Source organism: Mauremys mutica, chromosome 3 (assembly GCF_020497125.1).
Source record: "Mauremys mutica isolate MM-2020 ecotype Southern chromosome 3, ASM2049712v1, whole genome shotgun sequence".
NCBI classification, from domain to species: domain Eukaryota; kingdom Metazoa; phylum Chordata; order Testudines; family Geoemydidae; genus Mauremys; species Mauremys mutica.
Genome location: NC_059074.1, coordinates 157,737,695 through 158,804,933, shown reverse-complemented (window position 1 = coordinate 158,804,933; position 1,067,239 = coordinate 157,737,695). Strand labels below are relative to the sequence as shown.

At 43.7% G+C, this 1,067,239-nt stretch overlaps 6 protein-coding genes and 1 long non-coding RNA gene across 21 annotated transcripts; 3 read left to right on the top strand and 4 right to left on the bottom strand.

Annotated features, from left to right (window-relative positions):
• Nucleotides 1-543: 543 nt before the first annotated feature.
• On the top strand, nt 544-10,091 carry CNIH4 (cornichon family AMPA receptor auxiliary protein 4). The gene is made up of 5 exons (XM_045008843.1): nt 544-666; nt 3,134-3,202; nt 6,673-6,785; nt 8,703-8,843; nt 9,886-10,091. The coding sequence occupies exons 1-5, from the start codon at nt 598-600 to the stop codon at nt 9,911-9,913; spliced, it is 420 nt and encodes a 139-aa protein (XP_044864778.1). The 5' UTR covers nt 544-597; the 3' UTR covers nt 9,914-10,091.
• A 7,142-nt stretch (nt 10,092-17,233) lies between these two features.
• Nucleotides 17,234-60,753, bottom strand: WDR26 (WD repeat domain 26). Of its 2 annotated transcripts, XM_045009746.1 has the most exons (15): nt 59,935-60,753; nt 57,980-58,079; nt 57,811-57,867; nt 48,956-49,092; nt 46,248-46,345; nt 45,120-45,276; nt 43,081-43,137; nt 39,550-39,688; nt 31,295-31,435; nt 30,010-30,129; nt 28,748-28,893; nt 28,340-28,418; nt 27,270-27,399; nt 24,132-24,317; nt 17,234-22,530 (listed from the first exon to the last, which is right to left on the bottom strand). In XM_045009746.1, exons 1-15 carry the CDS (start codon nt 60,297-60,299, stop codon nt 22,505-22,507), a joined length of 1,938 nt encoding a protein of 645 aa, XP_044865681.1. In that variant the 5' UTR covers nt 60,300-60,753; the 3' UTR covers nt 17,234-22,504. The 2 variants fall into 2 exon arrangements, with proteins under 2 accessions (XP_044865681.1, XP_044865682.1); XM_045009747.1 differs by lacking the exon at nt 43,081-43,137.
• A 2,610-nt stretch (nt 60,754-63,363) lies between these two features.
• Nucleotides 63,364-200,225, top strand: CNIH3 (cornichon family AMPA receptor auxiliary protein 3). Of its 3 annotated transcripts, XM_045010944.1 has the most exons (7): nt 63,364-63,508; nt 70,443-70,582; nt 158,968-159,036; nt 163,125-163,172; nt 193,438-193,550; nt 197,328-197,471; nt 199,546-200,225. In XM_045010944.1, the coding sequence occupies exons 2-7, from the start codon at nt 70,502-70,504 to the stop codon at nt 199,571-199,573; spliced, it is 483 nt and encodes a 160-aa protein (XP_044866879.1). In that variant the 5' UTR covers nt 63,364-63,508; nt 70,443-70,501; the 3' UTR covers nt 199,574-200,225. The 3 variants fall into 3 exon arrangements, with proteins under 3 accessions (XP_044866879.1, XP_044866878.1, XP_044866880.1); XM_045010943.1 differs by lacking the exons at nt 63,364-63,508; nt 70,443-70,582 and adding an exon at nt 111,549-111,659; XM_045010945.1 differs by lacking the exons at nt 63,364-63,508; nt 70,443-70,582 and adding an exon at nt 157,556-157,828.
• Nucleotides 200,226-292,963: 92,738 nt separating this feature from the next.
• On the top strand, nt 292,964-764,793 carry DNAH14 (dynein axonemal heavy chain 14). The gene is made up of 88 exons (XM_045010332.1): nt 292,964-293,243; nt 296,068-296,235; nt 299,453-299,565; nt 308,771-308,976; nt 316,386-316,520; nt 329,083-329,216; nt 333,108-333,272; nt 341,278-341,390; nt 360,438-360,500; nt 364,212-364,350; nt 376,463-376,594; nt 380,061-380,372; nt 380,505-380,554; nt 382,143-382,320; nt 387,951-388,269; nt 393,157-393,214; nt 393,376-393,473; nt 408,452-408,624; nt 409,155-409,502; nt 422,329-422,670; nt 426,474-426,873; nt 427,446-427,636; nt 427,924-428,169; nt 430,912-431,033; nt 432,712-432,883; nt 441,609-441,713; nt 441,816-441,934; nt 470,608-470,682; nt 480,164-480,251; nt 481,080-481,330; nt 482,554-482,785; nt 490,944-490,997; nt 491,428-491,573; nt 494,621-494,689; nt 497,543-497,729; nt 499,504-499,583; nt 518,057-518,228; nt 525,933-526,022; nt 526,330-526,464; nt 539,512-539,727; nt 541,831-541,903; nt 547,924-548,141; nt 548,896-549,148; nt 555,530-555,614; nt 556,448-556,677; nt 558,007-558,123; nt 563,118-563,276; nt 565,015-565,147; nt 565,766-565,848; nt 570,821-571,017; nt 574,507-574,635; nt 585,623-585,763; nt 607,322-607,489; nt 608,992-609,162; nt 620,239-620,406; nt 623,854-623,940; nt 633,421-633,618; nt 636,002-636,163; nt 638,105-638,296; nt 646,275-646,456; nt 648,934-649,042; nt 649,372-649,497; nt 649,968-650,062; nt 650,742-650,901; nt 655,171-655,302; nt 662,364-662,459; nt 663,317-663,457; nt 664,079-664,294; nt 664,576-664,806; nt 665,516-665,637; nt 671,568-671,812; nt 672,316-672,761; nt 673,203-673,401; nt 675,893-676,099; nt 678,949-679,052; nt 696,737-696,893; nt 697,994-698,204; nt 701,180-701,282; nt 710,916-711,143; nt 723,623-723,820; nt 728,775-728,974; nt 731,263-731,450; nt 746,931-747,127; nt 753,517-753,629; nt 757,579-757,730; nt 760,130-760,287; nt 763,852-763,998; nt 764,336-764,793. The coding sequence occupies exons 1-88, from the start codon at nt 293,157-293,159 to the stop codon at nt 764,546-764,548; spliced, it is 14,523 nt and encodes a 4,840-aa protein (XP_044866267.1). The 5' UTR covers nt 292,964-293,156; the 3' UTR covers nt 764,549-764,793.
• Nucleotides 764,794-765,922: 1,129 nt separating this feature from the next.
• LBR (lamin B receptor) lies at nt 765,923-811,658 on the bottom strand. Of its 5 annotated transcripts, none has more exons than XM_045010497.1 (14): nt 811,503-811,658; nt 806,498-806,677; nt 801,859-802,047; nt 799,882-799,965; nt 798,270-798,444; nt 794,222-794,415; nt 793,271-793,325; nt 782,191-782,385; nt 774,265-774,368; nt 773,425-773,550; nt 773,134-773,302; nt 769,483-769,563; nt 769,236-769,358; nt 765,923-767,953 (listed from the first exon to the last, which is right to left on the bottom strand). In XM_045010497.1, exons 2-14 carry the CDS (start codon nt 806,660-806,662, stop codon nt 767,793-767,795), a joined length of 1,821 nt encoding a protein of 606 aa, XP_044866432.1. In that variant the 5' UTR covers nt 806,663-806,677; nt 811,503-811,658; the 3' UTR covers nt 765,923-767,792. The 5 variants fall into 5 exon arrangements, with proteins under 5 accessions (XP_044866432.1, XP_044866436.1, XP_044866433.1 ...); XM_045010501.1 differs by having other exon boundaries at nt 798,270-798,441; XM_045010498.1 differs by lacking the exon at nt 811,503-811,658 and adding an exon at nt 810,834-810,962.
• A 73,570-nt stretch (nt 811,659-885,228) lies between these two features.
• On the bottom strand, nt 885,229-1,059,079 carry ENAH (ENAH actin regulator). Of its 8 annotated transcripts, XM_045010077.1 has the most exons (16): nt 1,058,827-1,059,079; nt 988,862-989,027; nt 967,906-968,083; nt 941,552-941,636; nt 913,741-914,051; nt 911,694-912,476; nt 908,995-909,293; nt 908,580-908,704; nt 908,039-908,093; nt 907,645-907,693; nt 905,988-906,054; nt 901,050-901,079; nt 900,780-900,842; nt 894,707-894,785; nt 893,692-893,749; nt 885,229-888,531 (listed from the first exon to the last, which is right to left on the bottom strand). In XM_045010077.1, the coding sequence occupies exons 1-16, from the start codon at nt 1,058,829-1,058,831 to the stop codon at nt 888,494-888,496; spliced, it is 2,391 nt and encodes a 796-aa protein (XP_044866012.1). In that variant the 5' UTR covers nt 1,058,832-1,059,079; the 3' UTR covers nt 885,229-888,493. The 8 variants fall into 8 exon arrangements, with proteins under 8 accessions (XP_044866012.1, XP_044866014.1, XP_044866013.1 ...); XM_045010079.1 differs by lacking the exon at nt 900,780-900,842 and having other exon boundaries at nt 885,231-888,531; XM_045010078.1 differs by lacking the exon at nt 901,050-901,079 and having other exon boundaries at nt 885,231-888,531.
• Nucleotides 1,059,080-1,060,936: 1,857 nt separating this feature from the next.
• LOC123367006 lies at nt 1,060,937-1,065,657 on the bottom strand. The gene is made up of 3 exons (XR_006578263.1): nt 1,064,841-1,065,657; nt 1,064,056-1,064,215; nt 1,060,937-1,063,234 (listed from the first exon to the last, which is right to left on the bottom strand). It is a non-coding gene; the product is annotated as an uncharacterized LOC123367006 (long non-coding RNA).
• Between the last annotated feature and the right edge of the window lie 1,582 nt (nt 1,065,658-1,067,239).

Sequence of the window (1,067,239 nt, the reverse complement as noted above, 5' to 3'; positions counted from 1 at the left end):
GAATAAAGACTGGGAGTGGCTGGGTAATTACAAAAAGTAAGTATCAGAGGTGTAGCCGTGTTAGTCTGACTCTGTTGATTTTCCCTCTGTTGATATTCACCCCTTCTTGTCAACTGTTGGGAATGGGCCACATCCACCCTGACTGAATTTGCCTCATTAGCACTGACCCACCACTTGGTAAGGCAACTCCCATCTTTCCATGTGCTGTATGTTTATCCCTGCCTACTGTATTTTTCACTCCATGCATCTGATGAAGTGGGTTATAGCCCACGAAAGCTTATGCCCCAAATACATTTGTTAGTCTCTAAGGTGCCACAAGGATTCCTCATTGTTTTTAATATATGTAAAGTGAGGGATTTTTCCCAGCTTCATCCCAAAGGATGAGTCCAAGCCTCCCTTCCCAGCGGGGCACCACCTCACTGCCCTCAGCAGCCTTTGCAGACCTAAGGAGGGACGTGAAGACTACACTTCCCAGCATGCCGCGGGGTGAGATCCCGAGGGGGCGGGCACTATAGCTGGAGACGGTGGGCGGGGTAGGAGGAAGGGAGCCGGAAACGGCGGGGTACGGTGGCCCGGAGGCAGGGCGGCGCTGGAGGCATGGAGTCCGTCGTGTTCATCTTTTCGCTTATTGATTGCTGCGCTCTGATCTTCCTCTCCGTGTATTTCGTATCCTCTGGGCGAAGGGGCCGGGGCGTGTCGGGCGGCGTGTCGGGCAGAGCCGGGGGTGCTCGCGGGGTGGGGCGGTAACTCTAGAAGGGGGGGGGGCTTGGTGAGGGATAAGGGGTGTTACCCCCGGGGGGAGCCCGTACAGTGAGGCGGAGGAGTGGGCTGGGGTATCTCGGGGGAGAGGGGGAGGCTGAGGAAGGGGGGTTGGGACACTCCTAGGGGTGGCATGATACTCACCTCCTGCCAGTCACCGTCCCCTAGGTATCTCCTAATTCTGCTGGGACATGTTTAAGCCTAAAGGCCTGAGTTCATTGAAATGTTGCTTTAAAAGTCAGGAAAGCAACATCTGTGGATGTTGGGTTTTGTCAAATCCTGTTTTTGCAAAATCTCATTTGGGGCCTAAATTGTTTCTACAATATAGTTATTCTGTTAATTGAATGAATAATATGATGGAAAGTCACACTTGTGAATTTCTCTGTATTTTTGGGAATGTTTTGCTAGTAATTTACACAGGATCTCTTAAAACTCACATTTGTGTCTCACTGATGGTCCTCTATTTTAACTGGAGGATGAAGAAAAATTAGTTAAGGCTTTAAAAACAAAATCTGTACAATAAACATGGATGTTCCTTTGTTATAACCAGCTTTGGATTCTGTTCCAATTTCATCATGATACAGCACATCTGACATAACTGTCTAATGATAATCCATTAAGGTGCATAAGATTCTGAGTGTTACTATGACTAAATGTACAAATCACCTACCTGGCTGTTGAACTGAATGCTGCTCTTCACAGAATTATCTCCCCAGACACACGAGCATTTAAAATGCTTGTGAATTTTTGTCAGCCATTAGTTTCTTCCGAAACTGCTTTGGTAAAAAGGAAGTTAGAGAATATTGCTAGGACTCAAAAAGGCAGGAGAGGAATAGGCTGTTATGTGAAAACATTTCTATAACACAGAAGAATGTGCAAAAACATGGTTCAGTAATGAAAGCTTGCAGTGTCCAATCCTCTAAATACAGAATTTCAATATGCTGCTTACACTCATAGTCCACATAAGTAAAAACACATTGTGCTGCTTCCATATAGTTCATGTTATACTGATCTGTTTGGTCTTGATATGGGATTTTGGGGAGGGGGGAAGGAGAGGTGCGCTAAATTTAAATCTCAAAAACTTCGAGAGACCTTTGTAATCCAGTGTTCTCTGGATTCTATGGATGTCTTATTCTGTTGGAAATGTATTCTTGGTGTTAGTATGCCACTAGTTCCTGGTTGAACTACCTTTGTAATTCTCCTTACCCAAGGTTTCTCTAATCGCTCATGTTTATTGTTTTATGGCATTATTAGGATGCAAAGGGCACTGGGTGTTTATCAAAATCTCTTTTCTTGTTTCATCATGACACAAAAAAGATGGCCTAAAGAGTTTTGTTTCTAAAGTAAATCAAAACCAGAAACGCTTTAAAAACATCAGGAATATCAAGTGTATTGTTTTTGCTGGAGTGTGAACTTTCATACCTCATTTGGGGAAGAGTGAGGGTAAATCTTTTTTCAAAGAGAATTTTTCTGACTAAAAATCCCTTCTCTTATCTGGAATCAGTTTCTTGTGATAGCAGCCCACTTGTTCTCCAGCCGAACATAGAGAAACCCGATATTGCTAATAATATGTTTTTTAAAAAAGCAGAACTAATGTTTTTAAACCTTTCACATGACTTTGTATGTAATAAAGAACAAAAAAGTGCACATTTTTCTTCCTTCACAGATTACCTTTAAATAATAGTTCTGATATTAAAAGCACCTCTTATTTTTCTTGTGGAGTAATGTCATGATTATACACTTTTGAAGTGTCCATCACCAGAGTATCTGGGCACTAGTTATAAAATAAACATTAGTTTGCATTTCTCTAGCACTTTTCATTGGGGATCTCAAAGCACTCACAAAAGTCAACAAATTATAACTCACAATACCCCTGTCTGATGGTTGTATTCTCAGTGAGTTAAGAAAAACTGTATTTATGTTTTCAGTTATAAGCGTCTAAATCTAGTAAGGGGCTAATTCTATTGAGGTCAGAGGGATTATTTGTATAAATAAGGATTGTAGGACAAGGCCCAGGAACAGAAACTGCATTGAGAAATAAGCAAGCTCTAGAGTTCCCTAATCTGTGTTCAGTGTGTTGAAGCACTTGGGCAACAATCATTGGTAAAAAGCATTGTGAGATTACTTGTGTGCTGATCCCACTGTGTTCCACATCTTTTCCTCACACACATGATGTAGTAAAGAGAATAAAATAGGACAATAAATGTAATTTACCTCAAATGTAACTGACAGTTTTGCTCTAACAGAAAAGAGTGTCCCAATTAAAGCCTTAACTCCTCTGTCCTATAGTAAAGGTGTGCCTGATTCCTGTGAGAGTTAAAATATAGCTTTGAATTACTGTCTGACAAAAAATGTTCCTTATCTTGGACTTCAGATAATAACCCTATCAGATTTGGAATGCGACTATATTAATGCAAGATCTTGCTGTTCAAAACTAAATAAAGTAAGAAATCTTATGTTGCATTTAATTTGATAAAATTCAGTAGATCCCGTGTTCTAGCATTGGAAACAATAGGGAGTGCTGTGAATCTCAGAATGGTGGTGGGTGTTACTTTTTCTTTTCCCACAGCTTTCCTTCACCCCAACTCCTAGAATGAACCTTTCTCATATGTCCAACAGTCTGAACTGTGGGGCATTTCCCCTCTCCCTGGTGCTTTGAGGCAGACCAATAAATTGGCTGTATACCTGCAGCTTAGAATCTCTAGATTCTCTGCCTCTGTCCATGGGTATGAGGCAAACCAAGGAGTTGCTGGTTGTGACATGGTTTTGTGATCTTCCTAACACTTTTTAGTTACTTTATTAGAAATCTGGCTATAATTCCTGGCCTTTTTTGACCAGAGCAGTTATCAGGCCTTGTCTACATGAGAAATTGTACCATTTCAACTAATTCTGCTTAGAAACTGACATAGTTAAATTGGTATGTTCCTCTTGTGTGGACACACTTATTTTGGTTTGAGTGGCATAAGATTAGGCTTGGCAGAATTCAGGGATTTTTGAAATTCAACAGATAATATTGATGTTTATTTTTAGCCTTTATCAGTTTTTATCACTTTAAAATTTTCAGTTTCACAGTGAAGCTCCAGCATACTTTCTACACGGCCATGGGGCTGATGACAGCAGGGGGCTCCCTGCACAGATGTGTGGCCCAGAAAGCCAGATCCCTGTGGATGCTAGGGCAGGGGAAGCTGCATTTGCTGTGCGGAGCAGAGACCCCTGGGAGGGACCAAAATGAGGTGGATGAGTACTTGACTGTAGGGGGGGTGCACACTGCTGCTGAATGGCTCCTGCCTAGGGATGGCCCCACTCTCTCCTGGTTGGTGACAGCAGGACTGCAGGGGGCCTCTGCCTGGTTAAGAGCCCAGGATACAAAATCCCTGTGGTTGCTAGGTGTGGTAAAGGCTGCATGTACTGATCGCTATTGATGGATCCCCTTTCGGTTTGTTAGGTGAAATCAATATTTACAGATCACAAAAGATTTAAATTGAATCTTCCTGATGAAGATTCCCAACTTGAGATAAATCAGTATAAGGCACTCTTACACACAAAGTGTGTCCACTGAAGAGGGTTGCTTCAACTTAACTAAATCAAGTTCTAAGCCATTGGTACCATTTTTCCATGTAGCCCAGGCCTGAAACAGCTCTTGCAGCACTCTGATCTACACTTGCTGGGGTGGGTCACTTTTCTGGCTTTGGTTGGTTTTACGTTGTTGATAGATTTGCTGCCTATTTTCTGAGCCCTTTGTATTGTCGTTCTGAAAAAATCTTGATTTGCGGAGAGACTGGATCAAATTGAATAAACACCAAGGAGTGGCTAATTGCACTGTAGCCAGGGAGGCATGAAGGGGGAAGGGAAAAAAAAGGATTGATTTGTCAGTTTTCTGTGTTTTGAGATGGCTCCCATCTCTGGAGACACACTACATTTTGTTCATGTTGTGTACATTTTACTTGTTCAGATGTCCATTTTCCAAAGTGATAACTAGTGATTGATATTTAATGTGTCGCTGATTTGTGCATGCGTGTGGGTTTGTTTGTTTGTTTGTTTATTTTTACTGGACTCTGAGTAGAGAATCTGGGATAACTTTTTAAAGTTATTTCATAGTAAACATTTTAAAATATCAAATGATGGGGGAATAAAATCAAACAAAGTTACTGATTTAGATAAACCTATTTCAGATCAGTTGAATGTCTCTTCCTCTTTTTTTTTTTGTATAATTGAAGTACAGTCAAACCTCGCAATAACGCGCGCCGCCATAACGCGAAATCGCATATAACGCAATCATAAGTTGGCTCCCCTTTAAGGCCTAATACCAGTAGTCCCCAATGCCATGGACCCGCCGGGACATTGATGTGCCCCCGCCTAGTGCTCAGCAGGGGAGAGAAGCTGCGGCCCCGCACCTGCCGGGGACAGAGAACTCCAGGGCTGCGGGCGCCGGTGCTCTCTGTCCCTGGCAGACGCGGGGCACAGCTTCTCTCCGGCCTTCCGGGGACAGAGAGCACCGATGCCCGCAGCCCTGGAGTTCTCTGTCCCCGGCAGGCGCAGGGCCGCGGCTTCTCTTCCCTGCTGGGCACTAGGCTGTAGGCGGCGCACATCAATGCACCGCGTTGGGACCCACTGACTTAAACTGACCAGTTTGAAACCCCGCTATACCGTGACCCCGCATTTATCGCGAAGGAATTTTTTGGACCCCAAACATTGCGTTATAACGGGGTTTCACTGTACTTGATCGATCTTTGTTTCAAATGGGTGAAGGTTTCACTTTTGGTGAATTGACTTGTATGGATAAATAAGCAAATCCACAAATGTAGGGATCATTTTTCTGAGTAAATAATTCTAATGAAACTGGTAAAATGAAAAACCTGACTATTAAACTTTCTGTGGCACTTTTCCTTTGTGATTCATGTCCTGTCCAGATTTAATTACATTCTACCTGCCTAAATCCCACACTCCCTGCAGTTGATCTAGAATTTAATATTCTTCATTTTCTGCCTTAAATTGTTGTGTAGTGTAGCTGTGTGCAAACAGCTATTGTTTCACCACAGAATTTGATGCATTTCAGTGGAGCTGAAGCGATTCATATAGTTGAGTGCTATATAGGTTCTTTCTCTCTGGCTTATCACCATGGTATCTGGATAAAAGGCAGTATATACATAGATCTCTAATACAGTGGGGAAATGTTTCCAGAACTCTTTCTTTAGACAAACATGGTAGATTTTGATTTAAATAATATTTTAATCATGATTTAAATCTGCCTGCAGGAAATCTTGATTTTTAAATAATTGATTTTAATTATGTTTTGCATTTGTAAGTTTTAGTTCCTTCCCTAAAGACAGGTTTATTTTCATTGATTACTAACCATTCAGACATGTTGATTTCCAACTAAATATAGCCTTTACCCTAAATTGGAACTTTTTTGCTAACCAGGAGGCCACACTATTTATTGTCTATATACAAATATTTAAACAATTATACACCTTAACATATGTATATTATCAGATTCTTAATTTTTACTGTTCATAATAGAAAATGGGGAATGATGCATTTGTTATTTACTAGATTTTTTTATTTGTGATTTATATCAAGTTCTACACAGATGGAAATTGGAATTAAAATAAAACTAATAGTTAACATTTTTTAGTTATCTTAAATGTGCTGGAAATGTAAGAAAAACATTTATCAGAACACGTTTTACATCTTAAACTAACTGATTTACTTTCCAAAGGAAATATCTGTAGTTTGTCATAATAAAAAAACCATTTAATTCTAAAAATTCAGATTTAAATAAAAATTTTAATCTGTTTTTATCCACTCTGTGTACACATGTAGGTTTTGACATAATTACACTAAGGGTTGGTTCCTTTAGGGGGTGCACGCTGTGTAAATATTTAAACTTCTATATTATTTCCTTTTTTGCAGTGGGTGGTCCCAGAATTGATTGGCCATACTATTGTCACAGTATTAATGCTTATTTCATTGCACTGGTTCATCTTCCTCCTTAATTTTCCGGTAGCAACCTGGAACATATATAGGTAAGTGCACAGGATTTTATTTTCTTGTTCTCTTGAAATTTCACTACTTTCAAAATTGAGTGTGAAGATAAACTGTATGTTATGCTGGTACATCGTGACTGGATATTTCATTTATATCTCTAAGTTATTAATTCACTGTAGGTGCTTTTGAAACTGTTAAAAAATCTGACCTTTTTTAAATTTCCCATGTAGCCTAAAAGGTTAGAAAATTGGCCTCTCTAGTGCTTTTAGCTGAAATTGCAACAGAGTTTGAGAACTTGAGATTCTTCAGTCTGCTTGTTGTGAAATTTATAATGACAAAGTACCTTGCTGTTGTGAGTCAGCATCAAGTTTTCAAGGATTTAATGGCTTGAGCCTTTGAAAATAGTAGCATGTTAATGGGGTGAAATACTGAAAGCTCTGGTGCCAAGATGTTTCCTCTCATTGCTCTGGTCATGTGTCCAATGCCCACATGCTTGTTAGATTCCCCTCTTTCAGGCTTCACTCCTCACTTTAAAATCTCACCAAGAGATGGTGTAAAGACAGTTCTTGTACTGCTGTAACTATGTGGGTATATTGTGGATGTTGTTGTACTGGTATAAAATTTACAGGAATAAGCAACACTGATATTGGCATCTTTTAGGGTATATCAGTGTCCATGCAAGGAGGTTGTATTTCTTTAACTATTCATTTCTAAACCAATATTGTTTGTTTATAACAATTCAAAGATTGTGTATTGATGAGGCCCTATATCAGGGATGGGCAAACTTTTTGACCCGAGGGCCACATCTGGGTGAGGAAATCACATGCAGAGCCATGAATGTAGGGCTGGGGCAGGGGATTGGGGTGTGGGGTGTAGGGGGGGTGCGGTGTGCAGGAAGGGCTCAAGGCAAGGGGTTGGGGCAGAGGAGGGGTGCAGCGGAGGCTCAGGGCAGGGGGTTGGGGGCCAGGAGGGGTTTGGAGTGCGGGCTCCGGCCTGGCGCTGCTTACCTGGAGCGGCTCCAGGGTGGCAGCAGTGCGCACTGGGGCCAGGGCAGGCTTCCTTGCCTGCCTAGCCCCGCGCCGCGGCCAGCACCACCTCCCTGTAACCCCTGGGGAAGGGGAGGACAGAGGGCTCCAAGTGCTGCCCTCATCTGTGGGTACTTCCCCGACGGTCCTGCGGTTCACCGTTCACAGCCAATGGGAGTTGCAGGCGGCAGTGCCTGCGGGAGAGGGCAGCACACAGAGCCTTCTGTGCCCCCTCCCCTAGGAGTTTCAGGGATGTGGTGCCGGCCACTTCTGGGAGCGGTGTGGGGCCCGCGACACCACAGGGGTGGCAATCCCGAGGGCCGGATCTGGCCTGCAAGCTGTACTTTGCCTGCCCCTGCCCTAGATGCTACCTTGACTTTGACTCTTCCCCCTTCTCTCTGCCTCTGTCCAAACTTCCTGTTCATTGCTTCCTTCACCTCCATTGTCCACTCTCGATTTTGTGCCATCTGTCCAGCCTGTTGTGCCTTGAACAGCCTGCTATCTTGTGTATCAAGCGCCATCTGTGTTTTTTTTTTTTAAATTTTAAATCACACCTATAGCATAAAGCCCTTTCTCCATTTTGTGTGGCCTGTGCTGGTATTGCTGCATTTTTGAACTGGGAATGCCTTAGGACTGGGACCTGTTTGTCTCACACTTGTTCTGTTGCTGTACAGAGAAAGTATATGCTAATGTCACCATATTAATGAAGTACATGAGCAAGATGTATAGCTTTCTTCCCTCTCTCATTTGTGGATGCAATGATTAGGTGATATGCAATATCTTGAAATTTATGAGAACAGCTGCTTTGTACTGAATTAGAAAATGACTCTTAAAATGGGGAGCAATGTCTTTGTTTTCCTTCTTTGGCTGTTTCAGTAAGATTTGCTTGAATACTGACTAAAATTATTTTTTTGTTTTTAAACCTTTCAGGTTCATTATGGTGCCAAGTGGGAACCTGGGGGTGTTTGATCCCACAGAGATCCATAATCGGGGGCAATTGAAATCACACATGAAGGAAGCCATGATTAAGCTAGGCTTTCACCTGCTATGCTTCTTCATGTACCTTTACAGGTTAGTCTTAAATCTTGTGCAGCATAGGAACAAAGGAACTGTCATACTAGCATTTCATATCCTCTTTATTCTGCCAGTGTAACTGCATATCTGTCATTCTTCTGCAGCCTATTTTAAGCGTATTGCTCAAGTAATACCTTGTGGCAGTCGGTTCCAGGTTAAACATGCACTCTCAAAATATTGCCTTTAATTTTTAATGTTTCCTTTAAATGTAACTGAATATTTCCATGTTCAGAAATTATGAGTGGGCCCGACTAACTTCTAAACTAGGATGATGGTTTAGTTTGGGGGAAATCAGCATTTCATGCACCAGCTAACTGTGATGTCACATTCTAGATTATACAGGGAAGAAGAGATTCAAGACTCCCTACTTCTAATGTAGGGGGTGGGAAAGCTGCACTCTTTTGAAAACAAATGCACACAAACTGTAGCTGACTTAATCCATCATAAGTGAGCAGCAAAGGGTACAAACAATTAATTTGATTTGTAGTTCAAATGTAAAGGAAAGTAAATAATGGCAGAATGAGGGCCAAGGGCATGGTGTTTCACTTAATTTTAGTCATACCCCGCCTGTCTACTCCGGGCCTATCACTTCAGCTTGGCTGCAACTGCACTGGGTAGTTTCATATCTGTCATTAATGTATATTTTGCCCAGATTTCCAAGATACTTAAGGGTTAAGTATCTTAGTGTAAAATCTATTGCAATCAGAGTGCTAAGTGGATTTAACAGACAGACTAAAAAGTGATGGTTAATACCTATCCAATAAGGGAGCTACTTGGGGACCAAATTTGTTTTAATAGACATCTCTCATGCAAACCTTCTCATAGGGTTGGCTAAGTACAACTCAGTGAGTTCTGTGATATGGCCACTTGCTCACTTCAAGATGGATCTTTGCATGCTAAAATTTACAATCTCTGCAAATCTTGCCTTCATAATAAAGGTGAAGGTGGTTGTGATCTCTGTTCTGCTTAAAACTGTAGGTGCTCTGAGATTTGCATATGCTTCAGTAATACATCAGGCTCCTCTTTTGTCTTGCCACAGTATGATCTTGGCTTTGATAAATGACTGAAGTTGAAAAGGAACTGGTTAGTTGCCAAATTTTGAACCATCCGAATCACTCCAGTGAACAGTCGTGGAGCCAGAGACACTTTCGAACATACCTGGACCGGTGTCGTCATGCAGTATATTTTTTCCTCTTTGAGATATTTTTGCTGTATTTTTAACATAAAATATTTTAAAAACCATGACATTGAGTTTTTGTAGCAATTGATTAAGTGTGGTATGAAAAAAACAAAAACCTTCTATTAGATCTTGTTAAATTTAATTTTTATATGGAACTGATCTTGTAGAAAAGATAACAGGAAAAGACAGCCTGGTTTAGCAGGTCTCTGCTCAGGTCTATACCAGTGGAAGGTCAAGATGCAAATTTTAAGTGCAGGTTTAATACATCTGCTCATTCATAAAGGCCTTTTGTAAGTGCCTCTGGCTGTCCGGTTGTTTGAAGATCTATTTTGGAGTCCTGTAGTGGAGTGCGCACTCAACAGGCTGGAGCGCCAGAGAAGCTTGTACCCACATGGATCTTTTATCTGCTCGGAGCTATTCCATGAAACAGCATTATGCTGAAAGTAGCCTAAAAAAAAAGCCACCTAACACTACTTCCATTATCTCATTTTCTTTATGGGGTAAGGCCCCAATAGCAGAAGTGATCCTGGTCTACGCTCTAGTGTAAACTTATCTGTATCAACATAAAAGAGAAACATGAGTTATGATTCTTTCCCCTTACGCTCTTGCTACACAATACATTGATCTACAGATGGACACTCACTCAGGAGTAAACACATTGCAAAGGATGGAGACTGGCAGAAGCTACAGTAAAGCTAAATGACCTCTCAATCTATTTATCCAAGACCTTGCTGTTCCCATTTCAAGACATGTGAATCAAAAATAAACACATCAAAGAATAGTGCTCTGTATCAACAACTTGTCAGTTACCCCTCTGATGCCCAGCTGTAACTTTCTCTTCGACTGCTCTCCCATGCCACATTCACATTAAATAGCTGAGCCTAAATTCATTTTTAGGGATTCTTATTTTCAGGTCAGTGTGTTACTCTTTTTGATACAGACCACTTTTCTAGATCAATCAGTCTGTGTTTTTAAAATACTAAGTCTTAGCAAGACTCAGACAGGAAGGGCTGAGAGATGCTATCCAAAAGAGCAATTGTATCCCTTTGATTTGATATGCAAAATTATAGTTGAAATTAAACAGATGCTAAAATAATTGCAGATTCTTATTCTTTGAGGCCAGCACTGAAGACCTTTAGATAATTGGAGAAATCAAGCTTCAGTATCTTGCCTTTAACTTTCTTGCTGGGATAGCCTTGGCCTTAGATTTGAGGACATTAAACTGGCCATGTTTGGACACCAGTTGTTCCAAAATCAAAACCAATTATGCTTAAACAAAATGGCTTGTATTGCTACCATGTTTACTTAAGTGCCAACAATATGCTCAGCTCTGCACAAGATCCAAAACAGAGATGCTACTGGCCTTAAAGACCTTAAACTGTGAATAGATCCTGCATGGAGGATGTGCTAGGAAGTCCAGAAAACAGGGGAGAGTAAGTTTTGTTTTAAATATGTGAGTCCTAGTGGTAATCCTGGAAGGAATGGGTAGTAGGGCACCAGTAACAACACTGTCTCTACTGCTGCCTAGCTTAGCACCTGTGCCTGCAGCATCATGTACTTTGTACATTCACTAGGAGATAACATTCAATTGTAGTAAGAATGCTGCCATGATCTACAGTAGCAGTGAAGAAGCTAAGCAGAAGGCCCAGTGTACTCTATGCATTGTCAGATCCAGTCTGCAATGCCATCTGCTGTCATGCAAATGTGCACCTAACTAAGGAAAGGGTGGGTTTTCAATGCCTATAGAAAAATAGAATGCAGAAAGCTTAACACTGCTACCAGCTCCTGAATTAGTACAAATAGTTCTAACCTCTCCCAGCACTTGTGCCTTGTGATTATCTGCCTGAAAAGCCATGGCTTCTAATTGGCAGACAAAAGGCCAGCTAACACCCTCCTCTGTAACTTTACACCTTCTTACCCACTGTTCATCAGTACAGTTATTGCTGCTCACTAACTTTAGAAGTCTCATACAGCAGCAGCACTGGTGACCTCTCCTGTTTCACATTAAAGATTCCAGCAGTAGTGTTGTTCATGGCAGAAAAACTAAAATAGTTGTTCAGTGGAATAGAGGTTGGGGGGGGAAAAAGCCATCTCTAAAATGGCATAGTAAAAGCAGCCTCCTGTCCAATGTAACTTTTTATTAAAGAGGCAGGGTCAGATTTTCTATTTGTTTTATTATAGTTGCAAAGGATTACACGCATAGCTGATACAGTGGGGTTCTGGGCTGGTGGAGTGTATTATGACATAGCCTTGCTCCTAGGAATGTGCTGGAGATAGAAGGCTCCCTCCAGGCCTAGACCAGTGAGTGTACATACTAACATTCATACTTCAGCAATCTAGGTAACTAAATCAGGCCCCGAACAGTAGTTTGGGAGCAGAAACAATGCAAAGGGCATCATTTAAGGTATGCTCTTCCCTACCCCCAAGAGCTAAGCTGAAAAGAACAAGTGTTTTGAAATTTAATCTGCAGGTCAACTGAAACCCTGCTTCAAAAGACTGGATAAGTAGAGGAAGATGAGAATACAAAGCAAAGTGAATATGTAGTGTTAATACCAGTATCATCTAATGCTTTTTGTGCACAGGTCTCAAAAGTGCTTTACTAAGCTGTACAAGTACCATCCCCACTTTACAGATGGGAAATGGGAGGTGCAGAGCATAAGTGACAGAGTTGATTACAACTCAGGTTTCTGACTCCATGCTCCCTCTGCCTCCTGGATACAGAGATTTTTGGGGGGAGGGGGGTTAAGTGCTCACTGTGGGTTGCATTCAAGACAGAAGTAACCATCATCTCTTCTCTATGAAGTCCTCTTGGTGCATTCCACTGGTTTCATGGAACCAAGTAGTATCCATTCACACAAGTTTGCATTGCAACTTTTGGTGTTTGAGATGTCATAAAATGATGCATGCTAAGATAACGTAAATACCCAGGCACGAACAAGTGTAACATTTGAAATTCATAGCCTATTGCTGTGCTAAATGGATGCTCCCTACTGTATTGTCCTACATTTACCATATTTCCCTGAAACAATGACATGTGGGAGACTTCAGAAGCTCACCTTCTAACCCTTTCCCTTTAACTACTATAATATCCAAGGTGTTTTCACCATATGAAGGTCAACAGTTCAAAGCCATTGTGTTGGAGCTCTTAAAATAACTGCAAGATGGTGGAGGGTCCAAGTGGTCATAGAAAATCTTGACTGCTAGTCTACAGCAGCATTCTGACCACTGCTCGTACTGACAGGAGATTTGCTTGAAATTGCTAGCAGACAAAGAGTTGTACTTGAGGGCTACAGGGGGAAAGTGTGGTGCTTACAAAGGAAAGCACTAGTTTAACTGTCAAATCTGAGGTGAAATGGACAGCCATGTAACTGAAGATTAGGAGGCTAAGAACTATTCAGTCTATTTATTCATTGCTGTAGCTGGACATGTGCCTCAATTTATAAACATCAGTTAAATGGCCCTTGTAAAGTCATGTAACATAATTCCAGACAGGAAGCAAGGCAAGGAACAGCCAAGGTGAGGACTAATAGTGAGAACCCTAACCCTGTTGCCATCTGGAAAGTTCTGCTATAAGACTAAAGCTGCCTTCTTTTAAAAATAAAATCTTTCTAAATCCCCCATCTTCTTGTCATTATGTACACATTGTCACCACTTATGGAAAATTAGATTTTGAAAAGGAAGATATCCCACCAGCAAGGTGAGCAGGGGCTATGTCTACACTACAGCTGGGAGATGCATGTTCAAGTGGCTTGAGCTAATGCACTACAAATAGTAGCACAGACACTGGGCCTCAGGCTCTCAAGCTGTAGGCTGAAAGTACTCACAGTAGATCATATTCAGGACTGTAGTAACTTTAATATGGCATCCTCTCAGTGAAGTCCTCATGGCATATTCTGCTATTTTCAGGGAACCAAGCGCTCTCCATTACTGTGGGTTTGAGAGCATGAGGTGCAATATCCATGCTATTTTTAGTGCAGTAGGTTGATCTCTGCTAGCATGAGTCTGCAACTAGGAGTGAGCCTCCGGCAGGGAGGGAGGAGACAGAATAGAAACATACCCTTAATTATTTCAGCACCATACTGATTCAGTCCTAGAAACGCCATCTTGAAAAAAGACATACTAATGAGTAGTTTTCCAGATAGCTGCTACACTTCACCCTCTTAGCACAGACTCACTGCTCATAGCAGTGATTGTTGCCCCATACAGTCAAATCAGGCTGAAGAAAGTAAATGGTGACAGAACAACCATGAACATTTCTTCATATTTACAGACTGCTTAAAATTTAGGGTTTTTGCACTTGCTCTTTAGCAATACAGATTTCAGACCTTGCTATAAAACTAAATGGCTCGTTCAATGCCATGACATCCAGTAGGCTCAGGGTGATTAAGAAGGGAAAGCGCAGAAAGAAAGGGGAAGTCTTGCCTTCTGTCACCTGATAGCTACTAAGTTATTAAATGGTATTTCATAATAAAAATGACACTGTCTCAATGTACAATTACACTGTAGAGGCTAAGAAAATTCCAGATAGTGCTACCACATTGAGACAGTAAGAAAAATAATGAGAACTTATATTAATACATACATAACAGACCATTTGAATTGTTTCTATTGACTTTTAGGTGGTGATGGTCAGAATTCACTTTGTGAAAAGTAGGCAGGGCAGACCCAATTCAGCCTAAGCCTTGATGCTGGTACTGTTAAACTAAGAAGATTCCCTTCCTGATGTCTGCAGAGATATTGTTGTTGATAACATCTACCACTGAATGGAAAAAACACTCAAAAGCCATCTGTTCTTCTACAACCACCCCCTACCCCACAGCAGCACCTTAGTATGACCTTCACTCCAATCTCTCCCATGATAAGCAGCTATAGGGAAGCTGGCGAAACAAGCACTTTCAGGAACTATGCTTCATAGTCATTCTAGTAATTTGCTAATTACAGTATCAAACTACTCACATATGAGCATAGCTCTAGCCCCTTTGTGTGTGTGTGTGAGAGAGATTAACTTTACTCTCAGAAAACAATTGAGCCTATATATATATATATATATATATATATATATATATATATAGGCTCAACAGTTGAAACTGTCATACGCGGATGTAATACTAACCAAGATACAGGCTTTCACAATAGCAGCAGTATCTCAGACTTTCAGAATCGGAACAATATGGATTGTCTTATAGGGCCCTTCCCCCCCCACCCCATAGCACAGGGCACTTCCCCTCTTATTTATGAGCTTATAACATACTTGTGGCAGCTGTAGGAAGTGCTAACAATACAATTTATTAGGTGGACATGAGTGCCAATACCCTACAGAACCATAGCACATTCTGAGGATTTAAAGGAAAATATTAACAGAAAACACTGAGCACAAATAGCCTGAGAGGAATGCATAGTACAGTCTTCATACTTCCAGCTGGCAATTAAGTTTGGTAGAATGAAATCCAGACTTACTATACAAGTCAGTAGAATGACTCAGATTTTAGAATTTAGAATCTGACTATCACTAGAATTTACCGGGTGAGAGAAAGATGTATTCTAGATGATCAATAGGACGGAGTGTACTACTTTGTGAACAAAAGTGTTTTAGCATCACTTTACAGAAAGCCCGTAAAAACTTGCTAATAGTATACATCGGCCTTGGGCTTTAACTTGTTCATGCTATTTCACAAAGCTTGCTTCTCCAGCCCAAAACATACAGGCCAGCTAGCTTGCTTGCTCTCCAGAAAACTCCAGTTTGCTAAGGCCTCTGTCAGAAGCTTTCCTGTCATTTAAAAAACACAGCACTGTGATTTTCAGCATGAGTGCTACAGGCATATTAAATATTTGGCAAAACTCCTGTCCAATCCATGGAGGCGGAGGTGTTTGCTAGGGAGAATAAGGCTATGGTATTTTTTTTCCTCTAAGCAAGCTCATCAGAAGGATTAAAGCCTAATATTACTAAGGGCCCCCAATTACACTACTCTTACACCCGGTGACTAGTACTCTACTCCAAAACTAGTTCTATGCTACTACGGTAACACACAGAGGGAATAAGGCTACTAGGATTTGCTCCTAAAATAAGTCCCATACAATAGTGGTAACATCTAATCAACAACAGCTATCAACAGGAGATTATGTCTTTTCAAACTGGTACAGTTTTATACTAATCGTTGTGGTAGTGCCTAGGAGTTATTGCACTAGGCATGGTGCAGACACACACGCACACAAAAGTGTCCCAGCACCCTAAAAAGTTTACAATTAAAGTATATAACAAGGGGCAACAGGTAGAGACAGCCAGGAAGAACACAAGGAAACATTGTGACAATATTAGTCAGTCTGATAGCCAGTGAATTCAGGACAGCAGCTGCCTCTGTTGTCAAGATTGTTGTAGGTGTTATGGAAAAGAAGAGTTAAGAAAGAACTGAAAGGACAAGGAGGTGGCTCTGCAGAGGATTACAAAGCCTTTCCTCCAAATTTGTAAGGAGCCCCATAGCAGAAAGCACGGAAGGTGCTTATTTGAAAATGTAACTTTTAGATGGTGGAGACTGGCATCAATATCATGGTATCAGGTAAGAGAACAAATAGCAGGGGAAGTGAACACATGCAGTTTATGTTTGATGCAATAAAAGGGGAAGCTAGTAGTAGGAATCTCCTTTAAGTCAACACTGTAGTTTCAATGCTAGCCTCAAGCAGGATCTGGCTTAAGGTGGTTGGGAAATACCTGTCCAAAGTAGTAGTTTAATACCGCTGCACAGCATTACCTGGAGGTCCAATGTAGCAGCACCCTACTGTACTAGGTGCTGTATAAAAATAAGAATCCCTACCCTATAGCATTTACTATCTAGATTATTGCCCTCTAATATGAATGGGAAGGATTAGTCAGTCAGTGCTTGTACTGTGTTTTGAAAGCGCACACATTTCATAGAATGTAGATGAGCACAGACTAAGATGCTAGAAAGTAAAGTGCTGTAAGTGTCAAGTACTACAAAAAACAGTAGTGTAGGTTAAACCTGAACAAGCAAAGGCTAGGAGTCAAAATGGATATTTTGAACCAAGTTAGAAAGGTGCAGCTTCATTTAAGTTAGAGTTAAATACATATTTGGGAAAATATTCACTAAAATGCTCAAATATTGAAAGTTCTATTTTAACTGTCAAATCTGAGGTGAAAGACAGCCAATTGACAGCCATGTAACTGAAGGTTAGGAGGCTAAGAACTATTCGGTCCAGTTATTCATTCTGTTTATTGAACTGAAGAAAGGGAATACAAACATTTCTGTTAAGTGCTGTGCACTGACATGGAAAAAGTGTACTTTTCTTTTAAAAAACCCTAATAAAAACAAATCAGAAGTTATGTAGTTCCAATTAAACAATTTTCTTTTTAAAGATATGTTTAAAATACTACACATTTATAAAATAAAAAAAAGTTAACAAAGGGTGTTCTGTAAATAATTAGTAAAACAAGTGAAAATAAATATGAGACCCAACATTCTTATATTTTAATGTAATAATATAGCAAAGAAATTTAAACTACTTAATATAATCCAAGAGGACAGTAACAAAAATCCAGAAAGTTTAAGAACGCAATCCTTTGAAACATTTAATATCAGTCCATAGCAAATAGTCATTACATACCAAAAGCTCTAAGTGTTAACTAGTTCCACCACAACTCCATATAAATCTTGACAATTTAGAAATCTTGAGATCAACAGTAAAGTTCTTTTCTTGATCTCTACAGCTTGGTTTGTAAGTACATACATGCTTTGATGATCCATTTTACCCCATACATTTTCAAGGAGCCAATAACTTTTTTCCATCTGTGCCTAAAAATGTTAAGATTCAAATCTAGTACATTACCCTAACAATGAAAAATGTTTAAGTGAAAGATGGGGCACACTGAATTTCAAATTTATAAAAATATACTGATATTAACTGATGCCTGTAGTCAGAGGACACTTCACATACACACAACATGACTTAAAGTATGCAATAGAACATGACCAGTACCTAGAACACTTGGTTCCATGTCTATGTAATACACACATACACACACACACTCTCTCTCTCATATACCAAATAGGAAAACGTTCACACTTAGCTGTTTTACTGAACCCAGGTAATCTGGCTTAGCAGACAGGAAATGGGTTTATAGTTTGTGTTTCAGCAACAAGAGGCAGCTACTGCAGCAATTCAACACTGCACAATTCAATGAAGTCCACCCTGTTTTAAAAAGAAAAGTGTACAAGAGTTAATGAAGTTTTGCTAATTGTCTTTAAAATTAGCAGTTCTTCCTAAATCAAGTATGGTAGCTGAAAATGGACACGAACCAATGTGTATTTTTTTAAAGCCATATATAGGATTGATGCTCCTCTTTTTAGCAATTGTTTCAAATAAATTAAACTGAGACAACTTACTGTTTTAGGGATATGAACAAGAGTCTACTGAAAGTCTGTCTTCTCTCCTCTCTGGTCGTCCCTCACATTATCAGCCAACAAATCTGTCTGTAAACTAGACTTGTATGTTGATTTCTCCAACCTTTATGTATATAGTCTACTCAACATGGACTGACTGTGTCAGCTCTACTTTCCAGGAATCAATATCCTAATAAAGAAACCTTCAAACTTTTGTTTGGATTGGGAGCATTATTTATTGGTGCTGCGAGATGCCACTAGACACAAATACTGCCAATAGTGAATTGATCACATTAAACATTACCTGCTTGAAACCAGGATGACAAGTTATTGGCAAGAGTTGGCTAGTATTCCAGCTTGCATCTTTTCACAAGTTTTAAAATTATTAGGATTACTTCTTTTACATTTGAAGAACTTGCACTAAAAGAGTGAGGGAATTGGACATAAAGTTACGTTTTTTAGAAGAGAGATTTGTAACAGCAGCTTATTTCCCCCTTTGTGTTCCATCTCCTCTCTCAAAAAAACTACTTACCTGAACAGCGCAGGCACATTCAGATAAATGGTTAAGCATAATTCAGGAAAGATTTACATTGCTGATAATCAGTAGCTATTGTGAATATTTTAATCAACAGCTACAAAAAAAAAAATGCAAAAAACCCACGATAACAGTATGTTCCCTCAGAAGTTTAGCATCAGTTACTAGAAATAACTGATAGTCGGGGATAAATATAACTCTTATTTGCTCCAATCCTTAAATCCCAGCCTAAGAACATTTTTAAGCACATGGAAATTAACACATTGCAGATGAGTCTACTGAATTTGTTTTTTCCATAGCCAAAGTCTTATTTTTGGTCTATGGGCAAAAAGTATTGGTACTTTTCAAACCACACATTATGACTATGTGGTAGCATGTGAAAAAGAGTTTAGGCTGCTCTTTTTGGTCTAGAGCCTAGAACAGTAGCCAGTCATCATTCACTGCCTATAGGCCTACAGGTAATCTTGCTGTCAGACTAAGTACCATAAAGCTTTGCTTTGCCACAGTCTCACCTTTCTATCTGTCTCTGCATATCACATGTAAGATGCAGGCACAATGTATATAGCAAACTTGGTAAGACAGACTTCTAGAAATGAACCACACCACTTAGCTGGTGCAGAAGCCTTCCCATTTATATTGCATAGTTGAGTTACATAACTAAATTTAAGTGGCAATCTCAAAATGTGCTTCTCACTAACCCCATTCTGAAGTGTTCACCATGTATACATTAGGAGTAGACTCTAAAGTCCAGAAGCTCTTGAATTTGGAGGTTGCAGGGAGGCAATACATATTTTGGCAAGAGAGAATTAATCTTCTTTGTCACATATCTCAATGAAAGAGAAGGTACTGACTCAAGTGTGCTCTAATGTAGCTTGCACTAGATATGAAGTCCCTGCTAATAGTTTCAGCTACAGGCACTATGCTTAAAATCCTGTGAAGTGACTAAGCACAAATCAATCTTCTGGATTTATATTAGGGGCTTGATCCCACATTCCTTACACACACAAAATTCCCAGTGATGTCAGTGTTAGTTTTTGGGTGAACAAACAGCGACAAAACGGGCTCCACATCATCTAAAAGTATAAAGGGTTAAAAATAAAAATAAAAAAGCCCTTCAGTTACAGCACTACATGCTCTTAGTGGAGAAGAGATTTTTATTTAGGTTTAAAGGAGAGTGTAATGCTCTAAGAATGCTTAAAATGCCAAATTAATAGAATATATGTGAAACCTTGAAAGTTGTAAATAGCAGCACAGTTGCTGTTAGCAATTGTACGCTACTTTGAAGATGTAAAGCACTGTACAAAATTTAGATAGTCAGCTTTTATTTAAACCAAAATGGTTAGCCTGCCAAGACTTGAGCTCAGTGTTCTTTGCTTCTCCTGCAACCCGTACTATCACTGGCACCACAGAACCAAGACTATCATCTTCATGCTGTGACATGCCATTAATAGTGGCAGAAGAAACAATGTTGATCTCCAGAATTAGCAGGTCAAGAGAACTAATTTTCCATTTTTTGGTTGAAAGTTTGTTTGTAATCCAAGTCTACACAGATATTGATTTCTAATATTAAACAGTATTTTATATTTGTTTAAAAAGCATTTCAGTTGAATTTTAAAGTAATTTTAGGAAGCTGAAGGCAAATAAACTAGATTGAAGGTATTGACATTCAGTTCTTATTTCAGATGGAAAAATATCAAAATATAGAATGAGGTCAAATTAAGGGTTGGTCTCAGCAAAAATTGTGTATACATTTTTAAGTGTTTAAGATAACATGCAAGTGAGTCAAAGAACCTAATGGCCATAATCTGTTAGAATCTCTCTTGTATTATATGCCTTGAGAGCATCTATTTGGGGCCTGTCCCCACCCTTTAAAAAGGGTCCTATTACTGTGTTATTTCCTCCATTCCCATTACCCAACCACGAGTCTGTTTTTTTTTCCCCATGGACAATGGCAAAGTTATCCCTTCACCCAACCAAGGGTGACACTAGAGTACTTAGTCTCTGCAGGAGACTCATCCACCCTTTTGTTCACATCTTTCATGATGGCCTGCCTTTTTTCCTGCTCCCTCTTTACTTCATGGCAGCCCTGATACTACCTTCATCATCCAGTTGAGAAGAGGGAAACCTAACACCATTCCATAATCAACTGCCAAGTAGTGCAGAAGCACACTAGAGATACCAGGCCACCTGTTTATTTTGAGACACATACAGTACTCAAATTGTCTTTTTAATAGGAAATTAGGGAACCATTCCTAAAAATGTCAGGCTATTCACAGCACCAGCACAGAACAAGGTCCAGCAGACACATTTAAACCTGTAAACTTCAAAATATCCCAAAAAAAACAAAAATCTATGCATCTTTGTTAGTCAAATACTAAGGAAAATTCTGCAATTGTATTTAAGTTAGGGGGAAATTATACAAATTGTCAATATGTATTATAATTTGGATGATAAAGGTACTTTTACTAAGTTTTAAAATTACAAAGCAAAACAGCATTATCCTTGTTTCAGATCCTTCCTAAGCTTTTATCAGAACTGTTGCACAAGTTAAGAGAAACTTGTTGTACATATTTATGTAATCTAAAAACTGACCTTTGTCCTGTTTAGTAACTACTAGTCTCATGGTGCATTTTGACAGCTCTCACTTCTAAATAATTCTGTTTCTTCATTAAGATGGGAAATGAGGTTTCTTTTAAAAGAATACTTTACGTAGCCTGTGTAAAACTCTTTCCAGCCACTGCTTTTGACCATGTCTTGCATGACACTCTAAAAGAGCATCAGTTATACTGCATTTCATGACACTGTTTTTAAGCTGGTTTAAATTCCAAATGTATACAAATGAAGTCACTTTAATCCTATAAATAATTTATTTTTTAAAAAAATTGTGCTGTTAACCCCTTTACAGGGCAACGAGCTATGTGAAAAGTACAAAACTTTTTGTCAAGTGTGATATTGAGAGTGCTTTTGACATAGTTCACTGGTTTATCGTCTGGATTTATAGATACTGCGCAACGGGCAAGGCTAGAGTCCATGAACCAAGCTGCAAAGATCTCAAGCTAAATAAGGCGGAGAGAGATTTAGAGAAACAAGAGATGGAAATACTTTCCTATCCAATGTATACTCTTCAGACTAAAGCACTCTTTCTATCAAGCCTTCTAAACTGTTAAATAAAGTTTTCCAAACAAGCATTTAAACTTCATTACACAGAAGAGCAACAAGAACAGTAGCCCGCCAGACAAAAAGGCAGGGGGAAAAAATATATATACTGAGTTCAATGGTTAGCCTGAATGTAGCACAGTTCTTCACAACCGATGGGGGGGGTAATTCGACACGGCGTCCAACAATGTTCTGACGACGTGCTTCATCTCAACTGGTTACTATGAAGCAAGGTGGTAAATGTTTGGCCCCGATCGGGCTTCAGAAATGGTTCTTTTTTCATGACGAGCATGTCTGTCCAGCTATCAATCATGTTGTTTGCACCAAATCCCAAGCCATTTTAAAATACGACTAATTTTAAGTTAAAGAGAAGTCGTCTGCTCCAAATTCGCCATCAACTATCCATGCTACTGCATTCCTCTGAACAAAGACAAGATGAAACGTAAAAGAAAGATTAAACTTGGATGATAAGGAATTTTTCAAGGTGTAACAACCTCCAGTACAAGATATATAAATATAACTTACTTATATACACATGTAACACACACACACAAATTTAACATGCTTCAGAGTAATTGTGTGCTATGGATTTTATCCTCCTCACTGAAGGGGAGCTACTCTTTTCCATTCTATTAATGTATGTATGTATGTATGTAACCAATAATCTTTTCACTTTAACAAAAAAAGTAGCTCTCTCTCTGACTTCCAAATATCCTCTCCCCGCTTTCAGGACATTAATACACAGTATTTGAAGAGGTTTTTTTTGTTACTCAACAGACAATACTTAAAAACTTAGTGACACTGAAAATAAGCAATGGAGTGGACACTGATCTAGAATTAACATGATTTTTTTCCTAGTGGAATCTCTTTCTTACTCTGACAATTTTTAGATATAGATCTATACTGGGAAAGGGTCACTATGGAGACAGCCCTGTTGGACTTCAGAAGTTCACACAGAACATTAAGTGAAAACAATTACAAAAACTGTTTGCTTATTTTAAGATTCCTGAAGTATCAGAACACTAATCTAACTATGCCACCTAGGTTATACACAGAACACTATATAAAAGGAATCCACATTGTTTTTACTTTAAGTTTACCCCTCTGCCCCACTTTTCCTGTTATTCATGTTATACAAGCATGTGTTTTCTTTTGGGAGGCAAATCTTAAATTGTAGATTAGCGTTCAGTGGTGGAAATGGGAAGGGAAAGGAATGAGGAGAACAGGAGCAGGAAAGAATTTTGGGTTTGTTAGGACTGGTAACACAATATATAGTATTTTACATTTAAGTATAGGGCTGATTTAGTTTAAGCCATTACCACCAGACAGCTGTTCAGTTTGTTAGCAATCTCAGTAGAAGGGCTCGGGACTGAATAGCCATGAAAACTGAAATATCCTCATTGTAATACAGGGAATTTCCTCAATAGAGTTGAGACAGCAGTGGGGGAAAAACTTGCAATTCTATTGCCTGGGCTGTACCAGTTCTCTGGGTAAACGTCTAGTCACCAGGGCTATTAGTACCCTTCAGGGGCATTAAATTCACTTAAGGCTAAATACCCTCATTCTGTTTCCAGAGTTAGGTTAGTATTTGTTATTTATTGCATAACAGTTAGTATTTATACAATGTTTTATATATTCAAAGTATTAGGAAAAAAACGTTATTCTACATGCAGTGAACACAAGCAATGTTAAGGCCATCTTGAGGTATCTAGGGACATTATAATCCACTCTAGCTCCATGTTGGGGGTTTAAATGGTTCCTGGATTCCTCCAATAGCATCACTTTCCAGCTGTATATGTTTGGGGGAATAAGTAGACAGATCATTTTGCGGTTTGACAATCGAGGCCTTTTTCAGGAAATGTAGTTTTGTTTGAGGCTTAAGAGTTGTTTACTATATTATTTATATTCTTATTGAATGTTTTAATTAGTGTCAAGAAATCCAAAGCAATTGGATTGATTATTTCAATTACATAAGCTTTCCAATACAGTTTCTTTTTAAATATACATGGAAGTTGCTTTACCTTCAATATCCTGGTTGTCTATGAAAGGTGCTGGTCCCCATATTCTAACAGTGCCATCATCGGAGGCGCTGGCCATCATGGATGGAATCTGCGGGTTCCAGCTCACACAGTTAACTGTACGCGTGTGCCCTGTCAGCTCCGCGATTGGCAGTTCGCTACGTTTGTGCCAAATATACACTTTGTGATCTACATAAAACATCGGATTTGAAGCAGCAGCATGAGAAATATTGAATTAAAATGTCTTAAATACATAACTCTCCTAATTTTTCATATTAAAATTACACTCTTCCAGATACCTAAAAACACAGTATTGCCAATAAAAAAAATAAAAAAATTAAGTTTTGCAAATTCTAAAATTGAACCCCCCTAACATGCAGCAACACTAGCAAGGTTTTGGTTTCACTCTAAAGAGGGGATCTGATCAAGAGGGTTTGGGCAAAACTCATAGGCATGTCTTATTAAGACTTACAACTCTAGCGAGCTCATTATCTGAGGAAAAGCATTTGAGATGGCACTGAATCTTATAATTGTCAGTCAACGCATGGCCAGAATCACAAGTCAACCTCCTCCTAGATTAAGGATATGCTGTTGCAAGCTGATTCAAGGAAAATACTGGTGATCACTGAACGTCTTGATACAATATTTAGAGGACAATACATATGTATTACACAGACCCTGTGTTAAGATCCAATATTTAGGAGTAATAACTAAGGCCGCATTTAGAATAGTTAAAGCGTAAGTCGTGGTACTGAGGCCTCCAAAAATTCTAACCAGCTTTGTCAATGACCTAATGGGGTCATGCACCTTAATAGTTTTGCTGTGCCTGTTTCCCCATGTGTAAAGTGGAAACAATTACTGACCAACCTCACAGGATAAGGATTAATAAAGACCTACATACTACATAGATTTCAAATAGGATTCTAAAGAACCTCCTTTTGTGAACAGTAGCAACTCCTGCTTATCATGCAATATTTAAAAAATAGTAATTAGTCGAATAATCCATTGCAAATCTCTCAAATAAAAAAAACCACACTGCTTCATAATGAACTGCATTTTATTTAAGACTAACTAGTTAAAATGATATTCTCTCCTAATGTAGATTAATAGCTTCTGACAAACCTGTAGACTGACTTGTTACTAAAGGCTGCATCAGGTTCTCTCAAATGGACTACATAGACTGAACTACAAACTATCTATTCACATGTACGTACACTACTAGACTAGCTTTTCAGAATTAAAGCTTTGAGGAACAGACTAAGACAACACTTTACACAATCCAATGCGATTCTGAAGGTTATAAAAACAAAAAAACAAAACAAACCACACACACCCTACCCTGTCCCTTACAAAACAGGCTCAACTCTCTGACCTACCTGCTAGAATAGGACCTGTGAATCATTTGGTAAATAAATTGCTTTCTGCTTAATCAGCTCATTTGAATAAAACTCCACCACATTATGGTATTTGCATGAAATACACCTTTTGTGTTTACATTTTTCAATCCCCTGATTTCAGATGATAGAGATAAGTATCCATTCTGGTGTCAAATAAAACAAAACCAGTGCTGTGTCTATTCTGGGTCATAAGACCAGCATCTGCTGTCTGGAGAATCAAACTGTAAACACAAGCCAGCATTTTGGTGCTTGACAGTGGATGTGTGTGTGTAAAAGGAAAAGGACACATGAGCTAGATTAAGGCAGAAGTCAATTTTACTTTCAAAAGAGATTTCTTATTTATTTTCTTCCTATAAGTGCAGGTGGTAGAAAAAAGCCTAACTAGCTGACAACATACCTTTAAATTTAAGAGGTTATGACATTCTAATCTGCTACTTTTTTTGTACATAGAGACTTTCACAGCAGCCACATTTGCAACAATTCAGTGCAAAGAGGCAACAGCCTCTGGCAGTCCGAATCTAAATAAGGTGCCATCAGCTTCAACTACAGCTGGGTAGTTTTTAGACACTGAAAATAAAAAAAAATAAAAAAGCTGTTCTTAAGATGATGACCTGGATAAATTCATTACCACATTAATGTCACACACATAGGTCATAAGTGAAGTGGCAATTAAAAAAAAGAAAAAAAAAGAAAAAAAGACTGGTGTACTATAGCGTGTACACTCCCCCACACAAAGCATCAGTATTGCTCAAGCACACAAGCCCTGAATTTTCTGGCAGACAAGTACTAAACCCCACACCAGGGCTCTGGCTCAAAGCTGATGAGGATGACACTGCATTAGAGGTGCTATCTTTCAGCTGGTATCTTCCACTAGGTAAGGGCAGAGGAGAAACTTGGTTTAAAATTTAAAGACCTTTCTGCACTCTCCAAAAGAGTATGAAAGTGTGTCCTAGTCAACACTTCCTCTTTCCAAAGAGACTTCACTGTGAGCTACTGAGTACAAAACAGTGGTTACTCATTTTACCTTAGTGCACTACAAATACTTGGCCTGAGCAGGGCTCAGCATCGTACGTTCCATTGATCGCAATGGGAGTTGAAGGAGCTAAGCCCCTCACATGAAAGCAGTTTGGGACAGGCTCAATAACTAAATTATATTCTCACCACAGACTAATTATGGAAAAAACAACTCTTAAGTGACAAAAATAAACCAACCCATGCTAGAGTTGCCATGTCATCAACTGATGGATTTGTGATTTTGTTTTTCCTCCCACTATAATTAATTCCACTTGAGTTGAGATGACTACTCTCCTGGGATTAAAGTCATCTGACCACACCTGCTTTTGAAAAACTACTAATCAAATTAACATAAATTACTCACTACAGAATTATTTTGGCCAAAAGCACAACTGCTAATGTCATGCCTCTCAAAACCCCCCACATATCTACACATAGTTAAAGCTTACTCAGTGCTATAAACCCATTATAGGAGAGAGATGGAAAAGATCTAGAGCATATAGGCTATCCTTTCTACTAGAGCAGGACTGTTCCTTACAATATATAACTTCAGGAGCACTGAGACACACCTTTGTTTACTTCTGTGGACAATAACTTCCTTTTATAGATAATAGTTGCTGGTAATAGCATTAACATTAATTAAAAATACATTGCATCATCCCCTTTTATACACACTGTGTGCTTGAAATGTACATCAACTGACATCTGAAGTCTTTAAAGCCGATGTTACCTTCACTGCCACTAGCGATGAAGTCTTCGTTATGGCCTCCAAAACACGAGTGAATTGTGTAAAACCCTTGTGTAACACCTTGATACTTTCTCACTAAAACTCTGTCTTGCAAGTCCCATAAGTGAACTCCCTGGGGGGGCAAAGAGCATGCCGGAGGTTATTTTTATTGTAAAACAATAGCCAGCACCTACCCTCAAAGTATTCCATTTTTATCATTTGTTTATTTTTGGCATGTCAACCAGCTTAGGCAATAAAACTAGACTATAATGTGAAATTGAATGGATCTCATGCACTAGAACAATGGCTTAAACTCTTGTCCTGTCTCCTATTCTAGCACCCAATTCTCTACTTCGTGGTTTCCAATACACTTAAATTCTGAAGTCCATAAAGAAAAGTTACGTGGAACACCAATATTCCAGGGATGATAACTCTAGAATATTGCTGCAACGTTGGGAAGCCAAACATATAAAATGAAGTGTTTATATCTAACAGCAGATATTTTGTAATTTACAGTCAAAATATTTCTTTTCATACTACTTTTGTGAAGCCTTTTTAAAAAAATGACATCTTCCCTTTTGGAGAATCCTACATTTATTTATTTGTATATCTGTACGTACTGTGAACTATGTTGTGTGGAATACTGCTTTGTCTATTCTTTTATACAGGAGTCGGCAACCTTTCAGAAGTGGTGTGCCGAGTCTTCATTTATTCACTCTAATTTAAGGTTTCATGTGCCAGTAATACATTTTAACGTTTTTAGAAGGTCTCTTTCTGTAAGTCTATACTATATAATTAAACTATTGTTGTATGTAAAGTAAATAAGGTTTGTAAAATGTTTAAGAAGCTTCATTTAAATTTAAATGCAGAGTCCCCCAGACCGGTGGCCAGGACCTGGGCAGTGAGAGTGCCACTGAAAATCAGCTCGCGTGCCGCCTTCAGCACACGTGCCATAGGTTGCCTACCCCTGGTTTAATACCATTACAGATCCCAAATTCCCTTAGATTTTCTAAAAAAATAAAATTAGTAGTGGTAAGAAAAAGTCTTACTTGTATTTTTATCTATCAACTTACCTGAGTTGCTACATTTAACAAAGCTAATCTGCCATTTTTTGAAATAGTAAATGACATAATAGGATGATCTTCTTGTACTCTGAAATCACAGGAAAGACACCATAATGTTAGGAGCACTACTGTTTGGACATTTAAAAAAAAAAAAGTAACACCAAGAAAGCACAAAAATTTTCATTTGCAATACTTCATATTTATAACTAAGTGGGCCATGGGTATTGTATTTGAAAGGGGATTACAATCAGAACTGAGTTTAAGTAATCTGGTTCTATTTCAGTATTTGCTGGGTCCACAGATAAACTATACGATGTAGATAGACAGTCTGTGTAATGTATCAGAACTACAGTTTTCTCAACAGGGGAATCAGACTAGATTTATGAGAATTAAGAATTTGTAAGAAAAGGTAGTTACATGTTCCTGTCTGTAAGGTCCTCAAAGTTATAACCCCGAATTCGCTGGTGCGTGTCCGATGCCAGAACAGTCTTCCCGTCGCTCAAACACCAGAGGCATTGCACTCTCACCCCTTCCCAGGAGTCAAGGAGATTACCATCTAGATCCTGTTTAGGAAGGAAATATAACCAAGGTGTTCTTTTAAGTTAGATTTGTAAGGAATTTTGATGAGAGCTTTTAATTGTAACGACTAAAAGAATGAAGAGAGAAGATTTCTCTTGTCCCGTATCAGATAAAATGTTGGTGATCATGAGAATTAGTGTATTTTTTGGCATCGCCTTCCATCTCCACCCTCAAACCAACACAGAGTCAGGAGAATCCCTTGTTTGACATGGTTGAAATCTAAACTCCTGGCTCAAGTCAGCCAGTTATTCAAAGACCTCAACTCTTCCAGCACCATCGCAGTACTCCCAACACAATGATCCAGACGGCAAGAAACCAGACCCCCAAATGGATGGTTCACAGCATATCCATAGGACTGATTCCTCCCTCCCTTTTTTAATGTAAATAGTTAAATTATAGCTTTGCATGCTAGAAATGTAAATAGTCCAGATGAATTCTATGGAAAGCTAGTTTCCTTGGCCTAAAGTGTTCACTAGTCAATGATTCCTGTGAACCAAACTCAGAGAATGCTAAAGAAGTTGCTCATCAACTAAACTGACCCATCATACTGATGTTTGTTTCAGCAAACATCAACTGCTTTGGTACCAAAGAATGAAAAAGCCTTGTCAGGGCATTAGTATACATGCTACTCTACCTCCAAAAGTAGGAGGGCCAAAAGATTCCACGGGCAACTAAATTTATAACAAGTTACATTATTTTTCATTACATGTACTCTAGTGACTACCTCAACATATGGAAAAAACAGACCCATTAATCATGTTACACCTGTTTTTACTAGAGTGGTCAAGCGTTTAAAATAAAAAAAAATTACGATTAATCATTTTTAATTGCACTAACAAACAGAATACCACTTATTTTAAAATATTTTCTATATATTCAAATACAGGCTCAGGGCTTCAGCCCCCATTCCACAGCACACGGGGCTACCTCCCTGCCCAGAGGTACGCAATGAACATGTATTAATTTTGTCTTCAGTTAATCGCAGGCATTAACTGTGATTAATTGACAGCCCTAGTTTTTACTCTTAAGTGCATTCTACTGTTTTCAGCTGCAATGAAGCAAGTGTTCTGAGGGGACACGAACACACAGGTAGAACTTACACACTGATAGAACTGTCCACGCTGCCCTCCTGTTACAAAGCGTTTCCCATCTGGATTCCAAGCCACACTGGTTAAACTATCTTCATGAGATTGACTCATCTTTGTCCTCAGCTCCCCAGTCTGGGAAGGAAACAAAGAAAATCAACCACTACAAAAATCCAGTGTTCCCCACCCCTACAGACACATAATTAACAGAGGTGTATGAAAACTTAACCTAGTGTTTCTAATTATGGACATTTCACTGCATTAATTGAATAAAAAGGTAAAGAAAGTTGCACACTATGAAAGCCTTCTAGGAAGCAATGAGGAGGTGGAGCTGGGGTCATTCTAATTTTCTTTCAGCATGGGAAACTGTCAGCCATGTTCTCACTCGAGCAGTTGCAATGAGCTCAGCCTCAGAACTTTTTTGCTTCCACTTCAGATCTGAAGCCAGGACAGGCAGTGGGTGTATTTAATGGATTTGGAGGGAAGAAGAAAGGAAAGAAGAGATATCAAGGAAGGAGAAAGTGAAAGATCAATGAAGGAAGGGAAAAGATAAATAACAGGCACAGAAAAAGGAAAAAAAAGGACTGAAGAAAAAAGGAAACCAAAAGAATGCAGAGATAGTAATTTTATATCGGGGTAGATGTATACGCCCTCGACTGTCTCACCCACTGAACAAAGAGACAGGACCAAATGCTCTTAGATCACACCCACAAGCGTCTCAGCACTATGTGGATGGGTCAGACTCCACCACACTGGCCACTTGGATCACAAAATTAAAGAAAACACAGCACTTGGGTTCCCAGCTACTTCCTCACCTCGCCGATAAACCCCTAAATGTCACTTGAACATTATAAAGATAAGTTGTGATGTTCTTAAAAACCACGCACTAAAGGAATTCACCCCTTATAAATCCTCAAAGAAATCCTCTTGAAGTGCATCATCCAGACTTTTCAAAAACCAGTAACTTCTCTCTGGCATGGATGATCACTTGGAATGGAAACATTCCAGCCACCTCTTTATATTCCAGAGTTGAAAGGACAGAAGATCCATGAAGAGTAGACTCACTGACAAGTTAGTTTCAGTTCTGTTCACATTTAATATACAAAACTTTATATTCTACCTAGATTTGGGTTTATTAGCAACCTTTTTAGTAAAAGAAAAAAAACCTGTAATGTTTCCATGTTCACCTATCTAGAAACAAGCTTACTGAAGTGATATCATTACTGAACAGTTCCAATGCATAATAAAGCCAACTGCTAGAGTTAAACATAAAATTTTATATTAATATTGGATTGCTTACTTGTACATTCCAGAGCCACAGCTCAGAGCAGTCATCTGGGCCACAGGCAACAAGATAGTTGTCATCTGGACTCCAAGCAATGTAAGAAACACCATATGCATGCCCTTCTAATGTTTTAAGCAATTTTAGCTGGTGCGTATCCTAAGTAAAACAAATACATATATGCTAAAAAGACTAGTCAATATTTGGCATAATTTGAGCTACTGTCAAGACAACCTGAGCCAAATTTTATAGTCTTGAGTTTTTATAGGATTTCTACCCAATTCAGGCCTGTATGATTTGGCCATTATTTTTTTAAAACAAAACATTCTTTTTAGAGAATCTTAATCTCTATTTGTAAGTGAGCAGTTACTACTCTATAGAGTAGATCCATATATACACAAAAAAGCCTTTCCAAAATTCCCAACATACAGAGAGAAGCACTAGTAGGTATTCTGCGGATATTTTTTTCTTCCTTTGTTTTGTTATGGAACTCACTGACAGAGTTCTGTGCAAAAACAATACGGCCCATACTTTAGATTATGCAGGATACCTAGCAATTATGCAATATTTCATCTTCAAAGCACTGTAGAAACTTTACACAGTGGAACCAGTCTTTACACCCTTGTGAAGTAGACAAGTATTGTTAACCAAGTTTTACAAGATGATTAAATAAGACAGAAGTTAGGTGATGTGCCTTGGGTCAGGCAGTGAACGTGACAGAATTAGGATTAGAATTTCAGAGTTCCTGGCTCCTGGGGCCATAGTCAGCTACTACACTTCCAACTGCTAGTTTCAAAATAAAATATTCAATTGCCCATAATAAGAATATTTTCCTCCAGTTCTTTGTAGTTGTAGGAATGCAAGAGCCTCCCTTATTAAAGTGATATAAAATGTTACAGGACTGTCAGCCAGTTGTGAAGAACTGCCTTTGTTTTAAATTGTATTTAGTCATTAATACTGACAGTTTAGTTAATGCATGAGGCATTCCTTTTGCCTACTGAACCACTTTAAAATGATAGTCGATTGTAAAATTCAAGATCGTGTTTAGCAATTTAATGGCAGGACAGCTCATTAGAGCGAATTCGTAAGTTATTTATCAACTATTTGAAATATTAAGGTGGTGTTTATGCTATTAAACAGCTTGTCAGCTGCTGGCTTGATCCAAACCCTGAAATCTTCTAGTTGAGTATTGGCCCAACTGTAGTCACAAGCCTCATGAATCTGTCCCGAATCATATTAAAGATACAGCGTATAGTGATCAGATTATTAACAACTGTTCAATTAGGGGAGTATTGATTAGGTATTTTTACTCTCCATTATTTGAAAACATTTCCTACTTGCCTACTATCCTTTGTGGCTTCTGTCTTTTCCCATACTGAAAAGTCTCCTCAAGGATTAAAGAAAAAAAAAATTAACTCCACTAAATCATCCCGGCAAGTGAAGAGTGTAAACTTTAACTTCTGAACTTTAACCAATGCAGTACTGAGCCTGCACACAGATCCAGTTCCTTTTGTCACTGTTCATTGCTGCTAGCCAAAGCTGAGGAAATGTGATTAGTTTAGTCATTTTCACTGCTCCAGATCAGAATCTTATGGGCAGAAGAGACCGTTCTGCCATTTTCACATTTTCCCCAAGCACTCAGAATGAAAGCAAGACTATTCTTGTCATTTTCCCTGCTGCCCATAAGGGTCCAAACTGCAGCAGTGAAACTGATTAGCGACTCATTTCCTTGTTTTCCCAAGGGGTGGGTAGGTAAAGTGCAAAGAGAGGCACTGGAAGTATTTATGGAACCTGAAAAAAAGGCTAGAAAATAAGATAAATTAGGATTATTTATTGGTGCTTACCTGAAAATTTCCTCTTATATAGCAAGGTCCATAGATCCTGTATGCAGAAGGCCCAATGCTTACTGCATGAGACAGACAGATCTCAGACACTGGCAGCAGCCTAAACTCCTTCCTCTGAAGTTGCTCTCCAGTTTAGGTTAAGATTTTTAGATTCTTTAATTTAAAACGTATGCCTACTTCAGGAAATGAGTTTACACAGTTTTTAAAATTTAAGTATATAAACTCCTTCACATATCCCTTAGTTTGCACCGTCGGGCTAGGTGTACAGGCCCTGCCACTTGGCACAAAAAAAGAAAAGCAGCAGCGTTCAGACAGATGAGTTTTCCTATTCTTTGGTGAAACAAGGTCCACAAATCCTACAACAGAATTTTTGAGCAGTGTAAGATCTTTTAGAAAGGGAACAAAGATTCTGAAATACACAGATTCTCTCTCACAAAAATTTGTTTGCAGTGAAGTGCGCAGAACTCCCTCCTAAGGCTGTACCCACTGAAGTTTAAGAACTACTTTGTAGAATTTAGTCAATGCATTGGTTAACAGCCATACGGTCACCTGAAAGGCTTTTTTGCGTAAGGGCATTAAAACAAGGTTAATTTCCACAGAAATGCCTGGTCAACAAGGCTGTTCTAAGAAATTGCTGGACGTCCAGGTGCACTGAGGTGTTTTTGTTGTTTGGGCAGTTTCTTAACCAAAGGATGCAAAATAATACAGAAACTTTATCATCATGATTCCCAAAGCTGAGCCTTCTTGGAGGATTTCTACTACTTGTGGAATTGTAATAATCAGTCTCTGTGCCAGTCTCTTTGCCAAATTGAAAGGTATTTGAAGCTGACATTCAGGGAAAGATATCCTCAGAGTAACTATAATAGTCAGAACAACCCACAACCAAAAACTCCCCCCAATTAATTTATTTTAAATGCCAGGCAACCAGGATCAAGACGACTAGATCATGGTGAAGCATTGCTACAATACAGTCCTTTTGTGGTGTAGAAAGGGGACAGGTTTCTATCATGCTGTTATTATAAAATAAGTCTCCCTACCCAGTAAGAATGTGGCCTCATTTTTCATCTCCAGATGGACCCGACTACACTGAGAGCAGTAGGAATGGTTAGAGCCGCATGTGGGTTTTCAATTGGATAGTGTCTCCATGGTAGCAACCTTCAAGTATCTTCTCCTGGACAAGAATATGACTTTGCTGTGGCTCCTGGATGTGAAGAAGCTCATGGTTGGTAGTCCAAAAAGTTATCACACTCAAACGCAGGGGTGAAGGCTCCATTCCTGAAGTCAGGTCTCGGCTTACTTTGCCAGTCCCTTCTCTATTAAGATTTTTCATAGAGAAGAGGAGTCTATTGCCTCATAAGAACAAGAGATTTGCTTCCCTCTGAAGGGCTGATAATGAATTGCCAAGAATCAGGTCCCAGATGCATTAGAAACCACATCTCCATCTACAAACTGCCAAGAGATCTGCACTCCTCTGGGATAACGTAGATAACAAAATAGCTGAGTACCACTATCTAAAGTTAAAGCTGAGGGGATCCAGTTCAAGTGGAACAAACTTTCACTGAAGATTAGACTAATAATAGATTAAACTGAATAGATTCTCTCTTCAAGACCTCTTTTGAGGTTTTCCTGCTATAACCAGATGGACTTCAACAACTGCACCACTACCAAAACAAAACACCCTGCCACACCCTTTGCAATGTCTCAGAAAATTTACACCTAAGATGTCAGGGGTGAGTTACGTGCGTCTTGGTACTTTTCTTTTTAGCCATCAGGGCCTTGAATCTTACCTTCAACTCCTCTGGCTTCATTTCCTCTCCATCACAGAAAGGAGTACAGCTTGTTGCATCCATTTTTTGCACATCCTCTTGGTAAGGGGACAGGCAATGTCTCCCCTTTTGCTTGGGGCCCTTTGGACTCCTTGGGATATATATATATATATATAGGAACTCAGGAATTCATTTTGAGACCTAGTGAGAGTTCTCCAACAATCCCTCCCTCTGTTTTATTTTAGCCTTATTCAAGTCAGCTCTTTTTCACTTGGGATCTTGGAGAGAATTCAACTGTCCCCTGACAGAGAGAGAGAGAGAGAGAGAGAGGCAGTACCCCCAGTGAAAGAAGCTGAGGGGTGCTTGGGCTGGCACAGGCAGGAAGGTTTAATGAGATCACTCATCAGAGAGCCCAGGAGGTACTTCCAGAGTATAGATTGCCCTGTCCTTACCTTCAGGAGATGGAGGAACAACCTAGGTACTCCTTATGTCCATGGCAGAAGACTCTCCAATTTATTATAGCTAAGTTAAGTAAATAATAGAAAAACCTATCAATATTTTTTAATCAACTTAAGTCAACTATTCAGAGTGACAGATACTATCCAACATGAAGATCTGGCTATGGTTCAGGATTTTAAGTTTGCTTTTTGGTCTTCTGTTTTGAAGACTGCCCATGTTTTTGAACCATATTTGAATGAGTTAGCAAAACCTCATTTATGTAAATCAAATACTCAGTTAAGATTCCAAACCATGGAAATTGCTGTCCTTAAAGGCTGCTATGGAAAGTTCCTTCACATCTTCGTTTTTGCCCATATAAATATGGAACATTAGAAGACCTATGTCCTTTTATGGATTGTAGAATTTCCCAGCTTTTGAGTGTGTTAGATTTTGCCTTATGAGATGGTAATAAAGACTTTATACAAAAGAGGTAATGTTTTTAGTATTCTCTCAATCACTAGTAATTAAATCAGTGGCAGTTTTTGCCCTTTACACATTATGTTGAAGAATAGAGATAATATTACGTTCTGATTGACATTTTAATGCATTATATGGATGTTGCTGTTTTACACGGAGTTTGTTTTTCCTTTTCATATTTGCAAAAGACATACGTCATATGTGATTTAATAAAATTGAATTGACTCAATCCGTACCCTGGAGATGAGCAGTCTCCAACCTTGGAGGATCTGCGATAAGACCTGATGAATAGGTGAGCTGGATTCTTGAGTGGAGATGGGCCCAACAGAAAAACCCCTCAAAGTACACAGAAGATGGATAGATGAATGGTTGAGGGCAGGTCCTAAGGGCCCCCCCACTGTTTTCACCTTGCTGTTCCCCATCTGCACCAAACACCACCATCTCTGTGGACACATTGGCCCTCAGTGACTGAGGACAGTTTCTGACAGCATCTTCACCCTGTCTGTCCTTGCCAGCTGCGGAGGGCATGCCAGTTATCTGCCATTTCTCCTGCACCTCCTTTCTGTGTCCACTGAGAGAGGGATGCCTAGATAATCCCTTTGCAAAAGAGGCTACAAGCACCAAATCCTTCTCTTTGTCACAGAAAAGACAGAAATCTGTCCATGCACTCGATGATGGGGGGGGGGGGGTACAAGCAAGAAAAGCAAAGTTCTCCTTTCTTCATATTTCACTGCCCTACTGCTCACTGTCCTGTTGCTGCAAGGGGAAATGTGCTGCTGCAGTACCTCAGGCAGAAAAGATTCCCCCATATATCCAGTTATTTGCTCCTGGTGTCCTCCAAAATCTTAGGTCTTTTAGCTCTGAAATCCACTTGCTCCAGATTTTAGAAGTTTGCAATAGACAATCAGAATTCTCTGTTATTCATATAAACTTTGCAAGAAGAGGTCTGTTTTTCACCTGCCTGTAGTTGTGGAGTCAGAAATTGGTGGACTAGTTAGGAGGTGGAGACTATGTTACTGCCAGAGACTGAAAGGTCTGTTTCTACTAAAATGCTGAAAGTTCAATGGAGGATCGATCTATGGCCCTTGACTTGTTGAAGAACAGCAGTCAGCCTTTCTTCCATGAGACAGAACTCACCCACTCCAACTGCAAGGAAGTTCAGAGGAAAGGGAAAGATCTAATCTTCCTTCCAACAAGGAAATTATATAGTGGAGGTATTACAACAGCTGTATGTTTAACACACACCTCAAGGCCCTGCCCCTGCAGCTCCATTCCCCAAGCTTCTGTATTGGCTTCTGGTAAATATTTTTAAATCTCTTTCTTTGTGCCTGGTGACTAACTGTGGCAGCACAGCTACAAAATTAGTATGCATTTACTTCCATTTCAAAGCCAGAAAGACCACAAAAATAGTGTTGAACAGGGTCAACATAGTTATATTGTTTTTCATAACACTAAGCTGATATATCCCCTTACAAAACAAACAGTTACAACATTTCCTACTATAAGAGCTCACATTCTAAGACAGACAAGACAAGACAAAAGACATGGAATAGTAGTTCAGGAAAAGGACAATGTGGCAGGAAAGACACCCAGAATGAGAAAGTTTAAGGATGGATTTTAAGGAGAGGACACATAGTGGACAAGAAGGTAGTTCTTCCAGATATAGTGGCTAGGCAAAACAGAAAGACCAAAGGCCAGATTCTGTCACCTTAAGTAGAGTGTCTTTCCCCATAAGTGGTCCCATTTAAGTCAAGGTACTAACTGACCGGACAGAACCTAAGTGAGCAGTCTAGTAGGACTGAAAGTAGTGGAAGAAGAGCAAGAAGAAATGAGAGTAAAAATATAGGGGCAGATGAGTTTGTAGAGCCTCTGGGTGAGGAGGCTGAAGCTGATGCAAGAGACCAGATTGAATTCAATGTGCATGGGATAGTCAGAGTGACAAGAATGAAAGGATTTCAGCAGCAGCATTTTCATTACACTGGACTTTTGGGGGTGGGGATAAGTTTATTTTCAGGAGAAATATGAGGGTTTGGATACACTTTGCTGAACTACTGATGGAGCCCAAAAGGATTAAAAATATAGGGGAACATTCTTCAGATTTTCAGGATCAGCACATAGCTAGGGAATAGAATAAGTTTGGAACAAAGTTTGACAGTCTCTCTTGAGCCAATTATTTTGTTAACTTTCAAACAATTACTTGAAATGATGGGAAGAGAAATAAATGGACTCCATATGCCCTGGCAACTATGAAACCAAGTGACTAGTACGGCCTAATGCAATTTAAATCCATATTCAATATGTCCTGTAACAAGAGCGTTTCCTTCAACTTTACTGAGGAATGCATTTCAAATCTACCGATTGTTGTTAGATTTAATACAGTTTCTTGGAATTTCTCCAAATAATAGCCATTAGAAAAGCTGTGTTTCACTAGTTTGTTCTTCTAGTGACCAGTGCTTGCTTAACATTTTGGCATAATTTCAAACACCTAAAGTGCATTTATTTTGGTATGACTAAATAGTATATAATTAATGACTCACTATGAAACTATTTGCTACTACTTGAGGTGCCATTTTGTACCACAGATCTGCCCTTAATCACTTTCCCTAAATAAGCTAGAACTTCCAATCCATGTTAGAAAATAATTCATTTTTTTGTAACTGTCTCCTGACATTTATAAACTATAGAGTGGTCTGGCTCCAATTAAAAATCATCTCCAGCATCAAGCCTTGAGAATCCTTAGCAGCAAGTTTTTCCAAGCTGGATGTATACACAGAACTCATCTGTTAATTATTTTCAAGATCCCCCACCGTTCCCCAACAGTAAAGAGTTCAACTGGTATACCCCTCCTAATTTTTTTTGGGGGGGGGGGGAGAGGAGAAGAGGAGGATTTGCAGGGAAGAGAGAAGAGAGGGCTTTCCTTCAACTCAGATCCTGCTGCAGGAAGAAGGAGCAGCTTGCAAATTTATAACTGGGATTTAAGTAACAATAACCCAGTATAATTTTTAAAATCTTCTCAAAAGGTTTGAGTTACAACTCTAAGAAACCAGAATATTGTGTGCACACATGCACATTGATATGTAATCATATAGTATATTATGCATATGTATTCGTGGCACATTTCCTAACATGTTTTCAATTAGTAACTGAACATAATTACATCTAATTCATAATGCAGTTGAAATACCAACATATCACTAGGACCTGAATAATCTCAGAGTGACTGCTCAAGCATTTTATTTACAAGAAAATACAATACAGACAGGAAAGATACTGATATCCAATAGCTAGGGTAAGGAGATTTGGCCGTTTCCTTGTAGCAGAAGCAAATAAGCAATATATAGTAACAATTTAAAACGTCAGGAGAACTTAGTCTTGAAGAAAAAAAAAAACTGTACATCCTTTCTTAATGACTTTGCCAGGTTTTCACAGAACATGAATCAAGAAAAGTTCCTCAAGTTGTATGTACAATGGCAATTAGCAGATAGTTGATGAAGTTTCTATATGGTCTGTGAACATTTTATCACTCAAAGATCAGGTAGCATGTTTAAATGGTGAACAGGACTTCTATTTAAAATAATTCAAATTATTAAAAGTAAAGAGAGGATTTAAAATAAAGGTCTTCACTGAAATAATACCAAAAGCACAATGAAAATTTAAGAAAAAGTCTGCATGATTTAGAAGAGACGCATATAGCTTAGGTCTTTTTTACCTTTAAAAAACACACACACGTTAAAGTCTGAGCACTTACTGGATCAACCTGCCATATAATAACAGTTGTGTCCTTTGATCCCGTTGCTAGTTTAGTTCCATCATTGGAGAATTTACAGAACCATACTTCATTACAGTGCTCTGTAAGTATCTGCTGTGTGTAACATGGGAACTGTTTCCTGAAACAAAGCAAAAAAACAAACCATAGGATTTGTTAAACACAATCTGATAAGCAATTGGTAAAAACTAATTATAAAAAGTAAAGATTTCTGCAGTTAATATGTATTTCAAAAGACAGGATTGTCTTCAAAGCTCATTATGAACATTAACCAGACAGTATCGGTCTAGTTTGAGGGCCACTAGGTATTGGTGATTTAAAAAAAATCTTTAATTAAAGATACCCTCTTAAATGACTCAAAAACATTAAGATGTGACTTCGTAGATTGGCTATATTCACAAGATCTTACTGTTACCCTCAGACTTCCCTCCCCATTACTTCCTATTGTTTGTTACACTCCCTGGGTTTCAGATTAAAATTACAAGATCTTTGGACACTACCTGGATCTTCCTAAAGTTTTGTAGGATACAGAACAGTCAGGCACCAATCTGATTGGGCCTCTGGACATTAGTGCAATAAAAGTTAAGGTTAATAAATTAACAATTTACAGGACTTTTCACTTTAGCTATTTCTGGCAACTCCCCAGACGTGATTAATTACATGCTAAAAAGGAGTAATGGAAATACTAACTTTTACAAGATCATTTTCAAGAAATGAAACTCTCATTAATTTCCTGTAATTTAGATTTTTATATAGTGTTTATCACTGTGGTATTTTGTTACTTTGCAAACTACATACAAATACCGCCCCACTTATGAGCAAACAAAAACAGAACAATAGCAGCAGCTAATATCCTCCCCCTGCCCCCAAATTATGTGCCAAGGAAGATCCTACCATCAAAACATTAAATTCATGCAGAAAAATGGAGAGAAGCTCAGTTATGTTTGCAGCTCACCAATTGGCACTAAGTAGTTGTACAGTGTTTGAAATCACCTGGCTGATTGTGTGCGTTATTTATGTTACGATAGCTTCTAGAGATGCCAATGTGCAAGACGTGCAGACACAAGACAGTCTCTGCCCCACAGAGCTTACAAGTTAACTGGAGCAGGAGCCATCTTGTGTGTGTGTGTATTTGTACGGTGCTTGGCACAAAAGGGTCCTGATCCATGACTGGGGGAGCTACTGTAATAATTAATACAATTTAGGTAAAACTGGTTATAAAACATTGTTACAAATCTTCTTACACTCAATACTGACAAATTCATGACACAAGTGACTGTCCTAAAATAACTTATCTTTGTTCAGTAATTTTTGTTAGGAAGAGTCAGTGAGGTAATTAAGCCAATCCTGCAAAAAGTACTACACATTTGTTTAGTATGCCAAAGATGTGGAAATCTTTTTAAGATACTCTCTGCGCTTTCTTTAAGTAGAAAGACACTCTTGGTATTGCACTACCAAGCAATAGACCCAAAAAATCAAAAAAACATAAGGCAGGGAAACACCACCCTACTTCCCCCCCTTACAATTAGTTATAACTGAAAAGAGCTGGAGGCATGCCTCCATAATCATGGTTTTGTGGTTTTTAAGAATGGTTAAATAGAAAATCAGCCTAATTCCAATATGTTTTGAGGGGGTTTACACAGTATTTTCAAGTGACATTACTGTAACTAGCAGTACTGTAATTGTTTCTAGACAATCAAGATGTTTGTGATCTTAGGACTGTGTAAACTGAATTTGAGATACGGTGGTTACAGGAAGACTTATTTTAAGCATAATTTGTTATTAATGTTTACTACCGCTCTGCCAGTTCTAATACTGTACTTGTAAATCTGCTGTCCCATTTGCACAAAGCCATTTAGTGTAAGAACATATAAATATCAATTTAATGAATGAAAGTCATAGTACACAAGCATCATTTATAGCAGCAGACCAGCCTGTCACTGACATGAATTTAAGGAGTCCATGCAAGTAACTTACACTGATGCAAGGAAACAAGGAGAGAAAAGATAGACACTTTCCTCTCTCAACTAATGAGGCAAGTTGCTCAGTAAATTGTACTTCACAGATACAGCGAAGTATGTATTAAACAGGTACTCAACCACTGTTCTTTTCAGAATATGTGGAACAGAACAGAACTTGATATTTTTGGGTGGTCACAAGACAAGATGTTGGTTAAGAAGGATAATTGTTTGAACAGGTTTTGTTTAGTTAGCTGAGTACTCATGCTCAACCATACTTCTCTACATTTCTGCTTATGCAAAAGTCCTTCATTAAACTTTAGGCCTGGTCCATACTAAAAAGTTAGGTCAATCCAGCTACATTGATTAGGGGTGTGAAAAATCCACAACCTTGAGTGATGTAGTTAAGCTTGCCTAACATATGGCGTAGACAAAAGAGTTCTTCTGTCAACCTAGCTACTGCCTCTCAGGGAGGTGGACTATCTGTGCCACTGTAGCGTTTCAAGTGTAGACAAACCCTTAATGCAGGGGTACACTATTTTTTGTCAAGATCCAAATTTCTCGGTCAAGATATAATCAAGGTCCGGACTCAAGAGAAAATTATTGTTGTTTTTTTTTTAAAATAAGTAAATAAAAAAATTTTCAGGGTCCATTCAAAAAGCTTCTGGTGATCTGGATTTGGCCCACAGTCTACCTATTGACTACCTCTGCCTTAGTGTTTCCTTATGCTTTATTCCACCATGTCAACAACATGGTTCATCAGTTACTGTGTTTTCACAACTTTAGAATTCTAAATTTAATCCTTTAAAAACAGACCAAAAGAACTAAAATTAAAATTACTGGAATAATAATTTAACTTTAACATGAAAGTAAATTTGTTCCCAGCGTTTACAATGAAAACACTGCTTAATAAACAGACACCATCAAGATTGACAGTGTTGCTAACCCAATATCTGCAAGAGGCAATGTTCACTTTGCTCCCAAAACCTTCAGTGTTTTTTAAATAAATCATCTTCCTATGCATAATCCTACAACCACAAACTGAAGCGGTAGAAGTATGCAGACTCCACTTTCTACTTCTCAAAAAAGGGTTGGGGGGGGTGGTGGTTAAAATTGGATTGATTATAAAATAAAAGGATGCAGTAAAGGGTCCCCCACCTGTCCCCAATTAAGTTCTCCATTATCACAAGGCCAGTAATGTGAAAAAGCTTCACCCTCCACTCTGAGTACCCTCTCCCTCATTCCACCTCCTGAGAAGCAGCAATCCGGTCTGTTTTGCTCAACATTGTATCTGTTCGTGTGATATAAGCATGCCTGATTACAATATTGCCAGAAATCCATACAGATTAACCCCATTAAAAATAAATAAATAAATAAATAAATAAATAAAGTGGAAGTTACCAGTAGACTATCCTATCAATTTTAATATTACTCAAGTTTCATTGTCTTTTTAAACTATTAGATTACTGTTACTTTAATTCTATCAATTTGTTTACACAATTAAAAAGGCCTAAAAACAAAATCCAGAATCTGGCTTCCACTGTCTTTAACTCACCTCATTATGCCCAAGCATTGCAGCATGTACGGCGCACCACATACTGATCTCAGACCCCTGCAATAGGTAGGTACAATAGGTTGAGTTGAGGACAGAGTGGAAGCCTTTGTTTTGAAGTATCTTCTTTTGGGGGGGGGAGGGGAAGAAAGGGGGGTACATGAGACTATGGTTTAATTGATATATACATATACACACACACCCAGTATGCAAGTCTGGGTGTGGAGGATACAAAATTAGAAAGATAAAAGTTTGACCTACATGGGCATATATTTATGATGGGTGGGCTTTAGACAAGCCCAGACTTGTTACATTTGGCCCGCAAATATTATTGTATTATTTTATATAACTACATCTTAAAGGAGGGTGTTCCAATTGCATTGATCTCACTTGTTAGCTGGATGCAAACACAGCATTAACACACTTTTAGACTGGCAGTAAGTATTAAAAATCAATACGGTCCACAATTTATTACTGCCCTAATGTTAAGAATCCTTTCTGAAGTACAAGGACCCCAATTCCTACCCACACTAAAAAAAAAAAAAAAAAGCCTTCAAACCACTTGTTATTCCCTAGAATTGAAATGAAGTGAGATGCCCAAAAATCCACACAAGAAAGGAATTTAAGGTGTTGTGGCAGTTAAAAGCGCAAGACTACAAAAGTCTAAAGCCAGAACAATTACTTGAACATATGGTTATAAGTATTAGGATAGTCATTTAGATTCTAAATAGAAGTATAGAAAAGACTACTGAAATGGAAATCTTCACTTTAAAAATAGATACCAAATAGTCTAAAGCTAAAAATCCCATGTGGTTGGAGATATTGGCAATTTTTAGAGAAAAAAACAGAATTACAAGGGAGTCCTGAGAAGTTGTTAGTAGCTCACTATAGTAAGCATTTAATATGAAGAAAATCTTCATTATGAGCCAAAGAACTGAACTGCTACTCCAAACACCAAAAATATAAAACACCATCCCCCTTTTTCGTGCTACTTCAGTGTTCGGTAACTTGTGGCCTTACCCCTCATTATACTCTAGAAATATCTACAAGCTTTGTCTTTGCATTCATGTCACTTCTGCTAGATCCCTGAGGAGCTTTGGTTGTCTGAAGAAAAACACTCAAAACACAGCAACTGTTTCTCTGTGTGCATGATATACCAGCACTGAGTTACTTCCTCCCTGGTGCCTGCACAAGTTTCACATTTTAAATTTCTAAGCAACACCAATGTTACTTACATATAAGAGTTATGAAATTTGGGTGTTTTCTTACAAAACAAACTTTGCCAAAGTTAAAGACATGTATTTGTGTGTTCTGTCTTACTTAGTTTGCATTACACATTTTTTAGCTATGACCAAGAATTAGAGAGTAGAATGCATTATGTGTTTTTATTTAATTTCAACTTCTAAAATGTAACGGCATTCATTAATTAAAGACTAAATCTGGAATATGACCTTGAACAGTAAACGCAGATTTACCTTACGCATCCAAGAAGTTTGAAGACAAAGAATGGGTAGTAACAATTCGACAGCCATTAGACAATGACAGACTAGCAAGTAGCAGCAAGTTTGTGCACTTAGATTAAGGCTAAATCCTTGATACATACACCCATCTCACTACAGGGCTGCCCAGAGGATTCAGGGGGCCTGGGGCAAAGCAATTTCAGGGGCCCCTTCTATAAAAAAAATTGCAATACTATAGAATACTATATTCTTGTGGGGCCCCCTGCGGGGCCCAGGGCCTGGGGCAAATTGCCCCACTTGCCCCCCCTCTGGGCAGCCCTGTCTCATTAAACAGTAAATTGCATTCCCTCAAGGAGAAGTAGCCAGACATCAAGAAGCATTTTCATACATGTTCTGTAGTTTGTCTGCACAAACAGTTAGTCAACTAAATGGGCCTGGCTTTTCCCAGTCTACTCCAGCATGTTCCAATTTGAAACAACTGTCCTACAGTTCAAAGGAACAATATCGTGTAAGTGGATTGTGTTATATATTTAAAAAAAAAATACCACTGTCAATTTTAAAAGTAGAAAAAGGAATTCTTACCTACTACAAACATGGTCTATAAGCAGTGACACAGAATCTAGACTGTTATCTAGTTTGGTATTATGATATAGGCACCGGTCTCGTTGCAGCTCCACAGCCTGACGTAGTAGATTCTGTAAGCGCCTTGGGGGAAGCATCACCGATGGCGGTAAGTATGCTTAAAGAAAAAAAAACCCCCACAAAAATTACAAACGCACATTTTATCTTTACTGAATAAAAACCCATAAAGAGTTATAAATTAAAGAAATCCAACCTACTGCTCAACTTGTTGGTTTATAACTGTATAACTGAGGACCCAAAGATGAACTCATATTCACTGATGTTTTCAAACAGAATTGTACTTTTTTTAGCTCTGTTGCTTTTGTTCAGCACAAGTTCCACTTATACAAAGTAGACTGCTGCACGCTGATTTTAACAGTAAAATCCTCAATTGTGAGACTCCACTAGACCACCTTTTGTGCTCACTATGAGGAATTCCCAATTAAAAGGCAACACTATGTTAGTACTGCTATTAATGGAGCAGTAGAGTCCACCACATTACAGCATGCTTTCCAACCTCTTTTCATTTGCAGACTCCTCAAAAATTTCAAATGGGAGTGCGGACCCCTTTGGAAATCTTTTGACAGTCTGCGGACCCCCCCAGAGGCCTGAGGACCACAGGCTGAAAACCATTATATTATGGATAGGCCTATAGAATTGAAATGAGATACCACATGCCCTAGGATCAGACAGTCCCTGGGTCAATATCAAGGACAGCTGCAATACATCCAACATGTTGGCCTATCACAAGTGACATGGAAGAAGCAAACTAACAGTCAGAGCAGATGGCAGTGAAAACAATTCATATACTTTCTACATATAGCAGAGGCACTGAGAACTGAAAGCTGTTATTACAAACAGCTAGAGGCAGCATAAGATTGAGAGGCACAAGACCTAAGACCCACAAAAATCACTAAGTCATTCCCAGTAACCAGAATTATCTTCTCCATAAAGCACCAGTCACAGATAGTGATTTTAATTACACTTACTTTCCTCGAAAAAGTTACATCCTATTTAATAGGGTACTAGAAAAATATTTGGGGTGTATTTAGAAAAATCTATTTAAATGCTGAACATTAAATATCTTACTCTGGAGTTTGTCCAAAAGTTTAGACCTGGAAGCTGTTCCTTTTCCTTCCCATTCTGCTTTTGCACGCAAGTCTTCTGCATGACTACACATCAGATACCTGTAAAAACAAAGCGAATGAACACATCCTATTATGGTCTAAACCTTTTGGAATTCATTTTCAATTGTAAGGATGCCCACATGCTCAGGGTTTAACTGATCGCCATATTTGGGGTCGGGAAGGAATTTTCTTCCAGGGCAGATTGCCAGAGGCCCTGGAGGTTTTTCCACCTTCCTCTGCAGCGTGGGGCACAGGTTGCTTGCTGGAGGATTCTCTACACCTTGAGATCTTTAAAACACAATTTGAGGACTTCAATAGCTCAGACATAGGTTAGGGGTTTGCTACAGGAGTGGGTGGGTGAGATTCTGTGGCCTGCGTTGTGCAGGAGATCAGACTAGATCAGGGGGTCTCAAACTCAAATGACCATGAGGGCCACATGAGGACTAGTTCATTGGCCCGAGGACCGCATCACTGACACCCGCCCCTCACTGCCCCCTGCCCTGACCCCACTCCACCCCTTTCATGAGGCCCCGGCCCTGCCCTGACTCCATTCCGACCCCCTACCTGCCTCCATTCCAACCCCTTCCCCGAAGTCCTCACCTCAACTCCGCCCCCTCCCTGCCCGCAGAGGGCACAAGAGGGGTGTGGCGGGGGCTCAGGGCAGGGAGTGCAGGAGTAGTGCAGGGTGCGGCAGGGGGCTCAGGGCAGGGAGTTGGGGTGTGGGGTGCAAGAGGGGTGAGGGGTCCAGGGTGCAGCAGAGGGCTCAGGGCAGGGAGGTGGGGTGCAGGAGGGAGTGCGGGGTGTGGCAGAGGGTTGGGGTTTAGGCAGGGGGCTCAGGGTGCAGAAGGGGTGTGGGATGCAGCAGGGGGCTCAGGGCAGGGGGTTGGTGTGCAGCAGGGGGTTGGGGTTCAGGCAGGGGGCTCGGGGCAAGGAGTTGGGACAAGCAGCTGGAACCATGTCCCTGCGGCCCCTGGGGGAGGAGGGATGCAGGGCTCCGCGCTGCTTGCCACTCCTCCAGGTACCTCCCCCAAAGCTCCCATTGGCTGTGGTTCCCTGTTCCCAGCCAATGGAACCCGGGGGGGGGGGGGTGCCTGGAACCAGAGCAACACACAGAGCCCTCTCCCCCAGCCAGCTGCAGGGACGTGATGTTAGCTGCTTCAGGGAGCGGTGCAGGGCTCAAGGGGGGCAATCCGCTGTAGCTTGCCCATCCCTGGCCTGGAGGTAGGCAGGGGGGTGCAGGCCACAGGAAATAGCCCCCCGGGCCGCATGTTTGAGACCCCTGGACTAGATGATCATAATGGTCCCTTCTGACCTTAAAGTCTGAGTCTACATGGAGATGTTCCTGTTTACAATTCATATTTAAGTGAAGTGGGGGTAGAAGAGGAGACTCTAAGAAGAGAGATCTCTGTTTTAGGACCTCTCTCTCCTCCATCAGCTTATTACAGCAAGAATGTATTGATCTTTAGGAGACACGGTACAGTCACTCCTGACCAACTTGCACTCAAGTAAAAGCTTGGGCAAATGTATGAGGAGTCAAAGACTAGATTGGGGCAAATTAAAGGGGACAATGATGCTTTATTTTGTAAGCAATATATTTCATTTCTCCCCCATGCAGATTTACTCAAACGCTTATGAATTTCAATATAAAAAACCCAACTCAGTGACTCAGAAGTTTACATCAAGTTAGACTAGTCAATGATGGCATAAAAATATACCTAGATGCAAACAAGATTTACTATGCTAACTGATCCCAGTGTGTTTGAGGTATACATATGTGTTTCAAGCTGCATCATACTAAACTTCTAAATTTCTAGCATAATAGCATTGTCAATGATGCCAACACTACCGGGTTCTGCAATTTGTTTCTTGGGATGGTAATGATACAATGCATTAGTAAGATTTATTGTTGGAGTCTGGGTGATGGACAATAGCCATTTGCTCTAGAAGTTCCCTTTTCCTTTGTCACTAACTAGAAAGATTTAAGGAGAGAAGGTACCAATGCAAGGTAATGGATAAGAAACAAAACAGATCTTGTTTAGATTGACCTTCAGGAGAGATGGGGAAAAAAAAAAAGGAGACTGTGCACATGCTACACTCCCCCTTCACCGCAAGAAAAAAAAACAAAAAAACCCAACCCCTACCAACTTGAGAATTACTCAGCTATAGGAAAAGAGACTGAACATGCTTCCTTTAAAGGACTGAAATTATGTCCTTATCAGTTTAGGTTCTGATACCATAAAGGCAGTATATATAAACACTTATTTTGGATGAATGATGATATGATATAAATCATGGTACAACAATACAGTCAGTATAATAAATTTCTTCCCCTTGCCATTTTAAATAGCAGTGATCACCAAGCATAAATAATTCAGATTTTTAAAACAAGTTAGTACTAAAGATTGAAGAAAAAGGGGAGAGATAGAAGACCCTGCTTCTGCAATGGAATTTTCCCCACTGATTTCAATAGGAGTGGGACTGGGTCCAAAAGGGAGAATAGTGCTTCATTTTTACCAAGACATTATTTTACTTATTCCACATGATTCAAGTGCACTTTTAATGTTATGAAGAGAGGGCTCAGGAAATACTGACCAGCACTTGTTTCCACTGAATTACACAATCCCTCAGGATATTCTGTAGAACTAGCTGTCCAAGATTAAACACCCTTACCCACTGAGGACATGAATGCGCTCCGTATTGTATTTCAGTGGTGTCAGTTCACAGCGCAGAACTTGAAGTGCCTCCAGAACCTTGCCATCCTCCAGGTATTCCAGGTACTTCTGCTGTAGCAGCAAGAACTTCATCCTCTGACATGACAGAAAGCAGCAGTCAGGGGAAAAAGGTTGACTGAAGTTTCAGAAAATGTTTGAGCCTAAACAGAACAGTAGAAACCATTCTACTATATACCCTTCAGAAATACAACTACATGCAATGTATCATTACTTCTGGCTGATCTTTCAATACAATTGTGGTAGTTATGTTAAAAGCGACCCAAATAAATAAGTAATCAATCAATCTTTTCCACCTGCCTACTGGAGCCCCAAATATCCTCTTCCGCACGCCTCACACCCCTTCTAATTCTCCCTATTCTGAACCCATATCCCTTTCAGTCACTATACTTCAAACCAGGATTAGATGGGATTCCCTCAATCTCATACTCAAACAAAACAAAAAAACAAAACAAAAAAGTATGCTGCATGCTTGTACAGAGCATGACCAGGAGGTCAGCCAGTCAAACCCCTAACTGGTTTTATACAGATTATGTAGGAGCTCACCAAGGGATTCTCTCTCTCTCTCTCTCTAGTTGTATAACATGCTGTAGCAACATACTAACACTGCAACTAGGCAAAACAAGGCACCATGCAAATTAAACTTGTTTTCCAGAAGTATTAATACTGCCATCTTCTTTTTACAGAAAGCAGAGCGATGTCGCTCCCCACATTTAGGGCTCACTTAGCCTATACTCATTTCTCATAAGCATTCACTTCTATTAGAATTCCAATGTGACCTTCACACATTCTCACATTTCTCATCAATAGTCATGATTCTAACTTTGTTAAAATGTTCATGGACACAAAATGAAGGAAGGCATTCAGTTTCAGATTTAAAATCTGGAGTCCCCAAAATTTCTTAACATGCTGATCCTTAAGATGAAAGTGAGACAGTTTAGTTACTTCTACTGTAACTAAGCATAGCCACTTGGTGTATGCATTTTTTGTCTGTCTTCACTGCTGCTGCCAGGAGTTATCGCCACGAGGCCTTCAACAAGTAGTGGGGGGTAAGAGGAAAACCTGAGACTATATCTAGAGTGAAACAAAATTAAATTAAAGTGATGTGCTATGCTTTCCCCATCTCTATAGAAACTGAATGAAGTGCAAGACAGATCATGAATACACTTCAATATTTGATCACCACCTTTCCCCAGGTGAGTTCAGCAGACCCCAAAGACCAGCAGCTTTTCCAACACTATATGTATTTACTTATATTAGTGCATTAAGGGCATTATACAATTTTGAGCAAGGTGCTAACCTCTTCAAATCAAGACACTTAAATATGAAACATTTGTTATGCCTTACTCCATGTTGTTCATTTTTACTCCATGTTGTTCATTTTTGCACTTCATCTTGGATAGGGTAGCTAGACTGTCCTATTTGATCAATTTCATTTAATTCTGTTTTTTCCATACAATAGCTCAATGTTGAAGTGTTCTGAGCTGCTAACAATAGAATATTTAAATAACTAGAACTTAATTGAAAATGTATAGAGTAATATTTGTAAATTAAGAAAAATCCTAAATTTTAAAGACTAAAGGCTAAATTACTTGAGATTGTCTCTTGATTTGAGGTTTACTCAATTTAACATTTGACTGACTGTGTTAAACACATTTTAAAAGAACATTAATTAGCTCTCATTCATGTTGTTTAAGATATATAGTACTGTCATCACAATGGCATGGAGAAAGATACATTACTACAGTGAGTCTCATAAAAATCTCATTCCTGCTACGCATTTGACTAGATGAGATACACAGATCTTAAATAATTTTATCTAGTAGTGGTTTTGTCTTATGCTTTTTGAGGGAATTTAAAACATTTAGGTAAAATATTTGTTTTCCTTCAAGTGGAATGCATTCCAGATTGATTATGAATACAGCCTACAAGGACTACATTTGATTAAAACACCGAGTGCAACAGACCTTCTGTAACTCTTGAGAACAAATCACACTTATCAAGTTTTCATGTACATGAAAGAAGACTGCTGACATAATGTATAGCTTTCAGAAGTGTATGAAGATATGCATCACCATATAGATATTTGTAGCTAATTTCATACTATAGCATCTTAGTTTTCCAGTACTCTGATGTCCTGTAGGGGAGAGGTCAGAATCCCCTTTATAATTATTCTCCCTCTCATTGCACAGATATTCAGTTTGTTTGCATTCAGCGTGAAGAGGAGGCCCATTAGAGAAGAGAGTATCTGTACAATTTGTACAGGTATAATGTTGCAGATTTTGGGGTGATGAGTCATTAGAAGTAAGCCTTCCCCTTTTAATATTTCCTATCCACTTGTTAGGAAAGTGGAAGGGTTGATTCCTCACGGTAGGTGATCACCACATAACCCCAAACTTCGGTGTTTTAAAAAACTTAGTTCTTATCCAGAACTTCATGTTGAATATTCTCCAATTCTCCCTGCATATCTCATAGACAATATTTTGTTTCTTATGTATCCATCCACTTTTTCTTGGTTTCCCTTATCTGCATGGTGATAACCACTTTATCCAATTACTATCTCTACCTGGCATAATGGTTCTAAAAGAAGGGGTAATGAAAGCCATTTCTGTGGACGAAAAAGGAAAGGAAAGCTTTTTGTTGTTGTTGTGCCAATATCAGCAATTTAATGGAAATCCCTGTAAAAGCAAACCAGAGGCACTGTCTCCATGACTCATTTTATCCACACTAGTACAAGAAGCATGTCAAAATTGACCGACATTCAGCCCTGATATTGTGTATAGCAACCAAGGCAGAGTACTGTTGCCAAGTCAGCTGAATATGTACAGTCTTACAGTTGGTTCAGAGCAAATTTTCCTTTAAAAAAGGTCATTAACTCCATGAGTCCTAGGCATACTACTGAAAAGGACATCTCCCAGAATGATACAGCACCAGAGTTTTCATACATAGAGACACAGTGCATATACTAAATGCTACAAATATTTTATTCATAACATAACAGAGTTGGAACAAAAATGCTGAATGGATTTAATTACAACTAATGTCCCTATCAAAGCCCAGATAACATTTTGCCTACAGTTTAGTCACAACCTTTTTGTTATTAGTTCACGAATGAATTTTTGTCCAAAAAACCCTACTAAGTTATTTGATACAATGTAGAACTAAATTTCAGATTTGAGTTACAGTATCCCAAATAATGAGAAATTAGCTGTAGAGACCCTTTACGCTAATGGTCATGGATCCTATACCCGAGTTATTTTTAAAGATATTTTCTTACCTTATGTCAGACAATTCAGCTTATCTGCAACCAGCGCTTCTTGTGACAAGAGGGGCTTTTTCTGGCAAACTAAGTTCTATCTCTTCCCCCTACTCTTTTCCTAATTTCCCCTTCTGCTGCTACCATCTAATACCAGTAGTGCTGATAACTGCCTCTAGTGTCAGCTGCCATCCTCCTCAACTGGACAGCAGGGAGTTTAAAACATGTAACGTTCGTTCAGTGCCGTGTGCTCATAGTTATATTATAGCTTCAAAGAAACCCTGCTGGAAATATCAGATGATGTATCTCATGCTTATCAGGAGGTCTTCAATATATTTTTCTATTCAATATGAACAAAATAAGAGCATTAAATTGGTTGTGGTTAGACGGTTCCTACGTATCCAGCTCAACACTCAGATTTCCCTTAAAAAATAATTATCGTCTTGCAATGGAAAGTATTAGAAGAGACTTCATCCCAATCCCTTTCCATCTCTATCCTGTATCAATAAAACTGAAGAGCCCTGAAACAGTTAACTGCAAACCTAACATTGACAATATAGTTTGAGATGCAGTTAGCCACTTCACTTCTGAATGATCATTGTAAATCCACCAGCTTCAGCAGAGAGTGTAGCCACTCTATGTTTCAGTAGCAAAGATTCCTCTGTGTATTATCTGGTGGAGAAACCCTGCAGGGAATGATGTTCATCTTCTCAGGTTGCGGACTTTAATTCAGTTAAATGTTACAAAATCCGATGTACAGCACTAAAGATGAATTGAGGTACAAGTGTCGCATTCTGCTGTTTCTAGATACTGTATGACATAATTAACAGTAAAACTGGCTCAATGTTAAAGTGACCCTACATAAAGAATTGCTAGGGTCTAAGTTCGGAATAGGGTTGACCAAAAATCAGGATTGAAAAAAAGTTATGGTTTAAGTGTTTATATTGTCAGTGCTTAAACTATAAATGGGACGAAAGTGGATGTTTTGCACTTGTTTCTTTAGTTTACTAATTATATAAAGATTCTATATAAAATATCAACTTTAGACGTTTCTCCAAAATACTCATCTAAACTGAAAAAGCAAAGTCCAGGGCCTCATCCACATCCTAACTGTGAAAACACCACAGACCCGATAAGCAAATAGCCTATTCTATAACTACAAGCAACACCATATTTTGATATTCTGAATGTTCTCAAACTGAATCAAGAAAATTGAAGGGTTTTGATCTGTATTTGTGGTTTGAAGTCAATGGGACGTGTGTTCCTATTTAGGAACTTTAGTGTTTCAAAAATAAAAGCCTAAAGTGACTTGCATATATAAAAAATGAGTTCATAACAATTTTATTAGTATATTGAAAATCTAAATAGCTTTTCATCATTAACATCAAAACAAAATTGCTTTGAAGTGACAAACACTGTCACTAAGAGAAGTTTAATAAAAATATAATTTTAGCCTCCTAATGCTGCAACATTATGTACATGCTTAGCATAAATAGTCCTGTTGAAGTCAATGAGAATATTTATGAGAGTACAGTTGTGTGTCTGATTTGCAGAATCAGGGCCTTAACAGTCAATATTTTGTTTTTCCACCTATGGCACTTTTGTAAAAATTGAACAAGATACTCTACTAATAGTGGCATTTAACAATAGCACAATTTTTTCAAGCTAGTTTATTTAAATTAGGTTGAGGTTTTGTTAACTTAAAAAAAAAAAAGTCACTTGATTTAGGTCAGCAAAGTAAGTTATTCCAGCCTGGCTTGGCTCTCTGCTCTCCTGTTCACAGGGAGTCTGTGCACGCCATTCTTGGGCCAGAAACTTTTATGCTGTTGTTGAGTAGCCTCCTCTAGGCAATCCAGCACAGACATTGGCTGAAACTAGAGGAAGCTGCATCTAGCCACTCTCTTTTAGGTAACCAGGTACAAGGCCTCTAAGTGAGAGCAAAAGGAAAAATTAGAGGATCCTGGAGTGTATCCCCTTCCAATAAGGAATCATTACATCTTTTAGGGCTTCTCTAAACAGCAAATTACTTCTGATTAACCTCCATGTGTGGACACACTAATTCCAGATGGAGTTAATAAGGAATAGTTAATCTGCTCTTAATTCACACCCTAGTTTATTCCAGATTAATTTTCATGTGTAGACAAGCCTTTGGCTGATACCATAGAGTTAGGAAACCTGAGAGCTCCTACCTGGAATTCAAATGATCATTGAACAAAACTGCAGGTAGAAGTGCTATTTCTCTTAAAAGCGGGATGGTCAAGTTCACCTAGCTAGGTGAACTTATTTGACAGAATAGCCCCAAATCAAGTGTAGACAAGTGAAATTTCACTTGGAAATCACAAGTGCACTGACTGAAATGCTGGCCTGGGCCAAAAACCAAAGAGGATATCCTTACGTTTTTTGAAAAACAACAACACTTAACAGCAGAAGAAAGCTTTGGTTTTCATGTTTGGCCCACTAATCTGGATAAGGCTTTCCTCTGGCACCTCAGCCAATTGCATCCCCCATACAACATTACACGAAGTACATACATGGCTAGCCATATTACTCAACAGTAGTACAGGGCACAATTGCCTTTCAGTGGTGTTTACAAAGGAACTGAGAGGAGAGGCTACTTTTCATTTTCAGCTCAGGCCAGATGCAGCAGCTGTTTAATGAACCCCCAGTTTTAAACTTAGATTAGTAGTTTGTACCTTAATATGCAGCATTTATAGCACTTCGATCTGTAGATCTCAAAGCACTTTGTGGGCAGCTTATGCTCATTTTCACAGACAGAATTTATAATATACGTGCAATACAACTATGTTTGATATTCAGCTCATCCTTGACCAAGTCACATTAAAAGTAAGATTCCCTAGCCTATTAAAGCTTACAGTAAAATGTCAGTAAGATTGACTTTTTACATACACACACCCCCACCCACTCAACTTCAGATACATGTGGTCAAACTGCCAGGTTGAGATTCAGAAACCCAAGCCCATATGATCTTGGTTCATAAAACACAAACAGCATTTCTTCCCCTAAAGAATATGGTCATATACAGCACTTAGTAGAATAAGTGCAGGTTCAACATCAGCTGAATGAACACATTTTTTAATCTAAAATTATGATGAAGTTTGACTTAAAAACAGAAACCAGAAGCATAGTGCCTTCCAGAACATATAAAGTTGCCAAAATAAGTGTACACTGAATTGAGTATGAGCTTTCGTGAGCTATAGCTCACTTCTTCGGATGCATAGAATGCAGACTAACATGGCTGCTACTCTGAAAACTGAATTGAGTAGTTTTACTTTTTTCATCATAGGGTGGAAATAGATGAAGTGCTGGCATTAGTAAGATTACTAGTGATTTAAAAAAAAAACTGAATTATTTAACTTCCCCCCACCACTAGGACCATGAGTGGGAGAAAGATAACCCCACCTCTTAAAATAAACAGAAGTGCCTACATCATCACTGACGGTGCAAAACCCAGAGATATAATCTTTTATTAGATCTGATTATGCTCTATAGATAGTCTGAGCGGTGACAAAAAAATTCTTCTTTATCTAGCGAGCTTTCCTTTTCCAGTTGCTACTTATTGCTCTAAATTGGGCTGAAATCTTGCAATAACCATAAATATCCAGAAAAATATTTTCCAAATCAGCATTAAAAAAACCCCAACAGGTCAACTCTATAAGTTTATTAATAGCTTTTAAAAAAAATTCATGTACTAAAACATCTGACTCTAAAGATATGGATGATAAAACCCGATAAAGTCCTATCCCCTCACCTTACATCTTTAATTTATTTTCTTACTGCTGTACGTGTGGCAGACTTGTTTTTAAATAAAAATCAGTATTCGTTATTTTTTTTTAATTCATCAGACTCAGTTTAGATGAACAAAATACACTTTACAGCATCAATTTAGTTTAGATAAGGTAGAGTCTGAAAACAAAATTCACATTTCTACAAGTTGTACTCAGTTGGAGTACATTTTCCCAAGGTTAGGGTTTACATAGCCATTTATACTTTGGATTCGCTAAAAGCAAATCGTCCCCTTGTTTTCCTCTTTTGTCAAATTAACCTATTGTGACAAGTACAAAAAAAATCCTTATAGTTTGACAATTTTTTCATAAACTAGAATGGACAGCACCATTTTGAATGGAATAGGAAAAAATGCACATCCTCAAAATGCTAGAACCCTAATAAACGTGTGCTTTAATAGATGCTATGCTCTTGTGTATGCAACAGGCTACCGAATTCTCACTCCTCATGAGACACTGAAAATGTACACATTATTTTGGTATGTTCTGTTTGGATAGTCTTTCCTGCTGTCTTTTTAAAAGTTTGCCTTCCAATATTAGCCTGCGAAGCAAAAAATAGGAACTAGAACTATAGCTCAATAGAAAAGACTTTGGAGGGGTTAAACATTCACACAATTACAGAACAAGATGTAACTTCTTTCAGGCAGCCACTGATGTTTTGTTAAACATCTGTTTTTCCTACTTCACTTCCTGTTCTCTCTCTTCCCCTCCCCCGCCGGCAGGAAACTCTCCTCCTGACAACAAAATGAATCAGCTAGAAGTAAAAAGCTAAGCAGCCATCAGCTGATTCCTCATTGTTTACAGCCACAGGCACTTCAAAAAGCAGTGCTACTTTTTTCTCCCCAAATGACTACAAAACAACACTGAATAGCTAATAAACATTTATTGAAATTAATTGGACAACATAGTAAAATAAGATGTTTGAAGAAAGACAAGGCCTGTATGTAACCATTTTGATCCTGGGCCATAGAAACAAACCCAGAAACACTTTGTATGTCAACAAAGTTCACAAAGTTACTGAAACCACATATATTAAAACCAAACAAATTGTAACTCTGTCAAGTCACAGGATCTAAATCCTAGAATAAATCACCAGACTGGTCTGCTTTAAAAATAATTTAAAAAGAGGACAAAGCTCTACAAAAATTCTGAAGAGTAAACACACACATTTGTTCTCTAAAAGCCATCTAGAAAAGCAACAGTATTGTTCATTTTCTATATCAGCCACTGTACTCCCATGACATTCTATTGCAGTATGCAAACCCCCACAGTACCTAGGTATTGTACACTGTACCTAAGCTTGGTTCTTTAAGAAAAGAAAGGAAAAAAAAAAGAAAAAAAAACCAAAAAACACCACACCATCTATTTCAAACTCAGAAGCACTTTTAGAATTTCTTTAAAGTAACTGAATTAAGTATCAACTGAAGTTATCCAATTATGGATTTTAAATTAGATATGCAGATTACACAAGTTGTATTCTGATCCATGAAGGCAGACTTTAATAAATTTACACATTCAATGCACTGAGTATTGGTCTTAATATTTTTAGGCCTCCTCTCTCAAATACAACAAAATGACAGAAGAGCAAATTAGTATTGTGCTTGGGATAGCAAGTTGCTTACTATAATAAACACAGATGCCAACATTAACTCTGAAGTAGGTACCAAAAAAAAAAAAAAGTATATTACTACAATTATTCCCAACTACATCTGAAACAATTCAAAATGTGCCTCTTACCACAATTGCGTGAGGAGAATGCACCAAAGGCTTAAGTTCATTCAAGTCGTTCTCAGCCTGCAAAAATTGGTATAAAAGATAAACATAACCTTGAAGAACCATGAAATGCATTTCACATACTATAAATTTAACAGCAGTTATGCAGTCCTATATGCCCCACATACATTACCTTATCCCATTCTCCTTCCATGACATGATTGCGGAATTTGGTAGCAGAAGGATGTTCTAAACGACATCCTGACTCTTGCATGAGAAGATCAACAGTCTGGCTGCAGGAGAGATACAGTGTAAAAAAACTGACCAATTTTACTCTTAAAATGTACCACCCATTGCAATAAGTCTGTTATAGTTAAAAACTGACTTTTTATGAAGCAAAAAGAGTTATAACCAGATTCAGAAACACGTGAAGAGATAAGTATTCCAATCACTCAAGACACTTGGATAGACAGCTCTCTATAGCCACAAGAGTGGTTGATTGGTTTGAAAACTTGCATGAAGTGCCAAGATGGTCTTCTTTGACTCAGACAGGCATGTCCAGATAGAAATAAACCAGTTTCTAGCAGCAAGTTGTCTACACGGAGGAAAAATATAGGTTATAAACACTAGATGTGCCTCTATAACTACCCCTAGAGAATGGGTATAAAGGGCTGCCACTGTTCTGTATTAAGATGTCTGCAGAGATAGCCTTAGCTTTTGTTCATGTCAGGACTTTAAAAGGCTGGTTCCTTAAAATAAAAAATAAGCAAACTCACTAACTTGTAACCCTCCCCCTTTTATGCTAAAAATAACATTTACTGTGGTGTAGCCTATAAACAGTCACAAGCTGTCTCCTACTGTGAAAATCTGCCTCCTATGTCAGTGGTGTGTTTTATTTCATGTACTAAGTTCATTAGACTCAATCCAGCCCCACAACAGTTTGCCATCTCTCCTTTGGTACTTCCCTTGTAGCTTTATTTTCTGGGGCATCATCTATAGGACCCCTCCCAAAAATCTCAATATTCACCTAGTTGCTGTTATGTTATATTTAGAAAAGGGGGAGGGGAGTGTTTGTAAAATCCAGATGGTTCATCTCTCTGTATTTTATTTCTATTTCCCCTCCCTCCACTGCATACTCACCCAAAAATACTGCAGTGCTCTGAGCCACAGAAGAATCAACATATTTGTAATTTTAATTTTTTCAGTCTATAGATAGGAGTATTTTCAAAAGCTATTAGACATATGGCCAAACCAAACCTACAAAAGCTTTCATCCAATTACATGAACACAGGCTCTGCAATCAGAATCCTAAATGCTAGTTTAATTCTTTGGTTGGCTTGTTTACAATTAACCAATCAGCTCTTAAGACTTAAACAAAACAAAAAACATCCAAGTGTCCAGGCTCCATTATGTTCACCAGATCACTTCCCCCCACCATACCACATTTGTACTGATCTGACTTTAGTGATATGTGACTGGGCTTTCATATTGTCATCTTTGGCAGAGGAAGCCCTACCTGTCCCCCACCACGGTTGAGACACACAGTCTGTCTCGAATGTACAAAGCTGGTTGGAAGAGCCTTAAAGACAGGTCCCTCACATCATTATTTTCAACACATTAGGTCTGCCCCACAGCTCCCCCCTTCATATACACTTACTGATCTCTCTTTATAATGGGATATCAAGCTGTGACAAGGCAGTGTGGGAGAGAAGGCGGCCCCTTTCCTCCCCTCCACCATCCAAATCTTACGTATGTGGGTCATAAACAGATTTGTTGGTCTGTCTCCCATGGGCACAAATGGTGCCCTAAAATAGAACAAGTCTCCCAGCACCATTATTTCCCCCGGCCCACTCCTGCACCAAGCCAACCCCCTCCCCCACTTTTGACTCCTCTCTCCTTATCGATGTGCAATTCAGCTACATCAGTGCGGGTCTACAGAGGGGAGGGGCCCAGGGCCCCCAGCCTCCCTCCTGGTCCCTATGGAGGAGGAAGCGGGGGTCTCATAGCACCGCTAAAGGGAAAAGGGAAAAAAAGGCCCCCCGCCGTGTGGGGCTCTCTTACCCCAGCGCAGGCCTGCCCCGCAGGGGCCCCCTCCGCCCTATGGAGGAGGAGGGGGTCGGTCTCCCCTCCGAGGGCGCGGGCACTTACTTGAGGCCCAGCCCGTGGAGGTGCTGCCCGATGAGCCGGATCACGTCCTCGTCGGACTGCGAGAGCCGCTTCTTCTTCTTCAGGGCGCTGCCGCCGCCTCCCCCCAGCTCCGCGGCGGCCGAGCCGGGCCCCCCGGCGGCCGGGACCCCGTTGTTGACGCTCAGGCCGCCGGGGCTGCTGCCGCCGCCGCTGCTATTGGCCGCGGAGGCGGAGGGCAGTAGCCCGTTGGCGTGAGCCAGCTGCTCCCCGGCGGCCGAGCCCGACGAGGCCTCGCCGTTCTGGGCGCCCAAGCAGCCCAGCTCCGGGCCCGCCGGCCCCTGCGGCGGCGGCTGCTGCTGGCCTCCTCCTGCCCCGTTGGCCTGCATGGCGCTGCTGCTGCTGCTGCTGCCTCTGAGCTGGGCGGCAGGGGGGGCGAGCCCGGCGGAGAGCGAGGGGGACTGGGACGAGGTGAGGCCTGCTCTGCCCGCGGAAGCCCCGGGCTCGCCTGCTCCCTCCGCCGCCGCCGGGGACGCCCGGGCTTTCTTCCGCGGGGGCGGGGAGGCTCCGCCGGTGTCCGAGTCGGAGGAGGAGGAAGCGGAGGCCAGAGTTTCCTCGCCGAGAGCGGCCGTGGTGGGAAGCCGGGGGGGCGAGGAAGGGAGGCGGGGGGGGCGAGGGGAGGAGGAGCGGGGCCCTGTCCCCCCCGGGGTCCCGGAGGCAGCGCCGCCGCCCGCTCTGGGCTCCCTCTTGTTATTGCTGCCGCTGCCCCGAGCCCCCGCCCGGCCGCCCCAGGCGCCCGGCCTGCTCCGTGCTGCTGGGTTTGTCACTTCTCTGCCCAGCTGCAGCCTAATGGAGTCCGGGCCGGGACGTCACAGGAAATTCCTATACTGCCCCCTACACCCACTTCCGCCGCCCGGAGCGGGTATGGAGCCTATGGGGCAAGGGGCAGAGAAGAGCGGGGCTTCACCCTGCTTGGGCAGCGCCAGGGGAAGGGGGGTGGCACAGACCCAGAGGGGGCTCTGCCACACACCTGTCTAGCTGCCTCCCACCCAGCCCTGTGTGCCTACCTAGCATGTCTCTGTATACAGACTATATACGTGTCCTGATCTGTAATACATATCGACAGACTATATATAGGTGTGTGTACATCTGTAGGGGAGTGTGTAAATACACACACACATAGATAGATGATATACATACATACATATATAGATAGATGATATACATACACATACAGATAGATATATAGATGACACACACACACCAACATAAAATATGCTAAAAGAACATTATTAAGGTTGCCAGGTGATCACTCAAAAGTTAAATACCAGAGTTAAAGTGAAACCTTAATTTGGCCCCCTTGTGCCTATGCATTAGGAGATCATATTTAATTACAGGATCCCATAGTATTTTTTCCACAGAAGCCTACTGCCTATACTGCATAGTATAGATGGTGCTCACTTAATGAGCAGCTAATCAATATTTGTTTTTCTCCTCATTGTTTAATAACATACTAGTCAAACCCTGCTCTGAATACAGAATTATTAATTTTTCATGGGCTTTATCATAGTGTCCACAAATCTCTATTAATTTATTTTCACAACATCCTTGTGAGGTGAGAGGATATTATTATCCCCATTTTACAGATGGGCTATTGAGACACAGAGATAAAAGTAAAAAGTTCCCAACAAGTTTGGATGCCAAAAAGATACCTAGGACATAATTTTGCAGAGTACATATCATTACACAGCATTTTATGTGTTCAAAGCACAGTTCCATTAACCCTTATGTTCCACACCGACACCTGCCGCCACTGGAAGAGGGCTAGGCACCCTGCTGGGCTAGTCTGTGCTCCACTCTGGTTCCACATCTGACTGGGGACATTAGTTGGTGGCTCCTCCACAGAGCCATGAGCACAGGCATGTACCTGACGCAGTTCACGCACTCCTCTGATACATATCTTTCCTGTGATGAGAGGGAGACACTAGTGCATATCTATGTAGGGTGTATCAGGTGGCAGCCCTTCTGGCTCCTCCAGAACCTCTTACTAAGGTTATAGCTGCATTTTCCCCTGCACTTCCTGATCTGTGCACACCCCATCAATGGCCCCACAAAGTCATGGGACCTAGTCATCCATCTTCTCCTGGCATTGGCCAAGATGGCCATCCATCACACCAGGAGGAAGTTGGATGGGGGTACTCTGTGACTGTGGAGTCTATTTCCATTCCCTTTTTCAATCATATCTGAGTAGAGTTCCTTTCTGGGTGGTGTCTACAGACTCCTCAGACACCTTTGAGGAGTGGTGGGCACTGTCCGGGGTTCTCTGCTCTTTGTCCCCCTCTGGCTGCCTCATTTTTAACCTTTGACTTAACAACTTTAACCTTTAACCTGTTCCTGTTTTCTCTTTCATTGTCCCAAGTACTCAACTGTGACTGGGGCTTAGTGGTTCCTCCCCCTTAGTTGAGGGGGCGGGACTTAAGTTTTGAGTAGGCCTAGATCTGCCTGTCCAAGTACTAATAAATAGTCCACATCTATCACAGGTACATCTTCATGTGTAGGCGGTGGAGTTCCCCTTGGTGTGCTTGAGGATAGTCCTGGGTGGTACCACCAGAATCAGAAACCCCTGGACTACAATCAGAGGGATTGGGTGGATCCCGTGGTGTCTGGCCAGCGCATGAGATTGACTACGGACACTACCCTGTGCATCCACCATCCTGTGCTCCAGGGGATGAAGGCTTTTGTCACTTATCTTGAATGGTCCTGCTGGAGGGCACTTCCTGCCAACCTCTCAACTTCAGCCCTCCAGCTCTCATAATCAGGCCCCTGCGCTGTGAGTCCGCCCCCTCACCCCTGATACCTCTGATGCACCACCTGAGCTGGCTGAGCACCATCCAGCGGGCCCTTATCCAAACTGTGCCCCAAGAACATCTCTACATGCATATGCTTCATACCATCCACTTCCTTGCCCTCATGTCCCGCCCCAACACTAAGTAGTGGGACTTGCTGTCACTTGCAGAGGGTTGAGAGCCCCAGTGGACCAGCCTGTACGCCATCCAGACCCACGATCCAATGGGGATCTCAGTTGGCAGCTCCTTCATGGACACATGAACGTGGGCATATGGGTGGCACGGTTTACAGAGTCCCCCGACACCTGCCTTTTATGCGGCAAGAGAGAGACTCTGACACACATTTACATAGAATGGGTCAGCTGCTGCCCCTCTTTTGGCTACTCCAGAACCTCCTGATGAGACCCACCCACCTCAGTACCTTCAATAGGTTTAAGAGGGAACTGGGTCCATGTGACGTGGTATACCAGATGCTCTGAGGCCCCCTGGTGGAGATCTTTTGGCCCTGCCATACTCTGCCCCAAAAAAGGGCAGTGGAGAGGGTCCTCCAAGCTGCCTAGAGTGACTGTGTGGGACACAACCAATCAGGCCCAGCAGCCTGATATAACAAAAGCTGCAGGGCCAAAGCTGGGAGGTCAGTCCCTTGCTGCAGCTGTAGGAGTGTGGCTGGCTGATAGAGTGAAAGAGCAGTACTGCCAGAAGCCAGGGAGAGTGAGCTGGTTGCTGGGACTCCATTAGGGCAAGGTGCTGAGGTAAGGGTGAAGATGGTGTGGGGCCATGGGGATGTAGCCCTGGGAATTAGAGAAGCTGTGATATATAGTTAAAGGGATATAGCAGATGGCTGTGATCTACAGGGTCCCTGGGCTGGGGCCTGGAGTAGTGGGCTGACCTGCTGGGCCACCCCTACCCCCCATTAGGCACTGGGGGGAAGTGGCCTGGACATTGAGGCACCCCAAAGGGGGAACTGTGCTATAGTGGTCCAGCTAGGGTGACCAGATGAGAGATGTGAAATATTGGAGCGGGGGGGGAGAGAGGTGCTGGCAGAGCAACAAAAAAACCCAAAAAACCAAGAGCTGCTAGAGCATAGGAAAAATTGGTGGGGGCTGAGCACCCACTGGCAACTCCATGCCCTGCCCCCTCCTACCCTAGCTTGCCTTTGCTCTGCCTCCACCTCCCCTGAGCTGGCTGTAGCATCCTGCTTCTCTCCGCTCCCTCCAGTGCTTGCGCTGCCATACAGCTGATTAGCGCAAGCCTGGGAGGGAGGGGTGAGGAGGAGGAATGCAGCGTGCTTGAGGAAGAGGCAGGGCCGGGGGGGGGATTTGGGGAGGGACCCAATGGGAAGGGAGGGGTGGAGTTGGGGTGGGGGGCACGAGCCCCCTCTGCCTGTGTGCCGGAGGGCAAAATATCGGGACAGTTCGCATCCCGACCGAACATTGGTCGGGACGTGGGACAAACAAGTAAATATCAGGACAGTCCCGATAAAATTGGGACGTCTGGTCACCCTAGGCCTAGCTGGAGAGCTGTAGCCAGGAAGCCCCAAGAGGGTGAAGACATTGTCTCCAGGGAGGGAGCCTGGGACACTGTTCTATCCCAGAGCAGGGACATCTGAGAGGGTGTGTACAAGAAGTGAGTGCACTCTATTAGTCCAAAACATCTAAACTGATTGCCTGCTGCTCAGTTGGTCTTAAGGAAAGGTACCTTGGCCTTATAAAGGGGGAGATAGCAGAATTTGGTTGTTGACAGATGCTGTGTGGAATAAGAAAGTTCCTGCAAGGCTGTAAGTTAGCAGAGAAGGCTGAACTCCAGACAAGAAGTGTTGGGAGAGCAGGAAGACAGACCCTCAGGGAGGAGGGTTTCTGCCCAATTTGAGATTATGTAAAGGTAGTGAATGTTTAGAGGACAGACCTTTACAGAGGAGGGACTGGGCCCAGCTGAAATTTGGATGAAGAGTTTGAAAGTTTGAGTTTTATTTAAAAAATATTTTTGTAGGACTTAATAAATTGGATCCTAGAAGGGAAATGTTTTAAATATCTAGAATGTGGCCTTTTTAAGTGCCCTGGGAGGGATGGGAGGAAAGAGGCAGTTTTCATAGAGCCATGGACACTGCAGGACAGGTATGCCCTTTGACATCTTCCTATTTCTGGAACAAATGATGTAGGGATGCTACAGGTGATGGTCTCCTTTGCTACACAGTGCTGATTCATTTCCAGAGCAGTACCAGACTGTGCACTGAATGAACCAGGTGTTGTGCAGAAAAAATATGTGATCATGTAATTAAAACTGTATCTTAGGCACCAAAGGGCCAAATGAAAGTTGCACGGGCAACCTTAAGTCCTCCATTTAATAACTTTTGAGTGCTTGACTTTGCAATCTTACTAATTTTCTTAACATGGTTATTTTGTCTGTAACTTTCAAAAAAGAAAACTTTAAAAAAATCCATTATGGGTCATCAGCGGGGTTGGGACTTCTAAATCTACTGCAGACATCTACCACTTCAGCTAATGGACCAACTGATAGCAGTGGTAGGTTGTTATCCTCTGTGTCAGTGGTGGGCAACCTGAAGCCCATGGGCCACATGTGGCCCATCAGAGTAATCCGCTGCCGGGCTGCGAGACAGTTTGTTTACATTGACCATCTTCAGGCACGGCTGCCCGCAGCTCCCAGTGGTCGTGGTTCACCATTCCCAGCCAATGGGAGTTGCAAGAAGCAGCGTGGGCCACAGGGATGTGCTGACTGCAGCTCCCATTGGCTGGGAACAGCGAACTGTGGCTACTGGCAGCTGCGGGCAGCTGCGCCTGCGGACAGTCAATGTAAACAAACTGTCTTGTGGCCTGCCAGTGGATTACCCTGATTGGCCCCATGTAGCCCATGGGCTGCAGGTTTCCCACCACTGCTCTACGTGGACCAGAATTAGAAGGGGTTGGAACACTTTGCCAGTGGGTTTCAGAGATATTTGCTGACAACAAAGATGGTGAGACTCAAGAATTTTGGGTTTTATTCTAGGTTCTGGAGGAGAGTGTGGTCTAGTGGCCATAGAGTCTTGCCTATTTTCCCCGAAGCTTGAACCCTTGTGTCCTGTTTCTTCCAACATGTCCCAGTCCTGTCTCTCCCTACCTCCGGCTTCGTCCACATTGCCTGGGCACTACTGGAGAGATGATTTCCCTGCTTTCATTTCCAGTGCTCAGCCCTGGCTCTGCCTGTAGCAGCCCAGAACTGCAATTGCAGGGAAAGTCTTCATCCTTGGGATGGAACACACTCCATGCTGAAAGACTGGGAAGCTCTCACATACTCAGTAGAGACTTGTCAGAAATGCAGTATTTTTTATAACTTGGCCACACACGGGTGGATTTTCACAGAAATACAAAAGACACATCCTTGACACAAAGGCCATCCCCATCCTGCTAAACTTCAAGTTCTGCTCCAAAACATAGGGACACTATAGCATCTCAGAGAAAAGGTTGCTAGTGTTTCTTAAAACTGGCAAACCAGTGTTTTTTTTTTTTCCACTAGCCTTGTTCTCAGAAATGGCAAAAATGTCAGCCTGAGGCAGATACCTGCCATGGTAAACTTCAGCCCAAACAGTTCAGCTTTGGTAAAGTGATAAGCAATTGAAAACAGGGTCTTATAATGGCAAGTATTGGGCAATTTTCATACGCTGTGCAACCAATCCAACCTGTAATGTATGTTTCTGTGCACTGGTATACAAGTAATGCCTATAAATACTAAATACATATTGCATAACTATATTATATATAAGTTGTGTGTGCATGCACACATATATCTTTATATTATACAGATATTACAGGAGTTAGCCATAGTCAGCATAAGCTGTATGGCAGGAATCCTTGCACCCATGCAGAGCTGTATTGACTTTCAGTAGGGCTCTGCATGTATGCAAGATTGAGTCACACTGATCCGATTTCAGGTTTGGAGCCTCTGGGTGTATCTATGTTCATGTATCTCTCTATGTTCTCCACTGTCTTGTATCACTTGTGCGGAGAATAATTCACTGATCAGAATTCTCCACTCACCTACACCAATCAGCATTTTAAACCCACATTACACGGGTGAAAATCACACAAGGCAGTAGAGAATCAGGATTATAGTAGCATGGTTGAATCACAACTTCATTTAAAGATCAACTTTTCTAAGTCTTCTAAAATTGATGTGCTTAGTCAGATTCCTGAGGCACATCAAATTTCAAAGGAGGGTGCAGGGTGGGATAGTGACCCAAATTTTGGGTCATTTGAAATTACATAATTTTTTTTATCTGAGATCGAGATCAAAGGATTGTTGTGATGCTGGTGAAAATGGAGTCAGTCAATCTTTACCAAGGTACCATTCTCTTAATCTTGGGAGACCCAAATTGTGAATGGGTAATTAAGAAAATGTTCACTTCTTCACTTGAATAGACGTGCAGTCTGGATGGAGTACAGTGCACATTGCCAATAAAGAATAAATCTGTAAGGGTTCCTGTGCAGCCACTTCATGCATGCTTGGGTAGTTCAAGGGAATGTGCTGATGCCATTGCCCCCAGTGAACACCCTGCCACTAGTTCAAACCTTTGTACACCTGTGCAATAAAAATTGAATAACTCATGTTGCTTACTACAAGTTGGCTCTGTTATGTTAATGTTTTTTACTCAGAGGTTCACTGAACACAGCAGAACAGTCAGTAGCTGGTCTAAACAAAATGTTTATTATATTAGGTGGGAAGGAGCTGGAGCCAGAGGACTTTGTGTGGTGGAAGGGACAGGGACAGGTAAGAGGGTCAGATAGGGGTTGTGGCTGTGGAGGGGACAGGAAATAAGGGTAGGTGGTAGGCAAGCCTTAGATTGGTTGTTTGAGGGGGAAATCTGTGTATTTTGCTAGACCCTGGGGAACAGAAGGTGATGAGTGGCTATTTCCTGATCTCCGGGCAAATTAATGTGTTGGTTTCAAAGACTTGTATTGTGGAGGCTTGTAACTTACCGCACAGGGACCCCTTTTCACTGAAGGAAAATACACTGGCAACCCTGGAGTGCACGTGTGAGGATTTGGGGAGATTGCTGGATCACTAGGTTGTACAAATTTGCAAGGAATACACCGTGACATGGGGATTGCTGACTACAGGCTCATTTGGGTGGAGAGAGATGGCCTGTCTTGGCATCATGTTTTGCCCACTCTGCAATGTCTAATGAGTGACTCAGGAGTTTGTGATCTACTGCACATTGTGGTGAGTCACTTGGTGAGAAGTGATCTGGGCCTTATTCCTGGTGTTGGGCCATAAGCACAGACTGGTGGGATCAAGTTGTCATGCAGATGTGGGATGAGCAGCAGTGGCTCCAGAACTTTCACAAGAAGAAGCAGATGTTCCTTGAGATTTGTGAGAAGCTTGCCTCAACCCTCTAGCATCAGGATATACACAGAGGGAGGCCAGGCTGCTACAGAAGCAAGCTGCTAGAGCTATCTAGAAGCTGGCTTATGCTAGACTGTCACATGTCCATGGAGAACCAGTTTGGTGTTGGCAAGTCCACTGTTGGGATTGTGGTGGTGGAAGTGTGAGGCAATCAGGACTGACATACCCAAAGGCAGTGGGCATAAACAGTGTCCTGAAATAACATCTGGTTTTGTGAGAATAGGCTTTCCAAACTATCCTGGGGCCATTGATGGACTCCTGTGCCCACAGTTTATCCACCACAAGGAGCATGTGAGTACATAAGGAGTAGTATCCTCTTTGGTTTATGCAGGCCCTAGTTGACCCTCATTATGCAGGCCCATCAACCGTGAGAGGTAGGCTCATGGACACTAATACAGGATGTAGTGGCAAGGTGCATGATGCCAGGGTTTTCTGGAGATTGGAACTTTACCTTCATGGACAAGCTGGGATGTTATTTTCACCCTGTGACATTGTTATAAATGTAGTCACTGTCCCCACTGTTATTCTGGGGACCCTGCTTACCTCCTTTTGCCATGGCTTATGAAACCTTATCCTGATCTCAAAGGACATATCATGGAACAAGATAATACTCACAACAAACTGGTTCAGCTGCAATAGCAGCACAGCATTTAGTGGGTGAAGAGCCAGGCAGGTAGTGCATTGAGCAGACACTGACTGGCACTCCCTGAGTTCTTATAGCTGGTCTGTGTGGCCTCTAGTGGGCAGTGACCAATAGGGGGTAAGCTATACTAATTCAATTACAAGACTTGGACAGACTGCGTGAGTTCCTTACAAGACATGGCAAAAGAAGGTTCAACTACACACTCAGTACCTGTAATGTGATGGTTGAATGTGCATTTGGCAGACTGAAGTCCTGGTGTGGATGATGACATTGGCATCCAAACAGTTCTATAAGCAATGGCAGTCTGCATTATTGTTGCCTGCTTTGTCCTCACAGACATTGTGCAGAGCGCAAGTGAGCTCTTCCCCCTCCAGAAATGGGCTCAATACACTGCTGGACTTCTAGACAGGTGCACTTTCTGGCTGGTCATTACAGGGACAGGATCCACATGTGCAACAGAAATCGGGGATGCTTTGTGCACCTCCAGTGGGTGAGGGGAATGATGTAATAGGGAATTAAATAGTATTTGTAATGCGTGCCACAGTCAGCTTGTGGGTGGAGGCCAGATCCAAAGGGAGGGTTTTATGAACTTACATGATGCATTGTGTATAATCATGTCATGTTCCTCATCACACAGTTTGCTTTACTGTGAGGGTATGTATGAAAAATGTTATCCACTTCATAAAAACTGGCCACATTCTTTAGACACACAGCTCAGCTTTGAAAGTAAAGGGATGGTTTATGCATGTTGTTTAAACATGTACTTCAAAGCCAGCTTATAGATTACTGTGAAGAAGTTCCTCTGAAGTAAATGTAATACACCATGATAATGACACTTTCCATATGGAACACTTTATTTGTAGATAGTCATGTAATAGAAACTCTCAATGTTAAAAACCTGATGGGTAGACCAGCTGCCAGCAAAACTAACAATAGAACAAAGTGCAAAACCCAGTGAACATTAGTTGTGAGGAAATGCAATGCACAACAGTGCAAAACACTCATTCTCTATTCAGTGCCATTCAATAACTATAATTATATCTGGGAGTCCACTGTCTCTCTGTTCTTTGGCCATTCTAGTGTGTCTGATGAATGTGGGCCACTGCAGGAGGTACATTTGGTGAGTCCAACTACTTGTGACACAGACCACCCAGCCCCAATATTGTCCAAAGTGTGCATGAGCTATAGGACATGCTAGCATTGAGGGGATTCAGGGCATGGTGCTGCACCATGAGGTGCAACTGGAGGCTGCAGTCTTGCTGGCAGGGGTGGCTCTATGTATTTTGCTGCCCCAAGCACGGCAGTTAGGCAACTTTTGGTGGCATGCCTGCGGGAGGTCCGCCGGTCCCGGGCCTTCGGCATACCTGCCACCGAAACCGCGGGACCAGCCGACCTCCTGTAGGCATGCTGCCGAAGGTAGCCTGACCGCTGCCCTCACGGCGACCGGCAGGCCGCCCTCCGCAGCTTGCCGCCCAAGGCACGCACTTGGTGCACTAGTGCCTGGAGCCGCCCCTGCTTATTTCCATGAGCACAAGCATTCTCTCAAACTTTTCTGCTGCATTCTATCTTCTTCCCTCAGCCTGCATTCTTGCTCCTGAAACTGTGCTGCCAAACTCCTTTTTGTCTTTCTCTCTCTGGAATTCCAGTTAAGGGCTGGCCTTCCACAGGATCTTCACTGTTACTTCATTTTGGACCTACTTCCTCCATGCCCCACTGCACTGAAGTTGGCATCCAAAGGCTCCTGGCTGCCTGTATGCATCATGCAGAAGTTGAAGAGACAGCCAAGGCAAGTGAAAACACATTATTGTCTGAGCATGGGGGAGGGAAGGGGGATTACATGGCATCTACTGCACAGGGTGGGGCTGCAGCAAGTCGTGGGCAAAAGATGCTACTTTTGTGTAGAACAAGCATAGAACCCAATGAGAAAAATTTTCTTTGCTCAGACAGCCCTCTGAGCTTCAATCAGCAGCAAGACTCCAGACATCATTGGAAGATGCACTTTACAAATTGAATTTCAATTATTTATAAATCTCCACCATTTTATCCTGGGGTTGCACTGGGCATAAGGGTGTGAGTTTCAATATGCTTTACTACCTGTGGTTTTACTATCATTAGCCAGGGCAACAACAAGAGAACATTAGAGTTCTAGAGATTCTTGACTGGTAGCATGACCTTCTGCTCCCAGTTAGCAGAGGCCAGCCATTCATCTATGCATTTGGTGGCTGACCAGCATGCTTCTGAATGGAGAGGGTTCGTGAGCTACAGAGATGGTCCTAATAAGTATGCCCCATCCTGTGAGAAGTACACAACCATAACCAGCCAAGAATGGGTTATAATTCATGGGCCAATGAACAAAATGCTGCTTTAGGTTGGAGACATAAGGGCGTGAGTTTCACCAGTAACAGAAATGTGCTACAATCCCTGGGTTATAATAATAATTTCATTGGGTCATAAGCCAGAAATTCCTCCCATTTGTACATTAATAACCAATATGGAGGCAAAACATACCTGCCTCTGATGCTACTTTTGCCTCCTGTGGTTCTGCTGCTGGTTGCTCTGGGCGGGGGGGGCAACCCAACAGCTCCTCCAAGTATGGTCCCAGGATGTGCTATAGCTGCTCCAATGGCATAGCCTCCTCAGTGACTGGCATGAAAACTAGGCTCACTTCCCAGGTTTCATCCGATGGCTGCTGGCTCTCCAGTGGCTCTGCTAACTCAGTGTTATGAGAGTGCCATCCCAGCTTAGCAGACTGTCATATTCGTTCAGTGCCTGCTGAATCTCCCAGAATCTGGTCAAACTGCTTGTACAAGAGGGAGGCAGAAGACGCATTTCCAGAGGTGCATTTACTGTCCCTCACATTCACTAGTCAGTTTTAAACCACTTTACTCATTCCTCACTCATGGCAGTCTGATTGATCCCCAGCACTACAAGCGTCTTCAAGATTCCTTTGTATGCATGATCTCTTGCACTCCTACTGAAGTTGAAGCTCTTGGTTGCTTTACACCAGAGACTTACCAGAATTTGACTCTGTTGCTCTGGCCAGCAAGCAGTGAACTTGCTGTGGGGCTTCTTCCTGTCAGTGGCCATAGCTAATAAAGGAGACTGTTAAATTAGTTTCCAGATAAGTGGTCAGCATTGAGGAAGAGCAGCTATACTAGAACCAGATGGGGGTTGCTTTCTGTTCCTGGGAATTAAGGGGGATGTTTTAGGTTAGAAGGGATGAGAAACACAGGACTGTAGGAGTAGCACTGGTGGAATCTCCTGACAAGTCTGGGACTCCAAGCTTGAGCTGCATCCACACTGCAAAATGACAGGGCTTGGACCTGAGTCCCTGAATGTCTTAGGCTCAGACCCACTGCCCCAGGTGGGCCCTGAGGGTTAGCTGACAAATCAGAAAGATTTGTGTGTGTGGCTGGTATGGGGATTTAGGCTCAAACCTGAGTCTGTGCCTGGGTTTTACAATGCACAGTAGACATACTCCTAGGAGGCCTTTGCTCCAGGGACTGCATGTGAGTTGGGTTATAGGAATAGGAAGTGGGTGGGGAAGTATCAACAATAGAAATGCTTGCAGTGGGGGTGGGGGGCTGGGTACAGTAGTGGGGAGTGTGCCAGGGTGGAGGGGAATCCAGTGAATGCATCAAGGGCATGCCTGAGGAGGTGTGCCTAAGCAGGGATGGTGTGGCCCACCTAGTGGCAGTGTGGAAAGGACAGGCAGGCTGGCTCAGTAATCAAAGTGCAAGACGTCCCATATACAACTGCTTAAACAACTTAGACTTGTTAAGGTGATCATCACAGTGAATTGGCGGAGGAACCACAGCTTAAATCCCCAGTCTAGGCGGAGAGAGGGGAGAGCAGAACACAGGTTCTCACCCAAGAAAGCTGATGGCTAGAGGCCTAAGCATTGTGTGGTGCCATCGGGCGGGGGGATGGAGGACTCAAAAGTGCAGTTTCCTCAGTAAACTGATGATAAGAACCAGAGAGGGGGAGGCGGTTGTGGGGTTTTGTTTTTGTTTCAGGGGGGTTGCTCAAGTGATCCCAAATTTGGATAACTAATGCTATCCTGCACCCCCAAAGAGACATAGCAAATTTCAAGACAATCCCAGGGAGGATGTAGATTTCTGAGCACTTAGGAGAGTAGACCTTTAAACAGAAAGCACTGCTCAACCTTAACTATAGTGGAGCTGGCACTCATCTATAATATAGATGCATACACTCAGACTTCATCAAAATATTACTACTGGTTAGAGAACACATTCATCAGATTTCTGTCCAAAAGATAATTGACAAAGTTATAAACAATTGAAAATGGAGTTCCAAGGAAAAGTGTTGGGCAACATTAACAGCTGTCACAACATCTCTAGCTGTGATATATGTACAAACAGAATACATGATGGTGTGGAATAAATATTGTCATTGGCATTAGTGGAAACTCAGCCAGTCGACTATTCTATATAGTCGCATTTCTAATATTTGTCTATGAACTACTTAAGATGAAACTAATTCCTATGCTCTTCCATTGTTAATGGTAAGTGAAGAGCATTAAGGCTTTTCAGACTGAGGAGAGGAAAATTAAAACTAAGACACCAGTAAACCCCCCCCCCTAAAATAGAATACTTTGGAGTTGGCATTTTTATGTTTAAAAGAGCTATCTTGAGCACTTGTAGCTAGCCCTGTAATGTCCCTTGTCCAGCTGAAAAACAGAATTTCTCCCTTTTTCAAAAGTATACGGCTCACTTGTAGGTCTGCAAGGCCAAAAAATATCCACTCTTCTTGTCACCTGTGCAGGGCTGAATATTGCCTGTCTGGGCTTGTAAATCCTTTTGCATATTTGTTTTGGTGTGGGATTCTATATTTGAGGTGTGTTTTTTGTTTTGTTTGTTTGTTTGTTTTTAAATATCTGTCTAGGTTTTTTTTGTTTGGTTGGTTTTTTTAAATGGTGACTGACTGAAGCTGCTCAGGGGTTTGGAATGTTAGAATAAGTCCTAGTGAGATGGATTAGTGGGCAGAGTGCAAGTGAAGTGGTCAAATGTGCATGATAATTGGTGTGTGTGTGTGTGTGTGTGTGTGTGTGTGCGTGCTCACTTTTCTTCCCCAGCCATTGCTCATAGGAAGCAAACAAAAACCAAGGTGACTGTGAAAAGAAAAAGGATTATCTTAGAATGATGGCATTTTCCAGATTGCCAAGTAAATGAATGCTTAGATATATTTGTAGTCTCCAAAAGATGAAACATGGACTGAGAACAAACACCACTTTTAAGAGGCTTGTCCTTTTCCAAAAAGCAGTTTTCAAGTAGACTAATGTGTTTTGTGTGATTCCCAGCCATTGTCACAAGCTGACAGTATTTTAGACTCTCAATACATGCCAGGCCTCCATCTGTCATTGATGCAATGCTTCAGGGTAGTCATAGGGGGCATGTCTCATCTTTTGGATGAGACATCAAATTGTGGTCTTGACCACTTCTTTTCAGTAAAGATCCTATGATGCTTCTTACAAAAACAGTGGGGTTTGAATCTAGCCAGGACACTAAAATTAATTTTGGGTAATTACATTCCATCTACACCCTATCTAAATAACATCTGTAATTTCAATGGGATACAGTATTCTCCTCCACTTCCTGCCATTAACCTTGGTGCCCTGTGGTGATAAACAGCCATCGGATTTCTTCCTGCTGATGATTGCACTTGAGTGTGTAGGATGTCATTGAGTGCTATGGTATACCACTCCTATTTAAGATCTATTAGGATGCTATGCGTATTACAAGTGTAGAGGGAAGCAAGGTAGGTGTTCCAAATGGTAGGACAGCATACAGTCGAGCCCCTGGGGGGTTCCCAGCACTCTCACACACAGTAAAAAGCTGTCAGAAAAGAGAAGATGCAGATATCCTCAGTACAAAGAATTGGGTGATTAAAGACAAACACAGTACTTCCTAGCTAGGGGGGGGAAGTCCAATAGAGGGTGCAAAGGTAACTGTTCATTCCTAGCTGGGGGTGGAGGGGAATCGTCTGCTTTGTCCTCTTATTATCCTGCTGTAGCAGAAGCCTCATATTTACTACTTGTAGGCAGTAATCCTGGCCTTCCCTTAGCAGCCATCTCCCAGACTGCTGCTCACAACTACCAGCCTCTTATCTCTCCGTGAGCTTGATTATCACTTTTTTATTTTTCCTGGCTGCTTGGGGTGACTCTGGGCCCTCTGTTGCCCAGATGTTGAATTGAGTCCCTGCCCCTCCAACGATGACATGAACTTCTTTACCTCAATTTATTCTAGGATTACCAAGACCCTCTGTTTCAGTGACTTTGCAAAATCATGGAATGGTTTTCTAAGTAGCTGTTGTTTTACCAATTTTCACCCAAATTTTGGATCACGCAAGTAGATGAAAATACTGATTGTTAAGAAAATCTAATACAGTTAGGCAGCCATTCTTCTGGTTTTAAAATGGACAGTCCTGCTTTTCTATGGTTTGTCTCCTCTAGTCCTGAGACAAAACCAGACATGTTTTTGTCCAGTATTGCATGGGGGATGCCATTTTGAAGAGCACACTGCTCTGCACCTGCAGCTCATGCAGGCAGAGGCGGGCCCACACTGTTCTCAGAAGTACCGGAATGTCTGGTATTTCAGAGATGCATAAGTGGCCACCCTAAACACATTACAGTAGGTAGATGTGTTTATGAGCCACGCTGCTTCCTACATCCTCAGTGTCCCACTAGGCTGAGCTGCTTTGAAAGGAATATTTTCTAAATTCTGCTACATCCAAGATTGCAGGAGAACAAGCTGAAGGAAAGACACTCTAAAAAACAAACAAAAAACAAACAAAAAAAAGACACTATGCAGGACTTCAGAAATTTAGACTGAAGCCCTTTATATCAAAGCATCACAACTGTAAACTCTGTGTTTTTTTAAAAACAAAAACACACACACCACAGCATTAAACTGCTCTTATTTTCACGACTCTTACTTTTCTCTCTCTCCCTCTCCCCCCATATTCCTGCACCCCAGTATTTAACTGGAAAACTGTGAAGTTAATTTTGTACACTGATTTTTTATCCATTTTAAAATTTTGTATTAAACACTGAAATTTTAAACAAAATAAAAAACGTAATGGGAGGGCTTTAAAGGTTACCCAGCTATGAACTGGTGGGGTAGGCACTGGAGATAGGTGACCTTATGAAAACCTAGATCTGTATATTGTAATTAATTTATTAGTTTGATCTTGCAAACACTATTCATAGGGGCGGGGGGCGGAGGGGAAGGTCAGTTGCTTGTTTGTCACCTTATTACATAGTGTCAGAAGTAAATTAAAATCTCTGCAAAAATGGAGCTGCCTTAATCTGGAGAGGAACCCGGCAGACAACTAATGAAGGTGGCTGCAGTGCTTTCAAACTTTCCTGGAAGCAAGCGATATTGGATAAGTTAAAATCCTCCTCACTGCTACATGTGCATGGGTGTGAGCGATCAGAGTACTACAGTGCACTTCAGCAGGAACATGAAGGGGACTATAATTACTGAATAAAGTCATTCAAGAATAGTTTAAATCTCTCAAGAATGTCACTTGTAAAAGGTCCAATTGCCTACACGAAGCCAGCTGCCACGAGAAACCATTGACCATTATATTATAGATAGATCTACAGCATTAAAACAAACTACAGTAGCAAACAAATGGCAAAGAATAGATGTATTTGTAGTAAAGGTGGAGGCAATCAGAGTATGCTGCAACGGTGCCCAGCACAAGGATGCAGTGTCATTCATGCAACCATTGTGTATCCTTATAAGAAATTGAAAAGAAATACAAAAGCAAACTTTATTCAGTAATACGTAGCTAAAGGACAAAGCTCTGACGCAGAAACAGAGTCCTTCAGCGGGGCTCTTGGACCTGGTTTAAATAGTTTTTGTACACTTTTAAATTTCAGTTAGCGGGTGATTTGATACCAAAATAGATAAATTGGTACTGGTGTCGTCATGTGAAGGTGCTGATATCAATTTACCATCTTCCCATACATATATGGCGATAAATTCTGCCAGTACAACAAACACCCACACTAGGGTGTTTTACTGCTTTAACTATAGCCATACAAAAACTGTGTGTAGACCTATACATTAGAAAAGCTAAAGAGCAAGGGTTTACAACAGATTTGGTTGGTAGTGGGGATAAATGAACAGAATGTAAAATTCAAAATAGATTCTAATGATGAGCACAACACAACCATACCAGCAGTATTCAAAAAGATTAGTGATTGCCCAATTTTAAAAATGTAACAACTATTTTCAATTGGCATACACAATATGAGCCTATGAGCACATACTGCCATGTTGGAATAAGGGCAGGCGAGTTTGAAATAGTAGAACAAGAAATCCTCTTCATGTAAAATTGAGAAGTAGTCCTCAAAGGCAGATAATCAAATGGGTATATACCCGATATACTGAACAAAATATATTCTTAAATAATCTGAGCTGTTTAACACAATGGACTGCATTAAGAATATAATACATCACATTAATATAGCTCTACTGTGCCAGCCCAGTACATGTGCCACATCTCATTAGCATTGAGTAATATATTAAAAGATGATGGTAAAATTAGATGTTGCATGAATTCAGACATCAATGTACTGGGTTAACAGTATTGTCACAGTAAACCCCAAACTAGTTAAGAACTTGTATAGGTCCAAAAGATTTGGTTAAGGCTGTCAAAGAAGAGAGTGTCTCATGAGATCAGTTGAAGTAGTCCTGTCTGGATTTCAGTAGTCAAGATTACTTTCAGTTTTGGATGTAAGTCAAGGTTTCTGACAGATCCAAGCTGATAGTGAAAGTGCAAAACTCAGCATATTTGTCTTCTCTTTTAGTAAACATATATGTGACTTTCCTTTCAGAATGCCTTAAGAGTCTGAGGCGTACCAAAGCATCATGTCACAGAACTATAAGGGGATGGATGGTGTGGACGTAATTGTTGATCTGCTAGTGCAGGATGAAAAATTATCAACAACACAACAAGGCTCTATTATCGGCCTGTATCATGCCAGCATGGATACTGATACCTGCCCTGTAACAGGGGTATAACTGTTCATAGCCCTGACCAGAATTTATATTACAGCAGCACTTGGAGGCTCCAATTAAGATCCAGATCCTATTGTATTCGGCCCTGTACAAACACATAGTAAGAGACAAACATTTTACAATATAAACAGAACTACACAGAAAGGAAGCTGTTATCCCCATTTGGGGGAACTGAGACACAGATTAAGAAATAATCCCCACATCATCATATAACTGAAGTACATCAGTAGTCCCATTTGAATTCAGCGATTACGCAAATGCTAAAGTGCTTTCCTGAATTAAGACTTGTGTGATCTGCCCAAGGTCACCCAGGAAGGCTGTGGCAGAACTAGGAACTGCACTCTGATCTCATTTTAGCTACTCATTTTAGTTCAAAATTTACACATAAACTTGATGTCTCGGCTGCTTTCATTACTGAAAATTATTTACATCAGACATAAAAAATCATGAAGTTATAGCAAAAGCTAGTTATACTAAAGAAAGGAATCCCACAGCATTTAAAGTTTCTTACATGTGTAATTTTTGTGTCCTTCCTTCCTTAGGGCTTGTCTACATCACGCAGCTTTTAGCGACAAGGCTGTGTCGACACTTTTGCCAACAAAATACTTCCAGCCCCGTGCGCGGCGTTAGCTTTGTCGGCAGGAGCGCGCTCCTGCCGACAAAGCTACATTCACACTGCCACTTGCATCGACAAAACTTTTGTCTTTGGCAGGGGGGACTTTTTAAAATACCCGTGAAAGACAAAAGTTTTGTTGACAATTTCGCAGTGTAGACATACTCTTAGTCTCCACCCATTGTGCCCCGCGCTGGGGCCTTGGCAGATTGAGAGAGACGCTTCTGTGTCACACATTTGGCTCTTTATCCCCTTTGACAGCATCTTTTTGTAATTCTCCCTTTCTCCTCTCTTCTGTCTCACCATGGTCCCTCTTTCTGTTCCCATCCGCCTGACATTCACCATTTCTCTGACTCTCACTTTGTCTGTCTCTACTTCGGCTATTTGTTACCTTCATCCTCTCTCCTTCCACGTATTCTCTGCTCCATCTCCTGTGATATATTTATCTCCTCCCTGCACCCATGTTTCCTGGCCTCCTCTCTCTGTTTAAAATATCAAGATGGTAAAGGAAGTGTCTGTGTGCTAACATTTGAAAGCAAACAAATAACTAAGAGTTCTAGTGCTGTTTTAAAAAAATAAAACAACTACCTGGCATAAAAATATTTCTTCTCCCATCCCCAAGTTGAAGCCCTCTCCAAATTTACTCTGGCCCAAGGCACAGGATGGGAAATATGGAGTCATGGTGCAATAATTTTAAGGTCTGATCACTCAAGCTGTCGGGGAAATGGCACTTATGCTGCTGGGGATCTGGGATCATCCTTTCCATCATCCATCCAGCAGTTCCCTCTGTAGCCTGGGAGGCCATGAGAAATTGGACCTTACAATCATAACACTCTGACTTACAGAAAAGCTAATTTAGAACCTTTTCAAATGGTCCTACTCTTACATAATTATATTTTTCTTCTTCTTCCACCAATACAGTTGGACTCTTGGCACTAAGACAACCTGATTTTACAAAAAGAAGATTTAGACATATTAGAATTTTTAGATGTGTTTTTACAAGTTCTGAAAAGCCCGTGGCATATGCACAAGGGGTGGTGTGACATGGAGGTTTTATTAGCACTTGTTTGGGATGAGCTGCATAACTCATTTGAGTCTTTGCCTTGCATGAGTAATGTAGTCATCTCAAATACATGCTAATGAAATCTTTATACTATTGTCTCTGAGAAAAGAACACAGGGAGGATACATGACACCATGGTATGGTATGAAGGCTTTATTGACGTGAATTTGGGATGGCCACATTACTCATGCATAATGTGAGTAATCAGAGAGAGAGAGACCATATATTGTCAGTCCTGTTGTTATCTATCAATGTATGTTCACACAATATATGTGCAGATGACAATAGAAATCACTATGCTTCAAGTGTTGTTTCTCTAGAAATACCTAAATTTGGCTATGGTTTTCTTTAAATATTCACACTTTACCTTAGAGTTTTAATAAATAGAAATGCTGTTTCTATGAAAAAGCAGTGTGGCTAGTGGTTAGGGCATGGAATTGGAGGCAGACCCTCATGAGTAGGAAATATTCCAAGGAAAAATACCAGCTTTGTTAAATTGGAATTAAGGCCTTCATCTTACAGATACTTAAGCACATGTATAACTTTGCTCCTGAAAAAAGTACCATTGACTAAACGCAGGATTGGGAACCTAAGATTATAAATATGTATTGCAACAAGTCTGTCACCTGGAATATCATGGTTGTTGCTATGCTGACCATAGCCACTCAAAACTTTTCAGTAGCATCTGGAATAAACTCAAATCTTTTCTAAAAGTACAGGCCCCTGTCACTTGAGCTAAGAGAATCTCCATTAGCTGTTAGAAGTATGGGGCCTATGACACAGTTGAACAGTTCTGATTCCATTTTGCAAGGGGTAATGGTACACATACATGCTAGGCAGTTTGATACGGTGAGCCTGCTTGACTACAGTGGAGTCACAGTGGCATAAATCTGCTCTAATGGAGTGGAGGATCAGGTCCTATATCAACAATGTCAGATGAAAAATCCTTGATACAACATTGTTCTGAAAAATAGGAAATCACTGTGAATCATTAAAACCCCGACAAATATTGGGAAAGAAATACAAAGAATGTCATGATGGGTGTAAGGTGCCAGTCACTCTCTGACTACTAAATCTGAATTCGTAGGGTACGGCCCCCATAAATGCAATACATTCAGGTGAGTCCTGATTGCCACCAGAACTGCTCTCTTGCCCTAGTTTTGAAACAAGTCATCTCTAAACCTACAACCAGGCACTATCCCCCCATTCCATAGATGGATATAGCTCTGTCTATCAGCACAAAGGAAAGACTTAATCTGTTAATGGAACCTCCCATCTGCAGTCAGACCTGTTGAATGGTAGTTCTGGGTCTTTGCAGTCCTTAAGCAACAGCACTACCTAGTGATCCAAAAGGGAGGATATCCAGGGTCCAGTCAGTACAAATATATTGAAGTATCAGAGGGGTAGCCGTGTTAGTCTGGTTCTGTAAAAGCAGCAAAGAATCCTGTGGCACCTTATAGACTAACAGACGTTTTGTAGCATGAGCTTTCGTGGGTGAATACCCACTTCTTCGGATGCAAGAATGCAATATATTTAAGTTTGTGTAAGGCCCACAAACCATTAGTCAGTGGAATTCAGTTTTTATTGATCTTTGCTTTCTTGATCATTGGGTATAACAGATGGATCAAATCTTTCTTTCCATACTTGGCTCTGATCAAAGTTGGGATATTCAGCCCTTACTCTTATTTGTCAGTGAGGTGGACTTTCACTTAGAAAGATCAGATTAGAAATATTTCACTGATTTTCTTAGACCTTTTCAGGGGTAGGAAAGAATGGCTCATCATTTTGAGTGACACTTGCGTGCAGATAAGTAGTGCTGAAACTTGTAGGAGTGTTAATTAGAGCCAAGTATAACCTGACTGACATGTCCTGAACTTGCTTTATTTTCATACATGTGTCTGAGTTGGAAAGTTCATGGAATCATAGGGCCTAATCCTGAAGTCTTTATGGGAATTTTGCCTGTGAAAGACTGAGTAAAAACAGAGTAGGGTTCTCTGGATATGGTCCACAGTGATTGCCCAAAATGATCCTCTTTTTAGCATTAGCACTATAGTAGCTTTAGGTATACCATATATTGGGCATGATTATCCTCTTACCTATACTGGCTTGACATTGATTGAACTCCTGAGTCTGATCTCACACTGATTTTATATCTTTGTAACTCTACTGAATTCAGTGTAGTTACTCCTGACTCCCACTGGTGTGAGATCAGAACTGGGTCCATTGAAACAACTGAACATCTACCTGAAGGCAGGAGTTAAGGGGCAATGTAGTAAAAAGACATATGGAAAAGTGTGCTTGCTTCTAGAGAATTGTCACTGTATCAGGCTTGAGTCTGTAACTCTCTACTGACAGTAAGGGATTTACACAAATGTAAATAAGAGGAGAATCCGTCCCACTGATCTGGCTTGATTGGGATCTTATGTGAAGGAAGCAGATGTTTCTCCACATCCTTAAATTTTATAGCTACTATAAGGATCAGATTACTCCATGGATTTGTGAGAAGAAGAGATACCGTACACTTGGCATATTGCTAAGTCTAATTCCATCAAAAAGGGGTTTATATTCGAAACACTAATAGAGCCTTAAATATAATAATAGGTTTACACGAGCAATAAATCAGCTTGATTAACCAAGTTGTATTCAAAGAGAATATGTAATACAAATGCTGCACATCGATATTGTCTGACATGTATGGATGTAGATAGCGCAGGCCATGTTTGGGGTCCCATACACTATATTTTTGTTCATTTTTTAATTTCCTAGGGACATAATTTCTCATGAATACTTGTGGGAGTTTGGTTCCTTCTTCATTCCCTCACTGATACACCCTGGGGTGGCTTCTGATCTTATACTTGGTTAATACTGTTCTGTTATTATTTGTATTCCAATAGCACCTAAAGGCCCTTTTCACGCCCCTGCCCCACCCTTTCTCAGGCCATGCCCCCTGCTCACTGCATCACCCTTCCCTCTGTCCCTCTCTCTCCCCCACCCTCACTCACTCATTTTCACTGAGCTGGGGCAGGGGGTTGGGGTGCAGGAGGGGGTGAGGGCTCCGACTGGGTGTGTGGGCTTCAGGGTGGGCCAGAAACGAGGGTTTCAGAGTGTGGGAGGGGGCTCCAAGATGTGGCAGGGGGTTGGGGTACGGGAGGTGGTGAGGGCTCTGGCTGGGGGTGCAGAATCTGGGATGAGGCCAGAAATGAGGGGTTGAGGGTGCAGGAGAGGGCTCTGGGCTGGGGCAGGAGTTTGCGGTGTGGGGGTGGGAGTAAGGGCTCCAGCTGGGGATGCGGGTTCTGGACTGGGTCTGGTGATGAGGGGTTTGGGGTACAGGAGGGGGCTTCAGGCTGGGGCTGAGGGGTTCAGAGTGTGGGGCAGGCGGTTGGGGTGTGGGAGGAGGTTTGGGGGGTGGGCTCCAGGAGAGATTTTGGGTGTAGGAGGGGGGCTCAGGGCTGGGGCAAGGGGTTGGGATGTGGGCTCTGGGCTCCGGGAGGGAGTTCAGGGCTGGGGCATGCGGTTGGGGGGCAAGGCGGTTGTGAGCTCCAGGTGGCACTTACCTCAGGTGGCTCCCCAGAAGCGGCGACATGTCCCTCAGCTCCTAGATGGAGGCACGGAGGCTCCATGTGCTCTCCCCACCATCAGGCACTGCCCCTGCAACTCCCATTGGCCGCAGTTCCTGGCCAATGGGAGCTGTGGAGTCGACGCTTGGGCCGAGGTCAGTGCATGGAGCCCCCCTGGCTGCACCTCTGCCTAGGAGCTGGACATGTCGCTGCTTCCAGGGAGCCTCGTGGAGCTGGGTAGAGAGCCTGCCAGCCCCATGCCAACCGGACTTTTAATGGCTCCGTCAGCGGTGCTAACCAGAGCCGCTAGGGTCCCTTTTTGACTGGGTGTTCTGGTTGGAAACCAGATGGTTGGCAACCCTAGTTCCCAGCTTCTCCTGGAGGAGGGGAATCTCTTTGTTCCCAGGGGCTGAATTCATTTGGAGTTTCACCCCCAGCTCATGTGGCTAGGCTAAGGAGGGGATTCCATGAGACCTAGTGTCCTAGATTGAGGGTGTATGATGTCTGTACCCCCATACAGGCCCTGAAAGGGCTAATGTGAGCCTGAGAAGCCAGTTATGTTATCTGGCTGCACCTGGAGGGAGAGTCGGGCTTAACTGATCACAAAGCCCAGCTGGGCAGGAACAGGCTGCTTAGTATACACAGAGGAAGTCTGGGGTGGGGAGGGGGAGCTGCAAGCTCTGCTAGTGGCATGTGGTGCAATGATAACACCAGTATGTGTGCTGCTAATAGCTGCTGCAGCAGCACTGATACATCTAAGGAAGAAACTATTGGAGCTAACCTTTCAGCCAAAGGTAGAAGGGAATAATGAAAATAAAAGTGCACAACAGATTTATGAGGACTCGGGGGGAGCTTAGTAGACAAAATGATATGGATTGCCACAGACTTCCTCATGCTATCAGGTCAAAATAGGTAATGGAGATATGTAAAAAAGAAAAATGGAGAGAAATAAAAATGTTTAGTCATGGGGAATCAAATTACAGCTGGACAGTTATTCCCCCATTTGTGGATTTGGAATTGTGTGAAAAAAATGAGAGAAAGGGGGGAAAACACACATTATGACCAATGAAATTTCTGAATTTACTTATGAAAACTGGGGACAGCTTTGCCAAGTCTATACAGACGGATCAAGAGATGACAGCATGGATTGAGTGGGAACAGCCTTCTGTGTTCCTAGGCATGGAATCCAGAAATCTAAAAGGCTATAGAATTATGTAACCGTTCTGACAGATGAACTAATGGGGATAATGTTGGCGCTAGCCAAGTAAAAGATGGGCAACCAGCTGCAGCTGTAATTTTATCTTATTCCTAGTCAGGCATTATGACAATCAGAACAGGGACTACAGAATACAGACATGACATCATAAGTGAAATAATATTCCTAACAATGGAAATAATGCAAGCAGGTGTCTGTGTAACAATAGCATGGATTCCGGCACATATCAGAATACCTGGAAATGAGATGGCTCACAAAGCACTAAAACAAGCTCTAAAAAAATGAGGCGGCAGATATTAAGATACCCTTAAACAGACAAGAATTTAATAGTGTGGTCATGAAGGAGCTTGTGAAGGAAGAATTATGGACTAAGGAAACAAAAGGACAAAAGTTTCATGATGTATGCTCAAAAATCAAAGACAATACTATACTCCACAGTTATGATAGAAAAAGTCATGGAGTCGTGCTATAAATAAGTTAAACTTATTAAAAAGAAATAAAGATAGACTGTGTAATGTGTGCAAAACCGAAGAAACTGTTGATCACATACTATGGCATTGTGGGCAAAATTCTATGGAAAGAAAGTTTCTTTATAAAACAGTAAGTTCGCTTGGAATCAAAGGATTTCTCCCTAAAGGGACTCATGAGAATGTCATGGAAATGCAACAGTGCAAAAGAAGTCTTGCTGTATTTCTTAAGGATACTAGCCTGAGTGAAAGGAGATATAAAGTGGCTAAAAATGAATTAAGAAAGTGATGGTCACAGCTTTGTATGTTGAGGCTGCTGCACCAATCAACAAAGAGAGAGACAGACAAAGAAGGGGGCTGCAGGGAGAGAGTCGGCAGTCACTATCTGCGCACTAGAATGTGGAGATATCTGGAAGACACAGGATTGGAGTGAGCTCCTGTGACTGACCCAAGGAGCCTCTAGGGCAGTGGTGGCCAACCTGAGCCTGAGAAGGAGCCAGAATTTACCAATATACATTGGTCTGATCTAAACAGGAGCCAAGCACGAGCATCTGAAGGCAGAATTTAGCCGACACACTGTTTTGCATTGGCAGGTGTTGGCCATGTGTGAGGCCAGTGGTCACAATTCTGTTCAGAGGCACATTTCTAGTTGGAATAATTTCTCTCAGCACAGTCATGCAATAAACACCTGGGGTTTTGGGATGGACAAGTAAAGAAATACATATTGGAAAACATCAGGAGGCCCCTAGGTCTGGGAATAAGGCACTTTGGATCCCTAAACATACTACTTGGGATGGAGAGTTTTGTTGCCAAGTGTATGCATCTCTCATGATACTCATGCATTTGGCAGCCCTCTCACACCTGCCTGCAGCTTGGCTTGAATCTTCTGCATCTGGTTGAGCTGTGGTCAGGAGCTGTACTTCCTCTGCCAACCATTAGATGCTTCTGTGGAGCGTGGCCTTAGGAAGCCACAGTGGATGTCTGCCTCCCTTCTGGCTGCTCTCTGCTGGATCAAGAGGTGGGGACTGGGGAGAAAGTGGTGGCAGTGGCAGAAGCCCCAGCTGGTGGGGACAGTAGGTGAGGGGGCTCAGTACTAGATTCAGGCTGCTCTAGCCAGCCCTCAGATCCCTGCCTCCCAGCCAAACCCTCAGAGCCCCTCTTACTCCTCAGAGCCCCCCATCCAGATTCCCAACCCCTACCTCCCATCCCCAAACTCACCAACAGCACTCCAACCCTAGGCAGCACCCAGCCACCTCAGACACCCACCGGAGCGCCCCCACCTATCATATCACAGCAGGACACCAACCCCCTACCTGCCCGAGCCTCAGCTGCCAGGTTTGTGCAGCTCTGTCTCCTATCCCCACGAGGACTTGCTGAAGGGTGTATAGATCCTAAGCTGGAGTCTGTGATTACTTGCAAGTGATTTAATAAGCTATTTTATGCTGCGGCAAATAATTGGCATACAATGTCACACATGGAGTTGCACACAACTTGGCAGCTAGCGTGTGTACAACAGCAAAGAGTTTACAGTGGCAGCTGGATTGCATATGCTTGTGTGGGTGGGCCAGGCCCACTTCACTCTCCTCCTGGTACACAGAGTCCTCTGCTGGGGTGATGCTGGCAGCTTGCACCACTGCAATATGCCTGGGAGCTAATACCCCACTGTGATGCCTGGGGCGTTCACACCTCAGAGATACTGTTTCAGGCTGTCTGCAGACTTGGGCAGCCATTGCTGCACTGGTAACGCTCGTCACATTTTCAATATTTTCTTTGCTACCATGTGGATTAAAAATGTACTTTTAAAGCAACAATTTGAATAAAATCTCAGATTCTGCCAAGCACATGACTTCAGGCACAGGGGCTGTAGCCCTGGGTTTATAGTGCCTATGCCTTAATCCGGCCCCTCGCCCCTCCCCCAACCTTTAAATTCTCTTCTAATTAAACAGTTTTTTTCTTAAAATGGAAAGAAATTAAAGACCCTCCTATCAAAGAATGCTTAAAAAAAGGAGGCCTGTGAGAATTAGTTTCTGAATCCATGAAGCTTAGAATCACCTTATTCCATTCCAGCAATGAAAATGGCTTTCCAAGACACAGTTTGAGAAACTCTTACTTGTATGCAAAATTTTTAACATTTTTTCTGCTGAGCATTGAAGGACCAAAGTCCGCATGCTACTTCAACGGTAACTGATATCCTACCCTTGCAGAGTTAAGGAATTTATGATCTTGTACGATTTTTTCCATCTCTAATTTTTATGTCTTGCTCTAAAATAAAATGTAAACTGATGGGAGCTGGGAAAATCTTGCAAGTGCAGAGTATACTGTTGATAACTCTGACACCTAGTGGTCATTTGCAGAACCGTAATAAGGTAGTACAGCCTTAAAGAAGGCTATTTAAAATACTGAGTTGTAATTATTTTAAATTATATTTTTAAGAGTAGGACTCCCTGTATGAGGAATGATTCTATTCAGTGTAAATGAACTTTGTTTCTAGGAATGTTATTAATTTAGTTCACCCCTATAAAATATTAACACTTAACAGTTATTCAAAAAATCCTATGTGTCTGCTTGTACTTACTTGTATGGAACTTATTAACATCTTGCCATGGTGAGGTCACAAGCCAACTCAAAGATATAATTGAAAAAATACTGAAAATTACCTTACCACTATGATACATGGCAGGTCCTTCCATTCCTAATGGTTAGAGATTAGCTCAGAAGCCTGTACGGCTTGGATTCTGTTCCTGGTACTGCCACTCACTCACTGTGTGACTTTGGGCAAGTCCCTTCACCATCTCCAGCCTTGATTTCTGTATGTTGGGGGATGACACTTATTTCACAGGGGTGTTGAGAATTAGTTAATGTTTGTCAAGTAGCTCTGAGAAATTCAGATGGAATGTTCTATAAAAGTGCACAGAGTGATTATTAGTAGCCCAGGAAGCATTCACATCCAACCATGCAGACATCAAGAATGGTTATGTATACAATGCTTTACTATAGGTGAAATTTGTTAAACAAAGAGAAGAATCCATGACAAGTATCAGAGGGGTAGCCATGTTAGTCTGGATCTGTAAAAGCAGCAAAGAGTCCTGTGGCACCTTATAGACTAACAGACATATTGGACGTAACTACACACCACACCATAGTAACTCTAACTCAGGAACCAACCCATGCAACAAACCTCGATGCCAACTCTGCCCACCAGCGACACCATCACAGGACCTAACCAGATCAGTCACACCATCACCGGTTCATTCACCTGCATGTCCACCAATGTAATATACGCCATCATATGCCAGCAATGCCCCTCTGCTATATACATCGGCCAAACTGGACAGTCTCTAAGGAAAAGGATAAATGGACACAAATCAGATATTAGGAATGGCAATATACAAAAACCTGTAGGAGAACACTTCAATCTCCCTGGACACACAATAGCAGATTTAAAGGTAGCCATCCTGCAGCAAAAAAACTTCAGGACCAGACTTCAAAGAGAAACTGCTGAGCTTCAGTTCATCTGCAAATTTGACACCACCAGCTAAGGATTAAACAAAGACTAATGGCTAGCCAACTACAAAAGCAGTTTCTCATCCCTTGGTATTCACACCGCAACTGCTAGAAGAGGGCCTCATCCTCCCTGATTGAACTAACCTTGTTATCTCTAGCCTGATTCTTGCTTGCATATTTATACCTGCCCCTGGAAATTTCCACTACATGCGTCCGACAAAGTGGGTATTCACCCACGAAAGCTCATGCTCCAATACGTCTGTTAGTCTATAAGGTGCCACAGGACCCTTTGCTGCAATCCATGACAAATATGCTTTAAATGTAATAGCAGTGAACCAAATGGCATGTGTGTATTATAGCTGGAATCTTCATGACAAATGCAGGTTTTCTGGAGTTTCTTAAAAAGAGGAAGATAGGGAGATGAACATTAATTGAAAGGCTGTGCTCAGCGTAAGGGGTGACTCAGAAAAAGCATGCAGATGGAAAACAGCAAATGAGATTAAGAAAATAGTGGAGCATAGACACACAGCCATGATTCTGACATCATTGAAGTCTATAGTAAAAATCCCAGTGGTGCAGGATCAGCCCCAGGGAGAGGGAGCAGAAGGCAGCCTATGTCTTCTTCTGGACTAGTGAATTCAGTTTCATAACAGCAACAAGGTGTTCCAAGCAGGGCACTTTGAGATTATATATTGAATTTCTCAGCAGAGTTAAACTCATGGGTTTTGGATTTCTGCCAATAACCAAGGAGCACAACAATCCTCAAGAAACACACTTCCTGGGGCTTGATGTTCAATGGGGTTGTTGTTGTTTTTTAGAACTCTTTACTAATGTTCAGTGTGAAGGTAAACTGTGCTAGTGAATGTGTGCATGGAACAGGACAGGTCCGTGCAGGATCCATTATTCACTTGACCAGCACAGTCCACTCCTTTAATTATATAATTTGGTTGACCCATCCATCCCATTTATTTAAAAATGAATGTTGAAATTGTGGTCCCATTGAAGTCCATGGCAAAAATCCCATTGGCTTTAATGGGGTTAGGATTTCACCCCAGTATCTTCTTTTACCTAAACTAATGGTGTGGGGGGAGGTGAGGGGAGGAAAAATATTTAATAAAATAACCCTAGACAATTCCAAACCAAACTTTGCTTTAAAAAAAGGGGGTGGAGAGGTTGCTATATGACAACAGTAACATATTTAATCACTTACAAAATCCATTCCCTTATTAGCAAGGAAATTAATAGTTAAAGATATTATAACTCTTACACTGCCAACATAAATACATTACTGTGTTCTCCTCAAGTTCCTTAATGTAATGCCACAGCCTTAACTGTGATCCAGAATAAACGGCATTATTTCATGAGTAACTTCAAAATATAAACAAGACACACAATCCTTTTGAAATTGTAACATGAACATTGCAAATTTATACATTAATGATCCATATTGATCAGCCTGAAATACACATTTCCATATATACATGTTACCATAAACCAATCATGTTTTGCATTTTTTTGGCTGAATCGTATATCCAGCATTATTCTCAATTTCAAGTATTTCCCCCCAAAGTTCTACTGTTAGTTGATAAGTAACTGATATGGTTTAACATTTAACATCACTGAAAAAAATTAGCTGCTACAATCAAGATATTTAGATATAACCAAGATAATAAAAATAAAATAAAATAACTTCCCATGGGTTAGACTTGAAGCTGTTGTGATGGAATATGCATTTCTTTACACTTGATAAGAATGTGTTTGCTTATTGTGTAGGCAGCATAGGGATTTTGGTGATATTAAGTATTCATTTTGTTGCTTTTAAATGCTTGAATTTTGTAAATGTTGTCAGAAGGAAGTACAATATCACTTAGCACACTTAACTCTTTGTTAGACAGTTTTTGTTGTTTTGGGTGTGGGGATTGTTTTGGATTTTTTGGGATACAGACACTTGGTACAACATTGTTCTGCAAAGGTGTATATAGTACATAGTACTGTATTGTTATTCATAGGTACATGGCACAATCTTATTCTATACTGATGGCCCCAGAATTAGATGGTGCAGTGTTTTTTTTGCACAGGTAGAAACATGGGTATTTGGTGTAGAAATATTACTTTCTGCTTAGCAGTCCTGTGTTACCTATTTTATATGTAAATGAGAGACTGAATGTTCTAGTACAGAATAGTTCTGGCTTATGGTCATAATTGTTTTTTTTTTTAATGTTTAAAATAGCTCTATTAAATCTAGACTCACATTTGTTTGGGTTTTTTTTTTAAATATGAGTTTAACATAGTTTATCTTTAAGGTCCACACAAGCTGCACAACTCATGTCAGAAACTGATTTGTCTGCCAATGTGTTTACAACTCATTTGTTAGCCAGCATGAAGAAGGCCTTAGGTGACATGCAGATCCCAGTCCCAGCTTGGGAGGATTGCTACAATAAATTTCATGGTGTTTGAGTTTGTTTTACTTGTGCTGCTCCACTTCCTGCTCTCTAGTCTACGAGCATGTTCCCAGCCTTCCAGTACAAAAGCTAAATTCTTGAAGAAAAGTTATTTTAAAAGACTCTCAGAGTGTGTGAACATTTATATGAGTGTGTGTTTGTTGCCTTTGTTGGTGCATGTGGTGCATACTGGTGAGGTAGGGTGACCTGATGTCCCGATTTTATAGGGACAGTCCTGATTTTTGGGTCTTTTTCTTATATAGGCTCCTATTACCCCCCAACCCATCCTGATTTTTCATATTTGCTGTCTGGTCACCCTACGGTGAGGGTAGGTGTATGCTCTAGAGGGAGTGTGTCTGACTGACTGATTGATTGAATAGGGGTGAGAATGTGCTGGGGGAGGGGAAGGAGTGTGTGTGAGTTCAAGGGATGTGTGTGTCAATATCTATCTGGGAAAAAGTATATAGGAGAGCAAAGGAAGTCTGTGTTTTGGAGGGAGATGAGTGTGAGGTGTGTGGGTATGTGCATGTATACTGTACTGTCTCTCCTGCAAGGTGTCTTGGGCCGTGGGGCCTGGTGTGCAATTACTGAAAATGCATCTGCTTGTAATACTTAATTAGTAATTGCCATACTGGAGAGACCAATGATCCATGCAGCCTTTCTGACAGTGGTCAATGCCAGATGCTTCAGATAAAGACAGATCTCACATAATGCATGTATTTCTGTGATACTGTATTACTGGTGATTAGCTTGTGCCCTGAGCTCTGGTGACTACCTTTTCATTTCCCCCTGGACCCCTCTCCTTCAAAGACATAAACTGGGCCACCTGTGCTCATGTTAATTTCAATAGTGGATTAAAGGGTCTCTTCACTTCCAAAATTACTGTTATCCCATCCACTAGAACGTCACCCTTCTGAGTGTCAGCGGCTGCTCCTGCAATTACTGGACACTCAAGGCACTCATTGGCTGTTAAGTCATTCAGGGGGAAAATAAAGGTGAAAAAGAGAAGCAAATACAAGAAGCAAGGAGAGACTGCCAGCAGCCGCCTCCAGAGCATAGCAACAGGGTGAGCTACGTTGCCCTGCAGGGAGATCCCAACAAATGGCTCCACCCTTTTAATCTTCTCACACAACCCTTGGCATGGCCGTATGTGAAACAGCAGGCAGACTGTTGATGCACACAACTGTTAGAGGAGATAGAAGTGAAAATCCAGACCCAAGGCTGCTGTTGCATCAAGTAAACTAACAAATATAACAGAAACAAAAACTAAGTTGATTTCTTACCTATATGCAGCATTAAGAGAGAACAGGCCAGATTCATGCTTCATGATACTCAGGGCCGGCTCCAGAGCCCAGCGGGGCAAGCAGCCGCGTGGGGCGGCCCTTTCCCGGGGGGGCGGCAGGCTGGGCCGGCGGACCTGCCGCAGTCATGCCTGCGGGAGGTCCACCGGAGCCCCGGGAGCAGCGGACCTGCCGCAGGCATGACTGCGGAGGGGACGCTCGGCCTGCGGCTCCAGTGGACCTCCCGCAGGCATGACTGCGGCAGCTCAACCGGAGCTGCCGGACTAGCGAACCGCCCGCAGCTGCGGGAGGTTCAGCCGAGCCGCGCGACCAGCGGACCCTCCGCAGTCATGCCCGCGGGAGGTCCGCTGCTCCCGCGGCTCGGGGGCGCCTCCCGGGTATGACTGCTTGGGGCGGCCAAATTTGTAGAGCCGCCCCTGATGATACTTGAGTGTTGCGGGATAAAAACTATGTACCTGGAGGTACAAAATATTTCTCCTGGAGAGGATGGGGAAAAACTGCTGTTGTTGCTGTATCTTCTTTAATGCTGTGCCAGTAGTTGAAAGATAAATCATACCAGCTCCATAGGACACTGGGCTTCCAAACTTGTACCTTGAAAATGGTTCTTGAAACCTTAGTATTTAACAAGCACCAGAAACCGTGGCCAGTCTAAAGCTCCACATTCTCCCTTTTGATCAGCCTGATAAGGTCATGGATCTGGGTCTTTTTCTGATTGTGGCAAAAAAACCTCCCAGATCCCAGAAATAATGAAAATTGAACTTATCATGTTCATCAGTCAGGCACCGTCAAACCATCTCAGAACAGTCAGTGGTGTATAGTGAAGGTGAGCCCCACCAGTCCTCTTTCAGACTTGAAATTGGATACTTGAAGGATTTTGCCTGAACAAAACCACCTATTGACAAGTTCACTACAATATTTTAATAGCACCAATATGATCATTTTCATTCTAGCTCCTTTTACGGGGAGATACAAACGTGTCCTGAAAGAGTCTTGCTCACTGGGATATGGATATCAGCACATGCAAAGCTACAGCTGCTAACAAACCAGTTTGCATCAGAATTACACCCAGTAATTCTGGGTGTAATACAGCTTTTATATTTTTATCTGCCTCTCCAGGGTCTGCCCTTTCCATAGACCTGTTGTGGAACAAAACTGTGGTTTAAATGTGTCCTTTTGTACAGGCTTCCCAATCTGTCTTATTGAGGTGTTTTATGCATTTTCACATCTGCAGTGCTTATTCATGCTTTTAGTTGACAGCTCAGATGGCAAAAGAAGGGACAGCAGGGGGCACCAAATCTGCATAATTCTACTAAGATGAGATCTGAAAAGAATTTAGGGCCCCGTTCATAAAATTACAGCTCTTGTGTATATAGTATAACTTTCCACACTCAGTTTGGCTCCTGGAATTTCTTCCAAAAGCTGCTTTTTCTATAAAAATAAACTTTATTTCCCAGCAGGTACCATGACTGGAGTGAGTGGCTATTCTCCACAAAACTTCTTGCACTTCAGTCTTTCTCCCTTCTGTAGGGGAAGAGGTAGGTTCCAGAAACCAAATGGGGGAAGATGGTCTTTCCCAGATACAATTCCAGCAGGCACTTGTGCAGGTGGTATTGGGTTCATTGATGGCCTGATCCTGCAGCCCTTAAGTATGCAGATACCAAGCTGGCAAATGAGGAATAAGTAGATGCAGACTGAAAGATGCAGGCAAGACTCTACTTAAATCAAACTCAGACTTCACTGAGCACTTTGCCATCACAAGGAATGGGCTAGCATATTGTGAGGCACTGTTCTTTTGTACAGATTGAAGATTGTGGGTTTTATATATTTTTGAACAAAAGTACCTGTAAAAAATAAATAAGTTTTTGTTGTTGAATAGCTCCCCCCCCACACACAAAAAAAGTTTCACCTTGTGTATCTATGTGAGGTTTAAATACATAAATATGGGTCTTAACCTGGAACCCTTCTTCACATGAGTAGCCCGTTCTCATATAACACTGGTGTGAAGAAGAGCTATTTGTGTAAGGATGTGCTGCAGGATTGGGTTCTAACTACGGTAGCACATGAGCACAAATTAAGGGGTTGTCTATGTGGTGGGGTAATGCGCATCATGGGGGTATGATTTCTAAAGCACACAACCGTGTTGAGCATTAATTGGCCCATGCAGACCCTGCTGGTCTATGCTAAAGTTTCCCTTGTGTACAGTGCAGCCCTTTTGAATATTTTGAAATGGTTATTTCCTTCCCCCACCACCGTTTCAGCTTGCCAGCTAGAGGTTCACTTAGTTGCCCTCCTTATAGCTGTTTAACACCTGAATGCCTTAGGCCTTGTCTACTCTGGAGAGAGACAGAGTAGCCAAATGGCCCAAATTACAGCTATCAGTGGCCAGCCGCTGATGTAGCTGCATTGGTGCAATCCCCCAAGCATAGACAAGCAAAGCAGCAATTTGCTCTGGTGCAACCACCCTTCTTTTATGCAGGAGCGAGCACCACTGGTGCAAAATGCAGCTTATAAGCAATTTTGTCTGTTTACATAAGGCATATTGTAATACTCGCTTATAGGAATCAAAGGATTTATTAGGACACTGCAAGTAACAACTCCAGCACACACAGGCTGGACTAAAGCTTCCTACAACCACCTCCCTCTGTCAGATACAACATAATATCAAAACAAGACAATAATTTAGCATTATGATAAATATACAGCACCACCTTTAGTGTAAATAGCAGCTCCACCAATCATTACAACCCCTTCCACCCTCCCTGCACTTGAATAAGAATTTAAAAGTAGTAACAAAAGTTCTGTTATTGTTGTGACTCCTAGGAATCCATATAGACTGCAATTCACAGAGATTTTGGTGTTAGTTTAACAGGGTGACTGCCATCCGAGTGCCCCCTTTAGCCCACAAGTCAGTCTGCGCTGCAGCACCCTGCCTCAATTTCCCTTCTTTGGACTGCAATCTGGAGTCCAAGGTAATTAAAATACTCCCCTTCTGGAGTCATGACACACATTGGTTCCAGTTCAATGTCTCTCTTTCCCCAGGGGTAGGGAGTCCTCACCCCTCCTCCCTGGAGCTGGGTCACACTTCCTTTACTCTCTGTAGACCCAAACTCCCCTGGTGGCAGGGTCTTCTCTGCATGAGTCTTTTTTCATGCTGCAGTTTCTTGAGCTTCCCCCTCCTGTTTCCTGCTCTCCTCTGGCTCCTGAGGGTATGTCTACACAGCAAAGAAAAACATGCAGCTGGCCCGTGCCAGCCAACTGGGTCTTGGGCTGTGGGGCTGTTTCATTGGTGTGGCTGGAGCCCAGATTCTGGGACCCTGTGGGGTGTCCATAGAACTAAAACTCTCATCCAGGCCCTCCTCATCTCCCATCTTGATTATCTTTCAATCTCCTTTTCTGTGGTCTCCTCTCAACTTCTTCAGCCATCCAAAACACTGCCTCATTCAATGGCAGCTTCCCTGCCTGTTCTTATGGTGAAACCCTCCACTAGCTTCTCCTTTTCCACATAGTCAAGCTTTTTGTCCTTCACAGATCTTTCCCTCCCTATCAGTCTACTGTGTATCTTATCAGGTCCCTTGGTTTTATGTCACATTACTTCATATCTTCCCATGCTTAACCAAAGATCAGTTTGGTTAGAGTGGGAGTTTGAAGAAATATGATTGGATTCTATCACTTTCCAACCTCTTTCCCCCCACCCCCTTAGGGGGACAGGTCTGACTGTATAACTACTATACTATTTGTTTCACTGCATATCTAGCTGTTAAACCATATGATACATTCCTACTTCTGAACAATTTCCTGGTAAATACATTTAGATGTATTTTTGAATTAGATCCTCCATCTAGTTAGTAAACCTCATGGGGGCAAGAACAACATCTTCTTTAGTATTTTGAACAGAGCTAAGCACACTGTAGGTGTTTCCATGCTATTATTATTTGTTAGAGCTAGGTGAATGGAAAGTAGTGGATCTTAAGTCTTTCAAAATGCTGTATGTACTCTCACCCCCACTACATCCTCCATTTCTGAGTCAGTTCAGTGCAAAGAGGTTGCTAAATTGCATTCTTAATTTGCAATCTGCTAAATTACTGACACATATAACCTAGGTGACTGTCACTTTGATAACAAACTGGGAGTATTTTTAAATCAAGTATGCGTGACTGAAAAGACAACATTTACAAATGAAACCCTGTGGCAGATGAGGCTGCTCCATGGTACCTCCTGTAGGGCAAAGTGTGGTGCTGCAGGCCTCCCCTGCCTTAATCCAGACATTTGGCCGCTTGCTTGGCACTGGGAGGCCTATGACCTAAATTCAGCAACATTTTCTAAACAGTTAAGTAACGCAATAACAAAACACAGAATTTGGTTGTCTTTATCTTTAAATAAAGAGACAAAATTCAAAGGCAAGCACTTAGTTGCAGTACTTGAAGGCCAGGCCCTTGGGTTTGGGCTGGCACAAGGATTTTCTTCTCAATCCCAACCATAAGTAGGATTGCCAACTTTTTACTCACATAAAACCGAACACCCTTGCCCTGCCCCTTCTCCGAGGCCCTGCCCCTGCTTACTTCATCCCCCCTCCCTCTATCACTCACTCTCCCTACACTCACTCACTCGCTCATTTTCGCCAGGCTGGTTCAGGGAGCTGGGGTACGGGAGGGGGTGAGGGCGCCGGCTGGGATTGAGGGTGCTGAGATGGGGCCAGGGATGAGGGGTTTGGAATGTAGGCGGGTGCTCCAGGCTGGGACTGAGGGGTTCAGAGGGCAGGAGGGGGCTCCAGGCGGGGGCTGGGGTGTGGGGGGATATAAGAGCTCTGGCTGGGGGTGCAGACTATGGGGTGGGGCTGGGGATTAAGGGTTTGAGGTGTAGGAGGGTGCTTTGGGCTGGGACCGAGGGTTCGGAGGCTGGGAGGGAGATCAGGGCTGGGGCAGGTGGTTGGAGTGTGGGAGGGTGTGAGGGCTCCTGATGGGGGTATGCGCTATGGGGTGGGGGTGGGCTGAGGATGAGGGGCTTGGGGTGCAGGAGGGTGCTCTGGGCTGGGATGGAGGGGTTTGGAGAGTGGGAGGGGGATCAGGGCTGGGCCTGGGGCAGGGGTAAAGGGCTGGGGCCCGGTCGAGGGTGGAGGCTCCAGGCAGCGCTTACCTAAAGCAGCTCCAAGAAGCAGTGGCATATCTCCTCTCCAGCTCCTATGCAGAAGGGCAGCCAGGCAGCTCTGTGCACTGCCCTGTCTGCAGATGCCACCTCTACAGATCCCATTGGCTGCAGTTCCCAGCCAATAGGAGCTGCGGGGGTGGCGGCACTTGGGATGGGGGCAGCATGTAGAGTCCTCTGGCTGCCCCTACATGTAGGAGCTGGAGAGGGGACATGCTGGCTGCTTCCCGGGAGCCGCATGGTGCAGAGGCTAGCAGGGAGCCTGTGAGCCCCGCTGCGTAGCGCTGCCAACCGGACAGTCAACGGCCCGGTCAGTGGTGCTGACAGTGGATCCGTCAGGATCCCTTTTCAACTGGTGTTCCGGTTGAAAACTGGACACTTGGTCATGCTAGCCATAGCTACTGGAATTAGGGGTGCTGGGGTGCTGCTGCACCCCCTGGCTTGAAGTGGTTTCCATCATATACAGGGTTTACAGTTTGGTTCAATGGCTCTCAGTACCCCCACTATACAAATTGTTCCAGCACCACTGATCCCAGCCTCACTCAGTTCTGCTACTGAGCAGTAGTAGGCAAGCCTTCTTAACTGGCCCGCTGGCTCCTGATTGGTCAGTGTTTGCTTCTGGCCCTTCTAGGCCTCTGGAGGACTGTCTTGTAGGTAGCCCAGTCTGACTGTGTTTTCCTTGAGCAGGAGATGTCGAGGTGCCCATACATCCCAGGGCAGAGAAGGCCTGATAAATGCCATCACAGACCCTTTTAGGTCATGCCTGAGAGGGAAACACATTTTCCTGTCATGTACATAAATAGTGATTTGAGTGATTGAGTGGTACCTTAACATAGAGGTGTGTGACCACAGAAATGCTGATTTCGTGATACCTACTATAAGGCTGAACCAAAGATTTCATAGGAATGCTTAATAAAAAGGAGCAACAGTGGTGATTAGGTGTTTTTGCAAAACGTTGGTTAGATTTTGGCTGGGTAAAGCCTAGAGAAAGGATGCTTTAGATCTAGGCCGCATTTTATCTGATCTCCCAGAGTTCAGGGGAGAAGGTTGCTGAGAAATTGTTCTAGTTTGCGGCTACTTCTATTTAATATTATGCACAGAATTCTCATCTTCAGAATGAATTGTAAATTGCACTTGATTGTGCTGCATCTGAAACAATTTTCATGAAGCTGTTCAGTCATTGACTAGATATGGAGTAAATTAGGGCCTTTTGTATTTGACTTTTTAATGAGCTGATGATTAACAATAATGTAGTTTGAGTAATTCATAACCCCAAACAATCCCAAAAAGGGAAAAGTAAGGATGAGCCTGACCCACAGTGCAGAGCCAGATCCAAAGACCAGGGGTGTCTAGATGCAGGATTTTGGCTCAGACTCATTGCTAGAAAAGGTTTCTATTTAAAAGGCTTTCCCTCAAAATCCTGAGGGGTAGCAGCTTTATCCATTCACCACCCATTCCTTGCCCTGAAGGTTTCCCATACCTATAATTTAGCCTAAATGAGAGGAGTCAGCCAATGGAGCTGCTATTCCCATTAGGTAAGGAATAAGCGCAGTGAATTTTGTAGGGCACACACCAGCAGAGCACAGCTTAATAGTCCCAAAATAGAAAAGCCTAGGGATTCATAAACTCAAAGTTCTCATCTGCTGATTTCTCTCTCTCTCCCCACCGCATACACATTTCTGGAGCTCACAGTGCTATGGCTGGGAAGGGGGGAGTTTAACCCTTTCCTTGCAAAATCCTGTGTGAGGTTCATCAACCCTAGCACACTAACGTACTGTCCAAGTTAGCAATCTGAGCAATGGGGCTTAAACAATTTCCAGGTTTTCATCAGAGGACTCTTCATCTGGAACAGTTTCCCAGTAGGAGTTAGGGAGGCCAATAACCTACTTAGTGTCAAGGTAGAGCTTGACAAATGTATGAGTGGGATTGTATGATGGGGTTGCTTGTAGTGGTAGGGGGCAGGCAGCTCTGAGGGTCCCTTACAGGATAAAAGGTTTAGAAAACCTGACATATGAGGAAAGGTTAAAAAAATGGGCATGTTTAGTCTTAAAAAAAAAGAAAAAAGGAGACTGAATGGGGACCCACCTGATAACAGTCTTCAAATATGTTAAGGGCTGTTACAAAGAGGACAGTATCAATTGTTCTCCATGGCCACTGAAGGGAGGACAAGAAGTAATGGTCTTAATGTGCAGCAAGGGAGATTTCGATTAGAGATTGGGAAAAACTTTTAACTATAAGGGTAGTTAAGCTCTGGAATAGGCTTCTAATGCAGGTTGTGGAATCCCCATCAAAGGCATCTCTCAGGGATAGTCGAGGTATACTTGGTCCTGCCTTGCCATTGCACTAGATGGTCTCGGCGTCCCTTCTAGCCCTACAATTCTATGGTTCTGTTATTCTATGATATAGTTTCATTGGAGCTAATGGGACTATTCAAATGAGTAAATTCTGAGTGGACTGGGACCATGTTTCTCAATCATAGAGATATTCACATGGGTGGATAATGCAGGCTTGTATAGAAGAGGAGACTCACCACAGGCAAATGGCTCGTGGCTGGGTGTGGCATAGCAGGCTGTTCTCCTCTAGTGCTCCCTGGCAATGATTGCTCTGGTCCCTCAGTTGTCTATCTCTTTTCATGACTCAGCCCTCCAGCCAGGTCATGTTTTGTTTCCACCCCTTCCTGGGTAACGGGATGGACTTTTGTTGTGTTGGATGATATGCTTACATCAAGTTTTCCACCCCTGACTGTGGGCCCCATATTCTTTACATCCTCTCATCCCAGGGCTTTCAAAAGTCCTTACCCCTCTTATCTCAGTGTGCAGGGTGAGGTTATTCACACCACAATCCCCAGTGGCAGTTAGGGGAACCCAGGCCCTTCCTTTCCTCTGGATTTCAGTCCTAGGACACAGGCCTAGAATTTTAAAAGGTAGCTAGGTGTTGCTGCACTTAGCATTTGTCAGTGGGATTTAGGTTCTTAAGTGCCTATATCCTTTTAGAAAATGAATTAGGTTCTTAAATCAGTTAGGTGTTGCAACACTCCAAGCAGCAATGCCCAAATAGATCTAAAAATCTGGGCTCCCTGTAATAAGCAGGCAAGGGCTGCCTATATTCAGATCTGCCTCCTGCTACCTCCCTACACTTCTTCCCACCTCAGCCTGTCAGCAGGTCTTTCCCACAGCCTCTTTCTGGCCTCCCTATGTAGCCTTTACTCTTACTATCAGGAGCAGGGGCGGCTGTAGGCACCAGCAAAACAAGCTGGTGCCTAGGGCGGCAAAATGTAGGGGGCGTCCCCTGCTGCCGGGGAGGGCGGGAGGCTGGGCTGGCGGACCTGCCGCAGTCATGCCTGCGGCAGGTCCGCTCGTCCCGGGCTCCGGTTGACCTGCCGCAGTCATGCCTGCGGGAGCTTAACCGGAGCCGCGGGAAGAGGGGACCCGCCGCAGGACCGGGGAAGGGCGGCGCAGCGCACCGCGCTGCTTGGGGCAGCCTGATTTCTAGAGCCGCCCCTGATCAGGAGAGTGACTGCAGAGTTTCTCTTTACAGCCCTCACTTCTGCTCCAAACTTCCTCTGTTTATAACACCACCCAGCACCTCCCCATCTGGATTTCATCATTAATTAGGCCTGGTCTACCCTCCAGGGGCAAGCGGGTGGGCTCTGACTCTCTCTGACTGACTGCCATTAATCTTTGATCTCCTGTCTGGGATAGACACCCTATGCCAGCGCTCATGATAACGAAGTTGAAATTTGCTTTCTTCAAATATCCTGAAATATTTGCTCGATATTTGCAGTATCCATGAATGTTCCTGTCAGTAAACTGGTATGCTAGAATATCTGCAGAAAATAGATATGAAAAGGGAGCAAAGGTACACTGTCTCACTCTGCTGGTGCCTGGGCCACAGCTAGAGGTTGATAAGTCTGCTGCAGCCTTGGCTAGCACAGCTGGATCTTTTTGCTCAGACAATAGAGGTTTGTGCTTTTAAATTGAGAAGTTCAAGGTTCAACCCCCACACTGCCAATGACTCAAGAGCATGGCATTACAAGTTGCCACTGAAATTAATTCTGAAAAAAAAATCTGGCTAGTCACTGAGATACTATTGCAGCATGCAAGTAAAAATCCATTCCAATCACATGCTCCTTCATACTATTTCATAGCTACTTTGTAGCCCAATAATTCATGTGACCAGGCCCATAATAAATATATTGAGATGGATTCTGATCTTACTTACACCTGTCTAAATCAAATAACTCCATTGATGTCATCAGCATTATATCAATGCAAAACTGGTATAAATTAGATAAGAATCTGGCTCAATGTTTCCCTTTAAAAGAACTAAATAATATTGTATTGCAAAATAGTGTTTCTTTGTGTGGTTCTCAGTGGAAAAAATATATTTGACATTCTTGTGAGTCATAGTATTTTGTTATTGACTCTTCAGCTATCTCAGTTTGACACGTGTCATTATTCTCATCCCAGGATATGATTAGTTAAGATCACATTTAGCTCTTCCATTTCTCCAGTAATCTCTTCACATTATATTTCATTGATCTCCCAGTCAACAATTGCTTCAGAGATCTGAGCGACAAGTAGCATGTCTCCAGGAAGTGAAGTAAAGTGGGTGCATTGGGAGAGAACAGGATGAAACAGCAAGAACAGGATGAAACAGCTGACACTTATTGCTGAGCTTCTTGTGTCTCACAAATGAAAGTGGGTACCAGTCTAAAAAGGCAGATAAACCTTGACTCTGCCGTTACTGATGAATACCAGGGATAATAGGGATGAAATGGGAATGACAAAAGAATGAGGGATGAAAACAATATAGAACAAGGAAAGAAAGCAACAGAACATATATGAAATAGCTTTGTATTTCCTTAATAAAAAGCATTATGAAGGGCACATTTTTTTTTGTTTTAGTACATCACAGTCCCTGTTTCTATTAGCCTTTCTTTGTGTTTGTAACAATTAGCGTCCAGATATCCCAGAGGGAGAACCAAGGGGCTGAACCCCAAAGAATAAGCAATTGAATCAACTGATTCTATACAATATTTTGTAGTATAAAAGTGTGTCAAGTAAGGTCTTTTATGAACGCTGGTGACACACTGGTGATTAATACCATTGTGAAATGGATGTATTAACACTATATAAGGAGTTATTGATACCTACTAATATTATGCTTTAAAGTTTGTGACCAAACAAAGGGAGAAACAAGTTTTCTCCCTCCGAGCCTGACTGGGAAGGACCACTGCACTCCCTTGGTGGTAGGAGCCATGCTGGCTTCGCCCCCTGTGCTGGAAGCAGAGGGGCAGGACAAGAACTATAAGAGGTGGGCTCTTCAGATCAGTGAAGTGGGAGCCAGATGTCTCTAGCCTGCTGCAGGACTCTGGACTTGCTACCAAGCAATATAGTGCCCTGCCCATGGAGGAGACCAAGTGTGGAGATAGCTGCTGGGACTGCTCTTTGCCGTTTACCTGGAAGAGACTGAGGATTTGCAAACTATGGAGCCACGCCAATGGAGGGTGGTAGGAGGCTTGCCCCAGACACGAGGCAGTGGGCCTTGGCTGTGTTTGCTGTCTGCTCCAGCCCAAAGGCTGAAGCTGGAGACAGCTCGTTGCTCTGCCCTGCCCAGAGGGTCAGAGCCTGCGAACTGTGTTTGCTGTCTGCCTAAGCCAGGAGACTAGGTTGAGAGCCACTGCCCTAATCTGAAGGGCTAGGGATGCTGGTAACCTGATGTAAGTAGAAAATTGCTTAGGCAAAGATTTTAACTTGCTAAAATTAAGTTTTAGTAACTAGATACCATGTTTTGTTTTATTTGTAACCATACCTGTTTCTTTTAGTCTTGCTTAATATCACTTACATTTCTGTTCTTTGTTAATAAACTTATTCTTGTTGTATTACAAAATCATCTCAGTACTGTATACTAGGTGAAGACTCACACTTCACTTCTTGCTGATGTGTGCTCTGTCTGGAAGCAACAACTTTAATTTCTGTGAGTGTCCAGTGAGAGAGACTGGACGCTGCAGAGGGACGTCTTTGGGAAACTTGGGAAATGGGGTTCACTGATTGTTACCTGCAAAACAAGGTTTAGACTGACAGTCTTGAAGAGTTTGCTGGCAAGGCAGGCAGGCTGAAGTGTCAGGAAGCAAACAACAGTTTAGCAGTAGCAAAGCTGCTAAGGCAGACTGGTAACGCAGTGGCTCATTGTTCTGGGTGTCCTGAGCACGATGTCACAGTGTTATATATATTTTTTTCTGAGTATCTGAATATTTATAAAGATCCAGATCCAAACTTCCCCAACGTTTCCGTGGTGATGGTTTAGATCTTGTATTGTGGTTCAGGCTCATATTTATCTTTTGTGGGGAGAGTCTTTTGAGGCAACAGACAGAAAAAGAAGAAGCACAAAGAAAGAAAAGAATTTCTTTATTTGTATTACAGCAGTGCCTAGAAACTTCAACAAGGAATGTGACCCCATTGTGCTAGATCAGAGGTGGGCAAACAATGGCCCGCGGGCCACATCCTGCCCACGGGACCATCCCCCCAGCTCTTGTCCCAGGATGCTTGCCCCCGGCCCCTTCTCTGCTGTCCCCCTCCCCTGCAGCCTCAGCTCGCTCGCTCTGCCGCCGGCGCAATGCTCTGGGCGGCGGGGCTGTGAGCTCCTGGGGTAGCGTGGTATGGGGGCAGGGAGCGGGAGGGTTAGATAGAGGGCAGGGGAGTTCAGGGTGGTGGTCAGGGGCGGGGGTGTGGATAGGTGTCGGGGGGAACAGGGGGTTGAATGGGGGTAGGGGTTTGGGGGGCAGTCAGGAAGGAGGGGGGGTTGGATGGGAAGGCAGGAGGCAGTCAGGAGACAGGGAGCAGGGAGGGTGGATGGGGCAGGGGTCCCAGAGGGGCCATCAGGGAACAGGGGGATTGGATGGGGCAGGAGTCCCGGGGGGGTGGGGGACAGATAGGAGGTGAGGGCCAGGCCACGACCCCCTCCCCTAACCCGGCCCTCCAAACAATTTACAAAACCCGATGCAGCCCACAGGCCAAAAAGGTTGCCTGCCCCTGTGCTAGATGCTGCACAGAGTAAATCATAGAAATCATTACAGACCTGCTGCACCCAGCTCAGAAATATTTTCTATATTATAAAGAGGGTGGCTAGTGTGTCCAGGATCTACATTTAAAATATGAGTTATGTATAAGCATGGCCATTCTCATATGACTGTATTTTTAAATAAACAGTAATAGGCCAAAATGCTGCATCTTACATAAAAGCAATACTGCAGATATTGCCACTTACTATTATGGTTTTTACAAGGGATTCTGTCTGCATTGATTTAGGGCCAAAACTATAGGTATGGGATTGGCTCTGTAGATTAGAATCCAAGCACCCTAAAATTCAAAGGTGTTCCAATTTGAGATTTTGTCACTTGTTGGTACAAGGAGAATAGTCCATTTAATTAGTTTGTTTGTGTTAATTTGGACAATCTTGAATTAAATGCAGAGTTGCAGGCTTATACAAATCCTGTTTTTGGCAGATGACCATTCCATCTTAAAACAAAGATTAACAAAACTGTGTGCATCAAACTGCAAAACACATTTTCTGAATAAATGTTTTCATAATTTAATGTATTTATATATACATGTTAGTTTGCTCATTCATGTATGCTAAACACTTCTAACAAATCATTAATTCTTTTAGAATACCCAGGCTAGTCTGGTAGTCACTGCTATTGCTTTATACTATCACACCAAAGATCAGGTTTGATTTACTGCACCAATTTGCTGGTCATTGGCCAGCCAGGGACAAGGAGTGCAGCTGTGACTCTCCATCTAGCAGAGAGAGGAAGTGCTATTCACTCAAATAGCCTCCTCTCCATCTGATTAGGAGAACTGCTGAAAGACACCATAATCTGCTTTGTTCAGTCATCTCTGGCTGGAGTGGTGGTGCCTGAGTCATGGTTTAGGACCCAGGCTTTCCAGGGGGAAGTGGTCCTCAAAGCTCTTAGAGTTGGAAGACAACTCAGAGGGGAAAAAAAGACAACACAACACCATTCAAATCTGCTGAATTGTTTCTATATTACTTGGCCCAGAGCCTTCATTTCAAAGTTTAGACAAATGAGTATCTTAAGCAAGTTACCTTATTAGTGTGGACGGCACAGCAGGATCTTTAATGACTGTCTGGGGAAAGATTTCTCTTGTGTTACTTATACAGACAGTCCCCACAGAAGGTTAATTGTTTTATTCTCAGCTCCTTTATGGAATTCAACCACTCATAAGATAAATGCTTATGTTGCTCTGCAAAGATTTTGACTAAAAAATTCCATTTAATGTTAACAGGACTTAATAGATATTAGTAAGAGTTATGTATGTAAAATTACCTTGCATTGATTATAGGCACAGCTCTTAGTTCCAACTAAAGTTAACATTGCCAACACTTCCCCTTATAAGACCCTGTTTTCAGTTCCTTATAATTTTGCCAAACTTTAACTGTTTGGACTGAAATTTTCCATGCTGGGTTTCTGCCTTTGGTTGAATATTTTGGAAAGTTTTAGTAAAGATTGTTCCACTGTTTCCTAAAACAACATTAAGAAATAAGTCGTGTTTTGCACATATTAAAAAAATTCCTTCAGCTGGTTTTTTGAGGTGCTCTAGTGCCTCCAAGCTTTGGAGTAGGTCTTTAAGTTTGACAGAGGGGCTGCCTTGTGCCTTTGCTGTTCCCATGAAAAACTACCCAAAATTGCCCAAGTTGTAAGTCTTTGCAAAATCTTAATTCACACATGCTCGGCAGAGACGTGTTAGAGTTTGACATCTAAATTCTCTGAAGATTCCTGTATTGCTACATGAGCAGGCTATGTGGATCTTTTTCCAAGATTAGAGGGTTTTTTGCTCCAAAGTACAGTGTATTGCAGTAATCGAGCTTGGAGGTCATGAAATTGTAAATTTCTGAGGTTAGTCCAAATGACTGAGGATGGGCCAAGTATCCTTGCCAACAGTCAATGGAATAGGGCATTTTTGCAGCTGGAAGCAGAGATCAAATTATACCACTGACACTAGTGGCTTTATGAGCTGCCACTTTTTTCAGGGCTGCCACCTTGTTCTCCAGACTCTAAGCTTTCATTTAAAACAAAAAGTTTCTGGGCTTTTTGGTTGCAAAGTTAACCTTCCCTAAGTAAACTGAACATAAACTGATGCAGAGATTTCTGCTTGAGTCTGCACACAGTCTAAAACAATAACTCTTAGGTATGAAATGCTTCCATTCATTTGTATGAGTTTTAACACTAATGCCCAATGATGGTGGCAATTTAAATATCAGCTGTAACTATTTCAGTGTTATCAACACTCATAAGAAAAAGGGGAGAATCCTATTATGAAGATCTGCTCAATTTAATATGTGTGGCATTTCACTTTGGAATCATGAGTGGTCTGAGCTTGGTTTGTGGACAGAATTTGGGAGCATACCACTATTTACATTTTTCCAATCTGAATCCAGTAGCATTCAAGGGTTTGTCTACACTTGAAACACTGCAGCTGTCTACACTGTAGCACTTCAGTGTGGACACTACGTATGCTGACAGAAGAACCCATTCTCTCTTTGGCATAGGTAATCCACCTCCCCAAGAGGCACTAGCTAGCTTGACAGAATTCTTCCATCGACCTAGCACTGACTGCACCAGGGGTTAGATTGGCTTCCATATGTCTCTCAGGGGTGTGGATTTTTCACACCCCTGAGAGACATAGCTAAGCTGATGTAACTTGTCAGCGTATTAAAGCACCAAGTATATATATTACTGGTCTGGACTTTATTCTGCTTGCACTTGATAAATGTGATCAAATCATGATCACTTGTACCTAAGCCACCATTAATGTTTTAGAACCAGACTGGGAGCCATTGGAGGGACCAGAGCACAGGCTTGCTGTGTTCACACTGGCCTAAACCATGAAAGAGGTGGGAAGCCACATTTTGTACCATCTGAAGCCTTTACATTGTTTTCACATTCAACTTCAGATATAGGGTATTACAGCAGTGCAGTTTGGAGGTGGCAGATGAATGGCTCTCTGTTGCCGGGTCCCGATCTGTGAGAAAGGTGTGGAGTGCCTAGGGAGATGGAGCTAAGGAAGACATTTTTAATCATTGATTCTCCTGTTTGACTTATTGCTGAGTTTGGATGAACAGGCCTCCAAATCTTAACAACACTTTGATGAATGAGGGCTGTATGCCTTCAGTGAAAGGTGGGAAACTGTGTTCCAGCTGGTTCTTGACAGCATTTCCCCCCCTGGCTGACAAGAATAATTTCGGCCTGGCCTGTCAGAACCCCTTGTGGTTAGCCAATGACTCAGGGCTGGTTCGAAGGGCACTTGAGCAGGGCAGTCACCCCGGCAACTGACTTCTAGCAGGGACCATACTGCTACTATGCCATTCAGCCTCCCCAGCGCCTTTTTTCCACATGGCCAACTTATGTGCAATATATATTTGAGATGACTATCAGGAAAAACTTTATTGCTGGAGGTATTTGACTGTGGAGGAGTCTCCAAAGAGAAGTAGTGGAAACCCTATTGCTTCGGTCATGTGCCCCGAGCACGTAGGTGGCACACAGATGATGGTTGTAATAATAAATTTGACAATATACTACAACATATACTGTGGGGAACAATCCTGCAGTAACAGGGAGATAGCCTGAATGAGATCTAATGTCTTGTATGGTTCTTTATCACAGTAATGTATGTATTTGCAGAATTGCTTCAGAACAAAATGTTTTCCCTAGGCTTTCCGTGAGGCATCAGCTGTTCTTTAATCAGTGCTAAAGTGAATGATAAATATTCAGGTGTTGGAGGAACTGTGACACAATACAAAGACCTATTGTTCTGCAATCTATTTACAGCCTCTATTTCAGAATGTGCTGTTATTAATAAACCCTTTAATTTCTAAAGACTCTGCTACATTTCAGAGGGAAATGGCTTTTAGATACAAAAGAATAAAAAGGTCAAAGGATTGCAATGCAAAATTTTACTGCAGCCCCGCATAATTGTAAAGCCCATTATCATTTGCAGCAACTTGCCCTACTTAATGAAATCATCTAGTCACAAGTACTTTACTGAGACTCTGTATTATAAAATATTGCTTCTAGCTAGCCATCCTAGGCTTGTTTTTTAATTACTGGCCTTGGCACTGGATTCAAGTCAGTACTGTTTCCATGAGTCAAAAGTGTACATTAGTTAAAAATAAAACCAGGGAAATTATATATCTGTAAATACTTGACGAAGAAGGAAGTCTATATTTGGCTTGGTTTTAATGTAGTTATGCCCTCTGTGCACCAGGGATGAATTTGGCTTCTGCTAAGTGACCCTGGGCAAATGACTAAACAGCTCTATTGCTCAGTTTCCTTTTCTAGAAATGGATGGATGCAGTGTTAGGAGCAGTAGTTCTTTCATGTCTTGTAAAGTGCTTTGGATTGATATAGCACCTTCCAGCCATGGATTTCAAAGTACTTTTAAAACAACCCCTTCTCAGAGGATCGTCTCCAGAAAAGGTTTTGAAAATACCTGCCATTTTGTATAAATGGATGCATTCCAAAGTGTGTGTGTGTGGGGGGGGGGAATGCTCTTGAAGCATCTTTGACAGATAAGAAATAATCATGGCAGGGGATGGCTTAGTAGTACCCAAAGAGGGGATAAATGCCATCAGAGGCAGAGACCTCTCCCTCTTCTTGAACATGGTCTTACATTTTTATAAGGTTCAGAGAAGCAAGGATTGGGCCAGATAGATACAGTAGAACCTCAGAGTTAGGAACACCAGAGTTACAAACTGACCAGTCAACCACACACCTCATTTGGAACCGGAAGTATGTAATCAGACAGCAGTGGAGGGAGAAAAAAAAGTACTGTACTGTGTTAAAGGTAAACTACTGAAAAAATAAAGGGAAAGAAGCATTTTTTCTTTTGCATAGTAAAGTTTCAAAGCTGTATTAAGTCAATGTTCAGTTCTAAACTTTTGAAAGAACAACCATAGCATTTTGTTCAGAGTTATGAACATTTCAGAGTTACCAACAACCTCCAGTCCTGAGGTGTTCTTAACTGTGAGGTTCTCCTGTATTTCTCTGACCCCCAAAGGTGTTTAGGCAGTTAGCAGATAAGAAGTACCCTGCCAGATGGTGGAAATTAGGAATTTTGCTGCTTACATTAATAATTTATTAAAGACAATATCCTTTTCAGCTACAGAATGTAGCTAGAGATGGAACTCCTTCCCAATAGCTGTATGCCCAGCTACCACTCTCTCCACATTTAAATAGCTCCTCAAAACTTATCTTCCCTTCAAGAAGTATGTTATTTCTCTCTCTCTCTCTGTCAAAAACCTATTTGCCAAAAGTGAGTAATTCTGTGATCTTCTTAATGTCACCTCATTCCCCCACCTTTCTTGTTTATTACCCTTACTTATTATATTGGGCTAGGTCTCAGACTCCCACTTTGTTCCATCCCTCATAAGCCCACTTTGAGTTAGCCTACTGGCTAATTCAGGCTCACATCCTGGTTCAGATTTTGAAACACTGGAAAGTGTTTGAAGTGTAGCATTAATGACATACAGGGAGAAGGGGGACCCATCTCCACAAGTGGGACACCTCCTCTTAGAACAAAACTTAGACCCAGACCCTGCAAACACTTATGCAGGTGCTTAATCATAAGCATGTGCATTTATGCATGATGGAGACCTTTACTATGATCAACATAAGAACTACCATACTGGATCAGACCAAAGATCCATCTAGCCCATTATTCTGTCTTCCAACACTGGCCAATGCCAGGTGCCCCAGAAGGAATGAACAAAACAGGTAATCATCAAGTGATCCATCCCCTGTTGCCCATCCCCAGCTTCTGGCAAACAGAGGCTAGGGACACCATTCCTGCCCATCCGGGCTAATAGCAATTGATAGACCTACCCTCCATGAACTTATCTAGGTCTTTTTTGAACCATTTATAGTCTTGGCCTTCACAACATCCTCTGGCAAGGAGTTCCACAGGTTGACTGTGCATTGTGTGAAAAAATACTTCCTTTTGTTTGTTTTAAACCTGCTGCCTATTAATAGGGATGTTCTTATTCTATTTGCATCATAAACTATCCACATCAGCAGTACTGGGTCAAGATGCAGTGAGGACAGAAAATATTGCTTTGTTCCGCAGATGAATCCCCAGCCTGTCATCATGGAAAATGTCCCATGCTCTAATTATCATCACTGGATTCCTTATTCTTCCTTATTTCAGGATCGTCTTTGCAAAGCTCCCTCTTATCTGGGAAGGAGGGACCCCTCAGGGGAATCATTTTAAAGTATTATTTAAAAATACCTCCTGCTGGGGATGGTCGATTTTGCTGTGTGTCTTTCAGTGAGACATTTAAAACCTCACTTATGGTTTGGTTTTATTAACATTCCTCATGCAGATTGCCACAGCCTGGAAGCGAAGAGACACACTGGGGGAGGGATGGGGGGAAAAGAAGGGGGATAGAGCAGCAGCAACGAATGTGGAAAAATCAGCAGCCTGCAAGACGCACGTGGTTTCCTGGGGATTTATGAAAACTCCAGAGATCTGCACGCGGTGGAGGGGGGATGCTGGTGGCCATGCCGAGAGCCCAGGACCCCGCTCAGCGCGTGCTGCTGCGGGGTGTGAGGAGAGGGCTGCGGGGGGGGGGGGGGGAGAAGGGGAGGAGATCCCAGGACTCTCGCATCTCCGCCTCCTCGCCCAGCAGCAGGTGCAGGATTTCATTCAAAGCTGCCGCTGCGGACTGATCGGGGGGGCCCCCCTGCGCCCCCAGTCTGGGATTATAACGGGAGAGGCCAGTGGGGGCGCGATTGAGCGTCGGGGGAGCGGGACCGAGGGGAACAGAGAAAAGCTGCGGAGCGGGAGGAGAGGATCTCGCAGTCCGGATCCGGGGGGACCAGAGGGACCCACCCCAGAGCGCCCACCCGGATCGGCGGCTTCTTCTGTGCGCTGGGGTCCCGTCAACTCCGGGTTCGCCCTGTGCCTTGGGGGCTCCCCTGGCCGCTCTGGGGGTCCCCTCCCGTCCTCTTGGTTCCGTGGGGTCGCTGAGCGCCCCCTCGCGTTGGGAAGGCCCCGGGGACTGGGGGGGGGGGGGCGAGGGGAAAACTCCGCTCCTCGCCTCCTCCTGGTTCCCGTCTCCTTTCCCGAGGTCCGATCCCCGCTCTCCCAAGCCGGGCTCTGCCTGCGTTTAGCAGGGCGAAGGGTCTCCCCGCTCTCGTTTCCTTGGCGGCGAGGACCTTTCCCATCTCCATTTTGGGGATCTCGGGTCTCCTGGGCTTGGGGGCGCCCCGGCAGCGAACGGGGGGTCTCCCCTCGGAGGCAGGGAAGAGTCACCCGCTCCTTGAATTTCTGGGGTTGTCTCTACTCTGCGGCGCTGGGGTCCTCTGGGTCCGATTGGGGGGTGGCGGGGGGGGGGGTTCTCCCCTCACCATGGCCTTCACTTTCGCTGCCTTTTGCTACATGCTGTCCCTGGTGCTGTGCGCTGCCCTCATCTTCTTCGCCATCTGGCATGTGAGTATCCGACACGCCCTCCCCTCCCTCCAACAGCGCCCCGCCCCCAGCCCCCCAAAGCCCGGGACAGGGGCAGCCCCCTCCCCACCACATCTCCCCCGGGCTCCAGGGCAGGGAGATCAGACGCTCCCGAGATCCCGGCCCGGCTCAGCTCCCGGGACCGCAGGAGACAGCTCAGATCCACAGCCCCAGTCACCCCCCCCCCCGGTGCTGCGATGAGTCGAGGCGCGATAACGGCGAGACGCTGGGAAATGGGGGGTGGGGGGGTGCGTTTAGAAACGATTCCAGACAAAGGGAAAGAAACAACCGATGAGCGCGGTGCGGGAGCGGGGACGAGAAAGGAAGCGTGTGACAACTGCAGAGGGATAAGTGGGACCCTTGGGCTGAAGGAAATGGGAATTTACAGCACCCTCCGTTTCCCTTCGGGCCTCCGAGACGTGGCCTTTGTTGGCCTGCGCGCCGGTGGAAGTGCTGAGGCTCAGCGCACGTGGCGGGACGGAGCCGTCCGAAGCTGCAGGAATTAGGGATGCGGGGAAAAGCGGCAGGGTGGGTGATAGTGGCGCGTGCTTTGCAGAGTAGGAAAGTTAAATCCCGGGGCTTGTCCACACTCAGCGCTGCACTGCCGAGAGTGAAGACCTGCCCAGTGTACAGGGATAAGTAGGACCCTTTGGCTGAAGATAAGGGAAATTTACAGCGCACAGTCCGGGATGCTACAAAAGCAGGAGATGAGCGGAGACAGAGCCAGCCCTTTGGCTGAGCAGCAAAGCCGAGGGCCCGACCATTTGTTAAAGACCCCCCGGTACTTCTTGCTGGAGCAGGTGTGCGAACCCTTGTTTCATATCCAAAGCCAACTCGCCTAAAGAGGCAACCTCAGGGTAAAGTTGCCCCTAGAGTTGGGTTTGTATAAAACAAGCTTTTAGGAAGCCAAAGACCAGTGAAAATATCCTCAGGATTTTTTAAAAATCACAATAAGGAGACCTTTGAAAGGCATGTTCCCTGAATGCCGGGCCTGATTCTGTAAAATGCTGAGCACGCTCCACACCCACTGACTTTTATGGAAATCAAGGGCGCTCAGTGCCTCCGTGTCCGGTTTGGGCCCATTGATCATGCTAATACATGAGAACTGGGAAGTAAAGTGCTAGTCATTTTCATTGTCCAGGAAAGGAGGAATGGTGGAGCATAAATGCTGAAGAGTAAATTAGATTATTTCACTTTTTCCAGTTTTAATAATCTAATGTGTCACTAATTACATAGATGAGGACATTTGTGTTAAAATGTTGAATTTATTTAACCTGAGATTGCCCCCTTTCCCCACCTTCTTTAATTTTCCCGCAGTTATGGATATGGGGTTCTTCATTTCCTGTCCTAACTGTGTAGCTGAGTGGTGTAAAACAGCTTGGGGGGTGTGTGTGTGGAAGGCAGGGTGCGTTTCAGTGATGGGTTATGGTTATCCCTATATATAATTTGCCAATCAATTTAAAATTGTTACATGTTTTAGAAGCCTTTGGGATGAAGATGTGTTATATTAATAATAATTAATAATTTCCTTAATGTCATAAAAAGACCTACGTTGGGACCAGATAGAATAAAGCAAGATAACCTGGAAAAGGGAGACAGCACCATATAGAGCTTATGGAACAGATGTCTGATGGAGCAGGATAGAGGGATTTAGGATTTATTATTAATGAAACATGGGAAGGATAGACCTGCTAATTTAGGTCTGCTTAAGCATTTCAGGAATATTAAGTGAAAAGATAAACATGTCTATATAGTGAAACAATTTTTGAATTCTAATCATTCTAAGCTAATACAGGTGCAGTAACCAGGTTTCTAAGTGTTAATGCAACTGTAAAAGTTTTGTGATAGGTACTACCTCCATGAAGACATAGAGCACCTGCAGCCACTGAGCCAAATTTTTCTGATGAACTGGTGTAAATCAGTAGAACAACTCAATTTTCTCCAGTGTAATAAAACAGAAAGTGGCCTAGTCTCTTCTTGTAGAATGATAACAAATAATACTACTTAAATAAGCAGTTTATGAAAGTAGTAGAATAACAGAAGATTAAATCCCACACCAACTTTTAAATGTGCCTTCCATATATAAATAAAAAACCTGACAGAGCTTTTATTATTCCCACAGTGAGAACAGTAATACTCCAATTTCTTATGAGATTTAACTGGAAGACGAGGGTATATGATGCAGTATATTTACTTTAGTCTTTTATTCTAAATATTTCAGTGCAGAAACCTTCCCATCCTTTTCCCAGAATCTGACTTTGGTTCTTATATATTTATAAGGGAGAGCTGATGTATTCCAGATGGATTCTCAAATTCACAACAGAGGATCTTTTTAATGATTAAGATGGCTTGATTGTAAATCTCCTTAAACAGTTTGGCTACTATGACTAAACTGACGATTGATCCACACCCAAATACTCAATAACTTTTGAAAGGGATTGGGAGATTAAAAAACTGAACCCGAATCTTAATTTTGGAATTATTTTAAAGAACCAGAACAAAATCCCATATTCAGACTTTGTGGTGTTCAGAGCGAGATCTGAAATTTGAGGCTTCGGCAAGTTTTTAGAATGAATCCATAGTGCTTCAGAATAAAATTAAAGTTCTCATTTTCATCCGTACCTCATGCTAAAAACATCAAACTGTATTAATGGCTTGTATAATGATTTTTAGTATTACTTTAGTGCCTAGGAACTGTGAAACCAAAATAAAAACAAAGACTGACAAAGGCTATTGTTTTATTTTTATTTATTTTTTACTTCCATAGAGCTTTTTATCTGAGATGCTAAAAGTTCTTTAGAAACATTAATACTTGCAGCATCCTAGTGAGGGAGATCTAATAATGGTATAGAGTATTTAAAGTAAATTATTTTAAGTGTGTGTAAATCAAAATCTAGATGAAACTGTTAATTATCTGGAAGGGTCAATACTTTCTTTCCTACTTAAGGGCTGAGTGCACCATCCCTTCAATACTCCCAATGTCTGCTTGCATGGAAAGAACTCTCTAGTTAGATGACCCATTGATTCAAAAAAATCCTGTGCACGGTTTACACTCGTGATACTGTTGTTATCACTATTGAAATTTCACTGATGCTAAATTAGTGGTGGAAAAGTACTAAAAATTCACACTGTCAATGCACTCCATAATACCAAGACTTAAATCCAGGTCTCCGTGGCATGGCAGTCATCACACCTCTCAGAATTATTTTTATTTGGACTAACATAGTACTAAAGTCATTCTGTATTATGGACATTCTGTCCTGCTCTTGTGGAAAAGTACCAGAGAAGGTGGAAGAGAAGATGACTTCTCTATAAGATTCTTTTAATCATTTTATGGAATTTAATAGAAAATTATATTCCTGCTATATGATGGTTAAAAATAGTCTATAGAAAGGTTAGCATTTTCTGTGAAATTCTGTTGATGTTTAGAGTAAGTTTTACAGAGTCCTAGTGGCTTAGTCCTTTTCAAATTCTCTCTGTCTTTTTCATAAGGTTAACCTACCCAGGTCCTAAAGTATTTCCAATAGCTTGTTCAAGATCTCTTATAGGGCCAGATTGTGAGACACTTGCTTATGTTTTGTTGTACCTTACTCCTTGAATAGTTACTTTGAATTCAGTGGGACTTCACATGGAGTAAGGCACTACTCCGTGTAAGGAAGGGTAGGGCAATTTGGCCCATAGATAATAAAGGTCTGATGTAACAAATATTACAAAAATAATTCTAAATGTTAAAATATGACAAGCTGGTATGTCTACACTGACTCTGTATGGGTATGTCCAGTTAGCTCAATTGTGTTAACATGATTGAAAAATCCTATTAAAATGCCGGCTATCATGTATGAAGCCAGGCTAGTTGGCTGTATTGTCTGATGGGAGCCTGGCTTCAAATGTGTTAGCCTGCGTTTTAATGTGGCTTTTCAGTCATGTTAACCTAATTTGATTGAGATAACTCAACTGAAAAACTCACCTTTGCCCATCAAGGTATACTCTATGGGATTATAAAACACTGCAAAAATGTAGCAAGCTAGAATATATCCCTCTATTTTGAATTACTAGCTGAAATAGCCTCTGTATGTAGATATTTGGCCAAATTCTGCTCTCAGCTGCATTCTTGCAACTCAGCTGACTTCAGTAGAGTGGCATGGTGTAACTGATAGCAGAATTTTAGTCCATTTGCTATATAGTTCGGTAGATTTTTCTGATTTAGTTATTAACCCAATAGAACAATATCATCCTCTTCACTAAAGATCAAAGTTAACTCTATCTCCTCCTAAATCTCAGCTCTCATTGCTGCTCCCTTTGAACAACTTTCCAACTATCCAAATCAGGATTACTCTTTGTCCTTACACTACTACCCTCAACTAGGATTCCATTTATCTAAGCTATGTTAAGTCTTTTTGAGTTCCTAGCAGGATTTAAGGTGCCACATTCATCCCTGGTATGACTCTATTGATTTCAGTGAAGTTACACTTGGATTGAATGTGACCCAAGATGTCTTAAATTGATGTTTATTCCCAGCCACTTGAAATGTGACTCCTTTATACAAAGTCCTACAACCTTGACACTCGCTTCAGATTACTATATTTGAACATCCATAAGTGAGGCCATCCTCTTTCAAACGTTTTAAGATGAAAGATGCTTATGCTTTCAGGTTTGTCACATTAAAAGCTACGTTATCAATGGAGAGCATGGCTTTTTTCAAAATCTCTTTTTTTATAGTACAACTTAGTAACAATTCATAAATGAAAAGTACTATACTATTAATATTAATTAATTGTATACAATTTTGAGATCACACCACCATGTTTCTTTGGCGTTAATGGAGTGTGTCCTGTGAATGCATAACAGTATTTAGTGCTCAGTACTATGTAAGAATATATTAAGAATACAGTTTTAATGGACAAAACTCATTTCACAATATTGAATATATATGTATAGAGCTAGTAGGGTTCATTCAGTGCTTGCATAAAGAATAACATAATATCACCTAAACATACGGGGTATTTTGCTACAACCTTAGGTACAAACAAGCCTTGGACTCCATTAGCCCAGTTCTCTGACATGGCAAAAGTAACAATCTTTGAAATCAATGGGAGTTACTTGTATCCTGGGGCAGGAGAATAAGACCCCAGAGCATGGCAATCCACATACCTTTCCATTATATTTAATGTCATATTTTTTTAAGAGAGCGGAGGGAGAGGGGAAAAACATTAATCCTTAAAAAATTACATTCATATAGTTCTGAGCCTGACTTAAAACCACAAATATACATGTGCAGTTATATTTGTGACAGTGGGGCAGGCACAACTTGTATAGTGGGGGTGCTGAGAGCCATTGAACCAAACTGTAAGCCGTGGATATGATGGAACCCCCTTCAAGCCATGTGGTGTGGCAGCACTCTTAGTCCCAGCACCGATTATTTATGATGTATTTTCCCCCCGCCTGTTGTGCCTAGACATTATGGGCCAGTTATTAAACCTACATACCTTGGCACAGTGATATGGATTAAACTTGACATTTCGGTTTTAACTGAAGATAGGGAATGATAACAGCAAGGAGGTATGAGTCAGGAATCCTGTGTTCTGTGCCTAGCTGACTCACTGTGTGATTACTGGGCAAATCATTTATACATTTCTGTGCCTCAATTTCCTATCTGTTAAATGTGGATAATAGTACTAAATTCTCAGGGATGCTGCATGTGGTCTTGGTCAATTTATATCTTCAAAATGCTTTGAGATCTTTGAGTGAAAGGTGCAGTGTGTATACATATAATTTTGTTATTAATCACTCTGTATTTTCTTGCTGGTATAGATTTAATTTTATTGGAATTCAATTTTTAGTAGTTTATGCTGGGATTTTCAAAGGCATCTGAGAGAGTTAGGTACTCAACTCCTTTAATTCAAATACAGCTAACTCCCGGAAGCTCCTTTAAAAGTGCTGGCTTTAATTTTTGTCAATCTGCATAAACTTAATTTTGGAGATTGATGAAAAGAGCATAAGGGGATGTCTTAAAGTTCTGTGCTGATAGGGAAGTCAATAGTTCATTGCAGATAATCAGTGTACTTTAATAACCAGACATATATGAACAAGTCAATATTTTTCATATATAATGCCTCACCAATTTCTTTAGCCATGGCTTGGAGGGTAGGAGCTTACCTGGAAACTGTTAAAGTGATTTGTGAACTAGCTTGAGCCTGGGCCTCTCCTATGTAGAGGTTGTCATTGTCAGTCATCTTGGTTCAAATTATTTGCAATGCATTAGCGTATGCATTGGACTGAAAGTCATTTCCTTAAGGGGTTGAGGTTAGCCTTGAATTTACCTCCAATTATACATGGTTAATACCATCCCTTAATGATTGATTACTGGTAATTTATCTGAGTACACTTTACGATTCTTTGGCGTTAAAGCAAGGGTGGGTCAAGGTTGAGGCACATGGACAGAAAAGTTACACTGCCACTGCCTGTTTTGTACCTGTTTGTTGAAGATTTTTCTTTCCTTCCCCCTCAGTGGTTGAGCCCATTGATCCCTGCAGATTTCCTAACCTCTCCAGTTTAAGGAATGAGACTGAGATTGAAACCTTCTCTCACGGTTCTGTAAACACAGAGCACCACCAGGTTGGGCTGACCATAATGCATTTTAATAGTCAGCTAATAACCACCTTTGGAAAAGTTTGTCATATTAATGCTGACTTTAGCAGCCCCAACAGCATCAATATGATAGACAAATGAATTTTGTATTTTGGAAAACAGAAATAGATTTCAGTTTGTTTACTTTGTCTCATTTAAATAAATCTTTGAAGTATTTATGATTTGTCGCAAAATTAAAAATACAGTAACTCCTCGCTTAACGTTGTAGTTATGTTCCTGAAAAATGGCGACTTTAAGTGAAACAATGTTAAGCGAATCCAATTTCCCCGTAAGAATTAATGTAAATGGGGTGGGGGTTAGGTTCCAGGGCAGCTTCCCCTATTCTGCAAGCACCAGGGGCAGGGGGCTCAACCCTCAGCCCACCCACTCCACCCCTTCCCCCAAGCCCCCACCCGTGACCCGCCTCTTCTCCTCCCCACCTCCTCCCCCTTTACTTTGCATGCTGTGTCCTGGCTCCTCCCCCTCCCTCCCCTCCTTTCTAAACGCTGCAAGCCAGCTGATTGCTGCATTGGGGAGGCAGGGGAGGGAGGGGGAGCCTGCACGCCAAGTCCTCGCTCCTCCTCCCTCCCTCCTGCTGGGGAAATCAGCTGGCTTGTGACGTTTAGGAGGCAGGAGGGAGGGGGGAGGAGTGAGGATTTGGCACAGGCTCCCTCTCCCCCCCCGCCTCCTGCCCAGGGCAATCAGCTGGCTTCCGGTGTTCGGGAGGGAAAGAGGGGGATCCTGCACGCTGAGTCCTCACTCCTCCCCCCTCCCTCCTGCCTCCAAAATGCCGCAAGCCAGCTGATTGCCGTGGGAAGGAGGCAGGGGGAGGAGGGGGAAGGCACTGATCCGCAGGGTCTGCCAGTGGGTGGGAGGCACTGTGGCGAGGGGGGGCGTAGGGAGGCTGCCAGCTGTGGAGAAAGCAGGCAGCCAAACAACGTAACAGTGGAGCATTGCACAACTGTAAATGAGCATGTTCCCTAATTGATCAGCAACGTAACAACGAAACAACGTTAAGCGGAACGACTTTAAGTGCAAAGTTACTGTAGTAAAATCATTTAATGGGTCCAGAAAAAAAAGCCAGTGTGTATGTTTGAACTGTGCACATCGAGATTATTCTGGGGAGAGATTCTAAATTGTAAGTGGGTAACCATCTTGAGCTTACAAGTAGCTCCAGATGCTTTCCAAGTCACAGCCACTTCATCATCAATGAGCCAGGAATTATTCTGTGGAGCCTTGTGTGAATTTTTATTGGAGTCACAGAACTGTTATAATGTAATCTGAACAGTGGCCAACACTGTTTCTGAACTTCTGTTGGCTTTAGAAGGAAAATCTGCTTATTGCTGGGATTTTTCCTCTTAGTTGGTTTAATATTTTTTTAAAAAGCACAAGCAATCTGCCTATTATTACAGTGTTTCCTAATAAGCAAGGAAACACCACTGCCACGTTTTATTGGACCATTAACATACCTCTCAGACGGGTTGGGAGGAGTGAAGTTATAGGCACCTGTTATATAAATTTGCATCTTCAGCCACACAAGATATATGTTAATTCACCCCTATAATGTATTAATTCAATTATAAAATGGATCCCGTGTTTTACAGTTGATTTTTCTTCTAAATACAAACAATCTTTTTATCAAATATCTTTCCAGTAAATTGGGAAGTCTGCACTGCCATTGTTGTGCCTGTTCAATGGGTAAAGAATACTTACCCCTGAAGAAGAGTGAGAGTCAGTGGAGAATCTTGAACCTAGACCTCTAGATATTGGGGTATCCACAAGGATTGTCAACTCCTTGACCTCTCTTCCTTCCCCAGCTTCCTTGACAGCACAGCTCACTTATGAGCAATATTGCCACTGACAACCAGCAGGGTCTCCATCTTTTCCAGACTGTCCTTCAGCCAGGTCATTCTCATTGAAGTCTCTGTCTTGGCCAGTTACTAGGAAAACAAGGAAGCTGTGCTGTCCAGGTTTGCAGGAAAGGGGCTATAGGTTGTACATCATCCAGTTTAGAGCTGGTCTGGACTTTTTTTGACTAAAAGGGGAGAGAGAAAGGAAGGCAGCCACCTGTGATTCACCTGATTTGGAGCAGGGACCTGAAACTGAGTCTCTCACATCCCAAGTGATTTCCCTAACCACCAGCTTATTCTTGGACGGCTCTTTCTCAAACTCTCCTGTAGGAGCTATTCCACTTTGTATTAATAATTACATATTCAGTGGGCCAAAGAGATTGATTCTAGAGCCCAGTGGTTATGGCCCACACCTGGGACATGGGAGAGTCAGCTTCAAGTCCCTCTTTTGAATCAGGCAGGGCAAGGACTTGAGCTTGGGTCTGCCACGTTCCAGATGAGTTCCACCAGGCTATAGAGTCTCTTCCTGTCTCACTTCTTGTGAAAAATTTCATCCCAGTGAGGAATAGGCAAATGTTTGAAATCTTAAAAATGACTGACAGCATGGTAGCCCCAAATATCTTTCAGTCTTTTCTGGTGGCCTACGTATTGCACAGGAAGGGTGACAGAATCCAACCTTAGGGACTTTGTATGAGAAACAACACAGGAAGGAATAGAGCCACCGAACAATAACCTCCTCCAGCCCTGTCAGTTGCTATTTCAGCAATTACGTGACACACATAGTCATAGTGATACTAAAAATGTCTGAGCTTTCTCTCTGGCTTCCTTGTGTCCTGTCTCATGTATTTATTTTACCACAAAGGCAATTGCTAATTCAGCACTTTTACAATATTGTTACCCAGACAGGCTAGTTCCACTCTAATATTTGATAATTTGCAGTGCCCTTTAATAGAACCTTTATCAATTATATCCCTAAAGTACAGTTCTGCTTCATATAGTGCAGTTAAAATGATTTTATACTATTAGAAGTGAAGAACATTATAAACTCTCCTCTGCATTATGCTTTGATGTTTCACATTTGGATTTTCTATACACACACACACACACACACGGCACCAAGGAGGCTCCTTTGTTCTGGTAGAGCAGCATACAGCCCAGGAGATCAGCATTTCCTTCTTTTGCTTTAATCCCTGGTAATTTTGTATTAGCTTCTTTTGATGTGGCAATTGGACATTCCTTAAGGGTTAATTACTAGCTGCAGCAAATACAGAATACAATAGTCATCCCACTGAAAAGAGTTGCATGGCACCCCCTGTTAAAAACATGATTGTTGAAAATTTAATGATTTTAACTGAATAGGAAAATAGTGGACAGTTAGGAGGCAGTGTTGTCTAGTGGTTCCTGGGTTCTGTTCCAAACTCCCCCACTGATTCTATTCTGTCACCTGGGTGAATCACTTAATCTCTGTGTGCCTCAATTTTCCCTTTTTGTATAATGAATATCATACTTACCTACCTCACACGGGGATGTGATGCTTTCTGAATATTTTGCAGCATTGCCAATTCCAAGCATTCAAATATAATGACTCAGGCCACCAAAATCATAACTGGATTTAAAAAAAAATGATTAAAAAAAATAAAGTTAGAGTTATTTGCCTTCTGGTTTTTGAGATTTTAGGTTGCTCTCTGGTCACATTTTCAAGCTTTATTATGCAACTAGAAGGGCCAGAAACTTTTTTTTTTAAAAAAAAAGCAAACTGAGAATATCACCTAATCACTTGAATCCAGGAACTGGAACTTTAAGAAAAATCCCAAATATTGTGACAACTCAGGAAGAAATGGAGACAATTGGCAACACTCTTTGTACAGTCCTTTGTGATTCTTTGATGATAGATACTATATAAATGTCAAGTGTTGTTATATGGGCCAGTTGTTTAGATGCAGTAAAGTTCAATTTCCTATAAATCTAAATGCCAACCATCTTCATGCTGTGAGTCACTCTTTAAGTGTTTGAATGTTTAAAGTCAATGTTCTGTCTTGTTATTATGTTTTCAAGTTAAGAGTGCTGGCTAAGTAGTGTAGGTTCATAGCTAACGTCACTATGCATGATTTTTTCCTCCCCTTAATAACATTTTAAAGAGAACTTATTGCTCACATATTGACAGCCCAGAAGACTAAAGCTCTTTTATACATTCACAGGATGGGTAGAGCTAGACAGAAATGGTGAAAGTTCTACTAAGATCATTTGGCTAAATGCACTTCAACCTTGACCTGCTGTTACTATTACTAACTCAGCAATTACAACAGATCCTCAGAGATGCCATTTCTGTTTGGATACAAGTTCAAGGCTAACCACATTCCTTAACCAGACCATATCCCTTTCGTTACACGAATGTGTTTCATGAGAACATAAGCGACTGGAGGGATAGAACAGGAAGATGCTTTTAAGACCAGCATACTTGCCGCTTCTGTGGTTATCTTAACCTCACCTTCCTGCTTTACCACCTAATCCCTTTCTTCTTATATATGTCTCCACTTTTCTTTGATTGCTCTCCTCCCATAACCACAGGTGCAACCACTACTGGAGCAAACATGTGTTTTCCTTCCCTTGGTGATATCCACACCCAACTCTGCATGCTCTGTGGATGGAGAGGAAAAAATGGAAAGATCTTGGAACCTTTCCCTGAAAAGCCCCTTTGCTGCTGCTCATCTCCACTTAATATCCTTGGAGTAAACCCTGTCTCCCCTACCCTAGCTCCCGCTGGAGTCATTTGGCTCCTGCTGTGCTGCAGATGGCAGAACCTGCAGGGGGAGGAAGAAGCACAGATGCCCCAGCACTTCCTTCTGGGGCCCCACCACAGGCTCTTTTCCTCCACCGTGGGAGGTCTACAAAGCACCAGGAGGTTGAGTAGGGGTGTGGGGAAGAGAGCACCGCGGTAGGAAGGAATCGGGGGATAGAGAGAGCATGGAGGGGAGAAGGAGGTGAGGAGTGTGACAAGGTGACATCTTTCTTTTGCTCTGTCTATACAGACTTGAAGACGTTCATTTGTCAAGCACCCAAGTGCAGTGTATTTTCATTTGCTTTTCCCACCACCTTACTGAGCCATACCCCACAATTATTTACACTTTCAGTTTCTCCTCAGTTCTCTGCCAAGGAGAGGAAAGGGAAAATCCTCAGCAATCCTTCTCAGTTCTGTCTCTGCTAGCCTGCCCCTCTCTCTCTCCCCTGCACTTCCCTCCTGTGCTTCTTACGCTTACTATGTTACTGGGCCAATTTGCTCATTACTCCTCTCCCAGCCCATTCTAATCCACTTATTAGGCCCCATCATGTCCACCCTGCAGGGGAATTAATTGGTGTTTCAGTGACCAGAGTGCTGATTCAACTGTTGGTTCCCAGCACTCAGTCACAAGGAGAAGAGAGACCATGTACGTGCACGTGTGGGTGAGAGGGAAAGAAGGAGGGGATAGTAAGCATAACAATTCTTGGTGTTGGGGATAGGAATGGAAGAGGAGAAAGTTGGAGAAGAGGAAGCTGCATGAGTCTGTAAGTTGAAGCTGAATGTATGAGTATGTGGACTCTCTTGGGATAGCCTGTGTAATGAGTCCTGTGTAGTTAGGGTGGGGGAGCCTGCATGCATGTGTGAATGGATGTGTGGGGGAGGCAGCCCACAGGTGTGAGTGGATTCTGGGGGACCTTCAGGTGTTTGTATTTTTTGCTGGAATTTGGGGGAAGGCAGTAGTGCATGTGTGAGAAAGTGGGAATGGGAGCACAAGACAGAAGAAAAGAGGGAAAGAGCAGGGTCAGCCTCGGGGAAAATGGCACCCTGGGTGAACTTGTATTTTCGCACCCCTGGCCTCCACTGCCTCCCCATCCATCCCCTGGTTCCCCTGCCTCTCCCCCATTCCTCCCCCCAGTTGGCCTGAGCTCCCTTCCACAGCCTCACACCCCAGGCCCACCCTGTTCCTTGCCTCTTGATGACAGCTCCTCCCTGACCATTGTGCCCTGGATGGTCGCCCACGTCGCCCACCTGTAAGGACAGCCCTGGGAGAGAGATGGAAGCATTGGGGAATGGAGGAAGAGAACTCAGCACAAGAAAACGAGAGGAAGGGATGTGTGGGAGGAGAAGGAACAATGTTCACAATATAGAAATAATATTGAGATAATAGACTGGAAAGACAGAGAAGATAATAAGAGAACTAAAAAAGTGAAGGAAGAGAAGAGATGAATCTAGGGGAGACAAAGTCACGTTTAAAGTGTTCACTTAATAGAACATATAAATGCCAAGACAGTATAATCAGTAACAGAATATAGGAAGCTTTTTAAAAAGAAAATGGATGGGATAAAATGGGCTGTGAGGGCGAGACTGGAAACTTGCTAAGGGTCAGCACTGACTAGCTGTCCTGCCTCTTTCCTATGATTTTTGTCTTTCTTACGCTGAACAGAATTCCTTCTTCTGGTCTCTCTCCTCCCTCCCATCTTCACCTGCAAATATTTTCTCTGGTTGCATCTAGACTAGTAACTTATTCCATCTGTTTATTACCCTTTGCTTGACGTGATTCTGGAGAAACTTCCCATTTACTCTTAGCTTTGGGTTATGATGTCCCTAAGCTTTTGAACCCTTATATAGAAAATACTCCATTTCCTTCTAAGAATGTAACTCAAGAAGAAAAGACAGTGTGGATTTTATGCTTTTGTTTTTCCTCTTGATGTTCCATGGGGAATAATTGATATATACTCTGTGTGTGATAGAAAAAAAAGAAACAAAGGAAAGTGGGAGTATTACACAGGAGCATATTGCACAAATAATCTGCAAATGATTTTGAATGGGGAGAGAAAACAAGGGCAGAAGAACATTTCCTTTCATGACCGTAGATGGGCCAGTTACATGGTCCCCGGTCAGAATTAATCTGGGAATCACATGGCTGATGGTGTGAACTCTTGTAATACTCACAGTTTTTGGAAAATTTCTTTCTTGTTAGAGATGGATCTTGCTGGCTGAGAAAACCAGAAAACTGGAAAAGCCTGATTTCCACTGAAATCAGGCCCACAGAGTGCCCATTTGGACTTTGGTGCTGCAGGCAGAGGAAGCCCTCCACTGCTGCTTACACATACCACAGCCATCAGCTTGCTAGAGGATTGCACACCTCATTGCTTATGCAGGCTGAGCTGTTAGCCCAGCTGGGCCCTGGCCCCACTATGGCCTGCCTTCCTAGCCAGGCCCTTTTCCCTTTGCCCCCAGCTCTGGCCAGCCCTGATAACACACAGCTCAGCCTACATAAGCAGCACAGTATGCAGTCCTCTAGTAATAAACCTGTGATGCACACATATGTAGGTAATAAAATTCAGTTGTTTATTTCCTGGCTGCAGCTTCCTGATTTGGGCCTGGGGTGTAAAACAAGGAGTAACAGGGGGCAATGCAGCTCCCCCTCTTATACTAAAGCAAAGGGGAGCCCTCCCTTCTCTGCCTGTCTTGTTGTCTTGGATAAACAGCAATTCCCTGCAGCTCCCGCTACTCCTTCGCTAGGGTGGGGACAGCTCCCACTCCTGGCTCAAGCTAATGGACCCACTGTATGGGTGACTGTCAGAAAGGTTAATGCTGCTGCCACATGACAGTGGTCAGTGTTCTTTGATGCCAGTGGTTTCTATTAGATGCTTGTGCTGCACAATTCAAATCCAAATTTTCCCAGAATTTGGGGTTGTTGGAATCTGGGTTTTCTGGGATGGTACATTATAGAAATTAGGGCAAGCTGCAGAGTTTGGATGTGGATTTGAACTTCCCATAATTCAAGTGTGTTTGGGTATGGGTATTTGGTTCAGACCCATCTTTATTATGGGCTTTCCAGGCAGGAAGAGAGAAGAGAAACTGGTTGGAGGACTCATTGTTGAATAACACAAGAACGAGTTCCCTGCTCACCTAGTGTGAGACAGTCCCTGGGAATTTATCCCAGGGTATTTTATGGCATTCAAACGTCAGAGTAAACTAGTTCATAAACAAGTCGTCATGGCTTTCCTGATGTCAGGGGCGGCTCTAGGTATTTTGCCGCCCCAAGCACGGCAGGCAGGCTGCCTTTGGCGGCTTGCCTGCGGGAGGTCCCCGGTCCTGCGGATTCGGCGGCACGCCTGCGGGAGGTCCCCAGTCCCGCAGATTCGGCGGCACGCCTGCAGGAGGTCCACCGAAGCCGCGGGACCAGCAGACCCTCTGCAGGCATGACACCGAAGGCAACCTGCCTGCCGCCCTCGCGGCGACCGGCAGAATGCCCCCTGTGGCTTGCTGCCCCAGGCACGCACTTGGCGTCCTGGTGCCTGGAGCCGCCCCTGCCTGATGTGTGATATCAATGTGTTGTCACCTGCCCAGTCAATAAAGTATTGCATTGGGTTTTCTGGGTGTAGTTAATGCCTGCCTGTGAACCCTTTAAAAAAAGTTATGTTACAGCAGGGAGGTGTTTCACCCGTTGTGTAATGGAACTTTCTACAACAAACTGTTGGCTTCCCTGTACTGCATGTAGTAATAGGAGGGTTCTAAATCATAATAATAATTAATAATGGAAGAACTGTGACAACAATATGATGAAGTCCCTCCAGTAAAGAAAAGCCTGACAGTCTGGGCTTCAGAAATTCTTCCTCAACTTGAAATTTGTTTGAAATGTATTCTGACTGCAGATATAGTAAGTAAAATCATCAGCCTGTTTAGGAACAGGCTCCGTACAACTACATTTGCAATGTCTCTTCCACATAGCTTGCTTGTTTTCATCTCCATAATGAACACCAGTTTATCAGTGCACAGCTGATTTCCCCAGCTGAATTCACTTGGTGCTGCGTGAAAGTCCATGAGTGAGTTTAAAGCTATGGTGGAGGCATAGAGAATTTCTGAGGGTACGTCTACACTACGGGACTATTCCGAATTTGCATAAACCGGTTTTGTAAAACAGATTTTATAAAATCGAGTGAGCGCGGCCACACTAAACACATTAAATCGGTGGTGTGTGTCCATGGTCCGAGGCTAGCGTCGATTTCTGGAGCGTTGCACTGTGGGTAGCTATCCTGTAGCTATCCCATTGTTCCCGCAGCCTCCCCCGCCCCTTGGCATTTCCGGGTTGAGATCCCAGTGCCTGATGGGGCAAAAATCATTGTCGCGGGTGGTTCTGGGTACAGCCTCACCCCTCCCTCCCTGAGCAGCAGACAACCGTTTCGCGCCTTTTTTACTTGGTGAACTGTGCAGACGCCATAGCACAGCAAGCATGGACCCTGCTCAGCTCAATACTGCAATCGTGAATGTTTTAAACACCTCGCGCACTCTCGTGCAGTCTATGGTGAACCAGGACCTTCAATCCGAGGCGAGGAGGAGGCGGATACGGCAGCGCGGCGATGACAGTGATGAGGACGTAGACACAGAATTCTCTCAAACTGCGGGCCCCTGCGCTTTGGAGATCCTGATGGTAATGGGGCAGATTCTATCCATTGAACGCCGATTTTGGGCCCGGGAAACAAGCACTGACTGGTGGGACCGCATTGTGTTGCAGGTGTGGGACGATTCCCAGTGGCTGCGAAACTTTTGCATGCGTAAGGGCACTTTCATGGAACTTTGTGACTTGCTTGCCCCTGCCCTGAAACGCCATAATACCAAGATGAGAGCAGCCCTCACAGTAGAGAAGCGAGTGGCGATAGCCCTGTGGAAGCTTGCAACGCCAGACAGCTACCGGTCAGTCGGGAATCAATTTGGAGTTGGAAAATCTACTGTGGGGGCTGCTGTGATGCAAGTAGCCAAAGCAATCACTAAGCTGCTGCTACGAAAGGTTGTGACTCTGGGAAACGTGCAGGCCATAGTGGATGGCTTTGCTGCACTGGGATTCCCTAACTGTGGGGGGGCGATAGATGGAACCCATATCCCTATCTTGGCACTGCAGCGCCAGGGCACCCAGTACGTAAACCGGAAGGGGTACTTTTCAATGGTGCTGCAAGCACTGGTAGATCACAAGGGACGTTTCACAAACATCCACATGGGATGGCCAGGGAGGGTTCATGACGCTCGCGTCTTCAGAAGCACTACTCTGTTTAAACGGCTGCAGCAAGGGAATTACTTCCCAGACCAGAAAATAACAGTTGGGGATGTTGAAATGCCTGTCGTTATCCTGGGGGACCCAGCCTACCCCTTGATGCCATGGCTCATGAAGCCATACACAGGCAGCCTGGACAGTGGTCAGGATCTGTTCAATTACAGGCTGAGCAAGTGCAGAATGGTGGTGGAATGTGCATTTGGCCGTTTAAAGGCGCGCTGGCGGACATTACTGACTCGCTCAGACCTCAGCCAAACCAATGTCCCCTATGTTATTACTGCTTGCTGTATTCTCCACAATCTCTGTGAGAGTAAGGGGGAGACCTTTATGGCGGGGTGGGAGGCAGAGGCAAATCACCTGGCCGCTGATTACGCGCAGCCAGACACCAGGGAGATTAGAAGAGCACACCAGGAAGCGGTGCGCATCAGAGAAGCTTTGAAAACGAGCTTCATCAATGGCCAGGGTACAGTGTGACTGCTGTGTTTGTTGATGAACACCCAACCCCCTTGATTGACTCAGTCCCTGTAAGCAACTCCCCCTCCCCCTTCGAGTACAGCTTACTTATGCAAATAAAGTCACTCTCATTTAAAAAGCATGAATTCTTTATTGATTCATTATAAAAAGAGGGAGAGAAGTAAGGGTGTGGTTTGGGAGGAGGATAGGAGGGATGGAGAAGGCCATTAAAAAAAATTCACAGTAACGACATCCTTCTGGTTGGGCTGTCCACGGGGGTGGAGTGGGCGGGTGCACGGAGCCTCCCCCCACGCGTTCTTACACGTCTGGGTGAGGAGGATGTGGAACATGGTGAGGGTTGAGGGTGGTTATACAGGGGCTGCAGCGGCACTCTGTGATCCTGCTGCCGTTCCTGAAGCTCCACCAGACGCCGGAGCATGTCAGTTTGATCACGCAGCAGCCCCAGAGTTGCATCCCGCCACCGCTGATCTTCCTGCCGCCACCGCTGATTTTCCTGCCGGTCTTCCTGCCGCCACCTCTCATCTCGTTTGTCCCTCCTGTCCTCACGTTCATCCCTCCTGTCCTCACGTTCACTGGCCTCTTTCCTGTAATTTGATACCACATCCTTCCACTCATTCAGATGAGCTCTTTCATTGCGTGTAACTTCCATAATATCCGAGAACATCTCATCTCGCGTCTTCTTTTTCCTCCGCCTTATCTGTGCTAGCCTTTGGGATGGAGGAGGGATGGTTGAAAAATTTGCAGCTGCATGTGGGAGATAAATATTTAGAAAGATACATTTTACAGAACAATGGTTATACTCTTTCACAGTGAACAGCACTATTCACCTAGCACATGTGATTTCCCTACAAGGTCGCATTTTTCATCTTAATAGTGAGTGCTTGCAGCTCTGGAGTTACAGATCTCACAGACACAGGTCCAGGCATCAGAATTCTGCTTGCATGCGGCCATGGTAAGCCACTGTCTTTCGGCTTCTGTAGTGATTTACCCCTCCCCCCCAACGCATGGCTAATACCACGCTAGCTCCCTGCTAATCAACAACCTTCCCACCCACCCACCCACTGCGTGTCTGGTAGCTTGGGGAAGATCGCCGGTGACCAAACACAGAAAAGATCATCGGCATTTCACTCCTCCCCTCCCCCCGCTTCGCTACGTGCAGGAACGTTTTTTTTTCAAGCTGCTGCAGTCCACGAACCCAGTAGAAAAATGGCCACCCCCCTTACTTAAATTCCTGATTTTTAACCAGGTTATCCTGAACGATATCACTTTGCTGAGGATAACAGAACAAGATAAAGAGCGGATGCTTCTTGAATGCCAGCAGTCACCGGGACCATACGCTGCTATGCTTTGCCACGCAATGATACCTGATTACTTGCTACATGCATGGCGTGGTAAAGTGTCCTACCATGGTGGGCGGAACAAGGCTGCCTTGCCCAGAAACCTTCTGCAAAGGCTTCTGGAGTACCTACAGGAGCGCTTCATCGAGATGTCCCTGGAGGATTTCCTCTCAATCCCCGGACATGTTAACAAACTTTTCTAAGTAACTATACTGTCTGCGAATGCATCCCAAGTCCTCAGGGCAAATCAATCATTAAAAAAGGCTTGCTTAAAAAACAATGTTTGCTATTTGCAAAGGTACACTCACCAGAGGTCCCTTCCATGGCGTCATTGCCTGGGATAGTGGCTTGTGAGGGCTGGGAGGAGGGTAATTCCGTCAGGGTGATAAAAAGCTCCTGGCTGCTGGGGCTCACGGAGTGCTGTGTGCTCTCTGCTAGGTCTTCCTCCTCTTCTTCATCTTCATCTTCCCCGTCTGCATAATCCTCAGCCATGGCAGAGATTACAACCCCCACCTCGGAATCCACGATCAGGGGTGGGGTACTTGTGGCGCAGCCCCCTAAAATTGCATGCAGCTCAGCATAGAAGCGGCATGTTTTTTGACCTGCCCCGGACCTTCCGTTTGCTTCTTTGGTTTTCTGGTAGGCTTGTCTGAGCTCCTTAACTTTCACTCTGCACTGCACTGAGTCCCTGCTGTGGCCTTTATCCGTCATAGCCTTAGAAATTCTTTCAAATACTTTTTCATTTCGTCTTTTGGAACGCAGTTCTGTTAGCACTGAATCCTCTCCCCAGATAGCGATCAGATCCAGTACCTCCCGTGCAGTCCATGCTGGGGCTCTTTTACGATTCTCAGGAGACTGCATTGTTAACTGTGCTGATGAGCTGTGCGTGGTCACCTGTGCTGATGAGATCTCCACGCTGGGGAAGCAGGAAATGAATTTCAAAAGTTCGCGGGGCTTTTCTTGTCTACCTGGCCAGTGCATCCGAGTTCAGAATGCTGTCCAGAGCGGTCACTGGTGCACTGTGGGATACCGCCCGGAGGCCAATACCGTCGATTAGCGGCCACACTAACCCTAATCCGATATGGTAATACCGATACTAGCGTTACTCCTCTCGTTAGGGAGGAGTACAGAAACCGGTTTAAAGAGCCATTAAAATCGATATAAGGTGCCTCCTAGTGTGGACGGTTGTGGCGTTAAATCGGTTTTACGCTCCTAAAACCGATTTAAACGCCTAGTGTAGACCAGGCCTGTACCTTTGTGTGTGGATTTGGTAAATAGTTGGATCCTCTTTCTCCCCCTCTCTAGAAAAGAAGGTTGAAATCCTCCAGTTTTGGCAGCCATCTGGGTAAACAAGGAACATATTTCAGTGGCTGGGGCTGAGGAGGTGGAATGTATATGTCAGTCCCATATCTGCCAGTGAAACCTCCTCTTTCAGTTGCCATTGGATAAGATGGTTTTAAAAGCAGTTGCAAAAATCTGTCAGTTGTTGCCTGTCAAGTCAGCCATCTGTGAACAACATGTTCTCAACTATCTTCTGATGCTGGAAAGCTCCCAGTGGCTTGGAGACAACCAATAACAAGTGAATACGGATTCCTTTAACTTCCAAAATGTGTTTGCTTTTCCCAGGCATTGCCTGCAGTGTTACAATATAATATTTAATAACTTACATGGAGACAGGGTCCTTCAAGATAAAAATTGCTATCCTTAAAATAAACATCCTTATACACTTCCAAAACTTGGGTTTTCATGACAGAGTTCTTCATTCTCAGACTAACAGATGAATTCTTTTAAGTGACTGCCACATAATGATCCTTAAAAGTTTGCACTGTACTTGTCCACTTGCTTGGAAATCTGACTTGGCTCTAGCTGAGGCTGCTTGCCACACTTGTATGTCCATACAGTCATGTCTATATGGGGAAATTTGCCACCATAACAATACCACTGTAGTCATACCGGTATAAGTTTCTGTGTGGACACTCTTTTTCCAGAATAAAGGATGGTGTATAATTATGCCACCAAATTTTCCTGAGTAGACAAGCTGTTAAAATCATATTTACAGAGTCAAGGCTGAGCCTGTATTGTGAGTATGTCTTTAATTTGTCATACTGTAATGCCATGTAAAAGACATAGTAGGTTAGCTTAAATAACTGAGAAAGTAAAATGAGATTTTCATGCCTGTTGAGTTAGCTAAAATACTACAGTAGTTAGTGCCTAAGAGGCGAAAATCATGTTTGGTAGTTGGACTAAACCTGATACTCTTCTTTCCTTAGCACAACCAAACAACAAACCTAGAATTTAACTTCAAGAAAAAGATTAAGACCAAGTGACTGGGTTTAAATTGGTGCAACTCAGATTGGAGCCAACAGAAATTGTGCCTGCTTACACCAGGGCTGAATTTGGCCTTCAGTTCAGAAAGATGTTTTTAAGTGGTGGCAGATGCATTAGCAAGTTCAAATCAGATGGAGCAAGAAAGTGCTGTATGGTTATTGATGTGAAATCTGACAAAAACAGTTTAAAACCACCCAAGGGTGAGAAATTGCTATTTTCAATCTTAACCCAAAAGGCATTGCCTAAAGCAGACAACTAACAACACGTGTTAGCTATGGGGGTTGCATTTATTACATTTTATAGTAGTCCATTACTATTAACCTCTTCAGCAATGTAGTATTCTGGAGGCACTAATCTGTTTAGGCTTAGACATTCGTATTCTAATATTCCTGCTTTTCTGTGTACTCCCAGGCTCATTCTCTTGCCCCTCTCCTCCAATAATCTATAGGTTACAGCTTTCTCTCCCCCTCCCATTATTATTCTGTGGGACACTTCTACTCAACACCAAATGCATTAACCAAGTTAGACATGCACCCCACAAACACATAAAATGTACACAGCTCCAGATTTTATGTGGTCCAGTCTAGAGTTGGGCCAAAACTGGAACTGTCAGGCTGTACTCCTTTGACGTTCTAGATGTGTAGGTTCAGATTCAAATCCCTGGATCTGAAGCTTCTGTAAAATATTGGCCTTCAGTCAAAGCTGGAAGGAAACCTCGGTTCTGTGTTTGGTTGGGGCACAGACAGAATCTCGAAGTGTTCTGACAAAATTTCAACTCAAGATCACAGAAATTCCACAGGATCAGTTGATCTTTTGAGAAAAGTTTGTGAGATTCCAGTGCCAACACTACCCAGATCTAACTCTGTCTTGACTGCCAAAAAAGGTGTGTTTTTACTGTGGGATAACTAAGCCATGTTAGCTATCCCACTGTAAAATCCTAATGAAAGCAGGCATTTGTAGTTTTTACTGGGAGGTAGCTAGGTGAGGTCAGCACTCCACTCTACCCCCCCCCCCCCAAAACCCCATGCTTGACCGTACCTAGTTTATCTTGTGGTAAAACTATAGTGTCATGTTTCCACTAGGATTTTAATGCGAATTAGCTATTCCACAAAAACGCACCTTTTTTGGCAGTGAAGATAAACCCTGAATCTGAACCTTAAACTACAACTTATGCCTGATTCTGAACACTACCTCCTTGGCCCATGTACAATTCTGACTAGAGCTAGTTGGCTTTGAGTTTCAAAAATAAAGGCATTTTGAAATTTTAGAGTGATTTTTTTCCCTCCTGTTTTTTGACATTCTCTAGAACTCATCATCAAACTTTATCAAATAAAAATGTCAAATGTTGAAATATTTGTATTGCTAATTGTATTACATTCGCGCCTAGTTTTGGATCATGGCCCCCTTGTTCCAGGCACTGTACAAAATGTAATAGAGACGGTCCCTGCCCCAAACAACTTCCAATCTTAAGTATAAGATGAGAGACAACAGCTGGATACAACAAACATAATTGGTCAGTATGACAGGCAGCTATCACTGCATATCTGCTGCCTACCCGGAAAATAAAAATGAAATCTGCTCTAGTTTAGATTAGCATCTTGAACTCTGTGTGCACTGGCTTATTTTAACACTCCCATGCCAGCAAAATCAAAACTGCGGGGGAAATACTTTATGTGCATTCATAGTAACTTATCCTAAGAAGTGGCATGTTAGTTTTAAAGTAAAAAAAAAAAACTCAATTTTTTTATGAAGTCAGATTATAATTAATAATAATTTGTACTTGCATTATATACAGCCTTTCATCTGAGGATCTCAAAGCACTTTACAAGTCACATTAATTAAATCTCACTTTAACCCCCTATGAGCACATTAAGTATTATACCCATTTTACAGGTGAATAAACTGAAGTACAGAGAGATTAAAGACCTGATAATGAGTGGTGCTAAACACCCTTAACTTTCACTAAAGTCAGAGTTGAAGGTGCTCAGGGCTGAACCTCAGGTGACTTGTTCAGATCCCTAAAGAGGGATTGGCAAAGCTGAGATGAGAACAAACAAACTAGAGAAATGCAACCTAGATGGAGCTACTATAAGGTGAGTGCATAACTGGTTGGAAAACCATTCCCAGAGAGTAGTTATCAGTGGTTCACAGTCATGCTGGAAGAGCATAATTAGTGGGGTCCCACAGGGATCAGTTCTGGGTCCGGTTCTGTTCAAAATCATCATCAATGATTTAGATAATGGCATACAGAGCACACTTATAAAGTTTGCGGATGATACGAAGCTGGGAGGAGCTGCAAGTGCTTTGGAGGGTAGGATTATAATTCAAAATGATCTGGACAAACTGGAGAAATGGGCTGAAGTAAATAGGATGAAATTCGATAAGGACAAATGCAAAGTACTCCAGTTAGGAAGGAACAATCCGTTGCACATGTACAAAATGAGAAATGACTGCCTAGGAGGGAGTACTGCGGAAAGGGACCAGGGGGTCAGAGTGGACCACAAGCTAAATATGAGTTAACACTGTAACACTGTTGCAAAAAAAGTTAACATAATTCTGGGATGTATTAGCAGGAGTGTTGTAAGCAAGACACGAGAAGTAATTCTTCCACTTTACTCTATGCTGATTAGGCCTCAACTGGAGTATTGTGTCCAGTTCTGGGTGCCACATTTCAGGAAAGATGTGGACAAATTGGAGAAAGTCCAGAGAAGAACAACAAAAATTATTAAAGGTCTAGAAAACATGACCTATGAGGAAAGATTGAAAAAAAATGGGTTTGTTTAGTCTGGAAAAGAGAAGACTGAGAGGGGATATGATAAGAATTTTCAAGTACATAAAAGGTTGTCACAAGGAGGGAGAAAAATTGTTCTTAACCTCTGAGGATAAGACAGGAAGCAATGGGCTTAAATTGCAGCAAGGGAGGTTTGGGTTGGACATTAGGAAAAGCTTCCTAACTGTCAGGGTGGTTAAGCACTGGAATAAATTGCTTAGGGAAGTTGTGGAATCTCCATCATTGGAGATTTTTAAGAGCAGGTTAGATAAACACCTGTCAGGAATGGTGTAGATCAGGGGTCGGCAACCTTTCAGAAGTGCTGTGCTGAGTCTTCATTTATTCACTCTAATTTAAGGTTTCGCGTGCCGGTAACACATTTTAATGTTTTTAGAAGGTCTCTTTCTATAAGTCTATAGTATATAACTAAACTATTGTTGTATGTAAAGTAAATAAGGTTTTAAAAATGTTTAAGAAGCTTCATTTAAAATTAAATTAAAACGCAGAGCCCCCCAGACTGGGGGCCAGGACCCGGGCAGTGTGAGTGCCACTGAAAATCAGCTCGCGCGCTGCCTTCGGCACCTGTGCCATAGGTTGCCTACCCCTGGTGTAGATAATACTTAGTCCTGCCATGAGTGCAGTGAACTAGACTAGATGTCCTCCTGAGGTCCCTTCCAGTCCTATGATTCTATGAGTCCTGACCCCTAGGGCATTTCTCTAGCTCTAGATTACATAGTGAAGCATGGAGCCATAAAGAGGCAGTGTGATTTAGCTGTTAGAATATGGGGCTATGTGTGAGGAGGCCTGAATTCTGTTCCCTCTTCTGCCACTGATTCAAATTGTTTGGCAAATCATTTGATTTTTCTGTGCCCTGTTTTCCCCTTATGTAATGTGAGACCAATTCTTTCCCCACCTTTGCAAAGTGTTTTAAGAGCCTTGTTGAAAGGTGATTTATAACTGCAACACTTTGTTTTTATTATTATTGCAGCAATACAGATCTCATGGTTTTGACTTCCTACAGGACAGAGACACCTGTAAGACAAGGCTTGGTGTACAGGGCAAGGCCATACTTTGCATCATTTGTTGTGGCAATGAGTTCATAGCCATCCTCATAGTCTGCAGAATAACAACATCAATGTTTTATTCACCTTGAGAACTCTTGAAACCTACTCACACTTAGCATTTGACAGATCTTCTACATTAAGCTGGTATACACATAGAGCTGGTCCTACAGTTTTTTGGTGCTGTCCCAGAAAGGTCTCTTAACAAATTTCACATTGCTGTTCGTACCTGGAGATTGACAAATCAATGTCCAGTAGCCTTTGACAACATTCATTGTGTTAATTAATAACACATAACAGGAGCTCCACTTGAAGGTTGTCATCTTGACTCAGTGTCACCTTTTGTGGTCAACAGATCCAAAGTACTTGGGGATAACATTAGAAAGAAGCTTGACTTTTAAAGATCAGCTGGAAAAGATATGTGAAAAGGTAAAAACGAGGACTAGCCTTGTCTGAAAACTTGTGGGCACAACATGGGGTAACAATGCACACATATTTTGAACAGCAACAATAGTACTGGTATACTTGACCATTCTATATTGTACACCAGTCAGGATGGGCAGCTCCCATACCAAATCTCTGGATGCACAGCTTAATGCCATGATGAGACTCATAATAGGAACATTAAAATCAACATCTGTTCAATGGTTGCCTGCTCTGGCACACATACATCCCTTCCCCAAAATCTGGAAACACACTCAGCTGTGTGTACAGTCAAACCAGGGCCAACATGAACCTACCAATTAATCAGGACTTCCCAAACCTTCTGAAGGCACCTCTGAAATCTTGCAAGTCTTTTTGGGATCATGCTAAAGCTCTTACAGCATCCCCATTCAAGCCTGAGGCACACTGGAAAGCATTCTGGGATAATGCTAAGGTCCCAAACAAACGCCTGATTACCAACCCAGCTAAAGAACTTCCAGGCTTCTGCCTACCCTGGAAACAATGGTTTTTGTTGAACCATTTCAGAACATTGTCACCAGATGCTCTCATCTTTTACACCTCTGAAAGATGAGACATGACACACAATGTGACTATGAACACTAGGTGCAAACTATGGACCATGTAAATCAGTGCCCACTTCAATCATTTGACGGTGGCATCTCAGACTTACACCCAGTCACTTCCAAAGCTATTCAGTGACTCACTAATCTGGACTTGGTTATTTGAACATTGTGGATCACCCCTCTTGCTGTACAAAAGAAGATTTATTATTATTAACCCAACCATGAATTAATTATTTTAAATATATTGCTCAGGAAAGTATTTAAGTAGTGGAGCAAAAGGAATGTCTTTGATCTCCTTTTCCCTTCCCACATTTCAGTTGGCTGTAGTGGGCTATTAACCAAACCAAGTATTTCAGACATGCTTGCTTGGGGAACCTAGGAGTTACACAAGAGGCTATTGCTGAAATCCCAGGTTTTTCTTTTTCTCTTTTTTTTAAACTTGAAATGTTTAAAAGGATTTTGTTAAGTAATAAAGACTAAGAAATATTTAAACATGAGATGCTGTGGCATGTGAGGCAGGTTGCTGAAGATTTTGAATGATCACTCCAGGAAACAGCTGTCTGTCATTTCCTAATGGAAGAGAGAAAAGCTCTTTATAATAACAGGAAGTCAAGAGGGTTTATTTCCAGTGAAATTATACTTGACACTGCAAAGATTACCCCAAATTATTTTGCTTTATGTCCGGTACTTGCTTCAGTGATCATGCAAGTCCAATTTCCAAAGAGGTCTAAGACTCACTTAAATATTATTGAGATGCAAATGTGTCCTGCTACAGTAACTTCAAGCATTAGGCAAATTGTAGCTGAGATTGTAAGGAGAAAAAAGACGAACTAAATTACTTGAGATTATACTGAGAAATTGGTCAATATACCCATCTGGCAAATGGGGAAATGCTGTTACAGAAATAAAGGTACCTTCTGGGTTTTAAAGATTAGCAGTTAAAAAGAACCAAAATAGGGAATATTGTTGAAGATAAAGAGTTGATTCTTTGATGGTCTGATAATATAATAAAGAGTCCTGTGGCACCTTATAGACTAACAGATGTATTGGAGCATAAGCTTTCTGATGCATGCGTCTGACAAAGTGGGTATTCACCCACGAAAGCTCATGCTCCAATACGTCTGTTAGTCTATAAGGTGCCACAGGACTCTTAGTTGCTTTTTATAGATCCAGACTAACCCAGCTACCCCTCTGATACTTGATAATATAATGCAACTGGAGTTGCATACTTCAGTCACCAGAACAAAATACACAGCAAAATCAAATAATTTTTGGCAAGCTTTAAAGTGAATGGTCTAACTTTATCCCTGAAACTTCATCCAATAAAGTTACCCTAGGCAAGAATTTTGCCAGTCTTCATACATGTTTTGTAATGAATCCATGTCCTATAGAAAGACAGTTAATACATGAATCACAAACATCCCTGGGTTGCTGGGAGTAGAACGCTAGGGCTTCAGCACTAAAAGCACAGGTTTCTACTACTTTACCAAAGGAAGTGATAGCCTTGGGGTGCTACTAATCAGCTCCCTATCTGACATACAAACAAATCCGATACATGATTACACCATGCCTGCACAAATACCGCATAGGGCCTGGATTTGGTCTCTTAACTTTTGTACTACCATTCCTTTGAATCTGAACTTTGGGCTTAAAACTAGATTTCAGTTTCTGTTTAACAAGAGAAAAGAAATCATAGGTACCAAAACCCATGCAGTTGTTTCTGTATAATTGTCCATGAATGCAAAGCTTTATGCCGTCTCTATATGGTAAATTGAATTTGGGGAGTGAATAGTCACTCCAAAAATACTTATGATGACACGACAGCCATTCAGAGAATTAAGCCTCACACCTGCCATTTGCAAATACCAGCAGCGTGACGATGTGAGAGAAGAGATTAAAGCTATTTCAAAACTCCCAGCTCATACAGCCTCTAATCAAACTGTAGCCTTCGAGAGTCAGTGAAGTTGGTAGCTTACGAGCAGCTTTCCTTATCTCTCTGGCTCCAGCTTGGTTCACGCAACTGATTTCCCTGCCTTCTGAAGAGTCTGAAGATGAAATTCCTGCTTCGTTTCCTTGCCAGGGACTCTTGTTATTTTTCAGGATTTAGCAGCAAATGTAGAATTGAGCAAACTCCTTTTGGAGCCAGTCACTGAGTAAGTCATCATCAGCACTATGTGTCCCTCCCACCTCAATATGAAGGGAGCCAAGTCTGCTGGATTTTCAAGAGAAGCCGAAGTATGTAGGCCATACTTTCAGGATGGTTACTCTATCCTGGGAAGCAATGACTCTGAGAGGCTAAGCCCAGGTCTACACTAGTGGGGGGTTCGACCTAAGATACATAACTTCAGCTACGCGAATAGCGTATCTTAGGTCGACTTACCTGGCTGTGAGGATGGCGGCGAGTCGACCGCTGCCGCTCCCCCATTGACTCCACTTCTGCCTCTCACAAGCTGGAGTTCCAGAGTCAACGGGGAGCGCGATCGGGGATCGATTTTATCGCATCTACACTGGACGCAATAAATCGACCCCCAATAGATCAATCACCAGGTGGGTAGTGAAGACCTGCCCTTAGGGGTCATCCTGGATGATCTGCTGAACTTGAGCTCCCAAAGTGACTATGTGGTCAAAATGACTAATGTGATCCTTGGATGCATTAACAGGGAAATCTTGAGTAGGAGTAGAGAGGTTATATTATCCCTGTATTTGGCACAGCTGCGACCACTACTGGAGTTTTGCATCTGGTTCTAGTGTCCACCGCTCAAGAAGGATGTTAATAAATTGGAGAGGTTTCAGAGTAGAGCCACAAGAATGATTAGAGGATTAGAAAACATGACTTATTAGTGGGACACTCAAGGAGTTCATTCTATTTAGTCTTAACAAAGAGAAGGTTAAGGGGTGATTTGATCACAGGCTATAAGTACCTCCATGGGGAACAAATATTTGATAATGGCCTCTTCTATCGAGTGGACAAAGGTATGAGAAGATCCACTGGAAGTTGATGCTACACAAATTAAGACTGGAAATAAAGTGTAATTTTTTAACTGTGAGGGTAATTAACCATTGGAATAATTTACCAAGGGTCATGGTGGATTCTCCATCACTGACCATTTGTAAATCCAGTTTGGATGTTTTTCTAAAAGATATGCTGTAGTTTAAAAATGAATTATTTTGGAAAGTTCTATAGCCTGTGTTATGCTGGAGAGCAGATGAGCTAATCACCATGGTCCTTTCTGGCCTTAGAATCTATGAAATGTTTATCTGATTTTACCTCTTTTTACTTAAGTAACATCAATTACCATGATGCCACAGCACTAGTGTCCTTGGTCCTATCATGAGGGCCTTCTCCTCTGTCCCTAAATCCTGGCAGGGTAGGATTAATAATGCTGTGACAGTGCATGGAATTAGTGCAGCAGAATTTGATAGGCAAGTGGGGAGTTTAAGGTTTGGTTGGTTTTGGTTTTTTAAATGAGGCTGGTTGCTTTTGTTTTTTATTGGTAGGTGTGACGCTGGTAGATATGGTGCCAGCTCATGCCATGGCCCGAAGCCTCACTAACCACTGACAAACGCATAGCTGGAGACCAGTCTGGTTCACCTGTGTGTTAGTATTGTTAAAATAGATATAAGAGTTATAAGAATGTATATAATGTTTACATTTTTGAATGCTTGTAGGATGCTGCATGTGTTAATCCTACTGATAGTATCCGTATCCCATGTTATGGGGTAACGTTTAAATGTTTGCTTTGTAACTATAAAAATGTTTTTTAAGACTGTAAATCACCCACAGTCAGGGCAGAAGCATTATCAAGTATGAAATGCTAATTTATCTCAAGTGGTGTTTTCTCCTCCCCAGCAAAAGAAGGTCTACAGATATCAGACAAGCTACTATGGACAAAAGACTTTGTTGATTGCTTTCTGCATACCCCTGAAGAGGGTATGTGCACAGGCTCTTGTCCCATCAGTAGGGCCCTACCAAATTCATGGCCCATTTTGGTCAATTTCACGGTCATAGGATTTAAAAAATAGTAAATTTCATGAGTTCAGCTATGTAAATCTGAAATTTCATGGTGTTGGAATTGTAGGGGTCCTGACCCAAAAAGGAGTTGTGAGGGGGTTACAAGTTTATTGTGGGGGGCGGGGGTTGCGGTACTGCTACCCTTAATTCTGCGCTGCTGCTGGCAGGGTACTGCCTTCAGAGCTGGGTGCTCAGCCAACAGCCGTCGCTTTCCAACCACCCAGCTCTGAAGGCAGCACAGAAGTAAGGGTGGAAATACTGCAACCCCCTGCAACTCCATTTTGGGTCAGGACCCACAATTTGAGAAATGCTGGTTTCCCCTAAGAAATCTGTATAGTATAGGGTAAAAGCACACAAAAGACCAGATTTCATGGCGGGGAAACCAGATTTCATGGTCCATGACATGTTTTTCATGGCCGTGTGTAGCAGGGTGGTCACCCTGCTCCAGCTTGGAAAGGGTTAAAAGCTAGCCCTTGGAGAGGGCTGGCGCTGAAAGCAGTCGAGGGAGGCTGATTGGGTTGGCAGCCGCAGGTGTGGCTGCACCCAATTAGGGTCCAGCTGGCCCTGATAAAAGGGCTGGGAGCTAGGCAGGGGGAGTGTTACTCCAGTGGTGGAGTGGGAAGGACCTGCCTAGAGGAGGGCATCCCAAACAGAGCAGTGCTGGGGAAGGACAGGCGGAGCTGGGGAGCTCTGGCCAGGCAAGTCCCCAGGCTCAGGCCAGGCTAAAAGGTCCTGTGGTGGTACTGAGGCTGCAGTGGTGCAGCCAGGCCAGGAAGGGGCAGCAGGTCCAAACCCCCTTGCCAATGATAAGCAGCCATTGCAGACTACAGTTTGCCCCTGAGAAAAGGGGCTAGATGAAGACTGGCCATCGGTCACTGAGGCAAGGTGGGCTTCAGGGAATTGGGGTTCCCCAGGGAGGGGAAGTCCCCTGAGCAATGGGGCACTGTGGGCTGGGGGGACATGGGGCCTGACCTAAAGTGTGGTGGAAAAAAGGGAGAAGCAGGTGGTAGCAAGGGAGACACTGACCAGCAGGAGGCGCTCTGAATCTGGAAGAGTTAATTCCCAGATCAACCAACAGGAGGTGCCATGTCAATAACTCTCATTTCTTTTTCCTACTTAATAAATCTTTAGTTAGTTAAAGGATTGGCTACAAGTGTTATCTTTAGAGCCCTGTGTAGATACAAAATTTGTATCCACATCAGATCCGTGATCTGCAAAAATGATCTATGGATATAAAATGGATATTTGCAGATTTTTCAGTGCATTAGATATAAAACTTGGATCCGCATCCCTCTGCAAAAATAGTCTGTGGATATCCTCATCCACATCTGCAGATGTGGATATCTGTGGATAAAGTGGATATCCGTGCAGGGCTCTAGTTGTCTTTGGTTTGTGATCTGAGTACAGTTGACGTGGGGTAAGTCACTGATTCTTTGGGACTGGGAGTAACCTGAATATTCTTGTGATTTTTGGTGTAAGGGACCATCTATCACAGAGGCAAGCTTACCTGAGTGGCAAGATGCATTGAAGTACTCAAGGGGACCATCTGTGTCTTCCTATTAGGGTTGTTATAGTGCCTCAGGAATTTACACTTGTTACTTGGTTGGTGAATTCTAAGTATAAAACACCCAACCACTTTGGGGTTCATATTCCGTTTCTTGGCAGTCTGTCCTGAGGTTGGTACCCATGGTCATGAGTAAGGATGAGAGGCTGTCACGGAAGTTGTGGAAGTCACAGATTCTGTGGCCTCCATGACTTCTGCAGCTTCAGTGGCCAGTATGGCTGACCCTAGGGCTGCCCGAGCAGGGAGGGAGGAAGGCGGCCTTGGGGACTGCTGGAGTAGCAGCGGTCCTGGGGGCAGCCTGAGCAGCGGCTCTAGGGGTGGCCAGAGGTAGCCAGCCCCCACCACCAGAGTATGGGCCAGCTGTTGGGTCCCAGGACCTCCCACAGCAGCAGTGTCCCAGGCTCCCCAGAGTAGCAAGACCCTAGGAGCAGATAAGATTTAGTCAGGGGTGTTTATAGTAACAGTCATGGACAGGTCAGGGCAGTGAATTTCTGTTTATTGTCGGTAACATGTCCATGACTTTTACTAAAAATACCTGTGACTAAATCTTAGCCTTAGTCATGAGCTAGTTAGGCAGTGTAACAGTAGGTTTCAGAAGAGAAATCCCATGGAACCTGCCCAGAAACCCAAGAATTAATTCATTTATAAAATAAAGTTTGAAGTGGAGATTTAGTGCAAGCACTGCGTGGGCCTGTTATTAATCCTGACTCTTGTGCAGAGATTTTAATGCACTGGCTTTGCGTGTGTATGAATGTCAATATCTTGTGCCCGGCCCACAAAGAAAATGAAGAAGCTACTGCTAGTGCTAGTTAAGGGAGTGTTGCCAAAGGTGGCGACTTGGTGTTAGGGGGCACTGCTGCTGGATGCTTTTATCTTTTTGTAAGAGTAATACAACTAAAGGCCAGACTACCTGAGGTCATTAAAAAAAAATCTCCTGGGATGTATGGGTGTTGATTTTGTGTTTTGATCAAATTGAAACTCTGGTAATTTTACATTCTGCCAACCTAAATCCTTCACTCCCTGCAGTTTCAATTGGATAAGCTATTCTTCATTTCCCGCTGTAAACTTGCTTACAAAGTGTTTCTATTTACTGCTAAACAGCTGCTGTGTTCTACCCCAAAGATCATGAACATCACTGAGCCATACTGTAAAGCACTTTGGGATCCCTACTGAGGGTAACTGCATGTAGAATTTGGCACACATTGTGCAGATTTAAACCCACCAGTTTACTGCAGTGTGTACTACTCTAATGCCCAGGAAGATAGAAATCTGCGTAAAAAAACCCCCAAAATGTTGTTCTGTTATCCTGGAATGCACCATAACCCAGGGGCTTGAGCACCAGGCTAGAAGTCAGGTGTGCCTGTGTTCTAATCCTGGCTCTGGCATAGATTTCTTGTGTACTGTGGGCAAGTCACTGAATTTCCCTGCCTCAATCTCCCCACCTGTAAAGTGGTTATCTCACAGAGCTGCTGTGAGGATTAACGAATATCTGTAAAACGCTTTAATTTATAAAGTGCAGTAGCATAGGTAGGTAAAATCAACATCCTCTAATACCAGCCTTCCAGTACAATGGAAAGCTTGATTCTAAGTTTCTGTACTTGGGTTTGTAACCTTTGTAAATGGTTTTCTGCTATTCCAGTGGGTCACAGAATTAGATTTGTGAGGCTGAAAATGGAATTGCTCTGTAGCCTGTAACAAAACAATCTTTAGAAGGTGCCACAGGATTCTTTGCTGCTTCTACAGAACCAGACTAACACGGCTACCCCTCTGATACTTAAAACAATCTGTAAACCTTATCAGCTCCAGATCCAAAGCTAGATCCCAATAATAAGTGATAGGTATGGGAGTGACTACAACCATGAATGCCCTCCTAGTGTACAGATAAGATAATGGAACAATTTCATCTTTAGAGAGTGACAACTGCAAAGTTTTACTGGTCTGATTTTTCAGAGATGGGCAAAAGTTCGGATCTAGACTTGGAACCAAACTTTGTTGTTTGGGCCGCCATCTGCATATTTTGTGACCCTCTCCAATATTACTCTCTGTTTTTGGCCTATTTCTTTCTTTTCTTTTTTTTAAAATGTCTCGTAAACAGCCGTAGCTGACTTTGGCCCATGCCCTGGAGAAACCGGATGATTTGAGAATTGATTCTGAGGAGATAGTCTCCTCTGCAGATCTGTCCAGCTCTGGGTATCTGGAGCAGAGAGTCAGCTGATACTCTCCCGCCTTTCTTAGCTCATGTGAGCCTGGCTGCAGTTCAGGATATGAATTTTGTGGTTATGTAATTGTTATGATCTTGTTTTCTCAAAACTTCACTTTTAAATTTCTAAGCAATTTCTAAGCAGCTGGTGGGACAGCTGCTGTTTTGTGAGGTGATATGGGTGGGGGACTGTATTTTGGGGTAGAAGCATCTGAGTTCTATCACCTAGAAACTGAGTGGCTGCAGTGTGTAGCATAGTGACAACAATGGAGTTCTAGAAGGCCTCGGATTTGTTACAATATAGTTAAACCTCTTTGTTTTCAGTTTAAACAGAGAAAAACCTGAGTTTTACAAAAAAAATTTTTTTTAATTTTTACCCTACTTTTATATCTTTCAAATATTTTAAAATCACTTGTTTTATTAGAAAAATGCAATACATCGCAGAAGATATATGTATTACGAAAATACATTGGTCTGTGTGTCTATACAAAGCTGCCTGTTGAAGTAAGGCTATGGATTAGTCTAGAAGATATACACAATAAACAGGCATGCACACAAGCTCTGAAGTGTGTGCGTCTCTGAATGTACTGATGAATCTCATGCCCACTAACTAAACATTTCAAGCTGTTAGCAGATAATGGTTGAAAGATCTGACACTAAAATGGGAAGAAAACAAAAATCTGTGCCAGAATACATTTCAGAACACAAGGAAGTATTCAAAAGTGTTTTTAAAAAAAAAAAAAAAACAGGAGCAAAAGATGCACTTCAAATGGTGTGGCCCAATTATTAAATATGAGTAATATTAGTAAATATTTATAGGCTAATAGTTCTAAGTCCCCAACAGTAACTGTTTATTCAAATGAAAAGTTTTATTTGGGGACTAGAGATACATTGTTTTCGTAACTCAGAGGTAGCATTGTTTTGAGTTCTGTTTAGTTCTGCAGCAAACCACATTGAATTCCATTAATCAAAGCATCAACCTACTGACTATTTCCCCCCATCCTTCTGTCCACCAAAATAAACCCTGATAGGGTACGTCTACACTACGGGACTATTCCGAATTTGCATAAACCGGTTTTGTAAAACAGATTTTATAAAATCGAGTGCGCGCGGCCACACTAAACACATTAAATCGGTGGTGTGCGTCCATGGTCCGAGGCTAGCGTCGATTTCTGGAGCGTTGCACTGTGGGTAGCTATCCCGTAGCTATCCCATAGTTCCCGCAGCCTCCCCCGCCCCTTGGCATTTCCGGGTTGAGATCCCAGTGCCTGATGGGGCAAAAATCATTGTCGCGGGTGGTTCTGGGTACAGCCTCACCCCTCCCTCCCTGAGCAGCAGACAACCGTTTCGCGCCTTTTTTGCTTGGTGAACTGTGCAGACGCCATAGCACAGCAAGCATGGACCCTGCTCAGCTCAATACCGCAATCGTGAATGTTTTAAACACCTTGCGCACTCTCGTGCAGTCTATGGTGAACCAGGACCTTCAATCCGAGGCGAGGAGGAGGCGGATACGGCAGTGCGGCGATGACAGTGATGAGGACGTAGACACAGAATTCTCTCAAACCGCGGGCCCCTGCGCTTTGGAGATCCTGATGGTAATGGGGCAGATTCTATCCATTGAAGGCCGATTTTGGGCCCGGGAAACAAGCACTGACTGGTGGGACCGCATTGTGTTGCAGGTGTGGGACAATTCCCAGTGGCTGTGAAACTTTCGCATGCGTAAGGGCACTTTCATGGAACTTTGTGACTTGCTTGCCCCTGCCCTGAAACGCCATAATACCAAGATGAGATCAGCCCTCACAGTAGAGAAGCGAGTGGCGATAGCCCTGTGGAAGCTTGCAATGCCAGACAGCTACCGGTCAGTCGGGAATCAATTTGGAGTTGGAAAATCTACTGTGGGGGCTGCTGTGATGCAAGTAGCCAAAGCAATCACTAAGCTGCTGCTACGAAAGGTTGTGACTCTGGGAAACGTGCAGGCCATAGTGGATGGCTTTGCTGCACTGGGATTCCCTAACTGTGGGGGGCGATAGATGGAACCCATATCCCTATCTTGGCACCGCAGCGCCAGGGCACCCAGTACGTAAACCGGAAGGGGTACTTTTCAATGGTGCTGCAAGCACTGGTAGATCACAAGGGACGTTTCACAAACATCCACGTGGGATGGCCAGGGAGGGTTCATGACGCTCGCGTCTTCAGAAGCACTACTCTGTTTAAACGGCTGCAGCAAGGGAATTACTTCCCAGACCAGAAAATAACAGTTGGGGATGTTGAAATGCCTGTCGTTATCCTGGGGGACCCAGCCTACCCCTTGATGCCATTGCTCATGAAGCCATACACAGGCAGCCTGGACAGTGGTCAGGATCTGTTCAATTACAGGCTGAGCAAGTGCAGAATGGTGGTGGAATGTGCATTTGGCCGTTTAAAGGCGCGCTGGTGGACATTACTGACTCGCTCAGACCTCAGCCAAACCAATGCCCCCTATGTTATTACTGCTTGCTGTATTCTCCACAATCTCTGTGAGAGTAAGGGGGAGACCTTTATGGCGGGGTGGGAGGCTGAGGCAAATCACCTGGCCACTGATTACGCGCAGCCAGACACCAGGGAGATTAGAAGAGCACACCAGGAAGCGGTGCGCATCAGAGAAGCTTTGAAAACGAGCTTCATCAATGGCCAGGGTACAGTTTGACTGCTGTGTTTGCTGATGAACACCCAACCCCCTTGATTGACTCAGTCCCTGTAAGCAACTCCCCCTCCCCCTTCGAGTACAGCTTACTTATGCAAATAAAGTCACTCTCATTTAAAAAGCATGAATTCTTTATTGATTCATTATAAAAAGAGGGAGAGAAGTAAGGGTGTGGTTTGGGAGGAGGATAGGAGGGATGGAGAAGGCCATTAAAATAAAAAATTCACAGTAACGATATCCTTCTGGTTGGGCTGTCCACGGGGGTGGAGTGGGCGGGTGCACGGAGCCTCCCCCCACGCGTTCTTACACGTCTGGGTGAGGAGGATGTGGAACATGGTGAGGGTTGAGGGTGGTTATACAGGGGCTGCAGCGGCACTCTGTGATCCTGCTGCCGTTCCTGAAGCTCCACCAGACGCCGGAGCATGTCAGTTTGATCACGCAGCAGCCCCAGAGTTGCATCCCGCCACCGCTGATCTTCCTGCCGCCACCGCTGATTTTCCTGCCGGTCTTCCTGCCGCCACCTCTCATCTCGGTTGTCCCTCCTGTCCTCACGTTCATCCCTCCTGTCCTCACGTTCACTGGCCTCTTTCCTGTAATTTGATACCACGTCCTTCCACTCATTCAGATGAGCTCTTTCATTGCGTGTAACTTCCATAATATCCGAGAACATCTCATCTCGCGTCTTCTTTTTCCTCCGCCTTATCTGTGCTAGCCTTTGGGATGGAGGAGGGATGGTTGAAAAATTTGCAGCTGCATGTGGGAGATAAATATTTAGAAAGATACATTTTACAGAACAATGGTTATACTCTTTCACAGTGAACAGCACTATTCACCTAGCACATGTGATTTCCCTACAAGGTCGCATTTTTCATCTTAATAGTGAGTGCTTGCAGCTCTGGAGTTACAGATCTCACAGACACAAGTCCAGGCATCAGAATTCTGCTTGCATGCGGCCATGGTAAGCCACTGTCTTTCGGCTTCTGTAGTGATTTACCCCTCCCCCCAACGCATGGCTAATACCACGCTAGCTCCCTGCTAATCAACAACCTTCCCACCCACCCACCCACTGCGTGTCTGGTAGCTTGGGGAAGATCGCCGGTGACCAAACACAGAAAGGATCATCGGCATTTCACTCCTCCCCTCCCCCCGCTTCGCTACGTGCAGGAAAGTTTTTTTTTTAAGCTGCTGCAGTCCCCGAACCCAGTAGAAAAATGGCCACCCCCCTTACTTAAATTCCTGATTTTTAACCAGGTTATCCTGAACGATATCACTTTGCTGAGGATAACAGAACAAGATAAAGAGCGGATGCTTCTTGAATGCCAGCAGTCACCGGGACCATACGCTGCTATGCTTTGCCACGCAATGATACCTGATTACTTGCTACATGCATGGCGTGGTAAAGTGTCCTACCATGGTGGGCGGAACAAGGCTGCCTTGCCCAGAAACCTTCTGCAAAGGCTTCTGGAGTACCTACAGGAGCGCTTCATCGAGATGTCCCTGGAGGATTTCCTCTCAATCCCCGGACATGTTAACAAACTTTTCTAAGTAACTATACTGTCTGCGAATGCATCCCAAGTCCTCAGGGCAAATCAATCATTAAAAAAGGCTTGCTTAAAAAACAATGTTTGCTATTTGCAAAGGTACACTCACAAGAGGTCCCTTCCATGGCGTCATTGTCTGGGATAGTGGCTTGTGAGGGCTGGGAGGACGGTAATTCCGTCAGGGTGATAAAAAGCTCCTGGCTGCTGGGGCTCACGGAGTGCTGTGTGCTCTCTGCTAGGTCTTCCTCCTCTTCTTCATCTTCATCTTCCCCGTCTGCATAATCCTCAGCCATGGCAGAGATTACAACCCCCACCTCGGAATCCACGATCAGGGGTGGGGTACTTGTGGCGCAGCCCCCTAAAATTGCATGCAGCTCAGCATAGAAGCGGCATGTTTTTCGACCTGCCCCGGACCTTCCGTTTGCTTCTTTGGTTTTCTGGTAGGCTTGTCTGAGCTCCTTAACTTTCACTCTGCACTGCACTGAGTCCCTGCTGTGGCCTTTATCCGTCATAGCCTTAGAAATTCTTTCAAATACTTTTTCATTTCGTCTTTTGGAACGCAGTTCTGTTAGCACTGAATCCTCTCCCCAGATAGCGATCAGATCCAGTACCTCCCGTGCAGTCCATGCTGGGGCTCTTTTACGATTCTCAGGAGACTGCATTGTTAACTGTGCTGATGAGCTGTGCGTGGTCACCTGTGCTAATGAGATCTCCACGCTGGGGAAGCAGGAAATGAATTTCAAAAGTTCGCGGGGCTTTTCCTGTCTACCTGGCCAGTGCATCCGAGTTCAGAATGCTGTCCAGAGCGGTCACTGGTGCACTGTGGGATACCGCCCGGAGGCCAATACCGTCGATCAGCGGCCACACTAACCCTAATCCGATATGGTAATACCGATACTAGCGTTACTCCTCTCGTTAGGGAGGAGTACAGAAACCGGTTTAAAGAGCCATTAAAATCGATATAAGGTGCCTCCTAGTGTGGACGGTTGTGACGTTAAATCGGTTTTATGCTCCTAAAACCGGTTTAAACGCCTAGTGTAGACCAGGCTATATTCACACAGAAAATATTTTTTTTCCACCAATTTTCACTTGTTGTAGTAAACACTGATAAATTTCCAGGAAAAATTAAATAAAATAAAAATATAGTTTTGAAACAAGAGCTGAAAACTAGTTCTTCCTATACTTACCAGCTAACCCTTGACTTCAGGGTCACCAGACACCAAACATTTAGCAACATTGCTTCAGATATTACCAATGTTATCCGGCAGTTGAAGAAGAAACAGTTTTTCAGTTTACATCTCAGCTACACCCCATCTCTTGCCTTCACCTGCATTTAGTTATCAAATGTCAGTGGGTCAAATTACCCTCAGATGTACACATGAAGCTCCCGTTAGAGACTTAACAGAAGTTGATAGCATGCAAGGGAGGACAGAGTTTATCTCTAACTTTTTTGCTGTTCCCATTTCAGGCCAGTATCAGTGTTATGCCATTTTAAAGCCTCAATAAATGGCCAAGGCCAGAGGAGAGGAAGTATTTCAAGGCATTAGTAGTTGGAGGGGTGGAGGAAAAAAACCAGGAGACTGTCCCTTTAAAGGCCTGTAATGTAGCAGGGTGGGGTTAGGGCAGGAATGGGCTTCCTTATCTCTTGGCCAATCAAGAGGAGCTCTCTGAAAGAGAGCAGTATATATGCTGCCTTCTCTTTCAGCACAGGGAAGCTGCTGACAGGAGAAGCAAATCAGAGGTGGAAGGTGGAGCTCCCGCTAGGGAGGGCTAGGAGTGGCAACTTTGTGAAGAGCTTACTGGGATAGAAGAAGACCTCCCTGTGTGGTAGAACTAAGAGCCAGAGCTGAGTATGAGCTTCTGGGATGTGGTGATGGACTTTATTTTGAGGACCTTAAGGACTGTTCTATTATTTAACCAGCCCCGGGGTGGGAAGGGTGTTAGCCATGAGAGAGACTGAAACTAGAGGCAAGCTGCTGCAGAGCCTCTTCTGGTCATGAGGGGATAACCAGGAGACAACGGCCTTGATACAAGGTCCCACACTGAAATTTGACTAGAGCTGGGGTAAAGCCATACATGCAGCTAAAACTCTCATCCAGGCTCTCATCATCTCACATCTTAATTAGTGCAACATGCTTTTCTTTGGCCTTGACAAATTCTATCTTGTCCCACTCATACCCAATGCAGCTGCAAATATTATTTTCCTAGCCCTTCACTTCAACACTTTCACTATTGAGATGTCAACTCCTGCCTATGATTGGCCAATGATACCAGTCTCCATCACCCACTTGTAAAGTTTTCAGATGAGTACCTTTGTTTTCTCCCATCCTGCCCCTCATGCTTGGGAGGTACTCCCCATAAACATCTACAAAGCTATCTCAAAATCCTCCTTCAAATTGCTCCTTAAAACTCTCTTTTTTTACAATGGTGCCTTCAAAAAACTGGATATCAGTTAGCCTGCTGGTGTGCTGAGACCACTGCCTGTTCTGTGTTTGCTGTTCTCAGATTAGTTCAGCATGGACAGATGTTCACCACATTATTCAGCACTAGCTTGGCACCTTTGCTGGCAGTCTGAACAGGCAAGACACCGTGAATGGGCTATGAATGGACGATGAATGTAGTCCCTCCAGGTCAGGGCTGTGGTACATTTTCATCTCAGTATTTTATTTTTAGATTTTTCTAAGATGTGTATAAATTATAATTTTCAAGCCCAAGAGTTATCAATGCAGCGCCTTTTACCAGCCATGAATTCACCTTAAAGAATATTCTCAGCAGATTTCCTACCCATAAATCAGTCATGGTCAGTTTAATAACAAAAAAACAAACACCTGCGTTCAAGTCAAACGCCTGTAAGGGCTCAGTGGTCAAAAATTAGAATGGCCTCCCTAAAACACAGAGATCTGGATTCCTTCCTGCCACTGACAGGTGAAATTTTCAGTTAGATCTCTGTGGGAATAAATAAATGGAGAATGAAAATCAGCCTCAATCTCATGCGAATGCTTCTGTATTCAAAGCTGTCATTGTCCGGAGAAACATGCATGGGCAGGGAATTGAGGCACATCTATAAATATCTTCCTAATTGTTGCTGTTCTGAAACAGGTGATGCCAGCACCGAATCTGTAAACTATGCAGCATAAGAATGTCTAAATTGGGGCAAATTCTGTGCTGATTTACACTTGGAGTTAATGGCCTTGCATGGGGAGAAAGTCACCACAGAGTGTGGCAGTATATTTATAAATCAAGGGAACTTTTATTCTGTTTTATTAGATGCATAGTGTAGTGTGAGATCATAAATACAGAAACATGCTTTAAGCAGCAACTAGAGAACCTCCTAACCAGGAAGTTCGTACCTTTATTAAGCTCCTTGCTGCAACACATTCTAGTCCGCTCTAATAACTGTAGAGAACCAGAAACTTTATAACCACCCCTTAGGTAGCTCCAATACTTACCTTTTTCTTCCATCCACAGAACAAGTACAGCATAGGTAGTGGCAGTACAAGCTTCCTGCCATTCTGTGCCCAACAAATATTCCTCAACTCAAACCTGGAAGATCTCTTCTACGAGTCAGAGGACAGTTCAGTCTCCATAGCCCATTCATTCTCATCATAGTGCAAGCATATTAAATATTGCCAACTATGATGGTGTTGGTGGGGTTTTTTTGTTTTTTTTTGTTTTTTGTGATGTGGACACTAGTCCACCAATAACTAGACCACTTGCTTATGACCTTAGATGAGGTGAGGGAGATAATTCTGTGGGTATCAATGGCTCTGTGTATTATGCTTTTAGAGAGACAAGGTGGGTGAGGTAATATCTTTTATTGGACCAACTTCTGTTGGTGAGAGAGAGACAAGCATTTGAGCTTACACAGGGCTCTTCTTTAGGTCTGGGAAAAGTACTCAGAATGTCATAGCTAAACAAAAGGTGGAACAAATTGTTTAGCATAAGGAGTTAACATCATAAGAGACCATTTTAGGTGAAATGGGCAGGTAACACTTCTGCAGCCACAGAACAAAGGAGGCTTAATGGGTTATAGATTCTTGTAATGATCCATAAATCCAGTTTCTTTATTAAGTCAGTGATGTTTAGTGTGTAATAAAGTTATGAGTTTAAATTCCCAGGCTTGTGTTTTGAAGGTGTTGTGCAGGTTTCCTTTGAGGACAAGAACTGAGGGGTCAAATATGGAGTGATCATTTTGTGAAAAGTGTTTGCCCATGGCTGATATGGTGTTTTTGTCTTATCATTTTTCTGTATGAGTTCATTTGCAGGCATAGTGATTGCCTCATTTCACCCACATAGTTGTTTGTTTGGGGCATTTGATGCATTGCATGAGGTACACCATATGTTGTGATAGGAGTGTGTGTGGGACCCCTTGAAAGGTGTGTTGTGGAGGGTATTGATCATCATAGCAATGGAGATATGTCTGAGGTTTTGCATCAATTATGGCAGGATCTGGTGCCGCGTGCCTATCACAACAGGCGGTATACCTCATTCAGTGCTCAGCTTTTCCTAGACGTGATAGCTGATTAATTCCTTCATCAAGTGGTTGATGAACCGACGAGGGGGGATGCCATTTTAGATCTGATTTTGGTGAGTAACGAGGACCTTGTTGAGGAAATAGTTGTAGGGGACAACCTTGGCTCGAGTGATCATGAGCTAATTCGTTTCAAAATAAATGAGAGGATAATCAATATTGCATCTGAGACTAGGGTTTACGATTTCAAAAGGGCTAACTTTACTAAATTAAGGCGACTAGTTAGGGAAGTGGACTGGACTAACATACTTAGGGATCTAAAGGCAGATGATGCCTGGGGTTACTTCAGGTTGAAGTTGCAGGAGTTGTCAGAGGAATGTATCCCGAGAAAGGGAAAACGGCTCGTAGGTAGCAGTTTTAGACCGAGCTGGATGAGCAAGCGTCTTAGAGGGGTCATTAAGAAAAAACAGAAAGCGTACCAGGAGTGGAAAATGGGAGGGATCAGCAAAGAAACCTACCTTATTGAGGTCAGAGGGTGTAGGGAAGCAGTGAGAAAGGCAAAGCGACGGGTGGAGATGGACCTAGCGAAGGGGATTAAAATCAATAGCAAAAGATTTTTTAGCCATATAAATAGGAAGAAAACCAAGAAAGAAGAAGTGGGACCGCTTAAAACTTTAAACGGAGTGGAGATTAGGGATAATCTTGGAATGGCACAATATCTGAACGAATATTTTGCCTCGGTCTTTAATGAGGCTAATGAAGGGCTAAGGAATAGTGATAGAGGGACTGATGGGAATGAGGATATGGGGGTGGACATTACGGTATCCGAGGTAGAAGCCAAACTGGAACATCTTAACGGTAGTAAATCGGGGGGCCCGGATAATCTTCATCCTAGAATATTAAGGGAATTGGCGAGTGATGTTGCTGGCCCGTTGGCGATGATTTTTAATAAATCTCTAAATTCGGGGATTGTGCCGTTTGACTGGAGATTAGCTAATGTAGTTCCTATATTCAAGAAGGGGAAAAAAAGTGACCCGGATAACTACAGGCCTGTTAGTTTAACATCTGTAGTATGCAAAATCATGGAAAAATTTTTAAAAGAGAGGGTGGTTACGGAGCATGAGGCCGATGGCAACTGGGATAGATTACAGCATGGATTTACGAAAGGTAGATCGTGCCAAACCAACCTGATCTCCTTCTTTGAGAAAGTAACAGATTTTTTAGACAAGGGAAATGCGGTGGATCTAATATATCTGGATTTCAGTAAGGCGTTTGATACGGTACCGCATGAGGAATTACTGGTTAAATTGGAAAAGATGGGGATCGAAATGAAAATCCAGAGGTGGATAAGGAGCTGGTTAAAGGGGAGACTGCAGAGGGTAGTATTGAAGGGGGAACTGTCGGGTTGGAGGGGGGTTACCAGTGGAGTTCCTCAAGGTTCGGTTTTGGGTCCGATTTTATTCAATCTATTTATTGCTGACCTGGGAACCAAGAGTAGGAGTGGGCTGATAAAGTTTGCGGATGACACCAAGTTGGGAGGTATTGCCAATTCGGAAAAGGATCGGGATATCCTCCAGGAGATTTGGATGACCTTGTAAACTGTAGTATTAGTAACAGGATGAAGTTCAATAGTGAAAAGTGTAAGGTTATGCATTTAGGGATGACTAACAAGAATTTTAGTTATAAGCTAGGGACGCACCAGTTGGAAGTAACGGAGGAGGAGAAGGACTTAGGGGTCTTGGTTGATCGTAAGATGACTATGAGTAGGCAATGTGATGTGGCCGTTAAAAAAGCTAATGCGGTCTTGGGATGCATTAGGCGAGGTATTTCTAGTAGGGATAAGGAGGTGATAGTCCCGTTATATAAGGCGTTGGTAAGACCTCATTTGGAGTATTGTGTGCAGTTTTGGTCTCCCATGTTTAAGAAGGATGAATTCAAACTGGAACGGGTACAAAGAAGGGCCACTAGAATGATCCGAGGAATGGAAGGCCTGTCGTATGAAAGGAGACTTGAGGAGCTCGGCTTGTTTTCCTTAACCAAAAGAAGGATAAGAGGAGATATGATTGCACTCTTTAAATATATCAGAGGGATAAATACCAGGGAAGGAGAGGAATTATTTCAGCTCAGTGCTAATGTGGACACGAGGACGAACGGATATAAATTGTCAGTCAGGAAATTTAGGCTTGAAATTAGACGAAGGTTTCTAACCATCAGAGGAGTGCTATACTGGAACAGCCTACCGAGGGAAACAGTGGGGGCGAAGGACCTCCATGACTTTAAAATTAAGCTAGATAAGTTTATGGAGAAGATGGTATGATAGGATAAGGGGCTTAGTCAATAGGTCAATTAAGTGCCACACTGGTAAATAGTACAATGGGTCAATGATATGATATCCTTAAGCTTTTTCCAGAGGGTATGGCTAGAGAGTCTTGCCAGCATGCTCGGGGTTCAGCTGACCGCCATATTTGGGGTCGGGAAGGAATTTTCCTCCAGGGTAGATTGGCAGTGGCCCTGGAGGTTTTTCGCCTTCCTCCGAAGCATGGGGCAGGGGTCGCTTGCTTAAGGAGTGGGTGGATCGGCATATGAGGCCTGCATCTTGCAGGAGGTCAGACTAGATGATCATAATGGTCCCTTCTGATCTTGAATTCTATGATTCTATGATTCTAAATGCCCCAATAACAACTACGTGGGTGACATGAGAATGAACTGACACAAAAAATGATGTAGTCTATTCTGGCATCCTTGCCTGTCATATATCACTTAAACTATATGCTGCTCTGGGCAAGGACTATCCTACATTTCTTTGTGCAGCACCTTCACGTCAATAAGACTATAACAAACATTTAATAATAATGCTGTGACATGAAGAGTTATCAGCTGAATACATTGCAACCTGTAGTTTGCTATTGAAAATGCCACAATTGTTTAATTTTAAATGCTCTATAACTTGGTAGAAACAGTGTTGTTAGAGCAGGAGACTTGGAATCCTTGATTTTATTCTCATTTCTGCCACTAGAGTGGTATATGGGCTCTGGTCTGGCAAGTCTCAACCTTTCTGCACCTCTGTTTCCATATTTGTAAAATGGGGACAATCATAACTACTTAACAGGATTGTTTTGAGGCTTACTTGTTCATAAAGCTAGGCAGTTTCCATGTTGTGACCACTGTTTATTTCAGTTTCAGAACAGCTGTCTCATTGGATACGTTTACGCTGCAAAAAAACAGCAGTGAATCTCAGAGCCTGGTCAACTAACTCAGGCTTTTGGGACTCTCACTATGGACTAAAAATAGCAGTGCAGGTGTTCCTCCTCTGACTGGAGCTTGGGCTCTGACACCCTCTCCCCTCACCAGGTTTCAGAGCTCATGCTCCTGTCCAAGCAACCATCTCCACATTTCTGTTTTTAGCCCTGTACCGCAAGCCCTGGGTTCTGAAATTCACTGCCACAGGTTTGGGGTTTTATTCAGTGTAGAAGACGTACCCACTACCTTTCTGCATTCACCATCTGTTGGTTGTGTCTACCTGTTGTCAACTCTGAGGACACCATACTGGGAATTGTAGGCCCAATTCTTGTCTCATTTAAACCAATTTTACACCAATGTGTCGGTAGTCACTTAAATGGAGTTACTGGAGATTCCCACTACTGTAAGTAGAACAGATTCAGACCCAGTCTGTTCAGGGTACTTAAACACCAGAAGGATACAGACCAAGTAGGTGGAGTTCATAGGAGAACAACAAAAATAATGAATGGACTGAGGTGACTGACTTATGAGGCAAGATTAAAAGAGCTAAATCTATCCAGCTTGGCTAAGCAGTGACTAAGGAGACAGTGGAGTGGGATGTCAGAATGACAGAGGAGTGTAAACAGCAAAAGCCAGACCACCCTCCCCAGAGGGAAAAACCTGAGGGGTTTTCATCAGCAAGTTTTCCTTAGGAAGTTCTGTCAAAGGGACAGAATTTGTTCTCCACCTCCCCAGACCTCTTGCAGAACAAGCAGGGAGTTCAGCCTATATAATCCTCGGACCATCTCTGAGATCTTCATTCTTCTTGGAAGAGCCACTGCAGGCAAAGGGCCATCCACACCAAGACCCTGAGCTTCCAAACTTTGAGGCTCTTTGGTGGTAGTGGGGAGACAATGCAAATCCCCTGCTTGGTTCTGATCCTTTGTGACTGGGTGAGAAGTGAGCCAATCTCTCAGCAAGGTGTGGGCTACACCAGAGCCGTTCTTTTAAAGCATATTTTCCCTGGAAAATTTAGGAAACAAAGTGTGTGTTTCTTTCAAAAACTTTCATGGAATTTTCTGGGTTTGTTTGTTTGTTTGTTTGTTTGTTTTTTCCCAGCAAAGCAAAATGTTTTGTTTCCGTTTTTGCCCTCCACCGCCCACCCCATGACGGTTTTCAATTTTTTGGCTTTCAGGGGGTGTTTCATGTTTGGTTCTTTCCTTTCTTTCTTCCTTCTACTTTTTCAGTGGGAAAGAAAAGGTAGGGGAGAGGAAAAAACGGTGGGAAGGCAACAAAACGGTAAAATAAAAAAAATCTATTTTTGAAAACTAAAAGTTTTTTAATCAAAATGAAAAAATATATATTAAAAACATTGGAAAATTGTGAACAAAAACAATTTTTTCATTAAAATTTTCCTATTACTTGAAAAAGCTGGAAGGAAACAAAACAAAGAAAAAGGCTGAAAAAATGTTGACCTGGTCTCATCTACACTGTATGAAAATTTGAGAATCCTTGCTCTATGGATCAAACTTTTTTTGACTGGGGTGAGATGTGGGGGTGTATGATCTAACTGGCATAACAGGTCTTCTTCATTTCTAATTTGTCTGATTTTATGCTTAGCCCCTTTAATGTTCAAATAGCGAAATAATCCTCCACCTCCAATTAAATCAAGTTGCCTTCTGACTTTTCCTTATTTCAATACAACACCATTTTCCAAAGCTCTCAATGTTAGGACTATGGCTTATTGCATTTATCTGTAGACAAATGAATTCATTTTTAGAGTTTTGATCTCTGAAAAATACTGTAGTAGCACATTTATTGGAGGAGTGATTCAACCTGGCAGTGGGTCAATATGTATGTCCTGTTTATAGCATGACTTATTCCTTTGTACAGTGATCTTGTGGCTGAAGGTAGCTTTGTGAATTTGTATATATGGTTCTGTAAAATGAAATAAAACATTCATTAGTTATATTTGGGATGAATTTTAACCAAAGTTAGTAAAAATAGATCTTAGTAACTACTATAAAGAAAAAGACCTGGATTCACTGGCATTACTGTTGTCATTACAATGTTTGAAATAACTATTTTGCAGATAATCGCATTTGATGAGCTAAGGACAGACTTCAAGAGCCCAATAGACCAGTGCAATCCAGTTCATGCAGTGAGTACAGCCTGAGATTTGCCAAACTTTAGATATTGAATGGAAGAAGATGTGCTGAGCTGTCAATGGAAAATATAGAAATTGATTTAAGAGTCCCTTATGAATATAGTTATAGTCTGTAAGAGCAGCTGCTGTTTACTCTTGATTTAGCAACCCATCTTAGTCTGATGGTCTCAGGGTGGATCTTTACTCAAGTAGTTCCCTTTCTTGCTGGAGATGGCATGGGAGCACTTAGAGATTCAGAAAGAGGAGAAGTTGAAATGTGATTGTAGGGGCTTTGTGCATCTCTTCATTCTGAGGCACACTTTCCCCCTTTTAAAATCCTTTTCCTCCTCTGCACCCAAGCAGTGGGCTGACCATTTTCTTCAGTGTTTGCAGTGGTGTTGTAGCTGTGTCGGTCCCAGGATATTAGACAGACATGGTGAGTGATGTCATATCTTTTATTGGACCAATTGCTGTTGGTGAGAGCTTGAAAGTTTGTTGACTCTCTCATGAATGGAAGTTGGTCCAATAAAAGATATTATCTCATCTTCTTCGAGAGTGACCCATTGTCTGTACTGACTACTCAAGGACTTTGATGAGGGATGCAATCATCACCTTTCTGCCTGGAGGTCGCCCCTGCACTAAAGGGGAATAACCCACTGAAGTCAATGAGGTTCCACCTTCTTACCGTAAAGGATAATTTGACAAAGAGGCTGTAAACTCTGCTATGCTTCAGCAATCTGTCAGTTATGTAGGAGCCTGGGCCAAATTTAACTAAATGTAGACTGGAAGAAAGGGGTGCATCTCCTTTGAAAGTCTGTGGGACAAATTCTATGGGGACAGAAACAGTTGTATAGATTACATATTGGGTAAGTGGCAAAGATTTGGCATCAGCTGTGTGACCGCAAAATGAGTATAACTTAAAAAGTAAGGTTTCAGAGTAGCAGCCGTGTTAGTCTGTATCTGCAAAAAGAACAGGAGTACTTGTGGCACCTTAAAGACTAACAAATTTATTTTAGCATGAGCTTTCGTGAGCTGCAGCTCACTTCTTCAGATGCATAGAATGGAACACACAGACAGGAGATATTTATATATACAGAGAACATGAAAAGGTGGAAGTATGCATACCAACAGGAAGAGTCTAATCAATTGAGATGAGCTATCATCAGCAGGAGGAAAAAAAAACTTTTTGAAGTGATAATTAAGATGGCCCATAGAAGGTGTGAGGAGAACTTAACATAGGGAACATAGGGAAATCTATTTTCTGTATGTATAAATATCTCCCGTCTGTGTGTTCCATTCTATGCATCTGAAGAAGTGAGCTGCAGCTCACGAAAGCTCATGCTAAAATAAATTTGTTAGTCTTTAAGGTGCCACAAGTACTCCTGTTCTTTTTAAAAAGTAAGGGCATGTACCAGGAGGTCCAGCCAATGGCTAAGAGACAGCTTTCCCTCTTCCCTTATTTTAACATATTCTTGACCTCTTCCCAACATTCCTGGTTTAAGCAGGTGCAAATTCTGCTCTCAGGTGAGCCAGTGTTCATCAGAGTGATTCCACTGGCTTCAGTGAAGTTACCCCACATTAATACCAGCAGAACAGAAGGCAGAATTCATTGGGAGTTGCATTTGTTTTCACTACAGGCTGATTTTTGTCCCCACATAACATCAAATTGGTGTAAGTTATACGTATCTTGCACTGCCACCAAATGCTAACCAGATTCGAATTACAATACTTGGCCACTTAAATCCGTTTCATGACTAGTTTATTCCCAAAATGTAACTTATGCCACCTTTTATACCACCATTGAATATGACATCTTAAGAGTAGTCTTGAACTTGAGTCTCCCAAGTAGCTTTGTACTACAGAATCATTGAGCCAGTCTAAAGTTAATATGTATGTTTATGTAAGTAATTGTATCTGTTAATCTACTAAAATAAATCCACCCCTAAAATAGTAACTGAAAATGGAAACTGTAGGGAACAATCTCAACTGAAATATATTGCAGCTTTTTCTATGAAAGTAATATTTAGGCCTATTTATCAGTTTTTCTTAATTCTCCTCATGCATTTTTGTCCTCATCTTGTGATACAGGCACACTTTCTGTGTCTATCTCTGCATCACGTCCCATTAATATATTTTGTTCCTAAACTTGTATAGTGCCCTAGAGAGAGAAATTGCTTTTGTTTTAGAATACTAATGTAATTGGCTTCCAGGATAAGAAAGTCAATGTCTGTGTGTCCCTGTTCAAATCACGTTAGTGATTTAATTCATTAATTCATTAATCCCAGAATGTTCAGGAATTTTCATTTATTCTGAACAAACATTACACAGTGTCCAATAAAATCCTGCAAGTTATTCTGTGTCAGTAGCACCATTTTGACTCTCACCTAGCAAACTTTCTGTTACTTTTTCCTGTTCAGTGTGGATGTTAATGGGTGTTATTCTAGCACACTAGGAGAGATTTTTATGAGAGGAGGCATTTGCTCTGGTGTCATTCACCAAATGTTTTTCGTTCTTCCCCTATTGTGTATCAGTTGGTGCCCACATTTCCATCTAGCTAATTGTGTGGACTCCAGATCATACTATTTTAATGTCTGGTACTAATCAATTTATTCTCACAGCACCCCTGCTAGGTAAGGGAGTATTATTATCCCCATTTTACAGAGAGGAAGCTGAGTCACAGAGAGATCAGTCAGGAAGACTATGGCAGAGTTGAGACTCAAACTCGGGTCACCTGACTCCCACTGTAGAGTCTAAAGCATTTCCTCTTCCAGAAGACCAGGCATATTTAGCCCCAGACCTGCAATGGGGAGCTATGGTGGCAGAATCTTACATCCACATGGACTTCCCATTGAAGCCAACGGTGCTTTGCGCAGGTGTAAGAGTCCAACCACGTGGACCCCTTTGCAGGATAGCATCATAGTCTGAGGAGTTTCTTGACATAAAAGGTGTCATGTAAAGGCAAAATATTACTGTTGTACCTTCCACTGTTTTCCCAAACTTAAACCTTTTTTAGGAGAAATATAATCCTCACAAAATGGAATCAGCTTAAAACAGTTTGAAAAACACAGAAGGCGTAGAGAGAATTGGCTTCACACATTGGTTCATCTCATTATTTGTTTCAGAAAGGTGACTGTACATAGTAGCTTTTGCAATGTCTAGAGAAAAAGCTTAACCTCCCTCAGGAGACTGTATGGTACAAACCAAGGCACTTCTCTAATTTCTTGTAAGAAGAGGTGTAAAACTTCACTTACTTTTGAATTGCTCACTCCTCTTAGGCACAGTGCAACAGAGTCTGTTCTGAGCTAACCGCAGTAAATGCAGAGTCATTCCATTGAGTGTCATGGCATTACTTTGGATGTACCCTGATGTAACCAAGAGCAAAATCTTGTCTGGTGGCTTGAGTGATGTGTCTACGCAGAGCGGAACATTGTTTTGCTAGTGAATTTCTCACCTGTGATCCATTTAACAGAAAGCCTGTTAAAGTTATTTGTTTTGACTTTCCTTGCATCAGCTGAGCCTGCATTGTCTAAACACTGGAATCCTCAAGTCCAGTATCTTTCAGTTCATATAAATATGTCTTCTGTTTTAAAAGGATATTTCTAGCATATTACAAATACACTGTAGTAGCCTGATCAACTATAAAAGTTGCACATTGATAGAATGTCTTGGCAATTATAGAGGTACCTATCTAAACAAATGTTCTCTGTGTGGAACCACTACTGAAGTTAGTGGGAATCTGAATGTTTGTGCCTCAGTCTCTCTGGACCAATTCAGCCTTAGTGTAAGAAGGCACAAATACTGACTTCAAAGTTGTTGCCCTGCTAACTTTAGGTCTCCGTTTTGTCTCTGGTTTGTTTTCTCATATGTTACTGGGAATAATAATAACCTTCCTCACAAGAGTGTTTAGACAACTGAGTGAATCAATTTTAAAGTAATATATGAGAGATAAATATTACTAGGCCAAATTCATCCCTTGTGCAACTTTGTTAATATCTGGATATAAGCCATGGATGGTTTTGGCCCATTATGTTTGTGATATATTTTCTTCAATTAATTACACAATATAACCTCCCACCACCTTTTTTCCCACCTTTCTTTGACAGCGAGAGAGACTAAGAAACATTGAGCGCATCTGCTTTCTTCTGCGAAAGGTGAGCATAAACCAACACAGGATCTACGACATTGATGAGAATTAAGACCATCAGATGGCTGTTCTGGGTATGTCCATTTGCCCATCCCACTGATCCTCCATCATCACTCATGAAATCTGAGATTCCAGTGCAGAAATTGGAATCAGTGTTACCTCTGAAAAACAAAGTGGAGGTAATGAGAAGGGGTTGCTATCAGTCAGGATTTCCTGACAAGAACTGAACATTTCAGAACATTCTCAGGTTCAGATTTAATAACCTGCTTTTTGAAGGTGGTGATTGGTTTCTGGAGGTGTAACTTGTGACAGTTATGGCCACATGCCCTGTGCTGCCATCAAGATCTGAGGTTTATAATTATTCTTTGCTGGACAGTCATTTACTAATTATTTGATAAATGGAGCATTTTATTTGTATGAGTTCAACCTTTTGAGTTTCTTACAGGCTGAATGAGAATGTTGAGATTATAGAAGCTGACCCTATGATGGCGCCGAGTGACCTCAGTTTATATGGGAGTAAAGGGTGCTCTGCTCTTTGCAGGACTCACCCAGTAATGAGTTACACATTCTACTGTAATTTAAGAATGGAATTTTTAAAAGCACTCAGTGTTGGCCTTACTCTGTTCCCATTAAAGTCCCATTGATTTCACTGGATACAAAGTTAGACCAACACTGAACATGTTTGGTTTCCTTAGGGTGGAGTTTTCAATGTAAGCTGTAACATAAGCTCATCAATGGGAGAGTAGCACCAGTGACCATCAGGACCAAAATCACAATGCCCCAACACATGTGCTAACGAAGCAACACTGTTAGCTGGGAGTGAGTACAAGGCTTTTAACTTTGAAGCAGGCCAAACACTAGCTGCAAACATGATCACACGCACTTAGTATATTATGCAAGCTGCTTACATTGTCTTTTTAAGCCATTCTGTCTCTGAACAGATGAAGAAAAAAGACCTGACCTTGCAAAAAAGTTTTAATAAGTGTACCTATGCACTGTATTATAGAATTCAATGCAACATAATGATAATTAGCAAAACATTCCAGCTCTTAGAAGATGTCATTAGAATGTCCAGACTGGAAAGTATTTGTTGCTGCATTGTATCCATCCTTAATAGATTATCAACTGTGTTTAAATACCGTGGGCCAGATTTATCTGTGCTGCAACTCCCATGATGTCAATAGTGTTAGACTGGGGGGAATTTGGCTCAGTGGCCAAATTCTGTCATGAGATACATCCTTGCAACTCCTGTTGACTTCATTGTGAGTTGGACGTGTATTGGAGAGCAGAATCTGGCACAGTTTCCCAGGATATTGTAGGTAGGAGTCTAACTCAGAGGACAGATTAGTAGAAGGGAAAGGTGGTGAGACTCAACTCAAGCTGCAGCCACAATCCCAAGCTATTCTACTGGAATGTACTCAGGTTCCTATATAGTGCTCTCATCACTATTGTATCTGAACTCCTAATTCTGCCTGTAATTGCAGAGTAGGTGGATGGTTCTGCTACCGTGATAAGCAATGAAATAGCTAACACTATTGACTGCACGTGGCTATGTTCAGAACAGCTGGGAAACTCAGTTTCAAAATGTTGTGATCTTGGCAGTGCTAAGTACTGGCTCAGCCTGATCCCAGGGCCTGATTATGTTATAAACAACTGTATTTGCACTAGGGAGGGACCCTACTTTATAAAACACTTTTGTTGAATTTATACCAGTTTAGATTGATTATGGGAACAATTGTGAGCACACTGCTATCAAGAACCTGTGTAATCACTTGCACTAAAGCATCTGACGAGAGAAAATATTAATCCAGACTAGCTAAACAACATAAAAAAGAATCAGTTCTTTTCCAGGAACCATTTTGCTGATTTAGCAGTCACCTAGTTTCCAGCTGTGTCCCAGTTTCTCTGACAGAAAGCAACAGGTGGGTGGCAAATGTATTAATATATGTGAGTCCCCAGGGGAGTCCTTGCCCATAGGAAAGTTTAATTTTTATTGAGCCTGAGCCTCATTGCTGACAGCAAAGATGGTGCCTTTTGGCTAATTACTGATACTGCATACACCAGGGATCAGACTTCTAACTCACTTAAATTGTTTGTTAATGAAGCTTCTCCTCCCAGGTTCTTTGGGGACACATTTGTTTTAATTGGGAGATGTGATACAGGAAGAGGAAGAAGGAATAACTACAGAGACGTGCAGTCTTTTCAAGTCCAATATTTACTAACAATCGCTTTTGTGTACATAGCAGTTCTGGAGCATTCATGGTTAGTGGTAGAGCTTTGGGGAAGCAATTAAAATACTAAGTGTTTTAAGGATATAGGAAAATGTAAGGGAATATGTAGTTTGTAATGAACTCTAAAAGACCTTCTGATTACTATAACACTGCTCTGTGTGGCTGTGGGTAACTAACCTCAGTGTGCCTGTTTCCCTTTCTATAAAATGAGGAAATAGTAACATACCTGTTTCCTAGGATGTTGGGGTTGGCTAACATTTTCAAAGCACTTTACAAACATAAAGCCAGCAGTCTTACTGTTAATGCCACTAGAACTGAGTTCTTGATTTTTGGCTAGAAACCTCTATTTTAAAGGGGTTTATAAGTGGGCTGTAAATATGTGCTTCATTTCACTGTCCCAGGGTTCTACAGGGGAGTCTCTCACAAGTGATCATGAACACAGCGCCATACAAGTCACATATAGTGAGCCCCAGCCGATGAAGAGACTGGATGGTTTGTCAGAATTATCTTGGAAATCCTTAGTTTTTTTTAATGTCGTGGAGATCATTAGCAGAGTTTGACCATAGCTTGTGTGTATGTATTTGATTATACTAGATGTTACATAATTTGACTGAGTTTTCAAGCATGGTGGGATTGACAAAGGAGGGATCCCACTACAGCCAGAACATTCACAAACATCACTATCTGATGTGAATTACTTTTGGAAAATGTTTACATACCATGAAAACAGTATCTCACTCAGGCAGTATGTAAAGCAGGTGGCATGTATGTGATGTTCTGGCTTTTATGTATGTGTATCACTGCCCTCTGCTGGAGAGACCTGCTCAATTTTTCTGCTAGACACTAAAGCAGTGGTCCCCAACCTTTTGGTGACCAGTAGCACATTCATGTTTTCAGAAGAGTGTGGCAGGTGCCAACAATTTTTCAAGGCTTATTTTGTATTTGTACATTAAATAATACAAAAAACATATTTAATATTACATAATCTATGAATCCAGAGAGAAGAGAGAAGCCGGAGAGAAGCTGCGAGGACAGAGAACACTGGCGCCCGCAGCCCCGGAGTACTCTGTCCCCAGCAGGTGCGGGGACCCGGATTCTCTCCCCTGCTGGGCACTAGGCGGGTCCTGCGCCTGCCGGGGACCAAGAACACCGGCGCCCTCAGCCTGCATCCCCGGAGCTCTCTGTCCCTGGCAGGCGCAGGGCCACGGCTTCTCTCCCCTGTGGGGCATTAGGCAGGCCCTGCACCTGCCGGGAACAGAGAACACTGCGCCCGCAGCCTGAGTTCTCTGTCCCTGGCAGGCGCAGGGCTACGGCTTCTCTCCCCTGCGGGGCATTAGGCGGGCACACATAAACGCCCCGGAGGGCACCATGGTGCCTGCGGGCACCACGTTGGGGACCACTGCACTAAAGCTTTGATTACAAAGAGGCTATGAGCTTTGTTCAGACTTGAGTGATCCCTTGGATCACAAGGTAAATGCCTTAAAGATATTATTTCCTGAAGCCAGTTTTAAAACTGGCTTCCCAGCGTGATACTGAAATTCTCCTTTATCTCAGAGGCCTGTTTTTTTGGAGCTCTGTAGTATGATCTTCCAGTCATATGTGGTTTAGCTGGAAATCATACACTTTTTGTGTATGTACATGCCCACAGATTTATTACATAAGCTGATTTACTTAAAGTATATGCTAGTGATGCTGATAGCCATGCAGGCTGGGTCTACACTAGCTTTCCCCCCCCCCCCTAAAATTTGTTACCAATTTTGCAGCTCTGCTGGTGAGAACTCTACTCTAAGCAATGTGCCAATGATGTTTTAATAATCACTGTTTGCAGTGTTTGTAGTCTTTTTTGTCTCAGGATATTACAGAGAATACCTTTCCCAGCTCTGAAGAAGAGCTCAGTGTATCTCAGAAGCTTGTCTCTCTCACCAACAGAAGTGGGTCCAATAAAAGATATTACCTTACACACCATGTCTCTCTTTCAACCACCATGTCATTTAGACCAGCTGTGAGCAGAGAAAGGCATGGTAGTTAAAATGCTAGTGGCCCACTTGCTGTTGGTATTATGGGTGGAGCTGAACTGGTGTTAGCAACACTGGGAAATTGTAGGGAAAAATGGCTAGTGTAGACACAGCCACAGTGCTGGCAAGAGGTAGAAGAGCTGTGGATTTCCCCTCAGCAATCTGGATGCAGAGCAGTACTGTGAAACATGTGTCTGACTTGGAGCAAGCTGTTCTCATTCTACATTACCATGGCAAGTCAAGAGCTTAGTCCTGCATCATCCCTGGGAAGGTGGAGGAAGGAGGAATTGAACTGGCAAGAGACACTGCAGCCCGGTATGCAAAGTAACTGCTATGAAATTTTTAAAAGGTAGTTTATAATACTTAGCATATATCATCTGTAGTCACAAGGCTTTTTCCATAGGTGAGTAGTACTAATGTTCCAATTTTACAGCCATGGGAACAGAGGTACAGTGGGAAAATGAATTTCCCAAATTCACACATCAAATCTATGAAAGAGCTGGAAATAGGGCTCTGTCCTGGTTCACTGGACTCTCCTCATGCAAATGATCTAATGGGAATTTTTCTCATTTATATTACATTTTTCTACTTTGTATCTCATTAAATACCATAGTATTTTTTAATATTTTACAGTTAATTATGATGGCTATATTACATTATTGGTGCACTGCACAACATTCTCTAGAGAAACTTTTTTCTATGACAGATGCCTGTTGGAAACTTTCTTTTTCTTCTGGTTTTTAAGACAGTTAGGATTTTCCTATATTAACACATTTGGCAATGCGATGGTGCATGAACATTGTAATGCTACGACGCTGCCCCAGAGGACAAATTTTAAAAGTGGCAACTTTATAGCAGGTAGCAATTCAGATGTGACTATGGACTGCATGGATTGGGAACAATGACTGTTAACCTCATTCCCCAACAGGGAAGTCCTTCCAGGTTAAAGGAGAACATTGTCTGGAAGGAAAATCTCCCATAACATCCTCTCTCAGAAGATAAATTCCAGACCCCAGTTTGCTCACACCCATCCTTTCATGAGCAATAAAAATGACTTTACGAAAAATGACTGAGGGTTTGTTTTTAAACCTAGTTAACTTCAAGCAAGATAGGGATATGAGAAGCAGAACTGGAATTGGAGTCTGTGTGGAAGGGGACTAAGATTGATAAAAGACAGATCTTTCATCTTTTCTACAGCTGTAAAGAAAGCATTTATGCTAGGCCAAACATGACATCTCTGGAGCTGCAGGATTAGAGACATGCTGAGTCAGATCTTTATCCTTTTATTTATTGTTGGTAAATTCAGAAGAAGCAACAGGGAACAGTGCAAATTTCCAGAGTCAAAGCAACTGTAACCACAAAGTGACTTTGAGAGGGACATTTGCCTCCAGAGATGTTCCAAATAATTGTAAAAAAAGACAAATAGGGTTTTGGGGAGGGGGGTTACAATTGAAAGATAAACATTGTATCTTTCTTTTTATTTCTGGGGTATTTATGTAAGACAATCCTGGAGACTAAAGTCCTCTTTAGTAATTTACTATCACTTTTCCACCGAAAAGATAGATCATGGACAGCAGTAGTGCTAGGTTCACTATACTGCCCTAGCAATGTCCCTCAGCCATAACCTGGATGGAACACTTCTAGAGGTGAAAGGCCCATAATGATAATATGTTGCACTTCTTCCAGTGTGCTCCATTGGAAGATCTCAAGACATTTTGCAAATGTTAATTTCCCACAGCAGCCTTATGAGGTCGGTAATTATCATTAGCCCCATTTTACAGATGGCAAAACTGAGGCACATAAATGTTAAATAACTGGTACAAGGAGGTCACCTAGCAACTTACTGGCAGAGCAGAGATTAGAACCCAGAGGTCTTGACTCCCAGAGGTGAAAGATTAATGCACTAACTCTCTGCCTTGCCTTGCCTGAAGAATAGTTCATGACAGCGAGAAGAGAAAGCTACGCTAGCTTTTTTTACCTCTAACATTTCCCAAAATTGCTACCATAGTTCAGCTCCACCAATAGTAGACATGGTGGCACCCTAGTGTAAACAAGCTGCTGGCGTTTTAACCACCTTGTGATCTCATCCTGCTCAGTGCCAGTCTAGGCAATACCAGTGCTTGCTGATGCTTTATCTGTTATAGAGTTCCCACCATTGATATCATCCGTTGAGCTGCCTCAATGATGGAAGATGTACTGTAGACAGGGCTCGGGTGCTCAGATATGATTTTACCACCGTATAGGGTTTCAGCTCTGTCTATACTAAGGCCTTGTCTACACTACAAGACTATTTCGAATCAACTTAGTTCGAATTTGTGGATTCGACCTTATGAAGTCGAATTTGTGTATCCATACTAAAGACACTAATTCGAATTTCTGAGTCCACATTCACGGGGCCAGCGTCGACTTTGGAAGCGGTGCACTGTGGGAAGCTATCCCACAGTTCCCGCACTCCCCGCTGCCCATTGGAATGCTGGGTAGAGCTCGCAATGCCTGCTGGGGGAAAAATGTGTCGAGGGTGGTTTTGGGTAACTGTCATCATTCAACCGTCACTCACAAACGCCCTCCCTCCCTGAAAGCGCTGGCGGGAAATCTGTTCGCGCACTTTTCTGGTCGGTTACAGCGCGGACGCCACAGCACTGCGAGCATGGAGCCCACTGCGATCATCGCTGCACTTATGGCCGTTGTCAACTCCTCGCACCTTATCGTCCACCTGTGCAACAGTCAGCTACTGAGAAATCGGGCGAGGAGGCTCCGGCAGCGCGGTGAGGAGAGTGGCGCAGACCTCTCAGAAAGCAGGGTACGCCGGGCAGTGGAGATCATGGTGGCAATGGGTCAAGTTCATGCTGTGGAACGGCGATTCTGGGCCCGGGAAACAAGCACGGACTGGTGGGACCGCATAGTGCTGCAGGTCTGGGATGACACAGAGTGGCTGCGAAACTTCAGGATGCGTAAGGGCACTTTCCTTGAACTCTGTGACTTGCTGGCCCCTGCCCTGAAGCGCCAGGACACCCGGATGCGAGCAGCCCTGAGTGTGCAGAAGCGAGTGGCCATAGCCCTCTGGAAACTTGCCACGCCAGACAGCTACCGGTCAGTAGCGAACCACTTTGGCGTGGGCAAATCTACCGTGGGGGTTGCTGTGATGCAAGTAGCCCACGCAATTGTTGAGCAACTGCTCTCAAAGGTAGTGAACCTGGGAAACGTTCAGGTCATCATAGACGGCTTCGCCGCGATGGGATTCCCAAACTGCGGTGGGGCTATAGATGGGACTCACATCCCTATCCTGGCACCGGCCCACCAGGCCAGCGAGTACATTAACCGAAAGGGCTACTTTTCCATGGTGCTGCAAGGACTAGTGGACCATAGGGGACGTTTTACCAACATCAACGTCGGGTGGGCGGGCAAGGTTCATGACGCGCGTGTGTTCAGGAGCTCTGGTCTCTTTAGACTCCTCCAGGCAGGTACTTTCTTCCCGGACCACAAAATAACGGTTGGGGATGTGCAGATGCCTACAGTGATCCTCGGGGACCCAGCCTACCCGCTAATGCCCTGGCTCATGAAGCCCTATACAGGCGCCCTGGACAGTGAGAAGGAACTCTTCAACTACCGGCTAAGCAAGTGCAGAATGGTGGTGGAGTGTGCTTTCGGACGTCTCAAGGGGAGATGGCGGAGCTTACTCACTCGCTCGGACATCAGCGAAAAGAATATCCCCGTAGTTATTGCTGCTTGCTGTGTGCTGCACAATCTGTGTGAGAGCAAGGGCGAGGCCTTTTTGTCCGGATGGGAGGTTGAGGCAAATCGCCTGGCTGCAGTTTACGCTCAGCCAGACACCCGTGCCGTGAGAATATCCCAGCGGGAAGCGCTCTGTATCCGGGAGGCTTTGAAAGCAAGTTTCCTCGGAGATCAGGGTAACCTATGACTCTCCACTTGCTTTCAAGAGAAACTGACCCTGGGCCTGTGTCAGTTTGTGTCGATTTGGATCTGCGGCTACATGCCTTGTTCTCCAAGTTTCCCCCACTTCCAAAGCACGTTTTTAAGCAAAGTAATTGTTACACTCATTATTAATAAATCTTTCTTTTACTTTGCATTTCTGTTCTGGTGTTGAGACATGGACGCATACTGTGCTGGGCACGGTGTGCACTGACGTACAGAGCGCTTCCTCCATAGAGGACTGACATCCTCCTGCTCCTACATAGGTCTCTGGGGTGGGGGACGGATGACAGTGGTTCTGCATGAAGGGGAGGGTTTGCAGGAAGGGGCGAGTGGTGCCTTCTTTGCATAGGGGTTTGGATGACGGCAGTGGGCTGCGGGTTTCTGCGTGGGAAGGGGTGATGGGTGTGGGAGAAGGGTGACTATCTGTCCGTGGATGAGGGCTCTTGTTGGGGCTCAGGGCAGCGGATAGGCTCGTGGATCCGTTGCAAGTGCATCGTAAGGGCAGCCTGCCTTCACAGTAATGGCGTGACAGGCGCTAGGACCCTGGACAATTATACACATTACGAAATGAACAGGGGCAGCATACACAACACAGAATGACCCTGGTGCCTACTGACTGCAGTGTGTGTGTGCCCCGCAGTTGATCCTTTCCCCAAGTCTGTACCCTGGTACTGTAGGCTATACCGTGCAAGTATGAAACCCCTGTCCACCCCATACACCGAAAAATCCTCTGACAGGAAAGACATGACGGAAACAGTGATTAACAGCAAACAGCTTTTATTAATCTAATAAACAGTGGGGGGATGAACCTTGGATTTGGGACTGGCTGAGCCTATAAGGGAAGCACTTCTACAAATTTCTAACGTGAGAAGTGCGGGGTACACGGCCGCTCTGCTCTGGTTCAGTGACAGTTCTCACGTCCTCTACCACCCCTCCGTCTTGTACTTTTGGGTGAGGGGGGGCCAGGACTTCTAGGCTGGTGAGGGCAATTGCAGAGACACTGCAGGGGGGCCCTGTCCTCCAGCCTGCAGTCCTGCAGGACATCAACAAGGCGACGAAGCGTGTCCGTTTGTTCCTTCATGAGACCAAGCAGCGTTTGGGTGGTCTGCTGGTCTTCCTGCCGCCACCTATCCTCACGTTCCATGAGTGTGCGATGCTGCTCACATAGGGTCTCCCTCCAGTGTTTCTGCTCTGCAGCCTCTGCTCGGGAGCAGACCATCAGTTCAGCGAACATGTCGTCCCTAGTCTTCTTCTTTCGCCGTCTAATCATTGCCAGTCTCTGCGAGGGGGATGCCGGGGCAGTCCGGGAAGGACCCGAAGCTGTGTGATGGGGAAAGTTAGTGATTTCCTTGTACAGATACATTTTCGCGAACAGTGAACACCGTCTAGTCAATTTCCATGAAGAAGACCGTACCGGACAACAAGTGTCACGTGGTCTCCAGAGAAGCACAACATTTTGGCCTACGCTCTGATTGGCTGCGCCATTGCACAGGAGAGCGGAGAAGTCGGGAGAGAGAGCAGAATCCCTCTAGCAGAGAGTCCTGGTAAGCCTTACAGTACATTATGCTTATCAGTTAACGGATAGCTGTGCCGTCGTGCTAACGGCAATCTGGAAATCAGATACTATGACCCTTTTGCAGCCACTCCCGACACTGCAGGGGAAAGATCAATGTATGCTTTTCCTGTGTGGCCTACAGCACGTGGCTGCTAAGCGCGGGGCTTTGTTATGCAAAGTATAAGTAAACCATTAAGAACAGTAACTATTCGCTAATTGCCCTAATTAGATGCAGCACTTCAGTAACGAGATTACCCTGAGGCGTGTCTCTCGAGTGCAGAAAGAAAGGATGTTAAGGGAAGCACTTCACCGACCGGGACCCTACGCGGCCATGCTGGTAGAGGCGATGGTTCCCCTGTATCTGAGGATGTCATGGCGTGGAAGAGTGAGCTTCACCGGAGGACCAAATAGGGCACCTCTTCCTCGAAACCTCCTGCGGAGGGTATTTGAGGAACTGTTTGAAGCATTTGTGGAATTGTCCATGGAGGACTATTGTTCCATCCCAATCTGTGTAGACCTACTGTTCGTTTAGTTTCCCTTTAAAAACTTTTAGATATAGTATTTATAGATAGAATTTATATTTTTGGTATACATGTTTTCGAGCAAATAAATATTTTCTTGTTTATACGACTTACCGCCTGATCCTTCCCCTGACTCTGAGTCCGGGTTCACGGCCGGTGAGGGTTGATAGGGGATCTCTGTGAGGGTGAGGAACAGATCCTGGCTGTCAGGGAAAGCGGCATTGTGTTCGCTGTCGCCTGCGCCTTCCTCCACGGACCCTTCGTCGTCTTGCCCATCGGCGAACATCGAGTAGGAACTGTCCTGGCTCACTATGCCATCCACTGAGTCCACGGTCAGTGGTGGGACAGTGGTGGCAGACCCACCGAGAATGGCATGCAGTGCCTCGTAGAAGCGGCATGTCTGGGGCTGTGCTCCGGAGCGTCCGTTTGCCGCTCTGACTTTTTGATAGCCTTGCCTCAGGTCCTTGACTTTCACGCGGCACTGCATCGCATCCCGGCTGTATCCTTTCTGTGTCATGGCTTGGGAGACCTTCTCGAAGGTCTTTGCATTACGCTTGTTGGAGCGCAGCTCCGACAGCACAGACTCCTCGCCCCACACAGCGATCAGATCCTGGACTTCCCGGTCTGTCCATGCTGGGGATCTCTTTCTATTCTTGCATTGGGCTGACTCCTCTGCTGGAGAGCTCTGCATCGTTGCAGGTGCCGCGGAGCTCGCCCCGATGTCAAAGCAAGAAATGAGATTCTAACTGTCCAGACAGGAAAAGGATTTCAAATTTTCCCGGGTCATTTCCTCTGTGGCTGCCAGAACATCCAAGCTCGGACTGCTGTCCAGAGCGTCAACAGAGTGGTGCACTGTGGGATAGCTCCCGGAGCTACTAAGTTCGATTTGCATCCACACCTAGCCTAATTCGAGCTAGCAAGTGCGAATTTAGCGTTACTCCACCTGTCGGGGTGGAGTACCAAATTCGAACTAAGGAGCCCCCTAGTTCGAATTAAATGGCTTCCTGGTGTGGACGGTTGAGCGATTAGTTCGAATTAACGCTGCTAAATTCGATTTAAGATCCTAGTGTAGACCAGGCCTAAATCCATCAGAGTAGCTACCACTTGTGGAACTGCACCAATTGGGGAATTAGGGATCTTAAAAATCCCAGTGTAGACACAGCCTAAAGTCTAGTGTAAACAAGCCCAACAAATCAGGCTATGTCTATGCTACAGTGGCACAGCTGCAGCTACACTGCTATCATGTAGATGCTTCCTACACTGATGGTTTTTCCATTGATGTAGTTAATCCACCTTTCCGAGAGGTAGTTCCTGCCTCTACAGAAGAATCTTCCATCAACCTAGGTGTGTCTCACTGCGGGTTTGGTTGACCTAACCACAGTACCCGGGGTGTGAAATTTTTCACAACCCTGAGCAACATAGCTAGATAGACCTAATTTTTAAGTGTAGAACAGACCTCAGTTGCAAAGCTGGGAATAGAAACTATACCCCTACCTTTAGTAGCACTATAAATCATTTTCAGCACTGATTAAAAATGAACCAGTTCCTAATTTAGACAGGGATTAATAAGGAAAGTAAACGTTACAGCATAGCCATACCGTAAAGATAGGTCTGCTTTAGAGAGAATCTTGTATTGTCTTCGCTGCCAGGTTTGTAACATACCAGGTGCTGTCTCCTGCTCTAACGAATAGTAAAAAAATTCTTCTTGCAGTTTAGGTGCCTCTATCATCAGAGAGGGAGACTGAATTGTTGGCCAGTGAAAATCAGGTAAATTAAGTCTGTGGCAGTAGCAGAACTTGCTGTGATATTTCACAGAACAATGCAGGATGCATTTTGAGTTTTGATAAATTGTTCCTAAGACAAAGACCATAATGAGAATAGAAACTGGCATTACATGAATCCCTTCCATTGATAGAGACTGTAACAAAGATGGAGTATATGCACTTTGTCCACTCTTGTTAGAGTCCAAAGACTGCATCCTTGTTAGAGGCTTCTCAATGCCTGCTATATTTCCTGGCATACCTAATGCTTTTCTCTTTCATACCTGATGAATATCATGACACCGCTGAGTCTGACTCACCAGCTGGGCAGCAGGAAATCCTGCAGGAGGCTCCTCCTGCTGTGTGATTGGTAGCTAAAACTCACATCAAAAGGCAATGTAAATTAGTTATGAAGAATAACCAATGCTTGTACAAACTGTGCTGGAGCTATTTGGGCAATCATTCAGTTCACATTTTAATAGCTTAAGTGTCCTTTTAAGACAATACAGATAGAAGCTTCTGCCCTAGCAGACACTGCTGCACATAAAATGATTTGAATCGGTATTATAATTTTAAAGTTTTTAAATATTTATCATCTCATATTATTTTATTGGGTATTTAAACCATTTGCTTCTAACTCTGAAGCACAATTGCAAACTAGTTCTAGCTAGAGATGGCCCTGAATCACAAAATGTGATCTGAATAGCTGTGGATGTAGGGAAATTTGGGTTCAGATCTGAAGTCCATGCCCAACCCCTTTCTCTAATGATGGAGCATACTGACACTCCAGCTATGAACACCCTGAAACTTCAGGGAAGTTTGAATCCCTCTCTGAACATGACAGCCTGGACCAATCTCTATTTATTGTGCTGAATTGAAATAAATATTGCCATTAAAACCCAAAATCACGATGAATGTGCCTGGTTTCAGTTTTTGTTACAAACTTGAAGCTCAGATCTGTTTGGAGATCTTTCCGTCTAGGGTTTTAGTTCAAGCCATAGTTTGAGGGAGGTGTCAGACATAAAATACAGCTGCAGACCCAAACTTTCCCAAAGTTCAGGTTGTGTTTGGATCTGATTTCAGGCTCATCTCTACTTTTAACGAGGGTTGGGTCCTATAAGGACTGACCAGCTAAATCATTTCCCCCTGAAGTGGGTTTATATAATTTTAAACCTTTTCAGGAATCCTGATTCCTTTACAGGTTTGGATTGGCCTTAAATATGTACTCAGTGACTGGGACCACAAAGGCTTTCTTAAATTATTTGATTACCTGAAAAAATCTTAACGAAATTGATTAACAAGGGTTTTGTGTGTGTGGTCTTATTCACCAAGCTGCTCACTTGAACATTTTGTTACTATCTCTTTTCTGATTCAAGGAATAACCAGAAACCTTTACCTATCTAGCAGCCTACACAAATGTTGGGTAACTATACTGAAGGGAACAATTCTGTTTTGGTCAGGGTGTGGATGAATAGCATATGTAATAACTTTTTCTTTCCAACTTCTCTGTTGCCGTTGTTTACTTTTCCCTTTCATTTTTGCTTCCATTATTTATGTACATATGGTAGTCCTTGGCGGGCTGAGGTACTGAAATGGATCGTTGGCAGAAGTGTGGACTCTTCCACATTTATCACGAGAGCCTGATTCTTATTATTTGTATTACAGGAGTACCTCAAGATCCTAACCAAGATCAAGGCCCCTTTGCACTAGGTGCTATACAAAGACATAGTAAGAAATTGTATGCTTTTCAGGGCAGGAACTATCTAAATAAACAAGACAGAGAAAAGGTGGGAGATGAAACAGAGGTAGGAAGGCCGACAAAAGGACTTAGACACCTAGAAAATCACGGGAACAGCCCTGTGATCCACAAAGCCCGAGTTAAGTGCTAGTCTCCCTATGCAATGCCTGGGGGGAGAGAGGCACTTTAGAATGCAATCCACAAAACCCAGCACACTAGGCAGGGAGCCACCTAAGCTAGCCAATGGGAGATGCTGAGGAGAGTGGTGTATTCAAAGCTCTGCCCCTCTTATGGAGGTAGGCACCTAAGGTCAACTACAGGGAGGTGCTGAGCTCTGCTAGTGACCGGTGAACAGGGAAAGAGATGTGTTCATCTGTCTAATGTGCATGCAGGGCTGATCTGGTAGGCGTGCTCAGAGGCTGCCTATCTCCAAACAAAACAACCAGCCAGGGAAGAGACCCTCCCTTTAGCTTAATAGTTAGGGTACTTGCCCAGGATGTGGGAGATCTCCTGTTCAAGTCTCTTCTGCCTCTCAGGGCAGAGAAGGGATTTTAACAGGGCTCTGCCACCTGTCAGGTGAATGCTCTAACCACTGGACTATGGGATAATCTGATGTGGGGCCCATCAGTCTCTCATATTGAAATTGTTCCATTTGAATTAAATAATGGAGCCAGAGGAAGAGACTGACACTATAGGGCAATGATTAGGGAGCACTCATCCCTATTGAAATTCCTTCTCACTGGGGTAAGGGAAGCTTGAACTGGGGGTCTCCCACAGCCTTAACCACTGGGCTAAGGGTTATAAAAGAGGGCTTCCTCCTTCCCACCTTGTCTTGTGTGGAGTTAGGCGGCCTCTGAGTACAACTACTGGATCAGGCCACACACGCAGGTTAGGCAGAGGAACGGTTTGTGGATTGCTCTGCAGTTCAGGCAGGTGATACCCATCCAGACCCCTAGGGTGAGGCAGCTGTGCACGTGCTCGGGGCAGAAACATAGGCACCTAGGGAGGCTTTTACTGCAAAAACTGACTCACAAAGTGAGTTTAGGTGCCTATAGGGTTAGACAGCAGCTAAGCAGGAGTTTTGTGGATCACAGTGGTGCCTAAAACAGAACTCGGGCACCTAAGTAGAGCCAGGCCAAAGTGGATTGTCCAAGGTTACACAGCAAAGCCAGGCATAGCACCAACATCACTAGTTTACTCCACCACTACCCACTAAACTCCAAGCCAGCATGAGCCTGCAGTGTGTTGAGTGCCTCCCACAACCAGGGGCGGCTCTAGCAATTTCGCCGCCCCAAGCACGGCGGCACACTGCGGGGGGTGCTCTGGCGGTCGCCGGTCCCACGGCTCCGGTGGACCTTCTGCAGACGTGCCTGCGGAGTGTCCGCTGGTCCCGCGGCTCCGGTGGAGCATCCGCAGGCACGCCTGTGGGAGGTCCACCGGAGCCGCCTGCCGCCCTCCCGGCGACAGGCAGAGCGCCCCCTGCGGCATGCCGCCCCAAACACGCGCTTGGCGCGCTGGGGTCTGGAGCCGGCCCTGCCCACAAGGATGCTTCAATAGATATTAAGTGGATTAAGCATTCAGTACCTTTCACAGAATTGGGTGCTGCCTGGTTCAGTCTCAGGTCTGTCTGCATATGCTGTAAAAAGGCTGTCTCTGGAGAATGCTGCATCCAGAGCTGCTTGTAATACTAGCTAATTAGTTCATGTTTTTTCTGGTTTGAAAATCTCATCATTGATCACCAGTGTAATTCTATATGGATTTTTAAAATACTCTTGCTTACCGTGGTAAGTTTCTTAATGATAGCCTGGAATATCTCTCTGATATGCTTTCTTTTTATTTTCTTAGCTGTTTTTGAGCTCTCAATTTACTGATTTGTCCAAAATAGATCCTGGAAGAATTTGGGGCAAGAACTTTCAGTTTCTGTTCTCCGTGATTATGGTATCAACTTTATGTTAGCATGCAGAAAGCTGCATTCCTTTTAGTTTATAAATGATAACTGAAAATGTCTGCTGCTTTTTGGGGAGTTGATGACTTAGGGATTTGATAATGCAGCATGGGATCTTTCATCTTCAGGACACCCATGCAAATCCAGCCCAGCTCTGTACTGACTTAAAATTATTACAGTCTGATTGATGGCTCGTGGGTGTGAAATTACTTGGTGGTTTTCAGTGTTTAGATACTTTGGTGATGTGTGCTGTAAGAAACCCTGAGATTATGTAGCTAGAATGGTCTCAGCCCAGGTTTTTATGGGTAGTCCATAAAACTACCACCTCCACAATTAGTCCTTTTGTAGACCGTATCAGCAGAGACTCCAAGGATTGAATATAGACACAGGGAGGGTAGTATCCTCATGCCCCTAATGGTGCTGGTCAACTCCGCAGTAGATCGGCAAGACCATGTGGAAAAGCTTGCAATTCCACTATAAATGCTATGCATGTTCTGTCAATGCACTTCTGTCTCCAGGGCTGACAATGCAGCCTCTTTTTTTTTTCCCCTCTTGCATTGTAAAACCAAAGTTTATCTTGGCCTTAAGGATAGTTCTAACAACATGTTTAAAACACTTATAATGGGGTATAACTTTGATAGTCTTACACCACTGAAAATAAGATTTCAAGTAGGTTAAAATACATCAGTACAGAAATTTCAGCTAGCTCATGGAAATCATGCCTTATGTGTAATTTATTTTTAGACTGTTTCTGTAGAGAGTCTCTTGTTAGTCAGAGAAGAAATGGAACAATTTGCAGTTTATATAAACAGCAGGACTGTCACCAGTTTGCACAACTTGGGGAAAGAGGTTTCTTAGCTCTGGAGGGAGCATTATCTCCCTGCAGGGGATGTGGGAGGGAATAGGAAAAGCAAATGAGATATTTTGAAAGTGGTTTGGACTCTGCCGGTTTATGCATCTACATGAACTCCATTTCCATGATAGTGCTCCCTCTGCAATCCACATAGCTAGCCAAGTCTTTTTGAGTGGAAGCAGCAATAGTGGTATGCTCCATAGGGTTGATTCAGGGTTGATCCAGGGTATGATGGTCAGACCCAGATCCAAAGGCAGTTAGAGGTTTTCAGGTACAGGCTTTTGCTTTGGGCCAGTTGCAACACTTGGAATTAAGCTTCATCAAAATGGGAGAACTTGGTCCAGAACCTCTTCTCATACAAATGGGCCACATCTAGAACTGGTATAAACTGTTGTAACTCCATTGAAGTCAGTGGAACTGAGCTTGCTTACACAAAGTCTGATTTTTTACTTATATTTATAGTTTGACACTGGCCTATTTATGTCCTCTTTATTCTATTTCAGATGGTAACTATGCCCTTCACTTGTCTCAAGTTTTATCTATATGGTGAGTTTCTGTGCAGCAAGTGAGGGTGTGAATCAACCCTGCACCAGCTTGCCATGCAGTAATTCACTGTGTGGACACTGCTACAGCACAGTGAAAGTCCCAGAATGCAGCTTAGTGTACTACACTTTCAAGCACCAATACGCGAAGCCTGTACTCTGAGGCTTTACCGCGCTGTAGCAGTGTCCACACGGCGAGTTACTGCACAGCAATCTTGTACACTGTAGCTTCACACTTTGGCTTGCTGAGCAGTAATTCACCATGCAGACAAGCCCCCGGTCCCTTAGGTTTAAAGTGCCTAAAGCTGTCACTGACTACTGGAGGCAGGCTGTACGGGATGCAGCAGCCAATGTCTAGAGTAAGTTCATAATCTTTATGGAAGCGGGCATCTGCATTGTTTGGTGTTCAGGAACAAATTATTTAAAGACGCCCTGTCAAATGAAAATGAGCTGAAATTGCAGTCGCTCTAGTCAACTCTTTCTTGGACTGTGTGTTGCATTTGCTTTGTACTGAACAGGATTGGAATGGAAGAAGAGAAGTGAAAAAGACATAAGGATGAGTTGATAAAGAAAGGGATGATTGTAAGGGGAGACCTCTAAGTGCTAAAAAATCAGAGATGAGGTGCATCCTCTCCAGACTCCCATTCGATGTGGGAGGTATGTCTTTACTACCTATCCCCACTGCAGAAAGAAAAAGAGAAAAAGGAGACATGGGAGATGAGGAACAAGGAGGATCTTTTTATTTCTATTAGGTATTTATACGGTCTCATTACCATAGTATCTTTGCAGTTCAATCTTTAATGTATTTTCTCTCACAACATCCTTCTGAGGTAGGGAGGCACTATTGTCCCCATTTTGCAGATGGGGACTTGAGGCAAAGATGAACAAAGGAATTGCAGTTCTCTGATCAATTTACTTCATATCTTGTCACCAATGGTGGCCAGTGCCAGATGTTTTAGAGGAAGGTGCTAGAAACACCACAGTCGACAGATGTGGGATAATTTGCCCTCCATGAAGGTCTCATCCTATTCCCTAGTAAAGTGTTTCAGCTCTGGCTGAGCTCCTCCTCGTGGTCAGACATCAGGCTGCTGTATTGATTACTATGTGCTTTTAAGCCTACTGAATAGCGTCTAGACATTGTTTCTTAGTGTAGCAACTCAGGCACATTCCCAGGGAGCAGACCCCTGTCTAGTATCCCTTTTTGGGGATATGGGACTCTACGTTGCAGCTGTCATAGGCCCCAACACCAGTTCTGACCCCTTCAAGTCTTCCCAACGGCTTAAGCACACACTCTCCAGAGCTCCACCCTTGTGGGTATTCTGGGTTACTGTTTATCCATTTAAGGACTTTGTAACAATTAAAACAAGGGAACATGCAGACTGTAGAAAGGAATTCTAAACTTTGTCTCTGAGTAAATATACACTTTACTCATAGGCAAAGCACAATAGTTGCAGATCTAGGCAAAAATAACACACACCTCCTTCCAGTATTCCCACCACTCCAAGAGCCCTTTGTGTTTTGATTAATGTCCATTCAAAATCCCAGGACTCTCCTGCACCACACTCATCCTTGTCAGTCTTCCTGTTGTCAGCCAGTGAGACAACCTCCAGCTTGAGAAGATCCAGCCCTTAAATAGAATTCTGCCCTCCACTGTCAGGTGACATCTTGAGCAGCTTCAAAACCCCCATCAGGTTTTATCGTGTGTAAAACATTTTTATTAAAAGTTAATTTTTCTTGAATAAAAACAAGGATACAGTCAAATCCAGGGCACTCAAATGTCCCTGAAAACTAGAAATGTCCAAGCTTTCAAGACCTATCCTTGAGACAAATAATTGGAAATTCTGCTCCCCATTGACTTAAACGGGGCCAGGATTTCACTCAGTGTGTTTGTCCACGTTTTTGCAAACTCTCAGAAGACTCTTTCCTTTGAAGGAATCTCTGGCCAGCGGAGCTGGTGAGACTGACAGCAGGTTGGGTGAGTGCATATGCAATCCAACAGTGTCTCCATTCAGGTCTATCTCATGTTGATACCTGGTCGTCCCTCCAGAGCTTCCAAGGAGCTTTCTCCCTTCCCAGCACGTAAAGTCAAATCCAAATGGTGAAAGGGAAGGAGTGGGAAAAAAATGGGTGTAGAGAAGAAGTAGGAATCCTTTTCTCTCACCTGCTTGTGCACATCTCCTTGATGCCCAACATCACTGGAGAGATCTCATGCCACTCCAGAAACATATGTCATGACTTGGAAAATCTGGTCTCCCTAGTCCAAACCCTCTGAGAGAGAATATTTATCATAGCACAACTTTACTCTGATCATAAGTTCATGATGGAGGAAACCACGCCCCTTCTATTGCAAGTCCACAAACACCAAGACCCAGTAAATGTGCCATGGGTGGCAATCTACAGAGAGGCCAGGTAGGGGGAAATCCACAACCTCTGTGAACCAAACTCCAATGCTATGTAGCAGCTTCCTCTGGAGAACAATGGAATCAGGTGCTGTGGGGCTGTAAACTAGGTAGACCGGTCTGCCAGAAACACCATGTAACAGAAGCTTAGTGGTCCATAGCTGCTACTACAACCTGGGTGGTTCTGGAAGGGACCTGGAGGGGAAGCTGCATGGGAACTTCAGGGGCAGAGGAGGATTTCACCTCTCCCATCCCTGTGCACACCCCACACACGAAGCCCATTCACTGAGGGTTGGCACAACATAAGGACAGCCATACTGGGTCAGACTAAGGTCCATCTAGCCCAGTATCCTGTCTGCCAACAGTGGCCAACACTAGGCACTGCAGAAGGAATGAACAGAACAGATAATCATGAAGTGATCCATCCCCTGTTGCCCAGTCCCAGCTTCTGGCAAACGGGCTAAGGACACCATCCCTGTCCATCTTGGCTAATAGCCATTGATGGACCGATCCTCCATGAACTTATCTAATTCTTTTTGAACCTTGTTATAGTCTTGGCCTTCACAACATCCTCTGGCAAGGGAGTTCCACAGGCTGACTGTGCGTTGTGTGAAAAAATACTTCCTTTTGTTTGTTTTAAACCTGCTGCCTATTAAATAACTGATAAGGAAGCTCTTGCCCCATCAGAGAACTAGTAATTTACGTATTGCAGGGCATTGATACCATCCAAGAATTTCTTTCTAGGCTCCTGTAAATGGTATCCCTGTGCCTGAGTTAATTGCAAGCAGTTCATTTTTGTTTTGAAGCATGTTGAATCATGTTTCATAAAGAGAAAGGGAACACGTCTGCCTTATTGTAACATTTATTTCAGGTAAGACAGAAAGAAAGCTAAAGCTAAATGACAAGTCTGTTTGAAGCAGAAATAACAGAGCTTTGAAGGAAGGTGCTTTAGAGCCCAAGTCTAAGGTTTTTACATAATAGATAAGAAAAAATGATCTTTCATATTTGGGGTATTTTTCCTCCCCATTGGAAAGAAGTCACTGACAGACTGATACCAATGAAGAAATAAATACGCCAGTCTCGTAGGTTTGTATTTTGTCATATAGTGTAGGTCAAATCAAATGGATAAGTGGTCTATTATCTGCCGTGAGCTCAGATTAAAATAACTGAATGATAACCTGAGCTTTAAATGAATGGATAGAATGTACCCCTGCTTATCTGGGAAAGTGACCCTCAACCAGTGCAGAAAGACCATATAGCATCTAGAGAAAGTCCAGCCCTTGTTTGTAGACAATTCCTTCATCACTGAAATTGATTTATGTATGCACCTTGCCAGCACAAATCAAACTATTTTCAGTGACATTTTGCACGTTGCTGAGTTCTGCATTTTCCAAAGGTTAAGAAAATGATTTTTATTTTTAGATATTGTTACCTCAGGGTCTCTGAGTGCTTAACAAAATATAATGAAAAACTACATCCTGCATAGGTGAATAAGGAAGAGAGAGATCACAAAGGACTAGGTTGTATGGTTACTGCAAGCCTTAATAAGGAACAACCCATAGCTGTTACCATGAGTAACAATTCTGTTTCAGCTTCCCGCTTGCTCCAGGGAGGAAGCTGTGCCAGCCATATATCTGGTCCTGCTTACTTCCCCCTCCATGCTGGCTCAGTTGTGCTGTCCAGCATGCTGGGGCTGGTGGAATGGAGATGAAGCCAAGTCTCTGCCCGTTCCCTTCCCACTTGTGAAGAAGAGAGAGGGGCAATCCCACAGCTGATGCGCTCACCATGCACACAGATCAGTGCAAGTTGAGGAGTCGGTGGCGAGGGGGGGGCGGACAGATTCGTGTTTTTTCATTCCTCTTCACAGACACATCAGGCAGCTCACAACTGAGCCCAAAGTCACTGTGGAAACAGCAGTGTGCATGTTGCACATAATTAAAAAATGCTAGGTGCTTTGATAACACTTTCCATCTTAGACTCAAAATGCATTTTATAGATACTAATGATTTCTGATTCACAACAGATTGAGGTAGGAGAGCAGTAACTCAATTTTGCAGATGGGAAATTGGGGCATAGAGAAGTTTATTTATTTGCTCATGATCACACAGGAAGCCAGTTGCTGACATAGGAATAGAATCCAAATCTCCTGGTCCTGGGTCTTAACCATAAGGCCACCTTTCCTGCCTGTGAGCTGTGAGAGATGAAATCCTTTCATGCAGTGGCAGGTATGTATGCTAACATGGCAAGATGTCCACCATGGCAATGAGAATATCCTTTGGGGAAAGGGAACCTGCTAATTAATCATATTTATCACGTCGCTATTTAAACATTGTACTGTAGAGATTACTCTCTTCAATGACTCAATATTGCTTTTCTTCAGCCTCCTTTTTTAAAATGTTTGTTGCAAGGATTAAGGTGCTAAACAAAATACAGTCCTTTAATAGAGAGTCTGAGACTGCTAATTCCACCCCCACCCAGGTGGGAGACATCTCCGGTAGAGGGGCAGGGAGGCAGATACCAGGATGGGAAGATAACCAACTAAGATCATAGTGTTTGTCCCTCTTTCCTTATCAGAAGGATTGAGGTTAATGGTTATTTTATTAATAAACACCTATTTTATACCTATGCCTTATAGGCATAGTAGAGTAAAAGTTATACAATACTCAGAGTTAAAGTTGGCAATGTGTTTCAGTGGAGTCCAGATACCACTCCAGAATCAATGTTCTGAAATTTTTACAAAATGTAGACACCCTTACAAAAATCTGGGAAGTCTGGAAATGAAGAGTTAAGGAATACAGCTAATTCCACACTGGCGTATAATCCTTCCTCATTCGCTATCACTCCCATTTGTTTACACTGGGCAGTCCACCTTTGCTTTGCTCTCTTGTTATCTTCTTTAATAGAAATGCAGTTTGGGAGCCTACTTGTGATTTAATATGTTTTTTTTATCAAGAGCCAAATTCTTTCATCTTTATTCACGGACTAGCATCTCATTCCATGAGTAATCCCATTTTCTTCACTGCGACCACTCACAAGGAGTAGGGTCCTACTCAACTTGAGTTTTTATCTACACTGAAAATTGTGCTTTCACACATGATGTGTTTCAACATTTTAACATGGATAAATGACACTCCCTCTCCCAGTTCCTCTTCATACCAACCCCAGCCAACTGCACCCAGGCACGCCCTACCCCAATGCCCTGCTCACCAGTACTTAATTTGTAATGAAACAGATGCTGGGCTCAAGCAATTGTTTTTTTAGTTTCATAACTGACACAGCAAGCTCAGAGGTGCCATGGATCTGCCCTGGCACAAATGAAGCACTGCTACACACCCACTCCATGTCCTCCATCTTCTGGTCTACTATGTCCCCTCGGTGCCTCACCTTGTCATCTGCATCCTTACTCCATGCCTCTGTCATGACTGGAAGGGAGTCCTGGTTTCTGGCACAAATGTGTAATTCATGTAATTTGGATGAGCATCCAGACCTAGGGACACTTGCTATCTCTATTGTCATCTGGCACTGTGAAAAGCTTCACCTCTTGATCCTCTCTTCATGTGTTCAGCTCATATTCTTCATTTCTAACTCAAGACAATGTTAATCACCACACTACTAATTGCTCTTGTGTCTGCTTCCTCCAATACTCTTCACACAGCAGGCCAGAATGGATTCTTTTAAATATGTCTCCTTGCAGTGATAATAGAGCAACATAGGAACAAAGTTGTGCCAAAAATAAGCGTTAGCAACCACGCTGCTTCTAATGGCCTCCTGAGAACAGACTCCTAAGCAGCTCTCAGGAACACAATTATACACCTGATTCTCTGATGAGCTGTGTATAAATTACTGACAAACTTTGAATCACTAACCTGACAGATTTGTTTGATGTGAAGAAAATAAAAGTTTGCATATTATCCAAACAAAAGATTTAGGTTCTCTTCCCATTGAGTTCAATGCAAGTTTAAGTGGAGTCAGGATCAGACTCTTAATCCCTCAAAGTAAGGCTCTATGCAAATGAGTAAAATAAGTACAAAAGGTAAAGTGGATTGAGTTAACATCTCTTCCTGTTAAATGGATTGGAAAGCTGTTACAGCTCCTGCTCAGTTTCCCACTGGGCTTCTGCCTCCTCAGATGGACATTCATTGTACTTGAGACGTGTCAGTGTCTTTCTTGTGAGCATGTTACTCGATGTTCATGAAACTGCCTACCTCAGGCAGGCCCCAGGGATGTGGTCTTAGAGCCCTTCCAGTACTATACAGATGTCTGAACTTCATTTTACTGATCCCTGAGGCCCTTTCATCAATATGAACTTGTCTGTGAAATGAGATGGTGGTTTCCCAGTTCCTAATGAATGGATGTGGTACTAATTGTCAATCTTGCTGCCAGTCTCAGGGAAATGGCCAAGACTGGATGGGTTTGGGGATTGAATCATCCTCTCACCCCATAAGCAGGTCCTGCCTGCCTGAGGCACCTTGCTGAGGCAGTGCAAGGAAGTGTGCACCTCTGTTCCCAGGTATGTACTTATACTGCACATAATTAGAGGACTTCGATCTCCAGGGCTGCCAATCCAGCCTTTGTCACTATTGCTGAATTATTTGAAATTCAAAGCTGGTGTTGATGTCACCTGCACTCTCTTGGGGATTCTGCTGGAGGAGGGAAGCTATAAGTCCTGTCACGGGCTCAGTATGGACTTTGTAAGCATGCAGCCCAGGGGCCTCGGTCAAACCTCTTCTTAGTGCCAACCACTTTTTGCAGCCTCTCAAAGAAAGTGGTGGAAGTCGTGTTGCTTAGGTAGGGTGACCATATTTTCCCAAAGGAAATTTTCCCACTTCACATGGCTTGCCTGAGGCCCCTCCCCATCCCCCACAGGGCCAGCCTGAGTGCGCCCCACCACCCCACTGCCTACTCACACAAGGCCGGCCCAAGGCCGCCCTCTCAACCTCACGCATGGGGCTGGCCCAAGACCCCCTGCTGCCTGCCTGTGCGGTGCCAGCCTGGCCCAAGCTGCTCACCTGAGCCCTTTCTCCTGCGCAGGGCTGGCGTTGCCGCTTGATCCCCCTCACATTCCTCCATGGCCCACGAGGGGTCGCACCCCACTTCTTTGGGCAAAACTGTGCATTTGTCAGTTTGCTTTTACCAACTGATGATCAGTCAGCAAGAGCAAATGGGACAAACGCCCAGTTTTGCCAAAAAAATTGGGATGGTCGGGACAGGGCTTAAAAAAGGGACGGTCCTGGCCAAAACAGGAGATATGGTCACCCCATGCTTGGGTCATTTAAGGTGGGCTGGAGAAGACACCCAGACAGGTGTGGGTGTCGCAAGAGGGGAACTTGCACTTGAATAAAATATTTGAGACTGTTGCAAATGCTAAAATGTAATGTGTATACAATGTGGTGTGTTTATACACAGTTCATCAAGTATCTCGGTGCCTGTGACAAACGGAGCAAACATTTACAGTGTATGCGTTCCAGATGTGTGCCTGTTCCAGAGCAACGCACACGCTTCCAAAAGTGCCACTATTTTTCTGTATAATCCAGTTCATTTTCTTCCAGTAGTTTGCACTGAATTCTTCTGGCTTGGTCTGTAGCTTGCAATTAGCACAATTGAATAGCTATTAAATAGGGTAATCACTTGTTGTTATTTTCACAAAGGCTTTAATCTGGCAACTGATATTTCTCAATAAACCCTGCTCCCACTAGGTGAGCTCTATTAAGATGGACTCTAAAGTGAAATTAAATTAACTCTCTGCTCTGAAAACCATGGATTCCGCTCCCCCTCCCTTCTTCCACTGACATGAAAGCAGAGAAATACCACCCTCAGCTTTAGTAAGTGATCATATGGAAAAAATGGCAAACTTCTCAGCACAGACCTCATCAGGGAGGTGCTTCAGACATTTCCAGACTCCCAAAGGAGATGGATTGGAGGGACCTGGATGTTGTCCATTCACTGACTGTTCCTGCAGTGTGGAGGATAAAAAGAGTTGAAGTTACAGTGGGTGGAAGGGAAAAAAGCCTCAGTATAAACTGATGCAGCATCACTGATGGAGTTGCACCCTATTACATCAGGCCCAGAGTTGGGTCTTTGGCTGATTTTATGCATATGCAACATTTGCAGTTGCTTGTTGCTGCTATCTGGATGGAAAGGGACGGATCTATTCTTAACGTAAACATACTTGTTTCCACTTGGCTAGTGAACAGTTTTTGTGTCACATGAAGGAGACCTAGCTTCCAGTTCCATGTCCTTTCCCCTTTTATTCCTCAAGATGGGAATGATAGGGAGGATGCAGGCTCAGCCTCTAGAGAGATCGGGAGAGTTTGTCACCTAACAGCTGGATAAAGAATGGCATGGATGGGCTTGGAAGGGAATCCCATCTATCCATTCTCTGAAAGAAGGAATGGTGTCTGGTATTTCAGGCTTTTGAAATCGGCAGTGTAAGACAGGTGGTAATGTGGAGAGGGGGAGACTTTCACAGGGATGCAGTGGGTCCTCCTCGAGAAGTGGAAAAATTGTGGGGTTTCCAATTGCGCTGGGATATTCTGGGGCATTAGCTCTGAGCTAAGGGCTTCTAAGTAGTATCAGATTCTTAGCACTTAAGTGAGTGACTTAGCAATAATTGGGTGAACAGGCTGTGATAGGTGACTTCCATAGGTGCAGGCTCCATTAGTAACAAGGAAGGTTTTGTAATATTTATTCCGCCGCCACTACACTTTTACAGTTGTAATTATTATAATCTGTCTTCTGTGTCGTTCAAACATGGCATTATTCAGCAGTGGACCAAGTTAGAATATTAATTTCCCATGAAAATGATGTAATATGCTATAAGTGTGGTCACATACAAGAAAAATCAATTCCTATGCAATAGAATAATGACAAAAGAGCAAATAACTGTATAAAAAGCCAGGGATGTTTTGTAAACAGAGCAACAACAACATATATACAGAAAACAAGAAGCCCAATGGTTTGGGATGGAGCTACCCGAGAGACTGCCTCAGCTCTCAGGTGGCTCACCTGCAGCAGTGGGGGAGTTCTAGTGCTAGAAAAATGAGGGAGCTGCTGGCAGGGTATTGTCTGCAAGGGAGACCGACTCTGAAACTCACCTTCCCATGCCATAGTCCAGCAGAGCCCAGATCTGTAAACTTCTGGAGTTGCTGCAAGTCTCTCTTTTCTCTTAGAATTCTGAGGAGGAGCGAGAGAGAGAGAGAGAGTGTATGTGTACTGTCTGGTGCACTGGGAGATTAGGTATTTATGATGAGATGAGCGATTTTTTTCCTGTCTATATTAAATTGTACGTTGTAATTGTTGTAAGGGCACCTGGTGCAACCGCTTCTCTCAGGGCAGAGTCCCCTGGCTCACCCCACTTTTACACTGCGTCTCCAGGCTATTGCATTCTGTGTACCAAAGATGATTAGTCTGCAGGCCTGACTGTGTTTGGTTGCCTGCATGGATCCTCTTTTGGGGGCTGTGACCAGTAGGTGACACACTGACTCAGATCAGCTTCTTCAAAACAAAATATTATTGATATACATTTAAAGGAATGTAGCATGTGGAGAAAAGGGTTAAAACAATAAGCAGCCTACATGCCTTTGCCTAAATTTATTTAAGACTAATTTATCCAAGACTCCTCAGCCTCAGGGAGTGAAAAATCAGTCTGCTCTCAAGCACTCACTGCCTCCTTCTGTGTCCCTCTCAGCTTCAGGACTGAGGTTTTTTACCCCTCCACAATTCTTTACTTCACTTCCCCCAATTGGATTTCCTTCCTCTTCCCTCCCCCATGCCCAGGGTTACCAGCCAGCCTACTGATCAGAGCAGGGTGGAGGTAAAACTTCAAAGGACTTGATACCTATATTTAAGTACTAGTCAGTGGGTTATCTACAGCCATTGTCTGCCTCCCTGAGGGTGAGCTCCTGCAGTAGTTCACCTTTTGAAACTGGGTAGCAAATAGCATAACGATCATTAAATATACAGCGGTACACATAATATTCATTAAAATAATACAGATGTCTCCCACATTCTTCCCAGACATATTCTCCGAGAAGTGATAGGGGGAGCTTGCATTGCTACTGGCCTTGGCAATCCTGATCCCTGGATAAACAGAGGACTTTGGTCTGCAGTGGCCAAATCCTGCCCTGCCTTATGCCCATGTAGCCTCATTGAAGTCAGTGAGGTCAGTTTCCCTCCAGATTTACCAGTTTTGTACATTTTACCGATAATGGATCACTTAAAAGACTAAAACCCTAAAAAGGCTATTAAGAACAGGTATATGGGAATTGTAACCCACTTTCAGTGCTAGGGTGCTTAGCCAGATGTATGTCCACCATTAAGCACTTTCTATCTACAATTTGTGACTGTGATGAATCCTCCTTGCTAGAAAGGTTACCGCTATACTATAAATCAAATTCTGAAAAGGGGGAAAAAAGCAGCAGTGATAAATTACCTGAGTCTGGAATCAAACTGTATAGTTGAGCCATGATTTGTCATCTGCCTAGGTCAGGGGTTCTCAAACTGGGGGTCATGATCCCTCAGGGAGTCGCAAGGTTATTACATGGGGGGTGGGGGTTGTGAGCTGTCGCCTCCACCTCCAAACCCTTCTTCACCTCCAGCATTTATAATAGTGTTAAATATAAAAAAATGTGTCTTTAATTTATAAGGGGGGAGGTCGCACTCATAGGTTTGCTGCGTGAAAGGAGTTGCCAATACTAAAGTTTGAGAAACACTGGCCTAGGAGATAGAGCTTTGAGGGTACTATAATTGAAGCTACTGGCACAGGATAAGATGTCTCTAAATGTGTTACTTGCTATGGCAAAAGTACCAAAGATAAATAAAAGTTCTGTGACTGAGATGAAAAGATTCCAAAAACAGAAAAAGGTTGGGCTCCATTACAATACAGTGATATAGCTAAAAAGAGGGGTGTCATAACTATAAAGGGAAGGGTAACAACCCTCCTGTGAACAATACTATAAAATCCCTCCTGGCCAGAGACACCAAAATCCTTTTACCTGTAAAGAGTTAAGAAGCTCAGGTAACCTGGCTGACACCTGACTCAAAGGGACAAGATACTTTCAAATCATGGTGGGGGGAAGGCTTTTGTTTGTGTGCTCTTTGTTTTGGGGGTTGTTTGCTCTTGGGACTAAGAGGGACCGGACATCAATCCATGCTCTCCAAATATTTCTGAACAAGTCTCTCATATTTCAAACTTGTAAGTAACAGCCAGGCAAGACGTGTTAGTTTTATCTTTGTTTCCTCAACTTGTAAATGTTCCTTTTGCTAGAGGGTTTACCTCTGTTTGCTGTAACTTTGAACCTAAGGCTAGAGGGGGTTCCTCTGGGCTCTTTGAATCTGATTACCCTGTAAAGTTATTTTCCATCCTGATTTTACAGAGATGATTTTTACTTTTCCTTCTTTAATTAAAAGCCTTCTTTTTAAAAACCTGATTGATTTTTCCTTGTTTTAAGATCCAAGGGAGTTGGATCTGGACTTACCAGGAATTGGTGGGGAGGAAAGAAGGGGGAATGGTTAATTTCTCCTTGTTTTAAGATCCAAGGGTTTGGATCGGTGTTCACCAGGAACTTGGTGGAGAAGTCTCTCAAGGCTACCCGGGGAAGGGTTATAGTACTTGGGAGGGAGATATTCTGGTTGGGGGAAGGTAGACAGAGTTTCCCAATTGACTCATAAATAATTTGTGTGGTGGCAGCAAAACCAGATCTAAGCTGGTAGTTAAGCATAGAGGTTCTCATGCAGGCCGCCACATCTGTACCCTAGAGTTCAGAGTGGGGAAGGAACCTTGATAAGGGGTCACTGTGGTAGTTGACAGGTTCCATTGAACTATTACCAACCAAACTCCAAATGCCTTTTGTGGTGCAGCTTGTCTTTAGCTGAGGTGGCTTCAAGACACTGCAAGAGATGAAGCCAAGATGCCTACAAAGGTTTCTGCCTGGTGAGAAATAATTGCTGTCGGCAAATGAATCTTTATGGTTGTAAAAAAGAGCACCCGAGAAAATGAGAGAAAAAGACCGACTAAGAAAGGAGGAAAGCAGTAGAGATAGTGACAGGACTCTACGGTCTTGTCTGCAGTAGCCTTTCTTCCTTAAAATTAGATTTCCCTGTTGCTACCTATTCAGTTCCACCTGCGTTGATGGTGGGAGCGTTTCTAATATCCACCCAATTTGTCTCTAATGAGAAATTACCCACTTCTTGGGTCCAAAGAGCACTGACACTTGGAGCCATGTTGTTACTAAGGAGAGACTTTTCAAGGTTTCCTTCTCACAAGATTTTGGCTCAAACTGCTCTGTAATATATACATGAGTCTCCCAGTGATTTAATCCTGTTATAGAAGATCAAAATAGTTGAAAACAATCCCAAACAAAAGTGAAACTTCAGTACTAGATCTCCAATTTTCAATGGTTCAGTTATAATACTTAGCACTTGAATAGCTCTTTGTAACCATTCACTCATTTATTCTCAGAATACCCCAGTGAGACAGGCAAGTATTATAATCCCCATTTTACAGACAGGGGAAACTGAAGCAAGAAGAGGATAAGTGACTTATCCAGGGTCTCTCAATAAGTCATTGGAGTAGAGTCAAGATTAGAACTCAGCATTCAATCCTGTGCTCATTTTCTTTAGACCATATTGCCTCTCAGTTAAGATGCACCTCGGGGCAGGCACATACACCCATGAGACTTGCAGATATGCTTAGTCTACTGAAAAGCTGTTTTAAACTATACAAATCACAGAGGGGATTTTCTGATAGATCTGTACTCTTCTGCTTTTTTTTTCTCTTTAGCTGGTGCTGCCTGAGTATTCTATCCATAGCCTTTTCTGCATCATGTTCTTGTGTGCTCAGGAATGGCTAACCCTAGGGCTGAATGTTCCTCTGGTTTTCTATCACTTTTGGAGGTAAGGCTGTCTTCTATGTACTGGACTATTGTCACCCTCATTTGCCCAATCAACATGCATGCATATGGCATAGGGAAAACACAGCAGTAACATGAAGGATGGATTTCTTTCTCTACTCTCCCTTTCTGTACCATTAGTTGCATAGGTAGATGAAACTCAGTTCTGCTGTGGGTTCATACTTTTAAGCTGAAAGGGCCTCAAACTTAACAGTCAATCTGGAGAAAGAGGAAAACATGAAGCATTCAGGTTCCAGTGAAGAGGATGGACCAGCACGTCCGGCTCCCACGCTTGGGGCAGCCAGGTAGCTCTGTGTGCTGCCCCAGCCTGTAGGCACCTCCTCCACAGGTCCCATTGGCCACGGTTTCCCGTTCCCAGCCAATGGGAGCTGCGGAGTTAGCGCTCAGGGTGGGGGCAGCACGTGGAAAAACCCTGGCTGCGTCTCTGCCTAGGAGCCACAGGGACATGCTGGCCACTTCCAGGAGGGCCTGAAGCCAAGGAGCCTGTGTTAGCCCCGCTGCGCCAGCAGACTTTTAGCACCCTAAAATCTCCTGGAGTAGCCTACAGGAGATCGAGCCCGATTCTAGGAGACTCCCAGCCAAACAGGAGGGTTGGCAACCCTACTTGTGGCCAGATTCTCTAATCTTCTCCAGGCACTTTGTGCTGCTCTGGCTTTGCAGAATGGCCGGATTCTGGCTGTAGCTGTCTGCAGGCAAGCTTTCCACTGGCAGAGGCAGCCTCCCCCATCCCATCACAGTGGGAGGGACAGGGCATTGCAGGAGTGGGATGTGGTGGAGTGGAGCTGCTCTATGCCTGATCTTCCACTGGTTAAGGTCACTTGGGGACATTAAGAATTAGTTGCTTAAGGTAAAGTTTCTCTTCAGCAGCTCTGATTTACGGTAGAGCCAGACAATGTAGGATCAGGGAAATTCAGCCAGCTCCCTGGTAGCCAAGCCCCCAGTACACCCTAGTGAAGAATCAGTCCTCCATCTGTCCTTAGGATAACTAAGGGACTTTAATCTCCAGTGCTGTCAGTATAGCACCTTTCAATAGCACTACATTCCCATAAAATTTTAAAAGACATACATGATTTTTATCTTCTCAGGGTCTCTTTATATCAGGAGGGCTAAGAATGTAGCAGAGACCCACTGCTGTGTAGCAGTGCGAAGAGCAGTGTTATAGTGAAGAAGATAATTAGGAGTATCTTGGCTTGGAACTAAAGATTGGGAGCTCTCTCATAGTATTGGCTACAAAAGCTCAGTAGTAATTTCGAGTGGAATGGCAACAGTGTATTAGTCTGAGTTTACAGTGACAATCTAATTCTCAAAAGCTTGATGGAGTTGTGAATGTGCTTTCTCTCTGGTGGGACTGAACACATGAAAGCTAATAGTATTTCCAACACAATTTTCACAGAGGGGAACACCTCAAGTGTCACAAGAACAGGTGTCTGGCGGGTGTGAAAATTATATTTAATGTGCAAGGCAAAAATGTTGTTTGTGGATGGCGAATGTTTATAGTCATGCTTGGGGGGGGAAGTATAGTAGATCTTTATCTGCAGAGATGTCTGCGTATGTATGCTATTACTCTTATTATTATGCCTCCAGTAAGGATCAGGGTCCCTTATGCCAAGTGCTGTACAAAGACACAGGAAGATGTGGGGAGAAATCATAGCCCCAATGAAGTCAATGGAGCCAGAATTTCACCTATGGCCCCTTTTGAAGAATCTGCAGTCTATAGAAAGATGAGTGAGTGTGACAAATGCTAGAAGGGAAGGAGGGAGAGAGGACATGGTTAGCGTTAATGAGAAGTTAAACATCTGGTTCCACAAGTTGGCTATGTGCTGGCTCTTCATCATTTAAAAGAATGGGTGGGTTTTTAAATAAACATGTAAATATAATCAGTTCCTGACCCCACCAATCTCTATATAATAGTTTCTATACTGTATTTTTAACAGTAATAATAATACTTCATCTAAGGATCTCAAAGCATTTAACTAGAATTGATCAGGAAATTATTTTTCCTCACAAAATAATTTAGACAAAAATAATGTCTTTTCCTCAACATTTTTCTTCATTTTTTTGAGCTTTTGTTGAAAACCCAAACATTTTCTACAAATATGGAAATTTCCCTTGTGTAGAAAAGTCATTTTCCATTCAAAGATTATGTTGGTGGCAATTTTTTCAGCCATATAGCAATGCAGCTAAGCCATATAATGCATGCTATATGAGTAGAGCCCTACCAAATTTATGTTCCATTTTGGTCAATTTCACATAGGATTTAAAAAATAGTAAATTTCATGATTACAAGCTATTGACATCTGAAATTTCACGGTGTTGTAATTGTAGGGGTCCTGACCCAAAAAGGTTGTGAGGGGGTCACAAGGTTATTGTAGGGGGAAGGGAGGGTTTGCAGTACTGCTACCCTTGCTTCTGCACTGCTGCTGGCGGCGGCACTGCCTTCAGAGCTGGGCAGCTGGAGAGCAGCAGTTGCTGGCCAGGAGCCCAGTTCTGAAGGCAGAGCCGCTGCCAGCAGCATCATAGAAGTAAAGATGGCATGGTATGGTATTGCCATACTTACTTCTGCACTACTGCCGGCAGAGCTGGGCCCTCAATCAGCAGCCGCCACTTTCCAACCACTCAGCTCTGAAGGCAGCAGTAAGGGTAGCATGGTATGGTATTGTCTGCTTACTTCTACGCTGCTGCTGGCAGGGCGCCACCTTCAGAGCTGGGTGCCTGGCTAACAGCTGCCACTTTCCGACCACCCAGCTCAGAAGGCAGCGCAGAAGTAAGGGTGGCAATACTACGACCCCTTTTGGGTCAGGACCCCCAATTTGAGAAATGCTGGTTTCCCCTGTGAAAACTGTATAGTATAGGGTAAAAGCACACAAAAGACCAGATTTCATGGTCCGTGACATGTTTTTCAGCTGTGAATTTGGTAGGGTCCTACATATGAGATATGCAAGTATTATTATATTCTTTTTACAGATGGATAACTGAAGTGCTTATTGGTTCAGAGAGAATTACCTGTTGTCATGCAGTTAGTCAGTGACATAGCTGCTATTAGAATTCAGGAATCTTGATTACCTGTTCTGACCACTAGACAAGACTGCCACTCATAACATATTCGTATTAGAGAGTAAGTCACAGTCACATAAGGAGGATGGAATGTATTGTTCTAAACAATTAATAGAACATAGGAAGTCCACAAGAAGTAATTGCTACAGGGATATATGAGTAGTCTGTTTAGATTGGTATCAGATTTCAACAATGGCCAATGCCATATGCTTCAGAGGAAGATCTAAAACAGGGGTCGGCAACCTTTGGCATGCGGCTCGCCAGGGTAAGCACCGTGGTGGGCCAGGCCAGTTTGTTTACCTGCTGCATCCGCAGGTTTGTCCAATCGTGGCTCCCACTGGCTGCGCTTCACCGTCCCAGGCCAATGGGGGTGGTGGGAAGCGGTGGCCTGCACAACCCTCAGCCCGCGCTGCTTCCCAGCCCCCCGGCGAACCGCAGCCAGTGGGAGCTGCGATCGGTCGAACCTGTGGACGCAGCAGGTAAACAAACCAGCCCGGCCTGCCAGGGGGCTTACTCTGGCGAGCCGTGTGCCAAAACTGATCTAAAACCTCCAAACTGAACCTAACTGTGGATTGCTATGTCATGGGAGGACACGGGATTTCTTCTTTACTCTGGGCTAGTGATCTGGGGCATGAGGACCTGCAACCTGTAATAAATGGATTTAGAATATTAGTGTCACTCCAGATGTTTTCTCTTGCTCTTTCAGGTATTTCCATTGCCCAGCGGATAGTTCAGAGCTTGCATATGATCCACCTGCAGTCATGAATGCAGACACCTTGAGTTACTGTCAAAAAGAAGCATGGTGTAAACTAGCTTTCTATCTCCTTTCCTTCTTCTACTATCTTTACTGGTAAGCTTGCTCATTCCTATGTGGAAGTGGTACAGACCTGTTTTTCATGTAAAAATTAAGCTTGCACTATGGACCAACAAGAACAGGCAGCCTCATTCCCTTTGTCTGGAGCAACCATTTCAGTCCCTGATTCAGGCAACATCCCTGTTCGGAACAGCACTTAAGCATGCGTTTAAGACCCATTGAGGTCATAGGACTTCCAGTTAAGCATGTACTTACGTTCTTTCCTGAATTGGGGCCCAATACATCCCCAAGGTTTCCAATACAATTTTGTTCAGCCTTCAGTCAAAGAGCTATTTCTGCTAGGAAATTAATTTTTTTTGGTCCTTTGGATAGTCTGTTTAGATGGATGTCACTCTATGTTGATGTCATAGCAAATAAGTTACATCAGCTGCTAATAATATAGAATATTAGGGTGAAATCCTGCCCTGTGCTATGCAAGTTGATTCTTACCTAACACTCAAAAGAGCACTAGAACGGGGGCCCAATAGCTGCAGGTGCACCTGAGCAGCTAGCATGCATGCTTTGGTCTGCAGCAGTAAAGTGCACTTGGCAGTACCTCTCCCGTGGCCTATCCTGAGCCAGCCTCCCTTGCATTATAAAGATAGTTCTAATGCTAGATAGATAAGGCCTCATCCAAAGGTCACTGTAGTGAAGGAAAGACTCCAGGTCCATGGAGAGCTCCACCCCACTCCTCCCCCTTACACTGTCACATTTACTAAGGGCACAGATGCAAATGGCTGATGCAAGGAATATGCAGGGATCATGTCTAGTAAGGAGACACCTGCATGATCCTTGCACTTTTGCTGGTAGGGGCCATGTAATTACACTAAAGCAGCTTGACGACACAAATTCATGCTTTTAATTTTAAATGAAGTTATTTTATTTTAGTTTTCCCTCTACTCCTCTCATAACTGGGATCATGTCCAGTACCCCGTCTCCAACACCCTTATGTTGCATAATGCTTTGTAAGATGGGGCTTGTTCAACCAATACAGTGCTGTGGGAGGCTGAATGTCCCTTCCTGATTAGCAATAGTGATAATGTAATATCTGCTCACTTGTAAATTACAACATTATCCTGAGGTCTAAATGCTGCAGGCTGCATGTTAAAATTTGTGGCTGTTAAATTGAAAAGTAATTACAAAGAGCAAAATTATGTCTGGCCAAATCTGTGTGAAAAGGCACTAGGGTCCTTCCCACTCTTACCCATCTGCTCCCCTTGGCATGAGTCAGATACTGTCTGAGTGGGAAGGACATGGATTATGCTTTGTTAGCTCTCCTGGCTGTGCCAACTTCACCCATCCCTTCCTTGGCCTGTTTGGGGAAGGCAGAGCCATAGTACCTTTACCTTCACCCTTTTGTACTGGCCAGCAGACTAGAATCAGCTAGTTAGTGTTTCAGAATTCCCTCTGGGCCGCTCATTTCTGTCATCCTAAAACATGGCCAGAAACTTACAGTTGCAATCTGCCCCTAAGCGATCTAGTGTAAATTACAGAATCACCTATGCCACCCCTACCTATATTATCAGAGATGGAGATACAGTGAAGCAGGTCTGTGGTAGAGTAGTATGATTTCATAGTTATACAGAGTTACACTTAAGATATATGTATCCTATCCAACTGATCTCTTTATTTTTGATGTTTCCTCCATTGCATGAAGATTTTTTCTCTTAAGAAATGAAACACCACCATTTCAGTGGAAACCCTGCTTTTCCTTCTGGGAATGGCTGGCAGAAATTTCAAAGATCAAACACACTACTAGAGTGGTTTTATTTTCTTCACTTTTCAGACTCAGACATCAGAAGTACATTATTAAGCTCACACGAAACTTGTGGTGTGATGGAAAATGGCTAATGAATTCATAGTATCTTGAGTGATTCCTGATACTAATCTTGAATCCACCATAATTCAGTTGCTATAGAGAGATGGAAGGGATGTGAGCCAGTATAGCAAAGGAAGGCATAGGCCATTAGAGTCAAAAATTAGGAATGGAGGGTAAAGGTTATAAAATTCAAAGTGCTTTGCATACTTCAAAGGGACACTTTCATACTGGCTCTTTCTCTTTTGCATTCAGCATGATCTACACTTTCGTGAGCTCTTAACTCAGAAATCCTCAATGAAGACTGGGAACAACAAAGGATGGAGAGCAAGGACAAGTCAGCCTAAAGTGACGCTTGGTAAAAAGAATAGCAAAGAGAGGAAAGCTTTGAACCCAAGCAGTAATACAGTATATGAAAGACATATGCAGTAAGAATAATGGCCCGCTGCGGATCTGGAGTACCATGGAGACTAGGCTGAGTAAACTATGCTTATCTTTTGTTTCTCTGTGTATCCCAGTCTTTGGCTTTAAAAAAAAAAAGGCAAAAAATTATCACATGTGGAGGCAAAGTCAAAGAACTATCTGCATCTGATGGGAAATGCGGCTTAGTGAAATTGGTTCATCACAAACTGCTATTTCACAAGGAGCAAAGCTTCTCAATTACTATTTTGTACTGAAGAGTGAAGGGGGAGGATCACCATCCATGGGAGTGGTGGCTAAGGATGCTGCTAATACACCTGTTAAATACACAGCATTCTGAGCATGAACACTCATCGGAATCAAGGTGGGATTCATGTCAGTTATCCAAGGATGTTCATCTGACTCCAGGGAAAAAGAGTTATTGTATCTTGACAATTAAGTGATTTTTAATGCTTTTTTTCCCCACCCATGACAAAGAAATTAATAACTTGCACTGGTAGTGCAGTGATTTCCAAAAATATACTGTTCCTGTGATTGAATATCCAGTGGTATATATTTTTATATTCCATCTGTGATGCAACAGTTTATGTATGGTACAATTATGTTTAAAATGCATTCAGTTATGACCTAATTCTGTCAACCATTCAGTAGCACAGTTTTCCTCTTACTGGGGGAAAAAATTGTTACAAATCACAATATTATGGAATAGTGTAACATGAATATTCTACACACCAGAATGGTGTATGCAAAGTATTGTACCTGTAAAGGACCAGATTATTTTTGTCTGTAATTTTCTCATGCTGTTTCATGTGTGTTGTCCAGTTTAATCTGAAATTAATGGGCTGTTTCGTGCTTGTTTTCCCACATATTGGACAAGTATTGTGAAGGATGGTCAATCCTTTTTAAAATTTAATGCAAAGGTTTTTTACTTCATTTTAGAACACAGGTTGATATAGATGGACTGTGTATGCTTATGAATGAATAAATATATATGTACACACACACAATCCAGCTATAAATATATATTAAGGTAACCTGTTTGTTTAAAACCTGTGACTAGGGTGCTGAACTTCTGGAAAGTGTTTTACACACCGGCTATTGTATTAAAACCAAAAGGTAATGTAAACAGTAATTTAATTTCTCATCTCATTGAGAAGTCCAGTCTTATACTTCTTAAATAAAAGCTGCAATGTAATACAGAGATATTCAAACTACACAATTCCAAAGAAGAGTAGGTCACTATAAAGAAAATTAATTGGCATAAATATTATTTGGCCAAAGCCTGTTGGCTTTACTCACACATAACCCTTATTCTCACAAGTAGTCTCCTTGACCTCAGTAGGATTGCAGGATGGGCCATTTGTCTCTACTCCAGGGTCTCCCGGGGGGGGCGGGGGGGGCGCAAGTGGGGCAATTTGCCCCAGGCCCCGCAGGTGCCCCCACGAGAGTTTTTCGAGGCCCCTGGAGTGGGGTCCTTCACTTGCTCCGGGGGCCCCGGAAAACTCTCACAGGGCCCGGGCCCCCGGAGCTTCTTCCGCTCCGGGTCTTCGGCGGCAATTTGGCGGCGGGGGGGTGTCCTTCTGCTCCAGGACCTGCCGCCGAAGTGCCCTGAAGACCCGCGGCGAGGGGTCCTTCCACCCCAGGACCCGCCACCGAAGTGCTGGGTCTTTGGCAGCAATTCGGCGGCAGGGGCCCCCCGCCGCCGAAGACCCCAGGCCCCCTGAATCCTCGGGGCGGCCCTGCTCTACTCAAGGCAAAACTTTCAATCAAGTCAAAGGGTGAATTGTTTGGATATGGGGCCAGATTCTGGCCTTCACTAAATTTGCTTTGAACTCTGCCAGAAATGCAAAACAGACTTAAAGCTGGCCTAAGTAGCTAGCAGAGGATTTCCTTAATGTGAGGGGAAGCCTTTAGTGGCATAGGGCTGGCTACATCAGCTCTACGCCACCCTGCTTGTAGCCTTAAGCATAAGAGCTGTGTCAGGTGCAGGGTCTGAGGTCAATGGAATTTGAGGAAAGATCCCTCACAGCATCTTGCAGGATCAGCCTCCAAAGAAGCAAGGACCACATAGCAAACCAGCCCTGTTTACTAAATGGTGGCAGGTATATCTGAATGCTATATTCTTAGCTCTTCAAACATATATCAGATCTTTGCAGTTTTCTTGTAAAGGTAAGTTTGATTCCATAGAGTTTATCAAATGGTACAGTAAGTAGAACAGATTGTTTGTTTTGTTTTTAAAGTAAAATAGCTTTGTTTTATGATAAAATGTCTTGTTACTTGTAAACAGTCCAGAAACTTAATCTGAATTCCTTTGTATTGTGACTGAATGGCCTAGCATCGTAACCAGTATAAGGAGCTGAGGGATGTGTGTCATAAGGGCAAAGAATAAAAATGTTTGCAAGACTTAAATTATATTTTTTTATGTCTAGATTTGCCAGCCTTACTTTAAGAGGGGCATCATGAGTGGAGCAAGAGACAAGAGATCTGGGTTCTGTCCTTAACTCTCCAATTGATCTGCTATGTGTCCTTGGTCAAGACACTAGCTAGAATCAAACCTGAGTCAGGGGAGTGTGTGGCAGGGCTGAATTGTCCCAGGACCTGGGTAGAAACCGACTGATTGTGAGAGTCAGAATCTGGTTCCTGCTTCTCCTTTGCTTCAGGAGGGAAGTAATTTGGGCCAGCCCTTCGCTGGTGCTGCTTATTTATCTATCTGTGCTGGCTCAGCTGTGCTGCTTGGTGCATCATGGGGGGCACGGCATAAACTCTGACCACTCTCTGACCACCTTTACCTTTGCTCACCCTCAGTGGCAGCAGGTTGTATAATTTTTGGTGGTGCCCAGAATGGATCCAAGTCCTGCCCCTCCCCCTCCAACCCCACCACACCTGCCTTGTAAGCAGATATATATTTTTTAAAATAATGTAAAAATGGACTGGAAACAGTAAGCATTTAACAGTTTCCCTATATTGCACAATATCACTATCATAAGAAAAAAATATTTAACTAAGAATATCAGTTTTATTAATACTCTTTTGAATACAGAAACAGCCAAGCACTCTTGGATCAATAACCCTCAAAAGCAAATACTTTCTAAAATTGAAACAAAATGTAGCCCCTTCTTTTGCAATATTCTTCAGGAGGCAGCAAACAGTCTTTTCAATGGAATTGAAAAGAAGAAGGAGGAACTTTTTTCTGGGGGTCTTAAGGGTTTGTTTTTATAAAACTAATTTAGATAAAGTGGAGTTGTCACCATACTAAGGGCTTGTCCACACTGGGGTTTCACACTGAGATAAACTGTGCCAGCACAAGTCAGGGTTAACTGGGCCTGGATTGTCTACACTAGGGACTTGCACAAATGCAGCTGTGTTGGTGTAAAATAACCCAGTGCAGACAAGGCCTACAAGTCAGACAGTCTAGCACCCACAGCAGTGCACACCTAAGAACCACTTATAAAGAACAAAGGAAAGAAATGCCAACTCCTACGCAAATGTAAGCGGGGGCATGGTCCCGCTATTGTGGGGCACTTCCCTGGCTTCTGCACTACCCTGGTGAAATGGGCTAGCGGAAGGATCTGAGTCCTCGCTCCCACTTCCTTTACCCAGAGGCCTCCCTGCCCTCGAGGACTCCCCTTCCACTCTCCTGTCTGGCAGAGTCCTCGTAACCCCAACAAGGCTGGGCCCAGGATTCCTGGGGGGCTCGATCCCCAACCTTGCTGTGGTCACCTAGGACAGGCTAGGGCAGAAGTGGCCAATCTTTTTGGGCCGAGGGTCACATCTGGGTGGGGAAATTGTATGCAAGGCTGGGGCAGGGGTTTGGGGTGCAGGAGGGAGTACGGGGTGTGAGAGGGGGCTCAGGGCAGGGGGTTGGGGTGCACAGGGGTGCAGGGAGCTCAGGGTGGGGGTTGGGGGGCAGGGTGTATGAAGGGGCTCAGAGCAGGGAGTTGGGGGTGCAGGAGGGATACAAGGGCAGGCAGGGGGCTTAGGGCAGGGCAGGGGCAGTTCTAGCAAATTCGCCACCCCAAGCACGGCGGCACGCCGCGGGGGGCGCTCTGCCGGTCACCGGTCCCGCGGCTCCGGTGGACCTCCTGCAGATGTGCCTGCGGAGGGTCCGCTGGTCCCGTGGTTCCGGTGGACCTCCCGCAGGCACGCCTGCAGATGCTCCACTGAACCCGCGGGACCAGCAGACCCTCCAAAGGGACGCCTGCGGGAGGTCCGCCGGAGCCGCCTGCCGCCCTCCCAGGGACCGGCAGAGCGCCCCCCCGTGGCATGCCGCCCCAAGCACGCGCTTGGCGTGCTGGGGCCTGGAGCCGCCCCTGGGGCAGGGATTTGGGGGGCGGGGTGCAGGAGGGACACGAGCCCCGGCCCGGCGCCGCTTACCTAAAGCAGCTCCGGGGTGGCAGCAACGCGCACCGGGGCCAGGGCAGGCTCCCTGCATGCCAGCCCTGGCCCTGCTCCAGGAAGTGCTGCAGCCCCTGGGGGAGCAGAGGGCTCTGCATGTGCTGCCTTTGCTGTGCCTCCAGGTACCTCCCCCAAAGCTCCCATTGGCCAGAGTTCCCCATTCCTGGACCATGGGAGCCTCGGGGGGTGGTGCCTGGAGGCAAGGGCCATGCACGTGGAGCCCTCTGACCCCCCCGCCCCACACACCCAAGGGCTGCTTCTGAGAGCGGTACGGGGCCCACGGCACCACGGGGGGCAATCCCACGGGCTGGATCCAAAGCCCTGAGGGGCCGGATCCGGCCCGCAGGCCGTAGTTTACCCACCCCTGGGCTAGGGTGTCCCCACTCCGGGGTACTCTCTCTGCACTGGACACTTCCCTGACTCACTGATCATTACATACAATTTAAAGCAAATACAATTTATTTAATCAGCAATTAATTTTAAAAAGAATAAGGAAAAAGGAAAGGTTAAAGGAAAACATCACCCGCTCTGTGGCAGGGGACATTACAAACAGTGTCTCTGGCATGTCAGAGCAGTTCACAGACTGTTCCTTGTAGGTCCCAGGCCTCCTTCTCAGGCCCTGGCTGTGCTGCAGGGATGCTGTGGGTTAGACACTTGCTCTGGTGGTGGCCACACACCTCCGGGCTTTGGGTGGTGGGACTCTTCTTCCCAGCGTCAGCCCCTCATCAGGTTAAGATCGCCCTCCCAGTCTGGCCTACAAGGACCCTTGGCTGGGGGTGTCTTTCTGCGCTGGGCCCTTTGCCCAGGGTTCCCCCTTGACTGGCCCCAGTTGCTCACCACACCCGGCCCCAGACTGCTCCAGCCAGCCCCAGCGCCACTGTTCTAGCTCTGGCTCCACTCTGCCTCAACGCTGCTGCTCTGCCTCCAGCCCCCTGGGCTGCTTCTCTGGCCCCTCCCAGCTCAGGTCTCTGGGCTGCTTCTGTAACTCTGCTCCCAGCTCTGACCTGCTTCCTAGGCTGCTTCTCTGGCCCCTCTGGATCTGGCACAGCTCTGCTCCCCAGCTCAGCTCGGTCCCCTGCTTTCTCCTTAGCTCGGCCCCCACTCTGTCTGACCCAGGGTACGTCTACACTACGGGATTATTCCGAATTTACATAAACCGGTTTAGCAAAACAGATTGTATAAAATCGAGTGCGCGCGGCCACACTAAACACATTAAATCGGTGGTGTGCGTCCATGGTCCGAGGCTAGCGTCGATTTCTGGAGCGTTGCACTGTGGGTAGCTATCCCGTAGCTATCCCATAGTTCCCGCAGCCTCCCCCGCCCCTTGGCATTTCCGGGTTGAGATCCCAGTGCCTGATGGGGCAAAAATCATTGTCGCGGGTGGTTCTGGGTACAGCCTCACCCCTCCCTCCCTGAAAGCAGCAGACAAGCGTTTCGCGCCTTTTTTGCTTGGTGAACTGTGCAGACGCCATAGCACAGCAAGCATGGACCCTGCTCAGCTCAATACCGCAATCGTGGATGTTTTAAACACCTCGCGCACTCTTGTGCAGTCTATGGTGAACCAGGACCTTCACACCGAGGTGAGGAGGAGGCGGATACGGCAGCGCGGCGATGACAGTGATGAGGACGTAGACACAGAATTCTCTCAAACCGCGGGCCCCTGCGCTTTGGAGATCCTGATGGTAATGGGCCAGATTCTATCCATTGAACGCCGATTTTGGGCCCGGGAAACAAGCACTGACTGGTGGGACCGCATTGTGTTGCAGGTGTGGGACGATTCCCAGCGGCTGCGAAACTTTCGCATGCGTAAGGGCACTTTCATGGAACTTTGTGACTTGCTTGCCCCTGCCCTGAAACGCCATAATACCAAGATGAGAGCAGCCCTCACAGTAGAGAAGCGAGTGGCGATAGCCCTGTGGAAGCTTGCAACGCCAGACAGCTACCGGTCAGTCGGGAATCAATTTGGAGTTGGAAAATCTACTGTGGGGGGTGCTGTGATGCAAGTAGCCAAAGCAATCACTAAGCTGCTGCTACGAAAGGTTGTGACTCTGGGAAACGTGCAGGCCATAGTGGATGGCTTTGCTGCACTGGGATTCCCTAACTGTGGGTGGGCGATAGATGGAACCTATATCCCTATCTTGGCACCGCAGCGCCAGGGCACCCAGTACGTAAACCGGAAGGGGTACTTTTCAATGGTGCTGCAAGCACTGGTAGATCACAAGGGAGTTTCACAAACATCCACGTGGGATGGCCAGGGAGGGTTCATGACGCTCGCGTCTTCAGAAGCACTACTCTGTTTAAACGGCTGCAGCAAGGGAATTACTTCCCAGACCAGAAAATAACAGTTGGGGATGTTGAAATGCCTGTCGTTATCCTGGGGGACCCAGCCTATCCCTTGATGCCATGGCTCATGAAGCCATACACAGGCAGCCTGGACAGTGGTCAGGATCTGTTCAATTACAGGCTGAGCAAGTGCAGAATGGTGGTGGAATGTGCATTTGGCCGTTTAAAGGCGCGCTGGCGCACATTACTGACTCGCTCAGACCTCAGCCAAACCAATGTCCCCTATGTTATTGCTGCTTGCTGTATTCTCCACAATCTCTGTGAGAGTAAGGGGGAGACCATTATGGCGGGGTGGGAGGCAGAGGCAAATCACCTGGCCGCTGATTACGCGCAGCCAGACACCAGGGAGATTAGAAGAGCACACCAGGAAGCGGTGCGCATCAGAGAAGCTTTGAAAACGAGCTTCATCAATGGCCAGGGTACAGTGTGACTGCTGTGTTTGTTGATGAACACCGACCCCCACTTGATTGACTCATTCCCTGTAAGCAACTCACCCTCCCCCTTCAAGTACAGCTTACTTATGCAAATAAAGTCACTCTCGTTTAAAAATCATATATTCTTTATTAATTCATTATAAAAAGAGGGAGAGAAGTAAGGGTGTGATTTGGGAGGAGGATAGGAGGGATGGAGAAGGCCATTAAAAAAATTTCACAGTAATGACAGCCTTCTGGTTGGGCTGTCCACGGGGGTGGAGTGGGCAGGTGCACGGAGCCTCCCCCCACGCGTTCTTACACGTCTGGGTGAGGAGGATGTGGAACATGGTGAGGGTTGAGGGTGGTTATACAGGGGCTGCAGCGGCACTCTGTGATCCTGCTGCCGTTCCTGAAGCTCCACCAGACGCCGGAGCATGTCAGTTTGATCACGCAGCAGTCCCAGAGTTGCATCCCGCCACCGCTGATTTTCCTGCCGGTCTTCCTGCCGCCACCTCTCATCTCGGGTGTCCCTCCTGTCCTCACGTTCACTGGCCTCTTTCCAGTAATTTGATACCACGTCCTTCCACTCATTCAGATGAGCTCTTTCATTGCGTGTAACTTCCATAATATCCGAGAACATTTCATCTCGCGTCTTCTTTTTCCTCCACCTTATCTGTGCTAGCCTTTGGGATGGAAGAGGGACACTTGAAAAATTTGCAGCTGCATGAGAGAGAGAAATATTTTAAAAGATACATTTTACAGAACAATGGTTATACTCTTTCACAGTGAACAGCACTATTCACCTTACATAGCACATGTGATTTCCCTACAAGGTCGCATTTTTCATCTTAATACTGAGTGCCTGCAGCTCTGGAGTTACAGATCTCACAGACACAGGTCCGGGCATCAGAATTCAGCTTGCATGCGGCCATGGTAAGCCACTGTCTTTTGGCTTCTGTAGTGATTTACCCCTCCCCCCAACGCATGGCTAATACTAGCTCCCTGCTAATCAACACCCTTCCCACCCCCACACCCACTGCGTGGCTGGTAGCTTGGGGAAGCCCCGCTGACCAAACACGAAAAAGATCATCGGCATTTCACTCCTCCCCTCCCCCCGCTTGGCTACGTGCAGGAAAGGATTTTTTTTTAAGCTGCTGCAGTCCACGAACCCAGTAGGAAAATGACCATCCCTCTTACTTAAATTCCTGATTTTTAACCAGGTTATCCTGAACGATATCACTTTGCTGAGGATAACACAGCGAGATAAAGAACGGATGCTTCTTGAATGCCAGCAATCACCGGGACCATACGCTGCTATGCTTTGCCATGCAATGATACCTGATTACTTGCTACATGCATGGCGTGGTAAAGTGTCCTACCATGGTGGGTGGAACAAGGCTGCCTTGCCCAGAAACTTTCTGCAAAGGCTTCTGGAGTACCTACAGGAGCGCTTCATCGAGATGTCCCTGGAGGATTTCCTCTCAATCCCCGGACATGTTAACAAACTTTTCTAAGTGACTATACTATCTGCGAATGCATCCCAAGTCCTCAGGGCAAATCAATCATTAAAAAACGCTTGCTTAAAAAAAAATGTTTGCTATTTGCAAAGGTACACTCACCAGAGGTCCCTTCCATGGCGTCATTGTCTGGGATAGTTGCTTGGGAGGGCTGGGAGGAGGGTAATTCCGTCAGGGTGATAAAAAGCTCCTGGCTGCTGGGGCTCACGGAGTGCTGTGTGCTCTCTGCTAGGTCGTCCTCCTCTTCTTCATCTTCATCTTCCTCGTCTGCATAATCCTCAGCCATGGCAGAGATTACAACCCCCACCTCGGAATCCACGGTCAGGGGTGGGGCACTTGTGGCGCAGCCCCCTAAAATTGCATGCAGCTCAGCATAGAAGCGGCATGTTTTTCGACCTGCCCCGGACCTTCCGTTTGCTTCTTTGGTTTTCTGGTAGACTTGTCTGAGCTCCTTAACTTTCACTCTGCACTGCACTGAGTCCCTGCTGTGGCCTTTATCCGTCATAGCCTTAGAAATTCTTTCAAATACTTTTTCATTTCGTCTTTTGGAACACAGTTCTGTTAGCACTGAATCCTCTCCCCATATAGCGATCAGATCCTGTACCTCCCGTGCAGTCCATGCTGGGGCTCTTTTTCGATTCTCAGGAGACTGCATTGTTACCTGTGCAGATGAGCTGTGCGTGGTCACCTGTGCTGATGAGCTCTCCACGCTGGGGAAGCAGGAAATGAATTTCAAAAGTTCGCGGGGCTTTTCCTGTCTACCTGGCCAGTGCATCAGAGTTCAGAATGCTGTCCAGAGCGGTCACAGTGGTGCACTGTGGGATACTGCCCGGAGGCCAATACCATCGATTTGTGGCCACACTAACCCTATTCTGATATGTTAATCCCGATATTAGCGCTACTCCTCTCGTCGGGGAGGAGTACAGAAACCGATTTAAAGAGCCATTAAAATCGATATACGGTGCCTCCTAGTGTGGACGGGTGTGGCGTTAAATCGGTTTTACGCTCCTAAAACCGATTTAAACGCCTAGTGTAGACCAGGCCCCAGGCAATTCCAGCTCAGATGGAGGACAGGGCCCCCCTAGCCTCCTGACTCCCTGATTAGCCTGCCCACCCTGTCAATCAGACTGACCTGGAGCACTGGACTCTCCCCATTGTTCCTGGGGACTGTCAGTCTCAGGGTCCTGATTTCCCATCAACCCTTCCCCTTTTTTTAGTACTGGGAGCTAGCCAACCAAAACCACCTCCACTGAATGTTAATAAGGGGACAACAGTCCCCATTACACAAAGAATGGGGCCGGGCATGTGCAGGAGGGGTTTCAGGGGTAGGGCAGAGGGTTGGGGTGTGGGGCAGTGAGGGCTCTGGGTGGGGGTGCGGGCTGTGGGGCTGGGGATGAGGGGTTTGGGGGTGTGGGAGGGGCTCAGGGCTAGGGGAGAGGGTTGGGGTGCAGGGGTGAAGGCTGTGGGTGTGTGGGGTGAAGGGTACACAGTGCAGGAGGGGGCTCAGGGCTGAGGCAGAGGTTTGGGGTTGGGGCAGGTGAGGGCTCTGGCTGGGGGTGCGGGGTTTAGGGTGGGGCTGGGCTGGGGATGAGGAGTTCAAACTTTGGAGTGCAGCAGGCAGGCTGCCCCAGGGCTGGGGCCAGAGAGGAGGACCCCCCCAGCCCTCTCCCCACCAGCAGCAGTGAGCTCCAGGGGAGGGCCCCCCTCCCCTCCCTTCTGCCATGACACACCCAAGCCCCAAGATGCTGCCAGGAGGTCTCGGAGTCACCTGCTGGGGTGGGGTGGGGCTTCCATGCCCTCCCTTCCTGCCGCTGCCACCGCCGCTCCCTTAGTCAGCAGCGGTGCAGATCACAGGTGAGGCAGGGTCCAGGGACGCTTGGGGGAGGCATGCAATGGCAGCAGACAGGGCTGGGGGAGAGATCTGGCCCCGAACATTGGTGGAGCCAGGCCCCCGGGGCCCTGAATTTGCTGGAGCACAGGCACCATAGGCCCATACAACTCACTGCCCCTGCTCACCCTCTCTGCCCATCAGTGTCGGAAGGTAAATAACAGCTGGGCACCAGCTTCCCTCCCATTGCACAGACTCTGGTGAGGCAGGTAGCCCAATCAGGGAAACAAAAAGGTTCCTTATGCCCCCTTATTCCTCTGAATTTGTGTATAGCCCAACACATGACTGAGCCATTCACCTTTCAGTGCCTCTGTGTCCTCACCTGTAACATGGGAACAGTGGTACCTACCTTGTGACAGTGCTTAGAGCTCTTTGGATGAAAGATGCATTAGAGGCAGAAGGTTTTGTTTATGGGAGATGAATATTTCTAAAGGAAGGAGGTAAGAGATGGAAATGAACCAAGTGTGGAGAAAACAAACCTGAAGGAGGTGCCGGTACATGGAATGTACCTAGATAGTTTGAGTTTGTTGAGATCCCCAAAGAGTGGGCTCACTGACATGGCCACACAGTACCCTGGCCTTGTTACTAGATTTTCCCATTACTTTGGGGTACACTCATTTATTAGGGTTACTCTTCTGGGGGGGCGGGTTTCTGTAATTCTATCAATGTACTGCTTGTGTCATGTGTGCTTTCATATGGAGCTCTACTTCTCCCTTCTGCAAGTCCCCTCCCAATGGAGCTATCCTGCAGGACCTAGGTTCCCTAGGGCTGGGTTCCTCCAGAGAGAGAGAGAGACACACACACACACACACACTGAATGGGTGGGCTGGGCCAAGCAGCACTTTCAAGCTGTCATATAAATGCTACAGGTTCAACACGTCCCTATCCCCACTTTCACATTACAATTGTACTGGTGGTAACCCACTTGCTGAGCAAACCCCACAGAATTTTTGGGCGCTACAGGGATCTTTAGCATAAGTAAAAGAAGCGTTGCTGCACAGTAAATGGGGAAGCTAGAAACACAAAAGAGTAAAGTTCAGAGAGAGAAGCAACCAGCTTAACCATAAAAGTTATTTATTGAATAATAGTGATAACTACACAAGGAGGGCTAAACAAACATAACATACATTATTAAAGGTTAATACCTGAGGTATAAAAGAAAACAGAGAAAGAGAGGGAGGGATCTCACCCACTCCATGAGGCTTGAACTAGTAGGGGTTCCCAGGTGATGGTGGTAGCTCAGGGTCCTGAGTGCTGGAGACAGGCAGAGCCCCCAGCATGATCAGTCAGGAGATGGAGTCCCGGTGGAACTGATGCAGCGTTTGGGTGCATGCCTCAGAACACTTACTTGAACATAGGTAGGGGGTTTTGTAGAGAAACAACAATGGTTCAAGGGAGTAAACTGATTTGTTTATGGGTAAACCGATGACTCAAGGGTTTTCTTTAGGCTCTAGACAATAGGAGCTGATCACTCTTGGCAATGGGTGGTGTGTTTTCTTCCAGGGAGTCCACAATGCAATTAAGCTGCTTCAGTATTTTAGATATCAATTGAGGATTCATTACTAGAATTGGTCTGATAACTGCTAAGCTGTGTGTGTGCAGGCATAGGTTCATTAACATCCAGAGCAGAGATCCCCCATGATGCAGTGCTTCCCTGCTTTTCTGGTCCCGGAGTTCAGTGTGGTTCTCTATTCTCCATTCTGTATGCTAATGGAGATGTCTCCCTGTCCCATCTTTCATGCAGATGAGGCTAGGGGAGTTGTCTCTGTTCTCCATTCTGTATGCTAATGGAGATGTCTTAATCTTGTCACCCTTGTCAGGAGGGGTCTAGGTGTGTCTCCCAATGCCCTTCACTGCTCTCTGCAAGCCTTTTCTCTGACTGATTTTGGTTCAAGCAGAGACTGTGGGGGCGGGGGGGGGGGAGGGTCTGTCATAAGTCTATTGGGTTTCCAGGAAATGGAAAAGTCAGACAGGCTGGATACTGCACCCTGGTTCCCCAGGAACACAGAGCTGACTGGTATCGTAGCTGCCTGTTCACGCAGTTGTGCTTAGCTGAAAAGGCAGCCCTTGGAAGGAGATTTCTGTTCTCCAACCTTACGCCATTCTATTTTTAGTCACAATCATTGCAATGACATTGAATAAACTTGTCACTGTTCTGACTGTTTTGGTCTTGAATACAACAAATTAATGCTGATAGCAAAGTGCTTTGACTACAGATAATTAACTGCACTTAGGCTGTCATTACTTATGTCTGATTCACTTATTTCCTTGGGCCTAACCCCTTCGTACAAAGCCTACATAGCTGGAGAAGGAATCCTCCAGGCCCCCAAAGTCACATAGAAATTACACCAACCCCGAGGCTGCTGTAAACTCCCACTGCTATTGGGGAGGGGGATGACTCCTAACAAATCAGCATTGCCACTAACAAATCCATTGCTCCTGCTCCCTTCTCCCTTCTCTACACCTTAATGTGCAGGGATGTGAGGCTGGAATCCAGCATGCAGAGATGTGCACTTCCCTTATGGAGTCCAGAAATCCTGCTTCCACTCTCCAGCAGCAGAACCACTCTGGTTTCTTAACTTCTAGGAACCCTTGACTTTTGCTCAGAAGGTCTAATCCAAAATCCATTGAAGTCAATGGAGGTTTTTCCATTGACTTCAATGGACTTTGGATTCGGCCCATAGATTGCTATAGAAATGTGGGAGTATCCCCACTGCAAAGCCCTTCCTGTGTTACTGTGTCCCATCTGAGCAGACTGAACTTTGCATTGATGATCTGATCCCTATTACTGCTCTGGTGAGTTATTCAGTCACTCGTTACTTGTGAAAATGCTGCTATGTATTGTAATCTGTGTTCCACTGGGATTAACTAAGGCTAAACACTAGGAATATTTAAAAAATCCAAATGTTTAAAGGCATTTTATTTTTCTGCATTGACACTAATATAGACATTTATAGTAACACCATATACATTCTTGAATCAGCTACTTAGACATAGTGGGGGAAACATAGGGCCAAAATCTGTTATCCTGCACAAGGCCAGAGTTAATGGAGTTTTCTGCAGGGGAGGGGATACTGGCCCCATGGGAGGGGGGACAACCCCAGCTGACTATTCATATTCACAGTGGTAGCTTTAATCTGGTTAAGTATAAATTTACAGGCTTTAATCCACTGAGCCTTAAAAGTAACCTCTTGACTTTAATACATGGCTCCAACAAAATCCAATATGGTTTCTGGGAACTATGCTTGAAAAATGTGTCCAGATTATACAGTAGAGAGACAGTGGAGTAGTTCATACACCAGTGCAAAATGAATATAAAATGCTACCAAGCTGACATTTGCCACTCCTACCTGAAATAAAGTTTGACCACCACTTTTCACAGATGTAAAAAATCTACACAAAGTGAAAGGCAGAGGATAATCAGGCTGCCAGTGTTGGCTAAAAACTCTGCAGTGCAGATCAGAGAGGAGCATTTTGACTGTAGTTGTTTATTATTGCACAATATGATTTCTGTTTCTCTTGCAGTGTTAATGACAACTCTGCAGAGGATGGGGTTCGGGCAGAGGTGAAAATAAGCCGGTACGCCCCGGTACAGTGTACCGGCAAGAGCCAGTGCGCCGTACCGAACCGGCTTTCCCAGGTGGCAATTTAAGGGGCCTGGGGCTCCCAGCAGCGGCTGGAGCCCTGGGCCCTTTAAATAGCCGCCAGAGCCCTGCTGCTGGAGCCCCAGGGAAGCAGCAGCGGCTAGGGGCTCCGGCGGTGATTTAAAGGGCCTGGGGCTCCCAGCTGCTGCTACCGCAGTGGAGCCCTGGGCCCTTTAAATTGCTGACGGAGCCCCAGGGGTCCCAGAGCTCTAAAGGCCCCGCCCCTTCCAGTTGAGGCCCCGCCCCCTGGTCAGGACTCCGGCGTACCGGTAAGTCCTTTAAGTTACTTTCACCCCTGGGTGGAGGGGAATATGGAGTTAAAAGTAAATATTCACTTAAAAAAATGAAGTTCACATTTATTGAAATGAGTATTTAAAATCCATGTAGTTACTTTAAAACACATGCCTGATATATTTTCACATAAACCTTAACTGGTTCTTTGATTATGAATTACACAAGCCAGCAAATGGAAGAATGGATACTTTAACAAACAAAGCTCCATGGAGCATTATTATGTGAAGATGTTTTCTAATTGTGATATTTCCATTTGCTGTTCCTGGTCTCCCAGCCTGATAGAGCCCACCATAGTGATGCCCTTGCCCCGCAGACCTATAACAACAGTGACCCAGCGATATGAGAAAAGACAAGTGTGGTTGTGCCTTCCCAGCTGCCAAGTAACATCTTGTCATGTAACCATATTTACTCCTGAACAAATTGCATCTGCTTTGTCACTTTGAATCACTTGCCCTTTCATATGGTGGGGACTTCATATTCAATAACTTGTACTAGCCACATGCAGCAGTGATTTAAAATTATCTTGACTTTATAAGCATTCACTGGTCATCATGATGAAACACACCTTAAGCCAAGGGCAATTTACTCTGACCTATTTGTTCTTGAGTTTCAGCTTTATTGTATTTCTTGAACTGGAAAGGAGATTTAGCTCTTAAACTTTATGATCAACCTCAGTACCTTGGGCTTGGAAGTCTCCCTCCCCCCTGCCTTTCACAGAGTGAATTTTAGTACACATTAAAGTGATTGATAGCACTAAACACACTTCTCTGAAAATGCTCCTCAATTTTGACCTTCAGCTTCCCTGCAATTTCAGTCCTGAACAGTCTTGGAGGCAGTAAGAGGGGTATAAATGAATGATGAAGTTACATAAAATAATCAATGGAAGACAGAAGTTAAACTGGGGGGCTCTTATTTACCCTTTTTCATACTACAAGAACAAGGGACCATTCCATGAAATTGAAAGGCAACAACTATGAAACTGATAAGGAAATAGGCATATAATTAACCCGTGGAGCTCATTGCCACAAGAAATTGTTGAGGCCAAGAGTTCAGTATGAGTTCACTAAAGCCAATACCTTTATATAGATCGGGGTGGGCAACCTTTCAGAAGTGGTGTGCCGAGTCTTAATTTATTCACTCTAATTTAAGGTTTCAGGTGCCATTAATACATTTTAATGTTTTTAGAAGGTCTCTTTCTATAAGTCTATAATATGTAACTAAACTATTGTTGTATGTAAATTAAATAAGATTTTTAAAATGTTTAAAAAGCTTCATTTAAAATTAAATTAAAATGCAGAGCCCCCCCCCACCCCCCAGACCGGTGACCGTGACCCGGACAGTGTGAGTGCTGCTGAAAATCACGCGTGCCATAAGTTGCCTACCCTTGATATAGATAATGAGATCATCTAGTTACATGTGAGGGAATAAAAATGAATGCAAGATATAAACCCACATGTTGCACGATATAAGCTAGCTACTAACTAATGGAGTTTAGCAGACAATTTACCCTCCAAACAGGTTATTCCATTATGAAGTTTTATACACCTTTCTATGATATCTAGAAACAGTCACAGTCAGAGACAGGCTATTAAACTAGATGGGCCATCGGTCTGATCCAGTATGGAAATTCCTACATTCAGATTCTGTTCTCACATGATTGCAAATCCAAAAAGAGTCTGCTGAATTCAAAGTTGCTTTTAAAATTATTTCATTTTCTACACTGAGGGTGAGTTTTTCAAAAGCACATAAGGGACTTAAGAGCCTAAGTCCCATTTTCAAGAGACTTGTGTATTTAGTAGCCTAGGTCTCATGGAAAGTCACTTTTGAAATTTTACCATGAAATTAGTGTACATATTTATTTAACACCATAAATGTACTTGAATCAATTACTTAGAAATTAAATAAAAATAAGGCAAAATCCTGTTTTCCTGTGCAACGTTTCTGTAAAGCAAAGAAGCATGGTCATGTGCTTAAGGCAGTAGACTAGCCCTCACAAAATCTGAGTTCAGTTCCTGTCTGTGCAGAAGCTTCCTGTCTGACTGTGGTCAAGTCACTTAATACCCCATTTTACACATGGTGAATTGAGACATTAATACTTCTTTTCTCCTACCTTTCTTTGCCTTATCAATTTAGATTATAAGGTCTTCTGGGATGAGATTGTCACTTACTATGTGTTTGACTAGTGCCTAGCACAATGGGGCCCAAACTGGGACTGGGTTAGCAGAATGCTACTATGATAAAAATTATTGATAATATTTTTTCCATAGGAGGGAACAATCTGAATTCAATGGAGTTAGGATTTATTCACAGCAATGTAACTGAGATCAGGCTTTGACCTTTTGGGTTGCTGCTCTGTAGAGCCCTAGCAGCAAATTTAAAGGTGACAGAAATGGAGATCCACATATTGAGTGGAGGGAATGTGATGATCTACTGTAGCAGAAAAAAGAAATTAACAAAAAGAATGTTAAAATAGAGAGGGGTTACGGTATCCTATACCCTTTTGCACCCTTCTGTTGCCTTTTTTTCTTAACCCTTTGTCCACCTTCTGATCATATAATTTACACTTACTTACACTGAGCTTCCAACATTAAATGTAAGGCTGGGCTACACATCAACTCACACTGAAATACCTTTTGTAGAGATATGTTTATGAAAGATTGTGATTTGGAGATGCTCCCTCAGAAGGGACAGCATTGTGAGTGTGGGAATTTGGAGATGTGCTCTTTGAGGTAGAGGTTGGGAACACAGCATGGTTATGTGCAGCAGCTTACTTCAGAAGTGCTCCAGTTTGTTTTATTAAAGTTTTATCACTTTCTCATTCTCTGGTTTGTTATTTAATGAACCTCATGATCGTTATATGGTGTCAGAAGTGCTGAATGAGAAGGGAACTGCAATCATTTTGAAGTTAACTCCTCTGTTTGCAATTGAAAGCAGAGACAAAGGGAGGCACCAGAGAAGCACGGTGGAGCACCAGACACAGAGGCTTTTCCATGTATTTGGTGAGCACAATAGTAGCTTGATTTGCTTAAAGGTGTGAGTGTGCCAAAAATGGATGTGTTGCAACCTCCATCAGTCTGCCATTGTCAGGCAATGTTGCAGAGAACTGGAAAAAATTCAGCCAGAGATTTGATTGTATTTAGCAGCCATAGGGGCAGAGGAGAAAAATGATAAAGTGACATCATCCTATTTTTTTTTTTGCATGTTGTTGGGGAGGAAGCATCTGATATTTGTAACAACTTTTAAGTTTGAAGAAGGTGAAAGCATGAATTTAAATAAAATACTGACTAAATGTGAGGAACATTGCATGCCAAAAAGGAATGAGACCTTTGAGAGAGAGACAGTTTTTATATGCATCCAAAAGACTGATGACACCATGCAGCCGTGTGTAACAGAATTAAGGACCCTCCGTAAAACTTGTGATTTGGTGAGTTGACAGAGTCTGTGGCAGGAGCAATGGAAGCTCTCTAAAAGTGGGGAGACCATGGTCACTCGAACCATGGCCCTGTCCCCCCCACTGCTCTTTCTCTCTGAGGTCCTGCCCTCATGCCACCCCTTCTCTCTGAGGCTCCAACCCCATACTGCCTCTTCTCCAAAAGCCCTGTTTCTGTGCTGTCTCTTGCCCCCCAAACCCTCCCCCCCACTTGCTCTTCTGTGCCTCCTCCACAGATCAGGGTTAAGGTCTCTTTTCCCTGGAAAGGGTTAACATGTAGTACCTGGTGACCACCTGACCAGAGGACCAATCAGAGACGAGATAATTTCAAATCTCTGTGGAGGGAAGCTTTTGTCTGTGTTTTCTTTGTTTGTCTCAGGTTCTCTTTTTGGATCTAAAAGAGACCAGTCATGTCTCCAAGTTCTCCTGGAGTAGTTTCTACTAATTAATAGTGAGTATTAATTAGAAAGGTGAATTAGTCTTATGATTTGATTTCTATATTTGCAATTGTGTGTTGCTAAAGGAAATGCTTTATTCCTGTTTGCTGATATTGCTTTTACTGAAAAAGGGGGAGGGGGAATTCTCTCCAGAGATTGATAAGCTTAGACCCTGTATTGTTCTATCTTGAATTACAGAGACAAGTTACTTTCTTTTTATTCTTTAATAAATTCTTTTCTATTAAGGACTTGTTTGGTCTTTCCTTGGGTGGATTCTCAGGGAAAGAGAAGGGGGAGGTATCCCTCTGTAGTTAGATCCCGGTATCTCTCCTAGGAAAAGGGAGGAGGGAGGAAGCAGGGGGAATGGTTTGTTTCTCCTGGGTGTAAGAACTCCATGGATTTGGGGCTCTTGGAATCCCCTAGGATTTTGGGGAAGGACTGTGTCTCAATCCACATTTCCTGATTGAGTGGTGGCAGCTTACTAGATCTAAACTAGGATTTTAGTTTAGAGGGAAACCAAGTCGGGTCCCCATCTTTGAACTCACAAGCTCAAAGTGGGGGTGAGACCCTAGGACATGGTGGCAGAATACATGCGGGTCCCCATCTTTGAACCCACAAGCTCAAAGTGGGGGTGAGACCCCATGACACCCATACTGCCTCTTCTCCAAAAGCCCTGTTTCTGTGCTGTCTCTTGCCCCCCAAACCCTCCCCCCACTTGCTCTTCTGTGCCTCCTCCTCCCGGCTTGCCCTTACAGCCAGTAAAAAAGTGATGGGGCCCTGGCCTCCTGGCCCCTGCTTGTTCTAGCATCCCTGGGCTGTGGTCAGAGACAGAATCATTTGTGGCATTAAAGACAATTCATGAAGAGAGAGGCTGCTCTGTGACGGAGATTTAACTTTAAAAAAGTCTCTCCAAATATGCAGGGAAGCGGAAACTGTGAAAGCACAAGCCAAAGAGCTGAATTCACCAGAAGGAGTTATCCATGTACTAGGTCGTAAAGAATCTAGCCACAGTAGATCAAATCAGAAAGTAGAGCCACTCACTATGAAAACCACTGCTAGGGAGAAGACTGGGTACAGACGTTCATGCTGAAGATGTGGATCACAGCATGCCCCCTTTGGGAAACTCTGTCATAAATTTGGGAAAAATAATCCCAAATGCAGAAAAGTCAAATACATATAGTTAAAGACAATCTGGTTGAGGAGTTTTTCATAGACGTCCTGGGATCTACCAAGCCTGAGGAGAGGGATTGCCTGTGACAGTGAATGGAACAATTATGCCACTGAAACTGGACACGGGAGCTCAGGTTAACATTCTGTCTGAAAAAGATTATGAGAGACTGAAAATAAGACCAAATATAAAAGACAAAAATAAAAGTAACTGGTTATTCTGGAACAAATATACCAGTGAGCAGGAGGTGAATTGCTAGCATCAACCATAAAAACACCATATATAGGCTCACATTCATTGTAGTGCCAAAGGAAATAACACCAATTTTAGGTCTTGCTGCATGTAAGAAACTCAATCTGGTAAAACAGGTACTCTCACTACAAGATCATACTAAACCTGGCTACGAGGCACTCTTTTGGGAATATAAAGACTTGTTTCAAGGGTTGGGTTGTTTGCAGAGTGAACATACAATCTGAATAAACAAGCAGGTCTCTCCAGTTATCCATCCATGTAGAAAGGTGTTATTTGTACTCTGTGATAAGCTCAAGGCTGAACTTGCAAGGATGGAAGCAATGCAAGTAATACAAAAAATTAAGGTGCCAAAAGAATGGGTGAGCTCCCTAGTCATCATGGAGAAAAGTAAAGGCCAGCTTTGCATATGCTTAGATTCCAGAGACCTCATCAAGGCTGTAAAAAGAGAACATTTCAAACTAACTGGAGAAGAGATTATGGCTCAATTTGCAAATGCTCAATATTTCAGTAAATTGGATGTATCCTCGGGGTTTTGGCAGCTAAAATTAACTGAAGAAAGTTTGAAACTATGCATATTTAATACCCCATTTGGAAGATACAGATTTTTACGCTTACCCTTCGGCATACCTTCAGCACCAGAAGTGTACCACAAAACCGTACAAGTGATCTATAAACATATTAATAGTGTTTACACCTCAATGGATGATGATATCATCTGGGGCTCAGTGAAAGAGGAGCATGATCATAGATTTCAGGAAGTCCTGAATGCAACTAGAGCTGCATACCTCAAACTAAATAGGGAGAAATGTGTTTTAGGGATTACAGAACTGACTTTTGTTGGGGACATTATTTCCAATGAAGGTGTAAAACCTGATAAAAGGAAGATTTCAGCCATTGAAATGCCACATCTCCAGTCAAAGAAAGATGTCCAATGGTTCCTGGGAATGGTTAATTGTCTTGGAAAATTCATATCTAATCTCTCTACCAAAGCAGCGGCTTTGAGAAAACTCGAGAATAAAAATGAATGATATTGGGGTGCAAAACAAGAGGAATCATGGGAAGGTTTAAAACAACAACTGATACAAGAGCCAGTGTTGAAGTTCTGTGCACCAGGAAGGCCTATTAACATTTCAGCAGATGATTCACAGTCTAGGTTAGGTGCAGTGATTTTACAGAAGTATGAGGATTGTTGGCAACCAGTGCCATATGCATCCAAATCATTGACTGAGGCAGAAACCAGATACAAACAGATCAAGAAGGAGCTTTTAGGAATATTGTTTGCCTGTGAGAGAGTCAATGAGTATATTTATGGACAGTGGAAGTTGAAACGGACCACAAGCTCCTGATAATGTTATATAGCAAACTACTAAATGACTGTACCTTAAGGACTCTTACCTACATGCCTCCAGCTTCCATCCAGGACACACCACACGATCCATTGTCTACAGCCAAGCTCTAAGATAAAACCGTATTTGCTCCAATCCCTCAGACAGAGATAAACACCTACAAGATCTCTATCAAGCATTCTTAAAACTACAATACCCACCTGCTGAAGTGAAAAAACAGATTGACAGAGCCAGAAGAGTACCCAGAAGCCACCTACTACAGGACAGGCCCAACAAAGAAAATAACAGAACACCACTAGCCATCACCTACAGCCCCCAACTAAAACCTCTCCAGAGCATCATCAAAGATCTACAACCTATCCTTAAAGATGATCCCTCACTCTCACAGATCTTGGGAGACAGGCCAGTCCTCACTTATAGACAGCCTCCCAACCTGAAGCAAATACTCACCAGCAACCGCACACCATACAACATAAACACTAACCCAGGAACCTATCCTTGCAACAAAGCCCGATGCCAGCTCTGTCCACATATCTATTCAAGTGACACCATCATAGGACCTAATCACATCAGCCACGCCATCAGGGGCTCGTTCACCTGCACATCTACCAACGTGATATATGCCATCATGTGCCAGCAATGCCCCTCTGCAATGTACATTGGCCAAACCGGACAGTCTCTACGCAAAAGAATAAATGGACACAAATCTGACATCAGGAATCATAACATTGAAAAACCAGTGGGAGAACACTTCAACCTGTCGAACCACTCAGTGACAGACTTGAAGGTGGCAATTTTGCAACAAAAAAACTTCAAAAACAGACTCCAAAGAGAGACTGCTGAACTCGAATTAATATGCAAATTAGATACAATTAACTCAGGCTTAAACGGAGACTGGGAATGGTTGGGTCATTACACTAATTGAATCTATTTCCCTATGTTCGCCTCACACCTTCTATGGGTCATCTTAATTATCACTTCAAAAGTTTTTTTTCTCCTGCTGATGATAGCTCATCTTAATTGATTAGACTCTTCTGTTGGTATGCATACTTCCACCTTTTCACGTTCTCTGTATGTATAAATATCTCCTGTCTGTGTGTTCCATTCTATGCATCTGAAGAAGTGAGCTGTAGCTCACGAAAGCTCATGCTGAAATAAATTTGTTAGTTTCTAAGGTGCCACAAGTACTCCTGTTCTTTTTATGATTTGGTTGTGACCTACATGTTCACTGCAGATGCACTTTCCAGAGCAGTGGCTTCTATGAAATCAGAGAAGACTTTAGAGACAGAGATGCAAGCCTATATAGATCTGATTGTAAAGTCAATTCCCAAGGCTAACAGGAAACTGCAACAAATAAGAGAGGAAACGGAGAAAGAAGAATCACTGGAAATCCTTAAATAAGTGATAATTAAAGGGTGGCCTGAAGAAATAAGCAGTTGCTGTCCAAGTATAAGAGACTATTGGAACTGCAGATATGAACTTACTATGATAGATGGGGTGATTTTCAAGGGCAGTAAGGTTGTAATCATGAGCGGTGTGTGAACTGCCGGCTGGGGTAGGCTAGCCGCCAGCCCCACCCCTTCCACCCAAAATCCCCTTCTGCACCCTCCCTCCCTGCAGCCACCAACCTCACCCCAGGCTAGTGCCCCCAACTCTCCCCCCACCCCCCAGCCCCGGAGTGACAGGAGGGCTGGCGGCATGACTGCAGCTCCCCACCCCCAGCCCCAGAGCGACAGGAGGGCAGGTGGCATAGGCCAAGCCGGGGCCACCCCACAGGGAGATTGCAGCCATGCTGAGCGGAAAGCAGGAGGTGGGAATCTGGGGGCCGAGCATGGGCAGGGCCACGCCTGGCTGTTCAGGGAGGCACAGCCTCCCCAACCTATGATACCTGCCACCCATGGTTGTAATTCCAATGAGCCTCTGAAAAGAAAAGCTACAGAAGATTTGCGAAGGTCATTTAGAAATTGAGAAGTGCAAACAACAAGCATGAGAGGTGCTGTATTGTCTGCAGATCAATCACAACATTGCTAATATGGTAGGAAACTGCTTTTCCTGCTTGAAATACCAATAGGCAGAGTCACTGAGACCTCATCCAGTTCCACAAAGGTTTATGAGAAGGTCAGCATTGACTTATTTACCTGGCAATCAAAGGATTATTTAATAGTCACAGATTATTCTCTGCATCCAGCAATTTTCATACTTCGCAGTAGTAATAGTAAGTCAGTGACAGCCAGCATGAAAAGAATCTTCTCCAGACATGGAATTCCACATGAAGTCTTTAGTGATAATGGACGTAATTTTCCAGTGAGGATTTTAGGCAATTTGCCCTAGATTGGGATTTTCACCACAAAACATCAAGTCCAAATTACCCCCAGTCAAAGGGATTTGCAGAAAGGTAAATACAGATGGTAAAGAACCCTGTGAAAAAGACTTTTGACAGTGGGAGTGATTTCTATAAAGCGTTACTGGTTTACCGAAGTGCACCTCTGGAGTATGGCTTTTCTCCAGCTCAGCTGTTAATGGGAAGAAGGATCAGATCTAATTTATCAATTACTGGTAACTTGCTGAAATCTCATAACAGTGCAACTGTACAGAAGATGAAAGAAAATCAGAAATGGAAGCAGAAATATTATTTTGACAAAAGGGGTCTGTGATCTCCCATCTCTTCACCCAGGTGATAGAGTGTGCCTGAGGAATCACATCTCCAATACTTAGAGTCAAAGAGGTACCATTAAAGAACAGCTGCATCCAAGGTTTTACGTAGTCCAGACAGACCAGGGGGACACATTTTGACATAGTCTAAGGGATCTGCAAGTAATCCCAGAAAGTTCCAACACATTGACAGCTGATGTGGACTCTGGCATTTCCCATCTGACTGATCCTTTATCATCAACGCACAAAGGAGAAACTGTCAAGGAACAAGAGAACAACTCAGACGCTGATACTGAGAAGATCAGAGTGTGACGGGTTGGATCACAGAAACGCCCTTGGGAGCTGCCACCTGATGTGCCAAGACTATTTCTGCCCCTGCTTTCCCTGCCAGCTTGGGACCCCAGCACCCTGTCTTGCTGAGCCAGACAGGCTTGTCTGCTTCAACACAGACCCAAGGTCGGACTTACTAGCCCCAAAGCTGCAGACTTAACTGAAAGCAGTTTACAGAAGTGTTCTTGTCTTTAACACTCAGATGCCCAACTCCCAATGGGGTCTAAACCCAAATAAATCCATCAATTTTAATTCACACCTAAAGCTTATACAGGGTAAACTGATGAATTGTTCGCCCTCTATAACACTGATAGCAAGGTATGCACAGCTGTTTGCCCCCCCGCTCCCACTCCCCCCATATTAATACATACTCTGGATTAATTAATAAGTAAAAAGTGATTTTATTAAATACGGAAAGTAGGATTTAGGTGGTTCCAAGTAGTAACAGACAGAACAACGTGAATTACCAAGCAAAATAAAATAAAACACGCAACTCTATGTCTAATACAGTAAGAAACTGAATACAGATAAGATCTCACCCTCAGATGTTTCAATAAGTTTCTTTCACAGACTGGATGCCTTCCTAGTCTGGGCACAATCCTTTCCCCGGGTACAGCCCTTGTTCCAGCTCAGGTGGGAGCTAGGGGATCCCTCATGATGGCTTCTCTCCCTTTGTTCTGTTCCACCCATTGATATATATATTTTTGCATAAGGCGGAAATCCTTTGTCCCTCTGGGTTCCCCCCTCCTATTCAATGGAAAAGCACTAGGTTAAAGATGGATTCCAGTTCAGGTGACATGATCACATGTCACTGTAAGACTTCATTACCCACTTGCCAGCACACACACATACAGGAAGACTTACAGGTAAAACAGAGCCATCTGCAGTCAATTGTCCTGGTTAATGGGAGTTATAAAGATACCCAACCACCATTAATGGCCCACACTTTGCATAATTACAATAGGCCCTCAGTTATATTTCATATTTCTAGGTTCAGATACAAGAGTGATACATTTATACAAATAGGATGATCACACTCAGTAGATTATAAGCTTTGTAATGATACCTTACAAGAGACCTTTTACATGAAGCATATTCCAGTTACATTAGCATATTTTAATAAGATCATATAGCGTGCAACGTCACACAGAGCTGGAGATTAAACATCCTCAAAGACTGATGGAGACTTGCTAACCTGCCTGGACAAGGGGTATTTGAGGAAAGTGAGTGGTAAAGACTCACTCAAGAGTGGTATGCTGGTAATTGCCACATTGGGTTTATGGAAATGTACTGCATGGGTTGAGAATTTAATGTATGTGTTATTAGATAGTTGTTAACTGTTTATATATATATATATATGCATATAAAAGTTAATTAGTTTTTCTTTAAGAGGGAAGATGTAGAGATATGTTTATGAAAGATTGTGATTTGGAGATGCTCCCTTATAAGGGGTAGTGTTGTGAATGTGGCAATTTGGAGATGTGTGTTGGAAACACTGCATGGCTTGTTACAGAAGCTCTCCAATTTGTTTTATTCCTTTCTTATTCACTGGTGTGTTATTTAATGAACCCCAAGATCATACAGTTGGAAGGGACTTCAGGAGATCATCTAGTCCAACCCCTTGCTCAAAGCAGGACCAATCCCCAGATTTTTACCCCAGTTCCCTAAATGGCCCCCTCAAGGATTGAATTTACAATGCTGGGTTTAGCAGGCTCAAACCACTGAGCTATTCCTCCCCCATCATTACAGTTGCATCAATTTTAATTCACACCTTTTGTTATTTCAGTGCAAGTCTGTGTGTAGACACTTATTTTGGAATAAAAGTGTTCTATTCTGATTTTTTTTTAATTGTAAAGGTGACGTAAGCTAAAACAAAATAAGTCACTTTTATTCTGAAATAAGTGTGTCCAAACAGACTTGCCCTGATATACCAAAAGCTGTGAATTAAAATCTATTTAGTTATTTTAGGGCAAGTCTGCGTGTAGCCCAGCTCTGAAGCCTTGTCTATGTATAGAAGTTGCACCAGTTTAACTAAAATTGAAATAAAAGCAGATATAAGCCAGTGGTTAAGCAACAGAAGTATGTCCACACAGGAATTTGCACCAGTTTAAATAAATAATTTAAAGATTAATTTTAGTTAAAGCAGGTAGAATGTCTGTGTGTAGACTTGGCCTTATGCTACCATTTACATCAGCCCTGAGATTGGGTCCTGGACATTCTCTTCTGTTACCTCTGGGTTCAAATTCCAAGTAGGCTGTTTCTGGTGGTGGTGGTGGGGTTTTTTCTTTTTGAAATATGCATATTTTCCTTTTCCTTAAGAGATTGTATGATATGCACTGTGAACGGATTTGACTATATCTCTACCTTCTGTTGCCAACCTTATGTATAAAAGTTATATATAGGTAAGACATAGGTATTATAAGGCTGTAATGCAAGGACTGTATAACAATTAGCATAATCAAGAGCAGCTTGGGAATGAGGAACTAACTATTAAAAAGACCCTACGTCATAAAATAAGTATAATAGTAAATAATAGTGTTATGTGCTGGGAAAAGGTGAAGTCTGAACCCTGAAGAATATACTTTTGGAATTCAGGAAAAGCTTAAAAAATGTTGAGCTTAACCAAAACTTACATGTGCTAACCACAGACGTACCATGGCAACTAATTGACATAAATGCTAATGGGTGTAACTTAAATGACTAAGTGATCTGTCGAAGTTAGGGACTCTGATATTAGTATGGAAGTAAATATAATGAAAGGAGGCGGAAGCCATCACTGGATATGTATAAGGTATGGAGGGCATTAATGTAACCCATTTATAAAAGGAATTACCCAGCATGTAGGCCAGTGGTGCCCAAATTTTTCCATTCTCCCCCCCCCACCAGTAATGGAATCTGTCCACACCCCTCCTCCATCACTGCACAGTTGGCTCAGCAGAGGGACTTGTGGTAGAACTGCGGATAGGGTCAGAGAGGGAATGAGGGCAGAGTTGGCCTGGGGTCATAGCAGGGGATGGAGTGGAGCTGTGGCTGGAGCTGGGCTGGAGGCCGGGAGCGGGGCTGGGAGCAGAGCTGAGGGCTGGGAGCAGAGCCAGGACCAAGCCAGGAGCAGAGCCTCAGGCGAGGCCAGGAGCTAAGCCAGGGCTGGGGATGGAGTGGGGCTGGGTGGCGCTCCCTTCTCACCCCCTGTGAGGGCTGGCCCAAGCCCCATCGTGCCCACCAGAACGTTCCTTCATGCCTCCCTACGGGGGCATGCTCAACAGTTTGGGGACCACTGCTGTAGGCAGTGGGATATGTTGGGACCTGTTGACCTGATGACCACCCACTAATTGCCTCACCTACTTCACGGTTCTCTGCAAGGGATGATGTGAGTAATGCAAGTATTGGACATTCTGTATTGGTTCTTTCACCTTTACTATATTACATTTTGTTATTCAGTTTGTTTTGGTAATAAACTTTATAACGGAACTAGTCAGAGAACATGTAGTGGATTGTCTTGTGTGCTCCTCGAGGTCCTCATTCTAATGGCAATGTCACCACTGTAGCTGATTCAGAGGCAGAACCCTTTCAGACCACTCCATGGCTGATAAAATTAAATATCCCCTGACAGATCAGGCTACACTTCACTGTTAATTTCTGTGCTTTTAAATACTTTGGGTTTTTTTAAAGTGCAGTATTCCTTGGTATGCATGTCAGTGCACACACGCACAAACACACATACAATAGTAGCCACCTTGAAGTTATATAAATTTGTTGCCTGATAATATAATGAATAGATGGCAATGACTCTTCTATCATCTCCATGCAGCTGCCACTTATACACAGCAAGCCCCCAGTGGTAGAATTATTTATGAAATTACTGTCAGGGAGAAGAAAAACTGGTGTTCATGCACAGCGGTGGCTTTTCTAACAGGTTCGTTTGAAATCTGCTTTTGGGAAGCATCAGTGAAGGGTCTTTGTAGAGCTGCTGCTCCTACCACCTGCTGCTGTTTGAGTCTTTTTTTCCTGGGAAAGCTGAAGGGTCAGCTCTAAAAGGTGCTCATTTTCTGATTGCTTGGCCTTCAAGAGCTAAACCCAGGATAGTGAAATGAAACATTTCATCTGGCCATGTTTGATCAATCAGATCTTCCATCCAGTGTAATAACCTTAAATCATCCCTAAGAATGCACCCTCTGGGTTTGTGAGGGAGTCTGATGCTCCAGGGTATCTGCTTTAATGTGTTTGCCTTACTAACGAAGCTGAAAGGCCTTTACCTTGGACACTTCCCTTTAATGTAAGCGTTTCATATGCTAATAAAGTGTTTCTGAAAATGCAAAATGATTTTTCCAACACCTGCTGCCCTTAAACAGCAACAAAATCTCCACTTCAAGCATATTCTTAAGTGGTGCAGGATTTTAATGGGCCTTTTCTCGATCCTGGTGGAAAGCCAGTAACAATGATTTTCTAATCTTCAAGGGATTTCTTTCCATTTCAAACTCCCTTCTGGTGTGCATTGACACTTAGTTCAGCCTCAAGAGAACTCAGAATGTCTCCTCAGGAGGTCTTTACTTTTCCTCTTAGAAGTGAGCTACTCTTGTTATGCTCAGCACAGTGCTCTGATACATTACATAATTAGACTTCCCAATCTTTTAAGTGTAAATTGAATATTTATACATATAAAATATGAGCAGACTTTCCAAAGAAACCTCTATGAATCCTGGGAAATGCAGCAAGACATTATCAGACCATACAAGCCCCTATAGTAGAGTGACCAGAGGGCAAGTGTGAAAAATCAGGACGGGGTGGGGGGTAATAGGTGCCTATATAAGAAAAAGCCCCTAAAATCAGGACTGTCCCTATCAAATCGGGACATCTGCTCACCCTACCCTATAGGATCCCATTTTATTGTAGGTCCATGCCTCATAGCCTAGTTAGGGGACTTCACTTTGTATCCCCTTTTCCTCTGTGGTGTGCGTAGCTATGAACCTCTGACGCTTTTTGTTTTCTCTGTGAAACACTTTATCATTTACCATAAGTTCATTTCCCCTGCACAGAGTTTAGCAGCCATTTTGTTCTCAGAGCATAGTACAGATTTTCACAGGACACAGACACTGTGCTCTCTAATAGGGACTTCACTTTAGTTAATTCTTGTTTTGTTATTCTCCAAGGGCCTGACCTGGACAGGTGATGTGTCTCTGTCTGGATATAGACAACCTCAGGAGGCACTGAGGTTTCTGAGATTTCTTTACCATTAGCATAGCTTTCATAGTCAGATTTTATTGTCCATAAAATTATTTATTTCTTTTTAAACTCCAGCCTCAGTACTTTGTGATTTTTCTGAATCCATGGGCCTAGATCTTGGGCCATGTTAAGATAGTTGTGTACCACTCCCTTGATTCAAAGCTGCTCTAAACCCAGCATAACTGGCTCCTGGAATATTCCTAATGCATCAAGGAATCGTCAGGAGGGCAGAACTCCTATGTTACCTCTTTCCCTGTGGCCAGGGGCAAAGGGGTGTGGCTAGAACTTCCTTCAACCCTTGTGAGCCCCAGCTGATGGAATAGCCCCTTGGGGCCACTAACAGCAGGCACAATTAAGAGCAACTTTCTTGATACCCCAGTGATGGGCTGCTCTGTCAGTCCTAGATGTAGCTTATGTTCTCCCCATGAATCTAGTTCAGAAACACAATGGAATGATCTAGTAGCCTTGGAGATGTGCAAAAAAAAAAAGTGATGTTTAATGGGCGTCTGCCAATGTAATAGTAAGAAGGGTGAATGACTGTAGATGCTTTATATCCTATTAAAGGACACTGATATTTTTGTCAACCACTCCAAACTATGAACAATTCCGTTAAGTCTCAGTCAGTGAAGGCTTGACCTGCAGGCTGCATCTGCTAAAGCTTATTTGTCAAGGAAGATGATAGCAACAAGGAAAATATGCTTCTGCAGCAATACCAGATGCAACTTGTTGATATGTAATGGTAGGATTAAAACAGTTTTTAACTCCTTCAGCCTGACAAGTGACTAGGGTATGGTTCACAGATTCCTTTGCTGCATTCAGAAAATTCTCATAATATGGGGCTATGATCAGTGGTCTTCCAGGTCACGCTCCACAGAGGCATCTGACCCACTAGTTAGAGCACTATTCTTGATTCCCTAGCTGACTGTGGAATTTCTGCTTTTTAATTTAACCAAATAACCACCTGTTCTTGTATTATGAAACAGGGAGAACAGATGTTCCTGCTCTTTCTTCGCTACATCATTCATTATTTTATATACTTTTATTATGTCCTCTCTTATTTGTCTCCTTTCTTAGGTGAACAATCCCATTCTTTACAATTTCTTTCTACATGAGTTTTTTCATGCTCTGGATCAATCTCATCGTCCTTCTCTGAACTCCCTATAGTTCTGCAAATCATTTTTTGAGCCAGGTACTTCACACAACATAACAAATAAGGACACATCATTAATTTATATAAAGGCGCTTTAATATTCTCCATTTCATTCACTATCCTGTTATGCAATTTAACATCTTATTTTTGTTTTTGGATCACAGCTGCACATTGAGAAGAGATCTTCATTAGCTGTCTGCAATGACCCCCAGATCCCTCTCTGGAATGGAAATTGAAGTAAGCCACTCTGAAATTGAAATTAGAATCATATACATGTAGGACTGGAAGGGACCTCAACAGGTCATCTAGTCTAGTTCCCCTACACTGAGGCAAGGCTAAGTATTATCTAGACCAGGTGTAGGCAACCTCTGGCACGCGTGCCAAAGGCACCATGCAAGCTGATTTTCAGCGGCACTCACACTGCCCGGGTCCTGGCCACCGGTCCAGGGGGCTCTGCATTTTAATTTAATTTTAAATGAAGCTTCTTAAACAATTTAAAAACCTTATTTACTTTACATACAACAATAGTTTAGTTATATATTATAGACTTATAGAAAGTGACCTAAAAACGTTAAAATATATTACTGGCACGCAAAACCTTAAATTAGAGTGAATAAATGAAGACTCGGCATACCACTTCTGAAAGATTGCCGACCCCTGATCTAGACCATCCCTGACAGATGTTGGTCTAACCTGTTTTTAAAAACCTCCAGTGATGGAGATTCCACAGCCTCTATAGGTAATTTGTTCCAGTGCTTAACTATCCTAATGTCGACCTAATTTTCCCTGTTTGACCTAAAGTTCCCTTGCTGCAATTTAAGCCCATTGCTCCTTGCCCTGTCCTCCCTCAGTGGATAAGGAGAACAATTTATTACCCACCTCTTTATAATAATCTTTTATATATTTAAAGACTGTTATCATGTCCCCCTCCTCATTCTTTTCTTCTCCAGACTAAAAAAACCCAGTTTGTTTAGTCTTTCCTCAGAGGTTATATTTTCTAGACCTTTAATCACTTTGGTTTCTTCTCTGGACTTCTTCAGTTTGTCCACCTCTTTCCCGAAATGTGGTTCCCAGAACTGGACACAGTACTTCAGTTGAGGCCTCCTCAGTGCTGAGTAGAGTGGAGGAATTACCTCTCATGTCTTGCTTATAACACACTTGCTAATACATCCCACAATGATGTTTGCTTTTTTGCAACTGAATTACATTGTTGATTCATATTTAGTTTGTGAGCACCTATAGCCCCCAGCTCCTTTTCTGCAGTACTCCTTCATAGGCAGTCATTTCCCATTTTGCATTTGTGCAATTGATTATTCCTGCCTAAGTGTAGCACTTTGCATTTGTCGTTATGGAATTTCATCCAGTTAATCCTGCTCCAAGGAAGAGAGCATCCACAGGAGAGGTTAATGTTTAATTTATGTGCATTGACTTCACACCTCTAATTGATTTGCTTTAACTTCCTTGAGTGTCACTATGTAGTCTTACTTTTGAATATGCCACCTTCCAAGCCTAGGAGTCACTGCTATTCTCCTTTGAAATCAGACTATATGGAGGTGTCGGTGACCTGGCCTTGGGAGGTCATGCCTCGTGGCTAGAGCAGGAGTCACACCTAGTGGTTGGAGCAGATGTCAGGGGCCAGATGCCAAAGTCTAGGGTCTCAGCTGGAGTCAGAGGCCATATGTCAGAGCCAGAGATCACAACTGGGTTACCTGGAGTGAGGCAGAGTGAGGAGTTGGGGGCGAATGCTTTGAGCACCCACTGAACTGCTGCTGCTGCTGGGCTTAAGACTAACTCTTCCAACCAATCAGGCAGTGTAGCCTGGAAGTGAAAGAGTGAGAAAATTTGTTCTTGTGAGCTAGCAAATCCATTTCTTCAGATCCAGGAAATTTATATCATTTAAATAAGAAACAAAGTGTTTAACTGCTTATCTGAACTGACCCTACAAATCTTCTGAGATTTACCTTCAGTGTCATTACAGTCACTTGATAGATAAGAGTGCCCTAGAGGCACTCTTGTGTTTTAACCCCCCTTCTGACACTGACTCACTCTATGATCTTGGGCAAATCACCTAACTGCTCTTGCCTCAGTTTTCACATCAGTAAAATGGAGATAATGGTATTTCAATGACTTACAGGAGTGTTGTGCAAGGGGATTTGAAGATATCAAGTGCTACACATTATTACCTGCTAAGTGAAACCCTTCTGTATTAAAGGGAGGCAACATTGTCTAATAGTTAAAGCACATAAGATGTGGGTGTTATTTCTGATGCTCCCATTGACTCACTGTGTGACCTTGGACAATTCACTTCACTTCTCTGAGTGTCTCAGTTTTCTCTGTTTGTAAAATTGGGCTGACAACAACAAGATACCCATTTTTGTAAGGCACTATGAAATTGTAAGATGAAAATTATTAATATTACAACTCTCAAATCTGGATAGCTTAAAAATAAGGGATTTTTGAAGGGTTAATGTCATAGTATGAAAGTCCTCTTGGCAGCATAAACAGTAGCATGTAATTACTTTGGTTTTAAGGAATTGTAAATTCTCATTTGCATAGAAGGACTCCCTACAAATTCATTTAAACTCATCTGCTGTTTGAAGGAAATCTAATGTGTTTTGTTAGCAATCAAAGCAGTTCATAGATCTATAGGATCTCACAGACTGTGACATACTGTGTAGGAGTATTTCAGGTCTGACTGGGTGATAATTATCAGGAATGAGCAGAAGTTGACAGGCAGCTATTGGAATTATTTAGTTTTATTTAAATTCACAGTGTTAAGAGAAAAAAAAAAGCTAAGTTGAGTTAGTCTGTAGAATGACAGTATACCCGTAATTCTCTGATTTAGGCCAATCAAGTTAATACTGTTGAGAATCTATTCGAAGATGAAACCTTGCATAACTAATTTAGTATTTGACAAGCTATATCACATCTCAAGTACCATAGAGTAATTTGTGTAGGCAAAGTAACACAGTGGGTTGAGTTCTGGCTTACAGGAACAGTTTGTAACAGTGGATCAGCAATGCATTCATTTCCATTTGTAGATTCATTAGCAATATTTAATATTCCAGGCAAGTTGGTAACACAGTGATATATTAATTCTTTTAAAGATATCCATCCCAAGAGGTGAGAGTAGAAAGCAAAACCACAAACAAGTTCAGATGTTAAAAATTAGCATGAAACCATAGTGATAAAACATTTATTGAGAGTATCATTTTTTTGGCTTTTAAGTATGTCTTATTTTTATTATTTAAACATTAAAAATCTTGACATACAGGACTTTGCAAGGTGAAAAAGTTTATGCAATCCATTTGACTGACAGTGTTTCTGTTTAAAATCACGTATTGTTTTTCTGCTTCTTTACAGACAAACGGTAAAGAGATACTTTCCATCTGAATTAAGAGAACAAGACAAGAAAGAATAAAAGTAAAGTTTTTACGAAAGAGTATATAGTGCATTCCCTCTGTGACAGTCTGCTTTGCATGTGAATACAAAATGGCTGCCTGTTTCTGTAGCCAGCAGAATGCTTAGAGTTAAAAATGTGGTACATAAAAAATAAAGGAAAACCAATTACATAACTAAGTATATCACACAGTGGTGGCCGGTCATTAGCAGTGCTTCTCAAAGTCAGGCCGCCGCTTGTTCAGGGAAAGCCCCTGGCAGGCCGGGCTGGTTTGTTTACCTGCCGAGTCTGCAGGTTCAGCCGATCGCAGTTCCCACTGGCCGCGGTTCGCCACTCCAGGCCAATGGGGGCTGTGGGAAGCAGCGTGGGCCGAGGGATGTGCTGGCCGCCCTTCCCGCAGCCCCCACTGGCCTGGAGCAGCAAACCGCAGCCAGTGGGAGACGCGATTGGCCGAACCTGCAGACACGGCAGGTAAACAAACCGGCCTGGACTGCCAGGGGCTTTCCCTGAACAAGCAGCGGCCTGACTTTGAGAAGCACTGGGCTACAGTACATCTAGCTGCTACCAAGTGAAGAGAAAGAGGCTTCTGGCCCTGCATCACATAGATGACAGGCAGCAGATGGAGGAGAGGCAGAGTAAGGAATACTGTCTTTGGTAAGGCTAGCCCCACAGAAGCAGAGTATAAGCCTGTCAGCAGGACAGGGAGGAGAAACAAAGCAGGAAATTCAGGCGTCTGTAGGGCTGTTTCAGGTCTCATGCACATACTTCATGCTACCTCTGCTTTTCCAGAATCAGCAACAGGTAGGGATATTTTATGAGAAGAGGGTACTGAGAGTGCTGGAGAGTGTCGATTAGAAGTGAGAGCTCTGGAGGTTGGTACTGTGTTCTGAGGAGTGTGAGAGAGCTCAGAGCTGATGTGGGTGGTTCTGAGCTGTGGAGAGACGTAGGAAGGGAATGGGGGGTGTTCAGCCTGGGGAGGGGTTCTGAGCTAATGGAGGGCGGGTTGGATTGAACAGAGGGGATCTGTGGAGATTCGGAGCTGGGAGGTGAATGAGCAGTGGGAATGTAGCCAACTGTGTGTTGTGTTTTTGATGGGGGAGAAGGAGGAGACAGTGTGGTGAGATGGTAGGGTAGATCGGATGAGGGGACAGGCTGGATTAGGAGAGAACAGTGAAGGGTTACAGAGAAATATGGTTTTCACCTTCTTGACCATTTGTTGTAAGGGCATTCTGGTTTCCATTCTGAAAGGCAAGAGGGCTTGGAACAGGGGAGAGGGCATCCCTTTTCATCCTGCTTGGTCATCAAACTCCCTTATCCCCTAGCAAAATATGTCCTTGTGCCCTCCCCACAACCACCATGTCCCAGTTTTTCATTTGAAAATATGATCAACTTGTAGGGAGAAGACAGCTACTTAAAATCCCAACTTTTATTTTGGGCACCAGTTGCCATTGGCTTGCTCGCGTGTGGCCAGATTGTGGGCTAAATGCAACCTATAGAATTCTACTGTGCGGCCAGGACTGCCCTCATCCTTGATACAACAGTCTAGTCCTCAGGCCTAGGTCTTCAGAATATTTAGACACCTAACTCCCATTGGTTGAGATCTGGGCCTTAGTGACAACTGGTCCCAACATGGTATGCTCCAATAGTGAATGAGAGATGATAGGCATGATGGGGATGTATGGTAGATTCTGCTTAATAGCCATCCTGATATTAGCAAATTCTGGTTAATGGCAACATTTCTGGGAACCAATCCCACCCCATTAACATCAGTGTTAATGGGATTCGGATATTGAAAATGGCATGTGGCTTATTAGCAGCTTTCTTTTTTTTTAAGGAAGGCCCCACCTGCAGGCAGGTTTGTGAGGCAGCAGCCAGGGAAGGAAGTAGTAGGATGTAGCAAGCACCTCCCCACACACACTCACACCCTCTGCAGGCAGCTTTGCGAGGCTGCAGCCATGGAACGAAGTTTTGGGACATGTGTGGGGCACCCCTACAAGCAGGTGTAGAAGGCTGCAGCCAGGGAAAGGAAGTGCTGAGACGTGTCTTCGCTGGCTGCAGACCAGCAAACCTGCCTGCATGCTGCAGGCAGGATAGGGGGAATCGGGCAGCGCAATGGCAGAAAGGGGTTGCTGCAGCCCAAATGAAAGAGTGGCACCATACTTCTCCCTCCACTCTCCAGGCTGCACCATGCCAGGGGACAGCCCACAGGGAAGGAAGCGCTGGGATGTGCCTAGCCCTGACCCCTGGAGAGTGCAGGGAGAGGTCTGATGTAGCCTCACGGGGTCCTCAGCATCCCTGTTCCTCATAGTAAGTCCTGGCATTCAGGCTGCAGCCCCCTCCCCACTGCTACCCAGTCTGCAGGCAGGTTTGCAGGGCTACAGCCAGGGAAGGCCATCCCAGCTCTTCCTTCCCTGGATTCTGCTGTGCAAACCTGCCTTCCGCTTATTAGTAAGTGACAGATAATAGCAACTCTTTGCTGGCAACCAAAGGGATGCTGAGAAGCGGAATCTATCAGGGGTGCTGAAATTGGCAGTACTGGGGGTGCCGTAGCACCCCATGGCTTGAAGTAGTAATAACAATCAAATACATGGTTTCCGTAAAAATTGTTCCAGCACCCCTGGAATCTATTGTACTGTGAAGGGCCTTTAAAGAGAAGACAAATAACTTATGTTTGATGCTGTAGAGAAGGGGGAGCCAGTGGAGAGATGAAAAGAGAAGGGTGACATGGTCAAAGTAATGGACTAGGAAAACTATCTTTACAGCAATATTGTGAATGGATATGAGTGGGACAAGATTGCATTTGTGAAGGCCAGAGAGAAGGATTTTACGGTAATCAAGACATGAGATGATAAGAGTTTTAGCTGTGTGGATGGATAAGAAAGGCTGTATTTTAGAGATGCTATGCAGAAGTAATTGGCAAGATTTAGACCTAGCCTAGATGTGAGGACTTAGAGAGAGGTCTAAGCTGAAGATGACAAACATGTTATGGACCTGAGTGACAAGCAGGATTGTGGTGTTGTCCATAGTGAAAGGAGGTAGTAGGGATGACTTGAGGGGTGTGGACTGTAAGGTGGATAGAAAGCTGGCTAGATTGTCAGGCTCCGCGGGTAGTGTTCAATGGCTTGATGTCTAGTTGGCAGCCAGTATCAAGCGGAGTGCCCCAGGGGTTGGTCCTGGGGCCGGGTTTGTTCAACATCTTTATTGATGATGGGATTAATTGCACCCTCAGCAAGTTCGCAGATGACACTAAGCTGGGGAGAGAGGTAGATATGCTGGAAGGTAGTGATAGGGTCCAGAGTGACCTAGACAAATTGGAAGATTGGGCCAAAAGAAATCTGATGAGGTTCAACAAGGACAAGAGCAGAGTTCTGCACTTAGGAAGGAAGAATCCCATGCATCACTATAGGCTGGGGACGGACTGGCTAAGCAGCAGTTCTGCAGAAAAGGACCTGGGAATTACAGTGGACGAGAAGCTGAATATGAGTCAGCAGCGTTGTTGCCAAGAAGGCCAACGGCATATTGGGCTGTATTAGTAGGAGTATTGCCAGCAGATCGAGGGAAGCGATTATTCCTCTCTGTTCGGCACTGGTGTGCCACACCTGGAGTATTGCATCCAGTTTTGGTCCCCCCACTACAGAAGGGTTGTGGACAAATTGGAGAGAGTCCAGCGGAGGGCAACGGAAATGATTATGGGGCTGGGGCACATGATTTAGAAGGAGAGGCTGAGGGAACTGGGGTTATTTAGTCTGCAGAAAAGAGTGAGGGGGGATTTGATAGCAGCCTTCAACTATGTGAAGGGGGGTTCCAAAGAGGATGGAGCTAGGCTGTTCTCAGTGGTGGCAGATGACAGAACAAGAAGCAATGATCTCAAGTTGCAGTGTGGGAGGTCTAGGTTGGATATTAGGAAACACTATTTCACTACGAGGGTGGTGAAGCACTGGAATGAGTTACCTAGGGAGGTGGTGGAATCTCCTTTATTAGAGGTTTTTAAGGTCAGGCTTGACAAAGCCCTGGATGGGATGATTTAGTTGTGGATTTGAGCAGGGGGTTGGACTAGATGACCTACTGAGGTCTCTTCCAAACCTAATATTCTATAATTCTACAATATTGTTTTAGCTAAGTTGAGTCTGAGATGATAGATAGACATCCATGAGGAGATGTCAGAAAGAAAGGCTAAGATTTTAGTTTGGACAGAAGGAGACAGGTGTGAAGTAGAGAGATAGATTTGTGAGTTGTCATTGTAGAGATGGTAGCTGAATTTGTGTTTGCAGCTGACATTTCCAAGAGATATGGTGTAGAGTGAGAAGAGAAGGGGACCAAGGACAGAGCCCTTAGGAATCCCCACAGAAAGTTGGAGGGGGGATGAGGAGGAGCCTGGAAGGGACACTCTCTGTGAAAGAGTGATAATAGAGGTAGGAGAAGAACCAGGAGAGGACAGAGTCACCAAAGTCAAGGGAGGACAAGATTTTAAGAGGAGGAGGATGGTTGACAGTGTTAAAGTGGCTGACAGGTCAAGGAAGATGATGATGGAGGACTGATTCTGAGACTTGGCTAGGAAAAGGTTGAGACTTTGGCAAGAGCAGTTTCAGTGGAGTGCAAGGGAGGGAAACGAGATTAAAGAGGGTCAAGGATGGAATTGGAGGAGAGGAATTTCAGACAGTGATTGTAGCCTAGGTGTTCAATGAGCTTAGAGATGAAAGGAGAGGGGAGATGGGGTAGTAGTTGGAAAGGCATGTGGAGTACATTTGGGGGGGAGGGTTTAAGATGGGAAATACTAGAGCATTCTTGAATTTTGAGGGGAAAGAGAGGAGAGTGAAAGGTTAAAGAGAAGAGTAAGGGAGGAGATAAGTGGGAGTGAGGGACATCAGGAGATGGGATGGAATGGATCAAGTGGAGGTATTAGAGGAGGAGCATTAATTGATGTATTGGAGGGGTGAAAGGCAGACTGACCAGCATTAATTTATTGTGGGAGAATCTTAGTGTTAATGGATTTATTAGGGGAGGCTGCCCAGCATTCATTTGGTGGAGTGGGGATGATCCAGCTTTAATTGATTTGGTGGATGTGTTGGGGGTGAGTGTAACATTAATTAGCAGCTCATAGTGGGAGGTCAGATTCTTTAGGTCCAAGCAGAGGGGGTTACCTGTCCCAACGAGAGACCAAGCAAGAAGGGGCTTGTCTTGGATGGTGTACCAGTGTAGTTTGACCTGGTGAGTGGGATTAGTCATTGGGCTAGTAGATGTGTGAGTAAACTTTTTGGCTAGCTGTGAGTTGAGTTTTGTGATTACTGCTGTTGATTGACTACAAATTGTGCACACAGCTAGTCAGTGCTAGAACATCCTATTATTTCTCCATCTATTTGTTAGCTTTATCCATCTGTTATCTCTTGCCTCTTGGATGATAAGCCCTTTGATCAGGGACTGCCATTTATTATATTTGTAAATCACGCTTGGCAACCGACAAACACTCCGCATTAAGTTGTAACGTGCATAGAGCTGGATCAATGACATAAAAGTCACCGGGCTGCACGTTGGGGTTGTCAGTGACGACAGCGGCGGGATTCATTGAGCTGGTGCTCATGGAATTCAGTTCACTGGTTGGACTATTAGCTTCCCTGACTCCCATCAGGTACTGGCGGTTGGCGCGACGAGGATGCTGATCCATTGTCAATGAATGCCTGCTGACTAGGTTCAGCGGTGGCCTAGAAGAACTGCATCACAACACTGAAGATGCCATCGCTTGGCTAGACAACTAAGCACACGCTAAATAAATAATTATATTTGTTCAAGGTTTTCACAATGGGAGCCTACTGCAGTGTAAATGATAATGTACAAGTCCTTGCCTATCATATTCAGGTGAGAGTGCAGTGGGAGTGTATCTCTCTGTTGCAGCTGGAATAGAATTGCAGGATGAGGGAGGTTAGCCATTTTGTCAATATCAACAGAATTACATTATAGAAATTGACTTGTGAAATGTTCATGACTTGCACTCTATATAACCCTGAGATACGTAAAAAATGCTGCAACTCACTTCATTGAAAAGCAGGACTTTGAAGGAAATAGTGCTGGTGTTTTTCTTCTTTAATTGCAACTGATTTTCTTAATTACTTTTTTAATTCTCTAATTTCTATAAACTTTGGATCATTGTGGCACCAATGCTTCTATTCGCCTTATATTCCTTTTGGCCAACTTGCCCATTATCTATAATTGGAGGCAAATTCTGTTCAGTTGTCCTTTTTCTTTACTAGCTGCTGTACAACAAAAGAAGATCCTGTTTTTATGTATTTTTTTCTCCCCAATCTCTCACAGAGAACCCTCCGGCAGTGTTCGAAGTCCTTAGAAAAGTTTATTAGGCAGGAAGTTAAGTTGTGCTACACATTTCATACAGAGCTGAGTGTGATCTATGGTGACAGTAATAGTCATAGACTGCTGTAATGTGGATTAGTGCTCAGATGCTAATGGCAGATATTTTGAGGAAAGGTTGTTGACAGTCACAGTTAAGTTCTTCTGACTACTGTGGTAGCCTCAGCTTCAGATTTAATACTGACAGTATGGCATTTCCTTTGATTTTACTCTAATATGATACAAAAATCCATTTTTAAGGCTTAGGCAAGATCTAATAATGTTTTGGGAAAGCAATCATTTTTTTTTAAATTCTCTCACAGTAAAGTTTGAGAAATGAACTGTCTAAAATGACAATTTTTTAGGAAGTGAAAATTGTTTAGTCTTGTCTCAGAAACTCAAAAAAATGGAAATGCTAGAAAAATTTGCTAATAACAAAAATGTTGATTTGTGTGTTTGCTAATATTTCCAAAGGAAGGCATAGTTATATTATACAGGACACAAATAATCATGTAATAACTCAGTGATTATACAGTGGAAAATGACCATGCATTAATCCACAGGGTCATATTGTGTTATTGTAAGCAAAGCTTTCTGTTGATTTCAATGTGTTTCATTGATTTCAGTGGAGAGGTCTGCTTGAAATCTGATAGCACAGTACAGCCTAAACTCATGATCCGATCACATTTTTTCTGTAGCTGCTATAGTATTTGAGTATGGGGCATGGAAAAAGTAATGTCAGGTGAGTATTAAGGAGATATGAAGGTAAATTCACTTGAATAGGATGGATATTGCAGCTTGGCTACATTCTCCCCACTCATTTTGAATGTACCTAACTAGTCTGAAGATCCCAATAAGCAATTATAAAATTAACTCGGCCAAGTAGATTTAACAAAACAGTTACCCATCCACTAGGCCCTTCATATGTATTCAAAGTCACTGAAAGAGTGAATTGGCATATGTCAGAATTGCATTGTGATGGTAGATAGCCCTGACCTTTGTGTTTCTCTTGATGTTTGTTAACAGGAAGTTAGTAAAGAAGACTTGGGTGCAAAATGTTTAAGGAAATTTGAGTCAAATCTTTTATCTCAAATAATATATGCACATATCGACACGTTGGTACAAAAATTATCTCACAGGAAAGATCATGAGATGAGAGAGTTCAAACTTCCAGGGAGATAATGGTCTGATAATGGTCCATAAATAACAAAGGGACAGAGAGAAAGACAGTGTGTTACTGTGAATGACAGACTCCTTGCCTGCTTTCTTTTAGGCTTGGGAAATGGAAGAAACAATGAGCTTATAGTTTAATAAAAATTTTATGTAGGTGGAAGTCAAAATATTCCCCTTCTCACTAGAATTTGGTAGAATTGTGCTCTTTGAAAGGAAACCTCTCTAGCTGGAAAGTGCAAGAAGTGGAAAGAGAAATGTAACTGGTGAATCTTTCCAGAGAACAATCAAAGAAGTTTCCAAAACCCAGATGGATGTCTCCTTTGGCATTGGGAAGAAGCCTCATTCATCAAAAGAGTGAAACAAGAAAAGGGTCTTTGTGCACATTTCTCTGAAATGGGATGTTTGATGGGACTGCAATATGATAATTTGCGGCATTCAGTGGCTCTCAAACTCCTTCTCTATTGTGTGGTGAGGTGACCTCTTGCTAATATATTGTGCTGTAACTTAGAAATTAGGGTGGAGCAAAACTGCAGAACATTTTTTGCAAAATTATAGATTTCTGAAAATTGCTGAGAAAATGTTCATCTCTGTTCACACCTCTTCCCTAATCTTGTTTTTCTGAAAAAGTGCTGTTCAGTTATAATGCTGTAGGTTCCATCAGCAAGAACAAACTTACTTTGAAAGTCAGCCCATTTTAGCTTGAAAGTATCATGAAAAGGGGGCTGATTTTGAATTCTCAGTGTGGTGGAGAGGGGCATCATCTGAGCATAAGATTGGGAGCCAGAATATCCTGAACTGTAATCTCTTACAGTCTTTTTGTGGATCGAGTAGTCACGTGACCTCCTGGCCTCAGTTTCCCTATCTCTGAATGAGCACTGTAGTTATTTGTATTTCAGTAATGCTTAGAGGTCTAAATCTGTCCCACCGCACTCCCCTTATGTTAGGTGCCTTACACCTATATAACAAATAAGAAAGTCTCTACCCAAAAGAGCTTACAATCAAATTGTTTATAACACTAGAACTCAAACCTGACTTCTGATGTTGGGGTCATTTTGGAACCTGTAGCAGCCATCTTAAAGACCACTCATTCTGAGACACTACGCTGCGCATGCAACCCAGGTTATTCGAGACAATCTACAAACTGCAAGGACATTTATATAGGGCCAAATTGGCCTTACTATTCGCATTAGTGGAGGTGGAAGGACACAAAAGACCTCTCTCTTCTTCCACCTCTCTACTCTCTACTCTCTACTCTCTACTCACCTCTCCAGCACCCGAGTTAGTGCGGAGTTGGTATAAGGCTCAGAGATCTGTCAGAGACCAGACAACAATTCGTTGATCAACGGGCTCACACCATCCTTAGCTTAAGAGCCAAGCTTTGGAGTAAGTGTGGCAAGTTTATTAGGGGTAAGCATCAATGTTTATACACAGAAGTAAACAAAGTGATTAACAGATCATAATGGTCATGCATAATCAATCAAGATTCTACAGGACAAAACAGGTTAAAATGTAAATTGGAGAAGACAAAAGAGGGGATGGCTACTTATGGCTACTTATTGGGAGGGGAGGGGTCATGAGTAGTTCGCAGGTCAGAGTTTTTTGATTAAAAGTTTCAGACAGAGACATGAAGTCTGAGTTAAGTTTCAGTTCATAAAAAGTTCAGACTCAACATTCCTCCATTTGTAGCTTTGGGATAACTATTTACCAAATGCTACACCCTATTTTAAGGAGCCAAGGGCCGCTTGGCAATTTCAGCCTGGGCCAACTCGAAGAGAGTAAGGCCTTTGGCTGAAGTAGAAAAAGAATAAACTGACCCACATGAGTTTATGAGGGAGGGAACACAGTGAATACAGCAACACAGTATTATAAGGATTACTATGGCCCCAACAACACCCACCAAGAGTTTTTTAACCCACCCAAATCCAGGCAACCAATTCCATAAGGCTCCCCACCAATCATAAGGTGGCTGGCCAGAGGAGTAGTTCTTAGCCATTTCCCTTAGATGTTTGGTACGTTGAAAAGTGTCAGGGTAGGTGTCGTTTACAAAAACACAGCATTCTTCATTTATGAGGGCGCAAGTCCCTCCTTGGGCTGCTAACATTATGTCTAAAGCCATTCGGTTTTGCAAAGCTAACTGGCGCAGCTGGGACATTTCCCCGGCCTGATTCTCAAATAGGGTCGCAGTCTCATTGGTTAAAGATTCTAGTAGTCCCTGTAGACGGATGACACCACCCCTCAAGCTAATAAGACCAGCCCACCGCTGCCACGACAAACCATCACGGATATTAATATCTCTGAAGGTTTCACGGATGTTACGAACGTGGGGAAAATGGGGGGGGGGTGAGGGAGATGCGAGAAGGTGGTGTGAGCCACGCTAAATAACATGACCCTGCCCAATCAGGGGAGAGAAAGTAATAAGCTTTGGGCCCGCACACCCAGTATGTTCCATACATTGCGTTTCGGGTATTCCATTTCTCAAAGTAGGAGGTAACCCACCACCCGTTGGACCACTGTTCCCCTGGTAATGCAGAGGGGTCGTTGTGCGAACCGCAGAGGCACAATTTGGTAGTGGTGTTTTCAAAGTGCAGTGTAGTACTGCTTGAGCAGTTGTAGAAGGCAATCGTATATCCCTTAGCAATTAGTTGGACACCCTCGTGATCTGAGCAGGGTTTCTTAAAAGCTGACTCTGAAGGCTTGTGAGGGATCCACATATGGGATAAGTGGGATGCGCAAGGCTTGAAGCCAAGGATTTTACTAAAGGCGGTGCCATTAAAATACATGTTGCATTTACTGGTTCCCACAAAAGTTGACCCTTTTTCTTTAACAAAACACAGTGATCCTGTCTGATTTGTTACCCTGAGATATCTGTTAATTGGCACTCCTGTTTTGTCCCATGTAAGATTGTGTTGGACTGGATCTTTTATTCTAGCCGGTGGCATCCAAGTCATATTAGCAGTGGTCAGGGGAATGGGTGTGAAGGGGAGTCCCTGTTCTGCATTTACTGGAAATTGAGTACATACCCAGCAATTACTTCTATTTCCTAAAATACGAGTTTTAACCTCGTGGGAATATCTAATAAAAGCATTATCTTCATAAGCAGAAAATAAACTAAAAAGGCATAATAAAAAACATAAAGTTGTCAGAATAAAAGGTCCTCTCATTTTTTCCGAGTCAATTTAAGTCTGATGTCTGAAAGAGGTAAGCTGGTCCACTGGTCAGAGGCAGTGTCCTCAGTGGTGGCAAGAGCTGCTGGTCCGTCACTGTGGTCCACTACGGCTGGCTTGACGTGGGAGTGGTGGATCCAGGATTTGCGTCCTTCCAGGAATACTGCAGTCTGGGTTGTTAAAAGAACCTGGTGGGGTCCAGTAAACCTCGGCTGGAGGGCGTCGCCACGAACGAACTTTTTGGCCCAGACGAAGTCCCCTGGTTGGAACGGGTGGATCTGTTCTTCCAGCGGCACGGTCTGGGAAAACTGTGAGGCTTTCCAAAGGGTACGGAGGCGAGCCTGTAGGGAGAGAAACTGGCACGCGGTCATATGATCCCCTCCCAATAGTGAAACATCAGCACGTGGTAGCGCCCCGCCTTTGAAAGGGGGGTGTCCATAGAGCAGTTCAAAGGGGGATAATCCCAATACACGGGTTGGGCGAGTGCGAAGGTGAAACAGGACCAAGGGAAGTACCTGAGGCCACTTTAACCCTGTTTCCTGACAGTATTTAGCCAATGTAAGCTTAAGCTCCCTATTCATACGCTCAACTTTCCCGCTAGACTGGGGGTGGTAGGGTGTATGAAAGGAGTGTGAAATGCCCAGTCCTTGTTCTAAATGGCCAAGGACATTACCAGTAAAGTGGGGTCCGCGATCTGAATCAAGTATGAGAGGGATGCCAAAACGGGGTACAATGTCTCTAAGGAGGATCTTCGCCACTGTGGCAGCAGTACAATTAGCAGTAGGAAAAGCTTCGACCCATGAAGTCAGAGGGCAAACCAAAACAAGGAGGTGCTTTTTCCCAAAAGCCTTTGGCATATGTGCAAAGTCAATTTGAAGATGTTGAAATGGAACAGCAGGTGGCGGTCTTCCACCCTTAATTTTGTTAAGAGGCGGAGCAGGTCCATTTCGCTGACATGTGCTGCATGCTTTCACTATTGACAGGCAGTAGGGTTGAATGCCTGGAGCATACCAAAAGCGAGCGATGGTGTCCACAAGGGCGTGCGTGCCGTAGTGACCCCCCTTATCATGGTGCCAGCGAACTGCCACGGGGTATGTGGAGCGAGGGAGGCAGGCTCGGCCATCCGGCATAAGCCAGGTCCCTTTGACCAGAGTGGCTCCGAGGCTCTCCCACGACTGTAGTTCAGCAGCGGGTACCGGTACGGGGTGCGGTGGAGTAAAGGAGGAGGTCACAATAGCCAACGTGGGCATGGCTAAGGGTAAGACGGCAGCCGCCTTGGCGGAGGCGTCAGCCAGGGCATTCCCACGGGTGACGGGGCTATCATCTTTAGTATGGGCCCGGCAATGAACTACAGCCAGGACCGAGGGTTCTTGGAGGGCATCCAAAAGCTTGTGGATGAGGGGGAGGTGCTGAATGGGTTTACCGGCAGCTGTCTGGAAACCTCGAAACTTCCAGAGGTGGATGTGACAATGCACAACTCCAAAAGCATACTTGCTATCAGTAAAAATGGTAACGGTTTTACCAGCGGCCAACTGGCAAGCTCGGGCCAGGGCATAGAGTTCGGCGGCTTGGGCTCCCCAGTTGCCTGGCAGTGAGGCGGCCTCTTGAATGTCCCATTCAGAGGTGACTGCATAACCGGTGAAACGCTTGCCATCAACATAGAAGGAGCTTCCGTCCGAGAAGAGGATGCAATCAGGGTTGTCCAGTGGCACGTCAAACAGGTTGTTCCTTATCTGTAAGATGCTATGAACTACTTCCACACAGTCGTGCTGATCCTGGAGGACTGGCAGGTCAGGAAGCAAGGTAGCTGGATTAAGGGGCCCACACCGTTCAAAAATTAGGTTAGTGTCTTCTAGGAGTTCGGCCTCTAGCTGCTGCTGACGATGGGCCGAAAAGACTTGGGTCGTGCCCTTACGCAGAAGGGCTGACAAGGCATGAGAGGTCCAGACCGTGGTAAAATGACCCAGGGTCAGGCTCTTTGCCTTTGTGATCAGCAGGGCAGCTGCTGCCAGAGTCCGGGTGCAGGATGGGGTTCCCTGAGCGACAGGGTCGATCTGCTGGGAGTAAAAAGCAAGCGGGAAATGGTGGGGCCCGCTCAGCTGGGTAAGGACGCCACTAGCAATGCCGCCCTTCTCGTGGACAAAAAGGTGAAAGGGTTTGCTGTAATTGGGGGGGCGGAGAGACATGGAGGAGGCCACACTGTCCTTGAGTAACTGAAAGGCTTGGATCGTGTCTGGGGACCACTGCAAAGGGTCAGGAGCAAGGTTAGCAGTGAGTCGGTGGAGTGGTTTGCTCAACTCCCCGCAGGACGGCAACCAAGGTCGACAGAAGCCAATTAATCCTAAGAAACCTCGAAGTTGTTTCTTGGTGTTTGGCAGAGGGCAGTTTTGGATAGTCTTTATGCGGGCTGGGTCCATTTGTCTCCCCTCTGGGGTTAACAGGAAGCCCAGATATCGGACCTTCTGTGAGACCCACTGAATCTTGTTAGGGTCTACCTTGTGGCCTCTGGTGTGTAGGTATAATAAAAGTGCCTTACCATCGATGCGGAGGGCGGCTTCTTTGCGGTTACCTAGTAGGATGTCATCTACGTATAGGACTAACGTGGATCCCTGCGGACTGGTGAAGCCTTCCAAGTCGTGGCGTAGGCATTGGCTGAAAATCGTGGGGCTGTCTCTGTAGCCTTGAGGAAGTCGTTGCCAGACATAACTTTGTCCCTCCCAGGTGAAACCAAAGAGATATTGAGAGTCTGGGTGCACAGGAATGCTGAAAAAGGCTGATTTTAAGTCAATAACAGTGAACCACTCAGCATCCCAGGGGATTTGGCTGATGATAGTAGCTGGATCAGGAACTACTGCATGAAGAGGGACCACATAGTTATTAATAACCCGTAGATCCTGTACAAAGCGCCAACGAATAGGGTCTCCGTCCTTTTTAGGAGGCTTTTTGACAGGCAGTATAGGGGTATTACAGGGAGTGCGCTGAGGGCGGACTAGCTTTTGTGCAATGAATCCCTCGACAATGGGGCGGATGCCTTCCCGGGCTTCCAGCGACAGGGGGTATTGGGGGACTGACGGGGGGGCTAAGGAGGGCTTCACTTGAATCCTTACTGGCTCTGCCGAAAGGAGCAGGCCAACGTCAGTGTCAGAAATTCCCCAGAGGGTTGAAGGCAAGTCAGTGAGGTCAGGGGAGAGAGAGGGGGGGGTTTCCCAATTACCCTGAGCTGGGGCCGAATCTCCTAACACTGTCATCAATAATCCTACCCCTTCAGGAGTGCAGGTTAAAGTAGCCTCAAGCTTACAGAGTAAATCCCGGCCCATCAAAGGGATCGGACAAGCTGGGGAAAAAAGAAAACGGTGAGAAAAACATTTATCAGCATAAATAACATTTAGAGGCAAAGTGAGTCCCAGAGACTGTGGATTGCCTTCCACCCCAGTTGCAGTTTTAACCTCAGAGGATAGCCAGGGAGAGGGGGCATGATTTAAAAGAGAGAAAGTAGCTCCAGTATCAATGAGGAAACAGACAGGCAGTCCCTGGACTGAAAGGGTTAGATGAGGCTCTTTGCTGGGAGGGAGAAAGTGAGGAAAGAGCCGGCTAAAGACATTAAGGAAATAAGACCATCACATTGTTTGCCTTCGCCCCCGGGGTACCGTCATTGAGAAGGCTGAGTTCGCTGCAGCTGTTGTTGTTGCCCGTAGTTGATCCAGGCCTGAGGAACGGGCTGGGCTGGTGGTGCAGGAGTGTATTCGTCCCTGGTGTAAGTATCTGCGGATGCGACCGGACCCTCTGGGCGTCCCCAGGGGCATTCACGTTTAAAGTGACCGGGTTGTCCGCACTGAAAACAATTTCCTGGTGGCTGGGGTTGCCAGGACCCTCTCCCCCGAGCACCCTGAGATCCCCTGCCACGGCCACGGCTTCTGCCTCGAATACCACCGCGAAAAGCTAAAGCCATCAACTTATATTCTTCCTTTTTCTCTTTCTTTCTGCTGCTTTTCCTTCCTTTTTCCCATGCAAAATTAGCTACATCCAACACTGAAGTGACTGACTCACCTCCCCAACCAGGGCGAAACTGTAAGAAATAATCCCTTACAGGGGTTACTGACTGATTCACAAAAAACGAAATAAGAGTAGGGTGGTCTGCTTTTCTCTCAGGATCCATCTGAGTGAACATTCGGGCCCCCTCCAATAGCCTCGACCAGAACTTTCTGGGTGGCTCATCAGATTCCTGCCGAATCTGCATGAACTTAGCCTGATTAGGCGAGCGGCGAGCCATTTCTTTGAGTCTCTCTAACAATCGCTCTCGATCTATCCGCAGCTGATTCAGCCTTGGCTGATTCCAGTCTAGGGGATTCCAGCCAGCGGCTTGATCCCGCCTATCCATCCAAGTGGTATTAACCACATTGCTATCCCCCCATGTCCTTTCTGCCATCCACAATCTACTACGTTCCTCTCCGGTCAAAACTCTGCTTAACAACTGATCTACATCCGTATAAGTAGGATTATGACTTAAAAACAATCTTTCTAAAAGTTCAATGATCTTTCGGGGATTTTCCCCAAAGGACCCTGACAACCGTCCCCATTCTTTCAAGTCCCATTCTAGCCATCCTTTATATTCCACAATATTGGTATGTTGTATCTCACCATTATTGTTCACAAAAGGTTGGTCGTGCACCTGTAAAGGCATTTCTCTACTCACAAAAGTTTTGGCAGGGGCAGCCTCTTGACTATCCTCAGGAGAGGGGTGTGCACCCTGCTGCATCTGCTTGATCTTTTGCCTAGTAACTACTCCTCCCGGGGTGTGCTCCTCCATTTCCTCCTTATCACCCTGCAGAGATTCCAATTTGGAGTCCTGCAGATTCCCCTCTGCGCCCTGGAGAGAGTCCCCTTGCTGAGGAATAGGGGCAGGTGCAGTGGGGACCAACTGACGAGTTAAAACACGCCGTGGTTTACACCCTTCATCGAAATAACATGGAGGGGGTTCACTCTCGGAAGAATACCTGACTGCCATAATCTTTAAAGATTTCCACAGCTCTGCTGCTGTGTCCCAACAAAACCAGTAACATAACTGTCCCGGATGGTCTTTTTCGATCTGGCTCCTTACTCCTCTTAAGGCAGCCTGTTCGAAAGAGCCATACGAAGGCCACCTCATCCTCGGGTCGGCCAATACCGCGGTATACCCAGTCCAATTCCTTACACACAGTGTGTACAACTTCCTCCTAGACATTCCTGTCTGTACTGGGAGTTTCCCTTCATTCCATAACTTATTTACAATCCCCAGCGGACTCTCAAGAGGCACGCTAGTCCCTTGACCCATGGTGTCTGACAGGAGCCCTCCAACTGGCGTTTATCCTGCTGTCCAGTACACAACCCCTCAATATTGAATTGGCTGGGAGAAATCTCCCGTGGCGCCGGCCAATTCGTATATGAGTGGTCTGACCACTGGACAGAGGCACCGCACCAGAAGGAATCCCGGACGAGCCCCCAAATTGTTAGGTAAAAAGCAAGTCCTACTCACCTCTCCAGCACCCGAGTTAGTGCGGAGTTGGTATAAGGCTCAGAGATCTGTCAGAGACCAGACAACAATTCGTTGATCAACGGGCTCACACCATCCTTAGCTTAAGAGCCAAGCTTTGGAGTAAGTGTGGCAAGTTTATTAGGGGTAAGCATCAATGTTTATACACAGAAGTAAACAAAGTGATTAACAGATCATAATGGTCATGCATAATCAATCAAGATTCTACAGGACAAAACAGGTTAAAATGTAAATTGGAGAAGACAAAAGAGGGGATGGCTACTTATGGCTACTTATTGGGAGGGGAGGGGTCATGAGTAGTTCGCAGGTCAGAGTTTTTTGATTAAAAGTTTCAGACAGAGACATGAAGTCTGAGTTAAGTTTCAGTTCATAAAAAGTTCAGACTCAACACAAGTGCTAGAGCCAATTGTAGTCCTAAACCTGGTGAAACAGAGGGACTGCTGCCTCCATGCATCCTTGATGTGCAAACTGTTTACAAAGTGGTGAGGAAAGAGACCGAGACAATATTCCACCAGAAACCTGGCTGGGTGTGGCGAGGAGAGTATACTGCATTGTCTTGAATATTCCCCCTTGCCACTGAGGAGTGGGGTTATACCTGTACTTTAACTGTACAGTCTGACCCACAACAACATGAGAAAAATATAGTATTGCATACTTTTAGTGAAACAAAGATATACACACACACACACACACACACACACACACACAAATGGGGAATCCACAACTTGTACTCAAACCGAATGCATGTTGCTCTAAAACAAAGTGTATGATCTTAAAATCAGTGTGTTTCACAGGCATTGGGTGGTGCGTTTTAAAATGTAATAATGAGGTGAACTTGGTGCCCACAAAAGTGAGAGAGACTGATAGATGGTGGTCATATTGCAGGAATGTGCTGTGTGGGAAAGCTTGTACAACAGCCTACACACCCACCATAATAGTTCAGTTCTGAGCCTTTTCTGAGGTGAGGCTGTCATTCATGTTAAATTATGTTTTTCATCTAGACAAGCAGCCACTGAAATGATCAACTTCACATTCACTTGTAACCTACCCTGAAGCCCAACTGAACATATCTTCAGAAGTAAAAGGCTAGTGCTTTATTCCATTGTGCTAACAGGGATGGGTGTAAATGAAACCCGTAGGGATAAGGTACTGTTTCAGGTCAGTGATATAATGGTTCTCAAACTGTTGTTCATGGCCCAATTCATGGAGCTGCTTTTCTCACAATGATGAAGCCTCAATAAGTCTACAAGTGATGATTAGCTGCCAACTCTGCTCATTCTCACACTATTTAGTTTCCAGATGCTTTTTTTAATGATTAAAATAAATAATACAGGCTCTCCTTAGCACTGTGTATAGCAGCTTTATGTCTTTCTTTGTCAAGAGTTTCCTTAGTGTATATTCAACTGGAATCAAACTTGTGCACTCACACAAACTGAAGGGCTAGTAAATATACAGGATGACAGAAACAAGCTGCAAAATGACCCAGAGAGATGGGAGGAGGGATTTACAAAGACATAAATATCAGTTAGACACCCAACTGCCATTTGTGCCTTCAAAAATAGAGCAGCAGGGGTTGAAAAGACAAAAAGGAAAGGTTTAGTATTAATAAAATATGAATTCCTACACCGAAAGACAGTATAGCACAAATAAATAGCACAGATTGAAAATGGGAGGACATAACCAAGCAGTCAATCCATCATATTGTGTCCTCATTTAAATTATTGCTATTTCATGTAACCAAGCATGATCATTACTGCCATAAAGTAGTGGGATCAAGAGATTGGGGGTGAGGAAAAAGTCTACCAAAGAATCTCTGCATCCAACGAAGTGGGTATTCACCCACGAAAGCTCATGCTCCTATACGTCTGTTAGTCTATAAGGTGCCAAAGGACTCTTTTCTGCTTTTACAGATCCAGACTAACACGGCTACCCCTCTGATACTTGCCTTAAGGAGTGAGTCTCAATATGAAAGTGTTTATTTGAGTGGCACTGATAAAAAAGCAAGCTGTATTCTATCCACAAACAAGGAATTTCAGTAACCTAGTCAAACATCACAAAAATAAGAACCAGTCCTTTTTGATCACTTGTATGACGTAGGTTTTAGTTTTTCAAAATTGTATGAGTTATAGACTCAGGTAATCATTGTCATGAAGTAAATGCCAGGCTATCGCTATAAATAAGAACCACAAATGCAGTTTTGATTTCACATTGTCATCTTTCCTGTGCTTGGCTGCTTCCAAGTAGCTGTCACTAACTTTTGGCTCTATGGAACTGGAGGGAAAGGAGTGTGTAATATGCTATAATTCTTTGTTGTTTTGTCAAAATCAAGTTTATAATCTCCTTTGGTGTCTCCAGCTACTGTCAGCTTGCAATGTAGAATTAAATAAATTTAGGTGGAGAAACAAATAGCTGGCATATTGTTTCCCTTTTGTGAAATGTGGGGCTATTTTTAAAACATATTTTAAACTCCACTGCTGATTAAGGGTGGAGGATTGATTGCCTGAATCTTCTGTCTATTCATAGAAAAGATTGTGTCCGCTTAAGCATTCTTGTTTGGCAGGGTTTCTCAAACAGGGGTCACCGCTTCTGTAGGGAAAGCCCCTGGCGGGCCGGGCCAAAGTGTTTACCTGTCCCGTCAGCAGGTCCGGCCGATCGCGACTCCCACTGGCTGCGGATCGCTGCTCTGGGCCAATGGGAGTTGCTGGAAGCGGCAGCCAGTACATCCCTCAGCCTGCACCGCTTCCAGCAGCTCCCATTGGCCCGGAGCAGCGATCCGCAGCCACTGGGAGTCGCGATCGGCCGGACCTGCGGACGGGACAGGTAAACACACCGGCCTGGCCCGCCAGGGGCTTTCCCTACAGAAGCGGCAACCCCTGTTTGAGAAACCCTGTTGTATGGGTCTTACCATCATACACCACCCCTGAACTGGATAGACCATCTTCACTCCAATTCAGTCTCTGCTGAAACTGCCAATAAGATAACAGGTAGAGGAGAGAGAACAATTTGTAGCCAATTATTTATTCATTTTTGCTTTTTTCCCCCCAACTGTAGTTGCTAGTAAAATTTAATCACAGAATAAACTCAGCCAGTTATTCTTGATTTGCAGATTATTCACAAGCACTGTATTGTATGTAAACAGTTTCCATTTGAAATCTAAATGGCATTGCTTAGCTTTGCCTGTATGTAGAGGTCATGTAGCATTCTGTTCTCTGATTCTATGAATCATAGACTATCAGGGTTGCAAGGGACCTCAGGAGGTCATCTAGTCCAACCCACTGCTCAAAGCAGGACCTATCAACTAAATCATCCTAGCCAGGGCTTTGTCAAGTCTGACCTTAAAAACCTCTAAGGAAGGAGATTCCACTACCTCCCTAGGTAACCCATTCCAGTGCTTCGCCACCCTCCTAGTGAAAAAGTTTTTCCTAATATCCAACCTAAACCTCCCTCACTGCAACTTGAGACCATTACTCCTTGTTCTGTCATCAGGTACCACTGAGAACAGTCTAGATCCATCCTCTTTAGAACCCCCTTTCAGGTAATTGAAAGCAGCTATCAAATCCCCCCTCATTCTTCTCTTTTGCAGACTATATAACCCCAGTTCCCTCAGCCTCTCCTCATAAGTCATGTGCTCCAGCCCCCTAATCACTTTTGTTGCCTTCCGCTGGACTCTTTCCAATTTTTCCACATCCTTCTTGTAGTGTGGGGCCCAAAACTGGACACAGTACTCCAAATGAGGCCTCACCAATGACGAATAGAGGGGAATGATCACGTCCTTCGATCTCCTGGCAATGCTCCTACTTATACAGCCCCAAATGCCGTTAGCCTTCTTGGCAACAAGGGCACACTGACTCATATCCAGCTTCTCGTCCACTGTAACCCCTAGGTCCTTTTCTGCATAACTGCTGCCTAACCACTCCGGTACCTAGTCTGTAGCACTGCATGGGGTTCTTCCTTCCTAAGTGCAGGATTCTGCACTTGTCCTTGTTGAACCTCATCAGATTTCTTTTGGCCCAATCCTCTAATTTGTCTAAGTCCCTCTGTATTGTATCCCTACCCTCCAGCATATCTACCACTCTTCCCAGTTTAGTGTCATCTGCTAACTTGCTGAGGGTGCAGTCCACGCCATCCTCCAGATCATTAATGAAGATATTGAACAAAACCAGCCCCAGGAATGACCCTTGGGGCACTCTGCTTGATACCGCCTGCCAACTAGACATGGAGCCATTGATCACGACCCGTCGAGCCCGATGATCTAGCCAGCGCTCTATCCACCTTATAGTTCATTCATCCAGCCCATACTTCTTTAACTTGCTGGCAAGAATACTGTGGGAGACTGTATCAAAAGCTTTGCTAAAGTCAAAGAATAACACGTCCACTGCTTTCCCCTCATCCACAGAGCCAGTTATCTCCTCATAGAAGGCAATTAGTCAGGCACGACTTACCCTTGGTGAATCCATGCTGACTGTTCCTGATCGCTTTCCTCTCCTCTAAATGCTTCAGAATTGATTCCTTAAGGACCTGCTCCATGATTTTTCCAGAGACTGAGGTGAGGCTGACTGGCCTGTAGTTTCCTGGATCCTCCTTCTTCCCTTTTTTAAAGATGGGCACTACATTAGCCTTTTTCCAGTCACCTGGGACCTCCTCCCATTGCCAGGGCTTTTCAAAGATAATGGCCAATGGCTCTGCAATCACATCCGCCAACTCCTTCAGCACCTTTGGATGTGGTGCATCCGGCCCCATGGACTTATGCTTGTCCAGCTTTTCTAAACAGTCCTGAACCACTTCTTTCTCCACAGAGGGCTTGTCACCTCCTCCCCATACTGTGCTGCCCAGTGCAGTAGTCTGGGAGCTGACGTTGTTCATGAAGACCGAGGCAAAAAAAGCATTGAGTACATTAGCTTTTTCTACATCCTCTGTCAGTAGTTTGCCTCCCTCATTCAGTAAGAGACCCACACTTTTCCTGACCTTCTTGTTGTTGCTAACACACCTGTAGAAACCCTTCTTGTTACTCCTAACATCCCTTGCTAGCTGCAATTCCAAGTATGATTTGGCCTTCCTGATTTCACTCCTGCATGCCTGAGCAATATTTTTATACTCTTCCCTGGTCATTTGTCCAATCTTCCACTTCTTGTAAGCTTCTTTTTTTTGTGTTTAAGATCTGCAAGGATTTCACTGTTAAGCCAAGCTGGTCGCCTGCCATGTTAACTATTCTTTCTACACATTGGGATGGTTTGTTCCTGCAACCTCAATAAGGATTCTTTAAAATACAGCCAGCTCTCCTGGACTCCTTTCCCCCTCATGTTGTTCTCTCAGAGGATCCTGCCCATCAGTTCCCTGAGGGAGTCAAAGTCTGCTTTTCTGAAGTCCAGGGTACATATTCTGCTGCTCTCCTTTCTTCCTTGTGTCAGAATCCTGAACTCGACCATCTCATGGTCACTGCCTCCCAGGTTCCCATCCACTTTTGCGTCCGCTACTAATTCTTCCCTGTTTGCAACCAGCAGGTCAAGAAGACCTCTGCCCCTAGTTGGTTTATGACTGTTGTCATAAACAAGTGTTCAGTACAAATGCTACTATTTTGAACTTCATGTTCCAAACTTGCTTTACATGTATGTTCTCTCAGGGCTTGTCTACACTTGGAAATGTACTGAAATAGCTATTCTGGAATAATTATTTGGTATATCTCCTCATGTGGAAGCTCTTATTTTGGAATAAGAGTTTCCATGTGGGATTTTACACCAAAATAACTATTCTGGTATAGCTGTTTTGGTAAATTTCTAAGTGTAGGCAAGCCTTTAGAGAACATTCATGGAAGGGGTAAAAGTGTCATAGGAAGTAGATCCATTAGCAACAATGTCTTAGGTGAAATGTAAAAGTAAAATATAGGCAAAATTCTTCCATATGCAGGGTTTTTTTAAATCCTGGATAGAAGGACCTTTTTTTAAGATTAGTGCCTTTTGAAAATAAACTTATCACAGGGCTCTGAAGTTTATTGCTTCTAATGTATCTAAATAAATATTACATGGAAACAACAGCTGTATGCTTTCACACAGAGGTGGGCAAACTACGGCCTGCGGGCCACATCCGGTCTGCAGGACCGACCTGCCCGGCCCTTGAGCTCCCGGCTGGGGAAGCTAGCCCCCAGCTCCTTCCCTGGTATCCTCCTTCCCCTGCAGCCTCAGCTTGCCATGCTGCCAGCGCTCTGGGTGGTGGGGCTGCAAGCTCCTGCTGGGCAGCCTGGCTGCGAGAGCCACCGGCCTGCCCGGTGCGCTAGACTGTGTGGTGGCATGTCTGGCTCTGGCTGGGCAGCGCGGCTGCCAGTCCTGGTGCTCTGAGAGGCATGGTAAGGGGGCAGGGAGTAGGGGAGGTTGAATAAGGGGCAGGGGGTCCTGGGGCAGACAGGGAGCAGGGGGCAGTTGGATAGGCGTGGGAGTCCTGGAGGGCCTGTCAGGGGGTAGGGGTGTGGAAAGGGGTCCAAGCAGTCAGGAGACAGGGAGCAGGGGAGGTTGGATAGGGGGTGGAGTCCCAGGGGGGCGGTTAGGGGCAGAGGGTCTCGGGAGGGGGCGGTCAGGGGACAAGGAGCAGGGGGTGTTGAATGGGTCGGGGGTTTTGAGGGAGGCAGTCGGGGGTGGGAAGTGGGAGGGGGCGGATAGGGGGCCAGGCTGCTTGGGGAGGCACAGCCTTCCCTACCTGGCCCTCCATACAATTTCGGAACCCCGATGTGGCCCTCAGGCCAAAACGTTTTCCCACCCCTGCTTTAACAAGTGTCAGCTCTGCATTACCACTTTATGATCGGGCACTAAAGTGAGCTTATAATCATCTTTAATTTAATATGTAATATTAATGACTTAGTCCAAGCTATGATACAGATGAGACAGTTCAAGTTTATATTTATGTTCCTATCAAATTATGTTGGGTTTTGAATGATAATATAACTTGCTCTCTAGGCTATTATAATTTGACAAGTTTCTACCTAAACTCTTGTTTGATATTATCATTTCCAAGTGCATTTTTAACCCTTTGAAAAGATAAAGGTTTATAAATATTTTTCTTCATAGAAAAACTGTGAATGATTTTTTTTATAAGAAAACAATATTTGAAAATACTTCACCACACCTATAACTCCTCAGTTTCCATTTTCTCTATGCAATATCTTGGGGGGAATGACTCCACTAATTTGTTAATTGATGATTAGGCTGATGTAGCAGAGGGACAGATTGGCTTCCCTGCTGCTTTTAGTGCTGCTCAGGAACACCCTGCAGTTTATTTCATACTGAGTCTCCAGCACAGTGTTATTGTATCTGACCTAATTATTGAATTGAAGTGTCCAAATCTTTACACCCTCCCATTGTTCAAAAACAAAACTGTCTGAAGAAAGAGCCATTAAAATGCTATTAGAAATATAGCACCTATTGCGTAATTGACACTTAGGCAATAGGTGCTGAGATTTGTAAAACTGCTCTCAGACTGAGACAGGAAGGTGATATTATACATTATTTACTTGAGTTTTCTATTTGATTTTATTAAGAAACTCATGTGTCTACCAACCAAAGTAACAGTGATTTTTTTTCTAAACTTAGCAAAGATACCAGACCTCAATGAGGTCTATGGACTATCCAGCCCATGTTTCAAACTTCAGTTCTATCAAAAAGTATATGTTTTTAAATTTTGTTGAAAATGTATGGTTTGGGGGGAATTTGGTTAAGGAGTCACCTTGGGGTGGTTACCAAGTATGGAGAGTTGGGAAAAGATCTAATTTTTGAAGCTAAGTACAGTATGTGAAAACAGGGTTATAATTTAAACACTTTTCAACTTAAACTATAAAGATGTATCTGGGAACTGTTATAATTAAAAAAATAGGTATCAGCAAATGCCCTGAAATGTTTCTACTTCCACCTTTATCACACTTTGCCTAAGTCACTTCAGCCCACCCTTTATAGAGTTTAGGAAGGTACATGATGTGATTCCTTCCATGTAGCTATTGCCTATGTGAACCATACATACAATTCGTCGGCACTAGCCTTGCCTTTGGTCTGTAATAGATCACTGAGTGGCTCTTAGTCATCAGCAGCTGGATATCTTGTGATATATGCAGCATTCTTCTCTCTCTCCACGCCCCTTTTTTAAAAAAGAAAGCCGGTACTGTTAAAAGACACCAGATTGATTTTCATAGTTGCCAATCACAATTTCAGATGCTTATCTGAACTGAACTAAGCTTCAAACCTTTTTCAAGGCTGATCCTTTGAGAATGGCTTCTCATCTACTAGGGCAGTGCTCTTCATTATTTTTGAAGTGGGGGACACTTTGGCAAAAAGCCTTCAATGTGAGAGCCACAGCAACCCGATACAGATGGTTGAACACTCCGAGTTCTTTGTTGGTTAATATGGAGGGGGTATGGGGTGCTGGCTCTGGGAGGGGCCACAGGGATGGGGCAGGGGCTTGGGGTGCAGGAGGGGGTATGCAGGGGCTGGCTCCGGGAGGCTGCAGGTTGGGTGGTGGAAGAGCTATTCAGAACCTGTCCATTGAAGGGAACGGCACTTTCTTCGGGCAGCCCCGGCTCCACGCCAGTCCTGGAAGGGGCCAACGCACTTCCTGGCCAGTGGCAGCTGTGGGGAAAGTGCTTGCAGGCAGGAGCAGCGTGCAGAGACCTCTGCTCCCCTCTTACCCTGCGGGGGCATGCTGGCCACTTCTGGGAGTGGCATGGGGCTGGGGCAGAAAGGGAGCCTGCCTTAGCTGCAGCCCCACTGCCACCGGAGAGTGCGATCAACAGGGAGTCGCACTTAGGGTCCATGGGAGCCGCCACTGGCTCACAGACCTTGCAATAAAGAATACTGCACTAGGGAGTCATCTGAGACAAGGGCCTGGTGACCTCACAACTTTCATATGTGACCTTATCAGGATTTGAACAAAGGTCTGCAGCAATGACAAGCTGGAAAATAATCTCTTTCATATTGGCCCTGATTAACTTTTAAAAGTTTTAAATAAAGTGTTCTTAGTTGAAATTATCCTGAGAGGTTACTGCGTTTGTGTGTGGGAGAAGTAGGAATTTTTCCAGTGCCTCTAGGAAGGAACTGGAAATAGGCCTGGCAATTCTTATTAATTTCTTGAAAGTAACCCTTTCATGTTAATAAGATTTTTCTAAATTTTAAAACACCCTCACAGTATTATTATTCCAGATCATGCTCCCTATATATTGTACGTAAGGGATCCTCCATATGGATTTTTCTGCTTCTGTGCAGAAGTAGTGGCTCAGCTGCTTTTGCAGCATTGTATCTCCCTTCTCTGGATCCTGTGTACGGATTTTAGGGAAGTTTTGTTACCGTTCTGGGTCAGGATCTGAACTTTGTAAGTCAGACTCACCTCTTGGAGGCCTCTTCAGTATAGCCACCACTGAATGCTCAAAAGTCATGAGCCAGATCCCCAAAATTATGACATTGACTTAAAAATTAAAAAATCTTAAGTTCTTTTTATCTAACTTGTGGTGTTTGAGCCTTCAGGGTGTGCTTGGATCACATTTTCAACAGTTTCTCTGCAACCAAGAGAGCTATACACTTTTTTTTAAAATGAAAACTGAGATTCTTACATATTAATTTTTCTCTTGGAGCTGAGGCTCTAAATAATCCATCAGCTAAGAAGGAGCTACCCTGGCACAGTGAGGTCCAAATAACTGTTTATACTTACTATACACCACATGCAAAGCCTAGCTACATATACATACTACTTCTCTGGCAGGATTTTGCTGGCTTCTGAAACATAAACAGGGAGGCTGCTAGAAGGCTCACAAAATATTTAAGGAAACAAACGCATTTCCTATAAGCTATAGTCACACTGCCTCTTTTATAATGTATATGATCTTTAATAATAATGCTTTGCATTTATTTTGTATATCGTTTCAAAAAATCCAAAGTACTTTAAACTTGAGTGAATAATAGTAATAAATGTGACATCCAGGAGCTTTGCTAAGAGATTTATCTTTATTTCCTTGTCTGGGTCACACAACATGCATCTGTTGCAAATGTCTGTGCTTCTTGTCACATGGCAGAGGTCACTATCAACTGACTCAGTGGTTACCGTTACAACTTTATATTATCTTTCTTTTAATGATAACATTGGATACTTTGGCTCCAAACTCTCTGTGCTATAAACTTTAAACTAGCCTCCTGAAATAATATTTAAGCATCTAAATTAATGACTGGACTTCCATTTACTTCAATTGCAGATTGTAGATGCTCAAAATCTGAGAGAATCTGGCCATTTAAGTGGCTAAATGTGATATGTCCTGCGTCAAACACCCAGTTGGTGTCAGAATAGAGCAGAGTTCTCCTGATTCCCCAGTCCTGTCACAGGTCTAGCCATTAGACCTATCTCTGAAATGACTGATATCATAAAAAATTAAGAGCTAGATTAAAAATCTGATTACAGCCTTTAAAAAAATCTAATATCCTTTAAAAATCTGATATTCTTTATAATGGGTTTCTTTTAACATTTTATCCTTTAATAATCACTAAACTTTCTGAATAATTGTTGCTTGTTATATGGTAAACTATTGATTGTTACAGTGAGACTTTTTTAATATGGGTCAGTGGTAAAATATGATGTGAACTTCTTTTAATTATTTTTAATCTGTCCTCTTCCTCTCATCATTTATCACTCTATCAATTTAAGCTCTGTGTTGCCATGGAGTTTAATCCACATCTCCCTAGGATAGTAAAACCACTTGAGACAGTAGTAAAGTGTGGCAAAGCACACGGTGAATACTAATGCAGATATAGTACTTCATATTCCAGATTGAGTGACTAAACTTCCAGCAGGAGGACTGGAAGAAAACATTTAAATATTGCATGAGCTTGACAGCTTTTATAAACTGCAAATCAAATCAAAAGAAACATGTTCACAAAATGTGAGATTTTTTTTGAGTAATTAGGAAATGATCAACAGAAGGGAAAGTTAATTTTAGTTTAGTCTCTGTTTCTGAGTGCAGCTGTGCATTTTTCACAAATGCAATATGTACAGAAAAAGTGAGCTTCATTCACTTGACTAGGGGCTAGATTGGCACTGCTGAATGCAGTGGTTTCTATGTACTTGTAATAAGGATGTGACATGCAGGAATGCTGGTACAATCTTTATTTCCTGGTTCATTGCATGACATAGGTCAGTTAGAAAAGGCTAGACTGCTGTCACATGGCAGAGATCAATATCCATTGACTCCAGTGACTACTGGTATACTTCTATGGATCCTATTACTGTAGTATCTGGGCACTTCGCAGAGGCTGAGTTTATATTCACAGTACCTCTTTGAGCTAGCTGGAGAACTGAGCTACTGAGAGATAAGGGACTTGTTCAAGATCATACAAGAAGCTTCTAGCAGAGCTGGGAATTGGACCCAGTCTTCTTAGTCCTAGTCTATTGCCTTAAATACAAGGCTATGCTGCCTTGGAACAGGACAAGGTTGTCTTGCACTGCCTCACTAGGAAGCAGCATGGGAGGCTATTTTACATCTGGAAATGGGCTCAAGCTATGCACTTTAGACGCAGAATTAGAAATTAATTTTGACTTTTCCCAAAATGCAGAGGATTTCAGTTTGTGGCTTCAGAATCAGTATGGATTAAATATAATTTTGCACTGTTTGCAGTTTAAACTTCTCTTGACTTGTGTATGACAAGCAAGTATTAGAATAATACTTTTTTTTTTACGGACTATGTACCACATAACTTTTCCCTCATTTCATTATGACAACTACATCATAGATAAATGTATCACAGAAAAAGGGTTGTAGACAGCGCTGGTTAAGACAACTTACTGACTTGACATGTACAGGCACTACTCACTGTTGTCCTGTAAAACACTGGCTTTTGTTTTCAAGTGCAACACTATCCTATACTTGGACATTATGGAGCCTTGTGGTGGCACTTCTGTATCGTACATAGATCAAGGGGACAATTCCCAAAGATCTCAATGGGAATGCTGCTAGTAGAAAGCATTACTGTATATAGCTGTCAGGCTTTTAAAAAACAAAGCTCCTCTACTGAACTGAACCAATTTGTTGACTGACTTTCTGTGGGCTTCATGGTAGGAGAGGCTTGAAGGTGGTGGAATTAGGAATAAATTCAGAGATTGTGTTTCCTGACTAGGAAGTGGCATGGAAGGAAAAGTGAAATCAGCAGTGGGAGAAGCAAACATCAGTGGTCAAGGTTGGTGTCATTGGTGGAGTGGATGAGGCAACAATCATCTGCTCTTGTCTCTTAAGTTAAGTAGGGAGTGGCATTTAAATGATAAATGGAAATTTTTATTTCTTAAACTATGTGTGTGTTTTTGATGGTGTCTTGTGTTACCAGAAATGCATTTCTAACTATACAGGCTAGGATATAACAGGAAATACAGCCTGAGGAGCACGCAATTATTCAGTGCATGGAAGTGAAATAATCGTGTCAGTTACACTTCAGATTGCTGGGCCTGCTCGTGTCAACTTCTAATTAGACCTGTTCTGTGGCACAGAATAAATTATGATTACAAGCACGGCAGTAGGTTGTTGCTGTCACGACTGAAGTCAGATCATGATGCATCCACTATTTCATTAAACACGTCCTTACAACCCAGATTAAAATAACATTATGGCTGAGGAGCTAACCTGCAAGAATAAGGTTGTTTTCCAGTTGGTTCTCCTGCACCTTTTTCTCAATCCAGTTTTATTAGGGCAGTGCAGCAGGGTTGGCCCTATCTCATCTGAGAAGTTGGGCAGTATTAGAGTATTTTTAGCTTATTATCTTTAGAGATAGACTGTTACATTGTAGTAGAACAGGTAGCGCTACTCACAAACTTGCCCTGGAAAAAGGGGTAAACCAGGAGGTGGCAAAATTTGCAGAGGATACAAAATTACTCAAGATAAGTACAAAATAGACTGCAAGAGTTACAAAGGGATCTCACAAAATGAGGTGACTGGGCAACAAAGTGCATTTATCAACATTGAATTTCATCTGCCAAAGTAATGCATATTGGAAAACATCATCCCAACTATCCACACACAATGATGGGGGTCTAAACTAGCTGTTACCACTCAAAGATCTTGGAGTCATCATGGATAGTTCTCTGGAAACATCTGCTCAGTGTGCAGCAGCTGTCCTAACAGTTTACAGAATGTTAGGAACCATTAGGAATGGGATATATAGTGTCATTATATTTACTGTCTTATTATCTAAACCCATGGTACGCCCACACCTTGAATATTGCTAGGGTTGCCAGGAGTCTGGTTTTCAACCGGAACACCAAGTTGAAAAGGGACCCTGGTGGCTCTGGTCAGCACTGATGACCAGGCTGTTAAAAGTCCAGTTGGCGTTGCTGCGGGGCTAAGGCAGGCTCCCTGCCTGCCCTGGGTTTGTGCAGCTCCCTGGAGGCAGCTGGCATGTCTGGCCCCTAGGCGGAGAGGTGATCAGGGAAGCTTCATGTGCTGCCCCCAGCTCCAGCTGTGTAGCTCCCATTGGCACCAGGCAGAGCCGCCTGGCCCCTCCACCTAGGGGCCAGGCATGCTGCCTTTGCCCTACTGTGCTGCTGACCAGGGGCAACCTAAGGTATGCGCCGCCCGGCCAGAGCCCGCACCCCGAACTCCCAACCTGGGACAGGGTTCTGGTACAGGAGGAACACCCTCCCACACCTTAACTCCCTCCCAGACCCCACACTCTGAACCGCTCGGCCCCAGCCAGAGCCCCCTCCTGCACGCCAAACCCCTCGGCCCCAGCCGGAGCCTGCACCTCCTCCCGCACCTGCACTCTCTCCACTAGCCCTGAGCCCACTCCTGCACTTCAAAACTCTCATCCACAGCCCCACCCTATAGCCCGCACCCCCCAGCTGGAGCCCTCAGCCCAGAGCCCCCTCCTGCATACAGAACCCCTCATTTCTGGCCCCACCATGGAGCCCTCACCCCCTCCTGCACTCCAACCCCCTGCCCTAGCCCAAAAAAGAACTAGATAAGTTCATGGAGAATAGAGCCATTGATGGACCTATTCTCCATTAGCCAGGATAGTCAGGGATGCAACCCCATGCTCTGGGTGTCCCTAAGCCACTGGCTGCAAGATGCTGGGACTGGATGACAGGGGATGCCTTTACCTGATGGTTGCCCTGTTCTGTTCATTTCCTTTGAAGCATCTGGCATTGACTGCTATCAGAAGACAGGATGCTGGGCTAGATATACCATTGATCTGACCCAGTATGGCCATTCTTATGTTCTTTTCTATTGATGGCCATTGGTATGTGGACTGTATTGTGTTTTATAATGCCCCCCATCACCATAGCAATCTTAACTCAGAATGTATGTTTTTGTGGATTGTGTTGTTTTAATTTCAATTTTAAGGGCCCAGTGACTTCAGTGGAAAACTTGCATACATGAGGATTTCAGAAATTGCCCTACTTCCATGGAAATACCTACAGAGCGGGCTCTGGGGAGGGAGAGTGCTATGAGGATCCCCTTGTGGAATTTCCCCCCCCAAAATCACTTTGTTATATGAGGGACAGTTTTCTCCCTGGGTTTGTTTTCACCACCAAGAAGTGGGTGAGCTTTGGCTCTGCTCCAATAACTCATGGGATGAAATTTTGGCCCTAATGAAGTCAATAGGAGTTTTGCTGTTGACTTCAGTGGAGCTGGGATTTCATCCAGAGTTTCTAAGGGATTCTTCAGAAGAAATAGACCTCATAAATTTAGAATAATCCACGTGTGATCTCCATACATCTGAACTGAACTTACCTTGCCCTTTTACCAGAAAAATAACTCCGTATCCATCAACATCAGAATTGGAATCTACCTCTAAATGTAGGTCAACCTTTGTAGACAGATTTTTACTAATTTTGGGCCCAGTCCTGCAGCCTCTTACTCATGCAGCTTGCCCCGTTGCAGCCAATGGAAAACAGATAATGTGCCCACATTTCATTTATTTCAAAGAGACTTTGCTCTGAGAACCCAATGGTTCCCTCTTACAAAAGTGGCCTTTAACCTTGGCACTTGTTGGTGCAATACACAGTAATGGCTCTGAAGAATTGTACACTTGTGCTAGTGTTCACCGTAGCTCACTGCCAAGCAACACATGAAGTGACTTCTGAGGCAAAGCCATTTTCTAGCTCTCAAACACAATTTGTGCAGCAGAAATTTAAGAGAAGTGCACAAAATCCTCTAGTCAATGATTTTAGGAAGTCATGGTATGCAATTCTCTACCATGCGTGTGCTTGATTTTAGAGGTAATGCTACTGGGCCATCAGTTTTAACTTGTTTGCAGTTGGTGTCTGGTTGAGATCATAGTGCATAGTAATATCAATTTACTATCTGCTGTGTCCTCTGCATAGGGGTATATGTCCTCCTGGCAAAGATGATTTAGGCAACAATATAGCTGGTCTTCATAATCTCTTAATTATTGTGATCAAACAGGTTGTAATTTCAGGTGTCATTCTGTATCTTTTTCTAGCACCATGTTTTGTGTCCCCAGAGTTCCTTTAATAAACTTGCAGAAGATGCAATGGTGAGTGCACTAGCTTTTCATCCCTGTAGAGTCAACTTCAAATTCTAGTCTGAGTCACAAGTGGAATTGCAAGTCCACTATTTTCTTTTCCTCCAGCTAATCGGTAGCTTTTGTTCAAGATAGTTCTAGCTATGAAATATTGTATATGTCCTCCTGGCAAAGATGATTTAGGCAACAATATAGCTGGTCTTCATAATCTCTTAATTATTGTGATCAAACAGGTTGTAATTTCAGGTGTCATTCTGTATCTTTTTCTAGCACCATGTTTTGTGTCCCCAGAGTTCCTTTAATAAACTTGCAGAAGATGCAATGGTGAGTGCACTAGCTTTTCATCCCTGTAGAGTCAACTTCAAATTCTAGTCTGAGTCACAAGTGGAATTGCAAGTCCACTATTTTCTTTTCCTTCAGCTAATCGGTAGCTTTTGTTCAAGATAGTTCTAGCTATGAAATATTGGGAGTGTTTGTTGTAGGTCAGGTCTGAAGTGGACATACAGAAGTGGGGACGAGGGGATGCAAAGCTTGCAAGGTGATTTCCTGCACTAAGGCAGGAATGAGTTAGTGCTATTTGTTCTTCTTGAGTGCTAAAAGTGCCAGGGTCCACTAGGAGTTACTATAATACAATTAATAATAATTGTGAGTTTCTTATCCATACACGTTGACATGCACACTCCCCTTCAGATTACTGTTAGCAGAGCTAAATGACATAAATGGGCAAAATGCTTTTTCTCATCTTAACTGAAACTCCCAGTTAACTGAAGTTTGTTTGTAGCTGTACTGAGCTAGCAATCTCTTTCCATATAATCCAGTGCTCCTATATCCCCAATCCCTGAAACCCACCTCTTCCATCTCCAGTGTTAGAAAGCAAGTCAGCATTTTCTGTTCAGCTTAGCATGCAGCTAGTTCCACCAGACCCAGTTAGCCTGGGTCTGTGCCTAAACAATGCAGGTAATGAAAGATATGACAAATACTGTGATGCTGAGCCTTTCTGGCTTGTAGGGAGGAAAGAGATGTTGGAAAAAGGGGGATGAGAGGAAGGCTGTGATCAGAGTACGAGTGTGAGATGGTGGTCCAGCAAAGGTATTCACTCTTCCAGCTCCCTTTGCGGTTGCCTTTCTTTAGTGGAGAAATGTGTCTTTCTGCCTGGGGTATCTCCAGGCTGAACAATTCTCTGCCTTCACTGTGTTTTCCCCCAGCAGACCTGCTTGCTTTCTCTTCAGAGATTAATAGCAGTGTCACTGCCCACAGTTAAGGTACCCCATGGCTCTTTCTAAGCTTATTTATTCTTAGGGTAAAAATATTACAGAAAATATCGTAAAACAATAAAATAGCCTCAGCTCAGAACTAGCACTCATGAAAAATGTCATCCCTCCTTTATATAGTTCAGGGGTCCTCCATCTAGAGTTTCCAGGAGCAGGTAATCTGTAGACAATGGGTTTTTCTCTCCAAGGCATAGCTTCAAAGGGCTTTTTGAAGTACTCCTGGAAAACCCTCTTCACTTATTGTCTCAGTTGTTGGATGTTCCTAACATTTTTCCGAGGTTTATGTTAGTCAGTCTCCCAGAAAAGTCACATACCATCCTACAATAACACACAATTACATTATTTTAATAACATAGATCCCAAAGGTATTAAACTTAATTCTATAAGGTTTGTCCAGGATCTTGCAGGAAATTTCCCTCTGTCACCGCAATGTCACTGGGTACCTCTCTCTGGCTTGGTCTGGTCAGGACAACTTTCAGGATCAGTATAATGAAATCACAATGGTGTCATAGTTGATCCTGTGGTCCCAGGATGGTGTGACAGTGATGATGGTGAAGTTTGCTCCTTCTCCTCCTTTCATCTTTCAGTCAGTGTCCCTCTGTCCATATGCTAATCCTTCCCCCCAAAGTGTTTTCCTTTTAAGAACCCCAAAAGGAAGTGATGGGTGGAATAGCTCATTCCCCCTCATTATTTTGTTTCATTGATTACTAGTCCCACACTTTATCAGATATAATTCAAGGACTATGTTAAGATCATAGCTGTAGGCCTCTTTGTTTGTACTAAATCAGTCATTGTTTCCTTTTTTTGCCCCATTTCCCATCAACATTTATTACTCTAGGTTATTGTGACACTCTATGAACTTTGACTCACTTTTCACAGTTGAGCTTACAATCTGGAGAGGACAGAACTAATGGGCTAACACGGTGGAGATTGGGATACAGAAGTGAATGTTTGGAGATGGGGTGGGGGGCTGAAATGGTGGGGGGGAGGGTCAGAATTAATTGCTGGGCAAGGGATGGGTAGATGTAGAGGTAAGACTGGGAGTCAAAATCACCTTTCCCAATAAATTTGGGAGAGTGGGCAACTCTGATTGTCTCTTGGGAAGGGGGAGTTCAAAAATCAAGACAGAAAACCCCAATTTAGTAGTGGTTTTTTTAAAAATCACTTTTTGAGGGGGCAGTTTCATGGTGTGTGTGGCTGTGGTGTGATTTTTTGTTTTTTATTGTATTTTTATGGGCTGACTCATGATTTTTTTGATCTCTTGAGGTTGGCAAGACTGAGTCCAGTAATGATCAAGGGTTGTTATGATCATTACATATTTGGTTGCCTCCATGAAATAAATTGATAGTCTTAGTAACTTTCTCAGTGGATAATTCTTAAAATACTCAGCTTTTATATAGAGCTTTTCATCAGTAGATCTCAAAGTGCTGTACAAAGGAGTTATCATTATCCCTATTTTACAGTTAGGGAAACTGAGTGGGGAAGTCTCTTGCCCAAGGTCAAGCAGCAGGCCAGTAACACGGTCAGGAATAGAATCCAGGTCTCCTGAGTCCCAGTTCAGTGCTCTATTGAATAGGCAACACTGACTCATCACAAAAATAGGACCCAAACTAGCATCTATTAGCTCTCTTATTGGTATCTTCAGCAGAGACTAAGGATGGAATGACCATGGAGACTGAAGCTTGCTTTAATCTTGATTCAGGGGGTTCAGACTGGCAGGCAGTGGGTATGTGGTGGTAGTAAGGAGTGGGCATAGGAGAGCCTATGTTACCATTACTCACACTATACCTGTTCTCTGTGTATCACCTTTCGGGGTTAGAGAGCATGGCCCCTTTAAATCTTTGTCCTGAGAGCAAGGAAGTGCTGATTGTTCCAAGAAGAGGAAGTGCTGTTGGAGGGTGGGAAGAACATGGAGAGAGTGAGACCGACAGGGTGTGTGTGTCTGGAGCTCCAGACAGAAGGATACAGCAAGCAGGCCTTCATGTAGCAAGGTGGCCGAGAACCTGCCGGAAGCCTGCAAGGGACAGAGTCGCCGACTGGGGATGTCCCAGGACAGGAGCCAGGAGGAGTACTGTGGGAAGGAGGAACCACCCGAGAAGAACAAACCAGAACTGGACCCAGTATCATTGCTGCCCAGAGCTGCCTGGGGCCATGTGTATTGGGGCTTGTGATTTTGCATTGGGAATAAGGAGGGAGGTTGTAGCTAGTAAATTGGGGAGGTTGCCACTCTGTGTGGGTTTGCAGAGCAGCAGAAGAGGGCACTGGAGGGGTTTGCTGGGTAAAGTTGACTGATTCTGAAGACAACCAGGAACACCCAGATTCCCCACCAGATTGGAACTTTGCCCAGGACTCCTGGACTCTTAATGCAGATGCATTGGTAGGAGTCTGCCCTTTCAGACTGTGGTATCACTGGGACTGTGGGCCCTTGTGTTGAATGTAACCCTGTTTTACCACTCTCCTTATCTTTCCTCTGTTTCTCCATTTATCCCTCTGAATAAATATTTCCATTTCCTATATTCATTCTACTATTCCGGTGTGTGTTCACTAGGGTGACCAGACAGCAAGTGTGAAAAATCGGGACGGAGGTGGGGGGTAATAGGAGCCTATAGAAGAAAAAGACCCAAAAATCGGGACTGTCCCTATAAAATCGGGACATCTGGTCACCCTAGTGTTCACTCTGGAGGGTATGGAACAGGTGCCCCTAGGATGGAAGAGACTTTCCCTACTGCTTTCCTGTGCATACCTTTTCTTGGCCAGAGCTGCCTGCAGAGCAGACTCTATTTTGGCCACAAGGGTGCTAAAGTTACATCTGAATAAATGGAGGATTTTAGTCTCTAGGGATAATAGTTCATGAGATCTGAATTCACATTAACAACTTTAAGACTAAAATACTACTACTATTATTACAATTCATGGCATTAGATTACATGAGAGAGGGGACTGTTTCTACACAATAAGAAAGATGCAGTTCATGAGAGCTTGAAAGGTTGATCAACCACCACTTGCCTCATTGATATATGGAACTAAAAGTGTCTGAGTGCAAGTGTGTGCATGCGAAAGAGAATAAGACTTATTTCAAAATCTTGTCAGAAAGCATGTTTATAGAAAAGACGTCTATAGCATTTCTTATAGTGGTAAGACCACTCTCCATCCAGCTGTTTAAGATAGGGAGTGGGAGAGATGAATATTTTCACTGACTGAGTAACTGCAGGATTCATACTGTTTCTGTATTCAAAGCTTTACTGTGGGTTTACACTGGGAATGCCAGGTGTCCAAATACTAAGGTGATGGAATATGATAAGCTATGAATAGATCATATTTTTTAAGGCAAACAGGGACACTATGATCATCTCAACTAAAATTTTCAAATAGCACTGAAATCCCATTCTCAAAAGTCACCTGGTGCTGTATTAGTTAGGATATCAGACTGCTTCAAGCTATGACAGACATGCAGTGCATGTGTATTTCATAGATTCTAAGGTAAAAAAAGGACCATTGTGATCATCTAATCTCACCTCTTGTATAACATAGGCCATACAACTTCCCCAAAATAATTCCAAAAGTACATATGCACCGACTTCCCCTCTTTCCCGTGGGTGCTCGACCCCTGCATCCCCGTCTCCCGGCCCTGCCCCCACTGCACCCCTTCCATGAGGCCCTGCCCCACACCTATTCCAACTCCTTCTCCAAATCTCTGCCTCTTTTCCACCCCATCCCCTGAGCGCGCCACATTCCCGCACCTTCTCTCCCCCTCTTCCCCTCAGAGTATGCTAATGTGGCCAAACAGCTGTTTGTCAGCAGCCAGGCGGGAAGTGCTGGGAGGTAGGAGGAGGAGCGGGGACATGGCGTGCTCAAGGTGGGAGGAGGAGGTGGGGCGAGGGGTGAGGGGAGCTTGGCTGCCGGTGGGTGCAGAGCACCCACTAACTTTTCCCCATGGGTGCTCCATCCCCGGAGCACCCACGGAGTCGGCGCCATTGTGAAAGCAGAGCTTTTAGAAAAACATCCAATCTTGATTTAAAAATCGTTAGTGGTGGAGAATCCACCACAACGCTTGATAAATTGTTCCAGTGAGTAATTACTCACTGTTTAAAATGTACACCTTATTTCCAGTCTGAATTTTCCAGTTTCAACTTCCTGTCACTGATTGATATTAGACCTTTCTCTGTTAGGTTTGAACAGCCCATTATCAAATATTTGTACCTCATGTAGGTGGTGGTGATTTTATGTTCTGTACCAGGTCACTAATAAAAATTATTAAATAGCATCAGGCCAAGGACTGATCCCACTAGAAACTTCTGTTTGTCTGCTAGACACGCTCAGGCACACCCTTGTATCCTTCCTCCTGGGTTCCATGGGCGTGGTGACTTGACCCTCTTCTTCAATTCTCTCCCTTTTGTGCATGTACGGCATCTTCAGAGCAACATTTTGTAGATGCAGTTGTGGGTCCATAAGTCATTTCAAGGCCTCTTCTGTGACATTGTGCGTGTTATCCAATTCACCTGTGAATCCATATTTGGGGCACGATGTTATGTGTTTGTTGGTTTAGATGTTCTCACTAGAGTCACACAAAGGGGAATCTTTGTTTTTTCCACTTGTGCATCAAGTAGCTGCATCTCCCATGGTTTGTTCAGTTGCAGTTCAGTGTGATCAGAAGTCTGCAGGTCAAAACCAGGAGGGTGGCTTGTTGGGTTAGTAGTAGTGTGCTTTTTGGAGCAGTAAATGAGGTCCAGACACTTTGCCATTCCCAGGCTGGATCCAGAGACATGCAGTCCATAGTGGTTTTTGTGATTTCAGGTATTGTTGGGTTATGTCATCCATAACCTGCTGGATAGGAATTTCTGTGTAGTCTTCAGCACATTTAAATTCTCTTCTGGTGGCTCTATCTTGATGGATAGCTGGAGGTTTGATGTTTGCTAATACAGCAAGCCAATAGAGGTGTTGATTTTAATGTTCCTGTGATGATTCTTATGGACTGATTCAGCTGCCTGTCCACAAATTGGATATAGCTGCTTCTTGTCCATACCAGTGCACAGTACTCTGAAACTGAGTACACTAGGGCCAAGGCCAATGCTCATAGCCCTAGGTCAGTTGATCCCTCCCCAGCTTGTTCCCACTAAACTTGACAGTTACTGTTTTGTGCAATTCTGGTGGAAAGTAGAGACTACAGATTTGCTCGGATTTGGGTTTGCTCTTCAGTGACAGCCTATGCTCGATAGGGACCACATTCTGAAAGAAACCTTTCCTAAACTCCCTCTTCGGCCCTGAGCTTGGGAAGACCAGGACCTACCAGCGTAAAGTGGCACCAGACCCTGCCATAACAGATGCAAAACATGCAGATGTATTTCCATTGATACGATGATTAATACCCTCCAAACACACTTTTGAAGATCCTACACTTGCCTATCATAACATGTGATGTAGCTCATCCGGGGCATTAAATGCCCTAATAACTATGTAAGTGAAATGAGACTATCATTATACTCTTATTTTTCTATGAGAGTTCATTCAAGACAAAAACACCATATCATCCGTGTGTGAACACTTTTCACAGAACAGTCACTCCATATCCGACCTCTCAGTCCTCATCCTCAAAGGAAACCTGTCCAACAATTTCAAAAGATGAGCCTAGGAGATTAAATTCATAACTTTTCTAGACACTAAAAATCATGGACTTAAACTCTAAATCCAGTGTCTTTATTGTTACAATACTCTATAACCTGCTAATCCCCCTTTTTGGTCCTATGACTGCAGAGGTGTTAACTGGCCACTTCATTTTGAATAGTCCCTTGAAATAGTTTAGTATAAGCAGTTAACACATATCTGTTCCACCTTTTTATTTAGCTGTGACACAGCCGCTTTGAGTAAATTTCCCAGACCTGAAGAAGAGCTCTGTGTAGCTTGAAAGCTTACCTCTTTCACCAACAGAAGTTGGTCTAATAAAGATATTACCTCACCCCTCTGGTCTCTTTACTATAAACACAAAGCATTATTTTTTAATATTCATCATCATCCCCTTTAGGTATGAGTCTTCCAGCCCAAATAGTTTCAACCACTGGTAGGCATGAATAATCAACGCCACATGCCTTTGTCAGCTCATCATTCTTATAATGAAAAAGGAAAACAACCGTAGGCATATATATATACATTTTTTTTATGTGTGGTGTAGTTTTAATTGGCATTTATAAGATCATTCTAGAAAATGAATGCCTGTACATTAGCTTGAATCCTTTCTCAGCATTACATGTAATTTATAATTAAGTAATGATGACAGATGTGGAGGGCATTTCCTGGCAATTAATGACTGACTAGAGGAGCCAAAGGCTATAGACAAAAATGTATACAATAACTAACAGGAAAACAGCAATACTTCATTATCAATTAAAAGAAAAAAATCTTTTACTAATCATATATATAGGGTCACATTCCATTACAAGTTCCTTTTTACCAAACACATTTTTCTTTCACCAGTCACATTTCTCCAGCTTCTTTATTGGTTTGTTCTTTTCTGATGATCCAAACACCAACTCCTGCAGTATTCTGAAATGAAAGCTGTATGCTTTATTCAGGTCTCTTAGTCAAGCTTTCTGTTTTATTGTTAAATCAACAAAGGGGAAAAACAGAAGCCACCACTGATCCTGGAGTGTAGTCAAGCCATATTAGCAAAGTGCTTTGAGATCCTTAGATGAAACCTACTGTATACGTATAACATATTTATTCTTGGTTGCTTTTGTACTCCAAAAGGATTACTGACGTGAAACCAAAGATTATTGCCTGTACTGTGTTTTTCTTTTTATCAAATATATGAATTGTAAATATAGTTGTAGAGCTCTATGAAAAGCAACTTTAATGAAGTTAGTGTGATGCTGTGCAAGCTGCACTTCTAAAAACATAGACTTAATCTTTCTTCTTGATTAATTGAATGTCCAATGGGGCTGCTTCTTCTTTTCCTTTACTTTTAGCATTCCAAATAAATACTGCAGGAATCTAGAAATGCAGCCATTGGTTAAATCTGCAAAGCTGGGGCATATTGGTTTGCTGCTAAATCTTTAATGAAAATCTAAAGCTAAAATGATTCCTGCAGATGGCAACATCAGCAATAGCCTTGTCAGTTTATTTTAGCAGAATCTGATTTTTTTTTTCATTTGGAACTTGGGGCAAAATGTCATCTTAAATAAGGTGGAAACTTTTAATATAGGAATAAGTGATGTTTGAAAAGCATAGGGGTCCAGTGTTCATGGCTGTTTTACTGACAGTTGCCATATTTAGTGATAATTTTTGCTGTACAGGCTGTTACATTTAAGCTGTCTTCCAAATTCCAATAGGAAATGGCTTCTCTGCTGAGCTGCTAACATGGTTGACAATTAGTGTCTATTCTATTGTTACTTTTAGTGATGTGAACACATGGGAACTGGCCCAAGAGCCAAAAAATCAATTTCACACTTGTGAGAACACACTTAGATCAATGAAGTATCACTAAAGCATAATTAAAAGAAATATAATTTCACTTCATTGCCATGGAAAGCTGTGCAAAACAGAACCATTGATATTTATTCAATCACAGATTTCACACTGTGAAAATGAGTAGAGTTTTAAAAATGCAGTGGTGATTTTTCACTTATGAGTTCTCAGTTTTTATATCTGTCATATAAAAGTGTTTGGTGAATTGTTAAGAGACCTGAAATTCTGAGTTGCATTTTATTAGTACTTTGTTTTGTGTCTCATAAGCTGTTTCAGTATGTCAGCCTATTTTTTTAACTGTTCCTTTTAAAATTACAAGCTTTTTCATACGAAGGAGGCTGTGGAATTTTTATATGTGAGATTTGTTTATTGTAAGAGATCCTTAATATTTAATGTTGCTCTGGTAACATGGCAACTAAACTGGCAGTTGTTATGAAGAAAGTAAATATTCTTCCTAGATAATTCTGGAATATTAGGGTGAAATTCACGTCGGGGGCTTATGTGGAATGTAAGTGTATTTAGGCCTTCTGCTGGCCCCTCCTGTGCGGGGATGAATTTCACCCTATGCAATTTGGAATATTGAGAAATGACCTGCTGACTATTTATTCACTCTGTCCCTCCTGTTGTGTGTGGGCAGGGGCGGCTCCAGGCCCCAGCATGCCAAGCACATGCTTGGGGTCGGCAAGCTGCGGGGGGTGCTCTGCCGGCGCCTCGAGGGCGGCAGGCAGGCTGCCTCCGGCGGTTTGCCTGCAGAGGGTCCACTGGTCCCGCGGCTTCGGTGGACCTCCCGCAGGCTTCAGTGGAGCTTTGGACCCTCCATAGGCAAACCGCCAGAGGCAGCCTGCTTGGGGCAGCAAAATCCCTAGAGCCGCCCCTGTGTGTGGGTAGGATGTGGGGGAATCCCCAGTGGTTGGGAAGGAAAAATAACGTGCAGCAAAGCTGAACAGTCTCCATCCAATTTATAGTTACTGTTCAGAATCAAATATTTTCTACACTGAAAATGCATTGTTTTCTTTTTCTCCAAGGAAACACAATTCACACAGTTTTCATTTTTATTTTTTGTCTTGCAAAAGAAGTTTAGATAAACCATAAAAACTTTCTGAAGTGCATGCATAGTGCTCTTGACTGCCAGGGTGGATTTGTCAGTGGTATGCTCTGTTTCCCTCCTAAATCCCTTTCTCTAGTTGTTGTAATGCCATTTCTGCATCATGTTTTACAAACATAGGATGATAGGGTCCCTGGATTGAGGAATTTATAATCTAAGGGCCTGATCCTGCAAACCTTTATTCACAAAAATAGCCTCATCGACTTGCTTCTGCCAGTAAGAAATACTTTTATGAGTCAGGGTTCAGGGCTGGGTTCTGTGCAGTTTTAAGGAGCTGCAGTCTACGGCTTTGAACCTTTCTGGAAGTCACCCTGGCCCTGATTGCTCTAGGGTAGTGGTTCTCAAACTTTTGTACTGGAAAAAGAACAGGAGTACTTGTGGCAACTTAAAGACTAACAAATTTATTTTAGCATGAGCTTTCGTGAGCTGCAGCTACTGGAGACTCTTTTCACACAGTATGCCTCTGAGTGCGACCTTCCCCCACCCCCTTAAAATTAAAAACACTTTTAAAAATATATTTAACACCATTATAAATGCTGGAGGCAAAGCAGAGTTTCGGGTGGAGGCTGACAGCTCACAACCCCCATGTAATAGCCTCACGACCCCCTAAGGGGTCCCGAACCCCCGTTTGAGAACCCCTGCTCTAGGGTCATCCCACCCCACACCTACTGTGATCACATAGCTTTTTCTGAAGGTGGCATTCATTGCTCTAAAATGCTGCACCCAAAAATCATGTTGTAAAATTGTATTTGTTTTCTAAATTCTTTCTTTTAAAAATATATGACCAATCAAAAATCTCTAGAGGTTTTTTTGTGAACTACATTGCAGCAGTTAATGTCCTAAGGTGCTGCTGTATGTTGTACAATAGTAGCTGTGATAAACTCAGGACAGACAGCTGGGAGGGGAGGGGGAGGGGAGATAGAAAACAGTCCCAGAAGGTTAAAAGGCCCTCCTCCCTATCAGCTGCGGAGGGGCTACCAGAGAATCAATTAGGATCAGCTGAGAGGGAGTTACCTGAGGTCAATTAGGATCAGCTGATTCCAACTAAGGGCTGCCTGAGACCTTTTTAAACCCTCCCCTATGGGGGTGGGGGTGAGAAGGAGTCATGCTGCCAGTAGGTTAGGAGCAGTGAGACAGTAAGCCTCATTCAGAGGGTAGGTTGCATTCCATCCCATAAGGGAGAAAACCAAGCCCAAAAGACTGATGGAGAGAAGGAACAGACTTCCCCTGTGCAACCAAGGGGGACTGTTTTACCCATGCCTGTCTCACCAAGGCTAAAAGCAGCAGAGGCTGGTGAGACCGAGAAGGTGCCTTTCCACATAGCACACTATTGACAATATACATATAATAATACAGCATTGTATACTACATATGTTGTACAAAACTCTGACCCTGACACTTGAATAAGTTTCCATAATTGACATTGAGTAATCATTTTCAACAGCTGATTCAACAACCTCATTCCATGTACAGCAAGTATCTAAAGAGGAATCAGTACAGAGATAAGAACATAAAAGGATGGTGGAGAGACAGTTAACAGGAAGATATACAGGCATCCATCAAGTTGAAAATCAGAAAAATGTGACTAATAATAATACGGCGCCTTCTTGGCTTACTGTTGGAGTGGGTATATGGATAAGTCTCTGAAGTCTTTGAGGTCTATAGGTGAATGAACATCATTCATTTTACTGGCATAGTGAAACTCCTGTGAAGTGGAGGGAAACCCATCAGATCATGGAGATATTAAGCTAATGCAGGATGATCACTGTCACTACAATTAACATGAAAGCCAATCAGAATGACTTGATGCATGGCACAATGACACACTAACAATGATACAAGAACCATTTGGAAAAAATCCAGAGAATGACAGTCAAATTGGGGGCATATCATGGCTTTTAAGTCCAGCTTGTATTTGGGGAATGGATATGTGGGGTGGCCATGCAGCAAAAGGAGGACCCAGGGATATTTTACATGACTCAAATAGAATAGCATCAGGGGTTCCAGGGGAATGCATACCAGAGTTGGAGCTCCCCCATCCTTTCATGGGATGCAGTGTGCACTCTCCTTGTCCCTGCTCCATATGCTGGCTTAGTTCCATCAGCTTGTGAGGAGCAGGTGCTGGGCCATGAGCCCTTCCTGCCAATAGGGAATCTAAAACCAGAGTTGGCACCGAGTCTCTGAGCCATTGAGCACCAGGAATACAGGGTCCCAGATTGTGCCAGCCCTGATGATGTTTGTGCCTTCCTCTCCACTTCATGCAGCTGTACAGGGCTTGGTACAATGTTGCTGTAAGTAATTTCCATTTCCATATTTTATTTTTCATATTTGTTAATATGGTAGTTCTGTCATGTCCACTAGGAACTAGAGTGAAGGTGCCGAGGGAAGATGGTCATGTGGCTAATGCACAGGACTAGGTGTCAGAAGATCTAGTTTCTATTCCCAATTCTATTTCAGATATTCTAGGTAACCTTGGCCAAACCACATAACCTCAATGCCCCATCAGTAAAAAAAGGATGATAATCCTTGCATGCCTCATACCAATAATATGAGGATTAACTCAACAATGTTTATACAGTGCTGTGATATCCGCAGAAGGAAAAAGCAACTCCCTTGGGACAGGAGACAGACTTGCATAGAAACACTTGGATTATTGCCATTTGCTGACGCAAACCATGAGTGAGGATAGGTGGATGGGTGAGCAGATATGGTCAAGGGATTATTACTTGTGGGACAGTCTCACTGGCAGGTATGAAGGGAGTTAAGTGGACTGTGGCCAAAGTTACGTGAAGGGGGTGATTTTTTTACTCTTCATTTGCATATATTCTGTTGCTGTGTTTTCCCAAATCTATGACTGTTTCTGTTCTCCTAATAATTTCCTTATTTGTATAAATTCTGAGTGCTTGCAAGTAAGGAAGCTCAGCCTACTGAGGGCACCCACAGAGGGTACATTTAGTTTACCCAGGTTTCTGGGTGGGGGCTTGAGGCAGATTAGCTATTTATCAAGAGGACCCTATATATATTGAACCCGGACCTTTTTGTTAGCATTAACCACCTGGCAGAAGGTGACACATTAAAAGTATGTTAGTAAGGTTGCAAAAGAAAAAGTACTCAAAAGATAGGAAATGGTAGAATTCAAGTTGCCTGTGCATCCTTCATTTATCCTTCATGTGAGTATGCAGTATGGTAGTCTTTAAAAACACGATATCCTCCGCTCTCTCCCCCCCCCCCCCCCCCGAATTCCTGCCTGGGTGAGCCTGCTCTGGGGATGAAGCAGGGTTATGTAGTATTGTCTGTAGGACCCCCGTTTCTTTTGTTATGTAAGTTGGAAGGTGTGTACTATTTGTAGTACTGGGGCAGAAGGGTCTAGGCCCACCCATAACTAAAGGCCTTCCCCCTCAATTAAGATGGAGGAACCACTAAGCCCAGGCTACAGTTGAATAGTTGGGACAACAAATGGGGAAAAAAACAGGAATGGGAGTGAGGTCAAAGGTTGAAAATCAGGGATCCGGAGAGGACACTTAGCAGAGAACCCCTGATAGCACCCACTGATCCTCAAAGGCATTTAGGGAATCAGTGGACTCTGCCCAAAGGGGCCCTGCCCGGAGACCTGATTGGATAAGGGGTTGGAAATAGGCCCCACCATCACAGAGCACTCATTTACCCCTCCCCCCAATCCAGCTTCTGGTGTGATGGGTGGCTGTCTTGGCCAGTACCTGGAGGAGGTTGTTGAGGAGGTCCCATGACTTTATGGGGCCATGGAAGGAGTGTGCATAGATCAAGAGGTTCAGAGAAAAGCTACCCTCACCTCCTAGAGTTGGAAGGTGTATATTGAATGAAGCATAGGACTGCAGGAAGAGAGAGGATGGTGAAGGCAGTTCAGTACAATACTGCCCTGGAGAACTGGATTCTATCCCTGTCTCTGCCAAAGAGTTACTATCCAGTGGTCACTAATTGTGTATTCCTCAGTTTCTTTCTGCCCTTGAGACACTGGGGTCTGATTTGCAGCATTGCTGAGTGCTCAGAGGTGCAACTGAAGTCAATGGGAGCTGTTTTCTTAACATATAAAGGGTTTTATAATGCTAAGTACTCTGAAAAATCATGTCCTAGGTGTCTCAAAACTGCCACCCAAAATTAGTGGATACTTCTGACCTTAATCTCTGTGCCTCTGTTCATCATCTGTATAAAAGGGTCAATACGACCACCTCATCTTAATTTGTGAGTGCTTGACTTTTCAACTTAATGTTCTTTAAACATAGTTTCTTTTTTGTGTGTAATAGAGAAACAAATTACAGCAAGCTCTGCTTTGGATGGATATGGTTACAGTAGATAATCAGTTGTGAAGGGCCTAGGGTGACCAGATGTCCTGATTTTATAGGGACAGTCCCAATATTTGGGGCTTTTTAAAATATGGGATCCTATTACCTCCCACCCCATCCTGATTTTTCACACTTGCTATCTGGTCACCCTAGAAGGGCCAAAAGAGACTTCCTAAACAAATGATAAATTCAATATATTTGTATAAGTGACAAAGAGACTAGTTAATTGAATAAGAGAGGAGAGCTAGTGGAAAGAGACAATGTGCATAAATAAGCTATGGCTGGATCCTACTTCTACTGAAACCAATGGGAGCTTTGCTAGTGACTTGAATGGGAACAGAATTGGGCCCAGAGGGAGATAGAGGAGTGTGTCGATTTTTCTTTTTCTTTGCAAAATAATTGTCTTTAATGGATCTTGGAAAATAAATATATGAATGCACCTATTGTGGTAAATAAATACTTCCTTTAAACAAAGCAAATATCCATTTCCCAGAAATACAATAACTATATTTTGATTAAAAGCAGCAAAGAGTCTTGTGGCACCTTACAGACTAACAGACGTATTGGAGCATGAGCTTTCATGGGTGAATGAATACCAACTTCAACTTCAGCAAACACCCACCAAAACTATGCTTTAAAGAAAAATTTCCTGTTACTGTCAATAGTGGAGGCAGGAGGAGAACAAACCAAAAACTTCTCCTGTCTTCTCTCTCAAACACACACACAAACAAACATTCATGCTGCCACTATCCCCATGTTCCCCATCCATAGGAGTTGGATTTTTTTCCCTTCTGTGTACAGCATTGCACAACGGTGTGGAAAATAATTATAATTAACCAATGTGTGTTTTATACTATTTCTACCCTAATAATCATCCCAGGTTTCTCTCTCATGTGTTGAATTCTGGGTTGTTTAATCTTTAGAACAGATGTGAGCCTTCTTATAAATGTCTGATTTATTAATTTTAATAGTCTGCTCTGGGGTTTTTAGACTGCAGTATAGCTATCTGCTGCATCATAGTAAACTGTGATTTAAACTGAATCAGTTTATCCCATACTTCTCTGATTTTTTTTTAAACGTATTAAATCACTTGAGTCATCTGTTTATCACACTGAGTGGCTGTTCTTTCTCTACTCTGAGGTTGGATAATTTTGTCTGTCTATTTCTAATCAAGCAGCTAACTAGCCTTGTGGCTCTTCAGTTCTTTATGATGCATTTGGATTGAGTTTTCCTTGAAGATTTTCGCATCACATTGGCACTTTAACTTATAAATGTTTCACTGATCTTTGATATACCTTTGATACCTTTTATCATTCTTTTTAAGTACATTATCTTTTCAGTCTTCTTTTCAATTTATTTTTAAAATTCTATTTTCAAAAGTGGAAATGGACATTTTCTTGATGCTTTGTGATTATGGTTTCCTAGCAACATAAAGCTGACCTTTTCTTCTCCAGGAAGGAGGTCTGTTTTAAATCTTACCACCTTTCTATGGTGTATAAGGACAGGTCGACACAGATGTGTGGTTTTTTTTTTTTTTTACCATTTTAACTATATCATTGTAAGGCCATGTCTACACTACAGAGTTAAACTGACTTAAATTATGTCAACAATCATAAGCTGCTGTAATTATATCACTTGGGCATGTTCACACAATACTACTTGTGTCAGTGGTGCATGTCCAAAGTTATTGCTATAGCACTGACAGAGAGAGCAGTGCACTATGGGTAGCTATCCCACTGTGCAAATTGCCACCTTCTCCTGCTAGGAGTTCTGGGAATGGATTGCAGTGCATTATGGTGGTGGGATCACTACCCCATGATGCAATACAGTTTTCTCCATCCCATAATTCTAAAGATTTCTGACTGTGTTCTGTGCTGTTTTTCAGCAGCCCCTATAAACTTTGTGCCTGCCATCTCTTCCTGAAAGCATGGCTCCTGCACTTCTCGTTAGTCTTGTGATAAGTGTTATGAACACAACACAACTGATCCTGCTGTATTTCATGAACTGCAAATCTGAACAGGAAGCCATGGTGTCTGCCCTGCTGTATGCCATGGGAAGACACAATTCAAGATTTGATATTGGCATTCATGGAGCAGCTACACACAGCGGACCGTTGCTATTGGGCTTGGGAAACAAGCACTGAGTGGAGGGATCGGATTATGATTCAGGTATGAGAGGATGAGCCTTGGCTGCAGAACTTTTGTGTGCATAAAGCCACCTTCCTTGAACTATGTACAGAATTCACCCCAACTCTGTGGCACAAGGATACCAAAATGAGAGCTGCCCTAATGGTGGAGCACTGTGTGGAAGGTGGCAACTCCAGACTGCTACCAGTCAGTCGTGAATCCGTTTGGAGTTGGGAAGTCGACTGTGGCGGTTGTGGCGATACAAGTGTACAGGGCCATTAATCACCTGCTATGAAGGATTGTGACTCTGGTCACTGTGCAGGAAATAGTGGGTGGCTTTGCAGCAATGGGATTCCCTAACTGCGGTGAGGTGATAGATGGCATGCATATCCCAATTTTTGGCCCCAGACCTTCTTGAGATGGAGTATATCAATAAAAAGGTCTACTTCTCTATATGGTAGTACAGGCGCTGGTGGATCACCGGGGTCATTTCACTGACAATGTGGGTGGTCAGGAAAGGGATATGACACACACATCTTTAGGAACATTGGCCTATATAGAAAGTTGCATGAAGTTGTGGTATCTATTGTGAATTTGGCACATGGGTATGTTTGGGTTTGTTAAAGGCTAAGTGGCCTTGGGTTGGTTCTCAGCTGCCAAGTAGGCAGTAAACAGGATAATAAATCAGAAAGTCGGACAGGATGATAATTACCCTATGAAGTTATAGCTGTGCCTGTGTGTATTCTATTAACCAATTAGCTACTGCTTGATTGCTTGCCATAATTGTATATAAGAGCATGCTGGAGAGAAATAAATGACCTTTTACTACCAATCACGTTGATTGCTGGGTTCTGTCCAGTGCCCGCCTGAGAGGCACTGCAACGCAACAAATGGTGACCCCGATGTGATTCGAATCGAATGATGATAGTGTCGGAGGCCTAGAGTCGGTGGCCTGTTCCAGGCGGAGGAGCTGCGGCGGGGAGTGCTGGAGAAGCCCCCGGGCGTCCGAAAAGAGAGGCGCACCTGAGCCCTGAGGAGAGCGGCTATAAGCCGCGGCGGAGAAGGGCGGCTATAAGTCGCGGAGGAAAGCGGCGGCTATAAGTCGCGGAGGAGAAAGGCGGCTATAAGTTGCGGAGAAAAGCGGCGGCTATAAGTCGCGGAGGAAAGCGGCGGCTATAAGCCGCGGAGGAGAAGGGCGGCTATAAGCCGCGGCGGAGAAGGGCAGAGCAGCTAACATGGGAACCGCTGTATCAGCGGAAGAAAAGATAACACAGAAGCCTTTATTGCACATTATGAAGCGGCAGGGAGAAAAGCTCCCCTCTGATACGTTATCCTGCCTGCTGCGGTGGGGACAGAGAAGGGAACTTTTTGTTAAGCCGAGTACAATTTTTAATAAAACTGTGTGGGAGCGGCTAGGCTCCAAGCTTTGGAAGTCGGTGGCTCAGGGCAATGAGGAAGCCTTTTCCCTGAGTCCAGTATGGAATAAGACAAAGAAGATAGTAAAAACTCTCGCGGCCGAGGCAGGAGTGCAGGTGGCCCTTTCTAAGCTTTTCCGCCCAACGCCCGAAATGCCTTCTGTGTTGCCGGTTGGAGCCAGGGAGTTTTTCGGTGGCGAGGACACGGTGATACCTTTGGCTTCCGACCTGGATAATGTTGCCCCTGTTATGGTTCCATTACCCTCCAATGTGGCCCTCGGCCCCGATATAACTACTCCTGCTACGGTCCCGCTACCCCCCGATATGCCCGAGCCTATGAAAACAGCTTTGCCGTATGCACCCCCTCCCAAGCCATGCCGTGTCCACGGGACCTGGGGGTGTCACGAATGCGGGGAAACAAAGAAGGCTCGGGTAAGACACGTGCCATCACAGGTCTATCCCAATTTGACTACGCCTATTCAGTTTACCCAGATTAATGCCTTTTATAAGAAAATGGAGCGCCGGGGTCAACAGCTGCAGGCCATTAATAATAAGTTAGATCAAATGCAAGGTCTTCCAGCATCATCGTGGAAAGAGAGGGAGCTGGAGAGGCTCCGGACCGCCCTTCGGGCACACGACGAGGAGGTGCTCCGCTGGAAGCGAGCCCTGGACGGGAAAACTTTGGAGTGCATGGCGCAGGCAGAGGCTCGTGAGCAGGCAGAGGCTCGTGAGGAGGTGCTCCGCTGGAAGCGAGCCCTGGACGGGAAAACTTTGGAGTGCACGGCGCAGGCAGAGGCTCGTGCCGTGGCCCCGGAGGTCGTTCGGGCCTACAAGCAAGTAAGTTGTTTTGGCAGGAGCCCGGAGAAGGCGTTCTACGCTGGCTGGTCTGAGCCTGGGACAGTGCCGGGAAAACCGTTATGCTTCTCCGGTATGAGCAGCAACAGCTGGGTGTTCTGACACAGGATTTACAGTTTAAAAGAAGCCAAGCAGGGAAAGAAAAGGAACAGGATGAGCTAACCGGAGACAGCTCATTCTTTTCTGGCCCCGGTCAAGGACATATTGCGCACAGCTAAGACTAATGAGAGCTGAAAAACCGCCCAAAAAGCTAATGAGAGCTGAAAAAACCCTGCCAGGCACTAACGGAATGTGTTGGCTGTCTCTTCTCACAGGTATGGAAGAGCTGCCCAAAGATCCTAGCAGCCCCCCCCCACTTCTTGGAACCAGGAGACTGACTGCCTGGACCCATGCTTCTTACTGCAAAGAGACCCCTTCACATTAGGAGAATTCTGCTACTGATGATTGGCCTATATATATATATATATATATATTTTGCTCCATTGTGCTTTTAAACAGCAGGAAAAAAGGACAAGGTGACGTACTGGCAAACCTCTCCCTTGTCCGCTGCAGCCCCCATTGTGTTATTGGATTTTTTTTTTGAAAGAGGCAAAACCAATTTTGAGAAGCAAAACCATTATAGAATAATGTTTTGGTAATTTTCCCCGTAGAAGCTGAACCACGATGGTGGTGGAAAAGAAGAAAAAACGCTCACATTATTGACATTGCCAAAGTCCAGAAATTTCTGACTAAAAGGACATTGAGAACTGACCCTGGTGAAGAAACGAAGAATTGTACACTGGCAGGAAGAAATTTGGGACTCCTGCTGAAAAATGTGATATTGATTGGATTTTGGGGTTTATTCTACAGGCTGCGCCCTGTGTTTTGGATAAAATTTTTAGCCTGTGTTGCCCTCCCTAATTGGATTGTATATGATATTACCCCCCCCATTACTAATCCCAGTTTTCTAGAGCCTAATTGTTTTTTGTTTTTAGAGTTTGAGAAAACTCAGCCAAAGGGTTTGTTGAGTATTCTCAAAGGGGGGAGTTGTAGGTTAGTAGGCATAAATTTAGGTAACTTGGGAGAATGGCTTTGAATTTATGTGACCCAAAGTACCTTTATGTAAGTGTTTTTGTTAGCCTTATTAGATTTTTGTAAATTTTGTGTTATGCGCTGATTAGTGGTAGTTGCAAGGCTGTTTGATATTTGATGTAGCCTATATTAAAATAGATAGGTTGTAAGCAGATATTGTATGCTTGAGAATGTAGCCCCCACGGTGGGAAAGTACAGATAATTGTTCACAGAAGATACCAGAAGGGTAGGGGCTAGTTAAGAAGTACACCCTTCTAGCTAAATTGATAGTGGGATAAGTTAGTGTCCATGAAAGGAACGGTTTAGTAAGAGGAAATACGGATCGGGCCCAGGCAGGCAGGCAATAGACAGAGAATTTGGAAAGGAAAAAAGGATCGGGCCCAGGCGGCCAGGCAATAGACAAAGAACTTGGAAAGGAAAAAAGGATCGGGCCCAGACGGGCAGGCAATAAATAAAGAGATTAGATAACTGGTTGGAAACTTTTGAGGGTGCAGGGGACAGAACAGGTAATTAAGCATAAGCTTAGGAATTTCAAATATTCAGGGGGATACTTGGAAGGGTGATTTAGTTGAGAAAGGTGGCTGTTGGAAGACAAGCTAGTAATTTTTAAGGAGAGTACAAAGTTAATTCTGTGGTTGCTAGAGGGAATAGTAGTTGAATTTTGTAAAAATGCTAAAGAGAAAAGCTTTTGGTGTTTTGAAATATTTGTAAATACTTAGGTGAAGAAATTAGTTTGTAATTGTTTGGCTATGAATAATTTGTTGTATTAGCTGAAGAATGCATATAGTGCTATGTAATTGAGATTGTATTAGGTTCTTAGGGTATATAGTGGTGATGTTGTTTTTTAGTGTTTAAAAATAGAAGTTAAAAGTAAGAAATTTTAAGCTGTGAATAGCTTTGAATTCAGAAGCAAGCCAGAAGCAATTGTATTAATGTAAATGATTTAATTGATGATGTAATTTTTTTTTGCCTGATAGTAATAAGGGTATTTGTATATTGTATGTAATGATTGCTTGCCCAGTAGGGGTAGATTTGTTTTTGCTTTTTAGATATTATAGATAATTGATGCTAGCTGCACAGCATTTAATGTACCATGCATTTATTTTATAATGTAATTTATGTTTTGTGTTCTATGTTTTGTTTTGTGGTGTTTGTTCTGGCCAGAATTGTGGTTGTGTTATTTTATTTGAAGATTTAAAATGTGCTTATGGTGTGTTCTTTTTAGGACCCCCCCCCCTCAGTGTCAGTTTGATCACCTGACATATGAGGGATGAATTGGTAACAGAAATTTGTCACAATTTGGTGTGCAATAGAGAATGGGGGAACCCTGCAGAATTTACACCATTTTTTTTTGTTTTACCCTTGTTAATTTATGTTTGTTTTGTCTGATGTTGTTGGTGTTGTATGTTATGAATTCCATGGTTATAGATGAGCCCTATAGCTTAAGGAAGCATTATTTGGTTTTGGTTTTGTTTTGTTTAATTGGTTATTGTTATTATTTTTTTTGCTTTATTTTGCATGCCCTTTTTTGTGTGTTTCGGAATAGAGGGGGAGATGTGGATGTGGGGTTGCATTTTTCTTATGCTGCTTTGGTGGAAAGTTACAGTTGCGTGGTTACGAGAACAGAGGGATGAGATAAAGTTGTTATGAGAAAGTAGGGAACTGCCAGAGCGAGGCAAATGCCAGGTGGCCTAACTGGGATCAGATGAGTTGCATGGGAAATGGGAAATCAGTAAGCAAAGGGCCATGCGTGTGAAAAGCGTGTGTATCGGACAAAAAACCAATCAGCAGCATTCTGATGTTGGTTAAGGAAATACTATTTGGTTCTGGTTCTGTTCTAATGCTAGGGATGCTGTGTATTTTTGCTGCTTGCTTTTTGTATTTTTGCTATTTGTGTGGCCGCCGTTGCTGTTGTGTGGCACGCACATTGGCAGAACCCTCCTGGCCCCTTGGGCCACTTGCATTACCTGGAGGAGGGATGTAATAGGTAAAAGTAGGGCATTGCGGAAGATATTGTTACGGCTTAGTTAGGCAGCTGATGTTTTTATTTGCCTTTTTGTTTTGGCTTGTGTAGATTGTAGTATTGATTTTATAAGCTGGGAATGTACTGCTAATGCCTTCTCTCCTTTTCTTTTGATTTTGAGAAAAGGGGGGAGATGTGGTATCTATTGTGAATTTGGCACATGGGTATGTTTGGGTTTGTTAAAGGCTAAGTGGCCTTGGGTTGGTTCTCAGCTGCCAAGTAGGCAGTAAACAGGATAATAAATCAGAAAGTCGGACAGGATGATAATTACCCTATGAAGTTATAGCTGTGCCTGTGTGTATTCTATTAACCAATTAGCTACTGCTTGATTGCTTGCCATAATTGTATATAAGAGCATGCTGGAGAGAAATAAATGACCTTTTACTACCAATCACATTGATTGCTGGGTTCTGTCCAGTGCCCGCCTGAGAGGCACTGCAACGCAACATGAAGTGACTTTCTTTCCAGACCAGAAGATTCCAGTGGTGGGTGTTGAAATGCCCTTAGTGATCCTGGGAGACAGACAGTCTACCGCTGACTTCCATGGCTCAGTCTGTATAAATTCTTCCATAAGAAATAGCAAGGGAATCCAGACCAGAGCTGGAGACCTTGATTTTGCAACACAAAACCTCCCCTGGTACTGCTCAAGCAGACTTGAGATTAAAAAAGGATCAGGCCCAAAACTTCCTTTATAGTTGAAGCTCATCTGATAAACCTCTTGACAGCAGTTAACAGAACAGGTATTCCTTGGGTGAAGAATAGGCAATATACATTGTGGCTTTGAAGTCAATTCCTATTTCCTGTGTATACACAGGTAATTAGTTGCATTCATCAGCATAAGGTAATTATCCATTCATACAAAGTTTACTACAAATTTCAAAGAGAAAAAGACAATGATATTACACCACATTTCATCTAATTGCTAATATTCCCTTTGGATCTCTGAATCAATAGAATTCAGGAAGAGAAGTTTATCTTCTACTAGTTAATCTGGTTACATTGTTAACATCTAACAAGATATAGGTAAACAGTCAAATACAATCAGTATCTTCTAATTCTCTAACAATATAAATTTAGAGTTCAAAGCTCTAGGCTAGCTGACATAGCTTTGTTAGCTATGTATACGGAATTACCCTAATTACCATTTATATACTTTTCTAATATGTCTTTAAAGGTTGAATCCAGTCATTTAGCCTGCTAGTTGCTTAACTCTGCCTGACTCAGTGTCACATACCATGTAACTGGTGCTGCCTCCTGGCCATTCTGGGGATTAGCTTTGCCAGGCCAAGGCCTCTTCCAGCAGCTACACTCTGCCACTCTCTCAGCCTGTGGGCCACTCACTCCAGTAACTGCAGCATCCTATTCTTGACTCAGCCCTCTAGCTAGATCACTGTGTGCTTGTCCCTTTCAGGGATGTGTATCAAAGTCTCTGCTCCCCAGCATTCTCAGGCAGTCCTCTAACTGCTCCAGGTGTCACTCCTTCAGTAGAGAGGGGAAAGAAGGGCCCATCCTCTACTCCAGATTCTGGCTCAGGGATGCTCTAAACAGCAACTAAGGTGTGGTTCCCTCCTGTACCTTGCTGTCTTTCTGTGAGCCTCTTCCTTACCTCCTGGCCCTCCCCATTTCCTTCGTGCAAGGCACGATCATGGGCTAGTTGCCTCTATAGCTCCCTCCCAGGGAGTGACTGCAGACTACTGTGACGGTGTACCCCATAAGTCTAAATGATATAACTGGAATATGTTTTATGCTACATATGCCATGTAACATATCTATGTAAAGATTATGATCTACTGAATAAATTCCTCCTATTTGTATGCATGTATTATTTTTGTACTTGAAGTTAGGAATATTATAACATATATCTGAAGTAATATTTAACTAACAGTATGCAAACTTATAATGAAATCCAAAACTACATTTAAATTAATTTAGTTTCAAATTCAAATACAAACAAAACCAAATTTTGTGCAAAATTTATTTTGGGTCTTGCAAACCTTTACATAGAATTGCATATTAAAAATTTTTGTTGCATCCAGATAAGTAGGAATTTTTTAAACTGATTTTTATGTTGGATTAATAGTGATTTGTGTGTGTGTGTGTGTGTGTGTTTGGAATCCACATGGACTGTCATGTTATGGATAATTTGTGTTACATACTAACTCACCCTATCTCAGCACAACCAGGAGGGTCTGCCATTGCTCTCTGGGAGTATCTTTCACATTAACTTTACTTAAACCAAATATTAAAACATCCCAAAATACAAATTTAAAGCAGTGGAAAAATAACTATTTCCATGTAACTTTAAAAAATTCTAATGGGGCTATTCTCTCTCAATTGTTTGATGATAACTCCCAGTAGCTTTAATTGTAGTCTTGTGCACCAATGGGAAAATAGATGTGCATAAAATGATGGGATCTAAATTATTAGTGACCACTCAAGAAAGAGATCTTGGACTCATTGTGGATAGTTCTCTGAAAACATCCACTCAATGTGCAGCAGCAGTCAAAAAAGTGAACAGAATGTTGGGAATCATTAAAAAAGGGTAGAGATAAGTCAGAAAATATCATATTGCTTGTATATAAATCCATGCTATGCCCACATCTCGAATACTAATAAGACTGCAACTTTTCACCTTGGAAAACAGACGACTAAGGGGAATATGATAGCTATCTATAAAATCATGACTGGTGTGGAGAAAGTAAATAAGAAAGTGCTATTTATTCCTCCTCATAACACAAGAACTAGGGGCCACCAAATGAAATTAACAGGCAGCAGATTTAAAACAAACAAAATAAAGTATTTTTTCACACAATGCGTAGTCAACCTGTGAAGCTCCTTGCCAGAGGATGTTGTGAAGGCCAAGATTATAACAGGGTTCAAAAAAGAACTAGAAATTCATGGAGGATAGGTCTATCAATGGCTGTTAGCCAGGATGGGCAGGGACGGTGTCCCTAGCCTCTGTTTGCCAGAAGCTGGGAATGGGCGACAGGGGAGGGATCACTTGATGATTACCTGTTCTGTTCATTCCTTCTGGGACACGTGGCATTGGCCACTGTCGGAAGACAAGATACTGGGCTAGCTGGACCTTTGGTTTGACCCAGTATGGCCATTCTTATGTTCTAGTTAACTGAGGTTTTAGGTGGCATATCAAATGAGATCCCACATCCTTAATGTGACATTTGTTCTCAATTTCATCCAGTCAGACCTGTTTTTAATATGAATGTCTCTGCAAACTTCATATTTTATTTGGATTTAAGCATTTCAGATTAACAAATCAAAGATTAGTCACTATTTAAATCTTTGGGATACCCGCATGAGGATAAACCAAGTATGGATTAACCAGATCTGAGCAGACTTATTTTCTTTCAGGTTTTCAGCAGAGTCTGGAAATTTAGATAAGATACTCTTAAAATATACAGTTTTAGTTCTTTTTTTAATTATGAAAGAAGGCTACAGTTTATGAGTAACTAGTCAGAGGACATAAACTATATACTGAGGTGACCAAGATAACTTTTAACCAGTCTGATTTGAACATATTGGTTAGGAAACCAGTTTTTGAAATATTAAATAGCATTGACCTTTTAAAAATTCTCTGGTTGAAGTGCAATAAATATGTAACTACATTATCTTGTAAGCAATTTGCTTTCATCATGTCTTTTGAAACTTCCAATGAAATCGTGAAAGCCTCACTTACAGTGTGTCTTACAATCTCTACGTCTGACTCATTTGCTGAAACTGTGAAGAACTTTTAAAATATTGTCCTGTGGCAACTAGGTAGAAAGTAATAACAAAAAGTTGGTTCAAGATGTAGCTATAGTTGTTCCACTAAGTAAAAAGTGACTATACTATAATTAAATTCAACATTATTGTGGGAGGGATTTTACCAAAAGTCAGCATTGTGTCACTAACCTTTTTAAAAAATTATTTTAAAGAGGTAGTGAGTCAAAAAGCCCCTTGTATCTAAAGTGAGAAGATCATGCTCTGTATGCAGGCTGCTTAAGGCACTGATATATACAGCAAATATAGGTGCCTGCAAAATAAAATGTAAGCAGGAAGGCAAGAGAAAACAGCATAAATAGGAAGTATCAGAGGGGTAGCCATGTTAGTCTGGATCTGTAAAAGCAGCAAAGAGTCTTGTGGCACCTTATAGACTAACAGACGTTTTGGAGCATGAGCTTTCGTGGGTGAATACCCACTTCATCAGATGCATGTAGTGGATATTTCCAGGGGCAGGTATATATAAGCAAGCAAGAAGCAGGCTAGAGATAAGGAGGTTAGTTCAATCAGGGAGGATGAGGCCTTCTTCTAGCAGCTGAGGTGTGAAAACCAAGAGAGGAGAAACTGGTTTTGTAGTTGGCAAGCCATTCACAGTCTTTGTTTAATCCTGAGCTGATGGTGTCAAATTTGCAGATGAACTGAAGCTCAGCAGTTTCTCTTTGAAGTCTGGTCCTGAAGTTTTTTTGCTTTTACATAAATAGGAAGGTTCTAGAGATTATTTAAACTAAACAGATACCTTTGAAAAATGGGAAAATTGTCCAATTTAATTCATTAGATAGGAACATACAAATAATAACTATAATAATAAATATTATGTGAAATGGAAATTAGAAGGGCTAAGAGAGAATTCGAAGTGCAAAAAGCCAAAGCTATAAAAACAAATAAATTATTTAAGAATATCAGAAGTAGAAAGTCTATGAGACAAGTGGTGGATCTGTTAGACTATCCTGTAGTAAAGAGCGCAATTAAGGAGGGTCAGGACAATGCAAAAAAAGCTACATGCTCTCCTTTACACCTCTCTTCAACACAGAGAGGATGTTGGGGAAGGGGGGGAGAAATTCTTTAGATGAGCTGATAATAAAAATAAAGTGCTGTCAGAGCTTAAGATGTCAGAAGAATTGGTGCTGGAACAAACCGATAAATGAAATAACAATAAGGATCACGTTTTCATTCAGGAGTTCCAGAGAAACTTAAGAACAAAGTGCTGAGCTGCTAACAAAAATAGGTGGCCTTTTAAAAGGCACTATTAAATTAAAGGGTACCAAATGTAGCTATCGGTTTAAAAAAGGTGCTAGGAGTGATTCTTGGAATTCTACACTAATGAGCCTCAGCAGAGAAACTGGTAGAAATGATCATGAAAAATCACATATGTTAACATGATAGGGACAAACCACCACAGCTTCTGTCAAGGAAAGTCACCTCTCTCTAGTCTGAGTATTTCATTGTCAGTACAATAGCAGATGAAGGAATACAGGTTTACATGATTTGACTTATAAAAATCCTTTGAGAAAGTTTCTCACTTCACAGTGTTGTCCAAGATTTTCGAAAGTGATTATTGATTTTCCAGTGCCCAATTTGATGTGTCTTAAAGAGGTCTGATTTTTAATAAAATCCTGAGAGCACTAAACTTCTGAACATTGTTCCCTTACCATGTCTCAAAGTGCACCCCAGAAATCATGAGACTTTTGAAAAGCTTAGTAATTATTTGTTATTTGTATTTCAGATGTGCCGAAGTCCTCATTGAGGGCCCTGTGGTGCCAGGTGCTGTGTACACTTAGGAGAAAACTGTCTGCTACAAGGAGTTTACAGTCTAATCTGGAGCTCTCAGGGAAAGGAAGTAGTCAAAGAGTGGGAGTTAAGCACTATGATGGATTGGAAACTGGTTTATAGGCAGAAAACGTGGCATCAGGTTCCCTGAGTGGGGTGGTGGAAGGCCTAGGAGGCAGTGCGCCCAGCGCCTGGAAGACGGGATAGTAGGAGTGGGAAGAGCCGGTATGGTGGGGGCAGTGAACGCCTCCGGCCCCAGCGCTTTTTAGGCTTAGCCTATGCGCCGCCACACTGGCCCCTGGCGGCCGGAGTGCGACTCTGCAACGGGGACTCATTCGCACGCGCCTGACTGAGGAGATTGCGCGTGGGCCGGGCGTTCGTTGGGATAACGGACCCACCTGCCACCCTGAGGGGAACATGGTGAGCTCGTCAGGCCGGGGCAGGGAGGAGCCTCTCCAGTTGGGGGGGGGAGGGAGATCCTCCCGTGGGGTTAGGGGAGGCGCAGGGAACGGAGACCCTCCATCGGGGGTGGGGACCAAGGGGAGGTGTTTGCGGGGAGAAAGTTTCGTAGTCAGGGGTGCGGGGAGCTGGGCGAGCTCCTCTCTCCCGGCGTGGGGCGCAGCGGGAATACCAGGCAGGGAGCAGGTCTCGGGACAGGTCACACAAGAGAGCGGGGAAACGCCGCAGAAATGGCGGGGCCGGGGCGAGCCTCCGTGTGGCTGGGACTGCCGAAGACGGTCTGCGCTGCTTGTCCTGGCGGGGTCTCCCCGTCGCGGGTACGCGGGGCCCGGCAGGGAGGCAGTTGCAGAAGAGCGCGAGCCCGCTGAAGCTTGGGGGACACGGACTGTCGCCGCTCGTGTGTGAGCCTGGCTAGATCGCTGGCGTCAATTGTCAGGGGCAGGGTAAACGTGGCGTCGCTCTGCGCAGTCCCGGAAACCCGCCGGGAAAGCGCTGGCATATTAGAATTGTAATTTGTTAGTCTAGAGGAGACTTTCCTCCAAGACAGTCAGTGAGTCAACTTGGGTCAACTCTTGACTTTGTTCAGTTAACCTGGAAGTCCACAGTAGCTTACTTAGGGCCTGTAAAAGGGGGATGGGTGGGGGAGATGGAGACTGGGCTCCTTTAAAACAGTGGTGGCCAAGCCTTTTTCAAAGTAGTGATTATTTATTGTGGCTATAAAGCACCTTTTGCAAGTTAATGGTCCTTTACAATTCATCAAAAACTGTAGATGCCTTGTAATTGCTCAAACAGAATTTTAGCCACCCATCATCCAGATGTACCCTAGGCACTGGCCTGATCTTCATACAGTAATAATTCTTAAAGGAACTTTGTGAAATTGTTGTAAGTTTGTGAACACTCCTATAGCTATTTAAAGTTGGTTGAAGTTGATATAAGTCTGAGTTTGGAGAGTTAGGGCCTAAGCATGTCAACATAAAATTTGTGTTGGTTTATCTAAAATGGTGCAAGTCTCTGTGTTGACAAATCCATGCATTCACAAAAGTCTTTTTTCTTTGAGTGGAAACAATTCACAGACTAATCCCTTCAGAATGTTAGGAAGTAGGTTGAATTTTGCTCTCCTGAAGGAGCATTTTCTCCAGATGAGTACTTGACCCTCATCTGTTCACTTAGTATAGACCTGATGCTTACCTACTGGTGAATAATTTTACTATCATTTTAAGGAGATACTCACATTACCGAATGCTCATAGGCTAGAACTTTGTGAAAGAAAATATTTAGCAAAGACTTAAGCATGTTCTGAAGTGCTCTGCTAAATTGCGACCATATATTCTGTCTTTATATTATTATAGGTGATTGGTGTTCTGTACATTCCCACAGAAAGAATTGGAACTGGGAACTGTTTTTTTGAGATGGTTCTAAACTTAAAGGTTATACCTAAAATGACCACGCTGTCTGAATGTAGCTCACTCCTGTTGATTAGCAGGAGGATCCCTTGCACTTCTTATGTGCCTGCCTCCTAGCCTTTCAAATATAGAATGTATAGAGGTCATTATTTTTTCATGCACAATATAGTTGTTTGGTTGTGTTACAGGAAATGCAGTGTATAAAATCCCCAAATTAGAGAAATGCCTCTTATGTGTAAAATGAAACAAGTGGCTCTGGATGGTTCATAGGACTGGTAATAGAGCCATCTAAACATAGCTTAACAATAAACAAACAATAACTTATGGATTTATTGAAGCTGGAGCCCTAGTGCTGCAGGGATGAAGTTGTGGAGATCACATAAAATCACTGAATCTGTGACCAACTGCGTAGCCTTACCTATCACCAATGCATAGCATTTTAATCCTTTAAAGAGGCACTGTAAATCACTGACATCTGAGGACTTGTCTACACTTAAAATGCTGCAGTGGCGTAGGTGCACTGCTGTAGTGCTTCCATAAATACACTGCCTGCCTTGAGAGGCAGTAGCTATGTTGATGGGAGAAGCCCTTCTACTGACATAGTGCTGTGTACGCCGGCTGATGTAAGTTTGTAGTGTAGACCAATGCTGAAGATGAAGGAACTGCACATAGTATGAGACGTTTTTCCTCTGATTATGTATCTTTCTCTGGTGTAAAAAAATGTCAGATTGGTTGAGGAAGAAACATCTGCTTTTCACTGACCTTTTGGTATGTAGGTCTTGACACTGCATGATGCATAGAATTTGCAGCCTGGATCTATGCAGTGTGCTAGCCATATTGGGCCAAATTCTAATCTCAGTTTTCTAGGTGTTAATCCCACAACTCCCTGTGAAATTAGTGGGAGGTGAGACCCTGAACAGCCTCCCCAGATCATATATTGTCATTGTTCCTGCAGAGACTGTATTTATGGGGCTGTAGTTTTGAGGTATTTGAGGGGGGGAGAAGTAGAGGAGAGGCTTGTCTGTGAAATGTAGAGAAGTGGCTGTACTCTAGTATGAAGTTGGACAACTTAAGTGAGACTTGCTGTTACTCCAAAATGAAAGGGATTTGTGCTATTGTGTACCTGAGTTTAATGGCTTAATTTACAGTATTTGTTTTTATGGTTTAAAAAGGAGAATGGTTGATTTGTTTGTCTGAAGAAATTGAGGCTTGTTATTTAGGGCTGGATTTAGTAAAAAATGTTTTCAGACTCAACCTTGAAGCAATGCATATGATGCTCATGATGTATACAAAATGTGGCTATTATTTATACATTTTATCATAGAACGATATTTTTCCCTTACATATTTCTGCAATAATTTTTATTCTAATCTTACTGCTACCAAATGATTATTAGTGAATTAAATGTGTGCTCATTTGTCTTAGAGAAATGACTAACATAGTAGAAAACAGTTTAATTGCTTCATATTTCTTACAGGCAAAGTATATACATCTTTCAGTAAAAGGCCTGAAAACCACTCAAAACTGTTTTTATGTTGCCATTTTGAAAGTGCACTATCAGTTCCAACTCCTTAATAAATAAATGCAAAACCTTATGATTGACTTCTAATTTTAAGCCCTGGACTCAGATAATATATGCATTCCTTGTATATGTAATAGGACAACTCATTATGGTACCATAATAGAGGCATAATCACAGTTTGGTGATTCATATCTGGTAACTGTTTTTCATCATTAAGACCAAAGATACCTAACCCAGATGGATGAGCAGAGCACCTTGCCCAAAACAAAACTGGTGTCTCGTCTCCAGTTGGGACCAGAGAATACAGAAATTCCACATATGGTTGAAGGAAGGTATATTATGCATGAACAAGCTGTCAACATTGAAGAAAACAGCAGCTCACTGGTGAGAGATCAGTGTTTTCCTTTTTAAAATGGGATAAATGCTTATGATGTTAATATCGTATTAACTATAATCACATTACATTAAAGGACTGACTTAAGGATATTTACACTTAATTTTAAGTAGACTGTTAAGTAGAATTAGCTGTTAGCTAAGACAGCATATAAGCGGTAGTTACACACTATCATACAGGGCTAAATTCAACCCTGCTGAGTGGGTGTGTGTGCAGCGGGATAGTGGTGTTTTTTTTATTTTTTTTTTTTAAGTGAAAGGGAAAAGAAGTCTTGGCTTCTCCATTGCAAAGAGAAACATCATATGTTCTGGGTTATGGTTAACAACAAAGTCTCTTTCCTTCCTGGAATGCTATATTTATTTGGCCTGTAAGAGAACAAGACCAACAAAAATCTCGTTACCTAGGCTCTGAAGCACAATTGTCACATTCCAGAAAGCAAAAGATTTTTTTTTCTCTTAAAAATCCAGAACAGATGAATACTCATTTCAGCTGTTTGGGCAAGAAACTTTTCTTTGTTGGATTAATTGGCATGGTGAAAAGGGCACCTCTGCCAAGAAACCTGACTTCTTAACTGTTGCTAGGCCTAACCGTAGCACTGCAGTAGAGATGAGAACTAGCTGTGTGTAGGCTGGTTTGACTTTGTTCTTCCCCTGAACCCCAGAGGCCTTGCAACAGATGTATAGGTTTTTACTAGCCCACTTCTGTCCCAGGGGTTCTCAACCAGGGTTCCATGTACCTTTGGGGGTATTCAGAGGCCTTCCAGGGAGTACATCAGTTTATCTAGATAGTTGCTTAGTTTTACAACAGGATATATAAAAAACACTAGCGAAAACAGTACAAACTAAAATTACATATACAATGATTTGTTTACACTGCTCTAAGTACAATCTTTATATTCCAATTGATTTATTTTAAAATTATATGGTAAAAATTAGAAAGTAAGCAATTTTTGAATAATAGTGTGCTGTGACACTTCTGTATTTTTCTTTGATTTTATAAGCAAGTAGTTGTTAAGTAAGATGAAACTTAGGGTATGCAAGACAAGTCAGACTCTTGAAAGGGGCACAGTAGTCTGGAAAGTTTGAGAACCACTGCCATAAATAGTCCTTACCTTAATCCAGACACATGGTAACCCTAAATATTACAGACATGTCCAGATTTTTGAGTTTTAAATAGCCATCTGGGAGAACTTTGTAAAAATCTAAAAAGGTCCGGGATTTCCCTCTCAATGCAGAGTGCAGCGCAGCTGACAGAGAGGCCGGTCCGGATTGAGTCACTCGCATCGGGGCCTCCAGCAGCCCAGAGCCCCTCCCCCACAGCCTCAGCACACCACGCTGGCAGCGCTGGGGGAGGGGGGCGGCGCTGTGCGCTCCACGGAGTGGGATGTGGTAGCATGTCTGTCTCTATGTTGAGCCAGACACACTGGTCTGAGCGGCATGGTAAGGGGGTTGGAGAAGGGGTCCTGGGTCCTGGGGGGGCAGTCAGAGGACAGGGAGCAGGGGGGGTTGGATGGGTCGGGGGTTCTGGGGGGGCCTGTCAGGGGTGGGGGTGTGGAGAGGGGTCGAGACAGTCAGGGACAGGGAGACAGAGGCTTAGATAGGGGATGGGGCAGTTAGGGGCAGGGGTCCCAGAGGGGGCAATCAGGGGACAAGGAGCACGGGAGGTTGGATGGGTTGGAGGTTCTGTGGGGGGCAGTCAGGGGGTGGGAAGTGGGAGGGAGTGGATAGGGGGTGTGGCTACCCCCCCCCCAATAGAGTGTCCCTTTTTTAAAAGTTCAAATATGGTAACCCTACCTTACTATATGTTCAAGAATGTCATAAACCATAAGCGATTAAAACAAACGGGATGAGGGAAAATATATTAGCATTTTTTGTGCAAATCATTTGTATTTATTTGTATATGTAATTCATCCAAGTAGAATTACCTAGGGAGGTGGTGGAATCTCCATCCTTTAGAGGTTTTTAAGGCCTGGTTTGGCAAAGCCCTGGCTAGGAAGATATAGGTGGGGTTGGTCCTGTTTTGAGCAGGGAGTTGGACCAGATGACCTCCTGAGGTCTCTTCCACCCCTTATCTTCTATGATTCTGTTTTTTCTAATATCAAAACCCTTTTGGCTGTGTGGTCTAGTGGCTAGGGCACTGGACTGGGACTCAGGGGAGCTGGTTTGCGGGGAGGGATAGCTCAATGGTTTGAGCATTGGACTGCTAAACCCAGGGTTGTGAGTTCAGTCCTTGAGGGAGCCACTTAGGGAGCTCTGCTGCTGACCCCCCGCAGGGGATTCCCACTGCTGCTGTGTTCATGGTGCTGCTGCTGCTGGGGTCCCAGTGGCTGTCCCCACACCCAGGGGTCCCAGCAGCTGGGGGTCCCCACTGCTGCCACACCCTGGACTCTGCTGTTACCAGTGTCCCAACAGCTGGCCCTGTGCCTGGGGTCCCACCAGCAGAACTGAAACTGAACAGAATGCTTTGGAGATATTTACATTGTTTGTTTAATAATTAGTTTTGCACAATATTCTACAATATGTTTTAATGCTGTGCTCTGAAAAATGATGAGAAATAATGAAAACAACTGCATTTGTCAAACAAATTACATTTTATTTTGAATTATTCTGTCCCGTTTTGTCTTTGTTCACTTACACAGTAATTTATAAATGCCACTCATTCACATTGGATCCCCTAGCCATTAGTGTGAGCCAGCGAGGTTCTACTATATGATAATATTTGAATCATAGGGCCATATTTTGTCCTGACTTTACTCTCTGTGCAACTCTTTGATTTTAATGATTTCACTGGGTTGCCTGTTAGCCAGATTTCTTTGCAAAATATTTTGTTCTCAGTGGTAAGTTCAAAGTCATTTATTCCTGTCTTTGGAGGATGGAAAAGAGGAGGAAAAGAAAACCTTTATGTTCTGTATGAAAATAAGAGAACATAAGTGTTATTAATAAACGTATTTGAATGTTTTGTATAAATCTATTTATGATTTAATTCAATCATTCACTGGAATATTCTTTACAAAAGTTTTCATACACTTAAACGCCTTTTAATCTTACCTTCGAAAAAGTTTTCAGTGGAAGCAGAGTTAGGCCATCAATTAGTACTTTTGAAAATCAGCTCTTCAGTTGTTTCCTCAGTTGACTTAAGAAATATTATTTGAGCATCAATTCAATATGTATTAAAATTAATGTATTTCTACTTTCTTTTCTTCCTCAGCCCTCTTCAGTAGAGAAGTATCCTACTGCACTCCGTACAGCAGTTTACAGAACAGGAACAGAAAGGAAACACAAAACAACAGTAAAGGAAGGAAAGATGGGCTTTGAATATGTGTATGTAAAATTTATATTTTTTTCATTCTGTACTTCCTGTTTTGAATTTAAAGCAGAGATGACCCCCAGTAGAACTCCAGAATCTGAGAGAGAGGCTTTAGATTTGGTAAGTGTGTACTTCTATCCAGATATAAGCTTCACAGCTCAGGCCCAACTCTACTATAAAGGACCAGTATATGTCATTTACAGTGATGTAAATCCAAAGAAACTCCACTGAAGTCAGCAAAGTTATTCTGGATATACACTAGTGTAAAAGATCGCAATCTGACCCAAAGAATATCTGGGGAGGCAGAGAAAGAAGAATGCCTGTGGACATGTCTACGCTGCAAAAAAAACCTGTGCCAGAGAGTCTCAGAGCCTGGGTCAGATGGCTCGGGCTGTGGGGCTAAAATTAGCAGTATAGATGTTCAGGTTCGGGCTGGAGCCCAGGCTTTGAGACTCACCCCTTGTCCAAAAGCTTACACTGCAATTTCTTCAGCTCCACGAGCCAAAGTCAGCTGACCCAGGCCAGCCACACCCGTGCCGCAGATCTCTTATTGCAGGTCTCTTAGACATACCTTGTGAGAAGGCAGTCCTTCACACCCAATTCTGAGGACTGTTTAAAGCCTGGGCTGAGATTTATTTTTGTTATGTTTGTTTTTGCATATGATGACTTGCTTATGTTTATGGTTTAAATGATTTGCTCCTGATACAATGAGCTTGCTGTTTACTGCTGTATTATTTCCAATTTCACAAAAAGGGTAGGAAAACATTTTTCACACCGCTCTTAAAAACGTCTTTACATTTATGCTGGTGTGCAGAAGAATATTTATATCAGTAGTGACAATTATTTAGTACTTGTGTTTCTGGGGGGTTTGGGGATCCACATGTAGATATATTGAAATTTCCCAGATTCTGCGCTTCATTAGGGTAGGGTGTTTTTTTTTTTTCCCTTCCTGTAATGTTGGTGCAAATTGACATAGCCAGGCTTTGTCGGATCATTTGAAGTATAGGCTGATCTGATGATATAGAGCAGGTCCTACAGCATCCCTTTTTGTGGGACAGTGCAAGGACCATGGGTTGGGAAAAAGGAGCTGTAGTCAGAGCTTCCATGAACCCTGGCAATCTTCAGCTGCTATAACAGGAACTTGAATTCATTGGCAGCTAGTAATTTTAGAGTAGCTGTCAAGATATTGTGATTTATGCTGAGATGTGTCTATTGTTAGCTTTTGACTGAAGTGGTTGGCCAGAGTGTGGGACTCTGCAGGTTGTTTCCGCTAGGAGGAGAAACTGATGATCAGTTACATCTTTGATGTGACCCCGTTTGTTTATGAAGAATATATAAAGTCCTGTTTCCAAGAACACAGGAGGAATCAAACAGGAGACAGGTGTTTTTGCTCATAGCTCAAAGCCCCTTTCAGTCAGACATAAAGTACACAGAAGCACACTCTAGGCTTTTTCTAAGGATCACGATCACAGTGCTTGTTTACACTCTGTCTGGAGCTTCCTTGTTGCCTTTTCTGTTTCTCTGGTGTTTCTTCTCCCCTTGCGCCCCGCCCCCCATCTCCACCAAACAATACCCAGCAAAAACCCTCTGACCACATAGTTTTAAATCTTGAGCCACTTCATGTGTGCCTTTGTTTTGGGTTGTGAGGTCTGTTATATTAAGTGAGATGCAATATGTGGGATATGTTAGCACCTTCGGCCTAGTCACTTTCCAACATTAAACAGTTTTAAACAAGGTTTGGGGTTTAGTATACAAAGACCTCATCTTACTTAGCACCATGGCAAACATGCTGTTAAAAATCCTTTTAACCTTTTATTAAAGATACAGAAAAGAAGAAAAAACAGTCAAAGCATTTGAAATGTAAAGTATTAAATAAGTCTTTCATTTTAATAACATCCTTTCTTCTCATTCCCTTTAGCTCGAGAGTCTTTAAAGGAAAAACCTCCTTGTTTGATAATCTCTTAGATGGGATTAAAGATGGCAATAACTGTTCTTTTGTGGAAAAGAGAAGATGTTAGCTGGGATGGGCTGAAGGTGGTGTTGCTAAATTCAGTCTTATAAGAAAAAGTCCCCATGTTTGACAATCTGTTAGATGGTATTAAAAAGGTAGTAACTGTTTTCCCAAGTTGCTTGGGATTCAGCTGGAGCTGGTATGGGTGTCATTGTCATCTGGCTTCCTCTCTCTGGCCCTGTCTCGTCAGGCATTTCTCAGGATCAGGATGATGAAGGTGATCCAGGTGATGGTGATACCGAAGCTCACGCCACTAGTCATCATCTGTTGTTTCAAGTGCTCTTCCTTATTTGCTCCCCAAAGTCTTTTTTTAAGGACCCAAAAAGGGAGTGATGAGAGCAGTAGCCCATTCCCTCATTATTTTGTTTACCAGTTAGGCCTAACATCTGACACACCAATTTTGGCTCATTAACTTCCAGCTCCACATCATCTATTTTTAACCAGTGTGATTTTTAACATAGTCCTTGAATTATATCAACAAGTCCTTTTTTGTTTAGACTAATTCAATTTCATACCTTTTCCCATCAGCATTTTGTTATAGGTTTTTGTGACATGTTACAAACTTTCACTCATGTCTTACAATAAACTCATGATACTTACATATTTATGTCTGCTGGGTTAGATTTTATACTCTAATTGACTGTTGTATAAGCTATCAAATTAAATGGGATATGCAGGTTTCAGTCCCTTGGGTGCTGTTCTACAAAGGTAGCCAGCTGAACCACAAAAGTCCTATTGAACCGTTCTGTCATCCCACTAGATTGTGGGTGTGCGGGGTGTGCCCCTCCTAGAAGACTGTTTTCTTTTGCATCCCTCACTGCTAGAGGATGATGCCCCCCACCCAGGGGCATTCCCGACTCCAAGATGTGCCTCACCTGTGTGGAGCTGATTCCTGTAATGGTGAGACACTCTCACTGTGTCTGGTGCCTGGGAGAGTCCCACAGAAGTGCTTCCGTTGCCACAGCTAAAACTGCAGTCTGGGAGTAAAGGCACTTCAGTCTCCAGGGGACTCTGATGCTGACCCTGGATTGTCCCCAGAGCCTTTAACTTCAAAGACGGTAGAATTGTGAAACCCCCCCCGGCAGATTCCCCCTGTAAAGGCGTGTAAAAAGAGTTCTGAGTCATTGGCCATCCAGAGGGGTTCCCCAGTGCGGTCACCTCAGTCTGACGGCACTGGAAGAACATGGGCTCCGAGTTGTTGGCCAGCCAGAGGGTTTCCCCAGTGCAGCCACTTCGGTACTGATGGCACCAGCAGTTCTGAAGCATGGTACTCAGAAGGGGTGGCCTCTGCTATGGGCTCAGGCAGTCTGGCTCTGAGGCAATGGTACTGCCCCCTAAGTAGAGAGACAAGTACCATACTATCTGTAAAAGAGTGGAACAGAGAGAACTTTTGACAAAACTCCCATCTAGGGAGTGCTCTGCACCTTCTCAACCATCGGTACGGACAACTTACCATAGATACTCCTCTGCGGTACTAAGTGAGTCCACAGTATCACATGAGCTCTGGTACCCTGGAGACCTGTGGTCCTGGTACCCAGGGAAAGACAATTACCGTACCATCTCTAAAAGAATGTCACAGACAAAACTTTAGATACCGGACATGACAAAATTCCCACCTAGGGAGTGCTCTGCACCTTCTCAACCATCAGTACTGACAAAGTACCATGCACACTCCTTCGCAGTACCGAGTGAGCGCAGGGTACCACATGAGCTCTGGTATCCTGGAGAATTGATGGTTGGGGAAGAACTGCAATTCCCATTACTTGGTACTGGGGCCCTGGTACTTGGTACTGGAGCACCCAGAATCTTTCTTGGCACCAAGCTGTGTACCACCAATACCCCAGTCAGAGCCACCCTTACCCAGTGACAAATTTGACAGTGGCCAGCAGGAGGGCATTGTGGCCCACTGTCAGTACAAAGATCCTCCTCAATTCCATCGAGCCAACCCATGATTGTGGTACAGGCCCCTTGGTGTAACCCCATTGCCCATGCCCACCCCATGGCTGTATTGTGATCCTTGGGCAATGTACACATCCCACATGTCACAGCCATTCAGTGTCTCTCTGAGAGAGTCCACCAGATGCTCTCCTACAGCCTGGCTGTCCAGAATCCATTAGCTAGGGGAGGAGGAAGCTTTTTCAGAACAGGAAAGGCTCAAAGGGGAACCTACCTCTCCAGCAAATATCCCCTCATCTACACTAGATGAGACTGCAATCCCTCCCCCTGCCACATCACTAGGTGGTGATTTTAAAAACTTTCTGGATCTTACTAAGAGGGTGGCAGATAAGCTGCAGATTCCCCTACAGAAAGTGGCAGATACACATCACAAGTTGGTGGATATTCTGCACACCACCTCCTCATCAAGAATTGCCCTCCCAATTAATGAGCGATTCTAGATTTTACCAAAGTAATCAGGCAGACACCAGCCTCCATCGCGTCAACCAGCAAGAGAGCAAAAAAAAACCCTTCATCCCTCCCAAAGAGGCAGACTTCCTGTTTCAACATCTGCAACTTCATAGTGGGTGTGGTTAATGCACAAAGCAAGCAACATCATGTAAAGTTGACCCCATACGATCAGGCTTGGCAGGAGTGCATATTTGTCGGTGACATTACAGTTTAGAATCGTGAATTACCACACGCTCATAGCCAAATATGATTTTATTAATTATGGGAATTATGTTTCTGGAACATTTACTGGAGACACAAAAGGAGCAGTTTCAGGCCATTTTTAGAGAGGGTCAGTTAATTGCCAGACTGATGCTAGAGACAGCACTGGATGTAGCCGATACAGTGGCCCGTCTGCTCTCCATAATAGTGGTACTGAGGCGGGCTTCTTGGCTACACCTTTCTGGGTTGCCCAACGTGCTGCAGAAGGCTTCCAGTTTGAAGGGCCCAAACTCTTTGTGTAGAAGACGGATTCTTCTCTCCACATCCTGAAGGATTCCCGGGGCACATTACACTCCCTAGGAATCTGCACTGTGAGACAGAAGAGAAGATATACCTCTCAGCCACTGCACAGGTCACAACCTCCTCAATATTCACCATCTCAGCGCTGTTAGGAGCTGCAGCGTAAAAGGACTAGGGCTTAAAAACAGAATCAGTTCGCACCCCAATCTGTGACCTCTCAAACTGCATCCTTAAGCACTTTTGATGGGCTGGTCAAGGGCCCGAACAATTATACCTTGCAACATCAGCTGTCATCTACACACCTATCACGCCCCCTTCAGAAATTGCTTGGCCCTTTTTCACAGCAGTTGGGACAACATCACCTCTGACAGATGTAGCCTGGAGATTATTTTGAAGAGTTACACCATTCAATTCATATGTCCCCCCTGCCTTCCAGCCCTTCCTCCCCATCCCTCTTCAGGGACCCCTGTCATGAGAACCTACTTCATCAGGAAATATATCATTTGTTATGCCTAGGGGCCACAGAACCAGTCTTGGTGCAACTCAGGAGCAAGGTGTTTTACTCCCATTATTTCCTGATTTCCCCAAGGCAAAGGGAGGTTGGAGGTCCATTCTAGTTCTAAGGGCATTAAACAAATATGGGAAGGCAAAGATGTTCAAGATGGTCACGCTAGCAGCCATTACTCCAGCTCTAGAGCAAGGAGGTTGATTTCCGGCCCTTGACCTACAAGATGTCTACTTCCGTATCTCAATACAGCCATCGTACAGGAGATTCCTGTGGTACAGACTGTTCCACCCAGGGTATTCTCCAAGGTTCTCTCCATTGTAGCAGTGCACTAACCTCGGTACAGTGAATGGAATTTATCAGGACCAATCTCAATGCAGTACAAGCGAGAGCATTCCTCTTGTTACACAGACTCACCATCTTGGAATGGATGCCTCCCTAATAGGCCGGGGAGGTCACCTACAGAACCAAAAGGTTCAGGGCAAATGGCCGCCTACAGAAGTGACCCTCCATATCTCTCTTTGGGAGCTAAGGGCTGTCAGGAATGTCTGTGCACACTTTCTGCCTTTTGTCAAGAACACCCAGACGAAGGCCATGATGGACTTAATATGACCTGTATGTTTTACATAAATTGCCTGGGAGGGTGCCAGATCTCCCTCCCTCCCTCTGCACAGAAGCACTCAAACTTTGGAATTGGTGCATCCATCACAATGTGCTCATCTCAGCTGTCTATTTACAAGGGATGCAGAATGTGACAGCGGACAGTCTCAGTTGGAATTTTTCTCACGACCACGAATGAGAACTGAACTCTGAGATGCTTAGATTTGGTCCCTGACTACGGAGCTCTTCGCTACTTACCAGAACAAGAAATGTTCTCGTTACTGCCCCAGGGCTGTCCTGGGGAAACATTCACTGGGAGACACCCTCCTCCTCCCATGGGACGGGGACCTCTTGTCTGCCTTTTACCAGTTTCCTTTTTTATCCAAGGTCCTGTTGAAAATTCACCGAGACAAAGTGAGAGTTATTCTGATTGCCCCTCCTGGCCAAGACAAGTCTGGTTCCCTTACCTGACACAGATGACAGTATGCCTTCTGGTTCTTCTTTGGCCCATTCCTCACCTGCTCTCAAAACAACGGGCTGATCCTTCACCCCAACTTGCGGGTCCTCCACCTCCAGGCTTGGCTCCTTCTTAGTTCTAAGGCTTAGAGGCAGAATTCCCCGATGAGCTGAAAGATGTATTGCTACACAGCCAAAAGTTTCCATTTTGTAGGCATGTCGAGTGGTAAATGATTCCAAGTTTGTTGTCATTCTAAACACAGAGACCCAACCTCATCTTCCCTCCCTCTGATTTTACACTACATTTTAGACCTCAAGAGGTCAAAACTTTCTCTCAACTCCCTGAAGGTACATCTTGTGGCAAAAACAGCTTTCCACTGCCAAGTAGACAGATACTCAGTGTTTGCTTACCCACTGAAGCGTAGATTCCTTAAGGGCATTGGGAATCTCTACCTGCATGTGAGATCACCCACTCCAGCCTCGGATTTTAACCTAGTTTTCAGGGCTTGGACTTAAAGGGAGGTCTAGTCAATGGCAACTTGCTCTCTCGTACAGCTCTCCATGAAGACAGCATTTCTAATTGACATCACTTCAGCTAGGCACATAAGAGAAATAGCAGCCCTGATGGCATGCTCACCATTTACGGTATTTTTTTTTTTTTAAAGACCAAGTAACTCTGAGGCCATATCCGAAGTTTCTCCCTACTTTCTCTGCGCTTTGCATATGAGTCAATAGATCCATCTCCTTATGTTCCCCCGCCCCCCAACCACATTGTGACAACAGGGACATGATTCTGCATATGCTGGATGTTAGAAGTACACTAGCATTCTACTTGGACAGGAGTAAGAACTTCAGGAAATCCCTATGCTCTTCCTTTCATTCACAGAAAGAGCCAAAGGCTCTGTGATAACGGCTCAAAGACTACCCAAATGGGTCTCTTGTTGCATTAATCACTGTTATCAAGGGGGCAACCTACAGCCTCCATCCAGAGTCCATATGCACACCATGAGGTCAATTTCTATCTTGTTCACATTTTGTAAAGATATCCCTATCTCAGTAATCTGTAGAGCATCAACTTGGGCCTCTGCCCACGCTTTCGCAGAACATTACGCAATCACTGGAAATTTGGCCTCCAACCCCACCTTCGACTCCACAGTATTCTCTATAGTAACAGACTCCACTCCGAAGTCCCAGCCTACAGTGGTGGGTACTTCTTGGGAGTCACCTACAGTGGCGCGCACACATACGGACGCTACTCGAAGAAGAGGATGTTACCTTGTGCAGTAGCAATAGTTCTCTGAGATGTGTCCCCCTGTGGGTGCTCCACAACCCGCCCTCCTCCCCTCTACTTCAGAGTTCTCCATAGGGCTCTGGGGTAGAGAACAAGCTTGGAGAGGAGGGGGTTCGTCCACATAGTGCTAGATAGCCTCAAGGCAGACCACGAAGGAGGGAGAGCGCATATGTGGGCTTAACAGACACTGCTACCAAAAACCTCTGATTAGAGGTGCAGGGGCGCATATACACCTACAGTGGAGCACCTGTAGGAGGACACATCTCCAAGAACCGTTGTTACTGTTCAAGGTGAGTAACTTCCTCTTTCTTGCTCTTGCAAGCATTTTATTCAATAACAATTCTGTCTTAGATTGGCTAAGGTTTTTATACTCATCACCGCTGATTTTCCCCATCTCCGATACAATATTTATCCTTAAACTCCAAGCTTTCTCACTGATACCACAGTGCTTTTGTTGTTTGTATTGTGAGGGGATATTCTGTTCTGGGGTAGCTGTGTTTGTCACACATTATTCTGATATCAGGGTCCCCTCTTTGGGAAGCTTTTCGTTGCTGTAGAAACCATTCTTGCAACCCCACATTGACTGACTATCTCAGTGGATGAACCAGGAACATTTTCACTTTTGCAAATTATGGAATGAGAGGCGACTGCCATCTTTTCTTGAATGTACTCATTCCCTTGAGCAACTAATTCCTTGCTCTCCTGCTTAGGGCAGTGTTTGCAATAAGCTCTTCCAACAAGGTGATTTGTACAAGGCATTGGCATTATTATGCCTATTCCCAGGCCTGTATGTAACTGTGAAATCACAGCATTGCAGTTTTTCCAGCTATGTGGCAAGTTACCCCTCAAGATTGCTGAATCTAAAGAACCATTGCAGGGAAGTATGGTCTTTCCGAATCATAAACTTCCTCCCATACAAGTAGTGATGAGAATGTTCTGTAGATTTAATCACTGCTAGAAGTTCCTTTCGGGAGGGGCAGTAATTTCTTTCAGGAGATCTAAGGGTATGTCTGTACTACAAGTGCTACATTGGCACACATGTAGTGATGCTGTTGTAGTGTAGACACTACAGCAATGGAAGGGTTTTTTCCATTGCTATAGTAAATCCACTTCCTCGAGAGGCAGTAGTTAGGTCAACAAAATAATGTGTTTACATTGGGGCTTATTTTGTCTTAAATGTGTGTCTTGGCAGTGAATTTTTCACACCCCTGAGTGATGCAGCTATATCTAAGTTATAGGCGTAGACCAGGCTTGATTGTTTTTTTTTTTCCCGAATTGCATATTCCCTTCATAGAGAATTACCTTTTCACTTCATGCTAGGAAGAGTTGTGCCTTAACTGTAAATGTGAACTATTGCATATATGTTTTCTCCTAGTCAATTATTCTTTTCTCTTATTTGTTTGAATATTCAAATTATTCATACAGGATAATTTTCTTGTTCAATTCTAGACTCTCAAGAAAACTGAGAGAGAGTCCTGAAGTGGCTCAGTGTGAGACGATGATATCCTTAGAGCTGAAGAGTGACATTGGAAAAAAACATTCCATGATACCTGTTCATGAAGAAGTTCAGCATGTTGTTGGCACATCAGCGTCTTCTTCCATAGATAGTGAAGGAAAGTATAATAAACATAAGCTTAAAATGACAGAAAAAGAAGGTGAGAGAAAATCAAATTTGTTTTTTGTATTGGTATAGGTGTACTTCGGATAATTTTTATGATGATCAGAAAAAATTGCTTTCTGTGCATTCGTGACAAGAAGGCCACAAATCATGAATACTTCTGTTTCAATTACCATCACATTCTAACTCATGCTCTTAAATTTAAACTATTTATTTCTGACTGTGCTGTTAGTATTTGGCATAATACAGTGATTATAAATCACTTGTCCCCTGTAAAAATAGTGTAGTATTAATGTTTGTTCATTCTGCCTCTGCACAAGATGTTATAATGGAATTGGATTAAGTTTTGCTTGCTTACTGGGAGTGTGACACATTTTGGAATCATTAACAAATGGTGCTATTTCATTGAGTGCTTGTGCATCTGTGTTCCACTTTAGGGGTGTGTGCACCCAGTGTACTCAAGCCAGAGAATTCTGCGGATCACATGTCCTGTACCTCCTGGCAAGCTCCAACCCCTCTGTGGTTCCTTCTCACTGTGACTATAAGCTAGAGCTCCCTGTGTTCTGTCATGGTCTCTTTCTCTCATCTTAAGAGATTTTTTCCTTTGTAAATAGGTAATAGTATCATTTTTAGCACTTCAGTGTGTGTTTCTTTTTATTTTTTTTTCCACCCTGCCAAAATTGCTCTCTTTTAGTCTGAGAGGTGAAACACTGGCTTTATGCTGTCTCTGGGATTTAAACACTGCCCCTCTTGCAGGGTGTCTATCCCTGACAATGACAGCTGCACCTCTTGCTTATTGTGGTTGGGGGAAGTTCACTTTGTCAGAAAGATGTGGCATCTATTGTGCCTTTTAAAAAGAGGACTCAGAAGTCAAGAGAGCTTCATCTGAGGAAGTACGTAATAGAGCAGGCAATGAGACCATCCTCTTCCTCAGTACTGCCTGATATAGTAAGATCTCAAACTACTACTCCTAAAAGTGCCTTCTTCATTCAAGCTCTCAAAAACATGAGAGAGTGGGATCTGTCTATTATGAGAAAATGGAAGCTCTCCCCATCTCTGTGCTCTTCTCAGAAACAACCAACACCTGAAACTCAACCTAAACCAATAAAGAGCTCTTTGGGTCTTAAAAAGGATTCTGAACACAGACATTCTTCTAAAAACCTTCCCCAGGCTCTTATCCATACCAAGGTTAGAGCATCATTTTTGGCCTGACACTCCCTAGTACCATCTCAGTTCTGGCACTGTCTGGCCTCTTACAGACTTATGATCCAGCAACTCTCTGTGGCTCCTGGATTATTGGCACTGACTACACCTGAGGCTTATGCTGCAGGTGTAGATGTATGCCTGTCAGTACCATAGTCTGCTGTGATTCAGCCACATTGACTATGATAGTGGCATATCTGTTCTGAGGTCAGCACCAGAATTGGTACTGGTTTCACTCTCTGTATTGGCACTGACTGTAGTCTCGGCACTAACGTTGACTCACTTTGTGACTGGCACCACTGCAGCTTTTGGTCTTGGTACCAACTGTTTCAAACACCTGATTGGTGCACCTCTAGTGGTTGATACTGAAGCAAATACAACCATTGGCACCAAAGTCACACCATGCACAGTTCTCTGTACATGTCACCATAGCACTGATGTTTGGTTCTGTGCTGACTTTGAGGCAGCCCCCTATGCTGTTGTCAGCTAAGCCTTATTTGTTTAAGCGGCAAGCAGAACAGCATGGTGCATAATCTACCCATTGTGCCGTGACTTCTCCAGTGACATAAGACTATTGTATGTCCTTCTCTGAGTCAGATTACAGTAGCAGTGGTTCCCAAACTACTTCTTGCTGTGACCCCCTTTGGTGTCACCTCTGTTATGGTGACCTCCAAGGGTCTGAGAGGTGAGGGGTGTGATGCTGGAAAACCAGGTGCTGGCTCTTGCCAAGGTTTTAGGCCTCAGATAGGCACTGACAAATTCATTGCTGGCAGCCAGTCTGTTTTACCTGTGTGTTAATGTGATTAAGATGGGTATTAACATAAAACAATATGTTTAGTATTTAGACTTTATGAAATGCATGCAAGTTGCTGAATGCATTAATCTCACTTGTAATATCTTTATCACATGCTGTAAAGCAAAAACCTAAATATTACCTTATAAGTGTAAAAATGTTTGCCCTGAAACTGTCAGCCTATCAGAAGGGAAAGTCTCTTGCCCATCAGGCAGGACTACCAAAACTGAATGGGCCATTGTGGGACATCATAATACAAAGACTTTGCTAATTGCCCCTCCACAGGCTGAGAGCAAAAGGGCTCGTTCCATTAGCTTGTATTCTGGAAGAAGGACATAAAGATAGTGAACAGAACATTTTTTATCTCTTTTGGTGTTTGGACTCTGACAGCTGGAGCTGTGAAACAGAAGCAGATTCCCCAGGGTCAAGCTGGGATAGCCCTAAAAGACATTCAGTGCTGACAGATTACTATAACCCTCACCTTTTGGAACCATAGACTGTAACTCATTTGTGTTTATATGTTTGCCTGCTTTAACCTGTAAATAACTTTCTCATTTCTTTTTCCTAGTTAATAAATCCTTAGCTTGGTATAGGATTGGCAATAAGCATTGTCTTTAGTGTGAGATCAAAGGTACCAATTGACCTGGGGTAAGTGACTGGTCTCTTGGGCCTGGAAGCAACTTGAATCTTTTATGATCTCTGGTATATAGCAATCAACTATTGCTAAGACCAGCTTGCCTGGGAGACAAAACAGACTGGAATGCCCAAGAGAACTGTCTGTGATTTCATGGTAAAACTGTTAAGAATGCTTCAGGAGTTCACATTTGTTACTGTGTTGTTGAAATGCTTATTAACATTGGTCTTGTGGGAGATCTTCTTTGAGTTTCTTACTGGCCACCCATGCTATGCCCACACTGGCCTTGTTGGGCTCCCTGGGGAGGCCCTTGGTCCTTGAGTATGGTTTTGCTTATCCAGACATAGATTTCCTTCACTTTGGCTGACTTCGCAGGCTCCTCAGCCATCTCATGTACTGTTCTTTTGCACCTTGCCAGGACCTATTGAGGAAAAGAGAGTTATAGGCAGAGACGGACTCCTCCTGATCCATCTAAGTGCCCTGTGGGTACTAAGCAGCTGTTTTGATGGTTTGATTGAGGATGCCAGACCAGTTTTCATGATTCCAGTGTCTTCTCCCTCTTTGTTCACAAACAATCCTATTTCTTCAGTGCTTGGTCCCAAATTACTTTGGACCAATGGGTCTTATGCACAGTGGAAGTTGGATGCATCCTTCAGTTTGTTTTTTCCCTCTCCTTCCCCATCACTTTCAGGGACCATTCTCACAAGGCCCTCCTCCTACATGAGGTTCAATTTCTCATCCTGGTGGGAGTCATAGACGAGATGCCTCAGTGTCAAAGAGGAACGGGATTCTATTAATCCCAAAAGCACAGGAAGGTTTCAGGCCAATTTTAGACCTATGTCAACTCAACCGATATCTAAAAAGATAAAGTTTTGCAGGATCATGTTGGCTTTCGTTATCCCCTCCCTGGAGACTGATATGCCGCCCTCAACTTAAAGGATACCTATGTCCATGTGGTGATTTATCAAGGCCACAGAAAATATTTCAGATTCCTGTCATCTCATTACCTGTTCACGGTGCTGCCCTTCGGCCTGTCAACAGTGCCTTGGATTTTTATAGAATGTATGATGGTGGTAGGTTAGGAATCAAGTCTATCTCTGCCTGGATGACTGACTTTTGTGTGAAGCCATTCCAGGATTCAGTTATTGTCCAGTGTAACTCTCATTCAGTCAACTTTCAAGGCACTGGGTCTGTTGATCAATTCAGAAAACATCTATCCTTTCGCCAGTTAAGAGGATAGAATTTATAGGGACAGTGTTGGACTCTACCCCAGCTAGAGCTTTCCTTCCAGAGTCAAGGTTTCAGACAATTTGATCCATTGTTTTAGATCTCAAGACTTATCCAATCACAGCTGCATGGAATTTAGAGGTTTCTGGGATGCATGGTCTCTTGAACATCTGCAATCCAGTATGTCATGTTGCATCTCAGGATTCTACAAAATTGGCTGACTTCAATATTTTTTCTGAGCCATTCCCATTGGAAAACATGTATCTCTCACATTTTAGACTCTTTAGACTGGTAGATAAACCTTGCCAATACTTGTGTAGGCGTTCATTTAGTCCCTCAATTATTGGGAATAATATTCAAGGATGCAGCTACCCTGTTTTGGGGGGCTCATTTGGGTTCTCTTCAGTCTCAGGGGTTATGGTATACAAAGGACCTAATTCTTTACTTAAATGTCAGGGAGTTGACAGCTATCCAGCTGGAAGTTCAGGTTTTCCTACCCCATGTCCAGAGAAAAAGACTCACTCTCACAGACAACATAGCAGCAGTGTTCTGTCTTGACAAGGAAGGACGCACTCATCCTTGCTCTGCCAAGTGGCAACTTGTCTATGGGATTTTTGGATTGCCAACTTGATCTGTATGAAAGCTACTTACCTTGCAGGAATGCAGAATGAACTGGAAGATCACCTAGACAGGTCATTTGCAAGTTGCCATGAGTGGTCCTTTTGTTGCGATGTAGCCAGATCCATTTTCCAAATCTGGAGAACTCCCCAGGTAGATCTGTGTGTTATGAGATACAACAGGAAATGCTACCAGTTTTATTCCTTACAAGGTCACAGTCTGGGTTCCCTAATGGATGCTTTCCTATTGCTCAGGATATGTATGCTAGTAGGTTAAATGGCTGTACTGTACTGCAAAGAACTGGGGTGGTTTTTTTTGTTTTTTGTTTTTTTTGTTTAGCTGTTCAGAAGATTCTTTTGAACAGCAGGAAACTGTTTACTAGGAATACTTACCAGTGTAAATGGAAACATTTCTTGGGTTGAGTAGAGGTTCATAACTTCCTCCCCTCAGCAGAAAAGATACAGGATATTTTATCTGCTTCATTGTAAGGAATTTGAACTGTCTATTAACGCTCTAAAAGTACATTTATCTAGTATCTCAGCTATACATCCTCCTGTCCCATGAAGACTAATGTTCTCTCACCCTATAGTGGTTATATTTTTAAAAGGGATAGCAGAATCTATTTCCTCATCAAACAGACCATTCCTCCTTGGAACCTGAATCTGGTATTACTAGTTCTAATGGGACCTCCATTTGAGGCTCTTTCGTCCACCTTTTCAGCAAAAGTTTCTTTCTTGGTGGCTATTACTTCTGCAAGGAGAGTCAGTGAACTGCAGGCTCTGATGGTGAGGCCCCTGTACACTATATTCTTTAAAGACTAAGTGTTCATGCGGTTCTATCCAAAATGTATTCCAAAGGTGATGTCCAGTATCCACGTTAACCAGACTGTCCATTTATCTATCTTATCCCCTAAGCTGCATACATGTAAGGATGTCTTCATACACAGGATGGCCTCATACACAAGATGTCTGTCATGCCCACTCTTTCTGTATAGACAGAGCAAAATCCTTTTAGATCATCTCCATGTCTATTTATATTCTGTACAGACAGTATGAAAGGACAGGAGGGTTCAGCTCAAAGATGGTCTCATTGGATAACTTCATGTATAACCACAGATTATGAGATAGCAAACTCACTACCTCCTTCATAAGTGTCAGCTTATTTCACAAGGGTACCAGCAACTTTCTTGACCTTCTTGAGAGATTTTCCTGCAGAAGACATCCGTAGAGCAGTGACCTGCTCATCGGTGCATACTTTCTCCAAGCACTGTGCTATTACCATAGCCTCCAGAGCTGACTCAAACTTTGGGAAAGCAGTCCTAAGGTCTTTATTCAAATAGAATCCCAATCCCACCACCATTCCGTATTGCTTGGGAGTCACTGAGGTGGAATAGACATTTGCAGACACTCGAAAAAGAAGAAAATGGTTACTTGAGATGCTGCACATGTTTGTCTCATGATCCAATCTTCTCCTCCTCTGCTTCAGAATCTATTCTATCATGATTCCATTGTGAAGGTACTGAAGGAGGGTTGGGATGGCTCTGCCCTTTATAGGCTGGCCTGGGGCACAAGGGTGCATGTTCCACCCCAACAGGTCTGGCTACACAGAACTCTCCGGCTCCAGGTGCACTGGGCATGCACACAGCTGAGTGGAATAGACATATGCAACACACTTTTTTTTTTTAACCTTTATTTGATGAAAAGACACTGAGAGGTATGATCCCTATGTTTTTTACAGTTCAAAGTATCAACTACAAAGTGTGTACAAAATATATTTATCCAGGTGAAAAATTTACCTCCACATATCAAAATTACATGCACGTGTAATTCTAATCTATGTAAAATAAATCTTCTCTAAGTCTGTGTATTCAAGTTGACAAGATATTTTATGGTGAACTTCCTGAGAGGAGAGTGATAAAAATAGTTTATAACCCTCACCTAAAGGCTGAAAAATACTACCTTCTTCCCTCCAAATGTATTTTAAATAAATACAAAATAAAATCACGTCTGGAAAGAATAAAAGCTTTATAAAAATGTGTAGAAGTTTTGCAGTTAACTTTGGTGGGTGAAAAATCAGGCACTTAAGCCCTAAGCCAAAGCTCATTTGGAGTCGGGGGAGGGGGAAGACCATTCTCAGGGAGTTCAATTGGCTTTGGACCAGTCCTTAAATGAGGCTGAAAGGAAGGGCCGATGAGCCAAGGGACTATAGCAGACATTTTTTTATAAGCAAAATAAATGGAAATTGAGGATTCTAAGTGACTTGCAGAATTGGGCCCATGGTGATGGCATGCCATGATTCAATGATTGAACAAAGCACAGAAGCACATGTTTTATTTTAAATGTGTGTAAGTCTGATTGATTAAACATGTTTAAGGCCTTTGTTTATTAGGGATACACTTAAGCATATGCTTAAGTGCTTTGCTGCATTGGGCCCATAAAGAAGTAGGTACTGGGTTCTTTTTCTCTGTGAAAGTGAAAAAGTTTAATCCTTAATGGCCCATTCATGTTCTATTAATATCACAGCTCTCATTGACTGCAAGTAGAATCAAATGTGATGGAAGTTTAAATGCAAGAGCAAAATATAAAGAGACAAGTAACACTCTTACTTTTTTCAAAACTGTTGAAGGTAAAATACATGTTCAGACTATTCGCTTTAATACTGATTGGTCCATTGTAACAGCAAAAGAAGTTTAATGTGGATTTCCAGTGCGTTCATTGGGGTGAAGGAGGGGAGTACTTATGATTTTTTTTTAAACTTTTTTTTTTACTATGAACATGTTATAGTCTTTACATACAGTGATATTTTAAAAATTCATTTAAATTAGAATGTTCTTTGAAAAAATATAAATTGCATAAATGTAAATGAGAATGTATATTAACTGTAAAATTGTAACTTTTTTTTCAGAAAACAAGTGAGGCCTCACGATCTACTGTCAGTAGCATAATACTTGTATTTAAACTGTTTGTTACAGATGATGATAAAGAGACTGAACTTCAAACAGTTGTTTCAGAACCAAGTTGCCATACAAAGATCTGTAAACAACAGAAAGCTGGAACATCTCATAACAAACCTATTAGGGAAAAAGTTTACTCTTACGATAGAACAGGTACGTAAATCTTAGTAGCACAGAGACAAATTATTTTCTCAGTTATGCCATCGAAAACAATGGAGTTACTCCAGATGCAAACTGATGTAACCAAAAAATATTTGTCTCCATGTCTTTTTGGGAACAGTTGTGTACTTGGTTAAAAATTCTGTGGGATAGTTCTAGTTAAGATGGCACTTTAATTCTGAAAGACATGTCAGCGGTTTATAACTTTCCCTGCAAATTACCTTTAGGGTTGATATTTTTCACACTTTGTCTCAGTCCAGAAATGATTTTGCTTGTAGGGTTAAAAATGTGTTTGTTTATGAGTTCTCAGATGTTAAAAACATTATTCAGATGACTGTCTAGGTTCTTACGTTGGCTTTTAGCATTCTGACAATTCAGGTTTAAAACTTCAGTTATGGCATGTACTGGAGTCTACATTGCAATGATCTACTCTGGTACTATCTAGATGGATTGAGACTGGATTTGGACATCCAGTGTATGGTATGGCACCTTTGTTTGAGGTGCCACCATTCAGCCCAAGGGATGAGCCTTTTTCAGATTCTGATGTCTCAGAGCAGGGCTCCTTTTCTGCCCTCCACTCACTGAGCCAGCATTTGGATGAAGCCTCCTGGGATGCTACCAGGCATTCTAGGATCAGGGGTTCTGAATATCCATGGGGAACCTTTCCTTGTCTGCCCATTTTTCGTGGGCCTTCTGGAATCGTTAGGGGCACTTCGGAGAGCAGTTTTGCAGGTCTCCAACTACCAAGAAAACCCAACACCCACTGGTACCGCACCATTCTCAGACACCATCTGACCAGCCCTTGGTACTTCAGAATTGCCATCTGGTACCTCATGCTCTTCCTTTGGTACCGTATACACCCTCACCACAGGGAAACAGTCAAGATCAGCAGGATCCCCAGGTGGAGGGAACCTTGCCTCATCAGCTAAGTTATTTTAATCTCCTGATGAAGCAGTGATGTCCCTCTTCCCTCCTCCCCCTATATTAACAACGTTCGTGGCTTTCAAGACCACATGGAATGCCTGGCAGAATCCTTCCAGATTCCATTAGAGGAAGTGTAGGAGACTTAAGTCTTTGGGACATTTTGAATATTGCCCTCTCAGACAGTGAGGCCCGGGTATCATCTGATCGTAAAGTCTGCAAACACCTGGCACTATTCAGCCCACCTGTAGGTGAGCAGATAAAGAAGTACTATGTCCCCTTTAAGGATATGGAGAATTTTTTTTGTTGCACCGCGCTCCCAATTCTTTGGTTGTGGATGTGGCAAATGAAAGGAATAGACATTAGCATTTCATTCTTTCACCTTATGAGAAGGAGTCCAAATGGTTAGATCTCCTGGGAAGGAAAAGCTACACCATGTTGTCCCTCCCGTTCTTATTGGCAAAGTATGACTACAACACTTTTAAGTTCACTCTTTATTTAACATCTGTTACCGAATCAGCAGGAACAATTTCAGGCTCTCATTTCAGAGTCAGCTGATAGCCAACACCCTTCCTCCAAGTTGCCCTAGATACCATGGATACAGCTTCTAGATCCCTAGCCATGACCCTGGTCAAGCAGAGAGCTTCTGGTCTCCCAAGACAGGTGCAGAATATGTTGAAGACCTTACCTTTAAAGGAACCCAAACTATTCATTTCTGACACAGATTCCTCCTTTCACTCCCTGAGGGACTTGACAGCTATCTAGCAGTCACTGGGAATTTATGTCCCTGAAACAAAGGTGATTTAGTGGGTCTCATACCTCATTGTGGTCTAGGCTGTTCCAATACAACCTCCCACAGACTTTTCCCAGACCCTTTGACTTTCAAAGAAGGAGATCTAGGCCTCAAAAGAAGGGACCTCAGTCTTTCACAGTAACATCAACTGCACCTCCCTCCAAGAAACAATGCCTCGGTTGAGTGCTTTAAGCTTCCTACCCTTTCAGAACCTGTGCTGAATGATTCCATCCAATCCCCCCTTTGGGGATTGACTGTCCAGCTTCCTTCTTGTCTGGGAACAGATTACCTCACAGATGGATTTCTGAGGTCATCAGTGTGTGGTATTCCATAAACTTTCACTCTATCCCCCTTCCCTGTCCCTCTTCAGGGACTTCTTACACAAGAACCTCTTGAAACAGGAGGGCCAGTCTATCCTACTCTTGAGGGGTGATCAAGCAGGTTTCCCCTGAGTTTGTTGGAAGAGGCTTTTGTTCCAGCTATTTCCTAGTTTCCAAGAGGCTTAGATAATTGCAATTGATCCTTGATCTGAGAAAGTTGAGCACCTGCATTTCAGGATGGGAACGTTAGCCACTATAATAAATCTCTAGATCCGGAAGATAGGTATCCTAGAGGTCAGGGGTGACAAACCAACTTTCATGTAGTCATCCATCCATCGCACAGATGTTTTCTACGATTCAAAATTGGTCAAACTCTACTAGTACTGAGACCTTCCCTTTGGGCTCTCTTCAGAGCACAGGGTCTTTATAAAGCTTCTCTCAGCAGTGATAGCCCTTTTATGTTAATGGGCTATAGTAGTAGTCCCATACCTAGATGATTGGCTCCTCAAGCGTCAATCAGCTGTAGAAGTCTAGTTTGCAGCATCCAAGGCTATAGCCCTATTTTTGTCTCTGGGCCTTCACATCAATCAAAAGAAGTCTACATTGACACCAATCCAGAGAAATAGACTTCGTTGAGCCTCTCTAGACTCACTAGCCACCAGAGCCTAACTCCCCAAATTGGATTCTCCAATGTTCAGTCTAATCTCAATGATACTACACTGCCCACAAACAACTGTAAGGTCCTGCCTACAACCTTTGGGGCACGTGTTGGCCTCCATGTTTACCATGCCTTACATGAGACTGCACTTCAGGTACCTTCAGACATGACTACAAATCTATGTATACCTCAAACATACATGGTCTCTCCAAACTTATTATGGTACCTCAAAGTTCTGGACTCTCTCAGATGGTAGAAGTATCCATTGAAATATTATTTGTGAACCCCATTCTCTGGACCCCATCCTCCATCAAAGATTCTTCAATAGATGCTTCTATTTTGGGATGGGGAGCCCGCCTCTAAGGGGGTACAATCCAGGGCAGTAGTCCACACAAGAGGTTTTGCTCTATATCAACATTCTGAAGCTGCGAGCAGTGAGATACACTTCCTTCACACCATACAGTGCCACTCCGCCAGGGTAATGCTGTACAGCAGGCCAGCAATGTGTTGTATCCCCTGACTAGGTGAAGTAAGATCCCAGTCCTTATACACAGAGTTGCTAAGGCTTTGGAACTTTGCATGTTCCATGAGAGAGAAATTTCAGCAGTCTTCCAGGTCTCGAGAATACAGATGCAAACTCTCTGAGCAGACACTTCCTCAGGATCACAGCATCTTCCAGACCTGGAGTTCCCCAGAAGTAGACCTCTTTCCCACCTTGAGGAACGTGAAATGCTGCCTTTTCTTCTCTAAGAGAGAATATGGCTGTAGTAAGAGGAGGGCCTAAGATATAAGCCTTGGTATCAGAGGCCCGGTATGAGGCCTGAGGCCTAAACTAAAGTAATGGTCAAGACTTTGCTAACATAAATCAAAGTTAAGCTGTGAGCCAGAGGCAGGCCCTGCTCACAGAAGCTGGCAAGGAAAGGGCTGATGCTGCAAGAAGATACGTACCTAAAAGGTACTGAACACTAGATATCAGAACATTCACATACTTGCACATTCCACACAGATAACAAAGAACAGGCTGGCCCATCCCAATGACAGGGGCAAAAGGGTAAAATGATGGATAGAGTTGTTTTGATCGAACCAACATGTACAAGGTGAGAGGCGGCACCTTAATACGTAGAGAGGTTGTACCTTGCTACGTAGAGGGGTTGCACCTCAATACGTCAGGTGTGATGTGTAACTTGTTTGTATCTTTGTATAAGAATGCATCCCGGGGGCGGTGTCTTTGTCCGGCCGAGGGGGCAGTGGAAAGTCCCGCCACTGACTGAGCCGGGTCCATTGCCAAGAGGCACTTTCTCGTAGTATGCCCTGAATTAGGCTAAGAAACCTACAGGGAACTGCAATTGTGTCCGAGGTCGCAATAAACCTAGCCAACGTGGCTTTGCATCTTACTGGACTCTGTGATTATTGGGGGTTCTCGTCGGGTCTGCTGTGCCAGCTATCTGCGCAGAGCTGGGGCAGCACACAGAGGGAACACACGCACGCAGCCAAGTGATATCAACATTGGAGAAAGCAGAGCACCATACCATTCCCCCTGTACAGAAGCTCATCCCGCAGTGGGACCTCAGTTTGGTTCTTAATGCTCTAAGGAAACCTCCCTTTGAACCAATGGCTATCTGCTCACTCTTCCACCTCTCCCTCAAGATGACATTCCTCATAGCTATCACCTCAGCTAGATGAACGGAAAAGCTCAGTCCCTTATGGCTGACCCACTATATACCACCTTCTATAAAGACAAAATTTATACTGCGTCGTCCTTCTGAATTCTTCTTGAAGGTCCCTTTGGAATACAGTAGAGCCTCAGTTACGAACATCTCAGGAAAGGAGGTTGTTCATAACACTGTGTTGGACAATATCATAGTTCGGTGGCCCATGAAAACAGGCCTGAATGCTAGTTGGACAGGGCAAATGTACTTTCTGCGGTCCTGCACTCCCTGCTGTCCTTCATTCCTGTGTAACAGCTCCAAGTTGCATGGTGAATGAGGGGGAGGAGTAAAGGGAACCCAGAAGTTGTTTGCACTGTTCAATGTTTGTTATGCATTATATTATTACTGGTTTAGGCATTTTAATAGCAACTGGGCTGCCTGATAGGTCTTTAATATTGGTGTTTTTGTAATACAGCATGTTAAAAATAAAGGTTTTTATTTTATTAAGAAAGTTTATTACCGTGACTGCATCACATCATATATAGTAATATATATATTTCAAGGAATAAAGACATAAGGCACAACTGGGAAATTCTTTCCATGCTCAATTTCTTAATACATCTTTTCAAGTCAGTCCATAATGAAAATCCAGTATTCATGTCACACAAACGACTGTTCCGCTCCATTGTATAAGTAGTCATTTCATCCATAATTTAAAAATTGTGACAATCACATCCAACCCATTTGTAATGTACAGCAACTAGTTCATTTACTGTTAACTTTGCTGTACAAATACATTCAGAAATGTACTAATCTCCCTTCTCTTTTGATCCATGCAAATCCATAATGTGAGCACACAGAGCATCGCTGATTTCTGTTGCATGTGAGCATCCTGCTCCAGCTATGACAGGTGCATTTTCTGGCTGAGTGTACCGGTTCAGCAATCCATTACTATCAGAGGTCCGCTCAGTGACAAATGGCTCACCTTTGGATTCACAAACTTTGTGAAGAGCACAGCAAGCCACAATAACGTGGACAGCATTGATGTAATTGGAATCCAAATGGTTCTGTAAACAGCACCAGCAGGATTTCAAGCACAGAATCACAGAAATGTAGTGTGAAAGGGACCTCAAAAAGGCATTAAGCCTTGCGATTTGAGGCAGGCCCAAGTAAACAGAGACCATCCCTGACTGGTGTTAGTCCAACCTGTTCTTCAAAATCTCCAGTGATGGGGATTCTTAACCATATCCCCCCTTAGTCATCTCTTTTCCAAGCTGAAAAGTCCCAGTTTTACTAATCTCTCCTCATATGGGAGCTGTTCCATACCCCTAATCATTTTTTGTTGGCCTTTTCTGTACCTTTTCCAATTCCAATAAATCTTTTTTTTTTTTTTTTTTTTTTGAGACGGGGCGACCAGATTTGCATGCAGTATTCAAGATGTGGGCGTACCATAGGTTTATATGGAGGCAATATGATATTAACTGTCCCTTTCCTAATGATTCCCAACATTAGCTTTTTTGACTGCTACTGTACATTGAGTGGATATTTTCAGAGAACTATCCACAGTGACTCCAAGATCTTTCCTGAGAGGTAACAGCTAATTTAGAGCCCATCATTTTGTATGTATATTTGGGATTATGTTTTCCAATATGCATTACTTTGCATTTGTCAACATTGAATTTCATCTGCCATTTTGTTGCCCAGTCACTCAGTTTTGTGAGATCCCTTTGTAACTCTTTGCAAACAATCTTTGCCCTTCAGTCCTCTGGACCCTCACCCATTCTCCATGAGTTCTCAAATATAATTGCTAATGGTTGCAAGATTGCTTTAGCTAGTTTCTTAAGTACTCTAGCATGAATTTCATCAGGTCCTGACCACCTAAATATACCTAACTTCTCTAGATAGTCTTTAACTGGCTCTTTCCTTATTTTGGCTTTTGTTTTTGCACTTTGTTGCTAATATTAATTGTGTTGAGTATCTGGCCACCATTAACCTTTTTAGTGATGGCTGAAGGAAAATAAACATTAAACACTTCAGCCTTCTTGAGGTGATCAGTTATTAGCTTTCCTTCCCCGTTAAGTAGAGGACCGTCAGGAGCCCTTTAATTAACCTCTTCTTGTGTCTACATGCATATGCTGTTTTGTACTCCTCCTTAGCAATTTGCCTGTTTCCACTTTTTGTAAGATTCCTTTTTGATTTTCAAGTCAATTAAAGGGCTCCTGACGGAGCCATACTGGCATCTTCCTATTTTTCCTTGGCATTGGGATAGCTTGGAGTTGTGCTTTTAATATTGACTCCTTGATAAATTGCCAGCTGTCCTGAATTCCTTTGTTCCCTAGATTTTCTTCTTATGGGACCTCACCTACCAGTTCTCCAAGTTTTTGTTAGTCTGTTTTGAAGTCCGTTATCCTTATTCTGTTTCTCTCACTCCTTCCTTTCCCTAGAGTCATGAAATCTATCACTTTCACACAAAATTGTCTTCCACCTTCATATTCACTACCAATTCCTCCCTTTTGGTCAGAATCAAGTCTAAAATCGCTGTCTCCCAGGTTACTTCCTCCACTTTCTGAAACAAAAAGTTGTCCCCACTGCATTCCAAATATTTAGTGGAAATGGTCTATTTTCTCATATTGCTTTTCAAGCAGATTTCTGGGTAAAGTCCCCCATTTCTACCAGGTTTTGGATATTTATTTATTCTAGAAATGCCTCATCTAGTTCCTCTTTCTGATTTATTGGTCTATAGTAGACCCTTACCATGAAGTCACCTGTGGTTTTTTGTTGTTTTTTAAACTCCTTTTACTTCTGCCAAACACACATTCAACTCAGCAGATGTAGAATGGTAAAGTGTAACTCAATCTTCTTTTGTCAGGGCCTCCAAGATCAGGATATGGTTTCATAAACCAGGCAAAAGGGGTCCCTGAGGTCCCTTATAAAAACAGTGGTGAAAGTTACTCCATTTATGACAATATAATTTAGTTGGAATAGCTTTCCCGCCTGTCCAGGAAGGTAGAATCTCAATCAGCTGAAAATCTTGGTGTCATGAACTTTTCCAGTGAAACTCATATTGGCATCCATAATTTGGCCTCAGTGGTTGACAAGAGCCCGTATAACATGGAGTAGTGCCCTTGGTGATTTATGTACTCTTGTGCTCCTTGAAGAGGGCAAACTATGGGCATATGAGTCCCATGGCACAATTAGGAAACCCCATTATCTCAAAGTCAGCAGCTACTTAGGGACATTGTTCATGCTCACCACCTTTGGGTAGATTACATACCTGATTGCCTTGGAAACCTCTGCACCACAGCCCCAGCAGTCGACTTGCCAACACCAAGTTGGTAATCAAAGGAGATGTCAGGAGTGGCTAGCTACCAGATGGTTATAGCAACCCACTTCTGGAGCAGCCTGGCTGCCTTCCTGTGTGTGTCATGATGCTGGAGGACGGCTTCACAAAGCTCTAGAAATGTTGCTTTCTTCATGGGGAAAGTTCTGGAGCCACTGCTTTGGTCATCCCAGGTGAGCATGACAATGTGATCCTAACAGTCTGTGTTTGTGGCCCTGCTCCAGAAGCACCAGTCTACCTAGGGGGCAATAGTATATATACCGCGAGCTGTGACCAGGATCAATTGGAGTCTGCTGCATCTGTATTGTCATTGTCGTCCTCCTCTTAAAGTCCTTTTAAAGACTTCCTTTAAAAAGTGGAAGTCAAATCCTAGTGAGGCAAATAGAAAGGAGCATAAACACTGCCAAATTAAGAGCAAGAGTATAATAAGAAAAGCCAAAGAGGAGTTTGAAGAACGGCTAGCCAAAAACTCCGAAGGTAATAACAAAATGTTTTTTAAGTACATCAGAAGCAGGAAGCCTGCTAAACAACCAGTGGGGCCCCTTGACGATCGAAATACAAAAGGAGCGCTTAAAGACGATAAAGTCATTGCGGAGAAACTAAATGGATTCTTTGCTTCAATCTTCACGGCTGAGGATGTTAGGGAGATTCCCAAACCTGAGCTGGCTTTTGTAGGTGACAAATCTGAGGAACTGTCACAGACTGAAGTGTCACTAGAGGAGGTTTTGGAATTAATTGATTAAACTCAACATTAACAAGTCACCGGGACCCGATGGCATTCACCCAAAGTTCTGAAAGATGGCATTCACCCAAAGTTCTGGTGCAGAATTATTAACTAAGGTTTGTAACCTGTCCTTTAAATCGGCTTCGGTACCCAATGACTGGAAGTTAGCTAATGTAATGCCAATATTTAAAAAGGGCTCTAGAAGTGATCCCGGCAATTACAGACTGGTAAGTCTAACATTGGTACCGGGCAAATTAGTCGAAACAATAGTTAAGAATAAAATTGTCAGACACATAGAAAAACATAAACTGTTGAGCAATAGTCAATGTGGTTTCTGTAAAGGGAAATCGTGTCTTACTAATCTATTAGAGTTCTTTGAAGGGGTCAACAAACATGTGGACAAGGGGGATCCAGTGGACATAGTGTACTTAGATTTCCAGAAAGCCTTTGACAAGGTCCCTCACCAAAGGCGCTTACGTAAATTAAGCTGTCAAGGGATAAAAGGGAAGGTCCTTTCATAGATTGAGAACTGGTTAAAAGACAGGGAACAAAGGGTAGGAATTAATGGTAAATTCTCAAAATGGAGAGGGGTAACTAGTGGTGTTCCCCAAACAGGGCCGCCCAGAGGGGGGGGCAAAGGGGGCAATTTGCCCCGGGCCCCGGGCTCCGCAGGGGCCCCCAAGAGAAGAGCGGAGGCTCCCGCCTCCGCCCCCCTCCTGGAGCCTCAGCGCATCAAGCGCCGAGTCTCCGGCTGAGCCCCTGAGCCCCGCCCCGCTCAGAGCGACGTGGGGAGGGGGCGGGGCAGCTGCCTCCGCTCGGCGTGGAGCTCACAGCCCCGCCCCTTCACCACGCGGCTCTGAGCGGGACGGAGCTCAGGCCCTGCCGGAGACGCGCTCGGGTAAGAGGCTGGGGCTGGGGCCGGGAAGTGGGACCCGCCGCCGCCGAAGCGCAGCCTGGTCTTCGGCGGCGGGGGGCCCCTTCTGTTCCGGGACCCGCCGCTGAAGTGCCCTGAAGGCCCGCGGCGGGGACCCCCCCCCGCCACCGAATTACCGCCGAAGACCGGGCTGCGCTTCGGCGGCGGGTCCCGCTTCGGCGGTAATTTGGCGGCGGGGGGCTCCCGCCGCGGGTCTTCGGGGCACTTTGGCGGCGGGTCCCGGAACGGAAGGGCCCCCCGCCGCCGAAGACCCCGGGCCCCCGGAATCCTCTGGGCGGCCCTGTCCCCAAAGGTCAGTCCTAGGACCAATCCTATTCAACTTATTCATAAATATCTGGAGAAAGGGGTAAACAGTGAGGTGGCAAAGTTTGCAGATGATACTAAACTGCTCAAGATAGTTAAGACCAAAGCAGATTGTGAAGAACTTCAAAAAGATCTCACAAAACTAAGTGATTGGGCAACAAAATGGCAAATGAAATTTAATGTGGATAAATGTAAAGTAATGCACGTTGGAAAAAATAACCCCAACTAAACATACAATATGATGGGGGCTAATTTAGCTACAACGAGTCAAGAAAAAGATCTTGGAGTCATTGTGGATAGTTCTCTGAAGATGTCCACGCAGTGTGCAGAGGCGGTCAAAAAAGCAAACAGGATGCTAGGAATCATTAAAAAGGGATAGAGAATAAGACTGAGAATATATTATTGCCTTTATATAAATCCATGGTACGCCCACATCTTGAATACTGTGTACAGATGTGGTCTCCTCACCTCAAAAAAGATATACTGGCACTAGAAAAGGTTCAGAAAAGGGCAACTAAAATGATTAGGGGTTTGGAGAGGGTCCCATATGAGAAAAGATTAAAGAGGCTAGGACTCTTCAGCTTGGAAAAGAGGAGACTAAGGGGGGATATGATAGAGGTATATAAAATAATGAGTGATGTTGAGAAGGTGTATAAGGAAAAGTTATTTACTTATTCCCATAATACAAGAACTAGGGGTCACCAAATGAAATTAATAGGCAGCAGGTTTAAAACAAATAAAAGGAAGTTCTTCTTCACACAGCGCACAGTCAACTTGTGGAACTCCTTTCCTGAGGAGGTTATGAAGGCTAGGACTATAACAGTGTTTAAAAGAAAACTGGATAAATTCATGGTGGTTAAGTCCATAAATGGCTATTAGCCAGGATGGGTAAAGAATGGTGTCCCTAGCCTCTGTTTGTCAGAGGATGGAGATGGATGGCAGGAGAGTGATCACTTGATCATTGCCTGGTAGGTTCACTCCCTCTGGGGCACCTGGCACTGGCCACTGTCGGTAGACAGATACTGGGCTAGATGGACCTTTGGTCTGACCTGGTACGGCTGTTCTTATGTTCTCCAAAAGATGCCTTTGGTAGATCAGAAGACACTGCTGTTATGTCCACCAGCATCTCTTGGATGCTCTGCCTGTTTCCTGACACAGGAGTAAAAATGCAAGTAGGGTAAGTTCTTCAAATGGTGACTTCTCTGTGGCTGGCTCTGGTTGCTGGGAGAATGCAGACTCAAAAGTCATCTCAGCTGGATGTGTTTGTGGGCTATGACAAATTCCTCTCAAGTGCTGTGGGATGGATAGTCAAGCTTTCCCACAGTGCACCACGAACAATGGACTAGAGTGACTACAGCTGACAAGGTCACTTAGCAGCATAATGCTGTTGGTTTGACTCAGGTCTGCATAGTGCACTGTGGACACACAAGTGAGACCCACGTTCAGAAATTCTACAAATACCAAGCCTGTGGCTTGAGTCCCCCACAGACCTGGCTCTATGTTCCAGTGTGGACCTAGCCTAAGAAACCTCTGTTCACACTTCTCTCCCCACTATTGGATCCTCACCCTGCTGCTGAAGCACCTCCTGCTGGGGGGCCTGGCAGGGATAATCTTACTGATTTTGGGGCAGCTCTGGTGTTTTCACCATGGAAATTAAGAAAACGTGGTATAGTCTGGATAGGACTGTGTGTACTTCAGTAATCCTCCTATGTTCCTACTCCTCTCTTCCCACCATTGTTTTGCTTACATAGGCATTGAACTCTACCACATGGAGTTAAGAATGGCAATTGTCTTGTAGATGGACATAGGTGAGCCTTAGCTCTGACCCATGTGCCCTTCTAATGATGCCTAGACTGGGGAGGAGCTGAGGCTGGCTTCTCCCAGTGAACAGGAAGGCAGACTAGCTTCCCCCAAAGTGGGCTCATATCCATGGAGAGAAGAGGAATGAGGAGACAGGTTAGTCTTTCTGAAAGTCTCCCTACTCTGCTCAAGTCTTAACTGCCAATTTCCTTTCACTACTCCTGGTAATCTCAGTTGAGCACCATGGTGATAGTAAGCTTCGTGTTTCCCAACCCTACCTTCCAGCAACTACCTCATCAGGAGAAGGTGCACAGAAATGCCTTATCCTCATTTCAGGAGCTTACTCAGTTCTCATGAAGGAGTAAGAGAGAGACATGGTGATCCCCTATTGGCTCCAGGGAACATACTTTTAATAGTCCTAGCACTCCATAAACCACAAAGCTCACTAACCTGCCCTGGTGCGTCTCACATTAATATGGAGTAGTGTGTATGGTATTATTAGGGGATATCCTTTAACTAAATAAGAGATATCCTTTAACTTTTGTTATACATTATCATTTTGTTAGTGGTGCCTTCAAGATACTGTGAATTTGTGCTTTAATTAGTTCAGTGGTGTACGTTTCTAATGATAGGTTTTATTGCAGTGGTTCTCAAACTTTTGTACTGGTGACCCCTTTCACATAGCAAGCCTCTGAGTGCGACCACCCTTATAAATTTAAAAACATTTTTTAATACATTTAACTCTATTATAAATGCTGGAGGCAAAGTGGGGTTTGGGGTGGAGGCTGACAGCTTGTGACACCCAATGTAATAACCTCGCAGCCCCCTGAGGGGTTCTGACTCCTAGTTTGAGAACCCCTGGTTTATTGTATATAACAGTCCAGAAATGTAGTAGAGAGATAGATCTGTAAGGTAGGAATAACAGTACTTCCATCTGATATATACTACCATCAGTTGTTCTCATAATTCAAATTAATTTGTGGGTATTCATCCCCCTGGTGAATTTGTTCCTTGATCTTTATTTTACTCAACTATGTACCTTGTTTGGGTATGTATTACAAATGTAAAAAGATTCCTTTAAAAATTGATTTCCCCCCCCCACTCTATACACCAGAACCAACTGACGATGATGTGATAAAGCATATTTTGAGGCTGAGAGGCAAACTTGGCTGGCAAACGATATTACCACCACGTGGATACATAGCTGAAGAGACGAAGGCGACTATAATTCAGAAGATTGCACTTCGGGTAATTTTCTTTATTTTTCTGTTGAATTTTGCCTTGTGAAAATGAGGATTGAATGTAAATTTAGTTAAAATAGTTCTCCCTTGCCTATTTCCTCCCCCTGAACATAATTTTTTCCTTAAATCAGGAGAACAGAATGCTCAGCATGAGTAAAACATTAGTAGGATTGGGGCCTAAACCTTTAAAATCACAAGTGATATAGCCTATGCCTTGTAAGAGGCAGAGACATTCTGGGGAGTGGAAGAAGTGAGACACCTTGAATAGTGATGCCTGGCAGTGCTGTATTTGTCTCCAGATGTCCTGGGAGGGCATAGTAAGAAGTGGCCTTTAATAAAGCCTGTACTGTGAGCAGCATTAGCAGATATTTCTTCACATTCACTGGAGTGCTAATAGCCAAAATATGTCTGTCCCTTTGTAAGTGCAGTAGTGATGGTAAGAGGTCTCCTTGTGTTCTCTCTTCAATAAAGTGCACTCTTACAGAGCCAGACATAGTTTGGGCCTATTTATGCAGAACTGCAAGTTATGCAAGTCCTAGTGGGGCAAGTATTCTTTGTCATCATCTCATCAACAACAACAGAAAAACAGTCTCTTTTCATTAGAAATTCTTCCCTATTTAGAACTGTTACTGATGCCAATGCAGCTGCATTGGTGGTAGTTCAGTGGTAGAAAATGGTTGTTTTTTAAAGTTTAGTGTAGACAAGTAATCTGATGTGCAGGAACAAGGGGCACCTTTTCATCCATCTGGATCTTTGTATGCTGACATTTATATAATTGTGATCAGCTTCGAAAGGTCAACTACTGTTGCAGGAAATCAGAAAAATCTGCTTCATAGTACAGTACTAGTTATTCATTTATTCTTTCACATTTGTTACCATTGACCCTTCATTTGTTAGTATTTTGCATTTTTCTTTAAAGTTCTCAGCATTACATCTTCACTGGTAGAAGCCAGGATGGCAGTGCTAGTGTAGACAGGCAGCTGGTATCTGTTAGCATTATAATCACCAACCGTAATGATGGTAGTAAAATAAGAATATCGAAGAAAAGAAAAAAAAGCCTTAGTTGCTAAGTGGCTGCTCCTTATTCATACACAGATAGTAACAAAATGGAGGCCATTTGGTAAATAAAATTTTGATGTGGAATGTAGGAGGAGATACAGGAAACTTATTGTAGGCCTCCTGTATAAACCACAAGTCTTGAAAGGATTTGATTTTAATCAGTAAAGGCTGATTTCAGTGTGTCAGCTGAAATTATCATTATCAGTCAGCGTGATTGCAGTCCTCCCCCTGGCAGCACCTTACAGCTGCATGGATCAGATGTCAACAGCACAGCAGCAACTCAGAGAACCCTCTGCAGCCATGTTGCCATGGGCCTGCTCTCTCACTCCCCGGTAGGAGACCTGCCAGGACCCAGCCACCCACTCACTCACTCCTGTGACATCAGAACTGTAGAGGGTTCCCTGCAGGGCTGAGTGGCTGCTGACATGTGGTCCCTGCAGGCACAAGGTTGCGGGTGGAAGGCTGCAATCCTGGCAGAGCAGAGTGGAGACTCCTGTCTAGGACAGCAAAGAGGAGGAGGAGAATGAGGCGCCGACAGGAGCTATTAAGCAGTGGGATGGCCTCCCCTGTATTGCGGGGGTCATCTGGGACACTGACTCCCTGCTGAAACTTAAATTAGATTGATTTAAAATTGATAGAAATAAGAAAAAAAAAGGTTAAAAATAATTTCCATCAAAATTAAAAACAATATAAAATTCTGCCAAAACTAATAACTTTGTGGTAGAAGAAGCCTTCCAAATGGTTTGATTATTATTTCTTCCCATCATAAGTCATCAGTGTCAATTATGTGGTTCAAGGTATGAAAGACATTATATATAAAATAAATAGAACACTGGTTTTCAACTTTTTTTTCATTTGCAGACCCATAAAAAATTTCAAATGGACATGCAGACCCCTTTGGAAATCTTGGACATAGTCTGCAGACCCCCAAGGGTCTGTGGACCACAGGTTGAAAACCACTGTCATAGAACATCCAACTTGCGGGATATCTATTAAATTGCCATGTGTGGATAGCTTTTCTAGAGTGCCTGGCATTTGGGATGGCATGAGCTTTATACTTCTATTACCTGTTTCCCTGTAGGAGTGAAAGTAATTGCATTTCTCTTGTATTGCACAGTTGGTTTTTCAGCGCTAATTCTTTCAAAAGTGGTGATTATGCTTCTATATTTTGATCAAAACTGATTGAAGTGATATTGCCTTACTGCAAATTATTTAAGAACTGAACAACACAATACTTGGTTTCTCGAGGAAAGAAAATAATACATAAATATCATGGTAACAGCAATTCAAAATGCATGGAAGGTGTTTAGAAATCTGGTTTCAAATAATATAGTACTTATAACATTGGCAAAGTTTGTTGCATCATAGTAACTGGTTGAGAAGTATAAGGGCTTCCTCCAGTTTTAACACCCTCTGTGCATCTTGATATAGGTAGTAGGAAGCCAGATTTTGAAACATTGACTCCATGAATGACTAGCTAGCTACCTTGTTTACTTGTGCAAATGAAAATTTTGCACAGGAACCTGCTTCTGCATGCAAAATGTTCCTGCCCATTGTTAGAGGCAGGATCAAAAATATACTCTGCAGCTTTGCAACTTTTGATTCAAAAGCTTATTCCTCTATGTCCCTACAAGAAGCATAATAATTTGATAAAATGTAGTTCATTCAACCTGTATTTATGTCATATTTTCAAAACTACTAGATAGTAACAGTATTTAGAACATTAAATAGCACCTTTTTTCTAACATTCACAAAGTGCTTCACAATATTAATTGATTAAACCTAACAATGCTCCTATAACAAGGGTGGGCAAACTTTTTTTGGCCTGAAGGCCACATTGGGTTTCGGAAATTGTATGGAGGGCCGGTTAGGGGAGGCTATGCCTCCCCAAACAGCCAGGCGTGGCCCGGCTCCTGCCCTTATTCTCCCCCCCTCCCCCTGCTTCTCACCCCTGGGACCCCTGCCCCATCTGCCCTCCCCCCCCCGCCGCCCCATCCAACCCCTCCTTTCATTCCTGGCTGCCCCGCCCCAGGACCCCTGCCCCATCCAACCACCCCTTCTCTCTGACCACCCCCAGAACCACTGCCCCCCTGCTACCCCATCCAACCCTCCCCTCCTTCCTGACTGCCCTCCAGGACCTCTGCACCCATTCAACCCCCCTGTTCCCTGCCCTCTGACTGCCCTGACCCCTATCCACACCCCTGTCCCTCACCCTGAACTCCCTTGTCCTCTATCCCAACCCCCCCGGCTCCCTGCCCCCTTACTGCGCTGCCTGGGCTGTTCAGCATAGCAGAGAAAGATCTAACATGATCCAATGGCTGGAAGTTGAAGCTAGACAAATGCAGCCAGGAAATAAGGTGTACATTTTTAACAGTATGAGTAATTATCCATTGGTACAATTTACCAAGGGTTGTGGTGGATTCTCCATCACTGATAATTTTTAAATCAAGATTGGATGCTTTTCTAAAAGGTGTATTCTGAGGATCATTTTGAGAAAATTCTGTGGCTTGTGTTATACAGAAGGTTAGGCTAGATGATCACAGTGGTCCCTTCTGGCCTTGGAATCTGTGAACATTTAAAAAACTCTCCTGTCATGGAACAGAAGAATAATTGGATTGATGCTACTTGAAGAGCTATATGATGTAATAATAGGTAATTTTCCAGCTAATTCTGATGCCATTATTCACCATTCTGTTTTTAGTCAGTCTGTTTGAATTTATTATTTACTTATGGTAAAGTACATAATCAATTTGTAATTATGAAAAATAAGTGGTGCAGTAACTTAAGTTAACAGTTAACAGTTAAGTTAACAGTAACACCTTGTATTCTTTGCTAACAGAGACCTTTATTACTGAAAGATAGTGGAGAATATATATATTGTCTCAGAAGAAGCAGGAACAACCCTAAGGCTCCCTATAATCCATACGATCTTCAAGTTGTGTCTGCAAATTCAGCCAGACATAATAAAGAATACTGGACCATTACTGCTTCATTTGTGTCCAAGGTATCTATATAATAATTTCAGAATTTACATTCACAGCAGTAATTGTAACTCAGGAGTTTTGAAATTTTTTTGTAGAATGTATCCACCCCACCTCCCATTTATGATCGTACAACGTCTCAGTGGAAATTACAGTACTTGCATATTTAAATCATACATTGTGGCACTCGAACCCCTCTAATGTGTGTGCCACACATACAGATGGATGAGTTTGCTACTACTGGCTGCAAGTTAACAGACCTGGGCCATTTTTCTCAGGCAGAAGAGGCTTCTGCTTTTAGACCCAGAGTTCTGGGTTTGATCCCTGCTGTCAACGAGCCATTGAGAGGCATCACATTACACTTATATAAAAAAGTAGTATTGGGAAAGTATTTAAGGTGTTTTTTTCAAAATTGATCAGCATTGGCCTATATTTGCTCCCTTTGAAGTCTCTGGTAAAACTCCCATTGATTTCAGTGGAAGCAGAATTAAGTCAACACTGAGCGTTTTTGAAAATCTCACTCAGTGTATTTTTATCTGCCTTTTAGTGATTTACAGCTGGAAATAAAGAGGGGGAGTCACTGCTGTATGACCAGTCAGCTGTCCATGGACCACAGTTTGGCTAAGGCCTATTAGAAAAAGAGCACTGCAATAATCTGTACAGTCTATTTCGGTGGTGCTGAACTTGATGGGGAAACCTGGGTTATTTTCCATTAGCTTAAAAGGTCTCCTTTAGCACAAGTACTAGTAACTTGTAGTTTGGAAAGATAGACTGAATGACTTAATAGGTTATGAGTCACTGTCCCTATGGATGCTCCACTTCAGGTGTGTGCATGTCCATGCGCTTTCAATCAGAGATTCTTGTCAGCAATATCTATTGGCCTGTGCCCTACACATTCTCATACTCCGGTACAAGAATATACAGGGAGGGAAGGATATGCCACCGCCCCCCTCCTACCTTCACCCCTGGTAATGACACCTATAGCTCCTCCACTGGAGATAGATGATATTGCCTCAGACATTTCCATCCAAGTTTCCACCACTTTCCCATTCAGCCTTCCTCCTTTAAGGTATATCCCAAGGACGAGACCCCAGGAACTAGTCGATGACTGACTTGTCAACCTTAGCAGGAACATCCTTGGGGCCCCACTCCTTTTCCTTATGCCCCCACAGCATTTTTCTTTTTGGACACCTTGTGCTCCTTATGGTGGCCAATTCTATAAGGTGCCCTCATGCAAGAGGACCTACGAAATCAACAGCCACTGGCACCTCAGGATTCTCTTCCCAGGAAAAGACACTTTCATCTAACAAATCCTCTTCCTCGCCAGGAAAGATGGTTAAGCTCCCACCCCCATTCTCCATGGGTGACTTCAAGATCTTACAAAAGTTTAGGAAAAAGAATCATAGAGTCCTTGTGGATCCCCTTGGAGGAAATACAAGTATTGTGCTCCCGGGTGGATATTTTGCATATCTCCTCTCAGGCAAGGCAATCGTGCTCTGTCAGTGATGCTTTACTTACTATCACGAGCCTGATATAGGAAACACAGGTAACCATTCCAACCACATGCTGACAAAAAGTACTATGTATTGTCCATGGATTCGGAGTATTTTTCTCCCATCCCGCCCCTAACTATTTGGTAGTTGATACTGTTAATGAAAGGAATAGGTGGTATTGGTCCAGACATCTCCCTCCAGTAAAGAACTTAAGTGCCTGGACCATCTCAGTTGCAAAAGCTATTCTTCAATTGCTCTATAATTTAAGATTGCCAGTTATTATGCCTTGATGGTGAAATATTACTTTATAAGTTACAGCAAATTCTCACATTTTATTGATTTGCCCCAAGACCAGAAGGAATAGTTTCAAACTCTCATTACTGAAGGCCAGATGATTGCCAGATGTTCCCTGTAGACTTTTCTTAATGTGGCAGACATAGCCTTGTGTTTTATGGGAACTCTGTGACAACTCTCTTATGTCAAAAGACCTACTGATCTCTTTGGTATTGGACTACATACTATTTTCCTGTCATCATTAAATTGGTGGGAAGAACCTTTGAAAATCTGGAAGGAAGCATCCTCTTTCCAACATTGCCACCAATACACTGGCTCACTAGTCTGGGATACAGTGTAAATTAAACTAACTAGAGACTGAAAGATTGAGTGCTTGTGAAACCAGATAACAGGGAAAATAAAGAATCTTGGGGGTTCTGGCTGGAAAAGAGACACTGACCTTATTCCATTAGCTTTAAGATTTCTTCCAGACCTGTAATGTATAAACATTATGGATGTCCCTTTTTATACAGTATGCCTATAATCAGGACTCACCATGAAGAATTCTGTTGTCCACCCAGTCCTGAAGAGGCCATCACTAGATTCAGTCAACCTTGCCAACTACTACTTCTTGTAGTACTCCCTTTTTGAGGAAGCTAATATGAAAGATAGCGAATAGCAGTCCCAAAGTTCACCTGTCCACTGGCTGTGACCTTAATCTTTACCCAATCAGATATCAGTCCAGGACATGGAACTGAAATGATGCTGATGGATGATCTTCACATTCTCATAGACAAGGAACAATCATCTGCTCTCTTAGATTTCTTGTGTTTTGATTCAGTTGATTATAGGATGCTGCTATCTCATCTGAAAGATGGGGTAGAAGTCAAAGGAAACCGACTCAATAGTTTAAAGCCTTTGGGGCGTCACTGGTCATGGTGAACAACTGTCACTTTGCTTATCAGAATCCTTACATGTGAAGTGTACTGTAAGGCTCACTTCTCTCCCCTCTCCTATTCAATATTTACATGCAGTCACTAGAAGAAATTGACACTCCACGTGCTCAATTACCAACAAATATGCAAATAACAGCTCTGTTTATCCTTTACTGAGGCCCTGATTTAGATAACCATCCCTAAAACTCACTGAAGTAAATTGGGATTAAGGATATGCTTTCCAATATAGAGATGGTCTTAAGCACAGAAGTAATTTCTTGATTTGTGGCCACAGCATGCACATTGTTATCACACAGCTATCCCAGGCTTTGAATAAGATAAAAACATGGATGAGGATGAATTGGTTGAAGTTAAACACAAGCAAAGTGAAGGTTATGATATATTGGTTGGCAGAGGATAATGAAATGAAAAGCTTGCTGAAGAACTGGCTTGCCCCATTTATGTTGCCACTAGTCAATATATATCCCCAAATAATCAACAGCATCTGCATTCTAGACATCTTTATGGACTCCCTACTGATGCTGAACTCGTGTAACACCAGTATTTCAAGACAGTTCTGCAACTCAGCACCTGATATACAACAAGTGTGAGTGCACAGAGGTAACTCTCAAAGAGCAACGATTATTGATGTCACCTCTTTCTTAGCAGAAGTCCTCACTGAGATGCTGCTGCTTAGGTCCCTCTTCTGAGTTGATACAGTTAATTTAAAACCCTGTATGAGTAGCTGAAATTGTTCCTTCCACTGTTCATTACTTTGCATGTATCACTATTGAACTCGGTCTGCACTCATGTTGTCCTTTCATCTAATTTGGTTAAATCCTTTTGAAGTTCCTCACAGTCTTCTATGTATTTGACTAACCTAAATAACTTTATCATCTGCAATTTTTGCTGTGCCACTGCTTGCTCCCCTTTACAGATCATTAGTAAATGTATTACACAACACCAGACCTCGTACACAGCCTTTTGTTGAGGGACTTTGTCAAAGACTTTTTGAAGAGCTAAATAAATTATGTCAATACAGTTCTGCTCTATTAGGATGTTAAAACAATTGTATAGATTAGTGGCACAATTTTCCTTTGCAGAAACAGTGCTGGTTAGACCTTTTCATATCAGGCTCTTCCAGGTGTTTTATTCTATTTTTTATTATTGAGAGTGCATCATTCTCTCTCTCTTTCTCCCCCCCCCCACTTCGACATTGAGTCAAGTTTAAGCTGTTGGTCCTTCAGTCAGGGGCGGCTCTACAAATTTGGCCGCCCCAAGCAGTCATGCCTGGGAGGCGCCCCCGAGCCGCGGGAGCAGCGGACCTCCCGTTGGCATGACTGCGGAGGGTCCGCTGGTCGCGCGGCTTGGCTGGACCTCCCGCAGCTGCGGGCGGTTCGCTGGTCCGGCGGCTCCGGTTGAGCTGCCGCAGGCATGCCTGCGGGAGGTCCAGCCGAGCCGCGGGACCAGCGAACCGTCCGCAGTCATGCCTGCGGGAGGTCCACTGGAGCCGCCGGCCGAGCGTCCCCTCCGCAGTCATGCCTGCGGCAGGTCCGCTGCTCCCGGGGCTCCGGTGGCGCCTCCCAGGCATGACTCCCGCAGGCATGACTCCGGCAGGTCCGCTGGCCCAGCCTGCCACCCCCCCCGGGAAAGGGCCGCCCCAGGCGGGTGCTTGCCCCGCTGGGCTCTGGAGCCGGCCCTGCCTTCAGTATTCTGGGTTAGAATACCTAAAAGATCTCCTTCAAGGATTCTGAGCTTCAGGAAGCTCTGTCCTTACATGAAGCCTTCAAACTACAAGAAACTCTGTACTTTTACTTTTTGAATAAACTGTAATGACCAATGTCCCTATAGTGTGACTGTCTAATCTAGTTGCATTTCTAAAGCACCTATCATAGTAATGTCTAACTACTGTTTCCTGGTGCAGCTAGCAGAGATTGTTAACCGTTATGAATTGTGTGGTGGTTATGGCTAGAAAGTGAAATGAGACCATCATACTCACTTTTAACTGTAATTTAATCAGAATTTTGACTGAAGATCTCTTAATTAAAAAGTTTTATTGTGCACTAATCCTCTCTGAAATGCAGCCTCACAATCACATAGGCACTATGAAGCAAGATATTTGACATTACAGAGAAGATTGATTTCCCCCCCCCCCCCCGAAATCCTCTTCCAGTAAATATGATGGCAAGCCTTTAAAGCCTTATCACCAGGCACACCTCTACTCCAATATAATGTGATCCTCTGGACCCAAAAAAATCTCACTGTGTTATAGGTGAGATCGCGTTATATCTGGATAGGGAGAGGAACCGCTTCCTGCCCCAGCTTACCTCCGCTCTGCCTCTGCCTCTTCCCTGAGTTGCGCCGCTGCCGCATCGCTTCTCCCTGCCTTCCAGGCTTGCTGCGCCAATCAGCAAGCCTGGAGGGGGGGAGAAGCGGAATGGTGGCGGAGCACTCAGAGGTGGAGGCGGAGATGAGCTGGAGTGGGGAGCAGTTCCTCTGTGCCCTCAGCGCCTTGCTGTGCCCTCTCCAGGGCCCCCCCACCCCAGCTCACCTCCATTCCACTTCCCACGAGCATGCCGCAGCTCCACTTCTCTGTCCTACCTCCCAGGCTTGCCGCACCAATCAGCTGTTTGGCACGGCAAGCCTGGGAGGGAGGAGAAGCGCAGCTGAGCGCGCTGGGAGGAGGAGGAGGAGGAAGTGGCGGAGCAGAGGTGAGCTGGTGCAGGAAGCAGTTCCTCTGCGCCCCTCCCCCCTTATTCGCTGCGGCCCCCCGTCCCAGTTCACCTCCGCTCTGCCTCCACCTCCTCCCACGAGTGTGCCACAGCTCTGCTTCTCCTCCCTCCCAGGCTTGCCGCGCCAAACAGCTGATTGACGCAGCAAGCCTGGGAGGGAGGAGAAGCGGAGCTGCAGCGCGCTGGTGGGGGGAGGCAGAGGCGGAGCGGAGGTGAGCTGGGGTGGGGGGCCCTGGGGAGGGCCGCAGCGAGTAACGGGTGGGCGTGGAAGAACCGCTTGCGATAACACTAATTCAGATATAACAAGGTAAAGCAGCCCCGTCCCCTGGAGCGCTGCTTTACCGCGTTATATCCAAATTCACGTTATATAGAACCACATTATATCGGGGTAGAGGTGTATGTCATGAGGTATAAGATGGGTCAGACAGACAGATCCTCTTTCAAGTGTTGAAGTATCAGTTCAGTAAAAACTGATAGCATTTCACACAAAGACCGATCCTTCTTATAGGATGAGACTTGATTGTCTTATCACTTTTTGCTGTGTAGATCACATTCTGTCCTTAACTAAAGCCCTGTATCTGTGACTTGATTCAAATTGCAGATAAAGGTATTGCTATGTTTTAAAAAGAATATAAGGAAGCAATCCAGGAACAGTTATGTTGCCTGATGTCAAGACCTATTGGCTTTGTCTGACTCTGCATTAATTCTTGAACTGTTTCCTGTGCATGCAGAATGCAAACATAACAAAGTCAGGCTTGATTAGTCTTGGTTTTTATTATTGTTTTTTAATATTCACAAGAACAGTTATGTCTTAGATTCCTGTCTTATTTTGGACTGTAAAGGGGAACTTAAGAACCATTCAGATTGTAGTAATTTAAACAAAATGATAGTTTTATGTGCTCGTCTGCCAAAAAGCATCCTTTGGATCAATTGTATACTGCGTGCTTGGAAAAAAAATATTCTGCATTAAACAGTATTGACGCTTTATATAAAAAAAGAGCTTGGTTCAAAAATGCTTGTTTGCTACTAATAGCATAATTTAGCAGTAATAAATACTGATTTGTGTTATCCCTACTGTGATAGACCCAGGCCAGTTGGGTACAGCAGAATAGCAGAAGGCAGATATACTGGCCACTGGATTAACAGTTTTCTGTTCCCTGACTGACCAGAGCAGGGGCTGCTCCAGGCTAATGAGAACACCTGACTCTAATTAACCTGTAACGAGTCAGGTGAGGCCATTCAGTTAATGTGACCACCTGACTCTAATTAAGGCCCTGCTGATACTATAAAAAGGGCTCACTCCAGTCAGGCAAGGGAGAGCCAGGGAGCCAGAGGAGAGGAAGTGCGGCTGAAGGGCTGGTTACTGAAGACACCCTCAAACCATCATTAAAGGAGCCCTAAGGTAAGGGTGAAGAAGGGAGAAGCAGGAGAGTTGTGGGGAAGTGGCCCAGGGAAATATAGCAACTCTGGCAGTGAAAGGTTGGCTGCCAACAACTGCTACCATTAGGGTCCCTGGGCTGGAACCCAGAGTAGAGGGCTGGCCCGGGTTCCCCCCAACCCACCACTACAGGAACAGCTTCTGGAAGGGGAAGTCAGGTCCTTGTCAGGACAGGAGGCTGAACAGAGACTGTGGGAGTTCTCTCACCAACCTCCTTGCAGCCTATGATGAAAAGGGCTCAGTAGACTGTAACCCTGGCCCTAGAGAGAGAAGGGCTACGTGGAGGGTCATAGTGAGCCACTGAGGCTAGCATAAACTGCCTAGAAGCGCAGGACCCACGTGAGCAAGGTCAGAGCTCTGCCACACTACATATAACTGATTGCAACAGAAAATATATTTTATATAAATGTACTTTATTGCTGAAGCTTTTAATTATCTGTTTTTTCATACCTACTTAATTTGTAATTTGAAATTAAATATGAGGAAAGAAATAGAACAGTTAATTTGCTACCTATAAACATTCTGTACCTTTTACTCTTTTTGAGTAGCATAGAAATCATGTGAATCGAGAGTCACAGTGCTAGAAACAGATGGTTTTATATGTATTCCAGTCAGCAAACAATGAAACACGCTGTGTCCATTTGTATGGGAATACAGAGAGAGGAGGGATATATTTGTGGAGTTGTAGAAAAAACAAAAATGCAAAATTTTGGCTATCTGCAGTTAGCTCTGCTGGTAACATAGTATGTTGCCATGTAGGACTCCTTGATTAATATCCAGCCTAATTTATTCTCTCACCTCAAACATGAAGGGTCTCAAAACATTCAGAAGTACGGTACTACTCTTAGGCACTGAGAAGGGCACATACTATATAATTTGTGAGCATCCTCTAGAGCCTGGAAGAAAGGATCTTCATGATCCTACACAAGCATAGCAGCTCTTTGAGCTGCTGTTTTTCTGTTTGCCTTCTATTGCCATGCAACTGCTATTACTAACCGGATTTTGTTTATTAGAGCAGTTAATAAAATGTCAGATTTACTGTGTAGCTAATAAATTATGTATTGCAATAGTGGAAACTCCATAATGTCTCAAACAAATGCTTCTTGAACTCCTGTTTAAGATGAAGTAATGACTATTTTTTATTTCATTTTTTCTAGTTTTCTGTAGTACACAAAGCAGAAGAAATGGAAATAATTCCTGTAATGGAATGGCTATGTGAAAGACAACTTTATTACATGATATGTAATTTTAATGTGTTTTCCAATGTCAGGTAAGAGAGAGAGAATTAATATATAAAAATATTAGAATGTATTGTAATCTAACTTAACAATGCCTTTTTAAAAAAACCTACTAATATCATGCCTGCAATAATTTGTCAGTTTCATAAATTGATATTTTTCCATAGTTACGTTATTTAAGGATGACCAACAAAGAAAAAAAAATGTGTGCCTTTTTTAGGTTCCCTTGTGATGTAGGGTGTGTGTGTGTGTGTGTGTGTATATATATATATATATATATATATATATATATACACAGAGAGAGAGAGAGATATTCCTTTTTCTTTTTTTGTGTGTGTGTGAAAATTTTTTGCTTCTTTATTTTAACCTTAGACTATCAGGTATGCCAAGCCATCTTTTTCATTTTTGTCAGAAGACTTCTCAAAATCAGGTGTATGGTATGCAAAGTGGTTTTAATCTTTCTTTCATGATAAAGAATGCATGAAATGACTAGCACTACTCAACCCACATGTAGAATGCTGCTGAGCAGTCTGTTATGTATTAAAGATAAAGCAAAATCTTTGATACTAAAATTGTCTTGTTCTTCTGATTCGGTATTGTGGATGCATCCATAACAATGCCATAGTTAAAGGTTGAGTTGAACATTTCACTTAAAGCAAGATTTAAAATCCCTCTATTGTACATTTTGATTATGTGGGCTTCCATTATCAATGTTTTACGGTTCCTGGCTTCTGATTTATATTCATTACTGTCAATTTCCTGTGTCTTCCATTTGTCCATAAATATATAGTTTTAATAGCTGTCTTTACTTCCCCTCTAAATCAGGTCAGTTTTTTTAGCCAATACAGCCTTCTTCCTTGGTTGTGGCATTTAGGCTTCTAGTAAAGAGTTCTTAAACAATTCCCAATAATCATTTTGCATTTTTCTGGTTAAATTATTCTTCACAGTTGATTTGGCTCATAATTGTTTTACTGGTCTGGACTTTATTCTGTTTTCACATTATAAATGTGATCAAGTCATGATCACTTGTACCTTAAGCTATCATTATTTTTTAGTTCTGTGATGAGTTCCTCTGTATCTCTCAAGGCCAAGTCTTATACAGAATCCCCCCTCATGTTGGCTACAATACTTCTTGAGTTGGGAAATTATCTATAATATTAAGAAATTCCAAGGATGTTTTAGTACTGGCAGCATGAAAGCTCCAGCATATGTCACACAAATTGAAGTACACAATGATTAAGCAGCTTTTTTCTCTACACATTGTAGATAGGTGCATAAGGAATCAATCAGCGTGTTCCCTAATGTGATATGGTAGTCTGTAGCAGGCACCAACTAAAATGCCATCTTGTGCTTTATCTGTTAGAACATTGATCCATAAGCATTCAGGATCATTTTCTTCTGAGATATTGGTGATTCAAACAGGCAATGTCAGTTTTAACATGGGGTGCCTTCCCTTTTGCTTACTCAGTCCTTCCTAAATAGGTAATAGCTCTTGATTTTAACATTCCAATCATGAATTATTCCACCAGGTCTCAGTAATACCAACTATATCTAATTTATGCTCATAAATGAACAATTCCAATTCCTCTTGTTTGTTACCCAGCCTCCTAGCACTGGTCTATAGTTAAACAATTTCTTCTCTTCCTGTCCTTTGGTTCCTTGACTAATTTTGTTCTTGATATCTTTATTCTGTTCTGAGAGCTTATATCACCCCTCTTTTTACCCTCTTGTTTTATTAGTTTAACCCCCTCCTGGCTACTCTGTCCAGCCTGTTCCTGAGGCAGTTGGTTCCCCTTCTTCTGTGGTGGAGGCAATCCAGTCTATACAGCCCTCTCTCCCCACAGAATGTGAACCAATGTTCTACAGAACCAAAGTCCTCCACCATTTATCTAGCCAGTGGTTCACTTTCAGAATCTTCTGCCTTCCTTCACTTGCAGGACAGGCAGGATCTCAGAAAAAACATTATTCTTCAGCCCACTTCCAAGTTCCCTGCAGTCATCTATTATCTGTGAGATATTCTATGACTCTGTGTCATTAGTGCTGATATGGACCATCACCAGTGGATGCTTGTCCAATGACTTCAAAAGCCTATCTAATCTTAAAGTTCTTCTTCGAGTGATTGCTCCTATGCATTCCATTGTAGGTGTGCGCGCCGCGCGTGCACGGTTCTTCGGAATATTTTTACCCTAGCAACTCCGGCGGGCCGGCTGGCGCCCCCTGGAGTGGCGCCGCCATGGCGGCTGATATATACCCCAGCCGGCCCGTCCGCTCCTCAGTTCCTTCTTTCCGCCCGTGACGGCTAGTAGGAACAGTGGAGTGCTCCCTTACCTCCACAGCCCTAGCGTTTTTCTCCATAGTTTAGTGTATATAGTTGTAGTATTTCGTTAAAGTTTCTTGTTATAGTTGTTCAGTTAGCTGTATAGTGTAATACTTAGGGAATTAGAGGGGTTAGCCCTCTTCTTCCGCCCCGGTGCGGGCTTATGCCCGGAGCACCGGGATTCAAGCCCTGCGTGGCTTGCCAGCGGCCGATGCCAGTGAGTGACCTGCACGACTCCTGCCTACGCTGCCTCGGAGAGTCGCACAGGACAGATAAGTGCCCCATTTGTGTGGCTTTTAAGCCTCGTACGAGAAAGGAGCGGGACTCTCGTTTAAAACAGCTCCTTATGGAGTCGGCTCTCCAACCGCCGGCACCAGCTCCTCCGGCACCGAAACCGGCCTCCGTGAGCAGCACACCGGCAGCACCGAGCCGCTCTGGTACCGACACGTCTCGGCACCCTGCTCCAAAGACCCGGCACCGCTCGCTCTCCCCGAAGAAGAAGCAAAAGGTGCCGAAGACGGCCACTGCGAAACAGCAGCAGAAGCCGTTAGTCCAGCCGCCACCGACCAAAAAGGTACAGGCTGAGACAGTGCACAAGAAGTGCACCGGGCCGTCGACTCCGGTGCCGCAAGGGCCGTCGAGTCCGGCACCGCCCAGCTCCCCGGTACCGACCGAGGAAGAGCTGAGGCTCCCGTCCACGCCGGAGGCGTTCGCGACGGCGAGGGAGCTGATAGACCTCACTGCTGATACGGGCCATCAGCTTCCGGCACCGCCGGTGCGGACAGTGAAGTCCATCGGAAAGCCATTGATGATGCGCCCTCCTTCTCCTGGCGGCCGAGGTGATCGGAGCACCATGATCCGCTCTCGCTCCCGTTCTCCCTCTAGACGACGGTCGCCAACGCACCGGGGCCGAGCCGCACGACGATCAACGTCGAGACGCCGCTCCCCATCTCGTCACCGGTCGCAGTCCCGGTACCGCTCGCAATCGCGGTACCGGTCGCACTCCCTGCGGCGCTCTAGGTCCCGGTCACCAAGTCGCCGGCACCGCACCAGGTCCGGCTCCAGGCGTCGCGGGCGATATCGAGACTCTCGCAGCCACTCACGGCGACGTCGCTCACGATCCAGGTCTGACTCCCGGCACCGCCAGTCGAGTTCCCGGCGCCGCAGGTCAAGCTCCCGGCACCGTCGGTCGAGCTCCCGGCACCGCGTTTCGCGCAGGTCCCGTTCGCCCATCAGACCGCAGGACGACCGGCACCGTCCGTCGGCACCGGAGCGGCAGTTTACTCCGGCACCGGACGTCCGCCCGGGAACCGCAACGGCTCCTCCCTGGCCTTCGAGGGAGCCCTCAGTTGCTTCTCCTGAGGGCAGCGCGGTAGACTTCAGAGTGGGGTCTCTGCCGCAGGACCATGGACCCCAGCAGTGGGGATTTTGGGTGCCCTGGGCCCAACATGAACAGGGAGCTCCCCTTCCTCCGAGACAGCCGGGCTCGACGCGCTCGGTGCCGGTGGCCACGGTCAGCAGGCCACCCCCGTCTCCAACGCCACAGACCGCCACTCACGGCACGCCGTTGGGGCATGAGACGCTGGCACCTGACCGCCCAGAGGCAGAGCAGGCACCTGAAGAGGTGCTTCCAGGTCAATCCTCGTCCTCTTCTCCCGACGAGGCGGTGGCAGGGGCGTCACCATCAGAGCCCCCGCCTATTGACCTGAAGGGGCACCAGGACCTTCTGCGGAGGGTGGCGAAAGCCATCAACTTACCCGTCGAAGAAGTCCAGGAGCTGGATGACCCCATCACGGATGTCGTGGGAGCAGACGCCCCCGTGAGAGTGGCGCTACCGTTCATCCACACGATCCAGCGGAACAATGCCGCCATTTGGCAGTCGCCGTCCTCCGTCCCTCCCACGGCACGCGGCGTGGAGAGAAAGTATTCCGTACCACCTAAAGGGTACGAGTACCTTTACGTGCACCCCACACCGGACTCCTTAGTAGTTCAATCCGTGAACGACCGGGAGCGTAATGGACAGCCAGCAGCTGCGCCCAAGTCTAAGGAGTCCAAACGCATGGACTTGCTGGGACGCAAGATTTACTCAGCGGGCGGCCTACAACTCCGCATCGCGAATCAAATGGCCTTGCTATCCCGGTACACGTTTAATATCTTGGGATGCCTGGGGAAGTTCGCGGAGCTGACCCCGCAGGACTCCCGCCGAGAATTCTCTGCCCTCCTAGAGGAGGGCAAGCTGGCCTCCAGAACCCTGATTAAAGCTGCGGTCGACTCAGCGGACTCGGGGGCCAGGACGGTGGCGTCCGGTGTAACCATGCGACGCATTGCTTGGCTGCAGTCGTCCACTTTGCCACCGGAGGTACAATATACCCTCCAGGACCTTCCCTTCGAAATGCAGGGCCTGTTCTCCGAGAAAATGGACACAAGAATTCAGACCCTGAAGGACGGACGAGTGGCAATCCGCACTTTGGGGATGCATACCCCGGCCACTCAGAGGCGTCCCTTCCGGCAGCAGCCCTATCGGCCCGGGCAGCAGGCCAGGTCTCGGCCATTTAATAACCGCAGGGCTCCATTCCGCCGCAGACCATCAGGCGGACGGCGTAACCAGTCCCAAGGCTCGTCCAAGGCCCCTCAAGGCCCCAAGCCGACCTTTTGATGGGACGCCCGAGGACGGCGCACCACTCTCACCCCAGGATCCATCCCCTTTGTTTTCAAGTCGTCTTTCCCGCTTCCTTCAGGCGTGGTGTTCTGTAACATCGGACAACTGGGTGCTCAATACCATTCAGCACGGCTACCGCCTACAGTTTGTTTCGCCCCCTCCCTCCCACCCACCTTCCCCGTCCCTCTTCAGGGACCCCTCTCATGAGCAAGTCCTCTTACAGGAGGTCCAGACTCTGTTGAGCGTGGGTGCCATCGAGGAGGTGCCCCCCGGCAGGCGGGGCAGGGGATTCTACTCCAGGTATTTTCTCATCCCCAAGGCGAAAGGAGGTCTTCGTCCCATCTTAGACCTCAGGGAGCTAAACAAATACCTCTGCAAACTCAAGTTTCGGATGGTAACCTTGGGGACCATTATCCCTTCCTTGGATCCGGGAGACTGGTTTGCCGCCCTCGACATGAAGGACGCTTACTTTCATGTGGCAATTTACCCCCCCCCACAGACGCTTCCTGCGCTTTCTGGTCAACGAGACCCACTACCAGTTTGCGGTGTTACCCTTCGGCCTCTCCACCGCACCGAGGGTATTCACCAAATGCATGGCGGTCGTAGCCGCAGCCCTCCGTCGTCGCCAAATCCATATGTACCCGTATCTCGACGACTGGCTGATTCGTGGTCGTACCCAAGACCTGGTAGCGGCTCAGGTGTCCGAGATACTGCATCTGTTTCGGTCCCTCGGCCTGCTTGTCAACGCCGACAAGTCCCACTTGGTTCCGACTCAAAGAGTGGAATTCATAGGAGCCGTCCTCGACTCCACTCTGGCCAGAGCCTGCCTCCCTCGGGCTCGACACGAGACGTTGGCCTCCCTGATACGGTCGCTGCAGGCCTTTCCAACGACAACAGTGCGGTGCTGCCTGCGTCTCCTAGGTCACATGGCAGCATGTACGTTTGTGACCACCCACGCAAGGCTGCGACTTCGCCAGTTCCAAATGTGGCTGGCATCGGTGTACCGCCCTCAGCGCGACCCTCTGGATATGGTGGTGGTGGTGCCGAGTTCCGCTCTCCAGTCGCTCGTCTGGTGGCTGGATCCAGAGACGGTCTGCGCAGGGGTTCCCTTCCGCCCTCCTCGGCCGTCGATCACCCTGACCACGGACGCATCGGCGCTTGGATGGGGGGCTCACGTGGGAGACCTGCACACCCAGGGCCTCTGGTCAGCCCAGGAGCTCTCCCTCCATATCAACGTTCGGGAGTTGAGAGCGATCCGTCTGGCGTGTCTCGCCTTTCTGACTCACCTTCAGGACCGCTGTGTAGCGGTGTACACGGACAACACCACGGCCATGTTCTATGTCAACAAACAGGGCGGAGCTCGATCCTCCCCGCTCTGCAAGGAGGCGCTGCTCCTCTGGGACCTTTGCGTGACCCACTCGATTCGCCTCAAAGCGTTTTTTCTGCCAGGAGTACAGAACACGCTGGCCGACCGTCTGAGCAGGTCCTTCGCCTCCCACGAGTGGTCCCTTCGCCCAGATGTGGCTTACGCAATCTTCCAGAGGTGGGGATTTCCCCAGGTAGACCTCTTCGCCTCCCGGGCCAACAGGAAGTGCCACAGGTTCTGCTCCTTCCAAGGTCAAGCTCCAGGCTCCCTCTCGGATGCGTTTCTCCGGCCGTGGACAGAGTCCCTCCTTTACGCGTTCCCTCCGTTCCCGCTCGTCCACCGAGTGCTGCTCAAGCTTCGGAGAGACAGGGCTCGCGTAATACTCGTCGCTCCGGCCTGGCCGAGACAACATTGGTACACCATGCTGCTCGAGCTGTCGGTTCGGGATCCCATTCCCCTCCCGCTATGGCCGGACCTCATCACTCAGGACCTCGGCAGGCTTTGTCACCCGAACCTGCAGTCCCTGCATCTTACAGCTTGGTTCCTGAGTGGTTGACCGAAGCAGAGAGAGGATGTTCGGCGGCGGTGCAGCAAGTTCTGCTGGAAAGCAGAAAGCCTTCCACGCGCTCTACTTACCTCGCGAAGTGGAAACGCTTTGCGCTATGGTGTGACCAGCGAAGTCTTAACCCCTTCTCGGCCCCCATCCAGACCGTCCTCGATTACCTCTGGTACCTGAAGGGTCAAGGTCTCGCGATCTCGTCCCTCAGGGTGCACCTGGCAGCTCTGTCGGCCTTTCGACCCGCTGTAGGAGGCCGCTCCGTCTTCTCCAACCCAATGGTAGCCCGCTTTCTCAAAGGGTTAGACCGTCTCTACCCTCAGGTGCGTCCTCCTGCTCCGACTTGGGATCTGAACCTGGTTCTCGCCCAGATGATGGGCCCGCCCTTCGAGCCCTTAGCCACGTGCTCTCTGCTCTATCTCACCTGGAAGACGGCCTTTCTCGTGGCAATCACATCCGCCAGGCGAGTCTCAGAACTCCGCGCCCTGACGGTCGGTCCCCCGTATACCGTCTTTCACAGGGACAAGGTGCAGCTTCGACCACACCCGGCCTTCCTCCCCAAAGTGGTCTCGGCCTTTCACCTCAACCAGGAGATCTTCCTCCCGGTCTTCTTCCCAAAGCCGCACGCCTCACCTCGTGAGCAGCAGCTCCACACCCTGGACGTCCGCAGGGCCCTCGCTTTCTACATTGACCGAACGAAGCCCTTCCGGCGTTCGACACAGCTGTTCGTAGCGATCGCAGACCGCATGAAAGGCGAACCGGTTTCTTCACAGCGAATTTCCTCCTGGGTGACGGCCTGCATACGAACGTGCTACGAGCTTGCTCGCGTCCCCCCGTGCCGACTCACTGCACACTCGACCAGGGCGCACGCCTCGTCGGCTGCCTTCCTGGCCCATGTTCCTATCCAGGACATCTGCAGAGCGGCCACCTGGTCTTCAGTCCACACCTTCGCTTCCCACTACGCGTTGGTGCAGCAGTCTCGAGATGACGCAGCCTTCGGCTCTGCGGTATTACACTCCGCCACGTCTCATTCCGACCCCACCGCCTAGGTAAGGCTTGGGAATCACCTACAATGGAATGCATAGGAGCAATCACTCGAAGAAGAAAAGACGGTTACTCACCTGTAGTAACTGGTGTTCTTCGAGATGTGTTGCTCCTATCCATTCCAGACCCGCCCTCCTTCCCCACTGTCGGAATAGCCGGCAAGAAGGAACTGAGGAGCGGACGGGCCGGCTGGGGTATATATCAGCCGCCATGGCGGCGCCACTCCAGGGGGCGCCAGCCGGCCCGCCGGAGTTGCTAGGGTAAAAATGTTCCGAAGAACCGTGCACGCGCGGCGCGCACACCTACAATGGAATGGATAGGAGCAACACATCTCGAAGAACACCAGTTACTACAGGTGAGTAACCGTCTTTTACGTCTCGTGTCTTGAGTCTGGGAAGACAGCATGCCATCCTCTTGTCTGCTTTCTCATGACCCTATGGAAGAGGAGAACTACAAGTTGGATCTGCCATTTCCACTGGTACCAGCACAAATATCTTCCCCATCTCCTATTACCCCAGCTTCGCCATCCGCTCTGGATGGCCACAAGCAGTTCTTCTTCGAGTGATTGCTCCTATGCATTCCATGTAGGTGTGCGCGCCGCGCGTGCACGGCTCTTCGGAACATTTTTAGCCTAACAACACCGGCGGGCCGGCTGGGCGCCCCCTGGAGTGGCGCCGCTATAGCGCTAGTTATATACCCCAGCCGGCCCGTCCGCTCCTCAGTTCCTTCTTCCCGCCCGTGACGGCAGTTGGAACTGTGGAGTGCTTGTAGTCCTCCACGTACCTAGCTCACCTTGGTTCTAGTTTGTATTTAGTGTAGATAGTTAGTTGTTAAATTGAGTTAATTGAGTAGTTAGTAGTTAGATTAAGGGGAATTAGGGGGGCTTAGCCCCTCTTTTCCCGTCCGGTGCGGGCGTATGCCCAAGACACCGGGATTCAAGCCCTGTGCGGCTTGCCAGCGGCATATGCCCGTTGGGGACCCCCACGACGCCTGCCTTCGTTGTCTCGGCGAGGGACATCGACCTGACAAGTGCCTCATTTGCAGGTCCTTCAAGCCGCGAACTAAAAAGGAGCGGGACATTAGGTTGCGGCAGCTCCTTATGGAGTCGGCGCTTACCCCTGCGGTGCCGACTCCTCCGGCTCCGGCGTCGTCATCGGTGCGAAGTGCTCCAGCGGTCCCCGGCCGGTCCGGTACCGAGACTGTTAAGAAACAGCCAGCACCGAAGCCCCGGCACCGTTCCCATTCACCATCGGGGAAACGGAAGCCTAAGCCCAAGGCTGTAGAGACTACTTCAGCGAGACCAGTGGTCCAGCAGCCAGCAGCGGCGCCTTCAGCACCGTCCAAGACAGCGCACGGACCGTGCGCGGTACCGTCGACTCCGGCACCGGCTGGGCCGTCGAGTCCGGTACCTCCGCGCTCCCCGGTGCAAGCCGTGGTAGAGCTGCCTCTCCCGTCCACGCCCGAGACGTTCTCGACGGCGAGGGAGCTCATAGAGCTCGCAGAGGCACCGAGCCTCCGGCCCCCGGCACCGCCGGTGCGGACCGTTCTGTCAGTGGGCAAACCGGCCATGGTACGACCTGCCACCCCTGACTCACGGGATAGAAGGCGATCCAGGTCCCGCTCCCGGTCCCGATCCCGGAGACGGTCACCTTCCCGCCGTTCAAGGTCACGGCACCGGTCTCCATCCCGGTACCGCTCTCCTTCTCGGCGCCAGTCGCAGTCCCGGTACCGCTCTCCATCGCGGTACCGGTCGTACTCCCGGAGGCGTTCCGGGTCCCGGTCCCGCTCTCCGGACCGTCGGCACCGAGGGAGGTCTGGCTCCCGGCACCACTCCCGACGCCGGTCTCGAAGCCGCTCCCATCGACGACGATCGAGATCGCGGTCGACCTCCCGCTACTCTCGCGGTTGCAGGTCCCGCTCCCGCTCCCGGCACCGAGACGATTGGCACCGGTACCCGGCACCGTCCACGGATAGACTAGTGGCATCGACGGCGCAGTCTCTGAGCGCCTCTGCCCCCCCGTGGCCTTCCCGTCAGCCGTCGGTCGCTTCCCACGACGACGCCGGCACAGATTACCGCGCGGACCCGCAAGGGCAAGACCCGGGTCCCCAGCAATGGGGTTTCTGGACCCCCTGGGCCGCCCACGAGACTCAGGGTGCCCCCTTCCTCCCGCGACGGGGGACTTCAGTCCAAGGGGTGCCAGAAGCCACTGTCAGCAGGCCCCCTCCATCGCCTCCGGTTGAGGTTCCACCACCGCCGGTGCAGACGGAACATCCCGGGGAGGCGGCGGCTGCGCACCCCATGGACGAGCCTCAGCCACTTCCTCTTGGTCAGGCCCATTCCTCGTCTTCCTCGCCAGACGAGGCGGTGGCAGGATCCTCGTCATCCGATCCACCACCGATTGACTTGCGTGCCCATCAGGACCTCCTGCGTAGGGTGGCACAAGCTGTTAACCTCCCGGTAGCGGAGGTCATTGAGGACGAGGACCCGATCACGAATGTGGTCGGAACGGAGGCCCCCATGCGAGTGGCCCTACCATTTGTTCGGACCATCCAGAAGAATGCCACCACGCTCTGGCAGTCCCCAGCGTCCATCCCTCCCACTGCCCGTGGGGTGGAGCGGAAGTACTCGGTACCCCCGACTGGGTACGAGTATCTATACACCCACCCGGCCCCGGACTCCCTAGTGGTGCAGTCTGTGAATGACAGGGAGCGGAATGGACAACCTGCGCCTGCTCCTAAATCTAAAGACGCACGCAGAATGGACCTGTTGGGCCGGAAGATATATTCGGCGGGCGGCCTCCAATTACGCATAGCGAACCAGTTGGTTCTTCTGGCCCGCTATGCTTACGATAACTTCGTAGCCCTCTCTAAATTTACAGAGTTGGTTCCAACATCCTCCAGGCAGGAGTTCTCAGCTTTGCTGGAAGAGGGCAAGAAAGCTACCAGGTCCTCTATTCAGGGCTCACTGGACTCGGCAGACTCCGGAGCCAGGACCTTAGCATCGGGGGTGACAATGAGAAGGATCTCCTGGCTGCAATCGTCCACCTTGCCGCCAGAGGTCCAGTATACTCTACAAGACTTGCCTTTTGATACGAAGGGCTTATTCTCGGAGAAAACGGACTCCAGGATACAGACCCTTAAGGATGGGCGCATTGCCATCCATACGCTAGGCATGCATACGCCTGCGACACAACGGAGGCCTTTCAGACAGCAGCCCTTTCGGCCGTTCAACCAGGCCAGGTCTCGGCAGGACAATACACGCAAGGGCAGACTGAATCGACGTCGCCCATCGGGCAATCGCCGTAACCAATCCCAGGCGCCTTCCAAGGGCCCTCAAGGCCTGAAGCAGGCGTTTTGATGGGACGCCCGAGGACGGCCCATCAGTCTCTCCTCCGGATCCTTCCCCGTTCTTTTTCAATCGCCTTTCCCACTTCCTCCCGGCGTGGTCCCAGATTACATCGGACAACTGGGTCCTACGCACGGTAGAGTCTGGTTACCAGCTCCAGTTTGTTTCGCCCCCTCCCTCCCACCCACCCACCCCGTCCCTCTTCAGGGACCCCTCTCACGAGCAAGTCCTCCTACAAGAGGTCGAGTCTCTACTGAGATTGGGTGCTATAGAGGAGGTGCCGAGCGCCATGCGAGGCAAGGGGTTTTACTCCCGATATTTCTTAATCCCCAAGGCGAAGGGAGGCCTACGACCCATACTAGACCTCCGAGAGCTCAACAAATACCTGGTCAAGCTCAAGTTTCGCATGGTGACCCTGGGGACTATCATTCCCTCCCTGGATCTGGGAGACTGGTTTGCCGCCCTCGACATGAAGGACGCGTATTTTCATGTCTCCATTTACCCTCCTCATCGGCGCTACCTGCGCTTCGTTGTCAACAATACACACTACCAGTTCGCAGTGCTGCCCTTCGGCCTCTCTACAGCGCCGAGGGTATTCACCAAGTGCATGGCAGTGGTGGCCGCGGCCATCCGCCGTCGTCGGATACATGTCTACCCCTATCTCGACGACTGGCTAATCCGAGGACCATCCCGCCAACTGGTGGCGTCCCACATGGCCACGGTCCTAGCCCTGTTTCAGCGTCTGGGGCTCATGATCAATGCCGAGAAGTCGATGTTGACCCCCTCGCAAAGAGTGGAATTCATCGGAGCGGTCCTGGATTCCAATTTGGCCAGGGCCTGCCTGCCACAACATCGGCATCAGTCTCTGGTCTCTCTAGTTCGAGACCTACAAGCTTTCCCACGGACAACAGTACGTTCCTGCCTCCGCCTTCTAGGCCACATGGCGTCGTGTACGTTCGTCACCCAGTACGCGAGGTTGCACCTTCGCCCATTTCAAATTTGGCTCGCGTCAGTGTACCGGCCCCACCGTGACACCATAGATATGGTGGTCACGCCCACGAAGCCAGCACTCGCTTCGCTCACTTGGTGGCTGGACCCAGCAGTCGTGTGTGCCGGAGTCTCTTTCTGCCCCCTTCAACCATCCGCCACTCTGACCACGGATGCGTGGGGTGGGGAGCGCACCTAGCCGACCTGCACACCCAAGGCCTCTGGTCGCCCCGAGAGCTCTCCCTCCATATCAATGTCAGAGAGCTCCGAGCCATTCGACTCGCCTGTCAAGCCTTTTGCCCCAGTCTCCAGGGGCGTTGCATCGCGGTGTTGACGGACAACACAACGGCGATGTTTTATGTCAACAAGCAGGGTGGAGCCCGGTCTTCTCCACTGTGCACGGAGGCGATGCTACTGTGGGACTTCTGTATAGCCCACTCCATTCACCTGGTGGCGTCCTATCTTCCAGGGGTGCAGAACATGCTGGCTGACCGTCTGAGCAGGTCGTTCCTGTCCCACGAGTGGTCCCTCCGCCCAGATGTGGTACACACGCTTTTCCGGAGGTGGGGGTTTCCCCGGATAGACCTGTTCGCCTCCAGGGAGAACAGGAAATGCCACCAGTTCTGCTCGTTCCAGGGTCGCGCCACGGGCTCCCTGTCGGACGCTTTCCTCTACCCCTGGGCGGATCACCTAATGTATGCCTTCCCTCCGTTCCCGCTCGTACATCGGGTGCTTCTCAAGCTTCGGAGGGACAGAGCCCGCCTCATACTCGTCGCTCCGGCCTGGCCGAGACAGCACTGGTACACTCTGCTGCTCGAGCTATCGGTACGAGATCCCATCCCTCTGCCCTTATGGCCGGACCTGATAACACAGGACTTCGGCAGGCTCCGCCATCCGGACCTGCAGTCCCTCCATCTGACAGCCTGGTACCTGAGTGGTTAACCCACGCGGAGCGGACCTGTTCGGCGGCGGTCCAGCGGGTCCTGCTGGAGAGCCGAAAGCCCTCCACTCGCTCGACCTACCTCTCCAAATGGAAGCGATTCGCCATATGGTGCGATCAGAGAGATCTGATTCCATTCGTCGTCCCTATCCCAACGATACTGGACTACCTCTGGTCGCTTAAAGAGCAGGGTCTTGTGCTCTCATCGTTAAGGGTGCACCTGGCAGCGATATCGGCCTTCAGGCCACCCGTCGGTCACCGATCCATCTTCTCTGATCCTACGGTCTCCCGCTTCCTCAAGGGTCTTGAGCGTTTGTTCCCGCCAGTGCGGGCCCCGACTCCGCCCTGGGACCTGAATCTGGTCTTGGGCAGGCTCATGGGGCCCCCCTTCGAGCCCATGGCTGCGTGTTCCCTGCTCCACCTGTCGTGGAAAACGGCCTTTCTCGTCGCAATAACCTCAGCAAGGCGAGTTTCCGAGCTCCAGGCCCTAACGGCCGGTCCTCCGTACACCATCTTTCATGCGGACAAGGTCCAGCTTCGGCCTCACCCGGCCTTCCTCCCTAAGGTGGTGTCAGCCTTCCATGTAAATCAGGACATTTTCCTTCCCATTTTTTTCCCGAAACCTCATGCCTCGGGTCGGGATCAACAGCTGCACACCCTAGATGTCCGACGGGCCCTTGCGTTCTACATACATCGGACAAAATCCTTCCGGCAATCGCCACAACTGTTCATAGCTGTTGCGGAACGTATGAAAGGCAAGCCGGTCTCCTCTCAGAGGATATCCTCATGGATCACCGCATGCATCAAAACTTGCTATGAGCTGGCTGGGGTGCCAGCTGACCGTCTTACCGCTCACTCTACGAGAGCGCACGCCTCATCTGCAGCCTTCCTGGCCCACATCCCCATTCAGGACATCTGTAGAGCGGCCACCTGGTCTTCTGTCCACACCTTCGCTTCCCACTGCGCGTTGGTGCAGCAATCCAGAGACGATGCAGCCTTCGGCTCCGCAGTCTTGCACTCTGCCACGTCTCACTCCGACCCCACCGCCTAGGTAAGGCTTGGGAGTCACCTACATGGAATGCATAGGAGCAATCACTCGAAGAAGAAAAGACGGTTACTCACCGTTGTAACTGTTGTTCTTCGAGATGTGTTGCTCCTATCCATTCCAGACCCGCCCTCCTTCCCCACTGTCGGAGTAGCCGGCAAGAAGGAACTGAGGAGCGGACGGGCCGGCTGGGGTATATAACTAGCGCTATAGCGGCGCCACTCCAGGGGGCGCCCAGCCGGCCCGCCGGTGTTGCTAGGCTAAAAATGTTCCGAAGAGCCGTGCACGCGCGGCGCGCACACCTACATGGAATGGATAGGAGCAACACATCTCGAAGAACAACAGTTACAACGGTGAGTAACCGTCTTTTTCAAGAGCTGCTGTGCAGGGTGGTGAAGGAAATTCAGATCTGTCTAGAGGAGGTCCAGGATACACAACACAAGATCCAAGACATCCTATAACCCACAGGATCCAGCTGTGTAGTGCTCCCAGTAAAGGAAGTGATACTGAAACCAGCAAGAGCTGTATGACATGCATCAACAACATGCGCCCCTATCCCCAAGAGGACTGAGAAGGGTTACTTTGTCCTGGCAAAGGGAGTGGAGTTTCTGTTTACACACCCCACACCAAACTCTCTAGTTCAGGCTGCAACAGAAAGATCTAGGCAGCAACATCCAAGAGCCACTCCCTGTGATAAGGAGGCCAAGAATCTGGACCTGCTCGGTAGGAAGATATTTACATCTATTAGACTGCAGTTGAGAATATTGAACTATCAAGTGCTGTTGGCCAGGTCTGATCTTTTGACTTATTCAGAGTTCTTAGATTTTTAAGGACAAATTACTTTAGCAAGATAGGAATCAGTTTCAGCTCTTTATTGATGAAGGCAAGCTGGTGGTCAGAACTGCATTACAATCTGTGATTGATGCACTGGACACCACATTAAGGTCAATGGCAACTGCCATTGTGATGTGCCAAAAATCATGACTATACTCTTCAGGGCTTCCCAGGGAGATCCAGAACACTGTGGATGACTTGCCCTTCGAGGAGACCAACCTTTTTCAATTAAAAGACTGATAAGTTTTTACACTTGCTAAAGGACTCAAGGGCAGCCCCCTCTACTCCCTGGGTGAATATATACAGCAGCTCCAAAGAGGAAATAATTCAAATAAACTAACGTCTATGCCTCAACTGTTTATCACTAGCGATTCTATGAACCGCCTTGTAAAAGACAGAGGGCAAAAGCCATGATATCCCGTATCTTCCAAATCAACCACATCAACCCAAACTCACCTCCTGGTGAAAAAGATACTTTGACTGGAGGCTCTGGAGTTGTGAACCACTGTTGTTGCGGTCTCCACAGAATCCTCGTGTATCCTTTTGTGGGTGTGGCCATCTAGCACTCTTTTCCCCACAACCGGAGTGCAATAACAATGAACATGTGGGTGCTAGATATCATCCATTACATTTACAGTATCCAGTTTCTCTCTGTACCCTCTCAAAAAAACACACCTTCCCTGTCTCCTCGTCAGGGACCATTTTCATAAGGAGCTCCTCTGTCAAGAGGTAGAATCTCTCCCCTCCAATGGGGAGCAATAGAGTGGGGTACTTCTTTAACATCAAAGATAAGGGTTCTATTTGAAATATTTCCTAGTTCCCAAAGAGAAGGAAGGGTGGAGGCCAATTTCTTGATTTTTCTTTTTTTTTCCCCCGCCCACAAATTATAATTCTTTTTGGTTACACTGGCATTGATAATACCTTCCCTGCAAAAGAATACATGGTTCACAGCTCTCAATATGAAAGATGTGTACTTTCATGTGCCATAATCACCCCATCCACAAAAGATTCCTTTTTTGTCAGCTCCCAGAGTCTTTAACAAGATGCTTGTGACAATAATAGCCAGACTGAGGTTCCAGGGCACTCACCTGTATCTTTTCCTAGATGACATCTTCATCAGAACTCCAACCCAAGCAACAGAACACAGTGCCACAGTCCAGTCTCTGGATTTGCTTCAAGCATGTGGATTTGTAAACACCAAGTGTAGCTGCTTGGCTCCCTTCACCTGGGAATAGAAATAGACTTCTGTGGCAAAGGTCTATTCATCGCCAGACAGATTTCACAAGATACAGAACCTGATATCCAGTTGGTAAAATGTTCAAATCTGACCATAGCTCAATGTCAACAACTAATGGGCTGCCTGATTTCATGTATTGGAGTCACCCCATGGGCCATATCAGGTGCCTCCAGGCCTTTTCTCCTGAAAATATGGAATGTTTCAGCAGAATGCATGTAAGGTTCTGAACCAGGTGCTAATTTCGCTAAAATGGTGGACAGTCTCACAGAACATTGCAAAGGTCTTCCCTTTGTCTTAAAGATGCACAGGTACTCACAACTGAAGCTAGCCTGAAAGGATGGAGAATGAATCTGGGGCACAGAAAAATGCAAAGTACCTGGAACCCCAGGTGAAATTAATCAAATGGCAGACTGGCTCAGGAGATGCACAGTCAACAACTCAGGATGGTTCTTGAATTAGTAAGTCTTCACTATGATTTTTCAAGAGCTCAGACTTCTGGCAGTCAACCTGTTAGCCAATCATAAGAACACAAAGTGGCCAAAGTATCTCACAGGGATGCAGATGCCAAATCTCTGGTGACGGATGCTCTTTTGCACAGATGGCTACAAGGCCTGCCATATACTTTCCTGCTCTTTCCATTTCTAGGAAAGGTGATCCAGTAGATAAGATGAGGCAAAGGCAATAGTGTGTTAACTCCATGTTAGCTAAGGAGATCATGGTTCTTCAACCTGATTGAATTGAAATTGGAGCCACCAGTGTAGCTACCGGTGAGATTAGACATCATTGACCATGGCCCATTCTTCCATACAGACCCAGACAGGCGCTTGCTGTCATCCTGGCTGTTGAGAGGGAAGCTTATCTATGATAGGATTATCCTACAAAGTGATTGGAACTCTGTCTAGATGAGCCTCAACACTAAAAGCTCAATCTTCCGTTTTATTAGGTTTAATTCATGGTGTCAAGAACACAGCAAAAATCCCAGTGATCCTGATATCCCAGGTATCCTGTGTTGATCGGTTCTTTCCTGCTACCCAGAATGCATAGGTTCACAGACAGACTCTTGAGATGAAGTAGTATGTCATTTATTTGGTGCTTCAGTGAGTGATCAGTCCACTGAAACAGGGCACAGCATAGGTTTAAATGCAAGTGTGCTCCCTCATTCATGAGCTCGCCTTAAATACATGGTTAAAAAGTCATTCATTTATATATTGTATAAACACTTTTTCTGCCTTAGCACTAAGATTAGTTTGCTAACTCAGTTGTTTAACTGATCATGTTGCTGACCTAGTTGTTTATGTGATCAGATTGCCGGCTCAGCATTTTACCTGGCTGTTCTCTTTCCTTGCCAGAGAAGCAGGCATCTTTCCACATGTCCCTATACATGCATCTAAAGTATACATTTTACATATTACATCATTGACTTTCTTTAGGAAAGAATAGACAAGGGATTTCAGCCTAGATCCATAGTCTGCCAGGTATGAGCTATAGGTAATATCCTATTTGTGGGATTGTTTGGTTCCTTAGCCGAGACCCCTTTGGTATCCATATTTCTCAGAGTAGTCAGACTGGCTAAACCTGCAGTTAGACCAGTTTTTCCCAGTTGGGAGATACCAATCGCACACCATTTTGAGCCACTGACATCAATAGCTCCATTTTACCTATCCACTATAACCTGTTTTCTGGTTGCCGTCATATCTGCTAGATGAGTTTCTGAACCAAAAGCTTTATCCATGCAGGACCCTGAGTGTGTATCATGATGACAAGTTGGTGCTAAGATTCCCAGAATCACTCTTGCCTAAGGTGAATTCATCTTTCCATGTTTCACAGAAGACTGTCATCCTTTCATTCTGTCCAAAGCCACAGCGCCCAATAGAAAAGCTGTTAGCACACTTTGGATGTTAGAGCACTAAAGAGCTATATCAAGCCTACTGAATCAACAAGAAGATTGGGCTTCTTATTTGTATTTGATGTGAAATGCCAAGTATCCAAGCTATTGCTAGCTAGGTGGATCAAGCTATGCATCGTTCAGGTATATAAGGCAACAGGTATTCTTTTCCAGACATTGTCCAGGCACGCTTTAGTCTAAAGGACCTATGGCGACTTTGTGGGTGGAAAGAGCTTGTGTTTCCACTGCAGAGATCTGCAGGGCAGCAACATGGTTCTATATTAACACCTTTATTAGACTACTGTGCAGGTTGCAGGATTGTGCAGGTGTGAGTCTAATAATAGCATTACTATTTTGAGTGAGCAAGTTTGGGAGAGGGGGTTTCCCAATCTCATTCTGTTTTGTGTTTTATCCCTCCCTACTTTGGTTCACTGCTTGCTACTTCCCATATATATTAGAACTGTGGGAAATGCTGAGATGAAGAATGGTAAATTTCTTACCTGATAATTTCCTTTCTGCTAGCAACATTCTCTCACAATTTTATCCTCCCTAGTTGGCTTCCTAGCCAAAGGACAGTATTTAATTTCAATATTCATGTTTGAAAACCACAGCCTATTGTACATAGTTTATTAGCTAGTATTTACTAACCATATTCTGTACATTTTTATACAGTTTTGGGATTAATCATCTGGCAGCAGGCCAGAGATTAGGGGCCTGACTATCTCAGGCTCTGCTACAGCTTTGAAATGCTTCCAGAAACTGCACACAGGAGGGGAATACCCTCTACATATCATAACTATGGGAGATGCTGCTATCAGTAAGAAAATTATTAGGTAAGGAATTTACCATTTGTTTGTTTCTAGAATGAAGAAATATTTTTTCACCTGGAAAATCAATGTTCGAAGAGCTAAGACAACCAAGAGCAAGTAAGTTGGAATACAAAGTATTGTGAAAAAAATTAAAAGGAATCTGAATGTTCTGAAATGTATCTGTTGAATAAAGTGCAAATTAATATTTCAGTGCTTTGTGAATCAGCAACAAACAATTACAAAAAATCGCTAGGGCATCTTTATTGTATTGATACCTGCATGGCAAAAATTATTGCAATGAAAGTTCAATGGTACATCTATATTACTGTAAAGCATATCACAGAGGACTGTCTTTTTGTTGTATGTTTGTACAGAGCCTAGCACAATGAGGTCATGGTCCATGACTAGGGACCCGATATGCTATTCATAGATTCTAAGGACATTACTGTGGTAATACAAATAATAATAGAGTATGGGTGAGGTCTGTTCCACCCATATAGTGTAAGAATGATCAGGTTCTGTGCAGATGGAACATGGAGGGGCTGAGAGGAATTCAGTCCCTATGCTGGGACCAAAAGAAACAGGACCTCATAGCCACTTTCTCTATCCCATTCCCATTATGGTCTTCCTCATTAGTACATAGACACAATCTATGGCATGTAGAGGTGCACAGGCCTATGAGTGATGCAGAGGATCTTGCACTGGTTCTCTTCACAATGAATGAATTTCTTTCTCTATGGAATATACAACAGAAGATTGTGAGTTCAGGCCAATGCCTGCATAGGGGAGTGGGCATAATGAGTTCTGCTTGTTACCCTGTCAAAGAAAGCTATCAGGTTGGTTTGACACAATTTTTTTTGACAAATCCATGCTGACTGTTATTTATCATCTTATTATCTTCTAGGTGTTTGCAAATTGATTGTTTAATTATTTTCTCCATTATCTTCCTGAGTACAAAAGTTAAGCTGACGGAACTGTAATTCCCCGCGTTCTCCTTATTTCCCTTTTTATAGATGGACACTAATTTGCCCTTTTTCAGTCTTCTGGAATGTTTCCTGTCTTCCATGACTTTTCAAAGATAATTGCTAATGGCTCAGATATCTTCTCAGTCAGCTCCTTGAGTATTATAGGATGCATTTCATAAGGCTCTAATGATTTGAAGACATCTAACTTGTCTAAGTAATTTTTGACATGTTCTTTCCCTATTTTAGACTCTGATCGTACCTCATTTTCACTGGCATTCACTATGTCAGATGTCCAGTTGCCACCAACCTTCTTGGTGAAAACTGAAACAAAGAAGTCATTAAGCACATCTGTCATTTCCACATTTTCTGTTATTGTCTTTCCCCCCCTCATTGAGCAATGGGCCTACTCTGTCCTTGGTTTTCCTCTTACGTCTAATGTATTTGTAGAATGTTTTCTTGTTTCCTTTTATCATGTGGACTGATCACATGTACTTGTACAGTCATAGCAGCCATTAGTTGGAGACTGTCTGTAGTTTTCTCAGGAAGACTCCTCAGGTGGGAGATAAGCATCTCCTAAGGCCTATTGTTTTTCCTAATGGCCCATTGCTCTGAATCGGTCCTTCCCCACCCATTATCTAGACTGAAAGCATCTTGTCTGGTGGGTGTTCCCCAGGTGTAACTACATTTGAAATACAGATACATAGTCAATATTCATAACTTCAGATACAAAAATGATACATGCATACAAATAGATAATCATATTCAGCAAATCATAACTTTTCCAATGACACCTTATATGATTTATCCTGCATACATTACATTATAATTGTCATAATGATATCGTAATAATATCACTGCAAAGAATATGGAGTGCAGTGTCAAAGGTATATTTAAGCTAATGAGGTAGTCTGAGGAATCAGCACTGGTTCCAGAGGCTGGGCGGTAGGTTGCATGGTCACATCTCTGCACCATGAGCATTTGCATAGAGGACTGAAAATAGGGACAGTGCATGGGCTCTGTTCAGACTCTGGAGACTTAAAACACCTGGAGATTCAGCAACTGGATCCCTGCTCAGTAGTTTGGCGAGGGAGAGTCTCCTCTTTGCTATCTATGTGAGTGTCAGGGTGCAAGTGGGAGAAGGCTACATATGATCTGTCCCTTCCTTTGCACATTCATGTGTGACCTAAGCACAATCTAACTATAGTTAACGTAGTCTGTCTTTACCTTATTTTCAGATACTTAAATGGGAAAGGCATTGGGAGTCATTACTCAATTTTTAATCTGTATTTAAATTCAGCCATTTTCATTTCTGTAAATAGGAGTTATGAATGATTAAAAACTGCATAAGAATTCCAAAATTTTGCTGATTGATTATAGAAGCGAGAACATAATGGTGTCCTTTATAATCTGTTAACTTCTGTAAAAGAGAGATAGCGGTAACATTTTTACAGTAATTATGTTAATTAGATACAGTGAAGGAGGCACTGTCATTATAAGGCCCTATTTTCAAATGCTAATAGCTAGCTGAAAATTTTACCAGTTGTGGTTTTCTATTTTACTGTCAGCAGTTTGCCCAAATGCAGTTTTCTTTTGTGTGTGGAAAGTTTGTCATAATTATTTTGGGGCACTGTCAGACTATCCAACTATATGAAAATTGTATCTTTAAAAAAAAATCAAATTTACTTTTGAATAACTAAAAAATGGATTATTTTCAAAATGTATCCTGCAACCATAGTACCTTGTACTTATTAATTATTTGTATTACCATGGCATCTAGTACTGCAATCTCATCGCATCCCACAAGCTAACCCCTATTCCTCTACAAACTTAGGCATCTGAGTAACTTTTTTTTGGTGGTTAGTTCCACTAAACTCAACAGATGAAAGAAATGGAGACCGCATTGAAGTCCATAGAAGCCATAGGTACTGACTCCATGGAGAAAAATTAGCGGGTACTTAGCACCCACTGCCAGCCAAGCTCCCCCTCTCCCACCCACCCTCCAGCAACTCTCCGTCACTGACAGCCCTGCTGATCACTCCTCCCCCTCCATCCCAGAGCCTCCCACCCGTCACGAACAGCTGTTCGCACGGCAGGTTGGCTCCGGGCGGGAGGGGGAGGAGTGGGGATGGGGTACACTTGGGAGGGGGTGGAAAGAGGCAAGGCAGAGCAGAGGCAGGGGCTTCAGGGAAGAGGTGGAGTGGGGGTGGGGTCTGGGGGGCGGGGCGGTGTTGAGCTCCCCCCGGGTAGAGGGGAAGTCTGCGCCTATGGTAGGAGTTTTGATTATTCACCAGCATAAAGTTACTCACAGGTATAAGTATTTGCAGGCCTTTGGCCTACGATGACTTAGACCATGTTACTTCTTGGATAGGAAACCTCCAAAGAACATCAGGATGCTACATTTGGTGGCATTCTTCCTTCATAGTTGGGGTTTGAGATCCTCATATAATATGGAAGATACTGTAGAAGTTCAAATTGTTCCAGTCATTATTGATTATAAACATTGTTTCCTACAGCTTTAGGACCTGATCCAAAGCCCTTTGGAGTCAACAGGTGTCTTTCCACTGATTTTAAACGGCTTTGAATCAGTCTTTTATGAGGATAACTGCCTTTAACATGCTAAGATACTAGGTTTAAAATAACATTTAATTTAATCAATAATAGGAAAAGAATTATATGTATCATAAAGAGAAATTACATTTTTGAGTTGGGTAATATCTTCAGGCTGAGAATACTAAAGAATTAAAAGGGGGAAAACAACATGGAGTTCCAGTTACAGTATATTCCTATAGTGTCTACTTAACTGTTACAAAAAGAGAAGCACTTGTATACGTTTTACACCTTGAGATGCTTTTCTTGTTTCCAGAACTATGATGTACAACCAGCTTTTTTTGGCTGATGAATTATTTCTGAGCTGCTTGCTTTATATCCAAGGACTGTGTGAAGATGCATGTAACATTAATTGCTGCAAAGGATCAGAAGATAATGCAGTTTATTTGATAAAGGTGAGCAAAGCAGCAATATTTTTAAGTGTAACTACACCAAAAATTGATGGCTCCATATCTCACACATCAGTAAATATTAGTGATGAAAAAATATATGATAAGATATTCTTGGATAATTCTGGAAAAGAGCAACAAAGGCATTTGAGGTATGGGGAATGTGAGCACATGACTGGTTATAGAGTTTTCATTTCCAACAAAACAAGTGAATGGAGAATTGGGTGTCAGCTTGCCAACTGATAATGGGAACTGATTTGAAGTATCTGTTTAAGAATTGATGAGCATCATTTAAAGTGTGTGAATTGTACAGTGTGTCACCAATACAATGCAGTATATTATTGTGACTTGAAATCATTTGTACTAAGATAGATTTTAAGATTTTAAGCTTTTTGGGACTATCTCACTGGTGACTTTGGGCATGTCACTTCCCTTATCTGTACTTCCATTATCTCATCTGTAAAATGGGGATAATGACACTAACCTCTTTTGTAAAGCACTTTTGAGATTTATGGATGAAAAGTACAATATAAGAGGTAGGTTTTATCTCACTGTTGTTGTGATTATTTCATTATATGTTGTGACAGACCCAAACCAGTGGGGTACAGGAGTCTGGTAGAGGGCAAATATACTGGTCACTGGATGAGTAGTTTTCTGTTCCCTGAGTGACCAGAGCAGGGGCTGCACTAGAGTAATCAGGAACCTGCTAGAACCAATTAAGGCAGACAGGCTGATTAGAACACTTGCAGCCAATCAAGGCAGGCTAATCAGGGCACCTGGGTTTAAAAAGGAGCTAACTCCAGTCAGGCGGGGGGAGCCAGAGGAGAGGAAGTGCATGTGAGGAGCTGGGAGCAAGAGCCACAAGGAGCTGAGAATGAAAGGGTGTGCTGCTGGAGGACTAAGGAGTACAAGCATTATCAGACACCAGGAGGAAGGTCCTGTGGTGAGGATAAAGAAGGTGTTTGGAGGAGGTCATGGGCAGGGCCGGCTCCAGACCCCAGCGCGGCAAGCACGCGCATGGGGCGGCCCTTTCCCGGGGGGGCGGCAGGCTGGGCCGGCGGACCTGCCGCAGTCATGCCTGCGGGAGGTCCACTGGAGCCCTGGGACGACCGGACCTGCCGCAGGCATGACTGCGGAGGGGGCGCTCTTCCCGCGGCTCCAGTGGACCTCCCGCAGGCATGACTGCGGACGGTTCGCTGGTCCCGCGGCTCGGCTGGACCTCCCGCAGGCATGCCTGCGGCAGCTCAAGCAGAGCCACCGGACCTGCGAACCGTCCGCAGCTGCGGGAGGTCCAGCCGAGCCCCGCGACCAGCGGACCCTCCGCAGTCATGCCCGTGGGAGGTCCGCTGCTCCCGCGGCTCCGGGGCGCCTCCCGCGCATGACTGCTTGGGGCGGCCAAAAAGGTAGAGCCGCCCCTGGTCATGGGGAAGTAGCCCAAGGAGTTGTAGCTGTCATGCAGCTGTTACAGGAGGCACTATAGACAGCTGCAATCCACAGTGCCCTGGGCTGGAACCCGGAGTAGAGGGCGGGCCTGGGTTCCCCCCAAACCTCCCAACTCCTGATCAGACACAGGAGGAGTTGACCCAGACCGTGGGGAAGATCTCTGAGGTGAGCAAATCTGCCAATAAGCGCAGGACCCACCAAGGTAGAGGAGGAACTTTGTCACAATGTGTATTGTGGGGCCTTGATTGGGGCTCCAGGTGCCATCTACCACACTACAGAAAATAAACTGTGTAAATACTGATGGAATCTGCCATAAAGCAACAAGATGATCTGAAAAAAAATTAAGTACCATATTATTTTCATTGCAATAGGAATCTAGTATTATTTTAGACAGTTTTTTCTATATTTGACCATTGTAAACCAGCTGCATTTTATGCATTTTAAGTACAATTTTCACATTTTATTTGTTCACTGGAATCATCTTAGCTTACTTTTCCTTTTGCTGTGTACCCCTCAATTCTATACAAAATATCACTGGCAGAGGGATAGCTCAGTGGTTTGAGCATTGGCCTGCTAAACCCAGGGTTGTGAGCTCAATCCTTGAGGGGGCCATTTAGGGATCTGGGGCAAAAATCTGTCTGGTAATTGGTCCTGCTCTGAGCAGGGGGTTGGACTAGATGACCTCTAGTCCCTTCCAACCCTGATATTCTGTGATTTCTAAACTAATATTTCTTCATTGAGTGGTTTTCTAGATGTCTTCCATTCATGATATTGCACATCCCTTAATGCTAGAGATTGGAACTTTTTTGTTGCTAGCAGGCGCCCTGTTGGTCCACGGATGCTCCTGGAATGCCCCTCCTGTTCCACCTCCGAAGGCATAAAGAGACAGGGTTGACTGACTGCCACTTAGTTCTTTCAACAGTGGCCTTAGGTTAGAGACAGAACACTTTAGCAGTCCCTTATCTGTTTTAAACTTGGGCAGTTAGGTGTTGTAAATAGTTTTTGTTTTAGTCAGATAGCTTTAGATAAGTTCTTTGTTAGTATTTTAGTGTTAGGTGCTATCTTAAAATACTATCTAACTAAACATTTAAACTAGGTGATAGGCAGCTATGTGGGCTTCTACATCTCTTGGTTTTAAAACATGCCTTTCATGTAACGTTGCCTGGTCAGAGATGCTTGTAAGTATTTTCGTATCTAGGTTAGGGGCATATTCCTAATAAATATGCTATCTGCTGTTCTTTTGGCTAGCAGTCTTGGAAGAACAGGGAGATTAAACTGAGAATGTATTTCCTGGACAGATGTGAGACCTGACTCAGATCCTGGTGAGTCAGATTAGTCGGTCTCCAGTATTCCCTCTACAAGTAGTGTTTCCGTGGCAGTTAAAAATCTTTGGCTGAAAAGGGACACATTTCTTTCTCCAGATCCTTTGAAGAAAAAGAAAACAAGATTCAAACTGCTGTTTTGGAAGGCATAGATAGGTGTTTTCTGAAGCCCTGAAGCATGTCTCTGAGAGATTGGTACGGTTAAAGAGAATGCCTTCAGATCATTCTGAGGCTTCAGTGCCACCTCTGCAGGTAACAGTAGCATATTCTGTATGTACTTCATTGGTACTCAAGGATTTAATAACAGGTGCACAGATACCATCACAGTTCAAGGATGCTGCTTCCATGACTACTTTCTTGTTGGTATTGTGTACAACTATACTGATTGGTTATATAGCTCCAGCATCGGTACTGATTACTTCAGCTCTCACATACATTGGATTTAGTGGTATGCAACCATTCAGAATCATCAATACTGGCTCATGCTGACAATCTATTATTGGTACCATATATGGGTGAATCATTGGTACTGGCTATTGAACATCTGCCTGCAGGATCTGGCACTCACTTAATGAAGACTCCTCCTTGCTAGTCATCTTTGTTTGAGAGAATGTTCATTGGCTTCTGAGGCAAGTTTGGAGGGATCTCTTTCTTACCCACCTGCCTATGGTTCCCAAGATTTGTCCTAAAATCAGACTTCAGAAGTCTTCCCAGAAGGATTATATGTTAGATTCCAAGGCCAGAAGGGACATTCTGTATAACGCAGGCCATGGGACTGCCCCAAAATAATTTCTAGAGCATATTTTTTAGAAAAATATTCAATCCTGATTTTAAAATTGCCAGTTACTTATCCTCACTGTTAAAAAATTATGCCTTATTTCCAGCATGGATTAGTCTAGCTTTGAATTCCAGCCACTGGATCATGTCATACCTTTCCCTGCTAGATTGAAAAGACCCATTTTCAAACATTTGTTACTCATACAGACTGTATTCAAGTCACCCCTTAAACTTCTGTTTGTTAAGCTATATAGAACGAACTCCTTGAATTTGTCGCTGTAAGGCATATTTTCTAATACTATAATCATTCTTGTGGCTCTTCTCTGAATCCACTCCAATTTTTCAATATCTTTCTTGAATTGTGGGAACCAGAACTGGATACAGTATTCCAGAAGCTGTCACACCAGTGTCAAATAGAAAGGCAAAATAAATTATATACTCCTACTTGAGATTCCCCTCTTTATGCATCCAAAGACTGCATTAGCCCTTTTGACCACTGCGTCACATTGGGAGTATATGTTCAGCTGACTTTTCACCACGAGCCGTAAATGTTTGTCAGAGTCACTGCTTATGAGGATAGACTTTTGTCTTGTATATATGGCCTACATTCTTTGTTCCTAGACACATGCATTTACATTTAGCAGTATTAAAACACACATTGGTTGTGTCCAGCTTACCAAGTGGATCAGATAGCTCTGTACCAGTGACCGGTCTTCATTACCACTCCCACAACTCCGTGTAATCTGCTAATGTTATCAGTAATTGTTTTATTTTATTCCAGGTCATTGATAAAAATATAAAATATAGTTGGGCCAGGAACACCCCGCTGTAGGACCCCACCTTTATCTGGAAACAAAAGTTCAAAATGCTGGCTCTTGCTGTTATATTCTCATGACTGAATCTGCTGGATTAGTTTACAGCTCTGGATATGCTTGATGGGTATCTTCACATCTCCGTCTATCCAGTTTGTAAACAATATTTAAGATTTTTGGTAGGAATGACACATACCAGTACTGAATGTTGGCTTTGGCTCCAAGGATTTTCATAATTGTCTGGACACAGTGGCAGATGTCACAAATGCAGAGTATATCAGTCGTTGCACAATTGGCTTCTTTGGGGCTTTTCATAAAAGGAAGTAATGGATCACATCATCTTCATTCTTGGTTGTTTCTCAAATATAGGTCTAAGGGCTAGTCTACACTGACAATGTTGAAGTGCTGCCGTGGCAGCTCTTTAATGTGGTTTGTGTAGTTGCTGCAGAATGCTGGTGCCCTGTCTTCATTGGTGCTTTACAGCACTGAATCTTGCTGTGCTCATGGGGGTGTTTTTTCACTCCTGAGTGAGAAAGTTTCAGTGCTGTAAAGTGCCAGTGTAGACAAGCCCTAAGAGTTCACATGAAGAAATCAAACAATTACTTCTCAAAAAGTGGAAATTACAGGGTTTGTGATAGATTCAAAGACAATATGAGTAGATCTTCCTCAGAACTGATTAGAAAACTGATTTGGGGGGAGGGATAGCTCAGTGATTTGAGCATTGGCCTGCTAAACCCAGGGTTGTGAGTTCAATCCTTGAGGGGGCCACTTAGGGATTTGGGGCAAAAAAATTGGTCCTGCTAGTGAAGGCAGGGGGCTGGACTCAATGACCTTTCAAGGTCCCTTCTAGTTCTAGGAGATTGGTATATCTCTTATTATTATAAAACCTGGTGAATGTCATACTACTCATGCAAAGAAATTCTGTAATGACTGTCAGAATGTGTCAGAGACTATTTAGGGTACATAGTATTGTGCTGGTTTCTTTCCTCAGTCCAGGCTATAACTTCATCTTCTCTCACGGTGGTTGAAGAGAATCCTAGAGTTTAATTCCAGAAGGGGCCATCAGACCATCTAGTCTGACTTGTTTATATATCACAGACCACCCAGCACCCCACACTACACCCAGCAACTGAAAGGAGATCAAAGTATTACGGCACACAGGAGACAAGACTATTATGAGCCACAGTCAGAGAATAGGAGAGCCCAACGAGCATCAGTACCTGGGACCCCAGCATTGGCCAGGAAATAAGTTAGTGAGAAACACCCAAATAATCTTGGCAAATGATCCGTACCCACATGCTACAAAAGAAGGCGAACCCCCCCGTCCCCGCAAGGTCAATCTGACTGGGAATATTCCTTCCCCACAACACATAAGGCTATCAGTTAGCCCAGTGGTTCTCAAACTTTTGTACTGATGACCCTTTTCACGTAGCAAGCCTCTGAGTGCAACTCTCCCCTTACAAATTAAAAACACTTTTAATATATTTAACATCATTATAAATACTGGAGGCAAAGTGAGGTTTTGGGTGGAGGCTGACAGCTCGCGACACCCCCACCCCCCGGGATTAAACTTGTGATCCCCTGAGGGGTCCCGAACCCCAGTTTGAGAACCCCTGAGTTAGCCCCTGAGTATGTGAGCAAAAACCAGCCAGCAAAGCATCTGAGAGGGAGAATGTTGTATGCCACCTCGGAGCTCTGGCCCATCCTGTCCAATGTCCCGTCTTCAGCTATAGCAACCTCTGATGCTTCAGAGGAAGGAGATAAACAACAAAAGTCCCAAAATATGCTGGGGAGAAAAAAAATCCCTTCCTGACCCCTGCAGAGGGCTGGCTGAAACCCTGAACCATAAGCTTTTAGAAAATAACCAGAAGTGAGCTCCAGAGCTGCTGAGCCCTGCCCCCTACCATCACAAGCAACCCTGTCATGCAGTTTCCTCCTGAGGGAATTCTGCGCCAAAAAAAAATTCTGCTCACAAGATTTTAAAATTCTGCTTATTTTATTTGTCAGTAATTAAATGTGAGGGCTCCAGCATGACAGTGGGGAGCATAGGCTACTACTTGCAGAGAGGTGAGAGATCACCCTTCAGCCTCGTCTCCCCCCGTGCATGGACTGAGCAGTAAGGATGCACCCAACACTGACACAATGCAAGGGCCAGGCCTGCCCCAGAAACACCCCAGGGCCCTGACCTTCCATGTCAGGTGAACCAGGGTAGCAAGCAAGAGGGACAGAGTCTCTCACACCCAGCCCTGTCTCCCAATCCAGGTATGGGTCAAGGAGGCTCAACCTGGCAGGATCCAAGTGTGGAGAGGCTTGGTGTGGGTGGCTCTGTGGGGGGTCCCGGTGCAGGGAGGGATCTGAATGCATAGGAGCTCGGTAGCTTCCAGGGGCAGAGGGAATGGAACTCTGAAAGGGGTGGGGTGAAGGTGGTTGGGGTTCAGCAGGAGTGGTTTGGGTGCTGGGAGAGTGAAGATTGGTGTGGTCGAGGTCCAGGTGCAGCTAGTTGGGGCTCAGTGAGGTGGGAGTTCGGGTGCAAGGGGCTCGGTGCAGTGGTCCAGGTGCGGAGGGAGTGTGGGACTCATCATGGTGGGGGTTCAAATGCAGGGGAACTTAGCAGGGAGTGGTCTGGGTGCAGGGATGGGGGTCCAGATGCAGGGGTGGAGCTTGATAGGGATCTGGGTGCAGGGGGATGGAGCTCAGCGGTGCAGCTCTTCCAGTCTTTCTCTTCATAAAATAAGCCTTCCGTTCCCCTGACCATCCTAGTAGTGCTTGTATGTGTCTGTTCCAGTTTAAATTAATCGTTCTTGAACATGAGTGACCAGAATTGTACACAATATTCAAATGAGGTCTTACCAGTGGTTTATTAATGGGATTAATAGTTCTCTGTCTCTACTGGACATGCCTCACCAAATACATCCTAGGATCACATTTTGCCTTTTTTTAGAGCTGCAACACATTGATGCTCATAGTTATCCTGTGATTGACTCTCAACCAGGTTTCTCTCCTCTGTCGCTTCCAACTGATGAGCCCCCAGCAGGTAGCAGAAATTCTGATTATTAGACTGCAAGTGTGTGACCTTGCACTTCGTACTATTGAATTTCATCAAATTTGTGTCACTCCAGTGTTCAAGGCTGTCGAGATCTTCATGTATAATGTTCTGATCCTCCCCTAAGTTGATGATGACTCCCAACTTAGTAGTATCAGCATATTTCATTAGGGCACTCATACTTTTTGTGCCAATGTCATTAATAAAAATATTGAATGATACTGGTCCCAAGACTGATCCTTGGGGAACTCCACTAATAACCTCCCTTTAGTCCAATAATTCATCTTTCCATACAATTCGTTGCCTTCTTCCTGTTAGCTGATTCCACATCCACCTTACAATGCTTGTACTGATCCCCATCTTCCCTAATTTAACTAATGGTTTTCCATATGAAACCATGTCAAAAGCTTTACTGAAGTCCAGTTCTTGTCTAAAAAATCAGTTATTTTAGCAAAGAAGGAAATCAGGTTAGTCTGGCATGATCTATCATTGGTAAACCCATGTTGCATTACATCACCTTTAGCATGAACTTCTATTAATTTAATTTCTCTTTCCTTCATAGTTCACTCTAAAACCTTGCATACTACTGAGGTCAGATTAAAAGGACTATAATTGCCCAGACCACGTTTTCCCCCTTTCTTAAATATTAGTATGATGTTAGCTATTCTCCAGTCATATGGTACTACCCCCACATAGATTTATTAATAACCCTTGCTACTGGACTAGCAGTCGCATGTGCCATTTCTTTCAGTATTCTGTCATGGAATTTATCAGGTGCCCCTGATTTGAATGCATTAAGCTCCTTAGGCGTTTCTTCCACCTCAGAGGTGGTACTTTCTAGACACTCCATCATCAGTACTGCCTTCATTCATATGCTCCTTATTATCATTCTTATTGAAAATTGAGGCAAAGTATTCATTTAGTTTTTGGCCATAGCTAGATTTATCATTAATCTTCCCCTCTGCATTACATAGCGGTTCATTCTCAATCTTCCTTATTCTCATTTTATTTATGTAACTAAAAATCCTTTTAGTATTTATTATAATTTCCCTGGCAAAAGCTAATCATCTTGACTTTTAGCAATTTTCACTTTATTTCTACGTTTTCTAACCTCCATGATGTAGCTTTCTTTGTTCATCAGTCCCTTTTTTCCATTCCTTCTGGCACTCTGCTTACTCCCAATAATGTGTTTGACGTAGTTGTTCATCCATCTGGATCCAGAGCCTTTCCCTATAAAATTTCCCCCCCTATGTTTGGGATGCAAATTTCAGATCGATTTTGTATAGTTGCTTTGCAGAATTTCTAAGCCTCTGTATTTAAGCCTTTAAGCTGTTTTGTCCAGTTGACCTCTTCAACTAACTCCCTTAATTTCCCAGAGTCTGCCCTTTTGAAAGAAAAAATCGTAGTTGATGACTTGGTGTTGATTATCTTTCCATTTAGTTTAAACCGAATCAGCTTTTGATCACTTGATCCAAGGTTATTTCCTTTAACCAGCTTGTCTCAGTAACGATAGGATAAAGAAGCAGACCTATCTTATCCAGGAATAAGTTGTACCTACCAATACTAACAGCATTTATTTTCCAGTCTATATCCAAGAACTTAGTCTCCCATTATGTAATGAATCTCAAAGTATTTCTCTCTAATAATATTAGAGATTATTACCCATATCCAAGATTGACCCAGAGGGTCAATATTAGCAGATCCCTAATATTATCCCAACAGACCCTCTTTTACAATTCTTTCCCAAGACAATTTTCACTCAGACAGATTGTTTTATTCATACTGTCATTTCATATTTCATTACAGTTACTGCTTCATTGATGTACAGTGCTATTTCATTACCTTATTCCTCTCTCTCCTAAACACACATTTCTTTCAAAACCAGTATGGCAGTCATGAATGCTATTCCACCATGTTTCTGTAATCCCTAGAATATCTGGCTTGACCTTCTGCACCAATAGTTCCATTTCCTCCATTTTACTGCCCAGACTTCTTGCATTCATGTAGAAGCATTGCAGTTGTTTCCTTTGGACTTCACCCAGTTTTCTAGCTGGACTGGATATAGTCCTTTTACTAAGTGTAATACCTGCCTGAATACTACTCTAAACAACATTTCCATTTTTTCTCCTTCCTTTTCATACTCTTACCTTGTGGTGTTCCATTATCCCTTATTGCATCTTCATTTAGTTGATTTTCTTCCTACTGTGGATTGAAGCCAGGCGTAGAGATTGCACAAGTTTCTCCTAACCTTCTCCCCATATCTTTTAGCATAAAGCCCTTCTTATCATTCATTCTAGCATTGATCCCAGAAGGTTAATACCCCAGGTACTCAGGTGGAGTCCATCAATTGAAGAGTCTTTTTTCTGTGAATTCTTGTCCATGGTCAATCATCCCAAAACCGTCCTCATAGCACTAATCCTTAACATTGTACATTCTGTCTTTACAGTTCCCCAGTGAGTTCTGATGTCCCTTCATTAGTGGTTAGATCCTTCTCAGGCTTGCAAAGGCCTCCCATTTGTGCTTCCTCAGCCAACTCTAATGGATACTTCCAAACTGGGTTGGGATGCTTACATCCAAACATCATCAGACTCGAGCATTGTGGCCTCAGAAAGAGACTCTTCTACATACATATGGTGTTGGAACTTTGAACAGTTCATCTGGTCTGTATAATCTTTCACCCGATTCAGGCCAGAAAGTGTTGGAGATGTTGCTTACCCTCCAATTCCGCTGATTCCAAGAACTTTAGTGAAGCTCAAGCAAGACTCATCTTCCATGAGGCTCATCGCACCAGCATCTCCCAGACTGACTTCTGGATGGTTGATACCATCACAGATTGCCCCTCTTCTGGTTCCCAAATTGATATCAGAGAATAATTGGACAATTCTTTACCTGAAAGTGTCATCCCTACATCTGACAGCCTGGAAGCTAGCTTCTTGAATGAGACTTAGAAATTCTGTTCTCAAGCAGTTCAGGACATTTTAATAAATAGTAGAAGCTTTCCACTTGAGCAACTTGGAAAAGATTGGATGATTGGCCCCAGAGTCTTAATATTTCACCTTTTTCAGTTTGATATATCTTCCATTTTAGATTACCTTCTGTCCTTAAAATCATCTGCATTATTGATTAGTTCCATTAAAGTGCACGTAGCTTCAGTATTTGTCTGTCATCCTAAGAATGATGGTTTTAATATATTTTCTTATCCTACTTCTCAAAGATTTCTTAAGCATTTCCAGCTATAAAGGATCTGTATGCTCCATGAATTCTGAACATTGTGTTGTCTAGTTTAATGAAAACCCTGTTTGAACCTTTAGCTACTTGTCCATTAAATCTTCTGTCCATGAAAACAGTATTTTTAGTAGCGATTACTTCTGCATGACGAGTGGATGAAAATATAGGGGTCTGGTCATGCCTATATGATTTTCAGAGGGATAAGGTTTTATTAAGGGCTTATCCAAGTTTCTTGCCTAAGATTGTGAATGAGTTTCATGTTAACCAGTCAACTAACTTACCAGTATTTTGTCCAAAACCTCACACTAATAGAGTAGAAAGGACTCTAGTTAGAGTCCCAAATTTAGCCTTTTATCTGAACAGAAGTAAATCTTCTAGGCTTTCTTTAATTATTTGTGGCACCAAAAGAGTTAAAGATAAACAGATTGTTTGTTTGTTTTTTTCTCAGATATTTTCAAATTGGATTTCAAGATGTATTAAATTGTGCTATCAATTTGCAAGTCGGGATGCCCCATTGGCAGTTAGGACCCATTTTACAAGAGCCCAAGCTGCTTCCGTAGCTGCTTAATAATGTCTCAGTTTTAGACATTTGTAAGGCACATGGGCATCTGTCCATACTTTCATGAACATGCAGTTGAACAGGCAACTAGAAAAGATACAGCCTTTGGTAAAGAAGTGCTTAGATTTATCTTTATGTAAAACTTTGATATGCACCTCCATTTGTTAACTGCTTTTCAATCTCCATAAGTGGGAGACATATAGACAAATGAGGTTACTCATTTATAGTAACTGATGAGTTGTCTATATGTATTCCATGACCTGCCCTCCTTCCCCACATTTCAAAGTCCTTACAAGATTTTGGCTGATGAAGGATCTGAGTGGCATTTAGTCTGCCCTGTCCCTTTATGCCCTCTGGGAAGGTGGAAGCTGGAGGGGTACATTCTGTGAGCATGTGTGGACCGCAGGAGACTGCTAGCAGGAAAAAAATCTGACCTCTGGCGCTAGAGGGTGTGCAATACTATAAGTGCAATACATATAGACAGCACATCTTGAACAACATCAATTACTATAAGGTAAGTAACCTCTCTTTTTCTCTTCCACTGCTCTAGCCACCATATGTTTTTCTGTCTCTCTCACACACACGTACTCCCTATTTAAGTTTCTTCACTGGTTCTGCATGACCTGCATTAAAATTAAACTCATTTGTCCTCCTCTTCCTGCACTGAAATTAAATTAATTGTCCTCACCTTCCAGGCTTTATGTAGCTCTTCCCCTGCCTATATTGCACTTTTCTATCATCTCAAACTATTCTTCCACTTGAAGGCCTGCACTCTGACAGTTGTCCTTCCTCTTATGTTCACTTTGCATTTTGGGGCCTAGTGCCTGTATGCGGCTACTGTCCAGGAGGATGGGTTGGGGAGACATATGAGCTGATGTCTAACTGCTAGGTTTTCTTTCACTACTCATGGTATTTTTTCCATTCATTCATTTAGGTGGACAGATTTCGCACATATTCTTTGGATGAGTTTTGTGAGGAGCAATATCAACAGAATAAAGAAGCACTTCATCAGCTACAGACTTTCAGGGAGAAAGTAATTAAAGCCATTCAGAGTACTTTTTTAAGGGTAATTATTTAAGATCCTTTGCTATTTTTATTTGTATGGTTTTATTCTACATGTGTTGTTCCTCTTCAAGTTCTATTAAAAAAACTATTAGGCGTTTGCAATATGAGAAGAGAAGGTACCTGTTCATGCAAACTACAAGAACATTTATTGTATTCTGTGTTTCCATATAATAAAATTTTCCTTTTTGTTCTTTTCTCTACTTAATAGAAATATTATATCATATATAATTTTCTTTTAAGAGCCATGAAGTTTCAGTGAGGTCTACAGTTTAATGATTTTGAAATTCAATCAAATATTTATTTAATATAATACCATGCTTTGAAGGCCACTTTTAGAAGTGGAAACTGACTGTACATAGAAAATAATTAATTGTACACTAGGTGCTGTCAGATGGATTAAATAAATGGAAAAAAGAGAAATCATCATGTTTTTTCTAAGTTTTCAGTTATAATGATCTTGGGTGTTACTTGTTACAATAGCACATTAAGCATTTCCAGACAGAAGTATGATTTTTTTTTTAAATTGAAGGTGTCAATATACATATAGAAAAATTGTATCACCCAAATGCCATTTTACAAAGATTTCTTAAAAGAAGCTTTAACTTCTATGTATACAATGATACTGAAGACTGCATAAGAGCCGTCTTACTTTGCCTAATAATGGTTCTGGTCCTGCAGCCCTTGCTCAGGGCTGCCCAGAGGATTCAGGGGGCCTGGGGCAAAGCACTTTAGGGGGCCCCTTCCATTTAAAAAAAAAAGGTGCAAAATTATAGAATACTATATTCTCATGGGGGCCCCTGCAGGGCCTGGGGCAAATTGCCCTACTTGCTCCCCCCTCTGGGCGGCCCTGCCCTTGCTCACATTAGTAGTCCTGTTCATTTCAATGAAACTGTGTAGGAGAGTAAGGGTTGCATGATTGTGCTCTTTGTTAGGGCCATAGAAACCTTTCCACTCAAATGTATAGGTCTTTAAATTGTGTGGTCTGTTTGGGTGAGATTGGTTTTTTCCAGTGATCCATTACTGTAGAATGATTTGGAAGAGAGGGATTCTGATGAAGATTTTGCCTCAGTCTCCTAAATATATGTGCAAAGCTCTCCTCTGCATTCATGTAGAGGCTCTTTTCCAGAGGTCTCGGAGGAGATTGGTATCACTTGTGAGAAACGGCCACAACCACCATCTAGTTGGTATGAACACCCAGGGATGCCTCTACCCATGCCATATGCACCACCAACTTGGCCATACTGGGACCCTTGAGTGTCCGATCACCAACAGTTCTCTAGGGCTTTGAGCACCATCTATCACAGAGATAAATAGCCTTCATCGCCCTCCCTGTCTAGGAAACCTGAACCTCAGGAAAAAATCTTTGAGGAATGGGAAGCTAGTGCTGATGAAGATGTCTCTCCACTGGCCAATATCTCTTCATTCCTGGATGAAGTGGTTATGCCACCTCCTCCATCCCTGGCGAACGATTTCAAGTTGTTTCAAGAGCTTGTAATGGGAATTGTGGATTATTTGTAAATGCCTCTTGAACAGGTTAAAGAATCATATCATATAAGCTGCTTGACATCCTTCATACAGCTTCATCTGCTCGCATTGCCTTGCCTGTTAACCTTTGCAGGGTCCAGTAGGGCCTCATTATCTGACACATCCCGGTCACAATTCCACCTATATGCAAAAGAGTGGATAAGAAATATTATGTTCTGTGTAAGGAGAATTTTTATTTTCTCATCCCTCTCCTTACTCTTGGTGGTTGACATGAAGAAGAAGATGTGGTTACTCTCTCTCTCTCTGCAGTAACTGTGATTCTTTGAGATATGTATTCCTATGGGTGATCCACTACCCTCTCTCCTTCCCATCTGCTTCAGAGTTCTTTGCTATGGAGCTTCCCGGTAGAGAAGAAACTGAAGGTGGTTTGCCCGCCAATGCTTTATAACATGAGGCTGGAGTAATATAAGCATGGAGCATGAGGCTGAGTAATGTGCATGCATGAGTCGAATAGATGCTACTATTAGAAATCTCCAATCAAAGGCGAAGGGGTTCAAGCATATCTAGAATGGAGCACCTGTATGGGCACACATCTTGAAGAACCACAGTTACTGCACAGGTTGAGCGACCATTTCTTCCTTGGTATAACTGCTGATCCTCAATCCTCATCTACAACGTTTGCTTTCAAGACTGTATTTATACGTTCAGTACATGCCTAGAATATTGGTTGTGTCTTCAATTGATTTGTGAAATGTTGATTTTATACTGAAGTGTTTCTGGGTGAATTAATAAATTGTTGATTGGTTAAGAATAATCAAGAGTCCTGATTCAAGAAAAAATGTTCATGATGAAAATTGATTTGACAAGAACCTAGCATTAAATTAATAACCTAATGCTTCCTAGACTCACTAAAAAGGGGCTATCCTAATTAGAGTCCATTTTGATGTTGACTATAACACTTAGCATATTGACAAATCTAGCTCGTTAGATACCAGTTTTACAATTTAGCTGGCACAATGGCAAATTCATAAAATTGACCCCCCTTTCATGCCTATATGACCTCCTTAAAGAACTGGTGTTTAATCCAGCTAAGCTGCTGGTAGATATGTCCTCATATATGTATTTATTGTTATTTTAATGTTTGTTCACACCACATGGAAGAATCCTGTATGAAAGCCTTATTTTGCCCCAACCAATCCGACAGGACTCTGAGGCAGCCAAATGCAGCTTCAATCCCCTAGAGGTATTATATGTGCTGTGTGGTCATATCTAGATCTGTACTGAAACTACCGTCAACAGGACCCCAAGTCTCCTCTCCCAGTAGACCCCATGTATTGGCCAGTCATGGCCTGCATCCCAGAATTATTTCATTGGCTGATTACATCCAAACTGACACCAAAAATCACCTCTGCTCTTTCCTGAATTGCACTTCAGTTCTGTGACCCAACAAAATACTTCTGCCAAACCCTGTTTTGGTGACTGAAAACACCTTGGATTAGTGTGCATGCAGCATGTTTGTGCAAATGCATTGACATTGAGGACTTAATTTTAGAAGTTTTTGTGTGTGTGTGTGTAATATATATATATATATATAGAGAGAGAGAGAGAGAGAAAAAAAGCTTAAATAAAGGTATGGTAGGCATTGAGGTCACTCCAGATATGGCCTTAGTTTTCTTTTAGTGTTTATTACTAATGTATATTTTTGGTTGTTTTGTAATATTTATCTTATTGATACTCTACTAACAACATATTAAAAAGATAAAGAACTATTTCTTTCAGAAGTATTAAGTCTTATTTAACCTAGAAAAACTGAATTTCCATGGTGTATGTGTCTCTCTCTCTCTGGAACTTTAAATAAAAGCATTTCTGAACAATACAGAAAAGTCTGTAATAAAAAGTTGACTGTTGCAAAATGTGCTGTATGTTTTTTTTAATGGGATTTAAAGCGTACTTTTCTAAATTTATTTTTACTAACACTGTAGGTGGCAGAAATGAAGGGAGCTCAAAAGCTTTTTCAATCTGTGCCAAGTGACAGCAAGGAAAATCCAAAATATGCTGAGATAAGTGAATGGCGTCAGATGATGAAACGCTTTTCAAGGTTTCTTCTGCTAGTTGACAAGATCTTCCAAGAACTGCTCCGTAAACTGGTGCACAATGCTGTCCAGCTGCTATTGGAGTTATTTAAGGGTTCCAGCAATGTGATCAATCCAGATGAAAAGAAGAATGAAAACCTTATAAGGTTATTTCTGGCACTCTTGGTTGCGAGCACTGGTTTAAAACATTTTAATTTTATTATATTATTTTCTTAAAGTAATCTGATTATTTTTTTTATTTTGCTCTGCGTTTATATTTTGTGGACCATCAGTTTCTTCCACATTGTTTTCAAGCCCTGTATATGCATGATTTCCTTATGTGTAAATACTTAGAGATATGAGATTTGTCTCTTAATATTACTGTTAATGGAGACATCAGTACAGTAAGCGGCAGATCCGTGGCTCTTAGACCCAGAGCTGGGAAGGGGCTCAAGGGCAACATTCATCTGCTTTTTTCACTGCTCCAGGTGAAAGGAGGATAGGCTGCTAGATTTTGGGTTTGGGCAGTGTGCCTCTCTTGGATCTAAAGCTCCGTACTTTACCGATCCCTGGGTTCCTTCCCCATTTAGGGCCCAGATCTATAGATCCATTCTTATGGCGTGATGCAAAGCCCACTGAAGTTAAAAGGAGTCTTTCCAATGATTTCAGTGGACTTTGGATTGTACTGTTAGTCTGCAATATAAAGTTGGATTTGTATAAATTGGCTATAGTAACTGTGCATTTATGATGGAAATACATGACCTATTTTAGACTAATAATTCCTTATTTGGTCAGTGAACTTTCTTTAAGTGTAATTGAGGCTGGGGAAGTTACACATAATGAATGAATGAGTAGACCCAGGAGTAAGGAAACTACGGGATTTTCTTGACATTACTTAAAATGTAACCTAGAAACTATGAATACTCACATCAAATGTACTTTTTTCCTCATTGAAGTTCTCTCTTCATTGAAGTATTTCAATTTTTTTTAAAGTGAATTTTAATGCCGTGAAAAAGTGCTGAATTAACATCCTGGCGTCTGAATTTTTCTCTTTATCCATAAAACAGGTGTAATACCACTAGCAACTCTCCATTTATGTGTACACCACCTAAACAATGTGTCCTCCACCCAGATTTCCAGAGATGACCTCTAGAGGTGGCAGAGTAATTTAGTTTGTTTCCATATAGTTCTTCATATTTCTGATGAGATTAACAGGCTGCCACATGATATTGGTTTATAAAATATTGGGGATCTGGATTGGGATCACAACTCCTTTCACAAAGACAAATATATAGCTGTCAGTGTACGACAATATTCCATCACTACTTGTCTGAACCATGTAGGAACTCAGCCTAAAACTGAAGATCTTCATATTCCTCTACCAATTCCCTGAGTCATCCAGTTTCCCTCACTCTATACATTTTTATATTCCTTCTAGATTACATTACAAATACATGTTTGTGTTTTCATTTGAAAAAATGTTAAAGTTCATTCCTGATATATAAAGCCATGATGTGAAATCGTGATGTAGTGAAGTGTATAGTCTGTCTCTCTATCTCAGTGATACTCAGACTGAGGCTCGCAAGCTCTTTAAAGTGGCTCTTTAATGTGACTCCTGCAGCTCCTTGCAGCACATAATTAAATCTCAGAGTGTTTTAATATCAACCAATCTAAGTTATTAACCAATCAGGATATAGATGATAAAATAATAATACTTGGTCAGTTGCTTTGCTGTGAGAATATATATATATAAATATAAAAATAGTAAATGAAATAATGAATTCACACTACTGTGACTCTTTTTGGTGAGGTCTGAGTATCACTGATCTAACTAATAAGTTTACCTGAAAAATAGATCATCTGAAAAAATGTTACAAACATTTTTAATGAAGCTGCTTTAGTTTTGAAAGATGCAGGTAATTGTAATTCTTTTCTGTTTAATTAGTAAGAAACATATAATTTAGTTTTCTTTGGTTCATTTTGTTAATCCAGTATTTATAAGAACACTCTTGTGAAACTATCTGGCCTGTTGGATGCAGAATACTGTTCAGTAGGAGTATCTAAAGAATTCATTCGAGATTTTGAGAGAGCACCTCAAGAATCATCTTTCCATTCAAGGGAGGACAAAGTTTTAAAACCTGAAATAATTACTGTAGCTGATATTGACAAGGTAAAGCAGCCGCCAAAATATAGGATTTTTCTTTGAGTGCTTGACATATATATTCCACTGTAAGTGTGTGTGCTTCCCGGTGCACTTGAGCTGGAGGATTCTGGTGATCAATACCTATTGGGGTGGTGCATGCTCCCTGAGTGTCCTGATTCCTCCAACTGAGGGCATAAAGAGCAGGATTACCGTGTCCACCTCTCAGTTCCTTCTGACCACCTGTTGCTAAAAGTTTGAGATCTCAGTGACACCGTGTACTCACTGTTTTCCTGTGCTCATCAATAACTTTTCTTGTGTAAATACTTAATGTAGTCATTAGTATATAATATTTCCTTTGTCTTCTATTAGAAGACTTGTTTTTGTTCCTGAGGTGGTACTGCAGTACTGACTTTTAGTCATGCATAAGTCCCCAGGTTTTAAAAACTGCTTGTCTTGCAAGGTAGTCATGCCTGTTAATGATGGGCATATTAGATGCCTCATCTGTTTAGGTGAAGGTCACGTTAGGGACATGTGCTATTTGCAAGTGCTTTTCTAGAGAATGCAAAATCCAGGGAAGCCTGTCTGAGAGAATAGCTTATAGAGAGTTGTATACTCCCAGTCTGTGATCCTGGCCAGCCTAAAACTGATCAAATGAAGCACACCACCTCTAGATGTGCTCCAGCAGCTACAACTTCATATGTTCCATCACTGAGGTCGTTGTCCTCTGATAGATGGAGAAAAACCCTTAAGATGACCAGAGAAAAGAGTTACTGTTCCCATACCTGGGAACTTCATCAAAAACTCCTAGGACTTTAAGCTCTGTATATATCAGTGGTAGCTCAGGACCCAAAAAGGGCTCCTGGAGCACCTGCGGAGACTCTGACCCTCATACTCTCAGTGAAAAGGTACTTCATAAGTTGACTGGTACTGAGCTGGTACCATCTACATTAAATTACTTGGTACTGGTACTAACGTTGCCAGTACCGATCATTTGGGTACCAATGAAGCTGCTACCCTCCACTGCTCCTTTGGTAGCAGTAACCCTGACATCAGTACCATTGATGTCTTCAGAGATGGCACTGATGACTGCAGCACCAATACTCTGAGTACCATGAAATCCCCAAGTATCTATGGCAGCCAGAGACTTGCTCTGCATATCAGTTCCAGGCTCTCTTATATGTCAAATCAGGGTCCTGGGACTGGCTTCAGTATCATTAAAGCCAGTCTGAAGCCTTCAAATATAAGGGCTCCAAGTTACACCTACTGTCACTCCACTATTCTTACCAAAGGAATATTCTTTTTCCTTACCAGATTTACAGAGCGGCAGAGAGTCTTCCCCTGCTAAATCCCATGCATTCAAATTTCCCCCACCATCCACAACCAGGCAGCATTCTATAAAGTGTTCTTACAATCATACCTACAGGTCCCTGGCTAAGAAGATAATTCCTTGACATCCTCCTTGTTAGCCACCAGCTCCTTACACTTACCCCCGGCACTCAATAATATCAAAGAGAGTATCCTGCAAGCAATGAGATCTGTCTCAACCTCTCAATCCAGACCAAGCATCTATAAAAGAGATTGTGTTCCCTCAAATGACTCATCCTGTTGCTAGCTTGGCTCCTTTGGATGAGGACACGCAGGAGGAACAGCAGATTCCAATGTAGCTGTCCATCTTCCTCAGCTGAAGAGACCATTGCACCTGAATCCTCTTCATGGGTCCTGGATGACTACAGATCCTTCCAGGATCTCATGCAGAGGGTTGTCTTGTCTTGCGCTATCCCTCGGATAGTGGTCCAAGAAAACCTTCACAAATCGTTGAATATATTATTCTGAGCTGTACCCAGGCAGGTAGCTTTACATATCAACACTATCAAATCTTTGGACACTGCTAAATTCCTCTGGCAAACACCAGCTTCTCTGGTGTTGTGACAGTCAGGATCCAGACACCCCAGGAGGAGAGCAGGGGGTCTGAACCCTGAAGAATAAGCAATTAACTCAACTTATTGTACTATAAACAGTGTCTTGGAAGGTATAATTTGAAAACTGGTGATACACTAGTCATGAATATCATTGCATGAAGCACATATAAATGATGTGTAATGAGGTGTGTGTGTGTGCTGGAAATATGTTTGTTTTGGGGGTGGACTTGATGAACACATTTTTCCTGGGCAATATTGTTTAGCCTGTTTACCTGTGCGTCCAGTGTAAATTGAGCAAGGTGATGCCAGATACAGTGGAATTACATTTGAATTTAAGGTAAACAAAGTAATCAATAGAGCTAATTATCAAGAGGATAAGGAAGACAGCATCTGTTCATTGGCAGAGGAGAATAACTTTATCTGGGAATACACTTCAAAAGAATACATTTCAGAAGTTTACTGAACTATAAGAAGAAGGTGAGAGGAAAGTGCTTAGTATCCATCACTTTAAAGGACAGAAGAGGCCCGCACTCTTGGACTCTGTGAAAACTTGATCCTTCAGCCATGGAGGATGAAGATGCTGAGAACTGATTAGATGAGAAATTGCCTAAGGCCAGGATTGTAAAGAAAGACAAAAGAAAGTATGTTGTTACTATTGTTTTATTTGTAACCCTGCCATTCTCTTTTTCTCTTGCTTATTAACACTTAAAACTATGTTCTTTATTTAATAAACTGTATGCTTATTTTTACTACAAACCCCATCTCAATGCTATGTATTAAGTTAGGGTATGTTTGTTTACTGCCTCTTTGGAGACTTCAGACTTAATAATTTCTGTAAGTGTCCAGTGAGAGGGGCTCCCCATCTCTGGGGAGGTTGGGAATTGGGGTGTACTGAATGTTACCTATGAAGCAAGATCTAGATTGGCAGAATCTTGAATAGTTTACTGGTAATGCAGACAGACTGGTGTGTCAGGGAGCTGTCACACAGTTTAAGCTCCAGCAAAGCTTTTTCTTGCTAAGGCAGAGAGGTAACACAGTGGCTTAAGGCTCTAGGTTCCCTGAGGAGAGCATCACTAACCTCAAAAAGAGCTGACTTCTGTTAGCTGCTATTGCAGGGGTTTGAGAAGCTCTTTATTCACCCTCTGCTGGATCCCTTGGTGATAACAGTGAAGGGAGAAGATCAGGTGGGCATTTCAAATCTACTCCAAAGGTCAAGGAGCCAGAGAGGCTTGATTTGTTTGGAAGGAAAGAAGGCTTATTCTAGTTGTAGCCTCCAAATAACAATTACAAACTACCAGGCACTATTATTGAAATATTATTTTAATAACTATGAGTCACTAAACAGATTTACTGACAAATTGCCTCAAAAAGTGAAGGACCAGTTTAAATCTGTTGTGACTGAGGGCCAGCAAATAGCCATGACATTGTTGCAAATGACTCTGGACACAGCAGATACAGCCTTCAGTTTCATAGTGACTGCTATCACCATTGGGAGGTGTTCCTGTCTTCCCACATCAGGCATATGTAGGGAATTTCCAAACTTTGTGGTGCAACCTCTTCATTGGAAAGACTGACAAGGCTTTATACTCTCTTAAAGACTCCAGAGTGACACTGATGTCTTTAGAAATATATACCCTAGGCCCCAAGAAGATGTATACCCCATACCCCACCTTAATTTAGTGGGCCTCAGCAGTGCCACTGCCAGTGCTCCTTTCAACATTGGCAGGCTGATTTCTCCAGAGAATGACATAGGTTTCCATGAAGAAAATCATCCACATCTGCATCAATGAACTCTACCCATCAACCTCCATCAGCCTCAAGGCAGCCAATTTGACTACTTCACTGAGAGCAGAGATTTTGGATCTTCCCAACCAGTTCCCTTCCTCTGGGAACCAGTTGTTCCATTTCTGCAAGTATCTGCGACTTCATAACCACCAATCGTTCTGGATTATAGGCACTGTGAAATTCCATGTTTTGTTGTACACTACCAACCTCTACCCCATCCTTATTCAGTGATTTATCACAAGATTGGACTGTTCAAGATGTACAGTCTCTTCTAGTTCTTGGAGCAATAGAGGGAGGATAATAAAAATGATTGAGATTTTAAATCTGTTACATATCACACAACAAATGATTTTTAGCTAACAGCGGCATACAAATAAATATCAATAGGTTTTATTTAAACCCACCCACGTATTAAAATTTGTAATATTATTTGACACTATTAAAGTAGTCAAGATAAAATAAAACTAAGGAGGTGTGGAAATATGAAGTATTCTACAAGTTTACTATTAAATCTACTAAAAATAGGCAGCTGAAATTAAAAGGCTTGTTATTCATAAAGAATGCATCTGCATCCATCTGAGGTTCAAAAACAGACTCATAAAAGTGGATAAGTCAGAGGTGGGCATACTACAGCCCGCAGGCCACATCTGGCCCGCGGCACTCTCCTGCCTGGCCCTTGAGCTGGCCTCTGGGCGCTACCCTCCTGTTCCCCCTTTCCCGCAGCCACAACTCACTGCGCTGACGGCACAATGCTTTGGGTGGTGGGGCTGCGAGCTCCTGGAGCAGCGCAGCTGCAGAGCCGGGGCCTGACCCGGTGCTCTGTTCTGCGCGGTGGCATGGCTGGCTCCAGCCAGGCAGCACGGCTACCTGTCCGGGTGCTCAGGGTGGTGTGGCTGTAGCCCCACAAGGCACCGGTGATCCAGGCAGTGCAGTAAGGGGGCAGGGAACGGGGGTGGGAGGGGGTTGGATAAAGGACAGGGGAGTTCTGAGTGGTGGTCGGGGGGTGGGTGTGTGGATAGGGGTTGGGGCGGTCAGAGGGTGGGGAACGGGGGTTGAATAAGGGCAATCAGGAAGGAGGGGCGGCCGGATGGGGTGGCAGGGGCAGTCAGGGGACAGGGAGTGGGGGTGGTGGATGGGGCAGGGTCCTGGGGGGGCCGTCAGGGAATGGGGGGTTGGATGGGGTAGGAGTCCCAGGGAGGCCATCAGGGAGCAAGAAGCAGGGGGGGTCAGATAGGGGTCAGGGGCCAGTCCACGCCTGGCTGTTTGGGGAGGCACAGCCTCCCCTAACCAGCCCTCCATACAATTTCGGAAACTCATGCGGCCCTCAGGCCAAAAAGTTTGCCCACCCCTGGGATAAGTGCTACTCCCATTTTAGAATTAGGGAAAAATGAAGCACAGAGAATTTTGTGACTTGTTGAAATAGGGTGACCAGATGTCCCTATTTTATAGGGACAGTCCTGAGATTTGGGGCTTTTTTTTCTATAGGCACCTATTACCCCCACCACCACCACCCCCGTCCCGATTTTTCACACTTGCTATCTGGTCACCCTATGTTGAAACCAAGGATAGAATTGGTAATAAAATTCACATCTGACTAGTCCCTATCTGTAATGGTCTAAACATTTCACCCTGTCATCTCCAGATCAGAAGTTCTGGCTCTGTTTTGTATCTGGAATAATTATTTCTAACATTCATACATCTACTTTTTAATTAACACTTTTACACTGGTGATGATCAATAATCTCCCTCGGCTTTTGGTCTTAGGATCAGATGTTTTCTTTTCTTTTTCCACTGTATAGTGTCTTCACACAACTGATACTTGTAATTTATCTGTTGTGTAGTGTGATGTTCTGGACTTTTATTTCTGTTTTGAGATACAGTTTGTAAGAAAAATGCTATATTAAATATTTTATTGTATCCTTGCAATTTAATAATATCTGTGTATCAATTTAGGTGCTAGAAGATGTAAAAAAGCAACTGGAAGGAGAGCAAGAATATGCACCAGTATTTGAAGTAAATATAGGTCTAAGAATTCCTTTTGAGAAGATTAATGATAGGGGCAGCCATCAGGAGGATGATCCTGAGTCCTGTGAGATGCAAGATGATGATTCTTTTTCACTGACCTCAGTAGAGTTTCTGAAGCAAAGGTTAAAAGATGATGACAATTTGAAAAGTTGGACCCAGAGTAAGAGTAAAAGGGCATATGAGGAGCTGTCGGAAAATACAAAGAAACAGACATTTAAATTAAGTCAAGGAAAAACTGACCTTTCTGGTAAGATAAACAGAGTCCTTTAGGAATAAAGAAAAGTATCATATATGAAACTGACATGTAAACTATTACTGAAATAGGATTTAGAGTATATCCAGTAGTACAGTAGAGATTGAATATTATGTAAATGCTAGTATTTTTGCAAGTAGCAATAACATTTTTATTTAAAGTTTACTGTATTTTCTGGCCTTACTAGTGGCTAATGAAGTGCATTTAATTTCTAAGTATTTTTATATTTAAAAATAACATTTACATCTGTTAAGGTGTTTGTGTGTGTGTGTGTGTGTGTGTGTGAGAGAGAGAGAGAGAGAGACTATCATTTTTCATGTTTTCTAGTTACTGCTGTAAGCTAGCCCAAATACTTGGTTGTGACTCCACATACCAGTGATTGAAACATAGGGAATAAAAAATAATGTTTTTGAGAAGGAGACCAGCAGTCCATTGATTAAGCTTAATCTTTATAGTGGCATAGCATCTTCTGGAGATGTTTGTTTCTCTCTGCAGGAAACTTTCTGGAAGCTAAAACTATGTCTTTTTCACAAGCTTCCTACCACATTGCTTATGGAAAATATCTGTGACTAGTCAATAAAATGTGCAGACTGCTTCCAGATATTCCTCGTGTGCATCTTCCTCTGGAGAGTACTTGCTGTCTTTTTCTGGGTGTCAGGTTTGGCAAGAACTAAGTACTGTAATTAGATAACTTCACAAAGACAGGTACACGCTAATGGTTTTCAAGATTTCCTCATATACTTCAAACAGCATCTGAAGATGTGGCATTTGAGAATCTCTACCGACAGCTGGAATGGCGACTAGATGTGTTAGTCAGATTCATCTCAAAGTGCTTCATCAGTCAGTATTCATTTTGGTTTGATGCAAAGGGGGAAACTCCCCAAGTAAGCCTAATAGCATCCAAACTTCCTAGACTGTGGCAGGAGTCCCTGTCCTGAACCAAGTCATTGGGAGCTTTGTGCTCTGGAGCAGAACCACCTAGTACCAGGAAGGACTGGACTGAGATTTTGGAGGGCAAAATTGTGGCACTTTTCAATACTGGGACTGCTTCTCTGGCACCAAACCCTTCATTGGTACCGCTCTATCCAACATCTACTTCAATGATCTGAGTTATAGAAATGACTCTAGCTCTCTGCTTAGCTCTAGAATACCTTCTACTGCTTCCAGAACCAGAGTTACCTCCCTCTCCAGACCTCAACGCCTGGCACCAGGACTTCAGTTGCTTCTGATATCACTATGGTACCCATCTCTGTCCCCATCCTCAAGTAAGGGTTGAGCCAGATTGGCTCTGGTACTGTCAGTGAGTAGAGAGGCAGGTCACCCCACCACCTGTGATACTAATGGCTCCCACTCTGGATCTGGGATCAGAATCCTCAGGATTGGAAGAAGATTTTGAGAGGGACGGCTTTGGCCTGGGCAGAACATCAGAAGTTTCCAGGGCTTCTCGCCACTTCCATATAAGAGAATATCCCCCCTATACTCATTGGTGCCCTGCCCCTGGGGACCAGCATAGAGGAATATTAGATCCTATAGTGGCAATACTGGATCCCAGAAGATCTGTGGGATTTACCACCCTTATATCCATATCATGGCACAAGGACCTGAGGAGACCTAGGGTTCTCAGAGGGTGGAGGAGGAGCTTCCTCAGCCTTCTCAAGAATCACAACTCCAGCAGTATGAGGAAGAATAGAAACAAGAGCAGAACTTTTCTATGCCTGTGACATTTTCTTCTTCCCTGGATGATGTGGTCATTCTAGTTTCCCCACCATGCCCTGATGACTAAGGCCCTCCAGGACTTACTGAAGAGAGTGGCAGAATCACTTCATATTCCCCTGAAAGAGGTATAGGAAGATCCATACAAACTGCTGGTCATTTTGTATAGGTCAGTCCCAAGCAGAGTGGTGCTTTCTATTAACGAGGCCGTCCTCAAACCTTCCAAGCCTCTGGCAGACACACGCCATGATACCGCCAGTCTACAGTTGGGCTGAGAAAGAGGTACTTCATACCTGTGAAAGGGTCAGAGTACGTAGGTTCTCATCTACTTCCCGACTCATTGATGGTGTCTGTAGCTATTGAGCATAGCTGACAAAAAAGACCCAGTTCTATGCAGCATGAGAATAAAGTGAAGAGGGTTGACCTCTGTGGTAGGAAGGCATATTTCTCAGCCTCCCTTCAGTTCTGAGTTTCAAACTGCAAGCTCTATGACAAGCTGGGTGGCTTCATTGTTAAGGTGCCTCTCAGGACTTTAGAGACCAGTTCCGGGCTCTGACTGATGAAAGAAACTGGAAACAAAGTTTGACGCTTCAGACTGCTTTAGACATGGAGGGCCTGGTGGTGAAATCTCTCCTCTGTGGGAATCCCAAAGGAGGTACAAACAATGGTGGAGGACCTTCCATTTGAGTACAATGATCTATTATGCAACCCTCTGTATCCCACAGTCCTGGATCTCTGGAATGCTCTCCTTTCTCTGCAGCTCACAGAGGCGGATCAGTGTTTTGGTGCTGGATGGTCTGGCCATGCCCCCTCTGCTCCTGCTTGCTGCCAGATTTCTGCCTCTACAGCAGCAGATAGTGACAGTTCCTTTTGCTTTTGCCCTTACTCTTTCTATTTTAAAGTTTCTACCCAGTTTTCTGGGCAGTGGGGAGCAGTGTTCTCCCTCCTTGGCATTCTTCCTCCTCCTTGGGTCTGTTAACCCCTCAAGAGTTTAACCTTCCCTGAGCCTCTGGTCCAATATTTCCCTGCTGGCTTCTCTGCCCCTGACATGCATGGCAGAGCAGCCAAGAAAGCAATAGGTAAAATCAAAGTAGTGCTCTATGTGTGAGACAGCAATCCCAGGCTTGGTTGACAGTGTGTTGTGGCCAGCCTGCACCTAGCCTTCCGTCTCTAACTCTGATAGGTCCTGGGGCTACTAGTCTGACAGGCCAAAGGGTTCCCCTGCCCCCTGAGACAGCCATGACTCCAATGGGGAAAAATAGACCAGGAACCCCCAGAGGGTTGTATCCCTAAGCACAATCCGTTGCCTTCTTCCTGTTAGCCAGTTTCTTGTCCAGCTTACAATGCTTGTACTGATCCCTATCTTCCCTAATTTTAGTAATGATTTTCCATATGGTTGTAACTCCATTCCATGGCTGGGGCTGGGAGCGTAGCTGCAGCCAGGCTGCGGTGGGGGCCAGCAGCCAAGCTGTGGTCAGGTGCAGCTCCACTCCCACCCCAGGATTGGCCCCTGACTGCAGCCCTGCTCCTGGACCTGGACCCAGACCCAAACCCACCCCCAGTTGTGGTCCCAGCCTCGGCCCTCTTACCCCTGTCCATGCCCCACAGCCCCGCTCCCGGCTCTGGCTGGGGTGTGTGTGTGTGCAGACAGGGGGAAGGGGGGGGTGCAACCCTAAAAAGTTTTGGGACCGCTGCCTTAGGGCTATGTCTTAGCTCCTTCAGCTTATACCTTATGGTATCTCATCCATTGTTTGAGCCCCTGGCATCCTGCTGTCTTCTATATCTTTCTCAGAAGATAACATTTTGGGTCTCTGTCCAGTCAGCCAGAAGAGTCAGGGAACTAGGGGTGCTTATGGCTGACCCTCCCTGTACAGTTTTTCAGAGGGACAAGGTATTCATTAGACTACATCTGTAGTTTATCTCTTAGGTAGTGTTGGAATTTCACATCAACCAGATTATGTACCTCTATTTTACGTAAGGCTTGTTCTATCAGAGAGGAGGTCTCATGGCTTTCAGTGGACATGCTGAGGGCTCTTACCTTTTATCTGCAAAGAATAAAATCATTTTGAAAATCCCATAAACTCTTTGTCTCATTCATGGAATTTATGAAAGGAGAGGCTCTTTCCTCCCAGATGCTGCTGAAATGGATCTCAAAGTGCATCTGGCTGCTACAAGATGAATGATATTTCCTTTGAGGGCAGCGTGAGAACTCACTTGACTAGTGCTCAGGCAGGATTGGTTGCTTCCCTTAGAGAAGTTCCTATTATTGACTTCTGCAGAGCAGCACCTTGGAGTTCTGTACACACCTTCATTAGACAATAGGCGCTGTTGCAAGGAGCTGCTTTTGATGCTTCCCTAGGCAGGGGAGTTCTGCAATTTACTGTGCCATAGGACACAAGGAACCCACTTCCTTAAAGAGGCATTGCATGTGAATCACCTGAAGTTCACTATATATAGGGACAATCAGTCAAAGAAGGATGAGTTACTCACCTTGTAGTAACTTGAGTTCTTTGAGATGTGTTGTCCCTGTGGGTAGTACACTACATGCTCTCCTTCTGCACTACCTGATTCCCCCTGCTGGGGACTAGCGATAGAAAAGGAACCAAAATGGTAGTGGTCCAGCAGCCCCCTTTATTTCTTTAGGGTGGACCATGAGGTTGGTAGGGGTGCACGATCAGACCATCCTGACACTGCTAAAAACAAGATCTTTGGTTCTGGGCACATGGAGCACATTCACAATTTGAATGTTCACTATACATAGGGTCAACACATCTTGAAGAACTCAAGTTACTACAAGGTGTGTAACCCATATGTTCTCTACGCTTCTTAATATGCCATTCCACTCAATTTGGACAGCAATGTTGTTGGACCAGGACACTCTTTTTCTCTGAATTACTTGTCTTTTAGGAATTTTAATTGAATTTTTCTTAGATTTTGTTTTTATTGCTCAGGAAGTCTGAAGCTGAGAGCATTCAGCCTGCCAGCACCCATATCTCCATAAAAAGAGAGTAATGTCACACACATTTGACTTTTTTCCTGTTTCCCTCTGTTGGTAGAAGAAGTTACAACCACTGTTTGGATTGATTAGCATGTTAAGGGATATAAGACACCAAATTAGGAGGTAAGACATTAGAATTTTGTTCAATACTTGTGCTTTCTTTTCTGTAGCATGCAAAGGAGAAGTCAAGCCTGAATCAGATAATAAAGCGGAATTAAAACATGAATGGTAAGTGTAGTCTTAGAAACATATTTAACAACACACTATTCAGAGTGTAACAGCTGATAATAATGGGGTAAAAGTGGGCATTTTAGTTGAAACCTTTATAATAGTATGCACATTTTAAGAAAATATATTACCCATATTCAGAATGTTGTTTTCTTTCCTAGTTCTTCATCATTCTGTACAGATATCTTTTTAATTCCCAATAGAAGACAGTTTTCTAAAAAATTACAAGGAATTGTGGATGGTCTAGAAAATACTACTGGTATGTATGATTGTTGGTATCACTTCATAAAGCAAATACTAGTGAATATGTAATAGAACAAAGCACCAAGCAAGAAAAGAGGAGAGGTTAGCAAATGCTATGGAGTGGGAGGAAGAGAGAGATTTAGGAAAATGAAGAAAGGGTGACAGAAGAGAAGAAAAAAATAGAAGACAAAAAGAAAGGGAGGCAAATACAAAGAATAGAGAGAGAGAAAAAGGATGTGGGGAGAATAGCATTGGTGGTGGTGGTGGTCCAACTCCTTTTTTTTTTTTAAACATTGATTCCATGCATAAATTTTGTATTGAGACTTGTATACACTACTGAAGTTTGGAGTAGGCTGTCAAATGTGCCCTTTGGCAGCCCATTGGATTTCTATATCATAAATCAGCTTATTTCTTATATTGGGTGGTTTCAGGACATTGCTTATTTATAGTACGGTATATAGAACTGATCAGGATGACAGATAAAAATAATACAAATTTTCTTCTTCTAGAGAGTTCCTATGGGTTGTCTACTTCAGGTGCGTGTACAGCCCATGTGCCTTTGATTATATTTCTTGCTATCAATGTCTGGTTGATCCATAAGTACACCCTAGTATCCTCATGCCCTATACCAGGGGTCGGCAACCTTTCGGAAGTGGTGTGCTGAGTCTTCATTTATTCACTCTAATATAAGGTTTCGCTTGCCAGTAATACATTTTAATGTTTTTAGAAGGTCTCTTTCTATAAGTCTATAATATATAACTAAACTATTGTTGTATGTAAAGTAAATAAGGTTTTTAAAATGTTTAAGAAGTTTCATTTGAAATTAAATTAAAATGCAGAGCCCCCCGGACTGGTGGCCAGGACCCGGGCAGTGTGAGTGCCACTGAAAATCAGCTCATGTGCTGCCTTCGGCACACATGCCATAAGTTGCCTACCCCTGCCCTATACTTAAGATACATAGGGCAGTACAGGACCAACCACAGCTGCAATTCCTTCTCAACCATGTGTGGCATGTAATGGAATGCTGTGGTGTCTGCATAGCTAGCTTCTCAGTTAGTTGTAGTGTTTATATATACATATATTAGTTTGTGTAGTTAGGATAGACTTTTGGAGAAGAAAAAATCTCTTTTTAAGGAGCCATTGATTAAGAAGATTTTGTCTAAGATTCTCACCAGTGTGTGCCCAGTTCACCCACTTATTCTTATGGGTTTCCTTCTACAGGGATTGTCTCTGAAAGGGTTTATTCAATACCTAATTGGGATGAAAATCCACATTATCACTCTCATATGCCCTGGTACCATCCTCCCTGGAGCCCTCCCTCTCTCGCATACGGGGCATCACAATGGCCTTTTTGGAACATGTGGGAACCTTTTGGGGATAGATATGTGACGGTGCAAAAGCATTCCAATGAGAAGATTCATGGAAGACAACCAGTGTTGTCACAGCCTCTTCCTATTCACTCTATTCAGAATGAAGACACATAATGTCAGGAAGTGCAACAGCTAGGGGATGAATCACCTCTCTCTCAAAACATCACATCGGCCTTACAGGATGAGGCTGTCATGCGTTCACCTCCATTTTGTGTGGATGATTTTAAACTGTTTCAAGAACCAATGAAAAGAATTGCTGAAGCTTTACAAATTTCTTTAAAGGCAATTCAAGAATCTCAACTCAAATTATTGGGTATACTTCAGTCATCTTCCAGTGGGAGGTGCTTCCAATCAACAAAGCTTTATCTGAGCCAGCGAAAAGTGTTTGGATGTGTCAGCCACCATTCCAGCTACACATGAGAGAATTGACGACAAATATTATTTATCTCCCAAAGACTCAGAGTTCCTGTTTTCCCTTCCAGTTCATAACTCTTTTTGTAGTAGACATTGTCAATTAAAGGTCAAAGCATGGTTGTAGATCAACCCTGCCTGACAAGGACCAAAAATATTTGAATTTATTTGGAAGAAAAAATATTAGCCTGCCACACTTCAGTTTAGAGTAATGAATTTCCAAGCATTGATGGCAAAGTACAGTTATATTAAATATAACAACTTTCATATTTTATTAAGTTTCTGCCACAAGATCAGAAGATTCAGGCCTGGTCCACACTAAAAAGGGGGTTCGAATTAGGGTACGCAAATTCAGCTACGGGAATAGCATAGCTGAATTCGAAGTATCCTAATTCGAACTACTCACCCGTCCAGACGCGGCGGGGTCGAACTCCGCGGCTCCCCCGTCGACTCCACCACCGCCGTTTGCAGTGGTGGAATACCGGAGTCGACCGCGGCGCTTCCGGAGTTCGAACTATCGCGTCTAGATCAGACGCGATAGTTCGAACTCCGAGAAGTCGAACTCACCGCATCGACCCGCGTGGTGAGTATGGACCTGCCCTCAGTTTCAGTCCTTGAAAGCTGAAGGTCAGACAGTAGCCAGATATTCACTTCAGGCTGCTTTGATGTCACTGGCAACACACACTGTGGCTGCAGCTATAGTAATACATAGAGCATCATGGCTACAAGGGTCTGGAATTCCTAAAAAGGCCCAGAGCACAGTGGATGAGCTTTATTCAGTGATAAAACAGATGCTTCATTCCATTCACTGAAGGACTCCAGGGCAACCTTACATTCCCTAGGAATTTACACACCTGTCAATAAGAGAAAATATAGGCGCAGTTTTCACAAAGACAGTGTTCTGTGCAAATGTCTTACCAGTAAAAACTGTCTGAACCTCCCAGAAAGAAGGGAAGGTTTCAGAAGAGGCCTTCCTTTAGCAGCAATAGGAACATGCAACCATCTGCATCTCGGAAACAGCAGTGTTGCTCAGAAGGCTGAGAGCTGCTAACCACTCATCATTTTAGATCTAATGAGTCATCCTTCTTTGCCTACCCCTCTATTCAGAAGTCACCTTTCTCTTTTCTGGAAAGCTTGGGACTGCATAACATCCAAAAAGTGGATTTTAGAAGTGGTAACCTCTGGATACACAATCCACTTGAAAGTTATCCCTGTCCCATTCTTTTTCAGGGACCTTCCCATGAGTGTCTTTTGAGAAAAGAAGTGGATTTTCATGGAAGCAAGACCTCTCAGTTACATTGGCAGAGAGGTCTACTCAAGGTACTTCCTAATCTCCCAGAAGAAGGGGGGATAGAGACGCATTCTAGACCTAAGCAGATTAAACACCTTCATCCAGCATTCAAAGTTCAAGATGGTCATATGATCCAGGAGACTGGTTTGCACTTTGCAGCCCCTGCCTCAAGGATGTGCATTTTCATACAGCCATACATATAGCTCACACACATCTGCTATGATTCACAATAGATTAAGATCATTACCAGTACATAGTGTTCCCATTTGGACTTTCATCAGCACCCAGGTTGTTCACAGGTACTCTGAGGGCTTGTCTACACTTCCAGCACTGCAGTGGGACCGCTGTAGTGCTTAGTGAAGATGCTATCTATAACAAAGGGAGAACTTCTTTCATTGGTGTAGGTACTCCACCTCCCTGAGAGGCAGTAGCTATGTTGACCTGAGAAACCCTCCTGTTGATTTAGCACTGTTTACAGTGGGAGTTAGGCCAGTATAACTACGTTGCTCAGGGGTGTGGATTTTCCACACTCCTGAGTGACGTAGTTATAAAGTAACTCCTCGCTTAACGTTGTAGTTATGTTCCTGAAAAATGCGACTTCAGGCGAAACGATGCTAAGCGACTCCAATTTCCCCATAAGAATTAATGTAAATAGGGGGGTTAGGTTCCTGGGAAATTGTTTTTTATAAATATATATACACAGTATAAGTTTTAAACAAATAATTTAATACTGTACACAGCAATGATGATTGTGAAGCTTGGTTGAAAGTGGTGAAGTCAGGGAGTGGGATATTTCCCAGGGAATGCCTTACTGCTAAATGACGAACTAGAACAGCTGAGCCCTCAGGAGTTAACACGTTGTTAATGTAGCCTCACACTCTACAAGACAGCACAAATGGAGGGAGGGGAGACAGCATGGCTGACAGAGACTCTCGTGTGTGTGTGTGTGTGTGTGTGTGTGTGTGTGTGTGTGAGAGATGTGTGTTGCCCCTTTAAGTACGCTGACCCCAGTCTAAGTACATGCCTTTTTAAGTAGATCAGCAAGTTGAGACTGCTCCTGCTGCCAGCAAGCTCCCTCCTGAGCCCTGTCATGTCTCCCCTGTTCTCTATGGAGATGAGGTGAACGGGGGACATGAGCCGGGGGGAAACTACATGCCAAACTTCATCTCCACTGTTTTCAGGCCTGGCTCCGGAAAGTTCATATCCCCAACAAACATTGATTGCATATACCACTTTCAATTCCACAAACAGTACTATTATCACTTGGTGGAAGGACCTCACCACAGGTTGTATGGGGATGTATGGGGATTACCCCATCTATTCTGTCAAAGAAGATAATGTCTTACCCATCACTAATTGCATGGGGGATACATCTGGCTGAATGTGGTGGTGCAGGGCAGCTGGAGTGCTCAAAAATCTACCCAACATATTAATATATTGCAACTGAGAAGAGTAAGAAATGCATGCTTACACCTCCTACCATTAAGTGCTACATAAATTTAACAAGAGGGTGCATGATCATTTTGCTTATGCAAAGAAGTGATGCTTTTGTGGCGCTGGTGCATGAAATATCACCAGCATAACAGAGGTGCACTTACCAGGACTACAGAATACAGTGATGAAGAAATTAAGCAGACATTTCTCAGTAGATAGCAAATGGAAAATTAATGGAAAAGTGCTTCAATCAATATTCCATGAGTGAAGTTTCCCAGAGATAGACCTCTTCACCACCCAGGTCAACAAAAGTGCAAGGAATTTTGTTCCGGGGAAGTCTAGGTCACTGATCACCAGAGGACATGTTTCAGATTCTGTGTTTTGAAAATACTGTTTTATGCCTTTCTGCTATTCCCTTAATTCAGAGGGTGCTAAAAAATATAAAGCAAGTTAAGTCATAGTTCCAGAATTGTCCTAACAAAGCTGGTTCCCAGATTTAGTCCATCTTTCAACCACTCCAATGATTAGCTCCCCCTGAGGTCCAACCTGCTACACCAGAACTAAGAACAGATTTTCCCCTCCCAGTCTGGTGTTCTTGCACCTGATGGTGTGGTTGTTAGATGAGTCTCACACTTTGAGGAGAAATATTTAAAGAATCTTCATAATATTTTGTTGAACAGCAGGAAGTGGTCAACTTGAAAAACGCATATTGGTAAATGGACTAAATGCCAAGTTTGAGGTAAGGAAAGAGATCAGTCTCCCCAGAGTTTCTCCGTTACCTCAGATGTTAGTTATTGACTGATATTAGAAGGATGTGGGATTTTGTTGAGTTAAATAATAGTTCAGTTAGAGGCCATCAGTGCCTTTCATTTCACGGTGGAGCGTTATGATTTCGCTCACCCTAAGATAATTAGATTTCTCAAAAAGCTAGTAAACCATTACCTCCCTGTTAGATGACTGCCACAGATTGAAGACCTTAATTTGGTTCTGTCAGCTTTAATGAGACTTCCATTCAAATGTTTAGTCAATTGGTCCTTCTTACACTTATCAATTAAAGTGTCTTTCCCAGTGGTTATAATTTCAGCCCGTAGGGTTGGGGAGTTGGGACCTCTTGTAGCAGACTCCCCACCAACTCCTTCCCAGACTTATGTTGTGTTTCATGGGGACAAGGTAACATTTCATCTTTGCTCTTGTTTATTCCCACAGTGTTCACAAATGTGCATATTAATCAGGAAATTCATTTACTGGAGTTCTATCCTAAACCTTCTGGGAATTCTGTGGAGGCCCAGATTGAATGCATTATGTGTGGACAGCTCTCACTTTTTACCAACAAAGAACTAAACTTTTCTGAGCCTCTCTAAAACTTCGTCTTGTTTGGAGAAGGACTGAAAGGCTGCCCAATTACATGTCAAAGTTTCTTATCTGATTGTGACATGTATACAAAGCTGTTACGAAACCTTGAAAATAAAGCCACCTACAAATATTAAGTTCATTCTACAAGGGTGGTTAGCGAATGTCCTTGATATTTGTAAAACAGCTACGTTGGGCTCTATGTAGTGTTTACTAGACATTATGCCCTTGTTCAAACTTCTTGAGTTGATGCCTCTCTTGTTTTGGCTGTGCTTCAATTTCCTGTAAGTAAAAAAAAAAAAAAAAAAAAAAAAAAAAAGACTCTGAAGCCCCCATCCTCATAAGAGAATTGCTACTTGGGAATCACCTGAAGTGGAACACCCTTTTGGGACTATTCACTCAACAAAGCAAGGAAGGTTTCTTGCCATGTATGGTAATTGGAATTCTTTGAGATGTGTCCGTGTGGGTGCTCCACTACCCACCATCTTTCCCCTCTGCTTCAGAGTCCTTAATATTTGAAGAATTCCACAGTTGCAAATGAAGTGGAGTGGCAGTTGATCCCACACTGCCCTGTATACCCTTAGTACAGGGCACGAGGACAGCTAGAGCATGTGTGTACCATGTCTACACTGCTAGCAAAAAATTTTCTATTAAAGGTGTCTCTGCACCTGATGTGCAGCACCCATAGAACACACATCTCAAAGTACAGTTACTTTTACATACATTGGATCCAGCATCACAATCTACCAAGGAGTCCATGGCAGTGAGGTCTTCCTATTGGTTTCATCCTTATTCTGTTGTTGTTCTTGTATATTGGCTGGCTTGTACCAGTAGCAGTTTTTGCTTGCCTGGTAGGCAGGGTCTGTTGTCAGTTTGCAGAAACCAAGAGGCCCAATCACAGGTGAGGTCAGAATGGGATGTGTCCTATGCCTACAAAATCTGGGGATAATCCTGGACTAGTTAATTTCAGTATTGTTCTTTAGGGCACTGAGGTAGCATGCTATAATGAAAGCTATGAACTCCTGAGTTCTAATCTTGTCTTTGTCACTAACCAGCTGTGTGGCTTTGGCTAATCACTTAACCTCTCTGTGTCTCAATTTCCCATTATATAAAATCTGTATGGGGCAGCTTCTTATCTTAACAGATCATAGAATCACAAGGTTGGAAGGGACCTCAGGAGGTCATCTAGTCCAACCCCCGGCTCAAAGCAGGACCAATCCCCAGACAGATTTTTTTGCCCCAGATCCCTAACTGGCCCTCTCAAGGATTGAACTCACAACCCTGGGTGGTTCTTCGAGTGCTTGCTCATATCGATTCCAATTAGATGTGTGCGCACCACGTGCATGATTGTTGGAAGATTTTTACCCTAGCATCACTCGGTGGGTTGGCTGAGGCGCCCTCTGGAGTGACGCCCTTATGGCGCCAGATATATGCCCCTGCCGACCCAATGCCCCCTCAGTTCCTTCTTACTGCCCGTGATGGTTGTTGGAATTGTGGAGCTGATCTCCACTTCCCTAGCTCTTTGCTCATTTATACCTGTAGTTAGTTGTTATAGTGTAGTTGTTAGTAGTTTCTAGTTGTAGTCAATAGTTTTTGTAGTTGGTGTATATAGTAATTGGAGGTAAGGGGCTTCTCCCTCCTCCTTCCCGGTACCGGGCCCATGCCTAGGTCTCTGGGTTTCAAGCCCTGCTTGGCCTGTCTTAAGCCGATGCCTATGGGAGACCCCCACGACTCCTGTCTGAAGTGCCTGGGGGAATCCCATCAGTAAGATAAGTGCTGCATTTGTAAGGCATTCACGCCTCGGACAAAAAAGGAGCGGGACTTTCATTTGAAGCAGCTCCTCATGGAAGTGGCACTTTAGCCCAATGTCCTCTGCCCCGTGCCAAGACCCGGCGCCTTCGGTCCGAAGTGCACCTCTTGCACCGAATCAACCCGGCACCGGCAAAGACTCCCAGCACCGGACATCTCTGGCACCATTACCAGCGTGGCACCATTTGCTGTCTCCGGGAGCCAAGAAGCAGCACAAGCAACCTGCTGCTCCTGTACAGTTGCCGGCACTGCCTGTGCCTCCCTTGGAGCAGTGTCCCATGCTGGACCGCCCTGCGAAGGCTCCAACTCCGGCACCGCTGATTCCGGCGCCGCAAGAGCCGTTGAGTCCAGTGCACATAAGCTTCCCGGTGCGCACCGTGGTTGAGCTCGGCCTGCCTTCCACCCCGGAGACTTTCTCTACTGCTCGCGACCTGAGTGCGCTCACCAAGCTGGGACCGTCACAATCGTCACAATCTTCGGGTCCTGTTCCATCGATAGGGAAGCCCTCCATGATGCGCCCTCCATCGCAGAGCGAGAAGGGTCGGCACCGATCTTGGTCCCAGTCCAGGTCCCAGTCCCAATCCAGGCACTGGTCTCCTCCACGGCACCACTTGCAGTCCCAGCACCAATCACCATCTTGGCGCAGGTCGTACTTGGGCGCCGCTCCACCTCAAGAAGATCTCCTTTCTGGTACGGTCCATACCGGTCCAGCTCCCGGCGCCGGTCTCCTTGGAGTCGTTCCCGGCGCCGCTCCACCTGTAGATCTTCAGCGAGGTCCAGATCTACCTCCTGGAACCAAAATGACCATTGGTCCTGGTCCAGATCGCAGTTCAATTTGAGACCACGGCACTGATCTCCTTCCCCGCGCTGCGGGCCAACAATGCATGACAGTGCAACCTAGCATGAGCAATTGGCTCCACCTTGGCCTTCCCACCCCAACTCAAGGTCCCAAGTGGAGAGTGGCTACCGCGTCCATGACCAAGACGGGGACGGAGCTAGCCAATGGCACGACAAGGGGCAGGATCCTGCTCAGGGTCCCCCACAATGGCCCTTTTGGACCCCTTGGACATACCATCAGGCCCAAGGTGTCCCATTGGGAGCTTCTCGTTCTGCCCACTCAGAATCTTGGGTCCTGGAGGCCACTGTCAGTCCCCCCCACCCCGCAGGGGGCTTGGAGGTGACTGCCCTACCCTCAACTCAGGCCCATGCCCCTAGCATGGATGACCTAAGGCAGCTGGACCCCCCCCCAGCAGGACTTGCCCCAGGACCCATTAGTCCCGGGTGTATCCTCTTCATCCTCCCCTGAAAAGGTAGTGGCGGGCACATCCTCCTCTGGCCCACCACTTATAGACCACCATGCACACCAAGACTTGCTTCGTAGAGTGGCACAAAACATGAACCTCCAGGTGGAGGAGGTGGTGGAGGTCGAGCATGCGGTGGTAGGCATTTTATCTGCCAATGCCCCCACATGTATAGCCTTGCCGTTTATTAGGACCATTCAGGCTAATGCCAATACAATCTGGCAGTCTCCGGCGTCTATTCCTTCCATTGCCAAGGGGGTGGAGAGGAAGTACATGGTCTCCTCCAAAGACTGAGTACGTGTACATTCACCCCTAACCCTGCTCCCTTGTTGTACAGTCCGTTAATGAGAGGGAAAGACATGGACCTTGCTAGAGGAGGGCAAGAAAGTAGCCAGGACATCCTTGCAGGCTTCGATAGATGCAGCAGACTCGAAGGCTAGGACTCTAGCCTCGGGCATGGCTATGCGCCGCATCTCATGGCTGCAGGTGTCTGGTCTTCCATAGGAGCTGCAACAAACAATTCAGGACCTATCGTTTGATGGCCAGGGGCTATTTTCAGACAAAACAGACTCCAGAGTCTGAAGGATAACCAGGCCATCATGTGCTCATTGGGCATGCATACCCCGGTGATGCAATGTAGGCCCTTCCGACCCCAACTGCAGCACACCTACCCTAACCCCTGGTTGAGACAGGACTTTTCTAGAAGACGCGGCTGTGGTGGTAGGAGGAGGCAATCTGGTCCTCAGACAGGCCAGAACGAGCCACCCCCGCAAACCATCGGTGGGGCCCAAACAAAACTTTTGAAGGTGCGCCCAAGGGCGGAGCACCAGTCTCCTTACAGGATCCTTCCCCACCTTTCACCAGTCGCGTCTCCTATTTCCTCCCTGCCTGGTCCCATCGTCAGACTGCTGGGTCCTATGCACGGTGGAAAGTGGATACTGACTTCAATTTGTTTTGTCCCTCCCTGTCCCTCTTCAGGGACCCCTCTCACGAGCAACTCCTTCTACAGGAGATGCAGATGCTCCTGGCTGTCGGAGCTATAGAGAAGGTTCCAAGGAATCTGAGGGGCAGAGGGTTTTACTCCTGCTACTTCCTAATCCCCAAGGCAAAGGGGGGGCTATGGCCCATTCTGGACCTGCGTGGACTCAACAAATTTATGGTAAAGTTGAAGTTCCACATGGTTTCCCTGGGGACTATTATCCCTTCCCTGGATCCTGGAGTCTGGTATGCTGCTCTCGACATGAGGGACGCGTATTTCCACATAGCGATCTACCCACCGCACAGATGCTTCCTTCGCTTTGTGATCAGTCAATGACACTTTCAGTTTACCGTTCTCCCCTTTGGCCTATCCGTGGCACCAAGGGTATTTACAAAGTGTATGGCTGTCGTAGCTGCCTTGCTCCGTTGACATCGGATCCAAGTGTTTTCATACCTCGATGACTGGCTCATTTGGGGTCGCTCTGAGCTCCAGGTGCAATATCATGTTAGGTTCACCGTGAGCTTTTTCAGACAGCTGGGCCTGCTGCTCAATGTCGAAAAGTCCACTTTGCAGCTGACCCAGAGAATAGACTTCATCGGAGCAGTCCTGGATTCAAATCTTGCCCAGGCGTGTATACCGCATGCCTGCTTCCAGTCCATGATGAGCATTATCCATGGTCGCTGAAGCTTCCCGACCTCGACAGCATGCACGTACCTGGGTCTACTGGGACACATGGCATCTTGCACCTTCGTGACCAGACATGCCAGACTACGCCTCCGTCCACTTCAGGCCTGGCTCTCATCAGTCTACCATCCAGGCTGAGACTATCTGGACACGGTGCTCATGGTACAGACGGAAGTCTTAACCTCCCTGGGTTGGTGGCTGAACCCCAACTTCGTATGCGGGGGGATGCCATTCCATGCCCCACAGCCCTCCCTAGTCCTAACCACGGACGCATCATCTCTAGGCTGGAGCACTCACCTTGTGGACCTTCGCACACAGGGCCTTTGGTCCACAGAAGAGAGAGCCCTGCACATCAACGTGCGGGAACTGAGAGCAGTTCGCCTGGCATGCCAGGCGTTCCGCGAACACCTTCAGGGCCATTGTGTTGCAGTCTTCACAGACAACGCAAGGGCCATGTTTTACATCAACATGCAAGGGGGAGCGCGATCATCCTCCCTCTGTCAGGAAGCCATTCGCCTGTGGGAATTCTGCATAGCTCACTTGATCGACCTAATGACATCGTTTCTCCTGGGAGTCCAAAGCACTTTGGCAGATTGCCTCAGCCGGTCCTTCCTGGCTCATGAGTGGTCAGTTCACCCGGACGTTATCCATGCTGTTTTCTGGAAGTGGGGGTTTCCCCACATAGACCTTTTCACCTCTTGCAAGACTCTAAAGTGCCAAATGTTTTGCTCTCTCCAGGGATGCTCCCCGGGCTCCCTATTGGACGCCTTCCTGATGCCGTGGAAAGACCATATGTTCTATGCCTTTCCTTCATTCCCATTAGTCCACAAGATCCTTCTCAAATTGCGAAGAGACAAGGCCCACTTAATCTTGATCACCCCGGCATGGCCCAGGCAACATTGGTACACCACTGTCCTCCATCTGTCGGTGACCACACCAATTCCACTCCCGTTGTGGCTGGACCTAATCACTTAGGAGCACAGCCGACAGACCTGCAATCCCTCCATCTCACAGCATGGATGCTGCATGGCTAACTCAATCTGAGCTGTGTTGCTCCCACTCGGTGCAGCATGAACTCTTGGGTAGCAGAAAGCCCTTTATTAGGTCCACGTACCTGGCCAAGTGGAAACGTTTCTCCTGCTGGTGTGCCCTGAGCAATACTGCCCCTCTAGAGGTGCCAGTACCTATCATCCTAGATTATCTCTTGTCCTTGAAACAGCAAGGCCTAGCAGTTTCATCCATCAGAGTACACCTAGCAACAATTTCGGCCTTCCACCTGGGTGAAAACGAGCGCTCGGTTTTCTCCAATCCCATGGTCTGCAGATTCCTCAAGGGATTGGAACATCTGTACCTGCAAATTCAGCATCCGGCCCCTACGTGGGACCTCAACCTGGTCCTATACAGGCTCATAGGTGCCTCATTTGAGCCAATGGCCACTTGCTCGCTTCTGTGTCTTTCCTGGAAAACAGCTTTCCTTGTTGCTATCACCTCGGCGAGACGTGTGTCGGAGCTTCGAGCCCTAACTTTGGACCCACCGTATACAGTGTTTCATAAGGACAAGGTACAGCTGTGACCACACCCCAACTTCCTTCCTAAGGTGGTGTCTCCCTTCCATGACAACCAAGACCTCTTCCTTCCGGTCTTCTTTCTGAAGCTGCACGCCTCTTGACGAGAGCAACAGCTGCATTCCCTAGATGTTCGCAGAGCCCTCGCCTTTTACATCGAATGAACGAAATCCTTTAGGACGACAACCCAGCTGTTCATAGCGGTGGCAGACCGGATGAAGGGCCTCCCGGTCTCCACACAGCGCATCTCATCCTGGATTACATCATGCATCCGTGCGTGCTATGACTTGGCTGGTATCCCAACTACGCACCTTACTGCCCACTCTGCTAGGTCTCAAGCTTCGTCCTCCACCTCCTGGCTCATGTGCTCATATAGAAGATCTGTAGGGCAGCAACTTGGTCATCAGTACATACCTTTGCTTCCCACTATGCGATAGTGCAGCAGTCCAGGGGTGATGCTGCATTTGGTTCTGCGGTCCTTCAGTCCGTGAGATCTCACTCCGACCCCACCGCCTAGGTAAGTCTTGGGAGTCACCTAATTGGAATGGATATGAGCAAGCACCCAAAGAAGAAAAGACGGTTACTCACCTTTGTAACTGTTCTTCAAGATGTGTTGCTCATATCCATTCTAAACCAGCCCTCCTTCCCCTCTGTTGGAGTAGCCAGCAAGAAGGAACTCGGGGGCGCTGGGTCGGTAGGGGCATATATCTGACGCCACTCCCGGGGGCACCTCAGCCAACCCACCAAGTGTTGCTAGGGTAAAAATCTTCCGATGATCATGCACGCAGCGCGCACACACCTAATTGGAATAGATATGAACAACATATCTCGAAGAACAACAGTTACAAAGGTGAGTAACTGTCTTTTTAGCAGGTCAATGCTCAAACCACTGAGCTATCCCTCTCCCCCAACCTCAGTGTTCCTATTAGGCTTGGTTCACCCTATAAATACAATGGGATAGGGATGCAGTTTGCATCTATCTGCTCCTGTAGGAGCAGTTGCACCAAGACAGTGATCTACAGGAACGTGGCAATGTTTACACTATCTTCCCATAGTAGTTCTTCAAGGGAAGAGCAGATTTAATTTCTTACTAGGTTTGCCCTCTTTGGTCATTCCTGCTCACTTCCCAGGTTCTACCAACTTGCTTCAGCTGCCCCATTGGAGTGGGACTTCTGGGCAAATTATGTTTTTGTGATTTTTCCACTGGACAGACTTCCTGCTAATGAGGCCCAGCTGAATAGGTTCTGATGACAGTATGGATTAGATGATCATAATGGTCCCTTCTGACCTTAAAGTCTATGAGTCTATGAATCTAAATATCTTGAGTGTACAATTTTGTGAAATTCTTTTCGGCTTTCATTAGAAAACTATTTCTGTTAACCAATTTTTGGTGGTCATTTGAGTGTTCACCTAAACCAAGTTTCACTACCTACCTGAAAGGGTGTTGGTTTGTATATGGTTGTACAGCACTATGAAGATGAAAAGTGCTGAATTTAGCTATAGCAAGTAGCAGCTGATTTGCAAATTTAGTTACATATATATTAACAATCTTGCATTCTTCATGCTTAACATAGATGGATGTATATGTTCCTGTATGCCTGTTGTTCAAAAAAGGTGGGGAACCCTTACCTCTATGTATGTTGAAATAATTATTACATTTATACTTTAATATATATTTAATATTATAGCATATTTAGATACCAAAGGCCAAATTCATCCGTGCAATAGTGGGGGCACTTCTATTAACTTCACAAGCGTTGCTGCTACTCATACCAGTGGTGAATTTGGCCCTGTTGCATATCTTCTTTTTATTTATCATGACACCAAAAATTAGTAAATATATATGTGCATTTATACTTGCCATGTTAATAGCACTTGTCCCTACCACTGGCACAAGCTAGCTTTCAGTGACAGTGTCACAGGAAAAACAATGAGGAGTCCTTGTGGCACGTTAGAGACTAACAAATGTATTTGGGATAAGCTTTTATGGGCTAAAACCCACTTCATCAAATGCATCTTCATCTGATGGTTTTAGCCCATGAAAGCTTATGCCCAAATAAATTTGTTAGTCTCTAAGGTGCCTCAAGGACGCCTCGTTGTTTTTGGTGATACAGACTAACATGGCTACTACTCTGAAAAGTGTCACAGGAGGCACTTATGTGTATGCACATTAATCTTAACTCCAGAGGTTAAAACTGGGGTCATAGTAAATACATCCTGGCCTCAGTTACACTGGCACAACTGCAATGGCCTCAGGATTTGGCCCCTTGAGTTTAGACAGAAATATTTTCCATCACTAGAATAGCTTAACAGCTTTTAAAATACTTTGCATTCTGCAATATATTTTCCTTATGCTCTGTTGTTTCATCTCCTGTGCATAATATGTGGTGCACCAAATCAATATTGTTCTCTTTTGTAAGTAACAAATTTATCTTTGAAGGCTTGGAATTATTCAAACTTAAGTATGATTTGTTAATAGAAAAAAAATGGATTTTAGAGCTCCAAGATTTTGTATGTGAAATGTGACAAAAATTGCCGTGAAATAATGGTAAATTATAAAATACATAGACAATAAGCAAACTATAGAAATCTTATTTTTTAATTCAATATATACAGTTCACTGTGGTGATTTCTTCATTATGTATCATATTGTGGTAGATTATATGGGGAAGTACAATATTAGTGTAATATTTGGAGAGTGGAGAATATGCATACTGTTTATGATCTTTGTTTATGTATTATTGTAAATTTAAGTTCTGAGATTAGTCTCAGAAAATTAACTTGCTTTATCTCTTTTTAGCTCAGGTTATTCCATTTTCTCGTGATACTCATCTGTCAGTCTTCATCACTCAGTCTTTACATAAAATAATGCAGTCACCTGAAAGTTGTACAGAATTGTGGGAAAAAGAGTATCCAGCACCATGGCCAAATTGGGAGCTACTTCTAGGAACAGATCCATGCTACCAAAACAAAGTATGTGCTGCAAAGTTAAAAAATGTATCTAAGTAACATAACATTTGATTGTAAAATTATATTTTAAAATAATCTGTTATATGTTGAATGCTAACCCTGAGTTTGGCACTGTACAGAACAGAAAATAACACTCTCCCTGCCCTGAAGAGTTAACATTCTAATAGAGACACACACAGGATGCGCAGGGAAACCCGTCGGTGGCAATATTTGAAAAAAATGTTATCAACTTGCTTTCTGTTGTCATCCTGTTAGAAGTGAGTCTTTAGGAAGGATTCTTGGGAGGTAGTTGTAAACTAAATATGAATATACCAATCTGAATTTATGTAAGAAAGTATGGTCCTGCGTGTTTTTTTGTTGTTTTTTAACAGAAGTTCAACTTATCTATTTTGACGATCTCTGTTTTGAAAAATTGTTAATTTACAAAACTGGTCAGTAGATATCTAAATTGCTGGTAACAGAGAAAATTTAATTAGACCAACCTTTTGTCAAAATTAAATTTGTAACTATTTCTTACAATATTAAATCTACAGATTTTGACTCTTCTGTCTATTCTTAGTAGTTCAATGGAACAAGTTGAATCTTATAGCAGAAACTTTATGCGATACTGTGCCATGGTGAATGAAGCTAAAACTATGACTATGGAAATCTTAGCACTACAAAGGGAATTATCATCACATGATTTCAGAGACATCTTAAATAAGTATACAGATGATGTAAACAAGATTATATGTATGACTATTGAAAGACGCATTCATATGATTAAGGTCAGAAGTGTTAACTATCAAACAGACTGCCTGCCATATTTTGAAGCCCTGATTAATATAATACGTTCATCACTGTATGCAATAGTTGAAGCAAGGAACTCGCATCTCTCAGAAGTAAGTGACTTGATCATTTTTATTGCACACACATTTAGGGTTAATAAATGAAAATATATTATATAGCATATTGGATGTATGGCAGTGGCCCCCAACCTTTTTGTCTGGCGGGTGCCAGATGAAGGACCGGGGCGGCGGTGGAGCACCTGCCGAAATGCTGCCAAATTTCTGCAGCATTTCAGCGGTGACGCCGCTCGATCACGTCATTTGTCGGCAGCAAGTGGCGTCATCGAGAGGCGTCGCCGCCGAATTTCTGCGGCGTTTCGGCGGCGATGCCTCTCTATGACGTCACTTGCCACTGACAAGTGATGTCATCGAGAGGCGTTGCCGCCGAAACGCTGCAGAAATTCGGCGGCATTTCGGCGGATGCTCCACCACTGGCCAGGACACGGGCGCATTTAGATGCCCTCGCGGGCGCCATGGCACCCGCGGGCACCACATTGGGGACCCCTGATGTATGGTATTATTCCACACGTATATTAATCAGCAATATCATGAAAACAAGTACCGCTTAGTTGCTATGATCTCATTAAAAGATTATATAATTAAAATGATATTTTTTACATTTATGAAGGAAAACCTTAAACTATTGTTCTTTTTAAAAGCTACTCTAAAAATGTCTCATAAAGTTCTACATTTTTTTATTTCTCTCTGTTTACCACAGCAAATTTCCTCAGTTTCCAAGAAGATGATTTATTTTCTAGTTGTCAGATCCATCCATCCATCCATCTGATCCGTTGCCTTTCATTAGAACCGTTCCACATAGTCTAAGACATGCCCTGGAAAATGAGTTTTGCATAGCAAGATCCATATTGGACTTGATAATGTATTGTGCTCTTTACACTTTGCAGATTCTAGGAAGCTATGCTTGGAGGATACCTGTCATCTTCAAAATTATTTTTGTAAAAAACACTTCCAATTCTTCAAGTGGTTGTTCACATGTACTGCATTTATGGTGCACAGCATGAGGCCAACATTTTTGAACATCAGTGTCCTCAGGTGCCCCATAGCTTAGGCATAAAGGATGGGGTGGGCAAAATTGCTCTCCAGTTTCTTCTTTCCATTTGTGGTTGTGAGACTGAACATCTGCAGTATCTTTGCCCAATGCACTACTTAATTCTCATAGTTAGTTAGCTGTAGTTTATGTAGTTAGTTTCTTTCTTTCTAGTTCATTGGCTATATATATACATATTAGGGCCCGCCCTCTACTCCGGGTTCCAGCCCAGGGATCCTAATATATATATAAAAACCCAAATATATATATATATATAAAAACCCAAAACCTTTTAGCTTTATATTCAAGTCCAGATGCTCTTGGCACCAGACCCTTAGACACAGTGAAGTCCAAGACCCTGGGATTCAAGACCTGTCCCTCTTGTGAGGAAGCCATTTCTATCAACAATAGACAGCGTAAGATCCTCTTTTGTTTGGAGGATGTGCATATACCACACAAGTACTCTATATGCTGTTCCTTTTCTAAAAAGGACCCAAAAATCCAGGGTCATCTGAAAACATTCCTCGTTGAGAGCTTCACAATGGCTTTGTTGACGCCTGAGCATGAGAAGTCTATCTGATCAGACCGTACAGTCTCTGAGAGGACTCCAGTAAGTCAACGGTTCACTTTGAGCTCCAGAAATCATTTCGTTTTGAGGAAGTCCCTCTCTTTTCCAATGGGGATGGCCAGTATCTCTTCAGTGTCCTCAGGTCAATCTTCTGAAGAGAGAGGCCTCAAAGAGCACCAATCCCATGGTCACTGGAGACACAGATGTGCATCTCTGGCACTGAGCAAGTCCAGTTCAGCAGGCAGTTCAAAGCCCGTAATGGGTCCCATTGATGCCTTGACATCAAGCAGTCATCACATTTCTGCTCAGTCTCCAGGTGCCACTGACGAGTCTGGTACTAGTAATCGTGGACAGAAGCACTCAGCACTGAAAGAGTCAGCTCCAAAGATCTCAGCATCAGAGCTCCGTGCGCACAAATGTATTGTTTCTGACTGTGAAAATCCCAGTTACAAAGGACCACACCCAGAAGAATCTACTGTGGCAGAGTTCTGACCTTGCTCCCGTGGGTCCTGCACTTCTAGGCGGTTTATGCTAGCCTCAGTGGCTCACTGTGACCCTCCACGTAGCCCTTCTCTCTCTAGGGCCAGGGTTACAGTCTACTGAGCCCTTTTCATCATAGGCTGCAAGGAGGTTGGTGAGAGAACTCCCACAGTCTCTGTTCAGCCCCTGTCCTGACAGGGACCTGACTTCCCCTTCCAGAAGCTGTTCCTGTAGTGGTGGGTTGAGGGGGAACCCAGGCCCGTCCTCTACTCCAGGTTCCAGCCCAGGGACCCTAGTGGTAGCAGTTGTTGGCAGCCAACCTTTCACTGCCAGAGTTGCTACATTTCCCTGGGCCACTTCCCCACAGCTCTCCTGCTTCTCCCTTCTTCACCCTTACCTTAGGGCTCCTTTAGCGATGGTTTGAGGGTGTCTTCAGTAACCAGCCCTTCAGCCTCACCTCCTCTCCTCTGGCTCCCTGGCTCTCCCTTGCCTGACTGGAGTGAGCCCTTTTTATAGTATCAGCAGGGCCTTAATTAGAGTCAGGTGGTCACATTAACTGAATGGCCTCACCTGACTCGTTACAGGTTAATTAGAGTCAGGTGTTCTCATTAGCCTGGAGCAGCCCCTGCTCTGGTCAGTCAGGGAACAGAAAACTGTTAATCCAGTGGCCAGTATATCTGCTATTCTGCTGTACCCAACTGGCCTGGGTCTATCACACTACCCATGGCACTGGTGCAGAGTGTGAGCAGTTATTACTCTCTCGTACTGACTGTACTTCCTCCTGAGACCTTGCTGCCTGAGACTTTAATTGTGGTACATCTCCTCCTTCCCCCCCCCCCCCCCCCCCCCCCGCAGCTCAAGGTACTGAGACACCTAATGGTAACTGACGAAGATGTCATTCTGCTACTTTTTTCTGCCAAGAGGTTATGTACTCTGGCACAGACCTCAGCACCGTTACTGGTTCATGATCTCCCTCCTGGACACCTGAGAGATCTGCTTCATGGATGGAAGTAGCTTATTCCTTCTTTGAGTGCTTGTCCCTATTTGCATTCTGCTTTAGGGTGTGCATGTGCTGCATATGCCTGTGAATGGAAGTTTTTGCTAGCAGTGTTCATTGGGCTGTGCATGGGTCCTACCTATCACCATACCAAGGCTAAAAAGGGCTATGCAGGACCAACTGCCACTACAGTTCCTTCTCACCACCCTTGATCTGAGACAGAGCATTAGTATCCATAGCTTGTCTGAGTTTAGCTTCTCTTTGTAGTTGTATATAGTTAGTTATCCAACTAGTAGTGTATATATTGTTAGTTGGTTGATTAGATAGTTATAATTGGCAACAATTTTAAGGGGGTTATCTCCCCCCCCTCCATTTTTCTTAATTCTCCATATATGTTCTGGGGCCAGCATGTGAAAATCCCCAGGATTTAAATAGTGTGTGATCAGTCTGTCTGTACCCAGTTAGCACATGACCATGACACTTATCTATAAGGAGACTCACCCACCATCAAAGTGCTGTATTTGTAGATCATTTTGCCCTTGGGCCAGACATCCCAGAGAAGTCCAGCTTAGGGTGTTTCCTTATGGATAGGTCCATGAGGATAGAGTCACATCCTGTCCTGCTGAATCCTCCAGTATGTTGGCCAGTGGAGTCCAGGTTTGTCCCATTAAGCTTGGCTTTGTTTTGCTCTTGGCATCCTTCCCTAAAACACTCAGGAATCATCGGGGAAAATGAGGAGGAAAAGAGCAAACATTACTAGAAAGAGAGTAGGGACAAATCTCCTATCAAGTCCTCTTCTCCAAGCGTTCTGAGACTCCACGTGCTGGTATAGGTATGGCTGGAGCTCATAAGGAGAGTGATAATGGCTCTTCATACTCCTGCACCAAAAATTTTAAAATTCTGCAAATTTTATTTGTTGAATAAATGTGGAAGCTCCAGCATGTCATTGGGGAGAAGAAGTGGGAGATCACTGTGCAGCTCCCCCTGGGACACAGACTCAGCTGTGAGGCTGCACCCAACCCTGACACAGCACAAGGACCTGGGTTGCCCCAGAAACACCCCAGGGCTCTGTCCCTCTGTGTGGGCAGACAGGCTCAGCAAGGCAGGATCAAAGTGTGGAGGGGCTTAAGTGGGGGGATCCAGGTGTGGGTTAAGAGGGTTCTGTATGGGGCAGTCTGGGTGCAAGTGGATCAATGGGGGAGCCAGAGGTGGGGGGGATCTGGATGACCAGGGGCTTGTTGGGGAGTTCAGGTGAAGGTGGTTGGGGGTCTGTGTGTGGGGGGATAGAGCTCAGCAGGCAGAGTCTGGGTGTGGGGGGCTCAGTGAGTGGTCCAGATGCTCAGGGAGTGGGGCTCAGTGGGGTGGGAATCCAGGTTCAGATGGTTGGGGCTCAGTGGGATGTGGATCCAGGTGTGGGTGGCTCATCAGGGTGATGCAGGTGGAGTGGGGCTCATCATGGGGGTCTGAGTGCGGGGAGGTGAGGCTCGTCTGGAGGGTCTGGGTATGAAGGGGTCTGAATTCATGGGGGTTGGGTGGATGAAGGGGTGGCTCCCTGTACAGGAATCCCTCCCCCTGCAGCTGAGGCGCAATGGGTGTGGGGAGAGGGATTTTACAGAGCTTTCTGCAGCCAGGGGAGAAATCTGAGGGTGGGTCTGACACAGCCTCGGATGCTGTGCAGGGGAAGAGGAAGTCTCATCCTCCCCAGCCTAGCTGGGCCTAGCAGCTGAGCACAATGCAGGGTAGGAGCCACCAGCTAGGTCTTCCCCAGTCCCATCTCCTGCACCACAGTGATTTACTTTTCTGCTGGCTGCCCTGAGCACCCAAAACATACTGCTGGAGAGGGTCGCGTTGTACAGTACCAGGTGACTTAATGGTCTATACATAATTGTAATTCCTGCTTTTCTTGTGGAATTTACAATAATATCAAGTAGCAAAATAGTTCCATTAGTGGTACAGTAATCCTTCCCAGTACCATTCACAAATCAAGGTAGAACCCATTCCTCTCTGGAACCAACGGCATCGCCATTGAGAGGTCTCATATTCCTTTTCTGAATCCATAGCCAATAGAAATACATCACCCTCAGTTCAAGGGACATTATCCAGATAGGGCATCTAGGAATGTCTCAGCCTGTGTTTCCTCTAAGCTGCGCACACTTGATTAGCAGAGCCACACACATCTGGCAATGTGTGTTTAGGTGCCTGTAGCGGGGCGGTCACTGCACTCTGGCCCTGAAGGGGTTAAAACAGCTCTGGGAAAGGGCTGCTCTGGGGAGCCAATATGGTAGGCCGATTGGGAAGGCAGCCACAGCTGGGGCCACACCCCAATCAGACCACAGCTGGCCCTATAAAAGGGCTGTGAGCCAGTCTCTCTCCAGCCTTGGAGGGAGAAGGACCTGGCTGCCTGGAAGCACAGGGTACAGGGAATGGAGCAGGGCTGGGGAAAGGCAAGAGGAGCTGGGGAGCTCCAGACTGGTAAATTGCCAGGCTGTGGCCTTGCTAAAAGGCCAAAACAGGTACTGGGGTTGGAGAGGCGCAGCCCAGAAATAGGCAGAGGCAGCTGGTCCAACCTCCTTGCCAATGATGAGTGGCCATGACAGACTGCAGTCTGCCCCAGTGAGCGAGGGCTAGATGATGACTGGCCGTAGCCACTGAGGCAAGGTGGGGATAGAGGGTTGGGGGGTTCCCTTGGGAGGGGAGACCCAGACTTTGGGTTACTGCTGGGGACAGAACCCCAAGGTAAAGGGGCACCGGGGTCCAGGACGAACATGGGAGGCCTGAGGCAAGTGAACCACCGGCCAGGAGAGGGTGCTCCAAGCTGGAATTGAGCTAATTCCCAAGACCAGCAGGAGGCGCCATACCAGTGAATTTCACTTCACTACAGTGCCCCTCCCCCCTGCTGCTTTGCAGCCATATTGCTCCTGCAGCTGCTCCCAGGACCATCCTGCTGGCTGTGCAGAGTGGGGAGGGGAAGGGGGTGCTGATATCAAGGGTGTCCTCCTTCCCCCACCCCTGTACCTTATCTCCACACAGTAGGGGAGAGGAGACAGGGCTCAGGACTTAGAGCAGGAGAGCCGCTGAGGTCTGAACAAGCCTTCTGGGTTGTGAGTGAGTGCCTTAAAGAGACAGTGTGCAGTGTCTCAGAGACTTCCCTAGCAGTGAGCGCACACACACACACTCACTCTGACTCTCCACCTCCCCCCGCTCGTGTACCCCATCTTTGCAGAGCAGGGGAAGAGGGGGGACAGGGCTCAGGAGCAGGAGAGCTTTCTATGATTGCCTTAAAGAGACAGCACATGGTGTCTCTCAGAAACTTTCCCAGCATCCAGTTCACACACTGTCTGTGTCTTACACACACACACTCACCTCCTAACACACTTGTATTATTGTTACTTTTTGCAGTGCACATACATTGTGTAATTTTATTTTTTCAAAGTGTTATTTTAGTTTTTTGACCGGTCTATGTGTTTCATAATTTTTATTTCTCTTACATGTAAATTTAATTCTTTGAGTAGTGAGTTCTAAAATGCCTAATCTGACCTGTCTGGAGTAATTATTCCTATGGTAACTTTTAAAAAATAACATATCTAGGTTTTTTATTTCTACTGGTGATGCACATCCGCACATTACCTCAGTGCATATAACAGAATTTATTCCACAGATGGATGGAAAAAATTAGAGGGGACATTGGTTTCAGCACTCCCTCGTTAGTGACTGTCACCCTCATATGATACAGTATGCTCCCTCAGGGGCTCCTGCTCCCTTCCCCTCTGAAACACCTCAGTGTCCCTATTGAAATCTCTGGGGCCTGTATACAAGACATCCCTCTCTGGGACCACGTAGTGAGCATGACACAAGGTGACAGAAGGCCATTTTATCCCAAGGAGGATCCTTCTCAGCTTCCTAGACAGGACCAACAGTCAGATGAAGTCAGTCAGCTGGAACAAGGGGACACCAGCTCCACTGGTCCTGTCATCTTCACCCAACGAGGCAGTGGTTTGAGCTTCAGTTTCAGTTCCTGAAAACTGTCAAAAAGGACTGCTGAAGCACTTCCAGATATCACTAGAAGTGCAGGAGGCTCCTCAGAGATTATTGGACATCCATCATAGCTCGATTCCAAATAAGGTTGCTCTTTTTATCAGTGAGGCAGTCTGAGAACCAGCAAAGACTGTCACAGATTCTGGCCACCGTTGCCCCTACATCTGGAAGAGCAGAAAAAATATGTACCAGCTAAAGAGGCAGATTATCTCTTCTCAGACCCTGTTCCAAACACTCTCAAGCAGCAAGTAAGAAGAGTAAGCAACAGAAAAGGTCAGCATCATTTTACAAGGATACTAAACATCTAGACCTCTTTGGGAGAAAAAACTATTCATCATTGAGTTTTCAGTTTATCCGTTGTGATAAAAAGACAGAAAAGACCTTTAATTTATATTTCCTGCCCTGTTTAGGGGGATTCCCTCCCTTCCTGCTAGGGGCGTTTAGAAGACTCTCTCTAAATTCTTTCAGTTTAAAAAAAAAGGGGGGGGGAAGGAGGGAGAAATAACTTTCTTCTGCATTCCTCACTGCTAGAGGGTGATAGCCCTTCCTCCAGGGGCATGCTCAGCTGAGCTTCAAGAGGTGCCTCTCCTGCAAAGAGTCAGTTCCTGTAATGGACAGACACTCTCACTGTGTCCAGTGCAGAAGTGTTCCCTCTGCAACCAGATAAAGCCAAGGTCTTGCAAGAACTGGGAGCTGAAGTCAAAATGCCTTCTTATGGAGAAGACACTTCAGCCTCCAGGGGACTCTGGTGTAGACCCCGGATCATACCCAGAGTTTTCAGTGTCAAAGGAGTAGAGTCGCAGAAAAGACCAGCAGATTCTCCCTATAAAGGCTTGAGAAAAAGGGCTCCAAGCCCCCAAACTGAGTTGTTGGCCAGCCAGAGGGGTTCCCCATTGCAGCCACATCGATACTAATAGTAACCAGAAGTATCAGAGTGCCTCTGCTGTGAGCTCAGCTGCACTGCCTAGAGACACCAGGAGTCAGGTTCTGAGGCAGCGGTACTACCCCTTAAGGACAAAGACAGTTACTGTACCATCTCTAAAAGAGAGGCACCAAGTAAACCTTCAGTACCGGGTGTGACAAAGCTCCCATCTAGGGAACGCTCTGCACCATCTCAGCCATCGGTACCGATAACATTCCACAAACACTGAGATAACGAGCCCACAGTACCGCAAGAGTTCTGGTACCCTACAGACCTGACGGTTGGGAAAGAACCACAGTCCCCATTAGTCGGTACTGGGGCCCTGGTACTGAGCACATCCTGGCACCTGGAATTGTCCTCTGCATCAGGCCATGTACCACTAATAGCCTGGTCAGCGCCACCCTTACCCAGTGACAAGGAGGATGTCATTTTCCTGGTCTCTCATTGTGGCCTGCTGTCACAATACAAGGGCTCTCCTCAATTCCATTGAGCCAACACATGATCATGGTATGGGCCCACTGGGGCAACCCCATCACCTAATACCCTTCCCCCACAATGGCGGTATTGGGATCTTGGGTGACTTACACATCACGGCCATCCAGTATCTCTGAGAGAGAGAGTACACCAGATAGTTTCTTACAGCCTCGCTGTCCAGAGCCCCTGAGCCGGGGAGGAAGAAGCTTTGCACAAGAGGAAGAAGGGCTTAAAGGGGAAGCTACTCCTCCCAGCTAACTTCTCCCCATTTCCACCAGATGAGGCTGTAAAGCCTTCCCCCAATCACTAGGTGATGATTTTAAGAGAACTGAAAAATACTACATCCCTCCCAAAGAGGTAGACTTCCTATTTCAACATCTGCAACCCAACTCCATCATAGTAGATGCGGTTAATACATGAGGCAAGCAACATCATGGCAAGTTGACCTCATACAATCAGGATTGGAAAATGCTAGGTCACTTTGGCAGGAAGGCATATTGGTCTGCAACATTGTAGTTTAGAATCATGAAATACCAAGCTGTGATGCCCAAATATAATTTTATTAATTATGGGAAACTCAGTACATTTCTGGAACATTTACCAGAGACACAAAAGGAGCTGTTTCAGGCCATTGTCAGACAGGGTCAGTTAGTAGACAGCATTGGATGCTGCTGATACAGCGGTCCGCTCAATTTCCACTGCAGTGGTAATGAAGCAGGCTTCTTGGCAACACATTTCTGGGTTGCCCAAAGAGCTGCAGATGATGATGATGATGGAAGATCCCCTGTTTGAAGGGCCTGAGTTCTTTGCAGAGAAGACAGACTCTTCTCTCCACACCTTGAAGGATTCCTAGGCCACATTACCCTCCCTAAGAATCTAGTACACGGAAATGGAAGGTACAGAAGGGAAGATGTAGCGCTCAGCCACAGGACAGGTCACGACTTCCTCAGTACCCACAGTCCCAGCGCTATTATGAGCTGCAATGTAAAAGGCTCGGGGTTCAGAAGCAGTCAACACCTCAACCAGTGACCTCTCAGACCACCTCTTCTAAACACTTTTGACAGGTTGGTTGAGGGTCTGAACAACTATAACTCAAAACATGAGCTGCCATCTACTCGGTCACACCCCTTCAGAAGTCGCCTGGCTCTCTTTCACAGCAGTTGGGAGAAGATCACATCTGACGGGTGGGTCTTGGAGATTATTTCAAAGGGTTACACCATTCAGTTTATATCCCTCCTCCAGTCCCACTCTCCTTCCCCGCCCCTCTTCAGGCACACTTCTGATGAGAACCTGCTTCACCAGGAAACAGATCATCTCTTATGCCTAGGGGCCGTTGAACCAGTCCCAGTGCATCTCATGGTAAAGGGATTTTACTCTCATTATTTCCTGATTCCCAAGGCAAAGGGAGGGTGGAAGCCCGTTGTAGATCTAAGGGCATTAAACAAATATGTGAAGGTGCAAAAGTTCTAGATGGTCATTCTAGCAGCCATTATTCCAGCTCTAGAGCAAGGAGATTGGTTTTTAGTCCACGATCTACAAGATGCCTACTTCCACATCCTGATATGACCGCCACAGAGGAGATTCTTATGGTTTATCTTCGGGCAGGACCATTATCAGTACAGGATGCTCCCATTCTGCTTCTCATCTGCACACAGGGTATCTTTCAAGGTTCTCTCCATCGTAGTGGTGCACCTGTGAACATTCAGCATTGTGATCCATAGCTTAGCAAATGCCGCCTCAGGGCTTCCTCATTTCAGAATGCTGTACAAGCCACCCAGATGACCAGGGACACACATTTGTTTAACTGGGTCTACAGCTCAGTTTACAGAAATCAACACTGACCTCAGTACAGCGACTGGAGTTTATCAGTGCCGGCCTCAATGCAGTACAAACAGGAGCGTTCCTCCCACTGCACAGACTCACCACCCTTACGAGTCTCAAAGAGATAGTCCAGTCCGGTCCGGTCCAGTCCAGTTCTCAAACATTGACCTGGAAATGCCTGCAACTGCTAGGTCATATGGCAGCATGCACTTTCAACACCCCAAACACCTGAATGTTCATGAGATGTCTTTAGATGTGGATCACTTCTGTCTATTCCCCAAACAAGAACAGACTAAACAAACTATCACTAACCTCCACAGTAAAGCACTCCTTAGACTGTTGGACAGACCCATCCAATGTCCAAGCAAGTGTTCCATTCATGCAACTGACACTGACTCTAATAATAGATGCCTCCCTAATAGACTGGGGAGCTCACCTACACAACTGCAAAGTTAAAGGCAAGTGGTCTTCCACAGAAGCAACCCTCCATAGCAATATTTTGGAGCTAAGGGCCATCTGGAACATGTGTGCACACTTTCTTCCTTTCATCAAGAACGCCTATATGAAGGTCATGATGGACAATATGACCTGTATGTTTTACATAAATCACTAGTGAGCACCAGATCTCCCTCCCTCTGCACGGAAGCACTCAAACTTGGGAATTGGTGCGTCTGTCACAATGTGCTCATCTCCGCTATCTGTCTAATGGGGATACAGAACATGACAACCAACAGTCTTAATCAGAACTCTTCTCACGACCATTAATGGGAACTGAACTCAAAGGTGCTACAAGACATATTAGCCTTTGTGGAACCCCGACTACAGAGCTCTCCACTACTTACCAGAACAAGAAATGTCCTCGTTACTGCTCCAGGCCTGACCTGGGGAAACATTCACTTGGAGATGCCCTCATCCTTCCATGAGACAGGGACCTCTTGTATGCCTTTCTCTCATTTCCTCATCTGTTGAAGGTTCTGTTGAAAATTCAGCAAGACAAAATGAGTTATTCTGATTGCCCCTCCTGGCCAAGGCAAGTCTGGTTCCCTTACCTGACACAGACGGCAATATGTCTTCAGGTTTGTCTTAGGCCCATTCCCCTCCTGCTCTCTCAAAGCGAGATGCTGATCCTTCACCCCAACCTTCAGGTCTTCCGCCTTCAGGGTTGGCTCCTTATTGGTTCCAAGTTTTAGAAGTGGAATACCCTGTTGAGGTGAAAGATATGTTGCTGCACAGCCAAAAGCTGACCACTTGACGTACTTACCTACAAAAAATGGAAATGATTCCAAATTTGGTGTCATTCTAAGCACACAGACCCAACCTTGTTTTCTCTCCCTCTGATTTTAGACTACATTTTAGACCTCAGGATGTAAAAACTCTCACTCAGCTCCCTTAAGGTACATTTTGCTGTCATAACAGCTTTTCACTGTTAGATGGATACTTGGTGTTCGCTCACCCACTGATGTGTATGTTCCTTAAGGGCATTGGGAATCTCTTCCCAAATGTGAGACTACCCATTCCAACCTGGGACCTTAACTTAGTTTCCAGAGCTTTGACTAGACTTCCCTTTGAGCCCATGGCAACTTGCTCTCTCTTTTACACATGTCCATGAAGACACCATTTCTAATGGCCATCACCTCAGCAGGGTGCATAGAAGAAATAATGGCCCTAGTGGCATACCCACCATACATGGTTTCTTTTAAAGACAAAGTAACTCTGAGGCTGCATCCCAAGTTTCTCGCTAATTTGGAGACTGTGTTAGTGAAGGAACTGGGAAGTGGTTATGGATGCCCTGCACTTTAAGCCATTGGCTATGGCGCATTGGAGAATGCATAGAGCATAGCCACAGCCCCCAAAAGACACTACTGCTCAGAAAACTCTAGCCTTACATACATGGGGCCTGTGCATATCACAAGTGGAATACATGGATACAACACATCTCAAATAACTAATTACCTGTAGTGTAAATAAATGTTCTTTTTTAGTGGCAGCATTTTATAAAAAGGTATGAAGCTTTAGAGTATGTCACTTTACACTGTTGAAAAGGTGTGAAAGAGTCTGACTACACTACGAGCTAGGGCCAGGATTCCCAGCTTGTGTACACATGCTTGCGTTAATTCTCATCGGCACTGGCACACTCAAAATAGTGTATCTGCAATAGTATGGGCTGTGGTAGCAGTGGCCTGAGCTTGCTGCCCCAAGTACATACCCACCAGGGTTCAGACAGGCAGCTAGCCTATGCTAGCTTTCTGTGCTACCGTCTGTACACTACCATTTTGAGTGTGTTAGCTCAGATGAGAGCTAATGGGAGTATGTGTATACAAGTTGGGCATCACACCCTTAGACATAGCCTTAGTGTAAATGAAAATCCAGCCCTTTATCTCCAGCTCTTATACTTCATTTTGTTTTTTTTTAACTGTATTGTTCCTGGCTTCTCTCTGAGTATTTTGATGATAAAACAGAGAAAAATATAACAATATAAATAATTTAAAAGTGTGTGTTTGAACAATATAATGATTGATGTTTCATTTATTTTAGGTTATCCATTCAGCACTTAGAAAGCTGGACAAAGATCTCACAACAGTGGAAGAATTTATTGAGCACTTGACTTTTTTGAGCCAAATTTCCTCAGAGTTGCCAATGCTAGAAACTCAGTATAGCACTCTTTCCCAATTGTATTCTATTGCGAGAGCCTATGACTTCTTTATTCCAGCTGAACAATTTGCTTTATATCAGACCCTTACTCGCAGTCTGCATGATCTTAAATCAAGTATCCTTATTTGTGAAAAAGTAAAAAATGACAATATTATAAAATTCAGTGCAGATTTGGATGGCTATTTTGGCAACCTACAGTTTGAACTTAGGAACTTTAAGAACAAAGTAAGTTACTGCTCTGTTAAGAAAGCATATTTTCATCTTTAGAGTCAGTCTGGTCTAATGGATTAAAAATGAGTTTAAGAACCAGGAACTCAAGCATTCTTATCCTAACTGTTACTCTGGCTCATATTGTGGCCTTGGGCAAATTGCTTAATAATATATCTATATCTCATTTTCCCCATATGTAATGTGTGGGTAATAATACTTATGTAGCAGACAGAGGTATTATGAGGATAATTATGTAATATTCATAAATGCCCCAATTCAATAAAGCACTTAGGCATATCCTTAAGTCCCATTTACTATGCTTATTTATTTGTATTGCAGTACCACCCAGAGCCCAGGTCCCCGTTTTGCTAAGTGCTGTACAAACAAAAAGACTGTTCTTGGCCAAAAGAGCATATACAATCTGTACATATACAGTCTTTAAGACAGACTAGGTGGACAGCTAATGGAAGTCCAAGTTGACAATGAGATACAATCATAGAACTGGAAGAGACCTCGAGAGGTCATCTTGTCCAGTCCCCTGCACTCAAGGCATGACTAAATATTATATAAACCATCCCTAACAGGGGTTTGTCCAACCTGCTCTTTAAAATCCCCAATGATGGAGATTCCACAACCTCCCTAGGCAAATTATTCCAGTGCTTAACCACTCTGACAATTAGAAAGTTTTTCCTAATGTCCAACCTAATCCGTCCTTGCTGCAATTTAAGCCCATTGCTTCTTTCCTAGTCTCAGAGGTTAAGAAGAACAATTTTTCTCCTTCCTCCTTGTAACAGCCTTTTATGTATTTGAAAACTGCTATCATGTCCCCTCTCAGTCTTCGCTTCTTCAAACTAAAAAAACCCAATTTTTTCAATCTTCCCTCATAGGTCATGTTTTCTAGACCTTTAATAATTTTTGTTGCTCTTCTCTGGACTTTCTCCAGTTTGTCCACATCTTTTCTGAAATGTGGTGCCCAGAAATGGACACAATACTCTGGTTGAGGCCTAATCTGCATGGAGTAGAACAGAAGAATTACATCTGGTGTCTTGCTTACAATACTCCTGCTAATACATCCTAGAATTATGTGTGTGTGAGGGGGTTGTTTGGGTTTTTTTTGCAACAGTGTTTCACTGTTAACTCATATTAGGTTGTGATCCACTATGACCCCCATATCTTTTTCTGCAGTACTCCTTCCTAGGCAGTCATTTCCCATTTTGTATGTGTGCAACTGATTGTTCCTTCCTAAGTGGAGTATTTTGCATTTGTCCTTATTGAATTTCATCCTGTTTACTTCAGACCATTTTTCCAGTTTGTCCAGATCATTTTTAATTTTAATCCTATCTTATCCTATTATTAGCATGTTAAACATTGGTCACAGCACAGCAGCTTCCTAAGAATAGTCAAGTGTTTTATAGGCATCAAGGCATAAGTGGATGTTAATAGACGTTTAATGGAGCTTTAACATGTGCTTAAGTACTTTGCTGAATCAGGTTGGACTTAAAACATGCTTAAAGTTAAGCACATGCTTAAGTGTTTTGCTGAATTGGGGTCAAAACATTATGGAAATATAGAGATACAACTAACGTTTTCAATTATTGTCACCGACTTCATTTTTGGAAAATGGAAACATCTGAAAAATAAACTAGTTAATAATGCACACCATGCATGCACTTAAAGTGATATGGATGTGTACACAAGAAATGTTAGTTCAAAATTTGAACCAAATTTCTTAAAATGTTTTCTCTCTGAGCATAACATACTGGTTGAGTTGCCCATGGGCTAAACACAGCTAGTGCAATACTAATGCATAAAAAAGTCATTAATAATTGTGACTGGGATGCCAGGGGGATCATGCTGAGGTTGCTGAATTAGGGCAAACTCCAAAAAATGGAGCAGACGATCTCCCAAACTGGTGGGTATTCTGATACTTAAAATCACCAAACCAGCAACAAAAATGCTATAATACCTTACTGGTTACCCAGAAACCAAAACTCAGCTCCCTTAAAGCAACACAGCTTTGGACTCCCAGCCAGACAGCAAAGTCAAATATGATGAAGATCACTGAAAATCTTGTTCATCATGTAAAAAGTTATACCAATCCCAAAGGATCGGACACATTACCCACCAGATTAATGAATATCTTAGCTCTTACCCAAATACATTTTTACAGCCAATTCTTATTAACTAAACTAAAATTTATTTAAAAAGTAGAGAGAGTATTGGTTAAAAGATCATTATGCATACAGATATGAGTAGAGTTCTTCGGCCAGTTTCATAGTAGAGATAGTGACCTTTAAAGATGGCAAAGAGTTCTTTCAGAATTAGTCCATAGGTTACAGTCCAATGTTCAATATCAGGGTGATCTAGAAGGGACTGGAGACCTCAATCTTGCGACTCAAACTTCCCCTGATGGAGCTTAAGCATATCTGAGATGACAGGATCAGGGCTCTAGAGTTCTTTTTATAGTTGTCTAGTAGCTTCTTGACAGAGTGTTGTCCTTTGGTGAACAATAGGCAATTATCATAGCTTAGAAGTAGCCTTCCTATTTCCTAAGCAGCACCGGTAATTAGCTACATGGATTAACATAAAGCAACTGCCCATCTGCCATTTACAGGTAGTTTACTACATAGTTCAAAGAGAAATTAAGACAGTGATATTACTACATTCACAGTTCATCTAAATGTTAACATCTTTTCATCTCTGGATTAACAAAATACCGCCTATAGAGGGGAAAGGTTTGGTTATATTTTCAGCCTCTAACAATATATTGTGATAGATTCATGCCAGTTGGGAACAGCAGAGTAGTAGAAGGGAGATATACTGGCCACTGGATAAGCAGTTTTCTCTCCCCTGAGTGACCAGAGCAGGAGCTGCTCCAGGCTAATGAGAACACCTGACTCAAATTAACCTGCTAAGAGTCAGTTAAGCACCTGACTCTAATTAAGGCCCCTCTGATGCTATAAAAGGGCTCACTCCAGTCAGGCCAGAGGGAGCCAGAGGAGAGGAAGTGTGTGCGAGGAACTGGGAGCAAGAGGCGTGCAAGAAGCTGAGAGTGAGTAGGCATACTGCTGGAGGACTGAGAAGTACAAGCATTATCAGACATCAGGAGGAAGGTCCGGCAGTGAGGACAAAGAAGGTGTTGGGAGGAGGCCATGGGAAAGTAGCCCAGGGAGTTGTAGCTGTCGTACAACTGTACCAGGAGGCACTCTAGACAGCTGCAGCTGGAACCCGGAGTAGAGGGCGGGCCTGGGTTCCCCCCAAACCTCCCAACTCCTGATCAAACACAGGAGGAATTGACCTGGACTGTGGCTTCTACCAGAGGGGAAGGTCTCTGGGCTGTTTCCTGACCCTCAGGGTAAATCTGTGAGGCGAGTAAATCTGCCAATAAGTGCAGGACCCACCAAGGTAGAGGAGGAACTTTGTGGTTTTGTGTGTTTACATATATTGTGACAATCATTATCTTCTAATATGTCTCTAAATGTTGAATTTGGGTCAATTAGCCTGCTAGTTGCTTAACCCTTTCTGGCATAATGTCACAATAATAAAAATAAATAAATAAATTTAAGACTTACATATACCGCTTTCTTCCTCTAGTAAGTGTAGATTTTTGATAGGTTGCATGTGCATGCTGCAGAACAAACAATAACTAAATGATGTGGTAAAAGGTAGAAATTAATAAAGAATTGAATGCTTTTTCAGATATTTGATTTTGCAAATATTAAATAAGTTTTATACGAGTACTGTAATTGGTTACTAATAGTAGGCTCTGTACTTTGACATTTTTAGAACACATTTTAACACGTTTTTATGTCACATAGGTGAGAAATCCAGTTCTTCTCCTTAGCAAAACATCACCTAAGACAGCTAAAGAGATGATCCAAAGTCTTGTGGAAGAAGCTGCAGTTATTTCTAACAAATCCAGAAGTTATGCAAATTACCAGGATCTCTTTGACAGTTCCATTGCTGACATGCGATCATTGTCATTGGAAAGGATGTCACAGAAGAGTCAAGTTGGAGACTCAAGTTCTCAGAGAGTGAATAAAGAGCTCTCTGAAATTGAAAGTGAATTATCTTTGCGAAAACTCTTGTGGGACTTACTAGAGGAATGGGGGAAGCTTTCTTTTAGGTGGAAACATACACTTTTTGAGAACATTGATGTAGATTTAATACAAAAGGACGTTAACAGATTTATGCAGACAATACAGATTCTAGAAAAAGGTAAAAATACTAAAATCGCTAGTTGTTTGAGGCTTATAGCCATTCATCAATGTATTGAGGGAAACAAAATATTTAGAAATTATGGGCTAGATCCTTAACTGGTATAAATTAGAATAATTCCAGCTATTTTAATAGGTCTGCAATGATTTTCACCACTGTTTCCTTATTCTACAAAATCAAATTATGAGACGCAAAGACATTGAATTGGTGGTGCACTTATAGTAGCTTAAAGAATATTCCTGGTTCTTCTCCTTTTGTGAGGGATAAAGAGGGGTTTGGACTTCTTCAAATCGTAGAACATGAGGCTATTGATGTCCAAATTATTCAAAAAGCGATGACCATTTGAATAAAATAAAATTAAAAAACTATAGATATGTTTCATTATTGTATTTTAATATGTTCTTATAAGTGATGCCAATGGAAAAAATAATATGATAATGGAGCACAGTAAGATGCTAAAGAAAAATAATTACAGAAATATCTTGTGTTATATATACTTAATAGTAATGTTGTATCTGCTTACGCAGATTGAAATAAGTCTGATATATTGCAAACATTTTATATTTTCCAAGGTTTACCAGAAAATAATATTATAATAGGTCTGAAGCAGTCACTAATGGATTTTAAAGAAGGCCTATCTGTGATTGTGTTTTTAAGAAGTCCATATCTTCAACCAAGGCATTGGGAGGCTATACAGTATATTATTGGGCAATCCATTTCTTGGGATAAAAAGTTTACGCTGGAGGATGTTCTGCAACTCAATGTAAATATATGTTGCATTATTTATACCTGACTCAGGAACTGATTTTAACATTTTTGTTGTAAAATGTGGTTATAATTGGTTTATTACAGCTGTACTTCTGATTGAAGGTTTACATTAGCTTTTAAATATATAGTCCAGTCTACGGCTACTACTACTCCACTTCTGCAGCTTTAATAGGGATATTGTATATTTTGCAGAAATTTATACTCCAGTTATTTAGTATAATATCTGTATTATCACTTGTTTATCTATTGTTCAACCCTGCGTAATACAGTTTTCTACTTTAGTTGTTTCAGTACGAGAAAGAAATCACTGATGTATCAGTAACAGCAACCAATGAAGCCACCCTTGAAATAATGCTGAATAAGATAATTAACCTTTGGAATAAAACTAATTTCCATTTGTCTCTTCACCGCTCTGAAACTTCAACTTTCATGATTATTTCATCTGCTGAAGATATAATGGCTCAGTTAGAAGAATCTCAAGTAACAATTTCAACAATTAAGGGTTCTTGCTATGTTGGGCCAATTAAGGTAAAGATTACTTGTGACATTTGTGTATGTTTGGAGAATAAAGTTTGCGGAAAACCTGTGCAAGTGGTGTACAACTAAAATAAATAGTATCTTTGATGTTTACTTTCTTTTTACTTTCAAAGCTTGGCAGTAAACCTTTTCTAAAGGTATGTATTACTGTATGCGTGTTGCTGTAAATAGTTGCAGAGCTTCTAGTTAGGAGGGTCTTCATAGAACTTCTCAGAAGTTCTGTCTCCACAAGACCATTAGCAGCATTTGCACTGCAGTTACTGTATACTGTATGTGATTTATTTGATTAACTTTTTGGCAGTTTTTCTACTCAGCAGTGATTAGTCCTGGTTAGATTTATTTTTGTTATTAAACAGCTGCTTTTTGGTAGCACTACTGAATATGTGGTCACTTTTCAACCCTGTCCAAGGTAGAAGAGAAGCTAGATCTTTCCACAGCATAGATCCACAGGAAAAAGAGTGGGAGCAGAGCATTTAGCTTCTAAAGCATCCAATTCCTCCTTAGCTTTCTGTCCAGACTTCCATGACTTATGTGAATTTGTCTAATCACAATGATTTGAAAAGGCAGGCACTATATTTGGATGCATCTAACTTTGTGTGCAACTATAGTTAAACCATACAAATGATATGATCTCTTTTCAAAGATCATTTAGTGCTGTACTTTAGTAACACTTTTTCAGCATTATTGAGCTATACTTAAATGTAAGTTTTCTGCAATGACCATTTTCTAATTATATGAGAATTGAAGAGGGGATTGAAATGAGGAAAGGTGAGCTAGATTGGGGGCAGGGCATTTCATACATGGAAAAATGTACAGATGGAAGTAGTAGGAGAAGATGAACAAGACATGGAATCACTGGGACAAGGAGGAATGTGGTAAAAGTGGTCAGAGACATAGGCCAGAGTGGAGTTGTGCACTTGAAGATGAGAATAAGAAATTTTGGTGGTCAAGGGTGAATCAGTGGAATGATTCAAGAGTGAAGTATGGTAACATGGCTAGATTGATGTGGGAGGAAGATTGCCACTAACATATGTTTTGGATGGACTGAAGGGAGTCAATATATATGTTGCAGAGGCTTAAGAAGGTGATTATAATAATCAATATGCACAATGAGGGCATAAATGAGTGTTGTAGCTGTCAGGCAGAGAGAAAGGGATTGATTTGTGGTGTGCTGTGAAAAAAGAAAAAAAAAAGATTTAGACATGGCCTGAATGCATGGGAAGGAGAAAGGAGTTAAAATGGCCCCAGGGTTTGAGCCTGGGTGATTGGGAGGATGGTGGTGTTGATAACACAACCAAAAAGGTGGATGGGGGTGGGAAATTATGACTTAGGAGGATAGATTTTAGCCGTGGTAAGCTTATGTTGTACCAAGATCTTCAGGAGGATACGCTGGAGAAATCAGTTGGGATGTGGGACTGGAGAGAAAAGGGACATAGGTGTGGAAAAGGAGACTTGTTCATTAGGATAAAGATGCTGAAGCTGTAAGAGTGGATGAGGTTACCCAGGTATAGTGAAAGAAGAAAAAAGGACAAAGAAAAAGCCCCATATGACTTCCATAAAGAGGGGAAGAAAGGAAAGAAGAGCAATCATCAAAGGAGTCTCAAATGCTAAAATGGTGCAGTAATGGACACAGAATAGCAGACTACATAAGACTAGCGTCCTGAAGTTTTTAACGTAGTCCTGTCTTCAAGTCCATGAGAGTTTGAGTAAGGATTTTGTCCCATAGTATTTTGCAGTATGCATGAATTATAGAGCTAAAATCTGAATTGTGTGCAGAGTGCTTATCAAATCATGCCCTTTGTAAAGTAATTAATCATATGTATGAAACAAATTAAGATGAATATATGCAAATTCAGTTGACATTATGTTTTGTAGTCTATTTTTTCACTTTTTCTGCCTTCAAATAGGTCCTCAGCAATATAGATTATTTTGGTTTCTTTTAATTATATGAATCTTGCTCTTACATCTCAAATGTGACATTTTGAATCACAGTTTTAGTTATTTTTAAGGAGTCCAATTATTTATATAGCTGGGTGTGATTTATAGTTTTGAGTCTCAGCCCAGATTGCAACTGTAAATGGCTTTAATTTATAGCTCCTAGAACTGATTGATTATTATTAAAAACATACGCAGCTGGGTATTGCAGCTGTATCAGTATATCAAAAAGAAACCAGATATAGTAACTAGGTCTTCTTCGGATCATCTTGCAAAATTCTGTTTGCCCTTTGTTTAAAGCAAATATGAACGTGTATATTTGTTAAGTTTGTAGAAATAGGTTTACAGAATTTCCCTTACTGTTCTATTGGCTTCAGTGAACGCTAACTAACAGTGAGGTTAATTTATGAGCAAGGAAAGCAGGATTCAGCTCCATAATTTATACCACTACAAATACAGTTAAATTTTAATTCATGCCAGTGCCCAGAAATGAAAAGATTTCCAGCTGAGTGATAGCTATTTTCTTCATACTCTTATGTATTATTATTATTGAAACATAATATAAAACAAACTTATGACATATCTTAGTAAGCCTTTTTCAGATACAAATAATTAACTCCTAAGTAGGTTTTTTGTCACATTATATAAAAGTGTGGAAATGTTGTATTTAGTACTATGCTATAGTCTGCTTAAAACTCCATCAAAATTTTGTTTTGGAGTCCTTAGGTAACATCTTGCAGAAGTAAGAATTTCCACCAAGCTTAGATTTTACTTTATATTATTCTATTTTTTTGGTAGAACCTTGTAGATGCATGGGATCATAAGTTAAATCTCTTCTCTCGCACCCTGGAGGAATGGTTGACTTGCCAAAGGAATTGGATTTACCTGGAACCAATCTTTCATGCTCCAGAAATACAAAGGTATATATGAATGCATATCACATTATCTCAGGGCAAAGTGATCTTAGCAGATCTGAGAACTGAACCTCAAGTATGTTCAAGCATTTAAAAAACAGTGACTAATTTTTAAGGGAGGATACCATGGTGATGCATGAGACAAAAAACACAGATGAATGGATAGCTAGATTGTGAAATGATGAAGTTTAACATTCTAGGATGGGGCACAATGCTAGGGAGATTCAGTAGTACTGGCACACTAAATGTCAGGGAGCTCTATTTTATAAAATCAACCAAGATATAAATAGCTTGAAAAGAAAGTTAAAAGATTTTGCCCTTTTCTCTATTCAGAATTGTACCAATTTAAAAAAAATGTGATTTTTGAACTGATTCAATTAATCTACTGCAAACCCTGTGTACACGTTCTTTTAATTAGCTTAATTGGATATCAAGGTATACTAAATTCACATAAACCAGGTTTAAATTGAAATAAGAGTGTTCACACATGGTTTTGCACCAGTTTAACTCAGATGTCTATAAAATGCAGTTTTAAAAGCTAAGGCTTAAGAGGCTAGATTACATGCCCACTTCAGTAAAACAATACTGCAGTCTATTTTTAATTACAGTAACCTTTATCTTGTCTTTGTATGATTATTTTTTATTTTTGGCTAGCTTCCAGGTATGGTGATGAGTGAAGCAATTTGTGATACAGCATGGCCAGAGGGCAGCAGGAGAGGGTTAGAAGGGAGCCTTATCCCCTGTAAGGGGAAGAAAGTTTGCTATAGATTAACTAGAGCACCTGACGCCAATTAGAGCACCTGAAGCCAATTAGACAAAATTAGACCACCTGCAGTCAGTCACATGATAAAAACCCTTGCTTCAATCAGACAGTGTGGGAGTAGGAGCAGAAAGAATTGGTGTTGGAGCAGAGTTTGGAGAAGTGCGGTGGGCTAAGAAGTCCTAGACCCTAGGTAAGGGGCACCTGGCTTGTGCAGAGGGAGGGCAGGAAGCCCCCCACAAGCTGAAGGGCAGGAGAGGGAAGTAGCCCAGGGGAAGGAACTGTCAGTTCAAGTAGTTCACCACTATCCTCAGGGCCCCTGGGCTGGGACCTGGAGTAGATGGTGGGCCCAGGTCCCTCCCTCTCCACTCCCCTCCTCTAGAACACTAGTGGGGCAATTAATATTCCAATTTAGGGGCAAGAAATGGTGCCCTGAACCCCCCTCCCCAAAGAAGAGAGAGCGCGAGACCCATCATAATAGTGCTGGCAATTTGCCACAAATTACATGAAGAGAAAAAACTAGGTTACTTCCTGTTTACTACAATTTTCTGAATATTTTTTTTCACCCAAATCCACATTCATCTTTCTCACCATAGTATCTTCTCTTATCTTGGTCAGGAATTCAGGGGATATGTTGCCTGTACATCTTATTATAGAGGTTTTGGCAGTGATTAGTGCACATTCAGGCACTCAGATACTAATTGTAAGAGAGAGATATGTGCCTAAATAGATAGATTGACTGACTAACCTGTGATGAGGCATGCTACCCTGACTCTGTGTGGCTCAACATGTGATTCCAAAATGTGAGTCTGTGGAAGCTGTATAAAGGCTGTAGGGAAAATAAATTGACAAAATTCAGAATTAGGTATATTTGAATGCTGCATTCTATAAATTGATCTCTAATATGATCTGTGATTTAAATAGGCAGCTTCCAGCAGAAGCAAGTATTTTCTCTCAGGTCAATAACAAATGGAAAGAGATAATGGCGTGTACAGAGGATAACCCAAATGCTCTTAGGGCAGCCACAACTGCAGGAGTCCTTGAGATGCTGCAGACCAACAATGCACATCTTGAAAAAATACAGAAGTCTCTTGAGGTAAAACCGCACCTGATCTCCCTACTTCCAGCCCTGTTCCCTATCCACTAAACCATGCTGCGAACCAGTGCTTTTTCCTTAGTAAAACTTTGTGATAAAAAAACTAAACAAATAGTATAAGAATCTGTAATTAATTGTGGGTTTGAGTGAGATATTTGGAAATAACAACCTAAACATACCATGTTCAAAGAACAAACATCCTGAACATATCTTTGGACATGACTCTCTACAGATACATTTGTATCCCTTCAAAATAAAAGTCTAATGAAGTCATAAATCACTTATGAGAGTTAACTAAGCTTCAGTTTATATCTATATAGTAGTAAAAGGTAAAATCCCTTTAAAAGTCTCACTAATGAAGTAAACCCAGATTTTACTGTACACAGACGTGCTAGATAATGTGTAGTGCTTACAACTTCATATGTAAGACTAGGCTGTATTTTGCAATTACAGTAAGAGTTCAACCTCTGTTTTTTGTATGAAAAAGTTTGTCTGCTTCAAATTTTCAGCACGTAAGTTTTGAGTAAGTTTTGTCTGCATTTTCAGAGGATTTTCAAACAAATCCATGTATTTGTTTCTGAGTTCTAACTTAAAGTTGGCATTAAAAAGTTGACATTTTAAGTCTTACAATTTTCTGGGCTTCTGTAGCTTAAAAACTAAGTACAGTAGAAACTCAAAAATTGATACATAATTGGCATTTGGGCGGTCTCTCTATAGTTGCATAATTATTAATAAAGAAAAAAAATTAGTGTTACTTGTCGTAACTGAAACCTTTTGTGCAACAGTTAGCTGGCAGAGAAAATGTCTTATGTTGGCTTCTCCTATTGTCTGATGTGTTATGCAGAAGCCCTTTTGAATGGCTCAGGAAAGGAATACAACACTGGCTCTTGTCCCCAGGTCTGCCGTCCCTACTGGGGCAGAACAGAAGTTGTAGTGCATTGTCTCTGTTGTATGGTGGTTGTTCTGTAGTGAGGCATGTGACTCTTTTTGGAAGGGTGAGGGTATGTAATTTTAGGTGCCCTAACTTTGCATTTCCTCACTTATGTGATCTTGTGTTAAGGTTGGTGTGTACATAAAATTCGTAATTGTATTTTGTGCATCAGTGATGAGGCAAATCTGTGCCTTGGCAGTAAAACTTATACAAGTCTGCTCCTTGAGGAAGGGTTGGGTTTGACTGTCTGCATGATGAGAAGGCTGGGAGAGGGTAACAGACAGAGGATCCATCTCTGCATGGATCTCTAACCTGTTGCAGGGACAAAAAGGTAGTCTTCAGCCCAGCACTCTGCCAGGCTAGTTGGCTTGGGTGCTGGCATGAGGCTATGGCCTGATTTACACAATAGCTACATGTTTTATGTTGACTCTGAGTAGGATGAATGATGTAAAGCCATGACATTTTGCCAAGAATGACAGCCATCAAGATTATATAACATCTGAAGGAGCTGGATCTGCAGTTCATAAAAAATAAGTTGCAGTTAAGTAGTAAATTATGATCCAAGTGCATGTTTTTTCATTTATATGCAGTTTTTTTTACTCAATGACTAATAATAGAATCATAGGGTTAGAAAGGACCACAAAGGTCATCTAGTCTAACCCCCTGCCAAGATGCAGGATTTGTTGTGTCTAAACTATCCAAGACAGATGGCTATGCAGTCTCCTCTTGAAAATCTCCAATGAAAAATCTTCAACAACCTCCTGAGGCAGTCTGTTCCATTATCCTACTGTTCTTACAGTTAGGAAGTTTTTTCTGAGATTTAATCTAAATCTGCTATGCTGTAGTTTGAACCCATTGCCTCTTGTTCTGCCTCTGTGGCAAAAGAGAACAACTATTCTTCATCTTTTTTATGTCAGCCTTTCAAGTATCTGAAGACAACTATCCTATCCCCCCTTAATCTGCTCTTTTCCAAACTAAGCATACCCAGTTCATTCAGACTTTGCTCAAATAGCTTGCATTCCGTCCCTTTAATCATCTTTGTTGTTCACCTCTGGATCCTTTCCAGTGTCTCTACATCCTTTCTATACATTTGTGACCAAAATTAGACACAGTGCACCAGCTCAGGCTGAACCAGCACCAAGTAGAGCGGTACTATCAGCTCCTGTGATTTGCATGCTGTGCCGCTTTTAATGCAACCTAAAATTGCATTTGCTCTTTTTTTTCCTTTTTTTTCCCAGCAGCATCACATGGCTGACTCATGTTGAGGTTGTGTTCTACCACAATTCCGAGTTCTTCTTCGAGTAGTGTGCCTGTGGGCACTCCACATTAGGTGGTGGTGCGTCCCAGTGCTGTCAGTTGGAGATTTATGGTAGCAGTGTTTGCATGGGTTGCATGTGCAAAGTAGGCGTCTTGTGGTGCCGTTGGTGCCGCATGTAGCACATGCGCGACCCAAGCCCTCCAGTTCCTTCTCAACTGTCCTTGGCTGAAGACAGAGCGAAGAGGCAGTGTTAGCGGTTTTCCCTAAAACCGTTAAGAAATAACTTTTAGATAAATATTTAGATAAGTTGTTACAGAGAGAGTTAGAATTAGTGTCAGGGTTAGAAAAAAAAATTCTTGTTAGTTCATTAGACAACCTCCCCATGAGGGACGGTTACTAGTTAAAATGCTGGGGTCTCCATGCTTCAAACAATGCGGCTCCTGCCACGATACCATGCTCGTTTCAGACAGACGTTCTTTATGCATACACTGCCTGGGTGAGGGGCATATTCCCCAGAAATGTCCCCACTGCAGCAGCCTGAAAGCCAGAGCCCGACGGGACAGGGATCCCCAGCTTAAAATGATCTTGATGGGGAAGTCCCTCCAGCCTGAGGTGGACAAGCAAACAGCCTCTCTGGGCACTCCTCAAGATGGATAAGGAGACCTACCCTCTGAAAAACCAAAAAAGAGGGCTCAAAGGTCTCCGCAGAGAGGTGATTTCCTGCCAGGTCGATATCCCTGATGCCATCTTACTCTTGGGTGAGCACCTATGACACTCTAGGACCTCCAGCACTGCTGAAGTCAGAGCAAAAGAAACGGAGTCGAAGCACTGACAAAAACATGTCTCCTCCACAGCACCAAGCTCACCGGTACAGAGCTCGGCACTGAGTGTCTCAGGCACCATGCCTCCACCCCTAGCACCAACAACTCAGTCGGCACTGGTAGACACCAGAAAATCTGCACTGACGGTACCAGCCAAACAACACCATTGGTTGGCACTTACTCCATCAATGAAAGGGAAAGCACCCACGGCACTGACTACTCAGAAATCAGCACCAACAGTGTCTCTGCTGCACCAGAGAGACTTAGAAATCTCATTGGCACCACATTCACCGATACTCGTTGCCGAGGGCTCCCCCAAAGGCTCCAGAGGAGATCACAGCCCAGAATTCATGGCACTGTTCTCCATTGAGGAGGAGGAGATGCAGGGACAATATCTCCATGTCACTCCTCACCTAAGGCCCACTGACCGGGTGGAACCACATGGGTCCAAGACACCAGATGAACCAACCATGGTGTGGACCCCCATGGATGTACCCTCTTATGGCTTTCCCAATGCAATGGGCGCATTGGGAACCATGGAGCTCATATAGGGTCAGCATTCTAGACCATCCATAACTCAGAAATGTAAACTGCGCTCTAACCCAGCATCTCCCACACCACAATCCTTGGATACACAGAGAGGGGGAGAGGACTCAGAGATGGGCACAGACCATGACACATCTCCTGTACACAATTCACCTTCCTCCCCAGATGAGACAATTATGCCCCCACCGCCAACCTTGGCAGATGACTTTAAACAGCTCAGGAGCTGTTCAAAACATCCCACTAGAGGAGGTAAAGATAAACCAGCACAAGCTAGTACAAATACTGCAACCTGCATCTACCTCCAAGATTGCTCTTTCCATCAACAAGACCATCTTGGATCCTGCGGCGATAGTGTGGCAGACACCTGCTTCTATTCCACCCACCTGCAAAAAAGTGGATAGAAAATATTACATACCATTCAAGGGGACAGACCTTCTATTTGTGCACCCACCTCCCAACTCCCTAGTTGTTGAGGCAGTAAGTCACCCTAGCAAACAGCCACAATTCAAGGTTACACCCAATAACAAAGAACACAAAAGACTCGACTTGTTCGAATGCAAAGTATATTCCTCCAGCACCCTTCAGTTTTGAGTGGCCAATTATTCAGCACTGCTGGCCAGATACGACTATGACAACTATGGGAAACTTGCCCAGTTCACATATGAGCTCCCAGATAAAAAACAGACAAAATTCTAAGCCATTGTCATTGAGGGCCAACTCTTATCCAAAACAGCCCATCGGGGCATTGTACACAGCAGACACGGCAGCCAGAATGAGGGCCACAGCTGTAGCAATGCGCCAAGCCTCATGGCTTCAGGTCTCAGGGATACCAAAAGAACTCCAGACAGAATTAGAGGACTTACCTTTTGACTGGGAGCAACTATTCTTATAGAAGACAGACAAGGTGCTTCATTCAATGAAGGACTCTCGGGCCATGCTCTGCACTTTGGGGATTTACAACCCCCCTGCAGAGAGAAAGAGATACCAACCATGTCAGAGACCTAGAGACTCCTCAAACAGGCAACAACAACAGCGACCATACGATAACCAATGCCAGCATCATTGATCACAACACCAGCGAACACCTCAATCTTGGGTGCCATCTTCTCAGTTAGCACCTCCAAAACCGCAATTTTGAAAAGTTGGTTGATGGTTTGAACAACCTCCCTCATGAAACAGCACTCACACCTGACCCATCCCCAATTTTTGGCCATCGACTCTGGCCCTTTTACCACATCTGGGCCATAACATCAAACAAATGGCTGTTAGAAGTTATCAAGTTGGGATACGCTATCCCCTTAACCTCCTTCCCACCTACCCTACCTCCTTCCCCATCCCTCTTCAGGGACCCTTCTCAGGAGCACCGACTACAACAAGAAGTCGATAATCTTCTACAGGTAGGTGCCATGGAACAAGCACTGCTACAATGCGACAGCAGACATGCTCAGCAGGTACTTCTCTCAGGAGCATGAATGGGAGATGAATGAAGAGGTCCTGAGTTCAATCTTCAAATGGTGGGGCACTCCCACCATCAGTCTGTTCGCATCCCTGACGAATCGCAAAAGCGTGATGTTCTACTCAAGAGCGGGACTGGGCCTACAGTCATCAGGGGACGCCTTCCTCATCAAATGGGAGGCACAGCTCATGTATGCATTTCCACCAATACCAGTGATATCATGTGTGATACACAAGATACAAGGTCCAAAGTTATCCTTATAGTCCTGACATGGCCCAGACAGGCATGGTATCCTTACCTGTAACATATGGCGATATGCACCAGCGAGCTCTCCCTCGCCAGCTGGATCTGCTGTCTCAACAGAATGGATGCACTCTCCACCCAAACCTGGAGATACTCCACTTACAGGCGAGGCTCCTGAATGGTTCCACCATGACAAAATAACCTGCTCAGAACAAGTTAAACACATGTTATTAAATAGCAGGAAACTGACTACGAGAAATACCTACCTTCAAAAACTGAAGAGGTTCTCCGCCAGGTATCAAGGAAGTCACTTGACGAGCGATTCAGCACCACTACCATTCATCTTAGAATAACTATTGGAGCTGAAAAGCACTGGCTTAACTATGAGCTCAGTCAGAGTCCATCTTGCAGCCATTTCAGCATTCCATCGAGAGAGTGATGGAATTTTGATGTTAGCACACCCAACTACAAAACGCTTCCAACATGGGACCTCAACCTGGTACTGAAATGCCTCACTAGACCACCATTCGAACCATTAGCCACCTGGTCACCATTACCATTAACCATTAGCCACCTTATTAATGAAAGTAGCCTTCCTGGTCACCATTACCTCAGCGAGAAGGGTGAGCTAGATAGGAGTGCTCATGGCAGATCCTCCATACACAACATTCTTCAAGAACAAGGTCACGCTATGTCCACACCCTAAATTCTTACCGAAAGTAACCTCAGCATTTCACATGAACCAATCTATTCACCTACCGACATTCTACCCTAAGCCTCATGGTACTCCAACAGAAGCTGCCCTACACACTCTAGACATTAAAAGGGTGCTAGCTTTCTACTTTGAAAGAACCAAACCTTTCAGGAAATCCCCTAGAATTTTCATCTCTACTACTGAGTGCTCGAAAGGAGGTGCTATATCCACTCAGAGATTATCTAAATAGATTTTTACATGCATTCAAACGTGTTACCATATCTGGAATACAGAACCACTGGAGCACATTAGAGCACATTCTACTAGGTCCATTTCAACTTTAGTAGCATTCCCCAATAACATTCCAATACTAGATATCTGTAAGGCGGCCACCTGGGCCTCCATCCACGCATTCACAATGCACTATGTAGTCACACAGGACTCCAGGGCTGATGCCATAGGGGGCCTCACGGTACTTACCTCAATGACTCAAACGAACCCGAAGTCCCCAGCGCCCTCATAGGGGCACTGCTCTACAGTCATCTAAAGTGGAGCACCCACAGGGACACTACTCAAAGGAAAAGGGAAGGTTATTCACCTTGTGCAGTCACTGGAGTTCTTCGAGATGTGTGCCCTTGTGGGTGCTCCACTACCTGCCCTCCTCCCCTCTACTTCGGAGTTCACAGTGAGGACTCTGTGGTAGAGAAGGAATGCACTACACGCGGCACCAACGGTACCGTGAGATGTCTACTGCATATGTGCGACCTGCACGGATGCTGCTACCATAAATCTCTGATAGATGGTGTTGGACTCACCGCCACCTAAAGTGGAGCACTCACAGGGACACACATCTCGAAGAACACCAGTGACTGCACAAGGTGAGTAAGCTTTCCTTCCTTCTCAGCAGTGCTACTGCGAAGCCAGTTTTCCCCCATTCTGTATCTGTGCATTTCGTTTTACTTACCTAAGTGTAGCTCATTACATTTGTCTTTGTTGAATTTCATTTTGTTGTCTATAGCCCAGTTCTCTCATTTATCAAGATCTGAATTTTAGCTTTATTCTCTGAAGTATTGGCACCCTCCGCCCCGCTTTGTGTCATCTGCAAACTTGATCACTATGTTTTCTATACCTACATCCAGGTCATTAATAAAGATGTTAAACAACACCAGACCCAGAACGGATCCTTGTGGAACCCCACTTGAGACCTCCCTCCAATCTGAGATAATTTCTTTAATAGTTACTTTTTGCAGTTGTGTAACCAACTATGTATCAACTTAATGGTAGTTTTGCCGAGCCCACATTTCTCCAGTTTACTTATCAGAATGTCACATGGGATTGTGTCAAAAGCCTTGCTGAAATCCAGGTATATTATGACCACCGCATTCCCTCTATCCACCAAGTCAGTTACCTTGTCAAAGAAGGAGATCAAGCTGGTTTGACATGATTTGTTCTTGGTAAATCCATACTGGCTGCTAGTGATTACCCCATCATCCTCCAGGTATTCGCCAATTGAATGTTTTATACATAGCTCTTGTAGCTTCTGAGGTATCAAAGTCAGGCTGGCTGGTCTGTAGTTTCCCGGTTCTTCCTTCTTCCCCCTCTTTAAATATGGACACTGTTAGCCCTTCTCCAGTCTTCTGGGACCTTTCCTGTCATCCATGACTTTGTAAATATAATGCCAATGGCTCTGAGATTTCTTCATCTAATTCCTTCAGTACCCTTGGGTGAATAGCAACCGGCCCCACTGATTAGAATTCATTCAATTTGGTCAGAAGATCTCTTATGTGTTCTTTTCTTATTCCATTCTGCATTATCCCTTCCCCTATATTGACTACGGTGACTTCGCTAGTCATCCGTTCACTTATTATTTTTTGAGAGAATACAAGCAAAGTAGACATTGAGCTGCCTTGCCTTCCTATCATACTAGTCATCATTAGTATAAATCCTTGTCAAACAGTTAGTGTAATTTAACATTTGATTATTGATAGGATTTATGTACAGCAATTTGACTGCAATAATTTCCTCTAAAAGAGGCTGCCAGCAAAGCAACTTTGTTGCATGCAACTACTATATGATATGGCAGCGAGTGGTTCATTGAAGTGAGCATTTAGGCATGTATTGCACTGACTTTGCATTGTTTGTATCAGCTGCCTATTGACCAATCAGTGGGCTAGAATATATTTGCAGTGGTGGACTGAAGATGTGTTTTTTTTATATATATAAATTTAGAGAGAGCGGAGTGTTATCCTGTGGAGTTTTAAATGGTCTTTGTGCCCTACGGGCTTCAACCAGAGTAAGCCTGATAGAATGATTATTTTATAAATATGCATAGTGCACTACAAAATAAGTAAGATCACACATCACTGCCACAAAGAGTTTCTACTTTAAAACAGACGAAAGCAAACCACAGGACAAGAATTCAGTCACAGGAAGAAGCGGGGACAGTATTGGATTGATTAGATTAATGCAAAAGTGGACTTTCAGGAGAGGTTTAACGGTAAGAGAGGTGAGGAAGGATACTTAGCTGACTTGAAAGGAGGCTGATCCAACTATAGTGGATAGCATAAAAAAGAGCAGAAAACCAACCATCGGAAAAGGTAATGAATAAAGAGAGAGGAGTAGGTGTGCAGGAAAAGGATGAAGTTAAGAGGGATGTACATGACTGTAATGCAGGGCCGTGAAAGTGAGGATGAGGAGCTTGGGATCATATTTCTGTATTATAGCTTCAATGTATCTTTAACATTATTTTTTAATTAATGTATTTATTTTGGAACAGGACTATCTTGAAATTAAACGAATGATTTTCCCAAGGTTTTACTTTCTCAGCAATGCTGAACTTCTTGACATTTTAGCTGAAAGCAAAAATCCTGAGGCTGTGCAGGTAACATTTCAATACTGCATGCTAGGAACATTCTTCTTGTTACATGTAATGACAGACTGTTCATATTTTATTCTGTAATTTTCTTTTATGTCTGTACCATAGCCTCATCTTGTGAAATGTTTTGCGAATATCAGGAAGTTATATATACGCAGACATGACCAGAAGTCTCCGGTGGTGGTGATGATCGGTTCTGCTGAAGAAGAGACTATCTTAGTGCCAAAGTATGGTATACATACATTGCATGATAATTAATACAATGGAAATTTAAGAAATTTCTGCTGATTTTCCGACAGTTCTTTACAATGTAACTTTGGTGTACAGATAGTGTTGGTGTGAGGTCTCTGAAACTTGTAACCAGCAGCTTCAAAGCTTCCTTATGCCTCATCATAAACATGCAGATACCATCTAATGATGGATCAGTTTTGAATATTTTGAATGACTTTAAATCTTGTGATGTGGAGCTCTTCTCGCACTGTATTATAAAACCTTAAGGACCCATTTCAGCCCTGGAGTCAGCACATACAGTTTCCACTGATTGCAGTGGGAACTACACCTATTTCAGAGTTGAATTTGCGTGCGGCGACTACTATAAATACTAACTCTAGAGAATACGCTGTCTCAGCATTTCTGTTTGTAACATGCACAGTGCCTTACAAATCTAGAAGCTGGTCAGATTTGTCGCATAACAGCTGGTAAACATTTTGCATTAGAACAAATGCATTCTGCAGCCCAGCATTTCTCACACTTCTAAGACATATGGGATGTTCTTCTTCAAGTGATTGCACACGTCTATTCCACTGTAGATGTTTGTGAGCTCCAGTGCACAGTTGTCAAAGAGTTTTTCCCTTAGCGATAGCCGTTGAGGCAGCATGCACACCAGCAAGCGCACAGGCATAAAGAACCAAGCCATCTGACCTCCCTCAGTTCCTTCTTACTGTTTGTAACAATTTTTGGAGCTCCCTTTCCTTGCATCTGCAAGTTGTTAGTCAAATCATTGTTGTTAGTCAAACTCATTCTAGTTCTGTGTAGTTACTGTACTTAATACAAATTGTTGTTGTTTGTGTGGATCCAGCACCCAGTCTGGGTACTGGCTCTGGTACCGGAGATATGCCATGGGTTTCAAGCCCTGCCACTCTTGAGGTAAGGCAGTGCCTAACAGTGACCCTCAGCCCTGCTGCCTTAAGTGCTTAGGGTAGGCTCACGTGAATAACAAATGTAGTATTTGTAAGGGATTAAAGCCTGCTCAAAAAAATACAGGGCGGCCAGATTGAAAAATCTGCTGCTGAAATCAGTTCAGATGGAGGACATAGCACCATCTACCTTGGTTTGGGTATGGAGCACCTCTGCTTTAGTCAGTAGTGCATATTCTGCATTACTGGTACCAACAGGCAGATTGTTGTTGCTAGTAACAAAGAGGCACTGTAAATTGTACTTGGTACAAGGATCATTGAAGGAAGCGAAGAGGTCAAAATCAACTAAAGACTCAAGAGGGTGCTCAAAGCATGCACTCCCCAGAGCAAACCTCTAAGCAGGGTTGGTTGTTGACACCAGGGTCCAGTACAGGGCTGTTCTGACCAGCTTCCGAAGCACAATCATTGGGATCACCTCATGCCACCACCTTCTGAGGCATTTGAGGCTATGAGAGAGCTTTTGAACCTCTCAGTGCCACCATCACTAGCAGTTCAGGAGTCTCACCTGGCACTGGTGCCCAAGCTACCAGCGTAAGTGGTTTCACCACCACACTGGGCAGGTCTAGCTGAATTAGCCATCAGGGTTCTGATTAAGACAATGCTGCCTAAGGGAAAGGCACAGATCTCCCTGGCTCCCCTTTCTTCGGAGTCTGAATCTTCCTCACTGGTACTGTTCAGTACAGCCCCACCATGGTAGCAACAAGAGGCTTCTTCTTCATCAGACTCTGAAGTGGAATCCTATGTGTCCTAGCCTAGCTAGTCCCACCATCAAGAATATGCTACTTGCCCACCCTGGTTTCATTCTCAGTATCAACCCTTACTTACTGAAAGGACCCTGGGGCATTTTAGAACTCATGGGGGTTTTCCCCCTAATCAAGAGCTTCCCCACATCTACCTCAGCTGGCTCCATCTAGTGGCTGTCAGGAGCATTGATGCTGCAAACACCCTAGTTTTGGCACTGAGCCTGACCAAGTGGACACAGGACCTCTCTCATTAACATCCACAAGAGGAGTGGGAAGTGGACAAGCTTCCAAGACTGCAGGCATCCTCTTTCTCTGTGGTAATTGTGGCAGAACCTATTTCTCTGCCTCCTGTTGATTTTAAGACACATCAAGAGTTGTTGAGGATGGCTGTGGTCTTGGACATCTACTGTCAAGGAGTCCAGGAAAAATCCCACACGTTGATGGACTTCTTGGTATCTCCAGCCCAAGCTAGAATAGCTCTTCCTATTAATGATGCTATTTTAAGGCCTACCAAGGTTCTTTGGCAGGCCCCAGCTTCCCTGCCACTGACTGCAAAAAAAGACTGGAGAGGAGTTACTATGTCCCCTCTCAGGGGTTCAAGCACCTCTGTAATCATGTCCCTCTGAGCTCACTTATAGTGTTAGCAGCCAATGAGAGAGAGACATGGTCATGGGACATCAACCCCCTAAAAATAAGATGGCCAAGAAGCAGGACTTATTTGGAAGAAAGCTTTATTCCACATGTAGGTTATAGCTTCCTATTGCAAACCAGCAAACTTTACTGGGGTGCTACGATTTCACCCTGTGGGATATAGATTCAGAGTTCAAAGACAAGCTCCCAGATGATATGAAACAAGAGTTCCAGATATTAATTGAGGAGGGTAAGTTGGTTGCCAGAATGGCTCTGCATGTGGGTCTAGGTGCAGCAAATTTTGCAGTTTGGGGCATGGCCTCTGCCATCACAATGAAATGCTTGTCTTGGTTACAGTCTTCTGGCTGCCTTCCAGGGGTTCAACAAACAGTCTGGTTCATCAAGGCAGGCAGCATCCTCCACAAGCTAATTTTGATGGACGGGTTGAGAGCAATGTATCAGTTCTAAGAGTGCCATCTTTTTCTTCCCAAGTTTTTGCAAACTGTGTGGTGTTCTTCGAGTGATTGCTCATATCCATTCCAGTTAGGTGTGTGCGCGCCGCGTGCATGTTCGTCGGAAGACTTTTACCCTAGCAACCCCAGTGGGTCGGTTGAGCGCCCCCTGGAGTGGCGCCATAACGGCTTCGCATATATACCTCAGCCGACCCACCCGACCCTCAGTTCCTTCTTACCGCCCGTGTCGGTCATTGGAACAGTGGAGTGCAGCTTGTTTGACCTCCGCTTCCCTAGCTTCCTCATAGTTCTTCTCTGTAAAATTTGTACATAGTTGATATCTTAGCTTAGGTTTTCTTGTTTTTTGATAGTTTAATCAGTTTAAAGTTAGATAGTTAGCAGGTTCAGGGATTAGCCCCACCCGCACCCGGGACCGGAGCGTATGCCCGGCTCCCCGGGTTTCAAGCCGTGCTCAGCCTGCCGCAGGCCTATGCCTACAGGAGATCCTCATAGCTCCTGTTTAAAGTGCTTAGCAGACAAGTGTGACTCTCCTAAGTGCCCAATTTGCAAGGCTTTCAAGCCTCGCACAAAGAGGGAAAGAGACATTAGGCTGAAACAACTCCTAATGGAGGCAGCCTTAACCCCTCCAGCCGCGGCACCGCCCACTGTCCCTCTGGACTCTCGCAGCGCCGCCACGGTGCCGGGCCACTCTGCCGTGCAACCGAAAGTGCCATCGGCACCGAAACCTGCCCAGAGACGCTCTCTCTCGCCAAAGGCGAAGAAGGGGAAGGCCACTGCCTCTTCGGCACCGCCTGCTCCGAAGCACCACAGTGTGCCCCGTCCGGACCGCCCGGCACCGAAACCTGCCGCGGCACCGGTTCCTCCGCCGCAGACGCTTCTGCCGGCACCGGCGACTCCGGCCCCTCAGAGGCTGTCGAGCCCGGCACCTGTGACCTCCCCGGCTCCGGCCGCGGTCGAGGTGGCGTGGGACCTCATCGCATTGACAGACCCAGCTGTGCCACTGCCCCCGGCGCCGCCAGTGCGGGCGCCCCGTTCTATGGGCAAGCCGTCAATGTTTAAGCCACCTGCTGGCACCGACTCCGACCGGCACCGATCCCGTTCCCGCTCTCGCCACTGCTCACGCTCTCGACGCCAATCTCGATCTGGGCGCTGATCGCAACGCCGCTCGCAGTCCCGGCACCGCTCAACTACGCGGCACCGGTCAGACTCGCGGCACCGGTCATTCTCCCGCTCTCCGACTCGTCATTCCCGGCACCGTTCCGGATCTCGGTACCACTATGGCCGCCGCTACTCGCGAAGCCACTCCCGGCACCGAACATGGGAGATCCCGATCGACCTCCCGGCACCGCGCCGCTCGGAGGTCCCATTCTCGCTCCCGCTCTTGCTATCGGGATGCCTCCCGGCACCGGTCACCACAGAGGCGAGAAATGCGTTCCGTGGGCACTTCGGCACAAGGGTTATCTGCTCCACCCTGGCCCTCTCGGCACGCCTCGGCCTCTTCGCACGCCGACAGCTACTACGTCGACGACCATGACCCTCAGGTCCCTTCAGGAGTTTTTCAGCAGTCCCATTACGCGGACCAGGACCCTCATCACTGGGGTTATTGGACCCCTTGGGCCTACCTCCAAGCCCAAGGTGCTCCTGTGCCTACCACGCATACCGTACCACACGAGTCATGCATCCCGGAGGCTACTATAAGCCGCCCCCCAGTTGACACTGAGGTACCATCGTACACGGAGGAAGGTAATCAGCCTGCCCAGGAACCTCTGGAGCAGGAAGCTTCACAGGTCCCAGATGCTGACCGGGACACCATCATGCCCGGAATTTCTTCTTCCTCCTCTTCCCCAGATGAGGCGGTGGCGGCGTCATCATCGGCAGGTCCCCCGCCAATTGACTTACGGGCGCACCAAGAGCTCCTTCGCAGGGTGGCACTGCGAATGGATCTACAGGCTGAGGAGGTATTGGAAGTGGACGATCCGATAGTGACCATATTGTCAGCGGACGCCCCAACCCGCATAGCCCTCCCCTTCATTAAGACTATCCAGGCGAATGCTGATACCATATGGCAGACTCCATCCTCTATTGCGCCCACAGCCCGAGGGGTGGAATGCAAGTACATGGTCCCTTCCAAGGGATATGAGCATTTGTATGTGCACCCTATCCCTTCATCATTGGTAGTCCAGTCTGTCAACGATAAAGAGCGACACGGCCAGCAAGGCCCGGCTCCTAAATCAAAGGAAGCCAGACGAATGGACTTGCTTGGTCGCAAGGTCTACCCTGCTGGTGCCCTGCAGATCCGAGTGGCTAACCAGCAGGCCTTGCTGAGCCGTTACGGACATGACACTTGGGCTGAGGTAGAGAAGTACAAAGAACTCCTTCCTCAGGACTCACGACAGGAGTTCACAGCCTTCATAGAGGAAGGTAAAAAGGTAGCATGCACTTCGCTACAAGCCTCCTTGGATGCAGCTGACTCGGGGGCACGTACTATAGCCTCGGGCGTTACCATGCGCCGGATCTCTTGGCTCCAGAGTTCGACGCTTCCCCCTGAAGTACAGTACACCATTCAGGACCTTCCTTTTGACTCCAAGGCTCTGTTCTCCGAAAAGACGGACTCTAGGCTCCAGAACTTAAAGGACAATAGAGTCATTATCCGTACTTTGGGGATGCATACCCCTGCTACCCAGAGGCGTCCTGTCCGCCCCCAGTTTAACCGGCCTTACTATATGCCTCACTACAGGCAAGACTCTGGTCGGCGATGGGGTCGCGGGGGACGTAGACGACAGCCTGGCAACCAACCGTCCCAGGGGCGAACCCCCTCTAAACCGCCAGGGCCTAAACCATCCTTTTGAAGATGCGCCCGGGGATGGCATACCAGATCTTTCTCCAGATCCCTCCCTGCCTTTTTCCAACCGCCTTTCCTATTTCCTCCCAGCGTGGGCCCGGCTGACCACCGATGCCTGGGTCCTCCGCACCGTGGAACGTGGTTACCAACTACAATTCGTTACACCCCCACCTTCCCACCCTCCTTCCCGTTCCCTCTTCAGGGACCCCTCTCACGAGCAACTCCTCTTACAAGAGGTGCATTCGCTCCTAGCCATCGGAGCGGTAGAGAAGGTTCCGGAGAGGGAAAGGGGCAAGGGGTTTTATTCCCGTTATTTTTTGATCCCCAAGTCCAAAAGGGGGCTCCGGCCCATCCTCGACCTGCGAGACCTCAACACATACATGCTGAAGTTGAAGTTCCACATGGTATCCCTCGGGACGATTATCCCTACTTTGGATCCGGGAGACTGATATGCCCCCCTCGATATGAAGGACGCTTATTTTCATATCGCCATCTTTCCACCGCACAGACGCTTCCTCCGCTTCACGATCGCTCACCTTCACTTCCAGTTTGCGGTCCTCCCCTTCGGCCTATCCACGGCCCCAAGGGTGTTCACGAAGTGCATGGCCGTTGTTGCCGCCCACCTCCGTCGGCGCGGCATCTGCGTTTTTCCCTACCTGGACGACTGGCTTATCAGGGGGGAATTGCAGGCCACGGTCCAGCAACATGTCACAGTGATCAAAGACTTATTCAAGCGCCTGGGCCTAGTTCTCAACATAGAGAAGTCCACCTTCGTACCAACTCAGAGGTTGGACTTTATTGGCGCGACCCTGGACTCATCTCTAGCCAGAGCCTACCTTCCTCAGCTACGGTTCCAGGCCCTTATGCAGCTAATCCGCGCCCTTCAGGCCTCTCGTATGACCTCGGCCCGTGCTTGTCTCCGCCTCCTCGGTCATATGGCGGCTTGCACACACGTCACTCGGTTTGCCAGGCTCCGCCTCCGCCCACTTCAGCTGTGGCTCCACTCCAGATACCGCCCGCACAGGGACCCTCTGGATACCCTACTCACCATTCCAGCGGGTGTCCTTCAATCCCTGGATTGGTGGCTGACCCCTTCCCACGTATGCGCGGGGGTCCCATTCCAGGCTCCTCAGCCTTCCCTTTCCCTGACAACAGACGCCTCGTCCCTCGGATGGGGAGCCCATCTCGGCACTCTTCGTACTCAAGGCCTTTGGTCGGTGCAGGAATTGAATATGCACATCAATGTCAGGGAGCTCCGGGCAGTGCGCCTGGCATGCCAGGCGTTCCAAAATCGCCTCCACGGCCGTTGTGTCTCAGTCTTTACGGACAACACAACGGCCATGTACTATATCAACAAGCAAGGCGGGACCCGCTCTTCCCCCCTCTGCCACGGGGCGATACTACTCTGGGAATTCTGCATAGCCCACTCGATACATCTGGTGGCGTCTTTCCTTCTCGGCGTCAAGAACACCATCGCGGATCACCTGAGCAGGTCCTTTCTCTGTCACGAGTGGTCGCTGAGAGCAGACATCGCTCATGCCATTTTCCACCAGTGGGGATTTCCCCATGTAGACCTGTTTGCATCCCGATTGAACCGCAAATGCCAGGAGTTTTGCTCCTTTCAAGGCCTGTCACCGGGCTCTCTGTCAGACGCGTTTCTCCTTCCATGGACTCGTCATCTGTTCTATGCCTTTCCTCCGTTCCCCCTCATACACAAGGTCCTGCTGAAGATCCGACGGGACAGGGCACGTCTCATCTTAATTGCGCCAGCGTGGCCCAGGCAACACTGGTTCACCACGCTGCTCCGTCTGTTGGTAGCCAGCCCAATTCCTCTGCCGCTTCACCCGGATCTTATAACACAAGATCACGGCACTCTCCGTCACCCAGACCTGACGGCCCTCCACCTCACGGCGTGGCTCCTGAGTGGCTAGACCAGTCGGAATTGCGCTGCTCTGCTCCCGTACAGCATGTTTTATTGAGCAGCAGAAAGCCTTCCACTCGATCTACCTACGTGGCCAAGTGGAAGCACTTCGCTTGCTGGGCTCAAGCGCGCAACGCTATTCCTTCAGAGCTTCCGCTTCCAATGGTCCTTGACTATCTCTGGTCGCTGAAACAGCAAGGCCTTGCACTGTCCTCTATCAAGGTGCAATTAGCGGCTATCTCCGCTTTTCACCCCGGTGAGGGAGGGTACACGCTGTTCTCTCACCCGCTGACTACTCGGTTCAGAAAGGGCTTTGATCGTCTCTACCCCCAGGTGCGCCACCCGATTCCCACCTGGGACCTTAATCTCGTCTTCAGCAGGCTCATGTCCCCATCATTTGAGCCGCTGGCCACCTGTTCCTTGCTGTACCTGTCATGGAAAACGGTTTTTCTAGTGGCTATCACATCATCCAGATGGGTCTCTGAGCTCAAAGCGCTCATGGTGGACCCACCGTATACCGTTTTTCATAAGGACAAGGTGCAGCTACGTCCACATCCGGCATTTCTCCCGAAGGTTGTGTCTGCGTTCCACAATAACCAGGACATCTTCCTTCCAGTTTTCTTTCCAAAGCCTCACGCATCCTCGCGAGAGCAACGACTTCACTCCCTTGATGTTCGTAGGGCGTTGGCTTTCTATGTTGATCGGACAAGACCGTTCCGCAAATCCCCGCAACTGTTTGTGGCAATTGCTGACCGGATGCGAGGTCTTCCTGTCTCGTCGCAGCGAATCTCCTCCTGGGTCACAGAGTGCATACGCAACTGTTATACCTTGGCTAATGTCCCTTTGGGCCATCTCACCGCCCACTCTACCAGGGCCCAGGTGTCCTCCACTGCCTTTCTGGCGCAAGTACCGATACAAGAGATATGCCGAGCGGTGACCTGGTCGTCCGTTCATACTTTCGCCTCGCACTACGCCCTGGTCCAACAGTCGAGAGATGACACAGCCTTTGGCTCTGCGGTCCTGCATTCCGCCACGTCTCACTCCGACCCCACCGCCTAGGTAAGGCTTGGGAATCACCTAACTGGAATGGATATGAGCAATCACTCGAAGAAGAAAAAACGGTTACTTACCTTTGTAACTGTTGTTCTTCAAGATGTGTTGCTCATATCCATTCCACACCCACCCTCCTTCCCCACTGTCGGAGTAGCCGGCAAGAAGGAACTGAGGGTCGGGTGGGTCGGCTGAGGTATATATGCGGTGCCGTTATGACGCCACTCCAGGGGGCGCTCAGCCGACCCACTGGGGTTGCTAGGGTAAAAGTCTTCCGACGAACGTGCACGCGGCGCGCACACATCTAACTGGAATGGATATGAGCAACACATCTCGAAGAACATCAGTTACAAAGGTAAGTAACCGTTTTTTCTACCTCCACTGTGATTGGGGCCACATCACAACAGATAGGTGGGTTCTAAGCCTGGTGGAAATGGGATATACACTCCATTTTATTTCTGCTCCCTCCCACCTACCCTTCCTGTCCTCCTTCAGAGACGTCTGTCATGAGGCAGTGTTACTGCAAGAAATGCAATTGCTTTTCCTTGTAGGAGCTATAGAAGAGATCTATCCTGATACTGAAGTCAAAAGGGGATCTCCGGCCTATTTTAGATATAAAGGAGTTAAACAAGTGCCTAAAAAAGAAGAAATTCTGGATCATCACTCTAGCTTCCATTATTTCTTCCCAGGAGCCAGGGGACTGGTGTGGTGCTCTTGACTTAAAGGATATTTGCTTTCATGTGGCAGTTCATCAAAGGCATAGAAAATTTCTGAGATTCACTGTCAGCTGATGCCCTTATCAGTTCACAGTGCTCCTCTTTGGTCTGTCAGCTGCCCCGCATGTATTTACAAAGTGTATGGTCACAGTAGCAGCATTCCTCCAGAGAGCAGGGGTCCACATTTTCCCTTACCTGGATGGATGGCTGGTAAGAGGTCAATCCAGGTTGCAGGTGTTGTCCAGCATAAGCAAAATCCAATCCATCTTCGATGCATTTGGTTTAGTGATTAACACAACCAAATCATCCCCCTCTCTGGTACAGAAGATAGAATTTATTGGCGCAGTCCTGGACTTGACAATGGTCATGACCTTACTGCTGCAGGCAACGTTTTATGCAATGCAAAATCTCATTCTAGACTTAAAGGATTATCCCATCACCAGGTGAGAAACTATGTTAGGCTACTGGGACACATGGCAGCATACACTTACATAGTCCAATATGACAGGTTCCATTTCATGCTCTTTCAAGACTGGTTGGCTGAGGTATATTCACCAAGGTATATTCATACCAAATTAGATGTTATTCTCCCTTAATTGGTGAACATACCCAGCCAATATCTGCAAAGGTGTTCCCTTTGTCCCTCCCTAACAATGTCTTTCCTTAGTCATGGATGCCTCAAACCTGGGTTGGGATCAACTGGTACCCCCACAGATGCAAAGTCTCTGATCTACTCAAGATCTCAGTCTCCATGTAAACAACATGTGAACAACCCAGTTAGCTTGTTCACATCAGGGGAAGGGGTGTATTGGTGCTGACCAACAATATGCCAGACATGGTTTATGTAAACAAATGGAGAGGACAGTCCTCACTACTTTATCAGGAAGCAATCCTGCTCTGGGACTTCTGCATTGCCAACTCTGTGGTTCTGAAAGTAGCCCAAGTGCTCAGAATATGCTGAGCAGGTTATTTCTCAGTCACCATAAGTGGTCCCTTCACCCAGACATAGCAAGGTCTATTTTCCAGCACTGAGGAACATCCCGACTGGATCTATTTGTAACAAAAGACCACAGGAAATGTCAGTTTTGCTCCCAAGTGGGCCACAGTCGAGGTTCATTAATGGATGCTTTTCTACTGCTTTGGTCAGAGGGTCTGCTGTATAATTTCCTCTAACCCTCTTCTGCCTGTAGTTCTATGAAAGGTCAAGCAGGATAAGGCCTGTCTTATACTGATTGGTCCTGCATGGCCCCATCAGCACTGGTTTTCAAACTAGTTAGACCAGTGGTAGGCAACCCGTGGCTGCACGTGGCCCATCTGTTCGCCATTCCTGGACAAAGGGAACTGCAGGAAGCAGCAGCCAGCATGTCCCTGCAGCCCGTGCTGCTTCCCGTAGCACCCATTGGCCAGGAATGGTGAACCATGGCCACTGGGAGCTGCAGGCAGCCATGCAAATGTAAACAAACTGTCTGGTGGCCTGCCAGCAGATTATCCTGATGGGTCATGTGCGGCCCACGGGCTGCAGGTTGCCCACCACTGAGTTAGACCTATTAATCAGTCTGCCACTGTCAGTCTCACTACATACAGACTTGATTTTTTTCCAGAGTCATTGTTGCCTCCTCCACTCCAGTCTACAGGCTCTTTGCCTGAGAAGCCTGAAGGCTTTGTAGTTAACATCAGTGGAGGAGTTCTGTTTTAGAGAAGTTCAGGACATGCTGCTAAATAGAACAAAAACAACTAGAACTACTTACCTGGCTAACTGGAAGAGGATTTCCCTCTGGTCCAGACTGAAAGAGGTTTTCCCCTTTCTTGCTTCTATTCAGCATGTGCTGGCTCTCTTCTGTCCCTTAAACATCAGAGATTGATGATTATCTCGATCAGAGTACATTAAGCGGCTATATCAGCATTTCACCTAGCTGTGGATAACCACACTCTTTTCCAACCCAATGACCGTAAGATTTTTAAAGGGTTTAGACAGACTATTTCATCAGGTACACTATTCCACCATGGACCCTAAATCTAGTCTTAACAAAGCTGACAGGTCCCTTCTCTGAGCCTCTAGCAACTTACTTTCTCTTGTACCTTTTGATGAAGGTGGTGCTGTGCAGAGAGGGTGGAAATTGAGGGCGCTAGTATCAGATCCTCCATATACAAGTTTCTGCGTGGACAAAATCTATCTTCATCCTCGCCCAAGTTTTCTTATAAAAGAGGCTTCCACTTTTCATACTAACCAAGAAATTTTCTTACTGACCTTCTTCCCAAAGCCAGAGTAATAAGGTGCTGGAGATGCTCAGGATGTTAGAAGAACGGTAGCATTTTATCTGAAAGGACTAAACCTCAATTGTTCATTGCATTTGCAGACAGAATCAAGGGCAGTCCTGTTTCCACACAAAAGATTTCATCATGGATATCCAATTGTATTTGCCTTTGTTACGATTAGGCTAACATCAAGCCACTGCATAGAGCGTAGGGTCATATGACTAGGTCCCAAGCAACCTCTGGGCTTTTCTGGCTAATATGCCCATATTGGACATTTGCAAAGTGGCAACTTGGTGATTGTCACACATTTACCTCTCATTACATTATCTCTCAGCTATGTAGACACTATGCTGAATTTGGATGAGTGGTCCTCCAATCCCTGTTCAAAGAAACTCCCAACCCACCTCCAGTTGAGATTGCTTGTGAGTCACCTACAATGGAATGGACATGTGCTATCATGTGTAGAAGAAGAAATGGTTACTAATCTTTCTGTAACTGTTGTTCTTAGAGATGGGTTGCACATGTCCATTCCATAATCTGTCCTCCTTCCCCTCTCTATTGGAGTATTTCCGGTAGAAAGGAACTGAGGAGGGTCAGAGGAGACTTGGCCCTTTATGCCTGTGTGCAGCAGCAGAGGGCTCTCATGCCACCCCAGTGGGTACTAGTAAGGGAAAAACTATCCTACAGCTGTGCACTGGAGCACAACAACACTTACAATGGAATGGACATGTGCAACAGATCTGTAAGAACACCAGTTAAGGTTAGAAACCATTTCCTCCTCCTCTCTGCTTTCTAGAGGTGGTTCAGTGTCCTATCACAGAGTGTGCTGACCATGCCCTGTTCTTTGGCTTGCTGCCAGAATTTCTGCAATTAGTGACAGTTTACAGTGCTCCTTCCCTAGAGGACTCGTGACTCAAGCCCAGTCAGGATCTCCTGAACTTCTTGGGTAGAGAGCCTAAGGACAAGGAGGAGACCATTTGACCAGCTCAGAGGGTAAGCCCTGTGACTAATCTGGGCCACACACCATTTCCCCCCAAATACTGAAATGAGTTTCATCTCATTGGGGAAAGAAGGAAGGCTCCAACACAGCTCCCCTTCTTCCAAACAAAAATCTGCGACCCCATCCTACAGGAAGAGGAACTGTGACCCTAAGGGTGAGGACACAGAGAAACATATCTAGTGCACTCAAGACTCATGATGAAAAGAGCCACAAGAAACACTGGGCTGACCACAGCTGGGCAGCAACTTCTGAAAAACAGGCAAAAAGAGCCAGAAAACAAAAAGAGAAAGGAAAAAATATAAAAAATGTATATCTGATTCAGGGTCTTTCTTCTTTACTGAGGAAGATGAGCTCTCCAGTTCAAGTTTCTGAGCAGGAATGGAAAAATACATCAAAGGACTTTCCACCCTGACAGATTTAATACTAGTCACAGAAAGTCTGCATCTGCTATTCAGATCCACCTAGAACTACCCAATAAGGTGGTCAAGGGCAAATACCCATCAGCCAAATCAGTGACCAAGATGCCAATCCTGCTGCACCCTTCCTATGAGGATGTGATCAGGGATCAGTAGAATACCCTAACAAGAGTAAGTGCATTAGCAGGCGTGCACTTAGATACCATAAGATACAAGAGCCAAAAAATGCCAACACATTTGATCCTGTAGGTGACATCTTTAGCTAAAGATAGCATAATCCTATCAGAAAGGGATTCCTTGATAGCAAGATGGAAGTCAAAGAAGGTATTTTGTGACTTTCTTGGCTGCCTTCAGAGTTCCCTGACCACTACCTGTTTTGCAAGAACCACAGTATTCTGGCTGAATGACCAACCCTGGATAATAAGGACCAACCTGACTTCAGGTCTAACTTAAAGAAAGTATTCTAGCAAAGACTTCGTGGCACATGTGTCTCATTAAATGCAATATGATTCTCAGCCAGGCTCATGTTATCAGCTCAGCAGCTGGGCACCACATTGACTATATCTTTGGATGGCAGAGATGCACACGAAACAAGTGTTGTGCTCATCCAGATTCACAAGATCTCCACTGTTTGGAGATAAATTTAATAAGACAGTGGTATACAGTGCATGCAAACTGCAGCAATCCCTCCCTTTCCCATGCGGTGCCTCAAGAAGCGATGACAAGTGCAGAAATGTTCCTTTCATCCATCCTTTTCATAAAAATACCAAAGTAAAGATAGCAGGTATGTCAGGGGAAAATCCTTTAGCCATGGATCAAGTGGCAAAACCAGAGGTGGTAGCAACACCTCTAAGGACTCACCTATGAGTCTGTGCCTCTGACCACATCTGGATCTAGGAGGCAGAGTGTCCTACTTCTCTAATGGATGGTGTCTGTCCATCACTGACAAGTAGATGAAAGCAGTAGTAAGTTTTGGTTACTCCCTTGAACTAAGGGCCCCACTGCATCACTTATTCATCCAGTCGCCTATCTCAAGCACTGTTATCAAATGCAAGCTAGTACTGAATGAAATCTGTAGCCTTCTGCACAGAAGAGCAATAGAATTGCTACCCTTGTAAGAAAGGTTCTTGTGGCTATATTCCATATTCTGTATTATCCAGAAATGTATAGTGTGAGTTAGTCATCCTGGACCTCAAACTGCTCTACAAATGAAGAAAATGAAATTGTGGATGCAAAGTTAGCCTCAGTGGTAGAATCCCTGTAAAAAAGGGATTTCCTTGTCTCAGTGGACCTAGCAGATGCGTAACCGCATGTACATGTCACTGCTGTGTATTAAAATTTATGTATGGCACAGCTGACTACCAGTACAAAATACTGCTATCCTTGTTTTTGTCAGCACCCAGAGTCTCTATCAAGATGCTGGTGGAGGTCATAGCCCAACTTTGGTCCCAGGCTTTCATCTGTATCCTTTCCTGGAGGACATTTCTATCAGTGCTCCAACCAAAGAACGAGTACACAGCACCACAAGTTGGACACTTCAAGCATGCTGTTTTGTGATAAACATGAAAGGAAATATCCGATTCCTTTCACAAAGATAGATCACCTAGAAGTGGATATAGACACTTCTGTGGCTGTAGTCTGGCCTTTATTGGACAGGTTTGAGAAAATCCAAAAGCTTATACCTGTATTTGTAAGGAACACAAGGCCATCCATATCTCAGTGTCTCTGGTTTTGTGTATAGGAACCACCTCCTGGGGAAGATCCCATATCAGGTTCTCTAGAAGTTTCTTTTCAAGGTTTGAAATAACTTACCGGAATGCATGCAGTATCAGGTGCTGGTCCCAAACCAGGTTCTGGACTCCCTCAGATGGTGGACAATCCTAGAAAATGTCTGTAAGGGTCTTTCCGTATGCCGTACAGACTCACAGGTACTCACAACAGATACCAGCCTAATCGGGTGCAGAGCATATCACAGACACAGAATAATGCATGGCACATAGAACTCCATAGAAAGGAGCCAGAGCATCAAGCTTGTGAAGTTTAGAGTGGTTGAAGTTAGCCCTAAAAAAGTTCTAGCGCCACTTCAGTTTTAATTTATATATATATGTGGATAGGTCCATCAATGGTTATTAGCCAAGATGGTCTGGATGACAGGGAATAGATCACTTGATAAATTCGCTCTTTCTGAAGCATCTGACACCAGCCACTGTTGAAGACCCGATTCTGGGCTAGATGGACCATTGGTCTGACTCAGTATGGCCATTCTTATGTTCTTATGTACTGTTTGCGGGCCAGCTAGTCTACCATACATAGTTTACTGGTTGATATTGAATTTTTTGTTACTAATCATATTCTGGGAGTTTCTACATAGATTTAGAATGATCTTTTGTCAGCAAGCAAGAGAAGAGGGTGTGGCCAGTATGGGCTGTGCTACAACACTTAACTGCCTGTGGAACTGCAAAGAGGAGGGGGAATAGCTCGTACAATCTCTGGAAGATATTGCTAGCAGAAAGGAAGTTATGGGGTAATAAATTCCTCATTCTTTGGTGAATGTGTAGTTAAGACACAACTGTTGTAAAAAGCATGATTGCTTACTCAAAATTTTAAAGCTAAATAATCTACAAACTAAGGCCCCAACTCTGCAAACATTCGTATGTGTGTAACTTTATTTTGGTGATTAGTCCCATTGACTTCAGTAGGATTGTACATGCAAGTAAATTTACATATGTATGTGAGTATTTATAGTGTTGGGCCCTAAATAATGAAATATTCAAGAAAAATTATGTATACCTAGTTTTAGTTACCATTATTTTGTATTGTAGTGTGGTATACAGATGTCACCCTTTGCTACTTTAAAAATCAGTTCAACAGTCAGCTAAAGAAAGTCTGAAATCAGTGGGTAAAATATTTTTTTTTCATAAATGTAAAGTATCTTTGACTGTGAGAAGTTTTTAAAAGAATCTAATTAATATTTTATCTGAATCTCTAGTATTACTTACAACAGATCATTTTTTTCTATTAGGTGTCTATAAAATAGGGATAATAATCCCTTTAGTCTTTGTAAGTGCTAGATATTATATTTTCAGTTTTGAAGGCTTTCTTAGTTATTTCTCTAATTGTACTTACCCAAAATAGAGATACACACTAATTCTCTCTTCCACTTGTATTATTCTCTAGAACAGTTTCTCTTATATTTAACATGTTTAGCATGTTGTTTATGGAGCTATAAAGTATAAATATGGTATTAATCATTTATGAAATGCATACATTGCTACTTCCATTTTTGAATCTTAAAGAAAAAAGTGATAATGAAGCCAGATAACAAAATTGGACAAATTATTGAGAATGTTAATGACAGAGCAGGGGCTTAAAAAAAAGAACACAGTGTACTGGTTAACAATATAAAAAGGTGCACAGTATGGAAGGGAGCAGCAAAATTGCATTACACAGCCTGAAAATTGGATTATGGCTGTTAAGGATTTTCAAACAATATGTTAGAGCTATATTGGAACATTAAAAACAACAGATATTAAGATTATTATTATTATTATTAAGCTACAATCTACTGATTTGTCACAAAATAAATAAATTATAACTTAGATAGATGCACATGTAATGAAGAGAGGTCAGATCCTTGGCCCAAGATATTTAGGGAGTGACTACTGCTATGGGGAAATAGACTATGAGTGAAAGGAGAAGATCTGCCATATAAATGTCAATAATTGGTAAGTTATCTTTCATTGGAAAATGAATGTGTTTCATTGGATTCAGAAATGTACATAAAACCTAAAGATTTTTTTTTCCAAGTGATTGTTCACATGGATTTCACTCTTGGTGCACATATACCCCATGTGTGCAAGATTGGATTGGCCAGCAGTATCTGTTGGAGAGGGACATATTTTTGAACAATGTACCATACATTGCTTCTCCAAGTAGATTAAAAAAGCTACAGATGCTCTCCTGAAATTGTCCCTCCTTGAGTGCGCTATGCAATCCTCTTCTGACACCAAAGGAAAGATGCAGCTAGACCTCAGTCCTACAATCATTCTTGCTCTACAAGTGGCCTGTGAGCTGAGATTCTACCCTGTGTTCCCAGGGCACATTGACCAAGAGACCCAGTCCTCTTCCATTATGGCTTTGATGACCTCTTATGGGTGGGAACGAGCACCAGTCCAGAATTGACCTGAGATTACCCTCTCCAGTGTGTATTGAGTCTAGGCACAAGATTTGTAATTCACAGCTCAGTGGCTGAAGGGCATCTAATGGCCTGAGAAGAGTCCAGAGAGCACCAGATGTATCCATTAAACCAGAGTACCATGTATCTTTCAGTACTGATCCTTCAGCACTTGACGTCTCATTACCCAACATTCAGTATCCTGTGCTTCTATACAGGCAACCTTGAAACTGTTCCCCAGTGCCCAGCGCATCAGAACCTAGAGTGGTGGAACCAAGTGGTTTATCTGTGGCAGTGGTATCAGAGTTTCTCTCCCTAAGAGCCTGAGGTTGGTGATAGGTAATACACCATCTTCCAAGGTATGGCAGGTGAAGGATTTATATCTGGCACTGACTTCACTTCCTACCCATTTAGGCAGGGCACAGCAGAGCCAGAGTACTCCTAACAGGACAGCCCCTCACTTGGAAGAAGTGTACTCCTTTTTCTTCATTCCATTTGAGGTATCATAGGGATTCCTTTCTTGCACACCCTCCTTCCCCCTCATTGATTAGTTCAGTGTAAATTAGGAAGAGAGTCTGGGGAAGGATCTGTAAGTGAGCCCTCTGTGTGTCTTCCACCTTAGTACCCATTTTGGTATCAGTCTTGGCTGTGGCTGATGTCTTGGGAGGTGCAGCCATATTCATACAAACCTATATCATTGGCCTCCTCTAGGGTTAGATCTCGCTTCTCAAATAGTCATTATAAAGCAACACAACCAGGTCAGGTAGTGCAGGCTCAGATCCTGGAAAGGCAGAAGGAAAAAAGTAGTGAATAATAAAATTTGCAAAGGGAAGCACCAGCTTGTCTCTAGTGTCACCAATGCGATCTCATCCTCTACTGACAAGACAGTAAATCCCTGGATTTATTCATTCAACAATTTAAAGGTGTTCCACCAGAGTCTAATCAAGTTCATGGCAGACACTCTGGATATATCTCTGCAAGTGGTTCAGGACAAACTTCACAAACTCCTGTACACTTTGCACCTTTCCATGCCTGGCAGGCTCAGCAGTCCCCTAAATGAGGAACTGTTGTAACCTGTGAAAGATCTGTGGCACCCTCCAGATTCCATTCTAATCACATCCAGGTGAGCTGACAGAAGGTACCAAGTGCCTCCCATGGGATCTGAGTACTTTTATTCCAACCCAGTACCACAGTTGCTTGTGGTAGCTGCCATCCAAGATAGGTTGAAGCAGTAGGGACCTCCCAAATGTATGCTTAGGGAGAGAGACCCAGAGATATTGGACCTATTCACCCACAGAGTGTATTCATCTGCCAGCCTCCAGATATGTGTAGCTAAATGTCAATTTCTTCTGTCCAAATAAAAATTATTTGAATTGGGGCAAACTGCTACAAAAACACTAACTGGAACTAAAGACCCAGCATGTCTGAAGAAGAGATGATAACCTATACTTCCTTACAAGCTACACACAGTGTGTCCAACCCAGTGATGCATGCTATGGCTACATCAGTGGCCACGATGGGAAGACCTTCCTGGCTCCAATCAGAGAGGTCCAAGCATCAAAGAACCACCTTCCCTTTAACTTTTTAATTAAAATATGGGTGAGGATCTCCATTTCTTAAAGGGCTGTAGGACAACTCTGTGTTCTCATGGCTTCTGTGTTCCAGTCCCAAGGAGAAAACAAGTAAGACCACAGACCTCCTTCCTGCAGTGTTCCTCTTCTTACTATTATTATTAGTCTCAAAGGACCTTGGAGCCATCAAGAAAGAAGTAGAGGTTCCACTGACAACCCTCTGGCTCTTCCTCTTCTACTGCACATTCTGCCTTTTCCTCCAGCCAGCAGGTTTGACACCAGTATTGAGAATCTGATGAATACTTCTGAGGATCCTCTTCCTTTTACTCTGTTTTATCCATCACCAATTACATGAAACCTGAACTTGGATCATGGTGTACCAGTGGACCCTGAAAATTGTAAATAAAGGGGTATTCTATCCAATTCCACTTCCTTCCTAATGCTTCCCCTCACCCTCCCCATCTCAAGAAATAGACTCTTCTTCTTCGAGTGATTGCTCCTATGCATTCCAGTTAGGTGTGCGCGCCGTGCGTGCACGGCTCTCCGGAACATTTTTACCCTAGCAACTCCGGCGGGTCGGCTGGGCGCCCCCTGGAGTGGCGCCGCTATGGCACCCGTTATATACCCCAGCCGGCCCGTCCGCTCCTCAGTTCCTTCTTACCGCCCGTGACGGCCAGTTGGAACTGTGGAGTGCTCTCTGTCCTCCACAACCCTAGCTCTCGCTACTTTTTCTGTACATAGTTCTTTCATTACTTAGTGTAGATAGTTCGTTCAGTTAGTTAGATAGTTTTAGGATAAGGATAAGGGGTTTTTTCCCCCCTTTTCCTCTACCGGTGCGGGCTCATGCCCAAGGCACCGGGCTTTAAGCCCTGCGCATCTTGCCAGCGGCATATGCCGGTCGGGGACCCGCACGACTCCTGTCTCCGTTGCCTCGGAGAGAGTCACAGGACAGATAAGTGCCCTATCTGTTCGGCATTTAAGCACCGGACGCGTAAGGAGTGGGACATTCAACTGAAGCAGCTCCTGATGGAGGCATCGCTCCAGCCCCCGGCACCGACCGCTCTGGCACCGAGGGCGTCATCGGCGCATAGCGCACCGGCGACCCCGAGCTGCTCCGGCACCGAGGCTCCTCGACCTCAGCCAGCGGCACCGGTGACCCGACACCGCTCCCTATCGCCATCCAGGAAGCGTAAGCCGGCAAAGGCAGCTGCAAAGACCCACACTCAGGGTCAAGCAGCCCAGCCAATACCACCAGCTACGGTACCGGCTGTGGCCATGCACAGGACGTGCACCGTGCCGTTGCCTCCGGCACTGCAAGGGCCGTCGAGTCCGGCACCGCCATGCTCCCCGGCGCCGACCGCGGTTGAGCTGCAGCTGCCATCCACGCCTGAGACTTTCTCAATGGCGCGGGAGCTCATAGAGCTCACAGAGGCACCGAGCCTCCAGCCCCCGGCACCGCCGGTGCGGGCTGTTGTATCGGCGGGAAAGCCGGCGATGATTCGACCCCCTTCTCCGGACGGACGGCACAGACGGCGCTCCCGGTCCCGATCTCGTCCCCGGTCCCGACGAAGGTCACCGTCTCGCCGCTCAAGATCCCGGCACCGCTCACCATCGCGGTACCGGTCGCCGTCTCGACGCCGGTCACAGTCCCGGTACCGTTCAACATCGCGGTACCGGTCGCACTCCCGGCGTCGCTCCAGGTCCCGATCGCCTTCGCGTCGGCACCGACGGAGGTCCGCTTCCCGGTACCGATCCCGGCACCGTGACTCTCGCAGCCGCTCCCGGCACCGCCGGTCCAGATCCCGGTCGAGCTCCCGGCACCGGTCGAGCTCCCGGCACCGCGGCGGACGTTGGTCTCGGTCACCATCCCGGTACCGTGATGACCGGCACTGATCCTCGGCACCGTCCGGGGACAGGCTGCTGCTTTCGACGGCGCAGTCCATCAGCGCCTCTGCACCCCCATGGCCATCTCGCCCCGCGTCGGTTGCTTCTGGGGCAGGCAGCAATGGGCACCTTCCCCCTGCTCCACATGGTCAACCTCAAGGTGCACAGCAGTGGGGCTTCTGGGTCCCCTGGGCCCAATACGAGACTCAGGGGGTGCCTTTCCCTCCAAGGGCCCCTGCCTCCGAGCGCAGGGTACCAGAGACCACCATAAGTCGACCGCCCCCTTCGCCACCGGCTTCGGTTTCGATACCGCCTGACCCCCAGAGGCATCCTCAGCCCGAGCCAGCCGACCAACCGTTGGAAGATCCATCTACGGAGGCTGTGGTCCAGGGCTTATCCTCGTCGTCGTCACCGGACGAGGCGGTGGCCGGAGCATCTGCCACAGATCCTCCACCAATAGACTTGAGGGCCCACCAAGACCTGCTCCGCCGCGTGGCAAAGGCCATCGATCTCCCCGTGGCAGAGGTCCAGGAGGATGAGGACCCAGTGACGAACGTCATTGGAGCGGAGGCTCCAGTATGGGTGGCCTTACCGTTCATCCGTACAATCCAAAAGAACGCCACGACAATCTGGCAGTCACCGGCGTCCGTCCCTCCTACTGCCCGCGGGGTCGAGCGAAAGTACTCCGTCCCCCCCACGGGATATGAGTATCTGTATACTCACCCGGCCCCAGACTCGTTGGTCGTACAGTCGGTCAACGACAGGGAGAGACATAGTCAGCCCGCCCCAGCGCCGAAGTCTAAGGAGGCGAGGCGGATGGATCTGTTGGGCCGCAAGGTCTACTCTGCTGGCGGTCTGCAACTTCGGATCGCCAATCAGATGGCTCTCCTCGCCAGGTACGCCTATGACATCATGGTGTCCCTGGCGAAGTTTACAGAACTACTCCCAACAACCTCCCGCCAGGAGTTTTCGGCGCTGTTGGACGAGGGGAAAAAATCTTCCAGGTCCTCCATCCAGGCCGCTCTTGACTCCGCGGACTCGGGAGCAAGGACCCTGGCCTCGGGAGTGACTATGAGGCACATCTCCTGGCTGCAGTCCTCCACCCTACCACCGGAGGTGCAGTACACGCTGCAGGACCTGCCTTTTGATACTCAGGGTCTGTTCTCGGAAAAAACTGATTCCTGGATCCAGACCCTGAAGGACGGTCGCATAGCCATCCGCACTCTCGGGATGCATACACCGGCAACACAGCGCAGGTCCTTCAGGCAGCAACCTTCCCGGCCTTTCACTCAGCCACGGTACCGTCCCTACAACAGTAGGCGGCCTGGCCAAAATCGCCGTCGACCATCCGGCAACAGACGCAACCAGGCCCAGGCCCCTTCCAAGGCCCCTCCAGGGTCCAAACAGGCCTTTTGATGGGACGCCCGAGGACGGCCCATCACTCTCCCTACCGGATCCTGCCCTTTTGTTTTACAACCGCCTTTCCCATTTCTTTTCGGCGTGGTCCCAAATAACAACGGACAACTGGGTGCTTCAAACAGTCCAGTCGGGATACCGCCTTCAGTTTGTTTCACCCCCCCCTTCCCACCCACCCTCCCTGTCCCTCTTCAGGGACCCCTCTCACGAGCAACTCCTCTTACAAGAGGTCCAGACTCTGTTGAGCGTGGGTGCCATAGAGGCAGTGCCTCAAGACAGGCGGGGCAGGGGATTCTATTCCCGTTATTTTCTCATCCCCAAAGCAAAAGGAGGGCTACGTCCTATCCTGGACCTTTGAGAGCTGAACAAATATCTGCTCAAGCCCAAGTTTCGCATGGTCACCCTGGGGACCATCATTCCCTCTCTGGATCCGGGAGACTGGTTTGCCGCCCTCGACATGAAGGACGCGTACTTCCATGTCGCGATCTACCCTCCCCATCGACGCTACCTACGTTTCGTGGTGAACAACGCACACTACCAGTTCGCAGTGTTGCCATTCGGCCTATCCACCGCACCGAGGGTGTTTACCAAATGCATGGCAGTGGTTGCCGCAGCCCTCCGCCGTCGTCAGATACACGTCTACCCGTATCTCGACGACTGGCTGGTTCGCGGAACGTCTCGGCGGCTGGTAACGGACCAGATGACAGAAATCCTGTCTCTATTTCAACGGCTCGGTCTTCTCATCAATGCCGAGAAGTCCTCCTTAATTCCGGCGCAGCGGGTGGAGTTCATTGGAGCGGTTCTCGACTCCAAGTTGGCCAGGGCCTGCCTACCGCGCTCTCGGCACCAGACACTGGTCTCCATCATTCGAGACCTCGTCACCTTTCCTACCACGACGGTGCGATCCTGCCTCCGCCTCCTGGGCCACATGGCATCCTGTACGTATGTCACCGCATATGCGCGGCTCCACCTTCGCCCGTTCCAGTCCTGGCTAGCGTCGGTGTACCGCCCGCATCGAGACCCGATCGACATGGTGGTCACGGTCACCAAGCCAACCCTCGAGTCTCTCAACTGGTGGCTAGACCCAGACGTCGTGTGTGCGGGAGTCCCGTTTCACCCTCCTCGCCCATCCGCCACTCTGACCACGGATGCCTCAGCGCTCGGCTGGGGGGCTCACCTGGGCGACCTTCACACCCAAGGTCTTTGGTCACCCCAAGAGCTCGCTCTGCACATCAACATCCGCGAGCTGCGAGCGATCCGTTTGGCGTGTCACACCTTCCGCACCCGCCTGCAGGGCCGCTGCGTGACAGTGTTCACGGACAACACGACAGCGATGTTCTACGTGAACAAGCAGGGCGGAGCCCGCTCCTCCCTCCTCTGCAGGGAAGCGCTGCTCCTGTGGGACTTCTGCGTGACCCACTCAATTCACCTGGAAGCGTCCTTTCTTCCGGGAGTGCAGAACACGCTGGCCGACCATCTCAGCAGGTCGTTCCTCTCCCACGAGTGGTCCCTCCGTCCAGATGTCATGCACACAATCTTCCGGAGGTGGGGGTTTCCCCAAATAGACCTATTTGCCTCCAAGGAGAACAGGAAGTCCACCTGTTTTGCTCGTTCCGGGGCCACTCGCCAGGCTCCCTGTCGGACGCCTTCCTTTACTCCTGGAAGGATCACCTCCTCTATGCCTTCCCTCCGTTCCCACTCGTACACCGAGTGCTACAGAAACTTTGGAGGGACAGAGCCCACGTCATACTCGTCGCTCCGGCCTGGCCGAGACAGCACTGGTACTCCCTGCTGCTCGAGCTCTCCGTTCGGGATCCCATCCCCCTTCCGTTGTGGCCGGACCTCATCACGCAGGACTTCAGCAGATTCCACCATCCGAACCTGCAGTCCCTCCATCTTACAGCTTGGTACCTGCGTGGTTGACCCCCGCGGAGAGGGACTGTTTGGCGGCGGTACAGCAAGTCCTGCTAGAGAGTAGAAAGCCTTCCACTCGCTCCACCTACCTTGCGAAATGGAAGCGGTTCGCGCTCTGGTGTGACCAACGAGGCCTCAATCCCTTCGTAGTCCCTGTCCCTACCATCCTGGACTACCTCTGGTACCTTAAGGAGCAAGGTCTGGCGGTCGCCTCCTTGAGGGTACACCTGGCAGCAGTGTCCGCCTTTCGTCCACCTACGGGAGGTTGGTCCGTCTTCTCCAACCAGATGGTTTCCCGCTTCCTTAAAGGCCTGGACCACTTGTACCCGCCCGTGCGGCGTCCTGCCCCGACCTGGGATTTGAACCTTGTTCTGGCCAAACTTATGGGACCGCCCTTCGAGCCTCTAGCCACGTGCTCTCTGCTCTACCTCTCCTGGAAGACAGCCTTCCTTGTCGCAATTACATCAGCGAGACGAGTCTCTGAGCTCCGTGCTCTAACGGTTGGTCCACCATACACCGTCTTCCACGGAGGCAAGGTGCAGCTTCGACCACACCCGGCCTTCCTCCCTAAGGTGGTGTCGGCCTTCCACCTCAACCAGGAGATCTTCCTCCCGGTCTTCTTCCCGAAGCCGCACGCCTCCCTTCAGGAGCAACAGCTTCACACCCTGGACATCCGCAGGGCCCTTGCCTTTTACATCGAGCGGACGAAGCCCTTCCGGCGTTCGACCCAGCTGTTTATAGTAGTCGCCGACCGCATGAAGGGCGAGCCGGTCTCCTCCCAGCGGATTTCCTCCTGGGTAACGGCATGTATTCGGACATGCTACGAGCTTGCTCGCGTGCCACCATGCCGCCTCACTGCTCACTCGACGAGAGCGCACGCCTCGTCGGCCGCCTTCCTGGCCCATGTCCCCATCCAGGACATCTGTAGAGCGGCCACCTGGTCTTCTGTCCACACCTTTGCCTCCCATTACGCGTTGGTGCAGCAATCAAGAGACGATGCAGCCTTCGGCTACGCAGTCTTACACTCTGCCACGTCTCACTCCGACCCCACCGCCTAGGTAAGGCTTGGGAATCACCTAACTGGAATGCATAGGAGCAATCACTCGAAGAAGAAAAGACGGTTACTCACCGTAGTAACTGTTGTTCTTCGAGATGTGTTGCTCCTATTCATTCCAGACCCGCCCTCCTTCCCCACTGTCGGAGTAGCCGGCAAGAAGGAACTGAGGAGCGGACGGGCCGGCTGGGGTATATAACGGGCGCCATAGCGGTGCCACTCCAGGGGGCGCCCAGCCGGCCCGCCGGAGTTGCTAGGGTAAAAATGTTCCAGAGAGCCGTGCACGCGTGGCGCGCACACCTAACTGGAATGGATAGGAGCAACACATCTCGAAGAACAACAGTTACTACGGTGAGTAACCGTCTTTTTCTACAGCTGGGAGCTGTGGAAGAAGTGCCCTTACAGTTCAGGGGCATTGGGTTTTATTCACATTATTTTCTTATCCCAAAGAAGAAAGGAGAGAGGTTGGTGTTCCATTCTGGACTTTGAATTACAATAAATTAATCTCTCATTTCAACTTCAGGATGATGATTCTGACCTCCTTAATTTCCTCATTAGATCCTCAAGGCTGATTTGTGGTTCTCAACCTGCAAGACTTCTACTTTCACATATCCATTCATCTGTCCCACAGGAAATACCTCAGATTCTTAGTAGGAGTATCTCACTACAATACAGGGTCCTGCCCTTTCATCTTTCCATGGCACTGAGGGTGTTCACTAAGGGCTTCGCTGTCATGACAAGTTATCTAAGGAGACAAAAGATCCAGATCAGCCCATACCTCACCTAACAGGCTGATCCAGATCCCAAATGGTAACCAACTTAGGGCTAGTCTACACTTACGAGCCGGGTCGACGCGGTGAGTTCGACTTCTCGGAGTTTGAACTATCGCGTCTAATCTGGACGCGATAGTTCGAACTCCGGAAGCGCCGCAGTCGACTCCGGTACTCCACCACTGCAAAAGGCGGTGGCGGAGTCGACCTTGGAGCCGCGGACTTTGATTCCGCGGCGTCTGGACGGGTGAGTAGTTCGAACTAGGGTACTTCGAATTCAGCTACGCTATTCACGTAGCTGAATTTGCGTACCCTAGTTCGACCCCGCTTCTTAGTGTGGACCAGCCCTTAGACTCTTGGGATATATGCCCTCATGCCCTATGTGATGCAGTTATCCAGACTTCACCTACACTGTATACAAGAGTGTTTGAAATCAGTGTATATATGAGGAAGATAGCCAATGGGCATAATGGTCCCAGAAGTTCTCTCCTAGTTAAACTGGTGGGGAAAAGTGTGCAGTGGGGTACCCTTCTCTGCACCTCTGCTTTTCAAGTCTCTGGTGCCAGACCCCTCCATTCACGGATGGGGAGTTCAGCTAGATCACCTTTAAATCCAGGTCCTATGTTCCCCTCTGGAAGCTTGTCTCCACCTAATTATTGTAGTGCTTGGAGCCATTCACTTGGCATGCCAGGCATTCCTAGCACTACTCTAGGGATGCACAATCCAAGTTCTGACTACTATACCACAGCTATGTGTTATATCAACAGACGAGGGGAAGCAAGAGGCCATTCAGCTATGGAGCTGGCACTTTGAGTCAAGTCACACCAGCAGCTCTGCACCTTCCCAGCCTTCAGAACACTTTGACCAGGACAAGCAGGCTAATGATCGACAGACATGTGAGATGGGTTTAAAATGATTTGCTGCAACATTATTAATTAAACCTTGGGGAGGGACACTACATTGCCCGCCATAGCTCTCACATACCAAACATTTAATTGGTTCCAGTGCAGGTTACAAGGCTTCTACCACGAGCCATACAAGTCAAGGTAGACCTTCCCTGGGCTACCCCACAGACTCAGTTCAGTTGTGAACCATCTCCCCACCATGTAATGAGGGGTGGAGTGACAGAGGCCATAAGGCTGGGTTGGCGGAACCTCAATCAGTAAAGACTTCTCCCCCTTCCGTCCCCCCACGAGTGCAACGTGTATCATTCAGCTGTGCAATCCCGAACCTCATTGACCTTTGGGAGCTTGCCCCTTTAGCCTTTACTTGCACTGGACACTGGTCACTGGACATGCAGCATGCCTGGTATCTTTCTCCTGAATGACCCAATCCCTAAAGTCACCGAGCCAAATGATGGTCCCAATATCTGACAGATGCTCTCCGTCCTCCCTAAAGAGCTCAGGACCATTTCATCAGCTATCCCTATGTGCCCCCACTCCAAGTCACAAAATTATCCTGGCTGCCTCTGATTCACATTTTTGTGCCCTGTTGATGTGTGCTGGCTTATGACCCCCCGCCCCCGCCAACTCGTCTTGCAAGCATCTCCAACCAAACCAATTGAACATGAGGCCTAGAGATAATGCATAACTCTTGAGCGGGGGGGGGGGGGATTTAAAGGTTCTGGAGGGCACATGACCTCTGATGTGAGATTACTTGCTCCAGACATAGTCCATAGCCTTTCAGCCATGAGGGAAGCCAGAGAGTCAGCTACCTCTGCTAACCCAAACTGGAGCTGTATATCCTGTCCCTTTGGCTTGTATATTGCTGGTGCTACTCCTGCCATGATTCCATGAGCCACCCTTACAGCCACTCCCATTGTGTTTCCAATCCTGTATTGTCAGGTCCATGGTCTTCTGTAGAATGTACATGACCCAGCAGAGAGGTTCAGATCCAGCCATTGCTTGACTGTCACTTTCCTCAGACTCATCCTTGTGTTTGAGTCCTATGTTTCTTGGTAGTGTGACCCAGGGCTGAATTTACTGGAGATTTGCCCTTCTGCCCTTTAAGTTTTGCTATATAAAATTTGTTAGCACACCCTAGCTTACCCTATCCATCTGAAGATCCTTGGATGTGGGTCACTGACTTGCCACCTGAAGCTGAGATCCTATTCCTGGGCAGCCTGTGGCTGTCAGCTGACCTTTACTCTCCAGTACATGGTAGATCCTCATCCTGGATCCTTGAACTGCAGTTTGGTATATGAGGTTCTCTTGCAAACACCAATGGCCAGAGCTCTCTTGGTGGGGAATGGTCTGTGTACCCATCTGCCAGCCTGTGGAAATAAAAACTGACCCTTCCAAATGGACTTGCCTGAAGCCACTGTTTTGAAAGAAGTGTAAAAAAAGTCAAAACATGCCATAAATTCATGGTTTATAACACTTTGTCATTCAATAAATGTTGCATTAACCAACTTGTGGGGTGCAGACGTGGTCCCACTGGATACCACTGGCCAAAATAATCCAATCTTGTGTGTGTGAGGTGGGGTGCATGCGCACCAAGAGTGGAATAGATATGAACTACAAGTTGCAAAGAACTAGAGTTACTTTAAGGTAAGTAACCATTCTTTTCTGGATGTGATCCTTCATGCATTATATAAGCCTACAATCTCCAGGGAGACAAAATTTCCATTGATTTCTTTGGGAGTTACGCACATGAATGAGCTGCAGAATCTGTAGCCACTGGAGAAAGACAGTGATTCCAAAGGAGAGGAAATGTTTTCTCACACTCTGGATTAAGTTCAAGTGTGTAGAATTGAGAAATAAGAGGTGCAGTAGAACTCTTAATGCCTACAATTCAAATAAAGTTGTAAGAATATGAAATTAAAATGTTCAGTTGTTTTCAATAAGTGCTGACTTTTCAAATTCTACATTACAGGATTATTCGTATTAGAGGCCCTGTTGAGCAGTGGCTAGGTAATGTAGAGAGCAGCATGTTTGATATGGTAAAAAAGTAAGTATATATTTCCCACTGAATAAAAAATTCTCTGTTACCGTCATTTGTGGGTTACATATGTATTTGTATTTGTGGTAGTATCCAGAGGCTTCAATCATGGTCAGGATCCCATTGGCCTAGGTGCTGTATAAACACACAGTAGGAGATAAATAGTCTCTGCCCCCAACGAGCTTACACTTGAACAAAGGACTTACAATTATTTAAAAAAAACCAAGCAAGTGCATACCATAAACGCTCTTATCTAGAGCTAAATGAAAACTGACAATGTGCAGAATTTCAGGCTTCTGTTTGGTAGCATAGGCATGCAGGAGTGCTCAGAAATCATTTGAGATAACCAGACTAGTCCTTTCAAAACAGCAGAGCATGATTTCACTGCTCTTGGAGCATATTTTATGTGCAATTCCAGTTGAAGATGGGGATAGTTCTTAATAGTCTAATCATGTATTAAACAGCAAACAAAATTATACTAACACTTCTTAAAAAAACAATCGTGCAGATGGTTTGTGTGTAATTTTCAATCCAACAGACCCCATCTCTTTCCACTTCATGTACACTTTAAGCGTTATTCTGTTTTGGTTTGATTCTGAATTATCCTTTTGTCCTTATATAAACTTTATTCTCAGGAGCCATTGGTAGCATGCCCCTCCATGAGTATCTGTCTCTGGACAGACATAGCACCCATTTGAGCTCAGCCAAGATCTCCCTTAAGAGGCGGAAGACTTTAGAGGATTCAGGGAAAGCTCCAAAGAGGAGAAACTTGGTCTCTCATCACAAGGATCCAGCTCCCAAAAGGCCCTGATCTCCCACCAAATTTACAGTGTTGGAGGCCTGGACCTCTCAACTTGGTACCATGGAAGCAATGAACTCTTCCTCCAGTACCAGCAGAGCCAGAAGATCCTGGAGTGTTTCAGAGAAATATGGCTCCAGCCGGCCCATGTACCATGAAAGACAGGATGCCCAGGACATATACTTCTGTAAAATGGCACCATATACATCAGACTTACTATCAATGCCTTCTTCCTCTGACAAAATTGAAGCACCAGACACCTGAAGCCCGAGCACCTACCTGCTCCAGATCAACAGTACCATCCACCTCAATTGCTGCATTAGTACTGATCCACTCCATACTGCAGGAATACCACTACTCCAGGGACCTATCAGATTTAGATGAACTGGAGTCCCCACTGTTAAATAGGTACCAACAACTCTTGGTACCAAGACCCCAGTCTCCAGATTACCATTGCTTCCCAGTATTACAAGATTATCTGCCTTTTTGTACAGGGCCCCCCTGCTTTGGAGGATATTGAGGAGGATGAAGGAGATATTCAGTCAGTCTCATATTATCAGTGCATATCAGGATAGAAAGCTATACTTTGACTGGCTCCTTGTCCACAACAGGAACAGTAGAATTACTTCTGGGTGCCACCCTCTCTTCCGTATGGCCTCCCCCACCCCCCAGTGATCATACTAGGATCCTTGGGCAGCATATTGGTAGCAGTTTGCCAAATTCCACCTCCATTACACCAAAAGGCTAGGGTTATACAGTCTCCCCATCAAACCCCCTTCATGAGAAGACCTTTGAAGAACAGGAGAGTAGAGAGGAAAAGGAGGCTGTGATGGATTCCCCCTGAGTGCCACCTGGAACTGGGGTACCACTGAGCCCCCTGACCCACCAGCCTGGGCCCCCCCCTCACACTGTACTGCTGTGACAAGCTACAAAACCCTCCAGCCTGCACTTTCACCAGCATACATACAGGTAGGAACACACCCAGCTGCAGTTACAAGCAGCTCTCTGACCAGTACCTGCATGGGAAAGCTACTCCCAGCTCCTCAGGCATACACCTGCTCTGGAGTATAAACCCAAAATTATACTGTCCTGCACTGCACAGACAACTGTACAGCATAAGTTTATAAAATTCACCCCCTCCCTCAATCTGGAGAGGAATATGCAACAGCCCTTTGCCTTGAGTTATGATTCCCACACACTAGTTTAGATAAAGCAAAAACAAGTTTATTAACTACAAAAGATGGACTTTAAGTGATTATAAGTGATAGCAAACCGATCAAAGCAGAATACCTATCAAATAAACAAAAAATGCAAACTAAACTTATCCAGTCTATTTAGTATATTATGAATAGCAGATTCCCACCCTAAGGAATGATACAAGCAGGCTGCAGATTCTTAAGAGGCAATCTGCACCTGCTTTGCAGCTTGGAATCCCCAGGTGTTTCATTCACAGGCTAAAAATCCTTTTAGCCTGGGTCCAGCACTTCCTCCAGTTCACTGTTTGTTCCTCAGGTGTTTCCAGGAGTCTTCTTGGGTGGCGAGTGAAGAACACCAGATGATGTCACTCCCTCCTTTATATAGCTTTTGCATATGGTTGGATCCCTTTGTTCCCAAAGTCTGGTTCCCATACCAGTCTGTGGAAAAACATTGACATCCTAAAATGTAATCTAGAGACATGTGGTCACATCACATGTCTTTGTAGAGTCATAGCAGCCATTACTCAAAGGCTGTCTGCAGTGTTCTCAGGAAGGCTTCCCAGGTGTGAGATAAGCGTCTCCTAAGGCCTATTGTTTTTTCCTAATGGCTCATTGCCCTGAATAGGCACTTCCCCACCCACTACCTAGACTGAAAACATCTAATCTAGTGGGCGTTTCCCAGGTGTAACTACATTTGGAATACAGATACATAGTCAATATTCATAACTCCAGATACAAAAATAATACATGCGTACAAATAGGATAACCATATTCGGCAAATCATAACATTTTCAGTAACATCTCACATGACTGATCTTGCATAAAATACATCATAACTAAGTCATAATTGTATCATAATATCACTATGAAGTATATGGAGTGCAGTGTCACAGAGGCCACCCCTCAAACTCCTATTTCATCCTCATTTCCAGACAAGGCAGTCATGCCTCCATCATCATTGATGGCCAACAATTTTTGTCAGTTCCAGGATCTTTTGGAGAGGTTGGTTGAAAGCCTTCAGGTACCTCTTGCAGAAGCTAAAGACTCACAACAGAAGCTCCTGGACATTCTGTAGTTGGCAACATTCACCTGAGTTGCGCTAGCTGGGAAGCATCCCTAAGTGCAGCAAAGACTGTGTGGCAAACTCCTGCCACCCTATCTCACCAACTTGAAAACCGGCAGATAAGAAATATCATGGTCCTCCCAGGGACTCAATTTTTGTTCTCCCCCAACTCCTACAGACTTAATTCTCTTGTAGAGGATACTGTAAATGAGAGGGATAAACAGCTACCAGGTCTACTTCATAGAATATCAGGGTTGGAAGGGACCTCAGGAAGTCATCTAGTCCAACCCCCAGCTCAAAGCTGGACCAGTTCCCAACTAAATCATCCCAGCCAGGGCTTTGTCAAACTTTAAAAACCTCTAAGGAAGGAGATTCCACCACCTCCCTGGGTAACCCATTCCAGTGTTCCACCACTCTCTGACTGAAAAAGTTTTTCCTAATATCCAACCTAAACCTCCCCCACTGCAACTTGAGACCATTACTCCTTGTTCTGTCATCGAGTACCACTGAGAGCAGTCTAGATCCATCCTCTTTGGAACCCCCTTTCAGGTAGTTGAAAGCAGCTATCACATCCCCCCTCATTCTTCTCTTCTGCAGACTAAACAATCCCAGTTCCCTCAGCCTCTCCTCATAAGTCATGTGCTCCAGACCCCTAATCATTTTTGTTGCCCTCTGCTGGACCCTTTCCAATTTTTCTACATCCTTATAGTGTGGGGCCCAAAACTTGACACAGTACTCCAGATGAGGCCTCACCAATGTCGAATAGAGGGGAATGATCACATCCCTCGATCTGTTGGCAATGCCCCTACTTATACAGCCCAAAATACCATTAGCCTTCTTGGCAACAAGGGCACATTGTTGACTCATATCCAGCTTCTTGTCCACTGTAACCCCTAGGTCCTTTTCTGCAGAACTGCTTCCATTCGGTCCCTAGTCTGTAACAGTAAATGGGATTCTTCCGTCCTAAATGCAGGACTCTGCACTTGTCCTTGTTGAACCTCATCAGGTTTCTTTTGGCCCAGTCCTCTAATTTGTCTAGGTCCCTCTGTATTGTATCCCTACCCTCCAGCGTATCTACCACTCCTCCAAGTTTAGTGTCATCTGCAAACTTGCTGAGAGTGCAGTCCACGCCATCCTCCAGATCATTAATGAAGATATTGAACAAAACTGGCCCCAGGACCGACCCTTGGGGCACTCCACTTGAAACCGGCTGCCAACTAGACATGGAGCCGTTGATCACTACCCGTTGAGCCCGACGATCTAGCCAGTTTTCTATCCACCTTATAGTCCAGTCGTCCAGCCCATACTTCTTTAACTTCTTTAACTTCATATGATAAGAATCAGAAGAAGTTAGACCTTTTTAGACAAAAAGATTACTCATTCATATTCCTCCCATTTTGGATCATAAGCTGTCAGGTGAGCATGGGAAGTATGACTTCATGAATTACAGCACTTTCAGACCATCTTTGTGACGTGTTAATTATTAGCTGGAACTTCTCTCCAAGCCTCCTTAGATACTGCAGATGATGATGCCAAATCCCGCTCCACAGTGGTTGTTATGCACAGAACGTCATGTCTCTAGCATTTGAGGTTCACAAGAGAGGTTCAGAATACTTTTGAGGATCTCCAGTTTAATGGTTGGAAGCTCTTATCTGGAACTACAGATGAGTCCCTACATACACTGAAGAAATCCATGACCATGTTGAGATCTCTGTTATATACACCCCTACGAACAAAAGGAGACTTGGCACATCTCAGACTGCCCAGAGACTGCACCTTTCCCAGTTCTCTTGATTTTACAGAACCAATGAACCCATTAGAAAGAGACAAAGATTCCAGGGGAAGAGAGCTCATCATCCTCCTTCAGCAAGTACCCACTTATCCTTTAAACAGTAATTTGGATGGATTGATCAAGGGTTCAATTCCTCCCTCCCCTCTAGTTTGCAAGCTACAATCTTTTGCCCATCTTCCCAATTTTAGAGACCATCTTTCCCATTTCCAACAGTCTTGGTGGCATATTACCAGGGGCGGCTCCAGGCCCCAGCACGCCAAGCACGTGCTTGGGGTGGCAAGCCGCGGGGGGCGCTCTGCTGATGCCGCGAGGACGGCAGGCAGGCTGCCTTCGGTGGCTTGCCTGTGGAGGTCTGCTGGTCCTGCGGCTTCGGGAGGTCCGCCGAAGCCGTGGGACGAGCGGACCATCCGAAGGCAGCCTGCCTGCCGTGCTTGGGGCGGCAAAATGCCTTGAGCCGCCCCTGCATATTACAAAAGACAAGTGGGTCATGGAGGTTATAAGATTAGGCTACACTATCCACTTTATGTCCTTCCCTCCCTGCTTCCTGCAGCCCTTCTCCATCTCTCTACAGGGACCCCGCTCATGAGACTATACTGATTTAAGAAATGCACTCTCTCCTTCAGTTAGGAGCAATAGAAATGATCCCATCTCCTCACAGGGTGAAAGGGTTTTGCTCAAAAGTATTTTCTCATGCCAAAGGACAGAGGGTGGTGACTGAGTTTAGATCTGAGATGGCTGAACAAATTCATAAAGTTGCAGAAGTCAGGATGGTGATGTGGGGAGCTATAATTCCTTCCTTGATCTACGGCCATTAGCAGTCCATTAAGACTATCGCTTTATTTTACATACCTATAGTTAGTCTCCTAGTTATAGTTCTAGTTGTAGTTATTTTCTTTCTTATTTTATGCTTAAAAATCCCCCCTCCCCCTCCAAGACTTTAATTTCTTTCCTGTTCTTTTCTCCCCCTTTCCCCCAGTGGGGTATACTCAGTTCATCGGGCTTCAAAAGATGCCTCACTTTAAAGAGGCAATCCCAGTTGTGAACAAATACTCTCAGTGCATTCTCTGCCTTGGAGAAAGCCACATCCAGTAGAAGTGTGGTCTTTGCCAACAACTCCGGCCAAGATCCCTTAAGGACAGAGAGATCTGCCAGAAGGTCATCTTCATGGAGGTTGCTCTCCAGCCTGAATCACCTGACAGATGTGAATCTTTTCCAAGCCCTCTACATCTAAGGACTGTGGGTCGAAGAAACAAGCTGAGGACCCTTTTCATAAATCATCTAAGAAGAGAGCAGCAAGTCCCCACAGTGAGCTCCGAGATAACCGTAAGCGATCTCCATTTCACTTGGTATCTTTGGCACCGTCAGCACCAAGACCATCTCCACTGCCACTGACCCTGGGATGATTGGTACTAGCAGAATCCCACCATTCCAGGGACCTCAGCATGCTAGACACATCTGGGTCCTCACCTCTTGGGACCTCTGCACCAAGCATTTACTGAGCACAGGAAATATCCACACTGCCATGTCATGCCCCTCTGCTCTCTAGTGACGCTTCAGACAGTGAGCCAGAGGAGGTAGTGTTGCAGTACTCCTCCCAAGCCTCATATGGTGCTCACTATTAACAGAGCCGAAGGATATACCCACAGATGGCCTCACAGTCTTCTTACGGCCACTCATGGGCTCCACCACCGGGCTGTATGCCCCCACCATCCCAGTACCCATATTGGGAATCTTGGGTGGCACATTGCCAGCATGCCTCTCAGGCTTCAAGCTTCACCCGAGAACTATCGAGAGACACCTCCTTGCCTGCAGCATCCAGTGCTTCAGAACCTCCACAAGACATAGAGGAACAGGAGGCCAGTACCGAGGAAGAAGTGACACCAAGGACCATATCCTCCTCTTCTTCTGGCGAAGTCATCATGCCTCCCCCATCATCTTTGGCATATGACTTTCACCTCTTCCAGGAGCTGGATAAGAGAGTGGCAGACATGGTCTGGATAGCATTGGAGGAAGTCAAGGACACCCACATACAACTCCTTCTTCACTTTCCTCCTCCTCCAAGATTGCTCTCTCTATCAACGAGGTCATGTTAGACCCAGCAAAAACTGTGTGGCAAACCCCATCACCAGTGGCGCCTACCTGCAAGCAGGCGGACAAAAAGTACTATGTCCCTGCTAAAGAATCTGAATTTCTGTTCTCCCAGCCACCACCCAACTCCATCATGGTGGATGCCATTAACTCCAATGGCTGACAACACCAGTCAAGGGCTATTCCCTGTGATAGGGATTGGAAGCATCTAGACTTTTTCATTAGAAAAGCGTACTTTTTGGCCACTCTCCAATTCTGTATCACCAACTACCTGGCCCTCATAGCGAATATAATTATATAAATTACTTAAAACTGAACAACTTTATTGAAAAGATGCCAGAATCACATTGTGACCAATTTAAGGCCATTATCCAGGAGGGCCAATTAGGACAAAGACATCACTGCAATCTGCCCTCGATGTGGCCAACATAGTGGCTATGGTGATGCAACTTTTGCCATGGCTCCATCTGTTGAGCTTCCTGAAAGAGGTACAGTCCACTGTTGAGGACCTTCCTTTTGATGGCATAAAGCTTTTTGCTGAAAAGACTGATGTCTCCTATCACACCCTGAAGGACTCCAGGGCTACTCTCCGGTCACTGGGTATCTATACACTGGGACAAGAGAGACAATTTAGTCCCCAATCCCAGCATCGACCACACATGTCTCAATCTTAATCTCAATGCCACTATGAGCCACAAAGAAAGAAAGAGAAATTTCCTATGTGCAAACCACCTGGCCCACCATCTTCTTTGTCTCAGCCCACTACATCCAAGCACCATTTTTGATGGGTGGATTGAAGTGCCATTAGATCACTTCCCCTGAGTGACACAGCCAACCAGTGTTTCACACCCATTTGGCCACCGATCGGCAGCATTCCGCAGTGTCTGGGAATGCAGAACATGGACCACTGGGTCCTAAAGATTGTTCAAACCAGGTGTTTCATCCATTTTACCTCCCTCCCTCCTCCACAACACCCTTCCCCATCCCTCTTCAGGGATTCTTCTCATGAGAGTTTAATACAACAAGAAGTAGACTGTCTCCTTCAGTTAGGAACCATAGAACCAGTACCTCAACTTCTACGAGGCAAAGGGTTCTACTAGACGTCAGAGGCTACGGAATTGGTGTATCTCCTGCAATGTTACACTGTCCGCAGCTTGCCTCCCAGGCACACACAACTCTATAGCGGAAAGTTCAGTCACAAACATTCAACAGTACTTCACGACGGATTCAGATGATGGGGGACATTGTCCACAGACCTGTTGGGCACTCACCTGAATAAGAAATATCCATGCTAGTTCTCCAGAGTGGGAATGAGTCAATATTCCCTGGGCAATGCTCTCCTCATCCCTGGAACAGGGACTTTGTCTCCACCTTTTCACCTGTATCTCTACTGTTTAACGTACTGCTGAAAATAAAGAGACAGAGCCCAAGTCATCCTGATTGCTCCTCCTTGTTCAAGACAGACCTGGTACCCTTACCTGGGAGAGCACAGCTGTGTCTTCACATAGTTTGGGTCTTTGCCCTCTGGATTCCTGAAACATGCAACATGAGTCAGTGCCCCTCATCTCTGGGGCAGAGCTTCAAAGGCCAGATATTTTTGGCATAACCAATGTTGGGGAGCTTACATTAACTGAAAGTAGAAATTACACAGGAAATTCATCCAGTAAGCCAGGACCCTGAAAACACATTTAACTCTTATTGTCACAAAAGCCCATGCCTCTCTGGTCCATTTCAATATAATAGTCTTTTGAAGTTCTCACACCTCCCAAGTCTCACATCTGTCACAGTCATTATAAGGACTAGTGATGGCAATTAAAATTTCTTGGAATCCCATTTATTTTATACATCTTTTACTATGGATGCCTTCACTCTCAGAGAAGTGGTTTTATTTGAAAGAGGAGTGGTTTGTCTTTTGTAAAAGTTTTATTAGGTAACGGATTGGTCTGATATGGCATCAGTAAGGAGACACTGAAGCAGAAGTGGGATTTGTTTCTGTAGTCTGAGCTGTCATTATTTGGAGGAGGAATTTTTGAAACTGATATTAAGCACAGATATTGCAATTTGTTTTATGGACAAAATGCTGGCATATGGCATGGTAGTTCTTTTAGGGTCTGTTCTACAAGATGCAAAGCACTTAATGCAAGGTTCTGAGCACCTCATATGACATTGAAGGTGATGAGGACTTTTAATCTTTGGGCCCTTGGTGATCTGCTGTAGCATCCAAAAATATCCAGAATAGCAAAGTCTGGTTTGTCAAAATACTTGCTATATTAGCTAGTGATTATGAAGTCTGCTACAAAACCTTAGTATATGGCAACATCAGAGACGACCCATGCCTGCTGATGGTGGGGCGGGGGGGGGCAAAGCGACGGCAGCAGCTTCAGCAGTGTTACTGAGCATGCTCACTACAAACCAAGCAGCAAATCTTGGGAGGGGAGGCATGGGAGCCTGCATGCTCTCTTCCACACGTCGCTTCTGGGCAGCATAATAATTAACTAATAGTATTTCTGTGATCACCTACTTTTATTTTAATGGTATGACATGTGTTGTAGATTTGTAAATATTGGAATGGTAGAGTGGAATCAAATGGAATTTAAACAGTGGTTTCTGACTCATCCAGGACAGGTGGTACTTCTTGTGGTAAGTATCATTTGAGAATTCATTCAAACATGAAAAATGCCATTGCCACTTGTATTTTGGATATCTGTTTTAGTGAGAAACTCTGCCTTTAAATATCTAAATCCTATTCTAATAATGCTATATGAATGCAGCTTTCTAAATTTCAGTACAAAATGCTTGACTACTTGGTTGATAACATGGTTCTTTAACATAAACCATTTCTGCAGGTTTAATCCTGCTTCTGTACTCTGGTTCTCTGATTATCAGAGGTGGCTGGAGCAATTTAAAAGTTGCCTGAGGTGGAACCATTTTGTATTGCCCAGCAGTCAAGGAAAAAAGAGAATGGATAGTAGCCTTGACATGAGGGCCTCAAATTTAATAGGGTTAAAATAAAGGAATAGTGGGAGGAGGGTAATTTTAAAGGGCTGTAACAGAAGTTTACAGAAAAAATAGTTATATGCTAATTACATTTAAATAACATTTATGAATGTGAAAAAATCATTAGTATTTCCAGAGTCCATTACCTGAAGTAGAGTACAGAAGAATGTGATCATTTGAGAAGGTTAAGATACAAAAAATCTAAGTGTGAAAAGATTATATTATTTTTTCTCTGTGTTCAGAAGGGAAATATCAAATAAGCATGGGGTTCTGCTACCATTATTCATCATAAGCAGCACTTCTCTTCATTACTCCATTATTTGTGGAGTAAAGTACTGGTCAATGTAAGGATGTCAGAATCTGACCCCTATGTTATTAAACCAATCTGTGGGTTTATGCAACATGTACTTTTGAAGTCAAAGAAATAGAAACTGTAGTTAATGCTGCCAGAATAATATTTTCCTTTTTTAGAGTCAAATTATGTTTAATAAGGATTGTACAAGAAGTTTCCAGAGTTCTGATCCAAAAATGGCACTGACAGGAATCCATGATGAACTAGTCCGTCATCTAGAGCAGCTTGCAGAGATGGCATCTGACATTCTTCAGTTTCACAAGCAAACCACACTAGAGGCATTGCTAACTCTGTACATCCACTGTAGGGACATACTTTCCAGTCTGATAGATAAACAAATCTTCAAAAGGGAGGATTTTGAATGGACAAGGTACAAAGTTTTTAAATTATCATAGGTGGGGATGATAACAACATCTAATTACTTCCCATTATTGGACACTGTTTTCAGTTGCTTATAACTTTGCCATACTTTAAGCATTAGGGCTGAAATTTTCAATGCTGGGCTCAGAGCAGGTTTTTTTTTTTTTTTTAAATTTTGAATGAACCTAGGGGAAAATGCCTGTTTTCCTATGTTAAAAAATTCCAGTGACCTTTTCTTTGAGAAGCTGTGTCACTCCATACTTTACAGCAGGGGCTTGAAATTTGGCAGGGGAGTAGCCTTTGTGTCAGGGATATACCTTTTGCCAACCCTATCAAAAACTTCCTAAATTTGGCCAAGTTATATGCATTTGAGAAATCACAATTTGCACATGCCCAATAGAGACTTGCTGGAGCCTTTCAACTAAATTCCTCAAATATTCTGTCCATATTGGGCATGTTCCGGTTTGGGGCTTAGCAGAACTTTCCTGGCCATTGTAGCTCTGGGTTGCTGCTGGATAGGTTGGGGCCAAGCATCAGAACTGAGAGAAAGAAGCCAGTCTCTCTCCTGTGCTGTCAGTGCCCTCTTCCTCGCGCTGGGTCCATGGAGCATGTAGAAGGAAGCTGCCTGGTTCTAACGCAGAGGGGACGGGAGCTGGATAGGCAGGTAGATTGGGACTGGAAGTCAGGGAGGGAAATGGGAAGGGACTGGCTAGAGGGCACATGAGGAGTCAGGGTGAGGGAGGAGACTGGGACTGGCTAAGCAAAGAGACTTGGGCAAGGATCCAAGTGTGGGGACAACATTGAGATTGGATGAAGAGCCCAATGTTTCAAATAGCAGTATGTCAAAGTGCACTACAAAACTCTTACTTTGTGGTAGCAGGATCCACAAGACCTGTAGTGCCTGGCAAGCTAGTATGCTTGGTTTGCTATGTATTAACTGACCATGTAGACAAGTCCTCAGAGTTTGTGGTATTTTTACTCATATAGTCAGTATTCCATGTCATTATGATAAAGTGATGCTTTATTTTCAGTACCTAATGTAATTAGCTTTGCTTTCTAAATTTTCTCCTATTTATGATTATTATTTTTATTTGACTCTTCTTGCACCTTCAGCTCTATCTAATTTATCCCTTCATTTAAAAAATCCATGTATATTCCATACAGTGTATAGGTGTGATGTTAGTTCCTTTGTCATTAATTTTACAAGATTCTGATACACAAATATTATTTCAGGCAGTTGCGTTATGAATGGAATGAAATGAACACCACATGTAGGGTAGTTCAAGGTAATGCCTCCTTTATTTATGGCTATGAGTACTTGGGCTGTTCCTCTCGACTGGTTATTACACCACTCACCGACCGATGCTGGTTAACCCTTACTGGAGCACTACACTTGAATCTAGGAGGCTGTCCTGCTGGTCCAGCTGGTACAGGAAAAACCGAGACTGTCAAAGACCTGTCTAAAGTAAGTACCATATGCTGATAGGACAGAATAAATCCAGTGCATTTATGACATTTCCTTTTAGAGAAACTATAACCAGTAGTATTTCTGCTATACAGCTTTTGTCTGCATTCATCACTAATGGGTAACACATCCCACTTGTAGAATTTGAAGGCGGTCTAGTGCTGTTGTTGGAGGCTTCAGGACTCAGGTCAGACCACCATATCTTCTGCCTCCAACAACGCTGGCAGTTTTGTTTCGCTGTATAATTTACATTGTTATTTATTTTCTTGCGGTAGTGACTTGATTTCAGCTTTTAGCTCCTCTCTCACTTTCCTAAGGTGAAGAATTAATGGAGTATTGAGGCTCTCACCCTCTGCCTTCTCCAGTACTGTACTTCTTGAGTGTGATCCCACCACCCTCTACTGTCAGCAGAGAAGCCCTGCAGGCATGAGTCAAGTCCAAGAATTGTTATGGGCAGCATTTCAGGAACTTTCAAGGGCAAGCTTGAAACTTACTCCAACAAGTTGCCAACCCTCTCTCTGCCAGGGAATGGGGCTTTGGGTCAGACAGGTGTGCTGAAGCCTCAGCCTCAGGGTCAGCTCCAAGCCATGACCCATTATGGAAGGCTTGACTTAGGAACAAGACCACAGAGATGAGAACCCCTCACAGCCTGCTAAGGGGTAAATATTGCAAACACCAGAGACTCTAGGTACCAAAAAGACAAAAGCAAATGTGCCCTCAATAAAGCAGCAGTTTGTATAGTGAATGAACAAGCAATATAAAAATTGGGGTTTAAACCCTTTTTCTTTTGCCTTCCCACCCTGAGGAAGAGTTTGCTGGGGCTTTTCTCCTCAAAGAGGCTCTTTTACAGTGCTCTGTATCAAGTCCATTGCTCCTCCTCCACTCTGCAGCATAGAAACATAGAAATATAGCACTGGAAGGGATAGGACTCAATAGGGCATCTCATCCAGCCTCTGCACTGAGGCAGAACTAAGTATTACGTAGACCATTCCTGATGGTTTCTAACCTATTTTTAAAAATCTCCAATCACAGAGAGATTCCATAGCCTCCCTAGGTAATTTATTCCAATGCTTAAATAGCCTTACAGTTAGGACATTTTTCCTAATATTTAACCAAAATCTCTATTGCTGCTATTTAAGCCCATTACTTCTTGTCCTGTCCTCAGACAATAAGGAGAATACTTTATTGCCCTCCACTTTATAACAACCTTTTATGTACTTTAAGACTGTTATCATGTCCCCCTTCACTCATTTCTTCTTCAGACTAAACAAGTCCAATTTTTTCCATCATTCTTTGTTGGTCATGTTTTCAAGACCTTTCATCTTTTTTTCCCTCTCCTTTGGATTTTCTCCAGTTTGTCCACACCTTTCCTGAAGTGTGGTGCCTAAAACTGGACACAGTACTCCAGTTGAAGCTTTATCAATGCTAAGTAAAATGGAAGAATTACTTCTCATATTTTACTTACAGCACTCCTGTGAATACATCTGTAAGGGGGGACAGACTCCAGTTTTTCTTTTGCAGGTTCTGTCAGTTCTGTGTTGCTAGGCATCAGCCAATGAGAGCTCCTGGTACTTCTGCAGAACTGAGAGCAGAGGTCTGCCCTCTTACACTGCCTGTTCCCTTCTGAGCTGCTCTGCTTCCCTTTTGAAAGTCCGTCTCCAGTTTGCATAAGCTTTATAAGTGTGGAAGGGCAGGGTCATCTGGTACCAAAGTTGCTCCTTAACCCCTTGTTATTTAGTGTGGAGTTTGTATACCACATCCCATACCCTTCCCCTCAAAACAGGACCTGGGTTCATATCCTTCAGACCCAGGTCCCCACCCTCTCGGGAGGGAAAAATCTATGTTTTGGTGGGCCTTCTGAGCTCAGTGAAATACCTGAAAACTGTACCACTGTAAGGAAAGGTACCACTGTGTGATTCTGGGGTTGGCATACTTTATGGAGTTTAACCAGTGAAGAGGGGCAATGGTCTGTTACTAGTGAAAATGGATTTCCCAACAAATGCTGTCTTAGGGTCTAATCTACAGGCCATTTCACAGCTAAAGCTTCCTTTTCTATGACTGAACAGGCCACCTCCTGGGGAAACAGTTTTCTGTGTATATAGAGGACCCGGTATTCTTCTCTCTCAACTGCCTGGGAAAGAACTACACCCAATCTTACATCAGAGGTGTCTGTTTGTAGTGTGAACTTTTTGGAAAAGTCTGATTGGAGAAGTACTGGCTCCTGGCACAGATGATCTTTTAGAGTCCTAAATGCTCTGTCACTGTCCTCTGACCAAATGATTTTCTTAGGATTAGTGTCCTTCATGAGGTCTATGAGACATGCTGCAATCATGGCAAAGTCTGGTATGAATCTTCTATAATTTCCTGGTAGGCTCAGAAAGTGTTGTAGCTGTTTGTTTGTCATCGGGATAGGGCAGGTAGCTAAGATCTGTACTTTGCCAATTAGTGGTTGTAACTTGCCCCTCCCTGTGTTATAACTGAGGTATATAACTTCCTAGTTCGCCATCTTACTGTTGGCTATCTTTGCAGCTAGTCCTGCACTCTTGAAAGCCCATAGGATAGAAGTGACATGTCATAGGTGATTGTCCCAATTATGGCTATAAATCATGTTATCTATATAGGCTGAGCATATTGGCTGTGAAGTCACAGCACTTGGTCCATGAGTTTTTGAAAAGTAGATGCTACCCCTTGGAGGCAGAATGGCATAGTGTGGAATTGGTATTGACTGAATGGGGTGGATATAGCTGTCTTTTCCTGTGATTCTGAGTTCAGCGATTTCTCAGTACCCCTTTGTGAGGTCTAGGGCAGAGATGTATTTGGCAGCTCCCAGCCTTTCTAGTAATTCATCCACCCTGGGCATAGGGTAGGTGTCAAATCTCGTTATGGCATTTACATTTCTGAAATCAATACAGAAGCACATTGTCCCATCTGATTTTGATACCAGCACAATGAGACTTCTCCACTCACTGCAAGACCGATTCCTTTCTTTAGCAGGGCTGGGATGAACGTGCCTGCACTCTCAACCTTTAAATTCTATAATTATCCAGAGAGAGAAAGAGAGAAAATATTTGAAAGGTTTAAAAACCAAAGAGAGAGAATTTGTTTAGTATAATTAAAGTTGGTATAACTAGGGTAATGGCACATTTTACATCTAGGTTGGAGAAGACACTGGTAAATGTAACAGTAAGAATGAGACCACCACTGTCAGGGAGATGGACTAGATGACTACAAGGGAAGTCTCTTCCATCTGTAGATTCTGGGCCATGACAGTTTGCCTTCCTTACATGAAGAGTTTTATGGAGATCAGTAAACTATTCATTGTGAGTAAGAAGGACTTGGCCTTCTTATCCTTATAAGGATTTTAATGGGTATTGTATTTTTTGCAAACCTTAGTTGAATATAAAACAAATACTGTAGCTACGAAGAATGTAGACACTCTTTAGGGTAATGGTTGTTCAGAATAAAATTTCAGCCTTGTTTAAATGTTGAATCCTAAGAACACATATACATAATGGTTTCAAGCCATTCTGAAAATAATAAATAAATAATAAATCCCTAATGCAAAACCATTATAGTTGATGGAGTTGCATTAGGGATGGAACTGGCCCATTGCCTTTTATTCTTCCCTGTGTAGCTCTAAAATGTTGCATTATACCTTTAATTTATCATTTCCAAAGTGATTTTAATTGATACAGAAATGCATAATTAATTAAAGTTTACATCAGAGTCAGAAAGACAGTGATACTTGGAAGAACTTGTGTTATGGAGGTTGCTTGCCATTTTTTAATAATGAAGACCTAAAAGGTAGTTAATTGTGTCCATTTGTGATAAATTTTAAGGTTTTACTGACTGTCAAATTTATGAAACTCTAATTCAGAGCATATATTCTATAGTTGGTTGCACTAATAAGATGATACAGTGTCAGAGCGTTATATTTAAGATACATCTTATTGCTTTCAAATCAACTTTGTGAATAAAATTGGGCCATCAAGTTCATGTCAGTTTAGATGTGTTTCCCTCAACTACTGAAACAATTTTTGTTTTTTTTTCAAATTGATCATATTTTCATAAATATTTGGAACTAAGTCAAAGATGGTGTATGGTACATATCTGAGTGTAAGGCAGGGGTCAGCAACCTTTCAGAAGTGGTGTGCCGAGTCTTCATTTATTTACTCTAATTTAAGGTTTCGTGTGCCAGTAATACATTTTAACGTTTTTAGGAGGTCTCGTTCTATAAGTCTATAATATATAACTAAACTATTGTTGTATGTAAAGTAAATAAGGTTTTTAAAATGTTTAAGAAGCTTCATTTACAATTAAATTAAAATGCAGAGCCCCCCGGACCAGTGACCAGAACCCAGGCAGTGTGAGTGCCACTGAAAATCAGCTCATGTGCCGTCTTCGGCACACGTGCCATAGGTTGCCTACCCCTGGTGTAAGGGATTAAACTATATACATCAGTTCTAGTTTCCATAATAGCATGCTGGTGAGAATGTTGAGCCTTTTACCATGAGACCAAAATTCATCTGTTTTGGAAAGGATTAATTAAATATATTAGGTAGATGGTGCCAAAAATATTTGTGATGTCAATATTTTCTTATTTTTAATCTATTTCATTCAATTTGCTGTATTTAATACATACATTTTATTTACCAAAATGAAATCAGTTATTTTAGTCCTTTGTATAATTTTTATTTCTTGTCTTTTGATTGAGCCTTGAATTGTTCAGTATTAAAGTGCTTAGGAAACATATACTTGGTAGATATGTGTTAAAAACATGGATGTTTTCAGCTTCTTTTTGGCCCCTACTTTTTACTAAGGCCTGGTCTACACTAAGGGGTGGGGGTCGAACTAAGGTACGCAAGTTCAGCTACGCGAATAGCGTAGCTGAACTCGAACTACCTTAGTTGGAACTACTCACCTGTCCAGACGCCGCGGGATCGAAGTCCGCGGCTCCCCCGTCGACTCCGCCACCGCCGTTCGTGGTGGTGGAGTTCCGGAGTCGACGGGAGCGCGTTCGGAGTTCGATATATCGCGTCTAGATGAGACGCGATATATCGAACTCCGAGAAGTCGAACGCTACCCGCATACCCGGGCGGGTAGTATAGACGTACCCTAAGAGACAAAACTTAACTGCTACTTTTCTTCTTTTAGAATTGTATATTATTAGAGACTATTAGAAGCTTTGCTTCTATGATCCAAAAAGCTTCAGAAAATATTTACAAATATCACTGGAAAACTAATATGTGAGATGTTCACCTTTATTCATAAAACAGTAACACACCAAGCATGCAATGCTACAAAGTGTTGAGCACTTTCAACTCCCTTTGAATTGGACTTCAGAATACAATAGAATGTCAGAGTTACAAACACCTTGGAAATAGAGATTGTTCATAACTCTGAAATGTTCTGAACAAACTCTGAACAAAACATTATTGTGGTTCTTTTAAAAGTTTACAACAGAACATTGACTTAATACAACTTACAAATTTTACTATGCAGAAGAAAAATGCTTCTTTTAACCATCTTAATTTAAATGACACAAGCACAGAGACAATTTCCCTGCCTTGTCAAATCTTTTTTTAAACTTTCCCTTTATTTTTTAGTAGTTTACTTTAAACACAGTACTGTACTGTATTTGCCTTTTTTTTTTATTCTGCTCCTGCCTGATTGCATACTTCTGGATCCAAGAGAGCTGTGTGGTTGACTGGTCAGTTCACAACTCTGGTGTTCATAACTCTGAGGTTCTACTGTATTTGATATCTTACTGGAGGTTTTCAGGATCTCACAGGATCAGGTCTTATTTTCTCATATCTATCTTTTTATTCTCCATGTGTATGGCCAACCATTACAGAAGCTGTCTACTGAAATGAAAAAGAAAGAAAGCCCTCTTTTAAATGGTAAATTATATGTATACAAGTAATAAAAGAGAGTATATAAGGTAATCAGATGCATTAATTTAAAATAGCTGAATGAATTAGATAACTATTTCAGAACAAATAATTAGTATAGCAAATGGGAAATCTCACAATGCAGTGGCAGGAGCACCGGGGCCTTTAAATACCTGCCCGAGCCCTGCTACCCCAGGGTAGCAGCGGCAGGGCTCCCACTGTGATTTAAAGGGCCCGGAGCTCTGCGGTGGCCAGAGCCCCAGGCTCTTTAATTCACCCCTGGCCCCGGGGCTCCCAGCCGCCTCTGCAGCTGGTAGCGCTGGAGTGATTTAAAGGCCCTGGGGTGCTGGCTGGGCCTTTAAATCTTATCAGGGCCTTTAAATCTTGAAAGGCCATGCCTCTTCCGGTTGAGGCCAAGCCCTGGCTCAGGACTCCAGCATACTAGTAAGTCCTTTAATTTACTTTCACCCCTGCTTTTGAGTTTGGTACTGGGCATGCCTAAGTCCCAGGGCATAAGCCTGTTCTGGCTATAGAACGTCTGTTACTCAGTGATCCTCACTTCTATTGTTTAAACATTTTGGGAGAAAGACACATTAGGCATAAGTGTCCTATCTGCAGGGGGTTTAAGACCAGAGCTAAGTTTTCTAGGGAGGTAAGGCTTCCACACTGGAAGCCGCTTTGCATGCCTCTTAAAATCCAGCTGCTCAGTACATGGGGGTTCAGACTCCACACTGTCCAGGAGCATACCACCAGACTTGACAGTATCCCCCTGCCAGAGGGAGTCAGAGAGAAAACACCATTATCCTTCTCCGGTGCCAGATTTTACTTTTGGAATCAAAGTGTCAGGACATTCAGGCTATTTTTTTTAATTTCCTCATCTCCAAATTTTCTTATTAAATGTTTTATCTTCCACATTTTATTCTGAGTCATTGTGGGGGTGCTTGGATGAGTAAATTGGTATGATAGGTCTTCAATTCCCAATGGCTCAGCTGATTATTTTGGGAGATTTTAATGCTCAAATAGGTCCCCCAACAAACACAGTATCAAGGGAAGAAAACACTGAAAAGACTTTTTTAACTCCTGCCCTGTGCTAAGAATTTTCAATGCTAAAATAATATTGCAGATGCTCTATGGGGCTGAAGTTTGGTGTAGAGGCCAAATTTCAGCCTTAGTATTTTTTTAGGAGATTTTTAGTTCTCCCAGTTTCTACCCTGCCTCATTTTTACATTCCGAGATTGGTGGTTTTTCTGAAAGTAGTAGAATTTGTATAGCTTTTCTTAAATTTTGGTTTAAGATCTATACTCTTCCAAATTATAGATTGCCCTGTATTTGCCTTCAGGAGGTGGAGGAACAACCTGGGTACTCCTTATTTTCATGGTATAAGACCATCCATATTATTATAGTTAGGTTCGGTTTTTCTGTTAGTCCCTGTCAATATGTTTTAATCAATGTAATCAGCTCAGAGTGACAGATATTACCCAACATGAAGATATGGCTATGATTCATGATTTTAACTTTGACTTTGGGTTTTCTACTTTGAAGATTGCCCATGTTTTTAACTATATTTGAATTAATTATCAAATCCTAATTTATGTAAGATACATATTCTGTTAAAATTCCAGATCATGGAAACTGCTGTCCTTAAAGGTAGATATGAAAAAGTTCCTTCACGTCACCCTTTTTGCCCATTAAATCTGGAGCTTTGGAAGATCTACCTCATTATAGAATGATTATAGAATTTTGGATTGTAGAATTTTCCAGCTGCTGAAAGCAAGCTGAATTTTTCCTCTTTTGTTTAAAAAAAAAGAAGTTTTTTTTATCATCATCTCCAAAGATAATGATTTTAATATTTTCTCAGTCCACAGTAGTAATTAAATCAATGCAATTTTTTGCCCTATTAGCATTGTACCAAAGAAGAGGGGTTTTGTTAAGTTCTGATTGATATTTTAATATATTATATGGATATTGCTGCTGTTCTAGATTGTGTGTTTTTCTTTCTGTATTTGCAAGACGTATGTCATATGCCTATCTTAATTGTAAATGTAAAGAGTGATGATTTAGAAATGTAAAGGGTGAATCAGACCTACAATGAGGTTACTTCTCTTCTTTTAGAATCACTTATAAAAATTTGTCCATGAAAAACAATTCTTCAAAAATATGCTTTCAACAATTGTTATGTCTATAGGGATGACCTTATTCATACGCTGTTATTTTAATGTTTCAAGAAATGTGTCATATCTGCTCTAAAACAGTATTCTTTCCCTTAGGCCATGGGAAAACTCTGTGTGGTTTTTAATTGTTTTGAAGGTTTGGATTATCAGGTAAGGCATGTTATGTTCTTTATCACAAATAATTTGGCAGGATAATACTGCAAAGCAGAATAAATGATTTCATGTTTTTCCTCTTAGTTCTATCCTACAACTATAGTACATTTCTGGGTTAAAAACTGTGATTATGATAATAATACAAGGTTGTTTTTTTTAAGGCAAAGTGAATATAGTTAAATTTAGAGATTGGGTCAGGGAGCTGTGTGCAAATCTAGATCTGGAATATGTTTAGATTAGGATCAGAGAATGTGTTTTATCTACTGTTCTGCTCCCTTGAATAAATAAGATGATTTCTTTCTATTTTTTCTCTCACGCTCTTGTGAATAAAGGACATTGCAGTTTTTCAAGAATCAGTATTACCAAAATCATCTAAAGCTTCAGCTCTTAATACTAATTTCTGTTCTTTTTTCTTTTTTTTCTTAAGATGATGGGAAGATTCTTCTGTGGACTAGTTCAGTCTGGAACATGGTGTTGTTTTGATGAGTTCAATCGCATAGATATAGAAGTTCTGTCTGTAATTGCTTCACAAATTCAGACAATCAAGGCAGCAAAAGATAGCCATGTTATCAGGTATTTGTTTTCATTTCCTTGGTTCTTTTGCAAGTAATAATGCCTTATAGAACTGGCTATTTACTGCTTTAGGTCTAGAAAGGCACTTTAATTTCTTACACCTGTTCCACACTATGGGTATGTCTACATTACGGGATTATTCTGATTTTACAGAAACCGGTATTTGGAAACAGATTGTATAAAGTCGAGTGCATGTGGCCACACTAAGCACATTAATTCGGTGGTGGGCGTCCATGTACCGAGGCTAGCGTCGATTTCCGGAGCGTTGCACTGTGGGTAGCTATCCCATATTTCCCACAGTCTCCCCCACCCACTGGAATTCTGGGTTGAGATCACAATGCATGATGGGGCAAAAACAGTGTCGCGGGTGATTCTGGGTAAATGTCATCAGTCAGTCCTCCCTCCGTGAAAGCAATGGCAGACAATCATTCCACGCCCTTTTCCCTGGATTGCCCTGGCAGACGCCATAGCATGGCAACCATGGAGCTCGTTCAGACTTTTTTCACTGTTTTCGTATGTCTGCTCAATGCTGCTGACAGACGCGGTACTGCAGTGCTACACAGCAGCATTCACTTACCTTCACAAGTTTGCAGAGATGGTTATCAGCCCTATTGCACCGTCTGCTGCTTTGCAAATTGGCAGTGACGGTTACCAGTCATATTGTACCGTCTCCTGTTGTCATGGGTGCTCCTGGCTGGCCTCGGTGAGGTCGGCCGGGGGCGCATGGACAAAAATGGGAATGACTCCCCAGGTCATTCCCGTCTTTACGTTTTGTCTAAAGGTAGAGTCAGTCCTGCCTAGAATATCAGGCAAGCCTACTAAAGAACCAGAGAGGCAAACGGCCGCTCCGGGTCAGAGCCCCAGACATCCCGCTGAAATGATGAGCTGCATGCCATTCTAGGGGGTGCCCCTGCAACAACCCCACCCATTGTTTCCCTCCTCCCCCACCCCTCCTGGGCTACCGTGGCAGTTATCCCCCCATTTGTGTGATGAAGTAGTAAAGAATGCATGAATTGCAATCAGAGATAAAAGGCGAGGGGAGGCTGCCTCCAGCTGCTATAATATTCCAGGCAGGACTGAATCTCCATTAGACAAAGCTTAAAGAAGGGAATGACTGGGAGTCATTCCCATTTTTGCCCAGGCACCCCCGGCCGACCTCACCGAGGCCAGCCAGGAGCACTCACGGGATGATGATGACAACGGCTATCAGTCATATTGCACTGTCTGCCATCAGGAAGGGAAGGGGAGGGGATGCCGCTGTTTAGCGCAGCAGCACCGCGTCTGCCAGCAGCATCCAGCAGACATACGGTGACATTGAAAAAAGGCGAGAAACGATTTTTTTCCCTTTTCTTTCATGGGGGCGGAGGAGGACTGACAACATATACCCTGAACCACCCGCGACAATGTTTTTGACCCTTCAGGCTTTGAGAGCTCAGTCAAGAATGCAAATGATTTTTGGAGATTGCAGGAACTGTGGGATAGCTAGAGTCCTCAGTCCCCCATCTCTCCCTCCCTCCCTCCCTCCCTGAGCGTCCATTTGATTCTTTGGCTTTCCGTTACGCTTGTCTCAGCTCCTTAAGTTTCACGCAGCACTGTGTTGAGTCCCTGTTGTGGCCTCTCTCTATCATAGCCTTGGAGATTTTTTCAAATGCTTTGGCATTTCGTCTATTGGAATGGAGTTCTGATAGAACAGATTCATCTCCCCATACAGAGATCAGATTCAGTATCTCCCGTACGGTCCATGCTGGAGCTCTTTTTTGATTCTTAGACTGCATGGTCACCCGTGCTAATCGGCGCTCCACGCTGGGCAAACAGGAAATGAAATTCAAAAGTTTGCGGGGCTTTTCCTGTCTACCTGGCCAGTGCATCCGAGTTCAGATTGCTGTCCAGCGGTCACAATGCACTGTGGGATAGCGCCCGGAGGCCAGTACTGTCGAATTGCGGCCACACTAACCCTAATCCGAAATGGCAATACCAATTTCAGCGCTTCTCCCCTCGTCAGGGAGGATTACAGATACCGGTATTAAGAGCCCTTTATATCGATGTGAAGGGCTTCATTATGTGGACGGGTGCAGGGTTAATGCAGTTTAACGCTGCTAAATTCTATATAAACTCGTAGTATAGACCAGGCCTATGGTTGATCCTGTGCTGATGATAACCAGATTTAAACATTCCTAGCAGAGTTAAGATGGTTTCTCTTAAGCAGTCTGGGCAAGGTTTTTTTTTTTGTTTTGGTTTGCTAAGAACAATGATACAATTTACCTTGAAGGGGTTAGCTTCTATTATGATTGAATGAGCAGAGTATGGGGCAGAGGGAAATCCTTGTATACCTTGTTCAGAGGACAAGTTCTGCTAGTAACAAACACAGAAAACCAGAATATCTTTTTGGCTTCCCCACACTCCCAAAAAGGAAACAGAAAGCTAAATCATGCCATCATTCCCTCCATAGATACATAAGGCCCTAAATGCACTTGAATCACTTAGGTTCTGTTACATGTGACTGGGGAAGAGGGAACTGTGGAGGGGTTGCACAAGAGGAGGACATTGTACCCTCACTATAGCAGTGCTTGGTAGCAGCTCTCTCTGGAGCAGTGTGGAAGGGGATGTTTGAGCCAGGTGCGTAACAGGAGAGTTGTGGTTGACCAGACCCTGGACTGTGTAAATCCACTGACCAAAACACTTATGGTATGTATGCATGAGTGCAGAGGCTACAGTCATTATTATAGGCCATAGACTGCAGTAATAGATGCATTGGCCTTTCCTTCCCTACAATGGAGAATTTTCACCCTCACAGAGATTCTCTGTGAAAGGCCCATTCACTTGCACTTTGTACTTTGTTCAAGATTTGTCCCAGAGTCATTTATCTTTGTCTGTCTGCTCCCTCTCCCTCATAATTTTGCTTTGCTTTTATGCATTTTAAGGCTTCTGTGTCTTTTTAATATTTGTATTAACACATTATATTATTATCCAATTTAAATTTGCAGAAAATATTTTTATTTTTTCCCCTTTTTTGGGGTAAATGATTAATAATGTGCTTTATAACATAGATTTGTGCTGGAAGGAAAAGAAATCCGTATCAATACATCCTGTGGAATCTTTATTACCATGAATCCTGGGTAAGTGACAATAAAAACTAGACTTGTTTGAGAATGCCGAAGCATGAGCTTCAAAATTCCCCTTTGGTGCTCATACAGATTAAACTCTGGGCTGCTTTTTGGCATTAGTTTATCTTCCAGATCAGTTAGAATATTTGTCCATTTAGTAACTAAAGAGTTGCTCTCTTTTTTCTGTTGCTTGTTCCAGGATCCGAAAGGAATGATGAGACTATTTTTCCTAATTTATGGTCATCATCTGTCCCTTAAGGCTCAGCATGTTGCTTTCTAACATATTTGCTCAAAATGAAGAGAGCAAATTATTTTTCCTATAAAATAGTAAACTATATTTTTCCTCTTTTTCTCAATATATTTTGTATACCTTCTATGTCATGAATTCATCATTTCTTGCCTCCCCATTTCCCTCTCTCTCTTTATAGACATAACATTTGTAACTTTTCCCCTGTCAAATGGATTTATAATATATAGTGGTATTTGCCTCCTCTGCAAGTCATGTGATTCTTCCTTTATGAAATCTCTGAAAATCTGTTTTCTTCATCATCCTTAAACCCTAGTCTAAGCTTTGGTAACCACTTGTCTCAGCTACTGAAACCCCAGGGGTCATCAATATGCAGGCTGTGGGCCAAATCTGGACTGCCAGATGCTTTTGAACACAACCAGAAATATTTTTATTTACTTATTATTATCATTATTGTTATTTTTATTATTTTCTCTGGAGTCTGGACCTTGACTATATCTTGACCATAAAAATTGAACCTGGACAAAAAAAGTAATTGACTTATTCCTGTTTACTCCATGGGCTCCCTGGCTTGTCCCCTTGCATCCCTGCAATCTATTCAAGACACTGCTGCCACAATTATCTTCCTCTCTGGCCACTATTGTTGACACTCCCATGTTTCAATCCCTGCATATTGGGTTGCAGTCACTTATCGCCTCAAATCTGAGCTGCTTGTCCTCCATTTCAGCCTTCTGTGTCTGTACTTCTCAGATCTTATTTCTGCTTACCTCTCCTCTCATTGTCTGCTTTTCTTTCAAGTTACCTGCCTAGCAGCTGGTTTGGTATTCTTCTCCCACTTCAATCCCAGGGCTGCCCAGAGGGAGGGGCAAGTGGGGCAATTTGCCCTGGGCCCCGCAGGGACCCCCATGAGAGTTTTCGGGGCCCCTGGAGCGGGGTCCTTCCGCTCCGGGTCTTCGGCGGCGGGGATTCCTTCCACCCCGGGGCGAGGAAGGACCCCCTGCCGCTGAATTACCACTGAAGCAGGACCCACCGCCGAAGTGCTGGGTCTTTGGGGCACTTTGGCGGCGGGTCCCGGAGCGGAAGGACCCCCTGCCACCAAATTATCACTGAAGCAGGGCCCCAGGCCCCCTGAATCCTCTGGGCGGCCCTGTTCAATCCTCTTTCTATATTGTTACAGATCTGGCTGAGTTCCCACTGTTGGACAGGTTTCAGAGTAGCAGCCGTGTTAGTCTGTATCCGCAAAAAGAACAGGAGTACTTGTGGCACCTTAAAGACTAACAAATTTATTTTAGCATAAGCTTTCGTGAGCTACAGCTGTTGGACACTCACTAAACTGCTGTGAGGAAACCTAAATGTTGAATCCAGCTTGTCTTTAGCTTGCTGGGGCTGGACAGAGTTTAATCTCAGTTTTGGCTTTGGGTACACAGTCCAGGTGCAGACCTTTTGTCAGTGGGGCCCCAGATGCCCCAGTTGCCTAGGCCCTGAAAATTTAGTGTCATTTCCCCCAAGCATCTACAGCAGCTTTTGCATATTCCCTAGAATGCCAGCAAAGGTGCGAGTCTTCTGGCTTAGTTTTCCTCTTCAGGGGTACATGATAGTGAAAGCCAGCCAATAGATAGACTTTGCACAGGATTCTATTACATATTTTCTCTTTACTTAGAAACATGAGAAAAACACAGATCTATATAAAATAATTAACACACCTGTACACATATCCCTGCCTCAGCCTCCTCTTTCGCTGGAGAGTTCGTTGGGCTTGGTTAGAAACCTACTGTTAGTATTTGTGCCACGAGTGCTCCCTCCCCTCCAAAGCTCAGCTGCAGATTATTGCCCAAAGGCTAATGCCCAGACACTTAATGGGTCGTTGGACAGGATAGGTGACAGGTGCCCCACACTGGGCCCAGTGGTGGTAAGTCTGTAATGTTAAATGCCCCGCTAACCCCAAACCAATGCAGGAACTTGGGCCCAGTGAAACTTGGAAAGAGGACACAAGGCTGATAGACTACAAGGACCAGATGCAATTGTCTGCTACTCCTGTGGACAACAGCGACATAGGTTTTGTGACTGCCCATCCATAGAGTGTAACTTTGTGCATGTATGGACAAGAGAGAATAGGGCACAGAGAAAAGCCCTAGGAAATCTCACAATTCCAGTAGAGGCAAATGTACAGTGATTATGCTGATCCATAGAATAAAAGTTTAAGGATGTGTCCGCATATGAGGTGTCTGAATCTGCATAGGTCTTACACTCTTCTAAAAGAGATTGGAAACATATCTGTAGATAATTAATTATCTCCTGCCTGTTTTTATACCAAAACTAATGATGTGCATGCATGCATTTATATGTATTCAAAACATCTAAACTTAAGGGAAATTGTTATAACCTGGCAATCCTAAAGTAAATTATCTGCTGTGGACAAATTAAAATATGTTGATGTAAGCAACAAAACTTCACTATTTAATTCCCTTAGGATAATACCAAAATAGGATAATACTATACTATAACTTTTTTTGTGTTTGAGAAATCATTCTTTAGTTTCTTACTATTCTAACTCCCAGATAATTAGTACAGATGTAACTTCTGAAGGCTTGAGAAATTTTCTTCTTCTTCTTCATTAGGTACAAAGGCCGTGTAGAACTCCCAGACAATTTAAAATCTTTGTTTCGACCTGTCTCAATGATGGTACCAGATTATCAACTTATTGCTGAAGTAATATTATTTTCAGAAGGTTTCAAATCAGCAAAGTCACTCTCTGGGAAATTGGTCAATCTTTACCAGTTGGCTTGCAATCAGCTGTCACAACAGGTAAAATATCATTTTTAGAATTAGAGAGATAAGAGGTAATATCTTTTATTGGACCAACTTCTGTTGGTTAGAGAGACAAGCATTTGACTTACACAGAGCTCTTCTTCGGGTCTGGGAAACCTACTCAGAGTGACACAGCTAAATACAAGATGGAACAGATTGTTTAGCATAAGTAGTCAACACATATTTCAAGGGACCATTCGATGTGAAGTGGCCCATTAACACCCCTTCAGTCACGGGGGGAGGGGAAAAGGCAGCTGTGGGGGCATTGTTAGTGGGTTATAGATTGTTGTAATAAGGCATAATTCCTGGGGCTCCATTGAGTCCATGATTTTTAGTATCTAGAAAAGTTATAAATTTAAGCTCCCAGGCTCATCTTTTGAACATGTTCTGCAGGTTTCTTTTGAGATTGAGGATTGATAGGTCAGATCTAGAGTGATTGCTTCATGAAAAGTATTCACCCACAGGTGATATGGTGTTTTTGTCTTTTATCGTTTTCCTGTGTGAGTTCATTCAAGAGGGTAGTGATTGTCTGGTTTCATCCACATAGTTGTTGTTGGTGCATTTAGTGCACTTAGTGCATTTAGTGCATTACTTTGCTAGACACTAAAAATCATGGCTTGAATAGAGACACTGGATTTATGGCTTATTACAACCATCTGTAACCCCCCAGGTGCCTTTCCCCCTCCTTCCCTTGCTTCCCCCTCTATGACTAGAGGTTTCAGGGGGGTAGCCCTGTTAGTCTGTATCAGCAAAAACAATGAGGAGACTAGAGGGGTGTTAATGAACCACTTCACCTCAAATGGTCCCTTGAAATAATCTATTCCACCTTGTATTTAGCCGACCTGAAGAAGAGCTCTGTGTAAGCTCGAAAGCTTGTCTCTCTCACCCACAGAAGTTGGTCAATAAAAGATACTACCTCACCCATCTTGTCTATCTAATATCCTGTGACCAACGCAGCTTACAACTACATTGCATTTTCAGAATTGTATTTTATAGATTGCAGAATATACATGTGGAGAGTGGGGCTGCTTACCATGAGCACAGAGGATATGTGGAATCCATTTGTAGTTGATTTCATAGCAGTTTTTTTTTTTTACAAATATCTCAGGGGACTCTATTAATACTAAATAGGTTTTAAACACATTTTAAACAAACCTTTGCATACAAATGATCTGCTTAATCAATTCTTGTTTCTACCAATTTATTTTTAAATTTAAAACATTTATTTCTTTTGAAGTTCCAAGAAACAGCAAAAAAACCAGGTTAGGATTCTTCTGGTTTTATTTTGCTTTTACAACTCAACAATGATCAGTCATTTAATATTGAACAATAGTTTTTGCAGGAGTTCATTCCATAATGTGAATTTATTGCTTTGGCCCCCTCAAACAATCCTTGACTTGGCCATGATTTTTTTTAAATTAATTTAGTACATTTTTCGCTCAGGCGTTAGTTGTTAAGTATACAGGATAGCCTTATCTTTCACTTGTTTGAGCTGTCATTGGTTGGTTTCACAAATTTCTTATCTAGATATATTTTTATATCAAACCTGTTTTGTTTGATTCCATGATTGGGTTGCATTTCTCCAAATATAGTAATTTATTATATATAATAAGTATATAGTTCAAGGGACAAATTTTGCCTTTCTCTGCATCCAAGCAATCCCACTGAGTTTCTTGTTCTCAAGTGCATATGTCAATTTATGTCTGATATTGTTTAAGAATTTGTTATATTCTTTTAGCCTCGTTAAGAAAATATATTTAATGTTTTCTAGGATCATTATGATTTTGGTATGAGAGCCATAAAGACAGTGTTATTGAGGGCTGGACAGAAGAAAAAAGAATTAAAAATACAGTGAGTAAGATTCTAAATCTCTTCCACACTATATTACTACAATTTAGGTCTTTATTATGGTGTCTTAATAAGCAAAATAACACATAATCTCACAACTAAAATGTTGTGAACAGAGAATCTTTAACAGGAATATTTACACACTGACATCACCAGCCCAGTGGATGTTGGGATGTCTCATCACAAGATGGAAGTTGGAGGACTGAGAAGCTCTGCTATAATCATTACCCTAAACAAACAAAAATGTAAAATAGCTTTAAAAATGTGCAAAAGACTTAACTGATGATAGTTACATTGAAAACTCCGGCTTTCAAAACAAGCAAGATCAATATTAACTCCATTGGTGAAACCTTGATTTGGCATCACATACTGCTTATGAGCGAGCACTGAGGTGCAGTTAAAGGTTTTTATGTTGTATGTTGATACAAAGCCTTGGTAGTGATGCATCCTACTTTCCAACAGCTAGATTTTAAGTATTAAAGTTCCAGAACAGTGAGTTGCTGAACACCCTCAACTCCTGTTAGCATCAGCATGTGCTTGGTAGTACGTAGGTGTGCACAATACCTTGTAGTTTTGGGCTCATAAAAAGAATGTGATGCATTTCTGCCCAGGAAGAGAAAGCAGACATCCAGAAGCAGACATTATCTGTTGTGCTTTACTTACATTCACATGTTCAAAGTTACATCAGGAAGGTAAAGAGCCAAATTTTTTCATGATACAACTTCACTGAAAATAATGAGGGTATACCATGGATGAATCTGGTCCAAAGTGTTTAGTAGCTGTTGTTATGCACATGTGGGAATTTACATATGTGTGTATATATAAATAGTATGGACAAACCCATTTCCTGTATGGCTTGTGCTGTCACTTAAGTTAAATAGAAAGTATATTTCTAGACATTTTCTAGGCTTCACTCCCTCTGTTTGCAACTGCTGTTTTCATTTCCTTGTTCAAATTGGCCAATATTTTCCCACTCCCAAATGCTAACTTCTCATCTCCTCCAAAATTCTTGGCTATACCCACTCTTCCAACTTGGCGCTTCCTAGTTCAAACTTCCTAGTTCAAACTTTCCCCAATGTCGTCTTCTTCCAGCTGCTTTCTTACATTCCTGGCCAAATCTCGATCATCACTTTCAGGCCAAAATGCTCTAACAACCCCTGCTGTCTCCCCTACTGAAGCTCCCTAACTTTCAGCGATGATGCAAAAATCTGTTTTTACTGGCTATTCAATTTGCAGTTGGTTTTGGCCTATGGGAATTCTTTATCCAGGGAATCATGTGGAGTTTGATTGCACAACAGTGACCTTGTTCTGTCTCTACCTAGTGCTTATCAGGATTTGGTGTTATGCAGTATATCAGGTTTTTTATTTGACTAGCTTGATAATAATGCTTAATATTTGGTAGAACCTGAGATAAATAAAGAGGGGGGAGCTCCCTTTTATAGACATCCAGCTAGCCAGTTAGTTATAAAGTCCCTCTTGGTGGCTGTTCTCTATTTGCTTTACCTGTCAAGGATTAACAAAGTCCCGCAGGTAAAGAAAAGGCCACCTGACCAAAAGAGCTAATGGGAAGGCTAGAACTTTTTAAAATGGGAAGAAGCTTTCCCTTTGTGTCTGTGGTCGTTCTCCGGAGAGCAGAGACACGGAGCAGCAATGCTGTAAACAACTTTAAGCCAGGTCTGATCATAAGTCATCAGATCTTACCTAGAACTACTTATCTGGAACTCCCAAATGTGTAAGTAGATCAGGAATGTTTAGAAAGACACAATTAGGGTTATTTCTGCTTATTTCTTATGGGTAATGGACTCCTCTGTGCCAACCCCAGATGCTTTTGTTTGCTTGTAACCTTTGAGCTGAACCCCCAAGAAAGCTATTTTGGATGTTTAATTTTTGGAATTGCTCTTTTAAAATCTAGCTAAAACCTAAGTTCAAGATGTATTTACTTTCTTTTTTGTTTTAATAAAAGTTACTTTTTAAGAACAGGATTGAATTTTTGGTGTCCTAAGAGGTTTGTGCATGTTGTTCGATTAGCTGGTAGCAACAGCTAATTTCCTTTGTTTTCTTTCTCAGCTCTTCCCCGGAGGGGTGTGTATGAAAGGGCTTGAGGATACCCCACAGGGAGGAATTCCCAAGTGCTCCTTCCTGGGTCCAAGGGGTTTTTTTTCCATTTGGGTGGTGGCAGCATTTACCACGCCAAGGTCAGAGAAAAGCTGTAACTTTGGGAGTTTAATACAAGCCTGGAGTGGCAAGTATTATTTTTTAAAATCCTTGCAGGCCCCCACCTTCTGCATTCGAAGTGCCAGAGTGGGATTCAGCCTTGACAGAGCCAATCCTCCCTTTTACCATGACCTATGTAAAGTAGATTGCTTAACACTGGGTTTCTTATTTCCCAAAATCAATTTATCATGGATTGCTATTTGATCGAAGAGATTTCCTGGGCCTGGAACTTGAACTGTTTGGAAAAAAGAAGTGATTTTGGGGTAAGATATTCATTTTAACTACTGCAGTTTTGCCAAACCTGAAATGTCGTGTTCTTCTTCAAGTGATGTCCCTATGAGTGCTCCACTGTAGGTGCGACAGCGCCCTCTGCGCCTGGGATCGGAGATCTTCATCAGCAGTGCCTGTCGGACCATACATGTGCACCTCCTCCCTCTTGCGCAGTGAGCGGTACATATATATATAGTACTGTGCAGTCTGACTCCTCCCAGTTCCTTTTCTACCACCTTTTGTCTGGGATGGAATCTACAGCAGAGCCCCCTTTTTCTTGTTCCCTCAGTAGTTAGTGTCTTACCTGTTAGTTGTAGTGTAGTTAGTATTTTTTTCTTCTCCTTTTCTTCTAAAATTTTTTTTTTTGTTTTCTTAATCTTTACAGTTATTTCATAGCTTAGGTTTCATTTGCCCCCTGCTTCCCGCCCATCCCAATTGGAAAGCTTTTTTTCTTCACCCTTATGCCCAGATCCCTTGGGTGTAAGAGGTGCATCTCCTGCAGGGCTACCATACTGGTAACAGACAGCCATCTGCAATATATACACTGTCTGGGAGAGGGATACGTTCTACAAAGTGTTCCCACTGCCATGGCCTGACAGCCCGAGCCAGGAAAGACCAGGACATTAGCTTAAGACTTCTCCTTATGGAGAAATCACTGCAGCATGCATCAGACCCAGGCCTGTACTCTCCCCCTGTGAGGCCCTCACGTTCTGCCAGGTTGTCTGCTGATCCTCATTCCCCTTGTCCTTCAAAAAGAAAGTCATCCCTTTCTCACTTGGATTAGAAAAAATGGGCTCCCTCCTCACACTTTGAGGCACAGGCACCAACTTTCTTCTTTCCGAGTGGGTGTTCCACCCCTGCTCCACCCTGAGGCCCTGTCCCCACTCTGCCCCTTCCCCCAAGTCCTCGCCCTCGCTTCATCTCTACCCACCCCTTCTTCTCCCCCAAGCACCCCTGCCCTCACTCTGCCTCTTCCCACCCCCACTCCATCCCCTCCCCCCCAGTGCCTCCTGCCTGCCACCGAACAACTGATTGGTGGGTGGGTGGTGGGTGCTGAACAACCACCATTTTTTTTCCTGTGAGTGCTCCAGACCCAGAGAACCCATGGAGTTAGCACCTATGCTTTGAGGCATAGCCCACCAGAACACCATCCCCAATGATGTCAGTCGCCTCAACAGCATCTGACAGGGGCCATAGCTGTGGGGCCTACCCAGGTACCTTCAGTACCAGAACAAAAAAAACCTGTCCTCAGAGCACACGGATGATTCCCTGCACTCCCTTAAAAACTCCTGAGCTACACTCTGATTTCTTGGCACCTACATGCCTGCATTGAAGAGACATCCGGATAGTATCATCTCCCCCTGCGATTCCTGCCACCGTATTATACTCCTCAATGTCATTTGGACATCCAGTGCTGAAAACAAAGGCTTTCCTCCAAGTGTAGAAAACCCACTCAGAGGGCTATTTCTCACACAACCCCACTTAAGCAACAATTTGGAAGGTGTGGTCAGTGCCCCAAGAAGCTTCCCCCTCTTCCAATCATTCCCACCATCTTTCAGATGGGTAACCGTGTTAGTCTGTATCCACAAAAACAACAAGGAGTCAAGTGGCACCTCAAAGTGCCACTGGACTCCCCACAATCTTTGACATCCCACCAGCTTGGCGACCAACTAACTCTGTTTCTTCCATCATGGAAACTCATCACTTCGGACAAGTGAGTTCTAGAGATAATCAAGGAAGGATACTCCATCCCCTTCCTATCTTGCCCCACCACCCCTCCTTCCCATCCCTCTATAGGGACCCCTCTCATGAACCCATTCTACAGGGAGAAATAAATCATCTTCTGCAGCTGGGAGCCATAAAATTGGTCCCTTTCCAAAACAGGGGACAGGGTTTCTATTCCCATTTTTTCCTCATCCAGAAGAAATCCAATGACTGGTGACCCATCCTGGACCTTCGCAATCTAAACAAATTTCTCAAACTGCAACACTTTAAGATGGTTATCCTCTCCACTATTATCCCAGCAGTTGAACAGGGGGCCTGGTTTTTGGCCCTCAATGTCCAAGACACATATGTCCATATCACAATACATCCTGCCCACAGATGATTTCTCTGATTCATCATGGGTGACAACCACTACCAGTACACGGTACTATGTTTTGGACTATCAGCAGCCCCTCAGGTGTTCTCAAAGTTCCTAGTGGTAGTTGCTGCCTGTCTACGAAGCAAGGCATCGTCATCTTTCCATACTTGGACAATTGTCTCCTCAAGGCCCCATCTGAGCCATCCATGTAACAATGGACCTGTTTACGAAGCTAGGCCTCCTCGTAAACCGAGAAAAGTCTACTTTAATTCCGGTACAACACCTGGAATTTCTTCTTCGAGTGCTTGCTCATATCCATTCCAGTTAGGTGTGCGTGCGCCGCGTGCACGTTCGTTGGAAGATTTTTACCCTAGCAACCCTCAGTGGGTCGGCTGAGCGCCCCCTGGAGTGGCGCCATAACGGCACCGGATATATACCTCAGCCGACCCACCCGACCCTCAGTTCCTTCTTACCGCCCGTGTCGGTCGTTGGAACAGTGGAGTGCGGCGTAGCTGACCTCCACTTCCCTAGCTTCCTTATAGATATCCTCTTCATCATTCTGTATATAGTTCGTTTATATTTTTCTTTATCAGTTTTTGTTTACTAGTTTGTTAGTTAGTTAGTGTATTATTAGTCAACGGGTTTGGGGATTAGCCCCTCTCCCGTGCCCGGGACCGGAGCGCATGCCCGGCTCCCCGGGTTTCAAGCCGTGCTCGGCCTGTCACAGGCCTATGCCTACAGGAGATCCACATAGCTCCTGTCTAAAGTGCCTGGGGGAGTCGCACTTATCTACTAAGTGCCCCATTTGCAAGGCTTTCAAGCCACGCACCAAGAGGGAGAGAGACATCAGGCTCAATCAGCTCCTCATGGAAGCAGCCTTGACCCCTCCAGCTTCGGCACCGTCCGCCGCTCCATCGGACGCTCGGAGCACCTCCTCGGCACCGGGCCGCTCTTCTCTACACAAGCCGCGAGCGCCGTCGGCACCAAAATCGGCCACGAGACACTTCCTTTCGCCGAAAGCGAAAAAAGCGAAGGCCGCTGCCGTCTCGGCACCGCCTGCTTCGGCATCGCAGAGTGTGCCCCAACCAGACCGCCTGGCACCGAAACCTGCCGCGGCGCAGATTACGCCGGTACCGACCACTCTGCCGGTACCGTCGACTCCGGTCCATCAGAGACCGTCGAGTCCGGAACCTGTGTCCTCCCCGGCACCCGCCGTGGTAGAGCTCCAGATGCCATCAACTCCAGAGGCCTTCGCAGCGGCAAAGGACCTTGACGGACTCGGCTGTGCCTCTGCCCCCGGTACTGCCGGTGCGGGCGCTCCATTCTATTGGCAAGCTGTCCTTGCTCCATCCACCTCCTGGCACCGAGTTGACCCGGCACCGCTCTCACTCCCGTTCACGTGGACGCTCCCGGTCCCGCCGAAGATCTCCCTCCCGGCACCGTTCTCAACACCGCTCACAGTCCCGGCACCGCTCTGCCACGCGGCGCCGGTCAGACTCGCGGCACCGGTCGTTCTCTCGTTCCCCGACTCGGCACTCGCGGCACCGATCCAGATCCCGGTACCGCTACAGACACCGTGCCTCTCGGAGCCATTCTTGGCACCGTGAATGGAGATCACGGTCGACCTCCCGGCACCGGGCCGGTCGTAGGTCCCGATCTCACTCTCGCTGCTGTGCTGCCTCCCGGCACCGGTCGCCTCAACGCAGAGAAACGAGATCAGTCGGCACCTCGGCACAAGGCTTCTCCGCTCCTCCGTGGCCCTCCAGGCATGTGTCGGTATCATCACAGGCCGACAGCTATTATGTGGACGAGCATGACCCTCAAGTGACCTCGGGAGTCTTCCAGGAGGCCCGTTTTGCAGACCAAGACCTTCGTCATTGGGGTTTTTGGACCCCTTGGGCTTACCATCAGGCCCAAGGCGCTCCACTGCCTTCCACCCACGCAGCCCCACCAGAGCCGCGTGCCCCGGAAGCTACAGTAAGCCGCCCCCTGGCTGAGACGGAGGTTCCGACACTACCCCTCCAACATTCACGAGAGCCTCTTGACCAGGAGCCGTCCCAGGAACCAGAGGCCGGACAAGACACCATCGTCCCGGGGGTCTCTTCTGCCTCCTCCCCGGATGAGGCAGTAGCGGGGTCCTCCTCCTCAGGGCCCCCTCCAATAGATTTGAGAGCACACCAGGACCTCCTTCGGAGGGTGGCATTACGCATGGACCTCCAAGCAGAGGAAGTGCCAGAGGTGGACGACCCTGTGGTCACCATTTTGTCAGCGGACGCTCCAACCAGGGTGGCTCTGCCATTCATAAAGACTATTCAGGCGAATGCTGACAGTCTTTGGCAATCACCAGCCTCCATCCCTCCCACAGCCAAAGGGGTGGAACGCAAGTATATGGTCCCCTCTAAGGGATATGAGTATTTGTACGTCCACCCTCCCACCTCGTCGCTACTGGTTCAATCCGTCAACGACAGGGTGCGTCACGGACAGCAAGCCCCGACTCCTAAGTCTAAGGACGCAAGGAGAATGGACTTGCTAGGCCGCAAGGTCTACTCTGCGGGCGCCTTACAATTGAGGGTGGCTAACCAGCAGGGTTTATTGAGCCATATTGCCATGACACATGGGCTGAGGTGGAAAAGTTCAAGGAGCTGCTACCTCAGGACTTGCGCCAGGAGTTCGCGGCCTTGCTGGAGGAAGGTAAAAAGGTGGCTCGTACATCATTGCAGGCCTCCTTGGATGCGGCCGATTCAGGAGCCCGAACTCTGGCCTCTGGCATCACCATGCGCCACATCTCCTGGCTGCAGAGTTCGAATCTCCCCCCTGAATTACAATATACAATTCAGGACCTTCCCTTCAATGGCAAGGGGTTGTTTTCAGAAAAAACGGACCCCAGGCTTCAAAGCCTGAAGGATAACAGGGTTATTATCCGCACATTGGGGATGCACACCCCTGTGACCCAGAGACGTCCGTTCCGCCCCCAGCTTAACCGGCCTTACTTTATGCCCCGATACAGGCAAGACTCTGGTCGGCGACGCGGTCGAGGGGGACGTAGACAGCAGCCTGGTCCGCAACCGTCCCAAGGTCGCGCCCCTTCCAAGCCACCGGCGGGGCCGAAATCGTCATTTTGAAGATGCGCCCAGGGACGGCCTACCAGCTGTTACTCAGGATCCTTTCCCTCCTTTTTCCAACTGCCTTTCCTACTTCCTCCCGGCGTGGTCCCGGCTGACCTCCGATGCCTGGGTCCTCCGCACAGTGGAACGTGGATACCACCTCCAATTCGTTTCACCCCCACCTTCCCACCCTCCTTCCCGGTCCCTTTTCAGGGACCCCTCTCATGAGCAACTCCTCTTACAAGAAGTGCAGACACTCCTCGCTATCGGAGCGATAGAGGAGGTTCCAGAGGGGGAAAGAGGCAAGGGGTTTTATTCCCGTTATTTCTTGATCCCCAAGTCCAAAGGGGGCCTCAGGTCCATCCTAGACCTGCGAGACCTCAACAAATACATGCTAAAGCTGAAGTTCCGCATGGTCTCCTTGGGGACAATCATTCCTACCTTGGATTCTGGAGACTGGTATGCCGCCCTCGATATGAAGGACGCTTATTTCCACATCGCCATCTTTCCACCGCACAGGCGCTTTCTACGATTTACACTCAATCACCTTCACTTCCAGTTTGCGGTCCTCCCCTTCGGCCTATCCACGGCCCCAAGGGTGTTTACAAAGTGCATGGCCGTCGTCGCCGCCCACCTCCGTCGGCACGGCATCTGCGTTTTTCCCTACCTAGACGACTGGCTCATCGGGGGATTCGCGGACCCAGGTGCAGCAGCATGTAACAGTGATCAAAGACTTGTTCACGCAACTGGGCCTGGTACTCAATGTGGAGAAGTCCATCTTAATGCCCACCCAGAGGCTGGACTTCATCGGAGCGACCCTGGACTCTTCTCTAGCCAGGGCCTTCCTTCCTCAGCTTCGATTCCAGGCCCTCACACAGATCATTCAGGGGCTTCAGACCTCCCGCATGACCTCGGCCCGTACTTGCCTCCGCCTCTTGGGTCACATGGTGGCTTGCACTTACGTAACCAAACATGTCAGGCTCCGCCTTCGCCCCCTCCAGATGTGGCTCAACGCGGTGTATCGCCCGCACAGGGTCCCTCTAGACACCCTGCTCACCGTTCCAACGAGCACCCTTCGTTCTCTGGACCCTTCGTTCTCTGGCTGACCCCGTCCCAAGTGTGTGCAGGGGTCCCATTCCATCCGTCTCAGCCTTCACTTTCACTGACGACGGACGCCTCGTCCCTCGGATGGGGGGCTCACCTCGGCCACCTTCGTACGCAGGGCCTCTGGTCATTGCAGGAGTTGAAGCTGCACATCAACGTCAGGGAGCTACGAGCAGTGCGCCTCGTGTGCCAGATGTTCCAAAATCAACTCAGCGGCCATTGTGTCTCAGTCTTTATGGACAACACAACGGCCATGTACTATATCAACAAGCAGGGGGGAACTCGCTCTTCCCCATTCTGCCACGAGGCGATACAACTGTGGGAATTCTGCATAGCCCACTCGATAGATATAGTGGCGTTTTTCCTCCCAGGCGTGAAGAACACCTTAGCAGATCGCCTGAGCAGATCCTTTCTCTCCCACGAGTGGTCGCTGAGACCGGACATCACTCATGTAATTTTCCAACAGTGGGGATTTCCCCAGATAGACCCGTTCGCATCTCGAGCAAACCGGAAATGCCAGGACTTTTGCTCATTTCAAGGCCTGTCACCGGGGTCCCTGTCGGACGCTTTTCCATGGAATCATCATCTACTCTACGCATTTCCCCCGTTCTCCCTAGTCCACAGAGTCCTGCTGAAGCTCCGACAAGACAGAGCACATCTCTTCTTGATTGTGCCAGCGTGGCCCAGGCAGCACTGGTACACCACGCTGCTCCGTTTTTCTCTAGCCAGCCCAATTCCTCTGCTGCTTCACCCGGATCTTATAACCCAAGATCACGGCACTCTCCATCACCCAGACCTGATGGCCCTCCACCTCACGGCTTGGCTCCTGCGTGGCTAGACGAGTCGGAATTGCGCTGCTCTGCTCCTGTGCAGCATGTCTTGTTGAGCAGCAGAAAGCCTTCGACTCGCTCAACTTACCTAGCCAAATGGAAGTGCTTCGCTTGCTGGGCTCAGGCGCGCAATGCTGGCCCTTCGGAGCTCCCTATCACAGTTGTCCTCGACTACCTCTGGTTCCTGAAACAGCAAGGCCTAGCATTGTCCTCTCTAAAGGTACACTTAGCGGCCATATCCGCTTTCCTCCCAGGAGAGGGTGGACATACGGTTTTCTGCTAGATTCCGAAAGGGCCTTGAGCGTCTCTACCCTCAAGTACGTCACCCAACTCCTACCTGGGACCTAAACCTGGTCCTCAACAGGCTCATGTCTCCACCCTTTGAGCCGTTGGCCACCTGCTCGCTGCTGTACCTGTCCTGGAAGACGGTCTTTTTGGTAGCCATCACATCGGCTAGGCGGGTCTCTGAGCTCCGAGCGCTCACGGTGGACCCGCCCTATACTGTCTTTCATAAGGACAAGGTACAGCTGCGTCCGCATCCAGCGTTCCTCCCGAAAGTGGTATCAGCTTTCCACAACAATCAAGATATCTTCCTTCCGGATTTCTTTCCAAAGCCGCATACATCCTCACGCGAGCAACAGCTTCACTCTCTCGATGTTCGTAGGGCGCTGGCTTTCTATATAGATCGGACAAAACTGTTCCGCAAGTCCCCTCAACTGTTCGTGGCAGTTGCCAACCGGATGTGAGGTTTTCCTGTTTCATCGCAGCGGATCTCCTCGTGGCTGACAGCGTGCATACGCACCTGCTATGACTTAGCTCATGTTCCCTTGGGCCATCTCACCGCCCACTCTACCAGAGCCCAGGCTTCATCCGCCGCTTTTCTGGCGCACGTTCCAATACAAGAAATATGTCGTGCGGCAACCTGGTCATCGGTTCATACCTTCACCTCTCACTATGCTCTGGTCCAGCAATCTAGAGAGGATGCAGCCTTTGGCTCCGCGGTCCTACATTTCGCCACATCTCTCTCCGACCCCACCGCCTAGGTAAGGCTTGGGAATCACCTAACTGGAATGGATATGAGCAAGCACTCGAAGAAGAAAAAACGGTTACTTATCTTTGTAACTGTTGTTCTTCGAGATGTGTTGCTCATATCCATTCCACACCCACCCTCCTTCCCCACTGTTGGAGTAGCCGGCAAGAAGGAACTGAGGGTCGGGTGGGTCGGCTGAGGTATATATCCGGTGCCGTTATGGCGCCACTCCAGGGGGCGCTCAGCCGACCCACTGAGGGTTGCTAGGGTAAAAATCTTCTGACGAACGTGCACGCGGTGCGCGCATACCTAACTGGAATGGATATGAGCAACACATCTCGAAGAACAACAGTTACAAAGGTAAGTAACCGTTTTTTATCGGCGCACAGTTGGATGCCATGCAAGCCAGAGCCTTCCTACCACCTCACAGATTCTTCGCTGTACTAGATCTGATATCCAATGTACAGATCCACCCCAGACATAGTTGCTGACTCCGTGGGTGCTGCAGAGTTGGAGCACCCCGGGGAAAAATTAGTGGGTGCTCCACACCCACTGGCAGCCAACCTCCATCCGCCCCCACCCCCTTCTCACCTCCTCCTCCTCTGAGCATGCCGCATCCCCGCTCCTCCCCCTCCCAGCGCTTCCCGCCCGTTGCCTAACAGCTTTTTGGCAGCACTTAGGACTTTCCAGGAGGGAGGGGCAGGAGTGGGGATGCGGCATGCTTAGGGGAGGAGATGCAGAAGAGTCAGGGCAGGGACGGGGGCTTGGGGGAAGGAGGTGGAATGAGGGCGGGGCTGGGGGGGAAGGTGTGGTGGGGGGGACTTTGGGGAAGGAGTGGAATGGGGTGGGGTGCAGGCAGTGCAGGGGCGGGAAGAGGCGGGGCAAGGGTGGGGCCAGGGGAGCAGGTTGAGGACCCACCGGGTAGAGGAGAAGTCGGCACTTATGGCCCCAGATCTCTGCCAGAATGCGCCTCCAACTTCTAGGCCACATGGCAGCAGCCACTTTCATGGTCAGACACAAAAGACTACACATGTGATGTCTTCAGGTGTGGCTCCATACAGTATATCTTCCCCACAAACACAGCCTCCGCAAACTTTTATCCATGCCGATGAGAGTCAAGGACTCACTACTTTGGTGGACGCAGCCCAACGACGTCTGCGTCGGAGTTCCTTTCCTCCAACCACCACCAACCATGATTCTAACAACTGATGCCTCCCTAATCAATTGGGGAGCACATCTCCACAATCACATAGTGAGGGCAGATGGTTGTTAACCAAATCTAGTCTACACATCAACCTCCTAGAACTACTAGCGGTCTGCAAAACCTGCTGACATTTCCTCCCTCTCTCGAACATCACACCATCAGAGTCATGATGGACAATCTCGCCTGCCGAGCCAGATCCCATTCTTTATGTTTGGAGGCACTCAAAATGTGGAAAAGGTGTATCCAACACAACATCACCATGTCAGGAGCATACCTCCCTGGACACTAGAACACGACCATGGATACATTGAGCAGGAGATTCTCCCATGATTACGAATGGGAACTGGACATGCAAGCCCGTCAGCCCATCTTCAACCAGTGGGGATGTCTTACCATAGATCTGTTTGCCTCTCTGCAAAACACCCATTGCCCTCATTTCTGTTCCAGAGCAGGACTGGAACACAGATCATTGGGAGACGCATTCCTTATCACATGGTATGCACCACTCCTCTATGCCTTCCCTCCTTTTGCCCTCCTATTCTGAGTACTTTGCAAAATACAGGAGGACTGAGCTCCTATCATTCTTATAGCTCCAACATGGCCACAACAGGTCTAGTATACTTCCTCCTTCAGATATAGTATGCCAACCAATTTCTCTCCGTCCAATACCATGGTCCTTCCACAAGACACGTCCTCCATCCCAATCCACAGATGCTCCACCTCAAGGCCTAGTTCCTACATGGTTCTGGGATTTGGAAATAACCTGTTCATATGCAGTCAAACAGATACTTTTGAATAGCAGGTGTGACATAATTAGATGCAAGTACATTTACAAATGGACTAGATTTCAAAACTGGTGTGCCTCCCACCAAGTTGACGCAGCACATGCTCAGTTACCACTTATCCTGGACTACATGTTATACCTTAAACAATCAGGATTATCTACCAGCTCAATTTGGGTACACATGGTGGCAATCACTACTTTTTACTGCCACATACCTTTTCACACACCTGCTCACAAAACAGTTTCTGAAGGGTCTCCAAAATCTTTATTCCCACATACGAGACCTGACCCCTGCCTGAGACCTCGTCCTAATCCTGTGTTCTCTAACTAGACCCCCATTTGAACCAATGGCGACCTGATCTTACCTGCATCTGTCAATGAAAATGGCCTTTCTTGTCACCATCACTGCTGCCCAATGAGTGGGCAAAATCACGGTCCTTATGGCATATCCATACACAATGTTTCACAAATACAAAGTTACCCTATGCACACATTCAAGATTACTATCTAAGTTTCCATCATCCTTCCACCTCAAGCAAGCAATACACCTTCCTTGCTTCTTCCCAAAGTGTCGTAACAACCAACAGGAGGCAGCTCTACACACTCTGGAGTAAGATGAACATTAGTGTTTTATTTGGACAGGACTAAACATTTCTGAAAATCAGCATGATTATTCTTCTCAACCACTGAAAGATCTAAAGAACAGCCATCTCTTAACAATGCCTTTCCAAGTGGATCTCACAGTGTATATAATTTATTTTATGAGTTCCACCACAGACAACCTCCTACCGCAATCAGAATACATTCCACATGTTCATTTTCCACCTCAATAGCTTTTCTGAATAAGGTCCGCATTGATGACATTTATAAAGCTGCCACATGGGTATCAACAGACAGTTTCACCCAGCACTACTGTATTATGCACAGTGCCGCAGCAGACACTCTCCTAGGACATGTTTCCTAGGACATCTCCAAAGCCCCAGCTGTCCATTTAGGGGCACTGCTTTCTAGTCACTGACAGTGGAGCACCCATAGGAACATAACTTGAAGAGGAAGACAAGGTTATTCACCCTGTACAGTAACTGAGGTTTTTCTGGATGTGTCCCCCTACAGGTGCTCCACTATCCCCCTCTTCCCCTTTGCTTCAGAGCCTAAAACATATGCTCTGCGGCAGAGAAGGAACTGGAGGTGGTCAGACTGCACATATACATCCCGCTCACAGCATGAGAGTGGGGAGATGTGCATATGTGGTCCTACGGACATGGTTGATGAAGATCTCCGATCCCAGGTGCCGGGGGTGCTGTCCCATCTACAGTGGAGCACCTATAGAGGGAGACATCTTGAAGAACCTCAGTTACTGCACAAGGTGAGTTAACCTTCTCTTGACTAACTTTCCAGATCTGTTTTGATATTCTTAATCAAATTAGTATAAATAATATTATTTAAGGTGTGTCGTCTTTTAGAAATGTGCATTCCCAAGTACCTTATTGAAGTAGTTATCCATTTGTTTTTGTATTTATCTTTTATACCTTTCTATAGATCAGACCGCACACCTGCATCCAGAACTTCTGACTTGTCACTGTTTATTTTAAATCCTGACACTTTTCAAATGTTTAGATTACCTCTTGCACTTCTTATAGTATGTGAACAGGATTCATAACAAATACCATGACATTGTCGGCATATAAGGCTGATTTGCATTCCCTCTTTCCTATTGTAATTCTATTTATATTAGGATTATTGCTAATTGATCAGGCCAGTCATTTGCCCAATCAGTCAGCAATGTTGGTAGTCATCGTTAGCGATGGACTACCAATATTGCTAATTGATCTTGCAAATGACTCCATTAACATGGCAAAAAGAAGAGGCGATAAGGGGCATCCTGCATGTCTACCTCTAAAAAGGGGACATTTTTTCTCATCAATATCCTGTTTACTCTTATTGTAGCAAATGGTTGGAATATAAGACAGAAATCCAATTTTCAAAAGTAGGGCCTAAACTGCGTGCATCTAGAATATCTTTTAAGAACTGCTAGTTTAGTCTCTCTAAACTTTTAGTGCATCTAGTGATAAATATATATGGGCCTCATTCATAAAGCCTTCAAAGAAATTGAGGTCTAAAACTCTGTTAACATTATCCGATAGCTGCTTGTTTAATACAAAGCTGTTTTGGTCACTATTAATGTATCTAGGTAATAATTTTTTCAGTCTGTTTGCTAGGATTGAAGCGTACATTTTTGCATCTTGATTTAGTAAGGAGATGGGCCTCTGAGGCACACCGTTGGATGATCCTCACCAGGTTTTGAGATGACTACATTTTATCCTTCTCTCTAAATATCTGAGGGGTTTTTTTGTTAGTTCATTGAAGATATTCTTAACTGTTATATTAGTTGTGTCCTAAAAAAATTATAGAATTCTGGATGAAATCCACCAGGGCATGGGGATTTGCCATTTTTAAGGGACTTAATAACCTCTAGATCTTCCTCTGAGTTAATATCTTGCTCCAGGGCTTCTAGGTCAGGGAGTTCTAGATTTAGCAAAATATTCCTCTGTCAGCTTATGGTCAACTGACTCTAGGGAGTAAAGTCTCCTATAGAAGTTTGCAAAAGTCTCACATATACCTTTTGGGCCAGTTGCCAGTTTATTTGGCGCTTCCAGACTGGAGGTATAATTTTACTTCCTTTTAAATTTTTAGTCTATTAGCTAGTCATTTATCACTTTTGTTAATCTTTTCATAATATAGGTGTTTGGTGTATCTGATTGACAGTTCAGCTTTTTCTGTTTGTAGCAAATCTAACTTGCTTCTGACCTCTATTTTTTTATATTTTCTGTGATTGATTTTTCTGGTGTAATTTAAATTTTTCAGCCTTGTTGAGCAATGTTTGCATTTCCTCTTTTCTAACTTTTCTAACATAGGATTTTTTGTTAATTAAGATGCCCCAATTACTGCTTTCAAGATATCCCACAGAGTGCTTTTTAAAATCTGGTCAGCACTGTTTTCCTTAAAATATTGCTTATTTTCCTCTCTGATATCTTCAACTCTTTTCTTATCATCCCATAGAAGTGAGATGTTTAATCTCCATTTTTTCATTTTAGTGTGTCTTTCCACTGTCTTATAAGAAGCCAAACTAATGCATGATCTGATCAAGGTATGCATCCTTCCAGTCCTGACATTGCTGTACTAAGCAAAGATCTAGAGATCATATATGTTCTATGGGATATTGAAAAGAAGGAGTAGTCTCTTTTCTTTGGGTTAAGACACCTCTTGGAGTATGTTTATTCATTAGATAGAAAATCAGGAGAAGAATTAATCTATCCTTTATTATACTACCTCTCTGATCTATCTAACCCAGGATCTGGATACAATTATAATCATATCCAATAATAATATTTCCTTCTCTAAAATCTTCTAATGTCTGAGATAACTTTCTGAAAAAAGGTATTTGACTGTGACTAGAGGCACAAATACTTCCTAACATTAGCATTCTATCACCAATTGTACCTTTAACTAGACACTTGCCTTCATTATCTATATATTTATCCTTTATTTAGTAAGGTATATGTTTGGCAATAATGATTTCTACTTCTCTTTTATTTGATGTTCCTGGAGAAATATAAGGTGTTTGGAACTAGTTACCTTTAATGTGTTTATGATGTTCCTCCATAAGGTGTATGTTTTTAACAAAAGTCCCATGTATCTGGAGTCTTCTTTCTTTCTTTCTTTCTTTCTTTCTTTCTTTCTTTCTTTCTTTCTTTCTTTCTTTCTTTCTTTCTTTCTTTCTTTCTTTCTTTCTTTCTTTCTTTCTTTCTTTCTTTCTTTCTTTCTTTCTTTTTCTTTCAACTGCTGTTAAGACATTGGTATTTATGTTAAAGAACTGGATTGCATTAGCCATGATAAGTCCACATGAGATTCTAATGAGCAAACTAGGGAAATGTGGTCTAGATGAAATTACCAAAAGGTGGTGCACAACTAGTTGAAAAACCATACTCAGAGTAGTTATTAATGTCAAGTATCAGAGGGGTAGCCGTGTTAGTCTGGTTCTGTAGAAGCAGCAAAGAGTCCTGTGGCACCTTATAGACTAACAGACGTTTTGCAGCATGAGCTTTCGTGGGTGAATACCCACTTCTTCGGATGCAAGTGAGAGAAGTGGGTATTCGAAGAAGTGGGTATTCACCCACGAAAGCTCATGCTGCAAAACGTCTGTTAGTCTATAAGGTGCCACAGGACTCTTTGCTGCTTCTATAGTTATTAATGGTTTACTGTCAAAACGGGACATCTAGTAGGGTCCTGCTCAGATCAGTCCTGGGTTGGATACTATTCAATATTTTCATTAATGACTTGGCAATAGAGTGGAGAGTATGCTTATAAAATGTACAGATGGCACCAAGATAGAAGGGGTTGCAAGTCCTTTAGAGGACAGGATTAGAATTCAAACTGACCTTGATTAATTGGAGAACTGGTGTGAAATCAGCAAGATGAAATTCAATAAAACAAGTGTAAAGTACTACATTTAGGAAGGAAAAATCAAATCCCCAACTACAAAATGGGGAATAATTGGCTAGGCAGTAGTACTGCTGAGAAGAATCTGGGGGTATAGTGGGTCACAATTTGAATATGAGACAATGTCATGCAGTTGCAAAAAAGGCAAATATTCTGGTGTGGATTAACTGTAGTGTTATATGTGAGACATGAGAGGTAATTGTTCTGCTCTGCTTGGTACTGATAAAAAAAAAAAATTGGAGATATACCAATCTCCTAGAGCTGGAAGGGACCTTGAAAGGTCATCTAGTCCAGCCCCCTGCCTTCACTAGCAGAACCAATTTTTGCCCCAGATCCCTAAATGGCCTCCTCAAGGATTGAACTCACAACCCTGGGTTTAACAGGCCAATGCTCAAACCACTGAGCTATCCCTCCCCCTCCTCCCTGAGGCCTCATCTGAAGTATTGCTTCCAGTTTTGGACGCCACACTTTCAAATGTGGGCAAATTCAAGTGAGTCCAGAGGACAGCAACAAAAATGATAAAAGATTTAGAAAACATGACTGATGAGGAAAGGTTTAAAAAAAACTAGGGATGTTTAGTTTTGAGAAAAGAGGGGGAGACCTGAGAAGTCTACAAATATGTTATAATGAAGATGGTGATCAATTGTTGTCCTACTTTCAATGGACATAGAGAAGAAATAATTATCTTAATCTGTAGCAAGGGAGATTGAAGTTAGATATAAGGAAAATATTTCTAACTGTAAGGATAGTTATATACTGGAATAGGCTATCAAAGGAGGTTGTGCAATTCCCCTCATAGGAGGTTTTTACGAATAGGTTAGACAAACACCTGTCAGGGATGGTCTAGGTATACTTGGTCGTACCTCAGCACAGGGAGATGGACTAGGTGACCTCTTGAGATCCCATCCAGCCCTACATTTCTTTAATTGTTGTTTTAATATACTGTGACTTGAATTCCTGTTTTACTCTATTTGTTTGCCTTTTTTCCCTCCTGTTGAATAGATTTTGTATGAATTTACTACTTATGGGCCTGATCCAACTTTTATTGAAGTCAGTGAGAATCTTTTATTTTATTTCAATCAGAATTGGATTGGGTCCCAAATGAGGAAAGTGAGCAAAATTATGTTCCAAGGTGAAATTCAAATTAAATAAACAAGTTTGATCTCATCTTGTCCTTCCAAACACTTTTCAGTACAAAAATGTGATCATTTTCAAAATATCTGCTAAAATATACAGTATGATGCACAATTATAAATAAATTAGAAAATGAGAATGATATTCTCCAAGGGTGTAAGACAGATAGAATCATATATTAAATATCCTGGTTTGACATTCTTTTTATAATTTTTCTAGAAATTATGAAACTAGTGTTCCTGCAGAAGAAGAAACTCTCATTATAATCAATTCATTGAAAGAAGCTAATTTACCCAAGTTTCTTGCAGAAGATGTTCCTCTGTTTGAGAACATTATGGCAGATCTGTTCCCAGGAATTACAGTTCCAAGAGTAAGCACTCACAAACTAGAGGTAATAAAATGAATAAGGCTTTTCAGGGATAGTGATTGACAACTTAAATGTCACTGTTTTATTTCAATAAAGAAAGGGATAAAAAAATCTTTAATGGTTTAAAAATTCTTAATTTTTTTATTAAGGGAGAAACCCTGATATGCAGCAAATCAAAGTGATGTGTCTTGATGGGGGAGAGTTCTCCAATGGCCAGGGAAATAGCATCCTTCCCCTCTCTACCCTAGGCCATGGAGCCACTCTGTAACTCCTGAAGATTCAGGCCTGACCCACTTCACACAGATACGTTTGAACCACAGCTCTCCAGTCCCAGATCTGCTGATTTATCCTCCATCCTTCACAGCCCCATTGAGACCAGGGAGTGGAACCCTCCTTTGCAAATTCCCTTGATTTGTGCTCTGTGCAGTGGAACATGTTCCACTACCTGTTGGGCCCTATGTGTCTGCAGAGGAAAGGGGAAGCAGGGTTTTCTCTTAACATTTTTTGTCTGTAGTCCAGTTATCTCAGTTGTCTAAAGAAAAATGTTTTAAAAGTAAATCAAATTTACTTTTTAGTCTTTTGTTAATTTCACATGTTCATATAAAATAACATGGGATTTCTGTTAAAGGTGGATTTTCTAGTTTGTTTGAGAGAAACCTGGAGAGCTTTTTCCTCTTCATTTGTTGAAATTTGCCCAAAGATTTGAACACTGTGGAGTCTTTTCTATTCTTGGTGGTCATGTGTAGCTGGAGTTTGTGTATGTATTGAAGAGAAGATGGATCTCTGTCCAGCCCTTGTGAATGAAGATCCCTTGATCATCTTAAGATCTCTTGTGAGACTACTGGGCTGATTTTCCCGCTACTTAAGCAATATGCAAGTCTTTGCGGTATGAGGACCTAACTTTAAGCAGGCAATGTGTCCAATTGACTTCAGTTATGTTAAGCATTTGCATAAGCCTTTGCATGATTGAGACCTTACACTGATATATACTGAGAATAATTCTGTTTATGTAAAATCGGTGTGAGGTTCCTCAAGCCCATTATTTATGAGGCTTTTACAGAAAAGAGCAAGCCATAACCATGTCATAAAAGATTTTTAAGTTCTTCTTCGAGTTCCCTGTGGGTGCTCCACTTCAGGTGTCAGTGTGTCCCGATGCCACTGATCGGAGATTTACGGTAGCAGTACCTGGTTGGGACACGCGTGCACAGTAGTTGTCTTGCAGTGCCCTTGGAGATTCAAATAGTGCTCGTGCATCCCAGCCCCCTCAGATTCTTCTCAACTGTCCTCAGCTGCAGATGGAGCTCCAATTGCAGTGTCACAGAACCATCTAGAAAAGTGTTAAAAATAGTTATTAGTTAAGTTCGTCCTCAATAATTAATTAGTCATTGTTGAACTAGGTTTCTGTTTCTTTTTCTAACTGGTTAAACTAAAAAAACCCCAAAAAACAAAAAACCCTCCCTAGGGTTTTTTTCCCTCCGTTTCCTTTAGTTATCCCATGACCAAAATTGGATTCTGAAAATGCCAGCCTCTCCTGGGTTTAAAAGATGTACTTCTTGTAAGGACGCAATGCCCGTCTACGACGGACACTCACAATGCGTCTGCTGCTTAGGAGAGGAGCACATTCCTCAGAAATGCTCTCACTGCAGTAATCTTAAAGCCAGAGCGAGGAGAGACAGGGATCTCCGACTCAAAATGATTTTTATGGAAAAATCCCTAACACCACCACCAACTCCGGGAATTGGGGGATTCGCCAGGTACCTTGTCCCTAAACAGAGCAAGGGCCCTCTCCTTCAAAAAGGTGAGGAAGAGGGAGACATCTCCTGCTCATGGAGAATCGTTGAAGAGAAAACGGTCTCCAGCAAGATCGCTACCCATGGTGACCAGCAGGGTGACCATATTTGATACTCCGAGCATCTCCAGCACTGCCAATACTGGGACCTCGGCTGGCAGAGATAAAGAATCAAGTTGCAGGCATAAATCAACTTCCTCCACAGCACCAACTACTCCAAGGAAAGACACGGTGCCGACAATGCCTCAGCTCGCTATGCCCCTTCTTATGGTGCCACATACTACAGAGCTGATACCTGACCGTACTAAGTCGGCACCAGCAAAGGCCATGCGCAGGTGGATGGGATCAACCTCCCAGGCGTCTACACATAAGAACATGGCACCGCTGCCCTCGGCACCATGCTCCCTCACTAAAGCAGCAGATATCAGAATCTCATCCACACCGATACTTGGTGCCAATGGCACTGGTGCAACTGGAATCACCAAATGCCTCCAGATTCTCAAGTGATGAGGAAGCTGATATGTATGAGGCAGTCTTCTACTCCGGAGATACCTCCCCATTGGGCACTGAACCTCCAGCGTTGCACACAAGTTCCAAGGAACATCTACACAGGGACATGCCTCCATGGCTGACTAACCTGTGGATGTGCCCCCCATGCCATTTCCAATGCAGTGGGCACAGTGGGACCCATGGGCAGTTTACCGTGCTCAGGCCCTAGGGCCCTATACATCGCAGAGGTGACAGATACGCCCTGTGACAGATACTGCAAAGAGCCCTCGGAGACACAGGAGGACTCTGTAGAGGAATTGAATGATTCCAACAACCAAGAACAATCACCAACTCACAATTCATCTTCATCTCTGGATGAGGCTGTCATGCCATCCCCGCCTACTATTGCAGATGACTCAAAACAATTTCAAGAGCTATTCAAACGGATGGCACCTAGCCAGAACATCCAGCTGGAAGAGGTGACTGAAAACCAACATCAGCTCAAGATACTACACCCAGCATCCTCAACTAAGATTGCACTACCGATTAATAGCGCTCTAATGGAACCAGCAGAATTAGTATGGCAAACACCAGCAACCATACCTCCGACATGCAAAAGGGCAGACAGGAAGTATTAAGTGCCCAACAAGGGTATGGATTTCCTATTTTCATCCTCTCAGCCATACTACTTGGTTGTGGAGACAGTGAATCAATGGGGGGGAACAACACCATTATAAATCCACACCACTGGACAAGGACTCAAAAAGATTGGATTTGTTTGGCTGAAAAGTCTACTCATCGGCAACCCTTCAGTTTCGCATAGCCAGCTACACAGCAGTACTAGCGAAATACGACCATGATTATTACCAAAAACTCAGTGAATTCATAGCAGACATCCCAGAAGACGGAAGGGATCAATTCCAATCCACCATAACCTAAGGTCAACTCATGGCGAGGACTGCTTTACAAGCGTCCCTTGACATCGTGGTCACGGCTGCTTACACAACAGCTACAGCAGTAGTCATGAGGAGGGCCTCCTGGCTACAATCCTCTGGAATACCAAAGGACCTCCAGACTAAAGTTGGGGACCTCCCCTTTGACAGGGAAAAACTGTTCTTGGCAAAAAACAGATGAAGTCCTACACTCAATGAAAGACTTTCGAACTACGCCCCAAACCCTGGGCATCTGTATGCCCCTTAACAAATGTAGGAGATATCAACCTTACCAGTGCAATAGACACAACTGGACAGAGACAACAGAGGCCTTATGATAATCAAAGACAAAGGCACAGATCACAGAGACATCACCCTACCCAGTCCCAGACTGCCATCCCAGTCATCTTCAAACAAGATGCAATTTTGAAGCATTGATTAAGGGTCTGACCGACCGCCCCCGACCACCAGCGCCAATAGAACCAATAATCCAAGTTTTTGGTCATTGACTCTGACCATTCGACCATATGTGGGCCACCATCACTACGAACCACTGGTTTTTGGAGATCATTCAAACAGGTTATACCATCCCCTTTACCTTCATCCCACCTACCCACCCGCCTGCCCCATCACTCTTCAGGGACCCTTCTCATGAGCACCTATTGAGACAAGAAGTAGATCACCTTCTACAATTACGGACCATGGAACAAGTTCCAACACAACACAGAGGGAAAGGATTTTATTCCCATTATTTTCTGACTCAAAAGAAAAATGGAGGTTGGAGACCCATACTAGACCTCAGAAAACTCAACAAATTTGTCCATATCCACAGATTCAAAATGGTCACACCGAACTCGATCATCCCAGCTCTGGAAGAGGGGGACTGATTTTCAGCCCTCAACATACAAGATGCTTACTTTCACATTACCATCCATACTGCTCACAGACAATTCCTACAATTCACAGTGGGACAAGATCACTTCCATTACAGAGTACTGCCATTCAGACTGTTGACAGTTCCATGGGTCTTTACCAAAACCCTAGCGGTGGTAGCTGCTCATCTACGCAGACAGGGAATACTGGTATTCCCATACTTACACGATTGCCTACTAAAAGGTTCTACCAGGATGGAAACACTACACATGACTTGACAAACCATCTCTCTGTTTCACTCCCTAGGGCTACAAATCAACAAAAAGAAATCTACCCTAACTCCAGTACAACAACTGGACTTCATAGGAGTGCACCTGGATTCAGTAGAGATCAAAGCATTGCTACCGATGCCCCGATTCACAGCACTGACCTCCGTCATATCGGTGATCTCAGACAGCCTGTAGGTGCCTGCACCTGCCGACAACTCCTGGGATATATGGCGGCCACCACTTTCATTGTAAAACATGCCAGACTACACCTGCATTGCTTTCACGAAAGCACAACCTACACAAAAGACTCACACCAACCCCAGAGGTCCTACATTCACTACGATGGTGGACAAACCCAATAAACGTGTGCTCAGGCATCCCGTTTCAGCAGGTACAAATCACAACAGATGCCTCACTGGTCGGATGGGGAGCTCACCTAAATCAATATACAACCCAAGGCAAGTGGTCTCCCACGGAAACACACTTACAGATCAACCTGCTCAAATTACGCGTGGTTCGCAATACATACCTACATTTCCTCCCCATTATGCGAGGCAAAACAATAAGGATCCCGACAGATAGCGTTGCATGTATGTTCTATATAAACCGCCAGAGTGGGGCACATTCCCACTCCTTTATGCACAGAGGCCTTAAAACTATGGAATTGGTGCATAAAACACAACATCTCTGTTACAGCAGCATACCTCCCAGGCTGACTGAACATGATGGCAGACACATTAAGCAGATGATTTTCCCAAGAGCACGAATGGGAACTGAACGACAAAATAATCAAACACATATTTCACATGTGGGGATCACCACACATAGATCTGTTCGCGACATCGGTAAACAAGAAATGTCCAAAGCTTTGTTCACGAGCAGGACTCAGAGCACAATCCCTGGGGGACGCTTTCCTCATCAAATGGAGTGCTCCTCTTCTATACACATTTCCACTCATACCTCTGATCTCCAGAGTGATGCACCAAATACGAACAGACAGAGGCAAAATAATACTCATAGTACTGACATGGCCCAGACAGACTTGGTTCCCTTACTTGTCGTGCATGGTGATCTTCAAACTGTTCACTTTTCCTCGCCTATGGAATCTTCTCTCTCAGGATGTCGGTCAAGTCCTCCATCTGGACCCGGAGAGACTTCACCTGAAGGCATGGTTCCACCCCAACGAACTAACCTGCTCAGAACAGGTAAAACAGGTGTTAATAAACAGCAGGAAATACAGCACATGCACTATTTACTTACAAAAATGGAAAAGATTCTTCCTGTGGTGCCAAAACAAACAGATAGCTGCAAGTTGGGCACCACTTCCACTAATCATGGATCATTTATTATCCCTAAAGAACTCAGAGCTTGCTACGAGCTCGCTTAGAGTTCACCTTGTGGCCATCACGGCCTTCCATAAACAAGTAGATGGGACATTGGTATTCACCCACCCGATTACTAAATGATTCCTAATGGGCATACAGAATATGTATCCAGACATCCATGTGGGTGTGGGTTCTTGGGACTTAAATCTGGTTCTCAAAAGTCTAACCAGAGCCCCTTTCGAATCCTTAGCCATATGCTCATTACTTCACTTATCTATGAAAGTGGCATTCCTGGTCGCCATTACATCGGCACGAAGAGTTAGTGAAATAGGGGTTCTCATGGCTCATCCCCATACACAATATTCTTCAAGGATAAAGTCACACTTAGAACACATCCTAAGTTTATGCCCAAAATATCATCTTCATTCCATCTCAACCAACCAATTCACTTACCTACATTCCACCCAAAACCACACACTAATGCTCAAGAGGCAATCCTGCACACACTGGATGTGCGCCGGGCCTTAGCTTTTTACCTAGACAGAACAAAGCCATTCCGTAAATCTCTTAGATTCGTTGTGTCAACAACAGAACAATCAAAAGGCTCTGCCATATGACTCAAAGATTATCCAAATGGATATCCAACTGTATCCATACATGCTATTCACTACATACAACTGAAGCCCCTCTGGGCATCAGAGCCCACTCAACAAGAGCTTTAGCTACCTCCACAGCATTTCTACACAATATTCCCATTCTAGACATCAGCAGGGTAGCCACCTGGGCCTCTGAACACACATTCACGAACCACTGTGCAATAACTCTTGGTTCCAGCTTGAATACATGACTAAGCCTCACTGTACTAGCCTCAGCAATTGACTCCACTCCGAAGTCCCTTCCATCTTCATGAGGGCACTGCTCTACATTCATCTGAAGTGGAGCACTCACAGCACTTGGAGAAGAAGAGAGTGTTCATCACCTTATGCAGTAACTGAGGTTCTTCGAGATGTGTATCCCTCGGGGTGCTCCACCACCCACCCTCCTTCCCTCTACTTCAGAGTTTGCAGTAAGGACTATACAGTAGAGAAGGAACTAAGGGGTTAGGACACGCGAGTGCTAGTTGAATCGCCAACAGCATCATGAGAAGGTTACTGCGCACACGCATCCCAACCAGGCACTGGTACTGAAAATCTCCAATCAGCAGCACCGGCATGCACCTGAAGTGGAGCACCCACAGGGACACACATCTGGAAGAACCTCAGTTACTGCACAAGGTGAGTAACCCTCTCTTTTCAATTTCCATGATATTATACACCGCTACCCTGATATAACGCTGTCCTCGGGAGCCAAAAAATCTTACTGTGTTATAGGTGAAACCGCGTTATATCGAACTTGCTTTGATCCACTGGAGTGCGTAGCTGTGCCCCCCCCAGAGCTCTGCATTACCGTGTTATATCCAAATTCGCGTTATATTGGGTCGCATTATATCGGGGTAGAGGTGTAGTTAACATGTTTCATGTCTTAGGAGTTAAGATGTGTACAGTATTATATAATTCAAGTAAGTGGAAATTCTGAGCATGTGTCTTTGCCCATAGAAAATAAAGAGAACTGTTTTATGAATACAAGGTCATGACACTGAAGGACTAAGTAAAAGAAAGAAACAATAATTTAATCTGTTCCATTTAATCTGTCAATTTGAGCTGTGCTAAACTGGATGCATGTGATATTTAAGCATTATAGTTGGAATTGCAATTAATCAGAGATTTCTTTATGATATTGTTAATTGCATTCTAGCATGCATCAGAAACATTTGTATGTTCTTAGGGGATACAATAACCTATTTTATTTATTTATTTATTTATTTAAGGAATATTAGCCCCAGGTATTGTGGAAATCACCTACTTTTCTAATTTCTTCTGCTTCTGATACTGCTGCCTTCCTGAAAATGTTTTCAGGAAAATGCATTTACCGCAGAAGCAGTCACTTTACCTTTTAATTTCTTTTAAGTTCTATTACTGTGCTAACTGTGTGATTTATTTTTTTCATCTTAGAAATCAGTAGCTGTTGCAATGCAACAGTTATGTTTGCAGCCTTGGGCATCTCAGATAGAAAAAGTTTTACAGTTTCACAATCAAATTCTGGTAAGTACAGCAGAACATTTGTTAATATGACAAATGCCTTGAATTTGAGGTACAAGTCCAGAGATTCTTTGAAGATTTGTGACAGTATCCAAAAGATCCTAATATAATCACATGCCTGTTGAGAACTACAAAATTGATATTGTAGTAGAAAGAAAAAATATTTTTGAGACCAAAATCAAATTCATATCAGAATTCTAAACTTGCACACATGCTAAATCATTGAAATTTTTTTCTAATAGTCTATCATTTTAGGGATAAGCTCCAATGCCACTTAGAAACGAGCTGATCTTTGCAAATGTGTTTTCAGGCTCGGGTTGGTGTGATGTTAGTGGGCCCTACAAGTGGAGGGAAGACAACTGTTAGAACAATTTTAGAAAAAGCTTTGGTAATTTTACCAACTTTATGTTTGGAAAAAATTTCAAAAAATGATGCTGTTTTGCAGGTAAGATATTTGAATATCTCTCTTATATGTTAGTTTTAAGCTGCTGGGTTTAGTTTAATTTTTAATCTTGAAGGGCATTTATTTTAAAGTTGGTTCATAATTATGCATAGATCATAATTTTTCCAGCAAACTAATTTATCAGTAAAGATCCATATTTGTTTCTCTTTTTAAATTGAGTGCTTTGGGAAAGTAACACATTAATATCCTGGGGAGAGTATTTTGAAAAGTGCCCAAGAAAGTTTAATGCCCAGTTCCCATTGAAAGTCAAGAGGAATTGGATGCCTTAAGTCTCTTAAGCACTTTTGAAAATTGCACTCTGAAGTGTGGGGGTGGAAAGAACAAGTTTCAGTGGAAGTTTCCTCACTACACTCAATCTTTGAGCCTTAACCTAGGAAGACCACCCCTGTACCTGAGAGGTAATTTGTTCTTCATGCCTATTCATTCAGACCTTGGCCTTTCTGTTGACTGCCACTAGTGTGCTCAGATATATCAGTGATATGGGCAGTTGTCTACTAGGAAGCAGACTGAGACAATTACAGATCGTTACAGATTTTAATAATTTTAATAACTTTTAATAATTACAGATCGTTGCGAGATTTGAACCAGTAATAACCTAGTAATGAAATACTTCATGTCTCATCACCAATTCCTTGAATCATCTAGTCCCCTATTTATTGTTTAGAATTAATTAGTCAGACATACACTTTTCAGCTAAGAAAACTGAAAGAGATCTGTTTATATTTCAAAAAGAATACATACTTTATGCTCCTTTTTTATTAAAGAATGTCAATATCTTGCAGTAAAATTTAAATTTTTGTAGTTAGCCTTTTAAAATGTAAATTAATTTAGACAAGGGATAACCCAGTAATAATCTTGCAAATAAGAATTTATTGCATGATACTGAACCACAAAAAAAAGTCATATATGGTGCAGGAAGACTTAGCAATGACAAATCTGGAAGTCAGTGCAACAAAAGATTTATGTAAAGACATCTGAAGCATAAAATACTCTTCTGTTTTTTATACAAATGTTTTACACTTAACTGCTAATTCATTAACATGAGCTTATTCTGGTCTTTTGATTAAGTATCCATTTTTTAAATTGGCCAAAAATTTACTGCTTCTTTGTGTGCTTGCTCATGTCCATTCCACTGTAGGTGGGTGCTCGCTACACGCACCGGTCCTGGAAGTTTTTCCCACAGTGGTATCCACAGTGGATCAGCTCTGGCGCCCTCTGAAGTGACGTGCATATGTGCTGGTATAGGGACTGCCGCCACCCCCCCTTCAGTTCATTCTTACCGCCAGTGATGGTGCTGGAACAGTCCCTTGCCTTGGCAAGCTTTTGGCTTTTTCAGTGTTGTTTCTAGTATTGTTTGCTGTATATAATTGTTGAGGGTAGTTTCTAGTGTAGTTCTTATTAGTTTCCTTAGTGTAAATATAGAATAAGTTAGTCTCCTATGACTTAGCCCAGGGACGGTGCATGCCCCAGTCCCTTTGCTTCAAGCCTTGTGAGCACTGTAAAAAACCTATGTCCATCAGCAATCCCCATCAAAGCTTTCTGAAGTGCTTGAGGGAAACCCACAAGTGACAACTTCCGCATTTGCAAAAGTTTTAAGCCACACACCAGAAAGGAGTGAGACATTTGGCTTTGAGCAGTCCTTATGGAGCCAGCCAGATTGGACTCTGCTACAAGCACCTCTGCGATGGTGCGGAGTGTGGCACTGGCCCTGACCACCGAATGGTGCCAATCCCCATCCCCAGTACTTGCTAAGAAGCAGAAGAAACACACTGGGATCGGGCAGTCTCACATGTCTCGTAAAGGGAAGGAGAAAGCCGGAGGTGAGCAAAGACCCACGTGGGGCAGCTGATCCCCTCCAGAGTGCAGCCAGGCTCCAGCATCACCGACTGATCTGTCGAACTCCCTCTGGGACCTGCCCGCCACCCTGGGAAGCAGCAGAGGCACTAGGCACCTGGCAGAGCTATCCACACCACAGGACTTTCAGGCTGCTTAAGGACATATTGTCCTTCCAACTGCTGCTGATGCCTGTGAGAGAAGTTGCCTGCTCGAGAGCAATCCTGCCCTGGGGCCTTTAAAACAATTCCTATCTACATGGCACCGCTCCCTGGCACCACCACAGGAGGCATCCCGCCAGCAGTCTCCAGAGCTGTGCTGTCTGCCCTCCAACACAAGCCAGCTGGCCTGCCAGAGCTCCTAGTACCACTCCCTGCACTCCAGGCTCCATTCTCTGGAATCTCAGTGTCATTTGCCAGCTATCTGGCACAGACCTCCCAAGGCACGCCGCCAGTCCGCAGAGGCCTGGCACTGGTCTCCTGAGTGTCTGTGTTACTCTCCAGACTCATGGCACCAATCCCTTGAGTCTCAACGCCGGTCTCTGAATCGACAGTACCAGTCTCCAGAGGCCCGACGCCAATCTCTGGAGTCATGATGGAGGTCTCTGCGCTCCCAGTCACTGAAGCCCTGGCACCGTTTCCAGAGTATGAGGCATTGATCACCAGGCAACCATCACTGATCCACCAAGCACTGTCACCAGAGACCCAACAACAAGTTCCGACTTCCGGGCACCGGTCCCCAGGGGATGAGCACAGGGACAGCTCAAAGGAAAGGCAAAGAGGCAGTAGTGGTACCACCATGGGGCGGGGAGGCGGGAAGGATATCTTAGTGGTTACTAAACCCAGCGTTGTGAGTTCAATCCTTGAGAGGGCCATGTAGGGATCTGGGACAAAAATCAGTACTTGGACCTGCTAGTGAAGGCAGGGGGCTGGACTCAATGACCTTTCAGGGTCCCTTCCAGTTCTATGGGATAGGTATATCCCCATGGTCCCCAAGACAAGTCTCTTCCTTCTCAGTCTCAGAAGGCGAGGAGCTCATAGTGCCCGTAGGCCAAGGTCAGCTGCCAGTTTCATCGGGATGGCCCCCAGAACTGCCAGCAAGTGCTTTGCCTCAGGGCCAGTGGCAGTTCTAGAACCCTTGGGAATTCCCTCAGATATCGGAGCTTGTGCAGTGATCAGTCTCAGGGACTTCTGAGAAGCGATCGGTGACAGTTTCCCGTCCACCCCGACACTCAGGAGTCGGAGCAGGGTGTCCAGTGGTAGCCAGCCTCAGCCAAGGCTCCCCCGGCAGCAGAAATGGAGTTGGTCAACCCATCTCCTCATCCTCTTCACTTGATAAGCCATTGGAGGGGCCCTCCCATGTGATTCTCCAGGACCATGTCAAAGCTCAGCAGGAGCAACTTAAGAATGGCAACAAATCTGGGGCTGGGGGTTGAGGAGTTGGCAGAATCTTCCAACACCCTATTTGACATATTGAGTGCAGCGGCCCCTTCTAAGGTGGTTCTGCCTGTCCACGAGGAGGTGGTAAAGTTAATCAAGGCCTTGTGGCAAATTCCCTCCTCTCTGCACCCCATCTCCAAGCGGGCAGAGAGGAAATAAATCCTGGCTAAAGGCTTCAAATACCTTTCCACCCACCTGTCCCTGAGCTCTTTGGTTGTATCCACTGCCAATGAACTTGACAGGCAGGGGCAACCTGATTTGACCCCTAAGAACAAAGATGCAAAGAGGCTCGATATGTTTGGCAGAAAGATTTATTCAACTGCCAGTCTCCAATTGCAAGTGGCCACACACACAGCCCTGCTTGGCAGATATAACATTTGGCAAGCCGTGGCCAAGCTTTTGGACTCTTCGCCAGAGGGCTCTAAGCAGGAGTTCCTGGCCATTCTCACAGTCAGGACTGTGGCTTTGGCCATGTCCATGAGAAGGGCATCTTGGCTATAGTGGTCCAGGCTCCCAGTGGAGGTTCAGCAGCCAACCCAAGACTTCCCCTTTGATGGCCTGGCGCTATTCTCGAACCAAGCAAGCAACAGATTGCATGGTCCAAAAGATTCCCAGGCTACATTGCGCTCCCTGGGTCTTCACGTGCCTGCGCCTGCAAGAAAGTGGTTCAAACTGCAGCAGACCCAGAGATTCGGGAGCCAGTTCAGGTTGGAGTGCTACCGTAAGACGGGCCACAGCTATAAGTACTGCCATTGCCAACTGCTGACTATTTCTGCTCAGTCGGGCTCCACCCAACACCAGCCGGGTAACAAGCAGGCATTTTGAGGGTGCGCCCAATAGCAACCTCCCAGTCTGCAACTGAAATCCAATGCCTCTTTTATTTTCCAACTGTTTACTGCCCTACCTCCCTGCCTGGGCTTCTATAATATCACCAGTAGGTGCTTAGCACTGTGGCAGAGGGGGTATACCCTCCAATTCCCTTCTATCCCTCTCTCCCTCCTACTCCCCCCACCCCGAATCCCTCTTCAGGGACCCTTCTCATGAGCATCTGCTTGCTCAGGAGGTTCAAGACCTCCTGCGGGTGGGAGCCATAGAGGAATTTCCCCAGAGGGAAAGGATTTTACTCCTACTGTTTTTTATTCCAAAGGCCAAGCAGGGGGCTATGCCCCATTCTCAACCTGCAAGACATCATAAAATATCTCAAGAAGTTGAAGTTCTGCATGGTCTCCCTAGCTTCCATCATCCTTTCCCTGAATCCTGGAGACTGGTATGCTGCCCTCGACTTGAAGGATGTGTATTTTCATATTTCGATTTTTCATGGCTAAAGAAGGTTCCTACCTTTTGTAATTGGGCAGACCCGTTACCAGTTCGCAGTGCTCCCATTTGGCCTAGTGACAGCACCAAGAGTGTTAACAAAGTGCAAGGTAGAGGTTGCAGCCTACTTCAGACATAGGGGTATCCGAATCTACTCATAGCTCGACAACTAGCTTATCGGGCCAGTCTAGGGAGCATGTCCAATGCAGTGTTGCGGTGCTACAAGCCATCTGCCAAGCACTGCGCCTGTTGATAAATGAACAAAAATCAGCACTGGTCCTGGTGCAAAAGATAGAGTTTATCAGAGCAGTCTTTGACTCTTCCCAAGCCAGAGATTTCTTGCCAGAAGCCAGGTTCGAGGCAATGTCAGATCTGATTGCCCAAATCACCACCCACCTGCTTACTACAGCCCGGGCCTGTCTCAGGCTGCTAGGACACATGGCGGCATGCACTTATGTTGTCCAGCACACAAGACTATGCCTCAGACCCCTCCAGATGTGGCTGGCATCACTTGGACAAGCTCCTCACTATCCCGCCACGGGTACTCACCGCCCTGCAATGGTAGTGCAACCTTGATCTGGTGTTGGAAGGTGTTCCGTTTGCGACTCCACGACCCACAGTGTCCCTGGTGTCGGATGCTTCTGACCTCGGTAGGGGAACCCACCTCGGTACACTCTGAACTCATGGTCTATAGGGTTGAGAGGAGCTGTCGCTACACATAAACATCAGAGAGTTCAGGGCCATCCACCTGTTTTGCGTAGTGTTCCTTCCCCATCTGTGTGGTTGAGTAGTGCAGGTATTGACAGACAACAAGGCCTCCATGTTCTATATCAACAGACAGGGGAGCTCGATCGTCGGCCCTTTGTCAGGAAGTCCTTCACCTGTGGGACTTCTGTATCCAAAATGCTAGCCACCTGGAAGCCTCCGGAACACACTGGTGGATCGTCTCAGCGGGTCCTTCTTCTCTCACCACGTGTGGTCCCTCCACTAGGAGGTTGTCAAGATACTCTTCCAGAAGTGGGGAGCTCCCCAAGTGGACCAATTCACCACCAGATAGAACAGAAAATGTCACCAGTTCTGCTCTCTGCAGGGTCTCGAAAGTGGCTCGCCATCCGTTGCCTTTCTCCTATCATGGACGGGCGACCTGATGTACACCTTACTGCCAATCTCATTGATCAGCAAAGTCCTTTTGAAGATCAAGAGGGACAAAGCATGAGTAATTATGATCGCCCCGGGTTGGCCTCGCCAGCATTGGTTCGGCACACTCATGGACTTAGCGGTAGCAGCCCTGTGGACACTTTCCAACTGCCAGGACCTGCTCTCTCAGGATCATGGACTGTTACTGCACCTGAACCTTGCCTCTCTCCACCTCACAGCATGGATGCTGCATAACTGAATCTTGAAGAACAAGCCTGCTCTAGTTAGGTCTGGCAGGTTCTTTCAGAAAGCAGAAAGGCCTCCACTAGAGTGACTTACCTGGCAAAGTGGAAGCACTTCTTCTGCTGGGTGTCGGAGCAGTATATCTTTCCAGTCCAGTCATCACTACAATACATCCTGGATTACCTGCTTCACTTAAAGCACCATGGCCTTGCCTTTTCATCAATCAACGTGCACTTGGTGGCCATATTGGCCTTCCACTCTCGCATCCAGGGTTGATCAGTATTCTCACACAAGATGACAATCAGGTTCCTGAAAGGCCTTGAAACACTTTTCACACTGGTCTGGGATCCAGTTCCCCAGTGGGATCTCAACCTGGTCCTCTCCAAGCTCATTGGCCCTCCCTTCGAGCCTCTGGCTTCTTGCACTCTTTCACACGTGTAATGGAAGATCTCATTCCTTGTAGCTACAATGAAGTCGCATCTTACGCGGGGGGTAGGTTCTAAAGTCAGCGCGTAAGGCGAAAATCGCGTATAGTCAAAATTACCCTTGAAAATCCCTTAAATCGCCCATAAAGTACAGTATACTGTACATGGTTTTGTGTATACAACCCTGTACAGTAATAGGTATAAATGTATAATGTATATAGTAATGTACAGTATATAATAAAGAGTACATATGCAAAATATATTTTTACAGTACTGTATTTTTAATTACAGGTGGCAATTACAGGGGGTAATTATAGGGGATCATCAGGGCTTGATGTCGATCCAGGAAATGGAGGTGACAGAGAGCTTGGATGACAGAGAGCGAGTCGTAGATGAAATGGTTGGCTTTGGTTCAGCTCGAGAAGTTGATTGTGTAGGCTCATCTGCTGCTGGCTGTTTTTCTTTGAAAAACATGGTGATTGGCAACTGTCGCTGTTGTCTCTTGAGCTGCTCAAACATTTCTTGATACGGTCTCAAATCGTCCATAATAACCACGTGTGATTTTGAGGCTTTGTTCCATAGAGGGATCATATTCAGAAATTAAATCATTCAAGTGTTTCGCTGCTTGGAACACTTCAGCAAGATTCCAACTTGCTGGCTCTTCCTGTTCGTCGTCATCATCTTCATCTTCTGTAGATGATTTTATCAGTTCCTCTAACTCTTCGTTAGTCAATGTTTCTCTATGGCTCTCAATTAATTCTTCAATTTCTTCCTCAAGGATGTCGACGAAGCCATCACCACCCACTTGCCTGGCCACCTGAACAATGCGTTTCACTTCTTTGTCAATGGTCAGGAAACCCTTAAAATCATTCATACATTCTTTCCATAGCTTTCGCCAACATGCATTGACTGTTTCAGGCTTGATTGCATCTATTGCCTGTTTAATATAAGTGATGCAATTAGCAATGTTGAAGGACTTCCAACACTCTATCACATTAAGATTGAGATCAGCATCCATAGTGCTACGTATCTGTGAGAACGTAAGCCTCGTGTACATGGCCTTGAAACAGTGAATCACGCCTTGGTCGAGAGGATGGAGGTGGTATTGGGGGGGAGAAAGACGACTTCGATGTCATTATGTGCAAACCGGAGTGCCGCAGGGTGGCCAGGAGCATTGTCTACAATCATCAACACTTTAAGTCATGTCCTTTCATTCCGGATGTCAAGCGGTACCTCGAAGAGAAACGCTTGTGGAACCAATCCAGAAATAATGCTGCCGTCACCTAAGCCTTTTTATTTGATTGCCAGAACACAGGCAGGAGATTTTTTGTTCTTGCCTTTTAGGGCATGGGGATTTGCAGCCCTGTAGAGCAAGCCCGGCTTTATTAAATGCCCAGCCGCATTGCCACAAAACAACACAGTCACATGGTCTTTAGCTGCTTTGAAGCCAGGGGCTTGTCTTTCTGATTTCAAAATGTAAGTGCGGTTGGGCATTTTTTTCCAGAAGAGCCCAGTCCCGTCAGCATTAAAAACTTGTTCCAGAAGATAGCCCTTTTCTTCTATGATTTTCTTTAATTGTTCGGGGTAGGCTTTTGCTGCCTCTTCATTGGCAGATGCAGCTTCACCAATAGTCTGCACGTTTTTGAGGTTGAAGCGGTTCCTAAAACTGTTAAGCCAACCTTGGCTGGCTTTGAATTCCTTCTCATCAGAAGGATGTCCCTCTTTGGCAGGAGGTTTGAACAGTGTGTAGAGGCTAAGAGCCTTTTCTTGCAACGTGTTGCCATCAATTGGCACACGTTTATGATTCATGACTTCCAGCCATAAGTTTAATGCCTTTTCAGTCTTCACTAAAGTCTTATCACGCACCTGGCTCGTCACCTTAGCAGTTACTGGCGCACTTGATGCCACGGCTTGACGAATTTCTCTCTCTCTAATCTTGATGGCATGGATGCTAGACTCATTGCGGCCATATTTACGCACCATGCTGGAGACTGACATACCATCTCTCAATAAGTCCAACACAGCCAGTTTTTCCTCCAGCATTGGAACAGATTGCTGTTTCTTCGGTTGAGCACCAGATGAAGTAGTTGACTTGCGTTTAGGGACCATGTTGTACGAAAAATACGTATCTTTAAACACTAGAATCACACTCAGCGTGGTGAGATGCTCACACTATGAGAGGCATGCGGAACTGAGACTGACTGAGGGAACAGCAGATTCACGTCTCCCATCTCACGCTCACTCCAGGGCATTCCCTCATTGCGTGGAATCGCCTGCACTATTTACAGGTATCTTGTTGTTTTTCTTTTTCTTTTTTTTTTTTTGCTGAGAGTGTATAGTTGAATTAGCGTAAGTTAAATGCGCGTGTGATGCGACTTGCCTGTGTTACATTGGTGAGGCGAGTCTTCAAGATTAAAGCTCTTATGCTGGAGCCCCCACACACGGTGTTCTACAAGAACAAGGTAAAACTGTGTCCCTATCCAGCCTTCTTGCCAAAGGTGATATTGTAGTTGCATGTCAATCAGGATATCTTCCTCCTGATATTCTGTCCAAAGAAGAGAGGCGTCTACACACCGTAGACATCAGGCATGCCCTAGCCTTCTACCTGGAGTGCACCAAGCCCTTCAGTACATCTACTCAACTCTTCATTGCGGTGGCTGATAGGATGAAGGGCCTTCCAGTGTCTTCTCAGAAGATTTCGTCCTGAATCACCACGTGCATCCATACTTATTAGGAGATAGAACAGGCTGTGCCCCCACCAATAGTGACAGCTCATTCCACAAGAGCTCAGGCATCATCAGATGATTTCCTGGTGCATGTCCCCATTCAGGACATCTGCAGAGCCATGATGTGGTCATCGGTATACACCTTCATGATGCATTATGCCATCACCCAGCAGGCCAGAGACCACTCTGGCTTTGGCAGAGCTGTCTTGCAGTTGACACTCCATGAACTCTACCCGCTCCGGAGGTACTGCTTGGGAGTCACCTACAATGGAATGGAAATGAGCAAGCACTTGAAGAAGGAAAAACAGTTACCTTTCGTAACTGTTGTTCTTCAAGATGTGTTGCTCATGTCCATTCCATGATCCGCTCTCCGTCCCCTCTGTCAGAGTTGTAGCAAGAAGGAACTGAAGGGGAGGCCAGTTGTGAGAGCAGCAGAGAGCTATCTCCTATGGATGCTACTGAGGGAAAAACTTCCGGCACCAGTGCATGTGGTGAACACATACACCTACAATAGAATGGACATGAGCAACACATCTCAAAGAACAACCAGTTACAAAAGGTGAGTAACCAGGGATTTTTTTTATATTCTTCCATTAAAGAACAAATTTTTTCTTTTAAAATTTCCATGGATGTTTGGTTCTCACAGACCTGACAGACTAATGTATCAGCAGTGGTTGTGCAAGCTTTCCCACACACTTTAATCTAAGGGTACGTCTACACTACGGGACTATTCCGAATTTGCATAAACCGGTTTTGTAAAACAGATTTTATAAAATCGAGTGCGCGCGGCCACACTAAACACATTAAATCGGTGGTGTGCGTCCATGGTCCGAGGCTAGCGTCGATTTCTGGAGCGTTGCACTGTGGGTAGCTATCCCGTAGCTATCCCATAGTTCCCGCAGCCTCCCCCGCCCCTTGGCATTTCCGGGTTGAGATCCCAGTGCCTGATGGGGCAAAAATCATTGTCGCGGGTGGTTCTGGGTAAATGTCGTCAGTCACTCCTTCCTCTGGGAAAGCAACGGCAGACAAGCATTTCGCGCCTTTTTTCCCTGGATTGCCCTGGCAGATGCCATAGCATGGCAATCATGGAGCCTGTTTTGCCTTTTGTGCCTGTCACCGTATGTGTACTAGATGCCGCTGACAGAGGCGATTCAGCAGCGCTACACAGCAGCATGCTTTTGCTTTTGCATGACAGCAGAGATGGTTATCAGCCATACTGCACCATCTACCAATCCATAAATTGGTAATAAGATGATCATGGCTACCAGTCCTTTTGCACTGTTCCATTTGCTGCTGTCATAAGTGCCCCTGGCTGCTCTTAGCCAGGGGCGCAAAAGCCAAAATTGGGAATGACTCCCTGAGTCAATCCCTCCTTTTTGGTATCTAAAAATAGAATCAGTCCTGCCTAGAATATGGGCAAGTGTACTAGAGAACCACTGTATCAGAGAACCAGAGAGCACAGCTGCTCTGTGTCAGATCCTGCAGAAATTATGAGCTGTATGCTATTCACAGGGGGTGCTCCTGCAACAACCCCACCTGTTCATTTCATTCTTCCCCCAGCCTTCATGGGCTACCGTAGCATTGTCCCCCCACTTGTGTGATGAAGTAATAAAGAATGCAGGAATAAGACACAGTGACTTGTTAGTGAAGGCAGCCTCCAGTTGCTATGATAGTCCAGACAGGACAGTAAGGAGTGCATCCCTCTGCTAGTTCAGGGGCACTTGAATCTTTTCTTTACACATGAAGGGTGGGGGCTGATGGAGCTCAGCCCCCTGTTGCTATGACGATGATGGATATCAGCCATACTGCACCATCTACCAGGAAAAATTAGGACCAGGCACCCTTGATCGACCTGACAGATGCTAGTACGCATGGTTACCAGTCCTTTTGCACTGCCCCATGTGCCAATAGGCTGATGATGACGATGGGTATCAATCTTATTGTACCATCAGCCACCCATGGCGGGGGGAGCAAGGATGTTGGTGTTGAGTGCTGCACCATCCCGTCTATCTGCAGCATTCAGTAAAGATAGGGTGACATGTAAGAGTCAAGACAGGATTGTTTTCCCTTTCACTTCTGGGGGTGGGTGGGGGGGTGCGTAAATTGCCTAGCTATGCCCTGACCCACCGCGGACACTGTTTTTGACCCTAGAAGCATTTGGCGCTCAGCCAAGAATGCAAATGCTTTTCAGAGACTGCAGGAACTGTGGGATAGCTTGAGTCCTCCAGTCCATGAGCGTCCATTTGATTCTTTGGCTTTCCGTTACGCTTGCCACGCAGCAGTGCGCTGAGTCCCTGCTATGGCGTCTGTCTGGAGATATTTAAAAAATGATTTTGAATTTCGTCTTCTGTAACGGAGCGCTGATAGAACAGATTTGCCTGCCCTTACAGCGATCACGTCCGCATCGTCCATGCTGGAGCTCTTTCTTTATTTTGATTTTTAACTGCATCACCACCCGTGCTGATCGGAGCTCCACGCTGGGCAAACAGGAAATATTCAAAAGTTCGCGGGGCTTTTCCTGTCTACCTGGCCACTGCATCCGAGTTCAGATTGCTGTCCAGAGCGGTCAGTGGTGCACTGTGGGATACCGCCCGGAGGCCAATACCGTCGATCAGCGGCCACACTAACCCTAATCCGATATGGTAATACCGATACTAGCGCTACTCCTCTCGTTAGGGAGGAGTACAGAAACCGGTTTAAAGAGCCATTAAAATCGATATAAGGTGCCTCCTAGTGTGGACGGTTGTGGCGTTAAATCGGTTTTACACTCCTAAAACCGGTTTAAACGCGTAGTGTAGACCAGGCTTAAGTCTGCAACAGATCTAGCTGTTTCAGTCCTAGGCTACTAGAATTGTGTGGTGGTTTTACAAAGAAGGCAGACGTCAAGTAGGAACTAGGTATAGACCACATATTTATTTTCACTTATGACATGTAACAAGTTATGAAGCCAGGCCTCCAGAGCTGTGGCTAGTTCATTAACCCATTGCGCTACCTACCTCTACTTTTGAATAAGAAAACAAATATAAATTCTTATCAACATACTGATTGTGAAAATAAATGTCATACTTTGTTGTCCAGTGTTGTGTTATTTTGAAGCTTTACTATCATGAAGGTTAGAATATTTTATGCTCACATTTCCACCATATCAAAAAGAGCTGGTCCTAAATTAATCTTCAATAGAAAAACTCAGTTTGGTAATGTGGCTTTTCTAATATCAGACTTACTGTGTTTAAAAACTCCATAAAGCTTCTTGATACTGTTTGAATGTAAATTAAACACACTTGTGGTGCATTTCAGACCTTGTTGCCAAGGTCCCTGAGTTCCTTATGAAGCTAATGGAAGATTTGACTGAGGCCCGGTCTCCACTGAAAAGTTAGGTCAACCCAGCTACATTGCTTAGGGGTGTTAAAAAGAAAATCCACACTCCTGAGTAATGTAGTTAAGCTGACCTAACCCCCAGTGTAAACAGCGTTAGGTCAAGAATTCTATTGCTTCTCAGGAGCGTGAATTATCTACACCAACAGGAGAACCCCTACCATTGTTGTAGGGAGTATCTACACTGAAGCACTACAGTGGTGCAGCTGCAGTTGTGCAGCTGTGCTGCTGTAGCATTTCAAGTATAGACAAGCCCTGAGTAAGAACTCAGGTCCAAATTCAAGAAGGTCTTTATGTGCATGTTTGAGTTAGTCCATGGAAATCAGTGGGACTGCTCACATGTTTAAAGTTATACACACGGATAAGTACCTTGCTGAATCAAGGCCTCACTAAGAATTGTTAGATTTGACCCTTTGTGGTATATAAATGGTGGTGCAATCTGTCATAGTCATTAAGGCTGAAGGCCTTATAATTGAAGTAGAATTAAGCTAATAGTAGAATACAAATTCTGCAATTAAAAAAAAGTCTTTACCTCAGAATGCACCAAAGAAAGGAAAAGTGGATACTTTTGTAATAAACCCAAAGTGTGTCAGTGTTGGTGAGCTGTATGGACAGACTGATCCTAATACTATGGAGTGGTCTGATGGATTATTGGCATCAGCAGTTCGAACATTTGCAAAACATTCAACAAAAAAATCTAAAAAAATGGAGGCAAACACTGATGCAGCTACAAGAATCCAGGACGCTTACACCGTGAGTTCAGTTGTTATTTTAATGATTATAAGGAATATGTTACAGTCTTGCATGACCTAATGTTGACCTGTAAATTGGGCCAGCTGTAGGGGTTTGAGAGGCTGGCAAGGCTATTATTTGGGCTCTCTACCCTCTAAACCTCTCCTTTCACTGCAATAATCCTCTTCTTTCCTCCTTAGTCTTCCCACCAAGGAGGATAGCTAGCAGAATGTCAATTGGTGCTCTTTTGGCCAATTTTTATTCCCACTGAAATCAGTAAGAGGTTTGCCTTGACTATAATGAGATCAGGATCTGGCCATCAGAGAGCTGCAGATCCTAATCACATGTAAAATATGGGACTGTCCCACAAATTTGGAAGTCTCCAAAAAGAAATAAAAAATCAATGACCATGTTTTAGATGCAAGCGTTGCTGGTTCCAAAAGAATCTTTGCTTTTAAATCTTCCAGCTGCTATGTTTAATTATATTTAATAAATGAAATTTGTGCTGCAGAACTCCCAGCGCTGGGGGCCTGTCTAAATTATGGTAGCCTTCTGGGGCTTTCCTATGGGCTATTGCACTGCCCAGAATCTTGGCAGTACTCTGTGCTGTGGCCCTGCCCCTGACCTGCCCCTACACCAAAACTTGTTGAGGGGGGGTTTGGAAGGAAACCTTACAGCTTTGTTCCTTAATTCGTGCACTAAAGGAATCTTCTCACAGCCTGAACGGGGACTTTTAAAGCTCCTTTAATCTTTGGTCCTTTTACCTTGTGTAGACCAGCCCCTGAAGTTCTTTTCCACAATTCTCCACAATTCACCACCAGATGTCAGGGTAGAGCTCATCCTGACTGCTTATACAATAATGATAATAAGTAAGGAAAAAGATTTCAGGGTCTGTTCAGAAGCATCTGGTGGTCTGCATTTGGCCCATGGTCTACCTGCTGACTACCCCTGCCATAGTGATCAGGAAAGCAGTAGCCTTCTACCTAGATAGGACCAAACCATTTAGAAGATCTCCTAGACTATATGTATCCATTGCGACAGAAACATGGGTTCAGTAATTTTTAAACAGCGGTTATCAAAATGCATTTCTGGCTGTATTAAGATTATGACAGAACTCATGTTCAGCCCTCTTTGAGAGTGATAACACGGTCCACAAGAGCACTATCTACATCTATAGGCTTACTTAAGGATGTACCAATTGCAGGCATCTGTAGAGCAGCAACTTCGTCATCTTTTCATACTTTTTCTAATCATTATTCTTTGTTACCTGAGGCAAAAGAAGATGCTCTAGGCAATGCAGTTCTCTCTTCTGTATTGGACTCTGCTCTGAATCTTCCACCTATATAATAGGGGTACTGCTCAGGAGTCACCTGAAGTGGAGCACACACAAGAACACTACTTGAATAAGGAGTTTCCTCACCTTGTGCAATGACTGGATTTCTTTGATATGTGTATCCCTGTGGGTGTTCAACTACCTGCTCTCCTTCCCCTCTGCTTTGGAGTCTCCCTAGTGGGTCTTTGTGGTGGAGAAGGAGCCGAGAACTGTTTGGCCATGCAGCCCAATATAGCTTCAGTGCAGAGCACAAGGATGTGTTGGGCGCAAACGTGGGCCGATTGGGAATTGCTATAAAAAATCTCTGATCAAAGGTGCAAAGATGCAAGCACACCTGAAGTGGAGCACCCACAGTGACACACATCTCGCAGAACTCCAGTTACTGCACAAGGTGAGTAACCTCTCCAACTGTCTCACAGGCAGTGTCAAGCAGGGACAGACTCACTCTCCAGCAGCCTCCCAGAACCTCCCCTCCTCACCAAGCCTGGATTAGTGTTACTGTGCTGGGGCAGAGGGTGCTGCTGCAGGTGGTTGGTGCCACCTCAGCGGGGCATAAAGGAGGCAGAGAAGGGATTGCTGTATATTATATTTAAAGAGGTACCATTGAATTTTCATACCATGACTTTATACACTGCTTTTCCCCAATCCCATGACTTTTACTAAATTTACTGTGAATGCTCTGTGATTTTTTATTTAAAAAAAATCCGTGACAAATCTTCAGCTCTAGGCAAGAGAATCTAACTTTTATATTGTCTAGTAACTTACACTGTTAATATTGTCCTTTGTTTTAGTTGAACACAATGGATCTAACTGACACTGCTGTGACTGCAAAAAACAAAGTAACAGAATCTTCGTACTCACACAGTAAGTGCTATGACGGTATAAACGTGGAACAAATGCCAAACATTTAATAAAGAAAACTCCTTTCTCTGAAGTCTAGTTCATTGCTATTTCTTCTGCCTGATAAAGGCTAAAGGCCTTATAATTGAAGTAGAATTAAGTTTATAGTAGAATATAAATGCTGCAATTAAAAAATTTGTCTTTACTTCAGAATGCACCAAAGAAAGGAAAAGTAGACATGCAACTCTTACTCACTTAAGCAGAATTTTCTTAAGTATCCCCAGTTAAACAACTGGGACTACTTAGGAGCCAGGCTGTGATAGCCTTACAGTGAGTAGTACCTTGCTCCACAAATAAACTCATTGACTTCAGTAGGATTATTCCTTCTTTAAGGTATTGTTATTCTGGAGGTTGGGTAAAACCTCATTGGAGCTGATCAGCAGAACAGCCACTTTCCACTTAGGATAAATGACGGAACAATGAAACGTCCCTTTGTTTAGAGAGAGCTGAAATAATAGGACCCACCACCTAAAACACAGACAGACCACATGTAAGGCCACTCAGGAATCTGCACTGTAGGTGGAGGGGTTTCATGATGGCCTAAACCTGAACACAGGGGTGGGTTTGGTTTGACTGCTGTTTTGTACTGTACGTATGAGATAAGGAACAGAAACACCACAGAAGTAGAGAAGGAGCAGAGAAGCCCTGGTAGTGTGACCCGGAGAAAAAGCTGAGAGAGAGAGCTTTTGGGCTAAATACATACTGGCTAGAAAGGGGTTTACAACAGTGAGCATAGAAACTGTCTCCTGCTGTTTGAATCCTGAAGTGTTCAAGTAAACAGGACATTGTGTACGTTCTTTGTAAATAAACAAGATTCCATCAAAGAAATACCTGACTCCATCACCAATTTCTTCCTTTAATGGAAACAACCCACAAGAACGAATTTTGGCTAACCTCGCGGTTCAAAAGGAGTAACAGTACTATTCAATATGAGTAAGGATTGAAGAAACTCACCCACAGTGAATAAAGTTACAGGTATTATGTCAGTGGTTTGTAACTGCTTTTAACATAAACTTTCCAGCTATGCCTCATGGCGTTTATCTGTCAGTGCTATATTTTTGTATCAAATTCACACATTGTCTTAAAATGTATCCTTAGTTAACTAATGTCCAGGCTCTGTGTAATCTGCAGCCACAAAAATTGCTACCCATCACTGATGAGTAGATTACCTTAAAATCTTGAACTGAATTGTAAACTAAAACAGTGATGCCTGCCTGAAGGCTTGTCTTCACTGCAACCGTTAACTTGAGTTAGCACACTCAGATTACTCCACTGGAGCCTTAATCAAGTGAGAGTGACCACATTTTGAAACAACAAAACTCTCGTTACACAGAGTTGTTTGATTAGTGGTACAGAGTGATTGGATGAACAGTTGATGAGTTCTTGTTACTCAAGTTGCCGCATCTCCACTTCATTACTAGATTGAGCTTCAGCAGCACTTGATTTTCAGCCTCTACACCCTGATGTTCCAGTTAGTTCAAGCTAAAAGAGATGCCTAGCTCAGGCTAGAGATTTTTATGTGTGGACCAGAGGCAGGTTAGGAGTAAAACTCAAGTTATACCTTGAGCTAACAATACAGTGAAGACAAGCCTTGAGTGTGTATAGAGCCAGGAACAACAACCCTGAGAGAGATGAATTGCCCGCATTCATCTCAATGCACCACTGATGCTAAATGTAAATGTCCAAAACTAACTATTTCACAGCTAATCATTTGAGCAGAAACAGAATTTATGATGTAATTATGCATCATCAATGCAAAAAATCCATGGCATATCAAAAAGTGGAAGTGTGAGGACAGTGTAAAATAAATGGAATTTAATGGCAAAATAAGTATTACATCGGCTACTGTACTGATTATATGATTGTTTCATATTTAATTCCATAAAAGTCTCCCATTTTCAATTCAAATGGAGCTGTGGAAGAATTTCCAGTCTGCTGCACTGGAGTGCCAAATAACCAGGTGGTTTTACCATAGAATATAAGTCAAGTTTGCTGAGAAGTTCACAGAAGCCTTCACTAAGGTTTCTTTTTATTATCATCTTTATTCAGATAGCACTGAAGATATGCATGGTGCTGTACAATGAATAAAATGTGACATGCATCTCTTTCTGTTGCACATCTTCTGCTCTCATTCATCACTAATGGGTTAATGCTCCCACCTCTGACATTCAAAATCAGTCCAGTTTTGTTGCTGGAGGTTCCAGGGCAAAGTCCCACACTTCAGCTCAGGAGACAAGATTCTTTTTTGAGTAGTGTCCCTGTGAGTGCTCCACTTCAGGTTCACCTGCACTGCACCTTTGGTTGGAGATTGTTGGTAGCAGTGTCTGTTCACCTCAGGGATGCACGCCACACATCCATGTGCACTACACATCCACACATCCCATACTGAGACTATATGGGGATGGATGGGTGAACTGCCCTCAATCCTCTGAGCTGCCTTTAGCCTGAGATAGAGTCTTCTGTCTGCCTGTTCTTGTTAATATTCAATTTAGCAGTTAGTCAGTATACAGTTAGTTATTTCATAGTGTTGTGGGAACAGTTGTTTCCTTTTTTTCTTTTGCTTTTTTCCTTTAAAAAAATTAAAAAGGTCAGCTTTTGTTATTTTGCTCAAAAATGCCAGGCTCCCAGGGATTTAGAAGGTGCCTCTCATGCCACAAGGCTATCCTGAGCAATGATGGGCATTCTCAGTGCCTCTGCTGTTAGAGAGATGTGTACATTCCCAGTAAGTGCAAGATCTACACTTCCTTCATGAGTAGATCCCAATGGATCAAACACCAGCTTTGGGTCCAGAGGTGGCGGGCCGCACTGTACATAGGTATCCTAGTACAGCTAGTGCCCTGTCCACCTCAAAATCTGTGTCACAGGAGGTTGCTAGACACATAGGACATAGCAGTACCATTTATGTCTATGGGGCTGAAATCCTCAAAAGCTAGCTTTGATATCTGCCTCTAGACAGAAAGAGGTAATGAGTAAATCTCCAAGGACATTTCAGTCACCACTGCGTAAATGGGCTATGGAGACCTCAGGTCCCAAGGGGAGTTCCATGCAGGCTCCAAGTGATTCTGGTGCTGCAACAGCGGTAAAGACAGTTTCAAAGAGTCATTCATCAAAGACAGAATTGGTACCAAGCTGGAGTACGTGTACCCAGAACTGCAGACACTCTTCTGAGAGGAATTCTAAACTCATTCTTCTTTGAGTGCTTGCTCATGTGTATTCCACGGTAGATGTGCTTGCTCGCCACGTAAACCGGTGCCGGAAGTTTTTCCCTCAGCAGTACCCATAGGGGGGAGCGCAACTGCGACCCCTGGAGTGGCACTGCTATAGCGCGCTATAAGCGGAGCCATGCGCTCCCCTCCACCCTCAGTTCCTTCTTGCCACCCGTGACGATGCATCAGAACTACTAGCTCCAGCTTCGCTGCAGCTCTTCCCAACCTCATTCGTTGTTCAGTAGTACCTATGTCGTTCAAAAGTTCTAGTTTTGTTTGTTAGAGTTCAGGCCAGGGCATGCCCCGGGCCCCAGGGTTTAAATTGTGTGAGTCTTGTAGGCGTTCGATGCCCAGGAGTGACCCGCACTCCAACTGCCTCTGCTGCCTGGGCAAAACCCACATTAGCGACCACTGTAAAATCTGCAGGTCCTTCAAACCCAGGACTAAGAAAGAAAGAGACATCCGACTTTGGGCCCTTCTCATGGACTTGGCACTGGCTCCGACCCCAGTGTGCTGAGCGGAGTCAGCACTGGGCATCTTATCTTTGGTGCACAGCAACCCCATGGCACCCGCCAGTGGCCGGCACCGCTCCCCGATGAGAAAGCAAAGAAAGGCATCGTCGTCATCACAGAAGCGCAGAGAGAAGGCACAGAGTGAGGCTAGGCCCGCGTCGGGCAGCCTTGTTTTCCCCCTTTCCCCTCCCCCCCCGGGCTGTAGAGCTCCGACTCAGGTTGAGCAGAGCAGCCCGGTTGCGTCAACTCAGGCCTCTTCAGCTGAAGTCTGCATGCCTTCGACACCGAAGGCCCTGAGGCAGCCAAAGACGTTATGTCCCTGCAGGTGCCCATGGCACCGCCGGCACCTGGACCCTGATCTAGAGGCAAGCCGCCGCTGGACTCTCACCAGCTGACGCTGACCTGACGCAGATCCCGGTCAGGGGACCACTCTCGGGCACGTTCGTCACCCAGTGTCCTGTCGGGGGACAACCCTCAGCCTCCACTCTCATCACCCTCCAGGCTGTCTGGTAAGGTGCCTTCGGAACAGAGTTCCAGCCACTGCTCCATGCTGAGTACAGGGTATCGGCGGGACAGGCATGGACGCCACAGACACTGTGGATTACCATTCCAGTCAGTGAAGCTGTCATGTAACCTATTAAAACTATCTGGCAAAACCCAGCTACCGCATAACTCAACGTAACTCAATATCCACCCCGCCTAAGCTGATTGGCACCACAAGCCTGGGAGGTGGGAGAAGTGAAGCAGCGACGGCGTGCTCGGGGAGGAGTGGAGCAGGGGTGAGCTGGGGCGGGGAGTTCCCCTGCATGCCGCCCCCCCCCTTACTTGCTGCAGGCGGCCCTCCCCGCACCCCCTTGCCCCAGCTCCCTCCGCCTAAATGCCGGCGGCGACTGGGGCGGCCGAAGATCTGGCCGCTGCGGTCACCGCTGAAGAAAATGCTGCCCCCCAAATCCTAGCGCCCTAGGCGACCGCCTAGGTTGCCTAATAGGTTGCACCGGCCCTGCCTATCAATACAAGAATTGCACTACTGTTTCCATAAGGAAAGGGTTATTCAGATAGCTCCAGAAATCTTTTTGTTCAAAATAAGTTACCCTTTACACAATTCCTGAGAAATAGTTCTCCCATTAATTTGTTCTAACTCATAGCACTTCTTTAGAAGGTTATGACATATATGTGGCTATTTCTAGCATTCTAAAGATATATCTCAAGCATATGGAATACACATACCAGTTGTGATCAGTTCATCTCATTCTATCAGAAATGCCAAATCCTTAGAACCACAAAGTTGCTGCAAACAAGATGTTAAAATCCTGCACCAGTTCTCATGGTAGACATCTGGGAAGCTATTCACAGGCATCCAGGAGCATTGGGGGGAAAAGTGTATGTCTCATCTGAGGAAGATTTGCAAAGTAAAGCCATGTAAAGTTAAAAAATTCTATTGTATGACATGGCTGAGACATGTTCCAAGTTTAGAAAAGCAGGCACAAACCAGTTCCTCAGAGACAAAAGGCAAACTGACACCTCAGCCAGGTGTCAAGAAAATCAAATGGACCATCACCTGGTTAAGTGGCCATTCTTTGGCAGGAAAAAGGGTCTGAGTGAGAAATTTACAGCTGGCAGTTCCCATCTCTCGAGACTTTCTGTTTCCTTATCCCCAGCTGGAGATGATTCTCAAAGGAGAGGAAAAGGATAAAAATAAGGGAGAGAGGCCTCAAATAATCTCTCCCTCATCTCTACTCAAAGCATCAACAATACCTTAAGGACAATGAAATTAACACTGAACTGAGGGAGGGGTCCTGGCTGAAAGGACTCCAGACAGTAAGATTGCTGGAGCATATGGTGAGAGAAACTTTTGCTTTGAATTCACTTAGCTTGTTGAGTTAGGTGTTGTTTGTGTTATACCTTTTATTTATTTGTAATCAATTCTGACTTTTATGCCTCATTACTTGTAATCACTTAAAATCTATCTTTCTGTACTTAATCATTAATTAAACCTGTTAAATGTTTGCAAGTTTTGGATCCAGTAATCTTCTTTTACTGACAGACAGACAGACGATATAAGGCAAAGCTGAGTTTATTTCTCAAGCACTCTCAGATAATTATTGGAGTAACACATTCCATTCTATTAACTGTATTGCATTTCTACCACATGTAGTAAGACAAGCTTTTATAACATCTGAAGACTCTCGTCAGGTAGAAAGTGCGACAGAAGAGCTTCTTTTTACATGTGTGTTAGTGTGACTATAAAATGAATGCTTATTTGTAGGTAAAACTATTACTGATTGGCAGTGGATAATCTTGGATGGACCAGTAGACACAGTTTGGATAGAAAACTTAAATACTGTGCTAGATGATACCAGAACTCTGTGTCTTGCGAATAGTGAAAGAATCTACTTACCTTCAGGAATCAGAATGATATTTGAAACAGACAGTCTCTCTCAGGCCAGTCCTGCTACTGTCAGTCGATGTGCAATGGTTTTTGTGGTAAGTCTGTAAGAAAAATTACATATTATTTTATAATAAGAATTTTTTTGCCTTATTGATATATTTGACTTCATCTGCAAAAATACCAACATAACAAACTGAGCGAATTAATGTTTAGTACATCATTAAACCACCAGATTTGTATTATCCTGTCAGTGATTTTAGAGGGAACAGTACACATGCACTGAAGGCTATATATTTGTAGAGTATTATTTTAAGTAATAGCCTCAATTTTTGAGGTCACAATTTTCAGTCACAAATTTTGCACTCACAGAGCTAGAGTGTGACTTTAGGCACAGCCATGAGTAAAGGACAGTGCATAAATTGCACCACCCAAGAAGTACCACCAGGAGGCACTGTGACTCAGGGATACAGCTGTAAATCACAAATTCCTCCCCTGCTTCCTTTTTCCTATGTAGTGGGGGAGTAATTTTGCTGCTGCTGTGTATGGGCAGCAAGTCTCTGCACCCTCAGTGTCAGTTTAGCTACAGTAGCCAGTGCATAGTGCGGTTGGAGCCAAGTCTCTGCGTGTTCCCTGTCCTTTCTGACCACTTGCTCTGGGATGGGGGGGAGTAATGGGAATGCAATGATTATTAGTAGTTGGGGGTCTGATTCCCTGTTTGTGGTCCCATCTTACTCATTTTGAAGCCAGTGCAAAAATAACAAGCCCTCCAGCTTTATAGTCTGTATAGCACAAACACATTTCTCAAGATCTATTGTAAAGACTATACAACTCATTTGATTTAATTAACAGGACCCAAGTAATCTGGGATGGGAACCTTATGTAAAGACATGGCTGTTAAAAGTTTCCAGAATAATTACACAAAGTGGCTCAGAGTGTCTTGAACGTTTATTTGAAAAAAGTATAAAAAAAGGACTAAATTTTTTACATAAACACAAGAAAATGCAGCCATTTCCCGTGCAGCAGATGGGAATTATAATGAATCTCTGCAGAATCCTTGGTGCTTTTATTGATATAATGAGCAAAAATGGACTCTTCTGTCACAGTGAGTAAATACATTTTAAAATTAATTTAAAATCATTTTTCCTTTCATAGGTGTTTGATTCTTTGATGTTGAGCATATAATTACCCATCTAATTAGTTTGTATTCACACACTTGTTTCCTCAAGACTGGGCAAAACTAAAATGACTCAGACACTTACATGTCTAGAGTTTAAAAAATACTTTCCACTGTTTGCATTACTCTCTTAAACTGCTTGAAAACAACAGTTTTTCCACAAAAATACCATTTATACCACTTTTGAATCTTGTGCCTCCAGAATGAGTCATTCAGAAAAATCCCTTAGATTTTAAGCTTTTTGGCCCTCTGACACGCCTTCAGGATGGCTCTAGAGTAAGCCTATCTCCTCACCAAGACATTCTGTGGACTGGGTGATCTAATAAAAGAGGTCATCCTCAGACCTTGGACTACAGTCAAGACTTGCCATGTTTGGCCACATGGCCTCATGCATCCACATTACTCCATTTGCTAGGCTCCATCTCCATTGCCTACAAACCTGGCTTCAACCTGTCTACTCACCAGAAAAAGACAACATCAGTGCCAAAGTAACAATTCTGACCAAGGTTCTGGCCTCTCTTACCGAAGGATAAAGCCAGAGAAAGTTTGGGTGGGAATTCCTTTCCTCACAGCTACACCCAAGGTGATTAGCTTCACAGATTACTCCATTTTAGGTTAGGGAGCTCATATGGGCAAGCGTCCTGCATATCAATCTACTGGAACTAAAAGAGGTCTGTTGGGCCTGCAATGCTTTCTTTCCACTCATCCAATCCTGACATATCCAAATAATATTGGCAACTTGATGACTGTCTTCTAGGTAAACAAACAGGGGAACAAGATACCTCCCTCTGCATATAGAGAGAGTCAACCTGTGGAATTGGTGCATCTGAAATCACATAACTGTTTCAGCAGTATGCCTACCAAATATGTAGAACTCCCAAGTAGGCAGTTTCAGGAGACATTTTTCCTCAGACCATGAATCGGCGAGATTCACAATTCCATTCTCAATGGGGACTCCCTTCTATTACCCTGGACAGACCACCTCAGTTATGCCTGTTCTCCCAAGCCACTAGTATTACAGGTCCTCTGGAACATCCATCGTGACAGGGCTTTGGGTAATCCTCATCAAATCCAGCTAGCTGAGGCATTTCTGGTTCTCAGACCACCTGAGGATTTCAACCCGCCTGCCCATCAACATCCAACCATTTCCGGATCTGCTAATGCAACACAATGGCACTATCATATATCCCAACTCAAGGCCTGGCATTTGGATGGGCATCAGAGGTAGAGCACTTATGTTCCAGGGTGGTTCAATCCATCCTCAACCAAAGCAGGAAGAATTCTACCACAAGATGCTATTCAGCCAAGTGGAAGTGTTTCTCCTTTTGGTCACCACACCAATTATCTCTAGAGTCCAGTGAGAACTCTGCTATTCTAGAATATCTATTCACCTTTAAGACATTGGGTGTCTCTGTCAGTTCCCCACAGGTTCATCTGTCAGTAATCAGTGCTTTTCATTCTCCTATCAGGGAACACACTATCTTCATTCATCCTGAGATGACGAGATTCTTGAAGGGACTTTTTAGATCCTTTCCACCAGTGGTGAAGTACCACAACTTCATTCTTTCGATTCTCATCAAACCTCCTTTCAGATCATTAGCCACATGCTCTATGTCCCATCTCTCGATAAAAGTTGCCAGAAAGGTGATCTAGCTGGGAGCACTCATGGCAAATCCACTATAGATTGCCTTTCATAAAGAGAAGATCTTTCTTCACCTACACCCAAAATTCATCCCTAAAATAATTTCAGAGTTTCAAATGACTCAAACCATCCATTTACCAATATTTTTTTCCAGAACCATGTGCCTCCAATGAGGCAAGGAGGCTTCACTCTCTAGATGTCTTATGAGCACTAGCCTTTTATCTACAGAGAACAAAAGCAACTAAAAAGACACATAGCTTTTTTATTGCCATACCAGAGAACTCAAGAGGTCAGAGAGACTCTAAATGGATCTTGGGTTGCAACATTGTTTATTACCAATTAGCTCTTATTTCCTCCACAGAGGGGGTGAAGGGCCATTCCACCAGAGTGCAAGCAATCTCAATGGCATCTCTGCAAGACTTGCCTTTACTGGAAATAGGTATTGCAGCTATCTGGAGCTCCTTATACACCTTTACAAGACATTATGCTTTGGTGGAGTCTTCTACTTCTGATATAACTGTAGGGACAGCAATATTACAGACAGTCATTACATCTGCATCTTCTCATCCACCTCCTGTTTGACCACTGCTTACTAATTTCCCACGTGTGGAATTCACATAGGGACAATCACTTGAAGAAGAAATGAAGATTACTTACTTGTTACAATGGGAGGTTCTTTGAGATATGTGGTCCCTGTCTGTATTCCACTACTTGCCTTCTATCCCCCCGGCTGCAGATCATAATTAGATTTGCAGTAGAAGAGGAACTGGAGAGGTGTTGGTCTGCACCGCCTTTTATATTCCGGTTCAGAGCATGAGAACAACTGTGCATGTGCAGACCAACTGACACTGCTTACTAAAAATCTCTGGATTCAGGTGCATAGTGTGCATAAAAACCCATGTGTGGAATACAGATAGGGACCACACATCTCGAAGACCCTCCAGTAGTAACTGGTAAGTAAGCATCCTTAATTTTGTCACTTAAGGCCTGATTCTACCACTTTTGCTCATGTTGAAAAGTATAAGAACATAAGAACGGCTGTACCGGGTCAGACGAAAGGTCCATCTAGCCCAGTATCTGTCTACCGACAGTGGCCAATGCCAGGTGCCCCAGAGGGAGTGAACCTAACAGGCAATGATCAAGTGATCTCTCTCCTGCCATCCATCTCCATCCTCTGACAAACAGAGGCTAGGGACACCATTCTTTACCCATCCTGGCTAATAGCCATTTATGGACTTAGCCACCATGAATTTATCCAGTTCCCTTTTAAACATTGTTATAGTCCTAGCCTTCACAACCTCCTCGGGTAAGGAGTTCCACAAGTTGACTGTGCGCTGCGTGAAGAACTACTTCCTTTTATTTGTTTTAAACCTGCTGCCTGTTAATTTCATTTGGTGACCCTTAGTTCTTGTATTATGGGAAAAGGAAATAACTTTTCCTTATCCACTTTCTCAACATCACTCATGATTTTATATACCTCTATCATATCCCCCCTTAGTCTCCTCTTTTCCAAGCTGAAGAGTCCTAGCCTCTTTAATCTTTCCTCGTATGGGACCCTCTCCAAACCCCTAATCATTTTAGTTGCCCTTTTCTGAACCTTCTCTAGTGCTAGAATATCTTTTTTGAGGTGAGGTGACCACATCTGTACACAGTATTCGAGATATGGGCGTACCATGGATTTATATAAGGGCAATGATATATTCTCAGTCTTATTCTCTATCCCCTTTTTAATGATTCCTAACATCCTGTTTGCTTTTTTGACCGCCTCTGCACACTGCATGGACATCTTCAGAGAACTATCCACAATGACTCCAAGATCTTTTTCCTGACTCGTTGTAGCTAAATTAGCCCCCATCATATTGTATGTATAGTTGGGGTTATTTTTTCCAGTGTGCATTACTTTACATTTATCCACATTAAATTTCATTTGCCATTTTGTTGCCCAATCACTTAGTTTTGTGAGATCTTTTTGAAGTTCTTCACAATCTGCTTTGGTCTTAACTATCTTGAGCAGTTTAGTATCATCTGCAAATTTTGCCACCTCACTGTTTACCCCTTTCTCCAGATCATTTATGAATAAGTTGAATAGGATTGGTCCTAGGACTGACCCTTGGGGAACACCACTAGTTACCCCTCTCCATTCTGAGAATTTACCATTAATTCCTACCCTTTGTTCCCTGTCTTTTAACCAGTTCTCAATCCATGAAAGGACCTTCCCTTTTATCTCATGACAGCTTAATTTACGTAAGAGTCTTTGGTGAGAGACCTTGTCAAAGGCTTTCTGGAAATCTAAGTACACTATGTCCACTGGATCCCCCTTGTCCACATGTTTGTTGACCCCTTCAAAGAACTCTAATAGATTAGTAAGACACGATTTCCCTTTACAGAAACCATGTTGACTATTGCTCAACAGTTTGTTTTTCTATGTGTCTGACCATTTTATTCTTAACTATTGTTTCGACTAATTTGCCTGGTACAGACGTTAGACTTACCGGTCTGTAATTGCCGGGATCACCTCTAGAGCCCTTTTTAAATATTGGCGTTACATTAGCTAACTTCCAGTCATTGAGTACCGAAGCCGATTTAAAGGACAGGTTACAAACCTTAGTTAATAGTTTCGCAACTTCACATTTGAGTTCTTTCAGAACTCTTGGGTGAATGCCATCTGGTTCCAGTGACTTGTTAATGTTGAGTTTATCAATTAATTCCAAAACCTCCTCTAGTGACACTTCAATCTGTGACAGTTCCTCAGATTTGTCACCTACAAAAGCCAGCTCAGGTTTGGGAATCCCCCTGACATCCTCAGCCGTGAAGACTGAAGCAAAGAATCCATTTAGTTTCTCCGCAATTACTTTATTGTCTTTAAGCGCTCCTTTTGTATTTCGATCATCAAGGGGCCCCACTGGTTGTTTAATAGGCGTCCTGCTTCTGATGTACTTAAAAAACATTTTGTTATTACCTTTGGAGTTTTTGGCTAGCCGTTCTTCAAACTCCTCTTTGGCTTTTCTTATTACACTCTTGCACTTAAGTTGGCAGTGTTTGTGCTCCTTTCTATTTGCCTCACTAGGATTTGACTTCCACTTTTTAAAGGAAGTCTTTTTATCTCTCACTGCTTCTTTTACATGGTTGTTAAGCCACGGTGGCTCTTTTTTAGTTCTTTTACTGTGTTTCTTAATTTGCGGTATACATTGAAGTTGGGCCTCTATTATGGTGTCTTTAAAAAGGGCCCATGCAACTTGCAGGGATTTCACTTTAGTCACTGTACCTTTTAACTTTTGTCTAACTAACCCCCTCATTTTTGTACAGTTCCCCCTTTTGAAATTAAATGCCACAGTGTTGGGCAGTTGAGGTGTTCTTCCCACCACAGGGATGTTGAATGGTCACTATTTCCAAGCGGTCCTGCTATAGTTACCTCTTGGACCAGCTCCTGCGCTCCACTCAGGATTAAATCTAGAGTTGCCTCTCTCCTTGTGGGTTCCCGTACCAGCTGCTCCATGAAGCAGTCATTTAAAGTATCGAGAAATTTTATCTCTGCATTTCGTTCTGAAGTGAAATGTTCCCAGTCAATATGGGGATAATTGAAATCCCCCACTATTATTGGGTTCTTAATTTTGATAGCCTCTCTAATTTCCCTTAGCATTTCATCATCACTATTACTGTCCTGGTCAGGTGGTCGATAATAGATCCCTAGTGTAGTTCTGTTGCAGTTATGTTACATTGGGGGCTATTTTTGGCCCTTACTGTCCTAAGTGAATTTTACTCATAAAGAAACCTATGTATGCTATGATTCAACTTTATTTGTCTTCAGTCCATGTTAATCCAAATGAACTCCTATCAGTCTGAGAAAAAAATAATTACAATTACACAACCAATTGTATGGTAAAGAAAAATCTGATACTAGTTAATGCTATTCTGGTTAACTAACACCACTAAAATTAAAATGGATAAAGTTCAATTACCACCTCTGATTTCCTAATGACCTGACTCTGCATGGTATATTGTCAATCTTCAGAATAACTCATGCCTAGCATTCTTGATTCTGACTTATGAGCTCAGTCATCCCCCCAATGTTTTAACCACCTGCTTTCCTACAGAGGAACAATCAGCTCCACAGTTACTGTTTGTAGTGCTTCCTAAGAGTAGAAGTAGTTAAGTAGATGAGCTTCTTGTCACCCATTCTCCATGTCTTCTGATTCTCCATCTTATCTGTCCTTTCCACAAAGGGCAGCATATTCTATAGGAGTTACTAGTAACCTAGCAGTGCATTCAGACTTATAGGTCCAGAGGAAGAACAGAAAGCTGAAAGATTTCATATGTGTAGAATGTCGTTTATGTTTTTTGTGTACATCAATTAGGTAGAACAATTTTTTTCTATTCCTGTGTTGGTAGAAGCAAAAAAGGACCTTTCACTGCAGTCAGTCATTTGAATTATTTTCTAGAGTAAATTATGATCAAGTCATAAAAAATTCTTTGGTAAAACATAGATCCAGTGTCAATCCAACATCTTCAAACCAGTTGCCTTTTGACATTACATTATTACATTAATGCAAATGAGAAGTTTCAAAGTTGATTGCCTAGCAAACTAAAATTAGTACAACTGTAGTTTGTGTAATCTTATAAACTTATTTCTTACATATGTCAAATGATGTCTTCTGACTTTTTTTTAGGTGTTGAACATCAGGATTCTGTTGCAGGTACTTCAAAAGTTGAAGCCAAAGCACTAACTGCAAAGGCCTCAGTAGAAAAGAAAAGGTCAGCCAATGGATTTAGATTTGTTAACAATGAGCCATTATTCTTTCAAGAAAAGACAAACTCCTTGATAAACAGTGCACTAATTCAAATTGGATAATTAGGAGTTGGCAAATAACATTAGTTTTCCTTGCATCTTAAAGAACAGGCTACCACAAGGTTCTATGTTGGCCCTAACTTTGTTTAATGTCTGCATGTCAAATCTTTTCCAAACTACAACTTCAAAGTGTGTAGATAGTAGTGATATCTGCCTGGCTGCGCAAACTGAAATGTTGGATGAAACTAACTAGATGATTGTTTACAGTTTTCTTTAATTCAAGAATTTAGAGAATGATCTGAACTTTGTACTTGAGCCCCAATAAGGACGGTCTCTTGTGCATTCCTCCAGAATAATTATTTCTTTCACAACATGTGATCATGTTCTGTGTCCCTCAACTCATTCATGACCACTAGCCAAACTACCGTATCTTGGAATTATGTTAGACCACAGTCTCACACTGAAACAGCACCTCACAATGTATTAGGAATTGTGGAGTAATACTCTTAACATATCTTGCCTTACTGGGGCTTTTTGAGAACTCTTGGCAGCAGTACTACAGAATTATTTACCGTCTGCTACTCAACAGCTGTGTAATATGTTGCACACCACTTGGCTATTAATAACCATGCATGTCTTTTGAAAATGTCACCCTACCAGTCCTTATGTTTATAAACCTACTTGGTGCATAATAACAATTTATAACATATAAGTTAATTACGTGCAATGAAGCAGTTGACTACAATAGTAATAGCCTGTTGTAATATTACTGAACTTACTTCTTTCTCATTGATTCCAGGGAAGATCAGAAATGGTTTTTGGAAAAGTATCCTGACAAACTGCCATCATTGTTAGAGAAACTCTATGTCTTTGCATTTACTTGGGCAGTTGGAGGAGTTTTAAGACGAGAGACTGATTATGAGGAAGAGTCTCTGATTGGCATAAATACCAAAGATGAGTCTCTTGTAACTGTAACACGTGGTTTCAGTAACTTTGTTCGGGATATATTTGAAGGAGAATCACCTATTGGTAAGTTTTGCTATATGTAGTATACTACATACCATTCATTAATTTTATGGTGTTTCTATTACAATTAGTTTGAAGGTTTTCATCTTTTCGAACCAAATCTTATAAATAAAAAATGTTCATGTTTGGACTTAAAAGCCACATATTATATATATAGTTTTGTACACTTTTTAAAATATTTAGTACTAAAAAACTAAAGAAGATCAAACTAGCTGAATAATTATCTCTGTTTTCAAAGTCCCAGATTTTCTCCCAGAAATAATTTGTGCAATTATCATATTCAGACAAAGTCAGAGTCATTAATAATACTGTGATTGGGAGAGGTGAAGTTGTCAGGGTAGGCCAGCCATGATTTCCATTTTGGCTGATTGCTGAAAAACTGTTCACAAAGCAGCATAAAATACATGTAGTTCCAGTGTTGCTAGTCAGTTTAAATTTAGAAGGCTCATTCATGTAGAGTATGTCTACACTGCAAAGAAACACTTGTGGCAGGGTACATATACACTGCAATTAGACCCTCATGGCTGGCCTGTGCTAGCTGGCTTGGGCTCGTGCTAAGGGGCTGTTTAATGGTGGTGTAGACATTTGGGCTCAGGTTGTAGCCGAAGTTCTGGGACCCTGCCACCTTGCAGAGTCCTAGAGCCTGGACTCCAGCCCGAGCCTAAATGTCTACACCATAACTACATAGCGCCTTTGCCTGAGCCCTGTGAGCATGAATCAGCTGGCATGGGCCAGCCACGGTTTTGTAATTATAGTGTAAACATACCATCAGTGCCCTAGTCTGGTGCCTTTGGTTTGCAAGACTTGCACTATGGGGCTAAAAATAGCAGTGTAGACATTCCCACTTGGGCTGAAGCCTAGGCTCTGAGACCCACCTCCCTTGCCAGATTTCAGAGCTCGGGCTTCAGCCTGAGCAAGCACGTCTACACTGCTATTTTAGTCTCATAGCATGAGCCCAAGACAGTTGACCAGGCTCCAAGACTCGCTGCCATGGGTTTTTTTTCAGTGTGGCATACCCTTAGAGATAATCAAAATGTATTTTTGACCTTGCAATGAGTGGTAAGAAGGAGAGATGGTTAAAGTGTTTTTTAAAAATCTAGAAATATAAGTACACATATTTCATTTCTTTGAGAAATAAGCTATATTGACTACTGTTCAGTTGTTTAGCTTTACATCACCACACGTAGAGGCAGTTGAACAATATGAAATCTCTAATTTTTCTGGGCAGATCCTCAGCTGGTGTAAATTGTCATAACTCTTTGACATCAAATTCTAATGTGCACCAGCTAAGGATTTGTCGCTCTGCTTCAATATCTGTTTCCAACTTCACAGACATTCAGTTCCCAGCTGGAGACAGGGTTATCTTTGAGTATTTTGTGGATTTACAAACAGGTGACTTTGCACCATGGACAGACTTAGTTCCTACCACTCAGTTTCTAATTCAACAAGGTAAGATTCCTCGGTGAAAATCTCTAGTACTATATGTCTACTTTATTATCTCTGGGAGGATCTTTTTTCCCTTTAAATATAGTGCTTACAAAAATGAAAGATTCACACCACTGTTTATCCTCAGAACAAATACAGTATTGTTAGTGTTTTATGTAAACTGTCCCCTGGGTGTTCATCGAGCATACCTCAAATTTGACTTGGAGACACCACCTGCATGGATAAGAGGATAGTTCAGTTTTTTGTAATTATCCATTTCTTAATGTCTATGCTGAGACAGCCAACAACATTCTCCTTCAAGTTATGGTCCCTGTATGTATTCACTCGAGGTACACATGAGCTTCACATGCCTGAGACCTGAAGATTGTTCACTAGCAGAGTCCTTTGGTCTGCGTCTGTGCCCTTCTCCTCCTCACGTTCCAAACCAAGGCTATAAGGAGTGGTACAAACCAACAACCTCTCTATTTCCTTTCTATCGCCTGTGGTCTGAGGCAGAGCTTGTCTAGTATCCGCAGCTTTAGCTAACATTCTTTATTTTAGTGTGAGCAGTTATATAAAAGAGCAGGCCAAACTATTTACAAGTTTATTCTAGGGTTAGGATAGGTCTAAGATCCAGAGGTCTGGGATATCCCTGCCCTCTCTCTCATTCCTCTGTGCAGAGTACGTAGTATGCCCAAGACCCCAGGATTCAAGATCTGTGTGATCTGCCCCCAGACCTTCCTGGTCAGTGACAACCACTTGACTGTATTGCCTTGGGGAAGCTCACATCCCCTCTATGTATAATATCTGCTGCTCCTTCCCTCACTGAATCCATAAATCCCGTAATTTCAGACTTTGAGAAATCCATCAGGAATCTTCTATGAGGCCTTGATCCAACCCAAAAGACCCCTTCTATATATCAGGCAGAAGTGTCAAGAAGTGCCCCTTCGACCACGGTTGTCTCCAGCTCCAAAACTGCTGAGAGCAAAGTGAAGGACTTTAGCAAACAAAGCAAACATGAATAGGGTATGGGTAAATTCTCTCATAAGAATAAATGTGAGAAATCCCTCTCTAAGTCCTCATCTAAGAAAAGGACTTCTTCCTAGACCCCTTCTGACTCAGGTGATACTCTGTGCCCTGCTACATGTGTGTCAGGCGCTCACAAGGAGCCAAGGGACCAGTTTCTCAGTGCTGAGAACCAAAAATGCCCTGTGAATGTCAGCTGCTGAAGGAGTGAAACCATTCTCGGTACCAATAAGGGAAAGGAGCAAGTGGATGCCTCCTCCACCAATGGTACCAACTTGTATGGAGGAGGAGTTGTTGATACCAAGAACTGCCACTCACCCAAAACTGGCACCGCCAAGGGTTTGTCCTGTTTGTCCCTCAGCAATAAAGGTCACATACACTATCCCAGAGTACCCTACAATCTCTGCAGACTGAGTTGCCAGTACTGTAAGATATGGTGCTTGCCTACACTATTGGTTCATCATTCACTGGTGCCATCTACCAGCTGAGCCATAGTAAGACCACCACCAGTACTGATGGTCCTGCCCGACCACATGAGGATTTGTACTCCTCCAACGAATCTGGGGTCAGTGGGAGAGCTTCACGGGTCTTGTCAAGGTGGGAAGTTGGCCCCAACAGAGACTCTAAGATTTAATGGGCACCTTCCCACTCCCACAGGAGAGACTACCCAGTTCCTCAGAAGGACCATTACCTCCACCATTACCTCTGTGATCCCTCTCAATGGCTTTAATGGAGTTCCTGGGGTCCTTGTAGGAGACATCTTGAATACAGAACAAGAGTCAAGGCATATATCCACACATAGGGAAGAATCCCAACCCACTCAGGAACACTCCAAGGAAAAGAGACAATCTGACCGCGGGTTTATCATCCTCAGCAGGTGTGTAGGTCTCATCAGCCTCACTGTCACCAGCAGACAATGCCAGGATCTTCTAGGAAAAATCACTCTAGATCCTCATGGAAGACATACAGGAGATCGTAAATTACTGGATATCCTCCAGAGCTTGGGTCATAGTAAGGTGGCATTGCCAATCTGTGAGGCTATCTTAGAACCAGCCAAAATGGTCTGGCATACTCCAGCCACCTATGCTTCCACTCTACAAAGAATGGAGAAGAAGTATTTTGTACTGTCTGAAGGGGCATAATACTGTTTCTCACACCTGCTCCAGACTCTTTAGTGGTGCAGCCTGTCACCCAAAAGGAACAAGCAACACCAACACAGATCTGCACTCACAGATAGGGAGACAAACATCTAGACCTCTTTAGGGAAAATAACTTCATTTCTGACACTTTACAGTTCTGCACAGTAATCTACTGGGTTTTAATGGCAAAGTATGCTTTTATTAATTATAATAAGGTCTCTAAATTCATCAACTAGCTGCCTCCAGAACACAAACTTCAGTTTCAAATAGTCATTGAAGAGGATATATTGATAGCCAGGTGAGTGGCAGTTCTTGGTATCAACAACTCCTCCTCTATACAAGTTGGTACCATTGGTCATCCACTTATCTGTTTTCTGTCAGAAGCCCCATGCATCCAGAGACAGGAAGCTCTACTTTCTGGAATATCTGTTGAGCCTTGGCTTTCTACCTACAGAAGTGCAGTAATGCTTAAATACCGTTAAAAATCTGTGCCTTACTGTTCAAATCAGATGCTCAGTTTGGTAGGGCAGTGCTTGAATCTATATCTAATTAGGACAGAATCCCATCACCCATTGATGGGGTACTACTTGCCAATCTAGCCAAAGAGAGGGAATATGCAGAGGGCACTCAAAAAGAAGTGAAGACTTCTTACTTGTGATGAGTTTTTCAGGGTTGACTCTGCATAGACACACTCACCACCCAGCCTTCTCTCTTCCTCAGAGTCCTAATAAAATCACTGCAGTGACAGTGGAAGAAATACAGGCAATAGCAGGTGCCATGCCCCCTTTTATAGCTTTATCCTCAGAACATTCAGAAATTCTAAAGGGAGGAGCAGGAGGAGGCACATGAGCACTCTAATGACATTGCTATGAGAAGTTCTAATCATCTAGGCTGCCCCTGAAGAGTATGAATATGCAGAGTCTGTCTCAAAAAAACTGGTTACAAATAACTTCTATTTCTCTTTACCCTCTGAGGCAGCTGTTCTCCTGTAGAACAACACAACCTACAATATCCCAGGGAAATTCTTGAGTTTTATAGATGAGGTGTTTTTTTATGTGAAAGTGCTTGAACTGTTGAATGACCCATCAAGGGAGATGAGACTAGTTCAAACCAGACCATTTTCAGAGAGTGCTGCAAAACTTCCTACAATAACTCAGACAATGACAATGAACTGTAAGTGCAACAAAAAACAAAACCCAAACAAAAAACATAGTAAGCAAAGACTGCCAAACATGGGGAAATCAAATAACAGAATACTACGGACATCTCATATATGGAATTGAAATATGCAGTGATAAGGACCATATAAATATTTTAGATTCTAAGCCACACAAGTACCCAATCCTGCAAGCACTTGCACATGAATAACTTAGGCCTGGTCTACACTAAGAAGGGGGTTCGAATTAGGGTACGCAAATTCAGCTACGTGAATAGCGTAGCTGAATTCGAAGTACCCTAATTCGAACAACTCACCCGTCCACACGCGGCGGGGTCGAACTCCGCGGCTCCCCCGTCGACTCCGCCAACTCCTTCTGCCGAGGTGGAATACCGGAGTCGACCGCGGCGCTTCCGGAGTTCGAACTATCGCGTCTAGATCAGACGCGATAGTTCGAACTCCAAAAAGTCGAACTCTCCGCGTCGAACTGGCAGGTAAGTGTAGACGTACCCTTATACATGTGAATCGACTCTCTTAGTTTAAAGGGACTTGTTTTTAAAGCAATATGTTCTTATAAAAAAAAATCTGAATTTTGTGTTTTTACTTTTGTTTATAAAACAGATGTATTATTTCTCTTGTAATATCACTTTTTTTGTGAGAAAATATGAAGCATTAATTCCTATGAAGTTTTTATCTGTCTATCTGTAGTATATCGTAGCAGATGGATAGGTCAAAGTAATAAAATTAAGTAAAATGTGCTAATAATGTCAGTGACTACTGGTGTTTCAAAACTGTTTAACTTCTGCTTATAAGGTTCCTGCTGTGAATAATACTACAATTTTATACGCCTTTTAGCAGAGATTAATTTTGCTTTGTGACAAAATATCTTGTCATGCATTTCATAGCTCTCCAGGTAAAATTATTATTTTATTTATTTTTTATAGTGTCTACAAATATTCAGAGAGCTATAGTAAGTCATGGTTTCCACTCTGATCTTTGTGTACCGAGATCATCATTGTGGTATCTCAGATCAGAATTTCTGATTCTGCTCCTGCTTCCACTTGCATGGAACCTGTAGACCAGCTTCCCCAACATGGTGACATGATTACCAGTTTTGATATTGTTTAAGATCAGACACCCTGACATCCAGAGTAAGGTATTTCTTTCAAAGGCTAATTCACAGCAAGACACCAAATGACCAGTCAAGCAGAGAATTAAAAGAATATGTGGCACATTCTCTTGTCACTTACATGTATCTTTGAACAGCTGGGCCAACTACATTTCTCACAGGAAGAGCAGAAGGAAGCATAGCAGGCTTCAAGCTCAGCTGCTGCTCTTTCTCCTACCCAGTTTGTGAAGAGCAGCCCCTGCTCCTCTCTCCTTCTCCTTACCATCAGCTCATCAGTAAGCATCAGCTCTTGAGCAGCTTAGCTCCCTCCCTTAGAGGAGGCACAGCCAAGGACATTTTGGGTGGTAGCAGCAATGGACCCCTGCAGAGATGTAGCGCCCAGGGTAAATTAATTCAGTAGCAGGAAGAGGGCAGCATTAACTGAATTGTATTGGGAAGGAGGAATGGAAAGAATGTGTTCAGTATGGAGGCAGCATGGGCAGAAAACAACATAACTTGTGAGTTCCTTAATCAATACAAAGATTAAAAATCAGAAATTAAAAGTAAACAATCTGTTTTTTTTATTCAGAGACTACATCATTTTCTGATTCCCTGAGATCTGGGAGTAATAAAGATGTGAACCTTGGAAGAAGAGATACTCTGAAGCTTATACCCAATATGGAAACAATTTGCTATTCTTTTCTAACAAGCCTTCTTTTAATGAATAAACATCCAGTACTTATCACAGGTAACAAACTCTTAACTTCTAAAAACAAAGCAAATACTGTAGTCTGTTAAATAAATTATTCATGTCCAAATAGATTTTAAACAAAATACAGACATAGGAATTCCTATCCATTGACTCCCATTAGCCTAGTGTGCTTTGTTTGATACGTTTTATTTAATACTTTATTAACCCCTTCTCCACATAGGAAAAGCTGAATATAGTATAAGTTGACACCTAATATATAGCATATGCATAATAAAGGACTGATGGTGCTGAATCTTCCAGTATCCGATTCTGTCGCTCTTACTCATGTCGAGTAGTACCTTACTCCACAAAATACCCCATTAGAATCAGTGGAGCTACTCACAAAAGGTATTACTTAATGTCAATGATAGTGACAGAATCTGTCCTACAGAAAGATGATGGGATTTAAGCCATTCTCAAAAAAAAGCATTTAACAAAATGGTGGATGAATAGCAACCATGAATAGAACATTCAAACAGCTTTTGATTAATTGACTTCCAGAAAAACTGTGAGGATGAGCCCTAAACTCACTCTTGAATCTGCAGCATCTACTGTTGCTTTCCCAGCTCCTTTTTCCCCATATGTAGGGATTGTCATGAATAGTTAGTAAAGGGTTAAAGCATAGTACTGGTGGGCACCTGACCGGAGGACCAATCAGGGAAGAGATTTTGAAACTCCTAGGAGGGAACTTTTTCTCTCTGTTTGGGGGGGGTCTTGGTCTTTGGCCGTTTGGAGTTCAAGAGACCAGACGAGTTAATCAAGTCCCTACAAGTTCCACCTTTCTGAACTAATTTCTTCTAGTCAAGATAGTGAGTATTAGAAAGATACTTTGTGTCCTTATCTAATAATCCTATGTTTGCAATTCTGTGTGTTTGTTATTGATTATTCTTAATTCTGCTTGTACTGGTTGTACTGAGAAAGAGAGAGGATTCTCTCCAGAACTTAGCAAGGTTATACCCTATGAGTGCCCAGCTTGGATTCATAGAGATTCTGTATTTTCTTTTGTTCTCTTAATAAATTCTTTTCTTTTCTTTGGACTTGGTTAATTCCTTCCCTTGGGGAAATTCAGGGGAAGGGGAGGGGGAAGTGGGCTGCTTCCCTGTGTGTAGAGATTCAAGGCGTTTGAATCCAGGCATCTCTGTCTCCGGAGCAGGCTGGAGAGAGGGAAGAGGGGGGAGGTTCCTCCTCTGTGAATTGATCTGTGTTCCCAAGGGGGGAAACAGGGGTGTCCCGGCCCACGGAATTGACCGGGTGGTGGCAGCCGAAGGGGAGACCTACCCTAGGATTTTGGGGTGGGGGGAAGACATGCGGGTCCTCACTTTGAAACCGCCCAGTTTCAAGTGAGGGTAGACTCTGACAGGGATAATATATAATCTAAAGCTATACTTGAATGTAATCTTTGACTTTCAGGTCTTAAGTTGTCCGTTAAGAGAGAGCTGAAAACAGCCATAGCTTGGGTAGGAGTACTCTCATGCACAGAATGAAAACATTCCAGCTTGAACATCGCAGCTCCCCTGTGGCAGCATTTTCTAAAACAAAATATTCTTATCAGTTTTTCTCGTTTGTATATTTAAGAAATACTGAAAGATATAAAACAAGCAGAGATTTAACCTGTGTAATAGCAGTAATAGTGTGCAGATTATGAATTCATGTTTTGGCACACAGTTTTGCCATGCCTATTAATGAAAATTTGAGTTTAAGTGTCTCAATTCTTTTTGTCTTTGGGTTTTTTTAGGAGACTCTGGTATTGGGAAGACTGCCATGATTCAAAATATGCTTGAAAGACTTCAGAATCAAGGGGGATTATTTGTAAAATCAGGAACAATTTTAGGAGATGTCGTCTTACATAATGAAATTAAAAAAGCAAGGTTGTAGATGGCTTTCCAGTTTTACATTTTCCATCAGTATTTAATATCATAGGAAGTAATACAGTCAAACTTTCCTTAGGATTGATAATGAATAAATAATAGACATTAATTATAGTATTGTGGTAAGTTATACTATAAGTATAGTGCTGTTGAGGCAGCATTTTTATTTTAAACCCCCATTTTCAAGTGCTTTAACTTTCTGGAAAAAAGTAATATTTTAGCCAAAATAACTTATGCTTCTTCTTAGCTCAAAGATTAATTTGTTTGAGTTTTGTGAAATTCCATTAGTTTACATTTTTAAAAAACCCTGTTTTTCATGTAATGAGAAATTATCCAGATTTTGTATGTGGCCAGATTGAAAAATGTGTTAAAATTTAAATTAAACTTTTTTTTAAAAAAGTAATAATAGTCTTCACTGAGAGCAAACTATTTTCAATACCAAAAGGAGAAGCACCTGAGAAATGTTGATATAGTTTTCACACTGGCAATTTGAATAACAATGTATAAATTCTCATCCTGAAGACAAAAGATTTATTTCATTACTCTGTATTATTTCTTCATGGCAGTTAAGTTACAAAAATGAATTGTGTTTTTTCCTACTCGTGTCTTCCTGATCAGTATGTTAAAGAATTCCAGTTACCTAACATTTGATATGCCCAAAGGTGCTCAGAAGAGAGTGTGGCCCTCACCTGGAGACTCAGGTATGTGATCACATTCATTTTTAAAAGGTTTTAGGACCAATTTTATTGGAATAATTTTGCATCTCTAATTAAACTTTGGAGCAAAATGTTGGGGGCAGTTAATTACACCAACATCTGATCCCAGTTAGATGTCTAACCATTTGAACTGTGGGTGCAAACTGAACCTGCAGAAAAAGAGGTTGAGCTGAAGTCTGTCTGATAATCTGGCCTTCACAACTAAAAATGACTGTAAAATTGTATTAATTAGTAGCAAGCTCTATCCTAGTACTGTACTTTTATTATAAACATTTGAATATTTACATGACATTGATAGCAGAACTGGGAATACAGGCATCAAAATTAGCTCAAGAACTCAAACCATGATAAGCTTCTACATGAGTGACACCAAAATAAACCAAGCTTTTCATCACTATTATATTTCAATTTGATTGGAGGGACAAAGCTTGTAAACGGTGTGTGTGGTTACATTTTATTGGTGTGAAAATCTGTTTGAAAAATGCAAGTAGACTTCAGCAAAGTCTTTTGGATTTTGCATCTAAGTGCATCTATAAAGATATTTCTGATCACTTATATAAAATTTCCAAGAAATATACAGCACAAAAATGTATTTATTTAAAATTTATTTAAGTATGCAGTAGTACAGTGGTTCCCAAACTTGTTCCGCCACTTGTGCAGGGAAAGCCCCTGGTGGGCCAGGCGGGTTTGTTTACCTGCTGTGTCTGCAGGTTCGGCTGATCGCGGCTCCCAGTGGCTGTGGTTTGCCACTCCAGGCCAATGGGAGCTGCAGGAAGCGGTGAGGGACATGCTGGCCGCTGCTTCCCGCAGCTCCCATTGGCCTGGAGTGGTGAACCACAGCCACTGGGAGCTGCGATTGGCCGAACCTGCAGATGTGGCAGGTAAACAAACCGGCCTGGCCCGTCAGGGGCTTTCCCTGCACAAGCGGCGAAACATGTTTGGGAACCACTGCTGTAGTAGATTCACCTGCAGTGATGAAATAAAGACCACAGTCACTCATTCAGAAAAAAGCAAGGTTAAATAGATCAGCCATGCACCATCTGAACTGAAAGTCAACAAGCTTACTTTCTTTAGGACTAACAGAGGAAGTAAAATCTAGCACTAAGATTTCTGCCTCTAATCCAGTGGTGGGCAAACCACATGGGATTGCCAGCCCCATGGTGCCGCAGGGCTAAGGCAGGTTCCCTGCATGCCCTGGCCCCGCATCGCCCCCAGAAGCAGCGGGCACCATGTCCCTGCTGCCCAGGGGCGGGGGCAGAGGGCTCCACACACTGCCCTCACCTGCGGGTACCTCCCCTGAAGCTCCCATTGGTCACTTCTGGGGGCAAAGTGGGGCCAGGGCAGACAGGGAGCCTGCCTTAGCCCTGCTGTGCACTGCTGCCAGCCCGGAGCCGCTCAAGGTAAGTGGTGCCAGCCCGGAGCCCACACCCCGAACCCCTGCCCTGAGCCCCCTCGTACACCCACACTCCTCCTGCACCCCAACCCCCTGCCCTGAGCCCCCTGCTGCACCCCGCACCCGCTCTTGCACCCCAAACCCTGCCATGAGCCCCATCGTACAACCCGCACTCCTCCTGCACCCGAACCTCTTGCCCTGAGCCCCTCCCTGCACACCGCACCCCCTCTCACACCCTGCACGCTAACCCCCAGCCTCAGCCCTACATTCATGGCCCTGCATTCAGTTTCCCCACCCAGATGTGGCCCTTGGGCCAAAAAGTTTGCTCACCCCTGCTCTAGTCCTTTAGATATTCAAATATATATGGGGAATCACAGTGAGAGCATGCTGGTTGATCTGAGGTGTCTTGACAGAGCACAGGGAGATAGCTAAGAAATAAATCTTATAGGGAATTATACATCTTAAATTGCACCTGGAAGTGAACAAGAACTTAGTGCACTATTTGGACAGTTCATGTGGTATTTTTCTTGTGCCGTACTCTCCTAAGCACTGCTGCACTAGGTGTAACTTCCAAATGGTCATCAAGTTCATGTAGTGCACTGTTTGCTTTTTTTTGACATGTCAAGCTGCATGTCATCTCCATACTGATTGCACTAAAGTGTAAACTTCTTCACTATCTCCTCCTATGACTTCACATAAATGTTGAACAGAAGGGATGACAGAAAATAATCCTCAGCAGCCATGCATTAGAAAGCCCTGCAGTTAACTGGGCAATTGCACAACATGTTCTTGGACCACTGTGCAGGAACAAAAAAGAATGGAACCACTTACGTGTAATTTCATCCATCCCAGCATGATTCACAGACAAGTCAATAAAACCTTACGGCTAACAGTATCAAATGCTACTGAAAGATCTAAAAAAAATTGTATGACTGTTGTCCATTGCTAGAAGGAAGTTATCATCCAGCAAGCTTGTTTCATTTTCCATACTGTTCTCTGAACGTAGGGATTATTATTACAGATCAAATAAATCTGACATAGGAGGTGCTTCACTACAGCTTTCCCAAAAACCTTACCTGAAATCGAAGGTTAGAGACACTATGGCTATGGAGTTCTCAGGATGTAAAATACCACCACCTTAAAAGTATGCACGACCAAATGCAGCATTTGGCAAAGTCACTCATGTCCCTCAGCTTTAAGTAATGTTGCAGCACATTTCCTCTAGGGTTCTGGAATGTCTCTTCTACTACAACTGCTACCTCTTTTGCAATTTCTTTGAGGTTGTCAAGTTCTAATTCCAGAAATGTGCATGGCTGCCATCTGAAACTTGGTGCATACAGGCTAGAATGGATATCCAGTTTCAGTGTTCTCTGTCACAGTTTAGTAGAGTTGCTATTTGCAGCTTTTCTTTCTTCATATACAACTGAAAAAACGTCATCTATCAGCGTTTCCCAAACTGGAGTCCATGAGTGTACTCCAAGGGGTCTGTGGGCCCAGCTGATCAACTCCTCCCCCTCCCAGTACCTGCATGCTGGGAAACAGCTCTATCTCCTGGACGCTACTGAAGCTAAACCAGGAAATTTTAGGTGCTAGAAGTCTGGTGGTGCAGCAGGATTAAGGCAGGCTCTCTACCTGCCCTGGCTCCGCGCCACTTCCAGAAGTGTCCGGCACATCCCTGCAGCCCCTAAGCGGGGGGTGCAAGGGATCTCCGCGTGCTGTCCCTGCCCTGAGCCTACTGTGCAGCTCCCATTGACCCAAACTCCCTCGGAGAGCCCGAAACCTGAACCCCCTCCTGCACCCAAACTTCCTCTCAGAGCCAGCACCCCCTTCTGCACATCTATCCCACTAGGGTTGCCAGCTTTCTAATAGCACAAAACTGAACACCCTAGCCCCACCTCCTCACCCCTGCCCCACTCTTTCCCCAAGGGTCTGCCCCCACTCACTACATTCCTCCTCGGTGGGTCGCTCTCCCCCACCCTCACTCGCTTTCACTGGGCTGGGGCAGGGGCTTGGGGTGGGGATAGGAATGAGGGATTTGGGGTGCAGGAGGGGGCTTCAGACTGAGGGATGGGGTTGAGGGATTCGGAATGTGGGAGCGGGCTGCAGGTTGAGGCGGGGGTTGGGGTGTGGGAGGGGGTATGGGCTCTGGGCTGGAGGTGCTGGCTTTGGGCTGGGGCCAGGGATGAGGGGTTCAGGGTGTGGGAGGGGGCTCTGGGCTGGGGCAAGGGGTTGGGTGCAGCGGGGGTGAGGGCTCTGGGCTGGGAGTGCAGGCTCTGGGCTGGGGCCAAGGATGAGGAGTTTGGGGAGCAGGAGGGGGCTCCACATTTGGGGGGCTCAGGGATGGGGCAATGAGTTGGAGCTTGGGGTTGAGGTGTGGGCTTACCTCAGATGGCTCCCAGTCAGCAGCACAGCAGGGATAAAGCAAGCTGCCTACCCTTCCTTACACCACATTGCGCACGCCCTGGAAGCGACCAGCATCAGGTCCTGTACTATGCGGGGGGACAAGAGGCTCCGTGCACTGCTCTCACCCATAGAAACTGCCCCTCCAGCTCCCATTGGCTGGAAACTGGCCAATGGGAGTGTGGAGCCAGTGCTCGGGGCAGAGGCAGCACGTGGAGCCCTATGCCCCCCGCACCTAGGAGCCAGACCTGCAGGACACTTCTGGGGTGCAGCGCGGTGCCAGGAAAGGTAGGGACTAACCTGTCTTAGCACCAGAGCACTGCCAACCAGACCTTTAATGGCTAGGTTGGCAGTGCTGACTAGAGCTGCCAGAGTCCCTTTTCGACCGGGTGTTCCGCTTGAAAACCAAACACCTCGTCACTCTATGCCCTAGCCTGGTGAAAGTGAGTGAGGGTGGGGGAAAACGAGTGATGGGGGGGGAATGAAGTGAGTGGGGAGTGGAAGAGGTGGGGCGAGTCCTTGGGGGAACAGGTGGAGTGGGGGTGCGGCCTGTGGCTGAGTAGCTTGGAGGGGTCCCTGAAACATTTTAAATCAAAATGAGATCCTCGGGTTACTGAAGTTTGGGAACCACAGTCAGGAGTAATTCTGGTGGAGAATTAGCTGGTTTGTTGGTCTTCTTCCACAGTTAAGAATTTTTTAAAACTTTTTTAATGTAATCTCTACATTTGGAAAAACAGTTTTTGAATAAATAATGTATATATTTTACACAGTAGCTTAGCAGTAAACTTCCTTTATCTCTTTCAGGAGAAGAAAACATTTTAACTTATGTTTTAAAAATGCTTTTTTAAGATACACAGGCAAAGAGATGCTTTGAATTCAAAACTATAAAATTACTGTTAAATCGCAGAAGCACATTTGAATTGTACCAAAATCCAAACAGTGTTCTACTCTATCATGCTTAACAAAGCTGGCAATGCTTAAAATACCACACTAATATGAAGACAATATGCACTTTGACTTGACTTATATTTTTGGTAGTGATATTAAAAGAAATATTTGCTGTAATAACAGTATGCAATATTAATAGCATCTTAGAATTGTGAAGAGAGTAGATCCACTGTTGATCAGATATCATTCTGACCCTTAATTTTGTATATGGCACAGATTTGAAGTCAACGACGGGGCCATATTCTGCAAGTGAAACTGGTGACATTGCTCTAACATCTGAAAGAATCAAGGGTGTTATAGTTTCCACAATACAGTGTGGTGCCCACACCAGTGCTGCCCAAATACAGTCATGGATTCATAAGAAATTAATACTAAAAAGTAAAAATGTTCTTGGTGCACCAAAATCCAAACAGGTAAAACAGTGTTCTACTCTACCAATGCTTAAAAATGCTGACAGTGCTTAAAATAAACACTAAAAAGATTGACAGAACTATTTGACTTATTTCAAAAGTGTGTCTGTCTAACTCCTGTTAAATACATTTGTAGCCATGTTGGTCTCTCTCACCAATAGAAGTTGGTCCAATAAAAGACATTACCTCATCCCCCTTGTCTCTCTAATGTTGTGTGTATTAGGCTGTTTGGGTTATTGTTTTTATCTGTTACTGTTGTGCTTCTTTTCAATTACTAATGTAGTATTTCAGATGTAATGGCAGGAATTTGGGGATAAGATATTCTTAATAAGTAATGTATTGGTAACCTTATTTATTCAATCCCATTCATTTATGAATGTTATAGTAGCTACAAAAATAAATACAAAGCTTCCAAGATGTTTCAGCCAGCTAGCCAGCCTACTCAATTAGCTGAATATGCCAACCCTAGTGGGATAGGGGTGCAGAAGTGGGTGCTGGCTCATTGAATCTCTGACAATGGGCTGTCGCTGTTTCCATTGCTGGCCACCACCCTGGCCTCCCCTCTGGACACCATCCACAAATCTAATTATTACAATAACTTTTAAAAATCCAAATAGGAACTAACAAAATACATAGTATTAATCTCCTCGCATGTTCTTCCATAGCTGTGAAACCTCTCATTGTTTGTAAGGTCAAATGTAGTTTGCCTGGCCCTGTGTAGTTGTGGAAGAAGGAGTGACTTCCTTTCCCAGAACTGCTTCCTGCAGGTTTTATTGTGGGAAGGGATGATCTCACTCAATATGACTATTTATTGAAACAGCTAGGCCTGGAACTCAAAAGGGAAGAGGCAGTTCTTGACTTAGGCCTAAGTGGAGCACAGCATTGGTCCAAGAGGTGAATATAGCTAAACCACCAGGTAATAGCAACCATAATGTAATTAAATTTAACATCTTGGAGGGACGGGGGGGAATATCAAATAAACCAGCACAAATAGCATTTAACTTCAAAAAAGGGGAACTCCACAGGTGGCTAGTGAAATTGAAATTAAAAGGAACAGTTACAAAACTGAAATGCCTGCAAGATTCATGGAAATTTTAAAAAAACTTAATAGAGGCTTTAAACCCCAGATTTAAAAAAGAAGAAGAAGAAGACCAAAAAATGTCACCAGGGCTAAACAATGGAATAAAAGAGGCAGTTAGAGACAAAAAGGTATCTTTTAAAAATTGGAAGTTAAATCTTACCGAGGAAAATAGAAAAGAGCATAAACTCTGGAAGTCAAGTATAAAAGTATAATTAGGCAGGCCAAAAAAGAATTTGAAGAACAACTAGCAAAAGACACAAAAAATAACAGCAATTTTATTTAAATGAATCAGGAGCAGGAAGCCTGCCAAAGCCTATCAGTGGAGCTACTGGACAATTGAGGTGCTAAAGGAGCACTCAGGGAAGACAAGGCCATTGCGGAGAATCAAAATTAATTCTTTGCATTGGCTTTCACTGCAAAGAATATGAAGAGTATTCCCATACCCAAGACATTCTTTTTAGGTGACAAATCTGAGGAACTGTCCCAGATTGGGGTGTCATTAGAGGAAGTTTTGGAACAAATTAATGAACAGCAATAAGTCACCAAGACCACATGGTATTCAAGAGTTCTGAAGGAAGTCACATATGAAATTGCAGAACAACTAACTGTGGTATGTAACATATCACTTAAATCACCCTCTGTACCAGAGGACTAATGGATAACTAATGTAGCACTTTTTTTTTAAAGGCTCCAGAAGCACATCTAGCAATTACAGGCCAGTAAACCCAACTTCAGTCCCAGGCAAATTGGTTGAAACTATAGTAAAGGACAGAATTATCAGACACACAGATGAACACAATGTGTTGGGGAAGAGTCAACACAGCTTTTATAATGGGAAATCATGCCTCACCAATATATTAGAATTCTTGGAGGGGGTCAACAAACATGTGGAAAAGAGTGATCCAGCAGATATAATATACTTGGATTTTCAGAAAGCCTTTGGCAAGGTCTTTCACCAAAGGCTCTTAAGCAAAATAAGCAGTTATGGGATAAGAGGGAAGGTCCTCGCATGGATCAATAACTGGTTAAAAGATAGGAAACAAAGGGTACGAATAAATGGTCAGTTTTCACAGTGGAGAGGTAAATAATGAGGTCTCCCAAGGATATTGACTGGGACAACTGCTGTTCAACATTTTCTGAAGTGACCTGGAAAAGGTGGCAAAGTTTGCAGATGAGTCAAAATTACTCAAGATAGTTAAGTCCAGAGCTGACTGCAAAGAGTTACAAAGGGAGTTACAAAATGGAAATGAAATTCAAAGATGATAAATGCAAAGTAATGCACATTGGAAAACAGAATCCCAACTATACATACACAATTATGGGGTCTCAATTAGTTGTTACCACTCAAGGAAGATATCCTGGAGTCATTGTGGATAGTTCTCTGAAAACATCTGTTCACTGTCAAAAAAGCTAACAGAACGTTAGGAACCATTAGGAAAGGAATAGATAATAAGACAGAAAATATCATAATGCCACTATGTAAACTCATGGCACACCCACACCTTGAACACTGCATGCAGTTCTGGTCACCCATCTCAAAAAAGATATATTAGAGTTGGAGCAGGGACATAGAAGGTCAACAAAAATTATTAGGAATATGGAACAACTTCCATATGAGGAGAGATTAAAAAGACTGGAACTGTTCATCTTAGAAAAGAGATGACTGAGGGGAGATATGATAGAGGTCTATAAAATCATGAATGGTGTAGAGAAAGTGAATAAGAAAGTCTTATTTACCTTGTCACATAACACAAGAACCGAGGGTAGCCCATTTAAATCAATAGGCAGCAGGTTTATAACAAACGTAAGGAAGTACTTCACACAACACAAAGTCAACTTGTGGAACTCATTGCCAGGGGATGTTGTGAAGATCAAAAGTAAAACTGGGTTAAAAGAATTAGATAAATTCATGGGTGACAGGTCCATCAATGTCTATTAGGCAGATGGTCTGGGATGAAATCCCATGCCTTGGGTGCCCCTAAACCTCTAACAATCAGAAGCTGGGACTGGACAACAGGGGATAGATCACTTGATAAATTGCCCTTTTCTGTTCATTCCTTCTGAAACATCTGGCACTGTCCACTGTCAAAAGAGAGGATACTGTGCTAGATGATCATTCTTACATGTTTATGTTTCTTAATATTAAAGCATTCTATTGTTTCCATTTGGATGAGATATAACAGCTTCCTGTACCTTGCAGTTTACATCTGAGCTGCTCATATAATGACATATACTAGGTCATTTGTGCAAGTACACTAATTAATGTGTGTTTTAGATAAAGAACACTGTAGCTCTTTCATAATTATGTGCGTAAAACACAGTCACTTCATGTTAATACTCTGTAATAATAAGTAAAGCTAAGTTTAACATAACTCAGATATGGTTTCTAATGTGGTTATATTTATTCACAGGTGATAATGTTTATTGATGATCTGAATATGCCAATGCCAGAGGAGTATGGTGCCCAGCCACCACTTGAAACAATCAGACAGTTTTTAGATTTAGGAGGTTTTTATGACACTAAGCAACTTGCATGGAAGGTACAGTATGGACTTCTGATTTTTTATCAGTTCTAATTAATCTTCTGCAAAGAGCAAGTTAAGTTAAATCTAAGGGCTACTAACCATTTCATATTAATATTATGATAATATTATGCTTACTTATTACAATGGAGTATATTTAAATGAGATTTCCAGGAGGGATGGGGAGAGTTGTAAATGTGTCTTATTGATTGCTCTAAAGGACTAGAATTTTTTTTAAATTCTGATTTAAGAAGCAAGAAAAAATTTAAAAAAATATTTTAACTAGAATTTATTTAGAAAATACGATTTTATTGTATTCTAGTTAAATAGATTACATTACAGTCTGGAAGGTGCCACAAGTACTCCTGTTCTTTTTGCTGATTCAGACTAACACGGCTGCTATTCTGAAACATTACATTTTATGAAATTTAAAATTCATACACAATTTTTAAAAATCTCATTTCAGCTCATACCTTGCTTCAGCTGGATAGATCTCCTCTCCCTGAATCCTTACAGAATGCCTTTTGGCCTTGTTCTCTCTCCTGAGGATCTTTTTCTCTTTTCAGAACCTTGTTTCATCACCACTGCTTTCAGGTCTTGTGGTCTCTTCTTTTTGTAGTGTCAAGACTTACACTTAGGGTGCCATGCATTAAGCAGTAACTAGAGAACTCCCTGACCCAAGAAGTCCTTCTCTTTATTAAACTCCCAGTGCAACTCATCATGGTCTACTCTGGAACTGTGGAGGACCAGGAGCTCCATAACCACTCCACATTTCCCTTTCTTTATAATAAAAGATTACAACTTAAATTATATCCCAGCCTGTGTGTGTGTGTGTGCCTATCTCTCTGTCTATCTAGAATTCAAAATAAACATTGAATTCCTTAAAATTTTTTGCACTTATATGTCCCTTATCAATTCAGTTTAAATAGTCCTGAGCAATATTCTAAAGATCAAGTCTCTGAGGGGGCCTGATCAATCTTCCAGCCCATGTGTGTGAAGTTCTCTGTGAAGGTGAGGGCTCAGGTCTCAGATTCTCTGTTGTCCTGGGAAGTATTGAAGATGAACTCAAGTCCCCCAAATAAGTCCTTTTGGAGTCTCCACTAGTCAGGATCTGAGAGTTTCTGCTACAATCTGAACTGTTCCAAATGGCTAAGAGCTTTTGAGCCAAACTTTGTTCCCTGGCTAAGTTCAGGTAGTGCTTTTGTTCAGTGCTAAGCCTTGAAGTTTAGATGCTGCCAGATTTTTATTTCATCATCTCATTTTCAAAATTCCATCAAAAAATCATAACAATGTAGGGCTGAAAAAGACCTCAAGAAATCTTCAAGTCCAGTCCCCTCAACTGAGGCAGGACCAAGTAAACCTAAACCATCCCTGATAGGTGTTTGTCCAGAGTGTTCTTAAAAACCTCCAATGACTGAGACTCCACAACTTCCCTTGGAAGGCTTTTCCAGACCAAAACTACCACCTAGTCTGCTCTCTGCATTTTGTAGTTGTGCATTTGATTTTTACTTCTGAAGTGAAGTACTGTGCACTTTTCTTTATTGAATTTAATCTTGTTGGTTTCAGACCAATTTTCCAAATTGTCAAGCTCATTTTGAATTTTATTCTAATCTAATTCTAATCTAATCCAAAATGCTGGCAACCTCACCCACTTTGGTGTTGTCTGCAAATTTTATAAGCATATTCTCCATAGTACCAGACCAAAGACTGACCTCTGTTGGACCCCACTAGAATTGCCCTCCAAGTTTGATGACAAACCATTGATAACTATTCTTTGACTACAGTCTTTCAACCAGTTATGCATCCACTTTAGTTTGCTTATGAGAAGGTCATGTCATACTGTGACAAAAGCAGATAGCTTTGTAGTGAGTAATGGTTCTGGTGATTGTTTTTCTTCTTTGTTACATACTTCACAGCTCTCCATTAAAGTCTGAATTTGCCTGCTCAGGGCAGGCCACCATAGGGATTGTTGTGCTCAGGCCCTGCAGTTGTTTATACCTTGGTGTCTTTCATGGGTTTTGGAGAGTTTCTCTTTCTGAAATTCCAAAGAGAGAAGAATGCGCTGATGTTCAAAAGCAGGCCATCAGCCATGTAAAGGTAATTTTGGTCCTGCCAGTATGGTAGTGGTCTGTTGGAAGCCTATTCCTTTGACCCCATGCTCTTTAGCAGGATGGATAAAAATCAATGATTAAAAAAAAATTAAAATAAAAAAAATGGATTTTGTTTAATTAAATCAGATTTTTTGATAAAATGCTTTTTGAGGAAAAAAACTATCTAGATGGTTTTAATTAAGATACATTATGGCTCAAAGATATCTCATCATGGAATAGGGATTATAAATTATAATTCTATAGTATGACAACATATTCATGTAATGTTTAAGAAAAGTTTTGTAAATGAGTTTCAACAGTTCATGGATTAGGGACCCAATCTTATGGGGTTTCAGGGGCTTCTGTGTAGATTATTTAGGTTAATCTTTCTATCTACCGAATGGGACTCAGTGCTCAGTCTAGAAGATACCATCAGAGATGCTTAGTTTTGCAGTTCTCAAACTGTGGATTTGTGTCTCCAGAGATAACATGCTTGTTAACAGAAAAAATGTTTTTAAAATAAATAAATAACCAACAAGAATGCAATTTTATGTAGAAATCCATGATTACATTGAGTCATCCTGACTAGTGATTTAAATAATTTTTTATGTTAAAATCCAACACAGTTATGTAGGCCCAAGTGACTGTTAAAACTTTGGTTTCCACTTGAGCATTCTGCTGCTTGGTTTCTGTGAGACTTCTTGATATAAATGCAACAGGTCTCTGATCTCCTGCTGGCTGCTTTTTTGTGAAGGCTGCTTCTAAACCATATGAAGATGCATCTGCTGCTACTGTTGTTGGATAGTTTACTGAGTATTGTGCAAAAAGAGATGGAGATCTCAGTAGTTCTTTTATTTTATTAAATGTATTTTGTTTTGTGCTCTTCCAGATCCACATATTGTAACCATTAAGGAGAACTCTTAAGGATTTGGTTAGATGAACTAAATTTGGATTTTCCAAAATGATTTGTCATGCCCAGGAATCTTCTCACAGCAGGAAATATTGTTGGGTTCAAATGAGGCAAGCAGTGCCTTCAATTTGTCTGAATCCTGCTGAATTTCCTGTTTGCTAAATGTGTGTCCTACAAATCTTACCTGCTCTTTTCCACATTAACATTTCTTGCTTAGCGTGAGGCCAGCTTGTTGGAAGCACCTCAAAACTGCATGTAATACTCATGTTCATTTTTATCTCTGCCATATACCAAGACGTCATCTGGATGGCAAAGGACAACAGGCAAACGTGACACAATCTTAGAGATTCTTTTCTGGAAATGTTCTAGTGCCAAAACTATGCCAAATGGAAACTGATTGAAACAGTACCTTCCAAACAGGGTGATGAATGAAGTTAATGGTATAGATTCTTTAGCAAGAGGGATGTGCCAGATGTGCTGTAGCATCTAACTTTGAGATTCTCTTTCATTCTTTTTTGACTTTCTGTAGCAAGGATATAGAGATGAGGCATGGTACTGTGAGACCAAAGGGATTCATTGATGGCATCAATTTTATTTTGTACTCCCAGACAGCTTTCCTTGTGAAGATGTGTAGATACATTTCATACGTAGTTTGCTTTTTGTATTAAAGCATTCCGGTTTCTCTAATAGGTGTAGTCTTTCCATTGCTGGCAACCCTAGTAGGGCCAATTTGTACACACACATCAGATTTGCATATGTATTTGTGCAGGTTCAGAATTGGCTTCTTCTTTAGGTAGATCAGCCCGCTCACCAGATGCGAGAGTCCCATTCACCAGATGCGAGTGTATTTCTGAACTGGGAGAGCACAACCTTTTGAGAGACCAATTGTTTGTCCATGATAACAGCTTTTCCTCCAACAAGCCTCCTTCCCCTTTCCTAGGTTTGAAACTTGGGCTATTCTCAATGCCTAGCCACCAGCATCATTCTTGCATCTCTTTGTCTCCTCTTATCTCAAGGAAGAAACCAAAGAAACTCACCTTCTCCAGCCTCAATCAACTCGTCTGTCTCATGCTTCTTCTGTCTCCGCCTCCTCTGCCCACTACAGTTTTACCCACTCAGGGCTTTCTTCATTCTAGCACATAGGGAGTGAACTCAATATCTCCCATCCCCTTCTTTCCCTGCTGTCCCAGCTCTCTCTCTCTCTCTCTCTCTCTCTCTGAAACAGGGGTTGGAAGTAGGAGCGGCCTCCACACCAAGAAACATTTCTCAAGAGAGAAAAACCAACCCAAAAGAGGTGCTGACGAAGTAGCCACACATGGTGAAGGGGAGAGTATTGAGTGGTATAAGGAGGCAAAAAATTGATTTTTTCATGGGTTGGGGGCACATATAGACATGGAATTTTATTAACAGCAAGACATGTGACTTCATTGAGCTATGGGATTTTTACCTGAGATATGTGTTTTTCTAGGAATTTTGCAAGACTGAAATAGATTATTCCTTGTTTAGAATTTTTCTCTCACCTTTCTGTTCCTTTTCCCTACATACTCATGTTTGTTTTTCAGTCGTCCTATTCTCTGTGCCTTTCTTCACCATTTTTCATTAGACTTTTTTATCTCTGTCCCTCTTTGCGTCTTTTTTCACACTCCTAAGCAGACCACAATCATTTAAATTCAAATCAAACTTTGAAATCCATGTTGTTTCTGTGGATTATGAATTAGGTAAAAAGTTTTCTTATTCCTAAAAGTACCCAAACAAAATAAGACTTCTCTTCTCTTCAGTGATAGTTTTGACTGAATGTTTCCAGTTTATTATTTAATCTGCAGGTTATACATCATAAATTCGTCAAATTACTCACCTGTCATTGATAAACCAGAGAAAGAGAACTCAATATTTGTATGTGTGTGTGTGTGTGTGTATAAATTAGGGCTGTCAAGCGATTAAAAAAATAATCATGATTCATTACGCCATAAAAAATTGAATCACAATTAATCGCGCTGTTAAACAATAATAGAATACCATTTATATAAATATTTTTGGATGTTTTCCACATTTTCAAATATATTGATTTCAGTTACAACATGGAATACAAAGTGTACAGTGCTCACTTTATATTATTATAAATATTTTCACTGTAAAAATAAAATATACTATTTTTCAATTCACTTAATACAAGTACTGTAGTGCAGTCTCTTTATCATGAAAGTTGAACTTATAAATGTAGAGTTATGTACAAAAAATAATTGCATTCAATAATAAAACAATGTAAAACTTTAAAACCTACAATTCCACTCAGCCCTATTTCTTGTTCAGCCAATTGCTCAGACAAACAAGTTTGTTTACATTTGCAGGAGATAATGCTGCCTGCTTCTTGTTTACAATGTCACCTGAAAGTGAGAGCAGACATTCACATAGCACTGTTGTAGCCAGTGTTGCAAGATATTTACGTGCCAGATGCGCTAAAGATTCATACATCCCTTCATGCTTCAGCCACCATTCCAGAGGACATACGTCCATGCTGATGATGGGTTCTGCTCAATAACGATCCAAAGCAGTGCAGACCAACTCATGCTCATTTTCATAATCTGAGTCAGATGCCACCAGCAGAAGGTTCATTTTATCTTTTGGTGGTTCAGGTTCTGTAGTTTCCGCATCAGAGTGTTGCTCTTTTAAGACTTCTGAAAGCATGCTCCACACCTCGTCCCTCTCAGATTTTGGAAGGCAATTCAGATTCTTAAATCATGGGTCTACTGCTGTAGCTATCTTTAGAAATCTCACATTGGTACCTTTTTTGTGTTTTGTCAAATCCTCAGTGAAATGTTCTTAAAATGAACTACATGCTGGGTCATCATCCTAGACTGGTGTAACATGAAATATATGGCAGAATGCGGGTAAAACAGAGAGCAGGAGACATACAATTCTCCCCCAAGTTGTTCAGTCACAAATTTAATTAACGCGTTATTTTTTTAACGAGCGTCATCAGCATGGAAGCATGTCCTCTGGAATAGTGGCCAAAGCATGAAGGGACATACGAATGTTTAGCATATCTGGCACAAAAATACCTTGCAATGCCAACTACAAATGTGCCATGTGAACATCTGTTCTCTCTTTCAGGTGACATTGTAAATAAGAAGTGGGAAGCATTATCTCCTGTAAATGTAAACAAACTTGTTGTCTGAGGGTACGTCTACACTACGGGATTATTCCGATTTTACATAAACCGGTTTAGCAAAACAGATTGTATAAAATCGATTGCGCGCGGCCACACTAAACACATTAAATCGGTGGTGTGCGTCCACGGTCCAAGGCTAGCGTCGATTTCTGGAGCGTTGCACTGTGGGTAGCTATCCCGTAGCTATCCCATAGTTCCCGCAGCCTCCCCCGCCCCTTGGAATTTCCGGGTTGTGATCCCAGTGCCTGATGGGGCAAAAATCATTGTCGCGGGTGGTTCTGGGTACAGCCTCACCCCTCCCTCCCTGAAAGCAGCAGACAAGCGTTTCGCGCCTTTTTTGCTTGGTGAACTGTGCGGACGCCATAACACAGCAAGCATGGACCCTGCTCAGCTCAATACCGCAATCGTGCATGTTTTAAACACCTCGCGCACTCTCGTGCAGTATATGCTGAACCAGGACCTTCAAACCGAGGCGAGGAGGAGGCGGATACGGCAGCGCGGCGATGACAGTGATGAGGACGTAGACACAGAATTCTCTCAAACCGCGGGCCCCTGCGCTTTGGAGATCCTGATGGTAATGGAGCAGATTCTATCCATTGAACGCCGATTTTGGGCCCGGGAAACAAGCACTGACTGGTGGGACCGCATTGTGTTGCAGGTGTGGGACGATTCCCAGTGGCTGCGAAACTTTTGCATGCGTAAGGGCACTTTCATGGAACTTTGTGACTTGCTTGCCCCTGCCCTGAAACGCCATAATACCAAGATGAGAGCAGCCCTCACAGTAGAGAAGCGAGTGGCGATAGCCCTGTGGAAGCTTGCAACGCCAGACAGCTACCGGTCAGTCGGGAATCAATTTGGAGTTGGAAAATCTACTGTGGGGGCTGCTGTGATGCAAGTAGCCAAAGCAATCACTAAGCTGCTGCTACGAAAGGTTGTGACTCTGGGAAACGTGCAGGCCATAGTGGATGGCTTTGCTGCACTGGGATTCCCTAACTGTGGGGGGGCGATAGATGGAACCCATATCCCTATCTTGTCACCGCAGCGCCAGGGCACCCAGTACGTAAACCGCAAGGGGTACTTTTCAATGGTGCTGCAAGCACTGGTGGATCACAAGGGACGTTTCACAAACATCCACGTGGGATGGCCAGGGAGGGTTCATGACGCTCGCGTATTCAGAAGCACTACTCTGTTTAAACGGCTGCAGCAAGGGAATTACTTCCCAGTCCAGAAAATAACAGTTGGGGATGTTGAAATGCCTGTCGTTATCCTGGGGGACCCAGCCTACCCCTTGATGCCATGGCTCATGAAGCCATACACAGGCAGCCTGGACAGTGGTCAGGATCTGTTCAATTACAGGCTGAGCAAATGCAGAATGATGGTGGAATGTGCATTTGGCCGTTTAAAGGCGCGCTGGCAGACATTACTGACTCGCTCAGACCTCAGCCAAACCAATGTCCCCTATGTTATTGCTGCTTGCTGTATTCTCCACAATCTCTGTGAGAGTAAGGGGGAGACCTTTATGGCGGGGTGGGAGGCTGAGGCAAATCACCTGGCCGCTGATTACGCACAGCCAGACACCAGGGAGATTAGAAGAGCACACCAGGAAGCGGTGCGCATCAGAGAAGCTTTGAAAACGAGCTTCATCAATGGCCAGGGTACAGTGTGACTGCTGTGTTTGTTGATGAACACCCAACCCCCTTGATTGACTCATTCCCTGTAAGCCACCCACCTTCCCCCTTCGATTACCGCTTGCTTCCTAAGGAAATAAAGTCACTCTCGTTTAAAAATCATGAATTCTTTATTAATTTATTATAAAAAGAGGGAGAGAAGTAAGGGTGTGGTTTGGGAGGAGGATAGGAAGGATGGAGAAGGCCATTAAAAAAATTTCACATTAACGACAGCCTTCTGGTTGGGCTGTCCACGGGGGTGGAGTGGGCGGGTGCACGGAGCCTCCCCCCACGCGTTCTTACACGTCTGGGTGAGGGGGATATGGAACATGGTGAGGGTTGAGGGTGGTTATACAGGGGCTGCAGCGGCACTCTGTGATCCTGCTGCCGTTCCTGAAGCTCCACCAGACGCCGGAGCATGTCAGTTTGATCACGCAGCAGCCCCAGAGTTGCATCCCGCCACCGCTGATCTTCCTGCCGCCACCGCTGATTTTCCTGCCGGTCTTCCTGCCGCCACCTCTCATCTCGGGTGTCCCTCCTGTCCTCACGTTCACTGGCCTTTTTCCTGTAATTTGATACCACGTCCTTCCACTCATTCAGATGAGCTCTTTCATTGCGTGTAACTTCCATAATATCCGAGAACATTTCATCTCGCGTCTTCTTTTTCCTCCGCCTTATCTGTGCTAGCCTTTGGGATGGAGGAGGGATGGTTGAAAAATTTGCAGCTGCATGAGGGAGAGAAATATTTAGAAAGATACATTTTACAGAACAATGGTTATACTCTTTCACAGTGAACAGCTCTATTCACCTTACATAGCACATGTGATTTCCCTACAAGGTCGCATTTTTCATCTTAATAGTGAGTGCCTGCAGCTCTGGAGTTACAGATCTCACAGACACAGGTCCAGGCTTCAGAATTCAGCTTGCATGCGGCCATGGTAAGCCACTGTCTTTCGGCGTCTGTAGTGATTTACCCCTCCCCCCAACGCATGGCTAATACCACGCTAGCTCCCTGCTAATCAACACCCTTCCCACCCCCCCACCCACTGCGTGGCTGGTAGCTTGGGGAAGCCCCGCTGACCAAACACAAAAAAGATCATCGGCATTTCATTCCTCCCCTCCCCCCGCTTGGCTACGTGGAGGAAAGGATTTTTTTTTAAGCTGCTGCAGTCCACGAACCCAGTAGGAAAATGGCCATCCCCCTTAATTAAATTCCTGATTTTTAACCAGGTTATCCTGAACGATATCACTTTGCTGAGGATAACACAACAAGATAAAGAACGGATGCTTCTTGAATGCCAGCAGTCACCGGGACCATACACTGCTATGCTTTGCCACGCAATGATACCTGATTACTTGCTACATGCATGGCGTGGTAAAGTGTCCTACCATGGTGGGCGGAACAAGGCTGCCTTGCCCAGAAACCTTCTGCAAAGGCTTCTGGAGTACCTACAGGAGTGCTTCATCGAGATGTCCCTGGAGGATTTCCTCTCAATCCCCGGACATGTTAACAAACTTTTCTAAGTAACTATACTGTCTGCGAATGCATCCCAAGTCCTCAGGGCAAATCAATCATTAAAAAACGCTTGCTTAAAAAACAATGTTTGCTATTTACAAAGGTACACTCACCAGAGCTCCCTTCCATGGCGTCATTGTCTGGGATACTTGCTTGGGAAGGCTGGGAGGAGGGTAATTCCGTCAGGGTGATAAAAAGCTCCTGGCTGCTGGGGATCACGGAGTGCTGTGTGCTCTCTGCTAGGTCTTCCTCCTCTTCTTCATCTTCATCTTCCCCGTCTGCATAATCCTCAGCCATGGCAGAGATTACAACCCCCACCTCGGAATCCACGATCAGGGGTGGGGTACTTGTGGCGCAGCCCCCTAAAATTGCATGCAGCTCAGCATAGAAGCGGCATGTTTTTCGACCTGCCCTGGACCTTCCGTTTGCTTCTTTGGTTTTCTGGTAGGCTTGTCTGAGCTCCTTAACTTTCACTCTGCACTGCACTGAGTCCCTGCTGTGGCCTTTATCCGTCATAGCCTTAGAAATTCTTTCAAATACTTTTTCATTTCGTCTTTTGGAATGCAGTTCTGTTAGCACTGAATCCTCTCCCCATATAGCGATCAGATCCAGTACCTCCCGTGCAGTCCATGCTGGGGCTCTTTTTCGATTCTCAGGAGACTGCATTGTTACCTGTGCTGATGAGCTCTGCACGCTGGGGAAGCAGGAAATGAATTTCAAAAGTTCGCGGGGCTTTTCCTGTCTACCTGGCCAGTGCATCCGAGTTCAGAATGCTGTCCAGAGCAGTCAGTGGTGCACTGTGGGATACCGCCCGGAGGCCAATACCGTCGATTTGCGGCCACACTAACCCTATTCCGATATGTTAATCCTGATATTAGCGCTACTCCTCTCGTCGGGGAGGAGTACAGAAACCGATTTAAAGAGCCATTAAAATCGATATAAGGTGCCTCCTAGTGTGGACGGTTGTGGCGTTAAATCGGTTTTACGCTCCTAAAACCGATTTAAACGCCTAGTGTAGACCAGGCTTCAGTGATTGGCTGCACAAAAAGTCAGGCTGAGTGGACTTGTAGACCCTAAAGTTTTACATTGTTTTGTTTTTGCGTGCAGGTATGTAAAAAAAATCTACATTTGTCAGTTGCACTTTCACAATAAAGAGATTTTATTATGGTACTTGTATGGGGTGAATTGAAAAGTACTATTTCTTTTATCATTTTTACAAATAATACAAAGTGAGCACTGTACACTTCATATTCTGTGTTGTAATTTAAATCAATATATTTGAAAATGTAGAAAAACATCCAAAATATTTAACACATTTCAATTAGTATTCTAATGTTAACAGAGCGATCAATCCCAATTAATTTTTTGAGTTAATTGTGTGAGTTAACTGTGATTAATCAACAACTCTAATATATAAATTGTAGCTCTCAGTAACTCTTTCCTGCTATCGTTGCTCAAGTCACTGGATTTATATATTTACCGGTATATTGGGGATTAATTTTGCCTATTTTCTAACTACATTTACATTTGGAGCAAGATGGAGACCTTGAAGTGGAAATCCTTGCAATAGCATAAGAGCTCTAAAATTTATTTTGTTTTGAAATGCTGATTCAGTTGCTGCCTTTCAAGCTTCTCCCATTCTGTTTCTTACAGAATATCCAGGATGTCTCACTGGTTGCAGACTGTGCCCCTCCAAGTGGTGGAAGAAATGAAATTAGCCCACGTCTTCTCACACACTTTTGTCTGTTGGTTCTGCCTCAACCTTCCTTACAATCCTTACAACGTATTTTCCAGGTAATAGATCTGATAGTTTGGGAGAAATTATACCAGCAAATGGAAGTTCTAAAAGAATGAATAGCCAACAAGTTTCACTTAAAATACCTCAAACCATTTTTTTCACACTAATCACAACATTTTATGTAGTATTGTATAAGCAAAGAGGTGGTTTTAGGTATCTAAGAAATCCTCATTTGTGTGGGAGTTCAAACCAGGTATGTCCCAAACATAGATTTTATTTCACTACTTAGGAAACACTTAAAGTTGTATGATCTTGAGTTGAAATAATGTTTAAATAAAGAATTCCAGGTTCTTATGAGAATTCACAGTTGTGAGATTTTGATTAAATTAGCCCTGAAAGCACCGAGGAAGATTTTTAGTTTATATGAATAAATTGCATTTGAGGAACAATAAGAGATTAAGCTCATCCTCAGTTTTTCATCTTTCCTTCTCCCACCTCTCCTGCCAAACAGGTGCACCAAAGTCTCCTATCAACTGCTGTACCCTTCTTTCTCCTGATAAGCATCTTGCTGCCAGCTGTTGTTGGGGCTGGGAATTGGAAGCAGTAAGGTGTGTGTCACTTGAAGAAAATAAGCCAAGGATTGAGGAGGGTTTTCTATCATTAGAGCAGGAATCTTTGCCCAACCTGTTCCATTTCTCAGCTGCTTGGACACCTTTTCTGATCCTTGGAATATTACCATTTCTGCCCATCTGTTCACAACCCTCCTTCAAATAGTGCTGTTTGCCTACCAGTCCCCAGTAGTTGTCTAAGGATTAAGATGCACATACTGTATATTTCTGGGTAGGAAACACCTGTGATAAGGTAGAAAGGCACTCTATAAGTCCCAGTGTTTGAGGGGTTAATGCAGATCCCTCCCTGTAACATGGGTAATCAAAGGTGGGGTATATTAAGTTAAAGAGGAAGTGACTATGGTGGTGGCTACCTAGTAGAAGGATGTGAAAGAAGCTGGAAACATCTCTGACAAGCACTGAGGTTCGTTGTTCTGAATGGATTATTTTTGTTTTTATTTATTTGGAATCCTTTGTTTATAAATCAGCAAAAGAAAGCCTTGAGGAAGAGGATTCAAACTGCTGCTGCTGAGTGTTATTCATCTTCCCTAGTTGTTCCCACTGACTTACATGCCAGTGTGATCCTGACAATGTCTCTGACAAAATACTATATGACATACGTGTACTAGAAATGTTATAAATCACTGTGCTTGACAAATGCATTATGTAAATTCTATTGTATTCTAATCTAACTGTAGGAAACTTGGATGGATTTGTTTTCTCTCATAGGGTTATACTGTATTACTGCTAAAACAGATGGATGCACCCATTTGTAAACATTATGAAACCATTTTCCATATAACATGATTGACATTCTCTGTTCAAGAGAGGCCCTAAACTGGAAAAGCAGGGGTTTTGCAGATCAAGAGTGAAGTACCTTGGAAGAGATGTGTTGGGAAGCTTGCATAGCATTTAACTTACCTAGAGTATGCCTGGTTTAAGATTGTGTGCATTAATACCTACTTTTCAGGAACTCTGAATTCAGTCACAGATTACTAAGGGAAAACTAAATGAGACAAATCGAGATGCATTATCAAAAGACTCATTTGTGAGTCTATTCTAACTACAAACAGTACATATTTGTTATAATTCATCTGTTATAATTCATCTTAATGTTTCCAGGGATTGTCATTTACACATCCCTCCAGGGACCAGGGAAGCAGCTATGCCAGAAACGGGAATTCATCCCTGGGGAAAAAGTAGATAGTTGACATATTGGAACAAAACCAGCATAGATGTGGAGAGCCCTATACTCAGTTTAATAGTTCTGCTTCACTGATGGAAGGCTTGGCTACATAGAGCTTGTACCAGTGAGAGTTGGGTGGGATTTTATGATGGGGGATGAATGGAAACAGTGGGGCCCTGAGGTTGCAGTAGTGGTTGCGGAGTTGCCTGAGGATTTTTTATTTATTTATTTAGAATTTAATATTTTTTAAAGTCAAGTATACAAGGCTCTGGGTTCCCTAATACATAATTAACAAGACAATTAAATTCCAGCAACAAAAATAACAGTTTTAAACAGTGTGAGATGGCAGAGCCAGGGAACAGTGGGAGAGTGGTAGAAGGGAGATATATAAACCCTAGGCTAATTAACATGTGGTTCCCTGTATACTAGGGAAGGTTACTAGAGGTTAATTGGAGCACCTGTAGTCAATTAAGGCACTGTCAGGAACCTAATAAAAAAACCCTGCTTCAGGCAGACAGGGTGGTGCAACGAAGGATTGAGGACTGGAGTTTGGAAGTGTGTTGCTGAGAATTGAAAGACCAGAGAACTGGAGGAATGGAGACCCTGCCCCAACAGGGCAGGGAGACTCCCTCCCCCAATGTCAAGGACCACCTTCCCATGCCACTAGGCACCGCAAGAGCAGGGGCAAGGGTGGTCTCCTAGCCCCTCCACCAAGAAAAGCACGGGACCCACCATACCAACATTGGCCATTTTTCCACAACAGGAACACATCCAGCCACCTACAAAGTCTTTTGGCCAATGGATTCCATTCTTTCTTGACACCTCCAAAAAGCTGATATACTCAGATTTGACACAGACAATTTGCTCTGCACCTTTACTCATAATCTGGACTGGTGCGATTTAGGCATTTTTATTACTATTTAGCTAATTGCTCCTCCCTTACAGGCATACGCATTTTCCTCATCAGTCTCTGACCAGAGAAGGATGGGCACCCCTAGTTACTTCTTAGGGCTTGTCTACATGGTGATTTAGTGCGTGGAAAACCAGAATGTGACTGTACAGTGCACTAATTTGCTGCTAAATGTTGCTCTTGACCATCAGGATTTGTATGTCTATATTTCAATCCACTGTGCTCACTGAAAATATCTTAGATTTGTAGTAGGGACAAAACCTCTTCAGTAAAGAGTTCTGCTTTTTGATTTGTCAGCAGCCTCAAAGGTTTTCACACAATATCTTGTGCTGGTGATAGCATTTCTAAGGGCATATCTACACTACAGACTTAGGTCTACCTATGTTAGGTTGACCTACAGCCACCACAGTAAGTACTGAGGTCCACGCTATCCTCCTCCTGTTGGTGATGTGTGTCTTCACCAGGAGTGCTTCCACCAACTGAAGAGGGGCAGTGTGAGGGGCTGAGAGCCAGAACTTTTAGCTCTGTTCAGCTCCTCGCTGTGGGCCCAGCTGCCCCCCAAGTCTCTTGCCTCCCCATTTCCTGCTGGGAACAGGGAGCTGGGCTTCTCACCTCCCCACTGGGAGTGGGGGCAGCTACCTGGGCTACTTGGCTCCGTGATCAGGGACAAGAGAGCTGAGTGGACACAGCCAGGCTCTAGCTGCCCAGCTTTCTTGTCAATTTCAGGGCTCCAGCATGGAGCCCTGAAATTGACAAGACAGCCAACAGTCAATGTAAGTAACTCAGTGTCTATACAGACACTGTGTCTCCCTAACTACATCAACATAAGCCCCATGCCTCTCGTGAGATAGGGTATGTCTACACTACGGGATTACTCCGATTTTACAGAATTCGATTTTTGGCAACAGATTGTATAAAGTCGAGTGCATGCAGTCACACTGAGCACATTAATTCGTTGGTGTGCGTCCATAGTACCAAGGCTAGCGTCGACTTCCGGAGTGTTGCACAGTGGGTAGCTATCCCATAGTTCCCGCAGTCTCCTCCGCCCATTGGAATTCTGGGTTGAGATCCCAATGCCTGATGGGGCAAAAAACATTGTCGCGGGTGGTTCTGGGTACATGTTGTCAGGCCCCCTCTCCCTCCCTCCTTCCCTCCGTGAAAGCAATGGCAGTTTCGTGCCTTTTTTCCTGGATTACCTGTGCAGACGCCATACCACAGCAAGCATGGAGCCTGCACTGCTGACCGTCACTGTAAGTCTCCTGGGTGCTGGCAGATGTGGGACTGCATTGCTACACAGCAGCAGCTCATTGCCTTTTGGCAGCAGATGGTGCATTAGGACTGAAAGCCATCGTCCTCATACAGAGATGGGAGTGACTCCGCCAGGTCATTTCCCGTTTTCTGCCGAGCACCCAGGAGATGATGAGGGCTTGCAGTCTTAATGCATCATCTTCTGCTAAGCACCCAGGAAATGACGATGGCTAGCAGTCATACTGCACCATCTGCTGCCAGCCTAAGATGTAAAAGACAGATGGAGTGGATCAAAACAAGAAATAGACAAGATTTGTTTTGTATTCATTTGCTCCCGCCTCCCTCTGTGAAATCAACAGCCTGCTAAACCCAGGCTTTTGAGTTCAATCCTTGAGGGGACCATTCTGTGTGACAATTGTTTGTGTTTTTCCTTGATGCAAAGCCTCCGCCTTTGTGGATTTTAATTCCCTGTAAGCCATGTCGTCAGTCGCTCCTCCCTCCATCAGAGCAATGGCAGACAATCGTTTCGCACCTTTTTTCAATGCAAACGCCATACCATGGCAAGCATGGAGCCCGCTCAGCTCAATGCAGCAGTGATGAACATCGTAAACACCTCACGCATTATCATGCAGTTTATGCTGAACCAGAACCTGCAAAACCAGGCGAGGAGGATGCAACGGCAGCATGGTGACAAGAGCGATGAGGACATGGACACAGAATTCTCTCAAACCACGGGCCCTGGCACTTTGGAGATCATGGTGTTAATGTGCTAGGTTCATGCTGTGGAATGCCAATTCTGGGCCTGGGAAACAAGCACAGACTGGTGGGACCGCATAGTGTTGCGGGTGTGGGATGATTCCCAGTGGCTGTGAAACTTTCGCATGTGTAAGGGAACTTTGTGACTTGCTTTCCCCTGCCCTGAAGTGCCAGAATACCAAGATGAGAGCAGCCCTCACAGTTGAGAAGCGAGTGACGATAGCCCTGTGGAAGCTTGCAATGCCAGACAGCTACTGGTCAGTCGGGAATCAATTTGGAGTGAGCAAATCTACTGTGGGGACTGCTGTGATGCAAGTAGCCAAAGCAATCACTAAGCTGCTGCTACCAAAGGTAGTGACTCTGAGAAATGTGCATGTCATAGTAGATGGCTTTTCTGCAATGGGATTCCCTAACTGTGGTGGGGCGATAGATGGAACCCATATCCCTATCTTGGCACCCAGTACATAAACCACAAGGGGTACTTTTCCATGGTGCTGCAAGCACTGGTGGATCACAAGGGACGTTCCACCAACAGCAACATCGGATGGCCGAGAAGGGTTCATGACGCTCACATCTTCAGGAACACTAGTCTGTTCAAATGGCTGCAGCAAGGGAGACCAGACCAGACCAGAAAAGAACTGTTCCCAGACCAGAAAAGAACTGTTGGGGATGTTTACGTGCCTATAGTTATCCTTGGGGACCCAGCATACCCCTTAATGCCATACACAGCTATGAAGCCATACACAGGCAGCCTGGACAGTAGTCAGGAGTTGTTCAACTATAGGCTGAGCAAGTGCAGAATGGTGGTAGAATGTGCATTTGGACATTTAAAGGGTCACCCCCTTGATTGACTCATTCCCTGTAAGCCACCCACCCTCCCCCCTTCAATCACAGCTTGCTTGCAAAGGAAATAAAGTCACTATCATTTAAAAACCATGTATTCTTTATTAATTGATTATAAAAATAGGGAGAGAACTGACAAAGTAGCCTGGGTGGGGTGTGGGAGGAGGGAAGGAAAAGGCCACTTCAAAACTTGTTGAATCCCAGCCTTCTGTTGCTTGGGCTGTCCACTGGGGTGGAGTGGCAGGGTGCACGGAGCCTCTCCCCACACCCACCCCCTGCATTCTTGGTTGTCTGGGTGAGGAAGCTATGGAACTTGGGGAGGGCGGTTAAACAGGGGCTGCAGTGGCACTCTGTGATCCTGATGCCATTCCTGAAGCTCCACCAGACACTGGAGCATGTCCATTTGATCATGCAGTAGCTCCAGCATTGCATCCTGCCTCCTCTGATCTTCCTGCCGCCACCTCTCATCTTGAACATCCCTCCTGTCCTCATGTTCATCCCTCCTGTCCTCATGTTCATTAGCCGCTTTCCTGTACTGTGATATAGTGAAACCCCACTATAACACGATGTTTAGGGTCCAAAAAATTCCATTGCGATAAATGTGGGGTCACGGTATAGCGGGGTTTCAAGACGGTCTGTTTAAGTCAGTGGTCCCCAACGCGGTGCATTGATGTGCGCCGCCTAGTGCCCCTAGTGCCCAGCAGGGGAGAGAAGCCGCAGCCCCGTGCCTGCCGGGGACAGAGAACTCCGAGGCTGCGGGCACCGGTGCTCTCTGTCCCCGGCAGGTGCGGGGCTGCGGCTTCTCTCCAAGCTGGGCACTAGGCAGGGGCACATCAATGTCCCGGCAGGCGCCATGGCGTTGGGGACCACTGGTATTAGGCCTTAAAGGGGAGGCAACTTATGATCGCGTTATATGCGATTTCGCGTTATGGTGGCGCGCGTTATTGCAAGGTTTGACTGTATTATATCCTTCCACTAATTCAGAGGAGCTCTTTCATTGCGGGTTCACTGAATGATCTTAGAGAACATTCCATCTCACGTGCGGTTTTTTTTGCCGCCTCATCTGAGAGAGCCTTCGGGATGGAGGAGGGAGGCTTGAAAAATTTGCAGCTGCGGGAAGGAAAAAAGGGAGAAAAGTATTTAAAAAGATACATTTTACAGAACAATGGGTATACTCTTTCACGGTGAATAACACTATTCACATTACATAGCATGTGATTTCGGTACGAGATCGCATTTTGCATCTTAATATTGAGTGCCTGCGGCTTTGGTGTTAGAGTTCACAGACGCAGGGCCAGGCAACAGAATTTGGCTTGCATGCGGCCACGGTAAGCCATTGTCTTTTGGCTTCTGCAACCTTCATAAAAGCAGCACCCTCCTTTCCCATACCAAGCAAAGCCCGTTGAGTGCTGCGGTTTTCATGTTAACATGCAGCAGCAGAAACCAAACTAACCCACCCACGCCCCGCCCAAATCCAGTTCTCTGGGATGATTGCTTTACCCCTGCCCCCATCGCGTGGCTAGTATCAGGGAAGATCCCTGCTAGCCAAACACGAACAGCTCAGCGCCAATGCCCCCCCACCCACCCACCACTTGGCTAACTGCGGGGAGGATTTCTTTTCAGCCACAGGCAAACAGCCCAGTAGGAACAGCCATCTCTGAATGTCCCTTTAATTAAATTCCCGTATTTCAACCAGGTTACCATGAACGATATCACTCTCCTGAGGATAACACAGCGAGCTAAAGAACGGATGTTGCTTGAATGCCAGCAAACACCAGGACAATACGCTGCCAGTCTTTGTTATACAATGATACCAGATTACTTGTTACTAGCATGGAGCGGTAAAGTGTCCTACTATGGAGGACAGAGTAAGGCTGCCCTCCCCAGAAACCTTCTGCAAAGGCTTTTGGAGTACCTCCAGGAGAGCTTCATGGAGATGTCCCTGGAGGATTTCTGCTCCATCCCCAGACACATTAACAGACTTTTCCAGTAGCTGTATTGGCTGCAAATGCATCCCAAGTCCTCAGTGCAAATTAATCATTAAGAAATGCTTGCTTTTAAACCATGTTTTATATTTACAAAGGTACACTCACCAGAGGTCCCTTCTCCGGCTTCATGGTCCGGGATACCACCTTGTGAGGGTTGGGAGGCTATTTCAGTCAGGCTGAGAAAAAGATCCTGGCTGTTGGGGAGAACGGTGTGCTATGTGCTCTCCGCAAGCTCATCCTCCTCCTTCTCCTCATCTTCCCCATCCGCAAAATCCTCAGGCATGGCTGAGAGTACCTCCTCCTTGGAATCCATGGTCAGGGGTGGGGTAGTGGTGGAGGCCCCCCCTAGAATTGCATGCAGCTCAGCGTCGAAGCGGCATATCTGCGGCTCTGCCCAGGAGCGTCTGTTTGCTTCTTTGGTTTTCTGGTAGGCTTGTCTGAGCTTCTTAACTTTCACATGGCACTGTGGTGAGTCCCTATTGTGGCCTCTCTCCATCATGCCCTTGGAGATTTTTTCAAATATTTTGGCATTTTGTCTTTTGGAACGTAGTTCTGCTAGCACAGAATCATCTCCCCATACAGCGATCAGATCCAGTACCTCCCGTACGGTCCATGCTGGAGCTCTTTTTCGATTCTCAGACTGCATGGTCACCTGTGCTGATCAGCTCTCCACGCTGGGCAAACAGGAAATGAAATTCAAAAGTTCGTGGGGCTTTTCCTGTCTACCTGGTCAGTGCATCCGAGTTCAGATTGCTGTCCAGAGCAGTCACAATTTGGACCAACAGTGTCGATTTCAGCGCTACTCTCCTCGTTGGGGAGGAATACAGAAATCGATTTTAAGAGCCCTTTATGTCGAAGTAAATGGCTTCATTGTGTGGAGGGGTGTAGGGTTAATTCGATTTAACGATGCTAAATTCGACTTAAACTCGTAATGTAGACCAGGCTGTAGAGTTATATTGATGTAGTAGGGCACTTACATCAGTGGGACAAGTCTGTAGCGTGTACACTGACATAATTAGGTCAATGTAAGGCAGATTATGTCGACCTAACTGTGTGGTGTAGACCAGGCCTAAGAAGACAATGCAACGCCTTTACTCTTACCTCAGTGGCTGGCTCATTTGAGGATCCTCTTCTCAACAAATTCACAGATAATATACATTACATCCTTCAAATCTTTACTAAGTTGGGTCTCCAGGTAAACAAAGATAATTCATCCTTAGTACCATCCTAGAAGACAGAATTTATAGGAGCACTTCTGGACTCCACAGCAGCTTACCTCGTAGTAGGTTCAAAATCAAAATTATAAATAATTTACTAATAATTCTCAGACAGCAGTACGAATGTGTCTAAAAATACTAGGTCATTTCATGCACATTCATCACTCCTCATACTAGACATCACCTTTGCTTTATGCAAGGCTGGTTGTAGTCATCTACCTACCAAGCAAACACCATCCAGATATGGCAGTGCAGATTCCACAGTAGGCCCTATCATCACTAAACCACTGGAAGTAATCAGTCCAAGTATGCAGAGGTGTTCCGTTTTCTGCCCACAGTGGGCCCCCTCTGCCCACAGTGATGTTAGTAATGAATGCTTCCAACCTCTCATAGGGAGCATACCAGAATCAACCTTAGACCCAGGAACTATGTTCAATAAACAGGTCTCAGCTTCATAAATACTTTAGAACTGAGAGCAATCTGCATAGCATGTGTGATGTTCCCACCTTTAATACAAGGCAAAACAATACAAGTGATGAAAGATAACACTATAGTTCTATATTAACTGATGAGGAGGACACAGATCTTCTCAACTGTACCAAGAACCTGTTCACCTATGGAGCTGGTGCATCAGATTTCAGATTACCTTGATAGCCATTCATCTACCAGGATCAGTGAACAGAGGATCAGTTGAACAGACACTTTCCTTTTGACCATAAATGGTCTATTAAGGACTCAATCTTTCAAATGGAGTCACTCAATTATAGACTTGTTTGCCACAAAATCAAACAGAAAATGCTGCATCTTTTGCTTTAGAGGGAGTCTGAGCCCAGGATTGCTATCTGATGCTTTCCTTATCTCTTATTCCCAAGATAAGATGTACACCTACGACCAGTTCCTTTAATTCTGAGAACATTGAAAAAGTTCAGACAGGATGCAACAAAGTTGCTATTGATAGCCCAGTGAGGCCCAGACAGTTTTGGTTCAAAGACCTGTTAAGACTCTTGATACAAACCCCAAAAACGTGGCCTCTGGATTTGGATATAATCTCCCAAAACCATGAGGAAGAACCTTTCATCCAGATACAGAGTCTCTGCATCATACAGCCTGGATGCCAGCTGCCTAACTGACATTGAGAAGTCATGTTCCAAAGACATCCAAAACATCCTGATCCATAGCATAAATGATTCCAGAAGACTCACTTGCAGTTCCAAATGGAAGCATTTCACTGTTTAGGTGAAATAGCATTTCTCTCCATTTTAAGATGACATTCCCTTTATTTTGGATTACTTTCTCTCTTACAGTGCTTTGGACTTTCGGTTAGCTCTACAAGAGTACATGTAGTGGCTATATCTGCTTATCATCCTCCAATACATAACCACACTGTATTATTATACCCTACAGTGTCTAGATTCCTCAAAGTGTTGATATATGTATTCCCTCCAGGCAGGATAGGATCTCAATGTAGTGTTGGCTGGGTTCATTGGACTCCCATTCAGATCAGTAGCATCATGTTCCCTATACCACCGTTTCATGAAAACAGCTTTCTTATGGGCAACTACCTCTGCACTTAGGATAGGAGAATTGCAAGCTCTGATATCAGGCCCATCTTAAACTACTTTTTCAAAAGGATTTGGTACAGCTTGTGGTTTGAATTCACCTGCAAATAGCAAAACTAGTTACGTTCTCTGGGCTTGATGGCCATTTCCTTGCTCATAGAGGCACATCCAAGTGTTAAGAGGTGTCATATTTTTAACAGGACCACCATTTCCAATTCAAAATGTTGTCTTTTGAGCGGACATAGGCGCACCATAGGTTTGCCAAGAACGTAACAGTGATAAATGTCCATCTCCCGATTGGGAATACATGTATTTCCTTTATCAGAGAGGTAGCCATGTTAGGCTGGTTCTGTAAAAGCAGCAAAGAATCCTGTGGCACCTTATAGACTAACAGACGTTTTGCAGCATGAGCTTTCGTGGGTGAATACCCACTTTGTCGGATGCAAGAGTGGAAATTTCCAGGGGCAGGTGAATATAAGCAAGCAAGAAGCAAGCTAGAGATAACGAGGTTAGATCAATCAGGGAGGATGAGGCCCTGTTCTAGCAGTTGAGGTGTGAAAACCAAGGGAGGAGAAACTGGTTCTGTAGTTGGCAAGCCATTCACAGTCTTTGTTTAATCCTAAACTGATGGTGTCAAATTTGCAGATGAACTGAAGCTCAGCAGTTTCTCTTTGAAGTCTGGTCCTAAAGTTTTTCTGCTGGAGGATGGCCACCTTAAGATCTGCTATTGTGTGGCCAGGGAGGTTGAAGTGTTCTCCTACAGGTTTTTGTATATTGCCATTCCTAATATCTGATTTGTGTCCATTTGTCCTTTTCCTTAGAGACTGTCCAGTTTGGCCGATGTACATAGCAGAAGGGCATTGCTGGCATATGATGGCATATATTACATTGGTGGATGTGCAGGTGAATGAACCGGTGATGGTGTGGCCGATCTGGTTAGGTCCTGTGATGGTGTCGCTGGTGTAGATATGTGGGCAGAGTTGGCATCGAGGTTTGTTGCATGGATTGGTTCCTGAGCTAGAGTTACTATGGTGTGGTGTGCAGTTACTGGTGAGAATATGCTTCAGGTTGGCAGGTTGTCTGTGGGCGAGGACTGGCCTGCCACCCAAGGCCTGTGAAAGTGTGGGATCATTGTCCAGGATGGGTTGTAGATCCCTGATGATGCGTTGGAGGGGCTTTAGCTGGGGACTGTATGTGATGGCCAGTGGAGTCCTGTTGGTTTCTTTCTTGGGTTTGTCTTGCAGTAGGAGGCTTCTGGGTACATGTCTGGCTCTGTTGATCTGTTTCCTTATTTCCTCGTGCGGGTACTGTAGTTTTGAGAATGCTTGGTGGAGATTTTCTAGGTGTTGGTCTCTGTCTGCGGAGTTAGAGCAGATACGGTTGTACCTCAGTGCTTGGCTGTAAACAATGGCTCTTGTGGTGTGTCCGGGATGGAAGCTGGAGGCATGAAGGTAGGCATAGCGGTCGGTAGGTTTTTGGTATAGGGTGGTGTTAATGTGACCATCACTTATTTGCACCGTGGTGTCTAGGAAGTGGACCTCCCGTGTAGATTGGTCTAGGCTGAGGTTGATGGAGGGGTGGAAGCTGTTGAAATCGTGGTGGAATTTTTCCAGAGTCTCCTTCCCATGGGTCCAGATGATGAAGATGTCATCAATGTAGCGTAGGTAGAGAAGGGGTGTGAGTGGACGGGAGCTGAGGAAGCGTTGTTCCAGGTCGGCCATAAAAACATTGGCATATTGTGGGGCCATGCGGGTGCCCATAGTGGTGCCACTGATCTGGAGATATATATTGTCATCAAATTTGAAATAGTTGTGTGTGAGGATAAAGGCACAGAGCTCAGCAACCAGTTGTGCTGTGGCATCATCAGGGATACTGTTCCTGACAGCTTGTATTCCATCAGTGTGTGGGATGTTTGTGTAGAGAGCCTCTACATCCATGGTGTCTAGGATGGTGTTTTCTGGAAGGTCATCAATGCATTGTAGTTTCCTCAGGAAATCAGTAGTGTCACGGAGATAGCTGGGAGTGCTGGTAGCATAGGGTCTGAGCAGAGAGTCTACATATCCAGACAGTCCTTCAGTGAGAGTTCCAATGCCCGAGATGATGGGGCGTCCAGGATTTCCAGGTTTGTGGATCTTGGGTAGTAGATAGAATAACCCTGGTCGAGGCTCTAAGGGTATGTTGATTTGTTCTGGTGTTAGTGTAGGGAGTGTCCTGAGTAGATGGTGCAGTTTCTTAGTGTATTCCTCAGTGGGATCTGAGGGAAGTAGCCTGTAAAATTTGGTATTGGAGAGTTGTCTGGCGGCCTCCTTTTGGTAGTCAGATCTGTTCATGATGACAACAGCACCTCCTTTATCAGCCTCTTTGATTATAATGTCAGGATGGTTTCTGAGGCTGTGGATGGCATTGCGTTCTGCACGACTTAGCTTGTGAGGCAAGCGATGTTGTTTTTCCACAATTTCTGCCTGTGCACGTCGGCGGAAGCATTCAATGTATAGGTCCAGACTGTCATTTCTACCCTCAGGAGGAGTCCATGTGGAGTTCTTCTTCTTGTGCTGTTGGCGGGAGGGTAACTGTGTATCAGTGCGCTGTTCAGTGTTGTCCTGAAAGTATTCTTTGAGTCGGAGATGGCAAAAGTAGGCTTCTAGATCACCGCAGAACTGTATCATGTTGGTGGGGGTGGCAGGGCAGAAAGAGAGTCCCTGAGATAGGACAGACTGTTCTTCTGGGCTGAGTGTGTGGTTGGATAGATTGACGATATTGCTGGGTGGCTTAGGGGTACCACGGTTGTGGCCCCATGTGGCAGGTAGGAGGTATTTCCTTTGTCTGGAATATTGATTTCTCAAGGATAGCATCTTGGAAGGAGTCCAAGGATTTGTTCATATCCCCACTAAAGTGCTGAAGTCACTACATTTCTTTTTTAGAATGATTGTCTTTATGGAGTCCCCTCTTGGTTTACGTGTACCCTGTGCATGCGAGATGGGATTCTTTTGGCCAGCTGTGTGTACTGGGGCTGCTTCTCTAGCTTAGGTGCCATCACACTCCTTCCCTCCCACACCTGAGGCATAAAGGGCAAAGCTGGTCCAAATTTCTCTCAGTTCCTTCTTAACACTCATGTCAGTTCCGCAGAAGCCCTGCAGTTTGCACATATTCTGCACACTATGCGATTTACTTAGCCTTGTATGTAATAGTATAGTGTAATTTGTGTGGTTTCTCTTTTTCGTGCTGTCAGGGTTCCCTCCCCACTCTGAACTTTAGGGTACAGATGTGGGGACCCTCATGAAAGACCCCCTAAGCTTATTTCTACCAGCTTAGGTTAAAACTTCCCCAAGGCACAAATTCTCCCTTGTATCTTGGATTAGGTAAACGCTGCCACCACCAAGTGATTCAAACAAACATTTAGGGAGGGCCACTTGGAGTCCTATCTCCCCCTTAATATCCCCCCAAGCCCTATGCCTCCTTTTCTGGGGAGGCTTGAGAATAAATAAGATGAGCATAGACCAACCTTGGGGTTTTTAGGACACTAAAAAAAACAATCAGATTCTTAACAAAAACAGAAACTTTATTAGAAAGAAAAAAGATAAAAGAAGCACCTCTGTACAGTTAGAATGGAAGATAATCTCACAGGGCAATCAGATTCAAAACAGAGGATTTCCCTCTAGGCAAAACCTTAAAGTTACACAGCACCCCCCCCCCAAAAACAGGAATATACCTTCCTCTCAGCACAGAGAAAATCAGAAGCCAAAACAAAAGATAATCTAATGCATTCCCTTGCTAGTACTTACTAATTCTATAGGAGTTGGATTGCTTGCTTTCTTGATCTGTCTCCGGCAAGAGCCACATGGAACAGACAGAACAGCGCCTTTCCCCCCAACCCCAGATTTGAAAGTATCTTGTCCCCTTATTGGGTCAGGTGCCAGCCAGGTTACTTGAGCTTCTTAACCCTTTACAGGTAAGAGGATTTTGTGCCTCTGGCCAGGAGGGATTTTATAGTACTGTATACAGAAAGGTGGTTACTCTTCCCTTTATATTTATGACAAATGCGTACTGTGGGAGGGGGAGGGAATTAGATACATTTTAATTAGCCTTGATATTGGTCTTCCTCTCCGCCACCCCTACCACTCCCAGCCATACAGGGGTACTAACATTATGGCAGAAGGTAAGTCACCAGTGTTTAATGTCACTCGTATGATTCTTGGATGCCCATTAAGAATGGGACCTTCCAGTACCTTCTTTTTCTTGAAGAAGGATACATCCTTGAGAGATGTTTTATCTGTTGCTCTTTCACCAAGCATACTCAGAGAAAGATGGAGGCACAAATGAAATTTTTCCGCCTAGAGAATTGATGCAAGCCTTCTCAGACTTTGAGAGAGAAGAGCTACAGCCAGGCTTCAGACAGTGGGCTGGTGAGCCGTGATTCATTTTGATCTCTTGAACTACATACACTCACAAGAACCGTTCAGTCACACTACACTGGTATCAGTGTCTGATGAGCAGAAAGAAGCACCAATCCAAAGATGAACCTCAGGCACAGGTTGCCATTCCCATTACATGGCAAGAAACAGAAGACTCATCAGCTGCATGACTTCTCTTGGGCTCATTTATCCAACAGCCATAAGCCTGACAAGACCCATGCCAGTGACCCAGTACTGACTTCCAAGACAGCACGTTTGGCACTTTCTAAATCAGCAAATTGCTGCCCTCGATACCAACCCTTTGGTACAGACTATGGCGCTAACTGCCATGGTACTCAGAGCCTCATTACAAGTGCCTCTATGATTGTAGCCCCAGTATCTTCCACCTCAGTACCAACTACATCAATGGTATCCACTATTTCAGTTCTGAGAAACTTATTGGTGGACTCTGTAGTGGAGTCTCCTCTCTTCAAAAAAAAAATAAAGAGAGGTGATAGCTAAACCACCAACCTTGTAGCCACTGGTACTGCAGGTCAGAGAGGTATCCCTGGTAGTGACCTTTCCTATACAAAGATGGTACACATGAAAGACCTGTCCCTTTCTTAGAGGAGGTGGTGTAATAATTGGGTCCTAGCACGCCTACTTTAATTGTTAGCCTAACTGATAAAAATTGGGTAAAGTTTCAAAAATTGTTACCGTAATTGTTATATAAAACTATTTTTAACAAGTTAAAAAGGATACAAAAAACTAAATTTAAACAAAAACGGTCTACTATTACCACTCAAGGACTGTGTTAAAATTATGACTGGTAAATAAGAGAAGTAAAAAATGAAAATTCAATAAGTCAATATTGGTGTGTCAAAATTAGGCCTAATTAATGGACAAAATAATGAAAGGATAGATTATTCCACTCATCACCTTTTTGGAGCCCTTTAAAAGAGACTTTGGGGGAGAAGAGGGAGAACTTTTTACGATCACCACAGGTGTAGCAGAAAAATTGTTTCCATAACACCAGACCTTAATACTCTGATGGGGACACTAGTCTAGGTAGTAAAAAGAGGTCTGGGCTTCATAGGGGGTCACCCTATCTGGTACCTCCCATGTGACTTCCAACTCAATATTTCTACCCATTCCAGTCACGGTTTATTTGGCACCCACAGGTGTACAGCCAGACTTCAAGAAGCCTGCTTCATCAACTGTCTCTAGGGCTAAATCATCCTCTCCAAAGAGACAAATCAAGTAACTCATTACAGCCACAGATACTTGAGAGGCAGGAGAAGAGTGAATAAGAACATCAGCTACCAGGGGGAAAGCATTCAATTTCTGCTATGGTTTGCTCACTGTCCCCTAACAAGTCAGTGAATCCACCCCCCTCAGCTGGTGAGTTTAAGGAATTCCAGGACCTCATGAAACACATGGTAAAAAGCTTAGGCATACATCCCTGTCATCTCAAAAAGAGCTGACAGGAGGCACTGAGTCCCTGCTAAATGATCTGAGTATTTCTAGATATTCAAGAGCAAGTTCTCTCATAGTGGTAGCAGTACAAGAGATCAAAACATCGAGCCCTTCCAAGTCCACATTGAGCAAAATGGACCCAAAGAAATTGAAACTCTTTAGCCTTAAGCTGTATTCATCAACTATGCTCCAGAGGTATGGCTAACTATTATGCCCTCCTCTCAAAATAAGATTTTTTTAATTGAGACAATGTCTCAATTTATAGGCAACTATCCAAAGAGTAGTAAGCGGAGATGAAATATACAATGGCAGAAGGACATCTGACTTTATGTACTTCTCTATTGTCATAGCTTCAGTCCTCAGGGATCCCCAGGCAGATCCAGGCAACAATCGAGGACCTCACATTTGAGAATAATGAACTTTTCAACAACAGGACAGAGGAAGCACCCTCTAAAGGATTCTAGGGCAACTCTGCATTCTTTGAAACTCTACATCCCAACTCTAAAGAGGAAGTGGCCATGCCAGCATACTTTTGACAGCACTCCTCTGTCAAATATTACAATAAGCCACAGAGGACCTAAGAGCCACTGAAGAAGAGACAGAGATTCCTGTGAAAATGACCCTCTACCTCCTTTGCTGTCCCACGGTTGACTCCAGCATTGAGATCCTACTAGAACCACTTGAGGATCTTTTTTGTTCTACCCTCACACCATCCCTTGGGAACAACCATTTTTATTTTTGAGAAGTTTGGGCAAGCATTACCTCAGACTAGTGGGTCCTAGAGATCATAAGCAAATCCCTTCCCTGTCCTTTTTCAGAGAGCCTTCTCACAAGAGACTGTTAAAACAAGTAAACTCCTTTCTATAGCTGGGAACTGTGAAGGAGGAAGTGCCCTTACATTTCAGGGGAAGATGCTTTTATTCACATTATTTACTGATCCCAAAGAATAACTATTGGGTTTGTGGCTTAGCCTGGACCTTCAGTGCCTCAAAATGTTCATCCATTGTTTCAAATTCAGGATGGTGACTCTAGCCTCCATAAATTCCCTCATTAGATCATCAGGACTGGTTTCCTGCTCTTTGCCTACAAAATGCCTGCTTCCATATATCTATCCACCCAACCCACAGAAATACCTCAAATTCCTTTAGGAACATTCCACTATCAGAATAGGGCTCTGCCCTTTGGGCTATCTGCAGCATCGAGGGTTTTCACCAGGTACCTTGCAGTATAGGCAACTCATCCAGGTAGATAAGGAATCCAGATCTATCCTTACCTCAACAACTAACTGATTCGAGGAAGAACTTCACAACAGGTGACTGACTCAGTCCAAGTAATTCTAAAGTTCTTTGCCTCGTTTGGTCTCAAAGTTAATAGACAAAAATCCACACTCAGTGATGCATAGATAGAGTTCATAGGAATCCTATTAGACTGCAGATAGTGATAGCTTATCTTCCAAAGGGAGAGCCCAGACAATGGCAAGGCTTATCAGTCAACTTCAAGTTCACCCAAGAACATCAGTGAAAGCATGTCTCAGACTTCTAACACACTTTACCTCATATACTTATGTCACCTAGCATGCCAAACTTCACCTACACTCCATGTAAGGGTGGTTGAAATCACTGTGTCTACCCAGAAGACACTTTATGGACTTGATGGTTATGATACCACAAGAAGTCATCATTAAACTAGTGGAAAGACCCTTCTCAGGTGTGCAATGCAGTACCCTTCTTTACACCTCTACATACTAAGACTCTAGTGACAGACAACTCCACTCAGGGATGGGGAGAGATCATCTAGATCACCTTTAAATCAGTAATAATTGCTGATCTCAGAAGACTGGGTATCCACGTTTTTCCATATCTGGATGACTGGCGAATCCAGAGTCAATCCAGTCTGCAAGTTTTGGACAATATCCTTCAAATTCAGTTTCTCTTTGCTCAGTTCGGCCTGAAAATAACCAGTGACTAGTCAGTTCTGTGTCCTGTGTAAAGAATAGAGTGCATTGGGGCCATTCTGGACTCCACAATAGGAGATTGCCTATCTGCCTCCAGAAAAAAAAGTCCAGCTAGGCTCAATTTATGCAATAATCTGCAGGTTTATCCAAGAACTGCAAGATCTTGCCTCAGGTTGCTTGACCACCTGGTCTTCTGCATTTACGTGACTCAGCATGCCAGACTTCACCTGTGCTGAATGCAAAGGTGGTTGAAGTCTGTATCAGCCAAGAAGACATCACATGGACATATTCACATTGCATCTTGAGTCCTGGCCTCATTAAATTGATGGATGAATCCAGTGATGTATATTGCAAGGTGATCCCCTTTTCTCCTCCAGTTTCATCAAAGATGCTATTAACAGATACATCCACTCTGAGCTGGGGACCATACCTGGATGATGTGCAAACACAAGACTTGTGGACACCTCAGGAATCAGCTCTTCATTTACACAACCTAAAGCCGAGAGCCATTTATTGAGCTTGCAAAGTCTTCCTATTATTCAACAGGGGCCTCACCATAAAGATTATACCACACAATATGGCTGCAATGTTTTATCTGAACTAACAAGGCAGGTCAAAATCCACTCAGTTGAGTCAGGAGGTATGTGTCTGGAACTTCTACATTTGTCATCAGGTCACTTTCAAAGCATCTGATCTCCCCAGAGCGCAGAAAGTTCTGACAGATTGCCTCACCATAAAATTAATCAACAATCACAAATGGACTCTAAAGGATGAGGGGTTTCAAATGATTTTCAGCAAATATGGTTTTCCCACCTTAGATCCATTTGTTATCAAAGAAAACAAGAAGTGTCATTGTTTCTGTGGCAAAGGAAGACAGAGTTCAGGGTCAGTTTCCAATGCATTCCTGATTTCATGGTGCTTGGAATGTCTATATGTATTTTCTCCAATCCCACTGATTCCCAGAACCATCAGAAAATTCAAACAGGAAGTAGCTAGTATCATTAATAGCCCTGGAGTGGCCAACACAGTTTTGGTACTTAGACCTTCAAACCTCATCCATTCAACCTCCCAACACCTTACTGTTACTCTGAGGCGTAATCTCTGAGTCATAGTCAAGTCTCCTTGCACTCTGCACATCACAACATGGACATTGAATGGTTAACTCATCAGAAAGTCTGTTCAGCCATGTACAGAACATTCTCAGTGAAAGTAGGAAAGACTCTACTAGGAAAACTTACCAGGCTAAATGGAAGAGATTTTCGATATGGGCTCATCATCATCAGTTATCGCCTTCCACAGCTCAGGTCCTAGACATGTTAGAATAATTCCTGGAATTCAAAAAATTCAGTCCTGTAAATTAGTTTGGTGAAGGTTCACTTAACAGCCATCTTTGCTATTCACTCTGTTATTCATGGACATTCTGTTTTTTCCCACCCTATGGTCACAAGATTTTTAAAAGATCTGATATGAGTTTAACCCCCCATAAGAAAACCAATCCCTTCCTGGGAACTTAATTTAGTCCTGGCAGATGTGACAGGGTTGGGACTCACCACTGCAGCGCCTCCTGCTGGCACGTCTGGGAATTAGCTCTGTCCTCTGCAGGCACCCTCTGCTGGTGGTGTCCCATCCGTCGTCTGCTCCCCTGTTGGTGTCTGGACCCGCGTTGCTCCCCGCTCGGCAGCGGCCTCTTCAGGACACTGCCCTCCGGCATGCCTACAGCTCTGGACTCATCCCCTTCCAGGGGTCTGGTGTTATCAGAAGACCTCCATCTGCACCTGTTCTAGTGGCCGGCTGCAGCCTCAAAGTCTAGCCCCTTTGTCACAGGAGCCAGCCACAGCCTGTATCAGGCCACACTCCTTCTCAGCCAGGTGTAGTACAAGGGGCAAGGTGGGACCCAGGCCCACCCGCTACTCTGGGTCCCAACCCAGGGACCCTCTAGCAGCAGTCTTCCTGCCCTCCTTCTCTCCCCTTGTCAGACTTTTGTCCCTGGCCACTTCCCGTTTGACCCTGTCCACCTGCTTGTCCCTTTGTAACAAGGCCTGCAGCCTGGGGTTTTCCTTGGCTGGAGCTCTCCAGCTTCTTCTGCCCTTCCCCAGCACTGCTCTGTCTGAGGTGCTACCTTTCAGCCTAGGAGCCAGTCCTCCTCCCTTGGCAGTCAGGGAGAGACTGCCTTTCCACCTGCTAGACAGCCTTTATATAGAGCCTTACCCGGCCCTGATTGGCTACCTCTGCCCTGCCTTGATTGGCTCCTAACAGGCCTCTGTTGATTGGCTGCCGGCCTGTGCAGCCTGAAAGGCCTGTTCCAGCCTTTTTCTCAGGGGGTGGGGCACTGCCCCACCACAGCAGGTCTCATGATTCCACCTTGGTCTATTTCACTTATCAGCAAAGAGCATTTTTGTTGGCAATAGCATTAGCAAGGAGATTTTTGGGGAGTTACTGTAGCTGATGGCAGGACATCTATATAGTTTCTTCCATAAAGCTAATGTCTCATTAAAGGTCTGTTCCAAATTCTTACTGAAGGTGGGTTTCGATTTTCACTTGACTCAGGTCATTAATCTGCTGATGTTTTTTCCTGAAATCCCAAACTCACAAGGGTGACGAGACTGCATTCTTTAGAGGTCTATAGGGCACTTTCCTTTTACATAGATTGAATGAAACAGTTCAAAATGTGTCTCAGGCTCTTTCTTGTATATGAAGAGACAATGAACAGTCAGACTGTTGTGCCTCACAGAATCTATAACTGGATCTTGCTGTGCAACAAAATTTGTTACGAACTGGCTAATGCAAGTCCACCCCCTAGGATTATTGCCTATTCTACTAGAGCTCAAGATGCCCACTCTCTCTAAGGAATGTTCCTATTGTGAACATTGGTAGGTCTTGCTTCCACAATGGTATAATACTGAGTGAATGTGGGGCTGTATCTAGAGGTGATGTGAACTTTGGGAAAAACGTTCTATAGTCTTTGTTTTAAAAGACTACTGGTTCTCACTTCCAACATGTCTATTGCTTGGGTGTCATCAACAATGGAATATATATGTGGACATGCATTCGAAGAAGAAAGAGTTACTTACCTGTACACACACATTCCACAACGTGCCCTACATTTTTGCTACTATAGAGTCTATTTTCATAAGGATTTCAGTGATGAAGGAACTGGGGGTGGGGCAGTTTGAGTGGCCCAGTCTTTTATCCCCTCAGCTGGGGGCATGAGGACCCTGAGGTCACCTGCCTCACCCAAAGAGGTACTGCTGACCAAAAGTCTCTTGCTCAAATGCACTGGACACAGACCAACAGTGGACAACACATCTTGAAGAAGTAAAGTTACTGTGCAGGTAAGTAACAGTGTCTTTTCCTTCAAAATAATAATGAAAATTGCTGCTTTTTGTCTTATAAATTTTGTTATATTTCAGCAGTTAGCAATATTCTTAAACATTTCTTAAGAAGTGGTAACTAAATCATATACATTTTTCTTCTTTAGGTTAATCTGGGAACATACCTGTATAACAACAGATTCTTATCTGAGGTTCAGAAATGCAGTGACTTTCTAACTTCCTCTTCCATAGCTGTATACTATAGTGTGTGCCGCAGCATGCTCCCAACGCCAGCTAAGTGCCACTATACATTTAATCTACGAGATCTCTTCAAGGTGTGTTATACTGCAGCAGACATTTTAGATTGCCATAAAAGTATTCTCAATTTTTGTGCAGAATGAACAAGCAAGAGTATATATTATTTTGTCTACTGAATGTAGCCTGGTTCTTGGAGTTAGATTATTAAATTAGTCTTGCTATCTGGAGTCCTATGATCGTTTCAATTTGGTTTATGACATACAGGAAAATAAATTTGGAGATTTCCATATAATCCAGTCTTTGCTTTCAGAATTGCCAAGATCACTCAGAAATAATTATTAATAAATAGAAGAAAACAGAGGGCGGAAGTGATAGTCTCCTTCAGACTGCAAATTGTTTGTTTTAAAAGTATTTGTTGCTGCCTACCAGAGTGGCCATACCATGAGCGCTATATACTAACCTATCTCTCACTTATTTGTGCACTGGTATATATTGTTGCATTTTACCTTTATTGCCTTCAGTAAAAAGATGTGTTAACATTAGAAACAAATATCTAGGAACTAAATAATTTTGGCCATTTTCAGCCCTGCGACAAGTGGGCACAACTCCATTGACTTCAGTGAAGTTGTGCTTCCACTTATACCAGGACTCAATTAACCCTTTAACTATATTCATTTACTGAAAAGATTAAAGTTTGAATCAAGGCTGAGCATATACATCAGTCCCTGTTGTGCATGATCTACAGATATAAAAACATGTTCATGCACTATTAAAAGTTTCAATAAATTGTGATTTCAGCAAGTGTGGTATTTCTTATAAAATAAAATACTACAGTATCTTACAGTAATGGAACTCAAACAAGAGCTATTTTATGAATTTTCAGGGCCTCGTGCTGCCAGGGAAGATGGGAAAGGGTAAATAATTAGGTCAGGAGTTGCTTCTATTCCTAGTATGTATGGAAAGTTGGCTCATGTAAGCTCCATGTGTTGCAAACTGACCATCGCAAAAAGTACCCAAGGCAGTCACTTGCATTGCTGATGCTTATGGCTGAACAAATATGGACTGTCATCTGGCTTATACCAACAGCCCGGTGGTAGGGCTTGGATTGAGCTGCGCCACCCCATTAGCACTCCTGAACCCACTGTGCCTCAAGAGGTACAATATTTTCAGTAGTTCCTGATGCCCAGGGAAGATACACCTGCTGCTACATCCTATAGGGGATACAATGTGCACTTTGTTTCATGTCCTCCCACCTTCCCTGGCTAGCAGGATGTTGTAAGCATGGTCATGGCCCAGGAACTGTCATGTTACCATCTCCTGTGTGGGAGGTATAAGGTAGGAGAAGGCTTCTTGTGCCCTCCTGCTCCCTTGAATGCATGTGCAAGGGAAGAAAACACATACCTTAAGTGAGAGCTATTTGAATGCTTTAGTTCTGATTAAAATGTATGATACTACTGTTGATAAAGCTTAATACAATATATGGTAGCTTAAAAATAAACATACCAGGATCTCTTTTAGTAATCCAATTACCGGTAATTTAAATCTTCATATAAACATGATGTACTAAAATTGCTAACAGGTGCTCCAGGGGTTGTTGCAAGCCCACAGGTCTGTTATTGTCTCAAATGAAACTGCAGCTCTTCTCTTTGTGCATGAAACAACCCGAGTATTCCATGATCGCCTGATTGAATCTGCTGAAAGAGAGATTTTTTATCAGTTTCTTGCAAATGAACTCCATAACTATTTTAAGGTAAATATATGTATTTTTCTTCAGACATTTTCTTTAGACGTGCATTTGTTTTAGGCCCTTTTGGAAAACTTCCTTAGTTATAAAAAATAATAGCAATTATAGATGTATAAATTAAGGGCCATAATCTGCTCTCATTTACACCAATATAAATCCTGTGTAACTAAGAGCAGAATTTGGCCTGATGTTAAAAAGTTAGCCTGCTCCTCAATCCCCCATATACATAATTCTTGCTGATTTCAGAAGGAGTTCCATGTGAGGAGGCTTGCAGGATTGGGCCCTTAAATATTAGATGACTGATTCTATCTGACCCTGTGTGGGTAAACAAAGGGAGGGAAGGAGGGAGGTCTTTTTCCATCTTCTACCACAGTTGGAGATGAGCAGAAGCAAGCATACTGGAATCTGATAACACATAAAGCTTTCTTTTGATAAAAAATAAATATTTCTCTACATGTAAGTGATAAGATAGTTTTCAGCTGAAATTTATCTGAAAAACTAAGGAAATCTCTCACCATACTTTGCTTTAGGTGCTAAAAATTAAATAATGAAGCCAGGAATGACAATAATATTCACTCTCCCATTTATGTACTGTATTGTGGTATATTTATATCTGTTTAACTTGCTGTCAGGAAATATGAGTTTGTAGCAAACTATGAATGTTTTCAGTCTGTAGCAATTTAGGAATGTTTAAAATACTGTACAACGCATTTTTAGTTGTGAATTTAGTCAAAGAGGAATTATTTTATAAGAAACACCAACACTGCTTCCTATGGCACTCAGTTTTCCATGGAGTTCTCTCTTACAGATATTGACTAGGCTTAACCCTGCTTAGTCTATGAGATTTGACAAGATCATAATCCAAGATGAAATACTGTAGATTCTGTATTTTTCACATAACTTATTATTAGCACAGTGCTAACATTGGCTGCCTTAATTTGGCGCAGCTCCATTGACCTCGTTAGAGCTACATCAATTTACACCAGCTGAAGAACTGGCCATTAGAGTTTAACTAGCTATTCCAATAACAGTTTGCAAGAACAAAAACAACTCTTAACTACAAGACACATTTCACTGTTTTATATTTAGTCAGGTTCAACATTAGGCAAACTCAGCTTCTAGGGTTGTACCATGTTTTTAATGTGGCAAGTTGAAAGCAATTTTACAGGAAGAATCAATTGTAATTAGTAATATGTAAGTAATATGTAAATCACAAGGGAATTACTGATACACAACTAATCATTGAAATACTCCTCTTGTAGTTCTTCTCTAATAGACTGTTGTTGTGTTGTGTGTGTGTGGTGTGTGTTTGTCTGACAAGCTGCATGCTTTAAATGTTTTCATGCATTTGCAAAAGTTAATTGGAAATAGAAATGCACAGAAAACATCTGGAAGATCAGTCATTTTAGATGGGAAAGGGAAATCAATTTCATGGCCTATCAGTCTTCACCAGGTCCCTTCAAATAGGTTGTGATGGATTACAATATGTTTGTTTTTCCCTGGAATGAGACAGATCTTATGTCTAGAACTTGTGTTAGCTGTACCAAGTTGGTGGGTTACACACACAACAAAATATATGTCTGCAATTGCATCAGGTTTTGTAAGCCAAATACAGGAATGTCTTTATTTTAATATGTATGGGTTGGGTGTTACAAATCTCCTAAAATAGCATAGTGAACATTTTAACAAATATACTGAAGATTTTTTTTTAAATACTGATCAATTGGGAGAGATATAAATGCAAAATAGAGTAATCATCTGTTTTCCAGACATCCATAATAAATTGGTATTGATTATTGATGAGCAGTATCATTTACAAAGTAAAAAGATTTCATTTTAAATGTTAGAGAACAATACTTTGTTGATTTGTATACCCTTTACTTCAAATCCTTTTTTAAAGATGCTAGCAAAAAAACCATAAAGCTCAAGAGAAAAACTGCATTACAAGTTACAGCCAGCAATCCATGCTAAATTGCTGTATTTTGCTGCAAAATGATAAAGATGCTTGTTTTATTAATATGCTCGCCTTAGAAAACACTATTTCTTGTCAAAGGCACTCTTGAATGACAAAAATACTTTCTCTGTTTGAAATGGTCTTAATGGTTGAACACTTACTGAATCTAAACATGAGAGCTGAATGGATTAAACCAGACCTGTAAGCAGCAAAGAGCAAGTTCTTCTTCAAGCAATTGTCTACACAGATCCCACTGAAGGTGTATGCGTCTTGTGCATCTTTTAGTCAGCAATGTCCTTTAGGAGTGTTCATGCACTTTGTACGCCGTCATGCCACCAACAGCAAGATTATAAAGGATGGAGCAGCCCCAACCTGCCACTTGATTCCTTCTAACCTCCCATGGCAGCAAGTCAGAACTACAGTGTCCTCCTGCCTCCTTGTTTAGAATTAGGGTACTAGATAGTTATGGGCCTGTTCTACACTATGGGTTTATACCGAATTTAGCAGTGTTAAACCGAATTAACCCTGCACCCATCCACACAACGAAGCCCTTTATATCGATATAAAAGGCTCTTAATAGTGATATCTGTACTCCTCCCCGACGAGGGGAGTAGCGCTCAAATTGGTATTGCCATTTTGGAATAGGGTTACTGTGGCCACAATTCGACAGTATTGGCCTCCGGGAGCTATCCCACAGTGCACCATTGTGACCGCTCTGGACAGCAGTCTAGAGTCGGATGCACTGGCCAGGTAGACAGGAAAAGCCCCGCGAACTTTTGAATTTCATTTACTGTTTGCCCAGAGTGGAGAGCTGATCAGCACAGGTGACCACGCAGAGATCATCAGCACAGGTAACTATGCAGTCTGAGAATCGAAAAAGAGCTCCAGCATGGACCGCACGGGAGGTACTGGATCTGATCGCTATATGGGGAGAGGATTCCGTGCTAACAGAACTCCGTTCCAAAAGACTAAATGAAAAAACATTTGAAAAAATTTCCAAGGCCATGATGGAGAGAGGCCACACCAGGGATTCAGTACAGTGCCGTGTGAAAGTTAAGGAGCTCAGACAAGCCTACCAGAAAACCAAAGAAGCAAACGGAAGGTCCGGGGCAGGGCCGCAAACATGCCGCTTCTACGCTGAGCTGCATGCAATTCTAGGGGGGTCCGCCACCACTACCCCACCCCTGTCCGTGGATTCCGAGGTGGGGGTAATCTTAGCCTTGCCTGAGGATTCTGCGGATGGGGAAGATGAGGAGGAGGACGAACTTGCAGAGAGCACACAGCACTCCATTCTCCCCAACAGCCAGGAGCTTTTTCTCAGCCTGACAGAAGTACCCTCCCAGCCTTCCCAAGCCACTATCCGAGACATGGAAGGGACCTCTGGTGAGTGTACCTTTGTAAATATAAAATATGGTTTAAAAGCAAGCATTTTTTAATTATTAATTTGCCCTGAGGACTTGGGATGCATTCGCGGCCAGTACAGTTACTGGAAAAGTCTGTTAACATGTCTGGGGATGGAGCAGAAATCCTCCAGGGACATCTCCATGAAGCTCTCCTGGAGATACTCCAAAAGCCTTTGCAGAAGATTTCTGGGCAGGGCAGCCTTATTCCGTCCTCCGTGGTAGGACACTTGAGCACGCCATGCATGTAGCAAGTAATCTGGTATCATTGCATGACAAAGCCCAGCTGCGTATGGTCCCAGTGTTTGCTGGCATTCAAGCAATATCCGTTCTTTATCTCGCTGTGTTATCCTCAGGAGAGTGATATCGTTCATGGTAACCTGGTTGAAATACGGGAATTTAATTAAGGGGAGGGAGAGAGATGGTTGGGCTGTTTGCCTGTGGCTTAAAAGAAATCCTTCCCTGCATTTAGCCAAGCAGGGGGAAGGGAGCGGGGTGATTGGCACCGAGCTTTTTCGCGTTTGGCTAGCTGGGATCTTCCCTGCTACCAGCCACGTGGTGGCGGGGAGGGTGGCTAGCAACAATCTTCCATGATACCAGCCACACGGTGGGGGGAGGGGTAAAGCGATCATCCCAGAGAATTGGATGGGGGCGGTTCTGGTGCTGCATGTTAACAGGAAAGAAGCAGCACTCAACGGGCTTTGCTTGCTATTTGGGAAAGGAGGTCGCTGGATATATGAAGGCTGTAGAAGCCGAAAGACAATGGCTTACCATGGCCGCATGCAAGCCGAATTCTGATGCCCGGCCCTGCGTCTGTGATCTCTAGCACCAAAGCCACAGGCACTCAATATTAAGATGCAAAATGTGACCTTGTAGTGAGATCACATGTGCTATGTAAGGTGAATAGTGTTGTTCACCATGAAAGAGTATAAGCATTGTTCTGTAAAATGTATCTTTTTAAATACTTCTCTCCCTTTTTTCCCTCCCTCCTGCAGCTGCAAATTTTTCAAGTCTCCCTCCTCCGTCCCGAAGGCTATCTCAGATAAGGCGGCGGAAAAAAAAGACGCGAGACTAAATGTTCTCGGAAATCATGGAAGTGACCCGCAATGAAAGAGCTCATCTGAATGAGTGGAAGGACGTGGTATCAAAGTACAGGAAAGATGCCAGTGACCGTGAGGACAGGAGGGACCAACGTGAGGACAGGAGGGACGAACGTGAGGAGAGGAGAGACGCTCGAGATGAGAGGTGGCGGCAGGAAGATCTGAGGTGTCAGGATGCAACTCTGGGGCTGCTGCGTGATCAAACGGACATGTTCCGGCATCTGGTGGAGCTTCAGGAACGGCAGCAGGATCACAGAGTGCTGCTGCAGCCCCTGTATAACTGTCCTCCCCCCTCACCATGTTCCCTAGCCTCCTCACCCACCAGACGACTAAGAACGCGTGGGGGGAGGCTCTGTGCACCCGCCCATTCCACCCCAGTGGACAGCCCAACCAAAAGGCTGTCATTATTTTGAAATTTTTTTAGTGGCCTTTTCCTTCCCTCCTATCCTCCTCCCAAGAGGAAAGGAAATCGAAAAGTCTGCGACAATCATAGAGGAATATCATTGCTTTCCAGCGCAGGCAAGATCCTTGCACGAGTGTTGCTGAATCGCCTGATTGACCACCTGGAACAGGGTCTATTACCCGAGACACAGTGCGGCTTTCGTAAAGAGCGTGGCACTGTGGACATGATCTTCGCAGTCCGACAGCTCCAAGAGAAGTGTCAAGAGCAGAATCGTGAACTGTACACCATCTTTGTGGATCTCACTAAGGCTTTTGACACTGTCAGTCGTGAAGGTCTGTGGCGTATCATGTCGAAGTTTGGGTGCCCTGATAGATTCATCCTGATGGTACGTCAGTTCCACGACGGCATGACGGCTCGTGTTCTGGACGACGGAGAAGCTTCAGAGGCCTTTCCCGTCACAAATGGCGTCAAGCAAGGGTGTGTGTTGGCACCGACCCTGTTCAGCATGATGTTTTCAGCCATGCTGTCAGACGCCTTTCAGAACAGTTCCTTGGGAGTCAGCCTGAGATACAGGACTGATGGGAAACTGTTCAACCTGCGAAGACTCCAGGCTGTCACCAAGATAAAGGAGACTGTGCTACGAGACCTCCTTTTTGCTGACGATTGTGCCCTGAATGCTGGATCAGAGCAGGAAATGCAAGCCAGCATGGACAAATTCGCAGCAGCATGCGATAACTTTGGCCTTCTTATCAACATAAAGAAAACCGAAGTGATGCACCAGCCAGCTCCGAAAGCCCAACATCAAGAGCCCATCATCACAGTGAAGGGGCAAAAGCTGCAAGCAGTGGACCAATTTACATACCTTGGCAGCACCCTCTCCCGTGCAGTGACAATTGACATCGAGGTCAACTGCAGAATCGCCAAGGCAAGCTCTGCATTTGGCGGACTGCTGACCAACGTGTGGGACCGCCGTGGAATAAGCCTTGCTACAAAGCTTAAAGTCTACCGAGCAGTAGTGCTAACTACCTTGATGTATGCCAGTGAGACCTGGACTGTATACAGGAGGCACGCTAGGCAATTGAACCACTTCCACACGACTTGCCTCCGCAGACTTCTGAGGATTCGGTGGCAGGATAAGGTGCCTGACACAGAAGTCCTTTCCAGAGCAGGCCTGCCATCAGTTTACACTCTGCTTATGAAAGCCCAGACACGCTGGGCAGGCCATGTTGTGAGGATGCCAGACCACCGCATCCCCAAACAGCTCTTCTATGGTGAGCTGTCTCAAGGAAAGCGATCGCACGGGGGACAAAAGAAGCGATACAAAGATACGCTGAAAGCCTCTCTTAAGTCCCTGGATATCGACGTCACCTCCTGGGAAACCCTGGCACAAGACCGATCGACATGGCGTACGCTGATCCACCAAGGCTGCCAGACATCTGAAGCTAGAAGGATAACACTAGCACAAGAGAAGCGAGCACTCCGTAAAGCCAGAGCTGCAAATGTTGTAACAGTGGTGCCCACGCATGTCTGCCCGACATGTGGCAGAACATTCCGTGCCCGTATTGGCCTTACCAGCCATTTGCGGACGCACTGTGGACAGCTCACAACCTGATAGATGTTAAGGTCTTCCTCGAAAACGATGGACGAACATCCTCCTCCCAAACCCCACCCGGGCTACCTTGTCAGTTCTCTCCCTCTTTTTATAATTAATTAATAAAGAATACATGATTTTAAAACAAGAGTGACTTTATTTCCTTAGGAAGCAAGCGGTAATCGAAGGGGGAAGGTGGGTGGCTTACAGGGAATGAGTCAATCGGAGGAGGGGGGAGTTCATCAAGATAGGGATATGGGTTCCATCTATCGCCCCACCACAGTTAGGAAATCCCATTGCAGCAAAGCCATCTACTATGACCTGCACATTTCCCAGAGTCACAACCTTTCATAGCAGCAGCTTAATGATTGCTTTGGCTATTTGCATCACAGCAGCCCGCACAGAAGATTTGCCCACTCCAAATTGATTCCCGACTGACCGGTAGCTGTCTGGCGTTGCAAGCTTCCAGAGGGCTATCGCCACTCGCTTCTCAACTGTGAGGGCTGCTCTCATCTTGATATTCTGGCGTTTCAGGGCAGGGGAAAGCAAGTCACAAAGTTCCATGAAAGTGCCCTTACGCATGCGAAAGTTTCGCAGCCACTGGGAATCGTCCCACACCTGCAACACTATGCGGTCCCACCAGTCTGTGCTTGTTTCCCAGGCCCAAAATCGGCGTTCAATGGCTAGAACCTGCCCCATTACCAGCATGATCTCCAAAGCACAGGGGCACGCTGTTTGAGAGAATTCTGTGTCCGTGTCCTCCTCATTCTCGTCGCCGCGCTGCCGTAGACGTCGCCTCCTTGCCTGGTTTTGCAGGTCCTGGTTCAGCATAGACTGCACGAGAATGCGCGAGGTGTTTACAACGTCCATGATTGCTGTCTTGAGCTGAGCAGGGTCCATGCTTGCCGTGCTATGGCGTCTGCACAGTTCACCCAGGAAAAAAGGCGCAAAACGGTTGTCTGCTACTTGCACGGACGAAGGGGTGAGGCTGTACCCAGAACCACCCGCGACAATGTTTGTTGCCCCATCAGGCACTGGGATCTCAACCCAGAATTCCAATGGGCGGGGGAGACTGCGGGAACTATGGGATAGCTATGGGATAGCTACCCACAGTGCAACGCTCCGGAAATTGACACTATCCTCGGTACATGGACGCACACCGCTGAATTAATGTTCTTAGTGTGGCCGCATGCACTCGACTTTATACAATCTGTTTTAAAAAACTGGTTTCTGTAAAATCGGAATAATCCCGTAGTGTAGACATACCCATAGTCACAGACTTTAAAGCCAAAAGGGACCATCATGATAATCCAGTCTGACCTCCTGCACATCGCAGGCCACAAAACCTCACCCACCAGCTCCTGTAATAGACCCATAACCTCTGGCTGAGTTACTGAAATCCTCAAATCATGATTGAAAGACTTCAAGTTACAAAAATGCACCATTTAATCTAATTTAAGCCAGCAAGTGACCCAGGACCCATGCTTCAGAGGAAGGAAAACAACCTCCCACCCCTGGGTCTCTGCCAATCTGCCCTGGGGGAAAATTCCATCTCAATCCCAAATAGGGCCATTAGTTAGACCCTGAGCAAATCGGCAAGACCCACCAGCCAGACACCTGGGAATGAATTCACTGTAATAACTTAGAGCCCTTCCCATCTAGTGTCCCATCTCCAGCCATTGGGAATATATTCTACTAGCAGCCGCAGGTGGGCCACATGCTATTGTAAGCAATCTCATCATACCATCCACTCCATAAACATACCAAGCTCAGTCTTGAAACCATTTAGGTTTTTTGCCCTCACTGTTCCCCTTGGAAGACTGTTCCAAAATTTCACTCCTCTGGTGGTTAGAAACGTGTCTGATTTCAAGCCTAAATGTGTTGGTGGCCAGTTTATATCCATCAAAGAGTCCTGTGGCACCTTATAGACTAACAGACATATTGGAGCATGAGCTTTCGTGGGTGAATACCCACATGCATCCGACGAAGTGGGTATTCACCCATGAAAGCTCATGCTCCAATACATCTGTTAGTCTATAAGGTGCCACAGGACTCTTTGCTGCTTTTACAGATCCAGACTAACACGGCTACCCCTCTGATATTTATATCCATCTGTTCTTGTGCCAACATTGGCACTTAACTTAAATAACTTCTCTCCCTCCCTGATCCCTCTGATGTATTTGTAGAGAGCAATCATAATCTCCCCTCAGCCTTCATTTTGTTAGGCTAAACAAAGCTCCTTAAGTCTCCTCTGATCATCCTTCTCTGCACTTCTCTGCACCTGTTCCAGTTTGAAATCATCTTTTTCAAACACAAGAGACCAGAATTATGCAGTATTCCAGATGAGATCTCATCGCCAGGCGAGGATATTTTCTCCACAAATGGAAAATCAAAGAATCAACAAATTGTGACTGTGCTGAGGTACAAATCATGTGACACATCACAAACAATGTCCCATTTACACTTACAGTGGAGGTACAAGGAGGATCCACCTAGCTTATCCCAGAAACATTAGAATGGCTTTCAAACCTTAAAATTAAATTATAATCCCAGCCCGAAGCTTTTCAAATATCATACAAAAGAAGAACCAATGAATAAATAATGGTAATAACACATCCCTGTCTCTACTGGAAATACTTCATCTCATACATCCTAGAATTGCATTAGCCTTTTTCACAGCGACATCACATTGGTGGCTCATAGTCATCGACCAGTGATCGACCAGTACAACCAGGTCTTTCTCCTCCTCAGTTGCTTCCAATTGATATGTCCCCAGCTTATAGCAAAAATTATTTTTGTTAGTCCCTTAGTGCATGACTTTGCACAATTAAATTTCATCCTGTTTCTATTACTCCAGTTTTCAAGGTCCTCCAGATCATCTGATATGATATTACCATAACCCTATTCCCTGAAGAACTCCCTTAGTAATCTCCCTCAAGACTGGCAGTTTATCTTTCACTATGACCTGTTGTAATCTCCCCTTTAACCAGTTCCTTCCCATCTTTCTTATATTAATTCTTCTAGTAATCCCCATCTTTTTAAATTAACTAATAATTTCCCATATGGAACTGTATCAAATGCCTACTGAAATCCAGGTAGATTAGATCTGCATTTTCTTTATCTAAAAAATCAGTTGTCTGTTCATTAGTTTGTTGTTAAGTTTCATTTAAGCCCATTGAGTTTTAAAAAAAAGGTGGGGTTGGGAGTCTCTTCTTCTTTCAGTCTTGCCTAAGTAAGAAGGGTAGATCTGATGGCAGAGTGCAAATCCCTAAATTTAAAATATGCCCAGGATGCAAGACAGTTGTGCTTGCTAACGATGCACATTCAATATGCCTTCTTATTTCAGAGTAACCCATTCTCTTAGTAAGTATACTATTTGAAACTGTCTTTCTAAGCATGTTGAAAAGATACACTAGCTTCCAATCTCAGTCTCCACCTCCGCTCCCAGTCTGCCTGCAGAGCCACTCATATTTTTCCATCTGCCCACCAGCTCTCTGTTCCAGTCTCCTTGTCCAATCAGTTCCAGTCTGAAACTTCCTCCCCTGGCACCCCAGGGGATTTACATTCCTCCACCCTGTCCCGGCCCAGTCCCAGTCTCACTAGGATCCTTGTCCTAACCTATTTCTTTCCATCTTCCCTAGTCTGATTTTAGTCTCTTCTACAGTCCAGTCAGGCCTCCTCTTTCTCCACACTGCCTGGCAGCCAGAAAGGGCCTCATTGAGAGCACATGATAGACAGTCTTCATGCTCTCAGTTCTGGTGCCTCGCCCTGCCCTATCACAGAAAAGCTGAGAACAGCATTTACAGGCATGCTCCTTCACTCTGTGAGGATATCATATGCACAGTTTTGCCAGTGCTAGGAGCTGTGAGGGTGGAATCTTCAGAGATTTTAGCTTCTAAATTCTACTGAGCAAGTGCAACCTGAGATTCTTCAGAGGCTTATAACTCTGCCAAATTTGGATGGATTTTTAAAGTAGCAGGAAAAGGTAAATCCCTGACACAAAACACCACCTGCCAAATTTAAAGTTCCTGCTCCAAAGCATGGAGGCGCTAGATTTTTGAGAAGAAAAGGACATACATTTAATACGGCAAAAATAATGTACTTTCCCTAATTTCATTCCCAGGGTAGGTCTATACTTACCCGCCGGGTCAACGCGTAGAGTTCGACTTCTTGGAGTTCGAACTATCGCATCTAATCTAGACGTGATAGTTCGAACTCCGAACGCGCTCCTGTCGACTCCGGAACTCCACCACCGCAAACGGCGGTGGCGGAGTCGACGGGGGAGCCGCAGACTTCGATCCCGCGGCGTCTGGACAGGTAGGCAGGTACGTAGCTGAAGTTGCGTACCTTAGTTCGACCCCCACCATAGTGTAGACCAGGCCTCAGAAATGGCTGAACCTTTCTAGCTGTAAATTTCAACAAAAAAAATCATCATTAGACAGATATCCAATATGGAAAATTTCAATACAATTAAATATGGCAAAGTTATGGGGAACTGAAATGAAGGTCTAGTAACAAGAACTGGGGGGAAACAATAATAGGCAGAACTACCATTTGATTTATGAGCAGCAGTGAACATTGCTTTCTAACATATAAAATGGTGAGGTTAATAGATTGAATTGTATTTTTAATAGATCACATGGACCAAAGAAAAATTGATGGAGGAGTCTACCATATTTGTGGATTTTCTGGATATGAACACACCTCTTGAAAGTAAAATCTATCGAAACATCACTAACTATAAAAAACTTGTTTCTGTCTTGGAAGAATTCCAAACTAAAATGAATTCAACGAATACTAAGGTATAGACTTGTATATGGTGTTCGTGTCTTCTGTATGCTGTAGAGCACAGCTTCCCACAAGCTCCCAACATGCTGTTAGGGGAGAAACAGTGCTGAAGCCTTTTAAGAGGGTAGAGTTGGCAGAGTGGCATATAAAATGAGGAATAGGGAGAAATAGAGTGCTGAGCTGTAGGGATGGATGGCAACATGTAGAGTCTTGAAAGTGAGGATAAGGAACTAAAATAAACTGAATGATAGAGACAATTGACATGGACAGCAAGGAAGAATAATTTAGCTGTAGCATATTGAATGGATTGGAGAAGGGAAAAGAGCAAGGCATAGAGCTAGAGAGGAGGAGATTGCTATATTACTTGCAAGAGAGATCCGGGTGCAGGCCAGAGTTTTTTAGTGAGGACAGGCAAAGGGGTAAACATCAACATATTTGACATCAGCTTGCGTCATGGCTGTTATATTGTATACGGACCAAATTCTGCCTGCAGATATGCTCAAGTTGAAATTAATAGAAGTTACTTGCATACTGGTATGGGCAGAAGTATATACAATATATTGAAGTATATATTTTTTCAAAATAATAAACACTATATTAGTATCACATCTCAGCCACCGGCTTCTTTTTTAAATTTAAAAATTAATCAGAATAGAAGCTATTCTGCTAATCATCATCACAAGTTTTATTTCTGTCCAAAGAAGTCAGCAGATATGTCTAATTCTGCTATGTGCTCCTATTTTCAGATGCTGGAGTTCTAACAATTTGTTTTTAGTGACTACATCACTGGTTTATATAATGATACTTCCATAAACTTTCCTCCCCACCTCATCTCCCTCCATTTCCCAAAAATTAATCCCCTCTGCTGACCATGAAGCTCATTGAGGAGAATCAAGGAATGAGAGATTTTTGGTCATTTTGGTTGTCCCCACTGCTGTTAGTCCATCTTCTTCTGCACTACTGTAAATCCACTCTGTCCCACGTGAAGCTAAATCCTTCTCTCACATACACGGTTATACTGTAATGCTAATTAACTTTAGTGGGGCTGCACCGCTGTAACAAAGAGCAGATTGTAGCTTATAGTACAGGGGTCAGCAACCTTTCAGAAGCAGTGTGCCGAGTCTTCATTTAGTCACTTTAATTTAAGGTTTCATGTGCCGGTAATAAATTTTAATGTTTTTAGAAGGTCTCTCTATATAAGTCTATATATTATATAACTAAACTATTGTTATATTGTAAAATAAACAAGGTTTTCAAAATGTTTAAGAAGCGTCATTTAAAATTAAATTAAAATGTTGAGCTTATGCCGCCGGCTCGCTCAGCCCGCTGCTGGTCTGGGTTCTGTTCACCTAGGCCGGCAGCGGGCTGAGCGGGGCCTGTGGCCGGGACCCTGGCTGGCAAGGGTCCAGCAGCCAGAACCCCAGACTGGCAGCAGGCTGTGCGGGGCTGGTGGCCAGGACCCCAGACCAGCAGTGGGCTGAACGGCTCAGCCCGCTGCCACTCAGGGGTTCCATCCACCGGCTCCTGCCAGCCAGGATCCCGGCTGCCAGACCCGCTTAGCCCGCTGCCGGTCTGGGGTCCCGGCCCTGCCCACATACAGTGGATACCTACCTTCTCTCTGGTTCTGGCCCATTCACTTTCTCTCTCTCTGCACTGAGCTGAGGGTGGGAGTGCACTGAGCACAGGGCGGGGGGTGAAGGAGCAGGCTAGGGGTTGGGGTGTAGGGTCTGGCCAGGAGCAGGGCCTCCCAGAGGGGGGGGCAATTTGCCCTGGGCCCTACAGGGGCCCCACGAGCTGCTCCGGGTTTTCAGCGGCGGGCCCTTTACTCGCTCTGGGTCTTCAGCGGCAGGTCCTACAGTGCAGCGGAAGACTCGGAGCGAGTGAAGAACCCGCCGCTGAAGTGCTGCTGAAGCCTCGGCACGCCGCCTGGTCAGTACAAGCACCGCAAGCAGCGGGGGAAAAAAAGGGGAAAAAAGCGATCGGCGGCACTTAGGCTGTTCTACCGCCACTGCTTCATTCTTTGGCGGCAGTTCGGCGGCAGGTCCTTCCCTCCAAGAGGGACCCGCCGCTGAATTGCCGCCGAAGACCTGATCCTGCCCCAGGCCCCCTGAATCCTCTGGGCAGCCCTGGCCAGGAGCGAGAATGAGGGAGGGGGCTCAAGGTTGGGGCAGGAGGTTTGGGTGTGGAGTGCTTACCTGGGCAGCTCCCATTTGGTGCAAGGGGTGCAGGTGGGAATATGGGGGGGTGTGCTGCAGGAGCTCCTGTCTGGTGCTCAGGGTAGGAGTGGGGATGTGGGGGATGCAAGAGTCAGGATGTGGGGGGGTGCATGGGGTGTGGGGAGGCTGGGTATGTGGGGGGGTGCCAGAGTCAGGGCTGGGGTCGTGGTGGGGGTGAAGGAGTCAAGCAGAGGGCTGGGTGTGTGTGAGGGGGGTATAGGGCTCAGGGCAAGGGCCTGCGGTGTGTGCAGGGTGCGGGGCTCACGGCATGGGCCTTGGGGTGTGTGGGGCTGCAGGGCTCAGGACAGAGGACTGGATGTGTGAGGGGGAATCAGGGCAGAGTGCTGGATGTGTGGGCTGGGGTCATGGGGTGCTCACGGCAGGGTGCTGTGTGTGTGTGAGGGGGGGTCAAGGCAAGGGCTGGGGGTGTGGGCTGGGGTTGTGGGGTGCTCATGGCAAGGGGCTGGGGATGTGCGAGGGGGGGTCAGGGAAGAGGGCTGGGGTGTGGGCTGGGGTCGTGGGGTGCTCACAGCAAGGGGCTGGAGGAGATATGCCCCTATTCCACCACCTCTCTTCCCCAAGGCCCTGCCCCCACTTCTTCTCTGTCTCCGCCAGGAGCAGCGAGTACGCTTACTCCACTCCTCCCCAGCCCCTCCCTCGCAAGGGCCATCAGCTGAAGGGCTGGCAGAGAGGGAGGGATGGAGAGGAGGAGGAGGGGCAGGAACCCAGCACACTGCAGGAAGAGGCAGGGGAGCCGGCAGGACCAAGCTTCTGCCCCCTGCCCCCGTGGGAGGGGGCAGAGGGTGGAGAAGAGCAGGCCAGGCCAGACCGGGCTGGGTGAGATTTTTAATGTCATGCTGCTGCCTGCCGGGACTCCGTGCCGTCTTTGGCACGCGTGCCATAGGTTGCCGACCCCTGTTATAGTACTTGCTTTTGCAATCTGAGTAGGGTATTGTTGGGTAGAATGGACAGAGTGCAGCGAATCAGGGAGATTAGTGGCAATATGGGTAGCAGCATGAGGATCTCTGTAAGTGACTTTGAGAGAGGCAGTCAAGAGGACAGGAAAGAGAAGAAATAAACATCTATTATACTTTTTCTAGTTATGGGAATTGAGCTGTCTCTCCCATCTCTTCTAGGTATGTTTCCCCCGGCTAGCCCTTTCCCCTTACTTACCTACTGTAAATATCACTTGCCATGTGCAGCTGCTTTCTTACTGAAGTGAGTTTGTCTTTTTTGCTTCCCCAGACTTCAATAGTGTTCTTTAAGGAAGCTGTAGAACACACTACAAGGGCTGCTAGAGTCTTTCGGCAACCAGGTGGCCACATGATGCTAGTAAGAATATTCATTTTTTAACATTTACATAATTCTAAATTTAAAAAAATTAAGAATCCCAATGGAAGTGGGGTTTTATGCAGAATTTCAACTTGCTGTACTTACTAAGAAGATTCACCTAAACTATATTAATTCCTAGCAAGATAAAATCAGAGCTAGCACTTGTATCTTTTGAGGTTACCATATTTAGGAAAATAAACTGAGCTTTGTATTGTATTTTAAAATAAATTATTCTGGCACTGAATAATGTTATCCATCCATCCACGTTCCCTGTATGGCCATGTCACCCCAAAAGTCTCCAGGAATCCTTTACCTTGAGAAGTCTTTGTTGGAGGCAGTTGCCCCCTTCTCCTGTAAGTTTCTGGAAGAATCAGGTAGTCATTCCTCCAATCTTATATTTCGAGAAGGGCATACCTCATGTAGTTGTTGCACCCAGACGTGTAAAGAACTTTGTGGAGGCAGCAGCTGGAAGCTACCAGTTCCCCTACTTGGCAGAAACAGGGCACAAAAGCCTTCCACTTCCTATACAGCACTCTGTACATATGTGAGGGTGTCTGAGGTGTCTTTTAGGCCTCAGCTAATGCTTCAGTAAGGCCATGAACTTTTCCTGCTCTGGTTCTCCCTAACGAGCTGGGCAGCCCCAGACCATACAGGCTCTTTCCTCTTCGAGTGGTTGTTCATGTCTATTCAAAGTAGGTGTGTGTGCGCCGCGTGCACGCCAGCCGGACGATTTTCCCCTAGCAGCGCCCGTAGGGTCGGCCCTGGCGCCCCCTGGAGTGGCATCACTACGGCGCCCTATAAAGGGGCTCGCCAACCCTCCACCCCTTCAGTTCCTTCTTACTGCCGGTGACGGCTAGCTGGAACTTCGCTTGCTGATAGCAAGTTTAGCAGTGTCCATAAACCTAGTGTATATAGTTCGTGTATATAGTTAGTCCATCTAGATTAGTTGTACATAGTTCTTTGCTGTTGGGGGTTCCCCCCCCACGTACTCGTCACCCCGCCGGGGCATGCCCGGGTCTCCTGGGTTTAAACTCTGCAAGGACTGCGGAAAGTTCATGCCAAAGAGTGACCCACACTCTGCTTGTCTGTGGTGCCTCGGGGAGAGTCACCAAAGGGACCGGTGCACTATTTGCAGGGGCTTCTGTCCTAGAACTCTCAAAGACAGAGCACAAAGACTTAGAGTTCTTCTGATGGAGGCTGCCTTGCGGCCACCTTCGGACCCGGAGCTGGCCGACGCGGTGACCAGCACGTCATCGTCGGTGCGGAACACCCCGGCACCGGCGTCAGGACTTAGAGCCCAGCCCAAATCCTCCAAAACCCGGCACCAGAGGGAGTCGGGTCATAAGAAGTCAGCCTCAGTGCAGCACCGCTCACCCTCCCCAGTGCCTGCTAAAAAGAAGAGGTCGGTGAGGGAGCGATCGCCCTGCCAGGACCTCCACAGGCCGACGCCGTCCACCGGTACAAGTGGACAGACTGGGCTACAGCCCCCGGCTGCTCCGTTGATTCCCGCACCGGAGAGAGGGTGGTCGAGTCCGGAGCGACCAACATCCCTGGACCTTAGCGGAGACGTGCGTCCCCCCTCGACGCCAGAGGCATTCGAGGCGGCCTCAGACCTGCTGAGACTCCCAGTACCGGCCTCCCCACATCGTGGCAGGGAGTTGCCGACCATAGCTCGTCCCCCAGTACTGTCTAGGGGCAAGCCGGCCATGCTGTCACCTCCCTCTCCGTCCCGCGCCACCCGGGCAGCACTGGACCAGAGAGACAGCTCCCTGCCTCCGTGCCACTCTCCGGTGACGACGGGTGCCGCTCCCCCCAGGTTCTCTTATTCAGAGACCTCAGACTCAGAGGCGGACTCCTATCGCTCCAGCTGATCGCGGAACAGGAAGTCGACTTCAGGGGTGAGCCACCAGCGGTACCCAACACAGTGGCAGCAGCAATGGCAACCGCCCTCCCAGTCGCCGTTTCGGACCCCTTGGGCCTACCACCAGTCGGTGGGCCAGGCGTTTGGTCCTCGCTCCAGGTCGGCCTCGGTCTCCTCGGCATCGATGGCCCCAGCGCAGTTGCCTCCTCCACCGGCACAGTCGCTGGGCAGGGGTGTGCCGCATCTAAGTTCAGCACCCCTTAGCCGGGCATCGGCACCGACGGTGACCACGGTTCGGGCTCAACAGGTGCCGCCAGACATGCCAAGCTGTTCATTGGTGACCCCGGTACCAGCCGCGGTGCCGCATTTGGAACCAGCACCGGCCCCGCAACCTCGGTACCATGTGCCGCCGGACCCCAAAGGGCTGGAAGTGCCGGAGGACGGGCTGATCCAAGTGATTTCCTCCTCTTCTTCCCCAGATGAGGCGGTCGCGGGCACAGCCACGGCACCGGCCCTGGAAGACACTAGGATCCTTCAACAACTGCTCAGGCGAGCGGCTCAGAGCCTCGCAATCCAGGCTGAGGAAATTGAGGTGGACATAGATCCGGTAGTGGACATCCTGGCTCCATCGGGACCATCCAGAGTGGCCCTACCATTGATCAAGACCATAGAGGACACGTCCCGCACCTTATGGCAAACGCCAGCCTCATTGGCCCCTACTGCCAAGAAAACAGAGAGGCGTTATTTTGTGCCCTCTAAGGGGCATGAGCATTTGTACACCCACCCTTCCCTGGACTCCCTGGTGGTAGACACGGCCAACCAAAGGGAGCGTCAAGGGTTTCAAGGGTCGACACCAAAGAACAGGGACGCCAAAAGGCTCGACCTCTTTGGTAGAAAGGTGTACTCCACGGCGGGCCTTCAACTATGAATAGCCAACCAACAGGCTGTCGTAAGCCGATATGGTCATAACACATGTTCGGCCATGTCAAAGTTTACCGAGCTCCTTCCCCAGGATTCGAGGGCAGAGTTTTCAGCCTTGGTGGAAGAGGGAAAGCTCTTCTCCCGAGCCTCCCTTCAGGCTGCCCTAGATGCAGCGGACTCGGCCTCACGCTCCATGGCAACAGGCCTGGTCATGAGGCGGGGAGCCTGGCTCCAGGTCTCGGGCCTACTCTATGAGGTCCAGCAGACTATCCAGGACCTCCCCTTAGAAGCGCAGATGCTGTTTTTGGACAAACTGGATAAGCGTCTGCATAGTCTAAAGGACTCGAGGGCTACGCTTTGCTCGCTGGGCCTGCATACCCCGACAACCCAACGTAGACAGTTTAGGCCGCAAGTGGCGCTGCGCCCTTACCAGCCTCAGAATCATCCAGAGGTTGGGCGCAGACGGGGCAGGAACGGCAGGAGGCGCCACCAACGCCATCCCTCCGGCCAGGCATCCGGCCAACCAAGACCGACGTCGGGGCCTAGGCCCCCTATTTGATGGTACAGTCGAGGACGGCCTACCGATCAGGACTCCGGATCCTTCTTTTCCTACCTTTGGGTCATGTCTGTCCCCCTTCTACTATGCCTGGTCCCAAATCGCATCAGACAGTTGGGTGCTTCGCACAGTAGAGAGGGGATATTCTATCCAGTTCTCCTCCCTCCCGCCCCACAAGCCCCCCTCCCCATCCCTTTTCAGGGACCCCTCTCACGAGCAACTTCTAATTCAGGAAGTGCGGTCCCTCCTCATAGCGGGGGCGGTGGAGGAAGTTCCTCAGGAGGTATGGGGCAGAGGCTTCTACTCCCGGTATTTTCTAATACTGAAGGCAAAAGGGGGCCTCAGACCCATCCTGGACTTGCGGCGGCTGAACAAGTTTGTGAGAAAGCTCAGGTTCCGCATGGTCTCCCTGTCTTCGATCATTCCCTCCTTGGATCCAGGAGATTGGTATGCCACCCTCGACTTAAAGGACACATATTTCCATATTGCCATAATCCCCCGACACCGTCGGTACCTCAGGTTTGTCATGGCCGACGCCCATCTGCAGTTCCCAGTGCTCCCGTTTGGCCTATCGGCGGCACCAAGGGTGTTCACAAAGTGCATGGCAGTCGTGGCGGCCTTTCTGCGCAGGCGGGGTATCCAGGTATTCCCCTACTTGGACGATTGGCTTATAAAGGGCCGCTCCAAGGAGCAGGTGGAAGCTCAGGTGCTTTTCATCAGGCGGACCTTCCTCGAGCTCGGCCTCGTCTTAAACGAGGCCAAGTCCACCCTGTCTCCTACCCAAAGGATAGAATTTATAGGGGCGGTTCTGGACTCAACACACGCCAGAGCGTATCTTCCGGAGTCCAGGTTCCGGTCCATGTCCGAAATCATTCTCGGTCCGCAACGCGCCCCGACCACCACAGCAAGAAACTGCCTCAAGCTGTTGGGCCACATGGCGGCGTGCACCTATGTGGTGAGCCATGCCAAACTCCGGCTTCGCCCACTACAATACTGGTTGGTGATGGTATACCGCCTGGCCAGGGATCCCCTGGACTCAGTGGTGACTCTTCCCCAGGTGGTGCTGAGCTCTCTCCAATTGTGACTCGACCCACTGAAGGTGTGCTTGGGTGTTCCCTTCGCCACCCCTCAACCCTCCCTCTCCCTGGTGATGGATGCCTCGGATCGGGGATGGGGAGCGCACTTGGGGGACCTCAAGACACAGGGCTTGTGGTTGCAGGAGTACCTCAAGTTACATATCAACGTCTGGGAGCTGAGAGCTGTTCGCCTGGCTTGTCTTACCTTCCAATCCCACCTGGCCGGCAGATGTGTCTCAGTCCTCACGGACAACACGTCAGCGGTCTTCTATATCAACAAACAGGGGGGTGCACGCTCCTCTCCCCTGTGCAGGGAAGCCCTTGCGCTGTGGGACTTTTGCGTTCAAAATGCTACCCACCTGATGGCGTTCTACCTCCCGGGGGAACAGAACGGGCTGGCGGACGCCCTCAGCCGCTCTTTCCGGGGTCACAAGTGGTCACTTCTTCGGGATGTAGTGCGCTCAATCTTCTGGCTCTGGGGTTGTCCCCAGTTAGACCTGTTTGCTTCAAGGGAAAACAGGAAGTGTTGGTGGTTTTGCTCCCTCCAGGGCCACAGCCCGGGGTCTCTGTCGGACGCCTTCCTCCTGTCGTGGAAGGAAGGGCTGCTCTACGCCTTTCCTCCAATTCCCTTGATACACAGGGTAATTCTCAAGATCCGCAGGGATCACACCCATGTAATCCTGATAGCACCGGCATGGCTGCGCCAACATTGGTACACGTTGCTCCTGCACATGTCCACCCGAGCGCCCCTGACGCTGCCCCTGCTGCCGGACCTGATCACGCAGGACCAGGGCTGCCTCCGCCACCCGAACTTGCAATCACTCCACCTCACAGCCTGGATGCTCCATGGTTGAACCCGGTGGAGATGCAATGCTCCCAACAGGTCAGACAAGTGCTGCTCAGTAGTAGAAAACCTTCGACCAGGGCCACCTACCTGGCCAAATGGAAACGCTTCTCCATCCGGTCAGTGAGGGCAGGAACTGTTGCGGGCCCCAATTCCCGTTATCTTAGACTATCTGCTCCACCTGAGACAGTTGGGCCTTTCCCTCTCCTCGGTTCAAGTTCACTTAGCAGCCATCTCGGCTTTCCACCCGGGAGAAAGAGGCACCTCGGTGTTCGCAAACCCGCTGGTTGGTCGTTTCCTCAAGGGCATGGACAGGCTGTTTCCGCATGTCCGTCAACCAGCTCCTACCTGGGACCTCAACCTGGTCCTCTCTGCCCTCATGGGGCCTCCCTTCGAGCCCCTGGCTTCATGCTGTCTGCTGTACCTGTCATACAAGGTTGCTTTTCTTGTAGTGATCACCTCGGCCAGGAGGGTATCGGAGCTCAGGGTGCTGACATCCGAACCCCCGTACACAGTCTTCTATAAGGACAAGTTCCAACTTAGACCTCACCTGGCTTTCCTCCCCAAGGTCGTCTCCCAATTCCACATGGGACAAGATATCTTCCTACCGGTGTTTTATCCAAAGCCACACTCTTCCGGTAAGGAGCGGAGGCTGCATTCCCTGGATGTCTGCAGGGCCCTAGCCTTTTATGTTGAACGGACAAAGCCGTTTAGACGGTTGACCCAGCTCTTCATCGCAGTGGTGGATAGAATGAAGGGGCTCCCGGTCTCCTCTCAGAGGATCTCTTCGTGGATCGCGGCCTGCATATGGGAATGCTATTGTATAGCTAGAGCCACTATCCCTCTGGTTACGGCCCACTCTACCAGAGCGCAGGCCTCCTCCGCGGTGTTCCTGGCTCAGATCCCGACTCAGGAGATTTGTAGAGCTGCCCACGTGGTCCTCCAGCCACATGTTCACGTCGCACTGTGCCATCACGCACCAGGCTAGGGATGATGCCACCTTCAGTCGTGCCGTGCTTCAGTCAGCAGTGACCTCCGACCCCACCTCCTAAGGTTAGGCTTGTGAGTCACCTACTTTGAATGAACATGAACAAACACTTGAAGAAGAAAAAATGGTTACCCACCTTTTAGTAACTGTTCTTTGAGATGTGTTATTTATGTCCATTCCAATACCCACCCTCCTGCCCCTCTGTCGGAGTGCCGGCAAGAAGGAACTGAGGGGGTGGAGGGTCGGCGGGCCCCTTTATAGGGCGCCGTAGTGGCGCCGCTCCAGGGGGTGCCAGCGCTGACCCTACGGGCACTGCTAGGGAAAAATCTACCGGCTGGCGTGCACGCGGCGCGCGTGCACCTACTTTGAATGGACATGAACAACACATCTCGAAGAACCACAGTTACTAAAAGGTGGGTAACCATTTTTTCAGCTTGGGGGACAGCTGATGAAAGATGTCCAATAAGTATGATATTAAGAAGTAAGTAGTTATCCAGCCTGAGTTGTGAAAAACCTGGAATTTATTTTGTTTCCAGATTTTATTTGAATTTCTGTGTCACTCTGAAATATTTACAATAATAAAACATATATTAGAATGTTTTTATATTAGAAACATTACACTCTAATCCTGGTCTATGAATGCAAATTTAGAATAAAGTTAAAAGTTAAGTGATGAGAACATTAAAAGATTCTTGCTATATCTATCCTCTCACTTATTTACTGCTTATCTGCAAACTTGATCAGTGAAAAAAATGTTGACTGGCATAGGGTAAAGAACCAGTTCCGGTGGGAACCCACTAGAAACACGCCTGCTCAATGATGATTCCCTATTTACTATTACATTTTGAGACATATCAGTTAGTCAACTCTTAATCCATTTAATGTGTGCTATGTTGATTTTATATTATTCTAGTTTTTAAATAAATTGTTTAATGCCTTACAGAAGCCTAAGTATATTATGTCAACACTATTACCTTTCTCAACCAAACTTGTGATCTCATCAAAAAAGATATCAAGTTAGTTTGACAGAATCTATTTTCCGCAAACCCATTTTCATTGGCATTCATTGTATTACCCTCCCTTTAATTCTTTATTAATCGAGTCCCGTAACATCCGCTCCATTATGTTGCCTGGAATTAATGTAAAACTGACAGGCTTAAAATTACCCAGGTGATTCGATTTTCCTTTATTAAATATTGGCACAACATTAGCTTTCTTCTTGTCTTCTGGAACTTTCCCAGTATTCCAAGCCTTATTGAAAATCAACTTTAATGGTCCAACAAGCTCCCCAGCCAGCTCTTTTAAAATTCTTGAATGTAAGTTATCTGGACCTGCAGATTTAAAAAAAGTCTCTAGTTCTTGCTGTTAAACATCCTCCTGAGATACTAGTGGAATGGAAAGAGAGTTATCATCATATGATATGACTAAGTCATCTGTTTTTTTGCAAATACAAAACAAATATTTATTGAACACTTCTGCCTTATTATTGATAATTCTACCCTTTCTATCTAGTAATGGACCAGTACCATTACTAAGATTTGTTTTGTTTCTAGTACAGCTTAAAAACTCCTTGTTGCTGGCCATAGATTTCTCCTGGTGTCCCTTTGCTTCCCTTAGGAATTGTAGAAAATTGATATCTTCTGATATATTTATTAATATCAACTTCTCTTATGATGGTCCTTAACGTGAATATATGATAAACACAGGATCTCCTGGACCTGAATCCAGCTTGTCCTTTTCTAAGTTTTGGATCCACTGTCTCTTTCATCCTGTATAGTATCACACTGCAGAAGATTTTCTCTACAACAAAGAGTAGTAGAGTAACTCCTCTCCAATTGTTACAGTCAGTGAGATCACCCTTTTGGGGGTATTCTGACAATGACTCCATGTTTCTACTGGGTCATAATCGTCCCTTTTTTCTCAGAATTCATTAAACAGTTCTGTCAGTTTTGTTAGGTTGGTGGTATCAAGTGCTTTTAGCAATTCTGCTGTAATTTGATTGTCTCCTGTCGCTTTGTTTTTCAGCTGCTTAATTACAGCCTAAACTTCTGAGAATTCTATTAGACCAGTGTTAATGTCAAGTTGATCAGATTTGCTGAAGTGGGGCTGTGGCTGTTGAGGATTTCTTTGAAATGCTGTGCCCATCTCTGTTTCTGTTCTACATCAGTTACAAACATTTTTCCATCTTTGCTTTTTATTGGCCCATTTCCACACAGGGTTTTAGTAACTTGGTAAAAAGCTCTGTGATTTCCTGTCATATCAGCAGTTTCAGCCTCCACTGCTAGATTTTCAAAATATTTCTGTTTCTTTCCCGGTGTTGCTTTTCACTGCTTTGTCTGCTTTTTTTTATTCTAACCATCATAGAAGAGTGAATGGAACTACATTACCTTGGACACAGCACACTAACCAGCAGGGATCTCAAGAAGCAAGTGGCATCATGGATAGGACAGGCGTCCATAGTGTTCAGTAAACTCAACAACATATGAAATCAAAGATATACTGCACCATAACAAAATTTAGAATTTTCAACACAAATGTAATCTCAGTGTTAACATATCACTTCGAAAGCTGGAGACCTACCAAAATGCTAGACAGAAAACTAGACACGTTTGAAAATAACTGCTTATGAAAGATTATGGGCATTGGATACAAAGACTTCATTAGTAGCTAACATATCCAATAAATTGCCAACCACCAGAATCAGATGGAAGCACTGGACATATTTAGGGCATGTACTCTGGATGCCAACACATAGACTCCCACATGAAGTCTGTCATGTCCTGCTGCATAGCATTTATGTCATCTCAGTACTCTAACTGAAGCAAATAAACTGGTGCACAGAAAAAAGTGGAAACATCTACATGCTACCTTCCAGAGCTACACATTCAAGTGGCAGAACTGCTTCAGCAACTGTCTGCTGAAGATAGTCATCTCTGTAGTTGTATGCTGTGTTGTAGCCATATTGGTTCCAGGAGATAGACCCAATGGGTGCAGTAATATCTTTTATTGGGCCAACTTTTCTCACCAATGGAAGTTGGTCCAATAAAAGATATTACCTCGCCTTCCTTGTCTCTCTAATATCTGTAGTTGTACAGTTATTTCATTTTATATTTTTTTTCTCAATCTATAGTGAAGGGATTCTCAAACCATCTGCATGAGTGTGTATGTGTGTGTATGTGTGTGTATAGATAGATAGATAGATAGATAGATAAAATAACTAATATCTTTCTGCAGATTGGCCTGGATGGAAATGGGAAAATAACCTGTGCAACCCTTGCCTGTTATTTAGAAAACTGTAGTCTCTTTAGATTGTCTGTTACCCACAGTTACAGCTACACAGATTTCATAGAGGACCTGAAAAGAGTCTATAGACAAACAGGGCTGGAGGGCCAGAACACTGTTTTGCTCATCACTGATTCAGATATAGTTCAGGTAAATGCTTTCTTACGTGATGTTTTTGCTAGAGTTAGAGTACTTGCATGCATGCTTGTTTTAGGCCTGGTCTGCATTGGGGGGATCGATCTAAAATATGCAACTTCAGCTATGAGAATAGCATAGTTGAAGTCAACATATCTTAGATCGACTTAGAATCACTTACTTTGTGTCCTCGCGGCGCAGGATCGATGGCCGCCGCTCCCCCGCCGACTCCGCTTCTGCCTCTTGCCCTGGTGGAGTTCCAGAGTTGACGGGGAGCGCGGTTGGGGATCAATGTATCGTGTCTAGACGAGACGCAATACATTGATCCCCGATAGAGCAATCACTACCCGCCAATCTGGCAGGTAGTGTAGACATACCCTTAGAGTTGTACCATTGTGCGGATACAAATATGTTTTGTACAAACAAATGGAGACCATGGGCTGAAAATTGGTCTCTTTAAAAGTTTGGTCCTGCTTCCTTTTAAACTCAATAGCAAAACTCCCTTTGATTTCAGTGGTGCAGTATTGGGTTCCGACTATATGCTATATAGCAGGGGTCGGCAACCTTTCAGAAGTGGTGTGCTGAGTCTTCATTTATTCACTCTAATTTAAGGTTTCGCGTGCCAGTGATACATTTTAACATTTTTAGAAGGTATCTTTCTTTAAGTCTATAATATATAACTAAACTATTGTTGTACGTAAATTAAACAAGGATTTAAAAATGTTTAAGAAGCTTCATTTAAAATTAAATTGAAATACAGAGCCCCCCGGACTGGTGGCCAGGATCAGGGCAGTGTCAGTGCCACAGAAAATCAGCTCGTGTGCTGCCTTCGGCACGCGTGCCATAGGTTGCCTACCCCTGCTATATAGTGAGAAATGTCCTTTTTCCTAAACTGTGTTCCTATTTCACAGTGATGTGAAAAAATAGGCACCAATTTGAACAGAAAGAAAAAAATGAAACATTTAAACGCGATCATACACTTCAATAAGTTGATTAATTACCAAGATAAATTCACAGTTCACCCATAGTTGAAAGAACGAGGTATTTGACTTTATGCTTGAAAAGGCACTCATGGCCACGGGTTTCGTGGTGTACCTGTATGCATCATTATGTATATTTTTTTTACTTGTGTATATTATATGTATGTGCCCAATGAAGACAAAAACCTGATATTTGGTGCTATCAATGATTGGGAATTTTTTAATATTTTGTTCTGGTGCTTGTACAGAGCAAATCTCTTTGCTCTGACAACTGGACTGGAAACCTGACAGGAGTAGACCTTCATATAAAATTTCAGCACTTTTGTTAATGGGGTCAAAGGCAATAAGAAAATGGCCTCTTTTGTGGTATTTCTTTTTCCAGTTTTAGCCAAAAAAGCAGGATGAGAAAGCATATGAAAATTAATAGATAATGTAAAGTTAACCAGTTTTTTCACCTTAGAGAAGTTTCAGGTTTCATCTGAGTTGCAGGCAAAGATTTGGGTTAATTCCTCTTTTTCTAAAATGGTCCAACTGTCCTAATCCAAATACAGTAATGCTTAGGGCTACAAATTTGTCACTTTATTTTTTATCAAAAATCACAGAGCAGTCTTGGTAAATTTAGTAAAAGTCATGTATTTAGGGGGCAATGGTGTGTAAAGTCACAGATATGAAAAGTCAGTTATATCTCCTTAAATACAGTCTACATAAATCCCTGCAGAAGGGCCACCGACCTCCCACAGCAGCTCCCTCCACCCCAGCACTGCAAACCTAATCCCCACCCAGTGCAGAGGGGAGGCCCTAAGGTGGGTCAGGAAAAGCTGGAGCCTGTTCTGTACTCATCCCACAGTGGTGGCTCCTGTCCCATAGGACTGGACCTGGCTCCCCAGTTGAGGCATTGCACCCTGGCACACAAAGTTACAGCACCGCTCAGGTTTGGCCTGGTCATCCCTCAGTCATGACAGAAATGCGGCTGAGCCAAACCTGAGTGAGTAGTCCTATGACCCTGACAGGTTGTAATGCCACTCAAACAAATTTGGCCGGGCAGCACTGCAACCCTTTGTGCCAGGTCACATTACCTGAGAGGGGAACTGGGCCCAGCATATGGGACAGTGTGGGTCAGACTCACTCTCCAACTCCTCCCCCTCCCTGACCTCTTCTGCACACCAAGCCAGTGACTCATTTAGAACCTCCCAGGAATCTACTGGTTTGCAATCCACTGTTTGGGAAACTCCCCTTTATTAAAATCACTGACACAAAGAAAAGTCACAGATTAACCAAAAAATCACTGTATCTGTGATATTTTTACCACTGTGACAAGCCTTCAGCCCTAAAAATGCTTTATGATATAATGTATTAGTTTTAAAAGGAAATAAGTAACAAGTTTTGCAGGGATTACTAACTGTTGTTCTTTACCCTAGGATTCTTTTTTAGAACATTTGAGCTGCATTCTGAATTCTGGAGAAGTGCTTGATTTATTTGATAAGGAGGAGTTGGAAGGTATTGTTGTGAAGCTTACAGCTGTTGCCGAAAAGGCTGACTACTCAAACAGCAGAGAAGCTATTCTTTCATTTTTCATGCAGGTACTGTTTCAAATACATTAATTTTAGAGAATTTGAAACTTTTTTATCAAAATGTCCAAGGGCTAGACCCTGTTCCAGTTGAACAATAGTTTCGCCATTGTCATCAGTGTAAGCAGGAGTAGGTAGCTGTATCTAAGACCATTTCAAAGATGCCTACCTAAGGCAAAAGTTACTGAGGCATTTAAATCACTTTTGAAAATGGAACTTAGTCACTTAAATGTTTTGAAAATTTTGCCACATGTTTATATTATTACATATAATTTTTAATAGTAGTAGTTTCAAATTTTAAAATTTATATTTTGCATCATGTTTCACCCTTTGTTTTTACATTCAACAATCTAGGATGCTTACTTAAGTATTTGATTTGCTGAAATGTTTTTTCTTCTTTATAAAAAGAAAACTAAAGAGATGGTCTGTGTGACATTCCACAGGGTACAGTCTGAACTGATGGACTGCTATGTCCCCTTAGCTGTCCAACCTGAGATGCTTTTTACATTGCTTTGCTGGTGAACAGCAACCCTCCTGGCTCTGCTCACTCGCAGTCACCAGCATGTAAAGTCACTCCGAGCTGAATACATGAATGCTATGCCCAGCCATTCATGAATTACATATAGAGTGATACCCACATATTCCCAGTCCCAGTCTTATGCACCAGAAATATGTGTTTTATACTGCTCAATAGCCCTCTGGACAGTATAAGCTCATAGATAGTCCAACATTCCAACACTGGGTAATGTTTATGCACCAGGCTTGTTGACCTAAGTAGAGATTCTCAAGCACTTCAGCCAAAACAAGTGTATTAACAGAGAAAGATGGTTTTTAAGTGATTACAAGTGATAAGGCTTAAAAATCAGAATTAGTTAAAAAGAAATAAAAGGATAAACACACAAACTAATACCTAAACTTTATCAAGGGTAATAGGTTTAAAAGCAGAAAGAAGTTTTTCTCAACAAAAGCTTACAGCAGTCTGTGCTGGCTTGAAAACCGCCAGGCCAGGACCAGTCCTCCAGTTCAATGATGCTTCTTTTGTCTTTCACGCAGTGAAGTTGCCGTCAATAGAGATGGAGGGGAAGTGGTAAGGTGGAGGTCACTGACTCCCATTCTTATATCCCACTCCCCTCTTTGAGGATTAGTCCCACTGGGGTACAGACAAACAGTCTCCTGTGTATGTGAGGTTTGAAAAGTTTCTGGGAGGAAATGTAAATTCTTTGTTTATATCTTCCCGCCCTGCTGGTGAATAGCCAATTAAGTAGGTAATGGCGCTTTAGCACTTTGCTGGCATGCCAGTGTGTCTTTGTCTCTGAGAAATTGGTTTGTGGGTGTTACCCAGAATTACAACATATTCCAGTAACAATCATACAGTAAAATCTCACCACTTTACACACAGTGTTGTTACACACATCTTAACAGGACAATGATATTCAGCAGATTATAAATTTTCAAATGATACATCACAAGGCATACTTTGTACAAAATATATCATAACCATATTAACGTGGTGAACATGGAGTACTGGGTGTCACAGTATGTCAACAAATTTCCATCACAACTGGGGTTTGATTCTACAGTCCATATGAATGTGTAACTCCCATTTACTCTAAGAATTAAGCATGTGTAGGGACTGCAAGATCAAGGATATTATGAGCTAGCAAATTCACTAAGTATTTGAGCTGTCTGCCTTTTCTTTTAGGTATTTTAATATTTTGAACTGTGTTTTTTATAGTCTTAAATGCGTGACTTAAAATGATTAGGTAAATTTTTACATTGTTGATCATGTATTAGTACAGTATTGTTGTCACTTAAAAAAGAGAGCATTACATTAGTAAAAAGTAGTAATCTTAACATAATTTTTTTAATAAAATAATTCCAGCCAGCAAACAGGTTTGGGAAAAGAGATATGTAACTGTAATTCCCCCTGCCAAAATTAAACCTTTATTTCAGAGAGTACGTAGCAAGCTTCATATTGTTTTGGCGACAAGTCCTGCAGGACTTAACTTCCGTCAACTTTGTCGGATATATCCTTCCATCGTTAATTGCTCTACCATTGACTGGTACGACAACTGGCCTGAAGAAGCTCTCCTGCATGTTGCAAAAATCTACTTTAGCCATGAAGACATTTGTGATGACAGTGAGGTAGCATAATAATAGAACTTACCTTTTTTTAACTGTAGTTAACACTTTTTCATTTATTGTGCATTTGATACCAGATTCAGACAACATGGAAATTGCAGAGCCAAATTCAGCAGAGATTGAAATGACAATCTAGGTCTGGACCTGAGTTTTGCATTTGTTACATGAGTACAAATCAGGAATAATTTCATTGAAGCCAGTAGGGCTAAACTGGTGTAAAACCAGTATAACTGAGAAAAGAATCAGGCCCATAGAATGTATGTCAGATCATTGTTAAAACACCAATTTGATATAAAATGAGACCTACATGCTGAGGTGCAATAACAGGGAGCAGTAGAAAAAACAGTTGTCAGAATGATATAAAATAAAATTATTACTACATTGCAAAAATGAGTACAATTATTTTTCCCACTTCCATGGTGATGTACAATTTTTGGCTTGGCTTATGGTGAATTTTACAAAAGCTGTTTTGCTATAGAAAACTGCTTTTCATTAAAGTAAAATTTAACCAAGCTACAATTGATGTGAAGTGAGTTTTCATTTTTTGCAAAAACAGTGACTAGAAAATTTTGCCATTCTCAATGTATATGTTTACATATTTTTCCAGGGCCTAATTGTCAAACATGATGGGTCAGAGTCTTCCCTCACTTACATTGGTGCAAATCTATTGGCTTCATTTTTATCATTATAACTAAGGCTAAGATTTTGTCATGGATATTTTCAGTAAAAGTCATGGTCAGGTCGTAGACAATAATTAAAAATTAATGGAAGCCTGTGACCTGTCCCTGACTTTTGCTAAAAATATCCATGACAAAATGGGGAGCCTGGGCAGCTGGGGGTAGGCTGGGAGCTCCAGGGGCCCCTACCACCCATAGAGGCTCGGAGCTCTTCAGTCCCCCTCTGCTTGCGGCTCTGAGCTGCGGGGGTCCCCCCTGCCTCCCATGGAGGTCGGGAGTGGCGAGGGTCCCCCCTGACAGCCAGGAGCAACGAGGGTCCCCCCCCACCATCCGGGGTGGTAGAGAGCGGCAGGGGTTCCCTCTGCTGCCCGCAGCGGGGGACCCTGCAGCTCTCATCCGACGCTGGCTGAAGTCACAAAGGTCTTTGGAAGTCACAGATTCTGTGACTTCCATGACCTCTCTGTCTAAATCGCAGCCTTAATTATAACTGACGACAGAATTTGACCCTTTGTATTGTTCAGTGTCCTCATTTGTAATAAAACTGTACAGATTTTCACTTGGCAACAAGAGCTGAAATTCTTATACAAATATCCTTTTCATATTCCTACTCATGAGACATGTCAACTGGTGCAGTGTAAATGGTGGAACCTTCTTATAGCAGTGTCCCAGAGGGTATGTCTGCACTGCAATGCAAGGTGTGAGAGCAGCATGGATAAACCTACTCTGGCTTTGCCCACACTACCATGACTAAAAGTATCAGTGTAGATGCAGTGGCACAGGCATCAGTGCAAGCTGTACAAGCATACTGGGGACCCTGGGTGTGCATCATGTGACTAGCCCACCTTGAAGCCCATGCTGCCTCATCTACAGTACTATTTTTAGCTGTGATAGCTATCTCTATCTATGCTGCAGTAACACCTCAGATTGCAGTATAGTTGTATCCTTAGAATGCTCAGGCTCTCCTCCAACCCCCTCTCCTCCACTTTCCCAAACATTCTGGGGGCAAGCCTATAAAAAGAGAAGCAATAGGACACAAGGAGAAATCAATTGCCAGTAGAATTTAAGATAGGAGGAGGTTTTTGATATATTAGGAACAAAAAAAATCCTGAGAATGGTATTGGTCCATTATTAGATGGAAATGATAGAATTATCAATAATAATGCGAAAAGGTAGGAGTATTCAATAAATATTTCTGTTCTGTATTTGGGGAAAATTTTAATTGTAAATGAGGAATCATCTTTGAGTAGTTGTGTATTTCCAGGGGTCCTGCAAGGGTCTTTGCTCTACACTGTTTAATACTTATATCAGTGTCCTGGAAGAAATCATAAAAACATCTCTGATAAGAGATCTCAGGTGACACAAGAATTGGGTTGGTGCAAAAATAGACAATTGAGTAATAATTACATAATCAGCTAGCCAGAGAGGAGTTACAGCTCCCTCCCACTTGAATGGGCCATCACAGAGACATATTAGTCCTCGGTGATTCACTTTCACTCCAAGGCCATAGGGGCTTAATTTTCAATATATAGATACATTATTCCTTAAATATTACCTGTATGCACATCTCATAATGATTAGGAGTATCAGTAAGTTACAAATATTTGGTAGAAACCTCACCTGTTGCCCTTTATGAATAAGTACCATAAAAGCAGTATATTTGGTGTAGAGAGTTTGTCAGGTCTGAGGCAGGAATTGCTCTTAAAGTACAGTGAACCCTTTGCCAGTTGACACTTATGGGCCTCTGTGTCACACTTCCCTAGACTTCATGCTTAAATAAGACTCAAAGACATATACTTTAAACACTAAGAGTGCTTTAGCTCAGTGGATTCTCAACCAGGATCTGGGGCCCCCTGGGGGGCCCTGAGAAGGTTTCAGGGGGTCCGTCAAGCAGGGTTAGCATTAGACTTACTGGGGCCAAAGTCAGAAAACTGAAGTCCGAGGCCTTGAGCCCCACCGCCTGGGGCTGAAGCTGAAGCCTGAGCAGTTCAGCTCCATAGGGACCCTGTGGCGTGAGGCCCCAGGCTATTGTCCTGCTTGCTACCTCCTAATGCCAGCCCTGTCTTTTATATGCAGAAAACCAGTTGTGCCACAGGTGGGCCATGGAGTTTTTATAGCATGTTGTGGGGGCCTCAGAAAGAAAGAAAAAGGTTAAGAACCTCTGCTTTAGCTTACTATCTTAATAGGGCTAAGTAATTTTGTAAGTGTCCCAATCTCTTTATTTCATGTTCTGACAATCCTAAAAGTCACATTACCTCTTCACAATCATTATCTAGATATTTTAGACCAGGGATTTGGAGCAATCAAATTTTTGAATTGCTCCGCTCCAGCTCCGGGCTCCACTCCAAAGCCCTGGGTTAGAAAGTGTATGGAAAAACGTTAAAGATAGCATCCATTCCTCCCCATGATGGGATTAGGCCATCGTCAGGCTATCCCTTGATATGAGGATGATGTCTGCCAGGGGAAAAGTCATTGATGAAACTTAAGATGGCTAAGGAGTCCAATTTGTGCTTTACATGTTTTTTTCATATATGTGATAGTGGTTGCTTGGAAAGAGCACAACTTCTGGCCAGGATGCTGTATCTTTTACTTCCTCCTCAACCGTTTCTCAGCCACTTGAGCAAGGCAATTCTCTTCAAAACAGGCTGAGGCTTGATGTATGATGCAACAACATTGCAGTCTATTGCCAGCCAGCTCTTCCCAATTGGTGCAATGCCTCCCTTCTTAAAATATTTTTTCAGGGTATTCTTGTAGCTTTTCCTCTGTCCCCCACAGATCCTCTTACCATCACTAAGTTGAGAAAAGAGGACTTGCTTCAGAAGGCAAGTATCGGCCATCCGCACACAATGATCAGCCCAGTTAAGTTGATGTTTCATAATTAAGGCTATGATATAGTCATGGATATTTTTAGTAAAAGTCATGGTCAAATCATGGGCAATAAACAAAAATTCACGGCCCATGACCTGTGCATGACTTGTACTATAAATACCACTATCTAAATCTTAGCTGGTGGGGGAGTTTCGCTGCTCGGGGAGGGGGCATGCCCCCGGGGCTATCCACCCCCCCACCCTCCCCCACTGCTCCGCCCACCCCTGGGACTACTGCTAGGGGCCGCTCACCTGCCGCTGCTGTGGCCACCCACGGGACCACTGCTCAGGCAGTCTCCAGGGCCAGCTGCACCGATCGCTGCTCAGGCAGTCACCGGGACCAGGTGCCTGGGGCCACCTGAGCAGCGGCCAGTGCGGCTGGCTCCAGGGCCTCTCCAGCAGTGGCCGGTGTGGCTGGCTATGGAGCTACTCCAGCAGTGGCAGTGTGGCTGTCCCCGGGGCCACCTGACCTGCTGGTCCCTGGGGTCCGCCACACTGGCAGCTGCAGAAGTCACAGAGGTCGCAGGAAGTTACAGAATCTGTGACTTCCATGACAGACATGGAGCCCTATTCCTAATCTTCACCTCAACATGTGATTTTAGCTGCAGAGAGAATGCTGGTATTGGTGCAATGGTCTTCCCATCTGATATGGAGAATCTTCCTAAGGCAGCACTCCAGATGCTTAAGGCGGCTTCGGTATGTCACTCATGTCTCGCACCCATAAGGAAGGGTAGGGATCACTATGGTATTGTAGACCAGGATCTTAGTTTCCATCCGCAGATCTCTGTCAGTAAAGACACAACGGAGCAACTTTCCAAAGGACACATTGGCACAATGGATGCTATGTTCAATTGTTGCATTGATTGTGCTTTTACAGATCCAGACTAACATGGCTACCCCTCTGATACTTGATACCAAAGTAAAGAAATGCTCAGCTTTTCCAGGGGTCCACCGCCAGTGACAATTTGTGGGAGAATGAGGGCAACTAGTGTGTGGACAGGCTGGTGGAGCACTTTAGTCTTCCCATTCTTGAGGGAAAGTCCCAAGCTATGATAGGCTCCTGCTGGAGCGGCTCTGCAGCCAGCTACAACAGGCGCTGCCAGAGTGGCCCCAGGGCCATCCACCCCGGACGCTGCTTGGGTGTCCCCAGAAAGCTGGCCCTGGGGACCACCTGAGCAGCAGCAGGTGCAGCTGGCCCTGGGGACTGCCTGAGCAGTGGTTCCAGGGGCAGCCGGAGCAGTGGGGGAGGTAGCACCAGGGGCGGCCAGAACAGCCACTGCTCAGCAGTCCCCGGCAGCTGATGCCCTCCTAAGCAGCTGTCTCCTGGCCCACTCTCCCAGAGCAGCGGCACCCCAGCTAAGATTTAGGCAGAGGTATTTATGGTACAAGTCATGGACAGGTCACGGTCCGTGAATTTTTGTTTATTGCCTGTGACTTATCATGACTTCTACTAAAAATATCCATGACTAAATCATCGCTTTAGCGATAAACAATGGCTGGTGTTGTTCTCTACGCTTCTCTTGGATCTGTCATGCAACAAAAATCATGTTGATGGTGCTCTGAGACAGTCTGAGCCCATATTGGGATTCTGGAAGGACATCTTCAGCAAGAGGGAGGAGACAGTTCAAAAGGATGCAAGAAGGACATTCCCAGAAATGGAGAGGAGGGCAATACCTCAGTAACTCCTGCACATTGACTTGTCCCCTTCCTTAAAAATTGTCACAATATCGACATTCTTTACGTTGGATGGAATTTCCTCATTAACTCAAATTCTAACAAAAAGTTTATGTAGTTTTTGCACAAATGCTATTCCCAGGGGTGAAAGTAACTTACAGGACTTACTGGTACTGCCGGAGTCCCGAGGGGGGTGTGGCCTCATCCGTAAAAGGCGTGGCCTCAACCGGAAGAGGCAAGGCCTCTCAAGATTTAAATTCCCTGGGGCACCAGCTGTGGCTGGGAGCCCCAGGGCCTTTAAGTCAACCCAGGGCTCTCAGGTAAATTAAAGGGCCTGGGGCTCTGGCCCCTTTAAATCCCCACCGCAGCTCCAGCTGGGCTTTAAAGGGCTCAGGGCTCCTGTAGCTGTGGGGAACTCCGAGCCCTTTAAAGCCCGGCCGCCGAAGCTGCAGGCGGGATTTAAAGGGCTCTGGGCTCTCCGCAGTGGTGGGGAGCTTGGAGCCCTTTAAATCCCGGCCCCAGCCCAGCCGCCGAAGCTGCGGGTGGGATTTAAAGGGCTTGGAGCTCCCTGCCACTGCGGGGAGCCCAGAGCCCTTTTAATCCCAGCCGCGGAAGCCGGTGCAGTCCGCCACAGCGTACTGGCTCTTGCCGGTATACTGAACTGGACCGGACCAGCTTACTTTCACCTCTGGCTATTCCACCACCTTTGAAAACCTCCCAGAGATGCCATCTGGGCCTGGCACCTTGTTGTTTCTTGTCTGAGTGATGCCAGACTTCCTCAGAAGATGGCGGGGGGTAGCAAGCGGTTCTATTACTGGATGCTGAGGAATGGACTCAATGGTGGCAGCTGAGACTTCAGATTCATGGTTCAGTAGAGTCTCAAAATGTTCCTTCCAACATTGCTTGAAGGCCATTGTCCTTAAGAAAGATGGAGTTGTCCTGGGCTCGCAGAGGGATTGTGCCATTTGAACGTAGATGGCTTTTGTTGCTTGAAAAAAGCTTCTCATGTCATGCTGATCAGCAAAACTCTGGATCTCCATGGCCTATGCTTATCACCACTGATTCTTGATGTCACGCAGCTTCCTTTGAACACAGCTTTAAGCCAATGATAAGTCTCTGGTATTTGCTGATTAGAGGATTCATTTTGCCAAGTGCAAAATGCACTTCTCTTCTAGTGAATAAGTGCTATGATTTCCTTATTGTTGTCACCAAACCAATCCGTATGGCAATGAGTGGACTATCCAATTGATTCAGCACATGCCTTATGAATGATGGTCTTGAATTCCTTCCAATGTGTTTAGATGTTGTTGATATTGTCAGGAAAGTCAGAGAGCCTCTCAATGAGGTGTTGCTGAAGAGTCTCGCAAATAGCTTGTTTCTGAAGTTCCTTGATGTTAAATCTCTTTCACATTCCTTTTGGTTGTTTATGGTGCTGTGGTGCAAGCTGTATGTTTATGATTGATCTGACTAAGCGATGAACGTAAGACCACTTGGAAACACCCACATGCCAAACACTGGCATCTTTTTCACTGTCATTGTCAGAACCCATGATCGTACTGTTGTCGATATTACATGAGCCATGAGAGGTATGGATGACTGGTTAGGACCAGAGTAATGGCTACTGCTATGGCATGTCTTAGAAATGTTCCAGTTGCTGAGATCTGTAAGGCTGGTACAGGGAGCTCTATACATACATTTACAAAACACTGTTCCCTAGATCTACTGTGTAGATCAGACACTTAGTTTGGTAGGACACTACTTCATTTTCTATTCAGTTAGAACTCCAAGTCCCATGATCCATTCATGGGGTATTGATTGCCAAATTCTCCTGTGAGTGGGAATATTCAGAGGACACTCCAAGAAGCAATTAAGTTTAGTAACCTGTAACTCGAGTTTTTTGAGATAGACTCTGCATATTCACATTCCCTGCCCACCTTCCTATCTTCTTTGGAGTCCTAATAAAACTTGGCTCTGGGGAAGTGGTGGAAGGAGTTGAGCTGGCAGAGGGTGTCATGCTCCCTTTTATAGCTTCACCCTCAGAATATCCAGGAACAGAGGAGAGGGGTAGGAAGAACACATGATCATTCCAAGAGACACTGCTACAAGAAGGTTTAATTGCCTAAGTTGCATCAGCTAGGACGGGTAGGCAACCTATGGCACGGGTGCCGAAGGCGGCACACGAGCTGATTTTCAGTGGCACTCACACTGCCCAGGTCCTGACCACCAGTCCAGGGGGCTCTGCATTTTAATTTAATTTTAAATGAAGCTTCTTAAACATTTTAAAAACCTTATTTACTTTACATACAACACTAGTTTAGTTATATATTATAGACTTATAGAAAGAGACCTTCTAAAAAGGTTAAAATCTATTACTGGCACATGGAACCTTTAATTAGAGTGAATAAATGAAAACTCGGCACACCACTTCCGAAAGGTTGCTGACCCCTCAGCTAGGACAATCCCCTGAGTGGGGATATCCAAAGTCCATCTCAAAGAATTCTGGTTACAGGTACATAATTTAAATTTTCTATTAACTTTGCATGCCAGTATATGAAGCATGATTTTATTACTTTATTTTATTATTACTACTAATACTAATATAATAAGCATTAATTAATATTAATAAGCATCATTTTATTAATTTATTATTTCCTGTGCATTTAACAATGTTATGTGAACCAAAATATAAACAAAAATGAATACTATGACTTAAAAATATGAAGATTTTACTTTTTCATATTTATTTAAAATCATGTTGCCTTCCAGAACTTAACAAACACAGTTGCCCAGGTATGTGTTGAAATCCACAAAAGTGCATCTACAACAACTGAGAAATATTTGAAGGAAACTAAAAGGCACTACTACATCACTCCTAATAGCTATTTGCAATTCATAGACACCTTTTCAAGCATATTACAGAGCACAAAAAAGAAAAGTCTGTTTAACAGGTGAGAAATTAATAACATTTTCCCATTGTGCTCTGCTGCAACGTACAGCCACATAAAATATCCTACTTCAAAGGAGCAAAATACCAAAACCAAACACAATGGGTCAAATTTTCAAAATTGGACACCTAAAATATCCTTGTAAAATCTATGAGCGTGTATGCACTAATATTGTGCAATAGAATACAGATGTGTAAGAGTGATTGCATGCACAATTACCCATTTAACATGCATAATTTTATATGTAAAGTTACCTGATATTATTTCTAGGACTGTTGATTAATCGCAGTTAACTCATGCAATTAACTCAAAAAAATGAATCACGATTAATTGCAGTTTTAATCACACGGTTAAACAATAGAATACCAATTGAAATTTATTAAATATTTTGGCTATTTTTCTACATTTTCATATATATATTATATTCTGTGTTGTAATTGAAATCAAAGTGTATATTATTTATGATTACAAATATTTGCACTGTAAAAATGATAAAAGCAATAGTATTTTTCAATTCACCTCATACAAGTAGTATAGTACAATCTCTTTGTCGTAAAAGTGCAATTTACAAATGTAGATTTTTTTTTGTTACATAACTGCACTCAAAACAATGTAAAACTTCAGAGACTACAAGTCCACTCAGTGCTACTTCTTGTGCAACCAAATGCTCAGACAAACAAGTTTGTTTATATCTAAAGGAGATAATGCTGCCCACTTCTTATTTACAATGTCACCAGAAAGTGAGAACAGACGTTCACATGGCACGTTTGTAGCCGGCATTGCAAGGTATTTTTGTGCCAAATATGCTAAACATTCCTATGTCCCTTCATGCTTTGGCCGCCATTCCAGAGGACATGCTTCCATGCTGATGACGCTCATTAAAAAAATAATGTGTTAATTACATTTGTGACTGAACTCCTTGGGGGAGAACTGTATGTCTCCTGCACTCTGTTTTACCCACATTCTGCCATATATTTCATATTAAAGCAGTCTCGGATAATAACTCAGCATGTTGTTCATTTTAAGAACACTTTCACTGCAGATTTGACAAAACGCAAAGGAAGTACCAATGTGAAATTTCTAAAGATAGCTACAGCAGTAGACCCATGATTTAAGAATCTGAAGTGCCTTCCAAAATCTGAGAGGGACGAGGTGTGGAGCATGCTTTCAGAAGTCTTAAAAGAGCAACACTCCGATGCAGAAACTACAGAACCTGAACCACCAAAAAAAAAAATGAATCTTCTTCTGGTGACATCTGACTCAGATGATGAAAATGAACATGCGTTGGTCTGCACTGCTTTGGATTGTTATCAAGCAGAACCCATCATCAGCATGGACGTATGTCCTCTGGAATGGTGGCTGAAGCACGAAGGGACATATGAATCTTTAGCGCATCTGGGACGTAAATATCTTGTGACGCCAGCTACAACAGTGCCATGCGAACGCCTGTTCTCACTTTCAGGTGATATTGTAAACAAGAAGCAGGCAGCATTATCTCCTGCAAATGTAAACAAACTTGTTTGTCTAAGCGATTGGCTGAACAAGAACTAGGACTGAGTGGACTTGTTAGTTCTGAAATTTTATATTGTTTTATTTTTAATGCAATGATTTTTGTTCATAACTCTACATTTGTAAGTTCAACTTTCAAGATAAAGAGATTGCAGTACAGTACTTGTATGAGGTGAATTGAAAAATACTATTCTGTTTTTTACAGTGCAAATATTTGTAATAAAAAATAAATATAAAGTGAGCACTGTACACTTTGTATTATGTGTTGTAATTGAAATCAGTATATTTGAAAATGTAGAAAACATTCAAAAATATTTATATAAATGGTATTTTATTGTTTAACAGTGTAAATAATCGCACAATTTATCATGATTAATTTTTTTAATTGCTTGAAAGCTCTAATTATTTCTAAAGATCCCAAAGTCAATATATAATAACTTATATTTTACTTAATCTTCACACTGTCCATATATTAGAGGATGTTTCAAAGTATTACAAACCACCCAAAATATATTTGTTACACTAGAGGCACCCGAGCAAGTGGAAGTAGTTGTAAATTATATTTTCCTGGACAAGCTAGTCTCTCCCTGGGACAACAAAATTACCCCCACAATCCTGTTTCTATCCTGCAACACCATCTTTACAGTTGGGACCCCATAATAACCCTGCCAGGTATGATTCCTCAGTGGATGTGGTAAATCAGCTCATCTCTGGATTCCCTTCCCAGACCATCTCTCCAACCCATACTGCAAATATTTGGGCTGTGTTGGCCTTTTGTGGGCCTTCATTGGAGGGGAGGTTGTAGCAGATTTCCACTGCTACTGCCTACCCCTCCACTCCTTCAGTCAGATTTTCCCAGAGCAGAAGTTAGCATAGACCATCGAATGAAACTGGGCTGTTATCTTTAATGACAAATAAAATAAAAGTACACAACTAGATAATGCACATTGCAACTTAATTTTTATTTGTAGGGCTTGTTTTTACAATGGTCTGACCAAGCTTCTGGAAGCAACATCACTGGTTGCAGAAATGCAAGAAGAGTTGCTTACCCTTGGCCCTCAGATAGAGCAAAAATCAAAGGTATGTTTTAATTACAAATTACTTTCTGTAGTGGGCTTTAAAAATCTTCTGTAACCTCCCATTCCACCTCCTCCTCTCCACAAAATTCAGGACCTAAAACCTACTTGTTATATCACCCTTGCCAGTGAGTTACATTATACCCTTTCTCCTTCAACACTTCCATGGCTGACAGGAGATTCAGACACAGTAAAGACAATTCAGTTTTCTGATTGGCTCATGAGAAAAAGAAAATGTTTCAATCTTCTCACTATTCCGTCATCTCACCAAATGTATTTGAAATTCTGCAATCAAAATGTTTTGCAAAGGAAAACTTTTTTTTTTCCTGTTAGGAGATAGAAGAACTCGTGGAAAAACTTCATAGAGACTCACAAGTAGTGGAGCAGGTTCGAACTCTTGTTAAACAGGATGAAGAAATCATGGCTGAGGAAACAAAAGTTGTGGAAGAATACGCTCGGGTACTGAGTCTCTTGTGGTCTCTCACAGGTTTGGTTTCTGTGGGCCTAGTTTTACAAAGCATTAAGAACAGTCTGGGCATTAACAACCTTGCACGATCCAGTTCTATTTATGGTAAAAATAAGTAGTTCCAAAAAGTGCAGAAATTTTCATATGCCTTCAGCATAGATACTGTTTTTTTAGGAATCTTCACCATATTATAAAATGTAAAGTAATAAAAACTGAAAGATATCTGTTTTAGTTCTTTCAAGCATGATTCTGATTAGAAAAGTAACTATGCATGAACAGCATCTTAGTACTTCACACATCATCTTTTTGTGTGTCTTACTCGCAAAACAAACATTTTCCTACTGGTGGTTACAGAAATCTGGTTTTGTTCAAGTACATATTGTCAAAAGAAAATGTCAACTCTAACTTTTTTCTGTGGGCTGTGGGGTTTTGTTTGTTTGGGTTTTTTTTTTTTACAATGTAGCAAGCAACTGAAGAGCTAAATGCTGTATTGCCAGCTTTAGAAAAGGCCCTCGCTGCTCTAGATGCATTGGACAAAGCTCACATTGCAGAACTCAGGTAGGTCGGTTTTGTTTTAAAACTTTGCTATTAGTTGGAACAGTGACAATCTTCAGTTCTGGAATAATAATGCTGGCAAATTACATAACAGAGCAAAGGTTGCCACAGGAGTTCCTTCCATTCAGAACATCCATAACTAAAGAAAATGATTTTGAAAGTGCAAACAATGCAATCTTGCCTACATTTCAAGCTCACTCACTCTTACTCTTACTTCTTTATGCTTTCATGTGTCAAATTAGTTCCTATTGGTTAGTTTATTCTCTTTCTAAATCAAGACACACCCACCACCCCTATATTGGGTCAAAAGGGGCTTGTCAGAAATTTTCATTTTCTACACTTTTATACACAGACCTTTTTCAGGGAAGAGGGGTGAAGGATGGTGTCATCAGATCTAAGTTGTTTTCCTCTGTTAATATAGGGGGTTTTTTTCTTCTCCGTTCTATTAATATAACAATATAGTACTTTGTAGTATAGTTATATACTAATTAGTAAGAACACAGAAATTAATATTAATTTAGAAACTAAAATAATAGTTCAGACTATTGAACCATCTAATCCAGTAGCCTGTCTTTGAGGTGGGCCAATACTGGATGATTTAAATGAAAATATACAGCACTGTATTTTGTATGAAACTGCTGATTGTTATCAATTTCTCAAATGTTTTTTTGTTTTTTTACAGAGTATACACTCATCCTCCTCCTCTTGTACTAACTGTTATGAATGCAGTTTGTATTCTTCTGCAAAAGAAACCTAGTTGGGCAACAGCAAAGCTCCTCCTTGCAGATGCAGGATTCCTCAAAAAATTGGTTACCCTGGATAAAGATAATCTACCAGAAAAGGTAAAGGGATGGTATAGTGCTCAATAATTCATCTTCATTTCTTCTAGGATTCTTCAAAGGATGTTGATTTTGTCTTAATAAAGACTGAATTTTGTATAATAACTTTGGGCCAGATTGAGTCCCATGTTGCAGCCCCTTTATGCCACTATGGCAGGATGAAGGGGCTACAAAGGGGACAGAGGCAGAAACAACTGCTGCAGAATCCTACTGTCATGGATAGGCTCTCTCTTCCCAGCATAGACCTGGGATAATACCTTTATGCTGGACTCCCTGGCAGCTCCAGAAGTATGGGCCATGTCAGGGGCAGGGTGGGAGAGTGAGGAAAGAGAAAGTCATGAGCACACTGTGCTGTGTGCCACTGTAATTGTCCATAGAGGGCTATTACAAACTGGCACAATTTAGATTAGCTCATGGGCTGCTCTGAGTTGAGATGAGGACTGGGGACAGAACAGAGGAGGTGCAGATGTGGTTTAAAGCTTCCTTTCTCCCCAACTCAACTGGTTTAGTGCTCGATGAAGAACTGGAGGAACACAGAACCTTCCCCTTTCTATCAATATGTAGAAAAGAATGGATGAGAGTAATGCTTTTAGAAAAAATTAAACCAGTAGTTTCTTCTTTGAGTGCTTGTTGGTATATATGACAGGTTTCAGAGTAGCAGCCGTGTTAGTCTGTATCCGCAAAAAGAACAGGAGTATTTGTGGCACCTTAAAGACTAACAAATTTATTTTAGCATGAGCTTTCGTGAGCTGCAGCTCACTTCTTCGGATGCATAGAATGGAACACACAGACAGGAGAAATTTATACATACAGAGAACATGAAAAGGTGGAAGTATGCATACCAACAGGAAGAGTCTAATCAATTGAGATGAGCTATTGTCAGCAGGAGGAAAAAAACTTTTTGAAGTGATAATTAAGATGGCCCATAGAAGGTGTGAGACACGCCATCAGGGGCTCGTACACCTGCACATCTACCAACGTGATATATGCCATCATGTGCCAGCAATGCCCCTCTGCCATGTACATTGGCCAAACCGGACAGTCTCTACGCAAAAGAATAAATGGACACAAATCTGACATCAGGAATCATAACATTCAAAAACCAGTGGGAGAACACTTCAACCTCTCTAACCACTCAGTGACATTCTTGAAGGTGGCAATTTTGCAACAAAAAAACTTCAAAAACAGACTCCAAAGAGAAACTGCTGAACTTGAATTAATATGCAAACTAGACACAATTAACTGTGGCCTAAACAGAGACTGGGAATGGTTGGGTCATTACACTAATTGAATCTATTTCCCTATTTTAAGTTCTCCTCACACCTTCTATGGGCCATTTTAATTATCACTTCAAAAAGTTTTTTTCCTCCTGCTGACGATAGCTCATCTCAATTGATTAGACTCTTCCTGTTGGTATGCATACTTCCACCTTTTCATGTTCTCTGTATGTATAAATTTCTCCTGTCTGTGTGTTCCATTCTATGCATCCGAAGAAGTGAGCTGCAGCTCACGAAAGCTCATGCTAAAATAAATTTGTTAGTCTTTAAGGTGCCACAAATACTCCTGTTCTTTTTGTTGGTATATATATTTCAGTTTTGGTGCACATGCTCCCCATGTGCTTTTTTGTCCAGCAGCATCTGTTTGGGGCTGCACTGCCCCCTGAGTGTCCTTCTGGTCTCATATTGAGGGCATCAAAGGTGGAGGTGGTCCACCTGCAACTCATTTCCTTCTCACTGCCTTTGGCTGTAAAACAGAGCTACCCAGTAACCATGACACATCTCTTTTTAGCTTATTATACTAATTCTTTTGAACATAATTAGTGTTAATTTAGGAAAAGATAGGCTTAGTTACCTGTTGGCAATTTTTTTAATAAGTTTTTGTTGTTCAGGAAGTTTTTAAATCCCACTTCCCTCACCAGAATTTTCTTCTTAATATCAAGGTTTAGGGGTATTGTAATGGTTTGGGGGACCTGCCTACATACAACTTCTGAATTCTGTTTGATATTTTGAACTCAGTATACATCTATACTGAATAATAACCTCCATTTTGTTTTCTAAGCACCATTGCAATTGTAAAAATTGTTCTGTGCCTTCACCTTGCGTGAGGCAAACCCACAACCAGACTACCACTGCTCACTCAGCTGCCGAGATTCACCCCTCCAACAGAGCCTGTAGTGACTCAGCACTCAGGCATGCTGTAGCAGCCTATCCCTGAGCAGGGCCTGAGTCAAATAACCTCAAGGCACAAGTATTTTACTGATGGCACCAGATATCAGGTTAGTCTGTGCTATAGCACTACCCAGCCAGGAATCCTCACGCTGTCTCACTGTGTTATAGACTCCCTCTGCTTCCAGCCTGCCTTTGGTACAATTCCTGCCCCTGATGCAATTCCTGCCCCAGCCTTACCTGAGCCTTGTTCCAGCTTGCTTCAGCCTTGCCCGTGCCCTAGTCCAACTGTGCTCCAGCCCTGTTACTGACCCACTCCAGCCCTGCATCCATCTCCTGACCCCTCAGATCCTCAGACTGACTCCCACCCAGCTTCAATCTTTGGCCTGAATTGGGACTCCAACTATAAACCTGATTTGGTTTGTCTTTGGACTCTGACCTCAGTTCTGACCCACAGCCTCTCCCCAACTCAGCCCAGACCCAACTCTATGGCTGTCTTTGACCCTTGTACCTGTTCTTGACCACCTCTCTAACTACCAGGTCTGCCCGCCTCAAACCAGAGCCTGACAGTTTGCACAGACTCTCTACCGGGCACTGGTGAGGACTCAGCTGGAATATTGTGTCTGCACTTTCAGAAATATATGGACAAATTGGAGAGGGTTCAAAAGAGAGCAACAAAAATGATAAACGTTTTAGTAAATGTGACCTGTGAGGAAAGGTTAAAAAAACTGGGTATGTTTTGTCCTGAGAAAAGAAGACTGAGGGACGACCAGATAACTGTCTTCAAATATGCTAAGGGCTCTTATAAAGAGAATGGTCCTATTAGGATCCAGGAAGTCAGCAGGCAGAAGCCCACTGCTAAAGGACCTCCCCCCAGTCTAAGGGGGGGATCCACAGGACCTGGAAGCCAAGTGATTCCGAGGGGACAACTAATGAAATAACAGGGACAGGAGTGCGGTCAAAGGGTCAAACGAAGGGAACCTGACGGGGGCACCGAGCAGAGAACCCTGGGGAAAAAAAAACCTAACAGGACAAATATACCAATGTCTATAGATTTAAGATGAAGTCCAATTTTTCCATCCTGATCTTTACACACAATTATTTCATGGATGCCTTGTTTAATCTCTGCTCTGCGAATTCCAACATCATTTCCAGTTACTGGAGCTACCATATAATTCACAGTGGAGGGTCTCGTTACCGGCTGCCCCTGAGATTGTGTACCTGCAACCATTGGCAAGTTTTTATGTACCCCTTCTTCATTAAGACTCAGACCCATGTATTCAGAAAGTTCTGGGTATAGTCTGGGATAAAGACTTCCATCTTGAGGGATGGGAGCAGAAGCTTCAGACAAAATTGCTGGATTGGCAGGGTTTGAATAAAAGGCAGTCTGAGCCTGAATTACCTTGTCCACTTTCAGATCTTCCAGAGAAGGATAGAGAGACATTTTTGTGCAATTTTCACAGCTGAGGCGGAGGCGGTGACAGAAGCTGCTGTTCCTAGGCCGCTATCAACGGTGGCTCTAGCTCCTGGCAACGCGGCTCTGCTAAGGGAGTGGCGTTGTTGTTGTTCTCCATGTTCACTGTTTGTTGTTCTCCATGTTCACTGAAGATAGAATAAGAAATAATCGACTTAACTTTCAGAAAGGGAGATTTAAGTTAGATATAAGGAAAAACTTTCTAACTGTAAGGATAGTTAAGTAATGGAATAGACTACCAAGGGATATCGTGAAATCCCTATCAATGGATGTTTTTAAGAACAGGATAGATAGACACCTGTCAGTGATGTCTAGGACTACAGGGTCCTGCTTCGGCACAGTGGAATGGAGTAGGTGACGTCTCAAGGTCCCTTCCAGCCCCATATTTCTATGATACTATATAGATCTAACTGAAGACAGTAACATTTCTATGGATTTACATCAGTGAAAATGAGATCATAATCCTGCCCAGAGTATTTATAGTGTTTTTTTCTCATCTTCACATAACTAAAAAATATCCAAAAAGACTTTCCATTGTCTTCTCCTTAAGCAACAAAGAATGCTGTAATAATTCTTCAAATCTGTGGGAACTCTAAGTCATTGTTCTAATATTTAACCTGTTCATTTTTTTAGGTGTTTCTGCAATTGAAAAGATATGTAAGATCACCTGACTTTAGCCCATCAAAAGTGGGACTAGTGTCTATTGCCTGTTGCTCCATGTGTCACTGGATTTTAGCTTTAGATCACTACCATGAAGTACAAAAGGTATCTTATTTAATAAAATTATCATTAGTTCCAAAAACTCTTTTAATATTCCCAGTAAAATACAAGTCCCTATAAGAATACATTTGGTAGATGATCTTCTGTTCTTAGAATATGATCTTTCATATACAAATGCATTCAACAATAACTGAAATTAGCTATTTTAGTAGGAACCTTCATATGAAACAGTTATTCTACTGGAATACTGATTCAGCCTCTTAATCAAATAGTTACCCATAATAAAGCTCATGGGCCAAATTCTGTTCTTAGTAATATCTGTGCAATCCATCTAAAGGCAGTAATCTCAAAATAGAAATGGTGAAAATTAGTTTGCAAAATCCATGCTACTTATATTCCAAGAACTCAACTAGATGCCTTAGAGAACGTGGAATAAAAACAGAAATTAAAATCTGTGCTGACTCAATTTCACTTCCATGTTATGCAAGGTCATAGAAACCGAGCATGATTAAAAAGCCAAATAAATTGAGTACCAATTTATTCTTTACTCTCTCACATCATATATAAATCTTTCTACATCTGTGACCATCCTTAATGGTCTTTTCATTCTTGTCTTGTTAGGAGTTTCAATAGAGAGATCTATGATTTAATAGCCTAGAAAACCAAGCTTCTGTCTTTTTGAGGTTATCTCTCTGAATCAGGATTGAGATATATTTGGTGTTGCCATATTGTTTCTGTACTGTGGATAAAGAGAGGTCTAGCCCTTCCTTCCTTCCTTAGGTCCTACCTTCCTATCAGACACTTTTCACAACCAGTAAATTCACTTTTAAATACAAAAATGTCTTTTAAACATCTTTTATAGAAATTCAATTTTAAGCAAGTTCTAGGTAAAGTAGAAATAGGAATTTAACACTCGCTAAAGAAGAGGGGCAAGATTCAGGTCCCAAGTACTTTTAGATCAGACAATGGACTTGTTTTCAGACCAACTATAGACTCATGCACTTTCCCATGAAGATTGCTCATTGGCTGCTTCTGTAAAAGAAGCAATCTACCAGACATCTCAGACATACGTTGCAACTTCAGAGGTGATTTTTATTGTTATTTACATCTAAAGAAATAAACCAAGTCAGAGAGTGCACCTTCTAAAATATAGGGTCCTGACTCCCGGTCCCACCCTGGAATATTACTCTCCATAGCTCCAGCTGCAGAGGACCTGTGAGGTGTGAACTCTGCAAGATTTGGGGAGTGGGACACAAAAATTACCCCTTATGATTCCCCTCGGGCCATTTTTGGGCGTATGTTGTGTGTCATCTGAGCCTTGAATTTAGCTGTAAGAGTGTTTTGCACAGTATAGTTATGTTCTTGAATAAAATTCACCTGGCATAAACAGTTGATTCAGTAGACTAGGGTAGTTTAATTCATTACAGCATGTTTAATTTGACTAACCTCAATATATATGATAACATAACCAATAATATTTAGGTCTGTAAAGCGATTAAAAAATTCAATCACAATTAATTGTGCGATTAATAACTCTGTTAATAGAAATCCAAAAATATTTATATAAATGGTAGTTTTCCACATTTTCAAATATATTGATTTCAATTACAACACAGAATACAAAGTGTACAGAGCTCACTTATTATTTTTTATTATAAATATTTGCACTGTAAAAATAAAAGCAATAGTATTTTTCAATTCACTTAATTCAGTACTATAGTGCAATCTCTTTATCATGAAAGTTGAACTTACAACTGTAGAGTTATGAACAAAAATCATTGCATTAAAAAATAAAACGATATAAAACTTCAGAACCAACAAGTCCACTCAGTCCTAGTTCTTGTTCAGCCAATTGCTCAGACAAACAAGCTTGTTTACATTTGTAGGAGGTAATGCTGCCTGCTTCTTGTTTACAATATCACCTGAAAGTGAGAACAGGCGTTTGCATGGCACTGTTATAGCTGGAGTCGCAAGATATTTACATCCCAGATGTGCTAAAGATTCATATGTCCCTTCGTGCTTCAGCCACCATTCCAAAGGACATATGTCCATGCTGATGATGGGTTCTGCTTGATAACAATCCAAAGCAGTGCAGATCATGTGTATCAGATGTCACCAGAAGAAGGTTCATTTTCTTTTTTTTGGTGGTTCAGGTTCTGTAGTTTCTGCATCAGAGTGTTGCTCTTTTAAGACTTCTGAAAGCATGCTCCACACCTCGTCCCTCTCAGATTTTGGAAGGCACTTCAGATTCTTAAATCATGGGTCTACTGCTGTAGCTATCTTCAGAAATCTCACATTGGTACTTCCTTTGCGTTTTGTCAAATCTGCAGTGAAAGTGTTCTTAAAACGAACAACATGCTGGGTCATCATCCAAGACTGCTTTAATATGAAATATATGGCAGAATGTGGGTAAAACAGTGAGCAGGAGACATACAGTTCTCCGCACGAGGAGTTCAGTCACAAATTTAATTAACATGTTATTTTTTTAATGAGCGTCATCAGCATGGAAGCATGTCCTCTGGAATAGTGGCCAAAGCATGAAGGGCCATACGAATGTTTAGCATATCTGGCACAAAAATACCTTGCAATGCCGACTACAAATGTGCCATATGAACATCTGTTCTCTCTTTCAGGTGACATTGTAAATAAGAAGTGGGAAGCATTATCTCCTGTAAATGTAAACAAACTTGTTTGTCTGAGTGATTGGCTGCACAAAAAGTCAGGCTGAGTGGACTTGTAGACCCTAAAGTTTTACATTGTTTTGTTTTTGCGTGCAGTTATGTAACAACAAAATCTACATTTGTTAGTTGCACTTTCACGATAAAGAGATTGCGCTACAGTACTTGTATGAGGTGAATTGAAAAATACTATTTATCATTTTTACAGTGCAAATATTTGTAATAAAAATAATACAAAGTGAGCACTGTACACTTTCTATTCTGTGTTGTAATTTAAATCAATATATTTGAAAATGTAGAAAAACATCCAAAATATTTAATAAGTTTCAATTGGTATTCTGTTGTTTAACAGTGCGATTAATCACGATTAATTTTTTGAGTTAATCACATGAGTTAACTGCGATTAATCGACAGACCTAATAATAATTTGATTATAGAAATATATGCATGCGTGAAAAGAGTGTGTACAATATATTTATTGGGATTAAACATTTCAACAGTTATCTCATAAGGACAGCACAATAATTCTGTGTGTATATTCAGTGTCTGTGTACTACATACATATTCAAATACATACACAGAAAATGTAATACAAGCAGTTGGGTCCTGTCTTATTCCTTGAACTGTGTGAGGATCCCCAACCCTATTCTGAAGGCAGTTCCATTTCCATTGCACTTCATGGAAGACTGTCCATCCGGAGATCTGCATGGTTGGAGGAAACAGGCAGTTGGGCAGGCCCAACTCTAGGGAATGATGTGCATTGTCCATATGCCAGGCCTCTGTTAATTTGGCAGGAGAAGTAATATAGCCTCTAAATAAGGTCTCAGGCCATCTGCAAACAGGGAAATCCCTGACATTGCAGCTCCATTGGGTCCATGTTCCCAAGAAGTTGAGGTGAGACACAAAGCCTGCCTACTGTCTAGTCCACACCTGCAGCAGTTTCAGAGATTCAAACCCTGCCTCCCAATTAAACCATGTGGGAAGCTCTTCATGAGGGAAAGTTTGTGAAATCTTCCTCTCAAGGTCCCTATTTGTGGGGATGTTGAATATGTGTACATGGAGAATGATGATTTTTTATTCCTTTTTCATTCTTTAATAATGTAAGAAACCACCTTTTATTTAACCCTCTCATAAATTGATGTTCAGAAGAGGGAATCTCACCAGGTATTCTGTTTGGTATGTAGCTAATGGCTAGAGGCAGAGAAACAGATGGAGCAGGAGCTGAAGCAGAGCATCCAGACCCAAATGGAGATTTAAATAGAGTGAATAGGAATGGAGAATAGAGCCAGGACGTAGGGAGGTTTAGGTGAGATGAGAGGTGAAGCCAGTCTGTGTGGGAAGGAAGTTATTTGATAGGCACAGCCTGGGCCAGGATAAGAGTCAGATGGGGAAGTAAGAGAAGTGTATGGGCAGATTAGATTAGGTAATTGGAAGAAAAAGGAGTGGAGTGGGAGAAGCAGTTACTAGGGAATGAAAGTTGGACAAGGCTCTAGGGTTCACATAAAATCAGGGAGCAAGAGTAGAAACTAAGCAGAAGTGTTAGGAGTAGAACAGGAGGACAGGTAGAAGCGTCTGAGGAGACAGCCACTGACAGGAACACTTAGAGCTCTTTGCTTTCAGATCCTCACTGTGGTGAAGGGGATATTGGAATTAAAACATATTAGTTAGGATGAATACATTATATTAAAACTAATACATATGTATTGCAACTGCATTATCTTCTGACATTGCTCACAATTCAGAATTTGGCTTTGCATTTGAAATCCTCTTCCCTACATGTATGAAGTGCTTTGTCTTTATTTTCTGCCAGAAAATTACACCTTAGATCTTCAAAAGGAGATAAGTTAACTTTGGTCTGGGAGAACCAATTAATAAAAGATTTCATGTTACAGTCACATGACCATGGATTATTGTGCAAGAAGACATCTTTAATAGCTGAAATAGAAAAATGGTAAATGCAGCTTAGTAGTTGACATTTGTCAACTAAAATTTGTTTTTGTGTTTAGTAAGAATTGAATATATGCTTGAGAAGTATCTATCAAACTTCTAGAACCCCCAGACTCCTCTCCTACTCTTAATTCATTTCCTAAGTGTCCCTCTGATCTCATTGGTATGTGGTCCCTTAATCTCCTGGATCATTTGAAGTTTCCTCACACACCAAAAAGGTCACACTCAAATTTGACTTCACTAAAAACTACTCTCTTTGATCTCACCACCATTAAGTTTCCATTCTTTGACCTCATCTAATTTAACATCACTCACCCTCTTGCTCTCTAGTCTTGCCATATAGACCTTCTCCAAACTTCAATCCATCAGTATCCCCGATTTCTCATAAATGGTCAGTTCTGTCTCCTCCCTTTCCAATTTTCAACTCTTTTCAGCTCTAAACTCATCAAGCTCACCATACACAACTGCTGCTTTAAGTTCCCTTTCTCTAATTCCATCTTGGATCTCCTCTATTGTAGCTTCTGACCTCTTCACTTTATTGAAACTACTCTTCTTAAGGTTTCTAGTGACCTGTTCGTACCCAAGTCTTGGAAACAATACTACATCCTCAACCTTGACATCTCTCCTAATCTTGACACTATAGTCACTCCCCTCCTGGTAGACAGTCTTCCCTCCCTTGGTTTTTCTGATATTGTCGTCTCTCAGTTCTCCATATGCCACTCATACTATTCCTTCAGCATCTCCTTCAATGGGTCAACCTCATACCCTTTTACACTCCTTATGCACATCCCACCGGGGTCTTTCCTCAGTCCTCTCCTCTTCTTCCTCTGGATTCTCTCCTTGGCTGATTTTGTCCTCTTACATCTTAATCTACCATCTGTTTGCTGATGACTCTGAAATCTGCCTGTACATTCTTCACTGCCTCCCTCCATCCAGACCCATGCCTCTGTAAGTCTGACATCTTCTCCTAGATCTCTTACCATTAGCTCAACCTTAACATGGCCAAAACTGAAATCCTTATTTTACCAAAAGGTCAGTTCCTCTTTCTGGCCTCTTGATATGTTACCCCCATATCTATTCATCCATCCATTGTACTCCCCCTTCTAATCCACATCAGGCTCGATTCTTGTCTTATCTTTAAGGCATCATCCTAATTATCTTTCCAATGACCTATTTCTACCATAATGCCTTAGTTGCCAACTCTTATGATTTTATACTGAGTCCCCCAAAATTTTGGTGTTTTTCTTGAGGTGCCAACTCCAGGAGTCATTTAATTACCTGAGATTCTCAATTTTAATTTTTAAAGAGTAAGCCTCTAGCCCTAATGGTTGCAGAGAAAAGTTTGAAAATATAAACCCTAAAGACTCATAACAGAGAAAGAAAATAAAGAACTCCAAATCTATTATTTTAAAATTTTCAGGATTTTTAATACAATCAACTGATTTTTGTTGTCCTGATGCATGTTTTGAGTATTTGGAGTTTGCATTCTACACATGTAAATATTTTCATTTATACTGAAAAAATAAGTCATGGAACTTACATTTGTGTTTATGTGATTTTATTTTATGCATGTCTTAAAATAGTATGAGAAATATGTGAAATTCTTAGAGAAACAGTTGTTCTTACCTTGATGAACTATCTGAATTAGAAGCCACACAGATACTTTGGTTAATCAATAACTTCTAATAATATGTTTATTAAAACACAATTGGCATTTTACAGACTGAAAAAAATGTTAATCTATACAAGAGCTTTTGCTCAAATGTTCTGCATGTATGAAAACCCCAGAAAGGCAGACAAAACAAGCAAATGCAGCCAGTAATAATACAAATCAAAAGGAGGCATATACCCATGAAAAAGTGTATGGAGTGATAGCACAGAACTGCAATGAATTTAATATAATTTATGCACAGAATGAAAGATTTGGGCAGTCACTTGTTTGAATTGGACATTCTTTTGATTCACTTTTAATATTGACTTCTCAGTCCTGTTAGAAAGTACAGTTGCCACATTTTTTATGACTTGAGCTAAATATGTCATATAACTATACTATAAGAGCTGAAGTTTATTTTTCTTGGAGACCTTTTTCAGTAATATGCACCTAGGTTAATAAACATGGCCTTAGGATGTCAAGGTAGGTATTTGCTTATGTCTACAAGCTAAACAAAGAGGGTACAGTGAAGAAATGGGAAAATGTAGTTTATACTTGTCTAGGTCTGCATTAGGAAATAAGATGACCAGCAGATTTTTCTTTCATATCAATACAAATATTAACAACCAATACCATTACCAACTAACTGATAACCACTAGTATTTCAGGATGCCCAGTTTTGAAAATATTTCCCAGGGGGACTGCAGGAGAAAGGAAAAGTCATTTTTCAGTTTATTGAATACATTCTAAATATGTAGGTGGTATTTAACAAACCGTATATTTTCTTCATTCAAAATGAAGTGTAGCCTGAGATACATATTTTTATCTAGTTGGTGAAGCCAAAAAAAATCCGGGTTACAGAAGCTCAGGAAGTACTAAGACTTGCCCATCAAAAACTGGATGAAAAACAAAGAAGTTTGGCCTTGGTGAGACATTTCTCATTATTATATGTTATTGCTTGGTTATTGAAGCATGTAAATATTCATATTTTTCTTAGACCCTACTAAAACTTGTACAAGTTTTTTTTTTAAAAGCTTCAGAAGAGGGAGACATTTCTTTACAGGATGTTAGGGCCCAATCCTACGATCTTAAGACTTTGGAACTCCTGTCTGATCTCATTTACTTCAGTGGAAGCTCTACCTGCACTAGGACTGCAAGATCAGGCCTTTAATCAAACTTCAGCAAAGCCTAGAAAATAGTGATTTCTTCAGAGAAATAGCTTCCAGTGCCTCCCAGTTTGCTTCATTCCTCTCAACCAATTTGGGACACTGGACTTTACAGTGGGAGTGGGAGGAGGACTTATTAATGCAGGAAGCGTTAAACAACAGAAAAGTGATCAGTAGTAATAAATAACCCCAAAAGAACAATTTCAGTACCAAGGGAAAATGTTGCTCCAAAATGTAGTAAAGGCCCACTTGAAAATGAACAATAGAAATTTGTGTTGTGCCTATACTTCAGAAAGGGTAAAGATTAGAGGTGACTTAGCCTCTAAATTGCTGTGACCATTCGTGTATTGCCATTCGTGTATTGCCATCTTACTGTCAGACAACGCATAATGAGAAGACTGAGTTTTAGAGTAATGCAATGTGAAACAACTGTCAGTCACTACAGTGTAAGCTCTTACTTTCTTAAATAAGCTCAAGCCTGTTACACTGTGATAAAAGCAATGTAGTGATAAAAGCAATGAAGTAGGTCTATTAAGTCTAATAAATGGCAGCCAGGCACCCCTTAGTCAAAATAAAAAATAAAAACCTTGATCTATTATCTGCCAATTGATTACTAGATTGAAGAACATGAACAGAATTTAGAGGCAAGCTATCAAGAAAGCATAGCCCAGAAAGAAATGCTAGCAACTCGAAAGCATCTGGCAACTCAGCGTCTACACAGAGCATCTATATTAAGCACAGCTCTGGCGGATGAGATGGTATTGCCTTTCATTTTTTGTATTGTCCACTTTTTGGCCTCAGAACATTCAAGCATAAGAGCATCATAGGAGTTTTACTTCATTTACATTTTTCAGGGGTGGGAAGCTGCCTCCCCTTTTCAGATAGTGCTTCCCCTCTCCCACATTACCACATGGCTTAGCATGGTGTTGTGGCCTTTTGTGCTGGCTTGTCCAGTTTAATAACTAGATCGCAGCCCTGGGCAGAAGAGGAGAACTGCTTTTCTGAGGATTCTTGCCCAATAAAACCAATCTTCCTACCTTTCAACAGCTGCACCTTAGTTTCCTCCCTCCAGCAGGTACAACAGTATTTCCAATCCCTTGTACTGCAGGGCAGAAAGAGGCCTCCCCTATTATGACTTGTTCTGCAGGGCAGGAGGAAGCCTTCCCTATTATGATTAATAGGTTTTGAGGTGCTGCAGTAATGATTCCTTTCCTTGGTCCAGAGTTGCAACTGTCACTTTAATTAAACTCCTGATTCCTATTCCACATAATTGTAAATAGTAAACTTTGATACTACGTTATTAAAAATGCATATTTACATACATTTAAAAACAGGTACATTTTTATTGTAAATGATAATATTTCATTTGGATGTGTTAGGAGCGATGGAAAGAATCAGTTAATAACCTGGACGAAAGGCTGCAAGGTATTATGGGCGATGCCCTTGTTTCAGCAGCATGCATCATCTACAGCGGAGTGTTATCAGCAGAATATCGTCAGCAGCTAATAAATGAATGTCTGAGATTGTGTAATGAGAACATCATTCCTGTGTCTCCAAATTATTCCCTAATAACAGCTATGACAGAAAAAAATGAGGTAATAATATGAGCAGATGGTGAGGGGCATAACTGATTTTTTTACATCAAAGGCTTTATCAGGACTTCCCCCTTTCAGAACACTTGATTCCAAACTTGATTTACTAAGAGTAAAATTCAGAGGTCCAAGTATTTTACTGAGATTATTTACAATATAGATCGTTGTGTTTTGTTGCATCACCTTGTTTATGTCTTTATATGTAGTTAATTGTAAACAATGTATCCATGAAATAACAAGGATTGTCAAAAATGTAAAAATATTGAAAATTGAAACTTTTCTAGATCAGTAAATGGCAAAATGAAGGTTTGCCTCTCGACCAGTACTCCATTGAGAATGCTATCCTTGTTAAGAATGGACAACGATGGCCTTTACTAATTGATCCACAGAAACAGGCTTACAGATGGATTTGTCAAATGGAGGGAGACAGGCTACGACAAATTCATGCTTCTGATTCCAATTACTTAAGAACTTTAGAAAATGCCATGCGAATTGGAGACTCCATTCTGCTACAGGTAATTTGCTTTAATTTGAGGGGGGTTCTGAGTAAATAACAAGGAAAAAAAATCCCATCAGAAAACTATAAATGTAAGAAGAATAGAATGTGTTTGAATGTTAATTTCCCTTGTCAAAGGTGTAAGAGTAGGAGAGCGATGGAAGCGATGGAACTACTTTGTAGTTTTATTTATTTAAATTTAATAATAAATATCTGTCTAAAACTCTAGGAACCTGATTCTCCTCACTGACACTCATGTAAATTAGTAGTAACTCCAGTGATGTCAGTGGAGTTACACTGCATTAAAACTGGTATGGAGAACTGGCCATAAGCACTGACAATTCTCGATAAAACCACATACATACGAGAAAGTCTCAGTCAGCTACATGGATTCCTATGGGATCAGAAGGCCAGAGCCATCTGCACTGAGGACCTATGCTTCTGCACTAGCTCTGTGTCCTTGCCATCCCCACACTTGCATTACTAGGCAGCATGATTCCAATGGAGTCTTACTGACAGGGCATCTCTAGTACCCACTGTCCCTGGGTCCCTCTTTAAGGGGAGTTCCCAGCTGGGCACAAGGGATATGAATATCCTTCCAGAAATTAAATTTAATGATAAAATGCAAGGTGTATATCTGATTTCAAGCTCACAAAGCTAAATAATTATTTGAGCTTATTAATTAACCATAATGATTGCTATGTAGACAATACATTTATGGGTTTTAGGATCTTGCTGAAACTTTGGATTCAAATTTAAAGCCAATCTTAAGAAAGGAAATCTACAGTACAGGAGGTAAAGACTTCATCAGGATTGGAGATGCTGAAATTGAATACAACCACAACTTTAGGTAACTGACCTCATCCATGACAATTTTTTCTAACTACTATTGTATTAGGTTGTACAATATATTAAACTACACTCTCAACATGCATTTTAAGAACATTATGAAAGTAGCAAAGTAAAGTGCTCAAAAGTTAGAAAATGCCTGTGCAATCTTAATTCAACTCCCTTGTGCATGTCCATGATGATACTGTATTGATTTATATGATCACATGATTTTTTCCTCAGAACCCCTGCTTCATTCAGTAAGAGCATGGATAGTGCTCACTTAATGAGTAGCTATTCAATATTTTTTATTCTCTTTGTTGTTGTGTGCCACATGCCTTATTTACTGCACACTATTCAAAATCTGCTCTGAAAACAGAATAATTGGTTTCTTCATGGTCTTTTCTATGGTGCTTATCACTGTGGTATGTGATTGCTTCACAAACATTAAATAATTCATTTTAACAAAACCTCCGTGAAAGTGAGTGGTATTATCCCCATTTTACAGAAGGGGTATAGAGACACAGAGACATTAAGGTCAAAAGTAACCACTAATTTTGGGTCCTCAATCTGAGATACCTAGGCCCCGATTTTTCAGTGTGTTAAACTTAAGACCAGCTTTCTGTTGACTTTAAGTGCTCTAAATCCACATGATTACTAGGATTGCCGTGAAATTTGGTGTTCCTCATGGGACACAGAGTTCTGTTAGTGATCCAAAATTGGGGCCATTTGACCAAGTTGTTCCCAAGATACAGCCCCCAGAAAACACATTATGACACTTTTGTTCACAGGTAGAGATCAAACCAGGGCTCAGATCATCACACTAGTGTTATGCTCAAGGGTTATCTCAACTGAGTGCATGGCACCCACCAGCCTTTTGGGGAAAATATTATTTGAAATAGGGTTTGCTTTTCCAGTTAGGCACGTGCCAAGCAGTTCTAAGGCTCATGCACCTATTAACACTCCTAATGGATCACACTGGACATGTGAAGAGAGAGGCGAACTACAGTATTTGGAAAATTACCTCTGTGTTACAGGACCTGTGTGGCTCTGAGATATGTTATTGAATCTGAGCACTGCCCCAGGCACTGAGGGTATATCTTCACTGCAATTAAATACCCGGGGCTGGCCCGTGCCAGCTGACACAGGCTCATGGGTTGCAGAGCTTGGGCTAAGGGGCTGCTTAATTGCAGTGTAGATGTTTGGCTTTGGGCTGGAGCTCAGGCTCTGGGACCCTGTGAGGTGTGGTCCACCTCTACACCTCAGTTAAATGGCCCCTTAGCCTGAGCTCTGCAAGCGCAAGTCAGCTGGCGCGGACCAGCCATAGGTTTTTAATTGCAGTATAGACATATCTTGAGAGTTTAAATCTGGCCCAGGGCAGAAATCTGAAGTGAAAAAAGCAGGCATATTGCTCCAATCTGCCTCTGACAAAAGGTTTCATTTTTATTTACTTTGTGGAAACTGTAACGTGAATACAGTAGAATATTCAGAGGTGCTAAAACTATTTTTGGAAAAGAAAATAAACTACACAAGCAAATGCTTGTTGGGAGGGGAGGGCGAGTAGAGGCGAAGATGTGGGTGATAATGGGGGAGGGGGTTGTGGAATCTGGTGATGGGGATTGGGCAAGGATACCAATTGGGGGGGCAGGGGAGGGTGGTAGCTCCCCCTCCCCCCAGTTTCAGAAGTTCCCACTCTACCTGTGGTACTTATGTGGCCCCATCACCATAGTATTTGAGCTTGCACCTCACAATGTCTAATCTAACCTATTTCTCCTCCCCGCCCCTTGGTGAGGTGGAGCAATGCTGTTATCCCCGTTGTACAGATGGGGCACTGAGGCACACACAACTAAAGGCCAGATTTTCAAAGGTATTTAAGCACCTAATGAGATTTTTCAAATGCACTTAGAAGGTTAGGTGCTTTGTAAACCCCATTAGATGCCTAGCTGCATCTTTGGGTGCCTAAAAACCTTTGAAAGTCTGTCCTTAAAGCACTGGCCCGGGGTCAGAGAGGAAGTCCATGGGGGGAAGTAGAACCCAGGTCTTTCAAGGCTAGCTCCCTATCCAGCAGACCAGCCTCTCTCTCTGCTGCATGCTGCAATAAAGAGAACTCCGACAGATGGGAGCAAAACCAAAGCGGCCAGTTCTCTGAGACTCTAGCAAACAGTCCCAGGATGGATGCCATGGTTGACAGCAGGAGGCAAATAAAAAGAACCCCCAAATCTGTTATTTTTACATACTCATATCTTATGATTTTAAAAACCAATCACATGATTTTTGGTGTGCCTGCTTCATGATTTTTGAACATTTGGGATTGGCAATACTGTGAAAGTGACTTGAAATGTCAGTTTCACTTCTGTCTAAGGTTATTTTCTAGTGTATTATTTGTAATGAGGTAACACCTCTAGAGCCCCAGGCAGGTGCAGTATAAATTCATGGCGCCTTGCCATAGTAGGATGTTTCAGTTAAATGATCTAGTCCAAGCTTGATGAACTGCAAAAAGGGATAGAAAGTAATCTAGATTTTTCTACAATTTTTTCAGTTGTTGTATTCAAGAGTTAGTAACAAAGAATATACATTAAAATTTTAAACCTAACCAGTGTTCCTTAAGTGACTTGACACAAGATGTGAGAACATATTAGTATTAGAGCTGAGTGGGTCTAATATTTATTAAATCATCTTTTTTTATATAGGAATTAGATACACTACTCCTATCAGCTAATTTCTAAGTTATCTGCCAAAAAAAAAAAACCCTAGAGTTTTCAGGTGCCTAAGTAGCCTTTGGTATCATGGTTAAAGTTCTCCCCCCCTACCAAATCTGCAATGATGCCCTAGGGCAGGGGGGTCTCAGACTTTTGTACTGGTGACCCCTTTCACACAGCAAGCCTCTGAGGGCGACCCCCCCCTTACATATGAAAAACACCTTTTTATATATTTAACACCATTATAAATACTGGAGGTGAAGCAGGGTTTGGGGTGAAGGCTGACAGCTTGTGACCCCCCCATGTAATAACCTCATGACCCCCTGAGGGGTCCCGACCCCCAGTTTGAGAACCTCTGCCCTAGAGAATGGAGAAGGGCTTGGGACACTGAAGAAGAATGTGGGAGAGGATAGGGGCAGGGGCATCTGTCAGCCCCACATTCTCTCCCATATGTGTGCCACAATCTGGGACCCTCCCCAACCCATCTACAGGGATATGACCCCTTTCTCTGCCCCTCTACATGTGAGCCAACTTCTGGAGGAAGCTTGCTTATTTGGGGAGTGGGATGTTCTGAGCTGCTCTCCCTACCCCCCATGTGAGCTGAGATCTGGGGTTCCCTGCTCATGTGTGGGGTTTGACCCCCCTTGCATGTCCCCTTCGTGAGCCAGGTTCTGGAGGTGCTTGAGCCCCATTTCCTATTCCCCTCAGGTGATCTGGGATGCCTTGACCTTCTAAGGAGATCTGAGCCCCTCTCCCTATCCCCCACATATGAGCCAGAACCTGGGAACGTCCTGCCCCTGTGGATGAGGAGCTTAGAACAGGCATGTTGCTCAGAGCATACCCCCAAAACACAGTGCTGATACTGGGGTAAGGAGCTGAGAACAATTATGCTTGATGCATATCAGAAACTCTCCAGCACTGGGGAGGAAGGAAGGGAACACTCACTGACATGAATGGGAGTGGGGCATCATACTTCTCAGAGCCACTGTTTTAGGTTGTATTTATCTGCATTGGTTATTCATTCAGCTGAGAATCTCATTGAAATGAATGAGCCACTTAAAACCCCTCTGAGCCTGCTGTACTGCTGATGGATGTGTAGAGCCCCTCTGCTCCATTCTCCCTATAATTTCATAGAATATTATAATGAAGTGCTAGCTCTTCTTTAGCTAAGGTTGGGAAGCCCTTCCTGTGTAAAGGACAACTCTTCTAAATGCTCTAAAACCTGCATGCTTATACAGATTATCAGTTTAGGGGTAGGGTTAGCTATGCAAATGTAGGTCATTTCAGCAAGATACAGACCCCAGGGAAAAAACAGCATTTCATTAAGTTCACTTTCTAGCAACTTTGACGTTTGAAACCCACCATGAGTAGAAATCTGAGAATGAACAGTAAACATTTGAGAAAAATCTGCCTCTATCAAGGTGTGTTTTTGTTTTGTTTTTTGAGAAGTACAATCTGAATACAGGATATTCAGAAGGCACTGGAACTATTTTTGAATGAATGAATAAATGAATTACATGAATGAATGCACACTGGGACGGTAGGGGTGGTTAAGGGGCAAGATAGGTGGTAATTGGGAGGAGCTGTTTGGGTCTGCCATGAAGAATGCAAGTATTCTGGAGAGGGGGATAAATAGGAATGGGTGGTAGGGGAGGGAAGAGAAGCTAGGGGGCTCAGGTAAGGGGGAGAGGGTAAGGATTAGAGGGAATGGGAGGGGAAAAGATGGGTTGGAGAATGTGAGGAGTACCAGAGGTAATTGGAGTTTGGGGCGGGGGAGACTTTCTGCCCTGAATTCTCTCCTTCCGTATGTGTACTGGGATCTGGAGGAGCCCTACCCCTGTTCAGGGATCTGAGCCCCTCTCCCTACCTGCTGTGTGTTCTGGGATCTGGGGAACACTGCTCCTCTTGGTCTGTTTGAGTTTCTTGACCCGCTCCTCCATGAGAGGTCACGGAGGAGGAGGAACTGAAGGTAACAGATTTAGACATCTGAAATCCAGAAAATGAATAGTTAAGTTAAACTTCTCTGCTGTGTGGGGGTGGAGCTGTTGAAAGTGTATGGGGGATGGGCTCAGTTTGGAGAAGGGGCAGACTGGGTGGACCTGAGGCATGGCTGGGGAAGCCTGGCTGAAGTAGGTGCAGGAGTCCCATCTGCAAGTGGGCAATGGAAGTGAGGTGCTAGCTCAGGTGGCATAAGCAAAGTAGTGTGGGACCCTCCAGGAAAGTTTTGAATCTTTAGATCCACTGCATAGACCTCTGCACCTTGAGCTAATGGAATAACCTATAGCAGTAGTACGCTGTCAGCCTTTATGTGGCCCAGAACAAGAAGGGGAAATTTTTCCAGTAGGATTCACAGATATTTGATGACATCAGGAGACTAGTGAGACTTGGTGTTGTGGGTAGGCAATCCCCTGCATACCCCCAGACCACAATTTACACTGCTTACACAGTCCTTCCCCTGTTTGAGGCACACAAGGGATTTCTCCAAACAAAACAAACAAAAAGGTACTTTTTCATCTCCTTCCCCTGCAAGAGACAGAATCAGAGTGAAAGAAAAAGACAAATGTGGTCAGTCTCTTAGGTGGTCTTTTGGTCACCCCTTTGGAATTCATTTTATCTGCATGTGTGCTGACTGCTCATTGGGGAGCACCTGACAATCTGGATACCTTTTCCGTTTACTTCAGTCCTGGCTGTGGGACAACTCCCATTCCTACTCCTATTTAACAGGGATAAAGCTGGGGCTAGGGCGGGAGAAGAGAAATCTCTGATTTTCTGAAAAAAATTAGAGCATTCCTGAGGCTGTTCTGACTTATAGTGGGAGTCAAACCAACTCCCAGACAGGATCAAGAGGACATAAAAGTGATGTATAGCCATCTTTGCTGCCACCTCACCTCACCTCACACCACCCCACCCCACCACTTTTGTTTCTGCAAGGGTCTAGCTCAATATCCAATTTATTTTTAAAGTGTTCTTAGTGTTGCTGAAATATGCCAGATTGAAAGCGCTAGACAAGAAACATTTGATACTCAAATCCTCTTGTGATGGATGCTCTCATAATATATTTCTTTAGACAGATTTTCATTCACAGAACAGGTAAAGTGTGGTCAAAGAAAGTGCTGCCTTCTTTCATCTCACCTTGCCAATGTGCTTCATCCCTAACCTGAAGTTCAAATTAAAAGAAAACGTATGAGTAAGATATGTTGATATGTGCATTATTACTTATTCCTTTAACACTTAAAATGCTTTGTGGTTTCAGATTATACATAACGACGCAAAAAGCCAACCCCCATTTTCTTCCTTCAGTTTGTAACATGGTCACAATGATCAACTTCACTGTAACATTCCAAGGTTTGCAGGACCAACTGTTGTCCACTGTAGTAATTCATGAAACACCCCAGTTAGAGCAACAACGTTGTGAGTTATTGGAGAGTATCTCTGCTGACCAAATCACACTCCGAGAACTGGAACAAAAGTCACTTAAACTGCTCCAGAAAACAGAAGGTAAGCAAAAATGTTACAGAAATTGAGGACATACTGTGCATCTGTTTGAGGAAAGTATAGAACAAAATTGCTTACTATGCTGTACAGTATTGTGATAGTGAACATGGATAAGTTCTTAATGTGCATTGCAAACAGTAAACTTCTGCTTCAGTTTCTTCTGTTAATTCTTGTGTGTGAAATTATCAGATAACTTTATTTCTTTGTATTTATTTTCATTACAGTTTATATAAAGTATTAAGATAAATATAAATTATACAGCAAGACAATAAATTCCATATAAAAACAAATAATGTGAAATACAATACTAACATCAGTTAGGTTTAGTGTGAAACTTTGTTTTTGTTTTTTGGGTTTTTTTTAAATAAATGTATGACTACAGGGATAGTTTATGAAGTAACCTCCATAAAATACAGCCTGGCTTATTTTTTAAAAATGTGTTCATTTGTCTGCTGCATTCTAGTTCACAAATTTTCAATTTGAATAAAACCTTTTTCACATTTTAGGACACATATTAGATGACCAGGACCTCATTGACAACTTACAAAGAACAAAAGTTACTTCAAAAGAGATTTTTGAGCGTGTAGAAGCATCAGCAAAAACAGAGGCCGCAATTGAAAAAACACGTAAAAACTATCTCCCTATTGCAACTAGAGGTGCTGTGCTCTACTTTGTAGTGGCAGATCTTATTAAGATCAACTACATGTATCAGTTTTCATTGGAGTGGTTCCATAAAATCTTTGTAGAATCTATGGATTTGGTGAATAAACTGCAAAGTCAAATTTCTCTGTCAGATTCGACTTCTTCTGTATGTGGAACAGTACGAGCCCTTAGCAGGCAGAGAAAAAGGCATTTCACCCAAGAGCACTGGGAAGAATGTGAGAATGAGACAGACAGCTTTAACAGGCATCTTAAAGATATAATTGACATGTTGACGAATAACGTTTATAAGGTGAGGTGTCGCCAAAATACAATATAGTTACTTACTCATGAATCTTCCTAATTACTATGAGAAGCTTTGTGTCTGAAGCTATGTCTACACTATGGGCTATGGGTGTGAGTCTCTTCCTTATGGACTCATACTGCTACCATGAGTATAAATATCAGTGTACCTGCAATAGCTTGGGAAGCCGCAATGGAAGCATGGCTCAGTTGTGCTGAGTATGACCCCCTCTGTACGTACCCATATATACTCAGCATGGCTTAGCTGTGCCTCCATTGCCTCTACCAGTGCTACTGTGGCTACACTGCTATTTATACGCATGCTAGCAGTATTCAAGCAGGAGAATCACACCCCAGTCTGTAAAGTAGACATTGCCTTAAATATCTGCTTTGTGTGTTTTCTAAGTATATTACACTATTAGTATTGACACACATCTTTCCCCCTCAACAGACAGTTTGTTCTGCACTCTTCACTGAAAATCAACTTTGCTTCTCTTTCCTACTCTGCACTAAGATCATGCAGAATAACTGTGGTGAAAATCAAGCTCAAGACAACCTTGGATTCCTATCTGAGAATGAGTGGAACTTCTTCCTCTACTCCAGCCTGTTGGCAAATATTATGGATACACAATCAGAGTTCGAAAATTATGGTAAATAAAGCTCCTATCCTTCAGTTAGACTTATACAATCCCACTGAAATTAAAGGGGCCTCATGAGTGTAACTAAGAGCAGAATTAGGTACCTTTAAAGAAACACAGACGAGGTAATAAACATATATATTTAAATATCTTTCTTGCCTCTGCTGCCAATAATGCTTTCTACTCTGTTACAGTGAAGTCACTGGAATTTCTCTGGTTTTACATCATATAACTGGGAATAGAATTTAGCCTTTGTATTAGCAGAACTGAAAAGTTTGAAAAATCTCATCAAATGTTCAATAGAGAGCCTGTTGTTATTGTTGTTGTTTGTTTTTGCTTCTTGAACTGGGTTTGACTGTAAATCTTGATTAATCTGCTTATATCCAATTTCACTTTCTGATTCTGATACTGCCATAATTCTGTTGTGTGTTAGATTGCAAATATTTCAGGAAAGTATTTAAATACAAAAAACATACTTGCATTTTTGTAAACCATGAAAATATTTAATTAACACAATTTTTGTAAAATGCAAGCCTTTTATTCTTATGTTTAATATAAAACCTAAAATTTGGGCCTGGACTGCATGACACAGTGCCGTTGTAACAACAATTCTTCTTTGAGTAGTGTTCCTATGGGTTCTCCACTTCTGGTGCACATGCGCTCCATATGCCTTTGATCAGAGATTTTCAGTAGTAGTGCCCATTCAGCCTGAGCATGCACTCCAGACATCTCTGGAGTGCATCTCTGGTACATTTCTGCCCCACATCATTCCCACGAGCTGCTGTAGTCTGTCAATGGGATTATCCACCTAGAGTGTACTTGAAAACTGCTACATTTTTTTTAAACCTTGTATCAAACTGGACAAACTGTCTTCAGTTCCTTCTCAGTTGCCATTCAGCCTGAGGCAGAGCGCTGAGCACGCCCACTTCACTTTAGGCACAGTTAAGTATAGTTATTCTTTTATTTCTTTAGTTTAGTCTAGTTCATAGTATTTAGTTTTTGTGGTTCTGTTGTTTGTTGTTTCCCCCCTTTCTTTTTTCCCACTTCAAGGGTTATTCTGCATATTGGCATTTTTTTGATATGCTGGGATCCTTAGGTTTTAAATGTTGTCCCTCTTTCTGGGAAGCTATCCTAGTCTATGATGAGTCTCTTTCCACAGATTGAAGAACCCACTGCAATATGGGATTTGAACTTTTTCCTCAATTCCCTTATAAAATGTTTCTTTTGAGCCATTAGCTACATTCTCTTTACTTCACCTATCCATTGAAACAGCATTCTTGGTGGCTGAACCTTCTGCCTTCAAGGAACAGAGAAATGGGGGCATTAATTGCAGATTCTCCCTTTACAGAGTTTTTCAAGGGAAAGGTTTTGTTATGACTACATCCCAAATTTCTACCTCAAGTGTCTTCTGAATTTAACAGTAGTCATGTCATTCATCTCTTCCGAAAGCCACATCAGCCCAGGAAGGAAGCTACCTTCCATACCTTGGATATCAGTAAGGCATTACCTTTCTATCCAGACAGAACCGATCCATTTAGAAAGTCTCCAAGACTGTTTCTATCCAAGGAATCTGCAGTCTCTGCCCAAAGAGGACCTCTGGATGATTTATTTGGTGGTACAATCTATCAACATCCAATCTCCTTCTAGGATGCTAGCTCATTCTACAAAGTTTCAGTCTACTTCCGTGGCATTACTCAAAGATGTTCCAGTTGTTGAAATTTGCAAAGCTGCACCTTAGACTTCACTACATATTTTTTCTAAACACTGTGCTTTGGTTCATGCCGCTAGCTCAGGTGCTGCAGTTGGCAGTGCAGTTCTGTCCTTCAGTATTAGACTTAACTCTGAAGCTCCCTCCTCTTTCCAGGAATAATGCTCAGAAGTTACCTGAAGTGGAGTACCCATAGAGACACTACTCAAAGAAGAAGAAGAGGTTACTTTGTGCAGTAAAAGGAGTTCTTTGGGATGCATCTTTCTATAGGTGCTCCACTCAGCCTCCTTCCCCTCTGCCTCAGCATTTCCTTTCACAGAATTTTGTGGTAGAGAAGGAACAGAGAGTGGTTCACCTGCACAGCTCTATGTATCTTTAGTATTGGGTGCAGGGATGTCTGGAGCACATCTATGAGCCGAATGGGCACTGCTACCAAAAATCTCCAATCAAAGGCAAATGGGGTGCATGTGCACCTGAAATGGAGCACCCATAGGGGAACACATGTCAAAGAACTCCAGATACTGCACAGAGTAAGTACCCTCTCATTCAAATGAAATAGCATTACCATTGGTAGAATAGAGTAGTGGTAATGTAACAATGCTGTTTTAACATCCAAAAAGCATAAACAGTAATCTTTCTACAAAGTCTCCTTTATATTATCAGTTTATGATCAAACTTAAGTGAACAGACCATAGTTACTTTTTTTGCATCAGTTAATTTTACTTGTATGACGTGGATGAAAATCTAAGAAGCAAAGGATTAATGTGTTCTAATCCTATAATTCTTGTTGCTTAGATTCATATATGTTTAATAAAACTCCTCATCTCTGGATTACTGAATCTATGTGGAAGGAATGTCAGTACATGAGCACTCACATGCAACCTTTCAATCTCTTGTGTGACTCCCTTGCATCAAATTCCCAACAATGGAGTTCTTTCCTAAACAGTGGTAACTTATATTATTTACTTAGCACACAGTACAGGCCAACATCATCACAACAAGGTACGAGCTCATAATTTTACTTTATTTTGTTTAAAACTTTAAGTAATCTTGGGTAAGGAGTCATGTTTCCTCAGCTGTGCCCAGTAAATCTATATGCAGGGTTGTAGCTGTCAGTACCAGGATACTAGAGAAACAAGGTGGGTGGGTATTGGACCAACTTCTGTTGATGAGAGAGAGAAGCTTTCAATCTTACACAGAGCTCCCAGACCTGAAGAAGAGCTCTGTATAAACTCGAAAGCTTGTCTCTTTCACCAATAGAAGTTGGTCTAATAAAAGATACTACCTCACCCAACTTATCTGTCTCTCTAATATCCTGGTACTGACACAACTACAACAACACTGCATATAGATTTGCTAGGCACCTCTACCACCTAGTAAAGCTGTATGTCAATCAGGAGGTTTGTGGTGACTTTATAAACCAGAAAAGTAACATTTATAAGGCTTTGATTCACCAAGATACTTCAGGTTGTGTGTACACACACAATTTGTACCACTTTGATTATACCAATATAGACAGTGGTACAACCTTTGACAGGGTTATTGGCCTAGTGCAGTGGTCCCCAAACTTTTCATGGACAAGCCCTCCCTTACACCTGTCTGTGCCCCTGCAAGCTGGGGCCAGGAGTGGGGCCACAGCTCCCCGGCCGGGGGGGGGGGTGTTGACAGGAGTAAGGGAGCCAAGGCTAGGGCTGCAGCTGGGCGTGGGTCTGGGGCCAGGAATGGAGCTGCAGCCAGGGCCTGAGGTTGGGGACAGGGCTAGGGCTGTGAGAAGTTGTGGCTGGAGGCTGAGGCTGGGGGTTGGTCTGAGGGCAGGGGCAGGAGCAGAAGCTGCAGCTGGGCCGCAGTCAAGGACTAAGGCTGGGGCTGGGAGCAGAGCCACAGCCAAGATCCAGGAGCCAGGGCTGCGGCAGAGCTGAGGGCAGAGCAGGCTGTGTGGTGTTCCCTCCCCACTCCCTGTGGGGGCTGGCTTTGGCCCCCGCCACTTCCCCCCAAACATTCTAGTGGGTGTGTCCCACAGTCTGGGGACCACTGGCCTAGGGGATGGGAGGGAAGCTGTAAACATGATATATCTTTAATAATGCTTTTGATACAGTTTCACATGACATTCTCATAAGCAAATGTGGTCTAGATGATTACTTATAAGGTGAGTCAAAACTGGTTGAAAGAATATTCTCAAAGAATAGTTATCAATGGTTCACTGACAAATTAGAAAGACATATCCTGTGGAGCTCTGAAGGGGTCTATCCTGGGTCTAGTACTATTCAATATTTTCATTAATGATTTGGTTAATCAAGTGAGAGTATGCTTATAAAATATGCAGATGACACCAAGCAAGGGGAGTAGCAAACAGGTGGAGAGCAGGATTAGAATGCAAAATAACCTTGACAAATTGGAGAATTGGTCTGAACTCAGCAAGATTACATTCAAGAAAGACAAGCGCAAAGTACTTCACTTAGGAAGAAAAAAATCAAATGCACAATTACAAAATAGGGAATAACTGAAGAGGCAGTAGTACCACTAAACAGAGTGTGGGGGTTGTAGTGCATAACACATTGAATATAAGCCAACAATGTGATCCAGTTGCAAAAAAAGGCTAATATCATTTTGGGATTTATTAATAGGAGTGTTCTATGTATGACATGGGAGGTAATTCTCCCATTCTTCTTAGCACTGGTGAGGCCTCAGTTGGAGCATTGTGTCCAGTTCTGGGCATCTAGGAAAGATGTGAATAAATTGGAGAGAGCTCAGAGGAGAGCAACAAAAACTATAAAAGTTTTAGAAATCCTGACCTATGAGGAAAGGTTTAAAAACCTGGACATGTGTAGTCTTGAGAAAGGATGACTGAAGATGGCACCTGATAATCTTTAAATATGCTAAGGATTGTTATAGGAAGGAGTGTGATCAATTGTCCCCCGTGTCTACTGAAAGTAGGACAAGAAGTAATTGGCTTAATCTGCAGCAAGGAAGATTTAGGTTAGATATTAGAAAAATCTTCCTAACTATCAGGATAGTTAAGCATAAAATAGGCTTCCAAGAGAGGTTGCAGAATCCCCATCATTGGAGGTTTTTAAGAACCGGTTAGATAAACACCTGGCAGGACTGGTCCTGCTGCAGCACAGGGGCCTGGACTAGATGGCCTCTCAAGGTCCATGATTCTGTGATAACCATCACCCACCCCACATCAGAAGGGACACAATTATACCACTATAAAGTTACTCTATCTATAGATCTATTCCTGTACGGGAAGGGGAATAAGCTATACTGATATATGGCATCTTTATACCTGTATAATTGGGTCCACATGAGGGACTATATCAGAATAACTATATTGGTAAAACTTTCACACAACTCTGTAAATCATCCCAGATTCACTTTTATGATTGTGTTGATATCAACAGACCTTAAGGCTTATTGTGTAAAGTTGGCTGCATATAATGCTATGAACTGGTTGCTGTGCATGTATACCACTGCTCTCCATTGGATAGAATCAGAACTGCTCCAGTGTCATAGGCCCTGTACTGCTAATAGCTATTGAGATTCTCCTTTAGCTGAAATGGTAGGGGTTTGTGCTTTTGGAGCAGGATGTCTACATTCTGTTAAAACTGTGGAGTCCATGGGGGGCAGGGATTTGTTACAGTATTATTCAGATGGTATCATTCTTGAAACTCATTCAGTTGACAAAAATCTTATATTTAGCTTTTAAAAGGTAAACAAAAAGCCATCTAAAATATTTGATCAATGGCTACTTTTGGTGAGGTACTCACTGGAAAATATAGTTAGGCAGCTAGTGCTAGTCTTTTTTATTACTGTTGTATATTTGTAACTCTGGTTTTATGATTCTATAACAGATACAGACCTGCAATCAAATGCACTGAAAGAAAGAATTGGGCTTGATAGTGCCGTGGTAGATTTTCATTGGGAGAATCTTTCTTCATTTCAAAGAATTATATTGGTAAGAAAATAAAATGATGAGGGAATATTCTTTTACCAAAAATTTTAGACACTGTTGACCACTTAGTTAGATATAGATTTGAGAGGACTTTATAGCTCCTAAATTCCAAAATATTTGTCAATGATGTAATGTTGAAGACACATAAAATAAGTTCTGCAAAACTTCTGTAAGAAAATAAAGGGGGCAGGTTTCATAGAAAGCTATTTATAATGCAATTAAATTGTGTTTTTTTCTGAATAAATACATTACTGTTCATTTTGTGAAATAAAAAGCATTATACAGAGGCCCAAATTCTAATCTGCATTCAGGTTGCTCTGCACCATACCACAAGTACAAAGCAACCTAAAAACGAGCATAGTAGAGTCTTATATCACCCTGCTCTCTGCAGTCAAAATAGGAGATGTGTCTGAGAGTTTCCTGGGGAACAGTGATCTCCAGCTACCATAAATAGCCCCTGGTGGCTATCTGTAGCCTGAATAAGTTAAAACAGGCTTCAACCAGACTCACTTCAATAGGCCTCCCTTAGACCAGAGGACTCTTAGGTCCACGGTTCACCTTAAATCAGGAGAACACAGAAGTGGCTTACCACCATCTTTGCACCACCTCACTTGAGTTACATTGTGTGCTTCTTGACTCCAACCCTAGATCTGGGCTAGACCATCTTTAATCATGCTTGGATTAAAGAATTTTGGGACCATGTGCACTGTGGAAATTGGGGCAACCACATCTTCCATAAACTAGACAACAAAGCAACCCGACCACATATATACCCCACCCCACACAAATCCCTGAATGCCACTGTCTCCCCACCCCACACACAGACCCTCAAATGCTCCTCTCACCCCACATGTACCCCAACAACCTCCTACAGTCCTTTATCCAGTTATCCTGGTAGTTTCCACACACATCCCAGCAGCCTTGACATACATCCCGCTCACTCACACTTCAGTTCCACTAGCCATAGACCCCAACATCCCTCACTCGCCCCCAACATCCCAGACCCCAACTGCCACTACGCATCCTCCATTCCCTCCACAGGCCTCACAACTCACCTCAGCCACCATCTTTCACTAGTCTTTAACTCCTCACCATGTAGCCCTCCAACACACCCCTCTTAGCCCATAGCCCATCACCGACCACTCCCAGGACCGTTTTAGCCACTCACCAACTCAGTGATCTGCTTTTATCCCAGGCTATGGTGGCTTCTCCCAATCCTGGCCCACCCAGCTCTGCTCACTTCCATTGCCCACCCTGCACTTACAGGGCCCTGTGCTGCTCAGGTTTGGTTCAGCCACTTCTCTGTCATGACAGAGGGGTAGCCAGGCCAAACTTGAGTGAGAGGTGTTGCAACCTGGTGCACAGGGTTGCAGCACTGCTTAGGTTTGGTGTGGCTATCCCTCCATCTGACAGGAGGACAGCCAGGCCAAATTTGAGTGAGTGGCATTGTGACCCAGCGTACAGGGTCACAGTGCTGCAGAGTTTCTTTTGTTTTTCCCAGTTGTCAGCAACCCCCTGAGATGGGTGTCCTGTGGAAGTGAAATTCCAATTCCCAGTTTTATTAATTTTAAGGATTTCATAGAATTGTAGGACTGGAAATGACCTCAAGAGGTCATCTAGTCCAGTCCCCTGCACTCATGGCAGGAGTAAGTATTATCTAGACCGTGATAGGTGTTTGTTTAACCTTCTCTTAAAAATCTCCAATGATGGAGATTCCATAACTTCCGAGGCAATTTATTCCAATGCTTACCCATCCTGACAGTTATGAAGTTTTTCCTAATGTTCAAGCTAAACCTCCCTTGCTGCAATTTAAGCCCATTGCTTTTTGTCCTATTCTCACAGGTTAAGGAGAACAATTTTTCTCCCTCCTGCTTGTAACAACTTATGTACTTGAAAACTGTTATGTCCCCTCTCAGTCTTCTCTTCTTCAGACTAAGCAAACTCAATTTTTTCAATCTTCTCTCATAGATAATTTTTCTAGACCTTTAATAAATTTTGTTGCTCTTCTCTGGACTTTCTCCAATTTGTCCACATCTTTCCTGAAATGTGGTATCTAATCAGCATGGAGTAGAGCAGAAGAATCATTTCTTGTGTCTTGCTTACAACACTCCTGCTAACATATCCCATTTGCCTGATTTAAATCCTGCAGCAATACTCCATTCTCTCACACACAAACACACTGCCTCCCTCTTATACCCATGTCAAGATACACATACACAAGAACCAATCATCCAATCCATTGTTCACTTACTGTCTCCCAAACACACCTATAGACACTCCCCGACTTACGCAAGCGTTCTGTTCAGGAACGCCTTGCGTAAGTCTAATTTTGCGTAAGTCGGGAACGTATACCTGACAATTATGAAGAAAAAAAAAAGCTTACGGGACTTACGGAACTTTTTCCGTAAGTGCGGCTTTGCATAAGTTGGGTTTGCGTAACATGGGGAGCATCTGTATTAATGTTGTTGTGCCCCTTCCCTTCAATAGTCAGTTATCTCATTTTCTAAGACATAAGCCCCTTCCCTTTTTACCAAGACTTTCATAGAATTTTCTTTGTACTTAGGATTCTTCTGAGAGTGATTGTCCACACAGATTCCACTCTTGGTGCACATGTGCCCCATGCATGTGAGATCAGATTCTTTTTGAATAGCAGTGTTCATTGGGGCTGTGCCTATACACTGGGAGCCCTCATGACTACCATAGCTCAGGGTGCTGTTTAGACTAGCTATCCCAGACAAAACCACTCCATTTATTGAGGAGGCCTATTGCTTCTCCAGAGCACAGAAGATGTTCTCCTCCAAAGGATTGTGTACATATACATTCCACTGTAAGAAACAAGGTATCTCTGAAACCTGTTCACCGTCCAGGGGTAAGGAACACAATTGTGCATTTCCTCCGAAAGGATTTCATAGACCAGCATAAGTGCCCAATGAGGAAAGATATTCTTCTCTGGATCTTCTACCAGTGGAAACATCTGATAATAAATTTATTTCTGGCTAATCTGGACAACAATTGTAAGAGTTTTTGCTCCAGGGTGAGCCACAGCCCCAGTTCCATTACAGATGCCTTCCTTCTCCCCTGGTCCACTCATCTCCTATTTGCATTCCCTCCAGTTCTTCTCATCCCAAAAGTACTCCGAAAACTGAAAAGGCACAAGGCAACATTAATCGTAGCCTGTAAGGGAACTGCTGATGAGTCATCTGCAGTGGAATGTATATGTGCACAATCATTCAAAGGAGAAAAAACAGTACTTACCCAGTTTAATCCAGTAACTGTTGTTTTTCAAGATGTGTTGTACACATATACATTCCACAATCCTCCCTCCTTCCCTGCTACTTCAGACACTTGATACACAGCAGTGCAAAGGACCAGAGAGGGAGGCAATAGAAACACCCCTTTTATGGCCTTGGCTTGGAAGAAGAGGAGAGCAGGGTTGCATGCCCTGCCTAGTGGTACTTCTGGCAAAAATCACAGACTCAAGTGTGTTGGGCACCCATATACTTGCAATGGAATGTATATGTGCACAACACATCTTGAAGAACAACAGCTACTGTTCAGGTATGTAACTGTTTTTTTCTCACTGGTTGATCTTCACTCCCCACCACTTCCCAGACCACTGGGAATCAAGTAGGACAGAGGGCAGGGACCCACAAAGAACTTCCATCTTTGTACCCCGCATGTGCCCTCCACCTCAGAATGCCTAACAACCTATCACTTGTGGCCTTACTGATCTCCATGAGATATGAACCTTTATACTACAAAGCCCACTTCTACTGTGACTAGATTGAAGTCTCATTCTCTGAAGAAGCAGATTCAACCTCCTCCAGTTCCTCATCTACTGCAACATCAGATTCTGGAAGATGAGGACATTGAGAATGTAGATGACAATTCCCCAGACCAACACCACCCTCTCCCTGAATGGGTGTCTTCTTCATTGCTTGAGGAAGCAGTTAATCCACTTTTTTGTGATTAATTTTTCTATTTATTTTCATAAAGAAACAGGCAATGAAATGTAAAAAAAATGACATAGCTTTTATATGTTTCTGAATACTGCACGTTTCATGGGATTTGCAACAGATTTATGCAATTACACAGTTTTACAATTTATTAAAGCTGAAAAACCAGACAATACAAAACCAAACCATGCTACATAGACATTACATGTTAGGATGGGGGTAACAGTAATAAAATAGGAGAAGTACATGAATAGGCAGAGGGGGCTGGAGTATGAGAAAAAAAGAGGAGGAGTTAGGTGGAATTAGAAGTCTGGCATTCTTTGAGCTGTCTCAAATATATCTAGAAATGGGTTCCAGACTTCTCTGAATTAATATAATTTCTGTCTACTGTGATAAGCTATTCTTTCTTTGACTGCTGACTCAGAAAGATCCAAATACTGCTCAGTGCTGGAAATAAGCCTACTCTTCCATTTATGTAAAATCATGGCCTGGATGATAAGTGCAGCCCTCAAGAAACAGTCTTTGTGTCAAATTTAAACCCAACTTAGTAGGTAAATAACCTAAAATATAATTTTAGGATGAGGTTTGGCTGCTGAGGTCGAGCACTGTTTTAACTCTTGAGTTCACCTTTTTCCACAGCTGCCTGACCATTGAATAGCATATGTATAAGGGTTCCTTTTTCTTTGTAATAAAGAACAAACATCAGAAGTTAAGGCCTTTATCTTGTGCAACCTCTTTGGCATCCAGTATATTTTGAATAAAACCTTTTGTTATGTTAAGCATAGCCTGAGATCCACAGAGGCATTTTTAACATTATGTAATATGCTCAGCCATGGAGATTCTTTTAAGGGCTGTGATAAATTCCCTTCCCTCATTTTTCACAAAGAATTCCAGACTAGAACAGAAGAACAGCCATACTGGGTGTAGTGGGGTGGTTACCCCACTCCTGCCCTGAAGGGCTTAAAACAGCCCTGGGAGCGGGCTGTGGCAGGGGAAAGGCTAGGCTGATTGGAAAGCAGCCACAGCTGTGGCTGGTATAATGTGGGCCCAGCTGGCCTTTATAAGAGGCCTGGGGCCGGGGCCAGGGCCAGCTCTGGCTTTTTTGCCACCCCGAGCAAAACAAAAAACCTGCAGGGCAGCTGGAGCGGCGAAGCAGGGGGAAGGGGGAGGAAGCGGGGAGGAGAGAGAGAAGGGGGGCCTCCAGGGCTTCCTTCAGCCAGGGCGCTCACCACTCAGCCCCTCCCACCGCGCCGCCTGCCAGGATGGCTCCGCACCACTCCGGTCGGCGGGGAGGGAAGGACACGGGCTGCCGGGCTTGCTGTAGACCTGGCACCAGCTGGGGCAGACAGAACACGCAGCTGGCTCCCAGCAGGGCGCCCCCTTCCTCCGCACCGCTGCCCCCTACAAGGCGGCCAGAGCGGTGAACAAAAGAAAAAAAAAAGAAAAAAAAAGGGCTGCCGGGCCACCCTAGGATTGGACGGAATGCTGCCCCTTAGAATCTGCCGCCCCAAGCATGAGCTTGCTTGGCTGGTGCCTGGAGCCGGCCCTGGCTGAGGCCAGAAGCTAAGGGAGACTCTCTCTAGCTTTGAGAGGGAGGGACCTGGCTGCAGGGAGCTGAGAGACGGTACCTGGAGTGAAGCAGGGCTGGGGAAGGCCAAGGGAGCTGGGGAGCTCTGGCCTAGAAAGCTCATAGACTTTAAGGTCAGAAGGGACCATTATGATCAGCTAGTCCGACCTCCTGCACAACACAGGCCACAGAATCTCACCCACCCACTCCTGTAACAATCCCCTAACCTATGTCTGAGTTATTGAAGTCCTTAAATCATGGTTTAAAGACCTCAAGATGCAGAGAATCCTCCAGCAAGTGACCCGTGCCCCATGCTGCAGAGGAAGGCGAAAAACCTCCAGGGCCTCTGCCAATCTGCCCTGGAGGAAAATTCCTTCCCTACCCCAAATATGGCACTCAGTTAAACCCTGAGCATGTGAGCAAGACTCACCAGCCAGCAACCAGGAAAGAATTCTCTGTAGTAACTCAGATCCCACCCCATCTAACATCACATCACAGACCACTGGGCATATTTACCTGCTAATAATCAAAGATCAATTGCCAAATTAATTGCCAAAATTAGGCTATCCCATCATACCATCCCCTCCATAAACTTATCAAGCTTAGTCTTGAAGCCAGATATGTCTTTTGCCCCCAATACTCCCCTTGGAAGGCTATTCCAGAACTTCACTCCTCTAATGGTTAGAAACCTTTGTCTAATTTCAAGTCTAAACTTCCTAGTGTCCAGTTTATATCCATTTGTTCTTGTGTCCACATTGGTACTAAGCTTAAATAATTCCTCTCCCTCCCTGATATTTATCCCTCTGATATATTTATAAAGAGCAATCATATCCCCCCTCAGCCTTCTTTTGGTTAGGCTAAACAAGCCAAGTTCTTTGAGTCTCCTTTCATAGGACAGGTTTTCCATTCTTCGGATCATCCTAATAGCCCTTCTCTATACCTGTTCCAGTTTGAATTCATCCTTCTTAAACATGGAAGACCAGAACTGCACACAATATTCCAGATGAGGTCTCACCAGTGCCTTGTATAACGGTACTAACACCTCCTTATCTTTGCTGGAAATACCTCGCCTGATGCATCCTAAAACCGCATTAGCTTTTTTAACGGTCATCACATTGGCGGCTCATAGTCATCCTGTGACCAACCAATACTCCAAGGTCCTTCTCCTCCTCTGTTACTTCCAACTGATACGTCCCCAATTTATAACCAAATTCTTGTTATTAATCCCTAAATGCATGACCTTGCACTTTTCACTATTAAATTTCATCCTATTACTATTACTCCAGTTTACAAGGTCATCCAGACCTTCCCGTATGATATCCTGGTCCTTCTCTGTGTTAGCAATACCTCCCAGCTTTGTGTCATCCGCAAACTTTATTAGCAGCAAAGAATCCTGTGGCACCTTATAGACTAACAGACGTTTTGCAGCATGAGCTTTCGTGGGTGAATACCCACTTCTTCGGATGCAAGTGGTGGAAATTTCCTGGGGCAGGATCTTGAGTAGTAGATAGAATAACCCTGGTCGGGGCTCTAAGGGTATGTTGATTAGTTCTGGTGTTAGTGTAGGGAGTGTCCTGAGTAGATGTGGACAGTCTCTAAGGAAAAGGATAAATGGACACAAATCAGACATTAGGAATGGCAATATACAAAAACCTGTAGGACCTCTTCACACTTCAACCTCCCTGGCCACACAATAGCAGATCTTAAGGTGGCCATCCTACAGCAAAAAAACTTCAGGACCAGACTTCAAAGAGAAACTGCTGAGCTCCAGTTCATCTGCAAATTTGACACCATCAGCTCAGGACTAAACAAAGACTGTGAATGGCTTGCCAATTACAGAACCAGTTTCTCCTCCCTTCAGCTGCTAGAACAGGGCCTCATCCTCCCTGATTGATCTAACCTCGTTATCTCTAGCTTGCTTCTTGCTTGCTTATATATACCTGCCCCAGGAAATTTCCACCACTTGCATCCGAAGAAGTGGGTATTCACCCACGAAAGCTCATGCTGCAAAACGTCTGTTAGTCTATAAGGTGCCACAGGATTCTTTGCTGCTTTTACAGAACCAGACTAACATGGCTACCCCTCTGAAACTTTATTTGCACATTCCCGCTTTTTGTGCCAAGGTCAGTAATAAAAAGATTAAATAAGATTGGTCCCAAAACCGATCCCTGAGGAACTCCACTAGTAACCTCCTTCCAGCCTGACAGTTCATCTTTCAGTACAACCCGTTGTAGTCTCCCCTTTAACCAGTTCCTTATCCACCTTTCAATTTTCATATTGATCCCCATTCTTTTCCAATTTAACTAATAATTTCCCATTTGGAACCATATCAAATGCCTTACTGAAATCGAGGTAAATTAGATCCACTGTGTTTCCTTTGTCTAAAAAATCTGTTACCTTCTCAAAGAAGGAGATCAGGTTGGTTTGGCACAATCTACCTTTTGTAAAACCATGTTGTATTTTGTCCCAATTACCATTGACCTCAATGTCCTTAACTACTTTCTCCTTCAAACATTTTTCCAAGACCTTAGAATCATAGAATCATAGAATTCAAGATCAGAAGGGACCATTATGATCATCTAGTCTGACCTCCTGCAAGATGCAGGCCACATTAGCCGATCTACCCACTCTTTTAGCAAGCGACCCCTGCCCCATGCTTCGGAGGAAGGCGAAAAACCTCCAGGTACACTGCCAATCTGCCCTGGAGGAAAATTCCTTCCCGACCCCAAATATGGCGGTCAGCTGAACCCCGAGCATGCGGGCAAGACTCTCCAGCCACGCCCTCTGAAAGAGGTGAAGAATATCATATCATTGACCCAATTTGACCCAATTAAGTACCAGTTTGGCACTTAATTGACCTATTGACTAAGCCCGTTATCCTATTATACCATCTCCTCCATAAACTTATCTAGCTTAATCTTAAAGTCATGGAGGTCCTTCGCCCCTACTGTTTCCCTCGGTAGGCTGTTCCAGTATTGCACTCCCCTGATGGTTAGAAACCTTCGTCTAATTTCAAGCCTAAATTTCCTGACTGACAATTTATATCCGTTTGTCCTCGTGTCCACATTAGCACTGAGCTGAAATAATTCCTCTCCTTCCCTGGTATTTATCCCTCTGATATATTTAAAGAGTGCAATCATATCTCCCCTTATCCTTCTTTTGGTTAAGGAAAACAAACCGAGCTCCTCAAGTCTCCTGTCATACGACAGGCCTTCCATTCCTCGGATCATTCTAGTGGCCCTTCTTTGTACCCGTTCCAGTTTTAACTCATCCTTCTTAAACATGGGAGACCAAAACTGCACACAATACTCCAAATGAGGTCTCACCAACGCCTTATATAACGGGACTAGCACTTCCTTATCCCTACTAGAAATACCCCGCCTAATGCAACCCAAGACCGCATTAGCTTTTTTAACGGCCACATCACATTGCCTACTCATAGTCATCCTACGATCAACCAGGACTCCCAGGTCCTTCTCCTCCTCCGTTACTTCCAACTGGTGCGTCCCTAGCTTATAACTAAAATTCCTGTTAGTCATCCCTAAATGCATAACCTTACACTTCTCACTATTGAATTTCATCCTGTTACTAATACTCCAGTTTACAAGGTCATCCAAATCTCCCTGGAGGATATCCCGATCCTTCTCCGAATTGGCAATACCTCCCAACTTGGTGTCGTCCGCAAACTTTATCAGCCCACTCCTACTCTTGGTTCCCAGGTCAGCAATAAATAGATTGAATAAAATAGGACCCAAAACCGAACCTTGAGGAACTCCACTGGTAACCCCCTCCAACCCGACAGTTCCCCTTTCAGTACTACCCTCTGCAGTCTCCCCTTTAACCAACTCCTTATCCACCTCTGGATTTTCATTTCGATCCCCATCTTTTCCAATTTAACCAATAATTCCTCATGCGGTACCGTATCAAACGCCTTACTGAAATCCAGATATATTAGATCCACCGCATTTCCCTTGTCTAAAAAATCTGTTACTTTCTCAAAGAAGGAGATCAGATTGGTTTGGCACGATCTACCTTTCGTAAATCCATGCTGTAATCTATCCCAGTTGTCATCGGCCTCCTGCTCCTTAACCACTCTCTCTTTCAAAATTTTTTCCATTACTTTGCATACTACAGATGTTAAACTAACAGGCCTGTAGTTACCCGGGTCACTTTTTTTCCCCTTCTTGAATATAGGAACTACATTAGCTAATCTCCAGTCCAACGGTACAATCCCCGAATTTAGAGATTTATTAAAAATCATCGCTAACGGGCTAGCAATATCACTCGCCAATTCCCTTAATATTCTAGGATGAAGATTATCCGGGCCCCCCGATTTACTTCCGTTAAGCTGTTCAAGTTTGGCCTCCACCTCAGATACCGTAATGTCTACCCCCATATCTTCATTCCCATCGGTCCCTCTATCACTATTCCTTAGCCCTTCATTAGCCTCATTAAAGACCGTGGCAAAATATTCATTCAGATATTGTGCCATTCCAAGATTATCCCTAATCTCCACTCCGTTTAAAGTTTTAAGCGGTCCCACTTCTTCCTTCTTGGTTTTCTTCCTATTTATATGGCTAAAAAACCTTTTGCTATTGGTTTTAATCCCCTTCGCTAGGTCCATCTCCACCCGTCGCTTTGCCTTTCTCACTGCATCCCTACACCCTCTGACCTCAATAAGGTAGGTTTCTTTGCTGATCCCTCCCATTTTCCACTCCCGGTACGCTTTCTGTTTTTTCTTAATGCCCCCTCTAAGACGCTTGGTCATCCAGCTCGGTCTAAAACTGCTACCTACGAGCCGTTTTCCCTTTCTCGGGATACATGCCTCAGACAACTCCTGCAATTTCAACCTGAAGTAACCCCAGGCGTCATCTACCTTTAGATTCCTAAATATGTTGGTCCAGTCCACTTCCCTAACTAGTCGTCTTAATTTAGTAAAGTTAGCCCTTTTGAAATCGTAAACCCTAGTCTCAGATGCAATATTAATTATCCTCTCATTAATTTTGAAACGAATTAGCTCGTGATCACTCGAGCCAAGGTTGTCCCCTACAACTATTTCCTCAACAAGGTCCTCATTACTCACCAAAATCAGATCTAAAATGGCATCCCCCCTCGTCGGTTCAGCAACCACTTGATGTAGGAATTCATCAGCTATCACGTCTAGGAAAAGCTGAGCCCTATTGTTATTACTAGCATTTGTTTCCCAATCTATATCTGGGAAGTTAAAGTCTCCCATGATCAAGCAGTTCCTATTAGTGTTTACCTCCTTAAAGACATTAAAGAGCTCTCTATCCGTCTCCAAGCTAGATCCTGGCGGTCTATAGCACACCCCAATCACTATCCCGGGTGAGGCTCTGGTAGTTTTCTTCCCCAATGTGACCATTGCCCACACAGACTCCGTATTAACCATTGCATTGCTAGTTATTTCATTACATTTCACCTCATTATTGATATACAATGCTACTCCCCCACCTTTACCTTTGCATCGGTCTTTTCTAAACAGCACATACCCTTCCATACCTGTACTCCAGTCATGGCTATCGTTCCACCATGTTTCGGTTATTCCTACGATATCCGGTTTCAATTCTCGGACCAGGAGCTCCAGTTCCTCCATTTTATTACCTAAGCTTCTCGCATTGGTGAACAAACATCCTACCTTTTGCTGTTGTTCTCCTCTCACTCTTCTCACCCCGCTCGGTAGGGACACAGTACTACCAGTATGACCTGTCGATCTAGTATCCGTCCCCCCCCTCTTCCTTACACCTAACCGTCCCCCTCTGGCTATATCTGTTGTTATCTTCTTGTTCTCACTCCCAATGTATAAATTTGGCGTGGAGTGCACCAGGGCCTCTCCCAACCGTCTCCCCCCAGTGTCTAGTTTAAAGCTCTTTTAATCAGATGAGCCAGCCTCCCTCCTAGAAGTCTACTTCCTTCCCTACTTAGGTGGAGCCCATCCCGTGAGAACAGTTGTCTGTCCCCAAAAGCCTCCCAGTGCCCATACATCCCAAAGCCCTCCTTGTAACACCACTCTCTCAGCCAACTATTAATCGTCAGGATTCTCTCACCCCTTTGGCGCCCTTCCCTAGGGACAGGTAGGATCCCACTGAAGATCACCTGAGCCTCAATTTCCTTAAGCGTCTTACCCAACCTGGCATAGTCTCCCTTGATCCTGTCTAGCGAGAATCTAGCAGTATCATTCGTTCCCACATGAAGGATGACCAAAGGGTTCTTACCTGCTCCTCTTAGGATCCTTTTCAACCTCAGGTCCACATCCCGTATTTTAGCGCCCGGTAGACAGCACACCCTTCTGTTCTCCGGATCGGCCCTGGTCACAGGCCTGTCCAACCTTCTCAGTATGGAGTCCCCAATCACGTAGACCTGCCTTTGCCTGGGGACAGTGCGGTCCTCTAACCTATCCCCCGTTCCCCCTGGTTGCAAGCTCCTTCCATTCCTATCTTCCCTTGTGGTTCCCCTTAAGCCATCCTGTAATCTCCCCTGACCCAAACTTGGTGTTGCCTCCATAGACTCCTCCCCTCTATCTATGGGACTGGCCGCTCGTCTCTTTTTCCTTGGCCTCCCACCATCAGCTACCATATTCTTTACCCCTTCCTCATTCTCCAAACCTTCAAACCTGTTCCTTAGCTCTATTTCCCCGTCACTGGCTCTCCTTTTCCTCGGCCTGCTTCTCACAGTCACATGCTTCCACCGCCCATCCTCCTCGTCTGGTGGTCCCCCCTCACTGGCCTTAGCCCCTGCTCCCACCTGTGCCCCTGGGCGTTCCCCTTCAGTTACTGCCTGCCATTGCTCCATCAGCTGCTCGAACCCCCTTCTATTCTCTATCAGGGTTTCTACCTGCAGCTCTAGGCCCTGGATCTTTTCCTCCAGCAGCTCTATTAGGCGACACTTCATACATACATAGTACTGCTCTGGGTCCCCTGCTAGAACTAGGTACATACCGCAGCTGCTGCATGCTCTCATCCTTGGTGTGTCCTCTGCTGCTTGGCTCATGGCTGCTGCTGTCCCGGCCTCGCTCGGTGCTTGTACCTAGGGAAGCACAGGGGACACGGCGCGGCCCCCTGCTCCTCCAATAGGAACTCCCACGCAAACTCCCCTGTTAGCAGCTCTGTTTGCTGCCTCCTGTGCCGCTGCTCGCAGCTGTGCCGCTGCCTGGCTGGGCGGCCGCTTTTATAGGCCCCTCCTAGCCTGGCTCCACCCCCTAATCAGGGCTCAGCCAATCCAGGCTCGGCTGCCCCTTCAGCAGTCTGCCCCTCCGGGCCTCTACTGAGGGAGACAAACACTACACAAACAGACACAAAGACACTCACCTGCTCCTCCAATAGGAACTCCCACGCAAACTCCCCTGTTAGCAGCTCTGTTTGCTGCCTCCTGTGCCGCTGCTCGCAGCTGTGCCGCTGCCTGGCTGGGCGGCCGCTTTTATAGGCCCCTCCTAGCCTGGCTCCACCCCCTAATCAGGGCTCAGCCAATCCAGGCTCGGCTGCCCCTTCAGCAGTCTGCCCCTCCGGGCCTCTACTGAGGGAGACAAACACTACACAAACAGACACAAAGACACTCACCTGCTCCTCCAATAGGAACTCCCACGCAAACTCCCCTGTTAGCAGCTCTGTTTGCTGCCTCCTGTGCCGCTGCTCGCATACTACAGATGTCAAACTAACAGGCCTATAATTACTCGGATCACTTGTTTTCCCTTTCTTAAAAATAGGAACTATGTTAGCAATTCTCCAGTCATACAGTACAACCCCTGAGTTTACTGATTCATTAAAAATTCTTGCTAATGGGCTTGTAATTTCATGTGTCAGTTCCTTTAATATTCTTGGATTAAGATTATCTGGGCCCTCCGATTTTGTCCCATTAAACTGTTTGTGTTTGGCTTCTACCTCGGATGTGGTAATATCTACCTCCATATCCTCATTCCCATTTGTCATCCTACCATTATCCCTAAGCTCCTCATTAAAGACTGAGGTCCTCTTCATTAACTAAGTATATATAGTGGACGCAGGCCTGAGAAGTTTATGAAGCATTTCTAAGCCTCCCCGTATTTTGGAGCCTCTGGCAGCCCCAGGGCATCTGAACCAAATTGATATGTTAGCGAGTGTCTTAGCTGTAAATACTGCCACTCTGCTGATGGTCACAGGTCATAATGCTGCTTTAGCATTATAAAAGGGACAAAGTCCTCATCATTGACTAACTGGGAAATGCATATGATGCTTCTGCTCACCCAGTTCTTCCAAATTATAAATTAATTCCCAGTTGTGAATCTGAGTTGCCACAAATAGGTGACTTTGCATGACGTCAAGGATCACAAACCTAGAAGACCAACACCTTCTTTATAGGATGAATAGTCTTTCAAGATCTTTTGCCAAGAATTGCCAAAACCTGTGTTATTCCACCAGAAATAATCCAGGAGAAATAGCATAAATTACTGACATATGTAACTCATCAACACCTGGTAGCCTAGGACTGCACACAAACAATGGCATTCTCAAACTTGCAAAAGCATCTTGGCATGCTCCCGCTTCAGTAATGGCGATCTCCAAGTGAACAGATCAGAGGCCCAAACAAAGGGTATGGTATATTTATTTCAGCACTCAAGCCCAGGTTCACTGGTCATGCAAGCAGCCCAAGAGAGGTCAAAATAGCAAGAGTCCTTCAAAACCACTCCTTGCAACAAGGACCTAAGAAACTGTACCTATATGGTTATAAAATATACTCCTCCATGAGACTTCAAATGAGAGTGGCCAACTGCAACACCTTACTCCTGTCTAAATATGAATTCTTCTCTGGGACAGTCCTTTGAACCTCCTCAATAAATTATCTAAGGATCATCAGGAGGAGTTAAAGATCTTTATGACCAAAGGCCAATTCACTGTGAGAACATCCCTCCAGGCCACTCTTATTGCTTCTGACACAATGGTGAGGACTGTGACCATGGCCATCTTCATGAGGTGATCTTCATAGCTACAGGCATCTGGGATCCTTTGGGAGGTCAAGATGACTATAGCAAACCTTCCTTTCAAGGGCTGTGAGCTCTTCAGCAGCACTACTGATGAGGTTCTTCACAGACCTAAGGACATTTGAGTGACCTGCGATTCCAGGCACTCTAGGTCACTACTTCTCAGGGGAAACAGCCTCTGAGGCGGCAGCCTTGCTACAAAACCTGTACTACTCTCAACAGTGACTTTCTGAGCCTTTGAGGTAGAGATTCCACAAGCATCACCCTTTCACCATCTCCTTGACTGTCCCACAGTTTTGACACAAGTAGCAAGAGCCCGCTCAAACTACCTGTGGATGCTTCTGTCACATCTTTTGGAAACTGATTTTCCCTCTTTCAAAAAGCCAAGAATGGGATAACTTCAGACCGGTGACTTCTGGATATAGTAACCCAGGGGTGACCAACCTGAGCCTGAGAAGGAGCCAGAATTTACCAATGTACATTGCCAAAGAGCCACAGTAATATGTCAGCAGCCCCCCATCAGCTCTCAGCACCAACCACCCACCAGCAGCCCTGCCGATCAGTGCCTCCCCCTCTTTCTCCACACCTCCCAATCAGCTGTTTCGTGATGTGCAGGAGGCTCTGGGAGGGGAGGTGGAGGAGCAAGGGCATGGCAGACTCAGGGGAGGGGATGGGAAGGGGTGGAGTGGGGGCAGGGCCTATGGCAGAGCCAGGGGTTGAGTGAGAACTCCACGGCACATTGGAAAGTTGGTGCCTGTAGCTCCAGCCCCAGAGTCGGTGCCTATACAAGGGTCCGCATATTAACTTCTGAAGAGCCGCATGTGGCTCCAGAGCCACAGGTTGGCCACCCCTGTAGTAACCAATGGGTATTCCATCCAGTTTTAGACAGTTCCTACCCCCCACCCCTTGTCTGTCTTCAAGAACCCCTTTCACAAGATGCTGGTGAGGCAAGAAGTAGGAAATACCCATAGAATTAAGAAGAAAGGGCTTTTATTCTCATTACATCCTAATTCCAAAGGAGAAAGGGATCTGGGCATCCAGTGCCTCAACAAGGTTATTATTCAATGTTTCATATTCCATCCTACCCTTCAGCCTCTTGCTGTCCCCACAGGTCTTTACCACGTTGCTAGCCATTGTGGCTGCACATCTATACAGACTGGGAATGCAAGTTTGTCTATATATAGATGACTAGACAGTTCAAGGAAGATCCCCACAGCAAATATTCAATTCAGTTCACATAACTCTACATGTCTTTGCATCTCTGTGCCTAGAGTCAACAAGGACAAAGTCCACTATGATCCCAACTCGAACCATAGAGTTCATCAGCACAGTGCTAGATACTTCCCCAACTCCAGAACACTCTGGCAGGCCAGCTCAGCAGATCATTTTCAGAGAACCATGAATGGTCCCAATTCCATTTTCCACAACATATTAATCAGGTGGGGATTTCCAGTTGTGGTCTTGTTCACATCATACAAGAACAGCAACTGCTGGACCTTTTGCTCCTGAAGGGATGTAAACCCAGGCTCGCTGACACCATTCTTTGTTCCTGAGTGCTGGATCAATTCTCCACCTTTCCACCAACTCACTTAATTTCCAGAGTTTGAGAAAGCTGAGACAGAACTCTTGCCACATTATCCTGACCACTCCCAGCATGGGCCAGACAGCTCTGGTTTTTTGAGCTGGTGAATCTTTTGATCATCCCACCAATCCCCTTATCACTTCTTCCTGACATAGTCTCCCAAAACAAGGGCTGAATATTGACCCATATACAATGTCACTCCATCTAATAGCCTGGATACTGTTTGGATAACTCCACTGGAGAGGGTCTATTCATTTGAATTACAGAAAATTCTCTACAAAGCAGAAAGCCTTCTACCAGACTAGCATGTAGAAATGGAAAAGGTTTTATTATCTGAACAATCCAGCAGCAGCTTTCACCAATGACGCCTTGATTTCCAACTATCCTGGAATAGCTATCCTTCCTGAAGTGATCCAGGCTTTCCATCAGCTCAGTTAGAGTACATTTGGCAGCAATTTCTGCATATCGTCAGGGTTACATTGTATTCACACACCCCACAGTACTGAAATTTTTGAAGGGCCTTGCTTATATTCTCCACCTACTTAAGGACCGTCCCCTTTCCTGGGACCTCAACTTAATTCTTACTGGTTTAATGGGATTACCCATCAAACCCATGGTGATTTGCTCCTTCTGTCATCTGTCAGTGAAGACACCTTTTCTGGTGGCCATTATCTCAGCTTAGAAAAGTCAGCAAATACAGGCCCTCATGTCCCCATAAGGACAAAGTAATCCTTAGGCCTCATCCCAAATTTCTGCCTAAGGTAGTTTCAATCAATCAATTCATCTCAATCAATTAATCCATCTCCCATTTTTTCCCCAAAACCTCACTGCAACCCAGGCAAAATAAAACAGCACATACTAAAGAAGTGAGAGCTTTATCCTTAAATGGAACAAAGTTAATCATTTCTTCCCCCAGACCCTTTATGGCTTTCCCAGAAAAAGTTAGAGGGCAGCCCATGTCAACAGAGGTTATCCAGGTGTGTTCCTGTCTATATTTAGTGGTTCTCAGCACCCCCACTACACAAATTGTTCTAGCACTCTGCAAGCCACCCTCCATCCCAGATAATCAGAGTCCTGTTCTCTTGTGACTCTTGTTGGCAAAGGAACTGAGTGGCTGTTGAGGCCACTCTGCCCTTTATGCCCTCAGCTGTGGTGGTCGCAAGGGATCTCAGAGTACAGGTACAACCCCAAGGGACACTGCTATCCAAAAGAATCCAATCTCACACATGGGACACCTGCACAACTTGAGTGGAATCCGTGTGGAAAACACACCTTAAAGAACCACAGTTACCATGGGGTAAATAACATTTCTTTCACCTTCTTTTCAGCTCCTAGTCCTGATTTTATTGCAATTCTTCCCATATTACCTGATAAGTGCTTTACTTTCCCATGTAGATATGTTTTGATTCCTGTAAAGTGAGAGGTATACAATGACCTAGTGGTATTAATAGTGGTTAAGTAAAACACGAATGTTGAGATTTTGGAATCTTTTAGAACTGTATAGTACAAAACAACCAGACTTTATTTTTATCACAGGCATAATTATTATGCTAATGTTAATTTAAATGACTTGATTAATTTGCTCTCTCATCTTTCATATGTTATTGTTAGATTAAAATTCTCAGACCAGGAAGTTTAAATAGTGCAATACGAGAGTTTGTTATTGAGAAATTAGGAGCCAGATATCTTCAGACTGGAGGGATTAACTTGAAAGAAGTGTATGAAGATTCCAGTGCCACCACTCCATTAATATTTATTCATTCTCATGGTGAGATACTTATAAACTAAGAAGGGGCACATAAAACCTGGTTTATGAAGCATTAATTTTCAGATTCTAGTTTAGCTCTTATGTTCAATAGGTTGCCCCTGCTTCCTAGAGTGTTACCAACTTTTGCATTCATGTTATCCTTGTCTCCTGTTAAACTGAACAGCAAAGAGTGAAACTGGGAGTAGACAAAAATCACAGGAAGGAGGAGGGTTGTGAGGGATGTTCCACATCAATCCACCAGTACCTCTGGCCTTGGAACTCTGCTCCAATCTTCAAATTCCCCTTTAACACTGGGTTCAAGGTAGCTGCTGGTAGGGGAAGCCCTGCTCATCGTCACCAAAGATAAGCAAAGAATCCTGTGGCACCTTATAGACTAACAGACGTTTTGCAGCATGAGCTTTCGTGGGTGAATACCCACTTCTTCGGATGCAAGTGAAGAAGTGGGTATTCACCCACGAAAGCTCATGCTGCAAAACGTCTGTTAGTCTATAAGGTGCCACAGGATTCTTTGCTGCTTCTACAGAACCAGACTAACACGGCTACCCCTCTGATACTTGACACCAAAGATAAGGAAAGTGGTAAGGAACCAGGAGGCAGCACAGAGTTACAAGGCCTGGCTTTAAATGGATTCCCCGAAAATCCATGGGCAAGTTTTTCTCCTTCTAGACTGCCTCTAGTGGTTTTTCCATGAGAGTGAGTGATCTGGCCCTATATTATTTTTCAATATTTAAAATAACACTAAATAACTTAACCAAAAATGTTGGTTGAACCACCTCAGCATTTTCCTGATAAGAGGTACTTCTGCTGCTCAATAGCATTTGATGTGATAGTTACCATTTTGAGAAATTCTTGAACTAATACAATCAAACCATTTTTATTCATCAGTGTCTCAGTGCTTTCTTCTGATAATATAACATAACCCATTGTTCCTCACCCCATGATTCCCTTATAATGAAATGTATAATATTACAAAAATAACACAGAGTACTATTCTTACAGGTGAGATGATTAAAGATGACACATTTTTAAATATGTAACTCTAAAGATAATTTTTGGCTGCTGTAGCCACATAAATAAATCAATTCCATGTTGTTACACAGGAATAGACCCAGCAGCTCACCTTCTGCGCCTTGCACAGGAAATAAAAGGAAGCACACGGCATGTGCAAATGGTTTCTTTGGGACGTGGTCAGGGAAGCAAAGCTGAAGATTTGATACATAAAGCACAGCTGTTGAGTGGACAATGGGTTTTCCTACAAAACTGCCATCTTGCTGCATCATTTATGCCCAGGCTTTGTACTATTGTTGATTCGTAAGTGTTTTATTTATATTCAAAATATAAATAAGTTATATACTTAACCCAGCCAAATCTGAAGCAATCAATATAAATGCAAATGTCAATCTTTTTAACCCAAGAGAGAAAATGCTTTAAACGGGGGAGGGATAGCTCAGTGGTTTGAGCATTGGCCTGAGCATTGGCCTGCTAAACCCAAGGTTGTGAGTTCAGTCCTTGAGGGGGCCACTTAGGGATCTGGGGTAAAATCAGTACTTGGTCCTGCTAGTGAAGGTAGGGGGCTGGACTCAATGACCTTTCAGGGTCCCTTCCAGTTCTATGAGGATAGGTATATCTCCATATATTATTTATTATATGAGGTATAAATAAAGTCTCAGAAGAGGAACTTGAAAAAGTTTTCTTCTTTGAGTGTTTATATATTCTACTCTTGGCTAGCAATATCTATTGGGCAGTTCCTACAACCTGAGTGCCCTCATTCTCCTCTCCAAAGGGCATAAAAGAGGAGAGCCACACCAACCTACTCTTGGTTCCTTCATACCACCCAGGACTGAGAGACATAACTGAGGACAGTATTTGTCTCTTGCCCATTTGTGATTGTCAATACAATCATTTTGTATATAGTTGCTTTTAGTGTGGATACAGTAGTTTATGATAGGTTTCCATTCTGCATAGTTTTTACTCTGTCTTTTAGTTATCTGGTACCAGGCTTCAGACCTTATGGCTGAGCAAAAATCACCAGGTTTCATGCCAGGTGCCTATACCCTTCAATGACAGGCATATTAGATGCCTATTTTGTCTGAGTGAGTGGTATATTACTAACAAATGCTCTATTTGTTGGTTTTTTTCCAAAAAAACTCAAAAGCAAGAGAGGCTTATTTAAAGCTGTACCTCCTAGACAAGCCTATACTTGGTCCCGGACCAACAAGATCTGCCTGGATCCAAATTTCTTCTACTGGACCTGCTCTGGTGAATGGGAGTGCCACAACTTCCTCTATGGTTCCAGCTCCCAAATGTACTCCTTAGCTACTTCCATTTCTAAATTCTCTCTCAGAGAAATTCAGGCTGTCACTGAATGTAACAGACTGCACCAACCCAGCTCTACTCTTTCTGACAAGGACACCAAAAGATTAGACCACTTCAATAGGAAGAGTTTTATCTCAGCTAACCTACAGTTCTGTATTGTGAATTATCAGACCTCAATTCCAAATAGGATTTTATTAATTATAATTTTTCTGAGTTCAGAAACAAACTGCTCCAGGAACCTAAAACAGAATTGCAGACCATTGTCTGAGTGAGTGGACAAACTGATAGCTTGATTGTCCCTCCAAGCCTCAGTAGATGCATCTGTCACAGCTTCCTGTTGCATGGTAACTTTGGTTGCAATGAGATAAGCTTCATGACTTCAATTCTCTGGGTTCCCCAAGGACATTCCTACCATGGAGGATCTCCCCTTTGAGGTTAACAACATGTACAGTGACAAAATGGATGAGTTGCTACAGTCCTTCAGGACTCTCATGCAACCCTCCACTCCCTGAGTATATACACCTCAGCACCTTGGAGAAGGTACTCCAAACCACCTCCTTATAAGCAAGAGCCTGCTTCTCCACCCCTTTACTACCAGAGATCCTATGAACTTCCCAGGAAGCATCTACCGTGCATGGTCCCGTATTACTTTGGACTCACAGTAGGGAGAGGATACTCCATCCAATTCTGTGCCCTCCCATCGTTCCACCCCCCCTTACCCATCCCTCTTCAGAGACCCCTCTCACAAGCAACTCCTTATACGGGAGGTGCACTCGCTTTTATCACTAGGGGCAGTGGAAGAGGTCCCTCAGAAGCAGAAGGGCAAGGGCATCTATTCCTGGTATTTCCGAATACTGAAAGCCAAAGACAGCCTCAGGCCCATCTTGGACCTGTGAGAACTCAACAAGTTCATGAAGAAACTAAAGTTCTGCATGGTCTCTTTGGCCTCCATCATCCCCTCACTGGATCCAGCAGACTGGTATGGCACCCTCGACTTGAAGGACACATATTTTCATATCGCAGTCACTCAGCCCCCACAGAAAGTACCTCAGGTTTGTGGTGAACAATACCCACTACCAATTCACAGTCCTCCCTTCTCTCACTTTTCTGCAATCATAATTGTTGGATTTACCATGCTCAGAAAACCACATAGGCTTCTGATTTGTCAAAGATATTGCTGTCTGCATTGTTCCACCATATGCTGAGTTCTGGGGAAAGGCTACAACTCCTGGACTTTAGCTAGCAGCTCCTGACCTGGACCTCAGTGGAGGCTCAGTGGAATACAGCTGTTGCTGCTATTGCTGCCCACCAGTACCCTTATCCCTGAAGGCAAGAGAACTGTCCCCCATTACCACCCTAGAGATCAGTCTGACCAGGGAGGCATGAGCAGATAGGCTGAAGTTGCCATTCATTGTCAGAAATGAGTGAAGAGTTCATCCACAATATCTGAAAAGGGAAGATCACCACCCAATATATCCGTGAACAAAAGGTAGCGGCTGTGGGGTTCGCTGCCAGAGATTAGTGAAAGGGGATCCACCTTGCATCTGTGAACCTGTTGGGCTGTTGAATTCTCTCCTCTATCCACTGCACCACTCACTTGGAATGCAACTGAGTATTTTCTGACCTTGGCAAACCCCAGTACCTAGTAATTAGCTACCAGATAGGAATGACCATTCCCAGTCTTATAGTACATCATTAGAGGTTCTAATGTGAGTGGACAGCATCACATTTCTCAACTGGACCATGATGTGAAGATTCAGATTCTCTTTTGCAGGACCCGCTAGCTCTCTTTCTAGGCTTACTACTTTGAAGAATAAGACAAAAGCTGGAGAAATCACATTATTTCTGTCCAGGTTGTTTCATTTAATTAATTTGAGCAATTGGTAATGAAATTTGATTATTAAAAATTTGCGTCTTGCCTGATATTTGGTAGAATAATAATTATGTTACCAAACTACCTGTCTTTACAGATTTACCCAGCCGAACATAAACATGGATCCTCAGTTTAGACTATGGTTAAGTTCCACACCTGATCCTTCTTTCCCCATACCTATCCTGCAGAAAGGTTTTAAGGTAAGGGCATAGGCAGTGAGTTATATGGGCTCCACCAATGTTTGGGCTTATATTTTCAGAACCATCCCGTTCATATGACAGATGGGGGCAAATGCCCTGGGGGGCCCTGCACCCAAGGGATTAGTGTTAGGGCCTGGGGTGTTAGCCTGGCTGTTAGCCTGGGGCCAGCAGCAGCGAGCAACCCGGCCCAAGCCTGCCCCACTCCATCCCTTCCCTCAAGCCCCTGCTCCGCCTCTTTCTAGCTTCTGCCCCCTCCCCCCAAGCAACACCAGGAGTGGGCAAGGGGCGGGCTGGGGCTGGGCCACTCGCTGCTGCTGCCAGCGCAAGCCCCATCCTCGCCCTGCTAGCCCCCCAGGCCACCCTGGACCCCGTGTCCCCCTGAAGCGCATGCCCCCCTCCCCCCCCAAAAGCAGGATGGCTCTGTTTGGACCCGTTCTGGGCATCACCAAAAATTATGCTAACCTGGCGCCCATGGGTAAGGGTTGATTATAATTTGCTAAAACACCACAATCAGAAAGTTGCTGTGGTTTTGGCTGTGAATACTCAATTTGAATATTTCAAATTTCTCATTCTAATAGTATCTTAACAAGAAACAGAGCCAAACCAAAATTCTGCACTCCACCACCCAACGTTCATGAGGAAACTCAACTCCAGTTCCTCCAGTCTGCCCACCTAAAGCCCAATTCTACTCTGACCTAGATGGCCTTGTTTCTCCATATAAAAAAGGAGACATTATAAAGACTACTTTGCTTAGTAGAATCCTGTCTGACCACTGAAGATTTATCTCCTCCCTCCCCCCACCCAAGTGAGCTGAATGTTATTCTTGCAGTAACAAGGAAAAAGTTAGAATTCAAACATCCTGGATTTGTTTTTTAAATGTATTTTAAGTTCAAGAGATTGATACAAGTATATGTTGTAGCAATGAAATAAAATGAATGTGCTCTAGGAGAAGATGGCCTCATGAATAAAACACTTTCATCTCTTGTTTCCCTTGAAGAAATAAACAGAATTTTTATGGTCTCATCTTTGCTTGGTGGATGAGTGCTCCATTTTCCACTTTTTTAATTTGAGTGATTTTTCTGGGAATATGTCATTTTATATATACACATCCTTTAAGGCCATTAGATTTACTCATTCTTGTGGCTAAGAAGAGCTGGATGGTGCTGATGGGTCAGCGAGCGGAGACTATTTGAGAAGAATGCAAGGTGGTCCATCATCCCCCAGATGCAGCCTCCATAATGCCCTCAGCTCCTGCTCAGAGCAAGAGATTAAGCTTCACGTCGCATTCACTTTTCAGAAGACTATCAGCTAAAAAATCAGGTCTCAGTACTGCAGATAAATTTACGTGGGTTTCCTGTTAGGGCAAGGGACACAGGTATCATCTGGATGACCTGCAGGAGTGGGAGGGCCACCTCAAACTCTCCTACTGACAGGGGAGAATCCTCAGGCCCAGTTTACTAAGTCTGGCAATGTGTAAATCCAGCATCAATTTTGGCCATCCGTTAACCTAAAGTGGCTGTGTGCCTGGCTTGAGCCACGCCCATCTCAGTGATCTTATCTGGGTGAGCCCCATGCCAAGGTCCTGGTGCCAACCAGCACCAAGGTCCTTGGATCCCTCCTGGTCAGTCTAATTCAGTACTGAGATACCAACACAGTTGACGTGCTGCCAAAGTCTCCTCATCCCTCCAGCTTGACCTATTCATCACCAAGGTCAGCATTCTTGTTCTGGTGTCAAAGTCCCTGTATTCCTCCGGATCAGTCTAATTCCAGCAGCCTTGATGTGTGCTAAGGTCCCCTGGATTTCTAATTTGATGCTGATGTCCCAATATTGTTGTTATAACGTCAAAGCACCCGGATCCCTCTGGGTTGATCTATTAGCATTGAGGTTCTGGCACAATTAATGAAGTGCCTAAGTCCCTGTATTCCCCGCAATCAACCTGAGGTCTCAGTATTGTTGATACATCCATTGCAGGCCTTCTATTTTTTTTGTAGAATTTGCACAGCTGTTGCTTGAAACCCTTTATGTAAATATATTGAAATAAAAATGTCTTTTGCTGAGGTCTGATGTGGGAAAATGAAATTATAATCACTTCCAACATTCTCCTGTATTGCAATCTAGCGCTGATGCTCATGTTGGCAGTTTGTAGTCCTTGTTCACCTAGACTTATCAGCCCTACTTCCTCAGAGGTTATACATCTTGCTAATCTCTCACAAGTGAGCATAGATAGAGGCCACTTAAAGAAGAAAGAGAGGTTACTTACCAGAAATTGTTCTTTGAGAGTATTGCTTCTGTATATTCACACTCCATATTCACACTCCCTACTCACCTTCCCCTCTTCTTTGGAGTCTCAGATAAAGAATTCCAAAAGTAGCAAAGGAATTGAAGAGTGGTTGGGGCCACACCCTCTTTTATACCCTCGGAATCCTCCCCAGGGGGAGCAGGGGGTAAACAGGTAGCATGACGGGTTTGGCCAGTCAGACCTATGAGTCGGAGTTAGGAGTCAGTAAACCAAGTCAAGGGTCAGAATCAGAGGTGGAAGTCAGAATCCATGACTGGGGCATGGATCAAGAACAAGGCAGGAAAGCAAGAACTAGGTCAAGAAAACCAGAATCAGGAGCAGACAGGGAAGCAAGAACCAGGGACAAGTCAGGAAAGCATGGCTCAGGAGTCAGGCAAGAAGGCAGGGTTCAATGTAGCAACTACCCAGTTGCACAGATAACTTCCTGTGTCTGCTTCTGGTTTAAGTAGCACAGCCAGATGGGGCCAGGCACTCATCCAATCAGGACTTCGATTGCCGATGCCTCTGGTGGGGTAAGGTTCCATTAGCCACTGAGCCCAACAGTTACTAGCAAGCCGCCAGATGGTAGCCAAAATACGAAGGTTGCTTGGGGATCCAAGGATCGTGGTTCAAGACTTGTGAATCCTTATGGGGGTCAGATGACTGGCACCAATGGATATTGATCACTAATAAAATTCCACAGCTCAACACAAGGAGTATTATATCTCATAAGTGTGAGGGATGATATTTTCCAAGAACAACAGTTCTTCTTCGAGTGATTGCTCATATCCATTCCAGTTAGGTGTGCGCGCGCCACGTGCACGTTCGTCGGAAGATTTTTACCCTAGCAAACCCAGTGGGTCAGCTGAGCGCCCCCTGGAGTGGCGCCATAACGGCACCGCATATATACCTCAGCCGACCCACCCGACCCTCAGTTCCTTCTTACTGCCCATGTCGGTCGTTGGAACAGTGGAGTGCAGCTTGTCTGACCTCCGCTTCCCTAGCTTCCTCATAGTTCTTTCTCTAAAATTTGTATATAGTTGATATCTTAGTTGTAGGTTTTCTTGTTTTTGATAGTTTTCAGTCAGTTTAGTGTTAGATAGTTAGCGGGTTCGGGGATTAGCCCCCACCCGCACCGGGGACCGGAGCGCATGCCCGGCTCCCCGGGTTTCAAGCCGTGTTCAGCCTGCCACAGGCCTATGCCTACAGGGGATCCTCATACCTCCTGTTTGAAGTGCCTGGGAGAGTCGCACTTGTCTTCTAAGTGCCCGATTTGCAAGGCTTTCAAGCCTCGCACAAAGAGGGAAAGAGACATTAGGCTTAAACAACTCCTCATGGAGGCAGCCTTAACCCCTCCGGCTGTGGCACCGCCCGCTGTCCCTCTAGACTCTCGCAGTGCCGCCACAGCGCCGGGCCACTCTTCGGTGCAGCAATCAAGAGGGCCGTCGGCACCGAAATCCGCCCAGGGGCGCTCTCTCTCACCAAAGGCGAAGAAAGGCAAAGCCGCTGCCTCTTTGGCACCGCCTGCTCCGAAGCACCAGAGCGCGCCCCGACCGGACCGCCCAGAACCGAAACCTGCCGCAACACCAGTTCCTCCGGCGCAGACGCTTCTGCCGGCACCGTCGAGTCCGGCACCTGTGACCTCCCCGGCTCCGGCCGCGGTAGAGGTGCCACTGCCGTCGACTCCAGAGACCTTCGCAGCGGCACGGGGCCTTATTGCGTTGACAGACCTGGCTGTGCCTCCACCCCCGGTGCCGCCGGTGCGGGCGCCCCGTTCCATGGGCAAGCCGTCAATGCTCAAGCCGCCTGCCGGCACCGAGTCCGACCGGCACCGGCACCGATCCCAATCCCGCTCTCACCAGCGTTCACAGTCTCGACGCCGATCTCACTCCGGGCGCCGATCGCAACGCCGCTCGCAGTCCCGGCACTGCTCGACTACGCGGCACCGGTCAGACTCGCGGCACCGTTCTTTCTCTCGATCTCCGGCTCGTCGCTCCCGGCACCGTTCCAGATCGCGGTACCGCTACGGCCGCCACTACTCAAGAAGCCGCTCTCGGCACCGAACATGGAGATCGCAGTCGACCTCCCGGCACCGTGCCAGTCGGAGGTCCCGCTCTCGCTCCCACTCTCGCTGTTGGGATGCCTCCCGGCACCGATCGCCGCAGAGGCGGGAAATGCGATCAGTTGGCACTTCGGCACAGGGGTTATCCGCTCCTCCCTGGCCCTCCAGACACACCTCGGCCTCTTCCCATGCCGACAGCTACTACGTCGATGAACATGACCCTCAGGTCCCTTTGTGAGTCTTCCAGCAGTCCCACTACGCGGACCAGGACCCTCATCACTGGGGTTATTGGACCCCTTGGGCCTACCACCAAGCTCAAGGCGCTCCTGTCCCTACCACGCGCACCGTACCACACGAGTCACGCATCCCGGAGGCTACAATAAGCCGCCCCCCGGTTGACACTGAGGTACCATCGTTCGTAGAGGAAGGTAATCAGCCTGCCCAGGAACCTCTGGAGCAGGAACCTTCCCAGGTCCCAGACGTTGAGCGGGATACCATCACTCCCGGGATATCTTCCTCTTCCCCAGATGAGGCGGTGGCGGGGTCGTCGTCTGCAGGTCCCCCGCCAATAGACTTACAGGCACACCAAGAGCTTCTTCGCAGGGTGGCATTGCGAATGGACCTACAGGCTGAGGAGATATCGGAAGTGGACGATCCGATAGTGACCATTTTGTCAGCGGACACCCCAACCCGCATAGCCCTCCCTTTCATTAAGACTATCCAGGCGACTGCTGATAGCTTATGGCAGACTCCGTCCTCTATTGCGCCCACAGCCAGGGGGGTGGAACGCAAGTACATGGTCCCTTCCAAGAGATATGAGTATTTGTATGTGCACCCTATCCCTTCGTCGTTGATGGTCCAATCTGTCAATGATAAAGAGCGCCACGGCCAGCAAGGCCCGGCTCCTAAATCAAAGGAAGCTAGGCGAATGGACTTGCTTGGTCGCAAGGTCTACTCTGCTGGTGCCCTGCAGATCCGAGTGGCTAATCAGCAGGCCTTGCTGAGCCATTACGGTCATGACACTTGGGCTGAGGTAGAGAAGTACAAAGAGCTCCTACCTCAGGATTCACGACAGGAGTTCACAGCCTTCGTAGAGGAAGGTAAAAAGGTAGCGCGCACCTCGTTACAAGCTTCCTTGGACGCAGCTGACTCGGGAGCACGTACTATAGCCTCGGGCGTTACCATGCGCCGGATCTCTTGGCTCCAGAGTTCGACGCTTCCCCCTGAAGTACAGTACACCATTCAGGACCTTCCTTTTGACTCCAAGGCTCTCTTCTCCGAAAAGACGGACTCCAGACTACAAAACCTAAAGGACAATAGGGTCATTATCCGTACTTTGGGGATGCATACCCCTGCGACCCAGAGGCGTCCGTTCTGCCCCTAGCTTAATCGGCCTTATTACCGGTATATGCCTCGCTACAGGCAGGACTCTGGTCGGCGACGGGGTCGCGGGGGACGTAGACAACAACCTGGCCACCAACCGTCCCAAGGGCGGGCCCCTTCTAAACCTGCGGGGCCTAAACCGTCCTTTTGAAGATGCGCCTGGGGACGGCATACCAGATCTTTCTCCAGATCCCTCCCTGCCTTTTTCCAACCGTCTTTCCTATTTCCTCCCGGCGTGGGCCCGGCTGACCACCGATGTCTGGGTCCTACGCACTGTGCAACGTGGTTACCAACCACAATTCGTTTCACCCCCACCTTCCCACCCTCCTTCCCGGTCCCTCTTCAGGGACCCCTCTCACGAGCAACTCCTCTTACAAGAGGTGCACTCGCTCCTTGCCATCGGAGCGGTAGAGAAGGTTCCAGAGAGGGAGAGGGGCAATGGGTTTTATTCCCGTTATTTTTTGATCCCCAAGTCCAAAGGGGGCCTCCGACCCATCCTCGACCTGCGACACCTCAACAGATACATGCTGAAGTTGAAGTTCCGCATGGTATCCCTCGGGACCATTATCCCTACATTGGATCCGGGAGACTGGTATGCCGCCCTCGATATGAAGGACGCTTATTTTCATGTCGCCATCTTTCCACCACACAGACGTTTCCTCCGATTTACAATCACTCACCTTCACTTCCAGTTTGCGGTCCTCCCCTTCGGCCTATCCACGGCCCCAAGGGTGTTCACGAAGTGCATGGCCGTTGTTGCCGCCCACCTCCGTCGGCGCGGCATCTGCGTTTTTCCCTACCTAGACGACTGGCTCATCGGGGGGACTCGCAGGCCACAGTCCAGCAACATGTCACAGTGATCAAAGACTTGTTCGCGCGCCTGGGCCTAGTTCTCAACATAGAGAAGTCCACCTTAGTACCAACTCAGAGGTTGGACTTTATTGGCGCGACCCTGGACTCATCTCTAGCCAGAGCCTACCTTCCTCAGCTACGGTTCCAGGCCCTCACGCAGCTAATTTGCGCCCTTCAGACCTCTCGTATGACCTCTGCCCGCGCTTGTCTCTGCCTCCTCGGTCACATGGCAGCTTGCACGCACGTAACTCCGTTTGCCAGGCTCCGCCTCCACCCCCTCCAGCTGTGGCTCAACTCGCGATACCGTCCGCACAGGGACCCTCTGGATACCCTGCTCACCATTCCAATGGGTGTACTTCAATCCCTGGACTGGTGGCTGACCCCATCCCACGTATGTGCGGGGGTCCCATTTCATGCTCCTCAACTTTCTCTTTCCCTGACGACGGATGCCTCGTCCCTCGGATGGGGAGCCCATCTCGGCGATCTTCGTACTCTAGGTCTTTGTTCGGTGCAGGAATTGAATATGCACATCAACGTCAGGAAGCTCCGGGCAGTGCACCTGGCATGCCAGATGTTCCAAACTCGCCTCCACGGCCGTTGTGTCTCAGTCTTTACGGACAACACAACGGCCATGTACTATATCAACAAGCAAGACGGGACCCGCTCTTCCCCCCTCTGCCACGAGGCGATGCTACTGTGGGAGTTCTGCATAGCCCACTCGATACATCTGGTGGCGTCGTTCCTTCCCGGCGTCAAGAACACCGTCGCAGATCGCCTGAGCAGGTCCTTTCTCTGCCAGGAGTGGTCGATGAGAGCGGACATCGCTCATGCCATTTTCCAACGGTGGGGATTTCCCCATGTAGACCTGTTTGCATCCCAATCAAACCGCAAATGCCAAGAGTTTTGCTCCTTTCAAGGCCTGTCACCGGGCTCTCTGTCAGACGCGTTTCTCCTTCCATGGACTCGTCATCTGTTCTACGCCTTTCCCCCGTTTCCCCTTATACACAGAGTCCTGCTGAAGCTCCAACGGGACAAAGCACGTCTCATCTTAATCGCGCCAGCGTGTCCCAGGCAACACTGGTTTACCACGCTGCTCCGTCTATCGGTAGCCAGCCCAATTCCTCTGCCGCTTCACCCGGATCTTATAACACAAGATCACGGCACTCTCCGTCACCCAGACCTGACGGCCCTCCACCTCATGGCGTGGCTCCTGAGTGGCTAGACCAGTCAGAATTGCGCTGCTCTGCTCCTGTGCAGCATGTTTTATTGAGCAGCAGAAAGCCTTCCACTCGATCTACCTTCCTGGCCAAGTGGAAGCGCTTCGCTTGCTGGGCTCAAGCGCGCGATGCTGTTCCTTCAGAGCTTCCGCTTCTGGTGGTCCTTGACTATCTCTGGTCACTAAAACAGCAAGGCCTTGCACTATCCTCTATAAAGGTGCACTTAGCGGCTATCTCCGCTTTCCTTTCCAGCTTCTTCCATGATAAGCCACATTCAACCTTGTTGAAGATAATTTCCGTATATGAGGGAGGATATACGCTGTTCTCTCATCCGCTGACTACCCGTTTCAGAAAGGGCCTTGACCGTCTCTACCCCCAGGTGCGCCATCCGACTCCCACCTGGGACCTCAATCTGGTCCTCCACAGGTTCATGTCCCCACCCTTTGAGCTGCTAGCCACCTGTTCCTTGCTGTACCTGTCATGGAAGACGTTTTTTCTGGTAGCTATCACATCAGCCAGACGGGTCTCTGAGCTCAAAGCGCTCATGGTGGACCCACCGTACACTGTTTTTCATAAGGACAAGGTGCAGCTACGTCCACATCCAGCATTCCTCCCGAAGGTAGTGTCCGCGTTCCACAATAACCAGGACATCTTCCTTCCAGTTTTCTTTCCAAAACCTCACGCATCCTCGCGAGAGCAACGACTTCACTCCCTTGATGTTCGTAGGGCGTTGGCTTTCTATGTTGATCGGACAAGACCGTTCCGCAAATCCCCTCAACTGTTTGTGGCAATTGCTGACCGGATGCGAGGTCTTCCTGTCTCGTCGCAGCGAATCTCCTCATGGCTCACAGAGTGCATACGCAACTGTTATAACTTGGCTAATGTTCCTTTGGGCCATCTCACCACCCACTCTTCCAGAGCACAGGCGTCCTCTGCTGCCTTTCTGGCACAAGTACCGATACAAGAAATATGCCGAGCGGCGACCTGGTCGTCGGTTCATACTTTCGCCTCTCACTATGCTCTGGTCCAACAGTCTAGAGATGATGCAGCCTTTGGCTCTGCGGTCCTGCATCCCCCCACGTCTCACTCCGACCCCACCGCCTAGGTAAGGCTTGGGAATCACCTAAATGGAATGGATATGAGCAATCACTCGAAGAAGAAAAGACGGTTACTTACTTTTGTAACTGTTGTTCTTCGAGATGTGTTGCTCATATCCATTCCACACCCACCCTCCTTCCCCACTGTCGGAGTAGCCGGCAAGAAGGAACTGAGGGTCGGGTGGGTCGGCTGAGGTATATATGCGGTGCCGTTATGACGCCACTCCAGGGGGCGCTCAGCCGACCCACTGGGGTTGCTAGGGTAAAAATCTTCCGACGAACGTGCACGCGGCGCGCGCACACCTAACTGGAATGGATGTGAGCAACACATCTCGAAGAACAACAGTTACAAAGGTAAGAAACCGTCTTTTACTTGTAAGTAATCTCTCTCTCTTTCCAATTGATCATATCCAATTAAATAACTAATCCACTAAGAAAAAGTGAAAGGGTTTTGTTAGATTTGTTTTGCTCTCATCAATCTGCCTGCAGCATATTATTCAGAAAATATAATACACCTCTACCCCAATATAACGCGACCTGATATAACACGAATTCAGACATAACGCGTTAAAGCAGTGCTCTGGGGGGGCGGGGCTGCGCACTCCGGCAGATCAAAGCAAGTTCGATATAATGTGGTTTCACCTATAACGCGGTAATATTTTTTGGCTCCCAAGAACAGCATTATATCGGGGTAGAGGTGTAATGGTAATACACTTGCCTTGTTTCCCTCTTCTTTTTTAAAGATGGCAATAGAACCACCTAGGGGTCTGAAAGGAAAATTACTTCAGACATTTGGATACAGTGGCAGCGGAGATGTAACGGAAATTATCTTCAACAAGGTTGAATGTGGCTTATCATGGAAGAAGCTGGTGTTCAGCCTGTGTTTCTTCAATGCTGTAGTCCATGAAAGAAAAAAATATGGCTCTTTGGGCTGGAATGTTCCATATGAATTTAACTCTTCTGATTTAGAAGTAAGTACTTTGCAAAAAAACCCACAAAGAAACAAATAGAAAGTTATCTGGCACTCTGATTCCCAAGTTCATGAATGCTTACACTAGAGATGGGTATGAACTAGAACACCTAGTCTGATCTCCCAAGTACACAAATTCAGTGTCTCACGCCCATGCCTAGCTTATACTGTACTTTGATTCTAAGTTTGTCTCCCAGGAACTATTCAGTTTCTAGGAGACAAAATCCCAATAAGTTTAAAATAAGAAGTAAACACTCAAGGGTCAGGCCTGGGAGGAACCCAGTGTTCATTAAGTATTTATAAATGTGTCTGAAAAAGAGAAAATTATGGAAGACCACCATGTATTATTTTTCCCTACAATACAGGAAGGGTACCCCATATCCCTTCTAATACCACTAGTGCAGGAGATCATGAAAACTCTGTGGAGAAACAAAGACTCCATAATTCCTGAAACCAGCAGGTAATTGTTCTACTTTGATCACTGCACATGTGGATCCCACTCGTGCTGTGTTGGGCACCCCAGAACAATAGTTTGCAACATTTTCACTAGCAGTGTGTAGTAGGGGTCACATTCACACTCCGCGTACCCTTCCCAAGGGTATAAAGAGCCTGAGACCCTAACTTCCACTCAGTGCTTTGCAACCACCCTAGGCAGAGCAGATGGAACATCAATATTCCTTTTATAGTTCCTCGTTGCTTAGATAGGATGTTACTTTTTAGTAATTGGAACTTAGTATTCACTAGCGTTACAGTTACTCTAGTTTTTAAAAAGGTACATTTTAATTTTGTTTTTTATTCTCAGGCAGTAGGTTTTTAGTTTAGATACAACAGTGCTGAGCTCTATTATGATAATTGAACCTACAAATTTACTCTAATTGTGGTCTCAACTGCAAAAAGTATGTGAAAGTTCATAAGATATCACAATAACAAATAATAACAAATGTTGATAGGAAACAGTACAAAAGGGAGACTGAATTAGTCCAAACTAAAAGGAGGTTACTGAGCCTCATCATAAGCAGCTTGATATCCTCCACCTTCAGAGGCCTATATAGCCTTACCTGTTAATGAGGTTCTTTTAGATCCAACAAAGATTGTTTGGCAAACACTAGCTTCCATTCCCCCTATGTAAAAGAGCAGACAAGAGGTATTACGTCTCAGCAAAGGACTCAGAGTTTATATTTTCCCACCTCTCACTTAACTCCCTGATAGTAGATGTGGTGAAGGAAGGTGGTAGGCAGCACCATGCTAAATCAACACCTCATGATAAAGATCACAGGTGCCTGGACCTATTAGGGAGAAAGTCTTACTCCTCGGCCTCTCTTCAGTTCAGAATTGCCAATTATCAGGCCTTGATGGCAAAATATAACCACATCAGCTATACCAAATCGCCTCCTTTGTTGACCACCTATTGGCAGAACACAGGGAGCAGTTTCAGGTGATTGTGGCAGAGGCCTAGCTATTGGCCAGAAGAATGTTGCAAGCCTCCCTCGATGCTGCTTACACCGCCACTCGTTCAGTTGCCACAGCAATGGTAGTGAGAAGAGCCTTCTGGCTCCAGCTCTCTGGTTTCCCTTAGAAGGTTCAAACCATGGTCAAGGACCTTCCTTTCAATGGTTCTAAATTGTTCACAGATTTGATGAATGAGCCTCTGTGAATACTGAAGGATTCCAGAGTGACTACATTCTCTTGGCATTTATACCCCCTTCATACAAGAGAAAATTCCCAGACAGCACAGAGACCCCACCCAATCCAATTCCATTCCTCTCAGAGGCCAAATGAACCACAGGCGCCGAGTTTTCAAAATGCTGGGGGGGTGCTTGACCCCCCAGACCCCACCCACACTCAACCTTTCCCCCAAGGCCCCACCAAAGCTCTGCTTTCTTCCTGCTCCACCCCTGCCCTGCCTCTTCCCCCCCACTCAACCCCTGCCCCACGTCTTCCTGCCCAGTTCCACCCCCTCCCCCAAGCGTGCCGCATCCTCGCTCCTCCCCCTCTCTCCCAGCTTCCTGCCTGCACACCGCAAAACAGCTGATTGTGGTAGGAAGGAGGGAAGGGGAGGCGCTGATCCGACTGCGGGGCTTCCACTGGCGGGCGGAATGTGCTCGGGGAAAGAGCTGATGGGGGGCTGCCAGTGGGTGCTCTGCACCCACCATTTTTTCCCCGTGGATGCTCCAGCCCCGGAGCACCTATGGAACTGGCACCTATTATATGAGCCACACCTAAGAAGCAGAGGTTTCAGAGAAGGAAACTATCCACTTCTCAGCCTTCTGCCTCATACCCATCCACTTCCAATCAGCAATTTTGATGTGTCTGTTGAGAGTGTGAACTACAATCCTCATTCTCTCCTGTTGCACAAGTTCATCAGCCTTTCTTCCTTTGGCAAACACCTTCACCGCTTTAGGCGAGCCTGGGAGTTAATCACTATAGACAAGTGGGTCTTGGAGATCGTTTCCACAGATTATTCAATACACTTCACTTCACTTCCCCCTTCTCCATCCCTCTTCGGGGACTTCTCTAATGAGAGCATGCTTCTCCAAGAAATAGACACTGTCTTATGTTTGGGTGCTCTAGAACCAGTCCCCATGCTGCACAGAGGAAAGGGGGTTTATTCAAGGTATTTCCTCGTACCAAAAAAGAGTAGAAGTTGGATACCCATCCTAAATATGAGACTACTCAATACCTATGTGAAGGTACGGAAATTCAAAATAGTGATGCTTGCAGCGATAATTCCTTCACTAGAGCAAGGGGATTGGTTTTCAGCCCTCAACCTTCAAGACTGTTGGCTTAGTATGATGGGGTGGACTAGGCTCTGCGGCCCCCTACTGGAGGCCTTGTGGCCCTGCCACACCTGCCCCAGAAAAGGACAGTAGAGAGGTCCTCCAAACTGCCTAGAGAGGCTGTGAGGGAAGCAGCTAATCAGGGCCCAGCAGGCTATTATAAGAAGAGCTGCAGGGCCAGCGCAAGTTCAGTCCCTTGATAGAGCTGGAGGGGCCTGGATGGTGTGTGGCTGGCTGAAGGAGCTGCAGGACCTCAGATGAGGTAGTTCTGCCAGAAGCTGGGGAGAGCGAGAAGGAGCCCTAAGCTGGTTGCAGGGATTCCATCAGGACAAGGCCCTGAAGTAAGGGTGAAGATGCCATGGGGAAGTGGCCCAGGGAATTAGAGCAGCAGCGCAACTTAGATAAAGGGACACAGTGACTACTGCTATCTACAGGGTCCCTGGGCTGGGACCTGGAGTAGTGGGCAGGCCTGGGTTCCCAAAACCCTCCCATTAGTCATTGAGGGAAGTGGCCTGGACTTTGAGGTACCCCAAAGGGCAACCTGAACTGCAGTGACCCAGCTGAAGAGCTGGCGCCAGAAAGGCCCTGAGAGGGCGAACACATTGCCTTCAGGGAAGGAGCCCTGAAGCACCGCTGTATTCCGGAGCAGGGACAAACTGAGAGAAGCATTACAGAGGGCACTGAAAGAGGCCCCTGTAGACAAAGTGTATCTGATTTGGCCAGTGGGCTGAGTCACCGGAGACCCACCAAAGAGAGAAAGTGAGTGTACGGTCACATGCACTCTGCCAGGGGTGCTCATGAGAGGTGAGTCTGCCCCTGTTACACTTAGAAATTACAAATTGAAGGCACAAAGATGGTTAGCAACAATGCATGTTTCCACATCGCTATCCATCCATCCCACAAATGTTTCACAGCATATTACTGTGGATGCACTCAGCAGACACTTCTTCCAAGACCATAAATGGGAAATAGATCCCAACATATTACATCACATATTCCACCAGTCGGGCACCCTCCAAATAGATCTGTTCACCACAGAAGTAAATAAATGGATTGGGTTGCCAGTCCTTAAGAGATGCTTTTCAACTTCAGTGGTCATCAGCCTACTGTACGTGTTCCCTCTGACTCCTCTAATAGGCAAGACATTGCTCAAAACAAAGAACAGGGCCATATCATCCTAATAACTGCCACGTGGCCCAGGCAAATGTGGTTTCCTTACACCCTACAGCTGGTTGTTGCCGTCCGATCATTCTCCACAACACTCCCTGTGACCAGTCGGATCACAGAAATCCCCTTGGGAACTGCCAACTGATGTGCCAAGACTACTTCTGCCCCTGCTTTCCTTGCCAGCTTGGGACTCCAGCACTCTGTCTTGTTGAGCCAGTCAGCTTCAGCACAGACACAGAGGTTGGGCCACACCCATCTGCATTTCACTGAAACTGATGCACTCAACTCAGGGGCTTCTTAGTTAACAGACTTTCCCAGTGCCGTGTTCAGCCTTTCTGGGCAATTTGCAACTTGTGTAGTTCTAGATTTTTCTGATCTTCACTCTTACTTGTTTTGCTTCCTTTTCTGTCCCTATTGCTCTTACCCGAAATAAGCAAATAACAAACTAGTAACCACTTTGTCTGTTCTCCAGCCACCACACTTAAAATCACTACCAGTATCTCAAAGCAATCAGCTGTGCATAGACCCTGCTCGACTAAGTCACTGTGATGGGTTGGATCACAGAAACCCCCTTGGGAGCTGCCACCTGATGCGCCAAGACTACTTCTGTCCCTGCTTTCCCTGCCAGCTTGGGACTCCAGCACCCTGTCTTGTAGAGCCAGACACACCAGTCTGCTCCAACACTGACCCAGAGTCTGAACCATTTGCCCCAAAGCTGCAGACTTAACTGAAAACCACTTAAAAAGTGTTCCTGTCTATAACACTCAGATGCCAACTCCCAATGGGGTCCAAACCCCAAATAAATCCGGTTTACCCTGTATAAAGCTTATACAGAGTAAACTCATAAATTGTTCACCCTCTATAACACTGATAGAGAGATATGCACAGCTGTTTGCCCCCCGCCCCCAGGTATTAATGCATACTCTGGGTTAATTAATAAGTAAAAAGTGATTTTATTAAATACAGAAAGAAGGATTTAAGTGGTTCCAAGTAGTAACAGACAGAACAAAGTGAATTACCAAGTAAAATAAAATAAAACATGCAAGTCTAAGTCTAAGAAAACTGAATACAGATAAAACCTTACCCTAGAGGAATTCCAGTAAGCTTCCTTTTACAGACTAGTCTCCTTCTAGTCTGGGTCCAGCAATCATTCACACCCCCTGTAGTTACTGTCCTTTGTTCCAGTTTCTTTCAGGTATCCTTGGGGGGGTGGAGAGGTTATCTCTTTAGCCAGCTGAAGACAAAATGGAGGGGTCTCCCAGGGATTTATTATCTCTCTTCTGGGTGGACACCCCTTCCTCTCTCCTATGCAAAGTCCAGCTCCAAGATGGAGTTTTGGAGTCACATGGGCAAGTCACATGTCCATGCATGACTGAGTTTCTTACCAGCAAAGCCACATTCCTGGGAAAGTTCTGATGTGGATTGGCATCTTCGAGTTCATTGTTGGCTTAAGTGGTTCTTGACTGGGTACTTAATTTGCACATTCCTTTCTCAAGAAGCTGACCAAATGCTCTGCTAGGCTAGGTAAAATCAAGCAACTACACAGCCAATATTCATAACTTTTAATACAAAAATGACACATGCATACAGATAGGATTAATATATTCAGTAGATTATAACTTTTACATAGATATGTTACATGGCATATGTAGTGTAAAACATATTCCAGTTATGTCACACATACATTCATAAGCATATTTCCATAAAGCCTTATGGGGTGCACCATCACACTCTCCACCTCCTCTCCTAAAACCACAGAATGATTCTTCACTCCAATTTCAAGATTCTTCGTCTCGAAGCATGATTAAGCGAGGGCTCACTGGGGTAGAGATAACCAGGGCCGCCTGGGGGGGGGGCAAGTGGAGCAATTTGCCCCAGGCCCCAGGCTCCACAGGGGCTCCCAAGAGAACGGCTGAGTCTCCCGCCCCGGCCCCTTACCCCCGCCTCCGCCCCTTGCCCGGAGCCTCAGAGCATCCAGGAGCTGCCCTTGACAGTGGCAGTGTGGCTCCGGCGGAGCCCCTGAGCTCTGCCCCGCTCAGAGCCGCATGGTAAGGGGGCGGGGCTGCAAGCTCCGGGCCGAGTGGAGGGAACTCAGGCCTCGCGGGAGCTCACAGCCCCGCCCCCTTACCACGCGGCTCTGAGCAGGGCGGAGCTCAGGCCCTGCCGGAGACACGCTGCAGCTGGTCAGCGATACGCTGAGGCTCCGGGTGAGGGGGGAGTCAGGAGTAAGAGGCTGGGGCCGGGGGGGTTGGCTAAGGGGCAGAAAGTCCCAGGGACAGTCAGGGCACAGGGAGGGGGCAGAGGTTGGGGGGCGGTCAGGGGACAGGGAATGGGAGGGTTGGATTGTGGGTGTTCCGGGGATCTGTCAGGACTCAGTGGGGGAGGGGTGGATAGGGGTCAGGGCAGTCAGGGGACAGGGAGCAGGGGTGGGGTCACGGGGTGGGGGTTGGGGGTGGGGGTCTCTGGGGGACGGTGAGGGGACAAGGAGCAGGATGTGTCAGGGATTCTGAGCAGGGCAGGCAGTCAGGGGCAGGAAGTGGGTGGGGGTCGGATAGGGGGCAGGGCCAGGTTGTTTGGGAGGCACAGCCTTCCCTACCCTAAAGCTCATTCAGCAGTTTGAGGCTTGCAGAAGAGCCAAGCTGTTAGCTTTTCCATTAGGGCTACCATCCCTTTCACTTCTCAAATGCCAAATTATAGTCTATATTTAATTTCAGTGCCATAGGGAGATTCATGTCAGGGGAGGGTAGCTTCATTCAAAATTAGCCACTGGGGGAGGGATCACATGAGAACAGTAATATCCTGCCCAACCCTACCAGGGGAGACCCCTCTCCCCTGCATTCCCGGAGGCTTCAGAGGGGTTAATTCAGTGGTTCTCAAACTTTTGTCCTGGTGACCCTTTCACGTAGCAAACCTCTGAGTGTGACCCCCACCCCAGCCCCTTATAAATTGAAAACACTTTTTTATATATTTAACACTATTATAAATGCTGGAGGCAAAGCGGGATTTGAGGTGGAGGCTGACAGCTTGCGACCCTCAGTAATAACCTCGTGACCCCCTGAGGGGTCCTGACCCCCAGTTTGAGAACCCCTGGGTTAATTTAATTTTAGCACTCTGTGTCCATTCACATGCATATGCTATTTTGAGCATTTCAGTTTTCACAACATAGGCTCATCCCAGATTCTGGAACAAGCTCAAATGCTCAGTTTGTGGAGTATGTACATAAGCTGTACTAAAGACAAACCCACAGTAACCGTCTTCAGTTTGTGAGGGACCCTATGGAGCCAGTTTCTAGGAAACAGCTAAATGCATGGAGGTTAAGTCCATTAATGGCTGTTAGCCAGGATGTGTAAGGAATGGTGTCCCTAGCCTCTGTTTGTCAGAGGGTGGAGATGGATGGCAGGAGAGAGATCACTTGATCATTACCTGTTAGGTTCACTCCCTCTGAGACACTTGGCATTGGTCATTGTCAGTAGACAGGATACTGGGATGGATGGACCTTTGGTTTGACCCAGTATGGCTGTTCTTATGTTCTAACCTAAATGAACCCAAAGTTATGGAGACAGATATGAGTCAAGGAAGCCAGCAGAGTATCAGAAACCTGGAAAAATCTCTGCCTAGATGGGCTCAGGTGTTTGGTTACAAGCTGAGGTGGTTCAAAAGTTTTGGATTTTTTTTAAGCAGAATTTTTTTATTGTTTCTTTAAACAACCAAACGCACCAAGCAGCAAATATTTAGCCACACACTTCTGAAATCCCAAATCATGTTCAGGTTTTGGCAGACTTATTTCAGCTTTTCAATTAAAAAAAAAACACAACAAAATTTGAATGAAAGCAGACGTCCGTGATTTTTTCTGCTTTTTAAAAACCCCTAGTTTTCAATCCAAAAAAAGTTTTGATGGAAAATATTTGTCCAACCATTTTAATGAGCTTTAGTGCCTTTTAGCACTAGCTGATGCTGAGAGCCAGTGATACTTTGTAAAGAAGTTTTCTCAAAACTGGGTTTGTGCTCAGATGTGGAAGGTTTATTTTTCCCAGGGCCGCCCGTCGGGGGGAGCAAGTGGGGAAATTTGCCCTGGGCCCCGCAGCGGCCCCCATGAGAATATAGTATTGCAATTTTTTTTATGGAAGGGGCCCCCGAAATTGCTTTGCCCCAGGCCCCCTGAATCCTCTGGGCTGCTCTGGAGATAACCTGTTCAACCAATGTAAAAAGAGTGCTACTACACAATGGGAAACAATCTACTTGCTACATGTATTGTCAGAAATGGACACATTTTGCCAGTTGGTGTGGCCATAGACAGCATTCACCAATGACTGCATCACTTCCAGATATACTAGATTACACTGTAGCCCTAAAAACTTCTGATTAAGTAAGAGCCCACCTAATAGCCATCAGAGCCTTTCACACACCCCCATACAGGGCTATTCCATCTTTAGCCTCCCAACCACAGGATGGTTCCTCAAAGAGCTTGGAAACCTCTACCCAGTGGTCCAACATCCATCTCCAATATGGGACCTCAGTCTGGTCCTTAAATGCCTCCCAAGACTGCCCTTTGAACCTCTGGCTTCTTGTTCACTACTCCATATGTTGACAAGACAGCATTCCTGATAGCCATTACGTTGGCATGACAGTTTGGTGAGTTACAGGCCCTGATGACATATCCCCCTTTTACAGTGTTTTTTAAGGACAAGGTCATGCTTCAACTTCACACCAAATTCTTACCTAAGATCTCTTCTGCATTCCACCTCAGTCAGACAATTCACTTGCCTGTCTTCAACTCCTAAGTGCATCTGGACCTCCAGGATGTAGTACTGCATACCCTGGATGTCAGAAAAACTCTAGCTTTCTATCTAGACAGAACAAAACCCATCAGAAAGACCAAAAAGTTATTAATCTTGATAGCAGACAGATCAAATGGGTTGGCAATCTCTAGCAAGAGACTTTCCAAATGGATTTCACAATGCATTAGCTCCTGTTACCAATCTCACAACATTGAGCCACCCTAGCTCATATGCACTTATTCAACAAGGTCCATCGCCACTTCCATGGCTTTCCATAATAACATACCAATCATCAAAATATGTAAAGCTGCCACTTGGGCTTCTGTGCGTACATTCTCTGAACATTATGCAATCACCCATGACTCCACTCTGATACAATATTCAGCTCGATTGTACTCTCTGCTGTAGTGGATTCAACTCAGAAGCCCCCTCCACCTTAGAGGGTACTGCTCAGTAGTCACCTAGAGTGAAGCACCCATAGGGGGACACATCTCAAAGAACCACAGCTACTGCACAGAGTGAGTAAACATTTCATATCCCATCAATAAAAGGATTGTCATTATCTGATTCCTCTTTAGACTTCAGCAGGAGGCCTTCACTGAAGACTAGAGCAAGTCAGCAACAAGAAAACAACAACAGTAAAGGCAATACAAACTAGCCTTATTATGAATGTAAAGATTTAAATCCTAATTACTTTCCTTGGTATCCTCCAAGTTGGGCGAATGTGTGTCATCCATAAGATCCTCAACTGTGGCATATTGACCCCCAAGATCACAGTATCTACAACATTCAGGATGAGTTTCCCCCTCAATACATGGAGCATACATGTAAGTCACTTAATTCAAGTTCTTGAGTGTCATATTCTCCTGCTTGGATTGTGGAATCAGAAAATCAACAGAATTATAGTGATAAAGATTTCCCTACCTACTCAACTGGTGATGTCCCAACCAATCACTCTCCAGTCTGTTCCTCATTTCCTCTGTGAAGATGCTGACTAGGTCCATCACCCCAATCTCCAGCTCAAGGCATGGCTCTTTGATGGTTCCAAAGCTTGGAAATGACTTGTTCCGAGTATGTAAAGGTGATGCTGTTACATAGCAGGAAGCAAACTACTTTCACATATATGTTCAAAGGTGGAAGAGATTCTAACTCTGGTTACTTGAGATGCATTACTTCTACATCCTCTCCATTACTACTTGTGTGAGATTACATCCTAGAACTAAAAATGTCAGGATTATCTCTAAATTCCATAAAGGCGCATCTCGCAGTCATCACTGTCTTCCATCGTAAGATAGAAGGTTGTTCCGTTTTTGCTCATCCTTTCACAAGAAGGGTTCTCAAGGGAATGAGTAACCTCTTCCCACAAATCAAATGGCCTACATCGTCATGGGATCTCAACCTTGTCCTCAGGTGCCTTACAAGGCCTCCCTTTGAACCCATGCCCATCAGCTGTCTTCATGAAAACCACATTCCTAGTGTCCATTACTTCTGCTCAGAGAGTGGCAGAGATAGGGGCTCTAATGGCGTACCCTCCCCCATTTATAATCTTTTTCAAAGACAAGGTTACACTATGACCACACCCCAAGTTCCTACCAAAAATACCTTCAGACTTCCATATAAACCAGCTTATCCAGTTCTGAGTTTTCTTTCCAAAACCACACTGGGACAAAAGGGAGGCGACATTACACACATGATGTCAGGAGAGCACTAGTCTTCTATTTGGATAGGACTAAGTCCTTCAGGAAAGCTCCCAGACTATTTCTCTCCATTGCAGACAGATCTAAGGGATCCTCAATCGCTAAACAAAGATTCTCTAGATGGATATCAGACTGCATTACCTATTGCTATCGTTCTCACAACATTCAGATTCCTCCTAGAGGATGAACGCACTCCAGATCTCTCTCCACTTCCATAGGCTTCCTCAAAAACATTCTGGTCACAGAAATGTGCAGAGCAGTGACTTGGACATCTGCTCATACATTTGCTGAACATTATGCAGAATCAATGTCCAATGCCATATTTGGCTCCACTGTCTTATCCTCAATTCTAGACTCAATTCCTAAGCCCCACTCCTCCATTGGGGCACTGCTGCAGAGTCACCTGCAGTGGAGCACCTATAGGGACACTACTTGAAGAAGATAAGGGTTACTCACCTTGTGCAGTAACTGTGGTTCTTCAAGATGTGTGTCCTTGTGGGTGCTCCACTACTGCCCTCCTCCAGACTGCTTTGGAGTTCTTACCAATGAGCTCTGCAATAGAGAAGGAACTGGGGATGATTCACCTGCAAAGCACTATATAGCCCTGATGCAGGGCATAAGACGGGGAGAGAGCAGAATCAAATGGACACTGCTACCTAAAATCTCTGATCTGAGGCACAGGAAGTGTGAATACACCTACAGTAGCACACCAATAAGGACACACATCTTGAAGATCTACAGTTACAAGATGAGTCAACTTTTATTTATTTTAATCTGTTTTTATAGTTAGTATACAGCTAATAGGGTGCTCTTGAAGGATTCACATATATCATGAGGTTCTGATGATGATAAAGCTTTTGATACAGTCTCCCACAGTATTCTTGCCAGCAAGTTAAAGAAGCATGGGCTGGATGAATGGACTATAAGGTGGCTAGAAAGCTGGCTAGATCATCAGGCTCAATGGATAGTGATCAATGGCTCCATGTCTAGTTGGCAGACGGTATCAAGCGGAGTGCCCAAAGGGTCAGTCCTGAGGCCATTTTTGTTCAATAACTTCATTAATGATCTGGAGGATGGCGTGGATTGCACCCTCAGCAAGTTTGCAGACGACACTAAACTGGGAAAAGTGGTAGATACGCTGGAGGGTAGGGATAGGATACAGAAGTACCTAGACAAATTAGAGGGTTAGGCCAAAAGAAATCTGGTGAGGTTCAACATGGAAAAATGCAGAGTCCTGCAGTTAGGATGGAAGAATCCCATGCACTGCTACAGACTAGAGACCGAGTGGTTAGGCAGCAGTTCTGTAGAAAAGGACCTAGGGGTTACAGTGGACAAGAAACTGGATATGAGTCAACAGCGTGCCCTTGTTGCCAAGAAGGCTAACAGCATGTTGGGCTGTATAAGTAGGAGCATTGCCAGCAGATCGAGGGACGTGATCATTCCCCTCTATTCATCATTGGTGAAGCCTCATCTGGAGTACTGTTATCCAGTTTTGGGCCCCACACTACAAGACAGATGTGAAAAAATTGGAAAGAGTCCAGCGGAGGGCAACAAAAATGATGAGGGGGTTGGAGCATATGATTTATGAGGAGGGGCTGAGGGAACTGGGATTATTTAGTCTGCAGAAGAGAAGACTGACGTGGGATTTGATAGCTACTTTCAACTACCTGAAAGGGGGTTCCAAAGAGTATGAATCTAGACTGTTCTCAGTGGTAGCAAATGACAGAACAAGTAGTAGTGGTCTCAAGTTGCAGTGGGAGGAGGTGTAGGTTGGATATTAGGAAAAACTTTTTCACTAGGAGGGTGGTGAAGCACTGGACTGGGTTACCTAGGGAGGTGGTGGAATCTCCTTCCTTAGAGGTTTTTTCAGGTTAGGTTTGACAAAGCCCTGGCTGGGATGATTTAGTTGGGGATTGGACCTGCTTTGAGCAGGGAGTTGGATTAGATGACCTCCTGAGATCCCTTCCAACCCTGATATTCTACGATTCTGTGATAACATAATCACAAGAGTCAAATTAAAGTAACAATAGTAATGCTTAACTTCAATCTTTTGCTCCAAAGGTTTCCATACAGATGTTGGGGATGCTTCTGGCAAACCAAGAAGAGATTCCTTGGCAAGCAATATGTTATCTTACTGGAGAGGTAGTTTATGGAGGTCGCGTGACTGACCACTGGGACCGTCGTTGCTTGCTCAGCATTCTGAACAATTTCTATAGCCCTGTTGTATTGCAGGAGGGTTTCGCTTACTCTAGTGACGGGGTCAGAAAAATATTTTTTCTCTCACTATTCTCAAGTGTTGTAATAAGTTGTACCTTTATATTGCATATTTAAAATATTTTCAGCCTTATAAATTACTGAACTTCAGATTATGGGCATCCAAATCTAAATTTTGAATGGCAATTAATTGTTAAACTTTACTATGGCACAGAAGGCTCTTGTCATTCAGATTAAAGTTATATACATGCATCTGTATGTATTTTTTTGAAACAGTTGGTGAAATATAGTATATTTAGCTGCATTGATCTGAATTACATTGGCACACTTTGATTACCATACTTGTATGAATTTTTGTAACTAAAATAAGAGCTCAAGGTGCATCTCTATGGTCAAAATGCACCCCTGTCGTTTTATGTAGTTGCATGTAACTGACTTAGTGGCAAACTTCTGGAAATGGGCAACAGAAGGATTTATTTGCACACTGTTAGCTCCTGGGTCCTGCTTTGCTATGGTACCAATAACAAAATGACTCCCCTCGTTTTTTTAAAAATCATGTGGAGTGATGTTTAACTACAATGGGGTATTGAAAAATGGCACAATGTGGTAGTGAGATTACAATCACACTTTAAAATACATTATAATGTCTCCATTTAGTAGTCAGATAGATGCACCAGGATATGAAATGGCATTTGATCCTTTTAAGACCCTCTAGCTAAGCAGGGATACAGGCACTGACTCAGAAACAGTTACCCCTGAGGAGCATGAGAATTTATTGTGAGTAGAGATTAAACTAAAACCTGATTATAGCAAAACCAATATAGAATTTTTAAGAAAAAAATTGATTCTTCAAGGGCTTCTGTGAATTCCCATTTAGGAGAGCTAACACCTCTAGCATGAAGCTGCAGAATGATAGAAAAGAGTTATGTCCATTAGGGAGTGCAGGAGCACTCTTGTGCTAGGATATCATCGGCTCCATCGATGGGAGGCTGCATCCCCCTGACCATCTCAGTTCCTTAGCCACCAAGAGCTAAATGGAACTATCTGTTGTGTCTGCAAGCTAGTTAGAAGAAGCTGTTTTCTTCTATTATTGGTTATTTAGAGAGTGAATGATTGGGGTAATTTGCCTTGGATTATTCCCAAGGCAATGTCAGGTCCCAAATTTGGTAGGGGATTCAAAAGGTATGCAAACTTCTCAGCCCTCGTTCCTGAGACTGACGCACATGTTCAGTGTCTAGTGTGCCAGGGAGAGGCTCATGTAGTGTCACAGTGCAAAATTTGGCATGCCTTCACTAGCTGGACAAGGAACGACAGATGGTGCAGGTGCCCTTAGCTTCCTTAAGCTTTAAGCCAGACTGTCCTAGAAGTCCTTCAGGAATTTCAAAGTCTGCCTCTTCTTCCGAGGTCTTCCATTAAATATCCCTTTGCCTCAGCCTTGGTGCTGCACACAATACCAGGCCTGACATCTATCTCCCCAAGACATATCTGCTGGGGCTGAGCTTGCTGCCCAGAATCTCATCACCATAGGCTCTATCAAAACAGACTGCTCCGGCACTGCAGTCTACACTGGTATCAGCATTGGCACTGAAAACTGCCTTGGTGTTCTTAGAATAGACACTGACACTACAAATAAAAGACAAGCTTCCAGATCTCCTCATTGCAGAGAGATGTTTGTTAAAGGTTATAATTTAGAGAAGCTCCCTCATAACAGCATTATGACAGCATTATGGATATAAGAATTTTGAGACATGCCCTGGTGGCAGTGATGGTGAACACAGGGTGTGTGTACCATGAACACTCCCAAGTTTTCTACTAAAAGTTTATGCCTTTCTCATTCAGTGGCTTGTTGTTTAATGACCCCTAAGATCATTATATCAAGTCAGAAATGCCAGATGAGAAAGAGACTGCAGTAATTTTTAGGTTAATTCTGTGTTTGAAACTGATAACAGGAAAGAGGAGCACATGGGGCAACAAACAAAGAACAACAAAGGCTTTTGTATCTATTTTATGAGCACAATAGTAGTTTGATACATTTAAGAAGGGAAGAAAGCGAAAAATGGATACGTTGCAAACTCCATCCAGTCTGCAATTGTCAGGCAATGTTGCAGAGAAGTGAAAAAAATTCTGAAAGAGATTTGAATTGTATAGGAGCAGAGATGAAAAGTGATAAAGTGAAATCATCTGTCTTTTTGCATATTGTTGGGGAGGAAGAATTGAATATTTATAACAACTTTAAGTTTGAAGAAAGCATGAAGTTAAGTAAAATACTGACCAAATTTGAGGAATATTGCATGCCAAAAAGGAATGAAACCATAGGCGCCAGCTCTGGGACTGGAGCACCCACGGGGAAAAAATGGTGGGGTGCTGTGCATCCATTGACAGCTCCCCTATTAGCTCCTCCCCACCTCCGCCAACATCTCCTGCCTGCTGACAGGCCCCACAGATCAGCGCCTCCCCCTCCCTCCCCGCTCCTCCCACATGCCACAATCAGCTGTTTCGTGGCATGCGGGAGGCTGGGGAGGAGGAGCAAGGACATGGCGCACTGGAGGAAGGAGATAAAACTAGGCAGGAAGAGGCGGGTCAGGGGTGGAGCAAGGTCTGGAAGAGGCAGGGCACAGGTGAGGCCTTGGGGGAAGAGGTGGAGTGGGGGCAGGTCCTGGGGCAGTGCACCCACTGGCACTTTAGAAAGTTGGCGCCTGTGAATGAGACCTTTGAGAGAGACTTTTTTTACATGCACACAAAAAAACTGATGATAGACTAGAGCAATGTGTCACAGAATTAAGGAGGCTTAGTGAGACCTGTGACTTTGGTTAGCTGACAGAGACTCTGGTCAAAGATAGCATTAAAGACAATGTTTTAAGAAAGGGACTGCTCCATAAAGGAGATTTAACTCCAGAAAAATCTCTCCATATATGCAAAGCAGCAGAAACTGAAAGCACATGCCAAAGAGCTGAATTCACTAGAAGGGCTTATTCACACACTAAATACAAAAGAATATAGCCAGAAAAGGTCAGATCAAAAAGTGCAACCACCTACTATGAAAGCGACTGCTGGGGGGAGAGTGAATACAGATTATGTGGAAAGTGTGGATCACAGCATGGCCCCCAAACAGTGTTTTGCCTTTGGAAGCTCTATCATAAATGCTGCAGATTCCAAATGCAGAAAAGTCAAGAACATGTAGTTGAAGACAACCTGATTGAGGAGTTTTACATAGGTGTGCTGGAATCAAGCAAAACTGATGAGAGGGACTGGATTCTGCCAATGGCAGTGAATGAAACCATTATTCTACTCAACCTGGACGCAGAAGAGCAGGTTAATATTCTGTCTCAACAAGATTATGAGAGACTGACAATAAGACCAAAACTGGGAACAACAAAAATAAAAGTAACTGATTATTCTGGAATAAACATACTAGTGGAGGAGAAGTGCATTCTAGCATCAAATATGAAAACACCACATATAGGCTCCTATTCATTGTAGTGCCAAAGGATGTGACCAGTATCTCTTGGTTTAAAGACGCATTCTGAGCATGACTACACAGTGATTTAGTGCCTGGCAAGTCAGCTTGCTGCACACTAACTCGCCATGTGGACACTGCTACAGTGCACTCCAGGACTTTTACTACTCCCTCTATAGCTTGTCTGAGATAGGATCCTGTGCAGAGATTTGCAAAGCAGCAACATGGAGTTCGGTTCTAACTTTTACTTAGCACTATTTGTTGGATTTGGCATTGTGTCCTATTGCTTGGTTTGGTAAGCTGGTACTACAGTTCATTTTTGCCTAGAATTCCTCACCTTCCATCCTCTGATGGGAGCATTTCTTGCTAATCTCCTGTAATGTGGAATGCACAGAAGCCCTCAAAGGAGAAAGAAGGGTTGGTTACTTGTAACTGTTGTTCTTCAAGTGTTGCCTGAGTTTATTCACACTTCCCACCTGCCTTCCTCTCTGCCTCAGAGTGCTTTGTATTGCTGGACTCTGTAGGCTAGGAGAAAGATCTGAGGTGGTCAGGCGGGGGAATATTCTGTTATGAAAAAGCGCATATGCAACCCCCAGCAAACATGGCTTTTTACATAGTTCCCCAGGTCTACACTAGAGGGGCTAGAACCCATGAGTGTGAATGCACAGAGACAACTCTTGAAGCATAATAGTACTAGTAAGGAAAACTTCTCTGCACAGCTAAGAGTAGCCCCCAGAAGGATCTCTTATATTGCTACCTCTGCCACTCAGAAGTGTTAGGAAAAATCAGGAGTTAACTCTGAACAATTGAATTACTAGCAGAACTATCTGAACAACACAGCGAATTACAATTGAATTACTAGCTTAGAACTATCTGAACAACACAGCGACAGCATTAATTTAAAATAGTTTTCTTACTGAATTTTAAAAATAATTAACATATATATAAAAAGCAAAAATACCTGTAAGTTGACATAAGTTTACAGTGCTTGTGGGAGGAGGAGAATACTGAATTCTCTCCATGTCTTGTCCTTTTTTGTTATTTTAAAGGAAGGTGAATTGATTTATTTTATATTAATAGATGATATTTTGGCCCATATATAAACCTTACAAATAAATTATGCTGTTTATTCCTTTGTGTGTGTTTGTGTACATGTATGCGTGCATGCATGTATATACATATAGAGAGAAGAATGGGGGAAGGGATATATGCTATTTTTATATAAGCAGTACAGAATGATTTGCACTCACAGAAGAACCCCACCACCACCAACACATGTATAAATGCATGTGTTAATCAGATAACTGCTCAAGCAGAAGGGTATGTGCAATATAATTACATTCTTCTTCAAATTGGCTTTGAGTCTATTCCCACCTGTAAGGAATATCACGCACCACTGACTTTCAGGAATCTTTTAGAAAAGCAGTCCCAGTTGGGACCATATAAGCAACCTTGAAGAAAAGTTACTTGTGTGTAACCTTTTTTTCACTAACCAGCCTTTCATTAAGTAGGGAAATAAAATGTTTGTCATTTATTTTGCAGGTATATCGACCTGTGTCTGCCACAGATAGCTTACAAGACTGTAGAGCCTATTTAGAGTCTCTGCCAGACACTGATTCACCAGAGCTATTTGGAATGCACGCCTGTGCTGGAAGAGCATTCCTGGAATCTCAGGCACAAACCTTTATTGATACCATTGTCAGTATGCAGCCAGGAATCAGCATGGACACCCTGATCATCAGGTCAGTGTTTTAAAAAGAAACTGTTTTGGTGACAGAACAAAGTAGAATCTATTACCTAAGAGAGTTAAGAAGTTATTTGTTATGCTTGCCCACAATTTTAAAGTTTATTTGCATATATTAACTCTGATTTACTGAATGAGTAAAACAAGGGGAGTGAGGTCATATTTTTTTATAGGACCAATTTCTGTTGGTAAGAGAGACAAGCTTTCGAGCTCCACAGAACTCTTCTTCAGGTCTGGGAGAGGTACTCAGGACTTGTCTACACTTAAAACACTGCACTAGCACATCTGTGCCACCACTGCAGCCACTGTAGTGCATCAGTGAAGACACTACCTATGTCAAAGGGAGGGCTTCTCCTGTCAGTGTAGATAATCCAGCTCCCCGAGAGGTGGCTGCTAGGTCAGTGGGAGAATTCTCTTGTCAACCTAGCACTATCTAAACTGGGAGTTAGGTTGATTTAACTGCCTCGCTCAGGGGTATGGATTTTTCACACCCTAAGCAACATAGTTATGCCAACCTAATTTCCTAGTGTAGACCAGTGCTTAGGGCATGTCTACACTACAATTTTAAATCAACCTATGTTAGGTTGACTTACAGCCACCTCACTAATTACTGCAGTAGCTGATGTCCACACTGCCCTCCTTCGGTCAGTGGTGCGCATTCTCACCAGGAGTGCTTCCACTGACTGAAGAGGGGCAGTGTGGGGGACTGAGAGCCAGGGCTCTCAGCTCCACGTAGCTAACCGCCGGGAGCCCAGCTGCCCCCCGGGGCTTCTCACCTCTGGCAGGGAGATCTGCACCTGGAGTCTGGTCAGGTGCCATGCATCCAGAGGGGAACTGAGAGCCTGGGGGGCAGCCGGATTCCCGACAGGAAGATCCATGCCTGGAGTCCGGTTGGCTGCCGTGTTCCCAGTGGGGAGCCAAGAGCCATGGGGGGCAGCTGGGCTCCCAGCCAGGAGTCTTGGTGCAACCGGCCTCCCAACGGGGAGCCGGGACCGGGTTGGGGGGGGGGGCAGCAGGGCTCCCAGACAGGAGTTCAGGTGGCAGCCCAAGCCAGGAGTCTGGGTGGCAGCCTGGCTTGGAGCGGAAACCTGGTAGCAGCCCAGTTAGAAAGCTGGGCTTTCTTGTCAAATTCACAGTTCCAGTGGAGCCGTGAAATTGACCAGGCAGCCAACTGCCGATGTAGGTAATGCAGTGTCTACACAGACACTTCATTGCCCTAACTAAACCGACATAAGCCCCTCACAATATAAACAGACTTTAGTCTCCTCAGTCTTAAAAACCCATCCTTGAGCTCATGTTGCCTGTGCAACTATTGATTATTCTTCCTTCTCTACTTCATCTCAAAACTCATTGAATGTCTCATCTTCAACTGCTGTATGGATTTCGTCTCCTCCAGTTCCATCCCTAGACCCTCTGCAGTCTGGATTCTGACCTGAATACTTCACTGAAACTGCTCTCACCAAAGTCTCTAATGACCTATTCGTGGCCAAATCCTAGGGCCTGTACATTTAAATATTCTCATCCTCCGTAAGTTCTTGGCTACCTTTAACATAGTCAACTATGCTATTCTTCCTGAAGTCTTTTCCTCCCTTGGCTGTCATGATTCTCTCCTTTCTTGGTTCTCTAATTCTTCCTTCAGTGTTTTATTTGGTGAAGTCTCCTCCCTTCCAACTGCTGTGTTCTCTGCAGGGTAGAGTATTACCGCATAATTCCAGAGGCATTGCCACATTATTTAAATCTAATCTGCTGCATAGTAAAAGACCTTGCCTAGAAAAGAAAATGAGTATCTTCCTGGCCGTATTTTAGATTTACAGGCATCACTGTAACCTAAATTCAACCCTCGGCTGGTCTGTTTCTGATATATGGGTACAATATTCTGTTCTTTGTGTATTGTGCAAGTCAAATATATTCTAGCTCCTATAAAACAACCACTAGGAAAATGATCAAATGTCCATGTAACTAACTTGCTTAGTGAAATGGCTATTTTTCTGTAATTCCTAGATACTTGTACTGCTTTGTCAGGAATCTGCCTTAACTGCATAGATCATTGACTCTTCCTCGGTGTCATGTTGAAAGGACCATTCTTTTGGAATATCCCCCACAACTCTTCATCCATATCCACTCATCTAACTATAGAAACCGGCTAGAGATGGTCTAGAAATATTAGAATATAACCATAAACCACAAGTGGAAGTGGGGAGATTAGATCATCTCCTTTTGGACCCCTCCAGCCCTGACAATTCCTGAATTATAAGTCTTAACTTTTTTTTTTTTTGCCCCTTCCAGTGGTGGAAAGAGCCAAGATGAATTAGTACTGGAAATAGCTTCTGACATTCTAAGGCAGCTGCCACTCACTGTAGAGGAACAAGATACAGAACTGACACCTGGAACTCAACATTCCTCCAAAATGAAAATCACACTGGGAAGCTTACTGTCAGGCCCCATTTGGGCTGCTCTTGCAAAAACTGCTAAAGGTCAGAACAATGGTTTACATAATGTTTAATTAGAAAGAAACTTTTATTTTCACAAATTAATCTTTTATTTTAAAATATTCCTTGTCTGTTTTTAACATTCTATCGCAGTTTCTCTCCTCATTCACAACATGCCCCCCACCTATGGAGCCCTCACCAACCCCAGGTAACAAACTTAAAACTTCTCCTTGAATCTCATCTACCAAAAGCTGCAATTCAGAGTCCCATTCTGGTGCCCTGGCACAGAAAAGCAAAGTGACACCAAACACTCCTAAGGACCATGCTACCCCTGGTACAGTTCAGGTGCCATATATTCCAACAGCATCTTCAGCACTGCAACTTTTGGCACCTCATCCCTGGTACCACTCACAACCTCCTCATTACCAATAGACATTTTCAGCACCAGATGTTTTGGTGCTGTAAATTCTGGCATTGAAGCTTTCATGGTACTGGCCAGTCTACCTGTAGATTTGGTACCGGAGTCTCCTCTATTGGAGTACTTAAGAAATGTCATCTCCAAGCAGCCTGTGTCTCTGCCTGCATCCAACCTGGTATCTTTGTGTAGACCTGATATCCCAGAGAGGATTGCTCCACCCCTGGAGGAGGTTTGCTATTTTCGTTGTCCTCTCCAGATCACAACAGAGACTTCTCTCCTTCCTACCCCAACTCTCCACCCTGGGTGGCGCCACAGGAATCCAGCAGAACCTCCAGAAATGACTCCATTAAAGGACATAGAAAGAGGGCAGGTATTCTTAAAGAACCTCCATTTTGTTGTCTTCCTAGATATCCCCTTGTTCCCTGATGAAGCATTCAATCCACCTTTCACAGGTTCTCAGGACAAACTCAGGAGTTCTTCTTCAAGGAGTGTCCCTGTGGTGCTCCATTTCAGGTGTTGGTGCATCCCTGTGCCTTTGATTGGAGAATTTCAGGAACAGTGCTCATTTGGGTCACGCATGCACTCTCCCCGTCTTGCGCCATTGTTGGTGCCTATCTAGCACCATGTGACCAGACCCCCCTCAGTTCCTTCTCAATTGTCCTCGGCCTGAAATGGAGCTCCTAGCAGTGTTAAAACTGATAGCTATACTTAGACTTCAGAAAAAAGAACAGGAGTACTTGTGGCACCTTAGGGTACGTCTACACTACAAGACTATTTCGAATCAACTTAATTCGAATTTGTGGAATCGACCTTATGAAGTCGAAGTTGTGTATCCACACTAAATACACTAGTTCGACTGTGTGAGTCCACAGTAACGGGGCCAGTGTCAACTTTGGAAGCGGTGCACTGTGGGAAGCTATCCCACAGTTCCCGCACTCCCCGCTGCCCATTGGAATCCTGGGATTTCCCCCCAATGCATGCTGGGGGGAAAAATGTGTCGAGGGTGGTTTTGGGTAACTGTCATCATTGAACCGTCACTCCCGCCCTCTCTCCGTGAAAGCGCCGGTGGGAAATCTGTTCGCGCCCTTCTCTGGTCGGTTACAGCTCGGACGCCACAGCACTGCGAGCATGGAGCCCGCTGCGATCATCGCTGCACTTATGGCACTCGCACCTTATCGTCCACCTCTTCCACAGTCAGCTGCTGAGAAATCGGGCGAGGAGGCTCCGTCAGCGCGGTGAGGACAGGAAGTCACAGAGTGGCGCAGACCTCTCACAAAGCAGGGTACGCCGCGCAGTGGAGATCATGGTGGCAATGGGTCAAGTTCATGGTGTGGAACGGCGATTCTGGGCCCGGGAAACAAGCACGGACTGGTGGGACCGCATAGTGCTGCAGGTCTGGGATGAATCACAGTGGCTGCGAAACTTCAGGATGCGTAAGGGCACTTTCCTTGAACTCTGTGACTTGCTGTCCCCTGCCCTGAAGCGCCAGGACACCCGGATGCGAGCAGCCCTGACTGTGCAGAAGCGAGTGGCCATAGCCCTCTGGAAACTTGCAACGCCAGACAGCTACCGGTCAGTAGCGAACCACTTTGGCGTGGGCAAATCTACCGTAGGGCTTGCTGTGATTCAAGTAGCCCACGCAATCGTTGAGCAACTGTTCTCAAAGGTAGTGACCCTGGGAAACGTCCAGGTCGTCATAGATGGCTTCGGCGCGATGGGATTCCCAAACTGCGGTGGGGCTATAGATGGGACTCACATCCCTATCCTGGGACCGGCCCACCAGGCCAGCGAGTACATTAACCGAAAGGGCTACTTTTCTATGGTGCTGCAAGCACTGGTGGACCATAGGGGACGTTTTACCAACATCTACGTGGGGTGGGCGGGCAAGGTTCATGACGCGCGTGTGTTCAGGAACTCTGGTCTGTTTAAACGCCTCCAGGCAGGTAGTTTCTTCCCGGACCACAAAATAACGGTTGGGGATGTGCAGATGCCTACAGTGATCCTCGGGGACCCAGCCTACCCGCTAATGCCCTGGCTCATGAAGCCCTATACAGGCGCCTTGGACAGTGAGAAGGAACTCTTCAACTACCGGCTGAGCAAGTGCAGAATGGTGGTGGAGTGTGCTTTCGGACGTCTCAAGGGGAGATGGCAGAGCTTACTGACTCGCTCGGACCTCAGCGAAAAAAATATCCCCGTTGTTATTGCTGCTTGCTGTGTGCTCCACAATCTCTGTGAGAGCAAGGGCGAGACCTTTATGGCTAGATGGGAGGTTGAGGCCAATCGCCTGGCTGCTGATTACGCTCAGCCAGACAGCCGTGCCGATAGAAGATCCCAGCGGGAAGCGCTGTGCATCCGGGAGGCTTTGAAAGATAGGTTCCTCGGAGAGCAGGGTAACCTATGACTCTCCAGTTGATTTACAGAGAAGCTGAACCTGAGCCTGTTTCAGTGACTGTTGACTTCGATCTGCGGTTACATACCCCGTTCTCCAGGTTTCCCCCCTTCCAACACACGTTTTAAAATAACTTTAATGGAACACTGATTATTAATAAAGTTTTCTTTAATTATGAATTCCTGTTCAAGGGTTGAAACATGGACGCGGACTGTGGTGGGTACGGTGTGCACTGATGTCCAGACCGCTTCTACACTAGAGGAATGACAGGCTCCTGCTCCTACAGCGGTCTCCGGGGGGAGGACGGTTGCAGGTGGGTGTGCAGGAAGGGGTGGGTTTGCAGGAAGGGGTGAGGGGTGCCGTCTTTGGGATGGAGTTTGGATGCAGGCTCTGGACTGGGGGTTGGGGCGTAGGAAGGGGTGAGGGGTGTGTGGGAAGGGTGTGTATGTGTCCGTGGATGAGGGCTCTTGCTGGGGCTCAGGGCATCGGAGAGGCTCGTGGCTAGGGGGGAAGGGCATGGTAAGGGCAGCCTGCCTTGCCATTTGTGGATGGCAGGCGCTAGGACCCTGGGGCAGCATACACCTCACAGACTGACCCGGGGCAGCATTCACCTCCCAGAATGACCCTAGTGCCTAGTGACTGCAGTCTGTGTGTGTCCTGCTATTGATCCTGCCCCCAAGTCTGTACCCTGGTAATGGAGGCTGTCCATTATGCAATTAAAAAAACCCTCCCCCCCCTTCACACAAAGTCTTCTGACAAGGAAAACGTGACGGAAACAGTGAATAACAACAAACTACTTTTAATACTCAACTACACAGTGGGGGGATGAAACTTGGATTTGGGACTGGGTGATCCAGGAAGGGAAGCACTTCTCACACTTTAGGGAATGAGAGCTGTTTGGTACATGAGCGCTCTGCTGGGGTGGAGTGACAGTTTTCACGGCCCCTAGTGCCCCTCCTTCTTGTGATTTTGGGTGAGGGGGGGACAGGACTTTGTGGCGGGGGAAGGCGGTTGCAGATACAGTTCAGGGGGGCGCTCTGCTCCTGCCTGCGGTCCTGCAGAACATCTACAAGGCGCCGGAGCGTGTCCGTTTGTTCCCTCATTAGCCCAAGCAGCGTTTGAGTCGCCTGCTGGTCTTCCTGCCGCCACCTGTCCTCCCGTTCGCTGTGTGAGCGCTGCTGCTGACATAGGGTCTCCCTCCACTGTCTCTGCTCGGCCGCCTCGGCTCTGGAGCAAGCCATCAGTTCCGAGAACATGTCGTCCCTAGTCTTTTTCTTTCGCCGCCTAATCTGCGCCAGCCTCTGTGAGGGGGATGCCGGGGCAGTTCGTGAAAGAGCTGCAGCTGTGTGATGGGAAAAAGGAATTGATTTCCTTGAAAAGATACATGTTTGCGAACACTGAACACAGTCTAGTCAGTTTCTGTGAACAAGACCATACAGGGCACCTAGTCTCACGAGCTCTCAGGACAAGTTCGAGATTTCGGAATACGCTTTCATTGGCTGCGGTCTTGCACAGGAGATCGGACAAGCGGGGCGGTACAGCTGAATCCGTGTAGCAGCCAGGCCTGGTAAGCACTACGCTATAGGCTGCTTAACAGTTAATGGATAGCTGTGCCCTCCCGCTGAAGGCAATCTGTAAAGCATAAAGTCTGACCCTGTTCCAGCCCCTCACGGCTGTGCACGGGAAAGATCACTGTATGCTTTTCCTCTGTGGCCTCCAACACGTGGCTGTTAAGCGAAGGTCATTGCTATGCAAAGTAAAAGTCAAGCATTCACAATAGTAACAGTACACTAATTGCCCTAATTAGATGCAGCAGTCTCCGAACGAGATTAGCCTGAGGCGGGTCACTCGGAGAGAGAGAGAGCGGATGCTGCTCGAATCCCTGCACAGACCAGGACCGTACGCTGCAATGCTGGTGGAGGCAATGATTCCGCTGTACATTAGGATGGCCTGGCGCGGAAGAGTGTGCTTCCACGGAGCACCAAATAAGGCACCTCTCCCCAGGAACCTCCTGCGGAGACTTTTCAAGCTGCTCTCCGAGAGCTTCGTGGAACTGTCCCAGGAGGATTTCTGTTCCATCCCTATCTGTGTGGACCTTCTCTTTATATAGTTTTTTAAGCAAAAGGTTTTATATAGTTTTTACATATTTTTTATTCCTGTTTTTTAAAAAATAAATGTTTCCATGTTTATAGCACTTACCGACTGATCCTGCCCCTGATTCTGAGTCCGGGTTAACGGCCGGGGAGGGTTGGTAGGGGATCTCTGTGAGGGTGATGAGGAGTTCCTGGCTGTCGGGGAAAGCGGTATTGTAAGCGCTGTCGCCTGCGTCGTCCTCCACAAACCCTTCCTCATCTTCCCCATCGGCGAACATCGCCGAGGAACTGCCCCTCGACACTATCCCATACTCAGAGTCCACGGTCACTGGTGGGGCAGTGGTGGCAGACCCACCTAGAATGGCATGCAGTGCCTCGTAGAAGCAGCAGGTCTGGGGCTGTGCTCCGGAGCGTCCGTTTGCCACTCTGACTTTTTGGTAGCCTTGTCTCAGGTCCTTGATTTTCACGCGGCACTGCGTTGTATCCCGGCTGTATCCTCTGAGTGCCATGGCTTTGGAGACCTTCTCGTAGGTCTTTGCATTCCGTTTGTTGGAGCGCAGCTCCGAAAGCACAGACTCATCGCCCCACACAGCGATCAGATCCAGGACTTCACGGTCTGTCCATGCTGGGGACCTCTTTCTATTCTGGGATTGCATGGACTCCTCTGCTGGAGAGCTCTGCATCGTTGCAGGTGCTGCTGAGCTCGCCCCGATGTCCAACCAGGACATCAGATTCAAAGTGCCCAGACAGGAAAAGGAATTCAAATTTTCCCGGGTCGTTTCCTGTGTGGCTGGTCAGAGAATCCAAGCTTGGACTGCTGTCCAGAGCGTCAACAGAGTGGTGCACTGTGGGATAGCTCCCGGAGCTAGTAAGTTCGATTTGCATCCACACCTAGCCTAATTCGACATAGCCATGTTGAATTTAGCGCTACTCCCCTCGTCGGGGTGGAGTACCGAATTCGAACTAAAGAGCCCTCTAGGTCGAACTAAATGGCTTCCTGGTGTGGACGGGTGCACGGTTAATTCGAATTAACGCTGCTAAATTCGAATTAAAGTCCTAGTGTAGACCAGGCCTTAGAGACTAACAAATTTATTTGAGCATAAGCTTTCATAAGCATCGGATGCATGTAGTGGAAAATACAGTAGGAAGATATATATATATACACAGAGAACATGAAACAATGGGTGTTACCATACACATTATAAGGAGAGTGATCAGTTAAGGTGAGCTATTATCAGCAGGAGAGAAAAAGAACTGTTTGTAGTGGTAATGAAAATGGCCCATTTCCAGCAATTGACAAGGAGATGTAAGGAACTGTGCGGGCGGTGGGGGTGGGGGTGGGGGTGGGGGGAGGGAATAAACATGGGGAAATAGTTTTACTTTGTGTAATGCCCCATCCACTCCCAGTCTTTATTTAAGCCTAATTTGATGGTGTCCAATTTGCACATTAATTCCAATTCAGCAGTCTCTTGTTGGAGTCTGTTTCTGAAGTTTTTTTGTTATAATATTGCGACTTTTAGGTCTGTAATCGAATGGCCAGGGAGATTGAAGTGTTCTCCAACTGGTTTTTAAATGTTATAATTCTTGACATCTGATTTGTGTCCATTTATTCTTTTACGTAGAGACTGTCCGGTTTGGCCAATGTATATGGCAGAGGGGCATTGCTGGCACATGATGGCATATATCACATTGGTAGATGTGCAGGTGAACGAGCCCCTGATGTGGCTGATGTGATTAGGTCCTATGATGGTATCCCCTGAATAGATATGTGGACAGAGTTGGCAATGGGCTTTGTTGCAAGGATAGGTTCCTGGGTTAGTGTTTTTGTTGTGTGTGGTTGCTGGTGAGTATTTGCTTCAGGTTTGGGGGTTGTCTGTAAGGAAGGACTGGCCTGTCTCCCAAGATCTGTGAGAGTGATGGATCGTCCTTCAGGATAGGTTGTAGATCCTTGATGATGCGCTGGAGAGGTTTTAGTTGGGGGGCTGAAAGTGATGGCTAGTGGCATTCTGTTACTTTCTTTGTTGGGCCTGTCCTGTAGTCGGTGACTTCTGGGTACTCTTCTGGCTCTGTCAATCTATTTCTTCACTTCATCAGGTGGGTATTGTAGTTGTAAGAATGCTTGATAGTTATCTTGTAGGTGTTTGTCTCTGTCTGAGGGGTTGGAGCAAATGCGATTGTATCGTAGAGCTTGGCTGTAGACAATGGGTGGTGTTGTCTGGATGAAAGCTGTAGGCATGTAGGTAAGTATAGCAGTCAGTAGGTTTCCGGTATAGGGTGGTGTTTATGTGGCCATCATTTATTAGTACTGTAATGTCCAGGAAGTGGATCTCTTGTGTGGACTGGTCCAGGCTGAGGTTGATGGTGGAGTGGAAATTGTTGAAATCATGATTGCATTCCTCAAGGGCTTCTTTTCCATGGGTCCAGATGATGAAGATGACATCAATGTAGCGCAAGTAGAGTTGGGGTGTTAGGGGACGAGAGCTGAGGAAGCATTGTTCTAAGTCAGCCATAAAAATGTTGGCATACTGTGGGGCCATGCGGGTACCCATAGCAGTGCCACTGATTTGAAGGTACACATTGTCCCCAAATGTGAAATAGTTATGGGTGAGGACAAAGTTACAAAGTTCAGCCACCAGGTTTGCCGTGACATTATCAGGGATACTGTTCCCGACAGCTTGTAGTCCATCTTTGTGTGGAATGTTGGTGTAGAGGGCTTCTACATCCATAGTGGCCAGGATGGTGTTTTCAGGAAGATCACTAATGGATTGTAGTTTCCTCAGGAAGTCAGTGGTGTCTCGAAGATAGCTAGGAGTGCTAGTAGTGTAAGGCCTGAGGAGGGAGTCTACATAGCCAGACAATCCTGCTGTCAGGGTGCCTATGCCTGAGATGATGGGGCATCCAGGATTTCCAGGTTTATGGACCTTGGGAAGCAGATAGAATACCCTTGCTCGGAGTTCTAGGGATGTGTCTGTGCGGATTTGCTCTTGTGCTTTTTCAGGGAGTTTCTTGAGTAGTTGGTGTAGTTTCTTTTGGTAACCCTCAATGGGATCAGACCAGTTGGAGAACACTTCAATCTCCCTGGCCACTCGATTACAGACCTAAAAGTCACAATATTACAACAAAAAAACTTCAAAAACAGACTCCAACGAGAGACTGCTGAATTGGAATTAATTTGCAAATTGGACACCATCAAATTAGGCTTGAATAAAGACTGGGAGTGGATGGGGCATTACACAAAGTAAAACTATTTCCCCATGTTTATTCCCTCCCTCCACCCCCACCCCCACCGCCCGCACAGCTCCTTACATCTCCTTGTCAATTGCTGGAAATAGGTCATTTTCATTACCACTACAAACAGTTCTTTTTCTCTCCTGCTGGTAATAGCTCACCTTAACTGATCACTCTCCTTATAATGTGTATGGTAACACCCATTGTTTCATGTTCTCTGTATCTATATATATCTTCCTACTCATAGGCAGCAGGTTTGTATAATTTTTGGTGGGGCCCAAAATGGTGGTGCCCCCCTGCTCCCGCCCTGTAAGCTGATATAAAATGAAGCTACAACGCGTCAGCGCCACAAGATTACAAGGGTCAATTAAAAGTGGAAAGTCAGAAGCAGCACTTGCCTACTTCAATATACAGTATTATATTTTGTTCCACCTGTTGTGATGAAGTGGGAATGTTCTTAATATTTTCTCTGAATACTGTGTGGGTGCCTCAGTTTCCCCTGCAAGATGCCAACTGAAGGTGTTGGGGACAAAGAGATCAGGTGGCCTCCTTGTCCGGAAGAGAGACAGAGGCCAGAGGAGGGAGTGTCAGTTTGGAGCTGGCTGGGGAAATGGGGAGAGACCCAGAACTTGGTTCTGGGCTCCCCACCCCCCAAGATGGACCTGACAGAGGGGTTCTGTTTTCTGTACCAACAAGCTCTGTTTAAACTGTGTTCCCGTCATCTAATAAACCTTCTGTTTTACAGTCTGGCTGAGAGTCACATCTGACTGCGGAGTTGGGGTGCAGGGACCTCTGGCTGCCCCAGGACCCCGCCTGGGCGGACTCACTGCGGAAAGTGCATGGTGTGGAAGGGCATGCTGAATGCTCTGAGGTCAGACCCAGGAAGGTGTAAGCTTCTTGCCCTGGAGACAGTCTGCTCAGAGAGGAGGCTCCCCCAGAGTCCTGACTGGCTTTGAAGGAGTGGTTCCAGAGCATCCCAGCATCCCCTTCCACCCCATGCACTTCCCAGAAGTCCGCACAGGCACTAACACTCCCTCCTCTGGCCTTTGTCAAGAAGGCTAACAGCATTTTGGGCTGTATAAGTAGGAGCATTGCCAGCAGATCGAGGGACATGATCATTCTCCTCTATTCAACATTGGTGAGGCCTCATCTAGAGTACTACGTGCAGTTTTGGGCCCCACATTGCAAGAAGGATGTGGAAAAATTGGAAAATCCAGTGGAGGGCAACAAAAATGATTAGGGGGCTGGAGCACATGACTTCTGAGGAGAGGCTGAGGGAACTGGGATGGTTTAGTCTGCAGAAGAGAAGAATGAGGGAGGATTTGATAGCTGCTTTCAACTGGTAGGGGGTTACAAAGAGGATGGATCTAGACTGTTCTCAGTGGTAGCAGAGGAATAATGGTCTCAAGTTGCAGTGGGGGAGGTTTAGGTTGGATATTAAGAAAAACTTTTTCACTAGGAGGGTGGTGAAACACTGGAATGGATTACCTAGGGAGGTGGTGGAATCTCCTTCCTTAGAGGTTTTTAAGGCCCAGCTTGACAAAGCCCTGGCTGGGATGATTTAGTTGGGAATTGGTCCTGCTTTGAGCATGAGGTTGAACTAGATGACCTCCTGAGGCCCCTTCCAACCCTGATATTCTATGATACTCTAAACTGACCACCAAATTTAAGTTGCATGTTTTTCCCGTCAGGTGAGGACTCTGGGGCAGGGCTGGGGATAAGGAACTTGGGGTGCAGACAGGCTGCCCCAGGGCTAGGGCCAAAGAGGACTCCCCTCCACCCTCCCTGGCAGCAGCAAGCTCCAGGGGAGGGACCCCTCCTCTCCCCCGCAGTTCACTGCACATGCTCCTAGGTCCCTCTCAGGTCCAGAAAGCCCACTCACCTCCCCTATGGTGGGTACCGAGGGGGGAGGTTGCCATCACGTGTGGCCTCCCCTGCTGCCACCCCTCACCATAGCCTCACTGGGGATGGGGCTGCCCCTTGCCCAGCATGGTGCAGGAGTGGGGACTGCAGGGTGGTAGCTGGGGAGGGGCACAGTATCACAAAATTCACCTAAGCCCCAGCTGCACAGGTCTAGGAAGCTCCCCTCCCCAGTGGTGTAGCCAGGTTCTAACATCAGGGGGAGCGAACACGTAAAAAAAGATGCCAGCCAACATATCCAATTACTAATCAGGTAGTTCTATAACAGGCTATAACAGGCTGCCCTGGACCCCATCACCCCCTGAAGCACAAGGTAGGGGTAGGCACCACCATGTTGTGCAACAAACACTTGACAAAATTACTGGACTTAGTGATGGACAATGCGGGCAGGTGGGTATTATGTCATTCAATCATTCAACCCATAAAATTGCACACATTTTGCCTCAGTGAAATTAAATATCCAGAGAATTACTGGGCCTGTGATGACCAGGGCTTGCTCACCTGTGGCTCGGGCTCCCCCTCCCTGTGCTGTGGAGGCACAGCCAGGCAGGTCTGCATTTGCAGGCAGGGACCCTGCCTCATGTGCAGCTCCCGTGGGCCCTGCTAGCCACTAGACTGGGAGCCTCCCGGCCCATGAAATGGGCTGGGCTGGGGGGCAGAAGGCAAAGGGGGAGATTGTAGGGAGCTTTGGAGGAGGGGAGGCAGTGGGGGAGGGGAGTGGGCTGGCACAAAGGAGAGGGCTCTCTGGAGAGGAGTGACAGGGGCACAGGGGTTATTGGGAGTCTCTCGAGGGGGCAGAGGGTTGTGTGGGTCTCTGTGGGGCAGGGGGCTGTGATGGGCAGAGCCAGCTACAACCTGGGTCTGCTCTGCGGGGGGTGTTGCTATAGTCCCCTCAGGAAGCTCCCCCCATCCTGTGTATTTTATACCAGCCCCGGGGTGCCCATTGCTGCTCCTTTCCCCGCCCACGGCTCCATCTGTCTGTCCCCACAACCCCCCAGCTGTGTCCGTCTGTCTGTCCTCACAACCCCCCTGTCTGTGTCCTGGTGTGTGTCTGTCCCACAACCCCCTGGCTGTGTCCTTGTGTGTGTCTGTCCCACAACCCCCAAGCTGTGTCTGTTTGTCCCCACCAACGCCCCCCCCGGCTGTGTCTTTGTGTCTGTCTGTCCCCACCACCCCCGGCTGTGTGTGTCTGTGCCACAACCCCCCGGCTGTGTCCTTGTGTCTGTCTGTCCCACAACCCCCTGGCTGTGTCTGGCTGGCTGCCCCCACCACCCCCAGCTGTGTCTGTCTGTCCCCCGCCCCCCCCGCTGTGTGTGTCTGTCCCACAACCCCCTGGCTGTGTCTGTTTGTCCCCACCAAACCCCCCTCCCCGGCTGTATCCATGTGTCTGGCTGCCCCCACAGCTCCCCGGCTGAGTCCGTCTGACAGGCACAGACCCTGCTGCTCGCTCTGCCCAGGGCTCAGACGCTGCCGGTGGCTCGCTCCCCCTCCCTGCTGTGGAGGCGCGGCCAGGCAGCTCCGGCACCGCCCCCGGCAGCTCCCATTGGCTGGGGTTCCCGGCCAATGGCTGTGAGCCCAGTTGCTGCTGGGGCCTCTCCGGGGAGCTGTCGCTGCCGTGAGAGCGCCCGGCATTGCAACGCGGGGACCCCCAAAGCACAGAGCCTGGGGCCCAAACATTGCTGGAGCTGGGCCCAGCTTCAGGATTATTGGTGGGGCCTGGGCTCCACGGGCCCATAGAACTCGCCGCCTATGTTCCTACTGTATTTTCCACTACATGCATCCAATGAAGCGGGCTGTAGCCCACGAAAGCTTATGCTCAAATAAATTTGTTAGTCTCTAAGGTGCCACAAGTACTCCTGTTCTTTTTGCAGATACAGACTAACATGGCTGCTACTCTGAAACCTTAGATTTTAGGGTAGTCTTTAGCATCCTAGTTAGGTTTACTTATCTCTTTCTCCCTGTTTATTTTTTCCTTTCTCTTTTTACTCTGAGTTTGAATATTCCTTAGCTTATTAGAGTTCACCGTTAGGGTTGAACCATGATAACTCAAGCTACGCCTGGTTCACTGGGTTTCAAGTGCTGCCTTTCCTGCTGAGAGGTGACCCGGTCTCAGACAGACACTCTCGGTGTGTCTGGTGCCTAGGGGAGGCACACGTTCTTCAAAATTGCTCTCACTGCATTAACCTGATACCTCACACCAGAAAGGATAGAGACCTATGTCTCAAACTTCTGTTAATGGAGAAGTCTCTGTGCCCAGCATCTGATCCAGGTCCACAAACTCCCCCAGGGACGGCGAGTTATATATACTTGTGGTGCCTGGACTCCACCAATATTCAGGGCCCGGGGGCCAATATTTGGGGCCAGGTCTCTCCCTTGCCCCTGCCTGCCGCCCCCACGTGCCTCCCCTGAGTGTGCCCTGGCCCCATTTGCTGCCCCAGCTCACCTGCCCCAGGCCCAGGAGCCTGCAGCTCCACACTGACTCTGGTCTACCAGCTCCCGGCATCAACTGCTGCTGCAGGGTCCTAGTGCCCCCCATCCACTAATGGCAGGGCAGGCTGCCCTTACCCTGCCCGTCTACCCTAGCCCTGAGCCTCTCCAACACCCCAAACCCCTCAACCCCAGCCAGAGCCCATATACCCCTGCACCCTAATCCTCTGCCCCAGCCCTGAGTCCTCTTCTGCATCATGAACCCCTCATCCTCAGCCCCACAGCCCCCACCCCACACCTCAACCTTCTGCCCTAGCCTTGAGCCCCCTCCCACACCCCAAACCCATCTTCAGCCCCACAGCCCTCACCCCTGCACCCCCTCCTATCCCCAAACTCTGTCCCAGAGTGTTCACCCCCTCCCCCTTCCCATACACCCCCTCTTGTCCCCAAACTCCCTCCCAGAGCCTGCACCCCTCGCCCCCACCCCCAGCCCAGAGCCTGCACCCCTCACTCCCTTTTGCACACCCAGCCCCTGCCCCAGCCCGGAGCCTGCACCCAAACTCCCTCCCAGAACCTGCACCCCTCACCCCCTCCTGCACCCCAACCTCTTGCTCCAGACCAGAGCCTGCACCTCAGACCTCCTCCCCCACCCAAACTCCATCCCAGAGCCTGCACCCTGCACCCCTCCTGCACCGTAATCCGCAGCCCAGGGCCTGCACCCCAGACCTCCTCCCCCCACCCAAACTGCCTCCCAGAGCCTTAGGCAGGTGGGGGGTGGAGTTTTGGGGGGGCAGGTTCTGGGCACCACCAAAATTTCTACAAACCTGCCATCCATGAACTCCCCGCCCAGACAGTGTTCCCCAGCAACTTCACCCAGTTCACAGTGGAAGGCTCACTCCTCCAAAAAGGCTGTGAGGAAAAGGGCTTTGACTTCTCTGAAACAGCCGCCAAAAAAGATGCACTCCCCAGTCCAGCTGAGTACTTATGAGGCACTGGGCTTATCTGGTGCCATGCATACCGTGAAAGCCAAAGTGGGCAGGCTCAGAGTCAAGGGGCAAACAGAAACCTACCTCCTCCTCTATGGCACCAACAGAGCTGCCACAAGATGTGGCACCAATACGCTCCACCCAAGTTCTGATGCCACCTCCTGTCCCGACAACGCAGAGCGCACGGAGGCCAGCACTGACAAATGCGACTACAACAGCACTGTTGGCACTGACCACCTTGGTACTGAAACCATCGGCACCACACTTCTTCTTACATCAGGCAGACCTGCATGGCTCATTGACACTTGAATCATGTCGTTTTGGCACCGGTGTTTCCCTGACACACATGGCACCGCGTCAGCTCACTTCATCTCTGGCCCCTCCATTCTCCAGTGAGGAAGAAGATACTGAGGAAGAGGGTGTCTTCTCATCTCAGCACTCCTTTGCTACTCAATCTACTATAGTGCTGGGTCCACCTATACAGCCTAAAATCCATCACAGGGCTGACACCCAGACCTGATATGCTCCCCCCCCCCCCACGTAGATGTGACCGCTTATGCCATTCCCCACTCAGTGGCCCTACTGGGACCAATGGGGGGCATACAGGAGACAGTTCCCCTGAGCCCATATAGGGAGAGGTTTAGATCTCCCACACTACCCTCAGTTTCTGCACATATTGGGAACGTGTGGACAGCACATCTTGCAAAACCACAGTTAGTGCAGGGTAAGTAACCATTCTTCCCAAGCTCTGATGAAATGTTAAATCAACTTTCTTGTAACTAAAAAGTCCTACAGAGACATTAGTTGAATAAGCCTATGTTATATGGATCAGCAACTCACTATAGCCAGTTATGCGCTTGAACAAATTTTAGGATATTATCTTACTTTGGGCTAATGTATAATATAAGGGAGACATCTAACTATGACTCTGTCAGTTTTTTCTAGCCTTTGATGTGCAATAGGATGCCAAAAACACTGAGAATTCTTCTCTGTCTTTAATGTTAATCTAGGGAGGAATTTTCTAATCTGTATTGCTCAACCATTTGGTCAGTGCTTTAACCAAAGGCTGACTCATATCTAGCTCTAGATTCATGTGTGCATGCATGTGAAATCCCAAAAGAAAATATAGTAGTAGTGTAAAATACTCGTTGGCATATTTGAGAATCCCCTGGGTCCACATTTGTGTTTCAGTCCCAAAGAATTTCAAGTTTATCTGAGCTCCACCTCATTGATCTGCTGCAATGATTTGGCTGAAAGAGTGTAACAAAATAGAAAATGTAACAGTAAATAAATTCTAAATCTGTTGCTATTGGACTTTAATAATTTTATCCATGTTTTTAAAAATGAGAATAATAATTTTTTAAAAGGCCCAAAACCTGAAGTCCATATTTACGCCTTAATTGGGCAAACTTTCCAGTAATTTCAGTTGTAGTCTTGTCCAAGTAAAGATTAAGTGTTGAGCAAAGATTTCAGGATTTGCACTATTAATAGTTAAGAGAAATTCAAAATCTGAAAGAAAAGCAAATTCCTCTCAGAGGATCATGCTGCTAGATTTGAGAACTTCTATAAAATTGGAAGTTCGCACATTTGACATTCACTTGTTGCTCTAATGTGCTGAGCCTGCTGGTCTCAGACAGTGTTGCAGATACTGTGGAAGCCACATTCACAAAAGTGAATACACAGGGAAAGGATGTTTTCCTTCTTTGCTGAAAAAGAGAAGTAAATTACCTTGAATTATAATAAAACTTGAACTTCCATTTCCCTGCCTCATTTAAGTGAGGATCACAAAGCATTGAGACAAAAAATGTCTCAGACATTCTGAGTGTCATTTATGCATCTTACTTCAAACCTGCAGTTGGCTAATAGAAGACTTTTGATAAAGTTAATGATAAAGTTCTCTCCCACTACTTCATATGGTGCAAAGTGGCTTGTCCCTAACTCAGCATAGGAGAGAAACTAAGGCAATATTTGCAAAACTTGAATGTCATGATAATGAGCCAGCTCCTCCTCACTTCTCTATGGGAGGAAAGCTCCAGCTGATATTACTCCTTTTTCCTTTACCAGGACATGATCCTTTTATCAATTCAGCTTTGTTAACTGTTCTTCGCCAGGAGATTGACCGATTTAATAATTTATTGTCTGTAATAACCATATCGTTGCATTCACTTCAACAAGCTATGAAAGGAGAGATTATCTTCACCACAGGGTTAGAAGAACTTTATAACTCAGTTTTGAAGTCCAAGGTGCCTGAGTTCTGGCAGGTAAGATTAAATAAAGCCTCTTAGTTTACATGTGCAGATATAGATAAATCGATCAATCGATTGATCAATCTTAAGCACTGAGGGACTCTTCCAAACAGGCTTTTACTAGGGGATGATTCAATTCAGGAAGCTCCCTAGAAGGAGAGAGGGAATTTTTGTTCTAAAATTGTGGCCCTTTTTTCAAACCAAAAAAAATTGTCTGAAAAATATTCATTTTTTTCCTTTCTACCACTGATTGTAATAAAATGACTCAGGGCTAAGAAGTCTTTTTGTTGTATTTTTGGATGTTTATTGTTTGTTGGGGGGAAGGGGAGTGTTGTTGTCTTTGGATATGTCTATACTATGAAATTAGGTCAATTTTATAAAAGTCGATCTTTAGAAAGCAATTTTATACAGTCGATTGTGTATGTCTCCACTAAGCACATTAAGTCGGTGGAGTGCATCCTCAATACCACTGCTAGCATCGACTCATGGAGCGGTGTACTGTAAGTAGCTATCCCACAGTTCCCGCAGTCTCCGCTGCCCATTGGAATTCTGCTCCCAATACCTGATGGGGCAAAAACATTGTCGTGGGTGGTTTTGGGTACATGTCTTCAGTCTCCCCTCCCTTCTTCCCTCCGTGAAAGCAATAGCAGACAATATTTTCGCGCCTTTTTTCCTGGGTTACCCATGCAGGTGCCATAGCACAGCAAGCATGGAGCCTGCTGTGACGTTATTGATATAATCTGGGACCATATAGAACATGGTTGCAACCAAGGTCCTGTAGTGGCACCAAATCTTATGTAAAGGGGGTCATAAGGTGTCTAAGACCAGGTTATAGGTTGCTGGTTACGATTATGATGTCTGTATGCATGTATCATTTTTGTAGTTGAAGTTATGAATATTGGCTCTATACTGTCTGTACTTCAAACTTATGCTATGCTTCTGGGTGACATCCCAGACAAGTTGGTGTTAGCTCTGCCTAGCCTGCTTGATGGCCCATTAAGGACCATCAGCTATACACCTGACCCATTGAGAGAAGGCAGATACGCCTTGTAACTCAGCAAAGTATGCAGGAACTTGCCCATGTGACTCCAGACTCCATTTTGCTTTAATTTTCCACCGTAAGACCAAAGAGGTGTTCTTAACCTGGAAAAGACTATAAAAGGCTGATGCCTCATCTCCATCTTGTCTTCAATCCTGCTTCTTACCTCTGGAGGCACTTCGCTAGAAACTGAATCTCTGAACAAAGGACTGAATGACCCATCCCAGCTGTGGATGTACTCCAGAGACTTGATTTGAACCTGCAGTTTACTCCATCACTGCTACAAGACTGACACTAATGGAAAGTTCTTAGTTATTGATTCCATTTAACCAATTCCAGCTCTATCTTTTTCCTTTTATGAATAAACCTTTAGATTTTAAAGGATTGGCAACAGCATGATTTGTGGGTAAGATCTGATTTGTATATTGACCTGGGTCTGGGGCTTGATTCTTTGGGATTGAGAGAACCTTTTTCTTTTATTGGGGTGTTGGTTTTCATAATCATTCATCCCCATGACGAGTGGCACTGGTGGTGATACTGGAAAGCTAGAGTGTCTAAGGGAATTGCTTGTGTGACTTGTGGTTAGCCAGTGGGTGAGTCCAAAGTCCTCTTTGTCTGGCTGGTTTGATTTGCCTTCGAGGTGGAAAAACCCCAGCCTTGGGCCGTAACTGCCCTGTTTAAGCAATTTGTCCTGAATTGGCACTCTCAGTTGGGTCCCGCCAGAACCGCATCGTTACACCCGCTCAGCTCACCGCTGCTGTTGTGAGCATTGTAAACACTTCACGTGTTATCCTGCAGTATGTGCAGAACCTGGGAGATACCAGCACGAGGACGATTGTGAGGCGGACATGGACACAGATGTTCCTGAAAGCATGGGATGTGGCAATTGGGACATCATGGCAGCAGTGGGACAGGTTGATACAGTAGAATGCCAATTCTGGGCCCAGCAAACAAGCACAGACCGGTGGGACCGCACAGTGTTGCAGGTATGGGATGATTCCCAGTGGCTGTGAAACTTTCGCATGCATATGGCCACTTTCCTGGAACTTTTTGAGTTGCTTTCCCCCCACCCTGAAGTGCAGGAATACCAAGATGAGAGCTGCCCTGACAATTGGGAAGCGAGTGGTGATAGCCCTCTGGAAGTTTGCAACGCTTGACTGCTACTGGTCAGTCGGGAATCAATTTGGAGTGGGCAAATCTACTGTGGGGACTGTTATGATCCAAGTAGCCAGGGCAGTCACTGACCTTCTGCTAGCAAGGGTAGTGACTCTGGGAAATGTGCAGGTCATAGTGGATGGCTTTGCTGCAATGGAGTTCCCTAACTGTGGTGGGGCGATAGACGGAACGCATATCCCTATCTTGGCACCAGACCACCTTGCCAAACAGTATGTAAACCGCAAGGAGTACTTCTCAATGGTGCTGCAAGCACTGGTGGATCACAAGGGACGTTTCACCAGCGTCAACGCGGGATGGCTGGGAAAAGTGCATGACGCTTGCTGTTCAAGCAGCTGCAAGAAGGGACTTACTTCACAGACCAGAAGATTATCATTGGGGATGTTGAAATGCCAATAGTTATCCTTTGGGACCCAGCCTACCCCTTGCTCCCATGGCTCATGAAGTCATACACAGGCAGCCTGGACAGTTGTAAGGAGCAGTTCAACTATGGGCTGAGCAAGTGCAGAATGGTGGTAGAATGTGCCTTTGGACGTTTAAAAGCTCACTGGCGCTCTTTGCTGACTAGGTTAGACCTCAGCACAACCAATGTTCCTATTGTTATTGCTGCTTGCTGTGTGCTCCATAATATCTGTGAGAGTAAGGGGGAGACGTTTATGGCGGGGTGGGAGGTTGAGGCAAATCGCCTGGTGGCTGATTTTGAGCCACCAAACACCAGGGCTAAGAAAAGCACAGCTAGGCGCACTGCGCATCAGAGTGGCTTTGAAAACCAGTTTCATGACTAGCCAGGCTACAGTGTGACAGTTGTGTGTGTTTCTCCTTGATTCAAACCCACCCCCTTTGTTGATTTTAATTCCCTGTAAGCCAACCAAACTTCCTCCTTCAATCAGAGATGGCAAAGGAAATAAAGTCACTATTGTTTTGAAACCAGGCATTCTTCCTTTATTAATTTTTTAAAAAGTGAGATACCTGACAAGGTAGCCCAGGTGGGATGCGGGAGGAGGAGTGGCGGGAAGGACAAGGCCACATTGCTTATTGTAGCCAGACTACAAATAAAAGCTGTTGGAATGACAGCCTTCTGTTGCTTGGGCCATCCGCTGGAGTGGAGTGGCTGGGTGCCCAGAACCTCCCCTTTCCTCCCCCGCGCGTTCTTGGGTGTCTGGGTGAGGAGGATATGGAACTTGGGGAGGAGGGCAGGTGGTTATACAGTGGATGCAGCGGCAGTCTGTGCTCGTTGGCTTTCCTGCAGCTCCACCAGATGCCTCTTCATGTCCGTTTGCTCCCCCCTTACCCTCAGCATCGCCTCCTGCCTCTTTTCATCACCCTCACTTACTGCTTTCCTGGCCTCTGCCACTGAATGCCTCCATGCATTCAGCTGTGCCCTATCAGCTGCATGAGCTCGGAAAACATGTCATCGCGAATACGGGGTTTTTTTACCTTCTAATCAGTGATAACCTCAGGGATGGAGAAGATAGGGGGAGCATAGAAACATTTGCACCTGCGGGGGGATAAAAAGGGAGAATACAATTTATGATGATGCATTTCTGAGAACAAAAGGGAGACTCTTTCACAATTCACATCAGACAGCACGTGCTTTAGGTACAAGGTCACATTTTGCCTTTTATATTGATCACCTACCGGTATGGTGACACATCACACATGGCTGGGCAACAGAATTTGGTTTCCAGGCGGCCATGGTAAGCCAAAGGGTACATGGGGTTGGCTTCTTCTGCGTTCATAACATGTAGAAATGGTTTCAAACTGCAGTGCCCTCCTTTCCCACAGCAAGCAATGCCAGTTGAGTTTGCCATTTAAAAGGAGGGGCTGTGGTTTTCAGATGGATGTGCAGCACACATGTCCCCCCACCCCACCATGTGGCTATTATCTGGGATGATCCCTTCACCCCTTCCCCCACTGCGTGGCTATTCTCAGGGATGATCCCTTTTAGCCAAGCACAAACAGCCCAGCATGAACGGGGTCCTTTTACTGTTCCCTTACCAAAATTCCCCTATTTCAACCAGATGACCATAAATGATAGCTCTCCTGAGGCTAACACAGAAAGATATAGACTGAATGTTGCTTGAATGCGACCAGAACCTAGGACCATTCGCTTCCATGGTTTGTGCTACAATGATTCCAGACTACTTATTACTGACTTGGCATGGTAAAGTGTCCTACCGTGGAGGACGAAATAAGGCAGCCCTCCCCAGAAACCTTCTGCAAAGGCTTTCAGAGTACCTCCAGGAGAGCGTCATGGAGATGTCCCTGGAGGATTCCCGCCCCATCCCCAGACACATTAATAGACTTTTCTAGTAGCTATACTGGCCGCGAATGCATCCCAATTCTGCAGGGCAAATCAAACATTATTGCTTTTAAACCCTGTACTATAGTTACAAATGTGCACTCACCAGAGGTGCCTTCTCCAGCTTCAGGGTCCGGGATCCTGCCTTGGGAAGGTATGCGCTCCAGGGTGATGAAAAGGTCCAGGCTGCTGGGGAGAACAGATTCACCGCTTGCCTGCCACGTATTATCCTCCTCCTCTTCCTCATCCACAAAATCTTTTGCGTGAGACTCCCCCTGACAGGAGTCCACGGACAGTGGTGGGGTCGTGGTAGGGTGCCCCCATAGACTGCTATGCAGCTGATCATAGAAGCGGCATGTATTGGGCTCTGACCCGGCGTGACCGTTTGCCTCCTTTGTCTTTTGGTAGGCTTGGCTGAGCTCCTTAACTTTCACACGACTCTGCTGTCCGTACCTGTTGTAGCCTCTGTCCACCATGCCCTGTGCGATTTTGGCATATATATTAGCATTTCTTCTTTTTGATTGGAGTTCAGCCTGCACAGATTCTTCTCTCCATACAGCAGTCAGATCCACTGTCTCCTGTTCAGTCCATGCTGGAGCTCATTTGCGATTCTGGAAGGACTGCATGGTCACCTGTGCTGCTGAGCTCACCACGCTGCCCAAACAGGAAATGAAATTCAAAATTTCCTGGGGCTTTTCCTGTGTACCTGGCTAGTGCATCGGAGTTGAAAGCTGTCCAGAGTGGTCACATTGGAGCACTCTGGGATAGGTCCTCGAGGCCAATACCGTCAAATTGCCTCTGCACTACCCCAAATTCGACCCAGCATGGTCGATTTTAGCACTACTCTCCTCACCGGGGAGGAGTACAGAAGTCGAGTTTAAGAGCCCTTTAGGTCAACAGAACGGGGTTGGTTGTATAGATGCATTGCTTATAAAATCGACCTAACGTGGCTAAATTCGACCTAACCTCATAGTGTAAACCAGGGCTTTGTTTTGTGGTTGGTTGTCTGTTTTTAGAAAAGGCACAAAGTGCCCAAAGAATTCAACACACTATCTCTGCCACTGTAACTTTGCAACAGTTGGAGAAAGGTTAAAAAGTGACATTTACTAGAGTTACAGTTTCATTTTCCCTTTTGTCACTTCATAAGTTTTCCAAAGTTGAGGCAGCTTTGAAAAGGCAGAATGGAAAAAGAATATGTAAAAAGAAAAGTCCAATTTAAAATCTTGATATCATTCATTTTTATTGCACTGACTAGCATAAAGGGAAAAATAGGGAAAAGGGAATGGGGAATTGAAATTCCAAAAATATTTTGCAAAAAATTTTGAAAAAAAAAATAAGAATTGTTCCACTTTTAAATCCTGTGAAATTAAAAGAATTCCAAATTTTGAAATTTTTAGGAAAGTAGATCTGGTTTTTGAACCTTCCGTAACACAACTAATCTTTTCAAATATGTGTGTTGAGCGCAAAGAAAGCATGGTGATACAATGACAGTAGAAATGCTTAGGCAGATGGATCTAATGTGAGACTTTGGTTTTTGAGGAAACCCATATTAAAAGTGTGTTTTGGAAAAGCTGGTGCATTTGTGTTTTTGTTTTCTTTTTGAGCATGTATGTTCTGAATTTTAGCACTTTGTGTCAGATTTTGACACTTTGGAAAGTCCAGAGAGCGACATCCGTTAAAGGGTATTTCATAGTGAGCACTATCAGAAGTTTGTGAGTTGTTTCTGAGTGTTCTTTCAAAGGTTTTTAATCTATATTTTGTCCATTTCTACCTCTCATGCAGTGATTCCCTTCTGCAGACCTACTGATAACAGTTCCAGTTTATAAACTGGCTGTATTTGATAGTGTAGTGGTATTTAATGAAATTCTGCTTTTTTATCATTTGCAACAGCTATATTCCTATATGTCAAATAAGTCTCTGGGATCATGGATTGATGACCTTATTCTACGAGTGAATTTCTTTGCAACCTGGGCAAACCAGGTCATCACTTGTATACAGTTAAGGTAAAGTGAAACATGAAAAAATAAACTAGAAGTAAAGGGGAAAACCATAATAAAATTACAATTCCAGCTGGAACTCTAAACCAAATACTTGGGTGAGATGGACTCCCACAGGCTCTCCTCTTGAGGACCCCCAAGCATAGGAGGCATGACTGGGGACATGAGGAGTGTGTCAGGGTTGGGCCACAGCATGTAGTGCTATGAAGATTCTGGGTAGTGCTGCTGCCATAGGGCAGCTCGGAGACGCTGACATAATTTAGATAGGCCCCACTCTCTAGAGCAGCCTGGATTCGGAAGGGCACAAAGGGTGGTTATGCTGTATTATTAATATATTATTATTTGTGTTATCACAGTGCCTAGGAGCCCCAATCATGGGCTAGGGCCAACAAAAAGACAGTCCCTACCCCAAAGAACATACAGTCTAAAACAGGCGTGGCCAACCAGAGCCTGAGAAGGAGCCAGAATTTACCAATGTACATTGCCAAAGACGCACAGTAATACGTCAGCAGTCCCCGCCCCCCATCCCCACTCCCAGTGCCTGCTGCCCAGCAGCTCCCCCCCACTGCCTGATCAGCTGTTTCGTGGCATTCAGGAGGCACTGGGGGGAGGGGTAGGAGCGAGGGCATGGCAGTCTCAGGGGAGGGCACGGGAAGAGGTGGAGTGGGGCCAGGGGGTTGAGCAGTGAGCACTCCCCGGCATATTGGAAAGTTGGCGCCTCTAGCTCCAGCCCTGGAGTCAGTGCCTATACAAGGAGCCACATATTAGCTTCTGAAGAGCCACAGGTTGGCCACCCCTGGTCTAAGACAAGAGACAACAGATGGATACAGATAAACCAAAGGGGGGAGTACAAGGAAAATGTGAGATAATATTGGTCAGCATGATAGGCTGTGGTCTCAGCACAGCTGTTATCAATTTTTTTGTAGACCTCATGGCAAAGGAGAGTTTTAAGTAGGGTTTAGAAGGATAGATAATTAGTTTTGCAAATATCTGTGGGAGCTTTTCCCAGGAGTGGGGGGGCAGCATGAGAGAAAGCACAAAGGTGACAATGGAGGTTGACATTATTGACCTATCACAGGCAGGCGTTGACCTTTCAATACTGAATGAGATGATAGGTACAGTGGGGATAGGTTCTGAAGGCCCTTGAAAGTGAAGACAAATAGCTTATGTTTCATACAATAGAGAGGAAGCAGCCAGTAGAGCAGTAGTGGGCAAACTGCAGCCTGTCAGGGTAATCCGCTGGCGGGCCACAAGACAGTTCGTTTACATTGACTGTCCGCAGCTCCAAGTGGCCGTGGCTCGCTGTTCCTAGCCAATGGAAGCTGCAGGAGACGGCAGCCAGCACCTCCCTGCAGCCTGTGCTGCTTTCCACAGCTCCCATTAGCCGGGAATGGTGAATCGCGGCCACTGGGAGCTACGGGTGGCTGTGCATGCAGATGGTCAACGTAAACAAATTGTTGCGCGGCCTGCCAGCGGATTACCCTGACAGGCCGCATGTGGGCCGCAGGTTGCCCACTACTCCAGTAGAGAGATACAAAGAAAGGGGTGACATGCTAAGTGATGGGCTAGGAAAACATTGCAGCAACATTCTGAATGAATATGAGCGGGACAAGTTTGTATTTGTCAAGGACAGAGAAAAGTATATTGCAGGTAATTGAGACATGAGATAATGAGAACCTTGATGAGAGTTTTAGCTATGTGGATGGATAGAAAAGGCCATATCATAAAGAAGAGGACCAAGGACACACTCTGAGGAACCCCCCAGAAAGCTGGTGGGGAGATGAGGAAGCTTGTCTGAAGAACATGCTGAAAGCACAATTAGAGAAGTAGGAGGAGAGCCAGAAGAGGGCAGAGTCACAGAAGGACAAGATTTCAAGAAGAGCATGGTTGCCTGTGACGAAGGTGGCTGACAGGTCAAGGAGGTTGCAATTAGAGTATTGGGTCTGAGCTTTTGCTAAGAAGAGGTCATTAGAGATTTTGGTGAGAGCAGTTTCAGTTGAGCAGAAAAGGGCAGAAACCAGACTGGAGAACTTCTAGAATGGATTGAAGGACAGTAACTGCAGACAGCCATTGTAAACATCATGTTCAAGGAACTTACAGATGAAAGCGAGATAGGTTGGTAGTTGAAGAATCAAATGGGATCAAAGGTAGATTTTTTTTTAAGATGGGAGAAACTAAAGCATTTTGAGGGGAAAGACCCAGAAAAGACTGAAAAATAAAGGAGAATAGGCACCACACAGACTCTCATGCAATTTGAGGAAGTGTATTAAAAACAAGGAGAGATTCAAATTGTCAAGATGAGTAACCTGGTCATTTTATGCAAAGAGAAGCAAAATTAATTCAGTTGCCTTGCCAAAGTTATTAAATATTAACCTTGGAGTCATTGATTAAAATAGATCCACTTATCCAAGTGAAGCATGTTGAATGTGAAACCTACTTTACACTAAGAGAGTTTGTAACAATGTATTTCATATACATATAAGTTCTCACTAACTTTTAAAACATTGTAGTGGTAAAAAGACAAAGGTCCAAATCCTCAAGATATTTAGGTGCCTAACTCCCACTGATTTCAACAGGCGTTTGGCCAGACCCTTCAAGTTATTTAGGTGCCTAAGTCCATACTCTGAATAGGGAATAGGGAAACCTGTCTATTTCAGAACGCAGAAGACCAAGGGAGAAATCCTGGCTCCATTGAAGTCAATTACAAAATTCTCTTTGACTTCAGAGAAGCGAGGATTTCACCCTAGAAATATATTTAGAAGGCAGGGGTGCCATCATCTGCAATGCTGTCCTTGGTACTTATTCTGAGTAATTTTAAGAGACATTTTTATAGTTTGATTTGTAATTAGGTTAAAAATCTAGGATAGCGTAGAAAATATCAAAACAGAATCTTCTTGAATAGAGGGTGCAGTCCTCTGTGTGTGGAAGTTTAAGAGTCTTCATACTAAACAACACAAAAATCCTGAGCATTGTTTACATGTAAAGATTTTTAAACATTAGCTATAAGAATTTTTTAAAAAAGAAGAAGATATATGATCCATTTTGCTTGAAGAGTGACCCTTACGGACAATTCTCTTTAACATCACCGCCAGTCAATACTTGGTTTGACCATGATTTTTTTTCTTAAATTTTATTGAATATTCACTGATGTTGAAAGGTGCTGGATTGCCAGCTCCAGAGAATGAAGTCCTCTGTTTAGTTAGAGAACAGGTACAGTATAGGCAGCAAAAATGCAAGTTTCTGGCCCCCCGGTTTTGTCTGCAAGGTCCACCTCTAGCAATGAAGCAAAAATTCAGTCTCCCTGTCTATGCAATCTATTGTCCCACTGCTCAGACTATTAGCAAGTGATGGTGATGGTTTTGTGATCTAGACACTTGTCCAGTACTGGACTGAGAGCATCATCTCATTTCATATAAATAATAGCTATTGCATTGTCACTTTAGGTTACTAGACATCTGTAATTAAATCCTTCTTGACTGTCACATGAGCAGCTATTTACCAATTAAATTATTCATATAAATAAGGAGTGCAAATTTTGGCTCCTACCTTTTATAATATTTAAGATTAAAGTTTCAGGCGTCACTTTGAGGTAACTAGCTTTTTCTCACACAGATGAATTGTTGTTTGAATAAAATACATTGTATCATATTTAATCAGTCACAAGAGCTTACCAAAGAGAATTTTAAATCACAGTTGTCTGCTCCTAAATCACATTTATTTAATAATATGATTTGCTGTGATCTTACTGGTTGCATTCAGACATTAATTTGCTAATTTTTATGATTTATCTAAAGACGTTTAGAAAATTTGCTAGGGAATTCATAGGCCTTTAAGAATAATGATGAAGAAAGATTTTGTTTTCAAAAAGTGAGCTAGGGTTTGGGGTTTTTTTTGAGGGGGACGGGGTGTTAAAAAAAACCTACTTACGCATTTATTATCCTCTTTTAAAAAACAGGTATAACAGCTGCATTAAGCTGCTTCAGAAACAAGCCAAAACATCTGGGATCTCATTTTCATCACCGACTGCCGATAGGTCCAACATAGCCACCAACAGCATTCAGGGAAATCCCAGTCGCTTCTGGCTTTCAGGGTTTTTTTCCCCACAAGGTACACTAGTAAATAGGCAGTCATCAATAATGAATAGTGATTTGTAATTTTTTCTTCTCAAATCTTCTGCCCTCTCTGTCTTGGACTAGGGAATGGGGGAGTTTCATGTCTTAGAGGCAGGCAAATGGTTCTTCCTTTTTGGGGCCATTTCTCTTCTGTTTTTGCAGAAAATCATACCAAAACTTGGGCTGTTTCCCAATCTATATTCAGTTAATACTTAGTTTTGATTGAATTTATATCTTGATTTTTGGCTGACCACCTAATTTCAACGCTGCTTGCCTCATTAATGATTAAATTGGAAAAAGTTGGCCAGCTGATGCTTCCTTAAATCTACCTGGATTACACTGTTATTTTTCAGCAAATATTCTTTTGAAGGCAGTCCAAAAGCTGCGCACATTATATAGATCATAAAAATAAGGCTGCGGATTATATAGCAATATTGACTATCCATGCTGAGTCTCTTTCTGCATGTACTTTATATTTTTATGCTTCCAAAATGGTATTGCACAGCTTAGCCATAGAATCTTTGTCATTTTTCATTTACTGATTAAATGATGCCCTCCCATGGTGGCATCCAAAACTGAATTAACTGCCAACAAAAGTCAGGGCTATTTTGTTTATTAAACTGTAGTATTATGGCACCAGCACTTTTTCTTACTGCACCCATGCCCCTTACACCAACTGAAGTTTAAAATGACTGGAGAAAACATTGACTGTGGGAGGAAGGTTTAAGGGTTTGGAATAAGTGCCCTTATTGGTTTTAAAAAATTGTTAATACATTATTTCCAAAGGCCTCATTATAAAAATGAACTGAACTTGCAACTGCTCTGTGTTGATAGCTGTGGTTTTAGATGGAGTGTCTAGCATTATGTGCGTTGGATCTCTCACAAAGAAATGAGGTGTGGATCTTAAGAGGTTTATTCACTGCGGTATCCTCATAAGTTAAAACATCATGTTTTAGTTCTACTCAGCGAATTCATTGTGTAAAAACTTATGGCTAGATCCAAAAAGGGGGACTTAGCATCAGCATTGCAATGCCTAATATTTAGGTGTCCTCTGCCACCTACTGGCATCTGCATAAGGCAACCAGTCATAAGACTATGACTCTGTCACAAATTCTGTGACTTTATGAAAGCTCCACGACTTCAGTTCAGCCCTGGGCGGCGGGGCTCTGGCTTCAGCACTGCATCAACAGGACTTAAACAGCTTTGCGTATGCCCACTGGCAGAACTTGAGGTGCCAAGAGGACTTTACATGCCTATAGAGTTAGGCAGAGGCTGAACAGGGGTTTTGAGGAGCTAAATGTTGAGCTTAAAGTGTCAGTTAGGTGCATATGGTGCATTGTGGCTTTGTCACTAAGTAAAAAGAGCTGATTCCAAATATGCCCAAGGAGCTGATCAGTGACCTAAGAAGCTATGGGTTAGCTCCACAAAGGGGTTTAGGTGCCTAACTGCCACTTTAGGCCCCTACAGCCAACATTTAGGCGCCACCGAGATCCTCAGAACCCCCCACTCAAAGTTTCTGCCAGCAGAGTTCCCAAGGCACCTAAAATTTGTGCTGATGGGCGCAATCTGTCAAGCTGCTCGTGCCCAAGCCCTGGTGGGATTCTCAAACTAGGCATGCCCCTGCCTATTAGATCAGGCCCCAACAAACAACAGCTAGGAATGAGAATTTTCCTGACTTGATGGTTTGTGCATGTCTCTATCCAACTTATTAGAGCACTCCCCCACCATGAAATCCCCATCTGCCTGAACCAGTGTAGCATTGAGAAAGGCACCTGAGCCAGGTCAGCCCTAAATCCAGGCATGGGTTCATGGCTGTGAAGCCCAAGCTGACACTAGGCCCTGCCTAAGTCCCATTCCTCTCCGCATTATTTCTTAGTGGCTTCCCTGTTTTATATAGAGAGCCTGGAAGGACACCTTGGAGATAAGGATTCAACACAGTGGCAGGGTCCTTAAAAATTAGGTATTGTGATGCCTAAGTCCCTTTCTGCATTTAACCCACATTAATTTTTTTAAAACACTTTGCAAAGAGCACAGCCCTAGTACTGAGCTGGATTCTTTTCTGGATCATGTATTAATTGTTTTTAACAATTAAAATTTGTTAAAAACATCTTTATTTTTTATACATGAACCAGGAAAAAACACCCACCACCTTGGCTTTCAAATTCCAGGGGGAGAGTGAGAGACTATACTTGTCAATACTGTATATTTACATTAGAGTAGCTTTAACTTGAAAGTCACTGAGAGATGACAATCATGGGTTGATGTGATGCCGGTTGTCAGAGCATTTTGAGTTTGGGAATGCATAGCAAATGTGGGCCTCAGAGTAAACTCGGCTCTGGTCTTAAATACACTTAGTGTTTTAATACTAGATTGTTGTGTATTTTATTCCTGCAGGGTTTCTTACTGCTGTGTTACAGAACTATGCTCGTCAAAATGGAATCTCGGTGGATTCTCTAACTTTTGGCCATAGACTGCTTCCTACGATCCACGATGAAGACTGCAACCTCAGAGAAGTCAAAAGAAAACAAAATATAATACAAACTGCATTTAAGGTAAGGGCTGTAATGGCAGCTAGACGACAAACTATAAATGTGGCAGGAACCAAGGTCATTCTAAAACAGGTTTTTTTTAATTTTATTTTTTGACACACACGTCTGCGCTGTCTGCAGGCTATTGCTTCACCAGTTTCATGCTCCACCCCCTCCCCCCAATATTTAAGTTGTCCTGTGTTTAAATTGTTCCTATACCACTAATCTTATAATCATATTCTTAAAACTTGAGTCAAACACCATGATGCTTTGAATCTGTAGCAAACTAGAAAATACCACCCTGCCCTCTGTCCCATTTTGGAGGTTACAATTCATGAGCAGAAAATCAGAAGTAAAACTTTTTCATTTCTGTTTATTTCCAACTCATCCTCAGAAAATTGACTATTGCTAGTATCTATACAGAGAGGGCTCCCAGCGGGCAGAGTACAAGACTGAAAGGATCTTAACCCCAATATATACAGAACATGCCCACATCCGCTCTGCTAGTAGGGCCTAACTGGACCCTCACATTGAGGCCAGGCCAGCAATTAGGAGGGCATTTCTGACAGCAGACACCAACATTCTGAGAATGGAAACGCAGCTATGAGAGACAGAAGGCAAGGAAATTCAGGGAGAGCACCTATTTACTGTCTTGGATAAAGGGGGCATAGATATCAGTATTTGGGTTGTAAGTGGATAAGGCGCAATGAGTACTAGAGCAACATCTGTTGCAATTTATTGAGAACAAGTGCACTGAAAGTGTTTTTGTCTTATTTGCTAAGCCCTAAATTGGCAGCTCTAACAAGGTATTACCTTGTAGTAGGTAATCACAGTTAACAGAATTAATCGCAATTAATCACAGTTTTAATCGCACTTGAAATGTAAATATTTTTGGATGTTTTTCTACATTTTCAGCTATATTAATTTCAATTACAAGACCAATTACAAAGTGTATAGTCTTCACTTTATATTATTTTTATACAAATATTTGCACTGTAAAAATGGCAAACAAAAGAAAGTATTTTTCAATTCACCTCATACAAGTACTGTAGTACAATCTCTTTATCATGAAAGTGCAACTTACAAATGTAGATTTTTGTTGTTGTTACAGGAATGACTCAAAAACAAAACAATGTGGAGCCTACAAGTCCACTTATCCTACTTCTTATTCAGCCAATCGCTAAGACTAACAAGTTTGTTTACATTTACAGGAGATAATGCTGCCTGCTTCTTGTTTACAATGTCACCTGAAAGTGAGAACAGGCCTATGCATGGCACTTTTGTAGCCGGCATTGCAAGGTGTTTACATGCCAGATGTCCTAAACATTTGTATGCCCTTACATGCTTCGGCCACCATTCCAGAGGACATGCTTCCATGCTCATTTTTTTTTTTAAAAAAAAAATGCATTAATTAAATTTGACTAAACTCCTGGGGGGGAGAATTGTACATTTCCTAGGCTGTTTTACCCACATTCTGCCATATATTTCATGTTATAGCAGTCTCGGATGATGACCTGCCACATGTTGTTTGTTTTAAGAACATTTTTCACTGCAGATTTGACAAAACACAAAAGGTACCAGTGTGAGATTTCTAAAGATAACTACATCACTCGACCCAAGGTAGAAGAATCTGAAGTGCCTTCCAAAATCTGACAGGGATGACGTGTGGAGCATCCTTTCAGAAGTCTTAAATGAGCAACACTCCGGGTATGGCTACACTGGCGAGTTGCAGTGCTGGAAAGCCTCCACCAGCGCTGCAATTAGTAAGTGGCCACACCTGCAGGGCACTTCCAGCAGTGCAACTCCCTGGCTGCAGCGCTGGCTGTACACCTCACTCAGCATGGGGAATAAGGATTCCAGCGCTGGTGCTGCAGCGCTGGTCATCAAGTGTGGCCACACACCAGCGCTGTGATTGGCCTCCAGGGTATAAGGATGTATCCCAGAATGCTTTTATAAATTACTCTTTGTTTTGTTATGCAGCCTCTCTTTGTTTTGTTGTGAACTCCGAGCTCCGTTGATCTCGGAGCTGTTTATCTACAAACACAGCTCCTGTTTGCTGTGATCAATCTGTGAACAATCAAATGAGATAGTAAGGCAGGCAGGGAGTGAGTGTAGGTTTGACAAACAGCGGGGGCAGAGGGGAGAAAGGGAGTCGTGTTGGCTGCAGGCTGTTTGCAGTTAAGAGTTAAGGGTAAGGGATCGGGAACATGTTCTGATTTTTCAAGTCAGGAAGCTAACACACAGTGTTGGCTCCAAAAATCCACTCTCTCTCTCCCCCGCTCCCTGTCACACTATGCCCCACCCCACCCCCCTTTTGAAAAGCACCGTTGCTGCCACTTGAATGCTGGGATAGCTGCCCATAATGCATCACTCCCAACAGCGCTGCAAATGTGGCCACACACCAGCGCTGGTAGCTGTGAGTGTGGCCACACACCAGCGCTGGCCATGCACAGCTGGACGACCAGCGCTGCAGGTTTGTAAGTGTAGCCATACCCTCCGATATAGAAACTACAGAACCCGAACCACCAAAAGAAAATCAACCTTCTGCTAGTGGCATCTGACTGACTCAGATGATGAAAATGAACATGCGTTGGTCCACACTGCTTTGGATGGTTATCGACCATAACCCATTATCAGCCTGGATGCATGTCCTCTTGAACAGTGGTTGAAGCATGGACATATGACTCTTTAGTGCATCTGGCGCATAAATATCTTGCGATGCCAGCTACAACAGTGCCATGCAAACACCTGTTCTCACTTTCAGGTGATATTGTGAACGGGCAACATTATCTCATGCAAACTTGGTTGAGCAATTGGCTGAAGAAGGACTGAGTGGACTTGTAAGCTCTAAAGTTTTACATTGTTTTATTTTTGAATGCAGTTTTTTTTGTACATAGTTCAACTTTCATGATAAAGAGATTCAACTACTGTATTTGTTAATTGAAAAATACTATTTTATTTTTTACAGTGTGAATATTTGTAATAAAAATATAAAGTGAGCACTGTACACTTTGTATTGTGTTGTAAGTGAAATCAATATATTTGAAAATGTAGGAAACATCCAAAATGATTTAAATAAATGGCTTATTGTTTAACAGTGCAATTTTTTTAATCACTTGACAGCCCTACCTTGTTGTAATGCTCTAGGGGCCTCATCGTGATAGCACCCTGAAAACACAGAGACAATCCCTTCCCTGAAGACCTTACAGTCCCCATTAAAACAAGAACAAGCAGCTACAGAAACTACTAGTATGTTATATAGAGTTACTGTTGTGACTTGGAACTATCAAGCTGTGTACAAACACCCTGCTCCCCTCTGCTTTCACATACCTTAAAAATAAAAACAACAACCCTGGACTTCCTTCCTACTTAAACTTGTTTTCCTCCTTCATGCTGGACTATATCCACCACTTCTGGATTTAACATTCCAATTTCCTTTAAATGAGCAGGAGTGGTGGGTACATTTTATGTTTAGAGTATGCCATCTTCAGGCTGCCAACCGCCATGCATCCTTAAGGTTGCTGAAAAGCAAAGTCTTGTTCTCTACCTCATGATACATAATCTGAGTATTTCTCTCTCTAATCTTAGGGATCTTCCCCTCCAGAAAATGGTGTTCTAGTTTTTGGTTTATATATAGATGGTGCACGATGGAGCACTACTACACATGTGCTGGAAGAACCCTTTCTTCATGACAGATTTTATCCACTCCCTGAAATAGTGTTTTTACCACAACAGGTGAGAGCTAACTTCTGATGTAAGTTTTGTTATCTGTTGGCTACGCCATCTACAAACAAATCTGTTATGTATCACTTTGGGCTGCCCATGGAAATACCAATGGCCTTGTCCTGTAGTTCTTACTTGGGTAAAATGTACTGTGCTCAGTGGAAATTTTGCATGAGTAAGAACCGGAGCTGATCCCTGAGTCAGCTAAGGAAAAGGCAGGATTTAGTTTCTAACATAGGGGATCTAGTCCTGTTCTCACTAACCAAAAATTGTTGGAGTACATTTTCATTTGGTTTAACTATATACCTGCTATTAAACAATCCTCTTGTGTCTGGATTATAATTTTTAGATTATCCAAACAAGAGACACATGTCCAGATGAGGAACAAGGAGAACTAATGCATTATGAATGTCCACTTTACCGGACTCCTCAAAGAGCTGGAATCTTGTTATCTACAGGTCTGTCCACTAACTTTGTAACAACAGTCAGTCTACCAACCAAGAGAACTTCCAGTCATTGGGTTACAAGAGGGGTTGCAATGCTGTGCCAACTGGATGACTGACAAATTGGAACAAAACAAACCACCACCATTTATTGTTCATGAAACCACATCTTATCTGCTGTACAACTAAGACTGGGGAGTATAGTGGTTTCAAAAGCATTAGGAGTACTAGTAGTCAGTCAGCTACTTACTGTACAAATGCGATCAAGATAATGTAGCACTCCTTGGGTTAAATAAATCTTATTTAAAAATCCGTAGTTTGATGTACAGCATGATACTTTCTTCCTGCATTGGTTTTATCCATTTGCTCGCCTCCCTGGTATCTGATTATTCATCTGAAGCAGTGTGTCTAAGTTTTATAATTACGCACCATCTCTGTATAGGCTAGACAGGAAAGTAGAGCATTCTAAGTAGCATTATGATTTAAGTTTATGATCGAAATTAAAGAACACAGTTGTTAACTGCTCCAATGAGAAGACCTTTTTCATAGTATTATAAGTGTATTCCTCACTTCTATCCATGGTAGTTCAAGTGTTTTACCAAAGTGTGGTAGCTACTGTGGAGTTATCAGAGCCCACTTCAAAACTACAGGGATAATCTTCATGTTATAACTGATTAGAAACTACTACTTCCGTTTCTCTTGTGCATTCCAGTTTTGCCAGGTTTAAAAATAGCAACCAGATTATATGGACCACTGATCTGGTATGAAGATCTTTTTCACTTCTCCATTTTAATAAAATGTATATTAATGTATATTTTGGCCTCTTCCCCATCACCAGAAAAAGACTGTGCAAACAGAATTTAGTTACTTATATTGATGATGCACAAAATTAAAACTTTGTCCCAACATATATTAAGAGTGCATGTAAACCTAACACTGCTCCCCCCTGAAAAGCACACAGAAGGAGACAGAATTAGGTTCTTCTTACCCAATAGCAGGCTGACCAACATTCAAGGCTGGGCCTCTTGTCTTCTCTTGCAAGGACATCTTACCATTGCAGAGGAAATTAAAGGCACTATTTCATGGACAACTTCCACATTATGTACTGCATAATTAGAAAAATCTCATTCCCACCCCTACATAAAACAGCACGGCATTAGCTGGGCATGGGTGAGATTAACGAATTCAAACTACTGGGGTAGGTGCCCCTCACACTGTGAAGATCCACACTTGTTACAAATGTGAGTTACTCCTGATTAAACCAAAAATGTGAAGAGGAATGTTTAAATAACTCTGCTTAATAGGTCCAAAAACTTGCTTATAGAGTTTAAGTGCTGCCATTAGTGAAGGGCCAAGAAAATTTTTACAAATAAAACACCTCATTTGAAATTTTGTTTCTCTTCAGGTGATGATTCAAATGAAGATTCAGCTGGCACTGTTTTCTTAAAAATGCAATTAAATATATAAATAAGTGATCAAAATTTGCACTCTACCACTTTTTAAAACAATTTTATTTCAGTTTACAGGTTGTTTGTATAAAATGCTACTTAATCAATTTTACATCAAAAATATGAGCATACAGAAAAAATTGCAGTTGATATATACCCATGTCTCCAAAGAATGGCATGCAGACTGTAGAAAGGTTGCTAGTTTATTTTTTAATAGCATAATTTAACCTCATTTTAAAAAGTGGTACTTTTAACCACGTTTTTTTCCAGAAATCAAAATAGTTGGTGTTAAAATATTCTCCTTACAACAGCAACCACATGGACCTGCTGAAGCTGTCATGATCATGTTGAACAAGTTATGCTATATTCACTAAAATGACTCAATGCATTTTAAAAAAAAGCAAACACTAGCTTTTCAATTATATTACTATTTTTAACACATCCAACTATTCAACATTTTTAACAATTGTAATCTGATAGGAACCCTGACTATGGAGTACCAAATTTCCCTCCACAGTGCAATTAAAATTCAAGACCAATGACTTATTAAATTTTTGTATCTGAAAAAAGCTACCAACTGAAAGACAAGCAGGATAAAACTAGTTCCCCAATGTTCATTAATGCAAAATTACCTCAGCACTCTCCCAGCCTTATTAAAATTAACCCACTTACAGTTAATCAAATACAAATTAAACCTTTGCAGTGGGATAGAATTCCATTCTTGGGATATAAAGAACATAACTGACAGAAGTAGATAAAAATATATACGCTAGATTAAAAAAAAGTCAAATATATACAAAAATATATTAGAATGTGACAAAGATTCATGTAAAAATTGACTTAAATAGAAACACTGAAAAAACTTTGCTATTTGCAACAGTATAAAAGGCAAAACCTACATTTGAGGTAGTAATGCCAGATTCACAAACTTTGGATTGAATATATTTTCTACATTTTCATAGCATATTTGTCAACAATATTAAAATGAATACTTCAATTAATTTTCAAGACAATTAATACATTACTTTACAAAATCCTTAAGAACTTTAAAAAAAAAAATACTGGAAATGGTTTGTTTCTCCCTGTTCCTAAAAAAAACTATTGTATCTCACATTCTCAAACACTGTACAGGAAAAACATGAAGGTTTTATAATACAGTCAATGGATCCTATGGTACATTAAGAACTATTTTACAAAACTCAGAGCAAACACACTGTAGCTAATTTACTTCATAGTGTGTACTATACACCTTATAATATCTTCCATTTATCACTGAATGCAGGATTATGGTTTTTAGCTCCTCAGCGCTGGGAACCAGCAAGTGATTGAAGAAGAGTGAGCTGGATGGAAATCGTATTCCCTTAATATAACAAAAACATACATCACATCACAGTGCTCAATTAAATGAACTTTTTCTAAAAAAATGTAAACTCAGTAGATTACGGTTTCACTTAAAAAATTGGGTCCTCAAGAATAAAAAGAAATTCACAAAACCTTACAATTTTGATTGGGCTGTAAACCCCAAAGCCTTGCACCCTACAGTTTTTGTTTGTTTTGTTTTGTGGGGTGGGGGGAGGGAAAGAGAGCACATTTTCTCAGGGATAATACTGAAAGTCAGTTAAATATGTGAGTTATGTGAACTGTATTTCCTTATCTTTTACTTATTCATACATCACAAGGTAACTGGTTTATTCTAACTGAATACACCGTGTAGCTTAAAATGACTAGTTGGTAAATATTTGGAGACGGCTGTCTAATAATCATATTTGTTTGTTCACTACGTTGTTTAATCACACCTTTAAGAAAAGCCTAAAAATTTAACAAACAGACCAAGTGCAAAGGTATGGGGCATGTTTTTATTTGCAAAGAATGTGTAACTGCAGACGTAGTTTGCAACACAAGTTCCTGGAGTACCTTAGTAGATGTATGGAAATATACGGTATGGTACACGTTGACAGTACCTTTCCCATGCCAAGCCATATTTTTTCTTACACTGATGTTCATCACGAGCTTCTCGATGAATAAGCAAGCAGATGAAATAAATCACGTAGAAATATGGCAAAATATGATTAAAACCTGTAGAACACAGTTGGAAAGTCATTGTACATATAGCAAAACTCAGAAAAATATGCTGGTATTCAGAGTAAGAGTAAAAACCTTGAAATACAAGTCATGATACAGATATTGGGTTCCAACTATCAGGTCAAACATTATACAAAACACAACATTTTATCCATACCAAACTGTATGGCATGTGCTTGTTCTGGCCTGTGAGCATCTTCAAAGAGATTGCATCTATTTGTACAGTAGTGAACCTCTTGTTAGCACTCAATAATAGGATATAGCAAGACTGCTATGGCACATTTTGCAGGTGGTTTGTCTAGACTAACAGTTTGTTTTTGGAGGAGAGGTGTAAAGGAAGAAGGCCTTGTAATTTTGCAAACCTGCTCTCTGTTTTATGTACACATGTGACAAATTTTACAATGCTTAAAGCAAGTAATTTTACATTAAAGCTCACAAACGCACACTTCCTGTAGGCTAAAGCAAAAGGGATATTCAGGCAGAAAAATGCATTGAGAGAATATTACAGTATTGTGCGATGCATACAAAAGCAAGGAAATGTGAAGGTAAAGTATCCTCCCAATACCTAGATCTCCAAATTTAAGATAAGAGACTGCTGACGGTGCTCTTTAGGTGAACTTCACTATACTCAAAATATTTAAAAGCTGAAATAATTGATATTTGAACCTAAATGTTGAATTTCCATACTTTCTGAAGTTTGGATGTTTTTTAACTGAAATATTTTTAATAGTGGAAGATTTGCTCAATTTTAGCTGCATCCTAATTCCAAGGCATAAAACTTCGGAGTTTAAAACAAATTCTCAGCAACAAAAGTTCAACACACAGCCTCCTTCATGTGTGTTAACTGTCATCAATTCATTTGGATGTACTCTGTTTTGAGATCCTGCCCATATCTGGTGACACTTGTCCCCAAGCAGCGGGAAACCCTGCCTACTAAAGTAGTACTTCCTCTAGCTCCATTTGTAAACATCATAGCCCAGCTGGCAGCCCCAGGACGGATGAATGAAGAAGGGGCTCACAAGTCAGCCATCCCCAGAAGAGCACAGGTAAAGCAGGAGGATTCAGAAGTTTATCTAAGACCTAAACTTGGTTCAAAGGGATTATGTAATGGGAAGCCAGATGTCAAATCAGGCTTATTCCACTGAATTAAAACTTTCTGTTAACTACAGACAGTCTAGCGTCTTAAATAATTATTTGCAAATTAGAAAATGGAAGTCAGTTGCCAAAACACATGCACAAGTTTTTAATAGAAAGCACTTTAGTTTCAGGATCTTACCACATGATAGGGACCAAGCCAGAGCCATCATAATATCACCTAGATAGTTAGGGTGACGAACCAAGCCCCACCAGCCTGTGACTAGAAGACTTTTTCCAGCTGCAGTGGGAATACATTTCAAGTCTGCATACAGAAAATAGGGTATAAAATAATGTTAAAAATGTGCATGTAAAGAGTACATAATTGAGAGATGCTGTATGGAAAGTAGTAAAAAAACTGAACACTAAGGTAGCCAAAAGATACTTACGAGCCAATTTGGGATCATTTGGATTCCTCCGAAATGCATTTTTCTGTGAGTTTGCACCACGGAAAATGTAATACCCAAAGACTAAAATAAAGAAAATATTTTCATTTCATAATTGCAATATGTTTCAGTAAACTTTTCTATCATCAAAATACCCGCTTGTACAGTCACAAAATTATTTCATTAGACACAGTTATAATTACCCAGCGCTCAAGAATCACTCACTAATAGAACTGAAATATTGTAAAAAAAACCTTGGGTTTCAAATGTTAATGTGTTTCATACTGTATCTGAAGCTTTATACATAGATATAGGATTTTGGAGAATCTTTACCAAGAACTTTGCCTTTTTACACGTTTCATTTTTAACATGATGCTGGATTTTACATTTCTATTAAATAACCCACAACAGGTTATTCTGGGAAAATACATGCCCAATATATCATTGCAAGCAGATGGACGTCCAAGAGGCAACAACATTCATGGCTACATTCTTTTTTATTACGCTCTTCATATGCACTACTATAGTCTTACCATGTTTACTTGCCCACTCTCCCCAGTCAAGTAAACTTTTAAGAGAAGATAAATTGAATTCAATTTAAAAAAAAAAAAAAAACAAGCTAAAGAGTAGATGAGATGTTGCACCTGGGCCACTACATTTTCACTGTATGTTTTTGACGTTTGCATTGTACTACTATGTACCCTAGCACAATTGATAAAAATGTAAGAAAGAAGAGGGGTGGGCACAAAAGAAATTTAAAGGAAAATGGGACAATGTTCCAGCATATTAAAAATTAAGCATTTATTCAAATGAAAGAAACCTCAGAATTGAAAAGGAAGGGGGAAAAAAAAGAAGCATTTTGCATCTCTTGCCGGTAGCAGATATGAAGTAAAATGAATGAATAAAATGTATAAAAGTGTTATTGCATTTCGAGGAGCTCTCCCAGAATTCTGATACATACGGGCTATACTGTTCCCCTCTTGAGTGCAGTTTCAGAAGGCAGTTCAAAGCTGTTGCACAGCCAGTGCTAGCAACACCCATGCTTGCCTGCTTATGCTTCATACACTGGATGCCAGACGTGCCTTACCATTTTATTTGCAGAGGATAAAATATTTTAGATCTTCAGCTAGACTGTTCATCTCAGAGGAGAGACAAAGGAAAACCCATCTGGTTCAAAAGATTATTTAGATGGATTTCTGTAGCCCAGCATCTCCCACAATTCTGATATTTATGGACTATTCCCCTGTTGCCTAGACTGTGCTAGCCACACCCCTTTTTCGACCCTGCTGCCAGATCTTCTGCCTCCACAGCAGCAAAGTGATAGTTCACTTTGCTCCTTACTTTTCTTTGCTCACTTATTATTTTATCCACTTTTTGAGCAGAAGCAAACAGCCTCTTTGTTTTCCCTCCATTGGATCTGGTCTCAGTCACCCAGAACCAGCATTGCAATGCCTCCCTGCTACACTCCTTTGCCTTCAGTCATGCATGACAAACACCAAACTAAATCAAATGGTATTCTATCTGTGAAGCAGCTTTTACAGGCTCTTTGAATGGCAAATTGGGCCCTGCCTGTTTTTAGCCAGGTAAACCTTGCACTGGTAGAACACAGGGCTTTAGGTCAGGAATGCATGTTGGTCCCACTACTCCACAAAGCCCTAACTCCTACACAGAAAAGCCCAATCTGGAGACTTTGGATGAACGATAATATCCAGGGTGGATGACCTTAAGGCCATGAAGAACAGAGGCTATCTTGACTTCAGGTCTACACTTAAGAAAATTTCCCTAGCAACAACCTTTATGGCAGATGCCTGAATGGATGCAATGAGATTTTCAGTGAGAGCCATGGGCATCCAGCTCTGGAACCCTGGAAAGTTGATGCTCACTCCAAAGAAATTCCGTGCTCATCTAAATTTAGAGGCCCTCTCCTCTTTGGAGAAAAATCTAGACAAGCTGAAACAGTCCTTTCCCCCAAGTCCTCTAAGGAGAGACCACAAACCCAGCAAGTCAAAAACACTCTATTTGTCCATCCTCCTCACAAAGGTACCAGGGGAAAACTCTGGGACCAGAGATTGGGTGGAAAATCCAAAAGGTGGGTCCACCGCTTGTAAGAGCCCACTAGGACAACAAACAAATGTGCCTACATCCAAACATGAATCTAGGACGCAGAATTTCCCAGTTCTCAGAAGTATGATCTCTATCAAACTAAAGACAGTGAGTGAGAGAGGCAGTTACTTCTTCAAACTAAAGGCTCCAGCCCATCCCTTGTTCACCCAAACCCCCATCAAACACAAGCTGGTATTAAACAAAAAGTCACATTTCCTGGGCATAGGAGTAATAGAAAAAGTTCCCTCAGAAGAAAAATTCTTAAGACTATACTTCATTGTTCAGAAGCACACCGGAGGGGACTGAGGGGTGTCCCAGAGCTATCCTGGATCTCAAGCAGCTCAGCAAATGAATGAAGAAAGAGATTCTGGATTGAGATCCTAGCTTCAACAGTAGCATTCCTGTCTCAAGGGGAGTTCCTCGTTACTGTGGCTCTAACAGATGTAGATCTCCACATTCCCATACGACCATGACACCACAGACTGCTGAGATTTGCATACCAGTACCAAACGCTTCTATTTTTTAGCCTTTCATCCACCCCCTGGGTCTTTACCAAGATGCTGGTGGTAGTAATAGCCAGGCTCAAATCTCAGGGCTCCCACATGTCCTTATCCTTTCCTAGATGACATCTTGATCAGAGCTCTGATCCAAGCAGCAGCACACAGTGCCACAATCCGGACACTAGATCTGCTTCGAGCACATGGATTTGTGATAAACACTAAGAACAGCTCCTTCATTCCCTCCCTTCACAAAGGCAGTTTGCTTGGGAGTGGAAAGATTTCTCTGGCAAAAGGTCTACCCATCACTAGACAGATTCAACTGGATCCAAAACTTGATATACATGTTGGTAAAATGTGCAGGCCAACCATAGCTTAATGTCTATAGCTACTGGCCCTCCTAGCTTTATGTATAGGAATCACCCTATGAAGAAGGTGCCTTATCAGGTGCCTCCAGGCTTCTGCCCTGAAAGTATGGACTAACTCATCAAAACGCATGCAAAATCAGGCACTGGTTCTGAACCAGGTGCCGAACTCTCTAAGATGGTGGACGATCCCATACAACAGTGGTTCTCAAAACACAGGTATGTGTACTTCTGGGGGTATTAAAGGTCTTCCAGGGGATACATCAACTCATCTAGCTATTTGCCTAATTTTACAACAGCTCACATTAGGTGAATCTAACATGAGTTTATTCTTTGCAGTAATTGCTAGCCAAAAAATATCCCCTCTTAAGTAACTCATTAGTTGTCCAGAGTATATTCGGGTTTTTTTAGTGTATGTAAACCTATAATACTTAATATGCCTACTCAAGAACTATTGTAGTAATGGGGGCCTCACAATTTTTAACTTATGGTGGGGAACTCCTATTACTGTGGTGGGGAACTGAGACAGAGATTAAATGACTTGCCCAAGGCCACATAGGAAGTCTGTAGCAGAGAAGGGAAATGAACTCCAGGCCTCATAAGTGCCCTAACCACTGGACCATCCTTCCTCTCTCAGAAAAGGAAATAAAGATTAGTTTTGTAATTGTAAAAAAATGTTCATGACTTACTATTCAGAATAATAATTGCAGAAGCAATAGGCCAAGAAATTTCACTAGGATGATTGACTAAATAGAAGGCTTGTAAACTGTAGACGAATGGAATCCATACCAAATCTCCAAATGCTAGCATGAACCCAAACCCATCGTGGGTAATGTCCATTGTAGTCAAGATAGCTTCCTAGAGAGATTAGGAGGGAAATTTACAATTCATAAAAAAAAAGCACGAGTACATTAGTCTGTCACAATTTAACTGGATATGCCAGCAAAAGTTTACTACAGACTGAAGGGAATGTCAGTTACCTCATTCCAGAGAGCATCCACCACATAGAGAAGTTGGAAACTATTAACCAGTATCATTGACAAAGATGGCACATTACGATCCTGTACCTTCATCTCAGCCAACAGCATTGCCAAGTTAATAACAACCTAAAAAGAGTCAGATTTCACTACAAATTTTGCACAAATTTCAAGACACTTATTTCTACTATGTCAGGGGTCAGCAACCTTTCAGAAGTGGTGTGCCGAGTCTTAATTTATTCACTCTAATTTAAGGTTTCGTGTGCCTGTAATACATTTTAACGTTTTTAGAACATATCTTTCTATAAGTCTATAATATATAACTATTGTTGTATGTAAAGTAAATAAGACTTTTAAAATGTTTAAGAAGCTTCATTTAAAATTAAATTAAAATGCCAGGACCCAGGCAGTGTGAGTGCCACTGAAAATCAGCATGCGTGCCGATTTCAGCACCCGTGCCATAGGTTGCCTACCCCTGTACTATGTTATAGTTCATTTTTAAAAGCAGACTGTCTGGCAATTTAGACCCAAGATCTAGGTTACATTTATTTAAAAAAAAAAAAAAACCTACAAATTTCACAAAAAGGTAACTCATTAGTAGCCATGGTTCAAAAAAGTATAACCTCTGCATAGTCACACTTTTAGAATGCTTAATACAAGCAATGTGATAGAGCTGTAAAAACTGTTCCTGTGAGATCTGTTTTAATCATGTCTTTCAATACACAGCTGTTTTGCACATTTTCCCTTCTTTCAAGCATATATTTCTTTACCACAATTAAAAGTTTTCATATTTAGTAAGATCCAAGCAAGTGAAACAAAATGGTTAAGAGTACTCATACTCACCCAGCCAATTAAGCCTGGACGCATCTCACAGAAGTATTTGAGGTCAAAATTTCCAATGCGAGGGTTTAATTCACGTCCAATGAACAAGTCATAAACAAAGTTCCCTGCAAACAAAATGCACATGCTTCCAGTAATGGCTTTCTGTCTGTTCCCCACCACCTTCCTCCAACACTTAAAAAACAACTATTACTTTATCTGTGGTTACAAGTCGTGCAGTAATCCTAAAATGTGAATTTAAAAAAAGTTATAATGGAATTTTTCCTGAGAGCCCTCATATGGTAAAAACATAAGCTAAGTCTGCCCAATAATTTCTTGAGGAAATTTTTCATCTTTTATTCCTCCTTGAAGTTTGCCTCTTCCATAAACTCTGCTGTTAGGAGCTTGTGAATTTCATTTTCTGTGACACAGTGACATCACAATCCCCATGTGCAAGTTACATACTAACTAATCTTAGCTGCTCCTACTCTTAAATTCCCCACCGCACCTCTCACTCTGCGCTGGATAGCAGCAATGTAACTTCAGCCAAGAACATGTAGCAGTTTTAATCAAGAAAATGAAACAATGCATAAGTGAATAAAGTGTGACTAATTATTTTTTTTGGGTGGGTGTGTGTGTGTGTGGGGGGGGGTGGAAATAGGAGAAAAGACGGTTACTCACCGTTGAAACTTGTCCATTTCTTCGAGATGTGTTGCTCATATCCATTCCATGTAGGTGTGTGCGCGCCGCGTGCACATTCGTCGGAGACTTTTACCCTAGCAACTCAGTGGGTCGGCTGGGCGCCCCCTGGAGTGGCGCCACCATGGCCGCGGATATATACCCCAGCCGACCCACCCACTCCTCAGTTCCTTCTTGCCGGCTACTCCGACAGTGGGGAAGGTGGGTGGGTGTGGAATGGATATGAGCAACACATCTCGAAGAACAACAGTTACAACGGTGAGTAACCGTCTTTTCTTCTTCGAGTGATTGCTCATATCCATTCCATGTAGGTGATTCCCAAGCCTTACCTAGGCGGTGGGGTCGGAGTGAGACGTGGCTGAGTACAAAACTGCCGAACCGAAGGCGGCATCGTCTCTAGATTGCTGCACCAAAGCATAGTGCGAGGTAAATGTGTGCACCGAGGACCAGGTTGCTGCTCTGCAGATCTCCTGGAGCGGTACGTGCGCCAGGAAGGCGGCCGAGGAAGCCTGAGCTCTCGTGGAATGCGCAGTGAGGTGGCCCGCCGGAACATGGGCCAAGTCATAGCACGTGCAGATGCAGGTTGTGAGCCACGATGAAATCCTCTGAGTGGAGATAGGGAGGCCTTTCATACGATCCGCTACTGCCACAAAGAGCTGAGGGGACTTACGAAAGGGCCTGGTGCGATCGATGTAGAAGGCAAGTGCCCTGCGGACATCTAAGGAATGTAAGCGCTGCTCTCGGGGAGATGCGTGAGGCTTTGGGCAGAAGACCGGGAGGAAAATGTCCTGATTAGTATGAAAGGCCGAAACCACTTTAGGCAGAAAAGCGGGATGCGGCCTTAGCTGCACTTTGTCTTTATGAAAGACCGTGTAAGGAGGGTCTACAGTCAGGGCCCGTAGCTCGGAGACCCTGCGGGCTGAAGTAATGGCAACCAGAAAAACCGTCTTCCACGAAAGGTAGAGAAGAGAACAGGTTGCCAGCAGCTCAAAGGGTGGCCCCATGAGCCTGGTCAGTACCAGATTGAGGTCCCAGGTAGGGGCGGGGCGACAGACCGGAGGGTAGAGGCGTTCCAGCCCCCTGCGGAATCTAATCACCACCGGGTGAGAGAACACTGAGTGTCCACGTTCGCCAGGGTGGAAGGCGGATATGGCCGCTAAGTGCACTTTCAGAGAAGAAATAGCAAGGCCTTGTTGCTTAAGGAACCACAGGTAGTCCAATATGGCCGGAACGGGAACCTCCATGGGTACCAAAGAACGTGACTCACACCATAACGAGAAGCGCTTCCACTTGGCCAAGTACGTGGACCGAGTGGAAGGTTTCCTGCTGCTGAGCAAGATGTGCTGCACAGGGGCGGAGCAGCGTAGCTCAGAGGCGTCTAGCCACGCAGGAGCCACGCCGTGAGGTGGAGAGCGGGGAGGTCCGGGTGGCGAAGAGTCCCGTGCTCCTGTGTTATGAGGTCCGGGCAGAGGGGGAGGGTGATCGGTGGGGATACCGAGAGGCTGAGCAACGTGGAGTACCACGGTTGCCTGGGCCATGCTGGGGCGATCAGGATCAGGTGGGCCCCGTCTTGCCGGAGTTTCAACAAAACTTTGTGGACTAGAGGGAAGGGGGGAAAACGCGTAAAGCAGTTGGTGCATCCACTGGATGAGGAACGCGTCTGAGATCGACCCTGGAGAGTGCCCCCGGAACGAGCAGAACGCTTGGCACTTCCTGTTCGCACGTGTCGCGAAGAGGTCCACCTGGGGAAAGCCCCACTCACGGAAGATCGCGTGGATAATGTCCGGTCTTATGGACCACTCGTGGCACAGGAAGGATATGCTCAATCGATCCGCGAGAGTGTTCCGAACTCCCGGGAGAAAGGAGGCCACCAGGTCGATTGCATGAGCCAGGCAAAATTCCCACAAGTGGATGGCCTCTGCACAAAGCGGGGAGGAGCGAGTCCCGCCCTGTTTGTTTATGTAGTACATGGCCGTTGTGTTGTCCGTAAGGACGGCGACACAACGGCCGGACAGAGGCCTGCGGAATGCCTGGCAGGCTAGGCGAACTGCTCTGAGCTCCCGCATGTTTATGTGGAGGGAGAGCTCCTCTGGTGACCACAGGCCCTAGATGCGGAGATGACCTAGGTGGGCTCCCCAGCCAAGAGAAGACGCGTCTGTCATCAAGGACAGCGTTGGTTGGGGCGGGTGAAAGGGCAGCCCCGCACAGACCGTGGAGGGGTTCAGCCACCAGTCGAGGGACCGAAGTGCACTCAATGGAACGGTGACCAGGGTGTCCAGCGAGTCTCTGGCCGGGCGGTACACCGAATGTAACCATGTTTGAAACGGGCGGAGCCGAAGCCTGGCGTATTTGGTGACGAACGTACACGCCGCCATGTGTCCTATCAGAGTGAGGCAGGTGCGGACCGAGGTCGTAGGGAAAGCCTGAAGGCTGCGGACAATGGACGTCAACGCCAGGAACCTTGGCTGAGGGAGACAGGCTTTGGCCCGAGTGGAGTCCAAGGTCGCTCCTATGAAGTCCAGCCTCTGTGTGGGAACCAGGGTGGATTTGTCCGTATTGAGCAACAGGCTGAGATCCGTGAACAGGGCCAATGCCACTCGCACATGTTCCACGGTCTGTTCTCGAGAGGCCCCCTTGAGGAGCCAATCGTCCAGGTAGGGGAACACGTGGAGCCCTTGGCGATGGAGGTGGGCGGCCACCACCGCCATGCACTTCGTGAAGACTCGAGGTGCTGTGGAGAGGCCAAAGGGTAGGACTGCAAACTGGAAATGGCGATGGCCCGCTACGAAGCGGAGGTATCGTCTGTGTGGAGGAAAGATGGCTATATGAAAATAAGCATCTTTCATGTCGAGGGCAGCATACCAGTCCCTGGGGTCCAAGGAAGGGATAATGGTCCCTAGGGAGACCATGCGGAACTTTAACTTTACTAGAAATTTGTTGAGGCCTCTTAGGTCGAGAATCAGCCTGAGACCCCCTTTTGACTTTGGAATCAGAAAGTAGCGGGAGTAAAAGCCTTTGCCCCAGTCGTTCCGTGGAACCTCCTCTATCGCTCCGATATTGAGGAGCGTTCGGACCTCCTGTAAAAGGAGGTGCTCGTGAGAGGGGTCCCTGAAGAGGGACTGGGAGGGAGGGCGAAAAGGCGGGGGTGAAGCAAACTGGAGGTGGTATCCGTGCTTCACAGTGCGCAGAACCCAGACATCTGAGGTCAAGAGGGACCACGCCGGGAAAAAATAAGAGAGGCGGTTGGAGAAAGGGGGGGAAGGATCCGAGACAGGAAAAGGTATGCTGCCCCCGGGCGCGCCTTCAAAAGGACGACTTTGGGTCCGACTGAGGCTTAGAGGAGCCGCGATTCTGGCCGGACTGAGGGCCCGAATATCGTCTACGGCCTCCTCGCCCTCGGCGTCTATTGAAATCCTGACCTCGTCGGGGTACAAAGTACGGACGGAAATGCTGAGGGCGGTAGGTGCGTCGCTGGGTTACGGGAGTGTGCATACTCAGGTTGCGCATCGTGACTCTGCCATCTTTTAAGTTCTGGAGTCTAGAATCGGTTTTGTCCGAGAACAAGGCACTGCCCTCGAAGGGCAAGTCCTGAAGCTCGGGCGGAAGAGTGGAGGCCTGGAGCCAGGCAGTGCGCCGCATGGTGATTCCGGTCGCTATAGACCTGGCCGCGGAATCCGCCGCATCAAGGGAAGCCTGCAAGGAGGTCCTTGCCACCTTTTTCCCTTCTGCTAGGAAGGCTTTATACTCCTGGCGGGAATCCGAGGGAAGCAATTCCTGAAACTTGTCCATTTCAGTCCAGGTGTTGAAGTCATAACGACTCAGCAGGGCATGCTGATTGGCTACGCGCAGCTGGAGGGCGCCCGCCGAGTATACCTTACGGCCCAGAAGGTCCATACGCCTGGCCTCTTTCAATTTTGGCGCGGGGGCCGGCTGGCCATGACGCTCCCTGTCGTTAACCGACTGAACGACCAGAGAAGAAGGAGGCAGATGCATATAAAGGTATTCATACCCTTGGGATGGCACCATGTATTTCCGCTCGACTCCTTTCGCCGTCGGCGGAATAGAAGCTGGCGTTTGCCACAACTTATCCTTTTTTGCCTGGATGGTCTTGATAAAGGGTAGAGCCACCCTGGTAGGCGCGTCTGCCGACAAAATGCTGCAGACCGGGTCGTCGACCTCTGTGACCTCCTCCATCTCGATGTTAATGTTGAGTGCCACTCGTCTGAGGAGGTCTTGATGTGCAGCAAGGTCCAGTGGGGGCGGGCTCGTGGACGACGCGCCCGCCACCGCCTCGTCTGGTGAGGAAGAAGAGGAACCACCGGGTCGGAGGACCTCCTGGATGAGCTCCTCCTGTTGGGGCTCCTGCTCCAGGTGTTCAGGTCAGGTGGTGGCAGGAAGTGGCTGAGCATCCGTACCAGCTGGCGGAGGGTGACTCACTGTTGCCTCTGGGGCCCGACGTTCGGCAGGGACCGTCCGAGATGGAACTATGGGAGCCCCTTGGGCCTGGTGGTAAGCCCAAGGTGTCCAAAAAGGCCACTGCTGAACTGCTTGCGATTCAGAGTGGGAGTCCTGGAATAAAGCCTCCGGCACATCTGCTTCCCGATCTTGGGAGTAGAGGCTACCTGCCCGGGACGAAGCCGAGGGGTGTCGAGAAGGCCACGGTGGAGCAGATAGGCCTTGGGCAGATGTTCCCACCGACCTGGTGCTTTTGCGCACCGGGGAACGGTGCCGTGAGGTACTCCGGTGCCGCGATCTGGTCCGGGACCTGCGACCAGGACGGTGCCGGGAGGTCAACCGTGACCGAGAGCTTCGGCGTCGAGAGCGGCTCCGAGTGGAGCGGTGCCGGTAATGGTGCCGAGACCTGGAACGGTGCCGAGAGTAATACGAAGGCGACCGGGAACGGGAACGGTGCCGCGAGTCCGACCGGCGTCGTGTCAAGGAGCGGTGCCAGGACTGCGAGCGGCGGGACGACCGCGAACGGTGCCGAGATCTTGAACGGCGACGGGACCGTGATCGGGAGCGGTGCCGGTCCGGGGCGCCGACTGAAGGTGGACGGATCAGGGCCGGCTTTCCAAGCGATCGGACTACCCGCACCGGCGGTGCCGGGGGTGGCGGCGGTGCCGCATCCGAGATCGCGATCAAGTCCCTCGCCACTTCACAGACTTCCGGCGTGGATGGGACAATCAACTCAACCGCGGCGGGTGCCGGGGAGATAGGTGCCGGACTCGACGGCCCTTGGCGAACCAGAGTCGACGGCAACGGCTCAGCAGACACTACCGTGGCTGCAGGCACCGGCCGGTGCGTTGGAGCCGTGCCCTCTTGCCGCACCACGGGCGGTGCCGGGTCGGCAGGGGTCTTAGGCTTTCTCACTTGCGGCAAGAGCGAGCGGCTGTGGCCTGACTTGGAAGCAGGCGTCCGGTGCCGAGGAGTAGACGATGCACCGGTTCGGCCCGGTGCCGAAGAGCCGCTTTTCAGTTCCGGAGGGGGACCGCTCGGTGCCGAGGACGGAGGGGTTAGAGCCGCCTCCATGAGGAGTTGTTTAAGTCTAATGTCCCTCTCTTTCTTTGTATGAGGCTTGAACGACTTACAAATCGGGCACTTAGCTGTTAAGTGCGACTCCCCCAGGCACTTCAAGCAGGAGGAATGTGGATCCCCCGTCGGCATCGGGCAATGGCAAACCGAGCACGGCTTGAATCCCGGGGAGCCGGGCATGAACTCCGGCCCCGGGGCGGGAAGGGCCTAAGCCCAGAACCCGACTAACTAACTAAACTCTAACTAATCAAGTAGAACTAACTACACTATCTAAATTAACAACTTAGAGAACTATATACACAAACAGAATAGAAAATTGAGAGAATGCTAGGGAGGTGGAGGTCAGCTACGCTGCACTCCACAGTTCCAACGACCGACACGGGCGGTAAGAAGGAACTGAGGAGTGGGTGGGTCGGCTGGGGTATATATCCGCGGCCATGGTGGCGCCACTCCAGGGGGCGCCCAGCCGACCCACTGAGTTGCTAGGGTAAAAGTCTCCGACGAATGTGCACGCGGCACGCACACACCTACATGGAATGGATATGAGCAAGCACTCGAAGAAGAAGAAGAAGAAAGATAATACTATATGCATATGCTAGAAGGCGGAATTCTTGTTAACTTTTGAAGATGGACAAGGAGGACAGAAATGGCTCACTTGGAAGGTAGAAAAAAATCTGGTATAGAAGAGACATAGAATACCATTTTTAAAAAGTCATATTTTGAATGCTAGAACTATACTTTTAGAAGCACAATTATTGTGACAATTTCTCTTCTGTTCACTCCCAAGCACCAGCAAAAAGCCAGTAAGCTCAAGTTTTCAATAATTTTCTTGTTTCACTCATTCATTTTGTCTGGTAACTCCCCTTGTTAGTCATCATACTGCTATTCTATTAGAAGCAACACTGTCAGTTTAATGCCATGTTATATACACACATTTCTGCAGTTAGCCAGCAAGGTCTGACATGGTCCCCCCCGTACCCATACTGTTACAAGTAAAAGCCAAGATTATTACTATCATAACTGTATGGTTTTTTTGGGGGGTGGGGGGAGAGAATCTACTTTTATTTGTATATTTGGTAAATTTGCGTATAGTCAATCTTTCCCCTCCCAATTTATCACTGATCCTGCAAAACCCTGACACATATGATTAGCTTTGCATAAATGAGTAGTCCCACTGGAGTCAAAATATCCTTCCAAAAACTAAGTTAAATGACTAGATTTAAAAACAGATGCAGCCAAGTAAATAAAAACTGAGTTAAAATAATACATTGAAATTCTCTCCTACCCCTGACTTCCCACTGCCAGTGTTTCTAGTTTTTGAATCAATCATTTTCTCCCTGTTCCTCCCCACCAGCTGTTGTTGGAGAGGTTTCAACCAAGAGGGGAAAGTGTGAAAGTGACTATACAGAAGACTATCAAATGCTGAAAACTGCAAAAGAAAAATCATTTTCCTCTCATCTCTAAGTACAGGGCTACATAAAACACTTCAAATAATGCTTCTGAGTTCAACTAAATTTGAGGTGCTATGCAGGATCTGTATCTTTATTAAAAAACATTCAACTTGCAATATAAATATGAGAAACATCTAATAATTAGCCAGACTGTTATGGCAATTATCCTAAAATGTACTTAAGATTTGATTTAACAAAGATTTCTTTGTACTATGAAAGTAATAAAACAGAAGGGAGGAAAGGTTTGAAATATTATTCACACACTTACCAGAATTTCCACCAGGTGACAGTTCTTCCTTAGGTGCTTTCAGGGACCGGGCATAGAGATAAAGGCTCAACAACAAAGAAAAAACTGCAGCAGAGACTGCAAACTGCAGAAAATGGTCATATAAATAATGAAGCTCAATTTCAAAATATAAAGAATTTCCTACAGCGGCAGCAGTCAGGACAAAAGCATAAAATCCTTTAAAAAAGACAAAACAAAAACAAAAGTTAACAAATAAGCCAAAAGACAAACTTTTAGTATAAGGAGTCATTCATTACATTTGTGTGTGATTTTGTGAAGTTTTGAAAAATAAGATTTCAAGATACCTACAATGACATAATTATCTAATTTTAAAATCGTGTATAGATGTGTCCCACTTCAGCTAAGCATTTAGCAGAATCAGGGCTTCAAAGTATATGCATAGCAACATGCATGTAACAGGCCAAGCAGTGGTCATGCTGGCTAGAAGTTTTTTTGTTTTGTTTTGTTTTTAAAAGGTGTTTTCAGCCACAGTCTCCTCTGGTTGAAGGTCCACACCCACAACTGGTCAAGCCAGTGTGCAGTTTAGAACTTACCCTGGATTCCAGGTTTATGATAAGCTCTCAACATAGCAATATCTATGAGCAAGGAATTCAACCACCTCCAGCTGGCTACGATCACATAATGACCTGGTTTCAGCAACACACAACAGGATTACAGCAATACAGTCTACCTGGTCTACAGTTAATACAAAATGCAGCAGCGCCCCTCTTCAGCAACACAGCTTACCCTCAAGCACATCGAACCCATCTATTCACTTCACTGGCTCGCCATAGTATATTGCATCAAGTTCAAGACTTCAGTACTTTTCTTCAAGACAAATAATAATCTGGGCCTGGGTTATCAAATAGGTCACCTAAAGCTCCAGGACAAGGACCACCATCTACAGCTATGATCCTCTGGCAACATATCCACCACAGGGCTAAAAGCTCAATTGTGTAGGAGATAAAAATCTTTTGGGAGATCCAGGAATGTGCTCTCCCACAGAAGCTAAACTAAGCCACAGGCTTTGCAGCTTTCCATCCCACATGCACACACACTTCAATCTTACCTTCCTCATAAAAAGCACATAGATCAACACACACAAACACGCAAGAATGTTGGTTTTTATTTTTCCCCCGGGGAAAAATAAAAACAAAAAGATAAGAATCACACAACAGATGCTAGTTGCATGCAGTGTTGTTGTAGCCACGTCGATCCCAAGATATTTGATATTTTTATATATATAAAAATAGCTTTGGATCCACTTGGCTACAACACTAGTTGACATATACTAGACATGTCTCAACTTCTTAAAGCAGTACTGAAAGGGACTCAATACATGATGATGGTGCAGTATAAGAACCTGAATAGAAAAGGTACAGGTTTGGACATCAGCGTTCTTTTCTCAACAGTAAGAAAAACTTTCTTTCGAGAGCAACAGTCTTATTGTAGTGTGTTGTGTTGCTCAGCATAAGAGGATCTTCAGAATGCTGCTCTATGGTGTTGAGGGGACAGAGTGCTGAAGCATGCAGAGCTGCCCAGCAGAAACATGGGAGGGCCCTTTTGAAGCACTCCTTGTCCTTGGAGGGACTTGGGGTATGAAAGCATTGAGGAGAATTGTGGCCAGAGTGTGGGTTAAGAGATCCTATAGGACGAACCGCTTATTTGAAGTGGAAAGGTGAGAGCAAGAACTTGAGCTCTTAACATTGCATGCCAGGTAGGAAAGCAGACAGGAATAGACTTGTTACCTGAAGCCCAGGATAGAGGGGAGCCAGAGTCCCTTGTCTGCTGCCGCTGCCACGGGCCTTGGTGTAAGAGACATAGCTGGGATTGGGGATGGTAGGACCCTATGATCTTTCACTCTGCTGGAGAAGTTTGAATAATGGAGGGGAAACCTTTGGTCCAGAAAGAGTAAATAGCGACAAAGGAGAGCATGCCCAGAATACATACTCTTCAGATATATTTTTGTATGACTATTTTATTTTCAAAGTTTTGCTCTACTGTTCTCCGAGCTTGCACTCAACTTGTTAACATTCCTCTATCTCTTTAAACACATTAACTTTTGAATGCCACATTGAGTTAATTCTAAAATGTCAGGGAATATTCTGGGCATCAGTAGCCAGAACCTTATTGATTTTAGGGAAACCAAGAGAGGGGGGAAAAAGACGGTTACTCACCGTAGTAACTGTTGTTCTTCGAGATGTGTTGCTCCTATCCATTCCATGTAGGTGTGCGCGCCGCGCGTGCACGGCTCTTCGGAACATTTTTACCCTAGCAACTCCGGCGGGCCAGCTGGGTGCCCCCTGGAGTGGCGCCGCCATGGCGCTGGATATATACCCCAGCCGGCCCGTCCGCTCCTCAGTTCCTTCTTGCTGGCTACTCCGACAGTGGGGAAGGATGGCGGGTCTGGAATGGATAGGAGCAACACATCTCGAAGAACAACAGTTACTACGGTGAGTAACCGTCTTTTCTTCTTCGAGTGATTGCTCCTATGCATTCCAGTTAGGTGATTCCCAAGCCTTACCTAGGCGGTGGGGTCGGAGTGAGACGTGGCAGAGCGTAAGACTGCTGAGCCGAAGGCTGCATCGTCTCTGGATTGCTGCACCAACGCGTAGTGGGAAGCGAAGGTGTGGACAGAAGACCAGGTGGCCGCTCTACAGATGTCCTGGATGGGGACATGGGCCAGGAAGGCGGCCGACGAGGCGTGCGCCCTCGTCGAGTGAGCGGTGAGGCGGCATGGTGGCACGCGAGCAAGCTCGTAGCATGTCCGGATGCACGCCGTCACCCAGGAGGAAATCCGCTGCGAGGAGACCGGCTCGCCTTTCATGCGGTCGGCAACTGCTACAAACAGCTGTGGCGAACGCCGGAAGGGCTTCGTCCGCTCGATGTAAAAAGCGAGGGCCCTGCGGACGTCCAGGGTGTGAAGCTGCTGCTCGCGAGGTGAGGCATGCGGCTTCGGGAAGAAGACCGGGAGGAAGATCTCCTGAATGAGGTGAAAGGCCGACGCCACCTTAGGGAGGAAGGCCGGGTGTGGTCGAAGCTGCACCTTGTCTCCGTGGAAGACGGTGTATGGTGGGCTAACCGTTAATGCACGGAGCTCAGAAACCCGTCTTGCAGATGTAATTGCGACTAGGAAGGCTGTCTTCCAGGAGAGGTAGAGCAGAGAGCACGTGGCCAGAGGCTCGAAGGGCGGTCCCATAAGCTTGGCCAGAACGAGGTTTAAATCCCAGGTCGGGGTAGGACGCCGCACCGGCGGGTACAAGCGGTCCAGGCCTTTAAGGAAGCGGGAAACCATCTGGATGGAGAAGATGGACCGACCTCCCATGGATGGACGAAAGGCGGACACTGCTGCCAGGTGCACCTTCAAGGAGGAGACCGCAAGACCTTGCTCCTTAAGGTACCAGAGGTAGTCCAGGATGGTAGGGATAGGGACTACGAAGGGATTGAGGCCTCGTTGATCACACCAGAGCGCGAATTGCTTCCATTTCGCAAGGTAGGTGGAGCGAGTGGAAGGCTTTCTGCTCTCTAGCAGGACTTGCTGTACTGCCGCCCAACAGTCCCTCTCTGCGTGGGTCAACCATGCAGGCACCAAGCTGTAAGATGGAGGGACTGCAGGTTCGGATGGCGGAGTCTGCCGAAGTCCTGCGTGATGAGGTCCGGCCATAACGGAAGGGGAATGGGATCCCGAACGGAGAGCTCGAGCAGCAGGGTGTACCAGTGCTGTCTCGGCCAGGCCGGAGCGACGAGTATGACGTGGGCCCTGTCCCTCCGAAGCTTCAGTAGCACTCGGTGTACGAGCGGGAACGGAGGGACGGTGTAGAGGTGGTGATCCGTCCAGGAGCAGAGGAACGCGTCTGACAGGGAGCCTGGGGAGCGACCCTGGTATGAACAAAACAGATGGCACTTCCTGTTCTCCTTGGAGGCAAACAGGTCTATCTGGGGAAACCCCCACCTCCGGAAAATTGTGTGCACCACATCCGGACGGAGAGACCACTCGTGGGAGAGGAACGATCTGCTGAGATGGTCTGCCAGCGTGTTCTGCACTCCTGGAAGAAAGGACGCTTCCAGGCGAATCGAGTGGGTCACGCAGAAGTCCCACAGGAGCATGGCTTCCTTGCAGAGCTGGGAGGAGCGGGCTCCGCCCTGCTTGTTCATGTAGAACATCGCCGTCGTGTTGTCCGTAAACACCGCCACACAGCGGTCTTGCAGACGGGCACGGAAGGCAAGACACGCCAAGCGGATCGCTCGCAGCTCCCGGACATTGATGTGGAGGGAGAGCTCTTGGGGTGACCAGAGACCCTGTGTATGAAGGTCTCCCAAGTGAGCCCCCCATCCCAACGCCGAGGCATCCGTGGTCAGTGTAACGGATGGACGAGGAGGGTGGAACGGGACTCCTGCACACACGACCTCTGGGTCCAGCCACCAGCTGAGCGAATTGAGGGTAGGCTTCGTGACCGTGACTACCGTGTCTATGGAGTCACGGTGCGGGCGGTACACTGACGCCAGCCAGGATTGAAATGGGCGAAGGCGCAGTCTCGCGTAGGCGGTGACAAACATGCAGGATGCCATGTGACCCAGGAGGCGTAGGCAGGACCGAACTGTTATAGTGGGAAAGGTGTGCAGGTCTCGGATGATGGAGACCATCGTCTGGTGCCGAGGTCGAGGGAGGCAGGCCCTGGCCACCGTGGAGTCGAGGACCGCTCCAATGAACTCCACTCTCTGTGATGGGGTCAATGAGGAGTTTTCGGCATTGACGAGAAGGCCCAGTACCCGAAACAGGGATAGTATTTCGGAAATTTGATCTGCTACCAGTTGTTGGGATGGTCCGCGAACCAGCCACTCGTCGAGATACGGGTAGACGTGAACGCGACGACGGCGGAGGTCTGCACCAACTACCGCCATGCACTTGGTGAAGACCCTCAGCGCGGTGGATAGGCCGAAGGGTAGTACCGCAAACTGGTAGTGCGCACTGTTGACCATGAAACGCAGGTAGCGTCGATGGGGAGGGTAGATCGCAATATGGAAGTACGCGTCCTTCATATCGAGGGCGGCAAACCAGTCTCCCGGATCAAGGGAGGGGATAATGGACCCCAGGGTTACCATGCGAAATTTGAGCTTGACCAGGTACTTGTTGAGCTCCCGGAGGTCCAGTATAGGTCTGAGACCTCCTTTCGCCTTGGGGATCAGGAAATAACGGGAATAGAATCCCCTGCCCCGCATGTCCTGCGGCACCTCCTCTATGGCACCCAAGCTCAACAGAGTCTCGACCTCTTGTAGGAGGAATTGCTCGTGAGAGGGGTCCCTGAAGAGGGACGGGGAAGGTGGGTGGGAAGGAGGGGGCGAAACAAACTGAAGGCGGTAACCATACTGGATAGTACGAAGTACCCAGTTGTCCGATGTTATTTGGGACCACGCCGGGAGGAAGCGGGAAAGGCAGTTGCAAAATAAAGGGGTTGGATCCTGGAAAGAGTCTGATGGGCCGTCCTCGGGCGTCCCATCAAAACGCCTGCTTAGGCCCTTGCGGGGCCTTGGACGACGTCTGGGCCTGGTTGCGCCTGCTGCCGGATGGCCTACGGCAGTTTAGACCGTTCCGCCGACTATTATACGGCCGCGATCTGGCCTGGGTAAAAGGCCGGTAGGGCTGTTGTTGCCGGAATGAATGCCTCTGGGTAGCCGGTGTGTGCATACCCAGAGTGCGAATAGCGATACGACCATCCTTGAGGGTCTGGATCCTGGAGTCCGTTTTCTTCGAGAACAGACCGTGAGTCTCAAAGGGGAGATCCTGCAGGGTATATTGCACCTCCAGCGGCAAGGTGGAGGACTGCAGCCAGGAGATGCGCCGCATGGTCACTCCTGAGGCCAAAGTTCTGGCCCCTGAGTCCGCCGAGTCCAGAGCAGCCTGGATGGAGGACCAGGAGGCTTTTCTGCCCTCTTCGACTAGAGCGGAGAACTCCTGTCGGGAAACCGTCGGGATCAGCTCCGAGAACTTAGTGAGGGACACGAAAATGTCAAAGGTGTAACGAGCTAGGAGGGCCAACTGGTTGGCAATCCGGAGCTGGAGACCCCCCGCCGAATACACCTTTCAGCCCAACAGGTCCATGCGCCTGGCGTCCTTGGACTTTGGCGCCGGGGCTGGCTGTCCATGCCTCTCGCGGTCATTAACAGACTGCACGACGAGGGAGTCTGGAGTGGGGTGGGTGTACAAATACTCGTATCCAGTGGGGGGGACCGAGTATTTTCGTTCAACACCCCTTGCGGTAGGAGGGACGGACGCCGGTGACTGCCAGATGGTAGTGGCATTTTTCTGAATAGTCCGGATAAATGGGAGGGCCACCCGCAACGGGGCCTTGGCTCCGATGACATTGGTCACCAGGTCTTCGTCCTCCGGGACCTCCGCCACCGGGAGGTCAATAGCCTTCGCCACCCTGCGAAGAAGGTCCTGGTGGGCCCGCAAGTCAATCGGAGGAGGGTCCGCCGTAGCGGCCCCCGCCACCGCCTCATCCGGTGAGGAAGACGAGGAAAGAGTCTGGACCACCACATCTGTCGGTGGTTGCTCAGGGGCTTGGGAAGCTGTATCGTGCCCCGGATGCTCAGCGGGACCGGACGGCGACAGGGCCTCACCCGGTGGTGATGGGGGAGGCCGGCTCGCTGTGGCTTCTGGCACCCTGTGTTCAGCACCCGCGGGGGGAAAGGGAGACCTTGGGGCTCATGGTAGGCCCAGGGGACCCAAAAACCCCACTGCTGTGGTCCAAGGTCCTGGTTCTGGGTACCAGCCCGGAGATCTCTCCCGCTGCCCGCCTGAGAGGCGACTGACGGCTGACGCGAAGGTCACGGGGGAGGGGGGGCAGAGGCGCTGATGGAGTGCGCCGTGGAAGGTGGCAGCTTGTCCCCGGACGGTGCCGAGGATCGGTGCCGACCATCGCGGTGCCAGGATGGAGATCGGGACCGTCGATTGCCTCGGTACCGGGAGCATGACCGTGACCTCAATCGACGGTGACGGGAGCAGCTTCGGGAGTCGCGGTGCCGAGAGCGGTACCGGGAGCTAGACCTCCGACGGTACCGTCGGTCCGGTGACCGGGACCGTCGCCGGGAGTGCGACCGGTACCGCGAGACTGAGCGGTACCGGGACTGCAGCCGGTGCCGAGACGGGGAGCGGTACCCAGACATTGATCGGGATCGGGATCGGTGTGACGGCGACTGTTTCCTGGATCGGGACCGGGTCCGAGACTTGGAGCGCCGTCCATCCCGTCTGTCGGGGGCCGCATCATTGCCGGCTTGCCCACCGACTGAACAGCCCACACCGGCGGTGCCGGGGGCCGGAGGCTCGGTGCCTCTGTGAGCTCGATAAGCTCTCTCGCCGTCGAGAATGTCTCGGGCGTGGACGGGAGATGCAGCTCGACCGCGGCTGGCACCGGGGAGCAGGGAGGTACCGGACTCGACGGCTCTTGAGGTGCCGGAGTCAACGGAACCGTGCACAGCTTGTGCACTACCACAGCCGGTGCCGGCTGGGTAAGCTGTCCCGAAGCAGGAGGCTTAGAAGCCGAGTGCGCCGTCTTTCGCTTCCTCGGTGGAGAGAGGGAACGGTGCCGGGACGTCGGTGCCGTCTGCGAAGATCTAGCAGCGTCGGTACCGGGGCTGCTCGGTGCCGCTGGTGCGCTGCGCGCCAAGGACGATTTCGGTGCCACCGGGGACGGCGCGGGAGGCTGAAGAGCCACCTCCGTAAGGAGCTGCTTGAGGCGAGAGTCCCGCTCCTTTCTGGTGCGCAGCTTAAACGCCGTGCAGATCGGGCACTTATCTGTCCTGTGAGATTCCCCGAGGCAGTGCAGGCAGGAGTCGTGCGGGTCGCCAACGGGCATGTGCCGCTGGCAAGCCGCACAGGGCTTAAACCCCGGTGCCTTGGGCATGAGCCCGCACCGGTTGTGGAAGAGGAGGGGCTAACCCCTCTAATTCCCCTACTATACTATAACTAATTAAACTTATTCAACTAATCTAACAACTAAACTAAGTTAACCAACTATGTACACTGAAGAATGGAGAAACGCTAGGGCTGTGGAGGTAAGAGAGCACTCCACTGTTCCAACTGGCCGTCACGGGCGGTAAGAAGGAACTGAGGAGCGGACGGGCCAGCTGGGGTATATATCCAGTGCCATGGCGGCGCCACTCCAGGGGGCGCCCAGCCGGCCCGCCGGAGTTGCTAGGGTAAAAATGTTCCGAAGAGCCGTGCACGCACGGCGCGCACACCTACATGGAATGCATAGGAGCAATCACTCGAAGAAGAAAGGGAGGAAACACAAAGACTCTATCCTCTGTTTAGCAAACCAACTGCTTCAAGCACCTCTGCAATTATCTGTAGATCAAATAACTGGTTGATAGCACCCAATAATGCTTTCCAGCACAATAATGCTAATTCAGCTATGTCCATCTTCCCAACAGAGTTCAGTGTGTGAGACCCTGAATAACTTCTTGCCAGACAGAAAAATTACCAAATAATAATGATGGAAGGATAGGGGGCATGCACACAGCCCCAGCATGAGGGGAGATTAAGGGACCTGGTATGGGGAAGTAATGGAGCAAACAGAACCTCTGGGCCAGGAGACTGGCAGTCTCCCTGGCATATGGCAGAGTGAGGAATGGACAACACACAGCCCCCAGCATTAAGGAAGGGGGGTGATGAAGAGCATTGTAGGGAGTGCTGTAAGGAGTGCCTGAAATGGAAGGTCATAGGAGGGTGGCACACATGGACCTTGTGGAGGGAATGGAGGGAAGCAATGAGCATATCCTTCAAAAGGTGCAAACTGCACAACTCCATAGTATTTATGAAGGGATCACCATGAGAAGTTACTTGAACTAGAAACTGCTCAATATACTGAGCATCCTGGAGTTATCTGAAGAAAAAAAAAATCCTTTTTTTGTTTCTATGGATGAGGACAGATACAACAAAACAGTAGGTCTCCATAGCTAAGTAATTGCATAGCAGCCTTCAGAGTATGCTAGAAAGTATAACAGACCAAGAAAGACAGGCGATAACATAGCCTCTCTTGTTTTTAGTTACATTGGGATTGATTTTAAGGAAAATGTGGGCATGGACATGTAATCACCAAATATAATAATACAAACTGACTTGAGTTAGTCACTTCATTGGTATTGCACAGCTACAAACCAATCAGACATTGGAGAATGTGTGCCCCCGAGAAGCCAATACACGAAAGCAACACCCCAAAGCAAAAAAATCTCCCAGAGCACAAAGCAATGCAATTCAGAACTCCACAATCTGAAAAGTTTAATCCCCTCATCCACAGCTGGACACTACAGTGAAAATTCTGGGCAACTTTATATCCATCAAGCCATAGAGAATAGTGCCAGTCCATGTTGTGCCAACCTTGCAATATAGCCATTAAAATTTACCAGACCACACTCTTACCAAGATAATTAGGTTCTACAGATATGGAATGGAGTTTAAATTATTCCTTAGGCATGTAGAACTTTCCAAAGCCATTTTATATATGGATTTCATAAACTAGTAGTGCAATATGAATATATAAGAACGCTTCATCCTGTGCCCTCAGAGACAGAAGAACAATATAAGTTATCGTGTTTACCATAGCCATGGGTACATTTACCTAAATCTTACAGTATTCCATGACCAAAAAACAACAACAAAAAACCCTATGTTAAAATGAAGTTAAGACTGAGAGCACATATTTCCATGGACAAGGACCAATACAAAAAAACAGGTCTCCATAGCTACGCAATAAAAGGTTACCAAAAAAATAAAATAAAATCTTGCATGCGCACTCTAAAGGGACAGTGTAATTAATTACCCCAAAACAAAGAATTACAAATCCAGGAAATTCAGTTAGAATTACACTTAAAAGAAATCCACACATTAAGATACCAGAACTTTAACTCTGCCCCTACAGTGAAGTCATGCAATAACCCCATGATTAGGGCTGAAATATTTTAGTGTTTGTAGTCCCATTTAAAGACACAGGGTTTTTTCATATTGTGTCACTACAGGGTATTTAAGGTTGTGTGGGCACCTTACCTGTGTGTTTCCATACCTTAACATATTTGGATTTCCTTTAGACGTAACAAACTGTGAATTTCCTGGGTTTTAATGCTCAATTTTATGATATATAGTTACAAATGATTTATTTCTCTGTAAGTTATTGTATGTACTGAATCTTCACTCCATTTTAACATAGTTGTGTATCTTGGAATTTTCTAGTTTTCTTGTTTGTTTTTTTAAGTGTCCCGCCTGAGAACTAAAAAAACCTAAATAATAATACCGAGAGATATTTCTAATGATTTGAGGATAGAAAGCATCAACCTTAAATCGGTTCTATTTTAAACCTGTGTGTGCTGATTCTCTGATACAGCAGACCAGCACAACACAGCCAGAGCACACTGACCACTTAAGCTTAGCTTATTTCACAGCTGCTTTGCATCACCAAGTGTACTAGTGAATCAGGCCCTTAATTGCAATTGACTTATTGGTTTAAAAGAGCAGTGTTAGTGAGACCAGCCTTTCAATCACTGATGGCCAAGTTAGCATACTGCCATAGAATCTTTAAAAAAAATGACTGTTTAGCCAAATCTCCAACAAGAACTCTTGACACATGTCCAGTCTCCCTCATACCACAGACTCATTACAGCAGCTGGACTGTTGCATGTAAATCAACCGCAGAGAAAGGGCTGCGGTCCCAACTTAAAAAAAAAAAAAAAAAAAAAAAGGAAATTAGCTGTTGATTTGACCCTGTCTTTAACCTGTATAATCTTAATAATTATATGTTATTGTTCACAGCATATCTTAATTACAACCTAGTTTCTTCAAAGATAGCATATGCACAAGATACCAATTAATTTTAACTCTATTGAAAGACTGAAGAGTCTTATTCCATTATGAAGATTGTACCGGGCACATGAAACATTCACAAAACATCTAACTTTTCCCCACTAATACTACACTATGTGTATTTTAATTAACCTGTGGCACTGAGCTAATTAAAGCGGAGTGTCACAGATTAGACAAATTTCAAAGGAGACTATTGAACACACTTACCATTTATTCTGTACTGTAGCCTTCTTCCATTCAAAAGTGGCATTCCTTCTATAACCTTAGAAGAGAAAGGATAAAAGGCTAGTTGATTTTTTTTAAAAACTTGATTAAAACAATTTAATTTGTCAACATGACATTCAGTCATGATCGTCAACTAGAGGCATGCCATCAACTTGAAAATCTTACTCCTTTCTAAAATTTTTCTACCTTCTGTAGTAAATAGCAACAACTGAGATTAAAAAATGAAAGCTAGCAAGTCTATTCTTCCCATCACTTAATTAGTTTACAGAAAGTATTGTCAAATGCACAAAGTATAATGTCAGCTTCCCTTCAGTAAGCTTCCCATTTATTTTGTATTTTCCCACAAAGAGCAGGGAGGGTCATTTAGAAAAGGGAAAATAAAATAGGAAAATGGGGTTTACAAGGGGAGTCAGGAGCAGGTTCAATACCTAAGACTACTTTTCATGCCTTTTTTTTTTTTTTTTTTTTTTAAATAGAGACAAGGTAGGTGAGGTAATATCTTTTACTGGACTAACTTCTTCTGTTCATGGAGACAAACTTTTGAGCTACACAGAATAATAACTATTTGATGTAGTGATGGAACCAAATAGAAACTCAGTAACAGAAGCTGGTAAAAATGTATATGCTCAAAAGTTGCCATATGACATTCTTCTAGGATTCTATCAGTGCATCAAGTCCATTTTACTACTTGATACCTAAATGATCAAAGTACTGGGATATATGACCAGAAATCAGACTTTTGTCAGCAAGGGTTTTCAGGATGGCAGTTGTGTAATTTAAGCTTTCAACAAATCTGAAGTAGTTATATTCCAATATAGTATTGATAAATAGATAGTTATTGGTTAATTAACAGTATTTCAAATAATGGAATCAAACCTTCTTTCAACCCAGTCCACAAAACCCTCCAGAACACATTTACTACTAGAAGTTTACCTTTCCAACTGGCAGTAATGAAAACAGAGCTTGAAGAAAGAACCACAGAAGAAAGACACCAAACACTCTGGTCTCCCATAAACTGTCAAATGCTGGCAAAGGAGGGAAGTTCATAACACTGGGATCTTCCTGTTTGCACATCAACAGCAAATAAAATACAGTGGCAGGCAGGAAAAATATCATGCAGAAGGCCCCTGTAAACAAAAAACACACAACAGTAAAAGATAAACTTGGAAAATAAAATCATCCCATTAGAACAGCAATTTTCAATCTGTAGATTAATAAACTCATAAATTATTTCATACAAGGATAAACACTTATTTGATAAAACAAACAATTGCATGTAATGCTATCAAAGATTACCATGTGTTTACAATGGCTGTGTTAGCTACAAGTGGAATAATCATCTTAAATAAGTGCCAATTTTTTTAAAAAATACCATGCTACATAGTTAGTTTGTTTTTAAAAAAGGGGAGTTCTGTAAACAAACCACTCACTCCAGAGTTACCTTAATACCAGAAAGAGGGTGGTAAAAAAATTCTATAATGTAAAACCATATATAAATTATCTAAACTGGCATTTCTATAAATTGGTGTTGCTGTTTTAGAGCAAAACTCCCTCTAGAAACAGACTATGATAAACAAAGAATTCCATAACCTTAGATAAATAAATTGCTTTTAAGACAGGGAATCTTAAAACTGCCAATTCAACCAGTTGTGAAATTGGTCAGTGTAATTTTTTTTTTAATTTAAACTAGGTTCAATGTAATTAGATTGTGTAATTTTAAGATCACTGTGTTTTCATCTAGACTCTTTATTTAAGGATAGCAGCTGACAGGTTAATTTAGAATATTAGATCCAGTGCCAGTGGAGACAGATTATCTTGATTAGTCACACAGTGCAAGCAAAAGACAAAAAAATAGAATCATAGAAAGGTAGGATTGGAGAGGACCTCAATAGGTCATCTCATCCATAGACGAGGCAGGACTAAGTATTATCTATAATATCCCTGAGAGGTGTTGGTCTAACCTGTTTGTAAAGACCTCCAATGACAGAGATTCCACAACCTCCCTTGGTAATTTGTTCCAATGATGAACTACCTTTACGATTAGGACATTTGCCTAATGTCTAACCTAAATGTCCTTGATGCAGTTTATGCTCATTACTTCTTGTCCTGTCCTCAGTGGATAAGGAAAACAACTTATCACCTCTCTTTTTATAACAATTCTTTTACATACTTGAAGACAGTTATGTCCCCCCTCAACCTTCTCTTCTCCAGATTTAACTAATCCAATTTTTTTGTCTTTCCTTGTAGGTCTTGTTTTCTAGACCTTTAAACATTTTTGTTGCTCTCCTCTGGACTGTCTACGAAGAGTGGTGCCCAGAACTGAACACAGTATTCCAGTGGAGGCCTTATCACTGCTGAGCAGAATGGAAGAATTACTTCTCATGTCTTGCATAAAACACTCCTGCTAGTACATCACACAACTTTTGCCTTTTTTTTTTTCCCCCCTTCTCAACAGTATTACACAGTGTTGACTCTTATAGTAGATCACAAGTTTAATAACTCCCAAATCGTTTTCTACAATACTCCTTCCTAGACAGTAATTTCCCATTTTGTATGTGCACATGTGAGGGGGTGTACCAACCCCGCAAGGGTTAACCATGTACTTTGGGCTCAGGAGGTCACACCCCACTCCCCTCCGGGCATACTCCATCTGGAAGCAGTATATAAAAGGTCACAGCTCAGCTCAATCTGGGCTGACTGAGGAGAAAAGCAGATGCATGCTGCAGGCTCCTGCCAGGGGGCTGCTAGAGCTCCAGCCTGCAGAGCCCAGTCGACTGCGGAGAATGTGGGAGGTGGAAGGCTGCTAACCCTGAAGGAACTACAGGATCCAAGACCAACAGTAGGAAGTGGTCCAGGGAACATGTTTGTTGAGCAAGGGACCTAAGCCTGAAGCCAGGACTACTGGTTCCGCAGGACATTGGGTTGGGATCTGGTTGAGTAGGATGGGCCCAGGTCCCCCTAGCCTAATGCTAGGCCCCACAGCCCTGAGGCCAAGGGCAGCCATAGACTCTAGCTGCTAGCTCCCACCACTCTGAGGCCAAGGGAAGTTCCCTAATCTCTGTCTGGTAGGCCTCCCCACCCTTACTGCGAGAAGCCACATTCACCAAAAGGGGGCGTTCTTCCCCAACGGTCTGAAATCCTGCTACAGTGCCATGGATTATTCCTTCCGAAGTGTAGTACTTTGCATTTGTCCTTGTTGAATTTCATCCTGTTTATTTCAGACCACTTCTCCAGTTTGTCAAGATAATTTTGAATTCTAATCCTGTCCTCGAAAGCACTTCCAACCCCTCCTAGCTTGCTATCATCCATATATTTTATAAGCATTATTCTCTATGCCATTATCCAAATCATTTGAAAAGATATTGAATAGAACCCAGGACAGATTCCTGCAGGACTCAATTCTATATGCCCTTCCAGCTTGACTGTGAACCATTGATAACTACTCTGAGTGTGATTTTCCAACCAGTTGTGCACCCACCTCATAGTACGTTTGTCTAGGCTATATTTCCCTAGTTTGCTTATGAGATGGGCATGTGAGACAGTATCAAAAACCTCATTAAAGCTGAGATATCAAATCTACTTCTTCTTCCCATCCACAAGGCTCGCTGCCCTGTCAAAGGATATTAGATGGATTTGTCAAGAACAAATCACGTCAAACCAAAGTTGGCTATTATTTATCACCTTGTCGTCTAGGAACTCACAACTTGATTATTTGCTCCATTATCCTTCCAGGTACCAAAGTTAAGATGACTGGTTTATAATTTCCTAGGTTGTCCTTATTCCCCCTTTTATTCACAGGTATTATATTTGCTCTCTGATCTCTCCCATCCTCCACAGGTTCGGAATGATTGCTGATGGCTCAGAGATCTCTTCAGCCAGTTCCTTAAATATTATAGCATGTATTTCATCAGTCCCTGCTGACTGAAGTCAACTAACATGTCTAAGTTAGGCTACTGTAGACATGACAAGCTTACAGCTGTACCGATGCAGCTGAGCCGCTGTAAGACTGCTTATGTAGCCGCTCTATGCCAACAGAAGAGAGCTCCTGGTTAAGCCAGCGTGGTCTTTTACCGTACTTCCTATCTTCCCCTGCACTGGGATATATCTGTAAAAAGCTGCCAATTCTCCTGAACTCTTTTTTTCCCCCATAGACTTGCTTACCTACCAATACTGCTAATAAAAGGAGTTCACCATACAGCTATAGATACAAAGGGATTTATTCGAGGGTTGTGTCCACATACAGTATGTTGTATAAATTAATAAATAAGTAGCCACACGCAACAGGCAGTGGTGGTTAGCATAGGCACAGTGTGAAAATGTGTGTCTCACATTACAGGTGTCTGTATTCACAGAACTAAATGCAAGATTGTTTCTCTCATGGATTTTTGTCTAGGTTTGTCCTCTCTAGTTTTAACCCCAAAGGGCTACTTCTGTGATAACAAAGAATGTAAGATTGAATACCCAGTGTCCTAACACAATGGTACTCCACTATTTCCCTTTGCAATCTATTCCAGATTTCAATCAACTAATGGTCAGAAATCACTGACCTCTCATTATTCAGCCAAAATTTTCCTTGTTTTATTTTCACAGCATTAAACCCAGTTACTTTCCAATTGGCTTTTTAAAAAAATAAAATGATCATATTGATTCCATTGAAGTACAAAGTACATTTGCCTTCAGTAGTTCTCCAAAAAGGTGGAATATCTGAGTTTGAGACAACTGGCTTTTCAAATTATGAAATTTAAAGATGCTTACTCTAGTAACTTCAAGGAGAAAGATCATGATAATCACTCATCTGTCTCACAGCAGGTCAAACAGAACCAAATGTGAGGCATCAATGTCACCAAAGCCAAACAAGATACACTAGCACCAGATGAATGACCCCAATGTGTGTGTGTGGGGGGGGGGGAATCTTTGAGAATGGCAACGTGATATCAAGTAAAAATAAATCAGTGACTATCACTATTGTTAATATACATACCAATTCTTCCACCAAACTCTAGCTCCTTTGTTTCTGTTGATACTTTTTCAGTAGTTTTTGCTGTCTCAAACACTCTCTCTTCCAAAAATATTTCTTCCTTTTTCTTCTGTCTTCTTGGATGTAAGGTGTACTTGTCAAGCACATGCCCAATTTCTAGCTCTGATTCAACTTTCTGCTGATAAAGAACAAAAGGTTACAAAAACCAAACAATTATCATGTCTTATTCTATAGAGTGGTGTAATCAAGAGAACATTACTCAGATTTGAGCACTGAAGTACAATGCATTTTTCCCCCGTTAAAAGGTATTCAACTATATTAGCAGTAGAATAGAAGACAGCCAAAAGGCAAACATTCTGCTTAATATTCCCTCCCCGCCGCACTTGTCTGCTTTGTTTCCACCCTTTCCAATTCTACAAGCCCTAGTCCTCCCTTCAGATGAGTGTTATCCTAAACAACCACCTTCCCCTGCCAGAAGAAATTATTTTAAAAAGCAGCAGTTAATATTGTTTCACTGCTGATCAATTAGAGAACATGGTCATTTAAAGTTGCGTAATGCTCCCTTATAACATTGTTTGGCAGCCGCCTGCTTTGTCCACTGCTTGCAGAAAGAGCAACCCATTGGAGCTAGCTGGTGGGGGCTTGGAACCAGGGTGGACCAGCAGCCCCCCTACCAGCTCCCTGCTCCCCTAAGTTCCCTATATGGCAGCTGCCCAGCAGGTTAGCTGTCCCTCCCGCAACTGCCATGTGCTGCTCCTGCCCTCTGACTTGGAGCTGCTCCCGGAAGCCTCCTGCTTGCTGTGCAGAGGGGGTAGGGTGACCAGATAGCAAGGAAAAATCGGGACAGGGGGTAATAGGCACCTATATAAGACAAAGCCCCAAATATTATCGGGACATCTGGTCACCGGGAGGAGGGAGAGAGAAGAGGGGTGCTAATGTCAGGGTGTCCTCCTCTCCCCACTCCTGCCCCCCATCTCCACAAAGCAGGTGGGAACATGACAGGGCTCAGGAGGGAGGGAGCTTGCTGGCAGCAGCTGCTGTCTCAACTTGCTGATCTACTTTAAAAGGCAGTGTACTTAAGAGTGGGGGCAGTGTACTTAAAAGGGCAATGCGCATCTCTCTCTCTCACACACACAGTCTGTGTGTGTGTCTCTCTCTCTGCCATGCTGTCTCCCCTCTCTCCATTCATGCTGCCTTGTAAAGGGTGAGGCTACATTAACAACGTGTTAACCCTTGACGGCTCACCCGAGTGCTTGTTCATCATTTAGCAGTAAGGCATTCCCTGGGAAATACCCCACCATCTGACTCTGCCACCTCAACCAAGCTTCACAATCATCATTGGTGTGTGGGTGTGTGTGTGTGTATAAAAAAATATAAAAAATTTAGTCTTTGGCAAAAAAAATTTCCCTGGAACCTAACTCTCCCCCTTCCCCCCCCCCCCCATTTAAATTAATTCTTATGGGGAAATTGGATTAGCTTAACATCGTTTCGCTTAAAGTAGCATTTTTCAGAAACATTACAACCTTAAGCAAGGAGTTACTGTAACAAACACTTTTTTCTGGTAATGCTGCAGATTTACTGTGGCCATAAGATATACAGTTCTTAGCTCTCTTACCTGTAAGATTTTGTAGGAAGTATCATTCCTTTCTGTACTATCAGGTTCACCATTATACCTGCTAGTGTTGTTCTCATTCAGTTTCTAGTTTGAAAAAGAAAGTGAATTTTTAAATGCTACCATTGAATTAAAATAAGTACATAATGAATAATTTAAAAAGTATTTACTGACAGAGGTATCTGTCACAACAGTAGACTAGTATAATTGAAAAAAATAGAGAAGGTGTTTTGTTATCCCTCCCCATTTGTTTACTTTGTGCACCTGGCAGCATTTTTTGAAAATGAGTAAATGCAATCTCCACTGTTTGGATGAGTCAAAGGAAAAAGGGGAGAGAATTCCTTTAAGAGTAAGAAAATGCAATAGTAAAACAGGGTAAGTTGGGAGAATTCAGAGGAAGGTGCAGTTCCCAAGTCACTTTTAACTCAGTGAATTGAAACGTCAATTACAAAAAGTGTGTCCATTTAACCATTTTGTTACGCAAGCTAATTCACTCTCCCGAAATTGTTTCTTCTGCAAAAGGAGCAGACCTGCCAAGTCAAAAAGGTGCCATTTAACATTATACTTTTCCATAGTAAAAAAATAGGAGCCAAATATGTCCTTCAGACAAATCTGAAGTCTGGCTACACAGCTCTGGAAAAATCTAACTGATGAAATAAAATTTTGGTTTTGGTTTCAGTTTCTGCTTCACAGCAGGGAGGCTCAGAAAAGCCTGCCTGTAGCTAGGGAAACAGACCAAAATTATGAATTCTTCAGGAGCGAGTCACTCCTATCATGCCAGTGATCAAAATGTCTGCTTCCTAAGCTTTAAGCAAGTTTAAACCCCACTGTTAAGCCCATGAGGACCTTCATGCACAGAAGGAGAATTGTGGGCCACAAGTCATTAGAAACACAACATGTGGGCATGTCGCCAACAAAGGCCCAGGGCGTAGCTTAAGTCACCTGAAAGGTAGAAAATTAGGTGATTATAAAACAAAATCCAGAGCACAAACCACTGTATGTTTTTAAGGGGTTATAACTCAGCCAAATGAAAAATAATTTTAATGGATCAGTGAAAGGCACATTTTTAAACTAGAAACTATGTCCCAGCCTTATTTCAAGTTCCCATCTCCTCACTGAAGCACTTCAAAACAAAGTTCTTATAAAGCAGACATGTGTCACCCCTGCTAACCTTCATTCTCAAAAGCTGCTGGTCCATTTTTAATCAAAATTTTCAACACAAATTCACTTCCAGGTTAGAACAAACGTGCAAAATTTCAGCTTGAAAGCCAAAAGTTTGACAGTTAAAAGCTATCAGAAAATGATCCTTTATAATGAAAACACTTATGCAACCTCACACATAGGCAAGGCCACATATACTTCACAGCAAGCTAGTCCTAAATTCTGCACCAAAATCCCAACTTTCTGCAGTAGCTTCAGATAAATTTTTAATATACAGGTTTTTAATTAATTAAATGTGAAAATAATCAATACTGCTGCACCTGTTTGTTTTGATACTAAATTTGACTTTATCTCCACATTTTCAGTGTGCCACAGATATTCATCTTTAGATTTCAATATTAGCAACCATTAAGATAAGTGGTGCAGTTCAAACCTCTTAGAACTAGTGCTTCAAGTTCTGTGCAAATTCAAGGAGGTATTACTGCATCTCTTTACACTTGGTTTACATTTTCAAGTTTCATACCCATGTAAGCTAAGAAACTTATTTTGTTAAAATGAAAGTGGAGCTTCCTGAGCACAATTCTGCAGCCAGGCCCTGACCATAAGCAATACTATGCTTATAATAGCAACTGGGAAGGGCGTTTCAAACTGTATTTACAGTACTATTAATTTTTTCTTTAAATCTAGACATACCCACAGATCCAAATCTTCAAAGGTTTTACTCCTCTAAAAAAATGTCATTTGAGACTATACATGTTTATAGAACACAGTACATATCAGTGCAAGTAGACAGATCTCAATCAGAAATTAATCCAATACCAGAAGAGTTAAGTTAGTTTCCCGAACTGTTTTCTTTTTCTCATCTCTAGATTCTCTGCTTTGGGAGGAAGAACGACGTTTGCCTTTTGCTGACCGACCAGGAGAACGAGATCTGGATCTGCTACCACTGCGTCTGGAAGGAGAACTTGAGGAAGAATTGCTTTTTCGAGGTTTAAATGATGATACAGACTGAAAGAAACAGGACACATTAAATATGATTTGTAAAGTTTTTGCTAAATGAAAGAATAAATTGTCATAAAAATACAATTAGACAGTAATTTTAGCTGTTATTTCTCAATATATATTTGTACCATTGAAAACATCTAATACCTATAAAAATGTTTAAATATTTGTAGTAAATTTAGGACTCAAAGGGACTCAATTTTCAGCTCTAGTAATTGAGCAGAGACTGTGGTAATGCAAAGCTTCCCTACTCAGCTAACATTCCACAAGACCAAGATGGAGGGACAATCTCATTAGTATTTAGTCCCTATTCTTCCATTACTGGTTAATACTGAAGCAACTGAAGCAAGACAGGCTTGAGTATCTGGTTGCTTCAGGTCTCCTTAACCCTTGCCAAATTTGGGTGCAGACCTGGGTATAGCACAGAGACTGCACTAACAACATTGTAATATATGCTCCTTCTAGAAGCAGTAAAGATCAAGGTGTTCATGTCAGCTGCCTATGATCCCACTGACTCTTCTAACAATCCCAGCAGGAATAAACAGGCTGCCTTCTGAGATCTTGTCTCAGATACTGCAGAGAACAGTATTCGGAAATTTTCTGCCATCAGTACTCTCTTATTGAGTTCTACAGAACTTTAACTTGTTTCCCCTGTTGTTCAGTGTGTACACAGGTCCCTGAAGAAAACTGAAATACAGTACTTTCAGTATGCTGATACCACCCAGCTCTATTCACTGTCATCAGTCCAACCAGTTCTGTTGGATGGCTTCTCCCTGAGACTGTAGAGATTAGAGGTATGGATGAGACCTAGCTGTTGCACTTCAGCAAAAATGCTACTACACTAACAGGAGAGCTTTTCCCATTGACAGACGTACCACCTCTCATTGAGGTGGATTAACATGCTGACAGGAGAAGCCCTCCCCTCAACATAGCGTTGTCTACACCAGAAGTTAGCTTGGTATAAATGCATTGCTCAGCGATGTGGATTTTTCACATCCCTCAGTGACATAGTTATACCCATGTAAGTTTACAGTGTAGACTAGACCTCAGTCTAAAATAAAACTAAGGTAATCTGGGAGAAGCAACTATAAAATATGACATGACAACAATTATCTTCCCTTTAATGTAAGGTGTGTGCCTACTAATTGTTAAAGTTTGCATTGTGACGGTATGGTTGAATTCCCAGCTGCTGCTCAATGATCTTATTAGCAGCTGTGGTGAGGAAGACTCATCTATATCTGACCAGGAGACTGAAACCACTTCATTCAGATGTGAACTCTGTTACTTCTGCATTTATCACCCGACGATTAGATTACTGCAGTGTGTTTTGCACAAGGCAACACACTTTAAGTCAACCTGGAAACAGAGTGCTGTAGAATGTGTCAGCCAATTTAAAAAGCAGTATTTCTCACTAAGAACACATAACACCAATGTTTCAGGATCCACATTAGTTTCTGGATGGAGTTTAAGATATTGTTTTTCACATATAAAACTGTAAGGGTAAAGTTTTCAACAGCACCTAAGATTGTATGTCTAAAACTACGTCTACACTACACAGCTTCGAGCGACATGGCCGTGTCGCTACAGCCATGCAGCTAAAAGGCACACAGTGTAGCCGTTCTTTGTCAGCTCTCCTGCCGACAAAGCGCTGGTCACACTGGCGCTTGTCACCAGCAAAATGTTTGTCAGGGCGGGAGAGAGTTTTGTCATTCAATTGCCAGTGTAGACATTACCTCACTCAAATAAGGCTATTTGATGTCAAATCCTAGTGAAGACAAGGTAATCTGTAGCTTTCACACAATTTAACAGGTTAAGTTGGTAGCCTACGCTAACTCAATTTTCTAATTTGCATTAAAAAACCACTTGTCTTTGATAATGATGACAAGGCCACAGTGATTTAGAGGCCTACATCCTACTGACTTTCAGTAAAAATTTAAATGTTTAAGTCATTTGGGAACTATTTGGAAATTTTATCCTCAATGGCTTGGGGACCTGCCTACTTCTTCAATTATAGTCAATAGAGGTGCTCAAGTTGGAGGATAGTCAGTATAAAAGACTTTTAAGGTGAGGACATTGCTTTTGAGATTTTTTTGATCAATGTACTGAATATTGTTTTGCTTCAATTTGTTAAATCTAAACCCCACCACTTGGGAGCAAAACTCTATTCAAACACATCCAAGGCCCTACCTGATGACTGAGAAAATTCCCACTCAGTTCAGTGGTCACACAAATCATCTAAGTTTACACAAGGAAAGTAAGGACCTGTAATTCATCAATGTGAAGCTCTGTTGTGAGAAACAGATTAAGATTTTAGGTTAACTTAAACAGTATCCTGTTTGTTACGTTTCTTATTCTTACAAATCAGTTGTTTTCAGGGTTCTGTTGCCAGAGGCTCTAACATACAGCAAACAAATCCTTTTAAGATGTATTAAAATGCACATAAAGAAGAGTGTTAAAACATTTTAAAAATAAGTAAACTTTCATTTTAATAGCCTCCCTTATTTCCCATTTGCATAGTCTTTTATAGGGGGAAAAACCTTTGCTGGGCAGTGACTCAGATGGCATCAAATACTCTTTTTATAGCTTTCAGGTTTTGTTTCTCAAATTCAATCCTGCTTCATAAGATGACAGATCATACACACACAGGAGAGGCAAAAAGATGAGTAAAAGATTTTTAAAAATACAGCATTTGATATTTGTTCAGTTTCTGGAAAAAAATAATCACTTGTACAGTATTTAGCACAAAATTCAGATACCTAATCTGGGGGCAAGACAAATTTTTACCCATCACTTCTACTTTGCCCCTGGCATAGCAAAGTATTGCAAGGGCATATCTGTCGTACTTGGGTAAAACCAACCTAGTTAGACAAGTAGAAAAGTGATAAAGATTATGGAAAAAACTGATTAGGAAGGGACCAGTAGTAGAAACCTTAAATTCTCTTCTCAGGACTTGTTCAGGACACAGTCAAGGAGATGTTAATATCTCTGGTCCCTTCTCTTCACCTGATCTGAACATATTTCAGGATCAGGAAAGAGAGGAGTTTCTTTGTCCCAAGAGTGGTGGTGAAAACCATGATAGTGCTGCAGATTTTTATTCCCTTCATTATCAAAATTGCTAAATGTTGCTCAGAAAAGCAGTGCTTAGAATAGAGAACAACTTTGTCCTCAAACTGAACGGAACAAGTTTTCATTAGTCCTCATACACACGCTTCCTATAATTTAAACATGTTTTTCTGTCTAAAAACAACTCTAACCTCATCAGGAGCCATAAGAAACCTCTAACAAACAGATTTTCATTTGAACAAAAAGAGTTCACATAATTCCTTTGACTCTTTGGTGTTGAGCAGCTATTTTAAATAACTTGCTTATAAATTTAAATGACCTCTCTTTCATCTTTCACCCACTTTAGACTATTTAAGACTTCAACAGAGAGTACAATTCAACATAGTTCATCCATTATAGCCTCATCCAAGTCTATAATACATAACCACAATTACCATCTCTAGTGGAGAATTCAGAATCTCATTTTTTCTTGTGCAACACAGCCAACCACAGAAGACAAGATTGCTATCTAAAAATTAGGCTTACCATCTGAAAGATCTTTTTAAAAAACACCTTTCAAGCCTTTACACATCAAAAAAACAAACACACACACACACAAAAAGAGAAGGAAGTATACTTCCTTCCATTCTTTTGCAGCTCGCATGTAAGGGTCAAGATTAAGAAGTATCTTAAAGTACCATCAACTTAAAAACTACATCTAAAAAGGTTGTACCTTCTATCTGTAATACTATAATGGAAATTTCTTCCTCCCAGTTTACTTTATGCATTTGACAGCACTTTGTGTCTATTCAGTTTTAGCATTCTGCTGATGTCAGCTGACTTCCTGTCTCATGCATTAGCACATGGATATTACATTCAAGGGAAACTCATAGGCAGGCCCTACAGGAAGGCATTCACAAGTAATAGCAATTGAACAAATTTAAGAGACAAGTAGCAGGTACATGGCACAGAGTAAGGAGGAGAAGGATGGGCCTTAGCATGTATGGTGTTATTCTCATCATCCCTAAGGACTCTACTAGTCGTCACTGGAGCAGAATACCCTTACGAAAAGAGTATTTTTTTAATTGCTCTGTACATAGTATTTAAAAAAGGGTATTTTAAACAAATTTAGATTTTGTTTTTTTAAATTGGCTTACTTAACAAAAATCTACTTAACATCTAGCTAACAGCTCTGTAGGCAATTCCACAATTGTGTGGTACAATCCTCTAATGGGAGTTCTATTTGGGGAATACTTGCAGGCCTGGGCCTTCATTTTCAAAATGTATCACCAAGTTTTTTAGATAGCAAATTGGATCACGGTTTTTAAAACTTTTAATATAGTACACATTATGAACTTAGTCAAGACTTCAATATGGATTCTAAATATTGTTAATTATATAGATGAACACTTACCCTTATATCGCTTTCCCTCAACTCAAGCTCAGTTCCATCTTTGTATTGTACAGTGTAAAGGTGAGTGAGGTCATTATAGCTAGTTATTTGTACTTCATAATAGAGGACACTTCCTGGCCAACGACCCATCACCACCTCACCAGTCGCAAATCTTCTGTTTGGCATTTTCCAAAAAGAATCCTTAAATTAAAAAAAAAAAAAAAAAAAAAAAGTTTTTACATCAAACAACAAATTTAAGCCAGGCCTTCATTCCCACCTTTCCCCCACCCCCAATCTTTTTGTACAGAAGCACAATTGTGATGGTCTATTCTGGAATGCAAAAATAAAGCATTCCAAATCTGTTGAATCTACATGTGTTATCCATATCATGCACCAAAATAAAATACCTATTTTAAAAGAACATTATTAAGATTGCCAAGTCAAGCACTCAGAATTTAGGAAATACCAGAATTAAGGTTGCTTACGCAACTTTAATCTGTGTCTCCCCCAGAGAATATATGATATAGTCCTTAATAACATGATCACAAACTATTTTTTCCACAAGATCCCTCTCTCATTCAATGCACAAGCTAGGTGGTACTCACTGAATGAGCAGCTATATTATCCTCATTGAATGACATACTGCCTCATGTCTTATTTAATGCACATTATTGAAACTGCTGTGAAGAGAGAATTATTAAAATTTCCTCATGGGTTTTTCTATGGTGTACATCAGTGTTTCCCAAACTTGGGACACCGCTTATTTAGGGAACGCCCCTGGCGGGCCAGGCCGGTTTGTTTACCTGCCGCGTCCACAGGTCCGGCCGATCGCGGCTCCCACTGGCCGCGGTTCGCTGCTCCAGGCCAATGGGAGCTGCTGGAAGCAGCGGCCAGTATGTCCCTCGACTCGCGACGCTTCCTGCACTCCCATTGGCCTGGAGCAGCTCAGTGGTTTGAGCATTGGCCTGCTAAACCCAGGGTTGTGAGTTCAATCCTTGAGGGGGCCCTTTAGGGAACTGGGGTAAAAATCTGTCTGGGGATTGGTCCTGCTTTGAGCAGGGGGTTGGACTAGAAGACCTCCTGAGGTCCCTTCCAACCCTGATATTCTATGTAATTAAAGACTATCATAATGCATATATTCCTCCCAAAGGGGCCAAATTAAGGTTGTGTAGACCTTTCTTAATTATGCAGCCTGAGATATAACCAAATGTTCATTTTGTTTTCTCTCCACTATTCCAACATAGGAGACCATCTGACTGAAGTCCTAGAATAAAATAATCAATTCCAGGACTTTCCTATTTCAGGTAATCTTCACTTTTGTTGAGTTCATGGATGCCACAATCAAGGGAGTTACAGATCCCTACCTTCAGATTCCAGTTATTTGAATGATAAGTCATGCTAGTAGTATGGACAAGATCACTTCACCGCACTGCTGAGTAAAGCCAGTGGACAGTGTGGTAAAAAGGTTTATAGGGTTATGTCACACTGATCATATGCTTCAAGAGAGGTGGACAGAAAATAGAAGTTCTACTGGCATTGGCAGAATGTGCAAAACCACTCTGCTGCATCCCTGAGAAAGACCAATAAAGGTCAGGTAAAACAGCAGAATAAACAAGGCCACACAAACACATACTGAGGGAGCCAGAACAAAATATTTAATACTCTGTATCGCCAGGCTGCCCTAAAAGAATGGTTAAACTGCATTAATTCCAATACTGCAAATCCAATTTATTTGAAGGTATTGGATTTGTTTTCTGTGTTATCCCACCTCCCACCTCTTTCTGTGAGAGCTCAGGATCCAATGCTGATAGCCCAAAAGGGGTGAGAATCTTGAGCAAGGGTAGGCAACCTATGGCATGGGTGCTGAAGGTGGCACGCAAGCTGATTTTCAGTGGCACTCACACTGCCCGGGTCCTGGCCACTGGTCCGGGGGGCTTTGCATTTTAATTTAGTTTTAAATGAAGCTTCTTAAACGTTTTTTAAAACCTTATTTACTTTACATACAACATAGTTTAGTTATATATTATAGACTTATAGAAAGAGACCGTCTAAAAATGTATTATTGGCACGCGAAACTTTAAATTAGAGTGAATAAATGACGAGTTGGCACACCACTTCTGAAAGGTTGCCGACCCCTGATCTTGAGGATGCTTTCAAATTAGAGAGCCATCAGAACTTTCAGAGCTGGTTAGGAGGCACTGCTACCTCTGGTACTGACTGACACATGCATGAAGTGATCTAGAGAAACAGATGAATATTCAGAGACAACACAACAGGGACACATACAGGAGGCCTCCTGCCCTTCTTACTGACCTGATCTTTGGACTAGCTATGTCATACCTCACATCAGGAGAGAAAGTGGCAGGAAAATGATTTCCAAAAGACCAGGTCCTATCACCAAAATGTTACCCTTACATAACTTAATACGTCCTTGCACTCTTGCTGCTGTGGAGTGCAAAAAGAGCTATAGCCCTTCTGAACCACTGAATGAGCATCCAATAATACTTTCTTCCCTCAGAATCCTTTAGTAGCCCATCTCCCTACCAGGACTGAAGGGAGAAATAAAACTGAAAAAATCTTTTCCTGTTTGGAAACGTTGGGAGAACTCCAAAGGAACCCACTGCTTTGCCATATTGAGGAGAAACACTGAGGAGAGTTGAACATTTGTGCATTATGCTGTGCATACTAGAAGAGAGAGAGAGAGTTTTTCAGAAGACAGAAGGTGAAGAGAGACTCTCTATACTTTGAAGATCCGGAAGAACATGCCAGTAGTCATGTCTAATGGAACAGCAGGTATTCACAAAGGAGAAGTTAGTTTTATGTTCAGTATCAGAGGGGTAGCCGTGTTAGTCTGGTTCTGTAAAAGCAGCAAAGAATCCTGTGGCACCTTATAGACTAACAGACGTTTTGCAGCATGAGCTTTCGTGGGTGAATACCCACTTCTTCGGATGCAAGTTCTTCTTGCATCCGAAGAAGTGGGTATTCACCCACGAAAGCTCATGCTGCAAAACGTCTGTTAGTCTATAAGGTGCCACAGGATTCTTTGCTGCTTTTATGTTCAAAACACTCTGTAAAAATAAACTATGACAGATAATTTTAGGACCACCATTTCCACTGTTTGTCTTGAACACGTAAATGCTGGCATCTACCACCATTTTAACCATTGTGTAATCTGGACCTGATTAGGTGACATGATTAAGTTAAACTATCAGCAATCAATGGGACCTTGTCCATACTACTGTTCCCACCACTGCTAACAGCGGTGAACATTTTTAATGAAGAGTGGCTGTCTCTATGCTAGGTTGTGTCATCAATCCTCCTATGGTCAACGAGTACTCTAGCTGCTCTTCAAATTGCCTTTTGCATTTTACAGTTTCACAGTGCAGTTTCCAGGTCATGGACTGTACAGTACTTAAATAATATTTAAATCACCCTTTAGGAAAAGGTCTCCACAATACTCACTAAGGCACAGCTTTCAATGGAAGAAGTGCTCACAGTGCATAAAGTTAAGCACATACGTAAGTTTTTGTACAATTGGGGTCTAGGAGATTATGTTTGCCCATACCATCACTCATACCACTTTCACATTAAATCAAGAAAAACTGAACACAAAAAGTTCAGGCCTAATCATCATTATACTTACAATCTAGAATTATTTGTATAGTGCCAATGTAAGGATTTGATTAGGAAGAATGGAATAAGCAAGTTAACTGTTTAAGAACTAAGAGGAGTAAAATACTATTTTTTAAAAGTCAGATTATACATGTTTACATATAGTTTAACGCACTTACAAAATTTGGAAAATAAAATGTGTTTGCAAGCAAACATAAATAGGCTTAGAGCAAAAACAAAACAACATTTTGATCTAACTATCCTTATATTATATATACCAAAAGAGTATAGTAAATAGTTGGGTGTCAAGTAAAAAAAAAAAAAAAAAAAAATTTGTGACTACCACAGAAGTATTTTGCATAGTATCTTTCAAACCAGCCTTATCCAAAATATATATATTTTCTTGCCAGTGTTAAGAAAAAAGAAAGAAGAAAAGACAACACCACCACTCCATCTCCTTATTTCTATACAGCATTTACATTTTAAACTGAAAAGCAACTGACAAAGACCATAACTGACAACTACTAAATACCCAACTGAAGAGAAAATCTGTCAGCCTTTGCAAAGCAAATCTTGAAGCTATTAGAGAAGAAAATGCGCATTCGTCCCCTTTAAATATACTTTCAACCAGAAGCATTCACAATGGAGGGAAAACGTCATAATTTAAACTTTTCCCATTTAACTTGATAGAAACGCTTCAGTGATAAATGGCTTGAGCGCGCCCTGGAAATGCAACAGATCTCACGTGTGTTTTGTGGATCGGGAATCCTCCCCGGCAGTGCGAGTAAAGCGAGGGGACGGTGAAGAGGAAACGATCCCGTGACTATCACTTTCCTCTTCAGCCCCCCCGCAGCCCCGCTTTTGCGCGCGATGTAAAGTCTCGCTCGTTTGTTTCGCAGCGTCCCGCGCGCCCCAGGCCTCAGCCCGCCCGCGCCTCGCTCGTTAGCCCGGAAGAGGCGAGGTACTCAGCAGTCGCCCGGCTCTTTCGCAGGGTGCAGGGGAGCGTGTCCCCCCGGACATCGCCTCGCCCCACGGGGCAGCCGGCCAGTCTCGCGCGCTGGGGAGGGCGCTACACGCCTGTTTTCATGGACGCGTCAGGTCGCGGGGCTCCCCCGCCACGAGCCTCCCCCCCGGTTACTGTCCGCCCCCCGCCGTGTAGAAGGGAGGCGAGGGCGGATAACGGAACCTGTCACCGCCCGCTCCGAGATGCGAACGCCACTGGCGGGACGTTAGCGAGCGAGAGAGGTCGGGGACGGAGCCCCCAGAAACACAGAGAGAAACGTCTCGGCATCGCAAGGCCCCGGAGCGTGGGGGAGGGGAGGGGAGGAAGCGACTGGACGGTGCCCTTCCTCCCGGGAAAGCCGCTGAGGGGGTGTGTCCTGGTCCCCGGCTGCCCTCAGTCCCGGGTCCTTACCTGGGCTGCCGCCCCCACCTGGCCTGGCCGGAATCGCCTCTGCGACACAGCAGGAGCCGGGGCCGCGCGGACCGGACCGTCAACGAGCTACGAAAACAACCACCCCGAGCGACGGTTACAGGGCCGCAGCCCCGCCCCTTCCTGCGAGCTGTTGGGCGCCAACAGTCCCCATTGGCCAGGTCGCCGGGTTTGAATCGCGACCGAGACGCGGAATTGGCTACGAGTCGGTGGCGCGTTCCACCCGTTTGTGCCCCTGTCGGGCCCTCCGAGTGACTGAGCTGCCCCAGGCCAGCAGGGAGCTGCAGGTCCGAGTTCGTCCCCGCGCCTCGGGGAAGGGAAACTTCAGCCTCGCTCACCGGGACACTCAAATCCTAGCCCCTCCCGGGCCCTGCCTCATTCTGGGGAGGACACAGATTCCGGCCCAGAGCACCAGATCCCCCCCAAAAACCCTCCACCTTTCCCTCATTCCCTCTTCTGTCAGAGCCACCCACCTGCCACTGGGGTTGCCAGTCCTCCAAGATTGGCCTGGAGTCTCCAAGAGTTAAAGATTAGGGCATGTGATGAAATCTCCAGGAATATATCCAACCAAAATTGCCAACCCTACCTGCCACTAACCAGGGGGAAGGGAAATGGAGACTGACTCAGGGAGGGGAGAGGAAACACCTACACCGCTGAAAATGGTTTCACTGGTTGAAAAGACTTACGCTGCTTGCAGAGGTGGTATTTTTTATGTCAACTCTGGTCAGCAATAAAGCCTCTTTACGATATACACTGCAGCAGCGCACCTCTATGGATGCAGCTGTAACACTGTATGTAGAGACATAAGACACAACTGTTCCTGTTCCCCAGAGACAAAGAGTAGGTCAGGCCTTTTTCATGTAAAGAAAAAACCCCGCACAGACACATCTGAAATCTTCAGGAGAGAAAGGTGGTTTGCTCATCTGCACTAGCATTATTCCAAGTACCGATTTAGGGGTATCAATTGCTGACCATTTTTGACAGCAACAGGTTCATTTCCCCAAACAGAGCTTGGCCTATTCTCCACTAATGTTCCAAAACATAAGATTGACAAGCATTTTACTAATAGGTTTTATCCACATCCTCTGACGATGGACAAGGGTGAGGGACAATCTCAGCACATGGGAAAAACTTCACAAACAAATACATCATGCTAAAGTAGTTTACGTCAAGTTAAAGCATGTGGAAGGGTTCCAGTAAAGGAACACAAGGTTTGGGATGGAATATGGTTTTAGGGAAAGCTCTGGAATAGTGCTGTATATGACACTCATTTTAGCTCCATATTTAACTCCATTCTGTACAGCGTTTGTATTAAACACTTTTCTAAACAGTACATCACAGCAGCAGATGGAAGTACATCCAAAATTCTGACTCAGAACCAAGTTTGAGGACTGTATAGAAGTTATAGGCATTAATTCATCTAGGTTTTTATTTACCACCCAGTCATGTGGTAACTTCCTAGCCCCAGGAGCTCTACTTTTTGGAAACTAGTACCTCATAAAATTGTACACAAGAAGGTATACGCGTCATGGCTGTACCTAACTGATTCTCATTTAATCACATTGGGCTGTGGGCTGCAACCATAATAAGCTCATCAAGTATCAGAAGAACTGGCAATACTGTCTAAAGTTCAAGTAATACTAAACGCTATATTGAGACAGTGATCAGACACACAATCTTGTCTAAAGCTCACAGTATTAGAAACACCTGAGTCTTGTCTGTATTATAACTATAGTGGAGCTGCATGTGTGGTGAATTAGACACACAATTTTTTAAAGAAAAAAAAACACCCTATCATCTGTAGGCAAACACTTTTCACAAAGCAATCACTTCATATCTGACCTCTCAGTCCTCATCCTCAAAGGATACCTGCACAACACCTCTTAGTTCCCAATCTCGTCTTTTGAACCCATAACTCTACTGGACCCCAAAAACCACAGACTTAACAAGAATTGATTTTATGGCCCATTACAACGACTTTTAACACACCCTGCTGCCTACTATCCCACTTCATTTGAAGTGGTCCCCTACAGTGTGTGTGAATCCCTTATGCTTAACAATATGTCCCACTTTGTATTTATGTCCCACTCTCTAATTTCCTCCTCCAGACCTGAAGAGCTCTGTGAAGCTCGAAAGCCTGACCTTTCCACCAACAGAGGGTGGTCCAATAAAGATATTACCTTACCCCACCCCAACCACCTTGTTTAACTACAGAGTTTGACTGCCTAAATGCCAAAGATACAATTTTCTCTCCCTTCATTTCCATCTGCAGGAATTGGATATTTTTTAATGAATATTATTGCAGGTAGGCTAAGCCAAAATATAATTTACCTCTAAAGAAGCTGAGATTTGTAGTCATGCTGCTTCTCTTCCAGGAGTTCCAGGTTCATGGGCATTTGGTGCAAAGACTTTGTCACCGATGCACATAATACTCCTGAGGGCATTCTATGGCAAAAAATTAAAAATTCTGCGCACAATATTTTAAAATTCTGCAAACTTTGTCAAATAAATGTGGAGGCTCCAGCATGGCATTGGGGAGCACAGGCCACTTGCTGCACAGAGATGGGAGATAGCTTTGCATCCCCCCCTCCTGGGACATGGAGTAGTGGTGAGGCTGCACCCAACCCTGACACAGCACAAGGACCGGGCCTGCCCCAGAAACACCCCAGAGCCCTGCCCCTCTGCCAGGTGCACTAAGTGTGGGAAGGCAGGCTCAGCAATGGAGGATCCAAGTGTGGAGGGGCTTAGTGTAGGGGAATCCAGTTGTGGGTTGAGAGGGTTCTGTGTGGGACAATCTGGGTGCAGGCAGCTCAGTGGGGGATCCGGGTGCAGGGGGGATCTGGATGCACAGGGGCTTGCTGGGGGGTTCTGAGTGCAACAGTAATAGGACTCTGCGGGGGGGGGGGTGTCCAGGTGTAGGTGGTTGGGGCTCAGAAGGGGAGGTCTGAGTGTGGGGTGAATAGAGCTCAACACAGGGATCTGGGTGTGGGAGACTCAGTAAGGGGGTCCAGATGCAGAGGGAATGGGGCTCAGTAGGGTGGGGATCCAGGTGCAGCTGGTTAGGGCTTGGTGTGGGGGGATCTGGGTGCAGGTGGCGAGGGGGTGGTCCAGAGTGGGGCTCGTCAGGGGGGTTCTGGGTGCCAGGAAGGGGTGAGGCTCAGCAGGAGGGTGTGGGTATGAGGGGGTCTGGATGCACGGGGGATGGGGAAGCAGCTCCTTGTAAAGGGATCCCTTCCTCTGCATCTGAGGAGCTATGGGTGCAGGAAGCGCAGGGGTGGAGAGAGAGTTTGCACAGCTTCCTACAGCTGGGGGAGAAATCTAGGGGTGGGTCTGACCCAGCCCCAGATGCCATGCAAGGCAAGAGTAAGTTCCCTCCTGCCCAGCCCAGCCGGAACTAGCAGCTGAGCCTAGCGCAGGGTAGGAGCCACCAGCCGTGTCTTCCCCAGTTCCACCCTGCCGCACAGTGATTTACCTCTCTGCTGTCTGCCCTGGGCACCCAAAACATACTGCTGAGGAGGGTCACATGACTGCTTTTGTGGCTTCCCTTTGATTTCCCATCAGAAAGTCATTTTTCTGCAGGGAAACAAAGAAATCTGTGGTGAACATAAATTCTACACATGCGTGGTGGCACAGAATTCCCCCAGGAGTAACATAAGATTGACTTTTGAGGTTGACAGCTCCATTGTTTCAGGGGAATGTAGCTGCCTTGGAGGATGAAGATCTGTGTAAAGTGATACATTTTGACTTATTTCATGAGTGATTTTGAATGTCAAAATCACAACCTTGATTTCGACCCACCATATGACGAGGAGCCAAAGAGGAAGTGTGAATCACACATTATTTCCTGCCTTTTTAAAATACATCTATCTTTCTTGGGGGCGGGGGGGTAGAGGGATTGTCATATGTGGGGGTGACAAAGTAAGAATTATAATTATACTAGTTCATATTTTACTTTTTAAGACATCTACTGTTGGATTAGTACCTTTCACCAAGGATCCAGAAGCACTTTATTTAATATTAAGATTTGCAACATCCCTGTAATGTTGAAAAGAAATACAGAACCCTCTTCACTTAACCACCAGAAAGCAAACATCTTTTAGATTAAACACAGTAGACTATAATATTTTTGAATGTCACAAACAGTAAACAAGATATATATACAGATTATGCATTTAAAATTTATAATTGGTGGTATCCCTTTAATCCATCCTCACACGAGAAAGTATGTGAGAATGACTGGCATATTTTGAAATCAGGAAACCTAAGCAATAATATTTCTTGTTATCTGCACAGAAATATATTGTGAAAAGGTAACATAAATGCACTGGGTAATTTCTCAATAAAAATAAAATTCAAGTTAGTTTTTTATTTCCACCAATAAGGCAAGTGATTTATCTATTTTACACATGCTCATTTAAAATTAATTTAATATTGTTGTAAGTATTTGGATTAAAAACCTCAAAGTCTTCTCGTCATCCATAAAATACTGAATAGTCAATTGCAATACAAGCTCCCCTTCATTGTCAAAAGTGCCTCAACTCTGTTCAGGGAGTTTATTTTGTAGCCTAATCAGTACTTCACCTATCCAGCAAGACAGCAAAAAGGCTAAAAACAAACTTGTTTGTTTGCTTTTGTGATGTGAATAGTATCCACTAAAGGACTGACAACTCCATCCATGCAAAAACCATGAGTTAGGCCCCCAGAAATCATGTGACTATTTTAAAAATCCTGAGATTCTAAAAATAATACATTGTGGGTTGTTTTTATTTGTTTTCTGATTTTAGAGCCTTTGGTGTTTGTTTTCAAGATTTCCTCTGCAGCTCTGACAGCTAGAAACTTACAGGTTTAAAAATAAATTAACACAGAGATTCTCACCTAATCAAATCAGTTGGAGCTTTAAGAATAACACTAAATATTGTGGGACTCTTAATAAATTGTGAGAGTTAGGAACACTTCACTATGAACTGAACTGAGACATCATTTGTAACAAACCAATAGTGTGTGTAATATCATGTATGTTGGAATATACAATTCAGAAATTCCATTGTGTTGGTAATAAACCATACATATGCCCATAAAGGATGACAAAATACAACATGATTTATGTAACTAATCAACACAATTTTCAAGTTGCCTATTTCATTGTAATACTCATTTTGCAGTCACCTATATATTTAATACTCAGTGTGAACTGTGAATATTACACTTATAAAACTTGAAATTCACTTTAAGTTCAAATATTCATCTAAAGTTTGCTTTTCAGAGATATTCACATTAGTAAATCTCAAAAGCCTTAATATTCCCAGAAACCAAATGCGAAAGTTAAATTTACTTTCATATTCAAATGAAGATTTGCAATTAATGTTTTCCACTATATGCTCAGCTCTGCCCTTAACTTTCCAATTCTCCAAAGCAAAGGAAATCTTGGTGCAAATACTAATACCAACCCAGAAAGTCTATTTTTTATTCAGCTTTCTTATTAAGGAGAACAAACACCAATTTGTATTTTCTTTAACAAAATGCCCTTTGTGTTCATTTTATTTTCCATTACATAGGCTATTAAGAGGCTTCTAAATTAAATCAGGCACATAATTGAACTGGAATCAGTGTCACAAAATCATGTTAGAGTACAGATTTGCAACAATCCAGTTAGTACAAATTTGCTCTTTTTAAAACATGTTTCTTTTTGACTGACTGACAGATAGATCTTACTGCAAGGAGCAGAGCAACTGAAGCACATTTCTGACCTCAAGTGGACAATTTGTTTGTTTCTGAAAAGTAATCCAATATTGCACAGTTTACAGTGATAATCTAATAGGGCTTGTTTTCAGGCGGACAGCTTGTATATTTAAACAAAGAAAGATCCAATTCATGCTTATAGAGAGCCAACTTTATTTTACTAGTGATAAAGGCATATAATTAATGTGTCTAACTATGTAGGCTTTCAATTGTAATCTCATTTGGAGAATAAATATGCTTTCATAGTAAAATAGAGTCTTTTGGAGTTGTTTGTCAAACCTGGATTAGAGAGCTTGTAATTTGACAACTGAGGATTTATTTACAAAACCAATGTACTTGCTGATATGGATGTTAAATTAAGTGGTCATTTCAGATTAGTAATCTAAAATGATCCAATAATGTTTTAATAATTAAAACATCACAAACTTGAAAACTAGTAAATTAAAAAAAGGCTAAAATACTTTCCCTGAGCCCTCTGCAAATATATGTGGCTTTACAATCAAATTTTTCTATTTTCTTTTTATAAATGAAATCTCTCTCTCCTGTTGCCTAACTCACCCAAACAGGGGAAAGTGGCAGACTATATACAAAATAAATAAGCAGGAAAAAGTATTGTTTTTCCTCTAATCACTTTCATTTTAGTAACTGCAGGTATTGATTGTAACAATCGTAGGTAAATATTTTCAGACAGATATGGGATATTTAAAAGGTCTGTGTCCCTTTAAGAATCTGAAACTGCAAGATAGGAATGTGCTTGAAGCTGCAAATCTGTAGATCTTGAGCAGGGGATCTCAGTTCCTGCTTCCAAAGCAGTATGGCTCAGATCAAGCTTTGCCCAAGATTTTCTCCTCTGGCTGTTACTCCATAACCGCCCCTCATCACTGGGGCAAAATCTACTTCAGATAATGTTAATAAGTGAGGATTAACTGAGGCAGGGACTTCCCACAAAGTCATGGGGATGGTGAGAAAACAATGCTGGTGAGCAGTAGTATGACTGTCCCCACTATCCTTGCCCCCATGGAGAAGCATCTGCATATTCAAGGGAAGTGTCTCAGCAGAAGAATGCTTTAAAAGGAAATTAAACAATAGCTCCCAAATCTCCTTAGTAGAGGCAGTTTGCAAAAGGCTATGTCTGAGGTTAAGAGGAAATATAAAAGTGATGGACTATAGTAGGAATTTCATGTGGGTAGTTACATCTGGGCACCATATGTTGCACTGTTTTCTGGTTCACTTCCGCGTGTAATTTAAGATGTGTGTTTAAATCTATAAAGCCCTACATCATGCCTGAAGACCTAACTACTTTAGGCCCTATGCCTGCAAACATGGTATTCCCATGCTTAAATGTACATGAGTAGTCCCACTTACTTCAATTACGCTAAATATGTGCACAAAATTAAGTATGTGCAAGTTTGAATTACCAGGGCCTTACAGACTGCTTTTCCCCACAGTATGCACCGACCCAAGAGCAGAGTTCAGCCCATGCATTCTCAGTTAACAGTCCCAAGATTTAAAATTCAGAGGCTGGTGGCAATGTATTTTTGGTGAACAATCCATAACTCTGGAACTAGCTTCCCTTGTCTGCCAGAGCCTGAATGTGATGACCTTCAGGAGCCCCTAACTGTTTATCCATGCCCTTTTTACTCTGTCAAAGCTCCTATTTGGTCACATAGTGTTCAGTTGTTTCCCCAGACTGTGCCTCAGTTTCTCCACTAAAGGTGCGTATAAATAATCCCTTTCTACCCACCAAGACTATTGTGAGGTCAAATTAAGTGATTGCAAAACACTTTGAGATTCTCTGGTAAAAAGTGCTATAAAAGAATGTCAAGAGCATTACACAATTATTCAAAATATCTAGAAGTATTACATAAGATACACAATCATATAAAAGATAACTTAGTTTCACTGTGTTAAATATATGCAAAATATATCTAAATAAAACCCTAGAGAATCCCCCAAAACTGGACCTTTTCCTCTATCTTTTAGCAGGATAATTAATGTTAATAAAACAGAATAACAAACACATTTTAATATAAAAAGAAATTTGCCAAACAATATATGCAACAATAAGTGAAGAGAGAGAAATATAATATTTAAACTTTATACTAATATTTGAGGCATAGAACACTTACCGCACATTGAACGAACAAGGAAGAGCTACTCATAATTCTACAAAATTTCCTTTGCTTGGGGCTGTTCCCGCAATATTTATTACTCCTTTTTCCTTACAGAAGGACTCAGCCCTTTAATCCTCATTCAGACCTTTGCAACTGAAACTAAACCCAGTTGCATGCACTCTAAGGCCTGGTCTACACTAGGGGGTGGAGTCGATGTAAGATACACAACTTCAGCTACGGGAAGGTATTCCTGTAGCTGAAGTCGACATATCTTATTTCGATTTACCTCCCATCCTCACAGTGCGGGCTTGACGGCCGCGGCTCCTCCGTCGACTCCGCTACTGCCGCTTGCAGTAGTTCGAGGAGTTCTGGAGTCGACAGGGAGCACGTTTGGGGATCGATATATCGCTTCTAGATGAGACGCGATATATCAATCCCCGATAAATCGATCGCTACTCGCCGATCCGGCAGATAGTCTGGACATACCCTAAGTATCCAATTTACTTTGATTTTCACTTTCCCACATGCAGTGACATACCTAGCAGCCAGCCTTTGTACCAGTGAACACAATACTTTCTTTGTATGATAGTGTAATTTTTCATCTTTTCTTTCAAAAAACAAATTTTCATGATGAGTTTTTACGTTCATCCTTTCTTGTATATTTTCCCATTGTCCTATCCTCTTTTTAAAGATTTCTGTATTAAGATTTTTTTCCCTCTCACTTGAAAATGATAAATAAATGTTATGGAACAGACAAATAACTTTGCAAAGGTACTCCTTAGCCCAGTCAGAGACAGGATACTGGACTAGGTAGACCTCAAGTCTGATTCACTATGGCAATTCCTATGTTCCTATTATTTCTCCATTTTAAAGCCAGGGAAAGTGAGGCAAGAGAGGTTGAATTATTTACCCAAGATCACACAGAGAGCCAATGACAGAGCAAGGAATACAATCCACATATTATAATTCTCAGTCTCATGCCCTATCCAATTGACTGTATTCCCCCCCTCTCACAATTGGGACTACGCAGGCTGGCCCCCCTGACCACATTGAGCCCCATGGATTTCAGTGGGGCTCCAGGCAGGCACAGGAATTCACCTGCACAACGCTGATTGCAGGGTCAGCTTTGTGCATGTGCCACCTCTATTAACAGCCTGCAGGAACTCCAAAAACAACATGCACAGAGATGAAAACCAGTGAGAATTATTAGAAATTTTAAAATGTAGAGTACACAGAAAACAAAGATGTCTGTTTTATATCTACACACACTAAAATGAATACACCTGAACTTCGGGGAAATGCAGATCCAGATCAGAGCTTTGCAGTTCAGCGTCTCATCTTTGATGCACAGCTCAGTGTTCAAAATTGTACATCTGATTAACTGAAAAATCATCACACTATGTAGCTTCTGTGTTGCAGATCACACAGCAACCAGATCACACAGCATGTAGGCTTTCTGTGCAGCTTATCATTCATGATAATGGGATTTCTCACTTGCATCAGTGCTACTGATGTTTGTTAAACATTTTTATCTAAAAATATCACCTTGAACGGGGAGAAAGGTTTATGAATACTACTAGAGGAAGGAAGAAACTCATGAAAGGGCAATCTTTGGCTGCTAATAAGGGAACATGAAAGGCGACCCACTCCATAAAACAATCTAGGTGAAATTCAGCTCACCCCCGAAACCTTGAGTGATTGAGCTTTATGTGGATGAAGTGCATGGAGGCTGCAAGCAAAATCCCTTAGCAGCCACTGCTCCACTCTATCTGTTGAAACAACACCTACAGCCCATCTGTGCCGATTGTGTGGGGCTCTGGGGACAATGGAGACTTGTCAATACTTGGGATTTTACCCACTGGTGACCAGCCATTGACGCAGGTGCACCTGTGCAAATCCCTATTGTAGACGGGCTGCTCTGCTATAAATCACAATTTATACTAGTGCAACTACAGTGATGGCTGGCCACAAATGGGTGAAATCCTAGTGTATGCCATGGCTTAGCTTGACTACACTGAATATTTGCACAAATGCAGTTGTACTAGTAGCTGGCCACCAATGGCTATAACCAGGGCAAATCCCCGTATCTGAATAATCACAGATTCTCTGACTTTTTCTCTTATCTGTCGCCATTACTATACATGGGTCAGCAGAGATCCTCTCTATGATGTTCATGCATTATGGAACTCCCCTATACAGCTAATTAATTGGTAGATGCTCCCACACTGCCCCATTATTGTGCATTAGTGAGGTGGAGGCCTTCCAAGGCATATCCACATTAAGGTGTATTTCACCTATGCACTAATCTACTGGTTAAAAAAAGGCAGTTCTTTATGCCTTTATTTTATCATAGATATTCCCAAAACAACTTTTTGTAGTTTTTTTAAAATGCTTATTACGCACTCATTCATAATAGGTTTCACCTCAAGCAATTTAACCTACTTCTGGAGGTATTGAGCTCCTTGTGATAAAGCAGGAATATATTTTAATGGTAGCAAGGTTTCAGTTACATATCCATGACAGCTACCTGTTGAAAAGCAGAAGTTAATACACTACTACATAGTAAATTCAACAAAAGCTAAAAGAATGCAGTGAAATGCTTTCGTAAGCATTGTTTTAAATCTGCATAGCATTGGATGAGGAAGGCAAGGGTCTCCAGGAAAGAAGAGGAGAAAAGATGGGCCTAAGAGGGAGCTGAACTGTAGTACCTCATGCTTTGTCTACTGATGGTTTCTGTAGAGCCCAAGAGCTGGTCTACACTAGAAAGTTAGGTTGACATAACTGTGTCTCTCAGGGGTGTGAAAACCCACAGAGACATAGTTAAGCCAACTTAGGGCTTGTCTACACTGCGAAGTTGTCGACAAAACTTTTGTCTTTCACAGGTATTTTAACCCCCTCCTCCCCCCGAAAGACAAAAGTTTTGCCAAAACAAGTGTCAGCGTGAACGTAGCTTTGTGTAATGACAAAGTGCTGACAAAGTACCGAAAAAGAGTGTTTATACACGCCAACTTTTAGCAACAAGGCCTTGTCGCTAAAAGCTGCGTGGTGTAGACAAGCCCTTAAACACCAGTGTTGACAGCGCTAGGTCGATTTACTACACCGCTGTGGTAAGTGTCTACACTACAGCAGCGCAGTTTCTAACGTAGAGTTTCTAGTGTGGACATACCCTAGGGAAAAAAGAGGGGGGGGGAAATTGAGTACATCATTCCTCTAATTGGATACATAGGTTGGAAAACAGGTGCCCGCTTTTTCCTTTGCCCGGGGGTCCTCAACCCCCGCTCAGCCCCAGGCCCTGCCCCCACTGCACTCCACTCCTTCCTCCAAACTCCCACCTTGCCCTGCCTCTTTCCACCCCTGCTCTGCCCCAGGACCCATCCCCACTCCACCCTTTCCCCCAAGCCCTTACCCCTGGCCCCTTCCTGCCCAGTTCCATCTCCTACCCCAAGCGCACCATGTCCCCCTTCCTCCCTCTCCCTCCCAATGCCTCCTGCATGCCATGGAACAGCTGATCGCAGCAGGCAGGACGTGCTGGGAGGGAGGGGGAGGAGTTGATTGGTGGGGCTGCTGTTGGGCAGGAGGTGCTGAGGGGATGGGGGAGCTGGCTGCTGATGGGTGCCAAGCACCTGCTAATTTTTTAATGTGGATGCTCAAGCCCTGGAGCACCCATGGAGTTGGTGGCTATAGTTGGAAATATAACAGCAGCTGCTTCGTTCTGCAATTCTTTGGCAGGCCTTGGGTTTGTGCCTGCCAGTTGCTCTCTCTTGTGTTTGAATTTAGTACATTAATATGTTATGTATTAAAAGGTGTCATCCATCAGCATAACAGAGTTTATACATTCAAACGTTTTCTGCTCCTCATGTGCCCACTTTTCTACATTGGATCTATATTCTGTTGGATCTTGGACCCAGATCCATAAATCAATGGGATTTATGCTTAATCTGCCACTGTGTAGACTGATCTTGGGGAGTTTCCTTATAACTCGGTCTGAACCCAACTACATATTTCAGTACCTTTTTAGAAGCTTAAAACAATTTCTTCCTTCCTCCATTTGTCAAGCATTGATGTTTATTTGCTTCTGTTACAGATCACAAATCCACCATAGCTTGGAGCCCAATCCTCCTACTGAAATCAAAAGGAGTTTTGCCGTCTAGTGGGAACAGGAGCTGTATTTCCTTTTTCTCACGATAAGTCAAGGTTTCTCGACCTGAGGAGGATCATGAAAGCCTAACATGGGGGTCACAAGGCACTGAAAATTTTATTACAATCTAAAGCAAAGAAAAATCTCACTTCCCACATACCCTTACACACTTCAAGGTCAAGTATTCTCTGTCAATCGTTTAAAACACTTACACAAATAAATTATATAGGGTTACAACTATTATCATTAATATATTTTTACTCTTAGTTTTATAGTAAATGTAAGAGTGTTGTGGAAATGTTTTACTTCAATAAGGGATGGCCATTCTGAAGAGGTTGTGGAACACTTTTTTTTAATCTGAGCAGAGCCTTTAGGATTGGTTTGAGTAATTAGCTTGTATTTTCTTGTTAATTTGCTCTCTGCTTTTGTAGAAGAAAATTGAATGATGAGACACTGATTTAACAAGAAAAACAATGTCAGGGAATCCAAACCTGTCTGGTTCAAAAGCATAAGTAAGTCTATACCACTTGAGCTACCACTGTCAGCAGTACAAGGGTGTGTGACACACAGTTTAGCAATTCCAGTTCCAGGTACCAGGAAAGTGATACACCCACACACATCTGTTGGTTAAGGCCATGATCCAGAGATCAGGAGAGAGGGTTCAATTCCCTCCTGAATATTGGGCAAGCTATTTAGTCTCTGAGTCTCAATTCTCCATCTGTAAAACAGGAATATTTCCCTACCTCAGGAGGAAGTTGTAAGGATTAATTAATTAATATGAAGTGCTCAGACACTATGGGAGTCATACAGGTTGATATACTAATTTTATTTTTAATTTCTCAGTGATAAAGTGGTGGGTTTTTGGTTTTTTTTTTAAAAGGAGGGCGATTGGAAGTCAATGGAAGTTGTGTCATTGACTTAGGCTATGGCTACACTTGCAGATGTAGAGCGCTGGGAGTTAAACCAGCCCTCGGGGACAGCAGCAGGGAAAGCGCTGCCCTGTGTTCACATTGTCAACTGCAAGCGCAGTGGCATGGCCACCTTAGCAGCTCCTGCAACAGCACAGAAAACAGTGCATTGTGGTAGCTATCTCAGTGTGCAAGTGGCTGCAACGTGCTTTTGAAATGAGGTGGGGTGGAGTGTGACAGGGCGTGTGTTGTGTGTATGTGGGGGGAGAGACAGTGTGTTTTGGGGGGCAGAGAGTGTGTCAGCATGCTCTCTTGTAAGTTCAGACAGCAGCGGGGGGAAACCCCCGACATCAGCCACCACCCCACACACCCCGCCTCTCTCTCTCTCACACAAGCACAAACACCTGCCTCGGCAGCAGCAGCATTCCACAGTGCCCTGGAGCAGACAAGTAGGCCAGCTCTCAGAAACAGAGCTTTGAAAGGAGATATCCCCATGCCTGCAGCCAAGTTCAAAACAATGACCAGAGTGGCCATTTGACTTCAAGGGGTTATGGGACATTTCTGGAGACCGATCACAGCGCAGTAATGCAACATGTCATCCACACTGACACCCTGGAGTTTCAGCCAAAGCACAGCAAGCTGTATGCTTTTCGTGGAGGAGGATTACCAGGGGCACTACAGCTGCAGAGTCCAGGCGTTCTAAGTGCCTTGCCAGTGTGGGCACCTCAGGAGTTAGGGTGCCCAGGGCTGATTTAATGCGCTCTAACTTGCAAGTGTAGCCAAGCCCTTAATGGGGCCAGGATTTCACCTTTCGAATCTAGAAGATTCCTCATTAGATCTCAATTTAAAATATGTCAAATTGGGGGCCTACAATTCCATCTTTTTTGAGAGTCTGAAATACTTTCGGACACTACCATTTACCAAGGGTTGTGGTGGATTCTTTATCACAGGCAATTTTTAAAACAAGATGGGATGTTTCTCTAAAAGCTCTGCTCTAGGGATTAGTTTGAGGGAGTTCTATGGCCTGTGCTATACAGGACATCAAACTAGATGATCACAACCATCCCTGCTGGCCTTGGAACCTATGAATCTACAGCTCTCAACAAGTGTGTTGGGCACTTGCATTCTGGGAATTTTTCCAAAATGTTATCTTCACAAACAGCTTTAAAAAAAAACTGGCCAGAGTTATAAATAGCTTTTACTTTGCTGCATGCTTTTTAGCTTGTGCCCTGGAATACATACCAAGAACGGGTACAGTGTTTACAAAGTGTTTCCAAATTCTCTACACAGGAGAAGTAGAAAAATTACATTGAAACTTTGATCTCTACATGAGTGTAACAAACTTCCTCTTTGTACTGCAACTACATGAATTTATAAATAAGGCCCATTATTGGCTAAGGGAGGTTCATGCTTTTCTCAGAGACCTGGTGATTATGATAAGCTCTCTTGCTGCAGTATCTTCTGGTGGGAAGTTGAACACTCATTTTTGACAATGAGACCCTTACCTTGCTCCAGTGACAGGTTCCTGGAAAGGATCATCTCTTTCAGTATGAAGAGTATTAACAAAAGTATTTATTGCAATAACTGCCCATAAAGTATTTTCCAAGGGTTCATAGATTTTGTGATATATGAGCCAACATTTTTCAGCCATGTCAAAGGCAATTGTATTAAAAGAACAAAAGAGTTTGAAATGTTCAAACCAAAGCATTTTTGAATCCTAGGATGGAATACAATAGCCTACACCTTATTTATTAAATAAAGGAAAAGCTAGTTTCCTCCATACTAAGTGCCTGTAACTCACAACCAGCTTTATGGAGTTTTTAAATCAGTGCCTTCTGGCCTGTTTGCGTCAGTGTAGCCATCACAAAGGGGTTGTAAAGCATCCTGACATGGGCTTCTCTGCCAGGTGGATAGCCAGCTCTGGTAGCTGTAGCCCCCACACCCCTGGTGCAAGAAGCCTTCTAGGAGCATGGTAATAGGGATAGGAAGGAGCCTGGGCAGGGGGTACCTATGCTCCATCTATTCTGTTACAGAGCCATTTCAGAAGGGGTGCAAGTTAGAGCAGTCCATGACGGCTGAATTGATCCCCCAAATAGGGGAGGCATATTGCATGCGCCCTCAGTTCCCACACCAGGAACTGCACTGAATGAGGGGATGAATTTGGGCCTCAGTGTCACTGTTTGTAGAGTGTTAATGACGACACATCCCCTACATCACTGGGGTGTTGTAAGGTTTAATTCATTAATATCTCTAAAGTGCTTTGAGACACTCTGATGGAAAGTCCTGTGACAGTGCAAAGCTGAGAATCTTCATGCAATCTATTAATTGCAGCATCTGGGGCTTTAAGGAAAAGCACCAAATAGCACAAGACTTGTAATAAATTTGTGAGAGTTGGTAACTTTTTTACTAAACAAACTAGAGCAGCTCAATTTCATCCTATCTGAATCATACCTATCCTTAGGGTGACCAGATGTCCCGTTTTTAAAGGGACAGTCCCGTTTTTTGTGACTTTTTCTTATATAGGCGCCTATTACCCCCTCCACCCCCGTCCCATTTTTTCCACAGTTGCTATCTGGTCACCCTACCTATCCTTCTCCCTCAAATGGAATGAATATGGATGCCCCTGGGGTAGCCCGAACAGCATATGTGCTAGTTATGCTGCATTTTTTCTAACCTCATACAGAAGAAGAAACCATGCTGACTCAGTATAGGGTTGTATTCAGCCTTCCCTACTTCCTGTACTGAAGGCTAAAATACATAGTGCTAAATGCAAAAATAGCTGCATCCAGGATGCAAGACATATTGTGGTTGAAACACATAACTGTAGCTGTGATGCCAAGTTGTGTATTAGTATTTAATTTTTTAAAGGTAAGTTTCTGGCCCTCATAGCTGAAGAGAAATTTTGAAAACATGAAGTGAATACAGACTGAAGAATCAGAAATCAGAACACAAAGAAAAAGAATCCAAAATTATTTAAACAAAACAATGATTTTTATGCTATCATTAATATTCTTGTCTGACTCATGATTTCTTGAATACTTGAGGCTGGCAATACTGCATAATACCTTGTGGTAGCTGGGATGGTGAGCAGGGAAAGCAAGGGTTAAAGGAGGCTTTGTAGGGGAAGCTGAAGAAACATGAAAAGGCAAAGAGAAAGCAGTACAAATTAACATACCTTGTAGCATCCCTGAACAACTAGTACTATACCACTAGAACAGATTCATCTGCAAGGGATATCAGCTTTGCCTTTTTGTCGCTCAGCTGAGCATTGACAGAAAGAGTCAGAGATTAATCTAATTTGCATAAAATGAAGGCAATTGGATCCAGATGAAGCATTGCACTGGGGACATTAGTCTGGGGCCACTCCTCAATATTAAAATAAAAAGAGGAGAGGTTGTAATTTGGCAACCCCATAAAAATGTGCTTACTTCGCAAGACCTGTTCTCTAATCACCTCAACAGTAGGACACTTTGAAATGCTGGTCTCTCTTCCTATCTCTCTCCATTTTAAAGCAAAGGTGAAAGCATCAACTAGGGAATAATGCCAGTTTCTTTAATTCCCTGCCTCCTCTCACAACTCTAGAAGGCTAGAGTCCTTAGTCTCCAGTCCTGATGCCCCCACTATTCTCGCCCCTCCCATCATCTTCCTCGTTAAAAAAATGAAACAAAAATCCAAGCATACCTTGCTGAAGTGATGAGGCCAGAAGCAGAGGCAGTAGATCAGGTGGCCAGCTTTGGTATATCCCAAAAGACTAGCTCCTATCTAATGGCTTTAAAAATAGGGGTCTCTCTTCAGAGATAATACACTTAAGTTACGCTGACTTCAGCTGAGTTATTTCCTATGCACACCAGGGGAACAAATTCTGCTAAGGATGTTCTCTGAATTAACTCCATGAACTTCAATAGTTATTACAGATTTATACCAATGTAAACATAGGTGTTGGAACTAGAGGTGCTGGGGGTGCTGCCACATTGCCCTGGCTTGAAGTGGTTTCCATCCATGGGTGGCAGGTGAAATCCCACTTTGGGAAGGCTAGCCCCTGGGCCCCACCCCTTCTGCCTGAGGACCCGCCCCTTCCACACCCACTCTCACCCATCAGAGCCCTGAGCCCCCTCCAACATGGCCAGAGGAGCCTCGTCTGAACAGACCCAACCCTTGGGCCGCTGGCCAGCCAGAGCACCCGCCTGACCCCTGGCCTGAGCACCCCGAAGGGGGTGAGGAGAGATGCGGCAGGCGGGGTGGGGGGGGACCCTCGGGGCGGGGGGTAGAGTGGACTTACCAGGCAGCAGCTGAAGCAGTTGGTGGGGGCCCTCAAGGAAGGGGCGGAGCAGGGAGGGGAAGAGGCAGAACGCAGGCAGGGCCACCATATCCCGGGCATTTGGTGGCAGGTCAGTGGCGGATGAACCAGGAGAGGTTTAGCCTCCCCTGCCCTATTATACCTGTCACCCATTTCCATCATATACATGGTTTACAATTTGGTTCAATGGCTCCCAGCACCCTTACTATACAAATTGTTCCAGCACCCCTGAGTGTAAAGGAGAGCAGACTTTGGCCTCTTGGAGTTACATTGGCATAAAACCACATTGAGAGACATCTGATTCAGGCCCAAATATCATGTGTGTGTACCTGTACTCACTAATTTCTCCAAGGTATTTTTCATGCCTAGTTTTATTATTGCTTGTGAAAGATTTTGTTTATTTAAAGGAGAATGGAAAAATGTATTAAAGAGATATGACTATCAAAATTGTAAATCGTGTTGGTGACATCTGGACTCAGTTCACTCAACAAAATATAGCCCTTTATTTCAACACCTGCTATCATAGCCTTTCTGTAGCATTATACTGGATAAAATAATCATAAAGAAGCAGCCTCATTGATAGGACCCTACCAAATTCACAGTCCATTTTGGTCAATTTCATGGTCATAGGATTTTAAAAATTGTAAATTTCATTATTTCAGCTACATAAATCTGAAATTTTATGGTGTTGTAATTGTAAGGGTGCTGACCCAAAAAGGAGTTGTGTGGGGGGGTTGCAAGTTTATTGTAGGGGGTGTTGTGGTACTGCTACCCTTATTTCTGCGCTGGTGCTGGCAGCGGCACTGCCTTCAGAACTGGCCAGAGAGCAGAGGCTGCTGGCTAGGAGCTCAGCTCTGAAGGCAGAGCCGCCGCCGCAGCAGCACAGAAGTAAGGGTGGCATGGTATGGTATTGCCACCCTTACTTCTGTGCTGTTGCTGGCAGGGCACCACCTTCAGTGCTGGGCGCCCAGCCAACAGCCACTGCTCTCCAGCCACCCAGCTCTGAAGGCAGTACAGAAGTGACGGTGGCAATACCGCGACCCCCATAAAATAACCTTACAACCCCCCTGCAACTCTCTTTTGGGTCAGGACCCCTAATTTGAGAAATACTGGTCTCCCCAGTGAAATCTGTATAGTATAGGGTAAAAGCACACAAAAGACCAGATTTCATGGGGGGAGACCAGATTTCATGGTCCCTGATGCGTTTTTCATGGCTGTCAATGTGGTAGGGCCCTACTCATTGATGTTCAGTTACCACAATAGTTGTCCAAGTGACTATTAGAATGGGATTTTATTGTAATCTTGTGGTGGTCCTTCCTGGGCATGAAGCAGTTACAAAACATTTTGATGGCCTAACATTTTTCATTTTTGTTACAAAAACAAAGGAGAAGGTTACTCACCTTGCAGTAACTGAGGTGCTTTGAGATGTGTCCCCCTGTGGGTGCTCCACTCCAGGTGTCAGTGTGTCCTGGCACCATTGATCGGAGATCTTCGGTAGCAGTGCCTGGTCGGGACGCACACACGCAGCTGTTGTCTCGTGGCATCATTAGGGCCTGTCTGTGCGCGCGTATCCCGCATTCCCGCCCAATTCCTTCTCTACTGTAGAGTCATCTGATTCATACTCCAAAGTAGGGGGAGGAGGGTGGATAGTGGAGCATCCACAGGGACACACATCTCGAAGAACCTCAGTTACTGCAAGATGAGTAATCTTCTCTTCTTCTTCGAGTGCTGTCCCTGTGGGTGCTCCACTCCACTGTGAAGCAGTACTCACTATGGTTGGTGGGACTTTGGAGTTGCTTCACTGATAACGGTAGACAGTACTGTATGGCCTACTATGGTGTCTGCCGTAGTGTCCTGTGTGATAGCATAATGTTTGGCGAACATGTGATCTGATGCCCATGTGGCCGCCTTGCATATGTCGGTAATAGGTATGTTTTTAAGGAATGCAACGGATGTTGACATCGCTCTAGTAGAGTGTGTTCTGATTCCCTTGGGGGGTTGAGCATTCTGGGTCTGGTAGCAGGACCTAATGCATTTGGAAACCCACTTGGAGAGTCATTGCTTGGAAATAGCAGCACCCTTCGATTGTTCGGTAGTGAACACGAATAGTCTAGGAGATTTATGGAATGCCTTAGTTCTGTCCAAATAAGGACTTCATCGGGGGGGTTTTGGAAAAAAGTTTATCCTTATCAAAGGGAAGGTCCTCCACTTTGGTTTGCAGGTCTTTAGGGATGCCAGATGAAGACAGCCAGGAAGACCTGCGCATCACTACTGCGGTGGCAGTAGTACAGACTGCTGTGTCTGCCATGTCCAGGGATGCTTGTAGCGCCACCTTAGACACCAGTTGACCTCTGATGAGGATGGATTTAAAATTTGATCTTCTGTCCTCTGGGATATGGGAGGTAAATTAAAATAACTTCTTGTAATTGTCATAGTCATAGCTTGCGAGGAGGGCAGAGGTGTTGAGGGGAGCCGCCCGCTGTGGCGGGTCAAGTCCTTGTTTCTGAGGTGCTGGAGCGGTCACCTATGCTGGTCTTTGTGGTCTCAGCACAGGGGGAAGTGACTTTACTGGAGACCTTTTTCGTTTATTTAGGTCCCTTTGTGGAGAAGTTGGGGCTTCCTGCCTCTTCGCATGAGAGGGTGAAGCTGTGCTCCTGGTCGGTTCTGACCCAGTAGGAGAGCATGAAGGAGAAGGTTTACTTGTGCCCGTCTCCACTGGTGGCTGCAGGGTTTCTCCATAAGGAGCATTTTCAGCCGCAGGTCTCTGTCACAGTGAGCCCTGGCTCTCAGGCTATTACAATGGACAAATTTTGCGGGGACGTGTATCTCACCTACACACTTCACACACAGTGACTGTCCATCAGACCGCGGCAGAGACTCATTGCAGGAGCTGCATTTTTTTAATCCAGGGGACCCCGGCATCATGAATCTATGACTGCCTTGGGGGGTTGGGGGGAGTCTCAGCAGGAGACGAACTTCAGAGAAAAGGAGGGTTTTTGTTTTTTTTAACTAACGAACAATGAATAACTATTCTAAAGGAAGGGAAAGAACTGGGATATTTCTAGCTAACTATTTCTACTTGTTTCCTTCAGTGACCAGGGGAAGAGGTTCAGCACTGCCCTGAGTCCTGTCTTCAGCCGAGGACAGTTGAGAAGGAACTGAGGGAGTGCGGGACGCGTGCACACAGACAGACCCTAACGACACCGCAAAACAACAGCTGAGTATGTGCGTCCCGACCAAGCACTGCTTCCGAAGATCTCCGATCAACGGCGCCAGGATGCACTGTCACCTGGAGTGGAGCACCCACAGGGACAGCACTTGAACAAAAATATCCACAAGAATTTACTATGTAGTGCACTGGCTGAACAGTTATTTAGAGCGGAATTTTAGCTACATAGGGTTAGGCTCGCCTTCTAAATAGTCCCCCTTCACCCTTTCCTAACTTTCAAGGAAGATGAAAGCAACAGTTTTAGCAAATAATGTCATTTTACTCTAGGCCCACTTACAATACGAGACTGTCTCAAAGTCATGGCCCCCTCTGGATAATCATTCACACAATAGCTATACATGGCAAATGACTAAACATCTATGGGAAAAAGTTCCAGTGAGCCAACATCTGTGAAACATGATAGAAAAGGCATTGATGTACTATACTTCAGAGTCGTCTTCCTCTTCCCCAATTACAAGGCAGGCAACCTGGCTTGATTCTGGTTATCGATCTGTGGCTCTGTTCTCAAGTTTGTCTCCTGCTTCTGATCTCCTGGTAACCTGACCCTGCCTGCCTCCTTACTCTTAATTCTTGTTTGTTCTCTGGCCTGGCTTTTACTCTGACCTCCTAGTATCTGACCTGGCCTGACTCCTGCTTTGACCACTAGGTCAGACTGCTCATGTCCCAGTTGTGACATATCCAGAGATGGCTTTAGGTACATCCTTATATATGGGGCGCACACTTCAAGGATCTCCAGGTTACACACACATGCCTCAGTCAGAACACCATTTCCAGTTCTCCAGCTATAAGTACAACTGTAGACTCCGACTGGACTAGTACCACTGTGCTGTGGGAGAGAGAAACGTATCTAATAGCGCTATTCTCTCACAAAGTTGTACTTTGGCTTTTGTAATCATCAGTTTCTTCCATGATGCCTGCAAAGTCTAGACCAGCATTTAGGGATACTGTGTGGTGACATTAGGTTAAGTTAGTCTGGGAGCGAGAAAGAAAGGCCCTGTGGGTGGGGTGCTCTAAGATAGTACGGAGACTCAACCACATGGAGGAACAGTTGCTAAAGAACTAAGAGGCAGAAAGATTCATAGGCAATAAATGGCCACAGGATGTTGTCTCTGTCATGCAGAAGTGAGGGGACATTTTTACAGGTATGGAGAGAGGCAGATGTGGCCCTGCATATAGTACATTATATAGATCCACAGAAAACCTAGGGCTGGACCTGATTAGGAGTCTTTTTAGGTTCTATTGCTAATAATTTAAAAGAAACTTCAATCTGCTTCATAACCCAGGGAAACGCCTATTTGCTTAAAGCTGTTTAAAGCCTACGAGCACAAAGTGAAAGTGTCTCTTGTTTCCTGACACAGCCCTGCACGTGGGACCAACTTATTGTTTCAGAGACTACAGAGCACAGTTCAATCAATTCACTGAATGTTCCATATTTTTAAGTAACTGGTCTTTAGCAGTTATGTAGAGTTCAGACTGTCATGGCATGATTGTATAGAGATTTATTCAGATTAGAATTAGACTGCTATACACTTTGGACCTGGGATTTCCATGGACTGTGGAGGGTAGGATCTTGCTTTAAGATGCAGCTTTATTTGGTTCTTTATCCACAACGCTCACACAGGGATTTGGCAATCACTTCCCTAAACAGCATGAGGCAAGAATCCAGACCTGTGGTCTCCCCACATATCCGTATATATCATACCTATGATGAAAGGCTGGCTGACCAAGCACACTCAGACATAATCATTATTTAAATGCCCATGGAAGGACCCTTTGAGACAGCCTGACCTAAAAACACTCTCAGAGCCAATCACTCTTGCATGAAAACAAAGATGTTTCCGGCTTATGCTTAATGCCTACCCTCTTGTCAACAGGCATTCTGGCTCAGAGTCTATTTACCTTTATAGGTTGACTATGGCTTGGAGACAAAGAATAGACTCTCAGGCCTGGTCTACACTAGGGTGGGGGGTCGAACTAAGGTACGCTACTTCAGCTACGCGAATAGCGTAGCTGAAGTCGAACTACCTTAGTTCGAACTTACCACCTGTCCAGATGCCACAGGATCGAAGTCCGCAGCTCCCCCGTCGACTCCGCCACCGCCGTTCACGGTGGTGGAGTTCTGGAGTCGACGGGAGCGCGTTCGGAGTTCGAACTATCGCGTCTAATAGTTCGAACTCCGAGAAGTCGAACGCTACCCGTCGACCCGGCAGGTAAGTATAGACCTACCCTCAGTTGTTCATGTAGGCTAGAGTTTTCAGAGCACCCTTCATACTCAAGGCATCTTAAAAGTACTTTACAAAGTCAGACAGACTGCTGCTGAATTTTAAGTCACTGTTGTGGCCCCATCATAGGGTTAAGCAACATTGCATTTTCCCTTTTGTATCTCTGCAATTTTGAGTGGCAGTTGGAGCCAAGATACAAAAGTGACGAGCATCTTAGAAATACATATAACACACAAACGGTACATTTACATAAATAGCATTTCAGCAATGACACAAAAAGTATTCTTGTGTAACATTTAAATTTAAATAAAGATCCTTTATAGGGCACCGGGCTACACACAAAGCCAATCAAGCAGAAGACCCATGGTTTACATTTGAAAGTGAGTGTTGCTTTCACATTCAGGGTTAGTGTTTCCTCTTCCTGTACACAGCTGCCAGCAGGCTTTTGAAGTTTCTCAAGTTCTATAGATTTCCTTTGTCAGAAGAGCGGCATTTCTTTGTTTAAAAATATTTGTTTGCCTCTCACTGTTCCTCTCCCACTCCTTAACTGCTCTACCTAACTTGGGATTTTTCAAAATTAAACAAAAACTCGATATTTCTGTTTGCCCACTTGTGTCTCTCCACTTCCATTAGTCTTTGTGCTTTTAGCCACCTCATTGTTTTGTTTTTTCTTACTGTTGGGACACAAGTGGGACTGAGCAAAGTTATTTTATTGTGAAAATGTCAGCCCCACCCCAGAGTTTCCTTATTTATGACCAAAAATCCTGAAATCTACTGAGCACCAACAACTTGCACTGACTTTCTTTTGCAGGATGAGGGCCTCACCATTGTCCAAAGATTTATTTGAGGGGCTAGAATTGAGCTTTAAGGCACAATAAAGTTACTATGTGAGACCTTTGGCAGTTGATGCATCAGCCCCTCTTTTCAATTACAAGATGTAACGTAAGTCAATATGATTGTTAGACTTTGTTGAGGAGAAGTGCTACAGTGGAAGGGCAAATGCTACATCAGGAGTAATACACTGTGTTGGGTGGGAATGTGAGAGTGAAACAGAAAGGCTATTGTCAGGGCAGCAATGGTGTGTAGATGGAGCTGGGTGTAAAGGAAATCATCAAGACCACTTGGGTGGGGGGATGGGATGAAAAAAGGCTCATTAATATAATGTTTGATCTTTGTTGCATATTTCTGTTCACACATATTCCTCTTACGTTCTGGAGTTAAGTAGCTTATTACAGCGTGGGAAGAGTTCCTGGCAAACAAGATTTGCTGAGTAAAACAATGACAAATGTAACAGCATTTCCCCCACTTTATGTAGCAGGATAAAAAGATCAGTCTCCGTCCTTGTGGGAATGCTTAAGTACACTGACAGGCAGAACAAAAAAATGTAACATACTGAAGCCAGAGACCAAACTAACTGCAGCATGTATACCCCAAGGCAGAACTCTTGCGGTCCAAAATTCTTAAGAACCTGACTTATCAAATTTTAGATTTCTGGGTCTTAAAGAATGGCTCGCTTACTATATTTAAAATCTTTTCCTTAATTCAGCCAGTTTTCAGCTTTGCTTGTCCTTTTTGCTAATGATTCAAGACAAAATGTTTTAAATAAAACGTTCAGCCCAGCTCCTCAGTCCTTCAGAAGCTGTGATATCTTTGCCATTTCCCTTGGCACAAATTGTCGTAATAAACACAGGATCACAACTCCACTGCAGGATAGCCGAGTACATTTGTTACCTACAGAACAAGAAGAGGAGCAGAGCATGGCTTTGGATCCATGTTCCACTCCTGATCGATCCCACCTCTTGAAATATCAAGACTGAATATGTTTTACTAGTATATAATCGTGCTAAACCTCCATTGCAAAAATGATTGGCTGGCTTCTGAAAGTACAGCCAATTACAAGGAAGACGGAGAGGCATTGTGCTAATCTCATTGCAGCATGGCACTGGGATCGGTACATTAAAATAGATGAATCTTTTACAATGGAGAGTCTTCAACTTTTGGAAAGCATCAAAATCCAGATTGGTATTTCAAGGCTGCCCTGTTTCTCTAGTAAACTGAAACACTGGATCTAAGCTTGAGGGGTGGGGGCAGGGAGTGTATCAGAATCATAGAATATCAGGGTTGGAAGGGACCTCAGGAGGTCATCTAGTCCAAACCCTTGCTCAAAGCAGGACCAATCCCCAGACAGATTTTTGCCCCAAATGGCCCCCTCAAGGATTGAACTCACAACCCTAGGTTTAGCAGGCCAATGCTTAGACCACTGAACTATTCCTCCCTCCAGGGAGTAGTGTTCCACCCCAGAGGGGACTTGAACCCACAATCTCTGGCTTCAGAAGCCAGTGCCTTATCCATTAGACCACTGGGCCCTGAAGTAACCTTCCTGTATGCGCATATGCATCCATGCAGGGAGTTCAGAATCTGAACATGTCCACATTTTGCAGCTCAGGCTGATGTCTAATGCGAAGTTTGTAATACATTAGTCATTGAAAGGCACAGTCTGCTGAAAATGGGATGTGTGTTCCAGGTAGCCCCATATGGGGGGAGACAGAAAATTCTGGAATGAAAAGCGCTCTCTCTCTCTCTTTTTTCAAACCAAAAAGGGTAATACCCAGTAAAGCTGGGACAGAGTTTAAGCAAAGCTGCTGCTTGAATTGTAATGGATTTTGGGAACTAAACTTACAGGAAATCTATATTTATCTATGTACACACCAGATAAGAATTCCTCAACCTGGTGGGCAAAAGCCCATTTTTTCTGTCTTCATAAACAGTTTTTTCAATTACAACAGTCTTTCCTGTATTGATTACATCTATTTGCATCTACAAATATTCAATAATGGGCTCTTCAGTCTAGCAGAGAAAAATATAACACGATCTATTGGCTGGAAGTTGAAGCTAGATAATTCAGACTAGAAATAAGGTGTACATTTTTACCTGTGAGGGTAAGTAACCAAAGTGGTCCCTTCTGGCCTTGTTTACTGTGCCCCAAAGAAAACAGCTACTGCCATCAAAATTATGCATATACTTAACTTGGGGGTTTTGCCTTCTATTTTTTTTTGAAGCAAACCACCACAAGTCAGAGTGAAAGAGATTATGATGAATTATGTTGCTGTCTCTGCAAAAATACAAAGTAATGATATACTCAAAATGTCACTCACATGATGCTGCTGGTGGTTTGAGGAGTCAGAGTTTGACTTAAGCAGAGAACAAACAGGCATTGTTATGGCTTTGGCATTTGCCTCCTGATTTACTGCATTACAAATGAAACTTTTTTGATTTAGGATTTATAATGCCTTGTATACAGAAACTGCTCTATAAACCCTCCAGCTCTATCTTCTAATGAAAACAGACAAGAAGTTAATAAGAGAGTGCTATGTGGGCTAATCAATACACCTTTCCCCTACTCCATCACCCTTCAAGTTATTAAAAAAAATTAGGTAAATGTGTGTGGGATTAGTGTTAATTTCATGATCAGAGATGGCAAATGTCAAGTCACACATAGGCTATGGCTACACTTGCACTTCAAAGCGCTGCCGCAGCAGCGCTTTGAAGCGCTAAGTGTAGTCAAAGCGCCAGCGCTGGGAGAGAGCTCTCCCAGCGCTGTCCGTACTCCACCTCCCTGTGGGGAATAACGTACAGCGCTGGGAGCCACGCTCCCAGCGCTGGGGCTTTGACCACACTGGCGCTTTGCAGCGCCGCAATTTGCAGCGCTGGGGTGTGTTTTCACACCCTGCTGCAGCGCTGCAAATTTGCAAGTGTAGCCATGGCCCAAGTCTACTCCCTTGCCAATGGGGAATTATTCCTGCCAGCTATCCCAGGAACAGTTCGTCCAGTTTTAGATGATTGGACTTCTACCACATCCTATTGAGTTCACTCTTGAAGAAATAAGTCTCAGACTGCCCAGATCTCCCACACTAAAGCAGTGGGTATAGCCATTACACTTGTTAGATTAAGGAGCAGACAATCATGAAACTATTATCTAGAACAAGACAGGGATAAAACATCATTCATCCTTCGCTGCTATGGTGTATCCCTTTTCTCCATTAGTCCATTGTATTTTATCTGTTTAGACTGCAAATTATTGAAGGAAGGCTTGGGCCTGTCTTCCCAATCATTTTTAAGGGCCTAGCCCATGTGGGTTCTGTATAGATACATCTTGTACGGCTCTACGTAGGGCCTAAAGCACAGCAGTTTCCACTATGCAAGTGAACACTATTGACCTGAATTTATAGTGCTAATTTATTATGGCTCACCAATGATCTAACCAGAAAATACCTAGGTTCTTGTCCCAGATTCAGGCTACAGAATTAGAGAACATACGGAGTGCAATATCTTGTACAGACCCTCGGCATGTGTGGGAAGGACACTCATGCTGAGGACAAAACCAAATTTTCAAGATCTTTATTAAAATCAACGAGAGAGTAACCAAAGTTACAAACCACAGAGCCACAAAAATGTAATACAGTTCTATAGTCCCTGGTGGTAACGTCCCTTTTATAAAAGGCTACTTAAACTAGCATACTCGCACCCTTCTTTGGAGACCTGGTAGTGGGAGACAGAGGACCAGCCTCGTCTCTGGCATACCCAATGAGTTCAATGCTCCAGGCTCTTCAATCCCAAGCTGGTAGAGATCAGGTTTAAGCGTTGAGTAGCTAAGCTATATTACAGATGCTGAGCTGATAGCTTAACAGAAGATAACTAAGAGAAGGAATGACCCCTCCACATGGTGATTTTCCCTCTTATAAGGTCCTGACACTGTCCTGAATATTCATATCAACCATCAACCCAGATAAATCTTCGGGTTCACTTACTCTATAGGCTGGCATATTCTGACATATTAATACCATATTCATACATATTAATATAAATTATCTCATCCTCAAAACCGTCACCTTTGGCCTAGATCATTACTTCCATTTTCTGTGGTATACAGGACCTTGTGTACCATAATTTTGGTGAACACATTCAGTTTTTTGTTCAGTTCCCCAAAATCAAAAGAGGTATCCGGTAAGCCATTTGTCTATGCCAAAGGTTACAAACTTTTATGCTAACTTGCTGTAGCTAATCATACAGGATACAGACCTGTATGTTCCTTGTGTTACAGCCAGGCGCGGCTCCAGGCCCCAGCACGCCAAGCGCATGCTTGAGGCGGCAAGCCGAGGGGGGTGCTCTGCTAGTCACCGCAAGGGCGGCAGGCAGGCTGCCTTCGGCGGCTTGCCTGTGGAGGGTCTGCTGGTCCCGCGGCTTCGGTGAACCTCCCTGCCTCCGGGGACCAGCGGACTGAAGCCACGGGACCAGCCGCGGGACCAGGGCCGAAGCCGCGGGACCAGGGCCGAAGCCACGGGACCAGCAGACCCTCCGCAGGCAAGCTGCCGAAGGCAGCCTGCCTGCCGTGCTTGGGGCGGCAAAATGCCTAGAGCCGCCCCTGGTTACAGCCAAGTATAATGAAGAAATGTGTACTGGAATTATTCAGTACAAAACAAACCAAGAGAATAATAATCAAATCAATAAAGAAAACAGATTACATAATAGACCAAGCTAGCAGGCTAGCCCCATGGGCTACAACATCCTTTGCATCATGGAATAGCGCTGTGTAGCAGCTCTCCATACTGGACCATGGGTGTGTTTGGGAGCAAGGAGGCGGGATTTCTACACAATTATGTTTGCTACCCCTCCTCATGCTCTGTAGTAATAGCTACAGCCATCCTCTGCCCTGGTTAGGATTCCATTTTTCAGCCCTTGCACAACCCATCCACTCAGACTGAGTTCAACTCGCTAGACGTTTGTTCAAACAACATCAGTTGTGTTAAAAAAAAAAAAAAAAAGATTTTGAGACTGCACTCACCTAGCCATCTTCATCCTGCTCTCCCCCTCCCAAATCTATTTGAAATAAATAAAGTCAACATTCTTGACTGACCACTTTGTCCATGAATTTTGAGGTCTGTGCCTTCTGCTAGAGATATTTTACAGCAAAAAAGTTAATACAGAATATTTAGTGTAAAATAGCATTTGTGCACAAACAGAACAATGTTATTACTATAGCTCCACAAACTGAATTTCATGAATGGAACCATGAGAAAAAGATTCGTTTTTCTCTCTCTAAAAGTGTTTAATTTCAGAGTATGGTGCAAAAAGTTTTTATTATTTTTCTCATGATAACTCCAGTCCCATTTTGTCTTTAATTTAGACTATCTTAAGATTTATTGTTTGTTGGTAGGCAGGGTTTGTACTTCACATGAAGACACTGAATAGCATAGAAAGGATTCATTTTGTGTGTGTGGGATTTGCTCCCAGTTTTGGAATACTGCACAAAGCTGAATAGATCATTTCCCCCTGCAAATCAGAGGAACTGTGCGAACAGGATCTACCCTTTCATTAGGAAGTGGCCTCTCATTGTAGTAGCAACACTATATCCTGAGCAAGTGGAAAAGGAAATTCTTCAACTGGAGAGAGTTCACAGAAACAACCACCACCTCAAGGGCATTCAGGGAGCAGATTCTGTTGAGATTTGGGTGAACCACACAAATTAGAAGTTATGCAGTGTGAAAAACAAGGATGTGCTTTCGGTGAAAGAACGCTCAAGACTTTAAGGGTCTAATAGGGTTAGTTATTATGCAACTGATACTAAGAGAACAGCAGTGATTAGTGTTTCTAAGAAACAGCTCTAAGAATGCTCTGACCTACATTGCTATTATTGTAGATATACTGTACCGTCTGCTTAGTATAATAGAAGCTAACTCATGTAGTGATCAGCTTTTATAGGCTGACAGAATTAATGTGGCATCATTAGCAGTTATAGTTGCCTGCAGAGAAATAACTGTGCAAGTTATGAAATGGCAGTTATTGACCTGGCAGTGGCAAGACTGGGATATAGTCACAGAAGAAAATAGACTACCACATTGATTCTGTCTCTCTATGAACAAGTGTGTGTGTGTATATTTTTTGGAAAAGGGCACTATCTTAATTCAGAGGGAAAAGAAACACATAATTGGAGCACTGTTCAAGCAGCTGAAGGTAAACTAGACATTTGTCAGGGCTTAGTGAAATTCTGCCATATGAAGAGACTTGCTGACCACACTGCAAATGGATCTGCTGTTGTTTTCTTAACCTCTTTCTGTTCTCATTACCAACAACAACCTGACATGTCAATGGCACACTCAGGGTTTTCTAGCTGTAGCAAATGAAAGCTTGATTGCCAGTGCACACCGATAACTGACTCAATGCTGTGGTTTTTGTACTTTAGATCATTTCCTGTTACAAGCTACAGCCTGTTGATTTCTCTGTATTATTGCTAACGTGCCAGCAGTGGAACAGACATTTTTGTCAAACAGGCAAATTGTTTCAGTTCACGTAAATCCTCTGTTTGGCATAGAATAGCTGAAACAGCTACTAGAACAAGAGGCTAAAAATAAAGTATCATCTAATTTAGATACAAATTAAGCTTCTCTAGATTTTTAGTGTTTTTTTCCCTGGCAGATATCACTATTACTGAACATCAATAGGGTAAATGTACTAAAATCAAGATTACTGGAACTGCTGAGTTTCATAACAAAACCTCAGAAATGCTTACGATCAAATTTTGCTCTCAATTAAATGTCAATGGAGTTAGTCTGGATTTACACTGGTGTAACACAGCAAAATTGGGCTCTTACAGTACAGTATCATTTATATAGTGCCAAGAGGTGCATAGTAATTTTCAGACAGCTTGATGAGAAGTTCTTTGACCTGAACAGTTTACAATCCAAGTAGCTGTATCTATTGCATCCATTATAGCAGAATCCAAGTTTCATGTTTGAATGGAAATAACTTCAGAAGGAATGTGGGCCGACGTAAGAAAACATTGCATTATACACTGATCACAGTGCTTTTTTGCTTTACTTTTTTGTCATATTACAGCAAGGTCTATTCCAAGATGACCCTCTAACCACAGATCCTTACTCATTTATTACTGCTACAATCAAATACAAAGATTTGCTGATAGTTATTTGAAAGCCTCTGCTAGAAATGTGGTCAGGGCACAAAGATATTTCATAGTGGCATTAGGTTAAGAGTGCTTGGAATATACTGCTTGTGTACTGCAACTTTTGCAACTAAAAAATAATACCAATACCTCCCAATTTTAAACCTTTATACAATTTGTCAAGAATTTCTCAAAACATAAGAGCACCCAGGACACACCAACGCATTTTTTCCTTGGAACAGATACACTTCCTATAGTCCAAGAGACAATTTGGTTCTTGAAAAAAGTTTAATATCAGACAGTGGATTTTGCACAGCATAACATCAGCAGCTTATAGGAACGGATGGAACACTTGAATAAGAAATACTTGGTTCAGGAACTTATCGCAGAAGTGAAATATGTTGTTGGATGAGCCTGTACATCTCTCTCCAGTACCTTTTGTAGAGTTTAGACACAGGATGTAAAAATCTATTTTAGACAGCTGAGTAGTGTCAAATAGGTGTATTTTACTTTAAAATGGCTGGGATCATCTAAAAACAGGTTTTACAGGCAGTTCCATATTCTATAATAATCTCTTCTTGTATTTAAAAAAAAAGATAAAAGAAAAATTATTATTTAAAGCCCCATGGGAAGACCAGAATCAGCACAGCTGAACTGACAGCTCATTTTCATATGAAATAACTACTAGATGTACACAATTCTTCCCAAAGTTTGGACTGTACTTGCTTTTTCTAGTGACAATATAGGTATCATGATGCCAGTCATAGGCCGTATTTTCTGTCCTGCAGCTGTGCAACAATGGCCCTACAAACAATGAAGTAAATTGCACTAAGGGAATAATATTGGGGAAATGCCTACAAATAAATTGTAAATCATAAAATTGTAGGACTGAAAGGGACCTCGAGAGGACATCTAGTCCAGTCCCCTGCACTCGTGGCAGGACTAAGTATTATTCTAGACCATCCCTGACAGGTATTTGTTTAACCTGCTCTTTAAAACCTCCAAAGATGCAGATTCCAGAGCCTCCTTATGCTGTTTATTCCAGCACTTAAACACACTGTCAGTTAGGAAGTTTTCCCTAATGTCCAACCTAAACCAATTTGCTGCAATTTAAGCCCATTGCTTCTTGTCCTAGCCTCATAAATTAAGGAGAACCATTCGCTGCCACCAGTCAGGTTAAAGTGTCTGACACACTGCCTGTCCCCCAAGCTTCCCCTGGGGAACCCAGATTCAAACCCCTTGAATCTCTACACACAGGGAAGCAGCCCACTTCCCCCCTCTCTCTCTCCTAGCCACTTTGGAGAGATATACACCGAGTCAAATCCTTGACTCAACACAAAGAGGGACTCACTTCCCCCCTCCCCTTCCCTAGTCCTGGAAAGAGATACCTGATTCAAACTGCTTGAATCAAACCCAGGAGGAACTGTCTCTTCCCCCCTCCCCTTCCCCTGAATTTCCACAAGAGAAGGAATTAACCAAGTCCAAAGAAAAGAAAAGAATTTATTAAGAGAACAAAAAGAAAATACAGAATCTCTATGAGCCCAAGCTGGACACTCATAGGGGATAACCTTATCAATCTCTGGAGAGAATTCCCCCTCCCCCTTTCTCAGTAAAAGCAATATCAGCAAACAGGAATAAAGCATTTCCTTTAGCAAACACACAATTGCAAATATAGAAATCAAATCATAAGACTAATTCGCCTTTCTAATTAATACTCACTATTAATTAGTAGAAACTACTCCAGGAGAACTTGGAGACATGACTGTCCTCTCTTAGATCCAAAAAGAGTTTTCACAAAGAACACAGACAAAGGCTTCCCTCCACAGAGATTTGAAAAAATCTTGTCTCTGATTGGTCCTCTGGTCAGGTGGTCATCAGGTACTGCATGTTAACCCTTTACAGGTAAAAGAGACCTTAACCCTGATCTGTTTATTTATGACACCAACCTAAACCAATTTGCTGCAATTTAAGCCCATTGCTTCTTGTCCTAGCCTCATAAATTAAGGAGAACCATTTTTCTCCCTCCTCCTTCTGGCTACCTTTTATGTACTTGAAAACTTATGTCTTCCCTCCGTCTTCTCTTCTCCAGACTGAATAAACCCAGTTTTTTCAATCTTCCCTCATAGGTCATGTTTTCTAGACCTGTAATAATTTTTTCTGCTCTTCTCAGGTGCCATTCATCCACACTGAACCTTCAAGAAAAAGAGTCTATATTATGAACCTCGCTACAACATTGAGAACAACATCTGCAGAGCAGGTATAAGAACCCCCCAACATTAATTTGGAGGAAGCAAATCCTAAAAAGAGTGGATTTACTCTGCAGCATCATTACTTACAGCAAGGATGGAAGAAAAAATGTGATGCATTTCTTGTTCCTAGGTCTGATGTTCTGAATGGTTCAACAGAAAATTTCTTTAGCATTTGGGATTCTCATACCTTTTGACCTATCAATAAAAATTAGCACAAATACTGCAGTTGTAAACCTTGCCACCAGGTGCCACCAACAGTAAATGTACAGTAATTAAAATATTACCAACAAGAAAGAAGCGATTGCACAAAATGGCTTTTTGTTCATCAGGATAGTAAAATGATCTGCATGGATTTTATTATTTTTTCTGTTGGGGTAGCACCTAGAGGCCCTGATCAGAATCCTGCTGTACTAGATGCCATACAGAGGTAGACATGGTTCCTGCGCCGAAGTACTTATTACCTTTGGTTTTCAATCAAATAATGGATCATTGGAACTTATGTATTTCTGACTTTAGTGTCTCATGCTCTCTTGCGTTAAGCACAGCAATAGGCATACAACATGACAAAGCAAGGGAGGCTTTCACTCATTCCAAGCATCAAAACCGCACGTGACCGATGTTAGTCATGTCGGAAGGCACTAAACTACGGTGGTGATGGGGGAGGTATAAGAATCTGAATAGAATGGAGTATCATATACGTCACATTCCCTTTTAAACTCCATGTATAGTTCAGAGATCTAATGGTTCTATGGTTGGCTAGATGCATACCTGGATCTCTAGTCTCTTCCTGCTGGAAGCCCAGGGGATTAACTGAGGCCTCTGACGTCTCTCTCTCATCTTTTAGCCTGCCTGTCACTAGAGAGTGCACATAAAAACTTGGTACACTAGTCAGATCATTTCCGAAGTAACAGGTTCCTACCTTGGTATACAGCAGGAGGTCCCAAATGTTACCTAATCACAGGCTGCATTGTCAATTTGCCTGGATGTCAAGGACCACACTTAATTTGCACACCAATTGAAGCAGTCTGTAGTCACCTTCCTCTTCCATACAGAAGTATGGCTCATGCTGACGACAAGTCCCAGCAGACATTGAGTCATTTTGATGTGAGCAGCCCACATAAGTGCTATATTCAGAAGCCACAGGTCTCAGCAGTCACACCTTATAAAGGATGGCCACATGGTTGATTGTAGCTTCTGTGGGATGCTCTTTGGCCATGTCCCATTTAGACACTTTGGCTTATTCTCTATAATCCAAAAGAGTCCCTAGGAGTTTCCTTCCACCTAAATAGAAAAAGATAGTGATTCCAGTGAACTAGCCAGACAATACTGTTTTTTCTTGGAGACGTTGGGAGGAAGGTAGAAGAGACACCGCATTTCTTTGCCTACTGTGGCTAGAGAGACAGTGTAATCAAATAAAAGGACTCACCCAGCTGCATAAGCACTTCTAAGGGTTGCCAATAACAGCTGCCTGAGGAGTCTGATAAGGCAACAGAAGCTTAGCATCTGGGATCTACAACTTATCCAAGGAGTGGCTCACTATCCTGGCAAGAAATGTGACACAACACTGGCCTGCTACAGCTGGCTGAGAATATTTTGTGTTCAATTTTGTTGTTAAAAAGGACCCATAAACAGAGATGGAGGACGGATAAACTCAAGGTAGCATAGTACAAAAAAAAGCAAATGGCATGGAGTGGGACATTTAAACCACAGAGCATTAGCTAATATAGCAGAACTTCTGCAGACATAGTGGGTGAACACGGAGAAGCAAGAAAACATACATAATAGCATAGTTTGGGATTCCCTCCAGGAAACATGAGAACAAGACAAAACAACTATTAAATCCAGACAACTGCTCAGCACCATTTCAACTCAAGCCAGATAGGTCAGCTTTGTTCTAAAGGACTGGGAGGACACCAAGATGATGTAGGAAACAAGAAAACCACTCTCTCCTCAAGCACCGGATACAGCAGACTAGATGTGGAAAAATATCACCTAGGCTCTGGGATTTCTAACAGGTGAGTCATTGTGCTCATACTATTCATAGAGTGGGGAGGGGGGTCATACAAACCTCTCAGCAAATTTACAGATTTTCTTCATGGCCACTGATGTCCCCATTTTCTTAAACCATCCCAGACATGTCCATAGAACTATCTGGAGGCTATTAGGGTCATTGCAACCAGTACTAGTTAATTGCAGAGATGATCACAATGCAAGCATTAAGCAGAAGGTGCAGAAACACACACATACACACCACAAATATGGTAATCTCCATGATCACTGCATCTTTGCCCAAAATTTCTGTATCTCAAGGAAACACCACCAGATGAGAAGGCAAGAAAGCCATATTGTCTGCTTCCCTTCTGGCATAGCAGTCCTATTGAAGTGTTAATGGTGCAAAGCTTAGGTATATGTTGAGTGAATCTTTATTTGCATTTCTCTTTTTATTTTCTTCCGCTTGCTCTGCTTCCCCTGGACGAGAACCCAACCCTCTAAGGTGTCAGTAGAGGGCTGGCCAGCAGGGGTGAGGTCAGGGGTAAGGGCGATGGTATCGAGGGTCAGGGAGACAATGGTGGGCAGTAAAAAGGGGGCAAGGGCAGGCACTAACTGGGCAGAAGTGTGGTACCTTTAAGGCTAACCTGTCTGCTTCAGAGAACTGAGCATTTTGCTCTTAGGGACTGACAAATAGACGTTATTAAGGGTATAAAAAAAGCTCAGTGCACTATCAACCCACAATACAAGCTTAGAACACTCAGTTCAATGTCCACTCTTGCATCTCTGAATATTTGTGCTTCCATGTGCCAGCTGTCTGCTCTGAAACTGATGGGGCACGTTCATAGGATTATTTAATATTGTGGTAGCAACCTGAGACTGCAAACAAGTTGTGGTCTCATTGTGTTAGGCATTGTGCACAAATATAGTAAATGACAAGAATGGCCCAAGTCACAAAGTTCAGGAGGTATCTGGATCCATTGTTTTGGTTTGTACTCATCTTTATGTATCATGTCACAGAATTGAGTCATGTGATTTCCTGAAGGCTAATACTGTGTTACTGAAACCCTGGGAAATTTATAGAATAAAAGGGTTAGAAGGAACTGCAAGGATCACCTAGTCTAATCCCCTGGAATGGTGGTTGAAGCACAAAGGGACATATGAATCTTTAGTGCATCTGGCATGTAAATATCTTGCAATGCCAGCTACAACAGTGTCAGGCAGTAGGCACAAACTTGTTTGAGCGATTGGCTGAACAAGTAGGAGGACTGAGTGGACTTGTAGGATCTAAAGTTTTACAATGTTTTATTTTTTAATGCAGTTATTTTTTGTACATAAACTCTACATTTGCAAGTTCAACTTTCATGATAAAGAGACTGCACTACAGTACTTGCATTAGGTGAATTGAAAAATACTATTTCTTTTATTTTTACAAAGTGCAAATATCTATAGTAATAAATATAAAGTGAGCACTGTACACTTTGCATTTTGTGTTGTAACTGAAATATATTTGAAAATGTGCAAAACATCCAAAAATATTTATATAAATGGTATTCTATTATTGTTTAATAGCACAATTATTCGTGATATTTTTTTTTTAATCGCTTGCCAGCCCTAATTTAAATCTCCGAAGTTTGTGCCAGTTCGGGCCCTTAACATTCCTCATGGGCTTGGAGGCAGCTGGATCCATAAACGTTTCCCCATTCAAGGGGAGATAGTTACCCTCTCCAATTGTACTCAGGAGATTTTGGAACTAGCTCTTCTTCTTCCACTATAACAGGAGACTGAGCAGGGGTGTGTTCATGCAGACCTGCGTAGAGCCCATTTGCTCTGCCCCAAGGCATTGGTAATGGAAAGGCTCCCAGCTATACAGGGCAGTTTTAAAAATGTCTTTAGCAGCACTGCCAGTTATTCATGTGGTCAGCAGCAATGTGCATTGTTTTGCCTGCATCCCACACAACACCCTATTGGCCCCACTTCTGCTCACAGCCCTCCTGCCTCTGATTATCATATTCTTGCATTAAAAGAATGCAAATGAAAGTTGCCTTTGCTGGTGATTTTCTTGATTTCTCACCAACTTCTCACTAGATTTGCCCTTGAGCAACCTTAACTCTGAGTAAATGCAGTGTTGCATTTTGGCTATAAACTAGCTGTGTCTGTTTGCAGCACATCAATTTATCACCTTACATCAGGAAAGAACATAATGCAAAACAGTAACCATGATTTCGCTTTTCTTTTCTCTTTCCAATTTTAGCAGGCTGCGTTGTCTCTCAGAGCAGATAATTGAAATACAATGGCCTCAGCGGCTTGCCAAGTTTTTCAGTAGCAAGTGGGATGCTTTTTCTGCCCTGGTTGCCCCGCTCCCCCCATATTTTTCAAGAGTTCTTTTTGTAAAATGTAACTAACAGGATTTATCTGCAAAGGGAGCAAAAGTCTGTAGGTTCCCCCTCTCACACACTTTGCCTCCCTCAGCCCAGGTGCTGTATAATGTGGTTGTGTAGTAACTACCTCAGATGTAGAGCATTGTCTACTGGCTATAACCAAAGGCTCCTCACCTATTTCTCTCTCACCCCTTCAATTTTTGCATGTGTGAAAATTTCACCTGAAGATGAGCAGAGGTGAGAGTATCACAGAAATAGAGTCATTGCAGAGAAATTATTTGCTCTATAAGTCACTTAAAATAATTACTGTAATTAAGTAAAAATACCCAGTGACTCTCACGAGCTGCAGCGTTCATAAAAGAAAATGAAAGCAACAGACGCAGAGTCCTCCATATTGACTATTTGTAATTGGTGGGTATTTCATGGTTTGCATTTGAAATGTTCCTCCTGTGATAAAACCTACTCTTCTGAGGACAGTGAACCTAGCTTGAAGGACCCACACAGGATAGCCTGATCCAGTAGACACAGAGTAGGGCTGGGTTCTAGTCCCAGCTCCTGCATAGTCTTGTAATTTCTGTGCTTCAGGTACCTCTCTCGAAAAATGGGGACTATAATTCACTTTTGGGAAGGTCTTGAGGTCTATGGATGAAAAGTACATTGAGTACAAAGTATTTTTATTATTAGTTTAAATAAAAAATGCAGACCGATTAGAGGACATCCAGACATTTAGTTCTTGTGCTCTGACACATGCACTTTTTGCCGGAAGCCACTACAAATTATGAATAAAGGACTTACAAGTTTTGGGGCCCAGCACACACCTTCTGTCATCAGTCAAGCAGAAATTCCATTGACCTGAATGGGAGTTTTGGCTGAGTGAGAACTGAAGGATCACCTCCTGTGTAAGATAATCACTTTAGTGCTATGTACAATAACCTGCATCCTATTATGTAGTCTAGTTTTTAACTTGTATGGAATTTAAGCTACGAGCAATGGACAAAAACAGCTTCAAGATGTTATCGAGTAATCAGTATTCAGTTTGATAATGCGGACTATGTTATTGAATCCAGCTGGTGTAGGTCTAAATCATCAGATATTAATGCACAATCAGACATACATCATAAGGCAGTAGGTTGTGAACTATGACAAGTTTTGGAGGACTTTCATTGTAAGAATAGTGGCATGCATTGGCAGATTAGCCACTGGGCCAGCTAATTGGGGGTCCCAAGAAAAATGGATGCCCCCAAACCCTAACCCTGCTCCCTGCCAGGAGCACTGCAGGTGGGGGAAGCCCCAGAACCCTGAGCCCATTTCCGCAGCAGGAGCGCTGTGGGGTGGGAACTACAGGCAGAAGGAGTAGGCAGGGGCCCTCACTTGCTCTAGCCCAAGGCCCCACAAAACCACAATCCGCCTCAGAGCCTCATTTTACAGTTCACTTAGGTTTCAGAGAGGGAAAGTTCTATTTGAAGTCCAGTTGTACTCTGAGAAGTGACTCTAAAAATGGCAATGTAGGGCTCCATATTTGCTGCATCAATCACAATCAGATTGGCTCAGCTGATAAGTAAAGAGATGGTTTTTCTAATTGTTAGCATTGCAAGATTAACCTAGGATCTGAGAGTCAAGCTGGGTTTTGTCTGGCTCATAAATCATCAGCAGCTATAAAGATTCTGCAAGTGGAGTTTAGTTAACAATTCTAGAGTCAATTCACAGGCCAAAATAGCATGCAGCTTCCTCTCAGAATTAACAGAAGTAATCATAGAATCATAGAATCATAGAATTCAAGATCAGAAGGGACCATTATGATCATCTAGTCTGACCTCCTGCAAGATGCAGGCCACATTAGCCGATCTACCCACTCTTTTAGCAAGCGACCCCTGCCCCATGCTTCGGAGGAAGGCGAAAAACCTCCAGGGACACTGCCAATCTGCCCTGGAGGAAAATTCCTTCCCGACCCCAAATATGGCGGTCAGCTGAACCCCGAGCATGCGGGCAAGACTCTCCAGCCATACCCTCTGAAAGAGGTTAAGAATATCATATCATTGACCCAATTTGACCCAATTAAGTACCAGTTTGGCACTTAATTGACCTATTGACTAAGCCCATTATCCTATTATACCATCTCCTCCATAAACTTATCTAGCTTGATCTTAAAGTCATGGAGGTCCTTCGCCCCTACTGTTTCCCTCGGTAGGCTGTTCCAGTATTGCACTCCCCTGATGGTTAGAAACCTTCGTCTAATTTCAAGCCTAAATTTCCTGACTGACAATTTATATCCGTTTGTCCTCGTGTCTACATTAGCACTGAGCTGAAATAATTCCTCTCCTTCCCTGGTATTTATCCCTCTGATATATTTAAAGAGTGCAATCATATCTCCCCTTATCCTTCTTTTGGTTAAGGAAAACAAACCGAGCTCCTCAAGTCTCCTGTCATACGACAGGCCTTCCATTCCTCGGATCATTCTAGTGGCCCTTCTTTGTACCCGTTCCAGTTTTAACTCATCCTTCTTAAACATGGGAGACCAAAACTGCACACAATACTCCAAATGAGGTCTCACCAACGCCTTATATAACGGGACTAGCACTTCCTTATCCCTACTAGAAATACCCCGTCTAATGCAACCCAAGACCGCATTAGCTTTTTTAACGGCCACATCACATTGCCTACTCATAGTCATCCTACGATCAACCAGGACTCCCAGGTCCTTCTCCTCCTCCGTTACTTCCAACTGGTGCGTCCCTAGCTTATAACTAAAATTCTTGTTAGTCATCCCTAAATGCATAACCTTACACTTCTCACTATTGAATTTCATCCTGTTACTAATACTCCAGTTTACAAGGTCATCCAAATCTCCCTGGAGGATATCCCGATCCTTCTCCGAATTGGCAATACCTCCCAACTTGGTGTCGTCCGCAAACTTTATCAGCCCACTCCTACTCTTGGTTCCCAGGTCAGCAATAAATAGATTGAATAAAATAGGACCCAAAACCGAACCTTGAGGAACTCCACTGGTAACCCCCCTCCAACCCGACAGTTCCCCTTTCAGTACTACCCTCTGCAGTCTCCCCTTTAACCAACTCCTTATCCACCTCTGGATTTTCATTTCGATCCCCATCTTTTCCAATTTAACCAATAATTCCTCATGCGGTACCGTATCAAACGCCTTACTGAAATCCAGATATATTAGATCCACCGCATTTCCCTTGTCTAAAAAATCTGTTACTTTCTCAAAGAAGGAGATCAGATTGGTTTGGCACGATCTACCTTTCGTAAATCCATGCTGTAATCTATCCCAGTTGTCATCGGCCTCCTGCTCCTTAACCACTCTCTCTTTCAAAATTTTTTCCATTACTTTGCATACTACAGATGTTAAACTAACAGGCCTGTAGTTACCCGGGTCACTTTTTTTCCCCTTCTTGAATATAGGAACTACATTAGCTAATCTCCAGTCCAACGGTACAATCCCCGAATTTAGAGATTTATTAAAAATCATCGCTAACGGGCTAGCAATATCACTCGCCAATTCCCTTAATATTCTAGGATGAAGATTATCCGGGCCCCCCGATTTACTTCCGTTAAGCTGTTCAAGTTTGGCCTCCACCTCAGATACCGTAATGTCTACCCCCATATCTTCATTCCCATCGGTCCCTCTATCACTATTCCTTAGCCCTTCATTAGCCTCATTAAAGACCGTGGCAAAATATTCATTCAGATATTGTGCCATTCCAAGATTATCCCTAATCTCCACTCCGTTTAAAGTTTTAAGCGGTCCCACTTCTTCCTTCTTGGTTTTCTTCCTATTTATATGGCTAAAAAACCTTTTGCTATTGGTTTTAATCCCCTTCGCTAGGTCCATCTCCACCCGTCGCTTTGCCTTTCTCACTGCATCCCTACACCCTCTGACCTCAATAAGGTAGGTTTCTTTGCTGATCCCTCCCATTTTCCACTCCCGGTACGCTTTCTGTTTTTTCTTAATGACCCCTCTAAGACGCTTGGTCATCCAGCTCGGTCTAAAACTGCTACCTACGAGCCGTTTTCCCTTTCCCTGTCAGTAAAGACATTTTGTTGGTCATAGTAAGCAGGTATTTGTATGGTCTCCTAGTAATGAGACCACAGGTACAGTTGCACGGAATTTTCTGTTTTATAGGGTCTGTACCTCGCTTTCACCTTTTTTCAAGCCCCCCCCCTTTTTTTTTATAAGCATGCCTTGGGAATTTGAACCAAATTTCAGTCACTAACTAATGTATAACTAACACGGCTACCCCTCTGATACTTAATGTATATGGAACATTCTCCCATGTGTCTTCCTAAAAAACACCAACACAAACACAAAAGTTTGGGGAAACCAGAACACTGGAAAAGCCTGATTCCCCCCCCCCCCCCACAGTGCTCGATTGCTGCTCCCCCTCATCTCCGACCAGTAACATTAGAGATACTCAGTCACTCATTCCCCTACAGTTCATTTTGCATACTTGGAGAGTCACTATTACCCTGGCTGTCATGGCAACAGCTGCCTTTGATAACTGATTTATCTCTGACAATCTCAAGGGCCCCAGGAGGAGCTGTAATGAAAGCAGACTAATTTTGGATATGCTCCTGCGGGTTTGCGGTCTGGTAGATTATGCAGTTTCTTTTCAAAGTATTATTGTTACTTTCCTCCAAAAAGGAAAAATAAAAATAAGATACAAAATTCCAGATCCTTTTCATGTATATTGTCATGCTTCCTACAAATTTGGAGCTATGACCTTCTGAATACTTACTTTTTGAAAAAGCAGATTATAATAAATGAGTTTCTACTCTGTTTTCTGTTGCACAAATTTTTAAAAAGTTATTTAAAAGTTGCAGTAAAACTGAAGATGCATTAAAATATTTTTTTAAAAATGCAGTTTAACTTAATTTCAATAATTTGAGCTACATGGAACTGAGTTGGTGAACATGGCACTTCACAAAGAACAAGTGTAATAAAATATGAATTGAAGACAAATGTGTAAAAGCTTTATTATTTAAACAACAAGTATAAGATTTTATTTCTATTACAAATTAAGGAAATTCAAATAAATTATTTAATTTTAGTTAAGGTGGCTTTCTCAATAAATTAACCATAAAAATAGGAAATACAAAATTAAGGATTAAAAAGTTGCAAAGCTAAGCACTCTCAAGTTAGGAAATACCAGAATTAACATTGCCCATGCAACCTTAATTGGCTCCTGTGAAGGGGTTGACTCACCACTAGCACCTTCTTGTGGCCAGACATAGTATAGCAGTACTCCCGCCCAGATACCTCCTGCTAATGGTCACGCCATGCCTGCAGTGGTCTGCCTCGTCCTGTGACATGGCCCTCCAATCAGGTCACTTTAAAGTCAACAAACAAAACCAGGGGGAATTAACACAAATAAACAGGTTCACAGATAATAAAGAGGATAATCTCCCTCTCAAGGTGTCTCAGCAGCTGGCCCTCTCTCCCCTCAGGGAGGGGCCATCAGTCAGCCCTCTATTCAGGAGGTGGGTGCTGAATATCTGCCATCAACTGAGCTGGGGCTCTCCCTCTTAAGCTCCTTTCACCAATCCTGACATGTTGCATAGGTGTGACAGGGTGGAGCCAACTGAGCCCACATTGTTCAGTGCGGGATTTGTTGTATCCCACCATAGCCCCCCCCCCATATGTATACATTATGTGTATGAACCTGAATCTTTAATTACATTATCTTTTTTTTTTTTTTTTTGGTTAAGAGGATCCCTGGTTCATTCTGTGTACAGGATAGGTCTGCTCTGGGGATGAATTGGGGTTGTGTTGTCTGCAGGGCCCCTGCCACATTTGTTGCAGAACTTTGTAGGTATCTAGTGAATGAAACAGAGGATTACAGCTAGAGAAAGGACGGTCTCAAGGTTAGAGCAGTTGAATGTTGCCCTGGAGACTTGGAATTTATCCCTGCCTCTGCCACTGAGTTCCTAGGTGATGCTGGTCAAATCATGTATACCAGACTTTTTAACAGATAGTTACTTCTGAATGTAAGTAAAGGCTGTATCATAATGCATATGCACAAGGGGGCCAAATTAAGGTTGCATGGGCAATGTTCATTCTGGCATTTCCTAACTTGAGAGTAATGGGCCTTTTAATTGTAAACATTTTATTTCCTAATTTTTATGGTTTCATTTATTGATGAAAGCTGCCTTAACTAACGTAAAATGAAATTTTTTGTTTGTGTTTTATATTATATGCAACCTTCCCTACAACCCTATTTTAAAAGAATGTGGTTGGAAATTCAAGAACTCAGAAGTTAGGAGCTGGTAATAAAAATTTAGAATCTTTAAATAAATTGTATTAAGAAAATATCCAAACTCTGTGACAACAGCTCAGCAGAAGCAGGAGTTTTGCCTCTGCTCAGCAGAGGGTGACAATAATATATATCACCATTCCACCGGTAATTATGTCTCTGAATGCAAACAGGTAGTAGATGTGTTGAATAAGGTATTGCCATTTATTAAAAATATTCTCATCACAGGATTCCATGCTTACATCTCAAGCTTTTAGCATGATCCAGATCAACAACTCCTCTAGCTTATTTGTATGTACACCTCTCCCTTGAGGGGAGGAAGGCAGATGCCTGAAGGCTGATGTTGCTCTTGCTCTCTCCCACTGGTAACATATTGCCAGTGCCTCAGTCCCCATGAACCTTGCAGTCATTCTCTTTGATGCTCCCTGCCTCCTTCTTCACCTGTCCCCTCCCTCTGCTTTGCCAGGAACCCTTTATCTTTGTCTCTCTATTCTCCCCTCAGCCACTCATGACACCAAGTAGATTACACTTCCTGGGATTCACACTTCTAATTGCTTTGTTCAGGTTTTATTCTGAGTGAAATTTTCTTGTTCTTCGAGAAAATGGACAATGTTGCACTTATTTTGGAGTCAAGTATCAGAGGGGTAGCCGTGTTAGTCTGGATCTGTAAAAGCAGCAAAGAATCCTGTGGCACCTTATAGACTAACAGACGTTTTGCAGCATGAGCTTTCGTGGGTGAATACCCACTTCTTTGGAGTGATAAGGGCTGATCTGGAACATCATCATCAGCCAGCAAGAAGCTGTGGCTCAGAAGATTGCTAATAGAACATGGACTCTTTCTTCTTTAGCCTGCTGGATCAAATCAGAGCAAGTCAAATGCTCCTGCCTTTTCACAGCTGAGCAGCAGCCTGTGTGAAATGAGGTGGCAATCTCAGTCCAGTTGTAGTGGATAAACATCCACAATACAATATCACCACCAGGGGTACCATCATTGGCAGTCTTAGCAGAGAGACTAAAGATTTAATGGGACTAGAAAGTAAACTATTATCTCATCATTACAGGTTCTGTTTAGGCACATTGAGAGAGAGTGGAGGGGGGAGAAGGGAACTCATACTACTTGGTCTGCTAGAGACTTCAAGAATGCAGGTGAGTACATGAAAACAGAAGAAAAGATTTAAGAGTTTAATACAAACTAGAACAATCTATCGTAAGAAACTGATTGGGCTTCTCACATGGCTAACACAGATAATGACAAATGTGTACTATTAAAAAACATTTTAACATGCTTTTCCTGTTAGACTCTAAACCCCAATCTTATTAGAGTAACACCTGAATAAAGAAGATGCAAAATTTTTCCACCAGTGACTGTCCTCATGTACTGAGTGCAGTTGGGGTCTTCTATCACAGCTGGACAGCATGCCTTCTGAAGCACTAGTGGAAACAGTCAATTTGCTAACCGTAGCTCTTTATGGCAGTATCTCTTCAGCACTCCTGTCTCTCTCCTACCTCACCTAAGTAATATTTCAAAGACCATCTGATGCCATATGGAAAAAAAATTAGGGACTAGACAATTTTGCCTGTGTATTAAAGATTTTGTATTTCCCTTTCCCCCTTTCAGTTATTACTAGAAATATTTGCATTAAAAACAGCTTCTCTGTTTCTTATGAGTTCACCTGCTCTTGTCACTTCTCTGTCACCCAGTTATAATCCCTTGTCTCTGACTTCACACACAGGAGGTGGTAAGATCCTAAGGATCAACAATTCTATTTTCATGCAAATACCCTTAATACAGCAATAAATATGAAGAACACACATAAAATAGTGTCAGATGGCAGCAAAATAGTCTAAAAATAGGATGGATTTCAGGAGGCATGAGCAGTTCTGAGGAGTTGGGTCATTTTTACTTCAGTTGAATTTGGGGGTTTCAGAGTTTGAGATTATGGGGCAAGGAGCACTCCCCTGAGGTGAGAACTTTTGCCAGCTGATTATTTGCATCTTTTGGCCTTTATCCATCTAGCTCTAGCATTTTGTTAGAACAGTGGTTTTCAAGACTATGTCTAAGATTTCCAAAGGGGTCCGTACCTTCATTTGGAAATTTTTAGAGGTCTACAAATGAAAAAAGATTGAAAACCACTGCTTTAGTAAACCTCATTACAAGAAGTTATATGTTGCAGAGGGCAGGGTGATGGATTAAAGTAAAATGTTACATTTATTTATAGGACTACATCTGTCAGTCTCCTTAGGTGGTCAATTTCAATGAAGTTTAAATTCTTTGTCTAAATTTAATGTCTGAATGTGATGTTTAGGGGAGTGAGATTTGATAAAACTGTCCAAACAGTTTACTTTCATCAGAACAAACAGTATTGTCCAACATGAGAGGTCTTGTCATGATAACTGTGACACTGCTGTCAGTCACTGTAGCCCTGCAAAGAAGTTTAAATAACCTAATTAATGTTTAATCCATCTCTGACACACACACAAATAACTCTCAAAGAAGAATGAAGGATATTTGTAATCTTTATTCCCTGGTGGGATTTATGTATTTTATATTAATGGGGAAGAAATATTAGACAAAATCCTTTTTTTAAAATGTACAAGTGCTGTACTTTGGCACTGGATCAGATGCAGTGGCATCTCTCTCTCTTTTTAGTTTTAATTGCCTATTGTACTTTAACTAAATGCAGTGGAATGGCAAAATTCACCCTATTAGAAATGTGGTTTCAGTTCCCACAGAACTTCATTGACCCCACTTATTTTAGATGCTTCATGATGTAACAATATGATGCATTGTATTGGGGATGGGCCTTCATGCAAACCCACTGTAGCTGCTGTCTCTTACAGGAGGTTTCATAGTCAACCTAGTTAATATAAATTCATATGATTAACTCACCATTTTCAACTGAGCATTTTCTGGGGGGGCTCTTAAGTGCTTTTATTTTTAAAATTGTGGTCTTGTTCTGGAGCCGATGCTGTACATTTGGGTGGTTGTGTTCCATGGCCTGCTGTGTTTTTACTTGTTTAATAACTACAACCATGCTGCTTGAAATGATGCTTTGGGGTCTCTTCCCTCACTGCCCTTTTATCTAATTATGGATGATCAGTTTTCCTTCCCCCTCCCCTTTCTTCAACTATAGCTTTCACATTCTTGTCAGTTAGAAACCAGAGCTCATACAATAACTTGAGGTAGAGTCTAGTACGGCAGAACTTTGGCTGATGCTGTAGTGAGCCAAAATAGTAGTTCTAGTTACTGATGAAATAATGAATTGTGTGATGTGTGGATCTCCTAGACCTGTTGCTTTTAATTTCTGTACTCCAGGTCATTCTAGTGAAGGCTTGCAAAATAGACACACAAACGTACCAGCTCAAAAACACAATCTATTCATCCACCCTTTACTCACCTGGCAAAGAATCCCAATTTTACCTACTGCAGATAAGCAGAATGTCTCCAGGCTGCAGTACAGGGAGATGTTACTTCTCAGTGAGTTTCAATGGTCTAAAAACATTTTAAGTGCTAAATCTAAGTTTGACAGTATACTGGAAATGAGACCATTTTAAAAAACACTAGTGTTATAGTTGCATCTACAGGGTATGTCTGACCCCATTGTGTTAAGTGCTGCATAAACATATAGTAACAGACTCCCTAACCCAAAGAGATTGCAATATAGACAAGACAGATGAAAGGAGAGAAAAAGGAAATATTATCCCTGTTTTACAGATGGGGAAGTGAGGTACCAACACACTAAGGTTACATAGGAAGCTCTGTGACAGAGAAAGGAATTATACCTAGAGCTCCTGAGTTCTAGTTCGTGCCTTAACCAGAAGACAGTCCTCTTTCTTTCTAATTATATTATGAATTTATAAATAATCAGGTAGAATGTTAATCAGTTGAATCATATGGATATCAAGACACTTGATACTTTGGTAAAATATAAGAGAAGAGGTACTGCAACCATCTATGGGAAAAAATAAACATGAACTCGACTTGTTTAAAAAGTTTTCAGCTCAGTATTATTTTTAATTCACAAATTCCATTAAATAAGCATCTTTTTCTTAAGACTCAAAGCAGCCACACTTACATTTACTATCTTAAAATTGATCCTCTTTGCTCATTCAAATTGCACTTACCTTTAGCTCCTGCTGTTTCCACTTTAGGACGGATTATAGTTGAACAACAGACATTGACATAATGTCCTTTGAAACCATAAAAGCCTTACTGACATGTGATCAGATTTTAAAAATTATTTACTTATTTATTTTGGGTGGAGAGAGAAAAAAAGTGTTTTGGTTATTCCTGTCTTCATTGAAAGAATCTTACATTCCTTAAGTGGTCAAGAATGCATCCAGTGACTTCCGAATCCAGAAACTTAAAAGGATTCTAATTATCTGTAGCTCCTTGTGTTTACTTTTCCTAATCTTTTCCTTAGTTTCTTATTAACAATTACTGCCTTTTGTTTATACAGGATACATATATCCTGCCCTCCTTCTTTCCCTCCAATTCCCTTTACTACCTCTCCTTGATAAGGTTCTAATTTAGATTCACATTCTATGTGGATTAAATTCTTGACACTATTTTCTCTTTGGACATTTCTAGCTCATAATGGGCACTGTAAATTAAACTTTTAAATCATAGATATATATCACATATTCTCTCTTACATCCTTAAAATAGGTGGAGCACATAATGAATATGCAGTGTGCCCTGGGTTATCTATATTGAAATGATAGATGGGAATTGCTTAAAAAGACCACAAGATGCCACTACTATGCCACAGAGACAGAGTTATAAGAGGAACTAAAATACCTGATAAGACAGACTTTAAAAGAGAAATTTTAAGAATAAAAGGTAGAAAAAAAACCTAGTATATATCCTTATGAAATTATCCCTCTAGCCTCACAACCTTGTTTGCCTTTATTTCAGTGTATTTAAAACTATACAGTATTTCCAGCTCCCACACAGAATTAAATAAAAGATTTGTTGACAAAAAGAGCTGTACTATAATAACTGAAAAATGCATAGCTTCCCGTCCAGCAGAAATAATCCAGTTCTTAACCAAAACCAAAATACTATTTTACAATGCAACATTTAACAGGAATAAGAAGTCTGACATAAAACCCTCAGAAGCCCACATTCACTGATGACAAATTTAAGTGCCAGTTCTGTGTGGGTGTAAGTTGGCCAGAAAACAGGAAGTGGGAAAGTAGCTGAAATACCATGGTATAAACTGATAAGTACTGTAACTTGAACGGTTTGCTATTTAGTAGATGCATGCAGAACAAAAGTCAGCTTTCATATTAAGGAAAAGGCTGGTCTTGTAAAGGCATTGGACTGAGACATAGGAGATCTGGCATCAATTCTCTGCTCTGCTACAGCGTTCCTATGATATATTTGACAACTCATTTAATCTCTCTGTGCCTTCTGTTCCCCCATTTGTAAAACAGGAATAAGAATTCTCCCACCTTTTGTCTGCTTAGTCCCCATTTACATCTTTATGCGTTTGTATACTGCCTAAAACAATGGAATCCCAATCTCTCTCAGTGCCTCTAAGTGCAACTGTAATACAAATAATCAGGGCCTGAAATGGGAAAAAGCAGGAAGGCACAATATAAAATGAAATATTTAGTTATAATGGCTGTTAAAACTGAAAACTTTCTGAGCAAGATGCTCATTCCCCACTCCCACTCCTTTATGACAGGTGAAAGAGCCAGAGCACGGTAAAGGGGCCTATGTCGGGATCTGGCTGAGGAAGGATTCTGCCAGTACCGACATGGTGCGGGACAGCCAAAAGTGTGCAACTAAGAGGTGCAACGATGCAAAGGAGTACTATCTGGAAAGCACACTAATTTAATATTACCAACTTTAAAATACAGATGCTGGGATTTTCGAAAGTGTCTAAGGGCTTGTCTACACTGGCAATTCAGAGCACTGCAACTTTTTCGCTCGGGGGTGTGAAAAAACACCCCCCTTAGCACAGCAAGTTTCAGCGCTGTAAAGTGTCCATGTAGACAGTGCACCAGCGCCGGTAGCTATGCCCCTCGTGGAGGTGGGTTTATTAGAGTGCCGCCGCAGCAGTGCTTTAGCGTTGCCAGTGTAGACTAGTCCTAAGTAACTCAGGAGCACAAATCGCACCGAAGCGCAAGTCCTAAAGTCATTTAGTACTTTTGAAAATATCACCCAAAGCAACTTGTAAAAAGCAAGGAAATAAAATACTAATTTTAAAGGCAAAGAATGCACTGTATTAAAGCTCAAACAGTATGGAGAAAGGAATGGTCCCCCTCTAAAATATATAAACACATCAAAGTGCCACTAGCATAGCCGCAGGAGCTCTGGCTTGCCAGTGACTTGCGCTTCATTAAGATTTCTGCGCACAGGAGCAGAAATTTATTGTTTCAAAATTAAAAGAAGCCCATTTAGCAAGATTGCTTAGATGGCAATTTTCAGGGCCTATTTTAATGTGTTGCAGAATAATCTGACTTTGAAAATATGTAAATATTATCCTCCAAGACCTTAACAGTGCAGGGAGAAGAGAGCAAGATTATTCAAAGCATTTAAAAACAAGAGCTAGTTTCTGCCAATGAGGAGCTGTGGTTGCTTTGAAAAGAACAGAAGAAAAGTCTGAAAATTAAACTTTTAGTGCCATTGATTATGACTACATAATAATGCTCTTTGCAACTGGGAGAAAGACACAGAACCTAGCTCTTGTGAGCTGTGCTTTTGGACTGCTACCTCAGATGAACAGTGGTCCCCCCCTTCTTTTTTGTTGCACCTATCTGAAGAATTTGTTTATCTTAAAGGTAACCTGCAAAAAAGGGGGTGCGGGGAGAATTGGGCTTATGCTCTTTTCACTTGAAAGGTTCCCCTCTAAAATAAAACCCTTCAAAATATTTTTTTAAAAACATTTGAAATTTTGGTCCTATCTAATGTGAAAAAGTATCTGATATGATTAGAGAACTAGTAAAATAGTGACGTTTCCGAGCCAAGAGAGTGAAAATTGAGCTATTAAGAGGGGAAACAATTTTTAGGTCTGTCTACATTCAAACTTACATTGGTGTGGCTAAACTGATGTAAACCCCCATGGCCTTATCTAGACTAATATTTAGGGTGTGATGTTAACATGGGCTAACACGTCCATTAAAAAAAAAGTCTAGTGTAGGTAAGACACCCTGCCTTTAACACATACTAAGATTGTCAAATTAAAGCAGATTGTGAAAGATGTTCTCTGAGCTCCACTTGGCTCCCTTGTGGTGGGGCTTGACTGAGGGGGGGAAAAGGTAGATGGTAGTTTTTCCTCAAACACTGTCTCTTTGTGATGCCAAATGAGACATCTCCAACCTTGTCTCTGAGGCCTGGTCTACACTACGCGTTTAAACTGATTTTAGCAGCGTTAAACCGATTTAACGCTGCACCTGTCCACATAACAAGGCCCTTTATATCGATATAAAGGGCTCTTTAAACCAGTTTCTGTACTCCTCCCCGACGAGAGGAGTAGCGCTGAAATCGGTATTACCATATTGGATTAGGGTTAGTGTGGCCGCAAATCGATGGTATTGGCCTCTGGGTGGTATCCCACAGTGCACCATTGTGACCGCTCTGGACAGCAATCTGAACTCGGATGCACTGGCCAGGTAGACAGGAAAAGCCCCGCGAACTTTTGAATTTCATTTCCTGTTTGCCCAGCGTGGAGCTCTGATCAGCATGGGTGGTGATGCAGTCCCAAATCCAAAAAGAGCTCCAGCATGGACCGTACGGGAGATACTGGATCTGATTGCTGTATGGGGAGGCAAATCTGTTCTATCACAGCTCCATTACAGAAGATGAAATGCCAAAGCATTTGAAAAAAATCTCCAGACAGTCCACAGCAGGGACTCAGCACAGTGCTGCGTGACAAGTGTAACGGAGAGCCAAAGAATCAGACGGACGCTCATGGAGGGAGGGAGGGAGGGGGTACTGAGGACTCCAGCTATCCCACAGTCCCCGCAGTCTCTGAAAAGCATTTGCATTCTTGGCTGAGCTCCCAATGCCTGTAGGGTCAAACACATTGTCCGGGGTGGTTCAGGGTATAGCTCGTTAATTTATCCCCCCCCACACCCCCACTGGAAAGGAAAGGGAAAAAAATAGTTTCTCGCCTTTTTTCAATGTCACCCTATGTCTACTGAATGCTGCTGGTAAACGTGATGCTGCAGCAGTGAACAGCAGCATCCTCTCCCCCCGCTCCCCGGTGGCAGATGGTACAATATGACTGCTATCCATCGTCATCATCAGCCCGTGAGTGCTCCTGGCTGGCCTCAGGTGAGGTCGGCCGGGGGCGCCTGGGTAAAAATAGGAATGACTCCCGGTCATTCCCAGTAGATGGTACAGAACGGCTGGTAATCGTCTTCACCCTAGCAACTGGGGGCTGAGCTCCATCAGCCCCCCCCCCCGCCCTTCATGTCTAAAGAAAAGATTCTGTACTGCCTAGACTATCATAGCAGCGGGATGCTGGGCTCCTCTCCCCCACACCACTTAATGTCCTGCCTGGACTATCATAGCAGCTGGAGGCTGCCTCACCCTCATTTTATCTCACTAACAAGTCACTGTTTCTTATTCCTGCATTCTTTATTACTTCATGACACAAATGGGGGGACACTGCCACGGTAGCCCAGGAAAGTTGGGGGAGGAGGGAAGCAACAGGTGGGGCTGTTGCAGGGGCACCCCCCGTGAATGGCATGCAGCTCATCATTTCTGCGGGATCTGACACGGAGCGGCTTTGCTCTCTGGTTCTCTGATACACTGGTTCTCTAGTACACTTGCCCCATATTCTAGGCTGGACTGACTCTATTTTTAGATACCATAAAGGAGGGATTGACTCGGGGAGTCATTCCCATTTTTGTCTTTGTGCCCCTGGCCGACCTCAGCCAGGGGCACCCATGACAGCAGCAGACGGTACAGAACGACTGATAACCGTCTCTGCTATCATGCAAAAGCAAATGAATGCTGCTGTGTAGCGCTGCAGTATCGCCTCTGTCAGCGGCGTCCAGTACACATATGGTGACAGTGTCAAAAGGCAAAACAGGTCCACTGTTGCCATGCTATGGCGTCTGCCAGAGCAATCCAGGGAAAAAGGGCGCGAAATGATTGTCTGCTGTTGCTTTCCCAGAGGAAGGAATGAGTGACGACATTTACCCAGAACCAACCGCGACAATGATTTTTGCCCCATCAGGCACTGGGATCTCAACCCAGAATTCCAAGGGGCGGGGGAGACTGCGGGAACTATGGGATAGCTACGGAATAGCTACCCACAGTGCAACACTCCGGAAATCGACGCTAGCCTCGGACCGTGGATGCACACCACCGAATCAATGTGCTTAGTGTGGCCGCGTGCACTCGACTTTATACAATCTGTTTTACAAAACCGGTTTATGTAAAATCGGAATAATCCTGTAGTGTAGACGTACCCTGACATGAGGAATGAAAGAGCTTGCAAAGCTGATATTTAAATGGTCATCACTGGGCATCTGACTTAAAACTTCACTCAGATGAATGGGGCAATTCACTCAGAGCTATTGTTATAAGCTCTCTGCTACCTCAGCCATCTCTGCATCAATGACACACAGTTCACATATTTTAAGTTTTCTTTGCAACTGTATCAACGGGAGGCTTTAAAGAAAGCTGAGATTCCAGGGAACATTATAGTAGTTTGAAAGAAGAGCCAGTTCACCATGTACCAGCCCAATTAGATCCCTGTCTTCTAGGATCTTGGTACGGTTAATGAACTGTATGTTGGGACCCTGGAACAGATGCAACTCTAAAATAGGTTTACAGAGTTTCTGTTCATTTGTAATTTTGAATGTGTTGGGAATATTTTTGTTTAGTTGAATTGTTTGTAATTGTTATTTTTGTCAACAGATGCATTAGTTATGTTAATAAGCGAAACAGAAGGTGCCTCAGAGAGAGACACTCCACTGTAGCCTAAGGGAAGGTGCGCTGATCTGATAACAGAGGCTGGAAAGATCACTGCAGACAGAGCTGAAAATAGAACCCAGACAAACCCAAGTCTCATCCACTTCTCTACACTGCCTTTCAGAAGGAATCAACCAAGTATCTGCATGTGTAATTCTCACTAACTGTGGATCATTGTCCCTCTAGTGGCTAGATCACACAGAATCAGAATTAAAGGCCAGAAAGGATCACCAGATTTGAATTCTTCTTTTAAAATCCAGGTCAAATTCTGCCCTGAGATGTGCAAGTAGAGCCAAACTCTCATTGAAGTCAATGTGAAGTTGCACATCTACATCTCAAGGCGGACTAGCTCCTAATAATTTTGTGCCAATAACACTTCTGCTTGCACATATCTGACCGAATGTATAACATTTTAAATGTTCATAGTACTTGACAGATTCCTAATAAAGCTTCTTAAGGGTATCTTTGGAGTAAAAATAGTACTTATTTACTGATCTTTCATTAGTCTAAGAACTAAAGCACCAATATTAAAAATGACTTTGTGAGAAAAAATAAATTCATCTGCTAATGTGTATTGTTCTTTAGCTCAAGTGGTAGAAACTCAAAGCTTTTAGCTCTAGAGATCCCAGTTTAATCCCTGAAGATGACACAATCAGGAGCTGGTCTACATTGGGGGCGGGGGTATCGATCTAAGATACGCAACTTCAGCTACGTGAATAGCGTAGCTGAAGTCAAAGTATCTTAGATCGATTTACCTCGGGTCCTCACGGCGTGGGATCGACGTCCGCGGCTCCCCGTGTCGACTCCGCTACTGCCGCTCGCTCCGGTGGAGTTCTGGAGTCGACGGGAGCACGTTTGGGGATCGATATATCGCATCTAGATGAGACGCAATATATCGATCCCCGAAAAATCGATCGCTACCCGCCGATACAGCGGGTAGTCTGGACGTACCCAGGGCCATCATCATGCTTCCCTGTGCTGTCTCTAACTACTAAATCATAGCCAGCTCCGAGACCCAGGAACAGAACCCAGGAATCCTGATGCCCAGCATATTAATGGTAGAACACACACAGCTGTATAACTCAGCCTGTAATAAAGTATGTGTTTATTTCCCTCAATGGGCTGCTCCCTGTAGAGAACAGCAGCACACTTTCACCCCTCCCTAATTCCGATGGGTGAAGTGGTAGAGGTCAGTTGATGAGGCCACAGGGGGAAAGTGCATGTAATTTAGCATGAGGACTCTTAATAGTTCAATTTTTTTTATATTGTAATACATATCTAGAAATTAGTTTGGCTATTGGGCTAATATTTATTGTGTTTTATGTTTAGTGTTTGTAGTCTGGTTAAATTGGAGCTGTCCTTTTAGGAATAGGATAGGGCATATAGCAGGGGTAGGCAACATATGGCATGGGTGCCGAAGACGGCACATGAGCTGATTTTCAGTGGCACTCACACTGCCCAGGTCCTGGCCACCAGTCCAGGGGGCTCTGCATTTTAATTTAATTTTAAATTAAGCTTCTTAAACATTTTAAAACCCTTATTTACTTTGCATACAACAATAGTTGAATTATATATTATAGACTTATAGAAAAAGACCTTCTAAAAATTTTAAAATGCATTACCGGCACGCAAACCCTTAAATTAGAGTGAATAAATGAAGACTCGGCACAGCACTTCTGAAAGGTTGCTGACCCCTGGCATATAGTATAGATGGTCACAATTTGATTTAATATACTTCTTTCAGACAATCTCTCTTGCAGGGATAACACATTATCTTTTATAAGGGGACTGGATGAGGTAGGACTTTGCTAATGAGCTTCAGATTCTTTTGCCTTGAGGTCACTCATATGAATCCAGACCAATTGAATAGGGATTAAAAGTTGTTCCCGTCTAATGGAAGTCCGAGGGCCTCCAATTCCAGCTCCAATGTCACAAACTCCTTACCACACTTTGGACGACTTGGCAGACTCAGAGAGGCTACAAAGTGTATGGGCCACAAAAACTGAACTACTTATGTTACTGTTAGTAGAAGATGCCTCATCCCCTGCCACCCCAGATGAAAACTGAAGCAGGCAAGACATGTGGGAAACTTGCCCTGCTGTTGCTGTGCAGAAAAACTGAGGGCTCCACACCTGGAACTGCAGAAAACTTGGCAGGGTATAGGACAGGAAACCGTGAGGATTCAGAACATAGGGGCAGTGCAGGGGAATGTGGCTTGGCAAAGAGGGAGAATGTACTGAGTTGGAGACTGAGGGAAAAGGGAAGGAAATATAGATAACAGGTGAATGCAGGGGACAGGTGGGGGACAGGAAATTCGGGGGAGCATGGAGACAAGTTGTGAGTGGGGCAATTACCTATCCCGTATTTAGGATACATCCTGTCTATATATATGGAGGGGACTAGAGAGGCAGCTCTGACTCCTCAGGGGATAGAAGTGAGTAAGCAGCCCCATCCAAGGGGATGCATTTTTGTGTCTGTATTTGAACTTGAATTTTGAACCTGAAATTATTACACAAAATGGGGATGGGCAGCTTCGCCCCAAAGAAAAATCAGAGGGCAGGTAAAAATTTTTTTTTTAAAAAATCATGATTTTTAGACACTAGGGTTTGGCAATACTGCTGCACTTGAATGCTAGATATGGGATGGCAGGCAGGGCAGAGTTAAGGTTGGTGGTGGAACTGTAATTTCTTAATTGCTATTTAGCTTTTTTGAACTACGAGTATGTGAGGGTTCCCTCTCCACTCTGAACTCTGGGGTAGATGTGAGGACCCGCATGAAAGACCCCCTAAGCTTATTTCTAGTAGCTTAGGTTAAAAACTTCCCCAAGGCACAAATCCTTCCTTGTCCTTGGATGAGTACTGCTGCCACCACCAAGTGAGTTAGACAAAAATTCAAGGAAAAGAACCACTTGGAGTTCCTGTTCCCCCAAAATACCCCCAAACCCCTTCACCCCCTTTCCTGGAGAGGCTTGAGAATAATATACCAACCAAATAGGTTAACAAAATGGGCACAGACCAGCCCGTGGGTTTTTAGGACACTAAAAACCAATTAGGTTCTTAAAAGCAGAACTTTATTATAAAGGAAAAGTAAAAGAAGCACCTCTGTAAAATCAGGATGGAAGGTAATTTTACAGGGTAATCAAATTAAAAACACAGAGGATTTCCCTCTAGGCAAAACTTTAAAGTTACAAAAAAAAAATAGAAAAACCAACAACAACAACAAACAGGAATAAACCTCCCTCATAGCATAGAGACAATTCACAAGCTAAAACAAAAGATAATCTAACACATTTCCTTCCTATTACTTACAATTTGTAATCTCAGATGCTTAGTTCAGGTATGCTTTTGGGAGATGTATTTTCCTTGCCCTGATTCCTTGCTGACCTGGAGAGAACACACAAACAGACAAAAAAAACCTTCCCCCACAGATCTGAAAGTATCTTCTCCACTCATTGGTCCTTTTGCAAATACTTCAAATTTCCTGTCTTTTTAAAAAGATAGTGTCTATATACAGCATTAACTCTATTGAATTATGACAGGTTTCAGAGTGGTAGCCGTGTTAGTCTGTATCAGCAAAAAGAACAAGGAGTACTTGTGGCACCTTAGAGACTAACAAATTTATTTGAGCATAAGCTTTCGTGGGCTAAAACCCACTTCATCGGATGCATGGAGTGAAAGATAGTAGAAAGGTATATATACACAGAGGACATGAAAAAATGCGTGTTGCCCTACTAACTATAAAGAGAGTAATCAGTTAAGGTAGGCTCTTATCAGCAGGAGAAAAACTTCTCTAGTGATAATCAGGATGGTCCATTTCCAACAGGTGACAAGAAGGTGCAACAGTAGGGGGAAAAATTAGCATGGGGAAATAGGTTTTACTTTGTGTATTGACCCGTCCACTCCCAGTTTTTATTCAAGCCTAATTTAATGGTGCCAAGTTTGCAAATTGATTCCAATTCTGCAGTTTCTCACTGGAGTCTGTTTTTGAAGTTTTTTTGTTGGAGTATTGCGATTTTGAGGTCTGTAATCGAGTGACCAGAGAGGTTGAAGTGTTCTCCGACTGGTTTTTGAATGTTATAATTCTTGATGTCTGATTTGAGTCCATTTATTCTTTTGCGTAGAGACTGTCCGGTTTGGCCAATGTACATGGCAGGGGGCACTGCTGGCACATGATGGCATATACCACATTGGTAGATGTGCAGTTGAACGAGCCTCTGATAGTGTGGCTGATGTGATTAGGTCCTATGATGGTGTCTGCTGAATAGATGTGGACAGAGTTGGCAACGGGCTTTGTTGCAAGGATAGGTTCCTGGGTTAGAGTTTTGTTGTGTGGTTGCTGGTGAGTATTTGCTTCAGGTTGGGGGGCTGTCTGTAAGCGAGGACTGGCCTGTCTCCCAAGATCTGTGAGAGTGAGGGATCGTCCTTCAGGATATGTTGTAGATCCTTGATGATGCGCTGGAGAGGTTTTAGTTGGGGGCTGAAGATGACTGCTAGTGGTGTTCTGTTACTTACTCTGTCCACATATCTAGGACCTAATAGGGATAGCACATGGTAGGGTACCCCCAAAAAAGAAAATCTGAATTCAGCTTGGAAACAACACTGGGAACTGTTCTAAAGGTCTTATCCAAGTAAAAAAATAATAAAAGGACTTTTAAAAGAAAGCGTAGTTAGTTCCCTTCTCCACCTGCTAGACAAGAGACCGCAATTAAGGACTATCCCAAAATATAGAAAAATTAAGTCCATTGGCTTGGAAAAGGGTAGAAAAGTGGAGAGGACAGAATCTTCATAACAGAATTCAGCTTCCAATTAGCAGCTATTTTGCTAGAGTGGGCAGCCACTTATTCCACTATTCTGAAAAATCTGTTAACAGAGGAAATTTATTCAAATGGACCTTCAGCCTCCTCACACACACACACTTCCTGAGGTAAAGTAGAACTCTTAAAGAGTACTTAACAGATTTATTGCTGTTGCTAGGTATAACAATGTCCTAAGCATAGGACATCCTAATTTAAAAAGCCTATAATAAATCCTTGTGACACCTCCCCCCTCCAAAGCAGGCTGAAATGTAGGGATCTGCATGAACAAAAACTAAAAACCAAGGTACTAAGCGTAAGCCATGCTTTTCTTTTCCATTTCTGTAGAACCTACCATCACCTGTCTTTTCTTTCATCTCTGTTCTATTTTCTCATCCTTTTGTTCTTTTCTTTTCTCTTTCTCCAATTCCTCCCTTTTCCTGGTCCCTTCTTTCTTTTTCTATCTTATCCAGATAACTGTAAAATCATCTACAGGCAAGTCACTAAACTGATGAGCAAGAATGAAATACTGTAAAGATGGTGAATATTTAAAAAATATGGTTCATGGAAGTGGTAACTTTTTAAAACAATGCTCTTTGGCACTACTAGGATGCCTCTCTCCAAACTGATTGGTTTAGAAATAATCCCAACTAATAATCAAAAATTTAACATTTCTGCTTGAGAAGGTATTTGAGTGTTTCACCTGCAGATAAAGTAACTGTAAGTTCATAGCTAAAGAGGAACATGACAATAAGCTTTTTGGAACCACTGTAAGGGCTTGGCTACACTTACGGTTTGCAGCGCTGGTGTGTGGCCACACTCACAGCTACCAGCGCTGGTGTGTGGCCACATTTGCAACATTTGCAGCGCTGTTGGGAGTGCTGCATTATGGGCAGCTATCCCAGCATTCAAGTGGCAACAACGTGCTTTTCAAAAGAGGGGGGTGGAGGGTGGTGTACTGTGACAGGGAGCGGGGAAGAGAGAGAGAGTGGATTTTTGGAGCCAACACTGTGTGTTAGTTTCCTGGATTGAAAAATCACAAAATGTTCGCGAGCCCTTAGTCTTAACTCTTAATTGCAAACAGCCTGCCTCCAACACGGACTCCCCGCTGTTTCACTCACTCCCTGTGGTGTACTGTGACAGGGAGCGGGGAAGAGAGAGAGAGTGGATTTTTGGAGCCAACAGTTTAGCTTCCTGGATTGAAAAATCACAAAATGTTCGTGAACCCTTGGTCTTAATTGCAAACAGCCTGCATCCAACGCTGTTTCTCTGTCAAGCAAACATTCACTCCCTGCCTCTCATTTGATCGTTCACAGCCAGGTACAGATAGCTCCTGTTTGCTGTGATCAGTGTTTGTTTTTTAGATAAGCAGTTCAACGGAGCTCCGATCGGAGTTCACAACAAAACAAAGAGAGGCTGCATAACAAAACAAAGAGTAATTTAGTTAAAAGCTTTCTGGGATATCTCCTTATTCCCTGGAGGCCAATAAAAGCGCTGGTGTGTGTCCACACTTGATGAGCAGTGTTGGATCACCAGCGCTGCAATCGCTACACCCCAACCTGGCCAGGTGTACAGCCAGCGCTGCAGCCAGGGAGTTGCAGCGCTGGATGTGCCTTGCAGATGTGGACGGTTACTAATTGCAGCACTGGAAAGCCTCTACCAGCGCTGCAACTTGCAAGTGTAGCCAAGCCCAGAGACAGAAAAACACCTGGAAAATGCTGATGTACAGATTTTGGAGTGGACAGTCCAATCATCCCTTCTGACAAGTCTTCAGTCTATACAAAAGCTCTCTGTACAAAAACTGTTTCTTATCAAATAAAAACTGCTTTGATTTTTCCACTGTTCTGCATCAACAATAAATCCCCTTTATGGAGAAAAGCAAAACAGTCAAAGGGGTTGACAAGAAAAAACAGGAACTAGAAAAATGCATGCACTTTAATCATCTTTCTATAACAGAAAAAACACACAGTTCATTAAATGCTGGAAAAGAATACACATCTTGCATTCATCTTAAATAGTTAAGCATTTATTTAGTAAAGAAAAGTGATATCAAGAGGTATAGAAATGAAGCATCTAGAAACCAACAAAGCAGAAACGTGTGGGTGTAATGTGGAAAGCTGAAGATCAGAAAAGCAGAGCAGACCTCAGTGATAAAATTGATTAATGCAAACTTACTTTGTTGTATTCAAAATTTACATATCATTAATATCATGGAAACACAAATTAAAATTAGTGGTTACATGAAATCTGCATGCAGTTCATACAATGTCAGACCATTTGTAAGGCACTGTCTTTTGTGCAGAAAAATGTACTTATTTCTGGTAAGTCTCTTTGAAGCATTGCGCCTAGCGGCTTTTCTATTTTGTGAGCATCAGCCTTTGTATCATTGGCACAAGACTAAGAAGTCTCAGCTAACTCATTTCGTTTTTTAAATTATTTTTTTATTTTAAAGCAGCTATGAAGTCACTTGTGTTATTTGACAGATTCATGAGAATTGTTATTTTAAAATTGTTACTTCCTTTCCCACTTCACCCAAACTTAACACTATAAGAATTCAGCAGCAGAACTTTGCAGCTTCTCCAAAACAGTGTTAACATTGTACAATTCTTGCTCTAAATGTCATCATTATTGTAACACTATCAATTTCCTTATTAAAAAACAAGGGTCACCATGCTAATAATATTAAATCATTACTATTTACTTCACATTTAGAATCTATATTGCACTGGATTACCAGTTACTTTTATTTAAAAAATGCTGCCATGAAAGAACCTTTTATGTTAACTCATAACATTTTTAGAGTTGCTATATTCAATCATATATTAATATTTGAACTCAGTAACCAAGATTTAAAATACAGTGTAATGCTGTACAGAAAAAAACATGCACGTGTAGAAGGTATATATGATAATCAATTAAACTATTTTGAACCATTTTATCACACCTTGGAGGGTGTTACAAACACAAGGCCCAGTAGCCATCCTAGGGCAATAACCATCCTGAAATTCCAGTTGGATTTATTGCTTATATGAAAAAGAATATATACATAAAAAAGGGGAAACAGTGGTATTTACTGGATATTACAGACATGGCATCACTATTAACTAAAGAAGGAACTGTCCTGAAACATCGCAAGCCATACAAACAGCCTATGGATTTACTATTTGTACTCTATTAATTTACCAGACTACCCAGGTGGGTTGAATAAGCAGAGAAGCTGCTAACAGAAAGATTATCAGGTAAGAAATTTCTCATCTGTTGCACAGCTTCTCTCCCTGTTCATCACTGATGAGAAGTATCAAGCAGTGAATCAGAGAATTGAGGAAGGATAAGCAGATTTTTAATTATTATAGTAGAATAATAAGCAGGAATGGAAGTTCCTCCCCATATAAAGCAAGAGCTTTGTAAACTAAGGAATTATATGGGAATTAACTCTTCCTACCAAAGGATGTCTTTGTGGAAAAATCCAAGTCTTGGTCAAATAAGTCTCACACACTTTCCTTGCAGTGCCCATTGGGATTTCTGTGAATCGCTTCCCAGATGCCTATTGTGAACTGGTGCAGGATTCTAACATCTTGCCTGCATCAGCTTGTGGCCACAAGGACCAGGCATTTTGGATGGCATGACAGGAACAGGGTAGAATTGGTATCTGTACTCTATATGCTCGAGATACTAGAGAGAAGAATAACCTTTTCCTCATGACAATAGTAGTGTAGTTCTTGTACTGTTACAGGAACTAATTCCAAACACTGTTTTTCTGAGATAATGGTAACTAGAAAAGCCAGTCAGCCCCAGGGTTGACTAATCTGTCATTCTGATTAATCTTGACATCTGATACTCAGATGTAGAGTCTGATATGCTTTCCTATGGAATGCAAGTAAGGCTGGTACTTGTTTTTGTGATGCTTTTTTGAAGGACTCCAATCAACAGTTCTGGAGATACTCTAGTGTAGCTGACATCACTAGACTATTATTATTATATTTGTATTACACTAGCATCTAATGGTCAGGACCCTCTGGTGTTGGGAACCACACAAAACAGACAGTCTTTGCTCCAAACAGTTTACTGTTTCCCTTTGCCCCAGGAATATAATTCAAACAGATTATTGAATGAAATTTGCTGGTTAAATTCTGTCAGGATACCCAACAAAGGCTAATGAAGAATTCCTCCTGAATTGCACTTTGTTTCTGATTCCTGAGTTGCTATGTAGGTTGTCTAGAGGTGTATGAAAAAGGAGTCCTTGTTTCATGAGTTATGGTGTTTTCTGCAGGCTAGACAGCTGAGGGACCTCCACTGCACAATTCTGAAGTGCCTTCTGGGAGCACTAGGAGGATTTCAATTCTCCCTTTTCCTCTTCTCTGTATTCTTTATCTGAACTTTCTTGAAAGGCTGCAGATTCTTTTCTGCTCAGGACATTATTTTCATTGTTGCAGAGATTTTATCTCTATTTACACCCTGGTTTTGGAAAGGATATAAACACTCATGCCTCAAACAAAAGACTAGTGCTAACAGGAGGTAGGAAAAAAAATTCCCTACATGTGCCATCGTTGCCCAGTATGTGGCTTCCTGCCTCATCTTCTGAACCAGCTGGTACTAACTGCTATCATAGATAGGAACTACACTAGATGAACCACTGGTATGATTCCATATGGCCTGTTTGTATTTGTATTCAGACATGCCATTGATAGAGGGGCTGAGGAGAACTAAAAGGATATGTAGTTTGAGATTTTGGAAATTTGTCTCACAAGTAAGCTCCTGCAAGACTTGCATCCATGAGTACTGCAAGGGCCTAGAGTGAAAACTGGGTTGGCTTTGGATTCAGTGCATGGTTCCAAGCCTTAAGAAGAAATTTCTGCAAGTACATTTCAAGAAACCCACTCAGAAGATGAAGCTGATACATGGCATTAGCACTCCTAGCCACTGGAGATACTTGGCTATGATCACTGCCAGGAAATAACTTATGCAATGGAGTTTCGGATCTTTTCAAATGTTTACCATGATGGCACAATTATGGCCAGAGCCCTTTATTGACCCCTGGGTGAACAATACGGTGTACTGGGTTCAAAAGCTCTCAATTTTGGACAACCCATTTATAACTGGTATAAATCCTTTCTAGTGGTCATCCAGTTATAAATGGGTCTGTTTTTCTGGAAAGGCACAAATTGGTACATTGACTATACATGGATATAGGTGTGTAACTTGTGGCCTGAGTCTTCATTTATCTAGTACCAGCTGTTAAAACTCCAGGTGCAGAGCAGCATCTGGCATTCCCTGCCTGGTCTCCTATCCAAGTACTAACCACACACAGTTTAGCTTCAGAGATTATACAAAATCTATGGTGTTCAAGGTGGTATGACTGTAGATATGGATCGGAAGTAAGTCTTGGATGGGAACTATGAGTTCTTATACACACATGCTCGTTTGTTGATATATGAAGAAAATTTATCTAGGTTTCCTTGGAGACGTCTGCTTCAGATTTTTCCTTCTGCCAGGTTAATAGTCCTGTCTTGGCTACCCTTGGTGTTGGCAATACCCACCAACACATTGCTACGGTAGCTTTGATAGTGAGGATTGAGATCTCTCTGCTAGTTCAGCTACTAATATATCTAGTGTTTCCCCAAATTGTAATTTTCCTGTAAGTTTATGTACAAGGTAACTGTTTAGAATGATTGACTGCTTATGGGTGTAACATGGCTTCCTTGTAAATAAGTTAGAAGACACTGCTTAACATCAAGGATTTGACCAGAGCAGAATGCAAGACATCTCACTTCAAGCAAGGATTATATCCCTAGACAATGAGCTACATGCCTGTCACCAAGTAGGCTTTTCTTACGAAATATATGAAAAAATCTTTGGTCTGACTGGCAATAGCTGAGGCTTTGAAATTGCTGTGTAGCATGTCCTCACTTTTATAGTCTATGGGGTCTTTTAGAAGGACGTCTACTTATGAAAGTGTCAATGTCTCACTGGTGGTGCTACTGTTACACCAAACTTTGGCACTGTCTTTGTTTTTTATGTGAGACACAAGATGGATGAGGTAATGTCTTTTAGTGGACCAACTTCTGTTGGTGAGAGAAAAGCTGTTGAGCTTACCTAGAGCTCTTCTTTAGGCCTGGGAAATGTACTCAGAACTTACTTAGGGCTTGGCTACACTTACAAGTTGCAGCGCTGGGAGTTACAGCGCTGGTCATGCAGCTGTGGAAGGGCCAGCGCTGGAGTGTGGCCACACTGACAGCTACCAGCGCTGCAGTGTGGCCACACTTGCAGCACTTTCCAGCGCTGTATTGAGAGGTGCATTGTGGGCAGCTATCCCACAGAGCACCTCGTCCCGTTTTGGCGCCGTTTTGGCGCTGAGTATTGTGGGAAGGGGAAGGAAGTGTGCGGGTCATTCCGCTTCCTGTTTGCCAGCGCCCCGTGGTGCATCGCTTCACATCCCAGCATTCACTCTTTCCAGCAGCGTTTGGCGCCATTGTGAGTGTCTTTCTGTTACTCTCTGTGTGAATCGCGATTTCTGTGGCAAATGGAGCCCGATCTGCTGAGGACTCTGCTGATGAGTGTCACCAGCACAACACGTTTGGCAGTCCAGCTATTCCTTCAGCTCCAAAGTGACAGTGAGGATTCCGACGATGATATCAATATGGATTTGCCTGCCGCGTGTGACACTAAAGTGCTTGCGGCATTTACGGAAATGCTCAGCACCGTTGAACGCCGCTTTTGGGCTCGGGAAACAAGCACTGAGTGGTGGGATCACATCGTCATGGAAGTCTGGGATGACGAGCAGTGGCTGCAGAACTTTCGTATGAGAAAAGCCACTTTCATGGGACTGTGTGCTGAGCTCGCCCCCACTCTGCGGCGCAAGGACACAAGATTGAGAGCTGCCCTGACGGTGGAAAAGCGAGTGGCTATTGCAATCTGGAAGCTGGCAACTCCAGACAGCTACCGGTCGGTCGGGAACCAGTTTGGTGTGGGAAAGTCGACCGTGGGAATCGTTTTGATGCAAGTTTGCAAGGCAATTAATCGCATCCTGCTAAGAAAGACCGTGACTCTGGGGAGCGTGCAGGACATTGTGGATGGCTTTGCACACATGGGTTTCCCTAACTGTGGAGGGGCGATAGATGGGACGCATATTCCTATTCTGGCCCCCCCCCACCTGGCATCAGAGTACGTTAATCGGAAGGGGTATTTCTCTATGGTTCTCCAGGCGCTTGTGGATCACCGCGGGCGTTTCATTGACATTTACACAGGCTGGCCTGGAAAGGTGCATGATGCACGCATCTTTCGGAACAGTGGCCTGTTCAGGAAGATGCAGGCAGGGACTTTTTTCCCAGACAGGAAGATCACAGTAGGGGATGTCGAAATGCCCACTGTGATCCTTGGAGACCCCGCGTACCCGTTACTGCCTTGGCTCATGAAACCCTATACAGGGAAGCTTGACAGGAGCAAGGACCGGTTCAACTACAGGCTGAGCCGGTGCAGAATGACTGTGGAGTGTGCTTTTGGGCGTTTAAAAGCCCGCTGGCGTTGCTTGTATGGGAAGCTAGACTTGGGGGAAAGCAGCATCCCCGCGGTTATATGCGCTTGCTGTACCCTCCATAATATTTGTGAAGGGAAGGGTGAAACATTCAGTGAGGCATGGACCACCGAGGTTCAAGTCCTGGAGGCTGAATATGCACAGCCAGAGAGCAGGGCTAATAGAGAGGCCCAGCACAGGGCTACAAGGATTAGGGATGCCTTGAGGGAAGAATTTGAGGCTGAAAGCCAACAATAATGTTTGCTGCCTTGCATGGGAGTGAATTGCACTGCTTACACTGTTATTCTATTATCCATAATAATAATATGATTTGTAGTGCCTCTTTCTTTACTGGGCTAAGGTATCTTTCACTATCTGCTATAATAAAGACTGTTTTCAAAGCCAAGAATTGTTTTATTGAAAAGAAAAAAACTTCCTTGACAGACAGACAGACACACAACATTTCATGAACACAAGAGGGCAGGGGTGTGGGTTGGTGAACTGTACAGTCACAAGTTTGCATATGCCCTGTCTGGATTGCTGTTTAATGAATCCTGCACTTCAGGGTTCATATACTGCATGGTGATGGGGGTTGAATGCAGAGGGTAAGGGTGGTGGTAGGTATCAGGGCTGGTTGGGGAACATACAGGTGTTGGAGGCAGCTGGTGGTGGTAAGAACCTGGATGCTGGGGAAAGGTGGTTTGAGCTGACATTGGGGCACAAGGCACAAAGGACGGGGCGGGTGGGGGAGTAGCACGGTAGTGCTCTGCTTGCATGGCAACGAGTGACTCTATAGACTCCGCTTGGCGCTCCAGGATGCTTAGCAGCCGCTCCGTGGTTTTCCTCTTGGCCACTGCATTTCTCTTGCGTGTCCTGCTTTCTTTCTCTCGCCAATCCTTCAAGTCCTTACTCTCTCGAGCAGACTGATTAAGAACAGTTTTCAGCATGTCTTCTTTGCTCTTTCGGGGATTTTTTCTCAAATTTTGAAGCCTCTGTGATGTTGAACATCTGGGCAGTCCAGTAGTCAAGGTCACTGTAGAAACAGAAATGACAACATTTAACACGGGCAGCATTGTATCCACTATCTCCAGACATGAATTGTTACACTGAGGGAGTGAGTTCTTATTTAAGCATTCTTTTACCCACACGCATAACACTACAGAAGCCACGACATGGTGAGTGAGCAGTGCTTATATGGGGAGAAGTGGGGCTTGGGTGTAAGAGGGGAGCTGGTTGCTTCGGGTAATCTGGAGTGCTAGAGGGGTTGAGTGAAATGCAGATGCAGGGGTGATCTTATCTCCCTATCTCTTCACTAAAGAGTCTCCCAACATTTTTCACAGGACTTAATCCTGGAAGATGTTTCCCTACTGCGAGTCACTAGGGAACAGCGGGGGGCTCTTTTAGAGCAATGTGGATTCCGCCCGGGACCCTATGCGGCTTGCCTGTGTTCAGAAATGGTCCCCCCACCACTGGCAGAAGAGTGGCGCGGACGCGTCACCGTCACTGGGACAAGGGACACAGTGGCTCTGCCTATAAACCTGCGCAGGCATATTGCCCACGCTCTGGATGAAGCTTTTGCTGAGATAACTGAGGCAGATTACCGCGACGTGATAGACCACATCAACGGGCTATTCCACATCTAGAGGCTGGCATGCATGCATCCATAACCCCCCCTCCTCTCCAGAAACATTTCACCCAGAAAATAAAAGCCGCTTACCGGTAACACGCTCCTCTGCTTGTCCTTCTGCAACTGCTGGCTGCTGCGATTGGGTGCTTTCCTCCTGGCTTGAGAAGAGCTCCTGGCTGCATGCCTCCAGGGAATCTGCGGTTTCTTCCCCCATGCCAGGAGCTTCACTCGCGGTTTCCTCCCCCCCCCACGCCTCCGCCTCCGCCGCCTCCTCCGCCTCCTCCTCCGGTCCCCCAGCTGCTCAGAAGTGTCCATCGTTATCCTGGGATTGGCAGTGGGGTCACCCCCAAGTATCTCATCCATCTCCCTGTAAAAACGGCAGGTCGTGGGAGCAGCTCCGGATCGTCGATTCCCCTCTCGGGCTTTGTAATAGGCACTCCGCAGCTCTTTAATTTTCACCCTGCATTGTACTGCGTCCCGATCATGGCCCCGATCCAGCATGGCCCTTGATATCTGCTCAAAGATATCGTAATTCCTACGGCCGGAGCGCAGCTGTGCCTGAACAGATGCCTCACCCCAAACACTGATGAGGTCCTGCAATTCACCAGTGCTCCATGCTGGGGCTCGTTTGCCGCATGGAGGCATGGTCACCTGTAACTGATTAAAACTGATTGCACTCCACACCTGGCTGCAGCAAACAGGAAGGAGATTTTTAAATTTCCCGGGGCATTTACAGGGCGGGTCACCTGAGCCAAGAGCAGTAGAGTGCAAACTGATGTGCAGAGTGGCTGAACAGGAATTCTGGGATACCTCCTTATTCCCTGGAGGACAGGTAAAGCGCTGGTGAGTGTCCACACCTGCTGGGCAGCGCTGGATCACCAGCGCTGCACTCCTTATACCCCTGCCGGGATGGGTTTTCAGCCAGCGCTGCAACCAGGGAGTTGCAGCGCTGGTTGTGCCCTGCAAGTGTGGACGGGGTGTTGTTGCAGCGCTGGAAAGCCTCCACCAGCGCTGCAACTTGTAAGTGTAGCCAAGCCCTCAGGTAAATACAAGGTGGAACAGATTGTTCAGCATAAGTAGTTAACACCTATTTCAATGGACTATTCAAGATGAAATGACCCACTAACACTCCTACAGTCATAGGGGGACAGGAAGGCAGCGGGGAGGGGGCGGGCAGGGGGGAGGCATTGTTAGTGGGATTGTGGTAATAAGCCATAAATCCAATGTGTCTATTCAGTCCATGATTTTGTCTCTAGCAATGTTAAGAATGTAAGGTCCTAGGCTCATCTTTTGAAAGTGTGCAGGTTTCCTTTGAGGATGAGGACTGATGGGTCTCAGAGTGACTGCTTTGAGACTTTTTAACATTTTAGTTTAACACTTGGTTTTAACCAGTAGTTCTCATTTGAATCTTTATATGGGAAACTACCTAATACGGGCTGAAAGGAAAGATTTTATTAACATTAATCAGGACATTGCAAGCCACTCGCATCCTTTCCTGAAACAGTCCTAACAGTTGGGGGTGACTGTTTGGTTTGGGTGGTATTTCTCCTGGATGGTATTTCTCCAGGGGAAGGGTAGTACGCTGCTCATCCTGGCCTGGGGAATCTCTTCACTGAGGAGGGGTACTGATACTAATAGCTGGATGTGGAAGTAGCTGGCTAGGTCAGGAATCATTTGAACATGGGAAGAGATTTCTCACTTACCCTTCTGTAATCCCCACAATGGTGGAGCTTTGTGGAGAGTGGAGTCTTCATGTGCCTCTGTTCTGGTCACAGACTGCCTGAAGTGCTCCTTCCGCTTAAATATGGAGCCAGCCTTTGGAGTCGGAGGAGGGGTGAGACCCCTGCGTGCCTTTCAGACTTTGAGCTAGGGTGACCAGATGTCCCAATTTTACGGGGACAGTCCCCCCACCCGAGTCCTGATTTTTTCATATTTGCTGTCTGGTCACCCTACTCTGAGCACCTTTCCTTGGCAGGGCAAGCACTTATGGTTGATGATTTGCAGGCACAACAATTCCCATCCTGCTGCTACTGCCTGAAATCTGAGCCCCTTTCCCTGGCAAAGTGAGAGTCCATGGGCTGAAAGCCAGACAGGCACAATTCCCATTACACTTCAGCCTGAGGGAGGGTTCACAAGAGTGACTGGTTTCTCTGCATGTCCAGACATGCTGCAGGGTGGGGGAGGGGCAGTGAGCTTGATAGAAAACACTAAGACTGTCTGTGTAGGCAAAAAGCTTCACCAAACAATCCCTTGAGGGGGGAGGCGCAAAGAGAATGGGTTTGTTTAACCCCTAGCTTGTTATTACACTTGTTCATTAACAATACTCATTGCTGTCTTGCAAAGGTGATGCTTTCTTTTGCCATTTTGGGACTGGAGTTTTAGAAGACTTACCCCAAAGCATCACAAGAAGCTCCCAGTTCATAGAGGAAAGGGAGCTCTGTAGGAATCCTGTTTCTTTCCTCAGGCAGCTGAGGACCCACCTCAGTATCTGGGGGAACGGCAGACTTTGGATCCTTTGACATGTACTTCCCACTCCAGCCAGAGGCTGTTTCAAGACTTATATCCCTGAACTGGCCAGATAGCATCCTCCTGGTCCTTAGATTCTCTTCTGGAAATGCTCAGAAGCTCCTGATGAGGTTTTTCTGCTTTGGAGTCATGGCTCCTCTGCAGAGGGGAGAACCCAACATGCCAGTCTGACTCTGAGCCCCTTGACCTGGCAATGTGAGGCTAGGTCTACACTGTGTGTGCGTGTGTGGACCTAAGATACGCAACTTCAGCTACGTGAGTGTACCTTAGGTCGATTTACCTGGCCGTGAGGATGGTGGCGAGTTGACCACTGCCGCTCCCCCGTCGACTCTGCTTCCGGCTCTCACTACAGTGGAGTTCCGGAGTCGACAGCAGAGCGATCGGGGATCGATTTTATCATGTCTACACTAGATGCGATAAATTGATCCCCGATAGATTGATCACTACCCGCTGATCCGGCGGGTAGTATAGACCTACCCTGAGGGTCAGCTAGTTGTGAAAAGTAGTCAGGCATCATTTATCCTCTTTAGAGGCTGTAAATGCTGCCTCACATAGGGAGCTGTAGCCCAGTATTTGCAATGCAACACTTCATGCCAGTATGTGGTCAGAGAAGTCCTAAAGAGGACTGCTGCCAGTGGCAGATCCAGGTGGTTGAAACAATCATGCTGCCAAATTCCTGATCCAGGAGGAGGAGAAAGATTATATATTGCTTCTGCATAAAAAATGAATGAAATTGAAGCTATATACCAAAACTGTCAGGAGAAATTGAACTGCCAACTTATTCCACCGTTGGGGGGAGAAAATCTGGTGGCCTGAATAGAAGGGCAGAGCTTAGTTCTGGAGCCTCCAAATTCCATGGGTGGGGGCATTAACCCATTAGTGATGAGTAAGTAGAGCAGCTGTGCAAGAGAAATTGAGTGTGCTAACTGCTCTGGATGCCTTCCATTTTAATGCTATACAATGGCGCATAAAGGTGCAACAGTGGGTGCAACACTGGATTAACAAAACATAGGACACCAGGTTCTACAAGAAACTGTCGTAGGAAAGGCATTTGTTCACTATGGGGACATTTATACTCCGTTTATAAACTATGAGAGATTAGCTAAGCAGGACAGCTCCCTGACCTGCCGTACCATCATAATGCCTGGCAGCATGAAAAACTTAAAATTTACCATTTTTCTTCCAGAGACAGGTGATGGTGGTTGCCAACCTAAAGCCATAACTCATCTGATAACATAAGTACACCTGACTAGTTTAAAAGTTTTGTTTAGTGGATCTATCCTGAATTTCAGTCCTTAAAAAACTTTCATTAGACTACACAATCCACATCATCTCAAGCAATAACACTATAAATTAGATAAATTTGCTTTTACTGATTGGACAATCAGGCTAAATAATTCCTTTCTTTTCTGACATTACAATTAAATTTCAGTAACTTATATTCTTCTCTTTGAGCTAACTCCTCCTTAAGAACTAAGGTAAGATATCAGGTTAGGAAACCGAATCAGGGAAATGCCTTTATAAGCACAAATTCGTTGTCTGTAAGAATACAGGCTGATTTGTCTTAGATTTTTCAAACCATATTTTAGCACTGTAGCATCTTCATCCAAAATCTTCCTTGATTTCCCATGGGATGCAAGCTCATTTAAATTCTCAATGTTTCTGTATACAAAACTTTCCCCGTTAAAAGAAATAGCTTAAGACAACTTTAATTTCTTTTTCAACAGCTTCATACTCTTAACCCTAATTGAAACCAGCTCTTTCTTTTCCATCTGCTTCCTGTCACAAATAATAGGCTCGACCGTAACAGGATATGTTTAGGAAAGTCCCCGGTGCCTCAAAGGGAAAGATCATGTCAGTCACAGCATGATGCAGAGATGATTCTGGAAAGCTCTTTTTTCTGCTCCCTCCCCCCACTCAATCTTTCCTTCTTCTCCATTGGCTCATGGAAAATGGTGAAGATGCTCTCTCTCTTTTGTGAGCTTCATATTTGGTTGGTAAAATAATCATGCTCAAAAGCAAGAGATTTTCTGCCTTGCATTTGTAGTCATATTTCACGTGATTACACCGAGAATGTTACCATTTTTTATATAATTCATTAGTTTATTCAGAATTAGACACCTGTCTTCGCTGGTGCTTATTGTATTTTAACAGCTCTGACAACAGTGGATAGGATTTCTTGACATTGTTTCAGTACCTAATTGATAATCCTGACACTTGTTGCTAAAGGTTTAATGCATATCTTTAAAAATTGCTTTTGGAGAGCTTCAGATAAAATTGTATAATACAGCCTGTTATGTATATCCTGTGCCCTCGCACCTCCCTTACCTTGCATTTACCAGAAGCTGGGAATACTCAGGACCCTCTAAGTATATACACATGATTAAAATTTACTCTTCAGCAGTACAGTCTTGAATTTGCATTCTGTAAGCAGGTGAGCATAGGTTTTTAAGAAAGACAAGTTAAAGATTAAGTGATTGTGAAGTACTTTTTTTACAATAAAAAAGACTTCATGTACACAATTCTTTGTATTTCAAAATGCCAAATGAAAGTTTTTCATTTGGCTTTTTAAAAAATGATTGAGAACACAGGGGTCTTTTCAGTTTTTGCTCCCAAAAGCAAGGGGACATTTAAGTAACCTAGGTGTAGGGCTTGACCAACCTTGAAATTGGTATTGATAGGAGCAATTTTTTAAACAATAGCATTAATGTAACAATACAAATCTTAAATAGCCACTGCTATTGTTAATGTATGACATTTGTAGCCTGGTGCTTGAGAGTCATTCAGCAAAGGGAGCAGATTGATTAAACCTTTGTTTTCAGGACTACACAGAAGGTATCAAGGCGGTTTGTGAAAACAAAGCAAGTAATCAAGAAAGCCTGTATTGCTTTGTGCTCCCATAAGATAGATGCAAGAGGTAAGTGGAGGAATGAAATCAATGTTTCCTAAATGGAATAAAATGGAGAGTAGAGAAGTGTTAGTCTCAAGGCTCTAATCCAGGCCCGCACAACATGCAGCCCGTATGGGCTCACTGTGCGGCCCGCGGGGGGTGAGTAGGCAAGTGGCGGGTGAGGGAGGGGGGCTGAAGAGGCGAGTGGGCAGTGGTGGGGGGTGAGGAGGCGAGCCGGGGGAGTGGGGGGGTAGGGGGCTGAGGAGGCGAGCCGGGGGAGGGGGGGGAAGTGAGCCGGCAGCGGGGGAGTCGGGGCTGAGGAGGCAGGAACGCAGGGGCAGGGGGTGAGTAGGCGAGCCGGGGGGTGGGGTGCTGAGGAGGTCAGCGAGGAGCCAGTGGCTGACCCTGTTCTACTGATCTGGTCTGTCTCCCAGCCCCTCTCCAACGGTTGCAGCTGTCTGGAGGTGCTGCCTTCCATGCCTTCCTCAGTCACACCTCATTCATTCAACAGGGGAATTGATTACAAAGTTGTGGGAAGATCTTATTCTACTTCTAGCAAAAAGACATTTTTCTTTTACCTTAATTATACTACCTCAGGGGCCCGCTATAACATATTACCACGGTTCAATACCGCTGTTTCGGTGGGGCAGCTCTGGGGAAAGAGGGTTTGTTTCCGCAGGGTGGGCGGTGCTGGGGGGGTAGCGCTGGGGGGGGGTTGTGTTTCAGGGGGGCTTGGTGGCGCTGGGGTCGGTGGTGCTCGGGGGGGGTTGGCCCTCAGCTGTTTTCTTTGGAGTAATATGGCCCTCGCCACTTTACGAGTTGTGCAGGCCTGCTCTAATCCAACAAATATTTAAACAATTACTTGGAGTATACTTTAAACTTGTCAAGCAAGATTTTTCCTACCTTCTGCACAGCAACGTGAAACTTTAAGGGTGGGGTTTCTTTATTATTAGTGTTTCAATATTTTGTTATACCGGGAAACAGCAGAGAAAAAGTTGGGAAAATTCAATCTAGATTTTTTTCACAGCATTTTCTTGAACGTAAGGGCAAAAGCCTGTGCCAAGTCAGACCAACAAAGGGGGTCAACGTAAGCAAGAGTGACTACAACTGTCTTGAATTTATGTACACTAGTTTTCATTCATAATTTTCCATATTCCCTTTGATTACATTCTTTGCAGAGCAAGCATTTAAAAAAATGCCTTGAAATTTATAAACAGAACAGCAATATATAAACCATCAAGTGGTAAAATCATAGACTAAAAAGGTATTTTTTACATTTCAGTAAGACCCATTTGGGAATTACAACAGAATCTTCTAGATTTACCATTTATCAAACTCCACAAATGAATGGTGGCAACATATATATATATTGCAATTTTATTTCATTCGCTCAAACAAAAAGTTAGCATGTAAGAAATTTAAAATGACAAATATGGTAAAAATAGCAGAGAATGAACTGAAAAAAACTAAAAAGGAGATAAACCTAAATGCATGAAAATTCAACATTCATTAGTGTTTCATCTTCAGTTTTGATTGACACTTGATGCTTGAAAACTTTTTTAAACAATGAACTTGAAATCATGACAACTATCTGAAGAGATTTCAGCACCAGCACTAAGATTTATACATTCAGTTTGTTTGCAACTGACTTGTTAGCCACTTGTGTATAGCACAGATTTATCACAGATCAGATCACAGTGTTGAGGAAAGCAATACCTTCCTGGAATTAGAAAGGATCTCCTAAACTGTACTCAGTTTAAGACATCCACTGTACAAAAGCACAGAACCATCATAATATGGTTTTTAAAGAACTTAGTTCAACAGTGAGCAAAATAATCTTAGCTTCTGTAGTTCATTTTAATTATGGAAATCTCAGTATGACAGCAAGTGTTTACAGTAAGCTTTAATTCAATCAGATTTTCTGGAAAGGACCAATTCAGCAATATGAGATTATGTAAAGTATGTATGTAGAAACAGCACAAAAAAAGACATCTGCTCCTCTTTCTTTTAAACAGAAATCATGTTAATTTTAGACCAAGGCACAAACGTTTAGTGCATAAACCAGGTTCCCTCTCTCCCCCACAATCTGACAGTTTGTTTATTACTCCTTTGGACCACTTATACCCATTACATTTCTAGTAGGCTACTCTTGAACTTCCCTAACAAACAAAATCAAACATGATTTCTGACAAGATTAAACTTCCTTAATGTTAAAATGTTTGCAAAAACAAAAGTTATCAAAGATGAAAATGCCTCCTTTTATTTCACGCTTGCTGCAATTTGTTTAATGCCTTCACTAATGCATGCAGAAAGATGATCAGTTTTTGGAAAGATAATTATATATTGATTTAGGTAATATTTCCATTGTAGAACAATTTTACAATTTGAGTCTCTATAGAAACAGGAACATGTTTAAACTGGAGAAAAAATCCTCATTCAAGACTTTCAGAAGCAGAAAGTGCTGTTGATTTGCTTTGGTTTCCAGCACTAGGAACATATGCTATTTAAAGCTTTTATTCTATGAATGGAGCTAAGTAAGCTGTAACATGAATAATGCCTCCAAAACCATAGTTTTTTTTTTCTAATCAGCAGATAGCAAAAAAATATGGCACTATTACAGCTCATATAATTCAAGATGCAAGGAAAAAGTGCAGATTTGATCCACAATATTTTCCAAAGCATTACGGCTCTGCCTTGCAGGATTTTTACTCCACTGAATTTTATTAGTTTAAACTAAGATTTGCATATATGAGGTGTTTTAACAAATTTTTAAACCATGGGAAAGGGGAAAGTGTCATCTCCCCTGAAAAGTGCTCACCTAATGCTGCCCCACTACTGTTCTTCTGCTTCCCTTTTTCTGCTGTGACCTAATGCTCTAATGCTTCATTATAGCCCTTGTCCTTGTTTCCTCAGAGAGTCAAAAAGCAGCCTCAGAGAATACAGGAGCAGGTAATTGTTGTGCATCCTGTACTACCACAGGTGCATCACTGGTAATAGCTGATAAATTTAAATCGACTTGGATTTTGATCAAGTTAAGAAATGAAACAAAAATGAGATGGGAGTTTTAGAACCATTACTGAATCGGAAATACAAATAACTCAAGAAATGATACAAAAAGAATTAAGTACCTGGTTCTGTTAACATGGTTACTGATAAAAGTCACAAAATTTTCCTCATTATTACACATGCATGTAATATGTGGAAAAATAGTGCAGAAATTAATAAAAATATTTTTAAACCAAAACTGTCACCTTCCCCTCCTCCCGCCCCAACTTTTTTCCTTGGCATTAATTCAGCCTTAAAAATGAAAAAGGCTACTTAATATTTATGACATGCAATGTTTTTTGTTTAATTAAAAAGCTGATTGTGTTGTGTTACCTTACAAAAATGTCCGCATGCATAAATCTTAAAAAATAAAAATTAAAAAAAGCCTGAAAATCTACTGTAAATCTACAACATACTAATGATTTACATTTGACCACTGGTTTGTATTATGTAGAAGTCTTAGATTTGGTAAAGCATTGTAATGATTTAGGAAGGCATCTACATCTTTAAACTCTGGACTGCTTGCTTTTTTGTTTACAAAATTGCATGAAGGCTAACTAGAGAGGATTCCGATCATAAAATTCCAAAAACTTGATATGCCATCGCTTTCTAGGTGATATTGCCCTTTAAAAGCATACACTTCTAATTATTTCATATTTTGTTATCTGAACTTACATGTCTGCTCTTTGAAGTTATTAATGGAAATATCAAATATGATAGGAAGACAAACCTGAGATACATTTGCAGTACAACAGAATAGCTTGCTAAATCCTTCATTAATAAAGAAAACCTCTCTGAAAAGCCTTCCCAAGCTTTTCTCCTTTTTTGTGTTAACAATGAATTCTGAAATATGTGCAGTTTTATCTTGACATGAGAACATCTCAATGCACTGTGATCTTGTCTGACAAATGTGGGAATTTCTGCATAATCATTACAGTAACTTTTAAGACTCTTTTCCACCCTGCTGTAAAGGTCAGAAAAAAGCAGCAAACTAGGAAGGAAAAAGCATATCACCAGAGTGATGTGTCTGAAAGTTTTCAGAATGTTGTTTTCCCCTCCTTCCAAGTGTCTTTCTCCATTTTCTTCTAACAGCTCACAAAATGTAGTCGACTTTATACCAAGTGAAAGAGTCACATTGGCTTAGTCCTAGTCTTTCTATGCAGTATTTGACTTGCTCAGTTCTTGCCTGATTGCTGATTAGGGAAGGAAAAAAGCATAAATTAACATTACATATTTAAAAAAAAACAAAAAAACACTTGCCTAGACTGACACGTCTGTCCTTTGAACAAAAAGTGCATCCTATCAGAAGCCATCTTGTTAAAAATGTAGTATACTGGACCTTAAGATTGTTTGACACCATGAAACAGAACTTAATTCTGACTCAGATTACATCTTTTTTCTGGTACAAAATATTCTGATATTTGATACTTCAGTCTGTTTCTCTCTGTCTCCGCCCACACTACTGCCTTTTTAATGGCGGGAACCACCACCAGTTCACATGTCAGGAGGATGATTTGGGTTCTATACTCACTTACGCCATCTTGTTTAAGTGGTCACAGTATGTAGCATAAATGACAAAGCAAGCAAAAAAGGGAAGAAAAAAAAAGAGGCGAGGGAGCTGCTACATTAATACATACAATTATTCATCCCAGTATTGAAAAATTAGTGTGGGACCATGAGTAATTCCAGGGGCAAGTTAATGATAGAAAGGGAAGGGAGGTGTCATTCGATTCATAAATATCTACACAATCATAATTTCAATGGTGTCACCCTCTGCAGCATGGCGGGGTGTGTGTGTGTGAGGAGGTGGTGTCACTGGCCCTTCCACCACTAGTTCCAAGCTCCAGTTCCTCTGTTTTTTGGAAATTTTGATAATACAGTGTCATTGGAAATGGGTTGTGTTGGGTATAATTCAAAAGCCCTTTTCTCCCACAAACACAATGGCATCAAACATTACAAACTTAGAACAATGAAGTAGATACATATTTGAGAAAATGTTTAAAAGTCAACATTTTTTTTAACACATGCATGTCAAACTTGCAGCCCTCACAGTTAAATTGTGGCCTTTGACTGACAGTACTGTGTTTATCAGTTAATGCTCAGAACGAGATACTTGATTAATTTTTTTTAATGTTACAGATTACTATAAATGGAAGGAGTGCTTCAAGTTGATTTGCCATCACCTACAAAAAAGAAGTGGTTCAGAGGTATTGATAATCAGCTTTGTTTATTATGCCAAAGGAGTTGTAATGAGGCACTGGTTAGACATCAGCATCCAGCCAGAAATTACTGGAAGCCATCTGTAAATAGTATGCACACAATTGCATAACATACATTACATCATATAATTAATTACAAGCCCTAAGTAATTTATTATAAAATCCTTGTTTTTACTTTGGTCTTGATCATTTTTAGGTACCGAGGAGATGAAAAATACCAACCAGTAGCTAAATCTGTGGAGAATATCATCGCAGAAGACTGGTTAAACACACAATGCTTGGCGGCACTTTACATGCTATAAGAAGTGAACCCATATCATAGAATCATAGAAGATTAGGGTTGGAAGAGACCTCAGGAGATCATCCAATCTACCCCATATCTTGACAGTGATATGTAAACTGGGCTCCTTTGTTGATGGCACTGGCATTCCTGAGACCCCAGGTACTTTGCTTAGTGGCAGTACTGTGAACCAAATTCTTAAAGGGAAAAAGTTGTGATACGCTATAAAAGAACACACCCAAGCACTTGTTGCCCTTAAAAAAATGCTACCTACGTGTCTTCTTTGGAAAACATAAAGACGTGTTTGAAGTCATTTCCCAAAGGGTACAGGACTGACGAGACCCGTTCCATGCATCTAGTGTGCATTCTACTCTCAATGACCTATTGTGCACAAAGGAGAGCTTCAATATCGCAGAATGGATCAAGCAATTTGAAGAAGATGAATCAGCGACAAAGCCAACTTTTGGGATGGTGCGGTGATACATTAAGATGGTTGAGTCTATGCTGCTTTTTATTTGATCTGTCAGGACTGCTAATTGGAATTTGCACCTCACAGCACTAGAAGACTTAGTTAAATGCTTTTTTGCTTTAGATTTAACCACCAATTCAGCAATGATTGCCTGGTATCTCACTGAAATAAGAGATGTAGAAAAGTCTGACCCTGATATACGAGAGGAATTTCAAAGAGGAAATTGGGTTGTTTAAAGGTTGCTAGTTCCCTTCTGTTCAGTTTGTTCAGACAATGGCCTATCACATGAAAAAGAGAGCAATGAAAGTCATTGGGGGAGTTGGTGGGCATAACACAGCACCCACATGCTCTTGTTTTTCAGGTATGCAGAGGAATCATTAAAAATATTACCAGAGAGAAGAAACTCAGTAGTATTGTGCTTGTCCAAATCAAAATAATTGACTCCACAAACATCTTCAATGTCACAGTGAAGTTACTGTCTCATACTCACACAAACAAGCTAACCGCACACCTTGCAGGAAAAACACTCCAGCATGCATAGAATTTTGTTGTCACGTGGCGTAATGAAGCTGCTGCCTTGCATTGTTTTGTGAGTTTCTTCGTAGTTCCCATGAGAAGGCTGATGCTACAATTATTTTGAATGCCATCAATGCCACAGAAACAGGTGCTCTGGAGCTCTGGATTTTTGCACAAGACATAGGTGTAGTGCTCTCTGTGAGACCCTACCCAAGATTTCTGCAAGATTGTTTTAGTTCTTGCTGCTGGAGAACAGACTCGCCATATATCCCTCAGCAATGTGTTCCTATCACTTGAACCACCAAAAGCCACCGCACTGCCAGGTTTCCATGCCCTTTCAGGATGTAACACTACTGCAAGGTTAGCTGAAAAGACCAAATGATCTTATTGGAAGGCATTTGATTCAGCTAAGACTCTCTCTCTCACTCTGAGGATGCTCAGCACAGCTGAGACAGTCACGGATGAGATCATAAATGCACTAGAGGAGTCCATATGCCAAATTTACCATTTGAAGACTAACAACACAACATTTGCAGAGTTACAATGGTGGATGTTTTCCAAGAAGCAGACAAATAGAGAAAAATTGCCACTGACAAGGGGGGTGTTACACCTGCTCCTGAAACAATCCTTCAGCTAGTATATAAAGGCCAGATGCTAACTGCCCTGCAAATGACTGGCCAGAAGCCTGCCTTCTATGGAGATGTATGAGTGCGCCACGGACAAAGATCAATGTGACAATGTGTGTAGCTGTTGTGCCCCTGATGGAGACAACACCAAAGGTAATAAGGTAATAATTGGAGATATACCAATCTCTTAGAACTGGAAGGGACCTTGAAAGGTCATTGAGTCCAGCCCCCTGCCTTCACTAGCAGGACCAATTTTTGCCCCAGATCCCTAAGTGGCCTCTTCAAGGATTGAACTCACAACCCTGGGTTTAGCAGGCCAACGCTCAAACACTGAGCTATCCCTCCCAACAGTGACTTTGATCAATAAATGTTTTCAGTCCTACATGTCAAGGCTAACTTCCCTAGGATTAGCCAAGATCATTGTCATTTTTATGTAAGCAATGCAACCCTGTGTTAAAATATAATTAAAGGGGTGATTTTTAAACAGTTTCTCAAGTATATAGCTACATATTTATTCTAGATTTGTCATGTTTTGTACCACTGTGTTAGTGGAAAAAGGGCTTTTGAATGATATCCAACTCAATACATTCTCATTGGGAATGGATTATCAAAACTTCCACCAATCAGAGGACCTAGACCTGGGAGCTGAGGTAGGGGAGTGCGTCTCCCCTCCTATGATGCAGAGGGAGACACTACTGAAATTATGACTATAGATTTTTATGAATGAAATGATACCTCCTTTATGTTTCTATCACTAACTTGTCCACAGAATGAAATTTTCCTAAATTATGCTTCCAGACTACATACCTACTTTCACATTATATAAAAAATAGTAACAACCACTCTGCTCAGGACTGATTAACTCATCACTGGACACTAGGTAAACATACACAGATGCTGCTAGTTTAAACTAAGCAACATCCAGGCACTAGGAGCCAGTCACTGACTGACTTGGATAGAAAAGGATTAATTTACTCCTCTCCTGTTCAGGTCAGTCAGCTATTAGCTCCTGCTGTGTGGACACTGCTCCATTATCCTCCTGGTGCCTGGCCTCCCCAGGTCTCTGAGCAGTCCCTCTCCTGGCTGGCTTCCCTATTCCAGCACCTGGATAATGGCAGCCAAGCTCAGGCTGGTCATCTGGTTCAGTTACAGGTGCAACAGCTAGCCCCATGACAGCCAGGAGGAGCAGCAGTGCTAGCTACCCCATTATCCATTAAGGTTTAACCTCACCACTTCTCCATCATGACAGGGGGGCAGTGGGACTAAATTTAAATAAGCAGCTTTGTGACCTGGTGAACAGGGTCACAGAACCACTCAGGTTGTCTCTCCGTTATAACCCCCTGAATTGGCTCCTAGGTACATGCTTATATTGCTTATTTCTTAATCTGGCCTTGACTCTGCTACTCTGATAGTATTTATCATTAATCATTATAAAGTGGTGTCCATCAGTACTGCCAACCCAAATTTAAAACAAACAAAAATAAACTACGCCACACTCCAAAAAAATCCTGAGCCTGGTTTTCAAATTATGAGATTAAAACAACAATTTTGGAGTTATTTGACTTTCGTTTTTTTGAGCATTTAACGGTCATGTTTTCTAACTCTCCAAAACCCAAGAGGGTTAGAAATCTACTTATTTTAAAATGAAAGCTGTGATTAATGTAAATCCCATCTCCTTGAATCATGTGATTAAGAAAAACACCAAATATCAAGAATTACGATACAATGTTGAAAGCAGTCATTGGGCTAAAATGTCACAGGATAAATACTGACTGCTTTGAAATATGTGACTCAGCTGCTCTGGCTTTTATTTTAAGTGGTACATTATTATATGACAATCTTGCCTTTCCTAAACGAAAACAACATCATGAGATGGTAAACATCTGCAAGGAGGATCTTGCTCAATTTCTGCACCCATCCATCCACTTTTAAAGACAGACATGATTCAGCATCATTGCTCTATCCAAAAACCCTGCAGATAAGGTATAAAGTACCTGATTGTGCAAGAATAATCAAAACAATTAGTATAAGTTAGTTTTTCATTTACTACATGGTAATGAGAAAAGGAGTGGACATTAGAAAAAGCAGTTCTATCATGAATTTGGCATTCTAGAATCCTCAGACTGTAGACAGAATCTTGAAAATAAATTTCCATTTCTGCATCTTTTCACCTTCAAGAAATGTTTATCCATTCTTTAAGACTTGGAAATCCAAAATATGTAGTTAATCAAGTTCATACTCACCATCAATGAGTTCTTCCTTTAATTTTGTTAATTCCTTTCTCATTTCATCTAAAATATCCTATGGCATCAGAATACAAGTCATAATAAATTAGTGTGGTTTAAACTTTCAGCTAAGAAAAAATGAAAGTAATTCTAATTCTTGTTCATTTTGAAACATCTTAAACTTATATTCCAGTCTGTATCTATATCTTCAAAATTCACCCTTAAACTCCTTTACTATTAGTAAGTAATAAAAATTGTATTTTAAAAATATGCTGCCCAAATCTTATAATTGATTTATATGGCGCTTATCCCACCTAAGGTAGGAGATACTTGAGTTACAACGATTTATCACACATTTCATGTTCTCCCACAACAAGTGGTGGCAATTTATGTAAAACTAGCAGGCATAGCTATAACTATAACTGCCCTGCAGATAAGATGTGAACGTCCAAAACAAAGAGAGAACCTAGACCAACAAATTATTCTCAGTTACACAGATAAAAATAAGTAGAATCTGACAGCAGTGCTATCGTAATGCCCTTCTCTCATCTCTATCTCCTTTCCTATTGCTGATCTGATATTTTAGATAATGATTTCCTGAAAATGCATTTAAATCCAGAGTGTGAAGGAATACAATTCTTGTGAAAATGTACTTTTCAACTTGGCATCATCGATACTCATTGAGAACAACAAAGAAGCATCCAAAGGATTGCTGTCTTGTTAAAACTACCATTCTCCTCAATTGTTATTAAGATGGTACACTTTTTTGTTATAGCTGAAAATATTAAATCAAACACAATATTCATTATCAGTTAAAGCAATATTGAGACTATATTCCTGACTTTGCTATACGTCATTGCAAAATTACAGCTAGTAGAAAGTATTTAACCAGATATTTAAAAAAACCTTCCTGGATTTAGGTTTGAAACTAGGAAAAGGTTAAAGTTTGGTATTTAATCAAGAACTGTTGAAAGTCTTTAAAAGTTCTGCTATTACTTATTCTGAAAAGGTTTCTATTGAAGGTACTATATACCTGCTTCAATCTGTCATAGTCTAGCCCTTCTGACTGCACTCCATTGGCACTGGTTTGCCCAGATGGTGTAGATTTTGGTCTGCAGAACATAAAAAAGAAGCGATGTATTACAGGTCTCTAATTACTGTATGTCTGCTTTGTAATAAGCCTACATTCTCCCCCTCACCACCCCCAAATTAATGTGTTTTGTTAATAGTTACTGTCTTCCAAGATTGTAATAAAGAATTAGAATGAAAAGAGGATTTTTACAAAGATGGTGGCAGCCCAAGAAACACCAAAGCTGTACATACAGAATGGAAGCCACCAGTAAAGGGCATTTTCCTGACATGGAAATATTAACTATTTCATTAATATATAATGACAAAGTGGGTGAGGTAATATCTTTTATTGGACCAATTTCTGTTAGTAAAAGTAACAAGCTTTTGAGGTACGCAGAGATGTTCTTCAGGTTACCATAACTAACACAGGTATAACACTGTAAACAAATAATATATGAGTTATTAGTTCAAAACAGGAACAATTCAACAAGCATAACTATTTTTTCAGTTATCTCTTATTTTCTCCTCCTAGAGCACGAGAGGGGAAGAGTATCCCCTCTAAATTTATCTTGTAAACCCTTTATATATTTTTCTTTTTTAGCTTAACTTCTTGCTCATTAAAAAGGGCCCTATGTCACAATGACCTTTCCCCTCTGACTAAAGAAGGCAGTATGCTGACCCTTGCTACAATGTAATACATGGTGTACCTCCAAAAAGAATGCTGGATTGATCTATTCAAAACATGCTTGCAAACTGTGTGACCCAGATGACTGCAACATTTACAGAAATTACACCTCTACCACGATATAACGCTGCCCTCGGGAGCCAAAAAATCTTACCGCATTATAGGTAAAACCGTGTTATATCAAACTTGCTTTGATCCGCTGGAGTGCGCAGCCCCGCCCCCCTGAAGTGCTGCCTTACCACATTATATCCGAATTCATGTTATATCGGGCCGCATTATAACGGGGTAGCGGTGTACTAATTTGGAAGTTGTAACACATTTCTGATGCACATAATCTTTTCCTTTAAATCACCTACAAATTTGTTTGCAGAAGACTGCCACATTTAAAAAAAATTCTGCATGCAGAGCTAACTTTCTTAAATAAAGAAGCTACATAGGAAGTTTTCAATAAGCTCTTCAAATTTGTGTTTTCTGCCCTCTTCCATCCATGTAGAGTACATTGCTCACACTTGGAAACATACATACTTACTGCAGATATATTCATGTCTCAGAAAATGTTTGCCTGATGGGCTGTTGGGGTACATGCAAGGGATGAGGGTTTTGAGAATAAAATTCAACCATCTTCCTTGAAAAGTATGCATTAACTTCCCCTGGATTCCTGGACACTTTTGAGACTCAATAGTAATTCCTGTGTAGTAGCATACCCAGGATCTCAGGCCCTGCAATAAATTGTCTCACATGGGCCTTGATTTACATAGGCTACACATGCCTTGGAGAGTTGAGTAAACTCTATATGACCCTCAGAGTGGCATGGGAGGGAGGAGTAGATGCCTGAAGCAGCCATCCTCTGCCCTCCCCTCTACCTGTGCTGCTATCCAGAATGGGCCACTCCTCTTGTCTAGTTTACCTATTGAGTATTTTAAATAAAATTGTGGCTGCTCTGCCAAAGATTCCTGATGTTTGTCTCTCTACATATTTACCCCATGACACTGAACAACGTAAGCTGAAAATTCATGTTTAGTTTTGGTGAATTAATTACTTTTGAAATCCTCTTCTTCTAACACCTTGCTTCTGCATCATTCTGGGACCATTTTTTAAAACCACATGCTTCTGTTTGCAGAATGATTAAGTTTACAGTTGATTTCAAAATCTGCTTTTCCTTATGTTAGAATTAACCTGATGTATTATGGTAAAGAATCTCCCTAGTGGGGTAGGAGGAAGCAGGTTCTCTTTCACTGTCTCTCTGTGCTGTGCTGATCTGAATAGAAAGGTAGAGCGAAGCTGCAGTTTTTGGCTTCGGAGCTTTTATGTAAGAGAAACACTTAAAATTGTGTTTCTCCTAGCTTTTGTCATCCCAAGATGAAGCTTTATTTACTGAAAGTAGGGCCGTTTGTGGCTGGGAGCAGAAGCCAGCATGGGTACACAACTCAGCAAGGAATTTCCCCTCCCATGCAGAATATATTAAAATGGCCTCAGTTGTGCCCACAGCTCCATAAACACAAAACAGAAAATTTAAGAGTAACTAAAAAAAATTGATAAAGTGAGGCAGGGGCTTGTCAAATCTCCCTCCTTTTAAATGTCTTCTCTTCTTTCCTTTGCCTTGTCATTTAGCTAATCCCTTTACATTTAGCCAAACTCAGGAAAGCTGTAATGCCCCCGCCCCCAACCCCCCAAAAGCGAACAGAAAAATATCATGGAACTAATACAACGCTCGCAATCCATCATTATTTTCAAGTTGTATCCCCTTTCCTTACAGCCTAAACAGAAAAGACAGACAAAGGGTAAATTCTTTGGGACGTGGACTGTCTATTACACTATGTTTTTACAATGCTTAGAACAGTGGGCCCCATTCTTGGTTAACCTCTAAGCGCTACCCTAAGTTGATAGAAATATTTTCCAGAGAGATTTCTAACGGAAGGAGAAAAACTTTACCACTTCCCACCCGCTGCCTCAGCTTTTCAGTTGGACTGGTACTGTACACCAGATAAGCTTTTTCCAATATTATAGAAACTTTTCTAACTTGTGAGATTCCAGGCAGAACATGGGCTTTCCCCTGCACTATAGTCCAGGCTTGTGGTGTGTGCAAAAGGATATTAATTGAAAAACAATCTGAGATACAAGAGTTGAGATTTTTTTCCAACCAATTTATATAGGCCATTTTTTGACCTATTTGAAAAACTTGACACTCAAAATACACATTTATACCCACAGTGTAATACTGGAGAGGAGACACTTGAAACCAATATGCCTGTGGGTTTGTCTACACTAGAAATGCTACAGCGGCACAACTTCAGCGGCACTGTTGTAGCATTATTGCAGTTATGGAAGGGGTTCTTTCATCTCTGTAATAAATTCACCTCTACAAGATCCGGGAGCTAGGTCGATGGAAGAATTCTTCCATCGACCTAGAGGTGTCTGTACCAGGGCTTAGGCTGGCTTAATTACATTGCACAGGGTATGAACTTTTTCACAGCTCTAAGTGATGTAGTTAAGACGACCTAAGTGCAGTGTAGAGCAGCCCTGAGGCTGTTTATCTTTTTTAGAAAGCAAAATCCTCAGTGCAGATTGAAGAATCCAGCATTTTATTTTATTAGTTTCATGGGTAATATGAAGGAAAAATACCTCCTCAAATTTTCTGAATCAGAGCAAATTGAAATAAAAGTTGATCCAAGGATTTTAAGCTAAACTGAGAGCCAATAAGATGTTAGAATATATGGAAAGTTAAATAATTGTACAGTGGACGTAGTTGAAAACTACAGTTCACCTTGCACCCCAAAGAACAACTACACAGTCTGTGTTAATGCTATGAAGCCAAGTCACAGTCTGAAGTCTGTTGTATAATCTTTAGATACTGAACTCTACTATATTTCCATATAAAAAAACTCCTTGTTTGAAACTTACAAAGTTAACTTTCCAGCAATTGCTGTTTCACCGCAAATCTGCCAATACTATTGAAAATGAACACAGAAGCTGGTAGTAAAATGTGTCCCTCAGACATTTAGTTAAGAGAATCTAAGCATTATTTTTGTTTTCATATAGATAGTTTTCCATATATCAAGAGTTCTTCTACATACTCCATAGATGTCCCATCAGTCCCTGAGGATTTCCATGGAGTTTCATTTAACTGTTCCCACTCTCAGTGTCTTGCTTTCTGACTAAAAGCCCTGAGTGGGAAAATGGGAGCTATTCTTCCAGAGACCAATAGTGTGGTTGCTGACTAATGACAATAGGAACAAAGTACATATGTTGAACGGCAGAATTTAGCCCTTACAAACACAGACTGCTTATGGATTAGAGCTTTAAAAAACATTGTCAGTGTTTGCACTCCTAGTCACACTTCCCGTCAACATTACAATCATAATTTGTCTGAGAATTGGATAGGAAAGGGTCTATAGAAACAGGGCTTTGAAGCTGTGCTATGGTTCCACTCCAGCTCCAGGCAGTGTGAAGACATATTAAAGAACATATTAAAATTATATATTTTTCCTTCATGGATGTCTTGGTTTCTTGCAATAAAGGTATTTTGTTCAATCAACCCTATCAAATTCCTTTGGAATTTGGTATTTTTAAAAATTTCAGTCAAATCTATTTGGTACCCTTCATTTCTCACAGCTGCATTTGCAGCTGGCTACTGATACTGCCAAGAGAAACTACTATCTAATGAAAACACAGCCTTCAAAACATCTCAACCATGAATTCCTGAGATTGCTACTGAGCTCCCCCATGTGGTGATTCATAGCATTACCTACGAAGACTGTGAGGCAACTATAATGCGCAATAAGAGAACTTGATTTAAACATGCAAGATAAAGATCTGATTCATGCTAACATGCAAAACACCACCACAAAAGATAATTAGCTAATGGGGGAACTTTTCATACAAAAGAATAGGTAGTCACCACAGTGTTTGCTTTCATGAAAAAGACATTAGCAAAAACAATTTTAAAAAAGTTGAGAAATTTGTCAGTAATTTTCTAGATTGTACCACTTTTTTTTTAAAGTGAAAACTATTTTAATCCTGTACCATTTTGTTCAGAAATGTATTTAGTCTTTTTAAAGTACTTTCTTAAGGCACTTTCTTTAAAAACAATTTAACTCTTTGAACACTGGCTTTTTAAAAACTGCTAAATTAGTTGCTTTGGATGACAGATGCATAATTTCACTCCCTCCAAAGGTTTAAAATATGCCCAGAATTACTCAATCACAATTCTGTAATATGTTGAATGAGCAGGATATGCATTTACCATGTTCTCTCTTTTAATAAGGATCTTTTAGACATTTATGTTGGACAAAATCTATTCAGTGAGCAGATCAACTTTACTGTATGATGAACAACAACTATTCTTTTAGCTGGTAATAACAGTTGTGAAAAACATTCTGAGATGAAATACATTCTCGGGAAGTTAGTAGCTAGATGATTCTATGTGCCAATCTTACTACTTTGAAAAACTGTAGCTTCTCAGGACATTACACCTTAATAAGGTGCTCTTCAGAAGCTGCAATCAGACATACAGTTATACTGTAATCCACATGTTTAATTACTGTATAATTGAGATATTTTATATAAGTGAAATTAAAAGTTGCATGGCATTACTTTACAATGAGATCTATTTTTGACTACAGGACTGTTCTTTGGGTCACTATTGATGAGATATTGAATTATTTTAAATCACATGGGAAAACATGGTGCATTCTGTAATTAGAGATGAACAGAAATTCTATTGCACCCAAGCAGCATGACATACATCTTAAACACCTTATTTTGAATTGAAAGCAAATAAACTGACTTGCATTTAAAATTACCAGTAAAGCTCCCTACCTTTAAGGATTCTGAAAATGGATACAACTATAACTGAAGGAAAGACAGACAAATTGTTAAGAGGAGCTTTATGTCAGTGGTTCTCAACCAGTGGTCCGGGGCCCCCAGGGGGGCCAAAAGCAGGTTTCAGGGGAGGATGCTACGCATGGCACGCATTAGACTTGCTAGGGCCCACGGCAGAAAGCCAAAGCCCCACGGCAAGGGACTGCAGCCAGGACCCTGAGCCCTGCCACCCTAGGCTGAAACTGAAGTCTGAGCAAGTTAGCTTTGCAGTGCCCAAGCAACTGCCCTGCTTCCTACCCCTTAATGTCGGCCCTGGCTTTTCTATGCAGAAAAACAGTTGTTGTGACGGCTGTGGAGTTTTTATTGTGTGTTGGGGGAGGGCGGCGTTCAGAAAGAAAAAGGTTGAGAACCCCTGCTTTAAATCATTTGTCTTTGTGGTGATTACCGATCCATGTAGAAAAAGCCCAGCCCTGTTCTGGTCAAGTTGGTTAATTAAAAAAAAAAGTCTCAAACCCTAACAGGATGATACCTGTTTAATGAATCATAGGACCTGTTTTCAGAAACAATCAGATTTTTCCATGGAGACTCCCGTCTATGAAGGGCAAAAAACACTAACTTAGGCTATATTAGAGCTAGGTTATATGCAGTTTTAGAAAATGAGTTTTATTATAGTTTAAATTACTATACCAATTAAATCCTGAACACTAAAGGAAAGGATACTTACATCATTTAGAAGCTTAATTTTAAATAGGATAAATAGGTATTTTATTTATTTTGCACATTTACTATGAATACCAACCTCCCTGTTGAGTCTCCTTGCTGAGTTATTCTGAAAAGAAAAAATCCTGCTTTACTTGTCAATTTTTCCAGACATGTCCAACAATCCTCATATGCAACTTAGGTCTTCTCTGCATATGTTAGAGGGAGATTTCAGCAGAGCCTAGCAGGAAGGAGACTCCTACTACCCGTAAATTGAGCTTTGGTGACAAAGCATTAAACAGTCTGGACCAATGTACTCTAAGCAGCCATGCCCACTGACTAACTAGGGACAGAAAAGCCTTTACAAAGACAGTTCTCAGCATATGTTTTTGCTGAGGAACAGACATCAAGATTTCAGTGACTTGTAAGGTATGAAAGGACCTTCCCATGGCAACCTTAACATATTCTATTGAAGCTTTTTCCCCTCAGCCCATGAAGCGTCCATGGACAAGGCTGATGGGGGAAGAGAGTCTTAGCAGCTCTAAATGAAAAAGTAAGATCTTTATCTGCTTGGATCTGCTGCTGCTAGAAAAAATTACTTTTTTGGATACCTTTCCAGGTGACAAATATGGAGTCTTTGTTTGACTGGATGAATTCTACATAAATACAACTAAAAGGCTATGACTCATTCAAACTATGCCAAAATCTCTCCTTGGAGGATTTAGATGATGGGCAAAATCTTGGTGGAACAGTTTCCTGCTATGAAAAGAAGACTCAGACTTGTGAATAAATACTTGGACTGTTCTGAAAACAGCTTTATTCTAACAGAAGGTCATAAAAATTCTTAACAGGAGATGGCAGCTCTCTGGCTCATCTGATTGAAGTAATCATGATGATAAAGACTGTTTTAAAAAGAAGAGGAAGTTATTTAACTGGAGGTTCTTCTAGATGTGTGGTCCCTGTCTGTATTCCGCTGAGGGTTTACACATGCGCACCATGCATCCGGCGCACCATGAGCCTGGAGTCAGAGAATTTAAAAGCAGTAGTGTCTGTTGGTCTGTGCATGTGCCCTGAACTTGACTCATGGTTTCGTCCAAGGTTATAAAGGGAGGAGCGGACTGACTGTCTCCAGTTCCTTCTCCACTGCAAATCAACAGATCTGCAGCAGAGAGGAAGGAGGGCAGAAAGTGGAATACAGATAGGGACCACACATCTCGAAGAACCTCCAGTTACAGATAAGTAACCTCTTCCTCGTCTTCGAGTGATAGTCCCTATTGTATTCTATTGAGGGTGACCAGCAAGCAGTACCTAAGTTGGAAGAGGGCACAAGAATGTAGATGGGAGAGATGAGTGGAGGACAGTTGCACTGAAAGAGGCATCTGTCACTGAATCTTGCACCAAGGCATAAGTAGTAGCGAAGGTGTGAACCAAACTCCATGTGGCCACTCTCAATATATCCTGAAGCGGCACGTCATAGAGGGAGACCATGGTCGCAGCATGGGCTCTTGTTGAGTTGGCCCACGCTCCGAGGGTGACTGCCGCACCTTAACTCTTTCAGCTATTGCAACAAACAGTCAGAGATCTCCTGATCGGTTTTGTCCTGTGTAAGTAGAAGGCTAAGGCCCTACGGACATCTAGGGAGTGGAGTCAATGTTACTCTTCCAAAGTGTGCCTTTTCGGGAAGAAAATAGGTAAGTGGATAGGTTGATTAATGTGAAATTGGAAGACTACCTTTGGCAGAAGTCTGCAATGCAGAGGTGAGGAAATTTTTATCAGTACAGAAAGTCGTGAAAGAAGAGCCCGCCGTCATGGCCCCAGGCTCGCCAACTTTTCCTGCTGACATGATAACCAACAAAAAACAGGCCCCCAAACTAACTATTCTATTCAAACCACTAGAACCTACCTAAAAACAATAAAAAAAATTTGTAAAAATTAACTATATACAAGGTTGCTTGAGAAAGTGTATCACAAGCAAATGGACACCAATTGTTCCAAACTGGACCGTGCGGCAGTGAGAAGGAACTGGAGATGCAGTTGGTCTGCCCCGCCCTTTATCACCTTGGATGAAACCATAAGGTCAGTTCAGGGAGCATGTGCAGTCCAATTGACACTACTACTATTAAATTCTCCAGTTCTGGATGCATGGTGGTACAGACGCAGGGTGCGCATGTGTAAACTCGCAGTGTAATACAGTAGGTACCATCACTCGAAGAACAACACAGATTTTAAAACCAAGTTTAGACTCCACAGATGGACCACAAAGTTAAACTTGGTTTCAGGTAAGATACAGCACTAACAAAACATCTGATATAGAAATGAACTCCTGTTATGAACTTTTCCATTTTCCTTCTGATTGCTCCAAGAATGTAAATTTATCCCTGAAGGATGGTTGGTCATTGGTTATGAAAGCATGTGTCCCAGCAACCATGGGGGTTTGAAACAGCAGTTCTGAAACTGTGGGTCAGGACCCCAAGTGGGTTGCAACCCCCTTTGAATGGGGTCACCAGGGCTGGCTCAGACTTGCTGGGGCCCGTGGCTGAAGCCTGAGCCCCACTGCCCAAGGCCAAAGCCTGTGGGCTTCAGCCCTGGGCGGCAGGGCTCAGGTTGCAGGCCCCATGCCTGGGGCTTGATCTTCAGCTTTGGCCCCCCTGCCCAGAGCAGTGGGGCTTGTGCTTTGCCCCCGTCCCCCCCCACGGCAGTGGGGCTTGGGTGGACTCAGGCTTCGGTCCCTCCTGCTGGGGTTGTGAAGTCATTTTTGTTGTCAGAAGGGGGTTGCGGTGCCATGAAGTTTGAGAGCCCCCGGTTTAAAAGTTCAGACAGCAAAATATGGTGGAATGCCTTCTGGATTCCAAAATAGAATCCTCATACAAATAGCATTTTGTGATTAAAATCTCCCTCAATTGCCAGGCTGTCAGTTGTAAGCTGGACAGAACTGGTGAAAAAGAGGTCTTTGTTGCAGCACATACTGCCTGATGTGGAAAGACAGAGGCAAATGAGACAGCCATCTGACCAGGCTAGGTTAGTGTGGCATCATATGGCAGCACAGCACTTTTAACTTCAGATATTATTTGCATTAGAAGTGACAGAAAACAAAGCACTTGTCCTGTAGTAGGAATAGAGAAGTCAACTGCTAGAGCAGGGATGGGCAAACTACGGCCCGTGAGCTGCACCACGTGGCTCGGACCCGCTCTGGTGCTTCAGCCGGGGCGCTGGGTTGGGGCCGCACCATGCGGCTCCTGGAAACCGTGGCATGGCCCCGCTCCGGCTCCTATGAGCTCCAATGGGAGCTGCAGGGGTGGTGCCAATGGATGGAGCAGCGTACAGAGCTGCCTAGCTGCGCAGGAGCCAGAGACGAGACATGCCACTGCTTCCGGGAGCCGCTTCAGGTAAGTGCTGCTCGGAGCCTGCAACCCCTGAGCCTTTCCCCATACCCCAATCCTCTGCCCCAGCCCATATCCCCCTCCTGCTCTCCAAACCCCTCAAATCCCAGCCCAGAGCACACTCCTGCACCCCAAACCTCTCATATCCAGCCCCACATCCCCAGCTGGAACCTGCACCCCTTCCTGCACCGCTGCCCAGCCCTGAGCCTCCTCCCACCCTCCGAACTTCTCAGTCCCAGCCCAGAGCACCCTCCTACACCCCAAACTCCTCATCCCCAGCCCCATCCTAGAGCCTGCACCCCCTCCCACACCCCAACCCCAATTTTATGAGCATTCATGGTCTGCCATATAATTTCTATTCCCCGATGTGGCCCTCAGGCCAAAAAGTTGCCCACCCCATGCTAGAGCCTGCCTAGTTCTTGGAAATTAGAAAAAAGATGCTAACAAGCTGATTGTGCTTGTTGCTGCTTTTATTTTCAAGCACAAGATCTAGGGGGATGAGAATATTTTGCTAGTGACAGAAATGGGGCATTCAGCTACAGGATCTATGTTTGATTAATTTTTCCCCCTCTCTGTGTAGTTATCACCCTATTGTCCTTTCAAACTTTAACAACAAGAATCTCTCATTATATTTGAAAGAGAACATTTTCCTCAGGGTTAATCGAGAATCTGGTTGTCTTTTTTTAGATCCTCACAAGGTATTTCTCAAGGGAAAAAAATTATCGTTAGACTAACTATAAAAGTTTCTCAATCAGAGTTCCTCAGCACTTGTATGCAGGACATACAGGACCATTAATTGAACAATTCCTTATTTTTTACCTTATGGCCAAAAATATATGCATTTTAGCAGGGCTTTGGAGCTGTGCTCCGGCTCCAGGTAAAAACCTGCAGTTCCACTACTCCAGAGCTGCTCCACACTCCAGCTCCGGGCTCCACTGTAAAGCCCTGCATTTTAGGATCTTTATGAGAGCATTAGTTAAAAAAATTTATCCCAAAAGGTAGAATGGCTATCCTGCCAGAGAAATGGCCAGGTCTGTCTTCTAACCAGGCACTGACATTCTGTCTGAGGTATTAGCAAAGAATTGGGTAGTGTGTTGAAGGATCTCTCTTTGCTGTATCCCTCAGAATAGAGTTGGCCCAAACACATTGCTTAGGGTTGTCATGAGAATCAGATTTGGCTGAGATCATCAGGCTTTGGCCTAAATACCTAGTTGGGTTTGTATATTATCATGCCATCATAATACAGAGGGACTAGGCTGTTAGGTAGAGTCATCTGCTGTTGAGTGCATGAATGAAATCTCTTATCTGCCTTTAGTGAGAGGACAACTCATGTTTAAGGACTGAGGGAGATGCATCTTGAATGGAAAATGAAATGTTTCCATAACTACAGTTATACCACAATCAGAAAAGTTGTAATTTGATATTTGTTAATAAGATTCTACTTTTAGCATTTTGCATTCATTCCTCAATCCTCCTCAAAACTCAGTATCAATATTCCTATACCCCTAAAAATATTATAAATGAAATCTATTCGGCTGCCTTATTTACAATAGTTAGATGGTATTTATTATTTCTATTCCAATATTTTTTATGCACAACGAATAATGACAATGCTCCACATCTGAAAAAGATAAGTACTGATTTAAAAAGCAGCGTACCTGGAGATAACAGGTGACTTGCTTCCATTCACTGTGTTTGTTCTTTCCCAAGGTTTCCTTGTTAGTTCTTTAGATATATAAATAAAATCGTTAGAGACACTAGTTTTCATATTCATTCATCACTAACAATGCATATGAAGTAACTTCAGGTAGCTATGGACTTAAGATACTTAACTTTTACCATCTTGCATTAATTCTTCAAAATTAAACCACCACCTGGAAAACTATTATCTTTTATTTTTTTTTTGATCAGTTACACTGTGTGTAGTGCAGGTAGCACCTAACTGTTTTACTTTGTCTTTGTACAGTACATTGTGCAAGAGAGCCATAAGATCGGCTGGGGCTTTCAAGTGTTACTCCAACAATCACCTCTTTAGATTCATTGTATTCATATTATGTTGAAAGCTAGTCTCATATATACTCAAGTTCTGTGCTCCATCTAGTGGAGTATGTTTTCAGTTCTATTAGAAATTCTCTCCAAGAAGTTTTGGCTCACTACCTTGAGTCACCTACAGCACTCTAGAGACAAATAAGGGTACATGATCATGGGCAATGAAATGCACTTCTGTCTAACAGTTAAGGATGACTGCATAAATCACTGGCAGGGTACAGCCAAGGATTAGCTATTAGTGATTAACTGCAACAAATAAAAGTCCATTACTCTGTCTAGAGTCCTGTTGTGGTTATTATATATCAGAGGAGCAGCCATGCTGCAGAGATATTAGAGATATACACTTCATTAATATAAGTTTAGAGATATTAGTATACAAGTATACTTTGTCAGGGTACAGTAATAACTGCCAATAGTCCAGGTCTGACCACAGTAGTCTCTCTCCGCCCCCCCATCCCCACCCCTGACAGTGTCCTGTGATTGTTGTCAGGCAATTTGCTTGATAGCCACCTTCTCTGTTCCCTGCCAGTTGCCTCTTACTCCCACACACTCAACTCAGTGGGTCCCTGCACTGAGATGGGAGTTCTGGGGCAAGTTCTCTTGGTGTAGGTCACCTGCTCTTCCCCAGTTGTATGAGATGCTTGCACTACTACTGGATAGCAACAGAGACTTAGCCATTCAATGGCAGAATACATGAGGTTTTGATGATGATATAAAAACCAGATGGCAAATTCAGTAGTCTACATTTACAGCTTTGTCCCCACATAATACTATTATATCAATGACTGCCTATCCTGCAAACACATTGCCATTAGCTTCTGTTAATTTTTACAACTTTGAATCCAGTTCAAGTGTTTGCATCATGTGATGTTTTACATTTAGCTGTGTATGGTAAATGCCAGACAACAAACCTATTTAAAAACCACTTGACTTTGTTCACCTCAACTTTGTTCAAAGAGTGTGTACTATTTATATTAAGGCTATCAGTGGATTTGTGCACAGTAACATAAGAGAAAATAGTAAAGACTAACCATAAATGGGGATAATTTGAGCTTTAGACAAATTATTACCAACGAATAAAAACAAGATTTATTTTTAACTACTGATCATACTAAGATACTTATGTTATTTCATTTTCATGACAACACACTCAGGATCATGAATTCTGATACCATAACAAAACAGTTTTTATATAAAACTTCAGCACTAGCACTTAAAGGGAATTTTGAAAAGTTAAAGTGCACTTCACAGATTTATACTACTTACCAGGTGTGCTTGTTGAAGAAGGCTTGGAAGTTGAAGGCTCTGATTCTTCCTGATTAAAATGAGGTGAAAAAGCTTTAGAATCCTGAAAATCTGGTCAGATTGATGTAAAGTTGTTTAATGGAATTGTTTATATATTTATAGTTAAATCTTTTTCAGGCAGTTAATGAGCTCTGTTCACATAAAATCTCACTAGAAAGTACAGAAGAAATTTGTAAGAACTAAACTGAATGTTTAAGACAACCCCATTGTACTTGTACCCTTTGGAAAAAAATGGAGGTTATATTTTTCCATTAAGACAAGCTGTAAATGATTTGTAATTTGAACCACTAGAATAGCTTTCTTGTATGGCCTGGTATTAAATAATTAAAAGCCAGAAAAATAATGATCAATTTACAGTTTTATCCTCTTTCTGCTCTGGTTCTGTTGATCCCTTTTCAGCAATTCTTCTCCTAAAAGACAGAAACGTGAGTTAAGAATGAAAGGGAGATGGCTAAAGTTATCAAAGTTATAGATACAAAATGGAAAATATTTGTTTAGTAATGTTACACGACTTGAAATCTAGATCAACTTAAAAACAGTAAAAAGCAGTTTCAAGTATACACTTTCCACTGAGTCTTCTAGCCAACATCGGTGGTTTTGCAATCACATTTTCCTATTTAAAATGTTGGTTTTTGCTCCCACCCTGCTGAGCAAAAGTCACACGCAGAGGAAACTAGCTACTTGACTATTCATGAGTGAAAATAAAGTTGACTGTACACAAAGTGCTATGAAACACACAAAGGAAAAATATTTCTGTAAATTTTTCAGTTGTAGATTACAATAGTAGGTACATTCTATGACAGAGGTATGATTTTTAAGTTCACAGTATCCCTTTAAGATTACTGTGAAACTATCATACTATCTACAGCTGTATAAGAATACAATTATTTGTTTACCTCCTGGCCAGCAGAGCGCTCATTTCTTCCATTAATCCACTGCCTCCCAAGGGAAGTGGTCCATTTCCACGAACACTGTCTGTTTTAGATAAAGCTCCTCCACTTGAACTAGAGGACTCTTCACTCTTTATGATAGTACACAAAAATAATAGTATATTTGAGAACTATTTATTAAAAATCATGATTTTACATTCATGCAGAAAAACACTAATGTAACATACTACAAAAATCACCTGAGCATAAAATACAGATTCAATGAATACATCTAAGAACTCTGCTTTAATTAGTCAAATTGCTCTTTGGGTAGACCTATTCCTGCTACTCAAGTTATTAATGTGTTAGTAGAAATTATTCCAAAGTTACCCTCATAGAATTTAGAAGTGTAAGTCACAGACAAATCCAGATTTACATTTACCCGTGACACTTTCCTAAGTTTGGCTCCAGCGAGTGCAGCTGCTAGTCCAGTTAAAGGGCGACTGTCTTCAGACATAGATCCCATAGAAAATCCAGAGGTAGGGAGAGGAGGGGCAGGAGGTGGAGGAGGAACAGGAGGAAGAACTTGGCTAGGAAGAGGCGGCGGTGGCGGTGGCCCTGAGGGTGGAAGTGGAGGTGGTGGTGGAGGACCTGGGGGAGGTGGGATTGCTGCTGAAGACTGGGCTGGGCCAGGTGGTAGTGGAGGTGGGGGTGGAGGTGCAGGTGGTCCTTGGATGACACCTATTTGAAACGAAAAACAACATTAAGAATTAAGACTAGCTGGATTTTAGTTCCATTGAAATAAGGGCTTTTCTTCTTAGTACATACTAAGACAAAAAAACAGTCTTCCTAAATTAACTAGAAAAATATTGTGTCTTGTTAAAAACACAGGAAAAATAATCCACCTTGGGGGAAAACAAGTTTTTTAAAATACATTAATGAGCATTATATTGTACATAATGCTGTAGAAGAGAAGAGGTTAGCCAAGAGAATCCTTAGACATGCAACACAATGACACCAGTCAGTCTTTTCACTATAACAAAAGAACGGCTACATAAACAGAAAAGTGGGCAGAATTTTAAAAGAAAACCGATAAGGAACAACACAAGCACTAAAAATTATAAGAGAAAAACACTCCACCTGATAACTCAGAATGGGTCTTGGCTCAAATGCAAACCTAAAATGGAATGTTACTTTGCAAACAGGTGCTCCCACTCCACCCAAACATTTAAACAAACCTTTTAAAAGTTATTGTTAAACTGAAAGTTCAAAAACTTGATTTCTAGACTTACATAGATACATCTTATCTGTAAATATTTCAGAACTCAACTCTAATTATTAAATACAAAATACATTAGTGAGTTAGAGAATTGTTATTCTTGTAAAATAATGTTTATAGGGAGAGCAACTGTTTTTAATTTTGTGAAAAAAAATACATTTCATACGACTCCTTTAATTCTCTAAATTCAGAATGATATGCAGTATGTTTTGAAGAAGAGCATTGTTTAAGTATTACTACAAACGCAAAAAGAGTTTATTCCATGAGCACAAACAAGCAACTATATATGAAACTGTAACTTTTTTTTAAAAACTTTTTCTGATTATAAAACGCCTTAATAAATTATTGGAGTGGAAGATCATCATCCAACTTAATAAATTTAAGAGCTTGACTTCACGTAAAAGTTGCACCGCTATAGCTTAAATTAGTATTTAGTTTAACTGGTGCAGACATATGCATGGATACTCAAATCTTTTTAATCCTTGTTTATGTCAACTTAAAACCTATTGATTGTTGACTTGAATTATTTTAAACAAGGTTTATATCAAATTAAGAGCATGCATAGGCTTTTGCATCACTGTAACTAGAATTTAGAACTAATTGTAGCTAAACTGGTGTGACTATGTCAGGGGCAGGCAAACTATGGCCTGGGGGCCACATCCGGCCCTTCAGAGCAGGGTCGGGGGCTTGCCCCGCTCTGCGTGTGCCGTGATTCTGCGCAGCTCCTGGAAGCAGCAGCATGTCCCTCATCCGGCTCCTATATATATGGGCAGCCGGGGGGCTTCACATGCTGCCCCTGCCCCCAAACACTGCCTCCGCAGCTCCCATTGGCTGGGAACCATGGCCAATGGGAGCTGCAGGGGTGGCGCCTGTGGATGGAGCAGCGGGCAGAGCCGCCTGGCCATGCCTCTGCATAGGAGTCAGAGAAGGGTCATGCTGCTGCTTCTGGGAGCTGTTTGAGGTAAGCACCATCCAGAGCCTGCACCCCTGACCCCTTCCTGCGGCCTACCCCCTGCCCCAGCCCTGATCCCCTCCCACCCTCTGAACCCCACGGTCCCAGCCCGGAGCACCCTCCTGCACCTCAAACTCCTCATCCCCAGCCCCACCTCAGAGACTGCACCCCTCCACACACCCCTACCCCCCGGCCCAACCCAGAGCCCCCTATCGCACCCTGAACTCCTCATTTCTGGCCCAACCCCAGAGCCCGTACCCCCAGCTGGAGCCCTCACTCCCTCCCACAACCCAACCCTCAATTTCGTGAGCATTCATGGCCTGCCACACAATTTCCATACCAAGATGTGGCCCTCGGGCCAAAAAGTTTGCCCACCCCTGCTCTATGTGTAGATCTGGTCTAGCACATGAGTGTGTGTATTCACAAATTCACACAATCCAGATAATTACATATACACAGCTAATACTTGAACTACCTCATAAGTATCAGTAAATGGTTCAGATTACTTTTCACCAAGACCAACTCACACATTCAAAGCTCCATCATATGCTCCCTTGGTTCACAGTGAAATTAGGAATTTACTACTACTACTACCTAGTTTTAGGGAATTCTAAATAAACTAATGATGCAGAATTCATCAAATAATCACGACTCAAATGGTTTTGAAAAAGATCCAATGATTCTAGATATGTATTTTATATCTTTCACAGAGCATATTATCCCAACTCTTCTCTTCAGAGCTTTATAATATCCCCTATGATCCCTTCAAAAACTGTATTTTGTTGCAGTATTAAGATCACTGCAATTTTCAAAATTATTTTATTAATTTAAGACAATTATGGGTTTTGATGCAAACTGGTTTGGGTGCATTCCTGATTAGTTAATTAGTAGCAATAACAGAAAGCCTTACCCTGCTGAGTCGGAGGTTCAATCAGCTGAGAGGCTGCCTGCAAGACTGGCTCAGAAGCAGAGGAGTCTCCCAGCACAGAGTTTAGAGGGTTCTCAACAGAGGCAGGGGTAGCTGCAGAGGGAGAAGGGAGAACACTAGGCTTGGATGAGGGAGTTGAGGCATTAGGGGAGCTAGGAGAAGGCGAAGTTTGAGGTCCAGAGAGTGAGATAGGTGGAAAGGAAGGCAGTGGTGGCGGCGTTTGACCTGAGGTAGAAGGTGAAGGAACTGGGTAAGTTACAGACTCAGGAAGCCCATTGGGAGGAGTAGGAGACTGGGGCATTTGGGACACAGAACTAGAAGCAGAAATTGGCAGGACAGGTCTTGGACCAGTAGCTTTGCCTGGTGGGCTGCTGATCATTACTGGAGGAGATGGGGGAAGTGGTGCAAAACTGGGAGCAGACCAGACAATGGACTTTGTATTTGGAGGTAAAGAAGTTGGGGCATTCACAGGAGAAGGTGGTCGAGAATTTTTGTTCAGAGGACGAGGAACTGTAGCATAATGGGGAAGAACAGGGTGGAAGGCGGAGCCTAAAGATGTAGCAAAACGTGATGCGGAATGCCTTAGTGGCGGTGTAGGGGGAGTGGAAGTCGGTGGTGCAGTAGTCACTATAGCGTAATCCGGAGTGGAATCTGACCCTGGTGCTGATATTGCTTTTGCATATGATGGAGGAGGTGCTGAAGGAGGCTGGCAACTGGAGTATTCAGGAAGTGGTGTGCTATACAGGGAGTTGTCGAAAGATGAAGCTGGACAGAAGATGGAAAGCAGCAGCAAAGGCAGGATAAAAAAGGAGAGAGAAAAAGGGAGCTAATGAAGCAACAAAATCAGCATTCAAACAAAATGTATAAATGTAGACAATAGTTAGTACCAGAGGATTAGGCACAAGTGAAAATACTGCTAGGAAAGTTTTATATACTATAAAAATCTACTTTTTAATTTCACCAACTATTTTTGTGCCAACATTTGAATTTACAAGCACATTCTGGAAATCTAAAGAAATATGGCATAAGTTCTCAAATTCCATTAGTGAGATAGATTAGGCAACGTGATTCATTAATTGGTCCTTCCATATTATCTTCATCTTTGATTGTTTGCAACTCAAGTGTAGTGATCTTAACATTCATTCTAATTTCACCAATAAAACTAACATATAGGCAGTAAGTTAACTTGATTCTTCCCCTCCCCAGAATAGGGAGATCACTCCATACAAGATTAAAAATATTCAAAGTGTAACACAAATAAATCAATACTTTCTTCTCAAGCAATTTGTTTTACATTAGATGGTTTAGTTTCACCAGCAGTTGATTTCTCACATGCATTAAGTTAAGTAATTAAGAAATGCTTAACTACATGTATCATTACATTACAAAATTCAGAAAACGAAGTTAGCTCCTCGTTTATCTTTGGATCCTAGCTTGCTGCAGATAGTTTACTACAGGTTATATCTACTGGTACATCAAAAACTGATATCTTAATATAAACCATATCAATCGATAAATAAGAAATAAGACTCTTGGTGGGATATCTGCCTTGCAATGTTACCAAGCTGGCTTACGCATGTGCACACCTCTGGAGTGTACAGATTCTCTTAAGCCAATGGTGTCATTATCAGAATACATAAGAATGTATATGGTCTTGCTTAATTGATCAAAGGAGACTAGAAAGTATTAAGGAATCTTCAAATGGTCATGTCTTCGGGTGCCAACAAATTCAAAAACCTTTTGTGCAATTAGAAAATACAGTAAACAATAAGCACCATTTACACGTTTTATTTCAGTTATTGGAAATTATGACAATTCTAGAGAAAAGGATGTTCTCCTGAGGTCAGGCATCCAGAATTATAATAGTTAAAAAAAAGAAGTTAATCCCAGAAAAATCAAGATATGTGATTGAGAAACGGGTTTTGCCTTCACATAAATACTTACTGTCAACTCTGCCCTGTCCCACTCCATTGACTAAACACAAACAATCAAGCAAGTACTTGAATACGTTCAGTTTTGAAATTCTTACCAGCATTTGAAATTCTTCTCTCTCTCTCCCACTCCAGTTGTTCCCTTTCTAATTGTTCCTGCCGTTCTCTTTCTTGTCTTTCCCGTTCAAGTCTCTCTCGATCTTGCCTCTCTCTTTCCTGTCTCTCCCTTTCAAGGCGTTCCTGCCGTTCCCTTTCTTGCCGCTCTCTCTCCAACTGCTCCTGTTCTAGTCGCTCTCTCTCAAGTCTTTCCCTTTCTAGTCTCTCTCTCTCCAGCCTCTCCCGTTCCATTCTCTCACGATCCAGTCTCTCCCGTTCAAGCTCCTTCTGCCGTTGCTGCTCTTGCAACTGTCTGCAATAGAGAAAACAAGGGAAAGGTTAAACTGAAGAAAAGATGCAGGAGTACTATAAAGTAACAAAATATGTGCAAATTTGCTTTGTCATTGAAGTTTTTTGTGAGTTCACTTGCCTAAGGATGCTGTTGTAAACTGTCTTGACTAAGATAAAAAGGTGTTTTTTAGAACATGTTGGCTAGCGTGCTAAATCTATAGTAATAGCTGATGTTTTACACATGCTTAAGTACAACTTGTCTTGTCCACGTTAGTTTTAGAATGAAAATGAGTGCCAGCTAACACATTCTAAAACACCTTTTTTCCTAGTTAAGATAAGTCGTTAACGACTGCACTCAGTGTTCCATTTTACAATAATTAACTTTGTTTGCTGGCTAAATTTTTCCGAGCTCTTAGTTAAGTTCTGTGTCCATATTTGTTCAGATCTCTCAAGTTCTGGACAATGTTTTTTTAAATCAAAAACAGATTAATGAAAATTTCCTGTTAGAGTCTAATAAGACCAAAAAAGCCTTGGATTTCATTCAAATGTTTAAGAAAATATTACAATAGCACGCTGAGACATACAAATAAGATGACTTATGATGGGATTAAAATTCCACACTATTAAGATTAGAAGGCAGGGATTGCTTTGAGGTGATCCAGAATGAAATTCGATGAAGATGAATCAGTGATGGTGCTGTGATACATTAAGATGGTTGAGTCTTTGCTGTTCTTTATTTGGTCAGTCAGGACTGCTAATTGGAATTTGCACTTCACAGCACTAGAACACTTTCTGAAGTAATATTTTTGCTGTCAATTTAACCAACTATGCTGCAATGACAGCCTGGTACCTCACTGAAATAAGAGGTGTAGAAAAGTCTGACCCTGACATATGGGAGGAATTTCAAAAAGGAAACTGGATTGTTAAAAGCTCCCTTCTGTACAGTTGGCTCAAATAAAGCCCTAGAACCTGAAAACAGAGCAATGAAATTCGTTGGGGGGCATAACAGCACCTAAGTGTTCTTTCCAGGTTTTTCCTGACAACCTCAGAACTCCATCGAATTTCGAATGAAACATTAAGCACATCCAGGATGACTTCTCCAGAAGTAACCAAGCACCATCTAGGCTCATTAGGTGCCGTTAAATGCTAAGAAGGGGTTTACTCATACTGGTAACCTATTCGCGTGTGATGGACTGGAACTCATTAATATAATGACAGAAGCAGTCTTTAGTGATGAGCTAGCTAAAGATGTCAGTCGAATGGATACTCTGGGTCATGACTTATATGAAGCCTTCAAACCCTACAGAATTATCCAAGGCTCTGTCAATCTATGGGCTCCAATCAAGAAGAACAGACTAAAACTGTACTCGAATGCAAACACGTCAGAGTGAAAATGGCAGGAACTATTACAGAGCTAGCCCCAGACAGGTCATTGTTTGCTCATCTCCTGGTTATGTCCAGACCTCAGAGTGATGTTGAACTAGGTGAGATTTTGGGGAAGTACAAGTGCTTTGTGGCACCACAACTGATGTTTGAATGCAATGGAATAGTTCAAATGTGCCAGGCAAAAAACAAACTAATGCACATCTTGCATGATCTTCCTACACCAGCATCTACCGGCAACATGACCAGTACCTTATGCCTGCGAAGGCCTTTCAGCATAGCAATCATAGATGGTATGAATGAGGTACAAACTCTTGACAAACCAGAAACTATTAACTCCTGCTGAGATATGGCTGAACCCTTCATGATGAGGCTACAGAGAAAATACTGAATATATGACTAATTCCACCTCGTGTTTTACATGTATGCAATGGAATTGATTAAAAATATTACCAGAGAGAAGAGACTCAATGGCATTGTACTTATCCAAACCAAAATAACTGACTCCACAAATATCTCCATACTTGTCTCATACTTGCACAAAGGACAAGTTAACCACATACCTTGCAGGAAAAATGCTTCAACATGCAAGGGATTGCCTGAAGAATTCTGTCATCGCATGGAGTAATGAAGCTGCTGCCTTGCACTGTTCAATGGAGTTTCTTCGTAGTACTCATGAGGAAGCGGACACTAAAATTATCTTGCATGCCAATGCAATCAATGCCACAGAGAGATGCTACTGAACTCTGGATTTTTGCATAGACAGATGTTCTAGTGCTCTCTGTGAGACTGTACCCAAGATTTCCACAAGATTCTGTTTTTATGCCTGCAGCTGGGTAACAGACTCACCATATATCTCTGAGATGCGTTCTTATCACTCAGATCATTAAAAGCCACCAAACCTTTTCAAGATGTGATACTACTGGAAGATTGGATGGAAAGACCAATTTGATTCAGTCTTTGAAGACTCTGTCCCTCAATATGAAGAAGCCATGAATGGCTGAGAGGGTCGCTGACGAAGTCATGCACTAGAGGAGTCCAAATGCCAAGTTTACCATATGAAGACCAACATTACAACACTTGCAGAGTTATACTGGAGGAAGTGTTCCAGGAAGCTGACAAATGGAGAAAAATTGCCACAGACAAAGAATGCATTTATATCTGCTATTGAGAAGGCAAATTATCAAGCAATGGAATGGGTCTGGGATGAGCTAGCACATCCAAAACTACGCTCTTCTATCAATCTTGGAGGATGGACTGATCACACCAGTTGCGAGAGAAATATTACCTGCTCCAGAATCAATCCTTCAGCTAATCAAATACTTGTGTGCAAAACCACCTTGCAAATGATTGGCCAGCAGCCTGCCTTGTATGGAGATATGTGAATGCAGCATGGATGAAAATCAGTGTGACAATGTGTCTAGCGGTGGTGCCCTAGTAGAGATAACACCGATAATGACTTTGATAAATAAATGTTTTCAGCCCTACACGTCACGGCTAATTTCCCCATCATTAGCCAATGTGGGTGATATTTTTATGTAAGCAATGCATCCCTATGTTGAAGTATAATTTTTAAAAGTTGATTTTTAAACATTTTTCTCAAATATATATCTACACACTTGGCTTGTCATGTTTGGTGTCATTGTTTGTGGGAGAAAGGGCTTTTGAATGATCCCTAGCTTGACCTATTTCCAACAACACCGTATTATCAACATTTCCACCAACTGGAGGACCTGGAGCTAGAAGCCAAGAGTGGAGGGGGGCAGTGAGTTCCCACCACCACACTGCAGAGGGTGACACCACTGAAATTATGATTCTGTTGATTTTTATAAATCAAATGCTACCTTCCTTACTTTTCTCTCACTAATTTGCCCATGGAATGAGATTTTACTATATTATGCGCCCAGACTATTTCATCACCATTTTCTTTTCCGAGTCTAAGGGTGTAGGCCTCCAGTCATACTCTAAAACATTAGTTTCCCGTGGCCACACAAACTACTGTAACAATTGCTGTTCATACCTAGTTTCTTTTGACTCGGGGGAAATTCTAATCTACATTTCCAGGGAAGAAAGACGTGTGCAGTATTTTTTCCCCCTCTGTAATAATCATTAAATCAGACCATTCATGTCACTATTAAATAATTACTTAATAATAATTTAGTTATTCTCTTAGGACTTTTTACTCTGTTGAAATATTACAGAAATGTTAAAACTGTGCCACAAATGCTATCTTACAACCAGAAGTTAATTACAGCATCACTAGGACAAAATTATTCTAATTAAATTTTAAAATGCAGGTTACTAGAAAACTAATATCTGATTGGCACTGAAAAGTCAAGATGGTGTACTGTAAAACTGAATGATCTGCATTGCCTAGTAATACAAGCATTTAGACCTGGGGTCGGCAACCTATGGCACGCGTGCCAAAGACAGCACGTGAGCCGATTTTTAATGGTACGCTGCTGCCTGCCGGAGTCCCGCGGAGGCAAGGGGCAGAAGTGTGCTCCTGGAAGCTCCCCTGCCTCTTTGAGCAGTGTGCTGGGTTCCTGCCCCTCCTCCTCTCCATCCCTCCCTCCTTGCCAGCCGATCAGCTGATGGCCCTTGCGAGGGAGGAGCGGAGTCAGAGAAGCGGGGGCAGGGCCTTGGGGAAGGGGAGGTTGGAAGGGGGCATTTCCCCTCCAGCCCCCTGCCATGAGCACCCCACGACCCCAGCCCACACCCCAAGCCCTCTGCCTTATCCCCCCTCACACGCACCCAGCCTTCTGCCCTGAGCCCTGCACACCCCCCAGGCCTCTGCCCTGAGCCCTGAACCTCCCTCACACACACCCAGCCCTCTGCTTGACTCCTTCACCCCCGCCATGACCCCAGCCCTGACTCTGGAACCCCCCATACCCAGCCCCTCCACACCCCATGCACCCCCCACATCCGCCCCCCACCCTGAGCACCAAACGGGAGCTCCAGCATCCCCACACACACACACACTCCCACCTGCACCCCTCGCACCAAATGGGAGCTGCCCAGGTAAGTGCTCCACACCCAGACCTCCTGCCCCAACCCTGAGCCCCTTCCCTCATTCTAGCTCCTGGCCAGACCCTTCACCCCCTGCCCTGTGCTCAGTGCACTCCCACCCTAAGCTCAGTGTAGAGAGAGAGGAAGAGAATGGGTCAGAACCAGGGAGAAGGTAAGTACCCACTGTATGTGGACAGGGCCGGGACCCCAGACTGGCAACAGGCTGAGAGGGTCTGGCAGCCAGGATACCCGCTGGCAGGAGCCAGTGGTTGGAACCCCTGAGTGGCAGCGGGCTGAGCTGCTCAGCCCACTACCAGTCTGGGGTCCTGGCCCCATACAGGCCACTGCCCGTCTGGGGTTCTGGCTGCCGGCCCCTTTCCAGCCAGGGTCCCAGCCACAGGCTCCGCTCAGCCCGCTGCCAGCCTAGGTGAACGGAACCCTAGACCAGCAGCGGGCTGAGCGAGCCGGCAGCGTAAGATCAACCATTTTAATTTAATTTTAAATGAAGTTTCTTAAACATTTTGAAAACCTTGTTTATTTTACAATACAACAATAGTTTAGTTATACAATTAAACTATACAATAGTTTAGATATAGACTTATCGAGAGAGACCTTCTAAAAAACATTAAAATGAGTAACCGGCACATGAAACCTTAAATTAAAGTGAATAAATGAAGACTCGGCACACCACTTCTGAAAGGCTGCCAACCCCTGGTTTAGACATAAAAATGAGTTTATCCATTTCAAACTATCAAAACATGCCAGGTGTACTCCACAGTGTAATTATGAAAACTGTAGTTTTCAGATCTCAGTTCTATTAGTTATTTAGCTTCAAGTTACATAATACATTCGGGTGCTGAGACCTTTTTATGACCACTTTTGTGTTTTAATGAAGTATTTTAAGAAATTAAATGAATTTAAAATGAAGTTTGTGTCTCACTTCTTTTTCTTGTCCCTGCACTTGTTTAGTCAAATCAAAATCAGAGGGTAATAAAGAGGCAGCATTTTTAACTCCCAAAGCACTTGCATGCTTTCTAGTATTCAATTGCACTTATGAAATCTGTCAACGTTGCTTCTTAACTGTCCAAAGGCTAGGGGGATGGAAGGGATGGCTGAGGAATCTTGAAATACTGTAATAGGGAAGAAGGCAACATAAATAGTATAAACACTCATTGCTCTGTCATAGGTTAAAAAAACCTAAGGGGAATCTGGAAAGATGGCAAAAAAAGTTCAAAAGATATCCTACAGATGGTAACTGTGCAGAATATTACTTGCCAGCTACAGAATTATCATCTCCATAGGTCCACACACAACAGTGTGCGCTTAGAATCACCGGGAAAAACAGTGTCTGTGGGGGCCACTATTTTCTGCTCATGGATCTAAAGCAGGGGTAGGCAACCTATGGCACATGTGCCAAAGGCGGCACGCAAGTTGATTTTCAGTGGCACTCACACTGCCCGGGTCCTGGCCACCGGGCTGGGGGGCTCTGCATTTTAATTTAATTTTAAATGAAGGTTCTTAAACATTTTAAAAACCTTATTTACTTTACATATAACAATAGTTTAGTTATATATTAAAATGTATTGCTGGCACGCGAAACCTTAAATTAGAGTGAATAAATGAAGACTCGGCACACCACTTCTGAAAGGTTGCCGACTCTTGATCTAAATAGTCAGACCAGGGATTGTAAAGAGTCCCCGCTGCCCCAGCTGCTTTCCACCACCACTTCCAAGAATCCTGAGAAGAATTGTTAATAAGTGGGTAAAGAAGTTGGGAGTGTTGATTTTCAGGGGCAATATATTGTAAGAACAACAGTTATTGGTAAGCAGAGCCAGTTTGCACACAAAGAGTTGGGCCACTGCAAGCTCTCTCCCAGACATTTCTGCAGCTGACCCAGCTCCTGTACTAAGCAGCAAGACTTCTGGCTACAAGGAACAGCAGCTCAGTCACACAAAAAGCAGCATGAAACACAAAATTTCCAATACATTCTTGAAAGTGCTTGGGACAGTTTTTTGTTTCAGAAAGTTGAGGAATTAACCAGGGGGTAAAACATTTTAGACTTGATTCTGACAGGGAGAAATTGGTTGCAAATCTGAAGGTGGAAGGCAGTTTAGGTGAAAGTATTCATGAAATGGTAGATGTCATTCTAAGGAAAAGAAGGAGTGAGCAGCAGAATAAAGATAACGGACTTCAAAAAAGCAGACTAGCAAACTGTGAACTGGTAAGTAAGGTCCCATTGGAAGAAAATCTAAGGGAAAAAGGAATTATGGGGAGCTGGCAGTTTCTCAAGAAAACAACATTAAAGGCACAACTGCAAACTATTCTGATGCAAAGGAAAGACAGGAAGAACAGTAAGAGGCCACTATGGCTTCATCAGAAATGTTAAAACTGTGCCACAAATGCTATCTTACAGCCAAAAGTTAATTACACAATCACTAGGACAAAATTATTCTAATTACAATTTAAAACGTGGGTTACTAAAAAACTAATATCTGAATGGCACTGAAAATTCAAGATGGTGTATTGTGAAACTGAATGATCTGCACTGCAAACCTATCTTCAAGAATTCATGGTAAATGGGTGAAGTCCCAGAGGACTAAAGAAGGGCAGACCATAGTCTTTAAAAGGGAAAATAGAGGACCCAGGAAATTATAGACCAGTTAGTTAGCCAAACTTTGATACATGGAAAGATACTGGAACAAATTATTAAACAATCAATTTGTAAGAACCTAGAGGACAATAGGGTTATAAGGAAACGCCAGCATGGATTTGTCAAAAACAAATCATGCCAACCAACCTAATTTACTTCTTTGACAGGGTTACTGGCCTTCTAGATATGGGGAAACAGTAGATATGATATATTTTGAATTTAGCAGGGCTTTTGAGACAGTCCCAGATGACATTCATATAAGCAAACTAGGGAAATGTGGTCTAGAGAAAATGACAGCAACGAGGGTGCATAACTGGTTAAAAGATTGTACACAAAGAGCAGTTATCAATGGTTCACTGTCAAACTGGGATGCTGTATCCAGTGAAGTGCCACAGCAATTTGTCTTGGGTCTGGTACTACTCAATATTTTCATAAATGAAGGAGATAATGGAGTGAAGAGTAAGCTGAGGATATCACATCACACTTGGAGGGGTTGCAAGCACTTGAGAGGACAGGATTAGCACTCAAAACAACCTTGATCAATTAGAAAATTGGTCTGGTACACTTGGAAAGAAAAAAAATCAAATGCACAACATCATGGGGGAATAACTGGCTAGATGGTAGTACTCCTGAAAAGGATCTGAGGGTTATAGTGGATCACAAATTGAATGAGAGTCAACAATGCGATACAGTTGCCAACCAAGCTAATATTCTGGGGTGGATTAACAAGAGTGTCATATGTAAGAGACACAAGATAACTGTACCATTCTACTTAGCACTAGATGCTTCAGCTGGAGCACTGTGTCCAATTCTGAGTGTCATGCTTTAAGGAAGATGTGAACAAACTGGAAAATAAAAATGATAAAAGGTTTAGACAAAAGACTGGGCATATTTAGTCCTGACAAAAGAAGACTAAGGAGAGACCAGCTAGCAGTATTCAAATATATTAAGGGTTATTACAAAGACTATGGTGACCAATTGTTTTTCATGTCCACTGAAGGTAGGGCAAGTAACAATTGGCTTTATCTACAATAGGGGAGATTTGGGCTAGACATTAGAAAAAACTCTCTACAGGAATATAAGAATAGGTTTCCAAGGGAGGTTTCTAAGAACTGGCTGAAAACACATCTGTCAGGATGGTGTAGATTTACTATGTCCTGCGTCAGCAGTCCCTTCCAGCCTTACATTTCTATGATTCAGTAAACAAAGGAAAGTACTGCTAAGTGACTTGACCAAGGCCATTGAAGAATCCAGTGTCTATCTCAACTCCCTCTGTGGACTTGATCAAGGCAGAGTCTTTCTGCTTTAGTTCCCCCATCTGTAAAACAGATTATATTTACTTCATTAAAGGGCAGGTGTAAATATTTGTAATAGCTAAGTAATTAATATCTGAGAAGTGCTATATCTAATTGGCATTTATACCACACCCAATGTCATGGCATCTTGGTGCATCACAGAAGAGATACAAGTTAAACATGTAGATATGTTGACTCTTTCCTATCTGCTAGAATGTGTTTGAGGTTTTCAGTTTAGTTTTTTTGTTTTGACTAAAATTCACTGGGGTAAACACAAAGCCTGCCGGGGTGCAAAGAACCAAATTACTGTCTACTGTAGATAAATGACTGGATCTAGATCCTTATTCCCTTTCAATAGCAGCACACACTAAAGATCTGGTATAGGTTGCTTAGAGAAGTAGTGGAAGCCCTTCTCTCCCACCATCATATGGGTTGAAATCAGGAAAAACAAAGAACTTGGGCAAATTTAAGTTTCTCATTTACTGGTAGAATAATCTTCCCCGTCCATCTAGACTTGGAGGTCAAAAAAGTTTGTATTCTGAAATGAATGAGACATTGGACCTGTAGTATCTGTCCCAAGAGTTACTGAACGTGTCTTATCAACCTGTAGAAAGATGGTGATTATGACAATATCCCTCAGGGAACAGAAGCAGGTTTAGTAGAAGCATGCTCAATGACTTTCATGTCATCTCATCTTTTGATTCAGAAATTCTCTTGAACACTGATCAAAGGTACAGATGGCAGAGTAGGAGAAGGAAGCAGAGGTTATTTACTTTGTACAGTAACTGGAGTTCTTAGTGATGTGTGTTCTATGGGTACTCCATGTCAGAATGTGCATGTGACTGAGCACTCTGGCTCAAAGATTTTCATCAGGAGCATCTACAGGTCTGTGCCTGTGCCCTAGATAGCCTCATGCTCCAGTATGAGGGTATATTTGGGAGGGACAGGGAGACTGCCACCACTCCAGTTTCTTCTCAATCATAAAAGTCCAGCGAAAGGACTCCAAAGCAGAATGGAAGAAGGGTTATTAGTGCAACACCCATCAGGATACACTTCTTGAAGTAGAAGAGGTTACTTTGTACAGTAACTAGAATTCTTCGAGTAGTGTCCCTACAGGTGCGGTACGGACTACAGAACACACGGGAAGCCTTGCCAGCTCTGGAAGCAGCCATAAGAGCGTAGTGCTGGGAAGACATGTGCATCAAAGAGCAGGCTGCTGTCCTGTAGATGTCTGAGAGAAGTATGATTTTCAGTAGGGCTACAAACGTAGATTGAGCCCTGGTGGAAAGAGCTATCACCCTTGGAGGGGAGCAACCCCCTGAAGCTTTATAACAGGTTAAGATTCATCCCGCAAACCATTTGGAAGTTTTTTGCTTGCATCGGATGTCCTTTCAATCATTCTGCAATTGGGATGGAAAGCACCAAAAGACTTAGTCTGTTGAGATAAAAAGGCGAAAGCTCTTACATCCATCATATGGAGGTGTGTTTCTTCTCTTAAAGAGTGAAGGGAGATTCCAGTAAGGGAATCTTCTGATTAATGTGGAATTCTGAAGCAATTTTATGTAGGAAGCAAGGGTGTGAACATAGTGTCGCCTTATCACAACAACACACTGCGTACGATGGACCAGCCATCAAGGCTCCAATCTCTCCTATCCTCCTGGCTGAGGTGATGGCTACGAGAAGTGAGGTTGACAGACAAATGAAGGAGGAAACTGTTCTCCAGGAGTTCAAATGGGGCCCCCTTAGCACACTGAGAACTAAGTTGAAATCCCATGTGGGAAGAGTAAGAACAGGCCATAAATCTTGTAGCAGTTGGATGAGTGAAGACTGAAATCCCCTGGATGGGGATGGGATGGGGGCAGTTGTGATGCCAGCTAGGTTAACCATAATGGAGCTCAGTGAAAAACCTGGGGTTTTTAAATTAAGCAGGTAACTGAGAATGTGTGTCGGACAGAACTTGAGAGGAGGTATAGATTAGTGGCTGCACCAGGCCTGGAAGTGTTTCCATTTCTACAGCTAAGTTTTCCTTGCCATGGATTTGCTACTGCTAAGCAGTACTGTTCATACCTCTGGGGAGCAGTCTTGTTCTATATACCAGTCATCTAGTAGCCGTGCCTTGAGGGTGAGGAGGGCGATAGATTACAATTCCTGAATGAGGAGATTCACTGCCAGGGGAAGATGGAGAGGCAGTTGCAGAGACATGCAAACTAGTTCTGGGAAACCACATTTGTCTCAGCCACGAAGGTGAGGATGTCTACTAATTTCTCCTGTTTCCATTTGTTTAGGACCTTGAGCAGTAAAAGCAATGGGGGATAAGAGTATAGAAATACATGAGGCGAAGAATGACTAGGGCTCCCCAGTGAGTTGTGGCCATGCCCTCCCCTCGAGCAGAATCATCTGCACTTTGCACTGGATGGTGTCATAAAGAGATCTATCTTAGGATGGCCCCAAGTAAGATATAACATTTGGAATACCTTGTTGTTCAGTTCCCACTCATGATTGATGCAGAAATTCCTGCTGAGGAAGTCCAACATTGCTGAGATCCATGTGTGGTCTGATACTCACCAGTTCCATAGTTTTATAGATCTGGTGCGTAAAGACTTGGATCCTGCTCCTCCCTGCTGATTGATATAACACAATCGCTGCTCTGTTGTCCAGCATTATACTTATACCCCTAATGTGGAGTATAAAGTGCTAGCAAGTGTAACAAACCACTCTGAGCTCTAGTATGTTGATATGGAGGATTGCCTCCTAAGGGGTTCATTTGCTCCGAGCTGTGAAGTTCTGGAAGTGTGTGTACCGGTCTATAAGAGGCATCTGCAAGTGATGATCCTTGTGGGAGAATTCTGCGATAAAGGAATTCCCATGCACACCTTTTGTGGATTCTTCCACCATTTTAAAGAACTGAGCACTCTCCAGGGTACAGACATCAGCTTGTATAGACTGCGCTTATCGGGGGTGTAGTTGGTGCTCAGCAAGGTTTGAAGACACCAAGAATGTAGTCTTTCTAAGAGTGTCACAAATGTAGAGGATACCATACAGTCCAGGAGTTGCAGGCAAGCCCTTGGTGTGCTTGGTAGGGCTCTGCTATATCGCTGAAACAAGGCTGGACATTGTGCCAATCTGTCCTCAGGCACATATGCTGTGGTGGTAATGGAGTCCAGCATGGCCCCAATGAAGTCTATGCGCTGAGTGGATGAGAGGGTAGACTTTTCTGCACTGAGACAGAGGCCCAGTGAGTGGAACAGATATGGTGCTGCTTGGTTGCTCTCTCTATCTTGAGAAATGAGTGACTTTTAGGATCCAATTGTCCAGATAGGGAAAGATTATAATTTCCATCTAGCAAAGATGGGCTGTGACAGGCGAAAGATCATTGGTAAAAACCCTCAGGGCAGTGGAGAGGCCGAAGGATAGAATGCAATACTGTTTGTGGTCCCTGAACACCACAAAACATAGGAAATGTCCATGCAAGAAGTGCATACATGCTGATATAAAAATAAGCGCCCTGAAGGTCAAGGGAAACAAACCAATCTTCTGGATCCAAAGAGGGAATTATTTCTGCTAGAACTAGTATTCTGAACCGTTGACAGTGGACAGAGGTGTTCACAGACATTTGGTCCAGAATGGGGGTCTGCCACCCATTTTCCTTCAGGAACCATTTTCCAATGAAGTCTGGTAGGACAGGATTTGATCTCCTCTAGTGTTAGGAGGGATTGTACCTCTTGCCTTAGAAGACCTTTAAGAGAAATAGGGTGACCATATTTCCCTACGCTGAATACAAGACACCTGGTAAAATTACTTATATTCAAGCAAGTTCAACGACAATCAATTAGAACTATGCAGTACAAACATACAAATTAACAACAAATTGACTGAGCCCCAGTTAAAAAGAAATACTGCCTAATTAGAGTCTTATCTATTTACCTTATCATCTTTAAGGCTTTAGGGTTCACCTGTTGGAGAGGTGACACACACACACACACACACCCGTACACTTCTCTCACACAGGGTGTGTGTGGGTTGACTGACCAATCCTCCCCACCCTCCATGCCTGGCTGGGCCCTCGGGACGGACCCACCTCTCCTGGTACCTGGTGCCGCATCTTCCTGAGGCAACATGGGGGGGCACACAGGGTTACATGCCCCCCCTCCCCAGATTTCTGCTAGGGTTCACACCAGAATGTGGCCAGCAACAGCCTTTCAGCACTGTGCGGGAGGGAAGGGAGCTGCTTCCAGCCATGGGGAGGTTGAGGGTGGGGGAAGGCTTGACCTGGTCCGTCCCTTTGCAGAGCTCATCTCTTCTTCTCCCGCCCGCCCGTGGCTAGAAGTAGCTTGTCCCTTCCTGCCTGCACAGTGTTGAAAAGAAGCTAACACCTCCAGGCTGTTGCTGGCCATCAACATAACACAGCTGCCTCCTGTCCCCCAGCTACAGCACGGGCAGGAAGGGGTTAAGCCCTAAGGATGCATTGTGCACCAGGGCCCAGAGAACCTGACTGCATGGGGCTTCAGAGAAGCCAGCCAGAGAGGTGGCTCAGCAGGGGAGGGTACCTAGGGGACAGAGCAGCCCCACACTCCCTGGGGGCAGAACCCAGGGCAGGGAGGCAGGCGGGGGTGGGCAAAGAGGGTGCTAAACCCCTGCCGGGGGGGCTGCAGTGGAGACTGCAGGGTCAGGGCATGAACAGGCTGGAAATTGCTTCCCCTCTGCCACTCCAGTGCTTAGCTGAGGGGCGGAAAGGCTTCCCTGTGCCAGCGCTGTGCAGGGCTTTGGCACATGCAGGGCGCTCTGCTCCTCCTGGCCAGCGCCTCGGGTCGGAGAGTCTAGGGCTTTCCTGGGGTGCCGGCCCAGCCAGAGGCAGTGGGGGAAGGAAGGAGACTGCTGGTGAGTTGAGCACTCTGACCAGGGGCTGGTTCTCTGCACAGCGCTGGGAGTGGGAAGTACTCCACTGGAAGGGGGATATGGAGGAGCAGCAGTGCTTGGGGTGTGTGTGTGAAGGGGCAAAGTAGGGCGAGGACAGTGAGAGGGGGACCACTTAAAGGGCCGATGGGTGGGTAGCAGAGGTGACACATAACCAGCCGCCACCTGGCACCTGCCCGCACTCACCAGCCACAGCAGCTCGCAACCTGTGCCGTCTGGAAAAGGAACGGGGGTGGGGTCCTGCTGGCCGAGAGCCAGCACACAGCGAGGGCTGTGCTGAGTGATCAGCAGGTGGAGCAGGCTGGCCTCATGTGCTGCAGCTTTGCCCCACCACCAGCCTTGCACACTCACCCCCATCGTCGACCACTGGACCCCACCACTCACCGCTGGTGGGCAGGCGGCTGGTGAGCAAGGATCCGGCCAGCAGCAGGACCCGCCAGTACTGATTGTGGGGGAGACAGAAAATACAGGACAATTTGCCCTTTTTAAAAGAAAAAGTAGGGACACCTGCAAGAGGGCTTAAAAACAGGGCATCTGATCACTCTAGAAATATGGAAATAAGCATCCTGAAGATCAAGGGCCAAGAACCAGTCCCCCGGTTCCCAAGTAGGAATAACTGCTGCTTGAGTGACCGTCTTGCATTTTTAAGCCTTGATGAACTTGAGTGCTCTGAGCTCCAATATGGGTCTCTAACCTCCTTTTTTCTGGGGTATTGGAAAGTAAGGAGAGTAAAACCTTTGCCTCATACTTGCTGAGGTACTGGTTCTAGGACTCCTACATGGAGGAAGTGATCTATCTCTTGTTGCAATAAACTCTCATGAAAGAGTCCCTGAAGAGGGACGGGAAGGGTGTTGTGGGGAGGGAGGGAGGGAGGGAGGGAGGTGAAATGAATGATATCCATTATGGATGATTTCTCTCACCCATTTGTTGGATGTTATCCATCCCCATGTGCTGCGGAACAGAGCAACGCGGCATCCAAAGGGATGAAAAGGGCTGGTCAGTGTCAGGTGGCACTGGAGGGAGTGGTCTGTTGGCACCACGACCAATCTGTCAAAATTGATGTTTTGAAATGGATGGTTGGGAAGATGATGATTGTGGGCCCAATGTTTTGTGCTTTGAGAATCTAGACTCTCTCTTTTGTGGCTAATAAAAACATTGAAATTGATAGTATGTGATTTGAGGGCTGAGAACTGTATTTTCTCTTCTGTCCAGGTGTATAAATCACAAATGACCGCAGGGTAACCCTGAAGTCTTTGAGCATATGGAGAGATGCACCCATCTTTTCTGCAAACAATCTGGTGCCTTCAAAGGGAAGGTCCTCCACAGGTCATCTGGTACTTTCTTGGGGAAGCCAAACAAATGTAACCACGGGGCTTGTTGCATCACAATTGCTGTGGAGATGGATTGTGCCACGGTATCGTCTGTGTCAAGTGCTGATTAAAGTGTCGTCTTGGCCACTTCAGTTGTCCTTCGTTGATAACGGCCTTAAACTGATCTGCGTGATTCTGAAGCTGATCAATAAATGAACTGATTTTGGAATAACTGAAGTAGTTGTATTTTGCTGTTAGTGCTTGGTAATTTGCAATGTGGAATTATAGTATAGCTGAAGAATAAGCATGGCTGAAGATTAAGAATAAATAGGTTGAGGTGTTTCCAATCCCTATCATATAGGGTGGACTTCGCCTGGTGTTGACAACCTCTGGAGTTCCCTGCATCCATAGGGATAGAATTAGGGGGTGGATGGGAGAAAAGAAATTCCGTATCTTTGGCTGGGATGTAATATTTCTTATTGGCTTGTTTACAGGCTGGCACAACCGATACAGGTGTCTGCCATAAAAGCTTGGTAGGCTCCAATAGAGCCTCACTGATGGGGAGGGCTACTCTGGATGAGAAAGAAGAGTATAAAATGTCTATCAGTTTATGGTGTGATTCTTTTAGCTCCTCTAGAGGTAACTGCAGAGTGTCTTCCACCCTCTTAAGCTAGGTCTTGAAGGAGTTTAAAGTTGTCTATTAGAGACAGTGGAGGGGGCATCACTGCTTCATCTGGTGAAGAGGACAAGATGTTGGTCAGGGGTGTGACCTCTTCATCAAGGTTGGCCTCCTGTTCCTCCCTCATCTATTTGGGAAGTTCAGAACCTCTGGATGCAGAGGCAGATGGAGGGTGCCTCATTGATTTATGGTGGGCCACGCTAGATGTTTGGGAGGAATGATGTCTATATGCCTCTCATGGGTCCCAGTAAGGCCACTGGAATGGCAGGATGGGTCCCGGTGGACAATACGGCTGTGAAGGCCCAGATTAGTAATGGGCACTATAAGGTGCATGGAAAGAGCAATGGGATACAACCTCCTCCTGCTTGCTGATTCTCCACTGGAGAATTGAAGTGCATGGCATAATACCTGTAGAGACTCCAGAGTTTGGGGCAGAGTCAGTACCAAAGCCCCAGTACCGAGTAGTGGAAACTCAGGTACATCAGATACTGTAAGGTCTCTTGCGTATCTGAATTCCTGTGGTGAAGTGGAGGTCAGTATCAGTGGTGGCTGTCAGTGCTGAGACAATGGTATCGATAGGGTCAATGACAAAAGCCAGCCTAAACACTCCGACGTTGTTTGGCATACCACTGATGGTATGGCACAGCAAAAGGAGGGACAGCACGTGTGCGGGGCCGAATGGACATTGCTACCAAAGTTCTCCAATCAACAGCGCAGGGACGCAAGCACACCTAAAATGGGGCACCCATAGGGACACTACTCAAAGAAGAAAGGAAAGTTAAGAGGTGAACCCACACTATCCTGCTCTGGGGAAGACCATATTCTAGACCTGGAACAGCGAAGCTCAGGAACCAGTAACAAGGCAATATCATTACTTCATCCAAAGCAACCTCCAAATACACAGGCACAAACCTAGCAAGACAATGTAGGACAGCTCTTCCCCTTATCAAAGACCTTCTTATGAAACTTTTGGATTTCAGTAATATGCAGAGTTTTCTTTTGACTAGCGCATATCCTGTTCATGGGCTATGCTGCCACATACTGATGAGGTTTCTTATCTGAGACATGCTTCTTTCCTACCTTCTTGGCAAGAAAAGAAAGCACCACCAAAGCTTAAGAGAAAGATGGTACCGTCTAGTCAGAAGTCAGAACTGAAGCTCTCTCTAGAAAATGGCACTGGTTGTGTCACCAAGCTATTGCCTGGTGAGCCAGGATGATCTGACTACCATAGAAAGGGCAGTTAGAAAAAACAGAGAGAATGTAGCAGAGTTCTTTAAGAAGGGTGTATTAGTAGTTTATCATCATCTGCAACCTAAGTCTTTAGTCTCATTTCCTCGCAAGTTCTTTTACCTCTCAGGCAAGTCCAAAGTTTACTAAGGAAGCAGGCCCCACCCAGCCTGTGCCAAACTCAATACCTTTTTCCCCCAACGTGAAGCCCTCTCCCCGCTGCTCCTTTCTGGACGTCCCTCCCTTTGACGCTCCTTCAGCATACCAGTCTTCTTGAGTGCATATCCTGTCTCTCTTCCTCCCTCTGGAATGAACTGGTTTATATAGGCCACAGAGCCCTCCCAGCAATCTCTGAGAGAATTGGTTATTTGGAGTCAGCTGCTTTGATTCCCTGCGCAAATGCAACAGTTCACTTTGTCATAGACTGAGCTGCAAAACCAGGAAGCATTAATCACAAAAGGGATCTTGAATATATAGAGGTCCTGGATTGAACAGAATGGCTCAAGGCTAAATCAGACTTCTTTGAAATATAACTTAATCCAACAGGCACTCATTCCTTTAGAGGTCCCAAATGAACAGAAACGTGGTCAAATTACTTCATTTTTAAAACCTTCTGTAGAAGACAAAACAGCTTCAAGCACTGCTCTCTAACACTTTGGGCCCAAGAATGGAAGCTTATACACAGACAGAAAAATGCCTCAAGGAATGGCCCTCACTGAAGTAAAGAAAGCAGTGAGTGGGCAGCTCTACTGCAGACATTTGAATTAAACAATGCACAATGGTTGAAGCCTGACATCTGTCAGTCTTAACAATAGCTCACACAATACACAATCAGGTGTTCTGTCCTAGATCTCCATCACTGGGAATTTTTAAGAGCAGGTTGGACAAACACCTGTCAGGAATGGTCTAGATTAGGGGTAGGCAACCTATGGCACATGTGCCAAAGGAAATACGCAAGCTGATTTTCAGTGGCACTCCTACTGCCCAGGTCCTGGCCACCGGGCTGGGGGGCATCTGCATTTTAATTTAATTTTAAATGAAGCTTCTTAAAACATTTTAAAAACCTTATTTACTTTACATATAACAGTAGTTTAGTTATATATTATAGACTTATAGAAAGAGACCTTCTAAAAACGTTAAAATGTATTACTGGCATGGGAAACCTTAAATTAGAGTGAATAAATTAAGACTTGGAACACCACTTCTGAAAGGTTGCCGACCCCTGGTCTAGATAATACTTAGTCCTGCCTTGAGTTCTGGGGACTGGACTAGATGACCTCTCGAGGTCCCTTCCAGTTCTATGAAATCAGATCACAGAAAATCTCCCCAAGAGAAATTTCAAATGATAAAGAACAGATCTAATTTAAAATAATCCAGTGTCATAACAATCTTATCCAGAACAAATCATTACTATGCGAGACTTCTACATAGGGTTGCCAACCCTCCTGGATTGGCCTCAATCTCCCAGTAGATGTTGCAGCAGGGGTAAGGAAGGCTCCCTACCTAGGGTGACCAGATGTCCTGATTTTATAGGGACAGTCCCAATTTTTGGGTCTTTTTCTTATATAGGCTCCTATTACCCCCCACCCCATCCCAATTTTTCACATTTGCTGTTTGATCACCTTATCCCTACCCACCGTGGTTCCGTGGGGCTCCCGGAAGCGGCTGGAATGTCTAGCTCCTAGGCACAGGGGGTCTCTGCGTGCTGCCCCTGCTCCAAGCGCCGACTCCACAGCTCCCATTGACCAGGAACTGCAGACAGTGGGAGCTGTGGGGGCAGTGCCTGCAAGCAAGGGCAGCGTGCAGAGCCGCCTGGCTGACACTGAGCCTAGGAGGCGCAGGGACATGCTGCCACTTCTGGGAGCTGCCTGAGGGAAGCACTGCCCAGCCAGAGCTCGCACCATCTCCCATACCCCAAACCCCTGTCCCAGTCCTGAGCCCCTTCCCATACCCAAACTCCCTCCTAGAGCCCTCACCCCAAACCCTCTCCCACAACCCAACCCTCTGCCCCAGCTCGGAGCCCCCAACCCCAAGCCCAAAGACCACACCCCAACCCCCTACCTGCCATAGCCTGGTGAAAGTGAGTGGTGAGTGTAGGGAAAGAGTGAGCAACGGAGTGGGGCAGGCTGTCTTATGAGGCCATCTCCACAAGCCTTGGCATGGGGGTGTGATGGGGAAGGGCCATTGCAGATGTCTCTGTGGTGGTTCTGGGTGATGCAGCTGACAATAAGCAGCTCAACTTTGGCTGCCTAAGTTATGCAATTTTGGCCCCACCACAGTCCTGCATTAGGAAGGACCCCCGTATCCCCTACGCCTCCCCCAACTGGGGTGGGGGCTTCGTGCCATTTCAATAAGATACGCAGCACAAAAATCTCAATGTTTTATATCATTCTGTTGACCACATCAAAATGTGAAAAAAATGCTAAATAATTTATACAACATCTTAATGCCATTCAAATCTTTTCAGTTATAGAATTAGGTTAGTTATAATTAGGGTTGAGATAAAAAATTTTCAACAATACTATTAAGCTTTAAGTTTAAAATAAAATATATCCCTTTCTAAATCTTCCAATCTACCTGAAATAAAAATCATTACCTTCTCATTACATAAGCCAATCTAGCATTATGAACTAAGAACTCCCAAAACATTAGCAGTAGCATAAATCAAAACCATTCTCTGTATACACACTACTCAGTACAGCAGTGTAATTAAACTTGTGTTCTGCCTTTATTTCTGTCAGTAACTTAACCTCACAGCTTTTGTTTATTACTTTCATAACAGAACTTTAAGACATTTAACACTTAAGAAAACATCTAACATACAGGCTGTTTCTTCTGAAAACTAATCAGACTCTTGAGTACTTACAACAGGAGCCGGTCAATCCTTGGTCCATTACTTTTTTGAAGGACAATGGGAGGCCTATACACTTTCATTGACCCTACAAGCTGTACAATTATTCTCTTCTTATGTGGTTCTTGTCCTCTTTATAAATACTTGTATGCAGTGGTGATGATTTCCAAGCTATTTATAGACCTTAACTCAATGAGTTCTCCAAAGACATGATACAAGATACTGCTCCCAGTGTCTGACTCAGAGGCCTCACAATATATTATTTATCACAGCTAGACTAGGAGGTACAATATTATAAACACAACATGACTAGCATGCAAAGGCATGATATGAACTAATGTTCTGTATTAAAACAGAAGTTATAATGCTTATTTGTTCTTAAGTCATTTAGCAAATACAGACACCCAGTTGAGAAAATTCATTCAATATTGAATAACCAAAACCAATCAAATTTACTCAAACTTTTACATTTCTTTCACACATCCTCTATTGTGTTAATCCAGGGTTTCTCAAACAGAGGTCGCCGCTTGTGTAAGGAAAGCCCCTGGTGGGCCGGGCCGGTGTGTTTACCTGCCCTGTCTGCAGGTCCAGCCGATCGTGGTTCCCACTGGCGCGGATCGCTGCTCTGGGCCAATGGGAGCTGCTGGAAGTGGCGGCCAGTAAGTCCCTCGGCCCGCGCCACTTCCAGCAGCTTCCATTGGCTCGGAGCAGGGATCCGCGGCCAGTGGGAGCCATGATCAGCCAGACCTGCGGACGGGGCAGGTAAACACACCGGCCCAGGCTGCTAAGGGCTTTCCCTACACAAGCAGCAACCTCTGTTTGAGAAACCCTGTGTTAATCCCTCCCTATACTGACTACCATTCCACCCCATGACAAAATGGGGGTGGGGTGGGGATTCATATTTGATAATCTAACTGTTTTTATCAAAACAATTTAGCTATAATATGTTGGAAAAACTGCAGCACTATATTTCCTTTATTATGCTTTGAGACTTATCATTGATCCCTTATAAATGAACACTGTTTAGAATAATTGCACTTTTTGCCTTCAGTTTTGCTTAGTCATTCTGCCTAATGCTGGGGACACAATCTAACTGTTATGTGCTAACGTTTTAGAAAAACTTCAACAAATAAAATGAAGATAGCATTAGCAAATTTGAAGAGTAAGATGTCAAATGGCCAGACAAAGTATTTAAATATTGATTTGACTGCATGATGTGTAACTACAGCCTTATAAAAATAACATGTAAAATGTTTTGAATTGCATGTTTGGTGCTAGTGACTTTATAGATTATTACATCATTAAATGTGCAATAAATAATTTAGGTACAGATCCATTAGGCCAGCAGTATCAAGTACCCAGTTTAAAGTAAAAGAATTTAAAAGCATTTGAGCCTTGAGAGGATGAGACTATAAATCTATTATACACCAAAGAGAAAATATTCAGTATATATATGTAATTAAAATTCTTTAATAGATTTTATTTTGTAGCTCATCCAAATGCTTCACATTACTGAGATACGTTCTTACACCTTGAACAGTTTTAGTCTCAGTCACTGATGGCCCAATCTTGCCAGGTGTTTAGCATCCTCAGTTCTTGAGCGCTAAAATGTAATTGAAATACATAGACTCCACAAGATCAACAAATACTGGATATAGAAGACATTATGAAATTAAAATTACTAAAAAAAAATTTCTTAAAAATGCAGATTCTCACTAAAAGCTAATGCTAAGAATTTTTTTCAGAAAAATCTTTGTACTGATTACATTCTAGAGAGAGAAAGTTGATGCAGGATTGTGAGAATCTCTTGTTCTCTCCTATATCTGTTAATTCTGTCCTTTCAAATAAATGCAAAGAAAGGCTGAATAGCTGCCTGACTAGAGATAACATCTTCACTGGTTCTGCTATGGAATTCAATAGGTAAAATGTTGGTTGCTGTAGCCCAATGTATTATAAAGGCACAAAAAGGAACCTTAATACTCCTAACTGAAGTGAACAGTCGATATTACAAAAAAAAGATTTAAAAAAAAACAGATTTACTAAAGATTTGAGAGAGAAACCCTCTCGTTATTTGTGGACAGGAAGTCCATGTGAGACATTTATATAGCTCTTGCTTGAAAATTCTTGAATCTGCCATGCCTCTATCCAGGGGTGAAAGTAACAAAGGACTTACATATGCAGGACAGCTGGGATCCTGGGCAAGGTGGTGGTAGTGGGGGCCTCCGGGCTCCTGGAAGGGGCAGGGCCTCAGGCAGAAGGGGCAGGGCTGGGGCCAGACTCCCACAGCCAGCCCTTTAGCGATGACTTAAAGGGCCCGGAGCTCTGGCTGATGCTGCTGCAGTAGCAGCAGCCGGGAGCCCCAAGGCTTCAGTGGTGATTTAAAGGGCTGGGGGCTCCAGCTGCTGCCGGGAGTCCCGGGCCGTTTTAAATCATCGAGCCCTGGGGTAACTGCCCCTTCCCTCCCCCCATTGGCGGTCCTGCCGGTACAGTGCTTACAGCGCTGTCATAGCAGCGCTCTAACGTCAGCTGTGTACTGGCCTGTACCAGCAGCCACTTTCTTACCAGTATGCCATACCGGCCTACTTTCGCCTCTACCTCTATCTCAAATACATATAATTAACCTGCAGTGGAATTCAACTATCTCTGGGGGTAAGGAGCAGCAATAGCTCATAGAATCATTACATAGCAGTTGAAGACCATTTGAATTATACTAGATCAGATTAAAACACAAACTCTAGGGTGAATTTAGGTAGGCAAAGTTTCATTATCCAAATAGGCCAGGCCACTGGGACTAGCAAACTTACTCTTCTGCAAACTTACCATGTGCTCTTTAATGACCACAAGTGGTAGAAAACCTTTGTTAAACTGTCCATCCAAATAGTGGCACTGCAGAATGGGAGGGAGGTTTGAGAGAGGCTGGAAGTGCAGGACATTTGTAAGTTTGGTCTACGCCTAAAAGTTTATGTCAACCTAGCTCCATCACTCAGGGGTGTAAAAAGTCACACCCCTGAGAGATGTACCGGTAGTTAAGTCAACTTAAACCCCGGTAAAGAAACTGCTAAATTGGTGGAAGAATTCTCTTGGGGGGGAGGGGCGGGGATTTACTATAGTAGCAGAAAAACCCCTTCTGTCAGTGTAGCAAGTGTCTACACTACAAGTGCTGTAATGTACATATCTTGATACATTCAAAATGCACATAGAACATCTTTCTTAAATGTTCATTGTTCCCTCATTATACAAAAGACTTTTCCTGAATATTTTGGTGGCTTTTTATTATGACAAGAAAGTCTGTGGAAATTTAAAAGATGTTAACACAAACAACTTTAAACTTGAGGTGTACAGTTAACTGAATTATATTCAGTTTAAAGAATGTATTTACTTAGGAAAAACTGGAGAAGGGTTTATAATTGCACAAATTCTAGTAAAATATTTCACAAAATTACTAGCTTTTAAAACTATCTTGAAATAATTGAAAAAGCAAGCGTGGGTTTAGCCTTCTGATTCAATGAGTGGATTCTTCTTGGACATAAGTTTTGAGTTGACCACCCACAGCAGCACCCTCATCCAAGCTCAGTGTGGAGGGAAAGGGCTGGAGAGTGAGCTCGCTGGCACTGCTACCTGGCGCACAGGTACACAGCACCTACTCAGGTTTGGCTCAGCTGCCCTCTATCATGATGGAGGGGCAGCTGGGTCAAATCTGAGTGAGTGGAATTGGAACCCAGCATAAGGGATCACAGTGCCACTCAGCTCAGGTACCTTTAGTTTCATGATTTCTGTGGGTGAAGCTGAATCCTTGAACCCACACTAAAGCTGCCCCTGTGGAAAAGTGACTGCAATGCTTTTCCAGCCCTTTTTGCTACAAATAGTAAAGCCACCAGCATATAAACACACATTGAAAGTTCTTTTAAAGAAAAAAGCCCATAATACACCAAACTTGAAAATGGAAATAAGTTAGACACAAACAAGAAGAGTACAATAAATAGAATTTAACTCCTCTTCTAGTTTAACCAGAACTCTATTTGAATATTCTTTATGCTACTGTATTTTCTCAGAAAGATTTTTAAGTCTTAGGGGAAAAGTGTTGGATTGTATTGAATACAACTTAAATCTCTATTATGTTTCTTTTAAATTTGGCTTGCTACTATACATTTCAAATAATTACAGTTTTTTGAAAGATGACTATAAGAAACTTCCAAATATTAGAAATAAATATTTCAGGACAAAAAAAATGACTCAGAAGAATATGGAGTTATTTAAAATCTCCAGTTAACTGATAGTCAGTAAGAAAGTTAATGGAGAACAGAAGTCACAGAACAAGCTTTTATCTGATCATGGTCCTTGACAAATGACCAATGTTAAATATAGAGAAACAGGAAGATCATTTATTTTTAATACAATTCATTTTGTTTTTAAATATGGAAACTTTATTTAAAGTGATTCCTACATAGATTTAGGAAATTCCACATATTGGGGAGAGTTGCACAAACAAAAATATGATTCTTTAATTTTTATTTCAATTTTTTCTTCATTATGCATAGCCAGAGTCAATTGTAGATGAACTACAGTTTACTATAGATTATCTACTATCGGTTTCTGTTCACTACTTCATACAAAAGTTGCATGAAAAAAAACCAGGACTAGAATTAAATCTGCAAGTGTTTTTAAAATGGGTATTTCATAACTAATTACTTGATATTGAAGATTTAACATTTAACTTGTTTCCTAAATTCCACTGAAAAACACTATCTTGGTTTAAGAAAAAAGTTATACAAGGCATACTCCAAACTGGAAAGGTTAGTAAATATTATACCCTGTTGTCAGAGGGACTGAAGTACTCTGTCCACAGAACAGGTACAGCACAAGTAGGGAAGCAGAGCAAGTTTCCCAATACTAATTTAACAAAAAACTACAATCCCCTAGAGCATGAGGTAGTCTATTTTTTGTCAAGGTCTAAATTTCTTGGTCAAGGTTCAGACCACCACTCCCCCTAAACCCCCAATTACCCACCACAAACTTCCCAATCACCTGCCAGCTCCCTGCCTGCACTGCCCAGAGAGTAAGGTGACCTTATTTCCCTAAACTGAAACGGGATGCACGGGGATGGACTGATCCACCTATCTCAGAACTGGAAGGGACCCCGAAAGGTAATCGAGTCCAGCCCCCTGTCTTCACTAGCAGGACCAAGTACTGATTTTGCCCCAGATCCCTAGAGTGGCCCCCTCAAGGGCTGAACTCACACCCTGGGTTTAGCAGGTCAATGCTCAAACCACTGAGCTACCCCCATTCCCCCAACCTGGCGTTGCTGCTTGCCCGCCCCCCCAAAAACATTCCTCCATGCCCCCAATTGAGCCAAATAGCAGAGATGGGGCAGGGGGAGAGGGATGGGTATGGCCTGGGATCTGGGCAGCAAAGCAAGGAGTGAACGTATGAGAGTACTTTTGAGCTTGGATGCAGGAGGTGAAGCTGTTGGACTATGATCCAGCTAGTGGTGCAATGACCCTTAGGGGGCTGGGATAGCAGAGGGGCAGCAAGGAGGATCTGGGTAGCCAGAAGAACCAAGGAGACTCTAGAAAGTAGCCCTGAGGAGATGCGGGGAGGCTGAGATGTGGCAAAATAGGGTGACTGGAAGTGGACTGGGGAGGAACAGAGGCTGGTTTTGGGGTGGGGGGGCTGGAGAGGGCTCTGGGGACTGGCCCTGAAGGACAGGGGGCAGAAAGGACATGAGGAAAGGGTGGGGGGACTCCGGGGATCACTCGGGAGCAGTCAGCATGAGGCCAGAGTGCGGTGGCAGGAGGTATGAGGCTGGTGGGAGGGTGGGCTCTGGGGACCACTTGAAGAACAAGCATGGCTTCAGTCCCATGCGCAGAGGTGACACGTGGCTGTGGACAGTGGGAAGGCACAAACGAAAGCTGGGGGGGGGGGGGGATGCTTCCCTCCCCCTGCCCTGATTTCTCAAGACAACCAGAAGCAAGGAGGCAACACTCCCCCCGACAGCAGCACTCTTTGTGTGTCCCTGCAGCCAGGAAGTGAGGAAGCAGCAGGCTGATTTCCTCCTCTTCCTGCCTATATGGGGCTGCTTCGCCCTACCTGCTGCTGGAGTTCCACACATTGCCTCTCACCTGTAGATGATCTGCAAAGCAGGCACAGCACTGGGACTCCAGCAGCAGGGAAGGCAAAGGAGCCCCATGAGGGGGGGTGAAGGAGCTCAGCCTTCTGCTTCCTCTCTCTCCGCACAGGAGAGTGTGGCTGCCAGGAGTTCTGCCTCCTTGCTTCTGGGCATACCATCCAGAGGCATCTGAAGCAATCCTGGGAGGGTGGGGATGGGGTGGGGGGGACGCGGAGAGAGAGAGAACAAGTGAGCCCACATGCCCCACCCATGCATCTCCTCTGCCCCTGCAGTCCACTCAAAAGCATCTGGCATTCCAAATTTGGACTGCAGTCTGCCTATTGACTACCCCTGCCTGAGAGGGATCACAACCGGAAAGGGGCTATTGAGTCCCCATCCCATTTTAATCCTTTACTTTTTTGACTGACAGAGAATGTTAATAGGCAGCCGTATTTAAAGTTCAAGAATGAAGGTATTTAAAAACAGAGACTTGGACTGGAGAATAAATCAGTCTGGTTGAAAGGTGTAGTACTGAATTCTCCCAATATTCCTACTGGTAATCACTACCTTAGTGACTGGCCAATGCCAGGAAGGTCTATGTTGTCCAGACTGGTGGATCCCTGACTAAATATTTACCTGGACTAGGTTTTTGCACTGGTATATCTGCAACAGTGTAAGAAATTACTTGGAAAGGGTAAGCTGTACCACCACAAGTCACTTGTTTTTTGCACCAATGTAGCTGCACTGGTGGGGAAAATGAAATAAAAACACCATAATATAGATAAGCCCTCAAATTTAACAGATTGGCGCTTGATGACATCTTCAGCAAACGTGCCTGGAAGTTCTCTGATGCCATTTAAGCTGCTGGGTTATTGTGGTACTTTGAAATATTGAATTTTAAAAAGGTATAGGTCTATTTTAAAAAGTGAATTTATCAAAATGTGAGCTTCAATTAAAAAGTTTGTAATAATAAAGTTACCAGCAGAATATACTAATTAGAAAATGATTTACTTTGTGTAAATCAAAAAAATAAAATGGCTGTAAATACTAAGAAAGTTAGGTTTAAGAATAGGATCTTATTTTTATGAATGGTTGAAATTGTACTGCAATGTAAGTACTGTGTACATCAGTGAACTATAATGAACCAATTGAGCATTAGGAGACTTTGAGCATTAATTTTTCTAAAACGGTCTTCTAACTGATATTGGGAACACAGAGCCTTTAAAGAACATAACTATGTGTGAAGGAATAAGGGATAACAATCCTCTGGATCAGAATGCCTGGAGCTGGCATGGCTACCTGATCAGACCACCTGCACCCAAAGAGAGAGGTAGAACTTAATTAGCTGACCCTGATAAAAGAGGGCAGCAGGAATCCAGAAAGGAGACTACAACGTTTTCCAGGAAGCCAAATGCCTGGGCTGGTGCTCCCAACAGACTACCACAGGAGGTACTGCTGAAAGAAACTGTTCTGAAAACTAAATGGACAAGAGGACAGTCCTTGAGGGCTCAGGCTCTGAGATAAGAGCCAGGAAATCTTGTTATAGGAATTACTGGTGCAAGAGACGGATTGGAGGGAAGGCACTGCTATGCTTGCACAGACTTAGAAATAAGAGTCTGCAGGGGGTGGACTGTGTTCGTTAAGTAGGGTCAATTAAAGAAACTACCCCAGCTGAAGATAGTTTCCCAGAACTACTTGAGAGAAACAGATGAGGGTTCTCCAAGGGAGCGAGCTGACAGGAGAAAGGAACTATAAGATAGGCCCACTCTATTACACTGTGAAAGAAACTTCACGAGAAAGAAAGCAATGGGGCACTATCTGGGAGTTAAGACAAAAGAACCGAGTCAAATAACTGATGATAATATATTTCGATTCAGAGGATTGTAAAGCTTGTTGAATAATGTTCAGGTAAATTATTTCAAGGAATACACATTTTATATTTCAATATTAAATCTACATGGTACAATTAATGCACAATAAATCTATGTAATTGCTATTACAATGTAAAATTAAGATCTGTTGGTATCTCTCTCCAAAGCTGAGTAACAAAACCAGGTAAATATGTCATTAATGTTCCCTTGTTCACTAAAAGTCTTACCTTCTCTGGATTTCCAACTCTTCATGCGATGGGCCATTTTGCACTTGGGGGGGGAGTTGTGAATTCTGTCGAGGCAATGTTGGACCTGTGAGTGAAAATTAGAAGTGAATGTAGCTTCGACATTCAAATTACAAAGGCACAGGAAAATAGAACAGCAAACACATGGAGTTACCTATTTTTTTTTCTTTCTAGCGAAATGAAACAAGCTCCATAACACAATATAGCAAATGAAAACTGCAACAAATTGTTATGTATTCCCAGACAGATTTATTTGAAATGGATGAAAGTTCAACTGGAATGCAAAAATAAAGTTTTACATATGATGAGACTTAGCACTAAACACATGTATTCAATAAGCTTTGAATAGGCTCACAAATTTGAGATTTTCTGAGACAAACAAACACTGTTTGGAAAAGGGGAAGACTCAAAGAATTCAATAACTCACCTAAAAAGAACACTGGAAACAAAAAACAGGAGAGAAAAAACCATCAGAAGCTTATCACCATACTGACAGTATGAAGATAAAAATTTGTTCCTCAAGTTGCACTGAAATGTATTTGCCACATTTTAGCTTGTTATCTTGGATCAAATGTAAATTCCTTGGACTGAATGTAAATTTTTGCTAATTATGTCTAACACATTTATCTTAAACACTGAATTTGCAGTTGGAGCTTAGAAATGTCACTTTAAAGGGCACAGACAACTTAAAAAGTATATTAATTTTTCTTTAAACTTACTGTTAAAAGTAACACCTAAGATTACTTTATAAAGTGATCAGTGAAAAAGTCATTTGGCTTTGTACATCTGGCAATACTTCACATATAGTAATTTTCACCGACTACTCTGTATAGTCGGCCCATTGCCTCTTTTGTATATGTGGGTCTCACATAGCAATAGAAGTGATTAGAATTTTTAAAATAGGGAAGTGTCATTCTAAAACCACAAAATTTAGCAGTAGGATTCAAAGTACTATCTTAAACCACCCATAACTTATTTTTAACTGACTAGATAGTCAGTGTGGTGTTCACTTAAATATGGTGCACTATATACCTAGTTTTACTCTGTGGTCTCAATTTTTCTAAATTGTCTATCAGGGACAAAATAATCTGTGTAGAAGTTGGTTTTGATTCACATCCTTCCTCAAACTAAGGGAATGTCTTGAAAGACCAGTCTTATAGCTTTCACTATTTACTCTGTACTTGTTCTTAGGTTAAACTGAGGTTATAAAAGATTAATAAATATCATATGTGAATGTTCACTATAGCTCCCACTTAAGTAGAAACGTAAAATTATATATTTAATATGTAATGATTTTAGGAATTGCTTGCTATACTCCAAATTGTGTTCCATTATAAATGAGATGACTGACCTATTTATTAAAAAAAAAGTAGTGTTCCATGTTTTCCCAAGTATTCTCAGATATTTCCTATTTTAAGCCAAATAAGGAATTGTTTTGATTTTGACTTTTATATGGTAGTCATATCTAGACACAGTGTGGCTCCCAATACCACCGTTTAAAATTAAAAAAACACTCAAAAATGCCTTATTTGCATCATAAGCAGATATACTCTGTGGCTAAAAATATGAGGAGTACAATATAATTCCTTAGACATGTCTCAATGGATACAACGTATTGTTTACCAGTTGGATATCCAACTGAGTTTTTGAAATGTGACAGACAAGGTATCATCCAAGAGAAATAACATTTGAAATATAAAAATAGCAAAGGGGTATTGGACTGTGTGGGTATGCTGTTCTCTAAACTATCAATTAAGCAAGGGAACACAGATTGCCTAAGTCACTGGGGAAAGAGGCTAACCTAGTCAGAGACAAGAAAAGCTATGTAAATGTTAACAGACCATACTCAATAGAGAAGAAATACATGTGCATGTTATGGAAAGGCAGTAGCAGACACTTAGATACTGTTTTATTGTATATTCACTCTTGAATGTGAGCAAACATCTTTTGATCTGGTCCATGTCAAGAACATATTGAGGGTCCAGAACTCAATGAAAATTATACATACATTAGAAAAAAAAATACATATAAAGAATGCAGAGTAAAAGCTTACTCAATTGTGTTGTGACTGAGAAAATATGGTTGTCCATATACTGATAGGCGATGACTTCCGGTCTAAAGTGGTAATCAAGGATGTTCACACCTAAACAAAGGGACCTAAAAAGTATAAACAAGAAGGGTACAAGCCAAAGGGGGAGGGGGGAGGAGACTTTCAATGACTCAGAAAGTGGTGGTGTGACTGAGCAGGGTTAATTGACTTGATGCAAATACATGCACCTGGCTCTACCACTGGGTTTACATCGCTGGTAGCACTGATGCAACTACAATTTTGCTGGAAAATGGGCCCAACACTTTTTAGAACAAAGAAATATTAGCAGATTGAGGAAAGCTTTGGATGACTATAGTGTAAGAAATTGGGGGGCGGAGGGCAGGAAGGCTCCAGTTAGAAGGCAATCATTGCATGCATCAAGTATGCGCTCTGGTGCATGCATAAAAGGTATGGGGAAAATAGGGATGTGCGGGGATTAATTTTTGTTTTTTATTATTGGATAGGCATTTTTATGGATTTCAATTCTGAAAAATAACTGAACAAGCCAGATTTACTTATTTCTCCTAAAACTCAAAAGGCATTTCAAATGTTGAACATCTGTTTTACATCCTGATCATTTTAAAGGACATAAAAAAAGCAAAAAGCTTTAAGCTCTTACAATCTCTATTTGAAAATAACCAGTGACGTATATGTACAAATTTAGAGTACAATATCTTGTGATAAATATACTGTTTCTCTAAAAGAGGATTTTGTACAACAAAGTAGAAAAACAGATGCCTTTGAAGAGATTTACCACGGCCTTAAAAGAACAGGGCATTTGTTTAGATAGTATATCAGCATCTAAACCCCTGGAATAAAGTGTTTAGGACAGGAGAAGATAGCACAGAAAGCCCACGTTGAAAGTGTACAGTGGACAAATGTTTTCATTCCTTACTCTTGCTTTTTTAAAAGTGTAATTTCATGTTTAGATTCTGCAAAAATAGTTAGAGAAGGAAAATTCCGGTGAGATACATTCACTTTTATATTTTAAAAAAGGTCACAAAATTAACAAAAAACAGCCAGAAATATAAAAAAAATGGCTGGTAATGTTGAGGCAGCATGACAGGATATTTGCTGAATATCTGGTGCAAACTTAACACTGTTTTGTTCAAAGAAATGCATCTGACACAGAAGATGGCATGTTTAAACAAGAAGGCAGCAGCACTGGTTCTATAGGAGTCAAATGTTTTTCTGGGGTCTGAAAATGTGTTTATTGCTACAGTTTTTTTTTTTAATTTTTTGCTCTAGCCTGAGGTTTTTTAAGAAGTACCTGAAGCCAGCTCTACTACAGCAGAAAATCCAGTATAGTATTTACAGAGGAGTGTATTCCTGTCCTTCCTTAGTGCCTTATGAATACCATAACAAACAAATAATCTAAGTAACATCTCAGTAAGGCTTTGGCTACACTTGCACTTCAAAGCGCTGCCGCGGCAGCGCTTTGAAGCGCTAAATGTAGTCAAAGCGCCAGCGCTGGGAGAAATCTCTCCCAGCGCTGTCCGTACTCCACCTCCCTGTGGGGAATAACAGACAGCGCTGGGAGCCGCGCTCCCAGCGCTGGGGCTTTGACTACACTGGCGCTTTGCAGCGCCGCAATTTGCAGCGCTGGAGAGGGTGTGTTTTCACACCCTGCTGCAGCGCTGCAAATTTGTAAGTGTAGCCAAGCCCTATATGAACTAGTGCAACTTCTGAACTGCATCTACAGTTTTCTGAGAAGATGTCTTTTTTCATTTAACATTCATGTTTCATGTTGCCCTCCAGGGCATCCTGAAAAATGAGAGTTTATTTCTGGGTATGGGGAACTATTTCCATACAATAACTTAGAATTAATTCATTTGGATTACTTGCAATATCTTCATCTCTCCACTCCTAACTTATTAAGACTTCACCATGTTAAAAGCGCTTGTTTCCTGAACAGGTAACAGTCAGCACTAAAGGGATTTGTTTACACTGATAGAAAATATTGGCAACAGGTGAAAATTAACTGGTTCAAGTACTTGAATTCTGTGTCACCTACAAGAAAATCATATCCAACTGTTGTCCAAAAACTCAGTCTCATCCAAATACCGGTAAATGTTTTTTTGTCTTGACATAAAAATATTGACAGTGCACCTAAGGCTTTTTCTTCTCATGCAGCCCTATACTTCCTTCAAGAACTACTCCATGAAAACCCTGACTGCATTACAATGCAAAAGACAGCTCAATTCCAAGAACTAAATGACTTGACTCCAAAGGTGACTGCCTGCCCGCCAAAAGTTGCATGAAAACCTCAGTTCTCAGTGGAACTGTATGCTGTTTTTGCCAGTGTAAACTGAAAAAAACTGAGGGGAAAAATACCATACATAAAACATAAGGACTACATAATACCTTTCCATTTCTTTCCTTGTGATGTACATAAATGCTTTCCTCATAGTCCACATGGATTACATTTCCTGTACACAAACAGTTCTATCAAGAAACAAGCCCAACCATTTATTTATTAACAAAAAGCTATGTTTAATTACAGGTAACATTGCATCAGGACCCACTCCACCAACACAAAGCCTTAAAAGCATAGGAAAGAACAGTTACTTACCTTACAGTAACGGTGGATCCTGTTGTTGTAGGTAGACCCTCCCTCAAAATTCAAAGCCCATGTTAGCTGAGGACTCTGGAAATGCGAATGGAGCAAGGGTCTTGGGATCCACACTGACTAAACATCTCTAACAATCGCAGTTACTGTAGGATAAGTAACTGTTCTCTTTGAGTATGTGTCAGTGTGTATATCACCTTAGGTGACTGGCGAGCAGTATCCTCTTGAGGATGCAGGGCATGAGAAGTATCAGCTGATGATAGAATGAAGATTTCCCAAACCTGGCATCTGACCTGGCAGCCAGGTTCTGTGCATAATACTTAACAAACATGACTGGACTGCTTCACATAGTAACTTTGCAGATTTTGAATACTGGCATGTTGCAGAAGCATTTTCAGGATGCTACTTGAGCTCTGGTGGAGTGAGCTTTAGCAGTGGGAGAGGTACACTAGGTAGCTGGTAGCACAGAGATACAATGTATTATCCCATTTAGAAAGTCTTTGGGATTAAATGGCTTGTCCCACACACAAACAGACATGGGGATGGTCTGAAAGATTTGGTCCTGTCAGTACAGTATCGAAGAACCCTGAAAATGGCCAAGGTGTGAAGTTTCTTCTCTGTCTGCATGGAATATGGCCTTGAGAAGACACAAGAAAGTTGACTGACTGAAATGGAATTCCAAAACAATGTGAGAAGGAATTTTGCATGAGGAAGGATGAAACTACTACTGCTCAGTAGTACTTTACAGAGGAGTAGATCAACCTGAGCCAGAGCTCAGGTCTCAGGCAAAGTATGGCAAGCAGCATCACATATGGATATATGGCTTAACAACATAAGGCATGTCCATACTGTCATCACTGGGTATGAAGTCACAATGTTTGGTAACAACCAGATAGTAAGGAATCTTAAGGTAAAAGTATCCCCTTCCTATGGTGGAATTTTTCCTGGCTCCTATGAACTCTATTGTCTGTGATGGGATGAGACACTATTTCGCTTAGTTCACCAAAAGTCCCAGCCAGGCGAACATGAGAAGGGCACAGCTGAAGCCTATCAAAGCTTCCTGATGTGATCTGCCTCCCATCAGCCAATCATTCAAATACGGGTAGCCATACACGTCCTGGTTCCTTAGGCGGGCTGTCCCTATGGGTAGGCATTTTATAAAAACTTTTAGTACCATGGAGAGTCCGAAGGGCAGTATCTTGTACAGATAATGGCTTGGCCCCACTGTGAATGTTGAGCAGTTCTTCGGGGTTGGGTGGATAGCGATGTGGAAGTATGTGTCCTATAAGTTGAGAGCCACAAACCAGTCCTGAGCTTGAAGGGATGGATCCTGAATTTGAGGTAGCATATTATTTGTTTAGCTTTCTTAGGTCAAGGAGAGGACAAAATCCTTTTCTTCTTCCAAATGACTAAGTATCAGGAGTGCAGACCCCTTCCCCCGTACACCTTGAAACCTGTTCTACAGCTCCAAAGTAATGAGGCCACTTCCATTTGCAAAAGACTCATGAGGAGGGTCCCTGAACAGGTATGGGGAAAGAGGGTCAGTAGGGGGCAGGGAATCAAACGAATGACATAGTCATGGACAACGATGCTCAATATCCATTTGTCAGCTGCAGTGTGCATCCATGCCTGATGAAAAGGGGCAAGCTGGTTTCTGGAGCTCAGCTCCAAGGTGGTTTTGGTGTAACTCCTGATTGTCTTGTCAAACCTGCTGCTCTTCATAGGGAGGTTAGTACATGATGGAAGAGGTGGTACCAGGCTCCTACATCAATAGCAGGGTAAATTTCTGCATGAATACTGAGGCTGCTGACAGAGAGAAAGATGGCATTTGTCTCTGAGGAGGCACTGGAAAGCTTATAGTATAGTGCTGGGATATACATGCTCTCAGAGAATGTAGTGCCTCATCCATTAACATGCTAAATAAGTCCACACCTACAAAGGCCAAGTCCTCGACTGTGGATGTGTATAAAATGTGCTTGAAGGCCTTGGACAGGACCTGGTAGCACTTTTCCACACGCATGGAGGTCAATGGGAGCAAGGCCAGGGTGTGCCATAAACTCTTTGCTGGGTATAAAATGCAATCACTGATTGGGAGAGCAATTCTTGTGGGCGCAGAGGAACTGAAGATGTCGAACAATTTATGGGTGTTTTCTTGGATCACAATATGTTTGCTCTCCTTGACAATAGTCCCTGGAAAGTCCGGAAGTCATCAACAGCGAGGTGTCGGGCCACAGTGATTGCTTCATCTGAGGATGAACAGGATTCTTTAGGCAGGAAACGTTGCAATGTCTTCCTCACTACCTCCGCTGCATCTTCAGGTCTCCTCCTGGTTCTGGTGAGGGTGCTCCAGCCAACAATGCCATTGATGACCATAATCTTCCTCCTTTTTGCCAAGATGTAGAAAGGAGCCCCACTCCAGAATCTGTGGGATGGTGGGCCTCAAAGTCAGTATGGCCATAATGGTATGTTGTACTGGTGCTGGCCAGACTGTGGGTGACCCATCTATTGCCAGTTCTGCACCGGGGCTCAGTACCACATCTTCAGGGTTCCAATCTGATCTTTCAGTGATAGCTCCCCGGTCAAGGTAGGAGCAGGTGAAAGCTCTCCACAAACTGCAATTCCAGTGGGCATGGTTCCAGCACCGATGTTAGTGGAGCTGGTATGGTTGTCAGCACTGCTGTCATTGTTAGGTCCAGCGCAGAGAGTAGCCGTGAGGAGCGCTCAAAAGGTGTATCTTGCTATCAAGAAGGGTTCCAGTTCCAGGGCTGGAACTAATTACTTTACATAAAACTTGAGGTACTCTCATTACATTACATAATTTGAACATATATTACATCTCAACTGAACTCATTACATTGCATCAAGCTTAAGAAAGATCTCCTCTCCTTACTTCCTGCTATGTCTGCCCCTTCTTAAAATGTCTTTAATCAGCATGGCCTTTCCTAGGACAAGAGGGTTAAAACTTTCCCTACCAACCCAGGATGAGGTTTGCACAACTTATCACACATCTTCTCCAGGAATGTAGTTATGAATACACATAAAAGAAGTCCTGCTCCTTACCAACCCAGGGATGGGGTCTACATAACCTATCACATCCTGTTTAAAAGTTACTAAACTACACATACCAGGAGCAATCTGCTGTATTTAAAAGTTTGCTCACTTCCTATAACACGTGCAGTCTCCCATGTACTTTTAGAAATTGGACGCAGTCAGATACAGCTATGTCAGAAGGGTATATGCCTAAACTCCAGCAGCACATCTACCTATTCTGCTCCTTCCCCATCTTGGTCTCCCATCGCTGTGTGAAGCATGCCTCAATATTCAACACCTGAAACTCAAATGTGTTACAAATGACAAAAGGTGAAACTCCTGTACAGCACAGCTTAGCCAAAATAATTTAGTGACTACCATAGTTTTTACATTAAAAATGTTTAAAAGATTCTTCTCACTGTATGAAACACATGCAGTTATAACATGCCTCAGAGATCAGCAACAGAACTTGAACCCCGAGATCTCCGCTTCACACTTTTACTTTTGTAGCAGAAGCAGGTAGCTGATAGTCATTTTTGGACCAGTCACTAGAGCAGGGGTGGGCAAACTTTTTGGCCTGAGGGCCACATTGGGGAATTGAAATTTGGGGCTGGGGTATGGAGGGCGGGTGAGAGCTCTGGTTGGGGGTACAGGCTCTGGGTTCGGGCAGGGGATGAGGAGTTTGGGGTGTAGGAGGCTGCTCTGGGCTGGGACCGAGGAGTTCAGAGGGCAGGAGAGGGATCAGGGCTGGGACAGAGGTGCAGGGACAGAGGTGCAGGAAGGGGTGCAGGTTCCGCCTGGGGGTGTGGGCTCGGGGGTGGGGTTGGGGATGAGAGGGTTGGGGTGCAGGAGGGTGCTCGGATCGAGGGGTTTGGATGGTGGGGGGGGAAATCAGGGCAGGGCAGGGGGTTGGGGGTGTGGGAAGAGGCTCATGGGTCCAGGCTCCGAGTGGTGCTTACCTCAAGTGGTTCCCAGAAGCAGTGGCATGTCCCTTCTCTGGCTCCTACACGTGGAACGCCGCCCAACCCTGCTAGTGCCAGAGCAGGGCCATGCCACGGCTTCTGGAAGCCATGTGGTGTGGTCCCCAATCTGGTGCCCCGGCTGGAGCGCCAGAGGGGGCCGAGCCGCGCTACCCCTGACCCAGAGCCCCGGCTGGAATGCCAGAGGGTGGCTGAGCCACACAGCGTGGCCCCCGACCTGGTGCCCCAGTGGAGTGCTGGAGCGGGGCAAGCCCCAGACTCCACTCCCCAGCAGGAGCTTGGGGGCCAGTTAAAATGGCTCGTGGGCCGGATTCAGCCTGCGGGCCATAGTATGCCCATCCCTGCACTAGAGGAAGGCTTGTCACACACTTTGCCAGTGGGTTACACACAACTACACCTCTACCTTGATATAACGCCACCCGACATAACACAAATTCGGATATAATGTGGTAAAGCAGCGCTCCGGTCAGGCGGGGCTGCGTGCTCTGGCAGATCAAATCAAGTTCGATATAACGCAGCTTCACTTATAACGCGGTAAGATTTTTTGGCTCCCGAGGACAGCGTTATATCGAGGTAGAGGTGTACTTTCTTATTTTTTCTAAAATAAGCATAGAACTATAGGGTTAGAAAGGACTGCAGGGGGTTAGACGGATGGCTATCCAGCTTCCTTTTGAAAACCTCCAGCGAAGGAGATTCCTTGACTTCCCTAGGCAGTCTGTTCCCTTCTCTTACTGTTCTTACAGTTAGGAAGTTTTTCCTGAGATTTAGATTTAATCTGCTATGCTGTAGTTTGAACCAATTGCCTTTTGTCCTGCCCTCTGTAGCAAAAGAGAACCATTCTCCATCTTTTTTTATGGAAGCCTTTCAAATATCTGAGGACCACAATCATATCATCCCTTAATCTCTTCTTTTCCAAATAAAACATACCCAGTTCCTTCAGCCTTTGCTCATATGGCTTGCATTCCACCCCTCTGATCATCTTTGTCACCTCTGGATCATTTCCAGTTTCTCTACATCCTTTCTATACATTAATGACCAAAACTGGACACAGTACTCCAGCTGAGACCTAACCAGCACTAAGTTGAGTGGTAGTATCATCTCCTGTGACTTGCATGCTATGCCTCTGTTAACCCAACCTAAAACTATATTTGCTTTTTTTTTTGGGGGGGGGGGGGGGGAAGGAAAGCATTGTATTTGCTGATCATGTTGAAGTTGTGAACCACCATAACTCCCAGATCCTTCTCAGCAGTGCTTCTGTCAAGCCAGTTCCCCCCATACTATATTTGTGCATTTAGTTTTACTTCACATTTGTCTTTGCTGAATTTCATTTTATCATCTATAACTCAGCTCTCCAATTTATCAAGATCCCTCTGAATTTTAGCTCTATCCTCCAAAATACTGGCAGTCCCCCACCTTCAGCTCTGTGTCATCTGCAAACTTGATCAGTATACTCTCTATCCTACATCCAGGTCATTAATAAAGATGTTAAACAACATCAGACCCAGAACAGATCCCTGCAGAGCCCCACTTGAGACCTCTCTCCAATTCTACATCATTCCATTAATAGTTACTCTTTGTTCGCAGTAGTTTAATCAATTATATATCCACTTAATGGTAGTTCTGCCAAGCCTGCATTTCTCCAGCTTACTTATCAGAATGTCATGTGGGACTGTAAAAAGCCTTGCTGAAGTCCAGGTATATTATGTCCACCACATTACCCCTATCCACCAAATCAGTTACCTGTCAAAGAAGGAAATCAAGCTGGTCTAGCATGACGACTTCTTGGTAAATCCACAGTGGCTGCTAGTCATTATCCCTTTCTGTAAGTAACTTTAATGTAAGTTTCCACAAAAGGAGTGTTGACATCATAAATTATTGCACTTGTTCTCTGCCCAACTCTCAAGGGCAAATGTGAGCTCTGAATGATCACTATTTACAAGATGTCAAGTTAGAGGAACAGCATCAACTATCCATGACATAGGGCTATGAGTTGGTTCAGTAACACAGAAAGGAGAAATTGTGCACTATCTTCGCAATCTTTAAATCATAATTGTTGAGGGGAGCAGGACAGGTCCCTACTTCATAGCTGGAACACATGCAAAGCAGATGTACCAGAAAAGATACTACAGCAAATAAAGGATTAAATAAAAATTTAGAAAGCAAAGAGAGCTACATAATAAATACAAACTCTTATAGCACCTTTCAGAGATCTCAAAATGCTGTGGAAACATTAAACTCCAAGCTCCTGTGAGGCTGGTGTCAATTGGGTAAACTGAAGGTTCAAAGATTAAATGACTCACTCAAGACATCACATTAAATACACCTCTACCGCGATATAACGCTACCCCATATAACACGAATTTGGATATAATGTGGTAAAGCAGCGGTCCCGGGGGGCAGGGCTGCGCACTTCGGTGGATCAAAGCAAGTTCGATTTAACGTGGTTTCACCTATAATGCAGTAAGATTTTTTGGCTCCTGAGCACAGCGTTAAATCGGGGTAGAGGTGTAATCGTAAGCATCAAAGTGAGGAATGGAATCCATGAGTCCCATATCTTAGTCCCTGCACAAGTCAATACTCCCTCCTCTTCTTAGCAAGAGACATTTTGCCATAAATAGGGCCCTATCAAATTCATGGCCACAAAAAACATGTAATGGACTATGAAATCTGGCTAGTGCAGGGGAGGGGCAGGACCGGGGCTCCTACCGTGAACCAGGCTCCAGCTGCTAGTTCTGGCTGGGTTTGGGAACGATGGGACTTCCTCTTCCCCTGCAGGAGCCATTTCCACGGCTGGGTCAGACCCACCTCTGGGAACCTCGCCCTGCTGGTGGAAGCTCGATGGCTGCTGGCTGGAAGCTCAACTGTGAAAGCAGGACCACCAGCAGAAGTGAGCGTGGTATGCTATGGTATTGTCAACCTTACTTCTGCGGTCCCACCAGTAGCAATGCAGAAATGAGAGTACCAATACCATACCATGCCACTCTTACTCCTGTGCTGCTGCTGGTGGCAGCCCTGAATTTAGAGCTGGGCACCCGGCCAGAAGCTGCTGTTCTCTAACTGTCCAGTTTGAAGGCAGTGCCACCACCACAGCAGCACAGAAGTAAGGGGGGCAATACCATGACCCCCCTACAACAGCCTTGCAGCCCTCTGCCTCCACCACAACCATCTTTTGGGTCGGGATCCCCACGGTTCCAATACTGTGACATTTAGGTTTTTTAAAATCCTCTGACCATTAATTTGATCAAAACGGACTGTATTTGGTAGGGCCCTAGCCATAAAGAAGGATTACCTATGGTACTCTTCAGTCAAATTCTGCTTTCATGTGGCAATTCAAGCATACACCACATGAATTACAACAAACAAAAAAAACATAAGCAGCATAGCAAGAGCTAACCTGGTAAAACAAACAGGCAACGTTGCAATGCTATGTCTATGCAATATTATTTGGCTGTACTACAAATTTCAAAGATAAAATTCACAAGGTTGGTATGTTTCCAATAAAATGCTATAATATGACCTTCAAACAATAACCTACCAACCAAAAAGTAAATGCAGTTAGCCATTTTGAAATAGGTTCTCTTTGCAAGCGATGCTATCATTGGGACAAAATGACGACTTAAAAAAAAAATCTGTTCCCAGTAAATTAAGTTTGTTCAATCATTCTGTCACTACTTTGCTCAAACCAAATGAAGAAAGAGGGGCATAAGCAAAATAGTGTCAGGATGACTGATTGATCATAATCACTTGCAGAACACATTCTGGAGTCTGTTTACAAGACCATATTATCTTCATAAGTTTAGCGCAGGAATGATAAATCACTAGATTTGGTAGTTAGTTCATTCCGTGAACTCATGTTACTGTCACCAGAAGAAGAGCCAAAACGTTCATCCTTTATATTTTTAAATTATCTAAAATGCAAAAAATACTCTTGTAATTACTATAATTTTCTCAGCAAACATGTATCATTAAAGACATTTTGTAAGGCTCTCTTTTTTACCAAAAGAATAAAAGTTATTAAAAAAGAATTCGATGTTACTGGAAACAGTACAGCTATAACTCAGTCAACTAGGCAAGATCTATACAGCAATACTTTGGTTCAGGAAAGTGAGCTCTCTTTGGAAAAAATGTTTTGAGATAGATGCGTAAACATATGTAATTCACAGCGCAATTGTTTAATAATTAAAAACTGCTAAGTAGTCATGAGCTTAAGTAACACTAACATTAAATTAAGGTAGCCTATCCTAACCCACGCTAAAATAGGTTGTGAGGGATCTGTTATTCAAATCAAAATATGAAATACAGTTTTCAAAGGAAGAATGGATTGAAGGTAAATGGCAAGTAGACAGATGGGAAAGTATGAATCTTAGAATAGCAATAGTGAATTGTTTAGCTATTTCAAGGAAAGTTCTCAATCACATTTTGTGAAATGAAAACCTCCCCTCTCACACATTTTCCTCCACTAAACTAAATTTTCAGGGATAGGAAGTTAGAATTTGCCAGTAAAATTAATTTGATTTTGAGCTAACAGAAGGATCTGAGGACCTGTTATTACAAGAACATCAATCTAATTTTCCCCAAACAAACTAGCTGTTCCATCTACCTGATTTTATTTGAACAGAAGACATATCACTAAAAGGATTTAGTAAGTGTGCCATACAAATAAAAAGAAAGCATTATACTCAACACAACAAAGTAACTTAATATTGTTCATTAAAATTTCTCCTGAAGTAAATATTAGGAGTAGCTCAAAAGCATTTATTAAACAAGGAGCATACGCAAGAGTTTCAAAAACCAGAGTAAACATATCTGTTTCAGTTAAGAGCACATAGCTCCTTCCTAGAAACTAGTTATTCCTATTCATAAATTACTGTATATACTCACTCATAAGCCAAATATTTTTGGTAAAAATGTGACGCATCAAAGAGCGGAGGTCAGCTTATAAATGGATCTACACTAAAATTTGATGATTTTAAACTCTAAGGAATCATTGAATTGAAGATCTAACAGTCATTTTGTATACCTGGAGCGTCTGCAAGCATGGAGCCCCTCAGCTGCCTGTGACTGCGGTTCGCCGTTTCCAGCCAATGGGAGATGTGGGAAGTGGCGCGCTTTAAGACAGATGTGGACAAACTAGAGAGGGTCCGGGTGGGGGCGGGGGGAAATGATGAAAGGATTAGAACACTAGACCTATGAGGAAAGGTTAAAAAAATGGGCATGTTTAGTCTTGAGAAAAGAAGACCAAGGGGGGCCCTGCTAACAGTCTTCAAACATGTTAAAGACTGTTACAAAGAGGACGGTGATCAATTGTTTTCCATGTCCACTGAAGCTAGGATAAGTAGTAATTGGCTTAATCTGCATCAAGGGAGATTTAAGTTAGATATTACAAAAAACTTTCTAACTATAAGTATAGTTGAATATAGGAATAGGCTTCCAAAGAAGGTTGTGGAATTCCTGTCACTAGAGGTTTTTAAGAACAGGTTAGAAAAACACCTGTCAGGGATGGTCTACATATATTTGGTCCTGTGCCAGTGAGGGGCTGGACTGATGACCTCTCAAGGTCCCTTTCAACCATACATGTCTATGCTTTTATAGTCATCATTCATTTTATCCATACCATCCAAATCTCTAGTTTTACTTCAGCCATCACTTTGCTCTTTCTATCTATCGTTAGAGACTGACAAGGGTGTTCATCTTTTATACTCACAGCGAACTTGCTCTACAAAAGAGGTGCACAATATCTTATAGCAAATCAAACCTGGGTTTTCAGTGAAGGGTTTGGGAAGGTATAGTGTAACAAGAAACTAATAAACACAATTATCCAATAAAGAATAATTGGACCAAACACCCCTAAATTTGAATATAGATTGATTTATTATCTATACTAACATCAGGAAAAAAGCTATGCTGGAGCAGAGGAAAAATCTCTCTGTCAGTATCAAAGTTAATTGTTTCAATACTATGCTAAAATTATTGTATTTTACTTTAATTCTATCAGAATTTTTAAATATGAATGCTATTATCTGCTTTAAAAAGACAACTGTCCATCTTTACCCATAGTACTAAGAAATGTGACAGTCTGCTAAAAATAAAAGTTGGTATAACGTCTCCAAGGTTGTGCATAAAATTGTAAATGCAGCACTCCGTTAAAAAAAATTGTTTTAAGACAGTTGCAACTTGTATTAGCTTTACTAAAGATCAATACCTAGCATCAACAGAATTAAAATTAAGTAGTTTAACAAAGTTTACATACATTAAACTCTTATCCTCAAAATGAAAGATACATCTGTGGTTTCTAAGCTAGGCCAATTGTAGAGTTTTAATGAAATTCTTTGAATCTTACTCCCAGACTTTCACTCAATGCTTTTATGCAATACATTATTGGAATTTAGGATGCTAGAGGCAAATAGAACCCTGCTAAACACTTAGTGATCCCCAAAACTGTATTACAAATGAAGACAAAGGTAATACTTCTTTCAATAATGTTATATGCAATAGGATTATAAAGGAATAGCAATACACTGTCAGACAAAGACTAATTACAAAGTTCCTGTTATTAAAATACATATTTTAGTTTAATGTTTTGACAGATTGAAAGGGCAATCTAAGTTGTTTTGTATTTAATTTGCTTGTGGAAACTCAGTTTCGCTAAAAGAACAACAGCTATTACTATAGAATCTAACACAAAAAATTGAAATCTAACAATCTTATACATTTATCCTCTTTTTTTCCTTTAATCAGTTTTACATTTAAACAAGAGAAAAAAAAAACTTACTAGCAAAAATGGAGATATTATCCCATTTCTAACAACACAGATACTGCCACATCCCATTACTATTCTGGCAAGGAGAGACAACAATGCCCTCCAGAGAACTGTCAGAATGCAAGTAAACCACCATTATTGCAACTCAGCAGAATCAGCTTCCACCCCGCCCCTCCGCCCCAAATACACATTTTATAGATTCATAATGCAATCTGAAGTTTAGAATATGCACAATGCTAACAGCACTCCCCTTAGCAGCACTGGTTCTGTTAACTCTATCTTTGCTGCTTAAAAACTAAAGCACTGCAAATGAACATACATCCTCAGCTTTAAGAGTATTATGTATTTTGTAAGATTTGACTGATAAAAATGAACTGACTAGTCTGACTTCAAGCCTTAGTTTAGTAATCAGTAGTAATAATGTAATTTCAGAAAAGATTTAACCCTCAACCTGAAAATTATGTTAGTTTTCAGATTAAACTAGTATAGCTTTTCCTTTTTCCAATGTGTATTTGTGGTCGTCCCTCCCTCTTCCCCCCTCCTTTTTTTTTTTGGCGCAATTTAAGTAAGAGATGCCTAGGATTAACTAAGATTGTTAAGGGAGTTTGGTTCTTTTAAATTGTCCTTATACCCATCTTTATATCCAGAAAACCATACATTCATTAAAAAACCCACAAGAAACAAACTGATGGTTAGAAAAAAAATTATGCCAATCAAACCCAGAGGATTCTGACATAATCACAATTATTGTGAGATGGAAGTAACTATATGGAACAACCTATGCAACTACTACAGACACCATTATATAAGCATCTTCTCTCTCTGCCCCCATCTCCTTTCACTACTAATTCAAAGTCCCCTCTAGATGCAAGTTGCACATACAAATTTATTCTTCTCATACTCATTCTTAAACCACTCACTTGGGCTAGCATTTCTTGAGACCCTAAAATAGATACCCCACAATAGCATTTGTTGTTCCTTCCCAGTTCTGATAAAGTGTTTTTTGAGGGCTCTGTTACAGGTGAATAGATTGTGGTCAATATTGGACACCTCATACTATGTTATTGTTTTTTTAAAACAGGATTATTATATGGACAACCCTGATGGGAAAAAAGCAAAGACATGTATGCATATCATTACATGTGCCTTCCCCTATTTATAGCTATTCTCTTAAAAGATTGAATATTGTAAGTGAAGGCTCTCAAATGATTCTCCTCATAGCTTCACTCCCTTAACATTTTCATTTCAGTCACTTTTTGACTGCCAAATTGAACTTTTCAGGAAGCAGACATCAGGAACTTTCCTTATATGTATTGTGTGAAAAAAATTCCCTTCCTTACACCTACAATATGCAAACCTTCACAAAAAGTACTATTGTCTTTGCTATAGGTGATTTTTCTTGTAATCACCAATACCAATTTAAAAATACAATCCTGGAAGAATATTAACTTAAAATCAGACATCCCTTTCAACTGAACTCTGGATAACAGTGCTAGATATCTTTTAGCTGTTTGAGGGTCCTGATGCCTTCTGACCCTGTTAGATGTACGATTACCCACTGTTTCATAAAATCTTTCAAAGCTTCCTAATATTAATAACATTAAATATTAAAATATTAAGTATAAAAGTAGTTAAACTTCAAATTGAAGATTCACTAACATGATCAAACCAATTACAACTACACACTGGCAGTCAAATTTCATTAATTTTTCTTCTATATTTTCTTAGCCTGCATAGTAAGCAATTCTTGCAGCAGAACTGGATAGGTATAAATAGGATTCTCGTTTTCAATTTGAAGAATGTGAAGGATTTTAATATTGTTACACATAGATCTATGTAAAGAACTTTAGAAAGATCATTGCAGGTAAAATATATCCTCTTGAGAATTAATATTTTTAATATAGATTTCTCAAATTTGTTTCACCTATCACTATTCCATCTGGGGTTAAATAAATTGTAACTATTTTAATATATAGTAGACAACTCAAAAGGACCAAAAAATTAGATCAATCTACCCAATAAGGAAACTGACCCAAACACTAAAATTCCCAGTGTAACATATATTCTTAAAAATTTGTATATATTTAAAAAAAAAAAAGGATTGAGATTTGCTTTTATAAAAAGCTATTTAAGTTTGGGGCAGTTTCAGTACATTTCCTAGCAACAGAAGTGCTGATGACATTTGAGCTGCTGAGCCAGTGATTCGTCCAGGTGAAAAAACTTCCATGATGAACAAGTAGTAGAAAAAGGGATGAGAAAAGCCCTGCACTTTAAAGTTGATGTTATCTAGTGCAGATAAATAGCTTTAACATATGTACATCAAAAGAGGTTTTTGTTTTTTGGTATGGAAAAAGAAGGGAAAATTAACTATAAGCTCCATAAAACAAGCTGGATGATGAGACATCCTGGTTTTCGTATTAAGTTAGCAGGCTGGTTAAACGTCCTTGCCTGATGATCAAATGCCCAGGTCCCTTACACTTTAAATTAGCTTTGGGAAAGGCATCTTGAACCAAAATGTATTATAGTTTGGGCACAGCAAATAAAGATATTTATTTGGATGAGAGCTAGACAGCCAAGGCTTAATCCTGACAAGACTTACATGATACTGATTAGCGGAGACAAGCAGCTAGAGATGCCAAGAATAATATCTGCTCCTTTAATTGAGGTTGTCTACCTTTAGTTGGGTCAGATTTATGATGTAAAAATATGGTTGGGCTCTCAGCTGCTACTAGGAAATCAGGCAGCAGCAACAGAAATGTCAGGTTTTTATCATCCACAGACAGCAAGGGGGTTGCAACCATTCCTTTCAGATTAGGAACTTGCAACTACCATCCATGCCCTTGTCACTTCAAGATTAAACAAATGCAATGACGTTTACACAGAGCTGCACCTTCAAAAGCATTCAGAAACTGAAGCAGAGGCAGAATGCAGCACTCTGCTTGGTAAGTAGAGTACCTCACCATGATTACATTCAATCCATGTTTCATGTGCTGCACGGGCTGCCTATGGGTTTGTGTGTGATTTTTAAGGTGATTTTGACCTGTAGAGGTCAAAATGATTGAGCATCTATGTACTGGAATGTATTTACCCATGTCATGCCATCACAGTTAAAAGCAGCAGAAATACCAGACGTGAAGCCCCACTGAAGGGACTGCTGGCAGGGCATTCTCTAGGAGAGTTTTATGGCTTTGGAATTTACTCACTTTGTCCAAAGTAGTCCAAATTCAATGACCTACAGGAACACAGCAAAAGCTCATCTTTCCACCCTCTCTTTTCTTCCCCCGACCCTCCCAGCATTTGGGGAAATGGTTAGGGGGAAGCAGGAAGGGGAAGATTAATTGAGTTATTTGGTTTGTTGGTAGTGGATTGCACTGATTGTATGGCTGTGCTTTAGTTATATTTGGTTATTTTTTCTTGTTTGTACAAAGTTCTGCCAGGAATCCCTTGAGAATACAGATAGGTATTATTTAGACTTGTATGAACTAAAAAGAAATCAGTTGTTCAGAACAGACTAATGTAGGATGTATGTGTGCAGCAGACTGCTAGAACTTCTGCTACTAAACAAGTAGCAAGAATGTACTTGTGTGTCTGGATATACTTTATAGTAAATAGTACAAGTCCCATCAAATTTAAGTAACCTGCACACATGGACCATTATAAATATTTCAGTTAAATGAAAAACTGGACGTGTTGGCTGTAATTGTTAAGGCATAAGAGCACTGCTGAGTCTCATGCAACCTCATTGCATATGTCATTTCAGTCTTTATGGCAGCTCAGTTCTGGTGAAGAGGTGATTATTAAAGTTGGATAACGTCATAATAAGGAAAATGACAAATTGTTCAACGACAGCTAAGAAAGAAAAAAGTGCAGAAATGCACCGAACCCTCGCTGAATGCGGGATTTGGGATCCACGCGCAGTACTGCGTTATAGCGGGGACTGCGTTAAAATGAATTGAAATTAATTAAATTTGGGATCCATAGCCGTGACCGCATTATAAGCGAATTTGTGCTATACAGACGCGTGTTCTAGCGACGGTCCGATGTATGACAAATGTGATTCCATTTTACTCTACCATGGTTCTTATATTATGCCAGGGACACATACTATGGTGATCGATGCCAGTATAAAACTGTAAAATAAAGGGGTCCAGAATAACATGGCTGCCTGAAGCCTGAGCTCTGAGGGGGATATCAAATTTATCTGCTTCCATCAACCCTCAAAACCTATTAAACGCCCCAAAAAACAACAGATTTGAAGAAGATGGATTCTCCAAAAAATCCAAATATTTTTAAAAAAGAGACACCTCAACTAAGAAGAGTGTTATTGGCTCAGAACGTAAAGAGACTTCTCAAACTCCACGTGGCAGTCAAATCAGACAGAAATGCCAAGGCTGAAGAAAATCAAATGGCTACCAAAGTGGATATGCCATGAAAGAGGATCTGATGCCCAATCTTCTAGCAGTAATGAAGAAAGTTACTGATGTGAAAAGAGTACGTCACTGTGCCAGAAACTGGCCTAAGAGAAACAAGTGACAGTCATATGGCACTGATAGAACAGACAGAGAGAGAGATGCAGCTTAAACTGGATGATATAGAAAACAGAGAGAAGGAAAACCATCAGAATTAAGGGAATAACTGAAAACACTGTTGACTGAAATACAATCTGGTATGTAAAAACTTTAATTGCAGAGTCACTACATCTGAGCTCTCTAGAACAGGTGAAGTTGGAGAGAGCACACAGAGTGCTGCTTCCCCCGCCTGGATCTCATAATAATGGACCCAGAGATCTAATTGTGAAATTTCACGATCTGAGTATGAAAAAAACCAGAGAGCATTCGCTGCTCATACTAAGAGGCCGCAAGCTACAATTTTTCCCATGACCCCTCTGTCCTAACTTCAAAAAAGAGAAGGAAGCCGAGGGGAAATTACAACAGAACTCAGAATGGCAGATATCCACTACAGATGTGAATTCCTATTTTGGAAGCTGAATGAGAGTTTAAATCAGTATTATACAGTAAGCAACTTTAAACAAGGAAAAAATACACTCCCAATTACTATCTCAGACATACAGAAGAATATTACAGAGGTAGTAACGAAAGATAAATTGCCCAAAAATTCGTGGCAGACAATGACACACAGGAAAAGGAAGATAGGAGAAGAAAAGACTCTAGAAACCATCCTGGCATTGAAAGAAATGAAGCTGAACAAGAAACCTCTAATACATGAGGAATAACCTAAATATTAACCAGAAGGAACTTCTTGGGGGTCACCAAGGATGAACAGTAAGTATGTTATGAAAAAAATTGTATGAAGTTTGTTTTAATTGGGGTGATCATAACTCTGATAGCAAGTTCTAAAACACAGAGAAAAATATATTACAATAAGAGGGGATTTGGAGGGATGTCCCAGGGATAGTAGAGATTAGAGAAAATAGAGAGCGTATGGGGAGGAGTTCTTAGGGGTTCTTTGTAAATGCTCCCCATGTAAATCAAATGATCAGATGGCAATCTATCACTAAGGACATATGTTAAGGTCCCACAGATGGAGAATGTACCTTCTTTGGATTGCAAGAGAAGCAGTGCAAGTGTTCATAGGACTAGTACAGGGGTTTCAGGTTCCACAAAACACAATCATTTTGGAACTGATTTATATGCTATGTTGGTATTTTACTTATGGATTCAAAGTAAGGGGAGAGGAGAGGGAACCAAGGAGGTCGGGGAGATTATTACAAGAAATAGATAGGGAAACTTTTACAAACAGAAACCAAGCCATATTCAGACTCACAATCATGAATGCAACATAATAAGAAATGAGAGACTGACCACGCAAGGGTTTGTGCCAAACAGCTAAAGAACAGTAAGTTTTGCAATAAGCTAAATAGAGACAAGGTGGGTGAGGTAATATCTTTTATTGGACCAGATTCTGATGGCAAGAGAAACAAGCTTTTGAGCTTACACACAGCTCTTCTTCTTCAGTCATGGGAAAGCTACTCAGTGTCACAGCTAAAAACAAGGTGGAACAGATTGTTCAGCATAAGTAGATGATAACATATTGTAAGAGGTTGTTCAAGGTGACGTTGCCAGTTAACACCTTTGCAGGTGTTAACCTCACCTTGCAGGGTCATAAAACCTGGACTCCAGCTTGACCGTCCGCATAATTAAACAGCCCCTTAGCATGAGCCAGCTGGCAGAGACCCACCACAAGTGTCTAATTGTAGTGTAGACATGCCCTCTGAGTAGCTTTTCCAGATCAGAAGAGCTCTGTGTAAACTCAAAAGCTTATCTCTTTCACCAACAGAATTTGGTCCAATACAAGATATTACCTCACCCATTTTGTTGCTCTGATATCCTGGGAACAACACAGCTGCAAACAATATGCTAAATAGTTTCTCTCAATGGCTCTTCCTTATAAAGTAACATCTCTGAATGTCAAAGTGCTAAACAATATCATTGAAAGGAACAGCACCTGGAAGAACTTAAAAAATCCACTCTCAGATTATTGCACTCATTTTCAGGAAGGTCAAAGAATGGACATGAAAGCTAATTTGTTTCAGCAGACTTTTTTGCTTCAGCTAAAGAAAAAAACAGGAATGGGAATAATATTTGCTAAACATGCACCTTTTCCATTAAAGATCAATTTAAGGATAAGCAGGGATGGTTTATCTTGTCGGAGGGCGCAACTGCAGGATTATTAAAAACAGTGGGCTCAGTGTATGCTCCCAATCAAAAGCAAAAACCCCCTTTGTTAAGGACTTCTTTAAAATACTGCAGCACTTTGTGGGAAAAATGGTTACTAACCTTTCATAACTGTTGTTTTTCCAATATGTGTTGCTCATGTCCATTTCATGCTAGGTGTGTGTGTGCCACCTGCACAGTTGCCAGAGTTTTTTTTCCCCTCAGTGGTATCTGTAAGGCCAGCTCTAGCACCCTCTGGAGTCACACTCTTGGTGCTGTTGCTAGGCCGAACAAGAGCACCGCAAACTGGCATTGTGTCTGACCAACCACAAACCACAGTAATCTCCTGTGGCCAGGAAATATCCAAATATGAAAGTACACATCCTTCAGGTCAAGGGCAACATACCAGTCTCCAGGGAGGGAATGATGAAGGCCAGGGAGACCATACGGAACTTCAAACTTTTGAGGTATTTGTTGAGGTCTCGCACATCCACGATGGGGCGTAGGCCCCCTTTGGCCTTTGGAATGAGAAAATACCAGGAGTAAGAACCTTTCCCTCCTTGTTCCACAGGAACTTCCTCTACGGCCCCCAGTAGTAGGAGGGCTTGCACCTCCTGGGCGAGCAGGTGCTCGTGAGAAGGGTCCCTGAAGAAGGATGGGGGAAGGGGGTGGGAAGGAGGGACAGAAAGAAATTGGAGGGTGTACCGTACTACCACCGTATTGAGAACCCAGTGATCCATAGTTATAGCGGTCCAAGCAGGGAGGTAAGGCAACAAATGGTGGGAAAATAAAGGATGAGACAGATCCTGGTTGCAGGCTGGGGGGTCCCCCTACCACTAAAGTATAACAGTTCTTACTAGTTTGGTAACTATCCACTAAGTATAACTATTTACAAAGAAAAAAGTTCAAAGAACCACTGAATGGGAACCACTTGCTAAAGCCAGGGGCGGCTCTAGACATTTTGCCGCCCCAAGCATGGAGGGTCCGCTGGTCCCAGGCAAGCCGCCAAAGGCAGCCTGCCTGCCGCCCTCCCGGCACCGGCAGAGCGCACCCCGTGGCTTGCCGCCCCAGGCACGTGCTTGGAGCGCTGGTGCCTGGAGCCGCCCCTGGCTAGAGCAAGGGGAGCATTTCAGCACTAGCACTGGTAGTAAGAAGGAATTGGAGGAAGGGGGCTGGTGGCATCCTTATACTGTGCATATGGCAGCCACTCCAGATGGCACCAGAGCCGGCTCCCTACGGATACCACTGAGGGTAAAAACTTCTGGCACCGGTGCACATGGTGAGCACACACCTACAATAGAATGGACATGAGCAAGCACTTGAAGAATGTATGATCATTTGAAGGACTGCTGGGGAGCAGGTTAAGTTGGTCACAAACTTATTCAACTTATTTCAACATCTGAACAAAATATCTTTTCAATGTAATATGAGATATGATACGTGCCAAATCAGAATGATGATGAAATAATCATTTTCTCTAAACAAGAAGTCTCGTTTTAGATGCATTATTCTTATAACTTGGAATCATATTTTATTTGCATATCTTTGTTCAATAGCTATGTAACAGCAAGCAGTATTATGCCTAGACAAATAATTTTTATGATTTTCACTATAGACCAATATTCTCTAGGTTATCCATTCCTAAAACAATTTTTAAAGCAGTTATAGTCAAAGTAAAATAATATAAAGTTTCACAGTGATTCTCCCAGGGCCTGATCTGAAGCCTGTTGATGTTAATGGACTTTGGTTCAGGCCCAGGTTATTTCACATCAAATGTATTCAGTTTGTAAAGTTAAAAGATGATTTTCCTATCTTCTATCCCAGGGGTCGGCAACCTTTGGCATGCGGCCCATCAGGGTAATTCGCTGGTGGGCCATGAGACATTTTGTTTACGTTGACCATCTGCAGGCACGGCCCCACGCAGCTCCCAGGGGCCATGGTTCGCTGTTCCCGGCCAATGGGAGCTGTGGGAAGTGGCCATCGCTTCCTGTAGCTCCCATTGGCCGGGAACGGTGAACCGTGGCCACTGGGAGCTGCGGGGGGCCGTGCCTGCGGACTGTCAACATAAACAAAATGTCTCGCGGCCCGCCAGCGGATTACCTAGATGCTCCACATGCCAAAGGCTGCCGACCCCTGTTCTAGCCTGACAAACTCCAAAAAGAGTTAAGCTGTCCCCCCCCTTACATCACTAGTATCAACTTATCCTTGATAGCAAACTAGCTGTATTTACAGTAACATATAAGAAACATAAGAAAGCTGTTGTAAGGGATTATGCTGCTACCACTCACATTTTAGTAGCAGTACGTAACTATGCTAGCTGTGTTCAGAGCTAAGTGCAAACTGACTTTTTATTTAACTGTTAAAATGTAGTGAAATATTTAGGTCAGAATGAATTTATACTACTTATTCCCGCTTTTTTATTTTTTTATATTTAAATAGGTCACAATCTGACTTTATATTCAACTAAGCTTAAGGAACAAAAGGTATGAAGCTAAGGAATACTATTTACAAAATAAGGAACATGTATACAAGGAAACACAGTATAACAAAAGACACAATCTTATCTTTAGCATTACGTTTACTACTTAATTCTTTCATTTTTGTGCTCAAGACAATCTGATTCTTCTAGGCCTCACCCTTTTCACACATCAAAAGTTCTATATAATCAAAGTTTCTCTAACAATTTAGTTGATGTATGAAGCAGAACATAGTATTTGAAATGCTAGTAGTAGAAAGATTGTTTTGGTTGGCTAAATAAGTAAGTGGGTTTCACTTGAAGACACAGGTAATATTTTTTGTTGACTAAAAAAAAATCACTTTTCTGAGTAGCCACATCTTACAAAGGGCAAGCATTCCAAAACTATTCTATTTCAAACTGTTTGCACAGTTTACATGTTGCTGTAATTTCCTTGTCCTTTTCACAAACAAAATATTTGGGTTGAAATAAGAGCTCTCTCCTTAATGGCACAAACAAGCTATGACTCACTACAGAATCAAGGGCAAGTTTGGTAGTGAGGATCAACAATTTTATACATGCATGAATATCTGGCAGGGAAAATATTAAAAAACCCTGGAAAAATAAATTATTACTGTGACTGAGCCTTGCAGAATTATCATGAAAATGTACCATCACATGCAAAACATCTACTTGCTCATTCTCATAATGATGAGGAAGCAATTTTACTTGCTTACCAAAAAAAATTGCCCCAGGTAAACAGCTGAGCAAAATTTTGCATACCAGTTATATTTCTTTCACTATTCCCTCTTGCATTTAGAACTTTTTCCATTCTCCCTTCCTGCCAGCATACTGCTAATTAAGGGCACATTGTAACTGAAGACATTAAATATCATCTTCATTCCTCATCCCAATTCCCCCCAATAAAGGTTTAAGGCAAGAATTTTATCATTTTTTATTCTGATTAAGAATTCACACAAAATAATTAGATCAACTATGAAATGTGTAAAGACTATACATTAAAGCAATGTATTTTTGATTCATGATTAGGGCTAAAAAAGCAGTTCATTTCATTTAAGTGTCCTACAAACTTTCAGTATCTTTTACAAGTTTATAAACTGGGAATACAATCCAAGACTCACATTTTACTACCATTTGGCATTTACTGCATAATTTATGTTTATTTGTGTTTATTACATACAATTGTTAATTTAACCAAATGAAATGAAGGATACCCAAGTGTCTGAAACTGACAAGTAGTACAGATACTTTTCAATAGCATTTCCAACTGTTCTAAATTTGAAATCTTCGTTAAAATTTTTAACAATCTGGCAGGAACTGTTCTCTACACTAAGGTTTCAGACAGCACATCTAGGTTAGGCTTAAATTCTAAAGATTCCTTCAGAAAACCTTGCAGATATAGCTCAAGAAGCCAGGATGTTGTTACTCTGTTACTAGTGGCTTCTTTAAAAGTGAGAAATTGGAATTAAGACAACAATGTGCCTATTAAGCTTACCAACTAAAGCACTGAATCAATGGGGGCTAAACTCCCAGGACTGGGGAAGAGACGTTAGATTTTCTTCATTTGATTTCCCCTTTTCATAATAAATTAAGATCTTATATAACAAAAGAAAGAAAAATCTGTATAAAATTCACAACATTTTCTCTAGAAAGGAAAATCCTCAAACACATCTTAAGGAAAGAAAAATTAAGATTTAATTTATTTTACACATTTCTACAAGTAATAGATGAACTGAGAAAAAAGTTTAAAAGCCTTACCAGTTTCCTGTGAATTCAACACTTCTAAGGCATGCATCATGGCACTTGCGAAGACATTGGCATCTTCTTTACTGCCAAAGTTAAGACCATACACCTGTCTAGCATCACGCCACTGGTGGAAGGTCTGTGTAGCTTGATTGTACTTCAATCCTTTTGGAATGGCACAATTTATTACCACCTACAATGATAAAGTAAATACTTGTAAGTACATTTTAAGTCTCAAATATTTACTGTAATTTTCCTAATACAATAGAGCTTTATTTAATTACTTGCCTGTAGCCATTTTTTATTTAAAATTTTTAAACCTGTTTCTAACAAACAACACTTAGCTACTCATCAGTAACACTAGCACTTAGATACTCATCAGAAGGCTAAGTTTGCTTCTCCTTTTAAGCCAAGTCCCAACACTGCCTCAAATCTGTGGTGAAAACCTGGGGGCCACCAATTTCTGCATAATTTAAAGGTTTAATTTTGTACTTCTTTTAACTATATGAACTTTCTGATGTGAACCAAGACAGCGTTTTCTTTTGGACTTGAGAAGTACTGTCCCCTTTTCTCTCAGTGGGGTGTTACTTTGCTATCATTAAGCTTCAGAGTTCAATGTCAACTGTTTTTTCTATGACCATTTCATCAGGAATAACCTTGTAAACTGTGAATGTGTGTGTGCTTGGATATCAGAAGCTGTTTACAACCCACAATCCAAAAGGCTGTCTTTGAGCTTTAACATGTCTGGTGGAGTGGCTTTTCTGTGCATAGCAGGCAGGGAGAAAATTAGAGTGCTCTTGGAGGTGCTAAGTAGATATAGGTAGTTTAACAAGGAGATAAGCTTATTTAAACTCATTTGGCAGGTAATTGCAAGGTTTAACATGGACTTCACTCTAGACAGCTAACAACTCTTTGCCTGCCAAGCAATGTTGAAAGTTAGATAAGAGTGGTGCTATTTGTGAAAGCCTCTGGAAGTACTACTCAAGAGATTAAGAAAAAACAGTGGCTAAGGAAGTGGTCTTCTAATGAGCAGCACTGTACATGAAGTGATCTGTTTAAAGTGTTCCAAATATACTGAGATGGGGGTTGCTTATATGTGGTTCACTACAATGATGAAAAAAGTCTGCATTAAAACACAGCAATTATTTGCACTAGACCATATCAGTTCGCTTACAAATAAAAGCAGTGACCATTCTTATTGATCCTCATATCCCTGTGACCTTCATACATAATATATGTTTTATAATACTTTAGAGAGTATATAAGGAAAAAATGCAACTGCATCAGACTAAAATCCTACATAAATGTGTATGCAAATACGGTGCAACCCTTGAATTCCTGGCAAGTTACCTCTGTGACCCTTTTAAACCATCTTGGTGCCCTCCCTGATCCTGATCTGCTCTGTGGACTAGTGAGGTGTCTGATATAACTTAGATAGCCCCAGGGGCCAAAGGTATGGCAGCCACCCAGGCTACTGCGCAGCACATAATCTCTGCAGCCACAGTTCCAGAAGACCCCTCTAGATCAGGACTTTCAAAGGAGTCTTTAGGCAGCTGACTTATAGTGATCTTCTGCAGTTCCTGAATGGGGGACAGCCAGATATGGGACTTTTGGGGCAGAGCAGAGACCCCTGGCTGCCCCTATGCATAGGAGCTCAAGGGGGCACATACCGCTGCTTCTGGGAGCCACATGAAGTGGCCCCTGACCCTGCTCCCCAGCTGGAGCGCCAGTGCACCAAAGTGGGGCAAACCCCAGACCCTGCTCCCCAGTGGCAGCTCAAGGGCCAGCTTAAAACAGCTGGCGGGCCGGATCCAGCCCTCGGGCTGTAGTTTGCCCACCCTTGCTCTACAAGGACACGTGATGAGACCACATGTCTCTAGACTCCATCTTGGGATGTCAGTAATTTTCCACCGACCCATCTGGGAACCATGCTTTGAAACAAAGAGTTCCCACCATATGCAAAAGCTATATAAGGCAGCAAATGACATCATTTGGGGTTCTTCACTCCCCACAAGACAACTCTGGAAACACCTGAGGAACAAAGACTGAATTGGGGGAAGTGCTGGACACAGGCTACATAGATTTTTAGCCTGAGAATGAAACTCCTGGGGATTCCAAGCTGTAAAGCAAATGCTAAGGGCAGCTTGCCCCTTAAGAATCTGCAGCCTGCTTATATCATCTCTTAGGGTGAGAATCTGCTATTCATATCCAATCTATTTAGTATATTATGTTTAGTTTGCATTTTTTGTTTATTTGCTAGGTAATCTGCTTTGATCTCTTATATTCACTTTAAAAGGATCTTTTGTAGTTAATAAACTTGTTTTTTTTCTGTCCAAACCAGGGAGTTGGAGTGAGGTGTGTGGGAATCATAATTCGGGGCAAAAGGCTGTTGCATATTCCTCTCCAGATTAAGCTCATAAAATTCACCCCCTCCCACACGCTGTAAAGTTCCCTCTGCAGTGCAAGATGGTATAAGTAACCTTCCTATGCCCAGTCTGGCCAGAGAGCCTGCTCATAACTGCAGCCGGGTGTGTCCCTACCTGTATGTATGCATGCTGGTGAAAGTGCATGCTGGAGGGCTTTGTAGCTTGTCACAGCAGTACAGTCTGAGAGGGAGACCAGGCTGGTGGGTCAGAGTACTCAGTGGTACCCCAGTTCCAGGTGGCACCAAGGGGGAGCCCATCACACCTCCATCCTCACAGGGTCCAGGAGCTCAGGCTCCAGTCCAAGTCTGAATATCTACACAGTGATTTTTCAGCCCTGGAGACTGAGCCCTGTGAACCCAAGTCAGCTGACCCAAGACAGCCATGGGTTTTTTATCCCTGTGTAGACATATCCTCAGATTCCACAGTGAGTTTACAGGGCTGGCAGTTTGAAACAAAATCTTCACATGTAAAAAGACGGGAGTTGATCTGAAAGCCATTAACACCAAAAATATGTACCTGTGTGATACCAAAGTCATTTTACAGAGCAGAACTGCCGTATTAAAAGATTTTATGGGCTCAGACCACAAAGTTTTGTATGCAAACATGGTAAGAGATTTCCAGAATAAAAGACTTTAAACAATTTTTCTATCTATTCTACCTTTTTTTATCTATTTGAGAAAACATAAGACCTTATTCTGCTTCCATTACATCAGCTTAAAACCACAGTAATATCAATAGTTATGTCTACAGTCACACCAGTTTAACCAAAACTGCACTTTGTCCATATTTCTTTAATTGAAATTCCCCAATGTAAATCTGCATTAATTTACAGTTAAGGTAGTTATACTCAAGTTCTAGCCTTTATTGAGTAAGTTTACTGGTGTTAAAGCTAAACCTTGAGAAGTATGGAAGTGATCAGTTATGGTAACATATTATTGTTGTAGTTTATGGATTTGCTTAATATTGATGTGAAAATTCACCAGAAACATTCCCATAACTACATTAGGTCTAATTCACAAAATGTATAGTACCAGTGAATTTTCAATATATGCATCAATATACACTTCTCATGGGACATGATAGCCACAGATTAGTGATGCGTAGGTTACATACCTTGAGAAACAATGTAATTGGAATGTATAATGTAAATGTTGACATTAATACTAAGTAAATCATTAACTGTAAGAACAACAGAATGTTGCCTTAGTTTATCATGTGCATACATTAAAATTCAGTATTTTTGTTTTTGAAATAGTTCCTAGATATTTTCTATAAAGGTTATACTATTCACTCTAGCAACCTTTAGCTAAATTGATTTTTTATAAATTAAAATTTATTTAAAGCCAACACTGCCAAACAAAGAATTTATAATCCAACAGCAGGGGTTTTTTGAAGTTACTGGAGACTGAACAAAATGCACCTCTCAAGATCAGGAACGTGATTGACCATTATACCATCAGTAATGGTCATTTTATATTGGAAAGTGGGGATATTGTAAAGTCAAAGTAAATTTGTCATCTATGCCTTAAGATTAATATATGGTAAAATAATGTAAGTTCCCAAACACAGCCATTTATCATGTGGTTTTAGAATGCATACCGAAGACACTACCAATTTTTGCCATAGGTTTCAGACAATTAATTTGCATGGTCAGCAGTGAAATATCTGAAAAAAGACCCATTAGTTATAAAAAATATTGATATATAAAATTAGAGATGGACCATGAGGAGAAAAATTGACCTCCTTTCTAGTACTATTTTTAATATTTCAGTCAAATGCCTTTAGTGAGGACAAACCATTTTAAGTTACAGAAGTTCACAATTAAACCAATATTGCCCCCACAATATACACATCCAGATAAGTAATTATACAAAAGGTCTTTATAAAATATATCCAGATCAACCTAAAACTAAGTTTCAAAACAATCTGCATAACAAAAACAGAATCTATCAAGCACTGAATTTCATTAGTATTTTTTCCTATCAAGACTCCACTGCTAACATATAGCAACATCTGAGATATTAATATTCTACAAATACATTAGAAGCAAGAGGTCAAGATCAAGGACAGGGTAGGCCCGTTACTCAATGAGGGAGGGAAATAACAGAAAATGTGGAAATGGCAGAGGTGCTTAATGACTTCTTTGTTTCGGTTTTCACCAAGATGGTTGCTGGTGTTTGGACATCTAACATAATGACTGTCAGTGAAAATGAGGTAGGCTCAGAGGCTAAAATAGGAAAAGAACAAGTTAAAAATTATTTAGACAAGTTAGATGTCTTCAGGTCACCAGGGCCTGATGAAATGCATCCTAGAATACTCACGTTGCTGGCTGCGGCAATATCTGAGCCATTAGCGATTATCTTTGAAAAGTCATGGAAGACAGGAGAGATTCCAGACAACTGGAAAAGGGCAAATATAGTGCCAATCTATAAAAAGGGCAATAAGGACAACCTGGGGAATTACAGACCTGTCCACTTAACTTCTGTACCCAGAAAGATAATGGAGCAAATAATTAAGCAATCAAATTGCAAAAATCTAGAAGATAATAAAATAAAGTAGCAAAGAATCCTGTGGCACCTTATAGACTAACAGAAGTTTTGCAGCATGAGCTTTCGTGGGTGAATACCCACTTCTTCGGATGCAAGGGTGCCACAGGATTCTTTGCTGCTTCTACAGAACCAGACTAACACGGCTACCCCTCTGATACTTGACATAAAATAAAGTGACAGTCAGCATGGATTTGTCAAGAACAAATAGTGTCAAACCACCCTGATAGCGTACTTTGACAAGGTAACAAGCCTTGTGGATGGGGGGGAAGCGGTAAACATGGTATATCTTGATTTTAGTAAAGCTTTTGATACTGTCTCATATGACCTTCTCATAAACAAACTGGGGAAATGGAATCTAGATGGAGCTACTATAAGGTGGGTGCAAAACTGGTTGGAAAACCATTCCCAGAGAGAAGTTATCAGTGGTTCACAGTCATGCTGGAATGGCATAATGAGTGGGGTCCCGCAGGGATCAGTCCTGGGTCCGGTTCTGTTCAATATCTTGATCAATGATTTAGATGAGCAGTTCTCAAACTGTGGGTCATGACCCCGTTTTAATGGGGTTGCTATTGCTAGGACTGCTGGGGTTTGGAGCTGAAGCCGAAGCCTGACCCCCACCGCCTGGGGCTGAAGTTGAAGCCCGAGGACTTCAGCCTTGGGTGGCAGGGCTCCGGCTACAGGCCCCCTACCTGGGGCTGCAGCCCTTGAGCTTCAGCTTTGTCCCCCGCACCTCTGACCAGGGTGATCGGACTTGGGCGAGCTCAGGCTTCAGTCTCCCCTCCTGGGGTCGTGTAGTAATTTTTGTTTTCAGAAGGGGCTCGTGGTGCAATGAAGTTTGAGAACCTCTGATTCAGATAATGGCACAACAGAGTACACAAAGTTTACAGATGATACCAAGATGGGAGGGGTTTTAAGTGTTTTGGAGAATAGGATTAAAATTCAAAATGATCTGGACAAACTGGAGAAATGGTCTGAAGTAAACAGGATGAAATTCAATAGGAACAAATGCAAAGTACTCCACTTAGGAAGGAACAATCAGTTGCAAACATACAAAATGGGAAATGACTGCCTAGAAAGGAGTACTGCGGATAGGGGTCTGGGGGTCACAGTGGACCACAAGCTAAATATGAGTCAACAGTGTAACGCTGTTGCAAAAAAAGCAAACCTCATTCTGGGATGTATTAGCAGGATTGTTGTAAGCAAGACACAAAAAGTAGTTCTTTCGCTCTACTCCGTGCTGATTAGGCCTCAACTGGAGTAGTGTGTCCAGTTCTGGGCACCACATTTCAGGAAAGATGTGGATAAATTGGAGAAAGTCCAGAGAAGAGCAACAAAAATGATTATAGGTTTAGAAAACATGACCTATGAGGGAAGATTGAAAAAATAGGGTTTGTTTAGTCTGGAAAAGAGAAGATTGAGAGGGGAGATAACATTTTTCAAGTACATAAAAAGGTTGTTACAAGGAGGGAGAAAAAATAGTTAATTTCTGAGGACAGGACAAGAAGCAATGGGCTTAAATTGCAGCAAGAGAGGTTTAGGTTGGACATTAGGAAAAACTTCCTGTCAGAGTGGTTAAATACTGGAATAAATTGCCTAGGGAGGTTGTGGAATCTCCATTACTGGAGATTTTTAAGAGCAGGTTGGACAAACACCTGTCAAGGATGGTCTAGATAATACTTAGTCTTGCCATGAGAGCAGGGGACTGGACTAGATGACCGCTTAAGTCCCTTCCAGTCCTATGATTCTATGATTTTAAAAAAGTGTAGACAGTTAACGGCAATCTCAGAGTCATCTGTAATTCTACCAGTTGAGTTAGATCTACACCAAAGTAATTTCACAAATCACAACATGACAGGAACTAGCGTATCAGCATGTACATTTTGCTTCATGGAAGACTGTCAATCCTAAATACTGTATTATTTCACACCTTAAATTTAGTTCAGCTTCAGAGAAAGATAGTCCAATTAATATTTCTGTATTTTTTTCTTTTAAATGAAGGTTTGTCAAACTTTGACATCAGAAGTAAAATGCCTTGCCCTTATAATGGAATAATTTTAACACTAGCAAGATTAACATCTACTTATTCTTTGTAGAAAAAACAAAAACAAAGGTATTCTACTCAATTTTATTTAATGATTTTTGTCCAAAGCAGACGGCATAGTTTTAGGGCATCACCTACACTACAGAAACTGAGTTGGGGACCTTATTACAACATGGCTGTCCCCTGACTAGAATACAAAAGGGTAAATTTTGTAGCATTGACTGTGTTGCAATTAAGTTGCATAACCAGGCTAAAGCTGTAGACATGTCCTCAGGTTCCCCAAAATGATTTCTGTAAGGCAAATGTGCCCTTCCACAGCACAGTAGTGTCCGAACAAAAACCATGTTCCGTTTCCATGGATTCACATGCATAATCAGTGAATTAGAAGCAGCATGTGCATCTAGATATGAACATACAACTTTATCCTGATGCATTAGCATGAGTTAGTTGTTCTCCGTATGTCAAACACTGTAGTAGCAGAAGACAGGGCTGCCCAGAGGATTCAGGGGGAGTGGGGCAAAGCGGGGGAGTTGCGGCGCTTGTACTCACCCGGCAGCGGTCCGGGTCTTCGGCGGCGGAGCGCCCTTCAGTTGCTCCACGTCTTCAGCAGCACTGAAGGGCCCCCTGCCGCCGAAGACCCGGAGTGACTGAAGGGCCCCCGCCGCCGAAATGCTGCCGAAGACCCAGACCGCTGCTGAGCCAGGGCTCGCTGGGCCCCTGTGGGGCCTGGGGCAAATTGCCTCACTTGCCCCGCCCCCGGGTGGCCCTGGCAGAAGACAAAAATTCCACAAACTAAATCTGTACATGTCTATTAGATTTAATTTACAAGGACTGAAACAAGGGAGAGCTGCACATTTGACAGCTTCTCTTTAACCATCTCAATGACAACTGCCAGAAAATAGTTAAACATAAATGAGTTTTGTCACTTTTGCTTCTCACTACATTCACCCCCATGGACAATTGAATGTTGACGAGATACCCAATACAAGAGTACTACTACTTTCACATCACCCTCAGTAGCATTGGTGCCCAAACTTTTCCTCTCGAAACCCCCATCCCCGAAATCAGTAATGGAATGTGTCCGCAGACCCTTGGGCCAAAAGCTGAGCAATGGCCAGGAACAGAGCTGCAGTTGTGGCCAGGAGCAGCGCCAGAGTGGAGCTGGGAGCAGAGCAGGGCTGGGTGGTGTTTCCTCCCCACCCCACGTGGGGATTGGCCTGGGCCCCACAGCATCCCCCTGGATGTTCCTGCACACCCCCCTTAAGGGGCATGGCCCACCACTCTATGGTGTTGAAAGAGTGGTGGAGCTAAACCATTTCTTGACTCTCAAAGCCAAGAATGCCACTTTCGTCATGCAAGAGATGTAAAACTTAGTTTAAATTATTCTAAAGACTTGATTACAGGGGAAAATTATGCTAGTATAAACTAGGATGTGAATTTAAACAGCTGTACCAGCATTAACCCCACCTCATGCAGACACTTATTCTGGTATGACTGCCTTTTTTTATTCACTATATTTAGCTTAAACCTCTTTCCCAGCAACACCAAAAAAGCTGCTCTTTCACCAGAATAAGAGTAACCGCAACAGGTGTCACACTGGTAAAACGTTCCACTGTAGTCATGGCCTAAGAAATGTTTGTCAGACACACTACACTGGACCAGTACACGTGTAAAGACTTCATAAAAGACCGAGAAGACAGAGAATAGAAAAAAGCTTAACTAAAAAGATCTAATAGCTCTTGCCTCCCTGTAGGTACTTGTTATGTTACAATAATAATAAACAGAGTCCTCAGTAAATGATGATTTATGTGGCAGAGAAGAGACTTTCCTCTTGGCTAGAAGATGGTTTGGTAGATCAATCACTGTTCAAGAAAGGTGGTTTCAATTGGACAATGAGGGCCTTAACTCGCCTCACCTTTGTCATGAAGGATAAAGAAATCCTAAGGACTTGCCAAAATGAGAAAGTTTTTGCAAATGATGTTTTTGTGCGCAAACTGTTGTGTAACATACCACAATAACTGCATCCACAAAACCAGCTGTTACCTGCTTCCCCCTCAATGAGTGTGTACACAAAGCACTGACTTTTTTCCAAAATAAGTAATCAGTATTCTGGATGAGTATCCTATGGTGCTTTGTCCTGATGCTGGCCTCTATGCACTCTGGGATGTTTCTTGTGATATATTGTAGAATACCTGTTAGAAGCCACTGGAATTCTGGGATTTGGGATCATACTTGCAAGTTTCCATGATTCCTCCCCTGATATCCCATCATTTAACTGGCTTTTGCAACCTGGCATCATTTTCAAAACCTCTGTTAACCAGCATGGAGGGATCACTTCTGCATGCCATGATCCTGACATTTACTAATACACAGAGGCTGCTGCACATGTATTTGAGATCATGCTCCCAAGTGATGGCTGCTTTGGAGGCTAGCTGTCACACTACCAATCTGATCTGATCTGGCTAAAGGAGGAGGAGGAGGAGGATGTCAAGCAGCTACTTGTGGATGATCTTTTCCTGGAGCAGCTTCACTGACTGCAGAGCAGTTTCTGGACTTCTGAAATGAGCAGTAACTGGTAGGAAAGGAAGGTGATGGAATCCTGGGGATGACCAGCAGAATTTCAGATGACAAAGACCACTTTCCTAGAGATCTGCAGGGAGCTCACCACAAATCTACAGCATCAGAACACCAACATGAATGCTCCCTCTAAACATGGAGAAATGTGGGCATTCTCATCTGGAAGCTCAACACCTTGACAGCTTTCAGTCAGTAACTAACCAATCTGGTGTGTTAGGTTGACTGTTGGAGCTGTCACACAGGTGTCATAGCAAAAAGAAGGTGCTGATTGGGTGGGCCAACAATGCTTCGGATGTTATTGATGGATTTGCATGCTTGGGATTCCCAAACTGTACTGGGGACATTGACAGGACCCATTTTTGCCCCCTGCATCAGGCCTCAAGATTTATAAACAAAAAGGGTTATTTCTCCATGTATTACTCCAAGGCCTGTTTGATCATTGTGGCACATTCAACAATATTAATGTTGGGTGCTCTGGAAAGGTCCATGATACGAGGATCTTTTGAAACTCCCATCTGTTTTCCCTAATGAAAAATTGAACTTCTGCTAAAAAGAACACTATGAATATTAATGGTGTTGTGATTCCTCCTGTCATTCTGGGAAACCCAGCTTACTCTCTGCTTCTGTGGCTTACCAAGTCTTTTACTGAACTTGGATAGGAGAAAGGACTTGTTCTTCTATACCTTGAGAAGCTTGAAGATGACAGCGGAGCGTGCATTTGGAGGGCTGAAAGGGAAGTGGGAATGTCCAATAAGACTCAAGGCTGCTGAGCAATATCTGCCCTGTGTTAAAACTGCTTGCTGTATTTTGCACATCTGTGAGAACAAAGGATAGAGCCCCACTGATATGTGGGAGGTAGAAGTGAAGACTCTTTCAGTGGGTTATGAGCAATGAGACAGCGTTCCTCTGCAAACTGCAGCAAATCACCAGAGGATGCCTTGTGCTCCCTACTTTGAACTAAGGGCTGAAAATGCTGAAATATTTTATTTTGCTTTCTTGCAGGGTTTCATTGCATTGTGTGTTAGTTGTAGTGTTTTGTGGCTCAATTGTTTTATAAAGGCTTTGCGCAACAGTCTATTGAAAGATCATTTGTTGTATTTAAGGGATGTGTAATTTTTCAGAAAAGCTCAAAGTTTACATTATAACCTTTAATAAATATCAAATAGTGCAAACAATAAAGCCATTAACTGAACAAGTCTGTGCAAACTTTAACCATACTCACACAAACCACAAAAAGTAAACAATGTAAATTTTAGAATAATGAAAACGTGAAACATCCTTAAAAGTACTGAGTGAACACATTTGTAGTTGTACTGTTCACAAATACAATAAGGTGCGGGATTTCTGCCTGTTTTTCCCTGAGGTGTAGAATGACAAGGGAAGATGTCATCTTTTGTGGTAGTCCATGTGAAGGTGGAGTCCCAGATTTAGCTGTTTTCTCTGTCTGGGGGTGTGGAGTGGGGAGAGAAGTGGCTGTGACTGGAATTTTGGGGTGTGCGTGGGCCATGGGGTGCTTGCTTTGGAGGATGTTAACCTGATACAAGTCACCGTGCAATATTTATGCCAGAACAGAATGACGACTTTGTCTTAAATTCTGTTTTGTGTCACCAACAGACATTTACAAAGTGCACTGAAAAATAAACAGAGTTCATCAGTAATTGTTGAGAATGGAAGGGGTTAGCAATGCTGGCAGTCTGATTACACCTAGCCGAGTGCCTTATAATTTCTATGCCTTTTAGATGCCTCACTTTGGGAAGTATACCTCACAAAATTCCATGTATAGCTGAGAGTTCAGGCCATTGGTTCAAAGTACTTTTTATTACATCTGATTCTGTAATTTATGTCTCATTATTTAAACCCATCACAGTGCCAACAACTTGAATGGGGTGGGAGGTGGATAAGGCCACAGCAGTCAACGGAGAGTAAGTGGGGAAAGATATGAGAAATGGGGTTTGGGGGTGGGTGCCAGCCCTGCCGGGGCTCATGGACTATTAAAATATAGGGGTCAACAATCAGCTGTTGAGTCAGACTCCCCTCCCCAAACTGTGAGGAAATATATGACCTCTTCATGACACCATGAGGATGCATGAGGCATGGCTGCTGTAGCAGTGCTAAAATAATGAGAAAGGTATGTGGCTCCAGGAGCGTATAATCGCAAATGGGGTGATCTTGGTTGCAACATGTAAATAAGGATGTAACATTTCATCTGTATGACTCCAGAGCATTATAGGGCACACAGGCAAACAGAGAAGTAGATTCTGGTGTGATGCCATGCAGCGTGGGATAGCAGTTGGACTGCCAACTTAGTTCAAAATACAAATGCATTCACATGAACTTAACACACTAACTGATTCCAAAATTAACTAAATCCACTTTCAAAGTAGGTTATCCAATTTTCAGTTATTGGCTGATTAATTTGAAAGAAGAATTGCATCATGTGAACCCAAGATATTTTAATTTGAAAAACAGAAAGTGCAAAAAAGCCTCTTGGTGTTGACACACCCTAAGTATACGCATGCAAAGTAAGGCGCCAAGGCTATTGTAATTAAGTTTTCGTTTTACTTAATACCTATTCTCCTCCAAACTTTTAAATCTTTCTTTGCTGAATAACTGGACTGCTGTCTATATAAAAGTAAATTACATAAAAATCAAATTGAAATGAGGTTCACTTTTAAAGTGAAAGCCTCTCTTCCCATTCCTGAACACACATGCGCGGCAATATTGGTATTTTAGATTGCTACACCACGCTATCCACCTCTCAAACACCAATCAAAAGGATGGCAACCCTCTCAAAGCCCCACTTTTTGCAATTGAAAAACAGTGCCTAGTAAAGATTGCCCTAGTACACCTTCAGTGAGTAATATATTCCCTTCTATTTTACTTCCACACCTTTTAAAAAATATGTCAGAGCAGCAATTTCCAAACATTATTAGTTCACATACCATCTTCTTTGAAAAATAATGTTCAAAGTACCTTTTTGTGCACATTTATTTTAGGCCTTAATAGGCTTAACAGAAGTATTCCCAGACTCTATCGTAACATAATTGCTTAAGGTAGGTTAAAATGTTCAGTTATAACATTTTTAAACATCTCAGGTTTTTAGACAATGCATCAAAATAAATATGATGAAGCAGCCATTATTTGTCTTTTGTCTCATTCAAATGACAAGAAACAAATATGTCATAAATGACATCGACATATTTTGATATGTGGCTTAACTATGTTCAATGGCTTGACTTTTTTAAAGTGTCTAATTTAAATTCAAAGTTCCTGCTAATTCTCATCTGGACTATTGTTGAACACAAGCCAAAATTCACACTAGAAAATTTAAGTTAAGAGAAATACAAAATGTTTGTATAGCTCTTAAAGAAAACAAAATAAAGTGCCATTAATGAAACAGGTGTGTGTGTAAAAGGAAGAGGAAAGGGTAGAGAAGTAGAGAAGTCTTGGCTGGCAATGGGGTCCTTTATCTGGTCAAAAGGCAGCTTCAGCTCCAGATGGCCTCTTGGTCCTCAGCAGCTCAGACTCTCACCGAAGCCGGGCCCCTTAATGTCTAAAATGCTGGGCAAACAGCACAGTGGCTCCCTCTGCTAGGAGGCTCAAATTGCATCCATCCAGAGTTGCTACTGAAGAACTGACTCCTTAGTCCACAGGTTTTTATCCACCACACCCAATCAACCGCCTCTCAACTTCCCTGCAGAAACAGAAAGGAATTGGTCTGCACCCCAGCCCTGCAGGGCAAGGTATGAAAAGGGAACACCCTGCATTGCAACAGCTTCCTGTGTGAATGCCTTTTGACCTTGGCAGTCACAGGTAGTCCCAGTTTTGCAGCCACTCTAACCAGCCCTGTATGCTTGTGTTTTTTTTCAGATGAGAGGAGCACTTGCAACGTGATAGGTAACTTCACAAGTCTGCCTCAGTAGCTCAAGCTGTGTGGCTTGGCGCAAGGCTGAAGACTTCACCTTGCAGAAATCCAGCCTGCTGTAGGCCAGATGAGAATATAGCACCCATCTGCAAAGCTACTGCGCACAACATACCGCTAAATAAAAATACTATGCCAGCATGGATGGCAAGTGTTATTCCCCATTATGACTTAAAGCAGCTAGAAGCAGCAAAATGCACTCTCAGGAGTTTTCTTGTGCACTGCACTGTACATGACAACTTTCAGTTTCAAACAAATTTTTTAAAATTGTTTATCGTACCAATTTCAACAAGCTCACATACCACCAAAAGCACATGTACCAATGTTTGCAAAACCCTATTCTAGAGCAATTTCTTTACAGCCTCCTAGGCAGTTTTATTCCCACGGCACACTACATTTACATCTGTAACTCTAGGGTGAAACATCATTTTATGAATGTATTTGAGATTAAAAATTTGTATCTAAAACCAAAGATGTAATTGTTGCCTAGCCCCCTTGCCAATGAAGTCAAATTTAGACACTGACATATCAGTGATACTTTACTAACTTCTGTTGTCCATTATCTCACCAAGTTAAGAATTCACCATCCACAGTTGGGCAAAAACTCTTGATAGATATCCAAAACTCAGGTGTAAAGTGCTGAGCCTTTTCTGCCATTATTTTAATCATAGTTTTTAATCATAGTGATTATTTTAGTTGCCTTCCACTGCCATTCTAACAAACCTTACACAATATCTCTAAAGGTGTTTACAGCTATTAACAGTCTCATCCATAAGTTAAACGTAAAGCAGTAATATTACAGGAAGGTTATAGTTAGAAAAAATTTTCTCTGATTTGCTAAGGGAAGACAAACTGGGAATATAGGGAAGAAACATGTAAATATGTTGTAGCAGCAGCAGGAAGAAAAGGACAACTTATTTGAGTTGACCTAGCTTAACCTCTATCATCACCTCAAACAGAAGTAAATGAAGTGGAAAAAAGAAATGAAAAATGATGTCAGTTCCTGGTTACAACAACTTTCTATAATTTAAGACATCAGCACTTGGAAGCATCCAATGTAATAATTTAGAAGTCCTATTTCAGAGATTAAAATCACTCATATACCACATACAACAGAATCATCTCTACTAATATAGTAGAAATTCACTCACGTAAGAAGTAGTGCTGTCAATTAATCACAGTTTAACTAAAAAGATTAACTGCAAAAAATTAATTGCGATTTAAAAAAACCACACTTTTAATCGAACTGTTAAACAGAATACCAACTGAAATTTATTAAATATTTTGATGTTTTTCTACATTTTCAAATATATTGATTTCAATTACAACACAGAATACAAAGTGTACAGTGCTCACTTTATATTATTTTTATTACAAATATTTGTACTGTAAAAATGGTAAACAAAAGAAATTGCATTTTTCAATTCATCTCATACAAGTACTGTCATGCAATCTCTTTATCATGAAAGTGCAACTTACAAATGTAGATTTTTTTTGTTACATAACTGCACTCAAAACCAAAACATAAAACTTTAGAGCCTACAAGTCTATTCAGTCCTACTTCTTGTTCAGCCAACACTTTGTTTACATTTACAGGAGATAGTGCTGCCTGCTTATTATTTACATCACCAGAAAGTGAGAACAGTCATTCGCATGGCACTTTTGTAGCCGGCACTGAAAGGTATTTAAGTGCCAGATATGCTAAACATTGTATGCCCCTTCATGCGTCAGCCACCATTCCAGAGGACATGCTTCCATGCTGATGATGCTCATTTAAAAAAAAAAAGTGTTAATTAAATTTGTGACTGAACACCTTGGGGGAGAATTGCATGTCTCCTGCTCTGTTTTATCTGCATTCTGCCATATATTTCATGTTATAGCAGTCTCAGATGATGACCCAGCACATGTTGTTCATTTTAAGAGCACTTCCACTGCAGATTTGACAAAACACAAAGAAGGCACAAATGTGAGATTTCTAAAGATGGCTTCAGCACTTGACCCAAGGTTTAAGAATCTGAAGTGCCTTCCAAAATCTGAGAGGGAGGAGATGTGGAATGTGCTTTCAGAAGAGTTAAGAGAGCTACACTCCGATGCGGAAACTGCAGAACCCAAACCACCAAAAAGAAAATCAATCTTCTGCTGGTGGCATCTGACTCAAATAATGAAAATGAATGTGCATCAGTCTGCACTGCTTTGGATCATTAGCAAGCAGAACCCGTCATCAGCATGAGTGCATGTCCTCTGGAATGGTGGTTGAAGCACAAAGGGACACATGAATCTTCAGCACATCTGGCACGTAAATATCTTGCGATGCTGGCTACAACAGTGCCATGCGAATGCCTGTTCTTACTTTCGAGTGATAATGCAGCCAGTTTACAGTATCTCCTGCAAATAAAAACAAACTTATTTGTCCGAGCAATTGGCTGAACAAGAAGTAAGACTGAGTGGACTTGTAGGTGCTAATATTTTACATTGTTTTATTTTTTGAGTGCAATTATTTTTTGTACATATTATACATTTTTAAGTTCAACTTTCATGATAAAGATATTGCACTAGAGTACTTGTATTAGGTGAACTGAAAAATACTATATTTTTTATAGTGCAAATATTGGTGGTAAATAATAAAGTGAGCACTGTACACTTTGTATTCTTTGTTGTAACTGAAATCAATATATTTGAAAATATAGAAAATATCCAAAAATATTTAAATAAATGGTATTTTATTATTAACAGTGCAATTAATCATGCAATTACTCATGATTAGTTTTTTTAATTGTGCGATTAGTCACTTTTTTTTTTAAATCGCTTGACAGCCCTGGTAAGAAGTTATTTTCTTATTCTCCTACTACACTGGACTATGCGGATAAGATTTCACAAGCTCAAGAGAATATAACTACTAAGGGAAATCCTGCAGAAAGGTATCATCCTAATATGCAGTCACACCTCAAAGTGAGTTCCACACTTATATCTCATGTGCCCAGTTTACAAGCAAGAGCACTCCAATTTTGTCATCCTTACTCTCGCTAAGTAGTACTTTACTATGTAAGAATTCTCTGCAGGGGTTATTTCTTAATATGCGATTGAGTGCAAGTAAGGGTGGCAAAGAAAATCTTTTTGGAGCCAATTCTAATTGCAAGCCTGTAAAATCAGCATAACAACAGAAACTAGGCTCTTCCTGGTTTATGGATCACCAGTAAAATAATTTGTAATCAAATTTTGTTCAGAACTGTTGCGTGGGACACACTGAATTTCAATTCTCTCTTATTTCCTTATATTTGCAAGACTAGGAGATGTAGTAAAAATTAAAAAAACCTGAATAACTTCATGGTTTATGATGAATCCATATGTTTGCAGAAACTTTCATGAATGGTTTGGAGAAGAAAAAGTCATGTAATATTTTAGCAGAAAGAGATTAGTTTTCCTAAATCCTAACTGCTTTTTGTTAATTTGGGACCAACATTCTTAGCAGTAGCTGGTGTCTATTCTTTGTAGGAACTGAAGCCATAAAAGTGAAAACTATTCACTGTACTCTAGGACATAGACAAGGGATATTGTGCTGAGCACCCACAACTCTGTGGTTACTTGAGATCAAGCTGACCAGAAGGGACAAACTGGTTGAGAAATAAATGGGGGGGATCCTGAAATTCAACTGGGGTGCAGTCCTCGTACGCACCTTGAAAACGCCTATCTCAAACCTCCCTGATGTCTCACAGGACCACAATGGGCTGGCGAATGAGAGGGAGAGGGATGACGATGTTTAAACCTTTATCTCTCTCCTTTCTCTTAACAGCACACTGTTGAGGAAGCCCCTATGACCTGGATGGTGAAGACAGCTGGAACTGCTTCCTCGCAGCACGTGAAGGCCAAGCGCACTCAGGATAACCTGAGAATCCTTCAGGCCATGCAGCCTTGCATCCGTCTGAGCACATTCCCTTCAAAGGGAATGTGCACATTCCCTTCAAAGGGAAGGTCCTGGATGGACAACTGCATTTCCTGGGAGAGACCTGAGAATTGCAGCCATGAACTGCGCCTCATTACCAAGGCAATGACTCTGGCTGCTGAGTCAGATGCATCCCAAGCCATCTGGAGAGAGCCCCTCGCCACCGCTTGCCCTCCTCCAGAATGGCCACAAATTCCTAGCTAAGGTCCTGAGGTAGGGAGTCCTTTAACTTATTGAGAGAATCCCATAACTTACAATTGTATCTCCCCCACAGGGCCTGGTGGTTAGACACCCTGAACTGGAGACTGGCAATCGGATAAACTTTCCTCCCAAAAAGGTCCAGTTTCTTTGTGTCTTTATTTTTAGATGTGGCGCTCGCCTGACCCTGCCTATCCCTTTTGTTGGCTGCTGATACTACTAGCGACCCTGGAGGCAGGTGGGTATGCAGATATTCGAACCCTAGGGCAGAGACGTAGTACTTCTTTTCCACCCATTTGGATGTTGGCGGAACAGATGAAGGGGTTTGCCAGAGTGACTCAACAATTCTTAATACTCCTTCATGCACCGGTAGTGAGACTCCCGCCAGAGCTGTTGCCGTTATCACATCCAACAGGGTGTCTGACGGCTCCGCCAACTCCTCCGCCTCCTAGCCCAGGTTGGAGGCCACCCTAAGTAAAGCTTGGTGTGCTCTACAGCAGAAGTTCTCAACAAGGGGTCTGCGAACCCTTTCAGGGGTGTCTGCAGTGCCCCACAGCTGAAACCCAGAGCCTAAGCCCCAGCACCTACCGCAGGGCTGAAGCCAGAAGCCGCGGGGTTGAAGCCCTGATTCCTGGTGCCCCCCGCAGGGCTGAATTCTGGAGCCCTGGTGCTCCCCCCGGGGCAGAAGCCCATCAACAATGAGCAGAGTTGGGGAAACATGGGGGTGTTGCCCCTCCCTCCCGAAACTACAGTGCAAGAGCAGGGCAGTCACGGGGCAGCTCCACCACCCCCTTCTCTCCCTGCCTTCTGATCAGGTCAGAGGCAGGAAGCCAGAGCCAGGCAGTGTGGGACTGCTGCTACTCTGTCTGGTGCCATGGAGCAGGAAGCTGGGGCGTTTCCTCATCTGCTGCTGCTGCTGGGGGTTGAAGCTGCTCCTCAGCTCCCAGCCCCCTTTGTTCACACAGCCAGTAAGAGCTGCCTGGGTGGGGGACCCGGCCCCATGGCTGGCAGAGCCCTCAGGGAACAGGGAATGCAGAGGAGCATTAGCTACCTACTTCCCCGCACTGAGCTACCCCCTCTGCATGCACACAGCCCCTAGTTATCCCGCTTCCTGCACCCTGAGCTCTTTTCAAACTTTTTGAGCTGTGCCCCAAACCTTTGAGTTATAATTTTTGATTGTGCCCTCCTCCCCAACCCAAACAGGCTGAGTGACCTGCTGAAGTGAGTAGGGGGTGAAGGTGGCACTCCCTCCCTGGACCCTGCTACGTGGAGCTGGCAGGCACAAGCCCTGCTGGCCCCTGCCCACCCAAAATAGAAGTCAAACTACACCTATGCCCGAGCATCCGGCCCCCCCAGCCCATAGCCCCAAGTCCCCCATCTTTCCCCCACTGGGCCTTGGAGTTTTTATAGCATGTTATGGAGGGCCTCAGAAAGAAAAAAGGTTGAAAGTCCCTGCTCTAAAGTCATCTGGGAGGGGACAAGTGTGAGGGCCCCACTACCGCCTCTTCCAGTGACAAAGACGATGATGGCACCACTGGTGGAGGGGCTGGGGCACTCTCCCGCACTGGGGAAGATTCCCTTGGTGTTGGTAACTGCTCCTCTGCCCCTGCGTCAGAGTCCGTGTCTTGTTTTGAACTCTGTGCCAGTGGAGTGGGGGTAACTTCTCCGAAGCCACCAGAGAGGAGTGATGTGAATATGGCACCGGTATCCTTGGAAGGTCCCAAGGATTCCAGTAGAGCCATTGAGCTGGCCAGTGGCCCTGCTGCCACGCAGGCACTGCCAGCGTAGTGCTGGCGTCCAGAACCCAAGGGGACTGCTGTTTATGCGGCGAAAGGCTGAATTCTCGGTCCAACTCAGACAAGTCTCCCCTCAGTGACCATGGAGGGCTGTGGAGACTTGTGTCTGCAGCTGACGTCAGGGACGGAAGACCAGTGTCTAATGGGTAGTAACCGATGACTCCCAAGGTTGATGGGGTCTGGTGATGTGAAGGTGAGGAGCAGTCCCGTATAGGTGGCAACCAGCACGCTGAAGGTCATTTGGGGGAAGGAGACTTGAACCAAGGCGTTGGGGGAGGACTGGTACTGGGAATGAGGAGATCAGTGCCTCAAGGCAGGCGATCCATGCCGCAACCATGGGGACTGCAAATGTGGAGCTGGCAACCTAGGTTGTATGGCCAGGGACCATAGTTGCGGAGCTGAGGATTGAGATCGTGGAGTAGGGTAACAATGCCTCTGCTCCGGAGACCAGCAATGCTCCACTGCCCTTTGAGGCGGGGCCACAGCTAGCTTGCCCTTGGAATGGGGAGCTTTAGTGGTATCTGCCGGTAGTCGTAGGCAATGCCGGAAGGGCCAAAAGGTCCCTAGCCACCTGGAAGGCCTCAGATGTTGAAGGCACTAACAAGCACCGAGGTCCCCTGTTGCTCCCAGGAGTCAGAGGTGGATCCCTGGGTGGGCTGAGTGGTCCAGTTACCAGTCTGGGGTGAGCAGCCTGATACCTTTCTCCTCTGTGCTCGGTGCCAGGGAGCAGCTGCGCTGTTTCTTCTGGCTCTTCCTCCTCACCATTTCCATTATCTGTGAGGGCACCCGAAGGCTCTGCCCATGGTCAATTGCTCTTCTGAATTTACAACTTGTCATCTAAGAATCTCATCAGCTCACACAGTTCCCCTATCATCACTATGCTGAAGGCTTTAATGCTTCACTTTGTATGGATAGAAAAACAGTAATAGAAATAAATGGGGGGCAGGGGGAGAGAAGAAGTTCAAAGAAGAGGGTACTGTTGTAGTTGAGTCTGGATACAATAAGGTTCTGAATGACAGATCTGGCTTTTAGGATGGCTACAAAATGTTGGAGCTACCAAGTAGGAAGAAGTGTAGCATTTGATTATGGCATTGATGTGTAGGGCAAGGGAAAGGGAGTGGCAGTCAAAAATAATCCCCCAGGATTGCAGACCTGTAACTGGAAGGATGATGGCATTGACAGTGAGAAGGGGGGAATGGAGCAGGTGTGGGAAGAAAAATTCTGTTTTAGCCATATTAGAACTTAAACAGTTTACTGTGAATTAAGTTGGCTTGCACATAAATTGCTTCATGTTGTTCTCCTTCCCTGAACCTCTGTCTACTTGTCTGTCCTTACAGCAATGACCATACTTTCCCTGAATGTTTAGAAAATGCCTAATAAGTCTTGGACAATATCATAAGCTAAATTGTATTTTATTATTTTGGATAGTCCCATTACTTTACTGAACAGAGATTTTTTTAAATGGAATAATTATAATAGTTAAAAATAAGTTCCCTTTGAAAATTATTAGAGGTTCACATACCTGATGATCTTGAATCTTCCTGCCCACTACTCTAAATGTATTGTTTCCTGTGTGATGATATATATGAACTCTACTGAATCCAGTCGATCCACCAGCTGGTACCCATTTCTTATTGGTATCATCGTAGACCATAACTGCAGCTCGTGCTTGGCAGATACTCTGTTCACTATTAAGACAAGAAAAAAAGATATTTAATGTTAAAAAGCAAAAGCAAAGTTAAGGCAAATGAAAGCGCTACATGTAAACCAAAAAAAAAGAAAAATTACTGGGCAAGTTAAGATAACCTGACAGGAAATTTTACCTTTCATCAATGTAGAATTGCTAGCACCACAGCACAACAACTGTTTCATTTAGTGTGTGTCATTCTGAAGTAGAGTTCTGCTCACAAAAGGTATGAACGAAGAGAACTGTATTAAGGGTAAAGATGGACCAATATAATTAGATTTGGCAGGTTTTTTACTACAGGAAAACTTTCCTACTGAATATGAATTTAAGTTATTAGCACTTTAAAACCCTGGGTAAAATTTGCAAAAGAGAATAAGGTACTTAGAAGCCTCAGTCTCATTGACACTATGGCTTTACTAAGGCTTCTATAATTAAACACTTCAATAGAAGAAAAATGTTACTGATGGAATAACCTAACAGCTAGGAAGTGAGATTAATAAGGATAGGAAGACGCTCTGCAGTGAATTCAATGAAAAAAGACATTGAACACACCTATTTGGGATAAATTTCAATATGTAAATAAACTTATTTTGTTTCCAAGAAAATAAATTAAGATTTTCTTTTTACATATATTTTACATCATATGGTATCTAGAAATTTCAAATACAGCTATGACCTGTGTTTCCCCTAAGCTGCATGGTCGGGCGGCCGCCCAGGAGTGATTCAAGTGCCGCGCACTTGATTAGCAGAGTCATACACATCCGGCAGCCTGTGTTCAGTTGCCCCTTTCTCCTCCCGGCTACTTTACAGCCACACTGCTCCTGCAGCTTCTCCCGGGACTCTTTTGATGGCTGTGCAGAGCTGCTTGAGGGGGGCGGGGGAAGAGAGCTGATGTCAGTGTGTCCCCCTCTTCAGCCCCTGTACCTCATCTCCGCAGAGCAGGGGAGAGGGAACAGGGCTCAGAGCAGGAGAGCCGCTATTGTCTGAGGTCTGACTGAGCCTTCTGGGCAGTGAGTGCCTTAAGGAGACAGTGCACCGTCTCAGAGACTTCCCCAGCAGCCAGCGCGCGCGCGCGCGCACACACACACACACTCTCTCTCTCTCACATACACACAGTCTCTCCCCCTCCCCCAGACCATGTACCCCCATCTCTGCAGAGCAGGAGAGGGGGGACAGGGCTCAGGAACAGGAGAGCTTTCAGTGAGTGCCTTAAAGCAACAGCGCACAGCATCTCTCAGAAACTTCCCCAGCAGCCAATGTGCAGAGTCTCTGTGTGTGTCTGTCTCTCTCTCACACACTTTCACAGTCACCTCCCAACAAATCCTTGTATTATTATTGTTATTCCTTGGTACTTCCTACAATGCACATATATTCTCTGTAATTTTATTCTTTCAAAGTGTGTTATTTTAGTTTTTTGATTGGTCTATGCATTTCATAATTTTTATTTCTCTTACACTTAAATTCTTTGAGTAGTGAGTTCTAAAATGCCTAACCTGTCCTGTCTGGAGTAATTATCCCTATGGTAACTTTTTAAAAATATATATTATATCTAGGTTTTTTGTTTCTACTGGTGGCTCACCTCCACACATTACCTTGGTGCACATCAAATTTATTCCACACGTGGATGGAAAAAATTAGAGGGAACATTGGCTATGACTCCTCCCTGAGCAAGAGGGTGCTCCTTTGATCAGTGTTCAGTGAAGCTCCCTTCCATGCTTCAGCATAATACTTTGAGTAGAATAATCATGCTGAGAACAAGGTACAGTCTAAAACTGAGAGAGAAGTGTCTGCCTATGCAAGGAAGTGGGACAGATCAGAGGCATACTATTTATTGAAAGGGAAGGGGAACCCAAGTTGTTTTTACTAGAAATGTCCAGACACTGTCTGGCAATAAAAATAAAAGTAATTACTTATCAGTAAATCAAATTATCCAAGATGACCTATTGGCAGATCCAACACTGCAAGCCATGCATTGCACATGCCTTCCAGAAGGAGTGTTACCTGCCTTTTTTTGGAGGGGAAGGAGGGCAAGAGGAAGAAGGGAGATTCTGCAGACAGTCTATGAAGGAGAAATGCAAGAAAATGAACTATATTTATTTATAAAATATGAAATGTAAAGAAGGGTTTTCCCACATAATTTTAAGCTGGTTTAGTTTCTTCCTTTCCCCAATGTTCTCACTTCCTTCTGTTAGGAAAATGGCAATATGTTTCACCTTTTTTGTGAACATAGGCACCTCCACTTAATAGCAAAGGGGAAAACTATGTTCAGTAGTCAGTGAAAAGTCTGTGTACAGACAAAAATACATCAGCACACAATACCAGTCATCCAACTACGAGAGATAAGAACATGTTTGCATTACTTCATGCATATATTGCATTGCAACTATTTCAGGACAAAGGCTTATATCTGAGTACTCCATACGTCTAAAGATGGGGAAAAAAATCTAGCCCAAATTTTGGACTTTAAGGAATTCTGTTGCATTAAACAAATATGGTTTCACCATCTAATACAGTGGCATACAGCCTTTTTAGCCTGAAGACTGAACTTATTTCAAGAGGCCACAATCAATACTTGAAGACGGGTACTGTGCTGCTTTGTTCCCTCTGTGCCAATCAGGCAGTGCAAAGGGGACAGCAACCATCCACAAGTCCCCTGCTGAGGATTTCTTCAGTGTGGAGGAAAGCCCAAGGGGCAAAGAGTCAGTATAGCTGGGTCCTATGCCTCCCTTTCTGCAGCTTTTTCTGCAGGAGGCAAGGTGGGGTAGGGGAGTGGCTGGTCTGTGCTACACTGCACTTCTGGCTATTCCAAGTTGGCATAAGGACCTTAAGAACTGTTGCCTGCTGACTCAAATTAGAGGAGTCTGGGGATTGTCCTAATCTCATCTGAGAGAGAGGCCATTTTCCCAGCCTGACCTGGGTGGCTGTGAAAGAGAGAGACATTCTTTGCTAGGTGCTCCCCTAAGCTCAGGAAGCACCAGATGAACCTCTCCTGCTCTTCCTGTGACTCCCAGAGCCAGGTAGGTAAGCAGGCAATGGAACAACCAGAGCCCTCAGATCTACTCCCAGGACTGCAAGAGAAACAGTGGAGCCAGGGCCCTCACCTCCTTTCCACAGTAACAAGTGTGATGTACCCAACTGGCCTGGGTCTAACAAAGTAGTAGATATACTGGCACTGGATTAGCAGTTTTCTGTTCCCTGACTGACCAGAGCAGGGGCTGCTCCAGGATAATGAGAACACCTGACTCCAATTAACCTGCAAAGAGTCAGGTGAGGCCATTAAGGTAATGTGAACACCTGACTTTGATACTATAAAAGGGCTCACTCCAGTCAGGCTGAGGAGAGCCAGGGAGCCAGAGGAGAGGAAGTGCAGCAGAAGGGGCTGGTTAATGAAGACACCCTCAAGCCATTGGTAAGAGAGCCCTAAGGTAAGGGTGAAGAAGAGAGAAGCGGGAGAGCTGTGGGGAAGCGGGCCAGGGAAATGTAGCAACTCTGGCAGTAAAAAAAAAGCGGCTGCCAACAGCTGCTACCATTAGGGTCCCCAGGCTGGAAACTGGGGTAGAGAGGGGGCCCGGGATCCCCCCAACTTGCCACTACAGAAACACCTCCTGGGAGGGGAAGACAGGACCCTGTCAGGACAGGAGGCTAAACAGTTCTGAAATAAGCCCCTAGGGGCAACAGAGACTGTGGGAGTTCTCTCACCAACCTTCTTGCTGGCTTATGATGAAAAGGGCTCAGTAGACTATAACCCTGGCCCTAGAGAGAGAAGGGCTACGTGGCGGGTCGCAGTGAGCCACTGAGGCTAGCATAGTATCAGAGGGGTAGCCATGTTAGTCTGGATCTGTAAAAGCAGCAGAGTCCTGTGGCACCTTATAGACTAACAGATGTATTGGAGCATGAGTTTTCGTGGGTGAATACCCACTTCGTCGGATGCATGTAGTGGAAATTTCCAGAGGCAGGTGTGTGTGTGTATATATATATATATAGTGTATGTATATATATATATATATATATATATATATATGTATATATATATATGCATGCAAGCAAGAATCAGGCTGGAGATAACGAGGTTAGTTCAATCAGGGAGGATGAGGCCCTCTTCTAGCAGTTGAGGTGTGAACACCAAAGAAGGAGAAACTGCTTTTGTAGTTGGCTAGCCATTCACAGAAGGCTAGCATAAACCGCCTAGAAGCGCAGGACCCACAGGGATAATGTCGGAGCTCTGCCACACAAGGGATTCTAGAAAGTCATATGGAGCAGCTCAGGGAACATGTTTTTCCAATTCAAAATCAAATACATTTTCTTAACACAGTCTCAACTTGATAGCCACAATTCAGAGCCTCAAGGACCACAATTCGCCCCAGGCTGGATACCAATGAGCACGAAGAACAGTGGACTTTATTTTAAAAGATTTTTAATGTGTTTCACAGTTCTATTAAAGTATACTGTAACTGGCTAAGAGATTATATGATCTGAGAATAGGATTACTTAAACGTGTAACCTACTCCCATACTTAGTGTTTGCTTACATAATTAACTTGTTAAAGTCAAAATCTAAAACCCTCTTACATTGTTTATTTCAAATACCACCATTTGACAGAACTCCTATGAAGCACAGTATAAGGAATATGTGTAATACTGTTGAATTTCTAGAAAGAGCAAACATGAACACTGGAAATCTGAAAATGTACGCAGTCAAGTACACTAAATATTTGGTTGACTTTACGCGTAAAGTTGATGTGTACACTAGATACTGTAAACAATAACGTAGTCAACAAGTACAAGCTCTAATTCTGTTGAGAGGCTCCTTTCAATAATTTGTAGGTAGAATATTGTCCCAATACAATCTATAAAAAAGTCTGTAAAAAGATCATGCTTCAGATTTTCAACATCTCCTCAATTTAGCCTTCCCTATTATTCCTTCCATTTCCTAGTACCTGGAAATAGGCTTTTCTAGAGGCAAAGACCATTTTTGAAGAGAAATTAGTCTTCTCTGTTTTGTCACCCTCCCCCCCTTCATTACTTAGTTCTCCAAGACCCTTCCCTTCTACCCCTTTGTTGCTACTCACCTCTATTGTCTTGATCACTGTCCCCTTATTGCATGCTACCATCAGATCCTATGTAACATTAGAAGTGCTGCCAACATTAGATTTTAAATTCTCGTAGCACTTCTAATGGTCCCTGATGGAACAATATACCAGGGGAATTGAAGTCATAATATCAACTTGCGCTGGGCACACCAAGGACAGTCTCACAGCCTGACAACATCACTGCAAAAACTGTATGAAAATGAGTAACTAGAGCCTCCAAACTATAATTTCAACCTTTATTTGTGTATATTTCTGAGGTGCTCTTATCACATATCATTTTAAAGAAAGTCTTCTCCTGATGCCAGTTCATGATCTTCATCTTTTGATACCCAGGTCTCAGTGCCATGCCATCTTATTTCATCATTTTTACGTGGACTTTGTTGTTTTGAACAACACACATTTTAATGTACATTCTAAAATGTATCTTATAAGTACTGATCAAAATATACACACTCCGAGAGACACACCTAATGCAATCTCTATTATATGTTTTATTTTATATGCTTTCATTCATGAGTCATACATGAAAAACATGTTAAACTATGAAGCCCCAGAAGGTAACCATTACATAAGTTTGAAATATTTGTATTCTAAGTTAATTTAAAACATTTCCTATAGTGGTGGGTCATTCTAAACCAATGAAACCAAACAATTTAAACACTAATAATAAGATGCCAAACATTTCTAATTGGCCTGTGAAAACGTTGTGCACCAAAATACTTGCTTTACTTGAATTTCATTCAATTCTTCAGATATAAATATATATGTTGATCCTAAATCAAATTCAAGTTCACAAAGTATACTAAGCCTTTTTTATTTCCAAATGCCAATTTAAATATAACAAAACCACGTCCTGCTCTGAATTTTATTCCTAATACCCAATACCTTCTTTACCCAAGTTATGCTTACATAGGGTGCACAAACCATAAATTTACTGTTCTAAACTCAGCAAGAGTTAACTTGTACACATCTTTCAAGTTAGCTATGCTGTTTGTAACCATGAAGTCAAGTTAAACTAAAAGTATATTTGTGTTAATTCCACTCCCCTGTCAAATGCACACACACTACAAAAACATTCAGCTTAATTTGAATTAAAAGAACTATGGTACAATACATTAAAATCAGATAAATTAACAGGTTTGAACAGCTACAAACAATGCATATGTAATTCATCCTGAGAGAAAAATAATACCAAGCACATCTGTGAAATATGAATCTACTTATGACTGATTTTGCTACATAATTTTCCAGCTGTTACTTGGCTGTCCCTTTTTTCTGGGTTCAATAATTCTCTCACTGCTAGCTGAAAAGCAATTTTGAATGCACAAATTCCCGAGTCTAAGCAATAGCTAGTGCCAAAACCTCATTTTGAAGAAAATGCATTTTGCAGGTGCAATTCTTTAGTTTCTTTATAATTTAATCGCTCATGTGAAAATACAATTCATAGTTGCACATTATAGCTTAATTTTAGCCATTTGTATTCAATATTTAAAACATTTATTTCCTTGAAGGCCTGGGACAAACTTTCTTTTCTTCCCAATTTATCCTTTTTGGGGAAAGAGACATTTAATATATATAGCAGCGTTACAACCTGGTTGAGTGAGCCCTTCTGTACAGTTAGACTATTGTGAGTGGACCCAATCACTCTCAATCCCACTTCTTCCAAGCCAACAGTCTAGGCAGTAATCGCAGTTTCTAGTTGTGGTACTCTAGGGCACAATCCCAGGCTCAGATCTGCTGTTCGATGCCCCTTCTTGGGAGACTGGATGCCCAACAGCCCCAAACCCTGAAGTTAGGCTTCCCAAGTCTTCCAGTCTCTTACACACACCCCTTCCCCACATAGGCTGCAGGCATACTGGACTTTTAGTTAACACCTTTGGGGACATGAAAGGAAAGCAAGGAATACAGGCTTAAAGGAATTTCTTAACTACAGTGACTTTACTCTTAAAGCACAAGAAAATTACATATCTTTGAAAACAACAGATCTCAAAACAGCCTGGAAACACACCCTTGCCCTAGTCTGATCTCATCCCTTTTGAAAGTTGGAGGTTTGTCAGAATTTCAGGATGGGCAGAATCCCTCCTGCTCTCTTTCTCCTGGCAAGTTCTTACAGTGATTGCAGTGATGATCAGCTCCCTGAACAGAGCAGAACCTCATTTGTTCTTGGATAGTGACCCTGTTTCCGAGCTTGTGCTCCAACTGAGATGCCACAGATACCCTCAATCACACTTGCCCCTTCCTCCTGTGGGCCCCTAAGTAAAAAACCCATTGTTCCAGGGAAGTGGGCTACTAGCTGAGATGATTAAAGTCACTGGCCCCAGACTGGAGTCATGATGGTTCTTACCATTAGTTCTTCAACAAGGTATCAAACACCTTTCCCAGGCAAGACAGCTGTCTGGAATGATGCACAACTGGTTATCTTTGACATGTTCAGGTTTGTGCAGTCAGTGTCCAGCATTTCAATATAGAGAACAAGACAGAGTTCATGATCTAACCCAGACATATCGCATTCTGTCACACATAGCTCACAGGTAAAAAAGTAACTGTCCATGCTAGTCAAATCATGATAGAAACATACAGTAGAACCTCAGATTTACAAACTGACCAATCAACCACACAACTCATTTGGAACCGCAAGTACACAATCATCATCAGCAGAGACAAATTAATAAAGCACATTTGTGGTTTTTAGAGGCCTCAGAGTAGATCCCACTATAGGTGTACATACATCTCTGATGTGAGATCAGAGTCTCTTGAATAGCAGTGTCCATCAGGGCCATGTATGTGCTCAGACTCTGTGCTAGGGCATAGAACATGGAGTGGTTATAGTCGGCCCTCACTTCCGTCAAAATTCAAAGCCCATTTTAGCAAAAGACTCCAAAAGCAGGGATGCAGGGTGGGTCGTGGGGTCCACAGAAAAAAAAATCTCGAAGTAACAATTTTCTTCTGTAAGTATATGTCAATGTGGAGTCCTCTGTAGGTGACTGGCAAGCAGTATCTTCTTCAGGATAGTGGGAATGAGGAATATCAGTTAAAATAGTGATTGCAGTACTACTCTTCCAAACTGGCATCAGCCCTGACAGACAACTGCAATGAATAAAGTTTAATGATATGGAGTTAAAAAGACTTTTCATCATCTTGCAGATTTCAAAGAAGTCAGCACATTCCTGATGAAGACAAAGATGTCACTTGAGCTCTGGTGTGAGCCTTGATGTTCAGTGGGAGAGGTACACCAGCCAACCAGTAACATAGCACTGTATTATTCATTTTGATGAGATGGCCCAACTTTTAGAATGACCGGCTGTAGCTAGAAATAAACAGGAAGACAGAACCAAATTATCCAGACTATCATGTAATAAAGCAAGGCTCTGGAAAAATCCAGTATGTTGAGTGGGGCTTTGGGAAGAAGACTTGTAGATTATGAAACTCAAGAGACCACCTGGGGGATGAATTTTAAGTGACATTTCAGCACTACTTTCTCTCTATATAATGTTACATAGTGAGGTTCAAAATTTACCCTAATTGTAAGCTCAACTGTAAGAAGTGGATAACAGTTCATGCAGCGTCACAACAACCTGAAGCAACAAATGTTGATGGGAAAAGGTGTAAAAGGGGAGACAAAGACTTAATTAATCTGAACAAAAAGTCCTACTGATATAACTCAACAACAACATTAAGCTCGTGGTTGGTAAACAAGAAAAGCATGAGACTGGAAGTTCAGTGAGTCAAGATTGGCATGTCGGAAATTAAGCCTGAAAATCTGTGAAAAAAGAGAGAGGATGGAATACTTCATCCATCACTTCTTTTCGGGGGTTTTAAAAAATGACTTTGGAGGGAAATACAGATGGGTAGAGGCAAAGCTAAAGGGGCAACTGCTGACTGAAACAAGAGAAGGAAGGAGCTTCGCCATCATGACTGCCACCCTCACTATCTCTTGGAATCCCAGGATTGACCGTAACATCAGCCCTTTTTCATCCTGATTCTGAGATGTCCTGACCATCAGACCAGGCCCGAGAGAGGGAGCCAGATGACACCACCACCTCCATCAGCTAAATCCCAAATCACCACCTGGGGCGTAAGACTTTGTCTTTCCACCCCCTCCAGGCCCCTCCCAAAGTGTCCTTTTCCTTCCCTATCTTATTTCTTCTTTTTCCTATCTCTCTCCTTTTTCCTTTTGTCTAAGCCTGGCTTACCTGGCCAAGACTGCATATTTTGCAGCAGTGCTATAAGTCTGTGCCCAGAAAAGCAGTTAAGAGCATGCCCAAAACAGTCCAATGGTAGTACCAGTTTGCCAGACCTCAGAGAGGCTGGTAAGCCTGTGCGCTGTGCCTGTGTTTTTACAGCAGTGAGGTGGCAAGTGAGAGTCAACACCAAAGACAGAAACCACATTTTCTATTTTTGCTGTTCTTTTTCTTTTCCCTTTTGTGTACGTTTGTCTTGTTTTGTCTTCTAGGAAACAGGATTGGACTTCAACAGCAGCAGCGACAGCTCCAGCCCATCTTAACTAACTTTTTCTCTTTTCCCGTCAAAGGATAGATATTACCATCTAAAGGACTATAAAACAAGTTTTTTCCTTCCAAAGACCCTGGTCACAGATTGTCTGCATAGGAAGTCCACTAGGTTGCTGCAGACTCCCAGAAAATGAATACCTATTGGAGTTATTCTACGTAGATGGCTTCATGTCCAAAACCTGACAGCCTCAAGCAGAGGAAGAGACTACTATGTGCCTCTTTGCTAACTTACGTAGTGTCATGGACATGTCAATCACGAATAGCACACCTTGGAGTTTTGGAGAACAGGACATTTATGTGAAAACCAGCATCTCCAAAGGACCAAGTCCCCTGCATTTGTTGATAGTTCAGATGGGCTCCCCAACCTGTCACTGACCTGTGATTAAAGGTGTTTGTAGGGGAAGGAGCTGAAAAACATTGAATCATAGAAATTTAGGGCTGGCGGGACCCTTGAGAACTCATCAGACCAGTCCCCCAGTGAGGCAGAACCAAGTACACCTAGACCATCCCTGACAGGTATTTGTCTAATCTGTTCTTAAAAAATTTTAATGACAGGGATTCCACTAGGACGTGTTTCCTAGTCTCTAACCTAAATCTCCCTTACTGCAGATTAAGTCAATTACTTCCTGTCCCACCTTCAGCAGACATGGAGAACAACTGATTACCATCCTCTAACAGCCCTCAACATATCTGAAGACACTTACCAGGTCCCCTTAGTCTCCTCCCCTCCCCCCAGATTAATCAGAGCTTTCCAAACCTTTCCTTATAGGTCAGGTTTCTAAACTCTTTATCCTTTTTGTTTCTCTTCTAAACTCGCCAATTTATCCACTTCTTTCTTAAAGCGTGGTAACCAAAACTGACCACCATGCTCCAGATGAGGCCCCACCAGGACAGAGCAGAGTGGGACAACTACTTCACATATCTTACATATGACACTTCTGTTATTACATGCCAGAATATTAGCCTTTTTCCCCAACTACTTCTCATTGTAGAGACACAATCAATTTGCAATCCATTATAACCCAAAGATCCTTTCAGCAGTATTAGTGCCTAGCCAGTTATTCCTCATTTTGAATTTGTGCATTTGATTTTTCTCATACATGTAGTACTTTGCATTTCTCTTTACTGAATTTCATCTTGTTCATTTCAGAGCAGCTCTGCAATTTATCTGGACTTGTGAGAGGCTCCAGGCCATCATAGTTTGAACTGATTCTCACTCAAGTAACCTAATTTGCATTGACAAGAATCTGTCCTTAAGGAAGTATGCTCTCGTAGACCTGAAGTCAAAGCTCCTGTGATCGCTATCAGTGATGGGATACAAGACAATTTTTTTTAGTTCATCAGGAGACGAAGCTAGAAGAACAGGTAGACGGCGTACTCCAGGCATGCTGCCATCACTGCTAGGATCTGCCTTCAATCATCACTGATAGTAACATATCCATTAACAATCCATGACTATCTACAAACATGAATGTGAAAGGTTTCAGAGTAGCAGCCGTGTTAGTCTGTATCCGCAAAAAAAACAGGAGTACTTGTGGCACCTTAAAGACTAACAAATTTATTTTAGCATGAGCTTTCGTGAGCTAAAGCTCACTTCTTCGGATGCATAGAATGGAACACACAGACAGGAGATGAGCTATCTCAATTGATTAGACTCTGCCTGTTGGTATGCATACTTCCACCTTTTCATGTTCTCTGTATGTATAAATATCTCCTGTCTGTGTGTTCCATTCTATGCATCCGAAGAAGTGAGCTTTAGCTCACGAAAGCTCATGCTAAAATAAATTTGTTAGTCTTTAAGGTGCCACAAGTACTCCTGTTTTTTTTATGAATGTGAAAGTAACTGGCCAATTATTTTTAACAAGCAAGCATGCATCAATTGCTATAGTTCGGCCACCCCTGCAGTTAATTAAGTTGATATAAAATCACCTGAGTCACATTTAGGACATCTGGATAGCACAGCATTTAGAACACTCAGTGGTAGCCAATATTTACTACTTACATCGACCAGGTATTAATTACTTTTTAAAGACAAATTCTAAAGCCTATTTGGAACTGGTCTCAATACATTAAAGTCTTCAACCAAAGTGAAATAAAAAAAGGAGAGTGGGGTACATAGAAGATGAACACTATTATCAGAGTCACTTCTGGTTTATATACTTTAGTATTCATTTTACTGTGGGATTCAACATAGTCAGATCTCTCGGTTAAGCTGTTACAGCTTAACTTTATGGAGTGAAAACCTACACGATTTTTCTGTTCCAGAAAATGGTGACGGTGGTGAAGTACATCCTATTCTTCCTTTAAAGAATCAGTAGTGAACCAATGCCACAGCATGATGGCAAGCGTACTCCCAGGAGAATTCTGCATGCAGTATTTTAAAATTCTGCATGCAGTATTTTAAAATTCTGCATGCAATATTTTAAAATTCTTCATATATTTGCCAAAAATCACACAACATACTCCCACCAGTTTCAATTATTTTGTAATTTATTTCAAAATGCCTGTCAACAAGTATGTCTGTAACAATACAGACAACAAAAGAGATTCAGGAAATGTTTTTTGACAAAGATTCCTTACTAGTCATATTAATACAGAATTTTGAGTAACAAAATACAGAAACATATTTCCCTTCAGAAGGCTTGGGGAAGTCAGGGGTAATTTTAGTTCATTATAAATTTGAATCTTAACTTGTAATAGCACAAATTTTCAAGTTTTTCTAAAGTTGCATCTCATCTATGGACAAGTTGTACTGTAATACCTAAAGCTGAAAGCCTTAAGAGAGTTGCATACCAAAGAAATCTCCCTAAAATAAATCCATTCAATTGTGTGTGTTTCATAATTTGTTCTTTTCTCTGTGGACAAAAAAACAAACCTGATGCAAATAAAATAAGAGCTTGTCCCACTGCAGCCCATCTGTTCTTCCTCTGTGATTTTCCAGTTTTAGTGACAACCATTTCCACAGCAACAGACAAATATCAAACAGGTGTAAGACTTCATTGCAGGACAAGCAGAAGAAAGTTTTTACTCAGATAAGCATCTTGATGTCAGAAATAACTCACAATTCCATATAATGAAACATTAACCATCATCCTAAAACTTCAGGACTTGAAGAAAGCTGGTCAAAGTATATTTCATACTAAATAAACTGAAATCAAAATGGAATAGTTAATTCACATTTTAGCTTGTGTTCCATTCCCCTTGCTAATATTAATTATGGTAAGGGTTAAGAAAAAAAGTAATGGTGACTTTTTTATTTTTTTTTTAAACTGAAGACTGGAGCAAAATAAGCATTAAACCACCTCAGTCTTCTTTGTGTCTTCCATTATTAGCTCTCCTTCCCCACTAAGTAGTCGACCTACACTTTATTTTCTCTCTCTTCCTCCTAATGTATTTATAAGATCTTTCTGATTTTATCCCCTACATGCCCAGGTTGTTCTTTTGTACTCCTCCTTAGCAAACTGTCCATGTTTCTGCTTTTTGCAGGATTCCTTTTTTGACTTTCAGGACATTGAGGAAATCCTGATGGATAGGGCCCTACCAAATTCATAGTCCATTTTCATCAATTTCACAGCCAGAGGGTTTTAAAATTGGTCAATTTCACATTTTCAGCTGTTTACATCTGAAATTTCACGGTGTTGTAACCATGGGGGTCCCAACCTAAAATGTACCCAGAAGTGGGTCTGATCTCCCCACCTCCCTTGTCTCTCCCTCCTCCCCCACCCTGAGCTGCCCTGCAAGGGAAGGACAAGTCCTGTCTCTCTCCACCCCAGCAGGGACACTCAGCTAGGAGCTCCCTGGCTGGGGCACTTCCAGGAGCAGAGGGATATCGGATCCACCTCCACAAAGTCTCCTCCAGCTGCAGGAACCTCCAGTGCTGGACAGGAAGCTTCCTGCAGGAGGGGGAGGCACTCTGAGGTGGGTCAGATCTCCTCCTGAAAGTGACCGTACAGGGCTAGGACAAATCCTTTCCCTCTCCAGCCCAGCCAGGACTTGCAGCTAGGAGCCCCCTGACTAGGATGCTCCCAGCAGCAGGGGAGATCAGATTTCAGGGGGAAGGGTTTATTTCACGGTCCATGACACATTTTTCACGGCTATGGAATTGGTAGGGCCCTACTGATGGAGCCATGTTGACCTCTTAATAGTCTTTCTACCTTTCCTTCATATCAAGGTAGGTTGCTCTTATGCCTTTAATATTGTCTGTTTCAGAAACTGTCTGCTCTCCTGAATCCTCTTTTCCCTTAGATTTTCTTTCTATGGGACCTTACCCATGAGATTTCTGAGTTTATTAAAATCTGCTTTTTTGACGTTTACGGGATTGGACTAGACCCAGAAAGCTGTAACCACCCCTGTTGTTCACAATAATTCACTGTCATTATAAAAGACAAAAGCACAAGGTTTGTAATTTACCTTAACGTAAGTAACACTGCCACAGTGACTTAAGAATTACATCTCGTATATTTCTGGCTCATTAATAAATCTCTTTTCTGCAGAACCTTTACCTGTAATTTCTCATCTAAGATATTTCTCTAGGTCTTGGGGATGGACTGTATATTCCAAATAATCACCAACTTGATGACTCAGGGGTAAAGTTGAATGGAGAGAGGTGAAGAGTTTGAACAGCAATCTGTGCTGCTCAAAGCATTTCACTAGGTATCACACTACTGGTCACACACAGAGATTGTTTTCAGTGTACTCAAAGCAGACATCTCTGCACAAACAGCATTCTCTCCTTTCTGTTTGTAAGCAATATGTTTTGAAATTTCTTACTAAATCACCAACATGGAATATATTTTTAAATAAAATAAAGTCTTTGCCTTACAAAAAACTCTCTCCTGCCCACTCTTTATATACTGGAAAGTTAAAACAGATAGATCACACAGAGAGCTATGAAATGAGATATTTTAGTTTACATTTTCTCTTCATGTTCCTCCAATAGTTTCATGCCACCTGAATCCAGATTCTTTCTGCTCTAATAAAATCCATGTTTCCACTCATTCCTCAAACATCTCCCTTATAATAAATATATGGAGATATACCTATCTCATAGAACTGGAAGGGACCCTGAAAGGTCACTGAGTCCAGCCCCCTGCCTTCACTAGCAGGACCAAGTACTGATTTTTGCTCCAGATCCCTAGGTGGCCCCCTCAAGGACTGAACTCACAACCCTGGGTTTAGCAGGCCAATGCTCAAACCACTGAGCTATCCCTCCCCCCTTCAAAGCATCTTCTCTCTTGCTTGTACCAAAACGCTACCCAGAAACGCTGCATTCACTTCATCTGTTTAATTCCTTCATGGGGGACTCAAATCAATGGCTCTGCAAGCAAAGGTTCTACGCAATAAACACACTCGAGTCCTGTATGAGTGTCTGTGCTTGCTAATTTCACACAATGGAAGAGAACATTAGTATTGCCTGGCTCTTTCATCTCCTCAAGAGGAAAGAGTACTTTCTTGATGGTTCTTGCTTCAGGAACAGTTTGTTAAATATCTTCAGCTAGAGATTGGAATTAAACCGGTCTGGAGGACCAAAAAAAGGTTTGAAATCCTAATTTACAATTAATGCAGTTTACACAGTCTGCAAATGAAGACAAAGTTTTATGCCTCTACAGTTAATTTAAAATGTTTGGTTATAAATATCTGCTTCTAGGGAAGTCTGCTCACCTGTTACTTTCCCTCTTCTGTGCACGATGGTTTTTGGTTAAGTTATATTTGACAAGTTACTACCAATTTAGCACTCACATAGAAGAAAAAAAGAAACAGACTTACAACATGTAAATTGGTGGAATTACTTATTTTATTCTTTAAATGAAAGCTAGTATTTTACCTCATACAAGTACTGTAGTGCAATCTCTTTATTGTGAAAGTGCAACTTACAAATGTAGATTTTTGTTACATAACTGCACTCAAAAACAAAACAATGAAAAAAACTTTAGAGCCTACAAGTCCACTCAGTCCCACTTCTTGTTCAGCCAATTGCTAAGACAAACAAATTTGTTTATATTTACAGGAAACAACGCTGCCCACTTCTTATTTACAATGTCACCAGAAAGTGAGAACAGGCATTCGCATGGCACTTTTGTTAGCCAGCATTGCAAGGTATTTATGTGCCAGACATGCTAAACTTTCATATGCCCCTTCATGCTTTCATCACCATTCCAGAGACCATGCTTCCATGCTGATGACGCTCATTAAAAAAAAATAAATGTGTTAATTAAATTTGTGACTGAATTCCTTGGGGGAGAATTGTATGTCTCTGGCTCTATTTTACCTGCATTCTGCCATATATTTCAGGTTATAGTGGTCTCGGATGAGGACTCTGCACATATTGCTTATTTTAAGAACACTTTCACTCCAAATTAGACAAAATGCAAAGAAAGTCCCAATGTGAGATTTTTAAAGAGAGCTACAGCACTCGACCCAAAGTTTAATAATCTGAAGTGCCTTCCAAAATCTGAGAGGGACAAGGTGTTGAACATGCGTTCAGAAGTCTTAAAGAGCAACACTCTGATGCAGAAACCCAAACTACCAAAAAAGAAAATCAACCTTTTGCTGGTGGCATCTGAGTCAGATGATGAAAATGAACATGCGTTGTCCGCACTGCTTTGAATTGTTATCAAGCAGAACACATCAGCATGGACACATCCTCTGGAATGGTGGTTGAAGCATGAAGGGACATATGAAGCTTTAGCACATCTGACATCTAAATATCATATGATGCTAGCTACAACAGTGCCATGCAAATGCCTGTTCTCACTTTCAGGTGACACTGTAAACAAGAAGCAGGTAGCATTATCTCCTGCAAATGTAAACAAACTTGTTTGTCTGAGTGATTGGCTGAACAAGAAATAGGACTGAATGGACCTGTAAAGTTGTACATTGTTTTATTTTTGAATGCAACTATTTTTGTACATAATTCTACATTTGTAAGTTCAACTTTCATGATAGAGATTGCACTATAGTACTTGTATTAGGTTAACTGAAAAATACTGTTTCTTTTGTTTTTTACAGTGCAAATATTTATAATAAATATAAAGTGAGCTCTGTACACTTTGTATTCTGTGTTGTAACTGAAATCAATATATTTGAAAATGTGGAAAATATCCAAAAATATTTAAATAAATGGTATTCAATTATTCATTGCTGCGATTAATCATGATTACTTTATCATTTGATGGCCATACATTTTTCCACTGTTAGTTTCAGGTTTCTCAGAGGAGGACACATTGAAGACTGATCTCTCAGAAATGCGTATTACTATTACAAGAGAAGGCATTTACTTGCCAATAATCCATTTCACAGGAACTGGTTCAATTAGGATGGGTCTTCATGCAATAAACTCATGCATCTCTGACTTCAAATTTAAATCAGTCTTTACTTGTGGGTCATGTAAATAGTAATTTTAAGAATTTGAAGGCTTTGAAACTGTACAAGACAAAGAACAGGTTTTATTTTAATCAAAAAATTAGCTTTAAAGTCTTTATATTATAATAGACAATATTAGACTTGTATTGTACAATAAATGCCACAACATTTAAATAAAAAAAATTTAAAGTCCTTTAGGCTTCAAATTGGAGTATTTTTAAATTGACCAAATTATGTGAACAAGGTAAATACTAAAAACTGACAACCAAATAATATTTTGCCCTTTGGAAAGGGCTGAGTATGAAGACTCATTCCTCAGTTTCCTGGAAATTGAGGTAGAAAGTCAAGCGATTTCCCCATGGTCACACAAGGAATCCATGACAAAGCTATGAATAGAACCCACATTGTCTTACTGCCAGCTCTGTACATTGGCAACTTCTCTCTGGAACACATTTTATCATAAGTTTAGATATCTGAAAAATGTCAGCATACATTTTTACTCCAATGAAACATGGACGTATGACAGTTACACAGAAACAACTATTTTGTTACAGAAGTTATAAACTATTTCTCCTCAATAAGGTAGGGTTGCCAGGCATCAGGTTTTCAACCAGAATGCCCAGTCGAAAACGGATCCTGGCAGCTCCAGTCAGCACTGCTGACCAGGCTCTTGGAAGTCCAGTCGGCGGTGCCACAGGGCTAAGACAGACTCCCAGCCTGCCCTGGCTCCTGGAAGTGGCCAGCATTTCCCTCCAGCTCCTAGGCAGAGGTGTGGCCATGGTGGCTCTGTGTGCTGCCCCCACCCTGAGTGGCGGCTCCGCAGCTCCCACTGGCTGAGATCCACAGCCAGTGGGAGCTGCGGGGGCAGCACCTGCAGGCAGGGGTGACACACAGAGCTGCCTGGCTGCACCTCCACCTAGGAGCTGGAGGGAAATGCTGGCCACTTCCAGAAGCCGCCTGAGGTATGCACTGCCTAGAGCCTGCACTCCTCACCCCCGCCTTCACCCCAACTACCTACCCCAACCCTGAACCCTGTCCCACACCCAAACTCCCAGAGCCCACATCACCTCCTGCCCTCTGAACCCCTCAGGCCCCACCCAGAGCCCCCTCGTGCATCCCAAACCCCTTATCCTTGGCCCCACACCACAGCCTCACCCCAACCCCGTGCCCCAGCCATCACCCCCTCCCACACCCCAACCCCCTGCCCAGCCTGGCAAAAATAAGTCAGTGAGCAACAGCTGGGGAGAGTGAGCGAGCGATGGAGGGAGGGGGTTGGAGTGAATGGGGGCAGGGCCTCTGAAAAGAGGCAGGTCCTCGGGGAAGGGGTGTTCAGTTTTCTACAATCAGAAAGTTGGCAATCCTACAAATAAGGACAGCTGGCTTCTATTAAACCTGTTACTATAATATTAGCAAGACTCTTCTATAGCATACACAAATATCCAACATACGTCCATGTAGCTACTGTTTGTTTACAGATCATCCTCTGATGAGCAACTTCTCTAAAAATTGTCAGGCAGTACTGCTATGCCTACAAATGTTGAGGAGTGAGGTGAACATCCTTTCTTATGCTTATTATTAGGACATTAGGTTCTTCCAAATGGCTGTCAAAATTTTCTAAAGCTATTTGAAGGACTGATTTTTTTAAAGTCCTATATTTTATACAATTTAAAGAAATCCTATTCTTCTAAATTATCAGAAAAACACAGCTACTATCATCTATTTACTTTTATATAGGCAACTGCATCAAAGCCAAAGGGAACATCCAACATTTTAACGCTCAGTTACTCTTGTATGCCAGACATTCTTAAAACCCGCATGATAAATATCCAACACTACAGTGCACTTTTCACCAATTCCGCACAGAACCCCTAAATGAGAGTCAAAACTAGAAGCTTGAAAGCAATGCCCCAATTTCTAATTAAGTCAGAATCACCTGACATGAACATCTGTTCCCTAAAATAAACACACTTCTGAAAGCTTAGCCTTGTATTATAATTATTTTCCCACTTCAATCCTCTTTAAAAGCAGTACATGAATTTTAGTGCATGCAAGATGCACTCACTCATTTAACTAAATATCAATAAAACTTATGAAGTCCAGAATTAAATAGGAGCACTGTATGCCGTTACAAACTTCATTCTTCAATCTGTTCCTTTCTGATTAAAGATCTATTCCCTAGAGCTGTACAATTACCTTTACTACTTGGTATGTCATTTTCTCCACCGAGACCAGTTAGGCTTGGGGAGTTTCCAAATTTGGAACTGCAGAATCGCAACACAATAATCTGTTAAACTATTATGCCAGTTCACGGTTTTTTATACACCAGTTTAAATTGCTTATGAATCAGAAAGCTATTCATTTTGGGGGAGGGGGTATTTTTGCTGAATTGCTGAAAACAGATATTTTTAAGAGGGAGATTCATTTACAAAGCTAAGCTAATAGGTTGAAGAAATCTTTCCAATCTAAAAATAAAAGCTGAGTAAACATGTTAATGTTAACAGCCTTACCTCGTTTCAGCACCTATTTCCATACAGCTTAAAAGTGAAAATGCCACAAGTGGCCAATGGCAGTACAGCCAACTTGACAAATTGCATATCTTAAGATCCCTAAAAAGGTACCCACCCAGGGAGATAAGCAAGGAGCTCCTAAGGGCTTCTGCTAGGCAATTCTAACAATTTTATATATCAACTTTGGCATAATGTCTTCATTTCTTGATGTAGATAATCTTGTCAATGTTTGCCTTCTCCTGAAAACCTTCATTTTGAGAAGATTATAGAGAACATTATAGTTAGGCAGTTCTGGCAATAACTGGACTCCTAAGATTTCTTGGATCCCAATCAATTTTAAGCATACATAACATTCAGAAACTGCAATGGCTATGAAGAAATAGATAGAGATAAGTGTGTGCATGTTCATTCTTTAGATCAAGAACTTTTGATAGTTGACCACTAGATGTTTGTTATCTACTATGGGGATCCTAGCATGGGTACATAGAATTGCTCTAGATTGGCTGCATTCCTTTCTTTCTACAGTCCCAGATGGTAGTATAGAGTAATTATGCGTCTGACCCGAGGAAGATGCACTAGTAATACATACTGTCATACCTATGTTCATAAACTGATGATCATATGTTGGTTCCTTTGTGCTCTTTAACATGAAGGTAGCAGCAACTTGTCCTTTGTTCATCAATATTTGGTAAAGAAGATAGAGACTTTCTTTAGAAGCAGATCTTTGACACATTTTCCAGTGTTTTTGTCACCTTGAGTTTGGACTATTTCAGCATGCTCTGCATCTGAATGCAGTTCCAGCAAGGGCAAACATTTTTTAGTAAACACTCTTCCTATTCTTCGTACTAATGTCCACATAGGCATTAAAATGGGATTTTCATAGCTGCATGCTTCCAGAGTGGGTAGCAGGATCATCCTTTACATGTTGACATCCAAAACAAGGTGTATTATATATAAATATCTCTTCCATCTTCCTCTCAGCACTAAGCATGAAGAAGAGTTCTGCCAAAAGAAAGGAAATGGTATGGTCTAAGAGTGGATGACCAATATGCAGAACTTGGTGAACTTACATATCGGCCATGTGGCCCTCTAACATATCTCTAATACAGCAGACAAATACATGGAGTTATAATTAATTATTGGTACTCCTCAGGAATGAACTTTGATGCTTAACTGAAAGAAATATTGCTTGAATTTACTTACGGAATGAATGCTATGACAGCTAAGAGGACTACCTGTCTGAATTAAGAGTACAATGCTGTATCTCCCAATGTCAAATAAAAAACCTCATCTGAGTGGAGATAGTAGCCATTGGGATGTCTTATCTAATGGACAGAAAACATAATACCACCTCCTGCAGACGTTCCATCTAGGTAGTGCTGTAAGAAGCAGAATGAGGTTCCAAGATCATGTTCTGTGACCTAGAAGGTTGGAATAAGGTTGATGTCCTAAGGAAGCATTTAATGTTTGGATCTGTACAAAATTACTTTTTCTGGAACATGTGAGATCATCATACTACAGAGATTTTGACGTATTTGCTAGGACACTCTTATACACCCCACAGTCCTTTAGGGACTCAAGGCTGTTTGATTGTTGTTCAGTGATTTTGCCCCAGTCAGTAGACAACGTTCTATTTGTTGGTTTTTCTTTTGGGGTCCATGAGAGCAACCATGACTCCAATTATTTATTCACTGTCTGGTCCTGGAGGGACAATTGGTTTTGCAATGCCAAACCTCCTCTGAAAACAGACATCAGAAAATCCAAAGCTAGGTAAACAAGGTCTGAGAGTCATAGCCTCCAGATCCTGAAAGGCAAACAGCATACTGCCACTCTCTTGTTCTTATATTTTGTACTGTCCTGGTGACTAGTAGAAGGGGTGGAAAGACATAGCAAGGACTTTGCCCAGCTTTGCAAGAGATTGTTTACCACTTCTTCTCCTATGTCCTGACAGAGAGAGACCTCAGGCCACTATTTACTGTTTCCAGATACAAAAGAGGTCAATCATCAGTCCAGCAAATTGACTTATGAGTGAGATATTTCTGGATGTAGAAGACACTCTGCTATTTCAACTTCTGCCACATAAGATTTGGTGTACTCTGGTGTTGACAGCATCTGCTGAGCCTGGTGCCCTCTGGGGTATTGGGTGAGGAGGTGGGTGAGCAGTTGTAAGAGTGGCTGCTGGAACAGGATATAGTGACTCAGGTGAGACCTTCCATTTGATGCATTCATCATCTGGGCTTCACTCCTCTCATGGAGATGGGGAGCTGCTTGCCTCCATGCCAGTTCTTTTGCAATCCTGCTAGTCTCCTTTCCTGCCAAGGAAGCGGGGGAGCTGAGGCAATTCTGCCCAGCGTGCGCGCTTTCTGCCCAGCACAGCTGACCTCTGCAATCCTCATGGCACCTTCCTTGCCTGAGGAATTAGGCTGGATACAAATCTATATATTTTTTAAAAATAAATAAAAAGAAACCTACCTAATTTAAACTGAAAAAAAAATCAGATTTTAAATATAAACCTATTTAAAAAATAAATTTGAAATTATGACTGCCTATACTAAAACTTAACCTTACTGTAATATATTAAAGTCATTTAAATTAAATCAAAATATTGAAGCAGTACATGTTTGCTGCTAAAGTTTTAAAGAAAGTCAACACTGACCTGGTGGAAGTCACTGGCTAAGCACCTGGAACCAGAGTTGGTTACAATGTTAAACCAGCTTTTGACAGCAAAAACTTCTTTCTGCAGGTGCAGAGAAAATTTCCCCTTCATTTTAGTTTATTCAAGTAGTTCAGTTTAATCACTAGTTCACGCAAAGTCAAGAAACCAACTGGGAGCTGAAAAAGCAGGAAAGCTTATTTTTCCTCTTGCAATCTATGAATAAAAATTTGGTGTGAGATCATGAGATTCACTAGTTCTGGAATCCTAAGGATGTGGTGACCAAAAATAAACAGTTCAATTCACTAACTACAGATACTACTACCTTTAATAAATTAGTTATAATACAAAACATGTCTTCTTATAAGTCCAGCACATTTAAGGTAGTTTTATTTAAGTAATTAAAAAATTTAAAAAGCTGTTTTGTGCATTCTTAATGGAATTCCAATTTCCATCCAAATGCAGCTTAACAAAACAACTAAAAAAATTAATCTAGTTAAATCAAAAACCATCATTCACTGTTTTCTAGCCCAAAAATGTAAAAATTAAGAATTCGATAAAATGTATTTTAAGTTACATAATTACTTAAATAAATGTCTATAGATATAGTTTATTCTCTTCATTAGAAGAAAGTACCAAATTTAGTGTAAAGACAAATTGTGCACAACCAATAAGAATCAGCTTCTCTCTAGAAAATTTACTAAAAAAATACAAATGAAAATTAAGATAAAATCAATTTAAATCATGGTTTCCTATTTGCCGATTGAAATCATGATTAAAATCAGTTTGATTGAAATAAGTAGTAAAAACCTGACAGACCCAAAATGATTAGCATCTCTTTCTGGATGTAGATACAGAGACTGCCAATCAGCTTCTGCCTTGGACCATTCTGGCAGGATCCGAAGTGCTCAGCACATACCGTAGGAAACTCCATCATACTGGGAGCAATATCTATACTATATGTGCCTCATAGATTCAGTCCTTCAGTATTCCTGCATAGTATCTCACAGAAGTAAAAATGAACCATCTAGCTAGACTACAAAGTTCATGCATAATCTGCATGAGTGACTTCCCAACTATTAATTTAATTTCTGCCATTCTGCTAAGAGATTTACTCTAGTTCCCTAGTCTGTACAATATAACAAGGGGCCTATACAAGCTGCGTCCGAGTTCACTTCAGCTTGAAGCACCTATACACAGCATGCTTTCCAAAGCTGTTTCAGCAAGCTAGACAGTACCCAATCACGATCAATAGCTAGCTTCAGTACTGGGTGCAAGTAGAAAAGGTGTCCAGTCAATTTTTGTGCCCCAGTACAGGATGATCTATTTATATCAATATTCTAGATTAAAATGTTAAGTCTTTCTGCATTAATGATACATCTTGACAATTCTAAAAAGCATAAGTACTCTGATATTACCTGAACAGTTCATGAGTGTCTTTCATAATTTCAGAAAGGGAGGAGCCCTTACAATTAAATTTTCTGTGTGCCTTTCAGTGCCACTTCTGCTAACCTACATATAAAGATACTCAGGTAGATTCTAGACTTGTGAACTATCAAGGAGCCATGCCCTGAGGCAGAGGATCTTAAGTTGGAATGAAGTGAAAGACCTGCATCTTGGGAGAGGAGATGAGGAATGACTTGAAGCTTGATTGCCAGGTAGACAGACAGATGAAACAGCTAAGGATACCAAGTTGGTCTCAGTCAAGTTGGAGCTACAAGGATAACCCTGGCTTTAACCTGTCTGATCTTGTTCATCACTCTCAGTATTAGGGGGCTTGGAGAGGAAACACAGAATAGGCCCTTTGTCCAAGGTAGGAGAAAGCCGTTTCCCAGAGAGTGATGGTCGCCCTACACCTCCTCTTGAACACAACAGATGACACGTCTTGTTCACAGAGGTGGCAAAAGAGGTCCATCTCTGGAAGTCCCCAATTTTGGAATATACTGTGGCGAGTTTGAGAATCCAATTCCTACTTGTAGTCCTGGGAGAAACACCTGCTGAGAGCATCGGCTATGGTGTTCTGAATGCCAGGGAGGCAGACAGCTGAAATATGAATATGATTGGTTATGCAACAGTACCACAACTTCACTGCTTAGTCACACAAAAAGGGGGCTCTTGTCCCTCCTTGCTTGTTGATAGAAATCATGCAGGCCATGTTTTTGTCTATCATGATCCTGGTTGATATGCCTCTGATGAGGGACAAAAAGGCAGGCATTCCTGGCTGCCCTGAGCTCTAACAGGCTGATGTGGACAGTGGTTTCCTAGGCAACCATTTCCTGGACTTTGTCAGTATTGAGATGGGCTCCCCCATCCCAAAAGGGATGCATCCATCATCACAATGATCATTGGAGTTGGACGAAGGAATGAATGCCTGCACTGACATTGTACTGATCTTCCCCCAGACTAGATAATATTTAATATGACAGGGAACCAAGACATGTGTGTCTAAAATGTGCTTGTTCAGTGTCATTCTGAGTCAGCCCTGGAAGTAATGAAGGCATAACCTTGCATGATTGGTAACAAAAGTACATGCTGCCATATGATCCAGGAGTTGTAGACAGTTTCTTACTGAGGTTAGAGGACACTCTTGAATGGTCCTGACTAGATATTATGTTATGAATTTGTCCAGAGGAAGATAGGCCCTGGCTGTCAATGAATCCAAGGATGTCCCAATGAACTTATTTTCTGTACAGAAATTAACATGCATTTTTTAAACACTGAGTTAAAGACCCAATTCCAGGAATAGGAAAAAGGGCCATCTGAGTGGATGACACCATTGCTTTTTAAGAAAGACCCTTGAGCAGCTAGTCATCGAGGTACAGGAATACTAAAATTGCTCTTGAAGATAAGTGGCCACCACCTCCAGGTCCTTTTAAAACACTCCTGGGGCCCAGGAGAGTCTGAAGGGAAGTACCCAGTATTAAAAATGATCCTGGCATGTAAGCAGCAGAGATATTTTCTGTGAGATGGGAATATCCCTATCTGGAAATAGGCATCTTTTAGGTAGAGGGCTGAAAACCAATCTGCTGCATTTAATTAGGGAATTTAACTGCAGATTCACCATCCTGAACTTCTGAGACTTTCTGAATTTGTTTAGTAGTCTTGGATCCAAAAATATGTCTCCGCGCTCCATCTTTCTTTGGTATGAGGAAATACCTCAAATAGAACTCCTTCTCCTTGTGTAGAGCTGGGACTGGCTCTATCACTCTTATTCAAAGAAGGGATTTTATTTCTTGTCTTAGTAAAAGTTCACGAGAGGGGCTCCTGAAGAGGGACAAGGAAGGAGGGTAGAAGAGAGGGAGGAATGTAAAATGGACAGATTAGCCCAATTATTACCTCTGTGACCCATCCATCTATAGTGATCTGCTTCCATGTATTATGAAAATGGGAAAAATCAGTCTCAAAATGGGGGAAAGTGGGCTACATGTTGCAGCTGGCGAGCTAAAGATCTGAGAGGATTTGATCCTCGACCAATCTGTCAAAACAGATGTTCTGATGTTGATTGAGTAATCACAGGAGGAGGAGGAGCATCCCTCTTCCTCTGAACTTTACATCTCTTCCAGGGAGGGAGCTGGGTCTTTGAGACCCTGAGAATTGGACCAGAAGATATTTTGGGCTGAATTTTCTTTTATTCATAGAAGTACAGACAGCAAGAGATTGAAACATGGCTCTGGAGTCTTTCAACGTGTGAAGAGACTCCCCTGTGGTTTCTGAAAACAACTTCAAACCATTAAAGTGGAGGTACTACACAGTGCTTTGGACCTCTCTGGAAAACCCCAACAGATGGCGCCAGGATGCCCTGTGCATAACTACTGCTGTAGAGATGGACCAGGCAGCAGTGTCAACAGCATCTAAAGATGCTTGAAGAGACTGTTCTGGCTAATAATTGTTCCTCAGCCATAATGGCCTGAAATTGTTCTTTTTTGTTCCTTTTGTGGAAGGTGATCAATAAAGCTCCATTAATTTACTGTAGTTTGTGGAATTGTATTTTGCCATAATTGTTTGATAGTTAGCAATCAGAAATTGGAGAGTCACAGATAAGTAGGACTTGAACCCAGCATCGTCTGTGGCCTGCTGAGTGATGGCATGAGAGGAAAACGTGTGAACAAAGGACCACGCTGCAGCTCTACAGATGTCCTAGACAGCTGTGCTAGGAAGGCCGCCAAAAACACCTGCGTGCTCATCAAGTGGGTTCTGACAATCAGCGGCAGCAGAACCCCAGCCAGGTCATAACAGGTCCTTATTCACGAGGTAATCCAATTGGAAATCCTCTGCGAGGACACCAGGTTACCTTTCATCCTATCTACTGTAGCATTGAAGAGTTGAGTTGATTTTTGGAAAGGCTTGATACATTCTAAGTAGAAAGCCAAGGTCCCCTCCTCACTGGTCTTGTGTAGTTTGGGACAGAACACCGGGAGGAAGATGTCCTGGTTCTTTTGAAAGGTGGAGACCACCTTTGGCAGGAAGTCCAGGTGGGGCCGCAACTGAACTTTATCTTTGTAGAAGACAGTGTACGGAGGTCCTGAGGTCAAGGCTTTAATTTCAGAGACCCGTCTTGTTGATGTCACTGCCACCAGGAATGCGACACCTTCCACGATAGGGGAAAAGGGAGCAGGAACCCAGCGGCTCAAAGGGCGGGCTGGAGAGCCTAGAGAGGACCAAGTTAAAATCCCACTGTAAGACAGGAGTCCGTACCTGTGGGAAGAGTCTCTCGAGGCCTCTCAAGAATCTGTCATGTCATGAGAAAACACCATCTGGCCCTGGATCAGTGGGTGAAAAGCGGAGATGGCCGCAAGATGCACTCTAATGGAAGTGTGCGCCAGGCCCTGGTTCCTCAGATGAAGCAGGTAGTCTAAAAGACTGTATGGAAGAGTGCGAGGGAGAGATGCCACACTCAGATGCCCAGTGGGAAACCCTTGTGCACTTGGCAAGGTAAGTCAGTCTGGTTGAGGGCTTCCAGTTCCTAGGAGGACCTGTTGGACCTCATCCGAGCAGGTCCTCTCCTCCGGGTTCAGCCACGCAGCATCCACACCAAGAGGTGGAGGGACATCAGCTTCGGGTTCAGGAGCCGACCATGGTCCTGTGACAGCAGGTCCAGTCAGTTGGGCAGGGGCCAGAGAGGGGCTGCTGCCAGGTTCATGAGCGTGCTGAACCAGTGCTGGCAAGGCCACGCTGGGGCGATCATGATAACCTGGTGCCTTGTTTCTCTCTCTTTGCCAAGACTCTGCTGATGAAAGGAAATTGGAGGAAACACGTATATCAGGATCCCTGACGACAACACGAGGAAGGCCTTGCCCAGGCCTTTCCGCGAACAAAACCAGTGGCATTTCCTGTTTAGCCTGGTGGTGAACAGGTCCACTTAGGGAGTTCCCCACCTCTTGAAGATCATGCAGGCTACCTGTGGGTGGAGCGACCACTCATAGTGAGGGAAGTCCCTGCAGAGGTGATCCGCAAGCGTGTTCTTGACGCCAGGGAGATGACAAGCTTTGAGATGGATTTCGTGGCTGATGCAGAAGTCCCAAAGACGGAGTGCCTCTTGGCAGAGTCGACAAACGTGCTCCCACTTGCCTATTGATGTAGAACATCGAGGCTGTGTTGTCCATCAGGACTCTCATCACCGTGCCTGATAGGTGAGGTAGGAAGACTCCACATGCCAAGCGGACCACCCTCAGTTCTTTGACGTTTGTGTGTAACATCTCCTCCAGGGACCACATACCCTGGGTCTGGAGGTCGCCAAGGTGCACGCCCCAGTCGAAGTCCATGGTGTCCGGTACCAACTCGATGGAGTGATGGGGGGTGTCAATCAGAACCTCCTCTAGGACAGTTGTGAGATTGGTCCACCATCACCGTGAGGCGAGTGCCGTCAAGGGAATGGTAAAGACCTTGTCAAGGTGAACTCTGGACTGAGAATAGACCGTCACCAGCCATTGCTGCAGGGGCCACATCCAGAGCCTGGCATGGCAGACAACATATGGGCACACTGCCATGTGACCCAGCAGATGCAGGCAAACCTGACCGTAGTCAGGGGGAACGCAGAGACCTCCGTGAGGAGGTCCGTCAAAATTTGGAACCTTTCTAGTGGCAGGAACGCTCTTGTGCGAGTCGAGTCGAGCACCGCTCTGATGAACTCTATCCTTTGCACCAGAACTAATGTACATTTTTTGTTGTTCACCAATAGGCCCAGGGAGCGGCAGGTGGCTTGTAGCACTGCAACATCCTCTTGAACCTGAGACCTGGAATTGCTCTTGACTAGCCAGTTGCCGGGATACGGGTAGATCTGGATACCCCATCACCTGAGGTAAGCAGCCACCACTGACATGCACTTGGTAAACACTCTGGGTGCTATCGCCAGGTCGAATGGGAGGACCACAAACTGGTAGTGGTGGGGGCCCATTGTCTGTGACTTTGAAAGATCGGTATGTGGAGGTACGCGTCCTTCAAGTCGAGGGAAGCATACCAGTCTCCCAGATCCAGGGAAAGGATGCAGGCACTCCTGGTGGGGTTGACTCCCTTAGCCCTGAGATTGCTGTGGTTTGAACTGCTTACGGGAACATACAGCCCCAGAGTTTTCAGGGTAGTGCGGGAGTCCTTAAGGCCATGCAGTTTACTGTCCATTTGTTCAGCAAACAGGGCCTGACTATCGAAGGGGAGGTCCTGCATCAATTGCTGAGCCTCCGTTGACAGACCTGAGAGGAGCAGCCAGGACGCCCTTCGCATGGAGATGGCCGAGGTCATGGGGCGAGCCGCGGAGTCTGCTGCATCTGAGGCTGCTTGGAGGGTCACGCTCGCTGCAGCCGTGTCCTCTTTGAGGATTGCCCGGAATTCCTTACTGGACCCTTCAGGCAGTAAGACCTCAAATTTGGCCTTAGACTGCCACATATTGTAGTCATAGTGGCCAAGGAAGGTTTGGTGGTTGGCTACTCTCAACTGAAGGCTGGAAAACGAATACATTTTTCGCCCAAACAGATCCAGTCTCTTCAAGTCTTTATTCTTGGGCATATCCCCGGGTTGACCCTGCCTCTCTCTCTGGTTAACGGCCTCAGCTATGAGGGAGTTTGGGGCCGGGTAAGCATAGAGATACTCGTGGCCTTTAGCTGGCACAAAATATTTGCATTCAGCCCTTTTTGAGATGGGTGGCAGGGAGAAGGGGGTCTGTCATAGGGCATTAATTATTTTCGATACCCCCTTGTGTAGGGGTAAAGCCACTCTAGTGGGTACTGCAGTGGCTCCTTAAGTTCCTCTGCTTGGAGCGCCAGGTTAGAGGTGACCCTCTTCAAAAGCTCCTGATGAGTCTTGGCATCATCTTGTGGAACTGGGTGAGGGAGACCCATAATCGCTTCATCCAGCAATGATGAGGACGAAGTGAATGCTGAGGGATTCACCACATCCCCGGGTGGTCCAACTGGCTGCGCCCTTAGATCTTCATGAACCGGGGCAGGGGGCCGGTGTCTTCCCCTGTGGGGCCTCCACCTCCGGAGGAGGGCGAGATGCTGTGGCCAATGACCTGAGGCCCACGCCATCAATCAGGCGGCCTGGGAAAGCTGGGTAAACCCCCATGGATTCCAGGGGTACCATGCTGCCGGCCATTGGCCTGGAGACCACAGGGTCAGTTGCGGTGCCGCTGAGGTCGACAGTACCACTGGTGTCAGGACCTATCCTGCTACCAGAGACTCCTGATCAGCACTGGAGTTGTAAGCAGAATGGATGCTGTGGAGTGACCATGAACAGCTGGCCAACTGCTGTGATTTGACACCGACCTGTCCGATTGGGATGAGTTCCTCCCCCGGGACCCCAGGGATCTTTGGTGTTTGGTGGATCTGCATCGGTAGACTGGTAATCTACGCCTCAGGCTGCTGACCTGTACTGGAATCTCAAGTGGGACCGGGAGTCAGAGCGAGCCAGTCTTTGATAGAATCTCTTCAATTGAGGGGATTCATGTCTCGGTGATGGGTGAGGGCAGGTGACTGGTGACTCTGTTCCGCCAATCGGTCGCAGGACCGGTGCCAAGATGTTGGAGATCCAATGGGTCTGTCTTGACGCTCATGCCATGGGCTGCGTACCTCCGCAGGTCTGCGCCAGGTTACCCGTGAGCTGCATCTCTAATCCCACTGTTGGTGCCCAGGGTCCGGACACCGAAGAGTGCTTCTCTGAGCCTGCCTCCCAAAGTCCGAGGCATGACAGCTCCATGCGGGCGAGTGCTGGTGAGATGTCCCCCGTAATGAGGAGTGGCGCTGCTGAGGTGGGGACACTTGGAATGGTCCCAGGGCGGGTCTACCCCAGACTTCAGTACTGTCGGAGCCGGTGTGGGTGGCACTGGTAGTGTCACGATCTCCTGGGCTGCCTGCAGGGCTTCGATGGGATTTCGAGTTGACAGAGGCCCTTGTCACTGTCCAGTGTGGCAGGCATGGTACAGGAGGGTCTTGACCACTCAACATGAGCTTGGGCCTGACTCCCTGATGGAGGTGTCAAGCTGCCCATCACAGGTCTTGGCTCTCCTCTGGCCCTCTTCTTTCCCTTACGGGAAGTGGCAGATCTTCCCCTCGCGGACCTCTTGGGCTTCTTGGCTGAGAAATCAGTGCCGGCTCGTCCAGTTCCAACATCCAGCACCCAGGCTGACCAGTGTTTCTGGAGCTGTGAACCGAACTCCCCTTCTGATTCCAAGGAAGACTCCTCCCTTGGGGACCATAGTGGAGCTGTTGGTGCCTCCCTCTGTCAGCTATGATGGGTGGTCCAGGAATTGGGCCACAGGAAAGGTGACCAGTGGTGCTGTCGAGATCAGTACCGCTTGGGTGAGGTCTGATGTCGAGATGGTGGAGAGTAGTGCCAAGCCGGAGATCAGGGCGTCAGAGACCTTTGAGAGATCAGTGATCTGTGCCGTGGAGTTGGTGACCATTGCAGAGATGAAGGCAGCCAGTACCAGGAGAGTGGACATTGATGCCATGAGGTCAGCATTCATGCCAAAAAGCTGCGGAGCCCAAACACAGAGCCAACAATCTGGGCCTCTGGGTTAGAGACCGTGGTTGCACGGAGGCGGGGGGGGCGGGGGGCGGGAGACTGGGGCCGCAGAGTGATTGATCAGTGCCATGCCTCCAGGCACGAGCAGCTCCTGAGTGCCCATTGTGGTGGGCCCACAGAGGGTTTCCTCTTTGAAAGAGGAGCCTTTAGTGCCTCTGCAGCTGACTGGAGATCCTGTGGTGTAAGCAGTACTGGTAGAGCCTCCAGCATTGAAGGCACCATCACATGCATGGGTCCCCTACTGCTCCCTAGAGTCAGAGGATCCCTAGTTGGGCTAGGAGCCCTTGGTGGCAAGGCTGCCCCTTGGTACTCCAGAGATGGCAGGTGGCCCGACATCGGTCCTTTGCTTGGAGCCGGAGAGCTCCCCCACTGTTTCTTGTGGGGTTTTCGTGGCACTGGTGACAGTGAGTGGCGCCAGGGTGAGGTTGGTGCCAGTGGAGCACTCTGTACTGATGCAGACATGCTCAGTGCTGAGTCAGAAAGAAATGGCTCCAAGGCCAGTCTAAGAGTCACTTCCATTAATAGGGCTTTTAGATGGATGTGTCTATCCTTCTGAAAGTACCAATAGCGTAACTTTGCTTAATGGTACTGGCTGGTACTTTTCCTTGCCCTATGTAGATGGTAACAAGGCTTGGTCAGAGCCATGTTTGCCTTTATACAAACTTCAAGACTTTCCAGACTTCGAAGTTATAAATATTGGATATGTACTTGTATCTCAGTGTATTTGATTCTAAGTAGCATCAGTGAAACATTTGGTCAGTTTCTTAAGAAATGACTATTCTGAGTAAGTGCCCAATCAAGAAACACTTAAACTGACAATGGACCTTGGGAGACTCCAATCCACATCCGAGGAGCCTTCCTGGGAACGTTCAAGTTAGCACGTGAGCAATGGCTGCCGCCTGAAAACTGAGTCATGCAAGGACATGTGACTTGCCCATGTGACTCCAAACTCCATCTTGCTGCTGTGATTTTCCACAGTAAGAACAAAGGGGTCCTTCCACATGGCAGAGGATATAAAAAACCCTGGAAACCCCTCCTTTTGTCTTCGATCCTGCTTCTGACCTCTGGAGGAACTATGCTTGAAACTGGAACTCTGAACAAAGGACTGAACAACCCATCCAAACTGGGATGTTTGTACTCCAGAGACTTGATTGGTTTAAATCAGCAGTAATTCCATCAAGCCTGAAACAAGCTTGAACTAAGAACTTTGCAACTGTTGTATGTATTTGATTCCATTTAACCAATTTTAATTCTCATCTATATTTCTTTCTTTTTTATGAATAAACCTAAAGGATTGGCAACAGCATGATTTGTGGGTAAGATCTGACTGGTATATTGACCTGGGTCCGGGGCTTGGTCCTTTGGGATCAAGAGAACCTTTTTTTTTTTATTCCCCTCCTTTCTTTTAGTGGGGTATTGGTTTTCATAACCATTCATCCACATAAGGAGTGGTGTTGGTGGTGATACTGGGAAAACTGGAGTGTCTGAGGGAATTCCTTGTATGACTTCTGCTTAGCCAGTGGAGTAAAACCAAAGTCATCTCTGTTTGGCAGGTTTGGTGTGCCTTAGTAGTGAAGGACCCCCAGCCTTTTGCTGCGACCGCCCTGCTCTAAGCAATTTGTCCTGAATTGATCCTCTCAGTAGTGTCCCGCCAAAGGCCACTCTGGGGAAAAGTTAACCACCAATGCTATGCACTTTACACATAGCTCTGGTTCTAGGATGTAATTTTCACTTTCAAATTCTAGCAACAATCTTTCACATTGTTCTTAAACTAAATATGATCAGACTACAGGCCCAATTTATTTTATGCCATGAGTGCACTCTTGTAGTTGATTAACGGCATACATATAGCCTAAAGTAGTTTAAAAATAACCCTCAAGTAGACAAATACCAAAAAGATGATGCCATTTAGATATTTCACTTAACTGGTATCGCACATACACTTTATTTTTCCCTCCATTATTCTAAGCCTGTAAACTCCCTCAAATCCAATCTTTAGAGCCATGAAAAGGCAATCCTATCACTGTCATGAAGTTGCTTTAGAGTTTACATGCACAGATATTAAGTAATTCAAATGTATGTTTTTCAGAGATAATACAAATTTCATTTTGCATGTGTACATACTTCTTTTTTGCTGTTAGTGGTTTAATACCTTAGACCAGGGGTGCCCGCCATGGCGCCCGCCGGGGCATCTCTGTGCGCCCGCGTACTGGCCGCCGGACAAGCATCCGCCAAAATGCCACCAAAAAGCAGCGTCGCTGCTGAAATGCTGCTGATTTTTGGCGGCATTTTGGCGGCAATGCCTCTTGACGTTGTTGCCGCTTCTTGGGGCATTTCGGCGGATGCTTGTCTGCCGGCCACGGTCCTCGGTGGCTCGCCGTCCGGTGCCTACCACCTGGAAAAGGTTGGGGACCACTGCCTTATATATATGCAATCTAGAAGCTATTCTTGGGTTGAAAAGAAATTTTTCTGACTTATGTGTAAAATCTTCAACATTACATTACATAATGTACTTTTTTTTTTCTATTTCTTGTTTGTTTTGGAAAAGTAGCTAGTACCCTTTATTTCAGTACATGGTTTAAATGATTACAGACAAGTCGTACAATACAGTATATGGCAGCCTAATGTGTGCATACAACTTGAAATAGGGTAGTGAACTAGCAGAAAGGCTTTGAGACTAGCTGTACCAGAAGAAAATGAAATAAAATCCCGCCTTTAAAATGGCATCACAAACAGCAGAACTGTTTTCTTGCACGCAGTGAACCACATGGCTCAGGCATTTAAGAGCTAACACAAAGGTTATCATCACACAACTACTCACTTCTGACAAGAATGAAAGCGAATACCATATATTGAAAGTCATTCTATACCTTTCCCCTTAACATAAAGAAAGGAACAGTCACACAGTTCACCCAGGGAAACAAACACGAAGTGCCTCATCTTGGGTGCATTATTCCCCCTCTCCTGCAGGGTGGTATACACTCGCTGCCCAGAATTTGGGCGTTTATGAGTGGGGGCTGGTGTCAGGACTACAAACATACCTTCCTTGTCATTTGAACCTCTGTTGTATTTTTCTCCCCATCCCTTCAAGATCAGTACTGTCCCACTTTTCTTCACACCCACTATTACACCGTGTCCTGTGTCACCAGAATGCCCTCATTGCCATATTAATAGCCTATTCTATCAGCCCTGGCCCAGTAACTGTTCTCATCCTTTGTACCTCATGCTTTCAACTGGTGACTGGTCTGCAGAGACCAAGCCATCCTTCCCCTCCTCCTACTGCTGAGCTCTCAGACCCACCTCACACCTTCTGAGACCACTGACAATCATCCAACTCCTGATTTCACTGAAGTGTCTCATGGTAACTGCCCCCCACTGACTATCACTTATCTAGTCACATAACTACTCACTCCATCTCCATCATTGTCAAACTGTTTGCTGAAATCAGCTCTCTCACTGACAGCTGACCTCTCTCACATCTCATGTCATTGACTGCTTATTGACACTCTGCCATTATTTGGTTTGTCCCCATTTATTCACTGCTCTTATGTTCTACAATCAAGTCACCTGCCACTCAAGGGCTCTTCCACACCCCTCTTCTGCATCATAGCATCTACCATCCTCCTGCTTCCACCAACCCCTACTCTCCCCCTACTGGGTCCAAATCTTCATCTTTGTTATTGTCACCCCGCTACATTTCTCAGCTGGTCCTTGTCCTCTCTCCATCCTCCTCCCACCCACACAAATCCATATACAATTCCATAATTCTTTTCACCTCCAGTGACATCTGCCCAGGCCCTGGCCTTCACCTGCACTCTCCTCCCCCTCTCGCACTAGCTCTCCTTCTCTGGTGTTAGTTTAGATCTTACACACAATGCTCCCTTCTCTTGGTGTCTGGAATGTCTGCTCTGTCTCTCAACAAATTAGAGCCATCCACAACATCACCTTTTAGCTCTCAGAGCAGGACCCCTCTAATACTATAACAGGGGTAGGCAACTTATGGCACGCGTGCCGAAGGCGGCACGCGAGCTGATTTTCAGTGGCACTCACACTGCCCGGGTCCTGGCCATCGGTCCGAGGGGCTCTCCATCTTAATTTAATTTTAAATGAAGCTTCTTAAACATTTTAAACAATAGTTTAGTTATATATTATAGACTTATAGAAAGATCTTTTTAAAACGTTAAAAAGTATTACTGGCACCCGAAACCTTAGAGTGAATAAATGAAAACTCAGCACACCACTTTTGAAAGGCTGCTGACCCCTGCACTATAATGTCTGCAGCTACCCCTCAGCTCAAACTCCTTGTCCCAGATCAGATTGCACCTGGGGTGCTAGGCTTCTCCCTCATTCCCGCTGCTTTCTTCCCACTCTTTTTTGAACAGCACTGAATCTCTGGTCAACTTTCCCTACTCACCAAAGTGATCACTCAGTTGACCTAGTCTCCACACACTGCTGCTCTCTGATATATTGCTGAATTCCCCCTTTGACCACCAGCTGGTCTCTTTCACCCTTGCCCATTTGCCTCCTTGCTCTCACCCCTACCACCCGGTCCTTCTGCAACTGCAAATTGATCAGTGTTGATGGCTTCTCTTCTGCTCTCAACCCTTTCCTTCCTTTCTTCTATTGACAAGGTCTTTGATATTCTCTGCACCCTATGCTCCTCCAACACCTTTGCCCCAGTCTTCCATGGCAAAGTCCTCCTTGCCAACCCCTACAACATCCAGTGCCAGAGCTCTGGAAGTTGAACTTCTGATAGAAGTCCCATGGTCCAGCCCAACTTCTTCCAGTATAAATTCACTCTCCTTCAATTCTGCCCATTTTCCTAACTATGCAGCTCTACTTCTCCATCCTGGCTGAATCCTACTACCTGCAATCCCTGCCATTTTATTTTTTTTTTTTTTTGCGCCATCTTGGACTTCCTCTCCAGACACTCCTACCATCTGTACCCACTTCCCTTTCTGCACAGAATCTCAGATTTCTTCAAAGAGAAAAAAAAAATCAAGATCCAACACAACCTCCCCACTCTCTTCCCAATACAAACTCCTACTCCTGTCACTGATGTGGAAGTTTGTCTGTTCACCTTCTAATCTTCCACTTGCCCAAGTAACCCCATCTCATTTCCTGATCTCCCTTGGCCTTTCTCAAACTCTTACTCTCCTTCAAAATACAAGCATGCATTAGTGTCTCCACCCTTGACCTTACTTGCCTCTGCAGCTAACCCTACTCCTTCTACACACACTGTGACGTTGCAGTCTATATGGTTTTATAAAAATATGTTAATGAGTGAATATAATGTAACTGGAATATGCTTCATGCAAAAGGTCTCTTGTAAGGTATCATTATAATCTGAGTGTGATCATCCTATTTGTATAAATGTACCACTCTTGTATCTGAACCTAGAAGTATGAAATATAACTGAGGGCCTATTGTAATTATGCAAAGTGTGGGCCATTAATGGTGGTTGGGAATCTTGATGACTCCCATTAACCAGGACAACTGTCTGCAGATGGGTGTGTTTTACCTGTAAGTCTTCCTGTATGTATGTGTGCTGGCAAGTGGGCAATGAAGTCTTGCAGTGACATGTGATCATGTCACCTGAACTGGAAGCCATCTTTAACCTGGTGTCTTTCCATTGAGAAGGAGGGAGTGGGAACCCAGAGAGGGACAAAGGATTCCCACCTTATACAAAAGATATATAAAGGGGTGGAACAGAACAAAGGGAGAAGAGGAGTCATCATGAAGAATCCCCTAGCTACCACCAGAGCTGGAACAAGAGCTGTACCAGGGAAATAATTGTGCCCAGGCCTGGAAGGTGTCCAGTCTGAGGAAAAAACTTACTGAAGCATCTCTGAGGGTGAGATTATCTGTATTCAGTTTGATTAGACATAAATTTGCGCATTTTATTTTATTTTGCTTGGTGACTTACTTTGTTCTGTCTGTTACTACTTGGAACCACTTAAATCCTACTTTCTGTATGTAATAATTAATAAGTAAAAAGTGATTTTAACTCAGAATATGTATTAATTCCTGGGGGAGCAAACAACTGTGCATCTCTATCAGTATTATAGAGGGTGAACAATTTATGAGTTTACGTATAAACGGATTTATTTGAGTTTAGACCCCATTGGGAGTTGGGCATCTGAGTGTTAAAGATAGGAACACTTCTGTTAGCTGCTTTCAGGTAAACATGCAGCTTTGGGGCAAGTAATTCAGACCCTGAGTCTGTGCTGGAGCAGACAGGAGTGTCTGGCTCAGCAAGACAGGGTGCTGGGACCCCGAGCTGGCAGGGATGGCAGGGGTAGAAGTAGTCTTGGCACATCAGGTGGCAGCTCCCAAGGGGGTTTCTGTGATCCAACCCATCACAGTGGCATAGTCGAGCAGGACTTGTGCACAGCTGATTGCTTTGAGATACTGGTGGTGATTTTAAGTGAGTTTTAAGTGTGGTGGCTGGAGAACAGACAAAGTGATTACTGGTTTGTTATTTTCTGTTTGCTTATTTCGGGTAAGGGAAGTAGGGACAGAAAAGGAAGTAAAAATAAATAAGACTGAAGATCAGAAGAAGCTAGAACTATACAAGTTGCAAATTGCCCAGAAAGGCTGAACACTGGGCACTAGGAAAGTCTCTGCTAACTAAGAAGCTCCTGAACTGAGTGCATCTCAGTTTCAGTGAACTGCAGACAGGTGTGGCCCAACCTCTGTGTCTGTGCTAACGCTGACTGGAGTGTCTAACTCAGCAAGACAGGGTGCTGGAGTCATGAGCTGGCAGGGAAAGCAGGGGTAGAAGCAGTCTTGGCACATTGAGTGGCAGCTCCCAAGAGGGTTTCTGTGATCCAACTCGTAGTCTCACACACCATCTCAATCATCCTTCTTCCATTCATCTCCCAAGTTCACTGATTGCACCATCTACAACTGCTATTTGGATTTCCACTCCTCTCATTTCATTCTGGAAACTCTTCCAATCCTGGTTCTAACACTTGCATACCACTGAAACTGCTCTCACTAAAGTCTCTAAATCCCTATTCCTAGCCAAATCCCCAAGCCGGTACTTCATTCTGATCAAGCTTACATGCTTTTCCATGCCACCCCTTATACATAGGGAGCCCCTCCCATGTGCATCTGCAAAATCACCTCATTGGCTTCCTTCAAACCCCTCCTCTGCTCCTACAAATAACTTGACAATGATTAGATCTCTGATGTGTGGTGACTGCTGCTTATCATACTGATAAGTGTTGTTTCATAGTTACCTTATGCTCCCCCTGATTTTTATTCTCCTGTTGTCTATTGTCTTATACTAAGATTGTGAACTCGAGGGTATATGGGTGGCCCTCCTCTTGTGTTTGTACAGCAACTAGCCAATGGGGTCTTGATCTATGACTTGAGCCTCAACAAGCTATTGTGATACAAAATGATAAACTTAGACACCCATGAGGTTTCTGAATGCTGAAGTTCCTCTGATAATCTACTACAAAGTACCAATGTTTGGCTTCTATCTTAAATTTAAATTCAGATGTGCAACTAATGTACTTCTGATCCAATACTCGTCATTTTTTTCCTCTTGCTGTTTAAAAGCAAGCAAATCACCAGGGCTTGCTCTACACTACAGACTTATGTCGGTATAACTACGACACTCAGAGATGTGGATTTTCCACACCCCTGAGCAATGCAGTTATACCAACCTAACCCCAAGTGTAGACAGTGCTATATCGACCTGTCAGGGAGGTGGAGTACTTATACTGATGGGAGAGCTCTCCCATCACCATAGTTAGCATCTTCACTAAGCGCTATAGCTGCATCGGTGCAGCTGCAGTGCTGTTATGTGTAGACAAGCCCAAGATTGTATAACACAGGGAATTTCTAACGGGCAAGCAAGTGGACTGGATTACAAGTTTCTTCCCATCATAAACTTGTGATTCTATGACTTAATATAATACAAAGCCTGGATGCTTGTCCTGGCAACTGTATTACTCCCCAGCAGGTTACAAGACAGCTCAAAAAACCTACAAAGAAAACAGAAATAATAGGTCACGGTAACTGCTTTTCATGGGCCTGAAACCAGAATTTTGCACCATCGAAGCAAAAAGCACAGCTACACAGGGACCATAAATAGCAATACTGAGTTGACATGAGGCAAACTCATAAGACCATGTAATCAGATGCATGTATTGACAGAGAAAGTGATTCACAGGTGTCAGGTAAGCGGCAAAGTTGTTGTTTTAAGGAACCTTAAAGAAGACTTGACACACTGACCTCACACAATGTGCTCCTCCTTGTTTTCAGAGCCACCTTTTAGGTTCATTCCCCAACCCTATGTCAGGAGACATAAGCCCACCACTTCTCTACTCTACAACACACAATGGGCAGAAGGACTCCACACTGGCAACATGCAAAGCTACAGTTAGTTTATATTTGCATTTTCTTCCTCCACTTTCTGCCATTTTTCTGAAAGGAACAACACATTAAAAACCCTGTGGTCCATTTTTTTGGCAACAGGTTTGCTAAGACAGCCCAACTGAAGCACTGTGATGACTAAAGAGGACTGAAGTGGAGAGTCAAATAGACTATGCTAATACCAGAAAAAACTTTGAGTCTGCCAGATCGACAGGAGACCAAGTATGCTCCCAGAAACAAGCCACAATTACAAATCTTATCTGCCATAAGACTACAACCATGAAAGTGAAGATTTACATGGTTGCTACAGAGTTACTGAAAGCATGTTCTAAATACTGGCACACAGTACTAACAAAGAGATTCAGAGAACTATGAAAAAATGTACAGAGCAGGTAGGCAAGAGATGAGATGCACCTGTCTCGTCAGTCAGTACAGCTGTGAGATAAGCCACAAGTACTGCTAATTATATCTCAATTAGTTATAATTCATTCCAAGTTATTACAAGACAAAGATGCTTCAATTCAAAAATTCCTCTGAGCTGAGATATTTTGCTCTAAAAAACAATTATTAGTGTATACTATATTAGAAGAGACAGAATGACTAGCAATTACAAAATCTTGCTTAATATATTACTCCAAGAAAGTTTGAATTTTAATATGCAGATTATTGCTACTTTAAAAATAGGGTTTACAATCTCGTAGTATTTTGTATATCTAATTCTTGGAGAAATTTCATGTATTTAAGGAACATGGAGAAGCTCAAATATTTTAAGCTCAATACAAACACGACTATAATCCAGTATAGTGTGTTCACTAAGGTTTTTCTAATCACATCACAATTTAGCAGATATAATTCCTTTAAGGGTACTGCCCCTCCCACACCCAAGCCCAGATCTTGTGATAAAGTGTGCGCAGCTCCCAGCTCCCACAAATTCCATTGTGACTCCTGCCATTTACTCAGCCTCCACCAATAATCTCCAGCATTCCAACATCTAATAATAGCAATGTATTTAGATGTGCAGCCAAAAAAAATGGGAGAAAGGCTGGAGAATCACTCCATCATCAGGAAAAGGCTATTAGAAGAACAGACAGGCCTGTCACCAGAGCTGATCTGGACAACAGAAGGGTGTGCTGTCTGACAGAAGCTAAGATACTGGATGTGGACCTGAGGCTGAAAAGGATCCTAGTGAGAGCAGAAAAGAATCTACTGATTGTCCTTCATGTGGGAACAAATGATACTAGATTCTCATTGGAACTTATCAAAGGAGGCTATGGCACGCTGGGGAAGATGCTTAAGAAAATGGAGGCTCAAATGATCTTCATCAGGATTCTGCCTATCCCTACATAAGGGGAAAGGCGGAGACACAAGATGACTATAAACGGATGACTCAGGCAGCAGTTGCTATAAGAAGGGCTTTGGGACCATTGTGAGGCATCCATGAACAAAGGACTGTTCTCATGGGATGGACTCCACCTGAGGGAAGGAAATAGAATTCTGGGATGGAGGCTGGAACAACTGATTAAAAGAGCTTTAAACTCGGGGAGATGGTTGGGAGATGCTCATGTAATCTGCATGCCTATTTTAACATTGAGAGGGAGGAAAATCAAGAAAGAAAGGATACAGCAATGGAAAAGAACAGCAGTGGGTAGTAGAATGGAATTAAGAGGAACGATAGTGCAGATACTAGTCAGATAGGTGATCCTGGTAGTAGATCGACTATATCCAATCGGGCGAAAAAAGTGGGTCAAAGCAAAGCAGCAACAATTCAGATGATTGTACACCAACACAAGGAGCCTGGGTAACAAAATGGAGGAACTAAAACTACTGGTGCAGGAAGTGAAATCAGGTATTACAGGGATAACAGAAACATGATGGAATAGTAGTCATGACTAAGGCTACGTTTTAGTTAAGTATTTTTAGTAAAAGTCACAGGCAGTAAACAAAAAGTCATGGCCCGTGATCTGTCCATGACTTTTACTATATACCCGAACGAAAACTTGGGCCAAGAGACCGCGGGTGCTCAAGGGGGCAGGGTGGAGGTGCTACAGGTGCTGCAGGGGTGGCTCGGGACCCCTGCTTGTGCTGAGGGTGGGAGTGGCAGTGCATGGCCCAGGACCCCAGCTGGTGCTGGAAGGTGGGGCCGGTGATTCCTAACTTCCCAACTAGGCCCCCCTTGGGGTCTGTGGAGATGGATTCTCCAGCACTAGAGTCTGACTATGCAGCAGGGGGCACATTCCTTGCTGATTCAAGCTGATGTAAGGGAAGTTCCCTGGCCTGGGTCCGACTGGGGTCTCATGGCTTTCTCCATAAGGTACTTGCAGAGACAAAGTGCTCATCCTTCTTGGGTACAGCTGGGGAATGACCAGCAAATATTGCACCGAGCCAAGATGTGAGCTTACCCCAGCCAATAGAGGCAGCGCTGATGGTCTTCAGTGACCGAGGAGGATAGTGGACAGGAGGCACAGAGTTTGAAGCCCAAAGTCCTGGGCATAGTTTGGTACCTGAACAGGGCACAGAGGGGTCCACCATATATAGGGCCCTACCAAATTCACAGCCATGAAAAACTCATCATGGACTGTGAAATCTGGCCTCCCCTGTGAAATCTGGTCTTTTGTGTGCTTTTACCCTATACTATACAGATTTCACGGGGGAGACCTGCATTTCTCAAATTGGGGGTCCTGACCCAAAAAGGATTGCAGAGGGGACTGCTGGCAGGTAGCTCATCTCTGAAGGCAGCTCCCCGCCAGCAGCAGTGCAGAAGTAACGGGGGGGTAGGGAGGGAGAGGAGTGTTGTGGTACTGCTACAAGAACCTTACAAACCCCCTCCACACACAACTCCTTTTTGGGTCAAGACCCCTACACAACTACAATATGAAATTTCAGATTTAAAACAACTGAAATAATAGGATTTTTTAAATAGCAAATTTCATGACTGTGAAATTGACCAAAATGGATCATGAATTTGGTAGGGCCCTAACCATAGACTAATCTAAATTTAAGTAGTGTTCAAACTAATAAAATCTATTAAAAGCTATTAAAAACTACTAAAACTATGAACCATTTACAACTTGACTGATATTGCAGAACGACATCAAAACTGTTGACACTAAGGGTTCCAACCTAGACTAAGTGGCAGTGAGAAGGAACCAAAGAGCCTGTCAGTCCACTCTTCCCTTTATCACCTCGGTTGGAGGCACAAGGTGAGCCGGGGGTGGGCACAGGCACAGACCAATGGATGCTACTTTCAAATTCCCAGGTGTGTGGTGAGCATGCGTGACCCACAGTGGCATAAAATAGGGACCATCACTCAAAGTAGCAGTTTTGGTTAACTCAGACAGTCCTGTGCTGGGAACCTGCTGAATTTCTGTAGCCTTCTGGTCCCAGCTCTAAATTCATACATAGCATTAATCAAAGCTTTCAAAGACTCATACGAGGCTTCAAAGACTCTTCAGCGATTCCTGAATCTACCTAGTAGGTTTCTTAGGGATGCTGTCCCTTCTACCTTCAGGACACCTGTACCCACTGTGACAGGATCAGGCCAGATGGCTACAGGAGAGTGTTAGAAGGCAGATATATTAGTCCCAGATTAAGGAGATCTCTTTTCCCTGGGTAAGGTAACAGAGGCAGTTCCAGAACAAGCAGGAACTTGACGGAACCAATTAAGGCAGGCAGGCTAATTAGGACACCTGGAGCCAATTTAGAAGAAACTGCTAGAATCAATTAGGACAGGCTGGCTAAACAGGGCACCTGAGTTTAAAAAGAACCTCACTTCAGTTTGTAGTGTACACTCAAGGAGCTGGGAGCAAGAGGCACTAAGAGCTGAGAGTGGGAAGGCGTATTGCTGGAGTATTGAAGAGTACAAGCATGATCAGACACCAGCAGAAAGGTCCTGTGGTGAGGATAAAGGTGGTGTTGGGAGGAGGCCATGGGGAAGTAGCCCAGGGAGTTGCATAGCTGTACCAGGAGGCACTCTAGACAGCTGCAGTCCACAGGGCCCCTGGCTGGAACCCGGAGTAGAGGGCGGGCACGGGTTCCCCCCAAACCTCCCAACTCCTGATCAGACACAGGAGGAACTGACATGGACTCTGGGCTGTTCCCTGACCTATATGGTGAATCTCGGAGGTGAACAAATCCACCAATAAGCACAGGACACACCAAGATAGAGGAGGAACTTTCACACCATTCTCAGATCCTATCAGCATGTGTGTCTAATGGTGTCATAGGGTAATGGGATCAGGCTCTTACAGGGAGACATCGGTCATGGACCACTTGCTTTCCACATCTTTGTGTAGGTGGGTGGGTAACATCTGAGGAATCTTATAGAACAAGGATGTCTTTCTGCCCCTATCACTTCCCTTTCCCTCCTCTGGTATCTATCCTTCCCAGCTCTCATCAGGTGAGGCATACCTTCCCCCAAATCAAGAATTTCCTTCTCTTTATGATATTTATAGAATAGAGGGGGAAGATGCCCTTTTCTTGCTTTTGTTTTTCCTTCAAGAAGAATCTGAGGTTTGGAATCCACGTGGTAGGAACTATCAGGTGTGAGCTAAAGTGTTCCTAGTGCCCAACAGGGTTTTTTAACCTGACTGTCCTACAGAACAAAAGGGAGACAGACCTCTTTCTGGGTATGTCTGTGACGGAAAAGGAGCCTCCAGAGGAGAAGCTGTCTCCACCTCCCAGCTGGGAGGAACTACAGTCTGGGCACATAGACTAGTACAGAAGATCAAACAAATTAACCAAGGATGGCATCTCACACTACTCTGGTATGACAGCCAATAATGTGGAATTTAATTAAAATGCTACTGAGCTGCAGACCTTCCATTCCCTTTTGTTCATTTTAAAGTTACCACTGTGTATGTTATGGAGTATTAGTGTGCGAGTCTTAAAAAAAAAAATGAAGGTAACACGAGGGATTCAGGAAGGTAAGGGGAGAGAGAATAAACAAACCAGAAGACTGAGAAAGAAAAGTAAAGAGTTTACAGCTTTTTAAAACTGTTTGCTGGCAGTGAACAGCTCTTGCTCTCTTGATTGGCCATTGTGTTGCCCAGTCACCCCATTTTGAGAGATCTTTGTAACTCTGTTTTGGACTTAACTATCTTTAATAGTTTCGTATCAAATTTTCCCACCTCACTGTTTATCCTTTTTCCAGTTTATGAATATGTTGGACAAAATTTCACACAAGACATTTCAAGATTGTGTCCATAATTTAAAAGTTGTACAAATTATAATTAACTTGTCAGCTTCATGTTGAAAGGAAGGAAGAAATAATTTAATCTAATCTAATTCTCTAGAAAAGAACACAGACTATTTCAACTTAGTTTTTTTGTGTCAGAAACTTACTGGAAATTCTTAAAGCTGTAAAGTTTAGCTTTAAACAAAAAAGAAAAGTCACTATTGGTAAGCAATTATTAAAAGCCATGGCCAGCCTCAATCCTTTTCCCAAACAGCTCTGGACAGCAGGGAGGTAGAGGGAAGAGAAGAGAAGCATCTTGGAAGGGGAGAGGCTTTTCAAAGTAATTTCAGTGTTGATATTATAGCAGCGAAGAAGGGGTTTTAAAGTTATTTGGCTGTGGGGACAGCTATGTTGTGATCAGAAGAATGCTGCAGTTTCTTCCAACTCCCTCCCCCAAAAAGTTATAGGACCTGTGTTAGGTTATTTTGCTCTACAACATACACACAAGTGTCTCTGGAAGTACAAAATTGCTTATGAAGCATAAAACCGAGTGTACCACAATTAAATTGGTGTGGTATGGGCTATGAAGTTAGCTGCTCCTTTTTGCATATACTTTTCCAAAGTTAAAAGGCATTTTATGTGTAAAATGAGAGAAAGATTAAGTAATTTTTAGTCTTGCATAGCTTCATATTGTACATCTTCAATTTCTGCTGTATTTTAATTCAAGTCAACAAATACAGTACTCATATGAGATTAACAAAACAATATATGCACTTCTGCTGCAGGTTTAAAACAAATGTGCTATAAATGGATACCTTACACAAAGCAAAGCTTCAAGCTATAAGAACCAGCAAAAGCAACAGTATTTCATATGCTAATGTCAATGTTTAAATTAGTTACAAAATCTAATCTAAAATGCAGTTGATTTCAAAAATCCAGAAGGTAAATTATCTTCAAGTGTTAACCAAAATTTAGTTCCACAACCCACTGAATTTTTGCATACAAGTGTCAGTTCAGAATTAATAGTGATTACTGTCTCACAAATAGCTATAAACCCTGGAAATACAACTGCATGTGCCAATGTGCAGAATCACTTAACATGCATTAACCACAATTTCATACATACACACACACTTTTTTTTTTTTTTTTTTTTTTTTTTTTACACACACACCCCCACACCCACCAAATTAACAAATATGTAGGTATAAGGGATAGATTTTTGCATGGTAACACACAAACCACTGAAATATATACACCTTGTTTCACATGCATGGCATTGTTCCCAGGCATTTTGAAATGGAGATCAAATCAACAGCCCACTAGTTCTTACTTATATTATTAAACCTAGACATTTCTTGTCTCTTATCAAGCACTTTCATCAAGGTAGTGAAATATTCACTGAAGTACAAACTTGCACATTAAAACATTGGCTGCAGCAAAGCGCAGTGATACATTTATCCTTCAGTATCTCACTAGTGAATCTGATAAGATCTTAGAGAAGAGACTTATTTTGGAGAGTTTATATTATTTTCTACCACTATTGTCCCCATCCCATGTCTCCTATGGAAGTCAAACTAGACTACTAAACATTACATTTTCAGTTATCTTTCTTGTCACTTGTTCATTACTTAAGTGTTTGTTTTGCAGCCCACATAGAAAGAAAGTAATCTCCCAAACAGCACACTACATTTATTCCAGAATCTATCTAGAGACAGTCTCTACAATTTTTTTTTTAAAGTTTCAAATTCAAATAAGTAATTAAAAGCCAATTTAAGGTTTTAGCCCAGGATTTCATATGCCACTGAAACTGAATTCTTTGGCTCATATTTATATTTAAATGTTTTCAGAATCCACAAACTACTACTAAGCTTTTCCACACAAAAGTCTCTCCCTCTTTTGAAATCTTATGACGTTGCTTGGCAATATAATTCTACTGCCAGGAACACAACAAACACCCTTTTTTGTCTGGCTAGAAGTCTGATCATATTGCACAGGTGTCCTTTACATCTGAAAAATAAAAAATAGCTAAGCAAGTACTTACATGTAACCAGAGTTACAGCAAGCATATGAAGAAAAACGTAAATGTATACATCTCATTAAGTCTTCCGTAGAAACCCTGAATTATCATACTCCAAAGGGAGGTTAACATGCAGAGATATGTGCAGAGAATACAAATTTAATATATCCTGTACTAAGTGACATTCTGTTTGTTGCATAGCAACAGGAATCTGCTGCAGAAAAACAATATGGAACTTCCTTTCTTGACCTGCAAAGCTACAACTAACCATATCAGTCTTTCTGAAAAATATGGAGCCCCTCAGTATACACAACTGCAAATATTACAAATGTAACAAACAAGTAAGGTTGCTAGGCCCAATATTTAGCCTATTATATGTTAGCAGAATCCTTCTACTTGAGAAGCTTTTAAGAAATCAGGTTTCCATACTAATGAGTTTCATTCTTAACATACCCCAGTTCTGGCTTGCAACCTGAAGCATACTAGTTCTACAGAATTTTGTCTTGGCAATTATAGTAATTTTAATAGCTCCTTTAAAAAAAAAGGGAAATATTGTTAACAGAATACCTTCCCCTCCTCTAAAAAGAAATTAAAATACTCCAATACTAGGAAAAACTCAGAATATAGCCTAATATTTGTGAACAGTTTTGATTCTTTTTAAAATAAGCTTCATCACAAAATAGTGAAATTAAGCCCAAACTACTGTAAGCTTTTTTCCTTGCCAGGGTGATTTCAAAACTTTAGATGTTCAGAGTTTCAAAGATGTCAAACTATTCCCATATAGCAGAAAATTACTGAGTACGCCTTAATGGGGTTTTTTTTATATTTGATTGACAGTACACTAATTCTTTTGGCAGGGGGAGAACTGCGCTTACACTACACTGGATACAATTTCAACTCAGTTACAATGATCGAATACTACCATGAATAACTATTGCTGTTTTCTGCTTTATTCTTCCTTTTATAGCCACTTTATATTGTTGTGGTTATACAAGCTATATTTTAGTTATATTTATGCTCAAAAGTATTAAAAAGAAAACCCCAAAGTGCTAGGAAACTGATGTTTTATATGGAACATGAAAAAGCTGAAACACCAAATTAGGTTGACACCAATATCATCACTTGTCACTTCTCCTGACCTTCTCAAAAAAGGCAAGGTTGAGTTCCTCAAGAGCCAGGACCAAAGCAGTCCAATGATCAGTCAACAGCTAACATCCCCCACTACAGACATTTCTCCATGACAAGAAACTTAAAGTTATATTTCCTGCTTGGTAAGGAAATGATTTTTTAAAGAGGTAGGCAGGTTATGGAATTTACGCAAGTGAAAACTGTGCTCAGTTTACTCCATCACTTAATAAATCAAGACTTGCAACAATAAGGGAAACCAACCTAATAGCTCCTGTTAGACAAGGAAGAAGTCAGTGATTTGCAGTACTAAGTTTTGCAGGTATTTAAAATGCTTTACAGTCACACCGGCCTGAAAATGAAAGTCTCTCTCAGTGCAGAAACAAACTGCAGAAAAAGTGACTTGTCAGATGTTTTACTAATCATTAGTATTTTTAATCTTTTGGCCATTATGGGTGAAATCCTGCTGCTAGTAAAGAAAATGGCAGAACTTCCATCAACTTCACTGAGCGCATGATTTCACTCTGTGTGTCATGAAGAATTATCAACCAAAACATGTTATTTTTCTGCCTGAATAGTTTACTACAAGGTAAACCCAGATATCTACAAACTAGTCTTGATTCATTAATGAATCAGTTAATAGGCCACCACCAAGTTTCTTACTCTCTCCTTTTATGAAGGGAAAACCGCAAGAATACAGACACATCGGACAGCAAGAATAGTTATTTCCTAATGTTTCACATGAAGCTAGCCAAACCACTTAATCATTAATCACTTTGCAGACAGTTGCCTTAACTCTGAATCTTCATTCTGGAAGTACTTATCAAGCCAGTCTCATTAAGGTTGTTTTTCAGGTTATAAGTTAAAATTAGCTAAAGATAAAGACCTCAATAAACAAGGCAAGTCATTTCTTTAAACAGGGTAGGAATAAACCATAGCTATGTTTGTTTTGTTCAGAATAGTTAATTTTTTCTTATAGAATATAATACGTCAGTCATCAACTGATTAAGTGTATGTCGTCTTTTTTTGTTAAAAAGTGTGTGCCAAAACTATTTAAGCAATTCCTAATGTGCCTTTTGCCTACACAGGCAGCACACAGAGGTTAGTATCAGTCTATAATAAAAAGTGTTATTTCTTAACTTGCCCCAATGAATAGGTCTGAATGAATTTAAGGTTGGATTTTCAATGTGCTAAACACTGGCCTAACACAGTTCCATTTGAAGTCAAGAGGATTACTACTATTGTCGTCAATGGAAGTAGAGTTAAATTCCTCCAGTAAGTGATTATTTTTTTGCAGTCTTGTTTATGGGTGCCATTTTTGTGGGAAGGCTTGCTGAAAGTTATATCTTGTATCTGAACCTCTACACAGTCATGCTTAGACTCTGTTTGACCTGTGGAATGCACAAAGAGTTGGGCTTCTTTAACTAAGGATACTCAAGAGTGGACTGATTTAAATCAAGGTGATTTGAAATGGATTTAAAATCACCAGGTGGAAAGCCTCAATTTAAATATTCGATTTTAATCAACTTTCCCATTTGTACTTCAGTTATTTTCTAAAGAAAGGTGCATTCTCACTGGCTGACATGCTGATTTACAACTAAAGAGCCCTTGGCACTACATTTGGTACATCTGTTTGCTACCTAGGAGGGTACACTACAATGATATATATTTATTTAAGCAGTTATATAGTTAATATTTTCAGATTGTACATTTTCAGGAGGTTAGAAAATGGTGAATGACATATTGCTTATTTACTAGTTAATTAACTTTTTGCTCATATTTGTGCTAAGCTGCATTAGGAAGGTAACTAATTTAATTAAATATAAAAAGCATATAAAATTTGTTTTTATTGAAACAACCTTAATTTTTTTGATACATGAACTTATCAAAACGTGTTTCACTATTACAATTAAATGATTTATTAAAAGGAACAGAAGGATTAACTGCAGTCAGTGGATTAAACTGATTGTTTCAGGTCAGCCTGCAAAATTTTTCAAATATGACAAAGTGAAAGTAACTAGAGCTTAAGTTGTTACTTGCTAAGTCTCCTGAAAATGAGACAGTCTCCTAAGGGTATGGCTACACTTGCAAGTTGCAGCGCTGGTGGAGGCTTTCCAGCGCTGCAATTAGTAAGTGTCCACACCTGCAGGGCACATCCAGCGCTGCAACTCCCTGGCTGCAGCGCTGGCCGTACACCTGGCTCAGCATGGGGAATAAAGATTGCAGCGCTGGTGCTGCAGCGCTGGTCATCAAGTGTGGCCACACACCAGCGCTGTTATTGGCCTCCAGGGTATTAGCAGATATCCCAGAATGCTTTTATAAATTACTCTCTTTGTTTTGTTATGCAGCCTCTCTTTGTTTTGTTGTTAACTCGGAGCTCCGTAGCTCCGTTGATCCCAGAGCTGCTTATCTACAAACACAGCTCCTGTTTGCTGTGATCAATCTGTGAACAATCAAATGAGATAATGAGGCAGGCAGGGAGTGAGTGTTTGCTTGACAGAAACGGGGCAGAGGGGAGAGAGGGAGTCCGTTGGCTGCAGGCTGTTTGCAGTTAAGAGTTAAGGGTAAGGGATCGGGAACATGTTCTGATTTTTCAAGGCAGGAAGGTAACACACAGTGTTGGCTCCAAAAATCCACTCACTCTCTCTCGCCCGCTCCCTGTCACACTACGCCCCACCCCACCCTTTTGAAAAGCATGTTGCTGCCACTTGAACGCTGGGATAGCTGCCCATAATGCATCACTCCCAACAGCACTGCAAATGCTGCAAATGTGGCCACACACCAGCGCTGGTAGCTGTGAGTGTGGCCACACACCAGCGCTGGCCCTGCACAGCTGGACGACCAGCGCTGCAACTACCAGCGCTGCAGATTTGTAAGTGTAGCCATACCCTAAGCTATTTAAGCTATTCTTCAGACTTATAAACCCAGTAGATCTCATCCCCTCCTTCCTTGTTTTTATTCACAGACTGCAAGTGAGACAAGTTTTCCTAATTTTTCAGCTCCCAATTTCTCAACTTTGAATGAATTAGTTCAAATGAAGAAAATATTCTTTATTCCTTCCAAATAGGCTACTGCTCTGAAAAGCTGTTTTAGCACTTCAAAACTCTAGGTCCAGCCACATAGCTAGTGACTTCCATAATTTCAGTGATGTGACTTTCTTTAAAACCATCATTAGCAAACACATACTGCTTGAATGGTTCACCTCCACCATTGAAATTCATTATAATTGACATGACTGATTGAGTGATTAATAGATGCCCGTGTCATAGCAGCAGTATCTTCTTCAGCAGTTAGGCATCTACCCCAATACTTTGGTTTGAGAATACTGACAAGAAAATGAAGTAGAGTCAGTGCTTCATTGATTGCTTCTTTACTGCCTGCAATTTAATTTTGTTGTTAGTTATTTCTTTCTTCACCATCTCTTGGAAGTTCTTTCCAAATTTCAGCAGCATCAGCAATACAGCAGTCATCTTTTTGCCATCTGTCCAAGGCTATGGAAATATGCTGAATATACTGAAACCTATCTTCTAACGTTTCATTTTAGACCAATGTTGACTACTTTCGCTGTGATAGTTCCATCTATTTTGTCAAGATTTTCTTCACAAAGTGACAACAAAATAGCCCAGCCCTTAATAAATAAATGTTTGGTTGCAGCACTGCTGGTGGTACCAGCAGAAACTCTGAAGTTGTAGACATTGTAGATGGACGTTCATAATTCCTTATGCCTAAGATAGACCCTAAAAACAAAAAAAGGAGTAAAAAAGTTACTCACTATTACTCAGTGCACTGCTTAAAAAAAGTGAGATTGTAAACAAAAGATTAATCAATCATAAGAATTTAAATCTACTTAAATACTTAAGCAACATACTGAACATCTTGAAAGACATTAAATGTTAAAATTCATAAGTCTAATAAAACTACTTTTAAACAGAAAACGTCACCTACGATGTTTGATTATGCTCAGCAATAAAAAAATAATTTCAGAAGTCCAGCATTAACAGTAAAAATTTAACTGATACTCACACAAATTAACATTCCAATTATTTTTTAACACATTTTGACATTCGTAATTAATCCACACAAAACCAAAAATTTATGACAATAATCTAAACTTATCATTTACCAGCATAGGAAGACATGGCAGGTAGCCCATAAGAATGATGCAAAAATAAATTTACTAACCAGTTGATCCAGATTGTTCAGACACGTTCACATCATCTTCAGTCATTGCCTTCTGAGGTGTATTTTTCATAGTGCTGTTTCATTCTCACAACCAGGCCTTGCATCTCTTTGTTGCAATGTGTTTTTTTGTTTTGTTTTTTTACCCAGAGGTACAAGAATTTATTGAAAATATTCCCAAACAGGATCTTGTTTACAACCTGCAGCCATGGCAGGCTTTTTTCCTTCACGTCTCCGGTACTGAAAACACTTAGGGTATGTCTACACTACGAAAGTAAATCGATTTTATACAGTCGATTGTGTATGTCCCCACTAAGCGCATTAAGTCAGCGGAGTGCGTCCTCACTACCGTGGCTAGCATCGACTTACGGAGCAGTGCACAGTGGGTAGCTATCCCACAGTTCCCGCAGTCTCCGCCGCCCATTGGAATTCTGGGTTAAGCTCCCAATGCCTGATGGGGCAAAAATATTGTGGCAGGTGGTTTGGGGTACATGTCAGTTGCCCCTCCCTCCATGAAAGCAACAGCTGTCAATCATTTTGCGCCTTTTTTCCTGGGTTACCCATGCAGACGCCATACCACAGCAAGCATGGAGCCCACTCAGCTCACCGTCACACACTTTAAAAGCTCACTGGCACTGTTCGCTGACTAGGTTAGACCTCAGCACAACCAACATTCTGACGAAGTGGGTATTCACCCACGAAAGCTTATGCTCCAATACATCTGTTAGTCTTTAAGATAGCACAGGACTCATTGTTGCTTTTTACAGATCCAGACTAGCACGGCTACCCCTCTGATACTAAAGATTTCCACTATTATTGCTGCTTGCTATATGCTCCATAATATCTGTGAGAGTAAGGGGGAAACGTTTATGGCGGGGTGGGAGGTTGACGCAAATCGCCTGGCATTCAATTTTGAGCAGCTAGACACCAGGGCGATTAGAAGAGCACAGAAGGGCGCGCGGCGCATTAGAGAGGCTTTGAAAACCAATTTCATGACTAGCCAGGCTACGGTGTGACAGTTGTGTGTGTTTCTCCTTGATACAAACCCGCCCCTTTTGTTGATTTTAATTCTCTGTAAGCCAACCACGCTCCCCCCTTCGAAACAAAGTAACTATTGTTTTGAAACCATGCATTCTTTCTTTATTAATTAAAAAAAAAAAAAGAACAGACAAGGAAGCCCGGGTGAGGTGGGGGAGGAGGGAAGGACACAGCCACATTTTTAGAGTGGCTACAATAAGCAAACAAACTGAATGACAGCCTTCTGTTGCTTGGGCCATCCTCTGGAGGGAGTGGGGTCTGGCTGAGAAGGCTATGGAACACAGGGAGGAGGGTAGGCAGTTATACAGTAGATGCAGCGAGAGGGTCTGTGCTCTTGCTGGCTTTCCTCAGCATCTTGCCCTGCCTCCGCTCTTCGCGCTCACTTAATTCTTTCCTGGCCTCTGCCACTGAATGCTTCCATGCATTAAGCTGTGCCCTATCAGTGCGGGAGGACTTCATGAGCTCAGAAAACATGTCATTGCAAGTGCGTTTTTTTCGCCTTCTAATCTGCGATAACCTCAGGGACGGAGATGATAGGGGGAGTGTGGAAACATTCTACACTCTATGGTTCTGGGGGGACTGCATGGTCACCTGTGCTGCTGAGTTCACCACACTGACCAAACAGGAAATTAAATTCAAAAGTTCCTAGAGCTTTTCTTGTGTACCTGGCTAGTGCATTGGAGTTCAAAGTGCTGTCCAATGCGGTCACATTGGAGCACTCTGGGATAGCTCACGGAGGCCAGTACCATCAATTTGTGTCTGCACTATCCCAAATTTGACCCAGCAAGGTCGATTTTAGCGCTATCCCGTCGGGGGAGAAGTACAGAAGTCGATTTTAAGAGCCCTTTAAGTCGACAGAACGGGGTTGGTTGTGTGGACGCATTCATTTTAAAATTGACCTAATGTGGCTAAATTCGACCTAACCCCGTAATGTAGACCAGGTTAGAGGCTGTATTTTGAAGAACGTTGTTCCTTCTTTCCATTGTATCCCACTTTGACACTAGTGTTGCTCCTTTCTGGCTGCAAACTCTGCACCTTCTCCCTTGTTACATAACTCCTCCCTCCATCCTCAGAAAAATAAAAATTCCAAGACTTTGGCTCATATAACACGTCTTTTGCCGCTCAGTATTCTATTTTTTTAGAGACAGAAATGGAAGCAATTGAGAAATTAATGGATTTCTCTTTTTTTTTTGTATCCATCTGTATATGCAAGAGAGCAAGGCCATTTACCTGAAGTGCCAACATCCATACAGAAGCAAGAGCAGAGGAGTATTTTTCCACGAGCTAGAGTATAAATTTCCATGTTGAGTGGAGTAACAAATATTCATAATTTGAGAAGTGAACCACTCAGAGCTCAGGTAGAGAGAAACCATAAAACAGAAGTATGAGCCCACACACAGCTGGGCTCAGTGCACATAAGAACAGCCATAATGGGTTAGACCAAAGGTCCATCTAGCCCAATATTCTGTCTTCTGACAATGGCCAACGTCAGGTGCTTCAGAGGGAATAAACAGAACAAATAATCAAGTGATCCATCCCGTTGCCCATTCCCAGCTTCTGGCAATCAAAGGCTAGGGACACCATTCCTGCTCATCCTGCCTAATAGCCATGGATGGACCTATTCTCCATGAATTTATCTAGTTATTTTTTGAACCCTGCTATAATCTTGGCCTTCACAACATGTTCTTGCAAAGAGTTCCACAGGTTGACTCTGCATTGTGTGAAGAAATATTTCCTTTGTTTGTTTTAAACCTGCTGCCCATTAATTTCATTTGGTGACCCTTAGTTCTTGTGTTATGAGAAGGAATAAACACTTCCTTATTTACTTTCTCCACACCAATCATGATTTTATACACCTCTATCATATCCCCTCTTAGTTGTCTCTATTTCAAGTTGAAAAGCCATAGTCTTTTTAATCTCCTCTCATTCGGAAGCTGTTCCGAACCCCTAATCATTTTTGTTGCCCTTTACTGTACCTTTTCCAATTCCAATATATCTTTTTTGAGATAGGCCTACCAGAGCTGCACCCAATATTCAAGATGTGGGCGTACCATGGATTTATAAAGAGGCAATATGACATTTTCTGTCATATTACACCTCTACCCTGATATAACGCCACCCGATATAACACGAATTCAGATATAATGTGGTAAAGCAGCACTCCGGCGGATCAAATCAAGTTTGATATAAAACAGTTTCACCTATAACAGTAAGATTTTTTGGCTCCCGAGGACAGCATTATATTGAGGTAGAAGTGTATCTATCCCTTTCCTAATGATTACCAATATTCTGTTAGCTTTTTTGACTACCGCTGCACATTGAGTGGATGTTTTCAGAGAACTATCCACAAAGACTCTAAGATCTCTTTCTTGAGTGGCAACAGCTAATTTAGACCCCATCATTGTATATGTATAGTTGGGATGATGTTTTCCAGTGTGCTTTACTCTGCATCTATCAACACTGAATTTCATCTGCCATTTTGTTGGCCAGTAACTCAATTTTGAGAGATCCCTTTGTAACTCTTTGCAGCCTGTTTTGGACTTAACTATCTTGAGTAGTTTCATATCTGCAAATTTTGCCACCTCACTGTTTACCCCTTTTTCCAGATCATTTATGAATATATTGAATAGTACTGGTCCCAGTACAGACACCTCAGGGAGACCACTTTTTACCTTTTGCCATTCTGAAAACTCTCCATTTATTCCTGATCATGATGGTGTCATCTGGAAACACAAGCTGGGTCCCAAGAGCTGTGATGACTTTGCCAGTCTCTCACACCAAGTAGCACAGTCCATGGATCCTGCACAGGATAAAGCCCTTAATACAGTACATGGCCTATTGTGCCATATTTATAAAGCTTGACCTCAAAAGTTAGATGTGTTTCCCCCGATTCTTTCTTTGTACAGAAAAGCAGCATTTCACTCAAAGGGGAATTTTTTTTGATTGTTTAGAACAGAGGGACATGCCAGGAAAACACAAATTTGGCAATAAACCTTTGGGTTCTTTAGGTCTTAGATTATCAGATGTGTATAGAAAGCTAGCAGCACTCTTCACCCATTTGCTTCTTACAGCAGGGATAAAAGTAGGAGCTCACCAGCATATGCCTCATGTTCCTCCTTTGACTAGATGTTTTAGCAGAGCATGGCACGTCTGATTAAGGCAGCAGCTCCACTGCATTTAAAATGTGGATATTCTATATACATGCTCCATACAGTATGCACAGGAAATAGATGTTGCCAATCAACCTGTCGCGTTCAGACTAGTGTGACCAGATTTTGAGATTAGACTGAGTGATGCATTAATGTGCACTGAGCGACTGAAATATATTTCTCTACATTTAATACAAATTTATGAGCAGCACAATGGTCTCACAGTCTATTTTTATTATAACTAATAAAAACAGAAGTTAAAATTGCCATAAGAAGTCAGATTAGAAGTGTTGTTATACTTGAGTTTTCAGCTCTGAGCCAAAAGTTTATTGAATTGGGAACAGAAATTCAGAAGTGTTTTTCAAACTTCTCCCTTTTGAAAGAATGAAGAAGATTGAGCAGGGAACTAACAAAACAAATCTCCCTAGGTATTAGCAAAAGAAAATAAAAATTAACTGAATCAATGTCTATACACATTATTTTAAAATCCATGTTTTCTAGACAAATCAACACGATTATCAAAATATCAGTTTCCCAGTAATTAAAATGTTCCTATTAAATTCTAAATCCAATCAGCAACTAGAGTTACACGTGCATTTTCAAACCCTGAAACAGAGCTGAGATTTAAGCATTGTCTAGCCTCTTTTATGCCGTTTGCAGTCATTCCACTATTCTGATTTATGACCTCTAGCAAAATTAAGTTCATCAGGATTTTTTATTTTGTTTTTAAAACTGTTTGGTCATCAAGCAACTCCACTGCATTTCAAACATTAGAATATGTTTGCTGTAACACAGCAAAATTAGTTAAGCTTATTTCATAGCAGTTTAGTGAAGTTTTACAGAAACAACAACAATTAACTGCACATACCAAATATTAAAAGTGTTACACAATTAAGTTCTTCACTAGAATCAGTCATTTCATTTTTTTTGAAGTTTAAATTCTCAACTCTTGCTTATAAAAAATATGCTATTTCATTAACTCCTGCAAAATAGTTTGGACTGTTAAGAGATTTATCACTGGATGAAGGGCCAAATTCTGTTTAAAAGAACACTGATTTCAACAAGAATTTAACACACAGGGGGCAGAAAAATATGGTATTATGCCCATCTAGGAGTGCATTACATTATGCTGTTTTATTAGCATATTTGGCTCCCCCCACAAGAGGGAAAGGGACTGAAATGGGAATATTCTAGAATAGCAAGAGAAATGTAAAAAAAAGCGAATAGGTTCTTTTAATGTTTTAAAATTGTACTTGTTTATGTAGTGAACTTGCAAACAGACTGATACCAGTATGTGATCTGGGTAGCAAACAGATAAAACACCAACATGAAAACTTCACAGCAAGTTTTTTAAGTTTACACAGAAAATTATATTCTGTGTATAATACATAAGAAGTTTAACGAAACATTTGCTATTTTACAGAGATTTAATTTAGCATTTGAGAAGTTTCATTTATTAGCTCTAAAAGTAGACAGGTCTCATGCATCTGTACTAAAACACACTGAAAATTACATTGCAAGGTTCCAGGACAAGATTTGCTCAGTTTGCAGACCAAAGCGATTCTTCTGTCAATACTTAAAAAAGTCAACCAATGATCTCTCTTGTGCTAAAAGTTGTACGGGTGACTTTTTAAAAACCTAGATTGTCTACCTCTTCCAAATACAGAAACAAAGATTCTGCAATTAGACTTCCAGTGACAGTTTTGTTGAAAATGCACAAGCCAGAACAGAAACCAGATCACTCTTGCATTGGTGTATTGACTCTGCAAGATTAACACTACTACAAAAATTGTTTGCCAAAGTAAACAAATACGACCCACATAATAAGCGGGCAGTTATGTTCAACAAGGGAGTGCCATTTCTGATAATAACTTTTCTGACAAAAACTCTCTTAAAACTTCAGTATACTGAATATCTAGGATATTTGAAAGAAAAAAAAGTGAACAGTTTCAAGTATAAAATTCTGACCAGAGGTACAATCCACAAAACTAAGCAGCCTATCAATTTTCACTACTAATAAAAAGGTCTCATCTCCACTCCAGCAAAGCAGTAAAAAGAACAAATGTGTTAAATGAAAGTCATCAAATGTACAAAGATTCTGGAAGAGAATTCATCATATAAGAACATACACAATGTTAATGTTAAATGGTCCGACACGCTACTCCTATCAGTTTGTTTTAATGTTTTGTTTGAAAAAGGCAGACATTTCTATAAATTGAGTTTTTCTAGAAGAGATTCCTTCTAATTTACATGCAAAAATCTATTTTCCCAATTGATGGGATGCATGGGCTGTGAAGAGAACAGATCTTAGCAGTAAGTATTAAATCCTAAAAAGGACATTTTGAGAAATTATTCTATTTAATGTTTGAGAACCCAGGGTGCTCCAAACTGAACAAGGTAATGAAAACAGTCCCTACTTTGAGGAACTTAAAATCTGAATTTAGTTTTCTGTGTATAGCTGCTTCTGTGATATGAGGTTAATGTGAGGAGTGAGGTTTCAAATTTGGGAAGAAAGATAAAATACCACAACCTCTGAACAAAAAACAAAACACACCACAAAAAATACAGCCACTTAACATAGATTAAAGTAGAATCGTCCCAAGTCTGTTCATGCTGCAAATCCGCTATAACATAGCAAGTAAGCACTGTTAAATTTACAGATTTGATTTCTGACACCACACAAAAGTGCTACTTTGCGGGACTTGTATCTCACTACAGGGTGCAATCAACTTCTATTTTTCCTCCCACATGCTAGTGGATGTAGGCAAGTTTCCTGGCTGCACTTTCTTAAAAGGAAACTATTTGTCATTATTGAAAGAATGTACTAATTTTAGACTAAATGGAGATGGTTCTTACTAATGTTTCCTTATGTGCTCCAGCTTGGTCTAGCCACTTTCTAATGTAAATAATTATGAAAGGTAGATTTATTTCCCTTGAGCATGGATCTTATGCTTACCCTTTATTGTCCCCACTTAAATAGAAAGCAAGCAAAAACATGATCAGTCTCATTTAACTCCGCAATTTAGCTCCTGTATTGACTTTAAAATGAATACTTATCAGTAACTATCAAGATGCAAATCAAAGAGAGAAAATTAGGTGGAATGATTAATCTGAGGAAACATAAGAAATGCACAGCACTGCATAAAAAGTGAAAGTATGGCCTTTCCACCCCTTCCTAGAGGCAACTTTTCTTTGTAAATATCTGGTGGAAACCTAGCATGAAAAAGAAGCCACAAGAATGAACTAAAATGTCAGTTGTGCAGGGAAGGCAGTGCTAAAAGTCACTTATTTTCAAAAGCATTAAGGTTACATGGAAATGGGGTTTTGTTCTTTAAGTTCTGTCTCTCTGCTATGGAAATGAGCAAAATCCTACAATTAGAAACCTGACTCTAGCCAGGTGGTTTAGATACAATTGGCACATATACTTCTACAATGCTGAATAAAGTAGACATGAAGTATCAGGAATGATTTTAGATGAAAGGTCAAAGTTGAGGAAAAAACATAACCTGAGTCTAAAAATGGATTTCCCCAGTAGCAGAAGATGCATGCAACACTGCTTAGTGCTCTGTTCCTACACTAGTTATGCATAAAATGCACAGGGTGCGCAGGGAGCCAAGTTCCATTATGACGTACTCCCAAGTCTGACGCACACATATGCCTAAGGCAGGGTGGTGCCCCCTGTCAGATGCTCTGCCTTAGACCATGTCTACACTACAAACTTTGATCTACATAAGTACGTATATTCCAAATACATATTTGGCTACTTATGTCAGCACTTTGTATGCTGACTAGCAGTTCTTGCACCAATGCAAAGTGCAGTGCATCATGGGTAGGTATCCCAGTGTGCCACATTCCACCTATCCAACACAATGTCTTTTGGGATATTTTCACAGCTTGTGGGATAGAAATGAGTCATGGAGGTATCTCCAGGGACTAGGCATCAAGTTTCCAGCATACAACTTTCTCCATTCTATAATGTAATCCATATCCCATAATTTTCAGGCTTTTTTAAGAAAGTGTCCCACAAACCCACACAGCCCTTTTTGCTATCCACCATCTCTGACAGAAGCATGGAACTTGCACTGCTCCATTCTCATGAATGTTGCAAGTACAGGAAGTATAGCTCTCCAGTATTTGCAGGGCCACAGGAATAACCATAACAAAGGGGGACCTGACAATTTCTTCGAATACGAAGTATTGTTGTAGTCATGTTGGTCCCAGGATATTAAGACAGACAAGGTGGGTGAGGTAACATCTTTTATTGGACCCACTTCTATTGGCAAGAGAGAGACGCTTTCAAGCTTACACAAAGCTCTTCAGAAGAGCAAACTTGAACACGTCTCTTTCACCAACAGAAGTGGGTCCAAAAAAAGGCATTACCTTACCCACGTTGTCTCTCTGATTTCTTCACGGCCAGACTACTAAGGGACACAAGGAAACAATTCAAGGATGTTGTGGCATTTCAAAAGCAGTTGCAGATAGTGAAGCACTGGTTCTGGGCCCAGAACCAGTGCTTCACTATCTGCAAGCAGCGAATGGTGGGATCACATAGGAATGCAGATTTCGGATGACGAGCAGTAGCTGTAGAACTTTCAGATGTGAAAGGATGTGTAATAGGGTGCTTGACGGGCTCGGCAGTCTAGTGGTTGGCACATCTGACTTCCAGCTCCTTGCTTCCCTGACAGAGGTGTCTCAGTTCTTAAGGAGGTATGGAAGGGGGACCTGGGCCCTCCCCTTTCCATCAGGTCTCAGTCCAGAGCCCTGTGTGAAGTACACTGGCAGGATCCTCTCCGCAGAAGTCTAAATCCACTGCCCTGAGCTATTTCCCCACCTGTCTCTTCAGTTTGGGGCATGGCCATTATAGTCTCATCTGTAGTGGCTTAACTCAAATAGCGCCCCTTTGTGGCCTTTTGTGGTGTCCTGCAATGGCTTACGGCAGGGGTCCCCAACCCCCGGACCGCGGCCTGTTAGAAACTGGGCCGCGAACCGACCCAGTGGACCTCCCGCAGGCACGCCTGCGGGAAGTCTACCCGAGCCGCGGGACGAGCGCTCCCTCCGCAGTCATGCCTGTGGGAGGTCCGCTGCTCCCGGGGCTCCGGTAGACCTCCCGCAGGCATGACTGCGGACGGTTCGCTGGTCGCGCGGCTCAGCTGGACCGCCCGCAGGCACGCCTGCGGGCGGTCCACTGGCTCCGGTTGAGCTGCTGCAGCCGTGCCTGCAGGCGGTCCAGCTGAGCCGCGCGACCAGCGAACCGTCCGCAGTCATGCCTGCGGCAGCTCAACCGGAGCCGGTGGACCTCCCGCAGGCACGCCTGCGGGCGGTCCGGCTGAGCCGCGGGACGAGCGCTCCCGACCGGTCCCTGGTCCTCAAAAGGTTGGGGACCCCTGGCTTAAGGGACCTTTGAGCAGGGCAAATGCAAGATTGGAGGGGCCTAATCCCACAGTGTCTCTAGTTCATTAACAATTCACTCACTGCTGGGGTCTCTTCAGCCATCTCTCTCAGTCACGGAAGCAGTGCTTCTTCCCTGGTGGCTTTCTTGGCTGTCAGGCTTTTAGCAATGATTTCCTCATGTAAGAAGGCAGCAAGTGCCAGTCTCCTTGCCAGTCAACTCTGAACTGAGCCAAGTTCTCTCCTTTTCTTCTCCCTCCAGGCCTGGCATTGGTTACAGATATAGCAAGGCAGAGCTAGCTGGGTCCACTGTTTTTGTGCTGGTTTGAGGCTTCTCAACTTCATCACAGGCCACAGTCCTGGATCTTGCCAAGCTTGCCCAGCCCTCCAGCACAAGGACAGTAGAAAGAGATGCACTGACAGCTGAAAAGTGAGAGAGAATAGCACTCCAGAAGCTTGCAGCCACGGGTTGTTATTGGTCAGCAGGAAATCATTTGAAGTTGGAAAATCCACTACAGGGGCAGTTGTCATGCATATGTGTAGATCCAGGGGCGGCTCTAGGAATTTGGCCGCCCCAAGCAGTCATGCCTGCGGGATGTGCACCGGAGCCGCGGGACCAGCGAACCCTCCGCAGCCGCGGGACTTGGCGCGCTGGGGTCTGGAGCCGGCCCTGTGTAGATCCATTAATCATGTCCTGCTACGAAGGACTGTAACTCTCGGGAATATGCAGGAAACAGTGGCTGGATCAGCAGCAATGGAGCTCCCAAATTTCAGTGGGGGCAAAAGACAGCACTCATATCCCTAATTTGGCACCAACCCACCTTGCCATAGAGCAGGGGTGGCCAAACTTACTGACCTGCCAAGCTGCATGCAACAATCTTCAGAAATTCGAGAGCTGGGGTGCAACTGCCGGGGCTCGAGATTTCAGCCCCACTTCTGCTGAAGCCCCGAGCCCTGGCAGGTGCACCCCACAGGGCTGAAGCCCCAAGACCCACCTTCCACTGGACAGAAGCCCCTACGCCACCATCCCACTGCAATACAGAGGTCCCAAGCTCCCACTCCAATCTGGTAGGTGGAGAATTGGGGGAGGAGGCTGTGAGGTGCTCCATGAGCCACACTTTAAATGTAAAAGAGCCACATGCAGCTCGTGAGCAACCATTTGGCCATCCCTGCCATAGAGGCCATCAACAGAAAGGACTACCTTTTATATGATTATGCAAGCATTGGTGGATCACCAGGAAAGCTTCACTGAGATCAGTGTGAGCTAGTTAGGGAACTTGCATGATGTTCACATCTTTAAGAACACAGAACTGTTCACAAAGCTGCAAGCAGAGACATTCAGCAACATCCAGTAGCGATCCTGAGAGACCAAACCTACTCCCTGCTTCCCTTGCTTATGAAGCCACACACTGACCACTCTGACAGCAAAAAGGGAAGATTCAACTACCAGCTCAGCAGGTACAGAATTACAGTTGCTAGATTGGTAGGGATGCTGGTGGTGTTTATTCACAAGATTGGATCTTGGTAAGAAAAATATCGCAATGGTTATAGCTGCCTGTTGTGTGTTGCATAATATCTGCGAGGCAAAGGGGTGAGGGCGGGGAGGGGGGTTGCTGTCTGTTAAGTCTGAACAGACAGACAAAAGGGCTATTAAAAGAGCTCAAAGTGTACCTATGCAGCTGCAGAATGCTTTGAAAGAGCACTTTAACAGTCAGCCACATTAGTGTGCTGTGCTGGACTGTGCTCTGGCCCTGAAGGCTTGGGGGCTGTTAGAATTGTGTAGTGCTTGGTATAGATTTATAAATATTATACTGTGTCTTTTAGTGAATCTATGAATATGAGGTTCTTGCTGTCAATTTACATACAGGACTGGGTGTTTAGTTGAACCTGTGAGTTCTGTGGTGCTGTACAACAACAAATACTGGGTGCTTTGAGTACTACTATGTATTTTGCAGTATGTGTGGTGAACTAATAAAGATGACTATTTCAAAAACAATTTTGAGTGACAAATACAGTGCAAATAAAGGACAATACAAACTTCTAATTTAAATTAATGGAACAACTTTAACATTGAGAAACAGCAAACATTTCCGCCCATTTCACCACACAAATGAAGTCCATTTTGGCTACATATACACCAACTGTGCCCCTCCCAGACCAGTGTATATGAAGCTGTAGAACAGTGTTTCTTCTCTGGAGTTAAGTTGTAGGAGTAGAGATGTGGCCCATGATGCCATGTGGAAGATTGAAGGTACGGGGAGCTGCCACCATGGAATTCTCCCGAGACGGCAAAAGATGGCAAGTCTGTGATTACTGAACCTGTAAGGTCACCCAGAGACTGCACTATTTGTGTTTGCTGCCTGAGAAGCCCTTTATGTCCTGGTGCATCTTCCTTTTCCTCTCCTTTTCCTGCTGGGATTCATGGATCTTTCTCCATTTTCTCCTATCCTCTCTGTCCCTCTCCATGCAATCTGCCATGTTGGTGCTGAACATATCTTCCCTAGTCTTCTTTCTCCTCACTGGGGTCAGCCATTCAGTGGGTATGGAGGGGGCACCCCTCAAGGCCACAACAGCAGCAGCTACCGATAAAACAGATGCATCACTGGATCACCATCTACTCCAGGCAGGAGCATGTTTAGTGAGCGAAGCCAGCATGGTTGGTTGGGCAGTTGAACACAACAAGGGAGAACTGCTAGGTGTGCTCGCCAAAGTGGGCAATCAGGAAAAGGCATTTCAAAAACACAGAGGGGGTGGATTCCAGTTTCTGAGACCCCTGGGAAGTGGAATTCACAACTGTGACCAGAGCAGTCACTGCCAGGCATTTTGGGACAGTTGGAGAATCATTAGGGTTGACAAAGGTAACACAGTATCTACACTTGCACTGCACTGACCTCAGTAAGTCGACCATGGCTCAATGCTGTTCAGGAAGATGGTTTTATTGCATTGCCTTAACAGGGTACTTACATCAGCCAGAGACAAATTTGACTATACAGACATGCATAAATAGGCTGACAAGTCAACTTTTGTCAACCTATCTTTGTAGTGTAAACCAGACCTCAGTGTATCCGGTAGGCGTTCAGTGAACAGGTGCTGAATGAACAACTTCTTCCCATTTTGTGGAGAGGTAGATAAAGGACCATCTGGCCCTTCATGCCCTATAGTTCAAAGTGGGAAGAGAGAAGAGCAAGACAAATTTATCTGACTCTGCTTAAAAATATAGAGCCTTGCATTAGGATCAGGAGGAAGCAGCCTGCATGCATGCTTCTAGACCGATGCTGAATTTTAGAATGCCTTCCTGGACCCCCACCCCCCATATCATTTGTAATTTTTAGATCTCTGCAATATAACTTGATAAGATGGCCATAAGTAGCCTTCTATGAAGAATATGCATTTTGGGTGATGCACATTTCATTTACTTAATAATCTTGTGGAATAAAAGCTTATAAATCTATCACCAAAATAATTCATTAAACTATCCAGAGACTTTGGGGACAGCAGTTGTCAGATTCCATGTCAGATGGGGGGGGAGTGCAAGAATTACTTGCAACTGTCACAAATGAAGCGCTAGCTAACAAAATCTGCAATAGTATCAGACAGATGACTCAATGTGTCTGTTAGGCTACATCTATACTAGGAGCGAGAGAGGCAATTCCCTGCTCTCACACATATTTGTGCTAGCTTGATGAGAGCTAGCGTAAGTATAAATAGTAGTGTAAGCCACGCTAAATATGTACCCACAGGGTTCAAGCAGGTTTGTATTCGGCATGCTGCCTCTGCTACTGCAGCTACATTCCTATTTACATGTGTGCTGGCTCTCACTTTGCTAACACAAGTATGTGTATGCAAGTTGGGAATCACACCCCAAGCTCATTGTGCAGACATAGCCTCAGTCTACTTAGAGCAAGGAGAGTAACCTGAACTGAATTCTTGTGCCCACCTGAAAAATCTGCCTACACTTCCAATTTTACTCTAGAGAAATGAGCAATTTAGTGATTGGGAACATGTACAGCAATACAGTACGATTTAACTGACTGCTTTGCACTTTCAATATTTTGTCAAATATTTCAAAATTAGATTACATTTTCTATTCCAAATATGTAATGTGTCATGCAGGTAGTAAAAGCTACAACAAAAGCCCAATTCTGAAATTTTACCCTATACAGCAAAGCATGTTGTAATACCCTTCTTATTCTCTCATTCCTGAGTTACTGGCTCTTTCTGCTTGACCACTGTACCAAAATTAATTTAAATTACCATAAATGTATTATTGTCACGAGTAGTGTCACCTTTTGAAGTAACTCTAGGACACACCTGAGATTCCTCAAGAATTCCATATCCTAATGAAGCTAGCTTTGCTACTATTGGCTTGGAACTACTTTTTCTTCCCATTTCATTAATAGAGTAGTGAATGAAATTATATCTTAATGCAGCCTTTAAAATATCAAGAAAACGTACTTACCCAGACCCAAAGTCTGCTTGACTGACTTTTGATGACTGATATATATATTTACCCAGAGAGAAATTATTTACCCAAGGTAAGTAGAATTTTGGAAGGTTAAAATAAAGCATGAATGAGGAAACCATATAACTTGCTAAGAAATGTACTTCACTAAAAAGATCAGATCTGTTACTTTTCCATTTAGAAATTCAATGCTATAAAAAATGTAGTATAACCTACAATAAAGGGGGATGGTCAGACCCAGACATTTGTAAACAAAGTAACATATTAGAAGGAAATATCATTAAAAATGAAAATTTTGAACATTTCATTTACTGTTCTTCATGAATTGTAGAAAGAAGTCAGTCATCAACCACTAAGATACAGATATTCAGAGTACTGCTCAATAGAATTTTGTTTAAACAAAATTCTGCTATTATATCACAATAAGTCACACCACCACCAAAACAAAAGTTATATCATGCAATTAGCAAGATATACAATTACTGTAAATTATTACATTCTTAAACTAAGATATTTTAACAGCCACTTTTTTCAGCGTTCCAATTGGCTATGGAAATCTCTAGTCATGTATACCTATTTCTGGATACCTATTATGAGATTACTCCATTCACATAACACTATAGTCAGACCAACACCTATTCTGTCAGTTACAATGCAAAAAGAGCAACAGACATGTAAGAATCAACTGTTTACCTTCCCAACAGGAGGAAGAAAAAAAAATAAGCCTACTGCACAGTTAGGTTTCTGAAACAAAACTTGTTTTGTTACAGGCACTTGTCTTTACTCCTGAGCAATTCAAGATTTAAAATTCACCTGAAGTGTGTGTTCAATACCAAAGATCTACATAGTTGTTATATAACGTTCAGACAGCTACAAACAAGCCACTACAAAATCTAATTGCCAAGGTGTGGTATTTACTGTTGATGTTTACATATATAACCTATTGTGTTGTCTATTACATTGCACTGATTTCAGAATTTGGTTACAGTTACAGCAAGCTGTATTTAATAAGGGAAAAATTGGTAAGCTACTGTATGTTAACTTCTAACCACCTAGCTACCCCAAATATGACAGCAGCCATTCATAAGTCAAGTCCAGTATAACTTCAGAATCGGGATGGAAGGAGAATAGTTTTCTGATGACTTTGCCATATGTGCTTTATCGCATGCCGGAGAGTACAGAAGTGTACACTGAAGTTATAGTTCAGAACAATTTTCTCTACCAGCGTACACTGCAAAGATTATGCACATCCATTCCTTTTATATCTGTCAAAGTGCCAATTGTATACATTCTGTCTGCTTGTTATAAATCAAGCTATAAGCTCGTTTTCTATAGAAAAGTAGGAGAGCCTCCATCTCAGAACTACACCTTAGTTTACGATCATTTATACCTAAACGTTTGTCTAGACTATGATAAAATATTTTTAAAAGGTGTTAGCTTCCAAGTTTTAATACTTGGCCTATCTCTGCTAAGTTGTGTTTGACGTATTAGCTGGTCACACTGAAGCATAGGCTCCTCCTGTCATCCCCTCTCATCCCCCAAAGGATTTACCTTAATCAGAAAACATGTTTTAAAATAAAACATACTTGACTATAAGACTGTGTAAAGACAAGTTAACTAATGCCTTTTAACTAACATGTTTGAGAAATACCTTTTATCCTAGTTTACACAAGCCCTAAGAGAACACATTCACTGAAGTCTTGGCTACACATACATGTCATACCCATTTAACTAAATCGATTGAGAAACTGACACAAGTCCAACACAAGGGGAATACACTGATTTAACAAGTTAATAAACCAATTTAGTTACACTGATATAATTTGTATGCTTGGGCAACACTTGGATTTACACAATTCCTGAAGAATTCTTGAGGTTCCTTTAAAATATCAGCAATCATTCACGATGAACATTTAATTCCAGACAATTTCCCTCTTTAAAAACAGTTGCCATTTAGTATTTAAAGATAAATACACAGATTTTACCATACGTGTAAGACATTTTGCTTAGACTCTATATACATATACAAACAGTTTAAAGTCGATTATACAAACTTCTAATTAGACACCCTAAGGGGAGGTCTACATTAGAAACTTTTGCTGGTAATGTTGCTGGGGCATGATTTTTTGTAACACTTCTAAACTAACACAAATGTTTTTGCCAGTATAGCTTATTTCACTCACTGAACCAGTACAAGCTATAATGGCAAAAGAGAGCTGCATCTACAATAGGACAACTAGTTGGTATAACTATACCAACAAACCTTTTTTAGTGCAGACATGGCCTAAGTAAAATGATGGTCTCAAAACTGCCTAAACAAATTCACCTCTAAAATATGCAGCAAATTAGATAGAAAACTAGGCTTTTAAAATTATCAAAATAGTCAAAACTACTATGCACAAAATATGCAATTACTATAAACTGAGTATTTTACAAGTGTTGAGAAACTAGCCACTTTGTGAAAAACAGCTGTACAAATAAGAGAAAAAAGTTATGATTTAACAAATTACAAAACAGCTCTAAAAAACCAATTTAAGGCATAAATAACTACAAACAAAATACAATAAAGCCATCTGAGAAATAGAATGCAAGAAAAAAAGAACCAAGCCCTCCCTATGCCAAGCCTGCATGCATATTTGCCCTTGGGAAAACAAAAAACCACAAACCTTAAGAAAAAAGTTTAAAATAGAAACTTCTTAAATTTGTGAAGAATTCCTATGACTTGACACTTTGTCACGGCAAAGGAATGTGCGGATTATATCATGTAAATCTTACTGTTGCGTTCTAAAGGACTTGGCAACTGCTTATCATTAATCTTTAACACAAAGAAGATTCAAATCTAACTACAAGACAGACAATACCTTTGAAGGGCAATTTACAGCACCCCCTCCCCCCTAACTGTTTAACCTAATGGGTAGGCCTATAGGGATCACAATAACGCATCTCCAAATATACCAGCATTCAGTCTACCAAGTCACATTTCTCACGAAGTCTTGCACCAATCCAAAGGGAGCTTATGGACACAGAACAGGCACGAAACGGCTGGAGGGGGTGGAAAATAATCTCCAAGCAAATACGACCACATAAAAGGTTCAGTCTCTTAGACAAATGGACACACACTCCAAAAAAAGGAATGACTAATGTATGGCTCGATGTTTGCATCTGAACTAACAAATCCTACAAACGACAGATTCACCACTGCTGGGGGGAGGGGGGGTGGATTTTTGCCTCTATTGATTACACCGGGAAAAACCCAGCTGCAGCTGCTGCAATGCAACACACGCCGATAAAAGGGCAGCGCTTCTCCCTCCCCGCCTTGGACACGGGATCGCGAGTAGCCTCAAGCGCCCCCCCCCCCCCAAAAGGAGCTCACGAGCCGGCCCCTCGCGCCACACAAATCACCGGGACTCTCTCTATTTACGGCCAGCCGCGCCCGGCCCGCGGGCTCCCCAAGGCGCCGGGCGGGTTGGCCATTATCCCTGCGGAGCCGGGCCGGCGCCCGAACGCCCCTGCCGGGGAACAGACACAACGGCTGAGAACCAACGGCCCCCAGGGTGTTTTCACAGAGCAACAAGCCAACGGCGCAGGAAAACCCGCCCCTGGAACAACGCCCCCCCCCTTCCCCATAGACCCGCGGGCTGCCCCCCTTCTCGGGCCTCCTCCCACCGGAGAGCCCCACAGCGCACCCCATGCAAACACCACGGTGCCGGGGTGGGGCGATGAGCCCCGGGGCGGCCGCTCACCTCATGGTGCTGCCCGGGCCGGGGAGCCACTCTCCCCCCTCCTCTCGAGCCGGCGCTTCAATGGGCAGCGAGTCCCTGAGCGCGAGCGAGTTCTCCGTTCAGCCGCCGGGTCGGGCCAGACCCGACCACAGCGGGGAGCCGGGGGTGAGGGGAACGAGGAGGAACAAACCAACTCGCGGAGTAGGGGAAAGTGGAAGGGACGGGAGCGCCTGCACCAGCGCGCGGGCGTCTCGAGACACCGGCTTGCTTGGCGGGGGGGGGCACGGCCGCACGCAGGGGACGCGGTGGGCGGAGCGGCGACGCCACGCCCACTACTGGTCTGCGTTCCGTGCGGATTCTAAAGGGGGGAGAGAGGGGATGTGAAGCAAGTGCGGGAAAAACAAACGGGGTTAATGTGCTTTGGCGACCCCTAGTGGGGAGTAGTGGTCCCTCTGCACACGTGTATAGCGTGGGGTTCCTGAGCCCACAAGCACTCCATGCGGTATTGCGGAATCCTCCAGTGGTCTCTCCGCAAAACAGAAGTTCACGTATTGTATGTGACCACTCGGTACTCTCCCTCTATAGCTGCCTGGTATGCTTACTGTTCAAACCCCAGGTGATTTCTCTGCACAACTGCATTGCATATATTGTGGAATCTTCTTACAGCCCTTTCTATACATCACTGCATTCATTACTGGTGAATACGGTGGTGGTTTCTCTGCATGTGTGTATTGCATTCATTGATTTCTCTGGTTGTTCCCTCGCCCACCTACCCTGCAATCCAATGATCAATGCTCCACTTTTTCTCCTACACACATGCATTATAATTCATCACGCTGTTGGTCCCTGTGAATCTGCAGTGTGCATCTACATGTTCCCCTGAATACCGCTGAGTTTTTTTGCCAGTTGTGGACACATTAGTTCCCCTTGGAGATTCTTCTGTGGCCTCTTTATGCCAGCTCTGCCAATGCAAAGTGCCATAAAGCCCAGTGAACTGGCACTATGGGAAGTTCCTGGATTATATACATCCCACCAGAGAGCTCTAGCTCCTTCTCTTGCAATCGCCCCAGGTAGAGGCAGGGTAGGGTCAGGGGACCAACACTACCTTCTTAGAGGGGCATTACAGCTGAATATAAATTAGAGCAGCCCTCAGGCAATGACTGGATCAGTCCACATGGTCACTTCCACCACTCCTGAGGTGCACTTAAGCTTAGCTCAGCCACAACTAAGAAAGGGAATAATTAATTTTAACTCCCTCCTCCCTGAAATCCATGGAATTGTTTCTTGCCTATCGCCCCTGGCATAGCATAAGGGTTTAGGGAAAGTGGAGGGCAGACAATTACATTTACAGAGTCTTCTTTACAGCTAAGGGGGCCCAATCAAATGACTTTGCAAAGCCCCCTTAGACACTGCAGATTTGATTGAACCAGTCTTGCACATGTCATTATTAGGGTTTCCATCCCTCGGGAGTTGTCCTGGAGTCTCCAGGCATTAAAGATTATGTCATCTGATGAAATCTCCAGGAATATGTCCAACCAAAACTGGTAACCCTTGTCACTATACCCAATTCTTTCCTCAACACTTTCTCCACTTAAGGCTTGATTCAGCCACTTTTTCTTATGCTGAGTAATCCTTTACTCCATGAGTTATGTAGTCCTATAGGCACTATAAATAAAGTTGTAGAATTGGGCCCTTAATTTTTCAGGAATGTGTACAATCAGGGCAGCCTACTAAATTAAGTCTACAGGTTTAATTATTCCATGCTTTTGTAATCCTTCTAATTACCTTTCTATGCTCCCATGAGCATAAGGTGCAGGATGTAATTTTAGAAAACTGGGAATATTATTTCAGTCTCATGAACATTTGTTACATCTTTTAGTAACCACGTCTGTACTAAAAACACATAGTATACAGAACTTCTGTCAATTCTTGTTCAGCCAATTTCTGTCAATCACTGAATACCTGAGATGGGAGAGAATGGGTATCTGCAGGCATATTTACTGTTTTCTAGCCACAGGGTGTGGGGGGTGGTTTTCTTTTCTTCTCCTTCCAAAAAACAAAAACAAAAAAAAACAAAACAAAACCACACTGCTTTCTCTAATTTTTAAATTAGGAAAAATTTGGAGGAAACATTTCTTTAAAAATTACATATATCATGGTCACTCTATACATTTCTGTTCTCATTTTCACATAATTGATATTTACTTTAACCCACTTGAAAGCATTTAAGTCACATTTATTTCATATTACACAGCCACCTCTTCACTGGACAGCACCATTTCTCAAACAGATTCGTCCATAGTCAAATAACTAGTCCAGAGGTAGAGTAAGAGGGGAGATGGTTAAGAAATATATTGACTATCTGTTATAAAATAGATTAAGAAAAGGAAAGAAGATCTGAAACTGAAGCTTGTGACCATGTATGTGGAAGGAAAATTATTATACTTCTATTGGCATGAAGATTATGTAAATGAAAATGTTACTGTAGAGGTGAATCACAAAATGCAGATGAGTAATCAGAAGACAAACAAGTATCAAATATCCTTCCCAACAGGTAGGTAACTTTGGCCACAATGTAAACACAGACTAAAAAAAATGGACTAATTTGAATCTGACAAAGAAATCTGTTTACTGTTCTTTGATTACTGCTTTAAATGCATGAAGCTTTCAAAACTAACAAACTGTGGTATTTAGATGTTGCTTATGATTATTAGAACTGGGAGCACTTGCTGTTGGGAGTCTGAAAGGACAGGAAACAGGAAGGAGGGGGGAGGAGTTGGAGGCAGAGTGAGAGTTACAGAGGGTGCAGCAGCAGCTTGGTAAAGAGGTTTCCACTTTAAAAATAAAGTCCTGTTGAAGTTTGTTAGTACCTTGCCTGGTTGATACAACATAAACACAAGCAGTAGAATGGAGATCACCTATACTAAAAATCACAGTTTGCAAGGCATGAAATATTACAGGTTCTGATGGCTGATAATGGACCCCAATAGTCAAATACATTATTTAAAGAATTCACTAAGATCTGAGATTATCACATTATCACCAAAATATCCTCAGAGCAACAGGATGGCTGAGAGAGCTATTCAGACAGACAGTGAAAAAAGTCTCTTGAAGTTAGCCAGCCATAACAATAAGGATCCGTTTCTAGTTGCACTGGATTTAAGAATATACCAGGAGAAGGAATGGCATCACCTTCACAGATGGTAATGGGCAAATTAACAAGGAAGTTGCTTTCTACAGAAGCTCAGTTATTCCAAACTAGAGGAAAAACAGAATTTGCTAATAAAACCAAATGAAAGGTAAATTAAACAAAATTTGACTATGAGAGACCCCAGTTTGTTCAGAGTGTTTAACACTAAAGCCAACCACCTGCAACAATCTGGTCAATTGTCCTGAATCAACCTGCCATTTATGCAAAAATGACCAAAGAAACCTTACAAAAGGGCTATTCCAGGATCCTGCATGTTGGTGGTGAATGTAAAATTGGTGCCTGGAACATCAAAACACATTCTGAAACAGTTAAATCAAGCAATTGAAAAGTCTGAACATTGATATCTGTATTTTATCTAAACTACACTGGCCAGGAGTGGTGAAAAGAAAGTTGAGGATTATACGTTTTTGTTCTCAGGCCATCCCGACAGGTTTTCCAGCAAGGAATGGCCATTGTACTTTCACTCATTGCCCAACAGGCAGTGCAGGGAATGGAGGTGATTAAGAAGTGACTTTTCAGCATCCGATTCCATAATAGCTGCGGACATCTTACCATCATTGCCGTGTATGGTTCAACCAAGGCCTATAATGTAGCTGCAGATATTTTTTACCAACAACTGCAATCAATCCGTAATGAAACTCTGAGAAGAGATGTCATCATGACCCTGGGCAACTTTAATGCACAAGTAAGAAAGTATAGTGACCTGTGCAAGTACTCTCAGGAAGTTTGGTATCCAGCAGAACAACAGAAATGGGCAACAACTGATAGAATTTGCAGCTGCCAATAACATGGTGATTGCTGATTCATTCCTCCGTCACCCAAGATTCACAAACAGAGTAGGTACAGCCCAGTTGGTTTCACTGGGACTGTTATTGATCATGTCCTCGTTAACAATCACTGGTGATCAACAGTGTGTGATGTATGGGCACGCAGATACAAAAATGTGCCTCCTACTTTGAAAGAAAAAAAAAAGTTAGTGGGCTGAAATTAGTCTGAGTCAACCAAAAGCTCTTCTTACAACCAAGCTATCAAATGGCTTTCTGTTCTGAACTCCTTAGGGCCATCAAAGCATTAGAGACTGAAATCTCACTCTCTCCGTCATCTGATGAGGAATGGTGTTTCAAGTCATCAGGGCTGATTGCTGCCAGCTCACTCTGGGGCCTTTGCCCTTCCAATGTCACCCACAGATCAGTGAAGAGACAGATACAATGGTTGAAGCTGAGAAAAAAAAGTGAGGGTACAGTTTGAGTCTTCAGAGACATGTTTGTCAAGAGCAAAAGCAAAGGCTAAATGGGTTCAATTTCAGAACATCAAGTTTTGTGTTTACAAAAAAAAGGAGGGGGGGAATCCTGGGCTGACTAAGGCAGCCAGTTTAAAACAAGCTGCTGCCAGGCACAATCTTCACATCCTTTACTCAACTATGCAGTGTTTGCGAAGGGAAGTGCCACCAGCTTATTCAACATGGAACTGAGATGGCAACATCAGCCCAAATCTGAAGGACCAATTGCATCAATGAGACGATCATTTCAAGATGCTCCTCAACTGTCCATTCCCTGCAGTCCCTCTTCCATTTGAAGAGGGGCTGGAAGTTCCAGTACAGCCACTGCGAGTTCCACCTTACTCAAATTATGACCTGATACTTAGATATGGTTCCATTTATGTTTGCCATTTTGGTTTGTAAAGAACAAGTAGTCTGCCTTGTTGGACAGCCTTCTTGTTCCCTTCAGGAGAGAAAAGGCGGGAAATCTAGTGGCTTGTTGTTAGGCAACGGGAGGGATTATATAGGCTGGGAAAGAGCAGGAAAGTTCCTTCTCTCTTCCGCTCTTTCCTTGGAAAGAAGGGAAGCGGTCAGACACCAGTTATCCGCCTAGAAAACACCTCATCTCCGAATGGAAAAAGATCTAGTTTATTGTTGGGGTTTATTATTTTAAGGAAAGCATCCATCCATCCACAGGGTTTTACCTCGAATGGTTAGGACTCTTACACACAGACAGGACGTCGCAAGGGGGTTAGGGTGGGAAGTTAGTTAGGCCTCTTACCTGATTCTTCATCATCGTTCATCGCCATTCTCTGCTGCGGTAGCTGTTCCAGTGGTGATCGTGGTCCAGTGGGTCATTGTCATCTATCGAGTCCTGGTCTCAGCAGCAGCATCTGAACAGGGTATAAGGAGCAGTCATTGCTTACCCCCTTTTGTAATTCCTGTGTGAAAGAGTACATGGTTATAAATCTGTTCAGTATTATTAATCTTCTCTCCCATTCCTTTTGTTTATTCTATTCCTAATTCCCTAGTTAATAAAAATCAGTTGTTTCGGTTGTGGTCTTTGTAATTATTTTAGATAAGCTCTGATAGATGGGCTATTCTGAGGGAATCTTGGAAGACTTCTGTTGGCTCCCTGCAGTCTTCTGGAAGTAGGATCCTGGAATAAATTATAAAAACTAACACCATCTTCCTTCAGCCAAGAAGAGATGTGCATCACAGTCCATAAGCTGAAGTCTGGGAAGGCAACAGGACTTTGTAACATTACCCCTGAGGTGCTGAAAACCAGTGAGAGTATGTGTAATGCCATGGCTATAGGCTCTTCTAGACCATCTGCTGTACTAATACCATCCCCAATGACTGGAAGAAGGTTGTTGTTCTACCTCTGTTCAAAAAGGGCAATAAGGCCAAATGCAGCAACTATAGAAGTATTACACTGTTGTCAGTCCCAGGGGAAGTCTTTGTTTCCATGTCAATGTCCTGAGTTAACAATGTCCTTCATGGCAAAAGCCAGGATACTCAGGGCAACTTTAGACCTGGCCATTCCACTGTCAACCAGATCTTTACCTTGAGACAGCTTTTTGAGAAGATGGCTGCATTTCATAAGCCATGAGCAGTACTTTATATAGACTTCCATCAGGCCTCTGATTCAGTGCATCAAGCAAGTTTGTCGTATCTGATTAAGTGACTTGGCATCCCTGGGAAGATAGTGACAAGAGCTCTATAATGGAAAAACAAAACAAAACAAAGTGGTTCAGTCAATGCCAGATTCATAGATTCCAAGGCCAAAAGGGACCACTATGATCATCATCCAGAGAAGGCTAAATTGCTGGCCATTATCATCAAACAGCCTCCAGCTCCAGATTACAACCTGCTCAGTATTAACCTGCCCAGACAGAATATTGAGCAGGTGACAACTTTCAGGTCAGTAATGTCATAAACGGTGCTGGAGGATGCTTGGAAGATGTGTACACTGCTGCCATGTTTTGGGCCCTTCAGTTGCCTCTGTAGGGATGTTGTGACAATGTTTGCTATGAAGCTCTGGGTCTATAGAACCAGTTATACCGACTCTGTTGTACAGCAGCGAAACATAGACACTGAGGAAAGCTGAAGAACACTGAATTAAGCTTTTAAATTCTCATTGTTGTTGTCAGTTGTTCCATATCAAGTAGCAGGACAAGATCAGAAATGAGGATACTCAAAGCTGAACCCAGCAACTACCTCCATCAGTGGTGGTTTGGTTTCAGCAGCTTTACCGGTACAGACTCATTAGAATGGGAAGACCAACAAATTAAAAGAATGTGTACAAAGGAATGCCAATATAAAGCTGGTGATAATGTTGGCATCAAAACCTTCAGTGGCATGAAAGGATTACTAGAGATGGATGTAAACCAAATATCCAACCAGACCACCTTGCCAGAGATTGATCTGGATGGTGCTTGATTTGCAACAAGGCCACATCCCTTTAGGATCTGCCATCATGATGATGATGATATATAAAACTACTATTCAAAAGGGCATCTAAACAGCCAGTCCACCTGAGAAGGGATGGCACAGCCAGAAGCCAGCAAAAGTTATCTCCACAGTAGGGCCACAATCATATAGTACAGAATATAGGCCTGGAAGGTCATCTAGTCCATCATATGAGAGGTCATTTAGTCCATCATCTCACTGAGGTGGAACCAGGTAAACCTAGACCATCCCCAACAGTTGTTTATTGTACCTATTCTTAAACTTCCAATGACGAGGATTCCACAACCTCTCTTGGTAACCTATTCCAGTGCTTAACCATCCTTAGCATTAGAAAGTTTTTTTCCTAATATCTAACCTAAATCTCCCTTGTTGCAGAGTGCCCCCTCAGTTTTCTTTTCTCAAGACTAAACATACCCAGGTTTTTTTACCTTTCTTCATAGGACAGGTTTTCTAAGTCTATCATCATTTTTATTGCTCTCCCCTGGACTCTCTCCAATTCGTCCACATCATTCAAAAAATGTGGCACCCAAAATGATGTGTTACTCCAGCTGAGGCCACACCAGTGCCAAGCAGAGCAGGACAATTACCTCCCAGGTCTTACATATAACACTCATGTTAATACACCCTAGACTGATATTATCCTTTTTTGCAACTGCATCACAATGTAGACTCATATTCAATTTGTGATCCACTATAAACCCCAGATCCTTTTCTCTTGTACTACTGCCTAGCCAGTTATTCCCCATTTTGTAGTCGTGTATTCGATTTTTCCTTCTTACATGTAGTACTTCGCATTTGTCTTAAATCACCAAGATGAAATTCACTTAAGACCAATTCTCTAATTTGTCATGGTCATTTTGAATTCTAATCCTGTCCTCTAAAGTAATAAGAATCCCTCCCACCTTGGTGTCATCTGCAAATTTTATAAGCATACTCTCCAAGTAATTAATGAAGATATTGACTAATACCAAACCCCTGCAGGACCCCACTAGATATGTTCTCCCAGTTTTACAGTGAATCATAGATAACTACTCTTTTATATGGTTTTTCCAACCAATTTTGTACCACTAAATAGTAAATTTAATCTAAACCACTTTTCCCTAGTTTAATTATAAGAACATCATGTGGGACTGTGTCAAAAGCTTTACTAAAATCAAGATATATCACATTTACTACTTCCTCCCATCCACTAGGCCAGTAACCCTCTCAAAGAAGAGAATTATGCTCTTTTGGCTATTTGTTCTTGAAAAATCCATGTTGGCTATTCCATGTAACTATTATTCCCTAGGTGCTTACAAACTGATTGTTTAATAATTTGTTCCACTGTCTTTCCAGGTATCGCAGTTAGGCTGATTGGTCTACAATTTCAAAGGTGTTCTTTGTTCACCGTTTTAAAAATAGGTATTATGTTTTATACTGGAGAAGGGCAAACATATTGTGGAAATGAACAGCAAGAGATACTACAGAAATAAATTAAGATTACTTGAAATACC

What these genes read in the sequence shown, in the direction of transcription:
- DNAH14 (XM_045010332.1), top strand. Translation starts at nt 293,157, where the DNA reads ATGGCGGGGCCGGGGCGAGCCTCCGTGTGGCTGGGACTGCCGAAGACG. An exon ending in ATGCAGTTTATTTGATAAAG is followed by an intron (nt 364,351 to 376,462) that starts GTGAGCAAAGCA and finishes TCATTCATTTAG; the next exon opens with GTGGACAGATTTCGCACATA. An exon ending in GCCCTCACCTGGAGACTCAG is followed by an intron (nt 565,849 to 570,820) that starts GTATGTGATCAC and finishes TATATGGCACAG; the next exon opens with ATTTGAAGTCAACGACGGGG.
- LBR (XM_045010497.1), bottom strand. Translation starts at nt 806,662, where the DNA reads ATGCCAAACAGAAGATTTGCGACTGGTGAGGTGGTGATGGGTCGTTGG. An exon ending in GTCACCTGGTGGAAATTCTG is followed by an intron (nt 774,369 to 782,190) that starts GTAAGTGTGTGA and finishes TTTTGTTTGCAG; the next exon opens with GGAACTTTGTTTATGACTTG. An exon ending in GGCTTGGTCCCTATCATGTG is followed by an intron (nt 767,954 to 769,235) that starts GTAAGATCCTGA and finishes TGTGTTCTACAG; the next exon opens with GTTTTAATCATATTTTGCCA.
- CNIH4 (XM_045008843.1), top strand. Translation starts at nt 598, where the DNA reads ATGGAGTCCGTCGTGTTCATCTTTTCGCTTATTGATTGCTGCGCTCTG. An exon ending in TCTTCCTCTCCGTGTATTTC is followed by an intron (nt 667 to 3,133) that starts GTATCCTCTGGG and finishes CTTGGACTTCAG; the next exon opens with ATAATAACCCTATCAGATTT. An exon ending in TTCTTCATGTACCTTTACAG is followed by an intron (nt 8,844 to 9,885) that starts GTTAGTCTTAAA and finishes GTCTTGCCACAG; the next exon opens with TATGATCTTGGCTTTGATAA.
- ENAH (XM_045010077.1), bottom strand. An exon ending in GGAAGATTCAAGATCATCAG is followed by an intron (nt 968,084 to 988,861) that starts GTATGTGAACCT and finishes TTATCATTGTAG; the next exon opens with GTGGTAATAAATTGTGCCAT. An exon ending in AGCGCTCTGCTGGCCAGGAG is followed by an intron (nt 908,094 to 908,579) that starts GTAAACAAATAA and finishes TCTGTCTTTTAG; the next exon opens with GAGAAGAATTGCTGAAAAGG.
- CNIH3 (XM_045010944.1), top strand. Translation starts at nt 70,502, where the DNA reads ATGCCCCACTGCACTGAAGTTGGCATCCAAAGGCTCCTGGCTGCCTGT. An exon ending in AGTGCAATCCAGTTCATGCA is followed by an intron (nt 159,037 to 163,124) that starts GTGAGTACAGCC and finishes TTTCTTTGACAG; the next exon opens with CGAGAGAGACTAAGAAACAT. An exon ending in TCTGCTTTCTTCTGCGAAAG is followed by an intron (nt 163,173 to 193,437) that starts GTGAGCATAAAC and finishes TTTTCTCTTTAG; the next exon opens with CTGGTGCTGCCTGAGTATTC.
- WDR26 (XM_045009746.1), bottom strand. Translation starts at nt 60,299, where the DNA reads ATGCAGGCCAACGGGGCAGGAGGAGGCCAGCAGCAGCCGCCGCCGCAG. An exon ending in GACCTTACAGACAGGAACAT is followed by an intron (nt 28,419 to 28,747) that starts GTAACTACCTTT and finishes CTGTGATTTCAG; the next exon opens with AGTACAAGAAGATCATCCTA. An exon ending in TGTTAAATGTAGCAACTCAG is followed by an intron (nt 27,400 to 28,339) that starts GTAAGTTGATAG and finishes TTGCCCCCCCAG; the next exon opens with GGAGTTCACTTATGGGACTT.